Consider the following 1,111,247-nt stretch of genomic DNA (forward strand, 5'->3'; position numbering starts at 1 on the left):
AAGAGTGACCTGCAAAACATGAGAGTTTGTGGCTGTCTATTGCCAGGACTGCCAACCTCTTCTCTAGTTTTTTTTTTAAGCAGGCTGTTATCTATAAGCTTTTGAGGTTAAATTTGGATGCACCACTACAGTATGTAAATTCAGTGCACTGGCTCAGATCCAGAGTACGTCATGGATTAATTCCTACTTCTTTGGCACCAACTTTTACAATAACATCTAGAGTAAAATTATTAGGTGTTGCTCCACTATATATTACTTTAACCAATAAGAAATAAACCATTGGAGACAAGGAAGCAGTTCATATTGTCTCAAGGGGACAATCTGCATAAACTGCCCCCTAACATTTCCCACAGAGAAATCTCAATCCTGGAAAATGTGCCATGACTCAGCAAAATATTTGCATCAGTTTTTAAAACATTTGGGAAATCTGTCCTTTATGATAAGACAGCGGAGGTTAGGACATTAGTAAATGTGCAAATCACACTTCAGACACTTTCTGCCTTTTAACACCTCCACATTTCATCATCTCTTTTGAGCTCTTTTGTTCTGTTTTTCCTGAGTATGAGTGGACATCATCGGACTCAGAACTGTGGAATTTCTCAGTTCTCTCTTTTGCTGTCATCAGCTTTTCCTGTATTTTGGAAGCGCTCGTCAGAGATTTGCAGCTTTCCTTATATTAGTCGTGGTGTTTCATTCTTTTGAATAGTTGAGTGTTACATTACATGGGATTATTTTAGAAAGCAGCTGGTTGTTGATTTTCATTTTTAAATAGTTTTTGAGTCATTACATGGTCCATATTTGTTCATAAACATTTTATTGAGACACAATTAAATATGGCAAATGTTTCCCGGAAAAATGCTTTTCCCAATAACTGAATTACTGAATAATTCACTTATCATCACTCGTAGTTTTGGTTTAGAACATAACAAATGTGTGCAAATACCACTTCTTAAACTTGCACTCCCCGATCCCATGATATTTTCACACAACTTGAGGTTTTTTGATGAGAAGCCATTGCCTCCGACCAGCCTGACCCCAAGATGAAAGTTCTGTGATTTTCCCAGGCCTTTGGATCAGAGCAATGTGGTTACCGTGTGCAGGCCATGCAGATGTCCCGGCGGGTGGTAGAAACAGAGATGCTTTTCATACAATTGTAGATTGTAGATCACACTCTTAAAGACAGGGATTTCCCAGCATTGATGGTTCAGTCCAAGAGTTGGACCCGCGTATTTGGAGCTGATATAATTACAGAAGTTTTTATTCTCCTAAAAGAAATTCCTAAAATCAAATTCTTAGGATGCAAAGGCTTTCCCCCCTTCCAATAATAGTGGTTTGCACCACAGAATAACTAAGATTCTTAGCGCACATGGAATCAGATTTCTCTGTGTTGGAAAGGAGCCAGCGCACATGGGAGGGGTAGTTAGGCCTGGGGTGTCACTCATTTCCTGGTGACTATGTTACCCTTTTTTTATCATTTCAGCAGCCGCCGCAGCACTGAGAAAGTGCTTAAAGTGCCTTCCCGACTCAAAACCTTGGTCAGTTTCACGCAAGAGCACATTACTAGACCTCAGGAAGCAAGGGCGGTGAGCTTCGATTAGGTTCTTAGCATGTAATTGGTGTGCCAGGCCTTCCTCTTTAAATATAAATCTCCCTCAAGTGTAAGGGGCTTATAAGGCGCTCCGCTTAAGTGTTAAGTCTCTCTCGCTAAACAGGACGGGGGGGGTCATTTGAGGTTAACCCCCCTGCAAATGCTGGTACCCTCAATGTCCACATTTAACTTGAACCCACAACTGCCTAGCAGAGGGTCAAGAGTCCTAACCCCTGCTCCGTATTGTCCGACTGTAGCTGAAAGTGCTTTCTTTAACCTTTAAGTACATTCGAGCGCTGACACAGTAGGGCCTTGACTGGAGGCATTACCTGTCTTAAAGAAATCCATCATGAGATTATAGAAATGCTCCTTTTTATTTTTTCCTCATGCATAGCACTGACTGAAACATCCGTTTGGAGCTGCAGCCGGCCGCAGAACAGAGCAGGCCGCTAGCAGAAAGGGGTATTAGTTGCCCAGTGCTTGACCTAGCCCGAGATGAATGTTTAAATGTTGGTACAGCTGGGTTAAGTGAGAGGTCTGATTTCAAAGATGTGAAACACGCTGGTGTTTGGAATGTTTTAAATAAAGAGCCCAGTCCACGCCTCTTGTTCCCATCACTTTGGGGGTCACTGAACTGTATCTGTCCTCCCATACAGAAACCTGTGTAATTTGTGCTTTATTTTACCTCTTTTTTTGCCAACTCTTTTATTAAGTTTGGGTTGGCTTTTATGCATGACCACGGCAGCTTTTTTTTATTAAACAGGGAATATAAAGTGTTCTGAGACCCAAATCATGACATAATTATACATGGGCTAAATAGAACATTCCGTCACATTTATTAGGATTCACTCATCCGTGTTGGGAGGGAGGGATTTTTATGGAGGTATTAAATACAAAGGAAGCATAGTAAATCACTCCCCCCTCCCACTCCCAGCACAGCTCCACAGACTCACTCACACACACTCAGCACTGTTTGCGTGTGTTTTAATTATGATTTTTAAGCTAGTGCATGTGAAAACTCTTTCATCTCTGAATAAAGTAATCACAGGCATTAACAGTGTCCAGCACGTATAGATATATCACTCAATTCTTTAGCTTTGCGTGTGAGAGGAGGGGCTTTTTTCATTGATGTTGAATAAAAGGCGTTTCTGCCGGTCTAAGGTCATAGGGAAGCTGGAAAAGTCTCAGTGTGCCAATTGCCTTTAAACATTAACCAGATATTATTATTCACCTAAACCACTGGGCTGCAGGCTCAGCTGTGGGGGGTGGCATCATGAGAAAGGAGGTAAAACAGCAGACAAGTGCAAAGCAAATGTACCCAAGGACACTTGACTGATTCCATACACAATATAGAAAATGCAGAAAAAAAGTGCAAACTGTTACCATCACATCACTAAAATAAATGTATAATTTTACTCTCCTGTCATCTTTTCCCCTTAAGTATATTTATTACATTAAAGCATTTTTTGTTCCCCTTTTAATGGAAACACAGTAATGACTCAGAACAGACCTTGCAGTACTGTTTTTTAAGCTGCTAAGATAATCAATACTACAGTTCAGCATTTTGCACAGTGATCCCCACAAATGTCTGTTGCATTTGCAAAAGTTATGTGAACCTATGGAAAAGAAAATAAATGTAACATTTTTACACTTCATAACAGAATAAAACAGATCTCAGATATACAGGTTTGCAGATCTCTTTCACATGCCACTGACAAACTTATTCTGACTCTGAACAGGTTAAAGATGCGTGATGGACAGTAGTAATGTACAGGACCGAAATTGAGATTTTCAAAAGACGGACTGGGAGTATAATCACGACTGGTCAGATGCCATACCCAGAGGCTGGCATTATGAAGGTGTTTTCCAGCAGGTTGAAGACTGTCGATTTTTTTGAAGTATAACCTGACAGTGCTGTTAAATGCACAGTCTAAGGTTCTGGGGAACCTTCTCCATTTCTGAGAACCTATCGTTCTCAGAAGAAAATGTACATTACAGATTGGAGCTGTGGTTAGGACTGAACATGGTTTTCTGTTGTGTGATGTTATTGTCAGGAACCAGTTGTTTTTATAATCTTATTTAAAACATGATGGCAGACACAGCAATCAAGAAAGCACCTCTAAAATCATTCATTTCATCAAATGGTTACAAAAGAAACTCTAATTAATCAATGTAAATTATCTTAAAAGATTCCTGGATAACCGATGGCCTCTTTACAGAGCTGTAAACTAGATCATATTTGAAGGAGAACCACTGTTTTCTTTAAAAGAAAATGTGTCTCTTCCAAAATGATTCATTTATTTTCTTTAATGCAGCTGTATTTAGACATCTTTTTTTTTTTTCCGGGGGAACAAAGCATGATCTTAGCCCTGGCCTGATCCTAGTTCTCCGAGCAGATAGTTCAGTGCGGTGAGGATTAATATTCTCTGCTACTTTGATGTCAAAACCATGCATCACACAAGGGCAGGGAGGGGGGGCAGGAAGGCGAGAGGGTGCCAGGAATCTGACGGAGTCTAATTTGGCACACAGGCCAGATGTATAAGCTTACAGACAACTGAGCTCTCTATCTTGCTGGCAGGCCTGTGGTGTTTATTCTGAGGACTGTGCTGTACAGTTGACATAAACATGTCACTCCTGCTACCGAGGCCACTGTGTTCTTTCTGAGAGGGTCACCGGTAAGCCTCCCTGCTCACAGACCCCCGGTGGTCTTTTTCACTCCCCAGCGTTCCAGAAATACTGCCCCAGGTATTAAAAGATGGCACGGACACTTTTGACCTCTTCTGCCAACGGGAAAGCGATAGCCGTCCCGGCTCTGAAATAAAAATACAAACAAATCGAAAAAGGCGAGGTGCTGCTGTGAGGTTAGTTCCGCAGAAGGTACTCAACGTTGGTAAGCTCGCCCTTAATCTCAGCTGATGAGGACACAGAGAACCTCGTTAGAATAATTACATTATAGTCAAATGGATCGCATTATCTGACACCAACACATTTTTGCCCCCAAGGAGAATTCCTGTTTAATTGTAATCTACCACAAAAAGCCAGCTTAAGTGATGCTTACCTATATTGTGAAGAGGTTTAGGAAAATAAAAAAAAGTACAAGCCCTAAGAATTTGCTCATCTCTCCTAAGAAACGGCTGTGGAGTCGTGTGCGTGAGGAAGGAGACGTGCTTGATCTGTTTAGTGTCCATCTCCTGCCAGCTTTCGGAGGTCATTAAAAGCCTTATTTTATCAGAGGGAGCACTGAAGATTCACTGACGAGTCAGGTTAAAGACATGTCTTCAGGTAACAGGTCCTTATCTACATACTGATTGCTTTCAGGCTTTCAATTCAGCCGAGGTTACAGTCTCCATCAGTCTTTAAATAATCTGCCTAACTCTCAGAAGAGAGGCAGTGTGCACCACACAGGAAAAAATAAAACCTGAATATTAGCGTAGAATCCATTCTCTTTGGAAAAAAAAACAAACAAATAAACAGGCTGGTTCTCTCTTGATTTTTGTACCGTGCCAGATTGATTTCACTTTGATGTTTGTTTTGGAAATAAGACCTTTGCTTTGAAATTAAAAGCAAGAGATTCATTTCAATTTGATCATTTTATTGCTGAAAGAGTCAAAAGGTGCATTAAAATTGATTTGAGGATCAAATACATACATACAAAAGTTTTTGTTACCTTGTTCAAGTGAGGCTATATATGTTGCACTGCATCTCTTTTCAGTTCTCCTCTGTATAAAATAGCCATATTTTTCAAACTAAGAAATTCATATTTACACACAACTTCCCTTACTTTGTGACAGCATGACTTTAGTCTTGTGACATTATAAACACATCACATAATAATACAGGTATATTATTTTTTCAAAACCAGACATGACAGTATTTTCCCACAACAACTTGTATGGGCCGGAATAAAGTGAAAAATATCAGCTGTCTAAAGATGGAACAATCTTAGAGAATAATCATTGGAATGTGAGAAAACAGTAATCAAATGAAGGATTGTATCTGTGTTCGTTTCTTTCTAATGCACCTCCTGTCACACAGAGCCTGGTTCTCCACTTGTTTTCTCTTGTGAGAGTGTTATTTGACATGCCGTTCGATCACACACAACTTGCTGGAGGACTGAGACAGCGGAACGAGAGGTGAGGAAGTGTTGTATCGCTGTATTTTACGATCGGTCCGAAAGTCATGGTGCAACACTGACATACACCACTCCCGGTCTGTCACCAGAGCGTCTTTTTGAGCGGCTATTTTCTTTTTACTGGAACATTTAATGAAAAATAACCTCGATGTCTGAGAGAAGCTCTTAGATCAACAGATCAGTTTTTGAAATCATTAGGGGCTGGAAACAGGGATGAGACAGTGCCACACCACACCTAATGCCTAGCAACATTCACAGCATTGCGTCACTTGAAAAATACAACTTCTAGCAAATACAACCCTTTCATATTGGAACCTCCTACAGACAAACTTCCTTTTCAACCTGACTTCCAAATATTTTGGTTTTCCCTGGCTTAACAAAAAAAAAACAAATTAAAAGACAGAAGTACATTAGTTTAAAAATGTAAATGAAACATCTATAAGTATAATGCCATGTTTTTTTATTTTTTTAAATCAATCTGAAAAGAAGAGAAAATGCACTTTCAAAGATATCAGGGCGATAAGTCTGAGTTATTTACTGCAGCCGTTTTTAATCAAATTATAGGAGTATCTGAAAACATAAAGAAAACTTTGTGGCACCATAGCCTTGAATCATTTTCTTTCCAGTTTTGAGTTTTATTAAGTTGTCATTTCACTAGTCTGATATGAAAGCCTGGCATCAATGAAAGGCTACAGCAAAAATCTTTTATTTATGTACAAATAATTGCTATTATTAGAGACAAGTATTATATGTGCACGGTACTCTGCACAGAATGGTATGGATCTGTTATAAAATCTATAACTTTGATTGAATATTTAATTTTAAGAGGCTGTTAGAAAGGATGAAAGGCAGAAAGGCTTGGCTTTGCAGAGTCTCATTCTGCCATATTGATATTTTATCATCTGAAGCGCAGTCTGAGCTGACTCCTCTCATGTATAAAGTGCTCTGTAGTGATTATGATTATCCCATGTGAAAAGGTATTCTGCAGCGAGAACTGTCACCCAGGGCAGACTTTGTCTTTTAAAAATAGGCTGGATTCTGTCTTCTTGAAAGGTCAGGAGCAGGTGGTGTGAACTCATTGTCAGCTCATTGCTCTGCTGTGAAATGTATCATGTTAAACATATTGAGTTCCAGCAAGACACAAAAAAGAGCCATTTTTTACACATCCTGGATGGAGCACATCCGTCAGGCAGTGAGACATTTATAAACCTCTGCCTTCTGACTTATCAATGTTTAAACCTGTTCTGTTTTCAAGAGGACTTTCAAGCCCTGATTTGAGTTCCCCTCTCTTCATAAGCCGCCCCAAACAGTAAACAAAGTGACAAATTTTGATAACATGCTGTGACCTGCTATCGGTTTTCCTGACTTTTTAACAAAGCAGATCACAAAGGCCTCCTTTTCTGTTTTGTATTAGCACTGCGAAGCAGATGTTATGTCTCAGCTCAGCATCTTTGCTAAACAAGTTTTAATAAATGACATCAGTGTGACCAGCTGCTTTTCTACTTTTCTCTGTTTTTTTTTGTCTTTTTATGAAGCCAGGGTCTTGCATTTCCAAGTCATTTGTAGTGCTTCATTTAATAATCTGGTGCCCAGGCTCTATCTTAAAGTTTTGGTGTTTTTCACTGCATTTATACAGTAGTGTTTTAGCAGAAGAATCTCATCGGTATAGTTTGAGGTGCTTCCAGAAAACAAAAATCAGAAAACATTAAAGAAACATTAAAGATTAATATATAAGTTTAGGTGGGGAGCTACGTCAGCATGCGTAGGCTGCAGAGGAACAAGTAGTAGGTTTATTCCAGGCTGAAAGAAAGAAGAAAGAAAACACAATGTTTCGGCCGTGGAGCCTTCTTCAGGCAAAATATATAAGTTTGCCCAATTACACTTTCTTCAGTTGTAATAAAATTATATATAAATCTTCTAATCTCATGGATGATGGAATGATTCTACTCAGATTACAGAATATAGAAAAGTTACACGAAAGTGGCTGTTTGATGTATCCTAATTTGTCCTGTCCTGAAAAAAGATAGAAACTAATTGGATTAATTTGTTGATTTAGGTTGATTTTTCAGATCCCAAAATACGTCATTGCAGCATGAGACCTGCATTCCTATCTGGTGTTTTCAATGCATTAGAAATTTGCTAGTCCACTCATAAATCCACTAATAAAGTAGAATGTAATTTGACCAGATTTATGGTACCAATAAAGCAAAATCTGATCTACTTGTCGATGTTAACTAGTTTGTAGTAGTGCGAGCAGGAGTTTCAAGATCTCAAGAGTTTGGGATTATAAACTCAGTGGGAGAGAGGCAGGATTCCACACCTGATACAGTTTGTACTCTAGTTGACTGGGAACAGAGATACTGTGCTGACCTTTGGGTGAAGTTAACTGAATGAATTTTACCAAAAAGCCCCTGTTATCTGTGACTAACCAGGTAGCCTTACAATAACCATGAAGGCATAGAATTTCTTTCTTTCGCAGGCCTGTTCTGGAAGCAAGGAGTTTATTCACACAAGGTACTGCTGCTTCTATCATTCGAAAAGCTTCCCGTCACTGGCCTGACATTTCAAGCACCGTCCAGTGAGTTGAGTTGCAAAATCCTGCTAGGGCCATTTTGTGATTTTCTAATAGGGGTATGACATTTCTGTGTTATTTTTCTTGCTATCATACAGTACATAACATATAATTGTCACTCTATAAAACCTATAGAAAACTGACAGAAGTATGTTACAAATAGAAGCTTACTTACATGTAAAAAAACAGGTAATTTGACTTTTTTATGAAATACATAGTTACCAATTAGATAATTAAAATGAAACTTTATGCCTGCATAATATAATATAATATAATATAATATAATATAATATAATATAATATAATATAATAGACCACATTTACACATTGCATTTCTTCTTTGAATTCCATTACCACCTACTTGCAAAGAAATCCAGTACACTATGGGATCGACTGTCGGTAAAATGCCCGTATTTGTTAATTATGGTCTCAAGCGCAGATGTGTCAAGCTCCATGAGAGGGCGTCGGCATCTCCATCCGATTGGAGCATTGGCATCTGAATGAGTCAGTGCGCCGGAAGAGCGAAGGGGCAGGTTACTCACCCGCCGAAGAAGGGAAGGACAGAGCCGCGTGGCGTGAGCTCGGAGCCCGGAGGCCGTAGTGGCTGCTGGAAGTCCACCCCTGGCAGTACTGCTCATCTGGAGCAGGGGCTTAGCCTGGAGGCCTACTCTCCCTGGGAGGACAAGGGTTTCTGCTGGCTTTCCACGTCTCTTTAAAACAGCAGCACCCGAAGAGCTGGGAGAAGCTGCTAAATAGGCCCAATTAAGCCAATAAAGAGATGATTCAGGTCATTAAGGTCATTAACAGCTGGACTGAAAACCTGTGGACAAAGCAGCCCTCCAGGACCGGGACTGGCAATGCCTGAATTAGACAAAGCTGTTTCCTTCTGTGAAAACCTGGAATATTTTAATTCAGTTGCGCAATTTTCCAGAAGCATAATCCCATTCTGCTTAATTTACAAAATTTTTCAGGATCTCCCTCAAGTTACCATTACACGTTTTTGTTATACTGGTTAGAATACATGTTACTTTTTCCATTTCATATCCACAGCGAGCTGAAACCTGTATAAACCATGAGACAAAGAAACAGCAATCACAAAGAGAGATGGAAAAATATAGTTTCTGATTATTTTCGCATTTTGCAGTTGTTGGGTGGTAAACCTGTACTTTGAGAAACAGAGTATGGTCATATAAAAAAGCTTGATATGAATTGAAGATGGGGTAGAAACAATTGTTTGGTTAATGTTTAAACTGAGGTTGCCTACAATGATTTTGCCTTAAAAGGTTAATGACGGAGCAGCACTTTAAGTAGCTCAGAGCTCTGAAGTCCCATGAATTCAACCCCAAGAGAGGATACAGAGACCCAGCTCCCCATTGAGATACACAATATACCATGACATCGAGGATAGAAGGAGATCTTCTGGTGTCAGTCACTCAGCCTGCCTGACAATAGGGCCAAGTACAAACAGATGCTGTTGCTATCTAAATAACTGCACTTAGTGCATGCAAGCTTTGAGAGCTGGTGGTCTAATCGACTAGGAGATGGCCTCATTTTAAACAGTTCATGCGCTAGCCTGGAATGTCGTTTTTACAAGCCCTCAGATAACTGTGAAATACCAGGAGCAGAGCAATATGGGACAGTTTACGGTTGAGGGAGGAGTATGAGTTTACTGGCCTGGCAAGAGGTTGGTTCTCTCTGTGCCCTGAGCTGCGGGGGTTGGAGTAACAACCTCACTTGTTATTGTTATTTTAAAATAAATATATTTAATCTTTTATTAAAAAGAAAAAAAAATGTTTTTTTCCAACTACTTAAGAATGAAGTGTTACTTTTGCCTAACAAATGACCAGTAAACAAAAAGGTTTTAGAATAAAATGCTTTAATTTTTTGGTGGCAATATTCTCTCCTAGGTACATTTGGCAGTAATTTTAAAGATTTTCATAATATTACTAATGAGGCTATTCTTCAGCTTCATACATTATACGTTGATGAATGTATGAATGTATGAATGAATGTAATGTCCCACCCCATCCTCACATGCTCAGCTAAGTACAGTAATTCCACTAGGCTTATTGTTTACAATTAAATAGGATGTCTTTCAGGTCAGTGACGGAGATGGAGGTCAGGGCTTCTGGGCAATGTCCGAATACACCTGTGACGTCTCTCATTAGGACTGCAGCTTTGAGCTTCGCCAGGCCGGCTGTGACCAAGGCATCACCAGCCCAAAAGAACGTGAGAAAGTTACAAAGAGGAGGAAACCGACCCAATGTCACATGGTTCCTCGAGTTCCTCCTTGAGTTCTTGAGTGGTGGATCGAGCAGAAAGCTGCTAACAAGCCATCAAGGACATGTTCTAGGGATCCCAGTAGACCAGTCCGCTGCTTGGAAGGCTACATAAACTAACCTTGTTCTTTGGTGTTCCTCCCCAGATGAACAGAACCCCCTCAGAGACCACATTCCCTTTATCTGTAATCATCCTTGGGGCCACCAAATGTAAAGCAAGGAGTTAGCGGCATGCAGGGCCTGAAGCGGGTGCCTTGCCTTCTGAGATAGCAGAATATGTTCTGCGTGGGTCTGATGACCTTCAAGGCAGCATTGGCTCAAGAATGGGGGGGGGGATGTGCTGCCTGTAAATACAGCTGCAGTGTCGGAGAAGACCTTGATATGCTTGCAGATATTAGATAAACAGGGGGTCTGAAGGAACTGATGGAATCCACCTGGAATTTCCTTTTGGAATGGCCATGGGCTTATCCCGATGCAGACAATGTAACAAATGAGCCCAGGTGATGATTCACGACTCGTTGACGGTTTTGACTTCATTGTCAAAGAAGATGATGGAAATAAAAGCCTGTGAGTACTAACCCAGGCTATTCGGACTCCAGTGTTTAAACCTACAGGCTGTGTTTTGTCCGTCTTGCCTTCACCAACCTTGTGAGAGTAGCTTTTTCAAAAGATTTTATCTTTTATTCACTGGCCCTGGGTATTGTTGGAGTGGAACAAATTGAGCCTTCTCTTAAAATTTAACTGCTTAACGTCTGCACTGTGTATTTCTGTTTTTTCAATCTGTACAATGAAGCATGATACAACTCATTTTGTTTTAATCGCAGATGGAAATAAGCGGAGAAACTAAACATATTTTAAGTGATAGCCTAAAAGTAGCACAGAAAAACAGTACTGACCTACAAATAGAACAAAACATGTTAATCAGCAGCTTTTACTTTCATTAGTTATTTTATTTTTCATATTTTTATTTTCTGATTTTTATTGCTGATTTTTGTTCTGTTCACAACTATAATATTTTAGAGGAGATATTATTCAGAAAGAAATTATTGTAGAAAGTAGCTTTTCAGAGCTTACAGGTACAGTATAAGAGCATTTTTTTCATCTTGAATTTTTATTGCACCCAGTAGGAGTCAATTTGTATAATTCCATGCATAACATTCACCAGCTAAAGACTGTAACGATTCGAGAACAAAGAATAAAATTACATTCAAATTATTAAACCCACAGCAATTTATTAAAGTCACTAGATGGCTTATCTGAAATAGTTTGAATTGAATCCAGTATGTTGCAACTAATAAATAAGGCAAGGTTCACTCATAGGCAGTGACCTTGACAGATAAAAACTAAGGATATTTTTGCACAATTCAATAAATAAAATGGGAGCGAGCGGCTTGTTGTGCAAAGGACAATGTCTTTAATTCTTGAGATAGGGTGAATAAACACCCTATGTGTTTGCTCATATGTATTCCGGCCCGTGTTAATTTTTATGTACTTTTCTGTGCCATCTTTAGTGTTTTGATTAAAAAAAGGGATTAAAAACTGTGCCTGAGTAAAGCTTTAGGGAGAATGTTATGGAACAGAAAATGAACTGCGAAACCCACAAACCCATTCCAGCGGTGTAACCCCAGTTTATTTTTGCTCTGAATGACAGGGAAGTCATCACGACAGCAGAGAAAGGTTTCATTCATCGCCCTCTATTCTTTTCAATAGAACTCCGTGTCCACATATATAGGAGGCGGACACAAAGCAAAGGTGTTACAGATCAAATCCTACAATGGCAGCTTTGGCCTCAGAGGAAAAATCTGCTGTGTTTCCAACACGGGGTCAGACCACAGAAGAGCATACCACAGAGCTCCGGGGGTCAAAGGTCACACCCAGGCACCTCCGGGGGGGGAGGTTAGGTGTCATTCTGTCACCCTTGTGTGTCAGAGGAGTGGGATATCAAATTAGCTCGGCTCTTTTCTTAGGTGATCTCCGGTGACGTCTGAGCTCGGTCAGTGAAGCACAAAACCAAAAAGAAGCAAAGCCTGCAAGCTTCTTTGAGAGGTCTCAGCAAAACGCATACACACAGATACACACTTAATCATCGGGAGGATGGGTCCGGTCTGACTTGTTACCAAACAAAAGCTAGATCCTAGCAACAAGGCCCTTGACGTCAGATTAGGAGCAGACATCCAAAAGGCCATCAAGGCCGTCCCTGGGGAATGTCTATAGTTAGTTCACATACAGAAGGGTGAAAGTATGCTAAAGGAGAAAAAAAAAGTAATTGAATTAGTTTTAAAATAAAGTTACGATGCACTGAGCAACATCCTGTCCAGCATCCTCTCACTGCAGAGCTTCCCGTGAGAACACAAAGTGGGCACAGAGAACCTAGGGGGACAGTCAAACATATTTACCCCTCGTTGGAAGGTACAAATTAAATTAGCCTGCCACAGAGAAGGGATGTTTTCTCCTTCTGTTCTGATGTCATGGTAGTAAGGAAACATAGACTGCGGGGCCAAGAAAAATGGCACACATGCATTCGTCTTAGCTACCATTCATCCTCCTCAGAGCTCTCAACAGAAGGAATAAAAGAACAGCACTGCCCAAGCACTTCCTTTCCTTAGTTACAGATCCCGCCCTGCAAGGCATTGTGGGACGTCTGTGCAGACATACAGTACATGAACATACTGCCAGTTCATTTTCTGCCTCTACTTCTTTGACTTCTCTATTCTCCCTTCTCTCTCTCTAGTTCTCTTTATTTTAATCTTTTTTTTGTCAGACAAATGCTTACGGATTTAAGTAAAAAAAGAAAAACATTAATTGTGTGTCTGGGCATTTACAGAGCCAGATGTATTTTGGAAGCCTATTGCTTGCTTGTATGAGAGATAACCTATAGACAGTTTTGTTGCATAAGAACACATTTCTGTGTTATTTAAACTAATAAAGTATTATTAAAATAAAGTATTATTTTTGTTTCTTCTTAGCTTCTTACATTTCAGTCCAGTTCCACACACTAACCAGAAGTATACAGTATTTAATGAGTATATTTTAGGTGTTGAAAGAAATTTTCTTTAATGAGAAATTTTCTTTAATGAAAATTATTTAAGGAGATAGTAGTATTAATGTACATCTTACAGTATGCCTTGTGTGAACATGTATTTTTGGCAGAAGAGAAAAAAAAGTAATTTCCAATTGCGATTATTAATACAACAATATCAGTCCTTTTGGATCAGGAATGATCTGTTTTCTTCAGCGAGCAGTGAAGTTTTACAATTCAATTGCTCTCCCCAGAATGTCTTAAATACAGTTTCTGTGCAGTGTCCGGTATCTGCATGGAAGAGTTTCAGACAGGGGAATAAAAAAGGCAGGAGAATGTGGAGCAGTATTTATTTGTAAGGACTGTTGTTACCATTGTTATTAAATGGAAAGGAGGACATATTAGAAATAGCGGCAGACGGATGTTATTGTACAACCCCTCAGACGGTGTGTCTCTCCTTGGGAAAGGTGCTTGTCCGTCATGCAGGCGTCTGGCCGCCTGTCTCGCAATGACGGGCTGAGTGCCCCCCCCGTCGTCCTTCCTCTGCCTGCCCCCCGGGTGGGCGGCAGTCCCCTCCTCCCGCCTTCCCGCCCCGCCGCGCGGCAGCCCTGACCTGCGACGAGGAGGAGCGCGCCGGGCAGGGACGCGCCTCCCCTCCGGGACGAGCGCGGCCGGGCTGACAGCCGTCACTCATCCCCAGCAGCCGGGGGGACAGCGCGGTAAACAATGGCCTTGTTTACAGCCTTGTTGATCGGGTTCCCAGAGATCAGCTCGCACTGGTGTTCCTCCTTCCCCGGGATGAGGGCGCCGGGAAGGTTCCCAGTCGGCCTGTGTCCTGTCCCCCATTCAGCTTGTCACGGCCCTGTCAGCTCCCATGAGCCTGCCCTACCTGAATTATGCAGATGAGGCCTTTGTGGCGGCGCTGGCTCTCGCTGTTCTCCTCTGCCATAATAGCGGGAGCTGCGGGCAGGCCGTAGACTCCAACTGTCTGATCTCAGCACTCCTGGGGTCACAGCCTTTCAACCTCGGGGGCTTGACTTCTGCCACTGCCATTTGACAAATCACCCCGGAGCACACAAAGGGCCGGTTGAACTCCAGTGTGAGAGCTCTCTATACATCACTGCGCTGCGCCGCTATGATGTTTCCTTCGCACTTTTCCTCTCAGTAATTGGACAAAGGCAACGAAAGACATTTGGCCCCAAAGAATGCTTTCATTCCGGGGACTATGATAAATGGCCGGCCTTTGCGTGGGGCGGCTGTCCCGTCGCTGGGCCCTGACAAGAGCGCCTTTGAATGGGAGCGGACCCCCAGCTCCTCGCTCCTTGTCGCAGGCGGTCCACTCTCAAGCCTCCGCGTCAAACGAGAAAACCAACAAAGGGGGTTACAGTTACCACCGCCACTCCGCCAGACATTTTCTGCGTGTTTGAGAAGTCGGTGTGTGTGTGTGTTGGAGGGGGGGGTGACTGGATTGGTGTGGGGACTTAATGTCCCCCCTCCCCCCAAAAAAACTTAATATGTAGTGTAAAGACTTGGCAAAATTATTCATCTATAAGTTTGGGACCCTTTTTTTGAAGCCGTGTGCATGGGTTTAAGCTCACGATCAATTCCTATTTCTTTTAAATTTTCAATGGTTTCCTCAGTTGATAATAATATATGGAAAACAGTTTCCCTCCAGATTGCATTGAGAATTAGAGGCGTTGGTCTCATGCAGAAGCAATTCATCTGGGAATGCTTGTTTGGAAATTTTTTTTGGTCGTGAAGTGTAATTCTATACTGCAAAGGAACAACTGAATGAGTTGTGAAGACCCCCTGCAATCTCCGGTGGTCACACTTGAAAAACGTCCTTTGCATTTTGCATTTTGGGATGTTTTCTACAAGGAAGTGTCTGCAAATACAATGAAAAGGGAATGTTGAAAAATGTTTAGCATATTTTTAAGCGTAGCATTACACAAGTGTGGTCCAGAAAAATCAAATTATAAATATATTGGACAGTGCAACTAAAGTTAGCATTGAAGACACAACATTAGGATCTGAAGGCAATTAAATGACAAGTAAAACACAAAAGGGCATTAGCATATTGTGTTTTTCTTCTTGAGTGCAAGCGAAAAGAGAATCCATTAAAGGTCATGTATGAAATACATCACTCCTAACCCCAGAGCAGATTCATACATTTTAAAGAGCTACAATATCATTAATTGGTAAAAAAAAAAAGAGCAGCTTATTGCTAAGTTTGAGAAAAAAGGAGTGAAATAACAGGAAATGTACTCCGTTTAATCATTTATCATGCAATGCACTCGAGGCAAGCATGGGATTACATGCTGGTTTAAATTATTTCAGGAAATGCCGAGATACAGTGCAAGTCTAATTTGTTGGCTATAACTATTGAAAGATTTTCCCCTCCCACACATGTCCTCCTCTCTGTACAGCTGACAGTGTTGGGGGCTTGAGGTCCAGTAGGCCAGCACTCGGAGCACACAGCGGTCAGCTTGGGGGCCTTATCTTTTGTTGATTTCTAAAGTTAATCCCTCCCCGGGTCTCCAGGAAGCCAGCTTTCCCACTGGTGGCATGACTGGGTGCATTCTGTCACTGAAAGGCGTACCCAGACCTGGGCCCTATACGGCGTGTTTACACTTGCCTCATTTAAGCTGTCTTAACACCAACTTTAGAAGCAGAGCTGGTTTGCAATCACGGCCTCCTGTGCTTAAACCTCTCTGCTTTTATTGAGCCCAGACCCGGAGCCGAGTCCTTCCTTTCATGAAACAGCTGACTGCTAATTGGGAGCTGATATTTCAGAGGTGGAATTTACAAGCAAATACTTCCAGGTGTTTTGAGAGGACGTAAAGTTAAGGAAAGGACTAATTTTTTGTCAAATCTGAACATGTAGGTAGCAAATTTAGACTCTCGATCAACCATTCCTGCTTGTTGTCAATCTGCTGCTTAGGACAGTTTAATCTTTTAAGCAAACCTGGTATTTTTCTGAAGATTAAAAGATCATTTCTTAATATTTTATTTATTTATGGAAATTTATTTATGGTCCATTCTTGTAAGACGGCTCTGATGAACGTTTTCAAGTAACAAGCTCTACAAATTAAAGCAATGAAGGTCAGTGGCAGACACTGAGCAACACCATCGTGTCAGAGTACGTTTCAGACAGAGAAGAATAAAATATACCATCGAACGCTCACTGACTAATTTAGTAGTTTATTCAGCCCACATTCAGTATGGTTTTCCTAGAGTAATTGTTGACGTAAGAATTCATTCAGAAAAATGCAATTCTAACTTAATAAACCTGGATGGCACAAGGCCATGTATTATAAATTAAAGTTTTACGAATGAAGGCCTTGCTCAGTTTCAGCGGAGCACCTTGGGAGTTTAGGATGTAAAGCCAAACTAATAACAGACCCCAGCATGCTGATTGATTAGCTGTTCAAAGAAGTGGCAGCATCATGACCTAAAGTCCTCTTGTTTAGTTGTTGCTGTCATTCTCCTTTTACAGATAGCCCACTGGCTATTCTGATACAGCTAATAGCTCTTAGCTTGTAAGACAATAAGAAATGGATTGCAAAGGGGCTTAACCTTATAGGTGAGAAAATGTAAAGAATTGAATTACTTAATACTTCTCCACCAAAAAAAAAACTTCCAAGTTGCTGTAAGTTACAACAAGTATTTCTAAATAAAATGCAGTCCTCTTCAGACTTCATATGATTTATAGTTGAGTATTTCAATGCAAAAATGTAATATCAATACAAATGTGGTTGTGCTGGGAAAAGATGTTGTTATACTGTTCTCAATCTTCTGAGTGATAAAAAGACAATCACTGAGTCTTAGATGATTAGTATCTGTTTTATTTTATTTTCAGAGGTACTCTGTCAGAGTTAATTAACTGGTGTGGTAGCTCCAGTAAATACAGCACCATTATTCTCCTAAAAATAGTAGCGAAGGGTGTGGAAATGAATAAGAAAGAATGCTACATTTCTACAAGAATTTTTTTTCCCAAGGAAATGTCATTCACAGCAACAGCAGTATTATCCCAAAAAAAATGTTTAAAAGGTTTGTTTAAATGTAATTGGTAGTGATTTAGCTGGTGTTAGGCATGGAACGCACGATGAACAAGTTAGGAAATGGACCAAAGGCTGAGTAAAGACCTGACGTCATCGATTACCCGTTTTCTTTTCAATAAACACACATGGAAGTGGGTGAGTGCTGCGTCCCATGGAAGTCCATGTCCTTCTGCCTCTCAACCTCTTCCTGACAGGGGTGCCTTGTTGCTTTGACTCAATGCCTCCGTAGGCTCACTTGCTGCCTTGCCCCGGCGCCTCTGTAACTATGCCTTGCTGCCTCGACTTGGTGCCTCTATAACTATGCCTTACTGCCTCAACGTGGAGCCACAGCAGGCACCTCTCGTGCTGCGTGGGTGTACCCTGCTGCCTCGCCACACAGCCTCGGACTGAAGTTGGACTTCATGCTGAGTGCGGAAGTACTTGCTGTATTCCTGGGGCAATAATGACTTGCTTTCCATTCCTGTCCTCCAGCTCCATATGCATTCACTTGTGGATGCCCATCTCTCTCTCTCTCATCAATAGCTAAAGAGTGAAATAAAAAAGCTATTAGGTGTCGCAGCACAAGTACAATACTGTGGCAAACTTAGCGAGGTGCGATACTTCAATCCGAGTAAATAATTGACGCTACGCTGCTTTGAGTCGAGATTGGCTCAGTAATTTCATTTACGTAACGCAATCAGGAAAGCCAGTGGAAAGCACTTAAAGTGAGCGCGCCTTCGGGGCTTCCCTTGTGAAGGCGCTGGACCGTGGCCGCGTGGCTCGGGTATCAGAGCCCAGGGTTGTTAAGACCCTGGACACATTCAACTTTCCATTTCCTGACTGGTGAGACTAAATGGATGATTCTGTGATTGGAAACTTAAGGCCCATTTATCTCCCTTAGTCACTCAAGTGAGTTTGTTATCCAATTAGTTTTTTTTTGGGGGGGGGGTGGTTTCGGAAGATGATTACCACCCTTTTTCTCTGTAGTTTTAAAAGCAATCTGTCACCGGGTTTGAAATAAAGCTTTTGGCAAAGAAAAGGGGGATTTGTATTGAAAGTGCAATCAAAATAATTCTTCTCTCTTCCCCAGGTGAAAGTCCTTGTACCAATGTCCATTTGATGAAATGGGAACATTTAAAAATAGTGACCAACAATGTAGAATGATTCCCAACTGAATATCACAATTTTGATATCAACTGATAAATCTTGAACATTTCCTCTTAGGTGCTGTTGATCACATGATATATGTAAACCCAGATTGTAATCCTAGGCCTATTTCGAAACCTAGCATTTAAATTCATGTGTTCAATGCCAAAATTTCAAAGTTATGAATCAGATATTTAGATACAAAACAGTATTAAAACAGTGTTCATTTTAAGTTTTTTTCCACTGTTAAATTGATACCTGTATCCTCATAAACTATTTCCCTCTCGTAATTCACTTTCCATTTGAACATACCTACTTCTTTTATCATGTATACTGTACATTCCTAAGAAATCTGGCCCCAAAGCCAGTGGAAAATAATGACACAGAACATATTTGAGTTTTGCATTAAAATTACATCTGTGACTAGCGCATGTGATTTAAAAAATCCAGGGTTTTACAAAAGAAATGAGTATTTCAGTGTCAGCTCTCAAAACACAAACAACAAAAAATGCCACGACACCGCATGACGCTAAAAAACTTCGAGATTTCTAAAATGTGAGGTTAATGCTAAGTAATGAATACAGAGCTTGAATGATAAATCTTAGGCACACAGAAAACAATTGCCTTTACAATTAAATGAAATAAATGGCGTGCCGTCTCAGAATAATTGCATTTGGAGTCATGTATATTTATATTTTATATATCTCAAAAAGAAGTCGAAAAGGAGAGGAGGCTTTTGATGAGCATGGGGAGAACAGGAAGAAGGTTAACATTGCTTTCGATCTCAGGTGGCTACCAAGTCTCCGTTTGAACAGTACGTATCTGATCCTTGCAGCTCACTCCAAGTTCAGATAATCTCCCACAGGTAACACAGTGCCTTATGGAACCAGCACAACACAGAGGTTTGTAACTGAGAAAAAAGACCTTTCTTCACTGCAAAAAAAAAAAAGCTTCCGTATGATTTCAAAGCTGTTTTGCATCTCTAGTGGAAAAAAAAAAGGAACATCTTTCGGTTGGAATATTTTTTCATTATTGTAAATTTTCTTTTGCATGGTTATTAACCCACTATCATTCCACTTTGCTGGAAGGCCACGGAGGCACTCAAAGCCATGCAAAATCTGGCTGTAATGCTGATAACACCTCATTGTAAGCAATTACTACAAACTTGGCTGCTTAAGCCTGCAGGGGCTGAGGTCTTTCCCTCGATGGAATAAAAATTGTGTCTAAATTACTTGGCATGGAAATCATGTAAATGAACTCTCGACTCCATTCAAACTTAGGCAAGGTCAGGGTATCCAGCTGTCAGTCCCTGTTTCTGAGTAATCTTTAATGTGCCTTTGCCATTTGTTGTCCATCTCTCCATTCCTGCCTCTGTCAGTTCGTCTTTCCCCTGCTCTTCCTGAGAAATGTTTTTAACCACCTCCACTGTCTAATCTGATCCTGGCTGGTGTCCCTCAAAGGTTCACCGTTTGATTAAATCCATTAGATCTTCTCTTGGAATCTCTGGAATAATAAGCAGCATTTAGAAGACTCCTGCAAGACTGTGTGTAACTATAAAGAACTGCTGTAAATACAGTTCAGAACGGCATGCATACCGTTTGTCAGGAAGTCAAACTGCTACAGGACGGAGCTTGGAGGTGCTGGTTTAAGGACAAGTGATTTCATCTAGACAAGTGTGAAATTAAAGACTGTTCATGTCAGTGTCTACAGCAATTTACTTAAGTGTGTAAGAAATGTTCACCACTGAATGACATAGCCCATATACAGTAATCAGCTATCCTCTGGCAAATACTGCTTAACTAAAATCTGACACTAGAAACTAAAAGTAACATGGAATTGAAGCTTTTAAAATGATATTATCAAAGTTACAGGTTTATTAGTATTTAATTTTATTTCACAATAGAATTCTATCTTTCGAATAAAAAAATGAGCTGCATAGTTATAATTCAGGATTTATGTTTGCCCAGTTCACTGATACGTTTGCTTCCATCATGTTATGTGATTCTACATGAATCAGGTTCACAGGAAACAGCCTTGATTTTGCTAACATAATTTTGTAATTCACTGCTTAGAAACATACAGTACCTTTAGAAAGTAAGGACTGTACTGTAACAACTTGATGTCTCACAATGATTGCTTATAGCCTCCAGGGGACATAAATCATCGGATTGTCATGACATGAAAACTTCAGTTTGCTGTGTATGGCATACTGTATTTCTATCATCATAGAATATACGTTACAGATAATAATTATTTCCTATTCTAAATTAGATGTCTTCCAGATAAATGTTTCTTCAGGCTTGTGATTAAAAATTAAAATTGTCCATCAGTTAACTAAGGAGAAATAATATACAGTACTTGCAAGATTGTTTAAATAGAAAGTTAAACTTTTCAGTCTCTGGAATGCATCCAGGTCCAAATTTAACACTAAATAATGTTAAATCTGAGATGGATGCAAGAAAATATTTCCTCTTTGTGTTTTTTACATTTTCCGTAAATGTCTCCTTAAATTAGTTAAAAGTGGTATCTACATTTAGTGATGTGAACATGTTGTTATAAAATGCTGTAAAAGTTAAGTTGTACACAACTTTACCTCTCATCACATCACAGCTAATAATGAACAAACACATTTTGCCATTAATTCTGACAGGTGTTGTTGCATTGTCTAAGGCCCAAAGAGAAAATCGGAAAGTGTACTGCAGAAACCTCTTATCTTCCATACATCAAACAAACAGAGTTTTCTATTAGGTCAATAGCTTGTTTGTGTTTTCTCAGCTATGTAGGATCCACCATCAGCTGTAGAATGACATTAATGATTGCAGCATGCTTTGTGCTAAACCATTGAAAGTAAACTATTACAAACGTCAGAATGGTGTTTGCATTTTCAGGGCTGAGCTGCCAGCGCTGGAACATAGGAGAGCCTTTATTCTGGAATAGCCCCCTGTCTGTCAAAGCCCGCCATGGAAAAATGTGTCAGGTTGTGGAGTTCAAGTCCTCCGAAATGTGAATCGAAACAGCTGCCCCTAATCACTTGCACAAGCCAGGCTTAAGGGGCTCTCAATTTCACCTCTCATCTGCCTGGAATTTTGAATTTCCTGAGCAAAGATCAAATGGCAGGCTGTGTCACTCAGAGCTTTGAAATACGGACACCCATCTCGATACCCTCTGTATTTGGGATTTATGCTTGACAACACACTCAGTGTCACCTTCTCTGAACTGTGCTAGCTGGGAACATTGGGCTCCTTTGACTAACTCTGCACAAGTTACTTATTAATTTCATGTATGTATGCATTGTGCAGGAAAACTTTTGCTGATCTGAAAAAAAAACATTTTAAATCCAAATTTAAATCCATGAATTTTCATATTGGAAGCCAATGAAACATGTTACAAATGTCAGAAACATTGTATGTTTCTTTAGTACTTTAGGATGCTGTCACTTGGTACATGGTACCAAGAAGCCCTGTCAGAGATAAACCCAGTGCTTAAAAAGAGACTAAGAGCAAAACATCTGAAACCGCATATAAAGTAAAGTAGATTCAGAAAGGGGAGATTATTCAGATCTGTCCCAAACAGTATTTTTATATAATTTCAAAGACTTTTCCCGGTCAAGTTCTAGCTTTGGGGCTGTAAATGTAAGAACAAATTGTATTTACTTTTTACTCACTTTTGTAAATTAAATGCTATCATTAGCAGAAATCAGTTACAAGTTACCAAAACTCTATTCATGACTTTTTTATTCCATTGCTGGCTGTAAGGATTTTGTAAACGAAATTTGCAGACTATGTAGAAAATGATCAGAAGAATTGTTTCATATATATTTAACTACTGATGATAAACACCACTTAAGCATTCAGACAGTATCTGCATCCACAGTGTGAGGAAAAGGTCTTGTGATGAATTGTGAACATGTGATTCACAGCATGCTTTATATTCTTCAGTTTCCTTTTGACCGATGTTCATTCAACATCTCAAATTTAAACAGATACAATTTCCTGTCGACTATTATTTTTTGGCTGTGATTATAGTGCGATTTAATACTTTTTACATTTATATATATAGTATATATATACTGTATATTTGAATTTGGTCTTCATAATATAGACTACACGTAATAAAAGCAATGCAGGATAATATCAAGAGCCAAATGTTGCAGAGAAAATAGATTATTGGGCTTTACTGGGTCACGAGTGTCAAGATATGTCAGGGCAGCTTCATGAAATGTCTGAGAGATCTATTTCTCTCCAAGTATTTGTCACCAGGTTGCACACTGTGGTGTCTGAGCAGTTCTGCTCTCTTCTATCCAAAGTCTTTTTGCAGCTCTGTATCTCTGTTGAAGAGCACATGCCTGTGCATTCAGCAATCCAACTGAAAGCACCACCTCCCTACCTGATAGACTTCTGTCCTTCTCACACAGGCAGAAGCACTACCAAAAAATGCTCTTGTACAGTTTCTCTCTGTGTTTATGAAGACTCTGTTTTGCTGGACAGTTTTGGAAGATCCCTTTCAAAATGATGTCAGGGGAGCTCAAAAGCCATTACATTTGATGTCTGAACCAACGGGTCCCAGAAACGGCCAGGCCCCTTTTGGTGGCAGGAAGAGGCAAATGGAACTCCTCTGAAATACTGTCATGTGAAAAAGTGACAAACTCTATCATTGTCAAACCCCACACTAAGTTCTCCAGCGGTTAGGCCCCTCAGTGCCTAATTGAACGCCAGGGTCCCAGACTAGTGTGACCCAGTTTCACCTCACCTCAGCCAAAGAGCGGCTGCTTCCTTGATTCCTAAAAGAAAAAGCCCATTGGCTTTTATACCAAAACGCCACAGGACCACAGTTCTTTTCCTGGCAGAGCTTCTACAAAACCACCTCTTGACAATCACCCGCCATTTCTTACTCTTGTGATCTTGTTCCTCCCCCTATCGCATCACTTTCGATCACCCCTTCTCCAACCCGGGGCCACAGAGGCCTGGAGCCTGTGCCGGGAGACGCTGGGCTCCAGGCAGGACGAACCGCGGACGAGACTCTAGTCTGTCACAGGGCACACGCAGACACAGACACTCACACAAAGGCCACTGTTCTGACCAAACCATTTGTCTTTGTACTGTAGTCGGAAACCAGAGCACCTTTAGGAAAACCACACGAACACATGGAAAACACACAAACTTCCAAACTTCATGCAGATAGAAGCCCAGGAATTGAACCCATGTGTAATATTGTGTTATGATACAAACTATTAATTATTAGAATTATTATAATCATAATCAGTTATAATAATATTTAATAGGCTATGATTAATCATCAATAGCATACAATTACATAACAATAATAATAATAATAATTATTATAATTATTTAGGTGACATAATTATACCACTCCTGGACCAGACCTTAGGACAACTATTTCAACAAACATGAGACCAGTTGACCTATCTATCTAGGTCATCTGGTATTTGTAATCGATTATTAGCTAATTGTTCAAAGAATCCCATCCAGTCATTTCTTGAAAGAAGCAGTGGTATCAGCTTCAACAACATGGCTGTGTGACTTGTTCCACCCTCCCACAACTCTTTATGTACAGTAAATAAGTGCCTCCTGCTCCCTGCTTCACTGTTGATTCAGAAGAGATCTACTGGGCGGACTTTGCCAGTGACATTGAGCATTTTGAATCTTGATTAAAAAAAACATAGAGCGTGAAAGGTACCCCCCTTGCCTCTGGTCCCCTACACTGAACACTGCGTTTTAGAGGGCTTCCTTCTTGTGTTTCAGAGGGCTACCTGAGGCTCAGAGGTATAGCAGACCCAGTGAACTGTGACTGCCAGCAGCGAGTGGTGAGGGCTGACTGAAGGGCCCGGCGTGACAGTAACTCGCTGCCTGCTGCGTGCGGTTTTGAGGTTCGTAAAGCCGCTCACCGTATCAAAGCCCTGCAGTCCTAACCTGTGCAGACACGACTGCGGCTTGAAGCCCTAATTCTGCACAGCCTCCCTGCAGCCCAGCCCTTTGAAGAACTTTCTTTCCCTCCTGTCCCCCTCCAGAAACGTGAATTACAGTGCTGAAATAGTTTCTTTGTTTACATTAAAGCTAATTTACCTCTATGCTCCACTGGTTATTTATTGCATACAGAGTTTTGCATCGGTATAGAACTTTGGGGTTTGGGGCCATAGCTGAAGCTACTCATAAATAAGCAGTCTATGCAATGGTTAAGTTCTCTTATAAAATAAATGTATTAAGCAAAGATGCTAGGACCTGAGCTAAAGGGAAAATAAAACAGGTTTTTTTAAATGTTATGTACACCTTGAAATATAATTTTAAAAATATATAATAAAGTATACCTATTATTAGAAGAATGTTGTGGCTTTCAATATGCTGGGATTCGTCAGCAGTCAGATGGTTGATGGATGAGAATGGAGACATTGGGCTGGTATGTAGATCCGACGGGCGTGACATGCCCTTTGCCTGAACTAAGCTTGTTCTTTACAGCAGATGTACTGAAAACCAAACACAGTTTCATTTACTTAAACACTGATTAAAAAAAAACACATGCATAGATTTCCTAGGCTTGTGTTGTTGATCAGTTAATTACATTGGAAATACTGCCAAGAAAAATACAGTTGAACGGATATTCATTAAGAACAAGAAAAAACAAACATTTGGGGACATTTCAGGCATAGTTGTTATTCATGCTTAATTTGTTAAATAAAAGATTAGGATGTAACATATTTTAATAAAATGTGAACACGGAATAACTCTGTTCCTCCTAAATGTTTTAATTGTTTCCTAAACCAGCTCACAGAATTCCAGGGAACAGCTGGGGTGGCGAAGGTACTGTTAACATGCCTGCAGAGTCCACGAGTGATTTAAATGTTTTGTTTTCGTAAGAGTTTGCTGTCATTAAAATAATTCATTACTGGTGAATATTTTGCTTCGGTGATTCATCGGTTGCTTTTTTTTTTCTGAAGAGCAACATTTGGTGAGTCGGTATTGTTTAAATAAACCTGGGAACGCTAACCTTGTCCCACTTGGGGGTCGAGTGTGGGAATGAATCTATTCCCGCACGGAGGCTAAATTACTTCAAGACCGAGCCACAGGAGATTTGAGGGCCACCGGACAATCGGAATTTATTTTCTGGAGAGGATTGTACGCGCAGCGGAGGGGAGTGGGAGCTCCGCAGCGTGTTTTTCAAAAGTTCCCCTTAACCTGTCTGCGCTAATTACATAAATCACAGCAATAAACTGCTGCACATTCACCCGCCTTGGCTTTCAGAGCGAGTGACCACGTTCTGACCCTTTCCTATTGGGACCCAGCCCTGACCCCAACTCGTGGGTTCAAGAGGTCAATTGCGGGTCACAGCTGGGGGGGGCGGGGGCGGAGATGGGAGCCAATAACAGAATCGGTTTTGATTCCCCATCTATCTGGTGGAGGAAATAAAGGACCCGCAGGTTCAGGGCTGCCTCCCCGGCCCTTCCCGTAGTGCAGTCGTTCATGCCAGCGGCCCTAGATGAAGTCACGCACCCTGCCCAGTGCCTTGGCCTCTCACTCACTCTCCCTTCCTGTCTGCTCTGTCTTCTCCACTCACGGCTGCACCAGGCTGGCCATTTATCAGCGTGACGGCCTTATCGACAGGCTTAAACCGTTGTCAAACATTTTTTTTTCTAAAAGAGCCGCTGCTTTTATTCTCACTCGAGCTGTATCAGCTCCCTGCGCGTTTATGGAACCCTTCAGTTGTCACTGACAGGGGCCTGTTAAGACGGAGCAGAATCCCGATCAGTTTTCAGTGAGGCTTTAAGCCCTGCAAGAGTTCACCTGGGTCACAAGGAAGATTTATTGCTCCAAAGTCCCCATATCTGGTAGAGATTGTTACTTCTCGGGAGAAGACTTGTACTCCCTCTTCTGAGACATCCCAACGTTCAACAGTCCAGCAGCTCTGTCCATCAAGGTGACCCCCTCCGCAAGCTTCCAGAGAGAGGTGATGTAACTGATGCTTGCTAGAGATGCCAAAATGGGGCATCATGAAAATGGAGATGGCCCGACTGCAGGGGAGAGACGTGTCTGCAGGAAAAGAGGGTTAAAACAACACAGGAAAGTTATTTATGTTAGCTCCAAGGGCAGGAGATTCCTCGCAGGAGGCACACAGTCCTCCCCTCCCCAGATGGTATACGGCCCTGGAATGCTCTCTTTGCTTTTAGGGATGGTTTGTTTATAAAAATGTCCGGAGCGCAGAAAGTGTTTGTTGTAAATATTGGAACAACCTCCGGCACCGGAGCTCCACTCGCCTGCCTGGGCCCCCCCCTCAGAGCCCCACGCTCACATCTCGGGGCGTGGCGGGCCTGCTGGCAGGACTGCATTGTACAGCATGTCCAGCAGGGACCGTGGGGCAACACAGGAAAACAATGGACTGAGCTGAGCGAAGGCTGGGCTGCACATTTAGAAGCAGCTCATTATCAAACGGAATTCGTAATCTGATTGAGAGCCGGGGAGGTAGAAGCACTGAATGGCAGAGCAGCTGGTGTCATATTATGTGTCATATTAGGCACTTGTCATAAAATAGTCTACGTCAGTCTACAACATGTACTTCTTTCATTTATTTTCTAACTGCTTTATCTTATAGAGAGTTGGGGGCAAGCTGGAGTCTGACCCCGGCAAGCAACGGGCGCAAGGCAAGACACCGCCTGGATGGGACGCCAGTCCATGGCAGGGCAGACACCCCGACTCACATGAAGGTGGAGAGAACGTACAACTGCACGCAGGTACTGTAACACCCAGGGAATGAGCCCAGAGCCCCAGCGTTGTGAGGAACCACTGCACCACTGTTCCACCCTACATACAGTATACACCAGTGAGATATGTGTTAAGTTGTGATCTGTGTGAGATAGTCTAGTGCCATTCTGTTCTGTAAAACAAAGTAGCATTTACACATGAGCTGCTGTGGATTTATTAGGGAATAATTTTACTGTGCATCATGTGACATGAAAAACCATGCCATCTATCATTTGTCAATATTTATATCTGTTTTCATCAACAGCTGAAACAAAAAAAAGCTGCATTTTCCATGTGATTTGCTTTGGGTGACAGAAACCATCCTTGTTGGATGCCTCACTCTCACAGGGACTCCCACTCTCACAGTGGAAAGCAGGGACTGTGTGTTTTGTAAACCACGGTCATGTGCAACATTGCCTCTCAAATGTGGATTTGAATTTTCAGCGCCCCAAGTTCCCTTAATTATGTTGCAGACTAATTGCTCTACCAGCTGAGCCGCCCCGATGTCTGGTTGTAAGGTTTTCACAGCCCGTTCCAGTAATTTAGAGACACGGAGGTATCGACGCACCAGCCTTCAGTTCATCAGTGTGGCAGTCTGGCTCGTTTTTTGCTCTCGTACGCTCCCCCTCCTGCACCTCTGTCACACTATTGACCCCCAGTCAGCGGGGTAACAGTGCTGTTAGAGAGGGGAAATAAAAGAAGGGAAAGAGCAAGGGGAGAGAGAAAACTCTTATCTCGCTGGGAAATCAGAGTGGACCCTGGGTGCTTTGCTACTGAAAAGATAAACAAATCCGATGTAGGCACCTACCTTTATCAAACACTTGAAAATTAAATTGTAAACAGCCATATTGGGAGGTCAGGTTAGACGCAGTGAGTGTGTCGCTGTCTGTGTGCCGGTGTGTGTGTGTTAAGTATCTGATGAAACTCTGGTGCTGATGGTATCTGGCTGTGTGCCACAGTGACAGATAAAGCAGAGAAGAAGCGGAGGAGCACACTTGTCTGCACCAATGTCCTGGCAGGTCTCCCGCTTGAATTCCACTGATAGGACTTTAATCAGCTCCTAATCTCCTTATCACCCTCCCAGGGTGCTGATCAGCCTAAAGTGCTTAACATAACGCAGGGGCCTGTAAGACGCTGCCACTCGAAACCATAAGGTAGGCCGGTTTTTAGCTAATCTGATTAATTAAAATAAACTATATGAGAAAGAGTCGCTCCACAGAAAAAAGAGAAACATGCCATTCCGTGAACTCCTCTTCTGCATTTCTTTAAAAGAGGAAATTCATGCTCTGTGCAATATGAAGAATTGCAGCAAGAACACCAAGCTTTACGAAAACATGAAGCCCTACTAAATTATTCTGACAGGTCCCAAAGTGCGGGCCTGTTCTTCCTTGCCATTAATTCTTCATTAGTGTCTGAGTTTTACACGGAACAGGAAATATATGCTAACCGTGGTTAACTTCAGACCAATGTTCTTAAACCCACTTTATTCAAGATACATTTATTTTAAAAGCATGTGTTTTGACCTAGCTTGAATTTTGCATATGTGCTGATATTAATTTCTTTACAAAAATCCATGCTGTAGTTCTACAATAAAAGTCCAATTTGGGGGTCTATCAGTTTGTAAAAATATTTAATATGGTGCACAGTTTATAATTCTAAGGTCTGACATGTCCTACAACTTATTTGGGTTTTGTAAACCACTTAGAAAATTATGGGTTTGGAAAATTACAGGTTATGAACCATTTTAACAAATAAAAGATGACTGAATAAGAAGATTCTTTATGTAAAACAGCAACATCTAGCCTCAGACTATGCTATATTTGTGTTATGTTCTAAAATCCAGCTGCAAATGCGTATAAATACTCCAGAATTTTGTGGATGCTTCACGCCGGAGTTTTGTGTGTCTCTTGAGACTTTGAACTATCTAGGCATCTTTTGAAAATCCACATTAACATTGAATATGCCCGCCTCATTTTCAGTAACTGCTTAATCCAGTACAGGGTGGCAGTGAGCCAGAGTCTAACCTGGCTCTAATAGTGAGAGCAGGGCAGGACACAGTCTGAAAGGGATATCAGTCCATTATAGGGCACACACATGAAGGGACAATTAAGAGATGGCACATGACCTACTCAGCTTGTCTTTGGGATGTGGGAGGAAATTAGTGAAAATCTGTGTGGACAGAGGAGAACATACAAACTCCACACAGAATATGCTCTAAGCTGAATTTGAACCCAGGACCCAGCAGTCTGTCGTGCCTGTCATAGAATTATACATTTTTGTTTTGCAAAACAAGATATTAAAAATGTATGAATAATTAAGTCAGATGTGTGTAGTACAAGCGACTCAGGAATGAGTTGTCTCCAAGTGAAAAGTACAATCAATTCTACTAAAAACCTGCTTTTGAACCGCAATAATTTCCATTATTGCAATGAATCAAGCAAACTCAAGTGTCGCCTCTTCCTCCATATATTCCAGCCCTGATGACATCAACAATGGTTGTCAAGAAAAAGGAAAAAAAAACTTTTAAAAGACTTGTAAAGACTCGGTCTTGGGACTCGGACTCGGGTTTTGTCCTGCCAGTGTGAACAAAGACGACAGCGAATTCTTAAGTCAAGGAACGGGAAGCTGTTCGGTGAGACTTTCACGACCAACAGTTTGCAACAAACTCCATTTAAGCAAATAGTCTTTAAACAATAGTTCCACTGCGAAAAAGGGTTCAGGCTCATCATTTTCAATCTCCAGTGTTTAGAATAGTCTTCAAGTTTCAGAAAAATCGGCATGGATTATTCAGGTGTTACATCCATCGGCACCCAGCCGCTTCACAAGCTGAAATTTCCCTGATGCCACGGCTCCCTCATTTTGAAGAGAAACCCAATCATTTTTTAAAAGCCAGCTTTACTGAGAACACGGTTTCATTAAAGGGCAGGTACTGTTACATTGTCGGTACATGTGAAAGATGCCGTTAAATCCAAAATACTCAGATGACAAAAGTTCTACAATAAATGTATATTTGCATTCTTTCAAGCACGCCACATTACAAATGAACAAAATACTGTTCAGCTATCCTGGTGTTGGTCATCCACCAACCGATAAATGCCTCAGAACTGAGTGTCATTCAGGAAAGTTCAAGAGAGTAATGACCTGCGGATTGTAAGCCTGCTGTGTATTTACAGATAAGTGACCCTGGATTTCTCCAACAGATCTTAGATAAGTGAATCTCCTTCTTAAAAAGAGGCGGTGGATTAATGTAAATACTTAGTAGCTGCTGGCAAGCTACTTAGACAGGTCATTATCTGCACATTCTTATTTACGTGGGTGGGATACAGACTTACTTGGACCCGTGGAATTTATAGTAACAGGTAATCGCAAGGACGCTGTCTCATTTCAAGAATCCCGCCACAGAGCCTCTGGTTCTTCTTTCCCAGTGCTTACACTGGACAGTTACATTTGTGGTATCCGGGACACATCCCAGTTTCCCCTGTGTTTCACCATACTGTACGTCTCCGTAATTGCCAATGACTGATCGCATGTGAAAGAAGACTGCACTGCTCTTTGCTATCTAGGCAGAGAAGAGTAAAGGAGTTTCCCTGAACCTGCAGCCTGCGTTTGTAACGGACGTCTTCTCTGCCGGGCGAACTGCACGTTAGTCTTCTGCTTTGGGCTCTTGCTCGGACCTCCGTTAGACCGACGTGAGTAGTGAAAAAACCGGACGACAATCTGGAGGTGGAAGTTCTTTAATGAAGCCGTCTGAATATTAACAAAAATAAACATGGAGCTGTAGACATGTAGAAAGCTGCCTCTTAAATACAGGTCGTCAGTCCCCTCTACAGCGGCCATATCTCTACAGATATGGCCAGCAGCCATATCACTCTGCAACTCAAAGCCCACTGAAGCTCAGCAGGTGTGAGCCTGGTCAGTACCTGGATGGGAGACTCCTTGGAAAAACTAAGGTTGCTGCTGGAAGCGGTGTTAGTGGTGCCAGCAGGGGTCCATGTGGGTCCTAATGCCACAGAATAGTGACGGGGACACTATACTGTAAACAGGCGCTGTCGTTCGGATGAGACGTAAAACCGAGGTCCTGACTCTCTGTGGTCATTAAAAATCCCAGGGCTCTTCTCGAAAAGAGTAGGGGTGTAACCCTGGCGTCCTGGCCATATTTCCCATTGGCCCTTACCAATCATGGCCTCCTAATAATCCCCATCTCTGAATTGGCTACATTACTCTGCTCTCCTCCCCACTGATATCTGGTGTGTGCACTATGGCTGCCGTCGCATCATCCAGGTGGGGCTACACATTGGTGGTGGTGGAGGGAAGTCCCCATTACCTGTAAAGTGTAACGTGCTTTGAGTGGAGTGTCCAGAAAAGCGCTATATAAGTGTAAGCAATTATAAGTAGTAGTATTACAGTCCACAAGGTATGGACTGCGTGGTTTGCGATGATGAAAGTCTCTTAAAGTGACAGAACAGCCATCAACAAAGTTCTCTGGCGTGGCAGCAGACATACACATACACGAACAATGCAGCACAAATAAAACTATTTACACAGAGTGAGTCAGGATCTGGTGAAGGTTCATAATTTTTTTCAAACTTGGTTACACATTGAAACCCCTTTTCCCTAAAAAATCCTATCATAGCAGCTTTCAAAGGGAAAAGAAAAATGCAACACCTGTAAAAGCAGCGCAGGAATATGTACACTTACATGTATATGCGCACTAGTACATATCTAAACTTATTCTGAAGTGTCTAATTCTATAAGATATATCAAATTTAAGTGTCTGTATCTCTTTATATTTAAAGATGCTGTTAACGTAGAAATCCAAAAACCACTGACTCCTACAATTATCAAAATTTCCACTCTTGAACGGAGAATCCGCCCCTGTTGTAATGATGCTCTGGCATTACCTGTGCATCTATAGCAAGAAAGCAAGACAAAGGATTTTTTTCATCATATTGGCACTGCTATGAGATGGAGAGAACCTTTAATTCTGACATTTGATTGGAAAACCAATGACTGTACCAGTAAGTGGAGATCCTGTCACAATTCCACTGACAGACAACCGTCCAGAGAAAGGTGGCAAATAGTTCTTGTTTTTAGATGCGATGAAGTGAGTTGTAAATGTAAGGCATAACATCTGTGTTATTATGAATGGCATTTTAATTCCTATTTTTCACCTACGTTAGATTCCTGCAACGATGCTGAGATCTTATGCGGATGCAGTAGGTCCTGAGACCTTGTTGGTTTAAAACCACTCCTGCTGGCACTAATGTATGGAATATCTGTCATTGAAGCTGATCACATCCGTGCATTTGTACTACAGTGAAAATTATTCAAATTAATTTAGCAAACTTTAAATCTAATAAACACAATGTAAAGAAACGGGATATGTATGAGTGTAATGGAGCAAAACTGGAATGAATGAACCAAAATCACACAAGAGAGCCAGTACCACCTTCTATCCTGATCCTGTCACGTGTCAGAAGCCAAGCAAGGCTGGACCTTATCAATACTTGGGTGGGAGACCATGAGAAACAGGTTGTTGTATAAATAGTGTTTGTAGAATATTAGGGGGTGTTCTTCCCTTCTGATAAATTTCCAATCCAATGTCCCAGTTTGGTGACTGAGGATGCTGTGCTGTAGAAATGCCGTCCTACACTCAACAATTCAAAGCTGGGTTCCCTGGGTATCAAAGTTCCATGGATCTATTCATTAGCACAGAGGTATTAACCAGGGAGTCCTGGATAAATCCCACTCTGGGCCTGTGTGACATGGCCCAGCTGGTGAAGCAGTTTTTCACTTCTACACCTGGTCTGCGGTGCAGTGGGACAATTTGACCTGGCATGTCACCCAGATGGGGGCTGGACTTCACCGATGAGTGAAGTGGTCCCCTTCTTGTATCTGTATTCTTGTACCACTTTGCGGTGCTTTGGAATGAGAAGTTGTATATAAACGCATTCGTGATGCTGTACCATAATTTGCATAACCCAGTCGCTTTTGGAACAACTTGGCCAAGCTGAATCACCAATCTTCTGGAGGAAGACAACTTGAATTCAGTCCAACTGGATCACGTCAGCCATTTATAATCCGAAAACATCCCCGCCTCCACGAGGAACAAGAAGGAACAAGGGAGCAGCTCCAGAGGGAGAAGGGCAGGGGTATGAACGTGTTTTAGACCAAATTATTGCACTATGTTGTGTCTGAAATTCCTAGTCGTGCTGAGGAAGTGCTCTGTAAATCCCCTACCTTATTTTAGGGCGAAACTTCAGTGCTGCCCCCTTTTTTAACAATTTTTAAATGAGCTTTACATTTTTAAAAGTGGCTCTGCGTTGCCCTCCACACATCTCCTGTTTGTGAAGGGCTTGACCCAGCCGTGGCTCCCTTTCTGAGGTCAGCACTCAGTCACACGTCTGAGGGGAGATTTCACACCTTTCATCTGTATCAGTAAAAAAAAAAAACATTTTCACAGAAAAGTTGCAAAGTGTGAACACAGGCTTGTATTCTTCCACCTAGCACCATCGTGCTTGCACAGGCCTGTGCCCAGAAGTAAATGGACATGCCATCGATGGACAACAGACAGCACTTGTACTCTGCTTTTAACAGGTCAGGGTACTGCGAGGGCATGTGGGGGGCTCAGTCTGCATCTTGCAAAGTGTCTTAGGATTCTTTTTCTTTTTTTTTCAGCTTCTGTATTTCTCTTTTTGTCAGCCCAAACCCTTTTGAGGCTAATTGTCTCGTCCTGATATAGTGCACACCTTCTGAGACAAAATCAGGAGATGGGCACAAACGTACATGTATAAAGACTTGTACGTGGTGTGTACAATATATTAGCACTGATCAACACCCTTGGGAATTTAATCAGGGCCAGCAGCCATATCACCCTGCAACTCACAACTGGCAGCCCACTGAAGCTAAGCAGGTGTGAGCCTGGTCAGTACCTGGATGGGAGACCTCCTGGGAAAAACTAAGGTTGCTGCTGGAAGAGGTGTTAGTGGGACCAGCAGGGGGGTGCTCACCCTGTGGTCCATGTGGGTCCTAATGCCCCAGTATATATTATTATAATAATAATTCCTTACACTTATTTAGCGCTTTTCTAGACATTCCACTCAAAGCACTTTACAGGTAATGAGGACTCCCCTCTACCACCAATGTGCAGCCCAACCTGGAGATGTCAAAGATTATGTGTAATTTCAATTAAGGGAGTTATATTACACGATACAATGGCATAAATGTATAATTACAAAGAAACACAGAGAATAGGATGTGCCCTATAACTGATCAGAACCTGCCTACACTCTTTGGTAGCAAAGGAACAAATAATAAGTTTATTTCACACCTAAAGAAGGCTCCACGGCCGAAACGTTGTGTTTTCTTTCTTCTCTTTTCAGCATGGAATAAATATATTGCTTGTTTCTTTGCAGCCTACGCATGCTGATGTAGCTCCCTTACCTGAACTACTACACTCTTTGGTATTCAGTAAGCCATCAATGTTCCTTCAGTTCTCAACCTGCTTTTAAGCTGAACGCAGACCCAATCCAGGGTTGATCCAGTCCAATAGTTCACTGTAGCTGTTCCACTTTGATTTCGATACTGGTCCCACTTTTAAACAATCTGACATTAATGACTGACTGCTGAATTAATGCAGTCTTAGGCACATCCGTGAAGAGCACCAGGTTCAGTCATCCTACTGCTCATTGCAGTGAAACCATCTTGCCATGTTAAGATTTCTCTGAAGGGGCACTCGTGGTCATTGTCTGTAAAGTGGAGAATATACCCCAACACCCATAACGTCCTTCATGCAGAGCTTGGACCTTGGATTATGTCAAGTGACATTTCCTTGCCAGGAGCCAAGGCATTCATCATGCTTTTACCACACTGCACTGGCATCACCAGTTAGACATTTATAGTGTTTCTGAGGGGGTGCTACTTTCTGAGTCAATTGGTAATAGCATGTCTGCATGTGGTGCCTTTCATTTGTTCGCAACATGAGTTCCTTCCACTAAAAGCATGTACTGTACTTTCTGTTTCTGCATACGTCCAAAACATTTTTATTGCATTTTTCGCACGTTTATTTCCAATTCCATATATCGCGTACTGTACATGTGTTTCTATATGTGCATCGACACAAACACACCCATGTATGATACGTTAATGCAGTGATAACTGTAAATTGAATATGTCTGTCTTCCAGAGGCGTGAATGCTCCTGGGGAAAGTTTGCAAGTACCAGACAATCAATGTCCAACCTTTATCACAAAAACTGAATAATGGAATTCTCCCGAAAGATAAGGAGCATATTTGTATTTTAAAAAAGCTGCTTTTCAAAAGGATCTTGGATTCAGCTCTCCAAGGAAAGTTACTGATGTGTGCTCCTGAAACAAGAACATCTGAGATGTAGCAAACGATAGGAGAGAGCTGTTAGTCTGCAGGGGACTGATGTAAGGTTGAGTAGTCCTGTTCTTTTTTCTCTGAAGCTTTCAAGGAGGTGTTTTATAAGAGGTCTTCGAGACCATCTTAAACATTTCCATGTTGCCTTTGTTTCCACATGCCTTGGTTAAATTTTCCCTAATTATTTCTCCAATTCTGTCAGCTGCGCTGTTGCCCTAGTAGTTTAAAGGTTAAACAAAGCACCAAGACTGTCAAACTGAGTGAAACCAACTGGTGCGCAGCTATCAGAGGATAATCAGTGCTAATAGGTACATAATGACTAACAGTGGGGCTGTTTGCACACAGATACATCATAGGAGACAGAACACAGACTGCATTACAGTCACATTTTTGTAGCTACACTGAATACTTCAGGCACTTTAGAGAAAAAAAAGATCAAAAGCAGAAGCTTTTTTTCAACTGGAGAGCCAGCAACAGTTTTATAGATTGCACCCTGGTTAGATTGTATATTTATATACTTCCCCCTGCATTATGGAGGATGTTAATGGTAAGTAGTTAAACCCATGAAGAACATATTTTCTGCATTAATGAACATTAATAAAAGGCCTTGTCCAGTGTATGAGAAAGTTCTTGGTCTTACTGGAATCATTTAGTAGTAATGTCACAGAACTCACAGATTTAAAATTAACTAAGTAACTTTCAGAGGTTTCTGGATGGCCTATTTATCAGTTCACTACATAAAATGGAAAATCTATGAAAAAAATCTAAATGATACAGAGACTTGGTATGAATTTAAAATGTTGTTTTTTATACCCTGCCACCCAAAATATATATGCAGAGAAATTTTATTTTAAGTCACCAAAGTAGCAAACTAGCAGCTAAGGTGATACAACATGTGGGAAGAGATACAGAGTTACCTAATGGCAAATTGCCACAAACCCACACATGAAACTCTTCAGCGCTCTGCAGAGCATCCACTGAGCATGTTTTCTGACAGCTCTTGGCTGCTCTCTGGCTCTCTGCAGTTGTTCTTTGTAAATGAAGCCCTCTTTTGTTGTAACCATTAGCAAGAGGGTGGAAGGCTGAGGTCTCGGTAATTGCACCTCAGCGGAGCTGCTTTTGATCTTGGAGGTGTCCAAACCTATTTACTGGCAAGTACACTGCATTTAGGAATGTGATAGCTAAATAAAGAGTTTATTTAGAGTTCAGGGAGAAAAGGATAGCCAGGCCATCCCTTGACATTTGATAATTATGCTTCACAATGAATTTATGAGCACAGAAACTGAGACCATCCAGATATGAAATCGTTGTGGCAGTCAATGGACATACAAAGTGAAGGGTTTCCTCATGTTCGGCTCCATAAGCTACATATGCAGAAACTACCGCAATAATAGTATTATAGTCCACTAGCATCAACATTTTTGTATGAACATCCAGTGCAGAAGAGGAGCTGTCTTTTAAATTTCTGTGTTGTTTAAATTTCTCCCGCACAATTCTGTGGCATAAGCGTTTTCAGGTTGTGATATTTTCTAACATTTTCAAAACCCGAGTGAAAACAACATGAACAAACAATGTTAATTTAAAGAAAGGCAATAAGGGCATCAAGTCTCATCAAGATGTGAACCACAAAAATAATATCAAATTGGATTTTGTTTTTAAAAACGTGCACGCGCTAGTCAGCTGTATAATTTATAAACCTAATATGAGTTTTCAGTTCAACTATTAAGTCAAAAGTTGTCATTGAGTTCATTCAATATTGACCTTTTGTACATTAACACATTATTTTACATTCCACTATTCTTAAGTATTTCATTTTGCAGTTTGTAAACCACAAATACATGAACCAGTGAAGACTTGTACATGTAAATTAGCAAAACAAAAGGTAATTCCATAGACCTTTTTATTTTTTTATTACTGTGATCGTTTCTTTCAAGCTCTGTTCTCTTCTAAATGGTGATTTATTGAGAACAAAAGAAGCCGTGTCAGTAATAACATTAATGACATAAAGTGTGTGGCCAGTTTTGTGAAACGCCATCATTTTTACTCTTCACGAAAATTCTTCTCCTGTGTGGTATTGGTGAAGAAAGCACCCATACAGTATTTGAAAGAGCTGACATCATTAGCTCTCATTGAAATGCCATTCATACAAATTAGGGGTCATTGAAACCTATCTGCCTTGAGTGGGTGGATTCACTTGTTATATTGCCTGGTTTATTTTGGCATTTTGAGTATTTTAAACAAAATGCTGCATATTAAAAAAAAAACTCTTTGGTGGATGTTTAAAACATCTCGTGGTGATAAATTATCATTTAAAAGGGCTGTTTTGGCCCAGTATCGCCCTTACAACTTTAAAATCATTAAACTCTCATCCTTCTCAGGAGACTGTTAAAAAAAGCTTTAAATTGAAAGCTTAACACTCTACCTCTATGAAAAAAACAAGTTTCTATGGCAACCCTAGAGCTCCATCAAAATGCTCAATTACACCACCAAAGGTGCATTTCGCAGAGTACACTCATTGCTGGCACTTAAGTGGTTAATTTAAGAGGTGCTCCACCTTTGTGGAGAGGTATTTTCTTTCTGCTTCTGCTTCTGTCGTACGATCCCCTGAGTAGGGAAATCTAATTTGCATTGAGCACCTCGCCAGCTCTAGTCCCGATTTGTCAGTCTTTAGTCTGGCGTTTGTTATGTGAGGACGCATCAACGCTGGTACAGCAGGGCAGATTTTATTTTACCCAGAAGTAAAAAAGGCAAAAAGAAGATGGGGACATTTTTATTGATAGAGGTGATGAACGCAGATGTCAGTCCTTGAACTGTTTACTCATTATGGAATAGCGTGTATACGGGATTGGGCAGTTTTCTAACTACAGATTTCAATATTTGATCCCTGCTAACATTTCATAAACTGAGCAATCATAAAGTACGTTTTAGGGTAAAGACCATGATGTGAAAAGTACTTCTAATCTCTCTCTTCCTGTATAAAAGGAAACAAACCCTCAGACTTCAGTCAAAAATCGACTGAGGATCTCATTAACAAACACGAACAAATGGCCGGTATTAATCCGTGCAGTTCCGTACTGTACGTTACGTGAAAAAAAAAACAACTGAATTCTCTTCTAACTTGGACAACCATTCGTTTCAAATAAAATAAAAACAGACTTATCAGTCAAAAAGAAAATAAAACGAGGTTAATTGAGAATTTGGTGGGCGTAATTAGAGAGGGGTGTTTCTCTGCGAATGGCAGGGTGGGAGTTCTTAACGACCGCGGGCTCTGTGGGGACTGAAACCCCAGGCCGCCACAGGACTGTGCTTTCGGGTCAGGCTGGTTTCCACCTTCAAAAGCCAAAGGCATCGTGGCGACCAGCACCACCCCAATCCCGCAAACCGGCGAGCGCCCCTGCAGCGTGACCTGCCCCCGAAGTTCCGAAGGACGCCGCACCATAAAAAAAGTAATGATCGCATAAAAAGCACGAGCAGTGCATTCCTTTTGCAGCAAAGTCTTTCAACCATATGAAAACGGGAAAAGGGAAATAGAAAGCTCACACCAGGTCCTCGGGGGTTTATTTAATTCACTTTTGATTCCCCCTTTTTTTTTTTGTTTCCTCTCTGCGAGACCTAAACGGCGCATCTCCGATTGAGAACGGTTTTCCTTTGATGGAGCGCAAGAGCTGGATGTAAGTGCCTCGCCTGCCAGTGTTAACCCCAAAAGCCAAAACCCCCCACGAATGAAAACAGCCACGTGAGTCACAAAGACATTAATGATCTTTAATGAAAGCAAAGAAAAATGAAAAACAATTATGACGTCCGATGTTTAATGCCGTACAGCGTGGGCCCTCACTTTGCTCCTTTCAACCAGATTTACATAAATGTGCGATGGATACATAGTTTAAAATCACTAATCAGACCACAGGTGATGAGTTTTTATACATTGTTATATTTGTTACATTGTTTTTGTACACTGTAACCATTGTTGTAGTAATAGTCTTTGTAGCCGTAGTAGCAGCAAAAGGAGTAGTCTTCGTAGTGGGAGTCTTTCAATCCATGAAAGTCTATCAAAAGAGTCTGCTATTTTTTAACCCATTAAAAGATAAAATTAAAAAAAACGCAGCTACAATCATAATAATTATATACAATCTTGTACAAATCTCTACAAATTTAATTCAGGGGCATTAAATTTGTTTACCTTTTGTGTTCGAATTTAAGCACACTCTAAAAGCAGGCAGTCCAGATGCAATGTTTTAGGGAAAAAAATGAATTGAGCTCTTTGTGGGTGGAAAAAATCTGGAAGCAATTTGTGCTGCTACCAAATTAAAGTTATTCAGCACCAAAGGTAATTTAATTATTGATCTTCAAATGTTTGAATGACATTGACCTTTTGGGTACTTGAAGGTCAAGCAGGTGTATTTACTTAAACTAATTCTAAATTATGACCCAAAAAAAAAAGAAAGAAAAAAAAAATCTGATGCTTTAAAACACGCATTTCAATACGGTACATGTTTTGAGTGGAGTGCATATTTGTATGTTTTCTAACACTGATGTGCATTAAAGGCTTGCTTTTCTCTGTGTTCCTGACTCAAGAGGGAAACATTCAAAAAGGAATTCACATTTGCCAAAAAATAATGCAAACAGAAATAATAGGATAAATGGCACTAAGAGGCCAGGAGTGCATGTCTTCTGGATTGCTGGGTGAATGGAAACAGGTGTCAGTGATTGTGTGGTAGGTCTCTGTGATTTGGGCCGATGTGGCATGTCTATTGCTCGGGTGATCTGGGTCAATGGAACACATCTGGTGGTAGTCACAGCAGGACGCACACGTCTGCGCACTCGGTCCACCCCGATCATCTCGCATCTGGGCGAGCGCTTCCTGGCTGGGGGAGGGAGAGGGAGCTGCTGTAAATCTGCCTTCCCAGGTGCACCTGGACGAGCGTGTTGCTGGACAGTGTTATAATACCGTCACTGCAGGGAGGAGCACTGTGGGTGAGTAGGGAGGTGCACAGCGGGGTTCCCTGCCAGTGCTTTCAGCTAGTGAGACTCTGCCTGTGCTCAGAGCTGAACTTGAACTGCCAGATCCGCCACTCAAGCCCTTATTAAAGGGCAACACAAGAGGTGTGCTCATTTGGTGTTCATTTTACAATTCACACCACAGAAAAGGACCTCGGTTTACACTGAAAACCTGCCTGAGCTATGTGCGTGGGTACACACTGTTATAGACGGTTTACCTCCGTTTACCCACTGCACTCCTGGTGCTGCCCAGACACAGGGACGGATTGGTCAGCCACAACAGAGGGGCAGGCTGCAGGACAGATTGACAAGCTTCGCCGGCCAATAGGTGTTAGCACAGGCGGAGCTGTGTTTCCCAGCAGCTTTGACTATCCATGCAATCTGTCTAAAAATGGAAAAGAGACCTTGGGAGAGATTAAATCTAATGTAGGAATTAACCTGTGGATTTGCAGAGTTCAACAATAACAGATTTATTTAATGCAATTTAAAGAATCCAGTCATGTACTTTTATATCTAAACAAAACGGAGACGTAGGGAAAGACGCATTAAGCTTTAAAGAAAAGATGACGTAGGTCTCTCAGACCGCAAATGCGAAAAGGACAAAATGATCATAACAAGATAAAAATGAATGACCCTGCTCCTGTTCGGTCAGCTGTGTGTGTCCTCAGATGCCCCAGAGCCCTGAGCAGAGAGGTCACATACTCACAATGCATAAACTGCAGCTGCACCTTGTGACATTATTCTCTGGTAATCTAGAGTGTCAGGGATGAATCTGCAGCTTAATCCCCTCTTTTAATTACATGATGGAGGCTGCCACAGGCTGAGCTACTGGGCAAAGTCTTCACGCAAAGTATACAAAGCTTTGTAATAGGATATTCTCCAGTCATGTTGGTCTTTCAAATCATAACACACTGGAATTACAGTTTGGGTTCATTTTTTTTTTCTTTCGCGCTTTTGTTGTTTCTTGTCTGTGAAGATTAATGTAACATTTTCATAATACCCAGCCGTGATTTTTTTTCTTTCAGTTTGGAGTTTGGAGCAATCGAAAGAAAATAACAACGGCTTCTCTCCTCTCCTCCCTTTTAGCTCAGGCTCCTGGCCTCTCTTCACTGTCCCAATGTAAATTCAGGAAGTTTAACGGACTGATAATGTTCCACTTCTTTTGAAAAACCTAAAGCTCTGAGGGGACATCACTTTAACAATGAAAGCATGAGCTATGCAAGAGAGAGAACACGTACATGTGACATTGGACATTGGCTAAAAATGGATTTATTCCAGATGCAGCTCGCAGGAACCCTAAGCTGATTCCAGGTGTATTGGTAGGTGCAAAGCCGATCTAAACCCGGGGATGAGGTGTCAGTCCATTGCAATGCTCAAACACAGATACAGGAAGGATTTAGAGTATCAATCAACCCAGCCAGCATGACTCAGGCAGGTGAGTCCAATGACCAGTGGGGGGGGAGGGCATGCAGACTCCCCACAGAAGGTTAATCAGGACAGTCTCGAACCTGGGACCGACAGGCAGTGAGTCAGCAGAGCTAACCACCATACCGCAATCACAGCTACTGTATATAATCGTTCATTGTTCAGTTCATCTGCATCTTAGGAAACTCAGCAAATGAAGTGCAGTCAATTAATTACTTGCAATATGGTAGCTTACACGCGGTTATATAAAACAGTAGTCCAATAGGAGGCTGGCGGCAGATGGGCTGTTTCTGTGACCTGCACAGCAAGCTGGGCTGAAGGAAGAGAGGGGGCTCTGTTCTCTCTCCTGGAAGACACCAAGTGTCAAAACCCACTTCTTGTTTTCTGAATGTATCCAAAAGGGAATCCATGGATTTCTGAAAAAAAAACAAACTTTGTGCTCCTCCACTGTGCAGAATTAGTCGACCGCTTAATTTAAACAGTCGTTTTTCTTGGCAGATAGTGGAAGTGCTTAAGCATGAACAAGAAAATCACTTGCCTAACAAAACAATCCAAGCAAATTACAGGATTGTTACAGTGACAAATAGACTTCTCAGCAGAGATCAGAGATCGTTTTTGCCACCGAGTCAGAAATTAATGTTAATTAGAATTTGCATAGCAACAAATACATTAAGCGTATGTTTTAATGCGTTTGATTTTGTGGAGGACAAAATATGCAGTGCAGAGATGAATGTGGGTCATGACTGTACACTCACATCCTTACAGAAACAGTTAACAAGGCCCTGCTAGCTAAGGCTTAGCAGATGAAAGTAGAAGAGCATAAGGAATTTGGCCCTGATGTTCCCCTGCTGAGCTAGTTTGGAACAAAATGGAAGTAGCCCTGCTTTGAAAATGACTCATAAATTCAGCTTCTCTTTGGGTTAGCCAGACAAGGGCAAACATAACCACATAAAAAGAGGTCAATGAGGAGGCCGGCCGACCAGCAGAGAAGATTGGCACAAATAAAGAGAACCTTTCACCTCTGGGTTTCCGTTTCAGTTCCAGCCCAGGCCAGAGCCCACTGGAAGACATTTCCCCTGGAAGAATGTTTGCAGAGTTCTGCACCGGCTCTCTACTGAGCCCCATTCCAGCTGGGCAAGGGTCCATATCACAAAGTAATAACAGTTGTCACCGCTGCACAGAGACCCCCCCTCCAGAAAACAAAAACAACTGGGATTTCTGCAGACATCCTTCACTCGGGATGAGAAGCGGTTCCATACTGCCAGGACACAGCCTCACTATTATTCAGTTCTTCCCTTGCGCCTGTATTTAAATTTGAGAACAAGCAGGTGCCTGGTGAATCCGGTGACGTGAAAAGTAACGTCCTTTTTACTAGTTGGATGATGCATTGTGTAGCGTCACAGGCCCCTGGGAACAAATACCCCAGCCATGGCAATCTCTGGGACCTCCGGTTAGATAGGTCCGGCATGCCCCCTGCTCGTTCCATCTGACTTTTCAATTTCATGTCACTGTTGCAGTGCTGGCAGCGGTGCACGCCGCTCTTCAGATACACCAGAAGCCTGGGTGGCTTCTGCTGCCTTGGCCAAACAGATGCACTTTTAAGGCAGTGGTGAGGCAGCTCGCCTGCTCGTCTCCAGGCTTCTGCAGCGCATCTCACAAGCTGGAGGAGAGAAAACTGAGGCTGCTAATCCAGTGCGCTGTAGAAGCATTAAAGGCATGGCAGACCTTGATTTTTTTTTTTTAAAAGAAGGTCGCTGTACTAATCTTGACTGTATTATTTTGAATGAATGGTTGAAAACCATGATTAAGCTGAAAACCTGGATTTGAACTTTTGAACTTGCCTTCCCTTAACACTACTATTACTTTAATGCCTTTCAATATTTCCTTTAAGCCAGGATTTATAAAATAATGCCCTTATGTATCCTGTTTACACAAGAATCCCCCCACAACACCTCCAATCAATTTTAATAGGGCTAGTTTGATAGCATTCCAGCATGAGCAGTCACTTGTTTTACCCTTGGTTGAGTTTAATGGGGTTAAAAATATTTTCACGTTGCCAGTGTACACATTCATAATTTGTCCAGCGGATTTGGAAGATTGGGAGAGACGAGGCAGAGCAGAATTCTCAATTAATTGGGCCTACCCCAGCGTTCAGAGGTCTCCTTGTGTCACTTGTCCCACATTTTCCAGGTCAGAGAGCCCCTCTGGATCTTACAGCTGGGCAGAGGAGATGCGCTCTGAGGTGCGGAAGGCTGAGAGAGCTCCTCTCGGAAAGCGGGGGCTTTCCTGCAGGTCCAACAATGGTGGTTTCTAGATTGTGGCCAGATTGTTACCACCTAAGCAACGCGTTTTGGGCTACTGGCTCTACTGGGTGCATTTTCTGACCGAGCGGTCAGGGAAAAAAACAAAACAGTGAGCATGAAAACTGACGCCTGATTGAGGCTTTTGAGCCAATCATTTAATTGTTTGAAACACCTTAGTTTTCTTTAAGCTATGAGAGGAAGAGGCCAAGGACATCAACGCTGAAAAGAGGGCTCGTTAGAAAGTAAAAAACAAAAACAAAAGAAAAGGTGAAGCCTTTTTTGTGTTTGCATTTTTCTGGGATGTCCATTTTCATTAGGATAAATGTAATTATTTTGCAATTATTTAATTTCTAGCACAAGTCTTCATCCATCCTTCTATGTTCTAACCGCTTCATCCAAACCAAGGTTACAGGGGAGCCGCGGCCCCTGGGAAACACCCACATGAACACAGACCGAACGAACAAACGCCTCACAGACAGCACCCCAGGCCCAGGATGGAACCAGGGCCCCAGCGCTGCAGGGCAGCAGTACTTACCACTGTGCCTCGTGTCGCCACAATTTCAATCATTATTTTCTAAAGGCAATTTTGTTTTTGTAAAATGTATATCAGTTTATTTAAAAATATTTTTTCCTCTTTGGATTTTGGATATGTGGATATGGTTTTATTTAATAGAGGTTCAGGAGGACAAATTCCAATCTCACGCTTCCTCGGTCCTCCATACAAGCGCTCACTGGCTGCCCGCGACTCGGCACGCATGTTTTCAAGCTCCCCCTCCCTCCACCCCATCTTCATGCTTGCAGCTGCCTCCCTGGTTCATTCCTCATACCTGAGGGGGGCTGAGACAGGGCCAGTCTTTGGCCAGAGGGGTGAATGAGCTTCAAAGCTTCTAGAACACTCTCAGATGCTTATACTGTAGCTTCTAGAACACTCTCTGAGGCCTTAAAGCTACCAGAACACCCTCAGAGGTCTAAAGCTTCTAGAACACTCTCAGAGGCCTAAAGCTTCCAGAATACTCTCTGAGACCTAAAGCTTAAAGCTTCTAGAACACTCTCTGAAGCCCAAAGATTCTGGAACTTGCATGTGTTTTCCTCCATGTTATCCATCGCATCTCTCCTGCTCAATCACAACTTCCTGAAGATAACTTGCACTCAGTATGAGGTGCATTGGAGATATGAGCTTTATGGTCATTTTTAAATTATTTTATTTATTATTTATTACTACAATAGAAAACTGTGCAGCACTCTGTTTTCTGTCATGTTCTTCTCTTATTTGACATATTTATGTCGATTTGCACAGTGTGTTAGGTATACCGATGGTTTATATTCAATTCAACTTTATTTGTCATTATACTTACACGGGTGCATAGCACAGTGAAAAGTGTTTCTCATTAGTCACTCAGGTGCAGTATATAAATAGAACAGAAGACAAGACAATAGACAGTGACACAATAACAATAACAGTGTAATAACAGTGTAATCAAAACTGCAAATACACAAACAGAGAAGAATACAAAAAGGACAAAAAAAGTGCAAAAGTAATTCGGGGAACAGTGCAAAGATAATACGGTGATTAATAAATATTACAACTAGTACAGTTCTAAATACAATTTCGGCTTACATTCAGCTGTCGTGTATGTAGTGGTGTTGGAGTACAGTCAATGTGGGTACAGGAAGAAGTGAGAAAAGACCATAATATGGTGGGAAGGAGTGGGGGCGTCACCAGCTTGACGGCTCTGGGAAAGAAGCTATTTTGGAGTCTAGTTGTGTGCGACTGGAGTGACCGGAACCTTCTGCCAGATGGTAGGCGAACAAACAATTTATGACTGGGGTGAGTGGGGTCAGATGTAATTTTGGTGGCTTTTTTCAGACTCCTGGTGTTGTAGATTTCCTGGATGGATGGTAAGGCACTGCCGATGATGTGTTGGGCAGTTTTGAGCACCCGCTGCAGTGCCTTCCGGTCGGATGCGGTGCAGTTGCCGTACCAGACTGTGATGCAGCTGGTCAGTATGCTCTCCACCGTACATCTGTAGAGGTTGGTGAGGAACTGTGGATGCAGGCGTATTTTCTTCAGCCTTCTCAGGAAGTACAGCCGCTGCTGTGCCTTCTGGAGGTGTTGAGTGTCCACGTGAGGTCCTTAGAGATGTGAACAACTAGGAATTTGAATTTATTCACCATCTCCACCGCAGACCCTTAGATGTAGATGGGGGAGTGGACTTTTCCTTGTCTCCTGAAGTCAGCGATCAGCTCTTTGGTTTTGCTGATGTTGAGACATGGGCTGTTGGTTCGGCACCAGTCTGCAAGTTGTTTTATCTCCCCCCTGTAGGCAGTGTCATCATTGTCAGTGATCAGGCCCACGACTGTGGTATCGTCAGCATACCTGATGATGGTGCAGTACAGTCGTGGGTGAACGGGGAGTAAAGCAGTGGGCTGAGCACACAGCCTTGAGGGGCACCGGTGTTAAGGGTGAGTGTGTTGGAGGTGAGGTTGCCAATCCTAACAGTCGGGGATCTGCTGGTGAGGAAGTCTAGGATCCAGCTACAGAGGGTGGTATTTAAACCTAGACCCCTGAGTTTGGTAGAACGTTTTATGGGTATGATGGTGTTAAATGCTGAGCTAAAGTCAATGAATAGAATTCTTGCATAGGTGTTCCTTTTATCCAGGTGGGTTAGTGTGTGTGTAAAGCTATGCAGATTGCATCCTCCGTGGAGCGGTTTGTGCGATAGGCAAACTGGAGAGGATCGAGTGTTTTTAGAATGATGGCTTTAATGTGTGGAATAAGAAGTTTTTCAAAGCACTTCATTATGATGGGGGGTGAGTGCAATAGGGCGGTAGTCGTTCAGGCATGTGGGTGCTGATTTATTTGGTACTGGCACGATGGTGGTCGTCTTGAAGCAGCTAGGTACAGTGGCCTGGGCCAAGGACATGTTGAAGATGTCGGTACAGACATCAGCTCTCTGACAGGCACATGTTCCGAGTACCAGGCCAGGGATACCATCAGGTCCAGCAGCTTTTTGCGTGTTCACTCTACTTAGTGATTTCCACACATCTAGCTTCGATAGTGTGGGGGTTGGGGTGGCAGGGGAGTCAGTGGTCCAGGTGGTTGGTTCAGGGTTTTGAGCTTCGAAGCGTAGAAGGTGTTAAGCTTGTTTGGAAGAGAGGGGTCAGTAGCGCTTACAGGGCTTGTTTTGCTCTTGTAGCTTGTGATTGTATTTATGTCTCGCCACATGCGTTGTGGGTTAGCGTTGGTGTTCTATCTGGGATTTGTACTGTTTCTTGACAGAGTTTATGCCAGCTCTTAATTTTTTCCTAGCCACTCTCAATTCTTCCTCATTACCAGATTTGAAGGCTGCATCACGGGCTTTGAGCAGAGAGCGGATCTCACTGTTCATCCAGGGTTTTTGATTTGGGAGTTTGAGTATCTTTTTAACGCTTTTAACATTTGCAGATGTAGCTGGTGACTGATGATGCATACATGTCGATATCGGTGTAGGATCTGTGGGAGGCTGCATCTTTGAACACACTCCAGTCTGTGCACTCAAAACTGTCCTGAAGCTTTGATTCTATGGCCCGTGTTTTTACAGTTTTAACTGAAGCTTTGGTGCGTTTGAGAAGTCGTCTGTAGGCTGGGAGTAGGGACAGGGAGATGTGGTCAGATTGTCCAAGAGGGGGTGAGGTACTGCTTTGTAAGCACCGGGTACGTTAGTATAATCAAGGTCTAGTGTGTTGTTTCCTCTGGTGGGGCAGTCAACGTGTTGGTTGTAGCTAGGCAGGACTGATTTCAGATTTCCCTGATTAAAATCACCTGCAATAATAAAAACACCATCAGGGTGTGCTGATTCCTGTTTACTAATAGCTTTGGATAGCGTTTTGACTGCTTCCTTAGCATTAGCGTTAAGAGGTATGTATACAGCGGTAATAATGACCAACGTAAATTCCCTAGGTAGGTAGAAGTGTCTGCATTTTACCATAAAATATTCTAAATCAGGTGAGCAGTGGATCGTGATTTCTGTAGCATCTCTGCACCATGCTTGGTTGACATAAATACACAGACCTCCTCCTTAATTTTTACCAGAGGCAGCTCTGTTCTGTCCAATTGGAGAGTTAAAAAATTATTCATCACCGGAGTCCGGTTTGTTGTTTCCATAAACACAAGAGTGCAGCAGTCTTTTATATTCTGGCAAGTAGTGAGCCTGAGTTTTATTGTCCAGTTTGTTGTCTAGGGGCTGTACGTTAGCGAGGAACAGGCTGGGTATAGGTTGTCTGTTCCGCTGTTCTTTTAGTCTCTATATATATTTTAGAAGACACTTTTCCCAGTGTACGCATGTTATGTCATCCACAGAGAGTTTTTTTAATAGACTGTATACTCTATATGTATATTAAATAGACATACTGCTATATACATTTCATTATAAAATATAACGACACTCCTAGCCAGATAATAACAACTAATTAACATCAGATAAACATAATGCCATTACACAACATTATAGACAGAAGCCCTGTATAATTTAGATTATCTTGCATTTTATTACATTTTTTTTTTCACTTTTGTCCATAGTTTGCTGATTAACATATTGATTCTTTGAATGGCATGGGCAAAAATACAGTGGCAACATAAGTACAGAGTGTGTTGGGGATACACCAGGGAGAAGATGCTGAGAAACACTTGCATGCCTTATACAAGAAAATTACTGTCAGGGAGAATTGCAGTAGTCCTCAGAAACAAAGGCTACAAAGGCGATTCATTTTGTGTTCTGGGTCTTGGGGACCGAAGTCCCTGAAAATGGTTTTAGGTACCTCAGCCGTGACAGAAGATGTGTAAGATGACAAAATACAGTATATAGTGCACATAGATTAAATGAGAACAAAGGAACATAATTTTGCTCTCAGTAAACCAAAAAGGCATAAGATCATAAGAAGACGAGAAAGGTTGCGAATGAAAAGAGGCCACTGAGCCCATCTACTGTAACTCATTTCCTTTTTTCTCAGTAGCTCATTGATTCAGGGACATAATGCAGCTGTTCCAGGGGATCTGTTGGCTTCAGCAACAAAGCTAGGCAGCTTGTTCCAGGCACCCACCACCTCTCTGTGTACAGAAGTGCCCCCCCCCCCCTCTCAGTTTTAAACGCACTTCCTTGTAGTTTCTGGCCTGCGTCTCTTCTGGTTCATGTCTCTTCTGATTTGACTTCGACACAGCTCTCTCTATCTTAGCAATTATGCCTGTTGTCTTAGAGCTCTGTGGAAACTGTCACTCTGCTTTAGCTAAAGGTATCAGCACCAGAGATTATAAAGATATACTCAACGTGGTACTAATGACTGCTTTCATTCAGAAGAAATTACAGAAAGGAACTAGACACCAGCTGGGATATGGAGGCACCATAACAGAGACAGTAACAGTAATATTGCAGCCAAACTCCCAGTAAAAACATTTCCAAAATGTTGGGGAGGCACTTGGATTCAGATTCCTACAAAAATCACAGATTATTGTTATAGCAATAATAGCCTCTCTTTTTTAAAAGTTGTTACATTCTTAGTAATGTAGTTACGCCAGTTACATTCACTCCTGCAAATCTGTTTTAAAGTATATGGAGCAGTTTGACGTGCTCTGCACTGGGGGTTTGTTTCCTGACACTTCCTTTTGCCAGAGAAACACCTTTGGGTGTCTCATTATTACCCAGTCATGGGCCAGTCTGCCAGTTCATTGAGCCTGATCTAAACATAAGCACAGACATGGCTGTTCATCAATCTCCAGAGATCAATACAGAGGAGATCTGCGCTGCTGATGTCCGTGGGCATGAGACGGAAGATGTGACATCGTCTGCGACTGGAATCCCTGTCTGACTGTTGCAAACGAGACAGTGACTGAGCTTTCTGTCTGTGAGCAGAGGGTCTAGTGAGGGGAGAGGAGGTCTTCCTGTTGGCAGGATGCAGAAGAGCATTCTGCTGTTTCCTTTGAAACAAGCCACGTTTTCCCCACATTTCCACCTGTTCGGACAATTTGCTTTCAGGAAATGATATCAGCCATCCTCTTCATTCTTTTCCATGTTACGATCTGTCTGTCTGTTGAGAGCAAGCAAGGGTCACACACCACTAATCTAGACACAGGCCCCCTGTTGGTTTAATAAATTAATTTACCTGACTTAAGGCACACAGCTGTTTGGGAATCAGGAGAAACCCACGCAGGAAAAATGACTTCCCACTGCAGCTCTCACAGAGGAATGGAGCTGACGTTACATACCGAATACCTGGACCTGTTGCTGGTGCTCTACAGAAGAGCGAGAGTCTTTGGGCCGTACCGGTGTTAAGGATTCCTGAGAGAGATAATGGATCCATTTAAGCACCCTTAAATATGGTACTAGATTTATAAATGCCAAAACTAAAAGGCACAGAATTTAACAATTAGCTGCAAATGTGCCCCAAGGTAAACTCATAGAAACTATCCGTTACAAAGCTGAAAAGCTGAATGTTGGAGAACAGTGTGTTGATAGGTTATAGTTGCTATACTGAGGCCAGGCCATAGTGTTAGTTTCTCAGTCAGGTCGAGAGAGCAGAGCAATCAAGTCTGATATAGCAAGAGTCTGCTTAGCTTCGTGTCTGTCGATGTCTTCAGGAAAATGTTATGTGTGTGTGTTCCCTTAAGATATTGCTCATGTTTTGTTGTCACGGTACACCTCACACCTCAAACCTTTGCACAGGCCGCCGTGATTAAAACCGCATGAAATGGGAAAAAAATAATTTAAAAAGCAAGCACAAAAGTGAGTTTTATATACGTTTTGCTAATAACTGGGAAAGTAGGGAGATATATAAAGGGTTTTGTTTTGACAAAACTGTGGGACTGGGCCTTTAAGAACTGATTGCTTTAAAATGGGGAGGGGTTTCAGCAATAAAAGCCCGACTCCGAGCCCAGCCAGGCAGTTCTGTGCGTCGAGCTGCAGGAATGCAGGTCAGCAGCTTCCTCAGTTGAGCACAAGTCACTTTTTTTTTTGGCTCCATGTGTTTTTTTGGGTTCTTAGTATTTATGGCCTTACCTGTTGGACTTAAAACTGCAAAGAATGTGGTGTGGCTGAATAAAGCACATTTTTAGTTTTAAATGGTTGGCTCTGGGTTTTATTTTTGGAGTATCTTCCAAACTTCCAAGCTACGTATAAGAGTTTTCCCTGCAGAGTCCTGTAACATTTGTGTTACATTAAAAAGCTACAAAATTCTGGATGAGTAACAACAGCCTCATTGCTTAAGATGGACTTCTCTCTGTAGATATAAAAGGCACACAAACAACATTTTTTCCTTTCTGGAATTTTATAACCCTGTTTAGTTGTCTGCATGGTCATTGTGCTCATGGTAGAATCACAGTTATACAGTATAATATACAATACCGTGTTCGATTTTAAATAAACAAGAAAATTAAGGCTAGGACATTTTATTAATTAGTGAAAGCTGCAAGATTATTTAACTTGCACTCTTTAGTTTGGTTTGAGATATTGTACTAATGTAGTGGGGGCGGGGATTTTAATTAACACTCACAGATTAAACAATGTTTGGTAACATTTAGGTCTCTGAGCCAGTTTGCATTACAAGGTAGGTATACTGTACATTAGGATTCTATGCAGAATGTATAAAGAGAGAGGGCTGCACTCCCTTCTTTTGAGACATAATTGTGGATAATTTTGAAATTTCTGCTGAAATTTAAAGAATGCCTAACTTGGGGGTACAGTCAGCAAATTACGATGCAAAGGAAACTAATTATAGCTTGCAGTTCAAAAGAAGGAAGAGGTTTTGTAACCAAAAAAAAATAGGTCATTGTTTTCTTAAGTTTATTATTCAGGGATATAACCCTGAATAATTAGAAGCTAGAGTGGTGTATATATTTGGCTTTTCAAAGCTATTTAATGTTTTACTGCTGTCATATGCTACAATTCGCACTTGTAATTTTTTATTGTTTTTATCTGTGTTCATGATTTTCAATATTTGATCGGAATAGATGTTTATAAAGTTTTTATTTCTTAAAGTCATTTGCAAAGACATTTATCAAACTAATGGGTGCACACAGCTCTGAGCCATTCAACTGAAATTCATTCAGTGGTAAATTAAAAAAAAAAAAAGATTTTGTATATCATGGCAGTTATGATGGGCATCCTTTTACAGTTTAATTTGTGGGAAGGTTTAGAGAATATGTCTTTTGTTCAAATCTTCAAGTCTGTATTCTGAACTCACTAATCTGACTGATAAAGAACACTCTTCCGTTTCAATGACAGATGTTTGTAACTAGAAGTGAAATGCTGGTGACCGTGGTCAGTTGTAACTGTGATTGACCGTAGCCCTTAATGTACATGGAGCCGCAAGAGATGAGTCCAATATGCTGGAGGAGAAGCCCCTTTGAATTCCCAGGGCTGGAAACCCAAGCCTATCGAAGGGTGTCAGATGAATGAAACAGATCACCATGAAATACAAGTGGAAGAGTCATTACTGTGAGTCTGCTGTCTCGGTATCTTACACAGAGCTTGGACTTGAGACAGCTGCACTGCAGCAGCCCTTGAGGAACTTGATCCACCTCCCAGCCCCCCCCCCGCCGCTCATGTCTGAAAAGAAGAGCAGGGGACAGAGCAGGAACATCTATCTATCAAGAGTGAAATTGCGTGGTTGCGAAATTGCATCCCCTGCGGTGACTGGCCAGCCGTGCGGCACTGTTCAAGGAGTCCTGGTCCCAGTTGGGCAATGTCAACGCCCAGCCTTGAGCTTCTCTGGATGACTGGGCTCTGCAGGAACTCCATACAAGAGTCTGCGCTAGATGAGTTGCCCTGGAACCCACATCTGTCCCATTGTGAACAGCGGAGAACTCTAGGGCCTTTCATGTATAAAGTGTGTCTTTTGTGCATGGGCAGCGCTCAATGGAGATAAGACCATAAGAGAGGTCACAGACGAGAGGAGACTGTTCAGCCCATTTCGTTGTTAGTAGTTAATTGATCCAAGGATCTCATCCAGCTGTTTCCTGAAAGGAGCCAGGGTATCAGCTTTAACAAGAAGGCCGGGTAGCTTGTTCCACGCTCCAACACCTCTTTGGGTAAAGGCGATAGATCAGAATGGCATACTACATTTGTTCTTGTTTATTTGATGGCAAGATAGGGGTCAAATATGCTTTGTAAGCAAATCTGTTTCTAATTATTTCCTTAGAGTTAGACTGAGATCCTTTGTATCATTAATCCTATATTTTTATTAAAAAATATTTCTAGCACTGAAAACAGAGATCATATATGGCATGCGTGATGCATTTTACATGCTTTGTGTTGGGGACACATTCAATTTTTTTATGACCATGTCATAATTGAGGAACTCGTGCTCCGTAAACATTTGTTTGGTGGGCCCTAAAGAGTAATTTATTTTGAATCCTATTTTAAAATCCTTTGCTTTTCAGTGCACTTGAAAAATAGGAGCAAGGGCTTTCTGGAAAGCTGTCTTAGGTTCTGCTCTCACTTTGCTCTGCTGGTAAACTGAATTCCTGTTCAGAAGTGTGGAGTTTGTTTAGCTCCGAGCATCTGTGTTTAGATGTGGAGAATGGTGATTGGTGTGCTGCCAGGGCTATAGTAAGGTCAAGCTGTTCTGCTTTTCTTTTTTCCCCCCTACAAGTTGGAGTCATTTATTGGGGTTAAAAGTGAAGAAAAGAAAGCCCGAAAGAGAATTACTTGTCGGTGCTTATTTCTGTTGGTCTTCCTCTCGCCGGTGATGAGGCCTTCCTCGAACAGCCGAGAGTCCCTGACGTGACGACTGAGGGCCGACTGGATATTTCGTGCGGTGGTTTCATATCGACATAATCCTGACAGGTGAACTGAGACTTCTTAAACTGACATCTGTCAACAAGATGGACAGATACGTTTTAGCCGCGGGGGCTGTTTTCATGACTTTTCGGTTTTCATCATGTTTGCAGAGCAGTGGGAAAGGGGAGGCGGGGAGATGGGGGGAGAGGAAAGCGATGGAGGAAAAAAAAAAGCCTGCCACAGGCGGAAAATGAGATCAGGTTTGCCACAGCTGTCTACCTCACCTTTAAAGGTCGAAGGTCAGTAAGTAGCAAATAAAGGTTCCATTGTGATGTTAACAGCTAAAAGAGCTGGATTATGGAATTTGTTTCTCCTTGGAAACTGTAGTTAAGGGGTTTGGGGTGTAAGAAGTGGAAGAGGGTGGACAAAGTAGGATGGTAGCGATGTCATTTTCACTTACTTCACTGCCCATTGTGCTGGTGGAAAGAAATATTTGACATCCCTGTCTTGAAGGAACCTTCACTGTGTTTATTCTGAAAACAGCTCCAGTTCCTGAATAACTCCGTGTGATAATAGTGCCGTGCTCCTTTCAACCAAGTTGAAATCCGCTGACGGTTTTAACACTTTTCCCTTGCTCAAGAAGAAAAACAGCAGATAACCGTGACCTCTGGCCAGAAAGTATTAAAAGTATAATAATTGAGAAAAATGAATTTCAGTGAGTTCCATACTTGCATGCTAATTGGAAATGTAAAACCTAAAAGAAGTGTTTAATTCAAATGTGCTTAAACTAATGTGTTCAAGTGATTAGTAGGTATTGGCTGTATTGTTGTTTTATATTGAAGTCCCAGGAGCCTGCAGAGTGTCGTACTATATCTCTAACACTTTGCGTTATATTGAGTTGCTTCGCATGAAGATTCTTTTAAGTGGCAGAAAGTACAAGAAAGAAAAGTTTAGACTTATTTTAAATAATTCATTTTGTTTGTGTGTTATGAAAATACTAAATCAAAGATACATTTGCAAGAAACAAAAGTCAATACAGTTAAACTTCAGTTTATCTAAACTGTTTTTGTAGATGAAAGTGAAATAATTTAGAAATATATGATTACTGATCCATAACAGATGCTTTAGATCACTAAATGTGAGCTTACGTTATAATTATCTCTTATCACTGACCGAAACACAGTCGATGGCTGCACAGATGACCTCATGTAATCGTTCTTCCCAAAAGAGAACTGAGTATCAACTAAAAGCAATGTATATAAACTTGTAATAAAATTCTGGACATTAGCAGTCACAGTTCATTGTAATATACCTTAAATAAAACAAGCAAAAAATAAAATATTTCAAAAATATGGATCCACTGTAAGTGATATAGGATACTATGAAGATTAAGGAACCAGTGATACTGTATACAGTGTCATCCACAAAATAAAATGTACTCTTCCAAATATTCCTAATCCACTGTCCTTGTGTTTCAGGAGAATGTAAACATCTTTTACTTTTTTAATTTCGTCAATCATAGAAACCCCAGATATGTCTTCCTTTGCAAACTTTACTGCTTCGTCTCCCTTTGCAGACATAGCTGTGTGCCCACAGAAATCATTGTCATTATCCCGTGCAATACTGCATGGTGTAGACCTGGTGTCTGCAGCCTTTATCCTGGGGAGGCAGAGTCTTTCAAAATTCAATTAAACTTTTAGCAGCTGTAGCTGTTTGGAATAGGGATTTGAGTGTCACAGATGAAGAAACTTTCCTGGGACAGTATTTGGGATGAAATAAATTGCTTTACCCCCAGCACTTCAGCAAAATGATAACTCAGATCTTGGCAGTGGCAGTGGCAGTGGCAGAAGCAGGTGGAGTTGACTGGTGTCACTGCAGCTCAAGAAAACAGAGGTATTTCTATTTTAGTCTCTTTGGGTGCTGTTTTCCTCTGCTGCTTGGGTATCACTTGTATGAAGCTCCCAGCTCCTTGGATCCATAGTGCTGGAGGGGGGACAGTGCAGGCTTGGAGTGCTGCACCTGAGGAAGTCAAATCCTTGCTGTACAGTTGCTGTACTGCAGCTGTCTATTGCTGCTTAGGTGTCCTTTGAGTGGAAGAATAGAAAGAATATCACTGTTGTACTGCAATGCTGTTGCATTTCGCTGGCCTCTTCTTATTTTGTTCTGTAGTTAAGAAATAAAGAACAAATACAAAAAAAAATGGTTCACAATTAAAAAGAATAAGAGGAGTGAGCCTGCATTTCATATTTATAGGCTTCCTATAAAGCTTGCTGGGCAGCTCTCCAAGACAGCGGCTGCCAACTCCTGGTTGGGTCATTTTCCAGTTTGTCCAGTGAGTCGGACCAGCGTTTGCAACACCTGCAAACTAAATCTTAAGGAGATCCAGCAAGCCTGCCAAACCTCCCCAGTAACTACAACTTTATAAGTGGACACTTGTCACAGTCAACAAAAAGGCATAACCCAGGCTCAAGCCAGAGGTGTGAGGACTAAAGGTGTACTATGGTCCACACTCCATTGAGGGAACTTAAAACAAGTATTCACAATTCTGAAGAACATTAACAAAGCCAATTCAGCAGACAACTCCAGAATGAACAGCTGAAAAGTAACAAGGGACACAAGTGGAAATTACACGGAAGTCCATTTAAGACTTCAAACACAAATCATTTCTTTATGCAAAGGGTTGCGGGAGCATGGAACAAGCTACCCAGCCATGTTGCTGACACTGGAGCCATTTTTCTTTCTTTGAAGAAGCAGCTGGATGAGACCCTGGGATCAGTTAACTACCAACCACAGCACTGGTAGGATGGGCTTTCTTATGTTCTTAGACCAGCCTGTGATGCTAGCAAGCATCTTCACTGGATGTGTCTTGTGGCAGGCCCCATAGATTGGTGTTTTACATCAAATTATCTTCCGTAAATCAATATATCTTCTGTAAATATAACAATATAAGTGTTGTGTACAGCAACACAGCAATTTTAAACACCTGTATTTGACTGGAAACATGTTTAATTTTTACACATTCCACACTGACAGTTCAAGGATAACCTTCCAGGCACTGTTCCAACTTTATGAAGGATTGCTCAGTTTTCCCCATATTTTTAGAAAGAGATAAGCATATATTCTTTCCGACATAACAGTATATTTTATTTGCATACAACCTAAGTATCTGTTACTTTAGAAAGCATTATCTTGAATTCAACCATGCTAATCTTATTTATGGATTACAAACCTTTCATTAACTCCAGTTCCATTAAACTGAGAGCTCCAAACTTACATCACCGAACATCTCTGCTTCAGCTCCGAATTCTAATTTGATACAAAGGTCTCGTCATCTTTGATCTCGTAGTCCATATTAAACAGCCACTGTTTCCACTTTTATAAGCACAACAGGGATGGCTGCATGGGATAAATGCACTTGTTTATCATGGCAGCTTTCGAGAACATTTCACATTACATTGTCTTGGGCTGTTTACAATAAGACATTGCTTCTTAGGTTTTTATCGTATTTTACATACATATCTTTTGGCATTGATATCCCCTTCCCCTGTGCTGCAAGCTGTTAAACAGAGGTTGAAATCCTGGCATGGAGCTGGAAGATTCAAGCAGTAAGTTTCCCCCCGTGCTGAATTACTGTGTCTGCCCCTTGTCTGGCCTTGTTACATTTTATAACTCCTTATTCTGGAAATCAAAATGCCACTGCTAGAGTAAATAGTTCTGAACATGATAAATCCTAATTCAAATCCTTCCATGAGCCTCCGACAGGGTTTCACATGTAATTCTAAGCTCTATTATTGGGGCACTAATGCTGTCGCAGGATGGAGAATCACGGTTGTGCCTGCAGCCATATAAGAATTAGAAATAAATGTACGCTGGGTGGAGATAAATATAGAGTGCTGAAAAATCCTTCCTTGAGAGTGAGAGAACAGAACCAGTTTGCAAAAAAAAAATGTTGGAAATGCTGAATCTATTTTGGTAATTGAGGGATTAAATTATGCGGCTTCAAAACAGGCTAATGTGTACTGTAATTGGGATGAAAAACTCAATCCGGTTTATTTAAGGAGACGTGTCCTCCATCGTCTGCGTGCATCTCATTTGTGGACATAGATTGGATTTTTGTATCAGTGTACTAGAAGGAAACTTCATTATCGGCGCCTCTCTATCCTCATTTTTTATTATGGGAAACTGATATACTTGGGAAAAGTTGAAATGCAAAGCCTGTCCATTTGGTCCAATTGGATGCAAAAGCTATAACATTGAATTTTAATAAAGCAATATGCACTTGACTAGAGCTTTAAACCCAGAATGTCACAAGTAAGAGGAGTGCCAAGTTAAGTGTGTTGACCTAGGACTATCATTATAATTCCTTCGTTGGTTCAGTAAAGTTTGGGGTTTTCATCTCAGTGGTTTCACTCATCTGTTTTACTATTTTGTATTAGACTCAGCAGCTAAGAAGTTAAGCAAGAGTTTTACTCCAATTAGAACCTGTGCTGTGTTCATTATTTTTAATACAAAATTCTTCATACATGTTCAGCCTTTCCATTTTTTATCAGTTTGTTTTTTATATTAGGTAATTGATAATTGGAAGAGCAGTGGCACTGATAGAGATACATGAGGTACCCCGCAAACTACATTAAACCTTGCAACTGTTTCCTTACCATTAACCAGTTCTTAATTCACACAATGCATTTCCTTAAAAACCCACCATCTGCAGTTTGCGCAGGTTTTATTCTGTTGTATGTCAAAGCATTCCTAAAACCTAAATGTGCCATATCATATGATCCATTTGTATCCAGTACTGTTGTTGCTTGCTCAAACTGCTCTAACAAGCTAAACAATATCTATCTTTTGTAAGTCTGTGGTCCCCTGCAATCCTATTGCCACACAGATGCTCCTCTAATTAAGTTAGTTATTGCTTTCATAACCTTACACGTAATAGAAACAATACTAGCTTGTTCATAAGCTCAAGTGTTGAAAGCCCCTGATATACAGTAGTTCTGTAAGTGAAAGGCTAGAATGTTTAACTACAGCCAAACCTGTCCAGTTTCCATATCCTCCTTTAAAACCCAGTAAGAATTTTTACACATTGCCAAGAAGGAATGAAGAGTCTTGGGCTATGAGTTACATTCTGGAGAGCAAAATACTGGCATTCTTGATTTAAGTATTGCAGGAAAATGACAGCTTTTGCAGTCAAAAAGGATGTAAAGTAAGCCTGAAATCCAAAGACGCTCTTTATTAGAAAGCAAGCTAAAGACAGACCCAAGACTCAGCTGCCTGCTGCCAGCAGAAACTGGCACGATGCTCACGCTGGCATGCAGGTGCACACAGGTGCATGCTGCTTTGTGGGGGGGACGGAATTAAATTCAGGATCTGGCAAACGATCCAGTAAGAGGTCAGGGCAGTGTCTAATTAGAGCACACTCACAGATCCCTCGGAATGCGGTCAAGGTCTTTTCTTACAGCCCTACAGCAGGTGTGCTTTTGACACAGTGCCCTCCATCCTGGCTAAACCCTTCACCTCAGCTCGCAACTGCTATAGTATAGATCTCTTGTCTCATACCCTTTACATGGAGAGAGATCTATAACTTACGAGATACAGTAGAGAAATAAAAAAAAACTACAGGTGAGCATTATCGCTTGACTGACATAAATTAATTTCTGTGAAGTTCAAACACAGCAGAAACAAAGGGGCCTTCTCTGAGGCCGAAGGAGGGGCGGCAGAGAAATCGAGACCTAACAGATTTGTTCACTATGGGACACTTTGCACAGTTTGGTTTATGTTTTGCAGGAAAATGGCAGTTTTGGCAGTCAGGCGTTGTTATAATTGACCTTCGATGCTGACCATCTTCCGAAATCTTCTTATCTTATAAAAAAAAATATTCTATTGGGCCCCTGACAAGGCCCTTCACCCCAACTGCTGCAGGGGTGCTGTACAATGGCTGACCCTGCGCTCTGACCCCCAGCTTCTCTCCCTGTCTGTGTCTCATGGAGAGCAAGCTGGGGTATTTGAAAAGACAAATTCCTAATGCAAGAAATTGTATATGGCCAATAAAGTGGTCTTATCATATCTAAAATTTGAATTTGTTATGACTTAGAAGCAATAACCAACAAGGCCATTGTAACCAATTAGAAAATGTCAGATGAACCTGCTGTACCTCATCATTCAAAAAAAGGATGATACACTCACCTAAACTTCTGGTGAACTCCAAGAGCCCTGTACCCAAATCACATACAGTACATGTTTAAATTCCCATAGCAAGTAATAGGTGTTTGAGTGTTTTTCATACAAGACCCGAGGTGTTATGTAGTTCTAGTTTTGATTATTTGATTATTTTTTTTCAATGATTGAATTTTGAAGGCATCTGACTTGGATGTTAAATAGCTTTTCTCAAGGACAGGTAAATGCAGTTGTCAACAGCACAGACATTTTACAAGTACTTTTCAATAAAAATAACTTAAAAGGGCTGATGAGACTTCTTAACCAGGTAGTTCGATAAAGTAATTATGAATAAATGGAATGAGAAGCACAGGTGTCTGCTGGTCATGGCATCGAGTACAGAAATGTGTTCAGAGCATTAAATAATAACTTCTTTTACAACAAGTTGTTATAGTTCAATATTAGTAACAGTTTTTGCTTGACCTTTCTTAAGGATGCTTTGGCAGGGGTGGGCCTTTCCCTCCTGATGGTGTTATTTTTAAAATTCATACAAAAGATACATTATGAGCATCCTCGAAGTGATTTATTAATTGATAGCATCTTTTGCAAAAGCAATGGAGTGAAACAGCTTAAGTAGATGATGGAGTCACCAGGAGATTTTGTTCAGATGGTTATTTTCCTTCTCAGTTTATGAAGTTTGATCGAACATTTAGCCTAAAGGAAAAACTGTGGGTGTTCGTAACTTTTGATGAATGAATACATTTGTGGTTACTTCTTTTTCTTGTCTTTTTTTGTCTCGCACTGCCTTTTTTTTTACAATGTCTAGTACTTGAATAAATCACCTTCTTGAAGCTGCTGTAACAGTATTATTGTTAAATCAGACCCAGCTATGAGTTCATGGACATGACATAACATTTCTCACACTACGGTATGTTTTGAAAACCAGAAACACTTCATGACCCTAATACAAACATAGTTGTAGGTAGGGCTACACTGTTTTTTTATTTTTTTTATTTTTATTTTTAATCTCATTTATTTGTTCAGAATTCAGTTCATTACAATGCCTTACCTTTTGAATTAATTAATATAGACATAAATGATTATCCCATCCATAGTTTTCCTTAAAGTTCCTAATGGCATTTAAAAAGCCCCACACTGGAATTAACCTTCAAGACTTAATAAACACAATATTTTAGATAGCTTAGGTTAAATATCAAGTAAAACAATTGTATTCTTTGGATTAGTTATTGTAGAAATATGGCCTTGTTCCTCTGACCAGGCTGGAATACTTTTTAAACAGACACCTGTTGCATGTGACATTTCAGAACTAACTGAAATTTGGGGTTAACATTATCAGAAAGAGCCACTGTGCTGTAAGTGGAAGTATTTTCTCTAGATCTACTAGTATCCTGGGGTCACTCATAAACACCGCTTCATGGTAATAAGATAGGGTGGCCAGCACTGTACTCGCACTGTAAAGCTCTCTGTAACACAGCTGGAGCTCAGATCACCAGAGGGGTTATGCTCTGTGTGTCTTCCTTCAGTGTTCTCCGGAAGCAGCCTTTTTCATTATAGATTAAAACTCATCTCAAAACTTCACCGAAACGGGCTGTGACTTCTCGCATCTCAACAGCTTCTGTAAAAAACACTTAGTGCAATATTGCTCCTTGTAAAATCCACTGATGCGCTACTGTAACAGCAGAAGATTTATAGAATCATTTAAACTGTAGAGTACAGGCTAGACAGACAGATCCGTTGCACGATGCCCAGTAAAGACAGCAAAGTAAGTACAGGTAGATTTGAAGACAGGAAAACACGTTAAATTGACTCTGTTAAACAAACGTTTACTCAACTTACTGATGGGATGCTAAGCAGCCTTTTGACTGTTTTTTTACTCAAACAAAACACACAAAAGTTCAGAAATGATCCATTACAGATTAAAAAAGGGGTCCAATTAAACAACATTTGAAGATAAGAGAAAATCCCTTAACATACCCTCGAGAATTTTGCACTTGTAAAAAGTAACCAGGCTGTACTTTGATTGGACAAAAAAGAGACATTTTCTGCGCCAGAGCAATAAAGTTGTGTGCCGTCAGTTGAGGGATCTTCTTCAACATCTGCAGGAGCATCTTTCCATTAAGATGATAATCCTAACGTCTCATAAACTGAGGAACCTCTCTCCAGAGATTGTCAAAAACTCAGTAAAGTAAAGGGAATGTAGCTTTATGGCCTCCAGGATAGCCAACTCAGTCATTTTACAAGATTTCATTATGTTTTCCTAAATTTGGCGTAAGAAACAGACCTTAGGTGTATGAACAAAACCATTGGTTTCTTGCTCTTTGATGTCTTGAATGCAGAATGAGGCCATTCTGCATTAGCGGCGGCTTTCAAACTATTGAACAATAAACTGCATTCTTCCCATTCCGGTTACTGTATGTGCTATGGGCTGTCCCAGAGTTCCGCCTCAAAGACCTGTCTGGTCTTTTGTTTCAGACACCTGATTTAATTCCTCCCTCCCATTTCAAATACAAGACTCTCTGGAACAATGAGCAATGTAGCTAGAGTGGCCCTTTCTGCATCACAAATTGAGGCCACTTGATAATCCTTCTCTCTGATTTTAGCGGATGCTGCAAACTCAGATATGTGTTTGAATAAACACTGACATTGCATTGAAGTAGGTTTCATTCGAGCATTAGAAATCTAAAATGTCTAGAAAATAGTTGTCTTGTAGTTGTAGATTAGGATCTCTTTATAGCATGGCAGCTCTGAAGCAGTATCTTCTCTCTGAGTCTATAGCTGTTGTCAACTAAGTCACTGTTGTGGACATACACAGAGGAAGACATTGACGTTTTCTTGCATCGTGTATTTTTTCTGTTTGTTTAATATCCTTTAGAGCTGCATCAAATTCTTACCACTTTTTTTTTCTAACCATTGACACATATATGCCTTGAGAGCATCACTCTTGGCTGTGTATCAGGAGATGAAAAGGTGATGCATAATATTTTAGTTCTGGCTGCAGTCTTTCACCAAAGGGGTTCATAAGATTGCAAACCAATCAATCCTTTATGTCCTAGTGACACTTCCTTGCAAGGCTTTTTATTGGAAGACAAGTCTTTTGCAAACAGACTGGCTAACAGCCAAGGCAAGTATTTGAAGTCGCGAAATATTACAATGTTACAGTAGGTTATCATTTCAGTTTCACAACAGATATTAGGACTAGAAGAAAGCTGAGAAAAAGGTGGATGAAACATTTCATTATTGAGAAAATGACAAAACAGGAGGAATATTGTATCAGCTGATGATGGAACAGCTAACGCACTGGGCCCTTCAGAAAGTAACCAAGCACTGCCCTGAAGCTAGAAGAAGACAAGTCCCAATGTCTTCACCTACTTCTTTCTGTTTGCAAGAATTCTTGGATTATTTTCGATATGTTTCTTTTTTGCTGTAGAAAATGCTGGCAGACAAGGCAATTAGTAATGGGATGGTAGTCAAACAGCATTCTTTGTTTGGTTTAGACAGCACTGCAACAACTCTTTTGTTATGCCACAGAATGGTGGAAATGGCTAATATTTCATCAAAACACATTCAAATGTTTTTTGTTTTTTTTTTATCTGTGTCAATGAGTGTACGAGAACATGGGGAATGTAACAGGAGTTTCTTGCTGATTGACTTGCTAGTAGCCTATTGATTCGAGAGTCCTGACCGGGTCCACTTCTTGAATGGAGGGCACTTTGTTCTTGCCTCCTTGAAAGATGGCTTGAGTTGGTAGCATCCAATAATGTCCCTTTGAGGATGAAGGAATATAGTATCTCACATAGTAACCTAAGAAAGGTTACAAACCTAAACCATTTGGTCAGTTAGTAGTTCATGTATCTAAGATTTCATCCAGCCCTTTCCAGTGTGGCTTGTTCCATGCTCCCACAACCCTTTATGTAAAGATGTGCCTCCTGTTCACAGTTTGAAATGCACCTCCAATTAGCTTCCACTTGTGCCAACGTGTCTTACTTCGCCTTATGTCATGTCTCTAGTATGCAAAAGGGATAAGAGAGAGACAGAGCGGAGTGGGCCTCCACTCTGTACTACACTTCACATCGTTACACTGCACTCAAAGTAGTGGATACAGATTTGATCATACTGAAGCTGTCTCAAAAAGGGATACAATAAGACCAGATCATCAGCCAATGGCCACACACTGCATTGTTTATTTCATTGCATATATAGGGGTTATATATAAGTTAACTCTGATTTGTAGGACAGGGTAGGATCATATAGCCCAGTGGTCTTTATCAGGTGTATAATATAGTTGTTGAGAGACAGCACAAATTTAGGTAGTGACCCAGATGAAAAACATCACATTCTATAAAAAATAAGCAATTGTTAATTAATAACATTTAACACAATGAAATTATTATTGTTCTTGTTACTGTGTTAAAATTATACTAAACTAAGGTAATGGAGTTTGATAGATATGCTTTATATTAATTGGAATTAGATTAATCCTCACACTGGAATTAGTTTTTCAACTGCTTACAAAGCAGTTTATAAGAGTAGTACGTGGAAAATAAGTTGTTCCCAAGTATATTTAAGAGCTACATAAAATGTAATTCAGTTCAAAGTGTGTTATAGATTTTTCCATGTGTAAATCTACAGTAGTTCAATGTTTTTAAATGAAATTCAGGTTAATAAAAGTTTCAGATAGAAAACATAGTTTCTCTGTCTGTACACGCCATTAAGATTTTCTGTTCTTGCAGGCAGCAACTTTGTTTTGCTTAATGAGGAAAAATGACCTTAAAAACAAAGTCATATCCATTTTAACTGGCAAAAAAAAAAAATCTTGTACCCTGCAGAAGAGGAGTCATGCCGCCCTGCTTAAACATGAGCAGAGCTTTCATTTTGCTTTTTAAAGAAAGCTCTAGTTTTTGCAGATGAAGAGAGACATCTGGAACATGTCCGGTTTTAACTCTCATTTTCTGGATGGGGTTTCTTGATTAATTTGAGTCCAGGGCTAAACTTAAACTGATGGCTTTGTTATTGTGCTTGCACAATATGCTAACTACACGGCAGTGGCTGCCAGACAGCCAGGGCTCTTTCAGGGTGATTACAGCTTTGTTTACAAAGCCAGCTGCTCCCAGGTCTCGGCCACATTGGCAGTCACTCTGTGGGGGAGGGTGTCCATTGTCACCACCAGCTGAACTCTCACTCAACCAAACCCTGTCTGGCACCTCAGACAGGTCGTGGAATCGTGTGCACAGTTAAGAGCCAGGAAGCATGACAGCGAAGGAACGGGAATATATCAATTGATTTTGCTTCTGCATATGCAAAATTTCCTTATGTGGCATTGTTGTATTATTTTTAAAAAAGAGATTAAACTTTTTCTCTGTACTAGGTAGATGTTGATAGCAAAATGCCTGCAGGAGTAAATAGCTAAAAAGCTACATGTATATATTTTTTATTTTTTTTATTTTAAAATCAACCTTAAGTCATTAAAGCATATTCCGACCGGAACCGACACGAAAGGGGTTATTGTTTCGCTTCTGTAAAAGAACATCTTTCCTGTGTAAACCTCTTAAATCAAAGGTGGCAAACTTCAGGCTGCAAAATAAAAGTCAACAGTTACATCAGCAAGATAACACACAGACAGACAACAGACAGCATTTGCACTAGCAAAATATACATATTGAAGGTTAGAAACACACAAGTCTTTGCATGTAAGTGACAGCAGTTTTAGATATCACAGATATCACTGGTTTGAAATAGCATTTAAAATGTTTTTTCTTATCTCCTAACACTGGAAACACTTATATTGTTAAAATATAAATATCTGCTAATGTAAAATTCAGTATGCTGATTTTGCATTACCATAAAGAGCTCACGAGTTGGTATAGAAGGTAGCAGATTCTGAACATATTATTTATGCCTATAAAAGGTACTGTGGGTTCACATGCTGAGCTGGGCTTAATGTTCTGTTTTCATGCGGCAGGTACTGCGTCTGTGAGTGCAGGAACCAGCAAAAGCACCAACATTAGTGTTTAATAAGCAGCAGCTAATGGCCTGTGGGGAAAAAGGATGTCCCTGTTGGATTCCGGATTTCTCTAAATAGCTTCTTTATTCTTTTTGCAAGGACTGGATTCTTAAAATATCAAATAAAAGATAGATCTTTAAATCATCTGGAGATGCGGCGCTACACCCTGACAGGCTTTTTCTTCTGTAAGAAAGGGGGCTGGGGGTGGAGTGCAGCCCAGACTCTGACAGCTGCCAGGGAAGAGGTGCTCCAGTGGGCTTGAGCAGACGCCAACTGAGCTGGAAGTCTTTGCCTTCGCTGAACGGAGAGTCCTGCAGGCCGCGGTTATGGGCTCGGGGGTGGAGCCCGTCAGGCCCGCTTGACCCACAGCGGTGTGTGCAACGTGCATCCCACCCGTGAGAGATAACATCTCTTTGAATAAACACTGCCTTCTGATTATTGTGCATCCTTCCTAATCCGTTCCATTGCATGGCTTTATAGAGTACATACAGTTTTTAAAGTTGGTGATGCGGTTTAATTACACAGCTACAAAGCTCATTGTGTCGAAGTCCTGCTAATGGAATGGCCACATGTCAAGCAGTGCAGCGGGTGCTGTTTCTGGATTCAAGCTGTTTTTCTGGTCACCGTTTCTCAGTTATTATATTGCACTCCCAATATTCTGTAGATGTGTTTGCTCAGGGATTCTCTCTTGCAACAGTGCATCAGTTCTTTTTTTTAATTCCTTCACTGAGTAAAAATTATTAGCTTGACTGCTTTTCAGCCAGACACACAGTGATAATTTAATTAATCAACAGTGATTAAAACAGTCCTTGTCAGGTGACTCCACTTAAGCAGCAGGGTGACTCCTATTTTCACTGAAGGGTTTTAAATACGCTTTTTTGCAGTCAGCATTACACCTCTGTGTTATTTTTCCCTTGTTTTCATATTTCGAAGAAGTAAGCAGTTTTCACATATTAGTATGTGAAATGCATTTGACAGTGACCTCGAAATAGAGTTGAACTAGCAATATATACTTCCCTCTTTGCAATATTGAATCCCTTTTACTTATTCAGCTGTGTGGAAAAGCCCCTGTGTGGTGAACAGAAAGGCCTGTTATGGATGATATTTTCATTAGACAAGCACCGAACGAGCGCATAATCTCTCTTTTCACTGAAATGAGTCGATTTGCATTTCTGAAAATAGGTAAGACAGCTAGAGATGGTTATGTAACCATTCTGCGACTGATGATACAACTAAACCTTAAATTTGTTCTTTATGGCCAATTGAGTGAAAAAAAAATTTAGGTAGAAGGTAAACTGTAGTTGAGTCAGGAGACTTAATTGAAGGTTCCTTTTTGCAAAGAACTGCATGCAGAAGTGGTACTGTAATTAATAATAATGAAAGATACAAAACAAATCTCTGTCTTAATCTCCATACATAACGCTGCTGAAAAGTCTAGTTTGAGTGCTGTCACTTGGTCAAAAGAACATCTGCAATGACAGCATAACTTTTACATTTAAATAGAACATTGTAATGAGACCCAAAGGAGAGCCTGCATTCTGGGGTTCAATCGCTGTGAGATGATGTGACACAATGGAACGGAGACAAGAACATGGCTTTACTAATACTCAGAATTGCGCATGAGCTGAGATTTTCTTTTTCCACGACGGTCCAGAAGAAAGCCAGGAATGGAATGTGAGTGAGATGGCCAAAATCTCTGCACCGCCTCACTCGTTTCCCGCCCAAGGGGCGAACTGGAGTGGTAGTCAGTGCCCTAATCTGCTTTTGTAAATTTCTCGACACTTCCATTAATTTAGGCGCTGCTAAGTGCCCTGCAATTTTTAGCTGCCCTTGGAAAACTCGGAACACGAGGGGCTCATTACTGTAGCCTTATGAGGACAGGCCCTACCAGTGAGTTAATTGTACGAGCACAGATCCTTGTAGATTGACAGCTCAGTCCAAAATAAAATCAGATGGACTAGAAGTTCTTGCTACACTAGGAAAAATCTTTTTCTGTTTGAAGAATAATGATGACTTTTAACGCTCACTTTAATGCTGAATTGCAAATAGTGTTAGCAAGGTGGGATCTTGAGTAACTTCTGAAACTTCCTGAATAAGTGATGGCAGAAGTGTGCGGCTGCTGTCATTTCACAAAATGTTTGAGGGAAACGGGGGGCCACGTTACGGTACCCCTTCCTTCCCAAATATACTGCTTTGTGGAACTGATGGACCCCTGTGCCGTCCTTCCTTGAGTTTTCTCCTCTCCCCCTGTACCAACAACTTCAAAACCAACACAAGTACATAACAACTTGTGTGCCACTTAAAAAATCGCATCCCTGACCTTACATATCACACCAGTCAGTAGAGCACATTATACAGTTCATTCTTTGGTAGAGTTAGATTTTGAAAACTGGATCACTCTTTATCTCATGGCTGTACATATTGAGCTTCATGCATGGATTTTAGACCGAGCAATGGTTAGGAATAAGAGAGCACAGATAAGAATTGAAAGCTTCAGCTGGGGTGACATTATTAATTGGGTTACCACAGCGGTATGTCCAAAGACGTACTAGGTATGTTCATTCACTTCTGGGAAAAATGACCCTGGTGTGTGTGTGTGTCCTGCAATGGACTGGGGTCCTGCCCAGGGTGTATCCTGCCTTGTGCTTTGCTTGCTGGGATATTCTCCAGCTCCCCCGGGACACTGTATCGGATATAGGTGTTAGAAAATGGATGGAATTACATAGTATGACCCTAATTGTAATATTGTGCACAACAGGGAAACCATTTTCATTCCTAACCCTGAATGGAGACAGATGACTCTATGCTGTCCAATTAAAAAGTATGAATCTCTTTAGTCTTGAACGGAGATTTGTTTTAGTTATTATTTGTATATAAAGTTATGGCAGTAATTTTAGGACTACAGGAGTCACTTTTTTACAGGAAGGGTTTTGGGAGTCTAGCAAAGATTCCCAGGCATGTAATTGAAGTTGATATTCTGGAATCCTTTCCAAAATGGGTTAATTTCTGGATGTGACCCTCGGATCAATTAAAATATGGACCCTGCAATGGAAATCTAATGGAAATTCTTCAATTCTTAAGATTTGATTTAAATATTGTAATGCTCTTGGTAAATGATTCGCTTCTAATTTCGATGGAAAAAAATTGTCCAGTTTGTATTAGACTTGCTTAAGCAATTTTCCTTTCTTATGCAACAATACAGAGACATTAAAAAATGTCTGCCGCCCTTGGAGGAGATCTGTAACTGGTTTTCAAGGCAGACAGAAAAGACTGAGTCAAAGAACAAACCTTGGATTCAATACCAGATAAGGCTCCTTGGAGGTGTACAGGTCTGTCACAGCAGGGCCGAGGGAGGAGGGTTGTTGGAAGTCAGCTGAGCAAGGATGGGTTTCATGGGTGACTGGAAAACATTAAAAACATGTATCCCTTTGTTTGAAAAATGGTTTAGTATGTCAAACAGCACAATCGCCCTACAGTTTACTTGCATACAATGTTATTATCTGATGAGACAGAGACCGGCTTGTGTTGCTCCGCTGGCGAAAGCACTGTGCTGTGGCACTGCTCTGATCAGGACATGTGGAAGTGGTTAGACGTTTGTTATGTGGTTTTCCAAAGATTTCCTGTGGTGTTTGTTTCCGTGTTGAGTTAGCAGTTTCTTGGGACCGGCTGTTATGCCTTTACAGAATTTTACTTCACCAAAATTGTTTGAGACCAAAGAAATCCAGTTGTTTTCAACTTCTCATTGTAATGCGCTACCTACCTCTCAATACTGCAGCCATCCTGACGGTGTTCCCCTTAATACTGAGGGTATTCTGATAGTGTACCCCAAAATTACAGCTATTTCGACTGTGTACCCCTAAATACTGTGATTGTTCTGATTACGCACCCCTTAATACAATTAATTTTCAATGCTGACCAATCTATAATACAATATGTACTGTATGAATGAATAATGATTTAGTTCTATGTATACAGCTCAGTGATGTCTATTAATTATTTTCAGGACTCCTCTGGTCAGTGATACCAGAGCTAAAAACTGTAGGCCTAACATTTTGAAACTGCAACATAGGTTTATTATGCACCATGAGTCAAGAAGAATTACTGTATAAAGAACATAAGCACACAACTTCTGTATAAGATCTTTTTGCTCTTATCAGTTCTGTTGCACAAATGCCCTTGTATTCTCCTAAATCAAACAATATACTTGCAAAATATGGCTGTGATGACTGACACAATAAGAATTGGTAACTGCTCTTATTACTTTCACAGGAACCACTATCAAATAAGAACCAGAGTTCTTATGTATTTATTTTAGGAGTACTGTATCCCAGATATTCTTTGTTGGCACATTGGATGACAGGGGCAGAAGACCTTGTGTCCTCATGACCTTGAACGTACTGTAGCACTACTTTTGAACAAATGTATTTTCGGACTGGTCTTTCTTCTGCTTTGTCTGCACAAGATGGTTTATTGAAAGTTAATACTGTACTTTCTAATGAACGTCTTATGAGACAGTGAGCCATGAGTTGTGGGGAAATTAGGACATTTGGCAGTATCATTTAAAATCTCTTTGTGCAGCAATAAAACTGTACTATGTAAACTTGTGTCCTACAAATCCTTGAAAAAGTGTTTACTCCCTACCAGAATGATCTCCCTTTTTGTTGGATTGCTCATTTTTTAAAAGTGAATATTTTGAATCAAAACCTTTAAAACCCAGACTGAACACTTTTATAGCTGAGAAAACTCACAGTAAATATCACCAAAAACTGCAAGGAAAGTCCAAAACCTATAATACAAACTCTAAATATAGATGATAAAAATTTATAAAACATGTTATGTTTACTGCATAAGTATTCACACCCCTGCATCAATACCTGTGGAAGCACTTCTGGCAGCAATTACAACTGTGAGCCTAAGTTAAGACTACCACGTTTGTACACGGGTGTGGTCTGTACATACTCCACCCATTTGGTTGACCAGGATATTGTTAAATCAGCTGCTTCCATCTGGACCATTAAACTGAGCAGCTTTCTCAAAGTCTGCTATGGCCTCACAGTTGCATCCCTAACCAGTTTCCTCTGTCTAGCTAATGAGTTTGGGAGGCCTAATCTAAGCCATGTATGTATGGAAATATAAATCCTCATAATCAACATGTTCACGCTTAAAGCGATATTTAATGTTTTCAAAATTATTGCTGACCTTCCTCTGGCAGGTGTCTTTCTGCAACTTTGCCACTGAGTTTTTTCTAAAGCTTCTTGGTCTTCAGAGCTGGATCTTTGCTTGAAATTCACTACCTGACCATGAGACCTTACAGAGAGAGATGTTGTCAAAGTAAATCTATATACAATGGGGTTGCCATCAGAAAGGAGTGAATACTTATGCCGTAGATTTGTTTAAGTTTTTTTTAATTTTACTTTTCAGTTTTTGATGACATTTAACTTCTTTTACCAATAACAGTGTTTAATTTGAGCATTCAAGCTTTTGTAGTTCACTTTTGTGAATGTGTTGAAAGTATAGAATTTATCATTCAAAATATGGATATCATTGTAAAAGGGGTGAATATTGTTTTGTGGAAAATGAAAATCCAAAAATAGGATTTGACAATGTGCGTTAGGCGGCTTATATTTTCATACAGGGGAATAGGATTTCATTCAGCTGAATTCAGTGACTTGGTCACCAAAGGGTTGGATCTATAAAGAAAGCTGACAGAAACAAAACAAAAAAAGCAGTCATTTCAAATCACACTTCTAAATTAAGCTGTGATAATCTCAAAAAGGAATCATTTTGTTTCGTCTTGATCCAAGCATATTATCAAACTGCTTCTTCAATTATCCCAATGAAGCGGTCTGATAAAATACATAGATTGAACACAAGTAAAACAAGAACCATCTCATTGTATGAGAGCGTGCTAGTCGAAAAAGCATTGGTTCTCCTCTGACACACAGAACTGTTTTCTTCTGAAAGTTAGACCCTGTACATACTAAGATTTTCTGACTGATTGCACAACAAATCTCAGTTGCGGGGCTGTCCCTGTCTTCCCAAAGAGGCTCATCCGAATCCATACCTGGTCTTAAAAGGTACTGATTCAGGAATCGTTTCTTTCAAAAACGTTTGTGAGCTGTTGGTATCTTCCGCTGTGTGGAATGTTTGTGCTTCCAGAATGTCTGTGTGTGGTTCTGAATCCATCGCTCATTTGACAAAGTGCAGCTGCCCAGCACCCTTGTGTGAGAATACTGCCTTGGAGAAATACTTCCCAGCTCAGTTTTTTTTTTCACATCATCCTGTAGCAAATCATGTCAGTGTTCCTCAGACTGTACAAGCCTCACCTTGCAGCTCAGCCCGTTTGAGCAAAACGCATTTGACTCATTTGACCCCTGCACTCTTCAGTAGAATTTAGATGGTTTGTTAACATGCAGATTTAAGCCACTTCCTGTGGTTTCTTATACTGATGAAGTGGCCTTTTCCTGGCCCTCCCTCCACTCAGCAGGGTGTCGGACAGACTGCTCTGTTAGTAATGGAATTTGGGTCCATGTGCAGATAGAGGCAATATTCTTGGGCACCTGTCATATGTGATGATCAACTTTTTGGTCAAGTATTTTTTTTAATGAATTTTTGTTAAATTAATTCTCAGCACAATCACATGTCAACTTTATCAAGGTTTGAAATTGTCATGTCCTTCTACCATCAACCATCGTGCATATTATCGTTTAGAAACACATGGCTTCAAAGTAACAAGCAGAGGTTAATTCCACACTCGAAAAGTAAAAAACAAAAACAATGTTTTGTCTACCGAGGCTTCATCAGGTGTCAGGCCTAAAGAAAGCTCAACACCTGAATCGGGATTTTTAGTTTTATTTTTCACCACGGAATTGACTTCTACTTTGTATTACTTATTTGCATCTTATACATTTATAATTTATAAATATCTAATAGCATTTTGGCAACGTTGGCCACGCTGCAACAGGACACGCTGTAGTGCTTTTTGACTGCATACCAGGTTCTCATCTACTTTACTGGGGCCTTAAAACAAAAAAGTTTGTTTATAATCATGGCTGGCAGCTTGTGGAAAACAGTCACAAAAAATCATGGCAAATTACAAGCAATGTAGTTACTGCTGCTCCCCTGCTGATGACGCATTTGGTTAAGCTGCAGCCTTTGAGTTTTAACAATCTGTCACCTGAAGGGTTAAACTCATCATAAAATTGCTGTCCCCTCGCTGGATAATCAGTTTGAAATATTCCTCATCACCTTGAAACTACTGAGGGCTGTAATGGATAATAGGACACATTTATGATTCTCTACGTCAGCTTTTGAGGACATATTTCACGAATGACTGCAATATGGAGCAGTGTCTTCCCATACATGTAATAAAGGAACAACAATGTGATTATCACTTGCACTCATCTGTCTTTACGCTAGTGATAGATGGATGCCCTTTCTTACTTCCAAACTGAAGTATGAAGAATACTGAGTTATTTATTAATTTTATCTAAGATCACTTCAGTCGCTTGATTTATTTTTCCTTTAATCGATATATTCAGTGCTGTAAATAAATGAATGCTGGCCAGACATCCCTGCATTTTTACCTCAAAGGCTTAATAACATTCAGTAATATCTATTAGCAACACATTTCCTCCTGTGCCATTGCAGTATATCCTGTACTACGTGAAGAAGGCTCGGCCTAAAACCCATGTCGCCAAAAAAAAGTTTTTTTTTTCCGTTTCTGACGTGCTGAAATACCCACAAATGTGCAAGCCAAGATTGTGACTATTAAGATGGCTGAGCTGACAGCAAGGAGGCGGTAGTCTGTTTGGTGGAGATACTCGTTGAGGGAGAGAGAAAAAAATTCAGGGAATCACCTGTAAGTGGAAGCCGGATAATTGCAGCTGACAGTCCACTCTGCCACGCAGCTAATTTGAAGCTGAATCAAGTCCCTGACACACAGCAGATTTTGTGCAGGTAGAAGCAAGCCCTTCTCTACTCCTCTCTCTGCCACTCAAATTATGTCATCAGTGAAGGATCACTGGTTTTTAATGATAGCACTGCCTCCGTATGGACAAGCCAGGGGGATATGCAGAGCCAATAAAATGCTTGTCACCAAATTACAATTGACACCCTAACATCACTAAATTTGAACCGTAATGCCTTCTGACAGTTGCACTGTTATACTGGATGAAAATAATTTACTTCAAGCCTGGCATATAAGATATATTTTGCTGAACATGACTCATGTCCAATTTACAGTAGCTGATGTGAGTGTATAAGATGCGACCTTAATCTAGTAAGAGATCATAGGTAATAATGCACTGTAATAAACCTTAGCAGCCGAAGATCAGAGGATTTCTTAAGGTGCCACATTTTGTATGCTGGCCCTTTTCTCTGGGAGAAAGGAAGACAAAGTTAAGGAATGTGCCGTCTGTGGGTCACAACAGCGCCTGCACATCACAAAAGGATTTGTGAATACTCTGCCCAGGCTGACATTAACCTCAGCTGTGTGACATCCACCAAACCATTTGACATTTTAACATCCATTCTTGAAATTTCATGTATTACAAGCATTAACAGCAGCTGAACTGAACGGTACTGATTTCCCAAGTCTTGTCCTTACACTGTGAAGAAAAAATGATTCTGAAACTACAGTATGTTTGCTTTCCCTCTTCAGAAACATCAGAAGGATAAGGGAACAGCTGCAAAGGGTTTTGCTGCAGCTGAGACACACATTTTGCCTCTTGCATACGTTGTTCGTAATTATTATAGTATTTTTCATTTTCTTTGTTCTGTGTCTGCTTGATTGTTACAGGAAAGTACTGGACGGTGACTAATAAATGATTGCATTTGCCCTGAAAATAACACTGTTTCAGCTGTTCTCTTGTTAGTCGTTTTAACGGTTACATTTGACTGACATCAAAACACAAAGTATTTTGATGAACTTTAATGTTTAATGACCTGAAGTGCAAATCTGCCTGAAACGTAGCCAATGAACTACATAAAAATGTGCTGTAGGAAGTTTTAATTACTGCCAGATTTAGCCTATATCTATTAAATTAATGATGAATTTCAAGAAGTATTATATCCCTGTTTGACAAACCACAATCCAGCTTTATCAGGATCAGACTGACGACTTAAATGCTTTTGAGGTCTGTGTTATAAATAGTGCTGTTCATTTCCAACTTCTGATGTCGCAAGGATGACAGTTTGACAAGTCACTCACATAGGTATTTGGAGAAAGGCGATTTTCCATTGGCACCTCTTGATTGTGGCAATAGATTGCAGGGATGTTGCTAACTGCTGAGTTGACTTACAGGCACAGCGCGATGACAAAGCATCAAGTCTTCATTTCATATTTATTTTACATTGTGCCCGTATATTGGATATTTAAAATTACGTTTCCCTCGAAATCTTCTCTTCCTGACCAACTTGTGCAAGGTGGCTTTGTCTCCACCTACATTTTAGAAAAGTGGAGGACTATAGAGTAGCCCCAGAATATTTTTTTAAATATTAAACTTCCAATTAGGAATCTCAGTCATTCTCAAAATTCTTCACACTGATTTTCTGTGGGTTCTTAGGCACATTACTAGACAATGAGATGAGAAGGAAATTAAATACACATGATGTTATCTCCCATCAGACTCCTTCTGCTGTGGTTCTGGTGCCAAGTCCTTGATCACGACAAACTTTATAGGTCATATTGTTCAAACAAAATTATAATTTAATCACTTTTTATTGAATATTGGAACTTTATATATACTGCATCCACCCATTTTCAGTAACTTTAACCAGGCATCCTGGCAGTGATCTGGAGCCTATCGTGGCAGGGGCACAGGGCAGACGACAATGCTCGGATGCCACGCTGTCAAAGAAAACCACCACAGACAACATGCAGACTCCACACTGAAGGCTGCAATCAAACCATATAAGCCACTAGCACTAACCTCCATGCCTCCTTTCCACCCTCTACGTCTGATGTGCTGCCAATAAAAAATAATAATAAAAAGACCAACCGATAATAAAAAAGCAATATAGGGGCCCTATATAGGTACAGTACACGAGCTGGTGACTATTCCATGTCCAAATTGCATATTGAATTACACTGCATCGTGCATCTATGCAAGCAATATACCGTGCTCTTTTTAGGCTTCCGTGACTTTAACTGGAAAAAAAAAAACAGAGAATCGTTTACTGGCTACTAGCTTGATGGGTGAATTGCACTTTAGATTGGTCAGAGCACCTGAATTTTTATTGCATTTGTCTCAGCTGTGCTTCTCGCTCTGACTCTCTGCCAGGGCTCTATACCTGCCAATTGTGATTGCACATTTCTTCTGCACACTGGCCTGTAGCTTGGCCAGCTTCTCACAAAGTATAAATGGCCATAGTTCCAAAGACATTTATCAAGCCTAACAGGACAATTAGTTCAGCGGCACTTGATGTGTCATCATACACACAAGACATAGTGGATAGACCTATCCACATATACTTCATAGACATATACTTCTATACACACACATTTGCAGTTTCTCATTTTTTTGTTTTCTAACCAAAAGAGTACAGAGGAGCTTCTAATGCCTTACGTATGATATGCTTAATGGCATTATTTTTCTAGACTTGGTGGATTTTATATACAGGATGCACGTTGCTTCAAGTTTAAAGGAAAAAAAAATGTCATGACAGGCATGCACAGTCAGGGGAGAGAAAAAATAAGACTTAAATTGAGAATCTATTACAGAGCATTCAGCAGAGCGGCTGTGCTTTGGAAGGAGCTGCATTCAGTCTCACTTTTCTGAACACATATAAATGTGTTAAAGTGCAAAAGCTTGATACGTTGCCGTTCTTCAGGGTGATGTGGTTTGGATGGCTGGTAAAATGGCACTGTGCAGATTTCATTCCCACATTCTCCCCAGGCAATTCACCTTTGCCCCAGCAATGATATGAGTCTTTTTTTCCTCCCTTCTCTGATGGGGAAGGTGTAATAAGTCAGGTCGGGCACAATGTGGATGGCTGGGGCTTATTTATTAGTAGAATGAGGCAGGTGTAGTATTCGGCCTGAGATTAGCTCATCACAGCGTGACAACGAGACCAGAAGCCATTGATGTTACATACTGTACCAGTTGTTTTGCTATCTTTGAGCAGCCAGTAGCCCTCAGCCTGGAAGATCAAATTCATTGGATTTTACTTCATTTTTTAGAAAAAAAGAGACCCCCTGCTGACACACAGCGAGTTCCCTGAAAGTAGCAAACTCATCTAATTGATTCCAGTGCTTTTCAGACACATAAGAGAGTATAGCTATTCTTAGCAGAACACAACTCACAACCCTCCAACATTAACAGGGGGGTCAGAGCAGGCTGGGTGGAATTAGGCATTAATTCATGCTCTAAAGTGTCATAAAAATGGCAGCTAACGGTGACTTCAAACTGAGTATTATTACGATGCCCTGTTATCACAAATACCAATAAGAAAACAAAATTCTGCTGACTGAGCTTTGTGAAGGTGGCTGTCTGAATAACCCTGCAGTTTTTTTTGTCCTATAAAACTCACTTTTGCTGGATCATGTCAGGCGTAAATAGATACAAATAAGCAAACTTTTTTTTTCCGTTTGGTCGCCAGTAGCTTACTGATAGCAGATTCTAATCCCAACTTTTCAGGAACTAGCAAAAATCTTACATGGCAGAACTTTTCTGTTCATGTGCTTAAGAAATTTGTCAGGAGCTTTGACACCTACTGGAGGAACTATAAGAGATCATACCATACACCACCGTGAAGAGACTGGCAACACACAAACTTTGCAACAACAGGATAACAGCCGAAACTGTACACCAAAACCATTAACACATCTTACATTATCATTCTTATTTATTTTGATTAAACTAATTTGACAGCAATGAAAAACAAATTCACAGTCAATCTTAATGGTTCCCAACACTAGTACAGGAGGAACACAGTGTCTTCTGAATTTTGCTCTAGCTGACTTCTTAATCAAAGGCTAACTAATTTCACTTTTTGGATCTGTAAAATGCCTCCAGAATCCAAAGATGGGATGTGATTTGTACATGGTATTGTCATCCCATGTGGGCAGACTGGATCCAGTGTCACTCCCATAATGGGTGTGTCCAAAAGCACATCCACCCACTATAGGCGTGCCTGATACAGTGTCACACCCCACAGTGGGCGTGTCCAATATCACATCTACCCACTATAGGTGTGTCTGATTCGGTGTCACCCCCACAGTGGGCTTGTCTCATACAGCATTAGCCCCCCACTGCGGGCATTTCTAAAACAGAATTAACCCCAATGTTGACATGGCTGGTACAGTGGCACTCCGACTGTGGGCGTGTCTGATGTAGTATCACTCCCACCTGTGTCTGTTCGTCATCAACTGATCCACTAGTGAGAGCTGTTTAGTCAGAAAAAATGGTCTGCAAGTTGAAAAGCAGCTATGTACTGTTCTGTACGCTGAAACTGTGGGAAACATAACTCTTGATGTGGGGTATTTCTGACACTCAGGACTGACTGAAGAAACAAGCTCAATAAAAGTTCTCTCATTCATTAGCACAGGAGACACAGAGCTCAGATGAAATGAGGAACATCCAGCAGGGTTCCCTCCTGGATCAGGGTTGTGAAACACTGCTCTATCTCATTTTTCAAAACCATTTTTTATTCTCAGTTTCCGTTTTTCTTTCCATTACCCCATGTGCTGGACACAGGATACCCTGGGGGCTCATGGCAGGTTTTTCTATTGGAGTATTTGAACATCTTAAGGTGAAGATTGTGGAAGATTAACCAGGGAATAAACTTCTAATAAAAAATTAAGTCCTGGCGATTTTTAAGTGGTAGTGTTTGGCTGTGAGCAGAAGTTCAACATGAAGATCTCACAGTGAATTCCATGGTTCCATGAATTCCATTGCCATTGACTGAAAAGCATGACAATCATTTGTTTGTGATTAGCCTAGAAATTACTTTGCCACCGAAGTGAGTAGCTTACCTGACAATAGGTGGGACTTCATCAGTAGGTCGTCTGCACTCTCGTACCTGACAAGAACACGAGCACTTGCCTCTTGAGGGGTAAATCTGACACAGCTGTTGTTGGTGCTGCTGTGTTCTCAGAATCCTAGTTTCAGTATCCACTATTGTTGAAAAATAAAGCAAACCTTGGGAGATACAGCCTTGTGCTATTCCTGCCATTTTAAAATGTGAACTGCGATGCTAATTTCAGCTCTGAAGTATCACCAGTACACATGACCCAAATCCCTAATCGCTGCCCTTTATCAATGCCTATATGTATATACTGTAGAAATAAAGTAACAAAGTTTAGATTCTTCATTTTTCGCATGGTTCCCATTTCTCCATGAAACTAGTGAAGGGTAACCAAGAGGTAAAAAATAATCAGATGTCTTCAAATTTCCCCTGGGTTCCCTCCCCTGAAATGCTCAGTTCTTGATGTCCGTAATAGACTGTACACTCAGAAGAGAGAAGTCATACTCACTGGTCAAACTTCGAAGAGCCCCGGTCAAATGAATGTGCCCTCAGGGGTAGGCAATGCACGCTTGGTGTGACAAGATGTCCATCACCTCCCCTAGCCCGAACAATTGCCATCCTATTGAGAGTCAGTGAAACATTTAGTTGAGCCGCACACACCATTACCCTCATGCTGGCCTCCGCCGAAGGGGACCCTGCAGACAATCGGAAGAATGGGGAGGGACTGGGCAGCAAACGTTTCAAAACCACCTGCTATCCTGCTATTCTGCTCTTGCCCTTACCAAAGGCCCAACACATTGTTTGTTGGAGTTGTGGCCAGTGCATCGTAAGCGCACCGATGACTGAGAGGTTTTTTTTTTTCATTTGTTTTAGAATAAAATGCAAATGACAGCCTTCTGGACAACATATTGATTACATCCCTGACTATATAAACAATTTGCACTGGGACAGGCAAGCTGAACTTAATGATCACCTCTTTATATGTTACTTTTCTTTTCACATGCTGCACATCCTCCTTTTGAACAGAGACTACTATAGGCTCTGGATTGCTGACCTCCAGTTGCCACATTATACTGTTTAGAATACCGCCTTCATACACCTATAATATTTTTTAAACTCTTTCACTGTATGTATAAGTTCAATGAAAGCTCGTTAAGTTCACAGAGAGAGGTTAGGAACGTTTAAAAGCTGCTTGATATGTGACTGTGTTAAGATCACGAGAACTGACTCTTCTGTTCTTATGTGAACCGGTTCATTACTGCAGGGAGCTCATCTTTTGTATGACATGAAGTGCTGATCTCTGATCTTTGACCTCTTTTCACATGCTGTTTGGTGTGGAAAATCTTCCAGATTACAGCAATTACTGTTTTTACCTTACTTGACTAGGAAGCATTAGAGGGTCGTGCATAGGTTTTATTACAGCCTTTACAAATACACTTTTCAAGCTTACATTTTCAATCAGATCAGATTATCTGTACAATGCATGAACATTAAATTACACGTCTCAAAGAATAATAAACCGATATTAGAGATCGTTGCCATGAACAACAGCTTATTTTGACAGTTCTAAAAGTCATTGGAGCAAGTACTCATTAATTAATAATTATTAGCACGCTGTCTTTTTTGCAGGGTTAGCAATTTGAACTCACATTTCCTTTAAAACAGCATTGAAAGGAACTGACCATGACAATTTCATGGTAATGACTGCAAAAATCATAAAACAATAAAGAACCCTTATCGCTAATTATGGAGGAATTGGCTCACAGAAATGGCTAGCAAGGGTTGTCACCTGCCTTTATGATTCCAGACAATCCGAAGAGGATCTGCTTTTTAAAATTGTGAGTTTAACCACTCAGATATGAAAAACCCGCGACTACATGATTTTGGACACTGTCCTGATTAAGTAGTTGGGGTTGCTCTAATCTTTGCCAGCTCCAGCTGTTTCTTTTTCCTCTGAACCTTAATGAGGCAGCGTGGCTGGTCAGCACAGGTAGTCTCACCGGGGTGTGATTGCCTGATCTAGCGTAAACACAGTAACACTAGCTGAACAGCAAAACAGTGGGAAACACTGGAATAACTAAAAGTGCTATTCAAAAAGATTAAATATATATCATCCATTGCCTAACTATCACTCTCTTTTCTCTAATAGTGGTTCCTCTCTACAATTAAATAATGGTGAGAGTTCAGAGTAGGTTTACCCTATCCACAAATTCTCTTCAGTCAGGGACAAATTCATATCACAACACCCTGTTGAAATTTGGGTTCACGTCCTCCACTCAATCCCACATTCGCTGGAAGTAGTCAAACGTCTTCCCCGAACAACTCACAAAATATCTTTTTTGGTTGGTGTTGTTGTTTTGTGAAAATGGCTTTTGAAACTGCAAAAAGCAAGGCTTATCCATCCAAAGCATAATCCTTAGAAAGGATTATTAGTTTATCTGTCTGATGCTGTTTTCTAAACCAATTTACATTTGTACCAAAATTTGCTTCAAACGGGCTAAATGGGTTGAATGACCTCCTGTCGTTTGCAAACGTCCTTATGTCCCCTAAGAACTGCACTACGATATTCTCTACCCTCAGGCCTACAGCAGTACTGCCCCCACTCAGCCCTTCTGTTTTTTAAATGACAAGTCCGGAGTCCTGACAATTCCTCTACACTGCTGTCAGCCAGCTTTCTGAGCAGCCAGTCCTGCAGTCTCTGTGTCACTGCAGACTGAGAACATTTCTAAATGACTCACATGAAGAAGAAACAGCAGAGCGCAGAAACAATAATAGGGTAGCTACAAAACCTTCAGATGTAGGTCACATTATTATGAACGCTACACAGTATTCGAAGATCAGTCTTTAATGTATAACTACACAAGGAAAGGCTCTCTGCCGTTAAATGCTTTTCTGTTACTTTCTGAGCGCATTTTGTCCGTCCTTTCATGTCCTTGACCTGCGCTGCGGCTTGGTCATTTTTGTTTCCTCTCTCTCAGTTCACATGCTTTCAGCTGAGAACCATGTGGTCCCACCTGGGGAAACACTCTACCAAACTCTTCCTTCTATCAGATTTGGGCTTTACAAGCAATCCGGTTGCAATTATTTATTAGTAGCAGCAGTACCTGTAGTTATAGTGGCAGTGTTGACAATGATTAATGTCTGTTGGCCAGAAAAAAAAAAATTCACACCTTCTTAACTTGTCTGCTTCAGAAGTCCTGAAATATCACCTGCCTCTTTGTTACAGAAACACATCCCAAGTGTTATGACCCCTTTAATTAGGAAGCTACACCTCAGCCAGTATAATCCACCTCCTTATTTTGTTGACTCTTGTGGGTTTAAAGTAGGAGGAGATCTGCCCAACCCCCAGCCCTCAAAAACCAGTCTAACCCCCACAGATTAAATCGCAGCTTGAATGTTTGGAAAGCACCTCTGTTAAATACCTCTGTGCATTGCTTAAACACCATCAACAGCCTTGAGGGGCCTTCAGAAGCTTTAAAACCTCTTTTGTGTGTGTGAGTATTGTGTTCCTCCACAGTTATGTCAGTCTGGACTCGCTTAACCACAGCAATCGTATTTAGGTCGGATGAAATGAGTTGAGTTGCTTTTTTTTTGTCTCTCACCCTGCTAGCGCATTGAGTGGGGCCTCGACTGTTCCTTCAAAGAAGCATGTTTAAATGCGCAGAAGAACAAGAGAGAGAGAAAGAAAGAGAGGGGAGGATTACTGCCATTCTAAACAACAATTTCAAAAAAATGGGTCCAGTTTAAGACTATAATTAACCTTTGATCCTCCGAGTTTTAAACATATTAAAGTGGTAAGTTTCTGAAAGTTGTGTGTAAAGTTGTCTTGGGGATGCAGTTCAGTAATTAGTGCTGTGCGCTGGACTGTGGAGAGAATTTAAAGGGGGTAGGCGGTCCGGGCATCCTTTGTAGGCAGGGTTTCCTTTCTTATGTTTTCATCTTTTCTCGCGCCCCTGGAATTGGAGGTGATGGTCTTATTGAAGTTGTCACACTTCAATAGCGGGTCTGATGTGGAGAACTTTTTTTCTTATTTGTGTCCTGTCATCTCACCTTCTCAGATTCAGCTCTGACGCCTCACCTGCAAGGCTTAGATGGGCTTAATCACAGGTCGAAATGTGCAATCCCGAGGAAGAAAATGCCCTTGGATGTGCTTTCTTTCTTTAAAGCACGAACGAAGCTGAGCTATTTGGATGAGTACATTTTGTCTGATCAACATGTGAAGATCAGCCCAGCTAGAATAAAGAAGAAGAAAAGACAGTGTGTGATAAAGTACCAAACTGTTCAAAGGTGTAATGTGCTCAATAAAACTTAGTTTGCTAAAAGTCCTTTACGGGACAAAAGTGACATTATGGACCCTGCTTGACCGGTAGAGCACTCAGTGGCCTTAATGTTGCATTAGAGGGAGTGAGTTTGAACCACACCAGGCTCATGGAGTCCGCAGGTGAGCTGGCTGTCTGTATAGTTCACAGGCATGTGGCTATGTCAACTCACCAACAGCATGCTGACAGACTAGAACTCTGCCTTGTGGGGTGTTCAGTGTATATCTTGTCATGCGGGTCTTTCCATTTTTGTCAACATTTATATTTTTGATTCACAGAAAAAGGTTAGATTTTATGAATGAGGTCTGGATGATGGTGTCGATGCTGCCTTTGAATAAATACTGTATGGTTTGTACACGTGCTGTGCAGTGTTGTAGGCTGTTTACACCTTCAGAACAAAGCCTCAGTTTCACTGAGGCTAGAGCTGGATTTGTCAGAGGAGTGTAGGAGACATGCAACAAACTCTATGTCTTAACCCACTAAGACATTCTAGCAAGCGCCTAAATGCTTCAAGTCCAAGATCCAAATTAGCAGTCGACAGTTTGGATCCCTTACTCTTGATCGTTAATGCCATAAGTGGTTATGTGGTAGAATAAGGAATTAAACATTGAGGAAAAACATTCTAAAAAAGAGGTGTGAATCACAGTGTACAGCCAGGTCCAGCTCCTTGGCTCAAGGAGTCTCAGTTGTGGTTTTGGAGGATCACACTGGTGTTCATTCAAACCATATTTAGCTACTTAACGTTACCCTTAATTGAATTAACAAGCTGCCTGATTGGAAAATAACATTTTTGAGATTGTTTTTTTTCTCTATTCAAAAGTGTGAGTAGAGTTTATGTTACTTGTGAGATGCAACAGTGAAAGGCAAACCTGCAACATGTTTGAGGGCTGAAAACAGTCAAAAACTTCCAACTAACCCTGTTATTCAGTTAATTAAGGGTTCCAGTGTGTAGCTGAGAGCTGGGCTGACACAAAACCCGGCATGCTGTAGCTGATTCTCACAAGGTGATGGTCCTACAGTGTGTATATTCTTTTGACACTCATCTTGTATATGAAAAAGTAACAAGAAGAGGAGGCAACCAATTGAACACTAATACATTTTTCTTTGAGCCTACAGAGGATATGTGATGTTAGAGACACAAGATCCACTGGGACAGTTTAAAACAGCAGCCAAGATCTGGTAAATATATAATGGCACTAGTGTCTGTTGAAATGTGGCTGGGGTCCTTGCTCAATTTTCTAGCTGTGGGAGAAAGACAAGCCCTTCATTGGGACAAAATATGGAGACAGACACGCTGACAGTTTAAAACTGAGCTTAAAAATTTTGAAAAAAAGAATGTGTAAATATATCAAGAAAAACAACTTCAGTTTATTACATATTTATTACATATTATTTTTCTCCCACAGCAGATCTTAATGAATTAGGGGTTAATAAACTTTACAATTATTATCGATATTATTATCATTGTTGGTGTTAATCTTTAATTTATTATTATATACTAATCTTATTTATTATCTACTTTTTTATTTTTAAAATATAGAAGTGCATTTCAGAACACAAACATGACATGACATTAACGCAGTAAAAAATTAAATTAGAATATACAACTTCATATACTGTACATGTTCAACAACAACAGAAACGTATAGGGTTTTAAAGAAACATTGAGTAATATTGTTCTGTAGGCTTTTTTTCCTTTTAAAAAAAGACAGGAATGAAGTCTCCTTTTTATTAAACCATGCACCCGGCAAACACTTCTGTGGAAAGCAATGGATTTGTACTCACTCTTAGCGCCAGGTGTTTAACCCTGCATGATGGAGCAGCTTCAGTCACACAGTACAACAGCAGTGCGCCACCTGGGACTGGAGCCTACAGTACATTCTTTTGAGGACAAGGCCTAGCCACTATTGCACACTGCTGCTTTCTGTGATGCTGCTGCTGTATATCTCATGAAAAAGCATCAGCTAATAGCTGCACGCTGTAGCAAAACAAAAGGCCTTTGTGCAGCTGTCAAAAAAACGAGATGGTGACTGATCTGAAGGTTTTTCTTTCCACTTGTCACTTGCTATACAATGACCTCAAATGCTGTTGATAAGTAAGAGAACGAAAGAACTAAAAAGGATGATTCACACATTTGCTTGGTAAAAAATGGCAGGCTGACAGCAGATTACATCCACAGATACAGTGTCCATTTTTCAAGTCTCAGCAAATGTTATGGATTTCAGCGCAGCTATCAGTGCTGTTCTGAACAGAACGTATCGATTGAGACGATAAACGAAAAGCCTGCTGATTTTTTTCCTGCACACGTCTAAGATGTATAGATGCCGCTGCCACTCCGTCCCGACAGCCCGGGAGGAAGAGAGCGGCGCAGCCGGGCCCCGCTCGCGGCGGCGGGAGAAGGCAGAGGCCGGCGTCGAGCGCGGCAGCGTCACGGACGTCCCAAGGGACTAACCGTGGGGAGCAGGAGAGCGGAAAAACACCCATATGCATAGCGGCGAGACGGGAAAAAGGCCCGGGCTCATGCTAGTGCAAGGAGTTCAGGAATGCCGTATAGAAACCTATGCCCTCAGGGAGCGGACGTGGGGCGCCCTGGTGCTAGGCGGGTCTCAGGACATCCGAACGTCAATGCTGAGCCAGGACAGAGTGCAAGACCCGGAAATATATAGCCCAAGGGAAAGAGAGGGACAGGAAGGACAGCAGACCAGAAACTAGGGACAGGACAGAGAAGAAGCGCCCTCTGGCTGCAGAGGGTGTGACAGGCAGCTTGCACACGCCGTGGCAGCGGTCAAGTCGCGGACGCCTTAACAGGCAGCGGTGGCGCTGTCGGGAGGAAGCCGTTCCTTTCTGGCTCCGTGTCGAAGAAAGGAAGGAAAGGGCCGGGATGAGGTGCCCCAAAAAAACGCGCCAGACGTCATCTTAACTCACAGCTTCCACGGCGGAGATCGAGCGACATGACAGGAGAGCACCCTCTTCTCTGCGAGCCACACTCTGGCTGGGCTCCGGCCCTGCATGACCGCCTTTCATCCGTAGGGGTCATTCACATTCCTGACCTGGATGTTTTTGCCTTCCAAAATCGGCAGTCCTAATTCAATTCCTCTCCTGCAGTCGTATTTATCTGTGACCCATGCCTGGCCCAGTGCAGCGTCTGTTTCCCTCCTGCCACACTAATGGGACAACATCCACTTGGGACAGCTCGCCCTGGGCAGTCCTGGCGTTACATTACACTCAAACAATAGGCCTTAACCACCTCCTGTTTACTCTCCGGGAAACACGAAGTCCGCAATTAAAGGATTACCTTACAGCTCTCCAGCAGCGACCTCGCAGCCCGTGTGGAAAACACGAAACGGTCTGAGAGGCGAGATGAACTTAAAGGGCAGCAATGGAAAAGAGAAGCGAAAGCCTACAAGTGTCAGACTCAAACAAAAACTTCCTCCCGTTTCACTGGTGTTAAGAGCAGAATCCTTTTACAGTAGTGATTAAGAATGAGATCCATGGATATTGCGAATATTGAGAATTAATATTCTCGTCCTTCTGGACTACTTTGTGAGCCTGGGCCACAGGCATTGAGCAGGAGAGCAGTGGTTATGGAACCCCCTGGTCATAGCACAGGCCCTGTTAGTGACACTTCTTGCCTGGATTGATAAGGATTTTCATGACACACTGAGGAACCTTTGAGTTTGTTTCGAGTTTGGAAATTGGAAAAGTCAGTGCTTGAAGAGGGATCATGTTTTAAGCAAAATATTCTGGCTGTAGCTTTATATATATATACTTCACCATACTATTAATGTGTGTGTGAGACTGGTAGCCATATTGTTGTGCGTGTGAGCTCATGTCTTCCATTTTCATTAGCCCCTGGTGCTTTTTTTCCCTTAATGATTTGAATAATTCCAGACCCCAATACAATATTGAAATTCTTTATTGTAGCACAGGCATAAAAACATGGATGGGTATGCAGAGATTTGGGGGCCTGTATTCATTGGCGACTGAGAGTAAAAACTAGTTATTTCATAACTGGAGCGTCCCTCTTCTCTGATCTCCTTCACCTGCTACTTCTGGATCATTCTTCTCTCCAGTCAAGACTCCCAGACCCAGGGATTTCTAGGACTGCCCACATGTGACTCTCCTCCCAGCATGCTGGTCTCCTGGTAAGAGTTGCTCTCTGGCCTTCTCTCTCTCCACTGGTGCCCCCAAAGTTCAGTCCTGGGTCCCCTACCGTTCTCTCTCTACACTTGCTCCCTGGGTCTTATAATCCTCTCCCACTGTTTTATAGATCTTTTATGGGTATAATGTTAACATTTTCCAGCTGTTTTCCTCCCGCTGATATTCATGTCTCCTCCTGTATTGTCGACTGTCTTCCAGCCATCTCTTCCTGGCTGACCGTAATCAGCTTGAACTCAGACTCTCAGGCTCTGAAGAAGTTGTGTTTCTTTCTTCCTCTGCAGCCTACACATGCTGACGCAGCTCCCTACTTGAAACTCTCTCAAACTCTTACCTCCATTTTTCCCTGCCTCTCTTCTCCAGCTGTGAACTTGTCTCTTTTCTCCTTGACTCCACCATCACACTCTCCCCCTCCTCCTCTCTGAAGAACTTTGTCCCTCAGCTTTCTCTCTACTCTGACATACTCTTTGCCATGGTACTCTCTGTCCAAGACTATGGTAACTCTCACTTGTTCAGCCACCTCACCACCGGCCATCCACCGCGTCTCATTCAATAAAGACCTCAGCAGCTTGTCTTGTCTTTGTGCATACAAGTCCTGGTCATCTTCTGCCTTTGCTCCTCAGTGGCAAAATGAGCTATAGCTGCCCACGGAGATCAGAACTCCATCCCTGACCTGCTTTCACCTCCTGCTCAAAAGCCATGTGTTGAGGCAGGAGCAGTGATCTCTGCTCTCTTTACTACATCCTTCAATACGTCGTACACTGTATCGCATTGTAATGCTTTTAATATAACGTAATGTAACATGATAATTGTACTTCCTCACTGTACTTACAGGGCGTATTCATGACTGCCAGGTTCATATACACACTCTCTGTCTGCTTTTGCGTTGCTTGCCCAGTGTGAGCTAGCCTTACACTGACATTTTATTATTCGTTTTACCTTCTTGTTCCTTGAACTTACTCTTAATTTAAATTTTCTATATTGCAAGTCACCCTAGATAAAGGCTTCAGCAAGCATACTGCATATTAAAAATAATAGCTAGAAAACAAAAGCCGGACGGAATTTCCCAAACCCTGAGCCAAACTAAACAGACTGGAAAAACAACACATTTTACTCTAGTTCAGGAGTACATGAAAGGACTACTGGCTTTTAGTTCTCTGCATTAAACTAAACATTTCATTATGTTGCAGCATGGAAGGTCTTGGTACAAAGCTTATTCTCAAAGAGATTTAACATCTATACAGCATAACAGAAATAATTTAAATCTACACGCCTGTCTTGGTGCAATATATCCATGTTTTTCATGTTGTAAGGCAGAGTGCAATAACTGTGATTCATCTTTGTGCTTGTAATCTTGCAGGTGCTTTTAAAGAAATAATTTTCAATACATTGAAATGCTTAACAGAAGTAATCAAATTCATAATGCTAGGTAATCAGTGTACATCATTACAGCTATATGACTTAAAGGGAGAACCCAAACATTCCTAGCTCAAACATGATGTACAAAGCAGCTACTTTTTAAGATATAGAATTAGGACTACTGCTGCAGTGAAGATTAGATTTGGATTGTAGAGATGTACCTGAACTAGACAACAGTGACAAATACGAAAGATTACTGAGCACTCCTTTAGATTTTAGCAGCATAGTCTTCTCACCCTGCTGAAGACCAGACTCCACACACTGGGAGACAGAGTCTTCTCACTGTGATGAAGACCAGATTCCACACACTGGGAGACAGAGTCTTCTCACTGTGATGAAGACCAGATTCCACATACAGGAGACAGAGTCTTCTTACTGTGCTGAAGACCAAACTCCACACATACTGTAGGAGACAGAGTCCTTTTTTGTATAATGTTAGCATGCCCAAAGGGGTAGGGCAGCCAGTTGACCTTGGACCTCTAGAGGTTTTTGTTCTCTTTACTAAGGAGTTTTTGGTTCCTCTCCTCCGTTGTCTTCTGGTCTTTTCTGTTCTGTATTCACAACATGTATGGTCACTTGCTTTGTTACACGCCTTGGGGCAACCTTGTTGTGAAAGGTGCTATAGAAAAATAAACTGAATTTAATTTATCTGAAGATGGAAACACTCAGTTTATATACAAATATTTTTAGATTTTATCTCATAAACGGTTGACAGACTTTTTCATGTTGTAAGTTATAAACGTACCCCAGAAATCACCCAGACTAGAACCTAACCCAGGCCTTGAGAGTTATGAACCCTCGGCACCAACCACCACGTCGACCTTAATACAAAGGTCATTCACTTTCCACAGAGCTCGGGGACGTTTCACTTACTTACAGAAACCATGGGTGCTGTAGCATAAAATGCAACAATGTTCCACAGAGATGCAAAGATGCAACATAGAGTCTAAAATGACATTCATAGCATGCTCAGCAAAATACAAAGGGAATCTCTCAATATGGAAAAGCTTCATAACTTGTTTTCTGCAGTAGGCATTGTAAGGTTCTTCAAATTAAAATACTTAGAATTCAGATAATAACCATTTCAGTGGTTGCCCTTTTGACTTCACTGAAAGTGACTTCACTCCACTTTTTAAAGAGAAAGGCGAATAGAGTCTTAAAGATACGTGGTGTGTAATAAAAGAGATATTCCACTTCTGTAGCAGAAAAAACTTTTAGATCAGAGTATTGTCCGCCAGCAGTGCCTCAGCTCATGAAGAGGTTCAGTTAGAAAGTTTCTACTTAACAATCTGGCCCACTTTTTTTGCCATGGCTACTACAGATTAGTAAGTCAGTTGTTTGCATGCTCAGTGCTTCCTTCAAGGCTGGTATCTGAACCCTGAAACGCCGGGGAAGAAAACCCACGTTGCTGTGCAGCTCCCTGGAGGGCTTTGCTTGCTTCTGTGCTCGACCACGTCCAGCAGGGCTCTCCTTGAGCAACATCCTCATGAGCACGAATACGCCTTCAGGTTGATTCATGAGCACGTGTGATACTGCAGGGCAGGCCACCTGCCTCGCCCCCTCAGCAAAGCGGGGGGGGGGAAAGTTTACACAAGTTCATGGTCCAGTGATATCGTATCGAATCGACTCTTTCATATCTATAGCCTCTGTCTCTATATCTTTTCCATCGCCAGGTGTCCCCTCACTTCATTCACAAGCAGTCAGTATGGCACCGGGTGACCTGAGAGAATGGAGAGAATGGAAGTGTGAGCTTCCGAACCCCCGGCCTCCTCCCCAAACCCCCCCGGTCACCTGTCCAGCCCCCCCGCTCACCTACTGTACATCCTCACCTTCACAGCTCGCTTCTCTCCCGCCTCCCCTAACAACAGCCCATTTCCTCTCATTACTCCTTCTCCAAATATGTTCTTTGGACCCATTCCCGGAAGCTCTCTGGCATGGGACCATGCCCATTCCCTGTTCCATGTTCACGCTGGGCGAAATTCCAATTTATCCCCCCCCCCCCCCCCCCCCCCCACGCAGCCCCACACACCACGGAGGTCCATGTCATGTTGCACTCCCACCCCGCCGTTGGCCTGGCAGGAGTCGGAGCACAGAGGCGGGCCAATCCCTGTGAACGGCAAATACTGGGATCTGCAAATTTTCCACTCTCGCGTGCTCAGTGAGGTGCATGAAACAGAGAATCTGGGAGGCGTCCTAGCTCTGTGTTTTCTTATCATTAGGGTCTAGTCAGTCGGAACAGCTTGCTGAGTCAGTATCTTACCCTGCCAGCACAGCAGACAACTGCGCACACAGACACCCTCATGCTCCCTGTCTCCCCGAGTACCTCCTGCTCTGTAATGTAGTTACAGGCCACCTAGTGTTGCTTAATTACAGTATCTCTCAGTAGCAGGAGCTAAACGCTAGACTGTCGCTAGCGTCCTCATAGAAACTAGTGACCCATCTTGATTGCGTTTTGTTTTGTCCATCTACCATTCCTAATGCTTTCAAAGGCGGCGATAACAACACGATAACAACACGATAACAACACAAATAGGCATCTTTAAACAACGCGTTGAAAAGCAAAACAGAAAGAGCAGCGGTGTGCGTGACTGAAAAGGTTATTAACTGTAGCTCCCCATTTGCTGTTCCCCCAAGGACTATTTGCTCCTCCACCATAAATATTACAAGTGTCTTTAGCGATAACAGCATGTGAATAGTTGAATAATTGAGAAGGTATCTAAATGACCATTGGAAAGGTACAGGGGCAGAAATAAACAGTGCTGTTTGGGGAGCCCAGATTAAGCATTGAGTTGTTATGGATGAAGAGTTAATCTTTGAATCTTCGAAGAAGTCAAATTTCTGAAAAAGCTCTGTGACAACCAATCCCAGCAAAATAGTTCGATGGAGTCAAGGTGTATTACGAATTTAACTTTTGAATTGGTTTTCCATCTAATGTTACACTTGTATATTATATATTATATATTTTTACCTTTTTTTTATTTTTTTCTACTAGCAAGATTGATGTTTTCATGCATATACTGTACAGTAAATGTAAAATTTTGCAGCACTAGAATAAATCTAAAATTATACTTTATGTTCAGCTTAGTTCATTCAGCGGTATCTCAGTGGATAAATGGAATGGTAGGATTACAGCTGATAGAAGCAAATACTGCTTTACCCAGAGGAGAGTTAATGACTGAAGTAGATTTCTGTTTCTGACTGACATGTGCAGGCAACAGTCACAAATCAGCTAGGGATTGCACTGCAACTACTGAGATTATTAGGAGAAGAGGTGCTGAAAGAAAGCAAACTAGCATAAGATAACCATCTCTTTGTTTTTCACTAGCATTGCCCTTACACTTTCAGTGCTTTGCAAAACATCAATGAGTACATCTGTAATTTAATGTAATCATCAAGATTAGGGCAATGGTAACTGGGTTAAATACTTCATTGATTGGAGCAGATACAATATTTCCCAAGTTTTATTCAACCGGCCATTGTTCCCTTTCAGACTATAACAGTAGGGAGCTATCTGTTCAGAATTCATGGATCGGAAGCAATCAGAAGGATCCAGGTATGTGCTCACAGAGCGATATATAACTTTTGTTGTTCAGATGTGTTTATTGGTGTGCAGGTGATCAGAGAGTTTTAATTAAATTAGGAGCCTACAGCCCAGCAAGTGTAAACACTCGTGACCAAGGCCAATGCCTAGCAATGCATAACCTGGTGTAATGAACACAAAAGCTGGACTTGTGAGCAGGGGAAGAAAGTACTATTTTCTGCTGAGTTGTCCCCTATTCTTTTTCCTACATCTTGAAGGGTTTATGTTTGGAGAAAACCAAAAGAAGCCTTCAACCCGCCCTGCCTCTTCTCATCTCTTCTCTTATGGTGTGGGCAGCCATCTCATGGGAGTCGTTGAGTCAGATGGTTACTCTGCATTCTAGAATTACAGCCAAGGAACACAAAGCCATTTCAGGTCACCTGGTGCACCCTACGGTGCAAACATTGTTTCCTCAAGTTGTTCCCATATTCCAGGATGATTACGCCCTCATGCACACTACACAGATTCAGGAACACCAGGGTGAAGTCTAACACCTTCTTCCATGGCCTCGCCACTCACCAGTTCTAAACAGCTCTGGAATGGAGAGTACAGAGTAGATTTCCACCTCCTTCATCTCTCAAAGAATTCATGGCTTTCCTTCTTGAATGGCCTAATATCCCACTAGAAACAGTTCAAAACTTGTATAACAGATTTCCAAGCAGGATTGAAGCTTTTCTGAAGGCAAAGGGTGGCCCTGCTCCATATTAGTTGATGGATATTCATATATTGCTTGGTGTTTCCATTATTTTGGCCACCCTCTGTACCTCCCTCTGTAAGCAAAGTCACTGTCCCCTTTTCAGCCTCTCTTGCAGGTAGCTGGCTCTTTCAGAGGGATGAAGATCCTGAGGTTGTGCACAGAACATCAGTAGGTGTAGGTCTGTGATGAGCTTCTGACACTGTTTCACATACCCACACAGAGTGATAGGAATGAGCACAAATTCCCTTGTCTTCTGGGTTGATTCTTACAGTATTTCTTGGCCAGACGGAATAGGCTGGCTGAACCTGTCTTATAACATGCAATTTTTTAAAAGCTGGATTCCTGCAAACGATCTGAAAAGGATTATAATTAAACACAAGGTAAAATAAATGGTCATCATTCCTTACTGTGCGAATGGCCACTGAATTTATGTCCTCTGTGGAGACAGAGGCACTTCATGAAATGTTTGATCACCAGCTGTGTTATTTTAGAGCCGGCGTTTACTGGTAGCCAGCAGTTGGCTTTTAACCACGCAGAATGATTTGAATTCTTTGAGTTAATAATAGTAAAGGACTCTGCTGGGAACTGATATATTTGTGCATGTAAATGACAGTGTCTGATAGCTCTTGCTCACAGTTTCCTGTTGTATTATGTATGCTGTCCTATGCTTTGTCCCCCCTTTGTCACAGTTTGCCATGCTTAAAACTGCTGTGATAACTTTCAGATACTTTCTCATATTATTGTTGTTCTTTTATGTATTTCATCCACCTTTTACTGTAATTTGCAAAGGACAGAGTGGAAATGGTATATACGGTATTGTTCTTCATACAGATCCTCATAGATGTAGTGGGTAGTACAAGCATTCTACAAATTATTGGTGAGTTTAATATAAAGTGCAATTTAGAATCAGAAAAAGACATTGTATTGTATATTCACGGTTGTTATGTAAATTAAATGTTTTAACTGTGATTATAAACAGTACTCTGTGATATAGTAGTAGACTCTTCACAATGAGAACCTTACCATTAAAAGGAAAAATAATATTCTGTTTTCTTTTGATGGTAACCCAAAACAGGCATCCTTTTATTTCAGGAGCACATTAGAAGTCATGTATTCATTTATCATGATCAATATTCTGGCCTTTAATACTTCTTCAGTAGGAAATGTTTAGTGGATTAATAAGTACTTATTGCTGTTTGTCAATAATAATCATACACTGTATGTTTTATATATAAAACATATGTTAGATATTTAGAACTAAGAAGCATTACAATCAAGAACAATTGCAATGCGCAAAAAAGAGGGAAGGATAGAGGAAATAGGAGACAGAGCGGCGGAGCCACAAGAGTCACTGAAGGTAGAGGGAGGTATTAGATAAAGGGGCGGAGCCAGGGGAGTCACTGAAGGTAGAGGGAGGTATTAGACAAAGGGGCGGAGCCAGGGGAGTCACTGAAGGAAGAGGGAGGTATTAGATAAAGGGGCGGAGCCAGGGGAGTCACTGAAGGAAGAGGGAGGTATTAGATAAAGGGGCGGAGCCAGGGGAGTCACTGAAGGAAGAGGGAGGTATTAGATAAAGGGGCGGAGCCAGGGGAGTCACTGAAGGTAGAGGGAGGTATTAGATAAAGGGGCGGAGCCAGGGGAGTCACTGAAGGAAGAGGGAGGAGAAGACATGGGGGCGGAGCCAGGGGAGTCACTGAAGGGAGGAGAAGATATGGGGGCGGAGCCAGGGGAGTCACTGAAGGAAGAGGAAGGAGAAGACATGGGGAGCCAGGGGAGTCACTGAAGGAAAAGGGAGGAGAAGACATGGGGGCGGAGCCAGGGGAGTCACTGAAGGAAGAGGGAGGAGAAGACATGGAGGCCGAGGCAAGGGAGTCGCTGAAGGAAGAGGGAGGAGAAGACACGGGGGCGGAGGCAGGGGAGTCACTGAAGAAAAGGGGGGTATCACATAGAGGGATAGAGCCAGGGGAGTCACTGCAGGAAGAGGGGGGCAGGAGACATTGGGGAGGAGCTTCTGTTAGTTAGAATTTTGTAGCAAAGAAATATTGGGGCTTGTTGTATAGTCTACCTGAGGATTCCTATGCATTCAGTTACTCGTGTGATAAAGGATAAGCTACGTTCAACAGCCCACAACAGCCCAATGATGAACCCAAGCAAGTAGCAAAGACCTTCTGACATATTTTGCTGTCACTTACTTGACAATTTATTTACAGGATCTGGCATTTACTGTGCTTGTCTGCAGCAAGAGCAAGGCATTTGCAAACTAAAGTGCAATACTGAAGGTGTTTACAGATGGTTAGAGATGGGTGTCGAATCTGTCTCTGATCTAGATTTACCAAGTCAGAGGGAGAGGGTCTGAACAAAGGTGAGGCTTTTAAAGTTGCTGAATTCCGAGTAACCTATCATGCTGAACAAAGCCACAGAGGTGAAAATATGATAAGCAAGGTGAGAAAGTGAGAGCTGTGCTAAGATGTGGTGAAGTCAAATTGGCAAAATGAAGGAAAGTAAGTAAGTCAAGCATCCACACATGTAGAGAGTAACAGAAAGAAACACTAGAAAAATCGATAGTTACAAAACTGTAGAAGGTTTGCAGTCAGGAATTTGACATTTAAAAGTGTGTTGTGAGTTCTGATATTTACAAATTACATTTATGTTTTATTTTCCTTGTCTGTCTGTAATTTTATTCTCTGACAGTAATTGTTTGATGTTTATTTTAGATAGCTGATCATTATCGCTCTCACTAAGGAGATTAAAATGGGGATTTAGAAGCATAATTTGCATCTGCACTGTATCTTATTAGATACTTATCAAATGATTCATGAAAGAGGTGACCATTATTTGTTCATAATTTTTCAGAAACAATAACCCCAAGCTATGTTACCAGAATCTGCTGAAGGGCTCTGGAGTTTACAAAAGCCTGATTAAAACTTGTTTTGACATGTTTTGTATCTTGAAAATGATGTTATTGGGTGACATCTGACACTACTGAAGTATTATTAGTTGTCATTAACTCAACAAAAACGGCATATCTTTTCTTATTCCTTACTTTTATATAGTACATGATGTCCCAGTTATCTCTTTAGTTAATAATTACATCTGTGTCCTCTTGATTCATATCAAAGTGGAATAGCTTAAAAGTTTTTCTTTACTTCTCTCAGTGTGGAATTATTCTATTTCATTTGGTTCCCTATACCGATACCTTCCACATATTTCGGTTCAGTCCATGATTACAACTATCATTACAACCAAAACAACTAGCTGGCAATAAGTGAAATGTCAGAAAAGACACATTACAATGCTGTAGGCAGAATTGAAAGTTCCACTTAGTCAATACTGAACTCAAACGATGAGCTTCTTGTACAGTCACATCATGAATATTAGACTAAATAAGATCACTTTAAATCAAACGTGCTTCCATGCTGTAAGAAATGTTTCCTAATTGCTGTACGTGATCACACAGCATGTGATAAAAATTAATACAAACACTACAAAGAGTTTCATGCCCTGAATCTTGCAAGTTCTCTTCTCGAGGATGGTCACCTGTAGTACAGATTGTGATCAGATTAACATCAAGTTCTTATTCAGAATGAACACTTTTTGTGCGTGAAAACTCAAGTTCGGTTTGGGTTTGTTCGGCTCTGGGATCCAGAAACCCCAACAAGATCAGTCCTTTTTTTCCCCCACGTCAAACAGAATTATGTTTTGAATTCAAAGGGACACTACGGCAAAATCGCAGTTCCGGCTTGATTTTTATCCAGCAATGCCAAGCAAATCAGATTCATTAGTAGAACAAAAAGCTTTAAAGGCAAGTAGAATTAAATTAAAAAAAAACTTCAATTACAATCAGTGTGTAAGTACTGTATACCACAGCATATTGCAGCTACTAGAAACCAGTCTTGTAATTCTAAGCAGATCTAGTTAATTCCTCTTACACTCAGAGTTGCCCAAGGTATTACTGCATATCCTTATATCCCCTTTACACCCCTATAGTCTGGCATGTCTGACCTGATTGAAGTTAACTCAGCACCCAGCTCCAGGTTCAACAGAAAGACCCACTGTGCACACTTACAGTGGGACCTCCAGTACAAAGGATTGAACCCTCTGAGAGAGCCACTATGGAGAGGCCCTGATTAAGACCCTGTGAGCTATGCACTTCACCTTTCTCACACAAAGGATACACTGAGGTGGAGGAGTACAATGCATTGATCCCAGAGCCTCGCTGTTGTCACCCTAGCCTAGGTCCCGGAGAGATCTCCCATTGCTTTAAAGAGCCCATGACCATGCAAGTTAGCAAACTTGGCACCTCTGAACGCATCATGTTTTTTTTTATGATGCCCTTTTAAAGATATGTCACTTACTCGTTTAATTGACAGCAGCTCCTGCCCTCAGCCGGAATCCACCCTTGCTGTTCCTCGAAATGTCTGGAACGTATGAGCATTGCAACCTCGTGCAATTGCTATCATTTTCAAGGAAACAATTTGAAAGGGAAACAGGTGGGCCTTTAAATATGTGCAAAAGCGTTTGAAGACAGATGTGAGGCAGTCTATGTTTCTGTAAGCTGAAGAAACACAGAGAAACGGTGAGGGACGGTGCGCAGGGCAGTCACACGATATCTGTCGTTAAGAGACCTCTCTGTGGGAGCGGAGCAATGTATCTGTTCGCCAACTCAGTGGTTCGCATCCTTCAACAACAGAATAAGATAGGAAACGTTGCAAAAGAGAGATGATCTGGCCATCTGGCCTGCCTGGTACTGTAGTTTGGGTTCATTTATCCCAGGATCACATAGAGCCGTTAACAGAACAGATGCCGAAGTGTCGGCTTCAACCACATGGGTGGTTAGCTTGTTGTGTAAAAAGGTGTCTCCAGTTTTCCTCTAAAATGCACTTCAATTTAGTTTCCATCCGTGTACTCTGGAAAAAGTCGGAACCACTTGACCATGGTGTTTGGGTTTTGCCCGCCTACCGCTTGCGACATACTGTATTTAACATCAGCATTCTTAGGTTGCTTGTAATATATGTATGTGTAATTATACAGAAATGTAAATTCATAGACAAATTGAAAGATCTTTTCTTAGTCAAAGTGAATATACATCAGGAACTGGAGGTCCTAATTGCCACATTATATATGATCCATTCCCACATTTTCTAAACCACAAGGCAGGATACGCCCTGGATGGGACACCAGTCCATTGCCTAGTCAGTGGTTTGTATAAAATTCTGTACACCTTGATACGATGAGGGGTGTTACAAAACCCCAGATTACACTGAGCAAACAAAGTCTCAGGCAAAAACGATGTTGCATTTCAATTCTTAACAGTTCACTCACCACATTCATCTCACATTGGCCAATTTAGTGAGTGAAATTTTAGCGAGTGAAGTCTGGGTACTGCATCGATAGGAACAAATATATGTTTTAGCCTAAGATATATAATATGTTTCTAGCAAAATTAAAGTAGTTAAAATTTCTTGCGGTATTGTCTGTAATAACTGCAAAAGCACAACATGGGATTGCACAGAATGGCTTTATAGGACTCCTCATGTCTTCCCAGCTCCTTGAAGAGCACATGGAGCTCACTCATGGAGTAAATAAAGGACATGAGGAGCACAAATCCATAACTCCGCACGCAGTGTGCTGCTTGCAAGAAAAGAGGAGAGCCATAAGTCAAATACGTTAACAACGCAAATGTGACAGAACAGCTCACCGTCAGCTTTGGGTTCTGAATTCGCATTTCTGACCAGTGGAGAAACAAAAGTCTTCTTTTCTGTTTGTGCTGATATGAAAAGCTGCACAGGAGGTAATCGCAGTGTTGTGTCAGTATTGAGACCTGCTTTGTATTTTCATAACCAGGAGAGCAGCATACCCTATCCAGTTCATCGCACAGCCTCCTCTCCAGTGTCTGAGAGCATTTGCATTTACAGTATATGTGCATCTTAGACAACTATGAGAAATACTATGAGGCCTAGCTCTCTCAGGCCTTAGGTTTACAAGTGGTGTTAATGTTAATAGAATGTTACCTGCAAAGCAAACCAGTGTATGTTCTTTATTTATTTTCAAAATCAAATCCGACCACCTGCATCACTGCTTCCTGCAGTCAAGACAGCTCAGTTTTAGGGAAACTATTGATTCACATTCGGAGGTCACAGGTCAGTAAATAAGCATAAATCTTAAGCTTAAAACAAAGGCCTTTCTGTGCAAACTGTAATTCCAGCGGCCCTGTTCCGTAAGCACTGTACTATGCCATGTATTATGAAGTCTACAGATCCCACTACTAGAGGCTACAATGAGTAACTGAAGTTAATGAAAATTAGTACACTTTCATCTTTCAAAGAAAATGTGTAAAATTATTATTTTTTGTTTCTTATTTTCAAGAAACATGAGATAGACTTACTAGGCACCAGTTATGTACAACACATTAGTCTGTGCTTTGTTTTTTAAATGCTGCTCCAAAATGAAAATTACCTGCACATACTGCAGTGTTTATCAGCACAGCCCAGCCCTTTAATGACATGGGATGGCTTTCAGTCAAGTCAAGTTTTCAAAGCCAGATTCAGCGTTCAGCTTTTCTGATGGACAAAATCGCCTAAAGACTGAAAACACGACTCTATCTGAAGTCACCCTTAAGCACACTTAAAGTGAATTTTCAAAGACATTTCACTTCATAATAGATAAAACCAGTTTCTGAAGATTTAAGGCACAGATCGACTGAGAAACAGTTGTGCTTCAGTAAGGAAAAACTACTTGAATAATTTTTTAATACTTCAGCAGATCCCAAGCTTTATTGGTGTTACACTCAATTACAATGTATTATTGGTATTGGTACAATTATAATAGTAAAGTATTAATACATACTGTATATACTGTAGGCTGCTATCCAGAGCCCTTAAATCTTAATATTGAAATGATTTCAAGGTTTCAGCTGACCTAGCAAACTGCGATGTCGCAGGCGGAGTTTGTATTTTTTAAACCTGTTTTTTCTGCTGTTGAAAATCATTCACCACAGATCCGAAGAATGCCACGGCTATGCTGGGGTTCCCTGATGCGTATGCCTGGGAGAATTCTATTAAATGCCGAGTATAGCTGTCATTAGTTTTGCTGCAGGCCTTCAAGCTCGTGATCATAACAATGAGTAACAGTCTGGTTTCGAACAGTCATTTTCAACACCTTTAAAAAGCAGACTTGGCTGAATTGACTCAGAACTCTTGAATGCAGACTTTTAGAATCCAATGCAACAAATGACATTTCTGTGATCTTTTTAATATTAATTCTTGCTTCGTAGTTTATCTCTCAAATATAAATTGGATAATGTTGCAAATCAGAAAAAGTTGCAACCCTACTCCTGACATGCTAGATGAATTCTATTATGAAATTAAGCAGTTAAAAGTGGCACCACTATTCTTCCACAGATAATCTTCATGTTTGGGTTTGTCATGCCTACTTTTATCTTGATTTTCCCCATTTAAAAAAATACGGTTAGTACCAAAAGGCTCATTGATTCATAAATTAGTGGTGTCCATGTTATTTGTAATCAGACCTACCATGGCTCGGAGAGATGTTCCTGATAAGAACTTGTATCTAATAGAACACCACAGCACTGTGTCTTTGCATTTTTCTTTAATGTTTTTCAAAGCTTCTTTCAATCTAGTTTTCCTTATAAAGTACAAGAGATAAAGTTCACTTTTCTTATAACAACTCGGTTCCAGCCAATTAAGTTTGTATGTTGAAATACAACAGTTTGTGTGTCTCTAAACACATAATTTCTCAGGGATTAAGGAGTTGTCATTAAATATGTTAGTCAGATGCAGTTCAATTCTTCGTTACTTTCGGCTTCTTGATATTTCAGAATGTAAGCTTTATTTCTGTACAATGACTTGAAAGCTGGCTTTTTGTCTGTTTTTTTTTCAAGACATGCAAGCAAGAATAAGGTATTATGAAAATATTAAAAAATATTTAAAAGGCATTGTTTATACTAGTTTGATTTTGACTAGATTGATGCAATGTGCAGCAATATAAACAAAAAAAAAGTTCAAGTTTTAACAGTAGTTTTTTCCAAAACTGGAGCAGGAAAGATTCAGAGCTGTGGCCCTGACAGGGTAGTGTCATATCTGTTGAAGTTGGTTAGAGGAACACAGTAATCACAGGACCCCCTGGCAGTCAAGAGACAGAGAAGTTATTTGGCTGTATGAAGTCGGGCAATGTTTGTTTACTCTTCACTATAACTAGCAGTTAAAATAACAGGAATCGTCAGTGGGAGAAAAGTACATGAGATTAATTAGCATTGCCAGGCACCGAGGAAACTGCATACGTCTTCATTCTCCCTCCCGCCAATACTTTACAAAGCATTTGTATATGGTTTCACAATAATTACACCTGAATTTCTAAACAACACAGCAACAACATTTAGTAAATTAGCCAAAATAAATTATGTGGGGAGGGCGTATCACTCCGATACTTTTGAAGTCTCTAGAGCAGTGGTGAAGTTCAGGTCACAGATTTAGCATGCTGAAAATAGAGGAAGTGAGAAATAAGTGGATAATGAAAAATACATTGGATGAGAAATAAAGGCTTGACTCCCTATGGTCATTAAAAATCCCTGGGCATTTCTCGAAAAGAGCAGGGGTGTCAGCCCAGCGTCCTGGCAAAATGTTCTGGCCCTGGCCCTTACCTGGCCCCTCCTAATAAACCCCATCTCTGAACTGTCTTCATCAACCTGTTCTCCTGCCCACTGAGAGCTGGTGTGTGGTGAGCGTACTGGTGCACTATGGCTGCCATCGCATCATCCTGGTGGGGCTGCACACTGGTGGTGGTGCAGGGGAGTCCCCATTACCTGTAAAGCGCTTTGAGTGGAGTGTCCAGAAAAGTGCAGTATAAGTGTCAGGATATTATTATTATTATTATTATTATTATTATTATTATTATTATTATTATTATTATTATTATTAGTAGTAGTAGTAGTAGTAGTAGTAGTAGTAGTAGTATTATTATTATTATTATTATTATATAAGTGGTTAAGACTTTTCTTGTTTTGGTTAGGCTGATTTATACAATCAATACAATTGATGTCTGAAGGTTTTACAATCCAAAATGAACTTTTTTTATTTTACACCTTTAGAAAAGTGAGTAAAATAATGCCATATGCAACAAATTGTTTTAAACTCACATGAAGGTGTGCCTTTCATTATCCAATCTAGTCCTCTGAGACTCTGAGCCAGTTCCATTAATTTTGTACGAATTTCTGTGGTGAGTCTTCTGCCGAGACAGAATGTTTAATCTGTGCCTTTATTACAGATTAAACATTGTAAAAGCTGCGTTTGTCCGCTGACAGATATATTTTGTTTAGTTCATTTTTTTCCTGTTTTTTCTCTGATTAATCACAAGTAATGTTTCCTCCAAAGGCAGCATGATGGATTGACTCGTTCACACACAGGTCTTTACACTTAACAAGCTTTCAAACATACCGGTTAGTCGACGGCAGTTTCTCAAATTTCCCAAAGTATTTACTGTTATTTTCACAAAGTCCTTCTTTATTAAACGCTTTAATTGGTACATGTGAAACTACCTCCCAGTGCTCTGTTCTGCCAAGCAGATGGGAGAAAAAAGAGGGAATCTGTTCCCCATGTAGAAGTGCTGAAAGAGGAAAGGAACTCTGCAGGCGAGATCACTGCAGCCTTACCTCCACAATAAAAGATAAAGACAGTCCTTTGCTTGGCTCTACAAAATCATATTTTGCCGCATACAGAATATTTATCTGCCGAGCATCAAATGAAATATCTGTCTCCATTTTTGTATATGTGGTTTTTGAAAAATAAAATATACTGTAAGTATTTTTGAGATTGTGTAGATGATTTGGCCTCATTTTGATCGGTGGACAATAAAGTGCTTTAGAGTACATGAAACCACTCAAACACAGAATAAAAGTAAAGAATTATACAAAAACTAAGCAGATATAGATGATAAAACAATGCATACACTTTATCTGAATGACTACCGCACATTTTCAGGCTAGACCTAAAATTATCCAATGTGATTGAGTCCCTCTTTTTTGTTGAGGTGGTGTTATAGCACCTATTATCCCCATTGCTCACAGAAAACAGGGGGTACACAATGTAAACCAGAGGCAACCGATATAATTCTTGATTGTGATCTACAGGAGTGACTTTGAGTTGCATAAGCATTTGATAACCTCATTTGTGAGAGAGTTGAGGGGACACAGGTGATGAGGTGAGTTAAACCTGTGGAATGTCAAACATGGTGAAAATGAAGGAAGAAAAACACAGACAGGAGCCAATACACCCTGTGTATTAGAGAAAAAAACACCTTAGTGGAACAACTGGGGGAATACCAGCATTGAATCTAAGCCATCTTTAGGGACGAACCAAAGTGCTGTGTATTGTAGACCACCCTGATGAACGTTAGCGAGTGTGGTGCACGTAGTCAACAGAGAACCCGTGACTGGTGGCAGCCTGGCGGCATGGCGCTGCTTCGATCAAGAGCTGGGGTCACTAGCTGCCCTTCCTGCAGGCTCGGTCCGCTGTGCGGAGCAGCGCAGCTCCTCGCGGTGCTCATGCCTTGACTTTCCTGCCAGATGAGAATGTTACTAGCGTGCTCTGGTCGCTCTAATTGCCAGACCTGAGCCCTTGAAAATTTGAGGGTTGTCCTGGGACGTTGTGTGTGATACCTGGGGCTCAGAGACCAGTGAGCAGGCACAGGCTTGTGCAGGCTGCACGAGAGAAGTGCGAGGAAATTCCACACGACAGCATTCAGAACCACAGACATGCAAATTGGATTGCTTCCAGCAGAACCCACACACACTACTAGCCTGTAACCTGTAGCTATAACCTGTAGAGACCCTGTTGATCAGACCTGCTCACAAATGTCAATCAGCATGATGAATTACCTGTAGCATGTTTGTTCAATAAAATGCGAGTGCACCTGTTACAATACTGATTTAGTTATTTTCCTGGTAAGAACGTTTTAATTAATTTGCAGTTATGAAGTGATCATGATGTTCCGATGCTCACAGTTTCGATGCTCACAGTTTGCAGTGTATCTCAAAGCATATGTCTCATCTAGTTTGCTCATCTATTTTTGGGCAAACCAGACATTGCATTTGTCACAGATAAAATGTGTTTCATCTAATAGTATCATCCCTGTCCTTCTCTGTTGTTGTTTTTAGCTTTTAGCAGCTTTTTAAAAAACGATTCCTTGCTGTACAGCACTGGTAACATTTCAGAGCATCATGGCAGCTGTTTCTCTGTGGGGTTTCTTGGCAGTGAGGTGTTGCCACATGATTACTGAGAGCACTTCTCACCTGAAGCGAGTGTATGGCAGGAAGTCATGTGATAGAGAGCCTCACAGATACATCTGTCTACAGGTGACCAACAAGGTCATTTCCATGAGGGTTAGAAGTTATGGCCTGGTGACTGGGAGAGACTTCTCCACACCACCCACATTTTTCTGGATTATTTTGCATTTATTCCTCATCCTTTAATGTCTCTTAGTTTATTCTTTGTTGTTCCTTCAGCCTTTTTGATTTTGTTTTTCTTCATTAACTGTCCCTGCATGACAGGGCTTCTGAAAATAGCTTTCAGAGGATCTACAGTACATCCTTCCAAAATGTAAGCACCTCAAACACCTCTTTTTTACGCAAATCTAAACCTAACCTATGAAGTCTGGGACAGTACTCTGCTGGCAGTGACATTAAAGGTTTAACAAAGCACTTCATGTACAGAATAGTGACATATTAACCCCATCTCAGCCTCCATGTTTCCACCTTGTCTGATTTATGACATAATAAAGAATCTATTATTTTCTTACCTAAGATCTTGAAATACAAAGTCTTGGACACGAATAAAAAATAACAGCAATCTCAGCAGTAGGTAATTGGTAACCAGTTCCTAAGAAAATATACTTTTCAATTAACTCAATACAAAGATTTAAAACCCGTGTTACTTCTTTTGGAATGACTGGTCACGCAATCTCAAAAGGAAAACAATCAATGAATTCCAATAATTAAAACTACCCTAATCCACCAGTTAACTCCTGATGCGTTACTCTAGCTAGCATCTTATTCCTTAGGAAGATGTAGAGATTTGTCCTACTGTTCAGTTGTGAATGTTGACAGGATAAGCTTGGATTCGAGTGTGAGGCATACTGTATGTGAAATGTACACCTTAGGGTTGAGGAGAAAAGGACGGATCATTAATTAGGGTGTTAATGACGGCACACGGGATCATTAATTGAGTGTCTGATTTGTGCTTTTTTTCATCTTACCAGCCATACAGTGTCCATTAGGGAAAATGTTTTTTTTTTTTTTTTATCCTTAGGCGGTATTGACTCTCCTTCTTCCAGTTAACTTCAGGCAATAGAGCAACTTTCGGTATTCAGCGTTCTGGTTTCAAATCCTGCTCTAGGGCCTGGAAAAATGTCTGGAGAAGTTAACAATAAGAATCAAATCTGAGTCTAATATCATTTATTTCTTTATGTTATTATCTCAAAGGGTAATGTCCTTCATTTTCGGAATTGTGGTCTTACTTTAGGGACGTCCTTGTAGGTAGCTGCGTTAGCATGCGTAGGCTGCAAAGGAACAAGTAAAGATTTATTCCCTGCTGAAAAGAGAGGAAAAGAGACACAACATTGTGGCTGTGGAGCCTTCTTCAGGATACTTTAAGGTTTCGGGATGTTTCTCTCTAAGATGCACTCCCCCTTATCTGTAAAGAAGCATATTCAGTTTGGTCTGGGACTGGAGTTGCCTCCTCACACATTTCATAACGAGATGTCTTGAGCCGGGAGGACCTTTCCCTGTATTAAAGCACTATGCTGGGACATAATGGCCTTGGATTCACTGTGCCTGAACTTGCTTTAGCATAAATTGAGCCCAGGCTGCATTCAGTACACTCATTAACAGCAGGTTGTGCCATTGCCTCTGTAAAATACAGTACCATAAGGCATGAGGCTGCATCCTGGCCAAGAACAAGCTCAGAGACATCTGCTAAAGTGTCAATTAGAGCTCTGAAGAACTGTACTTGTTTCCATGTGACCTCGAGACGTTTTGACGTTTAAATCCGCGATTTGTGGTTGTGAAAGCAGGAGAGGGCAAAATGTAGTGTCAGTCGTGCATGATGTTGCATCTGGAAACACAGTACCTGCAAGAGATCAGAGAATGATATCATGTTCCAGAAACTTACAGATCCAATCTGAAACTAACAGGCAAACGCATATATTTTTATTCCTAGCCTAATAAGCTAATTACTAAGCTCATTAAAAACTTGGGTCCACTTGATTGCTTTCTTCTTCAGATATAGGTGAGAGGAGGCCAATGGCATCTTGTGCCCTGTTTTTCTCGTCCAATAACCCCATTTAACAAAACTGCATTGCATGAACAAGTACAGGATCACCCAGAGGCCAAAGGTTTTACACCTTTATGTTCTCCATTGTGTCCTGTTTCAGTGCCTTTTTCATATTGTTCTGGATGAGGAGCTGACATTCCTGTGGTCTTTTTCTTTTTCATTCTTCACTGCGAGTCCTTCCCATCTTATTTCCTAAAAATCTGCAGCATTTCAATAGGTCAGGCTGGTGCCCTGATCCTGCCCCCCCTCCACTGCCCTCAGGGTGGCTGTGTTACTGAATTGCACAGCTTTGCCTAGGAGCCTATAACCACGCCTGTAACAATTGGTCATTACATTCCACAGTATGTCTTTGATTTTCCGTGGAATCGACAAATTTTCCAGCGCATGAAGCTTTACAATGTAGCAGATTGGCCACCATGCTTGACAGACTGCAGACACTTTTCTGCATTTCTGTCCTTGTCATGTGCTCCCTAAGATGGATCGCTCGCTACAGGAACAATTCATTTCTTCACAACACTGGATGTTGTTCAATAACCTCTAAAATTTCTATGTGAAATACTGCCTGCTTTTATTTCTGTGTGGAGAGGATCAACACCTTGACGTTAGTGGGTGACTTCTTAAATGTTAGGTCATCCTAATGTTGCTCACTTATACTGTCCCCTCGATAGCCCAGTAAAACTGTACCGGTCGTAATAATATTTAATATGTATTAATTAACCATACTATTTTTAACCACACTATCTTTGCACTGTTCCAAGAATTACCTTGCACTGTTTTTGCCCTGTTATATTTTCTCTGCGGAATTTTGCAGTTTTGATTACTTGATTACATGTTATTTATGTTATGTTATTACATGTTACTGTTTTTGCTATTGTGTTACTGTCTATTGTCTTATCTTCTGTCCTATTTATATAATGCACCTGAGTGACTAATAAGAAACACTTTTCATTATGCTATGCACCTGTGTAAGTGTAATGACAATAAAGTTGAATTGAGTTGAATTGAATTATAAACTAATGTGGAACATCCCAGTCCATTATTGTATAGGTTGCTATCATTAAATAGGAGCTTTCACAGACCTCTCTGATAATACAGTTCCTGCTTCATATTGCATTATACTTTGTAGTCTGATAAGAGTTTTGTTTTCTGATTCTCCATAGTTGGTCCTTGCTGTGCATCACACATTTGAACCACCTGTCAGTAGGATTTGCCTTTTTGGGGCGCTTTATGATGTCATTATTGGAGTTTCTCTCTCCATCTTTGACCTCACTGCGGGTGAAATGAATCAGCCCTTTTCATAAAACTACCTTCGCTTTGCAATACAGCCCCCATAAATAAATGTAATTCCATGAACTGGAGCGCGGTGTCCATGTTTTTATCTGTTTATAAAGTTGTACTGGATAGGGCAGTGTTTTGAGCTTTTCTTGCTCTTGCTGGCTTGTGTGGGCGAGTGACCCCTGCAGCACACGCTGCGCCCAGTCCCCAGGGGCTGGCCGAGAGGGATGACCCTGCTGTGTATCACTGGACAGGTCCTGCGGTCGAGAAAACCCCTCTAGAAGTGGACGGCCCCTGATTTAAAATGCAATTTTTCATAGTTTTCTTCGCAATGACTTGGATGCTAAGTCTTTATTCCCAAATTACTCCCAGGTGGCCTTTTCTGAAGCACGCGTATCTCGGGGACTGTAGCTGCCCAGCCTCCCAGACCTTTTGCATTTCCTTTCAATGTTCTGTAATCTGTCGTGACCCCCCCCCCAACCCCCCCTCAACCCCGCCTCCCAAAACACTGTTGGTTTCCATTTATAAAGCAGCCCCATTCACATAATATGCAGACAAGGGATAATTTAAGATTCCTCTCATAAGAATCTTTTTTTTCCTTCCCCAGTCGTAAGGATTTCGATCAGATACCCACTGTGGCCTCGCAAGCAGACAGAGCTGGGGAACATTTATGTGGCCTCTCTTGCAAAAAAGGAGGAGAAGAAGAAGAAGAAGAAGAAAAAAAGGGCAGAGCGGTTTTGTACGAGGCGCACAATCTGTCTCATTCCAACCTGCATTTCTGGGTCACTGGAGACATTTAAACTGCACTTATAATTAACAGCTATTTTTAAACAGAAAAAAATGGAGCACTAGTGAGGTACAAAAGCATTAAAATTGCCCCAGATTCGCTATTCAATAGGACACATCATGGCACTATGCTGGGAGATCAAAGTGAGAGCAGAAAAAAGAGACAGGCCGATCAGTAGGGATAAATTGTTCCCATTATAATGGTGTAAGAATAGGCTTCTTTTCAGTTGAAACAATTTAATAAGTGCATTCATTACAGTGGTGTCCACTCGCTCTATAGCGCTCATTTTATTGTATAGCTGCTGCATTGCAGGTTCAGCTGAGCTTATTTCCCCAAAATTAAGATATGCCAGCTCTGACGTTCAGAAATTAAACACTAATAGAAAGGGAAGAGGCTATGTGAAGATCCCCTATGGCCCCCACTCAGTTTGCCAGCCATTAACTGAACCAAATCCACAAGCAGTGAGCAGATGGCCAGCTTGCCTTTTTATACTATATGCATGCATATATCAGTGCAAGAATGACTATGTATGTACATGTGTGTACTTATGTGTAAATGCATGATGTAGGTTTTTCGTGTGCATGATTGTATGTACTGTATGGTTGTATACATGAACATACTGCTCACCTGTATAATTGTATGAAAGTATGCATGATTGCATTAATGTTTTTTTGTATGAATGAAGGATAAATGTGTATGATTGTATGCATGTATGTATGTATGAATATGTGTAGGAACATATTAGTGTATGTAGGATTGTACATTGAGCACTGGATATGGCTGATGTGCTCCCACTGCTATTGTGTTTCCTCTTATTGTTCTGCTCTTCCTCACAAGTGCAAACACACCTGGTGTGTAAAAATAAGGCACATCACCTCCAGTCTATCAAAAAACACACAAAAAAAGCATGAAATCCTTTTGAAAAGCTGCCTTTTTCCTTGTCTCCCCTTTTCCATGCACGCAGGTTGTAGTCAATCTTACAGCTGGGCCCTCTGGTCAAAGCAGCAGTGATTATCCTCCGTCTCTTCCAGCTTTTATGTGTAATTTGGTGATGCTGTTCTGACATATACTCCTTGTTTGTTGCCATAGTTACAGATCCTCATGGTTACCTAGTTTCTCTTGCCCCTTTCATGTCACCATTATGTAACCTGTTGTATAGAAAGGCCAAGTATCCGTGTCTGTTGCTTGTTATTATTATACTGTTCTATAATCTCACTGCACCAGCGATCTGGGCTGGAAACGATTGATTAACTCATCGTGTGTTTCCTCTTCTGTTCTCCTGAGCATGGTCCGATAGTTTCTGACATGATATTACACTTCTTAAAAATGTGACTGTGCAGATACAGCTGTTCTGTCTTTTTAGAATTTCTGGAGATTGTATTTCTTAAGAAGAAGATATAACATTTGCCAGTGTTAGTCTGTTGCTGCATTGTTATAGAAAAATACACATTTATTTTATGGGAGTACAAAGTCATTTACAAACCATAACTTAATTTGATAAGGAGCACACTTGGGAGAGTTCAATTAAAGAAACACCTATTATCTTCAGTTAATTTTTTCAATATTTTGTTTTGCAATTTTCAGTAATAACAGTCTATGTTGGAGTCTATGGTTCTTGAGAAGTCTTATAGCAGGTGTACTCCTGAGGCCATACGAGTAACCCACTCGGAGATTGTTTGATTAGGTTGAAAATCCATTGATTGAACATTTATTCTCAAGTTCCGTTGCTCATCTGTGTGTCATATTAGGACTGCTACGGTAGCACTGTGGCTAAGGATCTGTGCCTGTGGCTGGAGGGTTGCCAGTTCAAATTCTACTCTGTTGGGCCCCTGAGCAAGGCCCTTAACCCCAACTGCTCCAGGGGTGCTGTATAAATGGCTGACCCTGCGCTCTGACCCCAAGCTTCTTTTTCCTTTTCTGAGTGTCTCATGGAGAGCAAGCCTGGGGTACGCGAAAAGACAAATTCCTAATACAAGAAATTGACTGTGGCCAAAAAAGTGATCTGATCTTATCTTACGTATTATATTGACAAATGCTAAGAAAACATTCAATGTTTCAATTCAGTGTTTGAAGAGAGGAACACATTTCTCTCAAAGGGCAGAAAAGGAAGCAGAAAATAAGCGTTTTACCATTGGAAATCACCTCCACTTTGTACAAATCCTGAAATGTTAACCATTTGTATTGCTTAATTTACACTTCATTGAAAGCATCTTATTTTCAAAACAACCCTAGAAATGTAGAAAAATTACAGTACTGAAATACAGTGGTACAGAGCAGGAGAAATTACTTAATATAATAGTTTAACAATATATAATTAGGTACAGGAATTATTACAATAGGACGAATCAAAGAACACTTTACAACAAGCTAAAGACCTGCTGAAAATATACTGAATATGGTTCTTGAAAAAGTATATATTGAATGTGCACTATATGTTAGAGATGACTTGGAAAAAGTTTGCTGTAGTTGAGAAGCCAAATTAGTCTACAATGCAAAATACAAACTAATTAGAGTCAGCTGTTCTACATACAGATTTCTTATTTACAGATATAACTCAGTTGTCTGATCTTATGCAAGCCCCGTGAACGCAGTTCCAATTCCAGTGCTTGTAACAGCCAGTGTTGTGTATACAATTCCTCTTTTTCAGTTTTTACATTTATCCATAATTATATTAAAGTCTTAAAACATAGATTTGCTTCTTCTGATAGTTGAAATGTTTCCTTTTCGTGTGAAATGGGGAGATTTGAGCTGCTCAAACACATTTAGACCCATTACCTTTCCCAGCACGCAACCAATAGAGCCACACGCCGTTGTGACTGAAAGCATGACCGGACAAGCCCGTCAAGTCACCTGGCTTGGCCCCTTGTTTGATTCTGAGCTGCCGCTCCATGATGCAAATGTGATGTCAAGCAGAGGACAGACACTGTCCTGCTTGATAATGTGTAGGATCTCAGGAGGCTGAGCAGCAGCAGGACACCCTGGTGTGCTGTGAGCCACACACACCTCCAGTGTCTTTACTCCACATCAGCAAGGCTAGCCAGCTGGACACTCGCCCCCTCAGCACTGAATGCTATTGGCATTGATTGGATTTGAACTGGCAACCGCCGCGCAATGGCGCCCGTCCTAAATAAACCACTTAGTTCTAGGTTATTAAGTTAAAGAATTATTTGCTTGAGTCACTAAGGAGGATGGTCATTTGATTTAAATTACAACATGTGTACTGTTTAAGGGTGATGCTTTGACAAACATGCATATACAAATAGGGAGTCATGTTTGTCAGCACAATATGTGTTTTTGTTCTTTCTGATTTTGGATAATTTCATTTAATTGGTCTTGCAAGGACGGTAATGCTGCTGTGCTCCAATAACTCAAGTTCCCCCTCCATTTGACAACAATGGAGGAAGGCCAATTGCCCGAAATCAGATAAGGCAAACAGAAATCTGGAGAAGCTGTAGTTCTGTTGCAGTGGTGGGAGAGGTGGGAGATGAATATAAAGCTGACCCTAAATTTTCTGGCACCTGCTCTAAAGAGAGTTTACTAAAATGTGAGTTTTATGAAGGACGTTGTAAACAATGTAAGATGTTACCAAGGTAAGAAGGAAACAAAAAATAATAAATTATTTTGTTTTTGTTTAGTGCTACGTCTATTGTGCTTCTTTTAAATGTTATTGCTGTGTGCCACATTCCAATTAACGGCTATTCACATCCAATTCTCTTTCAAAAACTAACTACTACTGATTCTGTTTGCATTCAGAACAAAGGTTTTTGAAAATTCTGAAGGCCATAACTGCACAACTTTGGAAACATTGAGATGTACAGTTGCGTATATCCTTTGAATTACAGTTACTAATAAACAGACTTCATTCCTGACCACTGGACAGCAATTTTCACTGTGAATCCTGTTGAAGTGAATAAGCCACTTGGGCAGTGATTCAGGAGTTTACTGTACAGCCAGAACCTCTAGATAAAAAAAACTAACTAGTCAAAATTCATTAAAACAACATATAAACAGAAGGCAACTATGAAGAATTTAATTTGAGACCAAGACTTATATCATATGAAGAGTTATCAGTCTGCACTAGTAATGCATTGAAGTTTCTACAGCAGTGGGAAAAATGATTTGATCTGAGACTAAACTGGTCATCTGTTCATTTAAGTTCTGTTGTAGTTTTTTTACACTTTTATGCCCCAGAGCTACTGAGTAATAACTGGATTATTACAATGCTGTATGTGTTACAGTGGTACACAGCCTTAAAGTGAAGAGTGTTCAGGAAAGTTGCAGTGAGTAATATCAAGATTTAAAGTATAAAGCATAATGTGAGCCTAAAATCTTTTGCCAAAAATAAAACAGATCTCTCTTTAGGTAGCTTTCAGCAAAGTTTAAGTAAATTTCAGTTTTTCATTTCAACTTTCCTCTTCAGGCTGATTCCGAAATCGAATTAAATTTATGTAAAAAAGGAATTTGATTGAAAGTGGGAAATGAAATTGGAAAACTGGAATTGACCCCTATCCTACTAAAAACTTCAATGAGAATGTTGCGCACAAATGTTGGTCACCACTGTAATAAAACGATATGACTACTCTGAAAATATCCTCTAAGGCACCACCAAAGCCAATTCAGCAGACCTCCTCAGAAGGAACAGTGAAACATGAGCCACTGGACAAAACTAAAAACTATGGTGACGTGCATACAGGACTGAGAATAGAAGTCTTTTCTTTACACAAAGGGTTGTGGGAGTATGGAACAAGCTACGTAGCCATGCTGTCCAAGCCCACAATCAGCCACAAACAACCAAATGAGCTAGATTGGCCAAATCTTATCTGTAATCTTTTTTCGTGTTTCTAATACGAAAAAAAAATGCTCGACAAAAATGACAACTGACACTTTTCTTCAGATTTCTTCAGAATTGTTTAAAGAGAAGAGAAAAATGCGTGAAAATGCTTTTAAAAACCAAGAGCAGGAGCTACTTCTTTACCTGAGAACTTGCAGGAGTATTGACCAAGCCGAACAGTCAAAATGCTGGATGAGATCCCCTCATCAATTAACTGCGAACTACGAAAGAGTCCAGATGGGCAGAATGTCTCATCTGGTTCGCAGCCTTTCTTACGTTCTGTAAGATTTTTGTGTAGTTTTGTGTTGCTTTTTTCGATCTAGACTGTGCGAGGAATCCAAAAGATGGCCCTTTGTATTCTCTCATCAACCCAAAGAAAGTTAACTGCCCGTAGGCCTGTATGACATTAAGCATTTGAATACCCATTAAGAGGGGAGTGCATAGCAAGAGGCGAATTCAAAGAACCAAATGAATCAAAAGAGGGGATGCAGATGACGCCTGACTGAAAGAAAAAAGAAGGAGAGAATCGTCAGATGTAATCATTTGTAAGACACGTTTTAAAGATAAAATAAAACTTTTTTTTTATTTTCTATCACATTTTGAAGCGAAACTGCTCAAAATGCAGTGATAGCAGGAAATATTTGCTATCGTTGGCTATCAGAAAAGCAGAATTTTCTGTGGTTACCCATGAGAATTGGGAGATTCAGCTTCTGCCAGTAGTATTTATTTAGCATTGAAATTCAGTGTGGGCCACTGTGAATGAAGACAGTGTGAATGAAGACTGTGGAACCAAAGCTTGTACAAACTTTAAAGCAACTCTTTCCTTGAACATGTATAACCAGATAAAATAATATTGATTTATTTTTGCAGATCATCATGACTATCAAAAGAAATGTTGAAAAATGAAGTTGCTTATTCACACAATCTTTCTTTTACTCATCATCTACAGTATCTGTATTCCCTCTCCAAGTAGAATTTATACAACTGCAGACAAAAGTCATTCAGGCAGTTAACTAAGCACACAGATAATAAAGAGAGGGAATTTATAATAATTCAACTGAAAGAAGCACATCAAAGTAGAAATTCAACTGTATAATAAAATAACAAATTAACATGCCATTAAGGAGATGAAAAATAATGTAAAAAGGAGTGTTTTGGCAACAATAACATATCATGAGAAACCAATGTATGATTATTGTTAAAATTTTAGACAATTATCATGATTGAAAACCATCACTTCAGCATTATTGTAGATAAATGCATTATCATAATGTACAGAAATAAATTGGAAACTCAGGAAAGAGATGATAATGGTAGAAAGCAAAGTGTGCAGCTGAAATCTGACTCTGGTACTGATACAATTAAATGAAGAAGGTGAACATGTCTGGAAAACGGGAAAGTATCTTGTGGCTCTTACTCACAAGGTTCAGGTTGCTCTAAGTTTGGAAGACCAAACAGATTTTTTTACAAATCATGGAAAGCGACTCATGCAATTGGGAATGCTCATGTAGGAATCGTGTGGGATGAATACTTCAAATGGTGGTGATGTAATTAACGGGATACTTGAGGGAACTGTACTAAGATCACCGCTCCTCTTAATGCAGTTTCCAATAAAGAGGACTAGCAAACACTGGACAATCAGTCAACAAAATTCAAATAGGTTTGATAAAACCCAGGGCAAATACCTGGCAGATGACGTAGACCTGATGAGGCTGCAGACAAGTTCAGTTTTTTGCATACAAATACAACAGTAGGAAACGCTGAACCGGAAGAGGCTGCTCAAGAAAATGGTGCTAGGATACGACGCTTAAAGCACAGAATTTAAAACAAGGGATCGTGGGATGTTATAACTGTATAAAGCACCAGTAATGTCTAATTTAGAATATCGCTTACAGTTTTGGTCACCACATAATTGTGCTACTTTGGAATCCATCCAGAGAAGAGCAACCAGACACTTTTGGGGGCTTGAGGGAATGAGCCTCTTTAGCCTTCAACACAGAAGACTACGAGGGGACCTGACCCAACTATTTCACAATCCTCCCCGGCACTGACAAAGTCAACGCAGTGGATGTCTTCCGATCAAACAGTGAAACACAAAAGCAGAGGACACCAGTGAAAAAAATACACAACTGCAACTCGATTCCATACACCATGTTAAAGATTATTATAATAATAATTTATATAATAAGAAACAGTTTAATGCAAAGTGTGCAAACCAATGTCTGCAAAATAGGAAACTTACTGTATACTTTAAGTATGGACTTACTGTACTGTATACTTTAGGTATGGACTGGTAACAAATAACGTTTGCACAAAGGGAGTTTAGAAGGTGAGATATGTACAGTATACAGTGTGTAGAAGAGCAGAAATGGGCAAGGTTATGACCTGACCTTCTCTTAAGCTTCTGTTTTAATGAACTCCTATTTAGAGGAGAACAAGAGCTTTTTTGTAATTATGTTTCATCTGTAAGAAACACATGGGCTAAGGCCTCTTAGAATAGACCTTTATTTAAAAAGAATTTCTTACATATTGTATCAGTCATATCAGCGTCAATGTTCACCCTTAGTTGTGTAGCATGTCTGCTGCATTTAAAAGTTTCAGCGTTTCACATATCTCCTGAGGAAGCGGTCCTTGGTCTCTCTGAAACATTTCACAAATTTGATACAATACACACTCTCTCTTATTTCACCGACTAGAATTATAAGAATGAAGTGTTGTTCCTATTTGGAAAGATCATTTTTCATTCTGTAGCATCCAGTCAGCTGTGGGAAGGGCTGCTGAGCATGCCACTTTTTCCAGTAAGAACTGTTCGTGGCTCTATTACATGAAGATGAGCAACCTCTGGATGCATTAAGGCAGGGGAAAGACAAAGACTGAGGCAGTACGCATTCGTCACAAAACATGAACAAACACAATCATGTGCCAATTGAGCAGAGACAAAACAGCCACTGAATGAGGCAAACGATACAGTGTTTCCTGGATTCACCAGCTTGATCAGCAATTCTCACATCTTTGAGGAGCCCATGGAAACTACTGCCACTGTTGGACGGTATCAGAAACTGTACTCATTTACCCCTGGTTGGTTAACCCCCCATTTCACAGTGACATCCTCATGATGATCCCACTGTAAGCAGACAGTTTGCTCTTCTGGCCCTTCCCTGTCTTGTGCCGGTCGCACTGCACCTGTGGAATAAGGTTTTGTTGTCTTTCTTGTCCACGGAAATAGGGTGCCTTGGGTTTCGTTTTCTCTGTGCAAACGTTATTACTCCATGATGCATGGTGCAGTTGTTTGAACAGGTCACAGTTTTTCAGTGCGGGGCAAATTCATTTCTCATGTATCTTCAACACAGCTGGAAGACTTTTGTTGCACTTAATGGTCCTCAATTTAAATTTACTGAATTTTGTTTGTGATGTCTGAATCCTCTAATATTTTAAAGTATTTTTTAGCACTGAAAATGGCTGAAATAGATCAATTCCTCAGTTGTCAAGTGAAAGGAGTGGATCATGAAATAACCAAAAAAAATTGTGGACAGTTATTGTCTCAATTACCAAAACTGAAGAAGCAGGAAAACTGCACTAAACCAATATACCAATGTATATTGCAAAAGTATAATGAAAAATGTCTCTGAAAATTAATATTGTATACAGAGTGTACTGGAATTGCACTAGTTCTGTCAATTAGCTGTACAAATACTGTGTTACACTGTCACAACACCACAGGCTTTGCAGACAAAAACTTTGAAAACTTAAAACCTGAACAACTTTGATATAACGTGTTTCAGTTTTATTTGACAGTCAGAAGAGTGGAATTATTTACCAAGAGGGGAAGGAAATCCACAGGTGATGAATGCAAATATCTGTCCATGTCCCCACTGAAACTCAGAAGGGTCTGTTCAGTTTGTCACTTGCTCTGTGTCAGCACCTGGGAAGCCAGAAGCATCCCTACTTCACACACGAAAAGGGGTAAACAGAGGTGTGGCTCCGAAGCAGGGCAAATGGACATTGTGCAAAATATTTAATTATTTGGGAAATTCTTCTAAGTGATCTCAAGAGTCCTCTAAATCTAGGGTAACCACACTGAACTCTGATTGACTTTTTTCTGCAACTCTTTTAATAGTAAGTGAACCGCTTTTTATTCTGTTTCTCTTAAATAATGCTTTGTGAAATAGATTTTTAGGGAAGGGTATAATAAATCCTTGAGAGTCGGTCATGCTAAAGACCTGCTCTTGATAGAAACGTTGTAAAACTTGTTAACGGCATCATTCACCTTTGTGTGGTCTCTGACTGGCAGACTCTCAGAGCTCATTGTATTTAGGAATGGCTTCACAATCATGAGAACTGCACTGGAATAAAAATGCCTGATTGTCTTGGCATTTAAACCAAGGGATGGCATTCGCCTTACAAATCAATACTATGATATAAAGTTTTAGTCAGACTGAGCACAAATGCAAAGTTTTGTTTTTCCTCCCACAGCAGTATGACGTTTTGGGATGATTTCTGAACATAATCAAAACCTGGAAAAACAAAAGATACTTATATTATATTTCCTTTTATTATTTATAGAGAGCTTTAATATAGCTTGTAGGAAGCCTAAGATTTATTGTTTTCCTCATTTAGAGGTTTTAGGTGATTTTTAAGAATTTAATTGATGGAACAGGAGGTTTGCAGTAGTAAAAACTGACCAAATGACAACTTTTCTGACGGAAAACAAATATTTCATCGGAAACTTTTCAAGATCTGCTGAGAAAATAGCGATAAAAACATCTAGTTATCCTCCTTCCAGGGGTTCAACACCTGAACAATTTTCAGTGACAACGTTTTTCTTTTTGAGCAAGTGCTCAAAGGGGGCTTTGAATGGAAACCCTTTTAAAAATGTTGAAGTGTCTTAAAGCTTGCTTCTAAAAAGGACCCCCCCCCCCCCCCCCACTTCCTTCTCTGGGCGAAAATGCACCTTCCCGCTAAAGGCCACAAAGGTCACACATCTGCATGTGAAATGTGAACCCTTTGACATACCAGAGCAGGCCTAAGCCTCTGAGACCTTTTGTTAGCTAAAGCGCTGGTGTCAGGCCTAACAAGCAGACCGCAGTGCCAGCGTCGGACACAGCAGCTGCCAGAACATCAGCACAGCCGAGGCCGCGATCAATGATTTCTTCCCCAAGATGAAATTGTCACCCGGCGCAGGCTGTAACAAATTACAGTTTCCAACAGAAATGTGGGTCCGACCTGGCCCATTAAGGAGGTTTAACCAAGCGGGCGCAGCTGAGGGATTGCTGAGGCCGGGCTTTTTCATTCCTGAATTAAGTTCGAAGCACAAAGAACCGTGCTGGTCGTTCTGAGTGATGGGCTTGGCGCTGTCCTCTTTCTCTCTCTCTCTCTCTCTCTCTCTCTCTCTCTCTCTCTCTCTCTCCGCAGGCAGGCTGCTGAAAGTGAGAGAATGAGTGCCAAGTCAGAGCACCAGCTCCTCCGCTCACGAGCGGATCTCACGGGTGACCCTGGGCGCTCGCGTGACCTCCCCATGTGATCTTCTCCCCAGCCTGGACTAAACCTGTTCGAAAGGTTAGTGACAACACGCAGGACTAAAACACTGGATAGTGGCAGTGGCCAGGGCTAAGCTATATGGAAGCAATCCTGAGAAAAAGACCATATTGAGTAAGAACCATAATGTAATGCATTTTTATAATCATTATTTTTACATTATTGGGAATAGTTTCTTAGTTCTGTGTGTTTCTAGTACCCAGCATTTGATGGCCTTTGTGCTGAAGTAAGGGTTCAAATTTCTGGAACTGTTGTTTCTCACTTGCAAATTTCTCAGGCACTCCTACCTTATTACTGCCACCACCATCTGAATTAAAACAAAAACGCCAAAGAAAGTGCAACACAAATGCTCTCATTCTATTATGCCCATGAAGGGTTATATAACAGAAGTTCCTGAGGAGGTCAAGCTCTTGTTATCTCGTATCCCTCTCCTTCGTATAAACACTCGATAGCTGCCCATAATGCTGTACACATCTTTTCTGCTACCTCTCCCTCAACCTCATCTTCACCCTTGCAGCTGCCTCCCTCATTCATTCCCAATACATAAAGGGCCTGTGACAGCCCACCGCTCTGCACAAGTTCAGGATTATTGCTGGTGTTCATTTTGTATTTTGTGAATGCAATAGTTTGTCAGTAATTTATTTTCAGTGCAGGGAAATATGGGAATATGGGAAATTCGGGGAAAAATCTAAGATTAATTTGATATTGCAGATGCTAGGACGGTGTCATCTAGAGTATAATCCTTTGTATTTGAATAATGCAGCATTGGAAATCACCTGCAACTTCATACTTGCAGTAAATATTGCACTGTATAAACTTGGCCAAAAAAAACACTTCACTTTAAGGAAGAAATCAGCTTCAGAAATAACGTTAAACAAATTAGAGAGCCAATAAAAGTAGTGAACATGCTACAAAACTGTTGTTTCCCAAGTATCACTCACCAAAGTATATGGCCTTTTATTTTAAAAAAAGCCAATACAACACACAGTATAGTTTTATCATTTTCACTGCAGTACCCTCACAATCCGTAGGGAAGTAGAGTACATTTACAAGCAGAGGAACAGCACAAGAGTATTAGTGCATTAGTCCTTCTCTTTAGTGTATTAGACATTCCCCGCAATAAAAGTGAAACACAAACCCAGCTTTGTCCCCCTGCTCACATCTGTATTGTCAGAATGGGAATGTCTGAAGGTACACAAACCTTACAGGTGGAAAATCTCACTGAAACAAGGAGCCCCCTATCTTTCTTTCTCTTGAGTGCAACACAGTGAGTCATTAGCCAGCAGTGAGCACGAGAGAAGGGCTCGCTATGTTCCGTTGCATTGAAGCACCTACCAGTTAATGAAATCTAATCCGATCCTTTCACTTGGCAGGTTTTGACAAACTACAGTACATGCAAACCGGTCATTAAATGGGAAGAACAGGTTAAACTCTGCATTTGGCTGCATTAGAGTAGTCTTTCTTGTAGGTGTACAAAATGCTACCTGACACGACATGAAAAGAGGTAATTAAAGGTTGAGTTGTCAGACAAAAGAGCAAACCTATTACCTACATGCTGTGTGCATGCTCCCATGTGGTCATAAAATAAAATATGACACTCACCCTCTTTCTTACAGGAAGGTGCTGACAGTGATAATGACTTAGAGCTTCTTCTTGTGAAGCAAACTGGAGCGCGATACATTATTTCCCTGTTAAGTTTCTGAAATACTAATTCTTCAGCCTCCACGAGCCATCTTTACCACTGGGAAGAAAATGGGGGGGTGGAGAGCATCTGACTAAACTATAAAATACATTCCACCCACAGATTCACAATGAATTTGATTTTATTATTTTAATAATCATTTTTTATTATTATTTATAATTTTAAAGGGTGACATTTGTCCATGCAATAATTGATATTCATGAAGGACACACAGGCAAGGTCTGACTCCTGTGACCAGGCTCCCCCTTTGCCTGACGAGCACAACAAGAGAAAGGTCCCCACGTTCTAGAAAAGATGTTACTGCTCTGGAATCAGTCCAGAGAAGAGCAACCAGATACTTTCCGGTGCTTAAGGGACTGTTCTGCATTGACAGACTAAAGGAACAGAACATCTTGGACAAAGAACGTTATGAGGGAAACTGATACACATGTCCAAACACAAAGCCAACCCAGTGAACGTCTTCTGCCTGAACAGCGACACACAAACCGCAAGACGCAACTGGAAAAGTCATGGAAGTGCATGTATTTACTGTAAGCCTGTGAGGACACTTCTTTACACAGATGGATGTGGGGGTGTGGAGCAAGCTACCCAGCCATGGTGTTGAAGCAAATACCCTGGCTTCTTTCAAGAAATGCCTGGATGAGGTTCAGGATCATTTAACTACTATCTAGCAAACAAGCTGAATGGCCTCTTCTTTTTTGTCACATTTCTTATGTTCTTTAGTAGTATTTTGTCTCCTGGTTATGCCATACATATGACAAAAAGGGGAAGATTGCTGTTGATTGGAGAGGTGTTCTCAAATTAAACCTTAATGATGTTAATTCTCTTGCAGTTAGCCTGTCTGAAGCACCTCTGATCCATTATACATGCAGGTCCGACAATGGGGCACTGGAAAGCAGGGATTTGCCTGGATCCTGATAAGTCCAGCTACCTGCTGTCCTACCAGTACATGAACTGAGCAAGCTAGGAGAGGGTTTACTGAGCTGGGAGAGCTAGCTTGAATAATTCAGCAGCTTGTTATTTCATTAGACTTGATTGGTTCCTTCCGCGATGCTGCCCATAAAAATGTATTCCTCTGGTGGCTAAAGAGCTAGATTCTCTTTTTATTTTCCTTTTTTATGATGTCCATAAAATGGAAGAGCGAGGCTTTACTTGAACTAATAATATCAGAGCTTGCAAAAGGTGATTGATGATCTTTAAAAAGGCCTGGATTGGTTTCATCTTTCTTTAGATTTTATCACTGACTTGTTTGCAGTCATGTGCAATCACTAAGGCCAAGAGAGGTAACAAGTGTTTGATGTATGATACTTGAGCCACTTTTGTCAGAACTGCATTTATTTTAAGCCGAGGCTCATATTTGATACTTCGCATGAATTGTGTATACATTCCTTCTGTTTGTTTTTTTCTTTTTTGGATGATGGGAACATGTACTCCTGGGGGAGGGGGCAGGAGGTGAGCCAAGCCTTTTTTTCCAGAAAGAGCTGGGCCAAAAAACGCAGTGAAAAAATAACACAGGACCCCAATTTTTTTTGCACTGGGTTCCTTTCCACTGCACATTAAAAGGTTTATAACGAGGAACGGGGCTCGTATCTCCCCATGAGGACTTAATATCCTTTATAGTTTGCCAAGAACGCACATCTTTTTAAATGATATAAATCAAGTTTATGGGAGGTACTGTTTGTCTGTTTTAACTCTTTTTAGCCACAAGGTCCATTTGCGGAAATCCTCTTTATAATCCCTGGGATTCTGTTTCTTGTAGCCTGGTTTAAAGAAAAATGACCCTTTTCATTTACCATGCATGTTGCACACAGGATTGGCTCTCTTGTCTATTTTCTATTTTTTAAATGTTAAAATAAAGTTGAACAATGTAGAGTTATTCCCATGAATGAAGAATAAATACAGGAATAAGATCTGAACGAAGGAATTACGTTTTTAATAGCTCAGTGCTGTGAGAACAGACACTGTTCTCAAGTTGTGTGCAACCTTTTTCATGACAAATTTCAAGTGTTCATTTTCAACCAGATTGCTGTTGAATTGTTCTGAAAAGAATTAAAAATAGCTACAGAATTGTAAATAACGAGACACCACCAATTAATTTATACAAATAAATGTGAATATTTAAATGCCATAGCATTTTTATACATACTGCATTTTTAGATTCAGGATTTACCATATTGCATTAAAATGATATTTTGTTCATTAGCTACGGCTCAGATTGCCCTTAGTGCCTGATTATTTTTGGATTTCTTATACAGTGTATGGGTTTGGGATAGTACTTCCTCTATAACATAAAGGTAACACATGAAGAAACATGCAACCTGACAACACGAAGTTACAATAGAATTTATTACACCATTGTATTGCCTTACTGCTCATCAGTCTCTTTGCTTGAGCTTTGATACAAATAACAGTCATTGTGTGTTCACAATCACAAGTACATTAACCTGCAACTTTTTGAGCTCCATCTCCCTTCCTTTTCTGCTAACCAGGAATCTGTGGCACAGGAGCAAGATGTCACACAATCCGTACTGGCACTTGCGCCACAGAACAAGATTGATTGTTCTGTAATGCAGCTTGACAGGGAGCCCAGGAGCCACAGCCTCCGAGGTCTGTTACAACATGCGTGACACGTGCAGTCTGAATATGGGTCCCCACAGAATCAGGGAAACAGGAGGACAGAAGCAAAACAGTTCCTCTTAAAAGATAAAGAGTCATTTCAGGAAGACAGGGCTTTGACACTAGAGTGGTTTAAATGGGTTTCCTGAGCAGGGCTTGTAAACGGTATGTGTGCTGTATGTTAATGCTGAAAGGAAAGTAAATAAAGGCCTGACTGGACTGAACCAGCATCAGTGATGGTAATGCTGGCAGTGATGTCTAGGTAAAGCAGACAAGTTCTAAACCTCTTATGTTTCATAATAGTGTTAACGATATAAATCTGCTTGTTCTGCTCCGAAATATGGCAACACGTTGGCTGATTTTGCATGATTATGTGACAAAGAGTGTCACCTGTATTGGGAAATACTAGCAAAATAACAATATGAGGTTAACTTCAGGTAGCGATCTGGGAGACTAGGCTATGCCTGGAGGACTCCTGTTATACTTAACTTTCTGTTGGCTTTGTCAGACTGCGTTGTTAAATTTTTCTGCAAAAGTTTTTGGACCCTTTGCTCAGATTTCACATTTGGTTGCTTAACTACATGTAGTCATTGACACTTGGGAGTATCAGTATTTGTTATATAAACCCTCTCCTCTACACATTCAAAGCAAAAAACAAAAAAGAAAAACAAAGGTGTAAACATATAATTAATATAAAAGAAAAATGGAAAAGTCTTGATTGCATAAGTATTCAGTTCCTTTGCTGTGGGAAGCCTGAACTGATTTAGGTGCACAAGGTTACTTTAAAGAGACACAAAATGAATTGAGTGGCCTCTGTGTGCAATGATAGTGGTTGACAAGATTTGAGAGTAAATACGCTCGTCTCTGTAAGGTCCCTCTGTAAGGTTTTGAATTTCAAATAAACACTTCACCTTGCAGACTAAGGGAGCTATCGAAGCAAGCGAGGGGAAGAAGCTACGAGAAAATCAATGTGTCCATACAGTCTTACCGTGAGTCTACTTAAGCATCAAGAAACGGGAGGTGCATCACAGCACCCAGAGAGTGCCCAGATCATGGCATCCAGGCAAGCAGAAAACTGGTGAGGGAGGCAAACGAGCTGCAGAGATGGGAGAAAATGTGCATCAGTCAACAATACCCGGAGCAGTATGCAAAACTAGCCCATAGGAAACAACAGAAAAATCCATCTCAAATCCCACATCTAGCTTGAAAGAAAGAATTGAAAAGATTCTGCAAACATATGACAAACTGTGTCAGTCTAAATGTAAAGTGTTACATATGATGCAAACCCACTAGGACAACACCATCCCTACTGTCCAGCATGGTGGTGGCAGCAGGATGTTCCAGTTCGGCTTCTCTCCAGCAGGGCCTGAGAAGCTTGTCAAGGCTGATGGGAACAAAGTCCTGTCAAATCTTAGAGGAAAACCTGCTTCAGACCTAAACTGAGACTTTTAGCTGGAAAATGATCCAGAGCACAAGGCCAAAGCTTCAGAAAAAAGTGAGTGAATGTCCTTCAGTGACCCCGTCGCAGTCCTGAACTGATTCCTACAGAGCCTCTGTGGAAGGACTTAAAATTTCTGTCCATAAGTGACCCACAAGCAACTTCCAAGAACTTGAGCAAAAGTTCAAAGCAAAATGGGCAGAAACTGCACCAATCTGGTGTGAAAGGCTGGTATTGGCTTCCTCAAAAAGGCTTTAATTGGTGAAGGTGCTGATACAAAATATTGTGTTAATGGGTCTGGTTACTTATGCAATCACCATATTTCAGTATTTTTTAACTTTAGTTTTTGTTGACATTTACTGTAATTTATCTTGTCATGTCTTCAGCTGGAGCACTCCAGTTTTGAATAAAATATTAAGTTAAAAAATATGCGTATGCATCAATCAGGACACCGTGGAAAGGGTCTGAATACTTTTACAAGGCTTTGTAAATACAGCAGATGAAGCTTAAATTCTTTACTGCCTCAGCAGTTGACGTATATGAACACCAATGCTGAAATTTACATTAGCACAGCAGTATCACTGCATGACCCACAGATCAATGGATCTGTCCGCTGTAGATTCAGGGCTTCTTCACGAGCAGTAAAACTCTTTCAAAAGAACGAGGAGTAATATCAGCTGAGATAGTGGGCTCTGCTCTACCACGAACATGTCTAACTTGCCTGATTCCTAATCAATGTTTGGGACTCATCCAGGAGATAATTACAGAGAGAGTCCCCAGCACTTAGATGAAAAATGGAACATATTGAACTTTTAAGTATCAACAGGCTTGAGCTCCCTTTGTCAAATGTGCTCAATACATATTGCTGATGACAGTGAGTGTGAAGGGGTTTGCAATCTTTCTATACTGCCTAGAAAGAGAACTCTGTATAGCAAATACGTCAATCACATAAAAACACTTATGCACTACTAAACCACACAAAACATTTTGGTCTTTATGTCTCAACCTAATCAAATAAATGAATTGTGAACATTTCAGTTTATTAGTCAAATAAATCCAGAGCAGGAATAAAAAAAAAGAAAATGTGGTCTTTCCTGCCCTAGCAAAATGGTAAAATGCTCAGAGTATACAAGTTTCTATTCTGAGAAGTAATTATAATTGTAAACTGCAGTAGAGTTTGTCTACTACAGACAAGTTCTTTAAAATCACAATATAATGCTCTTTACTCTGTTGATTTGTAACAAATTTCTGCGAGTTCCCTGCTGTTTTATTCTATTCCTTCTGTCTACCTGATAATGGATCAATCACACATCCATGTAGTTTGAAATACACAACATTCTGATTTCTAAAATCTCTAAACATTGAAGCGTGTGAAGCCGCAACATTCTAATGTTTTTTTTTCTGTGCATATTTAATTTGAACCAGTCGTTATGTACAGAACAGGCAAGAATTAAATTTCGTAAATGCAGGTGGGGGTTAACCTGCAAAACCTATAGAGGACAGTCAAGTAAGGAGATCAAACTAAGGGATCCCATTGAGAGGTCAGCACAGAATACAGTCTTATCCCTCGGCAACTAGTTAGAAATATGTGCAATAATAACCCCATAGGTAACTTCCGTTGTCTATTATCCGGTGTGCAAGGTCACCAATAACAGTCAACTTAAATATTTGACAGGTTGATCTACCCTTTACAACACATCCTGCTGTTTGGTGTTCACCTCCCCAGGGGAGCAGATGAACTGTGCTGAGAATTCCTGGAGAGACAGCAGTGACAAGAAAGTCAAAATAAATATTTTTACCAGTGCAGCGGAGAAATCTGAGCTGAGCAAACGCACCATCCAGACAGATTTATGATTGACTGAGGTTATTTTGATTATCCACAGATAGTTTAAGTGATGAGACATTAAATTGTCATCCACATCAGTTTGATTGTAGTAAAACATGAAAACATTGACTTTTGTCTAGTTAGAGAAATTTATTTTTCCCCGACTGACAATCGTTTAAGTAGAAACCAGGCAGCCTGCCAGCACTGCATGTCATACATTGCAGTTTGAAAACACAACACATATTTTAAAATGTTTTTAAGGTTCAGCGTGCACATAGATCTTTCTGAATTGTGCAGTAATAAATAGGCTTGCTTTGACTAATTCAGTCTTCTTTTTTTGTGCAACATCTCAGCAGAATTTCAATTCCAGAGGAGAAATGCATTAAGTTACACCAAATGTCTTACACAAATGGACCTGACATGCTTGCTGTTGGTAACCACTGTGTGTCTGTGAGAAGCTCATATCCTTCATTTTTTAGGGACATCAATATAGATTTATTAAAGGAGGCCATGTTTCCGATTAAAGTGTATGACAGTGGAGCACACAGAGGCCAGTTCAGCCCATATTATACAGCACTTGCTTTAGTGCAGAATGAAATATATATAGGTCTAGACTGTGGACATTTATGCATTGATAGAGGAATCAATACCAAGATTTACCTGTATGCAAATATACTCTCTGAATTATTTTATGTGCCACAGATTAATACTCTGCTTTGTTCACTTCAGACCTAACACTTAAACATCATATCTCCTGTCGATAGTGACCCACTCTGTCAGACACACAAGTCCTTATTCTCTGTCGCAGACAGACTGCCATCTCCATACTAATGGAATTGAATTGGTTGATCTGCTTTACAAAACCTGCCTGCACTGAAAAATGTGGTGAAATAGTGGTCATGGGATTGCACTATGGATGAATAAGTGGTAGACACTGGAGACTTCTACAGCTCAGCTGGTACAGGTTTGGTCTGTCCTGGCGCCGAGATTAAATGTCTCAGATCGCCACGTTTAAAATACCAGCCTCAGGAAGGTGAAAAACATTTTTAAACCCAATATTGTTCATAGTTTTGAGCCCTTCTCCTTAAATATCTTGCAATGGTGGAGATAGTCGTACGTTAATATTCCAGGCCGTAGTTACTACAGTAGTTGTTCTGAGGAAAATGTTTTAAGATTTCTGCAGGAGAAACTTTTTCTGTGACAACCAACCAATTGCCCTGTGATTAAACAACAGCCAGCCACCCTCTCATACTGATTTTGCAATCCCTACGTAATTTCCACTGTGCCTTATTGAGAAGTGTTTACTCACAAAAGCTGAAAAATGTACGGAAATCTTGTTTTAAATGGGAGAATGAAATGCATTTTTGCTGCTTTTGTGCCACCCGCATCAGTACTTGTAACATATGTGTAACAGAAAACATTTATAAATGAGAAAAGAGAATTACATATGGGGTTACATAGAAGAAATTAAATGCCAAAGGTTCATTTACTGCAGTATCTCTAACATATTGGTTTTACACATTTGAATTCTCTGAGAGGTGAACTTTCCTCTCTGCTGCAGTTGTGGTTTCTGTTTGTAGGTGATCTATAAATTGTTATTACTTATACAAGCTTTTTATAGATTGCATATGAAAAATAGTTAGTACATGATTGATCTGACCTTTAACAGCTGACCATTCTCTAAGAAAACACATTCCTTACCCTTTTTTTTTTTTAATTTAGCAATCAATCTTTCTATGTGGTGAAAACATAATGAGAGAACCCACTGGTGTGTGGGCTGTGGAGGAGAGTTTGTGTAACTTAATAACAATTTAATGTTTACAGACTATGTTCCCTTATAATTCAAATTCTATTGCAGTCTTTCCTACATTTTACACAGCTCTATAAATGCAATTTGCCAAGTGGGTCCCAGAGACTTTCCTTTGTCTTATTTTTTCATTTTAAAACTATAGAAGAAGTTGCATTGGCACTAGACCAAAGGGAGAATGTTGGCTATGGTGTCTTTCTTAGGAAGCTTGGGGAAAATTACAACTTCAAGCTCTGTTCCTTCAACATCTATCTGAGGTGACTGTAGTCTAAGTATGCAGAGAAAAAGAAATTGTCATACAGCACCTTTGTACAGGTTTGGTAACCACACCAGCTAAGAGGTAGGCAGGCCCTAGGATGGGTGAGACAGCAGAGTTTCCTTTTTTGAGTCTGTGGCTCTTTACAATAACCAAGACATGAGTTACAGTAGGCAACAGAAAGAATTGTGTGGAGTGGTGACACAGCGATTCATATTGTGTGTCGGTTCCATTCTTCCTCCGTTGGTCGTGTGATGAAATCGAACCAATCACATCCCTCCTGAAAAAATTCGACACTATCCAGCGATTTCCAGAAGTAACGCGACAGAATACTGTTGAGTGGTGAGGAAATAAAACTGATCCTGTAAATAACATGCAAATTACATTTTTGTGTGCAAAAATGACTATAGACGCACACAAATCTGATGGGTGTATTATGATACAAAACAGTGGGTTTAGTTCATTTCAAGCCTCATGACATCAGTCTTCTTAAGAAAGAAGAGGAAATTAAATAGCGCACATTTTCCCACCATGCAAAGCATTTACATGTAGTTATGTTATCATAATGTGCAATAAAATTTGAATCTGAAATTTGCAATCCACTTCAGAAAACAGCTTACTGTATTGCTCTAACATCCTTTGAAAGAGGTTTGAAATGTGTGTCAGATTTATTGTACATCATAATTTAAATGTCCTCAATATAGGCAGTAAATATAAATTTATTGGACACACATTTAAATAGGAAGCTCTTCATTGAAGTGTATTTGATATCTTGATGGAGCTAGCAGCCAAAGAAAAGCAGGCTCTAATTAAGAGACCTCTGTTCTGAATTAGCTAGTTTGACATGCGGTAATTGACAGCTCCTGTGAAATGGTTCTAATTAGGGTCAATATGTCTTCTTTAATTCAAAGGAAATTATCAATATTTCAATGATCACTAGAAAGTTAATCTGTTTTAAATTGGAAATAAAGTAAGATACCTTTTCCCTTCTGGCTACGAGGGAGTTGCCACCCAGCTTATATCTCCGTTTTTCTTGTGCGGCCGCAATAAAAATGTTTTCAGACCATGTGAGGATAAACAGAAATTCTAGTAATGGGACCTCTGATCCCAGCTCTGAAAACATGAGAGCAGTGCCAGAGGACAAGCAGGCGGGTGTGGGAGAGGTCTTGCTATGAAAAGTATGTGCTTGACATTCTCCTGTGTGTGCCCATCTCAGCTGCTGTGGGGTTTGTAATTAAAAACCACGGCATCCCTGATTGCTACAGTACCTCCGCCCGCGTCATAAACTGTATGGTGAGGGAATGACACTGTGGCTGGCAGGGCAGCAGTGCTGCCTTGCACCCCTGTGTTCCTGCTTTCAGTTCCAGACCAGGGGTACTGTCTGTGTGGAGTTTGTATGTTCTCTCCAGGTTCACAAGGGTTTCCTCCAGGTGACCAGAGACATGCTGGTGGGTTAATTGGCTTCTGGGAAACTGGGCCCTGGCGTGAGTGTGTGTGTGTCTGTCTACCCTGCGATGAACTGGCGTCCTGTCCAGGGTGACTCTACCTTGAGCCCGTTGCTTGCCGGGATAGACTCTGGCCCTCCTGTGACCCTGAAATGGTTAAGGGTTAGATATTGCTAAATGGCTGAATGGAAAGACAACGGGACGCCAAGCACTTCTGGATTTTGCTTTCAGTTCCTGTGCCAATAAAACACCAAGACGAGTATCTTTCAGAAGACTCAAAGGAAAGAGAAAGCGCTTTGGTTTGTGAGATAATCACATAATAATTTCATCCATCCGTTTTCAACTTACACCTACCAGTATGGCTCTGAAGTGTGGGAGGAAAGCAGAGCACCTGGAGGAAGCCCATCCAAACATAAAAACTCCACACAGACAGCACCCCTCATCCAAAGCTGATCCCAGGGCCCAGCCCTGTAAGACAGCCATGCTAACCACTGCACCACTGTGCCACCCCCAACACAACTATTTCTCTCTTTTTTTATCTTGTCATTTTCATTGACTTTGAAGTGTCAGATGAGTGCATCAGCAGTGCACCGGTTTGTGGCATAATTATCAGCGTTGCTGTTCTTGTATTTGCTTAGGCTCACCCCCTTTACTTATAAGATACTGTTAGAAAATAATGTTAAATTATTAGAATTTATACCTTCGTTTAACTCCTTCAACCTTCAGGAGAACAATGCAAACTATACATGTAAAAAATGCATTCTTCAATATGGAACCTGTGGATTATAAGGTATAAGGTATTTATAAGGTATATAAGGTTATAAGGTATTTTTTTATTGCGGTATCTTCAACAATATACAATTGCACTTCCGAAATTAGAAATACTACTTATTTCTTCTGTCGTAGGCGTGTGTGAATGAACCTTTTAGCTGCCTGGAAGTATGCATGCGTCTGTTAGTTAGGCTGATTTTACCCACTTGAAGCAGAATTGTCTCATTAATTAATTTCACTCTTCTGCCACTCTTTTCTGAAGGCCACCATTTGACAATAGTCCCCTGTTACCTTTTGCAACCCACTAGAAACGAGCACAGTCCTGCAGTTATGACCTCTAGCTAGAATGTTAAATTTTGCAGAACAATCTCTTGGCTGTTCTAAATTCTAAATGTCCCTGCGAAGCAGATCTTGCTGCAGCAGCAGTGCAGATCTGAAGATATTTAACACCAGTTTCTGATCATGCAGTGCTGTGCAGGTATCTGACAAGGCTTCTTCTGTAGCAGTATGAAAGTGCAAAAGCAAAATGTGACAGAATGGCAATCAGTATAACTGCATAGCATATAGGCAAGTTAAACACATTTTAACGGCACTAGGTTACACATGGTTAGAGGGCAACTGGAGTTTAAGGAAACCCAGTGAGATCTTGCTCAAGATTGGTAATCAAAAAGCAAAGACAGACGAGCACTTGAGAAAATCCAGTGAGCTGTCTGGATCAATGAGATACTCCGAACAAGTGCAGGCCCCTGCTGTCCAACGCAGAAAGCACATGGGAGCTGTCTTCAGGCAGTGACAGCACCCAGAGGTGCAGAGCAGATCTAACAGTGACAAGACAGGTCATTGTCAGGGCGGGACCTCCTGCACTCTCCTCGGAATGAGGGTGGTGCTGCCAGAGTGGATTTCAGTGCGGCTTCCTAGAAAAACCCAAATGTTTTGTAGGATTTCACAGATCTGTCTATCAGAGGAGCCATTCTGCCCATCCAGCCCACTTGGTTCTTAAGTAGCTAATTGACCCCCGGAATCTCATCTAGCGATGTCGTGAAGGACGTCAAGGTATCGGCTTCAGCAACGTGGATGGGCAGCTTGTTCCACACCCCCACACCTCTTCGTGTAATGAAGTGCCTCCTGCCCTGATTGGCCATTTCTGGAAAGAACCAGGGCATCATTGTTAACGACACGGCTGGGTAGCCTGTTCGGTACTCACACTGACTCCTTCCCCACAGAGGAAAATATCCACCAAACTGGCCTGCTGACAGCAAAGCGGTAGATAATTGGATCAAAAGTAAAAAATAAAGAGGAGCAGAATGTTGTCGGCAATGTATAGACATTCCACTGCCTCTTTTGGGATAAGCTGATGTCTTTGTAAGAATTCACCACTGTAGAGACTTTCTTATGACCCAACTGTTTATGGAAGTAGCAAAGATTGGCTGCTTTGCAGGCTCTTCTTCTTATGTCCTCACCAGGCCTTGACACCCTGTATTGTTTCATGAACTGAAATATTTACACGGCAACATGTGTGCAGGGAGAGCTGTGAACTTCCAAAAGCTTTCCTTCTCCTCTGCTTTAAACTTCACCATTTCGGAAACCATCTGAATCTCTTTCTCTGGGGAGGGAAGGAGATTTTTGAATGACGTGCTACAAAACCAAACGTTGTCCGCTTTGTGACTGTTTTTCACTTAACCGTTTTTTGTTTTTGGGGGGGTGGGGGGGGTGAAGAGAATCTACATATCCCCAAAACAAATTATGATTTGGAATAAGTGGACGCTTTTTAAAAAAATGTGCATTCAATGTAAGTCAAAGTACCGTACTGTAAGCATGGTGTCAATTTAGGAACTACAGGGGGAAAATGTGGTCTTTAAATCAAACACTCAGACGTGCTGCTTTTAGTACTGTAATGCATCCCAGTTGTGTTTCCCACACACTAGACAGTGCAATCATGGAGCCCGGAAGTTTGTTTCTTCTTCTCTCAGCTGAGGGAGAGCTGTTCTTATGGGAGGAACTGCCATGCAATTGATGGAGACCGACCAGTGTCCTATAAATTCTGGAGCCCGCGAGGTGTGGACGTCGAGGCAGGAATGTGTGGGGAGCCAGCTGGGAGATAGGGCACCTCAGGGTCCCCTGAGGACTTGAGGTCAGAGAAGGTTCGCTTTCTGGCCCTAACTCTGTGCAACATGACATTTCAGAGCAGCAAGTCAGCTCCATATTTTATTCATCTGCGCTCCTAATTCAATTACTGTGCATTATTTTAATTCACAGCAGGGCCTAACACTTTAGATGTAATTACTTGACTGGTATTTCACACTGAATGCATTTGTTAAGTCGCTGAAATTTGTTGTATTTTATGTTGTTTTTTTCAGGGGACAATATTTACAAAGGTTATTGTGCTCTCTCTTTTACCCATCCGGTGTAAAATGCAGCATTTTTAAAAACCTAAAAAAGCAGAGGCGAGGTGATAATAAGGCTGTAAGAAATGCCTTTGCTTTTGGCCCTGTCAGCTAGTCCTCCTGTGAGCTCAGTTTCAGGTTCGAGTGCAAGTTGCAAGCGTTTAAAAGTCACCATTGAATTCTGTGAGGCCATTGGTTTTCCCTTACTGTTACTGGTTTGGGATTAATACTGTTTATGGAAAGGCGTACTACTCCACAAATATAAGATTTTCTGCTGTAGTTCATTTTCTGTTTTTATGGAAAACAGTCAAGCAGGTGACAATCTGATCAATCAGGCTCCCACTAAATCTGGTCTGAATCCTTCAGATTATTTCAAGAGTTTGCCAGCTTGTTTTAGGTCTTACATGAGTCCCAAACTCTTTTTGTGAATTTCTGGATGGTAAAAATGCAGTCTCTGTTTTATGTATTATACAATTAGTGGTAGACGTGCTTTTCCTCAGCCCAAAGGAGAAGATCTGTTTCAACACTGTTGAATCCATAGTGCAGGAATGTAACCTGTTAATAATTCACACTCCTGGGCCTGTTGCACATTTTGTTTGCCTCTATAACAGTTATTCTTTAGAAGAATATGCCTGTCTTATGCAAAACATCAGCCTTTTTTACCCTTTTACATCTCTGATCGTGTTGAAACAGTTACATTTTCTGCCATAAATATCAAATGTAGGAAATGTTAATGTACCTGCAGAATATTTAGACTATTCAAATGACTCCGTTAAAAACATTTTTTAATTTCTGCTTTTATTTGAATATTTATGTATGAAGGGTGTCATGGTCAATGGGAGAGACCCTCCTGGTCTGCGTCTTGACCAACACATGAAGAGAAGCTATAAAAACATCCCAACACACCAGAGCAAATGTTCTTGTTTGTGGGACAGTTTGAACAGGATTTGAGTAGAAGTCATGTCAGAGAACAGAGACAAACATCTTTTTCATTTTATTTGGCAAACAAATACTATTAAACAAGCACAACCCTGCCACAACGAGCAATTGTACAAAAAGAGAGTGGTGTGCTTTTTTTCTGAGAGTGAAGTGGCCTTGTGGGACTTTGAGTTCTTCCTCATGAAATAAGTTGGCACCATTTCCTGCTTTAAGATTTGACCGTCTGCTCTGACTGTCTCTGAGAGGTTTGTTTGAAAAAGGCATTAATTTTCCTCTCAAGAATACATGTAGTTAAACCAACAAGAAAGCATGAATGTTTATATTATAAAACAGCTGTTCTTGGTCTTTTTTCATTTGCCTAAAATTTGGCAAGCACTTATCTCTTACATCATGCACATTCCTATCATATTCGTAGATGTGATTATGAAGACAGATCATATACAGTTTCAAGATTTACCTTCTTATCTCCATCAGGAAAAAGTCTTGCATAATGTCAATCGAGCCACAGTGAATTAGTGTCCAAATTGTCCTTCTATCAGCTTAAAGACTGACAGGAGTTTAATCGATTTGAAGGGAGTGGAGGGAAGTGTTTTAGGTCAGCTAGAAACTTTTAAGGGCAAGAGAAATTTATGGCGTTTGTAATTCAACGCTGTGGTGATGAAACCACATCTTCTTTATTTTCTGTTTTGCCCCCATTCACGGACATTTATTTTTGTGGGTTGAAATGGAACAAGTAGAGGTTAAAACCCCACTGCAAGGTAAAAATAAAGAAGACAAATCACAGCATTTTGGCTGGGTGCATGCCCGAGGAATTCTCCACAGCTTAAACACAAGAGTTTGTCCTTCTCTCTGCTTCTCAGTAGAAGAGGAATTAACCTCTGTTTGTTCCTGTACAGCTCCCATACTGACGCAGTTCTCCACTCAAACCTCTTATTGGTGAAATGCATTTACTGTATATGGCTTTCAGTCTAAAACTAAAAATAGTTTAAATGCATGATGTAAGTCTCTTCCATCTTTTAGTGCAAGAGTTCGGTCTTACATTTCTCCGACTTCATAGCTGTAGAGGTCTATAATGCGATGATGTTAGATGAAAAGCTTTGCATCACTCACTAGTATAATCTCAAAATTGGGAGGATATCAGTAACATCATTATATATACTTTACTCAGAGCAGAGGTACAATATGGCTTTCAGCATACATTTTGACTGAAGAGTGTTGCGGTACCTGAACATCGATTTGTGTGTATGGTGTGTTAGTGTGGTCCCTGCCTGCTCACATCTGTGTGTGCTCCTGTCTTTTCCAGTGGGAATGTACATGTTTTAAGAAGCCAGAGCCTCCTCAGCCTCTCTCATCAGCAGCTCTGTGATTAAACCTCCTCAGCTGGGAGCCCTTAGTATGAGGTGTGAGCACACTTCACTGAGCTGTCAATCTCTCACTGAGCTGCTTTTGCAGGCTGTGAGAGCAAACATGCGCTTCTTTAGATCGCTGTGCTGGGGAACGTCTCCCCCCACTCCACACACACACAAGAAGCATGCCTTTCTAAATAAGAACAGATGGAAAATCGAACCCTGGCTTCTCTGTTTATCAAACAGCAGCTCCGTCACCCCTCCAGCAAACATGTTGCAAATTGGTGACAAGCGAGAGCCCCTGAGTGTGCTGTGAGCAGGGAGAGCAGTTGTTCATTTTTATTACCTGTGTCAGAAGGAGCACTCGGCCTAATGTTGCACTGTACACTTCCCTTACCTAATGGAAAGTGGCCATTTAAATGATGACAGAAGTCTTTGGTGCCTTACAGGAGGCAACACATTTCACCACATATTTCTCTAGTCCATTTACAACTAGAAAAAGAACCTATTAAAGACCAAATCAGTCTGAGTAGTCTTCCTCAAACCGTACAGGACATCAGAAAAGGGGTCTGAAAGTCTTTTTTACAGGACATCAACGAATAGTCTTTTCATTTTGCATTGCACGTCACATATACGCATGCTCGGGATTTGACAGAATCCATTTTTTTATTCAGATATAACGCAAGTAAAATCTTTAATTCCCAAAACTCAATAAAATCAAGCTTTTCCCCGGTGAACCGCTGCAATTTTAGTTAAGGCTTTCTCCGGCATTGCAAGAGCATTTTAACAGCTAGTGCGCAGCTAATAGAATGTTAAATAAAGCCCAAGGGTGTGAGCGCACGGCGTCAGTCTGCGCTGGGTCTGGACCTCCTTGGTGACGGTCTTCGCCGTAGCCGGTGCCCGCGGCGCAGAAGCGTCCCAGGCTGCTACAATAACGTGGTCTCGTGGCCCACTGGCACAGTGTCTGCACCTCCACGCATTTCTCCCCCCCCAGGCCTCCACCCACGAACGTAGCTGATATTTCATCTCCTATGGGGGTTCCACTAGGCATCCGTGATCATCCAATTCCCTTCTCTAGCAAGAGTAACTCCCTCCATCAGCGCAGTTCACCTGAAGTTTCTCTTTCCCGGTCGCTGCAGTGTCCACCTCCGTCTCAAGCAGACCAGGCTTCAACTGGCCTTCCATCGTCTGCATCATACGTGCCACTCATTCATTTCATCCTCCATCGTGTTCCCTAAAAAACCCGGTATACTTCCAAATCCACTTGATAAAACAGAGTTCAAGCTTGCGCCATTCACACTTCTCACTCTGAGCTACCGCAGACATGCTCTGATTGGCTCCTACAAAGGGAATCTGCCTCGGTTTTCTGGGGCTGTGACAGCTACCACCATGTGCCAGGACTGTCATTTGCTCAGCCAGGCGAGCTAATGATGCCAAAGTGTTCAGTAGGCTATCCCTATTTATTCATCGGCTCCTTTCGTCACTATTAGAACTTGACCAAACTACTGAAATGGCGTTATTTAAAAATAGAAGTCAGGAAGGAGAGCAAATTCTAATCTCCCACTTCCCCTCGCCTACATGCAGTATAAATACTCGCTGGCTGCCCACAGCTCCAAGTGCATCTTTTCTAACCCCCCTCCCTGCACTCTTGCAGCTGCCTCCCTGGCTCATTCCTCGTACGTCAGGGGTTGCTGTGGCAGCTCTGACCTTCAGCCAGGACGCTCATTCCTCAGCCAGGCAAGTTAACACCAAAGTATTAAGTAGGCTAGCGCTTTATATTCGTTGGCACGTTTTGTCATAATCAGAATGTTAAGTGCTGGGAGATTATTTGAATTTTCAGCCTTGCATTCTTCAGCTTCAGCTTTCCTACATTTAACCATGCGGAAGCATTGTCTAATGTGAAAATGAGCCTTGCCTGCTACTAGATTCCAGTCAGGGTCCTACTGTACAGAGACCCATAGAGCAGGCTGCAGTGCATGGACCCTGGACTCAAGTGAGGTTTATTACCACAGTTTCCCTGATGAACTAGGTTTTACAGAGTTCAGTTAGACCTTCACCCTTTTAACACCTGGCTAGCTCTTCATCTCAGAGCCAAACAGAGTTATTCAAGTTGGCTGTTACATCCTATGTGACTGCCAGTTACTTACTGTATATAGAAGCCTATTCATCAGGCAATTTACTTTTACTCTTTTTTCTGCATTTGTGAATAAAGGTTATCGTCTGCCCTAGCTAAACATAACCATTTTATAGTATCAAAAGTGTTTGCGTATTGTATGATAATGAAAGAAAGTCTTTATAGTGTACAATACTGTATAAGGGAGGCATGCAAGCTAAATTGGTAAAGTTTACTTGAGAGAGTCACAGAAATGCCATTCTAAAAATATAGGCATGAATGAGCTAGCTCTCTGTACACAGCAGCATTAAAAATTGATCCTAGTAATACCAGAGTGAGAAGCCAAATGTCTGATTAAAAAGAAAAACCTTTAATCTTCTGTTAAAAGTGTCTACTGACTTGGCATCACTTAGACTGCACTGTTCTCCGCTGTGGGAGACGTCTCAAACAGCCCAGTCATGAGAGAGAAATACTAACAAGTTATTATTTGGTGCGCTTCGATCTGAACCTTCCTGCAACAGTACAGCATTGAAGAAACAGAACTTCGGCCATCAGCGACAGTATGGTGGTGAAGGCGGTCCTGCGGAGGGCAGTGATACAGACTAGGCAGGATTCCAGTCTGGAGCTCCACAGTCAGAGGGTTTAACACCCTTGAGGTTACAGAGGTGTGCTGTTCACCAGGGAGAGAGAGGGAGGGCAGGGAGGGCACAGCTACCCAGAGCTCACCACATAGTACAAAGACAGGGAGATCTGGGGTGCCCCCTCCAATATACAGCGGGGGAAGCGAAGCTGCCAGAGAGCAAGGTCAAGGGTCAACAGGACAGTCCAAACTCCAGAGTTGGGGAGGCGGGGAGAGTGGAAAGCTACAGTATTTTCAGGTCAACCCTGTGTTCTTAAATGCAGCACCTGCATTTAAGAACTGATGTCCAGACGTTAATTCAGTAGGGCCTCATTCGTGTTAGTGCAGCTTGGTGGGACGAGGAGGAAGACTTCTGGAAACAGCCCACACAGGAAAACGAGACTTTTAATCTTCGGTTGAAACAGTGACCTTATTAATATAGGTTCTGCGGTTAGACCATCTCTTCTGATGTTCTAGCTAGAATATGGGGTTTGTCATTCAGAAATGTAGAAACTACATAAGCAGAAGCCGGCCTACTTCTTATTTTCCATCCGGGCGTTACATAAGAATTTTGGCCACATCGTTCATTCTTTATCTTCCAAAATATTTTGTGCTAATCTTTACTTACAATCATGTGAGCGTGTGCTAATTCGGGACAAAACCGGTACCAAAATGAGTGTATTATTTTTTTCCGTAAGGTCTATCGGTGAAATTAAGAAACAAAACTGGGGTTTGTTGATGTTTTTGTTCTCTTCAAAATGACACCTCTGACCTCTTACTGGTTACCAGTGGCCCGCGACCCAGTCCCGCCCAGAAAGCAGCTTTGGGGTACTTCAGAAAGTTTACTTGTGGCGGTGTACTGTGGTGAAAGACAGCGTGGTAAAACCGTGAAAAAAACGCGCAACGCGCAGATCTATAATGGTCAATTTGGTGTGTGTGGGGGGGGCAGGGTGATGTCTGCAGGGCTAAAAGTCAAGGAGGAGGGCGAGAGGCGAGAGAGCGCCCTGGCGCTTCTTGGTAACTCTTTAAAGGGCTGCGCAGCTGCTGGTGTGTGTTTGTGCTGGCATTGCAGAGAGGTGTCGTGGGAATAAGGAATCTGATTTCAGAGAAACTGGAGCTGGCTTCAAAGAAGACAGCAACTATCCCCGACTGATAGAACTTCTACCGAAAGAAAACAGCAATGAAATAAAAAAAACGCACTACAGCACTTTCTCCTTTAGCTACGGTACAATCCTTTTTTTTTCCAGAATGGTCCAAATAAAAACGGTGCCCACCCGTGATCCCCTCACGTGTCAGTGAGGAGTTTACCGACATTGATTTCCGTGCGGATTTGTTCAAATCCCGCCACTCCTTATTGATCCAATTAAACTTTTACATGTTAGGCTGTTTGTGATGGCTCCCGCCAACCCTGATTGTTCTGGGTTTTTTTTTTCATTTTAAACGGGTCTCTGAAGAGCCCCAAAATAAATAATTTAACCAAAATTATATGTTAGAAAAATATATAAAAAAAACGATCCGTGTTTCTGCTCCACTTTCAGAAGCGAAACATTCGCTGGAGTTCATTAAGCAGTCTGTTTTCAGCAAGCGAGCCTGCTGAATTATTTACGCAGAGAATCCCACTTAATTGGTATCAAGTTTTTAAAATGGGGTCAAATGTTGTGGTGCAGTTTCATGTGGCTTTTCTTTACCCTTACTTTTAAATATTACATCTGATATATTGCTCAGTCAACCTTTATTGATTGCGTTTGAAGTCTCCCACAGCAGTAAGTGATGAGCAAGACTACAAAGTGTAAACGAAGCAAGCTCACTTTATCACCTGTCTGCTCAGTGACACCAATATTGGGACAACACGCTAATGGAAATATGTAAAGCCTGGATTGAATTTAACCACAGCCTCCAGCATTCAATGATCTGTCATTCGATTTAAGCCTCTTAATAAAGCCAATTAGAATTATCCCAAATGCATAAGAGAAGGTAACCCCATCATGTCTGGACTGCTTATGAAGACCTTTCCTTCAACACTGAAAGCTTTTTGACAGGTTGTACTTGACATTTCCTTAGGATCAGGAATTTCACTAAGGAAACAGTTCTGGTTGTTATTTCCTGAAAGTATCATCACATTAGTATATAGTTTAACCCAGGAGTCTCTGCCCTGGTCCTGGAGAGCCATGATCTTGTTATTCTTATATGTCACCTCTTTGTAAAGATCAGCAACACCTGTGAGCTATTGATGAATCAAGCCAGCAAGCTGGTGAACTAAGAGAACTCTGGTCCTTGACAGCTTTTCGTCCTGAACAGTCTATAAATTACTTAATTGAACAAATAATAATAATAATAATAATAATAATATTGAACAAATCTCCTGTTTAATTGATCAGAATGGGATCACTCCATATCTGGTGACCAACAATTCCTACTGGACAGGGGCTCTCCATCTACCGTTGCAAAAAAAAAAAAGGAGCTAATTGCCTTTCTTAAATGGATACTAGAGGGAATATAAAGGTTTTTCTTCTCAACAATGGTTTTGGAAAACGTAAAGCCATTCGAAAAGTTTTACACATTACTTCCTTTGCCAGTACCCGTGTCCGTTTCACAGTCCTAAAAAGCTGTGGCCCAGCTGGCTTCACTGTGCAACCAAGACCAGTACATTGAAGGAAAGAAGAGCAGTGATGGGGAATAAAAAAAACATTAAACCAAGAGAGAAATATATTCTGGTGCTAAAGAAGTCCCTGAATTATAGTTCCAGTACTGCAAGAGGAAAAGACCAAGAAAGAAAGAACTAAAGAGCAAACAGAATATGAGTGTTATTAACAAGAGAGGAAAATTTTTTTATTGCTCTTTTCTGTGACTTTGGGAGAAACTAATACCATGACCACAGTCCTAGGTGAATCATTGAAGCTGCAGTGTTACATGGACAAAGAGCACCTAAAAAAGACCAAGTACCTGGACCTGACAGTGTCCGTCCAGTTCTGCTTATAGAAGGAAAGGATAAAAAAAGTATTAATAGATTGCATCTACTGTTTATAGAGCATTTCATCCCAAATGATCCCAATGTGGTTCACAATAATGAGGACACCAACTTTCATCCCCCACACACAGAGGCCATTCTGCACCAGCTGCCCCACCTGGGAGACACACAGCAGCTCACTAGCACTAGCTGTCCCAGCAGAACAGAGAAACTGCTGTACCAGGTGATTTAAAAAGGAAATTCATGGAGCTCAGCATGACATTCTCAGACTGCTCGCAATGATTTCAACAGGATTATATGAAAAAATGTTTGAGAAATAGAATATCTACCCTAAAAAAGAAGAGGAAGATTGATCCAGATAATTACCAACCAGTTCTGTCGTATAAAAATATACTTTGAGCTAAGTTCAAAGTATATTGCTCAAAGTATGGAGGACAGTATATGGAGATACAGATGAGACCTATGACTAAGAAAAGCTGTATATAGTGTTCTGAAAGCGCCACCAATAAGAGAGTAGCACCTAGGGAAACTGACTGGGAAAAAGACGATGTGCTAGAGAGACATCGTACAGCCTCATCCCTACTGTACAACCCACCCTTCTAGCAACAGAAACAAAAGATTTCCAAAAATTTAGCTTTTAATTTCTGACATATTGAAATGAAAAGCACCAGACTCCATAAATGTTGAAACAATAAACAAACCAGAAGTCAGGAATGGACAATCTTGTCTAACAACCCTTTTGTGAAGCAACTGATACAATTAATAGCACAAAAGGCATTTGACATTGAGTAATTTGATTTCTGGAAAGCTTCATGTGAAGTGAAAGATGAAGTTCCATGTATAATTCTCTGCACTAAATCTGCAAAATATGAACTTACCACATGTATTTGGGTCAGTGAATTGGTCAATGTACAGAAAACAGAGGGCAGGGTCATTAAACGGGATGAGGGAAGAGCACTCCTGCAATGTGTTACTGTGCTCAACACTGTTCCTGCTTTATATCAGTGACCCGAGACCTTGGTGCAGTTAGTAAGCTTGGTGGAGCTGCAGACATGCCAACCACAGCACCAGGAAACGAGAAGGATCGGTTAGGAAAGGGCAGATGCAGTGTGCAGCTAACAAGATGCCATGGAGCTCTTTTTTCTGCTTGCCCTCCTCCACATCTGCAGCCCGTGTCACCTGCCTGTACCACACAGACGACACCTAGATTTGACAGGTTTGTCCTCAGGGGGAAGGGGGCCCAGTCACTGGTGTTGGGCCTGACGTTCTGCTTCGCCAACCTCAAGTGTCTCAGGATCCTTCCAAAATGCACCAGTCAGAGCTCTTATGGGCCTGCCTCAGGAAGCTCGAGTCAAAACGCCTGTAGAAATTCTCATTTCGGTTTCATTCTGAAGGTGAGTTATTTCCCCCTTGGTTAGCAGTTTGATCCAGCTGCTCAGCGTGACTCAGTTTGAAAAAGTTTTTTTTTTTCATGAAAGACTTTTCTTCACCCTGTGGCACAATGTCTGCTGGTTTGATCTCTGCTGCACAAGTGGGAGGCTGTGCCAAGTTCCACATTCAAGAGCAGGTGGCATGAGTTCCTCCATGCTGTAACAATTCCATGCAACAAATAACATACTCGCTCCTTGTCCAATATGTGATGAGGCTCCGAGTATACATTTAAACCTAAGGCACTTTCTAAGTAAACACTCTCACATGTTAGAGTAATAGAGTACCAATGTAGTGCAAATGTGGTGTCAAAAGTACTTATACTGCTTTGAGAACTGAATGAATGAAAACATGCATTTCATGATGGCACAATTATACAGAATAACTGACAGTGTCTGTCAAAAACAGGAATTTAATTGAACACATTGCTGGTTTAGTTTAAGAGGCTGATCCCTAGAAAACATTTAGTGGTCTAGATTCATGCCAGCTGGAGGCAAGAACAAAAACAGACTAACTCCTTTGTCGGAGAACACGTTTCTACTACTTCTTAAATTGACAGCTGTATTGATGCAAGGTATCTCTGTGCCAGTCAGGAAAAGGTTATCAAGCAGAAAGCAAGGGTATTGATATGGGCAGAAATGATCTCTCAGTTCAACAGTTTTCTGGCCAACTGGTTGGAGTTGCATGTGGAAAAATGCAGGTTTAATGAACTGATTAACTAGTGAACTGCCATGTGTCCACAGAATGGATCACAGTCTGTTGTTTTGGGTATCTCCCGGCAGCCTCCTCTAAGAGATCAGAGAGTTGCTGACCTCTCATGTGGGGAATACCTCTAAATGTAAGGCAGGCTTCACCAATCCTGGATTGGATTATTGATGGATTATTATCTTTTTTGTTTCTTCCAATGAAAGTTGAAATCCCCTTTGGATGCTACACAGCCTTCTTGAACAAGGACATCACTTTACCTCAGAAACAGCATGTGAGGTCTTCAGGACTCATTAGGGCACATACAGTATTAATACACGACCAAGGCTGAACCAAATTTTGCCAGAAACAGGTGGGCAACAGGAGATGGAGGGGGGGCAGAGAGGAGGGGTAAAGGGATCTGTGAGTCTAGACCCCCCCCCCCAAAACACCAGCATTAGCAACAAGAGATACAAGATACAAGAGGGTGCCCAGAATATCACCTTCCATGGAGGTCCATGCTGTCATAGCACTCACTCTGGCCAGGAAACCTGCTCAAATTAATTACTGTCAGTGTTTTTCTATGAGGGGTTCCAAAAGCTACTTCTCAGTGGCACCATTCTTCAGCACAGTGCCATCTGGAGCTCCTACCAGCAACATGTAAGAAGAGTATTCTTCGTTAAATATGTTCGTTAAGACGTTAAATATGTCTTCTGAAGAAAACATTGTGAGCTTCTGCAGCAGTCATGACCTACAAATAACTTCAAGTAATATTCTGACGTCGCACAAATCTCTATAAACCTCTTGTCTGGTGCATTTCCTAGCAGCAAAGCCTGTTTGCTTTAATGGGTTATGAAACTGTAAGGGATTACCAGAGCTTTCTGAGGTCAGAAATCTAAATTGTTTGGTCTTTGGAGCGGACAGAACTGTGTCAGTTTCAGCCATTCTTGGCTACACTGCTCCCAGGTGTAGTGAAAGTGCAATCGATGATCCCGCTTCTCCTTGATGCTCCACAGCGCTCGCTGGGCTCCTAATGAGGCCAGGTGGATAGGGCCCAGGTAAACCCCCACCAGCCCAGCAGCACGCTGGCAGCTGCCGGCCTGCCCCTCTGAGGGACATGAGGACTTAGCCCAGTGGTCAGATCCAAGGACATTCATCCATTCTCCTTCCTCCTCTTTGTCTCAGGCTGTGCTTGTCGTCGCCGATGAACAGTTCGAGGAAAATGTGTTGAAACTGCACAAAAAAACTTTCTGTCACAGAAAACATAAAGGCTACCTCCAAGTCGCTAAGGTGCAGGGATTTTGCAGCATAAAAAAGGAAAGCTTTTCTACACAAACCATCTCTCCCAGCTAGACTGCTATTTAATTAACGTTCACGTGTTAGTCCAGTGGTGCATCTTCCCCGGGTTCAAAACCTCATTCACGTTAAACTCTATGTAGTTGGTCTATTCATTTCTAGATTGTAAGAATTATTGAAAGTTTCTGACATGTTTGTTAACCTTATGAAGCAGGTATGATGTATGTTTGTGAATGGGTTCCTGTTGTGGTTGGCTCAGTGGTGCAGTGGTTAACATCACTGCTTCGGGGGGGGGCTGGGTTCAGTTCCTGGGGTGCTATCTGTCTGGAGTTTGTTTGATCTCCCTGTGTTCATGTGGGTTTCCTCCCACAGTCCAAAGACATGCTGGTAGATGAGTTGTCTTCTGAGAAAATTGGACAGTGTTTGTGCCTGTGTCTGTCCTGTAATGTCCCATCCAGGGTGTAGGTCTTGCGTACTGTATATTTACATTAACATTGATTTGGAAGTAGTGGAAATGCTATTAATAAAATATTAAATATATGCAGCAATATTATTTATTTGAATAAGGGGAATGAAGCTAGCATATTGTGACACTTTTCCCTCCTGGTGTTTTCATTTGATTGATTTTTAGTGGCTTTCCATTTAACTTTGTTTACATGGAATGGTTATATAGATTCCATACATATGTAATTGTGACTGCTTTGGTTATTCATCTATAATCTGTATATGGTCCTTTAGTGCTAAATGATACAATTCTGAAAATATATATTTCTTCATTTAATTCACCTAATAACTATTTTATTGGCCATAATTATATGCAGACACAGATGTCGATTTTCAAAAAACATAAGTCACATTATATAAAAAGAGAATAAATAGAAATATGTTCTGCTATTAGGCATGTGTTCAAGCCAGACATGCTTATTAGATCCATTAAATTCTTCTGAATTACATTCTGTACAAAACTATTGAAGAAGGAAAAAGTAAAGACAATGAAGACAATGTTAAATGTTGTAGCACAAGCAGACATCTCTGACATGTACTTTTCTCATATTTAATAAACCAATCGTTCCTAACCCTGACGGCTGCCCGACTGCAGGCTGGTTTATGGGAAAAAGACCCCCTCTGTCTGTCTGGTTGGTGGAAACAGTGAGTGGGAGACAGCAATCAAGAAACACAGACACTGGAACATTAATGCTTCTTGTATTCAACTTTGTAGCTGATCCTACGATTCCAGTTGCACTGCAGTGAACTTCGGGATGCAAGGAAGCACGCGAAGGTTTTGATTAATTCCCAGTCTCCTCAACCTTACACCGTGCCCGGGAATGCTCCATTTGATGGCATGGATAAAACAGACCTTCACAGAAAGAATCGTTCAGATGGTACAACAGTTCAAGATGCAAGTGCTCTGCCTGCAAAGGAAAAACAAGGAAATAGCTACTCATCAATCAAACTACAAGACAGAGATGGCAGAGTCATTATTCCTTGGGGAAGCAGGTTCAGAAATAGGCAAGCCTTCAACTGTCTGCATCCACCTTTGAGTCCAGACGGCTTGTCTTGTTTGTACAGCGGAGATGCAAATTTCTCCAGCACATTGTCTGTTCTGCCAAGGGGGCCCAGATCTTCATGCTAACCCCATGGACGGGTCAGCACAGTGACCCTCACAGCAAAGTGTAGACTACGACAATCAGGTTCGTTTCACAGACACATACAGAACCTTCCAGGTGTGTGGCATTTTTTTAAAGAGAAAATTTGTCACAGGAAATCTTGGAAATGTGAATATTGATTAGCTCTCAAAAGGTAGGCCTTGTCAAACTTCCATATATGCTAATTTTACTGGTCAAAGTAACGCTCAGTCCTTAATAATAATAATAATATACAATAAAACAAACAAATGTAATTGCTTTATGCAAATTTATATATTAAAATAAATGACAAAATTAAATACCGAATTGCAAGATGCAGCCTTTTTTAGACAGGATTTACAATGTGATAACTGATCTGAAAGATTTGATCTGTGTCCAACTGTCCCCCAGTGTGAGAGAGTGTGCAAACCCAAAGCAGAATTATGGGTTAACTCTGCAACTCCTACAGGTACTGCCATGGTGATGTTTAATTACCGGGCAGTTATTTTACTCTGTGTAATGTTTCATCTGAAGGGTGACATCAAGCCACAAGGTGGTAAGACGGCAAACAAAATCTCTTCATATTCCCGCCCTGTAGCCTGATTCGAATTGATCTCAGAAGCTACAGGAAGCTGGGTCTGGCCCGTACGGAGATGGGCTCACAAGGTGAGGCTGTGGTTGTAAGAGGAGTGGGTGACCAGTAGGAGGTGCTGTTCCCTCCGGACCACCATTTCTGAAGCAGTTCTCCAGTAATACTGGGAGCACTGGGCTGGCGGGAGGCAATGAAAAGTGCTATACAATCGCTATTTATTAATTAGCACTTAATGATGCATTATTACACTCATCTGGGTTTGTTGAATATAATTATTTAGACATGAACACATAAGAGTTTGGTTAATCAGCACATCTGAGTGATGGGATCACCTAACTTGCTGATGGGTCTTCTGTGTCATTTTTTTACATGATGGTGTAACTAGAGCAGGGAGCTTCATGTCTTTTAAGCTCCCAAATGCGCATACTGAATTGAATTAATTTACTTTAAACAACAATGATGGATATATTAAATACATAGTGACATTCAATGCTTTAGAAGTATATATACAATCCTCTGCTGCTGCGGGACAAACCTACACAGTAGCACTGAACTGCTGATGGCATAGTATGTTCTCTGACTTGCAAGCAACTCATGTTTCTGAATTTGAGTGCTGTGAGAAAAATATGTCCTCAATAAAGAAAGCTACAAGCAACAAGAGGGCAGTGTGCCTCAGAACTGCACACACTGTAAGACAGATTTTTCTCTTTTGTTTTTCCTGCAGAAGATGTGGTGTTCCTATATTTTAACATATAGCCCCTAAATGTTCTTTATACATTATCATTACCATTATGGTTGCATCCAGGTCTGTGACATTTGCAAAACCTCAGCTTGGCTGTTTAAACAGGTGTATTTGCATATTAAGTCATCAGAAGAATGGAAAACGGTAAGCCACCGTGCTGAATTCGACCTTTATTGAGACTACTACTAGGCTTTAAAAAAAGAGGACTACAGTACATGAGCAGAGACAAAGTTTAACGTAGTTGTCGAAGGTGTAAAGAGTCAACGTGCTCCTCTTGCAAAACGGAAACCAAAAAAAATCTCTTTCCGATCCCATTCCGTCGTGCTCGTCTCCGAGCATGATGGTAACCTTCGACATGTTGCACGCGTACGAGCAGAGTAGATATCCTTACTCTGAAGTTTGCTTGCTTTCTTGTAGGCACCCTGACGAAGTGAACCTGTTTTTCATTTCTGTAGTGACTCAGTAGAAAGCCCGGAGCCCTCGGCGCAGCAGCCTGTCTGACCCGAGCCGTCCAGCTGTCAGATGCGTGGGGTAGCAGCCCGGTCCTGCGAGCGTGGCCGGAATGAGTCGGCAGCCTTCACCTCTGACCGCTCACAGACTAGAGGTTTACTCCTCTGGACCAGCGTGGAAGGACATTTCCAGGTCGGCCGACCCTGTTTTGTCAAGGAGGCGTCCAGCTGCCACAGTCTTCCCAGCGGTCAAGCCAAAAAGCACCGACCTTTGACGACACTGGCTTAAGTGTTTGAATTGAATTTGCTGCCAGGCGGGGAGATTGTAATGTGCACGAAGAGAAATCCGGGTTTTAAAAAAGCTGTACACTGTACATTCACGTGACCAGGTGGACATTTTGAAAGTCAGGTGGCGCTGGTAGTAAAAATAGTAATAGCGGGGCTGTTTTATTTCTGTTGCAGAACATCACAATTTATTGAAAATACCATTGGTTTTGCTCTCCTCTTTTTCGCTCCGTCCTCGTCTCTTTGTGAGATGTGTCTGTTTTTAAAGTTTGTTTCAGTAGCTTTTTTATTTTTTTTATTTTTTTACATTTACAGTACTCTCATGCTGTAGCTTCCAAAACCCTTTGGGTGAACAATGTTTTTTTCAGGAGATCTTTAAGACATCTCTTTGCAGAGAATTACCGCCGACAGGGTGGTTTCTCATTGAAGCTGCATATTTCCTTGAATGAAACAAATGAATTCCTTTTTTTAACAAGCTCGCTGTAGTGGTTGTGTTCCTCTTCTAAATTATTAGTAACTACAGTACCTCTAGAAAGGCTGTGTAGGGTTTGAGCAAGTACAAGGTGTACAGTTGTGTAGTTATGTGAACAGAGAGGATCACACGAAAACAAGTCTGTCGTTGAGAGAAGGGGGAAGGTGTGAACCCAGTTTCAGGATGAGTTTGGTTTCTGTTGTCTTTCTGCTTTGGGAGTTGAGAGACCCTTCTTTAAGAACAACGACAGAGATCAGTGTGATCATGGCCGTCAGAGGTGAAATGAGAAACTATGGTCTTGGAGAATTCTTTAATCTTCACAGCCCTGACATGTTCTCTGAAGCGGTCTCCTAGTCTCCTACTGGTCTCCCCAGTGTAGATGGCTGGGCATTTCCTGAAGGAGATACAGTAAATGGGGCTGCTGGAGGTACCAGAGGTCGCCTGGGTGATCGGGAATTGTCCTGAGGGGCCTTGAATGAGTGTGGTGGTGGATGTGCACTTGCAGCTCCAGCTGTGCTTTGCCACTCAACAAGAGAAGCCATGTGTGGGACCAAGGGTGCCCACAAACTTGCCTGGACTTGGCTCAATCCCCAGCATCAATCGGCGCAATCTAGCGGTTATCGATTAATTCCGCCTGCCACGTTGGCGATTCCGTTTTCTACAGATTTGTAACAAGCGCGGAGTTCCAGTTAACTCTTCGGTCTGCAGTGCGCGCTTTGATTTAGCACTAGTGGGGAAGAGTTATTGCAAATGCAGAGAATCTGCTGGGCCAGGAGGTGCTTCCATAACTCATCTGGAGAACGTCTAGTTAGTCAATCACTCGATCTGTAATCACAAACGCTGCCAGAAATCGCATGAATGATGAGCTGTAATAAAACAAGTTACTTTTGTATTCTTTCTTTTAACTGTTATTGGCAGAGTTCTTTCTCCAGGGAGATGGTTGCAGTGAAACACAATGCTGATATGAAAGCACCTCATTGGATCTATGCATACAGTATATTAGCAGATACTGGAGACAGATTATCTTGATTATGGGTATTACCGTTATATTGAAATGGCTTACAGCTGCCATTCAAAAAGTACCATAACACATTTAAAGTCAGCTTAATTACTCTCCTTAAAAATTATAACACATGGTCGTATTATTTTAACTCGGCCGTTACATGTTTAATATGAAACAAATATATCTTTACAGAGCAAGGGAAGGCTTCTTTTACAGCTGCGTCGAGGGTGGAAGTGAGAAATATGGTTCAGCTGTAAAAACATATTTCGCCTTCGGCTTTTCTCTTTTCCCTTAAAAAGATGGTGGTGAGGAAAATGGCCTCACTCTTTGCCTCTTTGCACGATGCGCATGGCCTGCTTGCTGCTGTTGCACTTGAATCACATAACGGGTTTCCATGCAAAATTGCAGCTGCGGAAAATGTGTTTCATTGCACATGACACTCATACAAGCATTTCAACTCTTTGGCATAGTTACTTTTTTTCCTTTCTGTTTTAGCAATATTGAGGCAAGAGAAACACTCAGTGGAGACACCTGGAAACATTTCTTTACACAGAGGATTGCAGTTTAGAATAACCTACCCTGCCACACTGTTGAGGATGATTTGAGGGATCCTTCAAGGACCAGATCCCCGATTCAGTAACCAAATAAGCAAAGTGGATGGAACACCCTCCTTCGTTCTAAAAACCTTGACGATCTTGGATGACGAGACATTAAAATCCAGGTTTGAGAAGCACATGCAGTACACGATGGGTGTTTCTCGTGCATCGATAGTGAATGAGTCTCTCAGGAAGACCCTATATTTTAACAAGATGAAACTCTTTTATTTCATTCCTCCTGTCTTGTATTAAGAACCAACACATTTAATTTCAGGAGCTCAAAACGTCCATTATCAAAAACAGACTATTATTAGTAGTAGCAGTAGTGGTATTAAGGGCCAGATCAATATCCTTCCTGAAAAATAAGGCATTGCATGATTAAATTGATATCAGACAGGATCAACTAAGAACCAAGTGTCTAAATGCCAGCAATTCCTGAATAATGTGCTGGCTAAGAAAAAATAAAAACAAAATTAGTTTTTAGCATTCGAATCATTTGTAAGGTTCGAGCATGACAGCTTTATTGATACAAGTGGCTGTAATCATTACATGATGGCCAACTTACACTATTGATCAGTGTATTGATAAAATCATACTTCAGAGCAAAGGTTTGTGGATCTGACATGCACATGTAATGGCATGACTGTTTTACTGCTGCACTAGATAAATGCTGCCTTTTGAATTGTGGTGAAATATCACCCAAAATAAAAAAATAAACAGAGACATGCAGATACTGTATATACATTCCTAAAAACCTGATTATTGATCTGTCAGCCGGTGAGAAAAATGTGTTGATCTACACAAAGATGTTTCCAGTGAAACAGAGCATAGAAACATATTTAAAGAACAGGGTATTTTTCTCAGCCCCAAGGACACCTCTCCTGTCCCTTATAATAAAAAAATAAAGCATGTTCCTTTACAACACAAAAAAATATATTCTTAATTTAAATCAATGACCCCATAAAAATGTTACACCTCTAATTTTGTTAGACAAAGTGGTACTTTTCTAAAGCAGGGGTTCCCCATCCCACTCTGGGTCCTTAGAAACTACAATCCTGCTACTCGATTTCTCACCTGAGCTCTCAGTTCCATAATCGAAGCCTTTGTAGACTCAATGAGAAGTTTAACTTGATCTCATGAATTGTTTCCTCCACGTCGAGGAGTTTCTCTTTTAACTACCCTGGTTCTCGAGTGACTTTACAGCTCCAACCTTTGTGCAGAAAAAACCTCTCGATGGTGGTTGTTCCAACTGAGCAACTCTTTGGTTCGGTTAATGATTTTTAATGTACAGATCTCAGATCAGATGGAAATCTGTAGCGTCCCCAGGAGCTGGGACTGGGAGCCTAGTCTAAATCGCTGGCACCTGACAGTGAGTTTGCAGGTTGCAGTTATGTTCATTTCTAATATATTGTAACGCTTACGGCCGACAGGCACTGTGTAAGAGCCGGCGTACCAGAGCAGGTGACGTCACCGCCCTTCCCTGTGATAGCAGGACCACAGCCCCTGGGCTGAGGGGAGATCTCTCTTTTGCTCACCGGGCTAGGTCCCCGACGGTTTGAGCCCCCGACGGTGCGGGCCGACCGTAAACGGCAACGGCAACGGCAAGGGCGCCCGCCTGAACGCTGAAGCGCTACAATATGTTGATGTTAAGCATAATGCTACAAGTGAAACATTAAAAGGACATGATAACTGTAAAGTAGAAATTCAGTTTATTTTATTATTTTTTTTCCTCTTTTGTCTATCTTTGATTTTAAAACAGATGTATGAATAAGATCCTCCTACAGGTGGCTGATCCGTTTTGTTACTCTGACTCAGAACGCGTCTCATTGCCTCAGACGATGATGATGACCAGTTCTCCAGCAGTGCGCAGTGCATCTTTGACAGATGTGCTGTTATTTTTATTTTCTAGTAGACAATATGCCCTCTGTTATATTTTTAAAATACATCACTGCCTTTATGCTTCTGAAAGATGTAGTCTGCAGCTTGTGCAATCAGTCTTGAGTACCTCGTAATGATTTAGGACCACAAGTCGTGGAACAAGGCCAGAGCAAAACCTAAACGTCGTACTTAGAATTTAACACCTGATCTTCGAGATGCAAAAGACTAGGCTGCTTCTGCTTTCTGCTCTGGGGCTATTATAATTAGTAATTTCTTCCTAAAAAAATAGGCCATTAAATGAGAGTAAATAAATATTAAAATGAAAGGGGTATTGTAATATACTTTCCTTCGTTTACCTTCATATAGTTCTTTGATCTTCCTGTGGAGGAAAAAAAAACAGTAAAGAGGAAAGACTTAATTTATTACTATTAGAGCAAAAAAAATATCCCTTTATGGTTTAGGTTAAAATGTGGGCACTAGACCATATTTCCTTTTTGGAACATGGTTCAAAAGCATTTTTTCAAAGCCCTTAACCACACGGGTGTTGTAACAATAGGCACTGTCCCAAACGTTTTCAGTTCTGAAAGCAAAGAAGATGAAGATAGCATGCTTTTTGCATGGATTTGAGGCTTAAAAACAGACTCTGAAGAATGAAATTTGACAGATACATTTATGACATTACAATGATTCTTGTCAGGTAAAATGCTTTTGGCTACTGGACAAGTTCCCCGAGGAAACAGAAATATGTTTATTTAAATTAAGGGGAAATGGCTGTACAAGTGTTAGGTATGCAATTACCTCATCTACTTGTGAGTCCCAGGTATTTTGTGAAGTACGCAGGCCGTATGATTCAACATTCCTTCTTACTTTCGCCAAGTACTAAAATATATTTAAGTCTCTCCTGTTTAAAACAAGTGTTTGGTCGTCTGAAGCATGCAAGGTCTAAGTATGGCTGTGAATGCCAAAGTACTGAGCAACAATTTAAAACAGTAAATCAGTGGACAGATTCTTGTGGTGATGGCCTGGGTGAATGTGAGTTCACACTAAAAAAAAAATAAGTTCATTCAATGCAAATGTTTCATTCTGAAGAAGTCTTTATTCAGTCATTGCTTTATAAAACCAAAACATGACACAGACTTACCGGTCAAGCACTCCCTCCTAATGGTTAAACGTGAATCACAAGAAAATGTGGTCTCTTAACGTTCTCAGGCTGACAAAAGGCTGGTCCCGGTCAGTCCTGGGATGGGAAACCTCAGCAGAAAACCTGGTTGCTTTTGTAAGTTGTGTTGGTGGACCAGTAGGTGGCGCTTTTCCCCCTGGACCAGAGTTTCTAAAGCAATGCCGCAGTACGGGGTGGGACAGTGACGCAGTGTTTGGCATAGTTTCCTCGCATTGCTGGGGCCCCGGGTTCAACTGCTCTCTGCTGGCTGTGAGGAGTCTTTATGTTCTTCCTGTGTTTGTGTGGGTTTCCCCTGGGGACTACGGTTTCCTCCCACATTCCCACAAATCTGGAGGTAGGTTAACTGGCTTCCGAAAAAAGAAAACATTGGCCCTTGTGTGAGTGTGTGTATTTGTGTCTGGGTGTCTGCCGTCCAGTCCAGGCTGCATCGCACTTCGCACTCGCTGCTCCCCCGCAGAGCGCTGGAGTGGTTTGGGAAATGGATGAATCCTTGCTCCAGTATGGTGACTGGAAAACTGTTGGGAAGAAGTGTCCTTCGGTGGATGACATGCTCAATTGAGGTCGTGAATTACAGCCAGGGCACTGTTCAGGGCAGTAGGAGTGTTAGGCAGGGTGTCCCAGCTAACTTCCACTCAGGGGTTGAACAATCTGGCTTCCCTAAGGTTCTCCCTTAATTCAGCTGGTGACGTAATTTCTCAATGTGCCATTCAGCACCAGGAGGGAGCTGCTGGTGAATGATGTGGGTTCCCTCATAATGAAGTTCTGTTTCATGCATTTATTTTGGAATGACTTCAGCTCCGCTGCACAGATGACGGTTTGAAAATGTGCAGTACCATCTTTGTTGTATCCTGTTTTTATTTTGTAGGTCTTACAAACGCTGTTATACTTGCACTTGTTTTAAGTGCTTACGTGGTTTTTCTCTAATAACTGCCTATAGAATTTGTTTCATATTTCAGAATTTAAATTTTTGGATTTAAGTGTCAGAACTACAGAAGGTGCTGAAGCAGGAATTACAAAGTAAGAATATAAGAAGGTCTAATTTGCTTAGGTGTTAGTACCTAGTTAATTTGAGGATCTAACCCAGCCTTTTCAAAACAAACCATTGAATGGGCTTCAACAACATGGCTGGGTGGCTTGTTCTATACTCCCACAAGCCTGAAATATAGAGTGAATTTCAGCATAGACAGACGTAAAACATCTATTTTGTTACAAGAAGTTTTTTCCAATTGAAATTATTTTTATAGAACTCATTATAGGACCATACTCAATTTTTTTCCTGATATTTTCTTCAGTTCACTGGAGAAAAAAAGAATTGATTAAAAGAACATCAGGAATACATTCATTTGCAAGCTTCCTTTTTCTTTTTGATTTCTAGCTTTGACGGAGCAAAAAAGTGAAAAGAATGGTCAAAACCTCATGAATGTATTTTCAGATCTTAAGTACTTTAGACATTCACAGCAATGTGGTGGTGGAGAGCTGCTGTGCTGGTTCACAGGCATCTCGCCTGCTTCAATATCCTCTGTTCAATCCTGATCTATGAGATCTATCTGTGTGGAGTTTGCATGTTACCCCTGTGTTTGCAAGTTTTTTGTTTTCCAGGTGCTCCTTTTTTTCCCTTGCTTCCCTAAGATACATGGAAAGACTTGATGGGATATTCTAAATTGCCCCTTTCTCTGCGCCCTGCAACAGGCAGACACCCTTTACAGCGGGAGAGCGGTATTGTCTGCATCCTTTTTCCAGTACAGATTCCGGTCACCCCCATCTGAAGAGGCAACATCCTGATAATGGATGGACTTTTCATATTTGCGTGGGGGGAAAGACTGATCATAAAGCCCTTTATAATATATTCTTGTTTAAGATTAAGCAGCAATGTCACTTTTGTCTCCCATGTTATGCATCAGTGCCTGTCGGGGGACTGGCATTGGAAAAGAGCCTTTGTCTAAATTGTTTTTGCATCATCATTGCACATGAGGTGTTGTTTATTCGCCCTGTATCTGGGGTGTAATTGCTGAGCAGAACATTGTTGAAATGGCTCTGCACAAGAGCGCTCTTTCCTGTGTCTCAGTGGAAAAGGTTCAGAAGGGTTTGGGAAACTACAGGCAGTAGAGTTAACAAAGTAATTAAAACTAAAAAAATAGGTATTTTATTACTTTTTGGTGGAACAGGTATGAGACTTACAGTAAAAAAAACATTCTAAATGTCTTGGATCACCTGGAGGCATGTCCTGGGAACTTCCTCCAAAGTGGGCCGTTGTTCAAGAAGTTCAAGACCTGCGACATTCAATCACTCAGTCACACCCCTCTACAACATTCAATCAAACGACATGTCAAAACTAAGGAAAAGTACAAATGGAAAGTAAGTAAAAAAGGAAAGACACATTCCTTCACTAGAGCTCAAATCAAAAGAAGGAAATACCTCCAGATCTCACCCAAACCTTTCCACAATCCACCTGTTGACATCCACATTGCGATGTTTTGCTTTCCTAATTATCTTGATTCATAAAAGGAAGAAGGTCTTAGCAGTCGCTCAGTTTGAGTTGGTTTACACGGATGAAAACTTTACTCATCTCTCACATGTGTGGCTGCAATGCTTCCCAACGGTAATGTTGTACCTTTAGGGATACAACGGGATAATAAAAGGGATAATTCACAGAGACAAAACCCGTACAATGAAAGTCATGTCTTGCAAAGGGAGAAACACAGACAAAGCTTTTTAATCCCTGCCAAAAGCATACTGCAGTGATTCAATATGACAGGTTGATTGATATGAGTAAGTAGAGAGTTTACAGAAGCTGACAGCAGTTGAAAAAGAAAAGTGTTTTCTTCCCTTCCACACTCTTATCTACAGCCATAAATCAGTGGCATTACAATGCATACGCTCTCTGTATTTCATCTTACGCTGGAGCTCAACAAATTCCACTTTGACCTCTGCATTTGGCATTGGTCACTGATGCTAAATGCATGCTATGACCTGCATGACCTTGCCCATTCATATTTAATAGTCTCTAAAGGCTTTTGTAGTGTAGGAACACTTAGGTACAGTAACAGTACCCTTGTCATATGGTAGATGTTGAAATCCTTTGATCACATAGAATTATAAAAAATAGTAAAAGCAGTGTCATTCTTGAATTAGTCTACTATGCTGCCTGATACAGCTTTGAAATTTAAGGTGATTTTTCAGTCCACCTAGAGATGTATTTTTCCAATTACAAAAATACCATTTTATATAACTGCAAAACCATCCTAAGCAATGACTTTAGTCAGAAGTTTAAAGATCGTGCCCTTTGACCTTTCACATGCACTAAAAAACACAAACTGCCCAATGGCCTTTAGCCTTTTGGTCATCCACATATAGCAGATGAATGCTAGGGGCATCTGCATCTTCTTACAATTCTGTACTGTATTAGTCTGGGTGTCAGAATTATTGATAGTCACTGCAAATATTTTATAGACCTTCTATGACCTTTGACATTTTCTCCCTGAAACAGGATTGCCTGGTCATTTCAACCACTGTTTGGGTTTACTAGAAGGAAAATGATCTTGATTTGGGTTGAATTTTCACCACGAGATGATAGATATCTTCATCCAAATATGGCTGGTTTTGCTTGTCAGGTATGACATTTCAGAACTCCTCCCCTCGGCTTTGGTTTGTGTGTGCTTTGGGGTTGAAAAATGTTGTGTCTTTCAAACCTCACACACGTAGATTTGTGGGAACATTAAACTAACTTGATAACATTTGTATGAGAATAAAAATGACCTTTAATGAGAAAATAGCTCATCCTCATTTTCAAGCTTACTTTGAAATGTAGGTGACTTTACAAGGTATACATTTCATCTCATTCTGCCCCTGCCTTCATTTGAACTATTATATACTCCTGAGTTCTTAGAAAAGAGGATACTGAGTGAGAGAGTTCTTTATTATTACTTTATTTGGTACTTCATTTTTAAATTTAGTTCACTTGAGCAGTCAGTTAAAGACATATTTTCATTTGCAATGACAACTGCAAGACCCGTTTAAGTTTTGCTGGAGCAGATATGAGTGAAGCACCCTGATAAAGGCTACATAATCTGCACCTCACACAAGAAATGAACCCAGAGTCTTACAGTCAAAAACATCACACGGCTGCCAAGATCTATGATTAACAGAAAATGGAGTCATATCACCACTTTTCTGAGCTGTAAATTATTTAGTTTGACATAGAAAAGGGTTGTTTGGGAGTAGCTATTTTCATTTCCAGAGTGTGGGCATTTCCTCTGGTTCACAGTGATACTGATCATACTCAGCCTTAGCAGTGGGGTTTCAGCTGAAGGGTCAGGTAGTCCTAAACGATTTTCCTTGACTTAGAAAAATAATGCGTATATCTGTATTTCTGGATAAAAATGGTTTGAACCTTTACGGGATAGAAATACGATACGCTTGAAAAATGTGTATATTGTTTTCCTTGCAACTGAATTAAGATTTCATATTCTAATCGTCTACAATAATCCCACTCTGTGCTGGGAGATGTGATAGGATTTGAAGCTTTGCCCTTTGCTTGGAAATGAGCTGAAGCGAAAAAGCTAAAAACAGCAATCTTTCTATCTCACATTATATTATAAATGTGAGGCTTTCAATAACAGAAATCTAAATCTACTTGAAGTGCAAACAATTTTATTTAACAATAACTATGATGGCAAAATTACATAATGACTAACCTTTGGGAAAACACTTAAGGAAATAAGGGCATTAGAGAATACATTTTTTAAAATGCTTACATCATAACCAAGAAACTGAGAGCGCAAGCACTATCATTGCGAAATTGCCTAATCTTCTGTAAATATTTGCCTTGAAGATTTTTTCATGTTAAAGGCAAAGCTTTTGAAGACGATTTAGCAGAAGGAAGGATGGGTTGTTTGAAGAGCTATGCCTGCATGTACAGATGTAGTGTCAAGTACGAAGAAAAGCCATTATTCATTCCAAGTTTCAATTAATACAGGGATTCTAAATGATGTTGGATTGGAGGTACTTAAGACTGAATTCCTGAGTCTGTCAACATGGCAGGTTGTGTCAGGTTAGGTTTCAGAAATGCCTTCCCAGCAGATTGCATTCAGCTCCTGCGTTGGTGGACACCTTGGAATGCCTGTAATTGTGAAGGGCTGAAGCTCCGTTTTAACGCACAGGTGACTGGAAAGGTGGGTCTTATTCTGTTTAATAAGCAAAGCAAGGGAATGTGAAGTGTGACATTAAAAAATATACTGTGTATACAAACTCTGAACTATAAAGGTAAGAGGACACTTTATTTACTGTAATGCGTATGGAGGACAACACCAGGAAAACAAAATAAATTGTTTTCAAAGCTGTATGTAATATTGTGCGTATTTGCTAGACAAACACTTACCTGTACAGGACACTGGGAAGTCACCATAGATCATCGTGTTTCCATGAAATTAACTGCTGTTCACTCCAAGCAGAATCTTCAAAAAACAGGGAGTGGTTTAGCTCTACACATTCACACCCTCTTACACACACAAATACACACTCCTGCACAAGCACAAACACACTCCTGCACACATGCCAACACACAATATTGCACTCGCGCGAAGCGCAAACGTGTTTTTGTAAGCGCAACACCTTGCACTTACAAAGACACAAACACCCTTGCACACACACACGAGCACACTCTCTCGCGCAGACACCCACACAAACGCACACACTCTTGCACACTCACATGCATGCATTCACACAGAGAGACCTTCCAGGCCTAGTCCCCCACAGGAACAGATTAAAATAGCGCTGACAGATTTGAAGAAAGCCCACTCTCTCTCCTTCCTATTCCAGTGCGTGTCAGCCGACATGAGGGCATCACGGGATATTCCAGCTGTATCCCTAATAATTTTTGTAAAGATACAAAAAAGATTACATTTTTTGTATTTTTTTAAAGTTATCCATCCTTGAAGCAAATGTCTGCATTATGATTTGTATATCTCCCAGGAGCCCACTGCAGGATAACACTGGAAGAAAATGACCTTCATTTAGCTTTGCTCTTCATTTTTTCCAGCTTTCATTTTCAAATTAAAAAGCTTAAATATCTGTTTTTAACCCTCAATGCTAAATGCAGGATACAAGTAGTTTATTGAGTTATCATGTTGTGGTATGCCATTACAATTTTTAGAAGGTCTTTACTGAAAGAGGAGAATTTTTGTCAGCACATAAGAACATATGAAAGTTTACCAATGACAGGGAGAAATTGGTTTGATGCTTATAAGTCAGAGTTGAAAAGTAAAGTGTGAAATACGGAGTAGGATATTTAATCAGGTTAAAGTTAACCTATTTTTGATAGTCCATTGTCTTTTTTGTTCTTTTAAGATTTCAGTTAATTATAAGTACATGCATATTCATAAACTGAGTAATTATGTCTGCATATTGGTAACGCAAGGAGATTCCCACATTGCCAAACACAGCAGTACACACATAGTTAAATGCCATCTTTTTTTAATAGGGTAACTGCAGTGCAAATAAAATAGCTCAACAGTGCAATAGCAGGGAAGACATTTAAAGGAGGCTATCCGTACTCTTCCTGTGCAGGGAATGGATTCTGGCCGCAGAACCCTGTCTGATAGATCTGGCTACACGTTTTATTTGTTAATGCCGTTGTGGTTGTGGGAATAAAACAAGCATCTAGGAGTGTTCTAAGAGCCAGAGTCACTTGGTGCTATTTTTACAAGAACGGGTTGATTTGTCTTAGACCATTACCGTCTATTACCGCTGGAAGTCTCCTGGAAAGGTGGGAAGCAGAGAATGCTGGCATTCTGCCTAAAGAGAAATCAATGAAACAAATTAATCCTTCGCAGGCTGCAATGACACAGTAATCCATCATTCAGAGCGGCTTTTATACACCAAATCAGGGAGCAGGCAGAGAGAAAGGGCCCTGGGGGAAGAACAGACAACAACTTACACCAACAGTGGGAAAATACTGAGGAATCAGTTGATTTGGAGAGGATATATTACAGCTGATGGTCCTGGAGAAGGAAAAAAAAATGGTTATTGCGAGCAGTGTTTCGCATGCGATATGTTGTGCTAATTGGCGGACACGATGCACAGCTGTAATATTTTCTTCTTCGGCAGTGCTTTAGTGGTCTTGATCATTTACTCTGAACTTATTAATACTGGTTAAAGTGGGGCTGAGCTACCACAGGAGAGAGTGCATTGTGGAGCAACTCATTTCGGAGGCTTTCCTGTGCACCATGTACTGCAGCTGCCTGTCTCACATGGGTCCATTGTCGCAGCCCAGTAATAGATTCATAAACGTTTATAGATCCAAATGTCTGGCCACATGTCTCCACAGAGCGCAGTAGCTTCAGTTACTGTGTGGAAATTGGTCTGAGCTTTGCAGACATTTTCAGGGGAACATCTTGTCACAACTGAGCTAGCATCAGCATGCTAGAAACTTCAGCAGTGCTCTTTGTTAGCACAATTAAACTCAGATCCTTGTAAAAGTCCAGTTATGACAGGGCAAGCCACACACGCACACAAGAGTGCAACCCCCGCGGCCATCGGCTCTTCTCTTCAAAGACCGTTTTAAAGTTCAAGAAAATGTTTGTCGCAAAATCCATCCGCCGTCTTGGGCTCCGCAAAGAAAAATGAAGAGGGCTCAAGCGAACGGGAAGTTAAGCTGGTCTCTTTTTTATGCTCCCCGGAGCAAATCAAAGAAAGCATTTGAGAGCCCCGAACAGAATGTTGTGACACATCCTGCAGGATCAGGTTACTGCACAGCCTCTTCCCTGTGTCAGCTTCTGTCTCTTCAACAAGCCGCCGGCCGGTGCTCTGTCCGTGGCGAACACATACGTATTTAAAAAGGCAATGAACAGGCAACCAGCAGGGGGAAGGGGATCCTTCTGTGGAAAGCCATAAATAAATCATGCTGAGCTGTGGGACAACATAAGCAGTGCAGTTAGCTGCCTTGTTCCAGTAATGGGACATGCGGCTCACCGTCTCACGAGTTATCTTTAGAGACAAACACAGATTCCCCAGGACTGTGATACAGAGGCTGCAGCCTCGGCTTCAGGGGCTCTGAGGAGGAAACACTGCCCCCGTAGTCAACATCACATAGCCCCAGTGAGTGCCCCCACCAAACTGAGAACGCCTCTCCTTGCTGTTGTTCGGGATGGCCTTTCACGAAATGTTTCGCAAACTCGGGCATCTCGAGCTAAAATAGCCGTTATTATATTTCTGCCTCTTCTGTACTGTCTTCTTGGCACAGACCACCAACATAAAACTGTGCCCTCAGGATCCACACTGTGAGTCATGTGGCTCATCGTCATTATCCCCGGATATGTTTTGGGAGGTAGCTTCACTGTGAAGAGGCGTTCGAGGATGAAGACTACATTCCCTCCCCTCCTGCCAGAAGGTGAGAGCGAACCTTTAAAAAAGGATCCCGACCAGGATCTCGGCTTCTGCTCCTGCCGGAACTGACCTCAGCCAGTCAGAGGTCAGCTCAGGCATGTGGTCAACAGCCATCAAACCCCAGCTAAGAACTGACCTGAAGCCGGAGTGTAAGTGCATCATACTGACCTCCGATACTTTCCGATACTCAGAAACTAATACACTGACACCATAGTGAAGCCACTATGCAGAGAGAGCAGTTCCCCCGTCCCGTTAAACCACTTGTGAACCACTCCTGGCAGGCTTACTGCAGTAACTCCATACATGTTGGCCATACAAATTACACCTGTCATGGCTCTCAAGAATTAGATTCAAATTGTACCGTTTAGTACTGGCTTATAAATTGTGAACCCACATACATACATACAGCATTTGTGCAAATGCAGTTGCAATTTACCAAGAGGGAGACCTGTAATAGAATATTCCATCCATCCGTTTTCTAACCTTCTCTTCCGATTCAGGGTCACAGGCGGAGCTGGAGCCTATCCGAGGGCAAGGCGGGATACACCCTGGACAGGACGCCAGTCCGTCACGGGGAATTTGATAGAGCATTCACGCAAAATAGCACAAAACCGGACTCCTTACAGTTACGATTACTTACAGTGGCGTGTTTTGTTTTTAGAAAAGCCTGTCTCGTTGCCTCCCAGGCCCGCTGCTGGGCTGTGAAAACTGAAAGTCCACTGGGGGTGTGAAGGTTTAGCCCTGAAATGTCTCGATAAGCTTCTGTGACGGGATGTTAAATCTGAAATTGCGAGATGCTAATATTTCACGGGGGTGTTCTTTCTGGAGAAAAAGAGTCTCATTTTTTTTTCTATTAGTCACTCCCGCAGGAGTGACGACGGCACAGCAGGACCTTTTCCAGAACAAAAGTGGACAATGCACAGATAAACAAGGACACCTGCTCTCCGTCCCTTCAAAGGCATGACAGGGACAGGAGCGTGGTACAAAGTGAAGGCAAGGTCTCTTCTGCAAATACTACCTTTCGAGAAATCCCTGTGGGAGTTTCTGTGCTAATTACCTTCATGTTAATTTTTTGTTAATACCAAAACATGGCACAGATTTACATCACATTTGAGTTTTCATTTTCATGTTCATAGAAACATTTATATAAGAGACTTGGATCGTAGGACCAACATCTTAGTTTCAAACAATATTACAGACACACTTCAAGAAAGGAACATAAGAAAGGATAGAAATGTGGGGCCATGTATCACAATTAGCATGTTAAGCACATTTTTAGCAGCTCCTTGATCCAAGGATCTTATTAAGAAGTTTCTTAATAAGATCCTATCAGCTATCGGCTTCGATGACAGCTCAGTAACTTGTTCCACACTCCCCTAACTCTTTTGCTAAACAACTGGTTCCTGTATTCAGTTTTAAATGAACCCATAACTCAAAGCAGTTACAGATACACAATACAACAAACCCAAATAAAAAAATCTGAAAATGCAAAATTTAACAACAGATATGGAATCTGTAAGCAAGAGGTTAATTCAATCAGTTTCAGTTTAACTAGGCTGTTGTGCAGGGCCAGGGGCATCTCAAAGAATCCCTGAAGGAGTGCGATCTTGCAGACCTGCTCTATCTTTGCAGTAGTTTGAAAGTTTCTTCTCACCTTATCTTTTTTTAATTTTCCTTCAAATGCATCCTTTAGCATAGGAAATAATTTCTAAAAACTCCCTGGTATATTATTTAACATAATTATTAGAGTAGAACTGACCTGCAGGCAGAGCAAGTATTTGTAAAGTACTAATACTTGGGAAACACTTTAGAGAAATTAGAAGGGCTTAAAATATGATTATCCTTGGTATTAGAATACTGTACGAAGTGAGTTTGGAAAATTGCTGGAGAGAAAGAAATACTCCACACAGACAGCACCACAGGAAATGAACCCAGGGTGCCAGCGAGCCAGCGATGCTGACCACTGCGCCACTGTGCCTCCATAATTATTATTCTACTGCAAGTACAAAATGCCACCGAGACCTTAAATTGAGTTTTTAACAATTACTACTCATCCAAGCTGAGCTCACACAGCTCAGAATAAGATCCTGTGCCCTCTCCTCTCCTCTTAGCCCACAGCGACCCACTGTAAATGAGCCAGGCAGCAGAGGGTTGAGCTAGCACTGAACACAGCTCCTCACTACTTAAGGAGACTGCACCGAGGACACTGCCCAAGGTTCAAACGTCTTTCAAACCACCTGACCCCTCAAAAAGACAAAAAGGAAGCCTATCTTATAAAGAAGAGTTGCGTGTGAATAAGGTGATTCATATTAAACGGTTACTTCATATTGAAAGACAGCTGGAAATAATATTCATGCAATCATTCCACATATTACTGATGCACGATAGAAAACAAAACCAGTTGTTTTTTAGCACTACGTCAAATGGGAGTATTTATGAAACAGATATCACACTGTAGTATGTTGGCACTTGTTTTAATTTAAAGGGATTTTTTTATTAAGATTCTCACTCTGTATCCTAATACATATGTCTGGAGCTGTTAAATTAATATTGCTTGATACATTTAAAATCTAGTATAGTAGAGTTTTGTTTTATCTATCGAGTGACTTGATTTGAATATTCAAAAGCCTTAGAAACACTGACAAACCCAACTTCAGAACCAACAGTGAAACCTTAATCAACAATCACAAGCAGGAAATACACGCAGTTGCATTTTAAACTAAGAACAGATGCCACTTCTTTGCACAAAGTGTTGTGGGAGTATGGAACAGTGTGCTAGAGTGTTTTTTGTGTAGTGGTATTAAATATTGCTAAAAAACAGGAGCTTTGATGAGGACAAAGAGAAAATCCCAATTCACTCTATATACAATACATTTAGGCGAGAAATCTCAAATTAACTATGACAGCTTTTCAGACAAGCTGTAGTTATTAAAATTCTGGATTTATTTTTTTTTCAAATCCTAGATAATCAAAGATATGGAATCACACAAACAGATATATCAATCTAAGTCAGTTATGATCTGGTTTTCTTTCTAGCAGAAGTGAACTGTAACTGACCATAAAACTTATATTAATTATTCCCTAAATTAAATATTAACAGAGGTGAATTTCACAATTTTATTTATTGTTTTGGCTTCACAAATGAATATACTCCCCATTTTCTGAAAGAATTTTAACAGTTAAAGGACACAAATGTGACACTATTTTATAGTAAATTATAGAAAAAAAATGTTATTCCACTTGGAAAATTAGCTGGCTCTTAGAAGCATATAGAAGGGGTGAAATAAATTTTGCACAAGAGCAAAACACCTTCAAAGTCACCCTGTAATTGTTTAAAGTAGATTTTTGAAGAGGCACTGTTTATGTAAACTACCAGAATCCAAACTGGGGCTCTTTCCTAGTTGGAAGTGTACTCTTGTCCCATTTTTTTTTCTAATAAGGCCTAGATTTGATCAAACGTTTGTCCTACTAATAGCAAACTCTATATTTGATGTTGATTTTGCACGGGGAAAATGCAAACCCACATTTAACAAGCAAAACGCCAGTAGTTAGCACTGCTCCTGTAACGAGAGATCTGGCAGCTGGGTTGTGATGGAACACAGGTTTGAGTCATAAGCCTCATGTCTGTGCCAACGCATTTATAAATCAGGCTCAATACAAGACAGCCTGCAAGAAAACTAAGGAGCCATTCAAAGTAGTTATTAAAGAAAGGCGAAAGCCCAACACATCTTCATGAAACATCAGATCCTTTTTTATTTGAATTGATCTGCCACAAGACAAATAACATGTTTTTGTTGTCCCAAAGAAAACGTCTCTAGATTATTTAAATTTTAAATAGATATTGAAAGTTTAAACTCACCACAGGACAGATTTTATTTATGTTTCTTGAGTGTGTCTGGGAAGGACAGACAGACAGAGGCCTAAAACACCCCACCGCCAACTTAAATCAGACCCTCGATCTCTCAAAGTTTTGTGGCCCGGAAATTTAAAAAATTTGAGAAAATCCTATATCTTGTTTCTTTATGATATATAAATATCATACAGTATATACACTTCACATGGCTGCCTTGGAACATGACACTGAAAGACTTTACCTTTCATTAATGGTACAGAAAAGTGGGCAAGACAGGACACTAGATCATGTTTAACAAACCTGTTACGTGCAGGCGTGTTCATTATTGCAGCAGTGTGGAGGAGTGGTAAGGGTTTCAGACTCGCAGGGTCACGGGTTCGATCTGGGGTGGGGCACTGCGGCTGCCCCCTAGAGCTAGGCACCTCATTCACTCTGCTCCACTAAACGTCTCCCTGTGTGAAAGGCTGCTCTCCAGGCCACTGTTGCACCTGAGAACTTGGCTGTGAAAATGGAATTCAACTGAATGAATGACTGTAAGTAACTTTGCACGTATCAAAACATTCCCCACGATAAATGAGACAATCAAAATATTTCACTTTTAAAAATGATACAGCACTGTCCTTCTGTAAAAATCCCATTGTATTCCTACATGTAATAAAATAGCGTTCATCCGCTGAAGTGCAGCAAAATACCACTGTCTTGATGTGTTGACGTATCACTCAACACACCTTTACAGTTCCAGCACTAAACACAGCTGGCAGATCCCCTCTTCCACTCCAGACAGAGTGACAGAGGTTTTACCAAAGATAGGAAGCTGATCCAGTGTGTGACCGTATTGTTACTTACAATACAAAGCACTGAACAAGGACAGTGGGTGGTGTCATACATTACATACTTGTGTATAGTTTTACTGTGTGCTTTTAACATGGTGAAAGACAAACTAAATAGTGACACCAACGAAGGCACATACAATAGTGGAAAATCCTTATAAATGAAACAATATGAAATTCCTCTACATTAAACCTCTTTTTATCTCTTAATGGTTAAAATATTTTAAGTTTATACTCCTTTTGTTAATAAAAAAAAAGGTTTTAGGCTCTAAGGCATCCAATCGTAAAGAAGAACAAAGGGGTCCACGCTGATGTTATTGTCCTCATGTGCAGGTCACAGAGGTTAGAGGTCAAAGTTGAAATGAAAAATGGCTATGTAAGCATGTGGAGTTTTCTTAACAAGACACGGGCTAAACTCGGTGCAGCGTTCCACCAATTAATTTTTATGACTTCGGGAAAGGGTGAACTACCTTCTCTGAAACAGCATATCTGGAGTATTTAGATGGCCTTGGTGCACATGTCGCAGGTTCCTGCAGTTCCTGCTGTGCGCAGTGCTGGGAAGAAGACAGCTCATCGTGAATAAAGAGAGGTGTGGCTGACAGAGCAGCCTCTGCGCGCTTTGGTGAAATAGCCCACACACACACACAACTTTCACCATTGCAGCTTCATCTGACTCAAGAGCTCTAAAATCCTTCTTTCCGAACAAGAAAATATCATTCCTGTACGATTATGTATCTTGATTTAGGATTATTTTGGTTAGTATTCGTAGAGTCTGTACTGGCAGTGAGTAAAATATTGTTTTGTTTATTATTGCTTCACCCTCAGATAGATACATATAGCGGTTATCTACTGGTGAAAAGACAAGTCTCCGTCTTCTGTGAATGTCCATCTATGAGACCAAATCAAGACTCTCAGAAGAGTTTGTGAAACAGAGGTGATGTGCCAAAGTCAGGCTGCTCTGTTTTTCGTTACAACTTAATTGACCTCCCTTTTTAACTCACTTCATTCGCACCTGCGGGATTCAAAATCCACACCTTATTAAAGGCAGACATTCCTACAAAATAATTTAAGGCTCTGGAAGGAAAAAAGCCTCAAACTGAGCCAAGCTATCAAATAATCAAAATCTGAATTTATTTTGAGGACTTTAAGACAAAAGTCTGTTAGTTTGGTTGTATCAGTTATGTATTTCTATTGTACTAAAATGACAATGAGACGCTAACTTCCAGCACTGTGTGTGCCCGGTATTATTGTACTTGTAACAGAGATAGTCAAGAGCAGTAACCCTTTCTACAGACTGCTCTCCCAAATTTGTATGATATAATCTGATCTCACAACCACCTCGCCTTCATCTGCACGAACCTCAGATTAACTTTATGAACCGCCTGCCCTACAAGGATGGGAAACAACCAAGGTCAGAAGGCGAAACCCTAGAACAACTAGAGGCCAGTCTAGAATCGGTGCTTCATGTCAGGCCTGCAGCCTGCAGTGGAGTTCCAGACTCCGAGTATTCCAGAGCTCGAGGACCTGAGGACCTGACGCCTCCAAAATAACAGGAAAAAGGCACCGTGGAAATCTTCCTCCTACAAGTTAAATTCAATTAGCTAGTCAAACGTGCGAAGCTTCTTAAGACAGCCTGTCCCAAAAATAATAAACCACAAACTCGTGGTCACAAGGTATGCCATTACACTCCCGGAGTACTGGCCAGCGTTCCTCAAATTCGACATACGCGACACGCAAGGTCTGAAGCTTCTTTCTGTACACTCATGCAACATCCTTTCAGGAATTCCGAAGAAATCTTCGTTCACGGAGGTACAACAGCTTCTCCCTTCTCTCTCTCTCTCACACACACACACACACACACACACACACACAAACACACACACACACATGCACAGCTGGGAGAGGTTTGACAAGGTGCTGAGGATTAGGGAAGTACCCCCAGCACAACTGTCAGACTCAAGATGCATGGAGCTTCATTTCACCCCCTGCCCAGTGCTAACATGAACAGCCATCTTAAACATACTTACATCACGGCCTGTGCATGCTACAGCTTCAGAGGGTTCGCATGGACAGCATTGCATCAAGTGCCCTCCACCAGGTGATACTGTGCATTTGGTCACGTTTCTCAAACTGGGGCGAAGGCAGTAACTCACTCAGGCAAGTGGCATTGGCCCTCCGGCAGGGATTCCTTCCAGTCTAACCCTACAAGATAGTTACGAAGTGTGTTTGAGATACAAAGCAGGAACCTGATAATACCGCTGTTGTGGTTGGCCATAATAAATCACATTGTGAGGCTTTAAAAAGCTTTTTAACACAGACTTTTCTTAGGGGGGTATTATTACACCAGTAGGAAGCATAGTGGTTGTCAAAGTTATTCTGTGCTCATCAAGAATTATATTTTAGGATTTGCACTTTATTATTATTATTATTATTATTATTATTATTATTATTATTATAATATTATATTATATTATATTATATTATATTATATTATATTATATTATATTATGTTGCCGCTGTTGTTGTCTTTGTCATTGTCCATAGTAGTAGCAGCAGGAGTAGTTGTATTAGTGATTATTCTATTTAGTTTAACAAAATAATTATGAACACATCACACAGCATTAATTTGCCATGATGCTCACGGGTTTGAAATGTGAATGGGCAGGGCAAGTCGAAGACAAAGCACTCCTCTTCTCCAATGTGCGCAGTGGAACCTCTTCTCGGCCTGTTTATTTAGAAACACCTCAACTCCGCCACCCCCTGTACCAAGAATCCAAACATGATATATCTTCATATAGACGAGCTGCTTGCCTGTTTTCGGCTGTCCAAAGTCGTGCAGATGACACTGAGGAACACAGGGCCCGTGGGGCAGAGCTCGACTGCTTCAGCCAGTGTTCTGCCTGCCACACAGGCAGGGGGAGAGACGCTTGTTCAGCACAAGGTGGCATGTCTGCCCCGAAAGGGCTGAGTCACAGGGCTCTGGGAAACATGAAGGAGACTCCATTGTAACAGCTGCGGCGCATCCGCAGAAGACAGTCGCGTTTCTGGGTGTCACGCTGATGCATGTGACGCACATTTACAACACATAAATACACGCACTCACGCTCACCCTTCCAGACATCCACACTGTGTGCACGGGTACCCATGTATGCGTAGACTTTATATAAGCCCAAGTGAGAGATGTTTAAATGTTAGATGAATTGGTGTAACTTACACGGGGAATGTGAAAGCCATGTCGAAAAGGAATCTGGGGAACCTTCCTCTTGTCTGCTTTCGGCATCATGTGACAAGGCAATCAGACATTCATGCATGTCAATGACATGATCAACCCGGTCAGAGTGCTCTGAAGGAGAGGCCTTCTAATGTAAACTGCCGTGTGTGGAATACACTTTGTTGAACTTCATTACAGTGCTTCATAAAAACTGTCAATTAAATTAAATATATAAAATGCAATTACGTTCAAACACCGTCACCCCACTCCAAACAGACACCATTATGACTTTCGACTCAGGGGATTAGAAGTTTAGAAGTGAACCTTTATTGTTTGGTATTTGCAACCTGTAACCCTGTTACAAACAGTGTTGTAGAAGCTACACTACACATGAACCACGTTATAATAAAACACTAGAGTGCACGATTATAGACAGTTGTAATTTTTCGGTTTATGTTTATGATCTAATTATGCTTTAAGGTATTAAAACTATTTATTTATGAGGGGCGGGAGTTACTAAGTCAGTAAAGCCACATCTACACTTCATTTACTTGCAGTACTTAAATAGCTACTGCTCTCCGCTTTGGCTTACTAGTATAATGAATATACTGAGTGCTTAATGACACCTTATATCGGGAGTATTAGCAGAGATTACCTTCAGTACTTGTATTTGACGGGAGTTTGTGTCTCCTTTTTAAGTATTCCAATAAACGCATTTTTCTTCATGGACACAGGTAGGAACAATAAGCCTTGTTACTCATTGCGTTTCATTTATAAGAGACCGATTGTACTCGCTTGTTTCGCTTGTAAGGGTACTTGTGGTGTGCAATGCGGAGTTCAGTTCGAGACTAAAAGCGTGATTTCAATTTGACGAAGAAAATAGAGCAGTCTGTGGAGCTCCAGCAGGATTAGCAGATTTTAATTAGGCACCAAACAGCTCAATATACCTAAACACTTGCTAATTTCTCGTGATTGCGCTTCCGTTAGTTGCTTTGTACCGTATTAAGACGCGTCCAAAGAGTAAAAAAATAATTTTCCATTTATGCTTTTTATTACCTGCACTGGAGTTCAAAGTATTCTGTTATGTTTGACTGTTTTCTTTTGACAAAATACCACATTCTGTGTGTTGTTGCAATAGAAGAAGACAGCTGACATTAAAATCCATCCTGGCCACCGCCTAACATTAGCATCGAAAAAACTGCGAACCTTAAGCATTCCGCGTGCCTTGTTAATGTCTTTTTCTTCTGAGAAAGTGGTCTACATGGATTGTAACAGAGGGCTCTATTACCACGACGGATCAAGGTGTACAGAAGGTGATTGATTTTCTTTGAGAAAATCCTTCTAACGGTCTACAGAAAATTGGGAGTATTTGGGGGTCGGTCGAAACGTGAGACTTTTTGCCCTTAGGGGTACGTAATTTAATAGTCACCCACAAACTCCAAATAAGCCTTACAAAAAGATGAAAATACTTTGGGGGTTTTAACCTGTCGAGGTCGTTCTGAATTGCGATGATATCACAAGGAAATGGTTACGCAGTTACATGAGAACTCCGCGTTCTGTATTTCCATGAAGTGTTTTCCTTAGTTTGACCTCAATGATGACAAATTGTGAAGGCAGCCTGCACACAGAGTCCAATTACGACCTGCTCCTACCGCACGTTCTATCAGTCGAACACACTTAAATAAACAGGAACAGCCCTACTTGTTAAACTTTCACAGTGTAAATTACCTCAACAGGATTCCAAGCAGTTCGCACGAGTATCCCGACGCTTTTTTTTTTAACTTCAGGATCTGTAGTCCCCTGTGAAAGTTATCTGAAGCTTTTCTTCTTAAGACACCAGGTAAAGAAATGAAGGAAATGAAGAGTCTTCGCCACTGAAGAAGACTAAGGTGATATCGGGCACTTGTACAGTAACCCAATCCAAGTTACTCAAGACACCCAACCTTCGCTCTAAGGGCCCACGGCTATCACAATTACCTGTTTCCGAGTGGCCCTGTTAAAGCTTTTCCGTCTCTACTATGGTAGAGGCCTGTTCTAGTGTTTTAGTGGGTCTGTGACTGGGGGGGATAGGTGTTCGTCCTCCACCTAGTTTTTAACTTGTCGACTTTACCAATAAATAGACTTTATCTCCGATAACGAATTATCACATTCTCTTTAGCCTTAGCAGCAATTGGCCGCCTATTTTTCAATACAAATATACAAATACAATTTCTCCCAGATGGTCACTTTCACAGTGAAGCACACTTGCGAGTACATTAGGATACTTACTATATGCATCATCATCGTTATTATTCCTGTTTTTTTTAATGTTATTATTGACTGGGTGAGCTCTTACATGTGTAATTTAAGATTTACCTTGATGCACATTAGGTTAGTTCCTTGAGTTCGTTCTTACTGAGGTGAAATCACACACCTGCTTTCTGTTGAAGTAAAAAAGACAGTGTATTATAAATAAATATTGTTGTAATCAGAGGAAATTCGGGACGGGAAAATTTGTCTTCGCATCCTGTGCAAAGCTGAAGCGAAAGAGCTCTATTATCTTCAGATCGCTAATCGGTGCACTGAGAATTTCTTTCCTTCTTCGTACAGTAGGTGCGACTAAATATTCTTATCAAGAAAGTGGTTTGAGTTTATATCCGTGTGATCTGTCATGTTGCAGTCGAATCGGTTTATTCATAAATCCGTCGCTGGTTACACGCAAAATGAAAAAGGAGTCCAGAATTTAAAAAAGCAGACATGATTTTTAAAAATACCGCGTTAAAACGTGTTTTTTTCATGCGAATGTATTACTGTAATAAGATAATGTAATAAGACGTACGTTAAGCATGGATTGGAAATATGTTCAGGAGATAGACTTGTTGGGTCTCTGTGTCGCTTGGAACACGTTTGTCTGTCTACAATTTCTATCCAGATAATAGGCCTAATGGATGAAAGGTTATCCGCGCGTAGAATCGACTAAAGCGATCATGAACATGGTAGGGTAATAAAATATTACACTTTGGCCCCGTGTGTTCTGCATTAAAATATATAAACTTTACATCAAAAAGGTTGCTACCAACAGCAATGCCTCCAACACAAGTATTAACACGTTTCTGTTTTTAAAAAACGGCGTCTTAACAAACTTTTTATTCAGTTTTATTCATTTTGAATTCGTGTAAGTCTTCTGCAATCACCACCTACACCGGTTATTTGACGCAGTGAAGAATATCACTTGCGTCTTTCAGAGCGCATTGCTGACTGGTCACAGACCTTACCTGGGACAAAGTGACGAGGAGACTTAATAACTCTCTGTTCCTCTCCTCTCATAGCAGACAAATAATAACAAAAAATGCTTTTGAAATACGCCAAGTAGCAGAGAATGTATTGGTTTCAAAATGTTCTGGTGAAATGGAGATCAGTGTCGTTTTATATCCATTCTCGTCGCTGCTAAAAGTCTTGTTTAAATAAATGTGTATTTAGTCGTTTTGTCAAAATTGACTGCCTGTTTAGTTTATACAGATTAATTGCTGAGAAATATATTCACCATAATATATCATTTATTAGCGGTTTTAATGGCTTTTGCACTGAGCTACGGTGGTGTGCCGAAACGAGACATATTTCTGTTTATTTTTAGGTGTGAAACGCGCCTTTTATTTGTGAGTCTCTAAAATACAGAATTGTGCTTGACTGTACCTAAGCAACAGGGAACTTCTTGAAGAACTGGTATTTAAAAGAAAGAAGAGCAAATAGAGCACTTTACTCACGGTTAACTGTGTCAAATTTAGATGTGTTTTTTAGTTTCATTTGTCTTGTGATTTAACATGACAATTTAACATTTAACAATGATACAAAATGATAGTGCTATCGAGAAACGGCGGCCGATTTATTTTACTGACAGCACACCATGTTTCATAAGTCAAATGTTTAGGGTTTTAGGCAAAATTTACAGTAGAAACTGTTAGACTCTGGACGTTGAAGTGCTAATAGATTTATGGACTCTGTTTCGTAGACCATTCAAAGTAATTAGCACATATGTTCTAAATAGATGATGGTTTTGTGAGCAATAAAGCAATTACCCATTGCATAAACTGACAGTCCTTCTAACTAAACTCCAACCACAAGCTAATTGAAAAAGTCGCTCTGGCTTCATTGTGAGCAATTAGTCTTGCTAAGTCTAACCAGTCCGAAACCAGACTAGTGACTGGTTTCTACCCTTCCTTGCATGTAGGTATACATTCTTGTAGACGTAACAAAGCTCATAAAAACAGAAGAACGTCTCCACTTATCTGTTTTTAAATTAACTTTACTTTGTCCAGGTATAGGGATATTAATTAATTCTATTGTTGATTACTGGATCAGACTAATTAGAGGCACGAGTTAAGCGTTAATTATATGATGTTTAGATAGGTATCCCGTGTGACTCAGATTATCTTTGTTTTACCTGTCACTTTCGATATTTAAGAGAAGAAAAATGTTTCCGGTGTAAGTTGTAGCAGCTCTAAGTTTAGTGGCTCTGTTCAAGAAGGGGGGAAAGTAATATTTGCAGTCTGAATGCGTAACCTGGGTGACAAAGTATTCAGTTAAAGCATTTACATCTAATGTCAAGCTCACACAAATAAGGTGGTTTTATACTGTTGAGAAAGAGTTTCGTTTTAAGTTAGAAACACATATGATGTTCATTCTCCGCTCTTGCATGTTAGAACAGTAACTACATATAAGTGTGGTGTGTTTGTCAAGAGGTATTTTAGATTTTGGTAAACATAGATGTGAGTAATACATACAAGCTGTACTTGTATGGGGGATCTTAACAAACACCTTGAGTCACTGATTGTGCCGTTAATTGAAATGGTGTGATTTAATTTCGAACTTTTCCATTAAAACTCACAAATACTGATTTTTCAGTTTGCGATGAAAGGTGATATTGCACATGTCTATGAAAGCACGCCTGGGGTACGTAGTTTTTATCACACAAAAAATTCTTATGCTCTCTGGAACGTGTTGTATGCTTGTGGATGATGCATTCGTACTTACTGGGGTACGTTGGTGTTTAAGTATTAAAATCCTGAAGATTTAAGGAATGCGAGACTGCTCTATATATTTTTTTTTATTTTGGGCGATTTGAACTTACTTTGCAATGTGACAATTCGTGCTGCGTGTGTTAAATATGGCAGTATATAGTGATGCGGTTCTCGCTTAAAGATATTTTTTCCCATTTCTCACGAATACCCTTTCCATTAAGAGCGATTAGATTATGTCTATTGAAAGTTGCTGATCCAGAGAGAAAAGGCATCGGATAAAAGGAGATTTCAAGTGACCTTGTCGTTCCTTTCACACCAATCTGAGCCCCCGAAAAAGCCAGGGATCAAGTCGGACAAAAGCCCCCTCCTCTTCTCATTCAACTTCCAGAGGCTCAAAGCAAAAGAGCTCGCGAAAAAACTCGCACACATTAAAGTTGCGCACAGCTTGTGTTTCGAAAAAATTGCAGTGTTGCCGGTTATCTTAATGCCTCTAATATCTCAGGGCATCGGAAAATAATTTATCAGACCCAACAAGATAAAATTCCCCTTTGTTCTGATAAGCTTAAAAAAGTTAAATATATGGAAAAGATAACATTTATGTGTTATGCATAATTAAAGTGTTTCAGATCAAATCCGCATTAAAAGTTAATACAAGTCATTTTATGTGTTTCGAAGGATCCGTTTAGAATCAAAGACGCGTGGAGTATTTTTAGATTTAATTTTAAATTCTGTTTGGATATAAAATATTTATATAAGTTTAAAGTTTTCCCTCCATAAAGCATAATTCATTTTGCACATCTCTTAAACTAGATCTGTCAGGTTTTGATGATGAGTTGTATTTATTTCTGGCTAATTGATTCTATCTTAGGAGTACGTATCCAATTATAGCAATCGTTTTTTTTTTATATTGTGTATGTATCAAAGGCTGCAGACTACACAATTAGTGTTTAACTTCCATATATCACTTGTCTCGCATAGTAAAAGCGAACACAAATTTTAAAGTGAATTTTAAATTAACAGCGTTGAAATGGTGCAAATTCAAAAACATTGTCTACTTTTTTTTCTCACTACTTGATTGTTGGCCGTCTCTTTCCTGCATTCCTTCTACCGAAAATAACACCTCGTGCTGCCGGCTGGTGAGCGAAATCTAGGAGTCCTGTCATGTTTTTCAAATACATGTTTTCTGTTAGAGCAACAAATCGTATTTGCAGCGTTATTTTGCGCGAGAAATCGTGGATCTTAAGCGAAAGATGCGGTTAAATGGTTTTATTTCAAACATCACCCAAGTCCTACGCGTGCAAATTGGCCGAGCAGTTCAAAGCAGTTGTAAACAGACATGGGAAGGCGAAGACAATGTACATGAGATCGGCTGTCTTGGTCATTTGTAACTCTTTCTCGTGGTAGAGAAACATAAGACGTGTTTTTACAGGTGTCTCCTCGACAGAGGCCTTTAAGAGTCGTGTAAAGCAATAAAAGCCGACGTTAATTTTAACCTAAATGGTCCAGCGATTTGATAGATCCCTTTTAATTTAGCGTGTGACAACTAGATCACCAAACGAAAACCAAAACAGAACGCAAGAAGGGACAGGTCATTAAAGTACCGAAGCAGACAGTGGAAAAAATATATAGTTTCAGAAAAAGAAAGAACTGTTTGCATTGTTGTAACCACCCACTAAACGTGTGCATGTCAGCACAGAAGTAGTAAGCTGGAACTCATGTGCATTTTATTTGAATTATTGCTTGAACATCCTTTACATAATTCAGGACTCTGATTATAGAGGTATAGCTGATCGTGCGCGTTACTCTATGTATAAAAGTGTTTTGTAACTGATTGTTTTATTATTATTATTATTATTATTATTATTATTATTATTATTATTATTATTATTATTATTATTATTATTATTATTAGCCTGTGCCCTGATGCTGGCGTCACGTTTTTGGCTGGAAATATGGACTATACTTTCTTTTGTTGTGTTTACGCTGCCTCTTTAATTGAGATCGGAGTAAGTCCCAAAACTTTGAGATAAACGCTGTGCATACTTATTCGGTCAATGAAGCATTTATACTTGTAGTATACGAGTATACTTGTATGTCGTGTGTGGTTACAGGTAAATGTGTTGCCGTGCTGGATATTATTTTTTTAATGAAATACTTTTATTTCCTGCGGAGTTACATTATAAAATGTCATGTAGTCTCTTTTTACACACTCTGGTACTTAACATAGAATTTGCTGCTGTGTTACACGCGTTTAAAGGGATGCATTCAAAGCAGTAAATTTCAAATTGAGGTAAATAATTCGGGTCCCTGTTAAAGAGATTTCTGTCTCAGGCCGCTTTACGAGTTTTCCTCAGTACACAACTTTTCTCAGCAGCGGATTAAGCGTTTATGAGGGAGACAGAAAGAAAGTCAATATATATATATTGGAAGTGTCCTATGGAAATGTGTTTACAGTTCTCATGTACCTAGAGGCTGAAAAGATGAGCAAAACGACCGGTTAGTGACAGTCAGTTGGCAATACTCTTGGCTGTGCTACCCTTGCGACTCTGTTCGGGGTCGAATTCGAGAGGAATGGAAACAGCAGTAGTCACAGAATTAGTGCAAAGCTTTACGCCATTTACGCCTGTACGATCGTTTACAGTCGACTGTAAGAATTGTGCTTTGAAATTAGAAGAATGCAGGTTGCGAAAGTCAGCCAGCGTTTGTCAGCTGGGCTTTGCCTGATCGTCTTCGCTTTTTTTTTTTTCTCCGACCAAGTCGATCTTATTGCTGTCCTGTGGTCCGTTGACACGATAGTTTAAACAAACACGCGGCTATCGATCTTTTCATTATATGATCAAACAACAAACAACGCAGGTGAGAAGCTTACAAGTTGGAAAATATAGCTCTTTCCTGCTCTGTGCGCTCTAATGGCAGAAATAGTGGACAAATAAGAGCAGATAAAGATCTAGAGCAATAAACAACAACACAAAGGCGTGTATATAGATATAGATATAGGCCTATTGATAGAGCTAGGACTGCCTATACATTCATACAGAGACGGTTTTGTTCATATGTATTGGCTAAGGTAGTGCTCTGCTGAATCGTGATTTCTTATAAAACTGTCTCACGTGTTTGAATTGAAATAAAATCAACAAAACGCACATACTTGCCGGGCTGAAATGAGTTTTCAGGTGCATCGGCTGCTGTCCACTCTTCTGGAAGTACAGTCTGCGCCTTTCTTTAGTGTCCTACTGTCCACTTTTCCTCAGTCGCCTCAGCGTTTTCGCGTTATCCTTCTCCCGTCGTCTCTTATGCGCCCTCCTCTCTCTCTCTCGTCCCAATCTGTAGAGTAAAATCTTGATGATACACTTACAGAACTTTCCCTTTGTCTGGTTTAATCTTATTCGTTTCACCTTTTCACTAAGCAGAAGCCATGGACAGTGTATTTGGTACGCTGGTGAGAGGAGAGGAAAACGACCACTGTTGCAGAGTGAATAACACCCTTTTCCTTTCCACTAGCTGTGCATTGTACAATGGGAGCGCACTGCAATGCATTGTTCTACCTCTGCGATTTGTACATAAATAAATAAAACTTCAGGAGCTCTCCCGCACTTCAACGTTTCTCGAAAAAAAATAATAAAACTACACAGCATATATGTAGGCTAAGTGTTTTGTTTTCCTGCTTCCCATGATAGATTTTTTGTTTCGTCGCTGACGAGCTATTTAAAAAAAAATAAAGTACACCGACGATGCAATAATGATAAAAGCGCACCAATATCACAATGATGTGATTATTACTGCTGTGCCTTTTATAGAGCCTTCTGCAAACACGCCGCTTGTTTTGGATGTTTACATTGCTTAAGGAAAGTGTGCAATCATAAAATATTTGTTGCAATTAAACTGTATAATTAACGCACTGAAATAAGTAGCGAATAGAACATTAAACCGAAACGCGAAGCTGAACGTGAGGAGATATTTCTTTAAAAGGTTTGGAAGAATATATAATCACAATAAATTATACAGTACTGTACCCTGAGATTGTGTACTGTACGCTAGATGGCACCCGGACCCAGTTGTTTTAGGTTTGGAAAGCACAGGATTCAGTTACTACGTACAGTTACAATCAGATTCCCTCATACAATCCGGTGACAACTTTCACTTGATTTTAGTAATAATCCTTACAGCTAAATAGGTCGGAAGTGATAAGGATCTGTTTTAAAAGCAAGCATTTCTTTTACAAAATGGCACATTTCTCCAGTTCCACATCCGAACTTACACATTGCATTGAAACCCACCTCCTTTTCCCCGCAATTGCTCTCACATCCGTACGTTTGTGCAATAAATAACCATTTCTTTATTTTTCTCGCGACCGTTACTTTTCCCCTCCCCGGGCCGGTGGCGAGAACGGAGGCGGCCCGGACACACCGCAGCGACTCTCCCCGCAACTCTGTGTGTGACTGGCGGGCGGAGGGGACGGTGCTGGGTATTAGCATTAATAATTAAGATAAGGGCTCCTAACAATCCGCCGGCAAACTTTCCGGGGTTCAGCCGGAGACGCTGCGCTTCGCCAGCCTGTTTATTTATTTCACGTGCGCTTTTTTTCCCCCCGTCTAAAAAATATATATATATTATTTTTATTTTTTTTTGGCTATTCTATCCGGGATTTCTTCCTCTCTTTTTTTTTTTTGTGACAATAGACGACCCATACTAATCAGGTCTCAAAGTAAATAGCAGCGCAGGGCGAGCTCGATGTAAATGGTGCTTGTCAGAAGCCCCAGTCGTAGGTAGCAAGGAACGAGGACTCTAACCAATGAAGTAAAAGAGGCTTGGCTAACCTTAGCCTCTCATTTCTCTCCCCCCCAATGCAGGGCTCTGACCAGTCACTCGCCTTTGATATCACTCGCCGGCAGCCCCTCGCTTGGCTCCTTGACATGAACACCATATAAGGCGCAGCGATCTCCATAGAAACGTGTCAGTTTCAATAGTAGTGTCAAAGTTCACTATATACAGACATTCGCGCAGATACCCGTTTCGGAAACATTGCTCTGCTGGTCTTCCCGTTTAAACGCATTCATTTTTGGGTCTCTCCTCCTTGCATATTCTATTAGTTGTTTTTTTCCCTTTCTCTTTTTTTTTATCTTTTCTCTTTCGCTCCGTTCCTGCTGGAGAGGTGAAACTACAGGGGCACTTCAGCGACGTTATTATTATTATTTTTTTTTTGTTGTTGTTGTTGTTTTTGTTCCAGATGAGTTTTATTTAAAATATATATATATATCAGAGAGAAAATTCCGATCTTCGTTTTTTTTTTCTTCTACTTCCACCAGTCAAGACTGGAGTAAAAGGAGCCGGGAAGAAAGAAGAGGATTTATTTTCGCCATACTTTGGATCGCGTGTTTTTTTTTATTTATTTCTCTGCTTCTCAGTGAATCCGTCCTGCCTACTATTAGGCTATTTTAAAGCAAACTCTGTGATCTGTAAGCTCTCGTTCCCTCATTTTCCAAGATAGCTTTCCTGAATGGCTGACTGCAATTTACCTTGGAACTGGCCTCCCGATACTTGCATATCCTGATCGGGTGCCTTTCCTCTCGCCACTTCGAATTTGAATGTATTGATCGTCCATTTCTTCCACTTTGTCTTATGTGATCGCCTGCTCCGGTTTGACTTTGCGCTCCCCGTGTCTGAAATCTCGTTTTTTTTCCCCCTCTCAAAACCCCCAGCGATCCGCTCGCTTTACAGCACTTTTCGGGCCCGAGATATGGCAATGGTAGTTAGCGTCTGGCGAGATACGCAGGAAGACGTGGCCGGAGGAACTCCGAGCGGCCCGAACCCAGTAGCACAGCCGGCGAGGGAGCAGCAGCAGGCGGCGTCCGGAGCCCCGCACACTCCGCAGACACCAAGCCAGCCGGGACCCCCGTCAACGCCAGGCACCGCCGGGGACAAGGGGCAGAGCCAGCAGAATTCAGGACAGAATCAACAGCATATTGAATGTGTGGTTTGTGGGGACAAATCCAGCGGGAAGCACTACGGTCAGTTCACCTGCGAGGGCTGCAAAAGTTTCTTCAAGAGGAGTGTCCGAAGGAACTTAACGTACACATGCCGTGCCAACAGGAACTGCCCCATCGACCAGCACCACCGCAACCAGTGCCAGTACTGCCGACTGAAGAAATGTTTAAAAGTGGGCATGAGGCGGGAAGGTGAATATTTTTTTATAAAACTCTTGTTATTGATTCCCCCAGACGTGTCGCCCTGTCGTGCAGGGTGAAATAATTGTAGTTTTCCTGTCATATTTACACGCTTGCCGTCCCTTTAATTTTAAGCTTATAATGCCTTGTTTTTTTTCCCTCTTACAGTTAAAGCTGTACGGCGGACAAGCTTATCCTTTTGGGACATTAGGGGGTTTAAACAAAGCAGTCGTATTTGGACTGTTACAGTACGGTTTCGATAAGTCTCAGCTCTGCACGGTATTTTTTCTGCGTCGTGTGCATTGCTTACTTTTGCCGTAATCTTCGGATTTGTAACAATAAAAGCCCCCCATTTGACCCATATATATATATAATAATATTACCGAGGGACCTGGTTACAGTACAAAACTTGGCGGCTTTACTTACTCCGGCGTGTATTTCTCTTTATAAATCGTGTTGTACAATAGCTGATTAATAACAATACCAATAATAATAAAAATTTGTTAGATATCAGCATTGGTTGAATGTTGATCGAGGATGCAATGGGGGAGAGGAGCGAAGGCTTGTATTTCTGATCTGTTTCATGGTGAGAACAACAGCAATTCTCCTTCGATTTCACGAATTCTGCAACTTCGCAGATATGAGGCAGGAGCTCCAATCTCTGTTCTTTCACTACACTATTTCGTAATCACAACATCTGATGTTCAAAACAGATGCGAAATTTTATATGTATATAAATTCATTTGTAAAATAATTCAGTCCGTCCCCTTGTAATTGTGTCAATGTGTCTAAGACTTCTAAGGGAAAATGAGGCAGAGAAGAAACAAATATGTAGTCGTCCTTAAAAATGCAAGCATGATTGCGCTTTGCATTCAGATGGTTAATGAATCCTGTGTTTAGGCAGCTACACAGTTGTGTATTCACTGTGTATAGATGTCTGAATGACTTCCTTCTACCAGCGTTCAAGAAATCGTGCCATAAGTTCCCTTAATGTTTTCATATTGTAAGTAATGAATTTCATGAAAAACAAATTCTGAAATGTAACCATTTCTGCACAATAGCAGAGTAAATATATATACATCAAGAGGACTGGTGCGTGAACAGGGCTAAGTTAAAATTAAATTTAAGGATCCTTTTTAACTATTTAAAAATACGATTAGAACTGTTTTATGGGTATCGTGATCAGTGTGTGGAGATTTTTTTTTGTAACAGACTGGCTGTAAAAAGGGCTTTTCTGGACGCAGGGTCGAAGCAAGACACGACGAAGGGTTTTTTTTATTTTTTCATCTCCTGTCCACAAACTCTGTGTTTACCGGCCCTGGATGCACATTTCCTCTCCTTTCTCTTTCTTTTTGTCAGCGGTTCAGCGAGGAAGAATGCCTCCGACCCAGCCGAACCCAGGGCAGTATGCGCTGACGAACGGGGACCCCCTGAACGGCCATTGCTATCTCTCCGGATACATCTCGCTATTGCTGCGGGCCGAGCCCTACCCGACCTCCCGCTACGGAAGCCAGTGCATGCAGCCCAACAACATCATGGGGATCGAGAACATCTGCGAGCTGGCGGCTCGCTTGCTCTTCAGCGCCGTGGAGTGGGCCCGGAACATCCCTTTCTTCCCCGACCTGCAGATCACAGACCAGGTGTCTCTGCTCAGGCTGACTTGGAGCGAGTTGTTTGTGCTGAACGCGGCGCAGTGCTCCATGCCCCTGCATGTGGCCCCTCTGCTGGCGGCGGCCGGCCTCCACGCCTCGCCGATGTCCGCGGATCGGGTGGTGGCGTTCATGGACCACATCCGCATCTTCCAGGAGCAGGTTGAGAAGCTCAAGGCCCTGCACGTCGACTCCGCAGAGTACAGCTGCATCAAAGCCATAGTGCTGTTCACATCAGGTGAGTAGCGGCAGTCGGACAGAGGGGTCAGCGCGGACGGAGGGTCGCCTTTCGGGGGGTTTCCCGAGTGTAGGAGAACGGGCTTGAAAAACAACAGCAGCCGCAAAAAATAAGAAACAAAAAAAAAGAAAATAAAATCTCGGATTATATTTAGAAATCAAACTACTCTTGCAAAGCAGTTGAGTAAAACCGGTACTAAATCCTCTAACAGGGCCACGAAACTGTTTGGCATCAATACGTGAGGGGATGAAAAATGTTGTTGTTTTTTTTAAAAAAAAGGTTTAGAGGGCAAAACGCGATGCCTATTTTAAGAAGGAGAAAATAATAAAGACACGTAGGGGTTGTATTTACAAGTCGTGTAAAAGGAAGGAAAGTGGAAAGTGTTCCTGAATGTGGTGTAGCGAGAAATACACAAGAATTCCAGCGGACATGTACATAAGGCAATAAACGCCTCTCCCCTACATGTGCTACATTTCCAATACAAGACGGCAGCGATATCTGATACCACTCTGAAACTGTGGTTCCCTGTGAGTCCGCTCTTCATGTGGCTAATTGTGTCACATCTTAGTGTTTCTCTGCACATTCTTATCCTGTGTGTCTGCATTGACGATGGTTTTGATGTACGTTATCTAGTTTCTGACGGGGGGGAAAAAACGTTTTTAATGCTTTAAGGGTAAAACGATCTCGACATTAAATAACCATACTCGATGTGAATACTGGCACATTGGCCGGCGAGGAACATCCCTCTGTTTATTTATGAATTCCAGACGTAATTTAAGAAAAACACACTTAAGGAAGTAATATTAGAATCGTACAGAAGATAATATTTAGACCCTCTATTCAAATATAAACGCCCCGCTGTTTAACTGCACATTTTGTTCGAACAAAAGTTTGTTTTTTTTCTTCGAAGCAATTTCGCGCTTTCCGTTGTGTTAGAAAATGACGGCGTAATCTTACTTTTAAAAATCCGACGGGTGTAATAAAATATGGCATTTTGCAAGTGAGGACTGGCATGTTTAAATGAAATCACAGTATAAAAAGACGGGTGGCATAGTGAAGAGTTTTCCAGGCCTTAGAGAGGACCTGCAAATATTGGACCACGATTCAATAATGCTTATTTAACACATGTAGCTTCACTAAATTTTAGTATTAATAGGTAAATGGCCTTCCTTTGGTGGCAGGGTCCTTGAACGATACTTCTAGTCATCCACATCCCAGTTAAAGATCATACGCTTCATGTATGCGAGGCTGCCTTGTTCGTGTCTTGTCAGACTATCCAGCCCACTTTGTTTTGAGTGCTGCTTCCCACCTCAATGGCAGATGCAGGTTTTGTTTTTTTGAGAACGGCAAATTCGCAGCAGCTTTTTAATCATTAAAATAATTTTGAAAACTGTAATAATCGGACGTCAGTAGGTTTCTAGGGGAATGTTCTTTGTAGCAGTGTTCCAAAATGCTTCAGGAGGAAAAGTAACAAATCAAAGTTACCCCTTCAAAGGGAGAAAAAAAATGTCATTCTCATTTTTCACGTACGTCATCTTTCGAATTTTACGCTAAATAAAATATGTGCTGCAAGCGTTCATCTGTGTAAAACGTCAGAATACCCAAACATGACTAGCTCGATTTTTTTTCCAGGGCCCTTGGAATTAGGGTTACGTTAATGCTTACTCGTAGTTTTTGGCTGCTTGTGTAAATACAAAAAGTTGGAGGCAGTTGATTTGTCAAACCGTTAAAACAACAACACGAACAACAATTCGAACAACGTTTTTTTTGCTTAAATTCATTGTGCACGTGTGTGTGTGTGTGTTTGTGTATGTGTGTAAAAACCTCTAAAACGTTAAAAAACAACACGTGTACAAAGAATATCGCATCCAATAAATACGGAAAGATGCGCAAGACGAAGCAATCTTCCAAACGCAACGCAGTGTTCTAATTGTGTAATCAACATTTTTATTAAGTCCTCGAAAATTTGTGTTGAATGTAACACCTAACGTCCACCCCTAGATACTACACACACGTACACTAAAGTTCCGCTTCTAACTTAACTTGTTTCGACTTTTGGCCAGGAGGGAATTTGGAGAAAGAGTTGTTTTATTCCCAGCTCTTAAACTCTCCTTGCTTGTAAGCTTTTCGCTCCAGACTGACTATATAAATTTATAACACAATTTTCACACATCTGATCACGGCCTCAAGAAAGCGTTTTTTTTTCCTTTCTTATGCATCACCTGGAAGTTTTCCTCTTCTTCGAAGGTGGATATTTCCAGTGGAAAGGTCGTGACCTGAATTTTAACTTTGCTTCGAAAGCACTTTAAAGTATATTACGTGACATTTTTTTAGAAATACCCAATCATTAGAAAATTAAAAACTAACATTTTACTTTCGCGATTTTTTCTGTCGAATATTATCTCCTTAATAAAACATCAATAATAAAATATATATATAATGTATATAATTCGCATTTTCTGTGCTGTGGTAATGCATTGAGCATTATGCTATTTACAGCTTGGAAGAACAATTTTTTAAAAACTTAATTCGAGTTAAGGAAAAGTGTCTCATCAGCTGTGAAAGCCAGACGTATTCAAGAATCATAGTAACTTTGAATTCTGCTTAAAATGAAAACCAGCTTAATGCCATTTAAGAATTTACTGATTTGTGTATTTAAAATGTTGCCATGATTAAAATTTGGGGTACGCAGGTGGAGTGTAGTGGGGCGATGGAGTTTTTTTATTTAATTCAAATTGTAAAAAGAGCTTTGCAGTAGAAGTCGAAATCACAAGCACAAATACTATTCATGTCGTAGTATGAATGCATGTATATTTCCTTTATGTAAGCGTGCATTTATTATTTGAACAAAATGCTCAATTTTAACACAAGTGGATGTGTACATCTGCTGCCCTCCCCAATTTAAGGTCTTTGCAAATCACACTAAGATCTTAGCTTGGCCTCAGCCCAGTTCACAAGTTCATGGGGTTATTGAGTCTAACCATGGTGAATTATTGCCCAGAGAAATGAAGATTGGTCGTGAAGGCTTTGGGATACCATTGTGAAATGTACAATAGATTATTCTGCTTAAGAAATACACGTTTCTTTCATAAATACCTTTGTTCCGTTATGTGTTACAAACACACATATATACAAGTTACGAGCGCAAGGTCGTGAACGTTTAAACGCGATACTACAGTTATTCATTTTACCAAAAAAGGTTTTTGATGATCATAGTGTTCGCTAATTTCTTGTCAGAGAACAACAGACTTGGGGTGTCTGAGAAGACGATCTGGAAATTCGGCGGGTGGCTTCGAAATGATAAAAGAACTTTGCGTCGTTTTTGAAGTTAGCTGAAAGAGAAACACACGAAAGATCCTTTAATGTTGCATTTGCTGTTGTCATGGTACCTTTTTTCTATTTTGACGTGTTGCAAGCATGACTACTGCCTTCGCTCTGGGTAAGGCCTTTGAGTGCTCCCAGGGCCTAGTCTCTGCGCTAACGAAATGGACAGGAGGCAGGGCAGAAACGTGGAAGAGAAAAATAGTCATTGGATTATGTAAAATAAGTTAATACCGTGTTTTGAATCATTCGTCAGCCAGTGTTTCTGTGATTCAGCATTATTCTTGGATTAAGCTTTCTCCTTACATGTTTAATTCAACTTCTGTTACCCCACGAAACGACATAGTCTCTGTCCTCAGTCCTGAGCTTAGCATCGTAGCGTGCCGCTCGTGTGCATTTTCCTAACCCGGTTGCTTACGATTTATTTCGGAAAGTAAACTGGTGTCGAATGCTTGATTTGCACACAGGCTGCATGAATTGTGCTTCAGAGGGGTGGTGTTGAAAAGGCACATGGCCTGCATGTTGTGTTGCGGTGGCTCGGTGATACCTAACAGTCGTGCTTGATGATAACCTGAGTCCTCTCTTGTGTTCTGTTTTGGCTGGTCAGACGCTTGTGGCCTGTCAGATGCTGCTCACATCGAAAGCCTACAGGAGAAGTCTCAGTGCGCCCTAGAGGAGTATGTGAGGAGCCAGTATCCCAACCAGCCCAGTCGCTTTGGCAAGCTGTTGCTGCGGCTGCCCTCTCTGCGCACCGTCTCCTCATCGGTAATCGAACAGCTTTTCTTCGTCCGCTTGGTAGGTAAAACTCCGATTGAAACCCTCATCAGGGATATGTTGCTGTCTGGAAGCAGCTTCAATTGGCCTTACATGTCCATCCAATGACGAGAAGGAGAGAGCGTTCAAAGAGGACCAAAACAGAAAACCCCAACTCGAACAAGAGGAGAGTCCCGCGAGTCCATATATATATACAACACACAGGCTCCTGTATATATATATATGGAGCTCAGATGAACAATTTGGAAGGACCTCGCGATTTGAGCTCTAGAGAACATGGAATCCGGACCATCGAGTACTTTTTTTTGTTTTTTGGTTGTTTTTTTTTTCGGGAATGGGATGGATATGTTCTGTACAGTAATTAAGGAACTGGACTGACTCCTGTGTAAATCCATTCACCCACAACAAGAACATTGCTCTTCATTTTGTAAAATATTAGTCTTTATTTTCATTTTTGTAAAAAAAAAAAGAAAACTTAAAAAAACGAAACACATCGTATGCGCATTAAAAAAAAGAATCAAGACTTAGCGGGAAAATTACGTTTCCAAACGATTATAAGAAATGTCCTGTGTCTATGTATCTATATCTGTTTTGTATTTTTTCTGGTTCCAAACCAGATTCCTGTGGTTCTCTACTAATAATTTTTGATATAACCTTTTGCTTCTTATAATGAGTGCGATATATGTTGTCGAAGCTATGTTCTCCAAGAATTAAAATTGAAGTGAGAATTTAAAAAAGAAAATAAAGAAATTTAGAAAAAAAAAACCAACAACAGTCTACTCGCTTTGAGAATATCACCTGTGCTGTTTTAGAAATGTTTTTACACGAGTGCTACGGACCTGCGCCTGAAAAGCGCACGCACGACACTTCCAGGACATTCTGTGGAGAGGACACAAATAAAACTTCTCTTGCTCATGATGTGTATGGAGCCGTGCAAGTCATGACACACGAAGAGAAATCAAAAGCACTTTTAATATAGCCTTTCAAATACACTCCTGTTTGTTTCGTCTTGAACTTCTCTTCTTTCTTCGATGTTTTGTTGGGTTTGGTTGGGTTTATTTGGGGGGGGTCTTCAGCTGGGTTATGTCATGATGCTTTCCAGCGAGATCAGCTGGGCAGGGGGCTGAGATGGTCACTGCAGTGTTGAAACAGACAGGCAGTGCTGCCTTGCTGGCGTTTGGAAGGGTTCAGTCTTGATTTGGCACGGAGATGCTCCGAAAGCGCAAAAAACCGAACAACCGGAGATAAGGAAGGCCCGTGTTCCTTATGCCAAATCCCCAAACAAACCAAATACCGTCTGACTCTGTGTTCGTGCTATTGCGGAAGGCCAAAATAAAGATCTTCAAGGCTGTATTAACATGAGGCCTTCCCCCCCCCAGTATTCTCGAACACGGCTTTCTATCTAAAGAGTCATACCCAAGAATATGTAGGTATTTTATTTAAAATGTCGCTGTGGGTATTTCACATACTGCAACTTTTAGCGAGTGGGTATGTTTATAATGCAAGTCCACAGACACGCATAGGCGCAAAAGCCGTTGCACATCAGGAGAATGCGTTTCTCTGGTTGCTTATAGTTACTGGTGCATCTCTCTGAAGCTGTTTCAGCGCATTAATGTTTTATAGTTTCCCAGACAGCACTGTAAGAATACGCTCCATCAAGGGAGCTTTTTCCGAACGTATTAATAAAGCTGGGTCTTTAAATATCAAACCCCGCACAAAACAGACGAAGTAACATTCTCTCTTAAACGTTATTAATCTCTTTTTAATTTAATGCTAAAAGCGCTTTAATATATATATAAGCAAGATCCTTCAACCTTTTTTTAATATTTCAGCTGCAGAATTACAGCAGCTACAACAGATAGGGTGCCCTACTCAGAAATTGTGTATTGTGACTTGTAGTAGGTCGATTTCAATGCTGAATGTGATATGTTGTAACCAAGGGTGAGCTGAAACCACAGCCAGAAACAATGTGAAGTAATGGTAGCAGGAAAAAAATCTAATTAAAATATGTGGGGATGCACGCTTCTGCATTTCTTTTCTTTCTGGAGATTGTAGTGGTTTCTCGTACACCGGAGGGGAGATGTGGAAGTCTCCACGAGCCGGGCTGGGCCGGCGCACTGACTGCACGACGAAGCCGGTGGCCCTACAGTTTCAGAAATGCCTTCTTCTGCCGTGGTGCCTCGCTCTCGGGGCTTCTGCCATACAATAACGGTTCGCTGGGATCACCCGGCCCCAGCCTAGCGCTTACGCACAAGGTTTTAGAGGAGAGGGAAGATCTGTGACTTCAAACGAGATATGTCTTGCATCAAACCTAATTTTTTGCACTGCTTAGCTGGTACAGTATGTGCCCCCAATCAAATTGCTTTCCACACGCAGACCTGTCTAGACAAAACGTAGCGTTCCGTGCAGGTGATAGTTCTTTATTAACTTGTTAATACGGCAATGTGTGGCGTGGGTAGATCAATTTGGAATTTGGTGAAGGCCGGACTTAAAACTTCCCCTTTTCTCGATCCTTTCATGAAAATGTGTCATTTATCTGAAAGCGGAATTCCTTGAAAGCACGTCTTCAGTCCTTCCGTGGGGAAATGGATTTGGTATTCTCTGTGAGAGTATGAGTCTTTTAGCTCACATGGTGTGTATTAACTTGTGAGTAGTTAAGTCTATATTTTAAAGGCGGGACAAGCCACTGAATCTGTATTTTATTTTTATGTTGCTCAGTTATTACCTATTTCCCAATAAGTAGTATATATTCTGCATTTAGGACTTGACGGGGTTAGGATATTTTTTCTTGGCAAACTGGTTAAAAAAAATCACGAAAAAAGTTTTTACAACCCATTTATTCATTGGAATCCGATAAAGCGAAACACTTTGAGGAGACGAAAACAAACGTAACTTTCAATGCGCTTTCAGCTTTGATCCAGTTCGAACGGGTGGTGTTAAAAACGGTTATGCAGGAATAAATATTAAATAATGAGAGTTTTCTAAAGAAGGAAACAAAACTCAATAACATTTTTCGTTACCCACCTGGACTATAGTTAAAGTTTAAAGTTTAATTTACGATGTGTTCGTTACACGATTTAATTTTGATTTGAACCTCGGAGAATAATCTGTTTTGTAGTCGAAAGAGTTGTCTCTGTCTCTACGCACAGCGAAAAAGCGAAAGGATTTGTAAAGGATTATGTTCATATGGGTTTTTTTAAAATCGTCATTTTCTCATAAAAATGTATTTTCATCTTACAAATTTTATCTGTCTTTTTGTGAGAAATCTGGATGTGTCTTTCTGAAGAGCATAGTTGACCGTTCTTAATTAAATAATATCAGCAACTCCTGCCTAAATTGTTGACAGGAGTCTTAAGAGGACTTAAGTGGAATGTTTTTAAAAGAATTTATTCGTTTTCCCTGAGGAACTTCTTAATTTACCCTGAACGCTGAGAACATTCTGTTACTACAAAAGCTAGTTTTGAAAAAATATCAAACTATAGTCCAAGCTTTGTGCCATATGTTCTTGATGAAGAAAACATTAATTTGTTATGAAAATGGCAGAACACCACACCCAGCTGCGGAGTTAATGAATTCCGTAATCATCTGGCCTATTGGTACCTGTTAAATTTATCGGTGTTGTGTTACACACGTTTCCTGAACAATTACGAACATTTTAAAGAGACTTATTATAACCCTGACAAAATGCTTGCTTTTTTAAAAAGTCTACTTAAATACATAATTGGTTGTCATTTTCTGTTCCAAATAACAATTTCCTAGACATTTTGCCAAAATTGCTTTTGGGATTCACGGCTATATGTTTAATCTTATGGTGTGGTACTTTTGACACAAGTTATTTCAACAATGTTGCTAAGATGGCGGTTTTCCGAGTTTTTTGCGGGTTGTTTTGAATTGCCATTTTTGCGTTTTATAGTTATACACTATAACCGTTTTAATCAGCATCCTCCTGTTCGTGTGAATGAATTGCTAAATATGTTGAGCTTCACTTTCCGCGACAGATCTTGAATGCACGTGCATTTTACTGACGTGTTGTTGTGTTCGACCCCACGTGGTTAAGTTTGTCTTGAGTAATGAAAAATCATGAGAGCGTTTGGGAGTTTCATCAAACAAGTTGCACCTATTAGAATTCTTATTGGGGCGTTGTTAAATAGCAGCCTGCGTGCCGATGTTTCATTCTTAAAATGAGTTAAATAACCACTTACCTTTGTCTTGTTCTATTCATCAAACTGCAAGTCGCGGATTCCTAACACGGAACTATTTGTTTGCTTACAGAAGCAGCTGTGAGCAATTTCACGTCTGAGATATCTGTCTGAAAGCAAATCACATCCATTTCTCCCACTTGTCAGGGAACGTCTTTTCAAAACCTCGGGCAATGAAGGGTCCACACCTCAGCTATCCCAAAGCGCCATTATGTTTACAGTCACCCACCAACGCAAACCACATTCAACTCAAGTGGACTGCGGGTAGCAAGCTACAAGATGACATGCACTCTGAAACTAGCAATTCCTCACTGCCTTGGCTGTTGATGAAGAAAATACACGGATACCAAGCATACAAACTGTATATTTAAGTTGCGCTGAATTCTGAATTTCTTGCTTCTAAATCAAGTGCGTGTGGCACTTGATAGATTTTAAATATTGTCAATACAGTTGGTTTGGTAAATATGTGCCTCATCCTCAAAGCCTGGACACCTCAAGAAGAAATGAGAAACGGCCCTCCGGGGTCTGCATAATTATTTAAATTTTTGCTACCCTCGATGCACCAAATTTCGAAATATCTTTGAGACAGAGGTAGAACGGCTCAAGAGAAAATGCATGTAATCCATAACATGATTCATTTGTTTGGGCTTGAAGAATTTTGATCATTTCTAGATTAAATGCACATTAAAAAAATGCAATGCTTCTATGTACAGGGGCATAAACGTAGTCGAGCCATTCTGACACAGAATCGCTGTTAACAATCTCAATGATGGCTGTGTAATTGTGTATATACATCTCCTTGTCCACAGACCTCTACGTCAAGCTTAAAGCAATGGATCAAATCCAAAACTACAGGGTATAAAATATCCCCAGTTGTAAACGAAGGAGGGGTGAGCGGGGTGCGCTTCTCTAAGAGAGAGAGAGCGGACAGATCGCTGCGTAAGCGATCCCTTTGTGTTGATTTAGGAAGACGTTTGCTGTATATAACGTTCAAGGCTGATAATATCATTGCTCGGCCAGATAAATAAAGCATTGGCCAAACCATCGGGTCAGCTATCGATCCTCTGTGCTCGCGGAGAGAAAGAGAGAGAGGGGGGAACGAGAGCCGCAGCGCCCTGGAGAGGCAGAGAGAGAGACCGGAGAGCGAGAGAGAGCTCCAGCCCTCAGCCTGCTCTGCTCTGCTCTGCTCTGCTCTCGCTCATTAGCATTCCTTACTCATGGACAGACACTGACAACTAACAGAGATATCCAGCTCAACAGCGTGCACTCTCTTCTTTTGTCTTCATATCCTTCATTTCAACGGACTGCTTTCGTCACAGCTTTTCAAAGTGAACTTTAATTCACACATTAACAGGGAAAGAGAGCGTGTACATATTTCTTATACATGGATGTGCGGTTATGTGCACGATACGCTTCTGAAATGGTGCAAATACATATATGAGAAATGAACAAAGGTCTTGATTAATAGCAGTCATTGGGGAATTTGTACATAGTCTGTTTCTCTGCATGTATTTGTGTGTTTTAGTGTGAGAGAGAGAGTGCGCGGTTGTAACAATGTGTAAGAAACAAAACAGTGCAGATATCTTTTTCATTTATACTCAGCCTGTACAACTTTATAATTCTGCCAAAATGCCACTGTGATTGTATTTTGCAATTATGTGTCCATTTATACTGTGAAGATGGAGGAACTTTACTCCTCCAGTTGAGTCTTTAAAGCCCCAGTTCAGGATCGTTCAAAGGATTTCAGTGCATCTTTTATCAAAGCAAGAAAATGGATCTGAGGTGATTGTGGAGCGCGTGTGAGCAATAATTATGACACACTCCAGATCTATTTAGGTCTGTTAATGCTAGGGAGATTTTTTTTTTACAAGAGCATTAACGTCTATTAAAGCAAATTATAAAATGGTATCCACCATAAACAGAAAACAAAACAATAGTAAGATTGATTATTTGTGATTTTGCCATTTATGTATTAAATGATCCTACTGATAGTTATTTCAAGATAGCTTTTGGTGGTGGAATGTGGTCAGAGCAAACCCACAGACTGGTTAAAGTCGCGCTGTACACTGACGAGGGAGTTAAAATTAACTCGGAGGGCGCGCATTCCCGAAACGTACAACTCGTCCAATGCTGACAGCTGTTTATCACTTAGTAACTTCTTTCCAAGTTTTTTTTTCTTCCTCCCAAAGCCCCGTTTCTATCTTGCTTTGTTGTTTTAAAATATGCATGTCTCTCCCGAATGCCAGTCACGAGTCCAAACTTTGTGTCCAACCTCCCACATGAAATGATCCTTTTATAGGGAGCCCGATATGTCTCAATCTGCACAACACTCAAAGCCTCTGGGTATGGGGTACTAGTCCTTAAAAAAGTCATATTTATTCCTGCAAAGTGGATTTTTCCATAATGATTCAATTCAATTAAGCGAGAAGAAAAAAGCTGCATGTTACAAAATGCATCCAGCGACCGAATGGGAAGTCTACGCGAAGAAAGTAAGATTTCTGCTTAGTTTTTTTGCCTTGTTTTGTTTTCTCTCTGAGTATGTGTGTCTTTGAGTGACTGAATAAACTGGAGAGAGAGAAAGGAGAAGGGGGAGGGAGATAGTCGTGAGGGAGAGAGGGAGAGGATGCGTCTGTGCGTGTGTGTACGATTGGACTCGGGCTGTCATTAACTACAAATTAATCAACACGTGGCATTTAAAGTTGAGAGAGCTATTTTGTGTGTGTGTGTTTATACCGGTGAAATAAATCAAGATTTCGAAGAGCGAGAGCAAAGAAAGAGAAAACATTGTTTGGGGTTTTTTTTTTAACCGAAAACGTGTAGCACAAGGTAACTTACTCAGGCTCGCGAACAGAGAAAGCGAGGTTATAGGTCCAAAGGGCTGAACACATTTTGCAAATAAACTAGAAACGAGAAGGCGCGAGGCAGAGTCGTATATTGGTTTGCTCTCTCCTTCAGCTGTGTACTCAGATTTGGAAAAGGAATTTTCCTTATTTGTCTGCTTGCAAACTCACCAACGGCATTCTCGGTAACCCTTTCAGTCTTGAAACACTGACAAACCTACTGATCTCTGGCGAATTACACCTTCAGTGAGAAAATGAACCTGAATATATAAATATGTGTGTATTATAATGCTTGTTAAGGAACTTAGGAGCTGCAGCTTAATAGTAACATTTTCCCTTTAAATCAATCGTCCTTCTGTCAACGCAGTGACGTCAACAGTTTTGGAAGCTTTGGCGGAAAAGGTAAAGTTGCCGCACACGGATTTATTTATTTATTTCTAAAACTCCACATTTACATATTCCGATATTCCAACATATGGAAAGCTAGCAACCCTGGGCTTATATACCTGATAACGCACTGGCTTTCAGCAATATTTACTGCTTCTCTTCTAATACACACCAGATGGTTTGCGAATGTGCTACCGCAGCCAGCTCGCGTCTCAATTTTATTCAGCAGCATTTTGTTGCAATTACACTCCATGCTGAGACCAATTTTATTGGTGACCTATTTTTCAGATTTGCAGCATTTTATGTTAAAATTCCCTTCTTGGCCTCCCCTGTACAGAGCAATGTTCCACGCTAATCAGCAACATTTTCTCGTTGGATATTAAGTTAACTTTTATATGGAAACCATTTTATATGCACCTACAGAACCCAGTCACCGTGAGCTTTAAAACATATATTAGCTGAAAACATTATTCCAGGTTGGAGACTGAGTTTATCAACCAGCCGAAAGTTAAAAAAAGGAAAAAACGTTTAAACAAAATAGTACTGCCAGGTAAATATATCTATTAACTAATTAGAAGCAGGCCTAGTAATCAATCGTAAACAAATGAAACTGCGACTGTATGTTTGTTTCAGAGTTTTTCAAAACACGACGCAAAACAGTACTGTCGATATTATTTTATGCATGAAACGTCACAAAAGAGTGAACTGATCCCAAGTAAACGATTCATATTTTTAATGTTTAAGACATGAAAGCATCACTAAATGACATTTCAAAGAGGATTACATGTTTTGGAAGGGGAAAAGGTGCTTATTCTGCTTTTATTGTAGCGTCTTCCCCAAGCCTCCCCATGGTAAAACCACAGATGCTTATTTTATTGTTATAATTTATACTATAGTTATGCAGAGATTAATATGTCTCAACTAACAGCCATTTAGCAAATAATAGAGGCGTTCTGGAGTCTTTCCAATCTTACACATGTACTGGGCCATAAAATGATAACGTGAAAAAATTAACATCTGCTTTCCTGAAATTAAGTGTGCCAAGTAAATCTTTTATGAACCAAGGCTCCTTTTAAAAAGAAATCCGCACTGTCAGACTGCCGTACATATGTAATGCTTATTTATATTAAAGCAATTTATTTGTAAGCATTTTTTTGTTTCTAACCTATAACTCTTGAAAGTGACATTACAGTAGTTAGACAGTCTTTGGATTGTTCTCTACAAGTCCCGAACACGGGCATTTAAAACATTATTAATAGACGAATTTGCTGCGATGAAATTGCACACCGGGGCAGACAACCGTGCAAGCGCAGTGAATGATGTTGTGGTTAATATTGTTCTAATTTAGTTTTTATTTACCTAATTTCTCAGCATGGCTTCTATTTTTCTTTATAATGAATGACTGAAACGTTTCGTTCAGGGAGATTTTTCATTTCTGTCCCGTGGAAGGAATCTAGATTTTGACAGCAGTATTATCTCTTCTTCATGCACAAGATCTGGCTGGAAATGTTGATCGCGTATATATATATAGGTGTGTGTGTGTGTGTTTTAGACCTGTTTTCTTGCATTATAAGATACGTTTTATTGCAGATAAATATATGTTAGACCTGTCTTGCAGCCCGCGAAAACAAAAATCAAGCAAGGATGACACTGAACGTCAACTCGCACGTCCTCAACGCAAACCGTCGCGTAAATCTGTAAAATAAGACGAAGCCCTAGCAGGCTGAATCGTACGAATAATGAATGCAATATTTCATATAATAAATCTGGCAGGCTCAAATATAATAATTGTATTATTCTGTGACAAAGATAAACTGACAACTTTAAAACGCATAATGCACTAATACTCATCCGTGGTGAATGCTGGTCAGCCATATTCAAAGTTAATTCATAAGAAGTGAGATGGCACTAGCAATGTTATAGCAGTCGATAAAACGCTTTCCTGGAGTCCAAGCCCCGAGCGCTGCAGGGAGGACATCACTAGCGGGTTGCTGGCACTTTGTGGCCTACATACCGGCGCTCTGATTATAGAAGTGCCTCCTCTCCTTCTTAAAGAAGCCGAATCTCTCATCTTTGCTTCATGTTGCCTTTAAGCCAGCTTGGATGGCGAAATTGTATGTGCGCGCTCACGTGTGTACGTCTCTGTGTGTGTGTGTGTTAAAAGAGAGAAAAGGAGGGGGAGAGGGAGATAGAGAGAAGCAGAGAAAGAGTGGGGCAAGGGAGACTTGTGTTGTGAGTGTAAAGGGAGGGGGTTAACGGAATGGCCTTTTCTTTCTGAGTGACATGACCCCTTTCCCTTCAAAGACCAAGCAGAAATAAACGCTCTTAATCTGAATGGGCGAGTTTTGCTGGTTTTCAGATCTATTCTCTTTCCGAAATGGGGATGTATTTTGTGACAATTAGAATGCAGGCCGGCTTAGACGTTCTGAGAATTTGTGGGTGCCTCAAATATTCCATTTCTAAAACAAATTATTTTTTGTTAGTGTCGTCTCTTTCCACCCCCCACCCCCCATGTGAGCTCATTTGCATTCGTTGATGATATCAATAAAGAATGGCAGGCATCCTTTTAGCCGGGAGAGGGAGGGGGAGGGGGAGGGGGGGGGGGGTCTGAGGTGGTCGCTCTGGACGGAAAGTGGACACAGCCAGGAAGGACAGCCGCGCTTTTACGACGGGGCGGTGGGGAGGATTGAAATCTGGAGCAATTAGGCTCGAGGAGCGCCAAGGAATACCTCGTTATTCTTCAAAGAAGCACTGTCACATCTCCACTCCTTCTAAAGATCGAGAGATAGCGCGTCCTTATCAGAGCCGCGCTCGGGCCGGTCTCGGCATGATGCCGGGTCTAAACGCGAGGGAGCGGGGTCTGGGGATGAGACAGTCGGCACCTTGGCAGCTGTGGAGAACCGTGAAGTGAAATGAGGAAGGGGTTTGGAGGAATGCAGTGTTGTATGTGTTCACAAGCAGAAATACTGTTCATTTCCGAACCATACATGCGTGTGTGTGTGTGCCACGCGTGTACATGACGAAGATTTCGGTCAGCTCCTTCGCCTGTGTGCAGATCACCCTTTAGTGTCAAGACTCTCTGTCCCGACGCGGTGTGGACGTCCTCGCTCATTTTCCCTCACGGGGTTTGCGAGCAGGACGGTCCAGGCACGATGTGAGGGGCTGGAGTGCGGGAAGGAAAGGGGTTACCCGGTACAGCACCCAAAATCCAAACTAAGAGGCAAGGCAGCGATCCTGCACTCTCACGGTTCTCATCTGCACTTCAAGGCCACACCAAGATCCCCAAATACGGGTGATCCCCGGGCTCCCCTGCGCACAGAAGCGCTTTGAGTTGAACACAGGGGTACCTGGAACACGACTGTGTAAAACACAGTTCCGTGGACCTTCATCTACACGCCTGTTCTTGCACGAAATGAGCTTTGATTTATTTCTCTGAGTGGCGTAATCCATTTTGTGGGCGAAAAGACGCTTTTGCCATTTTCGCAATGCAACTCCTCGAGCTTCAGATGAATAAATTATTAAATTACATCGCGTTGGATAAAATTACCCCGTGTATTAAAAAGCCGGAGTTAATCTTTCACAAAATAATTTGCATGGAATAAGTTATGTTATATATCATATATAGCTTGCATATGGAAGTGATTATTTATCACGGTCTAGATATCTGATGGTACTTTCTGTATTCTCCGTTTACGCTAAGTGACGGTTCTCGATTGAACAACATAAATATATATTTGTTTTCAAAAAGCTGCAGGTAGAAATTCAATACATAACTTTGAACTTCTTGGATGTCCCGTGCCTGTTTTATTGGGATTTCAAACAATAATAAAAAATAAGAAAAACTTCTTAATGTTTGTTGTATATTTTTATTTAATGAAACGTACAACTCTTCGAGAATATATTCTAAACAGGTTAAATGCGAACAAAGTCGGATTCATGTTTTTTCAAGATTAGGGTAATATATATATATTAACTGTTCTGCGCATATGGGTGATACGGTCGGCAATAAGAATGACGATTTACAAAAATAATCTCCAAATACAAATAAAATACAATAATAGCAAATAATGGTATAATTTAAGTTTTGTTTATTCATCGTAGAATTATTCTCTGCTTGATCGTTAGTAAATAAAGGCTCGAATTCATAGTCAAACAGTTGCCTTGCATAATTTTATACTGTCATTGAGTAAATAAGTAATAATTAATAATAAGGCATATCTGCACACTACTGTTGTTTTGTTTTGTTGAGAAGGGAACAGCCTTCTCTGAAAACCAATATATGTTCAGTTTAAAAGTTTCTGACTGCTTACCTGTATTCTGAAACAAAGAAGTATGTTCGCAGCTAAATTGCTTCATTTATTCATTGGTGGAAAACATACATTTACTTTTAATTATTCTTTACATACTTTTACATTCTGATATTCTGAAAAAATACATGTTAATCGGGGAAAAAGAAAGTACCTTTCTTGTTTCTATTTTTAATTATTTGAAAGCTACAGAGAGTAGCGTCCATCTCGATATTTGCAAGCTTTACAGAAATAGGCTCCCTTAGTGCTTTTTACATGCTAAGGATTAAGCACACCGACAAATGTCATTTTTTTTTATTTTTTATATGCAAATATCTGTTCTTTCTAGTGATCGATCGATTGATTTCTATTGAAGACGATTCACCTATCTCTGCTAAGGATCATAAGCAGCAGACTACCTAAGACATTCGCGATGATATTATTAATATGTATTCATCTTTTTCATATCGATTTGCCTTCGAATTGGATTAACGAGTGAAGGGAACATTTTTTGAAAGTCTCTCATGAAGCGCAGAGAAATATTATGGTTGAAGAGCATTTTTATAAGCGGGTGTGTAACAGACTTCAGACGTCTTTGGGTTCGGTTTTCTCTCGTATGTTCATTGAGACAATACGCGCCACTCATACACTTCGGAAAGCTGTAATGGTTAAGACTGATAGTTTTGTGGCTGTTTAGTATCAATTGAAATAGCCTTTGTTTGCCCCACTTCAGATCAAATGCGTGCTCGTTTGCTGATGTTTGTTTCCTCTTTTGCTTGCTAGATGGCGCTCTGTGTACTGGGACCTTCAGACAGAAGGATAAACATTTTTTCATTGTAACTTTTTTTTTCCAGCTTGAGCAGCCGGCAGATTCTATGTAGTTTTCCTATTTTTCTTCAAAGCCTGCGATGAGTCTTCTTGTTGGAAAACGGAAAGAAACAGAATTTCGTCACTTTCCTGTGTCGGAACGTCGCCGAGGAGTGTGTGCACTTAATCATTGATAAAAGTCACGCGTTTTTAACAAGCAGTCCCTTGCTTTTATTTATCGAACTTAGTTCTGAAACCAACATAGAACAATTATTAATTTTAACTAGACATTATAATGTTTAGGATTATGCATGTCGTCATTTTTTAAAATATACTTAAGATTGAAAAACGAGCTGAAATGCAGTGTTGGGAATTCTTATTATGAGAAAGTAATGTAATTTTCTAAATCTGCACTATTTCAACAAGCTGATCTTGTTTACATTTTGGTATTTGGTCGTGATATGTTTGCGTTGGGGTATATTTATGAACACCACCCATCTAATATTAAACTGATATGCAAGTATGTATTGAAAAATATTATGATTACTTAAGCAAAAAGATTACAAGACTTGACTTACTACGAAAATAGTAGATTGGATGTACAGTACGATTGGAATATTGTAAATATCACACCGTAGTTTTCTATAAAAAAGTGCTTTACAACTATGCAACAGTAGTTTTAATACGCATTAGACGAGTGAAGGGGTGTGAAACATAACTTTATTATTAATTGTATTTTAATTAGATTCTTATTTAAATATTAGTCTTGACTTGTTAAGATTTACCATCATATAGATATTTATATGTCACCTTATCTGAGTTTTTTAGTCTTCTAAAGGTGTACCTGCAGATGACTAAATTCCGCTTGGATTTCTAAAATTATATAAAAGTTTACCTTTGACTTTTTCGAAGTCCTTTGTAGATTTTTCGAATAAAAAGTATATTCTGACCCAGATATGCTTCTGGTTGAAAGGAATCTCACTCAATCAGAACGGGACTGCTAGCATTTTGTGTTTGCACTCATTGCACGATAACAGAGGTGTGATTAAGAGACATAACAGGTTTCATAACTGCATTTACTCTAATTTAGAAAAATCGTAATTCAAATTTGACGCTAAAATAAAACATAAGCACAACTGTTCATTTTTGCCTCTGTTGCACATGGTCTGTGCCCGGGTATAGGCTATTTCTCAGCAGGTAAACCCTGAATTTTACCCTTTCAAGAAAATGTTATTTTGCTTGTATTCGATAACAAGGTAATTTTAAAAATCTTAAGTGTGTTTTACTATTGGTATAGATATTCACAGAAGATCATTTTTGATCATTTTTGAGCACCTTTTTAAATATTCGATGCAGCCGTATTACTTTCAGTAAACAGAAAGTCCGCGACGTTTGACAACGACAAATGGCTGTTGGACATGAAGACGCGTTTGAAGATGACTTTGAAGGGCTATCTGAAAAAAAAAAACAGGTAAAGGGGTTTTAGCGTATTCATGCGTGATGACCCTGAAAGGTTTAAGATGGACCCCCAACAAACGGAATATGTTATACACATAGAGCCTCCTTTTTAAGATAAAAAAAAATACTGTAATTATTTTACAGGTCTGTTTCACATCAAATAAAAAGATGATCTGCACAGTTCCTTTAATCTTGTTTTGTTCCCTTCACAAGGCTGGCGTTGATCTGGGGAGTCCTGATCTCAACATATTTGCCTACTGAGAACTGCTAGGATTTGGAGTGCAATCTGATTTGAAACGTGTGAAGTACCTGGGCGCACTTCGGATATTTTCTTTAAAATGTTGCTTCCTGTGATGAGCTGAGTCTCGCAGGTGCGACCGTGGATTTTCCACGATAGGCACTCCGCTGATAAAGGATTATTACATAAATCTTTCAGGATATTTGCAGCTCAACAAGGTACCAGATAGTCCACGCGTTTTTTAAAGAAGAAAGTCTGCAGCATTGCGCTTTATACACTGAACGTGTTCTCTCTTATTATTTAACGTCCCTCTTATTATATTAAGTAGTATTTAGCAAATACCTTACGCAGCACATACACACAGAGCGTCCTAAGTCAATGTGTAGATTATACCGCTGAAAACTGTTGCCTTTACAGTAGGAGTTAAATAAATAAAACACCTTATATATCTCACTGGTGGTAGGCATGCTGAGAAAGACATTCTTCCACTAGTCCGAGCTACCCCCTATTGGAAAATGCTTGATATTTTCATGGTATTTTGAATCTTTCCACCTGTTCTAACAGTAGAAACTCATCTCTTACTGCGTATATCTTTGTTATTATTGTTGTTGTTTTCTTTTTAAAATATCTGCGCTGTTTTTAAATGTTTTATACAACCTTCATATATTGCGTATAATATAGATACATATAAACATTTATTTAAATATAATATATAGGTCTGCATTTTATGTTTTTGTGTTAATGAAATGCATATGGTGAAGCCCGTGTCCCATTATCAATAGATATATTACATATTTCAAGGGACAGCGAATTGTGTAGGCATCTTGGTTGCTCAAATCTCGCACTTGAGCTCCATCTTTATTTGTCTGGCGGAGTGTTAGAAGGCATCATTCCACCTATGCATAAAAAAATACCGGGTGAGTCCCCAGGGCAGAGGGCAGATATGAGTTCAATTAAGGTGGAATAATGCACATGGCGTATTGCGCATAATAACCAAATTCGATACCGAGCTGAAAATACTGAACACTGGTGTGCTGCACCTAATGTAATCACGACAGATTATTAACGTCGGCATTTACAACCCCCTTTCCTCTACTGAAATCTTTATGAGTTAAACTGGAGAAGGAACTAAGTTTTTTTAAATTTAATGTCTCTTATTCTGATTTTATTCCCAATCCACGTTTTTAAAGAGCAAAAACCTTAATTATTGAACGAATCTCTTAATTGATTGAGATGTACAGACGATTAAAAAAAACTTTGGTTTGATTTTATGCTTATTTTCTGGCAAATGAAGCAGCTGGGGACGGTATTTGTAGGATCTGTCTGTTCAGTCGCTAAAAATAGAAAGTAATGTGAACTCCTCCCATGTCTGATCGTTAAATTAATAATTCAATGGAATATGCTTTTTCTGTTTATACTGAACATCACTTAACATGTTTTCGAAGACCACAGCGTCTCGTTACTGCAGTTTTCAAACTGCGCTGCGTCCCTGTGTGAGCAAAAAAGGACATAATTTTTCAGTTCTCTACGATGCCAATATGACTGAGGAAAAACGCAGCGTTCGCGTGAGATAAAAGGTGTTCTGCGAGCCCATGAGCACGACTAGCTGTTTGCGCACCTCTCTTGTTAAGTAAGTTCCTGTCAGGATAGTTAGCGCGGCTCTGATATGGACGGTGGCTCCAGAGGCTCATCTCTGGGGGCTTTAATTAACAAGCTGTCTGGAAGCTGGAGAGCTCCATCAAACAGCTTCTCCCCAACAGCAAGTTCGCTTTCCATCAGAGCGTTTGGGGCTGCTTTCGAGGTTTATCTCGGCTGTACTTTTCCAGCTCTGACTTAACCTCCTGTTCCACAATCAGGGGGAAACCCCTGGCTGATCTCACAGGAGAGTTGTTTAAATCGTGTGCCGGGAATTTAAAGGGCTCTTTAGGTTTTATTTTCCACCGAAAAGCACATTGCACATTGTTGACAGTTTGTGGTTCCAACCTGTTTAAGCTTAATGTTGGGTGGGTTTTTTTTTTATAAATCATGTTGTTGTTTTTTATTTCAAAAAAGCATACACCTCCTTGAAAGGAAACAGAAATCGAATAGGGAATGTAGAGAACCGATCAACACTTTGAGAAAGAGAGGTTTCAATGGTTTTGTGTCACATGCAGAACGAGCGAAGCAACAATTCTGCGGTGGAGCTTTCTTGGGTGCGTCTTCTGACGATAGCTGTCGGACGAATTAAGAATTAAGGAAGTGTTTCGAAAGTGGCGAAGACAGAAATTAGGAAGGGGGGGAAAAAGAAAAGAAATAGCTGTCAAAAAGGTTTAAAAACAAGGGCATCCTGGAAATGAAAACTTTCTTGTGGGTGTATAGTTTCGGACGGACATGTGTGTAATTGGATAGGAAGCAGGAGTACGCGGAGTTCAAGGTCACGAGAGAGCTGTCCATGGTGCTACACGGCCGTTTCTGGAACCTTTCATCAAATTAGACAGGACAGATTACAAATCGATGCAATCTCAACCGCGCATCGACTGATAACATATTTCATATGTGAAACGAGGTGTCACTAAACCCAGCGCGTCTTGCTCGTTGCTCACCTGCTTTTCTTTCCTCCTGTCTCAAGACAGTTTCCCCTTCGGTGGAGTTGTAAAGAAGTTGGTAGACAGATTTAAATTTGGGTTTAGATACACGGTAAAGAGTAACACCTTTATAAAACGGTACAGAAATTAATTGAACTGGTCATTTAATCATGTTTTTTTTATTAAGTAATTGTTTAGTAAAATACTATAGTTTCCAAAACGCGTTAAATCGGACATACAAGTTACATCGCAAGCAGCTCTTGATGCATTCTGAAACTATTTTTAAATTCTTCTCATTTCAAGAAGGCTAATAATAACCATTTGAACACCATGGAACCCAACGAGGTGAAATTTAATTCAAAGTTTGAAATATATAAAAGGGAAGGATGGGATACAGCTGACTTCCATTGCTAACACGTGCATATACAATTAATTCTTAATTAATGCCAGAAGTATTATGTTGTCGCTTTGCACATTCGTTTTGTTTAAAAGATGATGCAAACGCAACAGTGGGCTAAGAAGGAAAATTATTTTAAACCATTAAGTACAACAAATTGAACCCTCGTAATTCTCAAATATGGTCATGCGATTGGGAACGAAAACCGTTCTCTAAAGGATTATTTTAAAATAATCTCATGTTGTTTCCATTCTGTAAAATATAGAACAACACCTATCAATAATTTAGATCCGTTTATTTGATGTGTTTGTTGTCGTTTTTTTGAAGGATTATATAAAAGCTCCATAATGATAAGGTCTGCTCGAAAGATATAAAAGTACTTTACAGGGTAAGGAAGCTAGTGTGTCTTCAAATAAAAGAGTTCGACAAGTACGAAACTAAGCTTTTTTTAAGTAATACTTGTTTCATTTTTTAAATTGGGTCATGTGTCCGTAGCACAGAAAGTATAAAGATGTTCATATCAACCAAATGAAGCCGGTTGTCCGTCATATAACGTCAACAACAGAAAAAAAAACATTCGTTCATGCATTTTTTGTTTAAAAAACAGTAGTATTGGTTTCGTGTCCACAAATATAGACCACTCATACTTGCAATGAAATCCCACCGTCCCCGGCAACAATTAAGCCCCATGTATACATGGGAAAGCTTAAATTAAAATTTTAATTAAAAAAATGTGTTCAATATGTTGGCAATTTAATTGCAAAAAATAATCAGTTTCAAAGTTATTTAAATTATTTTCATCTCGAAATAAAAGCGTCTCCAATACAGTACATTTATTTTATTAGTAAGACGTCGGCAGAAATGGAAAACTCTTGTGTTAAAGCGTTTTTATACCGATTCAATCCCTTCTCAATTTTATTTCACGGGTTGCAGACTGAATTGTTGTGTTTTTTTCTTCGAAAAAAGTGGCCTTTCTGATACTTGGGAGTTAACGGCTTTGTCAGTTTCTCTAGCTATTGTCCCAGGCAATATTAAAGTCTGCAACACTATTAAAATCATATAAACCTCGATTCCTTCACACATTATTGAGGGCATATATTATCTAAAGCGATGTTTGGAGAACCAGATGTTTAGGGGAGAATTAAGGGAATGCTTCATCTCTCCCCTTAGAGCCGAGATTGTCAATCTCCAAACTGATGATAGCGCCGGACAGCCAAGGCTAAGAAATGGATTGATCATTTTCAGCTCTCATAAGATTACATGCATACATTCCGCCACTCACGCACGGCTAGACAGGTGATAGACAGGCAGACAGACAGAGAGAGATACTCACAGACAGATTGACAAAGAAGTTCCTGGAAATAAACGTACCAGGTCATTTAAAACTGACTGAACCTCCCAATAGACATTGTCTTAAAATGAACCAGAAAATAAATGTTAAAAAAAAATCAAAGGGAAAGGAGAAAGTTGTGAAAATATCTCAGCAGAAGACTCGGTCTTCGTTTCCTTCGTTCGATAAACTTATCTGTTTAGAATTGATATTAAATAACCTGTCTGCTCTGAACTTGTACAGACTTGTTGATTTGTATGTACGGAGTTGCTATATAACTTAATTAGAGAGTCCTTTAGGTCCATAAATAATACAGAAAAGTATTTCAGTGTGTTTTTAATGCAGTACAAGGAATATTATTGCGCTATAACACCTTGGAGCCAATCTGAATATCTCTGTAAGGCATATTTTTTCTCCTTTAATTTGTTTTGTAAGTTTTTTTTTATTCCAGATGTGATGTGATGCACTAAAACACCATGCCTAAATCTCAAAGTACTTCTTATTTTATATTTTGGAATCTTAGAAAGAAAAATATTTCCTACTGAAGTCTAATAATATTCAGCTTTCTGTTTTATTTCACGAGTAAATCGCTCAATCGGCTTTTTTTTCTGTTACCGAGTGGGTTTTGAAATATGTTTTTCAAGTTTTAGGGGGGAAAGAAAATCTAAATTGGTAGTAATTTCCTTTACCGAATAGAATATAAATAATTGGATGGACTGCAAATTAATTTTTCATTTATTGGAGGCGCTAGTGAAACTGCCTAAGCATTGCTGCGTTTTTCGATCTTTTTAAGTAAAGCTCGTGTTAGCGTTCAACAGTTTGAAATACCTACTGTAACTTACTATTCTAACCCACGTATGTCTTATAGTGGCTTTAATATTATAAAATAAAATTTATGGAAAGTTCTATATCAAGTCAATTAAGAAGGAAACATTGATGCTATTTGTGGTTTACTTTTGTTTTGTTGAAATACAATTCACAGTGAGCTGCGCGCTGTAACGGATATGCTGTTAAAACGACACACCTGGCTCTGCATTGGCGTAGGAAAGCGTCCTGAATTCTATCCCAAGAATAACAGCAGAATGTATCGAAGTAACCGTGTCTGAAAGGTATTCGCCGCGTTATCAGATCGTAATCATAGTACAATATCTGATTGCCATTGTAATGTTCAGTGACGGTCACCGAACATTTTATCGTTCAATGAGCAGAAACTGTTGTCGATTTTTCTCAACAGCTGTGCTTTTTACAAACCACACTTTGCTGTCCACTGACATATCTAACTGGACGTTAATTATTTTCGATTCGAACAAAAGTCGTGCCGTTTAAAATCTTCCAATGATATGCTGCGACCGCATACTTTTTAATTATTATTCTTTAAATTAAATAGAGTGGCAAAAAAAAAACGGCGCAGAAAAGTGTGATCGGGCTAGGTACCAGGATCAAGGTTTTGCAAAACTTTAACTATGGAGAATATACAAGTGATTGAAGACCCTGTACTCCAGCTATCTGTCTGTTTGGACTCACTCAGGTCCAAATAAGTCAATTTTGTTCAAAAACGAATTGGAAGTGGTGCTGTTGACCACTGAAGTATGCTTTCCGGGATGATATTACTCACGGCGTTTTTTAAAAGATTTTTCTTCCAGGTTTTTGCGACCGCCGTGAAATAAATTAGGCAGACCAATCAACACTGCTTCAAAACTTCAGGCTGTTTCAAAACCAAAATCCTAAAAATCGTCTCAATGATCAGACATATTTCAATTGATTGATTTCTTTGTTATATCAATATGTCAGCTCGCATTTTGGGGGAAACGCAAACTGAGGTAAAATGCCTTCAATAAATGCATTGGTAAATAAGATGTAGCAGCCAGACAAATAACAGAATAACAAGAATAAATTCTTTATATATATTTTTTTGTGGTGCTTAAAATACATTGTTCTAGGTTCTGTTTGAAAACAAACCTAACAGGTCTACATTCTTCGATCACAGTATCGGTTTCTTTATGGTTTCTTTATGAGGATATTTTCGTACATACAGTGCAAAAATGAAGGAAAAATAGAATACATCCGCTTTAAAAGGTTAATAAATCCATACTTTTATTAGAAAGGAAGTGTGGGAGCCCAAAGATCTGATATTAAAGATGATCTGGTTCCGATTTCTGGATGATTGAACGTAATAATACAGGCCAACCAAAACAAATGCACCCCCCACCCTACACACTTTTAAGAGGAAAGCATCTTTAATTCGCTTTTTTGTTGTTTCATTTTGCCTTTAGAGCATCTTGAGAACGAACACTGGAAATTCAAATATTTTTGTACTAGTAGTACTGCCAATCCGTTCTCTAGAATGTGTACCCAGGCTGAATTTTTAAATTTCGCTTTGATCTGTTTAAACATATTCAATGATCCACATACTGCTACAGCAGTGAAATGGGCTGGGTTTTGTTATTGATCGCTCCCTCTCGTCAATGTCCTGCTCTTCCACTGTATGTGAACATTTTTCTGTTCGTCAAATGTCTTGCAAACTTAGATGACTCTGTAGATAATTTGACAGACAGAGCAATGTTTCTAAAGGGGTAGTGACGTGAGGGGGGGTCAGGACATTTTGAAACTGTTCAAGTATTCGCTTACCTGTAATCCTATCCATCAGAACTTCAAAAGACACAGTATACAAGCGCTGAAGGCGTTCTGCTTAAATGTTAAAGCAACAGCGATCCCTAACAGATACCTGTGGGTAATGTCAAACCAACAGCCTCTAATGTCTGAGCTAGACCGGTTCTTGATTATACCCCGTTTACGGCAAGGTGTGTGGTGGTCACGAACTGGATATTCTGTAGGAGTGTTGGCCGTTAATTATTTTTTTTTAATAACTGGAGTTCCTCAGAGAAGCGATGTCTCCAGCTCAGATGTGGGTTTGAGGTCTACCCGCTCCTCACCGCGTCGCGCAGTAATATACCGATTGAGAGAAAAAAAAAAATCAAATTGAAATCCGTATCCCAGGTGAAAGAGGTGGACACATCGCCAAGTGAGATTAAACAGATTAGAAACGAGGGGGAAAGGATGTATTCGATGGGGGGGTTGTGTTTAATTGTGTTTTAATGCGATTCCGATTCACACAAGTGGTAATAACACACTCCAAAGCCTTACCATGCTGAAAGACATATCAACAGTATACAAAAATTCATCAATGGAAGTTGCAGTGGCGTAAGGTCGCGTTTCTTTAAAAGAAAAGTGTGATTCGTGAACATTGTAGAGATCGAATTTTTTTAACTGAATTAAAATCAGCCTCATGAATCAATGAGTTTGAGGGGATTATGTCCAGTATCAGTGAAAGCCAGTTCCGTCTTTGCTCAAAAACGCCATTATGGCGTAACGCAGGAATGAAACTTTACATAGACATGACCTATAAATACAATTTAATCCTGAACTGGAAAAAGTCACTCAGTTGAGATACGAATTCCCACTGGAAACAATGACTAGTAAATGGACAATCGATATTCTCGCCCACAGTATCCAGATTCTGGACTGAGTTTTTTTTTATCAGCATAACCAACAATTCACATACCTCAGCCCCTTTAAAAAAGCTTCAAATAACTTTCAGCGGATCTAAATCCAGCGTCATCAGAGGAGGCGAACTCCTTTGCTCCCTGTGATTAAGAACAATCTTCTGAGAATCTTCAGATAGTTTCTTAGGTTTTGCTTAGCATACGTGATAAAACATTGATTGTTGCAGCTTGGTGACCCATAAAATTTGGGGGTTAGTTTTCTCTTCAGACCAGAGCATATAATTATGCAAATACGTAGCTGTCACTGATCTGGTGGAGCGCTCTCCTGCAGACGGGTGGAAAAAGTGACGTTTTAACTTAGCCGAGTGTTCAGGCGCTGGTAAGAGTTAATATTTAGCAGTGCTGGCGGGGAGGGGAGGGTGCGAAAACACGGGCAGGAGAATGTTTCGGGAAATAATTGAAATATCATTTTAGGCCCCGTTGACAAGGACAAAAGGGGGGGCTTTGAAGTTTGGAGAGTAAAGCTTTTCAGAGAGAGAGGCGAAAACGTAAAAAAAAAGCGCACACATACGCAAACCTTGGCAAGATGTTAAGTATTCTCGACTGCCATACGGAAACCTGTTTGTATTGACATTTTGCAACTATACACGGCTTTCAGATTCTCTTTGTAGGATTTTTAAAATCTCTCAGTCTGGTATCAAAATAGCCACATCGAGTAGGCCCTCTACTATCCGAGGAGGAAGCTGGATTCTTAATTGTGAGGTGTAGTTATTAGTATTTCTGCCAAAGAGACATGCTTATGGCCCACCTCATCCTTTGCTTATCTGTATAATATGTTTAGGGCCAAATATAAATTCAATTTCTTTCCTGATGTACAAGCTCTTCTATTAAGTACAAATCTTACCAAGTGCGTGTTCTGGGTCAATTCATCTTAATTATGAGAAAAAAAACGCGCAAGTTGTGTTTATTATCACAGGTGCTTCAAACAAAACTCCGCCATCCTGCTGAGGATCGCCGTATGCGAAAGCGGTGGCTTTAGTGCGCGCAGTAATTAAATAGGCAAATAAACAGCGGTGCCTTTGGAGCCTTGATCAAATTGAAATGTTCAAATAAGGACTTCTGTCGTTTCAGCTGCCGTGAATCCTCTCGTTAAACGCGCATCCCAAGTATCGCTGTGGAGAGCTCTCTGCACATCTAGGGAGAGATCGATAGGAACCCATCAATTACACATAACAAGAAGTAAGTTGTTGCCATACTTCAAAGATTTCAGCTTTCTGTTTGTGCTCGGACTCTTGTAGGGAACTGTGCGTTCAAGACCCCCCAGTCCCATTTGTGAAAACCAAGTTAATGTCACAGGAAATACTGGCTATTTTTACTAAACATAAAATATTTGCAATGACTTGACAGACCTTTGTTGTGCAAACTCCCTCCGTACTTGCCCTCGCATGGTACTGGATGATTTAAATGTTTTATTTATTGCTGACCCGACACGATATGAGAGATCGTTGCTGGTGCTTCTACCCCTTTACACGTGTTGTTATGGGGTTAATGGAAAGATTTGAAAAGATTTATTGTGGGGGCGTTTAATGACCATATTGGTTTTCACCGTGTGAAAACAAATGATGTTGTAAACCTTAAAGGGATATGACTGTTTTAGCAAAGATTAATCACTTTTTTTCGGGGTCTTACTTGAGGAAATTAACTACAGGCATTTAGGAAATATTTTACATTTATTGTGTTGATTACTTGTTGTTTTGGACAGACATCGTTTCACCATTCGCGACAAAGGTTATTTCTAAAAGAAACGTTTTTTTCTCAAAATGACGAACCTCGAGATTAAACCGACACATACGTGAATCCACACGTGTTTTATTTTTAGGGGGTCAGGTTATACCACTAAACGCAAAACCGAAAAAAAAAGACCAGGAACGTAATTATTTAATTATTTTTAAAATGGTAGATCGACGTAAATTTTTCACATTCTTGCCACCAATTTGCGATGATGTCGGCAGCATCGGTTTTATTTTACTGCGGATGTCAGGAAACCGGCTCGGTTCGGGTCTCTTCCCCCCCTCCAGACTCCGTTTCCTTCGGCCCTCTCGACACAGGAAAGCGCCAGGTGGCACAGCGACTCGCAGGCCTGTCTTCGGGTCTGCGTTCAATTTTATTCCCTTCCTCAGCGTCGTCGTTCCCGATAGTTCCCGTAGCTGGTCTCACTGTTTGTTCTTTCTCGCACGGGTTACATTATTTTCTCGGAAGGGAAGGGGTTGGAAAAAAAAGGCCTACATGGCGTCAATGAACGACTTGTTAACCCTGGAGCTGGGATGAGCCGGTCGCAAGTTCCGCTGCATTCAGAGAAAGCAGAAGATCCTTTTGTCAACATCTCATTAAGTAACGTTTTACTTTTCCTCTCCTAGTTTTTTTTTTAAATCCGCAACCACAAGTATTTCAGTTTGATCACATTGAAAATATAATTCCAAGTGAAGGAATTAAAATTTCATACACCTCCTCTTCAGAATTTAGCACTTACAGGAGTAGCATTTCACACGTTTAAAATGACTGTAGTGACCTTTGCTAATCATACATTCACAGCCACACTAAAATTACGTTGAAGGTCTGATGACCAATTGCTCATTTTGTATGTCAGTGCAGACAGTTTCGCAAATAACACCACAGAAAGTTAAAACAATTTTATTTAGTAACAGCAACATCTTCGAGAGAATTAAGAAAAATACAGTCCCATAACCATACTTAACGACCGGAAGTGGAAGCAATTAAAATCCGATATTACAGGTTTAAAAAAAAAAACATAGAACAGAAATGAAATTGGCCATTCACTTTAAATGGAAACACTCCTGTGTCCTGGTACATGCACTTTGACTGTCCAATCAATAGCAAATCAACGAGCTTTACAAGTTGCAATCATTCTTGTTACAGCAGCGCAAACTGAACTGAATAAAACTAGACAATTTTGTAACAACAAAAAAAGTTTTACTCAAGCAACCGAGACTTTCACAAAACCGAGGCTAGCAATTCTTGTACATGCGAGTAAACATCTGCGGTTATCGAGGGAAAAAAACATTTACCGACTGAGTAAAAACACCTCAGAGAATTCTTGATAAAATTCGGAATAAGTTACATATCAAATGTGCTTTAGATTTGGCTTAAGGCTGTTCTGTTTATTACGGTCAATTTAGTAGTAAATATGGCTTGTTGACGTTTTTTAGAAACAATTTATCAGTGGACATGGTGACAGAGTTGATTGGGTAATTCACTCATAAGGCAACGATATTGAAAGACTGAAGAGCACAACAGTGCTATTGTCCCTTCAACTCCACATGCACAAATTCTAGATTCTAGGCGACCCTTAAGTACAAAGCTGATGTAAATAATAATAATAATAATAATAATAATAATAATATGACCAGTGATTTATCCAGTACTTTAAGCAACGAGGCTTTTTCGTTGATTGCCATTATGAGATTATGCACAGAAACACGTTCACATTACAGACATTGCAAACTAGGCTTGAAGAAGAAAAAAACGTGTTGGATTAGTACGGTAGGAAGCCAGGACACACTGTTTGAGACAGTTATCAAGCATCTAGGACTAGGTACCTACTGTATGGTCAGCTATCTGCTGTAAGCTGAATATTGGTTTGTACTGTTTAGGCGAAGCTCTCCGACAGTGATTAGCTATTGTGAGGGTTTTCGTTAGATCTTTCATCCTATGTGTTCTGTCATCACAGGGGTTAAAAATTTAAATTTTAAATTTTAAATTTCACATAGGCTGTCACAGTCCTAAAACTCAGACTGGCAGAAAACTCCAGATTTAGCGCCTGTAAACGTCTGCTGGGTGACGTCACAGATTTCCCGACACGCGTTTAGACATAAATTACAATATTAGGACTCTCGAATTTATTTATTCATTTCTGTTAAAATGAGACATCCTTAAAACTCAATTTCGGGCTTCACTTTCAATGTCATACAAAAGCTAAGCATCCATTCTGTATTTATAATCTGATATTGTTTATGGCTGGTTTATTTGTTTTTGCCTTTTAAATAAAAAAAAGTGCATCACAAGTGTCAATTTTACCAGTTATTTTTAAAAAAGCTAGAGATTTTTTTAGGAAGAAACAATCATTTACCACCACATAAAACGAACACATATGAATTAAGTGTGCCAAGTTCGATATCAAATTACCTCTGCAAATACAGAAGAGACTATTTTTTTTGCACATCATAAAAAAATTATATTGCAACACAAATGCATTATTACTACACACAGCTATCCAGCTGCTGTACATATGGCTTGACATAAACAGCATTGTACAGAAAGGAGAAAGCATTAAAAACAATGAAAAAATTAAAACTGAATACATCACTTCATTGTAGCTAAAATCATTCTATGCTAATTGACAGTGTTTACACAAAGAATGTGGTTAAAAAATCCTCTAAGAGCATTTTCGAAAAAAGATACAAGCAATAGGACCCAGGGGAGTCTGTGCAGCCTGGCATTAGCTCAGTTCAGGGCTGTGTCAGGGCAATTAGAGGTGCACCATGCTGCACAGTGCAGTGCTGCTGTCATCCTTAATCTGCGCACTGATGGGCAGCAAGAAATCCAAGCTCCCGTCCACAGGAAGCACAACCAGCGAACCCATATTGCTTTGACAGTTGCACTCATCTAGAAATAATGCAAAACGCTATTTAGATGTATACACCGCGACCCTGTGCTCTGGGAAGAAAACAAAGTAATGAGGGGCTGAGAGATTGCTTGCAAAAAAAAACAAGGGGGAGGAGGGGGGAAAAAGGGATTTTGTTTCCTTTTAAATCTCTTCGTGTTTAATCCTGTTGGAACTCCGTGTAGTTACTGTGGTCGTGGGCTTGGCGTCCCAGTTCTGTCCCTCTAGAGCCGCAGAGAAAAACTTGAAGATGGAGTGGAAGCTCTTCCAGGAAGTCAGCTCGTGCCGCTCTGTACCTGCAAGACAGACCCACACAAGCACACGGTGTTAACGGCCATGCTCTGCCTCGTTCCCAGGGATGAGGGCTCGGCTCCGCAGCTGGCCACGATGTGGCACAGAGGCCAAGACTCCAGCGGTGAGCAGCCAGGTCTCGGAGGGCAGGGCGCCCCTCGGGGACACCTCCAGGGACAGCAGCGCAGTTCAGTTCCACCTTCCCGACTCACGCAATCCGAAACATGCAAGACAACGGGAGCAAACCAACTTGCACGTGTGCTCTCCCTCTGACCGGGATGATGCATGTTTTTAACAACAGAGCAGGGGGTCAGCTCATGAGTATTCTGAAGCCAGGCCCCGTGGCTTACTTTATGTTTGTTCATTTAACTCCTCCAGCTCACTTAGGATGAAACACGTTTACAATCGTAATGCAAACCTATAAATCATCTCGTCTAGCTGGATGATATCTTTGTTCTTAAAACTAGTGTTATACTACAGACCCTTTGGTGCTATATTAATCTTTTAAAAGATGGAGAGTATCTGTGAATGTATGACAGCAAATGACGAATATCATTGAATTCAAAATATTTTAACAAGTGTTTTTCAGTTATCTTTAGTGGTTGTTTTTGTAGTAGCATGTAAACTGCACTGGCCGAAAGAGGATCACCTTTGTTTGCACACCAATAGCCAAGAGAAAGTGACTTGGGCATTTTGAGCTTCAGAGGGGTAAAAAAACTTTGGGATGATAAAGACAACACATCAAACGGAATTTAATTTGAGATATACTGAAAACCAGAAGATATTGATTCTATTTAGCTCACTTCCAAGTGCTAATACACAGTTTCAAAAGGTCAGTTTTGCCACAAGCTACTTGCTACCTCTCCAATACAGATCCGTTTTACAAAGAGAAGGACCGGTTTTAAAATGAGGAGACCGGACCTGATAGAATTTTATTGCATAGAGTACTGCACTAAATAACTAACTACAAATACATGAATAAATGTAAGAAGTACAAATAGCATAGCAAAACACATGCAATGAATGCAACACTCACCACAATATTTTACATAATTGTTGTTATACTAAAAACCACATGCATTAAATATATTAAGAGGTAATCGTGTTAGTGGATGCTGATACCATCCTATGTGGTCGTCCATTTCAAGTGCAAAGCCCTCATGTCAGATGAGTCTGGGGACTGTTCTCCAAAATGCTCAAGATCCTGATATTTGTAATCTACCAAGATGTGTTAATAAAAACACGAGAAACTTGCTTTTGTTGACTTATTTTGCAATATCATAACGCATAACTAAAGCAACGCATCTGTTGGAAGTGTGTCTGTTGTCAAACTCAATTTGGAGTATGAGCATTGTCAAATTTTACTCCAGTGGGACAGCACAATAGCCTGTAATGTTGACAGTGATCCATGACTCACATATATTCCTGACAAACAGCAACACCAGCCCAACACCAGACATCTAAATTTTTTTCCATGCATTTTAGCACTTGGAGGTAAGTGTCTGTTTTCTCTTATCGATCCACGATAAGCACTTCCGTCTGTGAAATATTAAAAGACATGTCAAGCACATGCATGACAGACAACAATTTAATGGTTTTGACAAGCTTCCAGAAATTTCAGAACAGGAGATTGGTCAAATATAAACTACTAAAACACACACAAACAGAAATAAGCAACATAATGTTCTAACATACAGTATCAGACCACTGCTAATTGGCTTTTCATCGTGAATGAGAGTCAGCAAGCCAGTAGTTCCTCTGAATTTATAATGAGTCAGCAGCACAAATTACTTTCTCCAATTAGCTCTGGTTTGTTCCGTTTCCAAAGACATACCCAAAATGTGTAATGTCCAAAATATATTTTAAATGAAAAAATGATGGACATTTGAAATGCTAGAAACTAAGATCTAGATTTATTAATTATGAGCCGGAAAATCTCAAAACCTGAGATGATAAAATTTGTTATGGAGGTCACAAAGTGTTTTTGCCTCACGTTCTTAAGGGGTAACAAAGGAAGATACCTCATCAGAAGAGAAATATAATACCAACTTTCGAAAAGGGGATGCCAACAGGCTGGTGTGATGGCTCCTCGCAGCACTACAGCAGAGGAAGGGCTCATCAAGGCCTTTTTATTGCTCTTCTTATCAGAGTGTAATACTAGGTCATTGCTATAGTTACTTACAGTGATTCAACACTTAATTTCACCAGCTAATAGCTCAGTCCCTGTAACCATATTTGCTGCCTAGCAACAGATGTGTGGCAATCCGACAAAGCAGCGCAGTTTCAGATGGGATGCAAAACAAACAGCGATTAAGTCGGGGGGTGTATTAATGGCTAGATATTGTAGCTATCTGGACAACAGAGGAGCAGTGCATGACAGAGGAGCATACTGAATATCTCAGAAATGTGTCAATTGTGCTGTGTGTGATACTTCCTCCAAGGATGATTAAAGTCACACTCTTTTACAGAGCTAATAAATTGCGACAGCGTTGCTTTCTGGTCTCAACACACAGGTGTCCAGACACTCAGAGTCAAGTGTATGCTCTGCCGAAATTGCTCTCAGTGGATTGGACAGAGGCATTACAGTCAGTGGCTCTCTATCCTAGTCCCCTTTTATACATTTTCTCTATATTAGTGATGTTACAAGCACCAGCCCAGAGGGAGACAATTAAAACATACCTTTATGGCCCAGTCAATGAGTGTACAGTGATGGCTCTGGTATTGACCCTCTGTTTATTAGATTGACCCCCAACTGGTCTATATTAATGAAGACTCCTGAAGAAAACGGCCCGGCGAAGAAGGCCAATCGTTTAGGATTTTATGGACAATGGTGATCAGTGCCTTGGGTCAAGTTTACCAACCTTGCAATCATCAAGTTAATAACCCTCACACTAACATCTTTTACCTGTGTGAGTCTCAGAAGAACGCTCCCTTCGAAACGCACAGCCTTTAGACTAGTTATTTATAATTTATATCCAATTTAAAGAGCAAAGATTTTTCTTCCCTCATTTTCTGTAGGGCAAAACAATCAATGCAGGGTTTTGCTATTACTTTGAACTCGGTACTCTTCAATGCAAAACTCACTGTCAACAGTTCTGAGCACATCACGCACAAGTACAGGGGGTTTTTAAGCAGAAATGCAAAACGCCATTCTTAAAGCATGTTATTAAGAGCCTGTCTGGTCAGGCACCTTTGTGCTTCTTTGTTTTTTTTTTGCTTGTGGTCTCAAAACAGTTTCCAAAAATCAAATCAGACGGCAAAAACACTAGTATTGGTATGCTTGTGAAATGTCTGCATGATATACATCTAAAATTCAAAAGCTATGTATGAGTGGAAAGAAAAATCATAGTATAATTTTTTCAGGTTTCTAGCAAGACTTGCAAAAATATATAATGACATTTTGCTCAGGAACTAAAAGTTTTGAAAACCTGTCGACATAAAGACCAGAGTGGTCTTTCACTCATACCTACTGCAACATATGTCATCAGTCCCTGTCATTCACACAGTCACTGTATTACAGTTTGGAAAACACCAAAATCCCTTCCATCAACATCCTGTTGAGAGTTTCTACCTCTGCCTTTAATTTGTAAATGATTAAAGGCAAACCAAACATGTCAAAAAGGAACAATCCGTTAGACAGGGGGTATGGGACTGTGCCAAAAGAAAGAGAGAAAGGGTGATTAACATTTACAAGTTGAACTGAGAAAGTTAACCGTCGTCCTGTCATGGAAAAACGAAAAACCTGCCGTCCGTTTAGGCAGGATGTGACCTCGTGTTAAATGGCTTCTCTGCTGCAGACTAGCTGGGGTTTCATTTGAGAAGGAAAAACGCAGAAAAAGGCTGCCGAGGTGCTTATTAGCCTGCCCTTGAGATCATGAAATCCAAATACAACACCCACACCTGTGGGTTTACAAACTCGGGGGCGCTGCTCGCGAGACCTGGGTCACAGAACTGCGACAGTAACACCAGAGCCTCAAAGCTGAGCACTCTGTGAGGCTTCCTTATGTATTCCTACTGTGCCTGACCTACAGCTTGCAGCAGAAATGGCAAAGGTAAGACTCAAATGTTGCCCTCAACTCTCTTCTGAAGGATCGGGTCTTTGGTGCACTTAACCTGTTTGTTTTGCTAATTATTCTTCCCGATACAAAGAAGAGATGCAGAATATCTGATCCCAGGTCCTTTGCCTCCCTTGTTAATTTGAATGGATCCGTTTCAGGAGAATGAACTGCTTTTTGATCTCCTTGTGACTTACATTGTGCTAAGTTTGTTTTTAATGTTTTTTTTTAATTCATTTTCTATCATGCCTATGGGCCATGCTCGGCGACCAAAGGAGGAGGCTGTAACAAATGGTAATCTTGTGACTGTAATGGATTTCAAAAAACAAATACAAGGTGAAGCTAAAATAAAACAAAGCAATGCCCTGAGAAATGCTAAAAAAAAATCAAAGCTTGCATTTTATAATTAGTTTCCATCTGTGGTACATTATTTAAAGCCCTGCTACTTAATTGCTTGTGTACTAATGGCCTGTTTTATTTGAAATGAACTCTTTATAATTCATAATTACATTAAGGGGGAAATAAAGTGGTACAGTTTTGTTGGTGCAGTGATTACATGTTTTTAAAAATATATATTTAATTAAAACGATAATTAAGAATGCATGCATGCTACAACAAATGTACGAATTTATTTTAGCACATATTTTAGGTTTCCAGTCCCCTCGTTGATGTTTTGCTATTCAATTATACATCTTTTCATTGACTCATTAGTATATTACATTTGGAAATGGAGTTTTGTGCTTAATGTGCTGAGAGGTATAACTTGCCAGAGAAACAAACAATTGTGACAATAACAAGGAAAAAAGCTAACTATGATGTTGGCTTTAAGTGAGTAGTCTGGTACCATGTGTGGAGGATCTGTCCATATCGCTGTTCCCTGCGTTATCTGTGCAGGATCTGTCCATATCGCTGTTCCCTGTGTTATCTGTGTAGGATCTGTCCATATCGCTGGTCCCTGCGTTATCTGTGCAGGATCTGTCCATATCGCTGTTCCCTGTGTTATCTGTGCAGGATCTGTCCATATCGCTGTTCCCTGTGTTATCTGTGCAGTATCACTGTCTGTGTCTTAGATTTTCTTCTGCCTACAAGGCCGCTAGTGAGGCTCCTGGTATTTGCTTTGTTGAAGCAGCCTTATTTGAAACTGAATGTGACACTGTCAGCTGTAGACCAACAAGGACATAACAGGTGTCAAGGACTATCAACTTGCTGCGCTAACATAGTTCAGACTAACAGGGTACATAAAGCTGTCCTCAGTACAATCAAATCGAAATTTACTCACAGGTCACCCTGAGGTGACTTTAATCACAGGATACGACCTTTCATTCCGTACATTAAAAGCCAAACAGAACTGTAATGATACGAAAAGGTCATTGTTTCTGAAGAATATGAAACACGAACAGCTTTTTCCTCACACATTTTAAATCAGATTTATGCAGATTCCAGAGGCAGTTCTGTAAATATCATACTGAACATGCAATGTAATTTAAATAAAGAGACAGCCAATAAGGCTTTTCGTCTTCTATTAAAGATTGTGCTTTTGTTCTTATAGAGGTGCTATTCCTCAGCTTAGGGTTTAAGGGTAAAGCAAATGAAAATTAGAAGTGAACATGGAGTTAAGGGACGTATCAGCATTTAACAGCATTTGTTTAATAACAAAGGACATTCAGAAAGATTATTGTTCTTTCTTATCTTTTAAAATAAAATATCTTTTAAAATAAAAGATAAATTGATTGATTGCTTCTAAAGGTTCTGAATCCTAAAATAAACTTTATCTTTTATTATCATTAAAATGCCCAGCATTTGTCAGTTGTGTTATAGACATCTAATGCTTTTTTTAAATTTTCCTTCTAAAACAAAAACAATGGTGCTCTGTACTTTGTATCCAACATAAATACCAGGATTATCCTTCACTAATGTTTTACTAACTTGATAATGTGACACAAAGTTGTAAGACAGCAAGATTATCAGAGCTCACTTTCACATCAACTTGGGTATATGCTTACCCACAGCCTGAATCTGAACACAATTCAGAGTACAGTGGCCCCAGAGCTTCAGCATCTATGAAACCGGAGTTCCTATTAAGATACAGTAGCTGCTTACTGGACCCCCAGTCTGGGAAATGGTTACCTGGTGACATTCACATTCTGGACAATGACAGTCTGGTGCATTCTTATTTCCAGAGTCTGCCATTGCTTGTGGGATCACTGGCTTTGACCGTGTGTCTGCTGCTTTCTGCTCTGTCCAGCTCCTGGGGTGTGCAGTTATTGAGGACGTGCAGTACAGTTTGGGGATGTCACAGCTCCGTTTCATGTGCATTCAAACATCTTCATTTAATTGATGTTTCCTGATGAGATACTCCCTCTCAATGTGAAATGATGTTTCTATGCGGGGGTGTTGTGTCTCAGCGGTTTAAGTTACATGACAATAATTCTATTTTAATCTAAGCAATATAAGATCTTAGTGCAACACTGGGCTAATCAAAGCTTATCAAAAACATGTTTTTCTATCTGGCAATGTGGCTTTTTCAGTTATAAACATGGGAAGAACATGGCTTTATAAGCAATCAAACACAGCTTTCGTAGAGAACTGACCTTCGAAAACAGCACGTACCATGCTGAGTACATTCTCTCATTATCTCAATGCCATACGATAACTGTATTTTTTTTACCAATTAAAAACCAATGCATTTTGTATAAATAAAATTAATTATGAGGCCATGTAGCCAAATGACATCATGAAGCAGAAAAAACCTACAAAGCTGCCGATTTCAATGGACAACAAAACACAGCAACCCTGCTTCGAAAAGTGCTTTGAGCGCGTGCACTGTGCTTGAAATCCTCAGCACCAAATCCTTTCCACGTCAACCAGTACCTCCTCCTGCATCTACACCTACATCTCCTACAGCAGCCACCACCTTCCAGCCTGCTCCTCTCACATCGCAGGAGCTCAGCAGCACTGGGCCCGGTCAGTGTCGGGATGGGAGGTCTCCAAGGAAAACCAGGTTCGAGTTGCAAGGGATTATGGTGGACCAGTAGGTGGTGCTCTTCCTTCTGGACCAGAATCAATCACCCCAGTATGCACATAAGGGGTCTTATCCCTGGTGTCCTACTTTGCAGAAAATGACCTACAAATGGCCCCCTTACTCCAACTGGTGAAGCAATTTCTCACTTTCCCACTGTTCAGTGGGGCTGCTTAACAACACCCAGATGGGGCTGGACTGCAGTGGTGAGTGAAGTGGCTCCCCGCTCTGTAAAAAAGTTATTTTGGATCCTGTCAGAGGAGAAGGACACATACGTTATCATGACTCCACCGATCCAGACTTCACCAGTGGAAAGCGCTCAGAAGTGCATGTAAACTGAGACGAGGAGGCATTTCTTTACACAAGGGGTGGTAGGAGCACGAAACAAACCCAAAGTCATTCTGTTCAAGCCCACACCCTGACACCCTTCAAAAAAATGTCTGGTTGAGACTTTCAGGTCAATTTGAAACTGGACTCCTGTTCTTCTGCTCCCCTGCTCTCACAACCTAAGTTGAAATCAGCCACTTCTTAATATCAAACTCACATGTACTTTAGGAAGATAAAAACATGAAAAATTATATTTGAAATCATATGTTAGAAAGAGTTGTGATCGTAGGTTCTCATTAAAGACAAGTGCTTTGAATTCCAGACATGGCAGGGTGCAGTGAGGTCCGGGCTGCAGTTTTTTCCCCAATGTGGAACGGCCTGTTCAACTCTGCTCAGTCTTCTCACTAGCAGCTTCCAGAGCATGTGTGTGATTATCCCACACTCTCCTGGATATGACGTTTGGGCACATGGAGCTAACTCAAATAGTTTTTTCCCCCCCAATCATCACAGAGGGACGCATGTAACATCTGAAAAGACACGCTGTACAGACGGATGTGAGGGCAGAACAACATTGTGAGCAGTGTTTCCTTCCAGCACAAGAGCCTTTGTTTGATCTGAAGTTGTCACTGGCTGGATCTTAAACGGTAAACACTGGGAGCCTGGTGGTTAGTGCGAAATTTTCAAGTGAATAGAGAGCTTGTGTTTTTACACCCATTTGCCGCTCAAAAGAGTATCTCACAAAGGATTTTCATTAGCACACTAGCACACATCACTGGGGAACCGTCTCAATTAAAGCCATGATTTATCTCAAGAGAAAATATAGTAGCTTACCCCATTTTCCTACCAGTTGATTACAAAGACCTTTGTATAGTATTCGGAGACTAGTGGTTTGCTAGGTAGTTAAATAGTCAAAAAAAAAGTGTACAGTGATTGGCTGAGATCAGCAAGTATTACTGAAACTTAGGCAGTGCAAAGACAAAACATTCAAGCCTGAATTGCGTATCATCCTGATGTAAAATTAAAACACAGGAAAGCTTTACATCAGTGGCTCAGAACGATATCTAATTAGATTTGTAGCATTTTAAATAGTGGACAGAGTTTAATTGTTTTACGTGCTATTATTTTTTGGGATGACAAAACGTGGAGCTCAAATTGTGTTTGATGGATTTAAATCAATTTCAGTCGCCTGGTTTAAAAACAGCAGGGGGTCTAAGTCTGTGAAAGCCCACCTGAGAAAGCAAAGACGATGACCTGAGTGCCACTGGTATCATTGAAGGTGACCTGTATGTGGGAGAATGAGAGGCTGTACTTGAGCAATCAGCACATAACCTTAGATAAACCAGGAACCTGCTGCATGAGAGACAGGCCACGTCCTGGAAGGCAGAGGGTCACCACACCCGCCCAGGTCCAACACATCTGTCTGATAGATATGCAGAATTGGTTTCAGACTGAGGACGCTTCAGCATGACAAAATTCAGGAAGAGATAACCTGTGTATCAATACAATAATTCTAGCTGGCCATCTACAGGAAAATGATCTGCATGCTTGAAACCTGTTCATGACAACATTGACAGCTGGGAGACAAAGCTGCTGTTTTCCACGAGCCAGAAACAACTCGGGTGGAGACCAGGGGAGTGGAGGAGTTTGTTATGCATTGACGAAAGCTGAAGGCATTGTGGTGAGTGTTACACAGCCAACGAGAGGGATGGCAAAGCCTCTGAGAGACCAAAGCACCATCTGCAGAGTGACAAACCCAACTGGCCACCATTTACCGATGGTGGAACATCCCACAGCAGCCCGTCCGGAGGCTGATCAGGTCTGTGAGTCTACGCTGAGAAGCACTGAGTCAGGACTCAGGAAGGTCATACCCAGTACTAACTTTGGAGGGTTTTCCCTTTGACAGTGCTTCACACTTTATGATGGAAACCTAGCTAGTTTTTCTGATCTTTACTTTTATTCTAAATGCTACTTTCATTGACCTCTAGTAAATACATTTGTTTAAAGCCACTAGACCCGAGTGCTGTGTTTCTTTTGATCATCAGTATAATGTGTTAACCTGTTTGTACAGATCATGGTAGTGTCGGAGAAGAGTTAGCCAAGTGTGATATGGCCAGTTCCTTTTATTACTCCTCCCAAGCAATTAAACACTCTTTAGACTTCTTGACTACAGGTATATGAGTATTTCCTTTGAGTGCGAATATAACACTAACAGTTTAAATATTTCCTTTTCAAGTTAAGAGCGCTAAGGACACTCTTTGTTTATTCAGAAATGCATGCATACATCAGCTCTGGTGCAGGCCGGATAAAACACTGAAAACAAACAGTAAGTGTCTGTCTAGCTAAAGATTTTTTCTCAGTTTCAAAGTGTCAATACTGGGTAAACAGCAGGAGTCTTGGGAACTCTGATAACAGTCTATATAAAGAACTCCCCACGCTCATGCACAAGCTTAATATTTTAACTATAAATTCTGTAAACGGACAGCAATAAAGAGGTATAAGTATTTGATTAATCCATTTTTTTTGACACTGGTGCATACAGAAAGCACCATGCCTGCAGGAACTACAGCACACCTCGGACGGCAACACGCCGCATGGGGGAATGTTAATGCTGCGTGCAGACATTCCTCTGCGAGGGCTGCCCGGGTGAGGACACAAGCCTGTATAGGCACTCGATAACATCTTTCAGGTACCGGCCAGTGAGGAAATACCAGCGAGTCCTTCTGCCCTGTCTGATAATCTCTGACAACACTGCTGTCGTGGTCACTGGAGAGTCGGGCACATATGAAGCCAGGACTCCCGGTGCCTTTTATCTGCATGTGTACTCTCCGCAGACCCGAGCAAATAAAGGCCAATTTACACATGAATCAGCCCTTGCTGCAGAGCAGGGGTACCACAGCTCATTCTCTTTCTTTCCTGCCCAGAGGAAAGGCAGCCAGGCCCCAGCCTGCCTTGCTAGACACGATACGATGGAGGTGGAGGTGGGGGTGGCGGTGATTTGATATGCCAGAATATGGCAGATCAGCAAAAAAAAAAGGAGGTAGTTAAAAAAAACACAAAGGGCTTCCTGAACGCAGACAGAGAGAAACACTTCTCTGTGTGCAACAATGAGCCGGGATCTCACTGCACCCATAAGACAGTGGAGGAAAAGCCAGACCACATAGCACTGCGCTCTCTGAGACTGCTATACTCTTTCTGTAAAGGGTTACACAAGATACCTTGTGGCCATCTTAAAGGAATTACTGTGTCTCTCTAATGAAGTGTCGGCTAAAAGCCCTCATTGTGTCCATCTCCTCTTCTTGTCGGGCCAGCTCTGTTAGGTGTCCCACATGGAAGCAGGGGTGTGGACCACCGTGGTGGGCAGTGTGTGAGGGGCTAACAGCACTGTCAGCGCACAAAGAGCTGGGCCTGTCAGGACGCAGTGCCCCGCTCACGAGACGCGGCTCAACTGCAAGGGGCCATGTTCCTCCCCTCTGCGGGGAGAAAGAGCGCAAAGGATTTCCTCAGGAGAAGACGAATTAATTCACCAAAGCCAAACGTGCTTTTTCATCATTCCATCGAAAATCAAGGGAAGCGAGAGAGATTAAAATGAACACTGATGAGAATTTTGATTCTAGCACTGTTTTTTTCAGCATTGTACTGATATATAACTAATAAATCCACTAGTAAACTCCCCACTCTATAAAGTTACAATTGTACTCAAGACAGGTAGAATTTAAACCTTTAAGTTTGTATACAGTAGGTAAAGAAAGAATCAGAAATGCTTCATAAAAAGTGCTCCAGTATTTATTTCTTGCTATTTTTGGAATTTTGAAACCAGATTATTTTAACATGGACACATTCATAACAACTATTCTGCAACAAAAAAGTGTGAAAGTTTAAATGATAAACACATCAGTCTAACCCACAACCATTGCACGCAGGGTACCACTCGATATTCACATATTCAAAAACCTTGGATCTGTTCTCAACGGCAGATTTAAATAATCACGATGATTATTTGCACATTTCGTGCTTCATGTGTGACTTCATCGTAGCTTTTAATACATTAAACAACAATTTAAGTACAGTAGGGTCAAAACATTCATGAGGATTTGGTGCAGCAAACTGTTGCGAAGAGCCAACTACCACTGCTACAGTATATGCTATGCATGCTTAAAAGACATACTTAACCCTCCCTCATATGATGAAGTGCTAATGCGTTGGCCTTAATTTAACCAACATTGATGAATTACAACAAACAACAGTAATCACAAACTTACCATAATCAGTAAAAATAAACAACAGGAATCCCACCTCCCTGTCCAGTGGATTCTTGCACTTTCTCTGTGTGATTATCAGCACACATCAGTGTAATAAAAAAGGGCAATAACACTGTCAGAGGGCCTGTCCTTCCCCACACTGCTGACACAGAACCTGCAGCGTCCGTGACAGCACGGGAACAAGAGCAGGCTTTGGTCTGGGGGCTGGGTAGTGGGTACACGCGCAGGATACAGGAGAGAAGCTCGCGATCGACATTCGTCTCCCGATCCTTGTCTGCTGCACCACTGATTCGAAATTTGAGGGTAACAATCTACAGCTCCGCTCTTCTTTCAGTGCCCCCCAGACTGGCCAGACCAGATCGCGAATGAGAGGATTTAGGAATGTTAAATTCGCAGAGGGCGAGACCCCCTTCTACTACCCAAACCAAGACAAACTGGAACGGCAGTAAGCAGCATAATCATCACTTTTCTCGCCTAGCCTGACCCCATGAGATCTCAGAAGCTCAGCAAGGGATGGAGGATCTCCAAGAAAAAAAATGATGGTGACGGATGTTTGTAGACCAGTAGGGGGCACTCTCCTCCGGAACAGAAGTTCCAAACCAATGCCCCAGTGTAACCGGTCTGAGAAACTGGGACTACAGTTCCCCTTTTACACTTCTAGTGATCACATTTATGATTCTTAGCGGATATTTCACTAATATTTCCAGAGGCTTTTTTTACATAAAACATTTTGTCTCTTGGTAGCATATTCTAGAAATATAAAAAAAAATTGTGTTGCATTACATTTAAGAGAACAGGATTATTTCACTCTCAAAGCAATGTCTATTCCATTCAGTGAATACTTTCAATATGCTGATACAGAGAAATCAGAATGAAAAGAGACATTCGGGCACTTGCCTAAAAGCAATTTTGTTGGCTGTCTTTGGTAATTCAGGAAAACAAACTTTAGGTTTACATAAACCATTGGTTAAATGAAGAAACCACTAGCTTTCCTGTCATCACCATAAATATTCTCCAAAAACAGCCCAGAAAAAATGGACGGTGACGTTCTTATTGCAGCGTTCCGTAGTGTTAAAATTAGTTCTACACCGATAAAAGCAACAAAACTTGATTTTAAGAATCTGCAGCAAGTTATGCATCCAGAAAAAATACACAGTACTTTTAAGATGAAAAAACTGGGGTTTTGAACTCAACCATACGGTGATAAAAAAGTAAACGGGATAAGCGATTTCCTTTTCATGTAGTGAATTACAAAAGGGCATCAGTTTAAAAATGAAAACTGTAAGGGCTGTATCTGACAGTGTCTGATCATCACACAGCTCCTACTGTACTTCACTGGCACTGCGCGGTCATTCTTACTGTTAGCAGAATAAATGTTCCAGCAGCACAAAATCACATTTTACGCACACCCACACAGTTTAAAGATTCCCTCATTCAACTAACAATGAGCAATTCTACGCCATACAGTCAAGCATTATAGCTGTTGGTCAGATTTCCTTAGGATGAATGGCAGGCATAGTTAGTGTAAAATGTCTCATCATCTTTTTAAACCATTATACTGAAAATAACATCATAAATTTTCTGAGGAAACAAAAAGTAAGCAAACACTGGGAAATGCAGAAAATGACAGTAAATTATCGTCACAGTTGGAGAAATATTTCAAGGGTTAAACAAAGCTTCAAGCCAAACTAAACCAAGAGGCCTTCCTGCCCAAGTCAATAAACACATTTGCTGAGAGACGCCAAGAGCTGTTAAAACTTATGACAGAACGACGCTCTTGACAAAATGAATAAATCAATTTAGGTTTTCTAAGAACCCATCATCTGGATAACCGCATTACTTGATTCTGTCTGAATATTATCACCCCAATCATGAGCAGCATGAGGACTCTGCAGCAAACTTCAGCGAAAGGGGGGTATGGTTGTTACTGCAATTTGATGATGCTCCCCAGTCAACGGCTACACACACACACACGCACAAACACGTCTAGAGTTGCAGCACGTGTGGCAAGGCTCAGGAATCGCAGACGAGTAGTGTAGCATTACCCAAGTGGTGTGCATCACATCTACAGCTCCTAGAGGACGGTGCTTCTCAGAAACAGCTCACTTAGGGAACAAAGTGTAATGGATGAGCTGGTCTTGATAAGAGCCACCCTGCACTATCTGGGAATGTGCTAATGGGGTCAGGCGTGCTTGTGAGCTGTAACGGATAACCCGCCTGCCACACGTCGACATGGAGAGACAGGGAGGAAAGCCATGTTCAACAAATGGCATCCTAGATATTTGGACCATCAAACTGTTCACCTCTCCCTTTGCAGCTTTTCTACAAAGGCCGGGCTTTGCGAATAACGTTCTCAATAAAAGGGGCTGGTCTTGAGGATAGGAATAATCCAGACTTTCTGAAAAGCACAGGTGGCATCCAGAGAGCAGTGGTTTTAGACAGACAGATACTTTATTGTCCGCTGCTGTGGAAATGGATCTTTGGCTTCTCCCACAGAAGTACAAAACACACAGGTACAACATAAGAGTCACATAGGATCACAACAACAGTGTGTGATACACAAACAGACGGATAAATTAATAGGTTGAGGGGGGGAATACACTTACATACCATGTACATAGTGGCTTAACAAAAAAACTTTTACACATTTTACCCGAATTTACACACAAAAGTGGCGCTGTGAGGCGGTGGTGTCATTATAAGCTACATCCGTAATGTGGAGGCTTTACCATTTAATGACAAAGGCACAGGGAGAACCGAGGTCATGCTAAAGTTCTGTGATTTGATTTGAAGAAGGATGCTACACTCGGCAAGACCTGCAGGGCAAGTTAGGGGTTCCACGCAGGAGGAGGAGGAGGCCAACCATGCTTGAGTTGGCAAAACAGGAAACCGAAGAAATCACAGAAGACCTGAAAGGAGAATCCAATCACAATGCCTCCAAGGAGGAGACACAGACCGGTATGGTCAATGGGAAATTTCAGGTTGTTTTGGTGCATTGTAGAGAAAAAAAAAGAATAGGGTAATTTAAGAGATACATCAATAACTGTCACTCCTAAGCCTGAAAGAGGTCTGGAAAGATGATGGGAGCCAGGCGAATGTATGTGAACACCCCCCCAAGCTTGACATTTAACGTGTGAGTCACCTGTGATGCCCCCTGTTGGCAAGTGACTAACAGCACCACCAGCACAGCGGAGAGCCGCTTCTCCGCGCGTCAGTCCCCGGCTGGCCTGTGCTTCACCTCAGGAGACACTCAGGCCCGACTCTGACTCTGATAGCGCTGTGATTCGTCAAGCCATTGGCCTGCGTGTCTTCAAAGAGGCCGCGCGCGCAGGCCTGTCCTCTGTTTCATGCCTATCGCGCTGCTGTCCTTGGCCGCGGCGGATCTAGGTGGAGGGAGGCTCTGAAAAGGCACACGTTAATGGCTCTGGAAGATAACTCGCTCTGCGCCGAGTTATTTTCTGCAACTATCACTTTCCTAGGAGGCAGGATGACAAGGAGAGGCGGGGTCGTTCATCACGAGGAGTTATGCCCTTTGGACGCCACGAAGTGTCACCCCAAAATAAATATTTCTATCCTGCCGGTATCTCTCTGATTAAAAATTATTTTAATTACCCAGAAGCTTCCCTGGTGAGTATTATTATGGAGAACGCTGTGCCTCCCCGAAGTCAGCTCAGCTCTCCCCTCAGTGACAAACTTCACGCCTGTCGGAATACCTGCCCTGTTCCATTTGTCCATCTCTAAGAGCAGCGTCCTATATTCAGCGCTCAGAAAACATTAGGTGGCTCTAACATTACTCACCTAAAAACTAGTGCACAGAGTGAAGACTTAAGAAAGGAGCTTCGCTGGCTTCCAAGCTAAAATGTCACAGCTTCCTGAAAAACAGCAAGTCCGCTCAGGTTACAGACGGGACATGCAAACTTCCTGACTCATTCCTGCGGCTACAATGGTTGTAACCTCTGAATATCGCTTGCGACCCCCTGGCTCTGGAAAAAGAAGGGACAAATTAAACCCAAAGCTGATTTTTCTGGCGGTCCTGTGACAGACGCCAGCTTGGCGAGTACTGGGCAGTGCAGGACACACACGAAAGCCAGGCCTGTCTCCAGAGCAGCCAAGGGCCGCCGCCGTGCCCTCTCAGGATTACATCCGCTTCTCGAAAGAAAAAGAAGAGTGGGGGGGTGGGGTTGCTCTTTTCAACCACAAGCAAACAACGAAGGAAGTGTTCACCTGCTTCAACCCCCGCCGCGGGACACCATTTTTTAAATACAGTGTGAGTCAGAACAGGAATAACAGAAAGCCCGCGCTGGAGCAGCCCGGCACTCGCTCCCTCATGGCCTAAAATAATAAGGGGGGAGCCAAACTGACCCGGGCGCTGGCGCAAACGGCAAGGTCAGGCCTGTCACTGCACACGCCGCAGCTATCACCTGGCACAGCCCAGGGCTGGAGCGCGAGCTCGTGTGAAGCTTCAGACACTTATCTGACAGCATCAGCTGACACTCCACCAACACATGTGCTCGCTGTGACCCCGCAGCGGCTCCCGATTAATCAAAACCGTATCTGGGATCTGAGGAGTGAGGTACAACTAGTGCACACGCGCGGGCACATACAGTACAAAAAAAAAAAAAAAAAAAAGGATGTGCTCTCCATCGGGCTTTATCGACTGAAGAGGTGCTTGCTGAACTGGGGAACTGCAAATAGAATAAAATGATCAATATGTTCTCACTTGTCAGACCGGAGGTTTTGAGAAAAAAAAAGCAAACTTTAACCCTGCAGCAGCTAAAATTGATCACATAACATTTTAATGCAGGCCAGTTTGCCTGTCTTGACACATTTGAAATGCAAGCCACAGGAGAGAGAAAATGTCTGTTTGTGTGTGTGTGTGGCGGGGGGGAGGGAGGGGTGCGGATTCATTTGAATGACACAAAGAACTGGGTTCAGCAATGTATCGGACTGCTGTCCCACTGTAACACGGCAGTGAAAAAATCCAAGCCCATACAGCACTTTACAGCAGCTATGTCAAGTGAGCTTAATAAAACATTATAGGAAAGGGGCTTTAAAAGTTAATCAAGGTGCAGAACAAACAGCTATAGAAAAATGAAGCAAGGAGGGAGAACCCCTCAATGAAAAAAAACAAAAACAAAAACACAACCCAGTCCAAATTTAAATGAGTTGCTCTGTTACAGCATCCCCAGTGCTCTGTTTACAATCTATAATTCATGCCTCTAAGCTCAACATCCCTGTCGGCACCTGGCTGCTAAGTAACATGATCACACTTTTACAGAAGCGATGCCTGCTGTGCTTCCGCAATGAGGCAAAATGCAACTCACACCAAGGCCACTACTTTACACAAAGGGTGGTGGGAGTAGGAAACAAGCTGCCTAACCTTGCTGATGATGCTAAGACCCTAACATTTTTTTTAAATGCTGGATGAACAATTAGCTATTGAAAACTAAACTAAAGGCCTCCTCTCCTTTGTAAACATTCCTGTGCTCTTATTGTGTACGCTGACATTCAACAGGACTGTTGCGAAAAACCTAAACAAAACTAGTTTAGTACCCTAATTTAGTACCATTTTCTTAGTTGAGGCTAATTTACATTGTGTTTTTATTAATATTTTCCAGTTTAAAGTAACTGTGATTGCAAGTCATCATGAATAAGAGCACAACAATTCATTTTAAGTATAATAACGCTTGTAATGTATGTTCTTTGTTTTGCAAGCAATTTCACAGTGTTTCACCTTTTGTTTGATTTTGTTTCACCCTTATATAAACAGTTTTCAAACAGAAGATGGGGCGCACAGATTCCTACCACAGGAAACTGAACAGTTTGGACACTGAGAAGCAATACAACAGTCACGCAAAACCAGGCTCCATGAGAAGACGCACAGTGGCTGGAACACACGGTGGGCTGCCTGTGCAAACGTCACACAGGGCCTGACGACCACACAGGTGAGGGGAAACTAGGTAGTGCTTAGGATACTAGACAGTATTTCAGGATGTACAGGGTGACATAGGAGGGCTTTGTACACATAACAGAAAAATAAGTATAGTATTACAGCATGAAATCTGATGTCAAATCTTTTTGTATTAAAACACTCTGTATGGAGATCTACGATTTTTGTATTTTCACAAACACATGTCAGTGTGAACCACTGATTCAGGCTTGTAAAACGGATTAGATGCCCTCATGACAAGAATGTGTCATCTGCTCTCTTTAGTGTAGCTTTGCTGCAGTAAGGGGAAGCGTTAGCACGCCAGACTGACATGACTGGACGATAGCAGCAGATCCTGCCGCCTTCACCTGGTGACTGCTGGCCCTAGTGCCCAGAGGTGGAAGAGAGAGACAGCCCTGCTGGGTTTACAGGTCGAAATACCTGCAAGCAGTACCTGCGGCAATTTGACCCATTAATTTAATCATTGATTCAATTAAGTAAGCAGGGGCACAAGTAGAAAAGACGCAAGAAGGCTCCTGGCTTGAATTCCACTCTGGTATCAAACACCCAAGAAATGGTGTTTCCTTTCATTCAGTTTCCTAGACAAAAAGAAATACTGGCCTCAACAGGGGGTTGGGAAAGTTGCTACTGCGACCAAGAGTGTGACTCTGGGTGTCGAAGTGGTCCTTCTGCAGAACAGGCAGTAGCCTGCTTGCTCTTCACTGGTGGCTGACCCCTCCACTACAGCCACTCCCACACCTGACAGACCAGCTGTCCGGGCTGGAAATGAGGTGGTGCGTTCCTGGCTCCGGGCCTGGGGAGAACTACAGACAGCAGCCCATCACAGCCCCGGTTAAGAGTGATAAACCTCAGTGGCTGGCGCTCTTACATTACAGCTCTTGCCTTGCCTGCAGTCACATGGGGGTTGGGAGAGGCTGGGAATCGCCTGCTGACTCTTCTCTCAATGCCCTCCAGCAAACTTCTATCTGCCCAGAAACTGTTTGCAGTTGCAGAATCTTCAGCTCTGTGTTTTCCAGGGAATTTTATTCTCTTGTCTGTCTCACTCTCTTTTTTTTCTTCTTCTTGTTGATGGCACACAGCAAACCTCAGAATTCCCCAGTGCAAAAGTCTGCTTTTTCCAATTTCCATCAGCTCTGAGAAGACCCAGTGTGATGTTAAGGCACTCTGCCAGTCATGGGGAGTAGAAGCTATCAAGGCTTATCCTTCTCTTCTGCTATAAAAGTTTCTACACTACTAAGGCTGCACAGCAAAAAGAAAAAAAGGAAATCATAAATGTGAAGCTGTGGCTTTGCATGAAATGACTAAAAATATCAAGAATGCTAGGAATTTTAATACCTCGCACTGATGAGTAATAACATTTTTATTTTAACAGCTAGTTATATTTTTGCTAGGTAAAACATTGTTAAAAATAACATGGAAACCGTAACATTTAGTCCTCCGTGTCCTGCCCTGAATTTAGCAAGATATCTCCCTGCTAGAGGATTTTGAACCATTTCTCAGAACTGTCAGCTCCCTTGTTTAAATACCATACCTTTATGTGGCCAGTCCAAGAGAAAATAAAAAAGAGAGAAAGAAACAAAGCTGTAAATGTAAGCAGAATTGTCGACACAGTGGCGCAGTGACTTACTCTACAGTCTCACAGCGTTGGGGCCCTGGGTTCAGTTCCGGACCTGAGGTGATATCTGTGTGGAGTTAGTATGTTCTTTTGTGGGTTTCCTCCAGGTGCTCCTGGTTCCTCCCACAATCCAAAAACATGCTGCCTCTGGGAAAACAGCCCTGGTTGTGAGTGTGTGTGCGGTTGTGTCTGTGTGTGTCCTGAGATGGACTGGTGTCCTGCCCAGGGTGTATACTTCTGTGCACCCATTGTATGCTGGGATACGCTTCAGCTCCTCCACCCCGAATGGGATGAAATTCAAGTGGGTGGAAAACGGGTGGATGATGTATGTTCTCGAGGAATAATAATTAACAGAGAAGAAATGTGCTACACAAAGGCAGTACAGTGGACCGCAATGGCAAAAAAAGAGGAAATTGTACTGCACCGACATCTGTCTCCATTTAAAGACTTCATTTACAGAACTTTTAATCACTTCAGTGGTTAATAATCACACTAATACCTTAGCTATTGCACGGCTTGAACACTCAAGTAAATTTACCTGTTTAAAAGAGCCAGCAGATGTCAATGAAAGCTCCGCGCTTCCTGAAACTAACGAAGCAAAGCCAGGCTTTTATCTCAGTCACTTCCCCAGCCACGAGCAGAAGGCGTGGGAACATCTGAGCGCGGTCATGTGGGAACGGTGTGCTCAGGACGCTACAGGACCCCAAGACCAATCCCATCGATTCCCATCGGCACCACCTGCCCCAAATCAAGCCAGCAAGCAGGCCTGAATGAGCTCCTTCCTGCTCTCTTAGATATCTCCCACATCTGGTTCTTCAGCTGTTTGTGGAGCTCAGTCTGGTTTGGATGCTTCATCATCCGAGGTGGGAGCAAACCAACCAGCTTGTTTTTTTACATTTGAGAAAAGGAGGGCAGCTTTCAAGACAATTTGGACAGGTTGGGAAGCACCGTAGGGGCAGAACAAGAACACGTCTGCATAGTCCTTCAGACACAGCGTGAAGGGAGGGAAAGTCAGTGCTACTGCCTAGAGCAACAGGAGAAGGGATGGAGAGCTTGATCAAGTGGAAAAGAGATAAGATAAGATCACTTTATTGGCCACATACAATTTCTTGTATTAGGAATTTGTCTTTTTGCATACCCCAGCTTGCTTTCCAGCTTGGTGGCACTGTGGTTAAGGATCTGTGCCTGTGGCTAGAAGGTTGCGGGTTCAAATCCCACAGCTGGCAGAGGAATCCTACTCCGTTGGGCCCCTGAGCAAGGCCCTTTACCCCAACTGCTCCAGGGTTGCTGTGCAATGGCTGACCCTGCGCTCTGACCCCAAGCTTCTCCCCCTGTCTATGTTTCTCATGGAGAGCAAGCTGAGGTATGCAAAAAGACAAATTCCTAATGCAAGAAATTGTATAAGGCTCATAAACTGATTTCACGAAGAGTAGAAGAAATGTCACAAACAATGGGGAAGACATCCAATACAGAAGCAAGTGCAAAAGAACAGAAACCAGAAACCAGACAAAAAAAAAAAACTTTAGATCAACAGATGCTGCATCTTGCTTCAGCTTCAGGGTGGCAAGATTAAGATGTCTTTAAAAGTGACTATGCATGGCCAGAGAGCTGAGGAAGCCTGTGTTGAACAAGCCGGTGTGTAGCTTCAATCATTAACCTTAGTGGAATGTCAGCAGGAGGTCTGCTACACAAAGCACAGCCTAGAACTGTCCGTTTATTCTGGTCTTTTATACAATACTTACACTGTACTTATCTCGAGCACTTTTACAATGCATATTCAGAAAAATAAAAGAAGAGAAGCTGTTCAATTTAAAGAACTGTACTTAGTTAAGCTTGAACTGGGGTGAAAGTGCACTGCAGGCTGTAAAAATCCTCGAACAGCCACGTTACAATTACAGTGCTTCTTTTGTCTGCCCAGGAGTCACTGTTCAACATCAGGTGTTGGGTGTTGGCAACGCAAGTTGGGACCGATCTGAGTGTTTTAAGGCTTCATGATTACGCCCCAGTGAAGTATTACAATAAGATTTTCTATGTCCAGGATATACCTAAAAATATTAAATCAAATGGGAATACCCTATTCTGTGGGTTTCTGGTGTTAAGTGTCACTTGTTAAATAATAAATAATCCTTAGACTTATATAGCACTTTTCTGGACACTCCACTTGAAGTGCTTTACAGGTAATGGGGAGATGCGCTTGCAGCCTGAGTGCTCCACACACCAGCTACCAGTGGGGCGGAGAGCAGAGTGATGAAGCCAGTTCAGAGATGGGGATTATTAGGAGGCCATGACTGGTAAAAGCCAGCGAGACATCTGGCTAGCACACCAGGGTCAACACCCCTACTCTTTTTGAGAAATGCCCTGGGATTTTTAATGATCACAGAGAGTAAGGACCTCAGTTTAACATCTCATACAAAAGATGGCACCTTTTTTACAGTCTAGTGTCCCCATCACTACACTGGGGCATTAGGACCCACACAGACCGCTGGGTGAGAGCTCCCTACTGGTCCAACTAACACCTCTTCCAGCGGTAACGTTGTTGGGAGGCTTGAGTAGGGAATGAAAAACAAAACATGGTGAAGAATTTCTGAACCGTTAAGAATCTATCAGACCAATAAGAGAAAAAGGTGAGAACACATATCAAGAAAATTAACTCAAGAGTCCACAAGCATTAAAGCAGTTCTAGTCATACTAGCCTACAATCACTCTGCAAAATATACATATTCAGATTTACTCATATGATGTATATTTGCTTCGGTCAAAAATGATTTTTGGATTAGTCCTGCCTTGTCAGTTTTATTATTAAGAGACACAGTAAACCTTAATGAAGGTTTAAATGCTAGATTGAAAAACACCTAAAAAATAATACATCCTGCTGAGAAGACAACTCTTTTTGGAAAATGTCCAATAACTTTCAACTAATAACCAGGTTAAGTTTCAAAGTGTTAGGTATCTGATTATAACATGCCGTTGTATTCACAGCCTTTAAGCACAGCGATGTTTCACTAATGACATTGCCATTCTGACGTTAGACCCAAAAGTTTGATAAAATCCACAAAGAAACCAGCACTGCATTATGATGATATAATACGACTAGCAAACTTTACCATGAAAAAGGAGAGGCTCATCATTCATCTGAAAACACTATTAGAGAAGAGGCATGGGAAACAAGATACTACATTTCCACTGTTCAAAATGACTTCTCTTAAAAAAAAACTGCATCCTGCTGATTATTACAAAAAATGCTGGATCAAATCATTGTAAGAACTAAAGATCCAATTATTTGAGATGCTGGACATATGCAAAACTGTTTTTGTAAGTACTAACAGATCAGTTTAGCCTGGGAGAACTGTAAAAGTAGTGTTTTTTATCCTATCCATATAGTAACATATTTACCATTCTGGAGTTTTGTTTTTGAATGGTTACCAGGCGTGAAGCCACTGTAGTCCAGCTCAAGCAGTGGTACATTTTAGCTAACGAGCTACTGGGACTTTCCTCTTGTGCCCATTAGCATGATATCATAGTGCAATTACAGCAGGGTTCTTTTAAAAGGCTATTATAATGCAATTGCTTGGAAAGGGTACTTTAAAACGATGGTTTGCATTCATATTGGTTTTCAAGTCATTGGCTATTTCATGAAGGGCTCAGAAAATAATTTTAATGCGGGCCTACGGGGATCAGTGAGCTGAAGAGATCCTCTTCACGTTTCTTGTTGATTTATGGCCGTACTTTGGTGTTAAAATAATAACTAGTTCAGAAAGTACCAAAGAGGCATCAAATTGCTTGCACATGGGTGGTAAATAGAACCTGATCACACAAGTGTTTGTTTAAAAAGAACGAAATCTCCCTGTCTATAAAAGCTTGTGCCCACATACTTAACAACATGGTTTTTGTGCGCCTGACAGGGTAATTGGGGGAACAGAGTTTCTGATACTGAAATTTGAGGTTTTACAAAATGGAAGGATGATGGCAAACATTGACATCAGGATGCCAAAAAGGAGTTCATTTTGTTTGGTTTTTATGTACGTTTAAAAAGTTAAGGATTTGAAAGGGCACGGACTCTGTGCAGTGTATAAGGAAGGGTTGCCCATCTGTGTCACTGCACTTGATTTCCAAGGACTCTGGAGCACAAGAAATGCTTTGCATGACAGCAGGCCGCTTGTATCCTCACCAGGACCAGAACACATCCTGAGGTGTCGTAGTGGGGCAGAGGCACGCTCACTGCCAGTGAAGCAAAAACCTCATGTTTGCTGCTCACGCGCTCTGCCTCCTTCTACGACACACTCTCCCCCACGCTGGGTGGGGGACACGTGGTGGCATTGGGAACACGTGGTGGATTGGGAATATCAAACTGTTTAGCTGGAGCTGTGCAGGTGCTACCGGGTTAGCCGAAAGGTACGCACAGCCAGAGAACTACTGCAGATCAGATGGGCTAGGTGTCTACAGGATTTTCACAGGCTTTTGCAAATGCACGACTGGGTTAATTTTGGTTTTTCGTGGGTTCAACCACTCTTTCTAATCAGTTTCAGTTTCAAGGCCAGCACGCGCTGACTCCACCAACCTGCGCACTGCGGGATGATCACATTCCAACCCATCTAGTCCATTTCTTAACTTCCATTAAAATGAGAGTCATATTGTAAAGAATATGATCCTGTAGTTTAATTCTAAACCCCAATAACGTAATAACGTAATAACTAATTGGTCTACAATTAACTGGTTCTGTTTTGTCAGTCTTTCTATGGATGGGCACTAGATGAGCCATTTTCCAGGCCATAGGTACTACCCGTCTTGAGCGATTTCTGAAAGAGTTTTCTGAAAGAGTTGTGTTAGCAGCCTTAGAATAACATCTCTTGTTTCTTTAAGTACAATGGGTAGAACATCGTTAGACCCTGGAGATTAGCTTCTAATTCCTGTAACACGTCTGCCTGCGCTATGCTAATATTATTTAATACAGAACTTTGTCTTTCCTCAGCCTGAGGCATTTTGTCAGACTTTTCCTTGGCGAACACCTGAGTGAAATAGTCATTTAACATATAAGCCACTGCCTGTCATCCTCTGAAGGATTACCATTCTTATCTCTGAGACACTTCATCTTCCACTGTTCTTTTGCTGAGCTAATACTTGAAAAAATACTTAATTTATTACTTATTTTACCTGTACCGACAGTTCATTATGTTTTCTTCAGCAGGATCTTGTACTTTTTAAGTCTTTCCGAACGCTCTTTCTTTCTGCTCATCATATTTTTAATCGATCCATTAGACCACGTGGGTCACTGCCTTCAAGCCTTTGATTTGGTTACTTTCAGGATGAAGCCGTTCTGTGCGTCAAGCAGAATCCTTGGACGCTCGCCATCCACTCTCCCCTGATTCCTTATCTACCCTGTCCCTCTCCGCTTCTCCAGAGCTCTGGCTCACTCCCACAGGGTCTGCTTTACCGGAATACGAAAATTCAGTTTTCGACTCAACTGGGACCGTTTCAAAATAGGCATCAAAGTGTGATCTGACGTGATCCTACGACAGTGAGGGTCCGAGTGTGTTCGGGCACTAAAGGAGCAGAGAGGTGGCTCTGTGGCTGGAAGGTTGCTGGTTCAAATCCCGCGGAAAGCAGAGGAATCCTACTCTGTTGGGCCCCTGAACAAGGCCCTTAACCCCAGCTTCTCCAGGGGTGTCGTATACATGGCTGACCCTGCACTCTGACCCCAAGCTTCTCTCTCCCACTCTGTGTGCCTGCCTCATGGAGAGCAAGCTGGGGTATGCGAAAAGACAAATTCCCAATGCAAGAAATTGTATATGGACAATAAAGTGATCTTCTCTCTTACTAAAATGGGCACTGAGTCACTGGCATCTGGTCAGCAGGTTGCAACCAGCTCTCAGAACAAACTCCTTTGTTAGCTGAGCCATTCGAATCAGTAGGCTTCTGACACAACCACTAAAGTTAACGATTGCACTGCCACTTGGCTACTGTATTTGAATCAAACGATGAAAGTGATGGGTGCACCACAGCACAGCAATATCCCCTGGATTAAAAGTTGAGTCCAGCTGCTTGTCTGGCTTGAGAGGGAGCTGGAAGGTTCACCTTCACCCCCATCTTCTCCAGTGAAACACCTGAGATGTCATTCCTCTCCACTGTCTGACACCCTGAGCCCCTCTCTCCTGCCTCCCCCCACACACAAAAGACCATTTAGAAATATACATAGTTATCAAAACTAATACATTGCAGCACAGATAAGGAAGACATTCGAAAAATCGGCTTTGGACTCTTCTTCTGGAAGAGCAGGGAGGAAAATATGGCACATTAATCAGGCCCACTTGTGTTTAACAAGCTGTAGGCTCAGCTTCACACTGCACAGCCAGCAGATGAAATGCATTTAATAGCTCTTTTCATATACATGTGTGTCTGTAACCATCTACTGTGAAATACCCAGACCCGGCTCTTGTCTTTCATAAATACCTACAGCTCACACAATCCGACCCCTTTCTAACCGATAATCAAAGAGAAACTCCTGTTACCCTAAGAGTATCAGGCCACCTGAAACTATGATGCTGAAATCAGTGATATCACGCGGCAAAAAGGAAATAAATCAGAATGACACAACACATGTTTTTTTTTTCCCAGGCAAAGTGATGTAGCAGGCAGACAAGCATGTGAGTAACAAAGCTGTGATCAGGGTTAGGAGTCGATCCAAATTCAAACTCATGGCAGTTCGGCTTAACATAACAGACATTCATTAAATGCCACATGTTTTAAGATTGTTTTTTTTTGTATTTCTCAACCATTCCAAGAAAAAAAATCTTCAGTTATATTTGGGGTTTCAACATGGTGTTTTAATCTAAAAAGCTTTCATTACGAGTATTGTTTCAAGCCAAAAGAAATTAAAAAAGTGAAAAACTGCTTAGGATATCTATTACCTTTGCATGTGGCTTACTAATTGCATATACACAGTACTTTGGCTCTATGATGCTGCTTTTTGTGACTGTAAAATGTTTTAAAGAGATTAGAGCTGAGGAACTAAATCCATTCCATTTAACTTCTTTTTCTGTGGAACTGAAGGGAAAAAAACTGAGATTATGATAAACCTAATTTAAATGTGCAAATAATGCTTTTTGGCATCCTTGGGGATCAATGCACACTCACTTCTTATTTCAAAAAGGAAAATCTCTCTTCTTCCACCTAGAAAATATCTGCAAGAACCGAAAAAAACAACAACAACATTTTGTCGGATATCTCAAACTTTCTGGATGTTCTAAGGTACTGGCACAAGGTACAGTACCTTTGAAATTTAATTCTGAACGTTTAATTTATTTTTCAGAACACTGTTTTGTGTATTTCTAGACATGTGAAGAATGAGAAAGAGAATGAGCTTAAAAAAGAACCAGGAAGTGAAGCCTGGGTCTTCTGGCGGCCCAGCTCACAGCTCTCATGGGAAAGACAACTGGACCAAACTGGAAGGGACACGCCTGTCGTTCAGTTGGGAAGCCAGAATTAGATCCTTTGAGTCAGTCAGCACTTCCAGATTTTTAAAACGCACTTCTAATCATCTTTATTATATTAAATTGTGTATTCAAACTTTTCTTATGGTTCTGCTTTTGCTTTGTTTCATTGTAAAGAACCTGGAGATGCTGTGTCACGAAAGGCACTATATTAAAGGAGGATTATTATGATGACTGCAGTAATATGCACAGGGAAACAGCAGCCAGGTACACAGCAGTGGTGCCACCTGGCTGTCCGATGAGCACGGCTCACTACGTCAGTCAATGCCCTTGGGCTGCATGTCAGTGCAGTGTTTGTAATTTTGTGATTTTCTTCTTCTTATGGATAGATGACAGCTCATGTCTGGTGATTTCCCTTTTTTAAACAGCAATTATATTGGGGGAAAAAAACAACAACAATACAACTTGCATTTATCCTAAAGTTCTAAATTTCTCTACCTGTTATGTGTTTTCCAACAAATAAAGTGAGATTGGTCACTTGGGTAATAAAAAAAACGTTTATTACAATTATTATCGCACTGTATCCTGTATGTCTTTAATGAAAAATGTGCATGACATTGCACAATCTTACACAGATAATCAAATCTGATCATTTGGGGGATATCCATTTCAGGTATTCATTTCATTTCAAATGAAGACCTTTATTACTTGGAACAAATCAGCATCAGACCTTCATGAACATGCTTAGATATTTTAAAGTGGAGAATGATAAAAAAATATATTACGTTGGTAAACAACTAGAAATTGCCTAATTTATTTTACCCGCAGAACGATGGCATATTCTCACAGCATTACTACATACGGGCCTGTCCATGCGTGTGCACCATCCTCTCTGCCTTACAAGACTGAACTGTAAGGCCGACGCAAAACACGGGTCTGGCCTGAACTGCATTCACAAAGCTGAGTAAAAAAAGGCCACCTGATCAGATCAGTCCAAATTACCTTTTAATCCTATTTAGCATTTGGTCTCACAAAATGCTGAGTCAGCCAGAGCGCTAAAGAACTGGAGACACCTTTGACCTTTGGAAAGTGTTCCTGCCTAGTCTCTGTTAATTGTGGTACGTCAGACATACAAACTGCTCTGCACCAGCCTTGCTGCATGCTATCTGAAACACTGCGACAACCGAACCATTAGACTTCGACAGGAATTAAAACAGGGAGATTGTAGCTACGCGTTTCACTAAATAAAAACAAAAATAAGCCACTTTCATTAGATGGGATGGATCTGACGTGTTTAAAAAGGACCTGATCATCACAGTCCACAGCATGGGGGCTCCTGACTGACTCGACCGCTAAATGTCTCAACACAGGTTGAGCAGGCTGAGCTCTTTGGTCGCGGGTTCGAGCCTCGGTCACGTCCCTAGACAGTGGTGATGAGGATGCCCCCTGCACAGCCGGTTGAGAGTAGGGTGGGGGGAGCCAGCCAGTGCTCTCCTGGGTTTCAGCAATGCAATGAACTCTGCAGGCCCCCGGGTGCGTTGGGAACGCAGTGCTGTAGGTGAACGCTGCTTCTCTCCTCCAACGCCTCCAGCTGGTGCTGATCCTCCAGTATGGGGCTATGGTGTCAGTGGCATGTTAAAAGACAAATGGCTTAAAAGCAGCTCGGTCATCATTCTCCCTTTATTCTCTACTTTGGATCAGCAATGCAGGATTTCCTGAGACCCAGTAAGAGATTAGCCTGTATTCCCATACATTGCTACTCGCGATGAAAACCCTCATGCAATGCAAAGCGTAAGGGTTTGGCCTGTTGTGTGAGAGTAAGACTGCATTCCATTGCTGCATAAGTAAAAATGTAGAGGAATTATGCCAAATCTTTAATTAATCCAAATTCCCTTCTCTTCGTCACTGACCAATCTATTTTTGTCATAACAGGCGACATCCGACTGTTCCTCATTAGCTCGCCAACTGAATTAATTACGAAAAGCAAACCTGTAACAATGGGCTTATCTTAGACGAAGGCCAATACAGCCCAAATAGGTGTGGACACTTCAGAAGCAAGTTCAAATGTCCTACACTTTTGTTAGTACACCAACCATCTGAAGACGCTGTTAATCACAAAATGATTACATCCAGAATAGGTTACAAATTGGTAAAAAAAAGAAGAAATGCTGTGAGAACTGAATTTTAAGGGACAGTTTGCACAGTGATTTTAAATTGTTTAACAAGCTCATCATGCAAGAGCTGGAATTAGGTTTTGAATTGGCTGATACACTTTGAAGCAGATGGTCTTTGTCTAACAGTGCAAAATGCTCTGATTCTCTGCCAGTATTTAAGCATTTCTGATCCTATAGCTGAATCATTTTTCTAAGTCTGTAACCTCTTATTGGATCTCCACACACTCCATTTGTAAACATTCTTAAGAGAAGAAACAAAGTGTGTAATTGACTCCGAAAACAGGAATTGTTATTCAGAATGGAAACTATAGTTTACATGAAGCAGGGTTCCGATTCTCTGTCAATATTCCAACACTATATTAAAAGGTAAAAAGCTTCTAAAAACCTTTTACACTACGGCAATATTTTAATCTGCACACCAATCACAGATGGATTTTCTACGAGAATGTTTCTTTTATTTGCTGATGAGGATTCATGTGTGTTTTAGGCAACACAGAATTTCAATATGCTTTATTTTATAGCGAATTTAACGCCAGCTACTATATGACTGATACTGGACTTCAGAGATTTTTTCACACCATAACGATGGATAAATGCTTTTAACAGTGCAAATTTCTGGACTTTCCATTTCAAGTTACCAAGACAACGCAAAAGTGAAGAAAATCCAGTAAGGGTAAGAATTGCACAGCAGATGTGAAGTTAGATCCTTCTGAGGGCATAGACTGGGATTTCTATAACAAGAGCTTATCCACAGATTTATGGATAAAAGGAGAAACACTGTTAAGTCGATGTCCCCACTCCTTATTCAGATAGATTATAAGCTAATTTGATCACAGCAAAAAAGCTTATAGATACAAGGTCCTTGTCAAAAGTGAGATACTTTGTCACAGATGTCTTCTTCTCCCTGGAGTTTCCGATTAAGCCTACATAGTCAACAGCCAAGAAATATGCACATTTGCATTCACATTTACAAGGATCCAACTGTGCTCCCCACGGATAACAGTTTTTATAACTAGCACAAAGTGTACATATACTTTATATATATACAGAACCCTGGCATTTCAATCACGCTGCTCACTGGAAGCAAGCATTAACGATTAGAATAAAAACAGTGCTGGTAAAACACTGGATTACTGCATGGTTCATGGAACAGAACTGAGGAATACTGATGCAGAAAAACTAGAACAGTTGGCTAGACACATGGACTTTGGATCTATGGCATTAACACGAGCTACGAGTGCAGAAAAGCACTGCAAAGATGATGAGACTCCTGGAAGTCATACCTAATAGACCTCTTTTCAGTTTTAACTTAACTTTGTGATTCTGTGCTGGAAGTAGATTTGGAGAGTCTTTATCCTCCCAGGCGGTATGCAATGAGATATTCTGCACTGCGTTTTTCCCAGTTGGATGTCTTTATTGTGGTGGGAAATGAACACAGTTCTCTGGAGGCCTCTTTATAGTTGTTCCCGGTCTTGTGCAGTGGGTGCAGAAACTGTGTTGCTAGGACTCGGGGAAATTTTGGAATTTGAAGACAAGAAGGCCTTAAGTCACCTAATTTAGCATAAATCTGGGCTGGAGCTTTGGACACATCACTGCTATATGTTCAATCTGAAGTGTGTTTTCTTTTCTGTCCAGTTTTGTTTTTACTGTAATTTGGACAGGATGTCTGTGCATCCATATCATTTTAGAAGAAAACTTACTTTATGTCCAACCCAGTGATGTCACGTTCTGGGACAAATTCACTTTAAGTACATTTCAGAGGACTGCATAATGTCTGTGGCTCTTTGAGCTCAGTAAACTCTCTGCAGCAGCCTTCTTCAGTTCCTGCCTGTTCTTGGGCTGTTGTGACTACAATTTGTATTGTACATGCTGAAGTAGATTTAAATCTGGAGATTGGCTTGGCTTCCACTTTTTTCTCCTGACGGACTTGCACTGGCTGTTCCTGCTCATTGCCCAATAAGAACGGAAGCGTTTTTTCTTCTACAAAAACAGACAAAAGGTTTCAGTCAACTTCTGAATTCATTCTGCTGCTGCCATCATTAGTTACATCACCAATAAAGACGAGTGAGCCAGTTCCCGAGGCGGGCATGACATGCTTTGGACATTTTTGCCAAAATGCAAACACGATCCAGGAGAGCTCTGGAAGAAAGCGTTACAGACAGATAAGGCCAAGATAAACCCTTACCAAAGTCATGGGAAGTTGAAGTGTGGAGAAAGAAAGGAACTGCGGATGCACAAAAGCACACCAGCTCATCTGTGAAGCCTGGTGGAGGCCATCATGCATGGCCACCTCTGGGACTGGCTGCATTTTCAAAACAGTAAGGTCAGAATGCCCCATTAACAGGCAAGAACTCAAACTGGCTGCAGCAAAGACTTGGCAAAGCATCTCCAACAATTACACATAGTTTGATGAGCTCACTGGATTGCAGACTTCATTTAGTTACAGTCTGAAAGGGAAATGATATCAAACACTGACTTTTAAACTTTTTTTTAAAGTAAAAGGGTGTCCTAGCACTTACAATCAATTTAAATCATGGTGGAGTGAAAACAAACGTGTTATGTTCTCCTATGGAAATTGCTATAAATTCAAACGTATATTAAGAACTACTTATCATTCATATTGATCACTAATACAAATTGCATGACTGTAGAGCAAAATTATTGGTTTTAACAGTGCTGATCAAATCGCTTTGGAGTGCACTGTAAAATTAATGTTTGGATGCGACCCAGAAAACATCCTTTCTTATCTAGAACTATATTGTAAAATTGATGTGTGTCATCTCTTCTACACCAGAACGTTGGTATTTACGTATGAAATTAATTGCCTGTTACACACAAAAGAAACATCTGACTAACAGCTCAACACTGGAACAGGGAGATAAAACTCTACAATAACCCAAACATCATGCTCCAAATAAAAAAAATGCTTGAGCAAAAACAAAAAAAATTGTAATTCTCCTCGGTAAAGGCATTTTTCAACTTCACATCCTAGCATAACAGTCTGTTTGGCATCCTCAATAAAGATATCAAAGTTAACACTGAGGCTCTGAGCAGAATACATGAAGAGCTTGAACTGGGGTTCTGATATTGATGTTCCATTGTGCTTCTGAGCTTGTGTGGCACGGCACTTGGTTTAAAGTTATCTCTACTGAGCTTAAGAGAGGCAGTCTCTAGCAGGCCTGAAAGACGTTGCCTTTCCAGATGAACACCAAAGGCTTTCTATATTTTACAATCACAGAGATGGAAAACACTCACAGCAATTTAGTCAGTTATGAGTAGTTTTCATCTACCCGTCTTCTAGTGAAAGGATAAAGAAATATATGTACATGTTATGAGGCGAAATTCAGTCCTGTGAGAGGAGAGGAATGACTGAAAGCATTACTCCGATGCTTTCACAAGCCAAGAACAGGCCTTATAATGGAGTCTTTTGACTTCTGAACATCAGATAAATACAAACAAGAAATCATCTACTGGTGTTGGGAAGATCAAATCTTGAGCAACTTTAATGGACTCGAAAGCATGCAAAGGAAACTAATGCTGTCACCCTCTTCAGTTTATTGGTATTATCTAGAGCTGATATACAGAAGGTTTGCTCTCAGTGCAGTAACAATTAATGAGTTGAGACTCTTGCAACAAAATTTCTCCAGGAATGACATCTCTTGGAAACTTGATTTCCGCCTCAACAGCGCACACTGTAATTGCACTGTACTGCGGTTGGTCTGTTTTGACATCCATGGTGAAAATGAGCAGAAAATCTAACTGTTCCATATCAAGGAGTATTTTTACTACTGCTAATGTGACTTAAATACCTTGTTCCACAGTTGAGTAGCCTGGCACCTGCTGCATAAGAACTAGCCAATTACTGTTCAGTGTCTCTAATTTTCTGATTCAATTAGCATGCTTCAGAGCTTTCCAGTTTAATTGCAAACTACTTCACAGTTAGCTCTCTGATTAATCATTGCCCATCTGCAAGTCATCGGAAAACTTGGTGGAACAAATTTGTGTATTTTAGAATGCTGGGAGCTTAGCAAATCAAACCTGTTTTGCTATATAAAGCCTTAATTCTGTTTGCCCTTTTACACTGCACTTGTATGAAGTCCTGTGTTGATTAAAAGGGAAATCATACAATAACGTGCTACATTATGCATATAATCACTGTAAGAGAGGAATAAAAATTGTATCACACAATGCTGTAGTTCTTTACAATGTTATCGTTAGTTTCTGCGTGGGGGGCATCAGAAGCATACCTGCCATGTGTATAATTCCAGACCTTATACTTCTTTAACTGATTACTACACCATTACAACTGAAGAGGCACTTTCGCTGAACACAAGCGCAAAAATCTTTTTTACAGGCTTAATCCATATGTTGGACTAATATCTAACTTTCAATTCATTCCTTTTGATTGGCCGTAGGAAGGCGGGGAGTGCCCAGGTCTGGCTCCTGCTAAGTAAATAGTAAATCAAGAATACTCTGACATCATCAAGACGGAGCATAGAGCAGAAACGTAACTGTTTGTTGAGTCAACTAAAAAATGAAATGTTTTTTACAAGGCTTGCTGGTTCAGGTTTTACAAGGTTCAGAAGCCATGCTGGCTGAAAATGGCCTAGGAGAGATTTACAATTTCTTTTTTGCTTTCGCTTTAAGGTGGAAGGTCCAAGGTCTTGTAAATGATACACTGTTAATTGGTTTGACAGTAACGACCCAATCAGCGGCAGCCTTCTCTAGGAACCCTGTCAGAAGATATCCAGACTCCTGTTGATCCTGAGCTTGTAAAAGTCTGCAGTCATCCAAGAAACACAACACTGCCCCCAGAGGCACTGGCGCAGGTGGGGTACCCAGCGCCGGGCAGGGCAGCAGTAAATACAGGGGGGGTTCCCCGACATGTTGGAGGAATAACTTATAACTGATGTGTGCATAATGGGACCCTACACCAGACAGCCATTTCTCCTGTTTTTTCAGGAGGACCTTCATTCTGTCTCCCTGGCACAACAAGAGCTAACTGGACTGGCACATCTGGAGAATACTGTGCAGACTGGCACATCTGGAGAATACTGTGCAGACTGGCACATCTGGAGAATACTGTGCAGACTGGCACATCTGGAGAATACTGTGCAGACTGGCATTCGCCCACAACTTAACAGAACTCTGAGCAAGGTACTCTCTGCTCCACTGGAGTGTCAGTCAGCAAACATAAAAGTCCCCCAGCTATTTGCAGACATTCTCACAGACATTCTCTCCGCAGCAGTATGCAGTATACAGTACAGTGTGTGGTGAGACATCTCCCTGTATCTTCATATCAGTCACACAGTGTCATCTAGTTCACCTGTGACAACTATTCGCCCTATTGACTAGGTATCTGAATAGGTGATTAGGTGATGACCAGTATATAACATTTCCAGTTAAATATATTAGACAAACAACCTGTGGTATCAGTGCTTGAATGCAACCCTATACACACATGAGCTTGCTCTATGTGTGGATATGTCTTCATAATAAAGTACACACAAAACAATGGGTAAACATAATGAATATTGTGTTCACATCCAATAATGATGTATAACCTAGCGGTTGTAAAAGAATGCAATTCCAATATGTCAAATCTCTGATTTGGCCACAATTTGCATTGTTATAATAGGTTATTGACTGGCTCAAGGTTGAGGGAGGCCACAGCACCAGCCAGTAATGACTGTATGGTACAAGTTTATTTCAAGTGCCCAAGGTTCATTCACCCCAGGCAAATTTGTCAATAACCAATCTTTATACTTCTATCTTCTTTGGAACTCCAAACCAATAATGTCCGACTTTTTTTTAATTATTTCGGTATCATACAAACATTTCCCATGGAAATCAATATAGGTGCGATCCATTAGCCAAAAATCTGCAGCTCTGCAACACAAACATATTAAAAATATTGATTCACTAAGCTACTGAAGTTCTGATTGACTTTAATGTTTGTAAGCAGCAACAGCGGAATTCTAATGACTGAAACAAACTTTTTAATTAAAATTATGGATCTGCAGCGAAAATACCTTTTTTTCCCTTGTTTTCAACAGGCCTGACATTATTTAATACTATGCAAAAAAAAAACATTTTAACACACCCCGTCGAGCAATTCAGATGTTTCAAAAGCGTAGTCTGGCAACAGAAACAAATACTAGATGGTGGGAACTAAAATCTATATTAAGTGTCAATTTGAATTCAGGAACAGGAGGCACTTCTTTACACAAAAGGTTGTGGGAGTCTGGAACAAGCCATGTTGTCCAAACACCCTGATACTCTGGCTTTTTCAAATGAGCTGGGTAGGTCTAACTGCCACCATTCATTTGTAATCTTCATTATGCTTCTTAACTCTGGGTAAATGCTTCATGTAATAAACAAAAACATACATTTCAGTATTAAAGTGTGCAAAGGTTCTGTGCAAAGCCACACTGTTGCTCTTTGTGCAATACCAATCAAGTAGCTCAAGTGGTAAAACCAGCCCTGAGCAGTCAAATCCATTCCTGCAGCAGAGGACTGCCAGCTCCCAGCACTAACGACCAACAAGAATTTGACTACACTGAATGAATGAACAGCATGTGCGCGAATGATGAAAAACTAAAGTCCTTCTGATCACATTCTACTTTCACCAGACTGCAATGTATCTGGAGTGGGGAAAGTGATTTGAATTTTACCACACGGGTCGAACCAGAAGATTCATTCCAGAACTGAGGTCAATGTGGTAGTTTTCAATGTAGAAAACTAGTAGCAAAATAGTAACGTGAACCTTTAAAAAATATGCTTATTTCTACAAAATGCCTGGAAAATGTTGAAATACTGTGTGGTTCTGGATTATTTGGCAGACGCCCCAGAAGCGCAAACACAGACCTAGGAGACGGCTACAGTGCACACTGCGCGTGGCCTGCACTCCTCTTGCTTTTTGGGGTTTGAGAATATAACTGTTACTGACCAGTGGGGTTTACATCTATTGCTCTGGCACACAACTGTTAACACTGAGACAAAGAGGGGAGGAAAAAAAAAACATGTTTTTTCAAGTGCACCAGTAATAAATTCAGACGGGAAATAAACTCCATGTCTCGATAATAAAATAATAATCTTGTTACGTTTTTCCCCAAGCCTGTGTTTTTTTTTTTTACCTTTTGGACTTTTCTGAGCCTTGCAGAGTAATGTAATTAACCACTGGTAGGCAGTGTTATTGTTGGTTCTCAAAAGATTAAGAAGCAGATTATGGGTGAAATTAGCTCTGCTCCGGGGCTTCAGCAGCTCAGCATAATCATATGAGACAAGCAGGCCACAGCTTCACTTACCACTAACCAGCACCCCTCTTTCCTCCGACACCTGGGCTCTTCTTTCTGCAGCAAAAGAACTACAGAGAGTTTTATCTGCAGATCTGACGTGTGGCCATAACGCGTGAAGCAGTCAAACTGCGCAGAGAGATTTCCGTTGCTCTTCCTTTAGTGAAAGAACGCAACTTTTTTTCCTGCATGTGCTGAGAACAAAATCAATGAATGTGTGTTTTTCACAGGCTGTAGAAGGAATGAAAATGGAATAAGCGAGTGGATGAAATTTAAATGGAATCTATTCTATCATTCTATAACGTACCACGAGGAAACAAACACTGGCTGTGCTGTTCATGTGCTTTTTTTTATCATTTCAACCACAGAAAACATATTCTATCCCAGCTTCTCTCTCTTCTTTGATCCATTTCAAGGTAAAACTGATGTAAATGTAATTTGTTTAAACGTCTTACTAAATGAGCGATATTTTTTCAGTGCAAAGGATTTTCATGCAAAGTGGTGTTAACGAGTTTCCAAGGCATCTTGTTGTTTAAACCAATGCTTTTGCTGTGTTTTCACCAGTGAAAGGCAGACGTTAAACAGTTGCTAGCTTGCAGCAATGAAATGGATTCAAGCAGTGCTTCCTGTTAACATCTTACTTGTCAGAATTCCCTCCAGCAGTCTCATGGACACTGCAATCACTCTGACCAGGCACGAGGAGCAAAGTTTACCTTTGCATCAAATTCAGCTCAAAATCAGCTGCTCAATTTATTAAGCTAAGAAGGTGTTTAGGAGGCATCTGATGTAGCTACACTGTTTTGAGCTGTGAGTTAAAGACTGAAAAGCCTGTAATCTAAATATTATGTATGGCTCAAAATGTATTTATCTCAAGTAAGGAGAGACCCTTTCTCAGGTCTGCTGGAATTCAAAATCAATAATAAAAAACACAAGCCTTCTCCTGTCCTTGTGGAAACAACATGACCACTTACTCACTCACTTCTGCAACATCAAACACTTCTCAGCATAATCGGAGGGGCTACAGGTTCAAGACTGGTGGGATTCAGGCTTGCTGTTAGCAGCTTTGAGCTCTCCGTTTGCTGTTCACACTACAAGAATGTCTATATATGTTGCATCAATTAAAGAACAACAATCACCTTCTGAGCACTGTTGATTGTACATGTTCCTTCCCCAGGTCTGCTCCACATGCTGTAATCAGATAAAGTCACTGTGCTGTGCAAAGAGACACACTTCCAGTGCTTTTAGATCCCTGTTTGTTTTCTGCTTTATCGACAATATTTCAGCTAATGGCTAGAATTATGTTTAGATTTGTGTCATTAAAGCTTTAAGCGCACAATGAAGCTCAGCTTTATCTGTATTATCCAAAACCAGAGGGGTCAAGAGGCGCTTCATGATAGCTTTGGGGAAAAAGAGAAAATGTTCTTTTTGTTAAACAAACAACAGGCCCACATCAATCACCTGTGAAGAGCATTCCTGCTGTTATTCTAATCACTTAATGACAAATCTCAGCAAAGAACACGCTAATAGCAGTAATAGGCTGCAGTGATATGAGCATTTACAGTGTGTCATGCTGATTACTGAATCAAGTGATCTGCTGTTTATGACCTTGTTAAACCCATTACTGTACTGATAAACTCCAATTTTGAGCGCCCCACAAATTCCATCACAGTGATGCTGACAGCTGCTTCCTCATTGTTCAGCCCATGAGCAGTGCAACAAGGGATACCAGCCTCTGATGTTTTACCTAGTACTCATTTCCTCACTCTCCTGATAAACTGAGCAGCAGCTGGAAAGTATTAGTTTTCGATTTATTATAGCTGTAACATAATTTATCTTTGTAACTATAGGTGAACCTGGAAATATATGTGAATCTGCGACTGCAAATTGTACAAAGCCAACAGGTCTGATTAATTTACATTCAAATTACTGATTTTTCACATTTTCTTTAACAAGAACCTACTCTGTTCAGTAAAGACACGGAAACTACAGCTGTTCCTTTTAAACTCCAGTATCTTTGCGTAAGTTCTGATACATACTGTAAACATCAAATTGCAATTATACTTGTTACTTAATTTTTATGAAGTAATAATGCAAAATCTAAACACTGTGTAAAATGTATTTGATGCAGCGATTGCATTAGCAATTGAAATATTTAGTTTTAATTTGCTGTTGGATTTCATGAATGATATTTAGCCACTGTTTCAAAACTTTGCTCCTAGGTACTGAATCATCCACTCAAAACCCACATTTACATATTGAAGATAAACAGATAGATGTTTAATAGATATCAATAAGACTTATTTTTTTCATTGACTTTTTATCTTGCTTTTTCTTAACCCAAGGCCCAAATTCATTCGCTGCACGTGGGCTCTTATGAGCCAGCCCTCGACACTTGTGTGTGAAAGTGCTGCTCTGAACATCGTCACTCTTTTAATAAGAACAGCCTCAATATTATAAACGGAGAAACTGCCCTGCAGGGTAAGAGTTAAAAAATCGTATTATTTGGCCTTTGACTTTCCATCAAAATAACGCCCATTATTACAGCACAAGACTGACCTTAGACTTCTCTAAATGCAGAGATATTGATTGTCTATGCTCCTCAGACAAACATCTCACAGAACATGTCTGGGACAGCTCGGAAGGGTCTGAGAGCCACAGGAAGAACAAGCCTGAATGAGATCGACAACGCTGTTAGAGGCAGCGGGATCAGAGGAGGCTTCACTGCACCTAAGAGCAGAAGTTCACCTGTAACATCAAACCCCTTTCTTATGAGATTCAGTAAAGAGAAACATACTACTTCTTAACAGAACTGCGATTGGCAGACCCAGAACGGTTCTTACAGTGCAGGAATTCCTGCATCCTAATCTTTTTCATCAGATTCCTTAAAACGATATCCCTAAATTCCCAGCATACAAAGACAGTCGACCCATAAAGCACGTTAGGATGCAGAGGAATCAGATAAATTATAACAATTTGCATTTTAAATGTGTTTTCATTACATAGCATTATTTTAAGTTTCCCAACAGGCATGCTGAAGAGGAAAGTTACTGACATGTTACATGACATGCAATATTACCATGAAGTCTGTGTGCTCTTCCATGAAACAACAAGGAAACTAAATGTGGTCACAAAGATTTTAATGTTTATGTCACTGAATCTTTCACACTTTAGTCTTTCAAGCAATACGCTGTTTTTCCAGTTACTTAAGGAGCATTTAGTGCTGTTCTAACAGATATTGATTCAGTAAAAAAAGGAACAAAATGTAACCATTAACTCAATAACATCCTGCGACACTGTGCAATCAGGTGTGAAGTCCGGTGCCAGTACAACAATTCACATCTTGTGCATATCCTCCGCATGAATTCTGCCTCGTGGTCTTGCCAAAGCCCACCAAGGATTGTGTGAAAACACACTGCATACAGTACAGTAGATTATGTGTATCTTTTCGAATTCTATTACTATACAGTGTATCAAACTTTATTTTTGTTTAGTGACTTTCAAGTAGTGCATATTCCGCTAAGCAGTGCAGTTTCGAAAGTAATTCAAATAAATCAGAAAGCGTAAAATCACAATCACAAAATTGTCCAGAAGTGGAAATGACACTACAACAAGTGTCTCCTGCATTCAGGAAGTCCATGACACAGCGTGTGGCAGGAGAGCAGCTCTGGTAGTAAAAAGCGAATGTCACACCAGTGCAGCTGACCAGGGAATCGAAACTCATTTCGAAGTGTCTGATGTAATCGTGTGAGGAAGGCTGAGGTTGAGGGCCATGTACATAAAAGCACTCTTATACGTAACAAACTTTAGCTCTGAACAAGCATTACTTGTGCACTTTAATGCATTTGTTCAGCATTTTATGCCGAAAAAAATCTTCCCTTCCACATCTACACCCAGTGGTGGGGGTGGGGGTGGGGGATGAGGCAAAACTCTGAGACAAGAAAAATAAGAAAGCAAACTTTTTATTGTGCGCTGCAGGGAAACGAGTTGTGTCCTCTCAACTTGATGCAGAAATTCCTTCATGTGATGGACTGATCCCGAAACGGGGTGAAGATTTACATGAAGAGGAGGAGGACAGAAAATTCAAAGAAATCGTCGGAACGAGGGAGGAGTGGTCCTGGCCAAAAGGTCAGCGTGGAGCCGAGGGCACGCAGACGCCGCGGCGCACTGAGCTGGAACTAAGTGCCGCAGAACAGCCAAGAGCTTGGACTCGGGCCAGCGGCTGAATGCTGCGGGGAGTTACCCTGCCCCTTTTATTTTTACATTTTCATTAGGCCGGAGAATGAGTAACAGAGAGGGAAATCTTGGCTGCAAACGCCCGGCCTTATTACCAGCAATAAACATTTCTCCCTTTAAGTACACTGTGCTGGGGTTAAAAAGAAAAAAAGAGAGGAAAAAAAGGACCACCCTTTATTCGCTGCAGTGCAGAAACAAAGGGGGACTGCCTTTGTGTGCTGTCTTCGCAAAGCTGTCAGAACGGGTGTCAAGTCTACCATTGTGGCCGCCATCTGCTGACAGCGACACAGGACGTGGAAACGGGCTTTAAAGTATGAAGAAAGAAGGTAATGGCACACCACAACACTGTACGACTGTGGGACTGCACAGGAGAGGGAACCCCTCAACATGTTCCTTGAAGCTTACATTTGAATTAAGTTTACCGATGAGTTTCTCATACGGGTGATTCTTCATATTTGACAGAAGAACTAAAAAAAGAATGAAAGACCCAGAAGCTTTTTTTCCTCCTGTATTTCTATCCTGAGTTGGGGACTTTTGACAGTCAAGGGCTCCCCCTGTGTTAATGCAGGAAACCAAAAGGGCAGCTCTGTATGATCTTTTGGTTTCCTCAGCAGATTTTTCCTTGCATTTTCTGTTCTCTCTGTTCTAGTGTCCAGCACTTCAAGAGAGCCCTCCATGTACAAAAGACGGGTGAGGCCACAATTATGAAATGCTGCAACTGTTTGGCCATAATTTTTAAACAGAGAACAGTTTTATTAGTATTCACAGTTAGTGTTGTGCTGTGCTGCCCTTGTTCATTGAAAAGATAAACAAGCAAAACGGAACTGTATGTACTTAATCACTGTGTGCTGCTCAAGAATAAGGCAAGACCCAGAACCCAGTTTCCATACAGCATTACGTACCGAATGTCTCACAGCACTTTGCCATAGTATCTGTTTTTCCATGTGTACGGGGCAAAGCATCAATACATGTTGACCATGACTTACTGCCTATCCCTTTTAAACTGAAAAGAAAGCTCTGGTATCATTCTGAAAAACCGCACGAAGGCAACTGGAGCAAAATATTGAAAAGGAGCTTCTCTCTTCTGTGTTTGCTGAAGGCAAGGCTCTGTAATGGGCCCAGGTTAATCACGTCTCTTGTGGTACAAGAGCATTCAGCGATGGCAGCAACAGAGATGTTTGCCTCAGAGAATAGCTATTTGCTGTGACTGGGAATCAAGACCATCGTCCCCCATGGACTCTGTCTACAGAAAGCCCCCAGACGTTAACAGTACATCTTTAGATAACTAGGGTTCCTCCATACAGCTCATGACAAATCAATATCACAGCCCGCTGAACTTACACTGATTTTCTGATCTTTCTGGTCACCTAAAAAAAGTCAAATATGCTATGTTCTGTTGGATCCAGCATTTCTGTTTTACACAAAAATAGATGTCTGACAAAATTTCAATGAAGTCCAAGCAGGAAGGACATGAATGTCAAAGGGCTTAGCTTGTACTGTTTCATCTGCATCACAGAATTGACCAGCTGTGGCACATTCAGACACGAACTCCACACTGAGTCTGCCACTCACCCCGCCTGACGCACATCGAAAACAGACAGGAATAATGAACCTGGCATGTGACCAGGAGCAACAGCTCCAGGCCAGAGGTCACTGAAGATTTCAGCAGATCTCTCCAGACATGGCATCAGATTAAACCAGGGGAGAGATTGCCCTCCAACCTTAACCCGATAAGACCCTTGAAGTCTTTTGCTGACCTAGACTTGACTCTTTCATCTGAGATGTTAGCTATACTAATTACTGCCTGATAGTGGTCTCTTGCCAGACAGTAGGTTTAGATGTTCTGTAGATGCATTACAACAGCTGGTGCCAACCTCACTTAGCACTCACAAAAATGGTTTTAACTATTAAGCCTTTCATTAACTTTTCATTCTTTTCTTTTCAGAGAACATCGGGAAGAAAGCAAGTCACAGAAATTGGCAGAGAGACTTGTATACATTAAAAACTACATTTAAGGCCAAACAAAAGATCACATTTTTAGCCGAGGGGGGTCCAGGGGATTAAATTGGCGCCAAGGATTTGGAATTGAGTTATTTTGTGATTATTCCTCCTGTACAGCACAAATGAGGCGCAGCGTCTACTTTTCGGCGGGAGACCAGCAGAGGTGTGCAGCCCTGTGAGATCCGGCCGCAGGGAGGTCAGCTGACGGGGGGGGGGGGGGGGGGCTGGCTTTCACACACAGACCACAGCGGTTTCCAGCACGAGCTCTGAGGCCAGGCCTGGGGCTCCCAGACTTCCACGCTCCGTTTCCTCCTACCGCTCGCAGTAAGGAGGAGGCGGTTTGAAACGGATCCCGCTTCGGTTTCTCTGCACCCCAAAGCGATGCGAAAGAGGCAGTGCGATGTGATGCACAGGCACGTGACGGGTGACAGCCGCCCTGTGAAGACCAGCTCATAGCGGAGGAGACCCGCACGCTGCAAATGTTTACAGAAGTAGAAATGCTCCCTGCTGATTAGATAAGAATTAAATGCACTCAACTGGCCATAATAAGGCTATAATTCTATTACAACACCCTTGCGGCACAATAAACCATGATAACAAAAAGATTTCTGTAAAACCCAAAAACCTGTCGGATGCAGAAGGTCTGGATCCTTCCCTTGCGACATGTTTGAAACTATCTAGTGGATATATATGTACAATATGGAAAAATCGCATAAACTTATAGTGGTAATACACACATCACATAGAGATGATAAAGATATGAGCTTCTACAGTTTTGTATAGAATAAGTAAGTCAAGATAAGACAGGATTTAACCACAGACACTAACAATCTGTATCCATCTGGCCATTCTATAAACTGTGCTTGTGAAATGTTAATGAACCGTAAAAAGCACAGTGCATGTTTAAAACCGTTTTGGTATCTAACAGTTAACATTGTCCTGACAGCAGAAACATTTTTTTTTTGTAAAACATGGCTGCTGCAGGGAAAGATTAAGGCAAAGAGGACTAATTTTGTAATGAGCAAGCAGAAGTTCGGCACAACTGATGCAGCTGTCAAAATCAGACTCTCAATTAATAACAAACGAGACAAGCAAAGAATCAAAGCCTCTTCACAGATATGCAGGGTTATGCAGCACAGCGTCCACTAAGATACTTTTTTTCTGAGCTCAAGATTTAAACCCTCCCACACAAGAAAGGAGAACAAAGATAAGGGCAAATCTTTACACTGCAAGGTCCATACACCTGTATGAACATATACACACAATAATACCAACAGTTTATAAACACACACCTACACACAAGCAATTTAGCAGCTTGTCTTATTTGTGTTAAATTGCCTAATACTATTATTTAATCTAAATCCTTATGCAATTTCTTTACCTTGTTCCTCTCTGCCACTCCTCTATATTTGTATAATCTACAGATTTAACTTGTTTTCTAACAATATCAGATGCTAAACCATTGATGAATAAGAGCATTGGACCTAACATGGATCCTTGCAGCACATCTGCCCAATCAGAACTTACTTCCCTTATGATAACATGCTGTTTCCTGTTTATTGACAACTTCTCAATACACACTCTTTCATTACCCTGGATTCCTAAACTGATCTTGCGTTGAGGCTTTTAAGATAAAAATCAATGATGACAGACCTTATCGAAAGCTTTCTGTAAATCTACATATATAATGTTAAATACTCTTTTGTTACCTATTGTCCTGATTGGTAAGAATAAGTGATTTGATAAACATGACCTTTGCTCTCTTAATCCATGTCTCTCTAATGTCTGAAAGAATATTCATCTTACTTAGTTCACACACTACTGTTTCTGTTATGTTTCTAGTAACAAAAGTAGGATTGATATACTCCACAGTTTTCCTGTTCAGTTTTGTCAGTCTTTTATAAATTGGTGCTACATTTGCAATCCTCCAATCTGAGGGTACTGCTCCAATTCTATTTGAGAGTTGAAATGCTTTAGCTAGAGTCTCTGATTAACGCTCCTTACATATGACTGGGGAAATACCATCTGGCCCCCAGTCCTTTTTCCAGCTATCCTGGCCCTTGAAGAACCTCCGTGTAAATTATGTTAAAATTCCCCAGAACTCCTGCAGCTTAACAATAACAATAACAAGGCATGTTATTGAAGTCTTCTATTGTTAAACCCTGTGTGAAATATTCTTCCAGCATGTTTAATATATCTTTATCCTCTTCTATTATGAATTCCTTATTCTCTTGTCAACTATTTACTCCCACTTTAACAATTCCTTCACTGTTGTAATTCTGAAAAAAAAATTTTTCTTTAGCATTTTTGCCAATGTTGCACTATTCTCATCTGTAGCCCTCTTGGCTGTTTTAATGTCTTTTTTTAGTTTGGCTTGGCAAAGTCTTTATCTCTCCATCTTCTGCCCCTTTACATGATGTGTAGAGTGCTCTCTTCCTCCTGAGTTTTTTCTTAATTTATACCACTAATCCAGCCATATTTTAGTAGATCTGGGCTAGCTGCTTTAGAGACGAATCTGTTGTGAGCCTTTAACATAACGGCCATCCTTCTGTATCCATCTGTCCCTCTGGATGTCTTTATGCAGAAAGCTAGTCGTTCAGCACTGCAACGGCTTCATTTTGCTATTTTTATTGTTATGTACTTAAGAAAATATATAGAGAGTGTCTTATTATAATTTCATTTATGACAGAAGCAATTTGTGTTCACCCAAAATGGAAAAAAGGTCACCCAACCAAACAGGTTCAGACAAGCCTCAAAAGATAATCCTCCACTTCCTGTCCGTGCTACAACAGAATACACACAGTGCGTGTTCTCTCTTCCAAAAACACAGACAAGCTTTACCTGGGGAAGGGTATCTGTCTCTGTCTGGGCTCACAAGCTCGGCCCTGGCCCTTCAGGACAGAGCTGAACAGAAACACGGCAGGATCTGAGCAGCCTGTCCCATCGCACCGAGCACAGCATGCAGTGCACTCTCAGTGCAGTTCATAACTCCCACCTTACACAAAACAAACCCTGCATATTAGCGCTCTTCAGAGGGTAGCTTTAGGAAATACTTTTTTAATTGCAATATTTCCTTAACACCTGAAAGCCGGTGTCACGGCCAGTTTTAATCTGCCCCATATCCAAGCACATGGGAGGCTGGCCCAGGCCCTCTCTTCAGAAGAAAACTCCTGAGTTCTCAGTCAAATTCGTTTACGTAATTATAGAAATAACGTTCCATTCTTCCAGCAGAGGGAAACAAATAAATATTTTAATTTGAGGCTGATTACAACCCAAGGACCTTCAAGGATTTTTTTTTCTAATCATCTCTGCTGTAATTTATGTACATTCTTAATATATTCTCCAAGCTTCTTTACTATTTGAATTCGCAGTGATGAAGCTAATTGTATTCTAACCTAACTGTAAACAAGACATTTCCACAATTACAGAACTGAAAGTTGTTCAGCAACTGCTAACATAAACTGGTACCATTTTTAAAGATCCAACAAAATACGTACAGCATCATCACTCCTGCACTAATGATATTTAATACTAAACGCAGTCAAAACATAATTTTCCATGATCCTCCAAATATAACTTGACAAAATAATGTCTGTATAAATTAATTTACTACACGAGCCTAGTAAAATAAGAAACAACAGTCTGATCTATCCAGTTGCTAAAGCGCGTATAAAGCCTAAGCATGTTAGAATTCCTTTATGTTGAAACCACTGTTGTTCTGCATTGTGGAAACACTAAGTGAACCATTTATTTGCTCTGATGGACTGATAAAACTATCAAGGGACGATAATGGGCCATTCACTCAACCCATGGCCTTACTCTGCTGGAAGGCTCCCTGATGATGCCCTAATGAAGTCACAGAGGACATCCTTGCATTGCTCGCTGCTTGGGAGACTGCAGAGGCCTGACTCGCCAACTCACCCACACTGCAAGCTGCTGGGATTTGCAAGTCTCAGGTTATTACTTCTGCAACATGACCCCGGGCCATTAACATGCTTTCTCATTGGAGATGCATGCCTGCCACGGCCCATTTCAAATGGTTAAACCACCAAAGCTTCTTCTTTAAAGGGTAAAAGGTCTAAAGACATAAGATCAACACTGCATTTTACTGATGGATTCTTTTCAACATGCAACAAGAACACAAAAACAGCTAATGTCTTTTGGAGTAAAAGCTTCCACTGCAAAGCTGTTGCCTTCTGGGGCTCCACCCTGGACATTACAGAACACACACAGCTGCATATGTCCTGCATAAAGTCCTAGACCTTAGGGCCCACAGCAAAGAGCACATAGCTGTCAGATGTCTGTGATCACTCCAGTAGTGACAGATCAGAGCCTGAATAATCTGAGGCTGCCACCACGTTGACATCTGCAGAAGGCCACGTCTCACCTGCTCCTGCTCCTACCCCCGGTGCTGAAGCTGGAATGCCCTGTCCTGTGTCTGCGTAAGCAGTTCGCTTATTTCCCCCCCCCCGCAAATAAAAGTTTGCAGGCGGTGTTTCTTTTTCCATTACCCCCACTCAACTTGGAACAGCTAGCGGTGCAGTTTTCACATCCCGCCTCGCCGGTCCGAATCCCACGCCCCGACACTCCGAATGAGGAAGAGGAGGCAGACTCCCCTGTCGAACTGTGTCTGGAGGGAGGGGGCGTGTCCAGATGCCACTTGCGCAGTGAAAGAGAAGTTACGTCAACATGCTAAAGAAATGGGTACTTCACAGGCTACTGTCTTTTTTCACCACTGTCAGTGGTAATTTCTGTGATCATTCACTTCTTTTTTGCGCTTTCACTGGGATATATTAAAAACAAAACTATCTGGCAGATTTTTGTTGTTAACTTGGCTACAAAGAGGCAGCGTTTCCTGTTTATTAGCGCTTATTAAAACAAGACAAGGTCCTCGTTATAGCGATGTGCTCACAGCACTAGCAAAAAGAGCGACATTAAATTAAAAATATGAAAAGCATAAAAAGAAAATTACATTTTGATTGCCTAGAGCTAAGCATTCCAAAATATAATATTGACTGCAACAGAAAATAAAACTGGAGAGGAATTACAGCAGCAATTTTATCACAGGATAAGGTAAGTCAATTAATGGTTCATAGTTTAGTTTGTGTATTGGTAATTGTCTGACAACTTAAGTAATATAAGAACAAAACTAAGAAGCTAATAATACTAAATTCTCTACGGTATAAACGTCTTGGCAAATCTGTCTTTAGGTTAATAAGAAGATTACAAATGATCCAATATTGTACCAATTGTTTAAGTGATTCTTTGAGCCATAATTTATGCATATCATCCTGGCTGAAAATACATTATTTTCTAAAACAATACCCTCTATTTTAGGGTTCATTTTAGCAAAAGCTTTTCTAAAAGTTCCATACCTTTCAGAGTGTTAAGAAGAAAAACAAATGGATCTCCTTTGAATAACCTCCTTTGCACTGAGGAAACCCTTAGCTCACCATTTGTCCCTTGTAGCATCCCAAGCTGTCTGAAATTGAAAAACACCAGAAAAACCTATAAAATAATCACCCCTGTCTTAAATCATCCTGACGCTTTGAGTGTAGCACTGAATAAATACAGGACCACTGCTCGTGACACTAACAGGTCTCTTACTTCTCTTCCACAGGTATGTTGAATCAATGCAGATGGGAACAAAAATTCCATGGCCCTACAGTAGGTTCGGTTTCTATATGTGAAGCTGAAGATTGCGGATGCATACTCAGCTACTTAACCAAGTTTAAAAGACAGAAAAAGCAGCGTTGCCACTTTGCAGCGTAATCTCTTCAGGTCTCCGGGCACAAACAGTGCCGGGTCTGATCGGTACCACGAGGGGAAACCTCTCAGGAAAAGCAGGCTGCTGTTGTAAGTTGTCTTGGTGGACCAATAGGTGACACTCTTTGCTCCGATCCAGAATCTCCAAACCAAAGATCTAGTCCTGTGACGGCACACACTGGGCATTCAATGGGACATTCAAAGATGCTCTTGTCTGCCTGGTGCAGAATGGCCACTGTGTGTCTCCCAGGTGGGGCTGCACTTCAGTTTTAGATGAAGTGAGTCTCCTCCTCTTTTTATTAAAAAAAAAAATCATAAAGAAAAAAATAAAAGCAGGAAATATAGGAAGGTTTTTCAATTCTAAGAGAATTTTACAAGCATCCTTTAAGGCTTAATAGTCCTTTGAGACTTTAACTCCTCTGTAACAAAAAAAGGACAAGACTGAGTCTCTCGCCCCCAGGCCCCCAGTTAGGCCATAGTGAAGAGAAGAGATGAAGTTCAGGCTGTTGGCAGCGCAATGAAGGCCTGTCCACGCTAAGAATTTAAAAACACAATAGCTGCTTTTATTCTATATCATAATGTGAACGTGCTCATCTAACACTGTATTCGGCAGCCAGGCTCAAGTCCAGTTCTAAAGCAGGGTGCATCTGCGAGCCCAGTTCTCCTCCAATATCCCAGAAAGACATGTGACAGCAGCACACGGCCACAGCAAAAGCTCAGCTCAGGCTGTGCAGGGCGGCTCCTAACCAGCATCGAACACGTCTGTTTACAGTTCGCAATGATGAGGCTTCAAAACGGCAAGGTGAGGAGTAACATGGCGAGACGGCGGAGTCAAGACGCGCGATCAATACCCGCACTGATGAAACCGGCGGAGCAGAACTTCGGAGCTCAGAACACACACTGCCATACAAAACCTGATGAGATATTCCTGCACCAAGTCAAGCCCCGGTCTTCACTGCCGGACAGAAAGTGTAACTCAGCTGTTTCGATGAAGTCATGTACACCTTGAGCTCTGATAAATACCACCAGCGCTTCAATGTGGGTGGCTTTTCGGGGTGCGGCTCCAGACTGCTCTCAACAGGCCTGGCACTAAGGAACAGAGGCACCCCTTTCCTCCAGCACCCACATCCCACAGACATTAAACCTCAAAAGCTTCGGCTGACCTTCCAAGTTGCTTAGCAACTGGTTTCCATTTAAAATTTCTAATAAAGAAATCTCAGAGAACAGATTACTGCTGTGATGTTGCGAGAAAGGGAGCTCAAAGATAAGAGGAGATCAACAAGGATACAAAAAGGTAGCAGAGAGAATAGTAAGGCTTTTTGTCTTTCCAGCTGGGTCTACAAATCCTGAGTGTCCTCTGTAAATGGAGTGAGGTGCAAGCAAAGCACCCTCCTGCCTGGGCACGGATCACTGCCACGTTTCCAAAAAGCTAGCAAATTCTAAAAAAGATAAAGATGTTTTTTTCACATCTTAGGTGGATAAAATCTTTATCTGTCAAAACTACAAGAGAATATTGCAAGTGAAAGATGTTTCAAACCGTGCATGAGATGTCATACAGGTCAATAATAAGGAGTGCAGGGCTGCATTAACTCAACAAATTGCATTTGCTTCTTTAAATATTCAAAGTTCAATGGACTAGATCACTTTTATGTGCGAGACAAGATGCACAGCGATTCTTACAAACGTTGCATGGCGATTAGTTTCATTGAATGTGATTTATGAATGTAAATATGGTATTTATAACGTACCATATTTATAATACAGTGAAACAATTTCATATATAATAATATAATATAATATAATATAATTTTACACAGAACTTTAAAAATCAAAAGCAGTGCATTATTTTTTTATTTTGAGTTACAGAGTGACTGAACTCACCAAAAGATAACTTTTCTTTAGCTGACTTTTTTAGCAGTTTAATTGAATGTGACAAGTCCAGTCTTCGTTACCGCAGTTCTCCATGGTCAGTTTAAGCAGAGCAACAGGTAACATCTGATCTAGTGTGATCATTCTGAAGAAACAGTATGCAGACGACATGAGTACTGGCACCTTGCACCTGAAACAAGGTTATCCGCTAATGTTGTAATGACTATTGTTTGGTTAAACCCCACATTTTGCAATAATACCATTTCCTCAGTTTACTGAACACTAATTTATTCTAGCAGGCGGTAGATGAGACGTTCTAGTTGATTAACTGAGGTCCCTGTAGCTGATATCCACCAGATATCAACAACCGAGGCACCTCGAAATAAGGAAAGAGGTACCCTGATCAAAGCTTCAGCTACAAACTTCCATGGCATACAGGGGCATCGGTTTTATTAACCATCTCGAACCCGGGTCCCCGGCTGAGGTTTGTCTCAGAACAAGACAATTATTTAGGAAGAAGAAGGTCAGCACCAGGGTAGGCAGTAACATTTTAAAAAGGTGGCTTGAAAGACAGGCTTCAGAGACAACAAAACAGGCAGACATTAGTCAATCAAAACAAAAAAGTGAAGCAGTTCAAGGCATATTTCAATGAATGCTTGTCAAAACACTCCGTGCAACTTCACAGGCCCACTCTAATTTGCAGCTGCAAGCCACATTACTTGCAAAGTCACAGGATTACTGTAATTTTCTTTCTTGATATTCCAGGGAAGAAAGGTTTCGATAACAGGCAGTAATCATATAAGTCTCTATGCCACTAACCAACAGATGATAACTAAGATGATACTCAGAAAAAGTTATTTTTATCTCTAGTTGTGACATTTTTTCTTTCTCAGTGGCTTCGATCTGAACCCCTTTTTTTTAAAAAAAAAAAGACAACATGAAGCTCTTCATACTGGAACATATATCTCAGTTGCTCTCTTTAAATGTAGGCTCTTTGCATAAAGACACAAGGCTGCCAGTCTACTTCTCTCACCGACGGATCAATGATGTTTAGGACCTTTCTCACTTTTGAAGAGGAGCAGAAAACGAAGGCCTTGTCTTCTGAGCCCTGATTACCGAGAGGGAAGCAGAAGATGTCGGGGGCTCTATAAAGCTTTCCCAGCTTCCCTTCGGGAGAAAAGATAAATGAAAGAACCAAGGGCACCCTAGAAAGAGGATAGGAATAAGAAAAACAAACCTCACCCGCGGTGAAATCCAGATTCATATTAGACAAAAACAGCCTATGGTAACATAATAAAAATGTGTCACCTGAACTTAGACTTAGTGTTGAGTGAAGAAACATGACAATTGACGGAGACAGATGGTCAGACAAAGCCTTAACTAAGGCCTTGTTTCTTCCTATACTGAGGAAGAATTCACCTCGTTCAGTGCGTTCTGCCTGCACCGCTGAGACACTGCTGTACAGTGCCCTGAGCTGGTGCCGCCTCTCTTTTTTTGTGGTACTGTTATGTGGGACCTTGCTGTTAAACAGGAGCCCCCTTGGCACACGCTGGGGACACAGCTCAGCCCGGCTGCCCAGAGCGTCTGTGAAAGCTTGTGAGGAATTGAGAACAGTGTGCTGCAGGACAGTAAAGACTGAACTAAACTGCAGCACACTGTTCTCGATTCCTCACAAGCTTACACAGACGCTCTGGGCAGCCAGGCTGAGGTGTGTCCCCAGCGTTCCTGGCGCTGGACCGGCAGTGCAGCCCAGGACTGCAAGCAGGACTAGGCCGCAGGGCGGCCCAACCCTACAGCATCGCCAGGCGGCAGGCTCAGCGGCGAAGGCCTGTTTAAGGGCGGCTGGCTCACAACGCTGGTGCCCGGCCTTGCGTTTCTGCTCTGCGGTGGGGCCATGAAAGCGCAGGTCAAAGGTCAACCGTCAAAGGCGTCTGGTTTAAGTGTGATGTGGAAACAAACTGGCGCAGATATCGTGTCGCGAGTTGACACCAGGGCAATGAGCTCCTGAATCAAGGACAACGTCTGCTGATCCTGACTGCACAGGAACGAGTACATCATGCGTGGGTAAGTGTACTGGAGAAGGCAAGATGTGCTCATTCACTTAATTTAATTTCTGTTACATTCATGCTATACTGCAAATTGCAGGCACTGAAAATATCATATATTGTTTTCAGTTAATCTACTTACTACTTCATTAATCATTGTATAATTGCTTTGAGATAATACCTATTTCTCTTACAACTATTTGCATGTTTCAGGATTTTTTTTATGAAAAAGAAAATCACAAACCAATGTTTTAGTTTTAAACAGTAAATATTTAGAATTAAAAATGTAGCTGTAATTCAAATATGATTATCCAAAAATCTGAAAAACAAAAATGCAATTATGCATTAATTAACACAGTATCCCAGATTATTTCAATAAAACAGTCATTCAATTAAAGTAGGTAAAAACTAACTTATTTTTGTTAATGATTAATCACTGTTTACTCCCAATATTTTCTTCCTCTTTAATTAATAATCAACACTAGCAATGATTAATCCTTTAAGAGCAGAGATAAACCTCCATTTTTATACAGAGGGGTTTCAGTCAGACAGGCTTATTTCTACTGAAAAGGGAAACAGACATTTAAATGGGGATTTTTCTATGCATCATTTATTTTAACAGTTTATATGAAAAAAGGATAAATTATTTACTCTTACAAAGTACCTGCAGAATGGGTGATACACAATGGTCAACTGTGAAACTAAGGAAAGTGCAATCTTACAGTATGCTGCAAAAGGGTTGTTTTGCAGTACAAAACTCAAGGTTTTTAAGCTACTGGGAGATTCAGAATCTCTGCACACGCTATCAGGTCAGGTGTCATTTTGGCTCCTGGAGTCATTTTGGCACCTTTCTATATCCGTCCCATTCATTCACACTGACGGTCCCTGACCCTGCAGGGCTCAGCCTGGCCTGCACCAATCACAGCTGGGACAATGAACTCATCTGCGTTGTCCTCTCCTATAACAAGTCAATTTTTAGACAGAACAGGCCACGGCATCTCGTCAGGGAACATGTTCGTCTTGTCTGCATGTGTCCAGGGTCAGGACGTTTCTCGGAAAGCCTTGAGGCATGTTCCTTACCATGAGCTCACGGGAATCCAGCTCGTGCCACTGTACAGCAGCGCGCCCTGCCAAACTGTTGTCATTCTGCAGGCCACTGGCAGTTTCCAAGTGCTCAGAGATCAATGTAATGGGCACTTCTCCTTTTGAAAAGCATTATCTACCGGTAATGTAAATATGGCGAGATTTTATGCAGGACAAATCATGGGGTCCAGGCAAATAAAACGACATACTGTATGTCCCAAAAGGTACAGGAGTTCACACGAGGACATGCCACTGGCCCAGGGAACAGTTCTGTGTGTGAAGGGGTACCCTATCCTAGGGAGTCGATGTGTCTACAGGTATTCTAGGTCCCACAGAAAACCTACCATCAAACAAAGCAAGTGTAACTCACACTTTACTCAGAAAGTATACAAACACAATAGTCAGCACAGTACTACTAACTGACACACTACTCAGGGAGTACTTGTGCTCTCAAAGACATGTAGGTCTCAAAGATATGCGTATCACAAAGACACAAGGACCATGAAGTGCACCTGGGATCCTGTACCGTGAATTTAACGCAGCTGCTTACTGGAGGATAAATACATACAACACAAAAAGCAGGATGGTAACAGGTAAGATACATAATAAGATTCTCATTTTGCTCGGCAATCCTCCTCCTTCTAAATATTAGCATCAACAAGACCACAACCTTGTCGTACAGAACTTGTTTAGCAAAAATGCATTTTAAAAAGCTTTATATACTCTCTCCAACATTTTTAACCTCAAGTCAAACTTAGGCCAGCAGTGGAAGCCCCCTCTGAAAGCGGCCCTGCTTGCCCGGAGGAAAATTGGACACCAACCGCACTTCCAGAAACAGGCGAAAATGGTTAAGTGTTTTCGACAGACGTTAGTTTCTTCAATAGCCTTCAGCTGGTAACTGTCTTTAGCTGGATTTCAATGGGGGCGTTTTTCTAGTTCACAATTCTCTCAGCACTGCAGTCCCTTCAAATGACTCTGGGTCACAACCAGAGGACGACTAGAACAAGAGATTTGTTCCAGTTTTATCTGCATATTTAGGCTGTGTCCTGTGTGCGAGTAACTGATAAAATTCTGCCAGTCTTTTTAACAGTCTGCCAGGGCTGCTGCAATGACCTTCTACGAAGGCTCCTTTTGAAAAAAAAAAAGCTACCCAGCGCACAGGGAGAAATTCCAAGATTTATCATGTTAAAAACAATAAACAAAGACGTCAACAGTGCCCTCAGTGTTAAGCCATGCTGGTATGAGTGTTGCTTCACAGATGACTGAGAGCAACAGAACAGCTTGTCTCCACCTTGTTATACTCCAAACACCATTTAAACCAGCGTGAATACCACCGCCACTGGTATTTATACCACACATTGAGAATTTGAACTTGAAAAGTATGTCATTATTAACTTTCTCCCAGTAGACACTTTTTATTGATTTTTTCTTCCTTTTGAACTTTTTAATTCTCTCTGTGTTCTGTGTTTTCCCCCCCTAAGGCATTTCATTTAGCCAAGAGTGCTTTTTCAGCACAGGCGCTTAACTCTGCAGCGTTTGGGTGTCCTGTTCATGAGTGATCTGTACAGAGAGGGGAAACGCACCCTGAACACCCTGCCCCCCCTGTCGGAGGGGAAACACTCAACATCTCTGATTCAGCCGCCTTGCTCCACACCTCTGGAACTCACTTCCTGTCCAACTGAGAAATGTCAAATCTGTCAGTTTTTAAATCTAGACTCATCTGTCTAGTCAGGCTTTTAATTAGTGTATGCCTTTTCTCCCTTTTGCACAATTTTTATCTCTTTCTTTATTTCTATTCTGTTTTATTTTGATTTTTTTACCCTGTGAAGCATCCCAAACACTGTTTTTGCTTCCTTAAGCCCTGGTGGTGTATACATACACCAGAACAGAACTTACTTTAGAGGGAGGGGAAGAGCTACATTTCTGTTTCACAAGTGGACAGTCAAGGATTCCTCATGGACCACAAGTAAAGAATTACACATGAGGAATTTAACCTTCAAAACTTACAAAACAGGACAGGAGTCAACAAAGAGGGGAATCAATGTGGTACCTCAATTTATCGCCCCATTTCTTTAATTAACATTGATAAATTTTCATCAAGCCCAACACATAATTATGGAACCAGATCTCAGGCTGCAGTGCGTAGCCATCGTCTATAATGGAAGAAGAATTCTGGATACCCAAATAGCACAAGCTCTATTCATTAATAAAATAAAATACAGTGATATGGCAGAGAATCTGGCCCTTAGGAAACTACAAAAAGGTTTTACTTCAGCCCAAGATAAATCACGAAGTATAAATTAAATAAAAGACAAAAAAGTCACAGCAGGAAATGCTTCCAAAAGCCAGAAGAGTCTGACGCCATCACTGCATTTTCCTCTGCCCTCAATATGCGACTGATTTCTTTTCTTGTGCAGTGACTTCAGCCAAAGTCATATCTTGCCAGCTTAGCAGCTTCCTAATGACCATCGTAAAACAACTGACAAGAGCAACAAGAAAACAAGGGCAAAATGAACCTGAGATTCCAAGATGTGTTTTATATTCACAGCTTAACGTTTCAAATTACTGCACAGAAAGAACAGAATATGCATAGATTTTCTACTATTGTGACGATCAACATACGTGACATATTTCTCGATGATGCTTCGGTATGACGTTGCTTTAGAAAGGTCAGATTACTTCTTCTTTTACAGCCTCTGATTTTCAGCTACATTACATTCTATCAATTTTTATGCAAGAAAGCATAACTAGATCAACGGCCTTTGATAGTCCAAACTTCAAATAATTGTGCTCATCGGCTCATTCGTTAAGAATCTCGGAAGAACACTTCCCTGTGAGAGGGACAGGCCAGCAAGCAAACATCCAGCACATTTTTTTTTTTATACGATCAACTCGCCACAAATCTCAGAAGCACCTTTTCTGGGGGCATTGTGTGCAGTTTTCGGAGACGGTTACAAACACAATGAGGCCACTCAAGCCCCTGCGCTCCAAAGAGGCAGGAGACACACAATCTGACATGAGGGGCCCGTACCTGCAGAGACACGCGGGCAGTCTGGTAACATCGTTTCCACGGGGTTGTCCAACGGCTCCGCGCTTGACACCCAGTTACAGCAGTGCTGCAATGACAGAAGACAATTGCACAGAATTAACCAGCTGTGAGGGCAGTTGATGTGATTTGCGTTCCTCACAAACCAGATGCAGCAGGAGTGGAGTAAGCTGTCTGGACAAGACAGTTGACCCTCCTTACCTGATATATTTATTTGATTGATTGGATCACTCATTACCAAGGCACTGAAAATTACCACATTGTCTCCTATGAGAATATGAGCAGATATTTGTCTACCAGCTGTGATCTATGAAACGTGTGCTGTGCACTCCTCTGTGCACATATTCACATTTCATTGCAAGGTCCGCTTTGCGAACTTCCATCGAGAGCAAGAATGATCTTGTGCTAAACACAATTCAAGACATCTTTTAAAAAGAAGCATTCCTCTTTAATCTTGAGCTTGATGTTGAGCTTGGAGGAGGTAAGAGTGACACACCCTGGACGAACCAGGGCCGGGGCAGATCAATACTGTCCAAAATACAAATACAAAGAATGACAAAGCAGACAGAATCCCTACAGAGCAGGGTGCCATGTCTTTACTAGGAAGCACAGGGATACTGTGGGTTGTAACAGAGAGCGACCAGTGTGATTCTAAAGAAGTAAGGATGTTGAGTGGCCCACTCTCCCATCAAACCCCTGAAGCTCGCACCCAGACCCCTGACATACCCTGGGGAGAGATTACAGCCCTGCCCAGCTATCAGCGCCGAGCCCTCCCCCACACTGGCACAGCTGGATCGCCAGGGGCCCCTCCGAGCCTGCAAGGCTTAGTCAAATCCCTGGAAAAACTCTGACGTTTGTTTGCGCAAGGAAATGTATCCCTGTCACCATTAGCCTTTCCCGGAAGTGTTTCAGTACAGGATGTTTCACTTTGAGTATTTTCCGAGGCTTCACTGCCCGTACTCCTGCTCTAGAACTGAGATTCATTTTGCACCCAATATTTTGAAATGCAGAGTCCCACTGGCTGTGTGCCTGCTCATCCATACTGGGCTGTGACCCAGAACAGGTGAACAACACTGTCCGCGTATTCCCCCTGTACAGGAAGCAGATTATACAGATTCGGTTATATGGAAGGTCGACAGTCGAAATTTTAAGAAAACACAGCTGGCTTCATTGGGACATAAAAATATTAACGGAAGGGTTTTGTTTTGGCCTTTTGATCAGTAACACAATGGTCAAAAAGCACTCACTCACATATGACACGGAGTTCGGTTTGGATCAGATGGAAACATACTTATCTGTTCCAAACTGTTCCTTTTTTCCATTATACCCATTTATTTTGCTAGTGAGCAGAAACACTTTCTTTGTCGCTAGATTGGAGTCTGCTTTTTTCTCTCTCCTTTTTTTATTCTTTTTAATCCTGTCAATCGAGTTAGCAGAAATAGTCGATTGCTAATTCAGCAAACAAGCACGTATTGTGTAATTTTAGATTCTTGGTGCCCTGGTTGGGCACCATGGAATCCGTCCTCAGTTTGGTAAGATCCCTGACTGGTAGATCAAGTGTTTTATTGTATTTCCTTAATTCATTCTGTCTGGAAGAAGATGTCAGCTGTGGTGCAGTGAAGAGAGGGATTTCAAAGGCTCCAGTCCCCACCAATAAAGGCTGGGGGATGGCTTTTCAATAGATTTGTCAAGGCAACCCTACTGTTCTGGGAGCAGGGAGGGCAGCAATAACATAAAGGCAGGGTGGGTGTACGGGATTAGAAAGTGAAGTTCACAAAGAATGGCAGGTTTTTTTTTAAGAAACCGTAGATCAATGAAACTATTGAACGAAGGGAAATAACACGAAAACAAACAGCCTGTGCCGTAGTGTCCCTAACAGCACATCGGACCAATACAAATTTTTTTTTTATTATTTTGGTGAATATTGATTAAATGAGGAACATATTCCCAAAAGCGCAAACATCCTCTCACATTACTCTGCCGTAAAGTATCAAATAGCTTTCAATGACATAGGCAAAGGTACTACATACTGCTGTAGTGTGTGCAGCACATCTAAATGAAGACAGCAGGCGTTAAAGTCAGAGGAGTCTCATTTCTGCCGTCAAGCATGATAATAAAATACCATACAGAGAATCAAAAAGACAATCAGTCGGATCACGGCGCAATGGGCATGTCTTTCACCTGCTCAAAGTGAATGAATGATACGCACAATGAAAGTGCCACAGCACAGGACCGGTTGCCCTACTATAATTCTGCAGGTAAACAAGCATGCAAAAGAAAGATACATACTGTATGTATGTTTAAGAATGCATAAGTATGTGTACCTAAAATAAAAACCAAGTTCTTTCTGACTCCAGACTGTCACCTGCAGGAACTGATTAGCTGGCAGTGCAAACGGTGATTTATCAAAAACCATTTTCTGCAATGTTTGTTCCTAAATTATAAGAGCATGCAACGAAACAGCATGAGCTGAGTGGGACAGGGCTATTGTAGCCCAAAAGAAAACGCTAAAGCAGACAATAACTTGTGAAGTGTTCGCCGAAAACCCCTCCTGGCCTGGTCTACTTATGGTGGGTTTTTAATGACTATAAAATAGATTAAAAGCAAATTCGTTAATCCAGAACATCAGTCATGAATTTGACATATTGCTGCAGTTACTGTGGACCAAAACAACATGCAGACACCTTTCAATATGCCACACTGATTTCTTTTGTGGTACAGGAGTGGAGTTTCTCGTCCCTTGCTATATGAAAACCATTGATTCCAAAACTTCTGCTCATAGGCAAAATCACGTAAAGCAACCCTAAATTCCCATTAAATTACATACATGTATAAAATACAAACTCTTCGATTTGTTCCAAGTGTTCGTAAGTGAACATAAACCAGCTAAGTTTATGTACTTTTCAGATGCATTTAAATAGTTAATTTAAAAAAATCAAGAGCTAAATGGGGAAATTAAACTGATAAAAATCGGTATGTAGGTATTGCTTGTTTTAGTGAGCACTCAAAAGTAGAGTGCTCGCTTAATGAGGGATGAGTGTGTGGCAGGACGCGGGGCTGTGCCCAGTGTGGAGGCGGAGCACTGGGAGAAGGGCAGAGCCCTTCCCAGAAGATGTCTTCCATCTTCCGACCTGGATGATGAGCCACAGCTGGGCAGGTCCTATAAAGGCACACTGGACAGCCCCTGATGGGACGAGCAGGAACACCCCCGGAAGGGGGAGTTTTACACTGACAGCCCCGGAGGGGGATTGCACCCGTGTAAGGCGTCGCCGCTGTGCTAGTGGACCTTCTTTGTATTAAAAAACTACGAATTGGCAAACAGGACGCTTTCTTTGTCAAAACTGCATCAGGTCCAGTTACGATGCATTTCAGCAAATCTAAAGGAAACATTAGGTAATGAATTAACATTGTATTTAGACTCCGTGTGAGGTAGATTTATGAGGTGTAATACACATAAATAGAGAAAATATTAGTAATAAAAACAATATAGCAATGAAAAGCGCACAATGTTAAAACTAATTTAAATATCAACCCATAACACATGAAGTCATACATAAAGGTAGCTTTTCACTTCTGTGATAATCATTATTAATCAGAAACATATGGCAAATGAAGGAAACAATCCTGTAGGGGAAAACTGCAGTGTTGAGTCTTAGCGGGAAGTTAACAGCTATCATAATTGCTCTGTATGAAAATATAAATGGCAGGCAGGTGTTCAGTAAAACAGCTAAGAGTTATCCTACCTGTAAGAAATTCAGAAGCGTTTCTATCTCTCTTTGAATAACAGCACTTATTTTTCTAATTCTACAGAATACAATCATGAGACTTTGAGTGTAGTAAAATAAAAGCTATTAACCTTTGACATAATTACACTAGATAATTCCAGTCATTTAAAATATCTTTCATACCCACATGACCGCAATCTAAATAGCAAAGATACAAGTCTACCACCAGCGAATGTCTCAGAAAAGAAATGATTTAAAATAATTTAAAATACCTTTATCTTTTTTCCACAGAAGCAACATTTTATATACTTAAAGTATAAACATTATATAAATAATACTTGAAAAATTAAATCTGTTTCATTTTATGTAATTACAGTAAAGAAAATTAATGCATATGACAAACTTTTAAACAGAAAATTCATGAACATTTCTTGCAATTAAAAAATGGAAAGCATTTTTTTTCATTGAGTAGTGTGATTGTGCATCATTAGAGTCAATGTCATCTGCCAAGTGTTTTTCCAGTGTTTAATTCTGTATAAGTCTCTCTGAATTGTAGCATTTGTAGTGTTTGACAATTGTCCTATTGGAATCAACTGCAAACTATTTAGCTACAGTAAATAGACCACAACTGATATAAATGAGAAAGATCAGTGGACCAAATACTGATCCCTTTGGTAATTCCAGATTTCCAGGTAATTCCAAATACATCGCCCAGATCTGAGCAGTCACCCATTGTCTGTATTGTGTTTTTTACCTCATATCCAGTTCTCAATCCAGACTCACACATCTCCCCAAATGTCAACCATCTGCAATTTAGGAATTAACCTCTTATGATGAAAGTTTTTAAAAGCTTTTTGACGATTTAAATATACCACATTGTGTGCACTGTACGTCTTCATCACTCAAAGACGTCCGGCAGGCTGTTTAGGCAAGATCTTCCCTTTCTAAATCTTGCTGGCTGTCATACAGAATCCTACTGAAGTCCAGATGATCCACTAGTTCTATTTATCTCCATAACCTAATACGTTGTCTCATGTTTAACCGGTATCTAAATAGAATAAAACTATCCTATTACCATATCACTTATAAATCATCATTAATAATGGTGTCTTAAGGAGGTCGAAAAAGTATGCAAAAACAAGGACCCTGAGATTGAGAAACCGCGCATGTGGAACACAAAGGCACGCGTGATCCCAGTCGCAGTCGGAGCTCTTGGAACTCCATCACTCGGATCTCAAAAGCACCTCGATGGGCAGCCAGGCAAAGTGAGTGCTGCTCAGGTGCAGAAGATCGCTCTTCTCTGAACAGTCCACATACTCCGCAAAGGCCCGACCATCGGACAACAGCAGGACCTGAGGAATCCGGTGGATCACCAGTCAATAGCAAGCAGCAGGAAAGCTGAGAAGGTACAACTTTAAAAATAATAATAATAATAATAATAATAATAATAATAATAATAATAATAATAAACAACGAACGCAAGGCAGGGTACACCCTGGACAGGGCACCAGTCCATCGCAGGGCCAGTGCAAGCCTATCATACATGGGGACTATTTAGAGGCAGGACACCCGGCCTCTAACTTCTTAGTCTTAGTTATCCCGAACACTGGGATAACTCCCTCCTCTTCTCGAGAAATGCCCGGGGATCTTTAATGACCAGTGAGAGTCAGGACCTCGGTTTAACGTCTCATCTGAAAGATGGCGCCCACTACAGTAGAGTGTCCCGTAGACACCATACAGACTGCTGGGAGAGCGCCCCCCGTTGGTCCCACTGACACCTCTTCCAGCAGCAACCATAGCTTCCCAGGAGTCTCTCATCCAGGTACTGACCAGGCTCAACCCTGCTGAGCTTCAGTGCAGCCAGTTGAGAGCTGCAGGGTGATATGGCTTCTGGCATAATAATAATAATAATAATAATAATAATAATAATAATAATAATTTCCATTTATACAGTGCTTTTCATTCCAAAGAAGTTTACACACAGAAGACTCACTGATGATCTTTAATAGCAAAATAGCGAAGACCTTGTTTCAACATGAAATCTGAAGAGCCGAACCTCCAGCAGCCCCAGTGACTGAACGTGGGCGATGGGCACGCCACAGCGAGATCCCTAAATCAGTCAGCCTCCCGACCGGCTCCAAATTCCCAGCCTTAAGAGAATAAGTACGGAAGTCCGACAAAAAAAAAAGGTTTTAGTATTGGAAGAGAATTCAAAACCCAACGTGTTCTTCGCCGGAGGTTCTAGCCTTAGCTTCTGAAGCCCTGCTCGTTGATCAATGAGTGGAGGCAGGGAGAAAAAAAAGTGAACCAGAATAAAAAATGTATTAGAAAAAACCCCCATGACAGGTCCCAGACAGTGGGGTGCATGAAGGTTACCTGAACTAAAAAGGAATATACATTCTTATCAAGGAGAGAGTCAGATCTGACTATGCTGGGCATTAACACAGGTGAAAACTGAATTGGAGAAATGGCTGAGATTAATGCAGTCAAATAAAAATGGCTCAGACGGCACTAATAGCCTACAGATTATATGTATTTTAAACCTAGCTAGCAATTACAATCTATTCTTATTCTTTAATTATTATGATTACTAAAATCAGAGAAAAGGAAATAAAGGACATGGATTTCCTGCCCCTCGAAGCGCACTTTGTGACACAAAAAAGTCTTAAGCTTTGTTATCGTCACGTGAAATGTTTAATAAAGAAATCCATAGCAGCGGACGAACATGTGAAGTGGGACACAGTCCATCTCCCTTTCTGCCAGCAGGCTCATTCATCTTGTCCATGAGGGAGCGTTCCTTGGTCTTAAATTGGTTTTGGGAAGGATTGTATTTATACTATAAAAGGACGAGATTTGAAATATTACTATCTTGAAATATTATTAAGGTTTACATGTAGACATCTGATTACTACTTACCTTTGCATAATGTATTCTAAGCTAGAACATAACAATTCAACAGCAGTCAATAATAAAAATCCAGCCAGGAGCAAAACACTACTTCCATCACCTCGGCACAAAGAAAGAGCTGCAGTTCAAAACTACTTTTCACCGTGTCCTTATCCCCGGTACTCCTGCCGCAGATGAAAGAAACAGAGCCGTGAACTGCAGCCAGTGATGAAACAGAGAGACACACACAGAGAAGGAGCTGCTCTTTTTGTATTGAATAAAACACCCATCACACAGATAGAAGAGCAACCAAAATACAACTCGGCGCAGGAACATCGAGTTCAAGGTCCACCTTTTGAAAGACCTCGCGAATATAAAACACAAGACTTGTGAGACACCACGAGGGGGTCATTCAGAGGCCACTCCTAGACTCATCCAGGAGTTCACTACTGTTGAAAGAAATCTACAGCACTAGGAAATAAAAGGGCTACGTTACACATGATCCATCTTCCTGTTGTTGCATTTTTTTATGCATACTCATGTCCTGTGCCATTCTGGTTTTCTTCCCAGACTCCTGTTTTCTTGATAGCAGTTCCAGCACAATACACAGCAGCACATGAAAAGGTTTTCAGGGCTGCCTGTAATAAACTGAAATGGGGAGGCCTGGGCTGAGGCACTGTGCTCAATCCTTTGGGAATGCCTACGAATCCAGAAAGTACTTCCAGACCATCCAGGACTCTTTCTGAGCAGTTAGGCTACAATAGTACTGAATATCAAAACATCATTTCTGACACCCAACGTTCGCACTGGAGATAAGATGGGTGAATGAAGGTCTGACTTTACATACCAACTCTCGCTCTTTATAACCCCCAAATACAGGCATTCACGTGGACACACACTTCATTTTCCCTTTCAAAAATACAGTATTTCATCCATCAAGATTTAAAGACACTTAAATATGGCTAACAATTCGAACAGGCATAAGACCACCTCTTTCATACTCCATGGAATCTCAAGGTTGGAAGTCAATAGCTCAGATTTCATGTTCTCTTTTTTCTCAGTAAAGACCATACCAACAGAAAGCACTTAATATTCCAGTTACAGTCATGATTCAGAAATCGGAAATCTGGCACAGGCCGCTGCAACCTTGAATGAAATGTCCGCAAGAGTGCTCACTGAGGAATACGGAGAGCCGGTTTAGCAACAACTGGATGAGCTGTTGTAAGGAAGGAGATGGCATAGCTCTGTGAGACATTTGCATCTTTGGCTCTGCTCTGCCCATCACAAGGGATACACTTTCAACAATTTATGTGCATATTGAGTGATCACAGGTGTTGTCAGCGGCTGGAGAAAACAGAGCCGAGGTCATGAAATAAAGGGCAAAACTAAATAAGGCAAGTGAAACAACAGACTGGTGTTCGAATATAAGGCAAATGAGAGTAGTTTTTTATTTACAGACAAAAAACATAGAGAGAGATGTCAATCAAAGGCCCTCTGAAAGACAGCTTTATTCACAGGATGTCAAAAAAATGAAGTGTGGAGGCTTTTCAGCTCGGTGACTCCTGTTCCTGCTCCTTCCAGCCAGCAGAGTAAGGCTAAGATGCCCCAAAATGCACCAGGAATGGGCACAGGAACATATTCCTCTCATCTACCACTCTTTGTGTAAAGACATTTACACATATCTTTTCTCCAGGTTGCAAGTTTCTGCCAATTTACCAGTTTAAGACTCTTTATAAAATAAAACCCCCAAACTCTCTTCTATTATCCATTATTAACTTTTGTCTTGTGTGTTCCTCCTACACTGACTTTAAGAGTTGCTCTTTCTAGGATTTGGTGTTTCCTGAATTGCATAGGTGTCCACCATAAGGACCATGAAGGTTCTTAACTATGTGCACTTGCATGTGTATTCATTTTACTGCGACCCTCACCAGGAAAAGCGGAGTGAAAACGGATGGATGGATGGTGTATTCATTTTGTGTTACATATTCCAGTTTTAATAATGACATTTCTTTTATTTTATATCAAGCTTAGCTTCTTTCCATGACTTTAACATGGCAGACAAATAGTTCCTTTCTCAGTTCAGACCCTTTCAACACCACTAGGGACTTAAAAATGATGAATAATGAGAGGAGGCCATTTGGTCCATCTTGTTTGGTAGTTAGTAGTTAATTACTAACAGTTAAGCAGGATCCAACTGTTTCTTTGATAGGACAGCAGTGTCAACAAAATGGCTGGTTAGCTAGTTGCACAGTCCCAAAATACTTTGTGTAAAGAAGGGCCTCCTGTTCCCATGCACATAAATATGTGATGGAGTCTTTTTGAAAGAAAATAAATGACTTTGATGTAAGTTCAACCCATTCAAATGTGTGCAGAATGCACTGACACTTTTTTAATTTGCTGTGGTATCTTATTGCATATGTTTAGCTATGAAAGCTGAAAGAAAAAAGTAAACCCATTGGAGACTGAAGGACTTAAGTACTAGAACTGATGAAAGATTTTCACCAATGCTTGTGCACATGGCTACAATGCTTTAAGGCAAAACCATCTTACCTCCTGCATCCACTCCAAAATGGATTTGCCGGCTTCCTGGTGCCAGAGATTGTGGACGGAGTCTGTCATTGCTACTGCACACACTCTGTTCTTCACCTCCGCCTCTCGCTGAATCATCTAAGAGACAGGAAGACAACAGGGAGCAACAGAGTTTTATGCCTGCTCATGCTGTTTCACACCGCCCCAAGAAGATGAAAGCTAAAGCACACATGCACAGCGCCACATGAAGGTGGCAAACAAATTTGCAAACCACGGAGGTAAAATAAAGAGGAATAAAAGGAAAATTGCACTCCTGAAAAGTCTCCACTGACTGGAAGCTAAGCCACACAGGTCAGCATTAGGCATAGGGACTTCCTGGAAATAAAGCAGGGGTACAGCTCCATCACCCCTCTGCATCCTTCCCTGACCGGCTCTTCTGCGGTTTCAAAATGCTTTGAGGCCTCTGAGGACTGACACGCTCTTTTACACAGAAATACGTGTTCTGTCTTCATGTCATGAAACGGTCCTTCCAGCTGCATGTGAACGTCTTGGAAGCTCGAGAGGTTTCTCCTGCATGCAGTTCTGAAATTTACTTCCCCTCTGCCGTCAGTGTGTCCAATGGAAACCTTCTGTAAACGTACGGGCGCAGAGCAGCGTGTTCTCAGTAACAGCACACTTGCAGGTCGAGTGAATGTAATTGCATCCTAAACCATTAAATTTGCATTAGCCTGTTCTCTCTACCTTTTTAAGTAACAATAAACACATAATAAACAACTTGACGCCATCTCACAAAAACATGGAATTAAACCTATGGAATTCAACCACGGCATGTATTTGTAAAGAGCAACAGGCATAAAGTAAGACAATGTAAGGTCAACAGTTTGGATGCTATACAATTCATTGGGTTTACAGCACATCAAAGTGTCTGGGAGTATCTGAATACAGCATACATACCCAGTTAAATTAAAATGGGAGTATGCAGAGATAAAAGGAATCTATTATGATACCAAGAACTAATGCATCATCCTTCTGATAAGCCTATCACAGCTGCATGGCCAGTGTGCAGACAGAGAACAACATTCCCACCAGCCCAGGCCAAGAGAGTTAAATCTCCTGCAAGAAACATGAAACACAGGCAAATCAAACTCATTTGAACACTGAATGTATTTCTAAAAGGAATTTCCTCTAATTACTCAAGGAAAAAAAAACAGAGATCTAGATATCATTTTGTCAAAGCTCTCAGCATCTTGCAGCATCTTTAAGGTCAAATAAGTAACAGCTGAAGTTAAATCGCAGGCAATTCCGACGGCGTCGTAGACAAACTTGTCCTGATGTGCTGCTTCCAGAAATTGAACATTAACTATTATCTATCAGGGGAGGTACCCAGGGATGGAAGAATAGCTGATGTAGAGCACAATCAGAAGGATGAGAAAACCAGACCAAGTCACTAAAGATCAATATGCCTGACTTCTGTTGCATGTAAGAACACAGAAACAATTATTAGGTCTAACTCATAATAATTAGAACTAATTGTTAGAACTTTGGAAGGTTTTAATTTGCTATTTGTTTGGTATTTTTTTAAACCCATCCAGGTAATGCTTTAGCAGTACATGCTTCAGGGATCAGAAGAAACAGTGATGGCGAACACTTGCCACACACTGTACACAATCAAACGCCACCTGTCTGGATTAATCAACTTGATGCCAGTGGGACAACTAAAACTTGGGTGCATCTCCATTTCCTTGAAGCAGTGGTGAATTCAGCATTAAGAAAAAAGAACAAATACTTCAGGCGCCATTTCACTGCTGTCATACTGTAAATCCGAGCGGACATTAGAGTGCTGCCATATTTAACGCCAGGAGAAGAGACTGAGATGTTTCCAGGAATGCAAAGAATAAAAGCTTCAAAAATGCTCCTCAGCTCAAAAACCAGTACTAGTGTTTGTGCTTCAGAGCGTCACTGAAGCACAGTGTATATCTCTAGAGCCTGGCATTAACATACATACTCTACTGCATCACTCAGGATTAAACCTGAAAAGCACCAAAAAAAGGACAAACATTTTCAAAAGTAATCACAATTGTTCATTTTTCTCTCAAATCCCTATTTAAAGAGCTGGATCAGCCACCCAGTGCTCGAGCTGAGACTGCACTTACCCCTCAATCTGGAGGCGAAACAGGACAGCTGTTTTTATCAGCGTTCTAATATAAAAACATGTGCAAATACTTGTTGCACAAACCAATGGAGACAGATGTTGAAACATTTGCTATCTAGCTTGGGCCTTTCATGTTAAGCTTCAGCATCTGTATACAGTAACAAGGCAAGGACAGTTTGTTGGGGAGAAAAGTAACAGAGATATCTGACTGCACTAAAGAGCCATCAGAGAGGTGAAGCTGCCCGCTTATCTATGGCAGTGCCAATGATGTGTGGTGCCAAGAAGAGTTGGCACAGCCATAATGAAACACACTGCCTCACACAGCAGTCAAAAATTAATACTGATGTTAATTTATTTTATTATTTTGCACAGTGTATCATGTGATATTTAAATTATCCCACTTTGACCCAGTTATCTGTAAGATAAAACGCTTTTATACACAGTATGTACTGTATGGACAGGACTTTGGACTCCAACACAGTCTTTGTCCATATCACACACACAATATCACACTCTTCAGCAACACCCCAGACATGACAGTGTGCACAGAAGGGTCACCACCTCTTGGGAAGACTGTCACATTTAAATTGAGTCACACTGGTGACTTACTGTGAATGCTACACAATCGAGAAATGACATTCAAAAAATAAGAAGGACAAAGATTTCTGTGGAGACTGCTCTCCAGATGTCTTCATGAGATTGGTATGAGGTCTAGATTCTCCACGCAGCAACAAGACCTGTGCTGGCACTGCAATCAGCACCATGATTAATTTATGTTAATGAAAATACCAATTTAAATATAATACATCTGGTATTATCAAGAGTGGTAACATTTTGTTGAGCAGGAAGCACCTTTTGGTGTAAAATATAGACCATAAAAGTTAAATTAAGTAAATCTGCCATAGCACACAAATACACAAAAGAGTCCAATTAACTATGTCAGTATCATTATAGGACCTTTGCACATAAAAACATACATCTGTTCTGCGATACCAGTTGTGTCCTTACATGGAGTTGCACTATTTTGATCTATCACTCCTCCTGACCACACCTCCAGCCCAGAGAGAAAGCAAGCCATTTTGGACATCACTCATTCCTAATACATGAACGACTGTACTGTGATATGGGCATAAAGTGTGTTTCTGAACATAAATTCACACAGAACACTTAGATGCATACATACATTATCACACTCGGGGAGACAGATGTACAAAACACATCCACTCTGTTACAAACACTGCACTTTCGCAGAGGAGAGGTTAGTCAGAGTAAATAATTAAGTCTGGAAGCAGTATGTCCATTGACCCTTTAAAGGTCAATGCAGGTTACAAGGCTGTGTGCAGACAATGATACACACAGTCTTTGACAGGCTTACAGGCAGTAAATAAGAGGGCAATGCAAAATAAAATGCAAACATGTCCAACTCCAACAATCACAACCTGTGGGAGGTTGTCGTTATTAATGCTACAGCAGGCTCCTGTTTTGCAACAGAGAGAGAATTTCTGCGTGTGTATGAGACACAACTATGGGTTACACCTGAATAGCAACACGAAAACTGAATCTGGTTCCTTGGTCACCCTAACCACAGTGAATATTTCCCCTAATATGCAACTGATCGGAGTTATCAAGTAACTAAGCATGCAAATTCTGGGGGCAACAAGCATCCCACACTCACATTCCTTGTGTTCTGAATTGCATTGTGGGTAAACAGGTGTTTCGCTGATGACGTCATCAACAGCCTCAGCCCCACCAGACAGCTGGGGCCATATGATCGTATCTCACGTCTCCCTTTATTCTAAACCCACAAACTAACGCTTGTTTTACGTGTCAATAGATCTGAAATGTTTGAAAAATGTAAATGCAAAATGCACACTTTCTGCAGTATAGAAATTAAGGACAGAAATAAATACACCACAGAAGAAATCCTTAACGGGAAAACAGCCGTGCAATCCTGACACATGTGGTATACCTGTTTTCAAAAGCAGTGTGTCTAAATATTAATGCCCAAAATAAAGATGCATTACTTGGCGCATTCCCTGTCCACAGTGCACTCTGTAACTGCTTGCATAGCCTATTCTGCAAAAAGGCAGAGGCAGCCACTGATCCTCAAGTGCTCTGAAATGGTTAACTAGGTTGGTGAAAATTTAGCATGTTTAGGAAATTACTTGTCTGATTCGGCTTAGAGCACATATCAAACATGAATTTCCGAGAGCATCCTTCCAGCCCTGACCACGTCTTTCAGCTCCAGATGAACTCAATTTTTTTTCCAAGTGTTATTTTCTTTACAGTATTCTATGGAAGCAATGGTTGCTAAGAGACCCCAAAAATCAGTAGAAAACCCAATTAAGTAACAAATAGAGAAGCTATTTCTAACCAACTCGCCAAAAGCACTTCTCTGATGGGGACTAAATCCAAGAACAGACGAGGGTGAAATCTATGACAGACACAAGCCCATCCCCCCTCTTTGTCCTCTGCTTGACTTCTATATCAAATCTTAAGCGTTATACAGCATTTTGTACTTTAAGTAGCTTCAGAATGTAAAGAAAGCTAATTGCAAGACTTAAGCGAACCAAAATCGTATTTTCACAGATAAGGTGACCAAAAAAAATATTAATCCTGTTTATTCTCAAGCAATGTTTAATACCAAAAGAAATAACATAAAGACAAATGTCCCCAGACATGATAAGAGTGTAATTCCAGACAACAGTTATTGTTGAGATAATTCTCCAAATTTAAACGCGACTATAACTACTTTAACCAGTAAATACAATAATAAGGCTAATCATTTTGTGATTTGATAATTACGTGTCAAATGCAGCGAAAGCCGCAAGATAATTAGGTAAAAACTGAATCATAATCCAGAATATCCTTCCTGAGGGAAAACAAGCTAGAGATATTCCTGATCACTCTGAAGAGAATAAAAGAGCAGGAAATCTTGGCTTTTAAGGAACTCTTCATCTCAGAGAAGGAACATTAACACGTTAGGAGAAGAAGAAATCTATAAATGGCCGGTATGTCTGCACATTGTCCTTGAAGTGCCCAATTTGAAGTTAATGTCTGAAATCTGCCAAGAAGGGCACTCATCTCCCAGGTTCTGGTGTGTGGTGACTCACTGCTAAAATGTCTGACCACCCTATGGCTGGCAACTAGGTGAAAGGTTACAGTTCATGTTACATTTTAAAGTCATGTAACTGACCCCGGGATACAGCACACAAACATAAGAACGCAGGTGCTTTCTTACATTTTTAAACCGCTTTAAAACCACTTGAATTCTAGGATTGACCTGGTGATTTTCCGGTGACCTGGAAGCGTACACTCATCATCCTCACTCACAGGGCACATCGGGCAAAAACATCGGGAGCCACAGACCCTCTTCCGGGTATGAATCTGAAAACACACGCACTTCTTTGGCCCGGCTGGAGAAAAGGACTTCTCTTATCTCCAGACAAAAAGTAAGAGACTAAGTCGCAGTATTTTGCCCAATAGCCGCAGGACAAAGCGTTTCACTTCTGTATGCTCACCCTACCCCCCCCTTCCACCCCACCGCTGTGTCAGAAACAGCAGAGCGAGACTGAACCTGCTCGGCTCCTTCCTAGGGGGCTGGAGACGTACACTCGTGGGCCTCTTAATCAACAGAGGCTTAAGAGCATGTGATCCCTTTATACCTATGCTAATTTGCTGTCCTCAATGCCGCCCGAGACACGAGGAGATGAACCCTTTAAAGCCTTCAGAGACGAAGGCCTCTGCCCGGGCGCGGCGACGAGAGGTCGCGGCTCACCCTCCGCGCGGCGCAGCGGGCCCTCGAGGCGAGGGACCTGCGACCGCCGAGGTTACGCAAAGTCTGCACCAGGCCGGCCTTCGGACGGGCAGAGGGTACGGCCCTTCCTGCGCCCAGCTTGCTCAGACGGCAGCAGCTGGGCTCCGGACGAGCCCTGCCACAGGATGAGACAACGCTCGCCTTTCCTGTCCTTTGAAGGCAAGGCCTCAGCTCCAGCAACCTTTGTCTAACGTCAGGAAGGAAAGGCCCGTGCGCTGCCAGTGCCGCTGGGAGCCCGTGTGTGCAGACTGAAACTGCTAAGGTCACATGCATTTATGGAGATAATGCTCCTGGTCTCCAGCTAGCCACATGGCAAGCCATGATTTATTATCGCAGGCGGACAGGAGAGCACAGCAATAACTTCCTCTTCCTTTCCTGCTCTGCCGCTGGGGGCCACGTGCAAGGCACAGCAGCGCCGGGCGGAGGGGCGGATGAAGGAAAAGCAGGAGCATGAAGTGTCTCGGTGATTGACACGCCGGATACCGGAGCAAAGGGCCACTTTCTACAGTAACGTCAGCGGGGTCACGAGGAAAAGGAAGACTCCTAAATATTTACTGACACAGCAGAAAGTGGTCGACACCTACTGGAAACAAAAGGATAAGGGACATAGGAGCGGCTTGCTTAGCTGCAAAATGCCCGGAACCCTCACATGATGCACATGTGTCTCCGCGTCCGTCAACAGAACGAGGACAAATACAATTCAGCTGTCGAGGAGGTGTCAGGCAAGCGAGGTCCTGTGCGTCGAAAGACTCATTTCCGGTTCAGAGTGAGAAAAAAAAAACAGCATCACCTTATCTTCTGGATTCCAAAGGTGTTAAAATCAGATGTGGGCGTATCTTGGGCTAAAGCTGACAAGTTCTGGTAACTGATTATGTTAACTAAGACTCTTGCGAATACCCAACACACTCCCATCCGCTCTTGGGCACTTAAGACCACTAAATAAACCACTTAAATCCCTTAATAAATGTAAATGCTCATATTGCAATTCGAATACAGCCAATGCAGCTAAATATGCATTAGGCCCCAATAGCTTTCTTATTTATTTATAGTAGTGATTTTGCAGATATTGAAAAACATTTCTGACAGCTGGCAAATCCCTGTATGTCCAACTGGTGCTGGACAGACAATCGTGCTGCATAACTGCATTTTTAAACAAAACAAAGTTGGTTGACCTACAGTATTTGCATAAGGAATGAAAACCTGCCACTGATGATTTCAGTGGAGGCATTGCGAAAACGTGTTACACTTTACTCTGTGCAGTTTCTGTTTGTGGTAATTAGGGAGCTTGTAAGCTGTTTGTCCACTTTAATGCGTTATAAAATTAATTATAAACACAAACATTTGATTTAACACAGATTTTGCTATCCAGTATTAACAATCACTGATTAAATTTTTATCTTAAATCCGAAAAATGTCAAATCACCTGGTTTCAATGCAAGTGGTTTTCCTAAACTAGTGAGCCCTCATCAGTGCTCTCTCCAGTTGGCTGCTCCCCAGCGCGTCCAGGTACTGTAGCAGCAGGGACTCTCACATTCAGGGGGGGAACCTGTGTCCAGTGGAAGTACAGAGGCCCGTCCTCCCCAGACAGATACCTGACCAAGGCCACAACTGCTCTCAGACTGGAACCTCCACCTGGCCAGCACTGGTCTCTGCTGACTGTCCCAACCCCTTCAAATAATTCATCTCTGAATCTCTGAAGTATTGGGACCCTTAGCAAACTAGTTTTAATACAGTTCATGCTCTAATAATCACTTTGTTCAATTCTAACTTTTTATTCATTACTATTTTTGCAGCTCTCACAGATTAGTTACGTCGTTCAGGTGGGGAGCTGCGTCAGCACATGTAGGCTGCAAAGGATCAAGTAACAGGTTTATTCCTGCTGAAAAGAGAAGAGAGAAAACACAACTGTGGAGCCTTCTTTGGCTGATTAGTTATTAACACAGCTTCATGGGATCATACTCCTGTGCCCTGCAAACATTTTCTTTAATCGATAATGATGACCAAGCATGACAACATGTGCTGCACAGGTGAGGCTGGAGAAGGTGACTTGATTAGAGGCAGAAGGAAGAGCAATTGTCTCTGAAGGCAGAGAGGACAATGTGTGGGAGTGATTTTCATCTTTGCTGCAAATATCAAGTAGGAAATATTAACAAATCAAAAGCTTAAATATTTATTGATTGAAAGAAAAAAAGTACTAAGTACTTGGCACGGCTTAGCTAGTTTTATTTCTGATTTCTAATTAGGAGTAATTTCTCCATAGAATGAAATTACAGTATCACTGATAATTAAAGCATTGTCTTAATTAGAGGATATTTTACTTAATAAACCGGATACAAAGTGCAATGATAACATCTTCATCACTTTCAAATTGACGGTGATATTATTAGACATTATCTTAAAAATTAAATTAAAAGCTATTTTAAAATTTGAGAATATTGACTAGGTGCAGTCTTCACTTGTCTCGCAGACCTAAGGCAGAGCAGTAAAATAGAAACCTAACCTCAATATTTTTCCTTTCAGTGCTGGGACTTGCTGCCCCATTAAATTCTCCTTTCCCATGTGTCATCTCACACATTTCCTCTATGAAATTCTCGTATAATTAAACTTTCTTAATGATTTATAAGATATAATAATAGCCGTAAGTATTTCAGAGCAGGTTAAACTGACACCCTTTAAGCACACACTGGGGATGACCCTGTTTTAGCACAGTTTTGGATCATTGACTCGCGGCTGGAGAAAGTGGATGAAAACACTCATGTCGTCTCTGTAAAAGTCCTGCAGAGCCATAACTCACGCCGCCGGGAGCACTGCCTCGCTGTTCCGTGAGCGGGGCTCCCCTGGACGGGGCTGAGGAACAGAGCAGCAGCGAGCCAGAGACGGAAAGGTCTCCGGCAAAGAGGAAAGACGGACATTTCAAGCTTTTGGCAACGAAGGCCCGAACTAGAACTAGAATGACTGGGGAATTTTTCCCAATCATTTGTTAACGATAGAGTACACGGGCAGAGGTTTGAACAGTCCCCTGGCTTTTGCAGAAAAGAAGACATGAATCCACGCGAACATTATGACCACAGAGGCGCGGTCGAGGACCACAGAGGCGCCCCTGCCCCCTGCTCTCCACACTCGCGGTGCCCGGGGCGCCAGAAAACAAACCCGGAAAACACCAGGACTGCCAGCGCCTTGCACTCCCCGCCCACCCGCCCACGATGGGAAGGAGGGAAGGAATCTGCTCCAGATCCGGCCCTGAAGTGCACACAGTCACAGCTGAAATCGCCCACAAACGTCTTTAGGCCTGTCACCTTTTAATGAGCACATCTAAACCTTTGTTTTGGATCTAGCTCCACACTAGAATTCGTCCTCATTCCGCTTCTTTTTATTGAGGATATCCAAGCACGCCGGGCACAGCTTGCCTCGTAGCCGACACCACGCGCCAGACCGAGAACGCATTCTGCCCACCGCTACTCAGATGCAGATGAGGCCGAAAACAGGAATCTAGGCTGGAAAAGCAGCAGTAAGAAAGAGAAAAACAGAAAAAAAAGAAGAGCAGGAGAATCTCCCTGAGGTACATTCTCTACCTGCTCAACATCGAGGGTTTGTCCAGACCTGGCACCCGTAAACATGATCGTTCGGGGTGCAAATTTTAATCAGACAGGACCCATCAGCACGGCACTAAAAAATTATCCTTGCAGAGTTGCCGAAGCTGCCCGGCTAGCCTTTGGAGCTGTCGAAATGGATTCTCAGGGGGAGTTTTGTTTCAACTTTCGGCGCGCTTGCGAAGCTTCGGGACAAAACTTTTATTAAAAACCCTTTCTGTCACTTATCAGAGGCGCTGCCCTCTTTGGAACGGGGCTGGCTCTCTCCTGCCACGAGGTACCGACTGATCAGCCACCGCAGAGCCACGCACCAGCTCCCGACACTCTCCTCTGCACTGTGCGCCATACGAGGCTCAGAAATTAATGAAAATATATCAGAATCTGAAATTAACTTTTTATAGCCAACAGCAACATTTCACCAGGAGGAGGAAAAATCCATTACAACAGCACAGGCATCAGATCGCTAGAAGACGGTCTGTCCCACAAAATAAAACTTTCAAATTATTACATGCTAAATATAACACAAGCTACCACTACTATATTGATTAGAATGGCATTTTTCACAGTGGCTAATACAGGAACAGGAGGTACTGTATCAAGCCCAAGAGGTAGATTAATTACCGTGATAACGAGAGGTGGAGAATGCAAAATATTCATGACCAAAAAATGACTTCATGTCTGTAACTTTTTTTCTTAACTGCAGATTATTGCCTGATTTCATACCTTTTAATAAAAACAGCCCTCACTTTTGATCACCGGAATATAACGCAAAATTAAATGTTACAATGAGCTCAACTGGAAAAGCTAATCAAAATTTTTAAATTAAGAAAATGTTCTCCTGGCTTTCTCTGCACCTGCTTTAAGGGGAAAGTAATTGAAACAGATGTAGAACACTATTTAAATTTATGAAATAAGTTCAAAAATGATTTTGGATCGTCTTTAACCACAATTGAAGTGAAGCAGCACTGAGTTAATCTGAGCTGGTGTATACTGTATATATGATTGACTGTACGAAGGCACAGTATACACCTTTTAAATAGTTAGACACTAGACACTAGACAGTACACAGTTCTGGCCTGCTTCAAAACTTAAAACATACCTGCAATTCAACAAATCTAAAGAAATTACTTAAAATATATCAATCAGACTGGCAAAATTAAATAATAACAAGTGACTGTGGTAAGAATTCTAAAAATCAGTTGTAAAAAATATTCTCAGGAGCTTGCTTTGCCCACAATATTAAAGCCAAATTTCACTTTGGTTTTTATTAAGCTGTGAAGGTCTGTTGACCTTGATAAAATGACCCAGAAAGGAACAACATTCTAAAGTAGGAGTTTTCATTATAAAGATAACCAGCAAATAAAACGCATTTAAGGCATACAATCTTAATGGAAATAAATGAAATCTTTATCCTAGTCAAAAATAAATGTCAACCTTTTTGCACAGTGACAAAGACACCCCACTTAGAGCTAAAAGCTGTTACTTTACTCTCAAAAACATTAACAAATGTACGATTTTGCAAGAGAAAATTCCACACCGAAAGAAAATTCAACAATGTCACACATGACTGAATTTCATGAACACATCTCCTCAATTTATAACACGCACAAAACATTTTAATGCTGAACCCAAATTCTTTTAGACTAAAACATATCGACCTCACACTGGGCAGACCACAAAGTATTAAGAATTCTGTGAAGAAAATGTTATAAAAGCAAAAGATTTTTAAAGCAAAGTGAAAATATGTGATTGTAACCCAATAATGAGTCTCATTTCTATGAATGCTACAGACCCCTGAACAGTTATCAGTGATACAGATCAATGATGCACAAAAAAAAACAAGTACTTTGTTTCAATGTTCGACTGGAATGTGCAGGCATTTTCTGAAAAAAAGAGTTTTAAAACATAGGTAGCTTCTTCTCCTTTATTATTATTTTTAACACAATGCTCTTGGCGAGAGCTCTGTCGCTCAATCACTCAATCAATGCTACACTGAAAGGAAGGAGACAGCAGAGGAACACCAGGATGACCTCTCGTTTTTTTCTGCAAGTCTTAGAAAGTTAAAATTACCTTTTTAACTATTAAAAAATTGTCAGGCCTTATTATTTATAATGGGAGTGTGGTAATTACAAGCTTAAACCAGGGACATTTGAAAAGAAAATATTTTATTTATTAGTTTATAATCATAAAAGACATTTATGCAGTTATAAAGGTAAGCTGAATGCAGTGATTATCTTGTCATTTTCAGCATTTTTGTACCATCGCTGCTGGTACAATAGTATGTTTAGAGCGATTCCGATTTTAGCCGTTTCCTTTGTTCGCTGGCATTCTTGACACTTCTATACAATGTCATAAATGCAGTTTATTTAGAGCTGCGTTCAGACGTGCCAATTAAGACAATCAAAAGTGTCAAGGGAAATATTTTTAAAATGACAATTGCGAGGAACAATCAATAATTTCAAATTGCGTCAAGGCTTGAAGAAGTTGCATATTTATGTGTTACGGGTATTTAAAATATTTAAAAAAAAATAAAATGAAGGAGCGCCTGTTACAAAAATGATGTATGCAAAAACAGCATTTTGTTCTGTGCCGCAATTAGGCAGATTCTAATGGCGAATCCTGAGGTAGAGGACCAGCACAATGGAGAATACAGACAGGAGCGTTTGTGTGACCTGCACAGAATTAAGCTGAAGTTTGATGTTATTTTCCTGCAGGTACTGTATATCCATGCTTCCTTACTGCACACCGAGCCCAGCTCGAGTAATGAGAGGTGCCCTGCCCTGATGAGCCTGCTGGCCGGCCATCGGCCCACTGCCACAGGGCGAAACGCGAGAGTCCTGAGCCCTGCCAAGAGAGACCGGGGGCAGAGGAGATACTCGCCGTGACTGCAGTGTGGCTTTCGGTGTGCGATATGAACTTAGGTGAATCCGAGCAAACTGTTCCCCTTCATTAGACAAACAGGGAATGTTGACTTAGGACCAGAAACAAAATAGCAAGCAGCTTAAATGGCCCAGGAGTGTCTTAACAGGAATTGTATTATTAATGAATGCAGATTTACACAAATCAGACATGAGTCTTCAATATATTTTTCCCCCTCTCAGAAGAAAAAAGTGATAACAAAGGGCGAGCAGTGCCCCCTAGTGTTTTCATCAACAGAAACCATAAAAAAGAAATAAAATAATTCTATAAAAAAGGAGAGGGAAGATGTGCAAGTCACTAGGGGTCTGGCATCAGGGAAAGAGAGATGGAGAGGGACGGGGGGGAGGGGGGGGATAGTATTAAAAAAATTCTGACACGGCCAAGATGTTTTTAATGTTCCAGGCAGCTCAAGAAAGAAAATCAGCTCAGAATAACAGGCCATGCATGAAAGCGGATGTCAGAAAGTCCAGAAGAATCACTCACTGTGAAGATGTCTAATAGGAACCGCTGAATACATAACGCAGGAGGCAGGGGCTGAATGACTAAACTGGAGTGGCCTGGACCCAGTGTGAGAGCACACACTCAATCAGAACCGAGAATTAATCACCACGCCGGCTTGCTCTGAAAAAAAAACACACTCTTCCAACACTTCGCCCTGGCCCTCAGCCACGACAAGAGTTACTGGGGTCATTTAGGCCAGTCTGATTTGGCACTGAGTTACTGCTGTTTATTCTGTCCCAACGCTTTCATATTTTTAAACTCTTCCACTTTCGACAATGAGATGCCTAAAAACCAGACCTGTCGGATCACCGTTCACAGCCAAGCCTGTAGCGTAAATCAGGATATTGGGCTACCACATCAAAGGCTGTGCCACACTATACAGTTACTGGTATTTCACAGCTCCACCACATATCACACCACATAAAATCTTAAACGACCCTCGACACTACTGCAAAACCATGTACAAACCCACATCTGAACTTCACAAAGTCCACAGTGCTTATGAGACGTTAATGCCTTTAAACCTGCAGAAGAAGAAGAAGAAAAAAAGGCACTTTTTTCTTTCTTTGAAAGAGAGCAGATTAAAAAAATCGATCTTTGCTGGAAGTTTGAAATTAATACGTTTGTGAACAGCACATCAGCTCCAGGTTCTATATTTGGAGTAGTTTAAAAGAAGAGAGATCACAGTAGGAAGGCTGAACTCCACTCACCTAGAAGCCCTGGAGTTCAGTGACATTTGTCCACCTAGTGAAAAACATCCTACTCCCAGCTGTGAATCACTCAGCCATTCCTGACTAAAAGAGAATATTACATTCATTTTCCCAGTTAAGGCATTTATTTGATGTCGAGCAAAGCCTAAAAGGACTGGCAACCCCACTTGGCTTCAATTTATTTTTAAAATATGCTACGATACATTTATTCAATTAGTTACATTCCCATAAGGAAATACTATGATAAAACTGAGCATTTGAAATATTTGCAACAGTTCACTAGATTCTGCTCTTAATTAGCTGTGAAACAGCAGGCACTTAACATGATACTCTGACTAGTTTTAGTTTGGTTAGCAAAATACCAAAAGTTAAAAAAATATACAATTGTTTTTCTAGGAGATGATAATGTGTTTTTAAACAGGTTAATATCTGAGTCAAGCAGTATTTTAGTTATGCTTTCTTACAGAATTAGAGATTTTTTTCCACCTATCGATTGCTGATGAATCATTTTTCCAGACTCTGCTTTTCAGAAATAGCACAGACCCTGAAGGAGTGGAAATTCTTGCAAGATCGCGCTCCTCATCGCTGCCTCACCAGAGAAAATGCCCCCAGACAGGGGGGACTGCGTGATGTTTGTTCTATTTAAGGAGAACCAAGCAACACCACCCCAAATCTACAACTTCGCCGCATAAAACCCAGGTAAGAGTAGACAGTGCCCATTGCAGAAACGAGCTGTTTTTCTTCGTGTAAACCGCGGTCAGCCCGCGAGAGCCCAATCTAAGAAAGGGGGCCAGCAGATTCAAGGTAAGAAGTGCTCATCAGACATGGGGAAGCCGGGAGAAAAGCCGTTTTTCTTTCCACAGCTCGCCTGCGAGGTGCCTGCTCTCAGTGAGGGGAATGTCTTCGATTTTTGCTGGAAGCCAGATAGCTCTCCGAGACCCAGGTATCCTGAGAGGAGGTGGGGGGGGGCTCTCTGCCCCTGTACTGGCTGCCGCAGCAGCACAGCGGTCTGCACTGGTGTCAAGAACCCCAACATTATTAAGATATCTGAGCTGAAGTTTTCACTTCCCCTGAAATGTTTGAGATGAACTCTGTGTAGCACTGTCTTCGGGAAAAAAACAAAGTGATCAATGCGAGAAAGCATCAGGCTCCCTTGGACAGACCAATCAATGCTAGAAAGAACCTTGCCCAGGGCCTTATGCAAATAGAAGCACGTCCTGTAACCTAGGGAGTGAACATGCGCAATAGATCAATGGGATCTGATAAAACCTTACAGCTATATCAGCCGCAGCCAGTAAATATGTAATGATGAATCCCTCAAGATTCAAGTGAACTCTTAAACTAGGTTAGTTTCTGCACCAGGCTGAATTAAAAAAAAAAAATCTCATCCTTACACAACAGGCAGGACGATTTTTTTTTTTCTTCCGAGGAAGAAAAAAAAAATTCAAAAGAGAAGAATTATGAATAGTCACTTCAACAATACTTGTTTGAGACATAATGATTTTCAATTACATCACCATGGCAACATTAGCGTTCACAAAAAAAAAATACTGTAACACTCCAAAAGCCCTATGGAAGTCTATTTTCACTTTCCATAATTTGACAACAGGATGAGAAACCTGATTAATGTAGATTGCTTACTAGACATCATTACCTTTAAAACACAACGCCGATGGAACAAAGACAATCTAAACACGAAGCTGTTTCAATGACTGAGCCTCCCTTTCTATCCCTCGCTCTTCTACAAACAATCCACGAAAGCTGTATTTATTAAACTTCAATGGGCCAGCAACAATCCATCCCTTTTCATTTCACTTCATGCCATGTTCTGAGAGACACCACGGTGACGCTCGTGTATCTCTCTAAATCTGCATTTCTCGGGAGTTCCGTGCCTTATCAACTAACACAACACATTTATGTCATATTTGAGCCCAACTTTATTTCAGAATGTGGTTCGCAGGCACACAGTACAATTCTTGACTCTTTAGTGGCTCTACAAGTAGACACGAGACAAAACGGGACAGGAACAGAATGAAAGCACACTGCATGTGCGCGGAAAATTAAAAATATCAAACAGTTGGTGGAGAACAGTGAAAAATCATATCTAGCGAGCTTTCGGCTTCACAGATAAACCCCTGCTCTAAGTAACTGAAGAGTACACCTTCCTCCCGGAGCAGCAGAAGCCAGAAGTGTGTCTCAGTACTTGGTACTTGCTGCCATTGTGCGTTGTGAGATCTAGCCTGGTGACACACTTGGCTCCTAATGGAGGAGCAGAGAGGACCTTGCAGAGTCCTGCTCGCACTGGCCAGCTGAGCAGCCACTCCGGGTGGGGTTTTTCAGGATGGAGCCCGTCTTCCCCAGGCAACTCTGACACATGCAGCCATGGGGATGCCATGAGGAAAGAGCGAGCACTCTCAACTCATTACAATACAGTTCGGACCCACACCTGCCGGCCCAGACCTTCTAACAATGTGCAGAAAGGTTTAACCCCTGGATGCCAGAAGAGCTGAACTGCCTCAGCTACGGACAGATCGCCGCAGTCATTCGCAGTGATGCCTCCTTGTTTGGGTGTGTCATACACCCGCAGGACGCCTGTTCCAAGGAACCGGAGCTCAACATGTGTGATGATCAAGCTGCAGATTTAATGATGGAGAGAGCCTTTTTCCAATGCCTTCTCTCAACGCCTGCTCCAACACCAGTCTGGAACAAATCACGTTTGTCCAACCGGGATGAAACAACTTCACTTATGAGACCGCAGCACCTTGAAAGGCAACAGGACCGTCAGTCTCTTGGAAGCACTTTCAGGACACCTAGACGGCAAGCTCCTATGCCACAGATCTTTTCAGGACAGCCTCTGTCTTTCTAATTCCACAGCCATCTGAGAAATGGACAAGCATCTTCCCTCTGACATGCTGATTGTCAGTTTATTGCAAGGAGCTGCCTTCACATTGGAGTTTTTAAAATGAGACTTCATTTACTCAAAGTGACAGCCTTTTATACCCAGCACTTCTCAACATGATGCCATTTAGCAAATTACATGCATTAGACACAGATGAAAATCCTTGAACTGAGATCTAGCTATCACATCTTCTACTCAGTTTCATCACAGGGATTGGCAGGGATTTTCTCTAACCCCACTGTTATTTTTCTAACATGCATGTGTGTAAGTGCAATTACCATATAAAATTATCAGTGCCGAACAGCATTTCAATATAAGAAGACTGCCCATTGTAAGCCTTTCTTATTGTGAGTGCAACAGGTGATAATGATGGAAAGTAGTCTGCAGTTATTGACAGGCCTGCACAGCAACTTAATCAAGCCTGCAGAGAGCCCACTTAACATGCATCCATTACTGAAGGAAGTTTATTCCTTATTAGGAGCCTTGCACCGATTTCAGATAACACAGCAATTCATTTACCGTTATGATTCAAGCTTTAAAGTCCCCAGCCAAGCTTCGGAGAAAGCAGCCTGATAATTATATTAACGTCCTGGCATTGAAAAAGCACTTCTGCTAACATGGCGGTGGTGCAAAACACTTTCCCTATCTTTTTAAAAATGCAACAAAAATATAAGGGATTACTGGCAGCAAATTACTGTAATAGAATCATCCAAAGTAAAATTAGATCAATATGATTGTGTGACTTCACCACAATTTCAAAAGTAGGTAAGCGCTTTTGACCATTTTTATGTTTTGAAAAGCGGTGTATAAAATTGAGAAGCGTTTTAAAGAAAATTATGGAAATATATATTTTTTAAACTAATGATGCCCTTTTGCTTGCATTGTCATGAGGTTTGATCCAGTATCTGTGTTCGGCGATATGTCTTTTGAATTATGTTTTGTCCTTTGTGCCTGCGCAGGCCTCTCCCATTTCCCCACAGCTGTACGACAGGCTGGCATCAAAAGCTCCTGCTGCACCAGTTCTTTAAATACCAGTAAGGCTGAAGGATAGCAAAACTGCCCAAGTGATTTCACCCAGTCGTTCCTCGAAAGAAATCAGGGTACCAGCTACAATCACATCGCTGGCTGCTTTGTCCCACACCCCCACAGCCCCTCTGTGGAAAGAAGTGCCTCTGTCTTTGTCCTGTTGTTCTGAAGTCCATTGGACGATTCGAATAGTTGAATCAAGTCCCCTCATAGTCTTCTCTACTCAAGACTAAAAAGAATCAGATATTTAGGCCCGCCAGAGCTGGACACTCTTTAAAATCCTGGAATGACTCTGAGTGTCCCGGATTGCTCTTCTGGATCAGCACATAATTGTTTTATAAGCAGGTGACCATAATTGTAAAACATTTTAAATGAGGTATTACTATTGTGCATTACTCATGTTTAACATAATATCATTTGATTTAAACTCTATAGTTTTGAGCACATATATGCCATTATACATTATGTCATAATGCACCGTACATTATATCATAATATTTTGGACTTTATTACTTCCAAACACTGACTACAAGACCTAAATGGTGTGTCAACATAAACTCCTGAAGTCTTTTTCAAAAGAAGCTTGGTGTTTCCCATCTTATTTACATTTTATGTTTCTGTTACGTTCATATGAAACTTTCCATTTGTCTGCGTTAAACGTCATACAGTATGCTACTTATTTGCCCGATAATGAATTTTATCAAAATGCTCTGAGTTTCCTTTGCAGGTTCTACAGTTTTTACTGGTCTTCTTATTTTGGTAACATCTTTAAGCTTGGCTAGTTTATAGCTATAAAAGAATCTAGATCACGGACAGATTAGGAAGAGCAGCGGTCTGAGTACAGATCCCTGTGTTCTCCACTAGTTTCCCCCACTCTGGACATGCACCCGTTAGTAGTACTTCCTGTTCTAGATCCATACACCACCACTACTATAAAGGCAAACCAAAATCTAGAACCAAAGGAATTTTGTTGACTTTTGTCGGCTTTCAGGCGGCTGACTATGAGTTCGGATGTGTCTGCACACACCGGCTAACCTACAAGAAGGGTCCATGACATTAAAGCTTCTTAACTGTTGGGAAAAGAGTTTTCCAGGGAGGACCATCACTGACGTCAGTAACAATTTAAATTGTTTCTGTGGACAAACAGCTCAACCTAGTTTATGAGAACATTTAACCGTTTAGAGTGTATATGATATTGTATCCAGAATAAACAAATAGCTCTTTTACCTTTGTGTGTGTGTGTGTATATATATATACACACACACACCAATCAACACCTTGATAAACAGCAAAGCCCCGGTCCTTGGTGCACACACAGTGGGCTTGCCCATTTAAAAATGGCAGAGTGCAGCTCTCGAGGATCCTTCAGCACATCAGTTATTTCCCACTGTGTCTGTTGGCAGGCACTTTTGTCATGGTGGTCCTTTTGTTTCACTTCAAATAAATAGGACGGTTTGCATACAGCTCCGCTAATTTCTCATATTGCACAGGTTCATTTATCATTCTCCGTCTCGCTCAGCTCCCTAATGCCTTTATGATCGCAGAGACTAAATACTACTTTCCCCAGTCTAGGACTCTGAGGGTGAAGCTTAAAGAATTTTTTTTTTTTATGTTTTACGAGCAACACTATTCAGGTCGGTCTAGATTCACATCTCTATGCAAGTCTCAGCAGCTCCGTTTCACTCCGTCTAGAAAGTCTCAGAGTACAACAACAATAAGCCTGATGACACAGTAACATCTCTGGCATTCAGCCACAGACACTGTCCAAATGTTCTGAAGGACATTTTATTTCTTATTTAAAAAGAATGTCACACTTTGACTACACACTGAATTATGCCACTGGATCTGCTCCAGTAGTCAGGGCACACTTTCTGCAGTACATTTCAAAACAGACTGACATGTGAGCTAAATACTACCCTGTCTCCAGTATCTATAGGGATGAAACAGTGCCTCGCCCAACCAGGGACTGTACATGATCCGGGCAATATCAGACTGAAGAAAATCTCCCAGAAATCTAGGAGTGAACAGCTGGGTCACAGCAAATAGCTCCCATAGGAGCGAGAGTAGGAAATAACCACTGAAAGCAAGGCTAACAGCATGTAGCACAGACATCAGACAGTGCTGTCAGTCCACAGGCCACAGGTATAAAAGGGCCAGCTTTGCATTAACATAAAATAAAGCAGCAGCAATATATGAATCTGCCATTTATGAGCTGTATATCACTGACTATGCCCAATGTTGCTTACACAACACCAGAAGCATCCAGTGGGCTATGTGTTCAGCTGTATGAAGTTGTGGATACTGACAGAGATTCCATTGGCAGAACATGGCAGAAAGATTACAAACGAGAGGAGGCAATTCAACTCATTTAGCTCATTTTGAAGTTAGTAGCTAACTGATCTTTGCTATGAAGTGGTGACCAAAATTATACACAGTATTTTAAGTGAGATTTCACTAGTGCATTATATCATTTTACTGTAACAGCCCACATTGGATGCTTTTAGCTGTATATCTAAGCATTTTGCTCACCTTCTTAATTGCCTCCCCACACTGCCTTGCAGACCGTGAAAGAGGACCACAGAGGGACCGAGAAAGACGATCTGAAGAGGTGACTGATGGGGATTGGGAACTGTCTGCTTCCTGAATTTTTGTTATGAAGCTGAGTGATAATGGAATGTAACTAAATTCCACACTCTGCAGCAGAGGAGTTTCAGAGCTGGACTTACACTCTTCATCACTGAAGCGCAGCCCCACCTGGGAGACACACAGAGGCCATTCTGCACCAGCATCCTCACTGCACAGTTGATCAGGGGTGAAACTCTCCCTCCACACCCCTGATCAGCTGTGCATTGTGTGAATCAAGGCCAGATTGTGTAAGTCCAGAGGGAGGTTTAGCCAGAACATCAGGGTTAAATCCCTCTACTCTTAAGAACAGCTACATCTTTAATGACCAAGCCTTTGTCACGGCTGCCACAACTATCTGCACATCCACAAGGAGTGTAAAAGGTTAAGCAGTTCTACCCTGCTTATAGTTACCTGAAACCCAGAGAACCAATTTACAAGACAGCTCTGCTCCTACTGCACCATGCCTGTCCACTTAACCACTTTAATAGTATGTATAGTATGAACCACAACCTAATAATATCTTCTTTAACTATTTTCAATCTTTCATATTGATAGGTACAGCTATCTAATCAGAAAAGAAACTAGAAATAAAAACCTTAATTTCCAACAGAACGCAGATTTCTTTTCCATCACGTAGTGCAAACACTGTTCCTTAGTATCTGTATATTCAGGATTAAAGATGTCCTTTAGTCCAGCTGGTCAGCTGGAAGGCTGACTCTAAAAGCTTGAAAAACAACATTTTATTTATTCTTTATTTTCTTTATTCATTTTTTCAGTTGTGTCAAAAATCCTTTCTCCCATGTTTGATGGAAGTTTTTCCATAAGTGCTCTGTTGTGTTCTGACCTAATTTTTGCCACTCAGAGGGGATACTGTGGTAGACAGCTATATTGTATATCTAATATTCTTCATCCTGACTCTTACTGTTCTACTCACCACAGGATAGCTGGTTATTCATTTATTCTTTTCCCTCTTTGAAAGTCACTGGGGAAACTGTGCTCTTGTAAACAAGATGGTCAATTTCAAGAGATTTTCTTGTTTAAAAGGATTTAAAATAAATACGTAATCATGCCTTTGGTTTTCACAAATCCTGGGATTAAGAATCTGACACAAATAATATATAATCATTTATCCTTATTTTTCTGAAACTATCAAACATTTAATTACCAGTCCTGGTCATCATGTAAAGTACCTGAACTGTTTTGCAATAAATTTGCTAAGAACAAGTTGTATTTATAATTCAAAGAAATAGGTTGGCATCAATTCTAACCTTAAAAAAAAAGTAAACCATTGATCTTTTCAAACACTGAGGTGGAAGCTGAATATTGCAGTATTAATAAATACTGCAGCTACTGAAATGAAACACGAAACTGGAAGATGATTACTGTGTCTCCAAGAAGCTCAGCAATCCCGGGTTTCTCCCGAGGAAGGAGCGAGCATGTCCCCGAGAGAAAGGACCTGGCCGGTGTTAGTGTTAGGGGACAGGGACCTCGCACAATCATTCACCCCAGAGGAGAAACTACAAGCGAACTGCTCATAGCAAATGGGAATAAATGCCCCTGTTGCCCCTTTTCTCTCCCCAACTAGCCTGCCTTATTATGTCTCCAGTCTGAGGAAAAGATAATAACAGATCAGAGCTCAGATGTTACACACTAATTAGTGGTACATCATCTGCATTCGGCAGATCTGGTACATACTTCATTCAGCCACTCTCAATCGGCATGGCATCTCATTTGTCTAAATTCCATTTCCTTCTTCATTTTCAAGCTCCAGATCAAGGTGCAGGAGCATCCAGTGACAATAGCGACATTTCTTTTTCTTTCTGATGACATCACTCTCTGTTACTTTACGAACATCTCACGTGCACTGAGAAAAATATCTCTACAAAATGGCCCACTTACTATACATTTTGTCCATCCAGTCTATAAAATACGAACACACTTCACGGATACTGTACATCCTCACCACAGGGAGACAGATGCAGTCTTACATAACATCTTATATAATGCACACCATCCTTTTCGATAAATCTGTTTCTCTTTCACCGTGCGCTGCAGAAGGACAGGGGGCTATGCAGCACCTGATGGACATTACTTCTCAGTCCAGGGGATTGGAAATGACCAAACGCAAAATGGAAAGCTTTTTTCCACGATTACGACAAAGGAGGAAAAAGTCTGTAAAAATGCTACGCTGTGGTGAAATTAAATTATAGTCATTTGAACCCTATAACCCCCCCCCCCATCACCCTCATATTAGAAAAAAAGACACTAGCAGATTTTATAAAGTCTCTCACCACTGCCCTAGCGACAACTTCCTAATACAGATAAAAAGGACCAGCATTCACTCAAACATATAGCCTACCTCCCTGCAGCAAAACTCTCTCATTCAAAGGCCTTTAGCTGCTCTTTGATGTAACTATAATTAGTCTGTACATTCTACAAAGTTTTTAAAGAAGGAAAAATTGCAAAAAAAAAAAAACAGTTCAGTGCCCAAACAGGATACATCATGAAAAATGTTCAAAAATTAATCTTTTGAAGTGCCTAATGTTTATGAACTGAAAAGGTGGCGATAATTAAAGCAGAGATGGTCCATTTCCTTTGGTGTCCTTCTCCCGTGAAACATTTTGTTTCTGCTCCTGCCTTCTCAACCACCTCAACAAGATCTCCTCCTGTTAGATACATACCGTATTTTAAAATATCAATTCAGTTCACAGGCTAAAACACCACGCTGACACAAATGCGCAAGGATTTGTAAAGGGAGGGGACGGGGGGCCTGGTGATGGGTTACAGCTGGCGACGAGGCCAAGGGACACCTTTCTGGCTCCTGGAGCAGCACTGAAAAGACAGCATGAGAAATACAGGCCTGACGAGGCCCGATCACTGCTGCATGACCCAGCACAATTCCCCATTCTGTTCAGTTTACACTGCTTTGTGAAGGGTGTGAAGGAGTGCCAGTGACTTTATTATTGTCCTCGGTGAGACTTCCAGGCCCCTGCAGAGAGTTTAGCACAGGGGCCCTCACTCTCACCGAGAATATCTTGTCCCCTTGACAAAGCTCCTCTATGACATCCTGCTCGCCGCTTATTTCCTGCGAGGGCGAGCAGCCAAAGGCACGGCTTAGCCTGGGATAATTTCACAGGCCCAGGGCAACCCGACCCCTCAGCCCCCGGGGTCAGAAGTCAAGTTTTGTTTGGAGACGTCTAGGAGCTCTGCAGAGCAGGGAAAACAAAAGTGGAGAAAATCCGCTGGTGTGATTTACAGGAGGCAGGAGGGCATGAATGGTGGAGAGGTCGGCCGCACTGCCTCCGCCTCACGCCCTTTACCGAGACAAACGGGGAAACCGGAGGGTCTTCTCGGAACACAAAACCCAGCTCAGAGCCTTGCGGGCGTCACGGTACATCTACAGGAATATGACACAGGTTCGATAGACACAAGGCTTGCAGGTCTTTTCCACTTTGAACTCCACGGAGGAGAGTCCAGCCAGTTGCCTTGCCCATTTCAAAACAGTAATAAAGACAGACAACAGGCAGACTGCGGGTCGCAGAGTGTGCTCTGTCTTGCCTGTTGTGTAGTGCGCAGGGGAGTGAGCGCACTGGGCTTTTTCATTGCACAATCTGTCCATAAGCAGAGGGAACTGCACGTGGAGAATGAAAGATTTCAGTCTCGAAGCTGCGACTCGCTCCTTTATTTGAAGACAGTAGCCAAAAGGAAATTAATTACCGTTCACGAGGAGGCTCTTTCAGAAATATCCGGTGGAGCCGTGGTAAAAATGCAACGAGGAACAAAGAGCTCAGCACACCGGACTGCAGCGAAGCACATCGGCGGGGACGAAAATGCACAGCAAATATGTCGCATATTCATTCAGAAATGTGAAAACCTAATAAAGTGTTCCTGGAAAATTCCTGGCATTCTGCGTGTTATTCCGTTCGTTAAAAGAAGAAAAGCCAAACACTTTAAATAATCTGGGGCTGTCCAGAGCCTGAGTGTGGACCTCTGCATATCAAAGGCTTTAGAGCAGGCTGCTGCTCCTTCTGTCACTGCTGCCGGTCGGTCCAGCACTGCCTCGCGGTTAATAAGGCACCGATTAAAAAAAAAACGAAATAAAAAATATCTCTCTAAACTGCAAATCTGATAAAGCGAGGACAAACAATATTGGGAATGGCATTCTTCTGAGGTGGTTGAAAGAAAAACCTTTTTCTATATTGTTTTCTGTGGGCCTCATTCTCTGCATGCTCTGCACCGCAGCTTAATAGAACATTATTTTTGCAGATCCAGAGGATGTAGAAGCTGCCCGAGGACAAGGATGAACTGGATTATTTACAGAAGCAGTATTTTCTCAAAGAAACTAAATGTTATTTATTTTTAATCATTTTCCATATTTCCCACAATATAAAAAAACACACTCAATACCAGTTATAAGGAGAATAGATTAAAAAAACATACAAAGATATTAAAGTTTTTTTTAAATACAAACAGACCTACCAGCTCGACAAAAGACAGTCCACCGTAACTGTGAGCAACAAAGAAAATCTTCTTGGCAGCAGATTTAGATATGAAGTTGTCCCACACGTAGATGGCATGCTCTTCTGGAGAACTGTTGTCCTGTTGTGAAAAGAAATAAAAACGTGTCCATAATGTGCAAGCATTTCGATCTTAATATCTCTTTCAGACTTCATGTGTGGAGTTTCAAGTATAAATAAAAAATATACAGATATAACCACACCCTGTCTTGTTCTACAAATGTGATCACAAAGCAGCAATGAATCACAAAGCAACGACTTTTAAAGCTTTTTCATTCTGCATGCAAAGAATCCAGAACATTCATAATGTGACTTTTAAATCGTAACCTTTGCCACAGTTCACAGTCACTACATTGGGCATATAGAAGAGTGGAAAAAATACACCATCACCAGAATGTCGCAATTGGTAACAGCTGAGAAGCGCGGAATGAGTACATTTTAATTAATGCGGAACAGAGAACGTCGAGCTGTGCTGTCAAAGAAGAAGGGATTCATTACCGACTCAATAACATTGATTCCTGGTTTGATTCTTAATAAATACCCCACATCAGTACAACATGCATCTTTTTATCATTAAGCGGGCTCTGTTTTTTATTAGGCAGGCATCACCCCTAGTGATCCACTGCAATCGTGTGTTTCTGTAACAAGTTCTTCAGACAACCCTTGTGCAGCTGTCGAAGAAACCTCTGAAAGCAGGCTGGTAAAGAGTAGAGTCTATAAATTCTGCTGAAATATGTTGCTTTTAATGGTCCTTCACTAATTGCAATTGCTTGCAGCCTGCTCAATCAGCCCCGAACACAGTTAATAATTGATAAATAACTGTTCAATCAAATGGTGAACACATTCTTAAATTAAACTGTCATCAAAAGGGTTGTGTACCCAAAGCTTATTTCCTTTGAACGTCAAGTACAGAGGGCAAATAAATACCCCAAAAAGAGCGTGTTTAAATATATTTTCCGCGTTCTCAGAAGCTAAGTAATTTAAAGCAACAGACAAATGTAATATAGTTCAAGTAGGTACTGTTGCTGTGTCAGCATGTTGATGTTGCTTGTTTACCTGCAAAGGAACAGGTAAAGATAAAGGCATAGTGTAATATGCACATTACACAACACCAAGCACAAAAGAGGAAGTCACAAACTCAGAGGTATCTGGTATTGATTTCCTTGTGCACAATGCGGGATCTGGCACAGATGCTGATGCAGAAGTCTGATATTAATGCCATGGGCATACAGGGGCTGTTGGAGGCGTTTTAACGGCATGGTGTTACAGCATGGCCCCTCCACAAACAACAGCATTAAATTAATCTATCAACTTTGAGAGTGTTTCCTTTGTAAGCAAATTGAAGCAATGCATCCACTCGTAGGATTCGTGCCTTTCTGTGTAACCTCGATAACAAAATATACAATTTAAGGATTTGGGAAAAGGGAATAGAAATAAATTATACTAATAAATTAAAGAGATTTTTACCATCACCGAATCCTGCAACACAGACTAAATAAAATAACATCAGATCTAACAATCTTTTTTTTCTGGTGCAGAACGTTTTCACATACTATACTGGTATTAGTATGAAGAAATCCCCTGAACTAGACATGGAGCTTTACAATATGGACAGAAATCAATGGAAATCAAATATTTCTTTATTGAGAAGGAATTTAAAATAATAAAATTTAAGATTTTGAGACTTTCTTGTAACTTTACTGACAACTAAGGCCATCAATGGACAAAAACTTTGGGTTCCATCTCTGAACAAACACTCCATGTATAATATATGTATATAGTTATAGTTAGTGAAGTCCTCTTATGTCCAGGTGGACTTAAGTGATCTGTGAAAGGCAGAAAAGAGTACTGAAAACTCAATTTCAGCCTTTAGATATTTGGCAAAAACTACAATATTGCTGGAACAGTTGGAACAGCTTTAGAAAGTTGCAAATCATAACTGTAATTTGAGAAAATTCACCTGAAAAATGTATTTTAGAAAGTAAAAATGTGTACCTAGTTGAACTACCAGCCACAGTTTCGTTCCTTTCATATAGACAGTGACTAACAGGAACAAATGACGTAAGGCTTAATATACAGGTCTTGGCTCTTTGCTTGAAATTTGCCATGTCAGAAAATGCCTCGTACTTTTATTGGCAGGTAAGGTGTTGAAGCTCAGATCTTTAAAAGTAACCTTTCAAACAGTGTTTGACTACCAATAAAAAAGATTGCAGCCAATGAATCCAAAAAAGTGTGCTTATTAGCAAGTAATTCAGCCTGGCATTAATTTGGTTCTGGTGCCACAGCCCCCAGCTGAAGGAATCCAGGTACCAGCCCTTATCAACTATGCGCAGATTCTAACACCTGGGCTTTGCAGGGCCTTTGTATATGATTGACTACCTGAGCTGATAACACACGGAATTATCTAAACAACATTTGCATATTTGTGTAATTATTTCCTTGGGTTAATTAGCTCCTGTGAAGCAGTTCACCCTCTGAGACTGCTTCCAGTGACAGGTTCACATATTTTCTGTACGGATGCCAAATTTGACAGACTCCCTACTGCTAACCTGTTGCCAGTATCTTAAGAAATGACTGTCAGACAGGTTCTGGGCTGCAGTATTGTCATATTGTACCTGTGCATCAATACTACAGACACCACATCACTCTGAAGTCCCTCGGCGTGGGTTCACAGAGCTTGAAGAAAAGTTAAGAGGGGGCTTAAAAAAAGTGATGTTGTCCATATTATAACACGACTTCAGAAATAAAATTGCATTTCACTGCTCTAGACAAAACGACACCCTTTGCAGTTTCTAACTCAAACACAAACTTCCAGCTCTCCGACAGTCAAAGAGCATATTTTATTGACTAACGTATGACTATAATACCTGTAAAACAGAAACGTCTTTTAACTGAAATGTGTTCCCTAAAAAAAGTAATGGCACTGTAGAATTCTTAGAAAAATGACATCTTGCACAGTGAATTAGAAATTAACTTTAATAGTACATAATAGTATTCATTTTTAATTTAGCAGTTACTGTGTATGTGTGGGACCAGCACCAACAAGGAAAGTCTCATCTAATGGCCATTATATTTTGCTTCTCTTTTTTTACCAGAGAAATTAACACATCTATTTTTTAAGAATATGTTCGCAAAAAGTCTCTAGAGCAACATACTGTTTGATATTCTCAGTAATAGTAACTACCATGTGGCATACTAGAACATCAGATTACTGTCACTTCATCAACGTATGAAATATGCTTGAGCACAAGAGCTCTGAGTAGTGTAGTAAGCTGTGTATTTGGAAGGTTTTGTTTTAGTGAATAGCTCCTTGAGATGCCACATCATGAAAGGGGCTATATAAAATATTATAATTTCAATAATAACAATCACTTTGCTACTAAAGAACACTTTGTTCCTGGACTGATAACTGTTACAATCCCAGGCACATTCAAAGCAGAAGGTGGCCTTGCAGCCGGTTTCTGTCACAGTTTGGAGTACAGCAGTCCTTCAGCCTCGGTTATTACACTGGCAGAAAACACATAACATTCCGCTGTGTTAATGCATGTGTCAAAGAGATTCCTCTTCAAAACACTCAACACCGAATACTCCTTCTAGCAAAACAAAGCCAGCAAAAGCTAATACATTTTTTTCTTTAATTAGTCTGAAAAGAACTGGTATAAACCATCTCTTTTAAGAGGACAAAAATATATTTTGTTTAACAAGGAAGTACAGGAAAAAGTTCAAAATTAAAAGGACATAAATTACTAAAACGTCTCTTCATATTAAATCACTGTTTTCTTCTGGCATAGAGAAATTCCTTTCTTTAAAATACGTTTTTCCATTTTCAATTTTAGGAACATGACACAAAGAAATTCTTGAGTCTATGTTAAAGACCACACTGTAGTAAAGGACTGGGTTTCAGAAACAGACCTCAACTTCCAGTGTTCCTCCAGTCTGTTTCCATGGGCCTAATAAGAAACAGAGATACCAAAAATCCAGTGCGATTACAAGAACAACAACACTAACGTACAACTGGATACACTTCAAAATACAGGTATACAGGTTCTAACACTTTGCTTACCTTGTAATTATGTGGCATTTACACTTTGAAATACACATATTTACATATATGACTGCTGTTGTAACTGCATTATTACTTAAGTTTCAAATACAGCACATGCTGTAAAAAAGGACATTTATAGCACAATTACTGGTTAAGTCACAGGATTCATATGCACAATTACAGTGTCTTGCTGAAGTATTTAAATCCTGTACTTCCTGTGGTGTCCCATTTGATGCAATTACAAAATGATACGAAACACATTATTTTAAAACCGATTGATTGTATTCAAAACTTGAATGCTGTATCTGAAGACTTCTGAGGGTAAAATAAGTTTACCCCTAGTTAAATGTCAGGAAATATTACAGAGAAAAAGTGAAATATGATTAACTCAATATTTGGTCTCAACCAACCTTGCACAATAGTGTGGTGCAATTTTTCCCAGTTTTTCTTGGCAGACTTGTTCAAGGTCTCACGGATCGCTTGGGTATCACTTATGGACAGCAGTTTTTCCATATATTCCCAATAGGATTCAAGTCAGGATTTTGACTGAGCCACTCAATACATTCTATTTAGTCATTATTTATATTTTAAAAATCAGTCAGTATTCAACATCTTTTCTAATTTTCTAATTAAAAATATAATTTTTGTGAGCTATTAGTCAAATTAGTTTTTTTTAAACGTAATATTCTAAATTGTAGAGGACTAGGTGAAGGTGTCATATGTTATACCATAAAATCTCAACAGGAAGTACTTCTCACCGCACAGGATATGTAAATACATGTGTTTCGAAGTATAAATACCACACACTTACAAGGTAACTGCAATAATAATACACTTTAAATAACATAAAGGACATGTGAGATCAAGAAGAAAGCTTTCTTCACATGTATCTGCTGGGTGGCTTCACTTAGCAGAAGGCTTAAACATCTCTCACTTTCATGAACCAAAGGTTCGAAGAAGAGATGAAAACTCTACATACGGCACTACGTTTACTGTAAACAGTCAGTTTAAGAGCACACAATACTGCCTAGTACACAGTCACAGCCCAGTTAGCTTATCTCAAAATTCAGATGTCACTGAGAAACAAAAAAAACCTGGTGAAATCCACAATAGTACACACTGGGATATTAAGAATTCTAAGGCACTGAAATACAGCTCAAAGGTGGCTTTTAAACATTCGTTCAAGGCGATTTCCCATTGAGCTGTTAGTCTTTCTTTCGACAGAAATTATTGAAATGTAACTACAAGGGCATTGTGGGCTCACAGAACAGGAACCCTATGGTCGACTGCTGGAAGAAAAAAAAACATCCATGGACACACACTGGGCCAGTGAATTCTCAAACCTGAACTCTGTTCATTTAAATATTTAATACATCCCTTTCAGCGGGAAACACGATTATTTTCATTTTTTAATAATTAAATATTAAACAAGCTGCACAAGTAATGACATGTTTCGTGTTAACTTTCGTGCCATTAGGAGGAGGACCTTAACGCCAATGTTGATGCGAATTAAAATGTACGTCTGGGAAACAAATTACTGTGGGCTTCTTTCTAGCCTGAATCGCAGTGTGAGAGACAGGAGACCGCAGGCTGTGATGCCATTTTAAAGAGATCTGCTCCTTACAGCACAATCACAAAGTGCAACAAGGGTGCAAAAGTCAGTGGTGCCACTTACAGAGCACTCCTTACATCGGGTGCTCTGATTTGCCATACACTAAACCTGAAAGTGCCTTTAGCTATGGGCTCACATAAGAGACATAAAAAACTCTTATGCTAGTGCTAGCAGACTAGCTTTGCTAGTAGACATTCATTACTTGCAGCTATCATGTAAGAGCTAGAACACAGCTGAAGTTTTGATTCCACCAGATTCTTCCTAGCGGTACAGATAATTTGCCAGCAGCACGCAGGATAGAAAACATCTACATAACCAAACACGTGCATGTTTGCAGCGTGCGTACCCAGAAAAGCGTTTTTTATTGCTTTGCGCAGTGATGGTCCTTTATTCAGGTTTTTCCAAGCTCCTCAATGCATTACTCGTGTAAGGCAAGAATCAAGAATGAATTTTTGGGATGGAATACGTTCTGTGTGGCATGCTCGGATACATTTGGAGAAGCAATGCCCTTGGTCTCCTTTGGAATTATGCATATGATTTCTCAACACTCTGGGCCACGGTCCAGCCTGTGACCAAATGGATGAGTGAATATCACATTATCTTCTGGGGTAATTAACAGATTCTGAAAACTGCAGGAAAGTCAACATAGTTACAAAGCCAGGAAGTCTTGCTGGCTGGCTGGATAACAGAACAAAGATGTTTGAAGTGGAGGGGATGAGAAAAATCTCTTATATACTCTAAAGATTATCACGACCAGACTGTATAACACCATGACCTTGCTGGCGTCAAGCTAATCTGACAATATTTGGTAGTGCATTGTTTCAAATCAATAACTAATTAACGCAGCACAAAAGAAGTTGCTCCATTTTCTGAGATTCCTTGTTAAAAATGGCTTTTGGCTGCACATGGGCAGAAAGGTCATCTTTGTGACATCTCCACCAGCCTTTCAACGTCTTGCTACTGTCAGATTAAATTACTTTTAGCAATTAATTGACATAAGTTAAAACAGAGGCACATTTGTTGCAGCAGGCTGTCATAATGACATGGGGAGAAGCTGTTTTGATATGAATTTCTACCCCTGACCCTCTATCATATCTTTAATTTTTTTTGGTTGACCTGACGGGAAGATTGGGAGCAACCTGCTAACTTGAACTACAGGGGCCTCACCTTGGAGGGCTTCCGGGAATCAGATATTGAACAGCTTCAGAGAGGAATTCTGCTGCTACTGGGGCTGTGCAGCAGGGACACGTTTCTTCTCCATGGTGGGTTAGTAAAGGCAGCTGACGTCAGTCTGTAACACCGAACTCACGCATCCAGGTCTTGAGCTTCTTCTCCATATAGAAGCTACATAGCTCCTGAAAAAACCTATCCAGTGAAGGCCCATAACTGGTAAGTTCTGACTGACTTTCAAATTTGTTTAAAATAGTTACACAGTGCTCTGTGGAAGGATTATGCACCTGGACTACAAAGAGGTAACTCTTTGTCTGGCAAAAGCTATGAACTACTCTACAAATCGAAATGGTGAAATAGAAAGGCAGCTTTAGCTTCAGATGCATCTGTATTTGAATTTACTTGAGCGTGGACTCTGGAGCTCTAACATTATATTAATATAAGACCCAGCTGTTGCAAAACTTTCAACTAATCAAACTGCTGTGCATTCCAAATCTTCAAGTTTCCCTCCATGACATGCATCTTTCTTTCTTACAAAACATACTGGCAGAGAGGCTCTCTAGCTCTTACCAAGATTTTCCTTTTTGAATCTTCACTTTTATGTGCTCTGAAAACAGATCAAAATATGTCTAATTAATGTTTTACAGAGTAGAATGCACTATATGCTTTTGCGCTTTTAGAACGGAATCTTGTTAAATGAAAATAGAACTTTTTGACAATACCACATTCACAGCTGCATTTAAAAAAGCATGATTCTTGTACATATACAGACGTTTATTTTCCTAACAAGCACAGACACAATTATATGTAATGAAATAATTAGCATGATGGTTAACATCTTGATTTGACCCAAGAGACTTCCCTTTCAGGCTTTTCTAGGTAAGAAAAGTTGTGTATTTTGTCAATATGATTGCTAGCTATGTTGGATCAGAAACTGCAAACCAGCAAATCTCAAACACGAGTACATACGGAGCTCTGCCGCAATTATTCTGAACGGCACAGGCTGTGCTAAGCTCCTCTCTCTCAGGCTGCACAACACTGACACCAACCTGCATGTTTCTTGCAGAGCAGAGATGGACAGGCTCAGGGTAAGGGCTAGATGGGTAACACAGAAAGACAGGTGGACAGCAACAGGCTGAGAGAAGGTGGCAATGTTTGTACATGAAGGTCAAATTCATTGTCACCCTCAGGATTTTGGTCACAAGTGCTCCCAGCAGCTGGCTTTGCAAGAAACAGAATGCTAGAGAGGGGCTTTGTGAAATAGGGCATCCTGTAAACAAAAAAAGGACATACAGCATCACTTTCCTCCCCGAGGGACAGTGAACCAAGACTGCACCACCTGACGGCATGGAAGAGAGAGTAGGTCATCTGTTCCAAAAAATACTGCGCCACTGAGCAAGCTGGGCACATCTGCACGAAATGACGCTCCCTGCCTCTGCACAGCTGTCAGACACCAATGTCGCAGTGACTGCTTAGCAAACATGAAGAAATATTAAAGGAGTCAGATGCATTAAAAGATAAAAGGAGTAAAGATACATGAAGGGGGTTGAGAGAAAGTGCTACACTGACAGTCTGAAGGAACTAAATCTCTTTAGCCCTGAGCCCAGATTCAGAATGTCAGCTCAGCAGATTTAAAACGAACTAGGAAACAAGAACCAGGGGACACAAGTGGAAATTGTGTAGAACCGCATTTATAAAAGAACAAGGGTCGCTTCTTTAAACAAGGGGTTGTGGGAGTCTGAAACAAGCTCCTTCTCCATGTTGTTGAGCACAATACACTGACTGCTTTAAGGAAATGACCAGATGGGGACCCTTGGATGAACCTTCTGAGTTTCTAATGATCAAACAGGCTGAACGGCCTCCTCTAATCTGTAACCTTTCTTATGTTTTCAGTAATACCATTCTGAAAAACACTAGTCACACTTACAATGTGTTTTATAAAACTGACACTTTATGAAGGAGCTTTTTAGTGACTTTTGTGAAGGAGCTTTTTAGCTACAAATAAAGCTGTTTTACCGAAACACAGCTATGAAGAAACAGTTTCGAACATGTCTCCAAAAATACTCACCTCCTACAGTCAGTTTGTGTAACACTGAATATCATTTTTCTATTACTGAATAAAGGAAAATACAAATATGAGCATACATATATATTCTCTACCGTCTGTTGGTAACTTAAGAGTGTGAATATATACAGTATCGTCAGGTAAATGTACTTAACGTGATATCCTCTACAGTTCTGGATGAACAGATCCTCTGGCCAACAGTTGAAAGTGTCAACAGCACAGAAACATGGGAACTAAAACTACCGCAGATGAAGTGCCTCGGGTTTCAAAGTAATAATCACAATCGCAGTGTAACATTGTGTAAGGAAGAGTGCAAGGGGCTTTCTTGCATTAAGTCCTCAAAATCCGGCAACGAGCCAATAATTAAAGATCACACTGGAAGTCTAAAACAACAAACACAAAAGCAGAAGCCACCCAAAAAAGCACTTCTTAAATAAGGCACTTGTATAATGTCTCCAACATTGATGTACACACTTCTTAAATGAACTATATAAGTGCACAAACTTACAGTTATATCGCAGAACCAGCTGCAGCAAGGGGTAGTGGCTTCTTTTTTGAAAGTTTTTTCAGTGCAATATTATTGTCATTTACAGAAATAAGTGGTTATAAAAGAAAGCCTCAACTTTGCTATTATTGTCCCTTGTGCTTTTTCCACTGGCAGAACCCTAATCCTTCCCAGTCAGACTCAAGTGAAACCTTTGGGAGCTTCTTAAGCCATGAATGTCTTTTTTGTTCATGGTATTCCTTCGCTTGGCTGGCAGAAAATAGGTAACTGGATTAGTGCGAAAATTCAGAGTAAAGTGAACTCCCAAACTTCTGTATAGCAAGTGCTAAGAAACTCAGCATCACTAAACACAAACCAATGGACTGTGATCTTGGAAAGACTGGAGATTAGGCAAGGTTGGGAGGTTAGACACTATGAACTGGGGGCTAAAATGTAAGATTCATAAAAGCAGTTAAGGGCTTATTAATGTGTGTAAGGAACCGTATTAATCAACTCAACTTTATTTTCCACTTGTTCACTGGAGCCCAATCTAGTACACGCAGGTGGTCTGTTTCTTTTCTCAGTAGGCTAGGCTGTGTAAAAAAAACCCCACAAGCGCCCAGATGAAATAGCTGGCCAGCTTAAAAAGTGGAGCTGGAGGTGGACGGGGAGGGGGGTCACCACAATATGGAAAAAACCTCACAACGAAGACACTTGAGTTTATCCCAAAAACATGCCCTCCCCCTTCCCCAAATCTAAATTGAGCACTACCACTGGGGAATTTCTAATGAGGAACGGGCTGAAATCGAGGACCATTATCCTCATTTTTAGCGCAGGGAAGCGCATTAGGGGGATAAACATTTACTTTGTCACAGCTCGCTTGCAGGGCCGGAGCCCCGCGCCGTGGAAGAGCGACGCTGGGACTCTCGAGCGCTGCGCTCCGGCGCTGAGAGCAGATCCAGCGTTGTCAAGGCAGAGCTGCTGCTCAGGAATATCAAAGATGCTCGGGGAGCATGACTGCAAAGATGAGAGATCGCAAGGAAATAAACATGAAGTTTCCATCAGAAACGATCAGGCTCACGAGGAGCAAACACTCCATCCTAGCTGAGAGCTGAACGCACACGTACACTCTGAGCCCCACTAACAATTTTCATAATTTCATGTATGCTTTGAGTATAACATTGTTATGCTGGATTTACCCTGCTCTGCCTTGTCAGTGAAAGAGAAACTAAATTTGCAGGTTTATTACTAATCTGTTGACATTCGCTGTCTTCACTCTCAAATTCGGCTTGGCAGATGTTTTCAAAAACAAGAATTCTGTCTTATTACAAAACATATTAAACAGTTTTCCCTGGCAGGCTTGTCTGACATCATGTTTATTGCCCAGACTAAATCACTCTGCTTCGCCCCAGTGCATGCCAGCTAGTACATTATTCCCCAGTTCAAGACAGATACAGTAAAAACCAATAAAGCAAACAGTTTGAGATCAACTCCGGACCTCAGCCCGCGGCCTGAGATCAGCACTCCGAACATCTCGTGTCAATCGCAATCCTTAAGATAAAACAAACGATCCCACCCTCAACTTAAAATATTTAATGCAAACTAACTGGAAGGGGGAAACCAAAACATTATATTAACCTTACATCGAAGGGAGACAGATTTCTGGCGTGGCAATTGTGGGTTTTCAGCTGTCTGCTGACTGTATGCCGCGCTTTAGAACAATGGCAGGAACCGTTCTGACTGTTATGAAATGACTCCAATTAACTTTTGATTACACCGAAGCTCTTGGTCCGGCAGAAGTAACCTATCTCATTAAAGCCTGCCAGGCCTGAAACAATGCTCCTTAAGACTTTTTTTTTCCTGGAGCAACACAGTGAGAAATATCAGGGGACAGAGCCATACAGCAGCTGGGAACTGGCCAAGTCGGCTTCTTTTTTTTTTGCTACCCGAGCAGTTCAAGTTCACAGCCAAGAGGAAAAGAAAAATAAATATGCGGCCCATTATGCAGTACCTGCTGTACAGCGTCAAGGATGTTATCTTTCTCTTCTGCAGACTTGTTTTGAAGGCCTAGCTGAGGAAAAGCAACTCTCCAGCTACAGGTAGAGAAGGATTAACCACAGCGTCATCTGTGATTTCTGTTTATTCTGACATGTTCTTTAATGAATTAAACGATACTTAGGGTCTTACATCTCCCTCTAATGGAAAACACACAAGCTGAAGCAACCAGCTCTTGTCTGCCTTGTATCTGCCTACCATGTATAATGTATAGTATGGAAAGCAAGCAGAAGCTAATGTCAAAGTGTGAATAATACTGTCTGCCCCCTGCAGAATTGGAAAACCTTGGGTAGCACTGTTATAACGATCTCACGCTGCTAGCATTACAAAGTGCAAAGGTTCGCTGAGAAAGAGAAAAAGGAGTAGTGAGGGGCTGAGCCTCCTCATTATATGATTCCTGAGATATTCCAGCTTAAATATTTATTAAGATATTAATATCTGCTCTTCTCTTCATCTTCTTTCAGATGATATGCTCGTGCAACTCGAGACAGACAGGAGGAGAGTGGTGACCGCAGATCGTAATATGTAAATAAATGAAAATTAAATTAAGAATATATATATATACATACGGCTCAGGCGCACATTGTTCTTTTTTTTCTCTGACTTCATAAACGCGATATTGGTAGGCTGAGATTTATGGTTTGACAAGCCAACATGATGATAAAACAGTATGCAAATGTATGTCAAGCTGCAGTGTGGCAGAGTTAACAAGTGTCATATTGCCAAGGCTTTTACTCTGTAGGGTCTTTTTTTCAAGTTGTGAAAACTTTTCAGGTATTTTTTTTTTTTTGCCTTAAAGCAATCTCTGACACAGTAGCTAGGCAACCTTCAAGACGGCTGCTGCAACTTAAATTTTAAAAAGCAGATGCCATCGTTAGCTTCCAGGGCTGAAGAGATGATCATTTAGCTAGCTTATTCAGGCTCAAGGAAGCCTCTGTCAAGTTGGGAAGTGCCTGCAATATAAATTTTGAAAAGCAAGAGTGGAAGAGGGTGCAAATAATTGAGATAATTATATAACATTATATTGCATGCAAAACAGTCACTACCAATACTGACAGCAAGTAGCCTGCACTGACAACCTCAGACCATGTACAAGCTTGCTTGCAATTAAAACTTTCGACTGGGTATGTGAAGTCAGGCAGGGCAGCAGCTATTTTCAGACTGAAACTTTTAGAAATAAACTTCAACCCTATGAAAACAGACAAACGAGAATACTTTATCAGCTCCTAACATTTTGCACTTTTGTCCTCCACCTTAAAAAAAAAAAACTGTCCCTCCTATTTACGGCCCCCAGCCCTCTGCCCTGGTGGACCAGGAGGGGGCGCTGCCTGCTCTGAGGAGGGGCCGGACTTCCCCGCGGCGAGCTGGCTGGGCGCGGAGGGCGGGCGATGCCCTGGGATGGAATCCTGTGTGGGCCGGGATGGGCGCCTCACTCACCCGAATGGGAATCTGCTCCGTCTCCCTCTCCTTCTGCGGGTTGCGGTACTTCTCATAGAAGTCCCGGCGCCTCCGGGACTCCCGCTCGTCCTTGCGCTCCCTCTTCTCCGCCGGCTCGTCCGAGCTGTCCGGGGAGGGCTGCGCCGGCGCGCCGGGCTTCTCCACCTCCAGGTAGTTCTCGTTGGGGTTCAGCACCATCACCCCGTGGCCCTCCTGGGTCACGACAGGAAAACGGGGGATCAGAGAGGCGGCGGCGGCGTCCGGCCCGAGCAGCGCGGAAGTGCGGAGAAGAGAGGGGCCTGGTGCCAGTGCAGACATCTGACTGCTAGTGATGACTAAGGCTGTGCACCATTACTGGGCAAAGCAGAGCCAGAAAAGCCACTGTTGATGGTCTACAAAACGCTGCTTATGTGAACTATTAGGAGAAAGGATTAGCCAAGCAGCGACAGGCACCTCACCCCACGCTGCGCATTACAGTCTGTGTTTGCAAAAGGGCACATGTCAGCTGCTATCAAACACAATCGATCCTTCCATCAGTCAGCCCTCAGATACAGAAACGCAGGCCTGTGTGACAATCCCCCCCCGTGTAAAAACTGTATAAAAACAAACAAGAGGTGGCTAAACCAGGATGATGATGTCAGGCTGGACAACTGTGCTGACAGAATTACAGTACATTGTTACCCTGGAATTATGTCTGATACACATGTGCCGCAGCACCACCTCCACACCAATATGTTGCACAGATATAACACACACACACACCTTGTATATAATTTGTATTATATATGGGTAAATGCAAATACAGGTATGTTGCCAAATACATATTTTACCATTTACCACCTAGTTTCTAAATTAGTGTACCTGGGTGTCATAAAATATTCAAACTTTCCAGTGGGGCTCTTACAGACAGAAAAACCTTTATCATTTCATTTGTTTATCAGCTGTTGACATTTAAAAGGACTTAAAAAAAACTCACGGCGTGGACTAATGCACAACCATTTTGAAAACGCTGCAATAAAACCAGTTAAAAGTCAAGTGAATGTTGATACTTTGATTATGATCTTCATTGTACTGCTGATTGCAATCCTAACTAAAAAAAATAGATGCTGTCCTTTCATACTTCGTCTGCTCCATTTGAACTAATGAGACGGTATCACCGAAATGCATCCCAAATTCATAATCAGACTTTCAGTCGGGCTCAAACTGCTAACACTGGCTGGGTAACATCCGAGAGCTCTCTTTCTTCCCTGTCTGATAAGTGTGAGAACCGTGATTCCTGTTTGTAAAACCACTCGTTCACACTAAGGGTTCTGCAAGGGCGATAAAATCTGGTCTTCATGATACAGCACTATCACCGAATTTGTGTTGACATCAGAAAAATAACACATTCACAGCTCCAGTGATTATAAAATTATAGATTTCTCACCTTCTTTCATAAATCCAGAAGCAATTTTGCTCTTTATTATAAATCTATTAAAATGAAATTAAAAGATATTAACACATTAAACCGAATAAGACTAACTTACCAAATAAACTACTGAACAGTTTATTAGCTTTTTCAAATATCTTCTTTTAAATTTCAATATCAATCATTTCCAGCATAGATTTTAAGATTTTCTAAATGGTTCTGACTGCAATTAGTGGCACTGAATGTCCTTTGTCTATTTCACTTTAAACATTTCTTTACACAATTTCCTTAGTAAATCAGAACTTTTTAATGAAAAATCTGAATTGCAGTTTTTTAGCTTTCTAGAGAAATGTGTTTTAGAGATAATGTTTGTATCTGAAGAAATTTAAACATTAATAGAAACAAACTACAACTTCAAATAAATTTATGGTTATATGGCAATAAAAATACGAAGTACATTTTAGTTACTTTTTTCTGGTTTGACTATCATAGCTCATAATTAAACATCAACATTTCTTGTTCTCCATTTTAATTTAATTATACATGTGACACAAACCATTATTAAAGAAAGAAAAACACGTTCGTGGTAAGAATATTCGTTTCATCAGGCTCTGTGTTTTTTCCACATTTTAATCTCAATGCCAACCACTCCACAAGTAAATTCACAAAAAAACGCACATTAACAATTAATAAAAAGCCTTTTCATTATTTTATTGCTGCTTCCACCCAGAAATTTTCACTGCGATTCAATAATAATAAAAAAAAAATGTTTGCTTTAGCCAACACCTTTGCAATTATTCGGACCGTGTGCTGAACAGGGGGCTGAAAAATAAATAACTGTGCCTGTGATTTTTAAAGGTTTCCTATTAAAGCCATAAACGCAATCTTTCATTTTAACAAATGATCACGCCTCACAGTGCAGACTGTTAATGTCCTTTTTCTCATTTGTTGGCAGCACAAAGCGCATACATTAAAAGAGTATTAAACACCTTTCAAGGAATGCCTTTATTCATGTGCTCGTCCTTCCTGAGCTTTTTTAAACATTTGATCAGCCTGGGGTTCCTTTGTTAGCAAATGCGCTGGAAAACTTGGACCACGTCTTTCCCATCACATGCTTTGTGCCACTGCCCACTGGTGGCAGCCTAGATAAATGACTGGCAGGGTCCGCTCTCATGCATCAACTTCACCCGCGCGAGCAGAGAGCCCCGCCGCGGCTGGCTGACTTGTAGGCGTTGCTTCCCAACTGTGTGAAAACTTTATTGGAGTAACCTTTACCACGCTTTGTCAACCCGAAGCAGATTTGTGCTTCACAAGGTCTCGTTACTTCATTACGGGTTTCGGCTACGGGGCCGCCAAATTGCCGGTATCGAGGCCCCCTTCCGCCACACGCTGTTCACTGCCAGAGAGGGGGCAACGCTGGCCACCTCGCCGGCTCACTCTGGCGGCGTTTGCAACACAACGGGGCGAAAAGGAAAAGCTGAAGTAATAAAAAAATACTCTTTAATAGGCTGGTGGGGGGGAGGGGGGGGTTCCACAAACCAGCTAACAACCACGCAAACTGCTGGAAGAGCCCTGTGCACTAAAAACACCGACCGCTCCAAATGCCAAAGAGAAGCTGCAATCCATCGGGAGAAGAGCAGCCTACTGTACAGAAAGACAAAGCCAGCGGAGATTTACGCCGCGCAGAAAGTTCCTGGCGATTACTGTGACACAGCAGAAGGGTTTAAATGGCGCGGGTCACGGCTTTAAGGAGGCAGATCCTTTTGTCTTTCCTCTGGCGTTGCAGGAAACAAAGTGACAAAGAAGAATATAAAAGATCCAAGACTGAGTCGCAGCAGGCATATAAGCCAGCTTCCAGGCCACATATGGGAAGAATATTTCCCATTAAATGGCCTACATTTTGTTTATTATTAAATTATTATTAATTGAGCTGCAGTTATTGTTTGATGTCATGTGTCTGGAATGATTCTAGCAGTGAGTCCCAGCTCCTGTCCTGTCTTGAGTGAAGGGCACACAGGGATATGTTTCCAGCAGCTCCCAGTGTGACCAGCGAGCCCCAGCCCATCTCCCCGAGCGCCTCTTACCAGTGTTCACACACACACACACACACACACACACACACACACACACACGCGCGCTTCCCTGTCCCTCTTCCCAGAGCGGAGTGGACAAAGCCCTCCGCTGCGGGCCGCGGCCTCCGGACCTCCGGGCGTCGGAGTCAGGCCGGTGGTCAGCGGGGGTCATCTCGGGTCCCGGACGAGGACAGGCCCCGATGCCTCTGGTCACACGGGTAAGCGCTCTTTTGTCGCCCTGCCCTCACCCCCCCCCCCCCCCAACCCCCTTGGCAAGAGACGGACCCCTGCTCTCCTGGAGACCCAAGCCCAGCACAGCGCGGGGACCCACAGACGCGGCTGTCGGCCCCCTCGACACAAACACTAAAGGAAGCAGCATTACTACAGGAACGGACCATCGGCTTCCTACACTCACGGCCCAGTATTGCCATCCTCAGCAGGAGTATCGCACTGCCGCTACTCAAGAACAGGAATAAAAGCAGCACAAACTCCGTTCGCCTTTTCAGCCAATCTACCCTGGCAGAGCGGACAGCTCACGTGAGCCGAGCGCCAACACACTGGAAGTCACTTGGAATATTTCTAGAGCCTTTGGAATTACTTAGGCTGGCGCAATGAGGGGGAATCACACCCTTGCATATTTTCCCGTCATTAACTGCGGGGGGGGGCAGTAATAAGAATAAACAGCTGCAAGTGCCGCTATTCACAAATATTTGCCTTTTCCCATGAAGCGCCGTTAAAGTTTTTGACAAAGGGGGTGAAGACAGGCGGGCTGCTCGGCTCGAGCGAGGGGGCTTCAGGAGTGGGAAGACTCACGGGTGCGCTTCTGTCGCAGAGCTGTTTTCCGGGGACTGTGACAGCCAGCGTCCTACCTCAAGCTCCGCCGAGGGGCCGGCGACAGGAGCTGCCCTGCCAGGTGGGCGCTGTGGCCGCACAGGGAGGGGAAGGGGGGCGGGCGTGGGTGAGGGGGCACTGCGGGGAGAGGACGGAGCTGGGGGGACTGGGGGTCGCAGATCTTCCATTTCCTGACAGCGGGCCCTGGCTTCCCGTTCTCGCCGCGCTGGCTGTTGATTGGCAGCTGTGCGCTGGCAGGCACGGGGCAGAGGGGCGACCTCTCCCCCGCCAGCCAATGAGAGGGGAGACGGGAGACGCAGCCTGTTTGCAGGCAAAACGGGGGCTTAGGGATCTGAATAGGGAAACACAATCAAAGCCTCAAGGTATTTGTGAGTGAATGGTTTTCAACATGGATGATGGTTAAAAAACACACACACACACACACACACACAACAGCGGAGCGCAGACCAGGTTTCAGGAACGCGTACTGAGCGCATTATCAGCCTCGTCCTTTCACAACCTGCGCTTCACCAGGGGACGGGACTGTGAAAAGACCCAATTAAAAAGCACAAACGCTTGTCCGAGGAGCAAAACCTAAATACCGTAATATAATATCCAGCCCTCCTCTCGTCAGACAGCCTGCTCAAGGCCACCACCTCCTCCGTAACCTTGTCTGTCAGAGCTTCTCTCTCCGTGGCTTTTTCAACAGGCAAGACACTATTATTCCTTCTTTCGTATACTGGAAGACTTGGACTCCTTGTCAGAGACCTCCCCCAGCCAGCCTGCCCTTTCCGCACTGTGTTCAGTGGGGGAAAGGAAGAGGAAAATGTAGCCTGAGCCTGAAGTATGAATATGTGGAGCAGTAAAACGTTTCGCAGGCGCTGACACACAATATCGTTGGATATTCACGTCCACAGCTCTGACCGACAAATTTCTGCACTATCGCAACCACTCACGATGGTTTATGAGCTAACTGCAAAAACGCACACAAGCTTTTCAATCTTTCCTTCCTATCCTGTGAGGAACCAGAAAAATAAACTTGCCAAAAAAATTAACATTTTTTGATGTATTCATTAATTTATTAAAACAATAGATTTCCTATCACATTTTTACCTTCAAATTGCTTGTTTTTCACAGGGTGTAAATCTGATGCTATCAATTGAAAAACAGACATAAACAGGAAAAAAAAGCTTCTTAAAAAAAGCTATCTAGCTTAAAAAGCCCACAAAGGGTTCTCTTTAGAAAGGAGAAGATTGTGCAGGAGATTTAAAACCGCAAGAAAATCTTAAATATCCTTTAAAAAAACACTGAATAAATAATAAGAAATAATGATTTTTTTTGACAGATTGTCTAAAACACAGCACTTCGGTTTTTACACATAAAAGTTCACAAGGTTTACCACGTAACTTTTCTGATATACAGTTGTGATAAATAAAATATACAGGTTGGTTTGGTGCACTGTAACAGGTTTGCATTTCGAACAAATGCCTGAATAAATCTCAATTCATTTTTGGGTGAGTGCATTTCGTTAAAGTGAGCAAGTGAGACGAGGGGAACACGCAGCCCTGCTGAACACAGGCAGAGACCGCAGACACTTCTCAGACTCTGTCTGCTGGCTGGACCGCAGCCCCCTGCTCCCTCTCCAGCCACAGACCAGGCCGCGTGAAGCTAACACTGGAGTAAAAACCTTCAGACGGAAACTGAGAAATAGAAATATACAGACACACCGTTTATATACTGTACAACAGGCCAAGTTACAAACGCGTAGTAGTAAAAAATCTTTTGAAATAAAAAAATACAATAATGTTAGTAATTCTGATCAAAACTGGTAAAACACCACTTGCACAACGTGAACCAACACATTCCCTCAGAATTGCGTTAGCTACTATTTATTTTCTGTTTTACTGTTTTTTAAGAAGCGTCCAAAATAAACGCAAAAATCCTCATGTTACATGCTCCAGTCGCCCAGCAGATCCATGTGCATTTTCCGTGAGGCTGCATTTTTCTTCTGTTTTTGGAAGGGGGTGGGTCACTGGTACTGGTAGAGGTGCTCATCCTATCTGGAGTATCCAAGGACAGCAGCAACAGTGACGTAATGGTTTCAATAAAGACATTTTGGGTCTGAGCATTTTTTGCAGCCTTCCTTGCAAGAGCCGATTGCCCAGAAACGGTGGGACAGCCCTCTCCTCATCCATCACCTTGCCTATCCCCCATTCTCCAGCAATTTGTACTTGATTTTATTGAAGAGTCAGATTAAGATCTGTGTTTAACAGCAAGGTTGTCCAGTCCTTATCACCTTTCTCTCCTGGACACAGATACACTCTGTGGAGCTTATCTCCCAAGCTGATACACTACGTCAATACCTCATGTCCCAAGCCCAGTTACACTAGACCCAACCTCTATTGCAAATGGTGATAAAGGCAATATTACCCTTGTCCCTAAATACTGGCAGCATTTACTACTCTCAGAAGCCACTCTCAGGAACACAAACACACACTGGACTATGATAATACATCATCTAAGCAACCGGTGAGCTAAGTGATATCTCTTTTGGCTAATATTTATTTTTTATGCTTCTCTCGGGAGGCACTTGGGATATAATTTAAATACACTTTAACAACAAGTGTTAACAACAATTTCAGTTCACTAACTTCAGTAATGCATGGGGCATACTTGCTGCAGCTGAGTGCTTTATTTACTGGCTAAGTTGTAAAAGCAACGTCATTATTCATGCATTTATTATGAAGTTACATATGTTACAGAAACCCGAAGCTTAATCTATTCTCTACACCAAAGAGGAGACTGGATCACATAAATCATCGGAGAGGTGAAATTTGTCAAAGGCATTGATTATGTAAGTAAATATTACACAAATCATTTGTCAACTTTTATAGGAGGACAACATGTCAATTGTTCACAGTAACATCTCCGCAAACAAAGAACTCAATTATACCCGTAAAGCAATTTCACTTAAAAAATACCTACATTGCTTATTACTAATAGTGTACTTATAATTCATATGAAGAATACGATGGGCCCTTAAAGTATTTAATTAAGGAAAGTGAAATAAGACAATAACTGAAAATGCCGACGAGGAAAATGGGGAGGCAGGCCAGACTGGCATAAAATAAACCTCTAATGGCCAAGGATTACAATTTCAACAGTCCAAAAACTGTGCTTAAAAAAGATTTAATCTGATCTCTGGTGAGGGTCTTTTTTTTATGATGACATAAAATAAAGATTATTAATTTAAGACCTCCAGGTATCTGATTCTATTTGCGGTAAAAATCTGTCTGCCAAGCAGCATTATTTAAGCCGTGCTGTTTGTTAAGAAAGTAATCCTCATCCTATTAAAGGCAGCACACATGCAAGATGTTAATATAAACAAGACGAGCTTCCTTAGGGTGTTGACATTTGTTTTTACTGTACCTCAACACAGACATGCGGCTTGTACTTATCTCGCACTAAATAAAAGATCACAGCTCACAGGAAACAATAGGTGCAACAGCAAGAAAAGACGAAATCCTGGAGTAATGCACGCACACAAAAGAAACCCTCTATTGTTATGCCTTAAGCATTTTGATTTATATTTCTATATTGTTTCCCTCAGCTTACACATACATTTTTAATGAAGGAGAGCGGAGATATAGATCATAGAATGATATGTGCCCCCGTTATTCTTGTCCAACTATTTTATATATAAATCAAACCCCCGTAAGCACGACAAAAGGCGTCAATCTAATATTGAGCCACATGCAAATCACTTTTAAGCAAACACCTTTTTCCGGCTGAGGCTGGGAGGTTGGCGTGCTCGTTGTCATCCAGTTGGGGGAAATGTGGGCGTGTTTTTTAATGACTGCGGTCAAAGACAAATGCAAAGCAGATACGCAGGCAGACTTCCACAGCCAAGGCACACGGTTTGGAACGAGAGTCCCTGATTCCGCCAGGGAAGACGCCCTGCCAAGGGGTCACCCCCCCAGGTGCCTGAGGCTTCCCACAGGGCTCCCTGCCCCGACACGGACAGCTGGAAAAGCGCTGCAGCTTTTTCTGAAGCTATTGAAACACATTGATATTACTACTATTATTACTGTTACTATTATTATTATTACTACTACTATTATTAATATTATTATTCCTATTACTGTTATTATAGCAACATCATTAACAACAATAATATTACTGCTGCTGCTCCTCGTCCTTGCGATATCGCCCAGCAGGCAAATGGAATGGATTTCCCGGATGTGGAAAAGGCGTGGCAAGCCGGCACGCCAGCTCGGCCTTCCATCGCGCTACGGCACGCCGCCCCTTCCCTTCCCCAGCCCTGGTCCTGCCGCCTCCTCCGGCAACGATGACACCACGAGAGGAGGATGTCGTTATTCAAACAGGGCCTTCCGCGATGACGGCAATATCTGGGGCTTTACAATCCAACACCTCTGGGTCCCGAGCGTCCGCACAGAAGGGAACTACAGAGCCTTCCAAATAACACGTTTGTTCCACTTAAAAAAAATAAACCTAATAATTCCTAATTCCTGATAATAAGCAGGTTAATGACACTCGTCGAGGCTGCGCTGTTTTCTGCATACTGGACGGTGCTGCAGTAGTGACAATAAGACATCAGATATTCCATGATCGCAAACGGCACCTAGGCGTTTATCTGGCCCTTTTGCGGTGCAGCCCGCGAGGATGGGGAAAACCGGGATATCCGTTTTCACGAATGAGGCTTTTCTTTCCTTGGGATCCATCCCCCAAAGCAAGGTGCCGACACCAATAACCGTTTCACAGCCAGCTCGCAGAGCTTGTTTCTGCAGGATCTTTGTGCCGAATCACACTGCCTCGAGCCTGTGCAATGACCTTTCCACGGGACTAGTTCATGGACGAGTGGGAACAAACATTCAGCCTTGAATACAACATTCACAGCACATGTGGTTTATTTCAACATATTCCAACTGCTGTGAAGTCAATGTTTTAAGATGATGATTATAGTATTATTATTATTATTATTATTATTATTATTATTATTATTATTATTATTAAAAGTTCCACAGCCTTGTGTTTCTTTTCAGCATGGAATAAACCTTTACTTGTTTATTATTATTATTATTATTATTATTAGCATTTGATCCATAGTTTACTAATGTCCTAAATAGAAGTATTTCTTTCAGAAATTAGACTTGTAAAGCAACAAGTTAAACTGTATAATCTGTTGAACTGTACAATCAGTTCTTCAATAAATTTATCGCATGTAAACAATTTTGAGGAGCGACTTAATCTGCCAAGTAGTGAAGCTCACATCACACACTACAATACCATAATGAATAATAATTTGTGATCATTTTATTTGTCCAGAATTTCTAAAAATGAAAATCTATAGATCTTAAACAGTATGTCAAAAAAATAACAACTATTTTTTTTCTTTTTAAATAAAAAAATATATGAAAACACCATTAGCCATTAAAATTTAAACTTACTTACTTAGGAATAGCAGATTTCATTCAATAAAATGTTCCTGACCTGGAAAAGCAGCATTCTTAGAATTAGCTTTTGCCCGTCTAACGGCACTACTATGTAATACATTTACCTTGTTAAAAAAAATTAAAAATGGTGTTAATGGATGTAACCAATTTACTCAAATGGATGTAAATAAAAAACATTTGACAACATTTCTTTACTATATATATTGATAGAAAAAGGCCTTTAATATTAAATTAAGCAGTATATGCACACTTCTGTGCAAACAGACACAGCATTATTTGATCTTACAACAAGCTAAACACACCAAGGAATTTCTGCTGCTCAAAACCAGATGTCTGAAATTGAAAGTACATCCCAGTTAATCTGGACTGTTAGCCGGCAATTTTAAGGTCAATACCATTCTAAAATATTTCAAGCAAATTTGATATCCTTTTTAATCTCCCATGCCAGAGCAAATGAATAATGAGTTGAGAGCGTCCAGGCTGGGGGTATTAATCTTGCTACATACTGTGCCCCATGTGACCACAAAGGTCAGGGGCTAAACTGGAATCCCTTGACCTCTGTCCACCTCTCTCGGCCAGCAAGTAAGGGCTGGAGGGAGATCGCTTTCCTTGGGTTGATCTCTGCAATTTTTCCCAAGTTCAGCACTCCAGTTTTTTTTTGTCTTCTTTGGGAAAAGGCTCGGCCCCGGACGATTCCCGGCAAGCCCAGAGGGCCGAGCTAGCGGACAGGACTCTGTGTCCGGGCCTGCTGACCCTACGGGCCGGTCTGGTGTGGTAGGTCACAGCGCCGTGGGCACGGCAGCCAGGTGAGGTCACGGCAGCCAATCCCGAGGCTCCGCCGAGGCGTGAAAGCACACACAGCGGCAGCTCGGCCCGGAAAACACCCCCTGTGTCATCCGAGCGATTTTCTCAAAGACGTGACCTGAGAAAAAAGATCCCTGAAATGTCGGGGATGTGTTGTGGTGTGTCCGGGAGCGAGAGTGCGTGGGGTGTATTCGAACCGCGGGACACGCACGGGCGTCCTCACGGCACAGAGCCGGGGGGCCCTTCTGGCAGCGCCGCCGCTCCAGCAAAAATAAAGGGACAGAAATAATAACAAAAGCAATTGTCCTCAAGATTTTGAGTGCCAGGCCAATAGCCCTTTACATAAAACACACAAAGTAACACTGTACTCACATGAATCAAATGCCACCTCTTACTTGAGAAGCAAGCAAAAAAAAAAAACTTTAAAGCAACTGTTCCAGGAGGCAGGAAGAGAAAGAAAAAGAAAAAAAGAAGTATGGGAGGACCACCTGTTGTCTATTATTTTTACATACTGCTTACTCATAAATCATAACACAGGGTAATTAATCAAGCTGTCAAAAAGAGGGTCAGGGGTCACATGCTGGGGTCAGGGGGTCGGGGCTGGGCTGATAGAGGTCAGGGTCACACTGCATTCCTCATTATCAAGTTGGGATGAGAGAGGGCCCGAGCAAACAAAAGCGAAAGCAGATGGAGAAGGACGGATGAAAGAGAAAGAAAATTTGACAAAGAAAAGTGAAAGAAACTGTCAGCCGCGTGCAAATGAAGACAGGGAACCAATTCGAAGAGGTGGCTGAAAAGAGACAGACGAAAAAAAGACTACAAGATGTTTCTGCGGTAAAAAAAAAAGCAAAACGGGCACAGAAAAGTAGAAGCACGAAGACTTGGAGGATTTTTTTGTTCAAATAAAAATGTTAGGAATCAGCTGTGGCTCATGCGATTGCGATCAGTTTGTTTCGCTGTGGAAGGGAATGACAAAGCACCAGGACAGAGCTCTGTCTGTGTGCGGTATCGCCTCAGAAACCAGAGAGATGGATATTTAAAGACAAAAAGGCCATTCGAGCCCTGTCCAAGAACGCTAGACAGCTTGCAGACATTTCTGAAAGCCTTCTAGTTAAATGTCAGCGAAGACAGTCTTAAAAATTAATGTTTTACATTATCTAACAAGGATTTTACAAAAGTCCATGCAAAACAAAGCCTAATTTTGTCCTGTATTTCATTACAAAAAATGCTCATTTTGGAAAAAAAATTGGAATGCGCCACTTACATTATTCTTTTTTAACCTGAATGCATCTGAACTACATTCCCTCACAGAATATAGTCTCTCACACACTGTACGCATGTATTTTTTAAACTTAACTTTGCATTTCTCCTTTTTGCTGTGATTACAGCTTGTTTATATACTATCAAACATACACAAAACTTATGTGACAAGAATGACAAATCACATCAAAGGCAATAACGCTAAACCTACTGAACCACCACCAAATTTAAATTGTTCGCTTGAATTATTGAAATTTAGGTTTGAACAATCAAGGGGAAAAAATGAAGAGCAAGCAAGATAAGGCAGGGAGAAAACACAAATCTGCTAACATACACACATACATATTTACAGCACTGTTTCTTACAGTCCGGCACAACTGGGCTTCCAAATGCGCACTGGAAAATATATTCTATAATAACGCCTCTGCTGGATTAGATGCAGAATACTGTGCAAAATTAGCTGTCACCCTTTCCTCAAAATCTTTGTTAATCTTATTTCCAGTGTTTGCAGATTTATCAGCACATGCATCAATGTCAGCTCCTTGGTTACTGAGCCGCAGTACTTGGGAGAAGATATAATTAAAATGTTTTGGCACAGAAAAGGTGAAACTGTGTCTTCCCCTATTCCCCAGGGAGTCAGTAAAACATGTAGCATGTAATGACAAACACTCTTGTCCAAAGCCATGACAATCTAGGTCAGCGGACTGCTTCTTGCTTAATGACATTCGCTTTGCACTTATTTGCACTTACACATACTGTCTCCAGCATGTGCACTGAACTTTTAATGGGCTTTTAACGCAAGAACCGAGAGAGAAAAACTTCCACAATTCCATTAAACCTAACATTATAAGACTATTGAAAGTTTTACTGATATAAATTGACAACTTATTATTAGTAGTAATAGCAGTAATAGTGGCCATAAATGTGAAAATAGTGCAATTATAAACTGCTTTGTGGTATGACCTTTGTAAACAAGAATACAGACATATCAATTCCAGTTTGAGTGCAGTTGATTGGTTAACACTAAGGTCTTTAAAGAGTTCGTTTAATATAAAAACGTGAATGATTTCCAAGAACAGACAGTACTGTGCATTCAATTCTGATTAAAGAGTCTTTTGGTTTTAAATAAAAATGCAACAGACACTCCACTGTTCCTTTGGCAATAAGATTCAGCTGGATCTCGTTTAAAATCAGGTATTTCCTTTGGTTTCTCTGGGGTTTAAAGCTCAGAAATGAGATCACTGCACTCTCTCACAGCACTTCTTGCAAACGCGAGAAAATAGAGAATACTTATTTAAAACACAGTGCCGGGGCTTTAGTATAGACCATACTTTACTAGAACTTAGAAACATCACCAAATACTTCTTCATTGTGTTTAAATCTTCCTGCTCCCTATAACATGGTGGGGCACCTAGTACAGTATGTCTTCAGAGGGAAGGCTGGACCAGGAACCCCTTTAGATTGTTTTGTATCAGATGCAGTAGCAGAAGCACAAGGAATCTGAATTCTCTGACTGTTAACTCATTAGACGCTCAGCCCTGTGCAGGAACACGCGCCTGCAGCTTGACTCTAGAGGCCCTTGGAATTCAGAATATTGAATTGAATTTAATTACAAAGCATTTAGGATGTTGTGTACAATCCTGGTCACCGCATTACAGAAAAGACGTTGCTGCTCTGAGATCGGTCCTGATCTATTCAGGGGCTTGAGGGACTGTCCCACACTGACAGGCAGAAGGAACGGAAAGCCTGGGTTTGTTTACAGGGACTGGACCAAATTCAGAATAAAAATGGGGATTTTCTTTCCATCGGCACAAACATGGGGATTTTCTTTTCCGTCTGCAGGAGCAGGAACGCCTGCCTGTGCAGGTGGCAGGTGCGCTCTCCGCTGTGGTGCGAGTGCGCGTGTGTGTCCCCTCCTCGGGCTCCCCAGTCGCAAACTGCGAGGTGTCCCTGTCACCGCTGTCGGCCGGAGCCGTAGGAAGGCTTGTCAGCAATCGCCTACCTGTCCCACTCAGGCTCCGGAGTCCCGCAGGAAATATGGGGAGGAAAATGAGAAAGACAGAGCGCCTGACAAGGATCAAGCGCACTTCGCTTCCCCCATCCTTCCAGTGCCATCCTTTTGCCTTCTTCTCCATGATGTTAATAATAAAAGGGAATGTCAACCGATGGGACCTGTGCAGTGCTCCTGAATTTGGAAGGGACTCTGTGACTCAGTTTTCTGGAGGAGATGACACTGAAATGAAATGGCTATTTCACAAATACTCTGCCAGACTTGAAGGTGGTGCAGCACTATGCAGTGCCAACATTTCCTTAGGGGAGGCTTTAGTACATGTGTTAGCGCTGCAGATGGCTTCTTACACGGACTGGCCAGACATTATCCAGGACTGTAAAAATATAAATAAAAAATATTCCAGGCACAAAGTTTTTTTGAGTTTTGTCTTCTCCCAGGATGATCCAGAGTTTCTAGACACTTGTCTTTGAATCAGGTGGAACCTGAGCTGGTTTTTATCAGCGTCTACTTGAGATCAAAGTCTTACTGGACACTCTCACAGTCCAGCATTACAAACAATATTACCGTATGCCAGAAGACTGTCCACTTACGTCCACGATGTTCATATTCAACAAGTGGCAATCTTCCTTACACTCTGGGCATGAGAAGAAGAGCACAGGCAGTAGGCCAAGGAAAGAAAGATGCACAAAAACGACACCACGCTTACTTCTGAATGTCTCTTGTTTTTCAAGACATTTTCTTTCCACAAAAACAAGGAGAGCTTCCTGACGTTTGGGCTGGGTGACAGCGTTTTGGCAAATCAGCGATAACAAAGCTATAACAATGCCATCAACGCAGCAGCTCTTAGGATTAATCAACAGACACAGCAGCTGATGTGCAGGAAAGATGCACATACTTTATTCTGTGGGAACTGCATGGCACACATAAACATTTTCCCTGTTTACCAAACTGACAAACCCTTTAAGATTTGGTTATGAGTTTTTAACATGTTTCGGGAGCTGGTCTAAAAGCTCAAGCACTGAATTGTGAAATTCGTCTTTTTCCCTTCACATGTCTCAAAATGACAGATGTGCCAGGGCCGACAGGATCGGCAATGCTGAGCTGAGGTGTCGTCCCTGCATCCCCCCACTCGCAAATCCACGTGTGCACACCGCTATCCAGCAGTGCTGCTGGAGAGGAGCCCTTCGGCACGGTGACACTCCGCATGGTCCCCAGCAGAGCTCTGCATCACCCCATGGCCCCCACTTCACACAACCCCATACCCAGACAAACACACAGCACAGGCCTGGGCCCCGCGCAATGCAAACACGTGACTACACAGGAATATATACCTGTACAACCGCTTACCGACTCCACAATGCTCAGCCCGTTCCCTTTTCTAAATAGTTTACAAATGTGCGGTCTCCAGGAAGCATACGCACAGTCAGTCCGAGGTCCCTGCAGATCATTAAAAGTTCGGATTTATTTATTTTCCCGACAGAAGAGAAAGTAAAAGAGTAAAGAGTTAAGCTGAGCTCCATGGTTATCTGATTAATTTAGGAGCACAGGTCTCTGAAGTGAACGACGTGCTGTTCTAAGAAGGCTCAGAATTCACAGCCCTTCCAGCACCAGCTCAGATCACAGAGTCTCGACCAGAAATGTCAAGAATGCGAAGAGGCGGCTTTAGCAGAGAGGACACAACTTTAAGTGTATAATGCTAGCTTACACTAGGCCGCTTATTCCTCTCTTCATTAGTGAGAAAATGGACTCTCGTAAATGCTTGTTAAAATCCCTACCTACACTCCTCCAGTTAATGTGAGTGATCCATTTGTGTCCATTTCTGCCTGACAACGCTTACTGGAAGATTAATTGTCCTGTGTCAAACTGTAGCAACCCTGTCCCCCTCTCATTTCCTTTCCTCTTTGCTGTAGAAGTAATAATGGACCTAGTCTTTTGTTGTAACACTGTGATTAGGGGGAAAGGAAAAAAAAAACTGCCCTTCACAACTTCATACAAGTGTAGATTTTGGCTTATAAATTAAAATCACTTGACTACATAAAGTGGGGTTATTAATTAATCTTCGTAAGAACTAGAATATAATGAATAGCTTATTAATATTTCTCATTTTACCCTGCTTTATCTTCTGTTCCCACACAGGAAAAAAAAAAAGAAAAAAAATTAAATGTTTTAAAGACATCCTAGACAGGATCAGTAGCTCAGCTCACAGGTCATTCTGTAGCTTTTACAGGAATGACAATAATTCACATAAAAACTTCAGTGTTCATAATTGCTGCTCATTACCTGGCTATTGAAGGAAACCCTGCCAGAGAAATCCTGCTGCTGTTTGAGTGAGAAAAAGCCGATGCTTATGTAAGCACTCTGCAAACAGTTGCAAATTGCACTCTGGCTGAAAACAGAATTCCGCAGTAATATCCTATAAAAATGCACTTTTTTCCTCCGGTGTGGATATGGGCTAAATACTACGTGATCGCCCAGATCCCTCTCAAAAAAAAAAAGGAAAAAAAAGTTTTAAAAAACTGTGTGGTGAAAGAAAACCGTATTGTGAGTAACTGGCAGTATCTCATTAAATCGCTCAATTGTCTAATTGTCTTCAGCGGACCTCCAAGAGACTTGTATATTATACTCATTGCAATTAACCAAACAAAAGATTTAAACCGCCGGAGCATTCTGGAAATGTTCAGCCAGGGCTAAAGAAGTGAAATTATATTCCAGGATTGGCCAAATGTCACAAGGGGTGATATGCATGTGCTCATTTCATCTGCAGCTTTGTGCTGGACCTGTCTATTTACTGCACTACAGCTAAGCACTCTGAAGGCCTATTCACTCATGAATCCTTTCAAAAAAGTGCTGAAGCACCCCTTAAGCCCACTTAACTACCATTTTCACACACTCTCCCCGCTCTCCTTTTTGTCCTTGCTTCCATTACATCAAACACAGGAACAAAGCAAGAGAACAGAACCTCCGAGGCGCAGAATAGACCCATCACAAATATTAATTTGAAAAGGTGTTGAAGTGCAGAATCTGCTTTTATGCACAAGGACAACTTGCAGTTTTTGTGGGAGATTCTCTCAGCTGCAATAAGCTTGGTTTTCAGGCAAAGGAGAAGCAAAGACTCAAAGTGCAATTATACACAAGGAACGGCTTCACATTCTACAGTGCTAAAGACTCAGAGCAGACCATTAAATGGACTCTGTATATGATGTTGTATTCACTCTATAGTTGTATTAGAGAGAAACAAAAAAAAAAAGCGAAGCCAGTGTGAAACCATGCTTTCCCACATAAGAAAGAAACATAGGAAATTTAATTTTGTATTCAACTCTTAATGATCCTTTTCTAGAGAATCTTTCTTTGTTCTGTGGCTTTTCAATATAGTGCTAAATTGTTACTTAATTTTGAAAACAACACCTTCCATTGTTTTGTAACTCTAGAGATGACATATAAAGAAATCAGAATATGCCGCACGTAATTCATGTCTCCTTGAGAAGACGGTGTTGTTTTATGAACTGCTGTATAGCACAGGCGTTTTGTGTTCCAGTTGCACCTGAGCACAGATAATGGCATGTCAGCCAAAAGAGATTTCGCCTTGTTAATTCATTTCCCTACTGCTAGCAAACGCAGGGACCCCCCAGTCCTGGAAAACAGTTCTCCATGTGCATCCGTCTGTGATCTCAGTGCACATGGCCCGGATCATGCCATTGTGAAAACAAACTCTTCGTCTTTTTTCTTCTTTTCTATTCGGCGAGGACATTTTCCAGATACAATGCCACCTTTACGTCTTCCAGCAAAATGAACTGGTTTCTTAAAATCGACGGAAACCCAGGGCATTAAATAAGCAGTGCAGTACAGGAGTATCACTGCTCTGAATGTATGAGGGGATGTGTCCAACTCAGGAAAGATCCCCCCTCCCTTTTTAGGATATTTAAAATGGCTGAAGTCATCACTTCCAGAAAAAGTGCAATTCATATCATATCCAAAATTGTCACAAATTCTATGAATAGCATTTGAAGGGGGTGTTCAAACCAGTTGCTTTGCACTTTACACCGCCAACGACACTGCAGCTCCCCGAACCTTCCCCTCCCTGGTGCAAAGCCATGCTTCTGTTTTAAGTGGTGTCTCTTCAAAGGGAGCTAGCAATATTAAAATATCAGGCAACTTCAAAAAGGACCAGTCCCTGCTTAAAATGCAACAGCAGAGGGGCTGGGGTTTCAGATTGTGTTGAGCTACCTGCAGTTTAAGAATTATTCACCTTTCCAGAAATAATCTCTGAATCATTCCCAGCACGATGCAGATCTGCAGTTCAGTTCTGGTGACACGGTGCTTATTAAATTGAAATATTACTTTCTTGTCTCCGTCTGAGTCCCCTGAGCCCACACCCTGCCACCCACCATCCTGTCCATTTCTCTAACCCCCCCCCCCAAACCTATCCGATAAAAAAAATACAAAACACCCAATATGCCTTTTTTCTCAGCCTGACTTTCCGCCTGATTAAAAAGTGCAGTAAAACCTCATTTTAATCTAAATCCTGGCTGATTCGCAGGTGTTCCTGGGGGTTACAATTTTATCAGGAACATAACTGCCTCTGCCGAGATCAAAACACCTCACAGCACGCCGGCAACTTCATGGGCCATGGCCACTCAATGGGTAGCAGGCTTCTTGCAGGCTTCATGATGAAATACAAAACAGCCAGCAGGAATCTATATCGTATTCAGACCTGATGAAATGTTGTCCCCTCCCATCCCCCAAAATGCATACACACATACAATTACTGATAATCTGCTTACACAGTCAGACTGCGGTGGGTTTGCTAACATTAACTGCAAACAGTCTTTTGACAGAAAATGCGACCAGTCACCAGGTGTCCGGTAATAGTTAAATGAAAGCTGCATTATTTTGTCTGCCACACATACAGAGCTTAAAAATTTCACACACTATTATCCTGAAGTGAAAACTACTGTCGGATTCAGTTTCAAAGGAGGAAAAGAAAACGGAATGTTTCAGAACAATTGCAGCAAGATAATTGCTATAAAGAAAAGGACAGGACAGCACTCGTCTTAATGGCTTTGCAATTTTTAATTTTTTTTCTCCACAAAACACTGCTTTTAAGTTTCATTTTGAAATATAAAAGCTCAGAGGTCCTGGAATGTATGACGGTCTATAAAGTAAGACATAACTGAAAGGGTTGTAAAGCAGCAGACTGAACATAATGTTTTATATATGAAGTATAATCTCTAATCGGAATCTTTATGTGAATTAAAGAGCTGTGACTACAGTATATAACATATCTGTATTCCGCATGTAAACTCTCACTTGCCATGTTTAAATGTCATTAAATGCGCCTAATAGCCAGTATAATTTACTGACATATCTCTTTAATTACATTTTTAATTGGGCACACTTTTCTTTATAGAGCACTGTTTACTTTTGTTAATGCAAATACTGGAGGCATTATAAAGTGACACTGCAAACATTCGGCTCCTAATCCTCCATTTAATTTTGCTTAAAAGGAGTCTTTAAATTTTCTTTAATTGTAACTGGTGAGGAGATTGGAGGGGGAGAGGGAGAAGGAAGGAAGGAGAGAGAGAGGCTGAGATGCTGTGAGATTTGTCTCAGCACCTCAGCACACTATGTCTGGCAATTGTAAAAGCCAGTGGGGCTGAATTTCTATAGGTCAGCTCTGCCTGATCTCTCTAAACCTTCAAAATCTCCCCTTGATCTTGGCAAACACGGCACATCACAAAGTTATTTATGCATTCATTTATCTTTTCATCAAGGGTAGCTTATGTGGTCTTTACTGTCTTTGCTTTCTCATCATCTTTATAGAACAGCATCTGCATTGTATACACTTGCAACAGGGATAATAGATTGCAGTTATAATACCTACAATCCCAGAGAAGAAGGGGCACAGCAAATGACCACAAATGTACCCAGGCCCAGCCCAGGCCCTGATGAATAAAAATGAAGATCTTGTCAAATGATGAAGTGACAGGTTAATTTGCAGCCCAGGGATTGTGAGAACAGGCGAAGGGATGCTCAGCTGTTCCAGTCTGTAAGAAGGGTGCCACCTATCTACCCAAAAGTGTATTGCTGCGTGCTTCAAGATAAATACATGTGATCTTCCTTTAGTTTCATAAAAAACGAAGGAGAAAAAAATCAGAGGAATGGAACTGATGATAAAAGCACATGGGAGATTAGACACAGACAGTTGCTTTCGAAACCACAAAACATGATTTTCAACAAAGGGCTGCAGTATCAAACAGTGATACAAAGCCTGGAGCAGTTGTCTGCTCTCATGCCAAGTTTCTCTGCTTTAATTTTGCTGCCCTGTGGTTCTCAGCTCTGACATTAAGATCTGCACGGCCACCAGAGATAATTATTCCAACCTTCAGGCCATCAGCCGCTCATTTTTGATCATGGATATATAAAAGCTGTATTTTTTTTCTTTCCACCTTCCCAAGGCTTCCAAGTCGATACGAACAAGAGGGCAAAAACAAGCAATTCCTTTAAGCACCCAAGGAAACCTGGAGCGCTCTCTGCATTGTGAACTTTGGCTCGTTAGACAGTAATAAAGTTCATCTAAAGCTTCTGCATCTTTCTTTCTCACAATAAAGAGGCTGCAGTTTAGTGACTCTGCAGATCTACTGAATAGGAAGGAAAGTCGTCAGAATAAAACAAGTAAACTGATAGCCCTGTTACGGCCTTAGGTCTGTCTGCATGCAACTGCCTGTGCAAAACACATGTGCGTCTCTCTTCTATCTTCCTACAGACTTCCAGACAGACGGAGAAGAAAGGCAAGCGGGCAGGCAGGAAGGGAAACATGCACATAGCCGGAATCTGCACACCGGGCAAAACAAAATTCCCTAACGTAACACTGTTACAGCTGGAATAGCTATTAATGTAGATTTAAATCCGGGACAGACGAGCACGACCTCTCGTTACACTGAAGTGAACGACTGCACAATCGAGTCGCAAGAGGAAAGTTCAGATCCCTGCGAGGGAAAGCACTCCATAAACCGCACAGCAGCTAATTGAGCAGTCATTCACGATTCAGATTACCTGCATAACTGCAGCAATGGGGGATTTTTGATGCATTAGGGGTTAATCTAGTTGACAACACAGAGGGAAGGGATGTCTTTCAAGCAGCATGCTTGCACAGATACTAAAGTAAACATTTTTAATCGCCACTCAGGATCTTATCCAAACATTACAGATGAGATTGGTTTTTTAGACCACCTCACTATTTCAGTTACAGAATATTACGTCAACAGCAACAGTAACTGTTACTACACCAGGGATAAAATGGCAAATATCAGGTTTTAATGCACAGAAGTTTTCTTGCCTCTTAAAATATTGTAATATATACAGAAAGTATATAATGTATTGTAATATATGTATGTAGATGTTGAAGACAGAACTTGTGCATGTGTTATAAGATTATTTACCAGGTTAACTATAAGAACAGCGGTCATTCCTGTGTTCACTTATATTGCAAGGAAACATTTAATATGAGTACTGTAGCTGAACAATCCTCATTAGCTGAACTTCAGTTTTCACAGTTTGAGCAAATGAAAAGACTTAAATTATGGCCTGTAAAATTCAAAAGAAACACACCACTGATGAAAAACAAGCTTTTGTTATTAAACAGTGGCTAATGATTTTCAATAGATGTTACACCTACATGTGTAATTTAAAAGTAAAAGATCTGTCTGCATAATATAATGCAACAGTTGATTGTGCAATTTTAGCAAAAAGTCTGAACTGCATTGTAAAACATTTCTTGACTTGAAAATAATGTTTTCACCAATTGTCAAATGCCATGAACATTTTAAACCATGAGAAATTAGTTAAGAAAGTTACAATTCCTCATTCTCAAAATAGCATGCTTTGCTCTGCAGAATAAAATGATGGTAGCCTGAGAGGAGAATTCCCTCCAGAAAGTCTCTCGCCTCTGCATACAAACCGCTAACTTATAATCACTGAAATTCTCCCACAGCAGAGATCTGAGGAGAAGAAACATTTCCTGTGTCTCCTTTCTAACCTGGCACGTTCCAGCCCATAAGAAATGTTTCAACATCCTTGATTAAAGTTGTGCTGGACAGCCTCTCGGCCAGCAGAGCCTCAGATATCGCTGCGCACACACCATTCCGATGGTCAAAACCTTATCAGAACCTGCATTCTGCTCAGAGGGGGAACATTTTTTTTTATCTGCAGAGGAGTTCAACAAAAAGTCAGTAGGACAACTTTCTTTGCTGCTTTACGCAGAGCACAGGATGGTGGTGAGGGGAGGAGAGTATAATGGACGGTGCAGATTGGTATGTCCAACAGCACTCACTTCAGGCAGCCAATAGGAGGGAAAGACTAAAACTGGTGTGATCCGGCACTGCATCAATTAGAGCCCGGCACATAACAAGGCCAGAAACTTCTATAGTCATTATAATTATTATTTATGTACATATATTACTCCAATTCTGAAAATAAGTCTTGAAATATGTTCAGACTAGAGGACGAATGAAGAACAAAACTCAAAACGAGCATTTCCACGATCATACTGTACAGTATGTAGGTTAGTGCGGCGTTACTGCACCAGACGTGCAAGTGCAATTAAAGCTGAACCCCAAAAAAGTACAAACTGCACGAAGACCTCCAGCTCGGTGGGGGGGGGGCGGGGGTTCCGAAATCCTGTTCAAGTTCAATCCTGTGCAATAAAACCGGAGCGTGTGAGGAAGTGAAGAAGAGGGAGAGAGGAATGGCACCTTGCCCTGTCTGTCCACCTCCCTCGCCAGCTCCTCTCTCCCTGGCTTGTCGTTCGGACATATCTGCGCCGTCCTCTGATTTATCGAATATTACTCTCCCCTTCCTTTGATCTTTCTTGGTGCTCAGCTCTCTGCTTACTATTCTGGGTGGTCTCCCATCAGGATTCGGTGATCACAGCCTCTCTATTGGTTGCCTTCCAGGGATTCACATCAGCTGTGTTCTTACATGCGTCTGACAACTTTATTAGCTCGCGCAGGCTGAGCTGCTGAGCATCTCCACCGCGCACAAATACCCATCTCAAACAATCACATTTTTTTTCTCCATCTGGCTCAGAACAAATAATTATATAAACACTTCAGTTGTTATACTCAATAATAAGGTACCAAATGAAGAGAAATTTCACATTACATGTAAGTCAGGGATCAGTTTTTATGTACAGGCTCAGAAAATCAATCCCAGATTGATTTTTGTGTATATATCTTTATTGTCAGAGGATTAATTGATGAATTTTTCATTTGATGAGTCAGGTGGAATGGGCTCACAGGAGCACAGTGAGTGGAATTCTAATTTCCTCTCCAGTAACCCGCCACAATGCAGCACTTTCTTTCAGTCAGGGTAGTTTATCATAATTTATTTGCTTTTAGCATCCTGGGGAAGGGCCCCATCCGCCGGCCCCTGACACCCCCCCCACTGCTCTCCTCACCGGCCTTTCTGCCACCAGCACCATGCCAATTTCTCAACCCCCCCCCACCACCAGCACCACCAGCACCAGCCGAGATCAGGAGGGAAATCGGACTGGCTGTGCAGTGTCCGCCTGCTCCCACACAGGCTCAAGGTACCGTACGAAAGGTGATCTCGCTTTTCGACACGGCGGTATCAGCTCCCCTGCCAAAACTGAAAGTGAAACTGGGGACTTTTGGTTTGTGTTCCGGTGGGAGCGTGGCGGGCAGAGGGTGGCACACGCAGCAGTGAAGGGGCACAGTTCACGCCAGGAAACCGCGTGGCTCACCTGAAGTGGTGCACCAGGGCTGGTCCTGAGGGGTTTTTTTAACACGGCCTTAGAACACGTGTCACACACCTAACAGACTTATAATAACAGATTTCAGACCTAAGGAACGCTTTGCAACCAAGTCACTGGAAGCATTTATTTTCAGTAGGTGTCCCTCACCCTCACTACGAAACTTCATGATCTACAGCAGCCTTACTGCCGTAACACCACCTACTGTAAATAAAACATTTTTGAGCCATTTCCTGTAACTCTGCATGATGAGGCTTATCAGTAGGGTGGACATCAGTCTTCAGAAAAAAAAAACATCATTCAGATAAAACAGGAGTTTGAAGCAGCTCTGAGACTGAGAGCAACAGCTGCAAATCCTAAGAGAGGAAACGCAGCGCGGAACAGAAATCAAACTCAAATTCTCAGTGCTGATCGGCGCAACGCCACTGCACGAAAACCTCCGTCCCACAACGAGAGCGGTCCTCTCCTGGGCCATCACAGCGGCAGTGTCCGTGGACACACCAGCTGTGGGCTGGGAAGGACTCTGGGCGACAGCAGTCTCGCAAATCAGCGAACTGATTGATCAGTTCAATTGATCGGCAATTACCTTGAAGGATCCGACAATAAAACAGTAAAAAAAAAAGCAATCAGCACCCATACTTATTTTTCAATTAATATTTTTATTAGAATTGAATTCTCTTCTATGTATTTTATTACTTAATAATTCTGCTTCCTGCAGTCAGCTGTTCGCAGTTCCTGCCACCGATCAGCCCAAGAACAGCTTTTCACTTTTAGAGCCTGCTCTGGATGTCAGTGCAAATAAAGAATATAGATATCTATTCACAAAATAAATAAAGGCAATTCTGTGGCGCAAAGCACACAATGTAATGAGACGATTTAGTTTGTGAAATCTGCAAAGCAAAGCTGATATTATCATGATAATACAATTAACTAATAATGAGGATGAGTGCTTTAGGTACTTTGATTGCTTTCAGTCTTAGAGAAATTTCAGAATCACTAGAAGTCTCAAGGTGTCTGGTCCTCCTGGAGCCTGATGGTGCCCCTACCTGTCAGTACAGTGTCATGTAATTGGACCGCGATAAAGGCGTTACATTTGTGTTCAGACAACACACCTTCAGACAAGCCTACTGTAATCTTCAAAAGCTGCTACACCGACAGATGTTTGAGATATCCGTGGTTTCTGATAATAAGACAACTCTGATAAGAAACATAATACTGTAATAAATTCTAATTTTCTGCCTCTTCAGATGACGGTTCAGCCCATGCTCCTGCTACTCTTTAGCGATGATTTAATGGCTGCTGCGAAGGGCACCCAGAGATCACCTGCCTCTTGTGATTCCAGTGTCTGGCAAGCAACCTTCTGTAAATGTTGATGTCGTACGATTAACAACTGCGACAGGGGGATTCTGTGTATTTCAAAACAACACAGATAAAAAATATTTATCTGTGAGCCATTCCGTAAAGATTAACATTCCGTAAAACATTTTCACAATGATTCTTAAATTTTGGAAGTTAAAATGTACAATTCTGATAAATTCCATGATTAAATTCAAGAAAAGGTTACAAAACACAAACTATGGAAAAGGCATAACCAAAATCCAAACTGCAAATCAAAAACTGCAGACATCAGACTAGCTCCCAGGCTTTTATAATAAGACCACAACAAACAAAATCATTAGCCATCTTAGCAGATGCTGTTTTCCAAAGTGATCCACGAAGACAGGGAGAAACGTTCATCAACGCCCAACACTGCAGACTCAGCTATGACTTTAGCGCCTCAGATTTAACACCTTTTGTCAAGATCTGAACTCAGGAACTTGTCATGCATATAAGACTCAGTGACTGGGCTGAGACCACATCCTGGGACGTTCTGGTGGAAGACCTTTTACTGAACCTACTGTGCCTTCAACCTTCCAGCATTTCAGTGGTTCACTAACGGTGAACACTGCACACTGTCCCTGAGAGCTTAAACCCCAGTTATAAATTAAAAAGCAAGCAAGCAAATTCAACCACATGCCAAGAAGAAGCAAAGGAAAACACAATACTAAAAATCGATGTCACACAAGAGTCTCATCATAATTCTGATTTATCTCATTCCAAATAATTCCAAATCTCACAGGGGGCGCTGTTAGCACAACAGGACTAACGAATGTTTATACCCCTCTAATGAAATGATGCAAAACGTTTTAATCCTGTGGGACAAAAGGTGTTTGTGTTTGTGATTTGTTCTCCTGTTCCTTTAAGAGCAAGGATTATCATTTTAGTACTGTAATAACAAGAGCACAGCCTCATTTTAAAATAAGAGGAACAAAACAGGCCAATGTTCTGGTATTAAATTATTTTGAGTTATTACAATGAGTACTGCTTCGGATCCCCTAGACTAGGCCAAACTGTGGACAATAACCACTGTCCTACTGTCCTGAGCCAGACAACCTGTGTTTAAATATCTACTGTATATCACGCACACTGCCAAGCACATTTTCAGAGCCTTCTCAGTGCGATTCGAAATTTTTAAGGGTGGAAAACGGAAAACAAATCAACGTATGCGAAGTAAAGGAGTAGCTTTTACATTAATTCTTATGGAGGCTGTGTGTGACTACTGCAGTGAACGTGAATTAAAACCTGCGCACATCACAAAAGCACGTGGACATGGTGCACTGCAGTTCAAACTCCCCTGAACTGCAAATACCAATACTAAGGCTATTGACAGCATTGATTGACTGATAAATTAATTAGAAAAAATCAGTGAGAAAGGCTGATTGCCCCTGTCTACACAGGCTGATTGAGAGGGGCTCCCCTGATGTGCAGAACAGGACAAGTACAGCCTGACTTCCACAGAGATGAAAAGAACAAGCCTACAGGGAGGCATCTCGAGTCCTAACTGGCGGCCTCCTGTATTTTCACCACGCTCACACGCTGGGCTCTCTTGGCTTGGCACAAGACGCAGAATTGTAACCAGTTGTGGTCGTGAAATGCTACTGTCCAGAAGGAACGAGCCCAACTTCACCACAGCACAATCTGCTCAGGCTCGTATCTAACCACAGTAGCTGTGCTGGGACACAGAACAGCCTCTTCCTACATAAGAAATACCAGCAGAGGGCCGAGCCACCTGGCCAGCACCGCATCCTTTGGACAAGACCAAAAACAGTTAAAATAATAAATGGTTTAAGTACAGAATAACACCACAAACTGCAGAAGCTGGCAGCCAACTGGCATAGTATTTGACAGCCAAATGATGTGTCCATTCAGAGAGTGTTCAGCTTGTCAATAAAATTGAAACAATTAGAAAAACAATCAGGACATCCCGCATTTTGCAATGTTCGTTAATTCTGAAAACCTTTGAAAATTGACAATTGAGTCAGCAACGTGAGGAGACAGCTGTTGGTAACACTGTGTGGTGAGGAAGCGCACTGATCACTCCTTAAAAAAGGACGACTTCTAGGCTGCAGCCGTTTATAGTGGGGAAAAGTTTCACTGCCACACTGAAAACATCAACAGACATCGCAGATCTTACCCAAACATTCGACTGATCCATAATCACCTCACCAACCATTTTTGTTGAGACACTGTAACGTTAGAAGATTTCAAAGGCTTTCATAGCAGAACACAATGATGCCATAAGGTAGCAAGGTGACACAGAAAGTTAGGCATATCAAATCCGGCACTCGATTTTAAACATCTATTCCCTTTAAACTAAGCTTGAAAAGTAGGATATTAACGTTGGTCAAACATGATTTTTAAACCCAAGACAGAAGAGCGGTGCTATATCAAAAAATGACTTAGTTCTTCAGAATGAACATTGGAAAATGCACCTGGGGGTAAAAATAGAAACTACTAAAGCGTTCATTTTAAACAGAACAGGAGACACTTCTTCACGAGGAAAGGGTTGTGGGAATGTGGAACAAGCTGCCCAGCCATGGTGCTGGAGCCGATACCACGGCTTCCTTCCAGAAACAGACGATTTAGATCCTTGGTCAGTTGACTACTGTAGTTTACGCTTGGGCGTATCCTAATGAGATCTTTAAAACTAGGCGGGGCCTGGCCAAGACATTAACAGACACGCAGTTGTGCGTGTCACGAACACGGACTGAAATCCGTGTCAGATCTTGTAGAAGACCCTATGCGATGCGGTCAGAGCTGGAGAAAACAGGAGGCGTGGTAAAACGAACACACAGGGGTTTAATAGTGCACAAAATAATAGTGACAATCTGTGAGACAGTGTACGGGGAAGACAAAACGGCATCCAAATCCAAACGAGTCCAAGGGCAGGTCAAAGCACAGTCCGAAAGTCCATAAACTGGAAATCCATCCTGGGACGCGACAAAGTTAAAATCCCCGAGAGAGGGGAGCACACGGACAGACAAAACCTGGAGGTCCAAGGGTGACGGGGCGAGATCCTCCAGACCCCAGGCTCAGGAAGCGGGAGGTGTCGGGGATGAGGCCTGTGCCCTCAGGAGACGGACGTAGGGTTTCCTGGTGCCAGGCGGGCCTCGCGACATCTTACCCTAATGATGAGCCCCGAGGACTGGAGGAGCTGGTCTTTAAATAATAACACTAAAAGGGTAAACCTGGAGAGCTTAATCACACGAACAATAATGGGAGCAGTGGAGCGCCCTCTAGGGAGGGATGTCGGGCGTGACAGTGCAGTTCCCCCAATGGAATTTTTTAATAGTGCTGGGAAGTCATAAAAACAACACAACCAAAACAAATGCCTCATTTCTTCACCGAGCTCTTGCCTTCTTCAAGAAGTCCCAGCCTAACACAGTCCGGACATCTAAACTGCTTACCAACCATAAAAAAAACAATTCTCAAACACGGTCTCTCTCTCTCCAAGACTCTTCATAAAGTTTCACGAAACTCACAGTTTCTTTCCCAGAAACCCACAAAGCTCCTCCGGTCCCTGGTCAGTCCTTCTGTCCTCCACATGACGGACATCGTCCTACTCACTGACTGACCCCGGAGGTTTCCTCTTCCTGTTTTTCCAAGAGTCACCTGACCAATTGGCTTCCTGCAATGAACCTACTAACTGGCCAGATGAGCAGAAAGGCCTCCTCTACTATGATTCTGAGTTTGCCTGTAAGGTTAAACATTTCACAGGAGGAAATGTAGAAATTATACGTCAGATTGCAGTCTGGTCAGGTATGACGTCATTTTATGCCTGATGAGCTGGAGTGACCCAGCATTCCCTGCTAGGCCTTTCCCTGTGGGCGGAGACGGGACTGGACATATACTTTAGGTATTGCAAAATCACTGGTAAAATGTAACCATACTTGCCATCACTCTTTCTCTAAAAACCAGCCCAGAATAAATGCTTATGACCCAAGCTGCAATATCAAAGGAATGACTCAGCAAAATATAACCTTAATCAGCTAAAGGGTAATTAGAGGTAGCTAAAAAGACACTGAGATTGCAAGAATGTCACTCAAGTGTTAATATTACAGAATCTGTAGAGGTTGTTATACAGTCCTAGAGGGAAATGGTGCATAGATTAAAAATCTAGTCTAAAAAGATTGTCGCTGTAAAAGATAGCCTTCATAATAGCACAAACACAAGGACTGTTGATCAGCAAGCCCTAAAAACAGGCAATAATCAGCCGTGAGCATTTCATACCCAGTTAGAATAAGATTCATTTAAACAGGAAACAGTTAATTTAGTACTATCACCCAAGGTCTTTGGTACCTTGACACAGAAATGTTACTAAGTATAGAAGATCAGCAAACCTTTAATTTCTGTCTCTTCTGTATTTTTTTTTTGCTGTAGATGTCATTTTTGAGGAAAATACACTGACATGAAGCTCTCTTTTAAGCAATGATCAATGGCAGAGAAGTAAAACACTGAAGACATTAAAAGTTTTTGAAGTTCTATGGATTCAGAAAGGTAGAACTCTAAATATGAAGACTGATTTACATATGTTAGACTGTAGATAATTCATGGATTTTCTGCAGCAAAGTTAATTTAAGAGAATGATATCAGCTTTTATCGAAACTACATCACTATGGGTAAGATGACCCACAATGAAATTCACTTATCCTACATTTTTCTATTTGAAAAAAAGGGGCTTGCGTTTTATTTTCACACCTAGGAACTGAAGAATAAAACAAACCATGCAAGCGATCCTATTAAGTAGTGAATTTTAAGGGATCTGGATTTGTTCCAAGCAGGTAGTAAGCCTGAAAGGTCTCGGCACAGGATTTGGCCAATTCTGCAACACACCCACAACAATAAGAGTTTCCAGGGGACTGGGTTTCTGGAGGGGAAACTCAGAGTAAGAACCTGACCCAGAAATCCAAAACCACGGGCAAAACGAGCCAGGTCACATGGCTTCAGTCATTTCTTCCTCCTAATAAAGCATCACGCCTCAGACACTCTTCTTCTTCTGCGGCTGCAGTCAAAAACTAATTAAGCCATTTGAAATAACATTACAGGTACCGGTATGCAATCTAGCAGTAAAGGCCTGATGCGCCTTCTGAGGCCTGGGGCCAGCTTTAAAAGCTAAGAAATTTTAATTATATTTTTAAAAAATGCATTTTGTGCAGGGATTCTCAGAATCCAGCTCCAACGACAATTAAAGGTTCAGCGTCGTCGAGAATAAGCACCCCCCCACCACCACCACCACCACCACACACCCGTTTCGTTTCTTATTCAATAACCAAGAGGCTCTGGGGGGGAATCGAGTGACAACGGCGCAGTAGGCAGGCTCTTCCGCGGGCGCCTGCACAGCCGCACAGTGAGAACGTGGCCCCAGTGCGCCCAGCAGGGGGTCAGCAAACAGCTCCCACCATCACGCAGCGCTGGGGTTTTCAGACTGCCCTGGCCTGCCCAGGCCCTGACGGGACGGGGCCCAGACAGGAGCCCCGTGTCTGCCTGCTCTTCACAAGCGCCGTTCCGCTCATCAGGCAGGAGCTGAAGTGAACGCCGGTGCCCGCGTGTGGAGACGGACGACTCTCCATCGTGGCAGAAATGTCGCATCTCGTACTTCGGATACCACGGCCACCCTCCTTCCACAGATCTTGTATTTGTTTTCTTTCCTCAGCGTGTGAGCAAAGTTGTAGAAGGAGGAAGAGGCTCCCTTGATGCAGCTTTCAGTGAATCTAAATAAGCCATTTGTAGCTGAAGGTTGGAGACCACTAAGCCATCTTTCATTGCCCTAACGATGTCTTCAGCTGAGCTGTTTTCTTGGTGTTGCTGCTGTCTTCTTTTCCACATGATTGTTTTCACTTTAGCCCGCAGCCTCGTGCGGACAGCCTACTGTACTGTAGAGACACTGATGTATTTATACCCTCAAGGGTTTGGCAGGACGTGCTGGAATCAATTCAGCTAGCTTCATTACCTCTGAAAATCTCGGATGCCGGATCCAGGAAAATCTGCTCAATCCATGAGTGGGTCCTATATGATCTTCCTTGGGGGTTATGATAAAGAAATTAACCTTCTGAGGGAAGGGCTAATGCATCATTCCAAGGAACAAATAGTGTGAGCTGTGCAGCTGTACTGTATGTTTACAGTAAAAAAAAAACATTAACTAAATATTTATGACTCTGTTTTACATTCTTTTACATATTTCCCAACGCTTGCAAATTTGGTACATACTTTACTGTACAGTAGCCGTTATTCAGTCTTATCCATGTCCTGTATGCGATCAGCACAGCAAAATGGTGATCTCATTTTTTAGGGTAAAAAGAACAGAGCCTTCCTACTGAACTCCAGGCTTAAAGGTGGAAATCTGTCCGACCTACAGCCATCAGGAAAGAGAAGGTGGTGGCAGAGGAAAGCAGACAGGAAAGCAGCACATCTTCTCATATGGGTGCCAGGAATTAGTGACCCCTGCCTAGTGAATCTCTGAATCGTGATCAGGCAGACACTACCAGAAACACATGAGGGTGTGCCAATCCAGCTGTTTCCCTTGAAGAATCTAATCTGGGTTTTTTTAGCAATTAATTGCTTATTCGTTCTTCCTTGTGTATTTTAAGCTGATTAATACTCAAAGAAAAGAAGAAAAAGCGCTATGAATCAAGGTAAGAAGACTTAAGCAGGTGCTAGTCCTCCCCAATCAGTGGTGAATATAATAAATTTAGGGAGAAAACCCCAGGTATACATGAGCCTTATCAATTCTCCTCATCAATCAGCCTCCTGTAATTAAATGCTTCTTTGCACCCATTCTGGTTTATCTGAATACAACTCACAGCGACGAGAAAACAAAACCAGAGATAGTTGCTAAAACTAGACAGCTTAAAAAGGAATTAAAAAGGACGCACACTTTGAATACAAATTTAAAGCACGGCACCCACATGATCAGAGCTCCTGTGCTTTGCAACACCCGTTCAAGACAGAAGGGCATGATGAAAATGTCATCTTCCTGAGCAGGGAACAGGACTACATTGCTTTTTTTAATGATTAAACAGAATCCCTTTTCTACAATAAAAAGTGTCATTTTGAAATGTGAAAAATCAAAAGCCAACAACTCTACAGAATCGTATGAATAATACCTAAAAGTAATTGTCTGTAGATGGACAGTGAAATAATTCTTATTATCGTTTTGTGTAGCACCAACACTGCACTGTCCCTGCCAAACCCGTCTCAGGGTAACAACAGCTCTACTGAACTCTTATCTGCCCACCAGAGAAAGATGCCTTTCAAACCATCCAACAGAGATGCTCCTGAGAGCACAAGGTGTAGCAACTGTAATGATTTGCAGAGAAATGATCCCCACGGGAGAAACAACAGAAACACACAGTAACAACAGCCCTCAGACAGCAAAGCCTGGTGTGAATGTCAGGCCACACAGAGAGGGTGGGAAGTCACTGGGATGACAGGAGTGTGACCCGTCCACCCCTATGTAAGCATGCTAACCCACAGAGCATTCCTTTGCTAAGCAATCACATCCATCTCCGGATTTTCCAGCTCCGCAATCTTGCAGCGATCACTGCGATGCAGCAGAAGAGCGATACGAGGATCTGTGTTGTATTATTTTTTTACCTGTCTGCTTATCTACAGTAGACCTATTGAAGGTAGCAAGTCAGAAATACTAAGCACCTGCTGCTGGAAACATCACGAGCGGCTGGCAAACCTGAAGTGGATCAAGCCGCTGTGCAGGGGGAGTCGTGACCTGATTTCTTGCAGAGGGCAGAGGACGGGCTGAGTGAGAGGCAGCAGGTGTTTCTAGGTTAGCTCCCAAGATGTTGCGCCGGGGGGCCAGAAAGAAAAAAATAGCAGCGACGCGGCTTGTCTGGGCCCGAATTATCAAGTGGTGCCGCACAAGCAAGCCAGCCTGTCTGTGTGGACACCATCCAAAAGAACACAGATTTTACACCTCCGGTGGAACATTAATTAACCTTTTTTTTTTCTAGGTCAGAACCAACACTAAAATAAAAATTTCTCTCCAATGGTCTGCAGCGAAGCTTACTTCTTCTGCCCAGACATCTCACAATATTTAATTTTTCCAGCTTTTTTTGGCTGCCTCGCCTCGTGTGGAGAAAGCGGCCTTCTGATTTCAAACGAGAGAGGAAGAAGCAGCTGCCAGTCAAGCAGCTTGCAGCTGTCAGGGCTCCAGAAAGTGTTTTCTGAGGGTGATACACAAGAGCTTCACATTCTTCTGCACCGACTTCAGACGGAGAGCAGCTAGGATACAGGTTTCATACCTGCGTGTTCTCTCCACAGGAGCATGCTGCTAGACACTGGTGGGGGAGTGGAGCTGAGAGTCTTCCAATAAAATAACGTTTTACACATTATACAAGTGGTTTCTGATACTTCAGAAAATGTAAAAAGGATATGTGAGGTCAAACGGCCATTGAAAAAACTCCCTGAAAGCTATTCACACATCACGTTTCTGAATCCTGTTTTCTATTTCGACAATGAATGCACCACAGCCCTCAGAAAGCGCTTAATTCAATCTATTAACACTTCTGTCTATTAACACAAGTTTTAAAAACATTAAATAGAAATCTGTATACAAAGAGACAAAGAACATGGTTTCATGCAGAAAATCAATTAAAAGTGCATGCAAGCCTTTTTTAAAAACAATATCCAGCTTCTACATCCATATAGAGAGCTGGCTATGGCTTCACACTGTAAACAGTGGGATATAAGAAAGAACAGCAAAGTCAAAAGATGAACAAAGATGTGAAACAAATATATCTGGAAGCTTTTATGGTATTCAGTTCTCTGACAGAAAGGATTATAAAAAAACTCCTGCCATGACACTGAAAATACTGAATAGGTACTTATTAACAAACACTGTAGAAACTGAATTAAGACTAGGCAAATACCTGGCAGTTTAAATTTCCTTATCCAAAGAATTGTGGAAGCATTTGAGAGTATGGAACAAGCTACCAACCTATGTTCTTGAAGCGGATACCCTGGTTTCTTTCAGGAAACGGCTGGATAAGATCCTGGAATATACTTAGGTACTCACTGCAAAAGAGGACAAGGGGCTGAGTGGCTCCTCTGGTTTGCAGCCATTCTGATGTTCTTGATGTAAACCAGTGGAGAGTATTACACACAGGTGGCAGCGGGTACTTACTGTATGAAGAAGACTTAGGTCTTCTAGATACAAAATGTTAGAATAAATAATTAAAACCATACAATTTAAATGAAGGGGGTATTTTAAAATTGTACAATGCATCAGTAAGATTCAGGGTTGAGGTGAAATTTTTTCAAGTTTTAAAGTTTTTCAATTTGCAATTGAATGATGTAGACGAATCCAATTACGTCATCTCGACAGGATGGCGAAGAGACGACGAAAGCATCTATATTGAGCCAAGGGGGAGCACTCCCTGAAGCTCTGAAATGAAACGAGTCAATAGGGAGTCCTGGGTGTTTCTGACACACACAGGGCTACAAGTTCATTCCTTCGCCTTTCTCAAGAAACAGCAGAGTGGCATCCATGGATCAATAAGTTACTAATAACCAAACATGCCAAGATGGTCTGAATAAACCTCTCTTGTTTGCAAACTTACTTAAGCGTTAATATAGCTTGCCTCTCTCTTGCCTCGTCACTGAGCAAAATGACTAAGAACCAAGTGCAAATGTATATCCGATATGCAAATGTATATCTGATATGCAAGTGTATATCCGATATGCAACACCACAACCAAGTGCCCTGAAGTCTGCTTACTTGTCTTCGTCTAGATCTTAGGCGGTCATCAATATTCCACTAAAAAAAATGAAAATCTACCAGCCGCACATGATCATTAGTGGTGTTAATTCTGACACAGACAGCATCCAGCCAGAGACAGTATAAAAACACCCAGGGTGAAAAGATGACTCTGGTGAATGCGTGGAGTGTGAAATAGTCACAGAACAACAGTGCCAGCTTGGAATTGATTAGTACGTCCATCATGTCAGTGGCACTTGGCCCCTTGTAATAGCAAGTGCGACTGCAGTTTCGCCGTGCAGGCAGGGCTGGAGGGGCAGCACGTTCGCCTGCGCTCAGCATGTTTGGGGATCAGCACCTATCGTGTCTCGGTTGCCACCGTGACCCCCGCAGGCCCTCGTTGGCTCTCATCCCGTTACAGCTGTGCGGTGTATCTCTCTGCCTCTCGGAGCCCACGCAGGAAACAAACTGCGAAACGAAACTGAACTTCCTCCCCAGCAAAGACCCACCACTTTTCAGCACACTGACAAGAGGAATGCTACGTGGCATTTATTTACAGTGTTTATGAAAGAAATAAAGGGTTGCGCCAGGGCTGATTTGTAAGTCTGACATGTTTTCTTCAGTTTTCTTGGCCTGGTGGTGAAATCAGACACTACAACCTGGAATTAGCACAAGAAGCTGTGACAACCCTTCATATCTCTTCCGCACTTGCTTGGGCAGTGTAAAGGAAAAATCAATATACTGAAGTTGGCTCTTAATGCTTCTTGAAAACTAATGCTTTCCCTGTCCTCTGAAAATCTCACGAAATGTCCAAAAAAGCCATGCTGCCACAGCGTTGAAGTCAGGAAGCTTCCTTGAGGAAACTTGGCGAAGGCGCCAGCTTAAAAACCCCACTCCAGTTCGACATATGCCGAGGGATCCGTGTGGCTGAGAGGCAGACGGGACCTTGTTTCCACACAGTAACCACCGGACGACACCTCCAGCACACAGAAACCCTGCTCCGAGACTGATTCACGGAGCACGCCCTGCGCAATCTTTATGGTCTTTTATCCTGACTTACCCACCATCAGTGGTCTTCTCCCCCTTTTTAGGAGCTCATTTTACATACCGTCTATGATGCGTTCGCTGTGCACTGTGTGTGGTCAGCGAGTGCTAGTTACTAGAAATGTATGGCTGCACTACCCCTGCATGGAAGGAGGGTTCCACAGTTACCATCCACTGCAAAAACAACAAGCCAAATAGGCTAGCACCCAGCCAGTTTCCGAAACACAGCTGATTAGAAAGCTCCTGCACGGAGCTTTGCCTGTGTTAACTTAAAGCCAAACACTCATGTGCCAGAAGAGAAAGAGACAACAGTCTTTATCCAGCACTGAAAGTTTCTGAAAAAACAAAACTGTGTTACCACCATTCAGTGATGTCAGTGACGCAACAGAAGGCATAACCAGCTGCAATTATTGGGCTTTTTTTTGTTGTTTTGATCTTGACATTAACATGATTTGGCTTCCTATGCCTAATGAAGGGTTTAAAAGAATGTTTCAAGGACAGTAGGTATCTCTGACTGCTGGGTCTCAGGAGGGGATGCATATGTCTGTCGAGCTGTCTGGTTATTCCCTCGGCTTCTACCAGCTATGACATAGCGAGAATGCAGATTTCCAATGGGTTCGTGCAGCTGAAGGCATCTCCTTCTCCAGCAGGAATCTGGATACCAAGTGACAAGCTTAGCCCCCTTGGCAATTTATTTTCTAAGTAAGAAGGATTTTGCCTATTCTCCAGAGCAGAGAAAACAGGTGGTCGGAAACTGGGTTGAATAAATCCTGACAAAAGATATTCAAGGGGCTTACGTTGATGACTGTACATCGGGTGAAATCTGGGTCAGACGTATGGCCCCCTTTTTAAATACCCCCACCCCCCTGACTTCATATTGGAACAGCTTACCTGAGAACACAAAGAAGTCCGAGTTTCGTTTCTCAGTGAGCCAGTGTAAAAATGCCAGGCCAACTCAATATGTGCACGGACAAGTGGGGGGTCTCCAGAGACCTCTCGCACATTGAGGCCGCAGACCTGCTTAACTTATGTTGTCTTGTGCTTAGAACTCGTTAAGGAACAATCGCTGTCATTCTGGCTTTTTTAAAATTGAGGTTCTGTTTCTTAAACAAAAAACTCTTCACACCACCCACACACACTTTTATACATAATTTATACATATATTAACAAAACATCACCCCTGTCACTAACTGAACAGTTTGGGGTACAGCTGTTTTGCAACCCATCACCCTTCTAAAGGCAGCTGTCAGACGCAGAATTTTGTGGCTGCTGTTAGGGGGCCAAGCTGAGCTGGATCACTTCCTGTGTGACCACATACAGCCCAGTCTAGCTGGATCACTTCCTGTGTGACCACATACGGCCCAGTCTAGCTGGATCACTTCCTGTGTGACCACATACAGCCCAGTCTAGCTGGATCACTTCCTGTGTGACCACATACAGTCCAGTCTAGCTGGATCACTTCCTGTGTGACCACATACAGCCCAATCTAGCTGGATCACTTTCTGTGTGACCACATACGGCCCAGTCTAGCTGGATCACTTCCTGTGTGACCACATACGGCCCAGTCTAGCTGGATCACTTCCTGTGTGACCACATACGGCCCAGTCTAGCTGGATCACTTCCTGTGTGACCACATACAGTCCAGTCTAGCTGGATCACTTCCTGTGTGACCACATACAGTCCAGTCTAGCTGGATCACTTCCTGTGTGACCACATACAGTCCAGTCTAGCTGGATCACTTCCTGTGTGACCACATACAGCCCAGTTTAGCTGGATCACTTCCTGTGTGACCACAAACGGCCCAGTTTAGCTGGATCACTTCCTGTGTGACCACAAACGGCCCAGTCTAGCTGGATCACTTCCTGTGTGACCACATATAGCCCAGTCTGAAATGGTCATGTTTAGCGCAGCAGATATTCAGCACATGCAGTCACTGATAATGAGCAAGCTGCTGACATTTCTCATGAATATGGTTGTAACCACAAGTGGGTGCAAATTTGGAAATTAAGAACATAAGTTAGCCTACTTTTTAATTGTTCTTAATTAGTCTGCGTTGGGTAGAGCTAAGTTAAAAAAATAACAGCAAATACACACATACATACAGCGGTGTCCTTAAGCAAACACAGCTCATTAACTTTCAAATGTCATTAACTCGTGATCCCAAATGCAATTATTCTAAGCATCCAAGAAATGTGAGTGTAAAAGATTAGATACAAGTGAGAAAGGTCACAAACTTTGATAAAAATAAGGTCACAATGTTTTCGAACAAGAAAGACATTTTATTCCAGTGTCTTTATGGATGTATTAGATGCAGGTGAGCTGTGGGATTTTGTGTGAAAGTGATGTGCCAAGACCAGTTTCCTCAAACATTCATTTTATCCGAGTGCCTTTTCTTTTAAGTAGGAACGAGGCTTGAACCCTCTCAAGCATCATCTCAAGTTCTGTATTACCAACCAATTAGAATGATTCAGAACAATCCTTGCTGCCCATGGATGTTTATTAATCTACCTCACCCATGAACGTCACTGTATAACCTTGTTTTGGTTACTCTTTACTTGGAGTTTCCTGTACCCCTAGGGCAACGTTCCTGTGCTTTCTGAAAATGTAGTGTTGTAAGAAATATGGACTGATTTTACAATGTGAGCAAACTGTGAACCAACTTCCCAAGCAACTCCCTCACTGTGAGGGAAATAAGGACAGTCATACCTAATTCTGGCAAGAATATATCCAGCGATAAGCGACAATCAACAGAAAAGAATAAGAACAAAAATTAAATAATCTCTACAAGGCTAACTGGAAAATATGATAAAACAATAACATATTTTTACTTTTATATGCTTCTTTTCTACAAGGAAAGACATGGCCACTGACTGAAAAGGTTGCACAGATTGCATTGTTCATTGGTTTAGATCACCAATGGCGCTCGATTGGTGATAATGAAAATGCAACAGCATTTATTAATTTTGTATAAGTTACCCACAGCCTCAGAGATTTCTCGGAGGGAAAAGGCAAGTCTGAATTCACCACATACTGCCACAGGCACAATGTAAGAGCAACTAAACAAACAGATCCCAGAGGGACACAAACTGCCTGCAGCAGCAAATGACCTGCTGCATACTTCACTTCTTGATGATATAATTTGTTAATTTCAGAAAATCCAATTATCAACAGTTTGGCTAATAAATGCATAATTCTTAATAATGCCTCACATTTTAGATCAAACATATTTTTTCTCTTTTTGAATCACTAGTCCACCAGATAGAACAGATTGGTCCCACTGTGATCTTCGAAGATAAATTCCTGTTTGGCCTTTTTTTCTTTCACTTTCATTTAATCTGCTCTGTATCTGAAACAGTTTGATTGTTGTTTTTTCCTTGCAGCTGTAAAAGGAGACCTGAGGAATCTGGTAGTTTAAAGGATTTTATGCGGGTTGCAATGTTAATGACTAAGTTTCATTTAAGGCTTTTAAAAAACGGGGGGGGGGGGGGAGGGGGACTCAAGGGTAGCTGAATTAAAAAAAAATAATAAAAAATAAAGAATAAAAAAAAGAATCTGCAATATGTTCAGATGGACAAATACAATTACAAGCTCTAAGCTGCCAAGCACATGGCTTGCAAGGAAATTAAAATAAAAAATTAAATTCCCCCCAAAAAATATTAGGGCACAAAATACGACTGCAAAATAATGTCCTCCCCCTCCCCTTCTGATCAATTTTTAATTTATCCGATTCAAGCACACTGTTCCCAGGCTTCTGGACGTAATTATTGCATTTTATTGACAGCCGGCATCCCAGGGGAGGCCATTTAAAAAAAGTTTAACCCCAGAGCAAGCCACGGCTGCTCCAGCCTCTGAAAGTGTCAAGTGCATTGATTTTAACTGCGGGAAATGTTATACCTTCCACCCAGAGATATTCACCCGCCAGGGGCTTATGGACGTAGCCTGAGTAGGAAGGGTGCCATCCACAGCAATCGCCAAGCAAAAAAAAACAAAAAACAAAAAAAAAGCCCGATTCAGAGCCCTTCGACCCATGTTAGTGGTCATAAAAAAGCCCCAAAGATGGGGGCTCTGGGCCTGGGGTGGAGGGCAGGGAGGTAGGGGACGACAGGTCTCAGATACAGGACCACAAAGCAGCAGAGAGGAGCCGGGTTTTGAAAAAGACATCAATCCGACTAAAAAAAGAGCAACATGACAGAAATTAAACAAGATTCCTGTGTTTGAGTTCGCTGCATCCCAGCCCCTTTCAGCCTCCCATTGAAATTCCGGGCAGATCCAAACCCCAAGGCTTTTGACACACTTTCGAAACAACACTCCCCCTCTTTCTCTCCAGCAAGTCTCCAGAGTCACTTGTAACTGACTAACAAGAGCAAAAGGGGAGAAAAAAAATATGGATCTTATTTTTTATTAAAGACTTTGTTATAATGTTATGCAGTTCTGCAGGGTTTTTTTTTAATTTTCCTTTTAATTGCTGAGGGGCTGAGGAAGACCAGCGGTGAGGCATTGGGGGGAGAGGCACAGACACAAACGGTTAAAGGGAAGAGAAAACAGGAAGAGGAGAAAGAAAGCAAAGATGGGGTGAAAAAACAGCAACAGCAGAGTTGCTGTATATTTATTGCTGCTGTCAAGTGCTCGTTTTCACTCATGCTTCTTGAAAAACCACTGGGAAAAGAGATCTCAGCCAACTGCTCAAGGATGCTCATCCTTTCCAGTCACGTACACACAACCGGCTCTGGTATATTTTGGTTGGGTCAATGTCAAAGTAACAGCAAGCTAAAACAAGATGCTTTGAGCAAGAAATCAATTCACCAGGAAAAAAAACTAAGGAGCTGCAAGGAGGAGGGGTGAGATTCAGTATAAGCTTAATTAGCTGTTGGCATGTTCTTCTCAATATTGCAGCATGAAACAGCAGTTAATATCCAGAAGCCCACAGACATCACAGAAGGGTTTATGCACTTCTAACGCTGAGCAGTGCCTAAAATTCCAGAAGGTAATTGTAATCCAGGACTGCAAGTAGTTCACTCTAGCTTCTGCACTCTCCCTCTCTCTCTCTGTCTGTCTCTCTCTCTCCCTTTCTCCCACTCTCTTTTTCAAATTCAGTCCTGACAGGGCCAGAAGGTAATGATACAGCTGCCATGATGCAACAAGCAGACCTGTCTTCTGTCAAGAATTGAAATCATAAAGGAATAAGCTGTCATTAACAACCTCTCTCCAAACACTAGAGCTGTCATCTCATTGTTTCCCTCCGCTGGCACTGGGGCTGGTGTGGGCTCCTGTCTGCTGTCAATTCAGCAAGTCTCTGGGATTTAAACACTTCCTGATTTTCTATCATATGATAGCAGCAAGACACTTAAATAACTGTGTGCAAAAAATACACATTACCTTTAATGAAAGGACATCTTTCATTCATGAATTCACACCAACGCCAGTGCCCACGGTATCTTTGCCCTGTCTTGCTGAATACAGTTATTTCTGTTAAATTGGGCATCATAGATTATGGCATAGTCAGGCTGCAGCTTCCTTTTTTTGGAAGGCCAAATGGCATCATGCCAAGTGCCACACGGCCCTGTAATTTTGTTCAGCAAGGAACTGCGCGGTGTCAATTCAGATTGTTGGTACCCAGGGCCTGATTAGTAATTGGGATGAACTCTTAGCTACCTCGAACCCAGCTGCAGGAATGAGATCCCGTTAGGCATTAGAGGTACTGAATACGGCAGAGGCTTCAAAGACAATTTTGTGGAATTTTATAGCAAGTTTTTAAATTGCAACTCCCCCTCCGTCTGTAATTTAACAGTGTGTGCTGAATGTGTAATATCTTCCTGCTCCTCACTTTGACTTTTGTCTCCCTTTGCCTGTAAGTCTAATGATTTTTACTAAGGTTTCGGGCTGTCACAGTGCAGCCCTTCTTATAAATTGCAATGATGGACACTGCATCCCTTCTTATAAATTGTTTACTGCAGAAATTAAACATGATGATTGACAAGCTTCCATTCCATTACTCAGAAAGCAAGACACTGTTTTCTATTAAATAACAAGTTGCACAGAGCCCTGGTGCACATTCAAATAACACACAGTGGTATACAGGGGAATTGTCCAGCTTTTTAGAAAAGACATACTCGCCTTCTGTAAAAAGCAGGAGGATAAAACATGGTACAGTACATGGTGTGGTAGTGCCTGCTCCATCCAGTGGCAGGTGATGTTTTTACACAGAAGGCCTCTGAAGAGCGTCCCCACGTTTCCATGTAACAAGAATGAAAATAAGTCAGCCAGTGGTGAATGTCAATACATTTCCCCCAATTAAAACTGACTGATCTTAAGCACCATTACGCTAATTAACCCATCGTACTGCATTTTAAACACCTGCATACTTGCAGAACACAAGAATGCAATAATCTCTTTTATTTAACCGTTGTTAGCATGGATGGAAAGTACTGTATGAGTGCCACCTGACTGTGAAGATTCAAACAAGCTTTAACCGTTCCCAGTGAGTACACATTTCACACCTTATAAAGTATTCCAAAAACTAAATCTGAGAAGAAACATATTCTGGATAGTATTGAAAAACATTGATATGCTGGAAGTAGAAAAAATAAATACCTGTGAAAGTTATTCTGTTGTCCATTATCACTGCTGCAGTTCTATATTACACACATTCACTGTAAGGGATATATTTACAGTATAGGTTAACATTTACTGGGCTAGCTCTAAAGAGAACGGTACACAAGATATTGCAATATCAGTACTGTGCTGTTCATGAAACAATACTAAACGATTCCTGAGATCCCTGTTCTGAAATGGCGGAAGATCGAACCCTTTGACCTCCTATCTCAAAAGCCACCGGAGGAAAGAGGCTGCTTCCCTGTATCACAGTCTGTCACGCCCAGGACCAGCCGCCTCTCCCGCGCACTTCCACGCAGTGCACACGACTCCGTGGCAATCTCTGCAACATGCAGATTCGGAACCACAATCGTTCACGGGATAAGGAAAAAAGGCCGATAAATGGATGTGAAATAAAACTTTTGCCCAGGAATACAAAGTATAACAGAGTCTTCAATTCAGAGGAGCTCTCAGCAAGTCAGGTTCAGGAGCCTTGCAGGATGAGGACTTGTTCAGGCTGCACTGCTGCGCTGTACATCTTGTTACCAAAAACCACGCGCATACCCTACTGATAGAATGGCTGTCAGGTATCCTAATATCCCATAAGCATAGAGAATAAAAGGCAGCTTTTAAAACCATTCTAATGCAGGACCCGGTCACAAACCACCTACTCGATTATTAAATTGATTTTTTTTGTTTCAATTAATTAAAGAGTTAATTGTAACAAACTACAGCAACTGGACTGAAAGAGCTGCATGTTAATCAGCTCTTTCTTACGTCACAGACTAAGACCACAAGAAAGGTAACAAATGAGGAATCAGCTCAGATTGCAGCTCCAGTTTCCAGTAGACCATCGATCCACGAAACTAATGAATCAAACTTCTTCCTGGAAGTTCCTACAAAATGAATTTGCCAACAACTGTTCACCAGACTCTTTGGTATAAAGAAGCATGTCCTGCTCCTAATATGATAAATTGATTCATTTAACAAATCACCTGCTTCAATGCTTAAAACCACAACTAACCTATTAAAAGTTTTTATAAGTTGGTTTCCTATAAAATCTAGTAGAGGATGAGTGGACACCTCAGATGCTGGATGTTCTTCCAGTCACTGTGTTTCTTTCACCGATGCAGTGCTCACCCTAAAGAATTATTCAGATTTCATATTATAACAACCTTCTACATTTTTCCTCTTGCAAAGGAATGATATTCATTTCAATATCATTACTCGGTTCATAATCATTTCAACGTGGCACAAGTCGAAAAGGCTTACAAACCCTGGTCTCATTAGAATACCTGTAAAGCTACAGTAACAGCGCTGACAATGTGAAATACAAAGGGGAAAAAAAACCTCCAGATCTCAAGCAGCAATCGGCATTTCAGTCCTCTGTTAAATCAAGGTCTTGTAACGCAGGTTTGTCAGTTTTTAAAAGCCGCCCTTCCGTGTTAACACAAGCACAGCCAGCGGCAGGCCAGGCCAGGCTTCCTAAAGGAAAAGCCTCCCAATATGCACAATCTGCCAGCTTCTGCACTAACCCTAGAGCATGTGACCACTGCTCATTTTAAAACGGCACAACCCATTATTTTCAAACGTGAGAAATGCAACACAGCTTCAGGAGCATGGCTCACTGCCTTAAATGTACATACTGTCCAGTACTCCATGGGTTTAGCATGAATGTCACCGGGACAGAACGCAGTCAAGGAGAGAGCCCACACGTCACCACCCATTCTCCTTCAGACGGGAGGGCGCAGGGCTGCTCTGAGGCGGCCTGGCCCCCCTGTTAGCTGAGCAGCTTCAGCACTGAGGAGACTGAGACGACAAGGACACACTCACAGCGGTACAAACACGGTACGACCCCGTACCGACAGTCCACCATCAGACTGCGGAGGCGCACATGGAAAATAGTGAAATCCACCAAAAAATAGGAGGTGAAATGATTTTAATTTTCCTTCAGTGTAACTATGCATTATGTGTTTCTATAATAAATCCATTTAAAAGGAGAAATATGCTCATTATTGTTTGCTTGAACTGATGAACGTTTCAACAGCCTTATATCATGGTCAGCGAGGTGCACGCAGGACAAAAGGACCTGGATGCACAGTTCCAGTCACGAAGGCACATTATTTCATTTCTTTCCACTTCTGTGCTGTAAGAAAATAGTCTGCCTGTTCCATTATGTTCCTGTAGACCCAGGCACACTGTGTCTGTGAAAAGCCCATCAGAGTGGCAGGTGACGAAATTCCTTATTCCGCAAAAGTCCGTTTTTTCCCCACTTTATTTTACCAGGAACGTCGATTGAGACCAAATTCTGATTCACAGTGAAAATCCCGGAGCAGGATGTTTTACTGGAGTAAAGCACCACTTCGATGGGTACAACCGCAACACCCCAGCCTGGATTCGAACCCTTGACACTTCAGGCTAGAGTCTACCCACTGACCCAGGAAACATCACCAAACACTCTCCACACAGGCAAGTATGATGAGCAGAGAAAAAATAAAAGCATCAGTTACTTTTGTTAATTTTCAAGTACTTATTTTTGACTGGAAGTAACTAGTCAAAAGCAATCCAGCTGTCTTTGCTCACTGTGATCCACTCCCAGCTTTACTGCATTGTAAGTCAAGATGGTATCATTCAATGGCGACATCTCTCAGGTTAGTTGTTTATTTTTGTTAAGTGGGTGTTCTACAGCCTTTTTCTAAGTGTGAACTTAAGCATGTTAATTGCTGCAGGTCTGACCTGCTTTTATCATGCCCAAAACAGTACCCAAAACTGTTGGTCGAAAGTCTGCAAATGCGACAGTTCTCTGCTTGCCAAGGTCACTGTGAATTTAGAAAGCACTAAACCACTGTTACTGCACCAAGTTTCCAGAAAACTGTACAAGTATTTACAGTTGTAACCCAACAAACCATGGGAGAATTCATAAGTCCCATTACTGTTTCCAAAAAAGAGATTATGGGTGGAGGGGAGGATTTGCCACTTTTCAAATGCAATTACACTGATGCTCACATAAAATCACAGATCAACGTACTTACTGTAAGGACACAGCTTCTGTGCCGAGTTTACTTGCACTCTGCAAATGTCAGGAAATAAATACTTCAGAAAACAGAAAACTGGCACGGGCTCCTCTCAGCTGACAGGAGCTCGAAGAGCAGAGTATGACAGCTGACTTGTTAAAATGTGTTCCTCAGTGGTTCATTTCACTCAGTAAAGACAAAATCCAAACATATTTGAATTGTAATCCATTAAATCAGAAGCTCAGGGGACACAAGGCTGCTGGATTCATTATGCACCAGCTCAGTTTTTTAGAATAGACACACAAAATTAACCTGAACCAGTAGTCACTATTTTTCATGGAAATGCCTGCTAACATTCTAAATATAACTCAGAGGTCGTTTCTGCAAACGCACTTGGAAAAAAGGAAGCCCATGAAGCTGAGAGCACAGCCAGCGAGATTACCTCTGGACACCCTCAGCTTTGTGGACTAGAAACCCAGTCAGGGAGAGAGAGGAGTCCAGTCCTGGAGGACCTGTGGCTCATAGCAGAACACCTCCTCTCTCCAAACTGCCCTTAGTTTTCCATTCACAGCAAGCAGTTCGTGAGAGTTAAGGTGTTGCACAAAGCAACAGAACTCTCTGAGGTCCTTAGCCAAGATAAGAGAGACAAAATTCATTATTGATATTGATCAATGTTTTTTCCAACCTGAGCCAGTTCCTGCAGGACTCACAGGTCCTTGCAATGCATCCCCTTGTAAAGACCTGGAGAGATGGCAGAACTGACCAATTACATCATTGGTCACTGGGAGCAAAACCCAACACTGCAAAGCCGTCTTCCGGACTGCGTTATAGGCATTCTTGATCCAGTGCCCAAGAAGACAGACACACACAAATACAGAACAGAACCACAACAACAACAACAAAAAAAACTTTCAAAGTCTCCTCTGAGAATATACACAACAGCGACTTCCAGATGATGTTCCCTTCAGAAAAACTCATACCATCACAGGCTTATCCCAACCCAGTAACTAATTCCTGCGGGGGGTAATTCTGGGATCATTTCCAAATGTTTTAAGAGCTAGAATGCATGCTGTTATTTAGGAGCAATAATAATCACAAATACAGCGAGATTATCTTGCAAACCCGAGGCCAGGCCTGGAGCTAAATCTACAGATTTTATTTAAAAAGATCACAGCCTCTCACAACAGTCAACCAGTCCAATCACGAGGGATTGCACAGCCTTACAGTTACTTGTCAGAACAACTGGTAGGTTATATAAATGTTGTTTACCAGAATACAGGAGTGTGCTGCGAACTCTTCTGAGTGGGAGAACAGAGCGCGGCTTCAGAAACGGGCCTCCCTGAAACCCACAGCACATCTTCACAGGCACTGATGCCATCTCACACCAGAGCAGCAACCACATCAGTGAGTGGGGATCACATTTACAAACACAGGGAAATCAGTCTTGAAGACTTCTAAAGAGAAAAGGATGGACGAGTATATTGAGCTCACAAGCAGATGCAGGCAGGTGCAGAATCTGCTTTCATTGCTGCGTTTTCAATCAATGCTGAGTGCAATACACAGTCATGGTGAGACAATGAGTGCAAGGACACCAGTCTCTTGCAGAGCGCGCACACACACACACAAAGACAGGTCCGTCTTCAGGTTTTGATTCTGCTACTCGAGCTACCAGATTCAAATCAAATGGTCACGAGAGGAGGAGAACATGCAGACTCCTACACCGCTGCCCTGCTTTGAATTCTCTCCCAAAACCCCACCTTGACCCCACCATGCGGCTTAAGATACCTTAATGGAGAGGCATTAGCTATAAGACGCAAAGCGATATTCAGCGTTCGTGCTGAAATGACGCTGGAATCAATGTGCAACACCCACAATTCGGTCTCCGTCTCGGATTCACGTTGGGAATCCCATGGCTCCGGGATCAATGACCGATGAACCTTTTACACGACTCGAATAGCATTACTAGCTAGGTTCATATTGATTAAGATATAAATTCAACATACAGATCTGTATGCTGTATATGTATATTAGAAATACAGTACATTCAATGTATAGATCATACAGTTGTTAAAATCCAATACAGCACAAGAGGGAACCTTACAATGCACTGAAATTTAAGAACATTAGGAAATGAAACAAGAAGAGGCCATTCTGCTCACCTCACTTGACTTGTTTTAAGTAGCTCATCTTTTAACCTCTTTAAAAGCACAACCTCATAAAAGCCCTGTAGGTGTGACCTGATTTATGTCTTATACAAAATGTTAGGCACAGCTTCCTATTACACAAATGAAAGACACAATCTGAATACGAACCGACAGATAATGAAGAGGACTGAATGCTGACATAAACGTGCTCAGCACTTAAAAAGATTTTGCCACTAGTAAAGTGAAAGAACACAGTCCTAATCCTTGTGGCTATGGATTTTTCTGTAACTCTGCACGTCACACACATCGTCTTGATCACAATATGAATAAATCATTAATAAAGAAGTCAAGAGCAGCAAGGCCTCAAGAAAAATAAGTAGCTGTTCAGCACATAAACCTTCACAAAATCACCTATTTAACTGGAGCATACTGCCCAGGCTCTGCAAGAATTCTGACTTGGGAAGTACACTCTTTGTTTTCCGCGACTGTTTTCTTTTTGACACAGCTTGGCTTAACAAGCTTTCCTGTCGCAAACTAGTGCTGAAAGTTTCCTGCGGGGAGCTTTCTTTCCTCTCCAGAGTGTGACTGCACACATGTACCTATCGGGCAGAGCGGGGAGAGTCTGTTTGCATATCCGTGAGCCGCTGAAGGCAGCACGCTCACTGAGGCAGAAGGCACACTAATAACCTGCGCTTGCCTCGACACTGACAGCCGCCTCACCTCCACAGCTCTCCTGATGAACGGGATCTGGGTGCCGCTGTCCAGGTCCTCGTTGATGATGAGCCTGCGGGACCACTGCCCCGCCCTCACCACCCCGCTGCCCTGGATCAGCACCAGCAGCCGGTCCGGGTTGCTCAGCGCGTCCCGGCTCAGGAAGATGAAGCTCTTCGGCTCCTCCGCGGTGGCGTCCACCTGAAACAGCCGCAGGGCAAGGAGAAAGGCACCTCAGAGTCCACAGGCCCGTCTGGGGCCTCGCGAGAAAATACAGAATGTTATGTACAGTGTCTTTAGAAAACTCCAATTACCCGCCTTGACACAGATTGGACACAGATTGACCAAGTCTATGTTTCAAAGGACAGTCTGGGTTTAGTTCAAATTCACACAGTTGATGTGCATGAAAATGTATAGGTGAAATTTGTCTTATTTGAAAACAACAAAACAAGGGGTTTCTTCATGTGGCCTATAGCAGAGGTCCCGTTAGTCTTATAGGTCACCCCTGGCCCTGAAGAGCCCTACTCCTAAATGATATCTTAATAAATTAATAATACAAGTTACCTGTTTAATTGATCAGAATGGATTTGTTCCATACTGTATCTTAAGAAAACGGTGATCTAAAAAACCTGTTGGATTGGGGCTTTACAGGTCAAACATCCCTGCCATATAGGACATACTGCACTCCGGCAGCTTCACCATGGCCGTTGTCAATGTTTTTAATATTGTTTACATTGTACACAAACCTCAGGGAAACGTTTATCGAGGTTGTTTTTTTATAGTTCACTTTTCTGACAAGTATCTGACACGGGTAAGAGATATCTTCATCTTAATCCTGTGCACCTCCTTAGCATAAAGCCTCTTCTGTCTGTGACCAGAGTGATGCCTGTTAGCTTACTGCTGAAGGAAAGAAACCCTTACTACAAAGCAAAGCTCCCTATGCACAAACTAATTACGAAGTCAGAAAAGACATTTTATGAATTTGGAATTTCCTCAAGCTTGATTACATAATCAATTGCTTCTTGCTAGCTATCTCTCCCTCAAAGAAGATAACTACATCATCAACGGTCTGCCTTGAGAGTTCATATGAAGTTATTAAAATAAAGTGGATTCAGAAGCATCCGAGCAGTGGAGCTGTACAGTTCAGGCAAGCCCGGATTAAATGTGTTCAGTGTTACTGCTGACCAGATTCCCCTGGCTGCCTTATGCCTGGGTATCCCTGCAGCAACATCCCATCATTACCTGCAAGGACTTTGTTTTCAACGCAAACGTACAGCCCTCTTCACTCACACAGTGACAGAGCAGAACGGTGAGCCAGGCCACTTCAGAGCGGGTAATTCTGTAACTAACTGAGGAGGAGTAAAGCACGGCTGTGTTAGTGTGTGTATGGAAAGAGGAACGGCTAGCCGGGCCCGGGCTAGTGTGCGCCCCACGAAAGCTAGCACAAGCAAACGAATGCGGGGACATGAATGAGTGTTTAATTTCAGAAAAGGGAAAACCTGAATCCTTATTTAGGAGGTTGCAGTCTGTCCCGGCCTCCCACCCCACAGCTAATACATGGACGTCTATTCCCTCATGATTCAATGGAGTAATCCGAAACGAAACGTGCCTTTTTTAAACAGTACTCACAGGAAGGATTTCCTTAGTCATGTTGCACTCTTTCTCCAGCAGCTCATAGACGTACTGGGTGACGATCTGCAAGACACAGGGGGGGGGGGGGACATCCTAGTTAGAGATTTTTTTAAAAGTAAAAGGGCACTGAAAGAAAACTGGAAATTGCCATGGTAATGATACATGCAATCTACAGACAGAAATACAGTCTCAAGGCATCTTGTATCTGAGAAATAATGGGGGTTTCCTGAATTCTCTTGTTGCAAGTGCAGCAGCAAACTGCAAGGGAATTGTCAACAAAAGGAGCAAATCTTTGCTACAAGCCATGAGCTGATGGAAGATATGTTTATCCCCAAAGCTGTATGCGAGGAACATGTATACAGTGTAATTTTACCCTCAGGGCAGAAGTTTTATGGTTCAATGGCATCGACAACTTTCTTTTTTTTGCCAGCAGAAAACTTACTGCTTTATTGACTGCCTTTGGAGTAAAGGCAGCATGAAGACAAGGAAGCCAACAGCTGAGATAAAAGAGCTGATTCTTTTATGACACCAATGTTTTCATATCACTTACAAATAACCTCTAAGCTGTAGCGTTCAGAGTAGTTTACTCTGATACATGCTTCGGTCACTGGACTCCAATTATTTTAAAGCAATCTGGGAATGCCCCATGAGGTTTGAGGGCTCTGAAATGTCTACGGGACTCTGTGTACTACAGCCCCCTTGCTATTGGAGCATTAAATTATTTCCATTAGTTATAAAGTTGCACAATGGTGTGGGAACAGTACTCACATGGAGCACTCTAATGAAAGCACAGTTTAATGAAGTGTCAGTGAATCCTCTGTTAGTCGGCATTGTGCTGAATCATAAAAACTATCCCAGCGATAAGACGGGAAGAAACAGTAAGAGGCTTAAAATGTACATTTGTGCCCTTTTGAAAGCTTTAAAAACACTGATACATCCACAGCACCTGCGGGGAGTGACACACCCCTCTCCTGCCCTATATTACACACTGCACAGACGAGAACCCCACTGCACAGCAGCCTGATCCAGCCCAGGTTTCTGAGACCGCAGCCCCACACAAAATTATTTAAAATTGTTTGAACTTCACACGGCTGCCAAGCCAGATTTATTCCAAATCAGGTAACACTCTTGAAATCACAACTGAAATGAAGCTGCCCGATTCGGTTCCAGGAAGCAAAGGCTTTAAAAACGCAACCAAAAAATTGTGTGTGTGGTCTGCAGGAGAGACAAATCCTGTAAGAATAAATAACGCGGGATGTGACATTTGCTCATGCCTGCAATCGGGGGAGTCAAAAAGATTAAATGAAATAACATTTTTTTAGTTATAATTTAACTAGTTCAGGAAACACAAAGAATGCTTCAAAGATATATATATATATGTTCCATTTAACTCCACCTAATTTACTAAATGTCAGCGTCGCTGATGAAGACTAAATGATTCTGAAACACAATATGCCTGTGTTTAATGATATCAATAAACCCTGCAGGAAATTTCATTTGTGCTACATTATTTGCTCAGAGCCTCAGGTGGAAGAAATATCATCAGATAGGGGTGCGAGGGGGGTGGTGTGTGTGCTGCTTTTAGTGTGTCAACCTGTCACTCAACAACACGGGAAAAACTCTTTGTTATACTTTGTGCACAAGTTCTTTCACGCAAGTAATCAGCCAGAAAATTGGGATTCAGTCCCATACAGGGACTTCCTGGGGACATGCTAACAGAGGCATTTTAAGACAGTCCTGATAGTTCTGAAGATCCACATCTAAACGTGCCGAAGGTTCGGATGAAATGGGCCTCAGTGGATGGCTCCAGAGCGACCAGCCTTTCATACTGTTCATCCCTAACATACTGTATGGAATATGGGCATCACACACAGTATACGATATCCTGGGAACACACACGGACCACGCCATCACTGGCGCACCACGACACGTTTTCACTCGGAGAAGTCCCAAAGACCAGGAAATGAGGGACCGGCGATGAGGGAGTCTATGGCTCATGTTTTCTTGATATACACATACTGTATATCACCCTGGTTTCACTATGACTGTTTAACTCTGTATAATATTAATTCATAGTAAAAAAAATAGTGGAAGAAAAAGATAATAAAAGAAGCAATAAAATAACAGAAAAATAAGTATTAGCATATTTATTATAACAGTAATCAATTACTGCCATTTCTACCAATGTCATCAATAAAACAAAAAAAAATCTGAAACCCAAATATTATTAAAGAATTAAACTCTGACTTTCACATGCAGGTGTCTTTACACTGAGAAAAAATGTTCTTGGCATGCCTGCTGCTAACCCCAAATAATACAAAAAAAATACTTCCTCCATTTGAATCTAGTAACAAAACGCACCTTCGGCTGAAACATTAGGCAAAACACAGAGTCACTCCATGACTTCACGGTGAGCCAAAGACCTCCCACAATGTGGAAGAGAGAAATGCTGGCATGCGAAAATAAAAATAAATAAATCTTTAAAAAGTCACTCATGCTTCATGGGTTCCATGTAGCATATCGACATAATTAGTAAGCCAGTCTGTCACGTAATTAATATTGCCTTATTATTTTGTTGATAATTAAAGGCCTCCAGGTAACAATCCTGAAAAACCATTTTTGTGAGTAACATGACAGTTTACTTGTGAACTATGAAACTGGCACAGCAACGCTGTATTTAAGGAAATCACCCAAGCTGACCTTTAATATAAATTAATTAACTTAGTGAGGATTACACTGCTGGTTTCAACAGCAAAGTGCCGGGATTTTTGCAGTTATGCAAATTTGCACGAGGTGGAAGGATACTCATGTAAACGTAGTGCAAAAGCACACACTCTCACAGTCACCCTCTCTTGAAACTCTCCCCAGCTCATTTAGTTTATTGGATCTTTTAATTCATGGCAGTATAAATTATGGAACTGAGAAACAATGCAGCGTTTCAGCTTTTCAGCCTTTGCACGTTTTCCCAGGTGTCAGGCGCCACACCTGAAGAAGGCTCCCCACGCCAGCCTCTCAGAAATTCAACCCATTCGCTATCTTTTGGGAGTTTAATGAATATTGATGAACCCTACTGAGCCTTAGAAAGGATTCCACTTTGCAGACCTCTTTGTAAAATGATACACGCTGTATGTACCAATATTAACAAAAAATACCTACAGGCACTCATGTAGCTCCTACCACGCAACATCCCAGCATCCTCGGCCACACGAGGACCACAGCTGAAGAGCTAAGGGGAGGATTAAGGGAAACACACGAGTCTGTCAAGTCTGGAAACATCAGAGATGGGAAGGGGGCCCACTGAAATGTCTAAGGATGAGCAAAAGCGTGGGACAGCACGATCCCTCCATACCGCCGGCCTCCCTTCTGGGAAATAAGCAACTCGTGCTGCTCTAGGGGGGTCTCGGCGAGGAGCAGGAGGTCAGAGGTCAGACCCGTTTGCGAACCTCAGCAGAGCGTCTTCTTCAAGCAGCAGGTAGGACAAGAGCAGATCGAGACCTCCCACGCGGTGCCTGGCCGGGGGCCTGCACTTGAGACGATAAGGACATCTGCCAGGCGCAAGGTTACCGGAGCCTTGGCCTTAACACGGCCAGCCTATAGACGAGCGATTAATTAAAGCGCACCTTATCGGGCGCGCGCTCACAGTGAGCTTGAGACGAACTTCATCAGGGCCCTCTGCAATCAGTTCTGCCAGGAGTGTTCGTCTGCACCGGATCTCAAACAGGCACAAGAAGGTGGGCAGTTCTAACTACAGACACCCTTCTTCCAAACACACTTAGCCCACGAAGGATGAGCTACGGCAGATCAAAGCAGTTTACAAAAGTGAGGGGCTTTTGGATTAGAAAAACGGCGCCACCAAGAAAGGAATTCAATTTTAAAACTGGAAGAAAATCCCCCTTACAAAAACAGCGAGGAAAAAAAAATGTTTATTTAAAAGGCTCACATAACACGGATGTAAATTAAAACAGAACGCATTGTTATTTCTTTTTAAAAAAAGACCGTCACACAGAGGAACAAAGCACATTCACTTAACAGGTATTCCCATTAGCTTTGATGTTCTGCCTGTATGCAGCCAGTCGGTTCACTCCGCGCTGATGAAAACTCCGCATTTTTCACTGAAAGCCTGACACGCGTACCACTTAATGGGTCCATAATGACCACCTTAGGTACTACCTTAGAAGTTGGCAGTTGGATAATTCAATTTTAAAGCACATTGATGTCTCTTTTTTTCTGCTGGTGTTTCGGAAAAGGAGGCTCGTGATAAATCAAGACAGAAAGCTGTCCCGTCTTCACTTTCTGACTTCTCTTTAAAGCCAATGGGAAGAGATAACATACACCGTAACATTCTCAGTGTGGTCAGAAACGGCTTCTGTTTATAGCAATAGATCTAATATAGTGGAAAATGCTCTTTTTCTTGAAGTCATTATTTGGTAATGAGTGGGCTAAATGGAATTTCAAACATAAATCATAAAACTAAATTTAAAGAGAACCAGGCAATTCCAGAGCAAAGACAACTTTTTCATTGTCAGAAGTCTTCATAAAAGAACAATTATTTTCACATGTAACACTGTTGTGTGCCTTAACATTACAGGGCAAGTACCTCTAAGAACAGCTTGTCGTCTGGACTTCACAAAGAAAGGCATCTTTCTTTCCCTTTCTCTATTGAAAGCAGTTATTAAAAAACAACACTTACCACGAACACAAACACTAACACAGCCCTTTAATGTGAAGACGCCACTTTTAGAAAATACATTCAAGGCCAAACTCAACATGACTGAAGCATGGGTGAGGCTCTGCACTCTTCCAAGTATCAGACGTCCAACTGTCAATGTGCAGAACAACTTTGAGATATTCAATTCAATCATTACCACACTCAACTTCTGCTGATTTCTGATCGAGCCTAATTTTATTGTGCAGAGTCTTCTTTAGTTGAGAAAGGTGTCTTGGGACAAAGTAGGGAAAAAAAACGCAAGCCTTCAATACAGGTATGTATCAATAGTCCCATACAGAATAACTATTGTGGCAACATCCTAAGATGTAACAAGTTTGTGGAGTGACGAGAGTGAACTGATTTGAAAGATCAATATTCTGTACAGTAACAATAGAGACAATTCCATCACAAAATACAACAAGACAAGGAGGTAGAAAATAGCACTGTGGAGTTATTATGTATTCTGCTTTTATGCTACCCTGATGTGCAATGATTGTTGGGTAGCAGCCCTGTTAAACCACTAAACAAAGACAATGATCAGCACAGAAGTAGAAAATGGTGTGTACTTTATTTGCAATAGTAACTATAGTAGGTTAGGGAGATCCTGTTATTTTATTTCTGTTCAACTAAACAATTTTCATGAGCATAAGCAATACAATAGAACAGAGAAACAATTGGTTAAAGTATTCATTATATGTGCATGCTATCATAAAATACATTTTATCCCAAAATGTTCTTCTTCTATAGGTCAAAGTGGTCAATGAACAATTCTTCATGTTGGACTATATAAGGATTTCATAAAATGTAAAATAATCATTATAATTCTAGCCAAAACATCTGGACAGTTATTGGGCATGCCGAGATTCCCAAACCACTGAACTCTCATTGCAGACAGGCTCTTAATTCAGGAGTTCTACCAGCACAAAAAGTTACATAGCCCTAAGATTAAATTTCCACTCCTGTCATGCCTGCTTACTGGAAGCAGATTTAATCCTTCATGCCCACATTAATGAAGTACAAAACATTCCCGCATGGATTATGCCGAATCAGTTGTTTTGTTATAAATTAATCCTTCCCATGAGGATGAAATGTTTTTGTTTCCCGTTATTTGTTTTGTTTCCGCAGCCGAGATCGACATTTCCACCACGTGGCACCAGCCTGACGACCGGGCTGCAGGCTCTGTAAGGACACCGGTCCCGGGTTCCCCGACAGACACTGGCTTCAAGAGTTCACACAACAAGGCGGCGCTTGTTGTTTCTTAAACGTAGTTCAAGAGAATGCGAGGGATGCTGGCGAACCCCCTAGGCTCGCGTTTCTGAAACAGAACAGGTTCGTGAAAATAAGACGCTTAACCGCCCAGCAAGGTGCTGTACAGTGGAAAAGCAAGTCCACCAGGGTCACCCCTCTGCCTGCACTAGCGCCCAGCACAGGCCTCTGCATGCCGACACGCCTGTCCAGGACGACAGCTCCAGGAGCGGAAGAGAAATAAGACCCAACATAAACGTTTGTGAAGCATAATGTCAATCGTCAAAAAAAAAAAACAGCCATCTGGCCAGCTCCTACTTCATTAAAATATTCTCAGTATTGTCACTCCGCAGATGCATAAAAAAAAAAACCTTCATTTATTAACAGGCTAATATACTTCCATCTGGATTCGATCAGACACTCGTCACCTATGTATAAGAAATATCACTTACAGTGATAATGACACTATCTATGAGCCCTGCAAGCACTGTCATGTCACTGATGAACCCCCTCTCTCCTCACCCTGGCCTCAGAGGACATGCAGATCACATCCTCTCCCCCACCGAGACCCAGCTCGGGCACGTTTCCGCCAACACTCGTGGCACACCTGACGCCGGCAACTTCAGGCGGCCTGACTGAAAAGCGAGGCGCGCATTACAGTGCTGTTCCGTTCGCACCAGCTCCCCTTAGGGTTGACGTTGAAATTGCATTAGGGGTGAACCGTACACTCCGAGCTTCACAGAACACCCGCGTTATTCAATCAGAGCGCGCGCTGCAATCATGATGGCATGGAGCGACTACTGTTTTAGCGTTATTATTTGTCAGGTAACTACTGCACTGTTTGCCGTATTAAATCCTGCGGGAAAACGAACATTGAAGATGACAACACAACAAACTGGCATGTGAAGCTGACGCTGCAGTACCCTCGCACAAACAGCAGATATATCTTTGCTACAGCCCAATGGACTGGGCCTCAATTCTTGTCCTAAATACTCAGGGCTCTTCGTTTATGGTGTTTATTTACCAGACCCCTTTAATTTGTCATAAGCAGTCACAGAGTCTACACGAGATCACAATCTGGAGAAAAGTTTCCCTTGCTAAAACTGAAATACAAGGTAAGTGGGGCTTTGTGATTGGTGATCACCCTGGCCTGTTAACACTGATGAAGGCCGAACACGCAGTGGCTGAGATGTAAAGCCGGCTGGGACCTTGTCTGCGAATCTGCAGTTTTAGTGTTGATAACTGGAACACAGGATTGGCTTATGGGAAGTTTAAAAGTATGTGAAGTGATTAAAAATAACAGAAATGAAGCACGCCATGAGCAGGCTTGCAAATTAAACAACTCATTGAAACCAGGACATTGCTTCTGAACTACTGTAGTAAACTGGTAAACTGCTTGACGTCTAGTGCTATTCACTCAGGCGACGGACAGAGGAACTGGACAGGACATTCCGATTTTAAGCTCAGCCAGCGCATAAGTTCAGCTATTTGCCAGGCGACAGAAATCCTTCTACCGATCGCAAGCTCGGCTGAGCGAAAAACGATGCCGAAAAATTTGATTGTTTACTTGTCATTGAATCAGTGCAGCACTAACAGAAACTACACAATACATACTGTCAATGTTTTTTGTGTTTGTTTCTTTCAAACTAAATTTTAAGAAAATTTATTTTGGGATAGAGTGTGCGTCCAGATGACTCTTCTCTTTATGTTGCGTTTTTCCCAAATTTGCACCTCAGTAATTTTGGGGTGTGAGTTCTTTTTTTTCCCCCCATTTTGTGTCTTTCTAACAACAATGCTTTGTTCAGCTTCACTAGTAGTTGTGCTCTGTTTGTACCAAGACAGCATCAACAATGTAAAATCAAAACAAAAATTAAAATGGAGAAACAATTTTTTTTGTATTACTTGCCAGCTCACATGGCTTCTTAGCCATGGCTCTGGAATGGAAATGAAAAGGCACACCTATCATACAGTCCAAGAAGAGCAATCATTATTTCCTCATTCAAAGAACTTCTAGCCTGACACGTCAAGGATACAAATTGTTCTAAACACCGCAAGGCTTTCTCTACATTAATGCAAAAAGATTCCAAGAAACAAACTTGTGTAATCATGAAACTAAAGATTCTACACTGATATGCAATTGCATCAGCAATTTCAGATTCTAAGAATCTAAAATATATTGGCCTGAAAACAACTTTTGTTGTTCTGCAAAAACATGTACATACTGTGTCACCAAGTTTACTGGCTTGAAACTCCAACAATCCATGAGGTTTATATCCTCCCCTATTGATCAGACTCAAATTCTGTTCTTCACAAAATTAGAGAGAGAAGTAACTTACGATCTACTCTGAGCTGCCAAAGCATGCTCCTGACAAGCCATTCTATATATTAACTCAGTGAGCATGCATGCCAAGCATGCTCTTTAAACCGAAATGGTCACCTGCTCTTCTGTTCTTTATATATCAGTTCTGCTCGAAATATTCATCCTGTTTAGGAAAGATGCAGCCACAAGTTAAAGATATTTTACTCTAGTATGTTAATGAAGCTGCCGTGCATCAATTGCTACCCTCAGTTTTATCGATTTGTTTACTTTCAGAAAAGAGACACTTTCTTAACCTCCTTTTTTTTTTACCAAGCAGTGCTATCTTTGCGATCGTGCACTGTAGCAGAAAGACGCAACACTGCTGGAGCTGTATATACATCTATTCGCACTCAAGGCAGTCAAAAGCCCTGCATCAGCTCAGAGTATTTATATCTAAATGGTGACATCTACACCAGTATGTGTGTTCCAACATCCGATTCTCTTTTCAAACAACCACGCACTCTGTTCTCAGCGGGGCAGAGACATGGCTACACCAGTATGTGCTTTCTGAGAAAAGTGTCCTTCTAGATTCTGAGCAAAATAACTGTCAATTGAGTCCCGATACTTCATTTTTCAAAAGCTTCCAGGCAACCTTGCCATTTGCTATAGGTCGTGGATTACTCATATATACAGCAAGTATCACTAACCACTGCCAACCCCATCTCGGGCAGTTCTGGCTTTCAGTTCCAGAGGTCTGAAAGAGCAAATAAAAGAGAATTCAGCTTTCTTCTCATTAAAGAATTACTCTTGGACATCCTGAGCTTATTTGAATTCTGAACATTTTAACCCCATCTGTAATTCAAGTGTGGACGCTGTTGTTTGGTTTGGTGATAAACACGATTCGCCCAAGCAGAAAATACAGCCCCCCACTGCTGCAAAAGAAGAGTCAGGGTCCCTCCTGCATAGCAACCTTCAGATATAAACCCCTAAAACAACATCCTTTCTTTGAACTTCAAAGCGCAGGCATAACAATTCTAGCACATAGCAGGACATCTTAAAAATACAACACAGCATCAAATCAGAAATGTCTGTATGATTAATGAATCCACAATGTACTGCTGAGATTCCACCTGAAGGTAAGGCTCACTCCATGAACTGCAGTGATCCAAACCTATCACTCTCGGGCACCATTTACCCTTATGGAGCAACAGAGAAGACTACTGGTGCTGCATCTTTTAAAAGCACTTCATACAGGAAAACCCCGTCTACAAAAAAATCTCCCATGCACCTTTACCCCCGTTTTAAATAAGCCTTGATATGGAGATAACCAAAAGGAGTCCAGGTGAAAATTAATAGTGCCAAATCAATTATCAATGCCAAAAAGTGTGTCACAAAAAGGTGGTTATTACAGTTTGGTAATTTTAGCGAAGAAAATCAATGATTGGCTTTTCCATTTAGAGCAAATCACAACCTAGAAAAAACAATAATCAGTAAAATATATCATTTTAAATCAAACAGTGTTACATACAGTACAGCTTAGCTTCATTAGTTCCTATAAGCTTTTGGCCTTCACTGTCAAGTGTGGAAGTGATGTTTACTGCTGATGCCCACAGATCAACAAAGACGTTCTGTCAATGCAGCACAGAAATAGGGAAACAAACTAGGAAACTGAAACCTAAGTAAAGACACAGAAGTTACAAACTAAATGTACAGAACTATACTATTTACTCACTAATTTCTTGCATTCCCATAAAGTGATAATGTACTTTGCAATTCAAATCAATTTCCCTCAAAAGACATCTTGCTTTCTTCTGCTTTTAAATTAGTGTTATAAACTAATTTAAAAGCTAATTTAATCTAACAAAATTCTGTTCATAAAGAGTATGAGTAACTAACCAATTTTGACAACACACACAACTTCTTCATAGTAACTCAGTTAATGTTTAAAATAGGTCCCTTTTATATTCCAGTATACTGAAGAAACAGCAAATCCTGCAATTATGTCAAGATACTACCATCTTGAAGCGCAATCCACAGAAAGCTCTTTATTTTAAAGATTGCATATTTCTGGACAGGCTGGTTGGCAGTCCGATTGATTGATTAAATGCTGAAAAGCACAAAGAAGTGTGTAACAGTAGGGTGGCTATTTTTGGTATGATAAATATCCCATTCTGCCTTTTAACTTTTGCACACACTTGCATTAGATAAGTTACTTAAAGGTTTGTTGACAACTGCAGTGAGGCAATGCAGAGTTTTTTTTTTTAACTTAACGGGAGAATTCCTGGTTCACAATGTCCCAAGCCTGCAGCACTGGGGCTCTAGGGTCTATCTGTGTGGAGTCCACAAGTTCTCCCCCAATCAGGCGGGTTTCCTCCGGATGCCCCAGTTTCGACCCACAGTCCGTAGACATACAGACAGGTTGACTGTAAGAAAAACTGGGCCTGGTGTGCGTGTGTCTGCCCTACGAGAGACTGGCGTCCTGTCCAGGGTGTGTCCTGCCTTGCGCCTGTTGTTTGTCCCCCCGCGACCCTGAATTGGATGAAGCAGTGAGAAAACGGAGGGAAACTTTCAAAAGATCGGTACCTTTCAACAATAAGATCCCGTAGATGTTTAGTCAGCTCCTTGCAGACCATGGCTATCCCAGTAGGATGCAACTGAGAAAGTTTCAAGGAAATCCTACGGGAACAGCTGATTTTTATCATATATTTTAGAATCACTTTCTTTGATGGCAGGTGCATGCTACTTACTTTTGGACATGACTTTGAATGTGATTGGTTAACTCTGAACACAGCTACAGCCCCCATTACAAAAAGGTGTGCACACTTATGCAACCAGTGTTTTGTAATTTCAATTATTTTTCCTAATAATTATCTATTTGTTTTTCTTTTGAATTTTGTTGGTTGCAATGTCACATTAAAGATGGAAAAATGTCTGACATGATGTATCTTGATTTCTGGCTTTACATCACAAACACCTGCAATTTCAATAAGGGTGTGTAGACTTTTTATATCCACTGTAGCTAACCTAGCAGCCATCGTGTGTAACATTGCTTAGGCTATATGTTAATAAAAACTAGCTGGTGGAATTTTGTCATGTTTTCCTCGCAGATTGTTAAATGCAGATTTTTCATCGAATCCTTGTTAATGAGGTGGCACATTATAACTCACAAGGACTGTAGAAGTGAGGTGCAGGAGGAATATTGTCGAGGTTGCAATTCTGCAAAGGAAAGACTAAGGAGAGAAGCCCCTTCTGCTGACTGCTTCTGATCCCACCACCACTAACACCATACAAGCAGTTTCATACCCTAACACACCTTTTATCAACCAGCACCCAAGCCCTAAACCAACAATATCTTAAATAACACACCGAGATGGAACTGTTCCCACTGCTAGAGGTTCGTTGATGGTAGGTCTGTAGTCCCTCTTTAGCCCTGCCAGCCACATTCCTCATCATGGACTAATTCAGGCACTAGGCATCAGGAGGACATGCATGTGTCTGGTCTGAGAAGTGGTTAATAGTCAATGGTCAACCCAGTGGACTCTTCCATTATCAACTATGAAACACGACGGAAAAGACACACTTTAAAACTATGTGGAGGCGCTTCAAAACTGAGAACAGGGACCACTTCTGTTGGGCAAAGGGTGGAAGGAGCCTGGAACCAGCTATCCTGCCATGATGTTAAAGCTGAAACGCTGGCTCCTTTCAAGAAACAGCTGGGTGAGACTCTTGGATCAATTAACTACTAACTACCAAACGGGCTCGATGAGCCGAATGCCCCTTCCGTCTGTAAGCCTGTATCACCGCGGTTTTATGAAAATACCAAACAGCAGACCTTCCTCAGCAAGCAATTTACAATCCTCAAAGTCATCGACAAAACCAGGCCAAGTGACACAAGGACAGCACCTCGCATGTTCTAGTTGAGAGTCAGGGCATAGGGTACTGAAAACAGGAGGCACTTATTCGCATTGGAAACAAACCACCCATTCTTGAAATCTTCAAGTTAACTCTCCGGGATCCTTCAAGAAACAGCCAACCAACTAAGCAAGTAAGATGTGACAAGGGACTTCTCCCTCCAAAGTTTCCCTAAGATCCACGTGTTCCGTGAACTAATGTGCTCAAATGAAAACTTCTATGTTTAATATAATTAATCTTTATGTCAGACTTTCATTAATACCATGCTGATCTGATTTTACCTTCTCACATACTGTATAGAAAATGTAGTTTTCTATTGCAGTTAAAGTTCTTCTCTGAAGTGTAAGAGGACCAGGTGAAGGGTCATTTATAACTGGTATTTCCGGAATGAAACACTTAATATACTCGATATAGACCTGGGCAAGATGGCCGCCAAGGAGAACCAGCTGACCCACTGTTGGAAAAGGCCTATGCAGCGAAACAATGAGACACAGGTGAGCTACATCAGGAAACAGAATATAAATGCCCCAGAGGCGGTGAGCCATTGCGGAAAACGATAAGGTGAATGCGTTTTGGAGGAAGAAGAGGATTAGGATTGTGGTTGAAAGGATTAAGGAACAACGGGCTATGCTTTATGGATTACGACTTGGTTACGGTACGGATTTGTGTGGACATGCAAACTTTGGAATTTGGATTGTTTAAGGTAACTGGAGACGGGTTACGGATCGGAATTGAAAAACGTACAGACAAAGAAACGGAGACGATCAGTGTGGTGTGAGTAACATCCCTTTTACACCTGCTTTTCCCCCGGTGACACCACAGAAGGCATACTAAGATCTTTCAACCACAAGGATGTGTTTACGATGTCCTGGTGAGAGATGTCATATACCTACTGGCACTCAAATGAGCACATTTACTCTGGATTAAAGTTAGCTTCAGTTAAGCTTAGTGCAAAACAGAGTTTACTGGCCCATGTTCTATACGAACTACACAGAGAAGGAAACAAACAGATGTTCAGCGTGAAAACAACCGTGAGCATGCCGGACAGGGTACCAAGGCACATAAGTGCTGCAGTTTTAAAGGAGAGATATAAAGATTTAACAAGTCCTGAAACCTGGAACTGTCCTCATTTGCAACATTATGTATTTAAAATGCATAACTACAACAATACAAGTAGGAATATACTTTTCTAACCCTTAGCCCCTACTTGCTAGCTAAATAATACTGGCATAGAGCAGTAACTACACAGCTGGTTCCCCAATTAAGGGAAATGATTACAAAAAGCAACCACAGACCATACGTGATGACATAAAAATGTTTGAGGACTTTGTCGGAATTTGTGTATTGAAGACATTGTGTTTCATACAGTTCACTGCCATATCTCAGAAAAAGTATGCATTTATGTGAGTGAGTTTAACACATACATTACAAAAATCTAATTATAAAGCTATTCAAATTAGGAAACAGAAAGATCAAAATCATGATCAAAGTTTCTCAGGCAATCTATTTTAGGACTTGTTTTTATTCAGTGAGATTCTACTTTTTAATTAAGTGAAAAAAAAACCTTAAAACTCAGAATGTTAAAACAAATAGAAAGTGTTGTTTAGTACAGAAGATAAATGCTTAATGCTTAAATAAAAAAAAAACAAAACAAATAAGTTACCTCTCCAAGAGCCTCATATCGCTTTTGGTTCCATCTGTGCAGGTCCTCTCGATAATTGAAAACAAACGGCTCTCCAGTTTTGATGTGCCTTAACTGCCCCTCTAAACAAAAAAAAACCAAAACAACAAATATTTAAAACTCCAATACATTATAAAAAAAGAGCACAGTCCCACACAGAAAAACAAAACGGGACAGCACTCAAATCTGACTGTGGCTCCACAAAGCAGCTGGTGGGACGGCCAGGTAGGGCTCGCACAGCTGTGTTCCATCACTGGCAAACTCCCACAGAAGCGCTGCGATCTCAGACACCAGAAGACTAAGACAACAATGGTGAGGAGATCAAAATAAAAGTTTATTGCTCGCTTCTTGCTTCAAAGCATCTTATAGCCAATAAATCTATATTTCATGACAAAATCAGTCTTCGCACTTTTAAAAGGAAGCAGAGAGAAGTCTGTCTGAAACAGGGCCATGGTCTGTTACCCTGCCTTCAGAACAGCTCTGCGTCTTTCAAAGGTGGAAATATAACACCAGCAAGACATCGTACCTTAACGTGACCAAAGGCAACGTGTCTTCTCTTCTCTTTAGCTACTCTAAAGCCAATCTAGATGCCCAGACATGGACCACTGACTTCTATTAAACGAGATAGTGAAAAATCATACCAGATAAGTGTGCAGATTTTGTCTATAATCAAATTTGTTTTTTTAAAACAGCTGCCACTCATCCTGAAACTATTTCTGATCACTGAGCTCAGTGCAGCATTTCTGCTGTCAGTCTTCTCTGTATGTTGGAATTCATAACTACTGTAACATTAATAAACGCTGTTTAGGTTTGACCTTGAACCCAATTGCAAGCCATGAAGACCTTTTTCCTGCATCCTTGATTTCAAGCAATTAAAACATTTTTTGGCCTGAATAACAGCTACAAGCTACAAAGCACTTCAAACCATTTCCAATCACAACTTAAGTTTCCTTCTGGGCAGCTGCCAACCATGGCTCAGACAACTGCCTTGGCCTGCAAATTCTGCACATTTCTACTAGATCCACTTGAGATCTAGTTCAGCACTGGGATGCCAATGAAAAGGACAACAGTGTTTTTTCTGCAGTTCTGAATCATCTTGGCAGGTTGTGGAGGTACGGTTTCAGAGAGCACTGATCAGCTTTATTCTGGCAATATCACAAAATGTTGTCCTTTTCTACACTACACTGTGAAGGACAAAGAAAAGCACGACCGCAATACTGGTAAATTATGCCTGAGATTATCTGAAATAAGGATAGGAAGGTTTTGTGATCCTGTATCTCACCTGATAGCTATGACTTGAGGCAGCACATAATTTCAACATAAACTCTCTGAACTTGCGTAGGGTTCTATACTCGCTAGAATGCCAAGCACCAACTTCATTAACGCAACCACAATCTTTATTCCCACAGGCTAATCTCCTATCAGTGCCACATATTTTATAACCAACATTTGCATTCCAAAATGCAACAACTGGCTTGGACTGTGTATGTGTGTGCTTTTGTCACTATCTCACCCAGGTCAGGCACAGGAAGAAAACACAGGTGAATGGAGGGATTCAGAATCAATACCACTCAAACTTAAAGAGAAAAAACATACAGTGGCTATCAAAAGTATTCACCCCCCCGGGCTTTTTCACATTTTACTGTTACAATATAGAATCACAATGCATTTGGGATCTTTTGATCAACACAAAACACATTATAATGTCAAAGTGAAAACAAAATCTGACAACGGATCCTCCTGAATTATTTATAGATATAAAACAAAAAATAAGCAGTTCAGGTAGGTAGCTGCGTCAGCAGGCGTAGTCTGCAAAGAAACAAGTCATAGGTTTATTCCATGCTGAAAAGAGAAGAGAGAAAACACGTTTTGGATGTGGAGCCTTCCTCAGGTGTGAGAAAGACAGGGCAGACAGCAAAGATGAGACAACACAGGAGAACAAAAGCCAGGAGAGAGGAGGAGGCAGGAACAGGGGAGAGGCAGAGTGACCAATCAAGTGATGCGAGGTCAAGAGAGGTGAGGAGAGGTGTGAAGTCGAAACATACAAATGAATAGAGAGAATTAGAAGAAAACAAGTCTGTCATTGAGACGGAAGGGCGAAGGTGTGAACCACATTTCAGGATAACTTTAGTTTCTGAAGTCTTTCTGCTTGAAGAGTTAAGAAACCCTTTTGGGGGGGAGGGGTTTCAGGGTGATCATGGCCGTCAGAGATGAAATGAGAAACTATGGGCTTGGAGGAATCTTTCATTCTCACAGCCCTAACATGTTCTCTGAAGCGGTCTCCAAGCACTAGTCAGTGAGGCCATCAAGAGGCCCGTGACACTTCTAAAGGAGTTACAGTCTTCCATGGCTGTAGATGGGAGAAACCAGTCAAAGGACTATGACTGGTCAGAAACAAAAAACCTATACGCAGAAAGAAAGCAGCTCATAAAATGATGGATAATGTCAACAGCTTTATACCATACGGCGTCACAGGAAGCCAGGGCCTATGCGGCTAACAAGGAGCACAAGGCAGGGTACACCCTGGACAGGACACCAGTCCATTGCAGGGCCAGCGCAAGCCAATCACACATGGGGACTATTTAGAGGCTGGACACCGGCCTCTAACTTCTTAGTTAGTCTTAGTTACCCCGGACACTGGGATACAGTATATCCCTACTCTTCTCGAGAAATGCCCGGAGATCTTTAATGACCAGTGAGAGTCAGGACCTCGGTTTAACGTCTCATCTGAAAGACGTGCCCACTACAGTAGAGTGTCCCGTAGACACCACACAGACTGCTGGGAGAGCGCCCCCCGTTGGCCCCACTAACACCACTTCCAGCAGCAACCATAGCTTCCCAGGAGGTCTCCCATCCAGGTACTGACCAGGCTCAACCCTGCTGAGCTTCAGTGGGCTGCCAGTTGAGAGCTGCAGGGTGATGTAGCTGCTGGCCACGATGGATAATTTATATATTTATATTATTTTATATTATATAATTTATATAGCCAATTCAGGGCATCTGGGGAGCTGGAGCCTATCCTGGCAAACAACGCGCGCAAGGTGTGACACACCCTGGATGGGACGCCAGCCCACTGCAAGGCACACACAGACACACACTCGCACCGGGAAGAAGTTCCTCAGAGGCCAGTGAACCTGCCAGAATGCTTCTGAACTGTGAAAGGACACCGAAGAACCTGGAGGAAACCTGTGCAAACACAGGAACAAACTCCACAAGCCAAACTGCACCCCTGGTCCAAAACCTGACCCAGGAAGCAGTAGGTATCTCATGTAAGTAGAATATAAATAAGTATTTTTGGATTCACAACTGGTTAATCTGTAGAACACAAAGAGCACAATTATAAGAGGGGCTCAAATTAGGGTGACGTGATTACCAGAGTACCACAGGGTTCTGTATTGGGACCACTGCTCTTCTTAATTGCCAAAACAGAAACAGCAGAGCCCACTGAGCCTTTAAAAAAGAAGAAAAGGTCCACGCGACCTTCACTCAGCTGATTCTTGCTGCTGTACGTCCTCTCAGCTCATCTCCACTCTGTGGCTGACAGGGCCATTTGTCGCTGTGCCTCTATGCTCTGGGACACCATCCCAAAAGAAACTAGAGACTAGATATTTTAAGTCCAATAATTCACATGATACCCTGGAAATGTATCTTGTACACAAAGAACTTTTGTGAGTTTTTTATATTCTGTATCTGCTTTGTTTTTACCCATCTTTATTGTGTAATGTGCTTTTTAAATACTGTAAAATGCATTGAGGTGACTATATAAACTAAAGTTTATTACAATAATACTTGATTTATTACTTACAGTAGCGACATTTTTAATAAAAGCAATAAAAAAAAGTAATTTTTGATTCCAAATCCTTTTGTTTCAATGAAAAATCCATTGCACGTTAGGCAGGAATGATACACTGTTCAAGCGGTACAGATCATTAATGGAGATCCTCCAATGGCAATAACGTACTCTGCTGTGATTTTTACCTTTGACCTCACCCAATTCACGTTCTGCTCTGGTAGGGATTCGAAAATGAATCACTTTTGAAGAGCTGTATCTTGTGATCTGGGATGTCTCCTCATTTTTTAAACTGGAGCCATCTCTCCGAAAGGCAAAGCATGAATGGAAATTTCTAACAAAATCAAAAAAGGTCAAAGCGATGGATTGCACTCGGCGTGACCTCACTTTTTCGTAAAACAGAAGTATGTGCATTATGTGTTGTTTTATTATTAGAACAAAGGCCTTTAGAAGTCAAATAAAAAAAAAACTGCACCAGCAAAACGTAAGAATGCAATTGGGATTCTTCTGCCCCAGGCAAAGAATTTCCCAAGGCCCCCTTCAGCACCCAAGGTTAAACTATCTGCTGCATGCAGGCAGCACTCCAAGGTTAGACACACAAGAGATCTTGCTCAGCTCCAACCTGGAGAGAACATGCAGGCCGAAATGGAGGTGAAATTCGTCTGAAACAGTTTACAGACCAGACATGAAGGCATTCTATTTCTCAAGGTAAAGTTACCTGGCATCTCTGTGCTGTAATCTAGCCCCACTTTAGCTAACCGCTCTGTTTCCAACACCTTTTCATTCCCATCGCGGCAAGACAACTTACCTGTGTGTTCAGATGAGCTGTTGTATGTTAATGTGATCTGTGCTGTGCTTATTTCATTGTGACACTAAACAAGCACAAATGTGCAACAGCAAGCTGAGCTTAAAAAGTTTTAAATTGACTCAGCCTGAAGGGTTGGTACATTCTGAATTATTCTGCAACAGCAAAAAACCAAAACAGACTGAAGATGAAAGATTTTTAAACACTTTAAAATGTATCACTTATCCCTGGTAACCAAGCAATAAGTTACCATTTGCTTGCTAAATAAAAATTACACTATTTGCTTTTATCATTAGCAGTTCAACAAAATATAATGTTAAAAGCTTGTTTTGAGTCAGTTTCATTCCTTAGAGATACAGAAAAAATTGGCTTGAAAATGGCAAGTGAACTGAACTACCTAGAAGAAATAAATTATGCATTCATAGAGGGGAAAACCGAAATCTTTTCAACAGCAATGCCTAAGAGAAGAAAGCTGAAATTATGATAAAACTGAAAATGCACTGAAAGTTCAGCTCCACCGCCTTTACAACACAGCCTCTCTGAGGAATTTGCTTCCCGAACTTTTTTTTCTTTTCACAATAATTAGCGTGCTGTTCTAATTTTTTTGCTTAATTAGGTGTACATAACCTTGGATTTCCAGTAATGAAAAAGCTGAGGGCTATTGTGATGAAGCCGTCAGCTTTCTGATTAAAATAAGATGTCTCCATGAAATATGTTTTTTCATTTAAAGAACTTGCTATTTAAATACCGCAGCTCTTATCTCTTGTTCCTCTTCCAGTCACAAGCAGACGTCTGCTCTACGCTACTGTGAAAAGCACTACGGTCTTAACATTTAAAACTGCAGATACAGCAGCAACTAGTGCGTTTAAAAGGTGCAGAACAGCATTTTCTAATACTGAATCTGAACCTCCATTTCTGAATCTGCGCGTTATTCAAAAGAAACATGCTCTACACCTTCTCATGTGAAACATGCTAATTTATTGATAGATGAGCAACAATCAACACAAACTGAAAAGTGAATTGTTTCCTTAATTTCAAAAACACTGCTCACCTCTTCACTTCCTGTTTAATTTAAGCATGGCTTTACTACCTTGACACACTAAATAAGTGTGCTGTGTCTCCTATTAGACTTCATCATCGTCATCGTCGTCGTCATCTACCATATCCACTTTGGAAGTAAATAGCAGTGCCACTAAGCAAAAAATCTGTGTATCATTCAGTTTCAACAGAAACACCAAAAGCACCTCACCTCCGTTCTTCTACTTCACACAGTTGTGGAAGCCTGCCATTACAAAATTGATCCTCAAACACTTAACTGACCTCACTTTTTGGTCACTGCAAAATGCTTTGGATAACAACAGCTGGCTGAAAGAAAGACTTGCAATGGTTTCTCTTCCTGTCTAAGGAAGGAGCCCATATTTATAGGACCAAGCCTTCCTGTAGCATGGTATTGGTATTGGATAAAAGCATTTTAGGATTCCACTAGCTCACACACAGTTGCCACTGAATCCATTAAGTCCACCAGGTGCGTTAGGTAATTCAGATGCAGAATAAATCACAAGTTTCGTCCAGCTGCACCTTGCAGGAGCCTCCACCATCTGGCTGGGACACACAGGGTGAAATAACTCCCTAGGTGAACCCTGGCTTTAATCCTTTGCATCATGCTCAGATCAAACTTCCCCTCCGTCCCCCTTTGCTTTAGACTAAAGAGATTCAGCTCCTGATGACCATCCCATGAGACCGGAAATTATTCTCCTCATTCTTCTGTGAACTAACTTGAAGGGTAATTATACTTAAATAATAAATAATACCAACTTTGATGGCAGTTGAAATAAAGTAAACAATCTTGTCACCAGTTCAAATCACCAGATAATATGATCCCGACAGCCAGGAATGAAAACTGAAAATGAAGCAGATGATGTGTTTTCTTGTTTCCCTGGCACAGTGAGAGAGCAGATCAATGAGGAGGAGCAACATTAAGATATCGATTTAAATACATTATTTTTATAAAACATAACACACAAATGCATAAACTACTAATACAAATTATTTCCCAAGATTTTTAATCTTCATCCGCTGATCTACAGTCCAAAACTACCCTCACTCTTCCCCTCAAATAAGAACCAACATTACTGCAAGCTAATCAAAACACAGCAGTTTAGGGAGGTAAGGTTGGTTTCTGTAATTGAAAACCTTCCACGACTGATGTCAAATTATGTTAACTGCTTCTCTAATTAGACAGTGCATCCAGAGATACCAGTATTGCCAAGCAGGTACAAAAAGTAAAATAAATATTCTCTTTTGCTACCAAATTTAATTGAGGTCTTCTCCATTGAAATATTCTGAAATATTTACAGTATGTCGCTGTCCTTCAATAGCAGAGATGGTGCTTCATATTTGTGGGCAGATGGAACTCACTTGTCTCGATTCATTTCAGATGATGAGACACAGTTATGGCCGACTCTAAGACCAACTAATTAGACTCTTAATAATAATTAATTATTAATATAATTAATACTAATCTGGCCTTTCCAGAACCGCATTTTTTCCCTTAGCTTGCTGTTTCATTACCTGACAGTGAGAGTGTCAGTACCCCACTGACAGGGTCTTCTTATACCATTACTTGTCTGTCTCAGCAATAGATTTCTGACTGGACAGAGAGCACTCTAAATAAACTGCATGACCTACCAATCTCTAAACTGCATAGCTCTCCACACATAGAGGAGAAGCCAGTTGCCTGAGCAGCCCATCAGTGTGCCTTTATTGTTCACTGCACAGTTATGGCTTAATGGTACAGAATTCAAATTCATGAAATTACATTAAAATGTCTAATGTTAAAAGTCATAATCCATATTAGGATAACTAGTATTCCCCCAGCACACACCAAGAATCCTTCTGTAGAACAGCAAACAAAACTGAACGCAGTATTAAAAATGCATTGCATTAGACGTCTTGGGCATAGCTTCCCTTGAAATAAACTCTGAATTTTGTGCTAACGAAAGTTCTGCATTTTGTGAATAAAAAACTACAAAAAGTATTTTTTTAGTGCTTCTCCACACAGATTTGATGAGGACACAGAATCTACATAAACACCCAGACCCCTTTGTATCCCAACTCCAAGCAGTTCTGTATATACAGAAATACACTAATTATGGACACCGTATAATGTTCCTAATTCCTGTGTGGATCACTTTGCAATTGCAATGCTAAATTTAACATGCCAAGTGTCTGCCGAGATTGTTTGGAAATCTTTTGCAACTTGCTTGCTATCATTTTTGTTTCCCTCCTGACCCCCACAGAATACATGTAATATAAAATTACATAACATTCTTATCTTTAACTGGTTTGATAGCCGTGCCAGAATCTAAACCACTGACTGATACAATGCCTCGCAAAAGTACTCAGATGCATCCTTAGAGTGTCCCTTCATGTGAAAACAGAAAATCATGTTTTCCAATTTTTTAAAACTTAATATTTTAAAATGCTCAAAAGGAAAACTTCTAATGGTAAGATAAGTTACAGTACATGTCAAAATAAACAATTATTTTCTATGCTGGTTCATTTTGTGAAGAAATGGATATTGCTACTATGGTCTGTCTCCAGGGTGCCAATGGTTGAAATGTGGATTTCTCAGGTAGCTACATTTTTACCTCTAGAAAAAGTAACATACGATCTCCATTCGAGACCTGAACATTTTTGGAAGATCTGGTCACCCCTTTGGTCTTACATCGAAAATCACCAATTCTAATGTAATTTGTTTTCCCCCAGTAGCATTTTGGAATTGGAGGGCTATACAGAGCCGTTCCCATATGCCAAATACCACATTCCATTATTTTATAATCTGTTTTTTCGTCGTATCACTAGACATGATGCTGCCTTACTGGCTATTTGATTGTTAATGATGGGTAAACCGAATTGTTGTTTTTAATATTATTAAAAACAAATAACAAGAATATAAAAAAAACAATTAAAGATAAAGAATAAACTGTGTTGACTGAATAAAAATCCAGTCCCATAAACTCAATATTTGTTTGGCAGCAATTACAGCTGCAAGTCTTTTTCGGGTAAATCTCTTCCAGCTTTGAACACCTGCGTGGTGCAGTATGCCCCCATTCTTCTCATCAGATTTGCTTCAACTGTCTCAAATTGCTTGGGGATCACTTATGAAGGGCAGTTTTCTAGGTTTTTAAGCAGAATTCCAATAGGATTCAAGATAGGACTTTGACTCAATGTCTGCTGATGTGTTTGTTGACTTTGACTCTTCTCAATCCGTTCCAGCATAGCTTTAGCCTTGTGCTTTGGGTCATTCTCATGTTAAAAGCTGTATTTTCATCCCATCTTTAGGTTTTCACAGATTAAAGGTGGATGCTGCACATTGGTGGTGGTGGAGGGGAGTCCACATTACCTGTAAAGCGCTTTGAGTGGAGTGTCCAGAAAAGCGCTATATAAGTGTAAGCAATTATTATTAATTATTATTATTATTATTAAAGTAGGTTTCCCTCTAAGATTTGTCTGTAATTGGCTCCATCTATTTTCTCCTCAGTCTTGACAAGCTTCCAAGTCCTAACTGACGACCAGCAGAGCTTTAACACAATGCTGCCACCACCATGCTGGACAGAAAAGATTGTTTGCTCTAGACATACCATTGTGCGTTTATACCAAAATGTTCCAATTCTGCTCAGCTAGCCACAAAACAACTTGTGCCACATGTCTGTAGGATCATTTAAATTCCTTGTTTCGGACTTCATGCAGGACTTGAGATGTCTTTTTTTTTTCTTTTTTTTTTTTACAGTAATGGCTGTCACTTCTGTCACTCAGGTTAGCTTTGACTCATGGATATTTTCTCGCCTGTCTGAGCCACTGAAGCACTGCAGCTCTTTCAAAGTCGCTGTTGACCTCACAGTCTCTCACCAGCTCCTTCATCATCATCATACAGAAAAGCCATCTGGGCCCATGTCTGCTCTAGCCAGTTTACAGTATACACTCATTAGGTCCTGAGGATTTCTGCTGTCCAGTGTAACCCATATAGGCATATAGCATAACCCTAAACTGCCTGCACCGTCCTGTTGCAGTTCTCTAGCTTTCAGTTTATCGTTGATATAGAGACCCACAAACTGTACCCATTGATTCTATACTCTCCTCCCACGGTTCGGTTACTCTTACGATGCCACTGCTCCGTCAACGCAGTGGCCTTCGGTGCTTGCACTGCGCTCTGTAAGCTCGAAGCACGGAGGGATACTGGACCTGTGAACTCAAGACTGGTCTTGATGTCTCGAGGACAAGAGGCCATGCCTCACCCAAAGGGCTGTGGGAGCAGGGCAGAGGCTAGCCAGCCATGGCGTTCCTGGCTTTTCTTTGAGACAAAGCTGGACGAGATCCTTGGATCAATTCAGGACTAACTACCAGACCAAACGGCCTCCTCTCGCTTGTAACCTTTCCTACACTCTTCTGTCCCAGTATTGCCCTGAGCTCACAGCCCCTAAATACTCCTCAACTACTCTGCACTCATGCTGTGTTCCTCCAGGGTCCAAGGTCCTGTTCTACAATCTTTACCTCATTACCTCTCTTCTCTGCATCGATCCTTTCGCCATGTGTTAAATCTCCACATTTCCCATATTTCTCCATATTTGCTTCCCTAGGCTGCATGTGGCAACTTCCTGATAAGTCCAAGCTACACGATTGCAAGCTCTTTCCTTAAATTTGCCTTCCCCTACGTTATCCACGTGAACCGTGGCAACTAGACCCACCACAGTTCTTGCCAGACCAGTTTCCACTGCATGAGTCTGCCACAATCACTACCTCCCTTTTCCCCGAGGAAAACTTGGCTCCTGGTTGTCATGGGTCACACGAGCTCACTCTGACTGGCAGCAAATAACCCAACAGCTTCTGCCAATTTAGGTGATGATGTGAATAAGGGCTGTGCTAGATAAGAGGACACCCATGTTACAGCCGTCAGTAATAAAGGACAGCATTTTAATTTCTCCCTTACTAAAATCACTTCAATAATTTTTCAACACAAACTATGACCTGCTGTCATAGATCAATAGATCTCCCTTTTTACTGACACAGGACACTTTTTCAGATACGAACAATGACATCGTTGTGACCATACTTACTTTCATTAAATGCATACTCAAATTCCTCCAAGGTCTTTGGGAAATTCAGGGGAGGCTCATCTTTCTTCATTAGCTCATCCAGGTCTATCCTAGACAACAAATCTAAGAAAAACAATTGGAGAAAAAACATGAAACATTGCATTCCAGGGGATACTGGAGTGAAGAAGAGCTCTGATATTATCAGCATATAAAATAACAACAGATTCATTCTAACAACATGCTGGAGAATAAGTCCTAGGGAGCAATATTTATTGCAGTAATATATGCAGGTCATGATGTATCATATATCACCATATATTGAGTGTAACAGCATATACAATGCCTATAGAAAGTGTTCACACACTTTTCCAAATAACACCTTTTCCCGCCTAAAAGCCTGACATCAGGACATTAAAATCACCTTTCAGTACACACTGTAACACAGCCTCCAGGTGAGAAACAAATACTCGAACATTCCGAAAAATAACAACAAATGAAATCCTAAAACAATGGCTTGGATAAGTGAGTACTTGATGGAAGCACCTGTTGGTTTGCATTGCTGCCACAATTGTCTCTGGGTGGATCTGTACTGTATTTTCACATTGTGCATTACAGCATACATCATATATCACAACATTCATTGTATACTGAATCATATCACAGCATTTGTTATGCCACATGATGTATAGATTATATACAGCATGTGTCATCTTTATTTTGCTATTCTATTCTTCCCTGGCTGTGGCACATCAAAATGTCTGCGTGACACTTTTTAAGCCTCTTGTTCAGGTTATCACCACCCCGTCACAAAGAAATGTCTGTCTGCAGGTGAGGCGATGTTCCCAACATAATTCCGAACATAATTACCAGTAGGATAAAAATGATAACAAAACACTGAACATGAAAGGAACCGAAAAACTTGAAACAATGAGTATGGGGATGAACTACTCCAGTAATTCAGAAGTCACTACTAAGCTGTGTATGAAATCAGCACCAGGACAAACCAATCTGTCACAAATTACTGACCTAGCCCAGTAACTAAAGGCAGATTTCCACTGGAAAGAAGGCATAAAAAGAGATGCCATTGGGTAGCGGGATTGCAATTGAGAGTCACCTGATGGGCTGACATTTTGATGTAATTCACATCCTTGTCTTTAGTTTAGATGTAAGAAACGGGTTCGATGTTCTCAATTTACAACCTAAAAGACAATAGTTACCATTCGCAAAATGGCTTTCAAATGCGCGTTTGTTCACCACGAGGAGCGAGCAACCTTGGTACTGCCATTTCAGTCCACTGCAAGATCACTTCATCCTTATGTTCTCTCCAACAAGCCCACAGAAGTGAACTAACACAGAATGTTTTTTGTCAAATACTTTGAAAGGCCTCACTTTCCATTTAGCTGGCAGTTTCAATTATAGGAAGTTCCCAACTTACAAACAGTACAGGGTTACAAGGTTCAGTTGTAGTTCGGTTGTTTGGAACGTGGAATGCATCTTACTAGAGAAACTATGTTATAAATAGTTGTTTGCTATCTAGGCCACCCCATAAAAGCCTATTTAACCTACTGTATAATGCAGATGAAACTGCATTAGGATAACTATCTTTTTAAACAAATGACACCACCTGATCAGATACAGCTCATCTCCTTTCTCTAAAAGGTTTGTTATATCTTCATTTCACTTCAACAGTTTTCCTTTTGTTTGATACAGGCATTATCGTGTGCACTATTCTTAAGCTTCATTTTGTGGATCACCAATGAAAGAAGTACATACTGCTCTCGAAAGGCCACAAACGAGGAACTAAGAAGCATGCTGTGTGTTACGTTGCACCAGGGATTTTGTGAGAAGGTGGACCTGTTTGCACGTACAGTTTGGGTTTCGTATGCCTGAATTATTAAAGTCATGTCTTACGGAGCTTTAGTACAATTATACAGGTGCTCTGAGATTGGTGCTCATATGCAGGGAGATTCTGCACAATATATAGCTTGAGAGTGTCGGCAAGTGTAACTGCAGCTGACCACAGCCTGGGTGAAGATGCTACTGCTCATCGCTCTGCTCAGAATTTGCTACCATATTCTAATCAAGGGAAACTAAAAGTCTCTAGGGGCTGAGTGATGTGATGATTTTGCAGATACCAATCAGGATTGCTCAGAAGCCCACATTACACTAACCAACAGTGGCATGGCAGCGACACAGGACCAGCAAGATGTGCAGCCAGACTGCCTGCATTTCTCCAGTCCTCTGGCACCCGAGCCACTGTGACGGCAGTCTCCAGCTTTGGCACAGCTCTTTTGGCTGGCTGTGGCTTTTTCAGGAGGTCTCTTTCCAGATACCCACATGCTCCCTGGTATTACATGAGCTAGTAAATCTGTTCTTTGGTATTCTATCGGGAGTCACAATGTTTTAGTGACATAAATTGCTGTTTTTGCTGTCATTATTCCATTTGGGCCTGTGTGATTATCTTCCTGTTGCCAGCCAGGCATGCAAACAAACATTCACTAGTAGTCTCACCGCCCGATCAATACTTTGTTTGTTTTAGAGGAACGATGACAGAGGCTCAGTGTTTCAGTGTTGAAACTCGGAGCAGGCTTTTCATGCAGAGGTTAATAGCTGTAAGTCATCTTTTATTCCCACAGCTATTAACCTGCTCAATTAGGACAAGGGACTGCATATTTTACTACATTTATTTTCTTTCTCATAACACACGTCTCTCATTTGTTAATGGGTTCATGTTGTGTTACAAATATATTGTGTAATGTTTTGTGTCTTTAACCCCATCTACAAAGCGAATTTCCCATCTGGGACAATAAAGTGTGTAAATAAGACATGTCAGCTCCTTCCCCCCCCAACAAAGACAAATATAGCTGCTCCTGTACCATCTATCATATCCATCGATATTAAATTAATCCACACAAGGATTCCTCACTGACCAAATTCAAAGTCTTAACAAAACACATGCCATAGGAGTAGTTAATGAAAACAGAGACCTTCAGAACTGCAATAGGAGATCAGAGCCGCAGCGTGACACGCCTGTCAGCCTAGCACTTATATACCGTAAGGCTCAATAAAGCTTCTGCTTAAGGACTCAAAGTTCGGGACAGGTGAACAGGTGAAATGCTTTAAAAAAAACACAAAAGGGTTTGGTGTTACACCTCTGTTACTTAAACGCTTCATAAGAAGCCAATATTTAACAAACGGCAAGGAGTATAATAAGGTCTTACTAGCGTGTGAAGCATAAAAGCACTACTCACCACTGACCTTTCTTTCACTGGGGCAGAATCTTCTAAAGAATCTGTTAGTTTGTTGAAGTTTATTTTTCACATTTACCACTTGTTTTGCTTTTATTGTATTTATTTTTAAAAATCTGTGCTTGCCAAAGACTTCATGAAAATTTTCCTTACGTACTGAAAACAGCAGTTGTTTAACAACTCCTGGATTCTTGGCTGTGATACAGGCCTAGCAACAATAATACTGTTTAGTCATGCAGAGCACAGCAGAAAGACCTAAGAGACCTCTGTGCTATCAAGCCCTGTTAAATACGTATGTGATTCATACATTTTACATGTATGAAAAAGATCACTCCTACACATGCAATGTCCCTGATAAATACGGTAACAAAATGATAAATTTTGTTCTTACAATTTGTAATTTAGGCAAAAGTATTGCCCAGTGTTCGCTAAACGTTTGCCTTGAAATCTTCTGTGAGTGATGCTACAGACTGCTCAGTGAAAATTCAATTTTGATGTTCTCTTTTAGAGCTTGTGTAACTAAGATCTGACCTTGAAGAGCCTTTAAGTTGAAAATTATTCTTCAGTAGTTGGTGTAAATACAGATTCTCAGCCTTCTCTGATTGCTATCTAACATATGATACACAGTGCAGTCTTTACTCTGCGTCCCTTAAAAGTAACATCATATTTTAGGATTTCAAAAATACCAGTAAACTCATGACTCAAACACAAAACATTATGATGGGTATTGAGAGGGGTTAAGAAAACGGCGCATGCAATGTTTTTCAACTCCTTACCTTTAAGTGCTGTAGTTTTCTCTTTTTCCTCTTGTCCTCCTAATTGTGCCATATTTACCCCCAGAATTAATAATATATAAGGATGAAGGCTACCTATCATGGATCTTCCTCTCTGGGTAGTTACTGCAGGCTAACCTAAATCAGTAGCGGAGGGAGAGAAAAACGTTTTAAACAATAATCACACACTTCTCAGAGGCCTGTAAAATAAATCTTTACTTTTTTTACATGAAGCGAACTTTCTAACTTGGGGCAATAAACGCGTAAAGAGAAGGAATCGTGAACTCTTCTACCTTTGCTTTTGTTTAAAGGGACAGATTTATTCGCACTTCGAGTCCACAGGGAAGATGAGAGATGTGTTTGGTACAGTTTCGGCTGGGGAGACGGCAATAAGATGAAGGCACATTGCGTGCACTGTCATTTGTACGCACCCTGGCGAACTGAGGCTGTTTAAGGCCAGAAAGCTGGTGGTAAATACGGTAGCACAAAACATTTCATCACTTCCTACCAATGCAGCTTAATAAAAGACGTATAAGTTCTAGTACTTTATTTCCATGTCCCATGTGACCAGTTTAAAGTCAAAGTGGAAATACCGTTTAGGACCATCATAGCTGGGGGGGGGGTATTTTACTGCTATTTCGTCTCTTGTATCTTTAATTCAAACAATGATCACCGCTGCAGGCAAGCAACCCTTCCGCTCTCGGCAGAAACTGGATGAGAGAACAGGCTAGCTAGTCAAGAACAGTACTGTTGTTGATGCTGCCGTTTCCGCGTGTAACTGCGTTTCCACGCAAAGAAACGAAGCCACAATGCAGATTTCACTGCTGAATTCAACACAAGGGGAAATGAAGGGAATGCAGACTTATAATGCTCAGATAGCAGACTTCTCCTACAGGGAACATCGCGGTGCAGAAAGACTCATTTATGAACCACCTTAAGGTTAACTATTTGAAATTCATATTTAAAAAAAAGTTCATTTTTATCTGTCAAGTCTTCACTCGTCGAAAAGATTAAGAAAAAAAATACAAAAAACACCCAGTAACTACAGGCCAATCTCACCCCCGTTGTTCCCCAGCTTCACTTCTATAATAACATTTATTTAAGGGGACTGTCATTCAGTGGCGCTGAAAACACAACCTGAAGATAGCAGATTTCCAGTAACGCTGTCTGCCCCCTCTATGCGCTAGCACACATAGCTACAACAGGGAAAAGACACCTTACTACAAGCATGCATATTGCTGAACTCAAACATACCATCACAACTAGAGAGAGTAGAAAATACAAACATCCTGCATCCCAGCTTCCTTAAAATCTCACTGAGCAGGACGGAAACGGCTCACAGCGGAAGCGGAAGTGCCGGGCTCCATGGAAACACGCAGCTGGAGGGAAAGTTTGAGTTTAAATTTCGTTTGGGTTGAGTGTGTGTCTGGTTTTGTTTATCTCAGCTGCAAATTTTGAATGACATGTTTAGGTAGTATTCTGCACAGAACTACACTGTTTCTCATAAAAACTCATAACCCCACTATCGTTGTTTGCTTTACGTTCTGCGTGATCTTTTTATAAACTCAATAAATGCCCGCAGATAGTTTTGAATCAGAAGACTTCATAACGTTTGTAACAAAAATGCATATAGAGGTTGGACGGGCTTAATCGAAAGGGAGAATCGCGATATTAAAAATCTACTTTATGGGCCACATTAAAATTAGCTCAGTGAAATTAAACTACAGTTTACCTTTTTAACATGAAGGGAACTGACACTGAAGACGCCACTTTCCTGATGGGGTGTTTTGCACTACACGGTGCAGTCCCAGAGTGTTTCTAAAGGTGTTTTCAGGGTTACAAAACTAAATAAAGTAGGACAAAACTACTTGAATACGTTGGTATTCATCATTATTATCTCATCTTTGGTTGCAATTTAGTAATGAAATACTTCATACAATCGGGTTTTGTGAGTGCTCATTATTCTGTAGCTATTCCCTTGAATTTACAAATGAGAAATATGCTTATGTAGTTCAGGACTGTGGATCCTTTCTGTGCATAGTAAAGCTATTAGTTATGCCCGTTTATACATTTGGGGCATAAATCATTATTATGTAAATCATACATATGCTGTTAAATTAATCCAAATAAATCTTGAGCTGCTTTTTCTAAATAATACTTTGAGATTAAGTGAAGACTGTGATTTTTGATCTACTTCATTCGGTTTTTTTTAGAAACAGATTGCTAAGGAATAAACACTTCATTTGTAGATAATGCATCGGCTTATTTAAAAGTATTTGAAAGCTCGCCATGGTCCAATAGTCTGTTTTTACAGTTTACATTTCCCATATTTAATTTTATACTGTTTTAGTTCCCAAATAAAATAATTTCCTTATCACTAGCACCATAGTGTGAGTAATGAGGTTGCCTGTCAGTTACATTAAGTGGCTGTCAACACACAAATTCAAGTCCCATGGTGAAAAACAAATTAACTGTTATTACCTATTAAATACTTAAGTAATCTAGTATTAATTATGCCTAAATTTTAAACAGGCACCCTGCCTGCACCTGTGTAACTGTGCTGTAAGGCAATCTTTAAGCTGATTGTTCATTGCGTTATGTGTTTAATTGATTTGTTTAGTTGATTATGCAAAATCATAATTGGTTTTAACCAAGGTGTGCTATCATAACTCATACCGTTGAATTACTATCTCTTCTGACTTGAAAACAGCTCACTATTGACCTGTGATGTCATGCAGGTTTGGGATAATTAATTTAAATATAATTGTTAAAAAGAACTGGTGAGAAGCTTCTCGGGCTATGACAGTGTAGGTGGGAGGGTCGAACATGCCTATTTTTTTTGTTAAACACTATGGATGATCCCCTATGAGTTAGCAGTTCTCTGTTCAGATATGAAAAGGCCATGTGCTGTCCAAAGAATAAGAATTGCAATCTATAGTTTAATTTGCTGACTACAAGAAAGTTTGAAATCCCCAAAACTTATTCGCCTGCAGCCGAAGAAATGTGTTTCTTAAGGACTGCAAGTTCCTTGTGTAGTCCTGGGGTGTCCAGTTTTGGTCCTGGGGGCAGATGTGTGGACAGATTTTCCAGGTCTCTTTAGCAGCAGCAGCAGCACTGTCCAGTGAAGCCAGCAACCAGGAGGTTTATCTCCTTCATCAGCTGAGCTCTAATGAAAACCTACAGGTGAACCAGCACTCCAGGACCAGAACTGCATACGCCTCATTTATTCCATCCATCCAGTATCAGAAAGCAACTGTGCCTGTTCCTGGTGAGCCCATCCTGGAGCCTGCAGCCCATCCCAGGAACAGAGGGCACATGGTGGGACTACACTCTGGGTGGGACACAGGCACAGCTGTCTCCTCAGGGACACGGGGACATTTTAGAGACACCGATCCACTGCAGAGCACACAGTGGACATCATACAGATGTGTGTCAAAGAATCCTGGTAAGGCTTTCATTCAGTAGGGCACCTAAAAGTTTATAATCTCATGTATACTAATGCTTTTTAAAAAAAAATAATTATAGGAACTGGATAAAATTACAATTAAATTGTGCTTTTCTGAACACTCCACTCATAGGGTTTACAAGTAATGGGGACTCCCCTCCACCACCAATGTGTAGCACCACCTTGCCAAATTGCATCAGTACGCTCACCCCACACCGGCTCTCAGTGGGGAGGAGAGCAGAGTGCTGAAGCCAGTTTAGACATGGGGATTATTAGGAGGCTATGATTGGTAAAGGCCAGAGGGAAATATGGCCAGGACACCAGGTTCAACACCCCTACTCTATTCAAGAATCTCCCTTCTATTTTTAGTGAGCATGGAGAGTCAGGAACTAGGTTTAACTTCTCATCCAAAGGAAAGCGCATTTCTTGCAATGTAGTATCCCCATCACTCTACTGGAGCATTAGGACCTGATACCATCTTCAATAACAACCATTATGTTTGGTTCTCGGATACCAAATGATGCAGATATAGTTCCTGTTCCCGTTTCTGAGCTGCATGAGAAGTATGTGCTCATAGCCTCCCTTAATTCAAAGAGAGCTTTAACACTTCACATACAGGAGCGATCCACTTCATCCCCCCGCTGAAGTGTAGCCCCACCTGGGAGACACACAGGGATCATTCTGCACCAGCAGCCCCACCTGGGAGACACACAGGGATCATTCTGCACCAGCAGCCCCACCTGGGAGACACACAGGGATCATTCTGCACCAGCAGCCCCACCTGGGAGACACACAGGGATCATTCTGCACCAGCAGCCCCACCTGGGAGACACACAGGGATCATTCTGCACCAGCAGCCCCACCTGGGAGACACACAGGGATCATTCTGCACCAGCAGCCCCACCTGGGAGAGACATAGTGGTCCAACCCCTCTGGAGATCAGGGGAGGAGAGAGAAATTACTTCCCTAGTTGATTGTGCAAGCCCAGAGTGGACACTGGGACTAACACCGCTACTGTCTTTTTACTATTTTTAATATCCATGAATTTCAGGGCTTTATTTGAACATTTCAGTCCAAAGGACAGCCCCTCAGTATGGTCATCATACTGAAATGACCACAGAAAGTGCAGGAACCTTCTAATGTTCAGATGAATAGAAAAACTCATGTGTTGTACTTACAGAGGGACTATCTCTGTTCAAAACAGAAAAGAGCTTACAAATTCAAAAGAAATACACAACACAACATAGTATATCATCGCTACTGCTAAGAATGCATTTACTTATTCTATTGTGACAAACATTTAATTTACATTTGATTGAAGCATTTCTGCAAATGAAATATCCCTTTTCTGTAATGAGTATCAAGCAGGTGTTAATAATTTTGAGAGCGTCTTTCCAACATTTGTCCGTGTCTCCTCAGATGTGACAATTTCTAAGCCTGCTCACAGCTGTCAGCTTTCACCAGGTACACAAGAAAGAAGGCCTATTCTTGTATTGTCCTCATATATCCTTTATGCTTGAGATATGCTAATCAGTCGTTGGTGTTGAATAGCCCTATTCATCTTATTAAACATTTAGAATGGGGAATGGTTATCTGAAAAGAACTATACAATATTATGCCTTTATATAACAAGCTGCCTATTTGAACAGGATTTATTAATAAGAGAAAGGCGTTATTTTATCAAACAGAGTAAGAGAACCATACAGGCTTCTATAATGATTTATTTAAAGTTGGATTTTAATGATGGAACATTGCAGCATTCAAGAGTATGGTGTTCCCAATTCATGCAGATGAAATAAGGGATATATGTATATACTGCATATTTTATATGACTTGGATTTAAAAAATAGTAACAAGGTCCTAAGGCAATGCATATACTGTGTGTATTCATACTGTACATAGCTAGATGTATAACCAACAATACCATGGTGTGCATGGTATTCTACATGGTCAGGTCATAAAGGTATTAAACCCAGTACAGCAGAAATATTTATCAATGTCTTATACCCACTGGTTCCAAATACATCCTGCTTGACAGGTGCTGCTTTAAAGGACTGCTTGGGTCCTTGGTCAGGAGAGGGCAGGGTCATATGGCTCTTTAACACCTATCAGAGCGTTGTGAAGTGGCTCATTAAAAAGTGGAAGGAACCCCAATACAGCTTAGATCAGGCTTTCCCTCTTGATTGAGCTGCCACTGTGAGCCCATTGGTAACTTTGAAAGAGATACAGAGATCAGAGGCTGAGATGGGAAGACAGGTCCATGGATTACTGTAAGCATGTGGTAAACAGTTTTGTGGTGAGACAATAAGAATTGGAGGTTTTTGGTCTGAATGCAAATCTCGTGCAAGCCCAACACGGTGAATCACTCAAGTCTGCACAATCCCTATACTGTCGGGCATGTTGGAGGCAGCAGTATGTTCTAGTTCTGCTTGTGAAGACTGATGGGAACATTGATAGAGCAAAGTCCTGTCATATCTTAGAGATAGCCTGCTTCAGACCTAAACTGGTAGATAATTTCACCTTTCCACAGGACAACGACCCAAAGCACAAGGCCAAGGGTTGCTAATGTATAAGAGCTAACGTCCTTGAGTGGCCCAGTCAAAGTCCTGACTCCATTCCTATCGAAAAGTATTTAATAAAATGGTAACTTCTCAAATATCACAACTGAAGGCCCAGTGAAACTTTTACTTTATTTGTTTCTATACTGTAATATTGACCCAGCAAATGTCACCCGTTTTTGTCATTTCCAAACGAGTTTTCATTTACACTACCTAAAGATATTAAATTCGGTTTATTGGGGGAAATGCGAAATCATAGCGAGCAGTACCTAGACACAGAGTGTCAAAGTCCATGTGCTGTATATTGTGAAGGGTTACACTACACACAGTTTTGCTTTTCGAGAAGGAGAGGAAAATTAAGTACAGTCAAATCTTAGAGAAAAACCTGCTTCAATCTTCTCAAGACTAAAACTGGGGCAGGAGAACTCTCGTCAGGAGAGTGATCCATAGCTACACTGGAGTGTCTTTACAGGAAGAAAGTGAATATTCTTCAGTGTCCTTGTCACTCACTCAGAAAATCTGTAGCAAATCTTTAAACTTGCTGCCTCCCAGTGTGCAACGTTGACAGAGACTTATCCAAAACAACTTCAGAGTAATTGCACCACGTACGCGGGAATACCTACTTGTACAATCAACACCTTTTAGTTCTGGTGTTCTCCTTGCGCTCACTACAGAGGCTGTGTGAACCGAGCAGCCTGCTCGCTGAGCTGGGGGGATTGCAAGGAACAGGATGGAGTCAAAGGGGAGTGAGGTTTCAGTGACAGTGATTACCTCTACGTGCTGAATGTTATAAAAGGGCGGCACTGCAGTCCAGTGAAGAGCTACCAGATACATCCCTGGGCTCAAAGGAAGGTAAGAGAACTGAACCTTTGCAGTCTTGAGCAGAGGAGACAATGAGGGGACCTGAGAAAGTATTCAAAAAGCTCAAAGGCAAAATCCGTCCAGCAGATTTCCCCAGAGCGGACAGTGAAACACAAACCAGAGGGCGTGAGAAGAAACTCAGCAGAAGAGCACTAAAAATGTGAACAGGACACACTTTTTACACAAGTGGTTGTTGGAATAAGGAACAGGCTATCCAGCCATGCTGTTGATACTGATACCCTGGGATCTTTCAAGGAACATCTGGATGAGGTCTTTTGATCAATGAACTACTATCAATCAGTAGCTAGATGGGGCTATATGGGCTGATTGACCACTTTCTGTTTGTATGTTCCTCATAAAAGCGTCATGACTTGTGACACCTGAACCATCAACGTGCTATTTGGTAACTTACCAAATATCCAAAACTTGCTGCTGTTTTGTTTTTAATTATTGATTGATTGTAGTCTCTTCTTTACCAGCACATATCATGCCTCATGCACTGGAATCCAATTTGACTACAATGTTTAAGCATATTTGAAAAGGCCGTCCGGTCTGCCGAGGTTAGGTTTTTAAAACAGCTCGTCTGAAATGTAGTCATCACTGTTGCAATGTGAGTTTGTGATTTTTTGGAGATGCCAGTACTCTGCCTCACTCAGCATTTCCACATTTCTGCAAGAGAGCATCAGTGCCTTTAGGCTAATGCCAACAAAAAAAATCATCTTTAGATTCACATTAGCAGATATATGGACAGGCTGGATTTGCTTTAGATGTCATCAGAGACACAGCAAACCACTGCAGTGAAATATTATCATCTTATTTTCAATGGTGTTGTTCACCAATCATCATCGTCTCCACCAACCAATTTCACAAAACTCGAGGTCCAGAATTCAAATGTTATTTAAAAATGTTAAGAAATAAACATTGCCGGGGCATTGTGAATATCTGTAAGTTTAATAACTCTGAGCCAGCTCTAGTAAGTTAACCGGTAAAAGGTGGATAATTCTATTTTAAAATCAAATTAAAAGAAAATAGTGTGTGTGGTATTTATCATTCTCTTTAAATATATTTTAGTCCTCTTTTATCAATTTCTCTGTTCTGAACATCACCCATCCCACATGGGACTATTTATGATGATGGAATTTGTCTGGAATTGCTGGAAATTGCTAAAATATTCTCCAAGTGCAAACAGGCTCAACAAACATTTAACATGCTAATTTTATTCAACAGATCCTGAGAGAGATCAGTTCAATGGACGTTCAACACACGGTACAGGTTTCAAAATAATGCAAAAACAAAATGTCAGACATGAAAGAAATGTAGCACTTTTACAGACAGGTCTTCAACTGCAAAACACATCTATTCAGGAGAACAACAGACAGATTACATGCCTCATAATATCAATCCCTGCAAACTAAAAAAACTGGCTTCAGAATTGAGAGAGATTTCAGGCAGGTCTTTTCAGGAAAACATACAAAAGTGGTATTCTTGGACAACCTATAATTTCATTTCTCATTGAACCTGGAAAGCAAGATACACTTAGAAGAAAATATCTCAGTTCAGAAGACTCCCAGGAATGCCCCTGACACAACAGAAATGACAAGTTTTGAAATGTCAACACACTCCTTCACACTGCATTTGTCCCAGTTGCTGCAGATTGGTACAAATCAAATATGAAATATAGAGCACCAAGGCAACTTCTGAGAAGAAAATAGACTGCCTTTGGTTATTGCCAATCTGCTTTCTGAACAAGCACACATTTTCACCCAATCTGAAGATTCTTTTGCAAATGAGCTCTCTGAACAAGAGCTTCACTCACCGCTCTTTGACGTCTGTGGAAGCTGCAGTATTCAGCAAAAAAAAGCTGAAATTGAGCGTATTGGGAAATGAAAATGGGAAGCAATTCTGGAGACTTCCTGCCTTTCACAGAAGGATAACTCTGCATCCACTGGCATTAAAGTTATTTTCCAAGACTGCTGGAGAGAGGAAAGGCTAAGAATCATGAGGGAATATTCAGATCAGTCAAGCTCATGTGCAGGTTGTTTTTTAATTAGTTATTATCTGACTAATGGCATCGTCCCTCCTGAAGATGGGTCTCCCTTCTCTGGTTTTCACTTGTGAAGCATAAAACAAAACCCTTTTTTTGCAGAGTAGTTTGTGCGATCCGGAGCCTGAAGGGTGCTTCTGGTACTAACCATCGTGCTGAGACATTTTCGATACTTCAGAGTTTCAGTCATACAGAAAACCCGTTACCCATTAGTCATAATTCCAAGACTACAGTTTGTATACAAAATCTGTATTGCCATTTTATCACTGGGAATTGCAGAATTATAGCAGGGATCCCTGTATTTAGAGCTATTCAATCAGGAATCCATAATGAAGAAAGCTGCAGCATGGGCACTCCGGATCATGCTTTTTTGCACACTGGCCGGATCAAGAAAGCTTTGCTAAGGGAACCGGAGCCAAAGTACAGAAATGGCAGTTAATTACAAGAGGATTAGTTGCTGAAAATAAGTTATTTACAGAGACGCACACGCTGGAAGAGAACTTTCACCAGCCAGGGTTTAGAGTCTCGGCTTTTATTGAGAAGCAGCTCAAGACCAGTTGCAGGCTGTGATACGTCAGATTAAATGCTGATCACAGGGTGGGTGAGATGGGGCGAATGGACTCCTCCTCACAAACCTTCTCAAGATCGTCTGCCCATCCATTTTCTAACCCGAGTCCGATGAGTCGCCAGGTCTGATGTGATGACTGATCTGTGTGCATGAACACAGTGGTCTTACACCCAGCTGAACTGTGTCTGTGACTGTCAGTAACTCTTTCACCCTGGGGGCAGGGTTATTTTACACAAATCCAGGATGCGGGGGTATGAAGTGTGCGGTGTGAAGCACCACTCGTGTTCAGACAGCTCTTTCACACAATGTTAACAATTAGAAAGGTGCTACTACTGCACAACAGATGTCTGTCACATACCAGGAAATGTTAATTATCCTCCACAATCTGCACTTTTACCTAAACTGTGCTAATGGCAATACGAAAATCCTGAAGATAACACACCAGCCACAAAATTACTTTTTGTGGAAAAATCACAGGTATGTGCCTTTACTTTATTAGCTGATAAACTTTGACAAATTCCCTCCTTTGATCCCCATTAAAATAAAAAAAACAACAACACAAGAATAGGGACAGCGAGAGCAGGCTGTCTAGATTCTAGGATCTTGTCTTGTTGGGACAGCCCTTTGATCCCAGAAACGTTTGTATTAAAGGATGCCAGTGGATGGTATTTCACAACATGGAGTTAGTCGCCTTCAAATGCTCGTAACCTTTTTTGGATTTTCAGTTTCAATGACACCAGAAGTGTTTCTAGAGACTGTTTTTTTTTCCCTGGCATTTGTTTGAATCTGAGCAGTCAATTAAACAATTAACCTCATTCTATTCTTAGATGTATACAGTATGTTTCATGAGGTCTATTACAGTAGATAACTGGAAACAGTCAGATGACAGGTACACCCATAAATCACCTTGGAGCCCGATTAGAAAAATTGCAGTTATGCAATTTAATAATTAGACCTGCCATGTAACCGTGAGCTTGGTGGAACAAAACCCAGAAGACTCTGGGCCCTCCAGGACCTGAGTCTATAACCCCTTGCACACACCCTTTGCAATATCCACTTCTGTACCACTGCTTAAGTCCTGGTTTCCTATCTGAGATCAAAGCACTTTTTAGACTGTGCTTGTCAGTATCTTTCAACCTAGATCAGATCCCCATAGTCTTTTCCATTCAACACTAAAGCATTTCAATACTCCCAGTGTACAGCAGCATCAGGGGGTGTTACTGGGTTAGAGATCAAAAGAGGATTGGCAGCACTGCAGGTGAGCTTGTTAGCCCCAGAGCCGACCTTGCAACGAGGCAGAGCTGTGCGCACTGCTGGAGCTGCACCACAAGTCAGAACCACTCCACATCACGCCTGACACATACCTGACTTGCTTGTCTTCCTATTCTGTTCCAGAGCATCAGTGTATTTTAAAACGACAAACGCAGGAGAACAGGAACCATCCCAGCTGGCTACGGGTGTGACAGCCAAAGGAAGGTTTTCTGCAAGATGTGAGGAAAAACATTGTCTGATCAGCCAGAATGCAATCTGCACATTACTACAAAAGATCTGAGGCACGATGGACTGGCGTCCTGTCCAGGGTGTATCCTGCCTTGCGCCAATGCTTGCTGGGATAGACTGCAGCTCCCCCGTGACCTTGAGTTGGATGAGTTAGAAAGTGGATGAATGATTGGATTTGACTCAGGCCTTGAGAACTCTTTCCAAAGATGGAGGTTAGTGAATAGAAAACAACATGCAATCCATACACAACGGACAGCAAGCGCAGTTTTACATTGGATACTGGATGTTTATTTCAAGCAAATTCTGTAGTCAGACAATTCCAAACCTGAACTCTGTCTCCAAGGAAGCAACACTGTTTGGAGAGGAAGTGAGAAAACAAACTGAAAAAAAACTCTTTAAGAACAAGTTCCTCTGGCTGTGAGATGGTATGAGTTTGTTTTTATTCCTTGGGGACTGGAGACTCTTATACTATAGAAGGATCAATGACAGTTACAAAATGTAAAGACAGTTTCCTCTCTCACAGGTTTACTCACTGCTAGAAGGGTTACTGGAGGGAAATTTTATTCCAGCAGGATTATGATACTAAGTGTCCTGCAAAGTCTACGAATCAGCTTCTATAAAAAAAAAAGGTTTACACTCATGGATAGACCATCTCAGTTCTTAGACCTCAACCAAATGTTCAGTTGAGATTTCAAGGTTACTCTGGCAAAGAGGAAACCAAAAACAATGCGGAACTCAAAGCCGTGTTTGTCAGACAGTGGGTAATTATCTCCAGAAAAATACCTGGAGCTGGGTTCACAAAAACCAGTGGAAAGAAAACTTTAGCAAAGGTGTCATATTATTTTCTTAAATAACAAAGTAATATTCATGTAAGGTAAAGGAACAAGTAATAGGTTTATCCCATGCTGAAAAGGGAAGAGAGAAAAACAAGTTTCGGCTGTGAAGCCTTCTTCAGGTGTGGACTACAAACCTCACAGCAGACATCCACACCTGAAGAAGGCTTCACAGCCGAATGTTGTGTTTCTCTCTCTTCTCTTTTCAGCTTGGAATGAACCTACTGTATTACTTGTTGCTTTGCAGACTGCGCATGCTGATGCAGCTGCCCACCTGAACTACTTCATATAAGGTAGCACTTATTCATTACAAAGCTGAACCTGTGCTTTCATTTATATAATTCAACAGCACAGTTTGAATTTCTAAAAATATTTTTTTTCTTTGACTATGATACGTAAATAATAATTAAAACAGTGTCAAGAGAATACTGAAAGTTTTTCCAAAAGCTTTCTTTATTTACTGCAGTAATACTGTATGTAACTACATGTTCAAAACATGCTGTATTAAAGAGACAAAACCAGGAAATGTCATCAGTTTATTAACAACTATACTTTAAAGCTGTAGATGCGTACACAGCAGAATATGAGAACACAGAAAATAGTTTTTTTAAGGATACATCATGGTAACCTTCAGTGTTTTGCCCCAGTTTGAACAGCTAACTTTCACAGTGACTTAACTCTCAAAGCCTTTTCTTTATGTAACTCTGGATTTCTAACTACCTTCATACAGACATCAGAAACTATAGGAATTTACATTCATTCCCGTGATTTTCAAAGCTTCCTACTGTAGAGCAAATTTTACACCCAATTCTCTGAAAGTAATTGTCAGATTTTATAGGTGCACATCTATCAACTTTAAGTCAGGAAAAATATTTTTCCCTTAAACATAGCTAGGCTATTTTATCTTTATTTGAAGAAAGAAAAAAATAGAGAAAGTCTTACTTGTGAGCAAAAAGTCCTGAAAGTATGCTGAACATGTACCTAGTTACTATCCTCTTCAAACATAAAGCTGCAGATTTCGAAGACAGGATTTGAAGTGCTGGAAAAATTATAATTGACTAAAAAAGCAAATAAAAACATTCAAATAAATTCTTGTGTCTATTTTGCTGTTGATATTTACATTGCACCTATGTTTAAAGTCAATTAATCAACACAATTTATGTCTTTTGTAGCGAAGCTTCTTGAAAAATAAACACATTTGGTAATTTTTCAAATGTGGTTCACAGAAGCCTTTTAAAATGCCTGTTTAACTTCTTCCTACTGAGAATCCCTTGCCAAGCGTAGGCATTTTTTTTCTCTTCTGAATTCCTGTATATCAAAATAAATATTTCACGGCGTTACTAAAGCTTGTATAGGAATATTCATTTAAATCAAGTGCATTTTTAATTTACAATGTTTGCCGTCGTCTGGCAGGGAAACTGTTTGACTTCCAGGAGCGGCAGAGAAGCGCTATGATCCCGGGCTCTTGCTGAAATATGCTTTTTGTAAGTGATCCACCAGGGCCTGTTCTTCATCTTCGACTGCAGCAGCATCCTGCATTTCCCACCTGAAATGAAAAGGCAGAAGTATGATAGCCCGCTCCCTTTATCTCCCGCTATGATTAAAATTCACAGCATTCTTCTAAAAAACACTTGTTTCCGAATCGGCAAGGCGCTCCAGAGGCAGGAGACAAGGCCCATGTCTTCACAGCTCTTGTGCTGCTCTCAGGAACAGGCTGTGTGTGTACCGGAGCTGTGCTCCAGCTTATCGGCTCTGCACCCAGGCTTCAGAATTCCCTGCCAAATACTCAGAGAAATCCCGAACCCCCGGAGCTGCGTAAAGCTTGTTTAAAGACCGACCGTTTCAATTTGTTCTTTTTCTGGTTCCACGTGTTCAAGTACGCTATTAAAGTCAAAAGGTTGTCAAACAGCTTTTCTTGGTTTGTGGAGGTTTTAAAACTTGGGAAAGAGCCCTGTGACACCTGTCGGGAAAGGCTCTATGTCAACGACATGCCACTGCTGATGTCCACTTCGGACATTCTCCTTCCCGTCACTCCTTCACAGCTGGACTAAGAAATCGGCATTTGCCCCAGGAGAAAAGATCATTCCGATTGTCCAGCGAGCCCTTCTAGGAGTTTCTGAGAAGCCACAGCTTGAATAGTGGGAGGATGTAAATAAAGCAAAAGCAGAATGACAGGTGGCTAAGATGAAGGGCAGTTTACGCTGCTGTCCAGTGCTTCTTTCTCGCAGAGGAGCAGAAAAAGAATCTTGCAATGCACTTTTGGTGTGAGAGTTACTGGACGTCAATATGTCTTGTTTTTGTTGTAGCATTTTTAGTTGTTTTTTTTTTAAAGCAGCTTTTGTCTTGCTGGTGCATTCTTAATGACCTATGTCATTACTGGTCTATGAAAATTTGCTTCGCTTTCCCAGGGGGTAATTTTCTCTTTCATCACCTTCCAGTCAGACCCTGCCTCGCGGGCTGCTGTGCTTTCGGGAAGTGTCATCGTGAAGCCGACAGAAGAAGTGGCCCGGGCTCAAGAGGAGCCTGTTGCCGGCCCCAGTGTGTGAGCAAAGGTGCATAGCGATTGTCCATTTTCTCTCTGCTGTACGCGTATACTGTAGTTTATTTGCGTTTTCCCATAGTATAGTTTAGTAGGCCTTTACCAAGCCTTCCTGTTGGTTGACTATATTTTCAACGGCCTACTATTACACTATACTAAGACACTATGTCATTGACAATAGCCAGGATTTCTTAGACCCACTAAGGCCTACAGAATGGTTCCAGTTACAGCACTGGCAGGATGGGAGACCAGACCCAAGAGGTGAAAGGCCTCTTGTATTCCTACAGCTCATTGTGTTGCTATGTGGGGAATTTATGTATAAGGCACAGCTTTAAAATTAATTCAACATTTTGCATAGCATTACACAAACTACTGTAGCTCTTCTTATGTCAGGTGGAGTGTCTTGGGAGAGCTTGTATTTAAAGCTGCAAAAGAAGAAATAACTGTATCTCGAGTTTACACAGTTTATCGCTTAAATGCTGGGAACAGAACTGCCATACCTCAAGGCACTGCATCTCAAAGAGCTAGATTTACCAGAACTGATCTGATGTTTCATCAGATCGCCTCGTGTCTTTAAAGGCACAATCACACAATGTACCTTCAAAAAGAAAAAAAAAAACAAGGTTTCCTCACTTCGGAAAAAAATCATCTTCTCGCACAGAGATCGTCAGCTCTTACGCATCGCATTATGAATACAAAGAAGCTATTTCCACTGTGTGTTCTCCGACAGCATTTCCGCTGCAGTCATTATGGATCCTGGCACAAGAGACATCAGAATGGAACTTTTTAACTCCCCCCACTGTTAGAAGAGTAATTCTCCATCTCTGAGGAGCGCAAGTGATTAGGTAAATAGATATACAGTATGGAATGTATGGATGTATGCCTTTCCACACAAGTCTTTGTTTAGGGAAGTAAGGCTTTTTTCCAAAATCCTAGTGGGACGGGACTTTACTGGACAGAAAATTCGACAAAACATTCCACATCAAGTGGAAAACGGGCAGCTGGTTTTCTCGTGTGAAATATGTTAAAACAGAGAACAAAAACTTACTCTTGCACAGCACGTTTACCAATACCCTTCGTTTACACACCTGACTCCCAGGCGCCAGGACTGTTTTAGAGCGAAAGAAAGGCCAGTCACTCGTCTGTCTTTATCATCTAGTCATTATTTAAAACAAATAAAGAAACACACACAAAAAAAACAGCCATAATATTTACAAATGTCACAATCCATGTGAAATGGGGGAAAAACAGTAAAGGTTTTTTTCAATGTTTAATTTGCAAATAGGATTAAGCAGAATGACATTTAGCTGAAGGTTACTTGCAGCAGACAAATGCATTGTCTTGGTTGATATTGATATTCAGAAAGCAGCCCACTTGTCAGGAGGACAAACAGAGTTGATAAATGAGAAGGCTATACACAGGAAGGTGTTAAGTGTAAATTTGAAAAAAGAAACAGCCCGAGGATGATGGGAAACTATTACAGTGAACACGAGAGCTGTGGTGCTGTTTATCACATTCCTTCTGCACATCAAAACGTCAAATTAAGTTGCAACGGAGGTACTGCCTGTGTTTGCTTTAGATACAAAAGAGCAGATTATAGCCTAATTCCGTCTGACTTTCTCTGACTTGCTGCTGTGTGTGGAGAGGGCCGATGTCTGTATTTTCCGCAACAGTACTGCTATCTGGGTGACTTCTGCCTCACACCCTTCCAGCTCTGCACAGACACCTCACAGGGCACAGCACTGCTGGAAGAACCCACAGGCCAGTCTTCATGGACGTCTTCACATCTCCAAATTAAAAAGCCATGAATCAACAGGAGAGATACAAATAGTAACTGCCACAAGGTTCAATACTCCCGAGAGCAGAGCAACAAAGCCACGCGCGGCGCGAGCAGCGGATCTTTTGGGTGGGGGCAGGGCGGGACGGGGGGGGCAGGTGGTTCCTCTTTACAGTTCTGAACCGGAGAAATGAGAGATACAGTCAAGATATTTGAAAACTGCAGATTTTCTTACAGATTTTCACTGGGACCTGTTGTGCACTGTACATACTGTACACTGCATATACAAGTAAAGAATATATTTATAATTAAACTCTTTCTTAACATTTAGCCACACATGGCACTACAGTACCGATCCCTGCTGTCGAAGCATGAATTCACACGTCTGGAAGTAGCTCCTAGAAAACATCAGTGAATTTTCCAGAATTGCTGTAAAGCAATGAAAGGAAGGTCTACTACTAACATTTTATTTTTGATTTAAAAAAACCAGAAACAGCACAAACAACACAGCTCTTCGTTACAATTTCTTGCTAGACTGGAATTTTCTGGGAGTCTCATACCATACAGTTTAGTTCTGTTTTCCTGAGGTTTAGAAACGAGCGTGTTTAATCCACTTAACCCTCTCCCCTTCCCTAAGTTTATGTTAATAAGCAATATATGTATTAAAGAGTAAATCTTGCCTATTTCATCTACAAAATGTGAAACCTGTAGGGACTAATTGGATTAACTCTTTAGTGTGGAACAGTATTAATTTGTGTAATAAAGACAGAGACAAAATCAGATGGGCTGGATAAACACAGGTTCGATTTGACAGAATCAGGTTCCCAGTGTCACTGCTCAAAATTTTTTTTGGGGTTATTTTTTTTTTGTTATGCAAATATTGAGGTTCACAGGAAATTCTAAAATACTTTTGTTTATCTGCCTGTAATGATTAATTTTTATTTGGAAATATTTTAGAAATTCAAGAATACCAAATGTGGTGCCTTAAAAGCTTTTTTATCCTCTTTTGATACAGAGACCTCAAATTTCGAAACGTGAGGAAGCTCAATACTGAAGGCTTTGCATTGTCTATGAACAACATTCATTTACCACCAAGATTCGCTCATTTTACCCAAAGCCTATAAAACACTGATATACTCCCAGAAATAATTCAGAAGTAATTAAAAGGTATTGTAGCCGGAAATTGAGCACAATTTAAAGTTATAAGTATTCATTGAGGCACGGGTAAAAATAAAAGATAATATATTATAGATGATAAGATATGACTTTTTGCTGATCAAACAATATAATAATTTAGCCACCAGTAAAAGCATCCAAAACAGACAGATGGACCAGACTTAAATAAAGGACTTAAATAAGTACAGATAGTTGTGCTGTTTTATAAGTGGAAAGCATTAATATTGTTTAAAACACCATTTAACGACTCTTGAGTAACACACACAGATATGTGAGAGAAATCCCTCCGTCTCGAACTGGACGTCCCAGGGTCAGGCGTCTCCATTATCTCCTAGCCTCATGGTCTCCGGTCCATCTGGAGACAGACTGGCCCAGAAGCCGAGGCCGAGGCTCAACATGGTGAGGTGCAGCCCTGTGCAGTGAAGGAGGTCCACGCCAGGCCACTACAGCGGCTGTCAGCTCTGGAGTGGTTCGCTTCACCAGCAGGCCTGCGTTCTGTCAGCACAATCAGGGGCAGGTAACCATGTTTGTTTAAAAGTGTGCCTGTCAAACAAGTCTATAGCAGTGGGCCATACAGCTCAAGGCCTGTCCCACAGTGCTAATCAGAGACCTTCTGCTTGCTTAACAGTTCAAGGATTCAGCTAAATGAAACCTAAATATTTAGAGGCTGAAACCTTTCTTTGGGTCAAGGTGTTGCACTCGTATCACATGAAGGTACAGGGTTAATTCACAGAGCTCTACTTGCGTGAGATAAATACTATTCTGGGTTTGCCAAGGACTTGGCAACACTTCTCAGCCATTTTTCTCTCTCGCAGCGCTTGATACTTGTCTTATGGCCATTGTAACTGCAATAGCAAATGCTTGTCTATCGCCACACAATGCAGAGTTTTTTAAAAAGAAACAAGACGCATTTCTGCTACTTTTTCCATATAAAATTCAGGAATATCAGGTCTTTCTGTCCCTCTTTCCTGAGCACTAACATTAAGCACTAGCTGGGCCGAGCCCGGATCACAGGTCCATCAGCACCACGAGCGCCCCGGCTGTGTGCCCGTTCCCACTGCCTGCGTCCTGACCCAACACAGCCCGGCAACCAGAAAGAGCCGGAACCACCGCCGCTCGGCAGGACGCCGTCTCCGCAATCCAATAAAGAACCCCATCCTGAAGTGAGCGGGTCCTGGGACGGCCTTTCCGCAGGGCAAAAACAGGGAGGTACTGTACACTCGTAGCCTGTTCTGCTACGCAGAACCTCTGTGGGAGTTCTCATGCACCAGAGCAGCCTTCTGAGGTACCATGGATGTCATGCTGCAGAGGAGGAAACATGAACACAGGGCAGGGTACAACCGAGAGGAGGCCAATCGGCCCATCTAGCCTGTTTGGTAGATAGCAGTTAATTGGTTAATAGCAGGACATACATGGGATAGGAATATGTTCAGAACTAACTCAATCTTTTTTCACACATTCCACACGGCAGGTGTCTGCCTCTTTAATTTCAGCAAGCGCAGTTTACAGGAGCTCCACCTGTAAGCCGTCACTATTGTCAGAGATGAATAAGCCCCCCATGACTGATGTAAATGTAAATCAGTTCAAAAGAGAGGGAGACAGGGTTAACTCCTGGAGGTAAAGAAGTATTCTACAGATTAAAGGCTGCTAATCTCTCTAGTCTTGACCAAAAAAGACTGCAAAAGGCCTCGACTCATGTTTTCACAATCCTCAAAGGTACTGACTAAGTCAACTCAGTTGTCTTCTTCAAGAGCAACAGTGAAACATGTACACGAGGACAAGACTGAAAACTAACAGGAAGTGCCTTTCAGACACAGAACAGGAGGCATTTGTTTACACAGTGGGCTGTCAGAGTCTGGAACAAGCTGTTCTGCCACATTACTGAAGCTGCTACTCTGGTTTCCCTCAAGAAATGGCTGGATAAGATCCTTGGATAAATCACCTGCTACCAACCACACAAGCTCGACAGTCCTCCTCATTTGTAGCCTCTTGGATATTTTTATGTTACAAAAAGACAGCTACGCTGCTGTACCAACAAGTCTTGCCTCTTAAAGGGACTTTTTAGTGGGGCTTCTGGATTAGTGGGACTACGCCTGTCATTCGAACCTGGCCACAGGTCTGCCAAATACGAACCATGGCATCACGAGCTCGGAGGTTAGTTAAGAGATCAGGATGCTATTTCAAGACTGCTGGTACTCTATGAGTAGCTTCTCAAACACAGTATTCTGGTGACAGATGCCTTCCCTTGCAGAGGCCTGATACTACACACTTTGATTCATTAAACTAGGAGATCAGAGGACGAGGAGAAAACCCAAGTGCCTCTTTATAAAAAAACCTCAGCTTCGATTCAACTGAAGCTTTTACCTTTAAAAATATGGTGTATTAAAGACACTACAGACAATACAGTGCACGCTCCTCTAAAAACTGTGTACACTATCATATGAAGTCAGATTAAGGCTTGTGGAAACACCAGCAGTGTCAAACAAGATGGAAGTACTGTACGGTTTCACTGTGCTTTCAGACGCAGCTCCACCCCGGCCCACTGCAGCCCCAGCCCAACTCCCTCCCCAGTCTGATGTAGCTCCACCCAGCTCTGCCCCAGCCCAACTCCCTCCCCAGTCTGATGTAGCTCCACCCAGCTCTGCCCCAGCCCAACCCCGCCCCCAGTCTGATGTAGCTCCAACCAGCTCTGCCCCAGCCCAACCCCGCCCCCAGCCTGATGTAGCTCCACCCAGCTCTGCCCCTGCCCACTGCAGCCCCAGCCCAACCCCGCCCCCAGTTTGATGTAGCTCCACCCAGCTCTGCCCCAGCCCAACCCCGCCCCCAGCCTGATGTAGCTCCACCCAGCTCTGCCCCAGCCCAACCCCGCCCCCAGTCTGATGTAGCTCCACCCAGCTCTGCCCCAGTCCAACCCCGCCCCCAGCCTGATGTAGCTCCACCCAGCTCTGCCCCAGCCCAACCCCGCCCCCAGTCTGATGTAGCTCCACCCAGCTCCACCCCGGCCCACTGCAGCCCCAGCCCAACCCCGCCCCCAGCCTGATGTAGCTCCACCCAGCTCTGCCCCAGCCCAACTCCCTCCCCAGTCTGATGTAGCTCCACCCAGCTCTGCCCCAGCCCAACCCCGCCCCCAGTCTGATATAGCTCCACCCAGCTCTGCCCCAGCCCAACCCCGCCCCCAGCCTGATGTAGCTCCACCCAGCTCTGCCCCTGCCCACCGCTCTCTCACAACACTGTAAACAGCGCAGGTCAGGAGGCCACAGGCCCCGCCAGCCACCGAGAGCTCTGCTGAGAGCCTATGGGTACTCAATGGGTACTCAGCAAGGAAGAACTTTCCTGAGGTTTTTAACACTAGAAAATAAGCTAGAAAACAAGAAAACGAAAAGGCATACATCAGCCTAAAAAGACAAATTCCTAATACAAGAAATTGTGATCTTATCTTATCTGGCCTACAGAATTGTGCACCTCTCATATTATTCATCATGTCCACATTCACCTTGGAAGTGCAGTAGGATGAGTTTTGCACACGTTTGTGTGTTTTTGTTTTGTTCTTACCACACGGGCCCTCTCATCCCGAGACCTTGTTGAATTGTACAAAGCACTCACACTGTGTAAATAAAAATATATAAAAGTATTTGACTTAATTAACAAGGACTGATAGTGAGAACAGACAACAAATACATCTCTTGCTTGAAGCAACTCATTCCCTATTGAACACAGAACCAAAATAAGCATGTGATCATTCCACCCAGATAAGCCTGAAACCTGATGAAGATCTGAGTCAAAATAGAGCACATTATTTATTCAGTGAAATCTTTTTTTGTTATGCATATTTTAAATATAATCTGCATACACTCATACACCCACACACACACACCGACACATAAAAGTCAATTTTAAAACACACCCCTGCTCGAACATCCCACAGATAACCTTCTAGTATGCGAAATTTATAGCATAACAAAGGGCAAAAGATGTGCACTTGTCTGAGTGGATGTTGAAAAACAAACAGGATTTTTTCTTTGTAATATAAATAGGGTTATCTGAGGTCACTGGCTGATTACCATACTTCCTGTTAGCAGGTGAGATCTCTGGATACTAAACCCAGCACTATGAACTACCATATAAGAGCAGTTGACTTTTAGCGACTTTGCACTTTTTGCAAGATCCTTAAACAGCAGTTTAACAGGCAACACAAGGTTAATAAAACTGGACAGAACATACGGATAGCCACCCTGGTTAAGCATCTGTGGACACTGGGGATGTCCCTTCTGCATGCTGAAGACTGGAATTTGCTCCGGCCACGTTCTTATTCACAGGCTAACTGATTTCACTTTTATGTCTGGGGCGGATTTGTAAAAGTGCTTCCAGCCCTTACAAAGTCAGATGTGGTTTATACTGTAGTTGCTATCAACCCTGTTATCAATATTTGTGAGTTTCAGAACTGTCTTCATTGAGGTATACCGCTTGAAACCTGAACCTCTGCAGTAGGACAGAACCACTTATTATGGGCAAGTCTGATTCAGTGCCTCTCCCAGCATCTCATTGCCACATGTGTCTCATACAATACCACTCTTACTATGGGTGTGTCTAATACAGTGCTACTTCCATCATGGGTGTGTCTAACATAGTGTCACTCCCACTGTGGGTGTGACCAACACTGTGCCACTCCTATTATGGGTGTGGCTAATACAGGTCATTTCTGCCTGCATCTTTTCATCATAAATGTGTCAAACAGTAAGAGTAGCTTAGTTGAGGAGCGGCAGTGTACATTTGTGTATACAGAGGCTGTCGGAAACAATACGCTAGAAGTCATGTGTTTCTGATACTAGTCAGGACCGACCAAAGAAACAAGTGTAACAAAAACCTGAACGGTCAAGCAGATCAATGAAGTCATTACTGCCTAAAAAAGGTATCCAAAAAAATGTAAGCACACAACTGGACAGGAGGATCCCAGGGAGACCAGCCCCTCTGATGATAGAGGTGCAGCTCAGATGAACCTCATCCCCAGACTGCATTGTTACCACTTCAAACAGCTCATTTTCCAGCATGCTAATGAAAGTTTTCAGAGTTAAAGAGATAAATAAGTTCTTGCTGTTTCCTCATTTTAAAAATGAAAAAGCCATCTAATTAAAGCTCTATGTGTTTTCAGAAACTTTGCATAATTTATTGTTATGCTCACCCAATCTAAAGATCTTATCTGAAAGCTTTAATTTTTTTCTTATAATGAAATTATAATGCACTCTAACCATATCAGTCGACAGGAGCATGAAACAATTAAACACAGGACAAATCTTTTCATTTGTAATTCACCTCGTGGTGATTTAATTGCAGTAGCAGCATGTGTCAAACTGCAAAAACGCAAGAGAAGACTGAGCCACAATGCTGGTGCAGTTTGCCCAGACTTTACGTAACATATTTGTGTTGGCTTTGTGAGTCTTTTATAACATACTTATTGTAAGGAACACCCTTCCAGTTCAGGGGATGTTTAGAGATGCATTCATGAGTCTGAAGTTGAATTTTAGTTCACGCTCGTCCTGTCAGCCACACCGGTCTGTGGGACTGCTGTCCTTCATTGCCACCCAGGGTCAGCAGGGTGCTGGACTGCAGGTATCTCCTTGGCCGCCACGACAAGCCCTGGTTCACCTCCTGCCTTTCACCGGCTGCCCCGCACCCCATAAAGCATTGCAGCCTCTAGGCAAATAGGATCCGATACAACCATTTAAATGCTCAGCTTCTTTCACACCTCAAACCCTCGTCACTGTGCAAAATTCCTTTGTTTCAAAAGCAAGATGTGACTTGGAAAATGATTCTGAACTGACTATAACACTGGAAACGAAAACAAACAAGGGGAGCGGTCTGGTACACAAGCACCATCAGGTGTTCTTGAAATAAAAGCTTCCAGCTCTGGGTTGCATCTTGGTCTCCTTCAGCTGCTGCGGTGTTAGTGACTCCCGCTTAATAGTTTTGAAATTGCACGAGTAGGCTGAACCGCCCACGAACTTGAAAACCAGCAAAAAGTCCCATTTGAGCCACTTATTTTTTTAATTAAGGAGTCAATTAAGAGAAAAAAAGAAAAACACAAAACAAAGGGGCAGAGCAGCCGCCCGGATGAAAGTCGAGACTACAGGAGAGGGGGGTCACGAGAGTCAGACAGATACCACGGCGCCCCAGGTCTCCTAATGAGCCCAGCACATCTTAAAGTGCTGAAGCGGAGAGCGAGCACAGGTGCACTGCGCACAGGACACCTACACTTTTCCTTCTGGGACAAAGCTCCGCATGGCAGAGACGGGCGCACGCTTCCTGGACGGAGCGAAAACAGCCCCTTCTGCCCGCTGGACCCCTCCGGCGGGCGGGGTTCAGGCCCCGTCAGCTCGCAGACCCTTCAAACCGCATCAACGCCGGGAGCAGCCCCCTTCCATTAGGAACAGATGGAGCGGAAGAGAAAAGGACAGACAAGCAAGAAGACCCTCATCCCATCCATCTCATTCTCATTTCCCTCACAGCGGCTGTGTCCACTCATATCACAGCACTCTACACTACTGCATGACATTCTGTTAGGACACACGACGCAGCCTCGAGTTCCTGGAAAAGACGAGCGGGCGGCGGGGACGGCGGCCCTCAGCCCCCTGTCACGCAGACGTTACAGGAAAAGGCTTCGTTCAAACTGTATTTGTTCCATTCGAAAGACAGCGACAATGAAACTGGAAAACAACAAAAAAACATCTCTCGCAGATATTATGGAAGATTATAAAAAGAGCAGTGAGGCAGATTCATATCTTCTTTGTTGAAGTTAAACGAAAAAGGAGTGAGGGGGTCACATGTGAGCTGCCGGCCACAGCGAATGGACATGAGGAGCCGGGTGGCCTGAGGACGGGTGTATCTGGCATTGCTGCAGCTGCTTGCGCTTTAGAATCAAGAGAGATGATCACTTTATTGGCCATATACAGTTTCTTGTATGAGGAATTTGTCTTTTCACATACCCCAGCTTGCTCTCCATGAGACACGCAGACAGGGAGAGAAGCTTGGGGTCAGAGCGCAGGGTCAGCCATTGTACAGCACCCCTGGAGCAGCTGGGGTGAAGGGCCTTGCTCAGGGGCCCAATGGAGTAGGATTCCTCTGCCGGCCGTGGGATACGAAGGGGGCAGCCTTCCAGCCACAGGCGCAGATCCCGAGCCACAGAGCCGGTGCTCCGAATCTGGCTCTCCCGCGCCTCTCGAACCGTGGGCTCTGCTCCTCTGTGCTGTGGCGGAGGTCTGAGACAGCCCATGCCCAGTGCTGGGAGCTGTGTGCGCCAGTGTCCCTCCTGCTTGTGTGGCCTGCCCCCACAGGGGGAACACAGGAAGAGGATGGGCACTCCACATGTGGATGGAAAATGAATTTGGACATGCTGGATGTATAGAATAATTGAAGATTTGGAAATGTTTATTTAACAATATACTCTCGAGCGCTCAAGGGGTTACTTTAGTTTGGGCTTGGCTTTTGCGTTCACAGCATTGGATACACAGTCATGTAAAGCACTAATTCGATTTGGTTCTGTCTGAATGGAGGAGATGAAATGCTACCCCAGGGTACAGATTAGTCAAAGGAATTAAGGGCTCCTTTAATTTTTTTTTTCAAAAACTGCATTATTCCCAAAAAAAAAAAAAGACTTCTGCAAAGAATCACAATCTAATACCAATTTTCAGATGTAACAATCTATCCATTCCTCTTCTTGCTTTCGGGCAGCTGGGCCCAGGCACCAGGGTTTTCCTGTAAACTCCAAAGTCAGCGGAGTGAATAAGAGCACTAGAACAGGTGAACAAGTGAGCTCATCCAGCTCACAGCATGTGCATGAACCGGCTCTTTCCTGAAAGACACCAGGGCATCGGACAATGTTATCTGACAAAAAGAGCGAGTTTTAAGACCACACCAGGTTCAGCCTGAAATCTGTATTGGGCACAAGAAGCTTCCAATTACTGGACTTCTTCAAACGACTCCATGTGACACAAGTCCCTTACGCGACAGGTATGTTGTCACAGACGCCCTGATTTACACTCCTACGGTATATCTGCCCGGAGCAGACACTGCAAATAAACAGCTTTTGTGCAGCTGCAGAATTAAAGGAAAGGTAGGGAACCTCCTGGACTGAAATATCCACACTGTCACTGTTGCCACATTGTTATTACCCACTGGAGCTCAGCAGCCGTGAGCCCGGTCAGTTCCTGGATGGGAGACTCCTGGGAGAGCTAAGATTCCTGCTGGAAGAGGTGTTAGTGGGGCCAGTAGGGGGCGCTCACCCTGCAGTCTGTGTGGGTCCTAATGCCCCAGTATAGCGACGGGGACACTAGACTGTAAAAAGATTATTACATCACACCATTACATCACTCGATCACCTTGTCAGAGCACATGCCAGGTTCAGAGCTCAACCTCGCGAAGCCAGTTTTTTTTAGAAAAATAATTCTTTCCTTCGGCTTATCTTTTCGTGTTTTTACTAACAACTCTGCTGCAGCCCAACAATTAGAGATATTTTTTTTTGTTAAAGTACATCCGCAGCCATTTTAAGCGTGCCTCCCCCTGGTGGACCAGACTCTCTGCGCTGTACTGGGAAACTGGCTGCCCTCGCTGCTTCACTCCTCGACATTAATAACCTCGGCAAGGTCTTGTGGGAAAACCCCCCAACAAGCCTGTTGCTGGAACCAAAAGGCAACGGGCTTTATGAACACTGAAATTCCAATTCCCTTTTTCTTTTCACTGTACCTAAAACCGCCCCGATACCCAGGATGTTTTCCCAGCCTTTTCATTTCGGTTTTTAGCTGCCTAATTTGCGGGCCGGTCCCCGTCGATGGCGGCGCTGAGAGAGCCCCTATATTCCCTGACTGCTAGCGAGTACACAGGGTGCCGAAGGCCGAGGCCGGCATTCCGCACTGGTGCGCCACCCAGGTGGCTCCATTTGGGCTAAATGAGCTGTGAAGGGTTTCATCCCTGCTCGTCACAGCCCTCCCTCCAGGAGCCCCGCTGGGCGCAGCCCCGGGCTCCCACATGATTTGTCACACCCCATCAATACCAAATAAATTATTGCCATTCTCGCTTGTCAATGGGCTCGTCTCCACTCCAGCCTCGACTAACGATTGGAAGCTCACAGGGAACATCTCCTGCCTTCTCAGAGCGTGATCATGACTGAGCACACTGCTCCCCTATGCAGCCCAGGCCAGTAAAAACATGTAGGCGAAGCAAATTAATTGGATGCTTGGCGTCAATGACTACACACTTTGCCTTCACAATGGCTCTGGGAGCTACATTAACTGTGTAGGGCCAGAACCCTCTTTTCCAGTAACTGCTGGCCTTGAGAAGGCTTCTATTTTATTGCAATTCACCATCTTGCATTTTTTTTGACATACAGTATCTACCCACCTTAGATATGGGACATACTGTACTTATTGATTAATTTTCACAGCATATTTTATATATGCAGTTTCATTACAGTATCTTTGTATTTATTACAAAGGAAACAGAATAAATCAAGGTTAAGGGGTCTTCTTTAACAGAATGAGGGTACTCACTGCCATGCGGTTATTTAAAGCTGTTTTATTGGGGTGGCCAGGGGTTATCGCTTCTTTTCTTTCTCCTGATACCTTCCCTAATGAAATTTGTGAGAAGCCAGGAAAATCCAGCGACTGATTACGCTTTTTTAACAAAAAGATCGTCACACTGTGTATATTTCAAAAGCGGATAAGCCAACAGTTCACATCACAAAGAGAAATGTGATGACCATTAGCAGCAGGGACAGGGACTTAATACAATGAAAAAATATATGTTTTGTAATTTGTAAACAAAGAATCTGCATGTTCAAGTTGCACACTGTCCTACAGTGATGGCCAGTTGCTCATAATAATAATAATAATAATAATAATAATAATAATAATAATAATCATCATCATCATCATCATCATCCTGCACAGTTTAAAAACCTTGCTGTTTTCTTCAGTATTCCTGACAAATATTAGCACTGGAGGTGAAAGCCAGTTTAAACAATTTGCCAAGGTTGTTAGTTCTCGCAAAAGACAGAAAAACCAGACCAGCCCTGTTGTTTTCCTATTGAGTGGGGAGACCAGCTCGGAGAATCCTCCCTACTGTAAGCAAACTGAGCGGAAGGTGAAAAGGGGCCTCCAGGGCCACAGCCAGTGCCAGGGCCACAGCCATGTGGTCTCTCTCCACTCGTGCTGTAACCTTCACCACAAGCTTCAATTATCTGTCTCTCCAACCAACTGCATTCAGAGGACAATTCAGAAGTGACCCCTCCGGGAGACGCTCCAGAGCCTCTTACCTCGCAGGCTTTCATTTCACTTCCCACAGACCTGTTTTTCTGCATCATTTTCCCCTTAATTAAATCGCACAACACATTTCCAAGAGCTTGTGTCTGATTGTAACAAGAAGCGTATAATTATTTTTCTGCTAATTAGTGTAATTTAAGTGCAATTATTCCAGGGGCCTTCTTAAAAAAGGAGAGAAGATAAAACATTCCACATTGACAGCTTTTCCGCTAAGGTAAACCGTGTGAATATCCAGGAGATCCAGTTTTTAATAAAAAGACATAAAGCTTAAATAACTAGGAGCGCTAACAAGAAAGGCAATGGGAGGTTATGTGACGGGAACTAAGGAGTTTTCCATAATAGCACGTAAAAATCATTAGCCGATGCATCATCACAAGAACAGTTAAAAACGAGGGGCGGACAGTTGGCCCATCTGGCCTGTAGGTAGTTAAAATCTCATCCAGCTGTTTCCTGGTAGAAGCCTGCGTCTCAGGCTCAACAACATGGCTGGGGAGTTTGTTCCACGCCTCCGCAACTCTTAGCACAAGTGAGTGCCTCAACAGCTTCCTTATTTAAAGGAATTTCGGAAAAAAAAACAACAAAAGGTTTTGCATCTAAGGGGAACACTGAGAAGTCGACACATTGTCTGAGCTAAAACAGAAGACCAGAGAGCCTCGGGTGTTTTTCAGGCTCTAGAAACGGGGGGGAACACATCTTATAGACGGCAGGGTAAATAAGTACATTAAAACAGATAGTGTAATAGACACCACAGTCAAAAATCATGCATTTATCGTGCTTCCCGTCTCTAACCTGTAATCTACGGTAACTGCAAACGCTGTACAGGTAATAAAGGCCTTCACAAGAACAATGGAACAGAATGGCTGTCCACGCAGAGCTTTGCGTGTGCCTCTGTTCGGCACACACCCCGTGAGCAGTGGGCAGGGGCCTCACGCCCGGATGGCCCCTGGATGAGCCGGACACACAGGGCGGCGGGCAGAGGGATGGATCGCCCACACAGCCAGGAGCCAACAGCAGAGGAAATCCCCCTCCCTGAGTGCTGGCATGCTTTCCTCGTTATTGGCACACTGGAGTGACTTGCTGAAAACTGGCTTATCACTGAGAAATGAAGTGGAACGCATCTGCCTGCATCTACGCCTCCTGTGACACTTTGAGACGCACTCGAAAGTAAACAGAGCTCAGCAGATGAATTTTGTTGACTCTTAACTTTTCCCCCCACACAGATATTCCAACCTTGTCCTTTCACGACTCCTGCCCTCAGAAATACATTTTAAATGATAGTGCCCTGGGGCCCGTGAAAGTCTCCACTGCTAAAACAGAGCTGTGCGATTTGAGTCCTGAAGGCCTAAAGGTGTCTGCAAAGCACAGGAAGCTGACGTGCTGGGAGAAGTTGTTAAAGTGATCCAATTAAGGCAACAGTGAGCCAGATGAAACCCTGCAGACACAGCGGCCCTGTCGTTCGCCCTCACTCTGCTGCCGACATCTCGGAAAACGGCAGGTGGCATGATTAGGAGAGCAGCATGGCCTCTGTGCCCCTCATGCTGGTGAGGACTGCGGACTTATAGGGGAAATCTCACTTAACAGAAGTCTGGGAGGAGGTCAAATCTTGCACTCCAAATCCTCTCTCCTGTATAAAATAGCTCACTTTGCTGACTGCCTCCCACGCTGAGTGCATCTTTTCTGGGTCCTGGGTCCACTGCACACCCTTGCAGCTGCCTCCCGGGCTCATTCCTCGTACGTGAGGGGAGGCTGATCTGCAGCCTGCACTGTGCTTTCCTCAGTCAGGGCAAGTCAATGCCGAACTCTTAAGTAGGCTATCTCTTTATATTCAATCAGCTCCTTTCATCCTCATAACCAGGGGTCCTCCATCCTTGATCTTTAAATGCTGTATAGTTGTCATTTACTAGGGGGCACGTGTACAGAAGCGTATAGCGAATAAATAAAATCTCAGTCCATAACTGTTATTGTCAGGGAATAACACCAGAAATACACAATCACATGTCAGAAGAGACAGCCATAGCCGTACTGCATCCCCTTCTCGGGCTGGAAAGCTATGCAGCATACAAAGACCTCATGATTATGAGAGCACTGTACTAGTGAATGAATTAAGGTTAAGTCTCAGTTCTAATTTTGCAGATCTGAATCTTGTTAATAACGACAATGAAGTGGAAAGGCTGGTCTGAAATCACAAACTCCTGTTTTAATAAGTTAACTCTGGAGGTCTGGAACAAGCTGCCCTTCTACACTGTTGAAGCCGATAACCCGGCGTCTTTCAGGGCACAGCTGGATATTTGGATCAATCGGCTACTAACTTTCAAGCTGGCTGGATGGGCCCAATGGCCTAATCTTGTTTGTAACCATGCTTACAGTCATTCCTGTTCTGAAGCGCAGCGCACTGCACATCTGATCAGGTGGAACAGCGAGGAGCTGCTTCACCGGTTTGAGAGGCTCTTTGTGCTCATGCAAAATCTCCACATGGCAACTCTGGTACAACCTTCTGGATGGTTAAACATTATGATACTCAAAGCCTTCGAACAGCGTATAGAATTACATGGTTTCACGTCTGAATTTGAGAGTTTAATTAATTACAGTGTTTCAGTACATGTTTAATACAACAGAAGACCTGAGATTACATTTCTGAAAAAAAAAAACAACAGTTCCCCTCTGGCTGCTGTGCTAAAATCCCAGCATGTCCTGACGCCTTCTTCCAAACTTGTGTTACTACCTACAAACCAGTTGAAATCATTGTGAATTTACAGTAAAAACCAATCAAACTACGGGCTGACTCCAGATTTAAACTCTGCCTCTGCAGTATCAGATGTATTCATTATTCATGCATGTTTAAAAACGAAATCATGATTAAGCGCAGCCACTCTATTTGAAGCAGCCCCTCCGCATGGCTAACATATGTGGTTTGATATCGGAATCAGGGCCTGAAGAGGAGGCTGTGTGCTCTCCCCTCTGCCCCTCAGCCGCACACTCCTCTGGGGTCTCGGGGCACTCAGAGGGTGTCAGCTCGGTAGGCACAGCCAGCCATCACTTTTCAGACTCCTGAGCTTGCAGCGGACTGGAAACCCGAGAAGCTCTGAAATCGCAGGCGTTCTGAGCCCCACCGAGCCTGAACCGCGCTCCTCCTCGGGAGCTTCCCTCGTCCAGCTCTTGTGAGCATGCATCGTTGATCGAGGCCCGCTTAGCCCGCGCCTCGTGGCACAAACCTTTTCGAAACAAGTGGAAAAAAATCCCACAAAACTTTTCTTTTTTCAGAGAGCAGAGGCAAAATACTTCAGGGGACTGCGCACTTCAGCTGTGTGCGCCGTACGGGCTCCTCGACAGCTTGCACCTGAACTCCTGAGCGCTCGAGCTGCCCTGCTCATCATTTTGTCACGTGTTGGTCCCGAAGGCCGCCTGCACTCGGTCAGGGTCAGCCCTAAATGAAAAGCTCCTCTCCCACAACACCCCTGAGTGTCCGCGGTCTCCCCCTGACGGAAACGACCGGTCCCGACAAAATACCGAGACTCCATACAATTTGGAATTGAACGAAGGGGACCACATGCATGGGTCCGGATCCAGATCTAGGCCTGCAGGACCCCAGCCTAGTGAACTGTCCCACAGACCTTCTGTAACTGGGACATGGGAAAAGATTAGAAATAAAGTTGTAAAGTGTGTGCATTATCTTTGTTCTGGGAGAGCACAGGAGCATATTTGAGCTATTGCGTGGCCGCAGAGTGGCTGCCGATGGTTGGCTGTGATGTATGGTGTGTGTGTAGCTGCTCTTTGTGGCCCGCCACTGTGAAGGGAGATGATGCATCTCGCAGATCTTTCCCTGGTAATTATACAATTAATCAATCAATCCCAGAAAGCAGGCTGCATTCTGACCCCCCCCTGCAGCTACAGCATGTCAAGAAGTCTACCCACATGATGCAGGGAAGCTGCGGTATTCTATTTTTTCTTAAAGGAACAATATATTCTGGCTATTTTTTTGTTTGTTTTAGTTTAAGACAGTGAGTCACAGCCGCCGTCTTGTGTATATACCAGTGTGTCATAATTCTAAAATCAAGGGGACTCTATTTTTCATGGCACTGGCAGGGGAGTGGATCTATTCCAGCCTTAATTGTACGATTAAAGACAGTTCTGTGGTCGATAGCATGCTGTACTGTGGTGGGATGCAGAGAATCACAGACAGAAGTATTAACACCCTCCCTTTCCAACAGTGTTACTGACAAATTCGGTAAGTGTAATAAATATTGCATGCTAGTAGTTAATTATAGAACTTCTAAATTTAATGAACACTCAGTCATTCTAGCTTGTTTACCTGAAGTAATTGAGAATAATTCCACAGCGAAAAGTAAAAAGAAAGAGTGAAATACATATTCTTACATATTCTTCTTTTCTTGTCAGTGTGGAAGTAACATCTGCTAGCTTCTTTGTAGCCCACACTGTCACAGTTCTCCACTCAAAACAAGCCGGAGTTAAGACTTGTGTAAGACAGGGTGTGAAAACCAGTTATCACTGATACTGAGGGATAAAAAGACAGACCGCCTTCCTAAATTATTAAAACCTTAGCCATAAAACAAGGCCAAACATATTTTAAAGGCTATATTTCATGAAGGGAATGGAGATTTTTTTATATGGTGTATCTCACAAAAAATATTATGTCCTTAGTTAGCTGTCTGCTGAAGACAATTCTTTGAAAATGAAAACCGATGTGAAAATCTTCTGTTAAAATACACGCGGTACCTGAATCCACTGTGCCTTGGGATTGGAGCAGAGCTCTAAAATAAACAACAGTCTTGTACCACAAGCAATGACAGGCCCTTCTTTACATAGTACCAGTGATCTATTGTCAATGACCTATCTTTATAATGTGATACTGGGAGTGATTTTATCTCCTGCTTCTCCACTGTTATCTTGATGTATGCAAAACCTATTAGATTTGTTTGTATTGTGTGTTTTTTTCATGCGGATTACTTAGCACTTCAGTGTCACAAATTTCCAGCACTACATCTGCTGTCATCGAGATTTCAAGAGCAAGGTTTTCACTTCAAAGCTACTTTCCCACAATTGTTGTTTCAGCTACCTATTATAAACAACCGATTTTAAAGAGTGACATAATTGTATAAAAGCATCTAACAAACTACTTTATGTTATTATTGCAGCGCGTTCTCCACCGCACCCGAAATAACTGCAGTGAAAAGGATTCTTCAATTTAAATTCTGCTTTTATACACGGTAAAAGCCATTCTGACCGCTGAATGCGATGCACATTGTACATAAACGTACCTTTTATATTAGAGTTGGGCCACGACACATGAAACAAAGAGGCAGGACAAGCCTATACGGTGTACAATAACGGGCTCAAGAAAGGAGCCAGCTCTGGGCACCTTGTGCATAACTGGCAGAGCTCTGTTCATTGTGTCGGTTCTGTTCTTCTTTCTCACCACGATGCACTCGGTCAAGGTCAACAGGCAGGCATCTCTACTGTGGACAGAAGTGTCCCACACAGCTGAGGTTTCTCTTACACCTTCCAGTAGCCCACAGAGATGCAAGAGCAGACCTGTGGACTTTCCAGCTCAGAGTGCAAACGGCAGACATAATGTTAGAGGACTATGTTTCTTTGAATATAAAAGCGTGGCCAACGCTTGCTAAAGTTGCTGAAGACTTCAGAACGTGTCCTTACGGTCTGATTATAAAAAACCATCGGGGGCCTCAACAGTAATTACTGTCAAGCACTAATTGACTGGGATCAGGGCTCTCTCAGACCTCTGACAGTCTCGTAGACAGTCCAAAACTCTCCAAAATGTAAGGGAGGATCAACAAAAAACAGCTTTTCAAACCCCCCGAAGCAGGGGTGCCCAAAGTGCAGCAGTGCACCCCCTACTGGTCTCCGGGCTGAACTGCGTGAGCTGGACTGGAACTGTTGTGGCCTACAGTACAATGAGCTAAAGAGCTGCTAATCCAAAATAATACATGAAATAAAACATTGACTTTCAAAATAAACTATGTGCTCTCTTTTTTCACTTAAACAGGGGGCTGTTATTAAATGTAGCATGCAAGACATTAATGTAAGACATTCTGTGCTGTTCGCACTGCAGCCTGTAACCTTAAATGAACGGTCTAATATTATGCTCATTATTATGAATTAAATAATACAAACCAAAACAATTGGATGAGTTGTGTGTGATTATTACTGTCAATGGCAACACAAAAAGAGTGATGATGAATGAAGTGAGATATTACTTCATTACTCTGGGGTTTTAAATGGAAGTTAGTGCAAACAAAGGCTTTAGATACTGTAAGACCTTTCTTCTCACCATGTATACACTTTGTGGTTTCCAGTTCTGCAAGAGCTGTGAACTTTCCTCAGCTACAGTATATAAACTTTGCACACTTTGGACTTCAACTCATTATGTAAATGAAATAAGTAATCTCAAATATTAAGCAGCAAATTCAATTAGAAACATATCCCAAATAAGGGGATACTGAATACGCAGGATTGCTATCAGTTCTAGAGTTGTACAGGGGCAAATTCAGTCTCTGGGAAAGAGCCTGGAGTTGTCTGAAGAATTGCATTCTCTGCAGGGTTCACACCTTACTGATCTGTCTACACAGAGAATATTTTCACTTTCATAGCGCTCATACTGAGTCCCATGTGGACAGGTGTTAACATCCCCGACACTGCCTCTGAACTCATTCCTGCCATTACAGTCCTTCCTACCTCACAGACAAGTCACAGTCTGTCCACACCACGTTGTCTGGGACACCACGACCTTTCTCTATTTCTATAGTCCTCCTCTTTTTCAACCAAGACTGTGACCCTTCAAAAAAACTGAAAAAGGGAGAGAGCCTGGATCTTTATACCACCTGCGCAGACAACACTCAGTGGGATCTGGGGAAAACCTCGTGCAGCTGTATCAGCTTCAACAGCACGGCCGGGTAGCCGTTCCACGCTCCCACCACCCTCTGGGTAAAGAGGTGTCTCCTGCCGCAGTTTCAAACACACATAGTTTCTTGTGTCCTTTGGTTCAGTTCATGTTTCACTCTGTATTTTAAGGAGGTCAATGCCTTAGATTAGATGTCCTTGTATAAAAAACACAGTTGTGTCCTTAGTGTAACGACACGTGCTTTGTTAAGGGCTGTTCCCTTACCCTTACATACAGTACTTCCATTTGACAGGCTGTAAAAATCCTCATCTTAATGGATGAAACACTACATCTGGACATTTCTTTCTCCCTCGAGAGCTGCAAAAATCAGGATGTCAGTTACAGTTCGGGGTTCAGATTCTACCGAACAGGACTACGTTAGAGTATTGGACACCAGAGTGAACCAGGCCTCACTGTTTGGAGCTAATGTGGCGATCGGTGCTGAAGACAGTAATTAAAACGCTGTAATGATCGTTGTTGACTTCAGGGATATGTACGGCATCCCTAATAATGTAATACAACCTGTGATGACAACAACAGTTGGGAAAAAGTACAGGGAAAAAAAATCGCAAAACTTTATCCTGAGGTTGTATAGTGGGCAAGTGAGTTTTGCTCCACAAAGCCACCGTCACCACTAGTGAAAACCAGCCTCCAGGCAACATGGGCTTAGAGCAGCCTAGAGCCCTGCCGGCGCGGGATCGAACCCACCCGGGTCCGGTCCGATCGTGCTCCGCCGGCGAAGTGCGGGGGCTCTGTGGCTCACAATCTGCACCTGTGCCTGGAAGGTTGCCGGTTCAAATCCCACAGCTGGCAGAGGAATCCTGCTCTGTTGGGCCCCTGAGCAAGGCCCTTCACCCCAACTGCTCCAGGGGCGCTGTACAATGTCTGACCCTGCACTCTGACCCCCAGCTTCTCTCCCTGTCTGTGTGTCTCATGGAGAGCAAGACAAATTCCTAATAAAAGAAACTGTGTATGGCCAATAAAGTGTAAATCCTATCTAGTTTTATGAGCACTATAGCTCATAAAATTGTCAAAATTGTTTAAAATTGTCATTTTAAACCACAATCCTAGCAATGTTTAATAAACCAAACAACAAGGCGTGGATCTTCCTTTAAGTGCGTATGTACAGGTAACTTTAAACAGCACCGCTTCCATACAGTGCAGGCACATCTCAATGGCGCTACGTTATGCAAAGGAGCTGAACCACACACTTTGCCATATGACATGCTAGACAGAATACAAGGCCTGAAGAGCTGGCTGGCCGCAGAACGGGCATACTTATTAATCCGAATAGTACACCAGGCTGCAGCTGCAGCTGAGGAATCAAGGACCACTTTGTCATGCATCTTTAAGGCATGACAAACATCCCAGGAGACGAGAACTGATTGGTCTGTGTGCAGTTAAAAGTGATGGCTGAATGACAGGAGGAGAGAGACTCAGAAGAGTGTGACATATAAAAGTCGCTTCAGTCATGACAAGCTCTTCATACAGCGAGAGAAGGCAGGGAGCAAGCTTGATCAGGTTGATCTGCGTGCCCTGTACTCGGAAAAGTGGCCAAACCTTTTTTAAAACTTTTTTATGAAGTGACTAAAACCTTTTTTTATATGATCAAAAAAACCTAAATATTAAATGATGATTGTTATTAGTAGTAGAAGTACAAATGTTTAGGGCCATAGTCTTGTGAATAAAAGAAAAAGCCTTTTCAACAAAGACACACAAAGATACACTTGAGAAAGTGTATATATACAGTATATAACTGATAAAGAATCCAAATGTTTCTCAGCAAATAATGACAGAAAAAAACTACAGTAGATAAAGAGTAATGAAGCACTAATCAGGATAAAAACACACACTGCAATCCAAACAATTATAGGCTAAGTAAATAATTTAAGGCAAAATTAATGTCACTTGACGGAATCAGGCAATTTTCAAACAAACATCAGATATCTTTTTTTTTTTACACGGATTCAATCTCAGATGCCTGTGATATGTTTTAAACAAAATGGGAAAAAAACATGCATTTGAGTCAACTGAGAGAGGGACATGATATAACAGAGGCAGAGAGGGGACGTGTGATATAACAGAGGCAGAGAGGGACATGTGATATAACAGAGGCAGAGAGGGGACGTGTGATATAACAGAGGCAGAGAGGGACGTGATATAACAGAGGCAGAGAGGGGACGTGTGATATAACAGAGGCAGAGAGGGACGTGATATAACAGAGACAGTGAGGGGACATGTGATATAACAGAGGCAGAGAGGGGACGTGTGATATAACAGAGGCAGAGAGGGACGTGATATAACAGAGACAGTGAGGGGACATGTGATATAACAGAGGCAGTGAGGGGACGTGTGATATAACAGAGACAGAGAAGGACATGTGATATAACAGAGGCAGAGAGGGGACATGTGATATAACAGAGGCAGAGAGGGACATGTGATATAACAGAGGCAGTGAGGGGACATGTGATATAACAGAGGCAGAGAGGGGACATGTGATATAACAGAGGCAGTGAGGGACGTGATATAACGGAGGCAGAGAGGGACATGTGATATAACAGAGGCAGAGAGGGGACGTGATATAACAGAGACAGAGAGGGACATGTGATATAACAGAGACAGAGAGGGGACGTGTGATATAACAGAGGCAGAGAGGGACATGTGATATAACAGAGACAGTGAGGGGACATGTGATATAACAGAGGCAGTGAGGGGGACATGTGATATAACAGAGGCAGTGAGGGGGACATGTGATATAACAGAGGCAGTGAGGGACATGTGATATAACAGAGGCAGTGAGGGACATGTGATATAACAGAGGCAGAGAGGGGACATGTGATATAACAGAGGCAGAGAGGGACATGTGATATAACAGAGGCAGAGAGGGACATGTGATATAACAGAGGCAGTGAGGGACATGTGATATAACAGAGGCAGAGAGGGATGTGTGATATAACGTGTGAAGCAGCAAGTGGAAGCCTGAAACACACGCGCTGACACATGTGGAAAACGTATAAACTTTTTAACCTTAAGAACAATACTGACAGCACGGATGTCAATGCAGACCTAGCTGGGGACCTAGGACCTAGAATCCTAGCTACGGCCCTCCGCGCCGAATTAAAAAATGAAGATTAACCAGCTCTTGGTGGTCCTTCGCATGTTCTTATTGGGAGTTGTGCACCTCAATGAATCTTTGCTGACTCAGTAAAAATATTAATATAAGCCTAAAGGAAAATGGAGATAATTACCCAGCTTGTCCTTTATGTTTACAATTACTTAATTAGTTTACACTGTTCCGAAATAAAGGCTGTCATACAATTCACATTTTAATTTCAGAAACTAACAGCCAAATCTTAAAGTGTTTAACTTTAACAGGGTCCCACTTAACATTTTTAATAGATGCAAAAGCACCGGAGAAATAATATAAAGAACGATTTACGCTGGCCGTGCGTTTTTGTCCAATTAATAGATTGCCTATGTGTTGCATATTTTGCATGACAAAGGAGAGGAATATTAAACTGCCATTCGTAATGAAAATGCACTTTGCAAATTAAAAGTGCCGAAACAGAATTTTTTCAGCCTCTTTAGGAAATAAACAGTCCTTAACCAATTAAACTGCATTGTAATAATTCTGTGATTTATTGCGAGTTGTTTAACTTTCAAAACTCGGGTAACCCATATTAAGGTCACAATCCATCATGTCGTGGTTGGAGAGCAGGCGAGTAATGGCTGTTGTATTAGCTGCTTTTGATGATAGTATGAAAGAAGTATTAGCACTTGTCAACAAAACTGCTTACAACATAACATTAGCATGCATGGACTGCAGTACCTATTTATTATTCTGGCAGCTTCACACACATTGTTACAAGCTTCTAAAACATTTTGTCGGCAGAAACCAAATGTACACTGTTTGGTTTTCTGATAGAGTGGCAGTGTAAATGTCTGCCTGCTTTATTTTAGTTTCAGTGCAAACAGAAACATGAATTCTTTACCCTTATTGATACTGAAAAGTGCTGAATAATTCAAGATGCCTCTCCCGTGTTGGCTTCTATCACAGTTATCAATTACCCATCAGTCTCCTTGTCAAAACAGAACAGATTCATTTACCCCCCCAAAAAAAGGACAAATAAGCAGATACTGTAGGCGAGATGTAGGGTTGCCAGACTGTCACAGGGAAATCCAGGCAATGACATTTGCTGTCGCAAATGGGGTATTTGGCTTTAGAGAGCAAACGATTCTCCTTTATGAGCCAAGAATGCACTTAGCTCAACATAAGTAAATTAATCTGCCTATTTTGACTTCTAACATTACTCTGCGCAGTGATAATGGGAACTCTAAAGCATCCTTTTATTAAAGCACTGAAATTCTTGCATGCTTAAGCAGCCATCTCTATGTCTTAACCAGACCGTTTAAAAAGGGAAGATGATAAATGAAAGCACCCTCCCCAGTCTCTCCAGCCCCCTGTGTTGAACTGTATGGCCCCACTCCTACCCCCGACTCTCGATGCTGTGCCTGAGTTTGCCACAGCCAGCTCTCATTACAGACACCCTGAAAACACAGGACGTCGCTAACGGCAATTTCCATTTTTCAAATTTCAAATTAAACAGCGATTTCAAATTTATTTAAAGCAACAGACTGAGCCACAGTGCCTCTTAGAGTGGACTTAAAGTAGATAGAAGTATTTTGTTTCAGTAAAGTGATCTGATTATCGTGTACAATGGATTAATATAGCCTACTGTATGGATAGCAGATTTGGGTCACTAATTCAAATACTCCTGCCCTCCGTACAGTTTTGTCTAGCCAAGAACAAGCATGCCTTCACCTGCTTTTGTCATTATTTGTCATATTTGCTAGATCACAAGTACCAGCACAAGCCTTCTCTGTATTTGCGAAGGGTTGTGGAGTCTAGGTCAAGCTGCTGAGCCATGTTTTTACATACCGTGGCTCAATTAACTCCTACCGATTGTTCTTCTGTTCTGCTTCTAACAGTATTACTAATTCCTACAAGTTTAAGAATTAAAATGCATAAGATAATGACTGCAGTGTTGAATTTTTTTAAATATTATTTTTGACCTCTCTATACCATCAAACTAAATTCCGAAACAACAAGTCTCCCGTGAGAAACAAATGCAGAGACGCCACTGCTGTATCCCTGCAGCTACTGTTTTTTATCTGTTTACATGGTGTGCTCCAGGGGCACTAGTGTCTGCCCACCTCATGAAGGCGCCCTGGCGTGGCACTGGCGTCCTGTAGCAGGACTAAACCTCTTCCTTGACGAATCAGCTTTACTGAAACAAAGAGGGAACACCTTCACTCTATGACCTGGCTTTCTTCTGAGGACCCGACATGGAATCATCTTTCTACCCTCGCCACTTTTTAATCTCACTACTCTTGCCCTGTCTGCAAAATCCAAAACTGCAGAGATCAACCACAGATTAATTCTGGCTCCTGACCTTTAGCCTCTCCCGTTCTGAGCCTTTCTTGGGGCATTTCTTCGTTCCGATCTCGCTGGCACTCCTCGGGTTAACAAGGGTCGAATTCCAGATAAACATGTTTTCAACCCACCATACGTACGGTAGACGAACCTGGGGATTAGACAAGACTGCATCCACAACCCGCAGACCCGCAGTAGAAACACAGCGTCTCCCCATACCAGCGCAGCCCTGCGTCTGAATCACTGAGACACCTCCTGCTGCAGCACCTCTCAGCACCCCTACAGACAGCTGCGGTGCTCTGACAGACACGGCCCGCTGACGGGGCTGGTCCGCCCTCGGTTCCCAGGGGCCCCAGAACCGCAATGCTGGAGACGGGGTGCTGGTGCATCACGGCGGGTGCCGGCTCCCTTCAGGAGCCCCAGGGCCCCACACTATGACGCCGCCCGGATATCACCCCCCCGGCACCTGCTGTCCCTCACAGGACCCCGTCCAGCCACCGGGAGGCCCCCTTATTGATCTATTCACATCCGCAGTAATTACTCAGGCGTTCTCTTCGCGCTATATTTACTGTAGATAAAGACACTGCAATAATCCAATATAATTACACTGGCAGGGGTAAATACAGTATATATGCATACCAAATATACATACACACACAGACTTAGTATAACACATTGCTTAATGCGAAACCACAGCAGCTGGTGATTCAATCTAGGCTCAAAGGCTGTTCGCGCTGTGCCAGTCTTGACATTGTCTTATTGAGATCAATGAATCTGAGCCGGATCCGTACGAACTGGTGTCTAGAAATTTGAGTAGCAATTAATTATTTCTAAATTCCTGTCTTTCATCCTTGCTCATTCTCTCGATAGTTTTTTTTTTCTGTCTGCGGATAGTTGTATGCAATCGAAAACGGTTTGACAGTTGACACTTTAAGCCTAACAAGTAACAAGCACTTTGTATTGTCCTGTAGTGAAGTGATACTTGTGGCAATAATATTTTAGAAAACAGCAACAGGAAGAAGATGTTTTCATAAAAATAAATAAAACGCCTTAACAATGCTAAAAAGAGCCAAATCAATAAACAATATCTTTGTATCTAAGCTCGGTTTTATCTGGGACACATTTAAGACATGTGGGAGCTTTCCTCTTCAGAAATTAGTGTTCCTTGCTAATGGTGAAAGTTGTAAGCAAGTCAAGCAGCTGTAAGACTACTGCCTCATTTAAAAATAGCAAAAAATAAAAGAACAACAAAGACAGGCTAAACCGATGTATTCTTCTGCTCCTACTCTTCTTCTTTCTGACTTCCATCAGCAGTTTGATAAGAAGAACAAGACTGGCCAAGAGGAGGCTGCCGCACTCAGGGATGTTGGCTTTCAGTGTCAGAAACAGAGCAAGACGAACTGCTTTCACTCCCCTCCGACATCACACCAGCCACAGTGGGGTCCCGGCTTCTGCTGGATACCCTGTCACACAACCAGAGCAGCCCACAGCACTTCCAGCGCTTAACAAGCTTCCCTGAATCTCACTCCGGAGGAAAATAAATTCAACTTTTCTTACGTTAATTTTAATTACTGTAATTACTGTTGAAATATAAGAGATCAGTAATAACATGTCTGGAAATGGAAAATTATCGCTTCAACACCTTCATTTTTATTCTAAGAAGTGTGATCATTTTTTTTCTCTGTGCCATGTGAGTTTGAACAGTATTACAGTGTTTAAGTCTTTGCCTCATGCTGACTTAAAAAGGGAAATGAAAATGGTACTTTTTTCAGGAGAAAGCAGTGGACAGATAGAGCAATTATTTCTAATTTACAAGCCCCTTGGAATGGACAGTGTCCCTTTGGACATATTAAAACAAATATACTTCTAAACTTCGAACGTAAGGAACCACTTACTTATATTTTGAAAGAATAACTTATATGAAAATATTACAGTGGCCATGACAGGTTATATATCATCATAATACTGAGTAGGCTGAAATGCCAACATTTTAAGGCACTAATTAAAAATGTCTGACACAGTAAAAAAGTCTTATTAAAAATAAAAGAAAACCTTCAATATTTTATAAATAAAAGTGTTCCCTAAGTATGGGAACCTATTGATCAACTAAGCAAAAACGCAAACGCTAATTGCATGAAACACTAAACATCTAGGACTCAGGGTTCACCTGGAGGAAATACACACACACAAAAAAGAAATTGTGAAACGAAATATCCTTGCAGGCAATAAAGAAAAAAAAAGCATTCTTAACAATGAGGGGGAAAAATTTTCAGTATTTTGAATCCCTGAATAAGCTACTTTTGAAATATCAAAATAGGTCCAGCAAAACAAGACTCGCAGGTTTGCAACTTGAGCAGATGCATTTCTGTACTGAACAACACACACACGTCCGATCTTCTGCAATGTGCACATGCACCTTCAAGGGGGAGAAGAGCCAGAGACAATCCCAGCAGCTACTCTGTACCAGTTTACCGCTGAACCACACCACAGACCCAGCAGAGCGCCCAACCTGCTCGGAGGTCACAGCAATCAGCACACGATGGTACACCCTGGCACTCTCTGCTACACTCTGCTAGACAGGGCTGGCTGGCTGGGCACAGCCCCCTGATTAATTCTCAGAGGGCAGGCTGCAGCATACTGATCGGGCAAGCTTAGAAAAGTGGACAATGACACTGCCTGTGTGGTACACACTCAAGAGATAAATAAAACACCCCGATCTCTCTGCCACCATCAACCTGAAACAGGTCGCGGAGGAAAAAAAAAGGCTTTTTTCTCATGTACTGCATTTGTGAAAAAAAAGGAGTTTCCAATTAGGAGACTTGGTTTGAAGACAAGTTAATAGCAGCGATGGGTGAGGAAGGCCAAGGAGCCTAAAGCACTGTGGAGGAAATTCCATCTGGTCTGACGGCAGAGATAGGCTGGGGCTTGTGTGCAGGCGCCTTTCTCCTGAATAACGGAGACAACAAAAGACACAAAATGCAAGGCTCTGCCAAAGGAGCACCAGCTGTTGATGCCCGCAGTCCAGTACAGATGGCTGCAGACAGGGATTTAAGTGATCTCCTTCCAATCAGGGGGCAACTTCAGAGAAACAGCTACCTGGCTAATAGCATGGCAAGCAAGATATGCACTGCAGCTGATAAACCTGGGTTAGGAAAGCTACATTTCAATTATTTTGGGGGGGGCTTGTCTGTTTATTTGCAAGCAGTCAAAAAATATTAAACACCACTTGAGAACAGAGGGAAAGCTGGCGACAATAAGAACAAGCAGAGGATAACCGCTGGAGTACACTGGAGAAAATAAAATATAAGAAATAAAAATGTGTGATCCGGTTCTCTTCCCTTTGGGGTGTTACTGCTTGAAGCCAATCCTTCTGGGATTTGACTTAGTCCGCAGTGCCACCTTGTTGCCAGAACAGCAATGACACATTTTTCCAGGAAGAGAAATTGACAGATTTGCTTCTGAGAAAAGCTGGACAAAATTTCATTATAACGCATCTCTTGTTATGAGAAAGGAAAAATAGTATTGGATTTGATTGTTTTACCTTGTTTTAGGATTTAACTCTGTTAAGATGATGCATCTGCAATAGTTTCCTTCGGGTCTCCGTGTACATGGGTTTATAAGTTAACTCTTTGACTGCAGAACGCCTCTGAGTGTCTTATCAATCTCGACAGGATTAGTGCAGGAATCTGCCCCAGTGTTGTACAATCAGGGGTACTTACTCTAAGGGCAATGCTCGACAGCATCTCTCTGTTCAGAAAGAACAAGGCGCTTTATCCAAGAAGAGAAATAACTGCACTTTTGGAGTCTTCAGAAACTCCCCGAGCAGGTGCTTGAGCACACGTTTCCTGTTTCGTGTCAAACACTTAACATAATTTGCTGCCATCAGAGGACTTTTTGTGTTGTTGAGATAGAGTTTGTTTTGCTTGACAATCACTAGTGGATCTCTTACAAAAACAAGGACATCGACACTTCCATATTAACTTGCAATTTTAGGAGACAAAAACAGGATTTTGCTGTAAACAAATAAGGCTCATAAGGACATTGTGTTTAACGGCACATACTTTTCCTATATTTATTTATTTTCCACAGTGGCCAACAATAAAACAATAATTTAATTGCCACAGGAGTTCATTTGTTATGCAGGTCTGTGTTAAACAATCCCCTAACTGTATTAGATTTGGTTTTATGCCTCATTACTTGTTTTTATTGAATACATATTAAATCACTGGATTCATGTATTTGGCAGGCTTTATTTAGAAATGCATGGAGCAGTCAGTAGAGCCACCATGCTAAATAGCTTGCCAGTGAAATAAAATTGCAATAAAATACGTATTTTACAAGGCTTCTGAAACTGACAATGGCGGCTATCCAGTAAAATGAAAAACCATTATGAAGAATTGTTTTTTTTTTACTACGCAAGCTTTAATCCTCCAGACATGCTTTTGAAAAATATTGATGTTTCCTTTAAATGCACACAGGGGTTTTTTTTTAGATCAAATTCTTTCCCTTGAACGTGAAACACTTGTCTGACATGAAGCCCGTTTGAGCTGTCGATTTATCTGAACCGTTCGCCTTTTTAAGGTTTGTAGGTCCTAGGAAAAAGGCTGCTGCCTTCAGAGCAACCAGACCTCGGAGAACTCGGAGCCAAGCTGCACGGCAATCCATGACCGCCCAGCTGGTCCGCGAGACCGTCCCAGAGACACCCCGCGCAGCACCGGAGAGAGCTCCCTTCCAGCACCGGTCATGGGGGAGAGACCGCACTCTCGATCCTGCACGAACAGAGCGTGGGCAAAACCGCACTCGTGCGAGGAGGACCTGGTTCTTCCTGGGAGGACGAGGAGGACGTGGGAGAGTCACGGGGCTGTGAGCTCATCTTCACGGAGAGCGGCCAGGAAAGCTGGCACCTGCTGTGTCCCTGGAGAGAAGCGGACAAGGAAAGGGCTCCGGCATCACGCTGGCGAGGGGGGGATCCTGCTGCAGACCAGCGTCGCCATCAATGCGGAAGCACTGCGCGACAGTATCTACGTGCTGGGACAGCCTGCAGTGGAAAGCTACTACGATGTGCGGTCACTATTGGGACCTAGAAAGGACACGGCCACTGTGGACCGGATAAGGAGATAGGCCACTATACAAACGTGAGGCGGTAGGCAACTTGGGGCTGGCAGGAATGTGCAGATGATGGGGCTTCGTTAGCTAAAAAGCAAAGACTTGCAAAGGCAGCTCAAAGTGTTGTTTTCTTCCCCCATCAGAAAAGAAAATAGAACGAGTAATTTCTCAAAAAAAGACAAAGGCGATGGTGGGTCGCGGGCAGGAAACTCTGTGTTGACCAAGAAAAAATAGATAACAGAGAAGGAGAAAAATAACCATTTCGGCACACGGACAAGGCTGAGTCTGCTCTCCGTTAGGGAGAGGAGCCGTGGTCTGTGGTAAGATCACCGCTAGGGAGATTAGAGGAAGGACTGGTCAGCCACCAGTAAGCAGGATGTTTCAGAAGACTGTCATGGTTTGGCCATGTGTCCTGATCACCAGATGCAACGCAAGAGGGAAGAGAAAGTGAAGGCCCAGAAGAACATGGGAGGAATCCAGCAGGAGCTCGGAAACCAACGGAAGACAGGAGGCAAGGGCAACGTGCTGCCTGCCATATTGGCCACAGGGCCCGAGGACCAATCAGATACACGAGGAAAGGAGGGAATAAAGATCAGCACTGGCCATGAGGTCCTGGAGACCTCTCCCACAATGACACTGACAGGGGTAGCCAGAGCAGTCTTTAATTATGGACATAGACACATACATCCTTCAGGTTATGACTTTGACTGGATCAAGGACAAGGACATTCAATGTCCTATTCTTAAGCCACTCCAGTGTAGCTTTAGCCTTATGCACTGGAACATTGTCCTGCTGAATCTCTCCTCCAGTTCTATCTCTTAGAGTTTAGGATTTGCGAGCACTTTGCTCCGTCTATGTTCCCATAAACTTTAACCTTCCTAGTGAGAAGCAGACCTAGAACATGATGCTGCCATTACCATGCTTGATAACAAGGATGGTACTGATCGAGTGATACCGCATCTTGGGTTTGTGAAAGAAGATCCAGCTGGGAGCTGAGTCAGCATGTGCAGGTTGCAAAGGAACAGGTCAAGGTTTATTCCCTGCTTTTGTCTTTTTCCTCTACCTTCTTGCTGGGTTTGTGTCAGTTGTGACACTTTTTGAAATTAAACCAAACTGTTTTAATTTTGAGCTGTACTCTTCTCCTGATCTGTGTCTCTATATACTTTGAGATCTTCGGCCTTCAGGTTTTACTCTTTCTTTGAAATGTACTGCCTGACTGAGGGGCTTGAGGTAGACATTAAGGAGGTGTGTGTGTCTTCTGAAATCATGTGAATCACCAATATTGCACACAGACAGAGGCCACTCAACTAATTGCGTGGCGTGTTAAGGTAATTATGTGCTCTTAAATTAATTTTAGTTTGTGACAGCAAAGAGTTTGAATACTTTGTCAAACATGACTTTTCAATGTTTCTATTAAACATTGAGTTCTTTTTTTTGTTTTGATTGTGTGCGGTAGGGTGTTTATGTAACAAATGCTACTTCAAAGTGTCATGACTGCAAGCTCTGATGCAACACAATGTGAAAACTGTGCCAGGGCCTGAATATGTTTGCAAGGCTCTGCATTAAGCACACAATTATTTGAGCTACGGGAAAGAAAAAGCTCTTTCACTTACCTACCCTGCCTCCCTATCAGACATATCTGTCTTCCCTGTCCCACATCTCAACTTCAAAAACATACTAAAACAACCTATACATGACATATAGGTTTCTATGGATAACAGGGGGAATTGTGGAAAAAACCCTAGGGTTATTTTCAAAGGGGTTTCTCCTTTATGTGTGTGAAACAGTACTAAAAAAGATCATTTGATTATGCAAACCATACACCGCTTCACAGAAGGGCGAATTTCCTCTGGACTCTGATGCATCAGTACTGTGCAAAGAGAAGGCGACCTGAAGGAAGCACAGAGCAGTAGTGTGCCAGTTCTACAGATCTGACCACACACTCTCCTCATGCGACCCAACAGAAAAAATTAAAAACCAATCACTTCCAACGTAACACAGACATTTCAGAGACGCAACATAAAAATACTTATGGCTTTCTGGTCAGGAAAAATGAAGATGAAAGGATAGCTGAAATTGCCCCTACCACAGCCCATGAGAGAATTAAAGACTAACCAGGCCTTGGCATGGCTGTGATGATCTTTGTGCTGTGCAGATGGGGGGAGCTAGGGCACCGTCTTCCATGAGGAGCTGCTGTCTTTGCGCAGATGACCACAGACCCTCTGGAGGAACGCTACGCCATCAGGCCCTGGTGAACTGGTGAAGACGTGATGGCGCGGTGTTGTTCAGTACGATACTTCACGTTTCTCGCAACCTGTTCCAATATTTTACTGATTTGATTCCGGTTCCAGCACTATCCCGAGGAAGGCTTCTCCAGCCACGGGCTTGGAAACTGTGACCAGCACACATGCAGTACCTTCAGCATGAAAAAGATCCAACCACACCCATTCTGCACGCGAGGACAGCCCCACCCGGCGCCACGGGCGACCCCACCGCCCCCGCCTCGCCTTCACTCGCTCACGCACAGTGGAACCCGTGGCCAGGGCGCCTCCCGGCGACAGCGCCACACCCCCCCACTCGCCAGGCGCCACGAGGAGCAGCGGAATCAGAAGACCGAGCTGAGACGCGCGTGTGCCTGCCGCGGAGCAAGTACCAGCTGTCACTCTGAAGGAAGAGGCGCTGCCTCTCATTCTCTTTAGGGGCTGATGATTAAGATGTTCAACTTGAACACCTCATATTCATTTCACCGCAAAACAAAAAGCTCACCAGCACTGGGGTGACGGTGGCACATCTGGCTCTGGTGATGACCTGACCCGACTGTCAATGGGAAGAGAAATCTACCACCTTGAGTCTCTTTTAAACGCGGAAGATCCTGGAAATGCCAGGGTTGGTATTTTCATATAACTAGTTAATGGCTAGGATATCACAATGCAAGCAAACGAGATGGGAAGGGGTGGGGGGAGGCGAGACACATTTGCAATTTAAAATATCATTTGGCATAATGAAAATGTAAAGCAGTAGTTTTATTTCATTCAGTGTGGCAGGTTCAGAATCCCAGTGAAGCTACACTGAAGCAATCAGTCTATTAATAATTTAATTTGGTTCAGAAACTGTGCAAGTGAGGCTCCACAAGCCTTTATTCTGTAACCAGCTGCTGACCCTAATATGGATCAGCCAATTAGACATCTTTATTTAATTGCTGGGCAGCCCCATATAAAACACACAAGGCATTTTCACTACAAACAACGCTGGATGGCCTGAAAGGATCTCGGATATCCCTCTGGTGGAGATGGCTGGTTTGATAGAAGCACACAGGGGAGTTGGGCAAAAGGGAAAGAGAAAAGCAGAATCATTTCAGGCCGTGTTGAGTCAAAGAACATCGTAATATAATGAGCCTCTTTTTCTCCTCATCCTCCCTCGGTAGTGTGTCAGCCCTCTCAGATAACCCCACACAAAGCAAACACCACTCGTCTGAAGTTACATTTGCTCCTTGTTATTACAACTTATGCTGCTTAATTCATTATTCAATGCACTCGCTTTCTTGTTTATTAGATACAAGGTAGCTGCTCGTTCCTAAAGGCCATGTACTGTATGTAAAAGGCTGCTTGTCATGCACTCACTTCAGCCTCTCTCTGGGTGTTACATGGCTCAAGGATTTACTTTTTATTGCAAAAAAAACAAAACCCGACAATGTGGAGTTTATTCCAGGTGCTGGTACAGTACGTGCCGACTTAAAAAAATATATTTTAATGCGAAACAATCTAATAAGGTTTCATAGTTCTGCACAACTCTCTTACCTGCAATAGTTGTGCCCTTCCTGCAGGTAATTATTATTAACTATGAACACAAAAGGGCCACTGTTATTCCACAGTCAATCATAGGACATTTCCAAAGGTCCTACATACAGTACAAGCGTTTAAGAACATCAGAGAAGTTAATCGAGAGAAGGACTTTGAGCTCATCTAACTCGTGTGGTAGTTAGTGGTTAATAAATCAAAGCGTCTCAGCCAGAGCATGTTTCTTGAAAGAAGCCATGTCAACAGGACTGTTCAACTCTACATTCTGAAGAGGTCCGCAGGGGTTGTCTCTGTCAGTGGATTTTGAGTACTTGTGTCAGGTCCCCTTTCAGTCTTCTCACTTCAAGACCAAAGGGATTCAGTTCCTTCAGCCTGTCAGTGTAGCGCATTCCTTTAAGTCCCAGAATGCATCAGGTGACTCTTGTGCGGACTCAGTTCAGGGCAGTAATATTTCTTTACATCGGGCTGAACAATATTGTTAACAATATTCCAAATGAGGCGTTTCTAGTGTGTTCTATCATTTTAAGATGCTAGCACTTAAATTCTACACTTTAACTACAGATCCCAACATTTTGTTTGCCCTCTTATGAGTTTCCTCACATTGTCTAGAAGATGTGTCAACATAAACCTGTCTTTTTCATAAGTAGCCTCTTCTAGCTCAAAAGAGTGGAGCGGTTTCCATTTTGAATTTATAACTTACATTTTTACTACCTGCATGTCTTTTTTCCCAAACCTATTCCTTTATCGAGCAGGTCATGTTTTTTTCTTTCATTGCCCCAAGGGCAATTACCTTTTTTAATAAAAAATGGAAATGTTTAAACAATTAGAATCATGTATCATCTATAATGTATCAAAGCTTATTAAGAATCCCAAACCTCCATCAGAGCAAGGTGCATTTTCAAACATATCAAGGGGAAATACCTTTCAAAGCAACATTACTCTTATGACTAGGAAAAAAAAACAGGAATAACTTAGCAGGTGCCTCTTTCACTGCTGCTTAGCTCCAGAACCAATGTTGCTTTGTCTGCAACCAGGCAAAAACTGAAAAAGACAATTTAAGTTTAGGTCTGATTTGAATGGATAATTAGAAAAACCAGAAAACAAGAATTGATGCAGCGGAGCCGTATGCATGTCAGGACTCTGCAATGACAGCTTGGCCCGGGGGCCAGACACAGAGCCGAGGGGAGTGAGGCAGCACTGCAGCACTGCTGGAGCTCGGACAGTTACAAGCATGTCCTCCTGGTCGAGGGCGGTGCTCATGAGGTTTATCAGTATGTTGCTATCAATAATCTCAGAGCTCTGAGGGGCAGGGCTGTGGCACTGACTTGGGGCAATTCTGAAGTTTCCCATCACACCTCTGTGACCTGAACACCCCCAGTCTGCATTCACACCCCTCTGACCTGAACACCCCCCAGTCTGCCAGCACACCTGTGACCTGAACACTCAGTCTGCCAGCACACCCCTGTGACCTGAACACTCCAGTCTGCCAGCACACCCCTGTGACCCGAACACCCCAGTCTGCCAGCACACCCGTGACCTGAACACCCCCAGTCTGCATTCACACCTGTGACCTGAACACCCCCAGTCTGCCATCACACCTGTGACCTGAACACTCCAGTCTGCCATCACACCTCTGTGACCTGAACACCCCCAGTCTGCCAGCACAGATCTTACAAAAATACCTTGGTAGCCTCAGCTGCTATTAATAAGCAGAACATGTTTTTTCATGCATGTTTTCCTTATTTATTAAGTTACATGGAGAATAAGACATCACATCTTTGTGCTATTTTCCTCTGGACTGGCAAAAATGTTTTTTTTTTAAAGCAAAGAGTAGCTAACAGGAATAGCTTGAAGCAACAAACTGTATGAAAAGCTGCCTGCACTGTAAGAGTCTCAGTTATAAAGTTTTCTTAATACAGTAACACCTCCCAATCAGATACAATTCCATTTAAATGACTGCTTATTGCACCACGAGCCTAACCCTCCTGCACAGCACGTTTGGGTCTGAAGAAAACTTGCTGTGCAGGGGTGGGAGATGGTGTGCATTACTGGAATGATAATAAAAGAACACTCATCTCTGGGCACACAGTGATGAGACAGACACAGCGTCATTTACACCACAGAGTTAATGTTATTTTTTTATTTTCTTCTGCCGATTTACACTGTGCAACCTTGTTCTAGATAGAGATATTCAGACTGTCAGTATAAACTGCTTCTGTTTTCATTTTGCATTTATTTCAATGCCAGACTCAAGGCATAAATTTTTCATCACCTGCTAAGCTATGAATAAAAGATTAAAAAAGAACTGAGGGGGAAAAAGTCTAACACATGCAGTGCATGCAGCACAACGTGCAGACACTGTGTGCATAACGAGATGTTTAATTTTTTTTCATAATTTTGCCATTAGGAATGCTGCAGAGAGGGGTGAAGATACAGTAATGAGGCTGAGGTACTCAAACTTTTCACCTTGGCGTCTTACAGGATTTTCAGGTGAATGTAACTTTATGGAGAGAGCAGCGGGAGCTGGAGTGAGCCGGAGAAACGTTTGTTTGTCGATAAACAGGGCTGGCAGGTTCGGATTCGTTATTTCCCCCTTCATCCCAGAAGTCAGAAGTTCTGTATATATGATTAGTTTCCCGTGGGCTGTTAACATCGTGCCCCAGAGGCAGAGAGCCCGGCTTCCTCAGCACAGCCCAGGTCTGCAGTCTCCGGTCTGAGTGAGGCATCTGCAATTCATGCAAGTCAAGTGAGCAGGAGCTGAGAATGCAGGGATAAACAGTGTCTAATGCTATGTCATACCTGTCACAAACTACAACATGTTTATATGTAAACTGACATGATTTTATCAGACTTTCCACACCAATTATGATGATGCTCAACTTTACCATGAGCAGGCATTTCTTTTCACATAAACTGTACTCTATCACTATGTCTATTCATTCTCCTCAAGTCGTTTTTATTATCCGTTTGGGGCTGCAGAAGAAAGAGTGTGGTCCCCCCCCAGACCCGGCAGCTCTTTCTTCGTTCATTTCTGCGATTCCGAAATTCTGCCCGCGGGAAACACGGGCTCCAGGGCAGGGCCTGGCTCAGCGACGCCCGGCTTTCGGGTGGCGCCCCCAAGGAAGCCAGCTGGGCACACCCCGCTAGCCCCCCGTCCCACCCCGAGCCCAACGACACGGATCACACACGGAGAGGATGCCACAGAGCGGCCCAAAGCTTGTATCGCAGGACTCCGCTCGTGCTGAGAGAAAAAAGCAAAATGCAAATACTTAGCCCTCTTTAGTATAAAGCCACAAGGGACATCCACTTTATAAAAGCATAATATCACACAGCCTTCTTCTGCCAGGACTCGGTAATAAAGGCACTGACTGCATATTAACTACAGTTACAACCAGGGGAGTAATATCCTTGACTTCATCCTAATGCACTCCTCCCAGTTCCCTCCATACAAAGCCATGAGCTTGTGAACTCTTCCAGAGCCACCAGCAGCCTCACCATCGGGTGGAAGAGCCCCCACACTGTCCCCGAGCTCCGGAGAGGCTGTTTCCACATGCAGGCACTCCGAGGAAGAAGATGACAAACTCGAGTGTTCACACCCCCCCTTCCACCGAGCCTTGCTCACCTGCAGTTCAAAGAGTTTCTTCCCCTTCTCCATCCTCATATCACAGTCACACAGTTCCATGTGCAGCTGAATTCATCTTGTTAGAATGGTGGTAATATATCCCACCAGGACTACTATTCCTAGTAGCAATTTAAAATAATTATTGTGAGACTTGATGCTCGAATCAGGTTTGCAACAGAATCACAATGAGGGAAGTGTATTAGAAGCCAAAACATTACTGGGAGAAAACTTTGTAATGGCGCAATTTGGCACCCAGCCTCAATTTTTTTAAGAAATGGATTATCTTTAATGGAGGCTCCGAATAACAAACGACTTCTTAAAATGCAGATCTTGAAATTACATCAGACTTATATAGATAGATGACAGATTTAAGGGGAAAAGGACAGGTATTAATTTGGCTTAATAATATATTCTTTGTAGATATGTTTATCTTGTTCAGCACTGCCATCAATCTGCTCATCGGAAAACATTTATAGTCATTTTTTGTGGCACGTATAGTAAGATATACACATAGCAACAAGCAGCAGATGCAGACGAATTCCACACTGAAAAGTAAAACAGAAGAAGGTAACACAATGTTTGGGCTCTTAAACCTCCTCACTCCTCACACCTGCGGAGGCACCATGGCTGAAATGCTGCTTGTTCGTCTGTCTGCTGCTCAGTGTGGGATTCTCCTCTAGAGCCCTCTGCTCGAACCTGGACATGGTAACCAGAGCACACACAAAACACAGCCTTAACAAACCCAAGGAAAGGGATTGTACTTTCCACGGAAATAGAGAAGCTGTTTGTTTTAGAAAAATTACATTACTAGAAAAAATATTTATATACAATGTTTTGCAAGTTTTTGTTAACCACAAATAAACAAATAACTTCTCATTAAGCGTTTTATGCAGAGGAATATTTCCTGTTTTTAATATATTAAGAAAAAGAAATAGATGATAGAGGAAACATGACCTTGCTAACAGCTCAAAGCAAGAGGATTTGCTGTTAAAGTCCCAGTGGCACTGTGTAGTTAAGAGGCTTGCTAATGCAACTTTGGTACTGAATCTCCACACACAACTTTTGTGTGTACTGTAAAGTATGCCATTTACGTACAGCGATACACAGAAATGCAGGAACAAAAGCAGAAAGAACCTTGAGATGCGTTACTATCAATTGTGGCAGCAGCCTTTAAAGTCATCATTTCATTCCATCTTTTCTGATTGAAAACCTAACAGGAAAACAGCCATTGATGGCTCAGGGACGAATGTGTTTATCGGCAGAAATCCAGGCTAACAAACTGCCAGCTCCTATATCTAATCTGCGATGCAGATGTAATGGAACTGGAACCGGTCTCTGAAAAAACCCGAGTGGTGCTTCCTGTAAAGTGACATGCAATAATGAGAATCTTCTTTACATAAATGTGTTCTTGCGGGAAATGAAAGAACAATATCAACTGGCAGCGACTGTGCCTGCTGTTCGGGGAGCAGATATCAAACCTGCGCGACTCCAGCGAGCTGGGGAAGTGTTTAGAGTGTGTTTTGCTCCCGCTGCTAACAAGGTGGAGGCGCTCCTGCAGCTGCCGCCGCAGTAACGAGGGTAAAGAGAGGCAGGCGGGGGCCGGAGCCTGGCCCTGCAGGTGCGCGGGATGGAACCCCTTCCCTGCAGGTGCTGGGGAGGCCCTGCCGACGCTGCCCGCGTCAGGACGGGCGCCGGATTCACAGCCTGGCATCTGCCCCGCGCCCCGCCTGTCAGCGCATCGCCCCCCTCACGCCGAGCCCTGATTAAACACATTAACTGTGGCACTTGCTGCACAGGCGCACCAGCGCAGCGCAGGGCGGGAATGGATACAATGGCCAAGCCTGCATTTCATTTTAATTAAATTTCATTCTTCCTCTCACTTTTTAGCGCGTCTCCAAATGTCAGCAGGATTTAGGCAAATGGGCCGACATCTGCTGCTGCAGCGCACAGCGCCTATAAAACCCCCGCCTCGCCGGTTCCGGCCCGCGCCGCCGGGGAGCAGGCTCTGGCACGCCTGGGGACAGCAGCGAGAGACATCCCGGCGGACAAGCGCGCCGAACCGGGGAGACGGCTGGAGCCGCTCGGATGACTTTCAGGCCATCCCATCTCACTGCCCCTGCCGCAGGACATGCTGCGGAAACATCACCTCCCTTATCGCACGTTTCACAGTCACCCACGTACACGTGCGCCCTCTCCTGCATCCCAGAGCTCCTCGGCAATGATGCACTGCTCACAGGCTGGCAGTGGGTGAAGGGCTTCTGATTCAGCACCTGATGTGTCATAAACAGCATCTGGCTGAACTCTGACGGGTGCAGGAGGAACAAAGGATTTAAATCTGAAGTGCCGCTCTCATGACCCTTCGACCTCAGCCCGAACGCACCGGTGAGGGTCAGCTTGGCTGGAGAATGACAAGGGAGAGGGAACACTGGGCAACATCACCCACAGAGGGACAGAACACCTAGAGCTTGTGTGGCTGTGGGGATGTTGTGATGTGAACTAGAACGCTCTGGACGAAACTTTATGCTCTGTCACAGATGCTCGGGGGAAACTGCGTCAGCGTGCAATGGCTGCAAGGGGACAAGGGGACAGTACGAACTCCTGTTAGCTGTAGAGCCTTCTCCATGTGTCAGTCAGAGCAGCTTCATCAAACCAGGCCTGTTTTTCTGACAGGCTTCACCAAATTGTCCGTTAAATAACTAAAGGAGTATAATCTCAGGAGTTAGACAGAATTACAAACTGTTGTCTTCTGGGGTGCTTGGGCATACAACACAGATGGAGAAGGGTACCTTTGACCTGTCAACAAACACTTGAGCAAAGTGCTTTACTCGGACTCCTTTAGTAAAATATTAGCTTTACAGATCGAAAAACACTGCTAGGGATAAAACCATTTTCTAAATGGTTCAAGGATTACGAATAATGATGAGTTCCTGCTGGAATCATGCTCCAATCCATAACTCTAGATTGCTTACATTGTCCATCACAGCCATAGGCTTTTGTACTATTTACCAATTGTACTGTACTTTGAGTTGAAGTGAAAAAAACCTGCACAGCACACAAGGTTGGGTTTTGCACTACCAGCGTGCTGATATGTGCCGAGCGCACTGTGCCAGTTTTACACATGTAACTCCAGAACCGAAGAGCAGGGCTACTCTGAGCACTGCAGAACCATTACAGGTGGTCAGGGGTCACGGTGTGGGTTCCTGGTCAGGGACACCGCAGCTCCACGTTGGGAGTTCGTTAGAAGGCTTTTCCCAGGCTTCTGCTGCACAGCACAGTAACACACCCTGAAAAGAAACCGCTTTTCTTGGGTGGCGGCATCAAGCGGAAATGACAGAAGACAAACCGCAGCGTTGGACAACAGCGAACACGTGTGTAACAACCACACACTTCCCGAGAGCAGAGCGCGCGCCTGGAGCCTGTACGGAAAACGGATCACTGAGGAGACAGATGATATAGCTGTCTGGGCTTTGCCCCTGGACCAGAAAGCTCGGTGAATAAATAAATAAAAAAAACAACCTGGGGGCATCAGCAAGGCCTGAGGGACGCCGCTCGCCTCGCCCTCATTCCAGCGCACTGCAAAACAGGGAAGGGGCCACATGGTGCCTGTGCAGAAGATTAAACAACACTCATTTGCATTAGAATGCAGCCCAGAGAAATTTAGAGGGACGAGGCATTTGTACATCTCCTTGTAGCTCACCAGCCAGAAAAGAAAAGATGAGAAAAAGAAAACGCCAGCGACGTCTGAAGTGTGATATAACGCTTGATTCGCATGAGAATGGGACAAGATTTATCGTCGCTGGATCCCATTACCACATTCTGAAAAGCTGTTTAAGGAGACCCTCGTTACCAACATTACACAGCCATTTTCTCAAGCCAGGCCTTTCCTAAAACCTTCGGTGCACAAGAATTAATCCTAACAAAATGAGAATGGTAACAAATTCATATGACTAGGAGGCCTTTTAGTCTAAATAGTTTGCTATAGTTGCTAGAAGCTCATGTACAGTATCTGAGGATCCCATCCCATTACTTCTTGAAAGGACCCAAAGGATTGGCTTCGAATAAACAGCTGAGTGTCTTTACTCCAGATTCCCCCAAACTTTTGGGCAACACTCCTGACAATCTAAAGTGCAGATGAGGCAGATGAGGCATTTCCACAGTTACCTCCAGAAAAAAAAACTACAGAAGCAAGCAGCCGAGGATAGCTGTGTGGTTTAGTTCCCGTCAAGGGCAAGGCTGGGATCTCTACCACTGAGGCCATCACGAGGTACTCGAGTTCATTCATAATCTGTGTACACTTTAAAACTGTGTATCTCTGTCTCTAACGACAGGAGAAAATGTTTGTCGTTTTTTGATGAAATCTGAACATTTAAAAATGTTTTCTGGCACTGTATATGGAATCTTCTTGTGCATTACTGGTATTACACATCCGAAGCGCTACAGTACATGCAAACAAGCAATGGCGTTGTGCTGAGAAGTCTCCTTCGGGCTCCTTTGGGTTCTTTTAAACTGATGTCAAAGTCGGAAGGAGCTACAGCTGAACCCTCAGAAGGAAATGCGAAGAGGACACAACTGCTTAATACCGCTGAGCTACACTTGCACATCTCTGTCCGAGTCTACCTTCTAGTGCTTCCCAAGGCTTTGCGACAGAAAGGGCATTTTCTTTCAACAAATGTGGTAAACCCGGAAACACAGTGAGGTCTTGCTTTTCCAAGGACACAAGAAAAAGGATAATTAATGGAAAAAAAGATGCAATGTACTGTAACAAAACAAGTTCTGCTTTCAGTCATAGCCTTGTGAAGAGGCTGATCCACTGAGAACAGTGGGCCTGTTCTGTGCTGAATGAAACATTCTTTGAGCCTCGAGTTGAAGAAATAACCATGTCCCAATTTAGGCAGCACTTATTTTGAATATCATGAACCTGTGCTCAACTGAGAGCTCTCTACAAAGGTACATGTAAATACTGTACATGACGCAATGCAATAAATAAATTAAAGGATATTTCACATTTATTTGAAACAGCACATGCAGTAGATTTAATTGTTGCTTTTTTTGGTCACAAATGCCAGAGAAGTTGTGGAGATTTCCTCTCTGTCTGCAGAGGAGAACTGTTTTTTTTTCCAGCCTGGAAGAACAGAGGGCTGAACTTATGCCTTATGCCTTATTAGGCTGGCCAAAGACAGCCATGCTGAAAGCATCCCAGCTAGAGCCTGTACTTCACACTCAAGTCATGCAGATTGGAGTTGACTCTCAATTACAGAAAGTCTTTCTCTAGAAATGACAGTCCAAATACAGTAGAGATAAAATACATCACGGTTTAAAATAGGTCCGTTCAGCCCCAGTGCCACTTCATCATGAAATGATATAATTCACTGATGCCTCTGCCGAGCCTAACATATGTTCCATTCACATCCGCGTCACTCTTCATTTGTAATTATTTCCTTTTTTTACCCTGTCTTGTAATACTTTGCTTGGCTGACGATAAATACTAAAAGCCAAGAGGAATATGATAGTATGATGACCTGTTCCAGGGTGTTAAATCCCTGTCATGGTTTGATTTTAACATAGGGTATTGATGACAGTACATCAGTTCAGGCTTCATTGTCCTGAATTAGACTGTATTAATTATCACTTGAATGCAATATGCATGAAAAAAGGCAGCCCCAGCGACTAAAAGGATTTGACTGAATAGAAAATCCATTTCTCGTCTGCTTGTTTATAGATAGAGACGTTCCCACTCTCTTTGCTTAACGTTGCTTTTTATTAACTGTGATAATCATGAGATGACTTTGCAGAATAAATTACCTCCATAAGCAACACACAGCCAGGTAACGTTAAGCACGTTCAGTTAACTGTTTTCCTCACGGCTGCCCAAATCATGCATCCTGATAGCCTAGAGAACAATTTAGTCAAGTTCCATATTAATCAATCTCTGTAGCTACCAGCATCAAAAACTAAAAGTGGGCGACTGTATCTCCATACGAGCATGCTCACAATTTGAGGAGCTCACTGATGTTTCTGCAAGAACAGGGAGGTGATAGAGAGTTCAGGAGAGAATGTGAAAGCTCCGACAGCATGTTTATCTTCCAGATATTTTTAACCAGGATAAAAGGTACAATTGGAAAATAAATAATATACAATAAATACACAAAACAATAATATGATCTGGTTAAAGGATTTATAAAATATTTTAGACTGACAGGATTTAAATTCAAGGTCTGCAAATGCAGAACCTTATATATTCTCAAGGTATTTTGCTGGTCAGCTTGTTCAATGCAAAATTTCAGTGCATGTGAAGTTATCAGTATAAAGAAACTCTGAACTAACTCACCTTTAATAGTATTGTAATAGCCAGTGTAATAGTGTATAAGATAAGACCACCTTATTGACCATATACTATTTCTTTTAGGAATTATGAGGAATTTGTCTTGTCGCATACCCAGCTTGCTCTCCATGAGACACACAGGCAGGGAGAGAAGCTGGGGGTCAGTGCGCAGGGTCAGCCTTTTATATGGCGCGCCTGGAGCAGCTGGGGTTAAGGGCCTTGCTCAGGGGCCCAACGGAGTAGGATTCCTCTGCCGGCCGTGGGATACGAATCGGCAATCTTACAGTGACAGGCGCAGATCCTGAGCCACAGAGCCACCACTCTGCCTGTGTTGGCAACAGTACATTAGTGTTGTCCATACTTACTTTTTATTGCACCAAAATCTGTCTTTGAATTTATTTAGGATGCATAATATTACTTTTTCCCACTTTGGAGTACAAAGTACTTTACCAGTCAGGGCAATAAGTGGATTTTCACCTGATGAAATCCTTTCAGTATATATTTCACCTACAGTAATACAATATCTCAGTATATGCCTGGTCTATACTGTATGTGGTTCACAGGACATCCCAGTACATAGAACAAACTCAGAAATAACTTACCAGCATACATGAATCGATTCATCAAATTAATCAAATCAAAATACAATTGCACAAGCCACATTAAAAAAAAACTTCCTGGCTCAAAAATATATAACTTATATAACTCTTGTGTTCTGTTAAATGGTGTTCAGCTCTGTAACAATCTCATTAAATACGGTAAAGCAAAAAACGGCGCCTATTGTCCCCTTTTCAGGGCTTCTGCTGAACGGCATTACCAGGCACCAGGCCAACCCACTTGTTCATATTAACTGTGGTTAGGACTCGCTGCCTTCATTGAAGAGGACCTGCTGCCTTCATTGAAGACCAGTGGAGTGCGACAGCCATCACAAGACAGTTTCAACTCATTTATGAGCCCTCCAAAGGGAGCACAGACGAAAAATTGCAAGAGCACACACTGGGAATGAAAGCTTGTAAAAGTTTACATTGGCCACCTGAGGATACCTCAGTGTTAAGGTCTGGGGAAAAAAGAGATGATTCCATTTGCTCAGTCATCCGGGATTTTTTTTTTCCAGAGATGCTTCCCAGGATATATCAGATTCCTCTGAATAATAGAAAAAAATGAAAAGGGCGTTCTAGCGTTATAGATTGACTTCTAAATTACTGCACACTTCTCTGAGCACTTTATTATAATAAAAGGGGGACTGCGACTGTGGAAAGGCACAGGCCACCATTCACAAAGATGTGACTCTCATCAGAGCTCACTGCAGCTCGTGCGTCTGGACCGACAGGGGTGGAATATCTTTATTTCGACTCATCTTTAACTCGCGCTGTCAGCGTGATGCCAAACAAGGACTTGTACGATGGAGGTCTGAAGCGCAGCGCTTGCTCCCGACAACGACAGAAGAAGAAGATCCTGTTCGATGTCGTGTAGGAGCGCGTGAGCCCCACAGACAACGGTCCTACAGTACCAGGTCAGTGGGAAAGAGAGAGATGTTTTATTTTGAGGTGGAGGTGCTCCACAACAGGAGCAGTATTCTGCTGGAGAAAAGCGGGGCTTTACTGTTAAAGCACCCATCCCACACAGAAAGAGTCAGTCACATTTCACTGCTCTTATAATCACAGCAGGCACTGTAAAACCAAAGGGCAGGGGACCTGACTTTTTATTCTACTTCAGAGTTATATTACAAGGGGAGCAGCTGGTCAAGCATTAGCTGAAAGTCAGAGAACAGGCCCCCTCCAGAGTGATGATGACACTCAAGGTGTCCTAACTCACAAATTCATCTTATTTGTGGCTACAGCAATCCCGTCCTGGTCCGGGCATTAGAGAAGTGCGGCTCTGTGATTTCAGCGGGCCGTCGCTGGGCCTCGCGAGGACATTCAGGCCTCCTCAGGCACGTCTGAGCCCCTCTCTCTCCGGCAGTCCACTGCCTCAGACACTGTGTCCCCCCCCCGCCGTTACACGGAAAAGACTAGCTCTGGATCCACAGGAAAAACACTGTGGTTCCCTTCCACACTGAGTGCCACAATAATCAAGAAAGTGGGTTCGAATTTAACCACTATTTCAGACACACAAACATCTTCTAAAGAGCAATTTGCCTCATGCCAATAAACTGAGTCAGGGGACAAAGTTTCTCTGTTCGCCAGCCTGGCTACAATCTGGAAACCAGCCTGGAGGGATGCTGTCCTTTTTCACTGCGCAAACGACTTTCCTAAATGAAGGCAACCCCCCCCACACACACCACCCGCCTCCACCCCACCTCTTCCCTCCCACCTCTCGCCATCCCCGTGTACCTGGAGACTACTTTAATTCACTCACTAGCTAAATCCTCAAAGGGACTGCTGTGTATGGTAACATACAAGCCAATATCCCAGCTATCAGTTTTCATACAGCCTGGCTGGACCTTTACATTACTGCTGCCCCACATTTATTGTTCTTTCATTGCATCTGTCAGCATTTCCTGACAGCGCATTACCTGAGCACATGGCTGCAGAGTCGGTATCCATCAGCCCGCGATCATGCAGATATAAGTTACAGACTCCTGATAATGGGCCCTAAATCAGATCATCATGGCTTAAGCACAGGGTTCTCGGGAGGCAGCGACCCTGACTGGCGCTCCTGCCTGCCAGTGCCTGTCAGCGGGCGCGGCCCGCTCCGCCGCAGTCCCCGCGCCCACAGGCAGGGGGCAGGCACGAGGCACAAGCCGAACGGACTGCAGGACCAGGGGTCTCCGATCCAGCACTACACACAGTGAGGCAGCGGCTGTGCCAACAACCGGAGGGATCGTGTTAACCCGGCCGTATACTGACCAGATTATTTCGGTTATAGGGCACATCGCATATTTGAATATGAAACTGTTAACTTTAAAAAAAAATAAAAGGTTATTTAATTTGAATCAAATAAAAAAAATCCTGGAAAGAAGGTAAAAACAAATACATATATATTTACTATATATTTTCATTCATAATATGCTTAGAGGCATTAAAAACAGGACAAAATGAGAACTGAAACTAATAGTATTTGTTGCAGTTTTAAAGCCTATCAGTATATATGGATTTGTAAAGATGTTATATGGAGCAGAATATGAGCTCCCAGGATAAAAAGAAGGAAGATATCTTTAGATCAAAAGATAATCTATGTTCTGCTTCAGATTTGGTTCAGTTTTATTCATATTTTTAATTCAGTTAAATTAAATGTATTCACTCACAGGACAGTGCACACTCAGACTCCAGAGTCAACTCTCAGGACACACTGAACACACAGACTCCAGAGTCACCTCTCAGTGTTCACTGAACACACCTACTCCAGAGTCACCTCTCAGTGCACACTGAACACATAGACTCCAGAGTCACCTCTCAGTGCACACTGAACACACAGACTCCAGAGTCACCTCTCAGTGCACACTGAACACACAGACTCCAGAGTCACCTCTCAGTGCACACTGAACACATAGACTCCAGAGTCAACTCTTAGGACAGTGCACACTGAACACACAGACTCCAGAGGCACCTCTCAGTGCACACTGAACACACAGACTCCAGAGTCACCTTTCAGTGCACACTTAACACATAGACTCCAGAGTCAACTCTTAAGACAGTGCACACTGAACACACAGACTTCAGAATCACCTCTAAGGAGCACAAAGACTGCTGCCCCTCAATGACAAAGTCTCTGAATCAATACATACAATAACACTGAAGATGTAGCTTAAAATCCATCTAAACACTTGACAAACTATTTCTTCTGGAGTAAAAAACATCAAATTACCAAAATAATAGTAATCACAGAGCAGGCATCATGCAAAAGTGATTCTTATAATTAATACAGCTGAACTAAAAACGATGAACTAGACTTGTTAACAATGATGTAAATTGCTGCGTAGTTCTACAGATCAAAACCCTTCACATTCGGATTTCAATACTGTGCTATTTCAGCGGCACAGTCTGTTCTTTTAGAATAAAACAAACTTAAAAAGATTATTCTTGGTGGTGTTATTATTACTACCAGCCTATAGAAGAAGAAAAAAAAGCTCCTGTACTCTTAGGCTTCTTAAAGTAAAAATCAAAACAAAATGAGAGAGAAAGGGGATAACCAGAATGGCAGTTTGCCGCTTGTCTCGTTTGCCTTATCACTATAATTGCTGCGTGTCTGTCATCACTACTGAATGTGAAAAAGTGTCTTCCTCAGCTGCTCCCCTGCTTGTTTTGTTCGGTGTATTCTTGTAAAGTGGGAGAAAATAAGTGTCATTTAATGAATAGTGCTATTCTTTGTCTGACAGCTTCATATCTGTAAGGTGTAGGAGGCCCCAAAGCTTCCCAGCGCTGGCAGTGTCTTTGACAGTGTGCTAAATTCCTCCCCCAGAAGGAAGGCATGTATTCTGCTAAAAGGGGTTTCGTCTATGCTGAATGGGCGCCCCCCTTTAACCCCCTTCAGCTTCTGTTCTTACATTAATTGAGCTGATCAGATCGAGCAGATGAATTTGTCTTTGATGTATTCGGGTGTTTAGTTGACGTGGCTGTGTCTCCTATTGGCGGCGGAGAGGGCTCTCAGACAAATAGGGCTGTTGCCACGGAAACGGCAGACAGCAAGGGATCTCTCGAAAAAATATTTTTATTTCGGAAATTCAAACTGTAAAATTCTCACTGGATGTGGTACTCAGTTCGAAAACGTGTCATATCTAATGATGAATGCAATTAAGATTCTCACCAGCGCCTTAAATTATAAATTAGGCTAATTTTCTGTGCAACATTCCCACTCCTGGCACGGCGACATGCACACATTTAAAAGAAAGGAGGATGAAGAAACCTGCTTTCCTTATGGCGGGCAAAGCAGCTCATAATAACTTTGTTAATACAGAATTAAAATTCATCAACATGGCACGAGGGAGGAGAAGCCTTTTTAAGTGATTTGAAAGACACACTTATCAGGCTTTGGAAGTGAAACCTGAACCACGCCATTAGATCTCTTCATTTATTTATCCCCGCATTTGTCTGCCTCCTGATTTCTGCGGGTCTCGTTAATTATGCAGAAATAAACTGAATTGGATTAAAACAATGTAAACAAATACACACACACACACACACACACACACACACACACACACACACACACAGTGGGCACTGGCCACAGTTGTCGAAGGCTCAAACGCTGTCAAGTGTTTTGTCACTCTTGTGTCAGATGACATGCTTACTTAGCCTAACCGGTTTACTGATACTTATTCAAATGCACTTTCCCCACTCTCTTGCTGTGCAGCGAATTTTAAACTTCTGCGCATCAAGGTGCTTTGTTTAACTCCGAAAGTTTTTGCTGCAGTATGGACAGCACGCTCCCCAGCTAATCCCAGGCCATCGTAGCCTGTGTGTGTTTATTACTGTGTTTTCAAATCGTTTGTACATGAAGGTAGTGGGAGTTAGGTGAACACACAGGCAGGACCGCAGTAATAAAGGTCAGCTCAATAAGAGTCCAACCCCAGAATGAGTACATTTAGAATCAGAGCGTCAAGATATTTCATGATGAGAGACAATGCTTTGCGATTCACTTAACTTACCAAAAACAGATCTACTTTACCTATAGCACATACCAGACACACCTGGAAACATTGCATTACCCTATAGCACGTGCACCTCAATGCTCAATACAAATACAGAACAAAAATCTAGCAGATTCCCTTAATTCCACAGCTGGAACTTATTCATTTACGGCCACGTGGATCCCTTGTGAGCACTGATAACAGGAATCAGATACTGGGGTACCTGCCTGTTCTGTGCGAGGAGGTTTAAAACGGACAGCCTTCACTTACTAAGATACAACGTGGCGTACAGTATCTGTGCAATTCTGTGGATTACAAGTTTTTGAAACTATGCATTACGGAAAGATGAGTTTTTTTTATGTCAATCCAAATGAAAAGTACTATTTTTGTAAAAAGATACACATAGTGCTTGAGGAAGCTTAAAAATGATGCTGTTCCCACTTGATGTTCATTTATCACTGTGAAATCTATGGAGATTTATCTACCGATTCTAATTATATTATTAATCTTGCACATAAAATCTTAGATGACCCCTTCTTAGCCACTCTCCTACCCTCTGGAGCAAGGTACCAGATCCCCTGTATAAAGACAAAGAGAGAACTTACTTCATTTATGAAAGCATTCAATGGTTGAACAATGAAAAGATTGTCTGGGGGTAGGGATCTTACTATTGTTATTGTAGTTGTTTTAGATACTGTACCAGCTACTTGTCTGTTTTTAATCTTATGATACTGGATTGTGTTCTGACCGAGCTGTTAAATGTTGATTTGTATCATGGTGTTGTACTGTTGCTGTATTGTAATGCTGTCATATATGTTATATGTTATGAGCACTTGATGTGCAAGACAAAATTCCCTTAGGGGCAATAAAGGTGAATTCAAATGTTCAACGACATTATTTTAGGAAATCGTATACATACCTAGAGAAATTCAGCGAGTCTGACTAATAATAAAAACCCCTTCATGGATGGATCCATACTGTGCTTTAAATATGAGAAAAAGAAAGACGTGTCACCACTTCTGTACTGCAGCACCGGGGGGATAAAGGAAGGTGGGGATCGGCCCCGGCCGGCAGGGGGCACGGATTACTGCACGTGCGTGTTTTAACTGTTCCGATAGCAAAACAAAAGGTTCATCACGGGGGGGGGAACTAAACTGAATGAAGCAGATTTGGTCTCTGAATGTGCTCAGTAGAACCCCCCCCCACCATAACACAAGGCAGGCAAGTGCACGACTCTCCCAGCACAGCGGCGTGCACTGCGCCTTACTGGCCAAACCTTTAAAACGAGGCACGTCAAGCGTCCTCTGGTCTTAGGGAAGCACAGGAAAGGTCTGAAGAGGGACCGCACTGTGACGTGAGCACACAGCGCACGCAGGAAGGCGCCAGGGCAGGTCAAGCATTCTGCCTCCGCTCCGCTCATCAGCGAGCTGTCTCGGGCTGGTGGGCCCTCGCAGGCCACACTGCGAGAGTGCCCTTTCGCCCTCCCCGCCGCCCACCGGGCCGCCCAGCCCAGCACAGCTGCAAAGGCAACAGGACTGAAAGTGTAATTCCCTCAATATTTAAATAATATATTAAAATTTAATTTTCGGCACCTGGAAAACCCTGCTCGCCTGCCAGTAAATAAGACAGTTGGGCCTGAAGCTGGTATACATATGGGACTACCTCACAGCCTATCGCAAATAATTACTAAGGCTGAGCAGCTGCACTCACTGCACCAGTCATTTCACTAAATCATTTGTAAGTTTTACAGATTTTTTTCTGTCGCAGATACAGCATGGGGTACAAAAAAATTCATCTGCACATCGATGTGATTTCGCCCCAGTAAATCTAAGTGTTAAATGTTGCAATTTCAATGCGTTAAGGACTAATTAATGTATTTACACCTCCTGCATGCTCTTTTATGTTATCAGCCATGGACTCGGATAGGATGTGTTTACATAAGAGCAGTTTTGGGGCTTTAAGCCCTTAGGGGCGCTGAAGGAGGCTGGAGAGATGAAAGGGTTATAAAGTTGTCACGGCTTTTCAGTCATAATGTGGATTCAGGTGATTTTTTTTAAAGGATTTTGATACATATCAAAGAAAAACTCTATTAACTATCCACCTCTTTAACAGGAGACCAATTCTTGCTTTTTATTTTTTTATTTTAATGAGTGTGATTGTTTTATGATGATAAAACAGTATAATATACAGTACATTAATTAGTCCATCCCCTGTTGTACCGCTACTCATTAGACTTACAGTTTTGTTCTTTCACAATCACTTTTTGGGAACACTGAAAATCTGCCAAAACGAGATTGAAAAGGTTCAACGACTTCATGAGAACTACAGCTTTCAGTAAGGCAACTGAACAGAAACATCCCAGCAGAAAGAAACTATTTTGAAAATAATTCACGGAACCGTCAAACAATGTCTTTTGGGTGAGCTGCTGGAGATGTGTGAGGAATAACCTCTCATTCACTAATTATGGAACTGGTGTGTTTCATCTGCACTCAAGACTTCATTCCCGATTAAAAATAATGTATTTTTTTCTGGAGGATAACAGAAACCAAGAACAGTGCACAAACATTTTAAGGTAAGGCACACAGAGCATGCCCAAGCCTCATTAACACGGGGGTGAGAAAGCTGCGTTATCTAACTTCCTACTCACCAAATTCTCCAGCCTCACTGAAATGGCAGCCCTGCCCCACAACCAAAAGGGGACACACCACCTCGAAATGCACTTTTTTATTCAAAATCCACTGCACAAAGAATAACATTGGAAATATTAAAAACCAGCCATCCTGTGGGGGAGAGCATTCATGATGAGACCTTCAAAGGCTAAATCAAGAAGCACTGATTAGATTTTCACTAACTTTTTGTTTTGACACCTTCGTCTTTCCTGGCATTATATTGTTCCTGTGCATCTTACAAAAGAAGCATTTTGCCAGGTCTGCACATGAGCAGGAGACAGAGACACTCATAAAAGAGACTGTCAAGGCTACAAAGCCAAAATGGGTCTCATTTGGATTTCAAGTGAAGAAAACTCCTAATGCATTTCATTACAATGTATGTGGACCTTTGAAAAGAACGATGGATTGGGATTCTTCCCCCTATTAATTTATTGAAATTGATTCAGTTTGTTCCTGTATATCAAGAGAGCTCTTTTTTTGTTGTTGGTTTTTTTCCCTTCTCTTCCTCAAGCAGCAGTTCATTCTCCCAGCCCCTCCGATAACAATGTGTGTTATGATGCTGTGTGGCCTGAAATGAAATGAAGGGAACAATATTCATGGCACTCGTGTGCTCTCGAGTGCATAAGAGAAAAAAAGGAAAGAGGAGAAAAGAAAAGGGTACCATCCAGTCACACAACAGCTTGTTTACCGTGCAAAGCCTCGACAATAAGGTGTAGCTCATTAACAACAGCGTTTAACTCCTTTGTTCTTATCTGTCTGTACCGCTGCCTCCTGTTGTGGTGGGGGGACAGTTTCCTGAAGGAAAGTAAACAACCGCAGGTTTTTCTTCAACAACTCAGGCCACTCAACACAGAAATTCAGCAAAGCTAAAAACAAGGGTCTACAAGGGTGCAGTGTCACCCTTACCCTACAACTCTGCGGCAATTTCCTCCAGAGAAACTGAAAAAAAAAAATTGGAAAAAAAATAATGTCAAGGTGCAGGACCAATTTACACATTTCCACCAGTCACTGCAAATATTAAAATTCTGAAGTGCTGTCACAGCTTCTAATACAGTGAGAAAAGACTAATCTGTTTGTGAATTCATTAGAAAAACTGGAGTGGCACCAGATTATTCTGTGCGGGATCTACAGAGTTTGGGGTTCAAGGCAAAAGACAAAACAAAATATATTTTGGACAACGAGACTGCCATCTCCTTTGGGAAGACGGAGCCCAGATAACTGCAATATTTTGGCACGTACACATGGCGCAGTTTTAATTTCCAACCAACAGCAAATTTTAAGTCTGTGTGCAAAAGCACCATCGGTCCAGCAGGAAGTAATGAAACTGCGGGCCTTGTTTTGCACAGTGCGAAGCACGGACTGAACTCATTCAGGAAATTTCACTCTGAAGCCCGACTTACTGTGTGAGGATCACAGGGCTCTGAAGAAGCTGACTAAACAGCAAACACATATCTCCCTTGCTTCCCACATACGAGATAACGCAACACATGTTTCCTACAGTTTGCTGTGGAAGTGACTGCTTTCTTACTTGGACAAATCAACATGGTCACTTTGGAAGTAGAGATCCAATTTTTTTTCCTTTGTTAATTAATAAAACAGAAGGGATGTTTGCCCAGTGATGAATCAGAACTCCAGGACACAATCAGTCGAGGGTACTAAGAGTGCAGGTCTGCTAAAGTGAAATACACTCTGCATAATGAGGTTTCAGTGACTAAGCAGAATGAAAACCGATGACTTGAGAATCTAAAAACAGCACAAACAACTTTGGAGAAGTCAGATAACGCATTGTAACGATATAATAGGTACTAAAACAAAACAGGGCCAAATCTTGCCATTAATAATTAATGTGGCATATTAAAAGGTTACTTGAACTACCGAATTAAATTTAATTGAGGTGGTGTACTGAATAATTAATTTTCTGAGCCAGAAAAACGTTACGTTTCAACTGGTGACTGCTGTGTGTAAATGGAATGCGGATCCGTGTGCTGATGTGGTCTCGTTTCATCCACAATCGCGCACAGGAATCTCGCTTTTAGTACAGTACGTGTTCCTGTGATCTTAAATTCAGCTGTAGTCATGCACGAGACAGTGTGGGAATAAAGAAGAAAAAAGGGAAAAGCTGTAAACAGAAAAAAACATGCATCATGATTACAGAGGAAAAAAGAGCCGAGGCTCATTCTCGTGCTGGCTGGTCTAGTTCTGTCTGCAGTACAGATACAGATTTAGCACCAGGTCACTGTGCTCGTTTCTGTGCCTGGCAGCTGAAACTCGGATGCAAAGTGTTTCTGGGGTGTCTGCACCCCAGGAATTCCCCACCATTAAACAGGGAGACGTGCGGCTCTGGTCTGACCGGAAGCAATGCTATGCCCATCGTTAGTGTGTTCTCTCCCTGAAAATGAATCATTGGTTCATTAGCATCTTTTTAAAAAAAGAAAAAGTCTCCCTTTTGAGCTGCCTCTTCGTTTCTATCCCGTAATCCGCTTCTCCTGCGGTCACTCCATTTTCCAAAACGGTGTGAAAACGGAGGTCTGCGGCGCACGGTCTGATCGAGGGCGGCGAAGGCGACTGTGTGGGTTTTCCGCAGCGGTAGGAAGGCCCGTGTCGCCAACCGGCTGGCCTTCCATCTCAGCCCGTTCCTGAGCCCAGACGCCGAGTGCCTGGAGGACAATCCGGCGGCCTGCTCTGGCCTCTGGCCCTTTCACTCGCACACAGCGCTCGCCCACTCTCTCATCTCCCTGCCTGAGCGCGCCCGCAGCTCACTGCTGCTGGAGAAACCCTCTTCCGACGATGTATCTGCGACATCTGGCGGCGCGAGCTACAGCCAGACGTGAAGCAGAAAAGGGAGAAAGAGGGAGAGGCAACAAGAGCACGAAGAAGAAAGTTTTGTTTCACAAACTATAAGCACTTCGAATTCCAGACCAAAAGGCTTGGATACCCCCTAGTGGGAGGACAATGGCACTCTGGCCTGTAAAAATAAGGCGATGCACGTCCATGAATCCATAAGGTGCAAAGGTCACACTTCTTGAGATGCAGTGACATCATGACAATAGGACACTCTACAGCCTTAGCAACACAAGCTGATCCATTTTGTATATAAAAAGGACCATGCCTACCAGTTCCCACACATTCAACGCAACTGCAAGGCTGAAAATTAAAGGGAAAACATTTGGTTGCATCTCATATACAAGGGAGAGCAGCAGCTCTCTCACAGCCTCTCGAAGCCCCTTTTTTCTTTAAGGGAATGGGTTAAATACAGAGTGCACAGCAACTAGATGACTTAATCCCAGCCTCATTATCTCCACAGTATACCGCATTTCATGTCATGCTGGTGGACTAATTAGCTGGCCTAAGATGTTTATTTTCATCTGTATATTTAAGTGCTGCAAGGATTTTCAGAACCAGAAATCCATTCAGAATGTAATGTTACTTCCTGAGAAAGAATGCTTCTGCTAAGCTTGCTGAATGCTCAACTTGAGCTCAGCACAAATATCACACAAAATTCAAGCAGGAAGCTGAAGCTTTCTGGCGATCAGTCCAGCATCTCTGATCCAAATCAGAAAGACACTGCCTGCATCAGGTGTGCTGTGTGTGCGTTCTTAAAATAAAGCTTTCATTTTCGTGTTATTAAAATGATAGGCCAGAATTTTGTGCTCAATTTACAGTCCCATTTACAGTATAATGTTGTACAGACTCATGTATTGATTTACACATTTTTATAAATAGGATAGTTAGATTATCTGTCTTGGTTATGAAAGGAAGACGGATCAATGTGAAGAGTCATGCCCTGTGAACTACAGCCCTTCATCTCTTCCTGAGGGGGAAGGCAGGTCTTTTTTACTACCAACAGAAGCACCAAATAAGCACTAATATATCAGACACTTTCAGTCTTAAATATTTACCAGCCGTATTTCCGTTTTTTTACAACATTTTTCACTACCTACTTATTTTTTGTTACTCTTGGAATTAAAACCTGAATTCTTAAATATGTGTATAACTTAAAACCAAAAGAGTTTATGGAAACATAATGACAAACAACCAAGTTAGAAATAGAGCAGCTCCATGCAGACTCCCGCTGTCCTCTCTCCCCTGTTTGCATTCTGAATTTCCAGGGAGTGATTAGCTGGCTATCTTCTCTGTACTGAGAGCAAACAGAACAAAGTGCTTCACGTTAAAGGAACACCAGTGACTAAAACAGACACTCGAATACTTCTAATTTAATAGCAGAAAAATAAATAACGCACACCGAAAAGCAGAGAGAAAAAAACAACATTTTGGCTGATGAGCTTTCTTGAGTTGTAAGAGAGTGAGAGGAAGGTTAGCACATAAAGGATATAAAGCACAGGGGAACAAAGCAGAGAGCACGTGAGAATAGGAATAATAAGAAGAAGAAAAATGCCTAGCTTTTGTAAAAACAGGGGGGTCCCAGTCCTTCTCCACTTAAGTACAGCCCCACCTAGGAGACACACAGAGGCCAACCTGCACCAGCAGCCCCACCTGGGAGACACACAGGGATCATTCTGCACCAGCAGCCCCTCCTGGGAGACACACAGAGGCCATTCTGCACCAGCAGCCCCACCTGGGAGACACACAGAGGCCATTCTGCACCAGCAGCCCCACCTGGGAGACACACAGGGATCATTCTGCACCAGCAGCCCCACCTGGGAGACACACAGAGGCCATTCTGCACCAGCAGCCCCACCTGGGAGACACACAGGGATCATTCTGCACCAGCAGCCCCACCTGGGAGACACACAGGGATCATTCTGCACCAGCAGCCCCACCTGGGAGACACACAGGGATCATTCTGCACCAGCAGCCCCACCTGGGAGACACACAGGGATCATTCTGCACCAGCAGCCCCACCTGAGAGACACACAGGGATCATTCTGCACCAGCAGCCCCACCTGGGAGACACACAGGGATCATTCTGCACCAGCAGCCCCACCTGGGAGACACACAGAGGCCATTCTGCACCAGCAGCCTCACTGCACAACAGTTCAGATAGCGAAGGGAGAAATGACTTCACCAGTTTAACAAAGGGAAGGGGTGATTATAGGTTGCAAGGCACAACAGCCATGCTTTCTGCGATGCAGTAATATCAACATATCATTTGTGGGACAGCTCCTCCTACACTCGCCCTGCTAGGATCTCAGTTTCGCAATGATGGGTCAGGTGGGAGAGCGCCACCTGTTGGTCGCACAAACCAAGCAAAGCAGCAACCTGGTTTTTCCTGGAGGTCTCCCATTCCACTACTGACTAGGCCCAACGTTGCTTAACTTCTGAAATATGAACAGATCAGGCTAGAATGAAGTAACCCTGTAAGAGCAGCTCCTGCTTAAATCGTATGGGGAGTGCTCCATCCTGCAACAAAACTAACATTTTTTCATCAATGGAAAAAGCTTTGGGAAAAAAAACAATTTAGAAAGATGTCTTATCACAAGCATTCCCATGGGCACTAACAGTGTTATTTATATATAAAAATTAAGTACAAATTTATATATATATATACAGTATATTATTTCCAAAGTGATTCTGAGCTAATGCTGTTTATATTGATTTTTATATGCAAGAAGAACAACATAGTTTGATAGCATTTACATGTTAATAGTTATTGCACTACAACACAATTTTATAAATATTATTACAGTAATTATATTTTCTGCGTGTTCTGCATTAAGCGAGGGGGGAAAAAAACGCTCGAGTTTCAGCCCGGAGGAGCGCTACATCTATTTGAAATAATGGTCACTTTACGACAGTAACCTCCTCACGCTCCTGAGAGAGCTCGGCTTCAGCTGGTAATTAAACTGGAGCCGCATGCACTGTAGATTGCAGAATTATGCATTCGAGTGACTGCACTGTAATTGTTTTCTGTTCTTTGGCTTCGGTCATTCATAATGAATTTGTTATGGACTATATAACTTTTTCTAGATGTTTCATATTAGTGATGTTAAAAAAAGCTTCAAAGAGGCATAGCAATTTCGAACCATGATACAGTTGCCAAGTCAAATGAGTCCTTCATTTGTGGATATATGGGAGCTCAGATCACTGATATACCACTAAAGCTACACATATGCAAAGAAGTAGGTCTCTCAGGGAGGTGCAGTTTATTAAGCCTACTTCAAACCTCCAGACAGCGCTGTGTGCTGATGGCACTCTGGTGCAGCCGCAGTATAGAGACACAAGGGTATGTGCAGGAACAGAAGACTCAAAGACTGACTATGAAGGCGCCGTGTCTATCTGTCCTGATTATGTTTCCCAGTGATATCGGCCAGAGAGACATCGCCGTCCTCTCTCTGCCTCCTGGGGTCTGTTTCCCACACAGCTGCCCCTAAAACTGGAGCGGCTCCTGCTACAAAAACAACAATAACAATCTGATGACCCCATAAAAAAACAACAAAACAGGGCACCATGATGTTCTAAAGAATAATACCCTCTGGAGAATCCCACACCTTCTGAACTGAACAAATCCTGCGAGTGCTACAATATCGTATGTAAAAAGAGTAAGAATTTCAACGAACATAGGAAAAGGGACAGAAGGTCATTAGGCCCATCTTGCTTATTTGATTTCTAGTAGCCTGTCCATCACACTTGTCACACTTATCTTAATTCAAACACAGCTTGACTAACCACTGTGTCCACTCCACCAGCAGGGAGAGAACAAGGACTGAGATACCCACTTCAGTGTCACATCCGCTGTGGGGCCCAAGTGCAAACTGTGACTCTAAACTTGAATATTTATGCAGACAGAGAGTTTTGTATTGACAGTGAACAGTGAACCATAAGCAGCAGTGAAAGAGTGCATCATATTCCTCAGTCTGGGCAGAGCTCTCCACAACTGCTTGGTTTGCTGGTAGAAATCACATACAAATCATAAAGCCATCAATCATCACTCAATTCTGAGCTGACAGTGTTTCTCAAACAAAAAGTAAAAAACAAAATGAACCATTCTAATTAGTTTACAGAGAACGGTATCTCTAACAGCCATAAATAGGTGGAGAAATACAGAGGTGAATTTTGAAGCTTGAACAGAAGCAGTTGCAGGATAGTACTGTTAAAAATTACAAGTGTCCATTATCTACTGCAGATTTCACATACAAGATCTGACATTGAACTAAAAATGAATGATCAGGCAATCGGTAATATTCAACAGACAGGAAATACAGAGGATATCTGAGACAACTATTTTCCCAATGGGAATTCTATTAATTAAATCAGCATTTTTATGTGGCAGTGACAAATTTCAACAGCCTTTACTGAGCAGATAATGCAGCTAGCTCCCAAATTTTGACAAAACTCCAAAAGACAACAAGCCCGCTCTTGAGTGAGGTAGCCATTAATAGCTGAAAGACACAACCCAAAAGCAAGACAAAATATTTTATTTATTGGCAGGGATGGATCTTTTTGCTCTGCAGGATTGTTGCAATGGTTCCAATATGTAGATCTGTTTTTTTACAAACCCACCCAACAGCACCTAATAAGAGTGAGACTTTCAAAGCTTTCCACATCTATTTTAAAAATATATTCTTAATTTATAAATAAGGGTGGCACAGTGGTGCAGTGCACTGCAGCCTCACAGGGCTGGGTTCAGTTCCGGGGGTGCTGTCTGTGTGGAGTTTGCATGTTCTCCCTGTGCTCATGTGGTTTCCTCCAGGTGGAGTCAGTGTGTGCCCTGAGACTGCCTTGCGCTCGCTGCTTGCTGGGATAGGCTGTGGCTCTCCATTAGCACTGTGTTGGATAAAGCATTAAGAAAAAGGACAGTGATTCTTCTGGAAGAAACCCTGGGCATTTGGGAGGTCTTATAGGCACTCCTGTGGCCCGGCCTTCGTGGAATCCGAAGGTTTTGATGACGGGCGTATTTCTAGCAGGTGAACTGGAAACCCAGTCCCTGGTGTTTCAGGGTACGGAACCAGAAGAAGACAGTGACATGAAGAGTGACCGGCCACAGAATTGCCATCCCAGACTAGCGTCAAGCAGCTCTCTGTGAATGACTGCCTCAGAAAATCACGGATCAGGCCGAGGCGGAAGATAAACCTACTTGCTGTATGGGATTGCTTTCTCTTTTATTTCTGGAGCGAGAGATTAGGACTTCCAACTTCCACGGGAAGTGCTAATACCAGAGAGAATGCAATAACACAACAACAGTGAAACAGATGATAAAGAAGCAAAGTTGCCAAGTGTCTGCGCCGAAAAGACTTGGCAATGCCAGGCAGTCAAAAGGACTCACATCAACAACTTTAAACAAAACATTACAGTGTTTACAACCCGAAGACTTTTTAATTAAGAACACTTCAAGTTAGTACGAACAGAAATATTATACTTTGTTAATTTAGAAAGAAAACAATTGTCAAAAGCAGCATTCACCTGGCCTGGTGAATTCAAAGAGCTCATCAGAGTCTCTAATTCTCTCCAAGGGGTAAATTCAATCTCAGCTATAAGCCATTGTAGTTAACAGTCATGACAAAGCGGGACTTTTCTGCAGAAAACAAAGATGTTTTGAAAAAAAATCGATTTCACTGACTGCAATCTACCTCTGAAGAGAAATTCAATGCACTGCTTTCATGTTTTCTGTCTTTGTGTTCTGTCAAAAACAACTTGGACTAACATAGCAAGTTGTCACATCTAGGCAATGCATTCCTTCCTTACACAGACGAGGGTTCTGAAGTTGCGTACAGGTAGTACAGTACAGTCCTCCCCACTTAACTGTCTCTGATAATACTTCCACGGGCTGCCGGTCAGTTCCCAGAGAGACCGCTGACCTGTCTCACGAGGTGCGTGTCGGCTCATTGACACCTGGGGGCTGACAGGGAGGGGCCCAGGTGTCGTTCTGTAACACCTGAGGGATACAAGCACTGCTGCAAGCACTACCTTCCAGACACTGAAACCTCCCCACACTTCAGGGCTGCAATGTCGATTAGGCTACAATGCCTGGTGGACCGGAAACACTGTTGCTGCTGCTGGCCAGTTTGCTCTGGGACAAGGGACAGACTACAGTATTATCACCTGACCTAAGATGCATAAAAGTTACATTATGCTGGGTCTGGCATGTTGCTTTTTCTTAAACCACCTCTTCCGAGAGCCCAGACCGTGAGGATTGCTTGAAGGAAGCCATCAGCCAGCAGCCAGCAGCCATATTAACCTGTAACCCACAACTGGCAGCCCACTGAAGCTCAGCAGCTGTGAGCCTGGTCAGTACCTGGATGGGAAACCTCCTGGGAAAGCTGAGGTTGCTGCTGGAAGAGGTGTTAGTGGGGCCAGTAGGGGGCGCTCACCCTACAGTCTGTATGGATCCTAACGCCCCAGTATAGTGACGGGGACACTATACTGTAAACAGACACTGTCCTTTGGATGTGATGTAGGTCCTGATTCTCTGTGGTCATTAAAAATCCCAGGGCGTTTCTCAAAAAGAGTAGGGGCGTTACCCCGGCCAAATATCCCCCTGGCCTTTGCCAATCATGGTCTCCTAATAACCCCCATCTCTGAACTGGCTTCATCACTCTGCTCTCCTCCCCACTGAGAGCTGGTGTGTGAGGAGCGGACTGGTGCATCATCCAGGTGGGGCTGCACACTGGTGGTGGTGGAGGGGATCCTCATTACCTGTAAAGCGCTTTGAGTTAAGTGTCCAGAAATTAATAATAATTATTATTATCTCCTGCAGTCAGTGACCACTTGCTCCATGCCTTTGCAAAGATCTTTCATATATATAGTGTGAGAGGTTAGTGCGTGTTTAGCACAAACTTAATCAGCTTACCTAAATTGTTACCTAACTCGGTTAATTGAGAAAACGTACTGCACTTTCTTATAGCACCATCCCTGCAGGCAGAGAGAAAGCAGCAAAGCCAATGATATACTGTACATGACAGCCGAAAAACTTTAACCAAATTACTGGAAAGAAGCAAAACTGTCGAGACTTTTTTTTCCTGGATTATGATGATGTACCACATTCATCCGTGTCAGGGCAACGCGATTTGGCTTCTCCAACCAAATTGATGTTTAGCTGAAATGTTTTCCAGCAATTTTCCCCCGCATGTCCTACATAAAACGCACAAAGATGTCTATGGTTCCCTGTCCATTTGATTAATGACCCAGGGTAGGTGAAAAAATAACAGAAACTGCAGCAATTACACTGAGAGATGATAGCACAGCAAACCCCACAGTGCAGGAGATGTCAACTGCGCGTGAAGCCGATACCTCTTCAGTAATTACTACACTTTGCATAGAGAAGAGACGGCATTAGCCATTGACTCAGAGGCTGGAAAGGACGCTGCTGTGTGGTGCATGGGCAGGTTCAGTCTGAGCTTTTGGCAAGAACAGACTTGGGGTCCTGCTAAGCCCAGAGCTGCCAGGCCTCAGCCAGCGCCCCTGAAAACAAACCAGATGATTTCCGATACCTCTGCCACTCTAAACAGCCACAACGCCTCAAAAGCCCTATGGCATCCCCAGCCATTAGTTCCTGAAGGGTCACTGAACACTTTCACCTGGACTGGGCTTGAGCTGGTAAACACCAGGCTTACCTTGTCCTGAACTAAACAGAAAAGAAAATGCACTTTGTCTCTTTTTTTTGGAAAATGGTAATGATGGAGGACTATTTAGGTGAATTCAGTAAAGGCACCTCCATAAAAATCCAGCATCCTCAGGCTAAAAAGCAAAACCTGCTCTCCATCCACTATTAAAGCCCATTATCTCGGGACACACCATCACACTCCAGTGAGCTTGAGAAGCTGGGTCACTGCAGACATTGCGCCAGCAGCACATTTGCCCTTGACTGACTAATGCAGACAATGCTACAACTGGAGCTTCTTTTATAAACTATTTTTTTTTCCTGCAATTCGGCTGTCATCACCCTTTGCCCTTGTGAACCTTCCCATCTTTTAATAGGAAGTTAACCTCTCTGGACGGCAGCCGAATGCATCTACGGAGCAACTCGGTTGCTATTAATTTCTTCTTCTCCCGTCCTGTAGTGAAAGACGAGCTGTTAATTACTTTGGCTTTACGAACTAATATTCCTAGGGCACATGAAGGGTACAGAGCACATGATGACAGATGCTCCTGATCAACCTTGGCAAACAACCTTCACTCCTCACCAACTTCTCTTTCAGCAGACACCCGTGATCCAGGAACTTGTGGGGGAAGTCAGTGCAGGAGAGCTCCAGCCTGTAAAAACCCGAGCGGACCATCTCAACAACACCAAGTCGAACGGCTTGTGCTGTCAGCATGAAACACACAACAAGGAGCATTTGCCCTGCTAGGAAATTAGAGACTCGCTTTCTCCTTGGCTGCTTGATAATACCTTGAAGACAATACGTGTTATGAAATAATGGGAGTCTTTTATGGTCTCCGAGCTCAGAACCACTGACACATGAAGTCAGTCTTGGCTGCTTTCCTCCATAAAGGGAATGAAAGTGGTAAAGGCTATTAAAGCATTTGTTACAAAGTTTTCAGCAAGTGTAGGGAAGGCAACTTTTAAGTAAAAAAAACCTGCAGCCCGAGACTGATGTGGCTCTCATTCTGACTTTCATGAGAAAGAGTTCCTGCGCGTCTTTCTCTTAACAACACGCTCCCTTCTCCCTGCTTCCTCAGCAGATGCTGCTGTTGCTGTCAATGTCTTGCTTGGTAAGAAACTGCAGTAGTTGTCAATCAGAAATCTTCAATATGTTTTTAAACTTCAACATACTGCATCTTTATTTCCTTTGAGCAGAAGAGACATTTTTCAAGATGCCACATGGCCTGCCTTTTGACACAAATGACTTAATGGTGTAAGCACGTGTAATTTATTGAACAAATCGGGGAAAACTGTTTTGAAGTGGGTGCCTGCCACCCAGACAAAAGGACGGATCTGTCAGAATGAAAGGGCCGCTGCCCAGCAGAGATTCCACAGCCCCATTTAGACAGCAATCGGACATCTGTCTGCATCTTTCCTTGACAGGCAAAATAACGCAGGCAAACCTGAGACATACTTTCTATCTTGCAAGGTATAAAAAAAGGGACATAAGTGAAACATTTGATGACAATACCACCATCCTGCAGGTATAATGAATTGCTGTCCAACACGAGGGTTTTGTGCTGCTGTAGTGTGCGCTAAATGCTGCTGGAATGTATTCATGCTGGTGGATAGAGCACAGCAGCTCAGAAACAAAACCTCCTGCAACAGAACTGTAGCTACACAGACAACAAAGACGACGTCACTGCATTTCATAATTCTTAATTCTTAAATGGGAACTCTTCATTTTCATTTTCAACTGCTACTTTCGGAGTTTTAGAATTCGCATGACCAAGAAAAATATATACCAGGAATCCTTTGTTCCCCGTGCAACTGATATATTAAAAGCAGCTACAGTGAAACAGACTGTTTCCTATATGGATCTATTGGATTAATGTAACCGTAGTGTTATACAGGCAGAGGGAGTTGTGTGCAAATGTATTGTTACATATTTAGGACTATTGTTTGTTTTTTTATGTTGAGTGTTATACAATATGTTTTCTGTAGTTCTGTATGGTGATGCCAAAGACAAATTTCTAACCTTCTGGATGGACAATAAAGTTATATTGTATCTTATATCTACTGAAATAGCTAATGTACTCTAACACTTAAAATCCCCCACCCAGAGCCTGGCACACTCGGAGTGATAAACAAGACACAAATGCAGAATCTAAAGGGCTTAATGTTTCACATGGGTCAACAGTTTGAGACTCTACCACAGTTAATGACGTGGCACTAGACAACATACAACTAGTTAAAGATAAAGGCAGACTTAAAAATATCAGGAAAGGCATTACTAAAGCGTTAATATTCACGTTGACCAGGAAATATATATTTCAGGGGGGACAAGGAATAAAGCTTTTAAGTCACACTCCTTCCAAATGTGTTCATTCTGGGTCAAATAAAAAAAAACATTTCCAGTTGTGGCTAGACAGAAACAACACATCTACATTCATTAAGTCCACTTGTCAGGGGTTGCACAACGTTAGACTGGCAAACTATGTTATATAACATAGATCCTGAGGGGTGGAACCGAATCATTTTGCCTGTTGAAGACTGTGTAAATGCTGAAAATGCGTAGGGCTAGTCGCAGCACATTTTCAGCTAGTGCTGTGTTTTAAGGCTAAAAATACTCAGATCAAAAGGGAAGTTAACACTCGCTTTATTTGAATTTAAATTATGACAACTAGTCTAAAATAAATAATGAGATCTTTTTAACTATGAGCTTGGTACTAACTTCCTTCTGATCACTTTTCTAATTTTGGCTGCGCTTGGCTCTCTGAAAGGAAGTGAGGCACAACGGCATGTGAACTGTCATTCTGCTTCTGAGCACAGCACCGTTTGAAGACACAGAGATCTTTCATCACTACCTGCACTTTACAAGTCTGAATGGGATGCAGAAGCAAGAGTAATCATAAAGTATTATTCTATTCTATTTATTTCCCCCACCTTTTCCCACTTCCTGATACATCGTTTTAATCAGCTCTTGAAGTTCTCTGCCTGCCGTTTGTTTCTCTTTAAAAAATATTTTTGCAAAGCCTAACGTCTCAGGAGACGGGCTGACTTTTCTCAAATGGCGGCTTTGGAAAAAAGTTCAGGCTGTACGGCAATGCTTGACTGGGGCCTCATACCCGAAGCAAGCCCACGATTAATATTTCAGACGCACCTCAGCAGCTTCATCTGGAAGCACGCAGAAGAGTGTGCTGAAGTGCTTTTAGGTCTGCCTAGTTGACAGTTCACTGTGTTGGATGTGACTTTCACAGTCTGCTGGCAGTTTGTGAGGAAGCCATCACACCTGTGACTCGGCCGTTGATTAATGAGTCTTTCAACTCATCACTGCCATGTGAGGAAGGGCCATGGCCTCTCCAAGCTTCGCTGATTTATTCGCCTTCGGTACAAACCGGCAAAGATACCCTCCATAAAGAAAACCACACCTGGTTAAAGCTAATGAAAACCTCAATATGTCATTTTTGAGACAAGTCAAAAAGCATGTAAAACTAGACAAAAGATGTATTCAAGCAACATGAAAGCAGTTTTGTCACAATCTGTCAATCTGAGGCCTATAAAAGGGAAAAAAAAGTCCTCCTTCAATGACACATCCGTAGTTTTGACTTTCAGTGACAGTCCCTGAATTTTTTTTCGCTGGCAAGATGGAGAGCCCATGACTATAGCTCGAGCACTTTTCCAATAAAGCAAAAATGCCTCTTAGAGGACATGTCGGTATTTCTAACCTTGATACTGCTGCAGGGGCTCCACACACAAGCACTATGAAAGCCTTTCTGCTACTGCTACTTTCTGCTACTGACATGTTTATGTCTAACCCAAAACTAGACTCATTAATAGTAATAAACACTGTAGCAAGGAAAATATTTTAATATAAAGTTGATCCACGAGAACACTGCTTTCTATAATTTAAAATATTATTATTAACAAGATTGTTAAGGTCTACATTTATTACAGTATTCAAGGCATAAAACACCGTTCTGGTCTAATGTATTTTGATGTATGTCAATATATATAAATTATTTTATATTATATATTATATTAAAACCCATACATACACATATCATATGTACACATATTGTAAGTATCTATAATAAATGATAACTTTAGGACTGTTTTCAGAAAATATATTTTTCAAGCTTCTAGATAACACATTTTTTTGTGATGGGATTAAGTTCAGATATGACAGATCAATACCAGTCAAGAACACAATGTGTTTTTTATGTTATTCTTTGAGAAAAGAGTCAAGGTATATCTATCTGACTATCATTTAGAACAGATACTATTTGCCTAAATCTTGAAACCTCCTGGCTTATGAATACCGTTGAAAAGATTTTCATGTGGCATGAAAAAATGGATACTGCAAACAATATAACTGGAAATTGCCACCCAAGCAAAAGTAAAAAAAAAATGTTCTGAGTTTTTTAAAGTTCTTCAGAAATATCAACCTTCATAAATCTGAATTTTGCAAGTAAAGCACATGCACAATGGGGAACACTGAGGGGTGTGGTGTACAGTAATTAAAGCAGAGATCAGCGCAGAAAAGACAAGTGAAATTATTGCAAAAAACGTGATGGAACGTTATTGTGAAGTATGGAGCACAACCAGAGTAAACAATGAAAAATGAGAGTGAATGTTACTGTGTTGACTGCAACTGTGACAGAGAAGAGTGTTACTGTAGTGACGGTGAAACTGACAGAGGAGAGTGACTGTTACTGTGTTGACAGAGAAGAGTGTTACTGTGGTGACAGTGAAACTGTGACAGAGGAGAGTGACTGTTACTATGGTGACAGTGAAATTGTGATAGAGGAGAGTGACTTACTGTGGTGACGGTGAAACTGTGACAGAGGAGAGTGACTGTTACTGTGGTGACAGTGAAACTGTGACAGAGGAGAGTGACTGTTACTGTGGTGACAGTGAAACTGTGACAGAGGAGAGTGACTGTTACTGTGGTGACAGTGAAACTGTGACAGAGGAGAGTGACTGTTACTGTGGTGACAGTGAAACTGTGACAGAGGAGAGTGACTGTTACTGTGGTGACAGTGAAACTGTGACAGAGGAGAGTGACTGTTACTGTGGTGACAGTGAAATTGTGACAGAGGAGAGTGACTGTTACTGTGGTGATGGTGAAACTGTGACAGAGGAGAGTGACTGTTACTGTGGTGACAGTGAAACTGACAGAGGAGAGTGACTGTTACTGTGGTGACAGTGAAACTGTGACAGAGGAGAGTGACTGTTACTATGGTGACAGTGAAATTGTGATAGAGGAGAGTGACTTACTGTGGTGACGGTGAAACTGTGACAGAGGAGAGTGACTGTTACTGTGGTGACAGTGAAACTGTGACAGAGGAGAGTGACTGTTACTGTGGTGACAGTGAAACTGTGACAGAGGAGAGTGACTGTTACTGTGGTGACAGTGAAACTGTGACAGAGGAGAGTGACTGTTACTGTGGTGACAGTGAAACTGTGACAGAGGAGAGTGACTGTTACTGTGGTGACAGTGAAACTGTGACAGAGGAGAGTGACTGTTACTGTGGTGACAGTGAAACTGTGACAGAGGAGAGTGACTGTTACTGTGGTGATGGTGAAACTGTGACAGAGGAGAGTGACTGTTACTGTGGTGATGGTGAAACTGTGACAGAGGAGAGTGACTGTTACTGTGGTGACAGTGAAACTGTAACAGAGGAGAGTGACTGTTACTGTGGTGACAGTGCAACTGTGACAGAGGAGAGTGACTGTTACTGTGATGACGGTGAAACCGTGACAAAGGAGACTGAATATAAAAAGAATATAAAATTTGAAACCAAAAGGATGATGCATAAGCCCAAGAGAAATTTACAAAATCAATACTTAATGGATCATATTTTCTTAGACACATATATTGCTTCCTAACTTAAAGCACTCTTGGCCATACTGTATCTCTCAGTCTTTACACGTACCTTTATACATACAGTAGGTACAGTTATAGAAAATGGGACCATTTCCTGCACTTTGTAAATTGTGCCACAAGTACTTCAATGCAGGTTGAAACAGATACAGCTGAAGACAGTGCTTTCAGTGCTATTTACTAGACTGGAATAAGGAAACATTCTAGAGAGTAGGGAGTGGAGTGTCAAAACACACCTTGCCCAGTGGGCCATGCACATTCCCCCAAAAAACTTAAAAAAGAGGTATGATCTAGGACATATTTGCAATGGGATTTAAGAATTAAAAAAATTTTGTTCAGATCTATGGACACATACTCTCTTCTAAAATGTTTCACACAAGATCAAGGATTAATTTTTTCTGTCTCCTGGGTCAAGGAATATTCCAGAGCTGACCAATGTGACCACAATTGCTATTTACACTGCAATTTAAATTAAAAAAATACTAAAATGATGCACCAGATTACCCAGTTTTGCTTTCATTCATACAGCGTGTTCCGTTTGAAAAGATCATTAAAAAACGGAGTCATGGTTCAGTGTGAAGAAAGGCATCCAGAGACCTAGTCTCAACTGTTTAAACTGTGCTGTTTCAACTACAGAGCCTTGTCTGCTGCCATTCCAGCCCAGCCCAATTAAATGAATCGTCAGAACTGCTCAGTGCTCTGCTAGCTTGTCAGTACCTGCAGCACGTTATTCTGTGAGGCTCCAGGGGGCAGTGTCGATAACTTCCCGAGAGCACTATGATGAAGAATAGGTGCCTTTGGATTTGCACAGATATCCTGCAGACAGAGACTACTAGCTGCGCACGATACGTGGCAGGTGCAAGGACACTGCAGTTGCAGGCTCCCTGTCCAAGGACATCTGGAAATACCACAGGTTTTTTCTTTCAATTAAAATCCCAATTCAAGACGTTTGTGGGCTGCTAATGCACGATGAGTGTTAACGTATGTAAAGCCCTTGAGATGTCACGAACAGACAATTTCAAGAGCAGCATTTACTCTATTGGCTAAAGCCCAGGCTCCATACCGCATACATCTCTCATAAACATTTCAGAAGAATAGCAATACAGGTGCTAGGAACATTTCATTTTCCCAAAATGTCCCACCAATGACTGACTGTTGAAACCCTTAGCACTTCAAGAGAAGATTTCTCCAAAAGCAATGAAAGACCTTTCTCATTTAACCACATGGGGGTTATTTAATGGAGCCTAAATGTGGGAAACAGAACGTAAATTTGCAGGGATGGAAGAGGTACCCTTGAGTTATTCAGACAACAGGGCCTTGGGCTTTTATAAGGACCAGTCCAAAGATAAGAGTAAGCAGTATTAATAACTCAATGGAGGCAATGATTCATCTACCAAACAATACAAGCCTTTGATGATGGAGAAGCGTTTCATTTGGGTTGAAATAATTCACACAAATCACTGATATCTGCACATGGGTCTCAAATATTTCACATTGAATGGCTGCTGCAGCTGAAGGCTTTCTATTCATCCCCTCTAACCAGTCAAGTAAAAGACGTATTGATTTTTTAAAACTTCTTAAAATCTTTCATTGAGAAGAATTGGGATGGTCAAAACTGAGAGAAGGGCCCTTTAGTCAGACTGGACTGTGTGGGGGCTGGTAGATAACTGAACCACAGAGGATCTCATCTGGGGATTTCTTGAAGGAAACCAATGTATTGGTGTCAACCACATGACTCAGTAGCTTTCCTATTGTCCCACAACTCACTGGGTAAAGAAGCACCTCCTATTCTTGGATATAAACGTAGTTCCATGTAGTTTCTGCCTATGTCCTCAGGTTCATGTCTCAGTGTTGAAAATGAAGAGGTCCGCTGTGTTGACTCTGCCAATGCTTTGCATCATTTCCTCACTGTACTATCTGTAATGATACCAGACTCTAGATCACTGATAGAAACGAGCAACTGCAGTGGTTCTAGATCAGAGTCCTAGTACATTCATCTAGTATAGATCCCACTTATTACATCACCCCTACTGGAATGTTCTCACCTTATCTGTATGCGCCGTTTTCTGTTTATTACCCACAGCTCATTCCAAATCCATTCATTTCCATGAGCCTCAAATTGCATGACAGTCCGAAACTCATTCAATGCAAGTACAGCATAGTTCACCAGCTTCACTTCAAAAAAAGTGCTGCACAGTTTCAACAGGATTGGGAATATCTACAACACTGGATTATTGGAAATGCATTATAAAATGACACTAACAGGAAAGAGCTTAATTGCTGAGCAGGTACCAGCAATCTATTATAAATGTTTTTTATGCAGATATATATACTGCAGTATGTATACTTTGCTTATTTTATTATTTTCACTTTTAGGTATTGAAAAGATTTTTACGCAACTACAAAGGGTGGAAGTACAGAGAAGTGGGAGGGTGGAAGTACTGTATAGAGGGGCGGAAGTATGGAGGGGTGGATGAAGGTGTCGTCCTGCCTTGATCTCTCCGTGAGAGAAAACCTTTAGAAGGAATGAGAAGCTTTCTGATAACGGAAAGACTGATGGTAAGACATGGGCGAACTGACGTTTCATGGCACGGCCCCTTATTCTAAAAGCATTCTCTAAATAGTCGGACAAAAACACTGGCCGTGCCAAATCTCCTACCAGAAATGAAGATGCTAGCCCATACCACAGACAAGTGTCCTGACAGATTGACACTGCAACAACCCGAGTTTATTAGGTATGAAGAGGAAACACTGAGGGGTGCTCTCATATTCCCAGCCTTGGGCACTCTGTAAGCAAGAAAATTGGCATCCCAAGAACAGAATTCCAGAATAAGGAAAATCTACTGTACCTAGTGAACAGTACCACGGTTGCATTTACTGTTGAAGGAACATCTAAAATCAGAATTTCTAACATAATTCTAGTGTACAATGCAATAATACAAAGATATTTAAATGGACAAATACATGGTTGTACCTCTCAAAAAGACCAATGGAGCTGAAATATTTTTTTCTTCCAATTTCTGAAACCGCTTTTATTCAATAAATATCACAGAGCCAAGACAAAATCACATTAAGTCACATCTAGAAACATAGACTAGTCTCAAAGTGCAATATAATTAGAATTTGCCTTAGGTCCTTACCGAGTGTTTTCAGCATTGTTAATAGCAGGTAAAAGTAGGTGTCCATTAATCACTTTAACTTGCTGAAGTGCTGAATTTAAGAATGATGTATGACACATATAGCACAGCTTACAGACTGACAGGCTAACAGAAGAGCAGATTCCTTAGAAATCCTTACCCTAGAATGTCAAAGTAGATCACTAGGATTGCTCACTTTGATGAAGCTGAGATGCGATGATCAGTATGTAACGGAATCCCCAGCACTTTGTGTCTCCCATGTTGTTATATGGGGGGTAAAACCTAGACAGTCTGGTCACAACAGAAAACAGTAAATCTGTCTAATGTCTTCTACCGCTTGAGAACTGAAGCCATTCCACGCTTCATTAAAGAGAACAGTGGTGGTCCCTGCTGTATGCAGTTCTGATGAGCACTCGTCTGCTCTGGCGTCTGCAGTCAGTCTGATGAAACTGGGTCTGGACTGGACCACATCTGTCTGTCCAACACAATGCCACTGCGCAGCCACCTAACTACTGTTCGGTGTAGCACACCTGAAGAAGACTCCACGGCCGAAACATATTTTCTTTCTTCTCTTTTCAGCCTGGAATAAACCTATTACTTGTTCCTTTGCAGCCTAAGCATGCTGACGCAGCTCCCCACCAGAACCACATAAGTACTGTGATCATTAATGGGTCTCATTGGGTCTCAATGTCATTGTGGTTAGTTACGGAAAAGCCGTAGTACAATAACAACAGTATTTAACCTGGCAGAGGAAAAGAGAATGGAAAATTCATTTTCAGCAAACTTCAGCAAATTAACAGATCATTGGTGACACAACCACCAAACACAAAAAGTGTTCATGTTCATAAAAGTACCAATCCATTCCAATATAAAATCAGTAATCTGAATGTAGGGTGGAGGACTAACTGTGGTGCGCCACTAGGTGGTGCCATGTTTTAGTCATGGTAACCACACCCCAGAACCCCATGTGGTCTTGTGAAGGTCGGTGGCTACCATAGTTAACACACAGCACCATCTAGTGGTGCACCAGAGTCAGTCCTCCACCCTACAAGTGCATACGGTTAACACGGTCTTACCAGACCCAGCACATTAGTTACAGGACTCGAGGAACTCAACAGAATACCACACTGCAAGGGCTGTTCCTGTACATCCCAGATACACCTGGGAAACTCCTGAACTTGCATTTCTCACTCCATCCCCCAGTTAAAACATTCCTCAACAATGGTGCTAAACAAGAGCATGGGACATTAGAGAAAGATTCACAACCATATCAGCTCTCACTCAAATATCTGCATTATTCCTATCCTTAATCCCTTACGCTGCCTGTGCCACCTGAACAAAGAGGCCTTTAATGAGCGAAAATGCACAAGCAAGGACATATTATGACAAGATTATAACACATTATATAATATTTACATCCTCTCTCACTTGCCTGCCAACCTGAATCCCAAATTCACCTCTTTTTTCCCCATCAGAACGGCTGAACTGCACAATCAGGAGCGGAATTACCCATTCAGCAAGATCCATGAAAAATCCGACGCTAATTCCAGAGTGGATGGAGAGTGACAGTATCTGTTCTTACACATGTGCAACCGACACTTTTGCTAAAAGTACGCGAACCCCTGAAAACACAAGCGCTCCACACTTCACCCTCATTATAACACTGTCCTTGGCAGACAAGCTGTTTGCCCTTTATTAGAAGGTGCTTGTAACAATGAAGTTGATTTAAAATGGATTTCATGTAGCTGCTAGACAAGGTGCAGTAGCCTCATAACGGCAGATAGTGTTCAGAATGACAGCTCTGAATTGAGGGCTGAGTGTATTTGAAATATTGCTACCTAATATGTGTCACAATCCTGCATAAATATTTATACCCTGCTTGGAGGCTTTAGACTTAAGCAACTTGAGTAACCATTTCAGTCATTTGAGAACGACCCCTTTTCCATTCGGTTAACCCTTTCACCAAGCCAGCTCTCCCTCTCCGCTCGACCTCCAGGGCGGCTCTCGGTTCGAAGAGGCAAATCTGAAGCAACCGTAAGCCCTCTCGCTCTTACTGGCCTGACTGGTCTGATTCCCCCCGAGACCTTCCGGCACTGAGAGGGAAAACAATCCCACCCTCTTCCCGACCGAGCCTGCAGCACAAACACCTGGAAGCTCCTGCCCCCGCTGACCGGCAGAGCCCCCAGACTGGCCCCGCTCACTGCAGGGCACGGACGCCAGCCCTTCGCTTCCCTAAGATCTGCTTTCCATTGCTCAACAGTGTTCCTGTGCTCAGCCCAGACATTCAGCGTGCATTTCAACAGGCCATTCACACAGTCGTACCGTTTCTCTCGGATTCGACAGAGGAACACTTCCCATACAAAAAAAAATAAGTACAAAAGAAATAATGACCAGATGTTTTAAGTCGTAACCACCCATCCATGCTGGCAAAGTAGTGCATTATATAAACAATAATATAATCATAAAATGAAAGATGAAAGCTTTATGAATTAATGAATTATTTCATTGCTAAATCTAAAGTTAAAAAATAATTTTGACCCGATCATGATACCGACCCCTCCGATCTCGTCACGGCGACAGAAACTCTAAGCTGCAGGCAGCGGCCTTTTCACAGGGACCCCTGCGCGACCGTGACGGCCCTCGCGCGCACTGTCTCGCGCCAAAGAAAGGCATCATTCGTAAAAACAAGGATTTCGTTCTGAAGAATTTCTCCAGGTATGCGAGGCTCTCTACAACCCGTCACAGAGCCCACTTCCTGCGGCTGCCGCCTCACTGCCCGGTGGGATTCCAGAGCACAACTATTGAAAACCTGTGCCACCCCGCCATGCCAGGCAGCAGTTCTGAAAGGGAAGCTGTTTTTACCTGTTTGCCAGCAGGGCCCTCAAGGTCACCTGACTCAGTCCCAGATAACTTGGCAGCAGTTTCGGCCAGTCCCAGTCCCGCTCTGTCATGGCTGACTGTTGATGTATGAGGAGAAGCGACTGTTAGTTATTAATCAGAGTTAATATGATCAGTAAATTAGGGCTCCAGCTGCAATAGACTAACTAAGAAGGAGGGAGCCCTGAACAAGGACTCAGACAGATGATATCAATCATGTCCACACAAGAAGGTTTTTATTCCAATAAGACAGCAATTAATTTATAAATCCATTTGGGGATGTAGCTATCATTTATAAAGAGATAAATCAATTTTGGGAGCCGTTATTCTTCCAACTGTTTTAATGGCATCTTGCCCAGCCCCCTTCAAAATTGGAGATCGGCTCTTTGTTAGGAAAGCAAATACAAATTTCTCTGATCACAGAAATGTCACTGTTCACTTCGAGCTGCCTTTTATTGACAAAAGGAGATGAGCACAAGTGGCTCTCAATTGATGTTTTTTTCCCCTATTTGATTTGACAAACAACAGAGCCATCTCAGGCAGATGAGATAGTTTAATTATTTTCTTAACAAGGAAAATACTAAGAAGGAGGTCAGTTTGCAGTGAAACGGAAGGAAGCCTCAAATTGTTTGTTCAATAAATTTGGCACTGAACATAGCTACTCTTAAAATTAGCTGCTCTTGAGAAAAAAAGAGGCTCGGGTTTTTTTCCTGAAGGTCTTTGTGAAAGTATTGAGAAGTTTATGTGGGCCCAGCTGGCGCCTAATCCTGAAATAACTGGTGATTTAGGGTGACCGACAAGAATGACTATGGTAGACTGGTGCTCTTCTGGTTCTGGGTGCATCCCCCAAGAGCAATCAAAATCCAAAATATAACAAAAAAGCCTGGGATTTGCTAAAATGTATTGTGTAAAACCCAAGTGACAATGCACCTGCTTTCCGACCCCCAGCATCAGCTCAAGTTACATAAGAAAGGAATTAAATACTATAATATGAGGCAAATGACATTACAGACGCCGTGTGCTGTGCAGCCACACACCATGGAAAAGTCACAGGCGTAATGTGAGCGATGAAGAAGCACCAGTACAGCAACCCAACCTCGGCCCTCAGCACTCCATGTCACCCAGCTGTCTGGCATCAGCTGGCAGCGGGTCAGGTGGGTCAGTGGAAACAGGTTACATATTAAGGTTACACAATTATTTTTAACTTAATAAGTGCATCCTCTGCAACTGGCTCTGCAGATAAAGGTGTCTGCCACACCAGCTGCTAATATTTTAAAAGAAGAAAAGAAAACAAAATATAATTAAAAAAACTGAGCGATTCTGTTGCTGTTGTTGCTGTTGTCTCACAGTCACTGCAGTGCAGCCATTTCACTAAATCCTTCCTGGTCCTTGGGCGGCTGTCATTTCTTTTTAAAATCAAACATCTGACCAGGAAAGAAAACAATTCTAATTTAATAACTTTATTCTCAAGACCTCTAGTCTCATCTTCCCCTTCACGTGAAACCCCTGTGATTGATTGTGCTGCCACCACTACACCACAGTATCGTACTGGACGGGAGAATAAGGCAGCAGGCAAACCAGTCCTCTAGGAAGGAAACACTTCCCCGTTTCAAGAGGTACTGTAGTGACAAGAACTGCCAAGTTCTTTTTCTAAAAGAAACGTCCTCAAGAGGACTTATGAAATTATGAAACTAAGAAAACTGCAAATGAACAGTGGAAAGTGGTGAACCAAAGGTTTTCCCAAATGCTACGAAAGCGTATGGAGCTGGGAGACTCCAGATTCCAGAGAACCTTCACAGAGCTGCCAGACCCCCAGGGCCTGTCACTTTGACTGTCTCCACTAGAACCCCTTCTGAGATGAATACCGGTGCTAAACGGTGCTTTTTACTTTTTACAGCCCTGTAACTGTGAAAGCATCATTAAACACGATACAATAATAAATATACCACCATTGATTAGTTGGAAAATGGACAAAGCAGAAGTGAACGAGTCCTGCTGAGAACTATTCATAGTTCTGTGTACTGTTAGAGCAATCAGAACCTCAGCAAACTGGCTGTTTTCTCCGGAGAGGTAAATGCATCTCTTTACTTTGTCGCCTTTTGTGCAGTTTATAGAAATGCTTTTCTGCCCTGTGGATCCACTTAGCTGATAAAATATTTCTACTGAATGAACAGGTACAGTTTGAAACAAAGCAAATGGAAATCTCCTCGCACAGAGCACAGAACAATGCTGAACAACACGTTGATATCTCAGCTGGGATCCCTTCTTTGGGAAGCACAATGCAAGTCCCATAGACCATAGGTGCTGCAGCTAACAAGCACAGAGACACACACAGGTTGATGTAACTGAGTGTTACATGACTCGAGTAATGAATTAATTTTAAGGAGGTTCATCGCCAGCCAGCAAGATGCGTTTTGCCTATATGGTAATTGTTTTAATTTTATATTCCACAGACATTTTCTCGGGAGGTTTTCGATGCATAATCCATTAAATTATGAGCGCACTCGCATATACCTCCCAGCCATCAGATATCTGCACCATGAGCCCACAGCAACGCTGTGCCTCCTGGTCCACGAATTGCTGCAAAAAGTGCTGATGGAAAAAGGAAAGCTGCACCCAGCTAAGGAACTAAAAGGCACAGATGGAAATAATACCAGTCTGAAGGTAAGAAAAAAAATCTAGCAAATAACGAAAATGAATTAGTTGCCCTTCGATGTACCAACCTGGTCAAACTTATTGCTCCCGATGTGGCTGAATTCCTTCAAAGGGTTGAACACAGAAGACAGATGAAGCCGATCTGCAGCCGTGAGATTTAAGGTTAATGGTCTTTGTGGAGTGTCTGCCGCTGCAGTGAGTTGGAAACTCAAAAGCTCCTTCAAACAAAGAAATCAGAAGCTTAGAGGGACAAAATGCAAACGGTCTGACAGCTGTGTAATAAGGATAAAACTCAGACAGTAAAACTCACTGGATCAGAGACAGTAAAATGTAAAAGCATAAGCATTTATAGCACAAAGCTATAACTGCAAACATACAGTAAAATAGGCTGAAATTAGTAACTCTCTGGTAACTTTTATCATTTAAAACAAATGACAACTTTTTCTGGTGCGTCACAAAGGGATATGCAATTTAGCTTCTGACTAGCCTTATCTAAAAAAGGCTTCTTCATAGCAGTCTATGCTGACAATTTGGACTGCCAGTTCCATCTTTAAGAAAAGTATACAGGTAAAAACTAGGCAGTTAGGGGAGTGCCAGCTGTTCTAAAGCAAATCAGGCAACATGCTGCAACACACACTTTAGGGATGTACTGTATACAGAGAGACATTAAAAGTATTGGGGCCAATAGGATGTGATTTCTCATGTCTCTCAGGATATTATTTGCTTTTCTGAGGAAGCTGGCTCATGGTGTCACTGGTGTAAAATGACTGCACTCTTCCTTTCAGTTTCACCGCTGCACTTTCTGATAGCCCCGAACTTCCTTGGGAAGCCTCAATTCCCCTGCCCTCTCAGGAGGTTTAACACGCTTTGAAGAGGCATTCCTGCACGGTAAAGCCCGCACTCCTCCCTGAGCAGCTCTGCAGGGTGAGGAACGCCACGCTTGCGGTGTGTGGTGAGGGCATCTAAATGATCCTCCCGATCAATCAATCAGCCCGTCATGCATGTGCTGCAGCACCCCCACAACAACTCAGAACACTTTGCAGACTAACGGTATACAGCAGTTGTCAATATTGCACAGCGGCAGTGGGGCATGTGGGAGAAGAGGAGAGGAAAACACACTCCCAGAGGGAGGAAAGAAACCTCTGGGGATCCCAGGCCAGATGTTTACCCCCACCTCCAGGCCACAGGTTTGTGATGCATCAGTCCAGCATCTCCATTTACATTCTCAAACGTATTTAAACTCTCATAATTACAACAACTTCTAATTCCAATTGAATACATTTTCCCATATATAAATATTTATATTAATATTATCAATATAATGATATCGCTTGTTATTGTAACACATTTCTTTTCCTGTGTTTGCCTACAAAATACGAGCTTTCACAGATGCAAGAGGTTTTGGGGGAAACGCTGGGGAGAGTCCAGGCAGAACTGAGGCAATCAGTGCAACGTCAAAATTCCCAAAACTTAAAGCATCATTAACTATTAACATGATACTTGTGATTATCAAAACATCTGTCAAAACACACAAAGCAAATGCCCATTAATTGCCTCTGCTGTAGTGTGTAAAACATTTCTGTTTAAAGTGGAGAATTTTTCCACGCTGCTTCTGTGAGCCAGTGGGGTATTGGCATTTATAAAAGCACACAAAAATAACCGCCTGTCAGATTGCTTCCTGTATAAAATTAATAACATCGCATACTTTTCCCAGCTAAAAAATACACATATATCTTTCTGCTCTTGCCATTTATTTTAAGGATTGTTTGTTTCAGGCTCAATCATTTTATTTGAATTCATTTCTTTTCAGTCTATATGTTATTGATCTCAATGAAGTACTCAGTTCCAATAGACAGACAACCAGAGACCTAAGATACTGTACGCTCTGGTCTGAGATATACTGTCTATCTTTATCATACTAAGGCCTTTACATGAAAACAAAAAAGGCACATCACCCTCTTTACAATGCAGTGTAAAGAAGAAACATCATCCCGCGTGCTTGATTAGTTTATTGGTAATATTTTGGGAGTTGCAGAGCCATCATTCAACACTTATACTGGACGTGTGCCGCCTCCCTGCTCTCCCGCTGTCCTTCCTCGACCTTGCACAGTGGGATCCAGGGGGCTAGGCTGGCCGTCTAGTGGAGTAAACCGCTCTGTTTCAAACCTGGAGTTGCTGGAGTATCTGTGTTTAGTGCCGGTCTAATATGTCTGCTTTGATTGCCAGGAGCAGTACACATTTTAAACACAGTTATCGACCAGCCTTTCTCCATGTTGATGACACTCCAGTCAAATTACCACACTTATAAAGTGCTGCAATCATTTATATTTTCAGGTTTACCGAAGGATTTGCATTGGATGCCAGTCTGTCAGTAATATTCTGAGAACACCCTGCGAGTATTAGCAATTTCAAGTCTTTAAAGTAAGTACAGTTCTGTGGTGGCGCTTCAAGCGCCTGAGCACTTTTTTTTAACGAGTCAAATATTTATTTTTATTGGACAGCAAATGAAATGGCTCGAGGTCGCAGCTGTAACCAACTAGGAAGGTGGAGTTCCTTCACTTCCTTCATGCTTCTGTCTGTGCCTGAGGAGTGCACTAAAGAAATAAGTGGGGAACAAACATACTGTACGTACTGTATCTTGGCATCTTTGCCAATAAGGAGTCAAAACAGACTAGTGTAGTGTGGTTCTTTAATTCATAGGTAGTTGCTTAGTTATGTATTCGTCATATGTTTTGCAGAACTAAAGGAAAGGGGTACTCTTTCAGGGGTTTATTTTTGCATCGGAACTCAATTTGCACAATACACCGATATAAATTACTGATTATGAATCAGCAGAAAGGTGCACATATAATGTCTGCTACCACCCACTTTGCTGCATTAGATCTCCAGACGATCTGTTTCTAACATTGTGGAACGGGTCCAGGCCGTTGGATGTATCAATGAGCAGTTTAATACGGCAATCGATCGGTGCGCAGGTTTCTGACAGTGGACATGCTTTCCCGTTAATACTGGTCACACATTAGCGAGGGGCTGACTGACGGCCGAGTGTGGTTTTATCCTGGACTGAAAGGGCAGGACCGGGACCCAGGCAGGGGCCCCCTCCTGGCCCTGCGTGGAGCAGACTCTCCTGGAAGAGCTACACAGCCCAGGAAGGAGCAGACTCCACCGGCACGCCGCCGGCTCCAGCGGCTCCTCGGCTCACCCTGAGCTGGTAGCAGACGCTGCCTCAGGCCAGCACACACCTAATTGCTCGGGAAAAAGGCCGTTTCCCTACCTCATTGAGTTGGATGATGTGATAAATTTGCCTCAGGTACTCGCTGCCACCTGGTTTGTGGCAGATATCCAGGACCATCATGCCTATTTTCTGCTCAGTCAGTTCAGGCGCGCTGCCTTTCTCTTGCACCACAATGCTTTCTGCTGGTTCAAATGCACTGACAGGCAGAGAGAAGAGAGGCGACATGAGACCCTTGAAGCACGCTGGAGAGAAGAGATTTAAACCCCAGGGACGGAAACTTTGCACATTACAATCTCTGTAAGATTTTGATCTGACAGCGTGTTCCTTCTTTAACACTTTACGCAAGGGGGAACCATCTTCCGTTTCATGTCCAAAACAATTAAATATGCTGTACTTTCTAGCATTTCAGAATTTATCAACCTTGATTAATTAATTACCTTTCCTGTGGAAAACAGCATTGTACATAAATTCTTGGTTATGATCTAACATCATCCAAACACATTTGTGAAATACTGTAAAATGAAAGAGTATCATCTTCTGCAGGAATTACAGATGATTTTTTTGTAGCTGTTTTTAGCTAACCTTGTCTGACAGTTCTTTAAAACTGTCTTCAACTGAAACATATTTTCTCTGGCACACCTAGCCTCTGTATCCCTGCCGCTTATCACGAAGAGCAATTGCATTTTCTGTTCCTCACATCTCAGGAGAAGAACAGCAGCTACAGTAAAAGGGCTGAAGGAGAAAGCAGGAAGCAGGCAGGTCAACGTCAGCACACCCACACGAGTCCCCACGGTCATCACAGCAGAGCCCCCTGTTGTGCTTCATCAGAATAATAACAGGAAGCATTTACTGTGACAGGACTCCGCGCTTTGACACAACGCGAGCTGACGACACCTTGATCAGCAGATTTTTTTAAAATAAAAATTAAAATGTATGAGGGCTATAAATTGTGCCACTCTTGCCTCTGCTCAGAATTTTGAGCCAAATGTCTTCACTTTTCAAATTTTATTGTTCCGTCTTTGTTTCAATTACGGTTACTGGATAATGCTGATGTTTTCACTTTTCATTTAATTTATACAGGGGACTATCTCAGTAAATCTTAGCACAGGGTGCTGATGACAGACCGGAGCTGTCAATAATAGTGAATAAAATAAAACAGCAGAGGCTGAAGGCTTGTTTTGCCAGAATATATATACACATGTACCGTATGTGTGTGTCAGCTAAGTTCAGAATTAATTGAAGTACATGTTAAGTATATACGGTATGAACACGAATAAACGTACATCTAGTGTCCATGCAGGTGAATACGCTTCGCACTGCACTGTAGCAAGGGCATAGAGCCGGCTGCCCTCCAGGTGCAACCCTTTAGACACCTGCACCTGTGCCCTCTCCTGCGCGGCCCGTCTCCGAGCGCGCGCCAAGCAGCGTTCCCGGGCCCTGATGCAATTCCGCCTGGCAACGATCCGCAGTGTTCTCCTGCCCTTCTACACCGTGCATTTTTATGACCGAGCCGCATGTCAAGTTAAAAAATGAACACTTTATTCCAGATAGACTTAATGTCATTGTTCCCCCCCCCCCGTCCCACCCGCCCGCCTCTTTCCGTCTCTTTCCCGGCCTCCCCCTCTCTCGGAAACGCGACAGTGCCAGGAACAGCGTCACCTGTCAGGCATCTTCTGAGGGCTGACATTGAAAAAGTTGAGGCCTCTCTGACCAAGGAGTGTATCGGTGTCAGCACCTGGGTTGTATCCTTCCCTGTCCATCACCGTGCAGGTGAAGCAGATGATTGGATTCAGTCAGCGCCGTGATTAATGAGTTCCTCTCCGGATTTGGGACAGCCTATCAATCATGTCATTAGGGAGAACGCGCCCTGAAAGAGGCAGACCTCAGCCAAGGCATAACTGCATTCATCTTAATCTGTGTATGCATCCAGTCAGCCAAGTCAGGGTCACCATGATGGAAAACGATAATCTTCTCCTCTACAAATTACTTTGCAAAGACGAATATTGCTTTATTTTTTGGACTTGCAAGCTCTCTCTGCAAGATGTACTGTACACTGATTGTTTACAACTCAGGCGTCACTTCAAAGTGAAGGTTATTTTAATGAATAGTAATGATTTCACAGAGTGTCGGAGACAGGTGATACATAACTGCCTTTTCTCCTCTTTTTTTCCTGCCTTCCTGTCACTGAGGCCACGGTGATTCCTGGAACACTTAAGGTAATCTACTCATCTTTCCTTTCCCTTTTTTTAAAGACACTTTAAAAAGGATTAATACTTCCAGACTTTTCGAACATCATCTGAGCGCTGGCTTCCTTATGACATTCAGTCCAAGACTCGAGTTCAGGTCTGACCCCGACGAAGTCAACGGCCATTAAAAAAATAACAAAACAAAACCTGTTTTTCCCCCACTCGATATAAAAATAAAATTTAGAAATATCTGCATTTGAATCCCAAAAATAAAAAAAATATGTGAAGCAAAGTTATATTCCTAATATTTATATTATTTAATTACTGCAGTCAACTTAACTTTTTGCGACGATTTTTCACAAAAAGGATGGCTTTTAATATTTTTAATTTAAAAAAAAATAATGTAAATTTTTCAACGCAATACTCAGAATGTGGGTAGTGTTTCCCTGGATTTTCAGCATGTATTATATGAATAATATCTGATACTGTATTACTTATACTCATATTAGTATTACTTTTTCCAAAGACAAACCACAGCATTATCTTGAAATTAAAATATTGTGTGAAACAGGATCACATAACTAGCTTTTAACTTTTTTTTTCTGAAAAACGACTGCTTATTTTTTAAACTACTGCTGATTTTACACCCATATGGTAAGTTGCATTGTTCAAATATATTAATTAGGATATTCAGACCACCCTGAGAACGGCTTGAAACTGTACTGAATGCCAAGCTGGACAGGGAAACAGTGACGATTTAGTAAGCAGCCCTGAAAATAAGTGATTACACTTAAAACATTGATCAGCACATAATAAGGGTTTCCTTGCCAGAACTAGATAATGTGTTTAAAGTTACTAGAGCACATTTAACACTAACACAAGCCATCTCTAAGATCTGAAGACCTCTGATCGAACTATTATCTTTGTCTGTTGCTGAGAAGCAGCTGCTGATCACCACCTTCTGTATGGGATGGTGCTCAAACATGGCAGAAAGAAATTCCCACACAAAGACAAAGCAGCCTTACGCCTCAGTGCTCAGCCTCCTTGCCTTCTGCAACTGGATCTCCAGCCACCTGGGTCTCTGCGCCTCCAGGTGCTGAAGGACCTTCTGCACGGCGGGTTTGGGGGCGCCCCTCTGCTGCCCCAAGACGCCCTGCAGGCACTCGCTCAGCAGGCCCAGCTTCTCCTTGCCCCAGCGGTCCAGCGCGGCCTCGGTCAGCCGCTCCAGGGCGTCGCCGTCTTCCAGGGTGTGGCACAGGGTGGCCACGCAGCTGCAGACCAGCAGCCCTGCCGGCCGCGGCTGCCGATCGCCGCGGGCCAGCCGGCTCTCCGCCACGCAGAAGAGGTACCTCACTGGCGCGGGGAGGGACGCCACCAGGGAGGGCAGGTTGGTGAACACGAAACACACGGCCTGGGCCACCAGCTGCGTGAAGCCTGGATGGACACGCAAGTTTTAGACTCGTTACCGAGGGCCCGAGCTTCTGCTCGAGACTCCTTGACGTTGCCCTGAGTGTGGAATTGCGGGATGGCTCCAGCGGGGGGTGTGGGGGACGGGCGAGGAGGAGCAAGCCACCGTTTCAGACTCTCCATCACTTCCCTCCCTGTCAGCAGCGGCCGGAGCTGGCCATGCTCACCGACACCCCTGCAAACCCACAGCCCTCCAGGATGTTTCCTCACGCGCTCGGGACACCCCGGCTGACTCACGACCCCCAGTCTCAGCAGAGCCCAACTGGCTGGATATCACGGCGGCTGCCTGGGTCTCCCGGACACGACCGTCAACTAGCTGGAAACGTCAGGCCTGACTGCAGGCCTTCATGAGGAACTTTTGATGAATTTGGACTCCGATAGCGTGGGTTTAAAAAAATACCGTGAACAAGTGGGCAGAACGGTGGCTGGCATTGCTGCCTCTCAGCGCTGGGGCCCTGTGGAGTTTGCATGTTCTCATTACGTGTTCGTGTGGGTATCCTCCCACAGTCTAAAGACATACTGGCAGGTTACCTGGCTTCTGAGACAGCGGGCCGTGGTCTGAGTGTGTCTGTGTGTCGGCCCTGCCTTGCACCCTGTTCACAAAATAGACGGATGGATGCGAACATACTAATGCTGTCGGGACTACAAAAAAAAAAGTTGAGGACTGCAATACTTACTTTTCCCAGTCTGCTTCCTTTTAATTTCTCGGGGTGTGTAAGCCCACTCCCTTGGGATTTTATTGAGCAGGCTTTCCGGAACCATGTGCTTGTGAGGGTGTGTCCCATGATGCTCAGCGTCTTGCCATGCGTTCACCATGGAGACGAGGTGCTGGACTGCATCCAGAACGGGCTTAGAGACAGCGGCTCTCAGACACTTCAACACCCTCGGCTCTGCTTTGCTGGCATCTGTTTTAGAACAACGGCAAAACACAAACAACGCAGGAGCATCAGTCCATGTGTACAAAATCCCCCAAAACAGAGCACCTGTCTGGGGTTCCTAACACTTATTTTTATTTCTCACACACAAGCACCCTTTCAGGCCAACAGCACCTGAAGTGATACTGTTAGAACACAATATCAGGATTGATCGGCCTTGTTTATTTTTACCAATGCCACTTGTTTCCAGCTACTTTGAAACTTATATTTAAAAGCTTTCCTGTTGAACATGCAAAAGGGCATTCAATTACTTGCATCCAGCAAATGTCATGTACCCTGCAGTTCAGTTCTGTCAGAATATTACTTTTTACATATTATAAAGAAATAAAACACATGCGATACTGTATTACTGCGGTTTTTCTCAACGGTATGGCATAGCACATCACAGTAACATACCTTCAGATATTAAAAAGGTGTGCCGCAGAATTTCAGAGAAGTCACACATGAGAAAAATAACTTAATTAAAATATTCTCGCTGTATTTATTGGTTTGGTGGAGTGAATGCATCCGGTGGAGTGCACACATGCGAGACAGGGGCTCTGAGACTCTGGGAATGTACACGTGGGGATCTCACATGCTGCAAGCTGACGGATATAAAAAATAAAAACAGTGGACCACTCAGAGCTGCCGAGCAAGAGCTCCATGTTTCAATGGCATTGAATCCTCTCGGGAGAATTCAGGTAGACATGTCAAACACAGAAGGAAATTGTGTTTCTAATATTCTAATAATGTGCTCAGTCTGTGTGTGTGTATTTGTGAGGGGCAGTGTGATGCAAAGTCTGTATATTTAAGTGGAAAAGAACGAGAAAGACTTTATTAAAGCACGGCTTAACAATGTGTAACACAGTAATGCAGTCCAATGCCCAATCTGGCATTTTTTCTTGATTTCTGAGATGAACATTTTACCACAAATATGTTGCATCCAAAATCACTACAGAGATGTGTAAGCCAAGCCAGCAATTAGGCTCATTATACCACAAAGAATATAACATCATAAGAAAGACATCGAGATTACGGGACAAACTTTTGTTTTCTTTCAAACCCTCTTCTCTCCGATTTGTGAAAATTATGCAACAATAATTACCACTTGCATGTAATAAAAATACCTACACGAGTTCCGTCACTGCATGAGTCCTGATTAAACCTAATATCAAGGGTTTTCCTAAAACGAGTGTCAAAAAATAATTGCAGGCTCATTCCCCCCCTACTAATTTACTACTACAGTTACCAAGGCAGGCAGTACTGGTTGTGTGAAGCACAAACGAACTTTACAGAATGTGATTTTACTTTAAGTACATACTGTCTCATTCCCTAAGTTGTTCTTATTCTGGGAAAGCATGAGCTACGACTGTGTATCAGATGTACTCTACTGTGTGAGTAAACACTCACAAGGAAACCGAGAAAGCCCAATACTACTGAAATTTAAAAGGATTTGATGTCAGAATATGAACAGATTTGGCAGGAACAGCATACATTTGGAGAGTGAACAATCTGTCTGTTCTAATTTATGTTTTCCAATTAATATGTTACAGCTTGCTAAACTATTTAAAGAATCTTCAATTAATAACACTAAGCCTTCCTGGAAGGATATTTTCCTGTGAAGGAGATGTTAACATAGGGATTGAGAAATAATGAGTGTCAGGTGACTGAGGTACTCAGAGACTGGTTTAGTTGTCTACTAAAGATTTCTGATTTTTTGTGTTTTTTGACACAGCCTACACTGAAAGACATGAAGCCTCCTGAGTCACTCCGAGCACACGTATTCTGTGTGGCATCGTAGTCTAGATTATTATCTCAGCAGATCTACCTCCTCCAGAATCATTAAAATCGTAGCAATTTCTGCTACAATCACATTGATTATAATCACTAAAAGGAAGAATATGTTTACAGGTATGCTGTGAAATACAATTATACAGTTTGGACTGGTCTATGTAGTTATCTGTAACTATAAGAAACACTATTTAAGCTGATTGTTTTAGATGGGTTCAAGGCGTCTCCTAGGAAGACTGTTTAAGGGGAAGCTGGATGCAAAAAGTGTGGCTTGACTGAAGTCACTGCGCAGGGGTTTAGCAGTAACACAAGAACAGTGCCTGTGACTTTTTCGCTCATGTGAAGACTCCAGGTCTCACCACCCAGGGACAACAAACGACCCCGAGCGCATGCTGGCCATCCAGCAGGGGCTTGATCGCTGCAGACACACTGTCAGGGGGCTGCAGGTCCTGCCATGGGGCTCGCAGACCCCACAGAGTTCAGAGAGAACTCCCCATGGAGCACAGCGCCTCACAGCCATCCCACAGTCAGGGGGCTTGCCTCAGATCACAGCACCTCTGTTCCTTTCTCCTTTCAGGACATACCTCTTTCAGAATAATACAGCACGTTCCCTCACATGGCCAGATAGCTTGTTCCACATCTCCCACTCTGATCAGAGCTTGACGTGACAATCCATCACCCTCCTGCTTTATCCCTCATCCTGTCTGATGCAGAAGGAGAAAGTGGAAATTGGACGAGAGCTACAGGCACCTGAGGGTCTGGGCCAGGTTTTTTAACACGCGTGAGATAGCAGCAGACTTTAAGCCTGCAGGTAAAATTCCACATTTCAGGATGATTCTGTGATGAGATAAATGGACAAAGACCAGAGAAGGCAGATTAGAGCAGAATGACCTTAACATAGGCAGCTCGTGTCTGCTTTTTACTACCGCTTCAGCCCCATAAACAGCATCTACAGCAACTGCAGCAGCAGGGAAATGAGAGAAACTCCATGTTCAGAAAGCAGAGCGTAGTTGTCCAGACTCCAGGAGATGAGTTCAGCAGCTGATTAGTAACATGAAGTGTGCTGCTGTGAAATTATAGATTGAATGTGTTTGGGAGAGGAAGAAAAAGCAGTCATTATCAGGCCTGAACCTTTTATCAAAGGTAAAAAAGCACTGTAGATTGTGCACTGTGCAATCCAGTCATGGTCAGCTCACTTCTGTGCTTTCCCTTTGCTTCCTCGTTCTGACAAAGTGCTGGGCTCCTTCCCACATGTTCCCAGATGTTCCTCCCATCTGGTTTGTTCAGGGGCCACAGTCTCCCAGGCTGTTGACGTTTTGTCTTTGAGTTTGCGTCCACCACATCTCTGACACACTCCTTCCGGCCTCCTCTGGTGCGATTGCCTTGGCGAAGCTGGGAGAAGAGAATCTTCTCTGGGAGCCTGGAGTCTGACATCCAGAGCCGATGCTGGATGAGCACAGCTTCAGCGCTGGTGGTGCTGTCTGGAAGAGAGAGTGCTGATGTTGTTCAGTCTGTCCTCCCACTTGACATGTGAAGTGTTTCCCCAAGAGCTCTGGGGATACAACTCCAGTCTCAGAGTATCTTGCCAGCCATGTTTCAGCCAGTTTGGTTTCCGTTTCAACGTTGCAATTCTCCAGCATCCTTTTCCTCAGATGGCCAGTCTCACTTGCATGTTTCAGAAAATGCTGGATTGCTTCATCATTATCACGTTGAAAATCGTTCAACTGACACATACAGTACTGCAGCATCGCCATCAGCATGCCGGGGTTCAATGACAGTCAGGGCGGCTTTAGTTTTGCACTGGAGATGAAATAATTTGCATCCATTTACATTCAGAATAATTAAAGGAAGGTTACAAATGAGAGATGGCCATTGACCCATGTATTCCATTTACTTCCATGTAGTTACCTGCACTGCTTGTTATCAAGTGGAGCATGACCCCCAGAAATAGTGCAAAAAGAGTAAAGATCATTATTCCTTCAAATAGCAAAAAAAACTACCAGAATATGAGTATGTAGAAGCTTAGTTGTTTTTTTTCCAGGGTGACCACTTCCTTTACGGTCCCACATATCTATAAAAATACTATAGACGAAATATAAAATGAATATAACCAAACTAAAGAGTCATCTCTAAAAGCAACTGTATGTTTTAACTGATATATGTTTAAATATATTTGAAATTTGTGTTTCTGCTCAATATGATTGTTGATACATGTCCACTCTGGGGTGGCATTATGCTGTATGGGAAAATATGAATTCCTTATTTTGTCAACTGTGTTCAGCAATGTGTCAGCTGGGGAGGCCTGCAGTTTTTGTGAATTTGTCTTGGCATGAGAACCCACAAATAAATCCAGAAATATTTAAACTAGAGTGGTGGGACAGAACAAAAAAGGAAGTTAAATAGGAAAGGGAAAACCAAAGGGAAAAAGAGAACTAAACAATCGATCAAGTAATTAAGAGCAGATCCCTAAATCCTGAGAGTATAAGAAACACGGCAGACGAGAGAAAAGCTACTATATTAGCAGGCAAATATAATGTTGCTAGAATCACAGAAACCAGCAAAGGAACAAGAAAAGAGAAGAAAAGAAACACAACATTTCGGCCGTGGAGCCTTCTTCGGGTGTGAGCCATTATGGGACACAGAAAGACAGAAGAGGCGAAGCGACTGTGCTTTACATCAGAAAGAGTTTTCACGTTCAGGAAATTAATCAAAAGCCTCTGAATCTATGAAGTCCGATTCATTAAAAACCAATGCAAAGCTACAGTGTTAAAAGTATGCTATAGGCCACCAAATTCAAATGTTGACTGTCATGAAAATAAGAATTTATGTGAAACAGAAGAAGTCGTTTTTATGGGAGACTTAAACTTTCCCCACACAAATTTGGAAAGATCAATAACAGGAATACCAGCAGTTGAAAAAGCAACAGGAATGGTACAGTTCAGTCCAAAGCAAAAGTTTAAATTTCCAGAAGTAGACTTTGAAGAATTGAGAGAGGTAAAATAGGACAGGACAGATGTACTGTAGGATCAGTGGGACATGAATGTCAACAGTTAAACAGATTCTCCTAAAAGCATAGCATGGATTTATCCTAAAAAAAGAGCAAATTAAAAGCTATAGAACTGAAACCCGAATGGTTCAACAACTCAATTAGAAAAAATAAACATGAAAAGAAAGCACTTTAAAACATGATTAAAAAACAACAGGATCCAGTTACAGAAAAGCAGTACAGTGAACTGCAAGTAAAAATAAAAAAGGCTATTAGAAAGTCAAAGTGAGAAATCGAAAGGAATATGTCCTGTCTTAGACTAGTAAGGCACCTGATAAAAGTATTTATTATCCTCAGAGGCACTGACCGTGTCGAGAGGCCTTCTTTAGAACCACAGAACAGAGGACCTCGAGTGGGAAGTTCATGGAAGAGCATTTAAACCCAACAACAGGAGGCTCTTCTTGAACCAAAGGGTGGTGGGACTGTGGAACAGCTACTCAGCCATGGTGCTGAACCTCATCAACGGGTTCCTTTCAAGGAACAGCTGGATGAGCTCCTGTGATCAATTAACTACCAACTACCACTCGGGCTGGAAGGGCTGAATGGCCTCCTCTCGGCTTCTACGCTTATGTTCTTGGTTTACAGAACAAAGATCTGTCAAGGTCTGACTTTCGGTTACCAAGATCTGTTATCTAACTTTCGCTCCTCGTAATGAGCCTGCTGACTCTTAAAACCCAAGTTGGCTGTCAGCCACCTGGGACTTTCTGTGCTTTGAGTCGATTTATGGCACCAAGACACAGGCTGTCAATCACCCTGTAGTCAGAAGAGCAAAACTGAGGTGATGGCCACGCCTCTGTTCGCAGTCCCTCATGGTATTGTCTATTTTCTGCACTTTATTATATGTATAATTTAAGTAAAGTGCCTCTCTGGTTGAAAGGCACCACACACTGTAAGAATAAAATTGATTGAATTGAAAAGCTGCATGTAACCTGCTGGGACAAAGAGCAGTACCAATCAAGAGACACTGGTCATGTCTGGTGGCTAGCACAGAGGGGACCTCTCTGATACCTGGTGGAAAGCATTTTAACGACGGCGATAACAACAAGATTGGTGGACACTAAGTTTAATCAAACAGAGCAGCGCTGATTTACCTGATAAGTTACGCAAACGCTCCCACAGGTGCATTTTATCAAAATAGCTCTCTAGCACTGTAGCGAGAGACCTAGGCACGTCATTTAGACTGCTGAGCACCATGAACACCGCCTCCAGGAACTTTTCCGCATCATTCAGGCAGTCTGTCGAATCCAGATCATCCCCCCGGCTGCTGAAATCTGAGAAAAGGTGAAGCACATGTTAATATACTGTGATTAGTACAACATCAACAATCCCTGAAGATCTGATATAAGTGTTTCCAGTACCCACAACACTTCTGCTTTGTCGTTTGCTCAGCCTGAGTTCATGCTACTTTTGAGAATCACAGCTCATACCAGGCTCAATAAGGACAGTACACACCAGATTCAAGAAGCACAGTTAGAACCACCCTCAAAAATCACTGTTCAAAAGAGATTCAAGAACCGAAATTCACAACGGGTTCAAGAACCACAGTCTCAACCGGACTCCAAAACCATGGTTCAAAGGAAACCTAAGAATCGAAGCTTGAATGAGATTCTAAGAATCAAAGTTTAAACCAGGTTTCAAAAATCGCAGTTCAAACCAGACTCAAAGATCAGTGAAGACCAGATTCAAGTATCATAGTTCACACCAGGCTCAAGCATCTAAACGTACTGTATACACGTATGAAACAAAGTCATCAACACTGTAATCACACTGCAATATATACCATTTCTCTCACATTTAAAACAATACAAGGACACACCAACTAAATAATAAGATATGCAGGCATCCATATTTACATTTCAAAAAGATATAATTCCTTTTTACAGTGGGATTTTTGATTTATATACCATGAGCTGAATATGCTATTAAGGGTGTATACAAGTAAGCAATAAAATCTCAGTTTCAAAGCAATGTGTTTTCCATCTATAAAAAGCAATAAAGCGATATTCTGCCGTTAAAGACGGTATCTGTATAACACTCATCTAAATAAAAAAGGAGTTCTCAGAACATCAGAATGGAAATATTCTCAATAAAATGCAAGTGAAGGGGATTATAAAAAATAATATAAATGCTGCCATTATTTGTCATTCAGCAGGACAGATGTAAAGAAGTGTAATCTGGTTATGACTTTCATATGAAATGCATAAATAGAAACCCTACGGATACACACAAAGCCTGTTTTTAAAGCTTTATCTCATTTATTTGTACTATTTTTTTCCTAGCCATCTCTAACCATAGCAATTGGACTGAGGTAATGGATGAGATGTTTGACTAAGTTAATATGACGTGATAATATACACTTCCTTAGGGAATAAGTTAAGGAGCGAGTGATCCATAAAGAACAAAGCAGTTCAGATGGCAATGTCAGACATGCCGCGTGCATCACAGGAATTTGTGTTGGGTTTTCAATCGAGCTTTGACTACATTAATCATGCAAAGCAGACAGCATGAAGGCATTTGAGTTAGAGCTACTGCCTCACTGCTCAAGAGTGCTGGTTTCACATCCAGGGTGGGTATCCATCTGTGAGGAGTCTACATGCTCTCTACTGGATCACATGGGGCTTCCCCAGCACACTAGTCTCCTCCCAGAGGCACACTGATTGGTAGATTGCCTGTGCGAAACAGCCCACTCCTTGGGGAGCTGGGGTCCCTTCCTCATTAATTTCCCCTGCCCAGAGAACCTCTGCTACGAGCCTGACCCCAGTACAGCTGGGTTAAGGCTCAGGTGAAGAAGAGATTGATTGCACAAAGCCTCTAATGCTTGTGTTTTGCACAACACTGATGTTAGAAGCCCATACATACTCACGAAACAAAACAAAACGAGACCATTACATGCCAACAGGTTCAGGAGCTGTATTTTCTGCAAACTCTCAAAGTCTGCTGAAAGCCTACTAGATTAATCCAGACGTGAATTAACAGCTATCTACTGGATAACGGCTATTCCAAAAAGTTGCGGGTGCAGCGCACAAGATTGCACTTGTGATTTCACTTTTTGATTTCAGTCCTCTTGTACAGCAAAACCCCACAAAGCGACTAAACTGTTAATAAGCCTTCCAGTCATCCGTCCGCCTTCTAACCTCTTCTTCCAGTCCAGGGTAGCAGGGATTTTAAAACATCATTAAAAGGCAACAAAATAAAATATTTCCCAGAAGCCGTAGGAAGTACCAGCCCAGGGCTATTTCACTTGCCCTTGGGAACAGGCACCTCTGGCGGGAGCCTCAGGACCCAGGTGGGTATCCTACCACAACAGGCTGTCTGTGGGGGCTGTGGCGAGTGTGAGGGGCCACGCCGGGGAGGACAGCACAGGCCGCAGCGCGCGAGGCGGCCCTCAGACATCCGTCAGCCCTCGTTCGGGATGACAGGTGTTGGACTCGGGAACGTGAGCGCAGCGCGGGACTCAATGAGGAGCGCGATGGAAGGTGAGGCCGTGTTTGCACTTCCTTGACAAATGCTAGACTGTTTTAAAATGACAGCCCTAAATTACCTCTCGCATTAAAGGATGTAGACCTAATATTGCCCATTTGATAACTAATGGGAAATCCTGGTACTGAAGGAACGATGGAAATTGATTTTTTCACAACAGAAAGTGGTCAAACATCCTTTGACCTACAATCACTCTATTATGTTGCATTACAGGGATAACGCCAGCGCCTTGTAGCCTGTCAGCTCAGTAATTACTCCTTGAGGAGATATGGAGATTTAAACCTGAACGTCAACAGGCAGTTCTGGGACTTACATTAATTTCCACTTGGGGTGCTGAAGAGCGCCAGAGGTTAACTACATGGTTTTTAATAATGATCCCACTATATAACTGCAGACCAGTTATGATGAATGAACTGCAGTCCCCTTCGACAGTGTTCTCAAGCCGAACTTCACAGGCACTCAGAAGGCCCGCTGACCTTGATCGCTCCCTGAAGATCACCAATTTATCTGGGTTTTACACTGAGGAAGAGTCGGCGCTTAGTCAAGTCACTCACTCTGAAGCGAAGAAGACCCTTAACTGGGGAAGATTACAGAACGTGCGAGCAGACTGCAGACTCAGAGAATTCTTTCATATTCATCTGCTTCACTGAAGTTCAATAATCACACACATGGGATCTGCCAAATTAGAGTTTTTAACGTTATCTAAACAAATCCACCAGGTAAATCACAGCATTTACAATGGACTGGCTTGAATCCCCACCTTAATGAGCCGACAACTACCTTTTCGAAATGAATGATGCTGACTCACAGTTTACTACATGGTTTAGACTAAAAACTGCGACCTGATCTTTATTATATTACTGCTTAATCCAATCAGCTTTACCGTGTCAATTATGAATCATGAAACAGAGGTAAAAATGGTACATCCTTAAAAACTGTCTACTTCTATTCCACTCTGCTGTGAATTATTGAATATAACAGGTTAATAAATATTACGGTTAACATGCATTTCAATTTGGTTTTGCAGGTGATGTCCCCATTTGGTTTATTAGTGCAGATGTCATATGCTCTGACGAGGGACTGTCGCAATGACATGTTTAAACAAAGATGAATTAAAGTGTGTGGAAAGGTGCGTGGCCTACTGGTTAAACAAACAAGCTCAAGCAGGAAAAACATCTTCAACTCGAGACAAGTCTCTCATGGAAAGAGCCGCTCTGTAACTGAGACATGGTCATCTAGTCAGAACCCCTGGATTCAGGACGAGACAAGCCACACGGGCCAGCAGCTTCAGCAGGATCTGGCCAGAAACATGTAGCGCGTGGAGCTGCAGTTGGCCCGTAATGAACAGGTAAAGGGTTTATTGCATAAACCAACAGAAAAGAAAGGAAACACAACGTTTTGGCTGTGGAGCCTTCTTCAGATGGCACCCGAAAAAGGCTCCACAGCTGAAACGTTGTTTCCTGTCTTTTCTTTTCAGCCTGGAATAAACCCGTTACCCATTCCTTTGCAGCCTACACATGCTGACGCAGCTCCCTACTTGAACTTCGTTGGCCCATAATGTTCTTCTTCTTCTGTACCCTTGAGTGAAGGAATCAACCAACAGCCAGAGCGACAAAAGTGCTGTGGATGCTTTACGAAACGTCCAAATTCGCTGATTCTCAGGAATTCTCTATGAGTTACTTCAGGACCAAGCCAGCAAGATGGGGAGGATGGCCTCTTTCCATCAGACACCTTTCTTCTTCCCTTTAGGAAGGCAGCTTGTCCAATAAAAGACCAGGTGTGTGGAGTGATGTACTGTAGCAGCGCTCGGTTCGGCCGGCTCAGGATGTACAGCTTCCCGGAGGCCCAGTACTGCCAGGAGCACTGGTGGGAGACCTCTGTGCAGGGAGGACACAGCCACAGCGTGCACATTCCCTGCAGTGAGCCATTCCCACTGCGTCGCTGGCTCCCGGCCAGTACAGGAGGGGTTAGAATCTTTCCTGTTAAAGAAAAACTGTATCGAAAGACCATTGTCAATGACCTCGACTCAGGGATGACACTTTATGTCTGCCTGCCGGTGCAATTCTGTTCTTCTGCTCTTTCACCAAAGCGAGCGCATCTCTCACTCCATGCTGGGAGCAACTCAGAACCTGTGTTTGTGGAGTGGGGGAGGCAGCTCAGTTCAGAAAATTCCAAAAACGAACAACAGAAAAAAACTAAAAAGTTAGTGAGCAACGCACACCCAAATTATTTACCTGAATCAGAAATGAACCCAGCAGGAGCTCACAGAATAAAATCAGGAGATCAACCTTATGAAATGCAATGATGCTAAATCAACTCTAAAAATGAACATGTAAATTCGTTTATCATATACTGCCGAGTACCTGGTGTTCAGTATAATAATAAAAACCCTTACATGTGTTGAGCAACACTCGCAGCAGCAGACAGTCACTCTGAAGTAGAGTCTGTAGCAGTAACCTCGGATTACAACTCGGCTGCGATAACATCAATTTCAGCTGAAGCTGGGAAGATATTTCATCTGCAGCCAATATCCTTCAACAAAAAAAAAGTAAGATAAAGACAAAGATGGGAGTTAATTTATCTATGAAATTAATAGCCTTAAACTGTAAATGTAATGCTAACTTCCTTAAATGTCAATTCCTCCCAGATTAGTCTGCAAATGCCTTCATGCTTGCTTACTTAAAGTCTGCTCAGGGAAGGAATTATGTTTAATCTTGACTAGCTAAAAGCAAATTAATGTTTGGTAAGCTGCCAAATGCATAAGAGATACAGCATAACCTCACTTATCTCTTCTGTAGAACCATGTTCATTTTTGTTCTACGAGGTTACAACAACATTTTTTTTCTTCAATGAAGAAATTTTGGCCCTTTCACTCCTCAAAGATCAGTTGGAATTTGGAAAAAAAAGTAAGAAATGTAGCCCCAGGGTTACGAGCTACCCAGCAAAACAACTGCTCTATGCACCCTGCTGTTCAAAAGAGGAACATTATGTTTAATTTGACAGAGCAATTTATGATGTCACATAGCTGCAAATCCAGGAGATATTCCTTTTAACAGCTTCTATATATCAAAGTGTTATACTAAGGGACCAGTTCTCTGTATTGAAAAAAAAGAGGTTACAAGCTCTTTTCATGTCTATCATTTTATATGAGTAAGAAAACACACTTTTTAAAGTAACTGTCACTATTTTTATATACTCTTCTACAATAGGGTCATCAGGATCCAACATCTCTGGCTCTTTCACAGTGTGATCTGCTGGTCTACAGTGAGGTGCTAGGACATACTGTAGCATGACCATCCTGGAATTTTTGGACTATCAATGGAAGCAGGCTACCGTTTGTGAGGATTAGCAATTTCAATTATATTATCCAGATGAAGATGACTGTGTGCGCTTTCCGACAGACTGGAATACTTGTCACTCTCTGGGTCTGTGTTTGTTTCAGCAAACAAACGTGTGTCTTCATCTCTTTGTCAAAGCTGTAATTCCACTCCCAATAAAAGCCACAGCAAAAGTCAAAATAAATCTAATCCATCTGGATGGCTCATGACATTGGAAGTCGTGCACAATTACCGCATGTGTTCCTGGTTAATTCCCCGGGTCTGAAGCTCTGCTCTGATATCCTGTGAAGCAAAACCATCTCACCGTACGCAAGCCCAGGCATTCAGCTCTCGTTTCCCACAACCAGCACCACACATTCACGCAAAAGGCTTTCCCCCCCCGGAGGAAGGCGGGAGAGAGCTCACTCCTGCCGCGAGAAGAGCGAAGGCTTGACGAAGCGCAGCCACTGCAGGGGAGGGCAGCCGGAGGGTCCGGCGGCGGACAGCGACGACAGGTCCTCAGGGCCTCTGCGAAACGTCCTGGAGCAGAGAAACGACAGCAGGAAGACTCTCTGACAGACCACTCCCGAGGCTGAGAGGTCGCTGTGTGGAGAAGCGGGCTCTGAGGTGGTAAGGGCGGCGCTGCGGCCGTCCCCTTGAGGAACACAGTCCGCTCACTGCTCCCCTTGAGGAACACTGCTCCGGCCAACGCCTCACCGCAAAAGAGGGTGTCCAGGGTGTCGCTCTTCACCTCAATTAACACGCCTTAGCAAGCAACGGGAGAAAATACGGTGTTCTGGATGGAGCAGGGCAAATAGATTTGAAAATAATGAACGGCTACGATCTGACACACACCCAAGATGGGTACTCGCATGGTATTTTTTCAGGGTAAAGATGGGTACAGGGTAAAGATGCTTTTTTTTTTGCAATAATTTCAGGTAGTCAGTAACTATTGTTTCCGACTCCAGCCACACACGGGAAACAGACACTCCACAAGCAAACCGAGTGAGCTCTTCTGAGGGCTTTGCTGTAACACTGTTTCACAGAAAATGCAAACTTTGGAGTCCTGCGCTAAGACAAAGCCTGACATTTAAATTTGAAGAGAAATTCAATTACAGCAATTAACACTAGTTATCCCATTATGTTGTTGTTAAATGTGTCAAGCTCATTTTCATTATTGTAACAGGCTTACCTGCAGACTTCCCTATCAAGCTGAGCTAAAGGTCTAATTTTAGATGAGTAATCTTGTGGGTATTTGCAGTAGAGTCTGCTCAAGAGTACTTCTATCTTTCCTACCGTCTAAAATCAGAATCATTTACTGCTAACAAAAAATATTCTTTTTTCTCAATCTAACCACATTATAGCGATTGCAAGCTAGTTAAAAAGAGCTCAACACTAGGACCAGCCACTGCTGTGCGTCCTTTCCTGCACTGCAGTTTATATGTTGACGAACAGAATCAGACAGCCAGCACACGTCTGCTCGGCTGTGCTCAGTCGATGGGGGAAAGACATCGTATGGAGATGAGCTCCCTACCAAGACTGGGATTTCGGGGAAACGGCATGGCAAAACCCTATTCCCCTTCGAAGGTGCGTGTCTTTTCAGGTTTACCATGCACGTTACGCATACTCCTGGATTAGGGAGTTCGATCCAGTTCAGGTCTGAAGAGCCCGAGTCTCGCGTGTTTTTTTAAACAGCTCACGCCTGTGTAACAAGCTTTTGCGCTGCATCAACGCGTGCGTCTTCCTACACCGGTTTGCCCCGAGGATGAGATGAAAGGAAACGCAGTCGGTGGGACCGGCGGCTGCCCCTGCCCGCTGCAGTCTGGGAAGAAAGGCGAGCGGCTCGTACTCAAACAGGGCCCGGAGCGGGGAGGTGACGACGGCCAGCACGGCCAGCAGCTGGTTGCAGAGGCTGTGGATGGAGAAGAGCCGGGGGCAGGGGTCTCGGTCCGGCCGCAGCAGCTTCCCGGGGCTGCTGCACAGCCCCCACAGCAGGCTCTCGGCGCACAGCAGCACCGCAGTGATGTCGGCCCTGGCGGGGAAGGAGAGAGGCGAGGGATCAGCAGAAATCTGCACAGGAGGGCTCATCTGCAAACACACGTACTCGAGTGACACTTTTGTTCCCGAAATTTAAGAATATAATTGTTGGTGTAAAGTGATTCACTTCGAGAAGTATTTGGGTAATGGGCATAATATGTGGCATGAAGGCAGGAAGAATGGAAAACTGCCCGCTGAAGATAAAAGCGGAGGCAAAGGTCTATTCTTCCATATGCTTGGCAGACTCCGACGGCACGGCGGCCCCGCAGAAACCAGCAGTGTTTCCTCTTTAAACTGCACGCCTCTTTAAAATGGCAACCGCGTACTGCCTCGCGCCGCGGAGCGCAGAGCTCTGAGCGCAGGGTCTGCCCTTCCTCAGCTGTCAGCGAGGATGGAAAGCATGCCTGTGACATACTTAAACGCTCTAAGTGTGTGTTAATGCATTGTGTTTGGTAAAAAAAAAACCAACATAAAAAACTTAGTGCGGCCCCGCAAAGCACAGCCAAGAATGACGGAGTGCAGGCAGGGATAATAAAGAGATATTGTTCAGTAAATCACGTTCAGCGAACAAAGAGAGTCTCCAGTGGTATTATTAACTGGACATGCTACCCCCTGTGTTGGTGCCGAGCAACGCTATGTCCTCCCATTTTTCTAACTGACCACACTAAATTTACACATTGTATAAGCTAATGCAATTTCAAGCAGACAAAATCTGGAGGTGTGGGCCCCCGACTTGGGGGAAACACAGTTATAAATCCGTCAGCGGCCTGCTCCTTGTGCAGGCCTGGAGCAAGCGCTGGGAATGAAAGCAAGCATGAAAAACATACTCTCGCATAAAGAAAAAAATATTCTTTCAAGTAATAATTCAGGAGGCCGTGCTACCTGATCTGTAGGGTCCTGCTGTAGGTCGGGCAGGCCTGGGAATACCTCTGCACTAGGATCTCCAGGGTCTGGGTCAGAACCTGAGCCAGGACGTCCTGGGCCAGACTGGGAGGCAGCACGTTCCAGAGGTCCCAGCGCAGAGCCGACAGGAAATAGTGCCACATCTGGATGGAAAAGGAACACCTCTCACCCTGCCAAAAGCACCGGGCGTGACACTTTACATCTCCGCACAACACGGGCCACTCGGTCAGTCCTCTAATCGCGCATGCTACAAGAGAATGGAAAAGACAGCAAGGGGAATTCTTGTTCCTACACAGTTTGAGTTTGGAAACTGAAGTCATGGTTGATCCTCAAAGGAAAATAAAATAAGGAAGATGAGAAGTAAGTCTGTTTCCTATAAATCTAATTAAGTTCAGGCTATGAGGAAATGGTATTAGATGTCTAAACATTTGTGGTGTGACCAAAACATGATTATTAACAAGATGTACAATGTCTCACCACAATCTAAGGACATGTTTCATTTGTGTCCCACACACAAAACCCACAGCCATTCATTAGAGAATGCCATTCTGAAGCATGGGAAAGCATCCTGTGTTAGATACCCCTAGCTGCTAATCCAACATCTCCCAACGTGACTGACATGTGGGTGGTAAGAGCACACCAGCAGCAAGCGAAGAATGACACATCACTGTATGATAAAGTATAATGAAGAAGGAAAACAAAAGCACTATGCCTACTCTCGGCAGGCTGGCCTTTTCTAGGCAAGCAGCAGTCTCTGACTCCTGTGCAGTTAGGTCTAGAGTCCTTGCAGACAGAGGGCTGGTGTATTGGTTCTGTCACTAGACTAGAGAACATATTTATACACACACTGAAGGTAACAATCTTGAAAGTCAAATATTTTACTGACATAGAACCAAGGCAGGAAGAATCAACATTAAGCTAGACAGTTTCTAAAATGTCAAGTCACATTTCATTATAAATGTGCTGCATCCAAAACCCCACACTATAACACAACAGGTGCAATACACATCAAGATTAAGCTTAAATTAGGCCTGGCATGAAAGGCACCCTGCTGCATTGGGGCCCTGGGTTCAACTACTGGGGTGCTAGCTCTGTGGGAATGCTTTCCCCGTGTTCATGGGGGTTTCTTCCAAGTGATCCAGTGTGCTCCCACAGTCCAAAAATATACTGACAGGTTCATTAGCTTTTGGGGTGCGTGCCCCGTGTCCAGGGGTATCCTGCCCTGTGCCCATTGCTTGCTGGGACAGGCTCCGGTGCCCCCGTGACCCCGACTCGGGGGATGAAGTGGGTAGAAAATGGAGGGTGGATGAAAGAGCGCAAACATTCTTCACTATGTGGAACAGCAGTATTCTGACAAATGGAGATGAGCTGAGTCAGTCAGTCAGACACAAGGCAATCAGATCTTTTTTCACTTCAAATTTCTGTTTCAGGACTAAACATGAGGACGATTAAATAAGATTCATTCCCCCACAACCGCGTTTCACTACACTAACCCTGCCATTCTTTCAGCTCTCCAGAGCCACACATCTGTTGCCACACACCAAAGCCTTAAAAAAAAACCCTTGCAAGACAAGCAGCTGTTTTTTATTACATGCAAGATGATTTCTCTGGACAGATCTCAATTACAAAGCTTTACACAGACCAATACGATCCAATAAAAATATAATAAAATCATTTCACTGGTAATACAAATGTAACCTCTTCCAGCTCCTTCCGCGCCAGCATTTTACAGTGTTATCGTTTGCTAATGCAGTGGGCATGCACCGTGTTTACTCTCCAGAGCGGGGTCTCATTATTTCACTTACAGCAGCTTCTCTTACCACCTACAATGATAAATAAAGGAAGGTGTGACGGTGTTCATGAAAGGAAACAAACCTCCCTCTAATAATTCCCACTGAGAAAGTATGAAAGAGTGGCTAAAAAAAGGAATAATTACGCCAGACTTCTGTGGTGCAAATCTGTAAACCTACAGTATAATGGGCTGAATGCTGTACCACTACATTATGGTGACAGGGTACCACTATAACTCAGCTAAGTGTCATAGTCACTCTCAGACAGTGTCAGGAAAAAGCTTCAAACCTGTGCTCGGATGGTGAAGCCTTGAGACCTATATCCGGCTGAATCCCGCAACACTAAATTATTGTGACTAGGTGTAAGCCCTATATAACTGAAGAATACTGGATGAATCACTACCAATAGCCACGTGATGGGGTTTTCCAAGACCTTTCAACACTAAATTCAAAAAGTACCGAAAGTACCATAGGATGTAATGCTGTAATTATTGAGCACTGAATTATTCCTGCACCATCTCAATTTATTGTACATTTTGTTTAAATGTTTACATTTTGAATAAGCAAATGCTCAAATTCCAAATCAGCCAAAAGAACAGGAATTTTAAGCATTTCAGAGTTTTACCCCTTGTTTGCTCGGTTTCCCAGTGCAACCCGGGCATTTTGCAGCATTTTGAGATCCGGTTTCGGTGCATTGAACAAAATTACCCATAAATAACTATAAACACCCCAAACTACATCCAAATAGGCTTAATTGTGGGGTACAATTAGGCAAAAACTCTAAATCTTTTTTTTTGCCCCGAACAAAAATCAGAAGCAATGAGCAGCCACCTGACATGCAATGAGATCTGTACATCTTCTGACCTGAAACTGCAAGGAGACAGACACAGGCGAGCAGCCAGGCCTGCCTGTGATGTGCTCTCAACACTCTCTCTGAACTATCTGTCAAACCAACAGTTCCTTGCTGGTTGTGTGTGTGTGGGGGGGTCTTCCAGATGGATCTCCTGGGAACACGCCTGGATCCCGTTTCTGGTCACATGCCACGTGGACAAACAGAAACGGAAAGAAAGGACAGCAGGAGGGAGAGCAAGATTAACCTCGTCGCACCTCATAGAAGGGCTTGGGGTCGCACCAGAAGTGGCTCTCGGCGTCCTGCAAGATGCTGGTGGCACATGTCCTGACGCAGTGGCCGGTGAGCTGGACCTGCAGCGCGCCGACCAGCTCCCGGTACTGCTGTAGGGTGAGCAGGAAGACAGGCCTGTGTGGCAGATCAAAGGCAGAGAAATCTGAGGCCCGGCTGGTAGGAGGTGGCCATCCCCAGCCCAGCACATGGTTCTGATTATTAGGGATCAATCATTTATTTCCTCTGTTTGCTTGTGTTAGGAATCATGTTCTCTTAAAAAAACTCAGCTCCCCTGCCCTTTGGCTTCTTGAAAGCTCACATCTGTTTTCCAACAAACATGTTCTTGCTCCAGATGAATTGCACTGTCAAGACATCACTTATACTGATATTAATATTCTTTACAACCCAATTATTGGATTTTAGTCTTTTTGGCAACGCACTGACAATTTCTCTGGCCTGACGCATATGGTTGTCAAATATAAAACTTAAGAGGCATTTCTCAAAGACGCCCCTCCCAAATGTCTTGATTCAGATCTTAATTTTTTTTTTCCCATTTGTGGTAGGATCCCTGCTTATGCATTTTCACACGTCCATCATCAGGAAGACATGAACGTCCCCGTGAGGCCAGAGTCTGTCCCAAGAGAACAGGGCACAAGACAGGACTAAAAGCCCTAGACTCATCTGCCTCTGGATAAGAAACACGACCACTGCAGGGCCACACTATCAGTTTTAGAGAAGATAATCAAATCTGCGCAACATGTCTTAGCAAGGTAGGAGACATTAGAGCACCTGGCGAACACAGGCTGAATAAGCAAACTCTGCACAGACAGAGGCCCCAGGCCGAAATCGAACCCGGGGCTCCGGACTTGTGCAGCTCCTCTGAGTTTAAAAACAAAACAATAAGTTGAATTTCAGAAGAGTCAGAAGAGAGGCTGAAAGTGAACGAAGCTGTCAGTTCCTAAACCTAGCGAGTGGCAAGGGAAGACAAACACTGTGGATGGAGGGGAGAAACTAAATAAGGCAGGAGGGTTTTGTGAAGCAGATGCCAAAAGCTCTTACTGCTGTGAGACAGTAAAAGAGCATCTGCAGGGGGTCAGGAATGCACATCACAGAAAGTTACAAATTGTTTCTTTTTCATTGACTAATTTACTTCAACACAGATGTCAAAACTACTTGCAGAGCAGAGTGGATATTTTTTTTTCCAATTGCTTCTAAGTTGAAATAGATCTACACTGTCCCACAGCGCCCTTTCAACACGGGAAGCATGTGGGAAAAGTAAGTTCAGACAGTTCTTGAAGAATTAAAAGAGCGATGCTTAATCTTTTTTTTAATGGCATGATTCACGCAATGTAAAGCTACACATGTTTTCTTCTACATACATCTGAACTCTGACCAAATTGTTAGGGAGTGCAAAAACAGACAAAAAGTCACTATTGACAGAATTATTCCGACAGCTGGTGTACCTCACTCTGACAAGTATAAAAGTCCTGTCGGCTGTTCATGGCCCATGGAGTCAAAATCTAGAAATTGTAAATGAATAGCTTAAAAAAAAAACAGTGCTTCAATTCCACTATTTTTTGGTTTGCATCATAAATCACAGCTCTTTTTTCCCCCCAGTGTGTAACTGAGATCTTTGTTCTGTAAATAAGACTCTTTTTTTGTTTCTCAGCACAACAACTTAAGTGATGCCTGAAAATGGTGGAAATGCTCAATAACGCAGGTCGGTCTGAAGGAAAAGGAGAGCCGATACCAAGAGACTGCAGTGCCCTGCCGCCGCTCACAATAACTGTTTTCATCACAGAGGACTGAATCTGGCCCGCAGTGAAGGTGACAAGACCACTTCTGGAAATGGACAGTATTTCTGAAGCATGTAGGCCCTGACAACGGATAGTGTCGGACCTAAGGTCATTCCGCAATGTGTCTTGTCCCGTTGAAGGCCTGTGGCCCTCACTGGACCAGACCCACGTCCAGGCAGATGGGAAAAGGCCACGGTGTTGAGAGAACACCGCCTTTGCTCAGCTACCAAAAGGCTGACACGCCCCTCAACATTTCTCGGTGGACTGTTTCTAATCCCTCTCAAGAGCGTGTCTGGGAGCGCCCGGGGAACGGCTGCTGCGGACCGGAAGGCCTTGCGTACCAGCCCGTTCCCCGTACGCTCGCCGGCGTCGTCACGGCAGCTCTGGACTCACTGGCGGGCGCTGTCCTTCAGAAGGGTCTCGTACTGCGCCAGGCGCTGCAGGACGTAAACGGCCGTGGAGAGCGAGGTGTGGAGGTTCCGCGTGGGCGCCGTCCGGGGCACGTCTCTGCTCCTCTCCCCCAGCCGCGCCAGGAGCGCTGCCGCCGCCTTGCTGCAGGCGTCCACGAAGGCCGCCCTGATCTCCAGGTGGAAGCCCTCCCGGCACGCCAAGGCTAACGGGAGCAACGCGTCCAGCTCTTGCATGACGTCAGCACAGAACTGCAGCAGGAAGAGGGAAGGGGAGGATTAGAACTGTCTCCGGGCTCAGCGTACCACAGTGGGCTTGGGGGGGAAAAAAAAGCCTAAATTATTCAGTGCGTTAACGCACGAATCGACGTGGATGAAACGGTGAAACTCTCCTGGAAAACAAGTGCTGTCAGGGGGGGAACTTGAGAAAGAAGAGGCATATGGGTTCATTTACCTGCATGTGGAAAATATTTATGCGAAGTTCTGTATCATTCGAAAAACGAACTTTAATCCCAATTTGTGTAAATCAGGTAAATGATTCTATTACAGAAAGGAGCAGCAGGCCAGTTCTTCAGCTGGGCCCCAGGACTGAGAGAGAAATGAGGCCCTGACTGCAGCGAGCTCTCGCAGTCTGCACCTTCCAGGAGAGAAGGAGAAGCGCCTCTTGACTTCAAGGCTATTTTATAGTCATCGCTGCTTGAAGCACGAACAGAAAGAATTATAACCAACAAGACTTGGTGTTCATAAACTTCAAACAGACATCTTATCTTGGCAGTCTGCCTAAATTCAGGGCCGGTGCCAGAAAAAAAAATGTGGTGGTTTTGTCCTTTATTTCAAATCGTCACAAAATGTGCTATAATGGTAATTAATTGCTGGTTTGGTAATGAAATATAAAATGTCTACTGCTGATGGGAAAACCCTGGAATCACGGGATAGCTGGCTGTATCTTGCTCAGCTTTAGCAACAGGAAACACAAGGACTGTATTGATCACAAGTCCCGAAAGGGGAGACATAAAGCATGTCAAAGTTGAGTGCAGTCTATGCTGAACTCCTGCACATACTTGAGGTCAGCTCATGAAAGAAATTAAATTGTCACCACAGCCCTGACAGCTCATAGCTTACCTTACGCCCTGTAATAAAAGTACAAAGATTTCCACCACATGTGGAAGCTGCTGTAACTCACGATCAATGTTATGTCAAGCTCTAATAAACATAGTGTATACAGTACTTCACTGCACTCTAAACTAACACAACTGAGCAGTGGTCAGGATTCTGGATGCATAACTGGAAGGTTGTGGGTTCAAATCCCAGGAGAGAGACTGCTGCTGAAATCTTAAACAAGGTAATTCCTCTGCATTGTTGCAGTGAAGCACTCTGCTATGTAAAAGGGTACAGATGTAAGATGAAGAGATAGAAACAACAGCCAAATACATACAGTGCAGTCCATAAGTATTTGGACAGTGACACAATTTTTGCTGTTTTGGCTCTGTACTCCAGCACATTGGATTTGAAATAAATCAATGACTATGAGGTTAAAGTGCAAAATGTCAGCTTTAATTCGAGGGTATTTACGTCTATATTGGGTGAACCATACAGGAATCACAGCCCTTTTTATACAGAGTCCTCACATTTCAGGGACCAAAAGTAATTGGACCCATTAACTTAATCTTTAAAAGTTGGCATGTTTGCAAATCCTTTGCAGTTGACGAAGTCTGCAACCCATAGACATCACCAGACGTTGGGTATCTTCCCTGGTGATGCTCTGCCAGGCCTTTAGTTCAGCCATTTCCAGTTCCTGCTTGTTTCAGGGGCTTTTTGCTTTCAGTCTTGTCTTCAGTAGGTGAAACGCAGGCTCAATGGGATTGAGGTTGGGTGATTGACTTGGCCAGTTAAAAACATTCCACTTTTTGGCCCTGAAAAACTCCATAGTTTCTTAAGCAGTATGTTTGGGGTCATTGTCCTTGCTGCAAGGTGCAGCGCTGCCCAATGAGTTTTGAAGCATTTGGTTGGATCTGAGCAGATAAGATGCTTCTGTACATTTCGGAATTCATCCTGCTGCTGCCGTCTGCAGTCACATCATCAAGAAAGACAAGTGAGCCAGGTCCACTGGCAGCCACACATGCCCAATCCAGGACACTACCTCCACCATGTTTCACAGATGAGTGGTCTGCTTTGGATCATGAGCAGTTCCATTTTCTCTCCATACTTTTCTCTTTCCATCACTCTGGTACAGGTTCATCTTTGTCTCATCTGCCCGTAAGGCTTTGTCCCAGAACTATCGCTGTTGTATTCTTCTCTTTATGGTCGTCCATGACACATCTATGTCTACATCCTGGAGGGTGTTCCTGATCTGTTCAACAGTCGAAAAGGGGTTTAACTTCATGATTGAAAGAATTCTTCGGTCATCCACTACTGTGGTCTTCTGTGGTCTACTAGGCCGTTTGCTATTGCTAAGCTCACCAGTGCGCTATTTCTTCTTAACAATGTACCAGACAGTTGATTTTGACACACCTAATGTTTTGGTTATGTCTCTGATTGATTTATTCTGATTTTTCGGCCTCATGATGGCCCACTTCATTGGCATTGACACTTCTTTGGTCCTCATGTTTAGAGACAACAACAGCAGCAGACTCCAGATGCAAATGCCGCATCTAGAAACAACTCTAGATCTTTTTTTAGCTCTCTTGTGCATGAACTAATGATGCAAAACACACAGCTGGACAAGAAACAGCTGAGCAGCCAATTGTCCAATTACTTTTGGTCCCCTGACATGGGAGGACCTGTATGGTTCACCCAATATAGACATAAATACCCTCAAATTAAAGCTGACATTCTGCACTTTAACCTCATAGTCATTGTTTCATTTCAAATTCAGTGTGCTGGAGCACAGAGCCAAAACAACAAAAAGTGTTGCATTGCATATAATAAGATTCATAATATGTAATTAAAAATTAAAAATGAAGGTTTCATGTTTTCCATTCACTCAGACGTTGCCTTGGGAGTGTGTACCTGTGAAACAGCTTTATCATCTTGTAGCCTAGAGCTATTGAACGTAGGTCCCTTCCAATCCACTTCCTCCATTTCATAATTTGGATCAAACCAGCTCTTTAATTGCTATACTGATCCTGATGATTATCAGTTAAATAATTAAGTAGCTGGTTGTAGTATCTTAGTATGTCCCTGATTAATTCTCCCTTGTCTTCTACTGAATACCTGGTTTTGGCAGTTTGCCCTAAATTGGTTGGTATCCCAATTTATTCAGAGGGTAAAAATAAATATATGGAAATATATGGGGAAAATGTAATTAAAATGTATTGTGTATATGAAAATTTGTACATTATTGGACAGTTTTACAGTGCTGTAAAGCAAACCAATTCTGGTGTTTAATGTGTTCACTACTTACAGGGTTTCCACTCTGTCTGTTTAAAATAAATTAGATTTATAGTATACAACAGACAAAGTTAACACAACTGCATTATACACAAAATCATAAAAAGAGGAATTTATAGAGTTGCGTGGTGTAAGTGAACTTGAAATCCGATATCAAACAGAAACTTTGTGATATTGCAAGCACACCATGTGCATAGTATTCACCTAAGAAGACGTGTGCTGTTAACACCTGGCACTTTATTAAAAGCCATGTTATATACAACGCCCCGTGCAACATATAGAACAGTTTCCTGTTATGACTTGCTTCACCCTTCTCCAAAACTCTTCACCTTCGAATCTCCCTCCTGCCTGCTCTGAGCTATGAAATGCTCCCCTCACTGCTCTGAGCTCCAAACCTCTATTCTCAGACCACACTGTGCTCACCAGACTCTTTATCTTTAAATATTTTGATGCTAATGAGAATCTGACAATCAGAGACAGAACTGGTCTTAAGGAAATGCTTTACAAAATATGATATTACTTTAGCACTGTTAAATATATTGTGATTTTGCAGCATTTAGATCAAGGTATTATTTATTTCTACTCTCTCACTGGGTGTGTGGTCCAGAGCACTGCAAGGACTCGAGGCACTAGCATTTTTTAGCCCTTTGCTTAGTGGCAAAATATATCCCAAAATATTCATAGGGAAAGGTGGCTTAATATGACACTGTAGGCTACAGGTCTTCCAGTTTTTCAACAGGTCAGGAACTGATTTAAGAATGTATAGGTAAGTATTAATAGGATCCAGTTTTAAGAACGATTTCAATTTATGTCACAACCATGTCATGGCAATATGTCCCCACTCAGGACATACTGTCATGATAAATATCATCATACTGTATATGATATATTGTCATGATGTGGTTCTGACCTAAGTTGAAATCACTCTTAAAACTGGATCCTATTAACACTTACCTATATGTTCTTCAATTAGTTCCTGACTAAAAACTGGCAGCCGTGTAGCTTGGAACTTGGTAATAGGAAGCAGATTCAGATTTTGATTTCTCTAGCTATAATCCTACAAGCTTCAACAAATGAAAGAATTAAACCGATCGAAAAAGGAAATTAATTGTTTTTCATGTATTTATTCCATGCCTTGCTATTTACTTCTGGCGCATGAAGGCTGAAGCCCAAATTAAAATAAAAATTGGTTTCTCAAAATGCTATTAAATGCAACTGCTCCAGAAAACCTGGTCTTTAAGCAGCCTAAATACAACTAACACAGCTCCTGCAGGCCGGGAGCCAGCAGTGCCATGAATATCGGAAGCGGGGGGGGGGGCGATTTCGGACACAGGGAAGACAGCCCCACTGGCTGCAGGAACGGGACACATGTGTGGAAACAGATGGACCGGACGTCACCTGCTGACAAAGCAGGCAGGACAAACCACACACATCCAGGAGCCGTGCTTTATGCCAGATAGCACTGCCACTAGGGCAAGCAACCAGAGAGAGAAACGTTCTGCCACAAAACGGGAACGTTCCCAAAGGAGAGGCTGAAGATGGGATGGCTCAGAAACCTTCTCGAGTCCCCAAGACAAAAGGCGATACTCTCCCAAGCCGATTCCAGTCCGATTTTTACCTCAAGACAGCCGGTGGAAGTGTATTCCGACAGGTGTCACATGATTTAGACCTGTGCAGAATTCATCGATGAGGACTGAGTGGGTTGTGTTAAGACCCTGTAAAATTTCTGAGCTCTTTTCACTCAGAAAATTACTTTGCTTTCAGTTATTTTTAATGTGGCACACCAACAGTGTTACAGATATAGGTTAAAAGGAAGTTTCTCTAAGAGTTTAGATAAAGTGTGTGACACCTGGCAGCTTCAAAGCAAAGGGGATGCGTGCTGAGATTAAAAACAATTAATTCCTGATTTTAACCCTTTTCGTAACCTGCCCATTTGTAGCAATAAGTTAGGCCCTCAACCTTCCAGTTACAAGTCAGGAGTGTCTAACCGCAACTTGTCACTGCTACTGATAAGAAAACTAGCGATGTTCATTTCTTCAATAAAACTGATCTGAAGAATAATGACATTTCCAACACGTCAACATCTAATTCTGCCTAATAAATCACACACCTCCTATAAGCTTATCAGCAATTTGGATATATTTGTGATGTGAAATTCTGCCAACTGGATTAATTTACTAATGGCTTAACCTTCATAGGTTTGTTAGGCTTGCTAAAGAAACTCTCCCCAGTTTAGAAAGTCTCCCCAATACCAGCCTTCGCCTGAAATCCCTGCACCCTGAGGCCCTCTCGAAATGCCACCCCGCAGACAGAACTGCTCAGTTTTACACGCAGCCATCTGGGTGATGAGAAAACATTGTTGCCGTCTCCTCATTCGGATTCCTTACTTTATTTATGCTTTCACATTGCTAAAACGATGACGTTCTCCTGCCTCACAGTTTTCCAACAAGACAACAGTGCAATCACCACTCAAATAACAATAACATGATCATGTTATCATAATAACATAATAATAACATGACTATGGATTTTCTAGGGAATATGCAGGACTGCATGTTGCATGGGATCTATATTTAATAAATCAGACAGCACCTAAACATAATCCCATCCCCAAAATCAACCCTATCCTTCACTCTAACCCTATTTTTCTCATTTACAAGTGTCACAGTTTTATTTAAACTTAGATTTATGGTTACAGCTCTGGTTAGAGTTAGGTCTAAACTTAAAGGCTTGAGTTAAGACTAACGGAGGGATTCAAAAGAAAGATATATTCTTCCCTTTCATCGCCCCGCAAGACTTGAAACGTGCACCATTCATTGATTAATACATCTAAACTGGGGAGATGACCATATACGAGCTTATATTAATTTTGCTGCCTCGTATCATTTCTTGAAGTCAATCAATATTTCATGAAACACCGAATCGGGGTAAAGCGGAGACCAAATGGCCAACCATCTTCCACAAAAATGAGAGAAAGCTGTTAATAGGAGAGGGTAACCTATGAGTGGTTTGGCTGTTGTTGGATTTATATTTACATGTTTAAAATATTCCAGAAGAGTGTAGTACAGGAAAGAATCGTCCATTCCTGTTGATCATAAATGAAGGCACCATTTCCTTTCAGCCCCGCTGACGGAGACGGCCTCGCCTTGGCCCAGTTCCTGCAGCGCACAGGCCCTTCAGGGACGAAGCCCTCTGCTGCAACAGGCTGCTCAGCCCGTCCAGCCGCCGCCTGTGATATGTGGATCTCTCCTCCTCGCGGAGGCCCCCGGGGGCCGGCCGCGGGCCTCTCAGGCAGGTAATCACCTTGGCAGCTTGATGGACTGCCCGCTCCCTCCGCCAGCGCCAGCCTCCCGCGCGCCGCGCTGCCTTATCATTACGCACTAAGCGCAGAGCTGAGGTTGGCAGCATCGGGGGACGAGCAACACTGACAGAGAACCCCATTAATAAAACAGTAAATAAATAAATAGGTCAGGCCGTGTGGGTGCAGTCTGCAAAAACCTCCAGTGGAAGAGTGCTTTTTTTTTCTTTCCTTGTATTTCTTTACAGCCATCTTACATGCAGGTGACAGCACAGATGCTGCAAGTGCAGCAAAGTTCCTCCTCTGATTACTTTTTTAGTTAGTAACTGTGTGGGGAAAAAAAAAGGCTCTATTTCTGTCTGAGTGGCCTAGGGCAAACATTCCTCCTTGCTAATACAACAGCAAGAAAAAAAGTGTCCCATGAAAATGTACCTAAGCACACTGTCACACATTATTAGGTGGTCATAAAATAAAGCAGTGATTCAGATATTATAAATAATTCTATCAGAATTATTCTTTACAATATGACCATTGATATCACAATTTGCGAGCCAACTATGGGAGTTAGGGTATGAGGAGATGGTGATCACAAGGAGGATTGTTGTTCTAAAATAAGCCTCCCAGAAAAGGCCCCCACTAAAAGCAACAATGCAAGTGTTCACATTACTCCTATCCTGGAGTCCTTGCACTGGCTTCCGGTCAAATTCCGTGTAGACTTTAAAATCCTCATGCTCACCTATAAGGCTCTGCATGGCTTGGCACCTCAGTACCTGTCTGAACTATTATCGCCCTACTCCCCACCTCGCAACCTTCGCTCTTCTAATTCTGCTCTCCTTACTGTCCCCCAAGCCCGTCTACATTGTATGGGAGACAGGGCCTTCTCCTGTTATGCCCCCAAGCTCTGGAACTCTCTCCCCAAGGATATCAGAAAGTCACCTTCTCTAAACTCCTTCAAATACAGACTCAAAACCTTCTTCAGAAAAGCCTTTACTGAACTGTTCCACTCTTCACCACTCTGCTCTTCTTAGTACCACCATCCACGGTCTCCTCTGTATATTGTAATTGTGTCTTATCTTGTGTATTCTTCTTATTTATTGTTGTTGTCATCCTGTAAAGAGCTTTGAGAACCCACCTTTAAAGATGCTATATAATATAAAGTTTATTATTATTATTATTATTAGAATGCCCAAATCTGAGAATTCCCCATCCGACTGCCTGGATAGGCTAGTGGGCCTCTGTGTGCTCTGCAGTGATTTCCCTCAGCGGCGCTTGACCTCGCCGGTGCTCGGCTTGGTAACTTCTCGGCAACGAAGAAGAGGCGGGGGTCACTGAAGACCACCCCCATGCACGGTGCCGACTCGCGGGACGGGGTGCTTGCCCTTTTCAAGTATAATTTTTTTTTTTAGCAAACACACATCACAAAGATTGATACTCCTCAAAGGACACTGAAGATACACAAAAAATGCACATAAAAACATTGCTGCACAGATCGCGCGACAACAACAGAATAAACCAGAACAGATAAGGTCTAGAGTAAGATAAAGGAGGCGGAGGGGAGGCAGGACTTGCCTTGGCGATCTTCTTTGGAGGTTCTTCCTCCCGGCTGCACAGGAGGGCCGCCCGCTCCTGCGGCACGTCCCACTCAGCCATGAGCCCGCGGCGCGCGCCCTCCTCCTGCTGCAGGCTGTGGGAGCACAGCTCCTCCAGGACCACCTTCACGCCGTGGGCCACGGGCGCCGCCAGCTCCTTCAGCGCTGACCGCCAGTCAAACCGCAGCCCAGCGGGCTGCAGGGAGAACCACCCGGCTCAGCTCTGGGCTCAAGGAAACTGTTCGCCCCAGTCTGTAGGCCATCACAGAGCCCCACTCACAGAACACAGTTTCACATGTCAACAGAGTCAAAAGAACTATGGGAATACACATATACATTAGGACTGCGATGTAATAGGAAATAAAATTGGTCATGCAGAATTTGCCATTTAGAATATTAGAATATAGGAAAGGTTGCGCATGAGAGGAGGCCAATCAGCCAATCCTGCTGGCTTGGCAGTTTAAGAACTAACTATCTGGCTGAGAAGCTGTTCCACACACCCACATTTCTTTGTGTAAAGAAGTATTTCCTGTTCTCTCTAAATAAATTCATTAATTTTTAGCATCCAGCTGAGACCCAAAGCCCCTGTCCTTTTTATTCTACTCCCGAATCTGAAGGAGTCGTCAAGCTTTTTGAAGACCCACACATCGCTTTAAACATAAAATAAAATCTTATTATCCAGAAATGAAATAAAAGACGGCCCTTGCTTCTTACCTCACTGGCCTGGAGAAGCTGGTCACAGTGGGGCTTGCTGCCCTCTGCAGCAGCTGTGTCCAGCTCCTCGCTAGTCTTCCTCATATCTGTACAGACCAACAAGACCACACATCATGCCTGTTTCAAACACCCTCATTAGCACACCACAAACAAGTCCCACAGTAAAACAAGAGGTTCTTAAAGAGGTTCGGCTTTAATCCAAGCCTATGTGGATTTCACATGGGTGAACTTTCACCTTTATTTTGCTGAAAATCTCATCAGTGGTATTTATGTTTTGTAGAAACTGTAATTTCACAAAATATGATTCACATGACAGAGGTATTAAAGTGTGCTATCTTTGGTGTACTAGCTAAACTCTTCTCTGGTATAAAACCACCTTTGCAGCAGTTTCTCACTCATGAATGAATACTTTCTGAAGGCACTGTACAGTCGGTCTTCAAACACGAAATTCGTGAGACTGGACTGATCGAATACAAAACCTTTAAATGAATGCAGCAGCAACACCTGTGAGCACAGCACAGCGCTGCAGAGCCTGTGTGGTGGTTTGTATTTTAAGTGTTCAGTCACAAGCAGCTGCTGAGGAACTCTCTCGGTGTTACCCAAGGCAAGTCAATTTACAGTACCGACATGCGCACGAGTCAAACTTCAGGGAAAAATCAAGGCAAATGCTTTACTTTCTGACCTTTAAGCCCATCTGATGAATTTCTGGTAATTAAGTAATTTGATTGCCTGAATTAATGATTTGGATAACTGCCCTTTAAAGGCTGTTTACTCCTCTGTAAATCAAGCATTTCTGCATGTCTTGTTTTTAATGTAACCTTTACATAAATGACTACATGCACCAAAAGCTTTAATTTTAACTTCTCCAGCCCGGCAGAATACTAAAGCAAGCTAAGCGGCAAGGACTCTGAGAACTCACTTGTTTAATTACCATAAAGTCATAACTGCAGGGCACGCCACATTTTTGCAAAAATGCTTCAACACTGACTGGAGACCTCCGGTATCTGTCACGAAGTGCTTTAAAAAGGCAAGGTTTCTGGAACATACTGTAGCTGCTAGACATTGGTGTAATCTGTGTGCAGGGAGGGATACTGTGTTGTAAAGATGCTGTCCTTCAGACGGGATGTGAAATCAAGGCCTTGACCTGATCATTAAAAAGCCCAGAGCCCTGTTAGGTAGGGTAGGGGTGGTAACCTGGGGTCCTGGCTTAATCCTCTGAGCCTGTGCAATCGGACCTCCCTGGGGCAGAATGGCTGCCGTATGTACAGCACTTTGGAACCCCTGAGAAGCGCTATATTAAATGCACAAAACTCATCTTCATGTTATTATTATATTATATAGAGAATATTAGCAGCCTAGTTTTTATATGCAACAAATACGTTTGCATACAAGGATTTCACGTGTGTAAGATGTGTACGGTATGATGAGGTATGATAAGTTCCCTATTGTTTCTGTACTCATTGCTCTGCTTTGGTGGGGTTAAGTCTAGGTAAATAAACCGTCAACGTCAGGTACAGGTGTCAGCAGTACACACTTAATTTTAGGTTGATAGGCTTCTCTACTTTGCTTAACGTTAGTCTCTGTTATTCATACAAAATGTCCATATAACATATAGTCAATGCAAGCAAGAACTGCTGTGATAAGTTCAATTGCCTTGGCAGGAGTAGTGGGCCGGACAAGGGTGGCACTGAGGGGGTCAGCTTGAAACTGGGGAAGAAAATCCCTACAATCTCGAGAGGTTTCCCTACACAATATTTCTGATAAGTGTACAAGACGGGATGAGGTCATTATAAACCACCTAAAGAGGCCAATATATTATAATAATATTATAATTAGCCTTAACGTGACCTTGTCCCTTCTTTAATACTACTGTACTAGTGTATTTGCATGGTAAAGTTGAGATAAAATCTATTTATTTCAGAAAACAGAATCAGCAGAGCCTGTAGTATCGGCGTGACCTACGGACATTGATTCATCAATTATCCAGAACTGAGAACAAAAAGGGTAACATTAACTAAATTAGCTAATTTAGATCAAATATATTTATAGATTTAGCTAACATTAGCTAAAATAAATATTTGTATCTTGAATGCTTTGCTTCCAGTGGTTCTAAAACAGCCTTTCCAGCCTCCTTAAGTGTTCCACATCCATTTGAGAAATAAGGAACGGACTGCACACTGTACCTCTCTCACTGCCAGGAGCCTCTCCTGCACAGTTAAGAGGAGAGATGTCAGCAGTCAGCTCCTCTGTCCTCTTCTCTATGCACAGCAGAGTTTCCGTAAGCTGTGCGAGAAGCCTCAGCTGGTGTGAGGTCAGGCAGACGTTCCTCCCTTTCCTGGGCTGCTCCGGGAGCACTGCAAGGGAAGCACAGAGAAACTCTTATTGGACATGTTCTGCAGACACTCCGGCGCGACGCCCTGCGCGGTCACAGCCGAGACGACGCTCAGAGGGCACGCCACGGGAATACTCACACTTCCGGGCGCTTCAAGAAAACACTGAAACGTTCAAAATATATATTTTTTTTCTGTGAAGTAATTTCATTTCCAAAATGCCTCAAACAAGTGAACAGAAAACCTCTTGCCTGTTTTCACTTACTGCATAAATGCATTTAAAACAGGGAATGCTCCTGTGTTAATCTGCTGCATTTGACAAACCAGCCACCTGTGGAATAAGAGCCTCACTCGTGAGAGCCTGTGAAATGACTTGCCGTACAAACAGACGGAAGAACAAATACGCTTGTATGGATGCTGAAATTAGTTCCCCTTGAAAAGGCCCGTGGGACCAGATCATGAAAGCATTAGCATGGCTCTTAAGCTGTCATCTCTAAGTGTAACAGGTTATTCATTTTTAGAGTCCAAATCAGTTTGGGCTTTTTGCTGTGCTGCGACATGGAATGTAACAACCGATGCAACTAAACCACTATAGAGCTTTTCAATTATGACAAAATAATCCCGATGATGCATGACCTGTTATTCTCTAACCCTTTTAGATTGTTACAACAGAGTTTCTTGTCAGTAGGCTACAAAAAGAGTAGGCAACCAAGACTATTCCTGCTTATTACCACTGTTCTGTGATGTGACAGGAGGCCCTTTAATCGGAGGGTCTTGCCCCTTCGTCCCAGGCCAGGATATGGGTGCTGGCTACATGGCTGGGCAGCTTCTTCCATACTCCCACAACCCTCTGTGTAAAGACCTTGCTCCCACTCTCATTCTCAATGCTTCCTTTTAGCAAAAAAATAATTCCCTTACAATGCTTTATGAGAAACATGAGTGTAAATGCCGTGATGTTAATTTGCATGAGCTCAAACTGAGTCCTACAGTATAAGTGGTTCCGGACCTGGAGTGCTGTCTGCGTGGGGCTGGTATTTTCTCTCCCTGTGTTCGCACGTGTTCCCTCTGGGTGCTCCCGTTTCCTCCCACAGTACAAAGCCATGCTGGTAGGTTAGCTGCCTTCTGGGAAAGCTGACCCTGTGTGAGTGTGTGTCTGTGTTTATGAGTGCCCTGCAACGGACTCTTCCAGGGGGTGTTCTGACTTGTGCCGATGCTCGGATGAAGTGGTTAGAAAATGGATGGATGGACTGTATGTATGATTATAATAAGTCTTGTTTTAAATGCAAAATGTCTTGGTAAAAAAATGTACCAGGATGTTCTCTGGCACTTTCATTTTATTTATTTTTTTATTTTGGTATGGGAATATTTGTTTTTTTGTATACTCATGACCATCTACCGTAGATATTCTAAAACTAAAAGCTTTTTAATTGTAAAGAAAATTAATCATTAGCAAAAGTAAACTTGAACAGTAAAGAACAGCTCACGGAGAGCAACAAAGTCTCATTCGCAAAAACATTATTTGACTCTCCACGTGTTTCTTCTGGCTTAAAGCTCTGCTGTGCACGAAAATGAAATGAGCCACCAGTATGTCTTTCTGTAGTGCCACACAGAGGAGGATCTTGTGTAGTGCTAGCATTCAGCTCCGAAGCAGTTTACAAATATCACAGATCAGCGTCACTGTCAGACACCAGAATCTCTTTTCCCCCCAGCGATGTTCTGCAAGACACACTTGATTCGGACTCGGCTTGTCGGCTCTTGTTTTCAGCTGTTTTGTACGGAGGGCAATGCTCTCCAGATTCCCATGTAGGAGACAGTTCTAGAGCCTAGCAGCAGTCCAAGAGCCACGGCCTGGGCAGAGGGCACACAGAATACAGAAGTCGCTGGGGTCACCAGTCCTACACTGGCTGTACTGAAAGGGGCCCTGCTGCAGAATCTTCTCTCTTCGTTGATTACATATTACAATCCATGTCTCTTGTTTCATACTAAATTCAACAGGATCTGAAAAAAGTGTAATGCATACAAAGATCTATACCGATTTACAATTTAGTACTTAAAAACAACACCTTTATAACTAATAGTTTATAACACTGTTACTTCATGCATCAAACTGAATTTATGGAGTGGAAACTCATTTTTTTTTCTGCCTGTCTGGGAGTTGCGATCCACTATGCCTGTGCTTTACCGCACTTTTCGCAGTGACAGTGAGATTAACAATTACCCAGAGTAACCTGAAAGGTAGTGGTGTAATCCAAGACCTGGTTAAAGGAAATAACATCAAGACCAATCTAATCATTGAATCAAGAAGCTGAGTTACTTTCTACAACTGACAGGACTCAAATAGGTGTTTGCTCCTGTCACCTAAGCCTTGGTTTAGGCCTAACTGGTTGCAAAGAATGTGGCATGAGCCAGTTGTTTTTTCAGATGTCACAATTCTGAAAACTGTATTTAAAATTCTACTTTATATATATAAGTCTCAAAAGAAAAATTTGTGAAAGAAAATATCATTTCCGCTTCAAGAGACAGGTGAAAATGTCATAAAAATGTCTCATGTGGAACAATGCACGCTCATTAATGAAGCCCGAAGGGTATCCAAGGGAGATAAAACTAATGGATGGAGCTTTTATTTTTTTAGATCCTTTTCAGATAGTGAAATACAAAAGTGCTTCTGCATGAAAATTAAATTTATCATGCTAGTTAAAGTGCAAACCTTGGTCTCACTTAAAATCTCTAACTAGAGAAGTAAGAATCACAGCATGAAAGAAGAGGATATCTTCTTTCCTCTTGAAGTCTCGGAGTTCAGATAGGCTTATTGACACAATCTAATGATCCTCTACATTTCTGATTTTTGTGAGCCTGTAACATAAAAATCTGGCCTGTGAAAAAGATTAAACTTAATAATACTAAATAATGCACACATATTGAAAATACAATCCATTTAAGATTTAGTAGGCGATTTCACTAACTCTAAGTCTGAAGACCACCTCTTACTCTTTAAATCTTCTAACTGAACGACACAAACCGAGCACTGTTCTTTACTGCTGGTGTGACACTTTTATTACACAGATGTAACCTTCAGACAAAATTAAATGTCCTGTCCTTCTGAGTCAACAGCTACCCAAGAGGTTCAGTATAACAATAGCTATCACATTAAAACGATTAGGTTAATACTAAACTCAAAACACATCTTATGGTACTGTGAAACAAAAGGGTAAATTAAATTTATTGGAGTAAAGGTCACTGCACTACACTCACTTTTACTTTGTACTACTGATTTTAACTCCTGATTTTAAAAAAGGCTTAATCCCCGGATATAAGACAAAATGAGCAGAAGGCAGAAGGCAGTCAAATCAAGTAAAAAGAATTGTCACATTACTGTAGTCATAGAAAGTTATGCTTCAGTAGTTTATTTTTAGAATTGTCATGACTGACAAGAAAAAAACCCAAAATGACTTCCTTTTTACTTCAGTCTCAGTACCTCCATTCCAGTCCTTTTAATTTTGTCTCGGTGCTTGGATGGAGAACCAGCAGCCAGGTGAAGATCACCTTGTGCTTGGGTAAAAGGTAAGAATGTGGTTGCCACACGACAGTTATTGTAATTTACCTTTCTTGTCCTTTAAAGACAAGTAGTTTGTCTTGATCAAAAACCATTAGAGGTTAGTGTGCAACTCTGCTCTTCCTAATTTATATCAATGATCAACATTATGGTAGAGTGAGCAAACTGGTCAAGTTTGCGTATGGTATCAAATGAGGAGGATTAGCAAACACTATATAAGCTGAAAATTAAATTCAAGAAGATTTAGATAAAATGTAAAACCTGGTAAATCATGTTTAATGTAGGCACATTAAGGGTTTTACATGCAGGTAGCAAAAACACACTACAAACACAAAATGGGAACACTGAGCTAGAAGAGGCTACCCATGAAAAAGGTGTAGATGTTTAGACTGACACACTATTTACATCCTCCAGATAAGCAATAAAAAAGGAAACCACAATGTTAGAATATAAAAACAAATAATTTCAATAAAGGTATGTTACGTTATGTTGAAATTGTATAATGCACCAGTAAGATCTCATTTAGAATATTTTGTACAATCTCGATAACCACATCAAGGAATAGATATTAATATCCTGGGATCAGTCCAGAAAAGGTGCCCATCCAACAGGCCAACAACATCATCTGAATGACTCCTTCCTTGTCTCCCACTGGTGCAGGCATATAACAGAACACCTGCATTTCTCAGACATCAGGCAGTGACCAACAGCTGCAAGGCTCTGTTTTCACCCATTGGTCAGGTCACTGAGGTGGCAGGTCATTCCCCCACAGTTTTCTGGGAAATGTAGTTCAGACAAAGCAGCCCTCCCGAATGAACCTGCCATCCCATCATATAATGACCAAAAACATGCAAAAGAAATGGTTGAATGTACACGCCATGTGCTTTTTGATAATTTTTTTATAATTGGGCTCTACGTTTCATTTCCCTCGGGGGGCAAACTGCCCACTACAAATTAAATGAGCTGGGTAATAAATACTGAATGATTTCGGGACACCACACAACGATGCCAATTTCTTTAATGCACCCGTTTCCAGTTAACTTAGCATCTAGTACTGCAGAGGGTATCTGTAAGAGAACACCACCAATTTCTCAGCCCACGTCCACAGAAAGCTGCTGTCTACCTGTCTGTCGTGATTGACAAAGGCACTTACAACATAGCACTGCCTACGAAGCAAAAGGTTTTGAGAATTGCAAATTAGGCCTCGAATTACATTGATATTCATGAAGTCCAATGGCCGACTGATTAGATTTCCGATTTCATTTGAAAGTTACCCCTTTTTCCTGCCTACTCATGTATGGGTCGACGTCACAGATCATGTAAGCGCCGAGGAGGAGGAGGAAGAGAAAAACAGAGAAGCGTGCTTTGCTTTTGAGACCAGCGCCAAACTCGGCTCAGCATCGCGCCCGTCTGTGTCATTGTTCAGCTTTGGATTCTACAGGAATCCTCAAAGAGCACAGCCGCCACCCTGGGCAAGAGAAACCCCTGTGCAGCGGGCGAGTGACCCCGCCGCCAGCGCCACCGAGCCTCCATCAGATCGGCGCCGAGAGCCCGCGCTGAGCCAGCTCTGGGAAGGCAAGGAGTGGAAAACACAGAAAAGGCAGAGGAAATCCCCAAACGGCTGTTATTGATTCCGGCGTTTACGGGCTGCTAGTTTAGTGCCATTTACAAAGCAGAGCAGAGGCAGGCAGTGTGCAAAAAGGTAAACAATTGCTGTGTGGCCTGCTGCCAGATCCCGAGCCTGATATATTAAACTCATAGTGAAGTGCATTTCCCCTTTGGGTTGCACTTACTGCCACTTCATTTCCTCGGTGCTCACTCTCTCCTGCGCACAGCCGGCTGCTTGGCTATTTTCTGTCCTTCGCTGACCCCCGAGGCCCAGCTCTACCTAACAGAGCCATTAGTGGAGCGAATTGCATGTGTCTGACATGGCCTAAAACCAATTATTAGATATTTTCTTCCGAATGATGCCCTGGTCTGCTGGGAATGAGCAATCATGCAATAATTTACCTCCTGATTTAATTTTTTTCTGCCCCCCCCCCCCCGCTGCACAAATTAGTTGTGGGCTTTGCCAGAGCCGCTCGCAGCTGCCTGCAACACGAGTCTCTGCAGCCTCGGCGAGATCCCACTCAAAATTAGAACGAATAACAACAACGAGATAGAAGAAATAACGTGGGGGGGTGTTGGGGAGTGTGAAACACAGGGAAACTCCAGGTCTGAATCCCCAAGAAAACCCCCTCCATTGACAGGTTTATCGACTACACTGATCGAGCTGCTTGTGCCGACAGGAGACGTCAGAACAACAAAGGGCTGGCAGGGCCGCCGAGCACTAGATCACAGGCGTGCTGGCGTTGTCCTAGCCGAGAGAGCCTTTCAAACCCCTCTTTCCTCCTGCTCCGGCTCCTGCCACTGCTCGAGGGGGTGTCTGAAGACTCGAATAAAGGAACTGGAAGACCGAAAGAGTCGCTGGCAGTGCGCGCCAGTGCCTGAGATTTACTTCTTTTTTTAATTTAAGAGCTGCCGATGTTTTTGTGTTCGGAGCACTTCGGGGTGTGTTTCTTGGGAAAGGGGAGTGTGGCGGCTCTGTCAGACAACGCTGTCAGGCAGCTCCCCCTTATCGTCTAGCTGGACCTCGGAGCTCCTCTGCTCCAGTTTGTGCCACAGCAGGGACCTGGCATTTGAGAGGGAGAAGTGGCAAGTTCTGATATCTTGATTAAGCTGCCCTGAGGGGCAGTCAGTTTTCTTTCTCTCTGTTTTCCTTGTATGTATCCCCAGTGAAGGCCTACACGTTTAGATCCACAAGCTCCTTAGCTGAATATACAATTCATCTCTTATTCTTTTAAAAATAAAAAAAAGAGTTGGCCTTTTTGCCACACTGTCAGGCCGCAGTTGTCCTGTTTGCGCTGGTGATAAAAAAATAAAGCGTTCTCGTTTTTCCAGCTGAAACTGACCCAATTTGCTCAGCAGCAGTTACCAAGCTATTTAAATACGCTGTAAGGACACACAGCATGACTAAAGGGTTTTAAACCATGCTCATTGTACAGAAACTTTTCATTCCTTTGTCTCTTTAGTCTCTCCTTTGTCTATTCCAAATTATGATGAAGTGAGAGAGGGAAAACAGTTTGGTGGAGATGCTCATGTATTTATTACTCCTTGTTAGGGAGCTAAGACTAAGGGACTTCGGAGCAATCAAAAGTTCCTCAGTATTAGGATGTAACAAGAAGATATTGAGAGAGCCTTCTTAAATAAACAAATTCATTAAAAACACATTCCTTCATCTTGTGCTATCTTTATAACATTATGCTAGATTATAATTATAATTATATTGTTGACACAAAGTGCACAATGTCCTGTAATTACTGTAATTGCATACACATGCATGTACACATCATATTCGCATAAACTCCATAAACGATATCATCTAGTGCTGTATTTTTCTGATTAAATATTAACAAGCGCTATTCCTGAACACCCTGAATTCTCTGGAGTCGCACCAATCTCCGTCTCCCACACTTTAGTGCCTGCTGCACAGCAGTGCATGGGCTTTTAGGCGCAGTGTTCTCGAGAAACTGAAAATAGGAGTGTACTGGTAATGTACAGACTGATCCCTACAAAAATATTCACAAACACCTACATATGGTGTACTTTGCTCCTCGCTGGCTGCTCCAGTGAAATCACTGAAAAAAGACAGGACAGTTTAGAGTAACTGATGAGCACGGTGACAGTGCCACCCCTTGCTTTGCTATTGTACAGCTAAGAACCAATGGTCGCCACTTTGTTTGGGGAAATGTAATTCCCTGTAATTCGCTCCAGTATTACATTTCCTCCACATACTAAATGACTAGAGCGCTGAGGAACCCTTTCTCACTGAGTGATTCAGAGAGTACAGCAGGTAGGCATTTTTTCTGGCATAGACACATACAGACTTGTGTAATACAACAACCTACAGTACACACTCCAGAATACTGTCTTGCATTCTACATTATTGTAGATACAGTATTGTATTCTAGAAAAAGCATGCAACAAAGGCCTGTCCCCACAATTTTGCGTAGTGGATAAAAATGTATCCAGATAAAAACCAACGGAGCTATACTGTACTAGGGCATGGTATGAAATCAATGGTGAATGTGGATTTGTATTTCTGTACTGTAAAAGCTATATAGCTGAGGAATTCCCAAGACCAGGTCATTAAACACATAGGAAAGATTTCAGCACAGCTCCTCCCAGGGGTATGTCAGGTTAGGACTGCAATACAGATGAAGTGTACTCCATGCAAAGTACAAAATACACCATGCACTTTCAAGAAACTAAAGGCCATAGTTACTAAAAGACAGAATATTGCCATTCTGACCACCAGGTTTGGGTAATATTGAGCACTTACCTCCAAATTCACTAAAGTAATGATATCTGTATAATTCATTTCACACCTTGTAAATGCATGCTGTTCATACATCTACCTGACAGGAAACAGCATGGAGTTTGCAGACAGCAAGGATATATAAAGATGCTGGAAGAATGTACACAACTAACCAGGAAAAGCACTGCACATGCTTGTGAGGACAGATGATATCATTACACTGAACCACCTTCCCTGCTGGCTAGAGGACCACAGATGCAAAACACCAGACACCCCAGAAACCCCAGACGCAAAACACCACTTTGCATTAATAACTTTGGTACATTTTGTTGATGCCGTACAGGCACATGAGAGCGCCGAAAAATTAAAATGTTTCAAGGTTGTATTTAGACATTTGTTATGTTTTTCTCTATATTATTTTCCAAAGCCAAAGTGAGAAATACTGTAAAAACCTCAAAAAAGCTTCAACAAACCTAATAGCTTTGACATACAAAATAGTGGGCACAGGCAAAAGACTAAGAAGATACAGAAGAAAACATGGAAGTGACCAAAATAGTCTTATTGCAAAATGTTCAAAGCAGAAGCACTGAGTATCCGATTTGAACGGATCCACATGGGTCCAAAAACCCTTCTGTCAATCCGGTGGATTTCCAAATGGATGAAGGACTATGGTACTGGTACTGTGTTTACCACAATTTCGGATGTGCTGTCAGCACCCCAGGAGCAGAGAGCGTTTTGTAACAGGAAACACGACCACTCCCTTAACGGGTGACAGAGCCCGCAGGCTGGAGGAGAGTCACAAATCCTTCTCCTGCAGCAGGAAGGCTAGGAAATTAAGCCTCAATGAACCCTTTACATGTTGAACAAACATGAGTAACTCTAACAGGTATTTTTAACAGCATTCTTTCCATCCGTCTGATTGTTTTGCAACATTCTTTCAACAGTGAGTAAATTTGACTCTTGACCTTTCAAAATGTTTTTTTTTTGTGAAAAATCACATTTTAACTGAAAAGCAACTGACTTCTGACTGCTTGTAGTTTATAACACAACTCTCCTGGTGCTCCTGTTCCACAATGCTCGAGCTGTGCTCAATACATACTGTAGGAAGAGTGCTTGCCGTGCTCATTGCCACCATGTAGTGAAGAAGGCCCTACGTCTTACACATCAGAGGCTCTCAACCGAGCCTGGCGATCTTCAGAGACTGTTCAGAGGGCCAGAGCGAAATGTTTCCATCTACAGAGCGCCCTCTTGAAAAAGCATGCAACGGGGAGAGACTAAAGAAACCTGCCGTGCAAGAAGAGGTCACAACAGTTGGAAAAGCATCGCATTGGCCCATGAAAGACACTGAAGGGCTCAGCTTTAACATGCACACAGCTTCCCCAGTCCAACAGCTTTTCAAGAACAGAAACAATATACTGGGGCTGCTGTCTTAAACACTGTTGAGACAATTTATTCATTAATCTGTAGTGCATTTTTAAACAGCAGACAATAAGATGCCACAGTAATCTAAGTATGCCATCAAAGAATAGATAAGAAGAATAGATAAGTAGCCTGTTTCCAAACTTTTGCTGTTTAATATACATGTTAAATATCTTTAGAATATATGGCAGAGAAAGACTTCTTAGAAATGGTATTCAAGCTTGCCTGCTGAGGTGAAATACTAAGGTTTAAATTTTCTTTTGTGCGCAGGAAGCCACCTGTATGACTGACTCTGTCTGGAGCTGCACACCATTACTCCCAGGAAAAAGAGAAGAAAGAAGCACAAAGACTCCAGCGCTCACATCCGGCAGGGAACAATGTCAGCTCTTCCTTTCCAGACAGAAGGGTTAAAAACCGTTCAGACAGCCACAGCTCTATATGAAAGCTGTTTAATGGTTCAGTGGTTTGACAGTATCTGATGCCAATGAGTATATTCCCCAGGGAAGGTGCTGTGGGATTCCTTGTCTCAGAGGCATGCTTTAAAAAAATGCTATTTAACTGAGAAAGAAGAGGGGAAAGAAACTGCCTCATCCAAACAATTCAACAAGCAGAGACAAGCAGATCTTCATGATATCACAAAATCAGCCGGGAGGTTATGAGAGTTGGTGGGTTTCTAGGAGGCACAGTTGGAGAGCTTTCACAATCTGGCTGGAAAAGAGGCCACCGAACTGCAATTCAAACAGCAGCAAGCTGAGAATTTCTCTTAACAGGCTCTGCTTTTCCTGGAGCTCTCCACCACTGCGATCGTGCGTGGGACGGGCAGCTCTTGCACTGCCAAACAGTGCCCAAACCATCCACACGGGCAGCTGGCCTGGATTCCAGTTCACAGGGCCTAAGATCAGCAACTGTGCACTGCAGTCTGCATCTGCCATTGGACATCTGCCTATGTTATTGTATTCGCCAATTTAAAAAAGAGGCAACAGGTAACAGGTTGGTGACAAGAAAGGATGGCTTCCAAATTGCAAAATTTCAGTTTTGCCTGAACACAGCAATTGCAGCTCTCACCTAACGCCACTCAAAATAATACGAACGTGATAAGAACATAGACGCACGCCGTGCCGCGGAAAGAGAGCTCTGAAATAAAACTGTACAGGATATAGGGCTGCACTGTATAGCACAAACACAGAGTGGATAATCACTTTATATCAGTAAATGGATTCTAAAGGAGATCCCTTTCATTGGGTTCTTATTTCTTTATATTTCAGAATAAAAAGGCAGAAGAGCAACAGAAATGTTCAGTTCCACTTTCCGCCTACACAGCACAAACGCCTTCCCCCACGGCCTTTTCTACTGCTGGACCCCTGACTCCCCCCCACCCCCCCCCCCGGACAGAAATGACTCAGCCCCGTCACTTATTTCTGCGTCCCGGAAGGCAGCGAGCCGTCTTTGAGGATTCTTTCCTCCCCTTCCACACGCACCCGTTCATGACCTTCAAGGCTACGCGATGACTCAGGGCAGGAAAGAAAAACAGCTCCAAGAGACGCCGGTGACTTGTGCTCAACACCCACACCAGCCAGAGCAAGCGGCGGGCCGCGACACCGAGACTAACCCGCGGCTTTCGCCCTGCCGGAGCTCTTCCCCGTCTTCGCCGCGGGCCCCGCGCCGTCCTTGGGGGGCGGCGGCGGCTCGGACAGCCTCTCGAGCAGGGAGGAGACCTCCCGGGACAGGGGGCCCAGGTGCGCGTCGCTCAGGAACCGCAGGACCAGGCGGGGCTCCAGGAGCCCGCTCAGGGCGAGCAGGTCCTCCTCGATCAGGGCGCAGAGGGGGGAGGCGCCGGCCCGCAGGCCGCGGACGGCTCTGTCGAAGCCGCGGTCGCCGGGCCCGGAGGCCGCCGGGCTCTGCAGGAGGTCCCGCACCGCGTCGGCCCGCACGGCCCGGTACCGCTCCAGGACCTCCGGCGCCGGGAAGAGGAAGAGCAGCCGCTGGAGGCACCGCGCCCGGAGGGCGGCTCGGGGACGGGGCGCCGGGCCCCCCGCGCGGCCGCTCAGCCGGTCCAGCAGGGGGCGCCGCAGCTGCAGCCGGACGTCGTCCCAGGCAGACTGGACGTCCAGGCAGGCCTCTTCCCGAACGGCGTGCAGGGAGGACAGCGGCGAGGAGGGGGCGGCGGCGGCCGTGGTGGGGAAAGACACGCCGCACTGGGACGAGACGTCCAGCAGCAGCTCGAGCACCACGTCCTCCTGGCCCCGCTCGGTCTTCAGGAAGTGCTGCTGTTGGGCAGCAAACGACACACCAATTATAACTCGGCGCACATCAGCTCTCGCTTGTAATACTGTTCAAATGAAACATGATTCACATTCAGTGAGTGTAGCTATAATATACCCCTGATTACATTTTGCCGTACCACATGGCAGTTGTCATTCTAGCTCCTTCCAGGTAAAACCCCAAATCATCAAAGAAACCTCACAAACGGAAGTACCGCATAACCCATTAAAACCCGTTAATAGCTCCAAGACTCTGGGATTATTCCACATCACTTTGAACACTCAAACTTTGTGAAATATGGAAAAATTGATATTAATCATTACACCTCTATAGCCCTTTTCTGGACACTCCACTCAAAGCGCTTTACAGGTCATGGGGACCCCTCCACCACCACCAGTGTGCAGCCCCACCTGGATGATGCGCCAGTCCACTCCCCACACACCAGCTCTCAGGGGGGAGGAGAACAGAGTGATGAGAGATGGGGATTGGTAGGAGGCCATGACTGATAAAGGCCAGTGGGAAATTTGGCCTGGACACCGGGGTTACACCCCTACTCCTTTTGAGAAACGCCCTGGAATTTTTAATGAGCACAGAGAGTCAGGACCTCGGTTTTATGTCTCATCTGAAGGACGGTGCCTTCTTACAGTCTAGTGTCCCGTCACTATACTGCGGCATTAGGACCCACACAGACTGCAGGATGAGCGCCCCCTACTGGCCTCACTAACACCCCTCCCAGCAGCAACCTTAGTTTTTCCCAGGAGGTCTCCCATCCAGGTACTGGCCAGGCTCACAGCTGCTGAGCCCCAGTGGGCTGCCAGCTGGGAGTTGCAGGGTGATATAGCTGCCGACAAGTAAGATTACCTGAACAGCGACTAATCAGCGACTAATATTTTCTGACGGCTGTCAGTAAAACCTGAAACAGTGGGCATGTCAAAGCCGGGCCCGCTGTCTTTTGTCGTTTTTAAACACCTGGACGGCACGGTGTGACGTTACCAGTGCTCGGAGGAAGTCCAGCAGGGCCTGGCGCCCGGTGCAGGTGGGCCTCAGGGAGCTCAGGCTCCAGGGGCTGCGCCAGTCGGCAGTGCCGGGCCCCCTCTCCCCACTCCACACGCCGCTCAGCTCCACCTGCAGCTCCTTCAGGCTCTGCTCGACGCTGTCAGGAAACACGACACTCCGAATTACTTCAGACACCCAGGATTACCGCTTTAAGCAAAAACAGACACATCACCGATAATAAACAGAGACATCAAAGCTCAAAATTTGAATATTTACTAAATGACTGTTGTGAAACAGTTTACCAGCACCTAGAACAGCTGAACTCAAAATGACACATCTTTTTAACTTAATACAGCTCACATCCGGCAACAACAGATTACCTCAGCAGTCCTATGTTACTTTCCCACAGCAAATTAAAGACGACATTCTAGGACAATAATGCTTAGCAGTTTCAATGGAAATAAACACCATAAATAACATTTCAATCTACAGGCAGACCATGGAAGAAACCACAGTCCTGAGGCAGCCCTATAAACTCAGAGCTGTAAACATGCAGCTCGTGAGGATCCAGATGTCTCAAAATGACAAGACATTAAATAACATTTAAAAATGACACATTTTATTTGAGGAAAAAAAACAGCGAATAAAAAACTATTAATTTTTGTGGCCTCTTTCACAAAGCTGTGCATGTCTCATTGAAAAGTGAACATTTAATGCTTGGCGAAGCCAGATCTGCTGACTTTCCGACAGCAACCCAAAAGACTCTTGCAATTATTTTAAAAAAACAGAAGGGATCACAATTTCAACAAGCAGATCGCTTAATAGTTCACAACAAGAAGGGAGCTGGAAACTGCAAGAACAAATTCTACTAATACTGTGGTATTAACAATTATTTTTGTACGGAAATACATATATTGAAAATTATTTAAAAAGAAAATGTAATCTGTAAACCATGTCTGCATAGTTTCACTTTCTGTCATGTGAGAAAGCATGTCCTCAGGCTATGTTGAGAAGATACAGCTACAGTATATCTTTCAGCACCCCTGGTCGGTACACACAGACAGGCCATGTAAAAACCAGAACAGGTGAGAGCAAGAACACTAGTTATTACCTTTCACAAAAGTAAAAAAAGCCAACTAGAAATGCCTACATTGCATATATTAAAAGCAATCCTGTAGATGTTACACAAGCCAAAAATGTATTCATTTGAGAGACGGGGACATTATGATGTAAGTGCTGAATTAGGAAGTTATACTTCAGCTCTTTAGCACAATGAATATGCACAACTGCATCGTAATCGTTCTTAGACTCATATTAATCCAAGGCTTCAACACACCTTCCAGCAGCAAATTCTGAACATGGAGACTTTCTCTTCCACATTATGTTCTTGCGCCAAGCCAGTAGAAAACATACTATCAAATCTGGGCTTGGAATAGGCAACTGGCATAAACTGTTCCAACTGAATATGCAAGCTGCAATGACAGACATTCTCAGTGTGGTCACATTCCTCCTTGACAAATCCAGTCACAGTTATTAAGCATTTCTAGATGGCACATGTTCCATTTCCTAAAGTTGTGTCCGTAATTCATTGAACGTTGAGAGGAAAATAAAAAAAAAGCTGATGTTTGAAAATCAACAATATAATTTTCCTTTTCTTTTGCTCCACAGTAAATATGAATTGCCCTTTTCAGATTCTAAATCCAGTAAACTCTGGATAACTTTCAAAAGCTATAAAATTATCATTTTGGTTCTTGCTAAACCTATGATTTAAAAATAAATGTTTTAAGAAAAGATGGTTCAGGGTTTTAACGAATGTTAACAGACACATTGTGAAAGGAGTCATCAATTAGTTGCTATTTAAGCTAATATTTGGTTCAGTAAAGTATCTGGAAGTTCGATTAAAAACGAACCAAGAACTGCTGTCGATCTCCAGGACCAGGGCTAGTGACCTCAGGGTGCTCCAAAAGAGCAGTTACTGGCTTACTGGCAGTTGGGCTCCTCACATGTTCACCAAGCTGCAGACCACTAACATTTCTTTCTGCTTTGAATGTTTTTTAAAGAGCCCACCCACCCTTGAAAAAGCTTCTCTGCTGAGTGGTTCTGCCACCTCGCCGTCATCTCAAAGGATATATCAGAGGCAGATAACTTCCAGTAAAACCCTACAGCACACAACCGCAGTACACAGTCAACACAGCACGTCCGTAGTCAAACACAGCCCTCCGTACAGTATATTTGTACACAATGTTCTATCAGATACACTGTTCATCCTAAAAAGACAACTACGTCCGGGACAGACTGAAAAAAAACAGAGGAAATGTGCGAGTGGCACTAGCCAGCAGAACATATGGGTAACCAGACTGGAAAAAAGCCCGACGTGGAAATGAAGCCACACTTAATATACTGTACTGTATATACCCTTCCTTCTTTCACTCTTTGATGTGCTGCAGGACTTATGGATTCACCAACAGCGTCTTCCAAGAGGCTTGGTTAGATGGACTGCTGGTCCATGTCAAGGTTAGCCCTCCCACATCAGGTGCATGTCTGACCTTTCCCCCCGGAGGTGTGTAAACCCCTTTCACCCCACAGGACCAACAGCACCCCAACACCTGCTCCTTAAACAGAAACGGCAAGAGGGAGAAAACTGCAAAATAAAACACCTGACAAGACATATTTTACCTTCTCAAAAAAGGTATTTTGAAGCAAAAAAAAAAGGGGAGATGTAATGTTGGCTATACTATCTAAACAAACAAAGACTACCAGGAGACTGTAAAGAGTGTTTTTTCTCTCAACCTGCCTTAGATTATGTCAATCATTCCCAAATGAAATCTAACTGTTTTCAAACGAGACATGACACCACAGCCCAAAAAGGCGATCCAGCACTTTTATTAGATATGATGGCACATTTCACAGCTCTGTGATTCAGAGAAACCGAATCCACTGATTAGTCAGCGGTTTGACATTATCTTAAGTTCCTTGTCAAAATTAATTTAGTGTGGGTGGGCTGCGCTGCGGCTGAGCTCCTAAAAGGTGGAGGGAAAAGATCCCTTTCAAATAAATCTGAGCTCCGGCAGGTTTAGAATCCATTTCTGTGAAACCAATATCTCTGCACTATCAAAGGGCCTCTTTTTCTATTCTAAGAAGGCACGTAAGTGCAACGAAAAAGGATATCGCTCTGCCTGTGGCCTACTTAGTTCCCTGAGTGGTGAAAATGTGGGAGACCTGCAGCAGTGCATGCCAGCGCAGAGAACAGAGAGATTGGCAGGCAAGCGGTGTTATCTAGTGTAAGCCTTTTCCCAGCTCTGAGAAATCCAATGCCCAGCCTGCACACCCTGGCCTCACTGACACTTCATTAACGACCTTACTGGTGGGCTCCAAAAGTGTCCGATTTGATGAAACCTAATGGATTACAGCATTTCAATTTGGAAAGCTCAGGCTGCTGTCAGCCTATCTTAATCTGCTTCAATTAGGAAGCGGCTCTTAGGCAAATCTCTGACATCCGAGTCTGGGTGCACGCCAGTGACTTTGACCCATAAATAGGTTAAAACCTTCAGAGGAGTAGATTGTTTCCCCATAATTTGTCCCAGACACTGATAAGTGGATTAGGCAGCAGGTGTGTTTCGGAGGACCACCCAGGAGGGGAAGAAATAGCACTAAGAGAGTGACCGACGAGACAGGATGTGTTTATATATATAAAAATGTTGAACTGATACCCCTGCAGAGGATCAGAATTTCACAGTTACTTTATGTGATATTAAATAACTAACTCAAAGAAAATACGTCTGAGTGTTGATCAAGTGTCTTTCAAGTTTCTGACATACCTTCCTAAATAACCCTGAAATATAACCTGAAATATCCTGTAATGATCAGAAAGAAAAAAAAAAACTTTCTCGGACTAAGGAAGGGCTCTTGATTCGGTTCGCTTTTTCACGTCCTGTTTCTGGAACAAATGGCATTCAGTAAACTTCCCTGCATTTACTTTGGCCTCCTTGGCTGTCTTACAACCAGAAATAACATGAGGGGAGGGCACGGCAAATATAGACAAATGGAAATAAATCTCAAGAGAACGATGCCCCATTAAAATTCCGCTGACTTCCACACAGCCACACCAGGGCGCTGGGGAAGCACCTGCCCCCAGGAACAGGGCGCAAACACGGCACTTTAACCCTCGCGTTCCCAGAGCAGGAATTCAGATATAAGGGTGCAACACTGAACACGCACAACCGCACAGTTCTGCCACAAGGAGGGTCCCGAAGCACATGTTCCCGTTTCCCAGGTTTCCGGATGTTCAGGGACAGAACGAGGAAGATAAGGAAAGCAGACAGACTGGTGCAAAGACCCCCCCCAACCATCTCTTTGCATTATCACCACACTTTTCAATGAATCAGATGACACTTCTTTTAACACAACAATTACAGTTTACAGGGACACAGGCGACAATGCCTGGAAAGCTGCCAAAGCAGGAAGACTGCGAACAATTAGTAAGGTTTGTTAAGAAGATAGCAGCCTCCTGTTCAAGGTGCGTTTTGTCATCATAACATTAATATCAAATTATGAGTCTCAAAACTGTGCTAATTAAGATCATTTCAATACTCTTGTAAAAAAAGATATACATTTTATACCACAAAAAAGGAGAAATATGTATTAGTACTCATTATAATCAACACCCCCATGCACACCCAAAGAAACAACGTCAATCATTTTGTATACAGTATCAAAATGAGAAAACATTTAAATATTTATGCTAATTTCCAACCTTTACAAAACATGTACATTTTTAATTAACGTATGCTCCTAAACTATGATTGCAATTATGACTGCAGTGTAATTACCTAAAAAAAGTTATAATAGTGACATCGACTCATCATTAGGCTGCTCTGCTATGTGTGCTCGTAGCTTAGACCAAATCCGTAAATCACAGATCTGCGCAAACCTTTAAAGCCATCTACTGGATCATTGTAAATCTGCTATTTAAAGGCAATTGTTCTGTTCTCGTGATCACGAACTCCATTAATCCACTACTCTTGCAATGGATTATCAATATTTATGAGTTTACTTCAATTACAATAGCAATCAAGATAAATTAAAAATTGAAGAGTCTCATGGCTTAACAGTTGGTGATCCTCACAAGGAGCTTTGTCCTCTGTGGATCCTGGAAAGCCTGTGAGATATTCCACACTTTTTTCTGACCCTGGCTGAAGACTTGGAAGCAGCACCTAGGTTGTGGAGGAAGCAGGAATCCTAACAAGCCTTCACAGCCTCACTGCAGCTCCAGGACCGGAGAAGACAGCCTATACTTCACCCTGTCGATGGTGAGCTCACATGCATACCCATGGACAGAGAGGACAAGGTGAGCTCCCATGCATACCCATGGACAGAGAGGACAAGGTGAGCTCACTTGCATACCCATGGACAGAGAGGACAAGGTAAGCTATCTATCTATCTCACATGCATACCCATGGACAGAGAGGACAAGGTGAGCTCACATGCATACCCATGGACAGAGAGGACAAGGTGAGCTCACATGCATACCCATGGACAGAGAGGACAAGGTGAGCTATCTATCTATCTCACATGCATACCCATAGACAGAGAGGACAAGGAGGTGGACAGTGGAACCAGCCTGCTTGCCCATCGCATTCCTAAAACGCACGTGTTGGGTCACTTAGGGCTTTTGACTTGGTGAGTTGCGAAGCCGCCTGGAAAACCCTCCTGAACTATGTACACCCTCCAAAGTTTGTGAGCGTCCTTCATCTGTTTTGTCATTATGTGTGTGCAGTAATACTTAATAATGGATCCACTGCAGAGCCCCTTTAAATCTGGACAGGAGTTAGACAACAGCATGTCATTACCCGGTCTCTATTTTCAAGTTCCTGAGTAAAATGTCCCAGGTGATCGGAGACAAGCTCTCCAATGAATTGCGGCTGACAATACCAAATGGACGGTAAATTATTTAATCTCCAGCAGTTCCAGTCCCAAAACACCCAGACTTCAGTATTTAAACTCCCGCAGCTGATAGTGCTGCAGTACACAACCTGACGAAAGTGAATCTCCAGATAATTGCCTTCATATGGACTTAGACACAGGAGGAGTTTTCTCAGATACGTCAACTTAATATTCAGAAAACCAAAGTCCTCATGCCATACTTCCACTGGTTTGGATCCACAATATGTGTCTACAGCATGTTGGATACCTTTCATATATTGGAAGTTACCGCTCACAGAAGGCTATGGTTGACAAAGAGATTCAGTAATTATCTGAAATACTGTACACAAGTGAGACTGTCCATCTGAGGAAGAGAATGCTGGAGAATTGCAACATTAGAACTGAAACTGGCTGAAACATGGCAGGCAGGATACACTTAAAGAGTCTAGGGTTATATCTCTAGAGCTCTTTAAAAAACACTTTGCATGTCAAGTGGGAGGACAGACTGAACAACAAAAGCACTCTCTCTTCCAGACAGCACCACCAGCGCTGAAGCTGTGCTCATCCAGCATCGGCTCTGGATGTCAGACTCCAGGCTCCCAGAGAAGATTCTCTTCTCCCAGCTTCGCCAAGGCAATCGCACCAGAGGAGGCCGGAAGGAGTGTGTCAGAGATGTGGTGGACACAAACTCAAAGACAAAACGTCAACAGCCTGGGAGACTGTGGCCCCTGAACAAACCAGATGGGAGGAACATCTGGGAACATGTGGGAAGGAGCCCAGCACTTTGTCAGAACGAGGAAGCAAAGGGAAAGCACAGAAGTGAGCTGACCACAGCCAACATCGTACAGTTGTCTCCCTAGAAACTCCTGCCCAACCTGCACATCTTGTATCGCTCATTTCAGTCCCCATTATCACCCGTTACAATCCAACCAGAAATCAGAGCCTTGAGAGAGGGGCTTCACAGAGCCAGCCTGATTCACCCTGCAGAGCGGGAGACTGAAGCAATTCTCACAATTCTAAAGCAGAAGCAGCCACCTATGTACACCTTTTTTGCATCACAAGAGCTACTCAGTTCACAAAAGGCTATTCATTCTAACGCTGGTCTTCCACTGACTGCCATCATATCTCAAGAACCCAGTCGAGCGCATCCTGTTCCTACTCCACTGTTTCTCTCCATCTTTTGTTCCTTCCTACCCTCTGTTTGCTACATACTCCCGCTTAGTAAGTCTTCTCATTATGAGTGTGCTGTTCCAAGTTCAAGGTTAGGTGTTTGGTCTGCACAGCCTGATCCTGTCAAAGACAATCTTCCACAATGACCACAATGGACAACCAATGCATAAGTGAATGTGCTAGCATGCGATACCTACTATAACACAGTAGCTGTATTCAAAACCTTGTGTCTTTAAAGGAGGATTTAGCCATTTTACTGCGAGAAATCACTAAAACATTTTAAGCTGCTCTTGCCTATTTCTGAGCAAAAAATCTGTTATAGATCTACAAAGAACATTGTTGACTCGAGTACAAACTCCCTACAGGACCTGAGAGTGGACCTTAATGATTCCCAGGCTCTTCAACATCAAGATCACAGGGCCACACAAACCTGTGAGTTAGCCTATTAAAACCTAGTCACAATGCTGCAATATATGCAAGTTCTTTTTTTCTGATTAGAGTGCCGATTTCAGCCTCCCCACTAAAATAAAATGAGAGAAAACGCGCTGGAAGGGGTTCCAGTTGGGGGACATGTGACAGTGGATTTGGGCATGAGACACATGAGGCAAATTTATTTCTGGCTTCCAGTGGCTGTGCTGCTAAAAACCTGCAGGTTTCCAAGGACAATGCTGGCTTTGTTCTGTGGCTTTATGAGTTTTAAGCAGACAAATCTCCTTTTTGTGAATGTTTTACTGAGATTTGTATATTTTCAAAGACTTAATTCCTTCAATTTGATGCTATTTAAGGTTTAATTGTCCCTTTCAAACTCAGAAAAGATTAAATAAAAAAAGTGTATTAATGCAATGATTCACAGTTAAAATGAATGTTTAATACTAAAAACTGTTGACAATCTTGACAGATCCTTGGAAAAACCCAGAGTTCTTATAGAAAATATAAATACAGTAGTTAGCAATTGCTGGGTTAGCCTTGTGCTTTGAAATGGGAAAAAATATTAACCACACAGGTGACACTTGTACAATAAACCCTCTTAAATGATTAGCATAGTAATCTAAATGAATTGAAACAAGTTTAAATTATAATTGCGGACCACAGTTATAAATAGGATGGGGTTAACAACTTAATGTATAGCAAAGCTCAGCTTCAATTTATATTGTTAATTAAGAGGTAATTGAATGAAATGAAGTACATGTGGATGCTAAGTGTGTATTCAGGTTATGCACTTCAAAGTTAAAATCCATATCAAGTGAAGAGATCGAGAGCTAGTATTAAACTGCACCTGAATCCCCCCTCTCTGTAGGTAACCTTCATGCAAGGACACTATCCTGTAAAAGACTATTAAATCCAGAAATTCATCAGTGACTCTTTGCATAGAATTACTCCTCATTATACAACAGACTAGCTGCTTGGTCGATGAGCCCCTTATGACGCTTACTAAAGGAACGATACTTCCGACTGCTTTTCCTGCAATACTGTGCCGAGGGCTCCTTTGAAACAGCGATAGGTATGCAAGGTTTCTTTTCGATGGCTCCTTTAGAGAAACAACAGCCAGTGTTCCCACATCCCACTCAGAGAATTCAATACTAATTGAGACATTGAATGACTGCTTGCATCACAAGGCCGGATCGGTTCATCCATTATTAGTCCTTTCAGAGAGGTTCCCCGCATTTTCCTAGGGGACAACATTCAATTGCAATACTCTGTGTACACGAGCTGCGAGATGTGGCACATGCTGAAAGAGTGTAGAGCCTATTGAAACAGCAGGATAGAAAAAAACAGTTTTTGGACATATTGGGGGGAGAAAAAAAAGCTTGCCAAAGCATTTTAATTGAGCAACACCAATATTGTGTTATCAACAAAAGGGAATCTGTTCTTGGCCTTTTCATTTTGCGTGACAGAGTCATATGAAGCTCTCACCACAAGGCATTCAGCTTCAGCTTCTCCTCGGTATCCTGCAGCGCTTGCTGGATCTCCAGGTCCCCCGGCACGCCACTGAACACGCAGCCTGCAAAGCAGTGGTCTTGAAGGAACTCTCCCTGCCACTCCATCTCTGACAGCTGGAAGCAAGCACAACACACATCCCAAGCCTGGCTTCCCAGAACATCCACATTTTCCCCTTATTGGCAAATGTGAAATGACTCAGTCACATTCCAGGAATCATTTCAATGAAAAAATAAACAGATTATTTTATTCTGTTATACATAAACATAAAATTACGACATCTCAGAGACAGTTATTTGATTTCCCTATGGGCAGATCGCAGATTATACATCCACTGTATCATCTGTCTGACTTTACACCAACACCTGTGTGGAGTGAGTGTTTTATTCCTTTATTTTTTCTGTCTTGAGACAGGCCGAGGCACTGTGCGAAGCAAGGACTGATCATAAATGCATAGACTCGGTGAAGGACTGCAGGACGGTAATGAGTTAACAGAAAAGGGATCTTCATTCTCATTTTAAATAAACAATCCCCCTCTGCTGCTGTATTCTTTAGTACTTGATACTTAACATATCCTAACAGCAAATCCAGCACTGGGGGATCTATGATATCAACACAGTCATCATGAGTCAAGTGGACTATAATGGAGAGTGTCAGTGTCAATTTCACTTTCTCACACTCCCTTCCCTTCATCTCCCCTGATTTTAATAATCCCTGTCAAACTACAAACAGCCTGCGATACCTTCCTGACACAAAAGCCTTCAGCTCGAAGACAGAATCTCAACATTCATTTACCCCGTACAAAAGAAAGCTGTCCAGCTGGACAAATATTATTTCCTCACTTGACAATCTCTACAGTTAAGCTTGTATTTGTATTATTTCCTCTCCTCTCCCCCCACCAGCCCCTCTATCAGGCAGCCAGTTTATAAAGGGACCTGCTGCAATGTGCAGGGTTTCATTTGTGGGATTAGAAAGCCAACGATGTAATTATGGAGCAAAAGGAGAAAAAGGAAATATGTTACACAAAAGGCTGCACATCACTGCATGTGTCTGAAGTAAGCGAAAGCAATGATAAAGTGTCAAGTTTTTACTGTCACTGCAAAACCCTAATTAGGACAAGGCGGACTAGATCTTTTTTTTCATTATTTATTTTGAAAACAAATGTGAAAACTTCAGAGTTTTTGAAAGCTGCCACACAGGGAAGACGTATTTATTCACACGGCAGTTACCACATCAAGTGAAACGAGCTCATCTCGTCTCTCACATACATACCACCTATACTGTTCTTGTAATAATGAGGAACTTGTAAAATATTTAGCAGCCTGTTCTAACAGTGCAGATGTGCAGCATTTTTTTAAAACATAGGCAAAAACCTTTGATTAAATTTACATCAATATTTTGTTAATTTAAAAAAAAGATGCATAAGCAAAGCCAAGAATGATAGACACTATTATAGTCATTGAAGATGCAAGTACATTTGAACATATACTGTAATTTTAATGAATACTTTGTTTCTTTAAACAGGTTTTGAATTAATCCATAATTCAAATATGCATATACTGAATATATAACTCAAAATATATTTCAGATTAAAAAGTAACAACAATGGTGAGACAATGACAGCCTGTTACAATTAGAAGGTCTGCAGATTGTAAACTGTGCATTTAGAGAAACTGTAGGCAGTTTAATCATGAAAACAGTTAGCTTCCAAGCAACTCTCCTTTCATTCCTATTCGCTATAAATGAAAATAGCTATTTGTGTGATGATCCCAGTTTAAACATTAGTTTTTATTCATAACAAAGGCCATCACCTTACAGCTACAGAACTAATTTTTAAAAAATGAAATTGAGTATTTCACTTAATTGTGCTTGAAGTCCAGCTGATTTTCAATAAAACTATTTAATTAATTAATCTGTTTCTTCTGATGAATATACCGTAGTTTAGCGTAGGTTAAAGGTTGAACACTGCTAATTGTGAATATTTCTTATGAGAAAAAGAAAAGTCTTTGGCATACAGTGGAGGTTAATTGCTAAAAGGATTTTTAAAAAAGCGCCTTATCTTTTTATTTTGTGTAGTATTCAAGAATGTGGCATTGACTTTGTGCACTTAAAACTGTTAATAATTAGAGCTGTGCAATAAAATCCTTGAAACTTCTCTGGCCACAGGGCGAACAGGTTGGTTTCAGTCAGAGAGGGCAAGAGAAACCTCTCACGCAAGTGTTTCCTGAAAACGTCTCTGAAGTTCAGCAATATGATTCTTTAAATTATATGCCATACAACTTGACATTATTTACCCCAAGTTTGCACATTTACTACTATTACTACTATTAGAGTAGACTAACATTTTAGGTATTTCAAAGGTCTGCAATTTATTAAAGACCTCTTTTTAAAAAAAAAAAGTATTTTTTTTACTTCCATTATGCTGGTCTTTATACACTGGTAGAGATTTCCTAAGACATAGCCAATGCAACAGAATTGAATGCTCTGGTGTTCTATGTAGAACACAGGTGGCACAAGCATTAAGTGAACTGAATACACACACAATACACAGTGAAACCACATGTAACTCAAACTTATCTCAAGTCTTCTGTTTGTGCACATGAACATTGTAAGCTTGTGCAATTTTCAAGTTCTATTCTATTACCTTTGGTGAAAGCTGCCCATTACACGCTGTTATAAAAAAAATATTCCAAAAAAACCAGAAGAAACATCCTTAAAAAAATTAGATAGGACATGTATTACCATGCAAATAATATGTTAATATTTTACTTCATCAAAGGCTGAATTTTCAGAACACTTCCTCTGCTGTGAACCAGCCCAGCTCAAGCAAGAAAATAACAAACCAATCTGGGATAGAGTCCTCCCATCAGAAGAGGTCAAAGCCTGAGCTCTATCTCCGTTTTCCATTCAAATGGCAGAAATGCTATTTTTCATTGTTTAAAGGTTATTTATGCTACAGAATCGTCATAAAATCCATTTCTGGATTGTTGACGTTGTCTTGGAAAGAGGCGGACGGATCCTTGCTTTTCTTTTTCAAAGGAATACTTAACAGAAAAGGATTGTCAAACTGTGGGGCACATTTATTGGGCTTTTAGTGTGAACAGACACTCTGATAACATATCTTTTGAGGGCAGAAAATGGGGGGGGGGGGTCTAGGAACTTGTCATTTTAAGGCCTTTAGAAACAACTCCCTGTCGTTTAATGGGGGGGGGGCTAAACAGATGGAAGAGTCCAACAGCAGTGAGCCAGCTTTCTGTATCTGAGAGACTGATCGCTTCTAGTACAGTATTCAATGCAACTACGTGTAGAAAAGCAGACAAGGAGCACAGAGAGAACACAGTACCTTGAGTCAAACGGCCGAGTCCCGGGACTTCCTTCCCACTGCCTGTGGACGAGATGGATGACTGTTTAAAACACACTTTTAAACTGGGGTCATAGAGTGAAAGACTCGTCTAATACTCAAGGGAACCGCCAATGCAGTATCATCTTAAAGTGTCTGACAGCTTACTGAACGGTGGTTCAAACCACGACAAATTTCCAGTTTCCCTGGTACTCACGAGTTCAAACCACATTGCAAAATAAATGAATCATTCCTTTATCAATTTACTGAGACCTTTCCTTTATTCTGAAACTATCGTTACAAGAGCATACATTGCTCCACCTATTTAACAGTTGCAATAAATATGATAGTAATAAAATTAATTTACATTTGTTTATAGTGCGAGGTCGTCAGTATTTTTTGGTGAGGTATGTATTCCCAAGTTTTGAAAACACATTCAACGGTTCTCTGATAGACTTATTGCAGGTGCCAATCAAAACGACGACCCCAGTATTTTGTAGTTGTCGTTTGTTAAAATATCAGCCAATAAATCCGAGCGAGATCATAAAAAAAACACACATACTGTATGTTGTTTAGACGTGGCTTTGAACAGTTTTATGTCCAGCGTCTAGGCTATCGTCAAATGTTTATTTACGTTTTTTGGAAACAGTACTAAAAAATGCTTATGAGGCATCCGTGTGCGTTTACAAAAAGGATTCCGTTTCAGCTAGAAACACTGAGTGAGCGTACCAGGACCCACAACGGGCAACACAGATTGAAATTAATCTCCCGCATCATGAAAGTGAAACCCTCACTCCTCTCACAGCCTAAGAGCGTCTCTAACAACCAACCGGAAGAAACAACCATCAACTTCCGCCGCAGAGGACTAGCACATCACGGTTTTCTGGGTGTTTGAGGTGGTCCGACGAATTATATTTCAGAGACATAAACATTCATCAACTAATACAATATATATGTGACGTCTTAAAAATTAAAATATATTTGGTAAAATGTACATAACATTGAATCTAAAGTCAATCCCGGTGTTCGGAGCCGACACATGCCCGTGTTCACCCCTGTTATGGAAGTGAAACAGTCCGCCCGATCGTCCCCCACGAGACCGGTGAGACCGGAGCATTCGCAAGCGGCAGGGGTGTCTGTGTTTGCGGGTGCGAAAGGTTGGTGCGGGTGCGTGACTGGAAAGAAGCTTTCTTTCCCCCCCCCTCCCCCTCCCCACGGCTGATGCTATTCGCGAGCTCTTCGAGACAGATTCCACTTCCGCGCCACTTGTTTTGGTGGATGGTGGGGGTCACCTTGCGGGCGGTGTTCTGGCGGCCCACCCCTGCTTGTAAAAGGGATGGTACGCCCCCGGCCAGGCGCGTGCTGGCGGTCTGAAACCTTTTGGCGCTAAAATGAGCGGCGCTGGCAGGGGTGGGGATGTGACCGGTCTGCAAGGTACGTCACGGCCCTAAAAATACTGCGTTATTAAACTCGTGTCAGTTATTATACAGCGGGCGCCGTGTGTAATTCTGGCAGTGGGAACGGTGTGATGTGGTTCACTTTTTGGCGTGAGGCTCTGGACTCCCCGTCACAGCTGCTGTGACTCCGTGTCTTTTGTTTTGATTTTTTTTTTATTTTGGTTTCGGTTCCGCCAGCGCCGTCGCCTGCTCTGAACACCTGGAGGATTTTCACGTCTCACCCCCCGTGTGGGTGAGTGACCGTGGGGTTTCTCCCTGCGGGGTAAACCTCTGCCGGGTGTCCAGGAGACACAGATAACTAATTCACAACGGGGAGAAGAGGAATAAAAGGTGCGAGCCTTATGGTTTTAAAGGCGTCTTTTCTTTTTTTTTTTAAATATATTTTGAATGGAAAGGAGAACTTGCCATTTTTTGATAAGCTTGGGGTTCGTGTTTCTAAGACAGAAAATAGTACAGCATCTTAATATTGGTTTTCCTCCAGGCCAGATCGAAACAACCTTGAAACGGCTAGCAAACGTACTATATTCACCCCCCCTTGGACCTTTTCACATTAATACACGCCCAATGTATTTATTTGGGGCTTTTTGCCATTGATCAACACAAAACACGCTATAATGTCAAAGTGGAAACGAATCTGAGAACAGATCCTACTTAATCAGTTATAAATACAAAGCAGGAAATAAGCATTTGCATAAATATTCACCCTCCTTCACTATGACACGCCTAAGTGGGCTCTGGTGTCACCGACAGATGTCTTCACCAGTCACATCATTTGTTGGATGGGGTCCACCAGTGCGCAATCAGGGTGTTTCACATGCGTTCAGGATAAGTGTAACTGAACACGTCTCTGGGAGGTCCCACGGTTCATTATTACAGCTCCCAACACAAGTTACATCATGAAGACAAAGGAGCTTTCACAGTAAGTCGTGGAGAGGGTTATTGAAAAGCTCCAGTCAGGGGAAGGGTATAAGAAAATTTCCAAGGCATTACATTATATCCCCCAAAGCACGATAAAGTCCATTCTAAAGAAATGAAGACAATATGGCACAACTGTGAAACAAAAACTGTGAAACTGAGTATCTGTGTGAGAAGAGCACTAGTCAGTGAGGCCATCAAGAGGCCTGTGACACTTCTAAAGGAGTTACAGTCTTCCATGGCTGAGATGGGAGAAACTGTGCATATGACATGGGTGCCTTGTCACTGCATCAGGGCCTGGAAGAATTGTGACGTTAGAAGGAAAAATGGATGCAGAAAAGTACAGAGGAATCTTGGAGGAAAACCTGCTACAGTCTGCAAGGGACACTGGACCGACCCGAAACATACGGCCAAGGCCAAGCTTTGGAGTGGCTTGGAAAGTCAAAGCCCGGACCTCAATCCAATCAAGCATCCGTGGCAGGAGTTGAAAAATTCCTGTTCATCAACTTTTTCCCATCCAACCTGAGGGAGTCTGAGCAATTTTGCAAAGTAGAGTGGGCAAAAACTGCGGCGTCCCAGTGTGCTGATAAACTGAAGCAAGAAGACCCATTACCGTGATTTCTGCCAAGCATGCCTCTCCCAAATACTGATAAAAAGGGGGTGAATACTGTACAGTATGTGATCAGTTATTTTCTTTTTTAAATATTGATCATTAATTTAGGAGGATTTGTAGAATTTCGTTTTCCCTTTGACGTTACAGAGTGTTTTCTCTCGATCAGTGGCGAAAGCTCCCGGTTAAATATATTATGATTCTTTATTGTAACACAATAAAATACAGTGAAGTTCATGGGGGAGGTGAAAAGTTTTAATTACCTCTTTCTCACCAGCTTCAGTCTGCAGAAACGGGGTTGAGAGATGTCAAGGAATGTGTTGTCTCTCTAGAATGGCTGCCGAGCCGGAACGCGTTTTCCAGATCTCTGGAATCCGAAACGCAGAGACGAAGAGGAGTTTGCTGAAGTGCATTTCCAGTCTGGGCGGGATATACGCTGGTGGATCGGTGAGTTGGGGTTTGTGTCCAGTCCTGCTCCCGGAGTGCTGGTGTCTCTGCAGCACTTCCAGTTCTCCTTGAATGACCAGCTGGGGGGGAATCAGCTGAGACAGTAAACAGCTGTCAAGGGCCGCGTTGGAACGACCGTCCAACCCACATTCCCACATTCCCACATTCCCGGCGGGACCAGCACCCTGAAGTCAGGGAATGACGAGCTCAGCTAGGTCTTTCAGAGAAGAAGGAGTGATGGCTGTCGGTGATCGACATTCTGCACCTCTGATTAAGCACTTGGTCGTGTTTAACAAGCGGCTCATCAGCGGCTGATCGGCAGTGGGTCTTCTAAAACAGTTCTGTTCTGCGCGGTTGAGAAAGGTGCTGTGCCCTGTTGGCTCAGCTTTAGGAAGCATGCGTCCACTCTCTTTACACAACACCTGGAGCAGAGGGCAGCGGATCTCCAGGAAACCCCCTTCATTAAAATGCTCGTCCGTCAATATGATCTTCGCGTGTGACAAACTTTTTTGCTTTCGGGTCTTTGATTCTGGCCAGCTTCATTGAGTTGAATTTTAATCTAAAATGATGGAAGGCTACGCTGTACCTATCACTCAGTTGATTAGACTAATAGCAGCTGAAGGTTAGATCTGATAGCTGACCTAATTTGTTCTGATATTGCAATGTATTTTTGACTTTTTAATTTTATCCTCGCCCTCAATTGCCTCTTTTTATAGTCATTGCACCTTCTTTGCAGTGATTGTAATCCCCTGAGCTGAAACTACATTATAAAGTTCTTGACCTTTTTTTCCCTTCCTACGAACGTGAGAAAAAGGTTACAGATGAGAGGAGACCATGTTGCTTATCTGGTTGTTAGTGGCCTAATGATGCGAGAATCCTTTAAGGTTTTTATTGAAAGCCCCTGGCGAGCCAGTGTCCGTGGCTCTGCTGTCGGCTCCATTTACCCTGATCTTTCTGGACAGGCTCGGATCTAATTCGCCAGGCAGGTCTTCCAGAAGTAGGAAAAAACAGCCTCCGCCGGGTTTATTTCCACTCTGCTTCACAAACCTGTCCTTGTGTTGTCTGTCGACCGATTTCCTCGCTCTTTCTCCTCAAGTGGCGTCTGCGGAGTTCTAGATATCCTTTTTTAGCAGCAACAGCAGCAGCAGCAGCAGCCCTTTTGTTTTCTTGACGTCATTTTGACGGGCGTCTCAGGGCAACGGGGGGTCGAGAGGGCAGGAGCGAGCCTTCCCCAAGAGGCGGAGGCAGAAACACAGCCGATGCTTCAGAATCCTCAACCGCAGAAATCCAAAGAGGGGTCAGAAATGTTTGCCTTCATCTCCTCGGCCTCTCAAGCCATGTGAAGTGGCTTGAGCTGGTTCCCAGGATGCCCGTCTTGCCCTTGTTGGCAGCTGTTTGAGTCTTTCTCTTGCTGCCGTCACAACTTGGTCATCAGTCCCATCAGGAGTGACGGGCCAAGGGTGTTCCCGACCGGCTTCGACATGTGGCCGACAGTGAGCAGACATGAGTCCCCCGATCGGGTTGAGATGGGCAGCCAGCACTCGTATGCCCATCCTGTCTATCGTGGTGTAGCTTTATGTGGGTGTGGTAGGATGGCCCCCCAGGCGACTTCGCCACGTGCTGGAGGGGGCAGATAGAGGGGCACACTCTTCCCAGAAGCCATTTATGCTGGTGCATCTACGGTTCTGGGTGTGGAGCTCTCAAAATGCTCCTCGTGTTGACCACGTCGAAAACTACTCGTCTGGCGGGGGAACGCGAATAGATTGGAATACCAGTGCTGCTGTCAATGCCTTTTGTACTGGCGGCTTCAGGAAACAGCGACTCTTTAAAAACTTCTTACCAAGCTGTCCTTTCTCATGTTAATGCTCATGGCCTCATCACAGATTTTACCAAGCTTATACTGACGCATTAGAAATCCTTCTGCTATGTGACTGTGGCTGCCGCTCCCCTTGATAGCGCAGGTCTTCCTGGCAGCTGGAACTGAGGAATGACGCATGTGTCTGTGTGTGAGGACAGTGGATACGCAACCTTCTTTCTGCTTTGTAAATCAGAGGGACTTTTTTTTTTTTTTTTTTACTTTTGAGGCGATCCGCCGTGATCGGCACTCTTCAGCAGCTTCATGTGTGCAAAAGGTTTAATTGTGTAATTGTGCCATTGTATCTCGGCAGGCTTACAGTGAGCGAACCACACACCTCATTGCGAGGAACGTCAGCCCCAGTGAGAAGTTCCTCGCGGCTTGCGCTGCAGGTAGGTCCAGCGGGGGGCAGAACAAGAGACCCCCCCCCCGTGTGACATCTCTGCTCCGCCCCCTCTCTGCACTCCGGGCCTGGATCTGATCCGCACTTTCAGTACCAAGAAACAAGGAGTCGTGGGGGGTGGGGCAGAAGCTGTTCACAGGTGGCGTCTCCTCGTTCAGAAAGGGCTCAAGAGCCTTTAGTCTCGGATCCGACTCGCAGCTCGGGGTCAAAGGGGTCAAGTTCTTGGCTGTAGGCGAGCTGTGGATGCTTAGGCACGTTGAGAGAGCCTTTGATCCGCGTTTCCTTGGGGGTACAGAAAGCTCGATGCGGTCGAGACCGCGTTGTGAAATTCTGTCATTCGGTCGTGGAAGGGTGGGTTTATGAAATATGTCATCCGCTGGATTGTGTCCACGTGCTTACGGAACTGCAGCTGATTTTGCGAAGAAAAGAAAACATCCTGTCACTGGGCTGTCGTGACCTTTGTTTAGTTTCTGAATTCGCCCCCCCCAGTGGGGTCCTGAGCTCGAGGGCCTGTCGTTGTGAAGTGTGTGGGTGTGAAATGTGCTCGGGAGGGAGGGAGGCGTTCTGGTTTTCTGCTGGAAATGGGCTGGGGGCTTGAGCAGGTGGTCGCACCGCTCAGCGGTTGTTTCCTGTCGTCTGTCCGCGTGGGGTGCCCCTGGAGTGTTTGTAACGAGGGCGTCTCCTTGTCCTTCCTTGGGCCCAATCTGCCAGTTTGCGTTTCTGCCCGCCGGCTTGCAGGAGTGGGGTTTTCTGGGCCCGGGCGCCCAACGGACTTTCGGCCAGGCTGAGTTCGCGTGCGTGCTTGTGTTTTTTTCCCCGCCGGCAGGTATCTGGGTCCTGCGCCCCGAGTACGTGACGGAGAGCGCGAGAGCTGGCCGCTGGCTGGCCGAGGAGCCCCGCGAGTGGGGGAGCCCCGCGCGGCGCTGGCGGGGGCAGGCCGGGGCTTTCCGCGGCTGGAGGGTTGCGCTGCTGCTGGGCGACGCCGGCAAGAGGAAGGTGTTCGAACGGTGAGGCTCTTTCGGGAGGGCGATTGCCTGCCCTGCGCAGTGTGGAGGGCCGAGCTGGTGGGCGGGGCGCGAGTGCCTGGTTCAGAGCGTGGGCAAACTGGGGGGGACAGGGGTGCACCCTGGTCTGGTTGTGCATGATGAGACCAGTGCGGCGTGGGCACTTTGATGAGGGGCGGCTTGGGGACAGTACCCTTTTTTTTTTTAATAGCGCTGGGAGTTTTATTTTTTATTATCGGCTGGTAGCGCAGAGGAGGGGCGACTCATTTTACTGTCTGCGCGGAGGTCAAGTGTTGCTCTACGACTCGCTTTTCCCTTTGAAAGACAGACAGATCGACGTCCTGCTGGTGCTGCTCTTGTTGCAGGATTCTGAAAGCCGGGAAGGCCACGGTCTATCACTGCCCGCCTTCCACCCAGGAATTTACACATGTTCTGGTGAAAAACATGAGACAGGAGACACCACCCTGCGGGGCTCCCTGCTACTCGCTGAACTACATTGCTCAACATTTATTTGAGGTACGTAGCCGTGAGGGTGAAGGTTAAAACAGACAAGTAGTTATTATACATAGATAACAAGCTTCCAAGTAGATCATGTACTTGTGCACAGTTAGCTGTTTCTTTTTTTTTTACATTACATGTGTCGTTGTGCGTTATTTGTTTGGCAGTTGAGAAAATAAGGGTGTTCAATGTGCTTCAATTTTAATCTCGGGCAGCCTTTGATATCCGATTGTGTCTCTGTCCCCTCCTGTTGGACTGCTGTTTTGAAACATCTTAATGACTGTGGGAGAGAGTGGGAATCGGGATGAAACATAACTTGTCAATAGGTGTCTTAACACCCAAGGGGGGTATAGTTATATGAAAGTCAGTCTGGTAGAAGTAGAATTTTTGTTTTGCTGGTTTGTCATAGAATATTTTAAAACCATATATAATATGTACATCAGCACCTATAATTTACAGTCACTTCTTAATGACAGCTATTTATTAACCAAAAGCAAAGGCTGTAACAAAGCCTATGAGTTCATACTTTATGAAACTGGCTGTCTGTGTTTATTCTTATGACTATTATTGGGCTGATGGGTGTCTCCCCTGGGACCTGAGCCCCCAGCGTGCACTCCAGATCCCTGCTGCTCTGGGAGGTGTGGGCCCTCAGGTGCAGAGGGTGTTTGAGTGTGAGAGAGTCACGCCCTCTGTTCTGCTGCAGGAAACGGAGAGCCCCAGGGCAATGCCACCGCCTCTTTCACCCGACGCTCAGCAGAGGCTTTTCTCCGAACTGGAGCTGAAGCTGAAGGAGCACGTCCTGGCGCTCGAGGTGAGAGCGTGCTGGAAGGCAGGCTGGGTGCCGCCGAAATCCCTGCCATCAAAAAAACACGAGACACTAAGCAGACCCTGGCACCAGACACCCACTGCTCCACATATTACTCCAGACTCCTTCTCTTTTCCCCTCTCCCAACCGGAACTCAGGATGGGTTCGCGCATGTCAGTCTCTGCTGTGGGTGATCCCTCGCAGGCAGATTCACCTGGTGTGATCTACTTTGCAAGATGGCTTTCGCGTAGATGCTGCAGCCACCGTATAAAGTAGTGGCAGCCGTTTTAAAATGAAGGACAGAACAGAAAAATCCACAAATCTGCAGATGGCACACATTGCTGTTTTGCCCAGAAGGAGATTGACGGGCATCGGAAGGTTACTTTTCCCCGATCGCTGACGTGAAACGGGGGCGCAGAGCAGTGGACCACCAGGGCCAGTCTACAGCTCGGCACACATATCTTCTTTCGTGCCTCCAAATGTAGGAAAGGCCTGGCTGCAATGTTGTAAGATGTATTTTCCCCCTTTAAAATAATTACTAGCCCTTAACATCTGATTTTCTTTTTTTTTTAGGTTTTGCAAGCAAAATGTGCGTCTGTTGACTTCCAAAACTGCTACTCCACGGCGGACTGCAATCTTCAGGTGAGGTTCTTTATTGGAGTCCTGGCAAACAGTTCCTTAACTATGGTCAGATTAATGAGGTAATCGTTTTAAAGGTCTCATCTTTACCCAGAAAGAAAAGGTCGAGTGCCTGACCTTCTGTGTCTGGTTGGGTTCTTACCACCGTGCACGATGCCGCTGGCCCAACCAGTGGGTCAGAGTTCGATCGCTAACGAGCGTGAGATGCACGAGCAGCGTGTGGAGGAAGGAGTCTGCCCCGCGGCGGCGAATGAGTTTGTCGCCGTCTGTGACACCTCAGCCTCCAGGAGTTTTTTGTCGACCTGACACTGATCCTCCCGTTGCAGAAGAGAGGAGCAGATTTCAGTAATGCCAGCACCCTGACAGAAAGCGGGCTCTTCACGGAAGCTCTGGAGGAGATCCGGTGGACGCTGGGTCCTGGAGTCCTGCCTCCCGTGGGCCTGATGCACGTCTTCATGAGCCACGCTCTGCAGGCAGAGTATTGGAAACAAGCAAACCTAATCTTGAAACGGGTGGAAGAGTGTGACAAGTTCCTATACGCTTGAATGGGTTATGCACTGAACCGGGCTTCTTAAGATGAAGCAGTACTCTTCGCTTACCCATCACGACCTGCATAGTATTTGAAATAGTATTTGTCCTACGAACACAAATCCAGCGTAGTGCTTAATGATTGTGTTTAATGCACAGGAAATCAGAAGGCCTTCAGACAACACAACCTTCTTTTTTCCGGAAACGCGGTATAAATTGTAAGCCCCTGTGTTTTTCGGCAGCGCGGATTCACGGAAATACTCTACATCCGTAGAAATTAAAAGGAGATTAAAACATAAATCCTAACGCATGCATTGCAGATACCGAAACTTGAATTTCATCCAGCTAAAATAACTGGGAAAATAAAACAGGATTGAGGCATGCTCAATGCCGTGCTATTTAAAAAAAAAGACAGATTTATTTTGACTGTAATAATACTGTATTACAGTCTTTTAATGATGTGTTTCTCTTCCTGTGCATATCATTCATTTGCTTATCTAATGTCTGTGTTCCACTGCCATTCATTCATACAGCCCCTCGAAGCACCTGAATCATCAGTGCTCACACCGACTTTCCCAGGTGTTTGCATGGGTCTGCGGTGCAGGTCAGCTGGCAGCTGGAGTGTTTCAGTGGTGCAGAGGGGCGGGCAGGGCTCTGGAGCCGTCTGTGCAAGACAGTGGGTTCAGATCCTGGATGGGATTGTGCTCATGCAGAGCAGAGCTTGGTGCTTCGCCCAGATTGCTTCCATAAAAGTGCCCAGCTGTTTAGATGTTTCGGTGTTTTGAATAAAATCCGCAGCCTATTATTATTAAAGATAAAAGAGCAAAAGTACCCTTAGAAAAAAATGAAAGAACATTTTAATTATTATTTTAATACCTTAATAATACACATAAGTATTAAACAGCTTAATATTTTTTCGTATGCGGTAGTGTGGCATTGTAGGCATAAAAGTGTTTTTTTCAGCTGAAACCGATACAGAACAGTTATAAGGAGTAAGAACTTTTTAAAAAGTTCTTACTTTCAAAAAAACTATTTACCAATGAGAGGAGGCCGTTCGGCCCACCTGCCTGTTAGGTAGATAGTAGCTGATTGATCTTATTGGACCTTTGAGTCCACGGGTCTCCTGTCCTGGGTGTGAAACGCACTTCTGAGTTGTTTCCACTTGTGCCCCCTGGTTCGAGTTTCCAGGTTCGTCCTGAAGAAGAGCGCTGGGCTGAGTGTGTCAGTGCCTCTGAGGACTGAGGACGCTTGTATCGCGGCCCCCCTCGCTGCCTTCTCCTTTCAAGACTGAAAAGATATAGTTCCTTCAGGCCGTCAGTGTAGAAAATCCCCTTAAGCCGTAAGACTGAGGCCCATAGCCCTGCGAACCCTGTTGCTGTTCTTGAGCCTGATGCTTTGGAGGAATCTGAGTGCGCGGGTAGTCTATGAGCTGCCGCACTGAGCCGTGAAAAATTGTACGTCCGTGCTTCTGTGATCGGTATGATTGCAACTAGGAATGCATCTGTCTTTGTAGAAGGTGGGAAACTGGTTTCGTTCTTTATACATCGTAGAAAACTTTTGTGCTTGTCGGTCACAAAGTTAGTCCGATGCTCTGATGGCATGCAATAGATTTGCATACAGTGTATCTGTAGATAGGCTTCATACTGTATATAAGCACTTGCATAAACGTTTTTTCTTTCAGCATTATTTTAAAGTATAGAAAGTAACATTTGACTTTTTGGAGAAGGGGCAGTTATTTGTTTAAACATTGATGTATTGACTGTGTTAAGGATCAGGGTTTATGTTGTTTTAGTACCTACCATCCTGTCAAGGTTTATCGTCAGATATTTCAGAAATGTATCTCTCATCAGAGCGGCTGTCTTTTACACCCAAAGACATTTGCAAAACGTACGAACACTTAACACTACATGACATAACTGACATCTATCCCTGCGTGGTCATGTCACACCATTCCATCAGGGATACACAGTGCTTCACCGGGGCCCTGGAGAGTTACTCCGCCTGTTAGTAAAGGTGTCAGTAAAGTTACTCAGACCTCTAAGCTGGTACCAAGGTCTCTTAAAGCAGAATCCAGTGGCAGTTGGGAACTCTTTACATATTACTCCCTGGTACCTGTTGAATTGTTTTTTAATATCTGCAGTTGTAAAATACACAGATTATTTATTTGGGAATGTATACAGTCATTTCTGTTCTCAGGTAGTTTGTCTTAAGAGATTTTTTTTCTTCCTTTCATTTTAGTTTCATTGAAGATTGATTGCATTTCAAAAGCAGTCACTGGCTGTTCAGACCCTTGCCGTATGTAGATACTCACTCTAATCTGTTTCCTGTGAAATCTAATAAAGATAGGATTCCAGATTAGTGGAAACTACCAGTTCAGCACAATCCGCGAGACTGAATTAACAACGAGTCGATAGCCGCGCGTTCTCCACGCCGGGTGTTTAAAAGGGGCGTTCGGTGCCGAGATACTAAATCCCACCTCTCCTCACTCGCTGTGTTCTCCAGGACGCTGAAAGCCCGCTGTTCGTGATCACGTTTCTGAACACGCTGCACGACGTGTTCCGCAATAACCCTCCCTGGGGGTGGCCCTCCCGAGTCGGGTACTTCCTGAGCCTCCTGCAGTGTCCCGAGTGCAAGGAGGGGCCTTGGGCCTTTCTGGAGGCGTCTGCCAGGTGAGCGGGGCTGTTCCACGCCGGCGGAGCGCTGCCTCTTCCTCTCCGTCGTCGGGCTGTGATGCAAGCATCTCCTCGTTCACCGTGCTTTAGTGCCGGGGGAGGAAGCAAAAGACTTCCAAAGAAGCCAGAGGAAAAGGCTGTGAGCCTTCCTGTGAAGAAAAGCAGGTGTTCTAATAGTAGGGGGGGGTCTGATTGAGCCAAGAGGCGTGTAGGGTAGAGCTGAATGTGTAGAAGTGGTCGGTGCAGACACCAGCTCCCTCGGGCTGGCGTGAACCGCGTGGGGGTGGAGAGCTGAGCCGGAAGCTGACTCCCTGTGCTTCCTCCGGCCAGGCGGCTCGTGTCCGGCGGTCCCTGCTGCCACCTCTGCTCTGAGCCCGTCAGCCCAGAGCAGGAGAAGTTCCACGCCCATCTCCTGGCCTTCCTTCTCGATCTCTACAGGTTTGATCTCCACTCCTTAAACACCAGGTAAGCCCGACACTCTGACTTACTTTGTCCGCTGCCTCTTCTGTTTTAAAGAATAATTTTGGGATTAGCACTTGGAACGCTTTTCTCCCTCTTTGTGCAGCCTAGACATAGCCTTTCTTCACCCCTATGGCCACTGTGTGTAGCTCTGCTGGTGCGTTCTGGGTAAGGCTGGACGTTTCATTGTCCCGTTGTAAAGGCATGGCAGTGATGGCAGGACACTTCCGGTTTGTTTCCGCCTTTCCCAGAGAACCCGGAAGAGGTATGTCTTCGGTTCTGGTCCACACCTTTTGGAACGTGTGGGAGAAGTCGACCCTGGCAACGAAGCCTCTGCAGCAGCTGGCAAAACTGCTAGTTGAAGCCACCCAGTGGCTTCTTGCATCGAAAGAGGTACGTCATCCCCTGGGCTTTCCCCTTCTCTGTGTTTATTCTTGAAAGGGGGTAAAAGCGATTCCTCTGGGGTGCTTGTTGTCATCGGTCAGTTCACCTGAACTGACAAGACCTGCTCCTTGCGCAGATCTGGAGATAAAACGTATGAGTCTGTGTGTGTCGCCGGTGAGTTGCTGCTACGTACACTGAGTGAACGAGACAGTTCAGCAGTGGTGCCCTGAACCAACGGATGATGGCAAAGGGGTTTTAGTTGCAGGAACACAAAGCTGTACAGTAACTGCTTCTACAAACTCAAGCCGTGCAAAGGAGCCCTTTCTCTCTCTCTCTCTGCTCTGTCTTGATCCTCCGAGGCGACTCCTGGGATTGTGAGCGCGTGGCAGGGCCGCAACAGAAGTCCCCCACACCCCCTTGGTCCCCTTGGGATTCGGAGGGGTTTTGTGTGGGTTCAGTTCGAGGCTGGGCCCGTGGTGATGTGTGGGTGGGGTGTGGGAGTGGGCACGGGGACCTGGGTGAGGTTATGGGGCGCACCTGTACAGGCTGAGGTCAGAGGGGTGTGGTGTGAATGGAAGTAGTATTGGTGATGTGTTGTGCAAGGTGCTCTATAAAATAATTAATAAAGCCCCTGAGGCCCTGAAAATGTTTTTCTATTGGGTATTCCTTCCATCTGGTGTTAGTGCAGTGTTTCCTTTCATGGTGCAGCTATAGGGGGATTGATTTTTGCTTCCCCTGTGAAACGACGCCACTGTGGATTTGTGCAGTGTTTGTTTTATCTTTGCTTTGCTTGGCCATGGTTCTGCATTAACCTGTGCCATTAAACCACAGTAAACTGCAGTAGTGGGTTTCCAGTTATAGGGGTGCAGCTCAACAGGGCCCCTCACCTTCTAAGCAGGAATTGAAACATGGAAATCTGACGCAGCTTTCTTTCAGGTTTCGAGGCCGGACGTGGTGTCCACATTGCACGAGATCTTTGGAGTGGCCGTGGAGTTCTGGCGACAGGACAACAGCAGGCTGAACAGAGATCTGGCAGAGAAAGGCATGAAGGACTTTGCAGATTATCTTTCCATTTTATGGCAAGGTACAGACAAGTTCGGGGAATATTGTGTTTGCCTTCTCCATCCTCCTTGAGACTCCGGGCTTGAAAGAAAACAAACGAGTGCTTTTGTCTCTCTCCCACTCATGCTTGGCGTTCGGAAGACTCAAGCCCTGAGGTTCTAGTGGAGCTGGTCACCAGCCTGCAGTCCCCCTGGCTGAAGATGTTCGTCGCTGATGCCATTTACAGACACCTCTGCTCAAAGAGCTGCATCGCTGTGGGGCCAGAGCCACTTTCTCTCCATAAAATTGTGAGTTTTTGTCGGAATATATAGTACTAGCGCTATAGTGCGTCTGCTGAAATCAGGATTACTGATTTAACCAGAATGAGTACTGAAATTGATTTCAGTGTTCGTTTCTGTTTCAAGAAGCAGTGAACTGGTAAGAAATAATTTTTATGTTCTTGTTGTTTTTGTGGTCTTTATTTCTGGTAGAAGAAACTTCATAGCGGAGTTATTTGCACTGTTGAATGTTAAATCTGTTTTGAGGTTTCAGACAATCACAGCTTTCACCTCCACCTGCTGTGAGAAACTGTTTTAGTTTTGTTTTTCTTGACAGGTCAGAAAAGTCTGCAGACACTTTTATCATGCTTTTAATACCAGATATCAGTAGAATGAATGTGAGAAATAATACCAGAAACCCTGTGTCCACACCCCCTCCCACTGTGCGCCCTGTGTCCACACCCCCCTCCCACTGTGCACCCTGTGTCCACACCCCCTCCCACTGTGCGCCCTGTGTCCACACCCCCTCCCACTGTGCACCCTGTGTCCACACCCCCTCCCACTGTGCACCCTGTGTCCACACCCCCTCCCACTGTGCGCCCTGTGTCCACACCCCCCTCCCACTGGGTGCCCTGTGTCCACACCCCCTCCCACTGTGCGCCCTGTGTCCACACCCCCTCCCACTGGGTGCCCTGTGTCCACACCCCCTCCCACTGGGTGCCCTGTGACCACACCCCCCTCCCACTGGGTGCCCTGTGACCACACCCCCCTCCCACTGGGTGCCCTGTGTCCACACCCCCCTCCCACTGTGCACCCTGTGTCCACACCCCCCTCCCACTGGGTGACCTGTCCAGACAGAAAACTCGCATCAGTCCCACTTGAGTTGGAGCTGCTCACTCACTGCAGTCGCAGCCCCAGCTCTGACAGGCAGCAGGCCAAGGTGGGCCCCTCCAGGCTGGAGTCATCATCTGCATCCCTGTACTCAGGGAAACAGGATACCAAGTGAAAGGTCTGCCACATGCACTGGATTTATATGCTAGGCCTATAGTGAGCTGTCTTGTGGCCCTCCACGATACTCTTCCCTCACCTTGCTGCAGTGTTTTTAATTAATATAGGCTCCCGCCAAGCTTGAATCAAGCTTTACAAACAAATTAGACCTGGTGGACAATTGATTTTAATCCCTTGCGACTCCTGAAGCTCAAGCGTTTTCTTCTTCCTGAAGGCTAATTTCAATTTTAAATAAAATGTCCTGTCAAGGTTAGGCACGGGGAAAACAGTAAATAAAGAAACCCAGCTAAGTGACTCATTTCTGAAGTTTTTTTTTTACCCCTCCTGTAATAAAAATACATCCGTAGGAGAAGTTTTTGAAGGTCAGCTCTGCTTGAAAAGTCACCTGTGGTCAGAAGGAGCTACTTTGTAAAGCTGTATAACGAATGTCTGTGCTGTATGGGTCCACCCTGGCCAGCCGGGGCTGTCCAGACACGTGAGTGGTAGGTGCAGGCTGCTGTCCTGTGCACAAGGCATGAAAACGCTCCTCAAGCCTCTCTGTGAGACTGGAGACTCACAGAGCTGTGGCCTGTCCCTTTGGTTTAAATTTGATTGCTGACAGTATAGCAAAACGTCAAGAGTGAAGTGTTTTGTTTTGTTTTTTTCATCTAGTGACTTACAGTATGTGTAAATTTATTAAATGAGTTGCATTTTGCAGTATTTTTTGTGTGTTAGGATAGGATGATGAATAGCAATTTTTGAACAACACTGCTTTTGTGCTCCCAGAGCATACATTTTATGCTCCCAGAGAATAAAAAAATAAAGATTACCACTCCGTTTAAATAAGCTGTAGCTGTACTGTACCGTTTAAATGTAATAATCACCTTAAAGATGGCTTTCTCCCTTGACTGGTGCCTGTCAGAATATGAAAGATCGGATCAAACAGCTGTGTCTAGTTCACCCGGGTCCTCCTGTAGCTTGCAGACCTGGTGCTACAGTGAGCTTTGCAACAGACTCAGGCTCCTGGTACCACTGTATTATAACATCGTGCTTCAGTGTACAGCCTGGAGTGTAAGATCTGAGCATTACAGCGGGAACCTTTTGCTAACTTGTACTGACTGACCTGGACGTAATCAAAAGTGTTAATACTGTGGGGCTTCCTGAGGAATTCGCGTTGCAAAAGTTCAGATTCTTCTCCATCTCCCCCCCACACACACTTTATTTAATGTTAGAAAAATAACAAAAAAAGGGCTCTCCCGAGAGCATCCCTTTAACCTGGGAACCGCTGAGAGAAGCCCAGCTGATCGATGTTCACGCAGCGGACATGACAGGCAGCGGACTGGTTCGCATCAATTATAGATCAGTGTGGTCTCCAGTCGGATGGCCTGGGAAAATGTGTTTGACAGGCCCCGGTGCTGAGCGAAGCGAGGGGAGGCACTGAGATCCGGCCCGCTTTCCGCGAGTGGGCTTGCTCCCCGGGAGACTCCTGAAGGCTCTGCTCCGCGGCCTCACAACCTCACGCAGCGCGTGTTCTCGCTTCCCTGTCAGGTGTCCCCGTATTTAACGGCGCTGGGGAGGCTGGCCTGTTCCGGGCCGGGCCCGGGAGGGGCCCCGGAGGGGGCGAAGATGGAGCGGTGGCCTGGGATTGAACCTCCTCGCACCCCGCGCAGCGCCGCGCCGCCCCACCGACCGTGAGTGACGCCTCTCGGCTGCCCCTGGCCCGACCCCGGAGCGGCACCAGCGGATCGATAACCCCGCTGGCACCCCCGCACACGGGAGGGAGGCAGGGAGGTCAGGGCCGCGCGGCGCCGCCTGCCTGTGCTCAAAAGGCAGGAGGTGTCGGCAGCAGCCCGCACCTCGTCTTGTCCTGCGGCTGCTGTCTCCGCTCTGTGGAACTTTTTCTGCTTTTGCAGAAAGGAGGGTGGAGGCCCGTGGGCGAGGCTGCCCCCGTGCCGTGCGTGCCTGCAGTTTTCTCCCTCTCTCCTTAGTTTTGGGTGCAATACGTGTGTACAAACAATATGGGCTGCTCTCAGTGTTGGTTGGCCACGGTTTAATGGCCGGTCCTCCGTTTTCTTGCTTTCCTCGTGGACAGAAGGTAAGGTTTTCAGGGCTGCAAGTCCCAGGAGTAGCCTCGTCTCTTTGCGCCCTGTCCCGCAGGATTAGTGTGCTGACAAGCTCAAGCTTTTCTGCTGTTTCCCACAGGGAGCAAACAGGCTTTCGGCCGACTGACTTGGTCAACTGCCGTGCCTACTTTTATTTTAAGACACCAGATTTGCTTGTGTTGGGTGTGCTTCTGCCTCCGCACTGTTGTGTCCAGCCCGGGGCGCCTTCTGTGTGAAGTCTGGAGGTTCCCCTCGTGGCTGAGTGCTCCCATTTCCTCCCACAGTCAAGGCACATGCTGTCCAGGTTAATGGGCGTCTTGAACCTGCCCCTGACTGTAAGAGAATGAACGTGTGTGTCCTGCATGGGTTGGACACACACTAACCCTGCCAGCATGGGCTCCAGCTTAGCTTGTCCCTGAAGGATAAGGATCAATGAATAGAGAAGCAATTGTCTATATTTTCTGTCTTCTTATTTACTGTTCTTATTTGCAAAGAGCTACTGTCGTTGCTGTTTAAAGTATTTCCCTGAGAGGTCACAATGACAACGATGACCCCAGAAATTTGGTCACACGAGCTCATTTTCAAGGTAAAGAGAGACACACAGCATGTCTAAGCTGTTGGGCTCCTCGGTGGTTCATAACTCAACGTTCGCACGGTGCAGATCTCTCCTCCGCACTCCAGCTAATGGGAAGTCGTGTGTCAAGCGCTGTGTTCCCTCCACGTCGCTGGGAAAGTCAGCGCAAGTGCTGAACAACCCAATTATGAGAAAACAAGGATTCTGTTTTGTAAGCACAACTTTCCTTCCTTGTCATCGTGTTGTCAGATGTCCTAAAGGCAGGCCTGTTTGTGCCAGAAGAGATCTTGACAGCATACCGTTATTAGCACCGAGCTAAGCTTAGAAATTTCCTTGAAGTGTTCCCACATGGAACTATTTTTTTAAATAGTTCTTTTTTTACTTAGTTATTGATGATAAATCAGAAACATCAACCAGAATCTTGTTTTTAAGAAGCTGAGAGCACAGCTTCAGAACACAATGGTTAAGAAGTTGTCAGCACTACATTTATACTTTTCAAGGAGCAAACCTAGTTGTGGTTTGTTCTGCATTACTTGATCGGTTAAGTGAGAGTGAATTCAATCATTAGACGCCAAACCCTAACGTACAGGTTTGTAACCTTTGTTGTAATTTTTTTTGTGTGCAGTTTTGCAGAAATGAAGCATGCCATCTTGTTTTTGTTTTGTGGCATGATCCAGTATTTATTGCCAAATGTTCTCATTTAGACTTAGCAACAGAAGTTTCAGATAAACACAGATGCTGTCCTGCTGGAGTTGAAAGTTAAAATATGTCCCTTGTGATTTTTTGTGGGCACTGGTGCTGATCTAATGGTGATGGCATGACACCCCGTTACCCTTTACATCCACAGCATCCTTTCAGACACAGCTCATCTAATTCTTCCAAGCCCAATAACATATATTTCAGCTCTTCTGCGAAAGTGCCCGTTAGTTTCCCGTGCTTCTGATTTTTGTTTTGAGCGTGTTGATGCAGACATTCCTGCCATTGCTCTAGCAGGTAGATGGCTCCTGTAGGGTTTGTTCTTGCATCTTAGCGCCATGTTAACATCTCACTAGTCGACAGAGAAACACGAGCCAGAGGACACAACTCTACATGGGAGTGCATTTAAAACCAAGGGCAAGAGGCGCTCCTTTACACAAAGGGTAGTGGGGGTCTGGAACAAGCTTCTCAGTCATGCGGCCGGAGCAGATACTTTGCCGCCTTTCTAGAAGCGGCTGTAGGAGATCCTGGGGTCACTTAGCTACTATCTGTCAAATGGGCCAGATTGTCAGATTGGCCGCCTCTGTTTCATTTCTTACTCCTCATCGTTTCTAACGCGGCATTGTGGATTAAGAAATCCTAGAGTTATTTATCTCTGAAATGAATTCTGATTCCACAAGTAAGATTAAAAAAAATAAAATAAACTAAAGTGCATTTTGTAAATAGCATAAATACCAACACTGAATTTAAATGCTAAAATGCTGCCTTTTTTGGAGATGTTCCAAGGTTAGGCTAATCCCTCTTGGCTCTTGTCTCTTGTCAGAGCAATTAAGAAAGCTGCGCACCTTGGCCTCGGAGAAAGCACACCTCTTCCTGCCAAGGCAGATATTCCACGGGGCCTGCATAAAGTTAATAGAGCTGGTAAGAGGTGTTTTTTTTCCCTTTTTGGAGTGTGCTTTGTTTTGCAATAATCCGCGACTGTGCTGTGCAGCACCATGTGGAAGAGGGCCCCTGGTGGCTTCTGGGGTGTGCAAATGCAGTAGCCGGACTGGGGTCCTCCGGAAAGCGGGGCGTCTTGCAGCGCGCACGACACTGGAATCCCGCGCGATGGGGTCCGCACCTCGCAGTGGGAGGGCTTTTAACGGCTCTCGCTGCACCTGAGGTGGTGATGAGTGCAGGATGTGGGGTGACACCCAGGTTTGTCCGGTCAGGAGGAGAGCTTGGCTGGACGGAAGACCAGATCATCCTCTGGTCCCGAGGGCTGGGAGTTGTGTCTTCCTGCTTCGTCTAATGGGACGTTTGCCTGCATGGAATGTGAAATGTGTCGAGTCAGTGTTCATCGCACCACTTGTTTTGAACAAATTAAGTTCCAGCATGATTGTGGGCTATTAAATGTAATTAACAATTGTAAAACAATTACTTTCTCCCCTGTGTGAAAAGTTCACAGTAGGAAGTAACAAACACGCTCAACACAGCTGCTCAGTATCCTTTCAGCTGCTTTGATTTTGCCGGAAGGGGAGATTTCTGACATCTCTGCCGTGTCCTGCACACTCGAGTGGTGCTGGTGCCATTCCAAAAGTAACCACAACCTCCAGGGTCCAGGCGATGTGTCCGTCCATGACGTCCTCTGAACCAATACGCTTAAATGTTTTGATGGCACCTGGAAGGATATCGTCCATCTCCGCTGTCCTCCCCAGGCGCGTTTGTTTCAAACAGGTGATAAATGAACAGCTGGAACGGGCAGCTCTTTTTCCTTAAAAAAAAAAAGAGAGACCAGGCACTATTACAGACGTGCTGTTGAAGAATCTGTTCAGAGTTTCAAGAGTGACCCCACTGGGCTACAGGGAAAGTGCATTTCAATCTGAGAAATAGAGGTACTGCTGCACCGAAGGGTGAAGGGAGTCTGGAACGAGTTGCCCCAGGTTGTCTTCACGAAATGGCTGGATTGAGCACCTCAGATTGGCTAGCTTCTAAAGACCAAATAAGTGGCCAAATGTCATCTCTTCTGTGACTCTTGCTTCTTATGCTCTCGGGAGTGTAATCAAAAGGAAATCGAGAGAGCATTCCGTAGCTTTCAGTGCGACTTCATGAGGGCATAAACATCGAAACAGATGTTGTCTGTAAGCACTGTAATGTAATGCTCACTTTGTACTCCAGGCATTCGTTGTCATTGTAGGAGACTATACATATTCAAATTCTGAGAGCTCGCATTGTTCGTCGGTTCAGCAGAGCACTTCAAACAGAAGAGGACTGAAGTGGAATCACAGTTTAACTTTCTGAATGATTTCAAATAACACTGGAGGTCACACAGTGTGATCTTTCAGAGCAAACAAAAAAAAAAACAGACTTAAACAAGTTTGGAAGGAATTGTGTGCACAGTTCTTAATCTAGACTACATTTGCAGAGGTACTCTGTTCAGTGCAATAAAGAGCTTTCATGCTTAAACATGAGCAACATTAATATTCTTTGTACTTCTCTGATGTGCTTTAGAAGGTGACAGATAGACAGCACTTAAAATCAGTGTCCTTATTACCTTCTGTACAGCCAGAGATGACACAGATGGCACTCCTGGCTGGAAAAAACAGTGAAAGATAAGAGTTCATCATGCCATTCTTAATGAGGGCAGCATAGGTAATGTTTTCTCAAAGAGCTGGAGTTTAACTGACAGGGAGGACATTAAAGGGTTTCAGAACAGCGCTGAATTAAAAAAAATCAATGAATATTGCCGGTCTTTAATTTAACATCAGTACAGATGCAGTTACCTTTAAGTGCCCCCTATCATTATATTAAACAGGATTTACATTCATTTACAGATTATGATGTTCTTATTTCTTCGGCTGCATGTAATCACTCAGTTGCTTAATTTAACAGCTTATGTTCCATGCTTTTGTGTCTGAGGAAGAGAAATCACTTTCATTTGCACTTAAACCTCGGCTTCCATCATCCTGCTTTTTTTTTTGTTCTAGCGGTTTTATGCAAGCTTTTGCTGAAGTAAGGGAATTTTTCTCGTCCTTTTTTTTTTTAAAAGAGATATAAAGGGAAATTAACGATTAAAAGTAGTCAGATTGGTATGCTAAAAACACAACCTACTTTACTCTAAAGGCCACCCTAAAGGACACCCTTCCCTTGTCATAAAGTTAGGGATCGGTAGTTCTCAGCCTGTTAGTAAGCAGGTAGCGTCAATTCCTTGCGCTTCCGTGTTGAATGCGCTGAGCACTCCATGCAAACGTGCTTTAAGGCACACGCCCTGTGAAAGCTTTCCAGTCAGATACACAGTTTAAGAATATTAAACACACCAATTAGAGCCCCGGTCTGAAAGTGACTGACTGCTCGTATGTGCTCTTGCAATTAGACTCGGAGCACTCTCTGTGAACCCGGGGAAGTGTCGGCACTCATTTTCCTGCATCCCATGATCACAAAACGCCGTGTTCACAGGGGAGGGGGAAGGCAGCACACTTCCAGGAGACTCAAGGCTGGGTTTTGTTTTCCTCTACGTGCTCTTTATACTGATGCACTCGCCATTAATTTTTTATGCAACACCCTAGTTGTGGGCGTTTTGTGGGTTTTTTTCCCACATACACATGCGGCGTTGGCCACTTGTTCGCATCTCCAGACAGAGAGCAAAAATACAGAGGAAAGAATGGGCTAGGAGAGGTGTTCTTGGAGATGGGAGTCTTTGTTTACTGGGTTGTTGTGACATTCTCGATTGGTTTAACCCAGCTGGAGGACAGTGGCCAGTAGAAGTCCACTGTAAAATTCCCGCTGGAACTTTTGCTGTGTGAATCTGGGGTTATTTTGAGTTTTAGTCTGTGTCTTAAATAGCCCTTAAAATGGCCGAGAAAAGGAGAAGTGACAAAGTCATATCAGATCCTAAAAAAAGAGCTCTGACCTTTGAAATGAAAGTGAATCTGATAAAATGTGTCTCTCATTGGCAGTTTCAACTAGTGAGACAATTATTAAGATCAGTAACCCGATACACTTTGACATTATTCCTTCTTGAAATTGTTCGTTTGAGCTGTTGGCGGCAGTGTGATGTCACTTCCTGTGTGTGCTCGTTACCCAGAAGCCACAGGGGATGCTCGACAAGTCAGGAAGCTCTGTGGGAATGAGGAAAGGCTGGATGTGCAGTGGCTGGTGGGGGGAGAAGAATCCCAGGATTGCCCTTGGAGGCAAAGTGCCCGGGGTCGTGGAGTGACAACCACACAATGGAAGTTGCGTAACGCGGTGCAGCAGTGTTTTTGCAGCATAGCTAACCTGCATGTGTGTGCGAGATGGGTCCAGGCCGAGCTGGGGATTGTGGGTAAGGGCCTTGACCCACAGTGTGAGAAGTTCGATGGTCAGCATGTCGGCAGAGGATCTCCGGCTGACCGGAGGACTGGCTGCAGAAGTAGGAGGAAATCTGCACTCCTGGACGGTCACTTGGAATGTGGTGACTTTCACCCATCTGCATTGGCGGCCTGCAGACACAAGTCAATATCTTCAACAAAGCTTTGTTTAACCAAATCGTCTAGGAACATTTGACCATCTCAAAACTTCCTCTTTGGCTTTGAATACAAACTTGGCTACTGTTTAACAATTTTCGCCCTTCCAGTCTGGTTTCGGACAACTACACAGCACAGAAACTGCCCTGATCAAAGTCACTAACGATCTTCTAATCGCTTCTACTTCTGGTTCTCTTTCCATACTCATCCTTCTTGATCTCAGAGCTGGTTTTGACACTTAAACGTGATATCTTACTTTCACATCTTGAGACTGTGTCTGGAGTTTCTGATACTGCTCTTAAATGGTTGAAGTCCTACCTCACTGCCACTTTGTCTCTCTTGGGGTTTTCAGTTCTGAAGCTGGATGCAATAAGTGGTGTTCCTCAGGGCTCAATACTGGGCCCCCTACCATTCAGCATTTGCATGTTCCTGCTTGGTCAGCTATTAAGAGCACGTGGTTCTTACTAAGACTAGTAAATTAATTTACTAGTAAATTAATTATGAAGATCACTAAACTCTCATTTCAATGCTGATGATACTCAAATCTACGTCCATACTACACCTGGCACCGAAGTGGCTGTCTCTGCTTTCTCTTATTGCTTTCTCTTATAGACATAAACATCTAAACTGTAACAAGATTGAAGTCTTGCTTCTCGGCTCTTCCCGCCAACTTTGTAAAGCCGATGCAGTAACTCCATCTGTGGTTGGCACTGAACATGAATTCGAAACTGAATTGAAAAACTTGGGGGTGATTTGAACAAAGCTTGACATTTGATCCATAATTTCAACCACCTCTAAAATATTGACAGACTTAATCCTATATTGTTGCTAACTGTTGCTGAAAAGCTGGTCAATACAGCTTTGTGTCTTCTCTCAAATTGAATACTGTAACACTCTGCTCACTGGATGATCTTCAGTATTTTCAGAATTCTGCAGCTAGAATCCTGACCAGGTTGTGTGCAAGTGACTCAGTGTAAGAACTATCCTGTTCCTGAGTCCTTGCACTGGCTTTCTATCAGGTTTCGTGTCGACTTCAAAATCCTCATGCTCACTACTGTATAAGGCTCTGCATTTCTTGGCATCTCAGTACCTGTCTGAGCTGCTATCGTCCTACTCCCCACCTTGCAGCCTTTGCTTGTCTAGTTCTGTTTCTCATCTAATTATTGAGAATGTAAGAAAATGCATAAGTTAAAATTGTGTGTCAAATTTTAAAGCAATAAGGATGAGATACAGAATCTTGTAACTGGCAGGGTGTTTTGCTCTTGAGGTGCGTTCTGTAATTTTAATACTGAATATTGTTGTGAGGGAGCAATAAGCTATGTGAGATAAATTGAGAGACCCGAGCAGTTCCTTGTATATTCTGTGAGTTTTCTTATTGAAACGATGAATTTTGTTCCCTACCTACGCTTAAGTTTAAAAGTGCAATGGCTTTAAGAACAATATTTATATCTCCAGTTTTAATAGGAATTAAGGAAATCTGTCGAAGCAGATGGCCAAATTGATCCTTTCCGTTCTTGTGAGGGCTGAACGAGCTACAGCAGTTGATTGAATGGTTGCCATTAAAGTTTGGGCTTTGTTCTCCAGTCCATTTTCTCTGCCAAGAGAGCTGTGCTGCCCCAAGCTGGTAGCTAATAACCTCAAGTGTTCCTGTATCACTTGAGAGACTCTCGGCGAGTTTAAGTCCCCCCTCGATGTGCGTCTTCCTGAGGGTGTCCTACTGTACGCTGGAGGAGCAAGGGCACTTTATTTGCCCAAGGTCCCAGTGGGGCTGGCTTCCAGACTGCACATCACCTGGTTCTGCATGTGCGCTGCACTCGACCCCCAGGTCCCCAGAGGAGCAGCGGGCCGGTCCATCCCAGGACCTTACAGACGGAACCAGCGAGGTGCGGATCAGCAGCGGGTGAATTCAGCCATTGTTCTCCCCTTCTGTGTTTTTAGCAGGCAGGGGGACCTCAGGGAGCTGGTGCCTGGCAGAGGAACTCTGCTTCCTGTGCCCACACCCAGATAATGGTTTCGGATGCATTATCCAAGATAAAAAGAAATCAGAGTGGCGCTGCGACACATACGCTGGGAGACGCGGCTTTCGAGCACCAGCGCGTTCTCGGCCGTCCTCCGGCTTCTTGCTGACGCGCGCCTTTCCAGAGCCATCCCTCCAGATGTTGACCTGAATACAGATGAAGCCTTTCAGCCTCTCCCCGTATCTCATTCGGCGAGGCTTGAGTGCGCTTTCAGGTTCCTCTTTAAGGCTGTGCAAGCAGGATCCGGTGCCATTCTTTCATGTGCCTTGAAATGTCGTGAGGGGTCTTTTTCTCCCCCCCCCCCCCCCCTCACTTCTTAAGATTCCTTACAGCAGCATGCTGGGCTTTATCAGCACAAGCCAACACTCTGTACAGCCAGGCGTCCTGTTGAGAAGCCGTAAACCATTTATTAGCAGATCCGCAGTTCTGTATTATGTTGGCAAGCACAGGGGCACTCATGCTTAGCCTGAAACTTTCTTGTGAAGTTTAACCACACATGAAAAGGGCTGCCGCACTTTTAATACATTCCCGATTTAATATTGTATTAAAAAAGAAAGAAAATGTAAATAAAACCCTTCAGAGCCTTTTGTGACCGGGTGGTGTAGTTTGCTGATTAAAAATCACGTGGCACGATCGTAATGCCCAGTGGAGCTTTTGAACCCACGGTCTGTGAAAAATCCTGTTGTAACCATTGTGCTGAGGCTGTGTAGCATAACTTCATGACTGGAGCAATTCCGGACACGAATCCTCTCCCCAGACTTGCTGTGAACTTTGAATCTGTAATGTAAATGGAAATTTAAACATTCTTCCACAACAAAAGTCGCAAACATTCCTCCTGCTTTTTTTTCGTCTTTTCTGGTCACCGCTGTAGTTATCGAAGAAGGGCGCAGTTTTGTTCGCAGTTTTGGGGGAGCCGGTGCAGTTCTCCTGGCGAACGGTGCGGGGGTCCCTAATTGTGTGATTTTTTTTTTTTTTACAAGGAGAGACACTCCTGCATAGAGTCTGCAAGCAAAACCAAGCAGAGAAACTGATCACCATCCTCTCTCTTCCCGGGACGGACATCAACGTGAAAGGTACGTCCTTGCAGACGATTTTATTTATTGTTCTGGGTGATCGACTGGTAGCTCATTTAACAGCGTGCGCCATTAGTGCATCTGAAAAATGCGAAGAGGCTCTTTGGTGGAGGTGTGAAAGGTTATATGCTGTAGGTGAGAAGCGCAGAACCCCTATGTGTATAATAGAAAACATTTTTACATTAAGCAGGAAAAGGGCTGCTCATTTCATGCACATTTTTTTTTCCCCCCGCTATTTTGCTGACTAACCTTTTTATTGATCGATTCTGCACGAGAAAACCGGACGACCTTGAAAGGCAGTGTTTGGAGTTAAAGCTAAGAGACCGAAAGGGGGAGTGTAGGGAGGAGGCAGCTTTGTGCCCAGGCGATGGAAGAAAAGAAAGTGTTCTGGGAGGGGAGGCCTCCAGCCCTCCATGAATTAAACTTTTAAACCCGCGTTTCGGAAGCGGAGGTCCCCCTTTCCAGCAGCAGGGTCTTGTCCCAGGGCTGCTCTGGAAGGCTGGAATCGTACGTGTCAATACCGTGCGCCGGACTTGTCGGAGTCGGCAGCTGCCGGGTGGTCCTCTTCCCGCGGGCCGGCTTTCCCACGGCTGCCTCGTGCCACGGGACGCCCCGCCAGGGAGCCGGGTCTGGAGCCCGTGCCGCTTCTTTTCAGGAGACGTTGAAAGGTGCAGGACCCGGGTCCCGCTCCCTTATTAGGATTCCCCTAGTTTAGCCAGACCTCCGCCGTGCTCCGTTCTCAAGCTTGCAGCCCGCCGTGTTTTGCCGTGGCCGGCGGAGGAGAGAAACACGATGCTCCTCAGCCACGGCAGCACGAACACGTCTGTGCCTTCCCCCCCCCCCCCCCCCCGACCCGGCTCCTTCAGACCACGCCGGCTGGACCCCGCTGCACGAAGCCTGTAACCACGGCAGCGCGGCCTGCGTGCGCGCCATCCTGCGGCTGTGCCCCGGCGTGGACCTGCTCGGCCCGGCGGGCGGGCTCAGCCCCCTGCAGGACGCGCTGCTCGCCGGACACGCGGACGTCGCCGGGCTGCTGCTGCGACACGCCGGTGAGTCTCCGGGGGCGGGGGGCCGGGCTGGCAGGAGCGGAAGCCCCCCCTGGGGTTCCGGCGGGGGGAACCGCGCGGCCTCTCGGGTGGGGGGCCGGACTGGCACTCGGGCCTTCCGGGGCGGCATGGGGGCTACCCACTGCAGACGCCAGGGGTGAGGTCTGATGGCGCTCGGCGGGGGGTTCGGGGGGATTTCCAGAAGAGCGCAGACGAGACGGGGAGGTGTTTTCGAGGCCGGGGCGGTGGAGAGAGATTTTTCATCGCAGGTCTGCTTTGTGAGTCAGTTGTGCCCCCTTCTTCCCCCTTCCCTGTCCATCTTGCCTTTTTTTTTCTAGCTCCGCTCTCTTGCTACCTTTCTGTTTACCTGCGTTATCTAAAGACACCTCTCTGAATTCTGATAGCGCTGCATGCTAATGCCTTTTTTATAAAAGATTTTTAAAATGCCTCATTCTGCCTTTCTCCGAGATTCCTGTGAGTTTTTTCCCCACACGTAAGAAGTGTGTCAAAATGAAATCGTTCTCTTTTTTTCCTGCTCTGTATTTCTTGCGTGCCGTAAGCTCAATAGTTTAGAGCTTTGTGAATGGAGAATATGTCAAATAATGTGTCCCTTTCCATGAAGCATTTACTCTTGAACTGAAAACTGAAGATTAGCTTGGGAATCTTCCATTCCATTTCACTTTGGCTAATTATAGTTAATTTGATTCAGTTTCCTATTAACACATGTATGTATTCTGTCCTAAAAAATAAATTAGATTGGGATTGTTTAGCCCCAATGATGAATCTGTTAGCTTTGCTCCATAGGGCCCGGGATCTCCTGCAGAGATGAGGAGATTAAGCAGGTCAGCAGAGATGTAGCTTTTTTAAAACCAAAACCTTTTCTTTATGATCGAGGCTCTGTCTCTGCACTCCAAACTATCAGAGCTTCCTAGAATTAAATCAATGAAAACACAAGAAAGTTTTTTCTTTGAAACTGCACGTCATCCCGAGTTTCCCTGTCGGCCCAGTTGTCGGGGGGGGGCGATTAGCATTCAGGCCTTGTAAGTCCCTGCCTGTGTGTGTTGCTTCACCTCCTAAACCCATGTGAAGAAGGAAATTGCCTTTCCCCAGGACTGAGCAAGTGAAGCACTGTGGTGAGGGTGAGCTGATAAGGGTGAGACCTGATGTCATCCTGGAATTCAAGCATTCATTGATAAAGGGTGGGATGCTACAACTGTTATTTGTTTAGCAAGCACTCTAACCCAGGGCGTGTTGATCTGAAATATACCTGTGGCATCGGCAGTCGCATTCGGTCACCCAGGAGGCCAACAGGGGGCCCTGTGTCGCCGAGGGAGGCCAACTACTCTCAACCCCCCCGGGTCCCAGTCACAGTGGGCTAGTGACCAGCTGCACCCTGCTGCTTGTGACATGATCCAGGCTTGAACCCGCAGTCCTCTAGGGTCCCGGAGCTCAGCCTGTGCGGTCTCATATAGCAGTAATAGTCACATGTTTTTGCCAACTTATTGGTTAAGCCATACGTCTGGTCTCACAGTTCCTCTGCTGGGCTTGCTCAGCATCTTCCAGCCCAGTGAGGGTGTTTTGAAGGAGCCGCTCATTTAAAAGTTCAGGATACCAGCAGTCCGAAACCAGGCGGCCCCTAAGCCTTCAAGCCTTATTTGCTCTTCCTTCTCAAAGGTATGGCTTTACTGGGCACCAATAAAATCATGGCTTTCCTTGAAGTGTGAACCGGAGGATAACCATTGCATTTCTGACAACTGTGCAATGTATCCTTGAGCCTATTCTGAACAGAGGCATACTGTGTGTGTGTCTTGGAGCTGCTGGGATTTGCTCTTCAGTCCAGTCTTTCCCGAATATTGTCACTTGTTATGGTGTGGGTAAAGAGGGTTGACCGTTCTATATAATCGGCGTGCTGCAAATCCCTAGTTTAATTTCTCTCCATTTATGTGTTGAAGGTGTGTTTTTATTTCTTTTTATGGGTTCAGATGCCCCTTTTATTTTTTTAAGTTTGTTAATAAGCATGTTTTTTTTTCTCCAGCTGCTGAGCACTTGTAAAATATTTTTGAATATTTTTAAGAACATTTCAAGTGGTTGCTCTTTATTTGTAGTAGTCACCTGTGCTTTCATCAGGATCATTTTTGGTCTTTTTTTTTAAATGAATCCCCTGAGAAACAAAATATTGAGAATGCAGTGGTGATGTATCCAGAAAGGAATCAAGTCATCAGCACCACAGTGCATTTTAGAGGTTTTAGTGGTATGAAATGAAGCAAAAAGCAGAGGTTAATTCCACACTGATAAGTCTCTCTCATCCTTGCGTTAATCCCACATCAGCAGGGTCCGCTTGTTGGCACACCCGTCTCCATTTGGTGGTTTGAACCAAATCTTTGAGCTGACGTTGCCATTAAATGTGACCGAGAAATACTCCAACCAGCGCGTCGCTCCGCCTGCCGTCGGGGGGGGGGAGGAGAACAAAGTAATGTAGCCAATTCATAGAGGGGGATTATTAGGACGCATAGGAAATTTGGCCAGGAGTGTTTCACCCCTACTCTTTTCGAGAAACACTCTGGGATTTTTAATGACCACAGAGAGTCAGGACCTCAGTTTTACATCTCATCTGAAAGACAGCGCTTGTTTACAGTCTAGTGTCCCCGTCACTATACTGGGGCATTAGGACCCACATGGACCGCAGGGTGAGCGCCCCCTGCTGGCCTCACTAACACCTCTTCCAGCAGTGACCTTAGTTTTTCCCAGGAGGTCTCCCATCCAGGTACTGACCAGGCTCACACCTGCTTAGCTAGTAAGCTGCAGGGTGACATGGCTGCTGGCTTATCTACACTGATAAGTAAAAAAACAAATGCTATGGAGAATACACTGTCGCATTTTTTTTTGCTCACAAAGAACAAATATCTTGGAAAGGCAGAAGAGGGAAATGGGAAACCTCTTTACAAAAAGGGTGGTGGGAGTGTGGATTAAGCTGCCCAGCCATGTGGTTGAAGCCGGCCCCCTGACTTCCTTCAGGAGAGAGCTGGCTGAGATCCTGGCATCAACTGGTAACTGGTCGTGAATGAGTGAACGGCCCTGTTCGTCACCTTTCCTCCATTCTGTTTTTGTTTGGAATAGCCGGTTCAGAATCGGAATCGCGGCTAGGCTGTCCACTGCCCCCTGCAGGCTCACAGCTCAGGGGCGACAGCTCTTGGCCCCACCTCCAACGCCCCTTTCTAGCCAGTCAGGGGCCCCCTGAAGTCGCCACTCGGGCACGTTTCAGGGCAAGCGTGTCCTCACTTGAGGGTCTCCACATCGTTCGTTATTCGTTTTCATTTCTGCCGAATGATGGGCGTTGAAGAGAGCTCCAGATGGCTGTGGTTGTGAGTCTACTTTACGTTTAAGCAGCTAATTAAAGCGCTTGTGGTCTTCAGGGACGTCCCCGCCCACTTACAGCTCTCCTGCCTGCGAGTCCTGCGTGGCTTCCTGTTGGGGAAAACTCGGCTGAACTGGATTTGTTGCAGGCCGGGGGGGTCGGATTCCGTGCCCACTCGAGCCAGTCGTTCCGGTCACGGCCTCTCGGAGAAGCGGCGTGCAGGTGTGGGGATGGGAAAGGCAGGGATTGCGCTGGGTCTCTGCGTGACGCGTCAGGAGAGCAAGAGCGGGCAAGACTGGCGGCTGTGATCTCACTGCTCGTCGCGCGTGCTGGTGCAGCACTCCTTGCTCTTCCGGCTGGTCGCCTGTATGCGGTGACACTCCCGTGGTGTGGATTGAGACACCAACTGGGGTCCTTCAGTTTTTTTTAGCCGTACTGAAAGAACAGCTTCATGCTTTTCTTTTGATGTTCCAGACGATACTTTGGGGCCTTCGTTTTTTCCCTCCTTTGCTGCCTGGGTGAAGTCTGCAGTTCCAGTGACCCTCGTCTTGATCCCTCCTCAGCCCACCCTCTGTGTCGTAAAAGTGCACACTCTTGAAGTATGTCTCATAGTAAAAACAATGAATTCGGTCTATTGTGACAAACGTGGCATGCCCAATATCCAGGCTCTTTGTTGCAGAAGTGAAGGCTCCCGTTGTCTGTCCTGACTGCCTCTGAAACGCCTCCTGCGGGCCACGGTCGTGCAGAGTCCTGGCTCCTCTTGCACAGCCTCTCGCCGTTGAAGCTTGCTTTCATTCTGTTTGGCTTCCGAAGAAAACCATTTTATTCTGTCTGCAGTGGAACTAACTACATATTTCATTGTATGTGTCTGGTTTCCTTAACATCACTCTGACATTATCAAAAATCATCAATTGCAATTAACATTGCAGACTTTGAGCTGGGTTTGCCACTCAGCCATAAAGGCCAGTTTGGTGTGGTAACTGGGATATTGATGACCCACCTCAGCTACTGAGCTCTGTAACTCTTACAGGGTTTTTCCTGGCCTCACAGTGGCCCAGTTTCCTGCTTGCCCAGCTGCCAGGTTTAGGTGGTGCTGGGTGGTGCAGAGCACCTTTCCCTTAATGATCCACTTCACTCTCGAAGGGATATCCAGCGTCTTTCAAATGACTTTATACCCTTCTCCTGACCCATGCCTTTGTTCAGATTTATCCATGAAATGTTTTCTGAAATGTATTATATGGGAGCAATAAATTATAAAAAGCATTTGGAAGTACCAGAGCTGATATCCTTCTGGAGATAGTATGCATGTGTTGGGTTCTGTCAATAGTTTTCAAAGACCGAATTAAATCCTTCATTGTGTATATTTATAAGACATATATCTATAACATGCAGTATTTCCCTTAATACAAAACAATTGTAAACATCTGCCGTCAGTTTCATAGCCCTTCTTTTTAGACAAGTTCTGGTACTCTACACTAAACTTTTCATGACCTGCATCTACTCGTATCCCTCAAACACTTGTCAAAACTCTGAAGCTGTAAATCGGACTGTTTTTTGAGATTGTTCCACTTAAGCCTGTGCTGTAAAGTGGGGCTGCTGGTGCAGAATGGCCTCTGTGTGTCTCCCAGGTGGGGCTGCTGGTGCAGAATGGCCTCTGTGTGTCTCCCAGGTGGGGCTGCTGGTGCAGAATGGCCACTGTGTGTCTCCCAGGTGGGGCTGCTTGTGCAGAATGGCCTCTGTGTGTCTCCCAGGTGGGGCTGCTGGTGCAGAATGATCCCTGTGTGTCTCCCAGGTGGGGCGGCTGGTGCAGAATGATCCCTGTGTGTCTCCCAGGTGGGGCTGCTGGTGCAGAATGGCCCCTGTGTGTCTCCCAGGTGGGGCTGCTGGTACAGAATGATCCCTGTGTGTCTCCCAGGTGGGGCTGCTGGTGCAGAATGGCCCCTGTGTGTCTCCTAGGCAAGGCTGCATTTCAGTGGGCAGTGATTGGATGCACATACACATGCAGTTGAAAGGAATTGTAAGACCATTTGTACTCACTCTGGGGTTCTTGTAGTATTGCCAGGGTATTTCCTCTGAAGGTCATTTTGAAATTGTTTTTTAAAATTGTGTAACTGTAGTATCTAATACATTATGGAGCACATTGGCTCTGATGAAGAAATCTATTGGCCTTTGCTCCTGGTCGAGACTGGAGCAATACAAACTGTGTTGCTTTTTTGTTTTCTGTGTTGGTTGACATGCATTTAGGATTTCATATTGCACATTAATGTGACGTTTGCATGTAGCTGAAATGTTCTGATCGAGCTACTCTTTTTATCGCATTCAGTGAAATTAGCCAATGTTTCGGTGAAAAAGCAGTGAACACTGAAATGCTGAGCTGAGTCTCATCCGGCAGACTTTTCCTGCCAGAGAAATATTTAATGCAGCTTTGCTGATCTGTTCTTTTTCATTTAACACGGCAGTGAGCAACGGGAAAACCCGAGATCGGGAATTGCCCAAAAAGCAGGGAGTCCACGAATCATGGTCTGCACGAACCATGACCCACAGGGTAACGAGCCTGAGACCGAGTCGTTGCAGGAGGGGAGGTGTCCTGTAACCCGGGACAGTGAATTCCTATCTTCCCAGCGTTTGTGTTGGCTCTCCCCTCCATCCTCGCCCCTGCAGCAGCTCCTGGGCTCGTTCCACATGGCCAGGTTGTCTTGCCTCAGCCAGGTGGGTTCACACCAAGGAGCCTTGTAATCCTTCAGCCCAGCCACACCTAGCCGCTGCAGTTCCATGTCACTGTCACTTGCAAGGTGTCGTACGGTACAGGTCTCCTGAAGCCGCCTGGTACAGCCGGGATGTTCAGGTTCGGTATATTAACCGCGGTACTCCGTGCTGTGTTTCTGGGTTTATTCTGGACGCGTTCTGCACTAGAAGCTTATACCGTGTGGCTGTGCTACGTAAGGTGCTCTTTAGTCCAGATATTAGGACTGCTAATTGAATATATGTATCTGTTTGTATCTGCAAGACGTGCTATAATACCCAGGTTAATTTTTTGAATCCATTGTAGTACTTTCTGAGCAGCCTGAGCTGGGAATGTGACCTTAAGGAATCACTGTTAGTAGAGTAATGTATGGTTATTAAGTGGCTGTAAATAACCCTGATTCATGACTAAGAAAATAGGTCTTTATATTCAAGTGGTATTCCATTTAAAGCAGAGCTTAACTGTGTTCCTTTTGCAGCATAACCTCATGATGGTAGTGTTCCTTAGTAATCAAAAGTAATCAAATGGCAGTGGGCTAGTCTTTTAGGGGGGGAAAGGGAATGCCACTAACTAACGTGTTCGTGTCTGCTGCTGCATTCTCATGTTGAAAGGCATGTCTTCCTAGAACAACGGATAGAGCCTAATAGCAATCTTGTGTAATGCCCTCCTTATGCATGACCTAATTTGTGCATGGTTCTGGTTTGGAAGAGCCGAGTTCTGGGGAAGATTTTGCTGTGAGTTCTAGGCCTGTCAGTTTCCAGATGTGGCCCCTGCCATCCACGCTTCTGCTCTTTCAGGGCCGGGCGTGTGTAGCTGTGTCTCTCCCTCTTTGAAGCTCTTTGCAGGTTTGCTTCATATTCTTTTGTTGTTGTTTTCTTCCGAACCGTGCGCTGAAGTGTCCGTGCAACTTTAAGGTGCTGCCAAAAGTTGAACCTGAAGTAACTACTGTATAAACAGTGGGCAGATGAAGTGAATGGAAGTGTCTGTGTTAAACTTCAAAAAGATAACAGCATGCCTGCCATTTTTTGACAAATGCTATATTAGTGCATTTATGGCTTTATTAGTGCTTTTTTTTCCCCACAAACAGCTGCTATTACGTCTTTTGTTTCTTTCTTCTGCGTAAGAAACATAAAATCTCAAGCTTTCAGTAACAGGTTGTCTCATCGGGGAAAAAAAGAGCCTTGTATCTGCTTTGCTTTTGTACTGTATGTCAATTAGAAAAATATAGCGGCTACAAACGCCCTGTCCTGAATGGATGCAGAGCTTGAAGGTGTCCCCTGAGCTGGTCTGGTCAAGACCGTCGGGGCTCTGATCGCCTGAGCACGTGCCTGTGTCACCCCCTCCAGGAAGGCCTGGTTGTTCTCCTTTCTGCCACCTCTAGAATAGCTCTGTCTTTGTTGTGGGACAAAACCTAAGCGCAGTATTCCAAGTGATGTCTCACTAATGCGTTGAGTATAATTTTAGCAAATCTAACTCTAACACTGTACCCAAGCAATTTGTTGGACATTTTTCTATTTGCTTCCCCACAATGACTAGTTGAATAAGGTGATGAATCAACATAAACTCCTGTCTTCTGCATCCTACAGTCTTGTGCGGCTGTTGCCACATTTGTAACTTCACCTGTTTGTGTTTGACAGGTCTTCTCCTCTGTACCAGGGTGTAGCCATTTGCTCTAGATCAGACAGCAGCGATCCCAGAACAAATCCATAAACTGAATTTTAACAGAAGAGTTTTTTTTTTTGTATTTTTCTTGGTAGGTTTTAATTGTTTTGTTTGCACTCAAAGAAGTAAAAAAAGGTTAGACCGGACAAGGCCAGCCGGCATTTTTGTGGTGCCATGCGTGTTTAATGCTTTGTGAATATGTCCTGCCACACTGCGTCCTCACGGCACTGTGTCTGCGGAGTTTCAGGAGAGGCACGGAAAAGGTTTCTTGGCTTGGCCTGCTCTTGTACCGGCAAGCATGGGGGATTGGACAGATTCAGGGACACTGCTGTGGATCATGACCTTACATTACTTTCCCCTTGTTATTGTTTTATTTATCCTTCCAGTTAACAAATTCAGTTATGCATTTTCAGATGACATACCAATTTGCGCTGAGATGTATATCTTTAAGTGGGTAAGTCATCATCGGCAGAAGACTAAGCCAATTTCAGACTGCTGCTAAATTATCTTCATTAAAAGCATTAATGGGGACTCCTGTGAGTACAAGATGTTGCCTCTCAGTGGGTTACCCTGTTAAAATATTTTAAATGTATCTGTCAGCTTCTTAAAACATGTTTACTGTTTTGTCTGCTCTCGAGCTGTATCGGAGCATGTCTCCGATGGTTTTGGTGTCGGGCTGCAGGAAGAAAAGAGGAGGATGAGCCCTTTTCCCTTTTTTTCCCCCTGCCTTTTCCTCTTTTGTTTTTCCTCCATTCCCTGTCTTCTCCTGCCCTCTGTCGGCGGGCCGTCTGTGAGGCAGGGAGTCCGGCGCTGCTCCAGCGCGAGCCCCGGCGCCGTATAATTACCCCGGTTCGCATTCAATCCCCCAGGTGTTTTATTTATCTGCAGCGCAGTGTATCTGACACATCACGCCAATACCTGGACTTACTTCAATCGGTCTCAGTGATGTGAGAGCCAATATCATATCAAGCCCGGCTTCTCAAAGGGGAATGGCAAAGCACTGACAGATGTGTATTTTACGGGCCATTGTGAGGAATAGGCAGTGGCTGATTCCATTGTCCTAGGGGAGGAGATGTACCAGCTCCTGCATTCATCAAGGTCTGCTGGCAACTGTACAGGCTGCGCACACAGCCTCATCTCTGCCTTTGTCACATTCTGGGTTTCGGCCTGTCAAGCAGTTTGACACCGCGGCGGTAGGGACTGCGTCAGCGGCTCGTGGCGGAGTCATTCAGACTTGAATGTTTCTGATTTGGGCTGCAGCCTCTTGTGCATGGGGCTGCGGTGGGGGGGTTGGGATAAAAAACTTTGCCCATCACCACGTCCCCATCCAGAATTCATGCTTGAATTCCTGTATTTTAATAACAGTCTCCCCGTAGTTAGTACGCGGTGAGGCACGTTGACTCAGTTCTCCACAGCACGTTTCTTTTTTCCACTCCGGTGGGGAGAAGAAAGGGGAAAGAGAGAGCTGGAGTTTAACCCTTTCCTCGCCGAATCCCCCCCCCCTCCTTTTTAAATACATTTTACATTGATGGTTTATGTTATGTGTATCATTATATAACATGATCCCAATTGAGCACATGTACCTTTTTACCTTTTTCCAGTCCTCTCATCTTCCTCCTCTTTTAGCCCCCTTTATTTGGACTTTTTTTTTATTCCTTGATGATTACCATGTTCAAGATTCCTAAGTGTCGTCATTTTCTTTTTATATTGGGAGTAAAAAGCTGGATCCAGAGCTATTGCTTGTTGCCACCTGGTGGTGGTGAGTTTTGCTGTCTTTAATATACTGTATTTATATATATCACCAATACTTACGTGTATTGTCAATATATCTTAAATATATTAAGGTATATTTTCATTTACTTTTTTTAACAGACGTAAAAAGGTAAAAGCAGTCTCACCAGGAAAAGGTGGTAGTCATTTTGTCTTGGCTATTTTAATGGAAAACCTGCACCTGCAGAGTCAAAGTGCTGTGTTCGTGTGCCGCTGTGCACTGCTCGATTAAAAAGTGAAACGGGTATGTGGCAGTCCAGGCTGTAGTTGTGTCTCCTGAGAGTCGCAGCAGCTGGAAACTGAACTGCGCACGTTGCGATGTCTTTTCTTCGGTGACAAAGGGTCTTTATCTGGTTCTGGCGAGTTGGCGACAGGGTGCCGCGCTGAGCTGTCAGTGGTGGGCGGAGCGCGGGAGGGCGACCCGTTCTGGCCGGCGCGGCGGTGGGTCCGTGGCAGCTCGCTGGAGGTGTCCAGATGTCTCCGGAGCGCCGTGTCACTGACTCGGGCTCTCCTTTGGCAAAGAGGCAGAGCTGCGGAAGTGCGGTAGGGCTGTTCGGCAGCAGGCGAGTCGGGGAGGTCCTGTTCGGATGCCGCCCGCTCGCACGCACGCTCCACATGAGCCCTGGAGGGGCGACACATCTCCCCATACACTCCCCTCATCTCCCACGGCATCGATTCTCCTGTTCACAGACTTCGCCCACGTTGTCTTCCGCAGTGTTGAGACCAGTTCCTGTTTAACCGCTTAACCTTGGGATGTACAGTAGCTTTATTGGTGATCAGCATTGTAACTGGACTCTTTCAGAAATCGCTTTGATCTCTGCCTGAAACCAGTTAATGCCACATAAAAGGACCAACATAGTCTCCGCCTGTAGCATAGAGTCTAGCTTGTCATGGGTAACCTCAGCTCTGACCAGTCCCTTGGTATGATAGTGAACCCGCTGGAACAAGCAGAGATGCTTGAGCTGCTGAGCCCTTCTAGTTTTTAAGAAAAAGCTGAGAATGTACCAGTGCACATCTGGCTCTCAGCTTATAGGGATATTTGATAAATCTCTTTGCTTCATTAAACAGCACCACAGTATACTTGTCTATCTACATGAAGGTTTTTTTCACGCCGCAGCAGCATAAGATTTGTACCAAAATATCTTCAATACGTTGCTGATAAACATTCTGATCTTTTCACCTATTTCTCCGAGTGATCTTTTTTTTTTTTTGCCACGGGATAAGATCTTAATTAAACCTGACATGCAAAGTGCTTTTCTCATGGAACGATTTCTTTTCCTTTGACCTCTTCTGCTGGAAGGTTGTAAGGTGGAAGTGATGTCATAGAGCTTGAACTGCAGACATCTGCTGTAGATCAGAACTAGTGTGTTTCTGAATGCTTCAGGATCCAGGTTCTCAGAGGAACAAGACATAACTGGATGCTGCACTGCAGTGTGAGCTTTCAGCTGTCATTGCAGAATAACTCCTTCTTACTTCTGTTCTATTTTAGGATATGATCTCTTGATCTTGTGGCTTGCGTGTTATCCAGTGCCGCTGTAAGTGATTAAGCAGGTAGACCAAAGTCTTTCTATAGTACCACAACCAGAAAGTCCTTGAGGAGAAAATCCATATTTACAGAGGGTCTCCACAGTTCATAGTTTTATTTTCAATAAAGTCAGCTCAGGGGCCGTACCCAAATAAAACATTTGGAATTTACTGAAGGAGGAAAAGAAACACAGGTACAATTACCAATCTGCCAGGACCGCCTCTGCCAAGAAAAACATCTGTGTTGATGACAGAAAAATGATCAGATCTGCAGAGCAAAACCTAAAAACAAAACAACTGTCAGTGAAGTCATCCATAACCTCCAGAGTGCAGGGTGAAGGGTTTACCACTCCATCCACAGTTAACAGAAGATTAGGGCAGCAGAATTACAGTGGCTGCACCACAAGATGACAACCTTTCATCAGCACCAAGAATGGAAAGGCCAGGATAGAATTTACTGAGAAGTACAGAAATGAGCCTGGAGAGGTTTTGGAACAATGTCTTGTGGACAGATGAGACCAAGATGAACTTTTACCTAAGTGATGGAAAAGTTAAAGTGTGGAAAATTAAAGGAACTGAAGATATTCCAAAGAACAGCACCCCATCCGTGAAGCCAGGTGGAGGTAAAGTCATGGCCTGGGCATCTGTGGCTTCCTCTGGAACTGGCTGACTCATCTTTATTGATGGCGGCATTAGGAAGTTGACTCAAAAAAGTTGTCTGGTTCTGTGGAAGAAAAGGCTTCCATACTTACAAGGAGGTGCATCACCATGTGGCATGAGAGTGACCCTAAGCAAACAATGCCAGTGCACCCAAGAAACCCGTCGATGTACTGGCTAAGTCGCTTTCCTGATTTAAATGTAATTGAACAGTATTTTACATGCTCAAGAAAAAGCTGAAAAGTTATGTTATAATGTTTCTTTATTAGCCCTATACAATTTCTTGCATTAGGAATGCGTCTTTTCGCATACCCCAGCTTTTCTCCATGGAGACACAGACACAGAGACAGGGAGAGAAGCTTGGGGTCAGAGCGCAGGGTCTGCCATTGTACGGCGCCCCTGGAGCAGTTGGGGTAAAGGGCCTTGCTCAGGGGCCCAACGGAGTAGGATTCCTCTGCCGGCCGCGGGATTTGAACCGGCAACCTTTCGGTCACAGGTGCAGATCCTTAGCCACAGTGCCACCGCAAGTGAAAATTCGTGAAGCACCAGAATGGGTAAAAATTCAAAGTGCCTGCAGCAAATCATCTCAAATAGTTACTCAATGATTGGAGAGCCCAGCGGGTCACAGACATGCTGTTACTGTCTCTAAAATGGCATTTGACTTTGCTGTCCCAGTACTTTTGGAAGGCACTGTATAAGGCTGCAGAAAGACTTATTTTTTGCAGTATGTACTGTGTATTAAATGTGTTTAATTCTGTAGTACGTATAAGAATTTATGAAAAAAAAGTCCAAGCACAAAACATCAATGAATAGTTTTCATTTTCTTACTCTCATTTAAACTGTGAAAAGATAAAAGGAAATATAACTTGGGGCTCAACCTCTGTTTGACCCGTTCTGTCGACAGCCAGCTGTGACTTTATTCCCCAAGCAGCAGCACGGCTACTCTAGGTAGAGTAGGACTGGTCAACTGTGACGTCACTGCAAGCTCTCAGGATTGCACTGATGTCACAAAGGAACAGTGATGTCACAAAGGAACATGCTGTTCCTCCAATCAGGGCCAACTCTCCTAACCAATGCTGTGGAACTCAAGGTGTGTCACAAAGACTAATGGCTAAGGGATGGGTGGATCTTTGGAGCATGTCTGCTCGTTCTTGTTCAGCAGTTACGGGAAATGTTGCATGACATATCAGTTGCATGTCTTAATCAGTCCTGTAAAGTAATTTTAATTTAACTAGGTCCATATTAACATTAAATCTTACCACCAGATCTGCACAATTATTCATAAAAGTCTAGTGCTCTGTGTTAGTCTTCCATCACAGTGTTGCCCCTACCTCGGTCCCTGCCTCTGGTCTCATGTGCCCATGAACCCATGTACCCTGATATGGTACAAATGTGTGGCGTTAATAATGGGAAAAGCCTACACCTGGTTACTGAATGTAAAAAGCAATGTGGGGGAAAATTGTGTTGATTTTTCGCCAACACTGTTTTTTATCTAGAAGAAACAGTATCATTTTCAGGCTCTTATTCGGTGAGGAAAAATTAATACCTCCTAAATTCATATTTCTGTTTACCAAGAAAAAAAGTGCAGGAGCTCAAGGCTGTTTTGTTCCTTTTTTTGGGGGTCTGAAAAAGTAGAATCATATAAAATCTTAATTTAACATCCTCAAATGTAGACAAGCTGAAAAAAAAACATGATGTTATCTTGTAAAACCTTGTGATTGTTTTATCGAAGAAAAATAACGGTGTTTTAGTTCAGTGGGTTTAGTCAGTTTGTAGGCAGTGTGGCTCCGCTCTTCAGAGTCCCAGAAAAATAGTGGAGTTGATTTCAGGTGATGAGGGATAATGGCATGATTTATAAGTGCATTCACATGCCTGTCTTACAAATTACTTCTTGGCAGACAAAACCTTTCTTACGCTGCATACCAGCATTACCTCCATACCTAAACTGAGAGGCTGAAGGACCCGAACCTTTTTATCCTTGGACAGAGAAGACTATGAGGGGGACCTGATACAAGTATTCAAAATCCTCAAAGACATAAACACAGTCAACCTAGTGGGCTTCTACAGCACAAGCAGTGAAACACGAACCAGAGGGCACAAGTTACTGCATGAAAACCTGGAACAGGAGACACTGCTTTTTCCAAAGGGTGGTGGGAGTGTGGAACAGCTGCCCAGTCATGCTGTTGAAGCCATTACCCTGCTTTCTCTCAGGAAACAGATGCATGAGATCCTGGGACCACTTAACTACAAATTCCGAAAGAGCTGAATAGCCTCTCAACTGTAACTTTGATCCCCTTCGTATGTTCTTCACATTGTTTAGCTGCAGACCTCAGTGCAGTTCGAGTGTTTTACAGTGTACATACAGTACGTGCAACTTTTTAACATTTCCAATGTGCAGTATATCTAAATTAATTGTGGTATTTCATGTTGCGTTTTTCGAAATGTAAATGACCAAAACATTGAAATTTAAGTTTTAATTAAATCAAGCTTCCGGCTGAGTTCAAATTGATCTCTGGCCTTGTGCACCTGGTTCAACCTGGAGGGTGTCCTGCTGGGAGGACTTAGGAATCACTTCTCAGTGTAGATTAGCTGCCCTGCGTCCTGCCTGTTCTGGACAGGTCTGCTCTTGTCCCCATGGAGCGGGTGGGTCTTGCAGAATAACCCATCCCTCTGAATATTGGAGAAGGTCGGTTTTGTGATGTGTCCAGAACTCTGCAGCTAAACGTCAACATCTCTGCAATGGCTGTCTGTAAAGTCACGCATTAAGATCTTGTTACTGACTTTCAAGGCTCTACATAGTTTGGCTCCATCCTTCACCTCTGAGCTCCTCCATGGTCACACCCCCTCCTGTAGGCTCCACTGGTGCTCTGCTCACTGTGCCGGGTACTGAATCTCAGGCCAGCCGTGTCGACACGGGAAAAACACGCTGCTGTGTGGGGTAGTTACAGTATAATATAGCGCTGCAGCGGGGTAGTTACAGTATAATACAGCCCTGCTGTGGGGTAGTTACAGTATAATACAGCGCTGCAGTGGGGTAGTTAAAGTATTTAACAGTGCCGCAAAGGGGTAGTTACAGTATATTACAGCGCTGGAGTGGGGTAGTTATTGTACGCTACAGCGCTGCAGTGGGGTAGTTACAGTATGTTACAGCGCCGCAGTGGGGTAGTTACAGTATGTTACAGCGCCGCAGTGGGGTAGTTACAGTATGTTACAGCGCCGCAGTGGGGTAGTTACAGTATGTTACAGCGCTGCAGTGGGGTAGTTACAGTAAGTTACAGCGCTGCAGTGGGGTAGTTACAGTAAGTTACAGCGCCGGAGTGGGGTAGTTACAGTATGTTACAGCGCCGCAGTGGGGTAGTTACAGTATGTTACAGCGCTGCAGTGGGGGTAGTTACAGTATGTTACAGCGCTGCAGTGGGGGTAGTTACAGTATGTTACAGCGCTGCAGTGGGGTAGTTACAGTATGTTACAGCGCTGCAGTGGGGGTAGTTACAGTATGTTACAGCGCTGCAGTGGGGGTAGTTACAGTATGTTACAGCGCTGCAGTGGGGGTAGTTACAGTATAATACAGCGCCGCAGTGGGGTAGTTACAGTATGTTACAGCGCTGCAGTGGGGTAGTTACAGTATGTTACAGCGCTGCAGTGGGGTAGTTACAGTATAATACAGCGCCGCAGTGGGGTAGTTACAGTATAATACAGCGCCGCAGTGGGGTAGTTACAGTATGTTACAGCGCCGCAGTGGGGTAGTTACAGTATGTTACAGCGCTGCAGTGGGGGTAGTTACAGTATGTTACAGCGCTGCAGTGGGGGTAGTTACAGTATGTTACAGCGCTGCAGTGGGGTAGTTACAGTATGTTACAGAGCTGCAGTGGGGTAGTTACAGTATGTTACAGAGCTGCAGTGGGGTAGTTACAGTATGTTACAGCGCTGCAGTGGGGTAGTTACAGTATGTTACAGCGCTGCAGTGGGGTAGTTACAGTATGTTACAGCGCCGCAGTGGGGTAGTTACAGTATGTTACAGCGCCGCAGTGGGGTAGTTACAGTATGTTACAGCGCTGCAGTGGGGTAGTTACAGTATGTTACAGCGCCGCAGTGGGGGTAGTTACAGTATGTTACAGCGCCGCAGTGGGGTAGTTACAGTATGTTACAGCGCCGCAGTGGGGTAGTTACAGTATGTTACAGCGCTGCAGTGGGGTAGTTACAGTATGTTACAGCGCCGCAGTGGGGTAGTTACAGTATGTTACAGCGCCGCAGTGGGGTAGTTACAGTATAATACAGCGCCGCAGTGGGGTAGTTACAGTATGTTACAGCGCCGCAGTGGGGGTAGTTACAGTATGTTACAGCGCCGCAGTGGGGTAGTTACAGTATGTTACAGCGCCGCAGTGGGGTAGTTACAGTATGTTACAGCGCCGCAGTGGGGTAGTTACAGTATGTTACAGCGCTGCAGTGGGGGTAGTTACAGTATGTTACAGCGCCGCAGTGGGGTAGTTACAGTATGTTACAGCGCCGCAGTGGGGTAGTTACAGTATGTTACAGCGCTGCAGTGGGGCAGAAGCGGGTGAGGACACACTCCTGGTGACGCTCTCGTGCTCCCCTGCAGGGTCGGTGCTGCTGCAGCAGCAGGACAGCGAGGGCCGGACGCCGCTGGACCGGGTGGACTGCCCGGCGCTCAGAGAGGAGCTCGTCGCCTGCGCGCGGGAGGGTGACGCTGCACGGCTCGCGCCCAGGGAGGGCGCCTCGCAGCCGGGCTGGCTGGAGCTGGGCGGCGCCCTGCTGGGCTGCCTGCTCGTGAGCTACGCGCTGGTGCGCCACCTGCCCCCGGGGGGCGCCGGCGGGGCGGGCCCGGACGGCCTGGCCCCGCTGGCCCGCTGCCTGGCGGCGCACACGGCCCTGGCGGTGACCAGCGGCTGGACGGACGCCCGCCTGGTGCGGCTGGCGGAGGACATCGAGACGCTGCTGAAGATGCCCCGGTACGTCGCGCAGGCCCCCGCCGTGGCGACCTCCTGCTCGGGCCCGCGCACCGGTGTCCTGCCGTTACTGCTGGGCGCGCTGATGGCCGAGGGACAGGGCCTCCTGGCTCTCACAGCACGCGGCGCGAGCGGCCCGGACCGCACGGCGGGACGCTCTCCACTCCTCTGATACCTGGGGCACCACGGTTCTGATCCAAGACAGGAGGGAGCTAGAGGACATTGTTCAGCGGACTGAAAGTTTCACCTTCCTGTACTCTGGTAAGTTCGTGGGCGAAGCGTGACTGTGTCAGTGCTCTCCTGTGACAGGACTGTGGGTCTTTTTCACCAACGTGACATTCAGCGGTGAGCAGCATCTTACTTGCAGATACATTGCCAAGTTACTCTCGACCCGTTCAAGCTGAAGCCTCATGTGAAGGTTTTTGTAGACGTAGTTGTTCCTGTGGTCAGTTTAAAGACCCTAAGAAAAGGGTGAGGCGTAGTTGTGAAATCTGCGTTCCGTTTTGCAACTGATAAAAGCAACTTGAATTTCACACTATATCCTTTTTTTAATTTTTGATACCTTAGTTACTTAACAGAGATTTATATGTAAAATAAAAGTATGCCTTCAGCAATTTAGAGGCATGTTTAGACATTGTGTGTGTGTGTTTATGCTTCTTTTAACGGGTTAAAAATCTTAGAGCAGAGAGATATCAGGTGATAGTGGAAGGTCTGTCTGCAAGAGAAATCCAGTCTTATTGTGTCTTGGGGGAAATAGAACTTCTCTGTGCGCTTTTAAGGAACAATTTATGTACTTTCTCCCCAGTCCTCGGAAATACTAAAAAAAAAAAGTTCACCAATAACCTTGAAGTGTCCGAGTGGATCCAGAGCTGGCTGTGATCTGAGCCCTCGCTCCTGCCAGCGAGATGAACTGTTCTCATCTGGCTGCCATGTGGGCCTAATAATGAGGCCCGTTCTGTGAGCTTTCGGAGTGGGCAGCTAGCACAGAGGGCCCGCCGCAGCACCGTTGGAGAATCGCCTGTTTCAACCTTGCACTTAAAAAAGAGAGAGAGGAGAGGGCGGTGGAAGATGAGGCTGCAAGCACATTTCTCAAGGATGGTCTAAACGGGGGGACTGAGAGCGGCAGACTTTATTAATGACCAGGTGGTCTCGACCCGACAAGCTCGCCTCTTCCTTCACAATAAAAAAAAGAACACTCCAGCGAGAGTTGTCCAGCTGGACTGGGTCAGCAGCAGTTCCCCAGCACTCGTACGTGTACGTGGAGTGCCCCATGCCCGCGTACAGAGAGTGACCCGTGCTCGCGTACAGAGAGTGACCCGTGCTCGCGTACAGAGAGTGACCCGTGCTCGCGTACAGAGAGTGACCCGTGCTCGCGTACAGAGAGTGACCCGTGCTCGCGTACAGAGAGTGCCCCGTGCTCGCGTACAGAGAGTGACTGTGTGAGTGAGTGAGCGTGTGTGTGTGCGTGCCTGTCCCTGTGCCTGTGCCTGTCCCTGTCCCTGTCCCTGTCCCTGTCCCTGTCCCTGTCCCTGTCCCTGTCCCTGTCCCTGTGCCTGTGCCTGTGCCTGTGCCTGTGTGAGTGTGTGTGTGCGTGCCTGTCCCTGTCCCTGTCCCTGTCCCTGTCCCTGTCCCTGTCCCTGTCCCTGTGCCTGTGTGAGTGTGTGTGTGCGTCCCTGTCCCTGTGCCTGTGCCTGTGCCTGTGTGAGTGTGTGTGTGCGTGCCTGTCCCTGTCCCTGTCCCTGTCCCTGTCCCTGTCCCTGTCCCTGTGCCTGTGTGAGTGTGTGTGTGCGTCCCTGTCCCTGTCCCTGTCCCTGTGCCTGTGCCTGTGCCTGTGCTTGTGCCTGTGTGAGTGAGTGTGTGTGTGTGCGTGCCTGTGCCTGTGACACAGAGTGTAACCTGCCTCGTGCCTGTTGTGTAGAGGCAGGCTTCGGCTCATCTGTGACTCTGATCCGGATAAACCGGTTAAAAACGGACGAATGGTCCTGTTAGTAGATGGGATGGCAGGAGACGAATGTGGAGAACAGAAGGGGGACTTACGTGTCGTATTTGTAGTTAGTAGTAATTTTTTTTTATGAAATGACGTTGGGATGATTGCGGTTTGGCAAAGCTGAGTCTTGAGTGAACGTGACTGCCGTCATCCCTCCTGCACTTTCATTGTAAACTCCTTTTTACAGCACTAGAGCCCTGCAAGACACAGGTCAGGCAGCTGCTGTTCACTTCACATCCCCACAGGGCTAGGGGTCAGGTGCCCTCCGCCAGTCTCCTAAGCACAGCCCGCAGGTGACTCCGATCGCTCATTCAGGTATCCTGACAGTGATTAGGATAACTGACATGCATGCAGTGTACTGTGTGGTAATCACGATCGCAGTGCTCTAAAATCCTTCTGTAGTTTATTTTTTACAGTGACATTCCTGCACATACTGTAGAACAGTGTTTTTTGTTCTGCTGAAGACATAGTGACTGCTGTTTACCTTTTGAACAGCAGCAGGATCTCAGGGCACGTGGAACAGTTCTTATGATGCCCAGGCAAGCACCTGATTCAAGCAGGGTCTGAACACAAGTGAGAGGGGTAAACCTCCACAGGAGGCTTCTGTGCCGGGAAGCGAAGAGGAAGTACGAGCTGGAGGCACATCTTTACACAAAGGGCGCGCAGAACGAGCTGTCCAGCCACGCGGCTGAAGCCGATACCCTGCCGCCTTTAAAAAAAAAAGATCTGGGTGAGATCCTTAAACACAAACTACCAAACGGAGCTGTAAACCCTTAAGCTCCGATTTCCAGATCACTATATTGTTTTCGTCTGCCTAGTAAGCCAGGCAGTGTACGATTTAAAGTGCAGCACACGTCATCACTGTCAAAGAGTTCCTCGTATCTGAGGAGCTTCGCTGGGATCCTGGGCTCCTGTTGCTGGGGGGGGAGAAACCCATAATCACCTGCTGTGCAAGGCAACCGAGAGCACTTTGTGGGGGAAAAAAAAGGAATGCCATTCACCTCACTTTATGATCTCTTTATTTGGCTTGCAATAAAAATATTTAATTTCTCACGTAACATACAGTAGATGCATTCAATTTTTATATCTCGATTTACATATCTGAGCCTTACTCCCCTCCACCCTCCCCAGTAAAGTGACCAGCAAGCTGTGTGGATGGGGACGGCAGCCCGTACTGTGAATTCAGAGAGGAGCGCTGAGCAGATGGCATGCCCGCCAAAGCTAGCTCGTCACACAGGTTCTTACAGAAATGAAGTACATCTGTACAGTATCATAAATAGGTGACCTTGCTTTACAAGCATAGAAAACACAGTAATAAATTATGTACACAATAGAAAAGGCAAGGATGAGGACAGAAAACTCATAAATATCGTTGATGCAAATATTCTAGAGTGAGATCCACCAGGAACAAATTCTGTTTTGATTTCTCCCTTCTTCAACATTCAACATCCCCTTCTTCACCTCTCTGAGCAAAATCGTTCTTTGCACCATTTTCTGCAGTGCAATGCAAAGTGCTCATCAGACATTTTCTAAATCTAAAGAACATACGCATGTATAAACATCCATGTTTTTATAGATTACAGCATGAGAAAGTGCTTCAGGAGATCAGTTTTCAGTTGACAGCAGTGTATTGAAACACGCAATCTTAAATGTTACATTAACAACATCTATAATATCAACAAGACCAAACTGCTGCTGAAATAATATAAAAATGGTATTTTGGGTGATTCTGAATCTTTTATGTATATTGCACGTATGAATGCACAGAATTAAAGGGCACTGCAGGCTGGGGTAGTTATTGTGGGACTTGTGAAGCTAATTGAAGTTTTCCGAGTATTTTCTTCATCGGTGAAGGCGACATTGAAGTCCAGCCTTTTCCTCTGGGAGCGAGCAGGGGAAACATTCTTTTTCCTATATTAATCTTGGCGATGATCCTCAAACAGATGCTCTTGGAAAGCCCCCTAGGTCTCCCACACACACACACACTGCATCCTGAATCCGTATAGTGTTAGAAGGAGAAGGAGAAGTCAGGATGGGACCCGAGAGTCCAGAGGCTCCTACTCTTCCCACCTCCCAAACGGAAACACGACTCCGGTTGTGAAAGGAGGACGGAAGCTGGCTGGGAGCGCGAGGTGGAGCCGGGACAAAGGGTGCAGGCAGCCCCGGGAGAGAGGGGTATCCCCCCACGGACGCAGCAGAGACACAAGCCGCACTCTGCTCAGCCCAGGGCCCTGATTGATCGGCCTGCAGCTCTTCGTTCACCTTCCAACCTCTATCCAACCCGGGGCTGTGGGGGAGCCGGATCCTATCCCAGCAAGCACCTGGCGCAAGGCAGGGCACACCCTGGGTGCCAACACCAGTCTACCAAAGGGCACTCGATTACTCACACACTTATACCAGGGACAATAACCTGCCAGCATGTCTCCAGACTGTGGGAGGAATCCCATGTGAACCCAGGGAGAACATACAGACTCCACACAGACGGCACCCCAGGAATTGAACCCAGGGCCCCAGTGCTGCCGGGTAGCAATGCTGACCACTGAGCAGCTGTGCCACGCATGTGTGAAATTGAGCATGATAAATGCATTGACAATGTTTATCTTTTGTTTGATAAACATCGTCTCTAATGGGCTCTAAGAAATTGATTAAGGCTGTTGTGAGAGAAGAGAAGACATATTCTGATTAAAACAACTCGGGCAGGCAAGTGCACCAGAGCTCCACAGTGCACAGAGTTTCCCTCTTGGCCTACAGGCGCACATACAACACGCTTCACATTATTCACACTTCTTACGGATGGATTTTTACCTCCGTTTATCCTGCTACAGTATGTCGTCGTCTTCTTTTTTTTTTGGCAAACATCCAGTACTGTTTTACTGAAAGAACAACCTGTCTGGAGCACGAGGTCCATGGTGTGGGAGTGGGCATCACGCATGGGCACTTGAAAGATTCCATTTCTCCTCGGCTCCACAGGCCCGGCCTGGCGCTGAGCCGGTGGCAGGGAGGGAGTGATGGCTGACGAGAGGGCTCGGCCCCCAGGTCCGGCTTCCCTCCTGTGGTGGGCAGACTGTAGGTCTCTGCAGCACCACACTGTCCCATTACTCGCTGTGCCCAACTGGAAGCGCTGCCCCATGGTCAGAGATGAGCCTGCGCCTGGTGTACCGGGGCAGTTCCAAAGCGAGTCTGGGCAGTGTGACTGTCTGCCCCAGCAGGCGGCCGGTCCACTGGCCTGGCAGAGCTAGCTGCTGTCCAGGGAGTGGTGCAGTGGGCAGCCCATGAGAGACCGGCATCAGATCCTGGCTCCTTACCGTGACAGGATTAAATTACATCACCCCCGTCCTTAGACAGGGAAGAATGCCACCATGCCAGAAGACCGGTGCTGTCCCGCCCCCCAGTGGAGCCCACAACCAGTTCAGTGCCAAACTAGCCCTTTCTCATGACCAGAACTAAACTCAGCTCGAGCGTTTCTTGCCTTCCCCAGGCTTAAATAAGTGGGTGCATGAAGCATCACTGTTTAACTGGGTAAAACTGAGGCCCCTCGTCGCAGCTGCTGAAACAGCTCATCTCTGAGCTTGCTGTGTGTCGCTATGCAAATAAGGGACTAACCATTCAAACCTCAGTGACGAGCCAGTGGTGGGAAAAACGATACCGGAAACTGACCATCACATCTGTGGGTATCCTTCAGCAGAATTCCTTCCTGGAGAAAGGTAGATCATGCCTTTAAATCAAACCCATTAGCTTGAGATTGCTCACACTGTTCTGGGGGGGGGGGGGTTCAAGTACCATTTACTTTCTACCCTCCTGAAAAAAAGAACTGTTTTTTTACAATGATCATTACAGTATATGTTTCTGCCTATCGTACACAAAGAAAATAAATTGAGGACAGTAGAAGACGAGGGACTGGGCAGGCGGTGGGTCCAGGACTGCCCTTTCATCGCCCCTGTGCTGGGTGGGCTAGCCAGGATTGTTTTTCTTCCTCTTGCTGGGGCTGTGACCGAGATCTGGTTTCAGCTCCTGGTACTGCACCTGTTAAAACACACAGACACACACAGGCTGCAGTCAGGTGGAGACTGAGAAGCAGCCGTCTCTCTTCAAAGAGCAAAAGGCACAGCTGGAAAGAGATTAGACAAAAGAAAACATCCTGGGAAAAGACAGGGACTGCACCCAAAAAAGGGTACCACGGAGCATCCTGACAGGAACAGGAGGCGTTAGCTCTTTCCCAGACTCCACTGCCTCGAAACAGTGGTCTCAGAGCGACAGTGAGTGGACGGCTTGTGGAAACCGTTCAGTGTGCACTTCAGCATCAGCGACGTCAGGTCTTCGCAAGAAGGTTCGCTGTGTTTACTTGGGAAGGTCAAGAATTGAACTGGGGCTTTGGCACATCCACTTGTGTGTGTATGAAGATGTATTCATGTTATTACAGACAATTTCATGTGTGCTAGTTTACTCACAGAAAGGACAACCTCTGGTCAGTCTCTTAACTTGATTAGGCAGCTCGGCTGAAGCAGCTCATCACATGGCCAGTGTCCTGAGTGTCTCTGGTCTCAGACCGAATCCCAGCATGTTGCCAATACTGCCTGGAGCCCGATTTTGCTTGCAAACGTAGTGGTGTTGTTAAAAATGTATGTGCAACACAGTATCAATATGATTTTATTTTGATAAAACCACAGAAGCGTTTGTTTCCTTTAAAGAGGCAGGGTCGCTCTCCTGTATTCTCTGCCTGGTTTGAGTTATAGGGACATTTCTTAAGAACCCGGCTGTTCATGCAAGCAGTGACACCTCCTGCAGCACCATTTCTGCAGTCCTGACCAGGCGGAGCTGGGCGTGGAGCTGGAGGGGGTGTCTCCCCAGTGTCACCTGTGCTGGCCTGGGACTGGCAGAGCTGCGGTTTGGACACACAGACTCTCGAAGGATAGAAAAGCGGCTCAATAAACTGGAATCCAAAGGAGGGTTAAACGAGCATGTTCTGAAGAAATCCAGTTCTCAGGTGACCACTGCCCTTTTAAACCTCCCAGAGTTCCCAGTGGAAACAACACGATTACCTCCAGTTTTACGCACAACAGCACAAGAACAAAGATAAAAGCAATACTGGTCACGAATAGAGACCTTGGCCAAAGGTCAGAGAAAGGGCATGTCTGAGATGTGTTCTCCCAAACTCGTCTATTATATTGCACATTGAAAACACTGAAAAGAAATAAAGTTTGCTCAGAAGTACTGTTGAAAGCTCCTGTAAGCGGGGAGCTGTGTGACCTTTACCTCAATCATACATAATTAAAGAGCAGAACAAACACAGGGTACTTCATTAACTCCCTGATTCTCGAAAAAAAAAACTCATCTTCTGGCTGAGAAGCAGAGGAATTCAGTATCGATATGCGAAAGCAGTACAACAGCTTAAATACAGAAGAAAAGTTTGAGGGCAAAGGGCACTAAGCAGGCTTCTTCAGAGGAGAAGCTTGAGGGTTCACATTCACTCACGAACCACTCCTGAAAAGCCACGAAGCCAACACATACCTGTATTTAACAAGGTGCGTCCCTCTACTTCAGCAACTGAGCATGACCAGGCAGAGGACAGACTGTGATGACTATCTCTGAATCATGAACAGTCCCCTGACTTAGATGCAGCCCCTTGAGCGGGACAACAAACAGGAGCTCAAAGTCGATGCTTCTTGTTTTACCCCCTGTATGAAATGACTTGAGTCCATTAACAGTTCTGGAAGGTTCTGGATGTCAGGACATCTTTCAAGAGGTCAGGCGTTGGTCACTTAACATGAGCGTAAATATCAGAAAAGGCCCTTGTGAAATCTCCCTTTTACTGTATGTGGCATATATGTCTTCCTATACGTGTTGTGCAATATCCATCTTCTGTCTTTAAGGACCTGTAAGACTGTTTAACCCCCTCACACTGAGTAGGGGTGAAAGGCCATGAGCAAGGCTACTGAGAGTTCATGGGGAGCTTGGCATTCATGACCTGGATTTCTCTATGCGTTCTAGAATAATCATGACCCTATACGCACTCTTAAAGAAATGACGGCACTGTTTTGCATGTGACCATGTCACAGGGGTCACAGGTCAAAGGCCACGGGAGGTCACGGGCGATCTCTGGATTAAAACAGCTGGGATTCCAAGCGGACAGATGGTGAATTACAGATACAGTACTTGATGGGGACATTATGCTTGACAGGGTTCTGTCATGTCACCCAGCAGAACGCCACTGGGTGAGGCATTTTCAAGCGGCCAGTGAAGATTTTGCTTTAACCCGGCCCTGCTTATCTGGAATATTAAAACACCCCTTATGGCGTCAGGATTAGACTATTGTGACTCCTAACTAGGGCATCTATACGATACGAATTAGGGTTTCGTGTTTTGAGTTCTCCGGTTCTTGTGCAAACTAAACCCATTCTCCTTCAGCACATAACCCCTGTCTTGGCTGAACTGCACTGGCTCCCTGAGAAATGTACATCCTTCCAGCTCGCCCCAAGGCCAGCCGGAGCTTCAAGTGTGGAGCTCACTGCCCAAATCCATCAGAGACTCCCCCACTGTGGACATTTCTAAAGCTTGCATAAAAAACTCTTTGCACTATAACTTGTAAGTTATAATTTGTTTCATTCTTGGTTTTATTTGGATATTTTACTACATTATTTTTTGTACGTTTCACATTTTATGTGATCTTTATTTTACAGTGCTTTGAACTTCTTTAAAATATACTCATAAATAAAATGTATTATTATATAAATGTTTATATTTAGATAAGAGTTTCACAGTCATGCCAAATAAAATTGACATTGGAGAGTGAAACTGAGATTTTATAAAGGCCATCTGTGCACACAGACTGTACTCCATAATACACTGTATTTTATAGTTTTTATTAGAGGCAAATTATACCCCCGGTGTAATTAACTTACAAAGATTAACTTCACATCCCCTGCTGAAAAGGCTGTTAAAATGCAAGAGCCCTTTTTTAACTGATTTAGCATGGAGCTAGAAGTGTGCTTTGCTGGTGTCTTTTGAAAATAATGTCTTCCAGCAATATATGGTATAACTGAGGTGAGCAAAAATAAAATATGTACTGTAACAGCACTGAGCACAACAAACTGTATGTTATGGCTGAACCAAACACAGATTCTACACTATAACGGATCTGAGCACAGCATACTGTATATCGTATTATAGTGGTGTAGAAACTGGTTTGTGCACAGAATATGAGGTACAGTGTATAGCGGACTGGAGCAAACAGCTGATTATGTGATATCACTGAGCATTATTGAGCATCGTTCGCTCCTCAGTAGCTGGCCAGGGCTGGGGGACTGCGGGTTGCTCATGCAAGCTTGTGAGCTTTGTGAAGGAGCTGCCATTTGTCCCTAACAGATCACGTTTCTCCAGTGCTGACATCTGCCTGCCTGAGCCAGCAGTCTTCCTTCGCAAAGTAACCTGTGTTTTCATGGAAGACAGTACACCCAGCCTCAGTATAACATTCTCTTTTCAGCGTGAAGCCGCTGAGTTTAGGACTTTTGGGTGAATAACTCGCCGAATCCAAGCATTTAGTACTATCGTTTTATATACTGTACCGTGGACAAATGTCATAACTAGAGCATGCCTGAGACAAAGATTATTTTGTCTGTAGCATAACCAGATTCAAAGGTAAATTACAAGGGACTGAAAAAACAGTTATTTTTGATCTAAGTAGATTCGCCTTAAATCTATAAACACACAATTAAACTTCAGGCTCTCTGTTTTTTTGATTTTTTAAAATACTTTACAAACCAACAACAAAACATTTCAGGAAGCCTGAAGATTTGATCACATCTACACGGAGAACATACTGTAAGTGCTCTTGAAGACAAAGAAAATCCACGTGTAACCCTATGAATGCAATCCCTTCCTTGGAAAGTCATTTGAGAAACAGGCTCACGTTACATCTGCTCCACAGCGAACCTGCAAGAGCGTACTGTAGCTGTTGTTTCGTGAAGAAAAGCTGCTCCAAGGCAGATAGTGTGCAGCAGTTGGGAAGTGTAACTGCAGTATGTGAGCAATTTGGAACAGTTGAGGATGCAACGAGCAGCCGCCCGAGACGTTAAGTAAAGACCCTTCACAGCACAAAAGCTGCTCCACCTTAATTTCCCCATGTTGACAGTTGAACTACAAAACAATCTTTGAAGTCTCTGCTCTGGAGGGGCTCATTGTACAAGAGCTTTTAGTTTAACAGTGTCAGCCAGCGTCCCAGGGCTCGACGTGTGGAACACTTCTGTCTTACAGTGGTTGGGGGGGGGTTGTTCAGTTTGAAGCAGCATCAGCAAGAAAGAAAAATAAAAGCAGAGCATTTTTAATGATACTATAATATGCTGTTTCTGAAACAAGTGCATGCCTCATCTCCTGTGATGCCTAACCTAGCGTTATGGTGCTAAACGATATGAAAGCAGAGGCACTGCCGGCGGGAGACTCGGGCTTTGAAATCTATCGTTGAGAGAGAGAAGCTGGAGACGCACGGCGGGGAGAAACCCCAAAAAAACAACTTTGCAAGGTGCTGGGTGGCCCTGAGATTGAGCCTAATTGCTTGTGGAAGCTCTCCTCCCCTCTGTGACGCCGGGGCAGGGGCGGAGGTGGGCATGGCAGCCCGTCTGCGGAGGGGCGTTCACAAGCGCCTGCAGGGTAGCCCAAGAAGCCACCCGCCCCTGTCCGGGCAGCTGTGCCAGATCAGGACAGGAACTGTGCCAACGAAGCAGCCCAGGACCCCACAGAAGGGCAGGAAGGCAGCCTGTAAGAAAGACACCGCGCAAGGATCTCCTGGCCCCAGGAGCAACGTGCCTGGTTAGCTTTAAAGGAGAGGGACCTGTATATCGAGTGACATCAGAATCCAAAGCCATTAGATGAGGGTTTCATGAGCTGACACCATGAATTGGGAGGGCCAGCTTTATGTGATATAAGAAGTCTGAGCTTGTGCCGAATTTGGAGATTGAAGCTCCCAAATTAGTTTGTGTCACAAGTGAACGTTTGCACACCCGAAGTGCCACTTGCAAAGGTTGTGACAACAAACACCAGGAAAGCTATGTGCACAAGTGCCTGTCTGCCCTAGGCTTTCTGAGAACTAGCAGGGCCCCAACAGGAGCTCTTCATGAGCTCCCATCTCCTCCACTCACTCTCGAAGGCTTGTTGCTGCTGTTCATTGCAATCAGGGGAATATCCATCACCCGGCCGCTCCTGGTTCCGTTTCCTCGAGGTGAGTGACGAAGAATCTTTCTTGCATTTGCTCTTCATGAACGTGAAGCCCGGTCAGCTTTCCCGATTTTCAGACGCAGGCACAGCAGGAAAAGTCCACATGTACTGTACTTTGAGTCTAAGCACTTAGGTTGCATGTAAGATGCTTATATTATGTGTCAGTCTCGTAGGGCTCTTGCTGCTTTACATACATTTACATATATACATGGTTGGTGGCCATTAGCTGGTTATTTGCCGAAGCAGAAGGAAGGCTGACTCTCGCAGCGGACTGCTCACCCGCATGGAAGAGCACACAGTGCACAAGCCAGGAGGGGGGAACTGTGGAGTCTCCTCTGGGGCCTTGCTGTTCTTCCTTCTTTTATTTTTAACTTCCCCGCATGGAATTAACAGCAGCACCACGTGCAACAATCTCAGATAATCCAGTTCACTTCTTTAGAAAACAATAATGAGAATTATAAGAGTTTTTTTGCATTTATATAGTTTCAACCCAAAGGATCTCAAGGTACTAAACATGAAGTACAGTAGGGGAACCACGTCTTCTACTACTGCACCAGCAGCCCCACCTGGGAGACACACAGGGATCATTCTGCACCAGCAGCCCCACCTGGGAGACACACAGTGATCATTCTGCACCAGCAGCCCCACCTGGGAGACACACAGAGGCCATTCTGCACCAGCAGCCCCACCTGGGAGACACACAGGGATCATTCTGCACCAGCAGCCCCACCTGGGAGACACACAGAGGCCATTCTGCACCAGCAGCCCCACCTGGGAGACACACAGTGATCATTCTGCACCAGCAGCCCCACCTGGGAGACACACAGAGGCCATTCTGCACCAGCAGCCCCACCTGGGAGACACACAGGGATCATTCTGCACCAGCAGCCCCACCTGGGAGACACACAGAGGCCACTCTGCACCAGCAGCCCTGGAAATTCTTGCCCAGAGGGAAGGGTGCCACCTACTGTTCTACTGGTCAGCTGGTCTACCAACACAACAGCAACCTGGACTGACTTTGAGGTCTCCCATCCCACTACCAGCAGGCTCAGCCTCGTTGAGCTTCTGAGATCTGAGCAGAGCCTGTTAATGGTTTTTACAAAACACCTACAAACTTTTAAAATAATGAGATACAGTACTTTGTTGAACTATTTAAAGATATTCTCTAGGTGAATTGAATTGTAGTGTTTATTATTGCCATCAAATGACACTCACTCCATAATCTGTTCATGAGTAATGATTCCGGAGTTGAGATAACAATTTTAGTTTGTGTGGAATGTGACTGGAGCACCATTCAGGCAGCAGAAAACTGAAGTGTGCCAGTCAAACAAGAGAGCTGTTTGTGAGGGGCTGTTTCAGGGATGTCATGAAAAAAAAACACTGTATTCTGGTGTCAAATCACACACAGCAGATAGCATAGAAAAACTGGAAAAAAAACATTAAATGGTTCTTTTATGTTGTTTTTAAAGGATAGTTATCCTTTATTTTATTCTCTGCCGCGCCGTTCTTGTTCTACAGCTTCTGAATGAGATGCTCATGGAGAATTAGATGCACAGTCTCTTTGGGAGGAGATAAGATAAATATTTTAACAGTAATGAGACGAGTAAATCTTCTTTTATAGTGCTGCAGAAAATAATTCTACCTCTACTTAAAACTGCTTCTCAGGCAACAATTAGCATTTTCTGTGCGCAGTTAATTAAGCAGAATAGTAAATTAACTTTTAAAACTAACATACAAGCCTGAACAGAGTATGAAAATAATACTGTACGGTACAGCTGCTGTTACATCCAGGACAGTTAGCGAGACACTTCCCCATGCGAGTGCTCAGGGAGGAGGCATTCTTGGAGTCATTGCAGCCTTGTTCTCCATCTTATGAGGGTCTTATAAGGGTCACGCTCAGATTCCTGGAAACGCTGGGAACAACTCTGTTCTGACCAGCAAAAGAGCTGATCTGTTCAATCATGGAGTTTAGCAATCACATGACAAGACAACACCAACACTGGGCTGACCTCAGGGTCCACAGCGGTCAACTCCTGACCCAGCTGAACCAATTAACTTACTAAACTGATTAAGAGTCACTTTTGCTCCAGGCCTTTACAAATTGATCATTTGAGGGGTGTGGGTGATCTCTACGAGCTGCAGGATTTGGGCTCTTCTTGAACAGGGCTGACCCCTAAGTTACATTCACAGCTACGCCTTTGTCCTGTATTGATAATCAATAAAGGAGCTGCTTTGACACACACAATGCATCACTGCAGCAACTCTGACAGCCCAGGACAGGGGTGCTGGCTGGGCCTGGGAGGTTCTGTAGGTAATTTTCAGACGGGTAGCTTGGGCAAGTCAGACACCGTGGTCTGGAGCACAGGAAGGCTGCAGGGAGCTGCGATTTATGCATCTCAAAACCAGTTCAGATATACAGTACTGTTCAAGCCTAGTTTATTCTCCAACCTGGCACAGACACAAGGACAAAAGAAGATGCTGTATTTATAACCACAGAACAAATAACCCAGAGTCCGGAAGACAAAATGTTCTTTTTTTTTCGGCTGTAGACTCTGAAGCAGTGTGGAGCGAGCTGGCCATGCCACTCTTGGGGTCTTAAGGTGGGTAACCTGGTGGGGCTGCTCGAGCCGCAATGGGATGAATTAGATCAATTACACATTTTGCTCTCTGCCTGCTTCATGAGCCATTGCTTCTTATCTTCTCGCATTTCTCATGACACAGCAAAACTGCTCTCATTACTCCATCGAACTGAGCTACATCATCGGATTATTTAATGTTCGAAAGTTTGTCTTCAATTTAAAACGAGTAACTGTACAGCATGCCCAGCCACTCCATTCAGACTCACTGTGTACAGGTACTTGTGTTTTTGCACTTTTGTTAAAAGCAGCACCTGGCATGATTCCATGTCAGCCCTCTACGATTCTACTCCATTATTCAATTATTTGTCAAAAGTTATGAACAAACTATTGTTAAAATAACAAAACAAGCTTAAACTTTAACATTGTGTGATGTGAGTCAGCACATGAGCTTAAAGGACAAAAAAGGTCAAACAAACATGCTAAAATAAAGGTCCTGTAAAACTAAAACAGCTGCAGTCGGGGGGAGAGTCGAGCCACGTTCTGTCCCATCAGGTACAATCTGCTTCAAGTCCAGGTTTGCACTGAGAGACGTGTCCTTGCCCTCAGCACGGGACACCACAGCAGCTGTCAGCTCGTGCACTCGACTCCACCACCTTGTCCTGCTACGGAAACGACTGCAGAAGCACAGACAGCCACAGCAGACGGCAAAATAACTGAGCAGGAGAAATCCCATCCCACCCCTTTTCTTGAAGGTGACGAGTCTTTTTCCACACCACACGAGACGAAGACAAAAGCACCTACCACTTGTACGTCTGAAGGAACTCGGGAGAGGAAGTCCAGCAGCTCGTTGTTATCGATTGTATACGGGTCGCGGAGTTTCTTGGTGAATTTATTAACACCTGGGAGAAAAGGGATTCGTCAGCACCTGAAGGGCACAAACAGGAGCCGCGCGAGCCTGAATTACAGCCGACTGCGACAGGACACGGCACCCCTGTCCAGAGGTGAGGTACTGTAGCCAAGAACTAGTGTCGGTACAACTCAGAACTCAAATAATATTGGCTAATGTGCTCCATGTTCTGGTGATCATCACTCCTCTAAGGACCTTCCTCTTCCGTCTTACTGACTGCACAGAGCAATGGAAAAGGAGCCTTTCAGAGTCCTACTAAAGACTAAAGGAGTGGCGGAGAGGTGGCTCTGTGGCTCAGGATCTGCGCCTGTGGCTGGAAGGTTGCTGGTTCAAATCCTGCGGCCAGCAGAGGAATCCTACTCTGTTGGGCCCCTGAGCAAGACCCTTAACCCCAGCTGCTCCAGGGGCAATGGCTGACCCTGCGCTCTGACCCCCAGCTTCTCTCCCTGTCTGTGTGTCTCATGGAGAGCAAGCTGGGGTATGTGAAAAGACAAATTCCTCATACAAGAAATTGTATATGGCCAATAAAGTGATCTTATCTTAAAATATTCCCTCATGAGAGCGTTCTATTCCTCTGACCTGGCTCTGGGCACTTTCTCCAGCACAGCCACGTTGCACAGGAAGTACAACAGATAACTGACCACTGACTGCCACAGCTGACCATCCAAACTTTGCCCCCGATACATCAAGTCTGAAGCAAGCCTGGGTCACCCAAAACTCAACTTTCCCCAGGTGCCTCTCAATCAAGGGGATTTTAGACAGCTCTTATGTACATGAACAGTTCTCATGGCCACAGTAAAGAATACATATATTTTGATTATTATATAATCCAGTTTTCTAACAAAAAATAAACTGTTTACCAGAACATCTTAAATTGTGGAGCATTTCATTCTACGTCATAACTTTCAGTGACATGACAAACATTACGGCTACAGCAGCAGTTGGGCAGAGAAACAGAAGACTCAAGAATAAAATACTGTAGCTATACTGTAGGTCTTTACGCAAAGATTTGTATAGCAGAGCAAAAATACCGAGAGGATGAACAAAACAGCAAGGAGAGAGATCCCTCCCCTGGCCTCACTCACCCCAGGCGAGGACAATGTATCGAAGGGGAATGAAGTATAAGATAACGATGGCGACGCAGAGAGCCACGATGGCCAGCCAGCTCAGGAAAGGCACAGTCCAGTTGAAGGTACTGCGAAGAAGAATTAAAAACAGGAGCCTAAGCCTCTCCACTTGTTCTCAGGTTATCTTTAGCACACAGGCGATGTGACACAACACTGGGCAGTGAGCCACCACAGGATGCCTGATTTCCCAGTGCATTCTGGGTTCAGGTGCCAGGCTGCCCTCCCAATGCATTCTGGGTTCAGGTGCCAGGCTGCCCTCCCAGTGCATTCTGGGTTCAGGTGCCAGGCTGCATGCCCAGTGCAAGACAGGCAGACAACGACTGGGCGCCCCAGGGATGCCTCATTTACAGCAGTGGGGAAAGGGGGACAGTCTTTTTCTTTTTCCCGTTTACAACCGTTTTTGTGCAATATATGCCAGGGACTTGTGCAATACATTTATATTTATATTGTGCAATACAACTTTTTGTGTACTGTTCGGTTCTGGTTTGTTCTTTGAGTGTTCTGGGCTGTGAGTAACTCTTCTTAGTGCACTTCTCACTGACTGTACTGATTGTATTGTATGCATTGTATTATTATTACTGTATCATTCGTCACACTGTGCAGTGTTGACTGTGTTAAGCTGCTGTTGCACTGCACTTTCCCTCACGGGATCAATAAAGTATCCATGTATCTGGGGTTTCCTGGGGCTCTGCCGAGGGACTTACTTCTTTATTCTCTCCCCGTAGGAGGCCACGTCGTCCAGGGCACTCTGCACGCTGACGCACACATCCTGGATGGCGTAGAGTTTGTTCATGAAGCCCTTTCTCTCCGGGTCCTGCATCAAGAGCACAGCACAGGTGCTTCACTCAGGCCTCCCAGCGCGAGGACTCGCAGCCAGCGCGGCGTTCAGAGGCCTTGGGATTCACTCAGCGCCCCTGCCTGCTCAGGAAGAGCCAGTTGTGCTGTTCTAACAATTCCGGAGGCCACAGGGCCCAGGAGGCCACAGGGGGCGCTAGAGTTCCCCAAACATGATGATCGTGTGCCACTACGTGGGAAACCCCAGCCCTTACCGGCTGAGCCACTCGGAGACCCACACTACTCCTGCTGAGGGCAGCCAGCTGGCAAACGAGCTGCTTCCACGGGTCACATAACCACATGGTTCAAAACAAAAGAAAAATACTGTGATATTTTTTCTCTAGTGCCATTTCACTGTGAGCCACCCATCAGCAATGGCAGGATTGGGATTATCAACAATATTACAGTACTAACCAGTACAACCAGACAAAACCATCGCCACAAAAAGGTTTCAAATGGTCTGGTTGTTGACAGTTACCAAAAACAACATGGAACAATAACACACAAACAGGGCTGAAGAGATGAGTGATTCTGTCTGGGTCAGAGAGTTGTTATTGCATTTCTGATCCAGTTAATGTATCCTCATTTTGGAGAAACCTTCATTTTTTGTGGAAGACCGATTAAGAATAAATGACATTCTGTTGAAGAACCGAAACAGTAGCGTTAACTCATCCTCCGTCTGCTGCTGGAGTTTTAAAGTCCCAGTGTCTATGAAGTGCAGCTGAGGACCTAGATGCATTCTGGGCGTTAATGGAAGGTCCTGCACTGACAGGCTGAAGGAACTGTAGCTCTTTACTCTTGGATGTAGAAGACCAAGCTCTTACACATATTCAAAGTCCTCCAAGGCATTCTGATGACAGAATAAACAGAGAAACAAGGGCCAGAGGGCAGAAGTGAAGTGAAAATCAAGCGGTTGTGCATTTAAACCCAAGGACTGGGGGGTACTGCTTTACACAGAGGCTGGTGGGGGTCTGGATCAAGCTACCCAGCCATGTTGTTGCAGCAGATACTCTGGCTTCTCTCAAGACACGACTGAATGAGAGCCTCAGATCAAACCAGCTGCTACAAAATGAGGTGGATGGACCAAATATCCTCTTGACAGTAACGTTTCCTACAGTATGTCCTTATACAGGATGTACAAACCTTTCCCTGATAATAAGAAATGCTGACAGGTGACGTTTTACGTATTGAAGTGTTGCTCCATGTAATCCACACCCACACTGTCCATTCACATTAGAGCTCTGTAGATCTAACATAATCTTAAAAATGGATAAAGGAATGCCATCCAAGAAAGTTATAATTTCTTGCTATTTAAGTTTGGTGTAATAGGTGTAATAATAACCTACTCCTTCCTAATTTCTGAATAACTCCTTCTAAAAAGCTGTTAAAGATGTCTGCAAGGTAAAAGTTGTAAACTGTTCTTGGTCTGAATTCTTAAAAGTTGCAGGCGAAGTGGCATCTTATTGAGTGAGAGGAATTCCACAACATTGTTTTAAATGTTTTCCACTTAAAAACCTGGAAAAGAGAAACATCCAGCACACACCCATGTCCAGACGTGCTCGTTGCGTACAGTCGAATGAACAGGACAAGACAGGAGCCCCCGAATGAGGGACACGTGAACCAACACAGACAAGTGGACGTTCAGCAGCACCTCCCCAAACTGGACAGATGCCAGGACACGTGCGGAGTACAAAATCTAGAACAGTATTTGAGTTGTTATGATATGAGATGTTGGGATTTGCAGTTTGTTCCTCGCAGGTGGTTGTGACAATGTGCATTTGGACATAGCAGAGGATCATTTCAATGTTGCTTTCAAAATACAATCCTCTGGGATGTAGTGGTCAGAATTAATTTTTTTCAAAATCATCTACTATCATTAAATATTTCAAAATAAAAAAGGAATACCACAAAATCCTACACTAAAGGAGAACAGCAACTCTATTTTTATATTTTAGGGTTAGAAAGAATCGGCATTGATGAGTGCCTTCCAAAGCACAATAAAAGTCCAATGTGCACAGTAGCATGTAAAACCTCCAATTTACACCACAAAACCAACAATGTTCTGCGATTCAGAACCCAGCAACAAAAAATCTGGTGGCATGTTGTGGCCCGATTGCATGGTAAACAAGCAGGCTTGTGAATGCATCGCTTTCGATCCAATAGAAATATTGCTTCCGATTTCGAGATGATTTTGCCGACAAATACTACTTACTTGTTAACTCTGCTTGCAGATCATGTTGGAAACTTTCTGTGGTGAAATATCTGCTGCACAACCTGCCCTTATTTGCTGGTACATCACAGTACACAAGTCACTACTGAGCTCTGGACTAAATCTAAATCTAAGTGACTAGTGAGCAGGAAGGGCTGCTTCACGTCGCAATTTGTGGGGACCCTCGTTCTCGCCCGTGGCAAGACCAGTGGTTTGCAACAACATGGCAACCATGCAGTGCTTTCACAGAGCTCACAATTTTGAATTTGTAAAGTTTTGCAATGCCGCGAATGAATTTATTGTGTTACCAAGATTTAATAACCGGTCTGGGACTGCAGCTAATTTTCCTTGTCATAACCAAGTGTTCTTCTGCCCCCTACCTGCGACAGCTCGGTAAGCACATTTCCTTACTGCCATGAAACTTTGACCGAGTTAATTGGAAAATTGCATTCCTTAAAGCGGCAGGTTTAGGCCAGAGGACATACCTAAGCTTCACAAGCAAGCACCCTCCATGAGATGTTTTAAAAAACGTATAACCGACCCCAAAAAAAAAAAAACCACTTGCTCTCCTTAGGAGGCAAGGTGATCTTAAGGGTAACTTTTCAATATCTGCACTCCTGTTCTAATGGGTAGCTGGAATTTTCCAGAGCATGAGAGGAGAGGAAATGCCATATGATTGGACAACGAGCTGTTTAATAGTCATATGCATCATTCACTACCCAGCAGAGAAAGTGCAGCTGCTGTGTAGGAAAGCCCAGGTGTTTGACTTCTCTGGCCATGCAGGCAGTACCCACAACCCCTCACAGCAGGTGAGCAAGACCTGAGCAAGGCCCCGGCCTCAAGAAAGTTCATACTGTATCCATGTGCATTACATTGAGTATCTTAATTAATAATATACACTTATATAGTTCTTTTTTGGACACTCCACTCAAAGCGCTTTACAGATAACGGGGCTCCCCTCCACCCCCACCAGTGTGCAGCCCCACCTGGATGATGCGCCAGTCCGCTCCCCACACACCAGCTCTCAGTGGGGAGGAGAGCAGAGTGATGAAGCCAGTTCAGAGATGGGGATTATTAGGAGGCCATGACTGGTAAAGGCCAGGGGGAAATTTTGTCAGGACACCTGGGTAACACCCCTACTCTTTTCAAGAAATGCCCTGGGATTCCCTGGGAATCCCCTGAGAGAGGACCTCGGTTTTACTTCTTATCTGAAGGATGGCGTCTTTTTAGAGTATAGTGTCCCCGTCACTATACTGGGGCATTAGGACCCACACTGATGCAGGGTGAGTGCCCCCTATTGGCCCCACTAACACCTCTTCCTGCAGCCTGATATTAGCAGACCTTAGTTTTTCCCAGGAGTCTCCCATCCAGGTGCTGACCAGGCTCACAGCTGCTGAGCCTCAGTGGGCTGCCAGTAGCGAGTTGCAGGGTGATATGGCTGCTGACCATATTAATGCGACATATTACTGCTACTTCTTTGAATCACCACTGTGGGAGACTTGCAAATCCTTTCCAGTATGACTACAGATAGTGCATAAGCAGGAAGAAGCCGTTTTCCACACCATCGCTGTGATAAAGCTTTATTGCTCCAAGATTTCGGATGTTCTGCGAGGGTCCGTGTGTTAGCTGTCAGCGTGTTCCGTACACGCGCTGTTTGCAGCCCCATCAAGAGTTTAGCGTTCCAGCAATGAAATAATGAAATATGTTTAGTCCATGTTTCAAGGCTAAGAAAACCTGTCTCAAAGCTGAACTGGAAACCATTTTCAAGATGGCTTTACCATCTTGCCGCCTTGATGGTCAGATCTCAGAAGCTCAGCAAGGCTGGGCCTGCCGGTGCTGGGATGGGAGACCTCCCAGTCAATCCAGGGGGCTGTTGGGAGACCCCCCGACCAGTAGGTGGCGGTCTTTCCCCTGGACAAGAAATTCCAGTATTCGGTACAGCGCTCCAAGAGGAGCAGTTCTTCAGCTGGGATGTTAAATCGAGGTCCTGACGAGTATGAGTCTTAACCCACGCTAACAGTCTGGCCTCCCTAACGTCTCGTCTTACTTTAACTGGTGAAACGATTCCTCGTGTCTCCCCCTGACCTGCTGTGCAGTGTGGCTGCTGTGTGTCTCTCAGGAGGGGCTGGGTCCCCCCTGTATGAGAAGCATCTAGGGATTAAACGCGCTATGCAAGTGATTAATTACTGAATAAAATAATACTCCTCAATAAAGGTAGGACTAAGCTACACTGTTAGTTGGGTTCACAACAGTTTTGAAAGCATCGGACACATTTAGAGAACTTTAAAAAGATTATCTTCATTATTGATTAAATCCAGCCAGTTTCGGAAAAGAAAGTGGGGAACGATGCCGGCATCAGTTCTCTCCCTGTGACCCCAGCACCTTCTATCCTGAGCTCACATCAGAAAAAAGAGCTCCAGCAAAACCACATGAGATAAAGAGGAACAATTATATAATGCCTTGGGGTTATTTTTTCTTTACAAATATTTTGCATGACTATTTTTTTTTCTTCCAAGGCCATCTGTTCCATATTACAGACAGAAAAATACTGCAGTGTTTCGGTCCTGAAGAAGCCTGAAAGGAACGGGTGGACGTGCTCAAGAGAGGAGAGGCAGTGGAAGAGGGGCCTGTGCCCCAGACCAGGGCTGGCGTGGAGGTAAACCGACTCCACATGCTCCGCCAGCCACGGGCTGCCTTTGATTTCCTGTTCGGAAAGCTCATTCCAGGGGTGGGAAGCTTCATCATTCCAGTGCGGCCAAGACAAAGAGCTCATAAGCTCATCTTAGTCCGAAGTCTCCTCCTCTGTGTACGTACTGTACACACAGTACATGAGAGCCAGCTTTGAGAAACTTCTACTGGTATTTCCCTTTCCCACCAAAAAACCTCTATTTTTCTTTTTAGCTTGTTATCCAGACAGTGTCCACATACTGTTGGAACAAAATCAACAAAGAACATACTTTCAACTAAAAGTATACATACCTTTACGGTACTGGATCACTGTCTGTTTTCACAGTAATCTGATCCCAGTCATACTTTTTTTTTTGCTCAGGTGTGGATTTAAAAAGTTTCAAATAAATTGAAACAAAGTGTTTTTGGTTGTGAATTTTTTAATGGGATAAAAGATTTTCTAATTAAGATATTTTAAAGATGTGAAAGAACCAATCTGCATGGATCGATACCAAAGACTGACTAAAGAAATGCAGAGCTCTGAACTAGATCTTCACACAGGAGTTTCTTCAGAAATCAGAAGTCTTTGTAAAAGTCAAGGTACAGTATGAACTGGTATGAAGTGTTAAGAGTTAAAAAAAAACAATCACTATGGCATTTTAAAAGCTGACTGAAAACAATACCACACTGATATCAGTGAGTGTCCATGTTTCAGACACAGTATGTGCATGTCCTGGGCTCTCTTAATTGCTGGAAAGCATGTTCTTACATATAGATATCTGGGCCAAGTACAACAAGGAAGGGCTACACAGATCATCAGCCCTGAATGTTTTACTATTATTTTATCATCAATATAACTATTGTTACACAACGGTAAAAAAAATGAAAAATCACTCCTCATTTCTAAAGTAAAATATCAACCAGTCCTCGCTAGATCACCAGATTTCTGTAGTTTTTTTCCCACACACAGGTCAGAGAGATGGCTGCAGCCTCTCTCCAGCTTTGCAGTTTGTGGCAGATTGCTTAGCAGAGGAAGTCACACAATTCCCTGTCTAATTAATCAGTGCTAGAATCATCGAATCTGCGCTAAGCACCCAGCTTGTTCTTTTGATTATTATTACTCAGCAGACAAGCTGGGACAAGTCAAAGTAGCCATCTCCTGTAATTCTTGTGAATCAGGCTATTTGCACTTCACCATGGCACCAGGAAATCCATATTCACACAGATAACGTGGAGTTTGGTAAATAATTAGGTTCTGATGAGGGACTTGAAATGAAATGAGAAGTTTGTGAGCAACAGCATGGAGACAGAGAGGGGTGAAGCAGGTGGCGTGCATCTCAGGGGTCTCTCACTTCAATTACAGGATCCGGACATGAACTGCAGATAGAGACCACTGTCTGCGCTAATCCTCACTGACAGCACGCTGCATGGCTTCTGGAAAGAAGTGGCTTTGATCTACTCGGGATTAAAAGCCTCAGGAGCAAAACACAGAAACAATAATAATTATAAACAGAAAGACAGTTTCTGCAGCACCTACAGAGACTTGGTTCATTCACCTCCGCGATTTGGAGAATGGCAGTGGAACACAGTCACAACAGCCACCACAATGAATCAGGACAGGGGAAGGCATGTCGGAACTCAGTTGAACACAAGTCTAGACCGTAAAGTGAAAGCAGCTCAGAAAATCTGTTTAAAAAGAAAGTTTTAATAACTCATCTGCCAAACAGAATCTCCAATTCAAATCACACTGTAAAAACAGCTCAGAAAGGTTAATTAAAGGCTGTGATTTTAATACAGATCGTACAAAAACTGAAAGAAAAGTATCTGGAAGTACCCAGTAAGCACCAGTCCGCACAAAAACAGGATTTCAAACAGAGATGCAGGTCATATTCAGCTGCAATGTAATGTTAATGGGGGTGGGTTTGTAGAGAAAGAAAATGTTTTAATTTGAAAACAACAGTCAACAAAACCTAAAAGATACACTAATGCATGTATTCACTAAAATTGTCTGCGGTTTGGCTCCAGGCACCTGAAGTTTGTTCCCAGCCTGCTTTTGGGAGTCACATACAACAGGGTGCTCTCAGTGTAAATATTCTAACCACTGCTAATGAAGAACCCACCCCTAACAAGGGCAACAAAACCAAACTAGGAGATACAGTCCACATAGTCTGACTTCTGTTGTATGTAAAATTATGGAAACAATAATTAGAACTAAACTAGAGGATCACCTACAGAGAAATAAGAGCATATGGTCTATTCAGCACATACTAAGGAAAACAGTTATGGATGGCTTAACTTAACTGTGAACTTAGGATTCATTGAATAAGCAATGATACAGAACATACAGTACTGTATATATTTTAAGAAGGCTTTTGATAACATCCCTGATAAAAGATTAATTCTCAATTAGGTGATTTATTCAGGGAAATCTGTGAGCTTGGACTGAAAATTGCCTAATAGGAAACAGAGAATGGAGATAATAGATAGATACTAAAGCACGTTGCCACTGAACACCAGTTTTGTTAAAAATAATTTTCCACAAGGAAAAGACAAGAAAGAAAGTTGTTACTGAACAGACCAGTCTGAACCACAAGATTTGTGCACAGTTTTAGGGCACAGCCTCTCTCTTGTGTGTGTACACGGAACATGCAACACGACCCGTTGGTTACTCCCCTAAACAAATCTATATCTACAATATTGAATTCACACATTGTTTAGATTTGATATGTGTTTTTCCAAAATTCCTTGGCACACCTCTTAATGCCTGAAGGTACTCCACTGCACTTGACAAATGACAAATGCTGCTCTAGAAGATGTTAAAGAAGTGTCAGTACAACCATCTTAGTCATTTTATGTTTTTCCGATGTTCATGCAAAATACTGTACTTGTCTATATTGAAAGTCATCTGCCAGGCATTTACAGTACCTAGTCTAACTTTACTTAAATCTTTTATAATTTCTTATGCTTCTACACTATATGCTGACCCTTCGAATTTAGTATCATCTTCAAACCTGACTAGTTTACTGGATTCAAAATATTTTTTATAAATCAGTAATAGCAGTGGTCCCAGTACAGACCCCTGTGGTACTCCACTAATTACATCATTGACATAACAAGAGTAGAGATCTTAGTACAGACCCTTACGGTACTCCACTAATTACATCATTGACATAATTAACAAGAGTGGAGGTCTTAGTACAAACCCCTGTGGTACTCCACTAATTATATCATACCTTAAAAAAAACCCTGTAAACTACATACTGTACAGTACTACGCGTATGAGGGGGGCTGAGGTCTATTGCTGACTGTCCACCATCTTGGCATTCCAGATTATTTGTTGATTAACCGAATCAGGCCTTTATTCTAGCAAAAATGTCCTCAAACCATGCCTTTTGACATTTAATACCATGGTAGAGACATTACTGATGCAAATAAACAAACTGAAACAACAAAAGAATATTCCCCGATTGTAATGAGCTACTGTATGCCGACTCAGTTCTCAGCTGTGGTGAGAAATGTTATTTCACAGGGAAGCCTGTATTATTAAGGCATTCCTCTTTCCCTTGCCTTACATAATCCCTCTAACTAGGCCAAAAATAAAAGTACTGTAAATACAGAAAATGTCAGTAATACATCTACATCAGATACGCATCCTCTTTAATTTGAAAACAAATCTGGAAACATAACTTTAAACTAGAGGATGTTGAAACCATGAGCCAGTTTCAGTACCAGACAGACAGCACTCATATTAACAGTCTGGACACAGCACCTTCTTACGGCTGGATTTATAAACGGCAGCACCTCTCTATTTTCTGCTTTGCCTCACAACATATCTTTCTTCCAAAGATTAATAAAAGAAACTAATCTTCAGGACAGTGCAATGCACAAAAAAACCCACGCATACAGTACTTGTCTTTACTGGTGACTTCTGGTTTGTGAATTATTGCAGGATCTTGGTTACTTAATTTAAGGTTTCATTGAACAAATCATTCAATGACAGGTGGGGCTGCACACTGGTGGGGGTGGAGGGGATCCCCATGACCTGTAAAGCGCTTTGAGTGGAGTATCCAGAAAAGTGCTATATAAGTGTGAGGAATACTTATTATTATTATTATTATTATTATTATTATTATTATTATTATTTCCTTAATCAAACAATTCATTTTCGCGGCTTTTCAAAGGTTGCAGATGTTAGAAATGAACAGGCAATCTGCAACTCTTCTAGAAATGAAAAAATGTCCAATTAAGATGGCTGGGAACGCTGGTGGACACGAGTGGAAAATGCACAGAAGCGCATTTAACACCAAGAACAGGAGGCAGGTCTTTACACAAAGGGTTGCGGGTGTATGGAGCACATTGCTTGCCTGGATGAGATCTTCTGGTCAAGAAACAGCTACCCAGACAGGCGAGATGGGCCAAGCTGCCTCCTCCTGCTTCTCTCCTCTCTTATGATCTCCACTGGGATGATACTGGAATTACCAAGACCAGGACTGGGCAGATGTGCTATGTGAACTCCATTTCCCATTAAACCAATGCTTTGATGGATCTTTGACACTGGTGCCTTTTTGGGGGAACACTGAAATGGCTGGGGCATACTAGAGACAGACTGCCCAGAGCTCCAACAACAGCCCTGGTGCTTCAGGCACCCCAGAGCACAGGGACGGCCGGGTTCACCCCAAAAAGCAGACATGTGTGACCAATAGGGTTGCGTTCGGCTACGGTACAGGAAGCAAAGGCATTGGGCCTCCAAAGGTGTTGATACTGAAGTTACAGAATAAAGAAATGTGACTAAATAATTATTTGAAAACAACAACTGCATCGCAGCACAACCCTAAAATGAATTGTGCGTCGCCAGTTTGAAATACTGGGCATCGTGGCTGGTATTAGCAAGTCTGAACAAGAAAGGTGTCAAAGTCTTCGTTACCCAGCTCGGTTTGCTTACATACCCCAGCATGACTCAAAATAGCCCCCGCCCTGAGTCACTGTGCTCACAATAATTCACAGAGGAAAATGGAGAGAATTTTCTGAAGGAACGAGAAATATTCAGAGCTCCTAACTTTAGAAGGAAATCTAAAATGATTTCTGTTATTCCGGCAGCGAGAAAACGATGGGGGCTGTTAACGCGGCGAGAGGGTGCTAACACCTAACAACAGGGGTATATGTTGAGTGGCGATGAAAGTCTTTCTGCAGAATTCATCTTTGCTCTGTATTAAATTCCACAAAAATAAAACATGGAGATATTTGCTAAATCGTGCCACAGACTGATATCTTCAATGGGTGACAGAAAAGGTATTTTTTTAATCCAACAGTGTGACATTCCTTAAAATTAAGGTAAAAAAGAAACTATTCTCTTCATTTTTAGCATGCCATGTTGGAAAAATAAAACAGAATGACATCGTTCATTTAGATTTTCCTGAAGTACGGAGGGAAACAACTACGGCAGATATTAACTGCGTTGGCACATTACTGAATGTGTGTAAATGTATTGCTATTAGCTGTACAGTAGAAACCCAAAACAAACTCTCATCTGTAGCTGCTGTTTCAGCTTTACTGAGTCTGCCAGGATGGCAAGGGCAGGACATGGGACTGTGGTCTTATTCCTGTGAGCAGAGCAGCACCCTAGAATAGGAGGATCTGTAACAAACAGCCCAACAGAAACTGCAAAAGCAAAAAAAAAAAACAATACTCAAAATGTTTTTAGAACACAAATATTCCCAGCAAACAAAAACTTGAACCAAAGCCAACAGTTGTGTAGCAAGTAAACAGACCTGTCTGCCCTCTCATGATGGAGTATGAAGTCTTAACCTGAGGGAATTTCAGCGAATTTCTTTCACTGCTGACTTCTGACCCTTTTATTTTTTTAATTTTGGACTGTTTTTTTTGCGTCTAACAGAGAGCTCCGCAGGGTGCTGTTAAAAGCAGGCAGGAAACACACCTGGGATAGAGATGTGTACTAAATATTGCTATGCTCAATGCTGTAATAAATTCAGCCACAGTTCTTGAAACAGGTCAGTGTATTTCACTTAAACACATTCGCAAATAAGGCTGCCACAAAACCCCTGGCAAGCTTTTAATGTGTCAATTGAAAAGTCTATCCTCTATGGAATCTAAAAAGGTTCAGTAGTCTTAGTGTTGTGCCTTTTTTTCTATTTTAATAAGAACCTCTAGTTTCTGATCCTGTATACCGAGGGAAAGGGACTACACTTACTTTAATAGCTTGTACTTCTTTATCCTGAAGCAGAAGACTAAATTAATATGCTTTAGAGATTCCATACAATCATGCATTTTAAAATCCCTTGGTGCTGTTCCCGGATAGATGATTAACTTGCAGTTCGGCTCCTATATCTGAGAAAGTGACAAATAGCATCACTCTCTGCCCAAGTGTGATGGACCAGTAGGTGGCGCTCTTCCCTGTGGCCCAGGATTTCCAAAACAGCACCTAGTCTGGTGACCAGGGACAATGGAGCCGCCCTTCGGATGTGGCGTTAAACTGAGGTGCTGCGTGCTCTGTACAGATCCCATGACACTGGTCAGAAGAGTATTGGTGTCAGCTCTTGTGTCCTGACTGATTTCTGCACAGGTGTCCTCGCTAAATTCCACTCTGGGCTTTCATATTTTGCTCTTCCTTAAGTTAATAAGGCAAGAAACTGTAAGTTTCATTAACTGTTTGTCCGATGCATGGTCACAGTGACCCAGAGCCACGATGCAGCATACACCCCGGGCAGGACACCAGTCTATCATGGAGCACACACACTCACCCCAGGAACAGGCTTCCCAGACTCCAGTGAACCTGTCACTGTGTCTCTGAACTGTGGGAGGAAACCAGAACACCTCCAACCATTCTCCAACAGTGCATCTTACAAAGGGTGAGTGGTGATTATGTCATATTTAAAAAATGCTACAGAAAGAGGAAACCCATGTGAACTAGGGAAGAACATACAGACTCCACACAGACAGCACCCCAGGGCCAGAATCGAAGCCAGGGCCCCAGCGCTGCAAGGCAGCTATGCTGACCACTTCTCCACCCTGCTGCCCTTGCCGAAGCTACGACACACATCCTGTACACTGGGCGTGCTGGCGTCATGTGGTCGTGCTGCTATAAAGAAACCCTTTCAGCTGTAAAAACAGGCTGCTTGGTGCACCTGTCGCTGCGCTGTTCCAGCGACTGCCAGATCAGGGGTGTGAACAGTATTGGGCACTGAGAAGATGCAAGTACTGTCATACCTGTGTGTGAAATAAAGAGTTCAGCTGGACAGCACACATCACATAAGCTCTGCTCTCGAGACCCACCGGTGTCTCCAAGCCAGGACAAACCTGTTTTCTCTACATTTACACTTTGAGCATAAATATATTTTTTACACTTAAACCTCCATAATAATAATAAAATAATGATAATAATAATACAGATCAACCAAAACTAAACGTTTGTGAAAATTATTTTTACTGGTTGGGGGGGAGGACTGTTTTAGTACATAAGCATTTTCTATGTGGTATATTAAAATAAAAACACCCGATCACCAAAAATAAGATAAAGTGATGTTCCCGTAGTCTAGATTTTGTGCGTTTTACAAAGCCCATTACATAGTTACTGTAACAGCTTCCTTTTAAATTCAATGCTTTTTGTGACTGTCAAACACTTGAAAGGCACAGAACAAAGAAAACTAGGGCAGAAGTGTTATACAGTACCACCCAACTAGTCGGGGATTCTTTAAATCATAAGGCTGACTCTGATAAGGGCACACACAGGCAGGTATACAGTAGGTTTCAAGGAGCCTGTATTCTTAAGTAAGAGACATCAGTTAAAATTCTGTAGTAATAATATCAGGGCCCCGTTAATCATCAACAATCCCGATTTTCAGAGTTCATCTGCTCACTCAGGCTGTGCCTTTTTGCAAGTACAGCTGCCGTTCTTTCAGCGCCTACAGTAGTTCTTTGCATAAGATATATATATATTTTATCTGATTCAAGCTATCATCTGAACAGCACTGTGTTTAGTCAAGACTCCTTCAGAAATAATTGACTCTGCCGTGGCAGTTGCCGTGCTCTGATGGCAAACTTGAAGCAGAACACGGATACAAAACAAGACAGATTCCACAAGCGCCTTCCAGAGCATCATCATCATCTTGCGCTGTGACACGGGTAGCTACACACAAAAAAACCTCGAGCAGCATCGCCCGAGAAAAACAGAAACAAAGTCTTGGATCAACACAAGCTAAAACTAAGAGACCACACAGCCTCGTTTTTCTTTGGAAAGGCAGGATGGCGGGTGTCGTCCCCTCATCCCAAGCCGCGATCAACACGAAAAGTAGCGAGGGCGAAGCCAACTTTCCCGAGTTGCGAGGAGCTGTCCCGTTTACCGAAAAGCCCGTTTCCAAAGTTCAAAAAATACCCCTTCCCAGATTTCGGAGCAATATCAAAGGCGTGCGCCTGTCTGGAATAGCATTCTCTATTAGGGCACAATAATAACTTGAGGCCGGCTACAGATATCATTGTGCGCTTGGCGCAGTGCCAGCGCCACATGAAAGCAGCAGATGTTTCGTTTTGAAGCTAGGTTTTAATAAATTATTTATTTCACGAGTAATCCTTGGGTGAATACGGAGAATACTTTTATTTTTTTAGAACCACATAAATATCTGTTTAACTCCACACAATAACGCCCCCTCCCCGACCCCAGCAGTTCCTGACTTGATATTAAAACACAAAAACGACACAGGAGGGGCAGCACTGGCTCGGTCTGACATTTGACACCGCGCAACACTGCTGTGAGCCTGTCTGCCGGGACTGGGGCAGTTTTATAACCACGGCCAGAGGGCAGAACAACCTCTTACAGCCCTGAGAAACTCTCTGCGCACCGCCTCTCCGTGAAGACCCCGATGAGACCCCCATGTTCCAGTTACAGTATCACCGGCTCTTCCGGCTTCGGCTGGTAACACAGAAGCACTTCATCGCCCTCAAGGTCAGGCCTTCTTTAAACCCCACTCTCCAGGACATTCCCACGCCATCCCGACTCTCCTTGCCCCGTCCTCTCCCGGTCCCTCCGCGCTGACTGGGAGGAATGGAGTCCGGTTATTCCCCGGCGTCCTCACCTGAGAAACCGCCTCACGCACGAAGCGCCTGAATGGCAGTCGTGCCCGTAACTCTGTGCGCACGGCGTCCTACATCAGCTACCAAGCCAAGTGTTCAACGGACAAGACAAGGACGGCCTTGTGTTATCAGAGCGACGAGCAATCTGGTGAGTTTCCAGGCTCTTCTTGAAACACAGCGATGGGACTTTTTCCGAAGTCCTGATAACTCTACTTCTCACCGAAATCTTTTTGCTTTTCACTTTGTTTCAAACCTCTTGCTTGTGCACTGATACCGTACACCGGTAGATTCGAACCCACAATGAAACAAGAAGCCCTCCTAATTGCATTTATAACACACGTTCGAAGCTGAACAACGTTTTAAAGTAAAGTAGTGTGTTTTGATTAAAACCCTTGGGGGAAAACCACATTCTTCATGACACAGATCTGCTTTCTCACAGCTTGTGGGTCCGGGATTCAGTTCTGCACGGCAGTGCTTTCTGTGCGGAGTTTGCATGTTCTCTCCGTGGTTACAGGGGTTCGCTCTGGGGTGACCTGGTGTCCCAGCTAGGCAGTAGGTCTTCTTTGCACCCTGTGCTTCTGGGATGCCAGGAGCCTCATCCTGAATAAGGATCCTTCTGATAATCCGGATAATAAAATACCAACAGTGTTGGAGCTGCTCCTCTTAAACAGGAAGAGGTGGCTGCCTGCACCGGTGGTCTTTACTGCAAGGAGTGCAGAGCTGCACAGTTTCCTGAACTCAGGGGTGGCAGGTGAATGAGGTGAGACTCATGGTACGGAGCAATGTTGTTATGCGCACTGCCAGACTGTATTTACACTCGGCGTTCACAGTTTACATCTGCCAGGCAGGTATAAAGCATTTTGCAATAGAACGTAAACAAGAACCAGCTCAACTGTACTTCTCACAAGCTGGCTTTACAATACAACAGCAACTGAAGACAAAAATCCCACTTTCTCTCTTGCTCAACAAAATTACGTGCGCCATCTTCAGCCAACATAAAGACATCAGCACACTGCGTCTTAGCCCAAAGTGGTTCAAGTACAGTTTCTTTTTAAAAGTGATTAAAGAGTCAACAGATGTCTTCATCATCTGGGCCAGACAGAAGAATTCTGCACTCTCCGGGGAGACAAGAGGATGCCGACAAGGTCTTCTCAAAGACAATGTGCTGTCGTGCCACCTGCCTCTTTCGGACCGGAAACAGCAGAGCTTCCATGCCAACTGGACATCTCTGCACATGCCCAGTGAACCACAGGAGCTGCTGCTGAGAGGTCAGAGGAGGATGCACCTGCCAGCTGCCCTCCTCCGACACTCCCGACAGATGTTTCCGCTGCCCCAGCCAGCAGGGAGCCCGATTTAACTGTCTCCAGTCAGCAGTGACGAGCAGTCTTTCCCTCAACCCTGCAAGTACCCCTTTCCCTTGAAGCTGCCATAATCCTTCCACACCTGAGGCAGCTCTTTTCAAAGATATTCGCAGCCTGGATCATTCAACCAATATGCAAGAACGCGTTTGCTAATACGCCTGGCATGACCTACAGTCAATGGACTAGACCGTGGGGGGAATTTGATCGTGAGCAGGAGCCCGTCTGGTGTGTTTATTTGTGAAAGGGTTCATCAAAGAACATCAGTCAGAACACAAGAACAGGTGAGATTTCCTGCATTTCTTGGCCAGCCTACTAAGACTTGGCAAACCAAGACTCGTAGTTACATGTCCTGTTTCACTGCTGGAAGATTCCCAGAGGACAGTAACACCAGACGAATGGGGAAGGAAAGTTCATTATATGAAGGGCAGCTCTTTTAACACCGCAACCTGCTTTGGTGTCTGTGAGGCAGCCAACTTCGTTCGGAATAAAAAAAAGAAAGCAACATTTGGTCCAAGAAACATCTCAGCCAACCCTGAAAGGCCCTTCACTGGTCATGGGAAATCTGTGGCCCGAGATGCCTGTGACCGTCTACAGGAGGACCTGACTTTGATGGGCTTGCAGGTTTGTACTTGATGAACCACACAAATACAGTATAAATGATGCAATTTTCATAACTAAGCAAGCATCCCTACTGCAGTTTCTCCTGGGAGGCCTGGATGGAAGGATGACGTACAGTATGTTCTAGCCGTTTACCATCTGTTGATGAAAACCACCGTTGAAGGTCTTGCTGCCGGTCTGGATGTCAGAAAGCAAGAGGGGGGCAGGTTGCTAGCAGTGCAGATCACAGGACACCCCGTCACGAATGGGGCAGACTGTTACACTTCAACTGTCCCAAATCTGCATTCACATGCTGCTCAGCTGTGCTGGCAATTACAAAAATATGTCCAAGCCTAATAAGGAAACAACGTTGTTTCAGCAGATCAGCTCAGAACCTACAAGAGGTCCCTAAAGACTGCAGGTCCACTGGAGTCTAGAAACACATTGAGGGTGTCAGAACCGCTGCAGGTGATCTGCAACCCAACATCTAACGTGACTGCGAGGGGACACCCAGAAGGATTGAAGCCACAACACTGACTGTTACACACAGTACTGAACACACAGAATGAGCTACATTACAGGATGATGCCAGCCACTTACCACCATAATGTGTATCCAGTCAAAATGCCAGGAAGCCAACATATCCTCAAGGATATGACTTGAGGGCAGGTGGGCATCAGCTGAGGGGAGAGAACCAGGGACCTTGCAGATCAGAATAAATTGAGAGTTTACCATGGAGACACAGGAACAGTTGAAGACAATTGCTGCATGTTCGGGGATTGCAAAGACAAATCCACCTGATCTTCACAAAGCCCACAGTGCAGCGCGTTTTTTTTTTCCAGTCTGATGTCGACTTTGTTTTGTTGTTTTGTTCCCCACATTAGCCAGATGATTCAAATGCAGTTCTACCAGAAACTTGGAAAAAAAAAGTCAAAGCATTTTTACAGCATCAAGCTTTTCATCCTTCATAGGAAAGAAGAAGAAAAGAACTTGAATCCAGCACAAACTTTTTTTCTCTTCCTTAGCACTCAGAAATCTCGTTACCTGAGGACATGCGTGAAAAATCACAAGCTCAATAGCCCGAAAACAAGTTTTCAGTCACACTTTTTAACGTATTAAAATAATCCCAGCGCACTCTTTAAGTCCGATTGCATACTACAACAGTGCTATCGGAGGGATCGGGGGAAATCTGTCAGTCTTGCAAGTTTATTTTTCCATGTGTTATCTGGAGATAAGCAGCGCTGTAATTTGAGATTTCTCCTGACATAATTGTGCGTGAATTCTGATCTGATTTCGGCATTACACAGAGCAAAAGGGTGACGCATTTTCTCTAATGTTCCCCATAGAAGAAAGGAAGCAGGGCTGGCCATGAAATCTGAAGCGTCTGATTAAGGAAGAGTAGCCCAGGGGTCATTCTGATGGAATCGTCACAAGTCCTACCTGGGGCGCTGAGCCTGCGATACTGGCACAGTTAATACCCAGTGTGCTACCTGCTTGACAATCAATAAACACCACACACTATCAGACAGTTACAGCTGTTTTGTTAGTTTATTAGATTACCGCTACTGTCTCCCAACGCTAATGGAAACAAGATTAGCTCTTTTTTTTCTCTCTCTTAGATACAATCTCTTTTTTCTCTCTCTCTCTCTAGCCCAAAAACCCAACTACAACAAACAGCTTTGAAATCCGTCTGCGCATTGTTGAGAAGAATAGAACAGTGTGTCTTCAAGACAACGCAGGGACCTTTTTGACAACAAAAAAACAGACAAAAAATAGCATAATCGGTGGTTATGCAAAACAATACGTTTGGATAACGTTTAGTTTCTTTGTACGAGAATTGTATTCAGCTTACAATGCAATAATTGGAATTCAATATCAGCACAAAAGGCCTTTTCCCCAGTGGAAATCGGGTACTCTTACATTTTAAAACACTACAGCTCATACAATCAGGTGTTACCCAAAAGCAAATATAGAATTAAAGCAACTGCACATGAACAAAATATTCCTAAAAATTGCATGTACATTAACTAAAATAGTTCCACACTTCTGAGGCTTATTTACAGTAACTGTCTTGCTCATGTATGGCGGCTAAATAATCTGTGCGGATCTGATCCCCTTTTTTCCCAGCTCACTTTAGACCTGGTGACCCGTCATCCTGTTGTAGGACTGATTTCTACTAATAGGCTGGCAGCTTATTTACTTTTACATAGAAAGACACACACAGGGGTTTAGGCAGCAGTGTGCCTGCTGTCTGGCCTACTGTAGGTAACTGGAATCTGGTTAAAACCAAAGTAGTGTTGGGGAAATCATCTGTGAAGGAAACCGCTAGAAAGAATCATAATGGCAAAACAAATGTTTCAAAGAGGGCAGGATGCAGCATGCAGCTGTCTCACAGCTCCTAGGGTCAATTCTGGCTTAGGATGCCTGTTTGTGTGGAGTTTGCATGCACCTCTGCTTTCCTCCTGCCTCTCTAAGATTAAATCTGTTTGGCTGATCTTTTTTTTGGCAGGTGGGATTTGTCCCCTGTGTGACAAAAACAAACACAATGTTCTGAGAACAAAAGGAATCTACAACAAACACAACAGAAGCGACTGGAAGCCCAGTGAACAGGTGTACAATGGGGCAATTCTAGGCACATGGAAATGTATTCACAGTAACAGAAGAAAGGCTGAAAAAAAAGGCTGAAAAGCGAAGCAAAGCTCTGTAACTGCAAGGAGAGCCGGCTGGCAAGAAATACACTTAAAGGCTGAGAGTTGAGATAATAAACCTCAGTTGTAAAATATTACTGTTCTTTTTAGTGTTAATCATAACAAGAACAAGTTGTATAACACTGGGCGGCAGTTTGATAAGAAAATATTTCTGTGATCAAACAACCCTTCACAGATAAATGCCACTGGGGTCAACACAGCCCTTAAGGAATCACAGCTGACTGTATTTCCATCACGAGCTTCAGCTCTGCCCCCAGCCCGACAGCTGTTAACCTTACATGGATTCGAGGCCAAAGGTGGATACTGTACATCAATAAACCCCTGACTTCAAATATGCAGAAGATTTGCAATGGCACAAGTAAAACTCAGAGGAGCTCTTGAACACTCTCCGCTCAGCAAGACAACACAGAGGGATCTGGATGTTCAGCATTCGAAATCAAGATGCGCTAGAGGGGCCAAATGGCCTCCTCTCCCTTCAAACAGGTTTAAGTAATTAAATGAAATCGATTAAAAATGAGTAAAATTAATGCTGAGATTGTCACCAATTCAATAACATCAATCTTCAAAAAGCCTATGGATTCCCGGTTGACTGTACATCATTATTTTGAGCCCATGGTTATTTCCAGGGAGTTCAAAATCACAGCTGGATGAGATCTTTAGATCGGTTACTGGCAATCAGACATGCTAGATGGGCCAAAAGCCCCCTCTCATTTCGAGCCTCAGTGAAGCTCTTCCTGAGCCTGACTGCCTTCATCAGACGCGTGCGTGTTAACCCATGGCTGCTGGATAAAAACGCACACACATGTAAAACAGAAAGGATGCCTCTCAGTCGCTCTTAAACTGATCAAAACAAATAACATATACGGATAACTTTCTCCCAATTAATTAAATAACAATATTTCTACATTTTGTAGTAGGCGTTAGTAGAACAGCATATGATTCCCTTATACACACACTTCTGCTGAGCTAACAAAGAGGAACTAAGCACCAAAAGCCCAGTGTTTTCATTACATGCAACATATCACAACTACTTTCCCCCGGCTACTGACTCTTTCTCCAGTCGCCACGGGAGCGTGCCAGCATCTCCCGGTGGCTTCGAGAACTGCACTGGAAACAGAAGTATCTTCTCCCAGCCAGCCTGAGTCCCCAGAGGGAGAGGAATTCACTCCACAGGCTGCGGCCCGAGGGGGCTCATTGCTCGCTCCGTGATGACCGAGCCCGGTCTAACTGCATGCTCTCAGCTGCTGTCCAAACACGGCAGCAGCCCCATATTTCCGACAGGTCTGGGAAGACTGACACAAGTCCTACCCGAAACAAAATCGAATTCAGCTTGAAATGCTGCAACCTGGCAGGAAACATTGCGTGGCACATTAACAGTCTACATTGTTCCCAAAACTAACCTCAAGAGTACAGTATCAACCTGAGACTCCCTCCCCTTTCTGGGCCCAGTTCTAAACTAGGTCCAGTAGATCTTCGGGTTTAAGGAAATTTTCAAATTACAACAAACACTCTCTGTCTTGCCAGCATATCACCAGACTGATAAAGGAATACACTACCCACACTGGGGATGTACAGTATATTGCTTCACTTATTGCCTTTGTATGCTCAGAGATAAACATGGTAGACACTAGTGGCCCAGGGGACTCGTAAGTGTATTAATAACACAATCATCAGGATTTTGTTCACACGTTTGGCTTGTAGCAACTGGTAAACCTAAACTTTAATTCTCAAAATCTATTTACAATATCCCAGAACAGGTGTTTTCTCAGTTTGCAGGATTAAAACAAAGAATTCTCTTGAGAAGCAAAGGGAAGACCTGAGATCTATATAATCCATTCTACAGGCTGCTGAAAGCCAGATAAATATGTCAGCAGACAAAGGTGTTAAAACATTCTTCCTGCTTATTTAATTTTAGCAGTAGTGCTAAGAAAACAGTGTGTGCAAACAGTGCAGTTGTTAAGAGCTGTACAGTCCCAGCCTTTTCAGGCTAGCATTATGTCCTCAGTACAGCTGTAACTACAGAAGAACTCTACTGCAGCTATAGGGTGTCTTCACATTCTTGAAGTACAGTAATAACCTACTGTATGTAAGAGGGGGAATGACCTGCCATCCTCTGTCATCTGACCAATTGTAGGAAGACAACTGGTAGAGTAATGAAAACCAAGAAGCAGACATCACACCTGGTCTTGGTGGGGCCCCACATTACGAACTTGCAGCACCAAGGCCATCGCTCTGAACTAGAATCAATCTGTCATTCAGCCCATCACCACAACGACACGATCATGAAGATTATCAGTCCCACTGCTCTATAATTCACTTTGATCCAGCAGAATATTTGAGGCAGCCAGGACAACTCTGCCCTGCTCCGTCTCAGCACTTTGTGCATTTTCCTACTTGTGCTTCTTGGCTTCTATGGCTCGGCTCACGTCCCTGGATTCCCCACATCCAGGACTGCACTAGTGTCTTCCTGCCTCAACCTTGGGAATTCTCTCCTGTGTTACAGAATCCTCGCTTGCCCGACGGTGCCTTTGGATTTCCCTCGTGTTTAAAGTTTGTTTCTCCAGCTTGAGCCCCTGCCTGTCCAACAACACGTCCTGGGCTTTCTGGACACAACAGCCTGATCACTGTCTGCTGCCATGTGCTTAGTAGCCTGCTCATCTGTCTGCTTGATTTAGATTCATCACCAGCCTCGACCACTGCAGCCTTTCAGGTCAGTACTGCAGTAATTACAGCAGGGCAGGTAAAACAGACACACAGATACAGCTGTAATATAAATAAACTCCTTTGACTTTTAAGGTGTGAGGGGAAAAAAACAAAGAAAAGACTTTAACAAAACAAAATCTAGCTCTTCTCCAAGCTCCACCCAGACTTCTTTGAATGTCCCTCTGTATGAACAGCCAGTCCCCTAAGATGCTTACCAGCTTCATAATAAAGACTGTCCAAGACTCTTTTAAAGAAGTTAGTTGCTTCTTTCTCCCTCTGGTGCAGCACATAACCATCTCTGCCAGCTCCCCAACTAAGAGAAGTCAATAACCACTGAAGGCCCCCGATTCCTCGTTTTTAAATACCAGCCAGCCAATCATCTTCCTTCTCTTGGTCAGCTGACTTAGGAGAGCAGGGCATTCCCCATTGCCTTCTGGGGAATGTGGTCCGTATAAGAACATCTCCATCTTGTCTCCACCCATCACCATCTTACTACAGCAATGACCTGCAGTAATCTTCCAGGATGACAGCACAGTTTGTCACTGAACAATCTGCCCGTAATAAGAACTGGTATTGCTTTTAACTGGCTTTGATCAATTATTTTACTGGAGAATTCCAACATATAGGGCTGACAGTTTTATCCAAACATACATCTGTTCCCGTTTATACAGCTTTGGCATTTTACCAGTTAACCCTGAATGAACAACCTTCTTTAAAGGTACAACAATAACATCTCAACAGGACACCCTTCAGCTGAAAATTAGGAGTTACAGTAGGTGCGAATGATTAAACTTAAAGTGCTTGGGGGCCTAACCTACATGCCAGGAAAATATAGATTTTCCTTTGGGGTACCTGCTTGAGTTTAACAGCCCAGCAGTCTTCAGCAACTGCTCTCTCCGTGAGGCACCCTCTCTCCGTGAGTAGGTGACTAATATCTACATCGGCTGCAAAGAAAGACGCTTTTCACAACTCCAACACTCTGCTAAGTGAGAACACATGCAGGGGCTTAGGCAAAGCCAGAGAGGGGTCCTCGCTGAATGAAAAACAGGTGCTGCAGGGTTGGGCTGTGTGATTCCCCATTTAGCCTCCGGACCAAAGGTTCCCCAGCAATAGGTGCCTTGTGGCACACAGAGAAGGCTGAAGCTCAAGCCAGGGTTAAACATCTGGAACACTTCTCCCCTACTTGCAACATGTGCTTCAGGTTCAATTAAAATGAGGCCTTGGCACATTTATTAATCTTTTCACTTTCATCCCATGAAAAGGCCTCTTCTGACCCAGCCTTAATATTTTACCATTCGAGCAAACAGCAAAGGTAATGAGAGTTAGAGGTCGCCCCCTGCGAGTGAATGGAGAAGACAGATTTGCTCAGCCTCAGAACTCCATTTGTTGTACGCTTAACCAGGAGTCAAGCGTGCACACACACAAGAAGCTGTGACTGAAAGGGAGTGGGGGGTGGTGGGAGAGAGATAGGAAGAGAAATAAGAAAAATGTAGCCTTTCAAGCTGGCAGCAGCTCAAATGAAACGCTAACAGCTGAACAGTGCAATAGATCAAAATGCATGAAGTCAGAGTTGGTAAATTGTAGTCTTTGTGGGTTTCCTGCTATTTGTAGTGCTCGGGTCCAATGTGTACTAATAATGGATTCCTCTTATGTGGAATAATAATCGCTGGTCTGAATCTAACGACGGGAGTCTAGCTCAGAGTGCAGCTCCCTCATTTGAATTTGAAAGTTGTAATGCATTCATGATAATCTGCATCTTTTCATCTGTCTTTTTGAAAAGGAAAAAAAAACTTCTTCTTTGCAGATATTCCGCTCAGTTTTTTAAAGCGCATAGCCTTTAGCAACAAAACTTTTTTTGAAAAAATGTGTGCCCCCAGTGCACATCGTATCATCAATATAACGTCGGCTGTTTTAACCCTGTGATGCCCTGAGAGTGCTACTATTGTGTTAGAGTTCATGTAAGCTACTACATGGACTATATTGGAAAATGTTGGGATTAACTGACTCGCAAAAATCACAACATCAGCTGTCAGGTGACGAAAAAACTGAAATCCCATCCACTGCATTACGGTCTATAATGTGAAAGGCAGCCCGAACCATCTGCAAGGTCTTTCACCCCTGGTTCTCTTTAGAGCACGTCCATCTTAATAGCCCTAGTCATAATGATGATGAAGAAGCAAAAAATCATGGCAATACTTCTGAAATCAAAAATCCTTCCCTATCAAACAATAAGTCAGCAAAAGCTGATCTGTTCAGGATTCTCATTTTGCTCATTAGCGATATTCCCAGTGATCGCCCAGCTTGCTGCCAGCACATGTCAGAGGACAAAGGCTTTTCCAGAGGCTTAACCCTCTGCACTTGGTCAGGAGAACCACCAGTCCTCCTGTTGTCTTGAATCATGCTTTTTTCATGGTTTCTTAGTGTAAGTATATGTAAAATATACTGTATACCCACCAGAAGAATAAATGACACTGATTTAACACTCATTGTATTCTTTAAACAAACACTTTCTTGTTACTGGCTAGTCATGATTCCAAAACCACTGCTCGACGATTTTAAGGATTTTTCGTTTTGTGTCAGCCCATTTATTTTGCTTAATTATAAGTCAGCTGTTGAGTTCAGTTTCTGAAATGTGTTTGTTTTTTTTACACGAAGTACTAGGATGTATTTCAAATTAAAGAGAGTTGGTAACAGAGCAAATTAGGACAATCAGCAGACATGGCAGAGGATGTGAAAGATGCTGAGAACGATTTAGACAAAATTCAAGACTGGGCACATGCCTGGCAGATAACATTAAATAGACGAGGGTGGAGAATTACATGTAGGTAGCAGACGCCATCTAGAAATACAGAATGGGAAATGCATAAGGTGTTTATGTTGACATCATTTACATCTTCTAGACTCTGCAGGGAAGCAATAAAAAAGCACACAGAATATACTGCCAATATTACTTCAAAAACCAAAAGAAAACCTCTGTCATTTCCCACCTCTACTTCAAAAGATTGAATGACTTTTTTTGCTTTTATTATAAAAAACATCTTTTGAGAGTAAAAGTGGCCTGTAAAATGAACTGTAAGACACATGCCTGATCTTAGAATGCAGTGACACCACAGTGGCCTTTGGAAAAGCTATCAAGTTGGGAGACAAGCTAAATTATTAACTGAGGGTCTGGAGGAAAGCAAATAAAGCATCTTAAAGCTGAAAGATCCCTGTCTCTCCTTGCAATGCACACCAGCTGTCGTTTGGAAGACAAACAGCGATGTTTTGTTCTGTTTCTTGTGCGTTTCAGGTGGCGGAGGAGTGTGAGGGAAGATGTTTACTCTTCTTCTGTAAACCACCAGTGAAACAGTGTCATGTCTAAAAATGCCCGTCCCAGAGTGGCAGGATGTCAGCGCAGATAATTACCTTGTCGTCTTTGTCATATTCCTCGTCATCGTCCTCTAGAATGTCCTCCACTGCCTGCTGCTGGAAGTAGAAGGGAGAAAAAGAAGAGAAGAGAGCCGCTGTCAGGATTAAAGTAAGACTGTCTCACTCTGCCCCCCCTCCCCAGGAGGAAAACTCTGAGAAGTTTCGGCAGACTCAGGCGATGACGTCAGATGCCAACAGTGTGCTCCAGTGATCCACAGCTGCCTGAGCAGCGATAATCTCAGCACACTGAACACCCACCACTGAACCCCAGGGAAAAGAACATGGCGGTGAGCACATGGGATGCTTGTCACTGCAAAAATCCTGCTGTAAGAAAGGAACACTAGTCCGTATAAAGGTATATAACCTCTAATTACAGGTACGGGATTTGAGATTTTTCCGTCTGTAGATGGATGTGTAAGAGCACAGCCCTGTTAGGACCACATTACCCAGAGGCCTCTGGGGGAACGGCCTGCCACTCTCAGTCACATGACCGGCTGCAGGAAGGCAATTGGTCGGGTCGGGTCGGGAAGCAGAGGCTTCCTGGTTCAGTTAGGTGGAAGTTTGCTATCTGAAAGGCAGAACTTCTCTGTGCACCATTCACAGGAGGGACAGGGATGGACTTTGGACCAGGGGATTCGGTGTGTTTTAGGAAACTGATATTTTAGTTCTGAACATTTGAAAATTTGAGAAGAGTCTCAGGGCAGACTGCTGTGTTTTATTTGTTTTATTTGGACTTCAAGAAGAAGTTAGTGAGTAGCTAAAAAAAGAACTGAGACTTTGTTCTTGTGTTATTATAAATAATATACTGTATATGCATTATAAATGAAAAGTACTAGTGTTTTTAAACATTACAGCTGGGTGTTTGGTGTGTGTGTTGGCCTGCACCAGATAATGTCACAGCACTCCAATTCAGTGTCACAGATGGGTTTCTGATTTGAAAATAAGTTTCCAAGGGAGACTATAATGTTGCCATGCTGGACCAAATGATGATCCCAATAGTCTTGGTCAGATTTCTGTATCGTACGCATAGCCTAAAGCTCAGATGTAGGTTTAGTTTTGAAAACCTTGCAGCTTCACATAGCATGTTGCCTGGACTCTTACACAGACAGTCTGAAGGAACAATCTCTGTACTCTTGGACAGCGAAGACTATGAATACTTTAGATATTCAGCATTTTCAAATGCATTGATTCAGGCGACCCAGTGGACCTCTTGAGAATGAACAGTGAAACATGAACCAGAGGGCACAAGTGGAAACAACATGAAATTGTATTTAAAACTGAGAAAAGGAGGCACTTCTTTACAGGAAGGGTGGTGGGAGTGTGGAACATGTTGCACAGCCATGATGCTAAAGCCAATACTCTGGCTTCTTCCTAGAAAAAGCTGGATGAGATCCTGGGATCAATTAGCTACTAATAACCAAATTGGCTAGTTGGGGTGAATGGCCTCCTCTCAGTTGTAACTACTTTTATTTAACCTTTGTCAGTTCAAGACTGCCTCCGGCAGATAAGCAGTAGACTGCAAACCTACAACCAGTTTTACACACTTAAAAAACACCCAGGTTTGATTTGAAAGGCCTGAAGTTAAAAAAAAAAATCTCTTGCCTATGTTTTTAAAGATTTGACTACACAAGACTCATTTTCCTCTCAATATAAAAAATAAGATGTCCATGCACATCCACCATGCAAAACAGTTTTCTATTTCTGCTCTCCTGGCCTCTGAAGAACCAAGGCTTGTCTGCTGCTGCAGTAATTACAGGTAACACAGGGCATTTACAGTACAGCAGAGGCACCATTGATGTTAAATGAACATGATAAAGATCTGGGGCAGCAGTAGATTTAAATAAATGCAACAAGATGCTTGACTGGCGTGCACGTTCCATCCTACGGCATTAAGGCTGTGGGTTTGACACCAGGCCACACTGTGCAGCAGCAGTGGTCCACAGCCCCCTGGTGACCTAGTGACCCCAAGCCTGGCTGGGGAAGGACCATGCTGACCCCTTAACTGTGCAAAGCAGGACTGGCGGCCGTACCCTGTCTGTACCAGGCCAGCGCAGGGTTTCCACTGCAGTACATCCAAACCTGTGGGGCCGGAAGGTGCCTGCTTGGCAGCGCTGAACACGGAAAGTGTAGATCTTTGCATTTTTTGGTGCTGGGATTTGGACAAGTTTAATTACCAACGCAGGCGCCCACAGGATGTAACTGCAGGATTCATCAAGAAAGATCTTGAAACAGTTGATTCTGCACTAAGCTGCTCCCAGTGTAACCACAGATAGTATGATCAATATTTCTTTGTGATAATGGGGAAACCTCTGGAGAGAAGCATCTTCTTAAGAGCTGAAATGAACTCGCAGTCCCCGTCACCTCTTGTTCAAACTGCACTTGAAAGAAATGTGAGGGAGAGAGAGGAGCGATGCAGCTGTCTCTGCTCTCCTCTGTAAGTTGTGTTTCACACTGAACAAGTGTGTGTGATTCTTTCCTCTTAGAGTGTGTTGAGCGCTGTCTGAAGGACCTGCCTTACTCTGCAGTGTACCGTGCTGTTGCTCTGGTTCAGCTACAACCCCAGTAAGATGGCAGTGCAGCAGTGGTCCGGGTTCTAGCTGCAGAAGTGGGGAGTTATGGGTTCAAATCCCAGCTGAGACACACAAATTATTCCAGTGAAATGCATGGTTGTATAATGTGTGTATAAGTGCAAAAGTAAGTTGCTTTGGATAAAAAATGGTAGTTCAGCAAATCAGTTCGCCAATCACAGATGACACAAATACCAACAAACAACTGTATTGGAAATACAAATCTGTAATCTGTGTGAAAGGTGTTATATAAAATAAGGGTTATACTGCACGGTACATATGTACATACAAAAGTTCAGTTCGTGAATTTGTTATTCTATCCTTAATTTTGTTAAAACTAAAGACAGACCTGAGATTATTTAGCATTCAAAAGTACTGTATGAAGGCAGAAATCAATGATCCTGATCTACAGTATTTGCTTATCATTTTGATCCTGATTTCTCTCTCTCTGTACTGCAGTTGTACACCCTGGTTAAACCTGGACCTGACCAGAGTCCCAGGGAATTATGGGATGTGTAAAAATAATTAATTTTGGATGCTGTCTTGTAGCTCGATCTGTGTGAGGTAATGCCAGAACTGGATGTTAATTAAAAACCTCCCGATTCCTTGTTCGCAAAAATCACGACGTCATATGGGTGGATGGCTATTAAGATCAGGTGGCCCAAGCAAAAGGAATGGAGCAGTCACTGCAGGCTTGTGGGAAAACGGGCAACGTCGGAGCCCAGCTCATCGCTCTGTTTGTGCTGGTGGATGACTGTACAGCACAGATAATGTCTCCCAGTCCCCTCTGCCACACATGGAAGGAGCAGGGTCACGTTCACACAGTCTTGCTGCGAAAAGCCTTATAAAACTGAAGTACTGTATGGGACTACAAATCAGTGGCATTTGTTAAAAGACCTTTGGAGCTTTTCTTCAGCAGAGATTGTGCCTCATATTTAAGTTGTCTCATATACTTAAATAAACACCATAAGGCATGTCTTAATCAACAACACAGATAGGTTCAGCGCTTTAGTTTAAGCCTCATTTCTCCAACACAGCAGTAAAGCCCAGACAATTATGCCAAATTATCCACAGTTAAAGCCTCACAGTGGGCTTCTGTCTACAGAAAGGACAGGAACCCGAGAAAGTAGTCAATAATGTCAAGTACTTATCGCCGTTTTCTCTTCGCTTGACTCTGCCGCGTTGCAGCGCTGATGCGCCGCAGAAAGCAGACAGAAAATAGCGAGAAAGACACAAAGAGGGAGAGATCTCTTTCTGTTCTGCGAGCGCTCGCCCAGGGGGTACGTTATAAAAAAAACAAAACGGCCTTGTTCACAGCAACAACCCGTATCTGTAAAATAAATAATACTCGGAAAAAAGGCACAGGGACTGACGTCCCTGCAGAAGGAATGTCAGCTGTGCTCAGGCAGTTGCCGCGGATAAAAACATGTTGTCTTCCAGCATTAAAGCCCAAACCGGAATAAATTATGTCAAGAGCTGGATTACTGGCTGGTTAAATAAAACCCCGTCCTGATTTGTTTTTTTACCATGACTTTAATAACCGTCATGCGAAGTACAGTACATGTCGGTGTGACAGACTTGCTAAGCTTTCGGCTTTAGATCAAAGTTTGTGCCGCCTTTATTTTAGGAGGAGCAAAATAATTACATATAAAACAGTGGATCTACAGCATTTACAGAGAGAGGACTAAAACAGTGGATCTACACCATTTACAGAGAGAGCACTGTAGTAATGACTACACACTGCACTTACTGTTAGAACACAGTAAAACACGATGAAATCTAAAATGCAAGAGCAAAGGATTCTGTGCCGATCTCAACCTTTGAATGCAAACGTATGACTCTACCAACTGGTAGTCATCGATGCAAATCCAGTATGTAATTAATCAAAGAATTTAAATATGATGACAACTATTTTATTAAAAAGTCTTTACCCTGATGCAAACCATCACTTTTTCCAAAATAGATCATTAACCACTGCCCTGGATCCATTTACTGAATGACTTATTCTTGTTCAACAATAATAATCATAACTATTAAACTCAATATTAATATTTCTTGAGTATGAGATAGCTTGACTTTAGCAGGTCAGAGGAAAGCTACACAAAAACAGAAGACCATGCAAACTCCATCACAAATGTTCCCCAGTCAGCAATCCAACAAGTCTTTGATTGTGAGGCAACAGCATTAAGTGACCATCTACTACACCACACTCATGACGCACTTCAAAACACTGCTCCGTATGTGTGTCAACTTTAGTATTTGATTTTACATCCATAGTTTTCGAAACACCGTTATCTAGTAATTATAAATGTTGGAAGCTGCAGCTGTATTAGCTCAATGCTTACATTATTTAATTAATCAATTGCACAATGATGACAAATAGATATTATATGCTGTCATGAGGAGACGGGACTTTCAGGCATGTGTATTTTTCTAAACACAGTCTTATAGACAAAAACAAACTGCTGTCCTGCTGTTTGTCAGAGCGGAGCTCCTTTGGAAGACCATATGTACACAGAACACCAGGTGTTTCATGAAACAGGAATCAGTGTACATGTTTGAAAGTCCATTTCCACTTAAAAGTGGGGCTGTCATGGTTGCTCTTATATGTTAGAGTTTGATTTAATGATCTTGATTCATACCTAAAATAAATAGGCCTTATTTAAGCAAATATTTCCATGCAAACCAGCTCCTGTTGTAATGAACACCTGCCCCCACCACCACCTCCAAACCTGTCTGTCACTGTGATCATTTTCTGTGGAATAACATTAGTAATACACTGTCTCCCAAAAGATACCAAAAGAATGAAAATGTGGCTGCAAGAACACTATTCTAAAATAAAGATCATGCCACTAAGGAATGACATGAATCTGTCGCCAGGTCTCCAGGTCTGTCCCACCTCCCTGCAGTGAGGACCGGACCGTGTGCTTAGCAGGTCTCTGCAGACTATGTGGACCAGATGCTCAGAAGGTGACCGTGTGATACCGGTTCCGATCCGAGGTCCAATCTTGTGCACTGATTGAGTGAGGCTCAGCGGGGCTTGTTAGCCTTTCTTCTCTAAAGCCCTTCCAGGTCCACTTACAAGCGCCACCTTTAAAATGACACCTCGGGCTTCTTCTTTGGCTACGGTTCAATTGGAAAAAGTTTTTTGGGGAGTTTATTATGCAGGCCAGCTCACCACTGCAGCTGCACACTGACATGAGACCACGCGCGTGTCGTCAGACTCCCCCCCTCCTCGCTCCTTCCCTTGTTGTCCGACCGCGACCCTGGCACACTAACAGCTGGGCTCTGCTGCCAACAGGGGGGCAGGCGAGAGTGCGATGCATCAAAACGTACAGAGCGCTTTGCATTCGAAACACATCTCTGGCGGCTTCACTCAAGTCGCCGAACAGCACCGCAACCTCTCACAGCTGCCCGGCCCGATACTCCTCGGAGGTGGTGGGGCTTCAGACCTGGGGGATCTGCGCAGTGTGTGGTCCAGGCTGCCTTGCCTCCAGATGAGTCCTTCAGCAGAAATGACAGCTTTGTCAGGTGCAACATGCCCGGGCACTGAAGTACCACAGCAAGCGCTCTTTTCAAGAGACACAGAAACTACTAACAGGTACCAAACCAGTGCTCTTTATATTTAGGGTGCGGAGAACTGACCCAAAACCGTTTCAAACAAACCCAAACAAAAGCCCAGCTCTCCTCTGAGCTACTGACTAAATGTCTTCCTGCGTCCGTCACTATAAAACGCCGGGCAGCTAAGCCGCTTACCAGCTTCAAAATTATCTTCTGAAGCTTATATTACATAGAGACAGTAGCTCTCTCCTTTTCCCTTTCCAGAATTCCTGGCTTTCTGGTTCTTAGAGCGTCACCTGTCCGATTGTCGTCCCCAGCTGATCAGGTAACTGTGGATGGCAAGCCTTTTCCCCCATGGCCTTCTGGGAAATCTAGTTCGGGTGAGAGACGCCATCTTACCTGAACCTGCCATCCTCTCACATGGCTCTCATGATATGACTCTAGGAAACCTGGGTAATTTAACAATTTACTTTCTTAAACTACTAGAGTAAAGGTATCCAGAGCTACTTATGACATCAAGAATGACAGACACATTGGGGTCTCAATTTTAAATGTTGTTTTAGACTGTGAAACATCTCAACCCATGGCGACTTTTATCCCCTCCCCAGTATTGTGCACAAACCCCAGAAGAGGGAACACAAGGACAGATAGGGGATTCAATGAACAAATGAGACAGGCAGCAACGTCTGGAGCTGTCAGGGCTAAGCGGAGACACTGTGTCAATAAGGAGCTGCTGGTCACACCTGTGGATATACTGCAGCTGCTTCTGTTACACGACCATCAGGAAATCAAACCGCAAACTAGAAACACAAAATCCCACTGGCAGAATAAAAAATCAATAAATCCAAATTAAATACAATCTACATTTGGGGAATACCATACTGTATAACAATACATATTAACACATTAATACACAAACCAATACTCCAACAGGGACAACACAACCAAAATGAAGCGCACAGCTTCTGGCATGTAAGCAATATATTTCTATGACATTTTAAAAGAAACGTCTAACATTTATTTCCAGCATGATCACTTTACTAAGGAGCTTTGTCATTGAGGCTTAAGCTGCAATAACGTGATTCATCAAGAAACTGCTACAGTAGGTAAACACCAGCGGGAAGGATGTAATTGGTAATTGTAATTGGCTAATTTATTGCAATTTAGACAAAACCGGTAAAATAAAGGAGCTCTGCAATCCATTCACGTCATGTTACTGTATGATGCACAATAAACAGCATCATGGTTTAAGACAAAGGTAAAAAAATAAAGAGCTACACTTCAGATCTGAAGAATGTGTGAATGGGTGTATTTCCCGTCCAGCAGCTTAAGAAGGTCATTATCATCCCTTAGCCAAGAGAAAAGCCCAGGTACCTCAATCTTCCTCAGGCACGTCCCAAGGGAATAACTGTTAATGAAGTCCGCTAGCTATTACAGACCATGTAGTGTGACACATTGCCTCTCTCCAGAAAAAACACACTCCATCACGGGGCGTGATCGCTAGAACATTAAGTTGCACAAATAATTGCAGTCTATTTTCGCTTGTGTGTGTGACCACAAACCTGGCAGGTCACAGCGGCGACGGCGCAGTCGGGTCGGCTGCACCTGAAGGCTCAGCTCCATCTGTCCCACATCCCGAGCCCAGAACTCGGCCGACAAGGGCGGGTCTGGCTGGATGCAGCGAGCTGCTTTTCACCGTCACCCCGAGAAAGGAGGGAGACAACACGGGGCCCCACTCCCCAGCCTGCACAGCCCGAATATCATTAGCACAGCGGGCACAAAGTTCACGGGGAAGAACGAAGAAAACAATTACGGCAACTACCGCTTTAAGTCACGTCTCCAAATCAAACTGCGCTCAGGCACAGGGGAAATCAGCCTGATCTAATGGAGCCAGTTAAAAGTGACATGACCTTTTTGTGTTGTCACCTGTCACCGGCTCCCGTGTCTCGCACGGAGGCTCATCTGCGCCGCGCTCGGCACCGGCGCTTTATTTTTACCCCGCAGTCTCGGAGAATCCAGAGAGTTCGGCGATGTTAAAAGGCAGCATAACTCAACAAAGTGCTGCCATATCAGGGGAGAGACATCGCATCCTTTGCAGATTAAAGGGCTGAGGGATGTGTAAGCACAATGCCAAGGAGAACGTCTCACGTTTTCTCTTATTATTTCCATTTCTTCTGTTTTACGCCCCGGCTGCGACTGACTGTTTAACCCACTGTGCTGTGGTTGCTGCTGTTGCTGCAAAAAAAAAAATCCCAACAACAAAACAACCACCTTTATTCCTGCGAGAAACAAACATTTCCCCCTAAACGAGCGCCGGATCTGAAGGCCTGACAAGCTGCGGCGCTTCTAGGCGGGAATGAGAGCTGTTTCTGATTACACCTGTACGGGGACCCGACAGCTATCATCCGACTGCACTCTTCACGTACAAACGTTCACCGGAGGAAAAAAAACAACACGACATTATTGTATTTCTAATCCACTTACCCCACATTTTTCTGAAAAAAATAAACAGGCAGGTGGGACACAAAAACAAAAGTTTAGTCACATACTGTATTTATTTCTGTCGCACGACGCGACTTCTTTTTCTCAATTAAGTGGCGACTATTCAACGTGTCAGAACTTGCAGGGGGGCTAACGTAAAGTTTCAGAACCAGTTTGAAAGTTCAAATTTCCATCACGTACAGAATCGCTTTGAGCCCCTTTTAAACTTACACCCCAGACTCCACAGCTCACGGTGTTAAATGAAGCTGATAGTCGCTACTGGCAATCCCAGTTGTTCTGTTACAAATTCCCAATTGGTTTTTAGTGGTGGAAACAGGTATTTATTGGTACGAACTGATTTACAGTAAAGGAACGAGTAATAGGTTTATTCCATGCTGAAAAAAAAGAAGAAAGAAAACACAACGTTTCGGCCGTGGAGCCTTCTTCAGGTGCTTCACGGCCGAAACGTTGTGTTTTCTTTCTTCTCTTTTCAGCAGGAATAAACCTATTACTTGTTCCTTTGCAGCCTACACATGCTGACGCAGCTCCCCACCTGAACTGATTTACAGTATACTGCTCACTGATTACCTTCTACATTGCAAACATAAGAACAGTGACAGACAAGAGGAGGCCATTCAGGTCGTCTGGACTGTTAAGAAGTTGATAGATAATTGATCAAGGATCTCATCTCAACTCTTTCTTGAAAGACACAAGTGTATCAGCTTTCACAATATGACTCGGCAACTTGTTCCACACTCCCACAACTCTTCGGGTAAAGAACTGCCTTCGGTTCTCTCTGTTAAAATGCACTTCCAAATAGCTTTCACTTGTGTCCCCCTGGTTTTGTGGTGCGTTCTGAAGAATTCACAAGACAAACAAAACAAAACTTTGAATTAACAGGGCGAAGTCCTATGAAACCGAAGACTGAAGCGACAAAGTCCTGCGGAAAACATTAATGAGAAACACCGGAGCAGCTCCATGCGCTGTGAAAGCACAGCCACTGGGCCCAGGATCGTGTGCAGCAGCAAAGAGCTGGGAGAGGGGAACATGGGGAGGGAACTCGTTAATTAAACTCCCTCTGTGCGACGCCTGTCAATTCACACAGTGGGCCAGCAGCTTGTCTTCCTTTTTTCTTCATTGTCTATCGGCTTTAATAACAGTTTCAGATATTCTCCTCAATATCCCCCACCAGTGAAAAAAAGACTTTTTTGATCAAATTAAATATTGATTAAAATATATATATAATAAAAAATAACGAACACTGTAGTGTTTTATGTACTTGGTGACAGATGAGAAGTTCTTTAACTTTATTAGCAGTGGTGATGTGTGTATATATATATATCAATCTTTTGGGTCCACTTGCAATCTGTCATCCGCTTTATTCATTAAAATAAGGGTCACTATTTGCATGTCAAGGAATGTACAGTCTTAGGGCTGTCTGCATGCATTTTGATCTTACTGCACATTTAAAAGGAAAACTTTACCAAAAGTATTTAACTGCCATTCCTTTCTCCTTCCACTTAAAGAAAGAAAACTGTCTAGATTGTTCTTCATATTAGAAGAAATACGGTATAACAGTATGAGATCAGAGTTGTAAGAAATCACTAAATAATGACTCTATCATGTGAAATACTGTACCTGAACTTATGTCTTTGAGGCCTATGTTTGTATGCATTCCAAAAGTAGGATTGGGTTTAAATGCACCCTGAGGTACAGTATGTGCCAGAGCATTGTTTGGACACTCTACTATAATAATAATAATAATTGCTTACACTTATATAGCGCTTTTCTGGACACTCCACTCAAAGCGCTTTACAGGTAATGGGGATCCCCTCCACCACCACCAATGTGCAGCCCCACCTGGATGATGCGACAGCAGCCATAGTGCACCAGAACGCTCCCCACACATCAGCTCTCAGTGGGGAGGAGAGCAGAGTAATGTAGCCAATTCATAGATGGGGATTATTAGGAGGCCATGATTGGTGAGGACCAATGGGAAATTTGGCCAGGACGCCGGGGTTACAACCCTACTCTTTTTTTAAAAACCCTTAGTTTTTCCCCAGGAGTCTCCCCTCCAGGTACTGGCCAGGCTCACACCTGCTGAGCTTCAGTGGGCTGCCAGCTGGGAGCTGCAGGGTGATATGGCTGCTGGCAAATTGTACCAGGACAGGCACAGAGAAGATGTATCTATAGGAAGTCTACAATTCAGCACAAAAGCAAGAAAGATACAGCAGGAAAGACCACTGTTTGACCTGCTGTACCACTCCACTCCAGAGCCTGTGACCAGCCTCGCCAGCAGAGATCAGTGAAGCCCTGTTTCCTCTCTGAACTGTACTGTACTCACCTGACCTGACCTCTCGTGTACAGATCTCCTCATCTTGGGCGCATTAAGTATTCGTAACACCTTTAATTATAAATGTCTAAGGCTGGGGCTTGGTAAACTCCAACAATAAAAGGCAGCAGAAAGACGCAAGTGTAGCAGACACTGCACTGTGCTGAAAGCCAAAACTTTGCATCAAAGTACACATCCCAGAAAGAGAAAAAATATACAGGCTGGAAGAATTCCTCTTGTTTTCCTTTGGAATAACAACAAGACGTACTGTACTTTCAGTCCTGTTTTTCTTTAAAAATCCCAATTAGGTATGTCAATTATTACTCGCTTTAAAACATACAATTCAATATCAAGTGTTACTGCAGTGAATCGACATTTGCTTTAATTATAATTCAAATACAAGATTTGTTGTGTTTTTCTCTTTTATAAGCTCGAAGCCTCTACTGTACGTTCTTATTTGTTTTAAAAAAAGGAAAAAATAACGAACGCTGTTACATCATTCCAAGGAAGAGGAGAGCCGACACGCTGAGAAATGGGAGGATTCTGGGGACTCTCGTAAGTACAGGTTGGAGTTGAGCCCCACCACTCTGGAATTCCTGCACCACAAAGGATATCAGTGATTGTCTCGGATCTTCCTTGATCCAGAGGCAGACTGTGGTCACGCTGCGCAAAATGGGAACACACGGACTCCATCAACAGCACAACATTGCTTTAATTAGCAGACCTCAACGTAAGAAGGTCCTTTATAGTTATGAGAGGGATTCTTTCAGTGTACTCTCATCCGAGACTCCCAAACCGCTGCTTTCCGGGTGCTGACCCTCGGAGAAACACAATGGTTTGATTTTGCTTGCTGTTTGAGGTACAGTAATTAGCACCAGGGCTGTCTAGGCAAGAGAAGTCACCAGTGTCTCTGCCTCGGAGCGGAATGCGAGGAAACAAAGTTCTCCAAGAGCAATGTAAACCACTTCCTACCACATGTGCCACACAATGGAAATGTTTACAAAAAGAAACACAGAGATGGTTTGGAAGGAGAGAGACTTTTTCAATGTAAATGATGTTTTCCCGCCATTCACATGTGTGCAGATGCTAATAGTTGGATGTTTTACAAAACCCAATGAACGTTCCCTCCCTCCCCCACCACCCCCTGCAGGGTGCAGTGGAATTTGGTTTCAAGTTGTGCTCCTCTTCTTGCCCAGAGAGGACAGGCTCAGTGACCACAGCCTGGCCATAGAGACTGGACACAGGCAGATGTGGCTGCCCAGAGAGGATGGGCTCAGTGACCACAGCCTGGCCATAGAGACTGGACACAGGCAGATGTGGCTGCCCAGAGAGGATGGGCTCAGTGACCACAGCCTGGCCATAGAGACTGGACACAGGCAGATGTGGCTGCCCAGAGAGGATGGGCTCAGTGACCACAGCCTGGCCATAGAGACTGGACACAGGCAGATGTGGCTGCCCAGAGAGGACAGGCTCAGTGACCACAGCCTGGACATAGAAACTGGACACAGGCAGACCTGGCTGCCCACAGAGGACAGGCTCAGTGACCACCTCCTGGCCATAGAAACTGGACACAGGCAGATGTGGCTGCCCAGAGAGGACGGGCTCAGTGACCACAGCCAGGCCATAGACACTGGACACAGGCAGACCTGGCTGCCCACAGAGGACGGGCTGAGCTCACACTGTCAGGAGAGAGTAGTAGAGACTGAGAAGCACTTTCCTATATAGTGTATAAAACACTTATGGATTAAACTTCCTTCTCCAAGGTAACGGATTAAATTAAATCCAGAATTAAATATTATTTATTCTCATAGATCAGAACAGCTGCCATTCATAGAGGGGGAGAGTGGAGGAAAATAATAATAATAATAATAATAATAATAATAATAATAATAATAATAATAAAAGAAGAAGAAGAAGAATTGGTATGACTGTTGTTGCTGCTGTTTTAAATGTTTGAATTTGAACACACAGAAGAGATAGAATCTGAAATCACTGCCTGTCTCTTAGGGGCAATCGAGAAAACTGCACAGACAAACTGCGCCATTTCAACCCAGGTATGGTTCTTCTGGGTGGGATAGGAAAAAGTTCAAGCGCAGACCAGCTCATCTTCAGACAGCTGAAGCACTGAGCCAGCGAGGCCCTCTGAGGCAGCAGTGTGGGAGAGCGGTGAGAGCCCTGCATCAGACCCACAGCTTCCTGGGCTCAAGCTTCAGGTGCAGCAGTGCTGATGTCACCATGTGCCAGCTGTACACGTGTACACAGGCCTGCTGGTCACTGTTGTCAACCACAGCTGGTTTGAGAGCGTCTCTTCTGCTAAAATCGTCACGCATGGTGAATAACATAATTATAAACCAGATGAATAACCAAATCTCACAAATAAATTAATATTTGATTGCAATTGCTTCTGGCAAATCTTTTTTATAAGTACATCCCCAACCTCCCTCATTCCCCCAAAGCAGAACAGCAACACAAACGAGCAGAATGTTTTTGAACTCCCCCCTCCTCGGGTCGATCATAAACTAACTTTCCTTTTTAATTACTCCTGAAAACGAGTCTCCTCTTCAGTCTGTTGGATTTAATCGGAACCAGGCGCCTCCGTGTCTGTTTACTGTAACTCTCCCTGCCTCACAAGGACCTAGTCTAGAGCTCACTCCCCTTGTCTGTTGTGGTTACAGTCGTCTAAACGCAGAGCAATGGAGGAAGGAAGGCAGCTAATGACAGTCCTCATAGTCATGTGTTTCACATCCAGCTAGCCATATTCATAACCTCGCTCTGAACTATCTGCCTGCCATTCCCTGGTTCCTTGCTGTCAGTCCAGAAGACAAGCGAATTTATCGCTGGACCTTAATGGAAAATGAACTGTAACCACTTTAGTTCAATGCAAACGGATGTAATGCGCACACACACATCGTCCAGATCACAAAGGTTATAATAGAGTCGTTAATAATAGCACAGCCCCCAGCTGTGTCTTTATAACTGCAAGGAAAACAAATACATACATGCATATGTATTGTTTCCTGCTGTAAGAAAACACATCATTGTTTCAAGCAGAAAAAAAAAACATTTTTTGCAAACAATGTCTCCATCTACAGGAATTTGTTTGCAATGTTGTCTGAACAATCTAGACTTACACAAAAGAGACGGGAGGGCGTTGTAATAATAATAATAATAATAGCTTACACTTATATAGCGCTTTTCTGGGCACTCCACTCAAAGCGCTTTACAGGTAATGGGGACTCCCCTCCACCACCACCAATGTGCAGCATCCACCTGGATGATGCGACGGCAGCCATAGTGCGCCAGAACACTCACCACACATCAGCTATCAGTGGGGAGGAGAGCAGAGTAATGTAGCCAATTCATAGAGGGGGATTATTAGGAGGCCATGATTAGTAAGGGCCAATTGGAAATTTGGCCAGGACACCGGGGTTACACCCCTACTCTTTTCGAGAAGCGCCCTGGGATTTTTAATGACCACAGAGAGTCAGGACCTCGGTTTTACGTCTCATCCGAAGGACGCCGCCTGTTTACAGTATAGTGTCCCCGTCACTATACTGGGGCATTAGGACCCACATGGACCGCAGGGTGAGCGCCCCCTGCTGGCCCCACTAACACCTCTTCCAGCAGCAACCTTAGTTTTTCCCAGGAGGTCTCTAATCCAGGTACTGACCAGGCTCACACCTGCTTAGCTTCAGTGGGTTGCCAGTTGTGAGTTGCAGGGTGATATGGCTGTAGAATTGTGTTTTAGTGAAGGATAATATAGGGAACATGGTTTTGTTGCACAAGTTCTCAAAGAAATTTTAGATTTCTCGTCTCTGTAGAGGCAAACTACGGAGCAGAGAAATATCATTTCTTTTGGTTTGCAAAAGAAAAAAATGCAGTTTACAAAGAGGTACATACAGTACACCACACCTGGACGTGATAACACAGGAGGAACAATAATGATGCAGCAAGATGATTATACCTTTCGGGAACTGTCAGATGGTCATTTTGTTCCCGGGGTTAGAAGGTGAGTCATGTCTCTGAAACAGTGAGGCTGCCCTTCCCTGCAGTCTCACAGTGTAGAGTGTGGTCGCTCAGAGGCCGAGACACTGGGACTCGGTGTCATGCTGCCAAGCCTTGAACTGCTCTTCAGCTTCAGATTTTGCATCATCCTTTCCCAACCGGCGATGAGGGGCGTGCTCTCAGGCAATGTCCCCTTCCAGAAGACCGACACGCCGAGGGCGACGGACAGAGACCTCGCAGATACACGCCCGGCCAACGACCCAGTCGAACCCCACACCAGGAGTCTTCAGCACTCAGACTGCTCACCCCACGAGTGTGACAAGCGCTTTGTGATCACAGCTTCCCTCCTGGAGAGGCAGCAGTAAAACGGCTCTAACCGTGAAGAAATCAACAAGATTTTCATCCTAAACAGACCCACAATCTTCTCTTTCTCTTTCTGTACGTACAGCGCAGAGAGAGAAAGAGAGAGGGAAGGGGCGATACGGACTCGCAGTCGATTGATACCGCTGACACTGCAGAAAGACCCGTATCAATGGAGTTCCGAGGCACTACCCTGTTAATTCTGCTGACTCAGTGCTCGAAAACCTTCAAAGTCATCAATAAATAAGTTCAGTTTGTCCAAACGTCTGCTGTCCAGAGCCGCTTCATCCTACGAAGCTGTGCAGTGCTGGTGCCTATCCTGGCCGGGACGGGGGTGCGGGGCATCATCGCATTCTGTCTGTGGATCTGATGTGTCACTCACACACAGAAGAGGACATACAATCAAGAGACACCAATTAGCCCTGACAGCAGGGAAGTGGGAGGAACCCGGGTCACTCAGAGTTATAGCCATCCTCGCAGGAAGAACATGCAAACTCCACGCAGAAGGCGTCCTCATCCAGAATCGAACCCAGGACTCGAGAGCTGGGTGGCACCAGCGCCAGCAACCTAGTGTAGTGTAACGACTTTAACGTAACTCAACTAACTAAGACTTGACTAAACCTAACTATATGAGTTACAGAGTAACATGGTGTCAGATGAAAACTCCGGCTGTATTCTGCCACAGAATGGCATCTCTACACTCACTATACACCCAGACTAACACCAGCCCAGGGCCTGGTCAACCAGGGGGACAGAAATCCGAAAGACAATACTTGAGCTGTCCTTGGCGGGACTCCATAACAAGGCATCTGCAGGAACACATTTCCCAGCGTGCCTTGCAGCAGGTCTTGCAGCAGGTGTGGGATTCGGACGCCCGCATGGGAGAGTGGTGTGAACGTGAGGTCACAGAATGACACACCCTGCCACTCGTTGACAAGGCGGTGTGTGGTTTCCCCAGACTCACTGAAAACTCATTTGGCCTTTTACCTGTGTCTCACCCACTTAATATGAAGAGTCTGTCTCTGGCTGTCCTGCTTTGTTTATACAGTATATGAGGAATTACAGTCTCTGCACATACGGCATTGCACAAATGTTTAATGGAATTAGTTAACAAAGTTCCTCTTTTTTTGCCCAGTGTCTGTAAACTCAAAGCAGTGGTTTACTTTGTAATATCTTCATTCACAGGCAGTGCATGACAGCCCAGTGTTGATGTTAAACGTAGTTTTGATGGTTATTGTGAGAATCCCACAGTTAAAAATACTTGCCACATTCCGTGTTAAAGAGTACCCATTTCTCATTTACTGCTAAATTGCATGAATCCTGTTTCGTAAAGATAATGCCCTATTTAAATTCATACAGCCGTGAAAAATTACATTTTTTTTGTTTCCACCATTATCTAATACATATCAGTACCAATTCTTTAACTGTGTATTCATGAAAAATTAAGATTATTATTAAAAATGTGGTCTCTTAATTAGGGGCCTAAAACCCATTTTGCAAGGCTGCTTATTAAAATTAATCACCACTTTGCTCCTGGAAAGGCTCGCATTTCAGTTTGGTTTATGCCTTCCCAGTTTCATAAAGGTGCATCCCAATGATTAAAAATGAAAAAGTCTGCATGACATTGTTTTGACAAATGTTACCGAAAAAAAAAACAGGTGAGCGACTGATTGTCACCCTTAAAGGCAAATACTCTCCATTTTTAAACGGACCCTTCTGTATTGCCACAACCAGCCGACTTGTTAAGGTCTCAGTGGCTGAGAAATATTTTAATTTTAAACACACGTTACATGCTATATATATAATGTGTGTGTTTTTGTGTGCGCAAGTTTATAAACGCGATAATAACATTTATGTAATTAATGCGAAAGGCTGACTCATTTTTTAAACTCATTTTTAGAGAAAAACGTACAGAAATTACGCGACAGTTTCTCAAAATGTAGTGTAGTACCACACACAAAAAAGCTGTTTTTCAGATTCCTAAATTTCAAATTCCAAATAAAACAGCAGCGCCGGAACAACATCCTGTGTTTTACGCCAAAACGTTATTTCTTTACCGTGAAATATGGATAAACATCAGAATTAAACCACCAAAAAACCGTCAACAATTCTGCCCGTCAAACTCGTAAAATGTACAGTACAGTATACTAAGGTCCGAGGTTAGGTGACGCGATGATTTTTTTGTGTAAGTTTAAAACAAAATGTACGCAGCTTCGAAAGACATGAAAAACAAATCTATAAGTAGTCTTAAGAGGCACAGAAGAAAAGGGGAAAAAATAAATGTGTAACTACGGTGTATCAATTTCGATTTAATTTTACAATCGGGCAGAGATGCCAGCGCTCGGACTGCTGCTGTCGCATGCAGCAGGAGAGGGGTCGCGCTTGTTTTCCACGGCCGCTCCACTCTCAACAGCTGCTACGCCAGCTAACAGATCGGCCTTACTGTTTTTTTTCGGCAGATACCAGATTTAAAGCAGGTTCCTTCACTGCGCATCACCCCAGTCACCCCAGCCCTGTCCCCGTCAGTGCTGAGCTGCATAGAGCAGGCACAGAGCTGGAGAGCAAGCGAAAACGACAGGACACTTAACTGTACAGTACAAAGTAAGAAGAGAAGATTATCTCAACGCAACGGTGAAAGCCAATTCAGTAAAACAACAGTACAAACGCCAGGTTTGAAAAACAAAAAATGGAAACAAAATTTAGCATGAACCTTCCAAGAGCATTCTCTATAGTAAGAATATTGTGTCACCTGGGAAGGAGAAATAGGAAGGAGAAACAGGCCACAGAAGGGACCAGGTGTGACCTGCAGCACTGTATACTGCAGCCCCTGTTCCCCTCCTCCACTGCCTTTCTTTTTTGCAATATGGATAATTCTTTGGATAATATTTTTTTTGCAGTCCCACGTTCGTTCGTAACCCGCAAGAATAAAAGGTCTTGTTGAACATCTACAGGGATTTTTTTTTCCACCGACAGCTGACTCACGAAAAAAGCACACAAATTCTTGCAAAGCCAAAAAAAAACAAACACATCTCTTTTGTTCTCCCACTTTCGCAAACTTGAGATGAAAAATAAAAAAATCACTGACGTGTGGACATGGAATGTACTGTCAATTCAAAAGAAAAAAACACACAAATACTCTTTAGCTTACTACACGTTTAACTAGCATTGCATGAGGCCAGAAAGCCCGAAATGTTGTAAAAATTATTTCAATAACTTGCCCCGACGCGGTGTAATAAGTGCCTTGGCTGTTTGATGGATAGCTCCGCGAGTTACGAGACCAAACTGAGGGAAGTTGGAGGCTCATGGGGGGGGGGTTGGTGGTGGGTGATTTTAACTTAATGTTCCCCAGATTTCCATTTTTTTTTCATCCCCACAAAAAGCATTAATCTGCTTAGCTTCCAGTGCTTCGGCTCGTCCGCTGGCACGCTGGGGAAAGCGCAGGGGCAGCAGACCTTCCCACAAGGCATTGTGGTGTGGCCCCTGGGTCCCTGGGAGGAGGGGGGGGGGGGCACAGGCCGCCACTCACCACGTCACCTTGCCGGGTGTCCTTGCCCAGGAGGATGAGGATGTAGTTCCACAGCAGCACGAGCAGCAGGGCCAGAGGGACCATGTAGAGTTCGAAGTTCCACACCGCCAGCAGGAAGATCTAGGGACAGACACAAGAAGGGCTGAGCAACGCTGACACCCCCCCGTCCCGACGCCATTCCCACCCGGAGGAGAGCCGCTTTCCCTCGCATCCGGGCTTATCCTGAGCCGCTCTCCGTCCGCCCCTCTGCATCGGCTGTTACAGGGCACTGAAACCCTTCTGCTTCTTTGTGCTGATTTTATCTCCTACTGTACATTCGTTGCTGTTCCTTTAGTTTGATCTTTTTTATGCTTGTCTATGAAACGCTTTGAGAATTGCTTTTCAAGGCACCTTTTCAAGCACGGCCATAAACACACCATTTCTGCTCCGATTCGAGGGACGTCCGAGCAAGAATTCACGAGCTTGGAAACCGCGCTGGAGCTTGTTAGAAAGGCATGCACTTGCTCCCGTTGTCCACCTCCTCCGGCCTTCCTGTGCAGGAACTCTGGGAGGATCTCTGCGACGACACCGACATGCAGCCAGCAGAGCGGAGCCTCTGCCCCAGTGTAGCGGCGCGAGTTCGGACACGGTGACTCATCGCCCTCCCTGCGCACAGCAGGGTCCTCAGCCGCCTGGGCTGGGGGAGCTCTCCTTGAGCTCACTCGGCCGGTTCCCTGTGGCGTTACGCCGGAGACCCGGGCTCGCGCCCCAGGTGTTGCGGGACAAACCGGCGGGGGCACGAGCCCGCGCAGAACCGCCACGGTCACACCTGAACACTAAAACGATGCCCCCTCAATGACTGGGCCTGACAAGTGGCCGCAGGGATAGGAGCCGCCCGTTGAAGCAAACCACCAGCTGGGCGAGGAACAGGACTCCAGCGCCTTTCCAGGGGATACGAGACACTGAAATCCGGCCTGTCTCACCTAATAATAATAATAATAATGTTTCTTTATTAGCCCTATACAATTTCTTGCATTAGGAATTCGTCTTTTCGCATACCCCAGCTTTTCTCCATGGAGACACAGACACAGAGACAGGGAGAGAAGCTTGGGGTCAGAGCGCAGGGTCAGCCATTGTACGGCGCCCCTGGAGCAGTTAGGGTTAAGGGCCTTGCTCAGGGGCCCAACAGAGTAGGATTCCTCTGCCAGCCGCGGGATTTGAACCGGCAACCTTCCAGTCACAGGCGCAGATCCTGAGCCACAGAGCCACCGCTCCACCCTCTGCACCTGTAGCAACTGCAGCCGTGATATCACACTTACAGCACGCATGGTGCTGCTCTGGGGCCAGAGCCTTAGTAAGAGGAGTTTCGAAAACAGAGCCCATAAATGTGACTGGACAGTAGTGTTGCAGTTACAAAACACGGCAGATACCCGGAACACGCACACCACCACTGCACCAGAACGTCGAGCTCGCCAGGCCAGTCTGCATGTGAGACAATAATCTGGACATTTTAGCTCCTACCTCGAACACCGTCTGGTTTTAAGAAGCACTACCCTGGCAGACAGAAGCCCAGACGCCTGCAGCTGAAACCGCTGCACACGACTGTCCTGATCTCCACTCTTTGGGACCTGCTGGTCATGCAGGAGGAGACAAACTGTCCCTCTTCCTGTCCGGTCCAGTCCAGACTGGGGTCCTGCAGTGGGGGTTAAATTGCCCTTGACGGTCCAGGGAGAGAGTGAGTGGGGCGAGTGGTTGACCCCCACCCCCCCAGTGCGCTGCTCAGTCGAAAGGCCCCCACAGGTCGACGTGAGAGGAGGGGTCTCATTAATCACCTCCCCGTGTCACCCCTCACACACGGGAGTCACACGAGACCCCGGCAGAGCTTCCTGAAACCTCACTTACAGGACGAGCAAAACAAACAAGACCAGCAGGAAGAAAAAAGCCATTTTCCTATCCGAGTGCCCTGGTCCAGGGAGGATTGAGACCTACTGTACGTGCGTGTGAGTTTTTAAAAGTGAATGGAAAAAAAACCAACAGCTCCGAGGGCAGGGTCTTCTTATAGCCCTCTCCCAGGGACCAGAATCTGTCCTCTCCTGAATGTGTTCGAGCTCGGTACACAGCACTGTGGTATATCAGTGGACTGTAATAGCACAGACTCTTAAAGTGCCCTGAAGCGTACGATTCTGTACTGTTGACGTTGAGATGGCCTTTTAAGGGGATTTATAGTGCTATGATGAGACCAAAACAAGCCTTCACCTGATGAACTTAATTAAAAAAAAACTCAGAATTTCATTGGTGTTAGTGCACATGTTAGCCATGCACAAAAAAGGCCTATAGGAAATCAAGAACAAGAGACAGCTTACAAACAGGAGATCATTCAGCCCACCTGGTTCTATGGAACTTTCTAGCTAACTGAGCCGAGAATCGCATCCATTTCTTGAAGGAACCTGGAGTATGGGCTTTGGCTTCACAGATACTGACAGATCATCTTAGGTGTGTCTTCACATACTTTTAAGACAAAAGAAAATGGCCAAGTGACAGCTAAGAACTGAAATTCAAAATGTCTTTCATGACTCAAGCTACGTTCGTGACATTGGTTACAAGAGGTTGCCTGTGACCTAAAGCAGGTTTAATATGTGGTTAAAAATGTATTATAACAAAGGGCTGACTATCAAACCTGTGTCAGCTAAACTTTCTGGGCCGCACAGTCTGTCACAGTTTCCCTGCGATTTCATCGTCACGAGGAGGAGAAATGGCAGGCAGGCCACTGGTTTTAATTGCTTTCTCTGAGTTTGCCGCGGCGATGGACTATGTGAGGCAGAGATAAAATTCCTGCGATTCTCCAGTGGACAGTCCTGCACAGCAACGTCCAGACTTCCACAGACACTCCCTGAGGCCAACTGCTCCAGCATTTTTTACAAAGGTGACATCAAAAGTTAAATGTAATGAGAAGCTTGGTGATAAGCACAAATTTTCAGGCTTTTTTTCCTTAATGAAAATATTTCCCAAGGAAAAAAAAAAGATGTCTTCGCTTGCAGTAATTAGCTTTTTTTCTTTGTAAATGCAATTGCTGGAGAAATGGTACTAGTGTTAGTGCCAAGATCTCCACATTGGAGAAAATAATCTGCACAGGCCACATGCACTCTGGATTTTATTATTCTTTACAAAACAGACTTTCTGTTTCTTTTCATTAAGCTGAATTCCATAAAATAAAAATCTTGGGCAAAAATACGATGATTGAGATTCATGAGAACAACATGAATTTGGTAATCAATTCATGATTTCATGATGATTAATTTATACTGGCCAAATACCTGTGTGTTAGTTTATGGTATAAGAAGCACAGCTTGAAAAAAATATTAGGCAAATTAATTCTGAACACTTGTCGTTTTTAATATTCTATGGACTAAATATATTTTAATTTAATTGTATGGCATCTTTTAATTATATTTAATGTATATAATGAATAAGAAAACCCCTTATAAAAGCAAAATAGAAAATATACATTCAACTAAAATGTTTGTCTCCTATTCCTTACAAAATACTCCATAACCAATCAGTAACAGATCACCCTAATTCCTCACACTCAATACTGCAAACAGAATCACTGCTTTTAGATATCTGAAAAACAACATACTACAGTAAATGTACAGTAAACCTGTTGAAATGTTTAGAAAAATTCCTAAGTGCTTGCATTTTAATTCATTTAATTTCCGCGTAAATTTCTCAAAACACTCACATTCGATCTACTTCAGTTGATGACCCTTTTTTTCGTTGGTGGAAAAACATATCCCCGAGTCTACCAAACCAGATAAATAAACGTTTTTATTCATTTTTTGTTGTTGTTGTTGGTGGTGGTGTTTTTTTAATCAGTTACTTTCTACCCAGTCGCACTGAGCAGGAACAGGCTTCAGCCACTCTCCCATCTGTCCAGATCTGTTCAACAGAAGGAGACGAGGGGCAGACTCCGAGTGCTTCTACAGTGCTTTGTTCTGTGACCACGGCACTCTCGTCCGCCAAAGTTATTTGTCCTTACAGTTACAGGACGTTTCTGCTCCGGGGCTTTCAAAGAAGCCTGCGCTCCTTCCAGCCTCTGCCGTGGAGTTCCGGGGCGCAGCGACCCTGCCTAATCAGTCTTTTCAAACGGGCGCCGACGCAGCTCCGTCTTTTCTTTAAAGGAAGGGAGAGGAGGCAGGTGTGTCCTAGCAGGGTTCCCATTGTGTTTAGATCGCGTTTTCCATCCATCCCTCCTTGCAAGCTACCCCACCCAGCCTCTCCAGCGGCCCTGCAGCTCACGGCCCCTCTCCCTGACCGCCCGGCAGGCACGGCTCTGGGGACACACGGCTTGACACATCAGCTTCAGCCTTCCCACGCGTGTAGTGCCCGGGTTAGAATAGCGCTGGGGCCCTCTCACTCATTTCCTCACTCTTTGTGGCAGAAAGCTACAGGTCTGTTATTACAGTATCTCACATTTGGATGCTCTCTCTACACCCCCTTCCTACCTTCCTCAAATTCGTAATTCCCGGAGAGCAAGGTGTCACTCAAGCCGGGGCCAAGCTGTCAATCAAATGAGAATATCAGAGGTGCAGGAAGACCTGACTGACAAATCCAGGCGCTCGGGGATCCAGCACTTCCTGCACGGCCCTCCTCCACAGCTACCGTTTGACGAGTCTCCCACCTAACGTGCTGCGCCGGTCCTCCAGACAGCGGGTTCCAAAGTTTCTTCTTCAGCAGTTTCCACCCCGCAGGGAGTCTGAAGACGCGGGGTACTGTTACAATTAAACCAAACAGCAAACACAAGGTGTGCAGCTGCAAACTCGAAATCCGGCGCATCAAAGAGCAGTGTGTTCATGTGCAATGATAACAAAAGGAGTGAGTCAATGCATCCGGACTCATTTTGAGAAAGTTTAAATTCTTAAAAACGGGAAGTAACACGTGAAAATGAAATTCGACAGATATGCGTGTGCCAAGATGATGCCCAATCCACATCTTTTTCTTTAGGCCTATTTATATTAATGTAGTTTGGACTTCAGTTGTAAGGAACAAATTAGTCATGGATTAAATATACTTGTAATATCCCAGCCTTCCTAAAAAGGCCACACACATAACCTCTGAATTTCTGTCTATACAGAGGTTTAGTTTACTGGTTAATCTGCACAATCAATGGACTCTGAAAATAGTTATTGTATGTTACACACACATGAAACCATATATATACACACCTGCAAACAGGGTTCTTATACAGTATGTACTCCTCTAAGGACAGATATCATGTGTCACTTTCATACACGAAGAACTGCACCTTATATATAATGTTACACGTGAAATGAATATTCACTGTGATATTGGAAAGCAATGAAAATACAGTACATCAGGGGACAAAACCTATGTACAGTATAGCAGTCAAATTATTGAGGTTTTAAATGAACGAACATTTGAATATTTATTAAAACTTTCTTTTTTCATCCTGGCACACAAACGTGTTAATACATGTTGGTAAGACACACACACTCACAAACAAAGGCATAAATAATACATTAAAAATGAACTGGGCAGTACATTTACATATTGCTCCAAGCAAATATTTTATTTTAATAGCCATGTCCAGCGCAGAACTCCTGCCAAGTCTGCCAAGAGAACAAAAATTATGCTGCAAGAGGTTGTGCTGAGATTTTTAATAGTGCCGTGTCTGGGAATTTGTGTGGTAATCTTAAATAATTTATCAGTATTTGCAAACACACATGAGCTGTCAGAAGTCTACCTGTCTGTCTGCTTTTCTCCAGATCCTGCCTACATGATTCTCTTTGTGACAATTTTGCAATTTATACAGTCCTCCTTGAGTCTACCATTAGGGTTTACTTGCTTTCCCACAGATGAACTCGTTTGCTTCCTACACTGCAGGATAGAGTGGCATTCAGCACTGCACCCAAATTCCTGCTCATACCAGGATAATTCCAAAATTGGGGAATATTAGTATTATTCTGACACTGACTTTAGCAGAGAAAGAATAACATTAATAAAATGCAGAGTCCCTCTTTTACTCAGATAATGTAAATAAGAATTGAGATGCTGAAGTAATATGCAGAAAAAAGTCAGACAGTTACATTTGAAAATATACTTTAAGCTGCTAAAAAATATAGAAATTTCACTCGCCACATCTAAGAACTAACTTCCAACAAAACCAACTAACAGCATAGCTTTTTAACATTTTAGAACTGTGCCAGGACTCTGATGCAACTAACATGAATGCTTACAGCTTTTTTTCTTATTTAAACTGCACCACTCTGTAGGTGAAATCAGTAAAGGAAACAACAACATAAACAAACGAACAGAAACCTAATTGATCCAAATGACTCCCTGCATTCTTTCTTTCTGTGGCGTTTGAGAGTTGCCTCTCGCTCAGGTTACATGCCGTAATGGAAGCACGAGGGCTCTTCTCTGCTTGTCTGTGGGTTTTTAAACTGTCGGCAGATCAGGTCCTTTCCATTTGGTTATTTGACAGATCGCTCTCGGCTGCGGCGGACGGGCAGGGGAGAAACCAGAGGACCCTGGCCCACCAGCAGTGACCCCTGCTCCCATTCACAGGCAGCAAAGCCTGAAATAAGTCTGTAAGGCTCTGTGCCTCTAACAGCTCAGGCTATTCTCCGAGTTCAAGGGACCATATCATAGACATCAGAGAGAAATAAAGTGGCTTAATAAAAGCCTGGGGAGAGTGAGAGGAGGTGGGGGGCTGAGATATGAAGATATGTGGCTGGGAGAATAATAAAGACTTTTTAAACATGTGTGATCTTTGTTGGTGTGCAGCCAGGTAGTTACGAGACTAACCACAAACAATTGAGCCCCCAGAACTGTGCTCAATTACATTGTGAATAAAACAGCCACACTTTTCATCCATTAGTTTGGTACTGTTACTGCTTAATAACCATACTGCAGCTGCTCCTCCTACTTGTCCTGATAATAGCACACGATAAATGTCGAGACTTAAACACTTATCCCCCACAGCTGGCCAAGGGAGTATTCAATTATTTGCATACTGTATACAGTATATATGTCATATCTCTGCACGTGAACATGGCAGGAAAACTGGTTCTTTTATATCTTTCTTTTGTCCTCAAACTGCGTGCCGCTTAATTTACTCCTGAGCCATCCATCCATCCTGCTGTAAAAAGTGGGTGCGTAAATGAACCAGAAAAATTCCGACATCTCAGTAACCACTCCTCTGACCACACCGGAACAAAATCTAAGTCAACTGGTGCAAACTAACTTTAAAGATGACTGTCGACTGAAACAAAGTCCGATACGCAACAATACAAATACACACGGAAGCACTGACACAATGTACAGTATGTGCAGTGGGGCTACTCACTTATTTTATTTATTTAGTGCAATAACTGTTAGAATGTTAAATACAAAAATGATCATTGCTGTTGGTGGCAACACATGTTTTTAAAATCAAATTCATCCCAGAAAGTGGTCGTTAAAAGTCTTTACTTACTGGAATATGTTTAAAATTAAGGACTGTAAAAAGTGCAGGATTGTGGTATTTTATTTATAAAGTATACATAATTTATATTTTATTTATAAAGCATACATGTGCTACATGTCCTATGCATAGCTCAGATGTACAGCAAATATATACTGTATACATGGAAAGCAAAAAAAATGTGATTCTCAATAGATTATCTAAGGAAGGAAAACAGAATCAATTTGTCTTGATTTTAACTAACATTTTTACAACTTTTTTTCATTTGTTCGATTTTATATTTACATTACTTTTTTTGAATGACCTTTAAGGCACCTGCAGAGGAATTCCCCAGGGCTTTGCGTGTATATACTCATATATATACATACAGTATATATTGATTTATAGATCATGTCTGTGGCCAGCCTATTGTAGTTTTATACCAACTGCACTGAAACAAACACAAGCCACCCTGGACTACCACAAAAAAGAAGCACAGGTGACTATTTTAAATGTGATCATTTTCTCACATACCTGTATAGTATTTAGAAAAAAACCAATTATTTTTTTCTGTATTCCTCTCCCACAAAACAAAAAAAACCCTCCACAATCTCCACAGTCAGAATAACCACTGATCGCGTGTCACACTTTTATGCAATAAATTATAAAAACATATATCTCACCATTCCAGGGGTAAAAAATACTACACAAAGCACCTGCTCACTGTTCATTGTTTTATCTTTTGTTTAATCATCAATAAAAGCTTTTAAAATTACTCCAGTAAATACTTTACTTATACAGTACATTTTTATACTTACTCTCTAATTTATTTTCCCTATTTGAAATGTTGATAGACCATAAGAAATTATTTCAACAAATGTATTTTTTTTATCTTAGTTTAACCTTAAAAACAGAAATTTCAAATCATGTTTCTGGTTTTAAAGATGTTTCTGAACAAGAAAATATTTTTTTAAAATAGATTTCCCAAGATTCAATTTCAGTTTCACACAAATTTGTTTCTTAAATGCTAAACTTGTAAACACATTTTGTGCAATAAAATGTAAAACAATTGTTATAATAATTTCTTAAAATAACTTTAAATAATAAATAACTTTAAATCTACTTTAGAAGAAAGAGAGTTTAAACTTACCAGTACTTTCTTAATATATATTTTTTTCAATTTGGCTATAATAATACCTTTGATTCCTTAGGAGAGGGCTTAGGGAATATAAGCATATCAAAATGAAGTTAAAAGTAACATGCTAAATTTTGTGGAACAAATATTTCATTTTTAATATTTTTTGTATCTTTATGAAGCCTACAGTTATTAATTATTTGTTGGCAACACAACATGTAAGGGACAGTACAACAACAACAACAAAAAATAAACAGTCCGGATGATACATTGAGAAGACATTTTTACCAAATAAATTCCATACATAAGCAGATGGTTTTACAGAAACCCTCGTTTAAATTGCTTGCTGAGTGTGCTCGGATTTCAAGCGGTTCATACCTTTGCAAAGCTTACTGAGAATTCAGTGGTGTGGTAGTGCCCCCTACTGGCTTGTTTTAAGAACTGTTCCAGGAACTAGGTCCAGTTTCTCCTGAATCATTTTACAGCTTAATATGCAGTTATGATCTAAGCATAATTTTTCAAAATATTAACATAAATCCTGATTACTATTTCCACTTCAGAGTATTTGTCTTTGATGTTGAGAAGAAGCCCATCAGTACCAGTGCAACAACTCACCCTGAGTGCTAACCATGTCCCTTTCAATGAAATGTTACAAACCCAGTTATTAAAATATAAATCCAATACTAAGGTAAGACGTTGTCTATTTTGTACGCATCTTTACCACATATAATGAAACATGAGTTTGTCACCCCCTCATCTCTTAGAATCATAGAAACCTGTTCCTTCTGTTTTTAAGACTGAAACCAAAATGTTTTTTTTAATGCAATTTTCACACATGGAAACCGATCCTAAACAAGTCATTTCTTTGAAAGCTAGATATGTGTTTCCAGACAAGAACTTCAGAGTGACTGTCCTGTATTCTGCAGCACTATTGCTCTAGAGTTTGGTTGAAGTTGTGCTACTCCCCGGCCTTTCACAGAAACAGAAACCCTGAGAGTCACATCACCCCCAGGAAGGTGAAAGCCAGGTTCTCACCATGCTGTGAGTAAGGCTAAGGTCTCAAGCTGTAACGGTACACTTCCACAGAAACCCGCAGTGAAAACGGACGCTTATTGTTCAAGCTCAGAATTCTCTGAAGTTTGAAGTTGAAAGGTTGGGGGGTTAGGTTAGTCACCACAGGAGATCTGCTCAAAGGGGAGATACCACTTCAGAGCCATCCCCCAGACTTGTGAGAACGAGGTTTTCCAAAACAAGGTCCAGCATTCTTCGATTTTATTACAGAGCCTTGAGGTTTCAAGATATGAGTGACATATATATGTATAGAAAGAGATGCTTTCCCTTTTCAAAAGGTGGAATTTAGTCCAACACAAAACAGGTGATAGGCACTCCGATTTCAGCTGGAGTAGCTCCCTTGTCTGTGTTATACCACTGATAAGAGTCCTACTTCAGAAACATAAAGGCCACATATCCTTTCCCTGTTCCAAACAAACCCCTTTTTACTCTCCCTTCCTGCTCCAAACAATGTGCAGTCTATTTGCACTCACTCAGGACTCAATTACAGATAAAGTTACAGCAAATTTGTTTGCTAAAAAAAGCCGTAAGCCCTACGCTCCCAGGAGTAATAACAACCTTGTCTTTCATTCATATCTAGAACTGGCGTAATTTTCCCCCAGAAACAAACACCACTTCCTGCCACAATGGGCCTGTTCTTCAGAAGCTGAATGAGAGCAGGTCTCAGTTTGCAGGTGTTCAGGTATAAAGGTAAAGAGACTATTTGACCCTCGTCCGTCTCTAGATGTGGTAGGTAACTTCAGTCCCTTGCCTCCTATCACCACCACCAGCGGAGAGGCCACAGTTAGCAATTCTGAATCGGTGGGGCGAGTTTGAGGGAGTTAATTATTTATATCGATGCTATCTGGGAGTGCTAATGTCTAAACCGCGGCTTCTGGAAAGATGATGATCATGAGAAGATGACAATGGAACCGGGAAGGTAGTTTCACTACTGAATAGGAACAACAGACTTCTGTTGTGCGCTGAGCTTGAGTGTGTGTACACACAACACACTGCAAAAGTTCATCCGACGAACTCTGGGATACAACTGGGCAGAGGATAAGCTAATTACATGAAAATGATTATAAAATCAACGGACTTAATCTGTGCCTAATGCATCTGTTTTGCTCAATAACACATCGCGCTGAGGGGGGGTTGGGTGTACGAGGAAATCGCACCGAGAGATGAGCGCCAAGCCGTCCAGTTGCGAAGGTGATACCTCACAAAAACTGAAAAGCCGGGATGAAAAGCCGTCCCATTTTTCCATGTTGTTTGTGGGAGTGACGCCGCAGGACGACGGGAACTTCTTCTCCGTGCGCGTGTGAATTAAAACATGCTGCATCGCGGTTCTGCAGAAACCTGGTCATCCTGAATGCCCTTCGGCTAAGTGGTCACCCCCAGGGTCTCGGCCGTGCCTGGTCGCTGGTTTTCCTACCCCTAGCCCCACAGGCTGGCACCCGTAGGAGACCAGAGCTCCTTCAGCCTGTGGGTCACTGGGAGAGGGTGGGAGAGGTCCACAGCCTTGGTGCTGGGTATCCTGGATGATGGCCTTGTTACCCTGAAGTTACCCTGAAGACTGGGGACTTGGAATGGACCAGAGCTGGCTGTCTGGATTTTATTCCCAGTGACAGTGTCTGTGGCTTTGCCTGTAGAGCCTGTAAAGACCACCGCAAAGAACATACTTCTCAATCACAAATCTCTAAGCTCCACGAGGCTAACAAAAGAAAACAAATCAGGAACATGCGATATAACACAAGCTCTTTTAATTGAATATCTTTAAATGCTAAGGAGAGGCTTATCCCTCTGAAGCAGGATCTTCTTAATCCCACTCGTTGGCTTCAAATAAACTCTGCCACGCCCTTCCAGGGTACACCAAAGAGAGGGACAACCTTACTTGATTTCACCCGCTTGCGCAAAGATCCTTATTAAGAACACGCTCCCCCAGAGCAGACGCATATACAGAAATACAGCTTGGGTGCAAAACAAGAGCTTGGATGCTCAAAGAGGAAGAGCCCACTCCTCGATCTCTGATTATAAACCCTAAACTGAGAGGAAGAATGACAATCAAATAATCCTGCGCAATAGGAATTTCTACTAATTTCTACTAATTTAAAGCACTTGTCTATCGAACAGCCAGCGGACGAATGTTTTAAAGCGAATAAGAACAGATTAAATAACAACAACCTGTTAGAACAGAAAGTGTGCTTGGGAGTATCTGATTGAAACGATGAGTAGTCTGGGGTTGGGACTCAGACAACCGGACGTGACCAAACTACGCTGAGAGTCGTCTGCTGCCAGTGCTGTTTTCATCATCTGCTGTCGTCCAGAGCCGAAGCCCCCAGAACCTTAAACAGATGTCCCAGTAAGTAGCCGGTAAGAGCGCTCGAAACACGGCGCAGGCTGAGCCAACAAAAAAACACTCTGAAAGAGATGAAAGAAGGACCAGCAAAGGTGGAGGCAGGTGACATCTGAGGGGGAAATTACAACCAGCTTGATATGAGTAACATACAAGCATGGGATCTGCTGTATCAGGAAAAGCACCACAGTGCAGATGCAGACAGAAGCCATTAACAGGTGTTGTGTACGGTCTGTGCTAACCTACCAGTGAGACTTCCCTAAGGAGGCCGTACTGTACATGTACAGCCCAGCTCTCAGGACTGGCCCGTAGGCCGGAGAATATTGGGAGAGATGAGCCGGATGGGCCTTGGAATAAAAAGTGGGGATGAAAGTGCAGGCCGGTCTCAGTGGTTTTACCTTGAGTTACTACAAATGGCTGGCACAAGAGTACCGAGAAGAACAGGCCCGCTTCCCCTGTCGATACCACTTTCCAGTGGGTGTCAGGGGTTAGACAGAAAACGGGTTTTTATTCCAGTAAAAGGCGAACAATCTCATCAGCGCGGCTCACCTCTTGAAATGATATTCTTGCACCCAGTCACACTGTGGTCAAGAGCTACTTACACTATTTCTATAATACAAGACTGTAATGCATGAATCAACCACACTTGCCTTTTCCATTGTGCATTCTGATTAATTTATCAGATGTCAGAACACCCTGAAAAACAAGATCCCTTTTCTACTGCAAAGCAAGTTTTAAAAAGCAAACAGTAAGCGACTGGTTTTGAATATAGGATTTAATAAGCAATTTGTTGGCTGGTTTAATTTTACAGTTCAATAAAAAAACATTTTTTTGAAAAAAAAAATAATGATGATATCAATGCTTCATAACCAGCCTTGTTATTCAGTCTAATACGCAGCCTTTGTTACAGTAAGAAAACAGTTTTCTTTCTTAAGGAGAGGACTTATTATTCAGTAAGAGTAATTATGAATGGCACAGCAAGCACACGATGTGAATGTTAAGTAATTCCCCTGTTTTGCTCAGTTTAACACTAAAGACACCCAGGATGCAAAGCTTAGTAAACAGAAAGGTGGCCCCAAGAGCACTCCTTTTGTGACCCCAGTACCTCATGAGCAAAGTGGGGCTCCGGACTGGTGATTTCAAGATCACACTTTGCATTTAAACACAGCTTGCTGTACCCTCCACTTCTGTCAAAGAGTGAGTTTGGACATTGGATCTCTTTACAATTTATCTTTCGATTCTGCAAGAGAAAACCGCTCCGCCACCTCACTAAAGACAATCAAGCCATCGTGTCTTTACAAAGGAAGCCTGTCTTCCACTTTAAACCGTTACTACCACACATAACCAGGACCCAGAAGTGTTAGCCTCACTCAGCTTACACACTGCTAAGTCTAATTATACACAGATTCAACTACTGCTTCAGTTGTGCAGTGTTTCAAAGCATCCATGTGGGCTGCGTTGTACTGTAGCTATGATTATGTTCTTGCTATTTTATTTTAGCTCCTCTTCACGAAGGCTTCCTAAGGTGCTGTATTGATTGAGCATCTGCTAATGCAGGGAGGTAATGAGGGCTGTTACAGAGTCCAAGGAAAGGAACCCAGCCTGTGCTGTGGATTTCCCATATGAAACAGTGGCTGATGGAGATGAGGAGTGGTGAGGAAGGACAATGATTCTGCTAGAACCTCACAAACCGAGGACTCGCATCTCATCTGGGCTGTCAGAGTCAAGCCATCGGAGCAACACTTCTTAAAAGCCATTAGAATACAGAAAAAAGCCTTATTTCTAATTTCTAACTGTTTTTTATCCCCCCCCACTTCAAAGAATGCATTAAATTGAATTTAAATTCTTCCCTTTTTTGTGACTCTCCTGACATTTTTGTCTGGCATTTTCATTAATTTTTGCGACACGTGGAAAATGGAAGTGAAATGTTAACTGATCAATACAATTTCTCTCTCGTGTTGCAGAGGGGGTGTGACTCCCAAGGGACAGTGCGGCACTATAAAGAAATTAAAATGTGTAAAAATACCAAATGTTCCTGCTAAATGCTGAAGCACTTAAAACAACTGAAAAGGCTACAGCCAGACTAATGGACAGATTCTGCTGCAAATTATGCAGAATCACATTAAGGATTATAAGTTTGTCTTGTTATACAATCCACAGACTTATAAGCTAATAGAGTGTCCTTTTGATGATAGCTTAGTTGTCCAATTATGAATTTCTGCTTATTACAGAGTAGGAATGACAGCACTGGAGAATAGGACTTTTTAGAATGCAGCACCGTTGTCAACTACATAAAGGGAGGAACAGAGACAGAAAAAAAAGATTATTTATTATAGAACAGAACGGATTCACCCAGAATCAGCTTTAAAGTGGAAGGCGATCAAAGTGCTCTGCGCATTCGACATTTCATCCTGGAAAAACGAATTACAAATGTCAGGCAAGCATCGGGGAAGGTGAAGGGCATGGTGCCATGGTCCTACAACCAGAGCTAGCCAGGTCAGTGTCCCTGCTGCCCGGAACAGCTTTCCTGTTAGTTTCAACAGGCAACAGCTCCAACATTCCGTGACAAAATGTCCTTACTGGGGTGTCTTCTGGCTTCGATGTGCCTAGAATTCAGCAGACTGCACACTAAAGAAAAATACTCTACACCTTTCCTTCAAAAACTGCACTGGCTCCCTGTGAAAATTTAGAATGGACTTAAGTTAATAAATACTTTAGCTGCAAATTATCTTGAGAGTGTATTACATGTGTACAGTCTAGTTATTAATCTGAGATGTACAGTACTTATTCAGAACCTCTAAATCTACCAAAGACCAGACTCCACACACTGGGAGACAGAGTCTTCTCACTGTGCTGAAGACCAGACTCCACACACAGGAGACAGAGTCTTCTTACTGTGCTGAAGACCAGACTCCACACATAGGAGACAGATGCCCAAATCCATCAGAGACTCTGCTATCATCAACAATTCAAAAACACTTAGAAACCCATATTTCCACAAAAACATCCTCCTGGATTTTACAGAATTGGTTTGTTGAGGCTTTTGTTTTCCTACTGTAGTTGTGTCATATGTGTTATGTGTGTGCTCTTGTGCAAAGTCTGGTGAATGTTTAAAATGTCACCGTACAACATAGTACCAGCTCTCCTGCTCAATGCACCTACCTTTGTGGCACTGACTGACAGAGACCCAGTGCTCCTTTGTCAATAAGGTACCCAATAAAAAGAGGTTATTGGACATGTGAGCATTTAGACCAGGGCCACAATCAATAAGCAATCGTTGATACATTTATAAACTCCAGTGGGAAAACTCTATCCAGATGTCTCTCTTTTAAAAGGGATTTCATAAAGTAATTATTATCAGCAGCTGTTGAATTAGCACCGGTAGCAGCAGTGACTTCAGCATTCAGAAAATGAATGCAGCACAGACAATTACTGGCAGGCTGGCCTCATCTGTGCTCACAAAAATGCACTGTGAAGCAACTAGCAATGTAAGATAAGCATATTCTCTCACCTGCCTGAAGCACTACATCTAATAATCGGTTTGGGAAAGTGCTGCAGTACTGAGCTACACACCAGCGCCTTTAAGGGAGAACTGTTAAAAAGTCAAAAGGTTTTGGGGGATTACAGACAGAAAACAGGGTCTGGATGGAGAGTGAAATGATTGCAGAATTTCACATCTGAGTGCTGTTGGGTAGCTGTGTCAGGAATATTTAAACATGTGAGTGAGTTTCAATGTAGCAGAGTGAGAAAGTTCCCAGTGCAGTTCGTGAGTCTGTCTCCCTGCATCAGTACCACTACCAAGGCCAGGACTCGACTGCTCTCCCCGAGACCCACATCTGGGGCACCACTGCAGGAGAGCAAGCAGCTCCTCGAAGTGATTTCAGAAGAAGCCCAGTTCCTGAGCACTGTAGTGTGTAGAGCACAGGCTCTCCTGTGGACCTCTACAGCAACTCCAAAGATGCACCAGTATCAGAGCTACCGGGTCAAAACTCTCCAGAACACTGGTTCTCAGTCCTGGTTCTGGGGGATGGCTGTGTCTGCTGGTTTCAGTCCCAGCTGGGCCCTTAGCCACCAGGACTAACCGGTGCCTTAATTGGTTCGTTTGCAGGTTCAGACTTTTTTTTCTGCACTCCTTGGTGTCAAAAAGAGGTGGTGTCTAGTTCAAGAGCTTTATTTCAAAATATTTCAGCACATAGAACTTACTGTCTCTCCACAGCTTGCCAATTAAGAATTGTCTCCCTTTTTGTTCCCAGTCGACGATGAGCACACACAGGTGGGAACAACAATGCTACTGTATCAGACTCTTGCCGAGCTGGCTATAGTTCAGCTCACACACCTGAGTAAGGGCAATCCTGAAACCCACTCATTAACACACAGTTCATACCAAGTACAAGTCACATTCAGGTTTTTAAGAACTGTAAAATTATAATAAGGTCTGAGACGGAGATCTGAAATAAAGCAGCGTGTGATTTAGAGCTCAGCTGGACACAGGGGTTACCCGGGACCAGAACTGAGCGCCACTGTACTGGGGTACACATGGCCAGCAGTCTCAAGGCCCCAGCTGAAACAAACCCAGCAGACACATGTTTACTCAGGGTCTGACTGAGAACACTGCTCTAAAACTGAGACCTGTATCATGGGTATCATGGTTTGAGATAGACCCCAGAGTCATGGCAGTTATCTGTAAAAAATCTTAATTTTTTAAATTGGAGTACAATAAAAAACTGCACCATGAACATGGAAACACATGAAGCGATAGAAGACTGGACTGGTTTCGGACGCTCACCAGACTTAGTAGGACCGCCAGAAACTCTGTTCCCTCAACCCCAGCAGCATCAGCTGGTCTTTCAAAATGCAGCAAAACCTGCAATTTGTAATTTTGTAATTGTAAGACTATCTTACTTCTTCAACAGAGTCAATCATACACTCTTTGCAAGCAGTTTGATTTATTCCAGACATGATTTAGGGAACGTGATGTCATACCACTGGCGATGGAAGAGCTGAAATACACCTTGTGCTCTTTGGGGGCTGTTTTACACGGATTGGAAAGAACTGACAGACGCTGACAGTGAGGCAACTATCCCAACTTAGTCTTTAAGCAGCAACAAGCAGCAAAGTGTGGCTCTTTAAACTCTGTTGTCAATTAATGTGCTGTTGCTGATTTGGGAATTTTTCTGGTTTTTGGTTTATAGCACAAATCAATAAAACCGATCCTTCTGAGATGCTAAACAGAGTCATTTCCTCTTACAGGCAGTAGGTAAGGGTTAATCGGTCCTGATCCTGGACAGCTGAAGTCCTAGAAGGTTTTAGAGTTACAGTAACCTGCAATCATCAGTGTACGCTGTCATTTAACAGAAGTCCAGGAGAAGGTCAAATCATAATGCTGCACTTCTGCTCTCCTACATATAAAAACACACTTTGCTGGCTGCCCACAACTCTGCACTCTAGCCCCCCTCCTTCCCTCTCATTTTCACCCTTGCAGCTGCCTCCCTGCTTCATTCCTCATGTGTGAGAAAATATAATTCCTCCTCACCCAGGCGAGTTAATGTCAAAGTATTAAGTACGTTATCCCATCAGATTTGTCAGCTCATTTTCTCATTATCATTGGAATGTGACTATTGAAATGTTAACATGAACGACACGGTTTTTGATCCAATTGCAAGTTGAGAGTTCAGGGGTTTCCTGTTCTCTAGTGCTGGACGGAGTTCTTCGCACTCACTCCTCTGAGTGCTGGGATTGTGGTAATAGTGTTCCTCAGTTCTTTCTGGGCCTTAAAAGCACAACCTGTCTTTCTTCCCTCAGAAAGCCTTACGTGAGGGACCTTTTTCAACCCAGGCTTGAGAATCTCTCCACTGCCCGCCTGCACCTCTGCCACGTCCCTTCACTCCCTGGTCACAATACGCAGCTCCTTGGTCAAACGCCGCTGTCATTCCAACATGAGCGACTCGCTCGTCTGCATGTGACCTGGAACCAGAGTGTCTTCTGCTACATTCAAATCCTCTGCTGTACAGCTGTCAGTACCCCTGACAAATAGTTCCCATTATCATGCTACCACACTTTTATTCTAAAAATATAACGTATGAGATAACGTGAGAACTGCAATCCTTTGGGTAACCATCTATTTTCACTTTCAGATTCTCTGTTAAAGAGCTAATAGACAGACCTAGAAATATATATATATAAAATAAGCTGTGCTATTCGGGGACTGAAAGATATAGTCATACCAGACCAGAAAACACCGGACCGATGTTTAAAAGCTCATGTACTGTCTGCTATTTTATGTAGTGCTTTATCGAAACCCGTATGCCGTTACTTTGACTTTCTGAAACACATGCTTGTCTCTTACTCAGTTCAAGATTGCTTTACGGAGCCCAGTGACCGGTAGGCTGTGCATTCGGGGTTTCAATGATTATGAACTCTGGACGATGACAAGCGCTGCTCCACTGGGAGGCAGAGGTTCGGCTCGAGAGGAAACCAGCAATAAGGAGGGGTGGGGGTGGAGTGTTAATTCATTAGATAATTAGTTAACTGGACTGCAGACTGCAGGCCTACCAGAAAGGCAGCGAGGCTCCTCTGCGGCGACTCCCACTCGAAGCAGCTGTTGACGTAGCATCCGGCGCTCAGGAGAGCCACGACGCAGCGCTTCGCACGGTTGAAGTTACGGAGCAGCAGCTGCAAAGACACGAGGCGTCGGGGGGTGAGAGGAGCCTGCCACCCTGAGCTCCTGACCGGAGTACGGCCGCGAGCTCCTGACCGGAGTACGGCGCGAGCTCCTGACTGCACCACGGCCGCGAGCTCCTGACAGGAGTATGGCCGCGAGCTCCTGACTGGAGTACGGCGCGAGCTCCTGACTGGAGTACGGCCGCGAGCTCCTGACTGCAACACGGCCGCGAGCTCCTGACCGGAGTACGGCCGCGAGCTGCTGACCGGAGTACGGCGCGAGCTCCTGACCGGAGTACGGCAGCGAGCTCCTGACCGGAGTACGGCGCGAGCTCCTGACCGGAGTACGGCGCGAGCTCCTGACCGGAGTACGGCCGCGAGCTCCTGACTGCAACACGGCCGCGAGCTCCTGACCGGAGTATGGCCGCGAGCTCCTGACTGGAGTACGGCGCGAGCTCCTGACCGGAGTACGGCCGCGAGCTCCTGACCGGAGTAAGGCGCGAGCTCCTGACCGGAGTATGGCCGCGAGCTCCTGACCGGAGTAGGGCCACGAGCTCCTGACCGGAGTACGGCCGCGAGCTGCTGACCGGAGTACGGCCCGAGCTGCTGACCGGAGTACGGCGCGAGCTCCTGACCGGAGTACGGCCGCGAGCTGCTGACCGGAGTACGGCCGCGAGCTCCTGACCGGAGTACGGCAGCGAGCTCCTGACCGGAGTACGGCCGCGAGCTGCTGACCGGGACAAGGAGATCCTCCCAGCAGCCTGACGCCCTCGGAGAAACGCTCTCTTCCGAGAGGCCCAGCTGGGGAAGAGCTCCAGAGGCCCGGGCAGTATGGGAAACTGGATCAGGAAACTGGTAAACAATTCCCAGATGGATCCGCCAGTGATCTCCAGGTCTGAACCTAATTGGTGGTATTTCAGCTCTTGCCCTCCCACACTCTGACAGAGACAGGCCCGTCCCTCTGCTCTCAGGAACACAGGCAAGCTGGCAGGACACAGCTGGGCGAAACTGAGTCCTTGGGGCTGGGATTCAGGAAGGCAATGCAGGTCTTCCGAAACAATCCTATTCTCCTTTGACAAAATAGATGTGGATAACTTACCACGGTGGAATACGTTTTCCGAAAAAGGACCCTCACGCATGACTAACCTTTTTAAGACTAGGCAACTAGAATTTATGTTGTCACAACGCAGCTGAGGAACTCGTTCAGTTCAAGCTCAGGCATGACTCACTTCATCTTGACATCAAGATGAATTTCAAATGCAGGCCTTAAAATGCAGGGTGGAAAAATTTGTAACTGCACGTATAAAATACTCCAGTTGAATTTTCTTGCCATTTAGCACAATTGGGTACTTTGTTGCAAATCGCTTTTGTGTGCAGTTCCTGTCCTCTTAGTGCAGATTAAAAAGAAGGCTTGATTGATTTTACAGCATAACTAAAAAAGTTGTTTCATACTATTAGCACTTTCTCTGCTGTAATTGGGATACACTGAGAATCACAGAGAATTTTTACAAGAGGGCAGGAAGTTGAGAGAAAGACCATGCACCCAAGAAACCTAGCAGTACGCCCTCGTTTTAACTAATTTGACCGATTAACGAATAGTCGGGACGAGGTGTACGTTATTGCCAACTGTACATAAAAGCACGTTGAGGCACGACTGACGCTTTTTCACCTCAAAAACACACAATTACAGTATATGATAATATACATATCTATGTATATAATGACATACTATATACTATATATACAGTATGCTTTCTAGATTTGACTTTTTTTAACAATTGCAATCAATACATTTAATGACATTTGCTCCTGTGCCTTTTTATCATAAATATATAAGCTCTTTCTTTCACGTGTCTAAAACTTTATATATAAAATTTCTGAAAGCATAACTAACCCAAACAATACACGTCGTAAACAACTGACCTACCCCTATAGGGCACCATCAATATTCCTGATTTTAAACCTACTGTATGATGAATCTCATTTTCACTGTGTTTTAATCTGTGCATCCCCCAGTTATTGAGAGGAAAGTCAGGTATTTCTGCTTTTTCAGACAAAAATCCTCTTTAGCAGACTTTGTCCAAGAAATCCGATGTCTGCGAAAATGAAGTCCGTTAAACTGTGATAGTTAAACTGTGATAGTGAATCCCTGCCTTGTCCCTAGACCACCACTGAAATCAGACACAAGGGGCTTTGAGCTGCACTTTGTAACACATGTTGTAATAATTGGAAGGAAAGTTTATTTGGTTTGCTACAGACGAATTACAGAGGAAAACATCAGTGCTGAGACATGGCAGTGTAAGACATAATAAACCTGAAAATGTTGTTTTTTGTAGGAGTTCAAAAAACGAGCACTTAAGAAACTAAAGAGCACAAAATAAATTTGCAAGCAGTCCCTCCTACAATCTCACAGAATTTGCGACATTGTTAATCTAGCATTAGAAATCACCATTTTTGTTACCAAAGCACAAAAACAAATGCAGAGTCACACACAAAATATTGCAAGAGTCTGCGCAGGGCCCAGCAGCCCCTCACAAAGAGCTGCAGAATACGGCTGTTTTTGTCCAAACAACGTTTTTGTGTCTCATTTGGACCACCTCTTCAATCCAGCTCTTTGTTGCTGGAGCGCATTCACTCCGGCGACAATGAACTGGGGCTTCGGCAGCCTCGCTGAAAACCAGTAGGCCGGCCTCTCTTCTGACAAGGCCATACTGGTGACAGCTTGACGTTTCTATTCACCCCCCACAAAAAAACGTTCACAGAGCGCTGCGCTCTCGCTGATGTCCCATGCCGCCCATCGCTTTGGGGCTTGATGTCTGTCACAAAAAATAAAGGGTTTGGGCCTTCATCCTACTGGCATTAAAGGACAATTAGTATAATAATACCTGTTTGGAGACTCTTGGCTCCTCCTCAATATACTTCTGTTCTATCGGTATTAAAGTTCTCAGACCAGCTTTTACCTGTAGGGATAAACGCACGAAGAGAAGTCAACACCGCGCTCGATGGGCTAAGGATCCACGAAACATATCTGCCGTGCCGATTTCGACAGGAAGGGTGTCGGCAGAGAAAGAGTGATCTCTCGCGGGGTTAATCTACGCATGTCATTATCAAAACCCGCATACGAATAAAACTAGCAAGTGTTTAATTAGCAGATGAATGAGCTGCCGTAGACACAGACACACACTGCGGCGCACACACAGGACCTGTCAGAGCCGGGCTCAGGACAGGGTGCTCAGCGCTCGCTCTTTCTCACAGCGTTTAAAAAGGGCCTGCAGAGCTGCAGGCATGACATGAGTCCCCTATAAATCGCAAATAAAGGCATGAGGGAGACGCTAGTCTTCAGTAATTAAAAAAACAAGACAGAAAGAAACAAGTGTGTGCGGGGGAGCCCGGGAAAAAGACTTACAGCATTGAAAATCACATCTATTTCCAGAAAGATGACCCCCTTTGTTGGCCCTGTCAGCTGCTTGTTTTTCAAGACGTAGGCTTTCCGTTCGCCGTTTTGAATCTGCGGGAGAAGGACATGACAGCCGTCTGTCTCGTACTCCCAACTGAATACACTCCCTCCGCGACCTCTGACCCCCAGCTGCTGAAACTGACAGAGAACCCAAAACAACTGTGGCAACTCTGACAAGTACCTGTTCATTACCAGGAGCAAGTCTGTCAAAGAGAAATTAACTATCCAGGGGAATCAGCATCGCTGGGTACATTAAGTGCTTCTTCTGTATTTTTTTCTTTGTGTTATGATTACAAATCTCGGTTGAAAAATGACAGACAAAGCCAGGATTTTTTTTTTCCCCGAAAGGGACATTTAAAAAAAAAAAGACAAAGAACTGCGCCATTCTCACAAGACTTACAGATAACAACGGGATGGCAATCTTGCCCAGAAAGTCAGCACTTCGATCTCTGTCTTCATCATAAACTGTCACTTCAAGGACCGAGTGGATGTCTTTAATGTTGCTGTTGAGTGAAGAATAACAAGTTGCAGAGTCATCTGCTTGGTGTCTTTGAAGCAACAATAAGAAGGATTCATTGCACAAACATTTGGAGAGCTGTTTCTGCACTTAAACAACTTTAAAACAGTGAAACATTTCAGAACCATTTCAGTAATCTCTAAGAGAGGATGGCAAATTGTGTTGAGGTATTTAACAAGTACGAGAAGGCCTTTATTACAAGACCATGCACAAAAATAAACTCTTTTATCTGCAGATACTCAGAGGCATGCAGCTTAATTGTACATGGTTTAAACCAGAAATAAACAAGTAAAAACTCTCATGCCGTTTTACCTGCTTTCTGAAACATGAAACAACATGAGCATACGCAGCACTGATGCTGAATAATGGGGAACAGGATTTAAGCAAGAGCATTTTTTTATTTATTTAGCTCTCAGTTAAAAGGAGCAGAAAAATGGATATGGAATTAGATACAAATAGAAAATACAATCTGTGTTATTTTTAAACAACATTTTTAATACTTTTAAGCATTCCAGGCATTAAGGGTAAGAAAAATACTAAAATCTTTATCTAAATAATAAATCTTGTATTACTCTCCATAGTGCATAATTTAATCTAAAAAAACACTAAGAATTTAAAAACATTGACAGAGACCATTCTAATAATAAAGTAAGTTGTTTAGACTCAATTTGCTAAATAAGATTTAACAACAGTAATTAGAATTCCATGAAAAAATAGGTCACAAAAGAAACACAAACATTGCAATTAAAAAAATCTATTTTTATATTTCCCCTGAATTCTAAAGAAACTTGTTTGAATAAAAAAAATCCACTTTCATTAATTGTAAGTGATCAAGATTAATATATTGATTCTGTTTGTAATTAACATTTAATTGAATCATTTTTAAATAAAATTGCAAAAAAAAACACACCGATAGTTGAGTGGAGACAGACTACAAGCCTGTAACCACAAGTTAACAGATAAGTTTTAAAAAAAGGAAAAAGAAGCATTTTATGTATTAATTCAGTCACAGTTCTATTCATAATCCAAGGGTTTTGTAGATTACATGGAAGCCGAGGTAATCTGAATATAATCTATTCACAATACATCATAAACTGTTTTCTAAACAATACAAATAAAATGAATGAGCAAATCAGAACTCGTCATTGATAATTACACACATCCTTACAACTATATTTATACATTCTAAATTCATCTCTACACCTTGTCTTTGGGAACTTTCGTTTTAGCCCAGAAATCTTTAAAGTCACCTTTAATTCTTCATATTCCTGTCCTCAGAGCCAATGCGTGGAGAGGTTTTTTTGCCGAAGAGATCAATAAAGTATTAGAATTCTCTCCGTACTTTAGCTAACCATAAATGTCAAAGTATTTCAGAAAATATGAATGATATTATTTGAGTATTCGAAATATGAACCAATTAATTAAAAAAGCGAAGCTGCTGATTTGCATGAGCTTAAAATTCAAGGGGCCTTGGCTTATGTATATTAAGACCTTTCGGTATGTTTAAATTGCATAGGAGCACATCACAGGAACAAGGCAGTGTCTGGACAGAAGCATCTACAGTTTGTAGCGTGGCTGCTCTTACAAAGTAAAAACCTTGTTCCACTCCGGGTTCAGATTCTTGTAGACCGTGTGAGTCTGCAGCCTGTCGTTACTGAGCTCCACCACACAGAATGGGTCACTTTTGCCTACAAGGGGAAACAGAGCAAAAGATAAAAGAGATGCATTAACTTTATCACAGAGTTTGCTTATTTACTCCTGCATTAATCCAGTGACCAGAAACAGGGAGACGCGAATGACTTCTTGCAGATAAACCGGCTGGGGAGCGCTGGAAGGAAGACAGCTACAACCTTCCCGATCTCTGACAAGACCATGGGTTAAGCCGGGATCTATTTTCATATTACAATATCATGGCCCAGAAACACGTGCTGTATCTCCTGTACTGTACGTACACAGTCACAAGAAGATAAAGTCTTCAGCTGCATAGCCCACAGCGCTACTCAGTGAAAATGCCATCTGTCCTTGGTGGAGTCATGCAGATTTTACTGTCAGAATTCTTAAGTGGACAACATTAAACAAGTAAAACAGGCGAAAGGATAAACCCTGGATGTTAGGTTTTTAATTTTGGTCGTTTTAAGTAAGGGACATAAGGCTGTTAGGGACTGATAGGCCAACACAGACATTCTGCTAGTCAGTGCAAAATCCAATCTAAAAAACGCACAAGTGTCGTCACTGGAAGAATTTGCATTGCCCTGGCTGTGCTGTTGAGCTAAAATGCGAACTTTGCTGAACAACTACTGTATTTCAGTACTGCGCAGAATTTAAGGAGAGGATAGCATATAGACACCTGACTCCTGGCTCTTCCTACTGTACATATTCCTTGACTCTCATTAACTTATATCGATGTCTGCGCTTACATGCCTTCTGCTCAGGAAAGCTCTGAAATTTTTCATAGTCATATTTTTCAACATCCCTGTGCTGAATATCAGAATATTATCAGAACAGCTTGGCAGGTAAGATTTCTGTTAATGAATCTGGCAGAGAAAGAATGGGGTTGAACCCTTCATCGATATTTGGGTCAGAACAAAGGCTACTCAAAAAGAAACAAAATGTGTACTGTAGATGCTTTTAAAAATTAAAATGTTAGTTTAGCAAAAATACAAATATGAAATATGAAAAAAAACAAGAAGAAGCAAGAAAGCAAGAAAACTAATTGCAAAATTCTCTCAATGCAAGCTACATAATCACTGCTAGTGAAGTATCCTACTGCATATGCACAGCAGTCACAGTTTAGAGCTGGGGTTAAGGAAAATGCAAAAAAAAAACTAGCATATCAAAAAACTCCAGCTAATGTAAACGTTTTTTTTTCTATGTGAAATTTATGTAAAAAGTTTAGTTGTTAAAGGCTTTACGTGCATCATAAAAAAAACGTGATGATCAAAATTATCAAAAACAAAATAACTTTCAAATAAGACTTGATCAAACGCATTTTAAGTCTGTTGTAAATCCTAAAAGATACAAAGCAGGGGAAAGCAATTTAAATCTTAGACCAAAGGGTGTGTTTATGAATGCACACTGTGTGAGCAACATAATATATTCTTATTGATTCCTATGAGTTTATCCAAATGTTATGGCACAATTGGGCAATTCATTGAATATACTAAATAAATGCCACTGCAATCAATATAAAGCCACTGCTGTCTAGAAGGCACATTCACCAAACTAACATATCGATCCATAAGTACGCGAGAGGTTAATGTGCATATTAACTTAAACGATACACAATGATCAGGGAGCCATGGTGCATAAACTGTTTTGATAACCATGCCTTACATCTTGAAAATGAAAGCATGATGATCCATATCTGTATATATAGACATAATCAGATTGCTGTTGCATTAAACCAATATCACAAAGGACACATATTCAGCAATTTTACATTAAAAGAACATTTAAAAAGCCTTCAGTCATGCAGCAGAAACATATTTTTTAAATGTTGCAAATAATGTTTAATGGAAATTGTAAAAATCAAATTTTGATATGCAAGAACAGTTAAAACTATTGAATATCCAAAGAAAGTAAGGAATTATTTGAATTCAATTTGTAAATACTGCATTGAATCTTAGTATATCAATAATACTGTATATCTTCTACAAATACAAAATCTACATTGTTTCACAGTTAAATCCTGCATAGCTCACCTTGTTTGGCTGTTGTGCTTTTTTTACAACTAGATTGTCTAGAAAATGTCACCAAAGGCATAAACACTCTTAAATGTCTTTTGCTCTTGTTTAAGGCTTCAACATCTTTTTCTCTTTAAACAAAAAGAATGGGAAAATATAGAGACTCTGGCGCAGAGGTCACAGCCTTTCTGAACAGGTACATTATTTTTTAACTTATCCCTTATTTAAAAATTACACATTCAACTGCCTTTAGTTAAATGCATGACACAGCCAAAGCATTTTCCTTAAAAGACTGTAATGTAAATGTTGCATGGACATACTGTATCTGATCTGCCACATACTGTACAGTACAGTGTACAACATTCTGTGGTACATCCATCATCTTTGTGACATTTTACAATTCTTACAATAAGCTGCTAACCTTTTCACATTTACCATATCCTTGTTATTAAAGGATAATAAAGCAGGTACCTTCTCATTAAAGCAGGTACTGGCCAATATAAGTCACACGAAACATTTGTTGCAGTGTGTATTATACAGTAGCTAGCTAGCCTAGCACACCTCGAATCACCAGAAGAATGACTTAGTGGCCATTAGCACGTTTGGCAATACCCAAGACTCGCCAGCAGACCCTTCTGTTTTACACAGCATTATCTCATAGTAATACAGGGCATGACAGGCTTAATCTGATAGTATGGGTTATCAAATGAAATGCTCTCATCCAAGGATTAAGCCATTACTGTAAAATTTGTTTTTTTGGACATTGGCAATCCGGAGAGAATTCCAGGCACTACAACAAACTTTAATAGAGAGACAATGGACTGTATTCACAAAGAAGTATTAGCATTCTTCTTCAGCACACTGCAGGTGTCAGTGAGATATAGCCCTTTAATGAGCACGGCACTGCTGGGGGCTGGAGATTTTTCTTGCGGATTTCAAAGTAAACAAATGCTTTACCAAACCACGTCCAGGGAGGGCTCTTCGGCATTTCTCAGAGATTGTAAAAGAAAATGAAAAAGCCTACAGGAACTACTGATCACCTCAGCCTGTCCTAATTGTTCATTTGATGCCCTGTGCGAGACTGCTTCTTCACCAGCGTTAATCCAACTGCCTCTACTGCAATTTTACAGTAACTTCGCTTGCTTCCAGCCACATCTCTCTTGTCCTCTGTACCAGCTCTCCATGCAAAACTTTTAAAAACACTCTTAGCTGCCCTGTAGAAGGGACCCTACAGTGTCTTAAACAACCCCCAACACACAAGAACGGAATAATAACTCCTGCAGGCCTGGCAGCAATGGGTAGTGTTTACTCCCCGCCACGGTTTTAAAGGCTAAATTTAATTTTCGGGCTCGTCTAACTTACCGGCGCAATTTCCAAGATAAGAATCTGAACGAATCTTTGCTGGGAGGTAAAGACACAAGAAATGCCTGCACCTTTCTATTTCCGTTTACTTAGTATTTGTTTAGCAGATATTTATCATGAGCTCTGCACAACACACTGCTGGTGCTCCAGATAAATGCCTCAATTAATTGTGCTTGGGGGAGAGCCCTTTTTGCAGTGAATCGGGGCTGTGAGCTCTTTATTAAAGGCACTGTTCTGTAGCCCATAACCTTGTTCCTTGACACCTCTCTAGTTTCCAATTTAAGCAAGTTCCCGTGATGCGGGCTCTAAAGGGCTTTGTCTCCATGTCATTGTTCGGAGAGCCCAGGCGCTGCAGAAGTGTGAAATCAGAGCTCATGAGCTGAACGGTTCCCCAGGGAACACTGGACCGCGCGGAAGGTCAAAGTCACGGGCTGGACCATCTGAAAGTGTCTGATCACTGGCCTGTGACACAGCAGGGGAGGCTTTCCATTGAACACGTCTTAATTAAAGCTCGCAGACAGCCCGGCAGCCGGCTCAGCGAGCGCGGGGCTGTCAGAACTCTGCCCTGGAACTCTTCTGTCGTGCTCAAGACGGCTCGCTGGTGATTTTTTTGGAGCAAAGGCTGGTAAACAAAGCGAACAGGCAAAGGTGCATCATTCATAGTTCGCTAATTATCGCTGGTAAATTCTCACCCCTTGCCGCCCTTGTTTTTTTTTCTCTGAAGGGTCACCACAGAAAATACCAGATAAATGGGTCCAGATCGATTCTCACACTCCAAGGTAGTGTTTAAAAGAGCTATCATAACTCTATTCAAAACCAAATCTCCCCCATACTACAGTTAAACGCGTCTTATACTGTATAGAGAGAAATTGAGTACGGTCTAGGTCGTACAGTATGTGGCTATTTTAGTTTTAAAAGTGGATTAGATGTGTTTAGCACCAATGTTCCAGCATTGTTTAAACATCTCGGACGCTGGCCAGTCGCAGGGTGATTCACTTTCAACACAAAAGCTAATGCTGACACCTAAAAAAATTATCAGGAGCAAAGTTGAACTGAAGACAAGTGAGAGACCAGGAGTGCTGCAATCACATCTCTCTGTGATTATAGTCATTATATCTCATACCAGGTCACATCACACTGCTACAACGCACACACCCTGTGGAATCTCATTTATACTGTATATTACAAGTTGAAACAAAGGGATTTAATGACTTGTCGGTCTTACAAGACTGTTTCACAAAAATTATCTGAAAAGCGAACTGCTCCCAGATAATTACAAACATACATTCTGCCCGTGGTGCCTGCAAGCTCTGCACACTCATACACTGGCGATTGTGTTCCCATCCTTGTGAGCAATTCTCATCGGCTCTCGTCCCGTTTTTGCTGACGAGCATGTGCTCCATCCAGACAAAATGCAGTGCAGGGAGGGCACAGACACAAATATTTTCTATCACTTTTCGATTTTACAGAAGACTCTGTTTGCTTTTTTAAAAGAAAGATGAGGATGTGGACACTTGCTCACCTCATCCATTTGTCCAGAGTTGCTGTGTTTGTGGGGACATTTTCTCTCAGTTTTTTTCTCTCAGTGATAGTAACGTACACCCACACACACCCTCCCCTACTGAAACACCCACACCAACACCCCCTTACCCACACATGCACCCACCAACACACACCCTGACCCACCCACAACCTCCCCCTCACACCCACACACCACCACTCCACCTACATCCACACACACACCCACACACCTCCATTCACACACCCTTTCCCACCCACACACACATCCTGACCCACCCACACACACTACCTCCCAACATCCCATTGCCCACCCACACCCACACACATACAGATACCCACACACACCCACACACATACAGATACCCACACACACCCACACACATACAGATACCCACACACACCCACACACATACAGATACCCACACACATACTGTACAGACAGATACCCACCCACACCCACACACATACAGATACCCACACACACCCACACACATACAGATACCCACACACATACTGTACAGACAGATGCCCACACACACCCACACACATACAGACAGATGCCCACACACACCCACACACACAGACAGATGCCCACACACACCCACACACATACAGACAGATGCCCACACCCACCCACACACATACAGATACCCACACACACCCACACACATACAGATACCCACACACATACTGTACAGACAGATACCCACCCACACCCACACACATACAGATACCCACACACACCCACACACATACAGATACCCACACACATACTGTACAGACAGATGCCCACACACACCCACACACATACAGACAGATGCCCACACACACCCACACACACAGACAGATGCCCACACACACCCACACACATACAGACAGATGCCCACACACACCCACACACATACAGACAGATGCCCACACACACCCACACACATACAGACAGATGCCCACACACACCCACACACATACAGACAGATGCCCACACACACCCACACACATACAGACAGATGCCCACCCACACCCACACACATACAGATACCCACCCACACCCACACACATACAGATACCCACACACATACTGTACAGACAGATACCCACCCACACCCACACACATACAGACAGATACCCACCCACACCCACACACATACAGACAGATGCCCACACACACCCACACACATACAGACAGATGCCCACACCCACACCCACACACACCCACACACATACAGACAGATGCCCACACACACCCACACACATACAGACAGATGCCCACACACACCCACACACATACAGACAGATGCCCACACACACCCACCCTTGCAGTGAGAAGCAGTGTGGAGGTGTGGAGGTGCTGAAAGGGTTAGCTCGGACTCGAGCCCCGAACACCCTCCCTCCACTCCAGCGCCCCAGGACTCCAGTGTATCCCCGTGTGCGGGGGTGTTTGGCCGTGGCAGACCGAGGACCTAACTGCAACTGCTAATCTCCTTTCATCTCCATTAACCTTCCCAATCCAAGCTGCTCTGCCCAATACTGTGCCTCTGAGGGAGAGGTTTTCTCAAAAAGAAAGCAAAGAAAAGATGCCCTCTGCAATCAACAGTTTATTATGGGCTTCAATAAAGCCAGGCCTGGATGGTGGCATTCAGTCAGACAAAGGCTCTCAGGCTCCCTACAAAGTGAAAGGACTGAGGGTTTCATTAAAAACTAATTTGTGCTTTTTCATACCACCTCATTCAAAAGCATTCAGAATTGCCCTTTTATTCACAGGGAGTTAATACACCGTGTTTCTAATTGAATGTGTTACAACAAAGGGGAAAAAATACCTACAATTCTGAGGATGAGAGGAGAAATTTCTTTTCACTTCTGGGACAAGGAATGCCCCCCTTCAATCCTGATTAGGTACCATTGAAGTGGTTTTTTTTTGTATGAGCCACACTAGAAGAAAATACAGTTTTATCAGAACATTATCTGAAAGGTGTTTTTAGTAATTTCAGTAGTAGTTATGAAGAAATTCAGAGATTTTCAGTAATAGAAGTCAGCATGAATTTAGGATCGTGTCCTTCAGCACTACAGTTTCATCACTGGACATATTTAGCAATGAGGCCACCTAGTTTCATGAAGCCATCTTTACATGACAAATCCACCAATTAACAGATCTTCCTCACTCAGGCGCAGTTTTGCTGCTGCTGTTTAACAGATCTGTTATGGCTGCAATCTCACACAAGGTGTTTTGTTTTCTTCCAGAATATCGTTTGCAAAAGCCGTTAAATAAGGCCTGGGCCTTTGCACTGTAAAACTGCTTTAATATGGCAAAACAAAGAGCACTGAAGAAAGAATACTGTGAAGTGTTTAATCTTATGGTATTTCCTTTACAAAGGGATTTTTTTTGCAGTTTCTCTCCACTCAAGACAGAGAAATTAATACATGCTCTTGTATACAGCAGGTTAGACTACTGCAATGCCCTACTATCAGGGAGCACCCATCACTCTTAACACCTTACAGCGAATTCAGAATGCAGCAGCTGGAATTGTTACCAGGAGCAGAAAGTACGACGATATAACCCCCATACTTACAGTAGCTCTCTTCATTGGCTTCAGGTCAGGTACAGGGCGGACTTCAAAATCCTTCTACTTACTAACAAGGCTCTCAGAGGTCAGGCACCTGTCTATCTAATGGAACTTATTAATGTATACTATCCAAATTGCCTGCTTAGATCACAGAATGCAGGTCTTCTTCATATTCCACACATTAAGGGGCGGTGCTTAATGAGATCTGCATGGAGTACTGACATACAGAAGACATGATGGATGGATTAATACCCTTAATTAATTAATACCTAATTCATCATCTGTAATTCAACAGGTCGGAACATCACTGGAGGGGGACAATTGCAGTTGGAGGGCGCAGTAGTTCATACTCAAGACCTGTTTTAGCCACTATCCTGATATTGTGAAGCACAACGTGTGTCTAAATTGGGATTCTCACTCCCATTTCACGTATGGCATCATTTGCATTCCTTCTGCTGACATCTGGTGTTTCAGTTTGGCCTCACATACACTCTGCTGTGATGTCCAGAGCAGAGCCAGGCACATACAGTAATCGTGACCTTTCTGTGGTCTCATTGGCTGTGGAGAGCTCCAGATGAGCTACACACATTCAGAAAATGCCATTTTTAACTACTCTTCGAAAACACTTTTTGATGTGACCTGCGCGTAAGCAATAAATACCATTGAACAATCTTTAAAAAAGCAATGCAAAGAAAAGTTTAACACTCTTTCAAGTGACAAGACAAACAGTATGAACTCAGCGATTCCAGAGCTCAGAAAAATACGGACTGGCACTGTAATCCATTCACGCAGACAGGGCAGAGAACTGCCACCGTGTCTTTGTGAGTTCCTGCCCTTCGGTACATACAGCACCAGCAGAGATATCAGGTAAGAAAGCCAGAGGCTAAATTGCTGACCTGTGACCCCTAAATTCACACTCCCAGCCCCTCCAGAGCCCAGCGGGTTTACCTGTGACCCCTAAATTCACACGCCCAGCCCCTCCAGAGCCCAGCGGGTTTACCTGTGAGCCCTAAATTCACACTCCCAGCCCCTCCAGAGCCCAGCGGGTTTACCTGTGACCCCTAAATTCACACGCCCAGCCCCTCCAGAGCCCAGCGGGTTTACCTGTGAGCCCTAAATTCACACGCCCAGCCCCTCCAGAGCCCAGCGGGTTTACCTGTGAGCCCTAAATTCACACGCCCAGCCCCTCCAGAGCCCAGCGGGTTTACCTGTGAGCCCTAAATTCACACGCCCAGCCCCTCCAGAGCCCAGCGGGTTTACCTGTGAGCCCTAAATTCACACGCCCAGCCCCTCCAGAGCCCAGCGGGTTTACCTGTGAGCCCTAAATTCACACGCCCAGCCCCTCCAGAGCCCAGCGGGTTTACCTGTGAGCCCTAAATTCACACGCCCAGCCCCTCCAGAGCCCAGCGGGTTTACCTGTGAGCCCTAAATTCACACGCCCAGCCCCTCCAGAGCCCAGCGGGTTTACCTGTGAGCCCTAAATTCACACGCCCAGCCCCTCCAGAGCCCAGCGGGTTTACCTGTGAGCCCTAAATTCACACTCCCAGCCCCTCCAGAGCCCAGCGGGTTTACCTGTGAGCCCTAAATTCACACTCCCAGCCCCTCCAGAGCCCAGCGGGTTTACCTGTGAGCCCTAAATTCACACTCCCAGCCCCTCCAGAGCCCAGCGGGTTTACCTGTGAGCCCTAAATTCACACTCCCAGCCCCTCCAGAGCCCAGCGGGTTTACCTGTGAGCCCTAAATTCACACGCCCAGCCCCTCCAGAGCCCAGCGGGTTTACCTGTGAGCCCTAAATTCACACGCCCAGCCCCTCCCGAGCCCAGCGGGTTTACCTGTGAGCCCTAAATTCACACGCCCAGCCCCTCCAGAGCCCAGCGGGTTTACCTGTGAGCCCTAAATTCACACGCCCAGCCCCTCCAGAGCCCAGCGGGTTTACCTGTGAGCCCTAAATTCACACGCCCAGCCCCTCCAGAGCCCAGCGGGTTTACCTGTGAGCCCTAAATTCACACGCCCAGCCCCTCCAGAGCCCAGCGGGTTTACCTGTGAGCCCTAAATTCACACGCCCAGCCCCTCCAGAGCCCAGCGGGTTTACCTGTGAGCCCTAAATTCACACGCCCAGCCCCTCCAGAGCCCAGCGGGTTTACCTGTGAGCCCTAAATTCACACGCCCAGCCCCTCCAGAGCCCAGCGGGTTTACCTGTGAGCCCTAAATTCACACGCCCAGCCCCTCCAGAGCCCAGCGGGTTTACCTGTGAGCCCTAAATTCACACGCCCAGCCCCTCCAGAGCCCAGCGGGTTTACCTGTGAGCCCTAAATTCACACGCCCAGCCCCTCCAGAGCCCAGCGGGTTTACCTGTGAGCCCTAAATTCACACGCCCAGCCCCTCCAGAGCCCAGCGGGTTTACCTGTGAGCCCTAAATTCACACGCCCAGCCCCTCCAGAGCCCAGCGGGTTTACCTGTGAGCCCTAAATTCACACTCCCAGCCCCTCCAGGGCCCAGCGGGTTTACCTGTGAGCCCTAAATTCACACGCCCAGCCCCTCCAGAGCCCAGCGGGTTTACCTGTGAGCCCTAAATTCACACGCCCAGCCCCTCCAGAGCCCAGCGGGTTTACCTGTGAGCCCTAAATTCACACGCCCAGCCCCTCCAGAGCCCAGCGGGTTTACCTGTGAGCCCTAAATTCACACGCCCAGCCCCTCCAGAGCCCAGCGGGTTTACCTGTGAGCCCTAAATTCACACGCCCAGCCCCTCCAGAGCCCAGCGGGTTTACCTGTGAGCCCTAAATTCACACTCCCAGCCCCTCCAGAGCCCAGCGGGTTTACCTGTGAGCCCTAAATTCACACGCCCAGCCCCTCCAGAGCCCAGCGGGTTTACCTGTGAGCCCTAAATTCACACGCCCAGCCCCTCCAGAGCCCAGCGGGTTTACCTGTGAGCCCTAAATTCACACGCCCAGCCCCTCCAGAGCCCAGCGGGTTTACCTGTGAGCCCTAAATTCACACGCCCAGCCCCTCCAGAGCCCAGCGGGTTTACCTGTGAGCCCTAAATTCACACGCCCAGCCCCTCCAGAGCCCAGCGGGTTTATCTGTGACCCCTAAATTCACACGCCCAGCCCCTCCAGAGCCCAGCGGGTTTACCTGTGAGCCCTAAATTCACACGCCCAGCCCCTCCAGAGCCCAGCGGGTTTACCTGTGAGCCCTAAATTCACACGCCCAGCCCCTCCAGAGCCCAGCGGGTTTACCTGTGAGCCCTAAATTCACACGCCCAGCCCCTCCAGAGCCCAGCGGGTTTATCTGTGACCCCTAAATTCACACGCCCAGCCCCTCCAGAGCCCAGCGGGTTTACCTGTGACCCCTAAATTCACACGCCCAGCCCCTCCAGAGCCCAGCGGGTTTACCTGTGACCCCTAAATTCACACGCCCAGCCCCTCCAGAGCCCAGCGGGTTTACCTGTGAGCCCTAAATTCACACTCCCAGCCCCTCCCGAGCCCAGCGGGTTTACCTGTGACGTCAGCTGCCATCAGCCCCTCTGCCCGGATGACCTTCACCTGGACAATCCCCACGTCCCTCAGGTTGTGGAAGGACCTCACCAGGCTCTGGGGAGGAAACAGAGAGGACCGTCTGCAGCAGCACGTGAACACTGATCCAGAAAAGGCCCCCCTTCACTCAACCACTGAAGCAACCCCTGTCCCCCCAGCTGATCTATGGCAAGGCAAAGGAGCATTTAGAGATACAGTATCTCTAAATCATGTAACATTTGGTATTAACAACCCGGTTGACAAGATAATAAGAATCTGTAATTATTTGTAGATATCTTTAAATATGTAAGGATATCCTTAAATGATTTAGAGGTGTCACTTAATTCATTAAAGACATTGACAAAAGAGTTATGGATATAGGGCTTGTCACATTATCATTTAAATATATCTCTAAATGCATTTAAAGATATTTTCAGATATTGAAAGGCATCTTCAAAATGTAGATTTAGGGATATCTGAAAATTTGGCTTGCCATACTGAACTGCAGTGCAGTGGGACAGCTGGTGCAGAATGGCTGCTGTGTGTCGCCCAGGTGGGGTTAAATTATGCACTATTTAAATGCAAACTTTTATTATTATTTATTAGCCACATCATGTTTTTGGCTTGGCTTGAGATGTTTTATGAAATTAAACCTACTGTAAAAGGAGCATTTCCTGAAACAGCTGATTGTTGTGAGATTATACACAGTAGCGCGAAGCATGTGCTACTATTACAAGATACTGTTTTTGCAAGTCACTCTCCTGCATGGCAAGACTCTGATTGTGCCAGGTGTTACTATCATGGGAACAGAACCATCCCAGCAGGCTTCTTCTAATTCCTGCTTAGCATCCTGACACACTCCACCCAAGAGAAGGCAGGATATGTCAGAGAAACACAGTGCATTTACAGCAACATAAATATGTAATGCATCACAAAACAACAGCATACAGTATATACTGTATGGTATCCCAGTGCTGAACCTCAAATAAAGAAATGATGTTTGAGCATAAATAAATCAGCAGAAACAAGAAACATACTGTACATATCAGCATCTGCAACTGCTAGAGTTAAAATAAACAGGGAAGGCAACCAAAAACAACTTACACAAATACTTTATATGCAGCATCTACACACATACATGCATGCTGAATAGACTATACAATGCATCAATGTGGCTTAATAAATCCACTGGAAATAATGTTATCCAGTCTGAGCTGATATGATAATACAGCACCGAGTGTCTGGGGGATATGCTGTATGCTTTTCTGGACTCCGCAGTGAAACCCGGCAGATCAGAAGGACCCACGTGCCCAGACAGCGCTGACCTCTGAAACAATGTGGCCGGTTGCCATGTTGGAAGACACGATCCACGAAAAGCTGAATCAGGTGAAATGGAATGTGATGAAATAGTGTGAAATGTGCTGCGCAGACATGCGATGAATAAAATATACGTGCTGCAGGAGACGGCGTGCTGTGGGTCACACGCTGCCCCTCTCATTACCATTCTGTGTGTCACTGTATTCTGGGACAGAGGCCCTCTGATGAAAATCTGCTCTACCTGGTCTTAAGAGGGATTTTCTGTTCAGAAAGGAAATCAAACTGGGCAAATAGGTGGGGCAGGAGGTTTAACTAGCAGTGGACACAAATACAGTCTGACAAGTATGAGGCAAAAAATGAAAATAAAAATGGTCTTATAAGAATAAATGGGTAGAATGTTATAGACATGGAAGGACTAAGCTACCTTCTGAATTCAAATACAATAAGCAAATATACATAGCAATAGATAGCAATACGTAGATCCTGTTTACTAAGTAGACAAGTTTCCTAAGCAGCTGCCAAGAGAGGGAAAGTTGTTCACATGCATTGACTAGGAGCCATTGACAGACTCCTGCCCTATGCCCTTATGCACTATTCCACACCAGATTCCCATCAAGCATCACAAAAAAAGATGACAGAAGACTAATGAAAAAGATACCATAGAGTGTCAGAATTTACTATTGCCCCAGAATGCAGGCCATGCCATGTGCTTTGTTAGGTTTCTGGCAAAGACACAATTAAGGTGCTATACAGAACCAAACACACTGTAGCAATATTCTGTACTAAAATATAGAATGAGCACGATGGTGATTTTTCCAGGGCTGTGCTGCAGAAGATGTTTTTACATAAAATAAGGCAACACAAACAGCCACTCGGACCCGAGGTCATCCTGCAGAGTGCGGTATGGATCATATAGACTAATCTCCTAGCCCTAGTTTCAGCATCAAAGAGCGGATGAACCACCAACTGCAATATGGTACTGTATTAAGCTAGATGTCACTAAACAGTTTTTTTTACAACTAATCGGGCTTGACAATTTGAAGGACTTTTTTCTCTAAAACCTCTCCTGTTTTTGTGTGAAACATTTCAGCTGAACCAGGAGATATTTCAAGTGTACCAGATGAATGACACCTCTGCTGAGGCACGACAATAACTGACAGGCTGTGTGATTCAATGGAAAACAGTTCTCGCAGCAAAATAAAGGTAATAAGAGCAGGTCTTGTCCCGAGTATTCGTCACCTGAGGGATGAGTGCCGTGAGGCTTTAACAGAGCACGTTCCCACACACTCGTAGCAGCTGGAGGGTGATTCATGCCACAAGAGTTTGTAGGGAATATTAAATCTAAAGTGAATATTACATTGGAAGAAAAAATGTTAATTACTAATATTGCTCCAGATAACGTTAAATGGACAAAAGATGAAAAAATAAATGTGTTTAATTGTGCAGTGTTCATTTTATTTGTGCAAAAGACAACCAAAGATTTTTTTTTTACTTGACCTGATCCTGGAGGCCGTTTCTGTTTAAGCAGACGTATTGGTTAAAGCCGGATGCAGTTGATTTTATCCGCCCTGCTTGTGTAAGGGTGTTAGACTGTATTAACATACTGTATCACTTAATGGATCTGCTCTCTGAAGCACTCGTCGTATTAAGGCTCCAGTAGCTGTGGGAGACTCCCTGTGTGTGGGAGAAAGCTCATGGATAACGGCAGGTAAAAGATGAAATTCCTGTTCCTCCACACGCTGCTTGGTCCTGTTTGGAGCTCTTAATTAGACACATTTACAAAGTTAACTTTCTGCAGCTCAGCTCTGCTGCACTATTAAAATAATATTTTTAAAAAACATAACTATTAAAAAAAGAAAATTATTCTATAGTCTTTGAGACGCTAACATGTTTCTGTTTTGCAGATGCAGACTATTATTTTCCCACATCATGATAAAATGAATAAGGCATCGGGCAAAACTTTCGAAAATTACTGTAAGTCTGAGTTATTCCTTTAAGTCTGCTTGGAAGAGATGGCATGAAGATTGAAGGCTGAGAGACATATCGTTCCTAAACCAAGGCCCCAGTATGGACACCAAGGACACAGTCACCGTGACTCCTTGGTCTGTCATTAAACATCCCATACCACAGTGTGCAACATTAGGGGAATGCGAATCCCAGATCTTGTGCAGTCCGACCTCCCGAAATTTGGCCCTTTATTCCCCCGGTACTGAATGAAAGTTTGGTAGGGGTAACAGCAGCCATGGTGGCCTAAGCTGTCGCAATTCATTATTTTAATAATTATTCCCAACATCATTTCCTCAATTTATACCATGAATACTGCATCACTGCCCCTTCTCTCCTCCGCATTCGTCTTTCTGCATCCCCCCTCATGCTGGGTCACCCCTCTCTTGCCCCACAGCCTCGGGGTTACAATCACTCCGTAAACAATGTGCAACACTCTTCATTCCTGGGTGTTGCTATTTCCTGTGATACATTGATATCACATCAACAACAGGAGCCTCGGTCGGGTCTTTTAAAGATCTGTGGAAGATCTGTGTGCCCCAGCTGACAGGAGTGATTCCAGTTTTGCCCCTGTCCACCCTGTGCTTTCTGTATCACTGTCTCGGGGGCAGCTCTGTCTCTCACCCCCTCTGAGAGACACCAGTCATGGGCAGTGCGCTGGGGAGCTCTGGGGCCAGGCTGCCTGCAGCTACTGCAGGGTCCCCAGTGCATGAAGACCCCCACATGAAGGAGCGGCACTCACACTCTGACTGGGCAGCTCTGAACATGGGCAGCCCTTTCTCTCCATCAGCCTCAAGACACTGGACACCGTTCCACATCCACACTCGAACTTCACCTGCAATATCACCGGTCTGTGCTTATTGGAGTTTGACAACACGAACAAGAGAAATTATTTTTACAAAGCGTTAGCTGCAGCTGTTTAGGGATTATGAAATAAAAGTATTAAAACAGGCATGCAAATTAAGGACCTCATGAAACATGTGGATTAACCATTGCACCAGCCTGCCCTTACTGCTGCTAAGAAACTTTAGCCACAATATGTATCAATATTTCTCACAGCTCTAAATGGCTGGAAAAATATTATTTCTGTGCGATCGAGAGCCGGACTGACATCAAGGCCTGGCTGTGCACTGCCTTTGTTAAGCGCTGGAGACATGAAAAAAGCAAAGTGTGTTAGTCAAAGCAAGGCCCTCCCCAGAGATGGATGTCAGCCGCTGGGTTAACTTTGTCAGTGTCTTTGAGGATGCTGAAGACTTGTAACAGGTTTATTCTCTGTTGAAGACAAGAGGTTTTGTTCCTACAGCCTGTGTCAGTGTCAGTGTCAGTGTAGGACACTCCAAATGTATCTGGTGTCTCTTGTCTGGACAGCTGTGAGTTGATTAAGATGCTCATCTTGATCAAGATGCTCACAGTTTGCCTGAGGGCAGTGAATTTGCTCCACGCAGCACCAAGTCACATGATGTCTTAAAGTGCATCATCGGCCTTCACACGGCGCATGACTGCAGTCCACACTAACTTAGACCCTGACGTATTTTCTAAAGCCACAAGAGCACCTGTTTTCTTGGCTCAAGAACCATGATTACGAGCCTGTCACTGTGCCAGTCTGTGATTCAGAACTGTATGGACGATGACCCCACAGCAGACCTGTTGATGTGGATGGCCTGCGCTCTCCTAATCAGACTGACAGGAATTTAAGTGTTCGCATTTGACAGTAAGAAAAATACATGGGCTATAATCAATGTCTGAAAACCTAAAAGGACATTCCTAAGAATGGATTTTTTAGAAAGATTCTAACATTGCAGATATTATCTGTTTTTGCTTGAACAAGTCAATGATTTTTAAGAAGTAAACAGATGGCAGGTTGTTCGGCTAGCAGCTTACTGGCCTAAAGATCTAGACCAGCTGAGCCTAAAACAGTCCCAGTGAAAAAAATTGTTTTACATGGTTGGGCCCTTTGTGTAAAACAAGTGTCGCTTATTTCCAGTCCGCAATGTGCTTCCTTTTAATTTCCACCAGTGAAATTAGGACAGTCTGATTCAGAACTGGTGCCTAGGCTCACACTGTCATAACACTGGGCCTGAAAGGCCCTTCTGAGTACACTACAGTAGGTTCTACACTAAATAAAGATGCAAATCTCTTAAGTTGTCTTTGCAAGACATCACTATATCTCCTGGAATTAACCAGTAGTCTAACTGAGGGTTTAGCCTTAACCCTGGTCGCAGAGTCATTGCATCCCCCGCCTGGTAAATGTGAAGGCAGTTTCAAGTCTTCGTATTGCTACTACAGTGTATACAGCACTATACTATAGGTCTCTAACTGACACCTGGACCGACTGACTTTTCCCACTCTCATGTTCCTGTCTGCTCTTTCCTGTATGTTCAATTCTTGGTTACTGTAGGCACCAAAGACAAAGCTACACTCCGCAACCTGGTGCAACATTCAGAGAGTGTGAAACACATTTGCTAGGGTGAATAACACAGATGGCAAACAATGATAATTAAATAAAAAGACTTGATTGTAAATGGAATATACCAGCTTAGTGTGGAAGACTGCACTGTGCCTGAAATGACACTGCTGTCAGACTGAATGTGCGTCTCATGTGATTCTGGATGGAGAACTCTGGATCCCTGAAGCGCCGACTCAGAAAATCCCAGTAAATATTTACATGCAACCCTGCTGCATCACAATGCGCATCCCTGAAAACAGGGAATTGAGCCCGAGATGCCCGGAGTACAGCCAGCTCCTTGGTGGTTGTGTCACTGCATCAGCCACAAGGCCAGACTGTGAGATGTCTATTGACTTTATGCTTGTCTCTGCTCAAGCTGAAATGACTCTGTGTTCAAGTGGATTTTAATATGGGTGGACTGTTCACTGTGAGAGTGTGAGTATTTGTCCATGGAAGTGAGTCATGGATAATTCCTGTATTGGGGAGATGCTTAATCCTGCAGTAGGTTATGGGTGGTTATTGATTTATATTTTAATATAAATATTCATGCCTCAGTAATATATACTGAGGCATTAAAATGCAACAAATACTACTGATTCCAATACTCATTTGTTGCACATCTACCACCTTTCAGTATATTTGTGTTTTTTAATCCTTTCATTTTGAATTGTACAATAAATATCATTTAGCTCTGCTGTATGTTCAAGAGGATAAGCTGTGAAATCCGTTTTCTAAAACAATGAGACACCTGCTACAAGGAAGTATACAGTATCTCCTTAATTGACACATTTCTATGTTATGTGGTAATATCCATGTTCAACTTTTATTTAAGCCTATAAACGTCCACCAGCAGACAAACATACAAATAATTCTGTACATGACTACACAACTAATCGCATATAAATGTACTGTATATGCAGGTGCACACAACCACTTCACACACGGAGAAGAAAGCTACAACAGTATCTCTTTAAAGCACTGCAATTCAGTTCCTTCAATTTATTTTTCTTTCTGGCAATAACCCTCTTAGACACTCAGAGGAGTAATTATAATTTGAATTTTCAAGTCGGAGCTAGGCTACCGACTTAATTTATTATAAACTCTGACAGCCCGGGCCTGTTACATGTGATATTATTGTCGAGGAGCTTGGAAAGAAAAAAAAGGGAAAAAAAAACATCACATAACTTTAATACATGATTTATCAGTAGATACAGAGGCTTGTTACTTATGATTATTGGGGATGGCCTCAAAACCTGGATGATTTCTGAAGCCTGAAAATTTCCATAGCAGAGGAATTTCTGATTTGCTGCGAATCCCTTTCAGACCTCTCGATAGACGGGGAGAGAGATTGAAATGCTCTCGAGATGAGTCCTCTTTATTTTTTTAATGAAAGGCTGTATAATATATTTCTCGCGGCTCGGCGGCGGCAGCTGTCAGGGGCTGCGCTGCAGTTCAGCTCTATTACAGGAGAAGCAGTGCGCGGTCCTGTGGCTCGGCTCTGTGCAGGGGCCAGGCTGACTGACAGCCTGTCACCATGACGTCTTATTCCATCTCTGTTATGGAGAAAATTAATGTCACAGCACCGGCCTTATGACTCGCTGTCATCTTAGAGCCGCTCACCTTTTATCAGCGCTCTAAATAACATTTCGTGCCCACCCTCTCCTCGCGGACAATCCGGTCGGGGGGCTTTAAATGGGAAGGCTGTGAAATGTCATCATGAAAGTGGAATGCTAACAGCTCCTGCTCCGCAGCCGGGCTTTTCGGCAGGTAACAGGGGGTGCAGGGGGTGCCCGCCACCTCTTCCACGGGGGTCACTCCCCCGGGCGGCCATTAGCGTCCATTAAACACAGCCCGCAGCTGCGTCAGGGAGGCCGCTGGCCTTTCCCGCGGGGAGTGACGGCCTTTTTTGTTTGTTTCCGAAGCCGACTTCAGGCCCGGACACAGGCTGATCAGCTGAAGGAATCACTCCCCCCCATCTCACGCCGAGCACGTCCCGGGGAAAAACGGGGGCATCTTATTATCGCTACTTAGCCCAGCCGACTGACTGCAGGGATTTTCTGTGACAGAAAATAAAGTAACCGCCTAAAAGCTTTGCAGACGTAATGAGATGCTTTCGTTTTTTCCCTGCATTTTAGTTTATTCCTACTTGATCTCTCCGTCCTCATTACCTGTGCCGCACTGAGCTGGTGAGGAAAACTGTGGGATCAGTGATGGCCAGGAGGCTCCTGATCCCACTTGCACTTCACGAACCAGGCTGACTTTTTCTTCATGAGTGCATCCACATCACATTTAACTCGCAGTTTCCCAAATGTTTTAACCTACAGCACAGCGCGGTGAATCAGTGAGAGAGGGCGAAGTCCTGAGCTCGAGCACTTCGTGGAGGACAGGCAGAGAAGCAGCTTCAGTCCTTAAAGGTCAATGACATCCAGACATTAACTGATTGAAAGTGTAACTGAGAGATGCGGCCGTGAGCAGAGGGACTGCCGTGAAGATTTGAATGCAGAACATCGGTGCACATGTTGAACCCCTGTGTTTCTCTCTCAGAAAACCTTTGCTAGTGGAATCACTCCTCCCACTGTTCCTAGACCAACGAGGTCAAAGAAGATACTTCATATTTTAGCAATTGAATGTGTATGTACAGAATTAAACCATTCTGTCATGAAATAGTAGTTTGTGAGAAGAGCCAGCTCACACATTTTCGTGTGCTAGCAGCTGTCTAAGAGTTAGAGGAAGTTTTAAACTGCAGGACATGTACGGGTGTTTCTGTAAGAGCAAGCTGCTGACCTTTAAAAGTCGCAAAGAATGGACGTCTAGTGTAGGATTTGTGATTTGTTTTACTAAGGACAATACGTCTTTTTAAAACATCAAAAAGGCTTTTGCTCCTGCAAATAGCTCAAGAAAAACACTGTAGTTCATCATAATCCTAAACTGCAGAGCCTGGACAGAAAGCAGGATGAAGCAACAGCCTGTCTAGTGTTTTATTTGCTCATACTGATTTGTACTCTGGGAAATGATTCAGATGCTTTAACAGCTGCACGATTTATTTAGGAGTTCTTCCACTTAAAACTTGTAATTTCTATCAGATTTCTTTTATATGTAATTAATATTATATAAAACACAGGATTTTTTTGCTGCTTAGATCTGTTTAAAAGTAAACTGCATCGTTTTTACCTCTATATGTGTTCAGGCCAGAGAACACAAACTCGTTTATTTTAAACTTTTATAACATTAGAACACTTATCTATGCCCATTGAAATCTAAAGCTTTAGGGAAGTAAGGTCTTATTCTAGTATAAAACCACAGCACAATGGACAACTTTTACTTTCCTTTCGAAAGAACCAGTTAATCACATGAAACTGGTTGACACAAGTCCTGGGAGGCCATCTTCAGTAGACCTACAGCTACTACTACAACTCCAGAATCTGGATGATGTTTTACTAGGTTTCTCTAGAGGTTATTCATTATTATCAATTCACCTGGTTAACGTTTATATGTAAAGCAATGTACTGTACATTTGTACCCATGTACACAGGGGGGCGTAGTGCTGCAACACTGCAGGGCGAGATTTACCAAGTTTGGGGAAGGAATTTAGGAGACTGGAAAGAATTCGTCTCACCTTCCACATGTTTCTGGGGCTTGAGCGTCGCCTCACACCACACGCAAAGCCTTTTTGATTGGAGTCATTTCCACTTGAGTGTGATATCCACGCATCTCACACGCAGGGAAATCAATACACATTAAAGCACTGGCTCAAGGCGGCAGAAAGGAAACCTCCCCCTGTTGATTATTTTTAATCCTTCTCACAACAGCTAATCTAGATACGGGAATAATCATTTCTCTCATCTCTGGTATCCATGCAAATTGCATCACCAGGGGTTAAGTGTGTACAGTGCTGGTTCTAGTTTACTACGGAACATAATAGCTAACATCCTGACTCAAATTCTGGCATTACTACAAAACACCAAGAGTCAGGGCGCTTGTTCCTAGCATTTTGACATCAGTCTACAAGCATATGTACTGAATACTGGTTATGTAAAATACTGGTATTACCTATGAAACACACTGTTAAAGCCAGCACACTTGTTCTCTATACCCCAGTCCTAAAATGGTTAACTTCTGACAAGTTTTCCTAATAGGAATAAATGAATGCCATTGCATACACAACTTTATATTTAGATATGAGTTTTTTATTCATATCCGTGTAAAAAAAATGAAGGTTACTAAAACGCAGTGCTCAGAGGACACAGCGTGGCTCTAACAAGCACCACTGAAAGTCATCTGATACATCTAAAAGGCAGTCGTGCTGCTTTTTTGTTTAAAAATCAGGGGTGGAAATAGGAATGTATATTAAGACATTTAATTGCATTTTGCAGTGACACAGATGGGAAAAGTGCATCTGTGTTCAACCTATTCGCAAAAATACAATATGTCGGTATTTTTTTATGCCTGCCTGAACTTGCCTCTGTTGAAGTGTGTGAATGATAACACTCCTCATGTATGAGTTGTACGGGAGACCGCAGACAGCTGATTCAGTAAAGATAGTAGCAGGAATAAATTTGCTGAAGCACACATCCTGCTAATCCATTTGAGGAGCATTGTATAGCATTAGTACCAGCACTTCATGTTATCTGCTGCGGCTGATAAGGTACATCTTTATTAAATTCACTTATTGAAAGCATGTCAGTCAGGGAAAAGAAATATGCTAACAGTGAAAAAAAAAAATTAACATCTTTTTTTTTTTCTGGCAGTCAGACAGCCCACTGCTAATAGCTGAATGCAGACAAGAGACCTTTCCTTCAGAAAGAGAAAAAAAAAGGTTGTATCTTGGATGCCAAGAAGTGATGGAGTTTCGTAAGGTGAAATAGCTTTCTTTTCATTTTTATTTCCCCGAACCGAGTCTGCTAGGTCTGCCAGGTTGAAAAGCTTTATCCCCATCCTGTCCTGGGCCAAGAGCTCCCCCCTCTGAATCTTACCCAGCACTGCGCCGACAAGACCATGTATTGCTGTGCTGCAAGCAAATGAGGATTTAGCTCGGTTATGTAGGTCACGCGTCCGATTTGTGGCCTGTGGAGTATTTGGCACTGCTGCTAGACGAGAGATCAAAAAGATTTCCCAGCATGACTTTTAACTTAAATTAGGACTGAATTCATCGATAAAAAAAGGGCTTCAGCCCGCATCACTGAGGCAGAAAACCGCAAATGAGCCGCATTAGGTATACACATCCTAAATCCATAAAGCTGCAACAAAAACTGGGCAGAAGAAAAAGCAGGCGCTCCCCTCTGACACAGAGGGTACATGCTGAGTAATGAAGAGGACGAGAGCGTGAGGCAGGGAGCTAAAGGCACAGGGCCTGGGGACATGTGGTCATGTCAGGCTCTCTGTCTGCTTGTCACATTAGAGTCACAGAGCTGCAGCTCCGAGTCAGGACTGTCCTCAGCCTCTCTATGCACTTGGTGATTGACTCCAAGCTGCACCTTTCATGGCTCAGTGACAGTTAGTAACGGGTTAATATCCAAAAAGACAAAAGGCAAGGCTGGGGGCTTTGTGCACAGGAAAGGTGATGGGGCACAGCGGGTCAAAGGGCTTCCCATAGTTAGACTGGGGTCCTTTCAGCAGGCAGGCAAAAGGCATTCAGCTCCAGATCCAGTTCAAAAGAACTTGTCAAGCCTCCGCACTTCTCTGTCAGCTTTCTGAACTCTCCCCGATGCAGGCCCTGCATCCAGAAGAGGCCAGGCCTGAGCTGACTTTCAAAAGAGGTGGCGTTAGCCGAAGGAGAGAGCCTGTCAGCGAGACAGCCAAGCCCGTTGCCAGGCAAGCCCAACAGTCCCCCCTGCTCTCCTGGGTGGGCTGCACTCTTCACGCAGGCATACGAATGCAATCATTTTCTCTGGGCCTGCTTGCGCACAACGCCACAGGAAGGGCTGGTGGTGATGACAACAGACAAACGATGCAGGGAAAAGGGCGCCCCGTGAGCCACCAGGGGGCGCAGAGGAGCCTGTGACGAGCAAACAGAAGCAGGTCGCACAGTGTGTCATACTGAAACAGTGCTGGCGTGTTTTAAGGAAAATGGGAGCGTCAGTACTCCAAATGCAAGGCAGTCTCAGGATTTTCAGGATTGCACATCTTTGCAGTTTGCAAATAAGATATTTTATAGAACTTGTCTTTTTTTGCTTTATCACAAAGGGTAAACTAAGGAACACAACTTTATAAAAAAGCAAGGGAAATTGTTTTGCTATATTTTGTGCATGATTTAATGATGAATCTGCAAGTTTAAGATTTATTTTGTGGGTTTTTTTCCAATTACCCTAGTGGCAGAAAAAATATCTAATAATTGCAGTCGAACATTTCAGTTGTTCTGAAAGGATCTCACACTGAAATATGGCTAGGGATTTTGTTCCTCAATTTTCTCTGTAGAATTTCAGGATATTTCTGTTCTGAATGCTCCTAAACACTATTTCCGAGTTTACTTTTCGTTGTGCCTTTGCACGCCTTGAATATGCTGCTTTTAATTGTCTATACAGTCAGAGCTGTCAGTGAGATGTGTTGTCCCTGCGACACTGAAGAGAAAATTATCTCCCAGTTCCAATCAAAGTGCTTGTCTCCCTGCTGCAGCCACTGGACCTATTGATAAACAGGACTACAAGCGTTCAGAGAAAAGAGAATGCCTCATTCTGTCACTTTTAATGGAAGTCATTCTTGTTCTTTCTGTATTGCACACCTCAGAACATTTTGTCCCAGGTCTAGTGGCTAAAAATGAGTATTCTTTATGTAATTTTCAGTGAAAACTACTATAAACACAGTGGTATCAAAAAATTACTGATTGGCTTTCAGAATTGTTGGGTTATTAATTGTAAGAAGAAAGGAGGGCATGTTTAAGCACAGTAAACCAGTAAATATCAATGCAGTTTACTAACAATAGTTATTTCATTCAACTTCTCCCCGTGCATTAAACAATTACATTTTGTTACTAAGCAACTGGGTTCTAAAAGCTGCTCTTTGTCTTCACCTGAGTTGTGTTTCTTTCAAGCCAACATGCATGCAGCAGTCCGGGTCGGCTGCACAATCCGATATAGCCGCAGTGCTCTGGAACGCTGCCGGCAGTGGGGAGTTCAGGGGTCACGGCGCAGGGAGCCCACAGAGTGGGGGGCTGGCGACTCTCTGCCTGGACCTGTGCTGACCACCAGGTGACACTGCGCCCGGGGCAGGACCCCCATGTCCCCCGAGGCGATCGCCGCTCCGTAACCCCCTCTTCCGCCCTCCGTCTCCGACATCCTCTCCGGCTGTCATGAGGCGGGCCGGACAGCCCCCCGCCCCCCCTCCCCCCACGTCAAGCCAAGCTGAAGACCCGCTTTGTCATTCTGCTCAGGGCTCTGGCCTGATAGCTGCCTAGCAGACACACACTCGTCTCTTCTCCCCCTGGCCGTGTCTGCCTTTCCTGGAGAGACCCAGCGAGCGCTACAGTCACACACACTCTCACGCAGGCAGACGGAGACGGAGACAGTCGGGGGGCTCCTTACGTATCGTCTGAGGACTTGCTGGCGCTCCCAGGGGTCGTCCAGCACGTCGGAGATGCTGACAGTGGCGGAGGCGGTCAGGGTGACCAGCAGGACCAGGGAGCCCTCCCCCTCCTCCAGCTCCAGGTCCAGCCGGTGGGTCTGCTCCTTGGCGAGGCTGGACAGGTCCACCTGGCACCTGGAACGGCACACAAAGAGCTCAGGCCGGACACGCCGCCACGCAGGCAGGGACTCTCAGTGCTCTGCTCACTGGTGTGGGTCTCTCTGACAGGTCTCACCCTCGGGCAGAGAGTTCGGTCAGCCCCACTTCAGCGTGGGGACCATCGCAGTTAAAAGGTGTTGGGGGGGAGGGGGCGTTCAGAGGGACAAGCTGAGCTCTCTAGTGAAAACCAGGGCACACCGGGGTTAGTTCCAGCTGTTTCGACTGTCCTGTGAAAGGCAATAATAATTGCTCACACTTATATAGCACTTTTCTGGACACTCCACTCAATGGGCATTACAGGTAATGGGGATCCCTTCCACCCCCACCAGTGTGCATCCCTACCTGGATGAAGCAACCTGTAGGTTTTTCGATTTGTGTGTGTAAATCTCAGGCTAGGAGACACCTGTGGTGTGGAATATTTACAGGAAACATATCTGACATTTCAGAGCAACTGCAAGACCAGAATAACCTTTGTCAGAAATACCATTGTCTTATATTAACTCAAATATCCTAAATACTGTATATACCGGCCCTAAATATACAGTATGCTCAAGAAGCTTCCCAAAAACCATACATTTATACAATAAAACATAGAGAGAGGGTTTCAAAACCATGAGGTGCTTGTTAGTGTCCACGTGCAGAGCGGATATGAAGAGATAACTGGACGGTTTGTGTCTGTTCTCTTTGTTCCAGTCTCTATTCTCTCTGTTCTCCTAAGATCCTACCTCTTTTCAAGCCTTCACTGACCTGCGCTGTGACAGTCTTGTCTCCTTACATTCCTGACGTGCACAGGGAAGGGGTCAGACACAGCTGGCGCAGTGTGATACCTGAAAACATGAGCTGCTCTTCCTCAGTGTTACCTGCTTCAATCTGGCAGGTGGTGCCACAGGAGGAATTAGGGACAAGGTGACTCTTCAAAGCATACTGAAGGTACTAGGTCTCTAGTGCACGGTTAAAAAAAATCAGGGGGTGGAGTGGTGGCTCTGTGGCTCAGGATCTGCGCCTGTGGCTGGAAGGTTGCCGGTTCATATCCCGTGGCCGGCCGAGGAATCCTACTCCATTGGGCCCCTGAGCAAGGCCCTTCACCCCAGCTGCTCCAGGGGTGCTGTACAATGTCTGACCCTGTGCTCTGACCCCCAGCTTCTCTCCCTGTCTGTGTGTCTCATGGAGAGCAAGCTGGGGTTTGCGAAAAGATAAATTCCTCATACAAGAAATTGTATATGGCCAATAAAGTGATCTGATCTTATCTCAAAAAAGTCTTCTTTGTGTATGACAGCACATGCACACCAGCGCTAATACCACACCAGTGCTTTTTAGCTTTGCAGCCTCACATGCACGAATGTCCACCCTTTAAATAAGCTAATAAATAACGATCAGAGCAGTAATAACAGAAGAACGCGGACTCAAATCAAAGTGCGAAAAAACCTAAATTCTCCGCTATCGCTTGTTACTTTAACACCCATCACTTGTAATGTGACAAGCTTACAGCCCGCCACTTTCGCTCAGCTAAATAGCTTACAATCTCTTTTTAATGAAAACGTCAATTGATTTTGAAGAGGGGGATAATGCACTGACCGGGAGGCCAGCCAACCGAGATAAAGGTGGCAGTCTCGAGTAAATAGGCACTTAGGATGGGAAATAGCCAATTACAGGCAGAAAGGTAGCCCTGCAAACCCAGCCCACCGCAGGCAGCTGCTGGAACGAAGCCTGTGTCTAAGAGGGGAGCTGGCAGGTCCAGTCCTGATCCGTGTTTGCCTGCCGACCTCACACCCGCTTTTGTCGAGAAAGAGGCATCAGGCGCAGCCAGGGGACACGTCATTCACCTGAGAAGAGTCTTAGGATTCATTGCTTGGGAGGAGGTTCCTGCTGATCTGGGAATATTACCGAGGAGGTGCCCTAGGACTGCAGACAGGAAGAGGTGTGGCCGCAGGAAACTACTGGCCTTTAGACTGAAGGACAGACACACTGAAAAGGCCAGTCTCCAGGAGCAGGTTTTTGTACAACACACAACGTTCCTGTCTGCACACCAGCAGGTTAGGGTTGCAAATACTGTAAAGGGTTATTCCCCAAAAACCAGTGAACGTTTTTGAGACTAGAGCAAAATTTCAACTGCAGCCTCGAAGTACTGTACTGTATAACAACCTTGATAATCAGGTTCTGTGACTTTGGTAACTGAAAACATATATACTGTATGATTTATAGTCCAGGCAGTGTCCTGTATGTTGATGGAAAACATGCGTAATACCATGTTTTTATTGACATTTGCTGTGAATTAGTGCACTGTTTTCAGCAGTTATTCACAGAACGGTGTGCCCACATTCTTCAATATTCCCAGCACTGTCTACTGATGTCTGCTGGGTCAAAGGGAGACATTGCTGAGAACCAGGACAAACTGAGTCTACGAATCCAGAGCACCACGCCTTCCATAAAGGCCTACACAATCGCTGCAGGCCCCAAGCCACTCTACACTGCACCACAGAGAATACAGAGACAACTCCCTCAAAATCATCCTCCTAAACCTGTGATTTCCAACGCCACTTCTGGAAGAAACTGCCACACTGAGCTTCTCATCACTGGAGCTCTGATATTACTGCCAAGCTGGAGTCAAGCAGGGCTCTTCTATCCCACAGAAACAAACAACCACTTTAAAGAATCCTCCCACTGCATCCACAGTGCTCGATTAGTCTGCAAGCCCCCTGAATATAATCAGAACACACACAACTGGAGGAAGACACAACCCCTTGCATTTACAATGTCCCGCCAGCAAACACAAAGAAACTAAGAGAAGTGAAAATATAACATTTTAGAGGATTAGGGATTGCAAATTGCATTTAATTTTTTTTATAAACTGCTGTAGAGTACAACAAAAAAGCATTAATAGTGTGAATACCTAGTAGTAAACTATCTCTAATAACGATTCATAATAAGGAGTGATTTGCTTATATAGCACCCAAAAACTACTAATCTCTGAAATAAGTAATCAAACCATTACCATTAGAAACTGGACCAATTATTTATCACATGTAAAACTATAAAAAATAACTAGAACTAAACTGAGCAGATCTAGGTCAGCGGGGGTTTCGAAAAAAGGAAGGTACAGTATTGCTTAGTTACATGTTAGAGTTCTTAGACCAAGCAGCAGTGATGGACACAAATAAACCATCTGATATAAAAGAAAAATAGAGAGTACAGGTAAGGGGTGGGTGCTTAAATTGTGATGATCTAGCTAGTGGAGTTCCACAGGGACCTGTGCTAGAAACACTGTGCTTCCCGATTTATATTAAAAAGGCATTAAGGAACCCATAGAGTCTGAGGTATTTTAATTCCTTTCAGTATAGATTATGTACCTTTACTTAGTATTGGTGCTAGTAAATTATTATATTATTATTGAAGAAAGATATAAGATGAGAAAAAGGGGTTAACTGATTTCTTTCTGCACAAAGACTTCTTGTAACACAAGACATTCCATGCTTTTGCACCTTTGAGTTATGGCAGGGATGGGAGTTAATTGATATGAAACTCCAAGTGCAAGATAAAGACCCCCCTAACTAAGGAAAGATAAAACAGACCATTAAAAGTGTTCAAGGTCTCGGGAATGTCCAAACACAGGTGCCTCCCATGACCATGGTAAAAAATTGCATCAGAAACTCAGTTGTTTAAACTTCATTTTGGGTTCCAGAACTCGTCTGTTACTATATTATTAAATCTGAAGACAGTACCAAATTAGGAGGATTAGCAAACACAGTAGACGAGTCAAGTGACATCCAAAAATAGACCACATGCAAGACTGGGCAAATACTAGATAGATAACTACAGATTTAATGCAAACAAGTTTAGAGTGTTACTGTACATGTTAAGTAAAATCCTCTGAGATTATTTGAGATCATTAACAAATTCAACCCATCAGAATTCACCAGAATCACCGGTGAGACACAAACAAGAGGACAGAAGTGAAAACACGATTCATATTTGGACTTTTAACAATCAAACCATATATACTTTACAGCAGGAACGAGTAAAGGTTTACTCCCTGCTGAAAAGTGAAGAAAAGAAACACAACATTTTGACTGTGGAGCCTTCTTCGGGTGTGGTTTTTGTTCTTTATCGGCAGGGAATAAACCTTCATTTGTTCCTTTGCAGCCTACACATGCTGACACAGCTGCCTACTGGAACTTTTTCGACATACTGTACAGCGTGTGACTTTACATTAAATGACTGTCGAGATACAGCATGATCCACTAAATAATTGCATGCTTATTAAGTACAAGACAAATAAAAATGTGAAAATCTTTAATTGTTTGTATAATGCAGGATTTATACTAGTTTAAATTATTAGATTAAATCATGTTACTTATTTTGCCAGGTTTATCATGAAAACACACAATTGAACTTTAGGCTTTAGTGTTTAAAACCAAATGTCTGTAACCAGTAACTGCAGACTTACAAAGTTACTGTTTTGCTAACAGTAATAACAGGAATAAATTCTCCCCCTGTGAGGCCAGTGTTATTTTACAAAATCCAGGTCTGACAAGTGTGATTGAGACTCCGCGGAAAGAGAAGAGTAAGATAATACTGACATCAATATAAACGTAATACAGAAAAAACACAGCGAAGATAAACCCCTACCATTGCAGATATATCACCTGGTGTTCATGTGCAATACTGCCCTCCACTGTACAGAAGGCTCTGATTTATGGGATAATTATTCAGGTATCTGGACATATCCTGTCTGACTTTAAAGGTTCATGATGTGCTGACAAGAATAAAGAACCTCTCCATACAGATAAACTCTTGTATCCCTGAAAATCAATGTCCTTCTTCTCCACTAAAGGCATATTTCCTCACCCCAGTGCAGTGCTGCCCAGGCATAAATCTCTGCAAGACACTGCACAACCTGGAGATTACAAGACACCAGGTCCCATTTATCTCGAGAACACACAGGGGCACGTCAAAACAAGCCTGTACAATTCACGGCAAGTGGCAAGCAGTTTTCAGTACAGATTTCAGCACTGCACAAAAGTGCAACACTGATGTGGACGCACTATATGAGCTGCCCATCCGAGAGCTGGCCCTGGGAGAGATGCGAGAGGATAACCAAGATAAGAGATTCTCAGCTGCGTGAATAATAAGCATTTGTTCTCTTGCTTGGCCACTCTGACTTTGCAAATCACCTACTTTTCTCAAGTTAATCTTTATCCTCAAAACCATGATAGTGACCAGATTGAGCGTACGAGATTCACGTCCAACAGCTCTGGCTCAATATGCATTCTTTCTCATTCACATAGCTGAATTCCTCTATGACATGACTCCACACTGTACATATTCCTATAAGGAAAGGGATGTTTGCTCGTGCAAATTATTAACAGAAGATCTGAATCCTGTTAAGACTTGACTTGATAGTTCAAGACCCCACGTGGCACCAGGCTGAGGAAAAGAGCTGTTAGGAAAACTGGAACAACAGAACACTCCACATACCTTCTGGACTCGGAACACACTAACTGGACTCACAGGACACTGCCTGGACTATAAATCGTTAGTCATTAATGTGCATCTTTTTTATTTTGCTTATTCTTTCTTTGACCTTATTCCACTTTTCAGGATCTGCACCAGTAAAACTCCTTGACTTCCTTCACTCTAATACTGGACATCCTGTTGTGCCATTTCTTAATACAACATCATCCTGTCAAGGCCAATGATTGACATCGTAGAGATTTCTACACGAGCGACTGATTCAGCAAGTGAATGCAATGAGTCCCGTGTCCGTGATGTCGATCAAATAGTGTTCCTGATCTCCTGTGAGGAGGCTCTTATGCACCAGCAGTAAGCTGCTCTATCTCTGGAATGGATCCACACTAATTTGGAGGTAGTCGGATACAAACCTGCCGATGAAGTCGTCTCTTTTGCCAGCGTCTCTGTCCCAGACGGTGATGTCGATCATGCCGCCCAGCTCGTCGTACAGGTGGAAGTCAAACTGCTCCCGCCACTGCGGGTTCAGAGTTTTGGCTATCGTCTGGAAGGAAGAAGAAGGATCATGGGGCATTTAAATACACAGCATGTTATTTTGGTCTGAACAAAACTCTGCTAATTACAGCACAGAGAACATCAGACCGCTAGAGATGAACCGCTGTTCATCCTGATGTGGTTTCCAGCACATTATGGACCTTTAGCCTTATGGTGTTATCTGCACGGAGTATACACGCCCCATGCTCATCTGGGTTCCCTCTAGGTGCTCCGGTTTCCAACCACGGTCCACACACGTACTATACTCTAGGTTATGTGTGTCTGTGTTTCTGCATGCCCTGCGATGGACTGGTGTCCCATGCTGGGTGCACCCTGCTTTGCACCTGTTGCTTGCTCAGACAGGCTTCAGCTAATCTGAGACCTTGAATTAGTTAAAGCACTGGCATTCCTGCTGGCATACAGTGCAGTCATACGTACTGGGACATTTAAGGCTGTGAAGCCTCTGGGGTTTTACCTTGCTCTTGTACTTCTGGTGCCCCAGCCTGAATTTGACATAGGGGTCACTCAGGCCATTTTTGTCCATGGGCTTCAGGTCGTGACCCTCAATCAGGCTGATGCTGACGATGCCCCTCCACAGCTGGGCCTTCCTGTGCAGATCAGACAGCCGCAGGCTCTGGTTCTGGTGCTTCAACACAGAGACTACAGCCATTACTTCACCAGTGACACACACACTACAGCCATTACTGCACCAGTACACCAGTAAAAACTAGATCATTGCCATTATTACACTAGTGACACAGATCACAGGCAAGATTATACGAGTATTGCAGATCTCGTAGCCATTATTACACCAGTAACACATAGATCACAGCCATTATTACACCAATGACACAGATCACAGACATTATTCACCAGTGAGCTGCACCTCAGTCAATATGTCACAGTATAATATGGAGACCAGGAGCCGTGGTAGCTCAGAGGGCAAGGGCGTCTAGCTCCTGACTGGAAGGTCCTGGGTTCAATCCCAGGTAGGGTCAAGCGATCTAGCTTGCTCTAATTCCTTCCAGACGGCTCCCGAGGTAAACTCAGCCTGCTTTCCAAATGAGTACGGGGGGTTAATCCTTCTGGGGGTAACAGGCCAGCCAGAGTGTGATGCTGACCACATCACCCCCAACTCCAGTGTCGGAGGGCTGAGAAAAATGGTGGCCCTTTCCCCCCATTCCCCCATGGGCCTTGATGCCCTGAAAAGGGACCTACCTACCCATAATATGGAGTGACCATTGATGACTACAAGAGTGAACTTTACACCTGGTGGTACTCTACTTGGGTACAGTACACTGCACTAAGAATGGTGCTTCAGTGTTCTAGGGATCACAGCCTTTGCTGCACAGCTCACTGAACCTCAGACCACTGATATTATTTTCCACAATTAACTCCTCAGCACCAATATAATGGCTTAATGTTACCAAAGACCACAGGATTATACAACCAACAGATTGACAGGGTAAGGAAAAGCCTTTTTCAGTGCACTAAAACATACTGTAGCACCAATCAAAACTGGGCAACAGGCTACAGTATACTATGTGTATATATGTGTATATCATTGGACAAAGCATCTTCCTGACATGGAATAACTATCACAAATTTTCTGCTAATTGTTACTGTTCTGTTACCACTAATTCATTGGTCTTGCCAATAAAGCTCTTTTAATTTGAAACAACTGACAGTAGGAGCTGGAGCTAATTATTAATTAGTCGCCTATTTGTAACGAACTCCTGAACATGCAATATTAATTGATGTGCTCTGGATTGACTTATTTTAACCTGTAATATTGAAAGAAATTCTCCTTTGTAAATAACAGATTTTTTGCCGGTTTGTCTTAAGTGTTTCTAGCTTGAATGACACTGAAACTTAATACAATAAGCAAAACTGGTTACAGAGTAAATAAACTCACAAGCCACTTGAGTTTAACATTAATCACATTTCTAGGATTTTGTCTTTGAAATAATTTATTCTTAATGAGCCCTTATTAAGACACCACAATATTTAGAGAATATCTAGATAATATCTAGAGAAAGTGTGCCGAAAATAATGAGGAAAAGTGCTTGACTGCAAGACAGACACAAGTTAATCAGCTGAGTGGGCACATTATCCTTTTATCCTTTGGGGATAAAAATACTTCTGTAACTTATTTATTTTTCCAGAGGTTCATGAATGACTTGGGCCTTTTTGACTGTGTTGAAGGTGGATTTTTCCTTCAGTTCAGTTTTGAGCATGCCCTCTGAAGCACGACCAGGAAAAGACAACTGAGAGGAGTTGCTCTGCCTGTTGCTACATACTGTACATATCCACCCAGTGAAGCTAAAGACACATATCACACCAATTATAAAACAATGACCCATATTACACAGAATGCAAAGTGCTGCTTTCTGTTCAGCAAAGAAATAGTGCTTTCAAAAGGGAAGCCTCAACAGCATGTAGTCCTTTTCTGCATTAATAATCTGGTTATTTCACCTCTTCAAGAGCATCAAATGTACAAAGATGCTTTGAAGCACTGCATATTTTGATGTCAATATTGACAGGGAACTGTTAGTCCCGGGTTGAACCCAATGTGGAGCTTCGAATCAGTAAGCAATACATCAGGTGTCCTCTGTCTTTAGTAATAAAAACAAGCTGCAAATTTTCTAGCACCTTTCAAAGCAATCACAGTGCTGCATGTGTGCAATTAAAATAAAGAACGTGCAGCAAAATAATTGACGAAACCTTGCATGTGCAACATGTCTACTCATCTGTTCTCTGTCATCTATTATATTTTTTACCAAAAGAAAATAGATTAAGTTTACAGGTACCTCTTTTAACAAATGTACCACATGCATGGCTAAACACAAGTGAAATCAAGAGATTCAAAATTTCGACGTGGTGACTCAAGGGTCTGAGCCCCAGATGAGACACATGTTGGGCGAAAGGGATCTTCTCATACAGTGCATGCAGAGATGAGAAGAGGGGCTCAGGCCCCAGACAGCACCAGGCTTTGTGCTGAACGAACAGAAACAATCCAGACGATGAGAAGAGGAAATGGGAGAGTTTGAGGTGTGAGTCATACCTCTCTGCTCCTTCTTGAGCTCGCTCTGGTGTCGATAGATTGAGCTTAATGATTTATCCCACCAAGTCCCACGCTGGACTAAACAGCCCATTAATTTCCTTGGCCAAGTGCTGTGATCTGGTTTTTACTCAATGTTTACTGCTGCCTCTCACAGCGCTGCCCAAAGACGGGACATTGTCTGTCCTCTCAGGCAGGACAAAGCTGCTAACAAGAACTCTTGCTCAAACACCTCACAATGACAGGGGTGTTAGAAACTGAGCATCAGCTTGAAATGGTAACATGAAATAAATTCATTTTTTATAGCAATAGCAGTTTTAGAATCCTTTCACCTATCCTATTTGGGCGTGAAACCTTCCCGCGACCTTCTGCAGTGTGGTAAGATACCCAGGTGACAGTGCAGACTGGGAGCACTCCCCAGCACTGCTCCTGCTCCTGCAGGCAGAGAGGTATGATGAAGGCCTGGTCCACCAGTTTCCAGCCTGCTTGAGAGTGACAGCTGCAATATATTAATCAGTAATAGGTTTATTCCATGCTGAAAAAAAGAAGAGAGAAAAAACACAACGTTTTGGCCGTGGAGCACACCAGAAGAAGGCTTTTTTTTAGAAGCTGTTTTTTTCTCTCTTCTTTTTTTCAGCATGGAATAAACCTATTACTTGTTCCTTTGCAGCCTACGCATGCTGACGCAGCTCCCCACCTGATATATTAATCAGACTGAGTATTGCTTGCTTGCTTTTTTAAAAGCAACAAGGTCTTAGTCTTTGGATCAAAAATGAAAAACAAAAATGACACTGCACACTTGTACTGAAAATAACAATGCGTGAAAACTTCTGATCTAGTAGCAGTAATTGATATACAAAATCAGGAGGGATCTCTTAGGATATGACAAACAGGTATATTGTAGTATAGTGCACACAGCTACAAATATAAAAAAAGGGTTTTAACTTTGGTTTGGTAGCTATCAAGCTATAGTACTGTAGCTCCAGTATGTTGTAAAAACAGCTTAAACAAACTCTCAGATCAGTGCCACTTCTGATAAAGCTGATAAACAAAAAAACAAAAACAGCTCCTCCAACCAGCCACCTGGCAGGCTCATTCTGGGCCTTGGCTCTCCCCACTTCACTTACCCCTGCCCCTGTGTGAACTAGACGAGCTTTGCTCATGAGGCATATTGAAGGCTTGTGTGTATTTTTATGACCCCTCTCAAACAGTAGGGTTGATTACAAAGTAGCACTGTGGCCAAGGGCTACTTTTCAAACCTCCTCTCACTTTGGTTTCTTGTTTTATTGTGTTAATTTAGCTATGACACAGAATTACTGGCACTTGTGTCTGGACAGCACAAATGGATCCTCAGGTAGGTGTTGTTTAAAATACTGTACTGGATAATATATTGGCAATATAGTGTTTCACCAAATTAAAGCTCCGTTCTTTTGTTGCAATTATTAAAAATGGCTGGCGTCACTGACACTGACACACTGACACTGACGCTCACACTAACCCTGACCCTCACACTGACACACTGACACTGACACTGTCGCTCACACTGACACTGTCGCTCACACTGACACACTAACGCTCACGCTGACACACTAACGCTCACGCTGACACACTAACGCTCACGCTGACACTGTCGCTCACGCTGACACTGTCGCTCACACTGACACTGTCGCTCACACTGACACTCACGCTCACACTGACACTCACGCTCACACTGACGCTCACACTGTCGCACTAACGCTCACACTGACGCTGACACTAACGCTCACACTGACAGTTACACTAGATAAAATAAAATCACTAACACTCACACCGACGCTCCCACTGACACCGACGCTCCCACTGACACCGACGCTCCCACTGACACCGACGCTCCCACTGACAGTTACACTAGATAAGATAAAATCACTAACGCTCACACTGATGCTCACGCTGACACTAAAGCTCCCCCTGACACTGACAGTTACACTAGATAAGATAAGATCACTAATGCTCACACGGACACTGGTTCAGGCACTGTTGCTAGAACCAACACTGACAGTGACAGTGGACATCTCAGACACACAACTTTCCAAATTTAACAAGATGTAACTAAATGGATTGGCATGAAATTAAAACATTCAAGAACAGTGAATTACTGGGCTTTGCTTTTTCATGAAGCAGCTGGAATCATGTCACACATCACAGCTTGGAGGAGAAGATGAATGAATAGCTCAATAAAAATGTATGAGCAAATGAGGAGATGTAAAAGAATGATTTTCAGCACAGGTCGGGCACACATTAACTTCATTCCCTTCAGAGAAAAAGCACTGTGCATGCTGCTGATTACCTTACTCGCTCTTTTCCAACTCCTTCTCAATAGCATGGTCTGTAAATGAAATAGAGCAGTTTAATCATCCCGCAGTGGGAGTGTGGAGCAGGGAGCACGGGAGCAGGGAAGAGGAAGGAGGAAGGAGGGTGAAGGAACTTCCCCGGAAGCAGTAGAACGAGCCCAGGTGCTCTACTGTATATACACGCAAACTCAGCCTTTGAGCTCCTCACCAGACTTTTGGAAATAAGTAAAAACTCATGTCTCTCAGTATCGGTTAACCGAAGACACCTCCAACTGTCAAACGCTTTGTTCACACAGGAAAATATTGACCTCCTCTTCAGGAACTGAAGGGAGCAGACGTTACCTTACTCCGATCTTAGAAGTTAGTCCGCGTTTAATTCATTCATTGATCAGCAGAAGGTCAGAAGCTGGCTCGATCTTGATTTTCAGTATGAATACGGAGCGTGAAAGAGGGGCCTCACAATCCTTCTGGCTTTCGGGGTTTTAAAGCAGGAGGTGTCAGAAATGTTACCACAGGGATAACTGGCTTTTGGAGGCCAAGCATTCATAGGGGCGCTACTTTTTTCCTTCAATGTCGGCTCTACCTGTTATTGCGCAACAGAACTCACTAGGTTTTGGACCATTCTTGAGTCTTAAAGCAGTTTGTGCCGTATAACAAAATGTGACTACTCAATTCTGTAGAAATACATGAATATACAGTTGAGTTTTGTATAACTAAATTATACTTTCAGATAAGGTTTTTTTAATTTTAGATGAAGTTTTTAATTGCATTGCACAAGCAGCTGTATTCTGTAAGTTTTATAGCACTCTGTTCCACTGTAAATTTTAAGTTTATCCAGCAGATGGGGCCAGAGATACGAGATGCTAATCCAATGGCTGTACAATCTAACACTGTTTCCTCATGTTGTTTTTTGCATTTCCATCTTTCCGTACCCAGTCACACAACCCACCATAAGCATCACTGTGTTTAGTCCCATAATTAATTCCACACTTTAATATTTTTAAATCTAAAAGAAACAACAATGAATCAGTTTTGAGCTCCAGGTGAGACTGGCCACAGCTCTTCAGACGCTCCGTTTAACACTGCAATTCGTACAATCAATTCACTTAGAATAAATCAAAATGAGCTGGAAAAAAGCTCTGATTTCCCATTCTGAGTTCTTTGTACTGCTGTTAAGTAGGGGGGCGGGTCCTTTTACTAACAGCCTACAGTACTCAACCCAATGGGCTAAATTAGCTCCCCACGGTCTCCACCTGCAGACTCAAACACGAATCATACCACTAAGCCCACTCACTCAGCCAGGACACTGGGCTCTTCAGCTAAAAACACAAGACAGGTTTTCCTGTTAAATAAATGTTGGTACAGTAAGCACAGAGGTGGTTCACCCTGTGGGATTCCTGCAGTTTGCATGCATGTTCCTAAACAAGGACAAGGACACCCAGCCTATGATGAAAAAGTCATCAGCTTTAGAAAAAAATCCATTATATATATTATATGAGATTTACTCCCAGTCTACTCTGCACTAATATGCTTGCTAAATAATGGTACAAAAGTTACAAGACAATGTTAATAAATATTCTAAACTTGTTCTGCGTGCCAGATTGATCAGTAAGTAAAAATAAGCATCGTGAGCAACTGTGCCATTGTCTTTTTAATTGTACCACCTTAAGTCATGTCCCAGTACTGTTACAGCAGTTAGACAGGTTGAGTCTGAATGTTGAGACGTTGGGAGTTTTTTTTTAATAACCTCCTGGCAGCAAAATGCAGCAGGTTTAATTATTGTACAGGCCAGCAATCACTGACATCTGTACAGGTGCTCACTCAGATACAGCTGTATCAGGTAACCTTGGTCAATATCAGAATATCAGAATCTTCAAATGTGTCATTATGTATAATACAGCTTTATACTGTATGTGAGACTCAAATGTTTGTATTCTCCATAAACGTGCGTCAGCATATTTGGGTGGGTCTGCAGTCACTTAGCTGGGAGACTGGAATACAGTCCCATTGCAGATTCGCAGTGTTGTGTATACAGCAGCTGCTAGCTGCAATGTGGCTGGCTGATGTCCATTGCAGATTCTACTGAGAAGCAGAACGCTCATCACTGACATTCCAGAGTGTCTTGTCACTTTTGGGAGATAAGCAAAGCCTTACTTTGGCATTGGATGATGTCTGCCTCATCATGGTTTACTGCAAGCAAAAGCCTTGAATTTTGCACAGCAAAGAAAATGAAAAGATTTAAATAACTGACCAGTATCAGATATCAATGACCAATTAATCGTGAGCTCTAGAGGACTTCTGTACCAGCCAGAGAACGCCAGAGGCCTAGAACACAAACTGATCTGGGTATCGCTGTTCAGTTGACATCTATCACTGGTGCCAATCGTAAGAGCATGAGAATGTTTCACTTTTCTGTGGCTTGAAACGCACTCATCGATGCTGATTCTTTCTAACCCCGAAATATCAAAATAGCGCTGCAGCTCCCTTTTATTTGTTGAACCACTGATTTGCAGTCTCTTGCTTCAAGCAGACTCTGTCGAACCCGTCCCTGTCCATTCCCTGCTGTCTCCAAAACCCCTCCTTGTCCTTGTCTGCGTCTCCTGAGCTGCAGTCTGCGCTCCTGGGAGTTCAGGTCTCCCGCTGTGCAGTCCAAAGTGCACTTGAAAGCAATATCATATCCTCATCACAGCTGCCCGTTTGAACAGACAAGATCAAGACAGACCTTCCCTCTAGCAGGTGAGTCCGAGTAATGAAGCAGTCGCTGGTCACATCAACCATGTCTCTTCAACTGCTCATACAGAATCCCTGATGGGTTTTCCCAATCTGTGCATTCAGCACTTATGTCAATATAAGGTAAGCAGCTCAAAGCCACAGAAGAGCCAACTGCTCTCTTGCATTTTCTGTTGCTAGTTTCCTGTTTGTGTTGCAATTCAGCTGTTTCTTTGTTTTGTAAAGTAGTTCTGACTGTCAGTTTGAGACGCATTGCTGAAAGCTGCATGAGTTTGCAACCAAAATGCATCTCCTTGAGTGATCATCTTATATGTTTTTGCAATAACTGGAAATTTTATAATTGTATAAAATGTATAATTTTGTTTTACCAATGACAAAGATTTATCTAGTACAAATTAAATATTATGAGTCCAGTTTCAGAGCTTTCCAGTATTACTGTTTTTCTGTAGGCCGTTTAATAATACTGACATAATAAAGAAAAGCATTTCCACCTCTATAAAATCAGTCATGTTTATCAGTGATCCTATCTTGGACATGACGAAAAAGCCCCATTAAACCCCTGTGGCTCAAGCCGGTCTCAGGGTCTCAGGTGCTGACAGCGCTCTGCACTGTTTTCTAGACGGCTCACTAGCTCTCTAGCTCAGCAGGGTCTGGACTGGGGCAGGGGCAGGGGCAGGGGCGAAGGGTTACTGTCTACTGCAGGCGGACTCACTGTTGCCCTGTAAGGCCTCCAGCAGTGGATTTTGTACATTGCTTTCTGTTGGGAAAGAAACGACATACTTAGCAGTCCAAACACGCGACACAACAGATTCATCTCCCGGCGAAAAACACTGGTAAATTCAACGCCGCACGAATGTTAAATGCCGAAGCTGTGCTCTCTCCTGGATACAAGCTCATAGCTCGTGGAAGAAGTGAGCAAGACTATCAGGGCTCCCTCAATGGTCGATACAGGTCCCCAGGGACAGGTTCTGCTGAGCTGAGATCACCGATCAATGTACTGGCTGCAGTGAGGTGGCTCCCTGACCCCAGTCTTGTTCAGTTAACAGCAATGAACACTGGGCTAAAGCACACCCACAGCACCTTTACAGCAGAGCAAGAGCACAGCAGTACCTTACCAATTTCTGATGTCATCCGTGAACCTTAAGAAGTATAAAAGCAGGATAGCTCCCAGACTGTCACACTGATACATTATCAATCAGAAGCGCAGAAGGAAAAATTCAAGGTCGGTTCCAGACAGTCTCTGTGCTTCTGCTTTCTACCTCACCTTTTCAAGTGACCAGTTTGAGCTGATCGCCCCCCACTAGCTCAAGCCCAGACAGGGACTTACAGCTTCTCTGAAGTCTCCCTCTTTCGGGGAGAGGGTGACCGCGAGCGACAGCGTCCCCAGGTCGTGTTCGGGGTAGTGGGGGTCCTTCAGCTTTAACAGCACATCCGTCGTCCTGCGAGGGCGGGAAGAAACAGTCGCATTGGGGTCATTTTGTTTCTCTCAAAGCATTGTTGACTTAGCCAATCAGCCAGCTGATGGGCTTTGAGGAGCCAGGCTCCAGCTGCACGCCGGGATGCTCTTTGGACCAGTCATTGGGGCACACGGCCCTTTGACGAACATTTCTTTAGGCTGCACTGTGCAGTCCGGTGCTTCAGGAATCTCTCACACGTCCCCAAAAAGTCACTCACAAAAACTATGCACAGCACCTCAGTGACAAATCTTACTCATTGCAGAACAGAGTATGTAAATTAGTTTTATATGAATTCTTTACTAGCATGTGGATTTGACAACTGACAACTGAAATCACAAAGGAAAGAAAGATATCTGTGGAAAAGTGCACTTAAGTGAACAGTGAAAGGAAATGCATTCAAATTTGACCAGGGAATAAGACAAATTGATAAAGAAGTTGTTTATTTTTTTAAGGGCTGCAAAATGTGGATTTTTCTCCAGGCACAAAATCACTTACCTTACCTTCCGCTCGAGTTTTTTACACTGGGATTCTGCCTGCAATTCCAAACACCACCACCAGATGGGGCCCAAACACCACTCATAAATCAAGGCATAACAATACAAGGCATAACAACACGAATGTGACGAGTGTAATGAGAAGAAGGACCTTTTGTGCTCCAGGGTGTCAAGGTAGAGGTAGGCTGAGCCCATAAAGTCATCTTGCAGTCCGAAGTCGTAGTCAAAGACCTGTGGCGAGAAGTGACAGAGTTACTCTGAATGTCAGAAGAACTTCAAATAACAGAGAGAGCTCTGGGCCTCGAGATTCTTTAACAAGATGACATGCAATGGGAAATTCCATCATGGCCAAACAACTTTGAATAGACCTGCAAATACATTCACCAACATCTTATTACATTTATCCCATTGAATTGGTTCACATCCATCTATCCATCTTCTAAAAACTTCATTCAATAGAGGGTCTTGGGGAGCTGTATCTATACCTGTAAGCAACGGGTGAAAGGCAGGACACAGCTGGGGCAGGACGCCACTGCGACTTAGCGCACACACAGACACACAGGCACACACACTCACACCAGGGCCAGTGAACCCAACAGCATGTCTTTGTACTGTGGAAGAAAACCATAGCAAATCCTGAGAAAGAACAAGCAGAATATACCAGCTCCACACAGACAGCACCCCCAGGTGTGGAACTGACCACTGCAGAGCATGTCACCCATGGAGTGCATAGTACTACATGGTACTATACTACAGAGTACTGTAGTACAGGCCGGTGCGGTGGCTCTGTGGCTCAGGATCTGTGCCTGTGGCTGGAAGGTTGCCAGCAGAGGAATCCTACTCTGTTGGGCCCCTGAGCAAGGCCCTTAACCCCAGCTGCTCCAGGGGTGCCATATAAATGGCTGACCCTGCGCTCTGACCCCCAGCTTCTCTCCCTGTCTGTGTGTCTCATGGAGAGCAAGCTGGGGTTTGCGAAAAGACAAATTCCTAATGCAAGAAAATTGTATATGGCCAATAAAGTGATCTTAATCTTAAATATGCATAAGTCATAACACAATTAATTTATATACACAGATCCTTATAAACCCCAAATGAACTTCAACACATCTAAATAATAATAAGCAATATAAGAAGAAACATCCCTTGTCGTTTCTAAGGCAGCTGGGACTCGGCCCCTTTCAGAAAGAGCACAGAAGGGTTGCTGGCTGGAAGGAGCTACATGCAACCAAAACAAGACCCCCAGCTGGTCAGTGATCTCCTCAAACTGTGCTGCAGGGTGCAGTGCCCCCACAACGTCCACTAGGTGGCACTCTGAGCCCTAGACTCCCTGAAGAAGAAGTGGAAAATTAGGCTAATCTCCAGTGTGTATTCCCCTCCCCCTCTGGCAGTGCACTGTCTTGACTCTACTGGACTGAGTTCTTACAGACTTGATCGATCATCCTCTATAGACGACACCACAGCCCTCTGAAGGACTTTCTCAGCAAAGCTGCCAGACGGACAGGAAGCAGTGTGTGTATGCACAGACCTCACTACACAGTACAGAGCAGCTCTGGGTTACACTACACACAGCAGAGGCGTCATCTGACAGCGGTGTCTCTACAGTGTGTTCTTATACTGGCCAGGACTCGGACTGCAGCACATTGGTACCCATGGGTGCAGGTAGGCTGGACAACCCCCACTTTCCCCACCCTGTCACCCACAGACCACTCTGCTGCTCTTCTGCTGAAAAACTGTGACTCCTCTTCTTATGCTCTTCCTTAGAGGTTTAGAGAACATTTTCTGTCATACATTTGCTGTCTGATGAACCATGAAGAGCTTTGGGATAATATAAGTTCATCCTTCCATCTTCTAACCACTGTATCCAGTTCAGGGACGCGGGGGAGTCAGAGTCTATCCCAGGCACAAGGAAGGACACACCCTGGACAGGACACCAGTCCATCGAAGGGGACAAACATACACTAGGGCCAATTTTCCAGAAGCCAATTAACCTACTAGCATGTCTTAGGACTGTGGGAGACAAACAGAGCACCTGCTGGAAACCAACCCACACAAACCAAGGGAGAACATACAAACTCCACACAGACAGTACCCCAGTGTGAGGCAGCAATGCAAACCACTGCTTCCCTGTGGAACCTGCTATTTTATTTTCATAAGCGCAATTCATATTTCAGAATTACACTTTAGGCTGTCCACCCCACGAATTATGTCTATCCAAAATAATTTAAATTTTCTCGGGAAGCATTTTCACACCCCGCGAGAGAAACAGTTCCACACTCTCGAGCGCAACAGCAACAGCATGAGGGAAAACTCCGGCTCTCTGTCTTGAATCCAGCCTCCGATCGTACCACCGCTGCGACGTCAGAGGAGCTCCTTCAGGAATCGCCGAGTGGGTTTCTGAGCTGAGCATGGAGGCTGCTGTTTTTAACAAACCGCATCACAGACTGCACTGCGGGTCCAGTCACCAGACTGCTGGGCAGGCCAAGTTCAGAGTGACTCTTCCATTATCACACACGTCCAGAGAGAGACACAGGGAGGGGGTCAGAGGTCACTGGCGATTCCCCGACTCTCCGTGTGCGAGAGGTCTGAAGACACATGACACTAAATACACCATCTGCTCCCTACACGCCAGGATCGTTCAGGCCGGTTCTTGCCCACAGCCCGATTTATTTACAGTGCTTAAATGCTTAAAGACTTTGCTATTGCACTCTTTCATACAGTTCATTTTACTGTAATAGCTTGGGAGCACTGCTGTCCTAAACAGGACAACAGCAGCATCTCACCTGGGATTCAAACCCACAACCTTCCAGTTATGAGTCCAGAACCCTGGTCATCCACATGGTCATCAGCCAATAAAGACAATCCTTCAGCTCAGGGTTCTTTAAAACTTGACCTAAAAGACGCTCAGTGAGGCAAATAACTCCAGTTACAACACAGCACCTGTGGGTCCCCAGGAGGAGCTTGTGGTCAATTCTAGGCTGTAAAAGTACGCAGTGTAACACGTCTGACACAAACAGCTTCTTATCCAAGACAGGTACTACTGATCCTACAGGATGGTGTCCGGATCAGGCTCTGGGTTCCCCCAAACCTTCCCGGGAATTAGCAGCTTCATACACAGGAATGGGTGTAGGAGTGACAGCTACTGTATGTGCTACTGGGAGCCCAGCTATCTCATCGCAAAACAGCCCTTCCTGCATCGGGCTGACATTCAAGAGAAACCTCCTGAAGAAGCCTTGAAAATCAGTTTGCACCTGACGTCAGGGTGGAACTTGGCCTCCACAGGGAAGGCAGAAAAACAAGGCCGATACCACACAACAGGACATCCCCCAGTGCTCCCGGCCCACTCACCTTCACGTACAGGGGGTCCCGCAGGCTGTCGACAAGAAGGCTGGCCTTCTCCTCCCACACGGGGTTCAGGTTTTTGTGAATCGTCTTGCTTCTAAAAACTTCCTTCCCAGAGATCTTGAACTTGACATACGGATCGCTGGTTCCTGTTGAGAACATAAGGAAATATATCTAATACACGCAGGATCTATTAATTGAATATATACAGAGGAAACCCTTTTGGCTGATTATTTGTAGAAAAATTCATAAAATATCACTGCGCTTATGTTGCTTACTTAAAAATACCACATGCTTACAAAGCGAAAGAGGGACATGAGCAAAGAAGGCTGATTTTGAAAATGTAGGTCATTTTGTTTGATTTTGACAGAAACGACTGTCTTGATTAGAGTTTGGATGAGTCAAAATGCTGTTTATAATTCAGTCATCTGCACCAACAAGAGATTTAATGGAATACAATTTTTAAAGTTTTGTTTTTCAAAAAGTCACAAAAATTGTGCACAGCATACTGACCATGGTTTTCAATTGGCGTTTCTTATGTAAAAATGCTGTTTCAAGATCCTCAAAATCATAAGTTGCTCTAAATATTCAAAAGCGTTGATGTACAATACAATTCATTACACAAAAGAGTACTATAGCTGTACTAAATATTTGTGGGTTGCTATGGGTTAAACATTACTATATCTTCTAATCCACAGTCTCTTTTTCTACAATAATCAATTGTTTCTAACGAGATAAGTTCCCAAGCGGCTTCACATACAGGAGGTGACCGACTTCATCACCCCACTGAAGAGCAGCCCCTCCTGGGAGACACACAGACACCATTCTGCACCAGCAGCCCCACCTGGGAGACACACAGAGGCCATTCTGCACCAGCAGCCCCACTGCACACAGATCAGGGGGAGGAGAGAGGACAGAGCAGCTGCCCCAGGTGGATTGAGGAGGAACTGTAGGGAGTTCAGACTGCACAAGCCCAGTGCATAGCTTAGCCAGCAGACAGGGTTAAGATTCTTCCAGGGTTAAGAGTCAACTTCCCCAGTGCAGCGAAGGGCCCTGGGATCTTTACTGACCAAGTAGTCGGGACCCCAGTCCAATGTTTCTTCCAGAAGGTGGCTTTTCCTACACGGAAGTGCAGGGCGAGGAACTCCCGCTCCAGAGGGAGGAGCACCACCAAAGGAAATTTCACCACGTGAAAACATGAAGCTTTCAGGGCAGCTGGGTTTCAAACTTGGAGCACAGTCCATCAAAAAGCAAGGCTGTATCCACTGTCATAATCCATTTTCAACATGTATCTTTATACATTATTCAGTAACGTTTTAATTAATGGGATCATAGTGATGAATTAAATATAAACTGGCTTTCAAAAGCCTGTCTTCCCTGGTAAAGCAAACAGTACTCCAGTCAAATCAATAAACAAACAAGGGAAACTCAGTTTTGTTCCTATTGACGTCCAGATTGCTTTAGCTTTGTTTCTGCCACCCAGCTACTCTGGACAGCAAACTGTATTGGCAGGTTAATTGTCTGTGTTCCCCTGGGCTCAGAGAGCTCTGCTTGTTCAGGGCCAGTGAAAGTCTCCAGAGCTGTTTCTCTTTCTTGTCCATCTGCTGACACACTGTCTCCTGTCCTCAGAGAGTCTGTGTGCACCCTGCTCCAAGAAAATAAGCCGTTTAAGGTCACCAGGCAGGACCGCGCACTCAGTAGAGGGAAATAATTCAGAATTTGCACAAAAAACTGAACTGTGCTGTTTTATTTCCAGTAATGTACTGTATAGTATTTTATGATCCACCCCTCACAATGCAGGAGATACAGTTATAATAACCTAAGAAAGGTTTCAGAAAAGAGGTGGATTTTCAGATCATCTAGTTTGTTTGGTTGCTACTAACAGATACTATAGGTCAGAGAATCTAAATGCAACCAACTGCTACAGCTCTTTAAACAAGCAATAATGGACATACAGAGAGCATATGACATGGTGTATTTATATTTTCAGAAGTTCCCAATAAAATCTTAATTCCCAAATCACAGTAATCATTTGGGGAAACGTGCGTTTGGATTGAGAACTACTTAATAAATTAAAAAACAAAACAATACAGACAGGGGGGGCATGCTCAGACTACTAATACAGACTTATTAGTAGAGCAATAAAACACGCTTACACTTACAGTATACAGCTCTTTTCTGGACAGTCCACTCAAAGCACTTTACAGGTAATGGGGATCCCCTCCACCAGTGTGTAGCCAGAGTGCACCAGTTCATCACACCACACATCACCTCTCAGTGGGGAGGAGAACAGAATGATGAAGCCAGTTCACAGAGGGGGATTATTAGGAGGCCATGACTTGTAAAGGCCAGTGGGAAATTTTGCCGGGACACCAGGGTAACAGCCCTACTCTTTTTGAGAAATGTACTGGGATTTTTAATGACCACAGAGAGTCAGGACCTCAGTTTTACATCTCATCTGAAGAACAGCGCCTTTTTACAGTTTAGTGTCCCCGTCACTACACTGGGGCATTAGGACCCACATGGACTGCAGGGTGAGCGCCCCCTGCTGGTCCCACTAACACCTCTTCCAGCAGCAACCTTAGTTTTTCCCAGGAGGTCTCCTATCCAGGTACTGACCAGGCTTACAGCTGCTGAGCTCCAGTGGGCTGCCAGCTGGGTTGCAGGGTGATATGGCTGCTGGCAAGTAACACAAGGATGTGTTTAATACTCCAGAAAGGAAAAACAAACTATAAATACAGAATGGAAAAACACTGTGATGAAAGAGATGCTTCCAAAAAGACTTTTGTTTATGCAGATGTATCATTTATGTCTTCTAAACAATGTGGGGAAGCAATTAAAAAGACAAAATGCTAGGACATACTGTATAGTGAAAGGCATATAATGTAAATAAAGGGATATTTAAATTGCATAATGCTCTATTAGGGCCTCATTTAGGAAATGTTGTACTATTTCATTCGCAATATTGTAGAAAAGATATTGCTGCTCTGGGGTCATTCCAGAGAAGACTAATCAGATACATTCCCGGGCTGTAACCTCAGTGTCCTGCACTGACTGAATCTCTTTAGTCTTCAAAAGAGAGAACTAATCCTCAAAAGCAAAGACAAAGTGACCAAGTCAGTCAATAAAAGGCATTGTGTGGGATTTTAACAAATTAATGAAATACCGTCCCCACTCCTCGCTCGGCTGAAGAATGAAGAGCTTCCTGTTGCTCCTGCTCTGGATTGAGTTCCTCAGAATCTAAGTTTTTTAATTTCTCTTTGATGTTTTTCTAAAACACAGGAACAGCTTTGCTTGCCAAGACTGTTCTACTAAACCAAGACCTCATTTGCATTGTGACTATTATGGACACATTCACAACAAGCATCTAATAAACAGGCACTGTTTATACAAACAGTCCTGTGCATAATCATGGAAGACCCGTTCAAACATAAAAATGAATAATGACATAACAGCTGGTATCTAATTGCGCCTTCAAATGGCTTCCTTCTTTGTACTGACAATCAAAGAAAACACTTGGTGTCACATCAACAAACGCTGTATCTGTTCAGAATGAGATCACAGCTACATTATATTGTACAAATACGCCATCGCATACAGACGGCGTTCACATGTTCAAGCAAGGCTCGTTCCATTAAACACTACCTTTTCCAGCACAACATCATCTCATGGATCCACTGTGAGGATGCTTAAATGTCTTCTTATGTCATGCTTCTGAACTGTGAAAAAGAGAAAGCTATAACATTACCTCCAGCCTTGAATTAAAAGTACCTGGAAGCTGATATGGGTATCTGACTGTTACTCATGGGTGTGCAGGCTTATCTTGAAAAGAGGTGCTCTGGGTAAACAGAAAGGAAGAGCTATTGGATAATCCTAGAGATCCATCTGATAAGAGACACGGAAAATAAAACCGGCGAGTGATTTGCGACTCTGATGGATGTATGGAGGCCTGTCCCCAGGTGCGGGTGAGCTCTCAGTGGGTGCCGCCTGGGAGTGTGTGAGGTTTGTGAGTCAGCGGGAGAGACTGGTGGGCCCGACGGTGCTCCAGTCAGTTCTGACTTGCAGCAGACTGCGGCCATGTGGACAGCAGCCAGCTCCCCACCAGTCCGGTGTCTTCTGCATGTCCGCGGACTCTGCACCCCAGCCGCCATCTGCCCAGCAGTGACCAGCTGTTCTCCTGGGCTGCCCCTCCTTTACCCAGGACGCCCCTAACAGCGTAAAACTAAAGTGGCCAGAACTCTGGACTCAGCATTGCTTGTGACTCTAGTGCCCCAAAACTGTGACTCCTGGGGGTCTGAGCGCAGGCCAGCTGCACCGGAGTGGACAGTGTGTCCACACATTGACCTCAGGGGAGACATGGAGAAGGAGAAGAGTGACCAGCCTATAAACACACATCTAACACATTATCTCATCCTCCTTGCTGGGTATTCTGCAGCTCAAGGACCCAGAATAATCAGCGTCCAGTTTGGTCAAGGCTGATATTTATGAGCTACGACGTCGGGGTTCAGTATCCTCCCAGACAGTATAATCCTCAGGAGGGCTCTCGTAAAAAAAGTTTCAGTGTGATGTCTGGATGCTCACAAGCAAATTGTTTAACTTTCAGCTACATCTGACGACACCTCCTTTTCTCAGCACATTAAGCACGTGTGTGACGATTAGTAAAAATCCACGAAGATGCTTTTAACCCCTCCTAGTGACGTTATGTTGCTCCCCCCAGCTGCTCCAGGGTGCCGTATGAATGACTGACCCTGCGCTCTGACCCCCAGCTTCTCTCCCTGTCTGTGTGTCTCATGGAGAGCAAGCTGGGGTATGCGAAAAGACAAATTCCTCATACAAGAAATTGTATAGGGCTAATAAAGTGATCTGATCTTACTGAAAAATACTGTGTTATTTTTGCTTAATGGCATTCTAAATCTGTTTTACTTTCTATTACCGTTGTGTTTATTTGGATTTTTGTGGATTAGATGAGATTACCATCTCCTCATTAGGGCAGCTCAGCCTGTGAATAATAATGAAACAGAGTAGGAAAGTTAGAGCTCTGGACTCGCAACTATTTTCACTTTCCTTCATAAGCAATGCAGCTGGACATCGCTGCTGGAGCAGATGTTTTAACCCTGCTTCTTGTTCAGGGGACTGCTAACCCCTTTCACGGCTCCCTGTGGTGTTTTTAAAAATTGCTGACATCAGGATGAGAAGACACTAAGCCTTGATCACACTACAGTACATGTCTAATTTATAAGACAGATAGATAAACAATATCTTCTTTAAAAACACATTGTAACAGGTCCAGCTAGGAAAGTGGCTCATTGACATTTCCAGGGCACAAAGACCAGTTAAAGATCAACAGCTTGTGTTTGACACTCACCCTCACTGTGGACGTGAGTCCAAGGGTTGCCAGGCACGTCTGAAGACAATGAATAACCCGAGACATTTTGTTTTAAGAGTGACAGGTTTTTTAAACCGATGCATCCTCTGGTATATTGCCTCACCGCCTAGAGCAGCATCTATTATTAAAGCTATGTTTCTTTCTTTTTTAACTTATGTGCCAGGCGCTGAGCTTTTCTTATTGTTTGTACATGTAAGGCTAAGAAATGAGTTTGCTTGTGATTCTTAAATATTTAATTTACATATACTGCATTCAGAAAGTCATTTTTATGCATCAGTTTCTATTTACAAGCAGTTAAAGAAACAAAATCAGACTTGCACAGAAAAACAAGTATGAAAACATTAATCATTGAGTTGCCTGTTTTAACCAATGAACTCATTTCATTAATATATTTCATTTTGCATTTATATTTCCTTCCTTCACAAACATTTTATCCTTTTTCATGAAAAAAGAAATGCAGTCAGAGGTTTCACATTTAATGACCAACATAATTTTGACATTTTAAAATGTAAGTTTGTTTTTGTATTTATACTGCAATAGCTAATAATGTGCTTATTAAAATATCAATTAAAGAATAACAAACTATTGCATTTCCCAAATTACTGTGGATAGATCTTCGTCTCCCACTTAAGTACAGCCCCACCTGGGAGACACACAGGGATCATTCTGTACCAGCAGCCCCACCTGGGAGACACACAGAGGCCATTCTGCACCAGCAGCCCCACCTGGGAGACACACAGGGGCCATTCTGCACCAGCAGCCCTTCCTGGGAGACACACAGAGGCCATTCTGCACCAGCAGCCCCACCTGGGAGACACACAGAGGCCATTCTGCACCAGCAGCCCCACCTGGGAGACACACAGAGGCCATTCTGCACCAGCAGCCCCACCTGGGAGACACACAGGGGCCATTCTACACCAGCAGCCCCACCTGGGAGACACACAGGGATCATTCTGCACCAGCAGCCCCACCTGGGAGACACACAGGGATCATTCTGCACCAGCAGCCCCACCTGGGAGACACACAGGGGCCATTCTGCACCAGCAGCCCCACCTGGGAGACACACAGAGGCCATTCTGCACCAGCCACTTGCATCCTCTGGTGTGTGTTTCACTGTTTAAAGTGCTCAAACTCTCTTTTCCTCACAAGCATTATATCTGTTTAACCATTAATCCTCTTTCATGAAAAAAGAAATGTTGTCTGAGGCTTTACATCTAATTACCAAAGAGGAGAATTAAGTTACTGTCAGAATTACAAAGCAGTCAACCATCAGCAGGCCTCAAGACACAGGGTGGGCTTTTCAATCTCACAATCAGTACAAGCCAGGCGTGCAGTTCAAAGCCACACTGCAAACAGGAGATATTAATGCAAACTGTCCAGCAGTTCCTGAGCATGAAAACAAACCACTGCTTTGGTCAGAGGCACCTTCCAGGATAATATTAACATTTTAGCAATATTGCTAGACAATATTAGCAGCCTTGTGCCTGGTCACCGCAATGTGTAATAATGAACCAGCACACAGGACAACTACAGAGGCAGGAAGGAAAATACAGCCATGCTTGTCGGGCACAAGTCAGGACTTTAAGTGTTAATAACAGAATTTTAAAATCTGCTGGAAGTCAATGAACTGACACAGGCACGGAGGTGACAGGTTTTCTGGCCCCCTGATTTCTCATCCCCGATGAGTCATCAGGTCACCCAAGTCTATTTTTCCTGTTGCTGAGACCTAGCTTCTGTCTCATCCGAGGTTAATTGTAGAAATTATTATTATTATTATTATTATTATCATCGAAGTGGTGCAGTGGTTATCATCACAGCCCCTCCACACTGGAGCCCTAGGATCAACTGCTGGAGTAGGCTAACTGGCTCTGGGAAAATGTAATTGTACACAGTTCACTATAGGCTGAATACCGCTGTTCTGGTGGTGCTTTGTTTTGATTAGATAGTGTAGGTGGAGTTAATGGCATTTATCTGCAAAACCATTGCACAATTTGAAGATTTTCCTTCCCACCAAGGTTCAGGCCCCATCTCAGCAGAACTGTGAAGCTGTGAATGGGGTCAGTGGTAGATCCCACTCACTGGTGATACTGCGACTCCATTCCTTAAATGTATCTATATCTACTGACTGGGAAAGGGGATATTTTCCCTCCCTCCTTTGCATAGGGATGGATGCAAAATGCAGGTTCTATTTTATAATAATAATAATAATAATAATAATAATAATAATAATAATAATAATAATAATAATAATAATAATAATTGCTTATACTTATATAGCGCTTTTCTGGACACTCCACTCAAAGTGCTTTACAGGTAATGGGGACTCCCCTCCACCACCACCAATGTGCAGCCCCACCTGGATGATGCGACGGCAGCCATAGTGCGCCAGAAGGCTCACCACACATCTAACTATATAGTGCAGGTGTGGTACCAATTGTTTACTCAGCTGGTTGTCTGTTTTACAGCTGTCACAGTCCACATGATATTAGATCAATTGGACTCATTTACCTTTTTTCTGATGCAAGTGTCGTTGTACTGACATTTTTATTTCAATTTCATTAGCTCCTTGAACACCTTTACTAGGGCAGTTTCACTTGGGGTACACACACAGTTGTGGGGTACATGCATGCCCACGAAGAAGACGACAGAATTCTGCGTGACTGCTCAAACTTCAGTTACGTTTGGAAAGCAGAAAACTGAGGGCCTCTATTGTGAGGAAGAAACAGTGTCCGAAGTGTTTTCCATGGTTGCAGAAAGTGTGTACTGTACTGTAAAATGTGTTGTTTGAAGAACATGAGCAGAAATTTCGGAATAGACAGTCTGACTTTCCCAAAGGGGTGTTAGAATCTCATTTTCCACATGAGAGAACTGGGAAAAGCCACTCTTGCGTAGAAGACAGTACTGTATATTACCAAACACTAAGGTAATAAGTTATATATGATATGTTTGACAGTTCCCATCCGTGATAAAATACTGTATGTTAAAATACTAGTAATCCCACTGGCATGTATCGTCATCAAGACAAATGAGGCACCATTAATTTCACTTCCTAGAGATAAAAACTTTAAAAAGTCAGGTAAAAATCCCCAAGTCTATCTTTTAAGTATAAAAACCTATATTTAAAGGAACCTATATTATAGCATTATATAATATATAATATTATAATATGTCCAGAATTATCCAGCTTTCATGCTAACTAAAACTATTTTGTATCAATACATAACTCATGAGAGTGCAATTCAGAGTGCTGCTCATGTATAAGGCACTAAATAATACAGCTCCAGATGACCATAAAGTCTTTTGCATGTCTACAGCCCGTAACCTAAACATACATTTACCTAGTCAGGTCTTCTCATGTTGTTAGCGTTATCTTTTCACTTCTGTTTCGTGTGATATGCACTACGTATGTACGCTATCATACAGCACTCTGAGCTTGTTTTTATTCTTTGTCAAATGAATTGTATTATCATTCAGTAGGTGACAGACCTGGAAATTAAGCAAACCTGAAAGTGATTTTAAACTAAGAATTATAATTAAAGCCAAACACCACTGTCAAGGTCTGTTCTGGGTGTCTCCCGTGCCAGAGATTATTCTCAGGTGAGCTGAAGACAGCGATCGTTTCAAACTGCGCATACAGTCAGCGTAATTAGCCTTCTTTTCACCATACTCTCCCCTGACTATTTGCTGCCTAATAAGCACATGAAAGGATGCAGGAGCTATTTAAGTCTCCTGTCTTCCTCTCCCACAGGACTGTGGATTTCATATGTAAACGTGGATAGATACAATTCTATAGTGCTCTCTCGAGATAAATGAATATGTATCTGCCACCTGTGCAGCTTATTTGAATTCAGCTCAATCCAATAAGTTTAATGCATAAATTAATACATTGACTAGGAAGAAATACAAATCTGCCATTAGAACCCTCAGACAGAGGATTGGACAAGATCTCTGCTCTTATCTGACTTCTGTTTCATGACTCTGTGCTACTCCCAGAGTCCCAGTCTCCACTGAACTTTTTTTATTACTGCTAAATATTCTTTTTTTATTTATTCTTTCCCCAACCAAAACAGGAACAAAAAAAACAGAACAGATATACTTATATCTGGTTTTTGCTCTGTGCAAAGTTATTAGGATTATACTGTCATTTGTCAATCCATGCAGTCTTCCTTTTATAAGTCACGGTGGTTGATGAGCAAAACAGCTCTTAATAGCGTTTCAAAGACCAAAGACCAAAGACCAATAGGACCACTATTGAACAGAATCTGCACCTGGCAGAAACTCATTCTCTTTGCTCTGTTTACAACCCGATTCAATTGCAGGCATACTGTATGCCTTTAAAAAGGGTAAAAAAAAAAGTGATTCTACTTTGCAAGGCAGTAGCTTCCATCGTACAATGAAAGGAAATTGCAAACCCTGAATCTGCTGGTTGGGTAAAAGGCTTGTGCAACATTGATGCTTGTGTTTTACTGTATATGCTACAGGGACCAACATGTTAATGTGCTGCAGTCGGGATTGTTCTTTCACTAGAAATCTCAGAACATGTTTCTCCAACCCCAAATATATATATAGAATGAGCCTGAACTTTGCAAAAGCTTAATTAAAGCACATCTGTCTGAAACATGAGCCCCGGAGAGCTGAGGCTGCAGTCAAGACAGTTTAAGGAAGCAGGATTCAGAGCTTCTAACTGGGAGACTGTGGGTCTGAATCCCAACTGAGACACTGTTGTTGAACCCTGGACCTAGTACCTTCCCCGAACTGATACAGTACAATGACCATTAATGGGTGTAAATGTCAGTTGCTTTGGACGAAAGTGTCAACCAAATAAATATAATACAGATATACAGACCCTGCTGTGTTACTGACTGTGAACAAACAGCAGTGGTCCGGGACTGGCTGTGTCAGAAGGCCTTGGGACCAGCAGCTGGGACGGGACGTCCACACTTTCTCACCTGTGACAGAGAGGCCTGACCCTGCCAGCAGAAAGACCAGAATCCCTCGGCCAGCCCCAGTATCTTGAACCTGCCCGGTGTCATCACCCCCATTAGCAGGTGTGTGAGGAGCTGGGCTGGTCAGCAACCCCTACAGTCCACTGACAAGTCCGCACAGGGTCTGGGAGGGATCAAGGGCCACAGAGGAGCGAGAGGTGACCTGCCCTGCCCCTGATGGACGCGACGACACGAGAACATCAGAGTGTCAAAGAGTAAAGAGAGAAAGACAGGCATCCATGCAGAGAGCAGCGGATCTGGACATGTAGTAAGAAGCCTGGAGTCTCTGACTGGAGTGGGGGTGTTTTATTCTGGATAAAAGATGTCAAGATTCAGAGGAGGTTCTGGGGAAGAGAACAGAGCAATTAATCAAGCTGATGTTCTTTAAATAACGATTTCTTTCCAAGCTGCCCTCCCTCAGTCTAATGCAATTTTCTTATTCTGGTCTGAATATTGAACTGCCATTCTAATACGAGATAAATCACAGAAGGTGCAAAAGGAACTATTAGGTGAATATTTTTCTCATGAGAAATGGCACTAATCAATTTGAGTTGTCAAAATCTTTTGAAGGAGTAAGAGCAATAGCATATCTTAAAACTTTTAATTTCTAATGAGAAAAACTCAACTGAGATGTGTTTTCATACAGATCGTTGGACGAACAATTGGTTCAATTTAGACCTTTTACTGTGTTAAAGAAAACGAATTGCAGGTGGCTTGTGCACATACTGTACAGTATGGAGCTTACTGTGATGACAGCTTATTGCACCCAAAGGTTGACCTAGAATAAATTGCTATGGAGTAGATTGAGAGCCTGGCTCATGTTATTGTTCTTGATTGATTGTTGTTTGACAGCACCTCAATAATTTGGGGTTAGGGTTAGGGGACTGGAATCTTCTCATTATGCATTACTGCAGTTTACTTGCAGTTTACTCTGCTTTCACCACACTACTTTGAACCTAATCTCGTGACATTGCTCAATACCATTCTGTCTTTCTGGTCAGGATACTGGAGAGAGAATGCACTGTGGTGGAAACCAATCCCAAGTACAGTACATCACTACTGGGAAAGTGAGTATCTCGAGATGACTGAGCAGGACACTGTGGGAGTACACACCTGTGAGCACAGGTAGCAAGCACATCCGTATGATCCACAGCAGACTATACTAAACAAAACTGAGTGGCTGGGCGTTTAAATCTCCCTTCCTTCCTTTCAGACTTCCTTTTCCCCAGTGGGAAATGTGCAGGTAAAAAGAGGTAACAAAATACATTATAAAGGACATTTACCACAACATGAATCCACTCACAAATAAAAAACATACATGCACAAGTTTAAAAAAATAAACTGCTGTCAATTTGTCTCAAAGGCTGTTAGAATGTATCATGATCAGTAACATTATCGTTACGATACACTAAGGGGCATTTTCATTCATAACTGGAGGATGCAGCAGACAGTCCTGCATCAATAATGCCTGTTCCAACAGTTGTTCAGCTCTTTATTTGTGGGCCCAGAGGCAGACGCAATGTTACATCAATAAACACGAGCACAGCTCCAGACATCCAGCACACACACAAATGAACAAGCAGGTACAAGTAAGTATATCCGAGCCATGACTCGACCTCAGCTCAGGCTGAACTTGTGGTAGCAGTGCCCAGGTGCTCGAATGGAAAACGCTGATGTGCAGTCTCATGCACTTGAAAGTTACTGAAAGGCGCTATATTCACACAGGGGTGGGAAGAAGACACAGACAGGATTGTGTGCTGCGGGACCTTCCACAGATGCGATGATGGCGGCGAGTCCTGCCTCCTGCTGCTTGAAACTCTATCACCACAACGACGCACTGGAAGTACTACAGTAGCTGTCTAGCAGTGGAATCACATATTGTTTCTCACCTGTTGTACCGTCACAGAGAAAGTAAACAAAGGCTGCCCTCTCGTCACGTAACAGCACCATGAGCTCGCGCAGACTGGCGACACCAGTGTGACGGCTGACCTGCACTGTGTATCCTATCGCCCCGTCTCACCCTATTCACCCCCACCTGCGGCAGCCTGCGGGGGAACAATCCCTCTGACACAGAACGAGCGGGAGATGCCTTCATCCTGTCGCACTTATCTGCTCTTTCTTTTCAACCAGGATCCAGCTTGTACAACTTGTGCAACTCCAGTGAAGTTTAATGACCAATTTTGCTACATTCCAATACTACACAGCAGAAAGAAAGGGAATTGGAGGATGCTGTATTATACTGCATACACACAAACAACGTGTTCACTACAAAGACTTTCCTCACAGGAGATTTCCAACAAACATGGCACAGATGCTTTTTGGTTAGGACTACTGCTTCCTCAGCTGGTGCATGTTTTAATTTTTCAGCAGATCAGCCTTTTCACCAAATCCTACAATCAGATGAACATTGGCAACACAGTGTGACCTGCAATCAATACCTGCAGCTTTGAAATCCAGATGAATTTGCATAATTAGTCGCACAGATTGAATTAGTGAGGAAATGCACAGTAATCAGATTACAGAAAATCAAAACCACACTCTGTTCAAGAAAATGATTATTCCCCCTCCCCCACCCCCAACATGGCCTCAATATGTCAAGATCTTCTATAAAACTAAGAAGAGTGACAGAGTTCAATTTCACACTATCTCAGTGACTACTGTGACTACAGGAAATCCCTGCTTCATGTGTTCATTGTTTTTAAATTAAACTGAACTCTTGTTTTCAGTGTATTGCCTGGATGAAGTTCTCTCCTACGTAAAGTAGAAACAGACTGCTGTATGCAGCAAATGTAGTTTATAATATCAGGAAGCTGGCAGGGGAGAGACTGGGAGTGAGAGATGGGGACAGAGAAAGTTCACTATTCTGTACAGTGCTCAGTCTAACAAAATATGGGCAAACAGGTTCCAAAATAAATAAGGTGGCTAAAGACAGGGGCTCTTTGACCACATCAAATCTCACAATGACTTAAAACAGTGCCGCACCTAAACAGGGCTTAGTGGGGCAAAATCTCCTCTGGTACAAACCAAACCCTGATTATCGAAGGGCATCAACCAAAGAGCCCCATGAAACCCTTTATATACCAAAACCCTTGTGAGATCATACCCATGTGAGAATGTGTTTTCTAACCCTTCCCCAGTTATCCAATTACGTAACTTATATTCACCCGATGTGTCTATTTACAGAGATGAGAGGTCTGTGCTGGCTCTAGAGCAGATCGTCTGAAACTGCCGTCTTTCCTGAACCTGCCTGCCATATATGGGCAGAGCAAACGTGGTACAATGCCTTGCACCCACACAATTTTGTCCCTGACAAAAGGCAGCTGTTGGGCACATCCAGGGAGTCCTGGATTTCTGGAGAAACCCACACGTGCACAAAGAGGTTTATATCTGATGATACACTGGGGTACAATGCTGATGTATTAAACAGCACATATGCACAGCTGTCACACAATATTACATAGGCAAAAAGAGCAGGTTATACAGCACACTGTGGTTGATTTAATTCTGTTTGTCTGTCTGTCCATTCTTTCATTCAGCTTTTCTACATTCTTATCGACCTGCCCTGTCTAGATCAACAGATAAAAGAAGCACATCTTGTAACAGTCAAAATAATTTTACAGTTGCAAAAATGATATTTTGTCAAAAAATCAGCTATTAAGATCATCTTGATACTGGAAATACAGGAATGCAAGGACTTATTATAATAAAGTCTCACTGATGGACAGAGGATGCTGGCCCTTGATCTGAGGAATCAGAAGACCTCTGTTGTACAGTACCTCCGAGCTGCGCATTTCTCAGTAAATTAATAACCTCCTAACCCACACAGGTAATTCCTGGCCATCCAATCTGCACAAGCCGTGACACTCACTGACAGCTGTATCCCAGAAGCCCTCCCTTCCCTTTGCTTGTGTAGGCCGGGTTTCCTCTTACTGTGCTCCTGTCAGCAGCATGTCAGACACAAAAGGAAGGCAGCAGTTCATCAGATAGGTACGGGCAGACCTACTGTACACAGGTGCAACTAGCTGCAGCAGGTGGTCTATAGCAGTCAGAGGGTGAATGAGGATTTCAGTTACTATGGCAAGGGTAGAGACTGATTACTGGAAGAGACTCTGTAACAAAAGCACTGTAAACCATCTGCCCCGTATTAAAGAAACAGGAGACAGTCCTTTTTGCTTTTAGAAAGAGTTCTGTTTTTTTTGAGGACATTAAAAAAGGTTTTCTGATCACCGTAATACAGTATCTCTCACGAGGAAATCCTTGGTGCATCAGCTGGAATCAATTACAGTAATTCCTGACTTTCCTGTATTTTCCAATGAATCCCAAAGCACTTTACATATAGCAGGAATGAGCTGTGAGAATCGGGTTACACCAGGGTACGTCAGTCAGGAAGGTCTTAAAGATATCCAGGGATCTTGATAAAACAATGCATGAAAAGACAACTGTCCCCAGGACTGTATCTTTGTCAAAACGCAAAAGGGGGCGCTATCTCTGTTGTTCTTCAGCTCTGTATACACAAGGGCAGCCCACAGAATCATGTCAATCAGGCCACTGCCTCCTCACAATCTGCATTCAGTTTCACGACCGTCCACAATCAGAATCCAACCCTACGCAACTCCTGCAAAGGACCCACATTGTTCCTCATCAGACCAGTGCTCTCCAATTCCTGCAAACGCCGTGGCATTAACTAATCAACCAATCAGACCTTTCCTGCATCACCGCACCCACTACCTCCCGGAATACTTATGCCCTCACCACCTTCGCCTCAACGCTCAGTACTGGTTTTCACCAAGTGGAGCTCCTCAGCTCCGTCTTGAGATTTTCCTGTATTACTTGGCTTCCTGACCAGCGAGCCTGTCTTTGACCACGGCTCTTGAACTGCGGTTTGGATAAGTCCACTCGGACTTTCCTTCTAACTCCCCTAACTCTCTGGAGATCTACTGGATGAGTCACCACACAGGGTCCTATATTTCATCTGGCTAGTGTCGTAACAGGTAGAAGATCCACGCTCACTCGGCACAGTTAGTTAGATTTCCTTTAATTCAGATCCTACTTTTACTGGATGAGTCACCCACAACTTGATTGCAGGAGTCAGGGGGCGTTAAGTGGAGAGTGGTTTGTGGCGCCTGATAAATCTCTTTAAACTTCTTGATATCATCGGGATGCTTCCAGAATAAACAGGAGGCATCCCCTGATTTATGCCTGACATTGATAATTATGCAGGCAGGAGCAGAAGATTAAATGTGTGATTTGGACCCTTCAGTTCTTTACACTCGCCTGCACTGTACTGTTCTCCATTGGTGTTTCTCGAATGGGTTAATGGGGAAAATGCACGTGTATGGAAACATGTATTCATGATGCATATGGTCACCTCCACAATTACTTTATTAGTGGTTCAATAGAATCAATCAAATTGACATTTCTTAAATTATAAATGTATTCCCTGAAAAATAAAGTTTACATTTTAAATTTACACAATTACCCGCACCCCCCAGCAGAGCAAAACACTTAACTGGACTCCGCTGATCTGATGACGGTCCCAGAACACAGATGTTTCTGGCTCCTGGAGTTTGTTATACTTTCTGTACAGAACATACCCTCCCCTGGCAAGGACAACAGCACTGAGCCTTTTTCTGTCTGTTTTTACATTACAGAACACATTGCGAGGGATTCAATACCATTCCTTCAGACAGAATCCTTCCAGCTCCTTGATTCCTTCTGTCTGTACTTATGGAGAATCACTTCAATTCAAACCACAGGTTTTTTAATAGGGATTATGTCATAAATTTTGTTTTTGTTATCAATTAACCACTTTTTGGATTTTATTGTGTGCTTGAGGTCGTCGTCCTGGTAGAAGATCCACTTGCAGCCAAATTCAAGTCTCCTGGCAGTCGGCAACCAGGTTTTTAGATAAATAGTCCTGGTACCTGGTAGAGGTCATGATGCTGATGACCTTAAGGGGCCCATGATTGGGGAACCAGAACAGACCCATAACCATACAGTTTTTTACAGTAGGTATGATGTTCTTCTCTGCACACATCCTTCTTTCAAGGCTACCACTCACCCTTCGCAGGTGTGGCCAAAGAGCTCCATTTTCATCTCATTGGACTGGCATGAAGGTGGCGTCTAATTTTTTATTTGAACACCTTTTGACCACAAGATGCAACCAAGTTCTGTCATGTTCCTGCTGTGTGGAGGCTCTTTCCCAAAAGCTCCTCCTCATTGTGGGAGGAAAGACGACAACTGTTCCAGTGGTCTGAAACTTTTAAATGTCCTAAAAGTGCTACAGTATGTGGTGTAATTAGTTAATTCATTTTTTGTAACTCACCGAGAGATTAAATTAGGTAAACAACCATTTTCACTTGTGCATTCTTTGCCTCTCCCCATGGTGATGGATGACAAAGACATTTTAAATGTATGTTTCCTGATTTCTATAGTCCAGTGAAACTACGATCTATGAAAGACCTCACAATACTTCCTTAAGACTGAGACAAACACTAAAAATAGAATGTTATTGTGATTTAATTTTGTTTCATTGTATTTAGAAGGTGCCAATAATTTTGACGTGCTTTTGAGAACTAAAATTCTTGCTTTATAACACAAAATACTATTTCTCCAAGCAACTGCAATAAATACAAGAAATACAGTTTTTCCATATTTTTGAGCACAAAATACTGCCCGTTACCTGTGTTTATATTGTGTGGTCTGTTTTCCACGTCTTAATCAAGGGTGCCAACAATTCTAAGGTGACTGTATATACAGAACATGTGTGCATGTATAAATTCGTGATCTCCACCCCCTGATTTTTCTTCCTCTGTGAATGCCTGAGGGGGTTGAGGGGCTACTGAAATCCTCAGCTGCTGAGAAGACTGATCAGCGCTGCCGGTGTGGGTGCAAGGCATGACGCGGCTGAGGAAATCCCCCAGGCTCTCTCCCACCAGAGCCAGACAAACGCTGCGCTGGACCCCGCGGGCCTGTGGGCTGTCCTAAAACCAGGGTGTTTCTGGCTTCTGGCGATTCAGAAGGCCAATTAAAAGAAAATTCAATAAGCTCACGCCTGCCCCTTCTCTCCCTCCTTCACTTCCCACCCTTGCTGTAACTCGTGCACCAGAGCTGAAGCCCTTTTCCCCCCATTTCCACCTGCATTATTACTGATATCCAGCAACTACAGTAATGGAGACAAGTAGCTGGATTGTAGCAAATGGCTGCAGCGCATTTCCACTGTAACCTGGGAGCGTGAACATGGCTGGAGATTTGCTGATGTCCTGCATGAATCCAGGGAGAGTGGCCAAGAGCATCAGCCAAGCGCTGGAACTTTCCTTGGCAATGTGGGCGTTGTTGTCAAATGAACTATGACATATCAAATGAATCATACCTCTGCTCATACCTCCACAGCTGCCTACGTTCAGACATTTTAAAGAACTGCATCTGTTCGATATTTTATCACAGGAACCTGCCGCTCCGGAGTGTGAATGGAAGACGGTTCCAGGAATCACCCTGTTCCTCCCCTGCCTGTTTAACGAAAGCAGCCTGTTCTCTTCTCACCAGCACGTGGCAGCAGGACCCTGGCCTGCCAGATCACAGGGCCAAGGAGTGGTCACAGCCAGACCGACAGAGGGCACCTGCAGGCCCCTAGCTGCAGGCTGGACTGAAAGACAGTCTATCTCAAGTTTATTAAGCTGCAGTTTAATGAACCTGCACAGACAGTCATGGAGCCATGGAAGCATGGAACATGCCAGCCTGTTTGCTTTCCCATCACCGCAGCTTGTGCTGCAGGTAAAACTGCAGGGCAGCAGGATCTGTCATCTCCTCAACACCCCCACCGCAGGTCCAGGCATCACAGTGCCAGTGTGGACAATGAGCCCTACATGGCACTCCTGTCCACCGCCCTACAAAGGCTGGAGTCTCCGCCTCAGCAAACCCCATGAAAACCAAGGGAAAAGATGGTTCCTTGTGTTGTTGTTTTTTTAATTTTCATTCCATGCCACTATCACATGTGTATTTCCCAGGTTTTGGATAATAAAGGTCTTCTAACTCAATAGGTTCAGCTGGTTTATGATATTGCTACTGGCAGAGCTGGTCTTCAGCTTGGTTTCTGCAGGTGTGTTACGTTAAGGGCTAAAACGCTGGTGCCCGACCTGTCTCAGGAGAGGGTAAGGGTCTACAAACAGACAGGCTGCAGACAGACTGTTTCATGAGAGAAGCTCTTGAGTTCTAAAGCTCCAGCCAGTCCTGACGTAACATTTTGGAAACAAGCATGTCTGGTTACTTTTTTATTATTACTCCCTATGTCTTTCTTGTCTTCCTGATTAGCCCTCCCTACATATATGTTGTGTGTGAGAGATGGATTAAAAAGCAGGCATTATGCACTGCTGGAAATATGTTCAGACTATGATGGAGTTTCATGAAAAAAGACAAGGATAAAGCTCCATTGTGGGCATGGACACCATTCTTGTGTTTCTACACCTTCTAAACAGTACAGTATGAGCTCATTCTGATATTTGCACCTTGAACGATGCAAAGGGGTTGGCAAAGCATTCCAGTGATGCACAGAATACAATTAGCACCATGTCAATTTTTCTGGACAAAATCAAGCAATTGATAGGAATACAGAAGCTGGAAAACTAGCCGAAAAAAATCACCTTCCAGAAAAATAATTTGTATTTGACACACTGAAAATTGGAGACACATCAATCCTTCGAAACACGACAGGCTGATAATAATAATAATATCAACTTTTGTGTTACTTACATTTTATAGTATATTTATAGTACTTACAGTAAAAGGCAGGTTAGGTGCACTTACACATAAGATAAGATTACATTATTGGCCGTATACAGTACAATTTCTTGCATGAGGGATTTGTCTTTTCAAATACCCCAGCTTGCTCTCCATGAGACACACAGACAGGGAGAGAAGCTGGGGGTCAGAGCGCAGGGGCAGCCATTTATACGGCACCCCTGGAGCAGTTGGGGTTAAGGGCCTTGCTCAGGGGCCCAACGAAGTAGGATTCCTCTGCCGCAACCAGCAACCTTCCAGCCACAGGTGCAGATCCTTAGCCACAGTGCCACTGGTCCACCCCATCAAAAAAAGATTAATATGGACATTCTTCCATATCCATCTTTTTTATTTATAAACACATCATTTTCAATTGATCTAAATAGCTCACTTAAAAACCTCATCTGCAAGTAACTTCAGCATACTTCATCAGAAACACTGGGGTCACAGCTCATTAGCATGACTGGACCAGGGCTGGAGGATCTTTGCGGCCGTCACGAGAATGAGAGCACACCCTACCTCTTCTGTCCCGTATGGCCAAGTTCTGCCCCTTCTTCAGCACGATGTCCAGCTGGAACATTCCTAGATTCGCCCCTGATGGATCCGCATTACTTGGCCCAAATCTACCGATGCCCTGCAGGAGAAGAGAAGATGGGAAAATGCAGATTTCAGAATGAGGGGTTACATCACCGCCACCAGCCCACACGAGCCTCGCTACAGTCACGCAGCTGACGCAGCCAGAATCGTTTTCACTCTGGAATTCGAATGTTCCTGCTCTTCAAAGTCACCTGTCAGCTCAGGAGTGTGAACCAATGAAGACATTGACACCGACGCCCCCTGATGCCCAGTGATGCCCACTGACAGCCCCTGACGCTCAGACCGAGCTCCCGTGCCTCTGCTGGGTCTCAGGTGTTCCCTTGACCATGTGTGTTGTTACAAGCTAGAAGTGTAATAGATCAGTCCCTTAAGGTAATGAATCAATTATTACTTCTGTCACTGACAGAAACCAAAGAGGATTTAAATCACAGATGAGGACTAATGAGGCTTCAAGGACCTATGGGTCACACCTGCGTTTAATGCATCTTTCCATGCGAACTGTATGACTGAGTACAAGTGCTCACATGCTTTTACTTTGTTCCACACCCTTAACTGAGCCACAAAGCATCACTGTTTTCCCAGTTAGAGCCTATACACCACATATCACTAATCGGTAGGAAACAGTCAGGGGAGAAAGACAAGTTCGAACTGCCCTGCTGTTGACGCTGCCTGAGTGACTGAGTTAGACCGACCTCCTGTGTCCTGGACCCTGCTCCTATATCCCCACTCAGATCCAGCTTCCCGGCTCTGTGCCCTCTTCAGCGATGGAATCTGGTTCAGTGTCTGTAGGCTGCTGTCTGCAACAGAAGTACCTGGGGCTCCTGGCCAGCTTTAACACCTACAGTCCTGTCACCTCTTCCCACAGAATTCTGGAACAGCTGGTGGCAGCTCAATCACAGCCTCATCTCGCGTCTAATGAGCTCATCCAACCCTTTCATCTGGGTTCGGTTTAGACAGAGTCGCAGCACTGGAACAGCCTCATTAACACAGATAATGTTTTGCTTGTGGCTTCTGAGTGTGGGTCACTTACAGAATTTTCTCCTTCTGAATTTAACTGCAACTAAACAATAAGTGCAAATAACTGAGGAGTGATCCAAAAGAGAACTTCTTTACTGACTGCCTAAGATCTCTGCTTAAGTTCAGGTCCTGCAGTCCAAGGCCAAACTGAGAGATTAGTTCTTATGGGTAATGTGGGTCAGCAGAAAACATAACATAGAATGATTGACACTCAAAGACCAATAACTATAAAAGTGGCAGATGTTTCAATTACAAGACAGTAATATAGATTTACTATATTTATAGTGTGTAAACTATATAATTTAGTTTACACACTATATAACATGCGAAGACGTGATCTTAGTGACCTATGGCACTGTGTAAGAATAGTGAGGCGTTTCACGGGGGCTGTCAAGAATCTGTTTGCGTTGTTCTTCGACACAGCCCTCTTGCAGGGAACTCTGGAGCTCTCCCAGGCTGGCGCACCCGAGGGACGCGTCAAGATCGTAATCCCTCCTCTTAAGGGCGCTCCGGCTCTTTCATGCTGATTGCTGATAATGATTTCATGCACCTGCCCCTCCTTATTTAAGCTCCTCGCTACTCCGGGCTCTACATTGGAAGATGGACGCTGGAGGCCCGTCTAACATCAAGTCGCCCTACATCTGCGGCTTGAGGGCATAGGCCTCCTATCGGCGTCCTGGCCCAGCTGAGTCCGGGGCTCGGAGCGCCTGGTCTCGTCATCCTGTTTTAATTTCCCTGTCCCTGTACTGGATCCCGTTCCAGTTTTTAACTTTGTCTTGTTTTCGTCGCAGATGGATCAACCAGATTTGGACCGTGAACTTCGCTCTGGACTTTCCCCTGGACTGCCATGGCCACGCCCCCCCACGCTCCGGTTCACTGTTGTCATGCCCCCCCGTCTTTCAACCTGCCCTGATCCTCGTCGTCTCCTCCCCGTTCTCCTTTTCCACTCAATTCCAGATTATACCGTCTGCATAGGGTCCTGGACTTCTCCTACAAGACGAGCCCAACCAGACACAGAATCTGAGGTCGCTCAGCTCAGTGCTGGTTTTTTTAAGGCTGGCGGCTGATAGCTGCAAAAGCCAATGACAGGAGTCAGACAGATAATGTTAGAATATAGGAAAGGTTGTAAATGGGAGCACCTGACTGGGTGGCTTGTTCCAGACTCCCACACCCTTGGAATACAGCAGTGCCTCTTGCTCTCAGTTTAAAGTGCATTCCCTCAGAGTTTCTATGAATTTTAATGTTCATTCTGAAGTCCACTGGACTCACTTAGTCTTTGCCTTTAGGGGTTTTGAATGCTTGTAGCAGGTCCCCTTGTAGTCTTCTCTGTTCAAGACTAAAGAGATTCAGATCCTTCAGCCTGTCAGTGTAGGGCATTGCCGGAAGCCACAGGATGTATGGTTTCTCCTCTCTGTACTGAATCCAGAGTTGTAATATTGTTTTTATACCATGACGACAAAGCAGATCTGTCTTTCCACAAGACAAAGGGATTTTTGAAAGAAAAATGTAAAGCTATTATGCAGATACAACAGCAACACCTCGGGGGACAGTTTCCTGCATATGCCAGACAGATTACATAAGGATGCCACCAAATTTAGCAAACTGTCCATCTTACACATTCAGTACCTGATGTACCTTCACAGATTTCTGCACTGACACCCTTGCAGAACAACTGAAACTGCCTCCTTGCTCCAGAACCCCTTTACCCTGCTTCCACATCCCACAGGCTTGCAGGGAGAGTGCAGACTCCCTGTGGTGGACTCACCCTCACTGACTGCTCTGGCTGAGCAGCTGCGTGTCAGGAAGAAATCAGTATTTAAGAGAAGGCAAGCTCTGTGAGTTAGCCCCGCTCCTGCAGGGCTCTTCGAAACCTTCCAAAATAACTGGCTTGATGAGTCAGAGAGAATTCCAGCCAAACAGAGCAGGATTGGTGGTGCTTTAAGACATGATTGTGCACAGCACACCGTCTCAGGGTCGATAGGGATGGTGAACCGTGCTTCACACAATCAGAGGTGACAGAGGACCTAAAAAAAATCTCTAAACTGCCTGTCTGGACATTGGAGAGATTAAATGAAATATGCCATTAAGAAAAGCACCATCTCTCCTCCAGGAGAGTTATTGATAACCTTGTTAACAGGACATAATTTTCCTCTAGTTTAAGTGAATTACAGCACTTCTATTGCTCCTGTTGGTGTTTATGAAGTTAATTTTTCTGTACCCATTAATTAAATATCAGGGTGCACATGGGGATCGGTAGCTGAACTGTCTTCTCGCTCTGTTGTTTTATTTCCCCTTCGCAAATCAATGTGCACCAACCTAGAGATCATTTCACCCATTTAATCCACAGTTCTCTGAGTCCTGCAGTCCCATTTGTCTGGGGTAAAATGTTTTTAAAATTTCAAACTGGCCTCAAACAAGCATATCGGGAAGGCAAACATTCTTTCTCAATAGTCGTTTGGCAAGAGTCTATTCTCTCTATAGCAGTTTACAGAAATTATAACTGTACTGTTATAACTTTGTACTGTTGAATTATAATTACTGTACTATACTTTTCACATACAGGTTTTGAGACCAGTTGTTACAGCTGTTTGTTGTGGAAACAGGGGACCGTACTTTGATCAAAGCTACAATCAGCTCTGTTCCCATTTGGGATTTGAACCTGCAGTCTCCAGGTCTGGAGTCCCAGAACCTGAACCATTACTGTTAACTGGCTGTTGCAGTAAGTTGTGTAATTTGTTTGTTCCACTCCTACCAGCACCATCAGATGATATTTCCATGAAATAACACCTAATATTTACCTAGACCCTTCTGCAAAAGGCTCCATTCACTTCATGTTCAAACCAGACCTAAGGAGAAGTGCCAAATCCTGTGTTCACAACATTTGCAGACATAAATGTGTTTGCAATTAAAAAGAACATATAAATAAAAAATAGTTATCAGCATCCTCATAGAACAGCTGTAAATGATGCACTTCTCTATAGGAAACCAATACCCATTGAACTTGCTCCACATGCCAGTGTGTTCAGATTCGATCCTGTAGATAGGTGTAGCTTTTTCCCCTTCCCAGTCAGCAGCTGGGAGAATGATGGCTTAAAAGAACCCATTTAGTTGATGCATTAACTCAATTAAAAATTTGGGAAGCAGTTCCTACCTGCTCATTCATGAAGAAAGTCGTCAGAGCTGATCGGCATCGTGCACTGTCATGAGCTCAGCTGGTGTGATCTACACAAGCTATTCATTCGTGAAAGACAGCAGGCTGGGCCTCAGATCAAGAGCTTAGCTGAGGAGAGCGCTGCACTGCAACAAGTGGGCAGCTTCATTCACCCAGCACCAGGCCGACAGAGCTGCATGCAGCACACCTTTCCATTGGTGCAGAAGGCACCCATGCCTCACACTTCCGCAGATATGTGAGAGACGGAGACGTCCATCTTCACTTCCTTCAGGGTTTCGTAATGCACAAAGCGTGCTGAGTACTTCAATTCACACTCCTTTTCACTGTCGCCGAAAAATAACAAGAGAGCACCCACCCAGTCTGAATTATTTAGCTCATTTTTGGACTATATATTGTACAGTGTGTTTACTGTATTTGCTGAAGCAATTGAACAGGCTGACAGGTAGATGCAGGGCTCTATACCGAGGACCTGAGGCAGGCACTGCTGAAATACGCAGAAAATTGACGGTGTTTTCTTATTACCAGTGACTGGTGCTGAAAAAAGAGGGAAGAGAAGGCAGGAGACCCTCATCAGCAAGTGAATATATGTTTTTACATGTTACTTTAGCTTGAAAAACAATAACGGTGTATTGAAAATGTTTACAGCTTCCGAAAATGTTGAAGCCTTCTAAAAATAGGAACATCAGACCTCTTTGCTGTGAATAAATTTAATTTAGGAGATTTCAGGAACAGAAAGTCTAGATCAATTGAAACAGTATAATGTGCATACTAATTAATAATCATGTATAACTAACAGCTCTTCCAGTAAGCAAATAGGACAGGACATACATTGTATCAGCAGTGCACAGGTATTTATACAGTATACACTCAAGGGCTCCCTGAATTCTGCAGTCACATATTACCTAAGTTTAGAATTTGTCTTGGCCCAATACAAAGCATTTTAAATCTCCACAGTGTTTTCCTCTGGAGAAGAACTGCACAGTGGACCTCCACAATGCAATAAAATATAATATAATAAAATATAATGTCCATTCCCCTTCTTTTAAGAAATCTAAAACAGGATTGAAGAAGCAATCTCACATAATCAGGCCTTTTGGGTTATACAGTAGCTCCTGCATTGTTCATATACCATCATCATTCCCTCCTGCAAACATCAACCATGAAAAAGATACCAGATGATAATTCACTCAGTTCCCTTGAGAACTGTTTTAAAAGACATTGAGTTTGACTGCGATCACATCATCTATGAGCAATTAAACGGTCAACCACTTCATTGGTCTGTGGTCCACAACCTGCCAGCTCTGCACACTTCTCTCGCAGTAAGCAAAGTCAGGGTGACTGGAAACTGTAAAAAAAGAAACATACTGTTTGCCTGCAGAGGCCATTCACCTGGATACAGACACAGTTTCAAATGCTGCCTGTTTAAACTGCAGGTGAGCCCAGCATCAGGCAGAGTAGCAAACAAAAATTCACCACTTGTCATTTTGAGCAACACAAAGCTGTTTTCACATGACAGAGATACAGAGGCTATCGATTATCAGTCACTTACTAAAGAACTACAGTTGGTTAACAAGGACATTTGTTACTCCTTGAAACCTTTATTGCACCTTAGTCAGCTGTCATTTTCAACGAAGGCCTGTGGAGTCGCCCGTTTGTACAGGAGAAGCTTGTTTAAGAGTGAGATAGCACCCTAAGAGTGAGATTTCACTCCCTTTCACTTCCTTTCAAGCTGGACATTTGGCAACCTGCTGGAAACCAGGCAGGCCATACTTCCTGCTGTTTGAGAGCCATGACTAACCGTTGGTACAGTGGCTGTTTTGCAAGGCTGATAACATCTGGTGTATAAAAGAAGAAGTGGCATCACCACTCAAAGCCAACACACTATGATTTTGTAATCCAAGTTATTTCTGCAACTGTACAGTATAAACTTTACTTTATCAAATGATATTTTAATCCAAATATAAATGAATAATACTGACTATTAAATTGCTCTGGGCTGAGCCCTCAAGGCTGTGCCTTTTCGGGGTAGTGCAAGACTGGGGCCAGCAGGGCGGCGCTGTGTGGTTGTGGAACTCCCAGCAGACGCAGAGCTGCACAGAAATGCAGAACCGCATCTTTTCCCTGACAGCTAGCATCTGCACCTGATATCACAGCCAGCCAGTCCTTCCACACAGCAGCAATGTCCTCGTAGCACTGGAGGCCTGATCTCTCATGAGCACACTTTTTACTCACTGAAAGACTGCATAGTGGAATTAAGAACATTGGGATATTTATGCAAAAACATAAATGTTTGATAATTATGTCTCACTTGCGTGTCACAGATTGTACACCTCTACAAAGCCACCCGTGTCCTGTTGTCAATGCTGAAGGCCAGCAATATAGTAACAATATAAAATGCTAAATATTTTTTTTAATACAGGAAATAGGTGTGTACAGTACTATGAAAATTCTGGTTTTCTGAAATGTATGTTATATACATACCTGAGTACCTTTAACAGTTTTCATGTTTTTCTAACCATTTTGGGAGCTTAAAGGGAAAAGCATTTCACTGCTTTAAAGAGTGGCAGAGTTTACCTGATCACGACTCACTCCGATTCAGTGTCTCGCACCACTGTGATCTACACCTGTCTTTACCAATCGCCCATCTGCTCTGTCAACAGGCACAGACCCCCTTTAAATCCCATGAACCGATATCCTCGCTCTGCTGTAGTAAAGCACACACAAAAACTGATTCCTCCTGCAGCAAAATAGATTTGAGATTGAAAGATCTAATAGGAAGACTTCTGCTGTGCATAAACAACATTCCTGTTCTGTCTGATTTTCTTCATATGGAAAGCTACCCACCAGACCCTGCTGAATCAATTTGCAAATGAGAATCTGTTCTTGACTGACGTATCTGTATAGATATCAGATTATTTTATAATGCTTTTTGGATTTTTTTAATTGTTTATAGCAAATACAGTACATTTTTGGCTGTAATGGAAAAGTATAAGGACTCAGTAATATATACAGTAAACCTCTAAACATTCACCCATCTTCAGAAAGCCACTTACTCCTGTGGATCTTGGAAACTCTCAGGAGCACAGGACACAAGATGGGACACATCCTGGGTGGGATCGTAGCGACAAGGCCTATTATTACACTTAGAATTAAGTGTTGTTTAACATTTCTAATAATCTTTGATTTCTCTTGACAAAGCAGTTTGATGCCTCCTATAAAAGCCCAGGAATGTGCTAACAGGCCCCTATGTTAACAGACGTTGTAAAGCTGTATCAACGCTGTACAACTCAAAGATATATCACGCAGGTGGATTCATTCCAGTCCGTAGTCTATTTCTTCCCAAGACTACAGGTCCATAGATACTGTTCATCCGTCAAAGACTGCTTTTAAATACTGCTTTTCAAGATTGAAGTTCAACCATGCTAACTTCTGGCAGAGCTGCCTGAGGGTCAGCACTGGATGCTGAGCCCCACGGCAACACTTTCTCTCTCCTCTCTGCACCAGGACACTCCCATCAGCACAGAGCAAGCAAAGACCAACCTGGTCCAGGTTCATCTTCTCTGCGGGAAGTTTAACTCACAAGGATGTTTGGCCAACAGATCTTTGAGTACAAAATGTCTTTAGAGGCACTATAAGTCAAGTATATCTTAAGTGTTGAGCAATTATTCCATACATGCTTGATGCTTAGCTCACAACAGTAAATGTATATCTGAGAATATAAATGTGATGTGATATGAGCCTGATAAAACCTACAAGGTAGACCATAACACATTGTAGTCAATTTATTTTAACTCTGTTATTATAAGTTATTAACTCTTCTCCTTGTAATCCCTAGGTGAACGATCAGCCTTCTGTATCACAGCAGATCGTTTCACAGTTATACACTATTGCATTTGCTTGTTATGCATCTTTTGGTTTTATATTAATAAACTGTATATTTAGAATCCATGTGTGAGACTGTAAATGTTTACGTTTGATTGAAAAGTCGTCAAGAACGCTCACAACTTACTGTTACAATTTCTGTCCGTTAGAGCAAATCAAACCCCCCGCATCACTGCAGGATGACAATCAATCACAGCGAACAGAGGCATGCACACACAGCAGAGAGAAGCACCAGCATGCCTTTGCAGAAGATCCACATGAGACTGGGAAGGACATGCTGACTCCACACAGAAGGTGCCCTGGTCCCAAACTGAATCTAGGACTGGGCTCTATGGGACCACTGTGAGGTCAACCAAGTTGTAGACCAGAAGGAAATATGGGATGGACTCCTGCCTGCTAATCCCAATCTGTGCACACACAGACAGATAACACCTTTGGCTGCAGAGTTCGAAAACAAATCACATTTCTGCACCACTGCTCGTAAGCATCTGTGCTGCATTCCTGCTGGTTTTCTCCATCACTATTGCCTGCCCAGGCCTGTTTAGCACTCGCAGGATATTCCCTTCCCCATCCATCTCCATGTCCAGGCTGCCCAGACCACAGATTTAGGACAGACCCAGTAAAGCAGCCTTGAACACTAGACATGGGATCCAGTGGCTCTCCATTCCCGATTTCTGAAGCAGATCCAGGGGGGGATGAATTTTCATTGTGTGTTGTTAGATCGTCAACAGATTGCAGCTATAAAAAACAAAATGCTAATTCCATCCAGGCCCCTGTGAAAGAAGCCTTTGTAGGAAGCAGTTTAGGTAATTAAATAAAAAGAAAATAAAGAAGTCTACTGTTTCTCATTTCCTCTTCATTCCAAACAAACGCGGCATTTAAACTGATGGAAATTTTAGAAAACCACTTTTCAGAACAATCGAACAGATGTGAAAATATCACCCCTACCCACATCATTGCGTTATTGTGCATCTCGAGTCTGGCGGAACAATTTTCTGCCCACTCGTCTTTACCTTAAAGTTATTATTAATTAAAAAAGCAGTGGAGCATGTTACTCATACAACAAGATTTAAAATAAATATCAGGTTTGTAAAAGAAGCTTTCTTTTCAAGTGTATTCGTCCAAGTTGTTAAATGTGATTAGAAACTACCAGTGCTGCTTCATACACTCCTATACGTTCATAGACAGACAGCTTCTTAAGAGCTGTGCTCTATAAGCAGAGTGAGATCACCACTTCCTCCAGATGATCATCATGCAAACGACCTCAAAGAGCTAACCACAGAAAACACAGCAAAGTAGCAGAAGAAAATGCTGGCGCTCAAGTTCCCTCGATCTTCCAGAGGTGCTCTTATCCAATTAGTACAGACTTTTTCCAGTAAATGTAGTGTGGTGTAACAGTCAGGGTTCTGCACTGGTTCAGCAACCAGCTGAGACACTGCCCAAGCAAGATACAGTACTTCACCTGAAGTGTTTCAGCAAAGCTCCGACCAGTATAAATTTAAATTTCTCTGAATAAAAGCCAAATAATTTAGTAGTGAAGAATTAGGATGAAGTGGAACTATTTAGTGCTATGGAATTCTTGTCCCCAGTTGGCTCACATGCAGATCTAATCACACGTGTGTGACGCAGCTGGGCTGCTTTGGTGGTTAGGCTGAAAACAGCGGTTCGCATCTGGCATCCAACCACAAACATCACATCAAAAAGATCAGTGCTGTGTTTGCTATAAATAGTGCCAGAGTCAACTGCACAGTCATATATTGAAGGAGACATTCTGATAATTAATCTTATGGTGACAAAACGAAATTCTCCTGTCTTTGCGTGCTTTCTTGCTCAAAACATTTAGTTCTATCATCCACACTCCATTTACAGTAGGTATTGCTGCGTCACAGACGTCATTCCCTGGTGCACTGAAAAATATACAGTAGAGCCAGAGACTTGGGCTGCCATAACTGACTGTATCTGTCATCTCCAGCATTTCTACACCTTTAATGGGGAAGCGGTATGCAGTCTGCACCCACCCTCTCCCTCCCTCACCTCTGCCTTTTGTTCTGAGGAAACCAGGCAAATGTGAGGCTTTCATTGGTCCAGAGAAGAACCTCCACAATCAATCTGCGCTGCAGCTGGGTGCTAAGAAATTATTCACAGGCCCACGGAGAGGCTGAAGCAATCAATGAATGATCACAGATACAAAAACTTAATAATTCAAACAGATCATTATTTAAAACTGAGTATTAACAATGACAGTGCAGACCTTTAATTCAGTCCTGGGCTCAGCAGCGTGGAGCTCACGGCCATATATCTGAGGAGGGAGCCCTGCCATAGACCGCAGTAGCCCATGGAGAAACAGACACTGAAAACTGCCTGAGAGTCAGGCGCCTGAACTTCAGAATTACGGGAAATTCAGGTGGACTTCCGAGCTCTCTAAGGAGGAATTAGTGTGAAGCGTTGCTAAAGACAAAGGAAAAGCAGGGACTTGAAAAGAAACCAGATGAAAAAAAGACATTCCTTAAATGGCATCAGGTAATCCACCACTTCAAAAAATCCATACAACTGGAGCAAATATAACAAGTTCCCTGTTCTGTGCGATTTTTAGAAACCTTTATATTTATCTGCATTCACTGCGTAGCAAGGATGTCTGCTGGGACTAACTATAATGATGAACTGAATTTATTTACATCAGCTAATGCTTCAAGCAGTGAGTCACAAAGAAAACACGTCTCAGATCGTGTTCAGGAGTCAGACTTGCAGAATGCTCAGCACTGAAAACTGAGCAGTTTTGATTTTGGCACACTTCAAGTGCTGGAGTCACAGTGACCCTCAGTCAGCAAACACATGGAGTTAAAATACACATCCAGGCTCAAGATGTGATGGCCTGTTGTAGCATCTACCACGAGCTTCCTGGAAACATAAGCCAAAGGCTCACAACAGAAACTGAGCACCACTGAAGTTTCCTCCACCACTGACTCATTAAATGCAGTGAGTCATGTTACAGAAATATCCCTTCCTGGACTCTTTGGTGAATTATTTCTTTATTAGTCATAACAATCCCACCTACCTTCCCACTTCAAGTACCTTTACTCGGTAAGAAGGTGCACACAGCTGTGAGACAGCATCCCCAGAGACAAACAGTGCTCTGAAAGCAATAAGGTAACTGATCAAACTCCCTAAGACTGACCTGGACCCCTGTTCCCAGTTATCAAGTGCCAAGTTGAAGAATGCATTGCAAAGAAAACATATTTCCGGCGAGATGACTCTAAACACAAACGTGTGAATGAAGCAATCAACCCTTCTCTTAACTTAAATGGGATTTCAATCGGCTAACAAGTTTATACAGTACGTTACCCCTTGCCAGCAGCCATATCACCCTGCAACTCACAACTGGCAACCCCCTGAAGCTAAGCAGGTGTGAGCCTGGTAAGTACCTGGATGGGAGACCTCCTGGGAAAAACTAAGGTTGCTGCTGGAAGAGGTGTTAGTGGGGCCAGCAGGGGGTGCTCACCCTGTGGTCCATGTGGGTCCTAATGCCCCAGTATAGTGATGGGGACACTATACTGTAAACAGGCGCCGTCCTTCGGATGAGACGTAAAACCGAGGTCCTGACTCTCTGTGGTCATTAAAAATCCCAGGGCGCTTCTCGAAAAGAGTAGGGGTGTAACCCCGGTGTCCTGGCAAAATTTCCAATTGGCCCTTACCAATCATGGCCTCCTAATAATCCCCCTCTATGAATTGGCTAAATTACTCTGCTCTCATCCCCACTGATAGCTGATGTGTGGTGAGCGTTCTGGCGCACTATGGCTGCCGTCACATCATCCAGGTGGGGCTGCACACTGGTGGTGGTGGAGGGGAGTCCCCATTACCTGTAAAGCGCTTTGAGTGGAGTGTCCAGAAAAGCGCTATATAAGTGTAAGCAATTATTATTAATTATTATTATTATAAAAAAGGTGCCTTGTGTTAGACAACTGTGGTATGACAGTGTGAAACACTAACAAGCTCTGGAGACGCACAGAAAGAGCCTGGCTCCAGAACCTTCCACAGTCAGCAATGTCAGAAGCTGAAAAACAGGCACTATTTTCATCCCTTCACCAAGCTCTAGGGCCCTGCAGACAGAACATTACTGGCATTTATACCGTTTGTTTTGTTTGTTCTGTACCAAGCCCTAGGCAGATCTGTAAACATTAGCATTCACAACCCAGGCAAGAATGTGATTTATTTTATTCATTTTTGCAGATATGCAAAACGCATGGTTCATGTATATCCGGGATGATTTTCATTAGCTGTGACATGCACGAAGAGAAAATACGATTTATTTTGTTCATTGTATCTGGTTTTAATCTGTTTTCTCTGTAAGAACAGGTTCGACATAGCTGACTATCAAAACACTACAATGTAAGAGGGGTTACAGATGAGTGGTCATTCTGTCCATCCAGCCCATTTGGTTTCTAGTAGATAGTTCTACCAGAGAATCTCAGCCAGCTGTTTCCTGATTGAATAAAAACCAGACTAACAGCTTCGATGACTTCACCTGAGCAATGGTCTGCCTCAATCTGTCTCACTAAGATTGTATTCTCCCTCTGTGATCTTTCCTGGGGTCAACGAAAACATCTGTGTTTAATCTCTTTAAATAGTTACTCTTTCCTAGAGACATTGCTTTAAATAACAAAGGCCTGTTTCTGAACGCTGGTGGGAATGCACAGTTAACTCTCAAAGAAATTAACAAAGAGGAGGAATTCATACAAGGGCAGCACAGTGGTTAGCATCCAATTCCAGACCCAGGGTGCTGTCTGCGTGGAGCCCTGTCCCCCTGCGCCCCTGAATGGAATGAATTGTTTAGAAGATGGAAGGATGAATTCATGCAAATCAGCTCTGCAGAATTTAACCCCTAATAAAGTACTATCGATCCACCAATATTCTAATTTTCTGAATTTGTTATGAATAGCCCCGATAAACAAAGAGTAAAAAACGTTCAGCACATTACAGTTGTAAATAACTTCATTACTCTGAATCCATTTCATCATCGAAGAGGCATCAATGCCTCTGTTACACTGGAGCTGTAATAGAGGGACTAATGCACCAACAATATCGCCTGGATGTTAAGAAATCAACAGTAAGAACTAGAGCATTCGGCAACCTAGCAGCACTCCAAAATAAAATGAACTTCGTGCCGCCTTGTACACCTCATAGACTGACAAAGCTATATTTTGGTATATTTACTACAGTATGTCTCTACTAGTTCCCTGAAGTTTAAACTAGTTTAACTTTTGTTTAGCATGCCATCACTCACAACACTACAGCAGATCACAGTAAAACCAAGGCATACCCAGACATGGCGCAATAAATGTTCCGAATGTAAAGTAAACTATAGGGAGCATCAGAAAAATTATGGTAAGACCACAGTTAATTTGTTAGAGAAGTAATGGACAGAGAGAATGGTATATTTAGACTTTCAGAAGACTTTTGAAAAAAAAATGCTCCTAAAAGATTAATTCTCAATGGATAGGAAAAAGAGCACAGAGAAAAGGTGAGCAATCAGACTAGAGTGATGTCATTAGTGAAGTACCACAGGGGTCTGTACTAGGATCTCTGCTACAGTATTCGTAATTATATCAATGATAAATTCTTCATTTATGGTATATCTATGATTTAGTGTAGATAGTAAACCAGTCAGGTTTGGAAAAAACACCAAAACTGGAGAAAACATTGTAGAAGCAGCAATCAAAATGAAAAAAAAACTTGGATAAAATTCAAGCCTGGGCAAAAACCTGGCGAATGATGTTACAGAGTTACATGGAAGAAACTAGAAAAAACAAAAACAATAAATACAGATACAAATCATGTGCATCTTTCCTAACCATGGACCGCAAGGAGTATTTCCATTTCTGCTCCAGCCGAGTTCTTAATTCCAAACTAAAGTATTTCATTTTGTATCTAAAACCATTTAATTTGTGTTCAGCTTCTTAAAATTAAATGATGTGTAATTATGAACCTGTGCTAATTAGTGAGTTGATGATCCCTGTGCTAATTAACGAGTTTTGGATCTGCCCTCTTACAGGTGTGGGAGCCGAACTTCAGTATAACCAGCTGGAGAGAAGCCGAAGGACAAACACTGACTCACTGTAGTGTATCTGATACAGTGCCTGTTCACCATCAATCGATCCCTTGTTGAGCTCTTCAGACAGAAATAAAGCAGAACATTCCTAATTAGCAAGTGAGGAGAGACTGTGTAAAGTCTGCATGCTGAAATTGCTTGAAATAAAGCACTTGAATTGGAGTATTTTTGTAGCCAAGGTCTGAGAGCAGAAAAAAACCCAATCCAGCAAGCAGATCAGTTACTGGCAGCAATTTATAAGAGCTGATTTTTAAAAAATAGTCTCGAAAAGAGAAACAGAGACCTTGGGGAGAACAGAGATGGCAGGACTGAGGACCACTGGACTGGGGTAGTTCTAATCCCAAGTGGAAAACTAAGCCTAAACCAGCAGGCGGATCAATTACCAGCAGCAATGAGCCACACGTGATTCAGGGTCCCAGCTGGACCAGGAGGGAGATCCACTGCTCTACACAGGAGAAGATACACTGTAGAAATTGCAGGATTCAAATCAAAGGACGCAATGTTAACATTGTACAAGATCTCATTGTACACCAATCTCACAGACCAGTAGGTGGAGCCCTTCGCTCTTGAACAATGGTTCCAAACGGACACTGTGGAAAAAGAGGCCCTGCCCTTCAAAAGTGCCATTTCTATCCACGTGGTTATAAAACGTCTTATGGTATCATTCGGCAGAGGCAGGGGTGACAGACAAATATCCAGCCATCTTTTAGACTCTGAATATTTCCCAGTTTAAACTGCTCACCTTGTCTGGAGACACATGACTTCCTTTCTTTTAAAAAGACCTTTTTCAAGAGTTGGATTTCAAAGTATTAAACAACTTTAATTTAAAATGACTGGATGTTACAAGACTTGGTCAAACCTACTGTATACCACTGTATACTGTGTTGTTTTTCCTTTCAATAATGCAAAGAATGCTACAGTTAACAGTACAGTTAAAAGGCCTTATCTGTTCCAGATCACCTAACAAGGCTTGAAAATGACATCCGTTCACAAACAAAATGACAACATATTCACTTACAGCACAGACAACAAACAGCATGATATTTCCTTACCGCATGACTAACTATGCTCCTGGTCTGAGCCTACTTCTAGCCAGAGCAAATTGAAACATGAGCTAACATGTGATTCTCTCATGCAGTATAATGCAAAAAGTCATAGAAAACAATCAGGACGTTCATACTTTCAGATATCTATTGGAAACAAGGATTTCCCTGTAGCACAAATTTCTTTTCTACCATAATATGTTATTAGCATTCTGTAACTTTGTTGGAAAGGAGCTGAATGTATTCATTTACATCACACATTTCTTCTCCAGAGATGTAAAAATTCACATATTTTTGAAGAAATACAAAATGTATTTATTAATACAGGAATTACCTATATGTCATGGATATACAGTATATATAGTATACCCCACATTCTGTCTAGTCTTAAATTTAAGCAAATTACATCCTTCAATAGAGCTTTAAAAATGGGAAGATTGTCGGCTTGATCAATATACTGTATCACTCACTCCCTTTCAATTAATGAAGCGAACCGTCGGGGCATTCTTCATTTGAAATATTTCTTGCAGCCTGACCTAAATGGAAGCAAACGAGATTGCGAGTGCTCACAGGCCAGAGACCAGTCTCCCGAAGGGCAGCTACAGTGATGCTGGCTTTTTGTTCAGAACATTACAGAGCTGGGAGAGAAATATACTGAAGAGGAGCCTGAACTCTCAACCCTTCCTGTGTCGTCATTCGGTTTCCTGCTCAAGGCAGCGGAGGCTGTGATTGATCTATGAAGGGATGGAGGAAAAAATACTGTTTCATTGAGCTCTCCGTCTTGACTGCAGCCTCCTCGCCAGGCAACAGAGGATATAAATTGCTACCCAGTGAGCTGCAGGAAAACAGATACTCTAACCTCCTGTGTCAAAGACCTTTACAGAAAAATCAGCTTGTTATCGATATCTGGATATCATGGGGGACACAATGAAACTGCTTTCCTCTGCTATAGGAATCAGACGAGGGGTTGATGGTCTTTGATGGTATTCTGGTGACCACTCAGATCTTCAGTGGCGCAGAGCAGTACTTAACACAGGCAGCTATCAGCTAAAGCAATGGGTTTTGTACACACCTGAAGAGGGACGGACGCAGCTCTTGAGACGCAAACCCAAGATGTTCCAGACAAGAGGGCTTGTTCATCGGGTGTCCAGCAGTATAAAGATCACAAAGTTCCCCTTGGCTCGGCTCTGGGCATGTTACGAGCCTCTGACTGTCCGAGAGCTGGACACAGCCTCGCCAGCAGATCTACCGCAGGGAGGGCAAAATCAAGCCACGTGAAAGCCGCCCCACTGCTCATGCAAGACTTTGATCGTGCTGAGAGCCGCAATGGAGTCGATGACGATCCTCAGAATTACCCAGATACATACACTGCACAATGCACAGACAAGAGTGAGAATATTGCTGCTTCCCTAAAATTTGTACTCCGGAATGATATTTTATGAGGGCGTGTTTGGCAGTTTACACATTTACAAATTCCTGGGCTTCCAGGCTTAACTGTAGCTCTTGGCGTTCTGCATGTCTGAGAATATCAGGCACTGCCGCTGAGATTCTTGCACTTTACAGGTGCCTGTCTGATATCAAGACAGAAATGAATGACTAATTTATTTGGCAGACACGTTTATCCGAAACAACTTACATGTGCACCCATTTAGACAGAGTGAGGTACCTGGCTCAAGGATATAACAGCGCTGGCATCTGAACCCACGACTTTCCAATCAGGAGCCCAGGAACTAAGGTGTGACTTCAGTCCCTTGGCGTTGGTTAAACTAAACAGTTGACAGATGTGTTATTACTCGAAACACACTGTGTGCGAATCAGCAGTCGAACTGGAGCCCTGATTCGGATGGCTGGCTTTCCTCACTCCTACCGCAGCAGCGTGGGAGTGGGCGGAGCCGCGGCGCGCACCGGGAAAAAGCCCACGCACCTAACCGAGGGGTGGAAGCGCCGGTGCGAGGCTAGCAAGAACCGAACATAGCACCAGAAGGGTGGAAAGGCAAACAAAGAGCAAAAAAGAAAAAGAAAAAAGTGCCGCGACCTCCAGCCTGGGCTTACCCTACTCAGCTTAGCACAGCGGTGACCAGACCGGACTGACCCTACTCAGCGGGGTCCAGTCTGGAAGAGCAGGGAGCACAGGGCCAAAACAAAACAAGAACCTGACGTGTGAAAGGGGTCAGCCTGCCCCGGTACAGATGCATGACAGGGACAGGCAAAAACAAAAAGAAAATAAAAAGAAGGAAAATGACGGCCATACGCTTGGGTGCGAGCCCCTCCGGCACTGCCGGTGAAGGCCCCTCCCCTTCCGGGGGTTGGCCCTGCTCGTCCCTTGCGGGCTCCGCCCCCGCGTCATGCCACGCCCCCGCGTCATTTCTAGATGAGCCGCAACCTCCGGCAGGTATTGCTTCACTTGAAATGCTCCCATTGACAATGTCAAGCAACGACAATGTTCCCGTCTAACACCAGGGGTTTCCTAGTTTAACAATCTTTTCTGTTCCGGTTTTGAAAGGTTTCACAGAAAATTGGATTTGCCGTGTTTTACAGGAGGTGCCTGCTGAGACTCCAGGTCTTTTAACTGCAATACTGGGAAAAACAAACTGAAACTGAAAATGTGCTTGAGTTCTATTCTTAAAAGAGTGTACATTATGCGTTTACTATGTAAATGACTACAATCGTTTATTGCATTTATTTCTGTTAGATTTTTTGACATTGTAATAAATTCTCTGGTTTAGTGCATGTGCTTGGAACTAAGAAAACTGTATTTTCCTTATTGACTGAATTCAATTTCATAGCTAACCACCAGACATGCCCACAGTATCACGGATACATATTGAACACAGCACAACCTGATTCAACGTGAGATGAAGTGAGAAATTTCTACAAGGTTCTGTCATATTGAAGCTTCATTCTGCTTCCTAAACAATGTATTTCCAATTTTTCATTATTCTGGATATTGCAGAAGTGCCTATCTGAAAAAAAAACAAGTTCTGTACATCAGCGGGGAACAGTAATTTGCTTACATTTTGGCACCTGCAGTAGGTATCTATTTAATATCTATTTAATAAGCTACAGACTTATTGCAATAAAACTTGCTACAACATCGGAAAGAATTCAGTACTGAGAACAGTAACAGAGGCACACATCATAAAGCTACCAGACCAAAGCTCTGCCTTAAAAACCTGAGCACAATGAAGACAAGATTTCGGCACTTTACAAACTGGACTTCACCTCAGGCCTCAGATATCCTGTGGAAAGGAGACGCACAATCCCAGTCATGGGTCATACATACAGTCAGAGCCCGTCCTGCTGAGAAGAGGGACCCTGATTTCCATCAGCGGTAGCACAGCTGCTGCAGTCCTGGCTTGTAACGTGTCTGGAAGCCTGAAAGGAGCTCACAAACACACACACACCCGCTCAGTCCCACACTCTGCTGAGCGACGCTCTCTAATGAGCCAAGGGTCTGCAACACCCTCCCTCACACCAGCTCAGCGCTGAACAGAGGTGGGTGGTGCAGAATAGCATTTTCGTTCCAAAAAACACTGCAACACAGTCCGAATACACACCTATCCAGCAGCCCTGCTGCACTCCTGAGCTGACAGTATTTCATGAAGCCTAGCCCCGCTGGCCTCGCATGCTGGAACAACTCAAGAACGACAGCTGCTCTGATATGATCGCCTGCCCTCTGTCACACAATGATCTTAGTGCAAAGGAGACAAAATGTTTTTATAACAGACAGGACAACAGACTCATGAGTTTCCAAAACCAAGACCTCATGTCACAAGAGGGACCAAAATGTCCCCAGTACTACCATGCACGATCATATCCTGAACTCTGGGCTCAGCACCACTGCTGGTGTGCAAGAGTTCATTTGAAGTGCACCATTTCACCAGATACCCAGACTACTGTACAGTATGTGTTAAAAGGGTATCAAGGAGGATGGGATCACTTCACTACCGTCCCTAGAACTATAGATTGAGAAATAGATTTCTACCTGACAGTCTGGACGCTTCCTATAGTTTTCAAACTGAAACTCAAGTAATGAGCAATTAGAAAAGTTTACACATTTCTGGACACTGTGTCCAATTGATGGACTCCAGTGTAACTGACCTCTCCTTAGAGAACATCGTGGATACTGTATATCTTCCAAAATACTCCAGCATTTCTCCTCCTTGGTTTGGATGGTCCTACTTGTTGTTTACTCAAACTGGAAGGCTGAAGGTTTATACCATGTTTGGAAAGATAGCATCTTGATCTACAGTATATGTCAAGAATATAAAATAATAACAGTGCTTTGCCATGTCAGCACATTACACAAAGTTAGTTGGGACAAGGGACAAAACAAATCCCGAATTTCCTTTTTTTCCTGAATTTTTACTGTTTATATCCTTTAAATCTTTCAAATAGGTTTCAATGTGTTCAATCTGAGGATGATACCTCTGATTCATCTGAATTTGCATGTGCTGTGCCTCAGGGTTCTGACCCTTGACCAATCTTTCACAGCATTGTAAATGTCACACTGTTTCACCTATCTTTACGAAACCAGGTGATTCTACGCCTGTAATTAGCCTGACTACTTGTCCCTCAGATGTAAGAACTGGATACCATAAACCTTTCTACTTAAATTCTGAAGAAACAGATGTTATTCAGTCTGTCCTTGCAGTGGATGACTGTTGTACTGAACTACTGCATTTACCCAAATTTAATTTTAATACAATGTTCAGCTTTGTCCCTGACCGTTCATTAGACATTGAACTAGCGTATCTGTCTTCCACCTAAGACATATTACTGAGCGAAGACGCTCTCTGGCAGCACATCACATTGAAAAATTAAGGCATGCCTTCTAGAATCAATTATTGTAATGCCCTTTATTTCTGGTATCTTCAAAATGCTATCAAAATGCAAAAGTCCTGACAATAAAAAATCTTTGGCCACAATACACCGGTATTGGCATCTCTACACTGGCACTCAGTACATCACACCCTACCCATTCAGCCCAGCTTGCTTGTTTGGCAGTTTAATAGCTCAATGAATCTAAACTTCTGTCCAGCTAGTTCTCTAGCTTGTGCCCAGAGTTCGGACAACACACACCTGCTCGGGAAGCCTGTTCCAGACCCCGTGACTCTTTGTGTAAATCAGTGTTTCTTGTTCTCTGTCCTGTAAATGAATTAAGTTTCCAACTGTGAATTCCGTGTCCTTGTTTCATTACTACTACTAATCTAAAGCCTTTGGGATCAATTTTAAAACCCTTCTCATAACTTGCAAAGCTTTAAAGAGACCATCGTAATTCTGTGACTCATAGTTTCTCTCTGTCGCTGGCTGGCCACTCTGACAACAGAGAAGACTGGAGGTAAATCTTTTCAGCTACTGGGCCCTACACACTGGGCCTACAAAACAGATCAATGTTTAAAGCCTGACTCATGGCTAGAGTTTGTATTGCCTTTTATTGACCTACCGATTTCTGCTCTGATGTAGTTACAGTATGTGTTTTACTGTGCTTTGATTGTATCGCTTTTATACTTCTTTCTGTTATAACATTCCTGCCTGCTTATAGCTATTGCTGTATGGTCGCACTATATGAAATAAAGGTCAACTCATGATTTCATTGAACACATTAGATGGAATAAAAGGCACAAGCAAGGTTAATTCACTCCTCATTAGAAAACAGTGTGCGACTGAAGGCAAGTTGACAGTTCACATTCTGTGCTACGAGCTACTGTATCATGCAGTGAAACAGAACCTTTCATATATTATTTGTTCAATATGTTGTACTTCGATGGGGCAGGATTGTTTTGTTGTATATAAAATCAGTGACAAATATTGCATTATTCCACAGATCTAGAGGAAACCCATTGCATGACTTACTGTAGTGATTAAGTTTCGCAAGCATTTCTTAGATTTTCTTTTCCTTTTTCTCAGTTGTGATTTCAAAGTGGTAGATCAGTCTTTCACAGCCATCATGAATAACACCTCTGCTTCATATGTTAACCAGCTACACATAGCTGGATGCCAGTATAATTTGGCTTGGGTACCACCAGTCAGCAGAACGACTGTGTGTTCAGTAATGGCAGATTTGACACAACCTGGGTCAAACCCTTTTCCTGTCTGCCCCCATGCTGGCGCACCTGTGCTCTCTGACTTCTTCGTCCTAGATGTACTGCAGAAGTGTGGTGTCCAAGTAAAACACACTAAATGAAATGGTAAAATGATCTAAAATCATAGCCAATATTTAACTGAAGAAATCCACTGGGTTAATTGCGTCGTTGTCTTTGAGGATTCTGTTCCCTTTATTCTCACGATTATAAAGGATCAGCTCCTACAGCCCATCAGTGCAGGACACTCCTTTAGAACCCTGAAAGCATCTGGTTGCTCTTCTCTGGACAGATTTCAGTATAAACAGTGAAACACGAACCACAGGGCACATGTGTAAACTGCGTGGAAGTGCATTCAGAACCGAGGACAGGGGGCACTTCTGGACACAAAGAGTTGCGGGGGTGTGGAACAAGCAACCCAGCCACGTTCTTGAAGCATACAGTACGTAATTTTGTACTATTCTAAGAAACAGTCACGGAGAAGTACAGAAAACAGAATCAAATAAAATGAAAATGAAAATAAAAACGAAACCTCAAACTAGAAGTCAATTTTAAAGTGCTGCAATGCACAGCATGCCTCACCAAAGTTTATGAAGGAGTCTGCGACATACAGACCGCATGCCCTGTGGCCAACTTAAAAAACGGGAGGCTCATTTTCATGCACTTTGGCACGTCTAGTGCTTTCTCAAGGCGGTTCTGTAACAGGACGGCGTGTGCATGTGACATTTGAAAGGGTCATGTTTTATACTCGGCATATTCCTGCCCCTGGGAGAAAGCAGATTTCCCAGGGCTCCAGTGAGCGACCCCTCTCCTGCTGATAAAAGCAGAGATGTGGCAAACACTGCTGCTTAAGAAAACCGCAAACTCCAGAGTCATGTTTCTTCATCTGCTGTTATGACTTATGGCTGCGGCAGCTGTGCTGTTCACGAAACAGGCCGAAACAGCAGAATCTCTGAGGATGTTAAATGACCCAACGTGCTTGGTACACTGAAGAACCTTAAAAAGATTAATTGGAAAACCCGCATGGATACCTTTTACAAAATGTTATACATGCAAATGAGACCAACATGATTGCAAAACAGATTTGAAGATCTAAAGTATTTAAGGGTGTGATATTCACGATAATTCAGGTGAAAACAACTGAATATACAGTATATACTGCACATTGTAGTGGTTGCAAGTTCAGGTCAGGACCAGCAGGAGACTGGGAGACTGGGGCAAGGCGTGAGTTCTGTGACAGATGGCAGAAAGGACGCTTCTTTACAGAAATACCGGCGCTGTCTCGTGTGGTTTTGTATCACACTCCTGCCAGAAAAACACACTCTACTTCCAGCCCCCATCGGGTCTATAAAACGGGGAGAATCACTGCAGGGGGTGTCTTGTAGGTGGTAGGAGTCTTTAAGGGCAACTTCTGATAAAGTGCTCTGGACCCACTACCCTGGATCTTTACTGATTCATTCACACTGAGCCGAAAGGCAGGGAGCCCTCGCACAGAAAAAAAGCAGCACTTGCAATGTAGAATATAACCTCATATTTAGGCAGCTAGTACTTGCTCCTGAGAACATACTTTAACTGAATGATTCCATTACCGACGTTGCAAATCTTTGAGCTGCCTGCAGCTCATGACCTGGCAATGATTCTGGGGTCTTTAAATAAATCTTGCAAGAACTCATTGAAACTGAAACATGTTGAATTCGTGTCTCCATTTAATTGCCTACAAGTAGTCCTTTTTTTACTTGTAGCTATAATTGAAAACCAAGGTATCACAATTAATAAAGTAACATACAGTTAAGTGCCTTTGTATTACTTCCATACAAAGGTGTAGCTACTGTAGGCACCAATGGATCACTGCTCTGACTAAAAATCTATGCATGCTGGCTCTTTGCTGTATTAACGGTACTGAAATGCAAAAAAAAGTTCCTTTTTACCCAACCTGCAAGTTGATGTCGTTTTCACCCCAGCACTAAATGGCAAACCTATGACAGCACACACAGCAATGAGAGGCCCTCTTCCTGAATATCCAGGACCGCTCACGTCCTGCTGCTGTATGTGAGTCCCTGCCTCCTGGCATTTACACGCTACACTTTAAACAACTGGCTCCTGTCAGTGCTCCACTGTTCCAAACCTCTCCCAGCTTCCAGAGGCCCTTTAACTAGGAAAGCAAGATCAATGTCAACACCGACAACACTTCTCCACTTCATCCAGACGTTCTGTGCATGTCTGAGATAATGACAACATTGCATTTACAGAACAACTACAGGAATTCCTATAGGAATTATAGGAAAGGTTCCAGATGTGAGGAGGCATTCAGCCCATCTTGCCTGTTCAGTAGTTAGTTGGTCCCAGGATCTCATACAGCTGTTCCTTGAAAGGAAACCAGGCTTCAACAACATGGCTGGGCAGCCCATTCCACACTCCCACCAGCCTCTGCGTACAGAGGTGCCTCCTGATCCCGGTTTTAAACACACTTCCACATACAGTAGTTGTATCCAAAGCCTCCCCAGGACTGATCATTTTCAACACAAAATTATTGCCGACGTTTCATACCCAGGTGGAGGAAACCAGGCCTGGCCTCCTTCCTGGAGGCAACAATGAACGATCTCTGCGAAGCAAGAAAATGTTTATTTTCATGTTTTATTTTCTTTCAAACCTTTCCACACTCTTCGATGAAATCTGCAGCTTGCAAATACGTTAGCTTCTCCTTTCCACGGCTGTGAGATTAAGCTCGAACGCAACATAAGATTACGCCACAGACTTTATCACTTCTGCTTTTCATGTCCAAGCCAGACTTTTTTCAGATTTTCAGGTTTTCAGATAGAGGCAACAGGTTGATTCGTGGAATCAGAGAGGTAAGAACAGATGGCTTGGCACAGTTACCCTTCCTCTTGCACAGATGTGGAAACGTCACATTAAGTTTACGCGTGTTAAAGAAGTATGACTGCTTTCGAACGAAACAAGCACATGGCGAAGCCCACAAGCACTCTGCCGCAGATGGAGGGCAGGTCAGGAAATCGCTCTCCAGCTCTGGAAACCCAAGCGCTGGAAACTCCAACTCACCAGAACAGTGGAGCTCCCGGACAGCATGAGAGCATGAGCATGAGAGATGAGGAGCTAATGTACAAGACGGAGAAACGACCCAAGGGCAGTCTGATCAGTATGATCCAGCACGGCGCAGGGTTTAATGAGCTAGTCTCTCACCGCAGCTGAGTTTTTGCTCCATTCTGTTAGTCTGCAAATCATCACAGCGCGGGACCCATTAATATTAATGCCCAATTAAATCAGATCTGACTTCGGTGGCCTTTCGCAAACTGTGTGAAAGATAAGTTACGTTAATTGTTTAAATGAAGGGAGCCATGATTCTTCCTGGGATAATCCAGTTTATATCTATTTAGCAGATACCTAATAAGGAACAAGTAAAGGCTGAAAAGAGAAGAAAGAAAACACAACGTTTCGGCTGTGTGAGCTTCTACAGCTTCTAACTTCATTCTGCTTGCGGTCTCATTGTCAGCATGGGAGAAGACGCTGTCCTTTAACCGTGAGTTAAAACCTGACTCCGCTGAGAGGTTCCACAGTGTGTGCAGTGACCTTTCACCCTCATCGGGAGCGCTGCATTCAGATCCAATCACCACGCCACACAGGAAACATCACAGCCTAGACCAGCGGAGATTTGATCCAAGTACACAAAATCTCCTGAGGTAAAGACAGGCTCAACCCAGGGGACTGTCTCACACTCAGCAGTGAAACGAGGACCTGGGAAAACTGGAAAATTAAGGGGAATTTATGAAGGGCAGAGAAGAGGACTTCTTTACTCATAGGGTTGTGGGTGTGCTTAACAGGTTTCCCAACCAGGTGGTTGATGCCCAAACTCATTTAATTCCTAACGATCCAGACAGGGTGAAGGCCACTCTCATTTGCAGCTTTTACTTATGTTCTAGCATGAGGCCCATCTCACCCATCTGGTTCTTAATACCGTCACTCAGTGATGCACGGATCTCATCCAGACACTGTTTGCAACAAGCCATGAGGCTCAGATCTTTCTTCAGCACTTGTTAGCCCTCTCTGAGCTCTCCTCTTCAAGCAGAAATCCTGAAATTCTCTCGTTGACACTAATGACTTCCTCAGCACTCACGTACAGTATATAGGGAAATATTTCTAATTTATAAGTATGTCCCAGAATCTCATGGCTGTGTCTCAGACATTGCCCTGTTCCCTTTCCCACTGAGGTTACTGAGAAACTACACAGCAGCTTCATGATTATTCAGACACAGAGGGAACCTTTTGAGCTCAGAGGGGCGACCGAACCGCCTGACCTGTCCCTGTGAATGCTGGGGCTGCTGTCCTAAAGCGAGCCACCCTCAGCCTGCAGGGCTTTGCAAGTTCAGCCGCGGTACCCCACGTGCTCCATACGCCTGACAGGTGGAGATATTGAGAGTAATGCACTACTGGTGGTCCCCTTCTAATCTGTGCGCCAGAAAGGAAAACAAATTGATTTTAAATTAACAGAATAAATGTTTATAAATGCTCTATAGGGCAAAGTGTAATGGATGAGCCTGCTCTTAAGCCAGGGCTCTCCTTCTCCGCTCTGGACATGACAGACGAGTCAAGGAGCAGCTCCAGGTCTCCCAGTTGCAATTATTAGTCTGTGACAAAGACAAGAACCCGTGTACAGAATTTCCTGTCGCACTCTATCAAAACAAAGAATTCACCCTTCCTCGAGCCTCTTATATTTAAAACCCATGCGAGCCCTTAACAGTTTACCAAGCAGAGGTCAACTGAAAAGCCTTGTTGTACCCCACACCTGAAGGGGCTCCACAGCCGAACTCTTGTGAACTTGCTTTGTCCTTCTTCAGAATGAACCTCTGCTTGTTCTTTTGCTGCTTCCAAGCTCACACAGCTCCCCACAGCATTGCAGACACTGCGGTACAATGAGCAAGCTTCCATCTGCACGCGCGTTTCCCACTATTTCATCTCTGCCGACACAAACCCTGAATGCAGATCTTACTTTCAGAAGTACTGTACTCCCATATCTCAAAAAGGATTTAATGTACTGTAGCTAATCCTGAGCCAGTGGACTTTAACTCAGACTAAGCCAAAATACGGTCTAAATAACAATTACTGATAATGTTAGTCTTTTTTTTGTATTATGATAAAAAGTACTCTAAAGACTCTCCACACATTTGCCATTCTGCTGAAATCACTTTGGGACCAGAAGTGATCTGGTGACAGATAAGCAGAAACTAATTCAGATGGAGTACCCAGGAGTAAACTCTGATGCTTGATAAGATCACCCAATGTTTAGGAGTAGGTTGCAACAACACTGAACTCCACCTTCTGTGTCAGTCTCCCACTGCCTGTGTCCTGGAGACCTGCTCAATGCTGACACTTTAACTTCTTTCAACAGCTGGATGAGATTCTTGGATCAACTAGCTACTAACTACCTTACAGCATCCTCCCACCTGTAACCTTTCCAACAGAATGTCCCTCTGCTTGTAAAAGCTGCCAGTATCCTGCAGTTCAGTTTCTGGAGGTCATTGAGACAGCATTCTAGACACTCTAGGTATCCAATCTGGAGCACATCCAAACTTCTGCTGTGTCAAGAGGTGGACTGAGACACCTTGGCATGAATTGGCATCACCTGGTGAGGCCCTGAGTCTTTACTGGGATGTGTCCAGTAACGGAGTGGACAGTGAGTGGCAGAAGGTGGACAAATGTTGCTTTAATGGAATAAAGGCATGTGTGTGTAGTGAAGGAGAGCGAAGATGTTTTAATGGACACCATCACCTTTCTACCTCAGCCCACTAAATTATTACCTTCTGTGCGATAATGACTTCTGTCTGAATCTTTTTTTATCAAATCGACGTGCCAACCTGACAATATCATGCAAGCTACAGTATCTCCAGAAATCAGCATCACACCGACACGTCTTGAAAAGCTGTTACTGGTGTTTGGAGAACAGCAGCAGGAGCAGATGGTGATGTTCTCATCAAAGCTCGGTCTTGATCACGGCGCGTCTAGCTGTGCAAACACATCGTGCTGACACAGAGCACATGCTGATCAGCCGCCTGCAGGGTGGGCCAGCCATGGGAAACACTTAAGGGCTCCAGGGACAGCAGGATTAACAAGGCCAGGAGGACAGTGTTTTTCCACTATTCCATTAACGATCTCTGCGGAAATGATTTCTTCTGTGGGGAGCCCTTTTCGATTTGCGTTGTGTGATTGCGAAGAGAGGCTCACAAGCCAACAGCCTTAAAGAATGGCACAGAGCTCTCCGTAACACTGGCTCACTCGTGAAAGGGGTCTATGGAAATTATTTCATTCTGAATAAAATGAATCCCGTCAGTGCCCAGTGGCACAGTGACAAGCACTGCCGCAGCCCACTGAAGTGCAGTGCTGTACAGAGGTTCGCTGAAACTAGAGCGAAACAGCTTCTAACACAGGCATGAGTGGTCACTTTTATTTCAAATACGTGTGCTAAAGATCGAGAACATTATCACCCATCAGTCCATTTTCTGAGCACTGTATAAAAATTCAGGGGAGCCAGAGTCTATCCCAGCAGGCAACAGGCACAAGGCAAGATAGAGCCTAAAAGGGACGCCAGTCCATCGCAGGGCACACACAGAGACAAACTCACTCACTCCTGGACTGTGGGAGGAACCCACGTGAACACAGGGAGAACATACAGACTCCACACAGACAGCACCCCAGGGCCAGAATTGCGCTGGGAGGCCGTGTGAGCAATGCTGACCACTGTGCCACCTTGCCACCCACTGAATTATCATTTACCCTTAAAAACATTTACAACCAATCATAATGTCAGAATCACTTCATATCTACATGGTGAAAACATGCCAGTAGACTGTGTCTTATTGCAGAGGAGTGTGGTCAATGAGGGAGTCAGGATAGGAAGGCAGGACGATGTTATTTTCTAATTATAAAACTTTTGAAGGTTTGCAAAAGTCGTCTATGTGCTCACACTACAACTACAGTATTAGAGAGGGTACTCTTAGAACAGAAAATACTGAACATTAATTTGTAGTGATTTGTTTTCATCATCCATCACCACAGACATCCACATGGAAAGTATTAAGTACTGGAACCACAATGATGCCCTTTGCATGCTTTTACTCAGAACCAAAATTGAGTCACATTGATAACACAAAACTTCATTTCAGCCACTGTCAAAATCCGACTAGACAATAAGAAGAGCAGCACAGGCATAGTGAACCAGCTTTAAAAATAAATTAGCCAACCATTATGTATCCCAGCATGCTAGGTGAGTAATGTGACTGTTTCTAGTAACATCTTTTTTTCTTCCTTCAGGAAACAGCTGGATGAGATCCTGGGATCAATTAACAACCAAACAGGCCAGATGGGCTGAATGGCTCCTCTCGTTTGTAACCCTTCTGATTGTTCCTCCGTTATTTCTGTCTGATTCACAAAGTCCTGTGTAACGAACCCCCCATGTGCAGTGTCAGATTCGTCATGTGCCCGGCTGCAGCAGAGACAGCTTCAAACCAGGAGAGCAGACACTGCCGCCCTGAACATGAATGGAAAAAGAAGCTGTGCCTGCAGACAACCCTCATCCAGATCAACAGTACAAACTGAGGAGAGAAAAAAACTCACAGACATAAAATGTTACTTCCAGCCACTCCGGAAAACCAGAAGCGAAAAGGATCAGCGTGATTTGTGCAGTTTTATATGCTCAGTGTATCAATTAATGTGTGAAAGTCATTTCCTGCTGGCACTGCTAAAGATTTTGTTCAAGATTTGCCACAGATTTGATTTAAGAGTGTTAAATGAAACGACTGAATGGCAGCTCACGCCTTGGATCAACTTCTGAGCATTTTAGCTCCTATCAAAAATGCCAACAACGAAAACCAGCATTTCACTGTCTAGGCAATGCGTCAACGGTCTCACTTTGTTTAAAGCTTAACATCAAATAAAAAAAAACAAACCTGATAACAGCCAATTCTAATTGGCCTGTCACGGATGTCGTAAGGGGCAAACCTTACAGAAATAGACCCTTTGCGTAGCAGCGGGGCGGGGACTCAGCAGTCGTACAGAAACATATGCCCCCAGGTAGCGGACGTGGGGTGACCTGGTGCTAGGAGGGTCTCAGGACATCCGAACGTCAATGCTGAGTGAAGAGGAATGAGTGACCTGGAAATATATAACCCCAGAGAGAGAGACCGGAAGGACAGCAAAGCACAGGTAACTAGGGACAGGACAGAGAGGGAGCGCACTGGCCACACAAAAGGGAAGTGATGGGACACTCTCTCGTGGTGGGATGATCAGGTCAGGACCCAGCCACGCAGAAAAAGCCGAGCCAGACAGCGCGATCCGAGTGTCTCGGTCGAGCCTTGTCCCACACGCAGAGCACAGCCCAGGGCAGCGCGGACAGGGCGTGTGTGGGTACAGCTCAGGTCCCTCATCTCCCCTGAGGGCCGTGCAGGTCCAGCGGGGCACAGCAGGCTGATGCCGAGCACCCCTGGAGGAGCGGGCTCACCCTCACCACAGGGGCTCCAGGCCCACGGCCAGCAGGGGCTCCGCTAGCGTAGAGGAAATCAGGAAGGTAAAGGGATCGTGAGCCAGAGCAGGCCCCCCCAGAGGCCCCTGTCCGTGACCGTCAGCTGGGGCACACAGGAGGCCCTGCCCCCGGGACGAGAAACACGGAGCAACGGCCACAGAGGGCAGGCCAGAGGAGAAGTCACCGGCTTTCCTGGGCTGTCCGGCCCGGGCACGCCCTCAGTGGGCACTGCGCTGTGCTTCTGTGCTAAGGCAGTGATCTGTCCCAGCCTGCCTGCAGCAGCAGAACTGGAATGCCCGTTGGATGCCACTGGCATCCCCCGCATCGGCTCAGAGCCCGTGGACAACAGGAGTGAGGGTGCAGTTTGTGTGGCGGCTCTGGACTGCACTCAGGGCGCCGCTCCTGTGCATTGAGGCATAGCAGCTCGGCCAAATTTCCAGCCTCGTTAATAGAAAGCACCTGTTTCCCCCCGGTGGACGGCCGACTGTCGGCTCTCAGAAGAGATCTAATAAGCTACTTTCCAAAGGCAGCGGCTTCGTTAATTGTCTCACATGAAGAAAAAAACAGCGAAAGGCAACAGGGTTTCACCCCCAGCACCTCTCTGCCAATCAGGTGACAGAGCTGTCCTCAGACTGCGAGCACAAGACGCTGGACAATCAAGACCCGGAAGAGCTCCGATGTGGGACAAAAACCACGTCTAGGACGCTGGTGTGTTCTAAGTCACGCTGAACAAGAGGTTTTGGTGTTGGGTGCTCTCATTCTTTCGGATTTCAGATCGCCTGGTACAGGAATTTGAAACACAATTTGTGGGTGAGGGTGCTGACTCAGAGCTGGGAGAAACTAAATTAAATTAGAAACCTGCTTGAAAATATTCAGGATGGCCTCAAATCCCTAAATTCCCATATGGCCTAGCCAGGCACCAAGCCTGCTGCTAATTACAGTATACAGCACAAGTTCTGCATACAGCACATTGAAAATCCTGAATGTACTGTAGTACTACACAATCTACAATGCAATTCACTTAATAATGTTTAACAGGTTATAGTATTACAGTACAGTAGTACAGTATTATAATGTACACTGTCCCTCCTCCTACAGCACAGCGTCCGTGATCTCCATACTGGAGCACTGCCTTGGACAGTCTGGTCCAGGGAAAAGAAGGGATATCTACTGGTCCACCAACATCCCGTTTGCCCAGAGTGACAATCAGCTTCCCCAGAGCGTGACTAACTCCAGTTCCTAAATGCTTCATTGTGGATTTAACAATATCGATTAAGTGCTATTATAACTAATCTTCAAAACATTCAAAATCAGAATGATCATTGATTATTTTTAGAAGAGAATTTGGCCATAATTTCCGTTGACCAAAACTTTACAATGAACCAGCGGCAGCCAGGAACAATAAAATCATAATCTGATGGGGTCTATCTTCCATCTTTATGCAATGTGTACAGTATGTCAAAAACTGATGCAACACAAGCACTTTCTAAAAAAAAAAAATGTACTGAATACACCAGCTTCATGTCTTATAAAAGTATTTTACAGACTAGAAAAAATACTAGAAACTGCAGGCAGTAGTTTACAGAATGTTTATCCATTTTCCCATATTTTCATTTCATACACAGATTTGATTTCTGTGCCAGGAGGGCCTAGGCACCTCTAGCTGGCATTGAAGTAACTGTGCGTTTGTCTAAAGGATAGTAAACACACAGTACAGAAAACAGTACAGTACAGATTGCGCTCCAATCAGGGTGATTAATTAGTGGGATACCACAGGATTCTGTATTTGGACCGCTGCTCTTCCTAACTTAATGTATCAATCTTCCAGATTCTGGTCTGCTTACATCACTAGTCAGGTCTGTAATTCGGTGCATATGCAAATATAAACAGCAAAGGACAAATGTTTAGATCAAATTCAAGACTGGGCAAAAACGTGGCAGATGGCATATAAAGTAGATAAGTGTGGGGTGTTACATGCAGGTAGCAGAACATCACACCACATTTACATATGGATATTTTGTCCAATTTTGGCCCCTATGCTGTAGAATAGACATCACTGCTCTTGAGCCGCTCCAGAGAAGAGAAGCTGGATACATACTAGAGCTCAAGGGAATGTCTGACAGGGTGCAGAAATTCAACCCAGAAGACCCTGTCTGAATGAAACACCAACTTGAGGGCACAAGTGGAAACAGTGTGGACACTGGGGTAACACCCCTTCTCTTTTCAAGAAATGGGATTTTTAATGACCATGGAGTCAGGACCTCAGTTTTATATCTTATATCCAGCACCTTTATACAGTATAGTGTCCCTGTTACTATACCGGGGCATTAGGACCCACACAGACTGAAGGCCGAGCTCCCCCTACTGGCCTCACTGACACCTCTTCCAGCAGCCTGATATTAGCAGACCTTAGTTTTTCCCAGGAGTCTCTCATCCAGGTACTGACCAGGCTCACAGCTGCTGAGCTCATGTGGGCTAGCTGCTGGGAGTTACAGGTTGATATCTCTGCTGGAAATGAATTTAATGTGAGAGCTGTGGGGTTCTGGAGCAATAGACAAGTCTCTCTAATTCACCTGGAGCTGGAGAGCACTGTTCCCACTGGGCTTCACAGAGAACCATTTATCAGTACCATTACATCCGGCATGTGAAATTGGCTTTGCTTAAATCACAGACCTGATAGGAACCACAGCATTAAATATCCTCTCAATAAACACGCACAATGAAGTAGAATGTAAAATTGAGCTGTCCCATAAATAAAGTACATGCACAAAGGAAAACAAAAAAATCCTTCTTACACCCCTACTGTTCATTTTTACTTATTTCCACGGACGTAGATTTTCCTGTATGAGTGCAAAAGCACAATTACACCCTTTATTGCGCAGAAAATAAAAAGACAAAAATAAGCCAAGGCTTAACCTTCAAAATGGTGCACACCAGAGACAAAAGACATAGCTAGAAAAAGTTCACATAATGCCATAAATAAGCACTGCACTAACCTTTACCAACACCATACTGCAGCTTCTGTACAGTATGTCACCCTGCAACTCTCCACTGAGCTCAGCAGTGGAAGCCTGGCCAGTACCTGGAGGGGAGACTCCTGGGAAAGCTGAGGCTGCTGCTGGGAGAGGTGTTAGTGGGGCTTTGGATCCACTGCAACACCTACAGTAAAACGAGCACGTTTCTTATTGTCACAAATCGATTACACATACTGTACACATTGGTAAAATTAAATGTGCAAGTGGAAAATGAATATTTTAATCTAAAAGCAGAAACCGAAGAGCCCAGTCATGTCGCTCACCAAGCCCTGCCTGACGATGTGGTTCGGACAGGCGACCACAATTAAAGCCACATCCCGCAAGGTAAGAGTGCAACTACACACCGCAGCCTCGAAAATAATATATAAGGTTTAAAAACGAACATCCACTTAGTTTCCCCTTTGTGTCCTGTGGTTTGTGTGTCGCTTTTGAGAATTCAATAAGCCCTTTGTCAAACCGACACAAAGTGAGGATAAATCTCCACCAGATAAAAAAAAAGAAAAACTATACAAGCAAACGGTACTTCAATATATATATTCAAGGCATTCCCATTGCAAACAAGGAAACCAGCTATTGAGGTTTTCTTGTTTTCCATGCAATGATTCTGAGGGACCGAGAGATCCCTGACCCACAGTAAGGGGGTCAGATAACACGACCCCCCATATCTTTAAACAAAATGTGGATGTGCGCATGTGGACTTGAAAGGAGGAATTTCATATCTTCTCCTTAGTCAGCAAACTACTACAGGATGAAGGATTTGCTCCATGAAAGCACATGATCTTCCACTTTAAAGAGAAACCCAAAGACCTTGACCACTACTGAAGACCTACAGTAGGACATTACTAAACGCACTGAGCATCATTAGAAGAGAGGACGCCATTTGGCCATCAAGCCCATTTTGTAGTTAATAGTTCATCGATCCTATTATCTCATCCAGCTGTTTCTTGAAAGAAACCAGGGTACTGCCTTCAACAACATGGGTGGGTAGTTTGTTCCAGGCTCCTACAACCCTTTGGGTAAAGAGGTGCCTTCTGTTCTCGATTTTAAATGCATTTCCACATGTTACTTCAGGCAGGCTTCTATGAGAGCTTATAGAAGAGACACCAGGAAGGGCTGCAGGAGAAGGCAAGAGGTCCCATTCCTCTTTTCTAAAAGGAATTCTGATCCACGATCCTCGAATGGCAAATATTGTGATTTTTTTGGGAGATGTGCTATTTAACTAAGGCCCCACCTGCTACATGACTTAGACCCATCTGTAAAAGACCACTATTCTACATCGGCAGGACTGTAGTTGTGGACACGATCATGTAGATGGTCTGCTTATCAAATTACTTGCACATTTAGTGGTCACATTCATCAGCTGTTCTACTCTTCACTAAAATCTGATAATGTACATAACATCCACCCACTGCACTGACGCAACACTAAAACAACTTAGGAAAAAGGTTACAAAAAATAATTTCTTAGTATTTATAACAAAACATTCCTGTCTGGCTTTGATCCAACTGTTGGACCTGGTAAAGTGCTTTTGAATGCACATGACAACACAGATTTGATCCTTTCTAAAAGAAAGATCAACAGTCTGGGACAGCAAGCAACTCTGTTGAAAGCATAATGCTCAATGACTAGTTAGACAAAGTTAGACTGAAGTGACTCGACACTGGATCCCATCCCAGAGAGAGAACAGGAAAGTCAAGAACATTTTTAATATTGAGCAAAGAGACTTCTGTTTATGTGCAAGGGAGAAAAAACTCTTAATGGTAAAAACTTTTAACATCTTCCAACCTGTTTGCAGGGTTCTGTATGAAAAGAAACTGTGCTGTCTGTACAGTGTCGTTATGCTACCTGTTTGAGGTAATGCTGTTTAATGAAAGGGGCATTCCTTGCCTTGTCTATTCCTCAAAATGCAATTCCACATATCGTTTTTGTTTTTCTTTTTGAAGCATAGCAATACAATAAAATATTGTACATGTAAACTCTAATGGATGATCTTACCACAGCTACTTAAATGTTTACAAATCTCTGAAGAAATACTACTTAGTGTGTATGCCTGACTGGTTTTGAGTCCAGAGGCTGCAGAAGCCCATAGGTGTAGCCTCTGTGCTCTTCATGTAACTTACAGTAAATGCATACCCTGACAGATTTGTTTAAACATTATTTACTGCAGCACTTATCACAGAATGAAGGAAACAATCATTACTTGATTTGAAACAGTTAAGCAAGGCTAATTTAAGTGACAATACAAGGAACTGGGTAGCCACTCCTACAAAAGAGCCAAAATGCACATTACCTGACAGGCCAAACTAAAAACCTATTGATTGAATTTCAAAATGCACAGTCATGGCACACATACGGTGCACAACACATTTGCAAACGTGTGTCATTTATTTGCACACGTGTTATGGAGATAAGTGGATCCTGCTTCTCTTTGTCAGTACTGTGATGGATTCGTGACATTCTCTGGTTTGATGAGGGAAGAAACAGCGGGGTCTTTGGATGGCTTTCAGGAAATGTTCTAATTTGTAGCATTAGGTTTGCGCTCACAGCAAATAATTCTGTTACCGCAGACAAACTCTCAATTTTGTCTTATTGAACAATGTGTTTACTGTGATTGAGGGACTATTCAAAGGAGAGCTCAGGTGAACTTAGACTGATGATATACAGAATAATACATTTATAAAGGTTTTGTACACAAACCTTCATTGCTTTTATTTCTCCTTCTTGCGAATAAACCACATATGGAAACAAGAAAGAAATAGACTATGTATCATTAATGCAGAAGATCAGAACAGCTGCATTACAACAGCAAACCCTGAACATTTCACTCTAAAAACCGCTGTCTAAACAAGCAGCAGAAAGTGTGCAAATGTGTAAAAAAGGCCAAACTGCATGTCCCCTGCATCTCTTACTCTACCAGCAGAGTAGGGTGCTGCTGTGCCAGACGGCTCTGAGGGCTCCCTACTGGATCTGCGCCATAATCTGCCCTCACTGGTCTCCAGCAGAGGGCGCAGTCTTCTGTCTCTTACAGTTTCGCCCCTGGCCCTGGCATGCATCTGCAGTAAATTTATACACACCAGGCATTTACTTTGTGCATTTTGTTCAGAAGGAATCTGTGTTTCGTTCTAGACCACTGGCCCTGGAGAACCCCAGGTCTGTAGGCATTTTAAATACCTTTCATCAGTGGCAGAAGATCATATTATCTTAATTAATTAAGCCCTTAATTGGCTCAATTACACAACTGCGATGTGCTTAAATGAAAACTGGAATTCACCAAGCTTTGTTCTAATGAGTCTCCCTTCTGACTTTCTGGTAAGTCTAACAGTATGACACAAAAAGGGGGCTTTTAAGAAAACCACAGCAAGGAGAAAGGGCTGCCCTCATCAGACAAGGCTGTCATGTACGCACAGCGTACACAGCGACTGCTCACAGAGCCCAGTTCACCCAGTCAGAGCATCTCTAGGAGGTGGGAGGAAACCCACATAAATTCAGGATGAACATGCAAACTCTACTCCGAAGGAGCTGGAAGCTGGAATAAAGCCCAGAACTACACAGCTGCGAGGCACCCGCACTCAACACCTCTGCAGCTCAGCTCAGCCTGTCAATAATCACAACCCCATAAACAGAAACTAAATGGGCTTAACTAAGGCAGTACTCAAAGCCACCGTAGTGTTTCTGGTCCCTCGGGATTGAGTAATCACATCGGGCCTCCCTGTTACACCTCTACGTGGCGACAGCAGCAGAGACAGAATGCTGCTCTGGGAGCTGCAGGGAGTGCACTGTCCACATGGGGGACATCATAGCCTTGCAAGCCGACATGGGACATGTGTCACGTGTTGTGAATTGTTTTTGGAAATCCGTGACCCTGAACTATGACACCACACCACATTAAGCCATGCAGCGAACACCATTAGCCCCTCCAAAATGAAACATCAAACGCAAGAATTTAATGTAGATGAAAGCAAACTGTGGTGCTACAGTCCCACCAGAGGGACCCCCATCATTTTGGAGTACATATCATGCAGATGACAGGAGTGAGAATCCAGCCTATCACCTCCCTGCAGCCATAACATATAAACAACCTCACAACTGTTGCAAATCAGCGGGGAAACATTTCGCAACAGCCTGTGCCACACACTCCAGTGTAAGGATCTGAATCGTGAACAGGAAGGAGCAGGGAGCAGTGCACTGGGGGCGGGTTGGGGGGAGGGTTTGCGTAGGAGGCTGGGAAGCAAGTAATACAGATCCCTAAAAAAGCCTAGAGGGTACATTAGCAAAGATGACAAATCCCCAGTGTCTTGCGTCTCTTCCCACCTATCCCTCCTGTCATCCTACCTACTGTGCAGTACAATGGGGCCTAACAAAGGCAGGATAATCCATCAGTGACGCACTTCAAGGGCCTGTAACACGGTTATATTGAGAGCACACGGAGAGCAAACCCACAATTAACCTGCCAGCAAAGAAGCCCACTCTTCCCGAGGAGAGGCAGAGCCGCCCGCCTCCGGTTAGATCTGTCTGAGCACCTCCTCGTGCCAGCGAGGCGGGGAGGCGGGGAGGCACGGAGGCACGGAGGCACGGAGGCTGCCGTGCGCCCTGCTCTGGCCATTATGCGATCAAGCGTTCACAAAACGCCAAAACCCCGAATGCAAATCTCACCCGGAAAGGTTTAAGGGGAAGGAACAGGTACAGGTACGCCCTGCCGTCCCCTCCATAGTGCTGGCAAATGTCCGATCCCTAGGGAACAAGCTGGACGAGCTCCACGGTGATGTGAATTTCCCCTGCGCATGGCGGGACGAGACGACGGTCGAGTCCACGTTGTGGTCAGGTGGCTCTGGGGCTCCATACAGACTGGAGAGGAGCTGTCTAAGTAGTGGGGGAAAAGCAGAGCCATGGGGCAGGAAGGCTAAAATCTTTAAATATCCTTTTTAAAATCGGCGGATGTGGAATTACTTTCGCTTGTACTTAGACCACAATGTTTGCCTCGCGAGTCTGGGCGACTTTGTGTTCATTAATTTACTTCCTCGTGGAAAAATGAAGTTCTTCCAAGTCTAAGTCTAAACACGCATAATTCCCGGCCAATGTGGCAGCTGGGCTCACAGCACACATGTTGAAGGCCAGGAGCCACATGCCAATACAGACCTGCCGTGCAGTATGTAAAACTGAAAGACTCACACTCACACTTCCACAGACATCATTTTAGTTTTTTACCACAAGTCCAGCAGGCAGTAAAAGCCGAAGTTCAGAGCGGTGACTGCAGTGCACAAGAACGAGAGACTGTCTGTAAAGTGTCCACAGCTTTTCGCTGTAGTTGTGAACAGGAAACTGGTGTTCAGAGCTGTGATGACATGCAGCCAACTAGGGTGTCAGCCTCACGATGCAGACACATGCTCTTCAGTGTCAAAGCTAAATAAAGCTCTGTGCTGTCAGGAGAGGACCATATTAATAACGCAACATGCCCTCACATGTATACAAACCCTGCGCCGTCAAAGCCACTTCAATATTAATGAATGCAGTCTTCCCTTATGCTGATTGTCGTACAAACAATAGCTTGCAGATATATTTTTTCAAAGTGACTTAATGAGCATTTGGTACTTACAAAAGTTTGCAAAAGGCAGCAACCGTGTGTCACTGACGCCCGGTCGGCCTCCTGTGGAACGTGTCATTAAGACCCTATGCGAGGCAGCAAGGCTGGAAAGGAATTGGAGACGGACTTCAAGGAAGACACACAAGGTTTATTAGTGCTCACAGCGGTAACAGGGAAGTCCGTGCAGTAGTGAAGGTTAAGTATCCAATAGCAACCAAATCCAGGCAGGTCCAAAGGGGCATCAGGACACAGTCTGTAGATCCATCACCGGGAAACCCATCCAGAGATGAACAGGGACAAGAACCCACGAAGAACAGGAACTGGGGAATACGGAGCTTGGCTCCGTGCCCTGGGCTCAGAAGGTCGGGGTGACTACAACAGGCCAGTGCCCTCAGGCTTCTCTGAAGCCCGGGAGCAGGTGGGCCATCAGGCAACCATCTTCCCAAGCCGAGCCCCGAAGGCAGGAGGAAGTTAACTTAAATAGGGAACCTTAACTGGACACACCAGGAAAGAACACAAGTAATAACTAAAAGGACTACCAGAAACTGAGCAGAGGTGAAACCATATACTGCTTTAGAAACCACGTCTGAAGTCCAGACCCCACAGCCTTATAACACACATTCCACTGTTAAACTGTCTTCACTTTTATCCATTGACACCACTGCAATGGATCAGTTTCTTTAGTGTAAAATCAAATGGGTTGAATTTCTATTCTCCACTTTGCAAAACGCACATCTCAATGAAGGCAGACTGAATCCTGATCTGCTTTTAAATTGGTTTCTCCTTGGTCTGTGGTGCATCAGTGACTGTGCTTTTTATCCTGCAATAATAATGACACAGTGGGCGAACTGTGAAAACACCATCAATAGAGTTTGTAGACAGAGGAATATTACAACTGTTTCTTTTATTTCTTGGAGTTTTAAGTCCCAATTGCATCAATTGATATTTGTTTGAACAGAAAATTATTTTCTTTACAGAAATAAAGATAAGATAAGAGATCACTTTATTGTCCATATACAATTTCTTGTATTAGGAATTTGTCTTTTTGCATACCCCAACTTGCTCCCCATGAGACACACAGACAGCCACCGCACAGTATTATGGAGTAAATTGTCCAAAATACTCAAAGATGTTTCAGGTCCAGGATGAGAGATCATTTAGAAAGGTAAAGCTGGCTTTAGTTACACTAGTTCAGGTGGGGAGCTGCGTCAGCGTGCGTAGGCTGCAAAGGAAAAAGTAACAGGTTTATTCCATGGTGAAAAGAGAAGAAAGAAAACACAACGTTCCGGCCGTGGAGCCTTCCTCAGGTGCTTCTTCATGCAACCAGTTCAGAATTCTCGCTCACTCTTGTCTGTCCAGAAACTCGGAGCCTTAGACTCTTAGGTGCAACACTGATGCCAATTTCTCCCTGTTCAGGGGTCATATTCCAGTAACAACAGGCTAAAGGGTCTCATTGGAAGGGTTAATATGGGCTTTTTAATGGGGTTTAAAATAATTCTACATCCCCTAACTTTTGGGAAAGGCTTTTTTAATCTTTGTCACACAACATAACACTGTGGAAACTGAACTCACTGGAAAGCCGTTAAATAAACAAGTACCTGACTGCTCTAAAATCACTCACTGTGAGCAAAAGGCCTTTCATTAGTGCTCAATAATGAACCCCAGTAATATATCATTAATCAGGCTCTGCTATAATACTATAACACTGTCAAGCTACACACTAGGTAAAAAATAAAAGATCAATTTTATTTCTAATGAAAGTCTGTCTTAAAACAGTACTGTATATTCATCTTAAAGAACTAAAGTAATAAGCCTATTTTGGATTTTTGCAGTGCTCTCTGCTCTGAGAGTGCACAAAACATTTTATTTAAGACAAAGCAAAATGCTATAACTGTGATCCTCAACCCTCATCTCATCTTGTAGCTCACCTGCGTCTTGTCTTTTTGTTCCTGTTGAATTGGGCCAACTGTTTTAAATGTTCTATTAGAGGCACATTTTTCTATTTGCATTCAGCTCTCACCAGGTTGAATTGTAACCGACAAGCTCTCAGCAGAACCGGAAACACTCACTGTGGCAGAGTTTGACAGGCCATTCCCCCTTCTGTGTCTTTATTCTAAACTGATCACCTGTTAGGCCCTATTTAACCAGAAATAAGGTAGCAGACAATTCAGAAGTTAAGGAGAGATTGCATTAAGCCCTGGGTGCTGCAGGTTTTGGAACAGTGCACCTGAACTGGGGTATTCTTGAAACCAAAAAAGTCACGTAGATCAATCAGAAGCATCATAAAGCATCAAGGAGTATTAATATTAGGAATTATTAGCATTGATTACCAGTGCAGTTGGACAAGAACCTTATGAGACACCAGACCCATATCATACCAGGGATTAGCAGGAGATGGAGTTCACAGAAAGGCAGCTGAATTTAATTTAAAATAAGCTGCAAATTGGTGATTACTGATGATAAAGTGAGTCCAGTTGTCCAGATGAGTATGGTATGACATTATTGATGATGTCACCCAAGAGCTGGATACGGTATGAGATTTGCCTATTGGTCTGAGAAGTGCTGTTAATATAGAGGGAGAAAAGAGCAGGACTCAGGACAGACCCTTGTGGGACTCCCTTAGTAACAGGAAAGGGCTATGAAACAAATCTGCTTGTTACACAATGAATATGGTTTCGTAAGTAACATACTGAGACCAATACTACACAGTTGATTCAGAAAAACTGTGATCCACAACATCAAAATCCCTGGAGAAATTTATAAAGACAGCTGGTGAGGTTTTAAATAAGACCCTTTATGATATTACCGAGAACTTTCAAGGCTGCTGTAAGACATCTATACCCACAATGAAAAGACTGCATTCCAGGCAGCATGTTTCAGAAGACACATTTCAATACTAGCATGACCAGTGTACTTATTGTCACTTACTGTCAACTTTACAAAGCTCAACTAGTGCTGCTGACTTAGTGATGGACTGATTCTATGAGGAACAGGGGAGGAACAGGGACCATTATCGTTAAGTATTAACATATCAAACACACGATCTGCATTAATAAAATGGTCACTGAATGAATTAAATGTGTTTTCTTCACCTGTCACAACAGTGCTTGTTGGACATTTCGAGAGAATTGAAACTGATAATTGGGAAGGTAATTACTTGCTCTCAATATATTTAGCTGTCGTCCAAAACAACAGGGAGAGAAGCCCCAGAGACACCTCGACCTCATCTAACTGAACCACTTCAAAGCACCAGACAAGACGTACAAACTTTGACAGATTCCAAATACTAAGTGAAAACAAAGTAGCCCTCTAAATCAGCACATACTGTCCATCACAGATGTTTGTTTCTGTGCCACAGTTTTCCACTGTTTTTTAGAGCCAAATGTCTGGACACACGAAGTGCACCTGCCTATGCAAATCCAAGCCACACTTCATTTCCCTGTCATGAGATCCACACCACAGCAGAGCTCCGCTCGGATCATCGACAAGAGCAGCAGAAACTCACCTTCCAGAGAAGCAGAGCAGTGCCGTTCAAGGGCTCACCTCCTTGTCCTTCACTACATACTTTCTTCATCTTCCTCTTCTTCAGACACCCACGGTGTGAAAAGCTAACTCTTGGAACAGCATGAGAGGTATAAAGACCTCTATATACACATTCAAAAACCTCAGACACTGACACCAACTGCAGAAACGGAAACAGCACTTGTACTGTCAGTAAAACGTAGAACAGAAAACCTTCAGACTCAGCTCACCGCAATTCCTAATATTAATACTCCTAACTCACACAGACAACAGTTTAATGAGAATTTTAGCATATCATTTTACAATATATGGATACCATAATATACATTCTTGGATAAAGTTTCAAAATTATTACATAATTTTAAAATATCAAAAATGAGTGAAACTCATTAAGCTTTTCTTGGATCTTTTCCAATCATTTTGCACAAACGATTAGTATAACAACATTAAAATACGAGCACATTGCAAAAAGCTGTGGTATGCGATACAGGGCTTTGTTTCCTACAGAATTTGAGTTAGACAATTCCTGAGCTTGAGAAGGTTTTCTAACCTGTGATATGTAGCTGTTTGCATCCATTTACTAAACGGGCTGGATGGGCTGCATGGACTCCCATCATTCGGAATCTGTCTTGAGCTTTCACTCGCTGCCTGTGATCCACCTTGTGTCAAAGTCAGGTCTGGGAACTCATCAAAAGACACTTCCTCCTAGTGGTGTCCAAGAATGGCGCTCAGTGTGTGCTTGAGTGAGCTCTCTGGTCACGGTTCGAGTCTGCTCATGTCACTAGAGGACTGTGGTTTGGACTCCCACAAGGCTGGGTCGGCACGAATTGGCCAGTTGACACCCCAGTTTATCCCAAAAGGCTGGCTGATGCCTTGGGTTTAACTCCACCCTGCCCTGCTCAGCTGCAGCTCAACAGCTCAGCAGACAGGAACAAACTCTTTGAACAAAGCTGTGAAACGATACTCCTGTTGCTTAGAAATTGACTCAGAAATCATGAACACCACCTGCGCCCTCGAGCCCTCACTGTTTCTATAAGAGAAATGGGCATTTATTACACAGCAACAGGCTCTGTTCAGGTCATACATCAAACCATAGGCCCAGAGATATTTCACTATATTATCATTTGTCTGTAGGAGATACCATCTCTCGTATGAGAAGATAAGCCAAGGTCTTGACTGCTTGGTCATTAGAGATCCCCTGGCACTGTTCATTAGTATTGTAGAGGTATTGACCCTGGTGTCCTGGCTAAACTCTACTGTGGGTCTGTATAATCTAGCCTCACTAAATATCCCCTTTTAATTCAATTGGTGAAGCAACTTCTGCTCTGCTGTGTTTGATGTTAATCCATGCACCTTGCGATATCCTCTGTGACCACCAGCCCTGCACAGTACCTACATCTCTACTCTGAACCTGTCGGGTGGTTCTATGGATATGAAGCCTGTTAGAAGCAATCGGATGAATTACGTTCCCTCTAATTCGTTCCAATTCTTAGTCCTCTAAGAATCACCTAGAGTCTGCCATTCCTAATTAATGAAGAAATCTATAAGTCTGAATGCTATTATCCTCTGGAAGACATCCATGAAAGAGCAACAGAAGTTGGTTAGGGATAGGCTTAGTATCTAAGATCTATGACGTACAGTACTATACTGCTTATTATTCGTTTCTACAGGGCTCAAGAATGAGCAAGACCTACAGTACAATAAGTGGGTTTTGTTTGGCCCCTCAACTCAAAGAAAACAAGGTTTAAAGCTACAGTCACCATTAAATAACATGTTCAAGGTGGCACCAGATCATGTGGTATGATTCAGAGGCGCATTTCATCCTAAAGATAATCTTCTTTGATTTCAAAACCCCACGAAGCCCAAGTACACCTCTTCTTGACGTAGGCATGCCAACAGGTGCATTTATGGGACTATGGCTCATGTTCGAGTTCAGCTTGTTACTGCAGGTGCAGCCCTGTCTCGCAGTGAAACTGGCCACTTCCGTAAAGGCAAATTAAATGTATCCCCTAATGAGCTTCCCATCTGTGTGAGACAACGTTATGACGCAACATATCTAATCCCCCAGTATCTGCCAGACAGAGGAAGGTTCCTGAGACTTGCCAATACAGTGGACATGCTTCATGCTTTAAATAATTCACATGCATTAAAAACAGGACGCATACTCAAACCAACTGCACCTCTTTCTTCAGTGTCTCAAGGGATTAAAGATTTAGGAAACCCCCTGCCTCCCGGTGAGGCCACGGGCCTCTGGGACAGGGGACCTGTGGCAGAAATAAATCAATCACATGCTATTGTCACAGGCTATTGAAAGAAAAGCATGAGGCAAGTCTAAATAATAAAAAACACTTTAAAATGAATTGTGCCTTGTAAAATGTGCTGTTATCATTGACCATTTTCCACATTATAAAGTTGTTTCATCGGTTCCTCTCCTCCGACCTCCTTGCCCCAGCATGTGAGACAGCAGCTGTTCTCCCACGAGTGCAGACTGCAAAGGCATCATTCCTGCCCCCCTTCCCTCTTCCCTCTCTCTGGGAGTCCTGTTTCTCCCCTGACCCCGCACTGCCTCCAGGCCTCGGTGATTATATACACACTCCCCCAAAACGTGGCAGCAACCGAACCCCTTTAAATACACCCCTTCATCTGCTGCGGCGTGTTCCGGATCCCTGCCTCCTGAGCACACCTGTGTGTTGGGCATGGATTGGAAAGGGTTAAGGAAACATCACTAGAGCCATAAGCAAGGCTTCCGAATCAATATCCACGCTGCCCGCTGAGCACAGAGGGTCAGGCCTGCTGAAACATTCTGCTTCGCCAAGATGATATTCTAGGAACAGATGCCAAGGAAACAAGCTGCCAGTGCCTTTCCACAAGAGCCTGACAGACCCGAGTCGACAATGATAACAATCTACAATGGAGCTGTTTTCTGACAGCCATTCATACAGTATGTCAAATTTATTTTTTAGACAAACCCCTGTATTTTTCACTGTAAGAATTGCGCTTCACTGGCGCTATAGTCTTAATGACAGGAAGGCCAACAAATCAGTAGCTACAATAATACCCCTGCACTGTACAATTCATCTCAAGATCATCGTAGCTCGCTATCGTAGGTAACTGTAGGTAACTGGCTATCTACTCTACTTTGTTCAAAATAGGGTAAATATTCCCTGTAGCCTCTCTCTGTACTTACAGTAAGCTTAACCCGACAAAAGAAATGTTTTTATCTCTGTACGACAGCCGGACATTACATTTTAATTTAACATATCAGATGTTGCTTTCCAGCACTTTCACTGTGAGAAAGATGTTGTAGGACTGTCCTGCTTCCAGTCTTGAGAGAATCTGTCAGTCGAGGCAGTTCTGTCCAAATGCTGCCTTTGTAGGTCTGTGGTCACCACCAACTTTCTTACTTTCTTTCAGAAGAAGTTTCTAGATACCAGCTGACCTTCTTACTGAGGTCAGGCAGATTTTAACAACAAGTGGAAGAAATGACACTGGAACACTGTTTCAGTTATACATGGACTTTGTGAAAGTAGAACATATCCTGGGACTCACCATAAATCAGAGAGGACTTCTGAACATCAGCAGACACACATACTGTATACTGGAGAGCCCTTAAAAACTACAAATGCCATTGTGTCTCAGGACATGAACAGAAACATTGGTGAAAACTTGAAGCATGGTAACTGAGAACGTCCTTACGATACTGAGCTCCAATCAGTAAGTACAGCAAGCATTTACTGAAAAAACACCATCTAGGTTTTGCACAAGACAGCCAGAAGGACCACCCTCCTAACTTGGACGTGTCAGCTGTCGAGGTGCAGTGCTCTGTCGTGAGGTGGGCTGCTGGAGTCCTCGTCACTGCTCCTCAGTGAGCAGACATTGTGCAATGCAGAAAGGTGAAGAGGTTCAAGAAAGCTCTCGTCAGTCGGAAGAATCAATGCACCACCGGCACATTCCAGTGGAGGAGTGTGCTTCAGTTGTAACAGAAATGCTTTGTGGAAAAAAGTCACGTCAGTCAAGCATACTGCTAATTGATCACCCGCGATTTTGAAACAGACTTAATTGTTACAGTATGTCAGGCAACAAAGGCTTTTAGACTGTGAATCTGATGCAGACTTTTCAATCAGAGAAAACAGTGGTATGCAGAAAATCCATTAATGGTGTTTCTTTCAGTTCCATGTGTTTCCATTAAGTTAAGATTAAGTGCATCAAAAAGAAGCGAACACAGAGTACTCCAAACTGTAAAGATTTGTTGAGGTATCACATTTAAAGTGGATCCATGGGTTGAACTGATTTAATGAGAGTATGGGCGAGACAGTTTTATGTCAACAATTTAATTTTACTTGTAACGCTGCCAGATGTGCCTGTGCTTTCAAAAAAAGGAAAATATATTAAATTGCTGTTAAACAGCAACAAAACCACAGAAACTTTAATAAGATAATAGTTCAAAAGACTGACTTAGTAAATCATAGTGGTAAATCATGTATTTAATATCCTATGATGCTTGTAGCTTGTGGTCACTTTGTAATTCTAGCTGGTCAGAGGGTTGTGGGAGTGTGTGAGATGTAGTCAATACCCTGGCTTCCTTCAAGACACAGCTGCATGAGATTTTGTAGCAGCAAGGCTATGACTGTCCAAGAAAGACTGGAATAATAATCTTGCCCTCCTAATAAATCCAGCACTCTGAGAATAGAACTTTCCACAATCCGCACATGTCCACACAGCAGACATCATTGCTCCCAGTCACCATGTGTTAGGTAATGTGTTAACCATGACAGTAACTGAATATTTACCTGCCTTCTTGGAGTTTTTGAATGTTGATGCTCATGTTTCAGTTCAGCAAATATCACAGTAATATTCATCTCTGTAGGGGAACAAGTAAGGGTTTATTCCATGCTGAAAAGAGAGGAAAGTAAACACAACGTTTCGGCTGTGCAGCTTTCTTTGGGTGTGACATGGAAAAAAACGTTCTTGTTCCTTTGCAGCCTACACAGCTCCCTACTCAAACCTGTTTGACTCTGTGTCAGGTTTCTCTGGCAATAAGTGAGGATTGACTTGTGTCTGTTACAACAGACTGATATTTACTGTTGTCCTTGTCTGATTGTCACATTTAATAAAACTGCATACTGTCTTTTTAGTGTTGATTGGTCTGATTGATTCCTAATAACTATACATGTGCTCTGTAAATTTACAATTTCAAATCAATTAGCTACTAGTGTAAGAACCCAACAAGAAACATAGATCAAATGCCCGTCTCTCATCTGGAACCTTTTTCGTTCTTGTATTTGTAAAAATACTTGTTCATATTTTAATCTTTTGTACATGATAAAACTCTGGGATCACTTATCATAGTGCTATCATAACTAGATGCTGAAACAGATGTGGTTTCAAGAAATTTTAAAATAAAGACGATAACACCACACTGGCAGCATAAGTCACAGATATGGCAGGCAGAGCAAGATTAATACTCAAGGTATCTGATAAATTACAGTACGCAGCTCACAGCTCAGGTCAGAGCAGAGTCTCACAGCCCTGCAATCAATCCATACCTCTACTTCACTATCAACACCAAAGGACACAGTGAGGAAGAAAGCTGTGCTTGTCTGGTTACACAAGAAGAGCAGGGAGCTTCCTAAGGGTATCAAATCCCAGGGTGAGAACCAACCGAACATTCGAAACGAAACCCCCACAGAAGAGAACCTCTGATCTGTAAAACATTCCTCCGTGCTTCTGTGCGTGCGCTGAGACAAGCCACCCACTATCAGCAAGGCTGTAATGATCTGGCTTTCAGATGCTGACCACATCACGTGCTACTTTAATGGTCTGCGGAGGTTCCTCTACCAGACATTTCTGATGAGGGAATGCAGTCACACTCGGCAGCTCTGTGTGCTGCTCATCTGAGCGCCTCTTGAAGTCTCATCAAGATTGCTGTCAGGCAAGGCTAACACTAAATCGACAGAAAACATCTTCCAAACATGAGGCACTGCAGCAGGGACTTCTGATGAATGCATGCAGTGCTTCAAGGCAAAACCCCAGGCTAGATCAGGGAGACAGCAGTCAGCAGTGCTTCTCTTTTCTACCGATTGACACGTGTAATGGGTGACGCAGGGCGGGCTCTGTGAAGAGACCATGGTGTTTTGATAGCAAGCAGACAAGAAAATTCCTAGAATACCCCTTCAAAGACATTTGAAACACGTTTTTCCACCGGTGGGGAAACTCTACCCAGAGCTACAGTATGTCTCAACTCTCGCGTGAAGTAAAAAGAAATGCTGCGCCTCTCCAAAGGAAGAGCCTGGCCAGCCCCCTGCCTGCGAGGACAGAGCTCCTGGCTGTGGGGAATACTTCGCAGCCGGTGAGGCCGGCCGACAGCCCAGGGCACCCAAGACCCCCGGAGCAGCTCTCCCTGAATGCACAGAGCGTTTCACTCCCCTGTCCTGTCCTGAAGTTTACAGGCAGGAGAGACACGCCTGTACAAAACGAACACATCATCAGGGGGAAACTATCTCTGGGAGCCCACAGTCAGGAGTGTCTCCCATCCTCTGCGCAGGGGGGTCCGCCAGGAAGGCCAGGGCCTGACTGCCTCCTGTGGAAAACTGTTCCAAATGTTCGCCAGCGTTTCTGTTGCCAAAGGTTTGCAGTGACTGAGCAGAGCAACACACAGGGAGCTGACAGAGGACTGAAACCCAGGAATACACCGTACGCTGCCCACAGAATGACTGTCCCTCCCTTCCTCATGTTCAAGGCTATACAGTACTGCATACCAGTATATCTCTAGGCCCATTCTTCAGTCATACATCATACAGCACATCAGTCATACATCATACCCCAGTCACCTATATCCAGTATCCGTATACCCACTGTACTGTATATACAGTAGCAGTAAACTGAGGCTCTCTGGTCCAGTGACACCAGTATCCCATAGATATGGCCTGACAGGCACACTGCAGGACCATCAGTACGTTCCTCTTCAAGACGATTCCCCATTATAACAGTGCCTGTTTACGGGATTTCAAGTAAAAGCAGATTTCTCCGCCTGACCAGATGGAAGCACCTGCTGGCACTAGAAATGAGAGAACAGAGGCTCTATTTGAAAGCACCGGGAGCTGCCGGCTTGTTGTGCATTTTACAGCGCGAGGAGCTGCTTCGGAATAAACCAGTAATGACATGAGCCGAAATTGCGATTGCAACATTGACAGCTACTATTTTTTACTTTTATAACGAATATTATTGAGAATAAGTATTATAGATAATACATAACACTAGTGATTATTCTATATAATATGTGTATACAATGCGCGCTGCGTAAGAGTTGCAGTGCGTTAGGAACAACTCAGAAGTCTCGACGTAGAAAAGCCATATATATATATAACTGTCCTAATCATAATTCTTCAGCTGTGCTCGGAGAACTAGGAGCAACTTCAGCCACTGCGACACACGTGCTGGAGAAGATGACTGCAGGGGGCTCTCACGCGCCTCGGAAATCAGTCAAAACAGGAGAAGTGTACATCGCGTACTCTTCACAAGCATTTAATGACAGGCTAGCTGCAATCACACTGGTGAGATGTTATCGATCGAGGCTACTAGAAATGAACTCCCATGCTGCCAAAGCTAGCATTTATTTTATTTTTTTTACCGCTGAGCTCTTCGTTTCTCGACTAATTTTACGGTTCGGTTTAAAGTTGGGCATCAGTGAGCCCGAACTCTGGCAGCCAGATAGCACAGCGACCAAAACCACCACCCCGAGGTGCGTTATTGATCTTTAGGTTAGGGTCACAGCCCCACGGCACTGTCTCCGCACCGAATCTGTCATTATCCGTATCAATATACTTTTTCTACCCAAAAAAAATGTGCGGAATGAAACTGCAAGTAAAATGCTCTGAAGGTTCAATGCTAATTGAAGAGAAACATTTCAGACTTGCGTCTAATTACATAAAAAAAGTTTCGCGTAGAAATCTGTTGCCGCTGGTCATTAAGTTACTATGAAACAAAACGGAAATCTTTTCCAGTGACAAATCTTCCCTCCACAACAGACGTTCGGTCACGGAGCCACGGCATCGTAGGTCCCACAGATGCCCACTGCACGGCAGAAACACGAAGCGCGTCTCACGACGGGGTGGGGGGTCTCACTCGCGGTGATCACAAGCACGCAGCAGTGTGTGTGTGCTCATCCCGTTTCATTTTCTCACAGGTTCCGCAGCCGCCTTTCTTCACCCGAGTGCTATTTCCTCCAGCTACTTCACGCGCGACGGTGTCAAGTTTCCCCCGCCCTGCCCTGAGAGTCGCAAAAAGCGCCTCTATTTCAAATGATCACCTGCACCGCCGGCGTGTGCCGTGCTGTCCTGCCCGCCCCGCTCGCCCCCCGGCTCCCTGCAGAGAGACACCTTGCGCCCCCGTCGCGCACTGCGACCGGCCCGGCGCGGAGTTACCTACAGAGTCGCCGGCGCTCTTCCTCGCCCGCCGCTCGCCCGCTGCGGCCGCGGGGTCCACCAGGCTCTCGAAGCCGGCCGAACCCAGGGAGGAGCTCTTCTGGTGGGACAGCGCCGGGTGAGACCCTGCGGGCTGCGGGCTGCCCGGCTCCGGCTGCGGGTCGGTGGCGCCGGCCAGCTGGTGCTCCCTTGCCCTCTCGCCGCCCGGGGCCGGCTTACCGCAGACGGACCCGTCCGAGTCCAGAGGCACCGAGGCGGAGCAGCAGAGGTTGGGCTGGGAAGAGGAGAAGACGCGGTCCAGCTCCGGTCCCCTCTTCCTCCTGAACGTCCATTTCCCCGGCTCTTTCTTGCCGTCTGCACTGCGACGGTCCGAGCCGATCTTGGGGCTCAGGAACGGCTTGGTTTTCTCCTGAAAATTTTTCCACATCCTCCTCTGGTAGGACAGCGCTTCCTGCTCGCAGGCGCTGCTGTGTTGGGGCGCCTCCTCCATGCTCCCGGAGCAGCACCCAGCCACAGTCGGAGCGCTCCCAGAGCCGGCCGGCTGCCCTCCAGTTAGACCCCGGGCAGCGCGGCGCGCAGGGGCAGCTTCTTCACGGGCGCTGCGACTCCGCTGGGAAACAGCATGATTTCGTAACGAGCATCGAGTGGGGTGTTTCTAGTTTATTTTTTTTAAAAAAGGCACGGGGAGCGGAAGTATGAAGGGGCTGTGAGTGTGGTTTCCACACTCGAGGTCTGTCTGTGTGTGTGTGCGTGTCGAGGGGTAGCGATGATGCCAGGACGCGATTACAGCCCGCAGCTCCGGGAAGTTATTGAATACGCTGCTCTTCTTGTCGGAGAAGGTAGATTGCAGAGCCGGGTTGTGTGCAGTTCTAACGCCTGGCGCAGTCTGTCCATTAGAAAGGCGACGAAAGTGCATCTACAGCACAGCGCACAGCGACACAATTAATCTAGGAGTGACGTCGGTGAGACAACATCATTTGATACTCCTAGTCTTGGGTCTTGCAAACTGGGCTAAGTGCTGTTTGCACCAGTTTCAGCCTATTATTAATGCATCAGGTCTCATCAGCCTCCTGTCCAGTAGCTGGAGCGTTGGTTAACTCACCGAGAGGCGTTTTAAAAAAGCCGCAAATGCTATTGGTTCCGAAACTGATTCTGTTGAATTTTTAATGCTTCTCAGTTTAGAATCGGTAACGTCGTAAAACACGTATGCTGTGTGTTACTAATAATTAGGACAGATATCCTATTGAGACACTGCAAGTGCTAACCCAACTTTGTGCGAATGGTTATCCGTCTGATCTTGGGCGCTGCCTCCCGGCCGCACTGCGCTACTGCACGATGTTCTGTAGTCTGAGACCTTGTTTTTGATAAACTGCAGTTTTATGAAAATGCGAGGAAAAAATAAAATGCTGATTTTCTTCGCCATGTTGTAGAATGATTTCCCCCTTTCTTCTCTTCTCTTTCTCACCCCCGGGCTTCGGCAGCTGGTTCACCTCGTTTATTCGTCCTGTTCGCGGGGTTTATTCTTACAGGGAGGAGACCAAAGGCAAAACTCTTTCCCAGTTCTTCTTCCGAACATCTGAACCGTCCGCTATTGATTCCAACTATGATGTGATCCCCCTTTATTGCTAAATGCACATTCATTTAGGTCTTTAATTAGCCGCTGACAAAGTGCCCATCAGCTGTCATAAGTGTTGTCCTGTCGAGTTCTTCTCTGATAAGACGTTTTGAACAACAACAAAAAAAAAAACACCTCAAACACTTTAACAGAGCTCCCAGCTCGGGGACATAGCAAGACAAGTCCAGGCAGCCCCCAACCAACACTGACTCTTCACAATTTGCATAGGAGCCTGCAGGGGCTCGGTTCCCAAACTGCAAGGGCAACGTTTCCTGCTGCCTTCTGAGACAGACAGTACGGGACTCACCCCCTCCATCTATCGATTCAACACAACTGGAAACTGAGGGGAAGTGAATTTAAATCTGAGAACAGGAAGCACGTCTTTACCCAAAGGGTGGTGGGAGTCTGGAACAAGCTTGCCAAGCATGTTGTTATTGAAGCCTATACTCTGGCTTCCTTCAACAAAATGGCTGGACGAGATCCTCTGATCAGTTAGCTACTAATTATCAAACAGGCTGACGGGCTGAATGGCTTCTCTTGATTGTAACATTGTACATGAAATTTAAAGGAAAGTGATATTAGTTTACTGGTGCATCACAGGGCTCAAAATCAAAGTGAAATCATGTTACAGGGCTCAGCTTTCTGTGCTGACAGAGAATATACTTTTCTATGAGTATAGTGGCCATTTAACTCTTGATGAAATCAGACCCATGTCTCTAGAGAACCCTCAGTGCTTAATTTGTAAAATAAACTGACAAAAACAATGTTTTCTCTCTGTTAGAGTCACAACATAACAGAAAAAATAAAGGAGATTCCTGATTTCTGTGCAGAGTCAGGTGAATCATTGTATAATTGTAGGAAAGGGTAATACTAAAAGATTTCAAGACTGTTGAGGCACCTCTTCATACAGTCTGTTTTCTGTGAGCTTCTGCAGGGACCACAGGATTACATTCATGGTGTCCCCAGGTGGGGCTGCTGGTGCAGAATGATCCCTGTGTGTCTCCCAGGTGGGGCTGCTGGTGCAGAATGATCCCTGTGTGTCTCCCAGGTGGGGCTGCTGATGCAGAATGATCCCTGTGTGTCTCCCAGGTGGGGCTGCTGGTGCAGAATGATCCCTGTGTGTCTCCCAGGTGGGGCTGCTGATGCAGAATGATCCCTGTGTGTCTCCCAGGTGGGGCTGCTGATGCAGAATGATCCCTGTGTGTCTCCCAGGTGGGGCTGCTGGTGCAGAATGATCCCTGTGTGTCTCCCAGGTGGGGCTGTACTGCAAAGGTAGAAGAAGTGGGTCCTCTCCTGTATGTGAAGCACTTCCTGTGGGATGGAAAGCACTAATATTACTGCAAAGAATAATGAATTAATTCATATTTAAAGACAATAATGTAAAAACAATAATAGCGAAAACGTGTGATAAATCTCGGGGGAGTCGTGGTTTTAGTACAAAATAGATTGTTTCATTTCCTTGCCTGTAAAGCATTTGCATCTGTGACTTATACATCCTTCAGAGGCCTGTCTGTAATTTCAGTGATGTATCTGTAGTTTTTTTAACACTGCAGGTGTTGGTTTTTTTGTTTCACGCCTGAAAGCAGTTCTCATTACACAACACTAGTATTTGTTTAAGCTGTAGTCACGCACGTGTCAGAGATACAGTCCCAAAAAGAGAAGTAAAACAAAAATTGGATTTGGTGGTCAGCAGAAAGCGATATGACTAAACCAAACTGCACATACAGTAATGAGCAGCCACAGCTCGTGTTTGAAACCAGTCACAGCACCTCACACAAACATGCAAAGTGAAAGGATTACAAACTAATATCACAGGGAGCTACAGTACAGGTATTTGACCCATTTTTCTCAAAGTCAAATAAAAAATTCCTGACCAACCTGCCAGGTTCTGACTTTGTGGCCATATAACACAAACTCAGCTCAGTTGTGTTTCCCTGATGTTCTTCTGAGGGTGGATTGATACAGTAAGTGCAGGTTAGTTTTACATGATCATTTATTTCTGCATTAACCCTCTGTTATGTAACAAGAGCATACTAGACCCAGATGTCTAATCTGGGCACCACCCTGGCATTCGATCTCCTACTCACTTCCCCTGCAGAAATCTGTTCTGTCAGAGTTTTCCAGAGGATTCCAGCAGGAATTTCCAGCGTAAACTGTTATGAAATCGCTATGCGCTGATACTAATAGAATTCTGGCAGGGTCCCTAAAGTCTACCAAGCTCCCCGGGTGGTCCCTGCTGGCACTGTGCTCTGAAGTCTGTTTTGACTAATGGATACCAAAGACATCAGTCATGAGCCGAATGTCATCCGATTTAGGTCGCAGAAGACATACAGTCTTGTATGTCATCTGACGGTCACCTGTCGGAGTGTCAAATGACAGGCCTGCCCAAGGAGTACAAGGAACCTCTCTCACTGTCAGGCTCCTGTGCTGCTCCGCACAGCTAAACGTTGTAGACTGGATATGAAATGTGCTCGCAGTTCATTCTGCATGTTCAGCTATGGGGGGGGGGGGGGGCTTCTCGGGGGCACAGTGACCGAGCAGTCCCGCGGAGGGACAGGACCCCCGACACGCAGGCGATCAGGATCTGAGCAAGCAGTAAAGGTGGGCGGGACATTCCCCACGGCATGACTTTTGTTCTTGCATAATGTCAAGCAGAGTATTTCCCAATGCGTCTCACTCAATTAACATAACATCACTTTATTAGCCCTAAACAATTTCTTGCATTAGGAATTTGTCTTTTCGCATACCCCAGCTTGCTCTCCATGAGACACACAGACAGGGAGAGAAGCTGGGGGTCAGTGCACAGGGTCAGCCATTGTACAGTGCCCCTGGAGCAGCTGGGGTTAAGGGCCTGGCTCAGGGGCCCAGCGGAGTAGGTTTCCTCTGCCGGCCGCGGGATACGAACCAGCAACCTTCCAGCCACAGGCGCAGATCCTTAGCCACAGAGCTGGGATGTGAGGGTTATTTAAATTTTCTATAGCAATGTAGGAATTACAACCAAAAATTGCGAGAGTGTCTTGACACAGTCCATAAGATCTAATGATTTACAGTCTCACACACATCCACCTGCCGTGGTATGAAGGACAAGTCTTCCAGCCTTATCGCAGCCCCCTTTTGAACAAGGCTGAAGTCAAAACACGCCTTGAAAGTGAGATGCAGGTTTGTGGGCTTCAGTCCCTCGTTATCTGTATAACGTGCGGGTTTCAGGGGTTTAGAGATGGAGAAGAATGTTAACCATTCTAGTTTGTTTGGTTGCTATTAGCAAAGTGACCTGAGGATCAGTTCCAGATGATTTCTGAAAGAAGCCAGTGTGTCAGTTTGCTCCAGACTCCCACAGCCCCGAAACACACTGAATAAAAGCCATCCATTCCAGTGATTCTCCAGGTGCAGTACGTCCTCTTTCTAGTGACTTTATTGTTTTTATAAGACTGAACCACATTAAATTACTGAAAGCCGTGGCATGGGCAGCTGTCAGGGTGAAGCTGCAGTGAATTTACAGTAATGCAGCCCATGGTTTATGAGTTAGTAGAGGTTTCACACACAAATGTAAAAAAAAAAGAGTAAAACGTCCTGGTGCTGATGAATTTTTAACAACCTGAGCTGAAAGAAAGGCTCAGTAGATTTGAAAAGAAGGTCAGGTGCAGGACTAGTGGAGAATGCTGCTTAAGAAACCTGCTTCTACAAAACTGCCCAAAGATCATGTTTCTGTGATCATTACTTGCAGTGAATCTGGAATCAAATCATGGCCCACACCAGAAGGACACCTCACCGTGTAAACCTGAGCTTCAGACAGTGAGCCTCAGAGCCCTGTTCACAGCTCGGTCAGAGACTGGAGCTTTAGCGGTGTTGGGCGAGTAGAGGGGTGATTTCCATAGTGTCCTCATGTCGTAGGTTTGCTCTTTGAATTCTGCAGAACTAGCCTTGGTTCTAGTTTACAGCTTTTGTGGTTCTGGAGACATTGAATTTTGGTGGGCACCTGCTGAAAATAGCAGCGGAGTGAAGGCTGAGCTATAAGCTTTAGACTCCAGCTGCTGTTTGACATTTGTTTTACTTTATTCCATAGAGAGCATCAACAACCACATCAGCATTGAAACAGATTGAGACAGAAAACAAGAAAAACAGAAAAAGGAAAAAGGAAATATGAAGACAGCACTTAGTTTCTCAAACTGTAAGAGGTACTACTCTTGGTCCAGCCTGGTCAGCCATAAAAGTCGCTGGCTATACACAGCGGTCAACAGTGAGATACGACCCAGAGGACACAGGCAACAACTACGTGAAAATGCATTTAAAACTGAGAACAGGGGTCAGTTCTTTACACAAAGGGTGGTGGGGGTGTGAAACAACCTACCCAGCTATGTTGGCGTCTTTCATGAAAAGGGTTGTATGAGATCTTTGAATAAATTATCAATTAGCAGGAAAAAACCCAAACACGTTAGATAGGCTAAATGCCTTCCACTGATTTGCAAACATTCTTTTGCTCTTAAGTTCTTTAAAGTGTTAAACTAGGGGTATTCCTCTGAACTATCCTGTGCAGTCAGCGGGAATTGATTAGTTCCCAGCGTGCACTTAAGGGAACCTGACTCAGAGGAGACATCATGATGTAGAGATTGGGGGTGTGAGCTATTTTGTCTTCCATAAATTTTTAATGTCTGCTCTTAAGAATGTAGGAAATAAAGGCAGGAAAACATCAGCTGCTCACTGTGAAATTATTTATTTGCTCATGGAAAGAGAACTTATATTCGCACACCCATTGAGAATGGCCACAAACATGTTTTTGACTGATCTGTAGAGCCGATAAGCCGTTTAAAGATTTTAAACAGAAGATTAAAAAAAACAGTTCAGTGATTTGTAAAGAAAATGATGAAGAAAAGGGCCTGGAAACGTTTGTGCTTATTACAGACGAACCTTGGTTGCATGACTGAAATAGCTGAGAAAGCCTCCTTCAGTAGCTTGGCTGGTACCAGGCCTGAGCTGGAGTAAACACAGGGTGGAAACATTGCACACATCTGTTTCCAGCCCATTCACAGCTCCTCCAGTCCTCTGGACAGAGCCCTGCTGAAGCAGACGCCCAGTGTTGGGCAGGTGTGCTGTGCCCTCGAGCTCTCCCGCTTCCTCGACCTCAAGCATGCTGCTCGGTGCCTGCTCAGCCACGCCCCCGGCCACCCCTGACAGCGGTAACCAGGTGACGGGTGTAAACACAACCCCAGGGCCCCGAGGACGGCCAGCTCCTGCAGTGAGGGTAAGTACAGACCTGGGAAATCTGTGGAAGTTTTACCAGCTTTGTCATGCATGTGGGTTAACCAGACTCCCGTGCTGCTTTGTGGTTCTGTTTCCTGCATTTCATGGACACAACGTGTGTGTGAGATGTGATTTAGTGCTAATATAGGAAGCCAGAGTGTCCTGTCCATTGTTGTACTAAAACTACTTGTCTACTTGTCCCTGTATCGTACTGAGACTACCTGCCCCTGTGTGTGTCACTGAGACTGTCTGCCTGTTCCTGTGTGTCACTGAGACTGTCTGCCTGTTCCTGTGTGTCACTGAGACTGTCTGCCTGCTCCTGTGTGTCACTGAGACTGTCTGCCTGCTCCTGTGTGTCACTGAGACTGTCTACCTGCTCCTGTGTGTCACTGAGACTGTCTATCTGCCCCTGTGTGTCACTGAGACTGTCTGCCTGCTCCTGTGTGTCACTGAGACTGTCTACCTGCTCCTGTGTGTCACTGAGACTGTCTATCTGCCCTTGTGTGTCACTGAGACTGTCTGCCTGCTCCTGTGTGTCACTGAGACTGTCTATCTGCCCCTGTGTGTCACTGAGACTGTCTGCCTGCTCCTGTGTGTCACTGAGACTGTCTGCCTGCTCCTGTGTGTCACTGAGACTGTCTGCCTGCTCCTGTGTGTCACTGAGACTGTCTACCTGCTCCTGTGTGTCACTGAGACTGTCTATCTGCCCCTGTGTGTCACTGAGACTGTCTGCCTGCTCCTGTGTGTCACTGAGACTGTCTATCTGCCCCTGTGTGTCACTGAGACTGTCTACCTGCTCCTGTGTGTCACTGAGACTGTCTACCTGCTCCTGTGTGTCACTATGATCGTCTAACTGCCCCTGTGTGTCGCTAATCTACCTGTCCCTCTGTCATTAAGAAATACTGTATATAAACGGAGTCTAGGAGCAAAAAAAGGCTGAGGAAATCTAACTAAATAACATTAGCACAGTTGAAAAAATGAAAATATATTGAATTAAGGTCAAATCAAAGGAACAGAGAGGAAATACTTTGAGAAAGACTGATGGATTACAGATTTCTTGCAAAACATTTTTACAGTAACAGTATATGAAAATCCATGCATTCTTTCCTTATTCAGTTAATTGGCAATTCAAATCTTTTGTGTACCTGTTACATAGAATTAAAGAGAAATATGATATACAGAAAGGCCATTTACAGCCCAGTGTGGGTATAATTAGCTTTTGTTTTAAATTCCTTAACGAAATATCATAGTCAAGTGTTATGAAATGTATATAACCACTTAATTTATATATTCCCATAATGTAATCATAGTTCATGATCACATCTGTGTTTTGCTCTCTTGAATCCCAAATCCTCTCTCATTTGTTTTCCCTCACACACCTGTACAAGCACAGTTTTCTCATTTCTAACTTCTTTGAAGCCAGTTAGTCTGAACAGACATTTCCAAGCTACAACATTTTATTGAAATGCAGTGAACAAATTCCAGCTCCCCGGTGTGTCAGGACAGGAATCAGGAATTCAGGAATCAGCTCCTCCATATTACACCAGAATGTGGATGAATCACAATCTTGTTTCTAAGCTGTGATGTCTTGGATGCAATGATTTCTCAATGAAAACCAGAAGCAGATTTGATATGCTGTCCGACAGCCCAGTGTTGTCTAACAAGGCCGTCTTGCCCATATCCATTTGAACAGCTCCATGTAACATTGATGACAGAGCTGATCCAACAGCAGCCAGTAAGCAAGGAAATAAAACTTCAGTCTAACAGACTGTTAATGTTTGTGTCTGCACTTCCTGGATACTGCTGGCAGGAATCATGGATGTAATGGATGCTTGCCGAGACATTTCCGTTATACAATCAAACACTTTAATAAGATCATCTGTCAAGGAAGACAAGACGTGAATTTGCTATCTATTCCAATAGAACAGATGAACTAATTTTATGAGTTAATTTTCATTTTTTTTCAACCAATTTCAATTTCTGAGTTCAGAAAAATGTTTGACTGCGCCTACAGTATAAGACTGAAGCGTGAATTTTAAATGCATTTTTAGAACTAAGGATAGATATTATTTTGTGAAAATTAAGACTGGTGAAAATTAAATGGATTACAAACACAATAATATAAAAAGACTGCGATGTTGATGCTGACCAATCAATCACATCTTCTAGACAATGTTGGACAGCAATTTAAAAGGGCAAACAAAATGCTAGGCTATATAGTCAAAAGCATAGAATTTTAATCAAGGGATAATATTACATCTCTTCATTGCATGAATAAGTCCTCATTTAGAATACTGTGTACAGTTTTGGTCTCTATGCTATAGAAAAGATATTACTGAGTATTCAAATTCATATTATCCAAGTATTCTTAAAGACACTGAAGTCAACCCAGTGGACTAAAAAATGAACAGTGAAATACATACTATGGGACATCCAGTCAAAGTATATTTCAAACTGAGGCACTTCTTTACACAAAGGTTGTGGGAGTGTGGAACAAACTACCCAGGCATGTTGTTGAAGCCAACACTCTGTTGTCTTTCAAGAAACAGCTGGATGAACTTCTGATTAACGGCTAACTACCAAACAGGCCAGATGGGCCGACTGAACTCTTATTTCTAAGTGTTCTTATGTTGTTGTGATCAGGTTATTGAATGTGGAGTCTGCTCTGCTGTGCATACAGTATTTCAAGACTAAGACTTCAAGGTCTGCACTCTTGAGCCATATCCCCAGCAGCTCCGTACAGACATCGTGCTCAGCAGGGAAGGACAGGCAGCTGTAATCTCAGGCTGAAATGCATCAGTTGTGATTAAAGATTCAAACCACTGGGCCACTTTAGCCAGAACTGGGGATGATTGAGTAGTGACTTGATTAAAGTCTTAATCACATTTAAATCTCGGTCAGTCAATCCAGTTCACTGTTTCAGGATCATATAGATGCTGCATCAGAGCTTCTTTGAATTGATGCAGATGGCCTCATTCGTAATGTCTACTGTTTTTCACCGAAGAAAGATTTTTTTTTTTACATGGATGACTCACTGGTTAAGAGCGAGGAGGTGAAAACACAAATGCAAGGATAAAATTATTGGTTTAAAAACCCACACTTACATTGACCTTTGGTGTAAGATGAAAGTGATTTTGACCTCACTGGAGCCTGAGCAGAGACAGTTCTGAAAGGCAAATAATTCCTCTTAGATCACTGCATGCATACCACACACCACAAACAGCTTTAAATGTGTCATATCAGCTTTGGGGAAAAAAAACAATTTAATTGATTCACAGATTAATTTGTTGAAGTTTTAGTGCTCCAAAGAGTGTATTGCAAAAGCATTTGTACTTTTTCATATGTAGTAAAGTTCTTAATGATGGTTTACAGGAAACAGAACATAAAAAACTGAAGGGTCTCAAAGAATTCAGCCCATAGTCTGTTACTTGTTTGGTAGCTAAATAAAGGCCATCCAACCCAGCAGACCCCCCTTTAGCAAGTTTTCCAACATTTAAATGACAGATGCACACGTGTTAAAACAGTCAGCGAAATCAAGCAACACTCTGTTAATACGCAGATCAGTTCTGAAATCCCTGTGATGATCACCGAACCTTCAGCTGCTCCAGGCGGTCTTGGTCAGGAGCTGAGAGCTGGGCTCTCCGCAGGTGTGGAGCTGTGGTCCAGCCTGTTTGAAGGGATGGCTGGCTTGTGAGTGTGTATGATATGTATGGATTCAGCAGCGCATAATGAGGCTGTTGCCCTTGTTTCTGAGGAGCACTTGAATCTTATACGTTAGTCCCAGGCCCATCCCTCCACAGACACTGTATTTACAGGTCGAGCTGCAGTATACAGAGCAGCTGACTGTGGGAATGCAGCTGTGGGAGCTGTAGGTGTGGGAGCTGTGGGAGTGGGAGCTGTGTGTCACGAAGCGTTTTTCAGGACCCTGTGCAGACGGCAGAATCCGGAGGGGAGTGAGACAAACACGGGGAGAAAGGATTAGGATTGGAGCTGGTAGAAGAACAGGGGGGCGTGTCGACGGTGCACTGGTGCTCGGGGGAGCGTGGTCCAGGCTAAGTGTCCAAGGGGAGTCCGTAAGAAAATCCATGGGAATACAAATGCCCAGGGCCGGTTGGTCCATCCGTGACGGAGACAAGACAAAGTTAAAAGCCGGAGCGGGATCCGGCGAAGGGTCAGGGGAATAAAAAGGGGAAACAGGGCCAGGCGCTCCCAGCCCCGGACCCAGATGGTCAGGACACCGCTGCGAAGCCGATACCGCCGGGCCACTCCTGGACTCGCTGGTAGGCGGGCTTCCGGGCGTCCATCTTCCAAAGCTCCGCCCAGATTGGCAGGAGCGTCTGGCTTTTGCAGGAAGGGGGCTGGAACCGGAGGCAGGTGCAAAAAAGCAAAGACAAACAAGGAAAGGGCTGGAGTGTCCTTAAGGGGAGGGGCTGACAGAGCTGTGGGTGCGAGTGGGAAGGTTGCAGCATTGAGAACTGATGCAGCTCTGTGTTCCAGCAGGTGCTGGTGGAGAAACGATGTCAAGAGAAACTGTGCTGCAGGTGTACCAGCCCCACCCGGACAGGTAGGGACGTTGGGGACAGTATTGAAGTGGCTGCAAAAAACAGTTTTTCTAGAGTACAGTCGGCACAATGCTCTGTTCAGGACACAGAACTCATAAAGAGTCTGGAGTTTTTCACGTTCAACTAGAATTTACTATTTGTTACACTTGTTGTTTTTGCTTTCTAAATATACATAAGAAAAAGAATAGAATCAGACACGTGTAATCACAGACAGCATCATATAAAGCAGCCTCAAAGACAAAACTTTATAGCTTTGCAATAATTTAAAAACAGTAAATGTCCCATACAATTGATGTATGAATAATCTGGTTAACCTCTAATTAATAGTCATTAGTAATTCATAGTACCAAAGTGAATGTAGTTTTAAAGGTGATGTTGTTGACAGAGCAATGTACTTTTGAATAAATGTAAGATATTTTGCGGTCAGTATTAGATACAGAAACAGGACTGTGTTTAGTCAACTCGCACTGGCCTCCCAGTGTCCTCTTGTCTTGGGAACAGGTTGGGGTTCCTGGAGGGCCGCCTGTCCAATCAGGAGCACTCCATGGCCGTGCTGCTGGAGCAGGCCTTCCGCATCAAGGAGGACATCCTTGCCAACCTGCGTGCCAGCCAGGGAGCCTCGGTCAGTGAGGCCACCTCGCGCAGGCTGCTGGAGAGCCACATCCACACCATCACCCACATTGTCAAGCAGCTCAGCAAGGACATCGAGGTGAAGCAGACGCTGGGGGGACATTCTTGTACAAGAGCACGTCAGCATACACTCGTCAACAGGGCCGTTTAGCAGACACTGTTTGCACCCTCTCTGCACCCAGGGCCTTGAACAGAGCAGAGCTCTGCAGTCCTCTCAACTTAAGCCACCCTGTGACGGGCGCAGAGTCCGAACTGCCTTCCTCACGGTCACATTCCTTTCTCCCTAAACATGTAGATTCTTATCTCCTCGTGCAAGAGCCCCACAGAGCAGGGTTCTCCCAGCAGGACTAGATCATTTTTAGAGTAGATTTACACACACTCGCCAGACGGTCACTTCAATATCTACCCCTCTAGTTCTCCTGGGGAGTGAGTGAATAGGAGAGAGCTTGAAACCTGCCAGGGGAGGGGCAGGGCTTCCTGTGCTCTGAAACTGGTTGCTGATTGTTTCTACCCAAGAAATCTTCCTACAGGGCCTGTAAGACCAGTTTTAATGACATCCCCGTCACCTTTATATACAGTAGTTTGCCATTTGGACAGACATTTCTATCATAGGAGTAATTTATAAAAGACTGAATACTTCAATTAATACCAAGGATATCTTTACAAAATGCCCATCTGCTCAATAGTTATTTCATATGGAAAAATCAAAGCAAAAAATGCCCTGAATTCTTCACCATGCTTACTCACAGAAAGCCTTTAATACAATTTTACCATTTTGCTGCTGGGCCTTATTGTGGTTCTTCCCACTCTCAGTTGTTTTTTTGGATTTTAATCTGTTAGGATTTCTTCCTGGATGAGTCACCTCTTCAGGATCCACACTGCTGCTGAACAGTACCCCCGTGATGCCCTTCACAAAGCACATGGCAATTTATATACTTCTATCACAATCTTCTCCAACTAAATTAAGCACATCCTTTTAAAACTGTTTCAACAATTAATTTGGCTGAAAAACAGAAAGATACCTGTCCGTTTATGCAGCTGTATATTTTACTGACGCAATCTGAGTAGAGCAGTGTTAAACAAGGGATTAGAACCCACAACCTCTCAGATACATATCCAAAACCATAACCACTCCTCTACACCGCTAAAGGAGCAGCTCCAAAGCTGTATATTTTTCCATGTTCTATTATAATAACACTCATACTCTAAGAACTATATACAATTACAAAAATTAAAGAGGTTCCATAATTTCCATGATGTGTAATCCTTAATGCACAATAACTCAATTAATGTGTTTGTCTAAGCAGATGAAAAAAGAAACCTGATTGTGTGTACATTGCAAGAAAAAGATACTGTACTTTTACAGAAAAGTCATTAACAGTGTTATACCTGAGACTCTATTTAAATCTATTAACTGTAGGCAACAATATTATATAATATTATATATATATAATATAATAATATATATAATAATTATATATAATTATATATAATATTGTAGCCTCATCTTGTAAAATCTCCTAAACTAAACAAGCTTGGGCCTGGTAAGTAGGGGGATGGTTGATCTCTAAGGAAAACTTGCTCTCTGCTACACTAAGTGGTGGTGGTGGACCAGCAGGTGGTGCTCTTCACTCCAGAATTTCCAAATCGCTTCCCCACCATGGTGACGAGACACACAGTGGTCTAGGTAGTGCAGAGACATTAAACCAAGGACATAGACATTAAGTTTAAGAGTAGGGGTACTGACCCTGATGTCCTGCAAAACTCCACTCTACTCTTGTACAATCTGATTTCCCTAAAGCCCCCTTTACTTCACCTGCCCCTCACTTGTCTGCAGGAAGGCTGATGTGTGTCACCCAGGTAGGGGCTGCACCTCAGTTCATTGTAAAGCACTTTAAGATCCTTAGGGATGAAAGCAACTATTATTGGAAGGAACTATTATTATATTATCACCAATCGGCCAGGATGTTTGTTGAGCTTGCAATGCGTGCAGTGACGCACAGCTGCCTTGCTCTTCCCTTCAGGTACTGGAAGGACAGATCCTCCAGAGAGACAGTGTTTCGTCAGGAACCAGCTTCGCGGTCCAGAGTCTGGATCACAAGAATCTTGCGGGAATTGGAGACCTGCGAGGGAGAGTTGCCAGGTACCCCACAATACAGGCTCCTGTGCCTCCATGTGCTCCGGCCTGTCACCAGAGCAATATTCCCAGTGTGGAAGTTTCAATATCCTTTCTTTCCTCTCTTGACAAATCACAGCACAAAGACATTCTTTAGAATTACTGTGATATTTTGGTACAACCTACAACCAATACTTTTTAAAACAAAAAAAAGAAAACCACACACACTGGAAGAATGGATGTGGTGTGATGGATGTGTAAGCGTAGCCTGAGACAGTGATAAAGGAGATCTATCCTAGTATCCTCTGTATCTCTCAAACAGCTTCAAAAGGGGGAATAGTCCACAGTAAATTAAAAAAAGAAGGAGACACACGGTGGCCATTCTGCACCAGCAGCCCCACCTGAGAGACACACAGAGGCCATTCTGCACCAGCAGCCCCACCTGGGAGACACACAGAGGCCATTCTGCACCAGCAGCCCCACCTGGGAGACACACAGGGATCATTCTGCACCAGCAGCCCCACCTGGGAGACACACAGGGATCATTCTGCACCAGCAGCCCCACCTGGGAGACACACAGGGATCATTCTGCACCAGCAGCCCCACCTGGGAGACACACAGACGCCATTCTGCACCAGCAGCCCCACCTGAGAGACACACAGGGGCCATTCTGCACCAGCAGCCCCACCTGGGAGACACACAGGGATCATTCTGCACCAGCAGCCCCACCTGGGAGACACACAGGGATCATTCTGCACCAGCAGCCCCACCTGGGAGACACACAGACGCCATTCTGCACCAGCAGCCCCACCTGGGAGACACACAGGGGCCATTCTGCACCAGCAGCCCCACCTGGGAGACACACAGGGATCATTCTGCACCAGCAGCCCCACCTGGGAGACACACAGGGATCATTCTGCACCAGCAGCCCCACCTGGGAGACACACAGGGATCATTCTGCATCAGCAGCCCCACCTGGGAGACACACAGGGATCATTCTGCACCAGCAGCCCCACCTGGGAGACACACAGGGATCATTCTGCACCAGCAGCCCCACCTGGGAGACACACAGGGATCATTCTGCACTTCCTACAGCACAATGCCCTGGTCATCATACTGTTCCAGAGAGAAGAGCGCCACCTACTTGCCCAAAAACACTGCTTGTAGCAGCGGTCTGTCCTCAGAGGTCTCCCATCCAAGAGCCAACAAGGCCCAGACTTACTTCAGTTCTGAGATCTGACAATATCACAGGGGGCAACTTTGCTGTATGTGTACTGATCGAAATACTCCTCGACTCCAGACTCATAAATTCACATGAGGAAAGAAAAGGCGTGATGCTGTCAGCTGAAGGTCATCGTAGGACAGGTCCCCGGATTCTTCACAAAGGGGGAGAATGTCCAACTCTGCCAACTCCCATCAGCATGGAGGAGGAGCTGTCCTGCCTCACCAACAAGACCGTGTCACTTGTTCCTAAAATGTCTCAGTACCGTCCGCTTCCTTCCAAACCATTAACCGAATCACCATTCTCTGTGCCGCACAGCAATTACTCACCTGTTATTGTACCACGTTCTGTTCTGGCTGCCTGCTGCGTGCCAAGCCTGCCCCCTCATCCAGGTCTATCTAATGCAGATAATTGCACGCAGGCTGGCTGTCGTGCCTTCTTATCCTCTCTGATCGCTGTACCGAATGGGATTATATCCTGGCCCTTTGTGTCCAGCCAGTCTTTAAGGATGTGCCTGCTATAATATAGTTCTACAGTATATAGATCAGGCACCATTGAGCTGAGATACCATCAGTCCCTACAGCCATGCGATTTTGGACCAGGTTTTAGATGATAAAATACAGTATCTGTCCTAAATCATTCTCTTTCCAATGTAATGTTAAAAGCAATTCTTCAGGGAGCTTTTAATAATTGTATTGGCTGGCAGTGGTCCTAACACAAATTAGGTGCATATACAGTAGTAGAATGTACAGCTACAGCTCTCCTCAGTCATATAACAACTTCAGTGAGTCCCTGGCTTTCGATTTAGGGAACAGTAGGGCCATTCTCTGCCAGCTCGCCTGCGGTAGAGAGGATTAGAAGAGGAGATTAATTAACACAGGCACCTTGAGCCTTAATGTCAGGCCAAAGTCAGTGGCTGTATATAGAGCACCCAGCCTGTCAATTTATTTAAAAACTAATGACCACTATTACTTTGCCCTTTTTTATAGAAATCTAAGTGAAACAAATGATAAACCAGTTAAACCAGTTTAAACTTCACATTTAATGTAGGTTCCTATGGTTTACAACACTTCTTTTTGCTTTATCATAATTTTATAGTAAATTATCTGTTTTACTATATTTTTACCATGGTGCTGCACAGTAAATTATGATAAGGGATTCTGTATTTCTTTTTATATGGCGAGAAATGAGGAACAAGGAAATTAAGAACCTGGGTAAAAAGTGGGAACTATTAGCAAGTACATTTAGTTCTGAAACCTGCGTTTCACAGCACACAGAGATGTGGGAAAGACTGGATGGGGTTTTGGGACCGTTTTGGCAACGACAGTCACTCCTGCGTTTCGAAATGACAAGCTGAAACACTTCTCTCATTTGCACATTCTTACACTCACAGCTGATGAACGATAAAGCCCTGGGAAAAATGTAGCAGCCAGACTGTCCACACGATTGCAACTCACTGTCAATGGAATCCAAAATACACCACCTGCCTCTTGGCCAGCAGGCCGGTGTACCTCGTCTCATCGGTTCTCCTGAATCACAGTGCAACTGCTTGGTCCTTCCTCCTCTAAGGCAGGGGTGTCTTGGAGAGTTGCTCGGTCTGCGGCTTTTATTCCAGCTCAGCTTTAGGCAGCTCAGATCAGCTCATTAGTGGCTTAATTTGGCACAGGTCAACAAATCCTGCTGCTTTAAAGAGACCTAGAAAACCTGCAGCCACACTGGCTGGGCTTCTGGGAGCAGAACTGTACAGCTCTAGTGTTAGAGAACTTGAAACATAAGGAAGGATATGAATAAGAAGCAGCTGTTCGGCCCAAATAGCCTGTTCAGTACTTAACTGTCGATCAATCCAAGCACCTAAACTTGAAACAAACCAGGGTATTTACTTCAACAACACGGCTGGGCAACCTGCTCCAGACTCCCACTACCCTCTGGGTAAAGAAATGCCTCCTGTTCTGAGATTTTAAATCACTTCCATGTAGTTTCCCCGGGAGCTCTCTGGTTTGTTCCACTGCGTCTCAAGAGCACGGATCTAATGTCTATACTGTGCATGTGTCACAAGCATCAGACCTGAGGATATCAGTCCCCACTCCTCATGAAGTCCCAGGGGGTTGCTCAGAGATGCTTCTCTGATGAGTGAGGGACGAGACCTACACCAGGAACAGAAGAGAACCGCGTGTCGAGCTGGTCTGCAGCCGAGCCTGCCCAGAGATCTTCAGCATTTATTAATGTGGACTTAAAAGTGACTCGCGAATGATTTGGAAGATCCTGCACTCATGGTTCTTGTGTGAAAACGTCAGCAGCTGAAGGAAATAGCATCTCCTTGAACACACGACAATCCCCACACAACTGCTTGCTTCACTGATCAATCAGGACTGCTGGGTTCTTTGCAGCCCTTTCACATGCATTTTGCTCTGAGTCCTGCCCCAGGGGCTGTTATTGGGCTCAGAGTGAGGCGCTCAAAGCTTTAAAAAACACCCTTTACTGGCTGTATGTTTGGGCCACAAACAGGGTGTATTTTCCTGCTGATACAGTTCACAAAATCAGAAGTAAAAGCTGAAGAGGCTGCCCCTTCTTTATTATAATTTTTCTTTAGTTTCTGCTGGCATTTTATTGCTTCAAACACACAGCTAAAACTTGTAAATAACCACAGCTGTTTCATAGTTTGGAAGTCCATTTTTAATTTAAAATGTCTTGCGTCGTGTATTCTTGGTTTCTGATTACTTAAAAAGTGTACAAAGAAAGACACTAGAAGGAAGATATGCCAGAAGAGTTTAACAGCCAGATATTTTAAATGTAATGTTTTGCGTGTTATGTTCTTAAATTGGAGAAATACCAGACTTATAATCAACAGCATTTTGTTGAACTGCTTTGAGAAATGAACATGGTTTGTAAAGAGGGACAACTTCTAACCCAGACTTGATCATGTGTTTTCCAGATGTGATGCTAGTATTGCCAAGTTATCTGGAGATGTCACTGCAGCTGGCCAGGAGGTCCACAGACTGCACAAGGAGATCTTGGACGTCAGGGCAGCTCTAGACCTCCGCCTGAAGGAGATGGAGCTGAAGGTCAGGGGTCAGGCAGCAGTAGAGTCCAGTCTGAAGGAGTTGGAGCTGAAGGTCAGGGGTCAGATAGCAGTAGAGTCCAGTCTGAAGGAGATGGAGCTGAAGGTCAGGGGTCAGGCTGCAGTAGAGTCCAGTCTGAAGGAGATGGGGCTGCTGTACAACAACTTGAAAGAGACCACTACTGGTAATCCTGTTTTTTCCTACTGAAAGGCAAGCTGCAATGTTTTGCTGAAGCTATATACTGGATTGATGTGACTGGTGAGACAGAAGTATTGATAGTATGGAGATCCTCCATAAACCAAAGAAAGACTAAAACTGTTCAGGTCCTGTTTCCCTCTTGTCCTTTGCAACTGGACTTTACTGTCCTGCTATTAATATTATCAATGGAAAATGCCTGAGACAATTCATTTTGCAACTGCGATTCATGGAATCACTTTGCATCCCATACTTTGACTAGGTTTTTTTATCCAATTTACGCAATCGCAGAAAGCTGTGTTTACCTATTTCCTTCTGGTACAAAGGTGGTGAAGACACCGGTGATAAAGCCAAACCAAAACAAGAGCCTGATGTACAATCCTCTTGTACACCTTTAGAGTCGGGTGCTTAATGCTCATGAATGATAAAAAGCACGTGATCAGTGTCCAGTATATCATGGACTGGGGGGAATCAGGCCTCTGCCTTTCTGACACCCTATCTGAGCTGAAACTGCTGCAGCAGCAGGCACTTCGGCCGGCAGGACGGAGGTGCGCTGTCCTCAGCCCAGTCCCGTTGCTGCAGGTCACACAGGTGCTGGAGAAGGTGGAAAACTCCCTGGCAGAGCAGAGCTCCCGCATGACGGCCACACGGGGAGACCAGCACCACGAAATCCAGCTGCTGGAGCTCAAGTAGGTTTTTACTTTTCCACTGACGCACTCAAAGAAAAAGCAAATATCAGCTCAGAGTTTTCCATCGGTTTCTTATTGCTGTTCAACCAAGCACCAAAACTATACAAATGCATTTTGATTTTTAATGACTAATTGCGGCTGATTTAAAAAGTAAATACCGCTCAGCTGCACACCGAAGCATTCACAGTGGCTATGTGTCCCTCCGGGTGAGCACGAGGAGCGAGTATCACACAGCCGCTGTCCCGCAGGACGTCCGGAACGCTGGCCGAGCTCAGAGGGCTGATGGAGCGGCACCGCGAGTGGGCCGAGCAGCAGCTGAGCGGGTCGGAGCGGGCTCGGGCCCATGGCGCCGAGCAGCTGCGCGCGCTGCTCAGGGACAGACTGGTGAGACCCCCGGGGCTGTTCACACACTAGAGGCCAGGGGTGGTGGGGAGGGATCTCCGATTTCACCTCCCTGCGGATACGGGGAGTTCGGGTTGGCGGCCCTCACTGCTGCACTGACGCTCTGTACGCAAAGAGACCTCTCTCTCCCCTTGAAGGATCCAAACATTTAGCGAGTAATCAGAAAGGCCAGGCTTTCTGCTGGAGAGCATGCCAAGGCCTGATAAGCACATGTACAGCAATTACTGCCCTTCCGATGGCTGTTGTGGTGTGAAGGCAGGACACCCCAGTGTTGCTGTTCAGCTAGACATGCTGACTAAGCTGTGCTTGCAGCAGAATTGGTTACTGTCTCAAGCGGGCCGACACCCCAGACTGGGTCAGTAGGGAAGCAGCACTGTGCCTCACAGCGTTGCAACAAGAGTGGATTTGAGAACAGGTCAGGCCGGTTCAGACAGCTCCCTTCAAGCTAGGAAATGAACAGGGACCCTCTCTTGGCCTCTTCAGCCGCCTCTGCCATCATGAAACACACACTGTAACGAGGAGGGTTAGTCAATTAGCCCACAGCAGTCAGAACTCCTGGAACTCTATCCTGTGTGGCTGGGGCTTAGAAAAGATCTTGGGAAAAGCCTGGTCTGACTCTATAATAGCTGTCAGAGCTGCACAGGAACAAGCAGGGGAAAATCCCACACTGAACAGCAGACAGACAAACAAACAGTTCAGCCACGGATCCCCATCAGCTGTGAGGATATTATATTATTATAGCTACATATAAATAAGAATATATCCTTGCATGAAAACATATTCATGGATTTGACAACAATCCTTCCATCCATTTGCTAACTGCTTCATTCAAAAGAGCTGGAGCCTGTCCCAATGCAGGGTACACCCCACACAGGACACAAGTCCAGCACCGGGCACAGACACACCTTTGAATATATTAGTAACGCAAAGGAAAAAAGCTCATGGGAAATACTCTTTCAGTTTTAGCTATTGATGTGTTTTGAATGCTGGATCTTTCGTAGATCCAATCAGCATAATGCACTGCAAGGTCTAATCTGATTAATCTGCTACATCAGGTCAGATGCATTTACCTTGCATTGAGCAAGCAATAAAGAAATCAATACCTGTAATCGCCATCTCCCTCTCTTACTAATTACACTACAATCGCATTTGCCCTTCTGTAAAAGGTAGCCATCAATGTCTCGATGGCCTCCTAATAACCCCTCATCTATACACTGGCTTCATGACTCTGCTCTCCTCCCCACTGAGAGCTGGTGTGTGGGGAGTGGATCCAGGTGGGGCTGCACACTGGTGGGGGTGGAGGGGAGCCCCGTGACCTGTAAAGCTCTTTGAGTGGAGTGTCCAGAAAAGAGCTACAGCAGTGGAAGGATTTGTTTTCCAGGAAGAGAGTGAGAAGAAGCTCGGAGAGCAGGTCAGTGGCCTGGCTCTGCGGCTGGAGAAGGCCGAGGAGCAGCAGGAGCTCGAGGTCAGAGCCAACAGGGAGAAACGGGCTGAAGACCGGCTGAACACCAGGATCGGGAAACTGGAAGCGCGGGTCTGGGAAGAGCTCGGCCTGATCAGGAAGGAGTACAGATCAGGTGAGCACAGTCAGTCATAGACCAGCGCTCCTGGTCAGTACCGCCTGCTGGGAGCCTGATCCACAGCCGAGCTGCGGGGTGTTCAGAGAGGGATATGCAGAGACTGACAGTCTCCCTTCCGGCCCCAGCTCTTTCAGAGAGGGGGAGATACTCCAGTAAGCAGTATGGGCAACACCAGCCTAGATCAGTTCATGGACCACACTGAGCATCAAAAATCACTGGTCGCTCTATTTTTAAAGTAAACAGATTTTGGAAATTGATTACCCATTTTGACCACCTTTTGATTGAATATAATTCATTAGCTAACCCCAGGTTCTTTAGTGACCGTATTATCTCATCATAGATAAACAGACTGCATTGCTAGGAATTGTGCACACACTACCAGCCTGTGGCTTTCATAACAGCCACTCTACTGGAAACGGACGTTAACCCGAATAAGGAGTTTGCCTTCAAGGCATGGCTGTTCAAATGCACTGTTCAAAACCAAAAATATTAATATTTAGTATCCTAGTTAATTGCTTCAGGATATTTAGTCAAGAAAAAGATACAAGTGTAAAAATGACTTTCAGTCTAACATATAGCAACAATAAAGACTATTCTCATCTCAAGAAATACAGTATGGTGCACAATCTCAGATCTCGTCTACTGTATAAGTCTAGACCAAATGCAGTATTGAATTCCTTAAATCCAGCGCTTACAGAAGTCGTCTTCTATGGAAAGTAATTACATAAGCTACTTTTTACAAAAATGCTGTACACAGAATCACAGTCCACGAGTGCTGCAATCTGTTTAACAGGGTTCCAGTCGATCCATGATGCTCTCAGCTCTTTGAAGGAGATTAATGAGACCAAGTCCCGCCTGGACAAGGAGAAACTCCGAAAGGACATCAAACAAATCCAGAGGAAGATTGTTCAGCTGAAAGATGTCTAATAATCTCGAAACGCCAATACAGGCTGCAGACCCATACAAAACCTCATGCCGTGATAATAGGGCAATCGATTTGATTCAAGTTGAAACACAATTACAGCTATGAATGTCAACAGCATTCAAAACGAAACCACTTTTGAAGAAGCTTAAAACGAAAAACCACACAGGGCTAATTATGGGTTTCGGCATGTAAATTGATTGTAGATGATAAATCTGCCTCATTAATCCTGTTGATTCTTCCTGTGAGGAAAGGACTGCAGTTGCTCAATTAGATGAAATAAAAAGCAACAGCCTAGTTTTCACACAGGCTGCCCCCTTGAGGATGTCTGGATGTTTTGCAACAATAACACTGTCAACAGGTCTACAACAGCTTCAGGCTACTGGCCCCCTTTTCAATAATAAGAGAAGTTGGTACCAAGTGGCGCAGCGACGGGATGATTAGAGCTGCTGCCTCACAGCTCCTGGGTTCCGGGTTCAATTCCGGCATGCTCCCCCACCCCACAGTGCAAAGCTACGACAGGGATTCTAAATCACCGTGAACACAGGAGCACGGGAATCCTGTTGCCCTGGGCAGCAGCAGCACGCCCCCACCCGCCCGTCAGTAACCTCACCGGCCAGCCGCGCTGAACTCGTTTCCCATCCCGAAGGGGACTGTCGCGTCAGGGCCTGGGGTCGCCCCAGCCGCGTGCGGGCCGCACCGAGCCTCGATCGCTCGTTCACGGGAGGGCAAACCCCTGCCCAGAGCCCGCGTCGCGCCAGAAGAGCATCAGCAGCGAACAACATCGTCCCAGCCGCTGTACTGTAGGTGCAGGGCAGCCACAGCCCCTTGTCCAACACGTGTCCACTGGGCCGCTGACCACAAGCCCAGGCCTGCGCCTTTACCCCCCCCGGTAAACCTCTGGGTGCGTCTGCCCACTGAGGGCTCGGGGAGTTTGGAAAGGACTGCACGAGATCCTCAGATCAATTCATGAGTGATTACCAAACAGACGAGCCGAGGGACCTCCTCTCGTTTGTAACCTTCCTTATTGTCCCTCTGGAAGGAGTCAAAGTGACAGGTCCACGAGGGCCACCGGCCTCGTTATATAATTAAGAGCTCAAGCAGCACAGTAACCAGCAGACACCGTGTCCTCACAGCTGGACGCTGCTGCTCGTTTATCGTCAATCTCTGGAAATCAACATCTCTTGACTTATTTAGGAAATTATAGAGAATAACTGTAAAGTTACTTCATGCTTTTTGTGTACAAGCCGCACGTTGTTATCTGTTTCAGTGTAAGCAGACAGGCCAATGTAATCCCAGAGTCCACTGGGGGAGACTGCTGTTTGCTCACTGACAACACTGTATTAGTTTGTCTGCCAACAAATCCACAGTTCAGACAGCTCTGTAAGGGTACAGATGCAAAGAACGATTCTGAAACGAGTGGTACGAAGTGAAAGACACTAACACTTTGTTTTGAAAACAATTTTCTGCAATGGAAAGCATGCAGTAACTTTTCTAATCATGTATTATTTCATACGAATGCAGTATTTTCATGTTTCCAAATAAAAGATTTTCCCCACAATTTGCTCCTTTCTTGCTGAATGATTTATTTTTCTGTAACTGTCTTTATTAGAAAGGCGGGCTACATTCGCTGATACCTCCCCTGAACCGAACGCAGAAATCCTTGGGAGCAGAAATCATGCAGAACGAACAGTATGCATCAGGTCTCCACCGCACTGAGCGTCTTGCAGTCATGCAATCAGGAAAGACTTCACAGCAGCGCAAATCCTGACGGAGAAACCAGAACATTCCTGGCCTCTACTTTCTCAGCGTCAAGAGCCCAGCACCTGCAGCTCTGCAGTACTGTTCTAGAAGCAGCGGTTTCGCAGGTCAGGTGCTAGTTGGGAAAGCAAGCTCTGTCCCCAACAGCCACCGCCTGACTTTCTCACTCCCCCTCGGAGAGGACCGAGAGCCCGATGAACACGCACGGAGGGGGAGGCTGAATGTGCCCGAGGAGGCGTTTCGGCTCATGTTCCAGCCCCGGTCAGGCAGCGCGGAGGCTGTTGCCCAGCAAGAGCTTTAATGGGCAGAGGCAGAGCAAAGCTGCCTGTGAAGGTCCTCCAGCCTGGAGTCCCCCAGAGCTCTGGCGTGGTCCATCAGCGTCTGGAAAAGAAAAAAAAGATGTATTTATGGCCACAGTTCGAATGATGCATTTAACAAGGATGTGGTCTCTCATGCAAGTTGCATGAAAGACCACAAAGATATTTCTACAGCACTAATTAGGCTGCCTTGTTGAGATGAATTATAGCCTCTCCACATCACAGGGTCCACACTCTCTCCACCGTCTACTACAGTTTCTCCAGAGCATTTCCTGCATCTCTTTTCCTGACCATTAACAGCTCCCACACGTGGCCTGCGCTCCTGCTCAGAGCACTGGGCCAACGTGGGAGGATCTGCATTCCCAGCCCGCCCTGAGGCCAGACGGCGCTTACGTCCATGAGCTCCTGGTCATTCTTGGCGTGCAGGTGCCTCAGGAGATACCAGCTGGCCACGGAGGTGATGGACTCGGGGTACCCGGGCGTGTAAACCACTCTCTCCAACAGCTTGCGAGTCTCCCTGGCAGAACAGACACGAGAGAGAAAAGGAAGCATCACTTCAAGCGCTTCGTCGTGCTGGCTTGGCGTGGGTAACCGCCGGGAGTTCAGGAAAAGGATATTTGGTTTCCCCCAACAGCCGAACCCAACGTACTCCTTCTTTCCTGCAAAGCACCACATCTTACAGCGAAGGTCAAGCTTCCAACTTGCCAAACAGACACAAAAAGCAGTTTGATCGGCTGGTGGAGACGGCAGGCTGATAAACACCAGAAAGCAATCAGAGTTCCCAATACCGCACGACCGCCGAACACAATTTATCCTTCGGCTTGCAGGGAGGATTTGAACCCGGCACAGACCTGGCCCCCATCTTCCTGGAGAACTGCAGCAGGGCCTGGAGCAGGAGGGCCAAGGGGCAGGAGGCCAGCTTCAGGGCTTCACCAATGGCCTCCTGGACCAAATCCTTCCACTCGCTGCTCGACACTTCGGCCTGAGAGACAAGGGAGAACAAATCAATGGAAGAGAGCCACGGACATGATCGCGCTGCCAGCGCATGAGGAGCAGGAGTACTGGCCAGACCTTCCAGTGCTGCCAATCAGAAATGCATCCCTTCTGTCTGATTCTGAGCCGCCATGCGTTTGTGAGAGATCCCCACTGCAGACATAACAGCCCAGTAGATCTGTCACCTATTTTATTTTATTACACCTTGCACATGACTCCAAACTTAGAGAGAGCTCGTAAAATGAAGTGACCTCAGATGAACTGGGAGCAAGATGCTGCTATAGTTCGGTTTGACACCCCTGTGGCCTAATGTACAAGGCTCCTAAGCCCGGGACTTGGGTTTGAGCCCCGTACGGGGTGGGGAGAGCTCTCTGGTTTAGCCTGTGAGGTCCAGCGGCTCAGAACCCCAATGCGACCCATCCGGCTGCAGGGCGCAGGTGTGAAGTCGGGGTCCCCCGGTGGTCACTCACCATGCAGGGGCCGAGGGCCAGCAGCGCCAGGTGCAGCAGGCTGGCCAGCTTCCCACTGAAGAGCCCCAGCTGCGACGCCACCTGCAGGCCTTGCCGGTAGCTCATCACAGCCTGCACCAGGAGGCCCTGCGTCCTGTACACCTCCGCCAGCCACTGCAGCAGGGAGAGAGAGAGAGAGAGAGAGAGAGAGAGAGAGAGAGAGAGACCACGGGGCGTCAGCACCCCAGCCGAATACCAACAGGTACCAACTGCACCTCCATAGTGTCACATCCACAAGCTATACTGCAACAACGTGACAACTTTTGCCAGGCACTGTGCTGTATACATACACGCACGTAACACAACATGCAATAATGCTACATAGCTGAAATACAGTGTCCAATACCAAAACCAAGTGCAGCATACAAATGAAGTATAAAGAATTAATTATACATACAGGACACTGCACCTACAGCATATATTAATCACCCTCAAAGGGCTATTTCCACATGGGACATAACAGGCATCTATCAGATTAAATTAATCTGTAGCGTCACAGGAAGCACCGTAATAAGAGTGCAGTGTTTAATCTCCCCGACAAGCAGTGCAGGCAGGTGTCAGTTTCCTGTGTGGATTCTTGCCCAGGGCAGAACATGACACCTGATCCTGTGAGCTGTCTGCGGTTTCTGTGAGCAGTACATCACCCGCTGACAAAACTAATAAGAACAGACAGAAAAAAAAGCGCTGGGCAGCGTCGATTTTACATTTCAGGAGCTAAAACGAAACATGGCACAATCGCGGTATGGAGTAAGACGTGGTCGATGATAAGTTTGTGAGTGGGTTGACATATACAGTCAAGATAAAGTGATCAAATATCAGTTAAAGGTTTAATCCATATTTTCCAGCTATTGCTCAGAGGCTGTTAGGCTCTCTCTCTCACGCTCGAACCCGGGGACCGCGAGGAGCGACTCATCGCCGGCGGCGGTCACTCACGTGCCAGGCGGGCACCGAGCTGCGGTTGGCCTGCACTGCCTTCTGGAGCTCCTCCAGCACCCTGTCCGGCAGCTGGGAGCGGGACAGCAGCAGCTGCTCACACTGGACCTGCCGCAGCAGGAGGAAGACTGCCGGCTGCTCGGGGTCCGCGCCCAGGGCCTGCGGACAGACGGCACGGGCCTTCGTCAGCGGCAGGGACTCGCGGGGCGGGAGAGGTCCCGCCCCCCCGATCCCGGTTCGGTGGCCCCCCGCCCGCGCTGGCCTGACGGCCCCCCAGCCCATCTCAGCTCAGAGCTCGAGAGGGGTCTGGCCTCGGGAGACGAGACTGCTCTCTCGCCAGGCCGTGAGGAAACGGGCAGGGAGCGAGGGAGAGGTCCCACTGCCAGACAGCTGCTGTGGGGGGTTTTAAATCGCACTTTCAAGTTTAGAGAAAAAGCCCTCTGCAGCCGCCAGATCCCTCAGGTGGATTCCTGGTTTCTCATTTGAGTTCAAATGTCCATTTGCTAGGAAGAAGTAGGTGACTCTTGAAATGTATTTAGTCCCAGTGAATAACTGACACTAACCTACTCAACTGCTCCACATCTCTCAGCAGCGATGTGCGAAGATTTCCATCTCTGCACCCAAACATGATGATCAATTCCTAACAATCTGAGACTGATGGTGTGTAAATTCATTGTCAGGTGTGTTTGTATGGGCTGCTGCAGTGTGTACTTCGGTTTATTCAAAACTTTTCCTTTACAAAGTTATTTGCATAACATTTTGGAGCAGATCATGCCAGGTGTTTATGAAAATTGACCTGTCATGGTCAGATGATGGAACAGCAGATATTTCACTGCAGATCTGCAAAGCTTCACACAATTATTCAAATTCTAGGAAATCAGTCTGAAGATCAGCAGGCCAACAGCTGTATTTTAAAGAACTTGTTTGTTTGTGATTTAGGACACGTGCTCTAATGGGGGGTTACTGACCTGGAGGAGAATGTATTTGAATGTATCCGAGCATGTGAGCTGTACTACAGTACACTGCCTCTACCATACCCACCTACAACACACGCAGCTTCTGCTGGGAATGAGAAACCTGTGTTCAAGCAGGTGAGCTTTACTCTTCTGTTTCGACGTTCGGACTCTCTCATCTCTCTAAAGCGATTTCTTGCAGTGAATAACGATCTTCATGTTCCGCAGCAAACATGCTTAAAACCGAGATGTAGGAGCTTTCCGACCATCCAGATTTCACATCTCACTCCCTTACACTTGACTGCATGGGCACATGCAGAGCTACACTACTCCTTAGCTTTTTAGGTCACTCCTTTACACCTTTGTGCAATAAAGTAAAGACATATTTAACTCTATGTTCAATAAGTATTACTGAAACGCCGTCATCCTGACAATGGCATGACTGCTAGGAGCTGACCTAGATCAATCCATAAGCAACGAAATAAACAGCCTAGTTCTGAAAAATCGTCTGGTTAACTTTTCGCAGGGGGAGGAAAAACAAAAAGCTAACTTTGTCCCTGGCACAAGACCTGAAAAATCTGGGTCATTAATTTCAGACATTCCCTAACCAGAGCAGCCTTCCTTTGAAATATTAATCCGATATTTTTAAATTAATGAGTTCCAGCTGATCTTTAACTCATGCTGCGCCATGGGTACGACTTCCTCCCACACTGTAATGGGAAATGACTGCCTGTTCTACGTGTGTGGAGGTGCAGGTCAGAGCCCAGAGCCCAGAGCCCAGAGCCCAGAGCCCAGAGCCCAGAGCCCAGAGCCCAGAGCCCAGAGCCCAGAGCCCAGAGCCCAGAGCCCAGAGCCCAGAGCCCAGAGCCCAGAGCCCAGAGCCCAGAGCCCAGAGCCCAGAGCCCAGAGCCCAGAGCCCAGAGCCCAGAGCCCAGAGCCCAGAGCCCAGAGCCCAGAGCCCAGAGCCCAGAGCCCAGAGCCCAGAGCCCAGAGCAGCACGGCGGCCCGGGGGGGGGGAGGGGGAAGAGACGGGGGACCGTACCTTAGTGCACAGGGCCTCGGCGTCCGCGCGGCGGCCCACCTGCTTGAGCCCCGACACGGCCTGCTGCAGACACCAGCTCTCCAGGCCTCGGGGCGCGGCCTGCGCGGACGGCACTGAGAACACAACAAGAGCGCCGTCAGACCGGGGCCACGCGGAGAGCCACCTGCCCCACACACAGCGAGCACGAGCTCCAGCCACGGCCAGCCTCAAACACACTGGAAAACCACCACATCCGCAGCAGGGCGCACGAAACGTGGACACTAACTCCTTAATATCGCTGGCCAGTAGCCCCGGGTATTGATCCACAGCAGCTGAAAATAACAGTCTATTACTTATAAATAATAACTGAAGAACCGGACACACTGGGAATGTTTCAGTACGTCAGGGCGACAAGCAAAGCATGTGAGAGGAAGACGCATCCGCACACAGACAAAGCCTCCCTAACCCTGAATAAAAACCCCTTTCTAATTTAATCGAGAAAGAGTCCTAGCCTGACAAGAGTCCCAGGTCAGACAGCATACACACCTTTTTCAGACACCAGCGTCAGGAGCGCCCCCTCCAGGCCGGTCCGGCTAGGGGCTGTGCCTCGGAGACAGCTGGCGACGTTCTCCGTGTGGCACGCGGCCAGCAGAGCAGCCCAGACAGCCGGGTCATCTGTCAGGGACACACCGGCCAGGAACGTTACAGGAAGAGGCCGGACTCTGGCAGTCTCAGGCCCGTTCACCTGTACAACTGGACTGCACATTCCTGAAGAGCCTTTCATTAACAAAATAATAATACCTGTCCCGTGAAAGGCATGGCCAAAGATCTAGAAGACTATGATGTCCCAATAATGTATGTTTAAGAAGCTGGACAACATTAAAAGCTACTTTAATTACAAAAGGCAGCTCCATAGTAAAACAGAAAAGACTCATCATGGTCCCTTTCAGCAGAGAAGGGGCCCGGGTCATGTGTCGCAGGTGTACCTGGGCACAGCAGGGCTGCCCTCTGGATGGTCTTCAGCGCGTTCCTGCTGGGGTCTTCTCCCGAGTGCCTGCCAGAAGCCAGCTGGTTCACGCCACTGTACAACAGTGCCCTCTGTGGGGGGGTGGGACAAACGACACTCAGCGAAGACACTGAGAAGCCCGTGTGCCTTCAACATGCCTGCTGGGCCACAACACTGCAACATCAAGCTGCCACAGTTGGACCGGGCCGAGGAATCTCTCCGCACAGCGACACAGTGCTTTGTGGCCTGATCTGGCAGAGTGTGAGGAACAACAGCACGTGTGTGTTCTGGGCAGAGCACCGAGGGAGCTCCTGGGGCAGTGAAATGCTCAAATCAACAGCCCACAGCATCAGCACCTGTGGCACCCTGGGGCTGGAAAACCCCCGGTGCAGAGAACGACTCTCAGGGGTGGACCTTGACGGGGAGGTAGGAAGGCCTCTCTCCAGTCGGGCAGCTGGTGCCTCGCTGATTAACCGGCAGTTAAGGCACAAAGGAAAGAGGAGCGCCGAGCACCAGCTCCCCAGACAGCAGCCATGTTCTGGGGGCTTCTAGGTGGGACCCGGGCAGAAAGCTGCAGAGGGTTTTTTCTTTTGAAATGGGCTTTGGAGTCAGAATCTCCCGAGCTCGGCTCTCTCTGCGTTGATCGGCCACCAGATGGAGCAAAGGTGTGACGTGACAATGACATGACGACAACAGCACCACAGCACTGGAACAGCGCCTGCTCTGGACGAGAGCCCGGAGGCCGGACTGTGCACCAGAGCAGACCTGCTGTTCCCACTGGGGCCGAGTCAGGACTGGCTGAAGAAAGGGCCGCAGGCCAGCCTACCTTCCCCTGGGTCATGCTGAAATGGCAGGCCACTCCTCCAGCTGCTGCCCCTCCCTGCAACACACAGCAAGCCCATCACACCTCCCGCAGGAGCAGGACGCCATCTGCAGGGTCGCCGAACTGCCAGCGGCTGCCCCCGGGACTCACCGCTGGGAAGATCTCAGAGCAAAACCTTTATTTCTCGCCGCCGATGTCACGGAAACTCCTGAACTGCTTTTTCATTCCCACCGCCAATCGGAAAATGCAGAACTTTACATTTTAAACTGCACGTTTCGATTTTAACAAACTGCACCGGAGAAGGTACTGGAATCTCTCTGTACATCTCCCAAGGAGAATCTCTTGTGAAACAATAAAACCGCTGGCATACTAAGAATCACATGCTGAGCGTTGGCAGGCGTACCTTGGCATTCCTGGGGTTGTACTGAGGAACCAGCCGGGACAGCAGTGCCCACAGGGCGGCGTCTCCGGGGTTACTGGCGCAGGGAACAGAACACAGCTCAGGGCTCCGCGGGTTTCACCACACTTCAGCACAATCGCTCGACTCTCACTCACAGAACTGGATTTACAGACCCTCTCCTTCGCCGGACACTGCTGATCGCTTTTTCTTCGAACTTGTTAGAAGACCTTTCTAAGAACACCATCAAAAAGCCACTCACCCGCCCCCAGAACAGTGGAGAAGAAACAGGGAGGTTTGTTGAGAGAGGTGTGAAAACAACCCACTGCGATACAACAGGAGGAAGATGTTGTCTTTTAAAGGGAGAGCCCAGGTTAAACATGCAGTGTAATGAAAATCACGGCCTGTTCCGAATTCGAAACAAACATATCTTAACATGTTTTGATTCCCACATTTCTTCCCAAATGTTCTAGAATCGCCTTCTTTTGATTTATTCTTAGGCTGCCCTAGAGACCTCAGCTTCAACGATGCTGAAACAACCAAACTGGACGGTGCTCTTTCTCCAACAGGGGGGTGTGTTACTGCCGTCTTCCTGTGCAGAGACCTACACTGGCCCTGTGAATGGTGTGAATGTCCTATTTCTGTAAACCTCGATTTACAGAAGGACTAGAACGGCCTTGTGCCGAGATTCTCCAGATCAGAGAAGCGCTTGATTGAAATCCTTAAAGACTTGAGATAAAACACTTGCTGGGTGTGTAGGCCTGCCCTGCGGCCCCGGCTCCGCCGAGCGGCGCCCCCTACCTGTGGACGGCCCTCGCCGCTTGCCTCTGCACGCCCGCGCTGTTCCCCTGCAGAGCGAGGAGGGCGCAGGTGAGCAGGCCGCGCTCCTGCACCGCCTCTGCCGGGCCGGCGTGCTTCAGGAGCTCGCCCAGGGCCGCGGTGGCCAGCGTGGCGTCGCGGCTGACCAGGCCGAGGGCGCAGAGCGAGAGCAGGCTCTCTGTGCAGGGCTCCTTCAGCACGGAGCTGGAACACACGGTTTGCACAGGGATGGCTCAGGGCTCGCATCTCTTCCACATGGCCCATGGAAGCGAATGGAGACCCGCTGCGTGCACACATGCATGTCCAAAGCAGGTGACTCAAGATTATACGTACACGTATCATGTCATGAAACATTCACTGTTTACAGACACATTTATACAGTTTAAAGCACAGATAATCATGAAAAACCTGGTTTCAAGCAGGTGCTCTCAAACATTTTGTCTGGTACTGTACAGAAGTAGCAGAAACAGGCATGAAGTTCTCAATCTTATTCAGATATTTAGATGCAAGAGTGGTGTACAGAAAAAAAGAATACTAAAAAAAGACACAAAAGGGAGCGTCTGTTTGAGGCTATATTGCAACCTCCCGTAGAACGTATGACAGACAGCAGCTGCAGACAACTCAAAGCCACTGCCAGTTTTTGGCTGGTTCAGTTGGATATCTTTACTAGCGTTGTTTTAAACAACGTTACCGTGTATCTGAACAGGCCTGCCTCTGCTGCGCGCGGGCCGCTCACTCACCACTTGAAGAGCAGGGTCTTGGCGCTGTCCTTGTTGCCCAGCCGGTGCTGCAGCAGGGCCAGGGCTGTCAGGATGTAGGCCTTCTCCTTCTCAGTGCCCGCCGCCGACAGAGCTCTCTCGTAGGCTGGAGGACAGAGAGACAGAGGCGTCTCAACACACACAGCCTGTCCCCTCCAGCCACTCCCCCTCACCCATTTCTGACCCTGTCGAAGAGCCGGACCCTGCACTGTCATTCCTGTCCTCTCTGCCTGCTCACCTGCGGCTGGAAAAGCCCGCTTCCTGATCGAATGCTTGGAAACAGGTAACCGCTTTTTTTCCCTTCCCTGGAGTTTGGAATAACTACACTCTGCTTGTTTCATAAAAATGAATGTCCTGTCTCGAGATACAAACATTTTTAAATGAATAAATACCAAAAATGCAGAAACAGCAAACAAATACCTGGGAGGATAAACGATGTGTGTTAAACAGCTGCTGTGCAGTATTTAAAGGGAGCCAAGTGACCCAGCGCACTGCCCCTTTCCCAAGTGAAAAGGGTTCAGACGGACTTCTCTCACAAGACGCACTTAAAGGCAAGCAGCTTCAGTAGCCTGACGTGTTGAAAAACAATAAAATACCTCCTCAATCACTTCTTTGGGAAACTGGCGAAACTCTGCAAGTCACAATCTGAAATGTTGAGACTAACAATAGCTGCAGCACTACATTTTGTTTGTGACCCCCTGTTTTTGAATAGAATTTCTGAGTATATTCCATTACAATGAACCAAGCCCTCACCTATTTGCTGCCAATCATCACTTCCTTTAACCAGATCACTACAAAAGTTTCAGTGATGAAAATCAGAAGAGAAAAGATTCTGTTAACAGAGACAACCTGGAGGACAGGCTGCTACCTCGCAGTAAGAAGACAAATAGAGCAATGAAAAAGAAAACCAGATCAATAACACACCACCAGAGGGCAGTGTTAACAAGCACAGGTTTTAGGCAGAAAAGAACAGGAAACAGCCTGAGAGATGATAAGAAAAGATCACTTTATTGGCCATATACAATTTCTTGTATTAGGAATTTGTCTTTTTGCATACCCCAGCTTGCTCTCCATGAGACACACAGACAGGGAGAGACAAGCTTGGTGTCAGAGCGCAGGGTCAGTCATTCATAAGGCACCCCTGGAGCAGCTGGGGTTAAGGGCCTTGCTCAGGGGCCCAACGGAGTAGGATTCCTCTGCTGGCAACCTTCCAGCCACAGGCGCAGATCCTGAGCCACAGAGCCACCGCACTGCCCTGGCAGTCTAACAAACTTTGAATAAAGTTGTGAAGATTCAGTTTCACTCACTCTGCAGACTCCTGCACCAGTTGGGCAGAACTTAGGACAGGAGGCACGTCCTTGTGTAAAGTGTGGTAGGAGCCTGGAACAAGCTACCAGCCATGTTGTTGAAGCCCTGTCTTCCAGTATGAACTACCCAACAGGCCGGAGGGGACGAACGTCCTCCTGAAACCTCTCCTGCGTCCTGGTCGTGTGCTCTTACCTCTGATGCTCTCCTGCAGGAGGCCACTCCTGAAGCAGGCCAGTGCCAGCCCGGCGATGTCCTGCAGCTCGGTCAGCGGCGTGGACTCGTAGGCCTCCACAGCCCGGCGGTACTGACCCGTGGTGCTGTGGCAGACGTTTGCGGTGTTAGAAAAGGGTTGCTTTGATGGTCCAAGATAAGTCACGTTTGAAAACAAAAAGGCTTTTAGGACCACAGCAGGGGCACTCGTCTGGAACAACCGGTACAAAAACCACGCTGGCCGTCAGCAACAAACACTACTCTAAAACTGGCAGAAACACAGAGCCAGTGCCTTTTCATTTCAAATGAACAGCTGCTGCTAAAAGCTTAAATCACAGACGCACATTTATGCGAGTCTCGTATTTTCAACAGTAAAAAATACTCAGTATTAACTCATGGTCTTAACTCTTGACAATGACAAAATCAAAACTCATTTACAGAGCAAGAAATCACAGCTGGAGCAGAATCAGTGTGATTCACAAATAATCTTTCCTCAGGTTTCACGCTGCTGAGGGGACACTACGAGCAAAATCCCTGATCACTGTCATCTGCAAACCAGCATGAAGACACGAAACATCTCTCACAAGAATGTGTTGTATTTGTTATGACTTCTTGTGCAGATACTGTAATTACTACACTTTACATGCAGCACATTTCTTCATTTTTCTCCCCCAAGGAACAGCCTCTACTTTCTGGTTATCGACCCGTCTGAATATAATATCAGCATCTGGTCAGCGCTTTGGGCTCTGCACCCTGCTGGGCACCAGGGAGGCTAGAGAAACTGCAGACACACAGGCTCCGCCCAGCTGGGTTGAGGCTGCGGCTGTGGCTCGTCGCTGACGACCATCAGCCCTGCCTCTTCCAGCGTGTGAAGCCTCATACAGAAAGAGGCTGCTTGATAACTTCAGAACATCCAAGTCATCCCGTCTGATGTCAAACACGTCTCTCACAGGGAGCGCTGGAGACTCTATAGGCTCTGCTGTGCAGCTGCCACTAAGCTTTGAAACACAACACTGACAGTGAAGCAGGGGGCCGCCCTCCTCCACACAGCCAGGAGAACAACGTTACCAGAGGCTCCTGCCCAGGTTCCTGTGAGCAAAGCTCAGCTCTTCTGTCTGCGCTGAGGACTGCAGCAGCTCCACAGCCCTACAAGACACAGGGTTTACCTTTTCACACAAGGTCCACATTTCACAAACTGAGGTAAGCTAGTGTTACATAGACTAAACAACAATCTCCCGACTGTGCGTTTTCCACATGCTGGCTCGCCGTGACGAACCCTGTGACCGCACACGGGAAAGGACAAGGATAAGCGGGCTCCGCCCCGCCCACCTTCGGGCCATTGGTCTCTGAACACATCACACAGGCTGCTCCGCCCACTACCGGTGGAGCAGCTCTGATTGGAGGAGGGGCGTGTCCCTCACCAACAGCACAGTAAGCCTGCAATCGCCTGGGAGGCCACAGGGGGCGCTGCATCATTGAGAGCCAAGCGGACCCTGGCTGACGACGGAGCTCGCCATCAACCCAGGCTCGAACCCGCAATCATAGAGGTTGAAAGTGGACCTTTTTTGTAGGAAAAACACCTTCTTCAAAGGCAGTTAAGACCTTATTACCAAGTGTGGTGGCAACACATCTTTGTGCACATTCAGCCTGAACGCAGGAAGATCAACAGCTGAATTGCAGCAGGACACTACAGCTGTGTTCATTCCCTGAGCACCCCCCTTATAAACAACCCCCCTTATTTTCATCCCCTGAGCACCCCACTTTAAAAACAACCCCCCTTATTTTCATCCCCCGACCCCTCTCATAAATAAACACCATTTTTTTCCCCCAATCTTTGACTAGAATTAATTTGAAACCGAAAGCAATACATGAGAAATCGCAGAAAATCGGAAACCTATCACTGCTGGTAATTCTGTGTGTCAAAGGCCGCCAGCTCAGGGAGCAGAAGGAAACACTGTGAATGTTACAAGAGGAACTCCAGCCGCTGTCTGTGACTGCGCTGCCTTCCCGGGCCGGAGCGAAGAGGAGCAGTGGGCTCACCTCTGGTACGCCTGGGCAGCCTGCTGCTTGAGCTGCAGGTGTTCATTCAGATATCCCAGCATGGTGAAGGCAGCTGCGTCTGTCTGCACTCGCTCTGCAGAGCAGGAGGAGGTGAAAACACACGTTAAACAAATACATGCAACACCTTCCTTCTTCCTTAACCCTGCCACCTGCCTGAAAAGTCACTTCTATCCTCTCACTCTTAATTCTGCTCAGTTAACTGCATTAAGTTGCGCATTCCCTTTGTCCGTTTTATCACCACGTGTCCTGAGAAAATTACATTTTAAATAAAAAGTCAAAGTTAGATCACTGCCGTTAAAAAGTACTGCTCTCCTCTGTTCGGTTTGCTCTGCAGCTTCAGGCTGGATTTATTTTTGAAATATCGCTCCAGGCTTTGAAGAGCGGAGTGAGGTGAGGCCCTGTGGCTCGACTCCAAACAGACCGGCTCTGTGCAGACAGAGGAGGGCGTGAGCTCCGAGCGGTGCAGGGCCCCACAAAGACGCTTTCAGAGTTGGAACATATTTCTCAGTCAAAACTTACAAACCTTAAGATACTGAAAGCACCACTTGGCAGTATTTTGCACATTTATTATAGTTTAAAAAAATATATGAACTACATAACATCCTCCTCCTTGAAAGCCTCAATGCCCTCTAGAAACAGAGGGTTGTAAAGAAGCCTAAGTGCATCACAGATTGTGTGTCTCACCCCCTCCACTGCGAATTCAAACTCCCATCTGGGAGATGCCTCGGTGTCCCCAGGTGTAACAGCAACAGACTGAGGAAATCGGTCATCCCCTCTGCAATCTCACTCTCAAACCATTCAAAATAACTCTCTTATCTCCTGAAGCACTCGTGTGCTGTGTTTTTTAAAGGTGAGGATTGTCTGGTTTTGTTCTGCTGGACTCTGCAGTAAAACGATGGGGATAATAAAGACTCAACTGCATCGGATTGAAAACTTCCAACCCCAATACCCATCTTGAACTGAAATACTACATGCTACCAGCAGGGGGCAGAATGAGACCGCATTACAGAGGAGATAACTTCCACAAGAGACAATGATTTTATAAAAAGCAGAATGTTCTGCTTTAGAGAAGCAATTTTTTATATTACTTTAATAAAACAGAATAAAATACAACAATTATTGAAATTAAAAGGTACTTTTACTTAGACTGGCAGGTTTTCATTCTCTACACATCTCTTCAATTGGTGCAACGCTTGTCTATATTCATTGCTCTTGAGCCTACGTGATAAAATAACAAATAAGACTTGAAATTCTGAAGTGGAAGCAGTACTGACCTGTGTATTTGCACAGCGCAAGCTGAGCTGCAGAAATGGCGTTCATCTGCACGATGTTGTAGCGGTATAGTTCGGACTTCCTGTTGGTTTTGTCCAGCAGCGTGGAGCACACCCAGTGCCCGTACCCTTTCACCCCTTCGGTCTGAACCCAGAGGAGGGAAAGGAAACGAGACAGAATGATGAGCAACAAAGGACCGCATTCACACAGAAAAATGTCCCTTTGATCGAAACAGTGGCATTTAGATCGATAACAATGCTGTGTTTTTCCTCTAACAACATAATTGTCAAATTGCAATGATTATAAGATTATAAGATTAAAACAACATCCTGTTTGCCGCTGCTGATGTAACAGCTGCTCTGTAAGTATTGAGCAGCTCTCTTCTGCGTCAGTACGCACTCACCTGTTTCCCATTTTAAGATGTGCATCTGGTCACTCACGGGCAGAGACTGTGCGTACTGCAGAAGGCTTTTTACAACTCAATCCTTAATTCAACAAGCGGGAACGAATTCTCACTTGGAATGATGGCTTGGAAAGTCCTCGCTTCCTGAGCGAGGCACAACACTCCTGGGATTCGACCCACAACCCTCTGACAGCGGCTGTCTGTGGGGAGCAGTGGGGTTCTCACGAGCAGCCCCAAGACTGGGGATCCCCAGCCATGCTGGGGCTACATAGAGAGGAGCCCCGCTACGTGCAGAGCTGCTCCTTGGTGAAGGAAGGTTGGTGCGATTTGCAGGGGTCTTGTCACAAAGTGACAGAAAACGCAATTTTGCCGGCCTACTTTCACCATTAAAAGGTAGGCCACACCTAACAAACACCTACACCCCTGGCAAACTCAACTCAAGCGCAGCTGGACGGTTATGAACCGGAAGAAACGATGCAGGAGAGGGGTCTGGGAATTTATGTTGACTCATTTTCTACAGCCAGACAGTATGCAGAAGCAAAAACAAAAGACCGACAACACTTGGATGTGCTGTTCAGGGTGTAAAATGTAATGCAAGCCCAGGAGGAGATGTTAATTATCCCATCATTAATTAAACCTCACTTGCAATACTGTGTTCTGTGTGTCCCACCATACAGACACAGCTGCTCTGGAAGGCAGGAGAAAGGAGAGCAAGCAGACTGATTCTTGGCCTTCCTGAACATGTTCCTGTGCGACCTCTTCTGTTCCTGACGGGTCTTGTCCGGATCAGCTTGGGGAACACGTTGAAGACCAGAAACAACATGGGGTCCCAGAGACTCAAGCAGAACTGCACTCATTCAGGATAGATGTCGGGATACACGGCTTCACACAGAAGATTGTAGGAGTCTGGAGTCCAATCTCAGGTCATGTGATTGAGGCTGAAATTGTTGGGTTCCTCAAAACATGGGGTTCCCCAACCATACCCTAGAGAGCTGCAGGTTTTTATTCCAGCTCATCTCTTAACAATCTGCTTGGACTTATTACAGGCTTGACTGGAGCAGTTTATGTAACTCTATACTGTATATAATCTGGTTTAAAGACACCCCCGGGAATACAGCCCTCTAGGGATCAACTAGGAAACCCCTCCTGGAAGACAAGGTTCTGACAGCAGGGTTTCTCCAGTCCTGTGTGTCCAAGGGTTGTCAATACAGCTGGGCTTTCATAAATCAAACCAGATGGCTGTTGCCTTAATCACACAGCTACTCAGATTGTGGTGATTTAAAGACAACTGGAAAACCTGCAGACATACCAACAATCTTGAACCAGGAAAGGGGCCCCTGTCTTACAGGATTAATGCGCAAGATGCAGGCCTCCCCACCTACCATAGTGATGCCCTACTCTGAGCACTGGGACATGCCCCATGCTAACCACACCCCATTCTCCCAAGATATCACCCTGCATTTTTGCTGCTGTCCCATCTTTCCTGTCCCACTTTACTGCTTCTTTCCAGCCTTCCTGACACAGCAGTGGTTTCCAGTCCTGGTGCGTCTCCAGCTCGGCTCCTAATGAGCTCCAACAGCTCATTACTGGCTTAATGGGACCAGTTGAACAGCCTCTCCCAGCTCTTCCTGTGCAGCTCATGCTTGAAGCAGGACAGGACACCCTTGTGATAGAGGCGTAAAACACATTTAACATGAACTTCCTGTTCTTGTTACACTGTATACAAAATAACACACCTCTAAGGAGAACAGTGCCACTGTTTACTCTGGTTTACTCTGATGCTACAGTCAGCAAACCTGAACTCAGAAGAAGGTTCCCTTGCTGTCACGGGCATTACTGAAGGACACCGAAGGGCGCTGTGACTCTCGTGACTGCTGCCCTGCTGGTGTGGCATGAATGCGGAGCAGGTCCGGTCTGCTCCCTCACTTACATGGGTGCTGAGCTCCGTTGTGTGCCGGAAGAGATCCATGGTTTCATAGCTCCCGACGGTCTCTGCAATGAGGGCCTGGGGGAGACGACAGAAGCACAAGGGTGCTGTAAACACAGCGGTCACTGCCACGTACAGGAGAATGTGCTTCTATCTACCTACCAAAATAAGCCAGATCATATGTGGTATTACTGGTACTGTAGGTACTAGGAAATTAAAGACATTAGACAAAGCACAGCAAATTTAAGAAGCACTTTAAAAGGTGGCCAACCAATATACTGTACATACAGGGCGGAGCGGTGGCTCTGTGGCTAAGTTTCTGTGCCTGTGGCTGAAAAGGCTGCTGGTTCGTACCCCACAGCCGGCAGAAGAATCCTAGTCCGTTGGGCCCCTGAGCAAGGCCCTTAACCCCAACTGCTCCAGGGGCGCCGTATAAATGGCTGAACTGCGCTCTGACCCCCAGCTTCTCTCCCTGTCTGTGTGTCTCATGGAGAGCAAGCTGGGGTATGTGAAAAGACAAATTCCTAATACAAGAAATTGTATACAGCCAATAAAGTGATCTTATACCGAAAGAACAACTGCTATTATCGCTTGTGCAGTGCATCGGGCTCCTCATTTTCACGGCCTGAGAGTCTCTCACGGCACTGGCAGGGTTTTGAAGTGTACGCCCTTGGTTCGAGAAGCCCTGCTGCCCCATACCTGTCCAATCCAGCAGCTGACATACAGGGGCTCCAGAGACTGGGCGACCTTGAAGGCTTCGTGAGCGAGCTGGGAAGAAGAAGGCAGAAATCACAGGCTTGTCACCTGCCTCCGTTCTGATCGTTCTTTAAGTCATAATTGAGCTATCTTTTCTCTTCATTCGCCCTGGCAGCGCGAGAAGTCATTTCAAGGGATGAATTCCAATCTGCTTGTCCATTACAGGACACAAATGAAAGCTCTGAAAGCAGAGCTGTACTAACAGGCCTCCATTCAGGGCAGCACAATGGCGTTACATAACCAGACCAAGTCAATAGCACTGTAGACACTGAATAGGAACTGTAACTAAGGGAAAGCTCAGCTCTTCTGGGCCGAGCGTTCATCCATCTTCTGACTGCTTTACCCAGTTCAGGGTCAGGGGGAGAGCCGGAGCCTATCCCAGCAGGCCACAGGCACAAGGGCAGGGTACACTCTGGATGGGACGCCAGTCCATCACAGGGCACACACACTCACACCAGGGCCAGTCTTCCCAGGAGCCACTAAACCTAAAAAAACATGTCTCTAGACTGTAGGAGGAAACCGCAGCACCCAGAGGAAACCCACAGAAGCAAACTATTAAAACGCATTATAACGCCCTGAGGACGTCACTACATTGCAGTTTGACTAGGATTCTCTTATCCACTTATTCAAAACCCACCATGTGGCATCCCATTGTCTTCTTTAATTTGTTCCTCTCATTATTCAAAACATCGAAGTATCTTTATTCACTACTGTGACTTGGGTGAAGCCTGCACAAGACACAGTATGTTTCTTTCACTCTTGCCCAGAATGTGCTCAAACTTTACAGCCAGAAGAACAGACACATCCCTATTAAAAGGGTCACCCTGAAATTAAAAAGGAAAGCCACAACTCTGACCCATCTGCAGTGTTATTTCATGCAGTTTAGTTACCACAGTTTGTGGCTAGTCCAGTCTACATTTGCACATGTAGTTCAAGCAGGGAGGTGCGTCAGCACCCGAAGAAGGCTCCACAGCCGAAATGTTGCGTTTCTTTTCAGCATGAAATAAACCTTTACTTGTTCCTATATTTACACACGTATGTGTAATTCATTTAAGTGTAGCTTACAGACACAGTCTTTAGAAGCCAGTAACAGTAACGCTCACGGAAGATTCCCTGATGTTTGGATAACATATTAGACAGGAAGACACTGTAGTGTATTAACACATTTTCAACACAATGCAGTCCTTATAAACCAAAGTGCAGAGAAAAGTGTTACAGAGGAAGAGACCCCTGGCAGTGAACACATTTTGACCGGTGTAGGTCTGGTTTACTGGTGACCCTGATGTCGGTGTCAAAACTTAAACTATTTAGAGGGAAAGTGGAGAACAAAGCACAGCTAACTTCTAGCCCTGCAGCCTCTCCCTTGAGTCAAGAGACGTACCTCGATGCTTTCTTTCTTCAGATACAGAACCCCGAGGTTGGTCCAAGCCACTACGTTCTGGATAAAGGAAGAATGAATTATCGTTAAAAAGGGACAGGAAACCCAGGATCTCTATGAAAGGCAGCACAGGGTTACTTCACCGCCCTGCTCTGCAGACTGAAAATCCTCTTACGTTGGCTTCCACGTTCACAGACTTAATGAAACAGTGCTGGGCGAGGGCCAAGTTCTCAATACCTAGAAGAGGAAAACAGGAGGAAAGGCACATGAGCAAATTTCCCAGGAAGCTAATTAAGAGGATTTGTACAAGCGAGGGCAGGAGATGAAACGAAGACGTCTTTCGAGTACAAGTGTATTATTTGTCTCAGATGATGGTGCTTCTCATTTAGTTGTTACCATGACCTGCTGTCGAAGGATGGCAGCACCATGGCAACCAGCGACCCGAGTAATCGGCACGGGAGCGAGGAGGAAGTGCCGGTGGTTCTTGGCTGGGCTGCTTCCAGGAACGAGGGAGACGGACATTGGGGTCTGACGGCGTGACGAGAGAAACATTGTGTGCGGGGTGCGTGTGTTCATTCTGGGAGAGACGCAAACGGAAATAAACCCGAAACAGCTTCGCTCCCGTAAATCGGCACACCGGGTGTTTTTCAAAAGCGGGAGTTGACAGGGTCGCTGGCGAGAGTCTTCTGCCGTGCCAGCAGGCGGGGGGGGGGGGGGGGGTGCGACCCGGAGCGCAGGGCCCGGCAGAACCTGCTGTTCCCCCACGAAACACGCAGGAGTCAGGCGGAGGGGCACCGACGGCGGTGTCACGACACTCTGGCCCCCCTCATACCAGGCCGCGTGGAGGGAAGCGATACAATGAGCCCCAGGGGAGGACGAACTGTGTCCCCCACCACTGTGTGATCGCTATGGAATGATGAACAGAGCCCATTCAGCTGAATAGACCCAGTCAAACAAAACCCAGGGCTCGGTGTGCTTGGAATCCAGTGCGTTCTCCACTGTAAGAAAGTAATCATGACCATTAAACAATCATCCTATTCAACTACGCAGCCGTTTAGCTCATCCTGCTATTACTGCGACACGAAACACCCAGAGGAGCATGAAAACGTATAGACATCTTTAACCCTTACAGCCCTGTCAGTACGTAAAGTCTACACTCGATTTCCCTCTATCAATCAAAGAGGTGTTTTTAATTTACTGGACAGTTCTTATTTTCCATAAAAAACAACAACTACCGCATGATCAGTTTTTACCCCAGTGATTTCCTCAGGCAGAAACATGTACAGTCACTGACATCAACTATGAGCAAACCCAGGAGAACTGCCTCCCAATCAGACCATTCAAAAGCAAGGACACACTTTCAATGCACTTCCTTCAGAGAAGCTTAATGCTGTAAAAAGTTCACTTCAGGGTCTACTTTTAGTATATTCCCCAATTAAAACACTTCCACCCAGACTGCAAAAACTGCACTGTTGACGGATCCTGCGGCACAGCGCTACACATCACAAAATAACCCAAACAGTCCAGCGAAAGCTCACTTCACAGAGCTGCGTCAGGGTCAAGAGAATTATTCCTCTGAAAAGCAGAAAGCACACACCGTCCTGGCTGCTGAGCTCCTCCTGGTGCTCTTTCAGAAAGTGAGCACCTAACTGACCCGATCGCGGCGCGGCCCGCGTCAGAAACACTGGATCAGAGCTGTGGTGGAACAGCCTCACTGATGCCAGCAAGCAGCCCTGTTGGAGCAAGGCTACACAGCTGGAGGAGAAATACAAAAAGGTTCTGGACAATTTCAAAGCCAACAGGAAGCCCAAGTCCAGACCGAGTGAAGTTTACCCTCAAGGGACCTCTAAGAAAAAGAGCAGGAAGATCATGAACAGGGCTCACCTTTGTTTTAATGCTAATTAAAAATGTCTGTAGCTCCAGTAAAGAAAGCAAGGTGGTGTTTCCCCACCAACAAATCCACCGTTTCAGAAACCCTGGAATCAGTTGGCAGATTTTACTTGGTACACTTAATGGCAGACCCTAGCAGTTTGTAGTGCATTGCTATTTTATTTTTTCAGTTTTGTTTTTCCAATGGATTTTTCGTTCTCCATTTATCCAACACAAAAACACTGAAGAATGTCTCCTGTACTCCTCCACCTTACTGCTAGCTTCTCTTAAGTGACTCATAATGAACGTAATGCACTGTTTCATTAGACTTTGGAGTGCCTTTTAAGTAGGACTGGAATAAGATAGAATGCACCAATATTGTTTTGAATACACAGTGGGCTTTCATTCAGGACTCTGTGTAAGTGTTTATGTGGAGCATACACAAAATGAAATTGTCCATGGAAAAAGAAAGACAGATTAGTCTGAAGGTTCTTGGAAGAACAGCAATGTTGAAACATGTTTGTTACCAAAAGTAGATCCACTAAGTACAAAGCCGTTTTTATGTGCAGAGCACATCTGAAAAGGATGCTTGCTTACTGTACATCTGAGTGGGCACTATACAGTACATGCATTTAATAGATGAATGCAAAGTGCTGGCATTCATATCACGCAAAATAATAAGATGCTGCATTATTGGCTTGTTTTAGTGAAACAAGTGTGTTTACAAAAGATTTCGAACTGATTAAACATAATTCTAACAGTGTTCCGGACCCAATTCTGCAAAAGCCCACTGGAAAGATGCCGCGATCTTTGATAACACGTTTCCGATGAAGTAGTGAAAGGCTCACAAATGAGCTGACACTATGCAGAGTGCAGGCGTTTCCTTCTGATCTCCACCGGCTCTCACTTCTTCAGCACTAGTAGTATATCTGAACCGAATGCCTTTGAATTCTACAGTTCACATACCTTTGCTCATGACAACCACTCCAAGCACATTCCAGTACAGGTGATTCTTGCTGTCCAGCATCACTGCTTTTTTAATGCACTGAGGAAAAAAAAGAAACTTATTACAGTAGGGTCTTCGCAAGGACTGGGTGCAGAGAACTGCTGCATAATGTACCACAGTATAGGCATAAACGCATGTTTAAAAGACATAAGCAGCCCTCACTTCTATGATAATTAAGTACTAAGTATTGGCTTTAAGTTAATTTAAATACCACTGATCAACTAAAAGAAACAATAGTAAATCACAAAATTATAGGAATCATTTAAAATAAACAACATGAACCCCTTCTTTATGTCCATCCTGCAGTTCCTCTCTCCGCCCCTGGGATGATCATGCTCCACTGCATGATGAACAGGCAGTAACCCTGTCCTTCCCCACACTGCTGGCACAGAACCTGCAGCGTCCGTGACTGCACAGGAACAAGAGCAGGCTGAGGTGCAGGCAGACGCTAACTCCCTTGCTAGATTCGTCTCATGTTCCTCCTCTGTTGCACCACTAATCTGAAAGCTGTGGTTAAGAACCTTCAGCTCGGTTTCATCCCATTCTGCTCTTCTTTCATTAACAAATTGCTAATGTCAGGCGGACCGAATCACTAATAAGTACATTTGAGAATGTTAAACTTGCAGATTTCAAGACTCTACTGGACTACTTTCAGTTCTACTACCAACTATATCACTGGGGCTATTTTACTGTATAAAATACCTTCTCCTGAGAGGTGCTTGACTAAAACCAAAACTTGTGACTCAAGTTTGAAAGGTGTACTTTGGGACAAACACACCAGGACAAAGCATGTATTCAGAAACAGCATTTACACAGATACTGTACAACAACCCAGTCCTGTACACTGATTAGGCAATGTTCGTCACTGTGATTGTTTGAGAAAAATAATATCTTGCACAGACTGACATTTAATTTTCTGAGCCTACTTTTTCTGCTAAAGCATACATCAAATAACATTAAGCAATCAATTTCAACAAGAAAACCGAGACTGCAGCAAAACTGAAAAACAAGACTGAAATCAGGAGAGCTGCTTAAATCCGAACGCTGAAGGCGAGGCGAGATGAACTGGAAGCGCACCTGTACGGACTTCTCCAGCAGCTCCGGGCTCTCGCTTCCCTCCTCGGCCAGCAGGTGCCGAGCCTGACGGAAGTAGTTCAGGCCGAGGTCACACCACAGGTTAGCAGCCTCTGCCATCAGCTTCAGCGCGTGGGCGTAGCACCTGCACAGACAGACCCCGAGACTCAGACAGCACGCGCGGCCGGGCGGCTTGAGAGATTCAGCAGGGCGTCTGCTGCCTTACTGCGGGGATCAAGCAAGGAAGTGTGCTCCAGACATTATTTAATTCTCTGCCTCCCCACCACTGTAGGAACAGCCATGTTTTTGCAGTGGAAAACAGAGCTGCAGTGAAATTAAAAAATAAGGAGCCACTTCAGAACTCAGAAAAAAAAAGTTTTTGTGTATATCTGACTGGAACAAGATTTACTACAGAAAATTGAATTTGAGGCTGGAAACCAATTGTTATTTACATCTTTCATTTAATGGACATTCAATCTATTCATATTTTAGAATTTCAAGAGTGAGAGCAGAAAAGAAACAGTTTAAAGGGATAAGAAAACATAGATTTTATCTTTCAATTTGAAATTGCTAAATGTTGCTTATTACTGTATATGCCCACGCAATCTGGAACAAGCAATTTTATTTAATAAGATATGCAGACATGCTCCTGCAACGCACCCACCCGCAGAGCCACTCAGCATCTCACTGGCTGCAAGCTCTGCAGACTGTGTGATTGCACATCAATTACAGATATCGAATAACTTGCTTGAACAATTCCAGCCCGGTTTTCACTATAATCAGACCACTGAGACCACTGAGACTGCTCTGGTCCCCGTTGTGAAAGAGTTGCTTGTTGTGTCTGACTCCGGGGCTGTACGTATCCTTATGTTCCTGTATCAAAAGCTGCACTGAGATCAATTAAATCCTTCAGTGTTTATTCAATCGCTTGCAAAGGTTCTTCCTTATTGATGGCACTGTTTTTAACTGCTTCTGCTCTTGTCTGACTGGCAGGCAGCATTTTGTCTCCCTTGGTCCTCATAAATCACCCGTGACCCCGGCCAATCACAGGGTGCCACAGGGTTCAGTCTTCAGCCCACTGCTCTTTATTATTTATACGCTTCCTCTCAGTCAGATATACTGTATACAAAAATGTATATTCAGTTTCACTCTGACACAGATAAGATTTACATGACAACTTCTTCCGCCTCTGATCTCCTGCCTCTGTCGCCTATCTCTTGTTAAACAGAGCCCGACGTCACGCAGACGTCTAATTCTCTGAAGCTAAAGTGACAAACAGAACTTTTACTGCTGGGCAGCAAATGTCAGGTGGAAAAGTCACAGTCACAGTGGATAGCTTCCCCATTCAGACACCGGCGAGTCACACTTTGTCCTCTCCTGCCGTTTGAGGAGACAAGCTAACCAAGCCGAAGCCCTGACTTCAGGATGGGCGAGCCTCCCCTCGCCGGTCGCTGTTCTGCGGCTCGGCAGCTCACCGGCCTCCCAGGCTGAGGATGGCGGCCTTGTGGAGCGTGTGCTTCTGGCCGCCGGCTGCGAGCCCACAGAGCAGGCCCGGCACGGCGATGCGGGCCCTGGTGGGGGACACGGCATGGACAGCGCTGCACGCGTCTCCCAGCAGCTTCCAGAGGCAGGACAGGTCGGGGCGCAGCTGGGCCGCCCTGTGGAGAGACGCGCAGAGCGTGGAAACATTTCGGCACAAATAACGCTCAGCCAGTTCCCCCTCTCCTGTTGTCTCCTCACACACCAGCTCAAAGACTGGGTCGTCGAGGGCAGTGAATTGGACTGCAGGCGCGTGCTGTTATTGTCGTGCTGGCCTGATCTCCTGCTTGTGATCAGCAGTCACTCCTCTCTCCAGGCCCAGTCTGGAGTAACCTTAACCAATAAACCCTGGGTACCAGTGTAACAGGGCCTGACTCTGGCCTGACTCTGGCCTGACTCTGGCCTGACTCTGGCCTGACTCTGGCCTGACTCTGGCCTGACTCTGGCCTGACTCTGGCCTGACTCTGGCCTGACTCTGGCCTGACTCTGGCCTGACTCTGGCCTGACTCTGGCCTGACTCTGGCCTGACTCTGGCCTGACTCTGGCCTGACTCTGGCCTGACTCTGGCCTGACTCTGGCCTGACTCTGGCCTGACTCTGGCCTGACTCTGGCCTGACTCTGGCCTGACTCTGGCCTGACTCTGGCCTGACTCTGGCCTGACTCTGGCCTGACTCTGGCCTGACTCTGGCCTGACTCTGGCCTGACTCTGGCCTGACTCTGGCAACAATCAAGCTTTTTATAGAGGGGAAAAACAATGTCACACCTTAAAATGGACCTGAAATGTAACTCCAGCTCCTAGTGCCTGGTAACAGTCCCAAATGTGAACGACATGCCAGACAACTCAGACCCTCAGCGTGTAAATGGCAGACACGCGTGTCCCCAATAAAACGGCTCTGCGTGTAGAGCACCACTGACCTGAAGAGGTACTCTACAGCCAGCTCGATGTAGTCCACCGCTCTGGCATCGAGAAACGTCTCCATCGCAGCTCGCGCCATCGACAGGTAGCACTCGCCCAGGCCTGGCAGGGAAGAAGATGATCAAAGGAAAGGACAGAACAATGGGGCCTTTGAGCAACAGTAAGATCAATGGTTCCATGAAACGGGGGGGAAAGATTCTTTTGAAATTGCAAGAGACGACAGGAGATCATAAACCGAGTGGAGCTCACTCAGCTTGCGCCTACTGCCGCACTTCACACAGCGCCGGAAGAACAGAGGAGGGGTGGAAAGGGCAGGGGCTGATGGGTTCATCAACTGCCCCTGGAGACCGTGTTTCAGAGCACGGAAAGGGAGAGAGTGAAAAGGCACTCAAGGCCTCAGATGAGTGCGAAGAGTCTGTGACGACAGACGCAGACAGACAGACGCAGACAGACGCACAGCTGCCGGCACCCCTCACCCTTCAGCGCTGGGACGTACTCCTCCCGCCTCTGGATGATCTGCATGTACTCGCCCGTCGCCTCCTTGCACTTGCCCAGCGTCTGCTTGATGGCGGCCACCTGGTACAGGCTGTAGATGGACTGGGGCCGCAGCTCCTGAGCCTTGCTGAAGGCCCTGAGCGCCGCCGTGAAGCTCCTGCGGTTCAGGTAGGCGTCGCCCAGGCACTCCCAGCACACCGCGTCCAGGGGCTCGGCTCTCAGCGCCGCCTGCAGGCTGCGGGGAGACAGGGCGTGACTGCAGCCCGGGCCAAGGAGAACTCCTGAAGCAAGACCTGCTCGTGCTCACCGAAACCTCAAGAACCTTCCCACAACACGTGTATTCGCCCTATTTTTATATCGGCTTTAAATACTGAGAAACAGCCTGAACAGAAAGCATGTCATTAATCACTGTGGTGAACTCAGCAACTTTTCTTCAGAGCACAGCACTGACAAATCTACGACAATGAACTCCATAAATGTTTGTACCACACAATATGTGGGCTTTTAAAGCGTGCTTTTAACTGCAATCATTTCAATAAAAAAATAAGCATTGCAAACTATAATTTACTGCTCTCTGGGCTAAAAAAGATTGAGCAGCTCCATGGAAACGGCTAACTCAGTGCTTGAAAGGGAGACAGGGAGACAGGGAGACAGGGAATTTACTCTGCGATGGCCTGAGCGTGCTGGTTCATCTTCAGGCTGTATAGGCCGCGCCTGAGCCACGCCCACTTGGCCACGCCGGCGCCGGCCCGCTCCGTCACGGACTTCAGGATGGCGAGGGCGGACTCCTGGGAGAGAGAACAGAGGCCGAGACTTACGAGGGATCCGCCGAGTTACCGCGTGCCGGCGCAGGGGGCGGGAGACAATGAAAAGGCACTCAAATGCCTCAGACGCAAAGGTCAGCGCCGAGAGCCTGATCAGGCGCAACAGCAGGCGAGCGGAGGAAGGGTATCGCGCACGGCGGCGCTGGGGCGCAGGGGAAACGCCGCGGTCGCCTGTGCAAGCACCATGTCCCCCAGCTCCATCAGCAGGTCCACAGCCGCCGCCCCGGCCTCCGCGTCCCCGCCGTCCAGGTCGAAGGCCTTCCTGTAGCAGCCCCGCGCGCGGGCCCTGTCCTGCGCCACGTCGCGGTAGAAGTGCCCCAGGCAGCGGAACGCCGGCCCCAGGCGAGCGTCCAGCTTCGCGGCCTGCAAGGAGAACACGCGTTGGTACTTATAATAGAAACACGAGCCACGGGGCCTCGAAGCGAAGGCAAAAACAACGCCTTGGATGAGGCAAAGTTAGATCTGTGAAACAAAATGGACAAGAACGCAGATGGCCCTTCGCAGGAAAAGTGACGATCCGACTCATGCTCGACAAATCACAGGACACAACCAAGTGTGCCAAAGGCCGCGGTTAAGAAGAAAGCTATCTTCGCAAGAGACATGACCACGAACCAGCACGCACACTTTTTAAAAAGCAAAGCTACCTCCAGTAACTCAAAACTGGGAAAACGAGTAAGAATGTTATGTCAAAGAAAGACTTTCTGTGAAATCTCTGCCTAAGCTACATGCGGCCATGAGGTGCAGTCCGTGTCTCCTGCACCAGGGTCCCTTCTGTTGGGGGCCAGTGGGACAAGGGCCACCAAGGCACTGCGCCTCTAGACAGGCGCAGTGTATACCCCGTGCAGCACCCAGCGCCACCGCAGCGCGAGGTCTGACCTTCAGCAGACACGTGTGCGCCTTGCTCTTGTCTCTCCGGGTGTCCTCTCCCATGCGCCAGTACAGCAGCCCCAGGTTGAGGTAGTACTCCCCCGACTCCGGGCTGAGCTCCACTGCCTTCTGAAAGCTGCGAGGGGAGGAAAAACAGATCGAGGATGAACGAGAGGCCGATCCTTACACACAGGTTTGCGGGAGTCGGGAACAAGCCGCCTATCCATGTTGTTTAAACTGATACCCCGGCTTCTTTCAAGACACAGCTGGGTAAGATCCTCCAGTCAAGACACGAGGCATTCCTTTACACAAAGGGTGGTGGGAGAGTGGATCAAGGTGCCCGGCCCAAACCCCGGCTTCTCTAAATAGCAGGATGAGATACTTGCATCAATTATCTACTAAGTACCAAACAGGCTAGATGGGCTGCATGGCTCCTCTCGTTTGTAATTTTATTTACATTCCATTCACCCAATTAAACCAGTTCAGGGTCGCAGGGCAGCTAATCTCAGAAAGCAACAGGCACAAGGTGGGGTACGCCTTGGACAGGTCACCAGTCCATCACAGTACAGACACACTCACACCAGGGCCAGTTTTCCCAGCAGCCAGTTAACCTACCGGCGCCGACCACACGAACACAGAGAGAACATGCAGACTCCACACAGACAGCACCCCAGGAACTTAACCCAGGGCCCCAGCGCTGCGAGGCATCCATGCTCCTTATATTCTTCAGCCAAAACTCTTCCCAGACAACAGAAGCTCCAAACTCACAGCACCTAAAACCGGGGATTTAAATGTCCAGCCTTTCCTGAACTCCATGAACGTGTTCTGTTCGACAGATTGTGACAAAATAAACAGAAATAAAAGAATGTTCTGGAAGACTGAGTGCACTTATAAATTATTTATAAAGAGACTGGGTGAATTTCCTTTGAATTTCCTGGGTTTCCTGGAGTGAAGCTTGAACAACAAGTACTGTTCGTAGAAATAATAAATTAAGCCTATCATACAGCACTTGGCAATTAAAAAGAAAAAAAGCTTTCTTTGCTAACAAGTGTTAGAACAAATATGCATTCAGGAGGAAAAGAGGTTTTATAACTCTGCAGTAAAATATACCTATAAGTTAAGATAAGTTTTTTGAACAATCAATTCAAAGATGGGCAATTAGGTTTCATTTAACACTGCATTATCTTGCTCACAAATGGAAAATGGGCTGTATTCAGAGTGCATGAATGGCTACTTCTCTCATTTGGCTCCTTGTTAAAGTTAAAAGGTACAGATGCTGGATCAGAAAACAGGAACATTGAAGAGCAGAGACACGTGAAGCTCAAGCATGTTAGTTTCACACTGTTCAGTGACGATGGCTGTACAGCATGTGTGCTCAGTTCAATCAGCCCCACTCTCGGGCACCGAGATGCTCAGTATTTCCTCGCACATGGCTCATGAAGACGCCTCCAAGGAAGAAAACCTTCTGGCAATTTCAATGTAAAAAGTGCGAGTCACGTGGGAATCAGTGTTCGAATGGAGAAAACACACACGGAGAGCACTGGCAAACACGAGGACTCAGAAGACTTAATTACATTAATAAGCTTTAATGAGCCCATATGGTTCACTTTCACGACATGCAAATAAACATTATAACACAATCACTAAGACTTGAGGATGCAATGCAAAATAACGTTCCTTTTTAAATTCTAGGCAGCCATAACACAATGAAGCACAGAGCGCAAACCAGAGTTAACTCAACCCCCCAGTATGTGTTTTAGAGAAGGACTGATAAATGGACACAGAAAAAAAGGCTTTTGCTTAGTGTGCTCATGTCTACAGAAACTGAACCTCAATGAGCACAGCAATTATAGCGATGTTCAGTGAATTTGAGCTCCTTCCATCTAGCCATTGATCTAAACTAGCTTGGACAACTGATTGTATATTTTACTTTACTTATATGTTTCTTTTCTCATCATACATGCATCTCTTATTTGTTATTGGTTTCGTGCCGTGTTCAGCGTGTCGCGTATTGTGTTGTGTTGTATCAGTTTCGTGACCATGCAAAAATCCACACACACAGACAACCGCTCCTTTCACCCCCAGGCCTGCGACTCCAGCAGCTCAGGCTGGAGCCATACGCTCTTGAAGACTGGAGAGCCACCCAGCACTCACCTGCGCTCGGCCTGCGCGTAGTCCTCCTGGGAGAGGCGGATGTGTCCGTTCAGCGCATGGCCCTCTGCCTGCCCGGGGTGCGAAGCCAGGAGATCAGCCGCCACCTGCGGGGACGATCAGGGTTAGACGCGACGCCGAATCCTCCTCGCCCTTTCCCCTCCTGCGGGCCCGACACCACCCTCACGCTGCCCTTGGGGTTAACGACGCAGCACCGGGGCGGACGCTGCCCGAAGAACAGACGCCACTGCGACAGAACTCCCCGCAGAAACGAAGCGGGCAGGCAGCCATGTCCACCTGTTCGGACAGTTCGGACCTGGACAGGAACATTTGAACGCAACACTGCCTACCCTCAGGCTGCCGACTGTCAGACGCAGAGCTCGTTCTGACCTCCCCAGCAGTAGTCATGGCTGGAACTGCACTCATTCCAACCTTGCGACCTGCCCCACCACTGAAGTTCCCGCATTCCTGGGCGCCTTCACGGAGATCTTACTGCTTTGCCTTTAAGGCATCATCAAAGTGCAGCTGGCAATTCTTTAAAACCCCTGCACCATTTCTGAAACAAACATGGCTGGCATTCTGTTCTTATTGAAGAAAAAATGGCGCCATTTGACTTTGCTTAAAACGTAGCAAATGTCTGTTAATCAGAGTTTATAGACTCTGAGAGAGAATCCATAAGCAAGTGCTAAAAGCTCCAGTCCCTCTGGGAATCAGCCAGGGCACAGACTCATTGTCTGCATTTATTGGCACTAGATTGTCTTGAAGAAAAAACCCTGCAAACATGACTAAGGCCTGAGAACCCAAATTAAAAATAAACTCAAGCAGCTGGAAGCCCACAGAGAGAGACACCAGAGCAGCGGTGTGGTTAATTAGCAAGGCTGACAGCAGTGACGGCGAGAGGCAGAGGTGTCCTTCTGTCACAGGCAGGGCTGCACAGCATTAACACGCACAGCTAATAAAGACGAGCAGGAGGCCAGAAGAGCACAGGAGAAAAAGGCTGTCCTCTGCGCCCTACGAACTCTGAAGGGAGCGTCTGGGGACTTTCTCTTTGCTTACAGGTGGGGAAAGTGGCTGTGAGAAAAGGGACCCCAAAAGCACGGAAACAAGAGTGAAAGAGATTAAGAGGACCTGGTGCTGCTCAGGACTGGGCAGACTCCTGCTGATCAGAGAGGAGTGGAATAAGCGTGTGAGACATCACATGCAGGCAGATAGAGAAATAAATGGCTGAAATAAGCCGGTGCTATTTCAGCCCTGCAGCTCATAAACATGACTTACACTTGAAAGAGAGTATCCAGTGTGATAGATTTTGCTTGGACTGAATCACTTGTCTGCCTGTTCCTCTTTAGTGAATCAATCTCCCTTCTCCTTTAACATTAACCCTCACTCTGCAGGCGGCGTGTGCCCGCTCCGGGCCGCCCTGTACTCTGCGGGCGGCGTGTGCCCGCTCCGGGCCGCCCTGTACTCTGCGGGCGGCGTGTGCCCGCTCCGGGCCGCCCTCTACTCTGCGGGCGGCGTGTGCCCGCTCCGGGCCGCCCTCTACTCTGCGGGCGGCGTGTGCCCGCTCCGGGCCGCCCTCTACTCTGCGGGCGGCGTGTGCCCGCTCCGGGCCGCCCTCTACTCTGCGGGCGGCGTGTGCCCGCTCCGGGCCGCCCTCTACTCTGCGGGCGGCGTGTGCCCGCTCCGGGCCGCCCTCTACTCTGCGGGCGGCGTGTGCCCGCTCCGGGCCGCCCTCTACTCTGCGGGCGGCGTGTGCACGCTCCGGGCCGCCCTCTACTCTGCGGGCGGCGTGTGCCCGCTCCGGGCCGCCCTCTACTCTGCGGGCGGCGTGTGCACGCTCCGGGCCGCCCTCTACTCTGCGGGCGGCGTGTGCCCGCTCCGGGCCGCCCTCTACTCTGCGGGCGGCGTGTGCCCGCTCCGGGCCGCCCTCTACTCTGCGGGCGGCGTGTGCCCGCTCCGGGCCGCCCTCTACTCTGCGGGCGGCGTGTGCAAATGTGCGGAGCAGAGAGCAAACTGAGGCATCTTTCAGCAATATTATCAACTTCCTTAACACCACAAAATCTGTGCAAAAACTACTATAACTGGGATGCCGCTCTGCAGCAGATCTCCAAGTGCCCTTCATGCTGTATAAGGCACAGACAGCAGCTTCGTGAACAGAGCACAGCCTTCAGGCTCTGTGCCTCCCTCATCCACAGTGCCACGAGCCTGCAAGCATACGGGAGGCAGCAGTCAGAGTCGTGAGAGCCCTGGCTGACCGATCCCACCACCGGCCCCTGGGGGCCCTCACGCAGGAGGTGTGGCCGCTGGGGTCCCAGAGTCCTATGGAGACAGAGCTTCTGCTCAGGCGAATGCCAGGCCATCCAGGAGGCCCCACAGTCCGGGCCTTGTTTAACCAAGTTACTAAGGCGGTTTCACTACATCAGGAGGATGCTTCCTAACTTGCTCACTCAATTAAATGCCTTTTCATGCCCTGTATTTTATTGATCTGTTCTTCGTTTTCTTCAGCCTTTTCCTTAAATTGCATCATTTCATTGATTTGCACCAGTTAACTCATCATCATGCTGGTTATCCTGTGACTGCTGAGATTGTCTATGACTAATTTCAGCACGTTTCAAAACAGCCGCTGTCTACCAAACAGCCCCCTTATGCGTCTCTCACCTCCATTTTCCTCAGTCATGTCTTGGCTCCCTGAAAAGGCTCGATCAATACAGGCACTCTCAAGAGTTCTGAGAGGCGGAAATGGATTCCATACCTGAAGTGCTTGCTCAACTTGCCCTTTCTGCAAATAAATTCTTCCCTTTAGAGCCAGAAGGACAGGATCATTGTCTGCATCTGAAATCTGAAAAACATACAGCAAAGACAGCGTTTTATTTAAAAACCTCCTGCAATTACAAATTGGATTCTTACCTTCTTCACAAAATACATATTGTTGTCCCAGCGCTGAACAACAGCCTTTTTGACATCAAGTAATTTTTAGGAAGCAAAAAACTATAATTAATTTTTTTCTGCCACTCCACACTACAAATCACCCAGTAATTTGGGGTAATTGCTATTGTATTTCACAGTGTGAAGCCAAAGACCTAGAAACTCAATGAACAAAACAAAGAAAACTGTGAAAATCAAGATGCACACAGCACTAAGCGACACAACCCTTCTCGGGCCTAGATGCCTGTGGTGGATCTGCACCCGGGCCGGGCTGGCGAGGCAGGGTGGTGGGCTCCCAGTACCTGTGCCAGCGTGTCCAGGGCCTCCTGCGCAGACTGCTCCCCTCCGCTCCGCACCAGGGCTTCCGTCTTGAGCCGCAGCAGCTGCAGTGTCCACTCCTCCTCCCCTCCACTGCTGCTCAGGGCTGGGGACACAGGCACGACCTCTTACCGCCTAGAAAGACCCCCTCAAGCGCTCCTGCCCTTTAGCGTTTAGGTTAATACAACCTTTATTAACCACAGAATCACACTGCTGCATCTTGCCCATTCACCTGGGCAAACCAGCCGAGATGCGAGCTCAGCTCCAAGCAAGCCTTCTAGACTGGATCTACGGGACACCGGTACCTTGGTTGCAGGAAACGATGCTGTCCGAGTACCGGTGCATTTTCAGCTGCGCTTGTGCAAGGTGAAACCAGCCACTGGTGCTGGAGCGCATCTGCTTGAGTCCTGAAAGAGAACGGGACCTGGTAACCACAGGATGCACAGGGAAGGCAAGAGGAAGGGCAGCCTACGAACAGGAGTCCGTTCTTACACAAAGGATGGTGGGAGTCTGGAACAAGCTGTTTGGCCGTGTTGCTAAAACGAATATCCTGGGACCCTCTCAGAAATAGCTGGATGAGATCTTCAGCTTAATTAGCTATTAGAAGCCAAATGAGCCTAATGGCTGCCTACTGTTTGCAAACTTTATGCATACTGAATACATACTGTCATCTTCAAGCATCCCTCTCAAGGATTGAGACTTTATCTTCAGTCATTTTATCTTCATGGGGAGATGCTGACGCTTGGGACGTTTATTGCTAGTATGGCCTAATCTGACTCCCTCTGAGGCTGCTGGCTGCACTCTGCACTGGCCTCAGAGCAGGGTGGTTTCCCAAGCTGTCTGGCACCAAAGCGATGTGCAAACATTCCTACTGTATGTCTGCTGTCATGTCTGTATCAAATCTCAATGTCAGTCTGTATGCCGTGCAGTACATCATCGTTATAGGGCACTTATGGGCTCAGGGAGGTTTTGTTGCCAGTGTTTTAGTCACGAGCTCCTGAGTCATGAGCCTGGTCACGTCACTCCATCAGATATCCCGGCAAGCAGGAGCCCGACCCAGAGGCACAGGGCTCAGCCCGGCAAGGAGTGCCCAGGACGGCTCTCCCCTGGCCAGGACACAGGGGGCCCAGAGAGAGAGGCCACTCGGTCTGGGGGCAGCAGAAAGCGCGTGCAGGACACTTTTTTAACGTTCCAATTCACATTTGCAATCTGGGATACAGAAGGAATAGTACTATTTGTTTCTGCATTAACGCATGCACAGTAATTATTACAAGTGCGAGGCTGCTGTTTGAGTCAGCAGCGATACTACAATTACTTGCCCGATGGTCTACCAGTACAACAGGTCTTCCTGGATGTTGGAGAATCAGTCACCCCTGGCATCAAAGGTGTTGTTCGACTCTGCCATTTGGAAATACCGCTCATTCACAAGTTCGTGTAAGCATTTTCTCGTGTGCACTGGAGTGTGCAGGATTCTGGGGCTCAGACCTGTGCTCCCCCACTAGTTTATACAGCCCCTGTAGACACGGCTTCTTGCACGGACATCCAGGGCGACACACCCAGGACAAGACGGCAGCTCTCGGTGACGGGCTCATGTAGGGAGGTCTAGGCTCTGCCCTGGTGTGCCGACCCAGCGGCGCCGCCCTCACCCTGAGCCAGGTTCCGGACCGCCTCCTCGTACTTCTGCTCCCGCAGAGCGCTGAGCCCCAGCCCGACGAGAGCCGGGCCGCTGTCGGAGTCCAGCTGCGCCAGCCTCGTGAAGCAGCGCGCCGCCTCCTCGCCGCACACGCCTGGGGGAACACAGAGCTGTCAGACCCAGCATGGCCACCGGCTGGTCCCTCGGGACCCCGGGCTCTCCGGCAGCCACAGCAGGGAAACAACAAGACACAAGCTCTGGAACAGAAAGGCTCATGTGAGCAATTACTTTATTAACCTCTCTATATTCACTCTCTTGATTTTACTGGTTTCCTGCTGACTGGACAAAATCATTCATTCATCCGATTTTAAACCACTTCTTCCAATTTAGGGTCATGGCGGAGCAGGAGCCTATCCTGGCAAGCAACAGGCACAAGGCAGGATAAACCCTGGATGTTCTGGAAGTGGACAAAGTGATATGATTGTGAGCCTCTCAGGCCTGCATTAAAATGAGGCTCTTTTCTGTTTTACCAATTAATCTCTTTAGCCATTTCAAAAGCTGACCCCTAACATAATACAATGGATACAGGCCTCTTGTTTTACTGCATCTGTTCTGGGAAATACCACCCTGACACTACCAGACAAAGAAGATGTCTTTTGGCTGCACTGCTCCTTAAAAGGACTGGACAGTCTGACAGTCAGTGTGAAATGAAGATGCATTTCGGGAGCCACATGGTCACAGGTGTGTGCGGTTGTTCACACACCCTGCTCTCCTGCTCCACAGACACCTTCGGTGTGCTCACTCCTTCACACCGCCACGGCTGCACCTCATATTCAAATCAAAGCCATCCAACTAAGAATACATTTGTCTAGGGTAAAACGAGCTTCTTGACTCCGTTGATAGGATCAGGTGCCTCTCTTTCAAGAAATCCATCCAAACAGGACCCGCCGTTTAAAATTAAAAGAGAATTCAACTATGGAAGAAAAGATCTGGACAGCTAAGAATAAACAGCCCTCTGGACCACATCACACACTGTGGATTTCACGGGGAAAGTGTCCAGTTCGTGTCCAGAGAACTCCCACTCATATATACACTGGGCACAAAGACAGTGGGTGTGGCCTAACCCCCCACGCTGGGCACAAAGACAGTGGGTGTGGCCTAACCCCCCACGCTGGGCACAAAGACAGTGGGTGTGGCCTAACCCCCCCACGCTGGGCACAAAGACAGTGGGTGTGGCCTAACCCCCCCACGCTGGGCACAAAGACAGTGGGTGTGGCCTAACCCCCCCACGCTGGGCACAAAGACAGTGGGTGTGGCCTAACCCCCCCACGCTGGGCACAAAGATAGTGGGAGTAGCAGCCCCTGTTTTTTTACTCAGTTCTTGCAGCTTGGCAGAGTGAACAACTATGGAGACCCTCTGGAATTAAGGAGCCACGTGCAGACGAATGTGGGGTAGACTCCCTCCTCTTCCAGGCCCTGAGAGGTGTGTCCTTTCAGAACACTGTGGGGTCTCACTGGGGGAACAGGTTCAGGGAGTTCACTCTTCACTGTATCACCACACAGGCTGTCTGCTGCCGGGATCTCCAGCCCTGCTTCCTGGGACACCCAGTCAAGTTTCTAACGACTGGGAACACCTCTCTGTCACAGATCAATTAAGGAAGTAATCCGCTGAATTAAATTAAACTTGGACCTTTACAGCTGAATTTACAGGCAGTCCCAATCAAGACTTTGGTCTCTAATTAACGCTCTCTAAATTAAACAAGCTCCTTTGCTTAACTGATCACAAAGAAACCGGCTGAAACCAGGCTTCACGTCCCAAGTATTTATCATTTGCTATGTCTTAGTAGTTAGTTTTTATGCTGCATTAGAACACTGTTGGGTGACAAGACTCCAAGAAGAAGTTGAGAGGAGACCTCTGATGACGTAAAAGATGATTTCATTGTGTTAATCGGGGGCACTTAAGGTTTTGAGTACCGCATGATATTGAACCTTCTAGCAAATGAGTCTTAACACTATTAAACTAAATCAAAAGAGATTTAAAAATCGTCACAGAGATATCCAATTGAGAGACACTTTACAATCATTTTGAACCAAAGAGGTATTTAAAACATTTCTCTCTGCAGACACAAGCCTGCCCTTTTCTCAGACAACACAACAGGATACAAAAGAGTTAAGGAGAGAAACGTGATCGATACCAGAATATTTACTGGGGGGGGGCGGCACTAATTAACCACAGAGGGATCAATAAAGGAAATCATCAGCACATCTGCACTGTGAAAATCAAAAGGCCACGCACACTGCAGATCGATTTTCATCCTATTTTTGCAAGATGAGGTGGCAGGGTGGTGCTATGTTCAGCCTCACTGCACTGGGGCCCTGGGATCGATTCCTGGGGTGTCATCTGTGTGGGATTTGTATGTTCCCCCTGTGTTTGTATGTTCCCCCTGCTACCAATTGCATCATCTGGGACAATAAGGGAACAGAATAAAAAGCAACATCCTGCAGCTCCTTTTCTGAGCAAGCCAATGTGTTTACCATGTACTCGCACTGAGGTCCAAAAGTAATAAAGAACTTGGTTTCAGCCAAGTGGATACAGTGCCCTCTTGCAAATGGGTTTGTGGTCTTTTGTGCGTTTGCACACTTTAAAGCCAACTATAGTTCATCAGCAACCATATCCCAACTCTTCTATTCATGCAAACAGAAACCAAAGCTAGGACAAGTATTTCAGGTGCACATGTGGTTTAACAACATGGATTTTTCACAATCAGGAGGTTTAGAAGTATTTTACTCCTTTACATTAAGAAGTGAAATATGTCCTTTTAGGCAATGCAGTGGCTTCACAACACAAGAACTGTGCTTCTTTTGTCTACAGCACAAGAGAAACCAGTCATCTGCATCTGCTGAGAACATGACAGATGCACAGAAAAACGTTACCGAAATGCGATCAGCGCCAACGTCGCTTTTAAATCTAAAACCTCCCATGAATCACCTAAAGCATCGATTACTCTCCTGAAGGGGCAGTGGAACCAGCTCTCTTCTCTTTCATCTCCACTGCCGACACTGCGACCCCCCTCACACACAAAACACAACCACTAACAGAGAACCACAGCCACATGAATTCCAGCTCTGAACTCCAGAATCAAGCTCTACGTCTGCATACAAGTTTTCGGGTTGAAAAAGCTCCGACTACATGCAGAAGCACCACGTCTTTCCTTGAAAGGCACAACAGGCACGCTCATCAGGACCCGAGAGAAGGCAGGCAGCCTGTCGTCAGTACTGCTCCAGTACGGTCCGAGTGGCCCTGCGCCCTGCACCCTGGGAGATGTCATTCTGCTGCGAAGCTCCACCCACCTGCCTGGATGAAGTGCGTGCTGAGCACCTCCAGAGGGAACGTCGAGCTGGGGAACAGAGACATCATCGACTCGCAGGCGCCCTTCATTTTTGCCTCTTCGTGTGGCAGCTGAGGGAGAGGAGAATCATAGGACAGGAGAGAACGCGATGCCTCCAGCACTGCACACAACTTAATAAAAGATCCAGCAGAGTATTTCATATCAGAAACAAATCTCCCATAAGAGGTTTTCAGTGAGAGGAAGTTGTGTTAAGGTAAAACACAATAGTACAGTTCTGGAAGGCCCATACCTACAGGACCGAGCACAGCGAGCTGAAGCCCCGTTCCACCCACAGATCCTGCCCACAGAGCCCCCGTCCCACCAGCCGGCCCACATCGCCCCTGTCCCGCCCACAGCGCCACCATCCCGCCAGCCGGCCCGCAGCGCCCTGGGTGAACCTGAATCCACGAGTGCCACAGGTTGTTGTTTTCTAAACAAAACACCAAAGACCTCAGTGGGATAAACTGGATTCAAACAGGATTTTTGAGATTTCACTGCAACTGGGAACCGAACCGGGACACGAGACATCTGACTGCTCATGAAATTCAGGAGCCGAGATGTTTGCTCCTACGAGTTCCTCAGCCCTCGGGACTCCAAGGGCACTGTCATGTTTGCTTTGTTAGTACAGGAATACAGCACAGCCGCACAACACCGCCATAAAAGCAAAAAAGGCTTTCTATCACTGACTTTTACTGTCATAAGACTATTAAGAATTCCTTCTTGTAAAATTTTGAAACGTTCTTAAACATATTTCATTGAAGAAATAAAAGGATAAACCCTCATGCTTGAATCACAGATAAGAATTCCCTCCTTTCTTGTAGTACAGCTCTTTCTATGAAGTCTGTATAATGCTCTGATACATTCTATTGTGAAATGACATGTTGAGTGCTTTCATTCTTATGTTAAGCATTGTTGTAAGAACAACAGAGCACTGAAAATATGTATTCAAGCTTCATATCTCCCATTTCATAAAAACCCTGCTTTCATAAAAGCTCAGAGCTGTTTAACAATTAATTCACCAGACCAGGATGGCTGGGAGACAGGGGCAGAGAGATCAGCTCACCTTTGACAAGCACTCAATGTATTCAGTCAGAAGCTTTTGATGTTCTTCGCTCTGAATCTTCTCTGCCAAACTCGTGGCATTTTCAAAAGCTGTTATCAACTGCAAAGCACAAAATGACACATCATTAAAACGTATGCATTATTAGAAAACGATTGCAATTAAAAATACAACACTGCATAGTTTTGTATTGTCGCCACAGAGGGAATTTAACTCTAAACTGACAGTTTCTCACAGTCAGACCTTGGCTAGAATATGGTATACAATTTCAGTCACCACATTAGAGAAAAAGACATTAATTTCCTGGGATCAGCCTAGAAAAGGAGGACCACATACACTCCCACCAGCAGAAGGGCAATGGGTTTCTAGCAGAAACCCCCAGCCACATTGTCGAACCCGATACCCTGGCTTCCTTCGAGAGACGGATGACACACTCGGATCAATTAGACAAAATTTTCCAAACAGGATAGATGCCTCTCATTAGTAACCTTTCTTCTGTTCTTGCAGAAACAGAAAAGTCACACGAGTCTTAACTAGAAGAACCTGTTGTTATGGACAATGTCAATGTGGCTTATATTAGACATCCTGCTACTGTGGTGCACAGTCCCTCCACCCATCACGAAAACCAGCTATTCCTGGTAAGGACACGCTTGGACACCTATACTCCAAGAGACACTACTCCCCGCAGGGCACGGACACACCAGAGACGCCAATGAGCCCAGAAGGCTGGTCTCTGGGACATGGGCAGAAACCACTGCTCCCAGAGCGAAGCCACATGGATACTGGGTGAACACGCAAGCTCCACACAGAAGGTGCCCCAGTGCAGAATTAAATGACCATTCCACTGTGCCGCTCTGAGACTTAAACACATAACACAGGGAATCATCAAGTGAGTAACAGGAATAAGTGCCACTCAAGGCTTTGCCAGCAGCCATATCACCCTGCAACTCCCAGCTGGCAGCCCACTGGAGCTCAGCAGGTGTGAGCCTGGCCAGTACCTGGATGGGAGACCTCCTAGGAAAAACTAGGGCTGCTGCTGGAAGACAGTTTCTCCGCCTTAATTTGGATGACCTACAAGACGTAACACTTTCCCCTGCTGGAATGTCTGGCACGTAGCATCACAGAGTCTTGCTTTGCCGGACCACATAAACACCAGGATCAAACAATGTCAGTGTTCCTCTTCATGCTTACGGCAGGGATGGAACTGACGATACCTACGTCTTCTCTTGATTTTTTGGAAAGGAGCGTGCGTGTTGGAGACAGTGAAATGTTGTCACCATAGAAACTGCCTCCGATATTCAGTTCACTTTCATGAATCAATGGCTGCACTCTGCGGTCCACACGCACACGAACAGGGGAACGGCTACAGACAAGAGGAGTCTGCACAGCCCACCTAGCCCAGCAGGTCCAGGGATCTCACCCAGCTGTTCCTTGAAAGAAGCCAGGGCATTGGCTTCAACAACATGGCTGCGCACACTGTTCCACACTCCTACCACCCTCTGGGTAAAGAGGATTTAAATCCTGTTCTGAGAGTTAAATGCTCTTTCACTCTGGATCGTGAAGCCTGCTGGGGCTCTGTAATTAAGGGCTTAGTGAGAAGCACACGCGTGCCTCTTGCTCAAGGAGAAGCCCTTTATGGAGTGCATAGGCACAAAGACACAAACTCTTGTTTATACAGGCCTATAGGTGAGTGTATATAACACAGGCATCATTCATAAAACTCAAAAACTAATGTGGGCAACAGTAGATGAGAGGAACAGTAATTTAAGTGATCATTTGACTATGTGTTGAATAAATTTAGATTCAGGAATATAAAAACAACTGGATTATCATCATATTAACACATGAAGCTCTTCTTTTGATACATCCATTCTTTATATCAGTTTTGGATAATTGACATATCCCCTCCCCTACACTGACATCACTCACCAGCTGCTGGGTCTCGTTGTCCTGTTCCTGCAGACGGGCTGCCAACAGCTGGGTCATCTGCTGCCACAGCTGCGGCAGCTCCTGGCCGCCCACGCCCTCCTCCTGCTTCAGCTGCACCAGCTTGTGCCACAGCCTGGCCACCTGCACAGGGGCAGCAAGAGGGCAGAGTCGTGCTCCCGCAGAGAGGGGCAGAGGGGCAGCACATCCTTGGTGACCTCCACACTCAGTCACAGCCCCCGTACTCTTCTCAATGTGCCACTTGTTCCATCTAAGGGCTCTTTTCAGCTAAAACTGCTTTTCCATGGACTTGGCCGTATGTGTATCATTAGAGCAATCCGCAGCAGTGACTCATGTCTAGATCCGAGTTCTTTGCTCCTACAGAACCACAGATCCACGTGTATTAAAGGGAACTGAATCCCACCAAAGGACTGGAGGTTGTAAACATTAACAACAACAGAAACTAATTTCTTTCAAACCCAGGAGAAACCAAAAGTCTTAAGTGCCTCTTTTTTTAATAACGCTCTGTGGTGTTCCTTCCATATAAATCACATCTAATATTTTGAAACCGGCCTCTAAAAATACGTTAAAAAATAAATTTGCCACCAACGAAAATTATTCTATCAGGCTCATTTTCCCCATCTCAAGTGCTGAAAGCTTACAAAATGACCCTGTACATCCAGGCACATGAGGACGTGTCCCCACACATCCTGGGTTTTGCTCATTCTGATGATCGTACTGTAGTTACCGCAAAAAAACAGGCTCTTCCAGACTGCGTGCTTAAAGGAGACCTGAATTGTCTAAATGCCCTGGAGAAAAGGGCAAAGCACTGAGCAGTGGCTGTAAATATTAACCCCGCTCTGCGAGGGCATCTAGAAGCGTGACCCATGGCTGTAGAAAGAGGAGTCTCGCGCTGTGGGAAATATACCCGCCACTCTGCCCCCGTCCCCACGCGAAGAGGAACCCAGAGCCCAGCACCTGCCACGTGACCCGCGGGTCTGCACCCTGTGAAGGAGAAGACTGTCCAACACTCACCTCCAGGTGCTGCTTCTCCAGGCGGTAGATCTCCACCAGCTTCCTGCACACCTCGTACCACTTCTGTCTGTCCGAGCTGGAAACCCGACAGGGAAAACCCCTTCAGTTTAAGCCCGGGCTTGCCGTCATATCTACCCCAGTACCGTGAAATGCTTACTTGTGAGTTTTCCTCACATGACAAATGACATAAGACACGACATAGAAAATGACATCACAAGTCTTGGAGACAGGAACAGCAGTAATTTAACCAGCATTTAGATATCAGATGTGTGCAAAATTCAGCATGCACACATAAAATAAACTTTTTTTTGTTTAAAATAAGAAATAAACATGTCGGTAGCTAGATTTTACAACACATCAGGTGAAATCCGGTCTAAGGTTGGTGTAACACATCAGACGAACATAAGGCCTGCAAAGGTTATAAATGAGAGGATGCCATGCTGCCCATCCAGCCTGTGCAGTAGTTAGTGGTTCACTGATCCCAGGATCTCATCCAGCTGTTTCTTGAAATACGGCAGATTATCAGTTTAAACCACCTGAAGTCCTGGGCAAAACCTTAAGCCCTGGAACTTATCTAGATCTTCTTCTTTGGACTGATTACGGAGCAGCAATATCTTTAATATTATAAATTACATATATATATAATATTATATACTATCACATAAACATAATGTTTTCTATAATGAAATTCCCCATGGAATGAAGGGTTTTTACTTGCGCCAATAATGAATGACTTCCCAAGAAGAAGAAAATGTTTAATTCGCCTGAGACTTAAGACATTCTTCTTCTATAAACCGGGGGTATTAATGAAAACAAACAGCTTATCAGCTGATTCAGAGCATGTTTTTCAGTTGCAGTGTCTTTTACCTCCTCTCGTAAGAGAAAACCCAGGACCACAGAGGCTGAGCTCACCCACATTCACTTTGTTGCCGTGTCAACAGAAACATCATTTTAATCAGAGCAAAGAAGAACACGAGACTCGAACATATACTTGTGTCACAGCACGCTGACCTTACCTTTCATAGTGGGCGAGGAGCTTCTGATAGACCTTTGGTAGTTCAGCTTTGAAATCAGTTTGGTTACTTTTCTCATAAAGGCTTGCCAAACCCTAGTCAAATAAAACAGAATACGCACATTTAAGACAAACCAAAAAATAATGTAAAAAAATGCATTCAGATCTAGTTGTCAGCGGGATTCAACCTGTAGGATATGTCACACTTCCTTAAAGGTTTTGAAAATCCCCCCAGTAGCACTTTTTCGTTAAACTTAAAACTTTGCTAGGATTTGTGCCACACACAGGCCAGGTTTAATTTTGAGAACATTTGTCAGAGTCTGCTCTCGCTGCACCAGAGTCTCTGTTCCCCCTAGAGCTCCTCGTGCGATAAAGACCTTGAGGCTCCCCCACTGCCAGCCCAGTGCCACAGAGACCACGACTGGACAGGAAAGACATCCGCCAGGCAGCAGTACAGTCAGATACCTGACGCGTTGCACTCATTGCACGCAAGCTCTGGGTCAGAAACATGGAGAACTTCCTCACACTTCATTCACATACTGTACTTTACTGAGTCCCAGCAGGCATGACCATCTACTGGAAACAGGAATCAGAGCAGCTATAAAACACGCGACGTCGAGACCCACAGCCAGCCAGCAATCCTGATCCCGAGAACAACAGCAGAACCTTCATTCCCCTCTCAACAACCAGAGACCCGCTGAGCACGCTCAACTCCCGCTTCAGACAAAAACAGCAGGTCTTCCAATGATGGGGCTTATAAATAACATAAACAATCCTTAAAATTATGAAGCACTTTTCTGGACATTCCACTGAAAGCACTTCCCAGGCAATGAGGACTCTCCTCAGGGCTTAGTCTCCTTCTCAAATCTGACCCCTCACCCCTAAAAACAAGTGCTCTCCATTTCAGGATCTTCCCTAGCCTCCTCCCTCACTCCTTTAACAGACTATTTCAGCAGGACGGCTCGCAGAGAGCTGCTTTAGTCACAATTCACGTCAAAACTATATGCAAATATCTATATTCATTTCTAGATAGCAGTTTTGCTTTAGTTTCCATATCAGCCAGGTACTTTCATTGAAAATGCATTCTGCAACGTTAAGGTCTTCAGCTCTTCTCCGAGATGAACAATAGACCTAGAACCTGCCAAACATCCTTTTCACAAAAGGTTAAAAGATTTATTTTATTTCCGCACCACAAGAGATGCACTGAAAAAATAAACCAAAGGAAGATCTTCTCGGTGAGCAAAAGGCTGCTCACAGCTCCTCACAGCTACTGACTGAAAGATAATCTCACTAATTTACATTTGACCTCCGTGAACAGGTCATGCTCAGATATTCATTAAATCCTCCATAAACAATACTGGTTAAGAGTGAAATCTCCTCGCACAGCTATGAGGTCAGTCCCAGCGAGCCACAGACACAGCAGTGCAGCCTGAGCTCAGACGCACCAATGTACAGAACACTCCCCACCCCATGAGACTCGTGTTCACGTTTGTCACAGATGTACAGGCTGAGAGAAGAAATGAGCTCTGGCTCGGTCCAGGAGCAGGTTTCTGGACACAGACATTGCTGGCTGGGGCCGTGCGGGGGGGAGAGACATCACCACCATGGCGCTGTGACAACCTGACATGACAATCCGATACAACGCAACCAAGATTTTGGATAACTTGCTAAACATTCTTGTCCTCCTCCTTCACTGTGAGATTTGCCTGCACGGCCATCCTTTTTGCTTATGAAAAGAGATCCTCAAAGTTTAGCAGTAATGTGTAAGAGCCTGCGTCACCAGCTACTGAAGTCTGCATCGGGCTTTAGAAACTCCTTCCCGCACGACCAGACAGGAAGAAGAGCACAGCAGAGCTAAACCTTGTGCACATACTCACAGGAAAGACCCCCCCAGGACAGGCAAGCCACGGTAACTCAGGCTGCAGGGTGCCACGTCACTGCGGGCACTGTGGGATATCCGTCATATGGCCCCGGCCATCAATCCCAGAGTGCCCCACTCCCTCCACCCACCTGCCAGGCCAGCAGCTGCTCGGGCTCCAGCTCCGCCGCCTTCCTGTAGGCCGTCTGCGCCTGCTCGGGCTGCTCCAGCTCAGCCGCTGCCACCCCGATGAACACCCAGGCGTTGTAGTTGTTCTTCTCCAGCTTCAGGACAGCCTGCAGCGACAGCAGCGGTCAGAGACGGGCCGAAGCTCGGCCTCCCAGCCCTGGGGCTCAGGAGACGGCAACGCTGACCACCGCACCGAAACCGCTGGACACCGCGCACAAGCCTCAACACTTCGACACCAATAACTTTAATGGGGCTGAACGCCATTCAAATAGTCAAATCAAGCAGATTTGTGTTTAACATAAGGATCTGAAAACGTCGCGGAGAGCTCAGGCGGGCTAGTATAGACTCTAGGAAACAACAGGCTTCAGGCTCTGAGCCGCCAAGCCTGGTGGTAAACCTGATAAAAACACATCCTTGAGAACCAGAATTATAGCCAATGGTTATAGTCGAGCTGAGAAACTAAATTCACTGAAGACTCAGCTCATGGCAGCACACTGAGGTCTTCCATGAAGCCCTGCAACACAACAACACAACTGGCGCGCAAGGAGAAGAGCGAACTGTGCAGCTGTAGTGTACTCCTCCGAGAACAGGGATGCTGCTGCAAGACACTAAAGCACAAAATCCCATTCCATGCACGGTGAAACATCTTTTTTAGTAAATAAACGCAACCAGGGTGCTAACAACAGAAATCCAAGCATCACAAGGAACAGCAGAGACAAGAGACACTTACCTTGCAGTGTTTCAAGGCCTCTTTGTATTCTTTATTTTTTATGGCTTCTCTGGCGCTTTTCAAGGCCGATTTCACCTCTTTGTTAGACATGGTTTCTGCAAAACATCAGACAATCAACAGACAATTGCAGGCACAATTCCACACCTCTGACAAAGCCTTGGATAACGATCCAGGATCCCACTGCGCACGTCCCTGGTAACACATCGGCAGTCTTCTGTCAGGCAATGACCTTCTCAGCCCTGTCAAGTGCTCAGACAGTTGGAGTTATGTTCTGCTCCACAAAAGAAACGCAGTACTTAGGCTGGTATCTCCATTTAAAAGTCCAATAGATCCAGTCTTGAACTTCTTATATAGAGATACCAAACAAAATCACAGTGAATGTAAGCACGTGCATACGTCACACTGTCAAAATGAAATAGTACAAAGGCTACTATGGGGTATAACCTCCTCGAGAATGAACACAACCCCAGGCAGTACTGATGCGCAGACCCGATCAGCCTCTGGACAGACTGCTGTGGGATGTTCCTCCACACTTCCTGTCCAGCCGCAGACAGCTGGAGAAAGCTGGCCAGTCCAAACTGTCCCCCCATCCGTGGCGTTGGCAGGGTCAAGACAAAGGTCAAAGCCCAGCAAGCCTTCAACGCTGGCATTATGCCATTATAACCCAAACACGTGCTGTCTTTGTCCTGCTGGGACAGTGACACCTCTGGACGGGCTTGCAGGAAAACTTGTAGAAAACCTGCTCAGGGACTTACTGCCGAGCAGTAGGACTGCCCTCAATTCTCCTGGTCCTCACAGTACATATAACTAACCTCATTTGACAGATAATGCACAAAATTGTACTTTGTCATTATTTGTTAAAAAAGAAGTTCAGTTTCTTTGTGTGAAAAAGTAAGTTCCGTAATAACTTGAACTAACTGTTGCCTTTTAGAGCTGATCTGTCCCTCACAGCCCCCCTCTTCCTTACAGAACCACTCCAGCTCGGTGGTGCTTGAGGGCCTTCTGGTATTCACTGCTCTCTTCAGGTCACAAAAGCTCTGTGTTTTTTTTATTAAATAAGGACTTTTTGAATTATTTTTATACACAATATATTAATTAGGATCAAGTCTTTTTGCATAGACTATTATTAAGATCACTTTATTGGCCATATACAATTTCTTGCATTAGGAATTTGTCTTTTCACAGACCCCAGCTTGCTCTCCATGAGACACACAGACAGGGAGAGAAGCTGGGGGTCAGTGCGCAGGGTCAGCCGTTTATACGGCGCCCCTGGAGCAGCTGGGGTTAAGGGCCTGGCTCAGGGGCCCAGCGGAGTAGGATTCCTCTGCCGGCCACGGGATTTGAACCGGCAGCCTTTCAGCCACAGGCGCAGATCCTGAGCCACAGAGCCACCACACCAGCCTGGTTTTTGCAATGGATTAATATTTCCTATAGACCTGTTTTCTTCTGCATCCTTTCTGTTTCTGCCTCTCAAACTTGATTAAGTCTCAGCTAAAACCTCAACGTGCATTTTCCATTTGGGAAACATCAGGTGACTCCTCCTGCTGCACTTCACTGATTGTATCTCAGCAAGACGGCTGGCAAAAGCACTGCTGTAGCCACAATTCACAACACACTGTATGCTTGAGCAAGAGCACAGGTCTGTGTCCATTAACTTCCAAAACTGGAACAAAACTCTTCCCTTCCAACTGAGCGATTTCATCTAAAATGTAATTCTTCAGATCTTCTCCGAGTTTAAGAACAGAGTTAAACTTGCAAAACATCTTCTTCATATGAGATTTACTGCAAGGATAAACCCAACGTAGATCAGCTCAGTGAGCACTTTCTCCGCTCGGGTACAGCGAGATAGCTCATTTACAACAATAATTGGAGAGACTACTCTCAGAATAAAACAAATCATTTTGCCTGTGAACAGGTCATGTTTATACGTTCATAGCTGAAACACACACACACACACACACACACACACACACACAATACTGCTGAAGACTGAAACCAATCAACAAACCTATCTTCTTCCTATTGAAATTACAAATAACATCATACACATTGCTAATAGAATATCTGCACCCTCTTACAAAATGTTCACTTTTTGTTGCTTTATAGCCTGGGATGAAGGTTTATTTTACTTTTCTCTGCACATCCTATCCCAGAACTACACAGTAAAAAAGATATTCTAGTAATTTTTAGAAAATTAAATGTAAAAACTGAAGCAGTGTGGCTGGATAAGCGTCCAAATCTCTTGCAACACACAGTCCTAAATTAGCTCAGCTGTAACCTACTGCCTCCAAGATATCACACCAAGTTAATTGGCCTCCACCAGTATTTAACTGTACTGATCAACACGATTCTCAGACAAACAGAGCAGTCACTACGGGTCGTCTCTGTTGGGCAGTGTATTTCAAAATGAAACTGTAGAAAGTGGCAGATCAGGTGATGGGCATTAAAAATGTGAAGGTCTTCAAAAATCCCTTCAAGCTCTCTTGGGGCACAGTTAAGAGTATCACTAAGTGGAAGGCATATAGCATCACGTAAAAGCTGCCTAGGCAGACTGGATGACCAAGCAAGAAGAAGACTGACCAGAGAGGCTGCCAAGAGGCTACTGGCCCTGTTAAGGGAGCTACAGGCTTTTATGGCCAAGACTGATCAAAGTGTGCATATGACAACAACATCCCAAGCACTCCACACATCTGCCCAGTATAGCCGGAGGGCGAGAAGGAAGACATCACTAAAAAATAACAGCAACCAAGCATTTGTGTGATACTACAAGTGTATGATTTTTGCTAAATGAACATGCGAGGCTTTTGAATTTAGGCAAAAAAATTCAATTCGGCACAAACCCAGCACTGCACACCATCCAAAGAAGACCATGCCAACAGGGAGGCATAGTGGTGGCGCCACCATGTTACTGGGGTGCAGAAGAGTCCTTGAGGAAAACCTGCTGCCCTGTGCAAGAGAGCTGAACCTGGGACAGAAGTTCAGCTTTGAGCACGACAACAACCCAAAGCACAGAGCCAGAGCTACAGTGGAGAGGGCAAGGAACAAAACGTGTCCCTGAGGAAGTGCAGAAGACTTTCTATAAGCACAGTAAGCACTTTTATACATAGATCTGATCTATGAACATAATTTACAGATGTAAAACTACTACAAAACAACTTTCAAAATACCTTCAATTACTCATCTTAAAGTACTTCACACATAAAATGTGCAAAACGTGCATTATATATACATATTACAGTCATAAACTGGGGTGCAAAGCTGTAGAGACAGTGTTCAGAGCTATTCTGCAAGCCTATGACACAGACCTGTAAATTGTGCTTTGCAATGGAAAATGCTTCTGAGGGATTTGACCGAAGGGAATCACTGTCTGAACTATCTGGAAAATGCATCAGGATTACAGAAAGATGGATTTATTTTTTTTTCACAGCATTGTGTTAAGGGTATGTTTCTCCAACAGAAAAGGAACTAGCCTATTCACAACCAAAACAAGTGAGGCTACTATTTTATTTCAAATGTTGTCTAGACAGATTTACGACACTTCCTTCTCCTGACAAGGGACAGGAATAAGCTTCGTCTGGAGTTTATTTTGCAAGTTTGGTATCCAATTACTTTCTGACATTTTTAATTACAGGAACCAAGGATGTTTATTTAATTTCCGTTAAACCTAACAAATCAGTAATTATAATTCAGCAGATAATTATTCGGAAATATCCCGGACCAATCACAGACTGTCAGACAATACATTGTTTCAAGTCAATTTGATCTGCTACTACACAAAACCTAGCTTGACCCTGTTATCTTCCTGTGCATTTGCATTAATAACCTGTAAGAAGTTAGAACACTGACTCCCACAATGAGTCTGCAGAAGAGCCACCAGATGCATTCTGGGCTTTAAGGAATGTCCTACACTGACAAGCTGAGAGAACTGAATCTCTTTAGCCTGAAACAGAGAAGACAAGGAGACCTGATTCTGGTGTTCAGAATCCTCAAAGGGACTGAGAAAGTTATCGCAGCTGACTTCTTCAGGAGGAGTAGGGAAACATGAACCAGAAAACAAATCTAGAAACTACATGGTATATAACTGAGACGAGGACGTTCTCCTTTACGCAAAGCATTGTAGGAGCGGGGAACAAGCTGCCCAGTCATGTTGTTGAAGTAGGCACCCTGGTTTCTTTCAAGAAACAGCTGGATGAGATCCTGGGATCAATTCTCTACTAACTACCTCTGGGGCTACACCTGGCAAATGGCCTCCTCTCTTTCTTAAGTTCTGAAATTACACAGTCCTCAGCAGAGCGATGATTCTTTTTAATGATCATTGTATTCAGAGGCTCTTCACTGCAGAGCTGCCGAGCACTCCAGCAAACGCCCACTGCTCACCAAATGTCAACAGCCGGGATCCATCGGGAAGCTGGTGAATGGCTCCCTGTGCACAAAACGTTTGGACGACTATTCCAGCAACATGCTCACCCACGGCCGGGGTCAAGCATAGCATTTCTGCTCTGCCAGCTCTTACGAGCATGACGAACTGTAATCAATTGAATTCGTTTAACAAAAATACTTTGGTGCTATGCAAATGAAAAAGAATTAGACTCCTCAAACAGTAGCCTGATCGGGTCAGACCTCAGCAGCTAAGCAATACCGGGCCGGGTCACTACCAGGACGAGAGACCTCCGAGGGAATGCAGGCTGTTGTGGACCTGTAGGAGGCGCTCTTTGCTCTACACAAGAATTTTCCTAACCAAGTGTTTCCTCACCAGAATAATTTCCCTAACCCACTACAGTGAATGGGAACACTCAACACACTGTGCTGTAGGAGGTCTGATCCTTCACGTGAGACAGTATTCTGAGGTCCTGTCTATTCGGTTATTAAAGATCACAGGGCTCTGCTCGTGAGAGCAACCCCAGGGTCCTGGACAAATTCCACTGTGGTCTTGTACAGTCTCACCTCCCTACAGATCCCCCTTAATTCATTAGGTGCAGTAATTTCTCACTCCTCCCCTTGATCTGCTGGTGCAGAATGGCCTCTGTGTGTCTCCCAGGTGGGGCTGCTGGTGCAGAATGGCCTCTGTGTGTCTCCCAGGTGGGGCTGCATGTCAATGATGGGTTAAGTGGGTTCCTTCCTGTATGTGAAGCAGCTTGGGACCTTTCAAGACGGAAAACTATCAAGGTTGAATTGAATCTGGTCCTTGAACGCTGTGGTTTTAAGTGTACTGCGTGCCCAGACTCATACAGTAGGTGCAGCTAGAAAACTTTGTACAACGAAGTAGCACATACGTTTCTGGTTTGAATTTATAGGTGTATATCAAATTCAAAATTATGTGTCTATAAACGCAACGTTACTGTAATAATAAATACACTAAATACGAATACTTCCACCGAGAAAACGAGTGTGTGCAACGCTAGGGACAGAGAAAAACTGGGAAAACCTCTACTAACAACAAGCCCCGCTCAGACTTAGAACCGTCATTGGTAAGAAATGACCATTTGAAATGATTACTAACGCTTCCCTTGTCTACAAGCATTCACGACCCGCCAGCTAAGCTGCTCAACGTGATTCCGTTGACACTCATGGTCAGTCACACAGCGGCACTGGCTGAAAGCTGAACCATGTCCGCTAACAACCTGCTAGACCTGTTTGTTTTGGACAAAGAGTGCCGTTACCCGGGCACTAACACAGACACGGGGACCCCGGAGGTAGGGTGCTTCAATTCATCTGAACGGAGGCGTGAAAGGGGTTGCAAATCTCAACTCATCGCGAAAACAATCAGCCGAAGTGCAATTACAGCAGAGCTGCATGACGCGACACAACTTGCCACGACTACTGGGCTACACTCAGCCCACGACAGCAGGAATCGCTTCTGTGGAGCTGGACGACACGCAGCACAGACCCCCTCCCTGCCCCTGTGCAAACAATCCTGAATCTTCGGCGATCCAGCTCTCGCTTTACCTGGATGTTGCTGCTGCTTCTGCCCAAGTTTAGTGCTGCCGGCAGCTCCGTCCCATCCGGGTTCTGCGCGCAGCCGCGCACCCCTGTCATGTGACCAGGGACATCCGAGGGCGCAGAGGGGGCGGCCAGCTGTTTTTAAAACCCAGCGGATAGAAAGTTTCTCTGGTTGGACTGGGGGCAGGAGGGGTTTACATTTGTATCGGGCTGGGTACCGCTTGCTTACTCGCACCTGCCTGATGCCCGGTTAGACCTCCCAGGATGCAATCAATCAACAACAAAATCTGAGTAAAATTTTTATTTTCCCCCCCAAATAAACTTACATCTACTACAAGTAATGAAGTAATCGGGAAGTCTTCGTACAGTATCAGCACGCAGAGCGAGTTAAGTTAAAGCATTTTTTCCCCTGGTTCGCTCCGCTGTTTTCGTCTGCGAGCTGTATTAACTCATGGAACCTGAAAAGACCTAAGCGTTCGTCTTTTTGTTCTTAAATTCACGTTTATCGATAAGTTGACTCCTGTGCTCGTCTCCGCCCTGCTGTCAGCTCTCGGCCGAATGGGAAGTCATTTAAGGAAGATAACGAGCTGAGAACGACTCGCTTTTCTTTAGAGGGCTTTGCGCGTCTGTCGGGAAATCATGTCCAAGACGTTTGCAGCTTTCCTGCTGACCCAGGCGGCTGTCTTCCTGGGGAGCCCGGAAAGTCGCGCTGTGACTGGGTCCGCTCCGAGGAACGGTACCGCAGCCCTCCGGCCCAACATCGTGCTGGTGATGGTCGACTCCTTCGTAAGTATGACCGTTATTGCCCCCTCCCGGGGTCCTCGGAGGTGGTCTCCGTCTCACGGCGTTCAGACGCCCAGGTCATGGACTCGGTGGTCAGTGTGCATCAAGCGGGCCCCCGGCCTCAAGAGGGAGACCCCGGGCAGGCGGGCGGTCCGGCGCGCCTCTCCGGACCCGGACGGGGTCAAGACTCTGCGGCTACAGCCCAAATCATGAGGCACGTCTTTACACCAAAGGGTTGTGGGAGTGTGGAACAAGCAGCCCGGCCGTGTCGTTCAAGACGAGCCTGAGATCAGTTAGTTAACCAATGGGCTCAGTGGTCTCCTCTTGTTCGCGGCTGTTCTAGTGCTCTCAGTCCCACATTACTGATTTATCACTAAAACCGTTCGTGTAATGTTTGTAAATGCCCAACGCACGCTTTATTAATGAAAGATGAAAGGCACGTATGAGGCTACTTCATATTGACAAATGTGTACTTGTAGCCAATGTTCCCTCTAATTCTTAACGGCCTGTGTGCGCAAAGATTTCAAGCTGTGCAAGTTTTTTTCCCAGTGACAAGAACAAGTGTACGTAAAACTGTAAACCTGAAATTATTTTTTGTTAATGTAGTCATCCTCATAGAAGCATAGAGATTCAAAAGACCGGGACAGCGACTCAGCGAGCCCAGTCATGGAGAGTGAGTGAATTGAGTGCCGAGCGGGCAGGAGCAGGGAGGTACGAGACCACGAGAGCACAGATAGAAATACTGCACACAGCCAAGTCGGGCCTCTCGCGGCCAGTCTCATGTGGTCAATTTAGCATTTTTCAATTGACGACCGCGTTTGTTTTATTATTATCATTTTTTTTAATTTACAGTTTTGTGCGCAGTTCAATTCCCTATGCGCGCTGATTTCATAACCTGTGTTCCCAAGAGGCAACATCGCTTGTAACCCATCTTTATATGTTCGATTTCTTACATTTAATTGCACATTTGGGGTGGTATGTAGTTCATGTATAACGGCCGTCCCTGGTGTGAGTGTGTGTGTGTCTGCCTTGCTCCCCAGTGTGAGTGTGTGTGTGTGTCTGCCTTGCTCTTAGATACAGTAGACTCCTGCTCCCCTGGGACCCTGGGTTGGGTGACGTGTTAGAAGATGGAGGGGTGGATCATTTCAATAAAACAAGCACATGCGTACATGCTTGTAGGTGTTTCCTGTCATGAACTATTATCAGTTTAATGAAGCTACTGGGTACATGGTTTTAAACCCACTGCATGCTGCACTTCTTCACCAGTTCCTTTTACCAGCATGAAGTCATGTCAGATGTTGCAGTGCTGGAGTTTCAAAACACAAAGCTGTCCATTTGCTCTCAATGACCAGTATTGCAACGTTGTTCAATGAAGGGAGAGTCAGAAGACTAATCTTTCCAGCTCAGTCATTGTTATAATATTATTAAAAGGTTTTTATGATGGAAATTGTTTCCTAGAAATAAATGCCCACCCTGCAGGGCATGCACAGAAGATCCGCAGGGGTCTGGTGTGGGTGTGAGTTCAGATCCACTCTGGGTCGTGTTTCGCCAGATCTTAATCTGACAGTTCAAAGTTTCACGTGTGTTATTCCTTCCCCAGCAGATCCTGGTAACATGAACATGTAGGAGTGGCATGCAACCCAGCTCTGAATTAGGGGCGACTCTGCTCTCTTTCAGGATGGCAGGCTGACCTTCGAGCCGGGGAATAAGACCGTGTTGCTTCCCTACATAAGCTACATGAGGGAGCAGGGGGCTGTCTTTCTCAACTCTTACACCAACTCCCCCATCTGCTGCCCATCCCGAGCAGGTAAGCCTGCCATGAACAGCCAGTCACTTACTGCTTGACACTATTCGGGGAAAAACAACCTGTTTGAAATTTTAAAAACCTTTTACCCACCATTGGCCCCGACAACACCATTGGCCTGGGGACTTTCTGCACCCCCAAAGCGAAGCGTGTTTGTGCACTAAATTGCCTGGAGAAATGTGTCTTTGTGTTCCTGAAAGTCACAAAAGCCTTTGAAGAGCTGTGGTGGGTTTCTCCCCAGCCATGTGGAGCGGCCGATTCGTCCATTTGACGGAGTCGTGGAATAACTACAAATGCCTTGAGGAGAACTACACGACGTGGATGGACCTCCTCCAGAAGCGAGGATACTACACGAAGAAGCTGGGGAAGCTGGACTACAGGTCTGGAGGGCACACAGTCAGGTAGGGGGAACTGCAGCGCACACTGGCCCTGTGCCCAGTTAAAGAGCCTCGAACAAGAAGTTAGTATCTTACACTCGAGTGAGCTCATAGGTGGATTCCCTGCAGTGTTGCTCTTGCAATGTGAGGCATTTCAAAGCTTCTGATTTCAGCAGGCAGTCGATTTTGTTTACTTTGCTTTTTGCTTGTCTTGATTCTCTGCTTCGGTTGAGAAATTTTAACCCTACTGTCAAGGGGGCTGGACGGAAGATTAGTGGCCAGTGTCCGGATCCCCTCTGTGTTTAGGGAGCAGAAAGGATCCGTGTTGCGTTTCTTGTACTTGTACTTCTGCCGGGGCGAGGGTTAGTGTGCTGTCCCACAGCCGCCCTTCTGGCTGACGTTAAAGACTCCTCTGGCGCTAACACACTGCCGCCGTGCTCTTTTCTCCGCGCTGTGTTCGGACCCAGCAATCGCGTCGAGGCCTGGACGCGAGACGTGGACTTCCTGCTGCGGCAGGAGGGCCGGCCAGTGACCAACCTGACCGGAGACGCGTCCACGGTGAGGGTGATGACGGAGGACTGGAACACGACAGACAGCGCCTCCCGGTGGATCCGCCGGAGCGCCGCGGCCCTCGCCCAGCCCTTCGCCCTGTACGTGGGCCTGAACCTGCCCCACCCCTACCTCACAGCCTCGCTGGGCCGCACGGCGGGCGGGTCCACCTTCCGGACCTCGGAGTTCTGGCTCAAGAAGGCAAGGGGCTGAGCAGCTGTGATGTTATAAGAGAGTGGTACCACAGTGTGGTATAAGAGAGAGGAAGAGTCTTTATTATTATCCCCGAGGGGCTGTTAGTTTCACCGCAGCAGACCATATACAGGAAACACACAAACACACACCACATAGACAGACACGAGCGAGAGGATCCGCTGTTGAGCGGGGATATGGCCTCAGGTTCAAAGGAGAACTGGAACCTGTTTGTTTTTAAGGTGGGAAACGTGCATCTGTGTTCAGAGGGGAGTAGTTGTGATTCGTTCAGCAAAGGGTGCGAGGAGTCCACTAGGATGGACCGTGCTTCACCCACAGCTCGTGGCTGCTGGATGTGGGGTGGACCTGCAGGATCAGCGCCAGTGACTTTCTTACTCCTCGGATTCTCATTCCCAAACCAGCAGATCAGGGCAAAAGATAAAGCACATTCAATACAAGATTGATAAAACCCGTTCAGCAACCAATTATCAACCTTAAAACACTTTTTGGACACCTGAATATTTTAAGTGCAGGCCTTAAAAGTCCCTAAATACTGAAATGTATCAACCACGTCTACTGATTTGCACTGAAAAGGCATTGTATTTGACTTGACTGATGTAACAAGTTTTGCTATCGACCATAAATTGCTTTTTTATCTAGGTTTAGATAGTCTATACAGGTATATGTATTTATTGTGTATTATAAAATTCAGGTGGGGAGCTGCGTCAGCATGCGTAGGCTGCAAAGGAACAAGTAATAGGTTTATTCCATTCCAAGAGAAGAAAGAAAACGCAACGTTTCGGCTGTGGAGCCTTCTTCGGGTGTCACCCTTGTTCACCTGAAGAAGTCTCCAAGGCTGAAATGTTCAGGATGGACAGGGGTAATATGGCATTATGGAAGGAAAAGTAACATTTCTTTGAGAAAAAAACTTTATCATGTTTGGCTGCTATGAGCCACCTTGTCATTTGGCCAGAGAGCCAACACGCAGCGGGCACCACGCTCTGCTGCAGATGAGCGCTGTAATTCACTGAAACGGTAAGGTGAGCTCTTTGCAGCTTTGCGTGGTGCAGATGACTCATGTGTACTGTGTTAACACAGTTAGTCTTTTCCTTTAGGCTGAAGAACGCAGTGCTTTCCTTGAAAAAGTGAATATGCACTTGTGAGCCGTGCTGGTAATTAGTGCTTCTAATTCCATTAATCGCAGGTGTCTCATCATCTCGTCACCGTGCCCACATGGCTGCCTTTCTCTCGGATGCATCAGGTGGACTTTTACTCCACCTACACCAAGAACTGCTCCAGCAATTTCACGGAGCAGGAGCTGAAAGACATCCGGACCTTCTACTACGCCATGTGCGCAGAGGCGGACGCCATGCTGGGTGAGTCTGTCGACGAGGCGCCTTTTTCATGCAAACGAAAATTCATTTATCATTACCCTTATCATCACGTTTATCATTGCCAGCCTCTAGAAACTGGATCCCCTCCCTGCTGGCTGAGCCTCCCAGCCTAAGTGCGTGACGTTTTCTTTAAACCTTCAGCATGCGTGTGAAGCATGAGTAAAGTATTCCTGAATGTAAATCTGCAGGTTTTCTCATTTTTTGTTATGCAATAGAAGCATCATCATCATAGTCATTGTTCTCACTTCCTTTCAGGTTTGGAGTTTAGTGTATTTATACAAAAATAATAAATATTTAGATTATAGTTGGGTTCGTTGCCTACAGTGTAATTTCACACACCAAAAAAAATCTCTGGTGCACAAATTGCAGATGGTGTTGTTTTTCAGCATCTATTCATCTTTTTGGACATTTCGGTTGTTGTACAGAACGCAGGACAGACAGATCATGTGCCAGCACTCCTACTGGCTCCTCAGCCAGGGACATGTTCAAAATAGCCCATCACAGTGCTGTCCAAGAGTCCTGAACAGGCAGGTCCACATAAAGGCTTCCAGAGCAAGGATTCTACAGCAAAGGGTTTTTTAAAAAAAAAACGTAGAACAGTTTTTTCATAAATGGTTTCATTTATGTGTTGATCAATTTGCTCGTACCGCACTTTCCAAAGCTGTGATGTTTCCTTCTCAGCTGACAGCTCTGCAAGGGCCAGTCAGCGTCTTTGGGCATGCACGCCCTTCTGTTGAGTGACAGGGATGTCCTCTGGTCATGAGGGACAGGGGCACACAGACCCTCCGGCCTGTGAAAGGGCCGCAGCCCAGTGCAAACCGCAGGAATTCGGAATCGGTGGACAGTGATTTTCAGTCTTTTTGTTTTTTACAACAGCAACAGCAACACTGCTAAAGTCTATAGAGTCTATTTCTGTAGAACAGTCAGTAAAGTCACAGAAGTGATTTAACATTATGAGGCCCCCTTTGTGGGCTGTGGTTCACTTTATGAACACATAAACCTGTGTCGTCCTTGACAGGCTTGAGCCTTCCCGCCCTGAGGAATGCCCCTGCCTGTTGCTGCTTAAGATCACAGGATGTGCTGGTTGTTCCCACACAGTGACCTCAGTCAGCTAAGACTGGAGCCATCAGCTGCTGTGCTCCTTGCCTGCGGTCCTCCCTCACTCCCAGCTGATAAGAATGCAGAAGCTACAGACCTTAAATTCACACTGAAGCCGTGGGCGTTCTTTTGTGTAACTGATTGGAGTGAAGATGTGCTCAGGCGCTTTGCTGTTTTTCACCTTCTGAGGCAGTGTGGGATGCTGCGACATGAAGGGCCTTTGTATGAGTAAAAATTGTGTTGTGTTGCATGGTGTGATTACTCTGGGTTTGCAGGCATTGTTGTTTCCCAAGCAGCATCTCCGTGCTTCTAAACGTGTTATTTCTTAACGTGTTAAGTGTTATTTCTTCACTTAGTGCGTGCTGATAGGAATCTCGTGGAAAGGGCCAAGGTGAGGGAAGTAATTGTGAAGCAGTGCTCTTGTGCTCAGTGTGGTGGCGGAGCCCTGGTCGTCCCAGCTGTTCTGGCAGCTTGAGGATGAGCCCCAGCTGTGCTCTATCAGGGCACACTGGACACCCCCCGGCGGGACGAGGGGCGGATTATTGTCACCGGCAGTCCCGGAGGGGGATTGTACCCCCGTAAGGCCGTTGTTGTTGTTATGTTTCCCTTTGCCTGTCCCGTCGCCTGTCTCTGCCGGGGCAGGCTGACCCTTTCACACGTCGGGTTCTTGTTTTGTTTTGGCCTCGTGCTCCCTGCTCTTCCAGACTGGACCCTGCTGAGTAGGGTCAGCCCAGCCCGGAGGTCGCGGTCCTTGCACGGTGGTACGGCTTTCTTTCTGCTTCTTGTGGTGTTTTCGGTCCTGCTAACCTCACACCAGTGCTCCCACTCCCACAGTGCTACACCAGCTGGAGTATAAGCAAGTTCTGACCATTAGGAATATCTGAAAGCTTGCAAACAAATGGCCAGTCAGGCTAACTGTTTTTAATTTTAGAAGCTGATTGATTCCAGCGTCTCGTCCAGGCGCTTCTTGAAGGAGGTCAGAGTATCTGCTTCACAAATGTGGCCGGGCAGCTTGTTCATCTCTCCCACCCCCCTTTGTGTAAAAAATGCCGGCTGTTCCCGGTTTAAAATGCTGTTCCCCTTACTGTCCTCTGCTTTGTGTTTCGCTGCTCATTCATGGAATAAGTGAGTTTTGTGCGACTCGTTCAGTGTCTTTGAGAATGTGGTTAGCATGAGTCAGTGCTGCTGCCTTTGTGATGTGTGAGCAAGTTCATTTACATGAAAAAAAATAATTGAAACATTTTAAAGCCTTGCACGTTTACATATCTTTCGGTCTTTTGTCCAGGGCTGGAGCGAATTCACAAGCTAGACTAAGGAGTCAAACAGGTCTTCGTGTTGGTGATGAAGTCGTGGGGTACAGTAAATATATCTACCAGGTGTTAGTCCCCTGAAAACTGCTGACAGAACATTTTCTTCCCACACACTGAGCTTCATCACCGTTGCGTAACATAATATCATCTAACGTAATTATTTGGGGTATTAATGTAATTCACAAAACAGATATAACTTTTAAATGTCTTACTGAAATGCAGTAGTTAACAAAATCAACATTCAGAATAAGCTCTTGGTTTGGATTGAAAAAAGTAACCTGTAACTACAGCTGTAGTGGAAAGGGCTGTTTGCATGTGTCTAGAGAGCTGTATAAAGAGTCAAGGAGTTATAAAAGAGACCATCGTTAACTTCCTACTGGGAGCTCCAACCAGAGACTTGTGTTAACTGGGTTCCCAGCAGAATTGATTCTTCTTTAAGACCTCTTTGTAGTCGCTGACTTACAGCTCATTTCAAATAGGCGCCAACGAGTGCTGCGCTGCTCGGCTCGTACCTGCAGGGGTGGACACTAAACACGCCCACCTGCACACGCCACCCACTAACCCTTCACGCGTCTCTCCGGGCTCCCCAGCCACGCGCGCGGTGGACCTGGAGGAAGAGGACAATGCGTGTCCCCTCCAGGTGTTTCTCCTCAGCGTGCTCTGTGCTGACGTCCGGCCACCTGGGCACAGCTGGATGCTCCTGCGTTCATCCCGGCCTGCACTCTTAAGGACTTCAGGCCCCCAGGACGGCTGTAGTCCTCAGTCTTCTTCCGGCCATAAGAATGCTGCGTGTTCAGTCCAGTTAAGATTAGCCCTTATGATTGAGTTCATTCATTCACGGGTAAGCTCACACTATGCCCTTCAGCAGCAGAAGCTGCCCTGCGGTCCACTCGTCCACCTGCTCCTCTCTCTCGCGCTCAGACCCGCCAGCTCGGGAGCGAGCGATGCACTCGAGCAGAGCAGGGGCTCTCTTTCTGCAGTTTGTCATGCCCCTCTGTCTCAAAGCGGCCTCTTCACAAGGCTACCAGCATATTTAATGGGAGGTGAAAGAAGGCATTTTGATGTGAAAATGGGATGATTGATATGCAAAGTGCCTCCTTATGCATTTGTGCACCTTGCCACGTACGTTCTAAAATGTCAAGATCTCCAGAACCGCACACCCGCGAGATTGCCACTGCGAGCTCAGAGCTGAATAACCTCCTCGACATGATATTGTGGAGCGTGCTGCCCTCATGGGAACACAGCAGTGACCCAGGCTAATCACTTCTGTTTGTACAATCTCATCTGCTTACTGACTCTTTAATCTTCAAGTCTAAAAGACACCTGAAGACACCGGTGTGGCCTTGGAATCTATTGAGCATTAGGTGAAAGTCTGTGCTTTGAGGAGTAGAAGTTGTTCAAGTGCACAGGATTTAAATAAATCTTGCAATCATTAACCTTCTGATGTCTGACATCATGTCATTGATCTTGATAGGTACTTGTCTTCTAATGTCACTCTTGCAACTTCCAGGAAATGTATTAATTTAACATGCCATTATTTGATTTGATCGTTTACTTTACCAATTGTAATATCTATTTTCATCCAATATGTTTTGAGATATTTTTATATATCTTTTTCTTTTTCGTTTCCATTTTGTTGGTTGTGTCTTTCCCGGGGACTACAGATATCAATTAGCTTTTTTAACTCTAACTGGTGTAGTTTAAGAGCTGTGCACTGGCCCTGCTCAACACATAAAGTAAACCTAGAAACTAAAAATACTAATACTAACGGACCTGTGGCTCTCCAGGACAGGAGCTCTGCGCCAACTGTCTAATGGGTGGTGAAGTAATTTCTTGGTTTTCCTCCTGGCACTGGCACTGACTGACCTTTCTGCATGTAAAGTGCTTTACACCAATGTTTCTCAAACATTTTGGACCAAGTACCACCCCTTATCAACCCAAAGCATCCAAGTACCTACAAGCCATCTTCTCATAGGAACCACAGAAAATCTCAATGACCAGCATGAGCTCACGCGTGCACACACACATTCACATACACATACAATAAAAACAGCACTGAGCATTTACCATTTCAGTGAGAGGGGTGAGCCTGTTTACTCGAGCAAAGCCTTGCGATGTCAGGGACAAGGGCAGGGAGCTTCAAACGCAGATCTGGCTCAGCATCAATTTTGTTGTGAAAAGGTAATTTGTCTTGATTGCAGTGAGAGCAGAGAAGCTCATCAAAAACCACACAGCCTTTAATGAAAGGGCTCGGTATTCACTCTATCGTTTCAATTCTGACATCAAAGTCGCATCAGATGATAACTCGGGTATTCATACGACATCAACAGTAAAGGGGTTCCTGATCCACTGTGGTGTGGCCTCAACTGGAAAATACACTGAGATCTGTTCTTCCAATGACAAGAGGTGCACTGCAATCACATCTCGAACAGCAGCATCAAGTGGCACACCACGTGTGCAGATAGTTCTCCAAAGTTGAGAAAGCAGAGACATCACGTGTGTTGATTTTATTAACAAAAAGCTGCAGCTTTTTCTTCATAGAAGTGATCTTGTCAGACACATCAAAAATGGTTAAAGAGAGCCCCCGCAGTCCCATATTCAGCTCATTCAAATGTGAGAATGTATCAACCAGGTAGACCAGCCACATTACAAAGCACACTGAACAGATCTGAGTTCGTTGATCGAGCCTCGATACAATTCACAACGTTGACAGTCTAATACAGATTTAATACAGAGTCTAGAATACAGAGTCTAACACAGATTTTAAATCCTCAGCCATTTTCTTGATGGCCAAGGCCTCGAGGTGGGTGCTGCAATGTGTCCACTTCATATCTGGAGCAACTTCTCCAATTCATGCAACTACACCGCTGTGTCGGCTTGTCATCGCTCTGCACCATTTTTACCAGTCGATGCCATTCTCTTCGATAAATTCATTCAGAAGCTGAAATATGTGCTCTCCTGTAGGTGTTGGTAGCAGCTTACAGAACAGAAAGTCCTCACGGGACGTGCCCTCAAACTCGTATCGAACGTAAAATAGCAAATTGGCCAAATCAACGACATCTACAGACTCATCTAATTGCAGTGAAAAGCATCCTGCTCATCTTAAAGCACTCTATCAGCGTACTTTTGACCTCATCTGCCATATCAATAATTCTACGAGTGACTGTGTCATTCGAAAGGGGCAGCAGCTTTTTCTCCACACATAATACGTGTCAGTTCTTTTGCCAATGGTAAACAAAGTTCTTCACCAATAGTGTGGGGCTTACCTGTTTTATCAATGTTTACCTTTTTTCCCCCTTTTCCCCTTAAACGATAGTCAGGAGTCTGTGTCAGAAGTTAAAAAAAGTTTTTATTTCATGCGCATGTGAGCGAAACACAGAGATGCTCTGTGTATTTTTCTCAAACTAACGTAGAAAAGTCCTTTAATATTTTACTGTTATCTGTCACGCTTTTCTGTGCTTACAAGATTGGCTGTGTTCCAAAATCACACACATTCTCCTCCCTCCCTATTTGCTGGAGATAACTTTTTTTAAATACAATTGGCCACTTACGTTCATAGCACCCATTCCTATACAGTGGTATAGAATTACATAGTAGCCCTTGTGTCCACTCAAGTATTAGCGCGCACTGTATCATCGTAGCTAAGTATGCAGGCTGTGTGTTTCACACATAAATTAATTTTATTAAAATAGAAAATATGAAAACCCGTCCCAATTTTGCAGCGCTCACAACAGATTTCCAGGGTCATCTGGCGTACCACCTGGGGGTGCTTATGCGTACCACAGTTTGAGAACCACAGCTCAACACAAATTAAGAATAAGGGCAGTAAGTCGTTTTTGTGTCTGTGCTTGCTGGACTCACACAGGGGCTGTGAAATCTGTCATGTTGCATAGTAATAGCACAGTGGGGCAAACAGGTCCTCCTCTTGCCACTCCCTGCTCACACCTGCCCAGGACTTCCTGCTTCACACAGCTTCCAGAAGCCTCACATGGTGTTGAATTATCCAGTGCAGGCAGGTCTGAAAGCCCCAGTCTTATGTGTGCTGTGCCCAAGAGTTTCAAGCAATCACCGATGGGATAATGACCGGCTCTTGGCTTCATTTAGCCCTGTGACTGGCGAGTCACACCTGGTCACACCTGATTAGGCCATGAGGTAGCCTGATGAGGAGGCTTGATTAAATGATTGGCGAAAGTGTCAATCACTCAGCCAGCTGCCTGGAGCACACCTCTTGCCTCAGCCCTCATGTTGTTTTACTGCACTCATTTGAAGCCCTCATCCTGTTTTTCATGTTGTATTAGAACTGCTGGAACTTCTCAAGAGGCTGGTGTTTTGCTTATTTTAGTCTTTAATTTGGATTGTGTTATTTTATAATCACCATGATTAAATTCAAAAGCCTCTTCTTTGTTGCTCCTTGATTAAGGTCGCGTTCTTGTTACACTGTTGATTTAAAATGGATTATCTTGCAAGGAGGATATAATTTGAAGAGGCCTGTTTACAGCACCCCAGACATGCACTGACTCTACAAGAAGCTAATTTTCTCTTTAGCCTGATCTTGCCATTTCACGAAGCCTGCAGGACATGCCTGTCAAGGCTTATGTAACTTTCATGTTTTTATTAGAATGGACAGGTCTTGGTTGCAGTTTGCCTACCTTTGACCTTAGACCTCAGGTAGTTTGCTTTCCTAGATCTAGTGTACAGTTGTCATGGAATCCAGGGGGACTGAGCACAGTGTTCCCAATGTGTAGCAGACTCATGGAGCAGGGAGCCTGCAGGAGCAAGGACAAGACTTAGGGACTGCTTGTGTGTGTCTGAGGAGCTTGTCCCTGCCACAGCCGCTGCAATCGTTACCTGGGAAATATTGAGTGGATCTCATGCTACTGTCAACTTCACAAGCTTAACGAGCTTGTTCCACTGTACTCCAGGGCCCTGTTTTCAGCCTGATTCTCCTCCCTTTCATGTCTTGCATTGTGCAGGTACTTGTCTGTGCCACACACCAGGTTGAAAACTGGGGGGGTGGCTAAGCACTTTCCTGTCTGTGAACGTGTTAAAACCGTTCCCTTGTCTATCAGCTCTAGAGTCTGATGATGCTTTTTCTTAAACTTGTTGAAGACATTTGTGAGCAGTCTTTCAGCTGGTCTGTTAAGTATTATATTTCTTGCATACACTTTTTGCTTGCTCTTGTGTAATTTTGTGTGTTGTTGTTGAGGGCCCCGAGGTGCTGAGCGTGAGTCAGCTCTTAATTAACCAGTGAACTGGGTGAACTGGGTGAACTGGGTTCTGCTGACAGCTGCTGCCTCACTGCAGGGGAGATCCTGCTGGCGCTCCGAGACTCCCAGCTCCTCTCCAGCACCGTGCTGCTGTTCACCTCCGACCACGGCGAGCTGGCCATGGAGCACCGGCAGTTCTACAAGATGAGCATGTACGAGGGCAGCTCCCACGTTCCCTTGCTCGTCACGGGGCCCCGGGTCCGAGCCGGGCTGCAGGTCCCTCAGCCCGTCTCCCTGGTGGACATTTACCCTACAGCTCTTGGTAAGCCCTGAGCGGTTCTCTCCGGTTCTGCTGCTGTCTCGACTCTTGCTCTTATATGCTTACAACATGTTTGTTTGTTTTTTTGCATGTGTACCTATTGATAAAAGGTCATATCCTTAGAATATTACCCTCTGTAGTGAAATTACAGCTCTTGTTTCACTTAAGGGAAAACCATCTTTTAATTCCGCAGTATAAAATGCTTAAAATAATGTAAGAACAGAGGAGAAACAAGAGGAGGCCATTCAACCCATCTGGTGTGTTTGGTTGCCACCGGATAATTAATCCAAGGACATCATCCAACTGTTTCTTGGAAGAAGCCAGAGCATCGACTCCGACAGCTTACTGGTGCGCTTGTCCCACACTCCCACAACCCTTTATGTCAAGAAGTGCCTCCTGTTCTGGGTTTTAATATGCGCTTCCACAGCAGCAGTGTTCTGGAAAATGTGAAGTTTGAAAAAGCAGAACTCATTAAATGAAGTGAACTGTTGAATAAGATGGTTTAAAATGATGGGTACCCAAAATGTTGTCTGTGACTGCAGTTGTATCTGTGCATATACAGTATATTTACTTGAGGTTAGAAATGCATTTTGGCATTTTGGCAGTATATCCCAACTCATACAAATGTAATAAGACACTGTTTTGTGTTTGGAGCAGTTCAGATCTGTAGGCCGGTTATTTTCCGACCTGTGTCTTGGAGAGCCTCTCTGCCTGTCGAGGGGAGAGAATATCTGGTAAAGTGTGCTTGGACAGCTGAGGCATTGGATGAGATAAGCAGCCCACAAACTCAGGGATATCCAAGTAGATAACAGCTCCAAATGAGTGGACACCAGATGGTTCATAATTTATGGAGCTACAGTACATAATTTCCTTGGAAATTCCCCAGCCAGCCTATGTTTTTAGACAGGCAGGCAACATGGAACAGAAAGAAAAAGCAGGAGACCATTTAGATATTTGTTGACTGTTAGCTGTGAATACCATCCAACCACTTGTTAATGCTTCTTAAAAGCATATATTTTAAAGGGCTATTGAATCAAATTGGGACTTGTAAGATCTCTTTTAGAATATCATAGTCAGGGTTGTTCTCCACATTACAATGTAAATATTCCTGCTCTGGAATCAATTCAGTGAAAAGATCAACCAGAAACATTCTGGGGTTTAAAGAAATGCCCTTCACTGACAAGCTAAAAGAACCAAATCTTTTTAGTCTTGAACAGAGGTGATGAGGGGATCTGATTCAGGTATTTACAATCCTCAAAGAAGCACTGGCCAATAGTCAACCCAATAGATTTCTTCTGAATCAATAGTGAAACACAAACTAGTGGACACTAGTGGAAATAACAGTGTGAATGTATTAAAAACTGTGAACAGGAAGGATCTCTTTACATGGAAATTGTGGAAGAGAAGTTACTGAACCAGGGTTGTTGTAGCTGATACCCTAGATCCTTCCAAGAAACAACCAGATGAGATCTTCAGATCCTCAGATCAATTAGGTTTGAAAGACCAAACAAGCTACATAGGCAGCATGCCCATTTCTTGTTTCCAAGCCTCGTTGTTCTTATAAAACATTGCTTTTTGCTTGATGCCATATGTCTTTTACAACTTTCTATTACATAAACAGTAGTTGTGCATTTTCCTTAATTTTAAAGCATGGGTAATGTATCAGCTGTGCCTTTAAAAGCTGCTCCTTAGGAGACTTCTCAGACCTTCTGTTGAGGGAATTATGGGGAGAAGTAGATGAAGGCAAATCATCTGTCTAGGTGGCAAGAAATACATAATAAATTGTAAATGTCCCAGCATTGACCCCTGTGGAACACCATGAGTAGTAGGACAAGATTAAAGATAAACAGCCAATATTTTACAAGTGGACTCCTGGTTACCAAATAGGAGTCAAATCAAGGAAGGGCAGAACCAGTGACCCTGAAATAATTTCCCCTCCAATCTGGTAGAGTTCTGTGATGGACGGTATCAAAACCTGCTTTTATATGTAGTAGGAGAGGAATGTTAACCCATCAACTAATCATTAACTGTCCTAATATCGACTGATTCAGTGCTGTCTCTCTCCCTAGACCCTGACTGAAAAGTTTCAAAGAGCTCATTAGATGCAAGATGAGATTGCGCCTGAGCTTTGTACAATGTGACACAGGAAAGCACTTGTTCATCAGCCATGCAATCTCCATGATAATGTATTAGTGTTCTGCTTTGAGGACTCTTCCTAGACACCAGTGATGAAGGGATAATGGCAACTTTTATGAATGAGGAAAAACAGAACAATAGGCATCAGTAGCCTCAACGTATTGCTCCCTTAACAACCTTCACAGAGAGTTGTGATGGAAAACTGCTCCTAGAAAATTACTTATGTCCAATCACAAGAAAAAACTGTCCTGCAGTTAATATTATACTCCAATTCTAATCAATGTAGTAATAATGTACATTGTCCATATAATTTCCCCTGTCCTGTACATAATGCCAGGGCCCCAGGTTTGTTAGTTATCTCAAAGAGCCTGACACCTTTTATTGTGTTATGCTATAAGCCTTTTCATGACGAAGCACACAACGCTGCATTTCTTTGTAAGCCTGTAGACCCTATTACAGTTGCATTTATAGTCCATGTGCCTTTTATCAGGGAGACATTTACAAAAATAACATAATTGCACAAAGAGAGTACTCATTTAATTTTTCTAAGAATGGGAAACACTGTGCTATTTCTTCAGAGATCAGAAGGTCCTAACCTTGAACAAAAATGAAAAGAAGAAATTTGGTTTGATTGTGTTGATGTTAGACCTGGAGACATCCCTGAGTGATTTCGCAGAGGAGTTCTTATAAAACGAAAAGCCTCCTATTAACACAGGCATAAACTACCTTGGGCGCAGTGACCCCTTTTCTTTCAAGTGCTCAATAGTGACCTTTCAATAATCATTTTTATGCGGCCTTCTGTAAAGACTAATAATGTTCTTTTACATGTATGAAAAATAAATCACTGTATTAAGATTTCAAAATGTGGGGGAAATGAAGTTAGTTAATGACATTTTGCCTCCTAGCAGGAAATGTGTAGTTACAGGGGGGCTGACAGATTTGCAGCACAATCATGAACTAATTCACAGGCAAAGTTCTGCCCACTCAAAGCATGTGTGTCGTGCCTGTGCCCTGTGCATGGCAGGCACACCTCTGCATGCGTGAGCTGAGGTCGCCCTGCTCTCTCTGCAGACCTGGCTGGCATCCCTCTCCCCGGAGGTCTGAGTGGGCACTCCCTCTTACCCCTGCTGTCCCGGGACACCCCCCCAAAGGGCCGCCCACGCCCGACCTGGGTCCTGAGCGAGTTCCATGGCTCTGATGTCAACGCCTCTACGTACATGCTGAGGACAGAGCAGTGGAAGTACATCGCCTATGCCGACGGGATCAGCGTCCCACCCCAGCTCTTTGGTAAGTCAAAACCATGAGCCTGGTTTTAACACAGGGGTCTGCAGCTCCAGACCTCTGCTGCCACACAGGTGAGCCTGGTTTTAACACAGGGGTCTGCAGCTCCAGACCTCTGCTGCCACACAGGTGAGCCTGGTTTTAACACAGGGGTCTGCAGCTCCAGACCTCTGCTGCCACACAGGTGAGCCTGGTTTTAACACAGGGGTCTACAGCTCCACATGTCTGGTTCCACCAGACCAGAAAGACCAGGAGATGCTGTGGCCATGCGAGCTGGCGCTGAGTGTTAGAAGTGTAGCTCTGCCCCCCTAGAAGAGGAGTTCAGTTCAGTTTGCCCTGAGATCACAAACCATGGTTATCCAGTACCATCCCATCTCATCACCATATGATCCAAATGGTACCATCTGCCCTGCTGCACTCTGGACCCTCTTCTTCGGCTGCTCCCCCTGCTCCCAGCATCGGCTAATTTCACGCTGGACCTGTAGTGAAACAGTACCAGAAACAGTACCGTCCCACTTCACCAACCAGTTAGCACCTGCCTCTGCACTGTGACTGTCAGCTCAGGTCTCTGTTTATTCTGCAGAACTCCTTATAACATCCTTATCACTGCCAATAGCACAGTCAAAGGAGTTGAGCTCACAGTACAGAGAAATCAAAGACTGGATTGTGTGCCAATTAGTGAGTTTAGAAAATAGTGCAGTCAAAGTCTGTCTGAGCACTAGTGAGACAGAAGGCAACAGCCGCCCATTTGCAAGAGATTAGGCATAGCTGTGCTAGTGGGCTTTAAACAGAATAATTTTAACAGTGGCACTACATTAAGCTGTTTACCTCCTACAGCTGCAGTATGACTCAGGAAAGGATAATTAGGTTTTATGAAGTGACTCACCCTGTGTGTGCAGAAAGGAATCTGGACATCCTTTGTATTGATAAAACAAATGTATATTAAGCTCATTGGGTTGCAAGGAGAAAGCTAGATTTTTTTAATTTCCTGGAAGTGCATTGGAAGTATTCCTGGGGCACTGAGTTTTAATGGCAGGATACCTTAGGTGTGTGGGTATCAGAGTAAAGCTGGGATGAGGAATACAGTGATGGCAGAAACTGCTTACAGCTGTGGCTCACTGCCAACTCACGATCAGTGACTGTGTTATTGACCTACGTTGTCAATGCCAGCATTTAAAAAAGTGAAGTGAGTTTTGTTTTTGTTGAGCATCTGTTTGCCTGTGCTCTTCCAAAACAGCGCCCTGCAAGAGTGTTTAGACAGTTTTTTTTTTATTTTGTGGCTTTAAAACTTGCAGCCATGACACTTTGAAGTAGCAATTAGTATTTGTCACATTCGCAGCCTACTCCACACATTCAAAGAAACAAAAACAAAAAAGTAAATAAATGATCTAAAAAGAAAAATGGGAAAGTCATTATTGTAGAAGTGTTCAAACCCTTTGCTGTTGCAAATCTAAATTAATTTAGGAGTACATAATTACCGTAACAAGCCACACAATTAGTTGCGTGGCTTCTATCTGTGTGAACCACTATTATTGCACATAATTTTAGGACACACCTGTTACAGAAGGTGAAGTTGCCTCCCTGGGAACCTGGGTTGTCAGGAGACCCAGCCTGGTGGTGAAACAGAATTGTCCTCTGTCTGGCAGAGCCTGACGAGAGGGGGGTCAGGGAGGAGTACGTGACCTGGGGCCCCTGTGTCTCTGAAGCAGGCCTGACGAGAGGGGGGTCAGGGAGGAGTACGTGACCTGGGGCCCACTGGTCTCTGAAGGGGCCCGGCCAGGCCAGAATACTTGTTGAGAAATACAGCGTTGACGTATCAGAAGAGCTAGTGAGCGAACCTGAACACCTGAGAACCACTCATGTTGCCAGTCTTGGGGCACTCATCTCTGACACCATTAGAATGGTTCAACAGGCTCCACCACATGAAAATCGACACATTGTTCCCAAACACCACCGTACTGCTGCGACTCTTCTGGTTAATATCGTGCAGGCGCAGCATTCATCCAGCACTGGCCAGAGTAAAACACGTCCTGCAGTCCACGATGTGTCAAGATCGACTAAGCAGCTTAGGAGCACTGGCAGTAGAGGCCTGCCTTGCCAGAACATGAGACTTTGACAGCATCCAGCGCTGTTGTAATTTGTGCGAATGGTACTGTACTGCAGTGCTGTGCTTTTAGTTTAATGATTGTTTGCACAGTAATTTTAACATGGTACTAGCACGATTTATATGCACAATGCGAACATGACGTTCATGTAGTTTACAAATTACATTACAGTTTTTTCTTTTTTCAATGGCATGTACTATAGTGAGTGTTATTGACCATAATATTCTGGCTTTCTTACTGTCGAAGGCCTACTTTATTCAGTTTGATGGGGTTTACTGTGATGTTTAGATTGTGTGCTGTCATGGTATTCACAAGAACACGATTAACGCGGTCATTTACTGTACTTCATTTTGACATTTATTACTCTGGTATATTTAAAACCATTTGTCAGACACAATGCAGGGGTCTGGAACGGTTGTCTGCCCTGGGCCTGTGCTGGCTCTCAGCACCCCTGCTCTGAAGCGAAGGTACCTGTGTGAGCAGATGTGATCGAATCCTGGGAAATGTGGAGCTGGACTCATCTCGTCACCTGCTGTATCTGTTAAGAGGTACTGCAGGGAAGCGCCTTCAGTCTACGCACAGCTGTGTCACATCTCCCAACAGAACGAACACGTCTCTGCACCCAGTAACCACTCAATACTAAAAATTCTAAAACCAGTGATCTGCAGCTTCTATAACATGTGTAGCATCCTGGAGGAAACACAGCAGCCAGACAGCACCTGTGGCAATGGCCACAAACCCCACATCCTGCGGGAAAACAGTAACACACTGGTGAAGATACTGAAAGGGTTAAAAGATAAATAATCCTTACACTTATATAGCACTTGTCTGGATACACCCCTCAAAGCACTTTACAGGTGTTGAAAACTGGATGATGCTCCAGCCCTCTCCCCACACACCAGCTCTCAGTGGGGAGGAGAGCAGAGTGATGAAACCAGTTCAGAGATGGGGATTATTAGGAGGCCATGACTGGTAAAGGCCAGGGGGAAATTTGGCCAGGACACCGGGGTAACACCCCTACTCTTTTTGAGAAAACCCCCTGGGTTTTTTAACTACCACGGAGAGTCAGGACGGTTTTATGTCTCATCCGAAGGATAGTGTCTTTTTACAGCAAGTGTCCCTGTCACTATACTGGGGCATAAGGACCCACACAGACTGCAGGGTGAGTGCCCCCTACTGGCCCCACTGACACCTCTTCCAGCAGCAGCCTTAGCTTTCCCAGGAGTCTCCCATCCAGGTACTGACCAGGCTCACAGCTGCTTAGTTTCAGAAGGCTGCCAGCTGTGAGTTGCAGAGTGATACAGCTGCTGGCAACATCTGGCGGAGTGAACATCTGGCAAATTCAGTGTTCAAAGAGGTGTACAGCCTGCATTGTCAGAGCTTGCAGAGAGATGTTGGTCCCAGGTGGTGTGACCTAGTACAACCTCTGTTGATGTGTTGCTCTTCTCCGGTGCTAGAGCAGCACTTTGTACCCAATATTCTAAATAAGGTCTTAATTGTGCAATGCAGAATTCTAACATTACACATCTTGATTTAAATTCTATAATTATAATAATTATATAATTATTATATCCTAATATTTTTAGAGCTTTCTCATATTGTTTAGAGGAGGCAAATTATGTCAACATACACACTTAAGTCTTTGTCATTGGTTGCTTCTTGAACCTTAATGTTTTGGTCCTGTTTTCTAAATCCATGTTGACTATCACCTAGAGTCCTCGAGTTTAGTTCTAATTATTATCTCCATAAGCTTACCTGTAACAGGCATATGGAAGGAAGACATATGAACAATAAAGGAATGTCTACACATTGTTCTGTCAACACTGGCAGGAAGGTTCCTTGTTTTCTTTAGTGATAAGAGGTGGAATGTGTGCAACTCCAGTAGCCACGTCTGCCTCTTCAACACTAACGCTACTAAAATACAACTTTTTGATGACCCGTGCCGAATAGCGTGCACCTCATTTTCATTTGCACCCCAGCGCAGAGACCCCTGTCCTTTGAAATCGTGAGACATGATACAAAATGGCAAAGCATTTTTTAAAGAAGTTTTAACTCTGGTGTTTTGTCCCTGTTTTTTTTTTTCAGGCACGTAAGCAACTGCTTACAAACTGTATGATGTATCCTGTTTGTAAGCTGCTGCACTGATCTATGAAAATTAACGAAACGGGAGATGACAATAGCGTGGCATTACAGTTGTTCTCGAATTGATGTGATGCTCTTAACCCGTGTGAGTCAGCACAATCAGCACTAACACCGTTTACGGAACAATTCAGAGGGGCAGCACTTAGCGGCGGCTCTCCGGTGTTTGAAGGGTGCTGAGCTGGAGCGGTGCTTGTCATCTCGGCGCTGGCCAGGGCCCGCGGCTCGATCAGCAGGACCGCTCTGCCCAAGGGCTCTCGAGCGGCTCCGCGCTCACGCTCGTGGGGGGCGGGGGGGGGAAAGGCCGCGCGGCGCTGGCCGGCTTCCCATCAGCCCCCGTTCCGGCCCGACCACCGGGCCAGCTGAGGAGGGATCCGCCTGGGAGGTAGAACAGGAGATAAAACAGAACCGGGTTTTCTTAACTGCGTGGGATCCCTGCAGAGCGCAGAGAGAGAAATAAATGCACTCAGCCCTGCGCTGGATGAAGCTGAGCTCCCCTCTGGCTACAGTGGAGCTCTCAGTAACTATCAGCCCACTGGCACAACCGTCGTGCCAGTTGATGAGCCTTCTTCAGGTGTGTGAAAAAGGCTCAGCGGCCCAAACGTTGCATTTCTCCTTTCCGTTTTTCAGGGTGGAATTAACCCGCACTTGTTCTTTTTATCAGTCAGAACAGCCGATCCCTGACGCTGATCCCCACTCAGACATCCACTCGTTTAGTTCTGATTGTCGTTTCCGTGACCTTACGTGTGATACAAATCACACTTACTGGTCTGCAGTGACTTGGTTCGGTTTTATCACCACATTAGTAATTGTCAAGTCTCTGAGTACAGCCTTGTCATGAGTGACTCTGGGAAGTCTCGATTTAACAGCTTGTGAATAACACCTTTTGTGTCCTTACTTTCTGTACAATAAGTAGAAACCATCAGGCCCTGGGCATTTGTCTCAAGTGCTCTCCTCACTCATTTGTGTTCATGGCCAGCTCTTCTTTCAGCTCTGTGACAGTGGGTCCCCTCCTCACACAGCCAGTGTATGGCTGAGTTACTGAACACAGCCACAGCTTGCAGCTTCCCTCACAGGCCCCACTGACAAGTGAACTGATCTTGCATGTCTGCCAGGCGAAATGTAGAAAGACATATGATCAGATAGAGCAGTGAAATCAGTAAAATCATCTGTATCAGATTTAGCCCTCTCTTTCATTGAATACGTCCCAAAGGGGACAACCAATCTGCTGCTCCTGTCTCCAGAGGCCCAGCCCCTCGACCTCCTGTCAGAAACCAGGGGGGACATTGCTCTGACTGGCTCATGTCCTCCCTCCCTGGGTAACAGTAGGGTAGCTGTGTGGTTCAGGGACACGACAACCCAGCTCAAGCAACACCTAACTGCAAAGCATGCTTCCTAGAAGACAGAAACACATTGTTTGTTCTAGTGTGGAACATGTCTGAATGTACTGATTTAGATTAATTTATATTTTATAACATTTGTTACTGAATATTAGAACTGTGACAGTCAAGAAACATACTTGTAGTCTCAGAAATTGGCAGGTTGTCCAGAAGGTGGCACTGTGTTCTCAACCACTGCAACCTTTAGATGTTGGGAAAAGTTTTAAACTGCAGCAGTTTTAACTTTTGAGTCTTTTTTTTGCCTGGACTTGTGTTTGTCCATCTTCTTTAGTCGAAATATTAATTCAATATTAACGAATAATTGTAGTCATCACATTTTCTGGAGGAACAAGACATCCATGCAAATCAGATTATCCATCAATCCATGAATACATCTAGCCACTTGATTTCTAACTGCTTTATCAAATTCCTGGTCCTGGAGGAGCCAGATGTTATCCCAGCAAGCAACAGGCACCAGGCAGGAAAATCTCTGGATGGGACACCCGTCCATGGCAGGCACAAAGACACACAAACACATACTCACTCACAGTGTGTGGAGACCCACGCAAACATGGGGAGAACATGCAAACTCCACGCGGATAGCACCCCAGAAAGTGAACCCATAGCACTAGTGTTGCAAGGCAGAAATGCTAACCACTGTGCCACCCCCAAATCGGATTATACACTATATAATTCTGCTTTATGTAGTATAGTAAGGCATCATTCTTGTGACCGATCTGTGCTCCTATAACTGAACTTCGTAACCTTGAAGCATGGAGATTTTGAGTCAGGTGTGCTCCTCACCATCTCTTCGTTCTTGCCTTTCTCACCTGAGCATCATGTACTCAGTAATGCCAACACACTCTTTAAGCCAAGTTTGTATAACTCTTATAATGAGCGTGCTTATCCCTCTGCTTCTAAATCCACTGTTAAGAGCATAAAAACAAATGACGGTGCAGTTTGGCCCATCTAGCTCATTTGACATCTGTCAGTGCTGCTGGCATTGAGGTAGAGGCCTCTAAGGACTGTGCTTCCTGCTGATTTTGTCTTGAAACGTGTTTTGCCTGCGTGCACTTGCACACAGAAAGTTATCAGCTCGGGAATCTGCAGAGTTTTCTTTCTGCCCTGAGTGACTGATGCTGCATTCAGCCTGGGCCGTTTAGTCTCTGTTAATTGAGCTCCCAGTCCCCTTGGTTTCCTAGTTTAAATCATTTTAACTTGTACCTGCACACACCCCTACACGGTGCGTGCGTTCCCTCTCAATTCAGATACCGGCCAAGACCCTGCGTGTTCAGGTCCCTTCAGCTCCACGTGAAAGCCAGTTGCCCTGCGAACCTGATCTCGTCTCGAATACACCAGGATCTTCTGAGTCATTAGCGTGTCTTAGTATTTGGATACAGCATTTCTGTTCTTTCGGTCACGCATGTGTTTTCAGGCCCTATGGAGCTGCAGCCCGCCCACCTCGCAATGGAACCCCCATCCCATCACCCCCAGTGCTTCACGGCGGGGGAGACCACTGAGTCGATAGTTTAAAGGAGGTTCCTTTCTTATAATAATAATAATAATAATAATAATAATAATAAACTTTATTTTATATAGCGCCTTTAAAGGTGGCTTCTCAAAGCGCTTTACAGGATGACAATAACAATAAATAAGAAGACTACAACAATAAATAAGAAGATTTCACAAGATAGGACACAATTATAATTACAACAATACAACAATAACAAGACCGTGGAAGGTGGTATTAAGAAGAGCAGAGGGGTGAAGAATGGAACCAGTTCAGTAAAGGCTTTTCTGAAGAAGAAGGTTTTGAGTCTAGATTTGAAGGAGTTTAGAGAAGGTGACTCTCGGATATCCTTGGGCAAAGAGTTCCAGAGCTTGGGGGCATAACCGGAGAAGGCCCTGTCGCCCATACAATGTAGACGGGCTTGGGGGACAGTAAGAAGGGCAGAATTTGAAGAGCTGAGGTTGCGAGGTGGGGAGTAGGGCGATAAAAGTTCACACAGGTATTGAGGTGCCAAGCCATGTAAAGCCTTATAGGTGAGCATGAGGATTTTAAAGTCTACGCGGAATTTGACTGGAAGCCAGTGCAAGGACTCCAGGATAGGAGTAATGTGAACACTTGCACTAGACCTGGTCAGGATTCTGGCTGCTGAATTTTGGACATACTGCAGCTTGTTCAGAGTAGATTTAGATACCCCAGGGAGTAGAGCATTGCAGTAGTCAATTCGAGAGAATACAAATATGTTGATCAGCTTTTCAGCCACAGTTAATGATAGCATAGGGCGTAGTCTTGCGATATTTCTAAGGTGAAAAAAGATGTTTTGACAGTATGCTGTACATGTGGGTCGAATGTTAAGCCAGAATTGAATATAACCCCAAGGTTTTTCAATTTAGATTGAAGCTTAAGTGCAGAACCATCTACAGACAGGGTTACAGGACTGGCTTTACGAAGTTGATGGGGGGTACCAATAAGCATGACTTCAGTCTTGTCACAGTTAAGATGAAGGAAGTTTTGAGTCATCCAAATTTTTATGTCAGAGATGCAATTAGATAGAATAGAGACAGCCACATCAGTGTCGGGTTTGGTATGGATGTATATTTGAGTATCGTCAGCGTAAAAATGAAAGCTGAGGCCATGTGATCTTAAAAGCTGACCAAGTGGGAACATGTAAATGCTGAAGAGCAAGGGGCCCAATATTGAGCCCTGGATTCTTCCTTTTGGATTTGTGGTAGAAGGAAACATTCAGCTGCACTGCCCTTTGCTCTTTCTCCGTCATCAAACACTGCTGCAGGTGCAGAAGAGCCTCTTGCAGGTGAGGCGTGTTAATTGATTGCAGGCACATGACACAGCTGACTGCTTTTAGATGAGGCCGGTTTTTCTGGCTTTTTTTGGCTTCCCATCCCTGCAGCGCATGTTTGTCACTGTTTGGAGGTTTCCTTAGAGAAAGGGCCACCCACAGGTGGCAGATACTCACCTTCTGGATGTCAGTATTTGGCAGTGATCTCTATGAGTTTCTGTAAATGTATGAACCTCATGTCACAGTTTTGTTTCCTCTGGGTAGAACACCATACGTGCAAAGCAGGTGTGTGGGCGTAAACGGTGAACAGGGGCCGGGAAATATTGATCATGCCCACTTGCACACAGCCAGGAGCTTTGTTTTGCGAGGTGGGAGGTGCAGAGCAGGCAGCAGCTGTACACACTGCTGGCTCAGATCACAGGAGGCCTGGACCAGCTCTGATCGGAGCAGGGTTCGAGGGGTCTCCTAGCTCCTGCGGATCCACGGTACATGAGGCATGCTCAGCCCACGCTGAAATAGTGGCTGATGCACAGCCCACGTAGTCTGTTTCCCGTAACGGAGAAAGGTGTTTCATTACTGCAGGAGCCAGTGTGAATTTCAATTAATAGCCTGACGGGAGGCTGCAAAGGTCATGTAAAAACAAGGTTCTGTCTTTAGGCTCTGCCACTCGGCTGTGTCCGGTGAAAGATGGTATGAGCTCTGTCCCCAGGTTTTAGATTCTGAGAGCTTTGCTTATTTGGCGATGTGAGTGAAAGTGTTTTAGTATTGTTGACAAAAACAATACATGAACAGCTTCCTCAGTGCTGAAAAAAAAGCACCGTTTTTATTCGAGAGCTGTATTGATAAATACAAAATTCAAAATTCAGACTTAAGATTCAGGAATCAGAATGATACAAGAATCTCATCCTCCTGTTTCTTGAAAGAAGCTGGGGCATGGGCTTTGACAACATGGCTGAGTACCTTGTTCCACACTCCCACAACCCTTTGTGTAGAGAAGTGCCTCCTGTTCTGTTTTATAGATGCACTTCAACTTCATTTTCACTTGTGTCCTCCAGTTGGTGTATCACTGTGCAGTCTGAAGAAGTCTTGCTTGCTGACCGTGTCAGTGTCTTTGAGGATTGTGAATACTTGTATCAAGAATCAAGTCTCTATTTCACAGTCTTTTCTGTACAAAACAAAAACTCAGTTCCTTCAGCCTGTCACTCCCTTAAACCCCAGAATGTATCTGATTAATCTTCTTTTAACTGATTCCATAGTAGGGGTAACTTTTCTATAACATGATGCCAAAAATTGTACACAGTATTCCAAATGAAGCCCTATTAGGATGTTATACAATTTTAACACAAAACCCCTTAACGTATTATGCATTTATCTACACATTCTCAAATTTTGTTTACCTTTTTCTTTTCTCATATGGTCTACAAATGTAAATGATGTATCAACAGAAACACCTCAATCTTTGTTGTAAGTTTTCTCTGCTAGTTCAGTGTTTTCCAAATTGTGTTTATAGCTTTTACTACCTTCTTGTAAAATCCTACACTTGCCTATGTGACAGTCACGGTTCCGCGCGGTGTCGTGCCCCCCGCCACCCGTTCCGGCCCCCACACCTGGGGTGCGAACCCGGGTCTCCGGCGTAACACAGCAGGGCACCAAGCGCGTGAGCTAAAGGAGACCTCCCCCAGCCCAGGCGGCTGAGGACCCTGCTGCGCGCAGGGAGGGCGATGACGTCACCCCACCAGCTCTGCTACACCTACATTAAATGTCATCTGCCAAGTATTTGCCCGGTTTTGGATTCGAATTTCTTTTTGAAATTAATTTGCTGGTACATCCATGTTTGCTAATCCCCCTAATTTGGTATTACCTTCAAACTTAACTAGTTGCCTAACTATACCAGAATGGAAATCACTGATATTAATAAAAGCAGTGGTCCTACTACAGACCCCTGCAGCACTCCTCTAATTACACAATCCCAGTATACGTCTCCCCTTATCTACAGTATACACTCAGTTTTCTAATTATAACCCAATTCTCACTCCAAACACAACCAGTGTGGCTGAGAGAATTTCTTGTTTCAGCTATAAAGGGGTTAAGAATGCAGGCTGTGAAATTATTTCAGGAATGAATACCTTTGAAGATGAGCAGCTGACATAAACACTTGAACAGATTCCTGAAATGCCTGTGGCGCACCTGGCTGACTGGCAGAGCTCATCCTACAAAGCGCGGCGTGAGGCTGAATAATGAGCAGGGTGGGCTGAGTGACCTTTAGTTTCTTATTATTTCCTGATGTGGGGAAGCAAATAAAGGTGACAGAATATTAGGGTGTAGTGTCAATGTGTAGAATTCAAATCAAGGGATATTACAGCAGGTATATTAAAATTATATGAAACATTAGTCAGGCCTCATCTAAAATAACTGTGTACAATTGTGGTCACCACATTACAAAAAGATGCTGTTGCTCTGAAATCAGTCCAGAGACAAGCAATCGGGTGCAGTCTGGGGCTTCAGGGGGTGTCTTCTGCTGCCAGGCTGCAGGCGCTGCACATTTTCATCGAACAGAGACGAGTACAAGGGGACCTGGTGCAAGTGTCCCCTAGGGCACTGACAGAGTCGACCCGGTGGCCTTCCTCAGAGCCCACGGTGAGGCACGGACTAGCGCACACAGGAGGAGGCTAGGGGTCTGGGACGAGCGGCCAGCCGTGCGCTGCTGAAGCTTCCTCCACGAAGCCGCTGCGTACCGGGGTAAAGTTAGCTTGAAGTTCGAAAACGATTTTGGCACGCCTGTAGCGCTTTCACAAAATCTCTTAGAGTTACAAAAACACTTGCTTTGTGTATAAAATACATTGTGGATGCTTTCTCAGCCTTTACTTTTTCGTTTTTATGACATTTTTTTGACCAAGCACGAATATGCTTTTGTCCATATCTCCGCAATGGAAGCACAGAACGCCTTCAAACCAAAAGCATTTTAAAGACCACGACTTGTGGATATTTCCACAGCCTTTACATCAATCTATCGGTGAGCTAATTATCTTTTTTTAAACCTCCGGTTTTTCATCGATGCGTAATTACGCACGAACTGGAACCCGGGGGACCGCTGTGTGCACACGTTCACAAAGCGAGAAATACTGTTCAATACGGCTTCATGCGAAAAACCCGTATATGACCATAGGAAGCAGAACAGCGCGGTCTCCAATTACCCAGACTGTAAGCACGGGAATAAAGCTTTGTCTGATTTCTGAAACCCTTCCTTTACGTCCTGTTTTCATTCAGGTAAGGGTCAACTATATTGAAAATACTACTGACAGCAGGAAGATTAAAATATTCTTTACTCAGCAGCTTATTAAAAACAGCTCCCATGATGTTCAAACCGATTTTTTACACAGAACACTGACACAGCTCTGTGTTCTGAATCTCTTTTTCTCTTGCTTTTATTTAATGTGGCACAATGCACTGGTTCACAAACCAATAGCATTTAAACCACAGCACCCACAATGCTGCAGGTAAGTGTTTTGCACACTAAGCAGGTCATCTGACTATTCCCAGCTTTGTTTTGGGTTATGGAACCTTTATTTTTTTATGATTTTCTGAAGATAACACTACAGGTGGGATGGGTGGGTTGTCTTCATGGCTCAATAGCATTTCAAATACAGCACCCACTCTGCTGAAACCAAGTGTTTTACACACCAGACAGGCCCCCAAACCTCATACAACCTTACTGTGGCTGTGGCCCCTTTCTTTATTTTGTAATGATTTTCTGAAGATAACACTACAGGTAATACACTGGGACAGGTGGGTCGTCTTCATGGCTCAATAGCATTTCAAATACAGCACCCACTCTGCTGAAACCAAGTGTTTTACACACCAGACAGGCCCCCGGACCTCGTACAACCTTGCTGTGGCTGTGGCCCCTTTCTTTAATTTTTTATGATTTTCTGAAGATTACACTACAGGTAATACACTGGGACAGGTGGGTCGTCTTCATGGCTCAATAGCATTTCAAATACAGCACCCACTCTGCTGAAACCAAGTGTTTTACACACCAGACAGGCCCCCAAACCTCATACAACCTTACTGTGGCTGTGGCCCCTTTCTTTATTTTGTAATGATTTTCTGAAGATAACACTACAGGTAATACACTGGGACGGGTGGGTCGTCTTCATGGCTCAATAGCATTTCAAATACAGCACCCACTCTGCTGAAACCAAGTGTTTTACACACCAGACAGGCCCCCGGACCTCGTACAACCTTGCTGTGGCTGTGGCCCCTTTCTTTAATTTTTTATGATTTTCTGAAGATAACACTACAGGTAATACACTGGGACGGGTGGGTCGTCTTCATGGCTCAATAGCATTTCAAATACAACAGCCACACTGCTGAAACCAGGTGTTTTACACACCAGACAGCCCCCAGAACCTTATACAACCTTGCTGTGGTTGTGGCCCCTTTCTTTATTTTTTTATGAGTTTTTCAATATGGCACCATTAGACAGGCGGTACATGGGGATAGTACATCGTGCTCTTCACGAGTCAATAGCTCTTCAAGCACAACAGCCACAGTGCTGCAACCAGGTGTTTTACACACCAGACAGCTCCCCTAACCTTATACAACCTCGCTTTGAGTTGTTTAACATTTCTTTCAAATCACTTGGGTTCATCAATCATTTGATCATTTTTCAGCGTGGAATAAACCTATTACTTGTTCCTTGGAGATTACCATCTGCTGATAAGATATGATCGCTATATTGACCATATACAATTTCTTGCATAAGGAATTCATATTTTGCATACACCGATCCCCCCGGAGTCCCAAGTGATTCTGGTTTTGGAAAGCTAAAGGACAATGAGCTTCACGATACCAGGGGGACAGTGGGTGGTCAAGTCTCCCCTAAACAATGGATCTTGTCAGATTATGATGTCAGTGCATTTAATAAATGTTGTTGAACTCTCTTTAGCCCAAATACAGAGGAGCCCAGACCCAGAATGTTACACATACTGACAGAGAGTGATCTCATTATGTGTGTTTGGATTTTAACAACTATTTTTATTGTTTGCTAGAACCAAAACAATCTATGTTAGACATTTTCATCTTCAGCCAAAAATACAAACCTGTGTACGTAGTGTGGTGCAGGTTCTTGTCCCATCCTGCTCTTGGTCCAGGTTGGAGGGTTGCACCGATTCTGAATCTTGTTAGCTGGTATGGATGGGTTTGGGGGTGTTGATACCAGAGTGGTCCAGGAGGGGGATCCAGGTGTCTCGGGGGCATTCTTGTTTTTCTATGAGTTCAGGTTGATTCTGTTGGTTCTGTCACGAATCTCCCTCACGCAGGCAAGCGCTCCCGCATTCCCTCGAGCTCTCCCCATACCAAACGTGCACATGTCAATCAGTCCTCTACTTAAACCCTCATCTGTCCCCCGGTCATTGCTCACGATTGAGATTCTGTCCCGGAGCTTACCTACTAACTACGCTTTTGCCTTACTATGACTTCTCCCCTGGACCTCGACCCCGCTTTTCCGACAACTGCTTTAGCCACTCGATTTTGTACCTTCGCCTGTTTTACGCTTTCTCGGATCCTGACCCCAGCCTGTCTCTTCATTTACGCCTCTGCCTACCGACGCAACTTCTACGCCTTCCCGGACTCGGGCCCCTGCCTGTTTACTCCGACTACGCCTGCGTCTCGGGCCAACCCTACCAAGGGCACCGCATTGGATCCCTATCCTCAGCAGTCAGCCCCTGCGTGACAGGTTCTGAGTGTCTTGGTTACATCCGTTTGTGTGTATAGATGAAAAAGCTATTGAAGAGCACCCCCACACCCCCCACCCGTCTCGGTGGAAGTTGCCATGTTCAAAAAATCCTAAAAAGATAATTAAAGTTGCACACAACAAAGCATGACTGTGAAAGGTCAGGAGGCCTGCCTAGTGAGCACAACACTTGATTACAGTCAAAAAAAACATTAAAAAATAAAGAAATGTTCCACAACTCAAAGCGAGGTTGTATAAGGTTAGGGGAAATGTCTGGTGTAAAACACCTGGTTGCAGCACTGTGGCTGTTGTGCTTGAAGAGCTATTGACTCATGAATAGCACCCCCCAATCCCCATGTACCGCCTGTCTAATGGTGCCATATTGAAAAACTAAAATTCTTATTAAAAAAATAAATAAAGGGGCCACAACCACAGAAAGGTTGTATAAGGTTAGGGGACCTGTGTGGTGTGTAAAACACTTGGTTTCAGCAGTGTGGGTGCTGTATTTGAAATGCTATTGAGCCATGAAGATGACCCACCTGTCCCAGTGTATTACCTGTAGTGTTATCTTCAGAAACTCATTACAAAATAAAGAAAGGGGCCACAGCCACAGCAAGGTTGTACGAGGTTCTGGGGCCTGTCTGGTGTGTAAAACACTTGGTTTCAGCAGTGTGGGTGCTGTATTTGAAATGCTATTGAGCCATGAAGATGACCCACCTGTCCCAGTGTATTACCTGTAGTGTTATCTTCAGAAACTCATTACAAAATAAAGAAAGGGGCCACAGCCACAGCAAGGTTGTACGAGGTTCTGGGGCCTGTCTGGTGTGTAAAACACTTGGTTTCAGCAGTGTGGGTGCTGTATTTGAAATGCTATTGAGCCATGAAGATGACCCACCTGTCCCAGTGTATTACCTGTAGTGTTATCTTCAGAAACTCATTACAAAATAAAGAAAGGGGCCACAGCCACAGCAAGGTTGTACGAGGTTCTGGGGCCTGTCTGGTGTGTAAAACACTTGGTTTCAGCAGTGTGGGTGCTGTATTTGAAATGCTATTGAGCCATGAAGATGACCCACCTGTCCCAGTGTATTACCTGTAGTGTTATCTTCAGAAACTCATTACAAAATAAAGAAAGGGGCCACAGCCACAGCAAGGTTGTACGAGGTTCTGGGGCCTGTCTGGTGTGTAAAACACTTGGTTTCAGCAGTGTGGGTGCTGTATTTGAAATGCTATTGAGCCATGAAGATGACCCACCTGTCCCAGTGTATTACCTGTAGTGTTATCTTCAGAAACTCATTACAAAATAAAGAAAGGAGCCACAGCCACAGCAAGGTTGTACGAGGTTCTGGGGCCTGTCTGGTGTGTAAAACACTTGGTTTCAACAGTGTGGGTGCTGTATTTGAAATGCTATTGAGCCATGAAGATGACCCACCTATCCCAGTGTATTACCTGTAGTGTTATCTTCAGAAAATCATAAAAAATTAAAGAAAGGGGCCACAGCCACAGCAAGGTTGTACGAGGTCCGGGGGCCTGTCTGGTGTGTAAAACACTTGGTTTCAGCAGAGTGGGTGCTGTATTTGAAATGCTATTGAGCCATGAAGACGACCCACCTGTCCCAGTGTATTACCTGTAGTGTTATCTTCAGAAAATCCTAAAAAATATAAAGAAAGGTTCCACAACCCAAAACAAAGCTGGGAAAAGTCAGAGGACCTGCTTAGTGTGCAAAACACTTGCTGCATTGTGGGTGCTGTGGTTTAAATGCTATTGGTTTGTGAACAGAATACCCCTATCCCAGTGCATTGTGCCATATTAAATAAAAGCATGAGAAAAAGAGATTCAGAATGCAAAGCTGTGTCAGTGTTCTGTGTAAAAAATCGGTTTGAACATCATGGGAGCTGTTTTTAATAAGCTGCTGAGAAAAGAATATTTTAATCTTCCTGCTGTCAGTAGTATTGTGAATATAGTTGACCCTTACCTGAATGAAAACAGGGCGTAAAGGAAGGGTTTCAGAAATCAAACAAAGCTTTATTCCCGTGCTTACAGTCTGGGTAATGGGAGACCGCGCTGTTCTGCTTCCTATGGTCATATACGGGTTTTTCGCATGAAGCCGTATTGAACAGTATTTCTCGCGTTGTGAACGTGTGCACACAGCGGTCCCCCGGGTTCCAGTTCGTGCGTAATTACGCATCGATGAAAAACCGGAGGTTTAAAAAAAGATAATTAGCTCACTGATAGTTTGATGTAAAGGCTGTGGAAATATCCACAAGTCGTGGTCTTTAAAATGCATTTGGTTTGACGGCGTTCTGTGCTTCCATTGCGAAGATATGGACAAAAGAATATTCGTGCATGGTCAAAAAAATGTCATAAAATCGAAAAAGTAAAGGCTGAGAAAGCATCCACAATGTATTTTATACACAAAACAAGCATTCTCGCAACTCTAAGAGGTTTCGTGAAAGCGCTACAGGCGTGCCAAAATCGTTTTCGAACTTCGAGCTAACTTTACCCCGGTCGCTGCATGAGGTCCGTGCATCAGTTAGCCACCAAGTGCCAAACGAGCCGTCCTCCCGTCAGTGACCCCTCTCTCCCGCTCTCCTGGCGCAGACCTGTCCTCCGATGAGGAAGAGCTGCGCGACCTGGCGGCGGAGCTGCCCGGCGTCTGCGGGCGCCTGGACGGGCTGCTGCGCGCCGTGGTGGACTACCCCGCCGTGTCCCGCGCCGTGCGCCGCTACAACAGGCGCCAGTTCCTCTCCTGGAGGCGCAGCCTGGGCGCCGCCTACGCCCGCACCATCGCCGGCCTGCGCTGGCACCGCGACTGGCAGGAGGACCCGGCCGGGTACGAGGCTGCCATCGACCGCTGGATCGCCGGGGCGTAGGGCGGCTCCCGGGGGGCCGTGACGAGACGCACGGGGAGGGGGGGGGGGGGGCGGCTGGTGCTCGCCTCGCGTCCGGCCACAGCCGTCTCCCTCACGCGTGGGGCGGCGGTCTCCTCTCACGCCAAGCCCCGAGAAAGCCCATACGCGCCCTCCTCGCTGTCGGCCCACAGACGTTCTTGACTTTCTTTTTTTTTTTTGGTTATGTAAAGATCAACTTTTTTTTTTTAGTCTTTATACGTATTTTATTTTCGCCGAATCTGAAAGATGACATCTCGGGTTGTCTTCCAAGATGTGGCCCGCTGTTCTCCTCATATATGGGTTATATTGGGAGAAATGGTAGAAATTCCGGTAGTGAACCGTTAAAGGGATCTTCAGCACATTGTACTGCAGTTGTCCTAATAGAGCTTCGGCTTCATTGCCGGGGCTGTAACTAAGGGGGAAAAGTATGGCTGTTTTACTGCTCCACCCTCACACCGCCTCACTAGATGTGCACCTTTAAACTTCTGCAGTGGGTTTCAGTGGAACAAAGGCTTCAGAATCAGACTGCAAACTGTTGCCAGGCAACTAGGAATTAACAGCGGCCAGTTTTTTGTTTTAATTGGCTTCATATTTTAACACCCCTTCAGCTGCTTTTAAAAATGTCATGGCTTGCTACAGAGTTACCCAGTTGCCTGGCCCCTGGTGGGTTCCCAAGATATTGGAAAGAAGCTTTGTATTTATCAGTATTGTATGCATCTGAATGGGACTAATTCTTCCGATGCAAATAAAAGAGTGAAAGTTCTTTGAGTCCTGCGGGAATGTTGTCGTGTCAGAATTAGCCTGCAGAGTGTGACTACTCTGTAACGGGACTGACTGTGTGCTGATCTCATCCAGCCTCCAACACCGATACCAAGGGTATAAAGGCGTTATTCTCTTGATACACAGGGGCCTTACTTTTCATTCGTGTTGACAGCAGCTGATCTAGTGTAAGTGCACTATTTAAAAAGCCTTGAATTTGCAACTTCATGAACGATAAGGCCTTTGTCGCTCTTTTTATGCGGGTCGAATCTTTACACGTCCCTTGGTGCGCATGTCTATTTAAGAAGGAGACAATGAGACAATGAGAAACTGATTACTTACTTCTGATTACTTCTTCAGATTTTTCAAAAAGAACACCACTACGAAGTATTAAGACGTGCTCGTTAAAGCCTCTTCCTAAGAACATACAATTGTTTGCTAATGTTCGCTTTTTAAGGCTACATCCGCAACTTTTCTGATGAGGCTATGATATTGGTGACAATTTTGATTTTCCTGTTCACACAAACGCGCAGAAGATACTGCTATTAAATGCAAAATCCACCGCCGCCCCCCAGCTGGGCAAACAGAGAAACAAAATTGCAGAATTGTTCCTCCCGCACCAGTGACAGACGCTTGAACTCGGCAGACGGGGTCACGTGATCATCCGAAAAACAAGGCACTGTATCTCGGGAACGAGAACAGCATAATCGCTACTTTCAACAGCACAAGCCGGCACAGACGCAGCAGTAACGAATGATGGGGGTTTCATCGTTTGTGCTTTTTTTAGGGGGGCCAACTTCATAGAGTTCGTTTAGGTCGGTGTGACCACACGTCTGTGCTTCTCAAACACCTGGCTTAGTCCTGATGTTCTCTTCCTGTGTCAGGAGCATAAGGAAAACTGCAGGACACAGTGATGCTCACCACAATCCCATATTTATTCAACAAGCAGTAGCAACAGGAATGGAAAAGATGTTTTAACATGTCAGAAATGAGACCCTCTTCGACTATTAAAGAAAAGCTTCTGATCTGGATGAGGTGACCATCTGAGCTGACATTTCTAGGGACACCAACAGATTTTCACTGTCTGAGGACCAATAGTGGAGCTGATTTTAGACTTTTGTAGCTCCTTGGTCTTCAGTTATATCTGTCGGTGCCAGATATTCAGACACAAAATAAATCATGAGGTGAAAAGGAAAAGTAGAAAAAGAGTTATGTTGGGGCAAATGTTCTTCATTTCAGTTTGTCTTTGTGCAGAACTAGTAGTGTAAGAAGGTCTTCTCGGCGCTCAGTCATTCATCGCCCTCAAGATATTTCTTTGCAGCATACGTCACAGCAGCTCCAGCAGCTGCTGTTTTGTACACTGCTATCCCGGTGCCTTGCAGAAGAAAGAGAATCTGGTCAGTGATGTGCTAGTGCAGTATTTCGGATCTCTATAATCTCTTCCTTCTGCACAGGGTCTATCTGTGTCTTTTGATTTTGTAGCATCTTAGCTCTGAGTGCATGAATTGCACCACCAGTTTTTCAAGCTTAACACATTCAGCAGTGCCTCCTAGCTGGCAGGGAGGGAGAGACACATGCAGACCCTGGGAGTTGCGGCCCCTGGTGTGGACTCTTGCTGTTGTACCTTTGAACAAGGCAGCATCCTTGAGTCCGCTCATCTGTACAAATGGGTCCCAGTCTGCCTCACACAGAACAAACTGGACAATGCTGCAGGCTGGTATGGACCTTGCCCAGTGAAGGTCTAGCCAGTAGCCACACAGAATCTCTCAGCATCAGGCCTATCAGCTGTGGCAGGTGTAGCCATCAGACAGGACTGGTGGGACCCCTCCCCATGCACTGTCGCACACAGAGAAGACCTCCCCGAGTCCTCCTGTTGCTGATTCTAGGCCACTGCTTACCTGCGGATTGTAGGGCAGCCACCACGCCCCCCAACACTACTCCTCCGCCATTGGCTATGGCCGCGGATGACATCATCTGGGCCGCCAGGGATCCGGCGGCGATGCCCGCCGAGGTGAACCCGGCCGCCCCCAGCGCCACAGGGGCGACTGCCACGGCGACCACTGAGCACGAAAACGGACCAGTTACTGCCTGGGGGGGGGGTCATCCTTCCGGAAGTGTCAGCTGCCTAGTGAGCCTCAGCTCTTTTCGGTTGTTTGAAAAGCAGTTCTGAACAACAAGAGGCTGTGCGTTTGGTAGCTAGACGCCTATTGATTCCTTCAAGGGAAAAGGGTGCTGACTACATTCAAGGCGTTATGAAATAATCATTCTTCAATCTAAAAGGTATCGAGGGGAAAATAGTCTATTATATACACACACACAACACTCTATAAGTAGTACAAGACATTTCAAATGGAATAGTCTTTGGCAGTTTAGCACCAGTACATAAGTACAAGTAAGATAAGATAAGATCACTTCATTGGCCATATACAATTTCTTGTATGAGGAATTTGTCTTGTCGCATACCCAGCTTGCTCTCCATGAGACACACAGACAGGGAGAGAAGCTGGGGGTCAGAGCGCAGGGTCAGCCATTTATATGGCGCCCCTGGAGCAGTTGGGGTTAAGGGCTTGGCTCAGGGGCATCACTTACACTCAGTGTATGGTCTGCTTGTACAGCAGCTCCAGGACCATTTTCAGCGCTGCACAGTGAGCAGTAGATGTTGTTCCACTGTCTTTGCTGTATGTCAGCCTGCTCCTCCCTGCAGGAGTCCAGCTCTAACACTCGCTGCTCCTCTTGGGTGCGGGGCTTAAGAGGGTGTCCTTACAGTACATCCTGCTGTGGTTTTTAGGGTGATGTCAAATAACCGTTGGGCCCCTGAGCAAGGCCCTTAACCCCAGCTGCTCCAGGGGCGCTGTACAATGGCTGACCCTGCGCTCTGACCCTCAGCTTCTCTCCCTGCCTGTGTGTCTCATGGAGAGCAGGCTGGTCTGTGAAAAGACAAATTCCTAATGCAAGAAATTGTATAGGGCCACTAAAGTGATGTTATGTTATATGTTATAACCTGTTCAAAATCAAATCATGTCATTCTCACCTCCACCAGCGGCTGCAATCCCAATATCAGTCCAAGACCACCGGCTCTTTTCCTCTAGAGAACACAAATTACACACGTCACTGAAGATCCTAGACAAGTGCTCTTTTATTCCCAGCCTGCAGAGCAGGGAACAGGTGAGGAAGGGCTTGTGGTTCCAGAGGTAAAATGAAAGGAAATGTTAGAAATTCAAGCAGTCAGACTAGAGGTCCAGAAAGAGAGGACTTTCTGGGAAAACAAGTAAGAAAGCAACCCTATGATAACAGGACACCAAACTTTCAACATGAAAATAGACAAGCGCCCCTGTCAAAGCAATTATAAACATCTGATCAACTAAATCCTAGTTAGTGACTGTTATAGTACTGTAACGCATGCGGCCACCATAGTGGGTTGTTCGAGCCGGCTGACCAGCGCGGTGACGTCACCGCCCTTCCCTGTGAACAGCAGGGACCCCCGCTGACGGGAGATTTCCCTTTAGCTCAAAAGGGCTGGGTCCCTGTTGAATGACGCCGGAAGCCCGGGTTCGAGTCCCCGACCCCCGGGGGGCGGCGACCTGAGGCGACAGAGGCGAGGGCGCCCACGTGAACCCCGGAGCGCTACAGTACAATGATTAAGCTTCAATGTGCACGCTGTGCGATTCCTTCATTTCCTTCTCCGTGTGTTTTGGACTAGAAAGCTGCAGTCGTCCAATTTGCATGTCATGTGATAAAAGTGACATTTGCATGACTGAAAATCAGCTGTGCCGTGTCTGCTCTTCCCAGATCAAGTCCTGTCGTGCATTAACCAATGAACCAATCACCCTGCTAGTCTGCGTCATAAGAACCAGTTTAGCCAGTTTAGCTGCCAAATAATTGCATGTTTCATGTCACGTTTGTAACTGAATTGTGTACAGAAAATTCTAATCCGAGGGGTTCTTACTTTAAAAAAATGGATAGTTTATACTGCAAACACATAGATAATAGCCCGAGCGCGCAGTCATTTCAAACATAATTCATTCCGGTGCGTTCAGTAATGATTACAAGCTGTTCTTCAACATTTCAGGTTTATAACAGCGTGACAGTTGCAATGTTGTTTCAGTTTTTTAAAAAAAGATTTAAACAAATGAACCCCAGCACCCACACATCCTCACAGCACCACACCGCTACCTTTTGCGACAGCGGCCGAGCAGATCAAGGCGGCCAGGAGCAGCGCGTAGGTCTTCTGCGACATTTCGGACAGCAGGACTGGAGCGGAGCACCACACGCTGCGCTGTCGCCGCTACAGTATATATGGTGGCACAACGGGGAGGACCAGGTGACAACATTTTACAGAATCGAAACTTAAGATGTTGAGGGCTACAAACAGGGCAGAGCGAACCTCCTGCAGGCCCCAGGCGAACTAGCGCCCCCCGCTGTCACACAAATGCATTTTCAGTCCGCCCGCACACATGTGTGTCTCTATAATCCCCAAGGGGCAATTTGTTTCACCGCAGCAGACCATATAAATAAAACACACAAACACACACCACATAGACAGACACGAGCGAGAGGATCCGCTGTTGAGCGGGGATATGGCCTCAGGTTCAAAGGAGAACTGGAACCTGTTTGTTTTTAAGGTGGGAAACGTGCATCTGTGTTCAGAGGGGAGTAGTTGTGATTCGTTCAGCAAAGGGTGCGAGGAGTCCACTAGGATGGACCGTGCTTCACCCACAGCTCGTGGCTGCTGGATGTGGGGTGGACCTGCAGGATCAGCGCCAGTGACTTTCTTACTCCTCGGATTCTCATTCCCAAACCAGCAGATCAGGGCAAAAGATAAAGCACATTCAATACAAGATTGATAAAACCCGTTCAGCAACCAATTATCAAATGTTCCATCTTCCTTACGAAAAATAGCCGCTATTTTTCTGAACATAAAGTCTTGTGAAACTTGTGAACACTGGAATGAGTGAGCCTCTACGGCTAATTACGCCATTAATTAAATCGTAAATGAAATGATTTAATTCTCAGCTCTTAATTATCGTACAATGCTGTTGGAATATTGTGCGATTGTTTTTAACACCTTCAACTGTACAAAACAGCGAAGAAGTATGAATAAATATTTACCCATGTTTATAGCCAACAGAACTAAGCTTTTCTGCGGGAGCCCTTTTTACAGTTTAACAGCATTCAACCGGCGGCTTGTCTTAAATGTCTGCCGTCCTTGTCTGCCGTCCTTCGGATGAGACGTAAAACCGAGGTCCTGACTCTCTGTGGTCATTAAAAATCCCAGGCTGTTTCTCGAAAAGAGTAGGGGTGTAACCCCGGCGTCCTGGCCAAATTTCCCATTGGCCTTACCAATCATGGCCTCCTAATAATCCCCCTCTATGAATTGGCTACATTACTCTGCTCTCCTCCCCACTGAGAGCTGGTGTGTGGGGAGCGTTCTGGCGCACTATGGCTGCCGTCGCATCATCCAGGTGGGGCTGCACATTGGTGGTGGTGGAGGGGATCCCCATTACCTGTAAAGCGCTTTGAGTGGAGTGTTCAGAAAAGCGCTATATAAGTGTAAGCAATTATTATTATTAAATCACCGTAAGAACATTTCACAGGATACAGCAATTATTGCCGTAACGCAGCTCTCATATCAGGAATATTCAGTTTACATATGATGCCCATTATATGACACAACTGCAGTCAGAGCAGCGTTCAAGCAATGGTGTACACTAATGTTATCGTGAGCGAAATTGAATTTGTGGTGGCACTAATGGGGACGTAATCCCGATACATATATTAAATTACGAAATAAATGCAACAATTGTATTAGAAGAAAACCACGTTTTATTCCTTTTTTTTCCTCAAGTGAACGTTTCAATAACTTAATCAAAATCCAAGGAGACTAAAATGCTGTTCTTAATCGCTAATTTAGTTTTTCTTTCATTGCTGTTGGTCGGAGACGGTTTTTCAGAAGTGCCATGAAAGGGAGAGAGCGCTCCTCCAGATCAGCTACAGCTTTGGTGAACAAAGGCGTCTCCGCGTTTCGAGAATAATGAAGTGTTATTATTTTAATTGAGCTGCAGCTACAAGAAACTCGTGAATATCTTCTACCCCAGCGATTAAAAAAACCCCACAAAACCTTACACTTATTTGCACTTATCAAAATAAAATCAATCGCTTCACAAAGCCACATAAATTGATTGTGACTATGCTAGTTTAGGTCATCATAAAATGACCGCAGAAGCATTTCATTTTTGAGGTTGCCCGCACCGACTGGTTTAACTCGTACTGTATATCTGAGCCTCTCTGGGCATCGGGTTTTGACATGTTCCCTAAACCTTTAGGTTTGGGGAAATACTAAAGGTTATACTAAAGGTATTAGTTGGAAAGAATCAAGACTGTTGATCAAAGCTCTTGCAATTAAATGAGATTTAGTAATCCTTGGTGATAATTTTTGATCCCACCGAGTCAGTTTCAGGAAACAACTACCGCCCAGTGCACCACACCACTCAGGCCCCAGAGAGTTTCTGCAAAAAAATTTTGCAAAGGTAGGACTACAAAACCACCCGTCCTAAACCTGACTTGGGCCCCCAAAATCCAGCGCTGAGCTTAAAGATTGTCTAAGTAGTGTGTGAATGCGAACCCTAACCCTCTCTGGGGTGTCCACTGAGCGTTTCCGCGATCTAAGTTGAATGAGACTGTAAGCTGTGGAAATGGGAATGAGTCGCTCCAGGTCGACTGTGTGTGTGGGAGACAGTCGCTTCTTCTTTCCTCTTCTTCCATCCATTCAAGCTCCGGTGACCGTTTCCTTATTCACTTCAGGACAGTGTTGCTCTAGATGGATGCAGTTGCTGATGGAGCCCAGCTGCTTACAGTGCATCAGCCTGGGGGCAGCAGTCACCCATGAAGATGCTGGTAACCCAGTATGACACACTGGCTCCTGCAGACCCCACTGCTGCTACTGCCCCTGCCCCCAGCCCAGTGCCTTGAGGAGAAGAGGGAGCAACAGGTCAGGGCACAGACATACAAACTGTACCTGAGCTAAACAAGATTTAAGTGTTTACACTGGCTTTTCATTTTTAGCTTCTAGACACTGTTGGGATGTTCCTCCAGCCTGTCAGTGGGGGACACTCCCCTCAGACTAAAGAGACCCAGTTCCTTCAGCCTGTCAGTGTGGGACACTCCCCTCAGACTAAAGAGACCCAGTTCCTTCAGCCTGTCAGTGTGGGACACTCCCTTCAGACTAAAGAGACTCAGTTCCTTCAGCCTGTCAGTGGGACACTCCCTTTGGACTAAAGAGACTCAGTTCCTCCAACCTGTCAGTGTGGGACACTCCCTTCAGACTAAAGAGACTCAGTTCCTTCAGCCTGATACTTCACACTGTGTGAAACACAGGGTTTTTGTATATGTGAAATACAGTATGTGTGCCTAGCAACTGCAGTTTGTTTGAGTCATATTTCATGAAGATAATGTAAGCTGTTCTGAACGCTTTTCGAACACTACTGTGGTGTCCTTGTAAGCCCCAGCTTGTGTCTGAAAGGTGGTTTGAGATACCCTGTCCTTCAGAAAAATGAAATGTTGTACTTTATTCAGTTACTTCAGCTTTACAAAGCATGCTTCTAAAGAATCCTTTCATCATGATTTCTTAACTTCTCTTTGGTCCATTCCTTTTTGTCTGTGGAGTCTCTCTGAAGCAATCACAGTCACCGTAGCATGAAGTTTTAGTATTTGTTTTTCTGCTGAAGCTGTTTCACATTTCGACTGTGGAAGGTCTTACATTCTTTAGAAAGGGTGACAGTTCATAAAAAAGCTAATGAAAATCTGGCACAGTTGTCTAATTCGAGACCACAGTGCACACAGTGCCAGTCAGCTGCTTACCAAGAGACTGCAGGAACGCAACCAAGCTTCCAGCTGCTACTCCTCCGCCATTGGCTAAAGCTGCCAATGACATCATCTTGGCTGCCAGGGATCCTGCCACGATGCCTGAAGAGGTGAATCCGATTGCTGCTAAAACCGCTGGAGTAAGCACCACTGCTGTAGCTGAGATGAAAGTGAACATAAAGCACTGTTAGTCAAATAATGGCGACTGCAACCCACCTTTGACATATTCATTCATCTCCTTTGCTTCCACTTCTTTAAAAGGTCCTTACAGCATCAGGATGGGACAAACGTGTGACACCGTGGAAAACCAGGGGCTGCGGCAGGCACCTGCTCTTTATTGTGCAGGACTCGTAACTGAACCAGAATGGCAAAACCCCGCCAAGGCACCCCAGTGCCGTACAGCGGTAACCCCCAAAACCCAAAGTGCAACAGCATCGTAAACCCCAAATGGACGCTGTGTGCCTCATAACAGAGCCGCAGAGCGGTTCACTCACACTCACCTCCACCTGCAACTGCGATCCCCAGCCTCGACCAGAAACAGGAGCAGTCTTCTGCAGGAGAACCCACACGAGAACACAGTGCTGAAGAGCAGCGTATTTATACCCTCACGCTCATTTGAAGGGTACGCCAACATTTAGCAACAAAAAGGTGGATTTCACTACATATATAATTATAAGAATGGGAAAAAAATCAACATTGTATTGATCACACTACATCTGTCCCAATCAATAAAATTAATCACCAAAGAGATGAAGTTTGAATTAACTCATGCACTGAAATATATCAAACTCAATTCTGGAAATGTAGTCATGTAAAACAGTTTAGGTAATCTGAGGGTTTCAGAATTTCTGGTCAAATTTATTTTACAGTCAAAAGCATTCTTTGCTTTGATCTTTGCAGTTTCATTCAACACAGTGTCTAATAACGATGTAATAACAATGTTATCAGCTCCATGGATAGCTACTCATATTAGTGAATAACCCTGTTTGAGGAAAAGGATGCCCATATTTTTCTCTGCGATTATATACAGTATAAGAAACCTCATATCTTTCTTGTTCATTTTTAACACTGCCAATAGTGTGAGACATATTTCTTCTCATTCTTTTAGTAATGTGATTATGAAATACTCATTCACAAGCCAAACTGCTATCAAGCAGAAATAATTGTAAATATTTGTCCAGGCGCAAGAGGTGCTTTATGCTCTTGCTGCTCTTCTATAGGTTCTGCAGAGCCAGAGCTATGATTTGTCAGCTGGACTAGAGGAAAGTGTTGTCTGCACTGGGGTCAGGCAGCAACAACACCTGAAACACCCTTTACCTGGAGGTAAATGGATTGCGTTTATCTTGAAACCATCCACTGATTTTCAATAACCACTTAGTCCAATACACTGGTTTACACCCAGGGCTGAATACTAGCGTACTGTAGGGCAAAGACTCACAGAAGACAATTCAGAGCTGCCAATTAATTTATAACTGGGATACAGAGAGTAAATGCTAGAACCCATCAGGCCACAGGGAGAACATGCAAACTCCAGATAGAAGGCTCCACACTCCAGAAACCCTAGACCAGTGGTTCTCAAACTTTTGTGACCAAGTACCACCCCTAATCCAACCAAATCATCCAAGTACCATCTACAAGTCATCATCTCATAGGAACCCCAGAAATTCTCAATGACCAACATGAGCGCGCGTGCACACACACACATGCATATAATAAATATTATAATAATAAACTTTATTTGATATAGCGCCTTTAAAGGTGGCTTCTCAAAGTGTTTTACAGAAAAAAACAGTAACAACAACTAATAAAAAAGCACCATTTCAGTGAGAGGGGTGAGCCTGTTTAGTCGAGCAAAGCAGATGTGAATAAATTTTTCGAGCCTTGATACAATTCACATCAGAGTCTTAACAGATTTTAAATCGTCAGGCATTTTCTTGACGGCAAAGGTCTCGCGGTGGATGTTGCAATGCGTCCATTCATTTCTGCAGCAACCTCTCTAATTCGTGCAACTACACCGCTGTGTCGGCTTGTCATCGCTCTAGCACCGTCTGTACAAACTCCGACGCATTTTATCCACTCGAGGCCATTCTCTTCGATAAATTCATTCAGAAGCTGAAATATGTGCTCTCCTGTAGTCCTGTAGTTCCTGTTGGTAGCGGTTTACAGAACAGAAAGTCCTCATTGGACGTACCCTCAAACTCGTATCTAACGTAAACGTAAACGAGCAAATTGGCCAAATCGACTACAGACTCATCTAATTGCAGTGAAAAGCATCTGTTCATCTTACTATGTTCTACCAGCGTACTTTTGATATTATCCGCTATTTCAATAATTCTATGAGTGACCGTGTCTTTCGGAGGGGGCAGGAGGTCGAGCTGTTCAGCAGCTTTTTCTCCACACATAATACGTGTCAGCTCTTTTGCCAACGGTAAATAAGGTTCTTCAAAAATAGTGTGGGGATTACCTGCTTTAGCAATACGCAAGCTTGCATTTTTCCGCGTTTCCGTTTTTATTTCCGTATTTATTTAAAGTTTTTTTTTTAAACTAAACCTTCTTCTTCAGAAAAGCCTTTACTTAACTGGTTCCATTCTTCACCCCTCTGCTCTTCTTAATACCATCTTCCACGGTCTCCTCTATTGTTATTGTTGTAACCTGGCTGCACTCCACTTACCACTGCCGGTACGCGTACCACAGTTTGAGAACCACTGCCCTAGACCCATAGAATTATGAAGCAGAGGCACTATCCTGTACTCCACTGTTTTTCAAAATTTAAAAGCAGAACATGCTGGGCACACAGTCACTAAAACAGCCAACAAGTGCAGAGCTGTAATTTTACTGGGGTATTTGTACTGCCTTACTTATTCCTCAAGCCATTGGCTATAACTGTGTGGGATGCAAACATGGTGATATGTAGAAATAGGTACCTAAGAAACTAAAACGAGTACACTTAATATACAGGCAAGTCAGCATTGAGGCCAGTCTCATTTGGATGATTCTGTGCTGTCGTGTGTATGCCTTAGTTTGCTGAGAGTCTGTTTGAATGTCTTTGTAAGGAGATGGTGGTAACATGTTGCGAATGAGACTAAACAATTTTAGTCAAGAAATAGGGCAATGCATAGCAAATCTAATTTGATAGAAATTAATGTGAAATTTCAGAGATAAGAAATGAAAGGCACGTATATACCATGGGAAGAAGACTCAGGGGTTGCAGCACATTCAACACAGCCAGGACTGAGGCAGCAACAACAATGACATGAATACCGTGAACCCAGTGAGCAGCGTAGCTGTGGTTGAGAGATGCGGCTGAAATTGTGCCACAGACAGGAATTCAGCATGCAGCTGTGACTCTCACACCCTCAGATGGCTACTGGAGCCTCAGAGAAAGTCCACAGCAGAGGACCAAATTCTTGCCATCTTGGTCAATGACAGAAAGAGCTTAATATTTTGAGTGAGTAAAACAAGAGAATACAAAATAAAAGTAGCGTCATACTACTGGCAGTCTTCTGACAAAGAGGAATGTCTGATTTCAGACATTTCCTTTGGTTCATTGCCATTGTGTCTAGAATCACTCAATGTCTGATTTAATCCTCAACTGAGTTTTTTATATACTTGTTAAAAGTACAGATTGATAAAGGTGCCAGAGTTTTGGTTATTGGCTGTGGTAAGTCTTACGTCTGATAGGACAGAGTGAAGAGTCTGAGTTACTCACCGTTCACACATGCATAACCCTGTCTACCTGCCTGTCTGCCTGTCTACTTGTCTGTCTCTCTGTCTACCTGTCTGTCTGTCTGCCTGTCAGCCTGTCTACCTGTCTACCTGTCTGTCTCTCTGTCTGCCTGTCTGCCTGTTTGCCTGTCTGTCTCTCTGTCTACCTGTCTACCTGTCTGTCTGCCCGTCTGCCCGTCTGCCTGTCTGTCTCTCTGTCTGTCTACCTGTCTGCCTGCCTGTCAACCAACACCTCTCTACATCCTGCTTACTGTATGACAGCAGAGCACGGACGATGGCTTCAACTCTTTCTCTGTAGGCTTCAGCTGTTTTGGAATCCGTGGCACCTGAAAGGGAAATACAACCAGTCAGTCCTGACAGTGGAGATGTCCCCTTCTCTGCAAAACTGCAGCAAAAGTCTATTTCTAATTTTAAAAAAATATAAGAGAGCACAAGAAAAGCACAAACGAGAAGAGGGAATTCTGCTCATTTAGCCTGTTCAGAGTTTAGTAACTGCATGATCCCAGAATCGTGTCCGATCATCACTTGCAAGAAGCCAGGGAATCGCTCTGACAAGCGTCTGTCCCATATTCCACAGCCCTTTGTGTAAGAAGTGTCTCTGTTCTTTGGTTTCAAAGCACTTCCACACAGCTTGCTTACAGGACTGTGAAAACACACAGCTGTGGGAATCCTCTGTTCTTTAGATGAGGCAGATTAAATATTCTGATAGACCACCCCTCTGGTCTTAACGAATACTACTGCTTGCATTTCAGCCAACAGCATGCCTACCCAGAGACCGCAGAATGTAGGCGATGGCTTCATCCACTTCTCTGTCTCTCCCGGCTGGAGCGGCTGCAGTTCTGCCTCCTCCACCTGCCATCGGGATACAACCAACAGGCCCATCGTCACTGACGCCTGCCCCCCCCTCACAATGACCCGCCCAGGACCCCAGCTCCTCCCTGCTCCTCCGCCGCAGTCCTCCTGAGCGGATCAGCCAGTTACCCGCCAACGTCTCCTCTGAATCCGCCGTGCAAAGGAAAGGGCAAGAAGACATGCCTGACAGACCAGCGTGTGCAGGAAGCCATGGAGATTGTTCAGGAGGGCGAGAGAGAGCAAGATGGAAGTGTGGTTTGGGACACATCTCATTCCTGTGTTCATAAAGCGACAGGAAAGCCTTGATACTTCTGCTACACAACAAAATACAATATCTCCTTTATGTGACATATAACATCTCTGTGTAACATTCCAAAGATCAACATGAGCAAGACTATGCCTGAACAAGCGCTATAAAAGTAAGCATGAGGCTCTTTTGAAGAGGTCTCCTTCTAGTTTGCACTAGACGCCTGTCCACAGTTTTTGTTCTAGTAAATATTTTAAACCAGTGAAAGCCGAATAGAATTAAAATGGTAAAGATGTCTGAATACAGGACTAACAGCTATAGCACAATATAGTCCCACCATTAAAAAGATTTAATAGCTCAAACGATTTTTTCAAATACCATTTTATTATATGGTAATTGTCTAATTAAACTAAATTACTAAATTAATTTAGGCCATTCAACAAATACTGTAAAAACAGAACCAAAAATAGTGACAAGACTTTCACTATCCTCACAAAATTTGTACAGGTGATGGAAACCAACATGACATAAATAAAGCAACAGACAGAGGTTATAGAGGGTTGTTCCCATAAAATGCAAAAAGTACAACAATACTTGATACTGAAATGCTGTCTATTCTTTCGACTTCTTAATGTAAAATCAAACAGTCCAAACGCTGACAAACTCCCACTGCTCCCTACTGCTCATTATCTATATGAGTTAGTAAACAGAGGTGTCGGAACAGTCGGAACAGTCTGTAGTTCCTGGTTTCACAGCTCCACAAGCTTCAGCAGAGCCTGGCACTGCTGGAGCAGTACTGTCAGACCTGGGCACTGCCAGCCCATCTGGACCCAGAACAGGGTCAGCAACAGAGCCTGGCACTGCTGGAGCAGTGCTGTCAGACCTGGGCACTGACAGCCCATCTGGACCCAGAACAGGGTCAGCAACAGAGCCTGGCACTGCTGGAGCAGTGCTGTCAGACCTGGGCACTGACAGCCCATCTGGACCCAGAACAGGGTCAGCAACAGAGCCTGGCACTGCTGGAGCAGTGCTGTCAGACCTGGGCACTGCCAGCCCATCTGGACCCAGAACAGGGTCAGCAACAGAGCCTGGCACTGCTGGAGCAGTACTGTCAGACCTGGGCGCTGACAGCCCATCTGGACAAGACCAGTTTTTCCTTTTTTTTCCGCAACAAAGGCAGATCTCAAAGAAACTGGTATCACTTCACACTGAACGACGCCACATTGCAACCCTAGCAGCACTGGCAAAGACGCAAATCTGACAAAACGAAAGTGATTTTAATAATAATAATAATTTCTTACACTTAGCGCTTTTCTGGACACTCCACTCAAAGCGCTTTACAGGTCATGGGGATCCCCTTCACCCCCACCAATGTTTCTGTTACCTATCGGTTTCAACTTTACATTTCACACATTTTGGATATGCACAATTTCGGGTGGGGGGTTCTGAACATTGTGCCGATTTGACAAGAGGAAGTGATATAAAAACACCAAAATCTTTAGCAAGGACGCAAAAGCAAATGAAGATCGGTAATCTTTTATTAGCTGTGAGCCTCGATATCACAGTTTTGGGGTGCACACATTTTTGTTTTGTCAGAAATGTAACTTTAACCTGTACAGTAATTTGTTCCTGAGGAATATTTTAGGATATTTTTTTTTCAAAGGGAAACGCGAATATGAAGCCAGTTTCCTTTGCTTAATGTTTCCAGTTTCACGCTGCTCGCTTGTTAATTCTGTCCTGACCTCTCTCCTGTCTTTTAACGCCGTCTGTCTCTCTAAATCTTTATTTTGTTACGTTTTACCTTTTTGATCCTCTGTCCCTAACAACACAATACAGCTGCGTTAACAGCTACCATTGTTTTGTTTTGTGTGTGCGTGTTCAATCGTAACAATATTATCAAATGTATCTTGATAAATAAATGACAAATGCATGGTCTTTTATGGACCTTATTCCTTATATGTAAACCAGTTATAAGAAAGAAATGTTTATAATTATACCGCCAGACATAGCCGAGGTGAGACATATTTAATTTAACACAGTATGTTGTTGTGCAGTATTATGTATTCCATGTTATCAAGCAGGTTTGTTTTAACTGTGGTATTTTCTTTAGTATGAGAACATTTTTTGCTGACTTCTAACCTAAGTGGAAGAGCTGTGGTGTTGTTTTCTTTATTTGACTGACCCGACAGAGCTTGACCGGCCAGTGAAAGCCCGGTGTTCCTTGACAGCACTGCCGGCAGCCTGAAACCGCACCGGGGATCCTACACTAAGGCCTAATCAAGCTTGAAGACACTGATATTCTGGATGTGCACTGTAATCTGTAAATCTGCGGACGTGTTAACTCAACACCGCGGTGTGCTGTCTGCAGCGGAGTGACAGAAATCGCTTCTCACAGCCCAGTGAGCGTGTTTGCCGTTTTAGCGAATTGTAATGCAAATACCATTATAAAATGCATAGAAATAAATTAGCGTTCTTGGGCGCTGTTGCTCCTAGTAAAGTCAGTCAGTCACCCTTCCCGGACCTTTAACAGGGAGCATCCAGGCCCTGATGCTAGTGTTAGTGCTCTTATATTCAGATTCTTTCAAGAGCCGCTATTTCTGCATGGATCCTTGTACCGAGTATTTAAAATACTGTTCAATCACTCGTCAACAGCGGTCCCATATCCTGAAAGAAACACACTTTTACCTGCGGTGAAGGCGCCCGTGCACACCAAGGCAACGAGAAAGTGCGCGAGAGTTCTCTTCAACATGGCGAGTCGGGTCTTCAGCTTCGGGACTTGGAGCCGGAGACCGAATCCGGGTTTTTTACAGCTACAGGGCGTGTTTACTGATGCTGTTTCGCAGAATCGAAACTCCACTGAGGGATGGGAAAGCCTCAGAGGATAGATACCGTGTTTACATTAATGTCTAATTTCAGGGAAGAGTACCGTCTCAGCGCTGCGGATGTGTTTAACGCTGACGCGAGGAGGGGTGAATGATGTGTATTTTATATAGATCATTTACTGCTTTTTACTAAAACAAAAACGATTTAGAAGTGTTAGATGTCATTCTATAGAAGGAAATAAAACCAGGTGAAGTTCAACATTTTTATCATTGTCAAAAACAAAATAATTTTGTTTAATGTGTGCGCACGTAACTACTCTGTTTTACAGCAATTCTAAGAAAATACCTAACCCCCAGCACCTCTGTCATTTGGATCAGACTTCATGCTGTCAAGTGTGTCAATCTTTCAGTAGGACGTCTTAAGTGCAAAGCCTCCGTGGGCAGTTCAGTACAATTAAATATGATTTTCACAAACTAAGCGCTCTCCCTATGGAAGCCCGTTTCCGCCAGGAAGGAAAAAAAAACGCGCTATGGCATCTCAGAATTCCGACTTAGTATCTCAGAATTGCGACTTAGCAACTCAGAATTCCGACTTAGTAACTCAGAATTCCGACTTTATATCTCACATTTGTGACTTCGAAATAGCCATATTTCATTGTCTGTCCTTTTGTTATTGTAACGGATTCGGGTTCTAGGACTTGTGCCCTCGCCGCTCCCACCCTTGTTCGTGCCTCGCTGCACTGGCTCACTTTCTTTAACCCCGGCGGCCAGCATCCCTGTTATGCGCAGGGGAGGGTTGTGTACTGCAACCAGATCGTACAACCTGTATGTCGGCTGTTCCGTTACACTATTTTCATGAATCGTACAGGATCATAGGATCTATAGGCCTGAAGACTTGTCCTGTACAGTGCCCTGATAAAAATCAAATTAATTACACTAATTTTTATAGAATCCCATTTCCGCCAGTGAGGCTTCCATAGTACCCGGATGAAATAGTGCACGGTGGGCTTTTTAAAATAGTTTTTATTTACGTAGACAGAATATGAAATACGATACAGAAATAGGCACTTCACATCCAGAAGAATTCACAATTATAAAAGCTGAAACATACTTTTTACGTATTTCCATTGTATGTCCTTTTTTACTTAAAAAAGAAGGTCTTCTTTAGCTCAGCTGGCAAGACTCAGGTTCGAGCCAGTGCAGCGAGGCACGAACTAGGGTGGGAGCGGCGAGAGCACAATCCCTAGAACCTGAATCCGTTACAATAACAAGAGGACAGACAATGGAATACGGCTATTTCGAAGTCACAAATGTGAGATATAAAGTCGGAATTCTGAGTTGCTAAGTCGCAATTCTGAGATACTAAGTCGGAATTCTGACTTACTAAGTCGCAATTCTGAGATACTAAGTCAGAATTCTGAGTTGCTAAGTCGCAATTCTGAGATACTAAGTCAGAATTCTGAGTTGCTAAGTCGCAATTCTGAGATACTAAGTCGCAATTCTGAGATACTAAGTCGGAATTCTGAGATACCATAGCGCGTTTTTTTTTTCCTCCCTGGCCGAAACGGGCTTCCATACTCTCCCTCCTATTCTGTTTGCTACAGGATCACGAACTTTCCGAGTCACTTCGGCAGTTATCGCCGATGTCACTAAACGAATGCGGTGCGCCAGTCTTGTACGGATTCTCCATTAGTCTCTGCACCTGCTGCACTTGCTGTAGGAAAAGCGCTCATCAGCTCTTCCGAAATGTTTTAAGTCTGTTAACTGCTGATCACCCTTAAGGTTCATCTGTCCCCTATAGGGTTAATGTCCTTAGAGTCCCTGATCTAATAAAGGGGTGCGTGTTTGTGTTTAGGGCCGTGAAGCGCCCGGCTCCTGGGCTCTGTGCGCAGAGGAGGTGCCCCCACTGAACTGGGGGTCAGGAGAGAAGGATTACCCCCCCTTGCGACCGCGCCTGTCACCCCGCGCTGGTGACGACAGCATGAAAAACATCGTTTCGTGCGTTTGACCTCTTCACCCTTAGGGAAGTATATTCAAACCACGCGCTATACATTTTGGATTAGCGAGACTCGTGAAAGGGCAGCAACATGGGGCAGTGGTCAGCATCGCCGGGACCCGGGGTGCTGTCTGCGTGGAGTCTGCATGTTTTCCCCGTGTTCGCGTGGGTTCCCTCCGTGTGCTCCGGTTTCCCCCCACAGTCCAAAGCCATGCTAGTAGGTGAACTGGCCCCGGGGAAAACTGACCCAGGCGTGAGCGAGTGCCCACCTGGCTGTCCGGGGCGTGCCCTACCTTGCGCCCGTTGCGACTCCCCTGCGACCCTGAGGCGGTATGAAAACGGAGGGATGAAACACTGTTAAAAGAGCCTGTCCGCGCCGTGAGACGTCTGGTTCTGTGTGTCGCTTCTGCTCGGGTTGCAGTGCCCAGCGGTCGTGCCGGACGCCGCTTCCTCCTCGGATTCCTGCGCACGGGAAACGCGCTCCCTGGCGCGCTCCTGTCCGCGCCACACAGGCGCGGGGGGACTCGGACATTTGGACGACTTATATCCATTTGAAAAGCGGACCTGTGTGGATTTGACACATCGCTCGTGTTGAGCTAGAGCCGTCTGATGCGAAATTGTCAAGCGCCCGCGTCCCTGTAAACGCTGTTCAATACAAATCACACACAAAGCCAGTCCCTCTTTTTACAACTCAACTCGCTTTTAATTAATTAAATTAAAACCGCGCGGTCTGGTTCATTTAGAAAAAGCGTCGACACGGCAAACACAAACCTTTCCCACACATTTCCGTCATTTATTTGATTCTGTTCGACAGGCCAGACGGTGAAACCCAGCCTCTCCTGTTACACACAGAGCAGCGGGGGGTTGGGGGTGAGAAGAGATGAGTCACATCAAAATGGGGGAGAACGCAGGAGCCCCATGGAGCCTGCCCTTGCTGGAAACGAGCCCTCAGCTGTACCGCGCTGAGGCCTCACAGGGCCGAGGTGATCTCGCCCAGGGAGGCGGCCGGCTTCAGCAGGCTGACTGACTGCGCCGCCGTGGGGTCCGTGTCCAAGCTGGTGTGGGTGGACGGCTCCGTCTTCCTGCCGTGGTACACCAGCAGCTCCCGGTGCAGGGTGCTCTCCTTGTAGTCCTGCAGGCAGGAGAAGCACATCTTCTTCTCCATCTTCCTCAGGTACACGTTGTTGGTCTTGAAGAAGAGGTAGACGTAGGGGTTCACCGCGCTGTTGGTCACCACGAAGATGCCCAAGACGGCGATGACTTCCTCATCCAGGTCCGTGGTGGCGCCGAAGGCGCTTTTCATCTCCACGACGAAATAGGGCAGCCCGCAGACGATGAAGAGGATGATGATCACCAGCGTCATCTTGAGGGTCTTGATCTTGGCGCGGGGGATCGCGCTGTTGGCGGCCGTCACGCGCAGCGGTCGTTTCCGGTGCCGGGGCTTGCGGCTCAGGAGCCCGTGGGCCGTGCCGCTGGCCCGCGTGTCCCTGCTCCACACAGTCCACAGGATGCGAGCGTACGCCACACACAGGACGCAGAACGGGGCGAAGAACACGGTGACCGAGCCGTACACGATGTAGGCCTGGAAGTGCCAGCGGGGCAGGTCGGAGAAGGTGTTGAGGCACTTGCTGTGGGGGCTTCTGTCCGGCTGCACCTTGAAGACGAAAGCCTGGGGCAGCGCCAGGACCAGCGCCGCCAGCCAGCCCACGGTCGCCAGGAGCTTGGTCGGCAGGGGCGACGCCAGGGGGCGCACTATGACGTGGTGCCGCTCCAGCGCGATGATGGCGATGATGTTGGACGAGGCGATCAGCCCGAACACCTGCAGCACCTTAAACAGCCGGCAGGCCAGGTCCCCGGCCACCCACCTGTCCTCCAGCACCTCCCAGACGATCTGGGACAGCAGGGTGAGCACGGAGACGCAGAGGTCGGCCACGGCCAGGTTGGTGATGAGGGCGTCTATTTTCCGCCGCTTGCTCCGGCCGCAGCAGATCTTGTGGAGCACGATGGAGTTGCCCAGGAACGCCACGGCGAAAATGACGGACATCGATATGATTCGGACCTGCCGGTTGTAGAAGGGGCCCCGGGTGGAGGAGGAGTTGCCCCCGCGGTCGGCCAGAGGGAGACTCCAGCGGTCCAGCTCGGACGAATTCGTGCGCGGGTCGCCAGCGAAGCCGGGCGCGCCGTCCATCTCTGCGCGCCACAGCCCTGAGCGATCCTGTCAACTTCTCAAGCTGAAGACGAAGTGCGGGCGCAGGGACCGGCTGCATGCAACGGCAGGACTAACGAACCGTCAAGCACCAAGCCCCGGTCGCCAGCCCAGCGCCCGCGAGTGCCTCCATAGCTCAGAGAGCAGGACCGGCGAGCGCTTGCCAGACAAGGCGTTATAGACCACAGAGCGGCAGCCGCAGCTTATATAGACCAGCCCGCGTCATCTGACGATATACTCGCGGGCAGGGGCGAGTGGGCTCGGCAGCAAGGCGGGGGTCTCGGTGACGCCGAGTTTGCGATCGAACCGAGGCCGGAGCCCTCCTGGAGCAGAGCGGGCACGAACACACGGCAGCGCGAGTGAGAGCGCTTCACGGTGCCGGGCTCGGGAGAGCACGCAGAACCGCAGTGCCCCTTACACAGAGCAGTTCTGTGCGTCATTCTTACACCCCGAAGTATTAAAATCAGTGCCCAGAACAATCACCATCTGTGAATGCACCAGAAAATGAGCGAGCGCGTCTTCGGAGTGACAGACGGCAGGAATCCACAGCGGGATCACACGGGAAGGGGACGGGAAGACCGGGAGGTCCACACCTGGCCCGCGGGTACAGGGATCATATGATCGCGATCTGATTGTAAATACCGCTACTGCTACCGCTACTGCTGGTACAGCTATTACTAGTGCTGCTACTGCTGGTACTATTGTACTACTACCTCTCAACTACTACAGTCGCTACTAGTGCTCCTTCTCCTGCTATTACCTCTTAACCACTACAGCAGCTACTACTAGTGCTGCTGCTGCTACGTTTCTGCCTCTTCTGCCACTGCTCCAGTCAGCACCATTGCGATCCCCGTGTTCGTGTGGGGTGTCAGTGCCCCACTGCAGACACGCTGGCAGGTTAATACGCTCCTGGGAAACTCCTGGTGTGTGTGAGAGTGTGTGAGTGTGTGTGTGCGCGTGTGTGTGTGTGATTGTGCGTGTGTGTGAGTCTGAGTGTGCGAGTGTGTGCAAGTGAGTGTGTGTGTGAGTGTGCGTGTGATTGTGCGTGTGAGTGTGTGTGCGAGCGAGTGTGTGTGTGAGTGTGATTGTGTGCGTGTGTGAGTGTGAGAGTGTGTGTGTGATTGTGTGCGTGTGTGAGTGTGAGAGTGTGAGTGTGATTGTGTGCGTGTGTGAGTGTGAGAGTGTGTGTGTGAGTGTGAGTGTGATTGTGTGCGTGTGTGAGTGTGAGAGTGTGAGTCTGATTGTGTGCGTGTGTGAGTGTGAGAGTGTGAGTGTGTGTGAGTGTGCGTGTGCGTGTGATTGTGCGTGTGTGATTGTGTGTGTGCGTGTGTGTGAGTGTGTGTGTGAGTGTGCAGGGGTCTGGTGGGCCCTGCCTGGCGCTCATCTCTCCGCCGCCACCCTGAATCGGATGCATCCGTTAGAAACGGGAGGAATGGACGAACTTTTAGCCACGTTTCGACACCTCGGCGCCGTTTCGGAACAGCAGTACAGCAGCTCGAGAGTTAGGAGTTCACGCTTTTCCTTTCAGCGTGGAATCGGCCTTCACCTGTTGCCTGGAGAGGCCGCGCACGCCATCTAGCGGTGTAACACACACCTTACAGAACACGCACTTCTCCCCGGCTCTGCAGCAGCCGCGGGGAGCACCGTTTAACCGACGCGCTTCACGAGCTGTGAATTAAAATGATATAAACATATAAGGGAGAGTTTAATTCTTGTTTCAGTGAAATATGTCATACCCATTTCTATATACACTACAAGCGCGCCATGATAACAGCTTAATACGTGTTCGTGTATTTAGGTGAAACATAAATATTTTTTTTGTTGCTCTAAGTCATCTAATTTATCTTAGATCTTGGACAGTTGTTTTCGAGTTCGACTTTAGCCAACAATATTAAAACGGGTATTTTGGTGATGCTGCCTGAATTTATCCGCGCTGAACAAACGGATCCCGCTGTTTCATTTGATGTGCAACTCCAAATAAGTGCAATTCAGAAAGTACAATTCACAGGGGAAAAAAAAAGTATCTGTTTCGCTACAACAGCTGCAAGAAATAAGAGTTTTTGTTTGTTCATTGTGAAAATCTGCTCTCCTGCTTCAGCACCACGTGGGGTGTCACGTGTCCAGGTCGTGGCGTCTCGCGGACTGCGGTGCTCCCGTGATTTCAGTCCGGCCAGGAAAACGCAGAAAATTGTTTCAGGGGACTAGATCTATATTATATTTCTGTTTCTGACCTGTGCTGCTTGGGTCTGCGGTGTCACCAGGATGAGAAACGTCTGAAAGGACGGCAGACCGGTGAGTGCGGCGACGTCTGGGTATTTCTCTGACCCGCCGGCTTTTATTTTAATGTCTGGTTTGTGTCGGACATCAAAATAAAGGTGGACGTACACACAGCTGGTGTCGGGTCCAGTTCGGTCCCCCTGTACCCCTGTACTCAATCTGTACCCCTCCAGTACAGTCTCTCCTGGAATCTGTACCCCTCCAGTACAGTCTCTCTGGGAATCTGTACCCCTCCAGTACAGTCTCTCCGGGAATCTGTACCCCTCCAGTACAGTCTCTCTGGGAATCTGTACCCCTCTAATACAGTCTCTCTGGGAATCTGTACCCCTCTAATACAGTCTCTCTGGGAATCTGTACCCCTCCAGTACAGTCTCTCTGGGAATCTGTACCCCTCTAATACAGTCTCTCTGGGAATCTGTACCCCTCTAATACAGTCTCTCCTGGAATCTGTACCCCTCCAGTACAGTCTCTCTGGGAATCTGTACCCCTCCAGTACAGTCTCTCTGGGAATCTGTACCCCTCCAGTACAGTCTCTCCTGGAATCTGTACCCCTCTAATACAGTCTCTCTGGGAATCTGTACCCCTCCAGTACAGTCTCTCCTGGAATCTGTACCCCTCCAGTACAGTCTCTCCTGGAACCTGTACCCCTCCAGTACAGTCTCTCTGGGAACCTGTACCCCTCCAGTACAGTCTCTCTGGGAATCTGTACCCCTCCAGTACAGTCTCTCTGGGAATCTGTACCCCTCTAATACAGTCTCTCCTGGAATCTGTACCCCTCTAATACAGTCTCTCTGGGAATCTGTACCCCTCCATTACAGTCACTCTGGGAATCTGTACCCCTCTAATACAGTCTCTCCTGGAATCTGTACCCCTCTAATACAGTCTCTCTGGGAATCTGTAGCCCTCCAGTACAGTCTCTCTGGGAATCTGTACCCCTAATCTGTAATGTCAACGTGCTCCACAAAGCTTTGTAGCTTATTAGTTTCTTATTAAAAGCAGCACCAGCTGTTAATAATAACAGCAGCTCCTGCATGGATCTTGGTGCCTTGGCTCCTTGAGACACAGATGGACGGTGCCGGTTCTCCGCACGTGTTTATCTCGGTTTCTCTGTGTGTTTCATGAGTGGTGTACAGCATTACCGCCCCCCGGTGAATGAACGCTGAACTTTCTTTACATGAGAGAGGGGGACCGATAGCAATTGTGTTGCGTGCGTCTTTTGTCTTCTCTTTGTTACAGGTCAATCATTGCATACGCCCAGGATGAGAAGAATCAGGTGTCCCGGACATAACGGCATGCGGATATTTCGCAGGGGGAATACAGGTCCTCCGGGAGAACTCGGGTCTTCAGGGAAGCTGGTCTCCCTCCGCGTACTCTCTTCCTGAGCTTGCACACTTGCCCCGGTCTCCAGTGGAGGGGCCATTACTCACAGCTTTCCTGCCTCCCCCACTCCCTGCACGACCGGTGGGCTGGTGAGTGGGGTGTGCCTTTCCTTCGCGGTTAATAACGCTGCACATGGTATTGAACCATAGCCCTGTTTCTGTCAGCCCTGGCCAAAAACTGTCACCTTGAGCCGATTAATAACCGATCACATATGGAGGTCAGTGCGGTGGACTGCCATTCTTATATCTTTATAGGAACATAAGGAAGTTCTCACATGATAGGAAGCCATTTGACCCATCTAGCCCCTTCGGTAGTTGATCATCAAGTGGCCCCTGGATCTCATCCAGCTGGTCCCTGCCAGAAGCCGGGGTATTGGCTTCAGCAGCGAGGCTGGTTGTGCTGGCTGCCTCTGGTGTGTTCCCTGTGATGGGGTTCATCGCCTCTCTTTTCGTCTGAGATTTATTCAGCGTTGTGTTGTTTTTTATACCTGTTGCCCTTCTCTCTGCTTCGGGTCAGGGGTTTCACGGCGTTGGCAGACCCAGTGGGCACCTGCGGACCTGCCAGCGCGCTGCTGGCTGCTGAGCTCAGCATGTCCTCCGCGGACGGGGGGGTCCTCTCGGCGTTTGTGGGAAAGAAAGAGGACGTCGTCCGGTCTGGGAGGGCGCTGGCTGTCGTGCACGGCAGGGAAGTGGTGGTCATCCACCATGCAGGCGCGTTCTACGCCATGGACAGGCTGTGCTACCGTGAGTATGTCAGGACGACCCCTTCGTCTCCCGTCCATCGTTGGGGTGACTCCTCGCCTTCCCCCCGTGTCCCGAGCTCTCGTCCGCTAGGGCTGAAGTCCGGCATGCCGCCCAGCTCTCGGTCAGCCTGGATGACGTGAGACTTGGCCAAGATAAGGTGCAAATGTTATTGTTTGTACCGTAGTTGAAGTGTTCGAACTGGCACCCCACAAACACTGGATCTGGGGACCCTTAGAAGTGTCTCTCCGCGACTGGTGTAGCTGTGTAACACGAGAATAAAAACTATGCGTTGCCCTTTCAGAACTGGATTTGAACACTTTAAGGCTAAGAGCCAGTGCCTTGATGTGTGCTCCCTCCAGGCCTCTGTAGCGGAGCTGGTGGGGTGACGTCAGCGCCCTCCCTGCGCGCAGCAGGGTCCTCAGCCGCCTGGGCTGGGGGAGCTCTCCTTGAGCTCACGCGCTTGGTGCCCTGCTGTGTTACGCCGGAGACCCGGGTTCGCGCCCCAGGTGTGGGGGCCGGAACGGGTGGCCGGGGGCACGACCCCACGCGGATCTGTGACAGTCACACTTCCTCTGCAAGAGGTCTTGAAAATGTTTGTCCCGTTATTGTAGGGGACAGAATGAGAGCATTAGTTAACAGCCTTTTCTGTCTCTCCCCCTATTATAACAGTGCTGGTGTGCATTAAAACGGCAGTAGCCAGTACACTTCGGGCAGGCGTCAGCAGGGTTACGGTCTTGCCTGCTAATTGTCCTTCTTGTTACAGATGCAGGGGGTCCCTTACATCTCGGGGACATCGAGGCAAGTACCTGTTAAAATAATATTAACTTCATTTAACTTTTAATAAGAATTAAATCATCTATGAACCAGATACACACTGTCTCTACTCCAATAAACAGTTCAAGCTCATCTGATACTCTCCGTTTCGCTTCAGCCAGGGTCTCTTACAACAGATCCCACAGAGTGGCGCTCGCAGGGGAGTCGAGACCTGGCTCCTGTGGTTGAGATCCTCCGTGTCCGGTGTCTTGTAGGACGTGGAGGGCAGGCAGTGCATCGTGTGCCCCTGGCACAAGTACAGGATCACGCTGGCCGAGGGCGAGGGGCTGTACCAGGCCGTGGACCCCCGGGACCCCCAGCGCAGGGCCAGCTGGGGATCCAAGGGCCCGAAGCAGAGGACCCACGCGGTGCACGAGGAGAGCGGAGACCTGTTCGTCACTCTGTCAGACCTCAGCCTGAGGAGGGAGTCCGACTACTACCAGTCGGAGGAATACCAGCAGGTGATGAGAAACGCGAAGAAGAACTGAACAGAGACGGAACACAGGCTGGGACACAAGAGTGCTTTTCTGAGGAACGATACAGTAGCAGAAACCGAACGCCGGGTACAAGCTGCATGAAGTGCCTTCGCCTCCGTTCCTCCAGGTGCTTTGTTTTTAACTCCATTCCTGTGCGTGCAAGTTCACTGTGTCGGTACCTCGGTCTGGACTTCCCAGGAGTCTTGCAGAATACAGCCGTTTGGCTCTTTTCCCCTCCATGCTCCTGATGTGTCCTTTACCGCCAGCCTGACTGCGTCTGTTCTGTTCACACTGTGGTCTTGCCAGCGAAGTAGCCCTGCTGGTTGAGTGGTCACAGGAGAAACTGCTCCAGACCGGCCCTGGGTCTGGAGCCCACGGATTCCTCAGGTTTTCCTTCACTTCCTTCCTTTATTGTCCCAGATGGGAAATTTGCTTTGCAGGCAGGTAAAGACCTAACACAATACACAACAGCTTTAAGGCAACACCAAGCCATTAACATGAGATGTACATGTACTGTATAGAAATAAAGTAAAGTATACAGCCAGTTCTCCCAGGGGTAAGTAGCTGTGGGAATAAAGGGTGACTTAGTGCTGTTGCTCTTGAATCTAGGCGTCTAAGCCAGTGGTCATGACAGGCAGTGGCTATGTCGGCCTTCCGCAGTCCTAGTCTGTGTAGATGTCTGGACACTCTAGATGTGCTCCAGTAAATTTGCTGGCTTCCTTCACTATCCCACTCGGTCTGTTATTGTTGTGTGTCTCCAGGTTACTAAACCAGGCCCTCGCAGGGACTGCTGGGACAGATTCAATGAAAGTTCTGTAGAATAAAGTCCTTCTTTCTCCCCATCTTCCCGTTACTTGTTTGAAAGAGTTGTTTTCTTTAAGGCAGACCTGAAGTATGTTGTTAATTGTGGTGTTTGCCAGCAGCCATATCACCCTGCAGCTCACCACTGGCAGCCCACTGGAGCTCAGCAGCTGTAAGCCTGGTCAGTACCTGGATGGGAGACTCCTGGGAAAGCTAAGGCTGCTGCTGGAAGAAGTTTTAGTGGGGCCAGTGGGGGGCGCTCACCCTGCAGTCTTTGTGGGTCCTAATGCCCCAGTATAGTGACGGGACACTAAACTGTAAAAAGGCGCCGTCCTTCGGATGAGACATAAAACCGAGGTCCTGACTCTCTGTGGTCATTAAAAATCCCAGGACATTTCTCAAAAAGAGTAGGGGTGTAACCCCGGCATCCTGGCCAAATGTCCCCCTGGCCTTTACCCATCATGGCCTCCTAATAATCCCCATCTCTGAACTGGCTTTATCACTCTGTTCTGCCCACTGATAGCTGGTGTGTGGTGAGTGTTCTGGTGCACTCTGGCTGCTGTCACATCATCCAGGTGGAGCTGCACACTGGTGGTGGTGGAGGGGATCCCCATTACCTGTAAAGCGCTTTGATTGAAGTGTCCAGAAAAGAGCTGTATAAGTGTAAGCAATGTTAATGTTAGGCTTTTTATTAGAGTTAAAAACCAAGTCATTTCCAGATGTCTTTCACGTGTTGAATTCCGTGTTTTGTATTTATGCACTTGGACAACGACAGGATAGTTTTGCCAGCTGTGACTGGTCACATGGCCTGCTCTATCCCGATCGCTGCTCACAGTCACTGCAGCTCCCTGAGCTTCTGGGCAGTGGGGCCTTGAGCACTGAGCACTGATCACTGAAAACCTCAAATCAAATTAAACCTCTTCCCCCATCTCCGCCCTGTGTGCGCGTGCTGCAGGTGCTGCCCACAGATAGCAGGACTGGCCTGGCTTGCAGTGACCATGAAGGACCTCACAGAGGTTGCATGAGGAAGGCAGGCCGAAGCCTTCATCACCCCTTCAAATACAAGCCAGACTTGAAAACCTGAACTGGCACCACAGTAGTCACTCTCTCCTGCGGAGTCTCAGAGTGGTCACTGTCTCGTGAGTGTGTGCTGAATATATACATTCATGCCTTTATTTTATTGTTTTCAGATGGTTTCCAAAATGTCACGACGTTCACTTAAACGCCTGGAGACAAACCCGTTGAGAAGCGCTTCTCTAAAGCGCTGCGCGGTAACTTCGGTGTGTTGTTTTGATTTTGACCGCCAGGTGTCGCTATCGGTCTTTTCACGCTTTATCATAAAATCCTGAGTGTGAATTCAAAAGAGTTAAATATTGTTTAGTTTATTATTAGTTTAGTGTCCATAAAAGAAAAAAAAATCCACATTTTCGGTTAAACAAAGGCTTTAAAGAATAATTAATTGAGAGTACCTGTAATGTTGTGCTAGATTTTGTTAAATATTTAGCACTAAGCAAATGACATTAAAAATACTCATTAAGAGAGACTGCGCCAGTGTGAAGGAGGGTATTGCACTGAGACTGCTGCTGCCCAAGGGGAGGATCCGGCTGCCTTTAGCAAGTACAACTGTATGAGAGTGTGGAAGTTCACCCTTGTCTTGAAGGCAGCACCCGTACAATCCCTCTGTCTCCTTCAGCCATTTCCAGACACTGTGATGTTGGGGTCCCGCTGGCTTCAGGCCTAATGACTGTGCCCAGGAAGAGGACCAGCATTAATGAGCCGAACCGCCTTTCCTCGTCGCGAACAAGCAAGTAAATACTCTGGCTCTAGACGGCCAATAAGCTCACCTAAGAATTGTGGTCAAACTGTGTTTTTTTAGGATTTATTTTTCACTGTTGGTCAAGGTTCCCCAGATGTAATTGTTGTGAAAGGGAGAGAGAGAGGTGTATAGAACTACACTGGACTGTGTTGGAACACTCGGAGACCCTGTGAGGAACAGAACAGTCCAGGTTCCTCCCAGACCTGGACAATTCTGCCTTGTGTCTCAGGAGCCCAAGTCAAACCCCTGGAGGAGAAGGGGTCCAGTGGGCGTGGTGCAGGGGTTACTAGGGCACTGGGGCTCTGGGCTCCATTCCCAGGGTGCTGTCACTGTGGGTGTCCATCCATAGTCCTAAGGCACGCTGTTACAGTAAGTTCACTGGCCCTAGTGTGTGTGTGTGTGTCTCTGTCTCTGCCCTGCGATGCACTGGCGTCCTGTCCAGGGTGTGTCCTGCCTTGTTCCTGCCTCGCACCGAGGTGCACCACCCCTCTCTGCGCTGACTTGATCTCTGCGAGGAACTATTCCCCCAAACCCCAGCAGGGAGGAAACCGTGACATCACAGGAGTGTCCTGGTCCTGCTCCACGCGTTCTCAAATCACAAAACCCGGTAAGACAGAACAACTCCCCCAGCTCCAAGCCTGAGATTCTGTAGGAACAATTACAAACCCCAACAGTCAAATTAATAACCGCCTTTCTTCCATATTTCTGGGACAGTCCCGGAATAGGGAGGCAACTCGTTTTCACTCTAATTATACAGAAGTATAATTCTTTAATTGCACCCTCTTAGCATCTGGGAGTAAGATGGTTGATGTAAGCTGCGGTGGCCTGTGGGAAGTTAAAGTGGAGGGACTTTTTTCCGCTTTGCCATGTCTTACAGTTTGATTTTAGTAATTCCCGAATGCTTAGAATCGAGATATAATACGGAATCCTTTGTCTTATATTACTTAGACATGCCTCCCTTCAATAAAACTGACACGATTAAGAAATGTGCTGTTGGCTCAGAACTACCCCAACGCAGAAACGCAGGTAAAAAATAAAGCTAGAAAGGAAAACAGATGAAAATAACTCTTCGATCACTCATACGAAGATGTTCCGCAGCTCTCCCTCGTACTCATGAGAGAGGTTTCGTGGGCGCTGGTGTGGGGTCTGACGGCGCTGAGGTCACCCGTGTCTGTCCGTGCTCCCGGCTCGGTGCGAGTGGGCCGTTTGTTTCCTTGCCCGTGACCTCAAGTTACCCGGGCTGCGGCCAGCCCCGGGGGGACACGGGCAGCGGAGCGTGTCCGGCCGCGGAGAGCTGTGGCGCATTACAGCCCGGCGCGCTTTCGGTCTGCCGGACAGGGGAGAACTTCCCCGGACGGTAACGCGGACTACCGCGACCACCGCTTATTCAATCACGTCCCTTTCGCTTAAATCCCCGACAAGGAGAGCAGCCCTCGCTGGGCGAGCGAGGCTCCTCCCTTCCTGTCTGATCACAATAGCGTATTTAGAGGAGTCGATATGGTAACACGCAGCCGGGTCGAGCGCCGTGTGCCACCGCGGCATCTGTGTCTCTTTGCCGCCGGTGTACCCAGGCGACGCGAGCGCCGGCCCCGGCCTATTAATTCACTCCTGACCTCGTGTTTCTGGTCCTGACTGACGTCAGGAGGTCCGCTGGCTGGACTCGGGGCCGTGCGGGTGAGGGACCGTTTCTGATTCGCCGCCTGGCTGGTGCCTGTGCTGCCCGCAGCCCAGAGGACTGGGCATTAATTCGCCGGCGAGTCGCTTTCCGGGAGCGCAGTTTGGCCGCAGATTTTCCGTCCTTGCCCCCCGGACGCGCACCTCTTCATGACCGGGCGGGATGATGGAGTAGCGAGAGACACCGACCTTGACTGCAGCGGCTCCCCCAGCGGGCTCGGTGACGACCTTCGCCCTGCGCTGTGACCGTGTGCCGCGGGGCTGTCCTCACAGGCGACCATGTGAGTTTGCCGTTTCAAGCTGTTGATGTGCCCGGGCAGAGGGGTGTGCCTGCGATATCTGGGGGAAACATCCTCGCCTTCTTAGTCTGCTCTTTCAATTACATCTGCTGTGCGCACCTAGTTTTAAAGACGGGACGGCGTGGTGACAAGCAGTGTATTTCTTCTTCGGGGTGCATGTTTTAAGCAAAGTCAGCGGGAATGCGAGAGAAATCCTTCCACAGGGTAAACGTCCTGCGTGCAGGGCGCTTCACGGAACAACAAACTTCTTGAGCGACGCGCACACCGGCGGCAGGCGAGTCGACGGAAGCAGCGATGGACGATTCTCGCTCTTTCGTTTGAAGTGTTTGGGGTTTATGTTGATGGGGCACAGCGACGCGGCTGGGACAGCTCGCTCCACACTCCCACAACCCTTTGTGTAAAGAAGTGCTTCCTGTTGTCGATTTTTAGCTGCGCTTCTTCCACTTGTGCCCAGTGGTCCGTGTTTCATTGGTTTGAAATGATCAGTGCCTTTGTGGTTTGCAGTACTCTCAGTCTTCTCTGTTCAGGACGAAAAAAGGTTCATCTCCTCTAGCCTGTCAGTTTAGGTCGTTCCCTCAAGCCCCAGAAAGTATCTGGACTGACTCCAGAGCAACTATGTCTTTTCCACTGCTTGATGGCTGCGTAATATTCTAAATACAGCCTTACCAGAGCGTTGTTCATTTTAAACACATCCCTTGATTTAAATTCTATGCTTTGAACAGTATGTCCTAAGATTTTGCTTGCGTTTTTTCCACACATGGTGTAGAAGATATGTTGATATGATATGTGAACCTGAACACTTCGGCCTTTCTCGTAACCAGCCTCTTAAAGCTCAGCGGTTCTCTAATGGTAAAGCACATGGCTCAATGGCACTGGGGGAAACTCGTATAGAGCAGTGGTAAGGGTTTTTGGGCTCTGTCCTCGAGAGTTCGGCTTCCAGGCTGGCGTGTTGCTTGCTTGGATTGCTGTAGTACATTCCCTGCTCTATGAATAGGTCCCCTGTTCAAATGTCAGTTGAGTTAAATATGGATTAATTCTCCGTTGGCTTACTTGGGAAAATTCAGCAATGAAATGCTTTTACTCACACTATAATCATCATGAAAAGAAGCCACTGTTCTGTGTGAAAATGTGTCGCTGGTTTTGGACGGTAGAGGCTCAGTCTGTTGATGAGTCCAGTATCTCTTTCTGAGACTGGGTCGTATGGACTTCAGTGTCTGTGTCCTCCCTGTGGTTCTTGAGACTGAGAGACTGGGCCGTATGGACTTCAGTGTCTGTGTACTCCTTGGTGTTCTGGAGGCTAAGAGAGTGGGCCGTATGGACTTCAGTGTCTGTGTCCTCCTTGGTGTTCTGGAGGCTGCGAGACTGGGCCGTATGGACTTCAGTGTCTGTGTCCTCTCTGGTGTTCTGGAGGCTGCGAGACTGGGCCGTAAACAGGCCGGAGGCCCCCCTCTTGCTGGTAACCTATTTCATGTTCTTAACTGGGCCCTGTGTTCTGTGTTCTCTGCAGGTCGGTCCACATCGTGGCTCTGGGCAGCGAGGGAGAAGGAGTGGAGCCCCAGTCGGGTCTGATCTGGACCTACCTGGGGAGAAGTGCTGGCGTGTGCAGCCGGCGAGACAACGCCACCCACACGGCGTTCCCAGCGTTCACCGAGTACCAGGCCTGTGTGTCAGGCGGTGTCAGAGTGGTCATCCACGACTGCCCCAGCTGGGTGAGTGGGAGCGCAGGCCTGCAGAAATCAGGGGTCCCCTCTGCATTCCGCCAGCATGTTGTCAAGCATTCCCTGAGACTGACGTGACACTTTGAAAGCCTCGTGCTTTCCTACCTCCTCTCCTGACTCTGCTTTGTCAGCCTGCCCTCCTGACAAAGCTGCTAAACCAAAGACCGAGTAGTCAGCACACAGCCAGGTGTGGGAGAGGTTTGCTGAGAGTAAATGATCAATCAGTCTTTATTAACACATGGGCATACAGACTGCAGCTTAACATTGTTCCTCCCTTTTATATCGGGAATGTTGTATTTTAAATTCAATATTTTTACTAAATATTTCTAGGAATATGCATCCCGGTTTATACATGAATACGTGCTTTTAAAACTGTTTTTTTTTGTCAGTTAATGGGATATTGAGATTTAATCATATACCTGCACATTGTAATGCTATACTAACACACTGGTATTAATGTATGCATTTAAACCTCCACTGAAAAAGAAGACCCAGCCCTGAGCAGGATACCCTTTGCCTTCTGGTTTCCACATTGTGGCACATTTCTGAACATATCTGGACACACTTTTACGTTGTGTTTGATGTGGTGCTCTGAACCCTGTCACGTGGAAAGAGACATTTTCTCTAGAAGTCAGTTATTTAAGATGATTTGTCCTCCCGCTGTAAAGAAAATCAACAGACCATGTCAGACGGCAGGGCAGAGGTCCGTATTTTCCTCTGCTTCCTCTGCAAGCCCTCCTGCTTGTGAGCCGGACAGGTGTGTGAACCCGCCATGATCCTCAATATGGATTCACTCGCTCCAGCCTAGAAGAAACAGCACACAGCTGCCGACAGCAAACCACGGGATGTCTGGGCTTGGAAAAACAAAATACTTAAAACTGAAAAGAGTCAAATCAACACAGCTATGATCGCAGTAATAAAATAAACAATCTCAGTAATTAAATCTTTCCTCCTCTGCTCAGCACTCAACACTCCTGTGTCAGTATGCAGTGTCTAAGAAGTGCTCCTTGTATTTTAATTACAAATGACCTTTATAAGGAAAGTGCAGCACAGTGCACCTGTTCTGTTAATCAAGTGAAACTGCTTTAGCTGCAGCTGCGCCATGTGTTTTCACAAAGGAGTCAAGTTAAACGTTATACAGATATTACCTCACTGGCTTATCTTTCTAGGTGAATGGGTTATATGAGAAGCAGGAAGGTTTCATGCCCTTAACGTTAACGACTATTTAGTTCTGTTGCTCAAGTATTTAATGTTAGCTGGAGCTCACCAAAGAGGGAGGCTTGCCTGGAGCTCGTGCTGAACGTGTAGATATTGCAGATATTGTGCAGATATTGATTGCTGGAGCTCCAACTGTGCCATTAGCCCAAATCCTGATTTCTGGACTAGCTGGGTGGCTGGATTGTTGCCGGAGGTGTGCCACGAGACCAGATGTTGATGATTGGAGCCTGGGCTGAGCCCTGTCACCCAGATGTTAACTGCAGGAGTCTGAGCTGTGCCATTAGGCTACAAGGACAGGGTGGACTGGGGAGTCTGGGGAGCTGGGGAGTCCTCAACTTTGTGACAGTGCGCAGTACCAGTGGGAGCTGCAGTAGGCCACTGACACTCCCGAGGAGCAGCGCGTGCAGAGTGGCGGGTGGCTGCAACAGTGTGTTTTTCAGAGCAGGGCTCGTGTTTTCTTTACCAGCTCTTTGCTGGTGTGAGACACCGTCACAGCTCTGTTGTAGTGACAGGCAGCTGGTGATTCCAGATCAGTTTGCTGTAAAGCAAGTGTGACTTATCTTTCTGCAATAAAAAAAATCAATGTTTTTGCTTCAGTCAAAACTGATTGTTTGCAGGATGAGATTTTCAGCAGACTGCTGAAAAATGTGAGGTAACTCAGCGTGGGATGGTATTGTGGGGTACCAGCTAGTAAACCCCCAACAATGAGCTTTGTAGCTGAATATAATTTGAATCTAGGAGAGGATGAAGATTAAGATAAATAGCAAATTGTCCTGTATCCGAAGATTATTTCCCAATTTCCCTACGCGATTAATAAAGTATTATCTATCTATCTATTAGATCACCTGAGCAATCACATTAAGAGTGATAAATTAATGGAAAAACACTGGGTCATATTTTTCCTCTTGGCAAAACGTGGGCCCATCTAATGAGTTTACACTGTGTGGGAAATTCTCCTATAATGTCCCTTCAGTGAAGACAAATCACTGGAGTCCGATTGTTTGATTATGACACAACATAAAATGATGTAACTCACTGTTCTGGTTAACTTCAGTCATCCGCCATGATCAGCGAGTTGTTCATGCCTCCTCCTGTTTTTGCTTACTTTCCGTAGACGTATTACAGTGATCAGACCATGATTTGGCAATCACTGCATTATTGCCACAGTTATTTAGAATATGCAAGCATGAGGCACTGACTGGTGGCCTTGGGAGAAAGCCACCATCTTGGCTCAAAACACAGGACCGGTGGTGTGGCCTTGAGCCAAGATGGTGGCCTTCCCCCTAAGCCACTTCTCTCTGCCTCATAGCAAGATATTTTATGAGTGACATGTCCGTTTGATATAAACATAACATGGTAGTTTTTTCCTCTTTTCTGCTTTTCTGCCTGTTTTAGGACTTGTTTGACAGTAACTGGAACGGCTCGCGCAATGTGGTCGGGCAGGCAGACATCATAGTCTTGAAGTACTCAGTCAACGACAAGCCTGCCTTCCGGGAGCTGAAGGACAGCTACACTCCAGTGATCAAGAGGCTGCTGAGCCAGTGGGCCGTCCCAGTCATCGTCGCCGCGGTGGGGGCCAGGCAGACCGGTAAGTGCAGCCTGGTGGAAACGGCTTCTGGAAAATCAAGTCCCAGAGGCATTCGTCTGTTGTTGTCTGGTAGCAACAGCTAAAATGAAACTCCTGCATGTGAGCGTCACATTGCCTTTCTGGAGCAGAATCAGGGACGCAATACGTACACAGGCTACAGGAAGACGATGTGGACATAGTGAGGCACGTGGCCAGGCGTCCTGGAGCGCGTCGTTTTTCTGCCCAGCGCTCCTGGTGCAGACCAGATCCGCTCCGGCAGCTGGCACCTTCACCTCCCTGGGTGGTAGAGCAGGGGACCCCAAGCCTGCTGGGGCTCAGTCCAGCCCAGCTCCATTCTTAGCTACAACCTCAGGTGAAGACGATGCTTGACCAGAGACTTGGAGTCCTGACTGGAGAGTGGGGATCTTTTGTTATTTAGGAAAAGCAGTAGTTAAAAGGTGAACCGCGTCCTGTTTGGGAGCTGAGAACCAGTGGGGCAGTCCCGGTTCACTCTGCTATGAGGTGAATTAAGGGTTCAGTTATGGACCCAGAACCAGGACCCTGGTAGGTCAAAGTTCAGTGTGCTGAGCCTCTCTGGGCCCGGTCCTGGTCCCGCCCACCGCCCCGTGGAGCCTGGCTCTGATCAGCAGCGTCTGACCTCTGACCTCACCCCGCTGGCCTGGTGTGAGTCTTTCCAAGTCGTGTGCAAAGGTCTTCCAGAAACACAGCAGTCAGAAAGTGTTGCTCCACAGGTGGGAACAGAAAAGTCCTGGGCTGAAATTAAACATATTATAAGGTCTGTTAAGGGTGCAGTTTCACTGGGGGCTCAGGAGGAACAAACCCAGTGTGGGGACCCAGGACCAGAGTTGGGAACCCCTGTTCCTGCAGAGCTGTTTCAAGCTCTTTTCTTCCAGCATCACCACTCAACACCACTCCCTGTGCTGGGACCATGATGGATTCTCTGGACATTTGGAAATGCTCTTATATACAGTACACACACAGAGTATCATTTTAACAGTTTCTTTGAAATTGCAGATACTGTTATTCCAAAATATTCCTATGGAGTCTCTCGGTTGTTGGGTTTAATTGTAGCATTTTCACCAATAAATGTGCTCATGAGTCCTCTTTAAAGCTGTTCTGCATTATAATTTACAGCACACAGAGAGAAGGTTGCTTTTAATACTAATAATCCTTACACTTATATAGTGCTTTTCACTCCACTCAAAGAGCTTTACAGGTAACGGGGATCCCCTCCACCACCACCAGTGTGCAGCCCCACCTGGATGATGCGATGGCAGCCATAGTGCGCCAGAACGCTCACCACACATCAGCGATCAGTGGGGAGGAGAACAGAGTGATGGAGCCAGTTCAGAGATGGGGATTATTAGGAGGCCATGACTTGTAAAGGCCAGGGGGAAACTTGTCTGGGACACTAGGGTAACACTCCTACTCTTTTTGAGAAACGCCCTGGGATTTTTAATGACCACAGAGAGTCAGGACCTCGGTTTTACATCTCATCCGAAGGACGGCGCCTGTTTACAGTTTAGTGTCCCAGTCACTATACTGGGGCATTAGGACCCACAAAGACTGCAGGGTGAGTGCCCCCCACTGGCCCCACTAACACCTCTTCCAGCAGCAACCTTAGCTTTCCCAGGAGTCTCCCATCCAGGTACTGGCCAGGCTCACAGCTACCTTAGTGGGCTGCCAGCTGTGAGTTGCAGGGTGATAGAGCTGCTGGCTATACTTTTAATTCTGTTAAGTTACAAATTAAAGAATACATTTTTCATATTGTACTGTACCTGTAACACTACTCCATATAGATTATTTGGGATTACATGAGAATGTTAGTTTTTGCTTTGTGTCCATCTGTCTGTCTGCTTGCAGTATTAGGCTTGCATACCTAATGTTCCTGTTTCAAACCCTGCGAGCAAAACAACATGTTCAATAGACCAATAGACGAGAAGTCAGTTTAATGTAGATTACATTAGGTCACCGAAGTGAAGTTTAATTATAGTATTTGTCATATTTAATGTAACGCACCATACCTTTGTGTAATGAAGTTTAGTAAAGACAAAAGCAAGCAAATTTTAGTTGATGGGAACATCTGTTAAGCCATCCCACTGAATTAAATTACATGTTAAAACAATATGTGTTGCGAAGGCTCAGAGAAGGTCATAGGTCACAGGTCATGGGTCATGGTCATGCAGGATTGTCCCATGTGCCAGGCCTGCTGAGCTTGTCTGCCTGCTCCCTGTTCCACTCAGATCAGATAAGGAGGACTGTTTTATGAGACATAGCCAGATTGTCAAAGTGTTTAGAAAGTTAATAATTATGTGAAGTGAAAAGGTTTTCAGAGTTTTCACAGGGCAGTAGCAGAGCCCACACTAAACAGGAGGGACACAGGTCATTAACCACTGATGGACTAACTCAGGGCACTGTGTATTTGCACACTGAGGTCATACTGCAACACAACTGCAGCGCTGTGCAAAACACACCTTCACTGTTTTGCCAGTGTTGTTTTAACACTTCTGAAAGACAACCTACACCTCTCTCTTCAGCAGCATGGTACAGTCTAGAGTGTATGGTGCCCTGACAGAATAGAGTTGGCATCTGTACCACACACACAGGGCTCCTGTCTGGGCTGTAGCGCTGGCTGTGATATGGCTTTGTTCTGTTCATGCTGCTCATAGATACAACAGAGGAAGTGATTGTTGTGTAGTGCTCAACAGGGGCAGCAGCGTGGAGCTGTGGGGTCACAGGGGCAGTGATTTGGGGTCACAGGGGCAGTGGTCTCCAAGCTGTCTGGAAAACCTCACTGTTGAACGCAATTGACATTCTATAGAAATCTGAATTCATTGCAGCTCTTGCAGTGCTGTGGGTGTATTTAAAATCCTGATCTGATAACCGTACATAACCCCAGAGCATGGAAATCAGCGTGTTCTCATTGCGGTTTCTGGTGTCTCAGGAGACCTGCTGGATGCCCAGGGCAGTGGGGGTGTTTTCCTGGCAGCAGGGTCACTAGCTTGATGGATTGGATTTCTGCTAAATTATTAAATGAGCCTAGTTAATATGCTGTGGGCTGACAAACTCCCTGTGTCCAGACTGCTGGACAAAGAGCTGCTTACATCAAGGCTTCTGGGCTTTGTTGGTTTGGCTGGTGTGGGCTGTTGTTATGGGGCTGGTTTTCTGGACTGCAGTCTTAACTGTGCACGCTGCCTAAGCTACTGTTATTAATGTGTGATCTCCCATAGCTATTAAAGTGATATTAATGTCTGTATCATTCTGCTGTTATGAATGGCAATTAAAAACACCTTTTCAGGAATCATTTTCTACTATACACTTTCCACTGAAACTTGAAGTTAAGAGTCTCACATTTCTAATGTGAATTCTGGGGGTCAGTTTGAACCATTATCTTTTAAGTTCCATGTTGGAAAAGGGCTTTTTCCAGCATTAAAATTTAGGACACGCTGCTTTAATCATATTCTTATTCTTACTCAATCTTATTCACCCTATGGTCAGAGTTGGGGCTCATTTACTCAGTGTCCCGGACCAATCTCTGCATTAAACACTTTATCTGTGCCTCTCCAAACTCTCCACCGTGTTCAGAGAGCTGTGACTACAGATCAGATCTGAGTGCAGTCTTGTAGCTGAGCCTTGTCAGGATCTGGGGACCATTTTGCCAAGTGGGTGAGGTGTGCTGAATGACCCCCTCTTGTTTGCAACTCTTCTTAACTCTTCTTAAGCCAGCTGCTGCTCCTCTGCGCAGCTGTGCTGTTCATGTCCAGCAGTTCCCATTGCAGCTGCTGCTCCTCTGCGCAGCTCTGCTGTTCAGGTCCAGCAGTTCCCATTGCAGCTGCTGCTCCTCTGCGCAGCTGTGCTGTTCAGCAAGTGTTCGTATGCGCAGCTGTGATCTTCAGGGCTGCCTTAGCCACTCTCTGCCTGTTACACTTTCATGTGCTCAGTGGCCATGTGTTAGCCTGTCTGTGAGTGCATGAGGCCTCACTGCTCCTGCTCTTCTCTGTGAGACAGCAGGCACAGTTTGCATTGTAAGCACCTTCCACTCTACACACAGAGTGACCAAGCAGGTTTGTTAGTAAAACAAACTGTAAAATGCTGTAAAATTTAACAAGCCACTGGAATTAGTTTAGTCATGTTTGCAAGTACACAAATTAAAGTTTGCATTTTCACACCCAGGATGAAAGTCAGTCTCTTAGCATACAGTATTAATTTGTGTTGATCCAAGCATTAATTGCTGGTCTAGACAGAGCCTAATTACATTTTATTATCCTAAATGTTGATGTCTCTCTCTGTAATGAACATTGGAGTGTAAATAGCACAGCTGGGACAACTGCAGGTCTCAAAGCAATTTTATTTCTTCAGGTTTGTCACCAGATTAGAAAGCTTAGAAAGTTAATTTTCTCAGTGGGTTAAAAAAACATGGCAAACCAATCAATTATCATGGATCTCAGTTTTAATTAATATTTTTAGTTCATTGTGTCACTCATGAGCATTAACAGTGAAACACGAGCCAGAAGAGATAAGTGGAAATTATGGGGATGTAAACTTCAAACCAAGTGCAGGAGGCCAGCAGGAGTGAGGGCAGTAATTGCAGCTGATCTGCCACTAGAGGTCATTGTGTGTAAATAGGGTCACATGTGGTGCATTAATTGCTCAATTAGATAATTAGTGAAGGGTCTGATAGCCTTATTCTCACACTGAGTTAATCTAGACTACTTTGTTATATGAAGTGACTCACAACAGTGGTGTGTTGGGTTGGTTTAGAGTAGGGCTTTGCTCTGTCTGTATTGAAGAGCTTTGTTAGATTGTTGTCTCTCTGCGCAGTATTCTGCTGTCTTTTGTGATATTTCTGTGTGCTCTGGCCTCACCAGCTTGCTGGTTAGAGGTAGATCAGTCCCAGGACACCTCTGGTTTGCAGCTGTTCCTGCGTTCTACGTTCAGTCAGACGGCCATGCTGTTGGGTCACCTTGTCAGGCAGGTGCTGCTCCTCAGCGAGCTGCTGGAGGCTGTACCGGGCTGGAGTAGTGCAGAGGGCTGGGACAGAGAGTCCTGCAGGCCCGGTGCTTGTAGTAGCCTGCAGGCTGTGTGAAAAGACCCCCTGTACACAGCAGGGCCAGAGGCCTGGACAGTAGTGGTCATTGCTCCAAGACAGCAGGAGTGTCCACCCAGCTGCTCCCTGGTCATGTGTCCAGAGAGATGACTGCAGAGCTACACTGACCCTGAATAGAAGAGCAGTGTGGGATACAACATTCCTGTTGACTGGATAAATACAGAGCAGTACTGTGTCTTTAAGCCTCTATATTATTATGTGTGTAGCATAATATTTTAGTAAGCCTACTAGACTATTTCAAGCTTGCCAAGGAAGGAATGTTTATTGTGAAAGATTCTTTCGAGGGCTTCATCCCAGAAGAATTTGGTCCAGGTCAAATCCCTGTGACCTAGTGAGGCCAGAAGGCCACAGGTTCCCTGCCGGACATGTGGGAATGGTTAGACCAGTGTACTGTTGCACAGTCAGCATGATTGGAACCAGAGCTTGCTTTGGTTACACCGGCTGATGTTTTGAGTAGCAACTGTGTTGAGGATTCTTGTAGAGGTTACCTTCTTTTCTTTTGTTTTACCAGTATAGAACAGAAGTACTGAAGTTTGTTTTTCAAATTGCAGTGTTCTGTTTACCATGTGGGTTTCTCAAGTTTGAGTTTTTATGTAAAATGTTGACACAGATCAGGGATTGTAATGCATAGAAAAATAAAGGGGGAATGTTGAGGATAATGAACTGAGCCCATTTAAAAATGGTGTAAGGATGCAGATGTCTCAAAAATATATATATAAATATATATCAAAATATCTTTTATATAGTAAGTGCAGCTGTTTTTATTCTGTATTTAATGAGGCAAGGTAAATGTACAGACGTCTTTCATAACATCAAAAGTACATTTGTCACAGATGTGCTAACAGCTAAATATATAATGATACAATATTTATTGAAATAAGAAGTTTCATCAAACTGTCTTGCAGGTGTCTGTTACATCAATGACAGATCTTTGTACCCTGTCACAAAACTGCAGAAAAGTAGTCAAACTTTGTAGTTTCTTTTTGTATTTTGTATAAAAACATAAAGGCACTAATTGCAAAAAAAAGTTGATTTTTCAGGTCAACAGAACAAAAGTTAAAGACCCTAGTTTTTGCATTTTGCAGGTTGTGTGTCATTGTCTGCTGAAGCCTTCAGATCTGAATAGGCTGCTGTGAACACAAGATTACCTGATTAAATATAAAATAATCTCAGAGACAGAGTTAATCTCAGAGACAGAGTAGCTGCACAGTAGTTTACAGGCTACTGACGGTGTCTGTTTCACTAAGGGGAAGGACGTGGGTCTTTAACAAAATTTAACAACATTTGAAAATGAATTGTGAACACAAGACCTCAAACTGTGGATTCAGCCCTCTGGGGATAACATCAGTGTCTGCAGCAAGAGATAATTCTGTATATTCTGTGACAACGAAAGGCTTGTTTTCATTAAAACCAAGGCAACCCAGTTTTAGAGTTTTCGCAGTAGAAAGGTTAGTACAAAGCAAGTTTGTCTTCAGCAATCCTCTTAACCCCTCATAGTCTTAAAAATAATTACACTCATTTACTGTATTAAGGCCGGAAGCATAATCTGCCAGCGATGCCAGTTTACAGTTTGGATGCCAAGAAGCAGAACAATGTGTCCTGCGTTCATTTCAGATTTGCTTCCTAGGTTTAGTTTTTTCTCTCCCTCTGGGGGGGAATGCTGCTCCTGTGTCTGGTCCCCAGGTACCTGTGCTCTAGCTTCTTCGGAATGCCTTGCAGGTCTCTGAGAAGATGCTCTGTCCTGGTGCTGCTCAGGACCAAACGAGGGCAGGGAGTGAGAGTCGCCAGGGTTTCGGCCTGGGCAGCGCAGATGGAGGGAGACACCCGCGGGTCAGAGCTCGACTCGGACCCCTGGCACATGATCCCGGGGCTCTGTGAGGGCTCTCTCGCGCTCTGTGGCAGCACGCGGGGGCCTGCTCAGTGTGGAGGCGGAGCACTGGGTTAAGGGCGACATGTTGCCTTAGCAACCGGCTGATTAAGGACGAGCCGCAGTTGCGGGGGCCGTTAAGACACACTGAGCACCCCTCCCAGATGGACGAGCGGACCCCCGCAAGGGGAGAACCTTCCACCGACAGTCCCGGAGGGGTTGTGATGAGAGCGCTGAAGCCGCGTTTTTGCTGCATTTTATTTTTTCTCTTCTCCTGTCCCGCCGTGTATCTCCACCGGGATGAGCTGGGATTATTTTGTTGTGGCCCCACACTCCGTTAGATAGGGTAAGTCCAGTCTGGACGCCTCTGTCCCAGACAGTTATTCTTCCCCAGGCTGGACCCTGTTAAATAGGGACAGTCCAGCCTGGACGCCGCTGTGCAAAGCCGCACAGTTTTCTTTTGGCTGTGCCCTGTTTGTGTTTTTTTCACCAGCATCACAGCAGTGCCTCTGCCCCCTCAGTCGGGCCGTGGACTCTTACCAGTGCTCGCTGTGGCTCCTCCCACTCCCACACTGACCCGCCCAGCCCTGTTCCCAGCGGGACAGTGGCGGTCTCTCTCTCCCGCCCCCCTCGCGGTGCCGTTGATCTCCGCGCCCGGCCAGCCTGTCCTCGCTGGATCCCTCTGTCCCTCCGCTGGCTGTGAGCGTTTCAGCGCCAAGCTGCAGCAGGACAGCCGGGGGTGTGCTCTCGCCACAGCGCTCCAGCCAAGCCGCACGCCTCAGCGAGTGTGTAGAGGCAGGCTCCGCAAGCTGCTGTCTCGGAGCTACAGCGGACAGATCCCTCAGGGCTGGGTGATCCACTCAGGCACAGCCAAGCACAGTGCTCGAGCGACAGCTCCACACAGGAAGTGCACTTCAGTCGCCCGGAAAGAAAGAAACATCCTTAAGGAAAAACTTTGCCAGTTTGATTGTTCTGCAACTGCAAACATGACCAAAAGTTAATGCTAAATCCTTCTAAACAGCCCGTGTCTTCCTAATGCACAAGGTGTTACATTTCCAGAGTCTGGACGTGACTGAAACATCACACCACATGTGACTCAGTGTCTTGACAGCTGGCCGCACGCCCGTGGGAGAGACCTGCAGTTACCTTCCCCTGCCAGTGGGAAGGTGCCCAGTGTGTAATCGAATACTGCGCTGCCACATCCGGAGCCTGATCAGCCTGACACACTGTCAGAGGCCATCTGTCCCGCGGCGCCTCGCGGGGTCTGACCGGGGGTGGGCAGCCCTGCTCCCGGAGGGCCGGTCAGGGTGGCTGCAGGGTTTCCAGGTCTCTTCGAGGCAGCGGCGGCACTTGGAAGGCGGGGAGAAGCTGGTAAATTGGTGCCAATAAGCCAGTAATGAGGTGATCGAGCTCGTTAAGTGCCGAGCTGGCAGGAACACCTGGAAACAGGCTGGCACTGGGCTGCTCTGATGGGCACGCATCATGCACACTGGGCACAGGTGGATGGCCACCCCAGAGCTGTGCTCCTTGGCTCCAGCACTTGACAGGCAAGCTTGCAGCCTTCCCCCGATGTGCAGATGTAGTTCACACCTCGAAAAGTGTTCTGAAGGTGAAAATGCTCAAAGCGGAAGTGAAATCCCCAGCAGGATGGTGCCCTTCTGGGGCAAAGCCTCTCAGAAAGACTCCTTCAGCGTGCCTGGCTCCACCTGTCTCCTGCCCCGCGGTGCTGCTCTCACAGTGTGGGATACTCCTTGCCTTTTGTGTGGGATTCTGCAATCTGATGTGCAGGGGTGACACTGGGTGACACTTTCAACATCTTGTCCGTTCACGAGTTCTCTACAGCACCAACAGCCACCACGCGTGAGCTTTCCAAGGGAGGAAATTGTCAGCGCTCGTGAGAGCGTGGGCTCAGGAGCTCTGCAGGCCCGCACTGCGTCACGCCGCCACGTCACTCCTCCACTGTGTCTTCCTCAGATGAAAGCCCGCCCTGCACCTGCCCGCTCTGCACCTCGGACAAAGGCAGCTGCGTCCCCACCTGCGAGGGGCTGGAGCTCTCCAGAGAGCTGGGGGCCACCTACCTCGAGCTGCACTCGCTCAGCGACGTCTCCGCGGGAAACTACTTCGGGGGAGTGGTGAGACGCTGCTCCGCTGTCTCGTCTGGACGAGAGGGTCGGAATTGTGACCTTACTGTTTATTTTATTGGAAAGGGGGGAAAAAAATGAATGAAATGAAAAACAAAAGAAATTCGTGAAACTCTGTAGAACAGAGCTCACCCACACATAAAAGACCTGCATAAAGTAAAACTAATAATGCTGGTAACTGATAACTCGCTCTAACAGACACTCGGTCAGGAAAGCAGAGCCAGATCACGAGCCTCTCATGCACGTGAATCCAAGGACTCAGGCTGTTGATCGCTTGAGACAAACTATGATCCTTAATACATTAGTATTTTAAATAAAAATTAATTAGCCAGCAATGTCATATACCCATAACTGGCACAGCCCAGAGCTGAACGCAGAGCAGCTGGAACAGATCCAGGGTGTGGCCTGTCCTCTGAAGTGTTGCTCTGTGTGTGTGTGCAGCTGGAGTACTTCATCATTCAGTGTCTGAAGCAGAAATCCTCAGAGAGCACCAAGAAGAAGAGCCCCAGAGCTCGAAGACCCAGGCCACCACTGCTGGAGCAGCCAGGTGGGTCCAGTACTGAGACACCGCCCCCTAGTGGCAACCCCAGGCACAGCAGCGCCAGACAGCTGCTCCTGTTCGGCCTTCACCCCTGAGCACCCCCTCCTTCGAGCAGGAGACGGGCACCTGTTTCTGAGCCAGGTCTCCAGCAGACCCCTAGCCTGTCTCCGTGTCTCTGGGAAACAAAACCAAATGTTTTGATAAAGTAAGGTATTAACAGGGTGACTATTTTCAATCTTTTTTGCCTTCATTTCCAGTTTTCTATCTGTCTCTTTCAGTTAAGGGCATTGCCTCAAGGTGTGTCTTCATATGTACATAAGAATGATGACAAATAAGAGAAGGTCATTTGCTTATTAGTAGTTTAGCAATCTGAGGATCAGCCAGCTGAGTCCTGAAAGAAGCCATAAGAAGCAGTCAAATTTCCTGGGCTCCACAACTCTTGTCTTCTCAGATGTTCATCGAGGTGGTCTTATCACCCTCACCCAGTCTCATCCAAGCCACAGTTACCCACCTGGGACACAGGTCCTGTCTGTCTGTGTGCAGCTGTGGGGGACAGTAACTAAGAGAGCAGATCAGCAGCTATGGAAAAAGGCCAACTGCTGTTTTGAACGGCCACTAATAATGAAGGAGAGTTCAGGAAAGGTTGCCAAGCGGGAGCAGGCCGCTCGGCTCATCTTACTCATCAGGGGTGTTGCTAGCTGAGGGAGGAGCCCAGGTGTCTTGAAGGCAGAGGAGCAGACCGCCCAGCAGGCAGTCAGGGATCCTGTCGAAGAGCCGTCGGCACGCCCTCCACTCTCCGCCCCTGTCTGAGCCGAGCGGGCGTGCGCTGCTGTCCCCCCAGCCAAGCTGGCCGCGGTGGAGGTGGAGAAGTCCAGCTGGTCCTCCGACTGGCTGCGGCTGCTGGACAGCGGGCAGTGTGCGGACGTGCTGTTCTGCGCCGAGCTCTCCGGCCGGGAGCTGGCTCGGGCACACGGGGCGCTGCTGTGCTCCGTCAGCCCCGTGTTCAAGCAGCTCCTGGCGCCCGAGCCCCACGATCCCGGCCCAGCGAAAGCCTCTCGGAGCCTCTTCTCGGAGCGGGGCAGCGGACGGCTCCCTGCCTCCGTCTCCGGCCAGGACGGGCACTTCCAGCTGTCCGTGAGGGACCCTCTCCTGTCCCGCTGCCTTCCGGAGATCCTGCGCTTCCTCTACACAGGTGAGCCCTTCACCGGTCTCCATTTCTCTTTTATTAACTACAATAATAGTTTCAGTGGTTGTTTTTTTATTACATCCATTTGTACCGACTCCTAAAGCTGGGTGTTTAACTGGAGTGGTCTGGGAGAAGTGCCAGGCTCAAGACTGCACCAGCTGTGCCCCACAAGGGATTTGAACCTGCACCAAATACTGGGCGGGGAGGCGGGGTAGAGTGTTTTCATCCAATCGAGGGATTTATTTAGGAATCTGTGCTCTTCAGTTCACTAAAGGTGGTGAGTATCCTTGCGCATGCGTCCCCTGCTGTACCCGAACCATGATTTAACCCGCAGTGCTGTGACGGTGCTCTCTGTGTGCTGTGCTTGGACTTCGTGATTGCAGCTGGCGGCGATTTGAAACCAGACAGGCGAGCTTCTTTCCAGACAGAGCTTAGAAACAGCTTCATGGCGGTGGAATAAAGTGGTCAGGTACTGACCAGCAGCCCTGTTTCTTCCTTGGGGACACTGGGAGATCTTTATAACTTTAACTTTAAATATATATACTGTGACGAATACACCCCTGCGCATAACAGGGATCTTGGCCGCCCAGGCTGAGGAAGGTCTTCTTTAGCTCAGCTGGCACGACCCCTGTTGAGCGACGCCAGAGCCCCGGGTTTGACCCCAGGCGGTGGGGGGTGAACTGGGGCGGGAGTGGTGAGGGCACAAGCCCGAGAGACCGAATTCGCTACAAACCATCTTTATAACTTTAAATAAAATCACGATCGGCCACATCTGAAAACAAACAAGGAGACTGAGATGTAAGCAGTGATGATTTTTTGCTGTGTGTGTAGAAGAAAACAGACATTTTGTCTGGACATCAGACTCAAAGTATAATTCCTCCTGAGCACAGTACTTTCTTAATGCGTCAGCACATTGACTCAGCAATAGAATACCACACTATTGTCCAGTGCTATCCTACGATACGATTCCCAGCACAGGGTGTTCTAAAATGTGAAATATACATCCTCTGGGCATATGCTGGAAATGATCTGTGAATGATCTGGATGTGATACTGTAGAAGTTCAGATGCAAAGGGTGGGAATGTCTGGAGGATATCATTTCCATCCCCAGTAAAGGACAGGAAAATGAATTATATCACTTCAGGGAGGAGAGAGCAAAACATTTGTGTGGTTTTTTTAAGACTTGACCTGCAATAGTACAGGACCTTTTTTAATCCACAGGCTTTATATAAATAGGAGCTGCTGGGTCACATCTTCTCAGTGTGCACCAGTGCCTCTTGTTTGTAACCAGTTATCTCCCACCTGGGAGACACACAGGGATCATTCTGCACCAGCAGCCCCACCTGGGAGACACAAAGGGATCATTCTGTACCAGCAGCTGCTGCACCAGGTGAATGAATGAATGAATGGGGGCGGAGCGGTGGCTCTGTGGCTCAGGATCTGCGCCTGTGGCTGGAAGGTTGCCGGTTCGAATCCCGCAGCCGGCAGAGGAATCCTACTCAGTTGGGCCCCTGAGCAAGGCCCTTAACCCCAACTGCTCCAGGGGTGCCTTATGAATGGCTGACCCTGCGCTCTGACCCCCAGCTTCTCTCCCTGTCTGTGTGTCTCATGGAGAGCAAGCTGGGGTATGTGAAAAGACAAATTCTCGATACAAGAAATTATATACGGCCAATAAAGTGATATTAATGAAGGTGGACCTTTAGGGAGACTAGACTGTACAATTGGAATTAGGGCAGTGGGGTCACCATCCCTACTCTTACAAAAAGTGCCTTTGGATCTTTATTGACCTTGATTTAATGCCTCAGCTGAAGGATGGCTCCTGTCCCCAGTCACCATAGTGGGCCAGAGGGAAGAGTGCCCCTTACTGGCCCACCAACACCTTACAGCAGCAGCCGGGATTTCCTCAGAGGTCTCCCCTCCCAGGACTGACCAGGCCCAGCCTTCATTGGAAAAGTAGGGCCAGTGTTGAATAAAACCACGAGAGAGCCTCTTCCTAACAGCAGGGGTGTGGTGTCACTGTAGGTGGAGTGGAGGCCTTGATCAAACAACAGTGCAGGTGGGGGCTGGAGATCTCCACAAGTGCATAAATAGACACAACTGTATTTGTTTGAATAAACAGGATGAGACAATAAGCTCTGGATTAGTAAGAGAAGTGAGTGCTTCTGATTTTGGGAAGAAGAGAATATTTAGAAAGATGAGAAACTGAACGTCACATCTTGTTTTTTCTCAAAAAGACAAGCTTCAGCTCTGTTTGCAATGATAACGACAGCAATTTAAGTTTTTCATGACTTGCTGAACTTTAACCCCTACTCACTCAATCCCCATTGTGACACCACACCCCTCAAAAGGTAGTTCAGGGCCCAGTGATTCCATCCTCTTTCTTCATTATTCTGGGATTGGGATTTCGTAAATCATTTCACAAATTCACTACTTGAACTTTTTCCCAGCACTTTCCACAGAAATATTTGTGCTGCTGCAGAGTACTGTGTTCCCAGCCTAAAAATAGAATTCTCCTGTTCCTGAAAATCACTCCGATTTATTCAGAGGCCTGCTGCTTTGCCATTGTTTTTGCTGGGTGACTTAATGTGGGAATTTCAAGGGAATGTCCCTCTGCAAGGGAGTATAAGGAAGGATCCCAGATATCTGACTCTGGCTGAGAGGTGCTGGTTTCTTGATTTGTGGACACTGGGTCTACCAGCTGTAGTCAGCCGGGAAGTGGCTTGAATTTTAAAGTGCGTCACTTCAGGGGCGTCTAACCCGACCCCCAGAACCTGTAAGTCTCCCGTTCAGCTCTCGCTGCCCCTGGTCCTGTCCCCAGCAGGACACAAGGCTGCAGCCCGGCCTCCTCTCTCCAGCTCCTCAGAGCTGCTGGAGCTCAGCAGAGGGGCTGGCAGGGGCAGTTAGAGGCGTGGAGGGGGCAGGTAGAGGCGTGGCGGGGGGCTGGAGGGGGCAGGTAGAGGCGTGGAGGGGGCTGGAGGGGGCAGGTAGAGGCGTGGAGGGGGCTGGAGGGGGCAGGTAGAGGCGTGGAGGGGGCTGGAGGGGGCAGGTAGAGGCGTGGAGGGGGCTGGCGGGGGCAGGTAGAGGCGTGGAGGGGGCTGGCGGGGGCAGGTAGAGGCGTGGAGGGGGCTGGAGGGGGCAGGTAGAGGCGTGGAGGGGGCTGGAGGGGGCAGGTAGAGGCGTGGAGGGGGCTGGTGGGGGCAGGTAGAGGCGTGGAGGGGGCTGGAGGGGGCAGGTAGAGGCGTGGAGGGGGCAGGTAGAGGCGTGGAGGGGGCTGGAGGGGGCAGGTAGAGGCGTGGAGGGGGCTGGAGGGGGCAGGTAGAGGCGTGGAGGGGGCTGGAGGGGGCAGGTAGAGGCGTGGAGGGGGCTGGAGGGGGCAGGTAGAGGCGTGGAGGGGGCTGGAGGGGGCAGGTAGAGGCGTGGAGGGGGCTGGAGGGGGCAGGTAGAGGCGTGGAGGGGGCTGGAGGGGGCAGGTAGAGGCGTGGAGGGGGCTGGAGGGGGCAGGTAGAGGCGTGGAGGGGGCTGGCGGGGGCAGGTAGAGGCGTGGAGGGGGCTGGAGGGGGCAGGTAGAGGCGTGGAGGGGGCTGGAGGGGGCAGGTAGAGGCGTGGAGGGGGCTGGCGGGGGCAGGTAGAGGCGTGGAGGGGGCTGGCGGGGGCAGGTAGAGGCGTGGAGGGGGCTGGAGGGGGCAGGTAGAGGCGTGGAGGGGGCTGGAGGGGGCAGGTAGAGGCGTGGAGGGGGCTGGAGGGGGCAGGTAGAGGCGTGGAGGGGGCTGGAGGGGGCAGTTAGAGGCGTGGAGGGGGCAGGTAGAGGCGTGGAGGGGGCTGGAGGGGGCAGGTAGAGGCGTGGAGGGGGCTGGAGGGGGCAGGTAGAGGCGTGGAGGGGGCTGGAGGGGGCAGGTAGAGGCGTGGAGGGGGCAGGTAGAGGCGTGGAGGGGGCTGGAGGGGGCAGGTAGAGGCGTGGAGGGGGCTGGAGGGGGCAGGTAGAGGCGTGGAGGGGGCTGGTGGGGGCAGGTAGAGGCGTGGAGGGGGCTGGAGGGGGCAGGTAGAGGCGTGGAGGGGGCTGGAGGGGGCAGGTAGAGGCGTGGAGGGGGCAGTTAGAGGCGTGGAGGGGGCTGGAGGGGGCAGGTAGAGGCGTGGAGGGGGCTGGAGGGGGCAGGTAGAGGCGTGGAGGGGGCTGGAGGGGGCAGGTAGAGGCGTGGAGGGGGCTGGAGGGGGCAGGTAGAGGCGTGGAGGGGGCTGGAGGGGGCAGGTAGAGGCGTGGAGGGGGCTGGAGGGGGCAGGTAGAGGCGTGGAGGGGGCTGGAGGGGGCAGGTAGAGGCGTGGAGGGGGCTGGAGGGGGCAGGTAGAGGCGTGGAGGGGGCTGGAGGGGGCAGGTAGAGGCGTGGAGGGGGCTGGAGGGGGCAGGTAGAGGCGTGGAGGGGGCTGGAGGGGGCAGTTAGAGGCGTGGAGGGGGCAGGTAGAGGCGTGGAGGGGGCTGGAGGGGGCAGGTAGAGGCGTGGAGGGGGCTGGAGGGGGCAGGTAGAGGCGTGGAGGGGGCTGGAGGGGGCAGGTAGAGGCGTGGAGGGGGCAGGTAGAGGCGTGGAGGGGGCTGGAGGGGGCAGGTAGAGGCGTGGAGGGGGCTGGAGGGGGCAGGTAGAGGCGTGGAGGGGGCTGGTGGGGGCAGGTAGAGGCGTGGAGGGGGCTGGAGGGGGCAGGTAGAGGCGTGGAGGGGGCTGGAGGGGGCAGGTAGAGGCGTGGAGGGGGCAGTTAGAGGCGTGGAGGGGGCTGGAGGGGGCAGGTAGAGGCGTGGAGGGGGCTGGAGGGGGCAGGTAGAGGCGTGGAGGGGGCTGGCGGGGGCAGGTAGAGGCGTGGAGGGGGCTGGAGGGGGCAGGTAGAGGCGTGGAGGGGGCTGGAGGGGGCAGGTAGAGGCGTGGAGGGGGCTGGAGGGGGCAGGTAGAGGCGTGGAGGGGGCTGGAGGGGGCAGGTAGAGGCGTGGAGGGGGCTGGAGGGGGCAGGTAGAGGCGTGGAGGGGGCTGGAGGGGGCAGGTAGAGGCGTGGAGGGGGCTGGAGGGGGCAGTTAGAGGCGTGGAGGGGGGCAGGTAGAGGCGTGGAGGGGGCTGGAGGGGGCAGGTAGAGGCGTGGAGGGGGCTGGAGGGGGCAGGTAGAGGCGTGGAGGGGGCAGTTAGAGGCGTGGAGGGGGGCTGGAGGGGGCAGGTAGAGGCGTGGAGGGGGCAGTTAGAGGCGTGGAGGGGGGCTGGAGGGGGCAGGTAGAGGCGTGGAGGGGGCAGGTAGAGGCGTGGAGGGGGCTGGAGGGGGCAGGTAGAGGCGTGGAGGGGGCTGGAGGGGGCAGGTAGAGGCGTGGAGGGGGCAGGTAGAGGCGTGGAGGGGGCTGGAGGGGGCAGGTAGAGGCGTGGAGGGGGCTGGAGGGGGCAGGTAGAGGCGTGGAGGGGGCTGGAGGGGGCAGGTAGAGGCGTGGAGGGGGCTGGAGGGGGCAGTTAGAGGCGTGGAGGGGGCTGGAGGGGGCAGGTAGAGGCGTGGAGGGGGCTGGAGGGGGCAGGTAGAGGCGTGGAGGGGGCTGGTGGGGGCAGTTAGAGGCGTGGAGGGGGCTGGAGGGGGCAGGTAGAGGCGTGGAGGGGGCTGGAGGGGGCAGGTAGAGGCGTGGAGGGGGCTGGAGGGGGCAGGTAGAGGCGTGGAGGGGGGCAGGTAGAGGCGTGGAGGGGGCTGGAGGGGGCAGGTAGAGGCGTGGAGGGGGCTGGAGGGGGCAGGTAGAGGCGTGGAGGGGGCAGTTAGAGGCGTGGAGGGGGGCTGGAGGGGGCAGGTAGAGGCGTGGAGGGGGCAGTTAGAGGCGTGGAGGGGGGCTGGAGGGGGCAGGTAGAGGCGTGGAGGGGGCAGTTAGAGGCGTGGAGGGGGCAGTTAGAGGCGTGGAGGGGGGCTGGAGGGGGCAGGTAGAGGCGTGGAGGGGGCAGGTAGAGGCGTGGAGGGGGCTGGAGGGGGCAGGTAGAGGCGTGGAGGGGGCTGGAGGGGGCAGGTAGAGGCGTGGAGGGGGCAGGTAGAGGCGTGGAGGGGGCTGGAGGGGGCAGGTAGAGGCGTGGAGGGGGCTGGAGGGGGCAGGTAGAGGCGTGGAGGGGGCAGTTAGAGGCGTGGAGGGGGGCTGGAGGGGGCAGGTAGAGGCGTGGAGGGGGCAGGTAGAGGCGTGGAGGGGGCTGGAGGGGGCAGGTAGAGGCGTGGAGGGGGCTGGCGGGGGCAGGTAGAGGCGTGGAGGGGGCTGGCGGGGGCAGTTAGAGGCGTGGAGGGGGCTGGAGGGGGCAGGTAGAGGCGTGGAGGGGGCTGGAGGGGGCAGGTAGAGGCGTGGAGGGGGCTGGAGGGGGCAGGTAGAGGCGTGGAGGGGGCTGGAGGGGGCAGGTAGAGGCGTGGAGGGGGCTGGAGGGGGCAGGTAGAGGCGTGGAGGGGGCTGGAGGGGGCAGGTAGAGGCGTGGAGGGGGCAGGTAGAGGCGTGGAGGGGGCTGGCGGGGGCAGGTAGAGGCGTGGAGGGGGCTGGAGGGGGCAGGTAGAGGCGTGGAGGGGGCTGGAGGGGGCAGGTAGAGGCGTGGAGGGGGCTGGCGGGGGCAGGTAGAGGCGTGGAGGGGGCTGGAGGGGGCAGGTAGAGGCGTGGAGGGGGCTGGAGGGGGCAGGTAGAGGCGTGGAGGGGGCTGGCGGGGGCAGGTAGAGGCGTGGAGGGGGCTGGAGGGGGCAGGTAGAGGCGTGGAGGGGGCTGGAGGGGGCAGGTAGAGGCGTGGAGGGGGCAGGTAGAGGCGTGGAGGGGGGCTGGAGGGGGCAGGTAGAGGCGTGGAGGGGGCTGGTGGGGGCAGGTAGAGGCGTGGAGGGGGCAGTTAGAGGCGTGGAGGGGGCTGGCGGGGGCAGGTAGAGGCGTGGAGGGGGCAGGTAGAGGCGTGGAGGGGGCTGGAGGGGGCAGGTAGAGGCGTGGAGGGGGCTGGTGGGGGCAGGTAGAGGCGTGGAGGGGGCAGTTAGAGGCGTGGAGGGGGCTGGCGGGGGCAGGTAGAGGCGTGGAGGGGGCTGGAGGGGGCAGGTAGAGGCGTGGAGGGGGCTGGAGGGGGCAGGTAGAGGCGTGGAGGGGGCTGGAGGGGGCAGGTAGAGGCGTGGAGGGGGCTGGAGGGGGCAGGTAGAGGCGTGGAGGGGGCTGGTGGGGGCAGGTAGAGGCGTGGAGGGGGCTGGCGGGGGCAGGTAGAGGCGTGGAGGGGGCTGGAGGGGGCAGTTAGAGGCGTGGAGGGGGCAGGAGGGGGCAGGTAGAGGCGTGGAGGGGGCAGTTAGAGGCGTGGAGGGGGCTGGCGGGGGCAGGTAGAGGCGTGGAGGGGGCTGGAGGGGGCAGGTAGAGGCGTGGAGGGGGCTGGAGGGGGCAGGTAGAGGCGTGGAGGGGGCTGGAGGGGGCAGGTAGAGGCGTGGAGGGGGCTGGAGGGGGCAGGTAGAGGCGTGGAGGGGGCTGGCGGGGGCAGGTAGAGGCGTGGAGGGGGCTGGAGGGGGCAGGTAGAGGCGTGGAGGGGGCTGGAGGGGGCAGGTAGAGGCGTGGAGGGGGCTGGAGGGGGCAGGTAGAGGCGTGGAGGGGGCTGGAGGGGGCAGGTAGAGGCGTGGAGGGGGCTGGAGGGGGCAGGTAGAGGCGTGGAGGGGGCTGGAGGGGGCAGTTAGAGGCGTGGAGGGGGCAGGTAGAGGCGTGGAGGGGGCTGGAGGGGGCAGGTAGAGGCGTGGAGGGGGCTGGAGGGGGCAGGTAGAGGCGTGGAGGGGGCTGGCGGGGGCAGGTAGAGGCGTGGAGGGGGCTGGAGGGGGCAGGTAGAGGCGTGGAGGGGGCTGGAGGGGGCAGGTAGAGGCGTGGAGGGGGCTGGAGGGGGCAGGTAGAGGCGTGGAGGGGGCTGGAGGGGGCAGGTAGAGGCGTGGAGGGGGCTGGAGGGGGCAGGTAGAGGCGTGGAGGGGGCTGGAGGGGGCAGGTAGAGGCGTGGAGGGGGCTGGAGGGGGCAGGTAGAGGCGTGGAGGGGGCTGGAGGGGGCAGTTAGAGGCGTGGAGGGGGCTGGAGGGGGCAGGTAGAGGCGTGGAGGGGGCTGGCAGGCGGGGCGCAGGCTTGCTTGCGGGGGGCTGGCAGGGTGTGAGTGTCCTCTTGCAGGCAGGACAGCCTGGGTGCCGATCATGGACAGGAAACAAGTCCCCCTGTCCAGCAGTGTGAGCCTGCCGGTGGGCCTGTGCTGGCAGTATGGGCTGCCAGGCCCGTCTGGAGTGTGGGGTAGCTAGCAGGGTCTCATCCCGCGGTTTCTCGACTGGGGCGGGCAGAGACGTCAAGTACCTCTGCCTGCAGCAAGAAACCGGAGCACTCGGAGATAATCCGCCCCACCATGCAGACGCCTCTCAGGCCCAGGAGTCGGTGCTGTCCTGTCGTTGAGACCTTGAGACAGCAGCCCTAGTGGCAAACAGAGTGCAGATATAAGCAGTATACAGCACTCCCTCGGTTTAACGGACTGACAGGGGAAAGGGTGTCCAGTATTGGCCAATGCTTAAGTCAAGTCACACTGAAGTTTTATCAGCTCAGAATATGCATGTGTGAGAATATATATTTACTATATAGAGGTATGTGCTTTCTGCATGCTCAAACTCTTTGTCAGAGACATTTTTTGTGCCTTTTTATCATTAGCTCTTTTTCACGTGTTTTAAATATTCTGCATAAAATTCCCTGAAACCTACAAAACACAAACAGCACCCATCGTTAGCAACTGACCTATCCCTATAGGGCACCTCAGATATTCCTCAATTTTTAACCTATAAAGTATCAATACCTTTTTTTATTATTTGCAGAGCTCTTTTGCATATTGTTGGGAGTTTTAGTGTATTTTTAAAAGTGATTTTTTTAAAACGTTTTTTTTTTTAATTCGTTAAAGCACACGCAATTCAATTAACACCGACTTATCACAACACCCCTCTGGCCACCTTTATTGCGGGGAAAGTCAGGATATTTCACAGACAGACGGGAATTTTACAGGCAAAATGTCCCCGGAGCAGACGTCGTCCGATCAGCCGGGGGTTCAGTTGTAAATCCAAACGCGCTCTTGTGGCAGTATAAGTGTCAGACCATTAAAGGGAAATCAAATTCATCATGTTTTCATTATTTAGACAACTCCGTGTCAGTCCCTTCCCTCCAGTTTTTAAACGGCGGAGGGGGGTGCAGTCTCCCAGCTTTGACGCCTGCAGCCGAGCTGCCGGGCTTGGGGACGGGGCCGTGCGGGACGGGCTGCGCTGCTCACCGGCGCGTCGCTGTGTTCCAGGCGCCTCCCGCTGGAAGGAGCTGGAGCTGTCCCTGCGGGCCAGGCTGGGCGGCGCGCCGGAGCTGCGAGAGCTGCTGGCGAAGGTCCGTCTCCTGCTCGGCCGAGAGCAGGTACCCCGCATCGCCATGAACGAGCCCGGCGGGCCGGGGGGACTTGTGCAACAGCCCCATCTTGTGGGTCTGGTCGGGACTGCATGTCCAACCACCGGTGTCGGGATAACGGGCGACAAGAACGATGAGAATATCGTCGATGTCCAGCTTTAAACTGAATATATATATATTATTTAAATTACGTGATTTCTGAATTATTATTTGAAAACAAGGCCCGTAGGGCACATTCTGTGGCGCCTGTGTGCGGAGCTGTGTCTGAGCCGGATGATCCAGGTCACAGGTGTCGCAGGGGCGTGGGGTGCGGCTGTTGTGGAGCAGTATTCTTGATCTGATTAACCAATGCTCATTCAGTTTTGGAGATTGAAAAGCAAAAAAAAAAAAAACACCTTCAAATATCTTAGCCCTGCGTTTGATAAAAAAAATAGAGTATCAGTCTTAATTTACTTGGTAACGTATTCATTCTTTTGTCTAATGGAAAATTAACCTCTTAGCTCGCTTCATTAGTCTGCAGCGGGGAAAATGGTATTTTAAAACGTTGTTTTTTAAGAAGCCAGGTCATCGGCTTCACCAGTGTGGCTTAGAGACTCGTCCAGGAGAGAAGTCTTCTTCAGTTCCTCCACAGGGGGAGCTAGCTCTCCCCCACAGGTCATGAATAGCAAACTGCGGGCCTGACTCGTTTCTCTCTCTGCCCAGCAGTGCTCCAGAGAGCTCCGTGCTCTCAGGCCCACCAGGCACCCCAGAAGCCCCCTGGCTGCCCTGTTCCACAGCCCCCTGCTCTCGGATGTTGTCTTCAAGGTTGAAGGTAACTTTTCCTCCCAGAGAAATAGCACTCAGTCAAACAGCTCACGTACAAGACACCTATAAGTCAGAGAGCTCGTCAGCCGGTAGCACAGGAGGGAGAAAACAGTGATCTTCTGTTGGAGAACCATTCCTGTTTTACAATAAAAGCAGGTCTGGCTGTCATCTACTCTCAGGGGGTATTCTCTGCTCTTGTGGCAGAGATGGCTTTGCACAGGCATGCAGTTGAAAGAGCGCGCCCAGTCTCTGCTCTTGTACCAGTATGATCTCTGACCAGCAGCAATTAGATCCTGGCAAAAGTGAGCAAAGGCATACCTGGTCAGCAATGTGTTGTCCAGTAGTTGCAAGCCGGGAATGAATTGTGAATCCCAGGAGCTGCCCATTTCTCTGTTGGCAAGGAAACGTGTTTAAATTGCTCCCTGGCTATCGAACAGCTGCAGGTTTTCGGGAACAGAGATCTAAGCGAATCGGATTTTGCAGGGGCTGCAGTCCCAGCCCACAGGGCGGTGCTGGCTGCCCGCTGCGAGGTCATGGCCGCCATGTTCAGTGGGAGCTACGTGGAGGCCAGCAGCCGAGTGGTGCCTGTCTACGGCGTGTCCAAAGACTGCTTTGTGTCCTTCCTGGAGTACCTCTACACCGACTCCTGCTGCCCCGGTGCGTACACTACACACAGCGGGGAGGGGTAGAGGGCTGGGTCCCTGGCAGCTCGCGTCTGGAAAATAACAGCTGCTGCCTTCACAGAGATTCCCCATAAGTGCTGTTGGTGGGACCAGAAGGTGGCGCTGTTCTCTGGTCCAGAATTGTCAGTATGGCCACCAGGGAGATATATGGTAGGAGGTGCCACCCTCAGGACTTTTAGTCTGACCTCCCTCTAGTTCCCTTCTAATTCCACCATTGGAGAATTTCCCACCTCCAATCTCTGAGCAGGAGTGTCACGCAGGTGGGGATCCCTTTGTGAAGAACACTGTATAGATGCAAGGTGTTCCCATCAGATCTTCCTCCTGAGATCCCGTGTCCATCTCCTCCTGCTCTCTTCCTGCTAGCCAGCGTCCTCCAGGCCATGGCCCTGCTGGTCTGCGCCGAGATGTACCAGGTTCCCCGGCTGCAGCACCTGTGCGAGGTCTGCATCTGCACACGCCTCCAGAGCATGTCCAGCAGAGAGCTGGCGTCCAGCAGCCTCGGCGTGGTGGAGCTGCTCGGGCGGGCGCAGGTGAGAGGCAGGACAAGACGGGGGACTCGTCGCGAATCGGGAATAAGATCGCAACAAGAACACTGCGGCAGGTGGAGAAAAACAGCACTGCACCGGCGTGTTCTGAGCACACAGTGTGTCAGCGCTCTTTTACTCTGTCATGTAACAAGAAACTTCACAGCAAGACTCTGCTGCTCTGCTCACTCATGCTCACATCTGCTTTTCCTGTGTGTTCCTGCCCTCCCCAGTTTCACCACGCACCACAGCTGTCCACATGGCTCCTGCACTTCATCGCCAGTAACTACCTGATCTTCAGCCAGAAGCCGGACTTCTCCAACCTCACCAGTAAGAGGCGCTGTTGAGTCCCAGGAAGTGGTGTAACGGGTCGGCCAGGTGCAGAATGGGACTTTGGAAAGTCGCGGTTTTAGATTATTCTGTCCAAAAATTATAGCATATAATGCTAAGTATCTAAGGTTGTCTAAGTGTTATTAAACATTCCTTAAAAACTGAAACCAGCTTTAATAACATAGAAGTTGAATCCTAATGGCTTAAAGGATGGAGGAGTAGGAGTAGACGGAGTCTCTTGCTGATGTGAACGTGTTGCTGTGGACTGTAAGACACCACCCTTCATTTGAAGGATTTCATCACTTCTGTTTTCCGAACGAGATCAGATGTGAACGAGAGCGCAGGGGATTGCTGGTGTGTAGCGCCTGTTTTCGAGTCTCGAGCTCACGGTTCTCTTTCAGGGGACGAGCGGGACTTCGTGGAGAAGCACAGGTGGCCGTCCAGCGCGTACCTGCAGGAGCTGGCCGAGTTCAGACGCCACGTTCACCGGCGGCACTCGCGCTGCGCCGTCATGTGACCGGACTGGAGGAGACAGACACGTCCACAAGGCAAGAGCCTTCTGTGATCTGATGGGTCTGCGCTGTTGACAGAGGGGACAGAAACACTGTACTGCAGGACATGCTCTCACTGAACTGCTGACGTGTGAGAGCTTATTCCCTGAAAGTCATGAAGGGGGCATTACCTGTTTTTTTTTACTTCATACTAACTTATCATCACAAATGACTCCCTATAGTCTGTGTTACAGACTGCACATCAGTGAAAATACAAGACGCCACAGGAATAAAGTCACGTTTGAACTCTCACGACAAAATGCCAGGGCCAGAGTTTCACTGACCGGGCCAGCTGAATGCCCTCTGCTCGTTTTGCAACTTTTGCTCCTGCCTATGAAGTTGACCCCATGAAACAACAAGGAGCCGTTCTGCTCTGATTAAAGGCGCTTCATTGAATTTCTAATATCAGATATGCTGGATGTATGACAGCCACACAAAAGGCACCAGTTAAAGTAACAATAAATAGCTTTAGCCAGTGAGAATGCACCGCTCCACTAATTCCTAGAGCAGTTCAGTTCAGGTGGACGGAAGCACATTGACCTGGGAAGTGATGGCTCAGCTCTCTGCAGGGTCACGCAGATTAGACACAGGCCACATGGCCGTGCTGTAAGTATGACAGAGCCACGTTTCTCAGGTCTGGTCAGACAGGACGCGGGTGGTGTGTGCGGACTGGACGCCGGTGGTGTGTGCGGACTGGACGCCGGTGGTGTGTGCGGACTGGACACCGGTAGCTTGTGCTGACTGGACGCCGGTGGTGTGTGCGGACTGGACGCCGGTGGTGTGTGCGGACTGGACACCGGTAGCTTGTGCTGACTGGACGCCGGTGGTGTGTGCGGACTATTCGCCGGTGGTGTGTGCGGACTGGACGCCGGTGGTCTGAGTGGACTGGACGCTGGTAGCTTGTGTGGTAACACTGCTGTTAACATGACATTAGGCCTGTCTTTCCTATTCACTGAACTAGACATTATCGGACAACTGTATTACTGGACATTTAGGAAAAAGCTGAAATAAACCAGGTATTTGATGTATTTTGACTTTTCTACAAGCTATGGAAGTAGAAGGCTGTGTTTTATGCAATAACCTTAAAAAACTAAAATATCTCCTTATAAACATAGTAGTAGCTTTTGCTTCAAGTCACTTAATATTTTCATTTTATCTTCAATTAAGCAAGAGGTCTTACCGCACACAATAATAAACAGGGCCCTTAACTTAAGGACATCGGAGGTCAAATGATTTCATGTTTTCTGTATATAGAACACTTTAAGCGAGTGTCTGTTTCACCAGGGGTGCATGCTCACTGCAAAAAAGTAATGATCATGTACACAAATAAAGACAGACTTGACCTTATTCCATTCCTTCTCTTCCTGTCTCACTTCCAGTGAATTTATGCGTCTTGACCCTTCAGGCTCTCCTCACAGGGTCCAGAATTCGTCAGCCAGATTCCTGACCAGGTCTAGTGCAAGTGATCACATTACTCCTGTCCCGGAGTCCTTGCACTGGCTTCCTGTCAGGTTTCGTGTCGACAAAGTCGAGAGCCTTATAAATGAGTCCTCCTGCTCATTTATAAGGCTCTGCATGGCTAGAAACCTTAGTTGTCTGAGGTGCTGTAGTCCTACCTCCCACCTCACAGCCTGCGCTCTTCGGATTCCGATTTCCTCTGTCTAGTGGTGACAGCCCCTTATCCTGCTGAACCGCAAAGCTCTGGAGTTCTGTCCCCAACAATATCAGAGGATATCTCCTACCCTAAGCACCTTCAAATCCAGACACAAACCCCTTTCCTTCAGAAAGGCTGTTATTTATCTTATCTCTGGCTGCTCCCTGCATCTCCCATTGCATTGCTAATCCCTCGTGTTTATTGTGCTCATCTCCTTGTTAACTATTTTTTTTCCTCTAAAGTGCTTTGAGAAGCTACTTTTAAAGGCACTGTAGAAAATAAAGATGATTATTATTAGCTGTTCAACGAGAAGTCCGATCCTGGTATTGAAAGGTTGCTGTGCTAGGTCCTAGGTGCTAGGTCTCACACATCCCCTCCAGCTCCTGCACGTCCGAGCCGCCGCCCACGCACTGCTCCCCGGTGAACACGCGGGGCACCTGCAAGACAGCGACAGCAGCAGGGGAGGGGGGGTCACATTCCCCGCACGCCGGAAGAGAACCAGCCCCGGGCCAGCACCGGCGCGTCCCCACACTGCGCCCTGAGCCCCGCCCCCGACCCCGCCCCTCTGTGACGTCACGCGTAGACGTGGGCGTGTCTCTGATGGGTCGCCGGGACTACCGAGATATGGGCGTGTCTCTGGGAGGTCGCCAGGACTACCGAGATATGGGCGTGTCTCTGGGGGGCCTACTAAATACATTTCATATCATCTGTCCCAGTACAAACGTGACAGTATGGGGAACGTTCATTCACCGTAAACTAAATAAGATAAACTTCGCAATACCTATATTTACATCTTATATTGTTGCATTGACACAGGTGCTAGGGACGACATTGACAAGGATTACTGCTGTCAGGTTTGATCCCTCGGGTTGGGAGAACAGGCAGAAGTTGGAAGAAGTTTTTATTTCATGTGCATGGGAGCGAAACACACAGAGATGCTCGCTGTATTTTTCTCTAAACTAGGACAGTCCTTCAATATTTTTCCATCACACTTCCCTGTGCTTACCGGATTGGTAGTATTCCAAAATCACGCACATCTTCCTAATTCCCGATTTGCTAAACATAAACTTCTTTTAATACAAATACTTAGGTATTACAACTTATCTAAGCAGCCATATCACCCTGCAGCTCACAACTGGCAACCCCCTGAAGCTAAGCAGGTGTGAGCCTGGTCAGTACCTGGATGGGAGACCTCCTGGGAAAAACTAAGGTTGCTGCTGGAAGAGGTGTTAGTGGGGCCAGCAGGGGGTGCTGACCCTGCAGTCCATGTGGGTCCTAATGCCCCAGTATAGTGACGAGGACACTATACTGTAAGCAGGCGCCGTCCTTTGGATGAGATGTAAAACCGAGGTCCTGAGTCATTAAAAATCCCAGGACGTTTCTCGAAAAGAGTAGGGGTGTAACCCCGGCGTCCTGGCCAAATTTCCCATTGGCCCTTACTAATCATGGCCTCCTAATAATCCCCCTCTATGAATTGGCTTCATTACTCTGCTCTCCTCCCCACTGATAGCTGGTGTGTGGGGAGCGTTCTGGCGCACTATGGCTGCCGTCGCATCATCCAGGTGGGGCTGCACACTGGTGGTGGTGGAGGGGATCCCCATTACCTGTAAAGCACTTTGAGTGGAGTGTCCAGAAATGTCCAGAGTGTCTATATAAGTGTAAGCAATTATTATTATTAGGTGTGTAGCACGCATCCTTATATAACAGTACAGATCTACATAACAGTTCTTGTGTCCAGCATTCTTCCAATCCAGTTCACACCAGTTCTGAATGTCCACCTTATAAAATATTGCATCTTGTGCAGGAAAAGTGTGTACAAAGTTCACAGAGACCCTCTCAACAGAGGCAAGAGGACATTCTCTGCAGCAGTGTTACTTGTCTGTTGCTACAATACAAGTGTCCGCTTCCTGTCTAATGCCGGCAGTAGCTCGACAAATAATCCAGCAGGCGGCGCTGTGCTGCCGCTCGTTTATGGCAGGATTTGTTTTTGTTTTTTGGTGCATCGTGGTTACACCAAGACGTAAATTAGCATTAATGGGAAATGGATAAACACGCCCACTGGGATTCGTGTCAAGGAAGCGAAGTTTAACTTATTTAATTTGCCGAAAAACTTGCCGGTAGTTCCCGACTCCCCTCAGCATCTGATGACAAAATCGAGAAGTACTATTGGTGTATTCAGCTTGCGCTGGCTGTGCTGAACTGAATTTATGCGTCTAAAAATAAATGAAATGGAAAGTAATTAATTGAGCTTGTTTTATATTGCGTTTTGTAATGAAAACGGCCTCTTGATTGATATAGTCTTTTCAGAGATTTAGATTTAGAGATTTAGATTTAGCGATGTTTGCTGCAAGTGGACGCGGAGCGATGTGATAACGGAGACCCAGCAAGGTGGCGCCAAAGTTCACGCCAGTAAAGACCTCCGGAAATTGACATACGGATACACTGCAGGTCACAGAACTCGCAACCCCTTCGTTGGTGCAGTGGTTAGCACCGCTTCCCTGCAGCCCTGGGTTCAATTCCTGGGGCACCTTCTGCATGGAGTTTGCACGTTCTCCCTGTGCTCACATGGGTTTCCTCCACAGTCTAAAAACAGACTGCTCAGTTCATTGCCATGGGGAAAAATCGGCCCCGGTGCGTGTGTGTGTCTGAGCTGTGGGAGACTGGTGTCCTGTCCAGGGTGTATCCTGCCTTGTGCCCTTTGCCCGCTGGGAAGAGCTCCGGCTCCCCTGTAATGCCGCACTGGATAAGTGGTTGATGAAAGCAATGTAATGGGTTTTGTCTGGAACATGGAATTTGCGCATGAAAGGGTGTGGCTGTGCTCTCATCAGGGAGACCCAAGTGCCGCCCGGACTCTGAGAAGGTGTTTCTGGGGGAAGCAGCTTCCTTCCTTCTCGCTGATGCCCGTAGTGGGATGATGGGCAGGAAGAAGATCTCTCATGGCGTGTGCCTGGTGCTGGTCTCATCCTCACAGGGTCTCACTGTGGCTGGGGAGTTTGTTCCACACACCTTACACCTATATGTAAAGATCTGCCTCCAGGTCTCATTGTTAAATGCAGTAGGGGTGTTACCCCAGTGTCCTGTCCAATTTTCCTCTGGCCTCCTAAGAATCCCCCTCTGAACTGGCTTCATCACTCTGCTCTCCTCCCCACTGAGAGCTGGTGTGTGGGGAGCGGACTGGAGCATCATCCAGGTGGGGGTACACACTGGTGGTGGTGGAGGGGATCCCCGTGACCTGTAAAGCTCTTTGAGTGGAGTGTCCAGGAAAGAGCAGTATAAGTAATAATAATTGTTTACACTTCTATAAAGCGTAAGGAATTACTATCATGTTTCCACTTATTCCCTCCTTGTCTGAGCAAAATCCTTAAAGGCAAAGTCAACCCAACAGATTCTGAATACCTGTATCAGGTCCCCTTCTGGTCTCCGCAGAACTCGGTGTGCTCAGCATCCGCAGTGTTACTGGACAAGGACCCCATTCCACTGCCTGACTCGCGATCATCACTTCTTCCTTACTGTACACCCGAGTCCAATCTGCATCTAGTACATCATTCATTTCCCCTGCCTGGCACTGAATATTTCCTTTTTTGTACCAGATAGCTTTTACTTTGTACTTAATGGATCTTTTTTTTGCTGTTGAAATCATTTTATTGTAGCCTCCATTCTATTGTTTCTCTCTTGACCTTTCTCATGTCCATTCCACCTTGTGCTTGCGGTGCCTTGCACTGCTCTTCTTCAATTGGATCCTGCTAGTTTTAATATGTTAAATCATTTGATTGACTCACACTTGGGAGAAAATGTCTAGGATTTTTACTTTCAACTCAACCTGTAGTTGCAAAAGATACTTCAAAGCTACACCATCTTCTGATCACAGCTCCTCGACGGTTCTCTCTCTCACCTCCGTCTGCCTCACTCTGTCTTGACCGCGTGAAAAGACGAGATCTGTACCAGATCTTTCCTCTTGTAGGGGCTCTGACGGACTGGGGAGGAAAGGAGTCAGTACCCCTGTCCACCACTGCAGCGTCTGCTGCCAGTATCCCTACAGCTCTTTCCCTGTCTCGGTAGGAAAAGTTGAAGAATCCCATAAACAAACTACTTCTGGACATACAGTATATGGGTACAGTGTATGAAATATATATTATGATAATACTGCTAGCGGGCAGCTTCTCTCTCTAGTGTTTCCAGTGCTCCTAGTATTTCGGTATCGGCACCTAAGTTACTTGATCAATTGTCTTCCTCTGCTCTACCCTGCAGAAGAGGAAGGTGCTGCTGGAGGCGGAGGGCGAGACGAGCTGCACGAGGACCTCAGCCCAGGGCCAGAGCTCTCAGGAGGGCTGGATCAGCACCTCCTCTCCCTCGCCTGCCTGCAGCACAACTGGAGACTCGATTTCCGAAAGAAAAAGGAAACCACACGTTAAGTTCACATTTTATTGAACTGCTGAATAACATATTCAGAAGAGCGGGCAGAGGAGAAGCACTCCCCGCCGCCCTGTCTCCACGTGTTTCTGAAGCCGAGCCGCCCGGAGAGCAGTGTGGGGCGGGCCCCAGCAACAGGACGTTTTGTACATGAAGACACTTCCAGAGTTGGGGAGAGAACCACGTATTAAGACACCTCCCCCAAATCCAGTTCTTTCACACAGTTCAATTCCGCGGCTCCACACCCCTGGTGCCGAAACTCTTCCCGGCCCATCTGGCAGCGCGGCAGAGCGGCAGAGCTCCAGCCCCAGCCGCGCAGAAGGACGGGCGTTCGGCAAACACAGGTGCCAGCCGTGAGCACCGGACAGACTTCAAAGGGCTTGGGGAGAACCTGCACACCAGGATCACGGCATCCAGCCACAAACAATCAGAAGAAAACGAAGGCAGCCAGGACTGGCCGAAGCCGCACAGCGATCAAAGCGAACACGGCCCACTTCATCCGCAGGGAATGAATGAAAATGAAGGAGGTGCAGCAGCCCCTTCACTGCTCCCACCCTCCTGCGCGGAGACGTTAATGGCATGCTTGGAAGAAACAGAATGCTGCAAAGCAGTAGGACTAAACGCTTTTCTGAGGAAGGGCTGAGAGCGTCTCCGAGAAAGGAGTACTGCAGCTCTCCACTTCGAAATGAAGCACTACTTAGCAAAGCGAGAAACGTTTGTCACTTGATCTCGCACAGCCTGTGCCGTCCTGGAGCAACGTTCATTTCTCTAAAGGGAATCAACACTTTAGTGTTACAAATCTTTCAGTTGAGTTGCTCTTACATATGTTCAGCAGTTGCAGTGAAATAGTGTCTTTTTTTTTTTAAAGGGACATTATGCATTTGTCAGTTACATTGTGGAAGAAATATTTCAGCTATTTTTTTTTTTTGGCCACAGAAGTTGGACTTAAAGTCTGCGACGCTGGCAGTTTCAACGTCTGTGGCTACACGCAGAAGAAACGGACCGCTGTCAGTAGCTGCTGAAGCGAACCTCAAGTATCGTTGAGATCTAATTGACAGTGACGTAAAGAAGGACAAAATGGCTTCTAGGAAGTTTTTCCTCAACAGATGATCTTAAATGTTGATTTGGGGAGCTAGCAATAGGCAAGGACACATTAAACATTCGCTGGTATGGCTCATCCGAGAGAAGATTAAGTTCAGTTCCTTCTCTTAGTCTTTCACCAAGAAACTAAGCAAAACTCCTTCAAAGTCTCACCCTAACTTCCTGGCCTTTCTTACACATTTTGGGTGTCTGTGCAGGGCATCTCCAGTTTCAGTGCCATTTGATGCAACACCTTAAACCAGAATTAAATTACATATCTGTGAGAAACGGGGATAAAAAAGCAAATCGCAGACTCTGGGTTCCTATTAACTGTGCCGTAGGTTAAACCCAGCTGTGATTAGATGACATTGGAGCTGTTATTTTTCTTTTAGATTAAAATCTTCGACTACAAGCCTATGGCAAAATTAATACTGTCCAAGTTCCACCATTGTTGGATCCGAGAGATTCCTCATCTCAAACTGCAGTTAAGGCCTGTTAGTCACTTGACTTGAGATCCTGTTTCTTGCACCTCAGAGATGCTCCTAAATATCAAGAAAATAGCCTCACTGGAGGACCTTTTTTGGGTGTTGAAATTACTTTGCACCAAGACAGAACGTGGCCACAACAGCTGTACTCCACCTGAGAACAGCAGCTGCAGGCATGATCACAACACTGAACAGATCCAAGAGGTTACATGGCTCTGCCGCGCACGAGCTCCTCAAGGAGGCCACAGCAAATTCCCCTTCGCTGTGCAGGATGGTACCCAAACACCTCAGCACGTCTGCAGCTCGTGGAATCATCACTCATCAAATGCGGATCACGGATTGTACCCGTTCAACCTGAACGGCACAGAAGAGAGCTGGACGTGCACGAGGGCGGCGCGGACGAAGGGGACGTGGCTGCAGACCGGACCTGCTGGCGCTGCGCCTGCGTGAAGCAGCACTTCCCCGATCCCGGGTTACAGCGCCTGGCCAACCCGCACTGCAAGTGGAGACGCAGCTTTATTGGATGAAACCAAAAGCCTTTTGGCAAACATTCTAACACTCCGCTTTGTAAACATAATGCTTCCCTTATCGGATTGGCAGCACTTTTATCATGAAACACCGACACGAAAAGAAAAGTCACCCACCCCAGCAACAATGTTCCCACATAAATTAAGCTGGGATGATTTCAATCAACAGAAACTTGTTTTCAAGAACAGAAAAGGTCATGAATCGAAATGAAAGTTTGTGCTATTTGATGTTCATACTCTTATAATTAAATACTTCTGCTCTGAAATTCCTGGCAACCCAGGAGGAATACATTTGTTAAATATACATTTTTATGTAGGTGACGGCTTCTTTGCATATAATTTCTCTTTTCAAAAATAATATATTATACAAACGTCCCCTACATAATAGACTTTTTTTTCCTCCAAAACTATAGATATTTAAATCTTTGTAATCAACTTTTATAATTCCTTTGTTAACAAAGCTGATAAACGGAAAGGCTCGTTTTCCCAGAGGAAGTTACAAGTCGACAGGAGAAACACTGACCGTCGGTCGGCAGTTTTATCCTGAGTGTTCTGGCCGACGTGGAGTAGCAGCTTTTTCGCACTTAAAAAGACATCTTTGTTTTTCACACGTCTCCCCCTCCCCCGCCATGCACGCACGCACACACGCACGCACTCACTCGCACCCTCATCCTCTCACGGGGCGACAGGCCACAGCACACGCCCCGCTGGTCAGGGGGCCGGCAGGCAGCAGGTGAAACTGGTTAAGAGCCTCCGAGTATAAATCAGCAAACACCTTAAGGCAATCTACGCGACGGGGGCTCGACGAGGTGCAGCACGCGATGAGGAGCGTCGAAATACGGACAGGCAGTTTAGAGCCTTCAGGTTACACCGTCTACACCCTCCATCTTCTCAAATTTTGTTTATGTGCAAATTGCTTCTGAAACCTCCTACCACTTAAGGCAAAGGGTTTGCATTGCTTAGAAATAGAAGATATACTGTGTGTATATATATATAGACCTTTTGTCAACTCAAACATCTTCATGGTTTCTCGAACTCTTTTGAGATTTGTTTAACATGCGGATCGACGCCCTCTCCTTCGGTTCCTTGCAGAAACCGCAAACACGCTGCCGACTGGATGGAGAAAGCAGGGAGGATATCCAGGAATCCTCTTCCTGGGTTAAAAAAAAAAATCACATTTTTCCCGAAACGTAAAGCTGAATGTTTCAGCTCGAAGTACAAAGTGACTTATTCCACAGCGTCTTTCCTTTAATAAATAGGCTTTCCCCTCTCGGCAGGAGCGCTGGTGCCGACGGGCTAGAAGGTGGCTCAGCAGCTGGAGTGCCAGGGCTGTGCCCGCGCCTGGTCGAACTCGCCGATCAGTCTCTTGATGTGCGCCAGCTTGTTGTGCAGATACTCACAGCGGCACTTCTCCTGGTGGTAATTCGGACTGCTCTGTGAACAGAGCAGGGTGTTACGATCCAAAGTTAAAGGTGCGTTTCACTCTTCAGTGAGAGGGCCTTTATTCAAAGAGAACAAGGGCTCAGCCGGAGCACAGCTCCCCCAGGATAAAGGCCCCTCTCCCATAGGCTAGTGAGGGACTAAAACAAGCTGCTCGGCCATGTGCTTGAAGCCGATATCCTGGATTCTTCCAGGACACAGCAGGATGAGATCCTGGGATCAATCAGCTACTAACTACCCAACAGGCCGGATGGGATAAGCTGCCTCCTCTCCTTCTCTCACCATGTTCTTTAGTGGAAAAAGTAAAGGTTTATTCCCTGCTGAAAAGAGAAAAGCCACACCTGAAGAAGGCTCTACAGCCGAAACATTGTGTCTTCCTGGACACACACAATTTCAGCTGGAATAAACCTTTACGTGTTCCTTTGTGGCCTGCGTATGCTGACGCTTGAACATGTCCTTCAATGGTCAGCGGATGCATGAGCCCAACACACTCACCTCTTTCATTCTCTTGTACTCTTGCAACACCTCCTCGTGTATCACCTGTGAAATAGAGGCACTGTCAGCGGAGGCTCTACCCACTTTTCACAAACCTTCAACACCAGAGCTCCACATCCGAAGTGCAAGAAGGGCGTTCCCTTCCTATTTTTCTTCTGGGGACAATAAGCAAGATCCTAGGTTTTTAACACAAAACGCATCACTTGAAAACTACCACTTCAAGCGCCAGCCCAGTATCAGCCCAGTATCGGAGCCCAGCCATCACCTGGTACTCCTTGGTGCCCGGGGGCAGGCGGCGGCGCTGCGCGTCCAGCCTGGCGAAGCGGCGGGTCACGCTCTCCACCCGGGCGTGCAGAGCCCTGTACTCCTCGTACTCGGCGTTGAAGTCGTCCTTGTAGCTCTGCCGCTGGCCCGGGGACTGCACGGCCGTGTACTTGCTGCGGGCGACACCGAGAGCCGAGCATGAGTTGCCAGGGAGTCCCACAGCAAGGCGGCCGAGAGCGCGCCAGCCGGGAGTGAGCGAGTCTCGGCCCTGGGGCTCCCCGCGGGCGGGAGAGGGCTGCCAGCACGCCCGTCTTTCTCTCGTGACGTTCAGCAGAGACTGAGCGGCTCAGCCCGCTTCCCCCTCCGAGACGCTGCAAGGGCTGCAGGACTCGAAACACGTGGCAGTGATACAGGAGAAACCTGCGCCAGCCCGCGCAGCACAGGGAGTCGAGTCTCTGGGGCTGGGCACGCCGACGTGGCGACAGCGCGGACGCTGGAGAGCTGTAGCCGAGGGATCACTTACGTCAAGTAATCGGGCGTCTCGGGGGCCGAGGAGAGGTCTGTGGACTGGGGGCAGCCAGCTTTTGTTCCTGTGCGGAAAAGAATGGCCGTGTCGTTACATGATAAACAAACGGCATGAACGACCCTACTGTATGTACCCCGGTCCTGACAGGGTATGCGGTACTAATACGCTGTTAATTCTGTTACTACTAACACTCCCTGTTAGGAAGGAGTGAATTCCTGAACCGCAAATAAAATTCCCCACCTCTTCATTGGATAAAGCTTCCGATTCCTTCTGGAGATTCAGAAAATCACCCAGTGTAACATCGCTAACACCCCAGCAGATTGAACCCTGCTGCTTGCTTATGAGAGTTACCCTGTTTACCCCGGCACAGGTATTTAGATAAAATGTGTAAAAACATGAACAGCGCCGGAGCACCCAGGACCCGTGACATGGAGGTCAGGGTGGTGCCTTCTGTTCTAAAAACAAAACCCACCCTCCCACGCTCCTGCCTCGAGCTACTGCTCGCTCCAAGAGCCTGGAGGAGAACCAGAGACCCCACAGCCACAAGTTTGACAGTTTATCATACAACTGTTTCTGTTACAGTGAGTATACAGTAAACTTATCATTTCTCAAGCACCGGAAAAGGTGCTGGGTGGAGAGAGAGCTCTGGGACAAAGCGGAGCTATGGGCCTTTGGTAATAATTAAATTCCAGAGTCATTTTTCCAGACATTTTAAGTGGAATGAATTGTTTAAAACTAACCAGGGAGGTATTTAATTAAGAAAGATAAAGAGAACTGCGACTACACTGGGGGATACAGGCTTTTTGTTAAGAGAGTCTTTTGCCTTTAAAGCCGTCCCAAGAGCAGGCCAGCTGTGTCTTTGTATGACGTGGGCACACTTCACTGTCCACTGCGATTTCCGACTCATCTGAACCTGCTGCCTGTCCCTAGTCGGTGTGATTAGTGCTCAGGGCACAGGCCCTGGTTCAGCCATTGAAGTGTCATTCGCTCTTTAATGAGGAAGCCTAGTGCTCATCCACACGCACACAAACACTCTGTGTAGGAAGGACAGCTAGGGAGGGCGTTAGGATTAGTGCGATGCTGTGGGGGAGGATGGTCTGTCACACACAAGCTGACCGCCCAGTTATTCCTGTATTAATAAACATGGGATAAGACCAGCTGTTTAGAAATCCTCGTTTTTACATGTGTTTAATCGTTGGCAGATACATTGTGTGACAATAAAAATGAGTTCCTTTCGATCAGTACACGTGTACTGCATTTTATTTTGACCAAATTAGATTTTTTTTATCCTCTCAGTAGTTTTAATGATATTATGAAAACAGATATAGATCAGATACAGATCAGAGAGCCATCTGCTTGCAATTCCTAGGAGCTGAAGAGCGAGATTCTTGAGTTAAATGAGACTTTAAAGAATATTTAGGAAAACAGCATTAGGTAGCACACCTGTCTTGGACGTGTGCTTTAACTGTGTGGAAGTGCATCTAAAAAGCGAGAATTGAGGCACTTTACCCAAAGGGTTGTGGGAGCTTGGAACATTTTATGCTGCCATGAGGTTTCTTTTAACAAATGGTGGAATGCGACCCTGGAATCGCAGACGGGTCAAACAGTCGCCTCTCATCTCAAACTGCTCTCGTCTACACTCTGCCCTCAGACGGTGGCCATGTGCCCCCCCAGACCGCAGGAACGCCAGTGAAACCACGCATGCAGGTCCTGGGGCAGACATGGGCGGGAACCGCAGGCGCCAGCGGCCCGGGAACGCGAGAGCGAAGCACAGCTCGTAGCTCGTACCTTCTTTGTCTGGGCGTGGGCTTCTCTCGGTCCGGGGGCCTCGGTCCTCCTCGGCCTCCGGGCGTTTCTTCCGGGATCTCTCCTCCGTGTGCTCCGCCTTCTGCTTGCCCTCCCGGTCCTTCTCCCTCTCCCTCTCCCTGTCCTTGTCCTTCTCCTTCTCCCTCTCCTTGTCCTTGTCCCTCTCTCTCTCCCTGTCCCTGTCCTTGTCCTTGTCCCTCTCCTTGTCCTTGTCCCTCTCCCTCTCCCTGTCCTTCTCCTTCTCCTTGTGTTTTTTGGATTTCTTTCTGGGCTTCTTGCTGGCGAGGCAGTCGGGCTGGGCGGGGCTGCCCGCGGGACTCTGGGCCGGTTGCTCTCGTGCGCCCGGCTCCTGGCTGAAGCCCTCCACGGGCAGGTCCTGTGTGCCGCGGCCCTCCGGCGTGCTGGGAGAGTTGGAGTTGGAGCCGGAGCCGCCGGGCGGCGGGGGCAGGGGGGGCGGGCCGGGGCAGGCGGCGGCAGCAGCAGGTGGGGGGGCGGGGGCAGCGGGCTTCTCCTTGCTCGACAGGGGCAGGTGGTCGTTCGGGGTGGGCTGGACGCGGCTGGTCAGGTGAGAGATCCGGGCCTTCTTGGGCATCAGAGGGTCGATGAAATCGCCTTCCAGGGGCCGTTTCTGCGAACAGAGAGGCGAGAGGTCACGTGTCCGCAGCGCACAGGCACACGAGCTGGGCAAGGGGCTGGGACATCAAGGGGTGCACGTCTATCCCGACAACTGTCAACTCTGGTAACTGGGCTCTGGCAGGTAGCTTGCTGGAGCTGCTAATTTGAGGCTAATTCACCCTCTTCTTCTAGAACAGCCAGGATACCGAATCGCTTTAGCCAAATGCAGAGAAAGATGCATCTCTGCAGTCTTTTACTTCAGCATTAAGGGAAGACATTAAATCAAACACACATCTCGAGGGAATTTTTCCGCTAAAAGCACTGGACAAAAACAGCAGCTAGTCTTTAAGAGAAAGTGAGAAAAAAACATCCAGATTTTGAGCAGGTTTAAAGAATTTACAAGGAGCCCTTTATAAAAATGAGTTGGCGCTCAATTAATTATTGTATTAATAAATAATACATACATTTTATGAGTTTACTAAACTATTTGGTGCACAGGTAAAATGTAAATGGCAGAAAGGAACAAAAGTCATTTACAATCCAGCCTCCTTTACCTGAGGGGGTGACCCTGCATCGGGCTCCTTGGGCGGACTGCAGGAGGACGCCTCGGCCTGGCCGCCGCCCGCTTTCCTGCAGCGGAGGGAGAAGAGGAAGAGTCTCAGCTGACCGGCCACCCGGCAGGGGGAGAGAGGGCGGGGCCGCCCGGCGGGGGGGGAGAGAGGGCGGGGCCGCCCGGCGGGGGGGGAGAGAGGGCGGGGCCGCCCGGCGGGGGGGGAGAGAGGGCGGGGCCGCCCGGCAGGGGGGGAGAGAGGGCGGGGCCGCCCGGCAGGGGGGGAGAGAGGGCGGGGCCCCCCGGCAGGGGGGGAGAGAGGGCGGGGCCGCCCGGCAGGGGGGGAGAGAGGGCGGGGCCGCCCGGCAGGGGGGGAGAGAGGGCGGGGCCGACTCACCGGGCGAGCAGGAGCTCCAGGTGCTGCCGGTCCTCCGGGGAATATCCCGGCCAGTCCTTCTGAACCTCCCTGTACATGTGCTCCTTCAGCGTGTAGGAGTTGTCCCTGGGGTTGAGGTTGGCTACCTGCGATCAGAGGAAGAAGGGTTCTGAGCAACAGCTCCCCCGCAGAGGCACAGGACACAGAAACTCAGACACTGACAGCAGGATACACAGAAACACCAACTCCAGTCCTGCTGCAGGCTTCCGGTCAGCAAACTTCAGAGGCTAAGCCTTGCACAATACCAAAGGACTATTCCAAATAACAAAAACCAAATATCACATTCCTCATTTGGACCGATATGCATTTAACAGTTTTAGGGCTAACAAAGTATTTTATTTTAATTCATCAACTATTTTCAAGGTAAAAAAAACTAACCTCAAGCCTCAAACATCTGTACTACTGCATGAAAATGCACAGCTCAGACATGTCAGGGCAATGTTCTGCATCTTGTACAATTCCAGCAGGGAAAGGGTTAAAGCAGAAGGCAGGGTTACTAATCAAACAGAGAGCAATCGATGGCTGGAATGGCTCCGTCTGCACAGTGGCAGTGTCACTGTCTCCTGGACCTGATGAGTCAGCAGCCCAGGGCTCGTGGGTGGTGGTTTTTTCTACTCCCTATTCTCTACTTAGAAGGTACACCCACCACACAGTCTGCACAAAATATAATTATAAAGATCGTACAATATTCAGCGTAGGGACTTCTGTATTCTAAGCTCTGATTATAACCTGCCACTCGGCTCAGACCACGCTATGAAAAACACCAGTCTGCATTCCCCAGCAGAAATGCTGTGCACAGCTTGGCCATAGTCAACATTTTTAGAAATTTAACCCTGAACCTCCTGCTCAAATGGAGACTTGCACACCATCAGTACACACTCAAAAGGCAAAGACCCTGGTCCATTGTGAACATCAATATCTCGGCCCCTGTAGTGTTTAATGAAATAAAGTCACTTTCTCCCCTGTTCAGCGTGGCTGAATCTCCCCGACAGGCCTACTTCAAAATCGCAGAACAAAAACGAGGGAATAAATCAAAATCTAACTACAAAACATCAGTGGCTTAAGTGTGCAGCGACAAACACGTCACAATTAATGAAAAAAAGAAATTAAGTTACGATTCTGAGAATCTTTCAGGATATTCAAGAAACTGCCTTTCATGTGCCTAAACGATAAAATACAAGCAGAACTAACCAAACTCTAAACAGTGAGCAACGATGCTCTAACGTGATCATCAAGGGCAGAAGTTTTCATACGAGTCAGGAAGAGAAGTCCAACTCCTTGGCTATTAGCGGCATGATCGCTGCCGTGACCATCACAAGGAGTCACACAGCATCTCTCCTGCGCGAACGCAGAACTCCCGACCACTTAAAAATGCCCAGAAGACATCCTGTTCTGGAAGAGGAGACGGGACTATTCAATCGCCCTTAATTCTGCCAAAAGACATCAGCTGCCTCTGGCTAAAAATAGACATACAGAGCGAGTTGTTGCAGTCTGTTGACTTTGCACTATGTCGCCGATGCCTCGCAGTCGAAAAGGGCTGTGCTTTATTTCAGGGGCCTCTGGCAGTCGCTGCCAAACAAGGACGACGCCACCCCAGCATGAAGGAGGCTGGGCCGACGCAGGGGTGCCCACAGAGACCCGACGGCCCAGCTCGGCGGCCTCACCTGCTGCAGGGTCAGGCCCAGCGAGTTCTTGTCCTTCTGGTTCACACCCTCCCTCTGCAGGCGGGCCAGGATCTCGGGCTTCTTGTACGGCCTGAGGGCCAGCAGGTGGATCACGCGGTCCCGGTACGGCCGCAGGGCGACCGGGCTGCTGGCGCTGCTCTTGCGGATCGTGGTGGCGGGGTTAATGGGCGTCGACCGCTTCCTTTCAGGCGCGGGGTCCGGGGCGCCTGGCGCCGGCTTCCGGATCTGGACCCTCTTACCTGGGAGCAGAAAACACGGAACGGAGGTAGCAAGGAGGCGACAGACAACACCTCCAAGAACATTTAAAAAAAAAAGGGGTATCTTTCCTCATCACAGATCGAAATGGTACGACGCATTCCCATCCGCTGCAGAGGGGCTTGTGTGAGCACAGGCGTGTGGCGGGAAAGCAGAGCTGCAGTGCAGCGGATCGGAGGGACCGGAGCGCGATCTCCATTGGGACCCTGGGAGCCCGAGTTCACAGCCCCAGCTCCTCTGCAGGGCTGCACCACGACACAGAAGGAGCCTCGCGCCGTTACCTCCTCCTGACAAAGCTCTTTCCCCCGCCAGAACTCTCCGGCGGCTCCCAAGGCTCAACGCACAGACCACCGTGCACAGACAAAACGCCACGACCAGGTCTCTTAACGCGATTCTGAAAAATCATTCTGTTCCACTTTGTTGGCTGCTGCCCTGCAGATCCGCAGGGCCCCGGACTGCAGCGCTCGGAAGGAGAGAGGGAGCTTGCCGAAACAAATGCAGCCCCTTGTTTAGAGAGATTTCAAACTGCTATATGGAGAAAACTGCCAATGTCACCTTTCTGAGAAGTCGGATTCTGGCAAAGGATGGATCTCGCAGAAGAAATCACTTGAATTTTTAACACGGCTTTTGGCAAAACAGCTTTGAGTACTGTGCAACATGGGATTTGTTTTCTTGTAATGCTGCAAGCCTGGGAACCCTTACACTGTTAGCCTGTTGTTTACTTCACAGTAAACACACTTAAGCTGGTTTATGAATGGTGGGCTACATTCTCCTTTACACAACTTAATATTTCACATTCTTTAGCGTCTTGGATTATTATCCTTGCCAGAGGTACAGCTGGGGAGAGTGGTTCAGCTGTTCTTCACTGGTGACTTACTGCGATTCCCGGCTTGTGACTCTTGGGGGAGGATAACCGATACAGCAGGACAGACCTAGCGATCAAGGGCACCCCCTTCCAATTTTAATGCCAACAAAACCAGTGGACTCAAACAATTTAACCAAAGAGTGGACGGTAGTAGGGCCTAACAAAACAAATTAAAGAATATAAAAGTTACTCCCAATACTGAAGGAGCCCCTCAAGTTGACTTGGTAAATGTCAGAACTCTGAATTCCTGAATCAAGGCTTCTTGTAACCTTCTCTGTTGCAAGCTGAAACGATTCAGTTCCTTTAGTCTGAGTGTGACATTCCCCCAGGGCCAGGAATCAGTCTGCTTGCTCTCCTTTCTACTGCCTCTAGAGCAGCTGTGTCTTTATCCTGGGACCAGAACTGAACATGGAATTCAAACAGAGGTTTATTTAATGATGGGATAATTAATGTCACCTCCTAGACTTACATTCTACACTCTGAAGTATACATGCAAGTGTGGTCTTTTTTTACTGTTTCCCCACCATGTCTGGCTGAAAAAAAGCAATGGATCAACAAACACTCCCAGACCATTCTCCTGCATGGCATTCAATTGGAAGAAGCAATCCGCTATTTTAACTGCACATTCCTGTAAGCAATACCTTGCTCTCATCCACACTGATTTCATTTTCCATGTCTGCCTCATGCTGAACGTTGTCTGAGTGTTGTAGTATTGTTTGTGCTTCTGATAAACTATTTAACACCAACTGCATTGAATATTCTCCTCAGACTATTTCAGGCAGATGCATTTTCCAAGATCACCATGACATTACAGAAGTTCGCATTTTAAACTAAAAGCTTTAAAATGTACTGCGGCTGTGGAGATGTCCATGTAGGTTAAAAACTCATCTCCATTCTCTATGTAGGGAGAAAAAAAGTTAAATTGAAATTGTTCTAAATGCCATAAAAGGCATGAAGCTACTATTGACTATCAATGATGAAAAGAATAATACCAGGTGTCAAGATTATGTCAAAGCAAAATGACTTGTATACTAAATTAAGTACCTGCACAAAGGGTTTAACCCAACCACACAGGTTTAGCTCTGAAGAGGAAGCAATCAGCAATCAGGTCATTTTGCACGTCAGCTCTCACAAACCTCAGCATTTGCTTATCCGAACGCTTCCTGCATTAGCTTTCACAGGTGCAAGTCCTGGTATAATCCAGCTTCGTCTGCACCGGAGAGCAGTGCCTTCTTTAGAAAAGCAGCCAGTGCTCCTGCCCTTGGCTTGCAGTCAAGCTCTTCTTCTGGCACGAGACTTCACAGGACACGTGCAGCTCAAGGACTACGTTCAACTGGCCTGCAGCAGAAAGTCTTTAGCTAAAATACCACCAGTGCTTCTGGCGAAGTGCAACCTCCTGCACAGACGTCAGGCAAAACAAGTTACAATGACATCACAGCCTATGCAGATCTGAAGTAACAGGTGAAAGGTGAAATGCTTTGCTAATATTTTCAGCTGGGAAACAGGGGCTCAAATGTTAAGCCATAAGGACTGTTAAGCCTGTACGCTTTCGGCTTAACTGATGCTTTGCACTGACCAAACTGAGGAGTTCAGGACACTCATACACAGAATGGAAAATTACTGTACACAGACAGGATGTGGATGTCTGACTGAATAATTAAAGGCCAGAAGGCATATTTGGCTTTGCTGGGTTTCTGCACTAGTCAAAATCTGGGTAAGTAAAATATCTGACTAAATCGCAGATAAAGAGTGAATAGTGCTGGCAGGCTCCATTGTGGCAGAGCAACACATGGCCACTTGTGTTCGGAATAATCCTGAAAAGGACAACATTTATTCCACCGTCTTGGCAAGGCATGGTCTCGAATTAATTGACCTTTCAGCAATTACGATAAAAATAAAATTCCTGTTGAGTTTCCTGCCCGCTCAGCCGATTCCTGCTAACCGGAGGGCTTGTAGAAAACGTGGCTCACACAGATAACGGCACTTCTTGAGTAAGCAGAGCAGGGTTGGATGGCTTCACGGTTCCAAAGATCAGGAAGCTGGTCCCAAGCCATAGTAAATAAAGCCAAAGGAGAATCAAGCCCAGAGACCCAGCGACGCTAGGAAGGCCAGCCTGAGAATAATTTAACCCGGTCTTGTTTTCCTGCAGAGGTGTCAGCTGGTCTCAGGATATGCCTGAGAAAATCAGATTAATTTTTACTTTCCTCCCCAACCTTACCCAGCAGCCAGGAGGTAAATAGCAACTCCGACCTGAAGCAAGAGCAACTGCCTTATCTGCGGGTGAGCCTGCATTCAGGAATGACCTGGCGACCACGGAAAAACATTCCAGAATTTACCCTAGTTCTTGGCCAAGCAGTAACGCTGAACTTTCAATGCAACTGTTAGCTCAGCATGAAACCCTGCGCCCTACCCTGCCTTACCCCCAGGCGCATGGGTAATGCATCGACCCCTTGCAGTTGTGCAGGCTTTCATCACAGAGCCCAGCAGCAGGATCAGTGCACAGAGCCTGCGTGGAGCAGCGCCCTCTGCTCCAGATATGCTGATGCTCAGCTCCTCTACAATACTGTTGTTAAATCGGTCAGCCGTGCCTTCTGTTGAGCTCAAAATGAACTCAAAACGCCAGTGTCACACCGAGGCAGCTTCGTTGGACGCCAGCAGGAACAAATACTCAGATCAAGAGGTTAACAGTTCTACTTTTCCCCAAAACAGAACATAAGGCTTGAAATGGAGCTTGACCGTCAAGTCCCGGGCTTGTGTGTCGGAGAGCTGAGGTGCAGCCCAGCACCCGGCCCTGTGACTGAGGAGGCAGAGAGGAGACTTGCCTACGAACGGCCCTCCAGGCTTGATGACTTTGGTGCTCCGGCTGCTCTTCTCCTCCTCGGCCTGCGTCATCCGCTCCCGCGTCGTCTGGTAGGAGTCGCTGGTGGCGCAGACGGTGATCTTATCCTGCACGGTTCCCAGGGAGGCCAGCTGGGAGGCGCCGGAGCTGAAGACGAGACAAGACGGAGAAATGGCCAAGGTTCCCCCGAGGAGGAGCCTCACCACACGGGGCACGAGCCGGAGGTGAAAACCTCGGAGACCACACCGGGAGAACCGGAGAGCACCACTGCTGCATCTTTTATCGGAGGGACACACAGTACAGTTACTGCCATGATAAGGCATTAATTACTCCTCCTGATGAGCCAACATGGAAAAGGAGGGCAGATAATGGTATGGGAGTCACCAGAGCCTCAGGGTGCAGCGCTGACCGAGCCCTGGGAGTCTGCCACGGCTCCACCCAGGAACAGGCAGTCTTCCAATAATGAAGGGATGGACTAAACAGCTAAAAGCCCCCCCCACCAATCCCATGACTTTTCTCCGCAAAGAATGACTGTTTACATGGAAAAAATGACTTTTTGAAAGTGCCATTTCGTCACAAAGCCGCAGCGTGCCCCGAGAGCAAACAGCAAACACAAAATAACAAAAGGAATGGGCCTTGATCTCAGACTGGTGACGTCAGAGCTCAGTTTAACTGGATTAAGATATCGAACTGAGGAAACGCATCGTTATCAGAAACACACTGGACAGCTCATCCTGGGACATGACCCTGCGAAGACTCGAAAGGGCGCCAGGTTAACGCCCACAAACACACTCTCGCGCTGAAGCACGCCCCCGCAGCCACGCGCTGGCCACACCCCCGCAGCCCCAGTGCGCTCACCTCGACACAAACTGGTGCACGCAGTCGAAGCTTCCCTGAGGGTTGTCTTTCCCGACGCTGGACAAGTAAAAATCGAAGCTCCGCAGCTCGTCCGGAGCGCCGGCGCGAGGGATCTTGATGCGCTGCGGGGAGAGAGAGAGGAGATACCCACTGGCCTAGATATCCAACACGCGCGCGGGGGAAAACAGCACCGTGACAAACTGCACTGTGGACACGAAAGAGGAGTCACTTCCTCATCGATTCCTAGCACAGCAGCTAACTCCCAAAACTCATCCGGCTGAGTCCCGGAAGATCCCGGGCCGCTGCCCGCAGCTCCAGGCCCCTCGACTGCGAGCCGAGGGCCTCCCGCTCTCTCTCCATCCCTGCTCTCCTCGCCGGGTTCCCACGAGTTCCTACAGGCTGCGTGCACATCGCCTTCACTTGTGACGTCAAGCCCCACGGCTCACGCCCGCTCTGCAGAGGCAGCTGGTGCCCGACCGCCGTGCGCCACACAGACACCGCTGTGCGCCACAGGCCCAGAAACGACCGCGCGCACCACAGCGCCACACGGACAGAAAGCTGAAGTCACGGCTACCGACAAACTGGAGTTGCAGTAAGCCTCAATCACAAGAAGAAGACAAGTCAGAGGAAATATGAAAAGCTTTTCCCATGTGCTAACCAGCTGCACAGACAAGCTCGCTTAGTCACCAAGAGTCAGGAGAAGTTCATGTTCAAGATGTTTCGCACTCTTGTAAAAGGCCTCTGCCTGTGAAACACGCCAAACTGTTTGAAGCTGGAACAACCCCGACACACAGTTTGAATTTAAAATCTCTGTGTAGCTAGGCTTATGAGGGTAACCTTTGTTCTACGTTTATATTAGGTTTCACAATGTTATGAACATCTTTCTGCTTTAGAAAAGGGTTTTGCAGCGTAAAATATTTCAGGGAAAATGCTATCAGAAGGCGAGAACACTCTATTCCTCGAACGGCTCAATTCATAACAGGGGGGCTTGGAGGTGGGGGGTCACAGCTCTCCCCGTCTGGCAGCAGCAGTGACGTTCCCTCCCCCACACCCATGCAGGTCACCTGACTTCACACCCGCTCAACAGGAGCCTCACCCCCCGGGGGTCCCTGCAGACCCCTGCCTGCTCCACATGAGCCCTGCAGAGACAGAGGCACCTCAGCGCCCGGGGGTCCCTGCAGACCCCTGCCTGCTCCACATGGCGCAGGGGTTCGAGAAAGGAGAGCCACCTCCCCGCACCGAAAACAAGGCTGCCAGATGAAGACCCACTCTCGGCAGTTAAAACTGCACTTTCGACTCTGTGACGTGCGGTGCTTCAGTAACAGGGAAACCGGCCGCCGTGCCTGCAGCTGCTGGCCTGGGCCCCTGTACCGATAGTACTTGGCGGGCCGAGCAGGAAGCGAGGCCGTGTGGTTAGGAACGCAACAGGAGCGAGGAGGCAGGAAGCAGGTGTGCTCGCCCCACGGGGGGCAGCTCCACTCTGGGAAACGAAACCATGACACCCCGAAACCCCAGCCCAGGGCCGGTGGAGGCCAGCAACTGCCCGCCTTCCCTCAGAGGGGCCTGGCGGCCTTGCAACAGTCTCGGTTACTGACGCTGCAAAGGGGACACCCAGACTGAAACTGACGCGACCGAAATGGTTCATGACCATCGTCTCTAAACTCAGCTCATGAAGACTGATTTCTGAGCTGCTGCAGTCTTTTTGGACAAGCAGGATACAATCACTGAAATAAATCTGGTGAACAAAACAGTAACAGATGATATACACGCTCAAGCTCTAAAACCTAAGGCCAGAATAAGCGCACTTGCTGATCTAGAAAAGCAGACATTGAAGGCACCAGGCAGCATTTTCTAGTGGTGACCCGGTAGCAGATGGATTCAAAGTCAATAGAAGAACCGTGGTTGTGCTTCACAATCTGTTGGAGATCATGTGATGTGCACCCCACAAAAAACCGCTGTGGCTCCTCATTCCCCAGTGGGCACAAATATCCCCTGCGGGGTGGTTTGGACCCAGTCGCTTGGGATTCCACCCCTCGGGTGTGCGTGGGCACATGGACTGGCCAGAGGGGGTTGCTCTGTGCCTCGAGACAGGCAGCAGGCTGAACGGCCCTGGAGTCGGATCGCTCCGCGGTGGGATACAGGGAATGGATTCCTTCCTTGCTGGATCCTCCTGCCTTGTCGACGCAGATCGAGGTGATCCGTTGGCACCCAGCCACTGCAGATTCCAGCTGGCTGAGGCTGGTCACTGTCCTGCAGGGGCCTGCAGCCAAGCCCTGAGCTGCTTCTCCGGCCCTGACCACCTTGTACTGGCAGTACAAGACACAGCCAACAGATTTGGAAAGGGAAACTGCAGCTGCTTGTTCACTATTTCATATAGCGCCTTTAAAAGTCAAAGAGCTTTACAGAACAACAACAACAACAGCAAACAAATACACAAGATATACACAGTGAGAATACACAATAAGAGGAGACAGTAGATGGGGTACTGAACACAGCAGGAGCAGAGGGGTAAAGAACAGATCCAGTTAAGTAAAGGCTCTTCTAAAGAAGGTTTTTAGTCTGGATTTGAAGGAGTTTAGGGAAGGTGACTCCCCTTGACTATCCTAAGTGATAGATTTCCAGAGCTTTAGGGCATAAAAGGAGAAGGCCCTGTCACCCACAGAGTGAAGACAGACTTGGGGGACAGATAAGAGACTAGAATTAGAGGAGCGCAGGTTGCGAGGTGGGGAGTAGGACAATAGTAGCTCAGTACTGAGGTGCCCTGGGTCATATAAACCCAGAGTCTACACCATTGACCAAAGAACAGGAAACTGCACCATTTGAAAGAGCACACCCGCTATTGGGGTTGATGTTGTCAGTGGTGTGCCTCAGGGATCCATCTTGGGCCCTTAGATCAGAAACAGTACTTTCAACCACTTACATGTGGATTCAATCTGTAAAGTACATACAATTTAGAAACAATGGGGAGAGGCAAACAGCAGCAAGGGAATCACAAAACTGGCATGGACCGGACAGCTTTCTCAAATGAAATCGATTGCTAGTAAGTGTGCAAAGCAACCCATCCAGGAAGCAAGACAGGGCGATTCTGAGTGGCAGGAAGAAATAGTCTCGTCCCTTTCATGTTGTTGTAGGCTTTGCTACGTCCACATCAAGACAACATGGAGAAACAGGAAAAAAAAGCAAACAGAATGCTTGGGTGAAGAGCTTAGGATATTACAGTGACGTTTTCGGTTCTGGTCACCACACCACAGAGAGGTTATTACAGCCTAGGAAAGACCCCAGAAAAGAGCAACAGGATGTACTACTGGTCTCGTGCGATTGCCTTTCATGGACAGTTAAGAGAGTAGATGGGGGCCAATCCAGAGAGTTATTTCACAAGGACAAGGGGTCACAATAGCCAGCTCGTGATTTCAATATATTCATTACAGGCTGTTCCTTGGCAGTGAAACATTTTACATTAAACATGAATACAATGAGTTAGAGTATCCTCAGCATCTGGAGTAGAATGGAGTGTTGCCTGCTCATTTTCTAGTAAATTTTACCAGAAAAGTATTATCACATTTTCAGATAAACTTCAAAGCAGCTTCCCAGGCTTAAAACACTTGGTCATCGTCTGATTGATAAAACAAGGCAACTCACTCTGTGTGCACATGTGTGGGGAGGGGCGCTACATACAAGACGACCAGGGAATCTGAGTATCACGGACATTGGAACAAAAAAAGACTGGATTCTACATCCGTCACGCAGCTCCTGGGCACCAATTACAGGAGAACTGCAATGCCTCTCACACACTCACAGATAGGGAGACCATAACCAGGCTGATTCCAGAGACTGAATTATAGTGAACTGCAGAAATATAACCGTTTTGGGGCTGAACTGACAAACATGGGGTGTCAGACGTTTTCTCTGAAGTAACTGATGAGACTGTGTAGACGGGAAGAACAGGTAACAGCAGAAGGCCCCTCTCTGAAGTGCCCCACTGTATTCATTAACTTGTTGAGGCCAGCTCCTCTCTGTGAAACCCTTAACCTGTGGACCGCCAGCAAGCTGCGTTTCCACGTCTGACCCAGAGGCTCAGCAGAGCGGCGCAGTGGTCAGGCTTTTGAACTGGTGCCTGAAAGGTTCCCCAGGAGAGACGCCGCGTTGCACCTGTGAGCCAGGCGCTTCTAGTCCAGAATCCAGCTGCATAAATGGGAGCAGATGTAAGCCACTTTGGATAAACGCGTCACTCAATAAACCAGCGGAGCAGCTGTACGCTCTTGAAAAGCGCAGGCTAGATGCAAGCCCCTCCTGCCTGCAACCAGTCCTGTGGAGCAAGACGCAGTGCAGTGGGCAGGAGGCCCTCCACAGCCCTGAAACGCACACTTCCTCCCCGCGATCAGATCAGCCTCGTCTGCAGAGTCAGCCGGTTTTCAACACTTGACTTGAGGCGGCGGACAAAGATGGGAGAATGTCTCGAGCAGTTTCTCCGAGTACTCCAGTGCACATTCTCACAGTCCCCCGAACATAAGGAGTCGACAAAATAACAGCGCGGTCGCCAAACGAAACAGCGACGTAGCCAGGAGCAAGTTGGAGAGCCGCCACGTGCCACACAGCCCGGGGACGCAGGGAAAACAGACAGCAGACTGTTAAAGAGCCATCTTTATTCTTCCGACACGAGTCGGAAGAATAATTCCTGGAATCCTTTCGGCAAGGTTGCGTAGAAAAGCTACGTTCTATACCAGAAGGAGCTGCTTCAGCCAGATAGAGACGGCAAGTCTCTCTCTCCAATTGTCTCCACGAGTCTTGACACTCACCTTGCACATCAGACGAGACCATCTCCTGCGCACACTAACCATCACACACCGAATTAAACACTCTCGATCATTACCAACAGCCTGCCCCTGCAACTAGAGGGGCTTGTTCTGCTCGTGTCACTGAAGATCCCCTCGCAGCAAGCCGCTCAATTGGCAAAGGTAATTGATACTCTGCTGTAAAGCGCTGTGTTGGTGTAATGGCTTTGGCGTGTGACTCGCATGCTGGAGGTCGGGGGTTTGAACCCAGCTCTTGTCATGAATTTTCTAGGGGCGGAGCGGTGGCTCTGTGGCTCAGGATCTGCGCCTGTGGCTGGAAGGTTGCCGGTTCGTACCCCGCGGCCGGCAGAGGAATCCTACTCCATTGGGCCCCTGAGCAAGGCTCTTCATCCCAGCTGCTTCAGGGGCGCCGTATAAATGACTGACTCTGCGCACTGACCCCCAGCTTCTCTCCCTATCTGTGTGTCTCATGGAGAGCAAGCTGGGGTATACGAAAAGAAAATTCCTAATGCAAGAAATTGTACAGTATACGGCCAATAAAGTGACCTAAATTGAGAGAGTTTTGTCTGTGTGGAAAAAACCCTTCCCGATTCTGCTAGCTCAAGCAACTACACGCACGCACCCATCACCGGCATGACACCCACCGGCCCTCGTGTTGAATTCATTTGAATCCCTCACTGTCCAAGTGAAATGATGGCGCTTGTCACTAGCCACCCAAAGACGTAAGTACCGGCAACAATGCAACTGAAAACACGAAGAGCTTACCCCCTGGAGTCCCATGAACTGGATCGATGGCTGAGGGGAGGGTCCATTCTGAAAAAAAGGAAAAGGAAGTGACGGTTAGCCCTCGAGCATCGCCCACGCTCACGGACGAGCGACTCTGTGGACGCCACCGAGAGGGATGCAGGTTCCTGCCCGCGCCAGTAGGGAGATGTTGAAATAATAGTGTTGTGAATGTACATCCGGACACAACAGACGCCCACAGCATTGCAGGATGATGAAGTCTGGTTTTCCCAACCCTGCTTGAAAGTGTGCATTATTTACACAACAAAAATCTCACATTTTTAAACTAGCTTTAAACGTTTTGTAAACTAGCCTAACAAGCACACTGTGCCATTTGAAAGGGTTATTTAAAGTCCATAATCTATGTGAAGTACACGCAATAACTAACCTTGAAAGGTAAGAAAACTAATCAGATGGCAAAGAAAAGGCAAAGATAACAAAAGGTTAAACCCTGAATTTCCGTGGTGAACAATGGAATACTGAATCTATCGGTCTTCTAACACAGAGCACTTTGTGCCTCAAGTCACAGCTCAGCTGGCGCTGGCTAACTTTGGAAACAAATCTGTCAGTCGAGAATCCACAAAAAAACACGGCCTTAAGAGTCATCTATAAATGGATCACTTTCCCCATGGAGATTAGTTTACATGAAAAGATAAATCCACAAACGCTACACAGGGCAAACAAATATTCACTCATTCATGCATGAATGACCCTTGTCCGATTCCGTGTCTTTTTGTCAGCCTGAGACTGGAGTTCAAGAAAAAGAAGTGAGAGCAAGGTGGTTTTGAGACTTTATTTAGAAAAGAGATTAATTGTAACCAAAAGTAATTATGCCTATGCTATATTTAAAGAAATGAGTATTAAGAAAGCAGCATAATCTGTTCTCCAAATAACTAATCTGTGAAGATGTGGAGGACTCGTGTGAACAAGCAGCGCAGCGATTCAGAGCCACACTGCAAGCCACTGCTGTCCATCTGAACCATCGTCGTCCACGAGCCCCAACGGCCCTCCAGGAAACACTGCCTCTGCCCGAGAGCTGAAGAAACCTGCAGCAGACTGCTTCTGTCTCGCTCTTTCATTCTCATGGAGATTCAAGCACGCTTTCCAACAGCGAGGCAGTATTTTTAGATCACTGCCATGACACAGCTGTGTTTAAGAGATGGTCATCACTGTCTCACTTTACAACTCGACAGGAATGCATTCATTCTGCTCTTCTTGGGTAACTGAACTGGAACAGCGCATCTTTATCCAATCCCGATGCCGCAGCCCCGGGCCAGAGGCAGGAGTGCTGAAAGCACAGCAGGCAGCCGGCAGATTACCGGCAGCAGTGAGCTTTCCTGGCACCAAGACTCAGTCTGTTCCCTGCAATTACTGGCACGCACAGGGACTGCGTTTTACAGGAAAGGCACAGCACTTGCACATCGTGGCCGTGAAGAATCGGGGCAACACACAGAAGCTGTAAATGATTACAATTCGCAGTGGAAAGATCGACAAACATTGCAGGCGCAGGAAGAGCACAGCCGTGCCTGTCAGCCGCAGTGTTTGCCAGAGCTGAGGGACGTGTTCCCCAGTTTAACAGGTGGTTAGCACCTTCCAGCTCTGCCCATTCGCACCCAACTGGTGACTGCTAGTCTCCTACAAAAGAAACTGCCCAGAATCATGACCCACTGGTCTTGGTCAATGACAAAGTTGGCAAGCCAGGACTTCTCTGCAGGGGTTCAGAAAGCCGGCTTTCAGACTAGGGCACTGCAATAAACCCTTTTCCATTTCCCAAAACACAGACTGATCAAACTTTTTTTTCTAACATCTTCAGGTTAAGCAAACATGCTGGGGAATAAAAAGCACTGCAGTCCGGTTTCACATGCTGCAAATCGGAGAGCGTTCTGAACGAACACACCCCGCCCACGACCGCAGGCCTCCTGGGAGCGATCCCTTGCTGGGCACTGCCGAGGGGAGGCTGCGACAGACACCTGCGCCCGTCTGCGATCCTGTTTCACATCACACAGGAAGCCACAGGCTTCCGAGACCACCTGAACGCGGTACGAGAACGCTACAGGCGAGTCAAGCCTAGGAAAAGACCTTCACTCCACTGCAAAGAAACAAAAAGCACTTTGAGGGAAACAAGTGTACGAGCGCTATTGATCTAGTTGCAGCATTATCTTTAACAATCCGGTTTACGTGTGCAGGAATGAGCTCGTCATGCTGGCCTTCTGAATCACTGGGTACAAGGCTGACGTACCCAGTGATCACACAGAGCAACACTCAGCCTGTTTAACCAGGAGAAACTTGGCTCTTTGACGTCAGTCCTTCTTTGGAGAATTTAACCAACTCCGTCAAGTCTTTTCAGTTCAACATCAATTTCACCAAGTGCTTTTAGGTATTACAAATAAAAAAAAAAACCTTATCCAAGGGCACACAAATCCAGTTGCCATGTACGCAGCCGATACGACTGAATGGAAACACATTTTGAGCTGAAGTACTTTCCGACAGAAAAATAAACAGCCTCAAACCCTGAGCGCACAATCTGTAAGTGAGCTTCAGTTGCCTCCTGGCAGAGAGACAGCTGTCATGTACCCCACCGTTTCCTAGGTTACCATAGCCTGTGACCTCTCTTTGAACTCACTGCAAAGCAGCCTGGGACAGAGGCACAATTATAGGATCTGCTTCTTTCGGATCTACCTTATTTGGGCCCACCAGGTTATGACTTAAGGATCCACTGAACTGCTAAAACCTAGATTAACGCGAGTTCTCTCTCGCTACTTGAAAGTTTATTCTTGCTTGAATAAACAGGCAGGTGCAACAGTGCTTTATTTAGAACAAAGTTGTGCACAAGGGAACTTATATCTTGTGAAATTTACGTGCACAACAGAAGACCACTCCAGGTGTCAAAGTTGTAATAGTCGTTGGGTCAGCACTAAAAACTGCCGGGCACCCAAGAACAACAGAAACACTTCAAACTGGGAAAGAAAATGGCTTGGACTAATCTTGAAACACCAGCACAAGCTCACAGGGAGACTCGTAGTGTTTGTACAGAGAGAAACGGGGAGAAAGAGCGATATGCCAGCCAGGGCACCTCACAGAATCAAGCCATCGGGAAACAGATCGGGCGATGAGCCAGCTCAGCTGCGTCCCTGCGATGGCAAGAGTACGACGCGCTTCCAACACCACAAACTAGGACAAATATCTGCTTCATTAAAAAAAAAAAACCATCGGCAGGAAAAGAAAGCTTGTTCAGAGAGCAAGTGGACTCAAAGTAACATGCTAACAACCGAACCAGGAAGTTGTGCTCCAGCCTTACATAGACAAAGGGTGCAAGGAATTCAGTCCACTGACTCAGCAAAGCAAACTGGACACCATGCTATTTTAAACAAAACTGCAGCAGGCACATGTACGGTACAGGGACAAAAAAAGCAACCATTATTTTTACTTTTGTTTAGAAACCAGCTTGCCTGCCATTGCAGATTTCCTTCCCCATCAAGAACACTGATAATGATTAACAAAGTGGAGGCATTTAGTCTGGACCTGTTCATGCACCAGCAGAAAATTAAATCGCCTAGAGCACACAACACAGGACATGCTGTATCAGGCCTTCAGCACTTGATCTGGAAAGATAATGCAGTCAAACAGCACTGGCTGTATAATTTACCAGCTGGGCACTTGAGGGAGAGCACTTAATACAATCTTAATTCACTGCTACTGTTTATACTGCAGGTTCCACTCACAACTTTCTCTTTTTATACACACACATCATCTACAGCCACGGATTAAAGCCCGTGGTGGGTCAAATGTTTTCCAAGAATATTACTTCCGAATGGAAGACAACGGCCATCCATCCGTTTTCTAACAGTTTATCCAATTCAGGGCTGCGAAGGAGCAGGAGTCTATCCCAGCAAACAACAGACAAGGCAGGACACACCCTGGACAGGACACCAGTCCATTGCAGTGCAGACACAGACCCTTGCAAACTCAGACCAGGGCCAATTAACCTCCTGGTATGTCTTTGTCTTTCTCTCAGAAAGCTGATCACAATACAATACAACACACAAACACTAGACAGTCTGTGCTCTAGATACCATGCTGTTAACAAACCTAAACAGCCGGCTTCTGAAGGGGCTGGTTAACATCAATACTGTAGGCCTGCAAGACTGAGGCTATTACAGAGGCTCCGCACAAGTCAAAGACAGACAGCTGGCGTAAAACGCATGCAGCGTTATGTGCACAGCTCCTTCCAGCACGCTACGGGATTAAACCCCTGGAATACCACTGCCACAGAAAAATAAACTTCAATCACTGTGTCGAAATGCATGACCAGGGAACCTGTCGAACATCTGTGCCCACAGCCAACATCAGAGCAACACGGTTCCCAAAGAATGAGAAGGAACGGGGGTTCTTCCCCCGTTGGGTCTCACTGTACAGAATGTGATGCTCAGTAGCCAGACAGTCAGGAATGGGTTAACTACCTTTGACCTCGGCAGGCCCGAGGGTCCCAGGGCTGAGGTCCTGGTGAGGCAGGCCCCACAGTCAGGGCCCCTCCCTGATGCATGTACAAACCACACCCTCCTTCCTGCAGCCCTGAACAGCCACAGTCCCCAGTCATGCCCCACGGACCCAAGGCTCTCCTGCTGAGTCAGTCTGCAAGCTCTCCATTTGCATATGTTGTATCAGATCTGCACAGCAGCACTTCAGCTTTCACAGGCTTAAGCAGTCCTTGTTAGCGTATAAGGAACTCAACTAGAATAACGACCATTAAGATCAACAAGATAAGGACTGCCGGCAGTGGCAGTGCTACAGACCGCCCTGGGCAGTCCACGTGTTTAAAGACGACCCCCGATGACAACAAACTGGTTCCCCCTGTCATCATTAGCAAAATCCAAAGACATTCAAAGATGACAAAATCAAGCTGATTCACGCACTTTTGAGCTCCATGGGTTAAAATAAAAACAGCTCCACTGAAAATGCAGAAACGTTCAGGCGGGTAACGGCTCTGAAGCCCCAGCTCCTCTACTCCGTCTGTGACGGGACCTGCGCCGGCCGCAGGCTCCTCCGTGACGGTGCCGTGACCCCCCACACTCCGCTCAGAAGTGTCCTTCTACTTTGAACTAAAGCCCCCCACAGCACATCCCTCTCACTGCTCCCCGTGTGCTCCTGGAGCCGGCAGCTCCTTCACCGGTTTAAACCCACACTCAGGACTCAGCCGCTTAATTTATTTTTAAAAAGACTTATCTCCTTCCCCCCCCCCCATTATTTATCTCCAGCTTAATTTCTTTTCAATGCTATTGCAATTCTTTTTCTTTTTTAACCCTGTCAAGAGCACCAAACACTGTGGGCGCACATGGACACTGAAACAAATCCTTCACTACATAAACCACCGGACTGGAACGACAGAGGAAACCCGTCTTGCCCGCATCCATACGCAGGTTCCTCAGCAGGCAGTGCCGTTCTGCACACAGCAGTACTGACAGCAGGCTCAAGCCCAGCTGTTCAACATTTTGCTTTTTAAACATGATGCTGTCCCTTTAAGAGGCCATGTGAGATGTACTTTTTTTTTTTTTACATTTGTTGGGTGGGTAGTGTACAGCTCTTATATTATATAGCTATTATCGCTATCTGATAGCTACTTTTTTTAAAACTGCCTTTCCATGCAAATACAATTTTAAATCTTTATCTGCACAAAAGGTCGATTGGCAGATTAGGAGCTTTGTACAATGGGCCCAGACCACAAGACATGTTGGGAGCCACAGATCAGAAGGCAGGTGCCGGTACAAACCCAGGAGGAAGGCCCACAGGAGTAGTCAGATCACTGCGTAGGCATGTGGGGCTCCTCGCAGGGACAGTACCAGCCGAAGGCACCGGGAGCTCTGGAAATCAGGCCAGCAGGTTTCCAGTCAACCCCGTGTGGAGAACCTCCACTGTGGGTGTGCCCGGGGAGCAACAACGCTCTTTATCTAGGTGTCCGTCTCAACATGGAAGGAAGAAGGCGCCACCTGAGGTCACTCAGGCCCCGCGCCCAAAAGCTCAGGGGGGAGGGGAGGGGGGCTGGGCTCGCCCCCTCAGCTTTTGTTCAAGGCGCTGCTGAGCATTGCTGGCAGTGCCTCTCGTGGACAGACGCTCTGTCTCTCTGTCTGCGGGGACCCCCTGAGGCAACGATTTCGGCAGCACAGGCAGAGCAGGACTGCTGTAGCACCACCATGTCAAAGCTTGCAAAAAAATAATAATAAAAATTAAAGGCACGTGAAAATGCATTAAGCAAAAGTAAGGGCCTGGTTTGAGAAGCCGGTCCGTCACCCCAGTGCAGGAGCTGCTGGTCTCTCCAGCGCCCCCTACAGGGGCTCCGTCTCACCCCGCAGGATGACTCCCGTCCTGCGCCCGGCTCGAACTCGGCTGCCTCCTTCCGAACCACCTCGGATTATCTTTGCTCCCGATCGCCTTTCGGATGCTATCGGGGGGGTTGTCAGGCGTTCAGTCCCACTGCCGAACGCTCCTGGCCTCCCTCGGCTCCGGCCCACTGCCCTGCGGGCGCGCCGAGCTCGAACCCCAGCGGGGCAGCCCGCAGCCCTTCGCCGGCAGGGATACTGTTGCTTTAAGAAGAACCCAGCTGGGCCAGCAGATCGGGCTCAGCAGGAAAAAAAAAAACTTTCGGGGGGGAAAAAAAAGTTGCTGATCTCAACAGTTGTTAAATTTTCAGTGAATAAAGGCCAGATCAGACGTCATTTTCAGGTACGGCCTCTATTTTAGCGTGAGCCCTTATTATAATTAATTATCACCCCGAGCCGGACGGGCCATTACACCGGCCCCTAATCTGGCTGGCAACAGGGAGAATTTAATCCCTACTCCTGGGTCCCGGCACGTACTCCGCTTCCAACTCGTGTGTTCAGCGTTTTAAAAGCTTAACTGAGGCTTTAAAAGCAGGAATAGGTGGGCACATAACATGATATGCATTTAAATAACGATCGGGTCAGCTTTTGAATAAACGATATAAAAATGAAGTACGACACCACACCAATTCGTCAGCCAACGGGAAAGAAAAGTTTTAGACACTCAAAACGGCAGCCAAACTGAAAGAACCGACGAAATACAGCCTCTTTAACGACACAATCACGTCCGTGCTGACCGCCAACACTCACTCTCCCAGCGCCTGAATTAACAAAGGTGTAGTTTGGAAAAGGGACAACTCGAATTCCACAAGAATTCCTTTTTTTTTACTCGCTTCGTAACGACAGGCGTTTAGAGAAGAAACAACTTTTTTTTTCTAAAAAGAAATAGAAAAGTGGTTTGTTCCTGGACTGCAGCCAAAGCCTTACACAGCACCTACTGTGCGGCAGCCTTTTTAAAATATTCACTCTTTACAACTTCACCCAGGCGGCCAAGGAGATAGAAAATAACACGCCAGGGGGCCAGAAGAAGAAGGGGGCAAAGAAAGTGTGCCGACATGACACAGTTCATCACACTCTGTAGTGAATTAGTATCATTTTAATCCACTCTATCGCTGTTACTATGACTACGCCTGTAGCGCTCGGAGCCCGTCAGCGCTTCACTTTTGCGGTTACAAAAAAACAACAGCCCGATTTTCGGAAAATGAACACCCTGCACCTGAGCGCAGCCCATCTGAGCCGGCGAGGGCTCCCGGTGGGCTCCCGGTGTGCCCCGGGCCCGGCCGGCCGCAGCGCCGTGTAGCCGTGAGCAGAACAGCGCCCGACAGGCAGCGGGTCGGGTCCGGTCGGGTCCGGTCGGCTCGGCTCGGCGCTCCGGCTGGCAGCTGAGCTGGCTGGGACTTGCGGGGGGGGGGGAGGAGGTTGGTGGTGGACAGACTTCTCTCACTTTATAACACACGAACCTCAACCTCGCTTCTCCGCGGCAGTCGCCCCGGACTGCGGGAAACTGGCTCGACAAAGTGCACTCTGCCGCAGCTCTCAAGCCCCTCTCTTTAAAAGGATTCACAACGGCTCGCACAAACTCCGTCGCTCGCCTTTCTGCTCGGCTCAGGCAGGCCGTCCTCCGCGGGTCCCCTGCTGAAGATGTATTTACCTTGCAGTTCTGGTAACTCTCCAGCGCCCTGTACGCGGTCTCTGTTAACTTCACATGCAGCACCGAGATCCTGTCTGCCTTCCTTCTCCCACAGGCCAGCCCATACCTCCCATCCTCACACAGCGCCGCCATCTTCAGCTCCCCCCAGCCATCCCACTGACGAGCTGACATATAGCGGCTCAACCTAACCCACAGCCTGCTCGCTGCGCAGGGAGGGACCAGCCCAGCGCCGGCTCCGGCAGCTCCGTGAGGCGGGGCGCTCTGATTGGCTTTCCAGACCTTGCTCACTGGACGCACAGCTGAGCTGCACGGTCTGTAACTCCCCTGCCTGTTGCTAGCTGCCGCTCGTCCGTCTGACCGGCAGCGATCAGCTGTGCCGCGGCAGCAACGTCACAAAGGGCGTTATGACGTCAGGGAGCTCGAGTGCTTGCGTCACCGCTGTTCGCTCATAGCGGCGCCCGGCATTTTTCACGAGACAGTTGAGAGCCCCCCGTAGTTTTTTTAAAATATTTTTTAAGGCTCCCTTAATCCATCGTTTCCCCAATCTTGGTGCTAAAGGGACTCTTTTCCCTACGCCTTTTTCTTCCGATTCGTTTGTACTGTCCCTCTTGTCCCATATGCTGCTTTGAGCAAACAACTCTTAACAGGCGATTAGTTCACCATAGACTGACGCTTTCAGACTCCCCCACACTCTTCGGCTTCCTTATACATTGATCAGACATGATCAGCCAAGAGACCTGACTGAGGGAAGCTCAGAATATCTGAAAGGGGCACAGGGTAGATACGAATGCCACACAAGTGCTAAATGCACATATTGAAGGAGGTCCTTCCTCCCTATGGCTGTCAGGGTGTATCACACTGCCCAAGGCTAGGACTGTTAGCCCCTCATCTGCTCATCTATGGACAGCATGTTGCACTCATGTACTTTTGGACACTGCATTAATATACTGTTTATATTGTGGTACTTTTAATCTGCACATATTTTATTGATTTACAGTGTCTATGAGCATATTTTGCACACACTCAGTATATTTTATTGTGTATTGCTGTACTTATTTTATTTTAATTTTAAGTCTATTCTGATCTCTGTTTTTGCTTGTCTTTGGCTGGGCTGCTGTAACACCTCAGTTTCCCTTCGGGATCAATAAAGTCTGATCTATCTATGTTTTCTGAACATGCCGCAAGCAGAAATCTGAAATCAATCCGCCTGCGATGAAGAACCGGACTGGAGCAGAGAGCAGAAGTTGCCTTGAGGAAGGGGTCCAATCCAGGAGTTTCCAGCCTCACTCCTGAAGAAGCCCAAGACCCAGTTATCACAGGTCACCAGAAATCAGTGGTTTCTAGGCGTTCCAGGGCTCAGCGCACCAGGCCAGTTCCAGAAGCGATGTCCCTCGTCTGAGGTCGGGACAGTGGAAGACTCCGCAGCAGAAGACCGGTCCACTGGCCTGGCGGAGCTATCCTCTGTCCAGGGAACAGCGCTGTGCGTGTTCGGAGCTCAGAGCTCGGAGCCCGGGTGTGACCGAGATCAGACCCTGGCAGGGGCAGGGAGAGCTGTCCTTCTCACGTGAAGACATGGGACAACTTCACTGTGATCAATTAAGCCAGACATTCACTAAAAGGAGTAAACTGGAGAGCATCCAGAAACAAAATCTGCATACTCGTCAGCTCTCAAGACCTCTCCCTTCATTGAGCAGATTATTCGCTAAATTGATGAATAATGCGTCAGAGCTGCCCACCTTGAAGAACCCGTGAGCTACCAGGCTAACCCAGGGCTGTCCTGACCTGCTCCAGCAGAGCCGCTGAGTCCACAGGTTTCCTGGGTCTCTTCAAGCATCACCAGCGCAGGAAGAGCTGGGAGAGGCTGCTCAACTGGTCCCATTAAACAAATATTGACCCACTGGCACACCAAGCCCCGCCCCGGGCTAACTGGATTATGGCTCTTCTGCAGGCTTGGATCTGGCTGTTTTGCCCCCCAACCTCCTGCAACCCAGTCCGCTACCACAGGGTAATGCAATTGTTTTCCAAAGCAAAAACGGTATAAGATGTAATCACAATTTGATTAAAACCAGCGTTCTCTAAGGAAAACAGTCCAAAGTCACTAAGTTCCTCAGTCCCGGTCCTGGAGTCACCCTGTGTCTTCTGCTTTTCATTTCAGCTGTGCTCTTATGCAAGTAAGCCTATTGAACACTTATTGAAACTATTTGATTGTTTTTTTAACTATTGTCTGCACTTGGGAGTCAGTCTCACAAATAATCTCCTTTATGTGCATCATTTCCACAGAGTACAGGGTTCCACAGAGAAGGATACAGTATTGTTGCTTCCCTGCCATTTTAGAAGAGCTCTTGTGTTTATTACTCCCCAGTGTGCACACAGGTGAGAACGGCACTGTCGCTCTGATAAGTGCTCTCAGTGATGCAGGGACCCACTGGTTACATTCAGCCAAGTCATTGAAACAGTACACCTGAGAGAGCAGACAGCTGAACCCAGCCTCTGGCACAGAGCTCACGCTCATTTCTAACACATCATTTAAAAATAAAACTTAGAACTATCAAAGTTCAGCTAGGATGAAAATCAGGGTAGGTGCTCTATAGGAGTAACCCCTGGGAAATGCAGTCCTAAAGGACAGAAAGAGATGTTTGTGGAATATGTATACCCAGGTCTGAGGCAGGCAAATCGGTATTGTATTCTAAAGAAGACAAATTGGTATTCAGATCTGAAGTCTTGCTTTGCAAATGCAGGCATAACTCCTACAACCTCAGAGAAAGAGAAAACAAACCAGTACTTGACTCTTTGCATTGGAGGGTTTAAGAGATGCTATCTGCCCATCCATCCAGTCCTGAACACTTTATCCACTATAAGGTCACAGAGCAAGACATGGGCTCAAGGCAGGATACACACTGGGCAGGGCACACACACACACTCACACCTGGGCCAGTTTCCCAGCAGCTAATTAACCTACCAGCGCTTCAGGATGCTTCGGTCTCGGAGAGAGTTTCAGGTGCTGGGTGGGGACTCTAATGCGGGCAGGAGGGTCAACAACAATGGGCACTAGGGGAGTTTCGCCCCACAGGAGGCTGGGGTGAGGCAGGGAGCCCCCTGTCCTCTCTGCTAGCAGAGGCAGTGAGGCAGGACCCCAACTTCGAGGGACTTGTACTCTCGTGCACTGGGCTCCAAGCTCTACGGGCAGTGAAATACTTTGGACCCCTGGAGGAGCAGGAACACTGCCCAGGAAGGTCTGGAGCTCCGTACGAAACCCCTCCAGAGACTGGGGGTCTTGTTTCAGGGATAAGACAGCGAAACCATCAACTGGTCGTGGAAATGAGCCCAGGCAAGCTCAAAGCTGGGCCTGCGCACAAACACACTTTCCCTGTCTCTTTCAGGCAAGGTGACCGTGCTGAGAGCAGACGTCCTCCCGGCTTCGGTGAAGCCGCCACCGTCCGGACTCGGACCCAGGCGAGTTCTTCACCGGGAATCAGGTCTGCCGGGGCGGCGGAGAGCGGCAGGAGAGATGTACCCCACTTCCCCCTGCAGCTGGGCCGCCTCTTCTTCTGCAACCTCTGCCAGGCGCTAGAGAACCTGGCCAGACTCGTGTCTCAATATTTGTCAGGCTGTGGTTCTCAATACTGATGAGCAGAGGAATGACCGGGACCAGACGGGTGGACCCCGGAACAGGAGGAGCTCTGGAACAGCCTCAGGCTCCGAAACCGTCACACAGCCGGCCAGGATGCAAATGTACACCACAGGGGGTCAACAGGTTCCCAATCAATGGACTGTTAAAATAGTGAAGGTAAATGGTCAGGGATTTGGGAGGCCAGAGTGGAGTGTTTTTTACACCCCTAATGTTCAATAGAAAATACTGTCAAGGAGAGTTGAAACCATTGTATTGCACACAATCAATTTGTATATAAAATCAGTATACTGTATGTCTGGACTGTGAGAGAAATCCCATGCAAATACAGGAAGATTATACAAACTACACAGAAAACACCCCAAGAACTGAACCCAGGGCCCCAGCACTGCGAGACACAATGCCAACCACTGCACCACCCTGCCCCTTTATACTATTTTGTAGATTATAAAACAAACTAGATCTGCAATATACGTGTCATTTAACATTCTTATCTGCCATTACGAGGAATAAGCATCTTTCTGACAAATGACGGGGGTGTTTCGTGAATCAAGTTAAGTGTGGCATTTTTCCAGTGAAAAACAGAGCAGTTAAATTAGAAGAGCTGCAAAAGACAGAAGAGGCGAGACAGGCTGAGCAACCCCGAGGACATGCAAATTCTCTCCTTTGGAGCTCTCTGGTTTCATCGTGTGGAATTCAAGTCTGAGCAGGAGCGCTGGTGAGGTTCACGTTTCACTCTGTGCCCTGTTCTCTGCAACTCTCAGAAACACCCGCTCAATTCAGAAATCTTGCACATGTACCTGAGCAGCATGCATGAACTGTATGAAAGCTCGCATGTAGAAAGAATGACCCAGTCGCAGGTGGCAGATATGACGTGACATGCTGGCCTGCCCTCCTGCAGCGGGGACCATGCGGTGCTGCTGCTCAGAGCAGACATCCTCACACGCAGAGCTGGCTGCATTGCAGGGGTCAGTTTGCAGCAGGCAGAGATGTGAAAACCGTCCGCCCCTCAGTCTCCAAGCAAGGACCTGTAGAGCTGAAATGCGCTCTTAGTTGTTTGCTCGTTACGCAAACATCCTGTGTGCTGTCCTTCAATCCCAGTCAGTGTTTCTCTCTTCCACGCGTTTTGTAAACAAGCCCCCTGAGAGTGGCTGTGCTGGAGGAGTGAATTTGCGGGACAGTATGTTGGTGATCAAGGAGAACAGTATGTCCTTGGGCAATGATATAAAGAAAGGTTTCCACCTCCTTCTCAGTTGGAAAAACACACACAAAACAGGTGAAATTAGTTCCCCAGTGTCAGAAAATTCCCAGGAAATGTGACACTCTCTCACATAAAGGAAGGGAATGCTATTTTCGGAAATACACATACGCACACACTTAAAAATCATTTGTTCACACCGAAAACATAAACACACACATGCAGGCACACATGCAAGTACACACACATGCACACAAACACACTCAAACACAGTCTGCTCACACACAGATACCTACACACAAACACACATGCATGGACACACAAGCACCTACACACACCAGCATAAGCTAACATGTGAGATCTTACATGTGAGATGACAGTAATATTCATCTGTAGCCCCAACTCTCCTTTGGATGAAAGACAAAATCTGTGCCAGTATTATATATCCCGTTGTCTGCTGGGTTGTGGAGTTGTGCACACACATGGATTCCTGCTGGTTGTCTTCTCAGCCTCCCTGGCTTGTTCCTCGGGTGTTTGCCCAGCGGACTTCACACTAATCGGACCTGTACTGTAGGTTAATTGGAGGATTCTGACAAAATTAACTTCCCAGGAAGTGTGTAGAGAAAACAAAAAGACACCTTAAGCAATTAAAATTTGAACTGTTTTTTTTTAATGTTATATTTGCACTGTTAAGTTAACAGAGAGCCAATTGTGCATTGACAGTAATGACTGGGAGACTGCTTCACCCCCGTGAGCAGGGGTACTACAGCGCTGTCCTGACCTCTCGTCCACACTGCTGCTTGGGGTTTCTGATCCACACAGGGAGGGCACAGGATAGGCCGCGTTATGTTAGAGCCAGCTATGAGAATGTATTCAATGTGTTTTAATTTTTAAACCAGAAAAGAAACTGCTGCCTGGTGGGTATCCTACTGGTTATAACCATAACCCAGAACCTTAGATCACAATCCAGTTTACAGCAATGTGCTGTGGCCGATTGAAAAAAAAAACAGTTCTCTCTCTAAGCTATTTTACAGGGAATTGCTGTGTTTCTTTTAGATAAAATGGAAGGCAACAAACATACAGTCTCAATGTGCTCGCTGGGGTAGGGGTTCGGAGGGATGTCATTCTGGCTGAGGGGGAGGCGGAGTTCCCAGTACAACCAGACTGGCGCCATTGTCTGTGGCCTTTGTGAAGTTCTGATGTCAGAAAAGAAAGCCAGCGACAACAGGAGGCCGGTCAGGCCAGCGTGTGCCATAGGGGGGTGTTGTTTCAGCCTGATGAAGCACAACCACACGCCCAGACACTTCGGAGAACTCTCTGGCAGGACAGCGTGAGGACGAGCAAAGCGAGGGAGGAGTCGGGCTGCACCTCCGCAGGGCCTGCTGTCAAACTGACAACTCCCCTACCAGGAGCTGGTCACTTTCTGGACTTTCTGGGTTTCTCCACTCCCTGGCGTAAGCTGACACCAGGGGTGAAGATTCATAACAGATTTTCTCCATCTGATACCCGATACCCTTTCGCGTGCAACAGAATTTTCCATTTCAGATCTGAATACCATCGTCTTAATCAAGACAATCGCACAGTTAAAATATTCCTGCCCCCGACAGCAAATGCTCTCACTTGTTGAGAGTACTCCATCTATCTAGCCATTTTCTTATCACTTCTTCCAATTCCGGGTCCCAGGGGAGCCCGGAGCCTATCCCAGCAAGCAACGGGAGCAAGCCTGGGTACACCCCGGACAGGACGCCAGTCCATCGCAGGGCACGTACACACACTCACACCAGGGCCAGTTTTTCCAGAAGCCCGTTAACCTACCAGCATGTCTCTGGACTGTGGGAGGAAACCAGAGCACCTGGAGAAACCCACATGAACACAGGGAGATGCTGAGTGTAATAGATTGTAGCGCGACAGGCTCGGCGAGGATACAGACAGGGACTCAGGCTCTTGTTAACTGAAAACACGGTGCTCTTTATTAATCAGACGTACATCTGGCACAGCAACAACAACAGAGAGAGAGAGAGCCAACAGGCTTCAACGCACTGGGGTCAATTCTGGTACAGTTACACAGTTATAGGGTGGTAATTGGGTACATGAATAAAAGGGGTGCAAAACCAGGGAAACTATTTACATGAGTCCGGGCAAGCTCGCGACCGTGTACCCCAGTCCCGCCATTGGTCAGCCGTCCTGGCTACCCCTCCTCCTGACCTGCCCCTCGCCGTGCACCCCAGCCAGGTGCTCTTCGACCACAACGCCAGGCGAGGGCGTGACAATATGATATAATCCCATATATGCAATATATGCACTGTGTATGAGTGTCTTGCTCCTCTGTGGCTGAATCGCTCAAACATGAGTGAGAATAAACAGAAACAACCTGCTTCTAAACCACGCTGAAGGGAGTTCTTTGCTCCTCCAGGTGCAGATCTGGGATGTAAGCCCTGCAGAGTTGCTGTCCTGGCTGTGTGAGTCCCAGTCAGCTGCTGTGTGCCAGCTGCAGAGAGGAACACTGGGACGCTGTGCTTGTCTGGGATCCCAGAGCCATACCTGTGAGCGCAAGGCGTTTTTCAGTGAAGCTGCTTGGTGAGCAGGCAGCGCGTCTTCACAGAAGGAGCTGCAGTTTCCAGCAGCAGCACGCACATAGACAAGTCCTGAAAGAATTTAGCCCCGAGCACAGCTTACTCGCGATGTTCGATCGTAGTGTTGTCATGTGTGGGCCAAGCGCTACAGTAAGTAAAAGTCCTCAAGGAGCCAGTCCGGGCTGGAGTGCGTGAGTGCTGAACACCGTGAGGGACAGTAAGTGAAGTGGCCCTGACCTGTGACTTGTGACCTGTGACCTGTGACCTGTGACCTGTGACCTGTGACCACAGCTGTGGGAAAGACAGTGACCTCTGGGCTGCTCCAGCTGGGACGGTGGTGGAGGATCCCGAAAGACTGGGAAGGGTTATCGAGCAAGACTGTGATCAGCAGCAGCTGCACACGCCCGTGATTATCCCAGGGACTGAGCAACGAACCCTGAGCTAACAATCAATGTCAGGTTTCACGGAAGTATTAAATAACATGTAATTGCAGCCTCATGTACATTTCAACCACCTTGGAGTTGCTAAATGCTACAAATGCGTGTTTACTCGTGGAGTTACAGATAAGAGAAATATAAGCAATCCTTGCAAGTCAGATTTCTCTGAAATATATTTTATGATCTGTAACATATACTCCTAATTAAAAAATTCTGCTTTTTAAATGACAACGTTCACGTTTATATCTGTTTTAGATGTCATGGGGTAGCATTCTCTCACAAGCAGTACCTATCAGTGTAAGGCAATAGATGTTTCCCCAGTTAGTGAAGTAAAACAAAATTACCTGGGTAGACTGATTGATTTGCAGAGTGAACCTGTGCCCAGATACTGTATGTACTGCTGAGACTGTTCGCACCTCCAGCCTCTGATGTGTCACAGGGCTGTGGGAAAGTGACGTCACCGTGATCTTGCCCACAGGAGACGGGTCTGCCCCTGCAGAGAGGGGTTATCTGGGAGAGACAGGCCTACGCAGCTATCAGCAGGCCTCCCAGAGAGATAACACAGTGCTGCTGCTTGGCAGCTTGTGTGATGAATAAAGTGCCTTTTCTCTGACACAGGGAACAAAGCCTTAACTCATGGAATGATTATTCTAAAAAGTCGGTGTCTTCCCACTGGACACGGTTGTAGGATCAGTTACCTTCTCCCTTAAATTCCCACTCTTCACTGGCCTGAGCTCTCAGACGCAGGAGTCCTGCAGCACCAGGTGAACAGGAGGCACCAGATGGGCCTGGAGCAGCCAGAGATGACTCCTCTGACATGCGGACTCACACCAAAACAACTGGATGGATGAGGCAGTCAAGACCGGACCGCTGCTGTAATTGTTGTAGGTGGACCAGTAGGTGGCGATCTTCCCCCTGGACCACAGTTTTCTAATCAGTGCTCCTGTGTGATGACTGGGGACAGTGTGCTATAGGGGGCTTTAAGAAGAATTCATGAGATCAGAGAGCAGTGTTGCCACCCTGTGATCTGCAGTCAGTGAGAATTGGGCTGGGTCTGTGCTGGGATGGGAGACCTCCCAGGAAATCCAGGGTGTCTGTGGCTCAGTGGGCACTTCTCCCTCCTTCCTCCTGTGCTGGTGCAATGGTTTCTTGTGTGATCTGCTTTGATTAGTGTTTGGTGACTGGAAATTGGGCAGGGCACTGGAAACAAGAGCAATCCTGTGCTTGGGCACATTCTGTGTGGAGATTGCATGTCATTTACTCCAGGCACTCCTGTTTCCTCCCTCCTCCCAGACCTCGACTGGCTGCACTCAATTGTCCCCCCAGCGATGGTCCCCATCCCCATTATCCCAACGAGCATGGCTCGAGATTCCACATCACACGTGGCAAAGCACGGATGACTGATTCATAATTCTGAGAGTGGAAAAGAAGAAGAAAAAAAAAGAAGTGGTAAATCCAAGCCCCAAGAAAAACAAGAAAAAAAGAAAATTATTTCCACAGGCCGCCCTTGTGATTTCTGGAAGGGCTCTGAATTAGCCTGTGCCCATTATCCCCTCTCTCTTCATGTATTTGCTCTTCCTTGCTGTCAGGGCCTGCAGCTGCTCCTCCACTGCTCTCTCCTGTCTCCACTGGGTGGGGCTGTCCAGGGGGTGGGCGGGGCTGTCTGGGGACTGGGCGGGGCTGTCTGGGTCTGGGCGGGGCTGTCCAGGGTCAGAGGAACAGCTCTAGCACATCCATGCAGAATTCTCTGGCTGATTCACTCTGCAGAGTGTGAAGCAAGGCAGACAGCCAATGACAACAAGTGATCAGAGAAGAGCATTCTCCGAAACACATCAGGAGAACAAAAAGCAACATATTTGATTTCAGAACACATTTACTGTCCCAAAATTACATCTCAGGTAAGCCCACAGGCACCTAAGGGAATGCAGAATTTGGCTAATAAACTTTGCCAGATTCTCTTTAGGAAAGTATGTGCTGTTTGAGCCAGACACATTATGGAGCAGTATTTCAGCAGTATCTGTCAAATGTCCTTTGGTACAGCTTTTAAGCTCAACGCTACTAGCCATCTACTATTCAAGTAGTAACATATTACTACTAACATATTTTGTTAACACAACTGAAGAGGTTACACAGAATTGGACAAAGCAAACAGAAGCTGTAAATGCATGAGGTTTGATAAAAACCTTCAGGGACATCCACCAGCACCATGATGATAGATAATCCACTTGTGAACTTACAATCTTCCAAGAAATAATTTAAAAATTTACAAGTAAAAAGCAAATGACCTTTCCAGAGAACCTTGACTTGTAAATCTTCAGTTACATTATCAACATTCACACACAGCACGCAACAGCTGAATTTGCAGATTAAGGCAAAAAGGAGAACACTGTATATACAGTCTATGCTGGGGCTTTAAACAGGAATAGTGCGCAAGCGGGGAGGGTGTGAAGAAACAGCCACGTGTCGTTGGGAAGCAGTGAGTTTGGTTCTCTATAATGAACCCACTGTGTGCGTCCCATCTGCAACGTGGTGTTCAGGTCTGTGCGCGGCGTTAATCCATGTTACACACTAGATTCTGTGCTCTTGCGTCCATGTCTTGATGTTGCTTAACGACTACGCACTGCTGCGTAATTAATTAATTAATTAATTAATTAATTAATTAATTAATTAAAAAAAAGATTCCTTTTTGACCATGCTTTTCACTGTTTTAGAGCCGTTTAGCTCTTTAGCAAACACGAACGCCTAAAATATCCTTTAAACAAGTAGACAAGCTTGGATTCTTCAGCTGTAAGAGACAATTTGTTAAAAAGTGGAAGGTTCTGCACAGGTGGGGTCACTGTGTGCAGGAACAGACTGATATAAATAACACAATCACAGTCCCCTCTTGGACCTGAACTGGTTTCTGGGATGTACAGGTGTTCCATTGCAGCCACTTGTTTTTCAGACTGTCAAAGCTCAAACTGTGTGCACTGGGTACGGTACCACAACTCCATTGTCTAGCTGCCACAACCAGAACCTTAACCCAAAGCTTAGGTTCCTGCAGGAAATTTCTCAATGATGAATCGAAAGGCTAAAATGTAAGCAAGGGAAAAGACTCAGTGTGTCAGGCTGTGAGATTATGAACTGAGTAAGGGCAATAAATCACTCAGAAGCAAAGAGCTATGATCACTTGTTGATGGAAGATACTGTACTGGACACACTCACACAATGCAAACTTCATTGGGACATCATCTGAGTTGTGTGCGATAAAAACAGAAGAACAGTTATACACAGGAGGAGCCATCCAGCCCTTCTGGCCTGTTTGGAAGTCAGTAGCTAATTGACCACACAGATCTCATCCAGATGTGTCCTAAAAGGAGCCAGGGCTCCGGTTTTAACAATGTGGATGAGCAGCTTGTTCCCCACTCCCACCACCCTTAAAGAACTGCCTCCTGTTCTCAGGTTCAGGAAGAACATAATAACAGGTTACAAACAAGTGGAGCTCTTGTATAGATCCTGGATTGTCCAAATGGTCCAAAGAACCATTTTCCAGAAGCTGGAAGATAAACTTATAACAGAACAGATCAAAAATGGAATCAAAGGGCAGGGTTCAAGGTTCAAGGGTTATTTCGAGAACACGAACAAAACGAAGAGACTACAAGGTGCCACATTGCACTAAAGAAAGTATAATCTGACTGGAAATTGTTCTGTTTTACAATAAAAATCATGTTTGAACCAAAGCAGAGACAAAAGTTCACCATCTTCAAAGGGAGATGAGAAAGAAAGATGTACAGACATCTGCTGCCTGCTCTGGATTCATGGCTATACTCCCATCATGCACTGGGGCCTGGAATGCAGCCAAATTCCAAGCCTTGCTGTTGACTCAGCTGCTACCGAACAGCCCCAGGCTCAGAGATAGCGGCATATAATGACACAGAACACACAGCGGAGCCAACAGGATAATGTCTACAGAATTATACAGAGCAACACGATGGTGGATCACCACCATCATCACCTGAACTTACCCCAGTGAAAATGCTTTGGGTGGCTGTGAGGAAAGGTTCGAGGAAAGGTATGAAGCTTAAGAAATAAAATCACCACCAGGATGCATTTTAGAAAGATCTGACATCTTGAGATCTTGGTGCAATTTTAGCATATTTTTTCATTCTCATGAAAATATAAGCATGTAACCTGATAGCACAGGATAGGGCGTGCAGTGTTCTGGTACAGTATGTGTGTTTAAGGTGAACGGGGGAGCTAATTACAGGGCAGTTCTTGATGGTTTCTGCTCCAGAGCAGGATTTGCTCCCCATATTGTGAAAGCAAATGTAAATTATTAAAAGTGCAGACAGAGCAAGACACAACATAGTTACGAAAAAAATAGAAATTAAATGCCCTTTTTCTGCTTAAACATAACTATAGTAAATTAGCTGGAGAGTAATTGGGTTTGGAGCAAATTACATGCTGGAGCAAAGAAAATAGGTGTTTATCGGTAGGTGTAACACTAATTAACTTCCCACCTCGCTTCCTCCTCTTTCAATTATCCTGAGTTCGCTATTTCATTGAGGTTCTGTTGCAAACAGATTAGGAAACTAAAGAAAACAGCAATAAATCTAATATTAGATTGAGTTCCCTAAGAAGATCAAAACTGCTACTGCATATAATTGGACTTTAAGAAAAGCCCATTTGAACTGCAATGCTGGTAAATATAGGCTGCTGATCATGTGAAAAGATTACAAAGAGTTGCGAAGCAAGAGGCTCCTTTCTTTCCCTGCCTGCCGATGTGAAGCACAGACTCGGAGAAGGTGCGACAGCCCCAGCCCCACAGTCACAGATTCAATAATGACCAGGACTCCCCCTGCTTCATCCCAAGCTTGACCACATGGAAACAGCCAAATATTCCACACATCACCAATTACAGAATATCACGTGAACTTTCAGCAACATAGTTATTCTTCTTATTCCATTAGTTTTATTTAAATTAACGTAGGTAATTACTCATCATTTAATGAACTACATAATGGGAATACTTCTAACCAGGCTCCAGGGTATTTTATCGGTAACTGTAACTTTAATGAAGACAATATTTTCAGTATTCTGTGTTACTGGAACCTTAGGAAAATCTTTCTTATGTCCAACTAGGAAAACAATTGGGTTAATTATTCAACCGACTACCTAGGCTGGAACAATTCAGAGCAAAATCCATGTCTTGAGTCATCACGATGGTGTTACATGAAGCATAACAAAAGTGGGACCATTCACCCCATCTTTATTTCTGGTAGTTTAGTAGCCAGGGGAATGTAAACTTTTGCCCAACTATTTATTGAAGGAACAAGTAAAGGTTTATTCCATGATGAAAAGAGAAGAAAAAACACACAACGTTTCAGCTGCGGAGCTCACAGTCTGGGAGGGAAGTTGGGACATCCAGAACCATTTGTGTAAAAAAGCGTTTTCTGAATTCCATTCTAGAGTGGAGATATTTCGCTCGCTTAATTTGTCTCTAAATACCAATACCCTGATACCAGGAGTCATTCCTGTTGCTTTTCCTAGAAAAGTGACAACAGCTGAATGCTGTATTCGAAGTATATTATTGTAATGCTCCTGCTTCTGTCTCTGCTTTCTGCTTGTGTGTCATCTGCAGCTTTAACGAGTTTCTGCACTATTCCAGCAAGTAAACTGGATGTAGATCAGGAAGAGAAAAGGGCCCAGAATCAGCAGCTGAAGCTCCCAGCTACCAGCCCACTGAAGCTCATCAGGTGTGAGCCTGGTCAGTACCTGGATGGGAAACTCCTGGTAAAAACTAAGGCTGCTGCTGGTAGAAGTGTTAGTGGGGCCAGTAGGGGGCAGTCACCTGTCTGTGTGGGAACTAATGCCCCAGTATAGTGACTGGGACACTACACTGTAGAAAGGCGCTGACTTTCAGATGAGACATAAAACCAAGGTTGTGACTCTGTGTGGTCATTAGAAATCCCAGGATGTTTCTCGCAAAGAGTAGGGATGTTATCACATCACTTTGTTCTCCTCCCCCACTGAGAGCTGATGTGTGAGGAGTGTTCTGGCGCACTCTGGCTGCTGTTGTATCATCCAGGTGGGGCTGCACACTGGTGGTGGTGGAGGAGAGTCCCCATTACCTGGAAAGCGCTTTGAGCGGATTGTCCAGAAAAGAGCTATTGAAGTGTGAGGAATTATTATTATCATTCAAATGGCTCCCTGGGAAACTCCCCTGCTTACCTCTGCAGGCTACAGGCTGTTTATCCCTGGTTCAGATCTGTCAGCTTTTTATGAATTGCTTTCCAATTCACACGTCTCCTGCAGGTCCTGTGTGATAGATAATAATTTATTTATTATTACATTAATTGCTATTATTTATTTAGCACCTAGGACACTGAAAATACCATAGTTCAAGTATCCTAGCTAAGGGTCCCTGTATAAACCCCTTACTTCTTAAGCATAAGAGGGAAAATCCCATCAGGCCCTGGTGATCTCTTAGTTCTTAGTTCTATGGCCAGCAGCCATATCACCCTGCAACTCACAACTGGCAGCCCACTGGAGCTCAGCAGGTGTGAGCCTGGTCAGCACCTGGATGGGAGACTCTTGGGAAAAACTAAGGTTGCTGCTGGAAGAGGTGTTAGTGGGGCCAGCAGGGGGCGCTCACCCTGCAGTCCATGTGGGTCCTAATGCCCCAGTATAGTGACGGGGACACTAGACTGTAAACAGGCGCCGTCCTTTGGGTGAGATGTAAAACCGAGGTCCTGACTCTCTGTGGTCATTAAAAATCCCAGGGCATTTCTGGAAACGAGTAGGGGTGTAACCCCGGCGTCCTGGCCAAATTTCCCATTGGCCCTTACCAATCATGGCCTCCTAATAATCCCCATCTATGAATTGGCGTCATCACTCTGCTCTCCTCCTCACTAATAGCTGATGTGTGGTGAGTGTTCTGGCGCACTGGTGGTGGTGGAGGGGAGTCCCCATTACCTGTAAAGCAATTTGAGTGGAGTGTCCAGAACAGCGCTATATAAGTGTAAGCAATTATTATTATTATGATGATATTAGTAGATCTATTTGTTTTTAACTGTCCCAGCCCTTCTGTCAGTTCTTCTAAAACTATCCGATACCAGACGTGTGGCTCAGTGTTCTGTTGTTTCCTGGTTCAGTTCTGTCACCCCTGTTCTGAAGTGATGATTTCACGCAGCTCAGTGGCGGTTCTATTGATATTGACTGCGGGAGCTCCTTCTGTTACACAGGGCGTGTTGTTAATATCTTCTGTTGCGCAGGCCTGGGTGAAATATTCACGCAGCACATCTGCTTTTCCTTCCTACTGTTATCAGGCCGTCAGTATCTCATGAGTTCTTCACCTTTCCTGGTTCTTTTACTGTTGTTGCACTGAAACAACATTGTTTTGCTTTACTTTATTTTTGCCTCTGTTGCAATATTCTTTTCTGTCTCCTGAGAGGCAATTCTAATGTCTCTTTTAAACTATGCCTGTGAGTCACTATGCGTCTTTCAGTCGTTCAATCTTGGACCCACCATGTATGGTGTAGAGAGGTCTCTTCCTTCTAATTTCTTCATAAATCATTTGGACCTTTTTCTTCCAGACTTGTGCTTATTTGTTTCAGGGAATATAATAAACTTGTTGTGAACTTTGATATGGTTTTAGAAGAATAACCATTGTTTTCCTATTGACTCTGAGTCCATCTGGTCCCAGTTCACCAGTTGGAAACTCTGACTCATTTCTGCACTGTCTGCTTTTCTAATACTATAACCCTAATTTTAGACAGACGATTAAGAGATTTACAATATACAAAAGTTACCATAAAGGCCACAATTTTCCAGTTGCGTTATCTTGTCTATTTCCTTAATTACATCCTGGTTGTTACAAAAGATTAGGTCAATTAAGATGATCTTTCCTTGCTGGTGCTTTAAGAAACAATTATTAACTATTTCAACCACATCAATTTTGACTTCTGTGTCCCCATCACAGTGCCAAAAATACTATGCAGGGAAGTTTAAATCTCCAGGAATATAACATCATCTTGGCTGCACACCTCCCTGATCTCATGTCTGTGTTAGCTGCTCTGTAGGCACACTTGTTGTTAAGAGCTCTAAGAGCTCCTGTTTTCCAGTTGAACCAACAAAGATTCTGAACTGCTGGTACCCTCCCTCCTCAGCTCTGGACTGCAGGTTATTTTCACTGCTGCAGGTATTGTGTGCTGCACCTCGAGTGAATGTGAAGGCTGTTCTCTTCGTTTCTCTGTAACAGTAGATTGACTGTATTATAACTAGTGCACCCACAGCAGAAAACACCGCAGGCAGTGCACAAGAAGCTACATGCCACCTTCCTCTGGGGCAGAAGTTGCACCTGATTGTTTCCAGCTGAAAGAGGGATAATAACTGCGTTTAAGACCGAGTTTTGCATTTTCCTGCACAGACCTTCTTGAGTCTAGACAGGGAAAAACAAAAGCAGTAAGAAGTATACCCTAGTGCATTGTGGGACTGCGAGCTTACACATGTTCTTTAATGTAAGTACCTTTGGCTGTGATCTCAGTGAGCAGGATGTTGTTGCACAAACTTGTGGTTTGTCAGACGAATTCATGTACTGAAAAGAATGTCAAGACCAGACAGGCTAGAGGAACAGAATCTCTTCACTGCTGGAAGGATGATCTTTGGAATATCATACCCCCGATAAAGTAAAACCTTTACAAAGCCCTAGCAATGCTCAAAGAAAAGGACATGTCGAATTTTTTTTTGTTGTACATCTTTTAATCATGGGAGTCTGAATTAACTACTTCCTTACTTATGTAGTGATTTTTATTCCAGAATACTTCAGAGTCTACACTCCATGGAGACTCGCTTCAACCCCCAAAATAGTGCAGACCCACCTGGGAGACACACAGCGGCCATTCTGCACCACCAGCACCACTGCACACAGATCAGGATGGAGAGAGAAGCTGCTGTATCAGGTGAGTTAGTGGTTAGTGGGAGTTTTTGTGGGGACAGTTTGTATAAATGCACAGTAGGATTGAGCCAGGACACCAGGGTAGACACACTGCTCTTATGACATTGCCTTTGGATCAATGACCAGGTGGTCAGAACTGCAGAGCGATTGGTAACTGTTTCCCACCATGGTTTTCCATCAAAGATGCTCTTTTCAACTCTGTCACACCTTGTCTCCCAAGCTCATGAGGAACATGATGGCCAGCTGAACTGAGTCTCACCCTGCTCCCTGCTCCCTGCACTTCCCAATCTCTGGGTTGCCATGATCCTTACCAAGAATAAAGAGCTTTCTGATAAAGGTTGGATGGATTTAAGATAAATTTCGATCTTTCTTTAGCTCTTTTAAAAGTTAATCATCAAACTGGGTAGAGGAAAGCAATGCTTTTAGACTGGTTCTTATCAGATAAGGTCACGAGCAGCACTTAGCTGAGCTTAGCTGAACCTGTTCTTGAGTATGATACAGTGTACATTTTGCCATTTTGAACAGCCTTTGAAGCCAATGCTTTTAGAACATATTGGTGGATTGATAACACTAGTTTATGAAAGAGAAGGAGTCTGGTACATTTGTAGACATCAGCCATGCAGAAAGTATACTGGATAGACATTTATTTTGGAGGAAGCATTCAGTTAAGTCAAAAATAAGCCAGGCACTGTCCCTAAGCCAACCTTACAGAGGGAACTGGCCTGCTGTTGATCTTTCTTTGCAAATAAACATGCACCCTCCTCCTCCTGTCCTCATGCTGACCAGTTTGTCCGTGTGTTGTCTCAGACTGCTGTGGAGCAACCCAAGAGCTGAGCCGGTGGGTTCGCACTCTTCCTGGTGTGTGTATCAACGTCTTCAGCAGCAGGAGTCAGGCGGGAGTCAGCAGTACGATTCCCTGGACTCAGGGCCTCGAAGACAGCCTCTCTGGAGAGACAGGATCCTCTTCACTGGGATGTCTGGAGTCCCTGGGGCGTCCCACCAGCTGTACTCCGGGGAGAGGACCCTGGTGGGCCTGCTGTTGATGAGGTAGCGGTTCAGGTAGCTCTCCTCGAACTGGAATGCGTGGAAACTCTTCTCCATGTCCTGGAGGATGAACCTGGAGCAGACCAGGGCCAGCTGGTAAACCTCGGCGCGCAGGCCCCCGAAGAACTCAGAGGTGTAGTAGTAATCGCCTTCTGAGTCGTCGACAAAGGCCTTAGAGTCCTCCCTCTTCTCGTAGGGGAAGGTGTAGAGGGGTCTGTTGTAGTACTGAGGGTGAAATGTGGCCACTAGGTCGCCTAAAATCTCAGCCCCCACTGGATTGATGAACTCCTGGTCCACGTCAGCGCAGAAGACGTAATCCACATCGTGCCGGATCAGCTCCTTGATGGCGCTCCCCAGGAGAGACATCCTCGTCTTGGAGAGGTGGACCCAGTCCGGTCGCTCTGCGATGTAGAAGGCCTTGAGCTCCCTGCCGGCTCTCAGGGACAGCGGGGTCACCCCCCGCAGGTTGTCCGTCAGTATGTAGTACGTCACCACGTGCCCCTCCAGGAAGTACCTCTCCGCCGACGTGACGAACCGCTGCAGGTAGTGGGAGTACTTCCCCACGACAAACACCACCAGGCCTGTGCGGACGGCCTGGGTCTCGAATTCTCGCCTCCTGCGCTGGGATTCCAGGCTGCCCCCCCACACAACGGGTGCGCCCCAGGCGGTGAGGTTGAGGACGGGCCCGGGCCCTCGTTCTCCGGAGTCAGGTGTGTAGCTGACTGTGGGCGGCTCTCTGGCGCTTCTCTGGAACAGGTGTGGCTGGAGGAAGTCTGAAAGCAGCAGATGCAGGTGAAGTGTTACCCAAGGGTATTTTCACGGTCAGGGAACTTTGTTTCTGTACATAAAGCCTTTTTAATTTACTCAAAATAATAAGGCAAACGCAGTGTTATGTTAAAATTGGGAATGAACTACACTGACAGGCTGGAGGAACTAAATATTTTTAGTCTTGTTTCAGGTACACTCTCATCAAGTAGTATACTGTGCTCTCATTTACTACCAAACAACTGTTGTTTTGCTGTATTCCAAGGTCGTAAAGCTTTCTGTCCTACATGAAAATGTCATTTCAAACCCAATGCTACTAAAACCGAGACGAACAAAATCTATTTTATAATGAAAAATCAATATTTTACATTTGCATAGCACTACTGCCCCCCTGTGAAAACCTATTGTTTATTTGAACAATTTAATTTATTTGTATTCATCATAAAGCTGACTTAATTTTTCATACTAAAATTAAGGCAATCGTTGAAAATCTTTGAATACACATCATTCTTAACTGTGTATATTTGAAGTGTAGCATTTTTCCAATTCTACGTTTTGCTATTAACAGATCTTGGAGATGCAAATAATTTGATCACATTTTCTCAAATAGTGCCCGCCGTGAAGTGGTTCTGTCCTCATCAAGCCTCCCACAGATTTAGTTTATTCCTTGTAGCCACTTTACAACAAAAGGGCAAGAAACCATTGTTCTGTTTTCAAATTGAAATTCAAAAAAGAAAGATTCAACAAGCTGAACTTTGAGTACAGATTCACACTTAAATCTCCCGCAGGGCTGTTTCAGCCTAACGTGCAATTTTGACTTGATAAAATCCAAGTCTCTTTCTCTCATCGCAGTCTCAAGGGGCTGACTAACACCAGCGCTGCAGTTTCTCCGTGTCCGTAGCTGTGTGTGGAGTGTCCCTGCGTCGGCTGCTTTCTGCTCCAGGCGATTTCTTAATCACTGGGTTGTTGATTTCAGTTTTCTGTTGGATTGCACAAGCTGGTCAGGTCTGCTCTCATACAGGTGTGTGAGCTGAGCTCCAGTATCACCAGCTGGACTAGAACAAACACAGGCTCACTGCGGAAGGGTCTGATACAGGCCCATTCCCACCTGTGTCAGTTCGCCATCAATAAATAACCCGTTGAGAGCCGGTTCGGCAGAAGTAAACAAGGCAATTCTTAATTAGCCAGTGAGGAGAGGCTGAATACAGTTTTGTGTGGTAATGTTGCTGGAGATAATGCACTTGAACTAGAGTATTGCTGAAACCAGGGAGGGCAGAAAAGGGTTAAACCAGCATGAAGATCAGTCTTAGGCGCCAATCACACCAGCCATTAAGGGCCCCATTAGGAAGCAGAGCACAGGGGTCCCCAGGAGCGGGCTGAGACCAGCAGACTAAGCAACACAGCTCCGCACCCCAGTGCAGACCAGGTGTGCCCCAGCAGCCGAGGCCACAGGAAAAGTACTGGAAGTTTGAAGTGGGATATTTTGTATTAATCTACTGAGCACTGGTTCTGAAAGTTCTTTATGTGATAGATTTCATTTGACATTTCATTCCTGTTTCTGTTCGGGTTATATTTATAGATATAGAAAAAAGAAAACAAATACAGAGCAGGAATAAGAAAATACTCCACAGAAAGAGGTGGCCTAATCATTTCTTTGGCTGGTTATTGCAGTTTTGATTAAACTGTTGTCAGGTTGGTCAAGCGTGATAAATCCATGTATAACAGCCGCTGGTTCTGTCAGTTTCACAGCATGTTTAAGACGAAGTGCATCTACTACTTTAGCCACACTGAAGATATTACAAAGCGTAATTGCTTTAACAAAACGTTTGAGTTAATCCTTCTCAGCCTCAATCCTTGTCAGGCGGAATGAGTCAAGAATACTTGCTGCTAAGTGGGGTTCGCGATATCTGAGTGTGAGTGCTCCTGCGAATCACCGGAGGAGCGAAGGTAGTTTCAGCTTCTGTGAACTCAGCACAAGACTGTGCAGGAGCCCCCAGGGACGAACTTACAGATGAGCCCGGCAAGCCCGCAGCAGAGCAGGACAGCCTGTCTTCTGGTGAGTCTCTCCAGCCCTGTAAAACAGCCAAGACATCGATTAGTAGGGCTGGAACTCCTGGACAGCCTTCAACTCCCTCCGCGGCTCGGCTGCTCTCTGAGGATCGAACTGAAGAGTGAAGAAGAGAACCTCAGACATACATGTAATGGGGTCAGGTGTTTCCCCCACGGAAGTCTGTGAAGAGTACATCCCACAATATTCTTTTCTTCTTCTATAAAAAACTGTCTCACGTCCTAAGCTTCCCCACAGTGAGGTAACAGAAGTCACATGACACACACATTACACAATATACAGTATATGATATATACACACAATACATGACTGTATATTGTGCTATAGGCAGAAGTAAATTTCCAGCTTTTTAATACTGAAGATGATGAATGTGTTACAGACATGTCAGTCCATTCACCATGACAAGCAGCACTCTTCATTCGCAGTATCTGTGTTATAATTTTAGTTATTGCTTTATATTTTTATAACTCTTATCATGCTTTAGGAATATAATATTATATCCCTGATCTATTCCCTTATAGGTCTCTAACAGGCAACGTTACAATGAGTGCAGAAGGAGCTGGAAATCCAGGGGAAGTGTCCGGTTATCTCACAGCATTGCTCCACGCTTGGTATCAGTATCAGTCTTCTGCACTCGCTGCGTCCGCAGGGCCAAGAGACCACTTCCAGATAATTCCTGCTCGCAGCATCATTATCTCCATACAAAGGCTACCAACATCCATCCATTTTACCATTACCAGTACTTCCAATTCAGGGCTGCAGGAGAGCCAGAGCCTATCCCAGCAAGTAACTGGTGCAGGGAAGGGTACACCCTGGATGGGACGGCAGTCCATCACAGGGCACACAGACACACAGACACACACACACACACACACACACACACACACAGACACACAGACACACACACACACACACACACACACACACACACACACACACACACACACACACACACACACACACACCAGGGCCAGTACACCACAGGACACACACACACTCACACCAGGGCCAGTCCATCACAGGACACACACACACTCACACCAGGGCCAGTCCATCACAGGACACACACACACTCACACCAGGACCAGTCCACCACAGGACACACACACACTCACACCAGGGCCAGTCCATCACAGGACACACACACACTCACACCAGGGCCAGTCCATCACAGGACACACACACACTCACACCAGGGCCAGTCCACCACAGGACACACACACACTCACACCAGGGCCAGTCCATCACAGGACACACACACACTCACACCAGGGCCAGTCCATCACAGGACACACACACACTCACACCAGGGCCAGTACACCACAGGACACACACACACTCACACCAGGGCCAGTCCATCACAGGACACACACACACTCACACCAGGGCCAGTCCACCACAGGACACACACACACTCACACCAGGGCCAGTCCACCACAGGACACACACACACTCACACCAGGGCCAGTCCATCACAGGACACACACACACTCACACCAGGGCCAGTCCATCACAGGACACACACACACTCACACCAGGGCCAGTACACCACAGGACACACACACACTCACACCAGGGCCAGTCCATCACAGGACACACACACACTCACACCAGGGCCAGTCCACCACAGGACACACACACACTCACACCAGGGCCAGTCCACCACAGGACACACACACACTCACACCAGGGCCAGTCCATCACAGGACACACACACACTCACACCAGGGCCAGTCCACCACAGGACACACACACACTCACACCAGGGCCAGTCCACCACAGGACACACACACACTCACACCAGGGCCAGTCCATCACAGGACACACACACACTCACACCAGGGCCAGTCCACCACAGGACACACACACACTCACACCAGGGCCAGTACACCACAGGACACACACACACTCACACCAGGGCCAGTACACCACAGGACACACACACACTCACACCAGGGCCAGTCCACCACAGGACACACACACACTCACACCAGGGCCAGTCCATCACAGGACACACACACACTCACACCAGGGCCAGTCCATCACAGGACACACACACACTCACACCAGGGCCAGTCCATCACAGGACACACACACACTCACACCAGGGCCAGTCCACCACAGGACACACACACACTCACACCAGGGCCAGTCCATCACAGGACACACACACACACACACCAGGGCCAGTACACCACAGGACACACACACACTCACACCAGGGCCAGTCCATCACAGGACACACACACACTCACACCAGGGCCAGTCCATCACAGGACACACACACACTCACACCAGGGCCAGTACACCACAGGACACACACACACTCACACCAGGGCCAGTACACCACAGGACACACACACACTCACACCAGGGCCAGTCCATCACAGGACACACACACACTCACACCAGGGCCAGTCCACCACAGGACACACACACACTCACACCAGGGCCAGTCCATCACAGGACACACACACACTCACACCAGGGCCAGTCCACCACAGGACACACACACACTCACACCAGGGCCAGTCCATCACAGGACACACACACACTCACACCAGGGCCAGTCCATCACAGGACACACACACACTCACACCAGGGCCAGTCCATCACAGGACACACACACACTCACACCAGGGCCAGTCCATCACAGGACACACACACACTCACACCAGGGCCAGTCCATCACAGGACACACACACACTCACACCAGGGCCAGTCCACCACAGGACACACACACACTCACACCAGGGCCAGTCCACCACAGGACACACACACACTCACACCAGGGCCAGTCCACCACAGGACACACACACACTCACACCAGGGCCAGTACACCACAGGACACACACACACTCACACCAGGGCCAGTCCATCACAGGACACACACACACTCACACCAGGGCCAGTCCATCACAGGACACACACACACTCACACCAGGGCCAGTCCATCACAGGACACACACACACTCACACCAGGGCCAGTCCATCACAGGACACACACACACTCACACCAGGGCCAGTCCATCACAGGACACACACACACTCACACCAGGGCCAGTCCATCACAGGACACACACACACTCACACCAGGGCCAGTCCACCACAGGACACACACACACTCACACCAGGGCCAGTCCACCACAGGACACACACACACTCACACCAGGGCCAGTCCACCACAGGACACACACACACTCACACCAGGGCCAGTCCACCACAGGACACACACACACTCACACCAGGGCCAGTCCACCACAGGACTATGATAATGATAATGATAATCCTTGATCCACCTTTCCGTCAGGCTACTAAAACACCGAGTGAAAAACACACAGGCCTTATACACCTGAGAAGGCTTACAAACATGAGCCTGTTTATACTCCCCAGCAAAGGAAACTACACAGCAAAGTCAAAATTGTACACTCAGTCTGACTGCATTTCTTTTAATCTTTTTAAGATTAATATGACTGATGAGTACAATGTGATTTACATTTGGTGGGCACCTTCGTAGGAACTTTGATAGTCTGCATTTCCTAGGGAAAGTTTGCGTAACCTTTAATTCCTGTAAGAAATCACCAGAGCGAGTTACCATTTCAGAGTCACAGTTGCGGTCTCTCCCCCACTCAGACCACAGCAGCCTTCGCTAGGGGACAAGGCCCCCATCTCTGGTGCTGGCCTGCAGCTACAAGGAGGAAAGAGACGTCTGTGGTGTTGTGAATAGGCAGGGCACCGCTCAGGTCGACTTTCACTGGCTCTCCTCCTGCTCTGGGCTGAAATGCATGACGCTGGTACTCCAGTCTGGCAGCTGTACCATGCACATATGCCACATCTTTCAAACGGGAAAGCACTCAAATAACACACAGCACAAGCACTGGGGCTTTAGCCGTTGAGGAAACACCCCCCCTCGGACTGCCAAGGCAGGAATATGGCGAGGCTCGGGGCTGGCCGAGCGCTGCTGGGCTGGCGGTGAGCCTCTGAGCTCTCCCTGCAGCTCCGAGCCCTCCTGCCACTGTTTACCTTCGGCCTGTGTTCCTGTCAGCTGCTTCCTGACAAAACAGCTGCTACAGACACAAGCAGAAATGCCAGAAAGATCCGGTCAGCTGAGGAAGTGAAGGGACACAGCAGCTAATGCGCAAGAGGCACACACTGCCTAATAAACTCGTACTGCTTGTCGTCACTGGTGGGTGGTGCACAGGCAGGCTGCTCTCGAAGCAGACTGCTGGCTCCTGCCCCCGAGGCCTACTTGAAATCTCACCTCACTCCTGTAAAATCACTCGCCTCAGTGGCTCGACACAAGGATATTATTATGCCCAAACACAAGTGCGGAGGGCTCCGTGTGCAGGAAAGCCCTCGCGCAGAGCGGAGTCCAGATGCTGCCGCGCGGATGAGGGCTGGTAAAAGCACAGGGAAGAGCGTGTTGGAAAGAGGGGCTGGCGGCCGAGCTGCAGGGAGAAGAGAGCGCAGGCTGCGGCAGGAGGACGGCGAGCTGGCACCACTGACCTGAGAGGCCCATCTTGTGCAGAAGCCTGCCCATCGTGCTCCAGGACAGCTGTGGCCGTTCCTCTGCAGGAGCGGGTCAGGAGTGTGTGCGCTCAGAAAGCTGGGAGGAGGAATGTGAGCTGGAGTCCTGGATGGCGCCCAGCGGAGTCCAGATGTTGCGAATTGAGAGTGGGGGAGCGCGTTAATCCCCAAAACACTCTCGTCACGTGTCTTAAAGAGCCAGGCTCCTCTCCAAAGGGCATCACAACGCCCATCAAAGTTTCTTTTCCTAATTGCCTCCTGTGTGAAATTCTCTCCAACAAGCACAAACACCTCCCCACCAGCTTGGCGTCTGCTGCACCACCTCTGTTCTTAAAACTCCACAGTTATTCCTGTGCTCCAGAAAACTCCAGAGTCATTCCTGTGCTCTAGAAAACTCCACAGTTATCCCTGTGCTCCAGAAAACTCCAGAGTCATTCCTGTGCTCTAGAAAACTCCACAGTTATTCTTGTGTTCCAGAAAACTCCAGAGTCATTCCTGTGCTCTAGAAAACTCCACTGTTATTCTTGTGCTGGGAAGCAACACTCTCAAAACCGCCAGCATGGATGAGGAGGGCGCTGAAGCAGCAGGAGAAGGGAGTTAGTCTGATGTCTGACGAAGCTGCTGTACAGAGGAACGGGAACACAGGAGGATCTTTTCGGAGCGGGAGGCGAAGAAAACAGTTACACAGTCTGTTGAGGGTGGTGATGGTAGAAGTGCAGGACTCTTTATTTATGTTGTGAAGTCTTTCTTTGTCCCAGTCCCTTCAACCAGGGATACTCTAATAAAGATACTGATGGTGGGGACCTGGCATCCCTGTCTAAGTTTTGTTCTCCAGGAAAATAACGTTGAAACATGATCATTGATTAAATAAGTCGCAATAAACACGCAATGTTTTAATCAAACTCACTCACTCAGTGTTCTCGAGCACTTGAAGGCTGTATCATCCAGCTCCTTGTCCACGGTGCTGTAAATGAGATACATGTTACACAGTAGCATTGCAGTTAGTGCTGCCATGTCACAGCTCTTGTGTCCTGGGCTTGATTCCTGACCAGAGGCCTTGTGTGTGGAGTTTGCACGCTCTCTCCGTATCTAAGAGGGTTGTTTCCAGGTGTCCCAGTGGACACTAAGTAAATAGATGTCTCTAAATTGTCTGGCATCCCTTTCAGGGTGTAGTACTGCTTCCTGTGCCTCTGGGATGTGACTGTAGGACAGCAGACCCTGAACAGGAAGAGGCTTTGTGGCAGTGGAGAGATGACAGTAGGCATGTGCTGATAACTCACAGCAGTGCTGGTGAGGAATATTATCACCAGGGAGCTATGGGTCTCTGACTGCAAAGTGGATCCTGAGCTTTTGAATCACTGACAAATTTCACCTGCGAAAGTTAATACTGTGTCTCTACAAAGAAATCCATTGACACAGTCAGGTCACAGCGCGAGAGAGGTAAAGATATCATCATGGCAGTATGTGAGGGACTGCTGAAGCACCGAATGAGGGTTCAGGACAGCAGCAACAACACAGGCTCCCTTGTTTCAGCATGATAGTCCAGGAGCTGGAGGACTGCAGGATCATTTGGGACCAGTGTGAAGGCCTGAAGGACAGAAACATTTCTCCATAACTACAGTGCTGTTTCTTTGACCAGACAGAGAGCAATTCAGAAATCAGAGGCCGTTCAGTATTTATCTTTTCCTAAAAAAAGTTCAAGGACGGGTATTTTTGGAACTGGCTGAGGTGCTGTGAGAGACTGGAGTAAATTGATTCATCTTCTGCTGCTGACACCCTGCAGGTCAAGCACAGTGGCTCTCCTGACTCAGGCCACGGACGCACGCTAGATGTAGATGCTGCAGTGCTGTTGCGCTCTGGGAGTCTTATCTTACACCGTCAGTTAAACAGTCGAGTGTGACCCCGCCTGCACTGAGATATGCAAACTCAGGGGGATGTGAGCGGAGGCGAGCCGCGCTGTCCCGGCGAACGTCACGGAAGGAGAGCCGGGGGCTGCTTCCTCAGCTGACGCCGCCTGGCTGTCTGTGAGGGCAAACGGCTCCCCGCGCTGCGGAGGGCTTGAGAGTGGACTGGTATGTGGGACGTGTGGGGCAAACAGAGAGGAATTCCACAAAATTCCACACCTTGGTCCCTCCTCCCGGGAGACACCGGCTTGTGCAGCTGCAGCTCCTGCCTGGCATGCCCCCAGCTGAGCTCTGGCCGCTGTGGAAACTGACTGTCGAGCCAGGAGCTCCCGCGTCTGTGTCAGGCCTGTGTCCGGGCAGAGAGAGGTCCGCTGAAATGAAGGAACTGAGAGCTGACATGGACTTTCAGCAGATCCAGGAATGTTCATTTATTTGAATTTAAGTTTTGTGTTTTATCCTATCAGGTCATGTAGGGAATTGTTTGTTTGGCCCCTGATTTGGAGCCGATTCTGATGTCGACCCACTTACTCAGGGTGTTCCCCAGGGTCTGTACTGGGACCTTCACATGTTGCCTCTTGGCCCAGTTATTCTCCATCACGGACTTCAGTTTCCCTGCTGTGCTACAAACAGAGTCTCAGGTCCGTTTGTAGAGCAAGTCAGACTACTTGCAGTGTGTGCAGGCATGTCTGCTGTTAAGATACAGTATGTGAAATTGTGACCGAGCTGTTCCCTGTGCACAACAAAAACCATGTTTGAGGACATAAAACATCGGAGTTACCCTGCGTGTTTTGAAAGCATGCTAGGAACATCACTAGAGCCTCTTCCACTTCATTACTGACAGCCAGCGCACACAGCCCCTTCCCTAACAATAAAAACAGCCCTCTATTGAACCTGGTCCATCTGTTGAACACTGGAGGAGAGGCTGATTCCTCATTTACAGGATCCGATGTGGGCAGTTTGGGCTCAGAACTTCAGGAGCTTCCAGCTAGAGAACCTTCTGAGAATTCCTCATGGAGAGTCCCAGTCCCAGTGCAGCATCAGGAATGATGTAACCTGCTGTGCTGGACTCTTCCCTGAGTTTCAGGATCTATGAGGTGTTCCGTAATTATGCTGCAGAGATGTCTTGTACAAGTAAAATAGTTTTTGATACTTTGGAGACTGTTTATTCATTGTTAAAATGCTGTTGGACATGTCTGTCAGATGGAGGAATAGCGGAAGACCCAGGTCTGGCCGCTGCTCCTCTGAGGAAGGAGTGACCAGTGCAGGAATCAGAAGAAACTGCTCAGGATGACTCAGCACCGAAGAGCCCTCCAGCACTGACTCAGCAAACCATGACTCAGCAGCCGCCACCTTGTGCACTCAGGAGAGGCAGATAGTTAATCCTGGAGCAGCTGTGCCTGGCCGAGAGCTATCTGTAAGGTGATAACCAAACCCTAATCCGACAAGAACCAGAACATTAGCTCTGGAACTTTCTCTGTGAACAGACTGGAGATTGAAGGGGTTTATATGTTTGTTTTCAGAAAAAGATCAGTCATTAGGTGCAATGCCTTCTGTGTAGAATGGGGCTTTTGCACGGTCAAAATGCACTAACCCAGAAGATATTAAGTGTAAAAGCAATCCGCTTTCAGATTCACAGGAATAAAATCGCTTCACACCAACACAGTCAGGGCCCAAGCTGGAAGCCAAACAGAAGCAACTCACTGGGAGGTGATCCAACACCTAAACAAAATCCAGTAATGTTTCCTGAATACATCTCACTCATGCGTCACTATAGGTCCGTCTCCAGTTGGAATATAGACAGGAGCTGATCAAGATGACACAAAGGCCTACTGTCTCAGACACAAGGTCAATTTAGAGACACCAGTTAACCCAGACAGCATGTTACTGAGAGATGCAGGGAAACCTGAGCACCTTGAGGAAAGCCACGTATTTATGGAGGAACATGCAAGCTCCGTACAGAGGGTTGTTGCACAAATGAAAGATTTCACTTTCTTCATTGTCACAGTATACAGTATTTCCAGATTGTTAAGTATATCAGATTTAAAAGTTCATTACCAGCTCTTGTTTATTTTTTTTTTTACTTTAATCTAATAATTCTTGCTAGTTGAAAATTTTTCCCAATACCTTCTTCCACCGGTTTGAAGTACAATCGGTGAAAGCTAAGGTTGCTGCTGGAAGAGGTGTTAGTGGGGCCAGCAGGGGGCGCTCACCCTGCGGTCCATGTGGGTCCTAATGCCCCAATATAGTGACAGGAACACTATACTGTAAAAAGATGCCGTCAAACCTGAGGTCCTGACTCTCTGTGGTCATTAAAAATCCCAGGGGGTTTCTTGGAAAGAGTAGGGCTGTTACCCCAGTGTCCTGACCAAATGTCCCCCTGGCCTTTACCAGTCATGGCCTCCTACTAATCCCCATCTCTGAACTGGCTTCATCACTCTGCTCTCCTCCCCACTGAGAGCTGGTGTGTGGGGAGCAGACTGGCGCATCAACCAGGTGGGGCTGCGCACTGGTGGGGGGGGGGTGTCCCCATGACCTGTAAAGCAAGTGCGAGGAATTATTATTGTTACTTATTGCTCAGCTACATTAAAGCTTATTAGATTGAAGCTTGAGCATTGTTTCAGTGCAGTGGTTAAGATTTCAAGGGAATTGATTAATTTCAGATTGGTGGAGTGGTGTTAGTATTTATTCCTGCTGCTCCACCGATACCAAGTCACAAAATGAAACTGCTGTAGAAAATCCATGAATTAGTGTTTGTACTCCACCTGGTGGTAGTTCTGGGGGACTGCGATCCATATTTCATGATATCCGTGAGCTCCAGAGACTGCCGCCAGGAGTCAGTGAGTTAGCCTGGAACTGAAGACACATTGGTTACAGACACCGTCACAGACAAACGGAACTGGACAGTTAACACAACCTGCAACACCAACCAGGAAAGAATCTGAAGATGAATGAGAAAATGCAAAAAATCCTGAAAGTGATTCATATTTCAATAACTGTATCAACCCTCAATACTTCAGCAGGGACATAGATGGTCATTGCATACCTGCAATATTTGTTCTGCAAAAGACATTATCCAGCCTCAACAAAAAGTCCAATATTCCCTGTAGGTGGGGTGAGATATAAAACATTTTAGATAGTCTCATCTATTTCCAGGACAGATCTATATATAGCAATGGCTTAATCTGCAATAGCCCCACAAATCATTTTAGTACTAATCAAAACAACCAAAACAAAAATAGAAACTCCTTTTCAGAGTCCTAACTATACTTTAATAAACTTCTTCCCCATCTAGAAATGAGACAGGACTTACCCAGGAAGTCACTGAAGTTTGACTCAGCCTCTCCCCCAGTCCATCTGCTGTAGCACTGGGGCCTGCAGCTGTACTCAATTACAGAGCTTTCAGTCGCCATGTTGGCTCAATGACTCCCCCTGTTTCTCAGAGGAACCAAAACAGTTGCTTCCTATGGAAGCCTCTCAGGGACAACCCAACAGCCCAGTGCAAGCAGGGATGCAGACTCCCTCACAAGCATGTTTAAAAGCAACCATCTTGCATCTTTTTCTCCGAAAAAACAAACTTGTCAAACTAGGTTCAAAAGCACCCACTGTAGCTGACTCCCAGATTTTGCTGGGACAGTGATCTAGAGCTCTTGGGTACTTCAACATCAGGTCATACAGAGACAAAGCCCAGAGAATGTCACAGTCACACAAAGAACCAAGTCACATGTCAGCTAGACACAGCAGAGCCAAGCCAGGCACAGCCTGGGACTTACTGTAAGCAGAAGGATTCAAGATCAACTGGAAGCCAGTGCAAGAACTCCAAGACAGGAGTGGTGTGATCTCTTTGTGTGTGACCTAGTCAGGATTCTCCTGCGCAATTCAGAACATAAGGTTGTAGTTAATGTAGTTTTACAGACTGTTGCAAGTAGGGCACTGCTGTAAATGATCCTTTAAAAAACAAACACATGAATCAGCTTTTCAGCTAAAGATACAGAGCGGGTTGAATGCAGCTTGACAAAATTGTTCAGATGGAAACAAAAAGTCATTATATAATCACCTGAATATCTAAAAGAGCTTTCTGCAAAAGAGTGCAGCCTGTATTTTATTAAGAACATCACAATATCATCTCTCCTTCCAGATACGAAACTGCTTCTCTATTGAGTGAGATATGGGGGTCTGAAGGCTCTGTTGGTGGGCTTTATAATATTCTGCACATGAGGTGCAACACCAGTCCTGGACCAAAGGTCACCCCACATTCTTCCTTTAGGACCAGAACTCCAGCACTTCACCATTAATTAACAAGGTGACAGCACTGGAAATGCACTCAGTAGGTGATGGAAATAACCCACTTACAACGACCTGACCACAGTTAAGACAGAACCAAACTGTGTTCAATTAAAACTTTATTTCCAAAATGTCATCGAAGAGTACAGAAACAGCTACATGAAAGAATGCAATGTCATGATATTTTGCAGCATTCTTTGATCCTTCTGCAGCTCAAGGCTCTCCAGTCTGTGAGGAAGGAAAATGAACCCATATCATCTCTCAGTCTGTACTGTGTTTAACACCAAGCGCAAGGGACTGGAGTGGTGTCCCTCACGGCTCCCTACTTGGTCCCATTCTTTTTAGTATTTATCTGCTACCATTGGGTCAGGTTTTTCATGAGTATGACACCAGCTTTCATCGCTATGGTGCTGACTGCATTTATGTTCACATAAACCTGACATTAATCAATCATTATCTGCCTTGTCACACTGATGAGGTTAAAATTGGATGCTGTGCTGATTGGCCCTCCTTATCAACTCTGAGAATGTGTCACCTTTTGGTTGGTGTCTCACCAAAGTACTGAGTCTCACATTTGAAGCTGATGCTCACAGTTGTGCTGTGTGTTTTCTTTTCTTTGTGTTTGTATCATTGAACATATCCAAAAACATTTCTCCCAGTGCAGAGTTGCAGAGCGAAGCTAATTTATGCTTTTTGTATTTTGCAGGCTTGGAATTCAGTGCATGGTGCTTGATAATATACTGATGGAAAAAATAAATGCAACATTTTCTGGGATGAGAATACTATAGTTATAGTTTATGTACTTTCACAAAAAGTTGTCAATGTGTTTTAAGCCCTCTGACCAGCAATACAGCTTGTGCAGTGAGGCACTGCAACTTGCCAATCACACGGAAGCTCGTTAGGTGAACTTTTATCCAGCGAGGTCCAGGTGGAACAATGCCTGATCAGGTCACCTTTAAAAAGGCCTTAATTCAAAGCTTAGGTCACTGCAAGAAAAAGGCCACACTTAGTCAGTTTTCTGTGCATTCCATAATATATAAAATGAAGAGTAAATCAGTCATTTTTTACTGTTAATTATTATCACTAAGTATTAACAACAATGTAGCTTAACAGTATTCGCTTCCTGGCACACAATCTAAGAGCCTGCTTTTACTAACTGCTCTCAAAGATGTGCTTTAATGGATTCGAGATCAAAAACAGGGATAAAGGCAGTTTCCCAGCGGGAAACTTGGAATATGGTCCCAGTGTCTATCCTACTGTTGAGATGTTTATTCATTACTGTTTAGCAACGAATAATGTCAAATGTCACCAGAAGCAAGGCAGAGGGCCATTGGCATGCTGCAGGCAGGCATGTCATGTGCCAGCGTTGTCAGACACTATGGAGTGAGCCGCTCCACTGTGTCCCAACTGCAGAGAAGGTTTCAGCAGACCGGCAGGACAGACGAGAGTCCAAGATCTGTTTGCTCGCCTGCTGTGAAAGTGTGAGGGCCAGCAGTAGAAACACAGCTGCTGGGGAATACAGTATTATCAGTGACTACATCCAAGTCAAAACTCCTTACAAATACTGGATACTCCCAGTTCTTCTGCTTGCAAAGGCCCTGTGCCCGAAGCACAGAACAGTGCCCGGAATCAGGAGCCCGGAGCCCGGAGCCCAGAGCCTGGAGCCCAGAGCCCGGAGCCCTGAGTGGCCCACACCCTGCTCTCTCCCACCACCCACTTCCTCCAGCACAGCTGGCACCGTCTGTATCAGACACTTCTCCTTGTTGAGGACATTTGCTGGCAGCCGGTGGGTGAAAACAAGAGCTGCGCAGGAATTTTTCCGCAGCTTCCCTCTAAAACAAACCAGTATTCTGAGATTGGGGTCACCTCTGACACCTCTAGAGATGAAGAGTCCCACATTAGCGCCCCTTAGTTACACCAACAGGGGCCACCTTATCAGAACCGCGGCTGAAGGTCATCGGTCAGTCATTCAAAGATAACCAGCCGATGAGAGGCCTGCTGGACAGGGAAGGACACCACCCCTCATCACCTCACCCGACCAATTGGCATCCACAATACTGGCCTGAACCCACACGGCTGCGCCCAGCTTCCAGGAGTGCAAGAGAGCGCCGGGGATTGAAAGGGACGTCTGCCCGGGACTTTCCCTGCACCCAGAGAACTCTTCAGACTTGCATACCGAGTGTGATTGTGCAAAATTCAAAATATTAATAGAGTTGAACTTCTGAAGTAGTAGCTAAAACATTTAATAGCTTTACTTGTTTTACATCTTGTGACAACATTTACTTGTCCTCCGGACTGTGAACATTAGGTGTATGAGACTGAATAAAGATGACGAGGTTGACAATAACAATTGCCGAAGTCGATGTATTTTAGCCCTGATGTTATCAACACCTCTGTAATCCCTGAGTGGATGAACAGCCATTTGTATGGAGGCAGATTGACTCAGATATACACTGTATAGTACTGTTCCTCTTGCTGGTTTGCTATGCGTGTTGTGCTGTCGTGTTAATAAATTGTATATTGTATATTCTCAGTCTGCGTGCTGATGTCGATATTTCTGCGTCTGAGTGTTGGTTTTTATTTGGTCTGATTGTTTCCTATTAGGAACCAAAGCGCTCATAATTTACTCTTCCGGTTCCTGATTCCAAACTATCACAGGTCTAACTGCACTTAAGGGTGTAAAATACAAGAAAGCAACACTCAGACCCAGAAACACATCCCAGGTGAGATCTGGGGAACAGTGCCAGGTGGAGGAAGAGAGGATTTGTCCTCAGGTCAGACAGACACAGAGGGTGGGGAGCTGGAGGCAGAGTGGAGATTATACAGGTACCAATGAGCATTAGAGAGGTCAGAGACAGGAGGCGGCCAATCGGTTCAGCTCCTTTGTTTGGCAGTCAGTACAGTATCTGTTTGGGAGCTGAAGATCCAATAACCCTTTGTGTAAAGGAGTGTCTCCTGTTCTCGGTTTTCAAGCACTTCCATGTGGCTTCCACAAGTGGGAGAGATCAGATGGGCTGACTTTGTCCGTGTCTTTGAGGGTTTTAAATAGTCGTAGCAGGTCCTCTCCGTCTTCTCTGTGCACGACTAGAAGACGTTCATCCTGTCTCTCGGAATAGCGCTTCCTGTGTCAGGCCGGACTGATGGCTGCTCTCGAGTGGGAGGTGATACCGCTGCAGAGCTGAGGCCGTCAGGATCGATGAGTCTTTATCCCACCAAGAGCTAGAACCGAAAGGCTGTCCTCCTGTCTGGTGACTAGATCATGGTGTAGAACTTCACCCCCCCAGTATCCTGCTCTTTCCTGTGAAGTCTCACTTTTTCCTCCTCCTGCTCTATAGAGACAGGCCCCTTTCAGCCTGTTCTCCCTGCTGTCCGTACGGCGGATTCCTCTCTGTCCACCTCCCTGCAGAGACGGGCTCGCCAGCCGCCTGTGAGCCTGAGCATCCTTCCCCGACCAGTTCCCCCCTCTGCGCCGGCACCAGAACCGGCTCGCCAAATCTCCTGACTCCACAAGAACAGCGCTCTTCGGTCTTGATGGGCTTCTGATGCCTCTGGAAACGTCCCTGTTGTCTCAGGTGCTTTCCTCTAATCAGTTCTCACACAGAATCCTTTCTGTCCCTCTTTGTGCTTTTCATTGCAGCAGTGCTAGGATTTTAGCTCCTTTCAGACGCGAGCTTCATGACCTCATGTCCTGCTTGAAATCTTTGTAATTACTTGGTGGAAGACAGGAACAAGGCTGCCCAACCATGCTGAAGCCGATAACCTGGCTTCTTTCAAGATCTGAGCTGGATCTGAGATAACACCAAAAGGTGTTAGTAAATAATTAAGATTTCTTATTCTGTATGTATATTGTACTGTAGTTTTCGCTTGAGTACATATACATTAGTAACTAACTCTGTTCCCACCAGCAGATGGCGCCCTATACAAAGTGAATACCAGCGCTCAGCTCGGAGCCATTCCGAAGGAACTTCTCTGTTTTGGGAGTCAATGAATTTAGTGTCATTTCTAATTCTTCCCTGCAGTGATAGTTGGAGGAAATACCTGACATTTAATTCCAAGACACCTATGAAAATACAAGTGTGTGTTTGGAAATGGAACCATTTAGATCATTGCTAATAAACACTTATTGAAAGCAACTTTGCCAATAAGGTTAGTACAAATAACGATACGGAACTTTTAAATTGTTTAAGGACAGCAGACTCTCTAAGATCTAGTGAACGCCCAGTCTTCATCTGACCTCGTGAAGACTCAGACGAAGGGCTCTCGCTTGAGACTGATGAAGTAATCAAGGATGACCAGCTTCATGTGTTTGGAGTTTGCAGCTGCTCTCTCGATGACGACGTGTGCGCTTTGCACGAGAGCAGGGAATGTTTCGACCTGCTGCTCAAGGTTAATATACAGGATCCTTAGTTACAAACTGATCTAACCAGTCAATCCCAATGGCGCAGACAGCCAGCGGTGTCTTTTTTATGGGATATTTCTAGATATTTTACAGTATTTCCCCAGCCCTGCTGTCACTGTGGCTCATGACATGTTTGCCTCCCCTGACACAACACGTAACATCAGTCACACAGTCTGTTGTGCAGCATAACTCACACAGTGTATTAGACTTTATAGACAGAAGAATAACCAGATAGAACTGAGCATATTGACAATATCAAATGCATCTTAAAACAGCAAATTCACAACCATTTTGAAACAACAGAGCGTACTTATTTTAAAAAAGCCACAAGATTTTATTAGAGTTCAGTATAATGTTTTAGCTCAGGTATTCGAAAATACACTGGGTTCCTCAGCTTGGTTTTATGCTCCTCGTGGGTCTTAAATGAGTTTTGTTTGTGCTACAAAGAAGTAAAGAAAATAGAATTTGCAAATATCTTTCAATACTTGTTTATGCGTCTCGTTTTGAAGCGCCATTCGCTCTTTTGCCAAACAGGAGGCACTACGACAAACAACGTAGACCTCAATACGGTTCACCGAACCGCACAGTTGGAAAGTCAGACCTGCAAGAGCCTGTTCCCTGAAACTGAAGGGGGTGAGCACCCGGGGAAAAAGGAGACTCGGGGACCTGATCTGCAGAGACTGTCCGCTGCACGCCTAGTCTGGACCTGTGCACATTGCCTCCTTCTGTCCATGTGAGCGCAGGTCTCTGCAGCAGGGAGTCTCCGGGGGCTCTGGCAGTCTCACAGACAGAATACAGAGGGGATCCGGGCAGTGCAGGGAAACCGAGGTGCGTGAGAAGATAGGGTCGGGGTTAGGGTAACCCCTAACCCTAACCCGCCAAAGACCTGAACAGACATGTTATCACATGAGAACATCTAAAAGCATCACTTCCAGAAATGACACTCGAGTTCAAGGTCTATTCCTTGTTTCCTCCATTCTGCTACTTCTGCTGTTGCTACTGATAATATTGCGGGACGTCGTATTGAAGTCAGGGCAGTGGAGTATCACCCTGGTGTCATTGTGACCTGCAGCTTGTACAGCACTGATATGGAGCAAAGGAGTCAGAATAAGCAGCATCTTCAGATGAAGAATCTTCATCTTCCGTGTAAATTAGACTCTGCTACACAAGCAACACATCATTGTGCACAGACTTTAGAGGAAAATTAGAAGAGGCGCAACAGAGCATAAATCTGAAAATGCTCTTTTCACTTTAGATTATTGTTTTTTTTCAACAGTAGCTACAGATTCATTTTGTACATTGCCTTTTGTAACCCTAAATTTACAAAAAATCCAGATTCCCCAAAAAAACATGTGTTCACAGGAACCTCTTAAAACAATACGGACGTTATTGATATTAATATGATTAACATTATTAACATGGGCCACCTTTAAATCTCAGTTTTACTTTCCAGAATATTTCCTATCTGGGATTTTCATATAAAAATAATACTTTGAACGGTTGTGACTGTCACCTTAATTGCAAATTCTTGCTGAAAACTTGAAAAATTAAAACAAAATTAAAACAGCTCCAGCCAAAGCTCAGTCTCCTTTGCTGAAATGTTCATTGGGGTCCCTGCTGCATTATGTTGGGCAGAAAAGGAATAACGTGTAACAGATGCAGAGCTCATGTCATTTCTCCTGCACCCTCTATAAGCCTGATATATCTAACTGAGTAGAGGGACTTTAATAAGATTCACTTATATGCAAATAATATTGCAATGTATCTAAGCTGAAAATGAAAAGAGCTGCACAGTTCTCCATTTGTTTGTTGAACCGCAGACTCGTATCTGATCACATCTAAATCGTTTTTAAATTTTCATTTGCTTTGATTACAAAGCATTAAACAAGAGCCGAAAATGGAGATAAAAATCCTTTCTGTGAGACGGGTGGGTTTTATTCTCCCCGTCTGTGAGGGGGAAACCCGAGATGAATTTCCTTTCTGTAGAAGACACAGAAGACACAGAAAGCTCATCCAGTGGCAGTTCCCCTGTTCAGCATGTGGGCTGGGCTCAGATGAGGGGATCGTGCTCTTGCACTCAGAACACTAACAGCATCTGGGCTTTTCCTGGGAAGGAGCAATCCTCCATCAGCTAGGACCAGGAGGGTTTAACGAGCAGCAGGGCTCTGAATGCTAACTGGGAGAGCTGTCCCTGTATTGTGGATCTCCCTGAGCTGTATCTGACCCGCCTTCTCTGTCGCTTCTGTCCGCAACGCTCTTTCTGCTCTCTGCTCTCTCTGCCTGCATTGGCGATGGAGAAGACGCCACATTTTAAGGCTCTTTCAATGACCTCATGCACATAGCCGTGAAGAAAGAGGGGATTTCTCAAGCCACACCACTTGGGCAGCTCACTGTGTCACTAGCTGATACACCCCCACAACATCTGCGCACACCTACAAGGGCTCTTCGATACTGAGAGCACTTCAATCTTAAAACCCTTCAGGGGAATGACGTCAAGGGCCGTGCTGTACTGAAACAGGGACAGGCAGCCCTGGTCCTGCAGGCTTCACAGGTAACTGTCAATTAACACCTGATTAAGATGCAGGACTCACAGCGGACTCTCTGCCACCTTGACTCCTCCGCTCCGACCAGCCTGTCCTCAGGCAAAGCTTCACAGCCGCCCCGGTGTGTCAGTGTGCTGGAGGGGCTTCAGCCTGGAGCATTTCTACAGACTCATGGGACCCTGAGCACCAAGAAAGCCCCCCTCACTGCTGACAGGACGGGTGTCATGCGCTCCTCCCGGCACAGGAGGGTGGCACCGCGCAGTGCAGCATGCGAGCCCTCGGACCTGCGACAGGCAACAGACAGTGTTGCTGAAGCTTGACTGAGGTGCTTTACCCCAGTGGCTCCGGCCCACCCAGCTGTAAGAGGGGGTCGGCATTGCTGGGGGCTCATGCCTGTGATGGCCTGGTGTCCCCCAGGGGAGTCACAGGCTGTCTACAGTAGCCTGCTGAACACTACAGAAACCAGGATGAGCTCTGGCTCAGTCAGCTGCTCTGACAGGGGCTTTATATTTATATCCTGACAGCACATGCACGAGGCCACCACATCATACACGCATACGATCACAGTTCCATTCAGTGTGTGCCATTTGTATTCCTTGCCCTTTCCTCATATGGGGTCACAGGAAATGCTGATAACTTGTCAGTACCACAATAAAAAAATTATTGCATACAGAACTCAATGTATTACGTTAACTTGATTGTTTAAAGAAAATATTTAAGTAGTGAATATTTACCCAGGAGAGAATGTATTTCACTACTAAAAACTATAACAAGAAGAAATTATTTTTGAAAGACACAATTAATATTCATTAGGGCCACTTCCTCTTGAGCTTCTGATGCTGTTCATGTTTTCTCAAAGGCTTATAAGGGGGTGAGACATTTAGTTTCAGCCTCTATGCAGAAGTGTCTCAGAAGCTAGCTTTCCAAGCCAGCTCCTGCTGAGACAGAAACATCTGAGATCCAGAAATGGAACCTGTGATTGGACGGTGTCCAGTCCTGGTCCTGGAGCTCCAGCATTTCTGCTGGGTTTCCTGGTTTCTGGAATGCAGCCACACCTGGAGGGCTTGTAAGGAACTGTTAAATTGGTCCCATTAAGCCAGTAATTAGCTGATTGAGCTCATTAAGAGCTGAATTTGTGTGCAAACTTGCAGACTCACTGGCCCTCCAGGACCAGGATACAGCCTTAGGCTGAGGTATAAATTCCTAAACGTGTGATAATTTTCCCTCATTTCAGATTCCCTCAAACAAATGATGCAGCAATTCGATTCCCAGTGTTGTAACGACCCCTGTCCTTCGAGCCTTCTTCAAGCAATCAGTGAAATACCAACCAGTCAGATTAAAATAGAAATCTGTACATGTAATAGACACTCCGGACTGGAAAAACACCATTGTGGTTGCAGACTGGCCAGCTCGGGGCTGGGGAGTGTGTTTGCACTCCAATGACACTGAATTATCAGATGTCACTGGAAAATTGACAATCCGTTTTTTTATGAAACGGTCTCTATTGATTGGCTTCATTTCTGTTGCATCACATTCTTTAACCTTTGACCTTTGATCTTCACAGAATCCATGAAAACTGCCTTATGGGCAAGCGGCTGGCTGAGCGATGTCAGAATACACTGCAGGTCATCGACGAGACTCCAGCCTTTGAGCTTTATGGGATGTCTTCCTTCTGCTGCTCTTACCCCCAGTCGTCCCAAACAGCTGTGAAAACCACTCTCCTTCTTCGCCTTCACCTGCCTGCACCCCTCCCTGCTCCCCCCCTGGGTCACCCCCTCTCCGCTGGGGGCTGCCCTTGGACAGGGGAGTGAAGCTGAAACCCTCCATGTCTAGCTCCTCTACTCACAGTCCCAGATGCTTTCTTTCCTGGTGGGTATTGTTATTCCTCATGAGCCATGGAAAAATGAACACAGAACAGGAGAAAAGGAGGCCCTTCGTTACACAAAGGGTGGCGGGAGTGTGCAACAAGCTGCCCGGCCATGTTGTTGAAGCGGATACCTTCGTTTCTCTCAAGAAAAGGCCGGAGACGCCAAGATCAATTAACTACTAATTAGCTAACAGGTTAGATGGGCTGAATGGCTCCTGTGTTTGTGACTTTTCTTGTGTCCTAGTTCCAATCCTCCGGAATCCAAGGAGAAACAGGCCTTTACCCAGAAATGTCCCATGAAAAGGGCAGAACTACAGGAGAGATGTTTTTCAATGTGATGTGATACTATTTTGTTTCCCTAGATCAGCTTGGCGGATACAATGCACTAGAAAGCATGATTAATACGATTGGAATGTGATTAAAAGTGTGAGGCACTCTTTTAATTTATAGAGCTCTTTCAATCCAATGAAGCCTCCTAGAAAAAGTTTAAAAAAAAAGAAAATTGGGTACCAGGAACATAATGCATTCTTTTATTTTCTGAAAAATCAAATTCCAGCTCACGTGGACAAAGCCCAAGGATCAGGGATAGAGAGGGAGCCCAGAGCCGGCGTGGGGTTCAGAAGGAGGTTGTTTCAGGGAGGTGGAAGGAAACGGGTGCTCTCCCAGAGGGTGCGGAGGCAGGCTGCTGCTGTCACGTGTCTCACAGGGAAGCTAACGAGCTCCTGCTGGGCCAGGAGCCTGATCCTGCTCTGAAACACACACGGCACCCCCTGCTGCACAGGGAGAGAAGCGCAGGCAGACAGAGCTGCCCCTGTGACCTGCTGAACCCGCTCAATATTCACGTCACTGTGGAGTGGGATGAAAGAAAGCACTGCAGATGGAGCAGGCAGCCTGAAGAGCTGCAGTACTGTGTGCAGTGTCTCAAGATATTAGCAGGAGCAACAGCAGAGAATCACCCATCACCCCTACTTGATATAACTTGGTATCACACGTGAACTAAACTGAAAACAGCAGATGCACTCTTTCAACCAAATCCTCACTTCCTGAAATCAGATTCCTGTTCATGCTTTCCCCACCTAAGCGACCAGGGTATACTATCCTGTTGTACATTGCAGATCAACTTGGTTTTGCTACGATTTAAAAAAAAATCAACTAAAGAAAATGGATACAGACAATTTACAGAGCCCGCTGTACAGCCCATAAGTGATGCTTCGCTGCAGGACCAGGTTCCGTCCGCTAGCGAGCGGCGCTTTCTGCGAAGGGCAGCAAGCGAGGGGGGCTCCGGGCGGCAGGCGCGCCGGCAGGTGGGAGTTTCCAGCGGGCGCACACACCAGGGACAGGGGATCCTGCTCTCCCAGCCCGCGCCAGGCAGGGCTGGGAGGACGGAATCGGCGGTGGATTGCGGAGTTGGCTCTGTTTGGACGGGTCGGTGGGGCTGTGACGGCCGGGCGTTACTGGCGCTTCTCGGTGAGCATGTCGACGAAGGCTTGCAGCAGTCTGCCGTCCCGGTGCTTGTACGGCGCAGCGCTGTAGGCGCTGGGCTGGGAGTACTGGCCCAGCTTGCCCAGGGCCCGGTACAGGCTCTGGCGGGGGGCGTGGAGCTGGGACGCGCCGGCGGCGCTCTGCCTGCCCAGGGTGCTCTGCAGGAGGCGCGTCAGGGCCTCGGAGGGGGCCCTCTCCTCCATCTTCCCTTCCGGACGCGGCGCCTCCACAGACTTCGCACTCGAGGGCTCCTGGGGCTCGGCAGGGCTGTCCTGAAGAGCAACACACACCGTCAGGGCCCCTGCAGAGCATCCTGACAGCACACACAACTCACACACACAGCACACACACAGCACACACAGCACACAGCACACACACAGCACACACACACACCTCACACACACACCTCACACACCTCTCACACAGCACACACACAGCACACACACACCTCTCACACAGCACACACACACCTCTCACACAGCACACACACACCTCTCACACACCTCACACAACTCACACACAGCACACACAGCACACACACACCTCTCACACAGCACACACAGCACACACACACCTCTCACACAACTCACACAGCACACACACACCTCTCACACAGCACACACAGCACACACACAGCACACACCTCTCACACAGCACACACACCTCTCACACAGCACACACACCTCTCACACAACTCACACACAGCACACACACAGCACACACACAGCACACACACACAGCTGTAGTGTGCGCATAGTATTTATTTAGCTGCAGTGGCTGCAGGATTGTGTGTGTTTATTTCCTACACTGCACAGAGAGTCAGCAGCTGGTGCTCAGCCCAGGTCCCTCACCTCCAGCTCCTCGTCCATCCTCTCCGCGCCCCGCCTGTCGTTCTGCACGGCGTTGTAGGCTGTGTACACCCTCTCTTTCCGCATGTGCTCGGGCTTCACCGCCGTTCCGTGCAGAATCAGCTTCCAGCTCACAATCCTGCCCTCGTTCTCCATCCGGCCAGACTGCAGGCACGAGGAGGAGAGAGTGGAGCACTGTGAGCCCCGTTAGCCCACAGCGCCTGGGACTCACACTGAACTCGTCACACGCATGCTGTGTGCTTTTGTGGTCGATTGTGTGCTCCTGCTGTTTTCTGTGTCCTTTTCAGCATCAGTAACCATCAGGAGGTAACCTGGACAGAGCAGCAGTGAAAGCAACGAACATCTGCTCCTGCCAGCCAGTTTAAACCCATTTATCCCACCTGGGCTGCCCGACAGTGCTGGGGACCAGATTTGATGAACTGGTTTGCGGCGAGTTTTATCAGATGACTGGACTATCTAAGAATAGCACGCTCAGCAGCTTGCAAAACTGTACAGCTTTTTTCCAGTTTTTGTTCGATTATAAATGATTCAAGAGCAAGTTTCTGTGTGAAACTTTGAAGATCAAACTTGAACCGAATATTTTTTGTGAAGTTAAAAGTCGTCTGTCTATCCGTTTTCCATTTTCCACACTCTTGATCCAGTTCAGAGTCAGGGGGAGCCAGAGCCGATCCTGGCAGGCAACGGGCACCGGGCAGGGTCCGCCCAGGATCGAGCACCTCTCTATCGCAGGGCAGACTGACGCAGACACCCGCGCCAGGGCCACGTTTCCTGGAAGCCTATGAACCCAGCAGCAGGTCTCCGGACTGCGCGAAGAAACCGGAGCACCAGGTGAACACAGGGAGAACATGTGGACTCCACACGGACAGCACCCCAGGAATTGAGCCCAGATCCAAGGCCCTGTGAGGCAGCAATGCTCACCACTGCACCCCTGGTCCGCCCTCAATCACAAACACCCCCTTTCTAAATCATCTGTGATGGGGCGCAGCGCCTGCTGGAGCTCGGGCCGGGACCCACCATGTCCGCGATCTTCAGCGTCCAGGTGCCGGCAGGGTCCTCCCCCCAGGTGTGCACGGACATGAAGTCCCAGTTCCTGAAGCCCCTGGAGGAGGTGTCACGCTCCCTCTCGGCCAGCAGGACCGTGCTGGTGCCTGGCGGCAGGAGAGCACAGAGGAGCGGTGAGGCGAAATGAGCACAAGGCCGGGCGACGCCAGAGAGGTGTGCTGCTTCATCTGCTAACGTCTTACCTGCTGACCAGCTCACTCTCACGAGCCCAGAGCTGCTTTCTAAACGAATGGACACACTGCTCACTGCTGCTGCCTGGCACACTGTCCACACCTGTCCACGTCTGTCTGTATTCATCTGTCCACACTTGTCCACGTCTGTCCACACCTGTCCATGTCTGTCTGTATTCATCTGTCCACACTTGTCCACGTCTGTCCACACCTGTCCATGTCTGTCTGTATACATCTGTCCACACCTGTTCACGTCTGTCCACACCTGTCCATGTCTGTCTGTATATATCTGTCCACACTTGTCCATGTTTGTCCACACCTGTCCAGGTCTGTCTGTATACATCTGTCCACATCTGTCCACACCTGTCCACGTCTGTCTGTATATATCTGTCCACACCTGTCCACGTCTGTCAACAGCTGTCCACGTATGTCTGAATATCTCTCTCCACGTCTGTCTGTATATTTCTGTCCATGTCTGTCCACACACGTCCACGTCTTTCCACACCTGTCTACGCCTGTCAACACCTGTCCATGTCTATCCACAGCTGTCCACGTCTGTCCATGTCTGTCTGTGTATATTGTCCACATCTGTCCACACTTGTCCATGTCCATCTGTATATATCTGTCCACACCTGTTCACAACTGTTCGTCTGTCCACACCTGTTAACGTCTGTCCACATCTGTCCATGTCCGTCCACATCTGTCCACACCTGTCCATGTCTGTCTGTATATATCTGTCCACACCTGTTCACAACTGTTCACGTCTGTCCACACCTGTTCACAACTGTTCACGTCTGTCCACACCTGTTTAGGTCTGTCCACATCTGTCCATGTCTGTCTGTATATATCTGTCCACGTCTGTCAACACCTGTCCACATCATCATATTAGGCTCTAGTCTTCCTCCCAAACGTTTGCTATAGACTCTATGGAGAGAATTTAGTAATCATTTCACTTTTTAAAAATAATTTAAAAATTTCTATCAGTGTGTCATGATGGTCCTTATCAGCTATTTTTAAGTTCATAACTTAATATTAGTCAATGTCATTCATTCATTAATTGTCATTAGTTTTTTCAAACTATTGCTGTTGTATAGTGACATAAGGTCACTGTCGTACAGAAGGAAGGCCAAGATGCTGTCTAGTCTCTAAAGGCTGTTTGAGAGATTTAGCTGTTACCCGCAGGACAGGCAATAAGCCCTAGCAACTGTCTCCATGGCAACCCCTCCGTGACCCTGTACCTGAGGGTGAGGTGAGAGTGATGTGCAGGTCTCCCCTCCTGGTGTAGTCAATGCTGGCCTCCATCTGCACATGCTCCAGGGACTTAATGAAGTTCTCCTGCCCGGCACAGGCTTTAGTGGGGATTTCAATGGCGATCTCACCAGCAGCCTTTAAAACCCTGGAAAAAATAAAAGCAAATGATGTCCAAATGACTCTTTGAGAATTTGGGTTAATCTCTCTCAGTGAATTAACAGATTTCCCCTTCCTGCACAGGAAGGGGACAAAACCCTGCAATCCTATGGAATTAGTGGCTTTGCTTTGTTCTGCAAGCTGTCAAAGTGATTGTGTATCGTTTGGAGTTTACGGGTGCTTTCTGCTATTTACAAATTTCTACAGAATCTGGTCTGTGGGCTGTGGCGGACGGTGTCGCCCCGCTGTGTGTGCATTCTCTCGGGGCTGTGACAGACCTGAGCGTCCTTCAGGATGGGAGCTCTAGGGTGAATAGAGATGGCATGGCCCACTGGCTTGCCTTTCTGTTTGCCCAGAAGGTATAAAATCATTCAGGCATGAGGTGTGTTAACTGCCCGAGAGCTGGCCAGCAAGCACTGATTGGCCAGCGTGCTCCCCTGAGGATTCTCCCACACAGTTTCCACTGTAGTGACGCCAGTAGCACCGGGCGCAGTAGTGCAGGTCCTGACAGACAGGATGCAGACTGCAATACCTTCCTAGGGTCCACCATGCCAATTCCAGAGCAACAGTTTAAGACCAGAAAAAACTGACAGCATCCAGAAATATCAGCCAGACTTCACACGAGAGGAGGTCAGCCTGCCCCTGTAACTGGCTTGGTTGCTCCTAGCTAAGCAAGCTCTGCCTCTGATTCGCTCTCCTGTGAGGCAGATGCTTGCTCATGCTGCTGTTAAAGAGCGAGCAGCAGGCAGGGTGGGGCTGCAGTGTGCCAGTGACAGACCAGGCGCAGGGCTGCATGCACAGGCTGCAGTTGTGTCTCCGCAGAGCCGCCTGGCCGCTGGACTGGCCAGGGCCAGAGAAAGACATGCGTCCCGCCCTCTCTGTGCAGCCAATCGGTCAGTCATTGCTTTCCCACAGAGACCTCCATCTCCTCAGGGCTTGGGACAGCAGGGCTCAGGCCAGCTCTTAAAACTGTGCATGTACTATATGAGACACTGCCTCACTGTGCACCTCTGCACACTTGTACAAGAGGGTGACATGATCACAGTGCAGGCCCACCATCGCTCAAGCAGTCACTGCACATCATCCAGGAATACGGAGGGGCTGAGAGAGGCTCACTCCAAAAACAGCAAAGCCTCAGGCTTCTGTCTGGCCTCTGTCTGGCCATGTCTACAACTAGATCCACGTGTCTGAATGTATGAAGATTCACAGCTGGAGTGGACAGCTGTCTAGACACAGGGAGACAAACAGACAGATCCTGCCACAGATCAGAGTCCATGCAGCAAACCTAAACTCTAACTGACTGCTTTGTTTACAATCTTCACCACGTTTGCAAGTGCATGTCCTGGAATAATCATACCTCGAAATCTGTAAGCTCTTCAGCACCAGTTCTTTCAGTGCCAGGATTTGTGGTTCTTCCAACAACAACAGCTGAAGCACGATGCCTGCTACAGTACATCCCTCTCTCTCTGGGTTACACCTGGCAAGTGCAGGCCATGTGCTGCCACCTGAAACAGGCTTATCCCTGTTGTTCCGGTGAACAGTTACAGTTACAGATGGCAGATCAGGGGGACTTGACCTGTTTGTTGAATAACAGAACCCAATGTCTGTCTATAGGGAAACGGAGAGGAAATGAAACAGAATATGAAGGCTGTATGCTGCTGGTGTAACAGCAATTGTAAGACTGCTATTGGCAAACAAGACTGGCTCATATTAACTCAAGAGCATAATTACGCCATGTAATTACAAGGGAGGCAAATGAATGCGTGGAAACAGATTCTGCCGCTCTGGAAGGAGCTCTGTTTGGCATGCAGCTGAGAAATGCACTGCCAGGGGTTTACAAATATTATAGTTTCCACTGGCCCACGTGGGAAATACCTGCCTCGACTCACAGAGCTGTTTCAGTATTTTCAGTTCTGCAAAAGGAGAATTGCTCTTTTATTAAACGAAAAAGACATCGAAGGTGCTCAGAAGAAGGTACGTCAGGAGATGTGCAGAGCCAATGACAGTAAACTGTATAGAGGGATTTTGCTGTGGCAGAGCAGCGAGCTTAAGGAGGGTCACAGACCCAGTTACCCATTCTGCCTGCCTGGCAGTCAAGACACTCGTGCCACCTGCCAGCCGAAGGGCCTCCAGGCAGGATCTGTGATGTCTGCAAAGTAGGGCCCTTTGTTGTCTCCAGAAACATTCCTTATTCCTCTTAAAACTGTGCGTGTACTGTGTGACACAACACCACTTTACATCTAAAACTGGTTTGTAATAGGCATGAATTATGAAAATACAGCAGTAGGGGTTTAGTAATAGTATCATAGTATAGGCAGGGGTAGGAAAGCCCAGTTTAAAAACTGTATAAAACACACACAGACAGTTATCGATCCACCCATTCTCCAACTGCTTGATCCAACAGATGGCTGCAAGGAACTGGCGTCTGTCCCAGTGAGGGGCTCACACAGACACAGATACTGTACTTGTCTTCCCAGAAGCCAATTATCCCTCAGTGTGTCTTTGTACTGTGGGAGGACACCGAAGCACCTTGCAGGAACCCACACAAACATGGGGAGAACACACAAACTCCACACAGACAGCACCCCAGGGCTCCACCATACCACCCTATTCACAGCTGAAATGAAATTTATAGCTCTATATTTATAGAACTGTTTGATTACTAACAAAACACGAATATGCTGGTGCAGATGCAAGACAGAATTTAACTGCATCAAGCTGGACCAATTTTAAACCAAAACTGTCTCTTCCAAAACTTAGCATGTGTCACCCAGAAAAGACTGAGTCAGACTGAGTCAGTGTTGAGTGTTCAGCAGCTGCTTCACTCTGTAATTGAGTAAACAGGCTCAATTGTAAGATCTGAGTGATTACAGTGACACTCCCACACTGTAATCACCCAATCAATACACCAATCACAGATTAATTACTGATTCTATTTTGTTTCAGACATCGTTGCAAACATATCATGACACGATCTGTGCAGCTCTACTGGAAAGCAGCACAATCACATCGGATTATTGTGGTGAACTGCACAGTAATTCACCACAGTTTCCTACTATATATTAGCACCAGCTTGCCTCGTCTTCCACCGCTTTTCTTCTGTTTTCTGTGCTTCCACATGAAATAACATCACAACTCCACAATGTGCTGTCGTAAGTGTTTGCAAAACGAATTCTTTTTGACGTTAGCAGCACAGTGGAGTGGCGCACGGGTCCCAGACAGAAATCCATCCATTTTTGCAGCCACTTTATCCAGTTCCGGGTGGCCAGAACCTATTCTGCCACAAGTCAGGACACGCTCTGGATGGGACACCAGTCCTTCACAGGACACACACACACTCACACCAAGGCCAGTTTTCCCAACAGCCTACTACCATACCAGTCTGTCTCTGGACTGTGGGAGGAAACCCACACGAACACAGGAAGAACATACAAACTCCACACAGACAGAGCCCAGGAATCAAACCCAGGGCCCCGGGTCAGCGTTGCGGCCTCACAGCGCCTCCCCCAGACAGTAATATCCCAGGGCAATGAGAATGAGAACGATGACTGCGATCGGTAACTCTAGAGACCAATTCATTTCCAAATTCTGCCAGCCTGACCCACAGCGCCCTGCCCCAGTCTGCAGCATGCCTGCGAGAGGGAGAGCTGTTCGGGTACCTGGGTTCGAACGTCTCGTCCTTGACGATGCACTGCTTCTTCTCTGGCACGTGCGTCCACACCTGCGGGTCAGCCAGGTCCACCAGGGCCTTGGCGTTCAGGAGGCCGAAGCCGAACCGGCTGTTGACCATCAGCCCGGCACCGTTCTTCTTCCAGCCCGGGTTGTTGGCCAGGGGGTCGTACTCCGAGGTCCACACTACCAGGTGCTGCAGGTCACGCCAGGTCAGGTCGGGGCTGCAGCCAGGCACAGAGGAGCAGCGGCAGACAGGAGTCAGACAGGACCGGCGGCCCTGCTGGGGTCACCACTGCCCCGCCAGAGCCTTCAGGCTTCTCTCTCCCACAGCTCACAGCGACCTGACTGACTCATTCGCCTAGCTCACAGTGTGCTAACCTACATTCTGAATCACGTTCGTTGCATAAAAAGATAACTTGAGAAATGTGTGAGATGTGGATCTTGGGGTCCAGTGAAGTTAAGTCGTCCCCTGCCTTCAGTGACTGGGAGCCCCCAGGAGCCAAGCTGAGGTCGCCCTGCACTGCAGTGTTGAGAACTGGGCAGCAGGAGAACTTCAGTTGTAAGAGAAGAACCCCCAGAGGAAAAGTCTCATATATCTGTAACTATCCTCCGAATTCAAAAGCTTTAATCATTATCTCTTTGTTCTCCTAAGCTCTCATTAAAACTAATTATTTCTTTAAGCAATGAAAATGGGAGGTTTCCAAGGGCGGGGAGAGGCGAGGGGAGCTAGTCTGCTCTCTTACTTGGCCTCCAGGGCGAGAGCGAAGATCCCGGCGGCCAGCGGCGCGGACGCGGAGGTGCCGGTGTGCGTCTCGGTGCACTGGTTGTGCAGGTCGGCGCTCGTCTGAAACACCAAAGTGGGAGCCGGGATCAGAGCTCAGCTGAGCTGCGCGCCTGTGCCACAGCCTCCCCCAGCAGCGGCAGTGCAGGACTGGAGGCTCGCTGTGTCACAGGGGTTCGGCTGATACAGCTTCACGTGAGGCCGTGACCTGGGCTGACACCAGGCCCCTGCTCTCCAGTCCAGGGAGCAGTGTGGGGACTCACAGCCAGGGGGAGTACAGGGGCTCAGGGGACAGAGGTGGCAGTACAGGAGCTGAGGGGGCAGTACAGGGGCAGAGGGGGCAGAGGAGGCAGTACAGGAGCAGAGGGGGCAGTACAGGGGCAGAGGGGGCAGTACAGGGGCAGAGGGGGCAGAGGGGGCAGTACAGGAGCAGAGGGGGCAGTACAGGGGCAGAGGGGGCAGTACAGGAGCAGAGGGGGCAGTACAGGAGCAGAGGGGGCAGAGGGGGCAGTACAGGGGCAGAGGGGGCAGGGGGGGCAGTACAGGAGCAGAGGGGCAGTACAGGGGCAGAGGGGGCAGAGGGGGCAGTACAGGGGCAGAGGGGGCAGGGGGGCAGTACAGGAGCAGAGGGGGCAGTACAGGGACAGAGGGGGCAGAGGGGGCAGTACAGGGACAGAGGGGGCAGGGGGGGCAGTACAGGAGCAGAGGGGCAGTACAGGGGCAGAGGGGGCAGAGGGGGCAGTACAGGGGTGGAGGCGGAGGGCGCGGGGAACAGCTCACTATTCTCTGGTCGGTGTAGTCCCCGCTGCTGTAGGCGGTGGCCAGCGTGGAGGAGCACTTCTCGGCGTACCAGGGCGACAGGCCCTGCTGCGAGGCGCTGCTGATGGAGATGGTGTAGATGCTGTCTGTGTAGCCGTCGCAGTCGCAGTTATCCCCCTGGCGCCCGCCGTTCCCCGAGGCCCAGACGAAGATGGAGCCCTTGCCTCCCCGGCCCTGTGCCACACACAAGCAAGACCGAGCACAGGCCCTGAGCGTCCTGGAGCTCCCAGACGAGCTCAGGAGCCCTGAGCGTCCTGGAGCCCCCAGACGAGCTCAGGAGCCCTGAGCGTCCTGGAGCCCCCAGACGAGCTCAGGAGCCCTGAGCGTCCTGGAGCCCCCAGACGAGCTCAGGAGCCCTGAGCGTCCTGGAGCCCCCAGACGAGCTCAGGAGCCCTGAGTGTCCTGGAGCCCCCAGAGGAGCTCAGGAGCCCTGAGTGTCCTGGAGCCCCCAGATGAGCTCAGGAGCCCTGAGTGTCCTGGTCCCCAAACGAGCTCAGGAGCCCCGAGTGCACTGGAGCCCCCAGAGGAGCTCAGAAGCCCCGAGTGCACTGGAGCCCCCAGATGAGCTCAGGAGCCCCAAGTGCACTGGAGCCCCCCGATGAGCTCTGGAGCCCTGAGTGTCTTGGAGCCCCCGGACGAGCTCTGGTGAAAACTGATCCCGACTGAACCAAACCACCATACCCGAGGGAGAGACCTGGTCCCCCAAATCCAGGAGCTTTGAGTTACTTCTTAATCTCTCTGCCCCGCTAGTGTAGACTCCTACTGCCAGGGTTTTTGTAAGAACAAATTTGCCAACTTTGAAGAGCCAGCGGACTTGACTCCTGGAGACATGTATCCCTGTTCTACAGCAGGGCCTGATGTTTTTCAGCTGCAAACTTAAAAGTTATTCAAGGCATTTAAAAATGAGATCTTGTTTATTCATGTATCTCCAAGTGACTCTAAGGGGAATGATTGTTTGCATTTGTTCACAGTTCTTATACACTCCCCCCAATCCCTCCAAATAACCCAGTTTATAAGAATTTCAACTTGACTAGAAATCTAGGCTGCAGAAAATGAGCAGGGATGCACACTGAAAGCACGAGATGTAGCTTGCAGCACCTCAAACCAAAAGCAGGAGAATGCAAAAGTCCAAGAGTCCACAATCCAACCCTGAAAATCCGTGGTTGATCTTTACAGAGGATTCCATGAGCTGTTTAAGATCACTTTATCAGCCGTATACAATTTCTTGCATTGGGAATTTGTCTTTTCACAGACCCCAGCTTGCTCTCCATGGGACACAGACAGGGAAAGAGCTGGGGATCAGAGCGCAGGGTCAGCCATTGTACAGCACCCCTGGAGCAGCTGGAGTTAAGGGCCTTGCTCAGGGGCCCAACGGAGTAGGATTCCTCTGCCGGCCGCGGGATACAAACCGGCAACCTTCCAGCCACAGGCGCAGATCCTGAGCCACAGAGCCACCACTCTGCCCCAGTTTCTCCAGTTTGTTCTGGAGTCTGACTCTCCTGGAGAATGACTGCTCTGGAGAACCGATTCCCTGTGACTTTCACTGTAATCTGCTGTGCTGGAGGCCTTTGCAGACACACAGAGCTGCCCTGTGGGTGTCTTACCTTCTGGATGCCGTACTCGAAGGCCTTCTGAGCCAGGCGTCCAGGACCCTCCACTGTTTTCCCATCGTCGTTGGGGCCCCAGCTGGCGCTGTAGATGTCCACGTGCTCTGGGTTGAAACCAATTGAACTGGCCTCGATAGCATCGGTCACAATCCCATCCAGCATCCTTATCCCTGGGGAACAGAGTCCAGCCCAGGTGAGCTACTGCTTTCACTTCTGAACTCACGAAGCCTCACAGAAACTCCCTCCCTGACCTGCACCAGCTCAGCAAATCACATGTGCCCTCTCTGCCCGTTTTACAAAAGCAGCACAAAACTCATCATCTTGAGGTGCCTGACAGTAGAAATTTGCTTTCCCTGCTATAACTGTGGATGCCCGCACCCAAAAACTAGCATTTCCATGTTACAGCTTCTGATCCCCACAGAAGAAAACTGACAAAAGTAAAGGAAAGGTTTCTTAGTCTTCTTCCGAGCTGTGCTTTTACAAATATAGCACCAGCTTCAGGTGAAGTCAGGGGAAACTGCAAACTTTATGTATCTTTACGAATCCATTGAGCAGAACTAGGAGGGAACCAGTACCTGCAATATCATTATTAAGAGCGAGTCTCTTGCACAATACTAAAATGCTCACAATGTGGCGGATTTTAAGGTAAAGTATCTCTGATTGGACTTTATGTATTAGCACTGTCTCTATGACTGACCCCATGTTCAGTCCTCCCCTGGGCTGAATTTTCAAATCTCAGATACTGGGCTGAGCTGCTCAGACCAGGCCTCTCCACTGACTCCCCAACCTGTCCAGCCACTGCTGACAGCTGCTACTGCAGCTCGCTGTGCCTCCTGACCGCGCAGGACTCACAACACCCCCCTCTGACCTGCTGCACGCCGCTGTGTGCCCTGTGGAGTAACTACCCCGGCTGGGGAATCACACTGGGCGCAGAGGATACCGGAGAATCAGAAGTGAGCTACAGTAGCTTGAACTATGAGCCATGTTGTTTAATCGCAACTCACAGGTCAAAAACCCAGGCAAAGTCTGCTCCGCTGAGCCAGGTGATGTGTCACCTGCTGCAGTCGCACACCAGGCCTGAACTGTCCTACTGTTCGGCATAGTGGTGCACAGGCAAAATGAAAGAAAAACAAATACAGATGTATATATTTTGGGTTGGTTTACGTGAGCAACCTGTCAGATAGTCGGATCAATCCAGCCATTTAGACACTTTTTTCCCAATATTTCACTAAGTAAATTCTTCTGATTGATTTATTTCTGCGGGCAAAATGCCTCAGAATATTTTCCCGTCCGAGGACAGGCTATTTCTTTCATTGGTATTTTTTGTATTATCCAGCAAGCCTCGGGAAAGAGCCAGACAGGCGCGTGTGCCGACCCCATCCTCCATGATGTGGCATTGTATCGTCTCGCACCTCGGTCACCGCCCTCTCAGCCGCACCCACCTCCCACCTTCGAGCTGTAGGCCACCCCCACGCCGCACTTGTCGTTGTCTGCCTGCATGGCGATCTCTCCCGCGCACCTGGTGCCATGCCTGAGGGAACACAACACAACTCAACACAACACAACACCGCATTGCTGCCGCGTTCGTGGGCATCAGCACACAGGGTCCCAAGCCACACGGAGAGCGCTCCGCTCCTGAGACTCGTGACACAGAGCAACACCGGGTCCTGGACACGCGTGTTCTGTGCGTTAATGCCCCTCTGTCGATGTCACCACACAGCTGAAAACAGAACCCAATTAACCTGAACTCACATAGAGCGCGTACTTACACTGATAGAAACATTCATACAGAAAAACATATTTAAAACAGATTTCTTTCAAACTGAAGTGCTGAAAAATGTGTTTTCTGTCCGATTCATGTTATTGTTATATCGGCCCTAGACATACAGTGCCATCTTTATTTTTTTTATTCTAATTTGAAATTGTTTTTGTTCCTATGGAGCCATTCGATGTAGAGAAAGGAGAACTAACCACGAGCTGCTGTTACTCTGTACAGCACCTGTCTCACTGTGAGACAGGGCCAACCAGCAGTACGTCTGAGTCAGTTCCTCAGACAGTTGTTGGACTGTGAGGCTCTCTGGTTTTAAAAAACGGAATCCAGGCTCTAAAACTTCAGCTTTTTACGGTGTGCAGATCGGCAGTATCACCGAAGAGTGATGATGACGTATCAGGGTTCTCCATTTTTGTCCACACTCTGTAATCGCTGTCACTTCTGCTTTGTTTTTCTGTTCCTGTTGTGATGCAGAGATCGTCGGTTCCGGCCTTTGAGAGCAGGAAGAGTGCTCGGTCCCCCTGGAGACGCAGGCCGGTTTGTTTGGCCTGACTCACTGAGAGGTGCGCACAGGTGCGCTGGGAAGCAGCACTGAGTGCTGACGCCGGGTGAGTCAGCTAATTGGGCGCATTGTCCGAGGTACAGATCCGGGGCAAAATCACATTAAAATAAAACCAGCAAGCCAGCGAATTTGAAGCCGCTGTGTTCACCATATTTCCATTTCACTCTGACATCATTAAACTCGAAATCAAATTTATTTTCCAGCTGCATCTTAAGGTCCATAAACTAAATAGGATGAGATGAGAGAACCATTTTTTTCCAAACGTCTTTTGTAGGCATACACCAGGGAAGAATGTTTGAGATTTTCTTAGCAACACACAATTAAACCACATTCACATACACAGCGCCCTCCAGATTTTTTACTACTCTAGACGAAACAGGAACAAAAACATCATATCTTGTGAAGATATATTAATGTGTCCTTCTTAAAAAACTTTGACATTAGCATTGCCCCACTTTCCTACAGTCTTCGGGTAAGAAAATTAACCATGATTAATGTGTATCCTTCTTTTTGTGCCTCAGGGAAACAGGACCCTTTGGAGGCCACTATATAGTTCCACTTCCAAAAAGCAGAATGTGACTGCAAATTTGTTTTTGACTGATTTTATTAAGAGGGACACATAGAGATGTGAATATGTGTGAATTTAGTGTTTTACGGAATTTAATTATTAAGGACAAATATGGCTTTTGCACTGTGCAATGCAATAACAGTGCTGTTTTATTGTAGGATACCAATCCTAGATGTCTTAAGACTCTCTGTCCAGTCTGCCACTCATTCTGTTATATGATGTTTTTCATTCCCGTGTCAGTGAGGGTACGTACTGTATGTCAGACTTGAGTACATGGTACAAGGATTGTTCTTACTCACTTATTTTCATTGGTAGAGTCATATCGAGGGAAAGGGTCTGGATCGTTGTCATTGAAGTCATAACTGGCTTCTGGATCCTAATCGAAAAGGGAAGAAAAATGTGGTGAAGATCTGTCTCTGCATTTCCTCCTCTGTCTTGTTTCTCAGTGCTGTGTTTGTACTTTGTTAAATACATGCAGTTCGACATTCCCTTGTCTGTGACTAATCCTCTCAGAGGTCAAATAGTTTTTTTAAAACCTTTTGCTGCATTTGTAAACTTTTCAGTCTGATATTTATAATGCAAAAGAAAATGCATAAAAGTACACTGCGCATGTCTGGAACGGTATCGGCCTCTTTAGACCAGTAACTTTCTATCTTCACATTCATTCCTTTTGTACTACAAACACCGGACTTCAACAAGACCCTTTTAAATAAAACGACAAATATTAAATTAGGCCCTTTTATATAATATTGCCAAAACCGTGTCATGGACAATGGTATCAGTCAGATAAATAAATACAACCAGAGTCTGTGTACAAGCACACCATACAGAGAACCAAGGCACCAAGCATTTCAGTAATACAATTTTCAGCTGTCCTAATTCATTCTGATTTGCTGACAGCAATCAAGAACAATTGTGCAGCTGAGCACAATTGGCCATTTTTGTGTCAGGAATCTTGATGTGACCACGAGCTCAGGGTAGCACTCAGGTTCCTAAACAAAAGAAAATGCCTGTCAATTTTGATTGACCTGATTTGGAACAAATGCATTTTTCACCCAAGTAGATCGATCACTTTATTAGTCATATACAATTTATTGCATTAGGAATTTGTCTTTTCACATATCCCAGCTTGCTCTCCATGAGACACAGACTGGGAGAGAAGTTCAGGGTCAGCCATTTATACAGCACCCCTTTAGCAATTGGGGTTAAGGAACTTGCTCAGGGACCAGCTGTGGGATTTGAACTGGCAACCTTCCAGCCACAGGGGCAGATCCTTAGCCACAGTGCTACTGCTCTGCCCCTAAAAAGTTCAACTCCTGGTCCTGGTACGTGTTTGATAAGAAAAGTGTGATAACATATTTTAACACAGTAGCAATGCAAAGCGTGTCCAGATCTAAGAATGTACTGTGACATGATGACCAAGGAGTTTGAACGGAATTATAATTTCCTTGCTCTTTCCATAATGCTAAAGACCATGTCATTTAAGGCTGCACACAATGAAAAATTCTATTAAGAAGATTAAAAAAATAATCTTTTAAATCTCATTTTATGCATAATTATTTACAACCATTTATTAAAAGCTTGGCAAATTAATGAATAGCGTGATGCATAGGGCTCTGTGACTCAGTTCACTCTGATTAATTAAAGAGCCTAATTAGTCAAGAGAAGCTTTTTTTATTTTCTCACTGGCTTGACCGCGCCGCTCGGTTTCTTCACTCTGCTCTGCTGTCACGCTGAGCTGCGTGGGAGTGTCGCGCTGCAGGGGCGACTGTGTGGACACACTGGCGCTCAGGCTTGGGGAACAGATCCGTGCTTTCTCAGCAGTCATTCTGGGCTGATTACTGCAGCAGCACGAGGGCTAAGGAACCGCGAACATGGCGATGGCCGGAGCCTGGCGTTGGCTCCTCTGTGTGAGCTCCCAGCCCCGGGCAAAGGCAGTCTTACGTAGTTGGGGTAGATGTCGGTGTGGTTCCACTCCAGCCCGTCGTCCAGCACGGTGATGACCACGCCCTTCCCCGTGATCCCCTTCTTCCACACGGGAATGACATGCAGGTCCAGCTTGGGGAGGGAGGGGGAGGTCCTGGTATCTTGCTTGAATGAAACAGGAAAAAAAAAGGCGAAGTGAACCAAGAGAAGAATCTTTGCAGATGGCAGAGCCCTGTGTCCAGAAAGTGTCCAGCGCCTGCTTTGTCAAGAAGACTGCTGGACACTGGGAGTACACTGGGAATCTTGTGAGAGACACAACAGGCAGGAAGACTATCCTTATCAGGCAGGTGGTGAACCTACACCCACAAATATAAATATAAATGTATAAAAATGTGTCATTTTTCAAGAGTTCAAGTCAAGAACTGCCATGTGTCCCTAAGCAGGACAGGGAAAACCCCAGGTACTAACTGTCCTGAGCTGTACGATCCAGAAAGGGCCGGTCAAACCTTCTGAGAAGCAGGAAGCAGGAGGCAAATGCAGAAGACGGCAAGCATGGCAAAGACGTGCAAGCTCCACACAGACAGGCACCCTAAGCCCAAACGGAGCCCTAGGGCCCTGGAGCAGAAAGACAGCAGCACTACCCACTGCGCCATCCTGTTGTGAGCACAGTCACCTCAAAACATCTTTCTCTGTGCTGTCAAGCTGATGAGCTCCAAACAGAGACTGTTCTTTCAGTGTGTCTGAGTCTAATACAAGACATCTATCCCACAGCGTGTCAGTCAACACGCAGAGGTAATGGAATAATAAGCAGCGCGGATATTGCCACCTAGTTATCCTGAGCACCCTTTTATTCAGCAGAAGCTTTTTGACCTCTGACCTCCTTGAAGGTTTTGGAGTGCGAGGCAATTCAATTAGTCCCCAGATAATTGAAATCAGCGAGAGGTATTATTTTATCCAAGGATCTGGGTGATTCATAGCCGCACACACACTCACACACAGAGCCCTCTTCTTCACGTATCTGCAGAGAACTGCCGCAGGCTATGAGTCACCAGAATCTCATTGTTCTGTGGAGGGATCAGTCTGACAGGACGTCTCCCATGCTGCCCTTCTGCTCTCCACACAGAGCCTTGAACAGCATGAAGACATTTTGTCTGAGAAAGATGATTTATTGCTCCAGCCTGCAGAAGCCAGCTTTTACAGTGGAGTGCCAGCTAGCTTGTTTCTCCATTCACTGCAGTGCATACTGTAGCTATTGCACTGCATTTGTTTTAATCGGGAAATTCCTTGCAGATGGTGAGCCACAGAAAATAGGAGTACATAGGGAAATTAAGGCTTCTTGTGAAGCTGGACTGGGGGTTGGAAGGTTTGTAGCTTTCAGTTTTCAATGGTTGTGAGGACATTGTGACATCCTCTGTTTGTTTGGAACAAAAACTTGTTCCCCACATTGACATTAATACATTTGCACCCAGACACAACCATACACACACTAAAAACACACACATGCACCTTCACACCATTCAAACACACACGCACTCTTACACTCAAACACACCCACACCCACACTCAAACACACCCACACCCACACCCAGACTCAAACACACCCACACCCACTCCCACACTCATCCACACCCTCTCCCACTCAAACACACCCACACCCACTCCCACACTCAAACACACCCACACCCACACTCAAACACACCCACACCCACTCCCACACTCATCCACACCCTCTCCCACTCAAACACACCCACACCCACTCCCACACTCATCCACACCCTCTCCCACTCAAACACACCCACACCCACTCCCACACTCATCCACACACACTCCCACACTCAAACACACCCACACCCACTCTTGCACTCAAACACACCCACACCCACTCCCACACTCATCCACACCCACTCCCACACTCAAACACACCCACACCCACTCCCACACTCATCCACACCCACTCCCACACTCAAACACACCCACACCCACTCCCACACTCATCCACACCCACTCCCACACTCAAACACACCCACACCCACTCCCAAACTCAAACACACCCACACCCACTCCCACACTCATCCACACCCACTCCCACACTCGTCCACACACACTCCCACTCAAACACACCCACACCCACTCCCACACTCATCCACACCCACTCCCACACTCAAACACACCCACACCCACTCCCACACTCATCCACACCCACTCCCACACTCGTCCACACACACTCCCACTCAAACACACCCACACCCACTCCCACACTCATCCACACCCACTCCCACACTCATCCACACCCACTCCCACACTCATCCACACCCACTCCCACACTCAAACACACCCACACCCACTCCCACACTCATCCACACCCACTCCCACACTCAAACACACCCACACCCACTCCCACACTCATCCACACCCACTCCCACACTCAAACACACCCACACCCACTCCCACACTCATCCACACCCACTCCCACACTCAAACACACCCACACCCACTCCCACACTCATCCACACCCACTCCCACACTCAAACACACCCACACCCACTCCCAAACTCAAACACACCCACACCCACTCCCACACTCATCCACACCCACTCCCACACTCGTCCACACACACTCCCACTCAAACACACCCACACCCACTCCCACACTCATCCACACCCACTCCCACACTCAAACACACCCACACCCACTCCCACACTCATCCACACCCACTCCCACACTCGTCCACACACACTCCCACTCAAACACACCCACACCCACTCCCACACTCATCCACACCCACTCCCACACTCATCCACACCCACTCCCACACTCATCCACACCCACTCCCACACTCAAACACACCCACACCCACTCCCACACTCATCCACACCCACTCCCACACTCAAACACACCCACACCCACTCCCACACTCATCCACACCAACTCCCACACTCACACACACCCACACCCACTCCCACACTCATCCACACCCACTCCCACACTCATCCACACCCACTCCCACACTCACACACACCCTAACCCTACCCAAACACACACCCACTCCCGCACACACCCACTCCCACACTGACACACACTCAACCATCCCACCCACAGACATTCCCATACTCCCACAGACCCACCGCCACACCACTCACACACACACTCACATCTAAAACCCACCATGAGGCAACATTTTCACAGACGGGAAAAGTTTCCTCCCTCGCACGAAGATTCCTGCACTGGCTCTCACGGCAAAGCATATCGCTCAGCAAAGCAATCAAAGACTTAATAGGCCACAGTGTAACGAGCACGCCTCATCCCCCATAGTTCCTCTTCTCCATGACAACACTTGAAAAAAAGATTTTTGATTAAATTATGAATGCTCCAGCTACTTCAGCCTGCACTCTCAGAGCACAATGATTAAGCAGGCAGCTCATGCTGTATCCAATCTCCAGCCTGCCTTTTGTTTTGAAAACTATAGAGCCGATGATATATCTGTTGCAATGCACAAGAAAATGAGACAGTATCCCCAGAGAGCAGACTGTGGTGAAGAAGGATGTTGTGAGACAGCCAGCAGAGCAGATTACAGCTGCCTGGCAGCTGAAAACCTCCTGTCTCTCAAACCGCTGGGCAGGGGCTGCAGTGTGAGCAGTGGTCAGGGTCCTGGACTTGTACACTGGACGGTCATGGGTTCAAATCTCAGGTGAAACACTGTTGTCATGCCCTTGAGCCAGGTACCCTGATCACCCTCATTGCTCTATGAACATCTGCAACCAGCTGAAGATGTTAATTGCTTTGGATAAAAGTGTCAGCAAAATAAATTAGCAAAGATATGTGTCATACATAAATATACTTAAGAAGAAGAGACTGTTTTGTCTGCGAGTTGCTAGCAGCCTATTGATCTGATGTACTCATCCAGCTGCTCTTTTTAGAGGTTTTGGGGTATCAGCTTCGACAGTATGGGTGGGTGGCTTGTTGTGCACTCCCACTACCCTTTGGGTTGAGAACTTCAAGGTCTGGTTCCAAAATGTGTTTTGTTTTTCCATCTGTGCCTGGTTCTCAAGATTTCTAATATTTCTCACGCCTTGTCCAAGATTGATGAATTTTTGTGCATTTGACAAGAGTGCAGCTGTCGTAGCAAGTTAAGAGTGCTCCTGTCGGGGAGAGCAGTGGAAAATATTACCACTCCTGAGATCATCTGGGTGATGGTTGCAGCTCAAAAGGTGAATAACTGCCGCTGCTAGCTGGGAATATTAGCCCAGAGCTGGAAGAGTGGGCAGATGATGCGGACTGTCACACTGTGTGCTGCCCGCTTCACTACAGCACAGACTCCCTGGCAATCAGGCAGCCCATTTCCACATCACGTTCAGCGTTTGTGTCTGAAACAGGTGTGTGCTCCACTATGGCGCTCAGAGACGATGTGGAATAGGCTGGATTTGTCCAAGCAGTGTGAAAATGAGTATCATACAGAGCATTTCTTCAAGAAGAACTTTCACGAATGCTACTGCACACACAGTAACAAGATCGAGTCAAATTAAAGTTTTACTAAGCAACCATGTCGTTTGCAGTGTAGAAATATACTAATGGTCAGGGTGTTGGACCTGAAATGGGAATATTGTGGGTTTAAAATCCCAGGTGGAGCCGCAGGGTGTTGAAGGAGACAGGTGTCAGATATAATGCTTCTCTTAAACACTTAGCTGTAAAATATTGTTTAGATAGAAGTGTCAGGGAAAGACTAGATATTTCAGCAGTCACTGCACCAAATGTGGTGTGATTTTATGCACTGATGGTAGCACACCAGGCCCTGAGTCTCAGCACCTGAAGGCTGAAATCCACACTTTAGGACCGTTAAAACAGTCCGAGCAGCTGCAGGTCTCTTTCAAATGTCTGTTCATCTCTGGTAAGTTGCCTGAGTGGGCAGGGTATACCCTTCGGATACAAGCAAATCCAATTAAAAAATAAAGTAAATGAATCTAATATATTTCAACTGGGGGTTCGCTTTTTCTTTGTAAAAGGAAATGATTTGTCAAAAGCCTGTGTCTGTCATGCCTGGGTTTGTTCTGTTCAATAGCACATATATTAGCAAACACCTGGACAGAACCTTTCTGCAATGACTGCCAGACCACTGTAGGACTCACTGACTCATTAAATGAGTGCAGAAAGGGCTATCAGCACTGGCACAAATCCCCAAGAGCCTTGTAATACCTGCCTCAGCCTCACCCTGCTTCAGAGTGGCTTACTTGTCATGATGTTCCAGGAGGCCCACTGTCTGTCACCCTCATCGGTGAATCACAAATGTTTTTTAAAAGCAAGCAGTGTGAATGTATCAATATCCGATTGCATTACATTATCAACAGGCTGTTCTAGTCTCTGAAATTTGACTCTCCCCTGTTGAATGTCTGTGCTGCGTGCATACCACAAGCTATCTGCTGCCGTCCTGAAAACAGCCAGGGTCTCGTGTCGTGAGGCAGCCATGAGTCACACTGTCAAGAGGCAGCCTGTGACACAGGCACTGCACTCGAATGAGAGCTGGCAGGCACGTGTGACAGAATCAGTTCTGGTCATTTCCTCTGCTGCAACCGCTGACGTTAGGGAAAGCACATGACTGCACTTAAAAGACATTTTAATTACCACCCCTAATTACAACTGAAGCCTAAGAGCACTAATTAAATCTGATGTTGGCCTGAATCGAGCATCTGAACAAGGGATGTTATTTTAACTAACCTTTCATGGAGGGAACACAGCAAGACAAGCATTTCCAGGGGATTGAAGGTAGATGGTAGGAGGTGTCTAACACAGCAGTAATGTATTGTGGATCACGAAAGATGTGTTTGTGAAAAAATTTGTATCTATCAATACTTTTCTGACTTGTATTCTCACACTGAATCAGTGTTGAAAACCCTACAGACGAGAAACAGAAACATACAATAATAATAATGCAGTGCTTTTCTGGACACTCCACTCAAAGAGCTTTACAGGTAATGGGGATCCCCTCCACCCCCACCAGTGTGCAGCCAGCAGCCAGAGTGCACCAGTATGCTCCCCACACACCAGCTCTCAGTGGGGAGGAGAGCAGAGTGATGAAGCCAGTTCAGAGATGGGGATTATTAGGAGGCCATGACTGTAAAAGGCCAGGGGGAAATTCGACCAAGACACTGCGGTAACACCCCTACTCTTTTCAAGAAGCACCCTGTGATTTTTAATGATTTTTACTGGACAGTTAGGACCTCTTTTTTACGTCTCATATAAAGAACAGCACCTTTTTTACAGCATGGTCTCCCATCCAGGTACTGGCCAGGCTCACAGCTGCTGGGCTTCAGTGGGCTGCCAGCTGGGAGCTGCAGGGTGATAGAGCTGCTAGCTCATAATGTGGAAGAGCAATAAAAATGACTTGAAAGTCTCAAATGACAGTTCTGTTTGTTTTTCTGCCATAAATCTGGAGTGAGAATCCTGGCGTGTATTGAAACAGTGAGTGCTTCAGTCTGAAACAGAGCTTTAAGAGGGCAGGGACTGGGGAAGTCGAGCTCAGCTACCCAACACATCAGTGCGTGGAGCTGTGGTATTAAAGACTTTTAATCAGGTCCATCTGCCTGCAGGCACTGTCCACAAGCACGACTGCCAGGCGGACTGTGGAGGAGCAGCAGGGTGCTGAAGGGAGACAGGTGTCAGAATAACATCAAGATGCTTGAGGAACAGAGAAGCTGTGTCTGAAACACGTCTGAAACCTGCTGGAGCCGAGGTTGGAGCTGCGACAAGCGCAAAGCACTAAGGAAGAAAATAAATCAATGCTATTCATCACAGAAAACAATGACTAAAATAAGCAGGAGCAGGGGGTATCAGAGTGCAGACTGTGTGCTTATCACAGACTTCCTAGGAAACTGACCTGCTTTCATTTTATTAGGACAAAGATCATGTTGTTAAAGGCTTCTTAATGGCCCTGCTGCATGCCTTAATGATAGGAAAGAGACAGGCTTGTTATCCTGGTGATGTGCTGTCAGTGTTTCTAGGGACTGCATGCCATGCGAGTGTGCTTTCTGCTTTCTGGGACTTTCTGTAGGTTCATTTCTTTTGGCTTGAACAACATGCGGAAGATACCAAAACCAACAGCAACAGCAAGAGGAAAAACCTCCATTTCAGACAAACTCCTCCTGGATTTAGACTCTGTTCCAGAGGGCTTCAGTGTCCTGGTGCCCTCTGTGGCTCATAGAGCTTGTGCTCGCCGCACGAGAGGGCAAGGGTCACAGAACAGCAGCACAGTATTTTCCCATTTGCATATTTTCCAATCGGGTGAGCTCCTGGGAAAGAAGTGACCGTGGGAACAGGGTATGTGAAAGCCTGGGAGACTTCACTCCATGAGAGGTCCACTCTCCGGGAAAGGTGGAGTGAGACTCACCTTCTGATGGCCGAAACGGAGCGACATGCTTAGCAGCCGCCTCCACAGTCTGAGCTCTGTTCCAGAGAGGCCGTTTAAACCCACTGATGTTTCAGAACTACAGAGAGAGCACTTACAATGATAATTACAAACTTTCTGTAGAAATAAAATCTGGTTTGACCTTGTTTTGCCCTGTCAACAGGTTTAATGACGCAGGCATGTCTTCAGGTGTGTGATATACTGAACGGTGCTCTACCCCTCTCTCCCTGCCAAAAATCCACCTGTTGGGAAACAATGAATTCTTTCCAAGGCCACAGAAACTATTTCATATCATTTTAGAGTACTACTGGGGTTATAATAAATAGCAGCTAATGTGAAATAAGTCATTTCTTGTCCTGTTGATGCGCCGGTGTATTTTAGAGCAGGTGTTTCTAGAACATTTTCTTTTCACAGGGTAATCATAACTGCTCAATCAATGGCATGAGAAAAGACTTGGCAAAGGAAAACCAGCTGGACAGCAGCGTCTCCTCAGTGCACATTATCCCCCAGCCCACTCGCACCCTGGAGGAGAGAGGTCTCACAACACAAGCAGCCTCCGCCCAGGCTGGGTACAGGGACACTGGCTCTCAGGGCAGAATGAAAGCTGCTGACCTTACAGAGTCTACGTGTCCCAGACGTGAACACGTAAGCAGCTCCCACAGCCCCCTGCTACCTGTCCCTTTAGATCTCTGATAGATCCAGTTTCCCGCAGTGGGGTTTGATCTGCGTGCCCTGCACATGCTGGGCTGGAGGCACAGTCACCTCTTGTGCGGAGTGTTTGCAGAGCCAGCTTGTGATGCTTCAGAGCAACAGGACGGCGGGGATGATCGTTGTCAGAAAGACTGCTGTACGCGGCGCAGCAATCTTCTTGTGCGTTCTGAATAAACACGCAGGAGTTAACACAAGAGGTCGACCGGGGGCTGTACTCAGATTATAAAAACTCTTCCAGAACGACTGTAATGCATGCAGAGAGTCACAGGAGAAGACGGAGATGCGCTTCGGTATACCCCTGTGTGCTCTCCAGAAAGGGCTGCTGCAGGAGAGATGAAGACTCTGTGCACACCTGCACCGCTGCGCTGTGAATCACTCACCAGGTACCACTGCTGATTCCACATGGGGTCGTCGAACAGCTTCTCCACCGAGCAGTCCGCACACGCCCCCAGAGCCACACGCTTCCTCCTCTGCTTCCCGTACTGCTGCTCCGCCCAGGACACCTGGCGCACAGAGAACACGGGCTGCGTCAGGGGGGCAGACACAGGGCACCACGCCAGCACAGCGGGGTGCTGAGAGGGACATTTTAGAAACAGCCAGGTGGTCAGCACCTCGTGTTACCAGTGTATCATCTCCAGTGCTATTGCTGGGAGGAATTCTTTGTGGAGCCCTGCCATTAAAGAAGGGGAACCCCATCCTTCTAAAACAGAGCTACTGTTATTCATGCAACCTGAGCCCAGTGTTTGTGTCTGCTCCTTTATGTGCCAGGTGTTGTGCGACAGGGCAATGTAATTGTAATATTATTAGTCAGCGCAGACTGACAGTTACAGTAGCCATTAGAAGATTGGCTGTAGTAATAGCAGGTCAAGTAATAACAATAGCAATTACAATAATAGTCAACAACAATGTATTCTATTCTTTTTGAGGAGAAAAAGTTGAAACGAAAATAAATACTATTCAACAGATCTAGTGTTGTTTCAGATACCCCTCTACATCTGCACTGACCTCTGTAAAATGATTGAAAATCACTGTGGTCTGAAAACGTGCTTTGTCTCACCCACAACAAAGTCCCAAGGAGAATATTTTCTGCTGACTGGAACAGTTTCCTTTGTGACTCCTGCTCGGTTACTGAAATCATTCTGGAAATGCATGATTGCTGAGATGCAGCAGATCCTGACTGCAGGGCTGCCTAATATCAGTGCTGCCAACACAGATGTCTGTCAGTCCCCTGCCTCACAGCAACACAGGCTCTTAAAGCTCTCAGACACTGAAACATACGCTAGAATCGGTTACTTCTCTTCCAGCAGTGATTCCTTTCCATTTCACTCATGCATTCATGTTCTTCCATTTCATTTCATTCACTCATGAAGAACAATGTTCAGCCCTTCATTCACAGGAGCGTTTGTGTGGAAGGACCAGGACCAGCAGTACAGCTCCAGTGTACTGTCGGACTTACTGTCCGGCTGGCAGGTGTTAGTGTGAAAAAAGGCATTTCAGCGTACAGCATGTATTTTTAATAACCAGAAGATGTTTGCTATTGTTAGTTCTCAAAAATGCTTTGTGATAACATGAATCAGGCTTATTAATCTTATTCCATAAATTCAGGAAGAGAGATGAAAGCCGGAAGAGCCTGGATCTATGAAAATGTGTTGTAATTGCAGGTCTGGTTTTTATTCTTATGGAAAGCAGCCTGGCTTTATTAGTGCGAATGTGTGCTGCCTCCACAGTACTTTCATCCTGATTTAAAAGGAAGGAAAGGGACACAGTCATTAGCAGATACCTTCTTTGGTTTGGTTTAATTCTATCGGTAACAAAACACAACCATCTTTGCAGGCAGCGTAAGGAAACTAACTCACACTTTTCCTTTGAAATCTGAGGGGGGAGCTGCCCTCAGCCTCCAGAAGAACTTCCAGGATAGTGCACAGTAACAGAGGAAAAGACCCGAGAGCAAATTTCTGTAGAGATCACTCACTCGTGTGATATAACGTGTACCTGCAAAACGCACATTTCACAGCTGACAGGATGAAGCATTTTGAAACCAGTGGCCTGTTCAGTCTGTGAGAACCTGAGCAGCAGGCAAAATAATGTCAGTCCCATAGTCAGAAACTGCAAATGCAATTATTCCTCATTAGTTTACTCAGAGGGGATGCACACAATGGGGAGATGAGGTGTACACTGTATTTGTGCGGTATTGAACTGTGTGGGCCAGGGATGGGCAGAGGAATTCAGGATGTGGCTTTCAGATGGGACTAGTGAGAATGTCCTCCTCCCCTCCAGGCAACTGGTGACAACTAATCAAGGACTCCAGCCCACCTCATTCAGCAAGCAACCTGGCAGCCCCACATCACAGATCAAACACCACATCTTGGTCCAATGCTTTCTCTGCCTGGAGAGCTCATCCCGGCTGGACTAATCTGTGTAGATACGCACCTGCATTGTTCAGAGTGAATGACCAAGTGTGTAATGGAGAGTAGCACTAAATCAGAGCGACCAGCCCCAGCGTTAGAAAGAAAACAATCACGTTACTTGGCGCCGCACAATAACGCCCTTGTCTTGATTTTCATGCAAAGAAAAAGTGGAGCATTTGAGGAAAATGGATTATCAGAAATCATACAGTGCATATTTATGCTGTAGTTATAATTGACACTTTTTGCTCATTCAGAAATAGAAGTGCTGATCAATTTTAGATGACTAGTTGCTAAGGCCCATGAATAGAATGATGAAACATTGATGAAAGACAAAACATTTTCCAGACCTTCAATAATGGACACTCAGACCATGCTGTGTGCAGTGTGGTTCATTAAAACAAGACTTTTTGCAAAATGTATAACATCTCGGATGAATAAATAAAAAACGATTCAGGTGACTTCTACGCAGAGACTGAAACAGCTTACCCTTTCGTCTTCTGACAGCCTCTTGGAGATGTGATCTGCACTTCTTCTTGACCTTTTTGGATGACTTTTATGCTTAAACAAATAATGATTCTCAAGTGCTCCAATCTGAAATAAAAGAGATTTTTACATTTTCAGTCTTGTATTATTAAAGTAAGAGAAGTCACTCATTAATATGTATAACTATTCCACAAAAGCTCTGCACTCATTCAGATATATGAGACGTACATAATATGTTTCTTTATGGATTTCACAGCAGCCATTGCACAGATCAGGGGGAGGGGTGGGAATGGAGACAGACTCAGAATAGAAATTCAGAAAGTCAGTATTAATACAAATACTCTTAGCTGCTCCAACATGCAGCATTCCACTTACTGGTCCGCCACCATTCACAGTAGCGACTATGTTTTCTCTTGGAGGTCTTTGCCCCACTACTGACCTACTGCTGACCAGGCCTGGTCTTGCTTAGAACATTAAAACCCATGAACTGTTCCAAATGAGAGGAGGCTGTTCTACCCATGTAGCCGGTTTGGTAGTAGTTTTGTGATCCACCGATCTTGTCCAGCCTTTCTTGGCAAAAGTCGGGCTACTACAGAGCTGGTGAGCTTGTTCCACACTCCCACCCACCTTCTTGCAGAAACATGTCTCCTTTCTGCTGTCGTAAACTCACTCCCCCAGAGTTACCACTTACTGTATGTCCTCTGCTTTGTATTTCACTGGTGATTCGGAAGAGAGCCACTGGGTGGGATTTTTAGTGCCCTTGAGATTACTGAGTACTTGGGGTCATGTTCCTTCATGATCTTCACTCATAAAAAAAACTACAAATTGTCAGTTTATCCAGCCCATCAGGAGAGCTTATACCAGGTTATACAGTACCAGCTAAAAGTACACAGGCTGGTGACAAAACTTTACGTCAAATTCATAAAATGAATATTGTTTCCCTGTGTTTGAGAAGCTGTCAATGGGCAACGAAACAATGAAACACGAAAGATGATATTAATGATTCTAATTATTCACTGAGGTTAATTAACTTCACTGCAAATCAAAAAGAATAAATAATCAAGGCTGACATTTGTCCATAGGAATTGACCAGAGCAGAAATAAAAGAGAATAGGGAGAGAGATGGGGAGGGAAAATATCATCAGTTACTGTGCTGGATGCTGTGAGGGATCTCCTTTTCCAATCAGACTTGAAACTGGCATCTGGATTCTGTCCAGGTGGTTTGAACACAAAAGGAGAACCAGACACTGAGCCTTGTAACTACATGAAGGCTTGCTGTCTTATTTATGTGGAAATTCTGATTTCCTTTATTGTGGAATCTGCAGGCTAAAACATCTCTCTTCTAGTGATGCCTACAGTATGTTTAGAACAGGGAAGCGTTACCCATTCTACAGTGAGCATCTGTTTAACGAGGGAGATTTAGTCCTGTTTAGGATCCATTTTGTTTATTAGGATGAAGGTCTCTCTCTGTGGCTTGTTGCAGTGTATTGTATATTTAAATTATAGAGACTGACTTCTTGGATTCTCTAGGCCTACAGAAGCACTGAAATTCACAAAATTGGAAATATCAGTAGTGTAACTTTCTTAGTAGTGTAACTGGTGTGTACTGAGTGATGTGTGTAACTTATTGTTAATAAATATTGTCTTGTCTAGGTTGGGTCCTGGTTATTTTCTCTATTATCAAGCCTGGGAAAATAGAGACCCATGGTATTACTTACTTAAGGAGGGAAATTATTCATCTTTATTATGCGCTTGAATAACAAACAGATATCACAACCAGCTGGTCATATTCATGTCATATTCTCCACAATTTGTAAATTCCAGACCCCAAGCGTGTAGCAATAGAAATAAAACAGTTATTCATTTAGGAAGTGCTAGTGAGAAGTTCTATAGACATGCTACCAGAAGCTTAACGGGAGACAGTAATCACAGAGCAAAACACAATACAGCAGGGTCATTCTAGTGACCTTCAAATAAACCTGGCAGAAACTTTAGTCTGTATGGAATTGAAATGGTGAAGTGAATGAATATATATCTCAAGAATTTAAAAAGTAGGGGACCACGATAAAAGCCCGTGGATAGCGGTTGGTTTGGTTGACTTTTTGAAAGACTGTGCAACTCTTCTTAATTAAAAGCCCCAACTGAAGAAAGGGTGGCAGAGTTGGATGTCTACAAACGGAGCGCGGTTTGTTCCGGACACTATGGATACCGCATGAACATGAACAACTCTCACCGGTAAACCTCAGTTTCGTAAGAGCCGTCTGCCCTGAAACTGGCACATTACACAACATTTCATCATTGGATCGTTTAAAGACAGTGATTTCCACAGCTACCCCTGGGTTAAAGAACAGAAAATACAACGCGCAGGAAGAAATGAAATGATAACTTTCGCTGACTGATGCCCTAGTGTGCTACTATTATATAATAGGTTGCTTTTTACCGAAAAATGCAATAGAAACCCTACCGATATTCTGTACGTACAGTCTGTAGAGGAGCGGGGTTGCAGAGCTTTAGAAAGACTCTTCCACTCTTACTCTTATGTATAACGTGTGAGTTCTAACGTAACGTCTAAAAGCGAACGAGGCTCTAATGCAGATGCAGTAATCCAGTAGCAAAGTCTTATGGTCTGTCTTTTAATAAAAGAAATTCTGGAGGCTACGGTGATGGAGCTCTTCTTCAGGTTGAACACGTCTTGGGAGATTGGTTTCTTCGCCGGAGTGTGAGGGGCTCAAGCGAGGCGCTTGATCGCACCAATGCAAAGTTTTCACCCGCAAGATCGGGTAATTTTATTCGGCCGACTCACAGCCTGACAGACTAACACTGTTAAACTGGATAAAAATGAACGAGATCCTGTGCCTCCAGGAAAAGCAATAAAAACGTTGTTATCCATTAACCAGTTCAGACACCAGCTACAGTAGATGAGCTTCATTCCGTCTTATTATTCAGCCCACGCAAAAGATAGGAGAATAAGATACAGAACTGTAGGTGTTGAAACAGTCGTGTGCTGCAGTTTATTTCTCTCCGCACGAATTACGGAAATTCTTACAAGACAAAATGCACAACTAGTGGACATAGACCACAGCTTTATCGAGATGTAACATCAAACGCTACGAGCATAACATTTTTTTTTTATTATTTTAAACGTAAAACCCTACGTGTCGAAGAATGCCCACTGGGCTCCTTGTATTTAAGATTACAGAGAAAGCACGTCTATAACCTCTGGATTGCTCCGAAAGCATGTCAGATTCCCAAACTTCAAGGAATCATAAACACATTCCGCAATCTACGCCTGAGTGCCTTTCCTGTAAGAGAGGCGATGAATTATTAAGAGAGAAGCGATCGGCTGCCGGAGCGAGGAGTAGCGATCCTCAGCAACAGGACTGACGCCGCTCGCTCTTCAAGCAGTTGAAATCGCATAAAGATATTAAAGTATCATTCAAAAGCCCAATACCCCCAAGATCTCTTTTCGATACATGTTTACACACGGGAGCCAGAGCATAATCAATGATAAGGATCAAAGACCTCTCGTCAGTACGCTTTTTATCTGCGATTGCGGACCAAACAGCTCGAAACACACCGTCCGAGGGCTAGGTGTGCAACAGAGTCCTAGCGATTCCGTTTCAATTGGCACATACTGTACGATGGGAATGAAGTAGCGGGATTACCTGTCGGACTAATTCGTAGTCTAATTCGTCGGCAATCGCCCTGGCTGCTTCCAGACCGCCGGGAATCTCCACTGCCCATTCATTGACATACTGTCTCTCACCGGCAGAAATGTCCACAGAGCACAGGATCACACAGGCAGCGAGAACAGCGGATCGCAGAGACCAGCAGCATCGCGCATCCATTGTACAAATATAGATTTAGATATTTACAAAAGCTCCTGCAGAAAAATAATACAATATTTGTATGTATATATAACTACAAATATAAGATCTCAAAAAGAGTTCCTAAGACGCGAACCAAAAGCAGCGGTGTTGCTTTACTGAATAAACGTGCTTGCTACAGTGTGAACTGGGAGGGAAACAGTGCTCACACGTCAGATTACGAAAGGCTCTGACGTCAGATTCGAGTCTACCTGGAGTAAAATCCATTCTCTAATCTCAAGGGAAGAAGGCGGGATAGATCTAAAAATAACCTCCTCCGTTTTGATTAAAAAAGAGAAGACAGACCATACCTGCCTAATCTTTCGGGTAAATTCTGTGTATTCTGTCCTTAATCGAACATAGAATCTGTTATCTACACAAATAAGCAAGATTTATTTCTTCCCTGTATCCAATTGCCATATACTGTACGTGTGCGCTCAATAGTATTTACATTAATGTGTGTTTTTGCATGTGTCTGGGTCTGTCCTGGCAGTGTTGCTTTTCATTTTAGAGAACATTGAAGGAAAATGTTCTCTAAACTGAAAAACAAACAACACCGCTGGTCTCTATAGGAAAGACAACGCCATAAATGTCAGAACGGAATAATGGAATTTATCTGCTGGATGGGCTAGGTCAGGTAAAGTATCCCCTTATTGCATTCACATATCTATACTTTCAGCCCTGCTGGCAGATGCATTAAGTATCAAAGGGTGTGTTTGACAAGACACGCATTCATCTTATTGCCATTATAGTTTAATAAAAAATAAAGTCTGAAAGATTACTTAAAATCTATTCCAGCCCCTCAAAAATCATTACAGCGCAACAGTCACCATTCATGTGGCGATCTTTCATACGTGTTTAAATCGCAGAAATCGCCCATGGCTGGCTTAGTATCACCGCGATGCCGGAGCGGTTGTGAAGGCTGGTGAGCGGAGACGCGAGGAGACACCGGCGAGGTGTTTCAGCACCGCGGAGCCGGACAGCTCCCGGGCGCGTCGCCTGCCCCGTTCGCGCCGGTCCCTCCACTGTGCTGCAGACAGCTTCTCTTTGACCGACCTGCTCACAGCAGAAATCCGCCCATAGCCGCGCTTCCTCTCATATCTAGAAAGCTCTACGAGAAATAACCCGGGAGAGTCGTACTCTTTGGTAGGTAATTTTATTAATACTCGAAACGCACGATTAAACATCAGATTTCTCTCCTCGTGACAAGGAAAGGGGAAACTCTTCATCCCCGAGCCTCTGTCTTGTTATTACGTAACAGAGAAAACATCAGGGATTACGCCCCCGGGAGTTCATGAACATTTATTGTGCTTTTAGAGCGAGATAAAAGTACGAGATAACGCAAGCTTGTATTAAAGCATTTGACAGACTTGCGTTTACTACAGCATTAGAGATACGTGTTTTTCACGGCTCAGTACATGGTGCTTAATGACATCGCTCAGCAGTGTAATATTCTCACGCTTCGATCTCTCAGGAACCACGTCATTGGTCACCCGAGAATGTGAAAACAGAATTATGTTCACTCAGACAGACGCCTGTGAGTATTCGCCAATTCATTCAGACCTGTTCACATAACTAGTTTCACTAATTATAATAATCCAAATGTTTTGTTTTTCTATTTCTGCTAAACTCCCAGAAGCCTTTGTTTAAAGAGTGTCTCCTGTTCTTTTAATAATAATCATAATAATACAATTCATGCCCCTTCAATGTTGAAATACATCTGCAGTTTTGTTTCTCTGCTCTTCTCACTCGATACAATGTACTGCATAACACAGAGCCCCGACCATAAGAAAAATGAAAGGGAAACACAAAAGGTTTAGACATCCTCAAACCAAGAAAAAGACTAGATTACAGACTAAAAAACGTTGCTACAACGACTTTTGGTGAATCTTAAAAAAAATGATTTTTACAGAGCTTTTAATTGATTTGAATGACAAAGCACAAAAGTTATTTTTAACCACAATGTTTAAGGTCTTCAGCACAGTGAGAAGACTCTGTCTCCCAGTGTTTGAGTCTGGTCTTCAGCACAGTGAGAAGACTCTGTCTCCCAGTGTGTGGAGTCTGGTCTTCAGCACAGTGAGAAGACTCTGTGTCCCAGTGTGTGGAGTCTGGTCTTCAGCACAGTGAGAAGACTGTCTCCCAGTGTGTGGAGTCTGGTCCTCAATAGAGGGAGAAGTGCCCATTGTGAAGAAACGTTTTTGGCACAGTGACAGAGCTTTGTCACTTGATGTGCAAAACCTTTTCTTTTGCTAAATAAGAAAACCAGAATGAGCTGAGGTGAAGAGTTGGACTGTAGTAATGCAGTAAGAGTTTAAAATAATCTGGGGTTAGACTATTCAGTGCCTTACAGTATATGGGAGCAGGAGAACTTTAAAGTCCACTTTGAATTTCACAGGAAGACAGTGCTGTGCACACCTAAACCCCTTAGAAGACACCCCAGCAAGTAAAACATGGCATGTATCAATGTTTCAGTAACAGACAGGAAGGTAAGGATCTTAGGCAAGCAGTGTTATAGAGATGTAAATGGATGTACAGTAGATGTATATCGGGAGCTATCACGCAGAACCTCAACTCTGGTCTCACTGAAGCTGAGGGAAGGTCCCCTAGCAACTAACTGATAGATGAAAATGTATGTGGATCATTAATGATGAGCTCATTGGATCAATTAGGCAGGGTTCTGGGCTCAACCATATGGCTGGCCAGCTTGTTACAGACTCCCTTAGAGTAAAGATGAGCATTGTGTTCTCAGTTTTCAAATTGTTCTTTGTTAGAAGTCATATTGAAGAGGGACTAGCTGTACTGTGCCAGTCCTGAGTCAGAGCACAGAGAGAGCGGCAGGTTGCTCTCAAGTTTGACTGATACTTTATTTCCCCACATTGTGTCTATGTGTGTGCAGTACTCTGGCAACATAGCTATGTAGTGCATTCACTCACCAAGGACAAGCAGTCACCTTGGCACTTTCCAGATAGGGGCCTGTAGCCTTGGCAACGTTTGTGCCTCCTTGTTGCCGCGGTGGTCCTTGGATCTCTGAAGAAAAGATGAATAAGTTTCTGTTCTCGAGGGGCCGCCGCCTCCCGCCACCTTCAGCAGGAGCAGATGCAGACCTGCCCTTCCTGTGGATGAGCGTGAGTCAGAGCTGTGTTTTATAAGCCTGCACACTCCCCGCAGAAGCTCTCTGCAGTATCGGCTGATCTAAGACAACTCAAATCAGGCTTCACGAGAAAACGCATGCTTACAGTGCACAAGCATAACTCAAGAGTCATCCGTGCTTCAAGACAATCACATATTACAAACCTTGGAGAAAAAACGCAACGCAGGATGATCTTTCCGGTACGCATTTGTTGAATTGTAATGCCATTCAGTATGTCTGCTGAGACTTCATTGAGACGGATCTATCTCAGACCGGCAAACAGGCAGCCCTGTGCTCAGCAGCTAGAGGCCTTTCCTGCACACTCATACTCACACCGGAGCACACAAGCACTGCGGTGTGGCTTGCACTGCCACTGCTGGGAGTGACACAAGTAAAACCCCTCCCGAGTGCTGGAGAAGGTCAGGCAAAGATCGTGATCAGGACTGGATATACCATTCATTTGCCTAAAGCGGTTCAAATTAATTGCTAACAATTGCACTCATGTCTGAAAATTATGTACAGCACCCCCTTCCTACAAAAGGCAATAGCAGACTGTAAAAGTTGATCAGGCTAAAATTACTTTGGATTGAGGATTGAGGTCCTTTTCATCTGAGTTGCAACAAAAGATTGAACTGTGATCCCTGACTGGGCTGAACCCTAGCAGTGCTCCAGGGCTGACATGGAGATGCGCATTCGACTCCAGAATCATACACAGCAGCCCCACCCTTCAGACTGCAGGCGAATCAAACCCCAGGACTGTGGACTGCCTGCACCAGTATTGGCCGCACTGGAGAGTCGGAGGGTGCACTGTGGGGACTCTCTGGGGGAGAGTGGAAAGTTTCTGCACTGACTCCCTACAAAGCACCAGATTTCAACATAATTTAACAACCAACTCAACAGTTTTATGTTAAAGGACCTGATTCTAAAAAGTGAATATCGTGACTGTTATTGGAGCCCTTCCCACAGTTGCAGGCTGGGTGTTTTATTCTCACATCATGGTTTAATGGGGAGAAGGATCCTGTCAGACTAAACCTCTGTGTCTCTGAATGCGTAAGTCTTAACAATAATAAAATTATTACCTGGTGGTTCACGAACAAGCAGTGAAGTGCCAGTGAATAAAAAGAAAATCATGGAGACACTTTTCCAGGCTTTTCTGGTTTCAGCTGTCTCAGATTAGAGCACGGCTTTGTCTTTGCAAATCGTCGGTAATGTCTTTTACAGCTGTTCAAGCTCTTTCTTGGGCTCATGCGAACGGTGTTGCCCTTTCACAGAGCTTGCACTCCTCCAGCTCTTAGGTTTGCTTCAATTAGCCGGCAGAGCGTGAGCCCAGGTGTTTGTACTTAGACTCTCAATAACGATCATAAATCACTCCAGCATGAAAGCAGCTCCATATCCATTCTTACAGCCTGGTGCCATATTTGGAAAGAACATGTTGATTTGATTGCCTTATTAGTCACCGTCTCATTACCACGCATGTTACAGGCAGTCTGTTACATTTTGGGCAAGGGCTTATGTGCAAATATATAGCAATTAAATGTGTCTAATAATATCGTAATCAACCAAGGACTGTCAGCCTGCGTACACAGCACCAATTGAGGAAATGGAATCATTCGGATTTTTGTTTTCCCAGCTAAGCTTAAGAAAAGGACTATTATCTACTTCAATATTTGTGTGATCTGTTGTCGTTAGCATTGGCTTTAGAAACTTTAGTCATGCATTTTACAGAAATGTGTGGGCTGAAGGAGAAAAATTGACCATGCAACTTTCCCATTAACTTATTTTAAATTATTAAATTATTTTTTGCAAGCTTATATTTCTGTTTCTTTCTTGATTAAAATGACAGATCACTCAGAGTTCAACAGTTCAGCTGCGGTACCATGATGGGCTGTTTAAGGTCAGTTAATCCAGTGAAGTGGCCAATCCAAATGGTTATCTGACATTAACAGACATTAACCTGGCAAAACTACCAGCAGACAGCATGAACAACGACATTCTCAGCAGAAGAACAAGTGCAGGTGGAAGACACCTTCACACAGGGTACAACTGAGAGTCTGTGAGATGAAGCACAAAGAGATTTGCACCTCTGAATGCTGCCCAGAATCACAAAGAAGATGACAAGACTGCCCTGCCTGAAGTCTCTGCTTCTTCTACAACATAACACAGGAGAGCTGAAAGACATCCAGTTACTGGATTCGGCTGTTTTTTGAAAGGACGCAGGGTTTCGGCTTATTCCAGACACGCTTGTTACAGTCATCCCAGGCTCGTCCACAAGTGCTGAAATGGTGGACAGGGAACAACTGGGATATTCTGGCACAGGACAGTAAATACACGTCAGAGATACAAGAACTGCATGTTCTAGTTCTTGGCATGTTAAAAGTTTGCATTTCATTTAGACCTCATCTTAGCACTTCCATTCCATTCTCGGACAGCAAGGGCAAGGGACACTCCGTTTACCGACAGTGACCTGCGTAGACCTTATAATGTCAATTCACATCACAATGAGACTTTCTACCTTACACAGCACAGGAAGTCTCACTCCACAAATACACTGCATGAAAAAACAATAATAATCACACAATTAAACATGATAGCAGTGTGGATATTAAGCTCTGTTACAAACCAAATGCAAACAACATACAGCTAAAGGCAAAACTCCATTCTCCCTCTGCCTAGCAACCCGAGCAGGTCTGTTTACTGAGCGGCGGCCAGTCATTAAGAGCAGGGCAGCGCGCAGGAAAGCTGTGGCTGAAACCTGCAAACACTGCTCAATGCGAGGAGCAGGTGGGACACAGCAGTCTTGGAAATCTGGAGCAACAGCTGGCCGTGGAGCCGAGACGGAACATTATCGCACAGTGAATTCTGGAGCAAAGCACCATAAAGAGGTGTGTTTAAACACAAAATTGGTGTTTAATTAGCTTTTGTCTTGTTTTGAAGAACACTGGGGTCATTCAATGGATATTTTCAAGATCTACTATATTTTTTACCAAAATAAAAAGGCAAAAATCATGCGCCAGCAATGACAATATGTTATGAATGTAAAGAAAAATAAAGTATTGATACATTCAGACTCCAATGACTTTGCAGTGATGACATGGAATTCCATAACCAAGCCCTGTAAACGCTCTCTTTTTTCATCAGCCCCACCCATGTTCTTGACAGGGCCCTCTCCAGAGCCAAAAACAGCCCTCAGATCATCAACTCAATTACGAACTCGACCTCACAACTATATCCCATTGGTGCCGCCCTATCACCCTAACGCCCTTTCTATCCACAGGATTAGAGCTAAGGATGCTGAGAGCTTCCTGACCCTGCCCTGTATACCTCACACACCTGCGGGCACTGCTGAGAGCTTCCTGACCCTGCCCTACACACCCCACACACCTGCGGGCACTGCTGAGAGCTTCCTGACCCTGCCCTACACACCCCACACACCTGCGGGCACTGCTGAGAGCTTCCTGACCCTGCCCTACACACCCCACACACCTGCGGGCACTGCTGAGAGCTTCCTGACCCTGCCCTACACACCCCACACACCTGCGGGCACTGCTGAGAGCTTCCTGACCCTGCCCTACACACCCCACACACCTGCGGGCACTGCTGAGAGCTTCCTGACCCTGCCCTACACACCCCACACACCTGCGGGCACTGCTGAGAGCTTCCTGACCCTGCCCTACACACCCCACACACCTGCGGGCACTGCTGAGAGCTTCCTGACCCTGCCCTACACACCCCACACACCTGCGGGCACTGCTGAGAGCTTCCTGACCCTGCCCTGTATACCCCACACACCTGCGGGCACTGCTGAGAGCTTCCTGACCCTGCCCTACACACCCCACACACCTGCGGGCACTGCTGAGAGCTTCCTGACCCTGCCCTACACACCCCACACACCTGTGGGCACTGCTGAGAGCTTCCTGACCCTGCCCTACACACCCCACACACCTGCGGGCACTGCTGAGAGCTTCCTGACCCTGCCCTACACACCCCACACACCTGCGGGCACTGCTGAGAGCTTCCTGACCCTGCCCTGTATACCTCACACACCTGCGGGCACTGCTGAGAGCTTCCTGACCCTGCCCTACACACCCCACACACCTGCGGGCACTGCTGAGAGCTTCCTGACCCTGCCCTGTATACCCCACACACCTGCGGGCACTGCTGAGAGCTTCCTGACCCTGCCCTACACACCCCACACACCTGCGGGCACTGCTGAGAGCTTCCTGACCCTGCCCTACACACCCCACACACCTGCGGGCACTGCTGAGAGCTTCCTGACCCTGCCCTACACACCCCACACACCTGTGGGCACTGCTGAGAGCTTCCTGACCCTGCCCTTCACACCTCACACACCTGCGGGCACTGCTGAGAGCTTCCTGACCCTGCCCTGTATACCCCACACACCTGCGGGCACTGCTGAGAGCTTCCTGACCCTGCCCTGTATACCCCACACACCTGCGGGCACTGCTGAGAGCTTCCTGACCCTGCCCTACACACCCCACACACCTGCGGGCACTGCTGAGAGCTTCCTGACCCTGCCCTACACACCCCACACACCTGCGGGCACTGCTGAGAGCTTCCTGACCCTGCCCTACACACCCCACACACCTGCGGGCACTGCTGAGAGCTTCCTGACCCTGCCCTACACACCCCACACACCTGCGGGCACTGCTGAGAGCTTCCTGACCCTGCCCTACACACCCCACACACCTGTGGGCACTGCTGAGAGCTTCCTGACCCTGCCCTTCACACCTCACACACCTGCGGGCACTGCTGAGAGCTTCCTGACCCTGCCCTGTATACCCCACACACCTGCGGGCACTGCTGAGAGCTTCCTGACCCTGCCCTGTATACCCCACACACCTGCGGGCACTGCTGAGAGCTTCCTGACCCTGCCCTACACACCTCACACACCTGCGGGCACTGCTGAGAGCTTCCTGACCCTGCCCTGTATACCCCACACACCTGCGGGCACTGCTGAGAGCTTCCTGACCCTGCCCTGTATACCCCACACACCTGCGGGCACTGCTGAGAGCTTCCTGACCCTGCCCTACACACCCCACACACCTGCGGGCACTGCTGAGAGCTTCCTGACCCTGCCCTACACACCCCACACACCTGCGGGCACTGCTGAGAGCTTCCTGACCCTGCCCTACACACCCCACACACCTGCGGGCACTGCTGAGAGCTTCCTGACCCTGCCCTACACACCCCACACACCTGCGGGCACTGCTGAGAGCTTCCTGACCCTGCCCTACACACCCCACACACCTGCGAGCACTGCTGAGAGCTTCCTGACCCTGCCCTACACACCCCACACACCTGTGGGCACTGCTGAGAGCTTCCTGACCCTGCCCTTCACACCCCACACACCTGCGGGCACTGCTGAGAGCTTCCTGACCCTGCCCTACACACACCAGACACAACCACTGTCTTCTTAAACATGCTGAAACACTGCTTTCACTCTGCCTGCAAACAGGAAAGAGCCAAGGATTTCATTGCCAGTGAAGGCTCATGGCTCATGGCTCATGAAAGGAAAACCATTAAAGTGAGTAAGTGTGAATTCAAAATAGCTCTGGAGAGCACGAATGCGGTCAGTACAGGCTGCTGTGCGTGGCCACTATGACTCACTGTGGGACAGGTCTCCTGATGGGCCAGGGTGAGGGGAGTTGGAATATATGCAGTATATGTTTACTCTGCCTGCTTGCTTTTTTCCCTGTTACAGGCAAGATCAGACATTGAAATGATAGATTGTCCTATTTTGAATGAAACAGATTTCCTCTGAAATCAATGCTACTGGTGTGCCCAGAAATGTTTCCATGCTTTCACTTCAATTAGACAAACGCTGCCTTATAGTAACAGGACTGCGGAAGATTGGCGAAACACTCAACCTTTCACGTGTACCATTTCTTTCATTTCAATTAGTCCCTGGTTTCCTTGTTCTCTTTTACTGTCATTCCTGAGCCTGTTATTGAGATGTACAAATCTATTGGTTTAATTAGTGCAGATGAAGGCGATCATCAGCCGATGTCGGAAGATGATAAAAAACAAAAAATGTAGGCTTTTACACACACATTAAAGAATTAAGTAAATTTGACCCCCCAGACAGTCTAAAGAAACAGACTGAAGCATCTGGTAATATCTGAGAGGTGCTGCTGTTTGCTCAGATGGGCCAGCAGAACAGCTGTGTTTCAGCAATGTCTGGTAATTGCTGTAGTAAACAATTGATCCTTCTTGTATTTATAATGCTATCCATGTGAAACACTTTTTTGTTATTCTTCCTTTGTCTAAACGGAACAAGCACATCCGACAATTCCCTTCACCCCCAAAATCAGTGACAAACCCCTCCGGGTTTCTAGCGAACAATCAACCAAATGATGACAGACACCAGGACAGGAAATTATATCTGGTAACCAGTATAACTAACAGACACTACTGGGCAACAGTTTCCCCATTTACTGTACATCACAGTATCGTATACCTTACACTGGGCACAAACACCATCGCAGCAAAGACACAATCATGCCGAAGACCCAGAGCCCTGAGCCAGGCTCGTCTGGGGGGAGACTGGTCTGCCTCTGATTGAAGCTCTCCCTCATCTTCCTCACACAATCTCCTGGTGCACTCTGCATGACCCAGCGGCCAACTCTGGGGAGTCCCGTGTGAGCCCCCAGACTCCAAGCTGGGTATCCAGTTTCGTTCAGTCGACTCCCAGGGCATCCATGTGAGCGTCACAGGAACCTTCTCATCCCACGTGTGGACAGTGTAGTGTGAGCAGCCTGTACTCCTCAAGCTCGGCTGCAGACACGTTGCATTATACACCTGCGCAGGGTTTCCGTTAGCAAGTACAGGGCAAAGGAAAATGCAGAAACGGTGATTGTGGGACAGTCAGTCACATCGCAGTGCACTCTGGACCAGCGGTCTCCCAAGCAGCCGCAGTGCTGAGCAAATCCAGCTCAATAAAAGGGCGTTTTCATCGGCACATTTCAGAAGCCAGATGCTCGTGATGGTCTGACAGTTGATCTCAAAACAGAAAGTAGAGTTAAATAAAACAAACAACTCTTTTATCTGACAGTATTTTCACTGTTCCGCGTTATCAAACTCTTCTGTAAAATCCCAGCACAAGACACAGTTTGGGAGAAGCAGTATTCGTTACTTTTTAAACATGTGATTGCAATCTAAGGGCATAATAGTGGTTAAAGTGTTCAGCATTGCTGCCGCAGGGGGGTCCTGTGTTCAGTGCCTGGGGTGCTGTCTGTGTGGAGTCTGCATGTTCTCCCTGTGCTCATGTGGGTTTCCTCTGGGTGCTCTCGGCTTGATTGCTGGAATAGGCCCCAGCTCCCCCATGACCCCAAACTAGTTAAAGCAATTAGAAAATGGAGGGATGGAAGGTCAAAGCAAGGAAAAACAACAGAAAGCGGCTTCTGCCCTGTTCTACATTTATCACCCGATCAGTTAAGAGCCATATTACTGTGCTGTTCAGTCTTGACTGTTAACACGGGGCCGTGTGCTGAAGAACAAAATTACCACTGTGGGATGTTTGCAGACATTCAGAAATCCCTACTTCAAACAGCGCTGGCACTTACCTGACAATTACTTTCCATGCCAAGTAATAAGAGACTGTAGAAGACCTAATATATAAACAGCAACTAAATTATAATGATCTAATTATCTAATTCTAATGATATAAACAGAAACTAAAACCACTTCATACATTCTGTTGCTGGGAGCCTCTGGATGCCAGTGGAATTAAATGCCTGCACCTACGTGCTCATACCGCATCTGTTTCCATGGTTTGTAAACACTGTTGCTGTGGTGCATCCTTCCTCAGTCCGGCAGCATCACCGCCGATGTGCGTGCACATAACCCTGCTGTCAGACGTGCAGTCTGCCGCCAGAGACACCCGCTGCATCATAGCAGAGTCCTTCTGTAATAATGAAACCAGCGCAGGCAGAGATCTACATGGATTTCAGCAGGGGTAAGTGCTGATCTTCAGGCAGTCTAGCACAGGTTCGTGTGTGTGCATTTTGTGCATTTCACTAATTCCCCTTGAAAATGTAATAAAAAGAGAGAGATTATCTCCATAGGGATGGAGAAACATCTTTCATCAGGAGAACTCTTTGGTAGATAAGATACTTAGTTCCTGTGAAAGGTGAGTCTAGGTAGTCTGTAAAATCCCTGGAATACAATGTACACAGTACTGGAACTGTACTGTACTGTATCCCAGGATACTAAGATAGTACAATCACCCACAGAGAACTGGAACTGTAAAATGTTGATTCTTTATTCATTTTATTTGCTTGTCCTGTTACTAACTATACTACTTAATGGAATTACATCTTGCAACATTTTTTTCTGGGCAACTCAGGGAAAAGTAGATCTTAGCAGTCTTGTTGTTCTACACAAACACAAAAGAAAAGGTTGGTTGCTGTTAAAAATGGCAATTCCACCATTGGAATGGAGCTAAACACAGAGGCTAATAGCTACCCAAATGAAAAACAGTATCAGCACAATTAGAATTAACAACAGGTCTAGGAGGTAAAACAACCCGGTTCCTCACAAGTAGAATAGCTGCTACAATATTAAACACTCGCAACTGGAAGTTATAACTCATATAGTGTGTGTAGCCTTTACTTATGTTCCAGGAATAAACCAGGGTGATAAAAAGAGCAGAGTTCACATTTTGTTTTCAAATATGCCTATTCTGTGATCCCTCAATTGATCACACTGAGAAATACCAGTAGAAGCAATCAAATGCAAGAGGCTCACTGGACCGAGTGCCGTGTGTTTGTGCGTGAGTGAAAATATTTGCTCTGCAGAATTGTTATTTCAGGCTAACACAAGTCACTCCACAGGCCAGCCTCAGGAATGAAACAAAGGCAGGGCAGTCACAGGCAGATCATTAAGATGTTCTCGATTCCAGCTCCTCTTGTTATCTCTGACTCATTTATCATCCAGACCCTCTCGCTTGCCAAGGATGCGTGGTCGCCATGGCGACCCCCGCACTGATGCAGGCATGAGGCAGAATTCAATTGATACCACCTAGAGAACAGCATCAGAGCCTCTTTCTTCGGGCTCCGTCACGAAGGGTTAGAGGCAGGAGAGCCCCGCGGGTCAGAGCAGCCAGAGTGAGAAGGCGTCAGGGCCGGTGAGCCTGCAGGCATGGGCAGAGGGCTTGGTCACTGCAGGCAGGGGGAACTGAATTCCCATTCCAGCAGAAGGCACCTCATCCTCCCTGCGCCAGGTGTCTGGTGGCCGGCACAGGGTGGCAGTCCGTCCCCTTGGTCCCAGGCTCTGCCATGGTCTGGGCTCCAGGGAACTGGTTGGCAAGAGGAAACCCGGACTTGTTGCAGGAGGTGAAGGAAATACTGAAGAGCAGACTCTGGTCAGAGAGCCCTGCGCCACTGCACCACAGTCAGGGATGAACCCCTCTTTAAACCGCCTGGCAATGCAGACAGCAGCACTAATACAACAGCATTGATCAGGCACTCTCTCTGGGACATACTGTAGGACACAGGTTCTCCCCTGAATCCTTAAACCAATGGAGTTAAAGAGCTAGGGGGTGGCTATTCCAAACCAGCATTTCACTAAGCTGCTAACAAGCACCGATTACAGCATCAGGCACAGAATCTCTATACGATCACAGTCCCTTCACTGGCATGTTGCTCACTGGTTATTGCTTCAACAATTATTTCTACTGCATAGGTATTTGCAGCATTTTCTCCATGACTTTATTTCGACTATCCAAGCAGCACAGCAGGAAGACTTTTTTTACTGCTTCATTTCCGAGTAACCGATGTGGATCCAGAAGAGGAGAGTACTGTTTCAATATTATTTCTGCTCTGTTTCTGTTGTTTCGCAACCACCTTCTGTGCGGTTTAACCCTGGCACCCCTGTATCCTGCGCACTTGTGTCACTCTACACAGACATTATAATTTAATTCCCATTAGACGCTATAGATTGTGCTCTGGCCTCATAATTACAGCTTGGCAATGATATTGATGAAGTTCCCCAAGATGTGGCACTCCCATTTGCCCACTTGCCATAATCATAAACTCCTCTTTCTCGTCTCTACCTGGACAAAATAAAGGGATTCATTTACATTATTGAAAATATATTTTCCATGGCGATGGCAATTTGCCTGTTCTTGGGCTTCCAGTCTTAGTGCAAGCTGCTTTGCTCTTTTCTCTTTCTTTACAGAGATCTCTGTTCAGGAAAGTGTGTCTATGGCGCCCCCTGGGGGACAAGGCTGCCTACACACCCCACACCTGGTCTGCAGGATGTCTGCTTCTGCTTACCTGGTTTATGTTTTCTGATAGAGGGTTTATGCAGGCCTCTAGCAGCTGTTACTATTTAGGTTAAGAAATAAGAAATAAGAACATTTCTGGGACCATATAAATTCATCTTCCACAAATTCCACTTCATCACATGATTGACTGAAAGCTTCTTCAGAGGGTGTGCTTGGCCCCTTGTGGACTGGGTCCTGTCCTGGGGAGTCTGGCACCTTACGTGTTTAAGGGTTGTCGAGGTGTAGTGATGTTTAGGAAAGAGGCCTCCTCTTGCTGTACAGTGTTTTTGACGCTGTTCTGAACAAGGACATCCCGCATTCTGGCGAAACGATGACTCCCATCACCACCCCTCTCGGCAGCGGAAACAGATCCAGGCCCTCTGCTTCTGCGTCTCCCCCCGAAGATTAGATGGCGTCGCTGCCGGATCTGGCTCGGTGCGCCGAGCCCTGCGAGACTGCCACCCCTCCCCTGCCATCGCTGGACCCATGGGCCCGCGGGGCTGGTGTGGTCAAAGCCCTCTCCAGCAGAGCTCAGCGGAGGGGCTTGGCAGGGGGTCCTGCTGACAGCAGAGGGGAGGTGGCGTCGTCTTTTCACAAGCAGAGCAATTTTAAATAATGCTTTGTGGACCAAACACGAAAACCAAAAGGGAACAAACCAAGCATATAACTTGAGTTGTCAGATTGTAGAGATCCAGAAAAAAACTCATTTCTAATCTGGTCCAGGCAGATTTGTCGACTCCTCTCCTTCAGCACGTACCCCGGAGGGTCCCTGCTCACTGCCAACTGCAGCCGAGCGACTGAAGTTCGCTGACAAAAGCACAAACTGTCACGGTAACAGAAATAAGAAATACTGAGCAAGGTGGAGGCAGCCTAAAAGAGGAACATTGTTTCGGTTCTCAGTTCATCTAAAACATGAAGACTTAGTCTAACAAAAGGCTGGGATAGATAATCAAACTGAATGCAAAGCTGAACCAGTACAATTCCCAGGTGTGGTGTTCTTTCCTAGTCTCAAGTGACTGGGGGAGAATAAAACCCTACTTGATGAAATTGACAGTAACAAAAGATATCCAGTGAGGCTAATTAACTTGCTTTTGCCTTTGAATGAGTGTGCTTTCTCTGTGTAAGCGTGGCCCAGAGTCAACACTGTTATCTTCGTTCCCACAGCCACAGATGAGTCAGGGCCTGGTGGATGTGTCACTGCGCCGGAGGAGCTGCTAACTGCTCCCTGCCGTAGGAAATGTAATGTGGAAGTTGAGTATGGAGGGCATCGTGCCTCTCCAAACGCTGAAATATCTGATGCAGTTTCAAGTGCGTCTCTTCCCCGAGTCCCTTGTGTGCACATTGGGAGTCGCAGTCCTCCACAGAGAGCCTGAACTCTTTGGCAGGTGTACGCACACCATCTCCTCACACTGGCTGCGATACAGGACGTCCACACAAAGTTCACAAGACGAAGGGAGAGCCGTGATGCTGCACTGCCAAGATCGTGGCACCTGGGGGGTCGTAAGGGTCTGCTCTCATCTTGCCTCATTTCGAGCTGCTTATCTCAAGGACCAAACGAGACAGATCCTTCTAATCCTCCCGTCTCACAGGGAGAGCTGAAGGGAGGTGCGATTAGCTGGATGAGGCAGCTGGGAACTGCCCTGTGGTCTATAGACCTTTCTATTCACCAGGTCTTACTGCTTCCCCCTTGAAGATGAATGAAGTCTTTTATACATAACTGGAGTGAATCGATCTGAATCACACTGGGGCACTAATAGCTAGACACAGTGGAGGAAACTGGCGAGGACAGGTTACCACCAGGTAATCGTGGATTGAACCAGCTCAAATGCGTTCGATGGGTAGAGAACGGGTTAAATCTGTGGAGATGCCCTAGATGTTTCATGAGAAAGACGGTCACAGAAGTCACAGATCACAGAGGCACCAGTTTCCTTCATTTCTTTAGGGGAAAAATGAACTAATTTTAAGGGGCAGACCACCCCCAGTACCCAGTGCTGACACACTCCGCTTTCAGCCTGTTTGATAATCAACCTGTAGACGGACAGCGAGTCCAGGCTTCATCACAGCTTCCTGACCATCTGAGTCCGGGGCTCGGAGCGCCTGGCCTCGTCACCCTGGTTTTATTCCCTTTCCATGGTCCGGATTTTAACCTTGTTTGTTTCGTCTTGGATGGATCCCCTGGTTTTGGACTTTGGACTGCGTCCTGGATTTTCCCCTTGGTTGCCTGCGCCACGCCCTCCCCGAGCACCGGATCACCGTCATCGTGCCCCACTGTCTGTCAACCTGTCCTATCCTGCTGTACCTTCCCCTGATGTCCATCCCCACTTACTTCCGGATTATACCGTCTGCATAGGGTCCTGACCTATACTTCGCGGGAGCCTGGACCGGCTCCCCTTACACCACCAGGCTGGGAGAATGAGTTCACATGCAAAGCAGAATTCTGCCCCTGACTTCCCTGCAATAACAGACTCCAAGCTCCTCCGACTGTAATTTTTCCTGATCAAGGAGAAACGGACTTTTGTCGACATGCTGGAATATCGGCGTGCGCCCCGCAACGGCAGCTCCAGCCAGGGCGAGCGAGCTGGTGGAGGTTTCACCGGGCCGGACCCCAGTCAGACCAGTGTGTGACTTCGACGGCAGCGGAAGCAAGGAGTCCAGAAACAGCCTGGCCTGCGTGATGCTTTGGACAGCTAGAAGCTCAACATTCAGATCACAAACCTTGAGAAATAAACTATTATTCCAAACACTCTTTGATGATGTTTATTTCATAACAGTTAATGTGTACTTGTCTTGGACAGTATGAATAGAAGTAGTTCAGGTGGGTACCTGTGTTAGCATGTGTAGGCTACAAAGGAACAGGAAATAGGTTTATTCCATGCTGGCTCACACCTGAAGAAGGCTCCACGGCTGAAAAGTTGTGTTTTCTTTTCAGCACGCATGGAATAAATCCCTGAGAGGGTGGGCAGCCATTCGTACCTCAGCAGATTGATTCACATATACGTTTACACTTGGTTTGTGGTTGCATTAATACAACTGCATACTTGAGTCTGTGTGCCAATATTGCTTCTTGTTTTGTCCACTTCCAAGTGGCCATAAGCCATTTCCTGTTCCAATTCCTGATTCTGCCAGTAAATCCAACGCACCCCATCACAGCCCTCCTGCAGGATGGAGATCACCATGCAGGGAGGGACAGCAGTCATGGAAGTCATGGAAACACGCGCCTCAGCCTGACTCTTCCTGGCCTCTCCTCTGAGCTGCTCTGCCGACCGTGAAACACAAAGCACAAGCCTGTGCCAAACACAGCCTGGACTACAGGAAGGGTGAACTGGGGTGCACATGCTGGCGGAGCCGAGGAGAAAAAAGCCTCTGGTTTACACACATCGCCCTCGTGCAGCCCGGCGGAAGCAGCTCGTATCGACCCCTGACAACAGAGAGGAAAGAGCTGTGCCAGCAGAGAGAGTCTGTGCTCCTCCTTCGCCTGGCTAAGTGCAGCTGAGTCAGGAAGAAGGTTCATTCCAGGCTATATTACACACAACCTCCCATTGTGACACCCCTGCCACACAGATCTTCAAAAAACTGAAAAATATTCACGCTGCCGTTAAACTTCACCGAGTCCCCATGTCGGCTGGACAGTTTTTCACTGAATTTCAGGATTACCACTCTTATTATCAAGAAATTTAATTCTGCTGTATATCGGATGTTCACAGTCACCTGATTTGTTACATCAGTCCAGAGAATCAGGGCCAGAATCAATGAGGGGTCTGATGGTTAATTCAATCACAATTAATTCAGCATCACTAGAAGACACCTGTAGCATGCTGTCGTCCTCCCCCTCCCAGCCCTGACCTTCACTAGGAGCTTCCACCTCCTCATCCCCCAGATTCAAAGTTTCACCGACAAGCTCCTCTACAGAAGCAGTGTCTGCCTCTCTCCACCATGAGTAAGGCACAGACATTTAAAAAAGAAGTCAAAGTTATTAAAAATCTGAAACAGACCTTAGTAATTCATGCAAAACACGCTGGACATTCGGTAAATGATGTTTCACTTGCTTCCATTCTGATGTGCTGAGTATCATTAGTCTGCAGGACACAGTCCAGCCAAACTGTCCTGTAGACGTCAGCTGAAATTACCAGCTGAATCCGACGAGGAAAGTTATTATGTATTCAACTAACTGGATTAAAATATAACTAATACATTAAACAGTGAGCTCAAGGAAAAATACATTCTCACAACAACAAATCTTTGCCAAATCACCAAAGTCTATCTGAACTGTCGTATCCTTACAGTTATATATATTTATACATATGTTTGAGAACTCGTATGTGTCTGCAAATTTCAGATTGAAACTCTACTTGTATTCAGGGTGAACTGGTTTAGCAGCCTAAATTCCAAATAATTATTTTTCATTGCACTATGTGTTTTATAGTCACCTGTGATGGACTCTATCTTACAAGTGGAAGGACACCCAGGCCAAGTTTCTCCCTAAGGCAAAGTCAAGCTGTCATTCTCATCCCTTTAAATAAATACATTTGAAATTGGGCGATTCCAATTTTGAAAAGACATTCTGCCAGTCCAGTCATGCAGCAGTTCACCACTCCGCGTTCCCAGTGGAGTCCCGACAGGAAGTTGCCATTCCGAGTGCAGACGGCGGGACGCGGCCCCCTGCGATCGCGGAGCCTCGCGGCCCGGAGCGACTCGAGGGGGGCCTGGGCCTGGCTCTGGGCTTCGTTTAGTCAGAGAGCTTCTCGCAGGGGCCGTGGGAGACGAGCCGAGCTGCTGATTCATTCATACTTGCTGTCTTTTCTCATTTATAAAGTTTAACGGCTTTTTTTTTTTTTTTTAAACCTCTGTGCAAAAATAGCTCTGTGCTGGAGGTTTCGCCTGGAACGTGTTGACAGTGAAGATGCTGGCAGCTGCAGAAGTCATCAAGCGCTTCTGAACCCTCAGAGGTCTCAGGTGTGCTCTTCTAATTGCCTTTGTAGTTCCAATCAGTGAAATCTGGGATTGCATAACACTAGCATGACGTCATCTGTGCCCTTTTGTACAAAAATAAATAGAAAGCCAGGCACAGATATGTGAGTTTTTCCACTGTGATTAATTTCCTCTGTGTCCTTTGAATGTGACGGTAAGATCCTAAGACAACGGCAGTCTTCCGATAAGCCCCTTTCCACTTTCGTTTCTTTTGCACAATTTAACAAGGTGAATCTGAAATTGCAAACAGTCCAGGCCGAGGGAAGACATCAGCAGTGAAAGATGTGGCCTCAGCAGTTCTCACAGTTAATGAAGTTAACACTTCAGAGTCCAGGGGCTGCTCTTACCACTCATACTGTCAATGATAGGCATTCAGTAAGAATAAAATAAAGGAATGCATTTTAATAAGACCTCCCAGTTCCTGTAAGATTCCACTGAGTTCTGTTTGGCTTTTTACCGCAGTTTCATGTCCATGAGTACAGACTTACAGTAGCATTAATAAAGCATTGAATGTGCCGCACTCCTACAGCGACCGATCTCAGCGAGGGACACTCTGCAGTGAGAGTGAAGCGATCTGAGCATCATGCCACTAGCCACCATGGGGAATAAGAACATAAAAAGACACACAGTCTGTCCACACTGAGAGGAGAGAAACTATTTTTTGTGCATCTCTTAATGATGATGCTCTGTATTCAGAGTGACTAGGGTGGTTTTCTAGAAGAACTGTTGCTCAGTTTATATTCACCTGTAAATCTGCATGTTTAGGACCAGATTGTAACCTCCTCTGTCCCTTACCTTGTGGATTGTTTTCATAAAACGTTAGTGAGTTCCTGCCTTTTCCTACACTTGTATCACAGTTGGCAAATATTTCATATCTGAATGTTTGTATTTTCCCCGCAAAATAAATGTTATTATAATAAAATTACACATCCCTCTCAGTTTCAAAAGCTTTCATAGGGACAGGAGGTTGTACTGCTGCTATAATAGTCCAACATCCTAACTGAATTAGGACACACTTCCCCGTCGTAATCCAAGTGTCCTAGAAATATCTTAGGCACACCAGCGCGGTCAGCCTTGTGATTTTCTGCTAAATCACACTATGAAAACCACACTAAACAAGGATCAGATAAACTGTTCCCAAGGAAAGAATTTTTAAACATATTGCTTCTGTACACCTGCATTCATCATGAAACGTCACCCGTCACATCTATCGCACACGCAGAGCTCATTACGAAGAAATGCTACCCCAAGCAAAAATCAACATTGATTGAACTGCACACAGCAGTCTGGCTTGTGATTCCGGAATCCAGAAACCTGGTGCAGGTTTGCCCACAAGGGAAATGTAAGAGCCCTCCTGGGCTGTAGAGATTGTACACTCACTCCCCAACCCTGCACAGAGCTCAGAGCTGCTCAGCTACAGTACCTGACGGAGGGCAGTACTGCAAACCAGGTCTGGGCTCCGCATGCAGGAAGGAACTACAGACAGGAAACACCGAGCTGGAAGAGACTACTGACAACAAGACTGGGGTGTCGATGTGGACATCAGTCCCGTCTTCTACACAATGTGGGGAAGCAATGTAAAAAGTGAACAAAATGTTAGGATTCATACTGTATTTAAAAACATATCATTAAACCCAGGGAAGCATGTAAAAACATGGTACCTGTAAGATCTCCTTTAGAATACTGGGTATGATTCTGGCAATGTTATAGACAAGCTACTTGTGCTCAGGAATCAGTCCAGAGAAGAGCAACCAGATGCATTCAGGAGTGTCCCACACTGACAGGATTAAGCAGCCATAAAGTGTTTCAAAGACATACAAATATTCACAATTCTTAAAGGCACTGACAGACTCAACCCAGAAGGCACAAGTGGAAACTCCATTAAAACCTGAAGACAGGGGGAGTGTTTTACACAGAGCACTGCTGGGGTACTGAATAAGCTGTCCAGCCATGTTGTTGAAGCCGATACTTGGGCACCTTTCAAGAAAATTGACAAATGAAACGTTCAGATTAATTAGCTTCTAGCTATCAAATGAGGTAGTAATAACTTCTAATTGTCAGTCAATTTCAATAATTATCTGGTTTACACAGAAATACCCCGAGTGACAATTTAAAGACAAATTAGTCCATGCGTGTTGCAACACAGCACAGTCAGCTATTATTGCTTTCTGCTATGTTCATTCTCCTTGAAATGCGTCATCTAGGATCTGCATTATTTACAGTCTGTAATGAGGTATTGAGAATAATCATAGCAGCACTTTCTGCTTGATTATTTTCTAGCTCCATAACAAAGCTTTTTCAGTAACTCTTACAGGTCTTTGTTTTACTGTACAAGGGTAATATTGATCGCATTAATCATAATAGCTTTCTCAGCAAACAGATGAAGTAATGTATGCTTACCAACTGCCCTTTAGGCACTGCAGTACAGAACATAACTGGCTTGATTCCAGGCTCCCCATCCATTACCTTTATAAAGACACATTATAATACTATTATACGACTCTAAGTGTAAAGCACATCACAAGTATAAATTGTGTTTGTGGATGTGTGCTTACCATACTGAATGCAACTTTCAGACATTTCCCGTACTCTGGAGATTCAGCAACACAACAAAACGCCTACTTTCTTTCTGCCTTTACAGTATCCTGCGGCTCCTTCTGTTCAATGTTATCAACCACTCTTGTCAAGCACACTGCAGAACTATAACACCAAGAGTTAGAAACAACAGGAGAGGAGACCATTCCACCCATCGGGCCAGTTTGGTAGTTAGCGGCTAATAAAGTCGTGATCTCATAGTCATTTCTTGAGAGAAGCCAGGGTATCGGCCTAAACAACATGGCAGGGTAACCTGTTCCACTCTCCCACCACCCTCTGTGTACTGTAAATGTGCCTCCTGTCCCCGGATTTAACCACCTCCACATAGCTGCCGCTTGTGTCCTCTGGTTGCTGTTTCACTGTTCTTTCAATCCGGTGTGTTCAGGATGCACTATTTTCAGCAGAACATCATTCAAGTTATTTTGTAAAGATTCACGTCCAGATGTTATAATTACAAACAATGTGTTCAAAGTCATCACTGCAGAATTTTAATAGAACTAGAGTCACTTTTAATAAATAATTAAATATGGTGACTCTTTGACGCAATAAGATGCAAACTGAACTTGTCTGAAAAGAATCTTCAGCACCAAATTAGAAAAAGTTATTTTTCTAACTTTCCCCAAACAGACTTGGAAAGACCAGCAATAGAAACTGCAGTGGTGGAAATGGTAACTGACTCCTTTCCTCCCCAGTCTGTCAGAGCTCCTACAAGAGGAAAAATCTGGTACAGATCTCGTCTTTTCAAACCGTTACAGCGCAGAGTGAGGCAGACGGAGGTGAGAGAGCCATCAGGGAACTGTGACGGGTTTGGTTTTCATTACTTTGAAACTGCACAGGCAGATTGCAGAACAAAGACCTGCACTTCTAGGAGCGCAGACTGCACAGGAGTGAGACAGAGCTCAGGAGACGCAGGCAAGGACAGGAGGGGGATGGACAGTGACGGGTTCGACAGAGTCTGCCCTGAAGATGAGCAAATCGAAGCCTAAAAGAGAGTGGCTGTTTTATTTATGGTATAACAAAACGATTTTGACCATGGGAGGGAAAAGAAAGCGCTTTTTAAAATAATATCCAATAAAAGAAAACCAGAGTAATAAAGTGAAAGAGAATGTTAAAACGACTACAAACGAGACAAGAATACTGCAGTGCAGGCAGTGTATAACAAAAGATTCTTCCAGTACTACAACAGCAAAAGAACTGTAAAATATTAAATCAAAGGTATCCAGGATACATTTAGATAATGAACAGAAAATGGGTAATTTATTAAACAAGCATGTATTGTTAGAGTTCTTTGTTCAAGTAACAACAGTAATGGACACTCACAGCATACAGTATAGAACGATTTTTAGAAAAGATTAATTCTCAAATTACAGGAGGTAGGTATTTGGATAAATGTATGTGTTTGGATTGAGAATTAGTTAAAAATAGAAAACAAAGAATTAATAAGGGGTAAATACTAAAATTGGGGTCATTGTTAGAGTACCACTGGGGGTCTGTACTAGGAACACTGCTCTTTCTAGATTAATGGTATAGTTATAAACTATGGGATGGTTAATAAACTAGTCAAGTGTGCAGAAACAGAAAGATAATATTTATAGTACTCATGTATGTTCTGTAGAAGCAGCAAATGAAACAAAAAATATTCAATTCAATTTAAACGGGATTGAACCTACTCAACCAAAAGAATCCGAGCTTAGGCAGCCAAGCGCCAGACTGCTGATTCATCATGCAGCTGCCCTGCAGTTTGGGACAGCAGCCTTCCAACATTCATCCGTCCAAGTTCTATCCTATATGGGCTTTATCCCATACATGGCCGCAGGAGCTGGAGCCTGTCCTGGCAAGCAACAGGTACACGGCAGGACACCAAGTCATCGCAGGGCGTGCACAGACAGGCACACAGCAGGACACCTCCTGGACAGGACACCAAGTCATCGCAGGGCGTGCACAGACAGGCACACAGCAGGACACCTCCTGGACAGGACACCAAGTCATCGCAGGGCGTGCACAGACAGGCACACAGCAGGACACCTCCTGGACAGGACACCAAGTCATCGCAGGGTGTGCACAGACAGGCACACAGCAGGACACCTCCTGGACAGGACGCCAAGTCATCGCAGGGCGTGCACAGACAGGCACACAGCAGGACACCTCCTGGACAGGACACCAAGTCATCGCAGGGCGTGCACAGACAGGCACACAGCAGGACACCTCCTGGACAGGACACCAAGTCATCGCAGGGCGTGCACAGACAGGCACAGACACACACACACTCACACCAGGGCCAGTTTTCTCAGCGGTCTAGGTTTCATGCTAATATTAATTAACATCAAAGTAACATTTCATCAGAGTCTTACAGGTCATGAAATAATACTTAAGGGAGGCTCCAGGGATCACTGGGTAAAGCACTAACATGTACTGTAGCTGGATATATCCTGCAGATAGATAAAAATATTCCTTTATTCCAGGTTCCAATCCTGAGAGGACACTTCCTGTGCTGTCATATTCCAGGGACACAGCACCACTGCACATCCACCTTAAACGTTAAATTGATCCCGCAAATTGCCTATTAACTAATCAAGCAGCAAGCTTGAATCAGAAGGACTGGACTGGAAGGTCCACTAGTTGAGTAACAACTTTTGAAGTCAACTGGATTCAATACAATAGTTGACAAATGTACATGTAGAAATCAGGAAAGTCAAATTGGTTCTGATGAACCCAGAGGCCCGTTAAGTGAGGTTTACAATGAAACTCCGCAAGAGCAGCACAGCTGCTCCTCAGGCCTGGCGTGATTCCCATCTCCACTCAGCCCTGGACCTGCCCCAGAGAAAGTGGCGATGTGTGCTAACCGGTGTCATTTCTCAGGCTTGTGGGCGAATGTCAGCTCGCGGCCAGAATGAGAGCATCACGCTGACTTCACTTGTGACGTCAGGTCTGTTTTCACCCCATCTGCCAGGGGTAAGAGGCTATAAAGGCTTCCTGTGGTAGCTCCTCACCTTTCTACTCATTACACACGGCAGTCTCGCCCGATGCACAGGATCAGGATCACAAGGGGCCGGAGAGCAAAGTCACGGACTCACGCACACCGGGAGATCAATCATGCTGCTGCAGGGAGTGAAACAGAATCCTCCGCACATGAGAGAAGAGTCACCATCAATAATTACTTAAAACCACGTTTCTTCATTTGCCCCTGAAGTGTGCCTGCAAGGACCGAGACCTGTTAGCAACATGATTTTACATAAGAAAACGTGACTATACTGTATACCGTATACTCTGTATAGAGCCTGATGCACCTGGTACAGGTGTAGGACTGGTGAAGCAGAGCTCATGCGGATGTGCAGTTTATCAGTCCACTCAGCTTCTCGAAATTCAAACTGGAAACGTGTCTCTTGGCTCATGGCTCTTCCTTTGGGGAGTACTGTAAGCAACTGGGAAAGATGGGGGTGTCCAGTATGAGCCCCAGAGTAATGGGAGGCCAAGGAGCAGGTCATGCTGCCCTGCTGCATCCTGAGGTACTTGTGTCTCCAGACGCCCCGTTTTCCACTGGGGTTTCCCAGCGCTCTGCTCCCTGACCCCGGGGAAGTGTGCAGCCAGGAGCGAGTTGATTTCAGACGGCCGCGCCGCTCTGCGCCCCTGCGCGGGGCTGGGGAGGGAAAGCACGCTCTCGCTCCCTGCTCCAAGTACTGGCACCGATCTGGACGGCTGTTTCATATGCAGGGATTAATGAAAAACCACTCACCCCTGAAGCATGTCATTGAGAAAGATCATCTCTTCCTGCTGGAAGCTCACAATGCGCTCTTGTTCGCTGTGCTGTAAATGTTATCTCCACCACAGCATTCAGAGCTCAGCGCCTTCTCTCAATCTCCCATCTTTCAATTACTTTTCCCTTGGCCGTTTAGAGGTCTCCGTGTAAATTGCTTCTTGCTTTCCTCACAATAAAAGAGGGACGAGTATAGTTTTTAATATATTATGGCACTATGCTGTACATTTTCGGGACTGAAATCTTAACACAAGCAAAATTGATTGACAAGAGCTTTAATTTAAATAACTAAGCCTTTTGACAATGAAGTACTAACAAGATTATAGTTAGTTCCAACTTCCTACTCATCAAGAGCACACTTCAGTCATGATAAGCCTATTCCAAATTACAGCAGTTACTTCCATCAATGCGTGCTTATTTCTCGCAGGACTTTAATATTGCACAAAACAACTTTAATTCACTTAGTAACAGGTCCTTACATTCATACAGAGTTGTTGATTGCCCAGAGGATCCCAGATTACGACGTAGGCGCTGAGAAACCAGCTGAAATGGGTGATTATTAGAATGTAACATAACATGGGATAAACGGGGTAAGACAAAAACACCTTCTCAGCACTACACAACTGGAATTATGGAATTACACATCTGTCTTATTCCTGCATCAAGACCAAACACTTCAACTCGTTTCTGAATTAAACCTTCACAGTCAAACAAACTTCTTCCACATGCACAAGAAAAACAGCGGTGTGTAAATTATTTTGTTATTCAGGCACAGACCCATGAAAAGACACAGGTCGTGATACATTACAGACAATAAGAGGAGCCCCCCAAACTCACACTGCACCTCAAAAAAAGACATTTAACTCAAGAACCGCTTCAAAATTAGTTTTAGAAACATTTGAGGAAATTTGAAGAAAATATTTTTACATTGCAATTGAAAAAAAAGACTTCAACTTTTGCTTAAGTGTAGTAACAGCACCATCTACTGAACCTTGCAAGCAATTGGTTTTATAGCTTCCCCTCTGCTCAGATGCTGCACTTACTTCCTCCTGTAATCTGAGAGGAGAGTGCACAGTATATATATTCTGTTCTGTGTTCTCTCATACTGCAAATACTTCTACAGCAAAGGGCTGAAACACCACCACCTGTAATTAACAGTGTCAACTCACCTCACCTCCCACGTGTCTGGGTCACCCCTGAAGGCCCTCGAGTGGCAGAACAGAAGTCTGTGCAGGAGGCAGCGATGTCAGGGCAAGATGATTAAAATGTCAAGGAAAGCACAGGAAACAATTACTCAAAAGGTTGAGGTACACGTGAGAAAAACAGACAAGAATATCACCATTTAAACAAAATCCACTCCACTCAGAAGTACTAACCTCTACTGCACTGGTCTCCAAATCCCAGAACAGGCCATCTTACAGGTCTCCCTGAATCACCTGCTTCATTTAACTATTTCTGGGCTTTGCTCCAGCTGATTTCCTAATCATAGGCTACTTTATTTTAATTTGCAATGTGTTCACTTTTTAAAGGTTTGCTTTTAGTTCTGATAAAAGCTGGATGACACTGGTAAATGGCAGGAGTCCTGTAACCCCATGCTAGTGGGTGGGTTTCAGGTCTGCCCTCATACAGGTGTGTGAGCTGAGCTCCAGTATCACCAGCTGGACTAGAACAAACACAGACTCACTGCGGAAGGGTCTGATACAGGCCCATTCCCACCTGTGTCAGTTCGCCGTCAATAAATAACCTGTTAAGAGCCGGGGTTCGGCAGAAGTAAACAAGACAACTCTTAATTAGCCAGTGAGGAGAAGCTGTAAAGTCCTAAATGTGAAGCTATTGAAAATAATGCACTTTAACTGGGGCATTTTTTAAAACTAAGGTCTGAGTGCAGAAATCAAATTCTAATCCAATAAGCAAATCAGTTACTGGCCCCAATGAGGACTGGTGATTAAGGGTGCATTCGGAACAAAAAACAGGAGACACAGGATTGAGAACCACTGATTTAAACTCATTACAGTAAATGTGGTTCTTTAGAAATGTGCAAATCCCTGCTGGATTTATAGGGACTCTCCAGGACCAGAGATTCTGATCCCAGCTACACAGGATTAACCAGGGGATCCTGGCTCAACTCCACACTGGGCTTTTACAGTCTGACCTCCCTACAGTTTCCCCTTGATCCATCTGGTGCTGCAGCTTCTGTCTCCTCCTGATGTTTGTGGAGTGGGGCTGCTGGTGCAGAATGATCCCTGTGTGTCTCCCAGGTGGGGCTGCTGGTGCAGAATGGCCTCTGTGTGTCTCCCAGGTAGGGCTGCTGGTGCAGAATGGCCTCTGTGTGTCTCCCAGGTGGGGCTGCTGGTGCAGAATGATCCCTGTGTGTCTCCCAGGTGGGGCTGCTGGTGCAGAATGATCCCTGTGTGTCTCCCAGGTGGGGCTGCTGGTGCAGAATGGCCTCTGTGTGTCTCCCAGGTGGGGCTGCTGGTGCAGAATGGCCTCTGTGTGTCTCCCAGGTGGGGCTGCTGGTGCAGAATGATTGCTGTGTGTCTCCCAGGTGGGGCTGCTGGTGCAGAATGCAGAAAAGTCTAATTTTCACAGCTTCCTTTTTATAATATGTCGAAAGGTCTACATGAGGTTGCTAAGTGACTGGTTTACTGGCCTGTCACAGAAATTGAATTTTGCATATTCTCCAGCCGTGCCCTGCCATATCTTGATAAACTTAGCTCCTGCTATCAATTTCTTTTGTCAGAATAAGCATATTGATTCATTGTGACATGTGTGACTCAGATCTGTTGCTATACACTGATATGCCTTCAGGTATGCCTAGTTCACCAGCCGGGCCCTGTCCCATCAGATGCAGCTTCCTGAATTCTAATTTCCTCCAGCCGATAAAGCAGTGCCTCTATTCCCACTCACTGCCTGACTGCACACTCCCCCTCCTTCTTCCTACATTCTTCCTAATGAGCCTGTCAGCGAGGACAGAGGTGTCACTTCTGATTGGTAATTAACCTTCAAAGCTGGTGTCAGCAGCACTGAAAGATTTATCACCGGAAAACAAAGTGGGCGCTGGTAGCAGATGGAGACTGATCAGTGTCGGGCTCCACTTGAGAGTCCATCCCCACTGCAAGACCTCCCCCCTTCCTGCTTCCCGGCACCCCGCTACTGTCTGGCGTTTGTTCCAGCTGAGCTCCCAATTATCTAAATCAGCCCTTAATTGCACTAATTACATACTCAGCCTAGCATTTGTTCAGCAATTAACCAACTTGATCTAATTGCGCGGACAAACAGAAAGGCAGGTATGCTTTCCAGATCATTTGCGTTTAAATAGTTTCTAAAGATTTACTTGATTTAAGGAGCAGTCACCTGTAAAACGTCAAGGCCTGTCCCGTCGATTCATTAATTACAGCAAAACCCTTAGGCCTGGGCCATGTTCTGTAATAGCTTAGGTTGCACACTAACTTTAACATTCAAGCTATGTCATGCCATCACCTTTAAGAAGAATGGAGGGGTGCTTCCCCTTTAATATCTCACACTATGGCCAACTTTTTTTGGAGCAAAGACACACCCCCTGTGGTTATATAAAGGCCACTAGAAGATGAGGATTCAATCCATAACCATCTCAGGTGAGCAGATTGTTTACATGCAGAAATTGCTCATGGTTTATTGTAGTTATTGCTGCTGTTTGGTTTCATGTTACATTTAGTTTAAACTCCTGTCTTTTAACCTGGATTTCCTTTGCAGTTTGAGGGAAGAGGTGCTGTGTTATTTGACCTTTTCCTGACAAACCACTTCCAAGTGCAGGGAAAGAGGCAATATAATTCTGAACTGCAAGGCCCATTGAAGACTTGTAGAATGCTACAATGCATATATTTCAGCATCTTGCTGACTTTGATCTGTCCTAGGGCTCTTCTTCCTTCCTACTCCCTGGGTGTGTCTTGCCTGAACTTTGATCTTCTTTTAGGTGTGTCCACGAAGATCTGAGGAGCTGGCTGGAGATCCTCGAAGCCCCTGCCTGTCGTGATGGTAAGGGCTTGTGCTCCAGCTCTGGGCTATAGTTGCTCCCTGGGTATGGGGAGCTCTGTCTGTATGTTCACTTGGTGATTAATGCTTCACTATTATAATAAACAGCAAATATTCCAATTATCCTGACCACTGCTTTAAATCAAATTGCAGCTGTACTGCTGGATGTGAAATGTTCAACAGAAGGAATTAAGCATGTATCATGCATTGAGGAAATGCACAGAATTTATGTAGGCTGTGTGTGGCTGAAGGTAAAACCAATGCTATTGTGATCAGAGAATGAATGGGAACCCTGATGCATCTCTTCAATGATGTATTTCCCCCCTGCAGAGGGAGTGCATTTCTGTCCACATAGGCCAAGCAGGTGTGCAGATGGGAAATGCATGCTGGGAGCTCTACTGCCTGGAACATGGAATCACCCCTGATGGGACCATGTGCACTGTGAGCCAGGCTGATCTGGTGGACTCCTCCTTTGGCACCTTCTTCAGCGAGACAGGAGCTGGGAAGCACGTGCCCAGAGCCGCATTCATAGACCTGGAGCCAACAGTTGTGGGTAATGTGGGGGGGGTTGGTTGAACTTGAAGGGTTTTTGCAAATCCAGGAAGAGCTCTCCTGAGAGAGCCCCCTCAGTTGGTTTGCTTTCCTTATAAAAGTAAGGAAGGAATCGGTCTTCTGAGCTCTTGCGTTTGGCTAGGACTTTGAACTGCCCACAAGGAGTTTCCGACTCCAATTTAAAAACTGGCTGGAGGGGCTGAAGATTACAAATGGGTCGATGCTGATGTCTGAAAGCACTAAAGCTCTATGAATTGCAGAACAAATGGGATGATGGATTCTCAAAACTCCCTATCCAGAATCCAGTCTCAAATAGCATTTACAGCTGATGCCAATTGCTTATCTGTTAAAGTGAGGTCATACAGTAAATACAGGATTTGTTTAAGAAGTTAAATTAATGTCTGCTGAAGGGACTCCATCAGGATATGTCTGATAACAATTTAAAATCTGTATGGTTAATTAGGCTCTAGTGGAGGCTCACTAAGCGTTTTCAAAGGTGGGTGACAATGTTCCTTAAAAATCCAGATCCACAACGATGAGCAAACGGGTTGAAATATCGTCTTGGGGGCTCAATGGTGACAGAGAGACTCTGACTAATGTGGGACTTGAAAACCCTGAATCGTGAGGAAGGAAAGGTCCTCCTGTTTGAACGACCTGGGCCCTGGTCCTCTCTTGGCAGATGAGATCCGACTAGGAAAGTACCGCCAGCTGTACCACCCTGAGCAGCTCATCAGTGGGAAGGAAGATGCTGCCAACAACTACGCCCGAGGACACTACACCATCGGCAAGGAGATCATCGATTCAGTCCTGGACCGCATTCGGAAAATGGCAAGTGCTCTTTCCTGGGTGAAAGATGAGATGTCACTTGGCTGGCAGCTTCCTATTTAATGCACTTGGTTAACCCAGCAAGCGAGCACCTGGGCTCAGTCTGAGGTGGATCCAAGTCATGGTTAAATTTGGGTCTAGATTCTGTGCATGTTATTGTAGTACAATGCTAGTGCCCCTCTTTGAAGAAACCTACTGAAATTCTGTCTTCTTTCCTAGGCTGACCAGTGCACAGGTCTGCAGGGCTTCCTGGTGTTCCACAGCTTTGGAGGTGGAACTGGCTCAGGATTCACGTCCCTGCTGATGGAGCGCCTCTCTGTGGATTATGGCAAGAAGTCCAAGCTGGAGTTCTCGGTCTACCCTGCTCCACGGGTCTCCACTGCTGTGGTGGAGCCGTACAACTCCATCCTGACCACCCACACCACCCTGGAGCACTCGGACTGCTCCTTCATGGTGGACAACGAGGCCATCTTTGACATCTGCAACCGCAATCTCGATGTGGAGCGTCCATCTTACACCAACTTGAATAGGCTAATTGCACAGATTGTCTCTTCCATTACTGCTTCTCTGCGCTTTGATGGGGCCTTGAATGTTGACCTCACGGAGTTCCAGACCAATTTGGTGCCATATCCCAGAATTCACTTCCCCCTGGTCACGTATGCTCCCATCATTTCTGCAGAGAAAGCCTACCATGAGCAGCTGTCTGTGTCGGAGATCACCAACGCCTGTTTTGATCCTGCCAACCAGATGGTGAAGTGTGATCCCAGGCGTGGAAAATACATGGCCTGCTGTCTGCTGTATCGTGGGGATGTGGTGCCCAAGGATGTGAATGCAGCCATTGCCAGTATTAAAACCAGGCGCTCGATCCAGTTTGTGGACTGGTGCCCTACTGGTTTCAAGGTTGGCATTAACTACCAGCCTCCTACTGTGGTGCCTGGAGGAGATCTGGCAAAACTTGCCCGGGCTGTGTGCATGCTGAGCAACACCACTGCCATCGCTGAAGCCTGGAGCCGCCTGGACCACAAGTTTGACCTGATGTACGCCAAGAGGGCCTTCGTCCACTGGTACGTGGGAGAGGGGATGGAGGAGGGCGAGTTCTCTGAGGCCAGAGAAGACTTGGCTGCCTTGGAGAAGGACTATGAGGAAGTAGGAGCTGATTCTGCAGAAGGCTTGTGCGAAGAAGATGAGGATGAGTACTAAACCCTGTCAGACTTCAGGAATATGTAAATTTGTGCAGATCGGGCTGTTTTCTAGTGCTTCTGCATGTGGAGCACTTTATTTGTACTTAATAAATGGATTCACAGCATACCTGTAGATTTTTTTTTTTCATTATTTTCTGGGTTTTAGGCCAAAGACAAATGTCCAGAGTGTGTCCAACCTACTTGGCTGGATAGACTAAACTGATATGCTGTCATTGAGGTTGTGAAGGTCTTTTTCTATAGCTAGATGAGTAAGCTAATTGAAATTTTGTTTGAAGTATTTTTCCCTCTACCCTAGCCCTGTACTTGAATATCTTAAGTTGAGGAAGCAATGAAGCTTGTTTTTAGTTTTGAGCCGTGGTTAACATCTTCTCCTGCCACTGGAATATGGCAGCAATGTGAAGAACAGCGATGCTGTGGTCTCCTTGGCACTTTCTTTCCCACTGAGCTGCCCCAGTGGGGCAAGATAACCAGTTCAGCCTGGGTGAGCGGAGCCCTTGACAGCTCACCGCATCAACAGTTTTGCAGCCTTCAATCTGCTGTTCAGCTTGACTAAGCTGAAGGTGTTATAGCAACATTTTGTCCCTTAGAATTAAGAGTTTGAGGTCCAAGAATTATGGTGTACCTTGAGTAAGGAAGCTTGGATCGTTCTCTGAAAGCAGAGGACCATGGCTAAAGTGGTGCCCCTGATAGGAGACCTAAAGATGGATCCAGTGCTGTACATTTAATTGTGTGTGTGTGTATATAGACCTAGGCTGTAGATCCAAGGTCACAGTTCATCCACCAAATGGGGGGTCTGTCTGTACTATTCAAAACTATACCTGATAACATTTCACCCAGTCTCTACCTTGTGATGCTGTACAGCACTTTAAAAGCTAGAATCTAGCTCATGTTCAGTGGTTAATTCAATTCTCTTCTCTGCCACTAAACTGGCGATCAGCCTTCTTGTTCAGTCACTTTTGCCTGGCCAGAAATGATTACAGTTGGACTATTTCTTTTTGACCACATTTAATATCTGAGCAAATTCAGTACCCTGCTCTAGCCAAGCTGAACTAGGTTCCCCTTGGTCTACCTTGCAACTGGACCCTAAGAAAATAAACTGCATAGTAGTTCAGGTGGGTAGCTGCATCAGCATGTGTAGGCTATAAAGGAACAAGTAAAAGGTTTATTCCCTGCTGGGGAAAGAAAGGAAACAAGTTTCAGCTGTGGAACCTTCTCCAGGTGTGAGAGGTGCTCTCACTGCCCACTAGAGGCCGCTGTAGGATGTGATGGAGAGTACAAATGCAGTAGTCTGGGGAGCTCAACTGGATGTTTGGTGATTTTACAAAATAAAGCCCAATTTGTTTTTTCTTTACAACCCAACTCGTAGTCTGAATTGAAGTGCTGCCTGGCAGACAATGAGGTGTTGTGTACTGTAGCTTTCCGACCCTAATGTTGGACTGCCTCCTGCCCTACCTGTAACTTAACACCCGCTTAATCCTACCTGTAGGGAGGGGCAGAAGTCACCTGCCTCACTCACCCTGTGATCATCAAGGTAAATAAACCCCAGTGAACTAACAGGCAGTTCTGTCTCTTCTTCCTCTCTCTGCAGTACTGTAACCTAGAGCTGCTGTATCATTGTCTCAGAGGGCCTTGTTCAAAGTCCCAAAAATTAAGTCAGGTTTGTATCTGTTATGTATCTGTTACTCCTGCACAGTTGCTTCCTGTATTGTCCCCATGGCTCTGTATTTAGAGTCCAAACCCACTGTTAAATTCCTTTTATTCATGAGTGAGCAGAAAAGGAAATATTCCACTGAACCCTTGACATCAATTCCTGAGCTGGCTAATACAAAGAAAACCCCACTGCTCTACACCACCCAGAATCTCGCACACGGTCCTCAGTCTTGCCGGTCTGGTCAGGCTTGCTTTGCAGCTCACAATCTGGCTCGAACAGCCTTTTGACCCATTAAGAACATTTTTGACATGCCTGCACAAACAAAATCACCACCCACTTGGCTAGCGAAAGCCTTAGAAACTAACATCAATCAACAAATCGGATCATTATACATAACGCTCAAAACAGAGCCTTCCCAAGGCACTTCACAGAGCTGCTGTAGTCTAGAGACAATCCCAGCGTGACCGCCTGGGATTGCGATCTGGGATAAGAGCTATACACTACATATACTGAGCCCCAAAAGACGCTCATCACTATTCATGCATGCATTTTCATAGAAAAATACAGTATAAACACTGTTAACAAATTTTGCTTTAACAGACTTTGGATTTAATGGACAAAATCTGCTAAAGGGGAATTTTGTCTGTTAAAACCAAAAATACCAGACTTCCCCCGCAGTAACAGGCAATTGAAACAGGGTAGGCAAGTAGCTTATGATGGGTTTTATGTTTGTTTCATACAGTATGCTGTAACTTTTTTAAAATTATATAAAGTTCAGTAAAGTGTAAAAAAAAACAGGGTAAAAATATTACACAGGTTTAAAGTCCAGGAATATCAAGGATGCCCTATAAGGGTACTGTGGGTCAGGTGCTGGTGCTGTTTGTGTTTCATAAACCTACTGTATAAAATATGCTGAAGCTTAAGACACATGAAATGGAGAGCTTGTATATTTATTGAAGACATTGGCGTAGGGAGCCATGGCAGCATAGGCTGCAAAGAAACAGGTAAAGGTTAAATCCCTGCTGAAAGGAAGAGAGATTTCAGCTGCAGAGCTTCGGGTGTGCAGAACCCATCTCCCAGCTCCATTTCCTTAAATTTCACTTCAATCGATTTTTAAATTTCCTCCAAGGCCAGCAGAACCATCGATCAGTGACTGCAGTCGTCACATTAAAGGACTAGCAGCATGTCTGCTGATTCTAGCCATCGTGCTAATCCCTCACACTTGGTACTTACAGGTCATGGGGAGCCCCACCCCAGCTCTCAGGGGGGAGGAGAGCAGAGTGATGCAGCCAGTTCAGGGATGGGGTTATTAGGAGGCCATGATGGGTAGAAGACAATAGGAAATAGGACAGCAGGGTAACAACCCTACTCTGAGAAATACATTGAGATTTTTTATGACCACCCAGTCAGAACCTCACTTTGTCTCATTTAAAAGGATGGTGCCCCTTTTTTTTGTGTCCCCATTATAATATGGCATCAGGACCTACAGATGACTGTAGTGTGCTCCCTACTGATCCCACTAAACCCTCTTCTGGCAGCAACCTTGGCTTTTCCACAGGAGTCTCCCATCCAGGTACTGTCCAGACTCCCACCTGCGATTTTCTACATGATATACAGGAACTGTAGGTATTGATCTAATGAGACCTTGATGCAGAACATGCAGGGTGTCAGCAGCTGCTACTGCTGCTTTGATTCAGTCTTGGAGACCAGCTCTGAGCTTGGAAGTGTCCAGAACAATGCCAGCAGTAACAGGATTAGTGAATGGATGAATGCTGCATATGCAGTGTCAAGAACACATGACCTGAACACAAACCAACCCACAGCTTGCCTCCATCCCCAATTTAAAAGTTCAGGGAACTGCTGAACAGCCAGTGATGGGCATCTAGAGGTCTGCCTGAGCTCCAGTCATGAGTAGAGCTCCTGCTTCTGGAGGGGAAAGACTGAACATCCTGTCCATGGAGGTTTATGTAATGGACTCTTAACCAAACCCCCCAGGCTGGAATTTCAGGACTGGACACCAGGGTGATCGCTCAGATGTTGCTGCTACAGTAGTAGGTCATGACTTGCATAACCACTTTTAGGAATCACTTGTGTAACCAGTGATTAAGTGAACCAGTTATGAAGGCTACAATACAAAATCATTTTGAAAGTAGATTGGAACATTTCTATCTTTGATTGTGCTTATCAACAGAAGAAATCTTTCAAATTACAAAAGTAATTATGCAGTGCCTTTTATTAGGAAAATAAGTGCCACTGTGTACAAGGTCACATATCATTCAAGTATTTTATAAGAATTAACCTTTCCACACTTGAAAGATGAAGGATCAGATTGGAGCAGTCTTGTCATACCATTATAAAAAAAGCTAATTATGGCATTAATGTAGGCAACAAACATGCACAAGATTTGAAACTCTCAAGATGCAAACCACAGCTAATGCATAATTTGACAAGATTCAATACTCGTCTTCCTCTTCAGACAAACCATCTTCAGAATTGGCACCAACCTCCTCATAGTCCTTCTCCAAGGCAGCCATATCTTCTCTGGCTTCAGAGAACTCGCCCTCCTCCATCCCCTCTCCCACGTACCAGTGGACGAAGGCCCTCTTGGCGTACATCAGGTCAAACTTGTGGTCCAGGCGGCTCCAGGCTTCAGCAATGGCAGTGGTGTTGCTCAGCATGCACACAGCCCGGGCAACCTTTGCCAGATCTCCTCCAGGCACCACAGTAGGAGGCTGGTAGTTAATGCCAACCTTGAAACCAGTAGGGCACCAGTCCACAAACTGGATCGAGCGCCTGGTTTTAATACTGGCAATGGCTGCATTCACATCCTTGGGCACCACATCCCCACGATACAGCAGACAGCAGGCCATGTATTTTCCACGCCTGGGATCACACTTCACCATCTGGTTGGCAGGATCAAAACAGGCGTTGGTGATCTCTGGCACAGACAGCTGCTCATGGTAGGCTCTCTCTGCAGAAATGATGGGAGCATACGTGACCAGGGGGAAGTGAATTCTGGGATATGGCACCAAATTGGTCTGGAACTCCGTGAGGTCAACATTCATGGCCCCATCAAAGCGCAGAGAGGCTGTGGTTGAGGAGACAATCTGTGCAATTAGCCTATTCAAGTTGGTGTAAGATGGACGCTCCACACCTAGATTACGGTTGCAGATGTCAAAGATGGCCTCATTGTCCACCATGAAGGAGCAGTCCGAGTGCTCCAGGGTGGTGTGGGTGGTCAGGATGGAGTTGTACGGCTCCACCACAGCAGTGGAGACCCGTGGAGCAGGGTAGACCGAGAACTCCAGCTTGGACTTCTTGCCATAATCCACAGAGAGGCGCTCCATCAGCAGGGACGTGAATCCTGAGCCAGTTCCACCTCCAAAGCTGTGGAACACCAGGAAGCCCTGCAGACCTGTGCACTGGTCAGCCTAGGAAAGAAAATATTGCATTAACCTTTGAATGCCTCACTGGAATAAGTAGTGTTGCAAGATCATCAAGCTTATACATGTGTAGAACTTGATCGTGGTGTCTAAATGAGCAAATAGGTACACATCCACCTATGGGAGTTACTCCTGGTACAAGTTTCCAGGTTTCCATGAGTAACCTGGAAGCACAGGACATAAGGTGGAACTGCAGCCCAGACTAGACCAGTCCATTTTGGAGACTGGAGCTGAACTACCCTCTGGGGGGTACAGTAACACTGATGGCAGAGACAAGGAACCCCAGGACTGAACAATGATGCCACCGTAGTGACCACCACACCAGCTGATGTGGCATAGTTTCCCATTCACCAGTCCAAGTCCCGATTTCAACCAAGAGACGGGGAATGGAATTTGCATAATGCCCTTATAGCTACAACATTACAATGAAATTCTACCTTTGCCCATATCATCTGTTCACAGCTCACTTTTCCACGCAAGAGGAGTTTGGTCTGAATTACACTAACCAAACCAGAGCAGAAAACTGAGGTGATCCGACAACTTCCCTTAAGACTTCAAGTACCAGCTGCTTACCATTTTCCGGATTCTCTCCATGACGGGATCGATCATCTCCTTGCCGATGGTGTAGTGGCCGCGGGCGTAGTTGTTGGCAGCGTCTTCTTTCCCGCTGATGAGCTGCTCAGGGTGGTACAGCTGGCGGTACTGCCCATTTCTCACCTCATCTGTAAAGGACAGATCCAGCTCGGACAGGCGCCAGGGAAGAGTAACGACTCCAGCAAGTCATTTCCCTTTCAGCTCACGGGCTCTCCAAGCACTTCTATACACTGAGGTGCCTTTCAGCCACTGAGTAAAGTTCACTGCAACTTGATACTTCATCTGAAGCTGCAGGCCTCCTTGTGACATTGCTATATGGTCCAGTTTCAATCGCTACAGCCAACTGGGCCAACCTGCGGCTCCTTCCTCATTCTCCTGGTTTCACCTCAGCTGGGCTCTCATCTTGCTGGCCATTGCAGGTTAGTCCTTTTACAGGCATTTAAGCATGAAGGGCAAGTTCCTCACATTTAAAGGGCTGTACAGTACAGCAGTCCAGGACCAAGAACGAGCACTGGCTAAGAGCATTAAGGCAACAAGGGCTAAGCCGAAAACACTTCAGGGATAGTACAGTGACTGGTGCCAGCAAGAAACCTACCAACAGTAAGGAGGACTGTGAATGAGCTCTTAATCTGAAAGGCTTTCAGTCTGCCCCCCCACTTTGACTGGCGTTAAAATAGACCTTTTTGTTCAGAAAGAAAAAGGTAACAAATGCGAGAAACAGACCATTAACATGGAACATGTCATTGCACGAATTAACAATTAAGGGACGCGTTTTATTAACAGACTAAAAGATGCTAATCTATCAAAACGCAGAAAAGTACTAAAAACACCCCCACCGTTCCGGAGTGCGTGGAGTCTGTTCCCCGGGATACATTACCAATGACTGTGGGCTCCAGGTCCACAAACACGGCCCGCGGGACCTGCTTCCCCGAGCCGGTCTCGCTGAAGAACGTGGAGAAGGACGAGTCCACGACGGAGGGGCTGTTCGGGTCCGAGACGGTGCCGTCGGGCCGGATCTCGTGCTCCAGGCAGAACAGCTCCCAGCAGCCATTGCCGATCTGCACCCCCGCCTGGCCGACATGGACCGAGATACACTCCCTCTGCGGGGCGAGCGAGCACACGCAGCGGGTCACACAGCGGTACTGAACCGCGGCGCCGAGCTCACCCGAGACGGTCACATTCGATATCGGAAGTGGACGAACTGGGGTATTCTTTGAAGGGGTCGTTTCTTACTAGGAGATCAACATTAAACTCTGCGCCAAGAAACTGAAGTAATACAGCCACGCTGTAATAATAGTCATCTCGATTTGATTTTGTGTTTATTCGTGTCGCGATTCCCCCCCTTAACACTTTTGTTTACCGTGTACGAAACTTTAGAAAGCGTTTCATCGTTTATCGGGGCTCTTAAGGATACGCGGATAAACTAGAGGTTTTGCCCTTACCATCTTCCTCACTTCTGCGTCGATATCCCAAAACGACCGCTGTGCGCCTCCCTCTGATTTATACATCCTCGCACCTGCAGGTCGTTGGCGGTGCACCTGAGTGCCCAATCACAGGTACCGCGGGACATTAACCCCTCAGCCGCTTCTCTGCGGACAAACGTGCTCTTATATCAACTGTTAAGAGATTTCCGATACTGTTCGTATATGTACTGCTCTTTGTTGACTGTCGCTCTGCAAGAGTCGTGTTTAACTGGGAAAGATACTGTACTACTGTCTTTATAAACGAGGAGAAAACGATTGTCTCCGAGTAGATATACTTTTTCTAGCATGGGTATTGGGGTTTAATTGTATATTTGAACAGATAAGTGAGGAAGTCTCCGATCTTTAACAGATGGAGTAATGAGTGAGTATTATACAAGTATTCATCCCAAGAGACGCTGAGGGCATCAGCCTGGTGGATGAACGTGTGCACAGCAGCAAGCGAGCATCGGGACGCGACCAGGAGTTTAGAGGACCCGTGCTTAAGGCTGACACCCAGAGGTATGTGTTCACTCCAAGAGTAGTGTGGAATTAGAAAAAACTGTAAACCACACTTGTGTGACTTTCCTTACAACTCTAAAACAAATGTGCAAGATGGGTCAATGAGCCCAATCTGGTTTGGCCTTCGATTTACATGTCCCTGACTGTTTTATGATCATTGTAAAGGCATGTGCTTTGTTCTACATAAACAACAATACCAGTGACAAAAGGGGCTCCCAGCTCTGGTCCTGGGGTGCCCCTGTGTCTTCTTGTTTTTGTGCCCCCAGATCTCTTGCTTATTTTGGACTGGGCGTTTCTGTACTCAGTCCGTGGTTTCAGACAAACCCCAGCTCAGCACACAGCGCTCAGCACAGTCTGTGCTCAGCTTGTTCAGTAAGAGTTTCCTCTCCTGTTTCTCTCTGCAGTAGTCCCAGCAGATGCGAATGACACTGCATCAGACACGCCCCCAGGTCACACAGGTGAGTGAAGGCAGGTCTGAAACCCCCAAGTTAGTACGTTTGATACTGTTTACAAATTGCCTTTGTAAAACTCAAAAGTGAATGTAAAAATGTGCCGGGTAGAAAACTGAAATCTATTGGCCTGCAATTAAGATCTTGGCTGGAACAGAATATAAACTATTATTAGTTCAAGTAATAGGTTTATTCCATGCTGAAAAGAGAAGAAAGAAAACGCAACGTTACCTGTTCCTTTGCAGCCTGCCGACGCAGCTACCCACCTGAACTATTATGAGTTCATTTGCCTGACAGTGTTTTCCAAAGCGACTTGCAGCTGTACCCCTTTAGACCGCTGGTCATCTTACTGCAGCGTTCTGAGGGCGCTGCCCAGTTCGGGGGTACTACCGCTCAGGGTGTGAACCCACAACCTCCCAGTTCTACGATCTGCACCCCTAAGGACAACTCCACACTAGAGAAGACACGCCCTCCCAGGGATTAGGTCATGGTGAACAGAATATCTCACATAAATATAACACCATGCTAGCCTTTCTCCAAGAGTGTACCGTGGGTTTACTTAGCTTAGGTACAAACAGAAAGCCTCCTAAACTACATCATTAAAATTCTAACTCTTCACTCTTCTTTGATAGTCTGAACACTCGACTGCAAAATACAGGGGCCTGACTCATAAATCCAAGGTCGCAAAACAGTCTGTAGGACCCAAAAGAGAAGAAAGACTAAATATACTTGAGTCCAAAGGCACACCTAAGGAAAGTCGCTGACTTAGTCATGCAGCTGGAACAATTCAGGAACTTTTAAACTTCAAAATGAAAATGACAATGTCTTCTGAATCCACTAGGGGGAGCACTGCTTCCTCATAACACTGGAGACAATCCAGGGAGTAAGACTGCTTTGAATTCATGGGCTGGGCTGTGTTCATGTTGAGCATTGCAACGGAGCCGGGAGTCTGAACCAGTGAGCAGACTGCGCTTGTTACAGCAGGGGGTGTGTGCTTGTCTGGATCTTCTCATACAGACATCTGAAACTGTCCCCTGGCCTGTCCAGAGTTGCCAATATGGACCCTTCACCCTTTTATTCATATGTGAAAGCCAGAAGCAGGTCACTGCGTTGTGATTAATCAGAAGCCCACTTAAGGCACAGGGGAGTTTGATATTCCTCTTTTAAAATATTTCACTCGGGCTGTTTGTGTGGAAAGTGCCAGTAAGAGATTCTCTCAGATGCCCTTGGCTTTGTGATCACTTACTTCCATGACTCGTTCCTGTGTAAAGTTGACAGAGTTTTGAAAGACACTCGCGTTTGTTGCCTCATTCTGTCAAAGCTAACACTCCCTTTCTGCTTCTCCTGCCAAAGCGAGAGAGCACCACGCCTACCAGCCCCCGGTCACATCAAACAGAAACTGGCCTCTTGTTTTCCTGTGATTCTGAATCAGGCTTTACCAGGCCTGGATTCACTACACTCAAGCACACTTGACTTTACCATTCGTGCTCTTATTTAAAATGAAAAGTGCTGAGTGCTCCAGCGTAGGTTCTGTCCACACTAACCAGGCCTGACGTATCCGCCCAGCCCGAGTGCTCAGGCCAGAGCAGAGCAGGCATGAGGCAAACCACGGTTCACACGGCGTGTTGTCGGTCCGCCAGCAAAGCGCTGTTTGCACAGGCGTGCTAGGAAACGCCAAGGGAAGCCGAGCTCCTTGGGTGAAGAATCTCAGGAAGTCCGAGCCGCTTCTCCCACAGGCCTGCTGTGCTCCGAGCGCTGAGCCAGGCAGTCGGCTCCGGACTGCAGCCAGTGAGCCGCAGTGGGGGCAGGTCAATCGATACGCTGCGTTCTTGTGCAAATCCCTTGGTCTGAGTTTTTTACCTTTTCTTCAGTTCAGGGAGCATGAATGAATGAATGGTAGAGATATAATTATGTGTTTCCTGTATTTTAGTGTATGACATAAAAAAAGAAAAAAATACAGAAGAGGAGGAACACTTTATTCACCTTGCAAAAACTGTTGAACTAGGAATCTTCACATTGATTCAGCTCATCACCCCCAAAACAAGGGAACCCCAATACACCCTCACATTTCCCCTGAGTGCTCAGTCCACCCCTGCAGTCAGAACACACAGTAGCGCTGGGTTCGTCTTTTGGACACTAACTTACAATTGCTATAAAAATTAGTTTGATCCAGTTTTTATCCTGTGTTACTCTACAGAATCTGCCTTTCGTTTTTAAATTAATATCCACCACCTTAAGAACACATGAGGAGGTTCCTGGTTCAAACCTCAGCTGTGCCCCTGTCTCATGACTCTGCAGCAGCAGCTCATGAACGCGGTAGTTTTCCACCTATCTTCTGTAAGTCACTTCGGCTGAATGACTCTCCGTAGAGCAGGCTCTGTGCTGCACGAACGTCTGTGGCATTCATTCTCTTAGATCACCACTGTCTGATCAACTAGGGATCTTTCTGAGGAAGAGCCACTTGTTGAGGGCATGTTATTCTTACATGGTACATTCACATGTGAGCTCACATTAGAATCAGAATTTACTTTCCAATACAAAATGTGTATATACTGTACTGAATACATCAATCATTCAATGGATTTTACAGATGTATACAATCAATGTACAATAAACATCAATACAGTACAGCTCAAAACCATAAGATTCAGGTGTGAGCTGCATTTTTCTACACTATATGCTGTCAAAGCAATGCTCTGAAGAGGCCCCTACATCAGAATTTAAAAGAGTAACAGCTCTCAGAATGACTGAAATACTTTTAAAAAAAAATTTTGTGTCCTTGGTCCTCTGAAACGTCATTCAGATGGTAGTTTTTCACATCGGGAGTGAAATGGAGATGAGGCAGCATTCACTATTGGCACTGCTGGTGTAGACGTGGGTCAGCCGGTTCTGCTTGTGGCCAGTCATGGTGCTGCCCATGTTTGTAATCCATGAGAGCTCGGCTCTACCCTCGACACTACAATTCCCATTTCACCGAGCGGAATGTGTTTAAAAGAGCAAGAAAAGGTTTATTCCCTGCTGAAAAGAGAAGAAAGGAAACCCAGTGTTTAAAGGAGCTCACTCTCTGCCAGACGTGTGTAGGGCAGCTCTGGGTGTGTTTCCTTGCATCAGAGCTGCTCAACCTTCTCAAGAGTGATCATCTCTGCGTGGCTTTTAACAACATGTCCTGTGCTGTCTGAGAAGTTTGTTATCAGATATTTTAAAAAAATATCCCTTCACAAGCTGCCTGCACTCCTCCAGGCTGAATCTCGACTGGTAGGATGTGGAGGCACAGATGACTGAACTCACTTCTCAGGCCTGTCATGCTGAGGCTTGCCTGTGCACTGAAGTTCACACCCTAGTTCAGAGCTATCTGAGCGCTGATAAGGAGTTCTGACTCGTCACCTGTTTAAGTCAAACATTAAAGACTCTTGTTTGCCTGATATTCCTTGCACAAGCTTCATGTTCAAAAGGCAGCAGTGTATGTTACAGATACACAGAAAAGACACCTGATTTGAATTTCTAAAGGGCACTCCCTGTAGCAGAATTAGATTATATAAGGTTCGTGTCACGGATGTCACTCCATGCACAGAACATGACACGGCTTACTCATAGCGCAGTCCAGGACCAACAGGTCCCAGAACCCAGTGTCCCAGAGGAACAGTCCAATAGCATTATTCTCCAGACCCAGCTCCACTCAGTAACCTGGTGTGCCTCCTGACACCAGAGCGGAGACAGTGAAGTTCCAGGACTCTCCTCAGCTCTGGGTGTCCTGGACTGTGTGTTCTGGTGTTTCCCTTCTGTCCTGTGTGTCTCCGAGTCCAGTTCCAGGTAGAGGAGGCTCCCTGTCACTGGTGTGTGATTGAGTCCTACAGAGTCTGATTGCTGCAGTCTCTCCTGCTGTCCTTTCTCCTTCCCAAAAGACCTCGGCTCTTTTCAGACTGAGGCTTTTCTAGGGCTGCCCAACAATGCTGTAGATTCATCCCGAGAAGCTTTGGGTGTGGGCAGGGCTCCCTGCCCAGGGCGTGTTCAGGAAGTGGCTGTACTGTATACAGACGGCCAGGTGTATCAACAGTTTGTTCAAGCGCACCCCGTGCTCGTTCTCGATCACAGGCACAGTCAAACCCCAACATGTTGCTCGTTGGTAATTACTTGGGATCTATGCTAAGAGGACCTTGTACTAGAAAACACAGAGGATAAGGCATGAAATTGCATCAACACCAGGGTGTTGCCTGCGATGGACTGGCACCCTGTCCAAGGTGTACCCTGCCTTGTGCTCGTTGCTTCCTGCCACAACGTATGGTATAAAGGGGTTTGGCAAATGACATGACTAGGGTGTCGCTGGCCCATCAGGGCAAATTGGCATCACACAGCCCTTGACAGCCGGTCCCTCCCCACACCCACACCCTCTCTTCACTCTGCCATTCACTACAGACCAAGGTGAAGAGTGCAACGGAGTTTTTTGCAATGTAGTGGACTTCCCAGTGGAGCCAACTGGAGGACTGTACTGACTCAGGCACAGATGAAAGTGTAGTTGTGCACAGTGTGTGTAATTGAGTTTGAAGTGTAAATTGCACAGGTGTTAATTGTAATGGAATGTTTCAGTTCTCACTCTGGGTTTAAAGAATATTCTACCTGGCACAGGCTTTCACTGTGTGAGTGCTGGTGAGACACAGTGGTTGATAGACCAGCTAAGTGTGGCTGTTAATAATGATAACCTTCCTTTTATATAGTATCTTTCATGCTACATCACTTCAATGTGCAGTAAAATAATAATTATCCCGGGATCTCTCTGTAGAAGGACAAGGGTTTGGAGTGCAGAAGGGGCAGACAGAGAACCGATTAAGTCCAATTCTTTCGGAAGGTCTGGAAGCGATCAGGGAAGCTGACTGATACCCTTGATAGACTGATAGAATTCCAGAGCCTTGGGGGCGTTAAAGTGTTTCATTCTATGACATTGTGCACTGCAGGAGCTGGTCATCGATTTTAGAAAGCAGGGTGGGGACCCCACCCCTGTTCACATCAAGGGGGTGGCTGTAGAGAAGGTCAGCAGCTCCAGGTTCCTGGGTACCTTCATCACTAGTGATTGAACGTGGTCCCAGCATGTAACTGGAGCTCAAACGAAGGCACAACTGCGCCTTTACTTCCTCAGCCAGCTGAATCAATGTGGTCTGTCTCCAGCGGTCCTGACCACATGGTACAGGTGCGCTGTGGAGACTGGCTCACGTGTGGGAGGACGGTGTGGCTTGGCAGCAGCTCGCTGTCTGACCAGAAGGGTTACAGGGGGCGATCAGGTCAGCCCACTCCATCACTGGGGTACAGCTCCCCTCTATTTCAGACATTTTCACTACTCGCAGCCTCAGGAAGGCTGGAAGTATCATGAAGGACACCAGTCATCCTGGTTCCTCACTGTTCTCCTCCCTTCCCCCTGGTCAGCGTTGCAGGAGCAGAAAGGCACCAACTTCCAGATCCACAGAGAGCTTCTTCCCACAAGCTGTCAGATTACTGAACTCTACCCCCACCACCGGCTCACACTGATGGGTTCGTTTTTTCGCTAAGATGTTATTTAACTTGTTG

At 44.6% G+C, this 1,111,247-nt stretch overlaps 17 protein-coding genes and 6 long non-coding RNA genes across 54 annotated transcripts; 10 read left to right on the forward strand and 13 right to left on the reverse strand.

The window, feature by feature from the left end:
• Positions 1 to 153,825: 153,825 nt before the first annotated feature.
• LOC148673820 (uncharacterized) lies at positions 153,826 to 179,928 on the reverse strand. Of its 3 annotated transcripts, XR_015936131.1 has the most exons (8): positions 179,480 to 179,928; positions 178,351 to 178,526; positions 169,806 to 169,973; positions 169,022 to 169,196; positions 167,465 to 167,548; positions 166,465 to 166,664; positions 159,307 to 160,721; positions 153,826 to 159,112 (listed from the first exon to the last, which is right to left on the reverse strand). It is a non-coding gene; the product is annotated as an uncharacterized LOC148673820 (long non-coding RNA). The 3 variants fall into 3 exon arrangements; XR_015936129.1 differs by lacking the exons at positions 153,826 to 159,112; positions 167,465 to 167,548 and having other exon boundaries at positions 160,384 to 160,721; positions 179,480 to 179,922; XR_015936130.1 differs by lacking the exons at positions 153,826 to 159,112; positions 166,465 to 166,664; positions 167,465 to 167,548 and having other exon boundaries at positions 160,384 to 160,721; positions 179,480 to 179,919.
• A 143-nt stretch (positions 179,929 to 180,071) lies between these two features.
• Positions 180,072 to 188,340, forward strand: nr2f1a (nuclear receptor subfamily 2, group F, member 1a). Its single transcript, XM_088630682.1, has 3 exons — positions 180,072 to 181,378; positions 182,726 to 183,253; positions 187,182 to 188,340. Exons 1-3 carry the CDS (start codon positions 180,940 to 180,942, stop codon positions 187,454 to 187,456), a joined length of 1,242 nt encoding a protein of 413 aa, XP_088486808.1. The 5' UTR covers positions 180,072 to 180,939; the 3' UTR covers positions 187,457 to 188,340.
• A 5,450-nt stretch (positions 188,341 to 193,790) lies between these two features.
• Positions 193,791 to 215,583, forward strand: LOC148673822 (uncharacterized). Its single transcript, XR_015936133.1, has 3 exons — positions 193,791 to 194,036; positions 210,489 to 210,596; positions 214,395 to 215,583. It is a non-coding gene; the product is annotated as an uncharacterized LOC148673822 (long non-coding RNA).
• On the reverse strand, positions 212,033 to 397,010 carry arb2a (ARB2 cotranscriptional regulator A). 2 transcript variants are annotated; one of them, XM_088630683.1, is made up of 12 exons: positions 396,922 to 397,010; positions 395,671 to 395,805; positions 391,668 to 391,769; positions 380,939 to 381,039; positions 367,109 to 367,174; positions 365,489 to 365,680; positions 317,258 to 317,470; positions 304,352 to 304,471; positions 279,655 to 279,771; positions 270,479 to 270,563; positions 250,463 to 250,507; positions 212,033 to 214,334 (listed from the first exon to the last, which is right to left on the reverse strand). In XM_088630683.1, exons 2-12 carry the CDS (start codon positions 395,768 to 395,770, stop codon positions 214,183 to 214,185), a joined length of 1,293 nt encoding a protein of 430 aa, XP_088486809.1. In that variant the 5' UTR covers positions 395,771 to 395,805; positions 396,922 to 397,010; the 3' UTR covers positions 212,033 to 214,182. The 2 variants fall into 2 exon arrangements, with proteins under 2 accessions (XP_088486809.1, XP_088486810.1); XM_088630684.1 differs by lacking the exon at positions 250,463 to 250,507.
• On the forward strand, positions 254,615 to 256,758 carry LOC148673824 (uncharacterized). The gene is made up of 3 exons (XR_015936132.1): positions 254,615 to 255,009; positions 255,333 to 255,373; positions 256,629 to 256,758. It is a non-coding gene; the product is annotated as an uncharacterized LOC148673824 (long non-coding RNA).
• On the forward strand, positions 324,014 to 326,949 carry LOC148673825 (uncharacterized). Its single transcript, XR_015936223.1, has 3 exons — positions 324,014 to 324,097; positions 324,331 to 324,422; positions 325,722 to 326,949. It is a non-coding gene; the product is annotated as an uncharacterized LOC148673825 (long non-coding RNA).
• A 10,900-nt stretch (positions 397,011 to 407,910) lies between the features above and the next one.
• Positions 407,911 to 552,385, reverse strand: kiaa0825 (KIAA0825 ortholog). 7 transcript variants are annotated; one of them, XM_088630689.1, is made up of 21 exons: positions 552,249 to 552,385; positions 551,523 to 551,564; positions 548,156 to 548,295; positions 539,147 to 539,306; positions 537,501 to 538,155; positions 526,416 to 526,586; positions 524,233 to 524,318; positions 523,499 to 523,714; positions 515,228 to 515,493; positions 513,023 to 513,173; positions 510,105 to 510,295; positions 509,035 to 509,217; positions 507,612 to 507,725; positions 506,264 to 506,400; positions 501,480 to 501,659; positions 495,315 to 495,542; positions 494,196 to 494,604; positions 491,024 to 491,180; positions 487,818 to 487,967; positions 485,080 to 485,174; positions 407,911 to 409,022 (listed from the first exon to the last, which is right to left on the reverse strand). In XM_088630689.1, exons 3-21 carry the CDS (start codon positions 548,284 to 548,286, stop codon positions 408,926 to 408,928), a joined length of 3,777 nt encoding a protein of 1,258 aa, XP_088486815.1. In that variant the 5' UTR covers positions 548,287 to 548,295; positions 551,523 to 551,564; positions 552,249 to 552,385; the 3' UTR covers positions 407,911 to 408,925. The 7 variants fall into 7 exon arrangements, with proteins under 7 accessions (XP_088486815.1, XP_088486816.1, XP_088486811.1 ...); XM_088630690.1 differs by having other exon boundaries at positions 510,150 to 510,295; positions 537,501 to 538,158; XM_088630685.1 differs by having other exon boundaries at positions 537,501 to 538,158.
• Positions 552,386 to 552,657: 272 nt separating this feature from the next.
• Positions 552,658 to 613,734, forward strand: slf1 (SMC5/6 complex localization factor 1). 6 transcript variants are annotated; one of them, XR_015936134.1, is made up of 19 exons: positions 552,658 to 552,953; positions 554,779 to 554,948; positions 557,117 to 557,195; positions 558,033 to 558,213; positions 558,576 to 558,726; positions 559,412 to 559,519; positions 560,087 to 560,155; positions 560,479 to 560,625; positions 563,183 to 563,349; positions 563,683 to 563,817; positions 564,063 to 564,204; positions 565,132 to 565,279; positions 565,399 to 565,544; positions 568,050 to 568,192; positions 570,697 to 570,794; positions 577,353 to 577,445; positions 578,312 to 578,494; positions 594,803 to 595,430; positions 611,702 to 613,734. XR_015936134.1 is itself a non-coding variant. In XM_088630696.1 (19 exons), exons 3-19 carry the CDS (start codon positions 554,817 to 554,819, stop codon positions 595,339 to 595,341), a joined length of 2,661 nt encoding a protein of 886 aa, XP_088486822.1. In that variant the 5' UTR covers positions 552,658 to 552,953; positions 553,154 to 553,306; positions 554,779 to 554,816; the 3' UTR covers positions 595,342 to 595,787. The 6 variants fall into 6 exon arrangements, 5 of the variants coding, with proteins under 5 accessions (XP_088486822.1, XP_088486821.1, XP_088486820.1 ...); XM_088630696.1 differs by lacking the exon at positions 611,702 to 613,734 and adding an exon at positions 553,154 to 553,306 and having other exon boundaries at positions 594,803 to 595,787; XM_088630695.1 differs by lacking the exon at positions 611,702 to 613,734 and adding an exon at positions 553,154 to 553,208 and having other exon boundaries at positions 554,834 to 554,948; positions 594,803 to 595,787.
• mctp1a (multiple C2 domains, transmembrane 1a) lies at positions 598,159 to 795,590 on the reverse strand. 10 transcript variants are annotated; one of them, XM_088630700.1, is made up of 22 exons: positions 793,667 to 795,590; positions 743,194 to 743,308; positions 723,535 to 723,677; positions 720,341 to 720,420; positions 719,566 to 719,677; positions 715,505 to 715,543; positions 710,593 to 710,763; positions 709,997 to 710,127; positions 703,919 to 704,093; positions 690,619 to 690,712; positions 679,581 to 679,683; positions 677,879 to 677,981; positions 677,428 to 677,529; positions 676,907 to 676,981; positions 673,914 to 674,033; positions 655,380 to 655,499; positions 636,545 to 636,601; positions 628,329 to 628,430; positions 611,681 to 611,790; positions 610,935 to 611,044; positions 609,744 to 609,841; positions 598,159 to 601,179 (listed from the first exon to the last, which is right to left on the reverse strand). In XM_088630700.1, exons 1-22 carry the CDS (start codon positions 794,150 to 794,152, stop codon positions 601,108 to 601,110), a joined length of 2,718 nt encoding a protein of 905 aa, XP_088486826.1. In that variant the 5' UTR covers positions 794,153 to 795,590; the 3' UTR covers positions 598,159 to 601,107. The 10 variants fall into 10 exon arrangements, 9 of the variants coding, with proteins under 9 accessions (XP_088486826.1, XP_088486825.1, XP_088486834.1 ...); XM_088630699.1 differs by having other exon boundaries at positions 636,545 to 636,604; positions 793,667 to 795,589; XM_088630708.1 differs by lacking the exon at positions 793,667 to 795,590 and adding an exon at positions 785,223 to 785,376 and having other exon boundaries at positions 636,545 to 636,604.
• An 877-nt stretch (positions 795,591 to 796,467) lies between these two features.
• On the reverse strand, positions 796,468 to 810,013 carry LOC148673829 (uncharacterized). Its single transcript, XR_015936137.1, has 3 exons — positions 809,375 to 810,013; positions 803,620 to 803,681; positions 796,468 to 796,588 (listed from the first exon to the last, which is right to left on the reverse strand). It is a non-coding gene; the product is annotated as an uncharacterized LOC148673829 (long non-coding RNA).
• Positions 800,084 to 817,453, forward strand: fam81b (family with sequence similarity 81 member B). Of its 4 annotated transcripts, none has more exons than XM_088630716.1 (9): positions 800,084 to 800,516; positions 805,013 to 805,079; positions 805,557 to 805,786; positions 807,732 to 807,850; positions 811,978 to 812,107; positions 812,891 to 812,988; positions 813,237 to 813,372; positions 814,772 to 814,967; positions 815,764 to 817,453. In XM_088630716.1, exons 1-9 carry the CDS (start codon positions 800,403 to 800,405, stop codon positions 815,895 to 815,897), a joined length of 1,224 nt encoding a protein of 407 aa, XP_088486842.1. In that variant the 5' UTR covers positions 800,084 to 800,402; the 3' UTR covers positions 815,898 to 817,453. The 4 variants fall into 4 exon arrangements, with proteins under 4 accessions (XP_088486842.1, XP_088486841.1, XP_088486843.1 ...); XM_088630715.1 differs by having other exon boundaries at positions 800,285 to 800,516; positions 805,016 to 805,079; positions 812,882 to 812,988; XM_088630717.1 differs by having other exon boundaries at positions 800,414 to 800,516; positions 805,016 to 805,079; positions 805,579 to 805,786; positions 812,882 to 812,988.
• Positions 817,454 to 868,336, reverse strand: skic3 (SKI3 subunit of superkiller complex). Its single transcript, XM_088630693.1, has 41 exons — positions 868,257 to 868,336; positions 862,311 to 862,405; positions 861,544 to 861,687; positions 859,538 to 859,629; positions 858,522 to 858,597; positions 857,490 to 857,630; positions 855,564 to 855,662; positions 854,463 to 854,571; positions 851,125 to 851,265; positions 849,784 to 849,885; positions 849,463 to 849,584; positions 848,988 to 849,074; positions 846,242 to 846,345; positions 844,097 to 844,223; positions 843,404 to 843,583; positions 843,060 to 843,184; positions 842,378 to 842,631; positions 841,901 to 842,003; positions 840,922 to 841,104; positions 839,450 to 839,591; positions 838,333 to 838,411; positions 835,673 to 835,734; positions 835,501 to 835,557; positions 834,063 to 834,131; positions 833,367 to 833,441; positions 831,036 to 831,177; positions 829,741 to 829,834; positions 828,769 to 828,846; positions 827,683 to 827,807; positions 826,165 to 826,288; positions 825,407 to 825,628; positions 824,612 to 824,684; positions 824,212 to 824,265; positions 823,366 to 823,477; positions 822,926 to 823,054; positions 822,401 to 822,513; positions 820,406 to 820,564; positions 819,434 to 819,586; positions 818,822 to 818,952; positions 818,364 to 818,487; positions 817,454 to 818,034 (listed from the first exon to the last, which is right to left on the reverse strand). The coding sequence occupies exons 2-41, from the start codon at positions 862,398 to 862,400 to the stop codon at positions 817,951 to 817,953; spliced, it is 4,680 nt and encodes a 1,559-aa protein (XP_088486819.1). The 5' UTR covers positions 862,401 to 862,405; positions 868,257 to 868,336; the 3' UTR covers positions 817,454 to 817,950.
• A 58-nt stretch (positions 868,337 to 868,394) lies between these two features.
• On the forward strand, positions 868,395 to 902,511 carry arsk (arylsulfatase family, member K). 2 transcript variants are annotated; one of them, XM_088630714.1, is made up of 8 exons: positions 868,395 to 869,036; positions 870,711 to 870,840; positions 871,079 to 871,238; positions 871,682 to 871,964; positions 873,160 to 873,331; positions 881,062 to 881,286; positions 884,491 to 884,706; positions 887,197 to 891,819. In XM_088630714.1, the coding sequence occupies exons 1-8, from the start codon at positions 868,890 to 868,892 to the stop codon at positions 887,292 to 887,294; spliced, it is 1,431 nt and encodes a 476-aa protein (XP_088486840.1). In that variant the 5' UTR covers positions 868,395 to 868,889; the 3' UTR covers positions 887,295 to 891,819. The 2 variants fall into 2 exon arrangements, with proteins under 2 accessions (XP_088486840.1, XP_088486839.1); XM_088630713.1 differs by lacking the exon at positions 887,197 to 891,819 and adding an exon at positions 901,460 to 902,511 and having other exon boundaries at positions 868,396 to 869,036.
• Positions 902,512 to 903,422: 911 nt separating this feature from the next.
• Positions 903,423 to 906,844, reverse strand: LOC148673833 (interferon alpha-inducible protein 27-like protein 1). The gene is made up of 4 exons (XM_088630722.1): positions 906,682 to 906,844; positions 905,540 to 905,593; positions 904,407 to 904,568; positions 903,423 to 903,883 (listed from the first exon to the last, which is right to left on the reverse strand). Exons 1-4 carry the CDS (start codon positions 906,743 to 906,745, stop codon positions 903,798 to 903,800), a joined length of 366 nt encoding a protein of 121 aa, XP_088486848.1. The 5' UTR covers positions 906,746 to 906,844; the 3' UTR covers positions 903,423 to 903,797.
• A 1,464-nt stretch (positions 906,845 to 908,308) lies between these two features.
• Positions 908,309 to 918,151, reverse strand: LOC148673834 (uncharacterized). Of its 2 annotated transcripts, XM_088630720.1 has the most exons (6): positions 917,879 to 918,139; positions 914,863 to 914,946; positions 914,346 to 914,420; positions 910,869 to 910,919; positions 910,366 to 910,527; positions 908,309 to 909,472 (listed from the first exon to the last, which is right to left on the reverse strand). In XM_088630720.1, exons 1-6 carry the CDS (start codon positions 917,940 to 917,942, stop codon positions 909,357 to 909,359), a joined length of 552 nt encoding a protein of 183 aa, XP_088486846.1. In that variant the 5' UTR covers positions 917,943 to 918,139; the 3' UTR covers positions 908,309 to 909,356. The 2 variants fall into 2 exon arrangements, with proteins under 2 accessions (XP_088486846.1, XP_088486847.1); XM_088630721.1 differs by lacking the exon at positions 910,869 to 910,919 and having other exon boundaries at positions 917,879 to 918,151.
• A 2,539-nt stretch (positions 918,152 to 920,690) lies between these two features.
• On the reverse strand, positions 920,691 to 923,106 carry LOC148673835 (putative G protein-coupled receptor 150). The gene is made up of 2 exons (XM_088630719.1): positions 922,978 to 923,106; positions 920,691 to 922,930 (listed from the first exon to the last, which is right to left on the reverse strand). Exon 2 carries the CDS (start codon positions 922,197 to 922,199, stop codon positions 920,982 to 920,984), a length of 1,218 nt encoding a protein of 405 aa, XP_088486845.1. The 5' UTR covers positions 922,200 to 922,930; positions 922,978 to 923,106; the 3' UTR covers positions 920,691 to 920,981.
• Positions 923,107 to 923,246: 140 nt separating this feature from the next.
• On the forward strand, positions 923,247 to 961,477 carry rhobtb3 (Rho related BTB domain containing 3). The gene is made up of 14 exons (XM_088630723.1): positions 923,247 to 924,509; positions 926,391 to 926,617; positions 927,646 to 928,033; positions 934,004 to 934,205; positions 936,828 to 937,020; positions 945,969 to 946,126; positions 946,577 to 946,682; positions 947,518 to 947,868; positions 957,138 to 957,247; positions 957,941 to 958,049; positions 958,526 to 958,699; positions 959,089 to 959,255; positions 959,483 to 959,579; positions 959,981 to 961,477. The coding sequence occupies exons 2-14, from the start codon at positions 926,464 to 926,466 to the stop codon at positions 960,094 to 960,096; spliced, it is 2,325 nt and encodes a 774-aa protein (XP_088486849.1). The 5' UTR covers positions 923,247 to 924,509; positions 926,391 to 926,463; the 3' UTR covers positions 960,097 to 961,477.
• Positions 961,478 to 966,192: 4,715 nt separating this feature from the next.
• On the reverse strand, positions 966,193 to 994,860 carry ell2 (elongation factor for RNA polymerase II 2). Of its 3 annotated transcripts, none has more exons than XM_088630710.1 (12): positions 994,522 to 994,860; positions 986,479 to 986,526; positions 980,921 to 981,042; positions 980,046 to 980,260; positions 976,083 to 976,342; positions 974,380 to 974,504; positions 973,987 to 974,062; positions 972,800 to 973,445; positions 971,009 to 971,075; positions 970,487 to 970,658; positions 970,222 to 970,266; positions 966,193 to 969,720 (listed from the first exon to the last, which is right to left on the reverse strand). In XM_088630710.1, exons 1-12 carry the CDS (start codon positions 994,690 to 994,692, stop codon positions 969,595 to 969,597), a joined length of 2,073 nt encoding a protein of 690 aa, XP_088486836.1. In that variant the 5' UTR covers positions 994,693 to 994,860; the 3' UTR covers positions 966,193 to 969,594. The 3 variants fall into 3 exon arrangements, with proteins under 3 accessions (XP_088486836.1, XP_088486837.1, XP_088486835.1); XM_088630711.1 differs by having other exon boundaries at positions 980,046 to 980,209; positions 994,522 to 994,859; XM_088630709.1 differs by lacking the exon at positions 980,921 to 981,042 and having other exon boundaries at positions 980,046 to 980,209; positions 994,522 to 994,663.
• A 17,059-nt stretch (positions 994,861 to 1,011,919) lies between these two features.
• On the reverse strand, positions 1,011,920 to 1,020,678 carry LOC148673838 (globoside alpha-1,3-N-acetylgalactosaminyltransferase 1-like). 2 transcript variants are annotated; one of them, XM_088630725.1, is made up of 3 exons: positions 1,019,676 to 1,020,678; positions 1,015,111 to 1,015,173; positions 1,011,920 to 1,013,109 (listed from the first exon to the last, which is right to left on the reverse strand). In XM_088630725.1, exons 1-3 carry the CDS (start codon positions 1,019,707 to 1,019,709, stop codon positions 1,012,193 to 1,012,195), a joined length of 1,014 nt encoding a protein of 337 aa, XP_088486851.1. In that variant the 5' UTR covers positions 1,019,710 to 1,020,678; the 3' UTR covers positions 1,011,920 to 1,012,192. The 2 variants fall into 2 exon arrangements, with proteins under 2 accessions (XP_088486851.1, XP_088486852.1); XM_088630726.1 differs by lacking the exons at positions 1,015,111 to 1,015,173; positions 1,019,676 to 1,020,678 and adding an exon at positions 1,013,698 to 1,015,011.
• Positions 1,020,679 to 1,030,456: 9,778 nt separating this feature from the next.
• Positions 1,030,457 to 1,066,406, reverse strand: pcsk1 (proprotein convertase subtilisin/kexin type 1). Its single transcript, XM_088630727.1, has 14 exons — positions 1,066,050 to 1,066,406; positions 1,062,388 to 1,062,492; positions 1,059,874 to 1,059,996; positions 1,051,405 to 1,051,551; positions 1,049,760 to 1,049,836; positions 1,048,002 to 1,048,090; positions 1,046,557 to 1,046,729; positions 1,044,914 to 1,045,126; positions 1,044,096 to 1,044,196; positions 1,043,340 to 1,043,573; positions 1,039,512 to 1,039,669; positions 1,038,056 to 1,038,189; positions 1,037,024 to 1,037,185; positions 1,030,457 to 1,036,444 (listed from the first exon to the last, which is right to left on the reverse strand). Exons 1-14 carry the CDS (start codon positions 1,066,230 to 1,066,232, stop codon positions 1,036,142 to 1,036,144), a joined length of 2,202 nt encoding a protein of 733 aa, XP_088486853.1. The 5' UTR covers positions 1,066,233 to 1,066,406; the 3' UTR covers positions 1,030,457 to 1,036,141.
• Positions 1,066,407 to 1,077,228: 10,822 nt separating this feature from the next.
• Positions 1,077,229 to 1,082,408, forward strand: LOC148673840 (uncharacterized). The gene is made up of 2 exons (XR_015936224.1): positions 1,077,229 to 1,077,355; positions 1,080,830 to 1,082,408. It is a non-coding gene; the product is annotated as an uncharacterized LOC148673840 (long non-coding RNA).
• Positions 1,082,409 to 1,094,911: 12,503 nt separating this feature from the next.
• On the forward strand, positions 1,094,912 to 1,097,676 carry LOC148673841 (tubulin alpha chain-like). Its single transcript, XM_088630728.1, has 4 exons — positions 1,094,912 to 1,094,996; positions 1,095,324 to 1,095,546; positions 1,096,225 to 1,096,373; positions 1,096,590 to 1,097,676. The coding sequence occupies exons 1-4, from the start codon at positions 1,094,994 to 1,094,996 to the stop codon at positions 1,097,568 to 1,097,570; spliced, it is 1,356 nt and encodes a 451-aa protein (XP_088486854.1). The 5' UTR covers positions 1,094,912 to 1,094,993; the 3' UTR covers positions 1,097,571 to 1,097,676.
• A 3,762-nt stretch (positions 1,097,677 to 1,101,438) lies between these two features.
• LOC148673842 (tubulin alpha-1C chain-like) lies at positions 1,101,439 to 1,104,807 on the reverse strand. Its single transcript, XM_088630729.1, has 4 exons — positions 1,104,703 to 1,104,807; positions 1,104,138 to 1,104,360; positions 1,103,240 to 1,103,388; positions 1,101,439 to 1,102,654 (listed from the first exon to the last, which is right to left on the reverse strand). The coding sequence occupies exons 1-4, from the start codon at positions 1,104,766 to 1,104,768 to the stop codon at positions 1,101,677 to 1,101,679; spliced, it is 1,416 nt and encodes a 471-aa protein (XP_088486855.1). The 5' UTR covers positions 1,104,769 to 1,104,807; the 3' UTR covers positions 1,101,439 to 1,101,676.
• Between the last annotated feature and the right edge of the window lie 6,440 nt (positions 1,104,808 to 1,111,247).

This window comes from Lepisosteus platostomus, chromosome 4 (assembly GCF_059453375.1).
Source record: "Lepisosteus platostomus isolate fLepPlt1 chromosome 4, fLepPlt1.hap1, whole genome shotgun sequence".
Lineage (NCBI taxonomy): Eukaryota > Metazoa > Chordata > Actinopteri > Semionotiformes > Lepisosteidae > Lepisosteus > Lepisosteus platostomus.

Bases quoted from the DNA above. Each gene is read 5' to 3' on its own strand.
- LOC148673838 (XM_088630725.1), bottom strand. From the start codon at position 1,019,709: ATGGGCAGGCTTCTGCACAAGATGGGCCTCTCAG. The intron at 1,015,174-1,019,675 runs GTCAGTGGTGCC...GCTGTTTTACAG, and splicing joins GCACAAGATGGGCCTCTCAG to GGCTGGAGAGACTCACCAGA. The intron at 1,013,110-1,015,110 runs GTAAGTTCGTCC...TGCTGCTTTCAG, and splicing joins CGGGCTTGCCGGGCTCATCT to ACTTCCTCCAGCCACACCTG.
- arb2a (XM_088630683.1), bottom strand. From the start codon at position 395,770: ATGATAGGTAGCCTTCATCCTTATATATTATTAATTCTGGGGGTAAAT. The intron at 381,040-391,667 runs GTAAGTATGGTC...TTTTTTGTTTAG, and splicing joins TGAGTATGCATTTAATGAAA to AGGGGCAGTTAAGGCACATC. The intron at 365,681-367,108 runs GTGAGTACTGTT...CGGCTGTTTCAG, and splicing joins TGACTAAGGAAATCCTTCCT to GTGGACGCCACCGCGGAGGA.
- skic3 (XM_088630693.1), bottom strand. From the start codon at position 862,400: ATGTCTAACAAAGAGGTGAAATCGGCCTTGAAAAGCGCCAGAGAAGCC. The intron at 828,847-829,740 runs GTGAGCCCACTG...TGTGTCTTGTAG, and splicing joins GCTGCCCAGGCGTACCAGAG to GGCTGTGGAGCTGCTGCAGT. The intron at 820,565-822,400 runs GTACGGTCCCCC...GTCTGTCCGCAG, and splicing joins CCGAGGCCCTGTGCACTAAG to GCCCTGGGCGCGGACCCCGA.
- arsk (XM_088630713.1), top strand. From the start codon at position 868,890: ATGTCCAAGACGTTTGCAGCTTTCCTGCTGACCCAGGCGGCTGTCTTC. The intron at 871,965-873,159 runs GCAAGGGGCTGA...CATTAATCGCAG, and splicing joins CGGAGTTCTGGCTCAAGAAG to GTGTCTCATCATCTCGTCAC. The intron at 884,707-901,459 runs GTAAGTCAAAAC...CTCCTGGCGCAG, and splicing joins CGTCCCACCCCAGCTCTTTG to ACCTGTCCTCCGATGAGGAA.
- LOC148673842 (XM_088630729.1), bottom strand. From the start codon at position 1,104,768: ATGTATAAATCAGAGGGAGGCGCACAGCGGTCGTTTTGGGATATCGAC. The intron at 1,103,389-1,104,137 runs GTAATGTATCCC...TGTCCTTTACAG, and splicing joins CCTGGAGCCCACAGTCATTG to ATGAGGTGAGAAATGGGCAG. The intron at 1,102,655-1,103,239 runs GTAAGCAGCTGG...TTTCTTTCCTAG, and splicing joins TGGAGAGAATCCGGAAAATG to GCTGACCAGTGCACAGGTCT.
- nr2f1a (XM_088630682.1), top strand. From the start codon at position 180,940: ATGGCAATGGTAGTTAGCGTCTGGCGAGATACGCAGGAAGACGTGGCC. The intron at 181,379-182,725 runs GTGAATATTTTT...TCTTTTTGTCAG, and splicing joins AGTGGGCATGAGGCGGGAAG to CGGTTCAGCGAGGAAGAATG. The intron at 183,254-187,181 runs GTGAGTAGCGGC...TTGGCTGGTCAG, and splicing joins CATAGTGCTGTTCACATCAG to ACGCTTGTGGCCTGTCAGAT.
- mctp1a (XM_088630699.1), bottom strand. From the start codon at position 794,152: ATGGAGGAGGCGCCCCAACACAGCAGCGCCTGCGAGCAGGAAGCGCTG. The intron at 720,421-723,534 runs GTGAGTGGGCCG...TTCTCGCCACAG, and splicing joins GGGACCCCCTGTACGTGAAG to GTCTTTGACTACGACTTCGG. The intron at 674,034-676,906 runs GTATTATTATAC...GTGTCTTTGCAG, and splicing joins AGCCAAGAGTCTCCAAACAG to CTGCTGCTCCGTAACTTCAA.
- rhobtb3 (XM_088630723.1), top strand. From the start codon at position 926,464: ATGTCCTCCGCGGACGGGGGGGTCCTCTCGGCGTTTGTGGGAAAGAAA. The intron at 946,127-946,576 runs GTGAGACGCTGC...GTGTGTGTGCAG, and splicing joins GAAACTACTTCGGGGGAGTG to CTGGAGTACTTCATCATTCA. The intron at 946,683-947,517 runs GTGGGTCCAGTA...CTGTCCCCCCAG, and splicing joins ACCACTGCTGGAGCAGCCAG to CCAAGCTGGCCGCGGTGGAG.
- LOC148673841 (XM_088630728.1), top strand. The intron at 1,095,547-1,096,224 runs GTAATGTGGGGG...CTCTCTTGGCAG, and splicing joins CCTGGAGCCAACAGTTGTGG to ATGAGATCCGACTAGGAAAG. The intron at 1,096,374-1,096,589 runs GCAAGTGCTCTT...CTTCTTTCCTAG, and splicing joins TGGACCGCATTCGGAAAATG to GCTGACCAGTGCACAGGTCT.
- ell2 (XM_088630710.1), bottom strand. From the start codon at position 994,692: ATGTCAGCTCGTCAGTGGGATGGCTGGGGGGAGCTGAAGATGGCGGCG. The intron at 970,659-971,008 runs GTAAGTGATCCC...TGTCGCCCGCAG, and splicing joins GAGACGCCCGATTACTTGAC to CAAGTACACGGCCGTGCAGT. The intron at 970,267-970,486 runs GTGATGGCTGGG...TCTATTTCACAG, and splicing joins CGGGCACCAAGGAGTACCAG to GTGATACACGAGGAGGTGTT.
- LOC148673835 (XM_088630719.1), bottom strand. From the start codon at position 922,199: ATGGACGGCGCGCCCGGCTTCGCTGGCGACCCGCGCACGAATTCGTCC.
- pcsk1 (XM_088630727.1), bottom strand. From the start codon at position 1,066,232: ATGGATGCGCGATGCTGCTGGTCTCTGCGATCCGCTGTTCTCGCTGCC. The intron at 1,048,091-1,049,759 runs GTGAGTAAGAAC...GTGTTCCCTCAG, and splicing joins GACTCTACCAATGAAAATAA to GCATGGCACCAGGTGCGCGG. The intron at 1,046,730-1,048,001 runs GTGGGTGCGGCT...TCTGTTCCCCAG, and splicing joins CTACAGCTCGAAGGTGGGAG to GGATAAGGATGCTGGATGGG.
- kiaa0825 (XM_088630685.1), bottom strand. From the start codon at position 548,286: ATGGAGTGGCAGGGAGAGTTCCTTCAAGACCACTGCTTTGCAGGCTGC. The intron at 509,218-510,104 runs GTAGCACGGCCT...CTTCCCCGCCAG, and splicing joins AGCAGGACCCTACAGATCAG to GGCCGACATCACTGCGGTGC. The intron at 495,543-501,479 runs GTAAATCAGCGC...GTTCTAAAACAG, and splicing joins GCGTTTGCGTAACTTATCAG to ATGCCAGCAAAGCAGAGCCG.
- LOC148673834 (XM_088630720.1), bottom strand. From the start codon at position 917,942: ATGTTGAAGAGAACTCTCGCGCACTTTCTCGTTGCCTTGGTGTGCACG. The intron at 910,528-910,868 runs GTGAGTGTGAGT...CTTTCATCTCAG, and splicing joins GATCGCAGTTGCAGGTGGAG to CTACAGCAGTGGTGCTTACT. The intron at 909,473-910,365 runs GTAAGCAGCTGA...CTTCTCCTCAAG, and splicing joins TGCGTTCCTGCAGTCTCTTG to GCACTGGGCTGGGGGCAGGG.
- LOC148673833 (XM_088630722.1), bottom strand. From the start codon at position 906,745: ATGTCGCAGAAGACCTACGCGCTGCTCCTGGCCGCCTTGATCTGCTCG. The intron at 904,569-905,539 runs GTGAGAATGACA...TTTCGTGCTCAG, and splicing joins GATTGCAGCCGCTGGTGGAG to TGGTCGCCGTGGCAGTCGCC. The intron at 903,884-904,406 runs GTAAGCAGTGGC...TTCTTCTGCAAG, and splicing joins GGCTGCCCTACAATCCGCAG to GCACCGGGATAGCAGTGTAC.
- fam81b (XM_088630715.1), top strand. From the start codon at position 800,403: ATGCTGCTCGGTGCCTGCTCAGCCACGCCCCCGGCCACCCCTGACAGC. The intron at 805,080-805,556 runs GTAGGGACGTTG...CTGGCCTCCCAG, and splicing joins TACCAGCCCCACCCGGACAG to TGTCCTCTTGTCTTGGGAAC. The intron at 812,108-812,881 runs GTCAGGGGTCAG...CCGTTGCTGCAG, and splicing joins TGAAGGAGATGGAGCTGAAG to GTCACACAGGTGCTGGAGAA.
- slf1 (XM_088630695.1), top strand. From the start codon at position 552,911: ATGAGCGGCGCTGGCAGGGGTGGGGATGTGACCGGTCTGCAAG. The intron at 552,954-553,153 runs GTACGTCACGGC...CGGTTCCGCCAG, and splicing joins GGATGTGACCGGTCTGCAAG to CGCCGTCGCCTGCTCTGAAC. The intron at 563,818-564,062 runs GTAAGCCCGACA...CGCCTTTCCCAG, and splicing joins CTCCACTCCTTAAACACCAG to AGAACCCGGAAGAGGTATGT.